The sequence below is a fragment of the Dama dama genome, chromosome 19, assembly GCF_033118175.1.
Source record: "Dama dama isolate Ldn47 chromosome 19, ASM3311817v1, whole genome shotgun sequence".
NCBI lineage: Eukaryota > Metazoa > Chordata > Mammalia > Artiodactyla > Cervidae > Dama > Dama dama.
The window spans coordinates 88,365,139-89,518,571 of NC_083699.1; the positions used below are offsets into that span (position 1 = coordinate 88,365,139).

At 43.2% G+C, this 1,153,433-nt stretch overlaps 2 protein-coding genes and 1 pseudogene across 2 annotated transcripts; all 3 read left to right on the forward strand.

Annotated features, from left to right (window-relative positions):
* The first annotated feature begins 98,464 nt into the window (after positions 1 to 98,464).
* Positions 98,465 to 98,598, forward strand: LOC133074336 (U2 spliceosomal RNA; annotated as a pseudogene).
* Positions 98,599 to 161,740: 63,142 nt separating this feature from the next.
* Positions 161,741 to 890,419, forward strand: CLSTN2 (calsyntenin 2). The gene is made up of 19 exons (XM_061168062.1): positions 161,741 to 161,896; positions 163,739 to 164,249; positions 164,284 to 164,559; positions 438,495 to 438,617; positions 714,346 to 714,541; positions 716,119 to 716,327; positions 723,038 to 723,187; positions 771,764 to 771,949; positions 784,635 to 784,883; positions 792,357 to 792,478; positions 847,464 to 847,626; positions 863,005 to 863,171; positions 871,961 to 872,109; positions 876,450 to 876,667; positions 884,453 to 884,623; positions 885,117 to 885,262; positions 885,391 to 885,514; positions 886,781 to 886,965; positions 889,235 to 890,419. The coding sequence occupies exons 1-19, from the start codon at positions 161,741 to 161,743 to the stop codon at positions 889,436 to 889,438; spliced, it is 3,705 nt and encodes a 1,234-aa protein (XP_061024045.1). The 3' UTR covers positions 889,439 to 890,419.
* A 101,476-nt stretch (positions 890,420 to 991,895) lies between these two features.
* Positions 991,896 to 1,018,013, forward strand: TRIM42 (tripartite motif containing 42). The gene is made up of 5 exons (XM_061168008.1): positions 991,896 to 992,236; positions 997,263 to 997,960; positions 1,003,410 to 1,004,233; positions 1,008,025 to 1,008,249; positions 1,017,927 to 1,018,013. The coding sequence occupies exons 1-5, from the start codon at positions 991,896 to 991,898 to the stop codon at positions 1,018,011 to 1,018,013; spliced, it is 2,175 nt and encodes a 724-aa protein (XP_061023991.1).
* The last annotated feature ends 135,420 nt before the right edge of the window (positions 1,018,014 to 1,153,433 follow it).

The window sequence follows — 1,153,433 nt, forward strand, 5'->3', positions numbered from 1 at the left end:
CCTAAGGGTATAGATTTGGGTGGGACACCTTGAGCTCCCTCCTGTCCTCCTACTTTGCCCCCGTACCCAGGGCTCCAAACTGGGCAAACTGGAAGTCAGAGAACTCTCCAAGAAGGGTTGCCTTGGTCTTAGTAAAAACCCAAACTGAGATTCAAACTGCCCAAGTAGAGGTCCAAACAACTCCTGTCTCAGTATGACCTCAGACTACTCTGGTTTCAATAGAAACTCAGACCATTGAAGTAAGAGATGAGATGGAGGACAGGAGACAAAGAGATAAAGTGAAGCAGGTTTCTCCAATCTATCCCTGGAATCATACACACAGAGCAGTCAGAGAGACTGGGGGACAGCCACACAAGCTGTTGCCTCTTCATGAAGCACCCACCAGGAGAAATAATCAGTCTATGAGAGTTAATAAGCCTTTTTCTTATCAAGAAATACAAAGAATCAAGGAGGATCTGGGAGACTATTTAGAGGACCCAGAAAAATATATTAGAGCTTTTAAAGGTGTTACTCTGCTTTATGACCTTATTTGGAAAGATGTTATGTTTATCTTGGGACAAACGCTGACTCCCGACTCAAAAAGTCGAGTTTTTGGAAAAGCGGTTGCTTATGGAGATGAATGTCTTGGTAATGAATCAGTATGGAAGAGGGAGGATAAGATAACCGCCCTCCCCACTGGGAATCGGGCAGTCCCAACTATAGAACCAGACTGGGACTACAACAGAGCTAAAGGAAGATGGGATCAGAGTCATTTTGTCAGATGTTTTCTTTTTTTTTTTTTTTCATTTATTTTTATTAGTTGGAGGTTAATTACTTTACAACATTGTAATGGTTTTTGTCATACATTGACATGAATCAGCCATGGATTTACAAGTATTCCCCATCCTGATCCCCCCTCCCACCTCCCTCTCCAGAAAGATAAAGACCAATACAGTATACTAACGCATATATATGGAATTTAGAAAGATGACAACGATAACCCTATATGCAAAACAGAAAAAGAGACACAGCTGTCAGATGTTTTCTTGAAGGACTCAGGCAGACACGGTGCTAAGCCTTTAAAGTATGGCAAACTGGCAGACAGAACAGGAGGAGAAGGAAGCTCCTGGTAAATTCCTAGATAGACTCAGAGAAGCCCTTCGCAGATTCACTGAGATTGATCCCAAAAGTGAAGAGGGAAAAGTGATCTTAAAAGATAGATTTCTCACTCACTTGGCTCCAGATATCCAACATAAGCTATTAAAATGGGTGTATGGACCAAATCAGTCTTTATATAATCTGTTACAACTGGCTCAGACAGTCTATTATGGTAGGGAATATGAGGAAAAGAAAGAAAGGCAGAAAAAGACAAAGGAACAGGCGGAAGCCCTCGCAATGGCTGTAAGAACCGTTCTTAAACAACCTGAGAAAAATGCCCAGAGGGACCCAGGTGAAAAGTGATGGGCTTGCTATTACTGTGGAAAGGAGGGGCACCTCAAGCGGGATTGCCCTCAGGCATCTAAGCCGCCCCCAGCTCCATGTCCGGTCTGCAAAGGACCACACCGGAAGAGAGACTGCCCCCAGAGGTGTAGGTTTCAGGGGTTGGACTCTTAAGACAATCAGGACTGTAGGTGCCCTGGGGTCCCCACACAAGCTCCCGCCCCAATTACACCTGAAGAACCCTGGGTATTAATAACTGTGGGGGACCAATCCGTCGATTTCCTTTTAGACACTGGGGCAACTTACTCCGTGCTTACTGAAACCCCTGGCCCACTTTCTTCCCGATCCACTTCCCTAATGCGACTGTCTGGATGAGCCAAAACGTATTATATCAGTTCTTCTGTAAGTTGTGACTTAACTCTGTGCTATTTTCACGTGAGTTTCTCATTGTGCCAGAGTCTCCCTCACCCCTTTTGGGGAGGGATATACTGAGCAATGCTGGGAGGGATTGGGGGCAGGAGGAGAAGGGGATGGCAGAGGATGAGATGGCTGGATGGCATCACCGACTCGATGGGCATGAGTTTGAGTAAACTCCGGGAGTTGGTGATGGACAGGGAGGCCTGGCGTGCTGCGATTAATGGGGTCGCAAAGAGTCGGACACGACTGAGCGACTGAACTGAACTGATACTGAGCAAGGTCCATGCCTCTGTTTTCATGAATATGGAGCCTTCCCTTTTCCCTTTAATTGAACAAAATGTCAATCTTAGAGTATGGGCTGATGGAAAATCTGTGGGTTGAGCACAAAATGCTATTCCTGTAGTTGTCAAGCTCAAAGACCCGCACTTACTTCCACATAAGAAGCAGTATCCACTGAAATCTGAGGTTAAGGAAGGGTTAAAACCCATCATCGAAAATTTAAAGGAGCAGGGACTATTAATTCCCTGTAACAGTCCATGCAATACTCCTATTTTGGGTATAAAGAAATCAAATGGTAAATGGAGACCATTTCAAGATTGACGAATAATAGATGAGGCTGTAGTTCCTTTACACCCCATGGTGCCTAATCCTTATACTCTATTGTCTGAAATTCCTGAAGGAGCCAAATATTTCTCAGTAATTGATTTAAAAGATGCCTTCTATTCAGTGCCTTTGGCGGAGGAAAGTCAATTTCTATTTGCCTTTGAGGACCCTACGCAGCCAGCTTCTCAGTTAACCTGGACAGTTTTGCCCCAGGGATTTCGTGACAGTCCTCACTTATTTGGACAAAGTTTGTCATGGGATCTACAAAACTTTAATAGCTCTGAAGCGGTGGTGTTACAATATGTAGATGATATTTTGTTTTCTGCTGAGACAGAGGAAGCTTGTTCACGAGCCTCAGAAGATTTTTTTAAATTTTCTGGCAGGCTGCAGTTACAAGGCATCAAGAGGAAAGATTCAGCTTTGTCAACAATCTGTTAGATATCTGGGCCTAATCATATCAGAAGGGACTAGGGCCATAGGCCCAGAGAATTAAACCTATACTAAATCATCCCCTACTTATGAGTTTAAGGCAGTTGAGAGGATTTTTGGGAATCACAGGCTACTGTCACATTTGGATTCCGGGTTATGGGGAACTTGCCTGGCCTTTATATAAACTTGTAGCTGAGACTCAGCAGGCCCAAACCGACAAATTGGTGTGGTCTCCAGATACTCAAAAGGCTTTTAAGGTTCTTCAGGCTGCTCTCCTGCAAGCTCCCGCTTTGAGTTTGCCCACAGGGTCAGAATTAAATTTGTTAGTCCCTGAAAGAAAGTGTATGGCCTTGGGAGTTTTGACACAACCCCGAGGGCCTCATCTGCAACCCATGGCTTATCTAAGCAGAGAATTAGACATAATTTCACACGGGTGGCCCCACTGTCTAAGAGTAATTGGGCAACAGCTTTATTAACACCTGAAGCTTTAAAAATAATTAATGGACAAAACCTTACTGTACTGACTTCTCATGATGTGAGTGGAATCTTAAATTCTAAGGTTAATATTTGGACGACAGACAGTAGGCTTCTTAAATATCAGTCATTGTTGTTAGAAGGACCAGTAACTAAGCTTAAAGTTTGTGGAAATTTAGATCCTGCCACTTTCCTTCCTGAGAAGGAAAATGAAACAGCTGATCACGATTGTTCCCAATTTCTAGCTTTAAACTATGCAGCTTGGGAAGATCTAATGGATACCCCATTAGACAATCCTGACATGGAAATATTTCAGATGGCAGTTCTTTTGTTCGGGATGGAAAGCGTAAAGCAGGTTATGCTGTGGTGATTGCTGAACAGGTTTTAGAAGCAAAATCTCTCCCCCAGGGAACCAGTGCCCAGTTAGCGGAGCTTGTGGCTCTGACCAGAGCTCTACAGTTAAGCAAAGGGCAGTGAGTAAATATCTACACTGATTCTAAGTATGCTTATTTGACTTTACATGCTCATGCTGCAATATGGAAAGAAAGTTTAAAACAGCAACAGGAGAACCTATTAAACATTTCAGAGAGATAGAGAGACTTTTAACTGCTATATATTGTCCTAAAGAAGTAGCTGTTATGCATTGCAAAGGACACAACAGGGATGGGAGTAAAGTAGTCAAAAGGTAATCAGCTGGCTGACTGTCAAGCCAGAAAAGCAGCACTTTATGAACCCCCTTCACTACAGACGCCTTTGATCTGGACAGGTCCTGTGGACAAGGAAAAACCACAATATACTGAGGAAGAATTAGAAAGATATGAGAAAAGAGGAGCAAAGATTACTGATAAAGGATGGTTACAGTCTGAGGATGGACGATTAATAATTCCTGAAAATGCTTAATGGAAAATTTTTAAGGGTTTACACCAGAGTTTTCATTTGGGTTCAGAGAGCACTTACCAGATGACTTCTCATTTGTTTGAAGGCAAAAATGTAATGAAAACTTTAAAGAATATTATCAAAAGGTGTGAGGTTTGTCAGAAAAATAACCCAAAGACTGGAAAGCTAGCAAAATCTGGATTATGATGAAGTGGAAAGTATCCTGGAGAGGACTGGGAAATTGATTTTACCCATATACCGAAAGCTAATGGGTATTCTTGCTTACAAGTTTGGGTGGATACTTTTACTGGATGGATTGAGGTTTTTCCCTGTCGTAGTGAACAGGCTAAGGAAGTTATAAAGATTTTATTTTATTTTTTTTATTTTAAATTAACTTTTATTGGAGTTTAGTTGATTTACAGTGTTGTGTTGGTTTCTGCTGTACAGCAAAGCAGGTCGGTTATACATGTATGTATATCCACTCTTGTTTATATTCTGTTCCTGCATAGGTCATTGCAGAGGACTGAGTAGGGATCCCCGTGTTATACAGTTCTTATTAGTTATCTATTTTATGTAGAGTAGTGTGTACATGTCAATCTGAATCTCCAGTTTATCCCCTTACTTCCCCCTTGGTAACCATAAGCTTGTTTTCTACAACTATGATTCTACTTCTGTTCATTTGTACCATTTTTGTTTTTTTGTTTTTTTAGATTTCACATATAAGTAATTTCATGTGACATTTGTCTTTCTCTGACTTACTTACTTCATTTAGTATGACAATCTCTAGATTCATCCGTGTTGCTGCAAATAGCATTATTTTGTTCTTTTTATGGCTGAGAAATATTCCATTAAACTGATGACATCTAACAACTTTAAGATGGACTGGTGCAACACTTTGTACTTTAACTATGGACATAACGTGACTTTTAATTTTGATTATACATTGTCTCAGTTTAATGACTATTTCGCTACACAAAAGGTAAATGGGTCTAGATCTAATGGTTTTTTACCTGACGTTTATCAAATATGGGATGGGGTTATACGGTTAACTCCTGAAAAAGGACATCTAACATCTACTGCCCCTATGTGCTGGGAACAAATAGAGCCATCCCCAAAAGTTAGTCAACAACTTAATTATAATGATTGGAAACACTAGGGAATTTTGCCTCAGGAAATATGCAAAGTAATCATTCCCGAGTTTTCCAACCCCAATTCAGGTCCTCCCTTTGCCTGGCCACGCAATGATTGGCACTGGATATCTCAGTCATACTGGCTTGCTCCAAACAGGGCCTATTGGATATGTGGCTCTTACCTATGGGCAAGGCTTCCCCCTGGTTGGATAGGGAGATGCACCCTAGGTCTAGCTTTTACTCATGGCTTTATATTTTCAGAGCTTCCAAAAAAAGCCTGCTAATTTACCACCTTAAAACTCGGTTGGCAAGGTCTGTATTTCACTGGTATGATTATTTGGCTGCAGTATTTGTTCCCTCTCTGGGAACTACAGATGTTACGCTATGAGTGGATGCTACGACATTTTACTCAACAGGCATTACAAGATTCTCAAAAAGTCTTAAAAGTCTTTCAGCTCTTAATGCCGAACAAGCACAGATTAGAAAGGTGGTCTTACAAAACAGATTGGCTTTAGATATTCTGACAGCTACACAAGGAGGAACTTGTGCCATTATTCATACCCAATGCTGTACATATATACCTGATAGGAGCACTAATGTTACTCATTTTACTAAACACATGAACAAGGTGATTGAGGCTATGGATGCTCCTGAAGCCTCAATTGCCTCACTTTGGGAGATGTTAACTAGTTCCCCATGGTGGAAGACTATCTTAATTACAATAATTCTGATTGTTCTGTTTTTGCTGTTTACTCCCTGCATCTGTAACTGTGTAATTGGATTTGTTTCTAGTTGCATGAAGGCTTTTAAGTTACAAATGGTTGTCCAAGCTCCTATGAGTGCCACAGCCTCCTCCAACTATTACTTGGGGCCCCTGGATCAGAGACCCTCAAGATGAGGGTTAGGAGAATATGTTGCCTCAACAGTTTAGGGACCATGCCCCTCAACAGCACGGAGTAGTTATGGAATGAAAAGGACGCCCCTTTCCCTTGGCAACATAATTCTCCTAAAAGAAAAGGGGGGAATGAGAGAGTCATTTCCTGGTTGATTAAGTCCAGGGGTCCCCAAGGAGAGAGGGGTCTGGAATTCTCAAAGAGGAAGAATGGACAAACTTTTTTTCCACTCTACATCCCTTAGGGTTATATAACAATAATGTATCCTGCTTGAGGACAGTCTCTGGAAAAAACCTTCTGGCTAATTCCTGTTATCTTAAAATGTAAATTATGGGAGTAAGTCTAGTGAGGTCTTTACAACCTCCAGACATTCTTTTGATTTATTGTAATAACTAATTGGAGAGTATATAACTCCATTGCTAACACTAGCAAGGGGGTACTCTTTCTGCCCCCTTCTGATGTTTATGTCAGAAGCTTTCTCTATCCCTTCTATACTTTAATAAAACTCTAGTGCACAAAAGCCCTAAGTGATCAAACCTCATCTCTGGCCCCGGATTGAATTCTTCTCCGGAGGCCAAGAATCCAGGCATCTTTTCGTGGTTCAGCAAGAACTTTTCTCTATCTTCTAGGACTGCTGAACTGGTAGGGTGAAAGTCTGGGGTTCTCAGGGTGCACTTCGTAGAGCATCTGAGTGAACAGCAGCTTGGAGGAAGGCTTTGCAGTGTGACAGAGAGCCTGGGGCCTGCCGGCCTGGGTTGAGCTCTGAGTCTGGGCGGGTCTGCAGGCAGATCTACCACTAGATTTTGCAGTTTTGTGAGCCCATGAAGTCCTTGTCATACTTCAGGCAATTTGAGTTGGGTTCCTGACATTTATATCCATTTGGGTGGTGACACATAGGGTAGCAAGCACACCAAAGGCCCACATCCAGCCTTCCCATGACTCCAAGTTCAGGGTTTATTTATAACAAGACACTGTTCATAAAGGCTTATCCAAAAGCTTTGATTCTGTGGGTCATGACCCCAGGAATCAGCCCGCACCCCTGGCAAGGGTCACCATGAGATAATTCTGGTGGCATATACTTAGCACGGCCACTGTGAGGTTTCTTTACTATTTATTAATGCATTTGTAGGGAACATCTACCCAGAGACACAGCAAGGAGCAGGTCTCATAAATCTTTTAAAATGACTTGAAAGTAAGGCTTTGATTTTTTCCAAATCCAGGGTAGAAAAGGTAGCTTCTCTGTTTCAAAAATATTTATCTTTTAAGCATCTTCAGGACCTTAGTTCATCAAGTGAATCTTCCTTTTAGTGAGCTGTTAAAAGCAGACAGAATGGAGATCTATTTCTCTTTCATTTTGCTACCCCACGGCTCCAGTTCCTTCAATGGGGTCCCTCTGTGGTGAGCCCAGACTGCTCTGGCCTGCACTCTGGGTTACACATACTCTTTGTCTGGTCCCGGAGCAGCTCACATCTAGTTGGAGAGACAAAGGGTAAGTGGGAAATTGAAACACAGGGGACTAAGTGTGTCATACAGGGGAGCATGGTGGCTGTGTGAGCACAGTGGTGGGGTGTCCAGTCCAACCTGAGGACCAAGAAAGACTTCCTGACACAGACAGAAAGGAAGAAATAACATGTGACACCCCTTATATGTGGAACCAAAAAGAAATGATACAAATGAACTCACAAAACAGGAACAGACTCACAGACTTAGAGAACAACTTATGTTTGCCAGAGGTGGGAGGTGGGGATGGACATGTACACACTGCTATATTTTAAATGGGTAACCAACAAGCGGCTGCTGTATAGTGCATGGGACTCTGCTCAGTGTTACATGGCAGCTTGTACGGGAGGAGAGTCTGGGGGAGCATGGATACATGTATATGTATGGCTGAGTCCCTTCACTGTTCATCTGAAACTGTCACAACATTTTTAATCGGCTATATTCCAATACAAAATGAAAGTTTAAAAAAAAAAAAAAGACTTCCTGGCACAGGTGATAATTTACTTGAGTCTTGGAGGATGATAGGGATTAGGCAGCTGAAAAAGAGGAGGAGACATTCCAGGCAAAATAAACAAATGGATGTCTGGTGGGGGAATGGGGAAGGAGAGCGTTGTTTATTCAGCCCCTTCCTGAATATTCCCCATGTCCAACAGGCTTTGGAGCCCAGTGATATTTGTATCTTTGAAACAGACTCAGGCAAGCAGGGGTTATAGCCTCAGGCCCTGGTCAGAAATAGTAGAGCACAGTCTTAAATCTGATGGAGTGGATGTACAGGCACAATGGACTTGTGACAGCTGGCGGTGCAGGCGAGTAGCAGGTGATTCATTTGTTGTGTTCACTGCCAGCCCACATTTGTCACTGTTTGCTCTGAGCCAGGCCCTAGCTGCACCCTGGGGACACAGACCCTGCCTTCGAGGAATTCACAGGCCAGATGGAACAGATGAAGCTGGTACCATGCGATCAGGACTCAGGAGATGCTGGCCCTGTGTGATGACATCTCTGACTCTGGTAGAGATAGCACAAGTGGTATGGGAACCCCAAAGGGAGCAGCTTCATCTGCCTGGAGAAACCCCAGAAGGCTTCCTGGAGGAGGTGGTATCTAAGTGGAGTTCTGAATGACAAAGAAATTAGTCAAAGAAGATGATACAGTGGGAGATTTATGGGGTAGAAGGGGTACAGAGGGTGAAATCCTGGAGGGGAGAGAAAAATCGTTCCTTTAGGAAATTGAAAATGGCTCACTGTAGCCAGAGGGCAAAGCTCTGGGGGAAGTTGGGGAAGGAGTGTGGCAAGATATGCCAGTCAGCAGTAGACTCAGATCATGAAGGATAGTGTGAGGCAGAGAGGGAGAGAAGGATGAGAAATGTTACATAGGTAGGATCAGCAGGACGAGGCATGGGGAAAGGGTGTGAAAGGGAGAGCGGTGTCTGAGTGCTATCAGGAGGGGGATGCAGGAAGAACAGTTCTTCATCCTGGATGGTGAGAGCTTCAGTGGAGAAAAACTTGGTGCCTGGGGTAGACTGAGTAGGCATCACTTCTTCTCTGGCCTTGAGAGGAGAAGCCACATCAGAGAAGCTACAGAAGCACTCTGAGTAGAGAATGACTGCAGGAGTGGATGCTGTCTGGAGGGCAGGCACACTGGTCTGTGCTGTTGGTACTGTTGGTGCCAGACCAGCTTGGCACTGAGGTGCTTTTTCTGGGATGTGAGCTATCATCTCCACAGCCTCCCTGGAGCCCACAGGGCAAGAGGCGACTCTGTTCAGCTGGAGGCTGAAATATTACCTGTCGAGTTCTCAGAGCACCTATTGACGGTCCTTCCATTCAGAGCTGTGGCTACAGCCAAGGTATTCTGGAGTTTTCTTGATCACTGGAGAAAATGCTTTTGCTCCACACCACAGAGGAGGGAGGAGATAGTTCAGAGCAACCTAGAGGAGGTGACACTGGCTCCTCTCTCCAACAACAGAGAGGCCACAAGACCTCACCCTGTCTCTCCCATCAGATATCCAGAAACACAGAAATGAGGCAAGTGTTTCCAGGCAGGCACACAGTCTAATTTTTGAAGTCAGCTTTTCTTCTCAATCTGGAGCCTCTCTGCTCAGAAGAAACCCTGACACTGTGTCTCATGTGCACCATCTCTGATTTCTCCTACAAGAAAGCATTTTGCTTTTTTTCAGGACAGGGATGGAGCAGGGACAGGGCTTCACTGGAAGGAGGTGAGTGTGGGCTCTGAACCCAGATCAGATGCCTCCCTCTTGCCTCTCCTAGCTGGCAGCTGTGCCTGGCAGGGTCTGGAGGATCAGCCACCCCTGGAATGCACACAGAGAGTCTGGGAGAATGGCTGTGGTCTCGTCAGCCCAGAAACTGACAGTTGTTATTTTCCTTTGGAAGTCTCAGTACTGGGAGACCCATATCACCTGCCTCCTGTCTCAGTGGGAGCTTGGGAATCACAGACTCAGTGGCAGCTGTGTTGCTATAGATGTGACTGTAAATATCCAGAGAATTATGTGGTTTCTGGTCCTCAGTTTAAGAAGTTGTTTGCTGGATGATGCTAACTAAGAACAGTCATTATACTTGAGAAAGCACCCTTATGCCTCTCATCTTAATTAGTAGGAGAAAGAAACAAAAACCTGGCTTTGGGAAGCCTCCAGGCTCCCAACGGAAATGCCCAAGAGGGAGGAGACTCAGACGTGATCTGGCTGCTCTTTCTCTTACACACGTGACTGAATGTGGGGAGTGAGTGTGTGTGTGTCTTGTCTTCAGAGACCTGAATCCTGTATTACCTCCCAGCTGGAATCCAAGGGCAGGGCAGGATGGGAATGGGGAGAGATAGAAGTCAGGAAAGACGTAACTGATAAGCACTGGATTATGTTCCCTCAAAACTCATGCTGAAGCCCTAACCTCAAGTGTCACTGTATTTGGAGATTTGATCTTTGAATAAGCAATTAAGGTTAAGTGAGTTCATAAAGGTGGGCCCTAGTCCCACAGCCCTGGTGTCTTAAGAAGAAGAGGAAAAGACACCGGGGTGTGTGCAGACAGATGAGAGATCCTGTGAAGACACAGGGAAGATGGTCAGCTACCAGTCAAAGAGACAGGCCACAGGAGAAATCCAAACTTCCAGCACCTTGGTCTTGGGCCCCCAGGCTCCAGAGCCGTGAGAACAGTAATTTCTGTTCTGGAAGCACCCAATACGTGGTGTTTTGTTATGGCAACTGGAGCTGACTGATATAGGGGGCGCCATCCCTTTAGATCACAGCAGGACACCGGCAAAACGGCACAGTCAGGAGGGTCAGACAGGCCCCAGAGGCCAAGGCTCCTGCGGCCCCCTCACTCTCTCGCTCCACCCAGAGGATGGTGGTAAGGACTTAGGTACCAGGGATGGAGCTTTGTGGTGGTGGACGCAGGTTTTTAGGCTCTGGTGTGCTTGAAACCTCTCTCGGGCCTTCTCTCAGCTGCCGTAAGTACTCTTGTGGAAACTACCTATGCTGGACGCTCTTCTTTGGTTTGGCTAATGGGGTCAGAGGAGCCCAGAGTCCCCTCTGCGTGGGAGTATGCACCTCTCTTTGCCTCCCTGTGAAAAGCCAGGCAGGAGCCACTCAGAGGTCACTCATGCAGGGGACTCTGTAGTACGTGGTTTAGGCCAGCAACTCTGGCTAGTGGGGGAGCAAGAAGACCCTGCAGGTCAGTACTGGGCCGTGGGCCTGGGGAATGGGGCTCTGAAGCTGCTGGGGCTGCTTGTGTCAGATCAGTTTAGACTGGTCTCTGCTGCTGCTCTTTAGTTCATTGGTTGTTTCCAACTCTTTGCGACCTTATGGACTCTAGCCCACCAGGCTCCTCTGTCCATGGGATTCTCTAGGCAAGAATACTGGAGTGGGTTGCCATGCCTCCTTCCAGGGGATCTTTCTGATCCAGGGATCGAACCTGGGTCTCCTGCATTACAGGCAGATTCTTTACCTCTGAACCACCAGGGAAGCCCTGACGAGCCTCTATCCTTGGCAAAAGGATTTGCCCTGCTCCACAAGGCTGCCTGTGCAGGGCTTGGGGCTGAACTAGAGGGATGGTGTCATTAGACTGGAGTAGCCCCTTGGCCTAGTCCTCAGTGATCTTGGAAAGTGGTGGGGAGCTGGGGGAGGACTCAAGCCGGGATTCTAGTCATGGCTATTTCTTTCTGATACAGAGCTGAACTCTGGCGGGGGTTTAGGGGTGACTCAAACACTGTCTGGAGCTTCCAAGAAGATTGTAATGGCTAGCGGTCTTTGCTCCAAGGCAGAAGCACTAGCCAAGAAGATGCTATCCACCCACCTCATCAGAAGGTTCCTGAAAAGCACCAGTCCCCCCAGCAGGAAGATATTTAGAGCCTGATGGTCTGACCTAGATCCCCCAAGACTCCTGGTTGTGATACTGACTAGGGACCTTGACCTTCCCCAATCAAGAGAAATTGTCTAGAAACCAGACAAGAAATTCAGACCAGGCTTTATTGGGTCCCCTACTCCTGTGGCCAGAAGGAGTGAAAACAAGTAGCATGTTCTCTTGCTCGCTCCCCCAAGGTGGGGGCAAGTTCCTTTCTTCTGTGACTTACTTTCTCTGTTTATTTTTTTTTTTTTCATTTATTTTTATTAGTTGGAGGCTAATTACTTTACAATATTGTAGTGGTTTTTGTCATACATTGACATGAATCAGCCATGGATTTACATGTATTCCCCATCCCGATCCCCCCTCCCACCTCCCTCTCTACCCGATCCCTCTGGGTCTTCCCAGTGCACCAGGCCCGAGCACTTGTCTCATGCACCCAACCTGGGCTGATGATCTGTTTCGCAAGTTCCTTTCTTATATGGGGTGAGGGTTGGGTTGTGTTCAGGGGTTGGACCAGCCGGGTGGCTTAGATAGTTTGCTCACCCTTTTGTGGTGTTAAGTGTAGGGGTCATGAACAGAACACTTCCTTTGCTCCAGACACCCTGTTTTTGCTCCCAGCTCTTCAGCAATGGCAGTTAGGGTTTTGTTTTGTTTTTTTATCTTTTTGTATCATCTGGTCCAAAATTTGCCCCAACTGCACATGCACACCGGAGAAGGCAATGGCACCCCACTCCAATACTATTGCCTGGAAAATCCCATGGATGGAGGAGCCTGGTAGGCTGTGGTCCATGGGGTCGCTAGGAGTCAGACACGACTGAGCGACTTCACTTTCACTTTTCACTTTCACTCATCAGAGAAGGAAATGGCAACCCACTCCAGTGTTCTTGCCTGGAGAATCCCAGGGAAGGGGGAGCCTGGTGGGCTGACATCTATGGGGTCGCACAGAGTCAGACACGACTGAAGTGACTTAGCAGCAGTAGCAGCACATGCACACAGTCATTTTTAGTCCCATGTAGTCTCTGTTATTTTGTGGCTCGAGGAGAGGCATGTCCAGGTGCAAGCTTTGCAGCACTGCAGCAAGGGCTCCTGGGTCCCAGGTCTGTCTCAAGTCCTCTGCTCCTCCTTTCCTGATCCCAGGTGTAGCCCCTACAGGCCTTCCTGAGACTGGCTGTCTGATCCCTGCCTACCTACATCCACGATGGGTCTCCAACTCTGCTGTGGGGCTCCAGGAGGAGCATGAGATGAAGCACCGCAGCCTGGCCCTGTGGTGGGGCATGGCCCAAACCCCAGGTCATCTGACATGTGAGCCAATACAAGCTGGTTTGAGAATAGCTCCTATCAGATGTCATCCTGACAAACACCGTGAATTTGAAAAATTTCTTAACTTTGTCTTGTCCTCGAGGACAATACAACCTCTCAGGAGATATATGGGAAAGGAAATGGCAACCCACTCCAGTATTCTTGCCTGGGAAATGTCATGGACAGAGAAGACTGGTGGGCTACAGCCAATGGGGTTGCAAAGAGATGGACACAACTTCGAGGCTAGACAACAAGGGCAATAGGAGACACAGCAGGATCAAGCAAACTGGAGTGTGGACAGTCTGGAGTCAGCCCCTGGGGCCTATCAAGTGCTCAAGGAGCGACGCCAGCATAATTATGAATGATGCAGAAGCATCCTCAGCATCCTGTGAATGTTTAGCCCTTCTCTTGGTTTTCTCATCTCTCTGGTCTTTGTCATCAGCCTCTGCATTGGTTCTCCCCTCCACTTACTGCACCCCTGTCCTCATGGCCTCACCTACACAGAGGAGACAGGCAGGTCGCTGGGAGTTTTGGCCACTGCCTTGTCTCCTGTTCCACTGCCCACGTCTCTCACCCTGTCCTCCCACTGCATCTCAGAGGGGCTGAGATGACTCCACCTGATGCCATCTCACAGTTTAAAGGCTTGATAATGTAGATACTTGAGTATGTTCTCTCTGCGGAGAATTGTGTAAAAAGATTAAATGTTCTGTTTCCAATTGCATTGTGTGGGAAGTTGTTAGGCAATAATCCATGCATCGAAGAACATCACGTACTGACATGAAGTCTTTATCAATGGGTTTCACATTCCTTAAAGAGAGGCTTTTGGTAACAAAAAATAAGCTTTTTAAAAAATTTTAAAAATAGATATGCATTTTTTGATGAATTGTCCTAATATCTGTGCCTTACTTTATTATTTAAAATTTATTTCTCTATCAGGTATATAGCATTAGTTTAATGTCTATACACTACAGTGTAATCACCACCACAAGTCTAGTTACTGTCCATCTCCAGTCAGTTGGCCCCTACTACACGTCTTGCCTACCTCCAACCCCCTTTCTGGTGACAACTGATCTGTTGGTTCTCTATCAGCTGGTTTTTTGTCTTTGTTTTATTTTGTTTTTTCTCCTCCCACTCCTTCTTCTTTCAGACCCACGTATGAGTGAAATCATATGGTACTTAATCTTTGTCTGATCTATTTCACTTAGCATAATACCCTCAAGGTCCATCCAAGTCATCACAAATGGCATAATTTCATTCTTTTTTTTTTTTTTGTTATATTCATTTGCTTTATTTTTAGATTTCACCTGTAAATGAAAACATACAGTATTTGTCTTCATCTGACTTACTCCACTAAGCATAATTTCCCCCAAGTCTATCCATGTTGCTACAAGAGGCTAAATTTCATTTGTTTCTGTGGCTGAGTAATATTTCATTGTGTGTGTGTGTATATATATATATTTAAAATCCATTCATCTGTTGATGGGCACTTAGGTTGCTTCCATGTCTTAGTGGTTGTAAATAGTGTTGCTGTGAACATTGGGGTGAATGTATCTTTTCAAATTAGTGTTTTTGTTTTCTTAGGATGTATATCCAGGAATGGATTCGCTGGATCATATGGTAGTTCTAGCTTTAATTTTTTCAGAAACTCCACACTGTTCTCCATAATGGCTGCACCAATTTACATCTCCACCAACAGTATACATGGGTTCCCTTTTCTCCTTATCGTTGCCAACATTTGTTGAGCGTTGTCCTTTTAACAATACCTGTTCTGACAGGTGTGAGGTGATATCTCATTGTAATTTTGATTCACGTTTCCCTGAAGATTAGTTATGTTGAGCATTTTTCATGTTCCTGTTGGCCATCTGTATGGCTTCTTGGGAGAAATGTCAATTCAGGTTTTCTGCTCATTTTTTTCTTTTAATTTATTTTTAATTGGAGGATAATTGCTTTACAATATTGTGTTGGTTTCTGCCATACATCAACATGAATCAGACAGAGGTATATGTATGTCCCTTCTCACTTGAACCTCCTTCCCACCTCCCACCCCAGCCCACCCCTCTAGTTTGCCTCAGAGCACAGGAATTGAACTCCTTGCATCATACAGAAAATCTCCACTGGCTATCTAATTTTACATATGGAAGTGTATATGTTTCAGTGCTACTCTCTCAATTCATCCCACCCTCTCCTTCCCCTGGTGTGTCCACAACTGTTCTCTAATTCTGAATTTTGCTCATTTTTAAGTTGGGTTTTTTAATATGAATTCTATGAACTGTTTGTATATTTTGGGTTAACCCATGATCAGATATATCATTTGCAAACATTTTTTCTCCCATTAAGTAGGTTGTATTTGCAATTTGTTGATGGTTTCCTATGCTGTGCCAAGGCTTTTAAGTATAATTATGTCTCTTTAGTTTATTTTTGCTTTTGTTTCCCTTGCCTGAAGAGAGATCAAAAAAAAAATATTGCTACAATTTATATCAAAGTGTTCTACTTATATTTTCTTCTAGTTTTATGATTTCTGGTCTTACATTTAGGTCTTTATAATCCATTTCAAGTTTATTTTTGCATACTGTATGAGAAAATGTTCTAATTTAATTCTTTTACATGTATCTGTCCAATTTTCTGAGCACCACACATTGAAGAGCCTATCTTTTCCCCATTGTTATTTTGTCCCTTTTGTCGTAGATTAACTGACCATAAGTATGTGGGTTTATTTCTGGGGTCTGTAGTTTTGCTCTATGTATCTATGTCTGTTTTGTGTTGGTACCACACTGTTCTGATTACTACAGATTTGTATTATCTTATGAAGTCAGGGAATGTTATAACTCCAGCTTTGTTCTGTTTTCTTCAGATTGATCTGGCTATTCATGGTCTTTCATGGTTCCATACAAAGTTTAGAATTACTTGTTCTAGTTCTGTGAACAATATCATGAGTATTTTGATAGGAATTGCATACAATCCATAGATTGCTTTGGATAGTACAGACATTTTGACAACATTAATTCTTCCAATCCATGAAAGGATATCTTTCTATTTCTTTGTAGTCTCTCTTATTTCCTCCATCAAAGTTTTATAGTTTTCAGAATATAGGTCTTTTAACTCCCTGGTTAATTCTTATTTTACTATTTTGATGTGATTATAAATAAGATTGTTTTCTTGTTTTTTCTTTCTGATAGTTCATTGTTAATGTATAGAAAAGCAACAGATTCCTACATAATAATTTTGTATCCTGCAACTTTACTGAATTAATTTATTACTAATAGTTTTTTTGCTTGAGTCTTTAGGGTTTTCTATATATCATACATGTCATCTGCAAATAGTGACTGTTTTACTTCTTCCCTTCCAATTTGGATGCTTTTATTTCTTTTGCTTGTCTATTTCTGTGGCTAGGACTTCCAGTACTGTGTTATAGAAATGCCAAGAGTGAGCATCATTGCTTTGTTCCTGACTTTAGAGAAAAGGTTTATTCATTATTGAATATGATGTTAGTTGTGTGTTTATCATAAAGGGCTTTATTATATTGAGATATGTTCCCTCTATATCAAGTTTGATGAGAATTTTTAAATCACGAATGTATGTTGAATTTTGTCAAATGCTTTTTCCTGCGTCTATTGAGATGATCATATGATTTTTATCCTTCCTTAGTTAATGTAGTATATCACATTGATTGATTTGTGAATATTGGCCATCTTTGCATCCCTGGACTAAATCTCACTTAATCATGGTGTGTTATCCTTTTTATATATTGTTGAATTTTGTTTGCTAATATTTCCTTGAGGATTCTTGCATCCATGTTCATCAGAGATGTTGGCTCCTAGTTTTCTTTCTTGTGTATGGTGTCCTTGTCTTGTTTAGGTATCAATGCTGGCTTTATAAAACATGCTTAGAAGGTTTCCCTTCTTTTTAATTTTTGAAAGAGTTTGAGAAGGACTGATATTAAAACTTTCTTGACTGTTTTGTGGAATTCACCAGCGAAACCATTTCGTCCTGGAGTTTTGTTAGTTGGGAGATTTTTTTTTTTTTTTTTTATAAGTACTCAGTAGCTGTGTTTATTTTATTTTTATTTTTTTTTTATTAGTTGGAGGCTAATTACTTCACAACATTTCAGTGGGTTTTGTCATACATTGATATGAATCAGCCATAGATTTACACGTATTCCCCATCCCGATCCCCCCTCCCACCTCCCTCTCCACCCGATTCCTCTGGGTCTTCCCAGTGCACCAGGCCCAAGCACTTGTCTCATGCATCCCACCTGGGCTGGTGATCTGTTTCACCATAGATAGTATACATGCTGTTCTTTTGAAATATCCCACCCTCACATTCTCCCACAGAGTTCAAAAGTCTGTTCTGTATTTCTGTGTCTCTTTTTCTGTTTTGCATATAGGGTTATCATTACCATCTTTCTAAATTCCATATATATGTGTTAGTATGCTGTAATGTTCTTTATCTTTCTGGCTTACTTCACTCTGTATAAGGGGCTCCAGTTTCATCCATCTCATTAGGACTGGTTCAAATGAATTCTTTTTAACGGCTGAGTAATATTCCATGGTGTATATGTACCACAGTTGGGAGATTTTTAAATTACTACTTCAATCTCCTTGTTAATATTTGGTCTATTCAGATTTTTTATGCCTTTATTCATTTTTGGAAGATTGCATATTTCTAAAATTTTAATCTATTTCTTCTAGGTTGTCCAACTTATTGACATGTTTGTAGTAGACTCTTATGATACTTTGTATTTCTATAGCATTAGTTGTAATTTCTCCTCTTTTATTAAAGATTTTATTTATTTGTCCCCTCTCTTTTTTTCTTGGTTACTCTACTGAGGGCTTGTCAATGTCATTTATTCTTTCAAGGAACCAAGTAATAGTTTCATTGATCTTTTTATTGCTTTAGTGTCTATTTCATTTGTTTCAGTTCTATTCTTTTTATCTCCTTCCCTTGGCTAATTTGGGGATTCATTTGCTCATTTATGTGTAAAGTTAGATTCTTTATTTGTAATTTTTCTTGTTTCTTGATGTAGGACTGTATTGGTATGAATTTCCCTCTCAGAAATGCTTTTGCTGCACCCAGTAGATTTTGGTATGTCATATTCTGTACTCATTTGTTTCTAGGTATTTTTTCATTTCATCATTGATTTCTTTGATTACTCATTGCTTTTTCAGTAACATGTTGTTTAATATCCATGTTTTTATGGTATTTCCCCCTTGGGATTGATTTCTTGTCTTATACCGTTGTGTTCAGAGAAGATGCTTAACATGATTTTAATCTTCTTGAATTTATTGAGATGTTCTTTGTGACCTAATATGTAATCTATCTAGGAGAATGTTCCATATGCACTTGAGAAGAATGTGTATTCTGCTGCTTTTTGAATGGAATCTCAAGTGAGTTTATTTGATGTAAGCAGTGTATTAAAGTCCACTAATATTATTGTATTGCTTTCTATTTTAAGTTCAATAATATTTACTTTATAAAACTTGGTGCTCTTTTGTTGGGTGCATATATGTTTATAACTGTTACATCTTCTTCCTGGATTGATCCCTTAATCAGGTACTGCCCTTCTTTGTCCTTTATTGCAGTCTTTGTTTTAAACTCTATTTTGTCTGATATGAGAATAGGCACTCCAGTTTTCTTTTCATTTTCATATTTATGGAATATCTTTTCCTATGCCTTAACTTTCAGTCTATTTGTGTTTTTACTTCTGAAGTGAGTCTCTTGTAGGCAGCATATAGTTAGGTCTTATTATTATTTGTTAAATCCATTCAGATACTCTGTGTCTTTCGATTAGTGAATTTAGCCCACTTACATTGAAAGTAGTTATTGATAGGTATATAATTATTGCCATTTTGTTGTTTTCTGACTCTTCTTTGTTCCTTTCTTTTTTCTCTTTTCTTTCATGTTTTGCTGGTTTTCTTTAGTGCTATGTTGGCTAAGTGGTGAAAGAATCTGCCTGCCAATGCAGGAACACAGGAGACACCCATTTGATCCCTGGGTCAGGAAGATCCACTGGAGAAGGGAATGGCAATTCAGTCCATTATTCTTGCCTGGAGAAACCCAAGGACAGAGGAGTCTTGCAGGCTCCTTGTGCAGGAGTCACAAAGAGTCACATGCCTGAATGACTGAGCACATGTTTAGATTTCCTTCTCATTTTCTTTGTGTACTTAGTCTAAGTATTTTTTCCTTGTGATTACCCTGAGGTTCACATCTAACATCCTATGTAAATAGCAGTCTGTTTTAAGTTGACAGCAACTTCAGTTTGAAGATGTTCCAAAACTTTATCTTTTTATTCCTCTCCACATTTTATTCTTTTTTCTTAATATGTACATTTTATTGAAGTATAGTTGACTTAACAGTATTTCAGGTACACAGCAAGGTGATTTAGATATACATATACACATGTATTATTTTTGAAATTATTTTCCATTATAGGTTATTAAAAGATATTGACTATAGTTCCCTGTGCTATACAGTAATCCTTTGTTGCATATCTATTTTTAAATTAGAAATCTAGCATTCTATTCATACTAAGTCAAATAAGTGGAATCCAGGTGTCATAAATATTTCAGTTAGGCAAAAATTCATAAGATTTCTAAAATATATAATTATACATATTTTTACATATATATGTATACAAAAGCTATTCTACTAACCTTGAGAAAGGTTACATCAAAATGGCTTGAGAAAGAACATCAAAAAAAATAAAAAGCAGAGATAGAGAAATTGGAAAACATAAACTAAATGAAATGGGAGCACTCAATATGAAATAGAAAAAGTGAAAGTAAAAGATCATGATATAGTCCAGTTGTTTTTAAACATGATTGCTCATTAGAAGAGCTTCCCAGGTGGCTCAGTGGTAAAGAACCTGCCTGCTAGTGCAGGAGATATAAGCGACACAGGTTCGATCCCTGAGTCAGGAAGATCGCCTGGAGGAGGGCATGGCAACCCACTCCAGTATTCTTGCCTGGAGAATCCCATGGACAGAGGACCCTGGGGGGCTACAGTCCATAGGGTTGCACAAAGTTGGACACGGCTGAAACAACTTAGCATGCATGCTTATTAAAAACATATCTGGAACTCTGGAGGAAAAAAAAAAAAGAAAGCAATACCAGGGCATTTGTATTTTTCAAAAAAATTCCAAGATAATTCTGATATGCACCTGTGTTTTTCTATTAAATTGTAGTTTTGGTGATACAGAGTTGTGTTATTTTCCTGTTGACCAGTCATGATACAATAGTATTAAGTGAGTAATAGTTACAGAATCACAATAGTAAAAGATATTTATCAGTTTTCCCAGTCAATAGCCAGTCAAAAAATAAAAGATAATCACAATTTCAAGCCATAATGGGAAATAGTTACATACAATCTAGCTGTCAAACAGAATGATGTGGTGAGTGGAAGTGTGTACATGCACATGGTTTCTTCCACCCGCCAGTCTATGTCTTTTGGTGGTGCATTTGACCATATTGCTATTTTCTTAATTGTTTGGGACTTATTTTCTGTAGATCTTTTCCTTCTCTTGTGTTTCCTGCCTAGAGAAGTTCCTTTAGCATTTGTTGTAAAGCTGGCTTAGTGGTGCTGAATTCTCTTAACTTTTGCTTTTCTGGAAAAGTTTGATTTCTCCATCAAATCTGAATGAGAGTTTTGTTGGGTAGAGTATTCTTGGTTTAGGTTCTTCTCTTTCATCACTTTAAAGATATTGTGCCATTCTCTTCTGGCTTGTAGAGCTTCTGTTGAGAAATTCGTTGATATTCTGATGGGAGTTCCCTTTTATGTTATTTGTTATTTTTCCCTTGTGGCTTTTAATAGTTTATCCTTGTCTTTAATTTTTGTCAGTTTGATTACTATGTGTCGCAACGTGTTCCTCTTTGGGTTTATCCTACCTAGGACTCTCTGTGCTTCCTGGACTTGGTTGACTATTTCCTTTCCCATGTGGTCGACTCTTTCCTTTCCCATGTTAGGGAAGTTTTCAGCTATTATCTCTTCAAATGTTTTCTCAGGTTCTTTTCCTCTCTCTTAGCCTCCTGGGACCCCTATAAGGTGAATTTTCATGCATTTAATGTTGTCCCAGAGGTCTCATAGGCTGTTTTAATTTCTTTTCATTCTTTTTTCTACATTCTGTTCTGCGGCAGTGATGTCCACCATTCTGTCCTCCAGGTCATTTATCCATTCTTCTGCCTCAGTTATTCTGCATTAATTCTTTCTAGTGTATTATTCATCTCTGTTTGTTTGGTCTTTAGTTCTTCTAGGTCTTGGGTAAACACTTCTTGCATCTTCTCCATTGTTTGCCCAAGACCCTGGATCATCTTCACTATCATTATTCTGAACTCTTTTTCTGGAAATTTGCCTGTGTCTACTTCATTTGGTTGTTTTTCTGGGGTTTTATTTTGTCACTTCCTCTGTGACATAATTTTCTGCTTTTTCATCTTGGGTAACTTTCTGTAATGTGGTTTTTGTTTTAGCCCTGAGAGACTGTGGTTCTTCTTGCTTCATCTGTCTGCCCTCTGATGGAGGAGGCTAAGAGGCCTGTGTAAGCTTCCTGCTGGGAGGGACTGGCAGTGGGAAAAACTGGGTCTTGCTCTGTTGGGTAGAGCCTTGCTCAGAAAAGCTTTAATCCAATTACCTGCTGATGGGTGAGATTGCACTCTCTGCCTGGTATTTGTTTGGCCTGAGGCAACCCAGTCCTGGGGTCTAAAGGCTCTACGGTAGGGTTAATGGTGATTTCCAAGAGAGTTTACTCCAAGGGGGAGCTTCCCAGACTGCTGCTGCCAGTGCCCCCATTTCTGCACCAATCCCCTGCTAACCCATGCCTCCAGAGGAGACCCTCCAATATTAGCAGGTAGTTTTGATTCAGTCTCCTGCGAGGTCACTGCCCTTTTCCTCTGGATCTTGAGGCTTCCCTGGTGGCTCAGAGGTTAAAGCGTCTGCCTGAAATGTGGGAGACCTGGGTTCGATCCCTGGGTTGGGAAGATCCCCTGGGGAAGGAAATGGCAACCCACTCCAGTATTCTTGCCTGGAGAATCCCATGGATGGAGGAGCCTGGTGGGCTACAGTCCACGGGGTCGCAAAGAGTAGGATACGACTGAGCGACTTCACTCACTTTCACTTTGGTGCATGCGCGATTTTGTTTGTGCCTTCCAAAGTCTCTGTTTCCTCCAGTCCTGTGAAAGTCCTATAATCAAATCCTGGTGGCTTTCAAGGTCAGACTCCCTGGGGTTCCCAGTCCCTCTGTTGGATCCCTAGGCTGGGAAGATTGGCATGGGGTTCAGAATGTTGACAATAATGGAAGAATTTCTTTGGTATCATTGTTCTCTAGTTTATGGATTGCCCACCCAGCAGGTATGGGATTTGATCTTATTGTGATTATGCCCCTCCCACCATCTTGCTGTAGCTTCTTTTTTGTCTTGGACATGGGGTATCTTTTTTTGGTGGGTTCCAGCCTCCTCTTGTCAATGGTTGTTCAACAGCTAGTTGCAATTTTGGTGCTCATGCTGGAGGAGATGAGTGCATGTCCTTCTACTCTGCCATCTTGAACTGGAAGTGATCTGCATTTCATTCTTTGATAACACATTTAATGTGTTAAGAGATACACATTTTATGTATTTATTTTATGTGTCTATTTTATGTATTTATTTTATGTATCTCTCAGCTAATTTATTCAGTTACTACTAATTTATTCAGTTTACTACTTTTGTTTTTTTTTAATCATGTTTGCTTAACAAGTGATAGATTCACTACTTTTATTATATATTTACCTTTTCCAGTGAGATTTTTACTTTTCTGTGTCTTATTATTATTAATTAGTGCCATTTCTTTTCAGCTGAAAATAGTTTCTTTGACATTTCTTATAAAGCCAATTTAGTGGTGGTAAATTCCTTTAGCTTTTGCTTATCTGAAGAAGTCTTAATCTCTTTTTTGTTAGTGATAACCTTGCTGGGTAGAGAATTTTTAGTTGTAAATTTTGTCCTTTCAGCACTTAGAATACATCATGCCACTTCTTTCTGGCTACTAAAGTTTCTGCCGAAAATTCTGCTAAGAGCATTATGTGGTTTCATTTGTACATAGCTGTTTTTCTCTTGCTGCTTTTAGGAGTTTGTTTTTATCCTTAACTTTGACCATTTTAATTTTAAAGTGTCTTGGTGTGTGTCTCTTTGAATTCATCTTATTTTAAATTATCTGGATTTCTGGACCTGGATGTCTTTTCCTTCCCAAGGTTAGAGAATTTTATAACCCTCATTTCTTCAAATAATTTTTCTGGCCCTTTATTTCCCTCTTCTCCTTCTGGGACTCCTATAATACAAAAGTTATTCTGCTTGATATTGTCCCAAAGGTCAATTAAGGTTTTTTCACTATTTATTTTTTTTTCAATTTGCTGCTCCATCTGGGTGAGTTCCATTGCTTTGTCTTCTAGCTTACTGGTTTGTTCTTCTACCTCATCCAATCTGCTGTTGAACCCTTTTACTGTGTTTTTCAGGTCCATTATAACTTCTGTTTGATATTTTCTTATATTTTTCACCACTTTGTTGAAATTCTCACTGTGTCCCAATTTCAGTGAGTATTTTTACAACCATTATTTTGAACTCTTTCTCAGGTAGATTGTTTATCTCTGTTTTGCTTGGGTCTTTTTCTGAGGTTTTTATCTTGTTCTTTTGATTGTAATATATTCCTCTGTCTCCTCATTTTGCCTAATTCTCTGTGCTTGTTTCTATGTATTAGTTAAGTTAGTTACCTCTCCTAGTCTTGAGGGAATGGCCTATGTAGATGTCTTGTGGGGCTTAGAAGCAGAATCCCACCAGGGCACCAGAGTCAGGCTTTCATGGGCTTCCCTTATTCAGGTTGCATGCAACGACTTGTTGTGGTGGGGGCCATGGCTGCCGCAGCAGTGTCCTGCAGGGGTATGCTGGTGGGCAGAGCTGCCCTCTGGAACAGCTGTTAGCTCAGTCATGGCTGCTGCCAGGTGCAGGTGGGCAATCCCAGGGAAGGCATAGGGGTGATTCAGGCTCTCAGCAGTGTTCCCATTGATGTTAACAGGTTAGAGGGAATTCCCAAATGGTACCCACTGGTGCTTGCATTAGCATGGTAGCCTGAGATTGCAAAGATGGTTCTCATCAGTGTCTCAGTATCTTAACTAGATGCAGAGTATCCTAACTGGTTCCTGCTACTCTGGCAGACATTTCAAGGTTAGAAAGTGGGCTCCTTTCTATAATCTATGAGCCTTCCAACCCAGAGTTTTTGTACTGTTTTTCTGATTGAGTGAGTCTGTACACAAGCCCTTTAAGAGTGGAGTTTTCATCCCCTGTAGTTCTATAATTTTTTTGGATGTATTCCCCACTGGTTTTCAAAGCCAGTTGTTTTGGGGCTTGTCTTCCCTGTGCTGAATGTAAGGGTTTGGATATCTGATACGGAGCTCAGGTCTCTCACTCCTCAGGGAAAAGGGCCACGCCTTTGTGTTCCTTCCTGATTGTGGATTACCATGACTGGGGTGTCTCAGAGGTTAAAGCGTCTGCCTGAAATGTGGGAGACCTGGGTTCGATCCCTGCCGGGAAGATCCCCTGGAGAAGGAAATGGCAACCCACTCCAGTATTCTTGCCTGGAGAATCCCATGGACGGAGGAGCCTGGTGGGCTACAGTCCATGGGGTCGCAAAGGGTCGGACACGACTGAGCGACTTCATTCACTCATTCATGACTGGGGTGTAGTTTTTCCCTTGATGAGTCTGTGTGTATGTTTCTTCCACCCATCTTAATGCTATCCTTTTACTCTTTGTTGTGGAAACTCTTTTCATGTAGCTTTTCAGGTCCTTTTCAAAAGGATTTATTCCATATGCAGCTGTGGGTTTGTTTTACCCATGGGAGGAGGAATTGAAGATCTTATGCCACCATCTCAAACCCTCACTCTTCACCTTATTTCAAACAGTTTGGTCAAACTATTAGAGAGGGAGAGTGGGTACATATGATACAATTATGTGGTAAAAATATAATTTGATTATAGGTTAAGGTTATATGGGTCTTCCTAATACAATTTGTTTTATTTTCTTTAAATGAATGTTTTCTAAGTAGAATGAAAAACAAAGAATGGTTAAAAGCCATCTGATGCTATACAAAGTAAAAATAGGTAATGCTAACTGTCAATAAACATCCTAAATCATATATACATATATTTTGAAACTGACACATTTTTTTATTAGGCACTTCAGGTATTTTTGTTGAGCCATCTGGCATCGAGTCACATTCTCAGCATTCATAGCTTTAGTTCTGAACAGTTTGCCCCAACCTATTTCTCATACCTGCTGTTTTCTGCCTCCTCATACTCTTGTCTGTGACCTGGAAGTTCATTCTCCTCTTTCTACCCTTTCCTTCCCTGGCTTTGAAGGTAGGTCCTTGGGAGAGCAGATCTAGCTCTTGGAGCTGACCATGTTGTCTCTGGTGGCCTTGGTAAACACCCTCCAATTTCCTTGGTGAAAGTTTTCCAGTTCCATGGAGGGTTCCTGATGCTCAGACAGACTTTGCATAAATGAAACAAAGTTTTCATGTGCTTATCTGTTATTTAAAACATAAAAGTGGTAGGTTTGATTTTTCACCAAACTTACAGTTCTAGGATGAACTGCCTTAAAATACAGATCATGTGGCCTCCATGAAAGCCTCGGGGGCCCTGGGGGGCACCTCAAGGGAGAATGCAGACTGCTCTACAACAGCTGGAAAAATGTACAAGGAGAGGCCCAGGGGCTGCCAGCTGGAGGACACATGGCCTGTCTAATAACACACTGTAGTCCCAGAAAGCAGACGTAAGTTCCCAACACACACTTTCAAATAAAAAATCCCCAGTGCAGGTCTTTCCAAGTATACACATTGATTTGTGACTAAGTTGCTTTCCACACAGGTAATGTCATGTAGCATGCTTCCGGGTCAGCAGCAGTAGAAATTTCATTGTTTAAAAACTGTGAACTGTCACAAGCAACTCAAGGCAGAAGCTAGTGAGAAACCAGATGATGAGCCCAGATATCTGACAGAACCTCCTCTCAAACAGTTCAGTTTTCATGTCCAACTGAGGTCCCCCTGTTCCCAGAAATCTATCCTGTCTTCTTTGATGACCAGAAGCCATTCTCAGGGCTTTTTGTCCCTCTTACGCCCTTTCGCCCTTCCCTATGTCATGTCTTGTCCAGAGTAACCATTCTGTGATTTTTCATCAGTTTAGTGATCTGCCCTGGCTGTCCAAAACAGGAACTTCACTTTGCACAACCTCAGGGAATTCCATTCACTCAGAATACAAAGTTGGGAGAAGAAAAGAGTGGCTAAAAGCCACAGACAGTATGGTAGCCCTGCCCCTTGAGGGGTAACATCTCACTTCCTGAATATTATGAACAATATTGAAGTCTTTTACCCCATCAGTGGAGATCTCTCATTTGTTGACTGAAATGTCTTCGTATCTATCCACAGCAAAGTCTAAACTAAATTAGACAAACACAATCTTCAAATGGATCCTAGGGCAAGGACAGCACCTGTTCAGAGGTCATGAAGTCTGGGCCTGCAGTTTTCTGTTCTTTTTTTTCCCGGCTGTGGCTGGCTGCAACCCTGCTGACAGGAGCCACTGCCCTCCTAGAGACAGGCAGTCTTGTGTGAGACTCATCTAGTGTCATGTTACATGACCGTGTATCCACACAGGTGGGTAGTCACTTTCTCCACCAGACGTTCTAAGATAAGAAAACTTACAGACTGGTGATTCTTTGGGGAGACAGTATAAATGGTGTCCAAGATTGAGATTGTTCTCTTAATAGCTCCATTTTGGAGAAAACCATGAGTCCCTGCTTAGAAAGCAAGGCCTAGGAGAGGATTCCTTCCCTCTAGAGTCTTTCATATTGAAGAAGATTAACCTGACCCACCAGGACAGGCCTTAAAACCTCCTACATCTGCCCTCAGGAGGGACCCTGGGTCCTTCCTCAGGGAAAGAGACTTGAGAAAGGACCCTGTCCCTCACTTGCCCCTAGAAAAGCCAACTGGGACATTTGATTTATTACATGTTCTGTTAATTTCCTGGGATGGCTGAAATAAACTACTACAAACCAGGTGGCTTACAGCTACAAAAATATATCTCCTTACAGTTCTGAAATCAAGCCCATGCTTCCTCTGAGGGCTCTAGGGAAGAATCCTTCCCTGCCCTCCTAACTTCTGGTGGCTCTAGATGTTCCTTGCCTTGTGCCACATCACTCCAATGTATGCCTCCATGGTCACATGGCCTCCTCCTGTGCATCTTTTCCTCTGTGTATCTCTCTTATAAGAATGCATATGATAGAAATTAAGGTCCACCTAGCTAATCCAGGAGTGCCCTTCTTGAGATCCTTAATTATTCACATATTTGCCATATAAGGTAATAGTAACAGGTTTCAGGGATCACAGCACATACGTGTCTTTCCGGGGGTCCACCATTCTGCCCACTACAGATGGTTAGCTACAGGAGGGATCAGCATCCTCTCCGACTCACCACGAGAGAGCACAGGTCAGGCAGAGGAGAGTGCTCATCTGATGCCTGCAGAAAGGATGGATGAAATGCATACACAGAATGACCATGAATCTTCAGAGGTGTCAGTGGCTGGAAGACTGTAAGTTCTGCTCCCGTCCCTGTGCTTGACAGAGCAGCCTTCATTCCTGGTCACAGGCTTTGCAAACAACATGGCTTGAATCTTTTGGAGCTCAAGCAGAGCAGCTGTATTACATTCCACAAGTCATTAATATTTGGGGAGCCATATCCCTTCCTAGGAGAAGGAGATGGCAACCCACTCCAGTATTCTTGCCCGGAGAATCCCAGGGACAGAGGAGTCTGGTGGGCTGCCGTCTATGGGGTCGCACAGACTTGGACACGACGGAGCGACTTAGCAGCGGCAGCATATCACTTCCTGCAGCAGCGGTGGTAAGCTGGCTGTGGTGGCCGCAGTGGCGAACCGCCTTGAGCATCCCGAGCCTGGGGCCAGTAGTGAGGCGGCTGCGTGTTACTACCTAGAGCTCCGCCCCCTCGCGCCCATTCCGCCAACATCGAGGCCAACGAGAGTGAGGTGGTCCTGCAGTTCCAGAGGCTCTCCGCGCAGCTAGCTGGAGATGGCGTGGAGGTCAGTGTCACAGAACTCATCAACCTTCTCAACAGAGTCATGATCCGACGTCCTGAAGCCCGATGGTTTGGGTATTGACCCATGTCCCACTAGGGTGCTTGCTTGGTTTTGATTCTGGCTCAATTGAAAGGACATGCATGTGTAGGAATGGGATGGTTTTTTTCTTCCCTGCAGGGTGATTGCTATAGGAGCCAACCACCTGAGGTGAATTAAAGACTCCCCAGGAGGTGAGGCTGTATCTCAGGCCAGGGGGCTCCTGGGATGGTGACAGAGGGGAGCCAATCTGAGCTATGGGTCCTCTGGCTCCTGCCAGCAGTGGCTGTCTGGGAGGACATCCCCAGGATGAGGTAGATATAACCAGTAAAGTTAGGGGGGTAATAGATGTCCGTTTGGTATTCTGGGAGAAGCTTAAGCCTGAGGAGAAGTGAGTAGAACCACAGGGAAGATGGCATGGCTTGAGAACCAAGGTTAGCTGGGAGAAGTTGACAGGCAATGAGCAACTCCTGAATGGCCCAGAAAATAAAGGCTGACTCCCTCCGTTGCAATGCTGGGTCTCTTCTCTGCATACAGTCCCTGAGCAGGGTTGGGAATGCTAATTCAGGCTCCCTTTGTGTGGTCATTCTGAGCTGCTACTAGGACTCTATCATGGGCTTCCCAGATTTGCTGTGGGGCCTCCTGAGACCTGAACAGGGAGCAGGACAAAGGCCCCTCTACCTTAGTTTTCCCTTACTTACGTATAGTCCTCCCCCACCTGGAGGGGAATTTCAGAACAAGCCACTCACATCTCCTTCTGCTTGTTTCACTTTCCTTTTCTTTTATTCACTAAGGGTGGGATTTCTGCTTCCAGTTCTTATTATTTTTTATTCCATTTATTTTTATTAGTTGGAGGCTAATTACTTTACAATATTGTAGTGGTTTTTGCCTTACATTGGCATGAATCAGCCATGGATTTACATGTGTTCCCCATCCCGATCCCCCCCTCCTGCCTCCCTCTCCATCCCATCCCTCTGGGTCTTCCCAGTGCACCAGCCCTGAGCACTTGTCTCATGCATCCAACCTGGGCTGGTGATCTGTTTCACACTTGATAGTATACTTGTTTCAGTGCTGGTCTCTCTGAACATCCCACCCTCGCCTTCTCCCACAGAGTCTAAAAGTCTGTTCTGTACATCTGTGTCTCTTTTCCTGTTTTGCATATAGGGTTATCGTTACCATCTTTTTAAAATTCCATATATATGTGTTAGTATACTGTATTGGTCTTTATCTTTCTGGCTTACTTCACTCTGTATAATAGGCTCCAGTTTCATCCATCTCATTAGAACTGATTCAAATGAATTCTTTTTAGTGGCTGAGTAATAGTCCATAGTTTATATGTACCACAGCTTCCTTATCCATTCGTCTGCTGATGGGCATCTAGGTTGCTTCCATGTCCTGGCTACAGTTCCTATTTTAAAGGGAATTTTCTGAGATAATAGCATTGAAACAAGTATACTATCAAGGATGAAACAGATCATCAGCCCAGGTTGGATGCATGAGACAAGTGCTCAGGGCTGGTGCACTGGGAAGACCCAGAGGAATGGGATGGAGAGGGAGGCGGGAGGGGGGATTGGGATGGGGAACACATGTAAATCCATGGCTGATTCATGCCAATGTATGGCAAAAACCACTACAATATTGTAAAGTAATTAGCCTCCAACTAATAAAAATAAATGAAAAAAAAAAGGGAATTTCCCCTATGCCATATTCTGTTCCCTCTCTTTCTTCCACACCAGTGGCTGACTGGAGGCTGAGAAACATGGTTTATGAAAGAAAGGGTGAGAAGTACATTAGCTTAATGTTTTCTGAATTCTATCTTTGGCTATTTAAAATATTTATTTATTTATTTTTGGCTTCTCTGGGTCTTAGTTGCTGTGTGGACTTTCTCTAGTTGCAGTAATCAAGGGCTACTCTCTAGTTTCGGGGCACAGACTTGTCATTATGGTGGCTTCTCTTGTAGAGCAGGGGCCCTAGGGTGTGAGGGTTCAGTTGTGTGGTGCATGGATATCCCGGCATGTGGGATATTCCTGGACCAAGGATCAAACCTGTCCTTCATATTGGCAGGTAGATTCTTAACTACTGGACTGCCAGGGAAGTCCTTGAATTCTTATTTTGTCTATGAATGTGTGTGATTACACAGCATGCACAGAATTGTGTCAACAATGTTTTCTTTCTTTGAGGAGCTCACCATTAACAAAAGAAGAAATGATCTAAATATTTTTTTTAAAAATCACCAAAGGGAAACCAACAGCCAAATCTAGTCATTCTAATCAAGCAGGAGAGCAAAGTTCTGGAGGACCTGTCTCACTTCTTTGGAGCATGGAATCTCCAGAATGGAATGGAGCTTGGAGATGAAGACTCAAAAATGAACAATTGCTTCAGTGTCCTGGCTAAAGACCATTGAAGAACGTATAATAAGCAAAACTGTTTATTGGGGTTTCCTTGGTATCCCCTTGTCAAGGGGAATCATTTGCCTCTCTTGTATTAGAATCATTATTACTACTGTTCACTGTATATTGTATAATGTATACTGTCTTGCCTTTCCTAGCAAAGATTCTGGTTCTGCCTGTGTTTTCCCATGGCTCAAAATTTGAAGTCTCACTTAAGCTAAAAAATATCTGACTTTTCCAAGGGAAATATAAACAAAACTCTGACTACCAGCTATTGTAATCATTTCTGCTGAGGACATGCATTGACTCATCCTCCCAACCTTGAACTCTTAGATCCTTATGGTGCACCAGATTAGCTGGTTTGCAGTTAGGTCAGCCAGTTATGTATTCTTCACAGGCAAGGGTTTAGCTTTTAATCTGATGCCAGATCCATCTCATGAAGTTTTAAGATGGTCCAGTGATTTCACTACCTTAAAGCTTGCACATAATTTGATAACCCAGAGCTCAAATGTTGTCAATAGGAAAAAAAAAAGTCATTTGACAAATCAATTTCACCACTTGTTCAACTTTCTTATCATGAGTTCTCAATTTAACCACTGGAACTGAATCATTAAAAAAAAATCTATTCTTAGATCATAATATCTGAGAGACTTAGCATACTCCTTCAAAATAAGTGTTGAATAGTCTTTTAATGTTTCTGATTATTTGCATTTATTTTAATATATTTTTGTGATCAAGAGCGATGCATGCACATTGTGGATGAAATGTAACTATGAAAGAGCACAAACAATAAAAAAATCCGTTTGAAAGCACCAAAAAGAGACCCACAATGAGCATTTTGGTGAATATCCATCAGATTTTTTTCTTTTCCCTATTAGGTTGAACTGTGTGAAACTGTCGATAGTTAATCATTTTTGGTTTACAAAATGGCAGTTTCAATGGTTCCACCTCATAGAGACTTATGCATAAAAGCCTCTGTACTTATTTCAAAACTTGATTATATTTGCCTAATATCTCTGGAATAAATATCCATGTTTAAATATATCCTTAATAAAAGTATTGCATAGATTTTATTAAATGAGTCCCAACATTTATGTAGTTTTTTATTTGATATTTGTGTTATTTCCTCTCCTCACTTTTAAAATTTGCTATTGTAAACAAGACTGCAATAAACATTCTTATTCTTATCTGACTGTTTTCTAAGAACAGCTTTTTTAGAAGTAGATTTTCTGGGGTAAAAGAATCCAATGTTTGAAATAATATCGATTGTTGTTCAGTTGCTAAATTGTTTCCGACTTTTTGCAACCCCATGGACTGCAACACGCCAGGCTTCCCTGCCCTTCACGATCTCCCAGAGTTTGCTCAAATGCATGTCCATTGAGTTGGTGATGCTATCCAACCATCTCATCCTCTGTCATCCCCTTCTCCTCCTATCTTCAATCTTCCCTAGCCTCACGGTCTTTTCTAATGAGTCAGCTCTTTGTATCAGGTAGCCAGAGTATTGGCGCTTCAGCTTCAGCATCAGTCCTTCCAATGAATATTCAGGGTTGATTTCCTTTAGGATTGACTGATTTGATCTCCTTGCTGTCCAAGGGACTCTCAAGAGTCTACTCCAGCACCACAGTTCAAAAACATCAATTCTTCAGTGCTTAGCTTTCCTTATGGGCCAACTCTCACATCCATTTGTGACTACTGGAAAAACCATGTGTGTTGTGTGTGTTAGTCACTCAGTTGTGCCCGACTTTTTGTGACCTCATGGACTGTAGCCCACCAGGCTCCTCTGTCCATGAGATTTTCCAGGCAAGGATACTGGAGTGGGTTGCCATTTCCTTCTCCAGGGGATCTTCCCAACCCAGAGATCGAACCCGGGTCTCCTGCATTACAGGCAGATTCTTTACCAACTGAGCTACAAGGGAAGCTTTGATTATGGGTCTTTGTTGGCCAAGGGATATCTCTGCTTTTTAATATGCTGTCTGGGTTTGTCATAGCTTTTCTTCCAAGGAGCAAGCGTCTTTTAATTTCATGGCTGCAGTCCAAATATTGATGGTGGAGACCAAAAAAGGGAGGGGTAGGTCTTGGAAAGTGCATTAGACAGGGCTTTCCACAGGCCTCAGTTTGAAACCGCACTCATCCAATAGCCTAATCTGATTTTCTTCTTTGGTGAATTGTGTTATATTGACCTTAAAAGGTTGATATAAAGATTAAATAAGATATATTATACAAAGTGCTGCCTTCTTGGCCTCTGAAAGCTCAGAGGACATTAGGTCCATTCATACCAAGGCTACTTAATGTAGACCACGATGATGTTTTGTCCAGAGTAACATAAACTTTAATGATGGCATGTCAGGCTTCCTGGAGACCCATAAGGAGCCTAATACCTTCTCTTCTTCTTACTTATTTTCAGCTTCTTTTGTCCTAAATCCCAAATCCCAGGGACCAAAGAATCTTTCTCTCTCTCTCTGCACTCTTTAGAAGATAAACTTTTTCCTAAATTCTCCACCTCTAACATGAGAAGAAAGAGCCAGGAAGTAGTTAAATGTAGGATTCATAGCAAGGTTGCCTGGGACCAAGTCCCAACTTGTCCATTCTGATGCCTTATGATCTCAGGCAGGTTAATTGACCATTCTCTGTTCAGTTTCCTTCTTTGTTAGCAGGACTAACAATAACAGTCCCTAGATCAACAGGAGGAATTAACACAGGTAAAATACTTAGAACAGTGCCTGGCACATAGTTTACATCCAATAAATATCAGTTATTACCAGAGAGCAAGCTCTGGAAGTGCAGAGATTTTGACTACATTGTTCACCGCCAATCCTCCAGTATCTGCAACAGTGCCTGGTATGCAGGAGGCCCTCTTTCACTTGTTGAACAAATGAACGGTTCTCTGAACCCCTTCATTGACAAAATATGACTGTGGATATCGTTCATACCACTTTTGTTGTCGTTTAGGATACAGCCATTCTAGAGTTTGCTCCTGACTTCTTTCTCCGTGGGAGAAAATGCAAGTTTCTCAGGCATAAATATTTCATGTGACTTTAGCTGCAGAAGCACATTCCTTTAGTGCATACAGAGTCCCTCTAAGTCTGCAAGATCAGGCAGGCACATGCTCTATGCCACAAGTATTTATGGATCTGAATCACATAACACAATGGCCAGGTGTTTTGCTGTGGAGCATCACATGGGAGAGGGATCTCCAGCCATCAGAAACCTGGCTCTGAGTAGAGCAAACACACCACACACACACACCCCAGGTTTCCTGCCCTCAGCTGGGCTCCAGTCTAGTGAGAAGCATTTGTCACCATGAACCATGAATGATGATGAGAGAGGAAGAGAGTGGCAGAGAGAAATTATGGGAGAATGATGATGCTGAGTGACATCTCAGATCATTCAATTCAACAGACTCTTTGCCAAGCATGTGCCATACACCAGGCAGGAACTGGTATCAGGAAAAAGCTTTGAACAAGACACAGGGAAAATGAGAAGACCATAAGCCACTCAAGGGCAGGGTTCCTCTTTCTTGTTAATCTCTGTATCCCAGGGTTGTCACAGGGTCCAACTCAAAGAACTCACTAAATGTTGGGTAAAGGTACCAATGGAAAATGAGTGCTCAGTTGTTGATGGATTGCATGAGCCCTTCAAGCTGCATGAGTAGAAGGAACAGCTGTCTCTAAGGGGTTAGCGCTTGAGCATACCCATGAGATGCCTGAAAAGCAGGGCTCTAGAAGAAAAGTGACCTTGAATTACAATAAGTAATTTTTCTGCCCCAAAATAATTGGGATGAATATCTTTTGAGAATAGAAGAATTTGAACTGGGGCTGTATGGCCGTCAGAAGAACAGCTGATGCAGTCATGTAATGCCTGGAACCTGGAAGTATTTTAGTTAGTATCTGCAAAGGGATTTTTCAGATGTGATTAACTTAAAGATCTTGATATAAGGAGATTCAGTTCAGTTTAGTTCGGTTGCTCAGTTCAGTTCAGTCATGTCTGACTCTTTGCAACCCCATGGACTGCAGCACGCCAGGCCTCCCTGTCCATCTAACTCCCAGAGTTTGCTCAAATTCATGTCCACTGATTCAGTGATGCCATCCAACCATTTCACCCCCTGTCTTCCCCTTCTCCTCCTTCCTTCAATCTTTCTCAGCATCAGGGTCTTTCCCAATGAGTCAGTTCTTTGCATCAGGTGGCCAAAGTATTGGAGCTTCAGCATCAGTCCTTGCAATGAGTATTCAGGGTTGATTTCTTTTAGGATTGATTTGTTTGATCTCCTTGCTATCCAAGAGACTCTCAAGAGCCTTCTACAGAACCACAAATCAAAAGTATCAGTTCTTCAGTGCTCAGCTTTCTTTCTGGTCCAACTCTCACATCTGTATATGACTACCAGAAAAACCATAGCTTTGACTATATGCACCTTTGTTGGCAAAGTGATGTCTCCACTTTTTAATACACTGTTAGGTTTGTCATAGCTTTCCTCCCAAGGAGCAAGCATCTTGGTGGTAATTTGTTACAAAAGTAATAGACAAAAGTAGAACATGGAAAAACATAGGCTCTGATGCTCGAGGAAGGAAGGAGATTTGAGATACAGGTTTGAGGCTTATCCAGGGATTGGGCAGAGGTAAGTGTTAAGGGGTGATTAGAAATGGGTAACAGGAGATGTGGGTGAAGCAATCAGTCCGGCCAGATTATAGTGAATCTATCCTCATGATCAAGAATTTGGGCTTCAATCCTAAACCATTAGAGGGTTAGAAACAACACTTCTCTGCATGCTGGGGAAGGGGTGCGGTGTGAGAGCAATGGACAAGGTCAGCAAGGATGCTACTGTGGAGACCCAAGTCATGGGGGTGCAGAGATGAAGCCATTGGGAGGAGCAAACAGAAGTGATTTACTTTCAGATCCATCCTCCAGATGTATGGACACCAACTTTGAACAACCTCCCTGTGAGCATTATGATTAACAAGTCTTCTTAACTGATGCTGTGTAAGCTGCCTCCACCAGCCAAGGAAGAGTCTGATAGCACCCAAGGTCTGCTGGGGCTCCAGGACCCAAAGAGCAGCCCACATTGGGCTCTGCTGTTTCTGGATGCCTGTGTGGGACACTTGGGCTCCATACCTGATGATGGGCTCTGTCCTGCATCTGGCCATCTCCTCATCTGCATCTTTAAGCCACAGAGCCAGAAGAGGGTGAGCTAAGGGTCATTTCAGAGTCAAGCAGAGGGGTGGAGTGTTTCTGTAAAAATGTCTTCCCACACTGACCCATCCATGGATGGTAAAGAAAAGAGATGAAAGGGAGAGAGAAGGAAGAATTTAGCAAATGTCCTAGGAAAGGGCTGGACCACAGGTGTGGTCACAGGCTGTGCCAAGGAGGAGATTCTCATTGGGTCAAACAGAGTCTGAATGATGGTGATAAAATGCAATCCCTACAATGATAGAAGTAGAATTTTCCAAAAGCACCTCATTGCTGAAAAAGAAGAGAATCACTGATGGTAGGAGAAAGACTACAGGGCATGGATAACAAACTTTCATTCCACTCCTGGGTCCTTTATTAATCTGACCTCCTCCACTCATTCATTCATATAAGTAAATGAATGACCCATGGCATGTTGAAAAATGAAGGTAAATAAAGGCAAGGTCTAGATACTGCTCTGAAGCATCCAAAGTCTGGTGGGGAAGAAAAAGAGAAAACTGCATTTTGGCAGGTGTGCTCCAAGGGCAAGTGAGGATGCCTACTCAATAAAGGACAGCCAGGAATAGCTGGAGCTCATGGTTGACCAGTGTCTCGAAGGATGCATAAGAATCAGGCAGGCAGAGAAGAGGAGAAAGGATATACTAGATATCTCTGGTTATGCAACATATTACCCCACAACTTAGTTGAGTGAAACAACAGTGAACATTTGTGATCTTATACAATTTCTGTGCGTCAGGAATTTAAGAGCAGCTTAGCTGGATTGTTCTGGCTTGTGGATTCTCACGAGGTTGCAGTCTTCAGAAAGGCTTTGTCTGAGGCTGGAGGATCTGCTTCCAAGATGGGTCCTTCACATGGCTGTTGGCAGGAGGTTTCTGTGGCTTGAGAGTCCTCATAATGTGGCTTCACTGAGCATGAATGAGTCAGAATCTGCAATGTCTCTTATGACCTAGCTTCAAAATCTCCCTACTGGCATTTTTGTTATATCCTGTTGGTTATACAATCAGCATTGTTCAATATGGGAGGAATTACATGAGGGCGTAATTGTCAGGGAGTGGGACTCTTTGGGATAGGCTGCCATGACGGACATTTCAGGTTAGAGGGCTAGCATGAGGAAAGCCATGGAGCTGAGATCAGCATGGAGTAGGTGAGGAACTAGAAGCTGTTTGCTTTAGGGACAAAAGGTATAACTCACATTGGTGGAGAAGCACAGGCCAGACCAAGGGGGATATTGACTGCATAGCCAGTGAGAGTTTGGACTGTATTCTGTAGCTGGTAGGGCTGGTCAGCAGGAGTTCATGTGGGAATTGGGAAGGTCATTCTAGTGGTCATGTAGAGAGAACAAGTTCAGAGACAGGGAGAAGAGCCAGAAAGCAACTGTGTTAGAGCTGAAGGGACTCTCCCTGGGGACTATGGGTGGACATGTGTGTCATATCTAAAACATGGCAAGATTTGGGGACTAGCTGAACGTATAATGGGAAAGATGGGTGAAGTCAAGATTTTTTCCCCCTCTGTCTGGTTGTCTAGGTAGATGGAAGTGCCATTAACTGAGACTGGGGTCCCAGGGTGGGGTAGCAGAAGGGTCTGCTTTGAGGATATGGATTTTAAGAGGCTTCTGGGGGTATTCAATGGTTTTTCCTAGAAGATATTTTGAGGCCAAAGAAAGCTTTCTGCGTTGAATATATAAAAACTGTCAAACCCTGGCCTTAGAATGTAGAACTTCTAATTGAAACTTAATTAAAGTGGCTCTGGTTATTAATGGTTTGGACTTTGCTTGCTCAGGGTCTACACCCTATTCTAGTATTCACTGGAAAGCAGGGAGGGATATACAGAGAGAAATAGAGAAGAAACCGCCTTTGTTGTGCACCTACAATGTATTCAGCACTGTCCTGAGCTCTTTCATGTGTATCATCTAATTTAAAATCCTTGCAGGAGTACTGAGAGCTTATGCTTGGTCAGACACTCTCTGAAGAATTTTATGTGTATTAGAACATTGAATTCTCAGAGTGAAACTGTAAAGGAGGTACTATTATATATAAGGGAACTGAGGTACAGAGAGGTTGAACAAATTGTCCTAGGTTTTTGTTAGGCAATTTTTACAAATAATGAACTAGAGTCTGAGAGTTTCAGTATTGTGGCCCAGGTCACACTGTGATAAATAATGGAGCTAGGATGTGAGTGAGTGAATCCATGGTTTTAAATCTGCTCAACAAAAAACTGAGGTATGAGGCAACGACTTTCTGGGTTTTGCCCATGGCATCAAGGGAAAAAGAAAAGAGGAGTGAAGAAAGACCATGTACACATACACACACACACAGCCAAACAAACAAACAGAAAAACCTATTAGAACTAATAACGGGATTTGGTAAAGTAGTAGGATAAAAAATCAATACACAGAAACCGGTTGTGTTTCCTTCCATACACTAATAATGAACTAATGGAAAGAGAAAATAAAAAAGTAAAGCCATTTACAATTGCATTAAACACAATAAAATATCTAGGAATAAACTTAACTAAGGAGGCAAAAACTTATACACTAAAAACTATAAGATACTCATGAAAGAAATGAAGAAGTCACAAAAAAAACTGAATAATATTGTCAAAATGACCACACACCTCAAAGCAGTCTACAGCTTCAATGCAATCTCAATCTAAATACCAATGGCATTTTTCACAGAAATAGAAAAAAAACCCTAAAATTTGTACAGAACTGTAAAAGACCCCCAAATAGCCAAAGCAATCTTGAGAAAAAAGAACAAAGCTTGACACATTAAGCTCTTTGATTTCAAATGATATTATGAAGATAAAGTAATTAAAACAGTATTAAAACATAACCCTATATGCAAAACAGAAAAAGAGACACAGAAATACAGAACAGACTTTTGAACTCTGTGGGAGAATGTAAGGGTGGGATATTTCAAAAGAACAGCATGTATATTATCTATGGTGAAACAGATCACCAGCCCAGGTGGGATGCATGAGACAAGTGCTCGGGCCTGGTGCACTGGGAAGACCCAGAGGAATCGGGTGGAGAGGGAGGTGGGAGGGGGGATCGGGATGGGGAATACGTGTAAATCTATGGCTGATTCATATCAATGTATGACAAAACCCACTGAAATGTTGTGAAGTAATTAGCCTCCAACTAATAAAAAAAAATAAATTAAAAAACAACAACAACAACAACAACAACAAAAAAAACAGTATGGATTGGCATAAAAACAGACATATAGATCCATGGAATAGAACAGAGCCCAGAAATAAACCCACATGTGTAAGGTCAATTAATTTATGACAAAGGAATCAAATATATATACTAGGGGAGGAACAATTAATTGCTCTGGGAAAACTGAACAGCTACATGCAAAAGAATGACCAGCATCCTATACCTTATGACTTTCCTGGTGGCTCAGCTGGCAAAGCGTCTGCCTGCAGTGCAGGACACTCGGGTTTGATCCCTGGGTCGGGAAGATCCCCTGGAGAAGGAAATGGCAACGCATTCCAGTACTCTTGCCTGGAAAACCCCATGGATGGAGGAGCCTGGTAGGCAAAGAGTTGGACACAACTGAGCAACTTTACTTTCACTTGCACTTTCTTCTATACCATACACAAAAATTAATTAGAAATATTTAAGATTAAAGACTTGACTATAAGACCTGAAAGCATAAAACTCCTAGAAGAAAACATAGGCAGTAAAGCTCTTCAACATCAGTCTTAGTGATGATTTTTTGGATTTGAATACCAAAAGCAAAAACAACAAAGGCAAAAATAAGCAAGTGGTACTACAACAAAACCAAAAGCTCCTGCATAGCAAAGGAAACCATCAGCAAAATGAAAAGGCAACCTGCGGAACTGGAGAAAATATTTGCAAACCATATACCTGATAAGGGGTTACTATCCAAAATATGTAAAGAACTTACGCAACTCAATAGTTTAAAAAGAAAAAGAAGCAATCTGATTTAAAAATGGGCAGAGGACCTGAATTGACACTTTTCTGAAGATGACACACAGATGGCAACAAGTACATAGATAGATGCTGAGCATCACTAATCACCAGGGAGGTGTAAATCAAACCCATAGCAAGACACCACCTCACATTTAATTACTATCAAAAAGAAAAAATTATAAGCATTGGAGTGGACGTGGGGAAAAGGAACCCTTGTGCACTCTTAGCAGAATGTAAAGTGACAAAGTCACTATGGAAAATAGTGTAGAGCTTCCTCAAAAAATTGAGTAGAACTACCACATGATCCAACAATTCCACTTCTAGGTATTTATATGAAGAAAATAAAATCACTAACTGGGAAAGATATGTGCATCTACATATTCATCACAGCTTCATTTGTAATAGCCAAGCTACAGAAAAAAATTAGGTGTCCATCAATGGAAGAATGGATAAAGAAGTTGCAATATAGACACATTGTTCTTCAGCCATAGAAAAGAATGAAATTTTGTCATTTTTGACAACACGGATGGACCTCCAAGGCATCATGCTAAGTGAAATGTCAGTCAGAGAACAATAAATAACTTACAACCTCACTTATATGTGGTCTCTAAAAACAAAACAATAAAAACAAAAACAAAAGGTAAAATAAACAAACAACTTCCCCCATCATAGATGCAGAGAACAGGTTGGTGTTTGCCAGAGTTGGGGTGTGGAAGGGGGTGAAATGGCTGAAGGGGATTAAAAGGTACAAATATCCAGTTAGAAGATAAGTCCTGGAGATGCAATGTACATCACAGTGACTATAGTTAATACTACTGTATTGCATATTTGAAATACATGCTATATATATATATATATATATATATATATATATACACACACACATATATATGTAAGTAAAAAATATATATATTTGCTGAAAACACATAAAATACCTTTCAATTTAAAAAATAATTTGTATACAGTAAAACATTGTTTGTGTCTATCAACATTTAGCTCACAGTTAAAATTTCATGATATAGATATAAGACATAAGAATATAGAAGAGCTACAAGAAAAACCCATGAATCCAAAAACAATGAATGAGGCACGGTGAAGAGGGTAGGAAGCTCAGACTTACCTGGGGAGGGTAGGTAGTATAGGTCCAGTGGGCTATGCCATGTGGGAACATGGTCTTGGTGTTGCTGGATCTTTCAGATTTTCATCTAAAAGTCTAGGTAGGTATTAAAGTGAAAAACAAATTAGTTGCTAACACTGCAGGCAGGAAAATTATGTTTGTGATTTCACTGGATCCTCAGACCACCAGTATGCCATCTCCACAAAGACCTCTTGGGCCACGTTATGTGACAAACCACTGGATGACTCCTATAAAATTAGATTTTCCCTCAAACCAGCTCCACACTCTCTGGGGAGTTTTGGGGTGGTCCTTGCTTCAGTGCTTGGAGCCCGAGTGGGTTCTTCTGCTGGCTGCCTCTGACCTCGGAGATCATATTTGGTTTTATTCATTCAACCAGTATTTATAGAGCTGAGGTCAGCACAGAAGACACAATGGGAAATAGGACAGACACGCTGTATGGTTTTAGGAGCTTGGAGTGTACTGGGAGGTGTGCACAACAGACAGCTAATTACATTAATAAATGCAAGATAACTCATGATAAAGGCCAAGAATGAAAGGCAGAGGCAGGAGAGAGGAGTGTGATGGGGGTTTGATTCAGACTGAGGAGAGTGGTCAGAGAAGGTCTGGGGAGACCCACGTGCTGCAGAGGGAGAGCCTTCCGGGCAGAGGAGCTTGTGTAGGACCACACAAGGCCGAGGAACCTGATGATGGAGCAAAGGGCTGCACAGCAGGAGCCTGAGGAGAGAGCAGGAGAGACAACGACTGACCCGGGGGCAGGGGCCTGGTACCCCGCCCTTGGAGGGCAAGGCGGGATTTCAGCAGGAGATACCTGATCTGATGAATGTGTCTCAAGGACACCCCTGATGCTGACTGTGGAGCAAACAAGTGAATGAAGAGGACATGGTGACCATGGCACAGATAAGATACGATAGAGGAAGGACATGGGTGGGGCAGTGGAGAAGGATAAAAGTAGTATGAGATATATTTGGAGGTAGAGCCAACTGGGCACAATGATTACAATATGTTTCAATTACATATTGCTGCCTGAGATAAGCCAAGTCCCTGGTAGAGAGTGACACTTGCTCTTCCTTTCTTAAACGTTCTGGATCACTCCCCTTTCCAGAGAGAAGCCCTTTGACCCTGCTGCACCCACAAACCTCATCAAATGAGGGCTCAGTGTCTGCAGACTAACATTTGCCTTCTGGATTTGGCCTTAAGCAACCAAGTGGTTTCCAAATACTTAACCGTCTCCCCTTTAGGCTGAGTTCTGGCTGTGGGGAACATCCCAGAGTTTTCCACTCAGGAGATTTGCCTCCAAGGAGAGTAGTGATAGTAGTTAGGTCACTAAGTGTCTGGCACTATTCTGTTTTGCATGTGGTTGATCAATGGAATCAGGTTCATTGTCATCCCTATTTTGCAAATGAGAAGACAAACCCCCAGAGAGGTAAAGTAATTTGCTCAAGGATGCAGCTGAACCCAGAAGGTCCATTGCAAAGTCTATGCATTTAAGCCCTACTCTGCAAGTGTAAGCAAGCACAGATGTCTTCAGAGGTCTGTCATGTGTAGCTTCATTCTGTGTTGCTGTGAAAGACTCCTGAAGTGGTTCTGCCTGCACCTCCCCCATTGGTGCGGCCGGCAATGCTGTCAGAGGGGATTTGTCCTGGACATGCCCATCATGGCATCTGTGTGGCCAGAGTCCTTCTCCAGCCAGTGGGGCTCTGCCCTACCTCCGATGGAAGAAGCAATGCTGTGTTGCACCTCCTGCAGAGGGAGGGGAGGGGTGTGCTGTTAACTAGACTGGCTTTCAGCTCTTGATCCAGGAGAAATCTGTTTATAAAGTGCCAAGAGCCCAGAGGTGATCAGAAATGAAGGGCTGGCCTAGCAATGGGGTTGGTTGTGAGCTGAGCCCATCAGCAGCTTTGCCTGGAGCTTTGCCTGGAGGATACAAATGCATTTGGCCCATAAGTGACAAGAGGCCACAGGGGAATGTGCAGAGCACAGTGGAGAAGATGGACAAGATAGCAGGAATGATGGCAGAGACACCACAACCACGCTTCTACACCTGAGTTTTCCTTCCCAAACATCCTCTCTGAACAGCAATGCATTTTTCTGATAAGGAGGTTTCTTAGAAGGCTTAAATGCCTTCAGAAGTATTTTCCTGATAAGGAGACTGTAGGGAACTGGGTTGTCCAGCTGTTGATGGAGACTTGCCAGCTGCGCTCAATTTGCATTTCCAGGGAAGCTAGTGCAGATGAAACCCCAGATTTGTAAGCAGAAGAAACCCAGCTCCCTGGTTACGGGCTCCTGTGACAGTGATCTTTGTTTCCTCATTCCAATAAAGGGGGGATGGTTGGCACGCTTGGCCCATCTCTTCAAGCTCCCCAAATGCCATCTCTCCTGGGGAAAGCATACTTCATTTCCTCTTTCAGATTATTAAATTTTTGAGATACAAGCCAGTCTAGGACAGTGTTTTCTGAAGTGTGTTCCAGAGAACCCTGGTCGTCTGAGGTTCTCCCTCTTCTTTCTCAACCTCCTCCTCCCCACCCCCCACCCTCGACTCGGTGTCCCAAGTTTAAACAAATTTGGGAGTCTTTGATGTTGGTTTATCCTCAGAAATTCACAGGGCACATAAGCATGTCATATGGTTCTCAGAATTCCGTAACAAGGAAACTTCTTTAATGTTGCCTTTTCTCGAACTTAAGTGACCACAGAAATCTTTTTGCATATCATAGCTAGTGATAACCCCTGGAACCACGATTCTGGGGAATAGGCTTTGGATATTTTTAAACTAGGAGATCTCAGGCATGTTCATTCAGCGTTCAACAGACTGCTTGCATCTGAATTCCATCTCAGGCTTTGTGCCAAACCCTGGAGCCACAAAAATGTCAGGCTCAGATCCTGTTCTTAGGGAGCTTGGTTGGGTGAAGGAGACAAGGGGGACACAGAGAGCGGCCCCAGGCCACCTTGAGGCAGTGAAGGCTCCCTGGAGGAGGAGGTGATACCTGAGACGAGTCTCTAAGAACAAGGAGTATTCCACCAGACAAAGACCCAAGGCCAGTAGGAGCTGTGTTTGGCACAGAGAGGGCGATTAATACAAGCCACTCCAGTGTTCTAGCCTGAAGAATTCCATGGACTGTAGAGTCCATGGGGTCGCAAAGAGTCGGACAACGACTGAGCGACTTTCACTTGCACTTTCTTTCACTTTCAATCCAGAATGAACTAATACTCCGTGTAGTTCAGTGTAGTACAACACTCAGTGTAGTAAATGCTTAATCATGACTTTCTAGTTAAGGGAAGAAAACTATGGATTTTGGTTTCACAGCTAAAGCACCTTTAATGATTAAGCTATAGACATTTTTCAGGCTCATTTCCTTTGTAATTGAGAAACTGGTGATTTGGAAGAGCCATCTTGGACACCTATGCAAAACTTACTGACCTGTTTCTGACTTCACTGGAGCATGTGGGGTTGCTGGTGCCAAGGGTCAGTTTAGATAAGACGGGGCTGAGAACCTGGCACAAACCTGTCTGCCTGCCTTTGCAGAAAGTCAGCAGATGGAAGGAGATGCTTATACTTTCTGAATGGTCATTAATAAGCCACTTAGAAACCATATCAATCTACTCTGCAGAGAAACAATGCCTTCCAAGTGTGGAGGATATAATGTAATACTTCTGGTGCCTACTATGCACCTAGCCCTGTCCTGGATGATTTCACACCCGTTTTCTCATTTCATCCTCCTAATGATCTTGAAGGAAGGGAGATACTATGTTCATTTTACTTAAGGAAAAAAACAAAACAAAACAAAACTGTGGTTGGGGAATTAAAGTGGCCAGCCAAGGGTATAGCCATTGAGGAATGTTGGAGGTCAGATCTAGGGGTCCATCACACTGTTTCATAGTTTCTCCTTCTTACACAGTGGGGGTAAACTTTCGCCTTGACCTATGGGGTGATTTCCTTTGCAGAACTGCCCCTTTACTAGCAAAACTCCAGTATCTCTAAATGTGGTTTATTGGCTGCTTTATTAGCATTTAGTAGAGAAGACAGAAAATATTAGAGTCCTTCGGCTCTCTTTTCATTTGTCATGTCCTGGAGGTGAGTGGTGTACCTTTATATTTAGCATGTTATTAAGGCTAATTATACCTCTGAATCAAAGGAGATTGTTCAAATTAGATGGGAAATGATTAAGTGTGGCAGAGTCTGATTTTCTAGTAAGATGGGGACCCAAAGAAGCCTAGATGTAGAATTCGGATTTTCATCAACTGGAAAGATGTAGGCACAGCTTTCACATGGGTGGGGGCATGAAGTTGGAGTCTCTTGCTGAGTCTCCCCTTGAAGAACAGGCCAGAGTTGAAACATTCTGACACTCTCCTTGGTACTGAAACTGTTTTTCTCTCCAAAGTGGTGAGGAAGGACTCAGAAAATCATATCATGGCTTAGCACCTTGGATAAGTTGGGCCCTTGTTTCTCTTCTAAAGTCACAGGCACCCTCTGGAAAAAAATTAAATCAATCCCTCCTGACCTCACCACATCATTCCCGCACACATCAGCATGGCTGAAAGGCAGAAACAAGACCCTGGTTGAGTCTGGGGCTCCCAGGACCCTCTCCCCATCCTATACTGCCTCCATACCTCCAATATGAACCCACAAGCTCATGAAGCTTGCTTCAAGTTGGAAGGCACAGACTCTGAGATATGGTTTACTGGTTTAATGTTTTTGCTTTTAGATGCAGAATATTTAGTTGGAAATCTTAAGTTAGTTCCCAGAATATAAAATAGATTCAAATCCCCTGCTGTTGTTGGAGTGGAGGAAGTGTCTGAAACTCTAGCCATATGCTCCTATCCCAGTGAAGTCCCTCTTTTACATTAGATCACTTTGGATTAGAATGAAAAAGCAGGACCCTTGAGGCAAGGAGTTTGTTCACTGCTGTATCCTCAGTACATGGAAGAATGTTTGGTATATCTTAGGTGCTCAAAGAATATTTGTTCATAATTGAAACATGTAAGACTAGTGATGGCATTCCCTGGACCTGGACACAGTGAAGATGACACCAGAATCCATGTCAGAAGAATTAACTGATTATCACTTGAGAGTCCTCATGCTTCAATATACATACAATGTAAGATCCCCACTCATCCCCTGCTCAACTCTGCAGGTAGGGAGATGACTGGACAGGGCTAGTTTATTTCCAGAAATGGTACTTAGTAACAGGAAAATCAAAAGGAGCCTTATGATAGGAAGTAAAGAATGGAAATATTGATAAAAAATACCAGTGATTTTCATATCTGTTGGGGTCTTCTTAGGTGCTTAGGTCTCCATATGCATTTTCTCAGTTGAATCCTCAAAGTATCCCTACTATTTTAGAAGGACAGCATAATTCACAAACCTATCCCCATCAGTAGCATAGATCCCCTTGAGGCCTGCCAAGCTGTGAGTTTCTTGAGGGCAGGACTTAACTCTGACCTTGGTTGAGTTACTGCTGTGTCTATGCACAAAATTGAACTTAAGGAAGATCCACTTGCCTGAGATGAAAGAGATGGGTGAGAACAAGGGCAACTAGAGGCAGGGAGCCCAGGGGAGAAGCTGCTCTTATTCCCAACATTGAGGATGCTATGGTAACATGGCAGCATGAGAAGAAAAAGAATGTGTATATGTGAACATATATATGTACATATACATGTATGTATACAAATGCATACATATATATTAATAATAAATACAAGTGTGTTTTTTAAAGCTAGTTTTAAATAAATTGAAATTAGTGCTTTGAAAGTTAGGATTTTCTTTTTTTAAGTCAGTATATTCCAGGTATAATTTAATACAGTGAAATCCACCCATTTTAAGTGTATACCTCAATTTTGACAAATGTATACAGTCATAGCCACACTACAACCAATATATTGAGTAACCCCATGACCCCAAAAGGTTCTGTGTGCCTCTTTGCATCCATCTTCTCCTCCAACCTCCAGCCTCTGGAAACCACAGATCTTCTACCTCTCCCTATAATTTTGTCTTTTTCAGAATGTTGAATAAATTAGATCATACACTATGAAGCCTTTTGTGCCTGGCTTTTAAACTCACCATAATGCTTTTCAGATGCATCCATGTTGTTACATGTGTCAGTAGTTTGTTCCTTTTTATTGCTGAAATTTCTATTTTCTTTAAGAATTTGTGTAATTGGTATTATTTCTTCCTAAATCCTTTGGTAGAGTTTTCCAGCGAAACCACCTAGGCCAGAACAGTATATTTTGAGAACAGGAGCTCACTGGATATTTTGGATACCTTGGCTTTGGTGCATGTTCACTTTGCCCGTTCTTCCCTCACCTAGGAGGGACTGGGTTGTCCACATGTTCCCAGGAGACCGCCACCCCAGCCCACTCCACCTCCGCCCGCTAACTCCTGCTGTCTGGGTTGTAGATCGGAGTGTACAGGTGGGGCAGGAGGAGAGGGAAAGAGGAAGATTCGTCAGTGACTCAGGGAAGAAACAGGTGGGAGGAGTGAAATGTCAGGGAAACAGCATCCAGGGTTTCCAGAACAGAGATCAGAAAACAGGGAAACAACGTGCCAACCTCCTTCCAGCCTGGTTACTGGGGAGAAAATCACTTCATCAAGGTCACATTGCTGTTTGTTTATGATATTCATCTTCCCTAGAAAGAAAAAAAGCAAACTTTAGAAAGAGACTGCTTCTCCAGGAGATTTCCAACCTTGTGTCCAGACCAAAGTGGTTTGGACAAGCTTTAGAGAAATATCTGATTAGTTTTAAGGGTCTGGTAGGCAAAACTTCCAGCTGCTTTGAAGTGTTCCTTGTGCTACGTGAAACTTCTCTGTATTTAACCCCCCAGGCTCTTCCCAATGGAAACAGTGTGGATTTCATCAACCCTGGTCTCATGTCCTGAGGACAATTCTCTGTAACTTCTTCCTGGAAAGTTTGCTGAGATTCAGTCCCGTATAGAACCTTTCTCCAGCTAATGCTTGAGAGGATACAGATCGAAAAAGGGACATATTCACAACAATACATAAACAACTTCCCAGATGGCTCAGATGGTAAAGAATCTGCCTACCAATGCAGGACATGCGGGTTCAGTCTCTGGGTTGGGAAGATCCCCTGGAGGAAGAAATAACAATCCACTCAAATATTCTTGCATGAAAAATTTCATGGACAGAGGAGCCTGGTGGTCTCTAGTCCATGGGGTTTCAGAGGGTTGGACAAGACTGAGCAACTGAACACATACACAACACGTAGGGCTGGTGTAAAGAATGGCTGTTACTGATGTTCTGATTATAATGTACTACTCTAGAAGACAGGGGCTTGAAAATACCAAAAGGAGGGTGCTAGACATAGATAAAGGCACACCACTGGGGCAAGCATTTCAGACAGTGCCTGGACTAGATGTCCTTAGAAAGTTTTCTGAAGAGCTTGGCCTCACCACCCCCCAATTCTTACCCTCATCCCTCACTTTGGTGCCCACATTATACCTTCTGCCTACCACCCATTCTACTTTTCCCAGCCCTGCAGTAGAGTATCCTGGGGTTTTTTCTGTTGGGGATTCATTCAAGTAAGCTGCTTATCCACTCACTCTTTTAACAATTGTTTATTGAGCAGCTCCAGTTTGTTTGATCCATGCTCAGTTAGATGTCCTAGCTTTGTGCACCCATAGCACCATCAACTGATATCTAAGGTATGACATCGCCTAGGTGCGTGTGTCTGGCCGATGGGTGGGCTACTAATGATGAAAAAGAAGCTCACAGTTTGTACTCATTAGGATGGCTATTATAAAACAAACAAAGCAAAACAAAATACATGTTATCAAGGATGTGGAGAAGCTGGAATACTTGTGCACTGCTGGTGGGAATGTAGAATGGTGAGCTACTGTGGAGCATATTACATCAGTTCCCCCCAAAATTTGATGTAGAATTACTATATGGCCCAGCATATCCACTTCTGGATATATACACAAGGGACTTGAAAACAGGGACTTAAACTGATATTTGTACATCCATGTTCATAGCAGCATTTTCACAATAACTAAAAGGTGGAAACAATTGTCTTTCAACAAATGCACAGATAAACAGTGAAATGTTAAAAGTGAAAATATTAGTTGCTCAGTCATACACAACTGTTTGCGATCCCGTAAACTGTAACCTGCCAGTCCCCTCTGTCCGTGGAATTCTCCCGGCAAGAATACTGGAGTGGGTAGCCATTTCCTTATCCAGGGGATCTTTCTGACCCAGGGACTGAACCTGGATCTCCTGCATTGCAGACAGATTCTCTACCATGCAAGCCACCGGGGAAGCCCAATGGAATGTTAGGCATTCTTTAAAAGGAAGGAAATTCTGACATGTGATGCAGTATAGATGACCATTGAAGACATAATGTTGAGTGGACATAGTCAGTCACAAAAGGACATATATTGTATGATTCCAGTTATATCCAGTCCTTAGAGGAGTCAAATTCATAGAGATAGAAAGTAGAGCAATAGTCACCAGGGGCTGAGGGGAGAGGCAAATGGGGAGTTTTAGTTTAATGAGTACAGTTTCAGTTGGGAAAGGTGAAAGAGTTCTGGGGATATTTGGCAGTGATGGTTGTGCAACAATGTAAATGTACTCAGTGCCACTTCAAAATGGTACATTTAATGTTATGCACATTTCACCACAATAATAAAAAAACCCAATCAACTCAATCATCTTTCCTCCTGAACACAAGACAGAGTAAAGGCAAAGTTGCCAAGCTGCTTCTACACGCTTGTTGGGAGGACATGAGATAAGAGCTGCAAGAGTTCTTCAACTTTAGGTGCCATCCAGATGTAAGGAAATAATAAAATTTCCTTAGGGACAGTGCTCTTTGGGCATTGCAATTAATGAGAAAGCCGACATAAACTGGATCATTAAAAAAAAAGGATTTCCTGGGTCATATAAGTAAAAATATCCACTGGCAGGAGAAGCTCATCGGGGCTCTGACTCAGTGTTTCTGTGGGATTGTCTTCTGCTCTCATTCATTGTCGGCTTCTCCAACTTCAAGGTCACCCTCCTGTAGCTAAATGACAGTTTTCTGAGAAACGTCCCCTGTGAGCTGAGAGAAGCAGAGAAGACAGATGCAGAAACACTGCTCTTGGACTCCTGCTAGTTTTCCATTTCTGGTTATAGACTTTTCTGGTTTCCAGTTGCTTCTGACCCTTGACTGTTGAGAGCTGACCCATGCCTTTCAGACAAATTCTCATTTTCTGTTTAATCCAGCCTCAGTGAGTTTCTGTTACTTACAACCAAAGAATCCTAATGAACACGGCATTTGTTGTTGTTTAGTCACTAAGTCGTGTCTGACTCTTTGTGACCCCATGAACTGTAGTTCACCAGGCTTCTCTGTCCATGGGATTTGCCAGACAAGAATACTGGAGTGGGTTGCCTTGCCCTCCTCCAGGGGATCTTCCTGACCCAGGGATAGAACCCACATCTTCTGTGTTGGCAGGCAGATTCTTTACCACTGAGCCACCAGTGAAGCCTGAACATGGTATTACTCCTTTAATTTATACCTTGTCTTTTTTCATCCCTCTCCTCCCAGGCTTTCAAATGAGTTATCTCTATGACAGGAACCACACTCAGGAGTCAGGCTATACTAAGAATCCCTCACTAACTCTACCCCAGTGCCAAAGCACCTCATTATCCGCGGGCAAACTTGGGTGCTTTGCCACAGTTACTAGGAGCTTTCAGGTCCCTCCTGAGCACAGCCCAACTGCCCTCCTGACTACTTTAAAGGAAGTAGATTTGGAGATCAAGATGTGACCCTTACTAACTGTGTCTCCCCAAACTTACGGTAAATCCAGAGAGTACAAGAGCTGGGTCAGTCACTTCGCGCCTGCTCCCAGGGCCCAGCAGGCAGTTGAGCTCACACTTAAATTTCAAGGTGGATTGATTAAGTGATGGTGAAGAGATGGCCTTACATTTCTGATTTTTCACTAGCAACTGTCCTCCATTACAAAATAGACCCCTTGATATGATAAGAATTTACATTAGTTTAGAGTAATTGCTTACACTGTTCAATTTGCTCTGCTTAATTGCATCTAAAAGGGAACAGAACTCAAGAAGGGACAAGTCATAACAGTTGAGTCTGTTCTCCAACTGGATCCTCTTATAAACAGACATGAGTGACTTCTAGTTTATAAGAAGCTGAATGACATAGAGCCACACTTATTTTCCATTTGGCCCCAAGGGTATGGAAAAAAGGAGATACCTGTTCTGAACAGAAGATAAACTTCTGGTTGCTGGCTGTGCTGTGCTTAGTCACTTAGTCATGTCCAGCTCTTTGTGACCCCATGGACTGTAGCTTTCCAGGCTCCTCTGTTCATGGGGATTCTCCAGGCAAGACTACTGGATTGGGTTGCCATGCTCTCTTCTAGAGGATCTTCCCAACCCAGGGACTGAACCCAGGTCTCCCGCATTGTAGGCAGATTCTTTACCATCTGAGCCATCAGGGAAGCCCTTTGGTTGCTTAGCCTCTTATTATTAAACCAAATTGTAGAACATGTTGGGGAACTTCTTCCCTCAGAAGACAAAACAAAATAAATTCAAAACAAACAAACAAAAAATAACAGACTCACCCTGCTGTTGTTCTGTTGATTTTTTATATTTTCTGAAAGAAATTCTCCAAGGAAAGTGATCCTCAGAAACACACACACTCTCTCTTTCTCTCTCTCTCATCAATCATCTATCTTTTTAATGTTTAATCAATTGGAGTGAATTAAGTTCTTCCACTGAGCAGATTAGGCATGGAGTTCTCTAGAAGGGGATAAGCATATGTATTAGGAAAAGAGTATGATGAATTTTGCATGTTGAGTCCAAGAACTCTTGATCTCAAGATGTGATAAAGAGAAGAGATGTGTCTAGGAGCACAGGGGAAAATTATAAGTGCCTTCCTTGAATTGGAAGAAGAGAGCTGAGGCAGAGAGAAGATCTCCCAGAAGTCAGCCGCCATGGGCTTTCAATGTTGTTATCTTGGGAAGATAATTAAAATAATAGGTGTGGTGATGGCAGGGGGTGGGGTGAGATGGGAAGGGGAGTGATAGGGAAAATGGTGTTTTTTAGAAGCATTAGGACAAGAAGAGCAATTTACAGTTTTTTTTGTGTGTGTGTGCAGTCTGAATAACACCTCCTATTTTCTCTGCAAAAATGATAAAAGACAAGATTCAGGAAGTAAAAGGCCCAACCAGCCTAACCTTCCGCAAAGGTTCAGAGCTGTTGATAAAAGATTCCACAGTTGGAAACGGCTGAGGTGTCAGCATGAGTCCTCTCCCTCAAAGCCACCACACAGACGTTTGTTAGAAGGGGACAGATGACCATCTGCTTGTCATGGCCATGCTTTCCTATGCAGAGAGGAAATAGATGAAAATATCACTGGCCAGAGTTAGTGCCCACTTCAGCTGATGAAGTAGTCAGACGGTGTCTGCAGTCCCACCCAGAGGCTCCAGGGGGCCTGCAATTTAGGACGAGGGCTTGGAAGGAGGCACGTGCCACCACAGAGCCTCCTGAAACATGAAAGACAGTGTTAGGAGCTACAGGCATTTGTAGGTTGACTCAGATCTCTACTCTTTCAGAATTAGCTAGCCATTCACAGGTAAGTATTTCCTGAGGAAGAAAAGACTTCAATTTTGAATATAGGTCTGTTTGTATAATCTGTAATACCAGGGTAAAAAGGAGCCTATCTCATAGGGTTGATGTGAGGAATGAATAAAACAATCTCAAGTTGGAATTAATGTTAGTGTAAGTATCTAATATTTTCTCCAAGACAGGAGAAACAGAAATCACTTGGAATCTTATCGAGCACAGTAATTTAACACAGGGAATTGGCCATGCAAATAATAGAAGAGCTGAGGAGCCAAACAATGGGACAGTGAGGAATCCCAGGGTTTAGCAACACCAGGACACGGCTGTCAGTGAGGTCTTGTACAGTGAGAAATGAGACAATAAAGGAAGAGTCCATGTCTCTGGAGCTGGGATAATAGGGAAAAACTGTCAAGGTTGCTAACCCTTGCTGAGATGCCACCAGAGGTGAGGTAAGACATTCTTGCCACCCACCAGTCTTCCGCTCATGCCTCCCATTATCTGAACCTACCTGGGAAGAGGCTGGCAGGAGGGCCTGGGAAAAGTAATCCTGGATGTGCCAAGCAGAGAAGGCAAAGCAACGGGAATGGATATGAGGGCAAACAAGCCAATGACCACTATTCTTCATGACGGCTGAAGAGTTGACTTGCTGTAGTCCTTGGAAGGTGGTCAAGACAGTCTTTAGTCGTTGAAGATTTCTTTGCCCCTGGGTTTGTCCTTTGCTGGCTATTTCATGCTTGTCTTTCTCATTTAAGCCTACTACATGAGCATTCTTTTTCTCTAGATGTCTATGATTGCCAATAGTTTCTTTAAACTGCCTCTCAGGGAATCTACACTGTAACACAGACCAAGACCATGAAATAAAGGAAGATACTCTAATGGCGGCCTTTCAGGCTTCAGATGAATGAAGCATTTTTATTTTCGTTTGATTTTGTTTGGTCCCAGGGCCTTCATTTCTAGAATCCTGAGAATTACAACACAGAAGCTCTGTTTATGTACACACATTGTTTCATTTGTCATCACAATCCTGTGATGTGGGTGGATAGGGATTGACTTCTCCACTTTTCTCAAAGAAAGCTCAGAGAGTTGAAGAAACATGTTGAGTGTGATACAGCTTTAACTGGTAGAGCAAGGATTCAAATCCAGGTATCTGATTCCCAAGCTAGGAGCCTCCCCACTCTGCACAATGTCTTTCTCAAGGGAAAAAATGGACTCAAGGACGATGTCATTCACTGGAGTATTTCATTCTTTCTCCTAGTGAAATGACTACTTTATCACATGGTAAATTCTCATACACATGGGATGTGTTTCTGGGATTTTTTTCCCTCCCCAATACAAACTACATATCTAACCCTGCATGAATATCATGCTGCTTTAATTACTTTAGCTTTAGAGGCTATTATAATATATGATGAAGAATTTCCCCTCTCCCTTTTTTTCTTCTTCCTCTCTCTTTTTCTTAACCTTTTTTTGTGGGGAGGTGGGAAGCAGTTCTTGCATATTTTCTTCTCTAGGGTAAACTTGAAATCTACTCATCAAATTCCAAAAAGAAATCTATTGCATTTTTGATCGGACTACATTGAATAGCGAATTAATTTGAGAAGAATTTTCATCATTGCAGTAGCAAACTTTTCTATGTAACAACTTGGGATATCTCTCCATTTACTCAATTCTTTTTCATGTCTTTTGATAAAGTTTTATGACTTTCTTCAAGCAAGTCTTGCACATTTCCTATTAGATTTATTCCTGGATGTATTACAGTTTTGGTTGTGGATGTAAATGAGGTATTTCCTTCCATGACATTTGGTAATTGGCTATTACTAGTGTCGAGAAAGCTTCTGGCTATTGTATGGTCTTGTATCCAATCACCTTCCTACACTCACTTGGTTTTTATGGCTCTTCAGTGCAATAACCAAGTTTTCTAAGTAAAGAATCAGATTGTCTTCCCTACTATATTTAAGCTGTTCTTCTTTTTATGCCTAATAACCCCACCAAACACTCTGTAGTTTATCTCATTGCCTTTATATCCTATCTTGAATTATTGTAATGTCTATGTATTTTATTGCCTTTAGTAGATTGTCTAAGAATAAAGATTGTCTTATTTATCTTTATGCTATTTCTCCCCATTCCCTCAAGACCTTAGCATATTACTTGGCATAAACTATATAGTATATGCTCAATAAATGTTTCTGTAATAATTAGTCATGCCTTGTAATGTAGAGTTATTTGTATTAACTTCATATTGGATCATGTGTTAAAATAACTTTTTGTTTCAACTAACTTCGTCTAACATGACTTCCTTATATCTTGAGGTTTTCTCCCTAATTCAGGAAATCAAGCTGGTATCTCATTGCTCTGGGGAAGGGGGACCTCAAAGAACAACGGAATAGAGGTGTCAAATTCTCAGCCCTGGAATTGAAAATACACCATGGAATATTACTCAGCCATTAAAAAGAATTCATTTGAACCAGTTCTAATGAGATGGATGAAACTGGAGCCCATTATACAGAGTGAAGTAAGCCAGAAAGGTAAAGAACATTATAGCATACTAACACATATATATGGAATTTAGAAAGATGGTAACGACAACCCTTTATGCAAAACAGAAAAAGAGACACAGAAGTACAGAAAAGACTTTTGAACTCTGTGGGAGAAGGTGAGGGTGGGATGTTGCGAAAGAACAGCATGTATATTATCTATGGTGAAACAGATCACCAGCCCAGGTGGGATGCATGAGACAAGTGCTCGGGCCTGGTGCACTGGGAAGACCCAGAGGAATCGGGTGGAGAGAGAGGTGGGAGGGGGGATCGGGATGGGGAATACGTGTAAATCTATGGCTGATTCATATCAATGTATGACAAAACCCACTGAAAAAATAAATAAATAAATAAAAAGAAAATTCAGGCTCCCACAAAAAAGCAAGCTTTGTGGTTCTGTGAAGTTTCATTCCCCTTCCTACTCAATCCAACACACACACACACACACATAAACACTCACAGACCCTAAAAGTAGACAAAGGCTCTGAAGGGCAGATTCTGTGAAGTTGCCCCCAAGCCAACCAGAAGAACCCTGAACCTGATCTGAGCAGGGCCATCAGTGAACCCAGGGAAGCTGTGAGGCCTTTTCTGAATGAACAGAGGGTGCTGCCCCAGCCGAGGACCGTGCTGGTTATCCTCTCGGATGTGGCCAGAGACATCGCCCTTCAGTGTCAGTCAGCAGGTCACTGTTGGCGCACTAGCAGGAGTGATGCTGTCCCCGGCCCCAAGGCTTTGCTAAGTCCCCATGCTACCCACCTGAAGTCAGCACTCTGCTTCCCACCGGCCAGAGAGGAGAGAGGAGCTGGACACCTAGAGGGCTGACTGTGACCCAGAAAGAAAAGCCGTCTTCCTCTCCACCTAGCCAGCCCTTGCCAAGTGCCCTGAAGAGGGAAACAACTGTGTTAAAATTTACCTCTTGAGGCCAGACACTGGCTGAGTCCATGAAGGATGTTTTGAAAGATGGAAGCCAGGAGAAGAAGGGGATGACAGAGGATGAGATGGTTGGATGGCTGATGCCAACTTGATGGACATGAGTTTGAGCAAGCTCTGGGAGTTGCTGAAGGACAGGAAGCCTGGCGTGTTGCAGTCCATGGGGTCGCAAAGAGCAAAGACATGGCTGAGCGACTGAACAAAAACAAATTAAGGATATGCATATGCTGGGTGAAGGTGTAGAGCAGAGCCTGCCCTGGAGATGACAGTGGAGTGATGGCTTAGAGCCACAGGACCAGAAGAAGCCCCTTCCTCCCCTCCTCCTCAGACTGGCCACTTGTCCCACCTTTCCTTCCTATGAGGTACCAGTTGGGGAATGGGGCTCTCAGCTGTCCTGCAAGTGCATCCATGGGAGCCTAATGCACTAGTGGTTCTAGAACCTCAGTCTAACTAGCTCTTCATCTGGTGGAGGAATTAGTCACAGGGATCTGGACTTGGGTTTCGATGATCTTGGGAACCCCTTCTGTGTACGGTCACATGGAAATTCAGAAGCGGGGCTGGGATGCATACCTGTGTAGTCTGGGGAGATGAGATGAGCACCATTAGGGTGTTTCAAGCTGGACTACAGCCCTGACTACGGTAACTTTAGAAAATCAGAGAATGTTTAAACTGGGAGGGCAATAGAGATGCTAAATCCAGCTTGATTTTTGTACTGCTGGGGCTCCAAGAGAAGTAGTGGCAGGCCAGTGGTCCCAGAGATGATCAATGTCACCTTACAAGCCACCCCTCCCCACCCAGCCACTATGTCTTCCCACTCCTCTAGTCCACACCTCTAGGAAGCAGTTTAGGGAAGGGCAGGGCATTTCTGGGGAACATTGAGGGCAGGCATGGGGATTTTGGGGGACAGGAAAGCTGCAGGCATGGAAAAGAAGAGCCCAGAATCAGGAAACTGGGAGCGGGAAGAGCAAGTGTCACCAACTTGATGGTGGCAACAATGGCAGCATAAGCCAGGGGGTCAGAAACCAGGAGGGTGAGAGCAGGCTGGAGGTGGGGGAGAGGTGGGGGGGCAGTCAAGAGGAGAGAATTAACCCTGCGGCACTAGTGAGACAAGTGTGTTTTTAGGGGTGACACTGGCAGATTACACGGTGCAGGCAGGCTGCCTCGGTGTCCCATTCAGGGCAGCCTCATCCCCTGTAAACCATGGCCTTGCCCCAAAAGATGATCTGATTAACAGAGGAGCACCAAGGCGGCCACACCTGAAACCAGCTCGCAGGGGACCCTTCTTGCCGCCTTCCATATATCCCGAGGGATTTAAAAATGGTTAGCTGGAGGATGAAATTCCCACTCTGGTGTATCAGGTGTCAGCCAGGAGTGAGAAAGTATTATCTCCTACACACGCAGCCTCTACACACCCCTTACATCACACCAGGGGAGCTGCCAGCCTCCCACTCCACTTGTGAGTAGGATTTGCCCATCTCCATCCATCAGAATCTCCTAATCCTCAGAACATCTCATTTCCCAGACATGTTTTCTATATCAGAGGGTCGTGTAGACACTATGTTTAAATGTAAACATTTAAAATTTGTTATTTATCCTATACCTATTCCCAATAGGGATCTGAACAGCTTACCCATGCTTTAGGGCAGTTAAGACAAAGATTTTATAAAGAGCTTGCTGCAAATACATCAAAGAAGGAAAGGAGAAACTTGCATCAGGAAATTAAAATAAGAGATAGGATTCTCTAAATTTAGCTCAAACTCATGGCATCCCTAGGCAAAAGGGGAGCAATATTGTTTACTTAATTCTATGTACCTGAGAAAAGCAAGCCCCCTGGAAGTAAACATCTCCTGAAGTGGGGTGATGTGCCATATGAGAGGGGACAGAAGTGTCTCAGAGACAAACAAAGGCCTCAGATCCAGGTGTGACACTGGGCAAGGTCTTAACTTCTTTGAGTCTGAGGTTTCTTCTCTGGAAAATGAAGGCAATTATTGTAAACAGGGTGCCTGGTTGGCACACTCGCCTTTCCAGGCTCATAATCCTGGGAGGAAATGTGCCGGGGAGCGGGGGGCGGGGGGGGGGACCTTATATTATATAAGAACCAGCTGGTGGCAGAAGAGACAGTGCCATCTGGGCAACTCCGCCTCCTCTCTGGCCTCATGGCCCAACCATCTCTTGGAAGAACATTCCTCCCAAAGGAAAGAAAAACATCCTCCTGAGCCCTGGACGTGGGAACAGAAGAGAGCTCTCTGCCTAGGACTGCCGTTTCAGACCCCTGGTGCTGCTGAAGTGGGGTGATTCTGTCTGCCTCTGCAGCTTGTCTGGGAGCAAAAAGCTGGCAGCACTAGAACTGTTGAAGGTGCCTCTGCTGCTTCAAAAGCCCAGACAAGACTGCACACCTCTGCGTCTGGCCACACTTTTCTGTCTGGACCATCCCACCACTTCCATGGGCTCCTGCTCCCTCTGGTGCCTCTGCTGTGTCCTCGTGGGATCCGCTCTCTCATTCCCCTTTTCATACCAGGCCTCCTGGGGCACAAACCAAGATGGTGAGATGATTGCTGCCTGCTCACCTCTCCTGAAAACTGTCTCCCTCCCACCCTGGCAAGACTTCACTCTCTGCTAGAGACACTGAGAAAAAGAACAGAAAAACAGATTCTCAGTAATGTAACACCAGTATTCATAGTAATGGCAGGGGCCAACATTTGCTGAATGCTCAGGTATTCTAAGCATTATATAGGGATTGTCTCATTTTATCCTTGAGGCAACTCAAATCTGCCTTCATTTTGCATAAAGAAAAAATTGAGGCTCAGAGAACTTCAGCAACTTGCCCAGGGTCACACAGCTGATGCAAGATAGGAAAGGAAGTCAATTTATGAACCTAAAGTATTAACCACTTCTCTTATCAATATAGTGGTTACTCTAGGCTTTTTTCTTTTGAGAACATTGCAAAAGAGCTCTCCTCTTTGTTCTGAAAAGGAATATACTAATCGTAAAAGTGGCCACTAGTGGAAGAGGTATTTTGTGTTGAGTAACTTCCTAGGGCCCTTGGATGACTTTGTGGATATTTAGCCTCTCTGTACTTCAGTTTCCTCATCTATAAAATGGGTATGGTAATGCATACATACCTCAGGGGTTGTTATGAGGTTTAAATTAGTTGCTGTGTGTAAAATGCTTAGAACAGTGCCTGGGACAGGGTAGGTGTGACGTGAATATGAATGTTACCCCAGTCATTATTGTCTGGGTGGTGGTGTCCATCTCCAGCCATGTTTGGAGGAGCAAGTCTTAGAGGGGAAGCAGATGGGCTCTCAAGAGGAGAGCAGCAGGTGTCATAGGCATTCCGCTGTTCTGATTCCTCTGGGAAACCAGACCTTGGCTGCCACAGAGAGGAGCAGCCAGGGAGCCCTGGCCAAACATGGGTGAGATGACTCCTCCCTGCCGGGCTACTTCTGGTGTTTTCCAGCGTCTTGGGATACAGATGTCTTGTGGTTCTGATGTTGGGCCAGGCTGGATGCTATTTTCAGTAGCAAGAGAAGAGAAGGATTCTCTGGCATTCTTTGTGTCTGAAGGAGAAGGACTGAATGGTTTACAGAACTGTCTGTTAGGTGTCACCTCTTATGTCCCCATGTTCTGTCTTGTCACAACCTTGGGTTCTAAGTTGGATGATCTGGGGCCCTGTGGACAAGGCATGTGATAAGGAAACATGGGGAAAGGAGAACCACCATTGATGTAGTACCGTGAACACCCATCTTCACTGATTAGGTCCCTACTGCCCTTAGTTGGGCTCCCACACAGGTCTGGTTCTTCTTGGACATTTTTTCAGTGGTAGGTATATTTTCATACATCTACAACCCAATTGGCAGCTTCTGGGGTTAGTCATTGGACCTCTGACCCCCACTGTGCACATGGCCTTGGGCATCATAGGGCACTGAGGACCCTCAGGAGGTTGAGGCTTCTGTGGCCATTGGCATCCCTGCTCCTGGGGAGTCTGGGCCCTTCTCACAGATTTGTAATACCTCAGGACACTAAGAAAATGCAGATTGATTCGGTAGATATGGATTCAAGCCCATCAAAGTTTCCCGATACTCCTAATTAACCTAATTGTTGCTGTTCAGCGGTGTCCCACTCTTTGCGTCCCCATGGACTGAGGCACGCCAGTCTTTTCTGTCCATCACTGTCTCCCTGAGTTTGCTCAAAGTCATGTCCATTGAGCCAGTGATGCCATCCAACCTTCTCATCCTCTGCCACCCCCTTCTCCTCCTAGTTAACCTAATTAGTGAGATCAGTTTGAGTTCAGCTACCATCGTGCCAGCTCTTTACCTATATTATTATTTAATTCAGGAAATGCTTTCTGCACATCTACTATGTGCCAAGTACTGGTAGGGCTTAGCCCATGGAGGAGAATCAAAGAGACACAGATCCTGTCTCCTGGGAGCTGAGACCCGGAGGAGTGGGAGCCAGTGGGGAGACACCCTGTCACTAGGTAAAGACAGAGACATGAAGGGAGGGAAGGATAGCACCATGTGTAAGGCACAGCACAGTGACTATGCTGACAGTCACTGCTACTACGGTTATTATTATTTTTATTGTTACTGAAGTTGCTCAGATTAAGGAGTGACTAATTCTGTTGGCAGGAGGTCGGGAAAGAGGCTCAGTGTGGGGTGGTCAGAGAGTCAGGCAGCCCCATGCTAGCCTGAGCAGCTGCTCTCTGGACATCTCAGTCCTTCCTCTCCTCAGGTTTGTGGGTGGGAAAATGGAAAGAGCTTCCTGCCTGCTTCCCTAGGAGATACTGACATCCAGCCAGTCCTATGGGGGCTCTGGCACAGGTGAGCTGATGGTCCCTATGCTGGGACCTTTCTGTTCCATGGTTCTGGCCAGCCAAGCCTGCAGCCAGCACTCAGCTGGCCTGGGGAGAGCTAATTGGCAGATGAGGCATTGCAGGAGGCCAGGTATCCTCGCCCCTGGCTGTCTCCGACGCGGCGGCAGATGGCCTGCCTTCTCCAGCCCTTCAGAGACACCCCCTCGCAATTACCACTCCACAGCTGCCATGCGCGAGGGTTAGTTTGCTGCTTCAAATGAGTGCCTGGAAGATTATGTAACCTGCTGGCAGGAGAAAGCCGCCACACTTGGAGAGTTTAGCAAGATTAAATGTGTCAACAGTCGGCTTTGAATATGAAATAATGCAAATGTCTCCTTAGTCTCATTTGACTTAAAAAAAAGTCAAGATTGGTTCATGTTCTGTCTAAAATCCTATAGATTGAGAGCACATTTAACTCATCCAGTCATTCCACATATGTAGACTGAGGGCTTACAATGTTCTAGACAAATGTGACACATGGAGAATCAAGTATCACAAAAGATTCCTGCCCTCAAGGAATTTACATTCTAGCAGGTGAGACAGACAATAAACACAATAATTATATACATAGCCTAGTATGACAGAAGCTGGAAAATGCTGTGGAATAAATTTTAAAATGAAAGCAGGGGAAAGGAGCTCAAGAGTTGGGGATTGGGAGTGGTGCTGCACAACAGTAAGACAGTCAAGCAAGTTTTCCCTGGGAAAGTGAACTTGACATGTATTGTGTTTAGGTGACTTTTCACTCTCCTGGTTGCCAGGCATAGTAGGTCTGAGGGAAGTGGCTAAAATTGCCCCAGGATGTCTTGAGACCTCTATCCCAGTCTTCCTGGGGAACTCATCTCAATGAGATGCACATGATCCCCACATAAGCTGACCAAATGTCCCAGGTTATCTGGGATGGAGGGATTCCCAGGGCATGGGAAATTCAGAGCTAAAACCTAGAGAAATGGGGATAAAGGGTGTCTCTAGGCCATGCCAGTGCTTCAGTTGAATCTTACTTGTAATTTGGCCCCAGTGAGCCCTCAACCAGTCACAGAGTGGACTGGCTGTCCAGGGCTCCGGCTTTGTCTTGGTGGTGGTGTTTTAGTCGATTCAGTCATGTCTGACTTTTGAAACCCCATGGACTGTGGCCCTCCAGGTTCTTCTGTCCATGGAATTTCCCAGGCAAGGATACTGGAGAGGGTTGTCACTCCCTTCTACAGGGGATCTTTCCAACACAGGGATTGAGCCCTGGTTTCCTGCGTTGCGGTGATTCTTTACCACTGAGCCACCAGGGAAGCTTTTTAAATCACCCTGTGCCTACTTAAAAATGTTTGAAGTCCAATCATTTTGTTTGATAGATAAACTAGAACTCAGAGAGGCTGGGGATTTAATCAAGACCAAATGGCAGAAGAGCATTCTCCTTCCCTCCCATAATTTCTAACCCAACATGGGTGGGGCCCAGAGGAAGGAAAATGAGCACTCATTTCCAATGTGCTTTTGAGTGTCTCTAGGATAGTTTTGCTTGCAGACATTGTAGAACAGAAAACATTTGCCTCAAGTGAAGTTTGAATATTCCCCAAGGATTTCCATTGTTGAGTCTCCTCGGGGTGGACTGAATTCAGAGCTCCTCCAAGACAGGTGTTGCCATGCGCTCCTGGCACAGAGCAGATGGCCTGGCCTCTGGTTAGGATGTCAGCTCACACCATATTGGTGTTAACATCATTTCCATCACCCGGGCACTTCAAACTCAGCTTGAGCAGAACCGAACTCAGCAATCCCCATCTCCCTCACCTCCTAAACATGACCCTTCTCACAAGCTCCCATTTCAGTGAAAGGTCTCAGCATCCTCTAATCACCCAAATTGGAAGCCTGGCTGACTCTTCCTTCTCTCTTATGCCCACAGTCCATGAATCACTCAGTCCTACCCCTCCCACACCAGCCCCTGGTCCTCCTCCCCATGGCCACTGCTCTAATCCACCATCATCTGGCACTTGGCAAAGCCTTCCCGTTGGTCTCCTATTTAGGGTTTCCCTGGTGGCTCAGATGGTAAAGAATTCCCCTGCAATGTGGGAGACATGGGTTCTATCCCTAGATTGGGAAGATCCCCTGGAGAAGGAAATGGCAACCCATTCTAGTATTCTAGTCTGGAGAATTACATGGACACAGGAGCCTAGCAGGCTACTGTCCATGGGGTCACAAAGAGTTGGACATGATTTAGTGACTAACACACACACTTTATTTAATTGGACTCATTAACTTAACATTCCTTAGGAGACTCTGCCATTTTGTTTTTACTCACATCACTCCCTCTGGTGGACCCACCTTTTCATATTTCAAGGCTTAGTTGATGTCACCCTGCAAGAGACTTTTCTTGACCCTTCTAGTGAGAGCTAGTGTGCTGTGCTACCAAATGTCAACTGATGCTCAACACCTCCCCTGGCTTTCAAAGCTTGTCCTTCTATCATAGAGGCTAGAAGCCTGGAAACTACATTATCCAGGTTCCTTTGCCAGCAGAGTTCTACTTTAAATTCTTCAAATAAAAGGCTGGTGCATGGGATTTGGAAGTTAAAAGAAGAGGACAAGTCATTATTTACTTCCAGGAATGGCAGACCTATGCATGAGCAGATGGTGGCTTTGGGCCATTCTTTCTCTTCCTCGCTTTCTGAAAGCCAGCATCAATTTTCCATTATCATTACTTCTCTAGATCTCCCATCAATTTTATAAATATTGAATCTCTTAGAGCAATAAATCTCTCCCTCTTGAAATATGGAGAGTTATTTCTAATTCCCTAATGGACATGTATGGCTCAGGTGGTAAAGAATCTGCCTGCCAATGCAGGAGATGCAGTTTCAATCTAAGGGTTGGGAAGATTACCCTGGAGAAGGAAATGGCAACCCCCTCCAGTATTCTTGCTTGGGCAATCCCATGAACAGAAGAGCCTGGGGGGCTATAGTCTATGGGGTCGCAAAGAGTTGGACAAGAGTTAACGACTAAACAGCAGCATGGATATGTATGTTCCTTACTTTCTTAGGTGCAGTTAATCTTTACATATCCAGCACTTGGTCCAGGATCTAGCAGTTAAGATTCTGGAAATATGGAGTTTTGAGAAATAGAAGATTATTTATTTATTAGGTCACACCACAAGGTTTGTGGGATCTTAGTTGCCTGATCAGGTATTGATCCTGAGCCCTCAGCAGTGAGAGCAGGGAGTCCTAACCAGGAATGCCAAGGAATTCCAAGAAATAGATGATTTATATCTGTAAATAGATAAAGAGAATTAAGGATTCAAAGTGTGACATAGGAGCCTGGTTGGCTACTGTCCATGGGGTTGCACAGAGTCAGACATGACTTAGTGACTAACACACATGTAAACTTCTGATATATATTGTCTGAGTCGATCCTCACATAGTCCCTGAATTGTAGGTATAAAGATTGTAGAAGCATAAGGATTCAGATATACAAGGATTCAGATGGTCCTCTCCAGATGACGTTTCATTTTTTTTGGACTGAGATGCCAACAAACTAAATGGAATTATTACAAACCTCATGCCAAAGAAAGGAATTGGAAGCTTTAGCTAGAAAGAATTTGTTCTAAAAGCAGTTGGGGAATTCCTGCCTGAAGACCAGAATGGATTAAAGAAAGCTTGCATAGATTTGAGAAGAAAGATGAGAATGACCCCAGAAGAATGATTCCAGCTTGTTAAGGCAAATTTCAAGATGAGATACCTTTCACAAGAAAGTGGGCCTGGCACAGGTTTTTGAAGAAGTGGGTCAGATAGCGTGTGGAGTTATGGTTGGAAGGGAAGCCGAGTGTAGGAGACTCACGGCTGAATGAGGTCCACATTAGATATTGGACTGGTGTCCTGAGTAAGAGCCTTGGTAAGGCCCGCTCACCACCATGTCCTAGCACCCAGGGTGGTTCCTGGCACACAGTAGGTCCTCTGTGGATATTTGTTGGATGAGTGACTGTTGAGAAGTTGCATCCTGGTGGACTTGAACTTTCCAGAGAGGAAGTGACAAAGATAGGCAGGATATGTTTGGGTAAGGGGTACTTTTGCCTCTGACTCTGACTTTCCCCTGCTCTGTGGGGCCATTCATGACAACTCAGGAGAAGGCCATGACCACAAACATCTGGCCCTGAAAACAAAGAAATAGGGAAATAAAGCAAAGCGCCAGGACCCAGAAGCCACGTTAATCCTACCCATGGTAGAGAAGGAAAAGGGTAAACTGAGGCAGGGTATACATTGTAAAACTCAGCCTGAAAAGAGTCAGGGAAGTCCAGAAGGAGATGAGATTCCACAGGGCTATCCCACAGCAGGAAAGGAGACAGTGGGAAGAAAACCTCAGAAAATGAGGAGAGGCAAAGATTTGGAGAGGAAACTAGCAGGAAGAGATGGTCTTCTCCAGGTGTCCTAACAGCAGCTTCAGTTCTTGGCATTTCTACAGCTGAGTTAGAAACTAGGGAGAAGGAAAAGGCCGCAATAGACAGGCCTTACAAGGTCTGCGAGGGGGCAGAAGCAGCAGGGAATACAGGGAAGGACAGGAAACACTCGGGTACAGGTGACAGTCCCGTAGAGGAGTGGGGGTGTCAGGAAAGCAGAGCTACACACACCTGGCTTCAGCAAGTTCCTGCTCACAAGAAGGAAGGGGCAGGCAGGACTGATCGCCTGTAGCAGCCCCAGGGCTGCCGGGAACAGAAGGCTCAAAGGGCCAACAGGACTTTGTGTGTGCATGCTCAGTTACTTCAGCTGTGTCCAACTATTTGTGACTGCATGGTCGGTAGCCTGCCAGGCTCCTCTGTCATATGGAATTCTCCAGGTAATACAGGAGTTGCTTTTGGAGGTTTTGTAAATATGGGCTAGATGCGGAGGTGATGGCACCTCAAAGAAGACCTGGAGGCAGGGGGATTGCACATGCCAGTCTTCCTGGCAATTCTAATGAGTCTGAGAGGCAGAATGTATTCTTTTCTTTCTATGTCTCCATTTGTTTGCTCTAACTTCTTTCCCCCAGATGTCTGGCCTGCAGCAGAAACATGGGTTCTGAGAACATCACATGGCTTGGCTAAATTTGGTGGGTGTATGGCTGGGGCTGGTTTATTCTTGTGTGCCCTATTGATTTTCAAACTCTTTGAAAAGTGGGACACATGAGTAATTTGGGGATTGGATAAATCCCATCTCCTTGTTGTGGGGTGGGAGGACACACCCATTCTGGATACACTAGGCCAAGAGCAGCTGCTCTGGGGGAGGGGGCGAGACACTCAGACTCCAGCTGGGGGAGTTCCACTGACCAAGACTCCAGGAATTCAAATCTGGGAGGAAAGGTGTTGATTTACTGGGATTTTAATTTGCAAAAGGACAAGAACTACAATTTTGAACTCCAGTTTCTCCGCTAGAATTTAATAAAGAAGAGGGCTCCACAGAGCTCGGGTTCAGGGTATTTTTAAATTGCTCCTTGGGGTATTTTTATGCTATCATGTGGTGTTTGTGGTTGAGCTTCCTCGACTGAGCTATATCTGACAGCATGGCTTGAAATTTGAGATGGGAAATATAACTGGGGTGAATTTTTGGCCTTGTCTGCAGTGGGGCCTCGGAGTGATTTTATTTAATACCCTGTTCTGACCATTTTGGACGCTTCTGGGGGTAACAGCTGACTGCCCATTCCGTAGCCCTTGGTGAGTGATGCATGGCGTGTCCGGAAGTTGTGAAGGTCCTGCGCTTCTGCTGGCCTCCCTCCCTGCAAGGACAGGTGTCTCTGGGCTGACTGTAGACTTGACTGTTTAGCCTATTCAGATAATGGGCAAACTCAGGGTGGAGTTAGGGCAAAACCCTGATCCCGCCTGCCTCCTGTTTCCACAAAGAAGAGGCTTCCTTCTGCCATCTGCTAACTCTGTCGCATCAAGGACAGTGGAGCTGCTAACATTCAGAAGGACATGCGTTGACCAGGAAGCAAAGTGGGAGTGTTCAGAGACTGCAGACTAATGCTTACAGAAAGAGACTAGCTCAAAGTGCCTCTGTGTGAATTTGAAAATGATGCCCCATCTGGGCAGGCAGGGACCAACAGGAACAGAGGCTGATGAATAGATAACAGGTCGCAAAGACAAACAACAAACATGCCCTTTCCACTTCCATAGGATGCTGAGTGAGCAGGACTGGGCTTAGACTTCAGTTTCCACCTGCCCTGGCAGGGAGCACTTTTGTGCAGTGCACAACCTGCACAACCACACACAGCTGCCCTGCATACCCTTTCTTGTTCTTGCGCTGCCCAACCTCCAGGCACTAGGGCACTTGCATTTGAAAGTCTCTACTTGGGAAGGAGTCCCTAGCTGAGGTCTGTCCCTGGCTTACACTGCTCTCTCTGTTCAATTTCTTGGGGCTTGTGCTCTTCAAATCACAGAAGGGCAGTGAAGAAAGCAGCCTCTCCAACCCAGTCTGTTCAGGGGTGCTCTTGCGCTTTTGGGGTGAGTGGGCTCCTCTCTGACCCAATAGTATAACCTCAGCAAGTCCCTTCCTAGCTAGCATTTCTTGTGAAGGTCTGTCTTCCAGAAAGGGCAGGAGGTGTGAGGGGAATAATGTATCAAACTTCACTCTAATATCTAATGATAATGCTACTGCTATTGCTAAGTCACTTCAGTCATGTCCAACTCTGTGCGATCCCATCCCTGGGATTCTCCAGGCAAGAACACTGGAGTGGGTTTCCATTTCCTTCTCCAATGCATGAAAGTGAAAAGTGAAAGTGAAGTCGCTCAGTCATGTGCGACTCTTCACGGCCCCATGGACTACAGCCTACCAGGCTCCTCCGTCCATGGGATTTTCCAGGCAAGAGTACTGGAGTGGGGTGCCATTGCCTTCTCTGAATGATAATGCTAGCTAATAATAATTGTCCCTTATATAATGCTTCCCAGGTGACTCAGTGGTTAAGAATCCACCTGTCAATGCAGGAGATACGGTTTCGATCCCTGGGTCTGAAGATCCCCTGGATAAGGAAACAGCAACCAACTCCAGTATTCTTGCCTGGGAAATCCTATGGACAGAGAAGCCTGGTGGGCTACAGTCCATGGGGTTGCAAAGAGTCAGACATGACTTAGCGACTAAACAGCAGCAGTCCTTTATATAATACCAGCATAGAGTCTCATGGTGTTCAAAGCCTTTTTTAAAGATAATTTTATATCATGGCCTCTGTCAGGAATGAACGATGTGTAAACCCTCACTTGGATCCATGAGAGAAATTACTCTGGTCTCTGCCTGAACCCTATCACTGTCTGGGCTGTGAAATCCTATTTGCATAACAGGGACAGTTCCATAAGGGTGATGCAGAGGTGGGGACAGACCAGGGAAGATTAAAGCAGAATTTGAACCAGAATGTTATTCCAATGGTCAGATCAAGCCTGCTCACATGTGACATGATCTCAGAAAGGTTTTTTAATTAAGGGCTTTGTGAGATGGACAGAAAAGTGTATTGAACATGATGGAACATGGCCCACACACAGAGGGGAGAAAGAAGTACTCTTGTCATATACATAAGCTATGAGAGATACGTGGTGATCTTTGATCACCATTTCTAAGCCTTGAAAGGAATTTTTGGAGAACCCATGGTCCAGCCTGGACTGGTCCTTCTCCAGAGGTCCTACTGATAACTATGTGTCCCTGGGCTCCAGAGCCACCCGCACTTTTTCCCTCCAGACATTCAGTGCCAAGCTGTTGGATTTTCTTTCAGCCAGCCTTCTGCATCCATCATGAGCACAGCCTCTAAAGAGGAGGGAGCTTGAGCTTTGAGCTTGAGCTTTGCATGATTCGTCTTGGGTTTCATTTGGGAATCACTGCTAAGGCTGTGGCTTTTGCTTCTCTCTATGCATGGTGCCCTGCTGCCAGGGCTTGCCAGGGACTGAGAGGTTTCCTGGGACCAGGACATTCGGTGCTAGAACGGGGACAGATCTGAGCAATCGGAGGCCTGTTGGTCACTCCACCTAAGACCATGACTCTCCCTTCATTTCAGCGTCTGTGTTCTTTGCTCCCTGATGAGAGTTCTTTGCTCACTCTAATGCCATCTTTTTACTTTCTAGCCCCCCCACCCCCACCAGCCAGAAGCTAAGACCTGAGTGGGCTGTGTTACAGTGCTTGCCTGGGGATATTGAATGTAAGTTACCATAGATCATGAAACTGAACTTTTCCCTTTCCATGTGTCCAGAGTCTATGGGGACACAGCCTTGCAGACTAAGGTTCTCCCTAGGGTTTGCAGAGTGCTGCCTGAAAGACTGGTTCAGGTGTGCTCTAGTTGTCACTTCAGCATCCAGCCTCATCATGCTTACAAGTTGCATTCTATTTCTCTGGGTTAAAATCACATCTCTGCTGCTTCCACGCAAGACTGGCCTTTCTCTCTGTTTCACATTTATTCCAAGTCAAACATAGTGAGGTCAGCCTAAGAGTTGTGTCACTTTCCCTCATTTCCATGGTGCTCACGTGGCCAACTCCTAAACCTCTAGGATGTTTTGGTTATTTTTTAATACAAGTGAGATGAGAAAAGTCTGATCTGTTGCTGTGGCACCTACAGCCATACAGAACCATCCAGCTGTCAGCATGTCACTTGACAAGGTGACTAAAATGCAATTTATAGGATCTGCCAGGAATCAAGTGGCAAATCCATGTGTATGGGTTTGGCTGGGGGCTGGTGGGGAGGAATGTATGTATACCATCAACTCCAGGGAAAAGGTAATCTGTTTGCAATTCCAAGTCTCATTATTTCTTTATTTGCATTCAGTATCACAAAGTCATTCATGAGAAACACATTTTTAAAGCATCATTACTATAAAATTTGTTAAACTGACTGCAAACATTTTATCAGCAATATGTCCTAGAGGGTTTTTATTTTTTTCCTTTCTTTCTTTCTTTCTTCTTTTTTGTTTTCTAACTGAAAGATTTCACAGCTGCCTGGGTCCTAGGCTGGGTCATGAGTTAATAATGTCTCTACCTTGAAATGAACTTGGGCTGTTGCTGCCTGTCTTGTGAATGAGGCAGCAGTGAGCTTTTCCTTCCTTATGGTTGCGACAGGAAGCAGTGCATCATCATTATGAAGCTTTCTTTTTTACTTTATCTTGTGCCATCAAGTGTAATCAGAGGACCAGGGGTGCCTGAGCTCCTTGGAAGGAGATTTGGGACACATAAACATTTGGTTTACTGGTCTTGGGGGAGCCCTGGTACTCCTTACACGAGGGAGTCATCCAGGCAGCAGAGATGCTCTTGGAAAGAGAGACTTAAAAGGGAGAGAAACAGATTCCTGTTTAGCAGACAGTGTCCTGGAGTTAAAATAGCTTTGACCCTTGACCTATTCTGATAATACCACTGCTTTTAGTTTAGGTTTATAAGCGTAGAATTCAAAATCGTGTTTGCCCCTTCCCAGGCACGTGATTTGCAAGCAGAGTCCAGAGCACCCCAGAGGACCAGGGGTGACTTGCGCCCAGAACAGTTGCTTCCACATCAGAGAAAAGAATCCTCCGTTCAGTGCATCTGTCAGATTCATGAGTTTGAATCCTAGCTACATGCCACTGTGTGATCTTAGACAACTTACTGAGCCTCTCAGCTCCATTTTCCTTACCTCCAAAATGGAGATAATAAGTCTCAATCTGGAGGCTCATTGTGAAGATGAAAAGCTAAGCTGTATAAAATTTGAGTAGTGGTTATTTACCGGCATTATTAGTTTCAGCTGTTTTTAAAGCTGCCACCTGAGAAGATACTCACGCTGTTAGGGATGAATGTATTGGGGCTTTAAGAGCTAGGGCCACCATTTCCCTGGTGGCCCAGAGGTTAAGACCCCCTTCCAGCGCAGGGGGGGTGCAGGTTCAATTCCTGGTCTGGGAGCTAAGATCCTACAAGCTGCAGGGCCACAAAACTAAAACACAAAACAGAATTAACATTGTAACAAATTCAATAAAGGCTTTAAAAATAGTCCACATTCAAAAAAAAAAAAGTTGGGGCTTGAAGAGCATCTTAGATTTGCTTGCTATTGATGGGAACAGCCTCATCTATTCTGGTCTACGTAACAATCACAGAAGAGTATTAGCTGCTCCTTATGTTTGTATAATCACTCCAAATAAACTTTTCTAAACACACATTTCTTACTCCAGTTTGTGGGTAGGACAAAACTGATTAGGCACTTAGGTTTTAAGAGAAAAGATCACTTTGGGGAAGAACATAGACGTTTATAGGCCATTTGGAAAGCAGTCACAGCCGGAGAACAGCTAGCTTTACTCTTTGCCTGCAGTTTGAAGACAGGCCCTTGGGGATTGTGTTCCTTACACTCACGACCTTCATGGGGTTTGGAAATGGAACATTGGCATTTAGCTGTCCTTGGGTTGGCATGAAGGGGTGTGGGGCCCCAGAGGCTCTGGGCTTGGTTGTAATTATCAGCTCTCCATGGAGGCTGATCTCACCCCAGGGACCCTTGTGGGTGGAGGCAAACAGCTACAGTCTCAAGGTCATTACTTGGGTCCTAGGTGGGCTCATTGGTGGGCTGAATCTTTTTTTAAAATATGCTGAATCTTTGTTCTCAGGACTCTGGTGCAATGCCATCTCCCAGGACAAGTGCTATCCTATAATACGTGAGCTGTTGTGCAAACTCTCAGAGGCCACGGTTCCTGCCATCAAAGAATTTTATGGGGGAGATGTATATGTAGATATTTAATTACTTTTTAGCATCATAAATGCTCTGAAAAAGGACATGTTATGTTAGAAGTGAGGGTTAAAGTGGTCCTGAGGACTCAGAGAGAGCCTCTTGGAAGACAAGGTTTTTGAAAGGTGGGTAGAATTTGCTAAGTGAAGGGAAAGAAAACATGTCACAAAAAAGAAACAGAATATGCACTTTTCAGGAGGTGGAGAAAGCACAGTGCATTTGATGACTGAAATTAACTTATTGTAGTTGAAGGACAAGTGTTTGCTGGGGTTTGGGATGTTGAAGAAGCAAGATGCATACTAGAGAGTATAGACTTAAAAAATATTCACAACCCAAAAGTTGACAGGCATGCTTTATTCTGTGGAAATTTTTAGGACTTAAGCCCAGGAGGCAGCATCTCAAGTAGCCCCAAGAAATCCTCTTTAAGGAGGTGAGGGGTTGAGCTAGGTTATATAGAGGTTTTGCAACGAATGGCAGGTAGTCTTAATGTCAAAATATTATTGTTAATTAAAGAAAACCAGATCTCCCAAGTTAAAGAATTTAGTGCTTTTCTACATATGGGAAGATGCAAGAGTCTGGACTCACTGATATCATTCCTTTGATATATACCTCACCCATCTGGGGCCAGTGTTTTCACATCCTGAGCGTCCTTGAGGCTCACCGTAGGGAGTGGATGCAGTCTGACGGCTGCAAGATGGCAGGTATTCTTTTCCTTCCTTGGCTCCCTTAGGGCTCATTGGCTTACATTGGAGGGCAGTGATTGCTGATGACGGTGGCATCCTTGTTTACCGATAGGGCAGAAAATATTCCATTTCTCAAGAGGAAAGCCAGAGCCAAGTAGCCCACAAGAAAGGGATTGGAGCTTATTCTGAAGAGCAGAGCCACCAAATGAGTTTATGAAGAAGAATGATCAGATTTACAGTAGAGAAAGCTCATTCTGTGGAATGGAGTGCGGATGTAGGTGAGACCCGAGGTTGCCCTTAATTAGGGAAGTTGACATTAGCAATGGATAGTGAAGCAGAAGTGTACTCATAGGCTGGAGAAGGTGAAGGAATAAAAAACAAGACCTGAGTTTCTAGGCTAAACAATAGCTTACAGAGGTTGATGACCTGGGATTCCTATTTGATTTTTTGTTTTTAACTGCAATTCTCTGGTAAAATGGTCTATAAATTTTTTACATTCTTGAACATGATATAGTTATTTTAAAGCACATACCTGATGACTTCAATATCCAGAGCACCTGTGGGGCTATTGATATGAACTATTTTTCTCTTGGATTTCACTGATTTGATCTTGTTTCCTAGCATAATTGGTAATTTTCCTTATCTAATTCTGGACATTGTGTTTAAAAAGTTTTAGAAACTTGAGATGATGTTTTCTGCCTCCAAAGAAGAATATGTTGTTGTCATCATCACCATCTTCTTCTTCCTTTTTTTTGGAAACTTTAATGAGAATGGGTATATATGTATACATACGTATACGTATACATGTATGTATACATACATATACATATGTATACACACACACACACACACATATATATGTATGTATATATATATCCTTACTGAGCTCAAGAAAATGTTGTTTGAGGTTTTATGGGGCCAAGGGTTGGGGTGTACATGATATAACCAGAAAACACGATACATATAAACAAAGATACATATGGTCATAGAACAAAAGTTTTGTCCCCGGTATAGTTGAATCTCAGTCTCCTCATCACTCAGCAAGCATGCTGGGAATCCCACTGCTGATGGGGAAGAGATGTCCAGGCTCTGGACGTGGCAGAGTTCCCTAGAACATACTTGTAGTTTGTAGTGTATCTTCCTCTGAAATTTCTCATCATACTCACACTGCAGATTGGCTCTCTGGGCACCTCGACCAGATGCAGCGTATCAGCTACCTCCAGAGGGGCTGCCCACTCTGCCTTGGGTATCAAATGTGCCATAAAGCCAGGGTTAAACTCCTCAGGGTTGGTGTGGACCTTGGTGGACTGGAGGTAGCAGGAGAAGCCATGGGGCCCCACCCTCCCACATGTGAGCTCAGCAGGTTGTGGGGGAGCAGCTCCATGTGACTCCAACCTGCTCTCGCCAGATTGGAAATAGAAAGAGAATAAATCTTCCTGCAAATAGATAGGATATGGTAAGATCACTTTGATTCAATGCAGGATTTTCTGCTTCTGTTTGTCCTTAATTGTGAGACAGCTTTTCTGGGGTCTCAACTGAAGTCCTGAGTGTTTACTAGGGCCTCATTTATTATAGGCCCCAAACCTCAATTTTTGTCTTGCAAGCACCATGAGGCTCCAACACTCCATGTTTAGATTTTTACTGTCTTGGCAACTTCTTTCCACTTGGTTTCTCTGTGTCTTATCCAACATATAGCTTGGCAGTTATAAAATGACTCAAGGAGAAATTCAGATTTAATGTCAGCTTTATCTCTTTGTGGTTCTTTTTCTCCAGGATCTTAGGTTGCAAGTCCTGGATTTTTTGTGGTTTCTTTGTGGCAAATTCAACTCCAGTTTGTATCCATCCAGCCCAGTGAAGCTACTGGATGCTTTAGATCCCTGATTTTTTCCTGACTCTATAGTCCCAGCTAGGAATTGATAAATGACTTGAGGAGAAAAAACTGTTGAATGTAGGACTCACCACAAAGCATTTCCCTCAAGTACTGGGTACTTTATTTATTCTCTGATGCCATCAAACAGCTATTTTTGGATTTTTATCTTCCTCTTACTTTTTTTTTTTTAGCCAGAGAATTAGTCTGATACAATCTGTCTCAACTAGAAGTGTGAGTCTGGACTTAAATTTAATATATTTCTTATATGTGTATCAATATAAAGCTAGAGTCCAATTCTTATAGTAATAGGCCAGACAAACAAAAATCAAAACCAGTTAAGAAATTTAAACCTACTTAAAACTTGGCTAACAAATTTAACCAGTTTTAAAAAGTGATTGCAAACAAAACTAGAAACATTAATTAGTTAAGTTATTATTATGAGTTATTATTAATATTATGAGTGAGTGGATTAAGGTATATGATTACCTCTGAATGTCAGATTTTAATTGTGCTGTGGGATGATTCAATTCTCCTCTTTTCTCTGTTCTAGCAACTAAATAACTTAAACTCAAATTTATACCATGAGCTGTGCTATTACTTGGCCTTCACTTTGCATAAACATTATATTTATGCATAGACTCAAATATGTTCTTTTCTTTTGGGCTCTGAGCAGTTAGAATAGTGTTCTTTGGCACTAACACAATGATAGAAATGAACACAAACGTAGGCATTGAAATGGCAGCCCTGGCATCTGGGTGGTCATCTTGATATTTCAGGATGTATTTATGCTAATTGCCTAGATGATCATTCAAATGAAAATAGAAATTTGAAAAATCATCCTTGTTCAGGATTTGAAAACTCTGTGAAAGTGGCCATGGATTCCAGCTCTTGAAAATGCTAAACCATGGGTCCCAATTCTCCTATCCTGTTTTTTTTTTTTCCATTCTTTTCACACTCACAAGTCAGAAATGCACATGTCCCAAGAGTCCCTCCCTGAAATCTCCAGCATCCTTTGCAAGTACTCTGCACTCATGGAAACCTTTCCCACCACTAACCCTTGGCCAGCACCCATTACTCCTCCTTCCTAGTAATAAGGAGACAGTAACTAAGGCAATGTTTTCTCTTCCTGAGAAAACTTGGGACTCAGGAATCTCCAGTGAGACAGGTCCAGCCTCAGTCTCAAGTATTAACAGGTATGTGTTTGTGTATGCATCTGAAAGAGAGTGTGTGTGTAATGAGTTGTTGTTTGTGCTTTAAAATTCTTCTGTTGAAGTCCTAACTCCCAGCACCCCAGAATATGACTATATTAAGAGATAAGGTCTTTAAAAGAAGCGAGTAGATTAAATGAGGTCACTGAGATGGATCTTACCCATTGTGTCTGGTTAATGATCTTTCTTTACGTAGATAGATAGATACAGATATAGATATATAGATATAGATATTTGGCTGTGCCAGGTCTTAGTTGCAAAATGCAGGCTCTTCGATCTTCGTTGTAGCACGAAGGTTCTTAGTAGCAGCATGTGAGATCTAGTTCTCTGACCAGGGATCAAACCTGGGCCCCCTGCCTTGGGAGCATGGGGTCTTAGTCGCTGGACCACCAGGGAAGTTTCTGGTTTAATGATCTTATAAGAAGAGATTAGGAGAGACACATGGAGTGTCACAAGAATCACAAGTGTCTACAAGCCAAGGAGTGAAGCCTCAGAAGAAACAACTCCACTTGACCTTGATCTTGGACTTTCAGCCCCTGGAATTGTGGGAAAAAAAAAATTAATTCCCATTGTTTAAGCCAATTAGTCCATGGCACTTTGTTATGGCAGCCCTAGAAGCTACTAGAAAGGATGGAGAGGGAAGAAGGGAGAGAAACAAAAGAGGAGACAAGCTCCAGGTCTGGCCAACATGTGGACATGACCTAGCAGCTGACAGGTACATCCCAGGCTGGCCGCTGTCCACTCAGCAAGGGTCTGTGCTTTCAAGCAAGACACTGTCTGGGGATTCGGGCTTCACCATGGCAGCAAGAGGCAGCAATCACTGTACTTTCCCTTAGCTCGCGGTCTGATTTCTGAGCTAGCTGACCATGGAGACTGAATAGACAGAAATGCAAAGCCACAGACCCATAAACAAGAGCAGGAAGGAGAACAGGAGGCCAGAAAAACCAGAGCTGACTGAGATCTAGGTGCATTTTAAAAACCTTAACACACACACACACACTCACACACACACACCTACTGAAGCAAATTTTCCACAGCTGGCAATCAGTGTGGGGTCGTGGAAAAGATGGACTCATCATCTTAGAGTCAAAGAGACTTGAATTTAAATTCCAGTTCAGCCACCGACTTGTGGGTAACCTTGGACTAGACACAAACTCTCTGAATCTGTGCTTTTGAATTTGTAGAATGGAGACACTGACACCTCTTTTGTGACATTATTCAAGAATTAAATGAGAAAAATATGTAGTCAGAGGCTTAGCCTAGTGTCTGGCACATAATAGGAGCTCATCTGCTATAGAAATAAAGCCTTTCTTCTCACAATCCTTAATGCAGTGGCCTCATTGTTTAACAGCCAGTGTAAAGTGTAAATAAAAGACACCAGAGGAAGGTGTGGAGTGCTGGGACGTGATACCATCTGCTGCGGAGAGCAGAAGCAGGGGCCAGCATGCGGGAAGCAGACGGGGCTAAGGATGCAGGGACACTTCTTCCTCAGAGCTGGTCCCAAAGGACTCTGCAGCCCAGAGACTGAGACAAAGCCAAGCAGACCCTTCCTGCCCTTGCAGAAATGCCTCAGGGTAGGATGTTACTGGGAGGAGAGGGGAGGCCACGGGCGGGCACCTGGGAAGCTGAAGGAGAAAGGTGGGGAGGCACTAAGGTGGGCTCAAAGGGCAAGGGGTCCCCTAGGGGAGGGGGTATGATGTGGAGCCCCAGGCGGTGTTCTTTGTCTGGTTTTGAAGACCTGGCCACCAAGGGAAATGGAACAACCACAGCAGACAGAAGCAGAGACTAGGCAAAGTTTTGCTGTCTCAGTTACTGTTTCTCATCAGGAAAGAGCACACACAAAAATTTGCTCCAGGGAAAAACGCATGTGGGCAAAAGCATCCGAGGTTGACTCCCACTGCAGTGCTTTCAGTGAGAGGAAAAGCAAGTGGTGTCTCGGGTGTGATGGGTCCTTACATGTATTTATTCTTTTTTTTTTTTTCCATTTATTTTTATTAGTTGGAGGCTAATTACTTTACGATATTGTAGTTTTATTTATTGTATTTATTGTAGTAAATACGTATGTAATTACATACGATATTGTATGGTTTTTGCCATACATTGACATGAATCAGCCATGGATTTACATGTGTTCCACATCCCTATCCCCCCTCCCGCCTCCCTCCCCACCCCATCCCTCTGGGTCTTCCCAGTGCACCAGCCCCGAGCACTTGTCTCATGCATCCAACCTGGGCTGGTGATCTGTTTCACCCTTGATAGTATACTTGTTTCAATGCTATTCTCTCAGATCATCCCGCCCTCGCCTTCTCCCACAGAGTCCAAAAGTCTGTTCTGTACATCTGTATCTCTTTTTCTGTTTTGCATATAGGGTTATCTTTACCATCTTTCTAAATTCCATATATATGTGTTAGTATACCGTATTGGTCTTTATCTTTCCGGCTTACTTCTCTCTGGATAATGGGCTCCAGTTTCATCCATCTCATTAGAACTGATTCAAATGAATTCTTTTTAATGGCTGAGTAATATTCCGTGGTGTATATGTACCACAGCTTCCTTATCCATTCCTCTGCTGATGGGCATCTAGGTTGCTTCCATGTCCTGGCTATTATAAACAGTGTTGCGATGAACATTGATGTGCACATGTCTCTTTCAGATCTGGTTTCCTCGGTCTGTGTGCCCAGAAGTGGGATTGCTGGGTCATATGGCAGTTCTATTTCCAGTTTTTTAAGGAATCTCCACACTGTTTTCCATAGCGGCTGTACTAGTTTGCATTCCCACCAACAGTGTAAGAGGGTTCCCTTTTCTCCACACCCTCTCCAGCATTTATTGCTTGTAGACTTTTGGATAGCAGCCATCCTGACTGGCGTGTAATGGTACCTCATGGAGGTTTTGATTTGCATTTCTCTGATAATGAGTGGTGTTGAGCATGTTTTCATGTGTTTGGTAGCCATCTGTATTTCTTCTTTGGAGAAATGTCTGTTTAGTTCTTTGGCCCATTTTTTGATTGGGTCATTTATTTTTCTGGAATTGAGCTGCAGGAGTTGCTTGTATATTTTTGAGATTAATCGTTTGTTGTCTGTTGCTTCGTTTGCTATTATTTTCTCCCTTCTGAAGGCTATCTTTTCACCTTGCTTATAGTTTCCTTTGTTGTGCAAAAGCTTTTAAGTTTCATTAGGTCCCATTTGTTTATTTTTGCTTTTATTTCCAATATTCTGGGAGGTGGGTCATAGAGGATCCTGCTGTGATTTATGTCAGAGAGTGTTTTGCCTATGTTCTCCTCTAAGAGTTTTATAGTTTCTGGTCTTACATTTAGATCTTTAATCCATTAAATGCCTGTTTGACATGAGAGAGACTGGAAGAGTCAAGTTATCTCAACAAGCTCACAGGTCGCTGACTCTGAAGTGGAAAAAGCTCCAACTTATGAATGGGAATCCTGATACAGAACACATATGTTGTTTATCAGAAATTCATATTTTGGTGTACTGTAGTTTTATTTGCTAAATCTGGCCACCATACTAATGTGACATGGTCAGTAAGAGGCAGAGCAAGGAAGAATACACAACTTTTACTGCACTATGAATTATCAATGCGCCAAGCATTTCTCTCTCTCTCTCTTTTTTTTTTTTTTTTGTAAGGTACAGGAAATATTCTGTGTCTGCTTTTGTTTTTATTGAGTTAACATCGGGTATATAACCTTACATAAGATTTATGTGTTCAACATTATAGTTCTACTTCTGTATATAAGCATTTTTTACAGACATATCTTTGGCAACCTAACTTTTTCTGGACTGTTTAGGATTTCTACTTTTTGAGTCAGTTTTGGTAACTTATATTTTCTTAGGAAATCATCCACCTTTGGCTTGGTTAAGTAACTACAGTGCATTGACTTAAAATTCTTAAGCCTTCTTATTGTTTGCAGTTTTATCTTTTTTGGTCATTTCTGGTGGATCTACTGCCTTTTTTCTTGCCAAAGGCATAACCTCTCGATTGGCTGAAACTTTTTCCTAAGAACAAATTTTTATCTTACTATTTTTGACCATAGGGTTTTCTTTTTTCTTTCTATTTTGATAATTACTTTTTAAATTGTATTATTTCCTTCTATCTTATTTGGTTTTATTCTGAATTTGTTTTATTTTCTTGAATTAGGTTTTAGTTTATTATTTAAGCATATCCTTCTTTCTTAACATAACAGTAGGGTTACACATTTTCTACTAAATATCACTATTTGGCTTATTCCCACAAGGTTTTAGCATGTAATTTTCTCACTTATTTCTAAATAAAATCCAAGTTTCTATTTCTTCTTTAATTCAAGATGATTTAGAAAAGAAACTTCAAAATTTCCAAGTGGATTTTTGTTTGTTTACATTTTATGGGCTAAGTTTTTCTTGACATTTGCTAGTTTTATTTTATGATTTCTATTTATTTTGTAAACAATTGATGTTTACCTTGGGTGTTAATATACAAAGTTCTAAGGTATTTGAAAAGAATCTACATTTTCTATTTGTTGAGGGTTAAGCTCCATGTCTGTGTGTATTAAGTCATGTGTTAATTGTTATTCAAGTCCTCTATAGATTTATTTCATATTTATCTACTAGATTTTATAACTTCTGAGATAAGTATATTAAGATTTGTTCAGTTCAGTTCAGTCACTCAGTCATGTCCGACTCTTTGCAACACCATGGACTGCAGCACACCAGGTTTCCCTGTCCATTACCAACTCCTGGAGCTTGCTCAAACTCATGTCCATCAAGTCGGTGATGCCATCCAACCGTTTCATCTTCTGTCATCCCCTTCTCCTACATTCAGTCTTCCCCAGCATCAGGGTCTTTTCCAATGAGTCAGCCCTTTGAATCAGGTGGCCAAAGTATTGGAGTTTCAGCTTCAGCATCGGTCTTCTAATGAACATTCAAGACTGATTTCCTTTAGGATGGACTGGTTGGATCTCCTTGCAGTCCAAGGGACTCTCAAGAGTCTTCTTCAACACCACAGTTCAAAAGCATTAATTCTTCAGAGCTCACCTTTCTTTATGGTTCAACTCTCACGTCCATACATGACTACTATGGAAAACCATAGATTTGACTAGATGGACCTTTGTTGGCAAAGTAATGTCTCTTCCTTTAAGTATGCTGTCTAGATTAGTCATAGTTTTCCTCCAAGGAGCAATCATCTTTTAATTTCATGGTTGCAGTCACCATCTGCAGTGATTTTGGAGCCCAAGAAAATAAAGTCTGTCACTGTTTCCATTTCCCCCCATCTGTTTGCCGTGAAGTGATGGGACCGGATGCCATGATCTTAGTTTTCTGAATGTTGAGCTTTAAGCCAGCTTTTTCACTCTCCTCTTTCACTTTCATCAAGAGGATCGTTAGTTCCTCTTCACTTTCTGCCATAAGGGTGGTGTTATCTGCATATCTGAGGTTATTGATATTTTACCCGGCAATCTTGATTCCAGCTTGTGCTTCATCCAGCCTGGCATTTCTCATAATGTACTCTGAATATAAGTTAAATAAGCTGGGTGACAATATACAACCTTGATGTACTCCTCCCAATTGGGAACCAGTCTGTTGTTCCAAGTCTGCTTGTAACTGTTACTTCTTGACCTGCATACAGGTTTCTCAGAAGACAGGTTAAGGTGGTCTGGTATTCCCAGCTCTTTAAGAATTTTCCACAGTTTGTTGTGATCCACACCCAGGGGCTTCCCTGACAGCTCAGTTGGTAAAGAATCTGCCTGCAGTGCGGGAGACCTGGGTTCGATCTGTGGGTTGGAAAGATCCCCTAGAGAAGGGAAAGGCTACCCACTCCAGTATTCTGGCCTGGAGAATTCCATGGAGTCAAAAAGAGTTGGACACGACTGAGCAACTTTCACTTCACTCACACACAGCCAAAAGCTTTAGCAGTCAGTGAAGCAGAAGTAGATGTTTTTCTGGAATTCTCTTGCTTTTTCTATGATCCAACAGATGTTGGCAATTTGATTTCTGGTTCCCCTGCCTTTTCTAAATCCAGCTTGAATATCTGGAAGTTCTCAGTTCACTACTATTGAAGCCTAGCTTGGCACTCATCTCACACTCTAGTAAAGTAATGCTCAAAATTCTCCAAGCCAGGCTTCAGCAATACGTGAACCATGAACTTCCAGATGTTCAAGCTGGTTTTAGAAAAGGCAGAGGAACAAGAAATCAAATTGCCAACATCTGCTGGATCATCAAAAAAAAAACAAGAGAGTTCCAGAAAAGCATCTATTTCTGCTTTATTGACTATGCCAAAGCCTTTGACTATGTGGATCACAATAAACTGGAAAATTCTGAAAGAGATGGGAATACCAGACCACCTGACCTGCCTCTTGAGAAATCTGTATGCAGGTCAGAAATCAACAGTTAGAACTGGACATGGAACAACAAACTGGTTCCAAATAGGGAAAGGAGTACGTCAAGGCTGTGTATGTCCCCCTGCTTATTTAACTTATATGCAGAATACTTCATGAGAAATGCTGGGCTGGAGGAAGCACAAGCTGGAGAAATATCAATAACCTCAGATATGCAGATAACACCACCCTTATGGCAGAAAGTGAAGAAGAACTAAAGAGCCGCTTGATGAAAGTGAAAGAGGAGAGTGAAAAAAGTAGGCTTAAAGCTCAACATTCAGAAAACTAAGATCATGGCAGTTGGTCCCATTACTTCATGGCAAATAGATGGGGAAACAGTGGAAACAGTGGCTGACCTTATTTTTCTGGGCTCCAAAATCACTGTGAATTGTGACTGAAGCCATGAAATTAAAAGACACTTACTCCTTGGAAAGAAAGTTATGACCAACCTAGGCAGCATATTAAAAAGCAGAGACATTACTTTGCCAACAAAGGTCCATCTAATCAAGGCTATGGTTTTCCCAGTAGTCATGTATGAATGTGAGAGTTGGACTGTGAAGAAAGCTGAGCACCAAAGAATTGATGCTTTTGAACTGTGGTGTTGGAGGAGACTCTCGAGAGTCCCTTGGACTGCAAGGAGATCCAACCAGTCCATCCTAAAGGAGATCAGTCTTGGGTGTTCATTGGAAGGACTGATGTTGAAGCTGAAACTCCAATACTTTGGCCACCTGATGCGAAGAGCTGCCTCATTGGAAAAGACGCTGATGCTGGAAAAGATTGAGGGCAGGAGGAGAAGGGGATGACAGAGGATGAGATGGTTGGATGGCATCACCAGCTCAAGGGACATGGGTTTGGGTGGACTCTGGGAGTTGGTGATGGACAGGGAGGCTTGGCGTGCTGCAGTTCATGAGGTTGCAAAGAGTCGGACATGACCGAGTGACTGAAATGAACTGAACTGAACTGAAGTTTCTTAATATGATTGAAGATTTGCCTATCTGTTGTATCTCCAGGAGTTAGTACACATATATATGTATATACTTTATATACATATATGTAATATGTATATATATACATATATATTAATATTTATATTTGGCTGTGCCAGCTCTTATTTGCAACACACATGTGATCTTCATTGCAGCATGCAAACTCTTAGTTGTCGCATGTGGGATCTAGTTCCCTGACCAGAGATCGAACCTGGGCCCCCTACATTGGGAGTGTGGAGTCTTAGCCACTGCATCACCAGAGAAGACCCAGTGCTTTGCATATTTTAAAATTATGTTTTTGGTGCATGAAAGCTTTCTGTGTCTGTAGAATATTTTGTGGATATTACCTTTTATCATTAAAATATACTTATATTGTTTTACAGTAACTTTGACCTTAAAATCCACTTTGTGTGATGTAAATATTGCCATGCTTCCTTTCTATTTGTTTGCACTCACCACTCCTCTTTTCAGCATTTCTCTCTCTTTTTTAGGTATATGCATAAAACATAAAATTAGAATTTTATTTTTCATTCGGTCTTAGAGTCTTCATTGTTTCTTTCAAAAAACAGCTTTATTGAAGTATAATTGATATATAATAGACTATACATATTTAAAGTGCACAGTATACATCCATGAAATAATCACCAAAATGATTGTTGTAAATGACTGCCTAATGATGTTTTAATAGGGACATTAAATACAGTGTCCATAATTGGAAAAAGACATGTTTGGCCTTATTTTATCTTATTGTGTGCTTTTTGGGCTACTATATATTATTTGTTCTGTTGTTCCCTAACCAATTTTTAATTCATTGAGAAAGTTTTTATTTTTATTTATTATTTTGATTTCTGGTGATTTGGATGCCTTTCTACATGTGTCTCTCTTTTAATGGGTATATGTGTATATATATATGTGTGTGTGTGTGTGTGTTAGTTCTTCAGTTGTGTCCGATTCTTTGCAACCCCATGGACTGTAGCCTGCCAGGCTCTTCTGTTCATGGAATTCTCCAGGCAAGAATACTGGAGCAGGTTGTCGTTCCTTTCTCCAGAGAATCTTCCTGACCCAGAGATCAAACCCAGGTCTCTTGCATTGAAGGCAGATTCTTTACCATCTAAGCCACCAGGGAAGCCCACATGTATATGTACATATATACATAAGGTGTATATTCAAATCTGTACTTCTCTATCAATATGCTAATTGTCCCCATTTTTTAAGAGAAGACTTTTTAGTATAGGTTCATTCAACTCAATCCCAGCCACATATTCCACATCAAAATGAAGCTGTTAGTATGTGTTTACTTCACCATTGTCTCTCTTCCTCCCCCACCAAGTGGGTTTTGTTGGAATCGTTTGGAATTTTGATTCCCAGCTTTTAGTTTTTATTTTGATAGAATATCCTGTATCTTTCAATCACTTACATTCTTCTATTCTGACTTAGTCATCACTATCACTTATTCAATCCTCCTGGCTGTTGCCCTTGCCCCTTGTCTATCACTTGCTCATTGATGCTTCTGGTCCCTGGCTCACTGATCTCCCTTCTCCACTCTCATCATCGTTCTGAGGGCTTCATCATCTGCACTGGTGACCCAGACTACATTCTCAGGGCCTCACACCCTCCTCTCCTCCAATGGAGTATTCTCAGATGTCATCACTGTCACCCTCTCAAGTGCCCATTCTCCAGACTGTCATAATCAGTAAGTGAACTCCGTCTGCCATGGTGATGTCAACCCTCCTTTCACCCCACCTCATCTTCCTTGTCTGGTTCTTCTGTTTAACCACTCCCCTTTCTGATCTCAGCAGTCTCTATTCTCCATGACCATCTCCTATCCTTCTTTCCCTCCCCATCCAGCTTGGATTCCATGATTCAGTTCTATAGCCCCCTTGCACATCCTTTTAACCAGTTTGCCTCTCACTCCTGGTAGTGAGTTGAATAATGGCCCTCTCAAAGGCACACCTACTTAGAATCTTCAAATGTGACCTTGTTTGGGAAAAAAGGAATCCTGACTGATGTAATTGAAGATCCTGGATTAGGGCAGATTCTAAATCCAATGACAAACACTATTTATAAGAGGAAAGGAACCACACAGAGTTAGAAGAGGGAGGCAGAAATCAGAGAGAGTGCTCTGTCTACAAACCAAAGAAAACCAAGAATTGCCAAGGATTTCTGGCAGCCACCAGAAACTAGGAGAGAGGCATAGAATGAATTCTCCTTCAGAGCCTCCAGAAGCGTGCAACCTTGCCAACCCCTTGATTTGAGATCTCTACCCTATGGAACTGAGAGAAAGTAAATTTCTAGTGCTTTAAGCCACCATATTATTATGGCAGCCCTAGGAAACTCATGCATTCTGCTTAAGTAGTTGACTGGAAAAATCCTAAATTGCTTAAAACTGACTACAGCAAGTCCCCTACACAGTGAACGAGTTTCATTCTGACAGCACATTCATAAGTCCAAATTGTTTGTAAGTCCAACAAAGTTAGCCTAGGTACCCAACTAACACAATTGGCTATATAGTACGGTACTCTAAGAGGCTTATAATACTTTTCACACAAATGATACATAAAGAACAGACAAAAATAAAGAAAACATTTTAAAGCTTACAGTACCTTGAAAAGTACGGTACAACAGCTGGCACACAGGAACTGGCACTGAGTGAGCAGGCAAGAAGTTACTGACCGGAGGAAGGAGAGGAGGTGGGAGATGGTATAGACAAAGGATCATCAGCAATAGGAGATGCAGGGCAAGCTTCAATTTCATTCATGCCTGATGTGATTAGATATAAGAACACACATTCACATCTGAAAATCACAACCTGAAGTTTCATATGTATGGGACTTACTGTGTGTGCTTAATCCTCACTTACATCAGGGCAGTCGGGCAGTGCTGGGAAAACCTCATCAAGTTCCTGGGAATCCACACTTCATAGGTTCTCCTCCTACCCTCTTGGCACACCTCAGTCCCCATTGCTGGCTCCTCCTAGCCAACAAAACCCGAAATGCCAGACTCATTTCTACCAACACTCTCCACTAAGAGGTCCCAGTCACAGGCGTCAGACACTAAGGGTTCCCAATTACTGTGTGAGATGCCAGATACATATATCTAAAAATCTCCTTTGGATATCTAGTAGACATCTCAGATTTAACAGAAACAAACAGAAATCTGAATTTTCCATTCCTCAAATTTGCTTTTGACTGTAACTCTTCTCATCTAAGTAAAATACTTCAGACTCAAGAATCATCCTCTATTCCTCTCACATATCCTGCATTCAAAATATCAACTTTACCTCCAAAATTTCTCCTAATTGAATCACATTATGGCCTCTAAATTTCTAAATCTCTGCTCCAACACGTAGCAATCTCTCTCCAAGACCATGGCAATGGTCTCTTGATTGATCCCTGGCCTTAGAACTTATAAGTTTGATCATGATACTTCCTTCCCCCTCCCATTCCCATGATATTTCAGGCCTTTCTGATTATATTTGGTGAGAAAATTCAGCTCTGGACTATGATCCCATAAGATCCTGCCTGCCTGTGGTGGTCAGAGTGTGCTAACTGCTGAAACAGATTTACCCCAGTTGTCATCAATGGCTCAAACTGAAACAAGGATCCTATGGTCCTTGTCCCACACATCCTCTGCTTGTTTTTTGTCTGCGGAAAAACTTTACCCAAAGAATAAGTTTAATGAAAGAAGTGAAAAACGTGCAGAAACAAAACAGTCAAAGGAGACCAAATAGCAGTTAAACATAGTCAAGGACCTTTTAGTTCCTTCTCAAGAGCTATAGGCAATATTCTGAGCTATGGGTAGTATCCTGTGAGCTCTATCATAGATACTGAAAACTCTACCAGGTTTAAGAAGTTAATCACATAATGATCAGACTGTAGCCATGACATAAGCTGCTACAATTCCAAGAATTGACCTCAAGGAAATGGTAACAAACTGACCCTGGAACTGAAGACTAACTGTACTTATAACAATCATGATGACACTGGTCAGGAGCTTCCCTGGTAGTCTAGTGGATAAGGACCCACCTTCCAAGGCAGGGGACATGGGTTCTATCCCTAGTCTGGTAAGATTCCACATGTCTCAGAGAAACTAAGCCCATGTGCTACAACTACTGAAGCCCAAGCACCTAGAGCCTGTTCTCTGCAATAAGAGAAGCCACCGAAGTGAGAACCCCCTGTACCACAACTAGAGAGCAGTCCCCAGCTCACTGCAACTAGAGAACGCCAATGTTCAGCAATGAAAACACAGTGCCGCCAAAAAAAAAAAAAATGATGACACTGGTCACACCACCAATGACCAGTTTCAAGATGTCTTGGTACTGTTTCTGCTTATAACCCCCTTTCTCAGCCTGTAAAAGCTCTTGCCCATTGATTGTCAGTGGGAGGTGTCAGCCTTTGAACAGGCGTCTGCCCTCCCCACTGGTTGCCAGCATTCAAAATAAAGCAAACTTTCCTTTCCACCAGCCTTACCTTTTTATTGGCTTTTGAGTGGCGAGCAGCCAGACCCCACTTTCGGTTACAAAACAGTGGAGATGTTTGTTTCTTGCTCCTATACCAGCACTGATTGGTAAACTTCAGAGATACAGACCGCCGTCATCTTCAACTTGTATGTCTCTTTGAAAGTCAGCCTGGGGGTCATTTTCATTCTAACTAGCTGGAAGAGGGGAAAAAGCAGGGAGGAGTGCATATGGGTGGCATTTATGGGGCAGAATTGAGTGTCACTTCTGTTCACATTGCACTTGCTGGAACTCTCATTATCACACACACTTTCCCAGGAGGCTGGAGGACTGATCTAATGTGTCCTGGAATAAGAACAAACTAGATTTCAGTGAGTTGGTGATGGTCTCTGCTCCACTGTCTCCCTGACTTTCTCTTCCTCTGTTCCTGCCCATGTTCCCCATGCCCAGTCACCCATTCTGTCTGAATGAGCAGAACATACCATGATTATTTTCATCACAAAGACTGTTTTGTTTTTTTTTTTTCTGCTCAGAATGTTCTTCTGCTATAAGTATGCAAGGTTGTCTCCTCCCTAGAAGGGGTTTCCCTGGTAGCTCAGCTGATAAAGGATCCGCCTGCCATGCAGGATTCTATTCCTGGGTCGGGAAGATCCACTGGAGAAGGGATAGGCTACCCACTCCAATATTCCTGGGCTTCCCTGGTGGCTCAGCTGGTAAAGAATCTGTTTGCAATGTGGGAGACCTGGGTTCAGTTAACCCAAATGCCATCCCCAATTCTGCCAAAGCAGTGCTGGCATACCAGTTCCTTCTCCCCCAGACAACCCCCTTCAAATCTTCACAACACTGAGCATCTGATTAGCAGCTTCTGGAGGACAGGGCCCTGTCTTGCTTGCCACTTTATGCTGGAACAAAATGAAGGCTTAACTTTTTTTTTTTACTAACTCCTACTCTGAATACTTCATTCTGAGAGGTTTTTGTTCTAATTAAAAAAAAATTAGAACACTCCCTCAAGTAATTTACTTAGAAATATACTTGGATGGCATCCATTATGAGTCTTCTTAAGCTGAAAAAATTCTTTCTCTTCCCACATGAATGTATCTGTGCTCAGTCGCTCAGTCATGTCTGACTCTTTGCACCCCAGTGTGCTGTAGCCTTCCAGGTTCCTCTGTCCATGGGATTCTCTAGGCAAGACTACTGGAGTGGGTAGCCATACCTTTCTCCAGAGGATCTTCCCGACCCAGGGATCAAACCCAGGTCTTCCATGTTGCAGGTGGATTCCTTACCATCTGAGCCACTAGAGGATACTTTATTGAACAGTGTGAGATTCTTGAATCACAATGCTTTCCTTGAAAAACTAAACAAACATTTTAGCATTGTCTTCTAGTGTCTAAAGTTGCAGATGAGAAATCTGTTGTGCTCTGATTCTCTTGCCTTTGAAATGAAACTTCTTGCCATGTTTGGAAGCCTGTAAGCCAATCTCTTTATTTTCAAAGTTTGGAAATTTTTTCAAGTGTATCTTTAAAAATTTGTATCGTTTTCAACTCGGAGTTTTTCCTTTTTTTAACCTTTTTTCTTCTCTTAGGTCTGCTCATTTATCTCTTTCTGAAACTATGCATTTTGCATCTTGAGTTTCCTGGATCTATTCTTCACATCTCTTATTCTTTTCACTCTTTTTTCCTTTGTATTTTCTGCTTTTGTGTAGTGAGATCATTCTTCTACTTGATGTTTTGGATTACTAATTTAGTTTTCAGTTGAATCAGTTCTACTTTTTAGTTCTTTTTTAAAATTTGATACCTTTACTATAAATATATAGAAATACAACACAAAAATTAAAATGTTGCTGGCATCATATGACTGTGACCTTGTGAGTTCTCTTAATTTTCCTTCAGCTTATTTTTTTAGAATTTTCTACACTTTATAAAATTGATTTTTATTGGCATATACTTGTTTACAATATTTTTTAGTTCTGCAACTGTACTTTTCAATTCAGATGTTTTAAAAAACATACCCAAATTCCTTTTTGGTTTTCTGATTGTATAGCTTTCTGCAGTTTCTATGAACTTCTCTTTAATTTTTCTTGTTTCTTTTACTAAAGCCCATCCTTGGGAAGAAGTCTGGCTCTTTGCTTGGCCCCTCTTCTTGCTTTTCACTTGGACTCATTCATTCCGTATCCTTGTCTGTGGGCGTGGCTCCCTTCAGGACAGGAGCAGGTCAGGCTGATAGTCTTGCATCAGTGGAGGATGGAAGAGCAAGGCAGAGAACATGAAGGATTGGTTTTCTCTCAGTGCTGAAGGCAGTGGCCTTTCTCTCTGTGCCTTTGGTGGCTCACGGTTGGTGTCTTGGGCTAGCGCATCCTGCTGGGTGGTCAGATGTCTTCACCCAGATTTGGCCAGAAAGGGCTCCACTTCCCTTGTCACTGGATCCTACCTCTTCCAGGTGATTGAAGCAGGTCCCACAGAGCAGAAGTTGACCACCATCCAGTCCCTGGGAACCTGAAAACTTAGACATGTGTTGGCTCCTCTTTAGGAGTTGGCATCCAGACCACTCCCACCTATGTGTCATTTTTGCTTCCTTGTTGAGTTCCTGCAGGGAATGTGGTGAGAGAGGACATCAAAAATCAGGACTCAAGCTGCCATTCCTCACATCTCCTCCGTCACCCTGCTTTATGTGTAACTGTGATCACCCTCCCTCTGTTGGCCTCATCCCTGCCCCCAGCTTCATTCCTGGGGCCGATGAGCTCAGGTCTGAGCAAAACCCAATGAGAACAAGGGCCCTCAGGGACCATCACCTTCTCACATGGGAAGTGGGATGGGATAAAGGGATTAGGGCAAGAAATGAAAGGGAGGAAAGATGGACACCATGCATTATCTACCTCTTAGGAGCACTGCAGTCTGACAAGTCTAAAAATGCCTCCTGCTCAGTGGACAGTGTCCAAACAGGAACTGGTGGGAATTAGGTTAGGACTAGGACACTTGGTTGGGCTTCTGCAGAGACCTCAAACCAGAGAGGAAGGAGGGATCCCACATGATTCTCACTCTTTAGCCTACTCCCCAGGCAGAAAAGTAGATGGGGAGCAGCATTTTTCAGAAGCAAACTTTCCTGGAGTGATCATTCTGCTATTCTGCATGGAGACCTATCACGTACCGTGTGGGTAGAAGATTGGCCAGGGACTCGGGATGTGAATCTCAGCCATCTCTCTTTTCAAGGAATGTAACGAACACAGCTTTCTGGTTGCTGGGTAGGAAAAGTAATATATTTGGAAAACAGGTTAGAGTTCATCTGGGAAGAATAAATTGATTCTTCTTTAGTGTTTATACGTCTTTAAGGCTTAGACATTCTTTAAAGTTTATCAAAGAACAGGGTCTTTGCTTCCTTTCAAACCACACTGATAAAAATCGAAAGTCAAGGAACCACATTTGTAATGCAAGCTGAAACAAACAGATGGTCTCCAGGACCTATCAGCTTAGGCCTTGCTGGTATTACTGCTCTAAGCTAAATTAGCTGTTTAGCTGTTTGTCTTCTATGTGCCTGGATCTACATTGTGTACTGAGAATACAGAGATGTTTAAGAGATGAATTCCTTTTCTCCAGAGTCTGTCATATTGGAAAAGGGATGTGAATTGGGGAAAGGCAAGAAAATAAAAAGAAAAGCAAGTAAATGAAATGATAAAGGGAAACATGAGATCTTTGAGGAGAAAAGGGTACCCTAAACCAGCCTGGGGTGGGGGTCAGGAGTGTTTCCACGGAGATGCTCTGAGCCACTTGTGTAAACTTAGCTGAAGGAACCTGTGATACTATCTGCAGGTCAGAGGACAATCCAGCCAAAGAGAATCTGAAAAACCTCCCAATATTTCTGCCCTTGACCCCTCCACAGAGGCACCAGATGTGTCTGGCCAGTGTTTGAATTTTGTATAACCACAACTAGGGCCAAGGATCTGTATGGGCAACTAGGATGAGTGTGCCAGAGGACAGAGGATAGAGTAGAGATGAAAAGCCAAGTGCTTAGAAGGCAGGAGCAGGTCAAGAATGGCAGGCAGAGACAAGATCTCGGGGTTAGGAACTTGAAGGGATCAGGCTGGAGTAGGAGCAGGTGTGTCTGCAATGCCAACCACCAGGAAGCTGAGACCCCACACTTTCTATACAAGTAGCAAGGTGACTAGGAAACTGACTGGAACCTGGAAAAAATGGAGGGGGGGCCTTGAATGATAGTTCCACCAAAAACTCCAAAACCTGGGATAACAGCTTCCCAGTATAAAAAAACACCTTTAAGCATTAAGTTTCAAAAATTCTTTAAACTTGTAAAGACCCTGAAAGACCTTATGTGATCTTGAGTTTCCAGTACAAATTTCCAAATTTGAAAGATATTCCCATATTTTGGAACTTTTGCTAGTGTCTTGGGGGAACCAGTCAACAGCTAAGAATCACAGAACTCAGGGCTCCTTCTCCTTTTCCCTTCTCTTAATGGCTTTATGGAGATGTAGATTGAGATGTAGTTGATGTACAATAGTCTGCATATGTCTAAAGTGTAAACTTTGGTAAGCCTTGCTATATGTACACACTCAAGAAAGCATCACCACAATAAACCACAAAAGCTTCATTCTTCATCCCCCTGCCCGCCAGCTCCAGGCAACCACTAGTCTACATTCTGTTATTACATGTTCATTTACTAGAATTTTATATAAATAGAGTCATACAATACATACTCTTTTTATCTGCGTGGCTTCTTTCGCTGAGCAAAACTATTCTGAGAGTCTTCCACATTGTATGTATCAAAAGTTCATTCTGTTTTATTACTAAGTAGGATTCCACTGTATGGATATACCACAGTTTGTTATCTGTTCACCTGATAACAGGAGCATCTGTTAAAGGGCATTTAGGTCACTTCCACTTTGAGACTACTACAAATCAAGTTACTATGAAGCACATAGTAGGTTTACTTGTAAAGCTAGGAGCACATGTAAGAGCACATACTTTCTTCTCTTTTGGATAAATCCTTAAGAGTCCAATGACTGGATTACATGGTAAATTAAGTTTTACTTCTTGCCAAAGTGTCTTCCAAAATGATTCTTCTATTAACATTCCCATCAGCAGTGTATGAAACTTCTAGTTCCTTACCAATGCTTGCCATAGTGTATATATTTCATTTTAGTCATTTTAACAGCACTGTGGTAGTATTTGTGTGTTTGATATGCATTTCCTCACTGACAAATGCTGTTGAGTTCCTTTTCATGTGCTTCTTAGTCATCCATATATCTTTTATGGTGAAGTGCCTGTTAAAACTTTTGTCCCTTTAAAACATTGTATTGTTTATTTTCTTATTTTATATATTGTAGATACATGTCCTTTATCAGACATATGATTTGCATCTTTTCATTTTGTTAACAAAGTCTTTGACTGTCTGGATCACAATAAACTGTGGAAAATTCTGAAAGAGATGGGAATACCAGACCACCTGACCTGCCTCTTGAGAAATCTGTATGCAGGTCAAGAAGCAACAGTTAGAACTGGACATGGAACAACAAACTGGTTCCAATAGGAAAAGGAGTACATCAAGGCTGTATATTGTCACTCTACTTATTTAACTTTTATGCAGAGTACATCATGAGAAACGCTGGGCTGGAGGAAGCACAAGCTGGAATCAAGATTGCTGGATGAAATATCAATAACCTTAGACATGCAGATGACACCACGCTTATGGCAGAAAGTGATGAAAAACTAAAGAGCCTCTTGATGAAAGTGAAAGAGGAGAGAGAAAAAGTTGGCTTAAAGCTCAACATTCAGAAAACTAAGATCATGGCATCTGGTCCCATCACTTCATGGCAAATAGATGGGGAAACAGTGGCTGACTTTATTTTTCTGGGCTCCAAAATCACTGTGGATAATGATTGCAGCCATGAAATTAAAAGACACTTACTCCTTGGAAGGAAAGTTATGATCAACCTAGACAGCATATTAAAAAGTAGAGACATTACTTTGCCAACAAAGGTCCATCTAGTCAAGGCTGTGGTTTTTCCAGTGGTCATGTATGGATGTGAGAGTTGGACTGTGAAGAAAGCTGAGTGCAGAAGAATTGATGCTTTTGAACTGTGGTGTTGGAGGAGACTCTTGAGAGTCCCTTGGACTGCAAGGAGATCCAACCAGTCCATCCTAAAGGAGATCAGTCCTGGGTGTTCATTGGAAGGACTGATGCTGAAGCTGAAACTCCAATACTCTGGCCACCTGATGCGAAGAGCTGCCTCATTGGAAAAGACCCTGATGCTGGGAAAGATTGAGGGCAGGAGGAGAAGGGGACGACAGAGGATGAGATGGTTGGATGGCATCACCAGCTCAATGGACATGGGTTTGGGTGGACTCCAGGAGTTGATGATGGACAGGGAGGCCTGGCATGCTGTGTGTTCATGGGGTCACAAAGAGTCAGACACGACTGAGTGACTGAACTGAACTGAACTGAACTGAACAATGTCAGCAGAAGTTTTTATCTTGATGAAGTTCAATTTATTAATTTTTTCTCTTATAGACAGTGCTTTTGGTATCATATATAAGAAATATTTGTCTCACCCAAGGCATAAGTCTTATTTTAATAAGGTTATGGTGTTCAAGCCTGCTCAAAATTGAAGCTCAGATGCATTATTCAGGGAAAATCCCAAGTCTCTGATTTACTCCTATTTTCTTTGAAACAAAGCATCCTCTGGAGACTTGTTTCATAGTCTGTATCAGCCTATGGAGTTGTCACCCAGAATTATTACCTCCCAGAGGCTCTATTCTATTCCAGATTATCAAGGGAAAGTGTTCTCTCTTGAGAACTAGAATGGGGGCCTTTATGGGTCTTGCCTTCCTATGCTACAGAGGCCAAAAACTCAGCCTCTGTGCACCACTGCTGAATAAAATCTGAGAGAGAGAGTTTTGGGTGAAGTAGAAAAGAAGAGCTTTATTGCTTTAACAGGCAAAAGGGGAACACAGAGGACTCCGGCCTCAAATACTGTGTGTCCCAACCTGGAAAGATTTGGTGAGGAGTTTTATAGAAATGGTTCAAGGGTGGGATTGCTGATAAGATTAATATATGCGCAGGGCCTGAATGCCTTTGATGTCTTTCTAGTTTTGGGGTAGTCTCTTGATGAGTTTCTCTGGTTTCCTTAATCTGGTCTCAGATGGTCTTCTCTGGAAGGAAAAATGCAAACATCTTCCATTTGTTTGGGGATTTTAATTCTATAAAGAGCTTAAAGATATTGTGTGTATCCCTTTAGGTGAACCATGACCCTACCTCAAGGCTGCACTACTTTTTCTTGGCTGCTCCTCCAACTGTCTCTTTATCCTCTCTCTTCCCTGATTGGCAGCTGTTCCAAGCATCTGCCCTTTGGAACTCAGGAAGGGTCATGGGGGCTGAAACGTTTTTCCTACTAACAAGAAATGGGAGACATATTTCGATGCTGTTCTCTCAGATCACCCCACCCTCGCCTTCTCCCATAGAGTCCAAAAGTCTGTTCTGTTCATCTGTGACTCTTTTTCTGTCTTGGGTTATCATCACCATCTTTCTATATTCCATATATATGCGTTAGTATACTGTATTGGTGTTTATCTTTCTGGCTTACTTCACTCTGTATAATGGGCTCCACAGTGCTCGGGGCTGGTGCACTGGGATGACCCAGAGGGATGGGATGGGGAGGGAGGTGGGGCGGGGTTCAGGATGGGGAACACATGTAAATCCATGGCTGATTCATGTCAGTGTATGGCAAAAACCACTACAATACTGTAAAGTAATTAGCCTCCAACTAATAAAAATAAATGGGGAAAAAAAAAAGAAAAAGAAATGGGAGACATAGAGAGGCTCCCATGCCTACAGGATCCTGCTTTGTTTCACTGCCCCCTCCTACCCATCTCATGTTCTTGATCAGTAAGGAAATGTATCTCATAGCAGGAAGTGTGTTATAGTCTACTGTACTGTGCCTTAGATTTTCCTAGTATGCGTTTTTTTTTTCCTCCAGATTCTAGACATAGGAGGAGAAGAAGCATGCTCCCAGCAATACTCAGGCCACTATGTGAAACTGACTATGTCCATAGAAAGGGAAGGGTGAACCATTATGATAGTATTGTTTTGTGAGTCTGCTTACAGAATCCTTCTTATGACCTATGAAGATAAGTGTTACTGTCCCCACTTTATAACCTAGGGCATAGAGTCACAGATGTAACATAATCTAAGTTACCCTAAAAGTAAGTGGCAGAGTTGGGACTGGAACTTGTGTTGAAACAGAAGGGAAGGGAGCAGAGTACAACATTTAAAAGAATGACATAGCCCTAGGACATGACATAAACTGATTAGAACCAAATAGATCCAAGATGAACTTCCAGTAGACCTTGAGCCTCAGTAAAAGTGTTAGTGAAAGTGTTAGTTGCTCAGTCATGTCTGACTCTTAGCAGCACTATGAACTATAGCCTGCCAAGCTAGCTCCTCTGTCCATGGAATTCTCCAGGCAAGAATACTGGAGTAGATTGCCATTCCCTTCTCCAGGGGATCTTCCCAACCCAGGGATCTAACCCAGGGCTCCTGCATTGCTCAGTGCAGCACATCAGCAAGCTAAATGATACACCCACAGATGCCATGACAGTTCCAAGTCCATAAAGGTAAAAAGTGGGCAGTGGCCCAATTCCTGGAAATCTCCACCCCTCTCCCCAAAACCCTTTTTGGATCATCAAAAAAGCAAAAGAGTTCCAGAAAAACATCTACTTCTGCTTTATGGACTGTGCCAAAGCCTTTAACTATGTGGATCACAACAAACTGTGGAAAATTCTTAAAGAGATGGGAATACCAAACCACCTTACCTGCCTCCTGAGAAATCTGTATGCAGGTCAAGAAGCAACAGTTAGAACCAGACATGGAACAACAGACTGGTTCAAATCAGGAAAGGAGTACGTCAAAGGCTGTATATTGTCACCCTGCTTCTTTAAATTATATGCAGAGTAGATCATGGGACATGCCGGACTGGATGAAGCACAAGCTGGAATCAAGATTCCTGGGTGAAATATCAATACCCTCAGATATACAGATGACACCACACTTAGGGCAGAAAGTGAAGAACTAAAGAGCCTCTTGATGAAAGTGAAAGAGGAGACAGAAAAAGTTGGCTTAAAACTCAACATTCAGAAAACTAAGATCATGGCATCTGGTCCTATCACTTCATGGCCAATAGATGGGGAAACAGTGGAAACAGTGACAGACTTTATTTTCTTGGACTCCAAAATCACTGCAGATGTCAACTACAGCCATGAAATTAAAAGACGCTTGCTCCTTGGGAGAAAAGCTATGGCCAACTTAGACAGCATATTAAAAAAAAGAGACATTACTTTGCCAACAAAGGTCCATCTAGTCAAGGCTGTGGTTTTTCCAGTGGTCATGTGTGGATGTGAGAGTTGGACTATAAAGAAAACTAAGCGCTGAAGAATTGATTCTTTTGAACTGTGGTGTTGGAGAAGACTCTTGAGAGTCCCTTGGACTGCAAGGAGATTCAACTAGTCAATTCTAAAGGAGATCAGTCCTGAATATCATTGGAAGGGCTGACGCTGAAGCTGAAGCTCCAATACTTTGGCCATCTGATGTGAAGGACTGACTCACTGGAAAAGACCCTGATGCTGGGAAAGATTGAAGGCAGGAGGAGAGGGGGACAACAGAGGATGAGATGGTTGGATGGCATCACCAACTCAATGGACATGAATTTGAGCAAGCTCTGGGAGTTGGTGATGGACAAGGAAACCTGGACTGCTGCAGTCCATGGGGTTGCAAAGAGTCGGGCATGACTGAGTGACTGAACTGAATTTCCCCAAGTGGCTGGAATACTCCTCCCACTCATTAGCATATGAAATTACCCACCCCTATAAAACCTGGCAACCCCATATCCTGGGACCGCCCTCTCCTACTGAGATGGTCCACACTCTGTGGAGTGTGTTTCTAAGTAAATTCACTTTTTACCTATCACTTTATCTCTCACTGAATTGTTTCTATGATGAGACATTCAGAATCGGAGCTTCATTAAGTCCTGAAATGAGGTGTGTGATCTCAGTTGAAAGACCATGGGTTCAACTCTCAATTTGAGTTTCAGTTTCACAGTCATTCACCCACTCACTCTAGTCTCCTTCTGGGCATGGTTTACCTGCTCAAGGAAGGGAACCAATTTGCAGGCAATTCATTCAAAGGAAGGAATATTTATGTGAAACAGCTTCAGGGGCAGGCCTCTGTTCCCTCAGTCCATGAGTGTTTCTCCAATTGGGACCCTCGGGGCTGTGTGAAGATGACTTGCTGCCACCTGCCTTCAGAGTCAACAAAGCATACTGGGCTTTGGAGTCAGAGAACTAGGCTTAAATCCCAGTATCATAATTTCTTAGCTGAGTTAGCTTCACAATGTCTCTGATTGTTCACAGATAACAAATATTGTGAGGATATCTCTGAGCCTGGGTTTTCTAGTCATTTAGAAAGAAATTTGATATATAAAGTCCTGCTGCTTGGAGTAATGACTGATGAAAAGCTGTCTTGTGCTGCCAATGAGGCCCAGGGATGAAGGCCCAGGTTGGTCCCGGCCATGCTGACATTTGCTGCCTGACTGGAAATATCCAAAATATCACTACTGGAGAGGGACTGTGAACAATTATTATGAGTTTTGAGTTCAGAGATGGAGGTTGAGAAAATAAACCTCCTCACTCAAGGTGAGATTGTAAATGAAAATTCCTAAACCTAAGAGAAAATAAGAGAAAGGTGGACAATTGTGAGCTGAATTTACTCCAGGTGAAATAAATTTGACCATGGGAAAATTAATTTTAAAAAGGCATATTTAGGATCCTCAAAGAGATAAAGAAATGACCTGCATGAATTAAAAGATATTTGTGGAATTAAATAGGCAAAATGAAACAGGACCAGTGGATATGGAAAAAAAAAAAACCCTATTGAAACCCTGGAAAGATAAACAAATGGAATATTAAAATATTGATGGACTCAACTTTAGATTGGAAAAAATTAGAAGAGAGTAGACAAATTAATTTAGAATATGGCATAAGAAGATTAAAATAAAAAATCAGTTAGGAGACATGGAGAAACTGTAAAGTGAGTTAAATTTTCAGAAAAAAGAATAAAGGAATTGGTGGCATAATGAAGTATGCATCTTAAAAATTAAAAGAGTAAAACGTAGATGTAAATCTTTATGACCTTGGATTAGGAAATATTTATGATAATCGCTTCTCGGCCTTTTGGCTAAGATCAAGTGTAGTATCTTTTATGACACCAAAAGCTTAAGCAACAAAACTAAAACATTGATAAACTAGAAATCAATAAACTTAAAATTCTTTGTTCTGCAAAGGACACTATTAAGAGAATGAAAAGATGATATTTTTTACAATTATGTATCTGATAAGGGACTTGTATCTTGAGTTTATAAAGAACTCCTACAACTCAATGATATAAGGACAAATTGTTGTCATTGTTGTGCAATTGTGTTCAACTCTTTTGTGACCCCGTGGAGTGTAGTCCACCAGGCGCCTCGACCTACAGGATTTCCCCGGCAAGAATACTGGAGGAGTTGCCATTTCCTTCTCCAGGGTATCTTCCTTTAACCCCTGACCTTAATGCAGGGATTAAACCCACATCTCCTGCATTTCCAGGATTCTTTACACTGAGCCACCAGGGAAACCCCATAAGGACAAATAACCCAGTTTAAAATGGGCAAAGGATCTAAACAGACATTTGTCCAAAGAAGATATATAAATGAGCAAAAGCACTTAAAAAGATGCTTGCCATCCTTAGCCATTAGGGAAATGGAACTCAAAACCACAACAAGATACCACTTCACATCCACGAGCATGGCTAGGATTAAAAAATCAGACAACAAATACTGTGAGAATGTGAAGAAATTGGAGCCCTCATACACTGCTAGTGGGAATGCAAAATACCACTTTGGGAAATAGTCCAAAGTTCCTCAACAGTGTAAATATAGAATTACCACATGATCTAGAAATTCTTCTCCTAGAAATACCCCAGTAATAAAAGCATTTGTCCATCCAATAACTTGTACCTGTTTATAGTAGCATTACTCATAATGATGCCAAAATGGAAACAACTCAAAAGTACATCATTGATCAAATAATAAATAAAATGTGGCATGTATATACAATGAAATATTACCTGGCACTAAAAAGAGATGAAGTGTTAACATGCTATAGCATCAATGAACTATGAAAACATTACACTAAGTAAAAGAAGCCAGTCACAAAAGACCACATATTGTATGATTCCATTTATAAGAAATGTCCAGGACAGGCAAATCCATAGAGACAGAAAATAGATTGGGGTGGCTTGGGGCTGGGAGGGAGGGTTCTGGGGAAAATGGAGAGTGGCTTCTAATGGGTACGAGGTTTCTTTGTAGGGTGATGAAATATTCTAAAGCATATTGAGATATTAAGGTGATGGTTGGACAACTCCATGGATACTTTATAAACCATTGAATTGTACATTTTGAATGGGTGAATTAGATATGAATTGTATCTCAATAATTTTTTATTAAAAATTAAAAGTAAAAACAAATAGAATTTTAAGTCTATAGTATGTAAACCAGTTAAGAGGAGAAAGGAAAAAATAAAGAAAAATGTATTAATTTAATAGATAGCAAGAAAGTGAAGAAAGGAAAATTACCTGGCAATAACTAAATCTAAATAAATTAGATCCATTCATTCTAAATCTCATAATTCATAAGTTTTGCCTATCAAAAGAGAAAACAATGGATTGATTACAAATAATAATAATCAAACCATTTGTTTTTCATTAAAGCATCCCAAATATAAAATCACAGTGAATATCTACAAATAAAAAAGGCAAGCTATACCTAAAAATGCAAATAGAAAGAAAGCAAGCTATTTGGTACTTCCAATATAAGAGAAAATCTAATTTAATGGAAATAGTGTTACTAGAAATAAAAAGAAAACCCCCATATAGGTCAAATATTCTAGCAAGAAAGTATAACAATCATGAACACGTATGCCATGGAATAGTCATACAATGCAATATATCACAGAAATGAAAATGAATGAGCTAGATCTTAAATGTATCAACATTAATTAATTTAAAAATGCATTGAGTGAAAAAGCAAGGTATATCTCAAAACATGGAGAATGACACTTTTATGTAAGTTCTAGAACATAAAACAATATAATATTGCAGATGAATAAATACACGGCCTATGATTTCATAAGTTAATGACCTATTTGAATGAATGCTTCAATTCAACCACTGCTGCTTTAATACAGGAATTGCAGGGGTCGAAGGAAGTGGTCCCCACCCCCATAGAATCTGAATTTGTACAACATTTACTAATAACTTAATCAAACTGACAATCGGATTCAAATTTCAAAAGACGCACAGGATGCCTCCAACATGCTGGGCTGCTGCTCTGTGCTGGGAGTAGAAAGATGAATGAGCCCTAGCTCTTGTCATGAGGGACCTCTCAGCTCTCAGGGCTGAAGGAAATGATGGAACGGATAGAAGGTTGGAAAACTGAGAAAGCACACTGATTCCTCTCTGTGAGCTCAGGGAAGACTCTCTGGAGAAAATGCCTTCCGCACAGTCTTAAAGGATGAGTGTAGCTGTTTAGGTGAAGGTGGTGGGTGATACTGACAGGAACAAAAACATGCAACCAGAGCAGCAGGGGGTACAATGAACCCTCCACCAAGCATGCCATACCAAAGTTTGGTATTTCTGGTTTGGGCAGGAAGTACAAGGTGTAGATAGCAACGGAGGAGGGGGCATCTGTTCAGAGGAATGGATAGAGCAGATCACCAAGCATCATATGCACATGCCAAAGAACTAGAACCTCAACCTAGAAGGCAAAGTGACTACTGCAGGTTTTTCCAGCAAGGTGTGGTTAGATTTGCCTTTTGGGATACCTCACTCAGGCAGCCAGATGGGGGCTCAGACTGGGACACAGGAGGTGACTTCAGAAGATGGGGGAAATCTGAGGGAGAACCTGGTATTGGAGAAGTATACATAAACTTTTTAGGATTTGGTGAGATTGGCATGAGGCAAAGAAGAATCTGGAAAAATGGCCACTTGGGTGAGAGCTAGAGGGTCATTAACAGCATCAAGGGATGGGTGACAGGACGAAGACCATCACAAGTTCATTCTGTGATGTTTCACAGTCTCAAAGGCCATGAGGAGATCCATCAACTCCTCTCATTCTCCTGACTACTAACTGCAATTTATGGAGGTCAGTGACAAGAAGCAGGGGTGTGTGGGTGTGTGTGTTGGCGGGGGGTGGGGTGGAAGAAGTGATTTGTTAATGATTTCAGCTTGTGGCTTTTTGATATTTCCTTGTAGTAATTATCCTGATTTCACATAATCTATGACAAGAAACACTGACACAAGAATTGCAGTGGGAAGTTAGGCGTCACTGAATTGTGTTGAAATAAGAGAATTGCTAACATGTAGCCCTGACATTTTAGCAGTATCAAATCTGATTTTGTCACATTTACAAGGCACCGTGAGCTGGGATCCAGAGGCAGTGTGTTATCATCGCCTCACATAGTGTTCCTTAATTATCAGCACTCTCACACTTCCCGCACAGCAGATTGGAATCGCTAGAAATAGCACAAACTTGAAAATTAGCGTTTTTCTCTTAAATAATCAGGATGCTATATTTATAATTTTCATGGGATTGGAGTCTTAACAAAGGTAAACTAATTTCACACTCTAAGGTGAGATAGTGTTGTTGTTGTTGTTGTTTTCCCTCTCTCTCTTCTTATTGTGTGATTTCCCCCACCCCTTTCCAGGGTCTATTTTTTCAGTTTTTCAAAATTTCCATAGCAAGAATAATCCTATCCATTTCCCCCTCCCCCAAAAGGTGTTTCTGCACTTAGCTTGCCTTTGTGATAATTCACTGTGATGGCAAGGAACCCACAATGGAATGGAAGATTTGGCTTTTCTTTATAGTTACTCACCAGCCTGTGACATTAGCAACCAGTGATCACAGGGACTGCATAATTTTTAAACATCAACAAAAGTCAAAATGCTCTGTCTAGATCGCTGAGCTCTAAATCACATATAAACTACTGCCCACCAACTGGCAATTGAGTGGGAAAAGAACAGAAAGGAGGAAGAAAATTAAACAAGGGATAATAGATGGATGGGATTCTGAGTGGTCCTTGGCACAGAAGTGAAGTATATAGAATCAACACTTGGAGGTTCCCTCCTTCTATGGGTCCTCTTTCTTCCTCTGTACCTACCTTATCCTGCATCACAGGCACACGATACCTTTGGGCAGCCCCATGCAAGCCCACCTCCCCAGAATGTATCCTTGCTCCAGAATCCTTCCCCCACCACATTAAAACTGCCATCTTTATTTAAAGTGATGCTTTCTGTCTAAATCTACGGCTGATTCATGTCAATGTATGGCAAAAACCACTAAAAAAAAAAAAAGAAAAAACAATGTCCTACATCTACACAAGAAAACATTCAACAATGAATAAAGCAAAATCTTAACATGTTATAACACACACACACAAAAAAAAAAAAGAAAGAAAGAAAGAAAAAGAAAAAAAGTGATACTTTGTGTCTTAAGAAGCAACCTACCTTTTGGAATGAATTTGTCTTTCATTACAAATGCCTGGTGTCCAGCATCCTAGTTATTCTTGAGTTACTGGCATTTTTCAAAAGTGTAAAGAAATAAAGTGTGTTATTTCAAGTCCTGGGAAGATGAAGGTATCCTGGAGCTTAGATGCCTTCTTGTAGTTACGGAAGGTTTCTGGTAATCTGTCTGTGTGCAAGGCCAGCTTTGGAAGAATGCAAAGATTGCCCTGTCAGCATCCTTCATGTCACACTTACATGTTATACTTTTGGGTTAAGCTTCACCACAAAGGACAGATTCTCTCTGGCAAAGACATTGTAAACTTGAGGCAAAGGATTGTAACTAACACATCTTTGTTTTTACACCATTGTTGCTGTGCATACTGCCTGACTGTTGTGAGTGTTCAATAAATAGACATTGATAATGAAAGAGAGAGAGTGAAAAAGAGAGCAGCAGAGAATGCCAGACAAAAGCCAGAGTTTTTAGGATGGGAGATACGGGATGTTTAAACAGAACATTGTTGAAAAGAAGGCACAAGAAGCTAAGAGGAAATTTGAGAAAAAATACAATGTAAAGCAAAAGAGGAATTTAGAACTGTAGGTTCTTAGGTTTAGGGCAGGAGGATATCTTAGAGGGCACTGAAATCTGCTCACATTCTAAACCAGAATGCTGTGCCTGAACTGTGGAAGGCTCTGTCTATATTGGGGGCTTTCCTGCTGGCTCAGATGGTAAAGAATCTGCCTGCAATGCAGGTGATTGGGGATTGATCCCTGGGTTGGGAAGATCCCATGGAGAAGGGAATGGCTACCCACTTCAGTATTCTTGCCTAGAGAATTCCATGGACAGAGGAGCCTAGCACGCTTACAGTCCATGGGGTTGCAAAGTTGGACATGACTGAATGACTAACACACACACACACACACACACACACACATCTGAATGTCTGGATCATTTAGAACTCAGCAAGGTGAATGGTCTAGGAGGGTCTCTATGAGGCTGGTAGACATTGTAGGTGTTGGTCCTTGGCCTATGATGTAAGAGCTTCACCCTGGGGAATCACAACTCTGAAGAGAGCCTATAGGAAAAATTACCCCAACTCACTTCTGGATGATCTATCTTTTCCACTCTCACGCTAGGTGCTGTGGGAATTCATTCCCTCCCAGATTCTGGGAGTGAGTGGGGTGCTCAAGTGTGACCAATCACAGCACTACATTTCCCTGGCCATTGTGAGTGGTCCAGGGATGGGTGCAGGGCCCAATCCCAGTTCCAGAAAATAGAACACGGCCTTGGCACTTTCTGGGGCTGTTGAGGAAGGAACCCAACTCCAAATCATGATCTACATAACAAGGGTTGCCTAGCAACTTTCAGCATAGAGTGAAAAGATTGGTGAATCCTCTCAAAACACAACTAAAATATGTGGCCCAAATGATCATTTGAGACTTATTAAAATTGACCAGAGATAAAGAGCATAATGAGAAGTGTTTATTCATGCAAAACCAACTGACCTTCAGGTATGAAGGCATCTTGTCTGGGACTGTTCTTATTCCTCATTATTTCCTTCTGTCTTAATTTGGTTACCTAGGTGGTTCTACCAGGATGAGATGGGGTGCCAACACCAACAGCTTAATCACAGCTGGGAGAAATATTTGTAAATCATATATATGTAAATAATTTATGTTAAAATATATAAAGAAGTCTTATAACTCAATAATGAGAAGATAAGCAAGCCAACTTAGAAACAGGTAAAAAGGTTTTAAGAATACATTTTACCCAAAGAAATATACAAATGGCTAATGAGCACAGGAAAATGTACTCAACATCATTAATCATTACTGAAGCAGAACTTAAAATCACAGTGGGACCTGATTAAACTTAAAAGCTTTTGCACGGCAAAGGAAACTATAAGCAAGGTGAAAAGACAACTCTCAGAATAGGAGAAAATAATAGCAAACAACCGACAAAGGATTAATTTCCAGGGTACACAAGCAGCTCATACAACTCAATGCCAGAAAAACAAACAGCCCAATCAAAAAGTGGGAAAAAGACCTAAACAGACATTTCTCCGAAGAAGACATACAGATAGCTAACAAACACATGAAAAGATGCTCAACATTGCTCATTATTAGAGAAATGCAAATCAAAACTACAATGAGATATCACCTCACACTAGTCTGAAAGGCCATCATCAAAAAGTCTACAAACAATAAATGCTGGAGAGGGTGTGGAGAAAAGGGAATGCTCTTGCACTGTTGGTGGGAATGTAAATTGATGGAGCCACTATGAAAGATGGTATGGAGATACCTCAAAAAATTAGGAATAAAACCACCATAAGACCCAGCAATCCCACTCCTAGGCATATACCTGGAGGAAACCAAAATTGAAAAAGACACGTGCATCCTATTGCTCACTTCAGGACTATTTACAATAGCTAGAACATGGAAGCAACTTAGATGTCCATCAACAGATGAATGGATAAAGAAGCTATGGTACGTACACACAATGGAATGTTACTCAGCCATAAAAAGGAACACATTTGAGTCAGTTCTGATGAGGTGGATGAACCTAGAATCTATTGTACAGGGTGAAGTAAGTCAGAAAGAGAAAGAAATATTGTATTCTAATGCATATATATGGAATCTAGAAAAATGGTACTGAGGAATTTATTTACAAGGGCAGCAATGGAGAAACAGACATACAGAATAGACTTATGGACATGGGGAGAGGAGAGAGGGTGAGATGTATGGAAAGAGTAACATGGAAACTTACATTACTATACGTAAAATAGATAGCCAATGGGAATTTGCTGTATGGCTCAAGAGACTCAAACAGGGGCTCTGTATCAACCTAGAGGCGTGGGATGGGGAGGGAGATGGGAGGGAGGTTCAAAAGGGAGGGGATATATGTGTACCTATGGAGGATTCATGTTGATGTTTGACAGAAGAAAACAAAATTCTGTAAAGCTATTATCCTCCAATTTAAAAAAATGGGAAAAAACACCCCATAATGGGATATTATTGCCTATCCACCAGAATATCTCTAATCAAAAGTTGTGGAGAGAAAGAGCCTCATACATCTCTGGAGGAAGAATGGATGTGTATAGCCATTTTTGGAAAAGTTTGGCACTTTTTAAAAAGTTAAACATAAATTTATCATATCTGCAGTTCCACTCAGATATCTGACCAAGAGAAACACAAATGTATATCCACACAAAGACTTGTACCCAGGGTTTCATACCAGCATTATTTACAACGGGGCTTTCCCAGGAGGTTCAGTGGTAAAGAATCTGCCTGCCAATGCAGGAGCTGCAGGAAACTCAGGTTCAGTGCCTGGGTTGGGAAGGTCCCCTGGAGGAGGAAATGGCAAACCACTCCAGTATTCTTGCCAGGATAATTCCATGGACAGAGGAGCCTGGTGGGCTATAGTCCATAGGGTCGCAAAGGGTCTGACATAACAGAGCCACTGAACATGTCCATTGGTTGCACAACTCTACAAATTTACTAAAAATCATTCAATTGTACAATTGTAATAGGTGAATCTTATGGCATGCTATCTGAAAGTGAAAGTCACTCAGTTGCATCCGACTCTTTGTGACAGTCCATGGCATTCTCCAGGCCAGAATACTGGAGTGGGTAGCCTTTTCCTTCTCCCAGGGATCTTCCCAATCCAGGGATCGAACCCAGCATTGCAGCTGGATTCTTTACCAGCTGAACCACCAGGGAAGCCCAAGAATACTGGAGTGGGTAGCCTATCCCTTTTCCAGTGGATCTTCCTGACCCAGGAATCAAATGGAGGGATCTCCTGCATTGCAGGCAGATTCTTTACCAACTGAACTACCAGGGAAGCCTGATATGTTATCCACACCTTAATAAATCTGTTTAAAAAAAAGAAAAAAGAAAAATGCCTAGCTTCAAGAGGGTTCAGGGACATGCAAATTAAGGGACCTAACAAATAACCTTTGTGATCTATCATATGGCAAAATACTGAAGAGTTAGATAACATACCCCTGGTAAAGACTTAAGAAGAAAGTTGGAATCATTATTTTAACTTTTTTATAAAGAAATGTGAAAAACTATTATAATTAAAATGATCTATAGTTTCTGGCTCTGTAATTCCACACCTAAAAAGATATCCCATAGGAATAAAGATACAGCATTCAAGTATATATTTTAAAGGATTTTGTTACAGTTTTATATTTAGTAGCAAATTCTTTTTATAAAAAACCTGGAAACAAAATGATTAATTATCAATGTAGAATGAATAAGTTGTGATGCATCCGTACTGTGTCTGTAGAGTTCAATTACAGCTAATTTGAAGATAAAGTGGGCTGATGTGGGGGATGAGGTAGGCACACAATGTTTGGGAGCCTGGGGGAGTGGGTCTACCCTGAGTTTTCAGGGACGACTCGCAGGACACCAACGGAGAGCTGACTCACCAAGGTTGCTGCTCTCTTTGTCACATCAGACAGTGACAGTGACTGACTGTATTATTCTCCATTATTTGCTCCCCTTCCTACTAAGAGCATTACATAGCTCCACCCTATTAACATAAAGCTTGGTCACATGACTTGCTTTAACCAATGAAATGTCAGTTGGAGTGATGCATGTTGGTTCTTTACTCAAAAACTAGCCCTTTAAAAGGGAAGAAGAGGAAACTGTTATGAATTAAAAGTGACTTGAGAGAAATATCAGTGAAATGTAATTCAAGGACCTTCTTTAGAACCTGATTAAACAAACAAAGTATAAAAAATCCTTTTTTAAAAATCAAAAAGGAAAATCTGAATACAAATTGGATGATATTCAACAAATGTTTATTTTGTAAGATGAATTAAGTATTATGATTATTTTTTAAAATCCTCATCTGCTAAAAATATATGGTAAAGTATTTGTAGGCAAAATGTGATGATATTTGGAATTTACTAAAAAGAAAAAATATTGCAGCCCTCACTAAAAAGAAAGGAAGAATGGAAGGAAAGAGGGAAGGAGGGAGAGAGGAAGGAGGTAGAGGTGTATCAGGTTTTTGTTGTTGCCATACAAATTAACACAAAGTCTTTACTGAATTTGTTACAATATTGCTTGTTTTATGTTTTGGTTTTTTTGGCCTGAGGCATAAGATCCCCAAGGGATCTTGTCTCCCCAACCAGGGATCAAACCCACTCTCCCTGCACTGGAAGGGGAATTCTTAACCATTGGACTACCAGTGAATCCCTCTGCCTCTATATTAAAGCCAGCAAAGTTGCGTTTCTCTGGTCATTCTTTCCTAGTTACATCTCTTTTTAACTTCAGTCAAGTAAGCTTCTCTGATTTTAAGGATTCACATGATTAGGTTTGGCACATCTATATTATTCAGGAAAATCTCCTCATTTCAGTGTACTTAACTTAGTCACACCCTCAAAATCCCTTTTGCCTTGGAAGGTAACATAGTCCTAGAGGATAGAATGTGAACATCTTTGGGGGCATCTTTCTACCTACAGCAGAAAGGATTAATGAGAGAAGATTGGTGAAATGTAAATATTGATAATTGTTGAAGCTGGGTGATGGAAATATGAGAGTTCATTATATTTTTCTCACTTCTTTTGTGTATGTATGAAAATTTCCATAATAAAAGCCTACAAAGAATGAGTTAAGTCTATTGGGGCTGACTGCAGAGGATTTACATGATGAATTATAAGGTGGGAGAAGCAAACTTCAGAGAAGTGTAAGTAATATAACCCTAGTTTTGTAAAACACACAGTGACTAAAATTTTATGTATTTGTCTGCTTGCCCATCTTCTCTTTCTCCCTCTCTTCTTCCCTCCCTCCCTTTCTTCCCTTCATCTTATTAATCTCTAATTAAATGAACCTGGAAAAAGCTCAGATAGGATATTTAGGTAAGCTGTTAATATATTGGTTATTTAAGTTGCATGTATTAGGTTAAGAGAGAGGCAAGCAAAACTCAAAGAATTCAATCAAACTAGTCATTTGATTTTAAATGTGAATATATAAATCCATTTATGAAAATGTTATATATGAAAATGTGCATATGTATATAAAGATATATGAGTGGTTGGTTATCAAAATCTAGTCATTACATGGTAGAGGGATTTTGGGTAACTTTTATTTTGCCCTTATACTTTTCTGTACAGTTTTGAAAATATTACACAATAAACATATATTCTAAAAAATCAAAAGATACAGCAATTTTAATTGTGTTAAATAAAGAAATGTGAATGAGCATTATTAATATTCCTAGTGTAAGGGGCTTACCCTCTACCTCCTACCTGTTCTTCTCTCCTACCTTCTCAACAGAGGTAGAGCTGAAATTCTAAACAGCATCACCAATGAAGATGATTTCACATGGTTTAGAGGAAGGAGTAGGGTATAATATCCCCAAACTTTAGACTGTGTTGTTGGTGTTGGTGGTTTAGTCACTAAGTCATGTCCAACACCTGCGATCCCAAGGACTGTAGCCTGCCAGCCTCCTCAGTCCATGGGATTCTCCAGGCAAAAATACTGGAGTGGGTTGCCATTTCCTTCTGCAGGGGATCTTCCTGACCCAGGATCAAACCCAGGTCTCCTGTACTGCAGGCAGATTCTTTACCAACTGAATTACGAGGGAAGCCCTTAGACAGTGTTAGAAAAATATAAAATTCAGGTCAGTTCAGTTGCTCAATCGTGTCTGACTCTTTGTGACCCCATGAACCACAGCACACCAGGCCTCCCTGTCCATCACCAACTTCCGGAGTCCACTCAAACCCATGTCCATTGAGTTGGTGATGCCATCCAACCATCTCATCCTCTGTCGTCCCCTTCTCCTCCTGCCCTCAATCTTTCCCAGCCTCAGGGTCTTTTCAAATGAGTCGGCTCTTCGCATGAGGTGACCAAAGTATTGGAGTTTCAGCTTCAACATCAGTCTTTCCAATGAACACCCAGGACTGATCTCCTTTAGGATGGACTGGTTGGATTAAAGATCCATATTAAATTTTTTGAGCAACCGTTAAAATAATAAAAACATATATTGTAACCATTAAGGGATAAAAGGGGGGATTAAGAGAAGTAAAACATAATCAAATCAATGGGAAAAGAGAAGTTTGGAAAGAGAAAAAATTGACCAAAAAACCATGGAAAACAATTAAAAAATTAGAAATCCAGATATAAACTTATTCAGCTAACCTATTAAAATGCAAGGACTATCTACTATCATGTTGACTAAAAATCAAAGCCATGTTTTAAAATCCATTTATCTGCTGCTTCTAAGAGTCATAAATAAAATGAATATAGAAAGTTTAAAAATAAAGGATGGAAATAGCACATCATGCAAATGCTAGCGCCAAAAAAAGATGTTCTATCAGACAAAATAGATTTTAAGGTGAAAGCATTAAGATGCTGCATGACAAATGGTGTAATTCATCAAGATATAATAATTATGACCTCATGCTTCTAATAACAAGGCCTAAAAATAGGCAGGATTACAAGGAGAAATGGATGGTCCCAAGTCCTAGTGGGAAGTATTAATACAGAGCTGTCACAGACTGATGGATCAAGAAAACAAAACTTAGAGGCTTTAGGGCCCTTGTATCCCATGCACAGAGGTGCAATGCTTTAGACTAAATGTTTGTGTCCCTCCAAATTTGTATACTGAAACCTAATTCCCAATATAATCATATACAGATGTGGGGTTTTTGGGAGGTGATTAAGTCATGAGGAGAGAGCCTTCATGAAAGTAATTAATGCCCTTATAATGTAGACCCAGAGATTCCTCTCTCCTTCCTTGCCTTGATCTTAGATATTGGACTTTGGGCTTTCCAGCCTGGAGAACAAATGAGAAATAAATCTGCATTTATTTCTATGGTTTGTGTCTATGGTATTTTCCTAATAGTAGATCAATGGATTAAATCACATAGAAATAGAAGGGGAGGGAGGAAAGAGGTCCTGTCACCTTCAGGGACATCTCAGTGATGATTATTTAAGCCTTAAATTTGATCTTTGCTCTCAGCTCATCCTAGTTGTGTTTCTGAAAAAATCTGTTACTCCACTGTCTTGGAAGGTCAGCCAAGTCTTTAAGGCCAAATCAAAGCCAATACAGACATTGGAATACAAACTGGGAAACATTATTTGCTAACCAGGTACATTTTCTCCAATATCTATAAGCTTTGGATCTGGGACAGATGAAAGAAATGTTTCATCTGAAAATGAAGGATTGAAAAAAACAACATTAACATGAATAATGTTTACAATGTGCTGTTAACATTCCTTGTGAGTGAATCTCAAATGCTAGAGTGATTATTCACTCTACAAACAGCTTGCTTGCTTTGCAAATGGTTTGCCACCAGGCATATTTGAGTAATGAGCTCCTCAGTGCATTCTGCACAGGGCTATTGTTCCCAGGAGTACTCAGTGGCAACTCTGGGGCTTGAAAGGCACTCCATACCTGGGGTACTCTGCTTCCTGCAGAAAGGAGCAGGCTAGTTTCCTGCAGCTGGGAATGGAACCATAGCCTGGGGTGAGCCTTGCCACCAGGCTGCCCACTCCACGTGGTGCTTGGGAGCCAGGAGCCACTGGCCTTGCAGTTTCTTCTCCTGAATTAGATGGTTTTTATTGTTTAGTTGCTAAGTTGTGCCTGACTCTTTGTGACCCCATAGAATGTAGCCCACCAGGCTCCTCTGTCCATGGGCTTTCCCAGCCAGGAATAGTGGAGCAGGTTACCATTTCCTTTTCCAAGGGATCTTCCTGACCCACGGATTGAACCCAAGTCTCCTGCATTGACAGGTAGGATTCTTTACCACTGAGCTACCTGTGAAGCCCTAATTAGACAGTTACAGGGCTATAAACCCACTGCAGTAAAGAAACTGGAGAGGATTATAGTTATGATGCCAGCCTTGATGAGCAGGGCCAGGTCAAGGGGACAGGGGAATTTGGAGTCTACTTTGGGCAAAACTCCCCTGAAAAAGTTGCAAGCTAGAGAGATTTTCAATAAAATGGACAACCCTACACATTTTGTTACTGATTCAAGCTCACTCTGCTAGTCACATGACAGGTCAATTAACTGAGAGGCAAGATTTTGAGGCAAGGAATATGACTTTACATAAAGCCCACTGATGAAGAAGATGGCAGACTAATGTCTCAAAATAACCATCTTACTGGGGTCTGGATAGCAGGTTCCTTCATAGAACAGAGAGGAAGAGCTGTGAGGAGGTAAAGTACAAAGGCCATTAATCTTACAAATATCTCCTGGAATAGCAAGCCTTGGGGAGGGGATGTGTTAATTTCTTCCTTTCTGTAGTCATCCACAGGCAGACAGGGTCCTGAACAAAGGCATTTTGGTTTACCATGCAGGCAGAGGGATGGGGGTTTCCTGAGGCAGGCCATTATGTATGGACAGTATGCTTTTAGAGGACAAAAGCAATGGGAAGCAAAAGTTAAAGTAAAATAAACAGACCCAGCATGGAGTCAGTTCTTCCCTGTAACAATTTTAAAGATTTAAATTAAATGCCTAATACAGGCCTACTGTGGAAAAATGAGATAACACAGACAAGCAAAAAGAAATAAAATATCTTATAATTCTCTACCCAGAGATAGATATATGCAATAAATGTTTTGGATTCAAGCAAAAAGAAATAAAATATCTTATAATTCTCTACCCAGAGATAGATATATGCAATAAATGTTTTGGATTCTTTAAACATTTTTTTCAATGACTATATATCTACATATGTGTGTGGTTTCTTAACAAAAGTAGGAGCAGTCAACATTTGATACTTATCCTATATAATGCCATATATAATATATGATACTTCATTTCATGTAAGTACTATATTTCATTCATCTCCTAATGTTAGACATTTAATTTGTCCCAATTCTTACCTATTGTACTAAATGCACTTGTACACCCATCTTGGTACATTTCTCTGTTTGCTTAGAATAAACCCTGAGAAGTGTTGTGTCTATATCAAAGGGATAAGTCACCATAGAGGAGATTTACCAACTGATTCTTTCTCTACTAAGAATGGGACGATTCAGTTCCATTTCACTAATCCTGTGCCTCAACATTTTTTCATCTTTCCAGTTTGATAAGTGCAAAAGGTACCTTGTCTTTGTTTAAGTTTACATTTATTCAATAGCTAGTAAGATTGTATCATTTCTGAGCCAAGGCTTCAGGAGACCTTGAATGTTTAGCATGCTCTCTTGTACCTCTGTCATCAACAGAAGGCTATATCCAGGCATATGAGAGACACATGGAACAGAGTCAAATCACTCCAATTGCCCTGGAATAGCAAACAGCTAGGTTGTCCCCAGAAGTGTGAGCAAGCCCATGCAAGATAAAATTACAGTTATTGCAGACATATGAGCAATGGATGCTTATTTCTGTGAACACTAGGTTTGTGATTATTTGTTATGCAGCATTATTACAGCAAACAATAACAGATACAACTGGTGATGGTTGCCGCAAGAAAATTGAGATGGGTATATGAGATGGGTGCAGCTATGAAAAGAAGGATGGCTGAAGGATGCAGCAGAAGCAACACATGCACATTACACTGAAACATTAAGTACTTGTCTCTCTCATTTTCGGTTGTTTAGATTTTAGATGCAGAACCTGAAGGGGGCAATGCTTCATTCAAAAGGAATGAATCCATAGGATGGCATTTCAAGTGATGGTGGAGGGAGACTAGTCTGGTCTTCTTTGGCAGACCAGATGGATTTTGTAGCCAGACTAGAGTTCTTCCAGGGCTCCTAAGAACATCATTGTGTGTGGGTAAAAATGAATAGTGAATGTGCTTTTAGCAGAAAGTCAATGAATTGTTTGAAAAGAGTTTTCTCTCCTCCCACTAAGGAATCTCTCCTCTTAATGGTTCTATCAATAGTGTCCCTTAAGAAAGACACACACTAAGTGACATCTTTATGGAAGCTGATTGCCAGGCTCAGTCCCAAGAGCTAGGTTCTGAGAGCTAGCTGGGATTAATAAGAGACATAATTACAATCCAGGGGAAAAATCTCTTCTTTGATTGTATAAATGATGTTAGATTTCCATAGCAATTTACCTCTTTATTTATTTCTCAATTACACAATACATTTCTTGAAAGAAATGGGATTAAATTGTAGCAAGAGACATTAATACCTGTAACATGGCCAGATTTCTTATTGTGATGGTCTTAATGTGAAAGGAATTTTGTATGGCACTGATGAAGTCTTTCTCCCTTGAGGTTCATAGTTCAGGCATTAGATCAAGTTCAGGCATTGATCTAAGGCTGGGGGAACTGATTGGTCAGTTTGGTTTTCAGTTTTTTTTTTGGAAACAAAGATCAGAGAGGCTAAAATCCTAAAATCTAAATGCCTGCTGGTTCTTCCTCCTATGTGCACTTTGTTCAGCCACATCAGGTGCTGGGTTTTCCTCTCTCTGACCCACACACCTGCCACCTAGACCTTTGTTGTTGTCCCTATTTTTACCGTACTCCCTTCCCCAAGCCCTGTTTGGGAGCTGTGAGTGGTACAGTGGAAAGAACATGGGTCTAGGCTCAGACATCTAAACATCCATCCACACACACTGGATCTGGGTTTTCCTTGGGCCAGGGATTGTACAAACCACATGATTCAGAGCAGTATTTTGCCCTCATCCTAATGTGGGAGATAAATACAAACCAACCAACAAAAATATAGATAATATGCTGTCAGGTAGGGATAAATGGTAGAAACAAAGCAGAGTAAGGCATTAAAAATGAAGAATAGAAGATGGTACATGACTGATAAGGTAGTCGGAGAAGGTCTTTCTTACCAGGTAATATTTGAGCAGAGACCAGAGTGAAGGGATTGATAATATGATGTGAGATTGAAGGAAAAGATTAGGCTAGTGCCAAGTCTGGAGGTTGGACTGTCCTGGGAGTGTTTAAAAAAACAGCAAGAAGGTCAATGTGATAGCTGAAAGAGTCAGATGGAGAGTGATCAGAGATGAGCCTGGAAAGCTAGACAGGGGCCAGGCCATCCAGAGCCTTGTAGGACACAGGCATTTCAGATGTCATTCTGAATGATGTGGGACTGGGACAGCCTGGCAGCATTCTGAGCTGGGAAGTTTACATGATCTGACTTACATTTGCAGGGATTTACAATAATGCTCCAGCTGCTGTGTTGAGTAGAACATAGGGCATGGGTGGGAGCAGGGAGAATGGTGAGGAGGCTAGGGCAGCAGTCCTGGTGAGCAACCATGTTGGCTTGGTCAAGGCAGTAACAGTCAAGTGATGACTTATTTTGATATTGAATCTGAAATCAGACACAGCTTCTTACAAGTTATTTAACTTCCTTGAACTTCAATTCTTTCTTCTAAAAAAAATTGAAGATGAAAACACTTCCTTTGTAATCATTTGGTTCTTGGTGAGCTCTTGGTAATCTGTTGACTCTATAGCCCTCACTCTCCCTTCCAGATAATTGTCCTTTCCCCAAGAAGGAATTCTTACAGCTAGCTTTAAGTTGTAGGTGTAGAGGTTTGAGTTAGTCTTCTTTATCTGTGAGTCAAAATCAACATGGTCCTTACAAGGTCTCTGTTGTTTCATTTTCTTCTTTATTCTCCATTCTTCTTTCCTTTCAACCAATCATTTATTCTAAATTGTTTAATGCAAAGTGAAAGTGAAAGTCGCTCAGTTGTGTCCGACTCTTTGCGACCCCATGGACTCTTGAGTCCATGGAATTCTCCAGGCCAGAATACTGGAGTGGGTAGCCTTTCCCTTCTCCAGGGGATCTTCCCAACCTAGGGACTGAACCTAGGCCTCCCACATTGCAGGCGGGTTCTTTACCAGTTGAGCCACAAGGGAAGCCCATTTAATGCAATATCTTTTGCAAATGGCATATTATCATTTTGTGCGCCTGTATTTTAAATTTACCTAAATGATAGTGTTTCATATATTTCAATTCTCCTTATTTTACTGAGTTCTGTGTTTTCCAGATCCATCCTTGTTGCCATGTACACATTTGATCCATTGCTACTAACAGCTGACTGGTACATATGTCAGGATGTGCATTCACTATGATATACCTAACCACTCTTCCAACCCCTTGGCAACAACTCAGCATCCTCATACTTGTGCATCTTGGATTGTGTGAAAATTTCTTGAGATACATACTGAAGAAACAGGGTAGCTGGGTCATAGGTATCTCAATATCTAATTTAAATTAATATTACTAGACTTTTCCAGAATGGCTGCACCCCTCCCACCAGCAGTACACAGAAATTTCCATGGCCAGTCCCTTCCAGTACTTAGCATTATCCAGTTTTTCAATTTTACCAGTCACTAAGTATAAAGAGATAGTTCTTTGTTAATCAGTATTTCCCTAATAAATAATGAGTTTGAGCATTTTGAGTGTTCTTTCCTATAAATTGCTAAACTATATCTTTGAACATTTTTAATATGGGATTGCTATCTACATTCCTTTTGATTTATAGGAGCTTCTTGTGTACTATAACTAATTAATTCCTTTTTGATATTAAATGCCACAAATATGTACTTTCATTCTGTCATCTAATAACTTTCCAAAATGTCTTTCACTGAATTGAAAAATACGTGATATTGACATGATCAAATCCAGCTAATTTTGCTGTATGGTTTGTATTTTTGAAGCGTTATTTAGGAATTGCTATCCTACTTCTATGTCATAACAATGTTCTAGATGCTTAGATCTTTTATCTATGTGAAATAAAGTGACATTTAAACAGGAATCCAGCTTTAATTTTCTTATATTTCATTTTTTAACACTTATTAAACCAATATTTGCTTTCATTTATAGTGTTATTTTGTTATGCAAAAGGTTAGATAGTGGTCTATCTTGGCTCTTTATTCTGTTCTATTGATCCATAATCTATTTGTAGAACAATGCCAGGCTGTTTTTATTACTGTGTTTTTATAGTATATTTTATTTTCTGATAAAGCACATTTTTCCTTGTTATACTTCTTTATTAAGATTATCCTATTTAACTATAGGTTTTTGTTCTTCCATAAGATTTATTGAGCTGTAACTAATATACATCAATATTTACATATAGCTTTCAAAATTTAACATTTAACTGAATACTTGGGATCTTTCTATGTAGCATTATATCTCAATAATTTATATGGAAGAATAAAATTCCAGAATTAGTTAAGACAACTTTAATATGTAGAGTATTTTTTAGTGCCCCAGAAAATTTCCCTGAGCTCTTCTGTTAATTCCACCCCAACCATGATTGTTTTCTGTTTTGTACTATTACCATCAGTTTTATGTGATTTAGAACTTTGCATTCTTTAGTCTGCATTCTTTTATAGCTAGTGTTTTTTACTCATTGATGTAAATGTTAGCATTTCATTCCTTTTTGCTGAGTTGATTTGTCTTTCATTTGTCTCTTGATAAACATTTGGATTGTCTCTATTTTTATATATTATGTAAAAGTTTTTATAAACATTAATGTTGAAGTCTTTTTGTAGACATAGGTTTTCATTTCTTTTTGATAGATACCTAGGAGAAGAATAGCTGGGTCTTAGCATAGGCTTATGTCTAACTTTACAAGACATTGCCAAACTATCCTTTAAAATTAAGGTAGCATTTTACATTCCACCAATAATGTCTGAGAGTTCCAGTTGCTCCACACCCTCACTGATATTTGTTTTTATCAGTTTTAGACAGCAGCTATACTAGTGGATACAAAATGGGTCTCGATGTGATTTTTAATTTGCATTTCCTTGGTGACTAATGATGCTGAGCACCCTTGCATGTGCTTATTGCCTAATTTTTCGTGAAGTGACTTCCTATCCTTTGCCCACCTTTCTTCTTGAATTATCTTTTCATTGTTGACTTGTAGAAATTCTCAGCACATCTTCCTCACTTCAATCTGTTGGATTTGAGCCTTTTGTCACATAAATATATTATGAATATTTTTCCCAGTTTGTATCCTGCCTTTTCATTTCCTTAATGGTTACTTTTAATGAGCCAAAAAAAAAAAACAAAGCAATATTAATTTTGTGGAAGCCTGATTTATCTTTTTTCCTTTTATGGTTGGTTCCTTTTGAGTTTCAATTTTAAAATCTTTACTTCTCATGGTCACAAAGATATTACTGTATGTTTTATCTTATTCAAGAAAATTTATGTTTCTAGCTTTTACATGTAGGTCTAAATTCTCTTGAGTTATTTTTTGTGTATAAGGATTTGCAGTAAAAAGTTGTACAAAATTAGTGAGCGGGAAAATCTTTGAAATATTCCCAATCTTCAGAAATGCATTCAATGTTTCACCATCAAAAGTAATTATTAACTGTATGTTTTTTTCACAGATGCCTTATATTTTTTAAAAATCACATTTGCTAATTGGTTATCACTGTTATAAAGAAACATGTAAAGAAATGATACTGACTTTTAGGGTTTAATTACTGGATTGCCTTTAATCCAGCATTTTGCCAAGTTTCCCTATACTGTTCGATCCTGTTAGTGTTTCTAGGTAGATGTTTATTTCTGAATAGTGATCATTTTATCTTTTTTTCAAAGTCTTTTGTCCTCTTTTGCTTTTCCATTGCCCAGGACCTTTGTGCTCTGTTCATCAGTAGCACACAGTCATTTTATATTACCTGACACTTCCTTGCCCCAGCTTCAAGCTTTCCTGTCCATGGATAGATTGAACAAGAAATTAACACTTGAGCCAAGCTGGGCCAATCAGATCCTATTTCCCAGGAATTTGGAATTGGAATTCAGAGTTGGTGGTCAGTCTCAGTTAGGGCAGGCAAATCAGAAAATGGTATAAACATTGTATGGAGGCAGAGACCAAAGTCACCTTCACACAGATCAGAGAGAGAAGGGAAAAGATATGTCAAAGGAAGCAGTTTAAGAGACAGTACTGCTGGAGAGACAGACCAGCAGAGACAGACAGGACAGGAACAGAAGCACACAAATACTCTTGAACAGATGAAGAAAGGAGAGAACTAATCCTGGAGACCAAAGACCCAAGGAGAAGCCCACACCCACTCCCACAGACTCCCATAGACACACATTCAGAGGGACAGACATACAGAGGCAAATGGGGATGTGGAGAAAAACGCAGAGACACACACAGCAGACATCGAGAAAGAGGGACATAAAGACAGACCGGAGAGCCAGGCTTAGCGAGTCCATAGGCATTCATCAAGTCCCAGAGGCAGAGACACCGCAGGTTCCTGGCCTCTGTCCTCAGGGTCTGCTGGCTGCAGCTCCCTGGGAGGCCTGTCTGCAATCTGTGCCCTCAGGTTTGTTGAGAGTCCTCTGAATCCTCTTAACAAAGCCACTTTATGGAAGCTCACTTTAGAGGCTTCTCCCTGCAATGAAATGTACAATTCAGCCCAGAGGTCTCCTTGGCACTCCAGCTTTGCACAAACCTGATTGTACCTAGAAAGTTCAAGGACATGACAAACTTAACCCTTCCAAATTGGAACTCTTAATTATTCCCTCCAGAACACAGTGCCTTCCTGCCTTCCCAGAAACCTAGGAGCCCCTCAGCCTCTACAGCCGACCAGCACACAGCACTATCTTGTCATCTGTATATCTAATCTGTCCACATTTCTTCATCTCCACAGTCCTCCTGATCTAGCACCATTTCTCTCACCTAGAGACACCATGGAAGCCTCCTAATTGATCTTCCTGCATTCACTCTGCTCTCTCTCTCATCCATTCTTCACACAGCTGCTGGAAGTTTCTTCTTAATATTTAAATTGTCTGGTAACATATATCTGCTTAAAACCCTTAAAAAGCTTCCCATTTCATGTTGCACAAAATTCAGCACCTACCATGGTTTCAGGCCTCCATGACCTGTGCCTGTCCATTTCTGTTCTCATCTCACATGACCCTCGCTCAGTCACTGGACTTCTACTTCAACCCACCAATCTCACATTGACCTCAGGGCCTTTGCACATGCCAAGTGTTGCCTGAAATGACACTTACCAGGGCCAGCTTCTTATCATTTAGGTCTTAAGTGTCCTCGCCTTAGAGAGATTGGCGAGATGATTTTCCATCTATGCAAGATCATCTAAATTAGCCCCTAGCCCCTTTCTTCTACAGCTTGATATTTTCCTTCATGAGACTTATCTTTACCTGTGCTGGGCTGTGTTTAGTTGCTCAGTCATGTCTGACTCTTTGTGACACCATGGACTGTAACCCCCCAGCCTCCTCTGTCCATGGGGATTCTCCAAGCAAGAATACTGGAGTGGATTGCCATGCCCTCCTCCAGGGGATCTTCCCAACCCAGGGATCAAACCCAGGTCTCCCGCATTGCCGGCAGATTCTTTACCATCTGAGCCACCAGGGAAGCATCTTTACTTTTACTGGTCTGTTTATTCTGTGTGTGTGTGTGTTTCTTTCTGCTCTCATCATCTAAGAAGTCCATGAGGAGAGGGACTGCCTATCTCAATCATATGGTCCTTACACAGTGCCTGACACATACAAGTATTTGATGGATGAATAAGTGAAGGAGGGGAGAAAAAAAAGTAATGAAGGAAGAAGCCCTAAGATGGAAAGTGTGACAGTGAATGAGGATTGAGTGATTGTTGAAGTTAGTCCTGGCCAACGCCAAGTACCTGTGACACCACAGAAGGTCAGCTCCAGCAAGGCTGAGTCGTGGAGGCAGTGAGCACAGCGGAAGCAGCACTCCATGAGGAGTCTGGAAGACCCCCCTCTAGGTCCAGCTAGTTCCTGTGTTTGCACTGGACAATGTCTGTGGTCACTGCTAGGTCCCAGCCCTGAACACCTGCCATGGTGCCTTCAGGTCTGAAAGAACATGTTGTATCTTTTAGAATTACACACTGTGGAGATGGTGCTTGACACTCAGCTTCCTCGTCTCTGTGCTGGGACCACCCCTGGGCAGAGCACAGTCTGCCAGTGCCAACCCTCCCATCCCACAAAGGCCTTGGAGCCCCAGCTGCCCCTGTGGCGCCCTCTCTGCTGCCAGTTCGGGTGCCTGCATGGTCATCTCTGAGGATCCCACCATGGCTGGTCATCTTGTGCCACAAAGTCTCCCAGACTGACTCTCTCCTTGAGACATTTATCCTTCCTCCTGGGCAAAGATGCAAAGAGGCTAGTGTTGAGACTGTCAATGATGAAGTCGTTTTCTGTTTTCCACCTCTTTTAATTTGACTCTATTTGCAGACTTCATGTGAACAGAACAATATTCAGTCCTTCATGAAGCGATAAAGCTGCACCAATTGGATGTGGTGTGAGCTCCCTCCTCCCAAGTCTATCTTGCCAATGGACTCTTCCCCTCCTTCAGGTCCTTGATCCATGAGGACAGGAAGGTTCCAAGCACTGCTCAGCTGGGAGTGATTTATCCTCCTCTGAACCTCAGACGACTTGCCTTCTGAAGTCCTGAGATCACATTGGCAAGGATGGTGTGTTAGGGGGTGTCTGTCTACCCCACAATGGCCTCCTGTTTGGACAGAGTGCCACCCACTGCCACAGGGGAGGAGTCATGGTTACACCACGTGACCCGTCTCCATGCCACAGCTGATTGGACCAGGCTGGACAGCTGACCCAAATCAGGCCAACTGGGTTCTGTGTCCTGGAAATCCTACCTTGGGTCCAAAAGGCATTGATTTCAAGTGTTTTGAGGAGTGACTGGATACCAGTAATGTGGGGCAGCCATCTGCACTGCAATGTGGTGGCCACAGGTGAAGAATGAGGGGGCGGTGGGGCAGGGTGAGCTGCCCCTAGTCTCTCCTGTCGGCCCTCGGGGAGGCTCAGCTGCTCTGCCCTTTCCTGGGTCCTTGAATCACCTCTGTATCTTTATCAAGAACACTTCCACAGCTTACGTCTGTTACCAGTTGTAGCTGGCTTGGGTAGGTTTCTGCTACTTTTGATCACACAGATATCTGTGTTACTATAGTCGCGTCATCTTTCCTCTGAGTGTTAAGCTTCCGGAGGGCAAGAATCTGCTTCTACACATCTTTGCACCCTCATGGTGCCTGCTTCAGTGTGATGTGTGCAGTACGGATTCAATTACAAATCTGTCAAATAAATGACCTTGTGTGTACTACCTATGAAAGAGGACCACATGCCTCAATTTCAAGAAATAGTGACTATTCCTAAAAGAAAGTTATCCTTTTAATGCAAATTTGGGCAATCTTGTCTTGTAAGTAACAGCTTTTGTCAGAAACCTCTGCTTCAGAGGGCTTTCCTGGTGGCTCAGATGGTAAAGAATCTGCCTGCAATGCAGGAGAACAGCGTTCGATCCATAGGTCAGGAAGAGGCCCTGTAGAAGGGAATGTCAACCCACTCCAGTATTTTTGCCTGGATAATCCCATGGACAGAGGGAGGAGCCTGGTGGGCTACAGTCGTTGGGGTTGCAAAGAGTCAGATACAACTGAATGACTAATACTTTCACTTTTTCCCCTTCAGAACCTTCCTCGGCTCTCATTGCCCACTAAGTTATATTCAGTCCTGGAGCTGCACTCCAGACCCCTCAGAACATGGTCCTGGTTCACCTACACACTCTGTCCTGCCTCGCGCTGCAGTCACATCAGAGCTCTCCCGAGTCCTTCTGCTCTCCACTGTGCTCAGGCCTCTTACTACTTACAATGTTCTTCCCTCGACTTTATTCTAAAAACTCTTAACTTTTTATTGGAGACCAGTCTAGAACCTTAGTACCTCTTTATAAGGCCTTTTCTGATTGATATTAATTCAACCTGCTCTGTCTCCCTCCAGAGCTGCTCAAAGCAGCAGACAAAAGACCACAGCAGGGAGGGAAATATAAGCGTTGGGATATGGATTCAAAGAATTGAAGGACAAGAGGTGATTCAGGCCACAAACAAAACATTCCATCAATTACATAATTTCAACAAACTCTTCCTGAGAACTTGGAATATGCAGGCATGTGCCAGTTAGAGGTTTTTCTTAATTTTCCAGCGGCCCCTCCCCCCACAATTGTTGACATGGACAATTGGTCTTTCCTCAGTCTTCTGTAAAAGAATAGGGAACTACAGCTCCAAGTGGCCTTTGCTCACCAGATTGAAGCACATTCATCCATTTTTGTAAAGACATTCTGGAACTTTCAATAAATAAGAGCTTTGAGAGTTTAAGCAGGGGACCATGGGGACACAGAGCTGACCTCCTAAGCCTATCAGGGAGGACTTCCTGGAGGAGATAAACTGAGTTAACTTTGAAAATTCTGGTCGAGTTGGTTTCCTGAAAACCTACAAGTTGCCTTTGTAGTCTTCTGATTTCACCTTTCCTCTCCCCTCCCCCGCCCCCCCCCCCCCCCAGGCCTAGAGAAGTGACTGAAGTTTGGATGGTTGTCCTGCAGACCCTTTAGAGACCAAAAATACCATGGTGACTCTGATGTGAATTACTAACTCTTCTGTACTTTATTTGCTAAAGAGTAGCATCGTCTCCTCATTTATTCCTGGTGCTAATTCAGACTTTCAGCAATTGAAGTTGTTGAAGGTGAGGGGTCACTGGACCCAGGGTGACAGTTGGCCAGGATGAGCATTTGCTGTTTTCTCTATTCAGCACCTGAATGCAGCTGGCAAAAATCCATGCCACATGGCTTATGCCTGCTCCACAAGTCTCTCTGGGTCATAGAAAGCTCTATAATATTCACTGTTTAGAAACCAAAGGTTTCTTTTCAGGTAACGCATCAAGATTTGCAGTACTGTGGACAAAATTAGGCATCTGATTAGGAATTCAATGCATGACAATCTATCTTCCTCCCAGAGAGATGTTGTTGCACAAATCAGAAAATTATAGCCAGGCTGTATAATCAGCAACATTCCATTCTAGAAAGCATATTCTAGCTGGAGTGATAAGGTCTACTGAAGCTATGGATGGCATTTCCCAAGGTTTCCAAACAGCTACACTTTCTGGGAACCCTGGTGACTTTTCCAAACATATCTGAAAATTTTCTAATCAGCTCTGTTCCTCACTATGGAGCTGATACAGCCAAGGTCATGGGTTCATTTCAACTTGGGACAGTTTTCTTCATTTTTTACAGCTATATTTTCCATCTCTAAACATGCTTCAGTGAATAGATTCACTGAATCTATTCCATGTTAAAGAAACAAAGAAAAATTTATGAAACATACATTCTGGCTCCAATCTTATTTCTCAGATCCTTTATAGCCAAACAGCAGCAATAAGTTCTTACAATGTTTACCATAATTACTGTTTATTGCACACCTACTCTTTGTCCTGTTTACCATAACTACTAATTATTCCATATTTGCTCTTTGCCAAACACACTTTTACCTGATTTTACTTAATCACAAGCCCATGTGATTAGGATCAGTGCCCCTACTTCTAGGTTAAAAAATGAAGGTTCAGAAGTCAAGAAGATTTTTAAAGGTGCTGCTGCAAGGGGTGGGGGTGGGGTGGGGAATCTCCAGCCCAGGGTGTTCCTTTATGGAGCCACTGCAATGGTTCTCTCCAAGGGCACCAGTGACTGTAGCTAAAGGCAATGGAAAGTTTTCCTTCCTTACCTCAGCTGACCTCTCTGCAGCATCTCCAACAGGCGACATTTCCGTGGCCCCATAGCTTTTGAGTTTTCCTCCATCTCCTCTGTATGCCCCTCCTGTCTCCTGAGTGACATTCCCAGTCTCTTCCACCTCTTAATGTTGGTGTTCCCAGGAACTTTGGGCTGGGTCCTTTTCTCTTCTCACAGCGTCCACACCTGGGGATGATCTGACACATTTCTGTGGCTTCAGCAGTCACCTGCCAGCTGCCCACTCTTCAGAAATACTCCATCTCTAGCTTGGTGCCCTCTTTTCTGTCTCAGACCTGCAGCTGCCACCACCCACTGGACATCAGTGTGTCCTGGATGCCCTGCAGGCACCTCAAATTGAGTACACCCCAAAGAGGACTTGTGACACAGCAATCCAAAAGGACAATCAGGATTAATCTCATCACTGTGGACCCCAGGCACTGGGTCTCTTTCCTCATCCACACAGCTCTGGGTGGCCCAATCCCTACTGGCTAACCCCCTCTACCTATGCCTTGAGCTGCCTGCAAAGACCTTGTCTCTGAATGGCCCCTTCACCTCCTTCCTTGTGCCAATAGCTGACTTTCCCCCAAGGACCTGGCTTCCTCAGAAGCCTTCTCAAGTTGAGGCTATCTTTTCGCTGTCAGAGCCTAAATTTGACTTAGATGTCCTCCTCGCTCCTGATTCAGGTATCCTAATGATCCTTTCTTCCTTCTTCCGGTTTGCTTTGCCTATCATCTGATTCATTGCAATTATATACTGTCCTTTTACTCTTCTTGAGATATGAGTCATCCATCTGGCTCACAATATTTATCTTCTGCACTTGCCATCATTTTTGGTGACTTTGACTTTTGTGCAATGAGACATCCAATTTTGTGAACTCTCAATTGCTTACCTGCCTCATCTCCACTGAGACTGTCCTCCACTCCACCTCATCATCCACTCCCATGTACACACTGAAGACCTTCTTGTGAGTAGTGACCGTAACCTCAAAGTCTTAGCCTAAAGCTTAGCAAACTCTGACCCCTGCCAATTTTCCCATCCGTTTCCTTTTCTGACTTCACTCCAGCAATTCCTTGACTCCCTGGGATCCTAACATGGAGCCCAGACACATTTTCACTATCCGTCACCCCTGTTTCCCTTATTTTCAAATTTAAATTTCATCAGTATTTATTCTTGAATACACCCTTGCTTCTCATTCGTCATTGCACTTCCCTGAAAAGAATCTGATTCCTGTTGGTTAAAGCCAACTTTCTACTCACTCTACAGTTGCATCTTAGAAGCTAAACACAGCTGGAGAAAAACATCAGGTCTCATTTTGAATTCGTCATCGCAGATCTCAAGTAGGTCCCCAGATGCAGACAATGTTTCATACCTTTCCTCTGTTCTCAAACTTCTGGCATCTCCTTACTTTCAGTCTGTAATTTTGCTTCTTCTTTCACTGATATAACAGAAAAAATGAGAAGACAGCTCCAAATTTCCATCAGAACATCCACCAACCTTTGCCTCTAAAGACTCAGCCATTCCACTTAGGACAATGGAAGCATCCCTTATGCTCCTGTCTGAAGCTAACCATTCCACTTGAATCTGAGTTTTTCTCCTAGACTTTTCCAGTCTTTCTCTCTTAAAATATGAAAGTTCCCTTCCCTATTGGCTCATTCTTAATAACATGCAAGCATGTGCCGTTTTAACAACAAAACCTCCTCTCTTCTGCCCAGTTGACCCCTTTAGTAGCTAAGCTCTTTGAAAAACTGTATAGTTACTATCTCCGTGACCCTACCTCCCATTTTTATTTTTGAGCCCACTTCAAAGAGCTTTTGTCTTCACCACTTTTCATAATTCCACTCTTGCTGAGATCCATGACATCCATGTTCCCAAATCTAAGATCCAGCCTCTATCTTGGCATTCATCTCTTAATAGCATTTGCTCTGCCAATCACTCCCTCTTTCTTGATGCCCTTTCTCCTCTTGACATCCAGGATACTGGGATGGACTTCTCTCCTTAAATCTGGGCTCTGGCTATCTATCTGATAGCTCCATTTGTATGTCTAATTAGCATTCAAAACTGAACAGGATTGTTGATTTTCACCCAATCCTATGTCTGAATCTTGGCTTAGTCACTTAGGAGTTGTGAGATATTGGAAAAAAACATTCAGTATCTCTGTGCCACTGTATCTTATTTGTAAATTAGGCAGAAAATATCACCCACTTGATAATATTTGCAGTAATGGCTCAGATGGTATAGAATCTACCTGCAGTGTAGGAGACCTGAGTTCAATCCTTGGGTCGGGAAGATCCCCTTGAGAAAGGAATGGCTACCCACTCCAGTATCCTTGCCTGAAGAATTCCATGGACAGAGGAGCCTGGCAGGCTATAGTCCATAGGGTCACAAAGAGTTGGACACAACTGAGTGACCAACACTTTCACTACTTTTCAAGGATTACATTAGGTAATAACATGAAAAGCATTGATCTTAATCCAGGCATAGAGTAAGTGCTCAATAAATGATAGTTCTTAAGTCCTGATCCCATCCTGGTGTCTCTTGGGTGCTCTTCATTCACAGAATTGACATCAACCAGTCACTCAACTCAGAACATGATATCACCCTTGATTCCTTCCTACTCCTAACCTCTCACATCAATTAATAACCCAGAACTCTCAAGTCTGCTTTTTAAATGTTTCTCAGTGCACCCTTTCCTCCATTCCTGCTGCTCCTTCTCAGCTCCTATTTTGTCTGGCTATGGCTTCCTATTGGTTCTCAAGTCCTTTCTCCCCCTGCAGCCAGACGGAAGTGATTTAAAATGCTTCTCTGCTCATATTACTTCTCTTCAATTTCTCCCCACTGACTTTAGAAAAAAGGTCTGAATTGCTCAGTGTCACTATGCTTTACCAATATAATACAAGTCACTTCAATTTGGCCTAGGCTCCCTTTTCAAGCTTCCTGGCTCATCCCTCCTTACCTAATCTCTGAATCCAAGGTTCAATTTTTCTGAACCATTTGTTATCTTCAAAACTTGCCATGGTTTCTTATCTCAAGGCTTTTGTAATATATGCAGTACCTTTTTTTCTAGGACACCGTGCAGCCCACTCACCCTACCTCTTTACCTGGCTACACATACATGAGGGTTCAGTTCAGATATTTCCAACTGTAAGAGGCTAGATGATTTTCCTGTTCTGAGTTGACTACCCGCTCTTGCTAGTGCTTACACTATTTCCTGTACTTTGCTTATGATTTCCTGTTTCAATTATCTGTTTCCTCACCAGACTTTGAGCTCCTGGAGGGAGGGACTTCACACTCAAAACCCTTAAAGGAATACATCTTTAATCCTTTGACCTTGAAATACTGTCAAGTTTCTTGATATTTTAGGTGTGCTCTTAATTGGATGGAGTGTGCTCAGTTGTGTCTGACTCTTTGCAACCTCGTAGACTGCAGCCCTCCAGCCTCCTCTGTCCATGGGGTTTCACAGGCAAGAATACTGGAGTGGGTTGCCATTTCCTATTCTAATCAGATGGAGTACACATGTACTTTAAAGTGTGCCTGAGCATTAGTTCTTTTGATATTTGTAATGAGACTATAGGATTCTGTGGTCTCGAAGATTCTTTAGTAATTCTAAAAGGCCAGGAAGGACTCCCTGGAGTATTGGGCTGTGTGGGGCCAGGGTGTCACCCACCAGAATGAAAAGGCTGAAGATGCTGGGTGATTCTGAGACCACACACACTCAGTCTAAGATAGGAGCAAGGGACTTTCTTTCCAGTTTTCCATCTACTTTAGAAACCATGCAGACACTGTCTAAATGGAAAGTTATGAATGTATTTTCTTTGGAGAGTGTCTAATATTCATTTTCCACCCCAGTTTCTGAGAACAATGGAGAAGACAAGATAAAACAGTTAAATGGTGCCATTCCCAAAAGGCTACTTGCTCTACTTCATAATCCTGTTTCTGCCACCCTTTAGCAAATAGTACTTCCTACAGCAACGCCCCCCTTGGTGTGTTAACAAGGCCTCATGCTCAGCAATGGATGCTGCTGCCGGCCTTGCTGACTGTTACAACTGTTGAGCAGTTGTCTGGCATTTAGATGAAACTCATGCCAGGGAAACACACTCAGTCATGAGTTTTTAGAGAAATTAGTTTATCTAATCTGGATGCCTCTGTGGACAAAAACTGCAGCGTGCTGTATCAGTAAACAAAGGTTGTTGTACCATCAAGCTAGCAGTCACTGCAGACACGACCTGTGCCTACTGAGGGGATTCAGGATGCACAAAAACAGGATGCGAAGGTGCCTATCAAAAGAATGATTTCATTGAGCCTAGACTCTGGCATTTTCCCATGCTGAGAAAAGCACTTAATTCGTTAACTTGGGGTGTCTGGTTTCTTTAATTAACGATAATCTTTGATGTTGCAACTACGTGGTTTTTGTGCAAAACTCTTGTGTATCCTGGCTCCTCACTTTCCTCTTGGAAGCAGTCACTCAGAGTTATTTGAGAGGCTGCCTCCTGGGCTTGAGTGCTCAAAAAGTCCACCAAACAAAATAAAATACAATTCTCAACTTTAGATGGTGCATTTATTTTAACTACTACGCCTTACTGGGTCAACACTACTCCATGCTGGGTCTCTGTGCTAAGCAGTAGTGACACAAAGAGGAACAGGATGCAGCCTCTGGCCTTTAGGAACTCACCATCTAGAGGAGGAGACAACAAGGACAACAGTGTGGAATGTGATGTGGTGGAGGGAAGGAAGCCCAGGTGTAGTAGTAGAGAAGCAAGATACCTAATTGACCTGAAGCGTCAGAGATTTCTGGAAGAATCTGAAGGAGGTGAATTTCAAGATGTCTTAAATAGTCTGGCAAAAAAAAAAAAAAAAAGTGGGAGGGGAGTTGATGAAAAGAGCATTAGGGTTAGGGAAAAAAAAGTAAAGGCATATGTGGATATCTGATATGAGAAGGGATGGCATCAGAGATGTACAGCTCCTCCGCATTTTCCTGGGGTGTGACAGTGGGTGTGAAGAGGGAGAAAGGGAGAAAGAGTGGTGGCAGGGGCCACAACATGAAGATCTTGCATGAGGCAGGGAGTCCTCTGGCATCTAAGAGCCTTCCCTTTACTGAAATTCTAGAACACACAGGTGCCTGGCAATACTGGGGGTTGGAATATTGCTCAATGTGATAAAGGGGCTGAAGATACTAAAGGATTCTGAAACCATCTCTACCTGTTCTAAAGTATCCAGGTAGCTGATTACACTTGTTCCTTTTTCTGCTGAGTTGTTTGAAAACCATGTAGACACTATTTGAACAAAAAGGTATGGAATCTCCATTCTGTAGAGATTTGCTTGAATTGTAAAGGCACTGGGGAGCCATTGAAGATGATTAAGCAAGGAAGTAAACTCTAGTTTATGTGGTCTCGTAAACAGGTCAGTCTGCAGGGGTAGAGAGGATGTATTTGAGGGCAGGGGCAGGAGGCAAGAGGACTGGTGTCTTCATGGACCATCTGCAAGTAATGGAAAAGTCATGATGCCTTCACATTTCTTCAGCAGGCATGTGCAGGATGCCCAGCAGCCACATCCAGCATCACAGCTGGAGCCAGTACTGGATGGCAGAGGGTGAGTGATGCCTTCAGAGTTCCAACAGAAGCAGACTGCAGCCCTTCCTGCTTGGGCACTCTGTCTGCCCAGTCACCCACTTCAGCCCCCATCATCATAGTCACCTTGCCCTGCATCCTGACTGCCCCACCTCTGGCCCAATCCAACTTGCTCCAGACCCAAGCTCCTTACCCTCCTGTGCTTCTCTTGCTTGCTCTGTTTCTGACACTGGCACCACCCTCCACTCATCTTCCCACACTAGAAGCCTGGTCTGGATTTTTCTCTCCATGGTCTACATCCCACCAACCTTGGAGTTCTGCCAATTTTACTTCTTAAATATTTCTGGACTCCATTGCCCTCAGTCCCACCATTTGTTTCCCATGGACTGAGTTACCGCCAGAGAGTCCTAGTTATTCAGCCTCTATAGGCTCTTGTCTGTTGGGAGATTTTCAATAATGCCTTTCTGAGGTGCCCTTCTGATTCCTCTTATTTCTCTACGCCAAATGAGTTCTATTACCCTTTTAAGGCAAACTAGGAACTGAACCCTCCAAGAAACCTGACTGGGCCAGGGGACTTTAAGGTTCCAACAGCCTCCTGGCTTCCTTTCTTATAGCACTCTACAATGGCAGTGTAATTGGCTTCACTCTTCTCTTCATACATTCCCACAGGACAGGATTCTGTTGCATTTGTTTCTGTGCAGTCCAAAGAACGTGGAGCCTGAGACCAGTCAGGCTTGACTGGTGTCAAGCACTTACATATTTGCTGAAGAAATAAATGAAACAGTAGGCAACATTACTGAATCCTAGTGCCTGGTCCTGTGCTTACTTGACTTAGATGGTCTTTTGGGGCTTCATATTATCCCTATCAGGGAGGTGTTATTACTCGTGTCCTTCTTTATAGGTAGAAAAATAGAGGTTTACAAGTGTCAGAGCCAGGATTTAATCCCAAGAAGACTTACCCTGGAGCTTGATTTCTTTATCATAATTGAAATCATCCAATACCACACTGAAGAGAGCTGAGATCCCTAGGGCCATTATCACTGAGGAGCAATTACCCTCTGGAAATGAAATTTGGGGGATCCAATGGATTCAGGGGATTTTCCTGTTTGGCCTTCAACAGCTGGGGAACTGAGTGAATTTTTAATCCACTCTCTGCCTTACTCCTGGGCTACAAGTCTGACTGCTCTTCAGACTATAGCCAGCCATGTCTCACCTTCTCCTCTTCCCTCTGTCTCTGGTCTGGGGATGGGAGTGTTGAATTACGTTTTCCTTCCAAGCTGCCTCAGATGTAACTTGCTGGGGACTCAGGGTGAATAGTGTGGAAACAAACCCTAAAATCTGACACGTCCCAAAGCCTGACCTTGCTGAGGTCAAGGAGCTTCTCCCCACAGCCTGTCTCACCCTGCTCTCCAGCTTGAGCCATCAATCCACCCTACCCCAAGGCGAGGGAGGTGGAAGTACCTCTCTGTCTTTCATCCTGCTCATTGCTTAGCTCAGGCCTGGGACACAGCAAGGAGCTCGATAAATACTTGCTGAATTCAATTGAAAACCATCCTGCAAGCAGAGACCAGTGATTTACTGTCTAGCCTGCTGGGGGATGTTCCAGCCATTCCCAAAAGGGAGGTTTTGTGGGAGATGTCCACTGCCTCTGCCTCCTAGAGTCCAGGGAGGGTAAACTCCCCATGAGACCCAGAAGATTAATACAAGAAAAAAGTCATCATAATACCTTTATTGTTCCCATTGAAGCCATTTTCACACATGGCAGTCTGTTAAGAAGCAGGATTGACTCATGTTTATTTCCACATCAGAGAATCAAATCTGTTTTTGTAAAGATTTGGGCATCCTGAAAAAATATTGTGTGTGTGTGTGTGTGAGTGTGTGTGCATGTTGAGTATTTCAGGGATAAAGGGATTAACTTCTCTGGGAGCACACAATTCTTAGGGGGGTTTTGTGGATATAAGTTTAAGATTGTAATATCTGAAATATGATTCTCTGTTCAAGATCTAATTGATCGTCATCTTACAGACACTTGTAATTCAGTCCCTTTAATTGTAATTTTTTAAAAAAGCAATAAGAAGAATAATTTCCAAGAAGAGGAAATATTCCCAATATATGTCCTCTTTAGCTTCCTCTGGAGTGAACGGCATTAGCCATGACCTTGTCTGCAGGTAGAGGTAGAGGCCAGCTGCTCACACTGCAGATTGTGGACTTCCATTTATTACCAAGCTGCCAAGTGGCTTGGGTAGAGCACTGGACTCAAAGGGAGGCAGGACTTTACAGCTGGGAGGGCAGAGAGCCTAGAGCTTGGCAAAGAGTACTCTACTGGATCAGGCCAGGAAGCACTTGGCAAATGAAAGGATCTGATGGCCGGCAAAGCACATCATGGTCTGAGGACAGAGGCACAGTGTGGATTCCAAACTGCTTACAACCAAGGACTTGGGTGGAAATGGCCAAATCAGACACTTGTCAAGCACGACCAGCATGTAAGCAATTTAATTTGGAGACCTCTGTCCAGGCGATAGGAGCACAGCTTGCCCAGAATTCCCATCTCTCTCTCTCTCTCTCTTTTTCTTTTGAGTTATCAGTTTTTATAGGATATGTGCCCCAGTCTATGAAACCCAGAGGACTATGTTTCATTGCTCAGAACCACAAATGTATCTCTTTTAGAAGTCCATTTTAATTTCCCTCAACACCGTATCCAATTTTATTTTTACTAAAAGTAAAAATTCTGTGCCTCTCTCCAGTGCCTTTGCCATCTATGGAAGCATATTTTTCTCCTTAGCCTTTGGACAGGTGCAAGATTTAGAGTTTCTCACCAGCTGGGGCCATCTCTACTCCACAGGAGTGGAGGTCATCTGGAGGGAAAGGTCTTGGTATGAATTAAGTCAAGTTGCCTCGTGGATTTTCTCAGCACCCACTCCATTCTATTCTTCTCTCATCTCAACAGTGCCTGGAGAGGCTTCCACCTACTCCCCACCAATCTCATCCTGTGCAAAAATCCCAGGTGGAAATAAACTAAGAGTTTCAGCAGAACTGCAATGATATGATTCAAAATAATGTGATGCTTTGGCTATTTTCAGGTTTACAAGACCATTTGTTTTCCTAAGACCCCACTTTGTAACTGGATGAGATGTATTTGAAGAGGCAGCACTTGCAGGGATAATCCAGAACTGGAATCTCAATGTCTCTCAATCCTTTCTTGGATTGAAAACCCAACTGGCAGGAGGAAACCTTGGATCTGTAGATGGGAGCTACATGTGAGATGCCTTTGTTGCTCCTGTGGCCAGAGTAGCAATACACCCCCAAATGGTATGTGGCTGCTCTCCTTGGTATTTCATTTTTTGTTGTTGTTGTTGTTTTTACATTCATTTAATTTTTTTCCCTTTATTTATTTATTTATTTTTTCAGTGGGTTTTGTCATACATTGATATGAATCAGCCATAGATTTACACGTATTCCCCATCCCGATCCCCCCTCCCACCTCCCTCTCCACCCGATTCCTCTGGGTCTTCCCAGTGCACCAGGCCCAAGCACTTGTCTCATGCATCCCACCTGGGCTGGTGATCTGTTTCACCATAGATAATATACATGCTGTTCTTTCAAAACATCCCACCCTCACCTTCTCCCACAGAGTTCAAAAGTCTGTTCTGTACTTCTGTGTCTCTTTTTCTGTTTTGCATATAGGGTTGTCATTACCATCTTTCTAAATTCCATATATATGTGTTAGTATACTGTATTGGTCTTTATCTTTCTGGCTTACTTCACTCTGTATAATGGGCTCCAGTTTCATCCATCTCTTTAGAACTGGTTCAAATGAATTCTTTTTAATGGCTGAGTAATATTCCATGGTGTATATGTACCATAGCTTTCTTATCCATTCATCTGCTGATGGGCATCTAGGTTGCTTCCATGTCCTGGCTATTATAAACAGTGCTGCGATGAACATTGGGATGCACGTGTCTCTTTCAGATCTAGTTTCCTCAGTGTGTATGCTCAGAAGTGGGATTGCTGGGTCATATGGCAGTTCTATTTCCAGTTTTTTAAGGAATCTCCACACTGTTTTCCATAGCGGCTGTACTAGTTTGCATTCCCACCAACAGTGTAAGAGGGTTCCCTTTTCTCCACACCCTCTCCAGCATTTATTGCTTGTAGACTTTTGGATAGCAGCCATCCTGACTGGCGTGTAATGGTACCTCATTGTGGTTTTGATTTGCATTTCTCTAATAATGAGTGATGTTGAGCATCTCTTCATGTGTTTGTTAGCCATCTGTATGTCTTCTTTGGAGAAATGTCTGTTTAGTTCTTTGGCCCATTTTTTGATTGGGTCATTTATTTTTCTGGAATTGAGCTTCAAGAGTTGCTTGTATACTTTTGAGATTAATCCTTTGTCTGTTTCTTCATTTGCTATTATTTTCTCCCAATCTGAGGGCTGTCTTTTCACCTTACTTATAGTTTCCTTTGTTGTGCAAAAGCTTTTAAGTTTAATTAGGTCCCATTTGTTTATTTTTGCTTTTATTTCCAATATTCTGGGAGGTGGGTCATAGAGGATCCTGCTGTGATTTATGTCGGAGAGTGTTTTGCCTATGTTCTCCTCTAGGAGTTTTATAGTTTCTGGTCTTACATTTAGATCTTTAATCCATTTTGAGTTTATTTTTGTGTATGGTGTTAGAAAGTGTTCTAGTTTCATTCTTTTACAAGTGGTTGACCAGTTTTCCCAGCACCACTTGTTAAAGAGGTTGTCTTTTTTCCATTGTATATCCTTGCCTCCTTTGTCAAAGATAAGGTGTCCATAAGTTCGTGGATTTATCTCTGGGCTTTCTATTCTGTTCCATTGATCTATATTTCTGTCTTTGTGCCAGTACCATACTATCTTGATGACTGTGGCTTTGTAGTAGAGTCTGAAGTCAGGCAGGTTGATTCCTCCAGTTCCATTCTTCTTTCTCAAGATTACTTTGGCTATTCGAGGTTTTTTGTATTTCCATACAAATTGTGAAATTATTTGTTCTAGTTCTGTGAAAAATACCTTTGGTAGCTTGATAGGGATTGCACTGAATCTATAGATTGCTTTGGGTAGAATAGCCATTTTGACAATATTGATTCTTCCAATCCATGAGCACGGTATGTTTCTCCATCTGTTTGTGTCCTCTTTGATTTCTTTCATCAGTGTTTTATAGTTTTCTATGTATAGGTCTTTTGTTTCTTTAGGTAGGTATACTCCTAAGTATTTTATTCTTTTTGTTGCAATGGTGAATGGTATGCAGAGGAAGGTAAACTTCCAAACTCATTCTATGAGGCCACCATCACCCTAATTCTAAAACCAGACAAAGATGCCACAAAAAAAGAAAACTACAGGCCAATATCACTGATGAACATAGATGCAAAAATCCTTAACAAAATTCTAGCAAACAGAATCCAACAACATATTAAAAAAATCATACACCACGACCAAGTGGGTTGTATCCCAGGAATGCAAGGATTCTTTATTTCTTCTTTCCATCTCTTTGTCAATGAAGATGCTGAGCCCTAACCACTGGGAAGCCAGGGAATTCCCTCCATCTATTTTTGTTCAGCTTTCCAGGAGATTCTCTTAACTATCTTTAACTCTTCTTTTGATTTATTTTTAATTTTGGCAATCATACTTTTTATTTTTAGGTGCTAGTTTTCTTTTTGTCCATTTTCCAAAGAATTCTCTTTCTGGCTTTATAAGAGAAGGGAAATTAAATAAAGCAGATATCATGCAAGGATTCTTTAATATCCACAAATCAATCAATGTAATACACCACATTAACAAATTGAAAGATAAAAACCATATGATTATCTCAATAGATGCAGAGAAAGCCTTTGACAAAATTCAACACTCATTTATGATTAAAACTCTCCAGAAAGCAGGAATAGAAGGAACATACCTCAACATAATAAAAGCTATATATGACAAACCCACAGCAAGTATCACCCTCAATGGTGAAAAATTGAAAGCATTTCCCCTGAAATCAGGAACAAGACAAGGGTGCCCACTCTCACCACTACTATTCAACGTAGTGTTGGAAGTTTTGGCCACAGCAATCAGAGCAGAAAAAGAAGTAAAAGGAATCCAGATAGGAAAAGAAGACGTGAAACTCTCGCTGTTTGCAGATGACATGATCCTCTACATAGAAAACCCTAAAGACTCTTCCAGAAAATTACTAGAGCTAATCAATGAATATAGTAAAGTTGCAGGATATAAAATTAACACACAAAAATCCCTTGCATTCCTATATACTAACAATGAAAAAACAGAAAGAGAAATTAAGGAAACAATACCATTCTCCTTGGTATTTTAAGAAACTGTCTGTCATGGGCTCTAGTTAATCATCATTTTCCCCACAATTTAGTGAAAACTGGCAGGCAAAGATGGTTTCCTTTTTCATAGCCTTGATTACATGTTGATCCTGATTCCAGGACATTAGGCCCTGAGATCTGGGATCATGGATTCTGGAAGGGAATTCTCTTCTGAGTCAGCCTCGGTTGCAAATGGGTCCTGCCCCTTCTTTCCTACCTGAGTTGTTTGTTTTTGCCTCTAAAACCTCATCCAGGACTCAGCTTGCTCTCAGCTCAACCAGGAGTCATGTCTATGCTGGAAGTCTCTCTTCCGTGAACTGGTGACAGTAACAGAGCCCACAGCTGTGAAAACACAACGGTGGGGGGTGCGGTGTGGAGATCTGCTGGACTTGGGAAATTTCTCCCTCGGAAAGTGACAAAACAGAGACCAAATCAAGAACATGCCCATACTTGTCCCTGACCTGAGTGTGACAAATTAGACCTCAGAGAGCAGTGAGCTTTTTAGATAGCACTCCACACCCGTGTCCTGGGGAGCCACCAACAGTTGTCTCAAATACCCTTTGAGATATATTTGGAAGGCAGATTTTTGCAAGTCCCATGTGTCCTGCTCTGTGATCACCCACTGTGCCACTTACTCCAACGTCCTCCTGCTTCCTGGGGAAATGGAGACTGCTGGTGAGAAACAGAGAGTCCCTCTGCCACCCTGCACTGGCCCAAAGCCAGCTGCCCTGACAAAGCAAAACCTGCTGACTCCCCTCATAAAACTAACTGGGGGAGGGGGGAGTATCTGTCACGTGGGCATAGCTGAGGAGGGAAGGCAGGGTTTGGCAGCCTTGATCCCTGTCTTCCGATGCTCAGCTTCTCCCTGGGCACTTCTGGCAAGTCACTGCTGCCATCAGCGCGGTGGTCTCAGGTGGTGCCACTCCCTGTCTAAATTTTAATGACTTGCAGCTTTTCACTTATTTCCCTGTGGGCAGTGCCTGGTAACAGGCAGGAATATTTAACCCAGACTCCTCTACAAGCTCCTGAATAAGACTGAATAAGCACGCAGTAACTGGCAGTGCAGTCCCACGAGATGCCTCCTGAACAACCTTCCACAGCCAGAGGCCATCTCCACCTCCCACCCGGGTCAGCACACCCAAATCCCTCCTCTTCAGGCTCTTCTATGGACTGCCCCTCTTCAGTCCCCGGTTCTTCTTCCAAGATATAGTATCTTGTCAGAAGAGCATCTGTTTCCAAGGGGAACGCCCTTCACTCTCCTCAGGTTTCCTGGTCCCTGACCCTCATTATCAAAATCCAACACACATTCCCAGCCTCTCCTGCAAACACCCAGCAGTGGGGTGGGGCGGGGGAGGTGGAGGTAAGAGGTAGGTGAAATCAACACATGTCATGCCCTCCTTCAAGTGGTCTGGCCAAATAGAAGTATTGGTCTAGCCAAAAAGTCCGTTTGTGTTTATAGAAAACTGATATGGAAAAACCCAAACTTTTTTTTTTTTTTGGCCAATCCAGTGGTAAGCAGCAAGTAGTGTGGTAAACAGCGGTGCTAAGATCTGGATAAAGGATGGAAGGCTCCTGGTGAAAGCCAAACATTCTCACACGGGATGTGTCATGTATGTATTTAATCATTAGCAATGCTTTTATGTCTTACACTCTTTTGTGATGACGTGAGAGCCTTGTGGGGAAGAGGCATGAGTCATTTAAATTTTATTTTTAATTTTTGGGGGACAGAGGAGCCTGGCATGCTGCAGTCCATGGGGTCTCAAAGAGTTAGACACAACTTAGTGACTGAAAAGCAACAAATTGAAAGAGCTCTTGACAAACACTGCCAAGGGAGCCAAGACCAGCAGGGATAGTTCTGTGATGTCCTGTCTGGGACCTGTGGCCTGGAAAGAAGACAAGTTTAGACCACAAAGATGTTTAACAATTACACTTTAATAATTCAAATTGTAGATACCACCCACAGTATGTAATGAAAAGAACAATGTCTTGAGTGCCACCTGTGTGTCTGGCCTGTGTTAGATGCTGGGGATAAAGATGAAACGACTTGGCTCCTGGCTTCAGGGGGCTTCTAGCTCCAAAGGAAAACAAATCCTGGTTTTTATCACAATCACTTCTGTGCTTTGCATTGTAGTTTTGTCATATATGAATCCATTCCTAAGACATATAATTTTCCTTTTTGCCTAGGTTTGAAGTTTTATATGAACTGAATAATGCCGCATATAGTCAGTCCTGTGTGTCTGACTTTTCTTGCTTGGCATGATGTTTTGGGGATTTATCCATGTTTTTCAAAAGTATAGCAGTGGTTTGTTCATTTTCATTGTCTTACTATATTCCACTTAATGAAGATGTCACAATGTATTTATCCTTTCTACTGTGGATTGATGTTTGGACTATTTCCAGTTTGGAACTATCACAGAGTGATAATAAACACACTCTTGGGTTCTATGTGTACAAGAGTTTGTCTAGGCTAAATGTCTGAGAGTGGTTCTCCTAGGTCACGGGATATATATCTTAAATTTTATACCTAATGCTTTGTCAAAGAATTGTGACACTTTCTACCTCCACCAATAGGATAAGATAGTTCCCATTGCTCCACATTGTCATCAATGTTAGGTACTGCTGCTGCTGCTGCTGCTGCTAAGTCGTTTCAGTCGTGTCTGACTCTGTTCGACCCCAGAGACGGCAGCCCACCGGACTTCGCCATCCCTGGGATTCTCCAGGCAAGAACACTGGAGTGGGATGCCATTTCCTTCTCCAGTGCATGAAAATGAAAAGTGAAAGTGAAGTCGCTCAGTTGTGTCCAACTCTTAGCGACTCCATGGACTGTAGCCTACCAGGCTCCTCCATCCATGGAATTTTCCAGGCAAGAGTATTAGAGTGGGGTGCCATTGCCTTCTCCAATGTTAGGTACTATCAGGCTTTTAATCTTGACAATCTGCATTTGTAATTTTCATAATAAATAAAGATCTACATATATTTGGGATTTTAGACCTTAGTCACTAAGAAATACCACAAATATCTTCTTACAGCTAAGGCTCCTATTTTCACTCTCTTTATGGTACTAGATGAATACATGCTTTTGATTTAATATAATCACACTTATTAATCATTTCCTTTGTGGTTAGTGCTTCCTATGTATTGTTTAAAAAAAAAAAAACCTCCTGTAACTCAAGGTCATGAAGCTAGTCTCCCATATTATCTTTTAAATATAATTTTGCCTTTCATGTAGTTTTTTGTTTTTATGTACTTGGAGATGGTGTGTCCCATTACAGTTTATGGAAAGTCATTATGTCCTCATTGGTATCCAATATTGTTTTACCCATATTTACATGGGTGTGTTCGTGCATGCTAGCTAAGTCACGTCAGTCCTGTCCAACTCTTTGTGACCCTTTGGACTGTAGCCCACTAGGCTCCACTGTCCATGGGATTCTCCAGGAAGAAAACTGGAGTAGGTTGTCATGCCCTCCTCCAAGTAGTCTTCCTGAGCCAGGGATCAAACCCACATCTCTTTTGTCTCTCTAGGCAGGTTCTTTATCACTAGCACCACCTGGGAAGCCCATTTGCATGGGTATGTTTCTTTATACGCAATTCTACTCCGCTAGACTGTCTCTCAGAGAAGGCAATGGCACCCCACTCTAGTACTCTTGCCTGGAAAATCCCATGGACGGAGGACCCTGGTAGGCTGCAGTCCATGGGGTCGCGAAGAGTCGGACACGACTGAGCGACTTCACTTTCACTTTTTACTTTCATGCATTGGAGAAGGAAATGGCAACCCACTCCAGTGTTCTTGCCTGGAGAATCCCAGGGACGGTGGAGTCTGGTGGGCTGCCGTCTCTGGGGTCGGACACGGCTGAAGTGACTTAGCAGTAGCAGCAGCAGCAGACTGTCTCTATCTTAATTACTATGGTTTTGCAATACATTCTGATACAAGATAAGGCAAGATCTATCAACAAGTTATGGATTTGTCTTGGTCTTTTTTGGCCATTCTTAGGAATATATTTTAGATTAGCTTGTAAAGCTCCATAAAATCAAGAGATAAGTAATTCTTTTTGGATTTTTAAACTTAGATATAATTGACATGTAGCACTGTGGAAGTTTAAGGTGTACAACATGTTGCCTTGATACATTTATATATTGTAATCTGATTACCATAATAATGCTAGCTAATACCTCTCTGGCATCACATACATATCATTTCTTTCTTGTATTGAGAACAATTAAAATCTAGTCTTTTAGCAACTTTGAAGTTTATATCACAGTATTGTCAACTCTAATTGGTACACTGTACATTAGATTACAGAACTTATTCATCTACTAGTTGCAAGTCTGTAGCCTTAAACCACACCTTCCCAGTATCCCCACTTCCTTGTCCCTGGCAATCACCATTCCACTTTGTCTTTATGAGCCTGGCTTTTTTTTCAACCCCACATATAAATTATATCATATGACATTGTCTTTCTCTGTCTGACTTAACTCACTTACATAATGCCCTTATGGTTCATGTTGTTGCTAATGTCAGGATTTCCTTTTTTGTCAAAGCTGAGTAATATTTCTTTGTATATAGTACATACCATATCTTTAAAAAATTGAAACTTGAATCACCATATAATCTAGGAATTCCATTCCTCGGTACATATTGAAGTACTTGAAAGCAATATTTTGAAAAGATATTTAAACCCCCACATTTATTGTAGCAGGGCTTAGCAGGTGGCCCAGTGGTAAAGAATCTTCCTGCCAATGGAGGAGACACAGGAGACAAGGGTTCAATCCCTGGGTTGGGAAGATCCCCTGGAATAGGAAATGGCAATCTGCTCTAGTATTCTTGATTGGAAAATTCCATGGACAGGGAAGTCTCGCAGGCTACAGTTTATGAAGTCACAGAGTCAGATACAACTGAGCACACACACGTGCACGTTCACTGTAGCATTATTTGAAAAAATGTAAGAGTTCATCAATGGATAAATGGATAAAGAAAATGTGAGATATATATATTATATATTGATATATTATCAGCATTTCTGAGTTCTTATGGGAATTACATTGAATTGGTATGTTCTTTTGGAGAGAAACATCTTTAAAATTTAAAAAAAAAAATACTTTGATCTCATAACTTGCTATCTCCAGACATTTATTTAGGTCTGTTTAATGTTTCTTGATAATGTTTTATCATATTACCTGTAGAGGTCTTTTACTGTAATTATTTTTGGGTTTTTTTGATATTTCTATTTTAAAATGATTATTTGTGGCTGCTATATAGCAAAGCAAATGATTTGTGCATACTATTTTTATATCCCATAACCTTGCTAGAGGCTCTTAATGATCCTAATGATTTTTCTATAGAGTCTTTGACTTTCCGCATTCACAGTCTTATAATCTGCAAATAGTAAGAGTTTGTTTCTTTTTACCCTCAATCTTTTTACCTTCTTTTTCTTCTTTCTTTTTAAATCATGCTCACTAAATCCTCCAATGCAAAACTGGACAAAAGAGATAAGAGTAGCATCCTTGCCTCATTCCCAGTCACAGAAGAAAAAGCTTTCAAAGTTTAACAATTAAATACGACTTTTAACATGACTAATATATATATTACAACATATAGATTTATATATAATACACATATAGGGATATTTACACAGATATATATATATATACATTCATATTAAAAGATGAGGAAGTTTCCATCTATTCATAGTTTTCTGAGACTTTTTTAAAATCATGAATATATATTGAATCTTAAAAACACCTTTCTGCATCTTTTAAATTCAGTTCAGTTCAGTTCAGTTCACTCGCTCAGTCATGTCCAACTCTTTGCGACCCCATGAATCACAGCACACCAGGCCTCCCTCTCCATCACCAACTCCCGGAGTTTACTCAAACTCATGTCCATGGACTTGGTGATGCCATCCAGCCATCTCATCCTCTGTTGTCCCCCTCTCCCCCTGCCCCCAATCCCACCCAGAATCAGGGTCTTTTCCAATGAGTCAACTCTTTGCATGAGTTGGCCAAAGTATTGGAGTTTCAGCTTCAGCATCAATCCTTCCAATGAACATCCTTTAGGATGGACTGGTTGGTTCTCCTTGCAGTCCAAGGGACTCTCAAGAAAGAGTCTTCTCCAACACCACAGTTCAAAAGCATCAATTTTTCGGCACTCAGCTTTCTTCACAGTCCAACTCTCACATCTATATATGACCACTGGAAAAATCATAGCCTTGACTAGACGGACCTTTGTTGGCAAAGTAATGTCTCTGCTTTTTAATATGCTATCTAGGTTAGCATCCATTTATTTCTTTAAATATGTTAATGTGTGAATTACATTACTCTATTTTCTAAAATTAAATGAACCTTGTGTTTCTGAAATAAGTCCCAATTTTTAACACTCTGTTAGGTCAGCTTGATAATTCTCTTTTCTGGGGAAGGAAACTATTTGCGTCTATGTTCATGAAGGGGTTTATCTTATAATTTTCTTTTCTTCTGTACTGTCAGCTTTCGTTATCAAGATAATGTAAACTCACAAAGAAACCTGGAGCCATTCTTGCCTTTTGTAAAATTAGGAAATTTTATTTAAGATAAGAATTATGGGTTTCTTAAATGTTTATAAAAATGTTAGCCTAGTGTTTTTATGAGAGATTTAAATTACTGGATCACTTCCTATATTGTTTGAGTCAATATTCTTGTGTTTTTATTGTATTGATAAAGTAGATAATATTTATATTGTTAATGTGTATTTAAATTATTATGAAGCCTTTCAAACTTTTGAAAGAGTCTACAATACCTCAATGAGAATTCATATATTAATATTTCACCTAGATTCACTGTTAACATTTTGACTTATTTGTGCTTTCCTGCTTCCGTTTTCTGTCTCACTGTCTCCATCTCTCCTTCACACATAGATACATAATGCTATATACATACATAATCATATATTTTTCTGTGCCACTTAAGATTAGTTGTATTATAACTATATTTCACTCTTAAGTATTTCACCGAGTAGTGTTTTCTTATTACCATTCTTAGGTAATTTGCAATTGATATTACTCTCTTAACTGACATGCAATCTATATTCATATTTCCCCTAAAGTTCCAATTGTGTCATTTGTAGACGTAAAAAAAGATGTTTATTGACCTATATTACAAGAAAATATCACGTTACACTTTTCATTTCTCCTTCATTTCTTTTAGTCACCTATACACAAGAATAATTCCCAAACCTGTTAAAAAATATATCTATCATAACATTGACATTTTGAAGACAACTCTCAATTTTTTAAGAATATATTTATTCACCAAAGTTTCAAAATGTATCAGCATCAGTTTTGTTCAGTTCAGTTTGATTGCTCAGTCATGTTCAACTCTTTGTGACCCCATGGACTGCAGCACACAAGGCCTCTCTGTCTATCACCAACTCCCGGAGTTTACTCAAACTCATGTCCATTGAGTTCGAGATGCCATCCAACCATCTCGTCCTCTGTCATCCCCTTCTCTTCCCAACTTCAATCTTTCCCAGCATCAGGGTATTTTCAAATGAGTCAATTCTTCACATATGGTGGCCAAAGTACTGGAGTTTCAGCTTCAACATCAGTCCTTCCAGTGAATATTCAGGACTGATTTCCTTTAGGATGGACTGGTTGGATCTCCTTGCAGTCCAAGGGACTCTCAAGAGTCTTCTCCAACACCACAGTTCAAAAGCATCAATTCATCAGTGCTCAGCTTGCTTTATAGTCCGACTCTCATATCCATACATGACCACTGGAAAAAACATAGTTTTGACTAGATGGACCTTTGTTGGCAAAGCAATGTCCCTGCTTTTTAATATGCCATTAGGTTGGTCATAACTTTTCTTCCAAGGAGTAAGCATCTTTTAATTTCATGGCTGCAGTCACCATCTGCAGTGATTTTGGAGCCCAAGAAAATAAAGTCAGCCACTCTCCCCATCTACTGGTGGGAGTAGTGGTCCCAGTGGTCCCAGTGGTCCCAGTGATGGGACCAGATGCCATGATCTTAGTTTTCTGAATGTTGAGCTTTAAGCCAACGTTTTCACTCTCCTTTTTCACTTTTATCAAGAGGCTCTTTAGTTCCTCTTCACTTTCTGCCATAAGGGTGGTGTCATCTGCATATCTGAGGTTATTGATATTTCTCCCAGTGATCTTGATTCCAGCTTGTGCTGCATCCAGCCCAGCGTTTCTCATGATGTACTCTGCATGTAAGTTAAATAAGCATGGTGACAATATACAGCCTTGACGTACCTCTTTTCCTACTTGGGACCAGTCTGTTGTTCCATGTCCAGTTCTAACTGTTGCTTCCTGACCTGCATACAGATTTCTCAAGAGGCCAGTCAGGTGGTCTGGTATCCCCATGTCTTTCAGAATTTTCCACTGTTTATTGTGATCCACACAGTCAAAGGCTTTGGCATAGTCAATAAAGCAGAAATAGATGTTTTTCTGGAACTCTCTTGCCTTTTCGATGATCCAGTGGATGGTGGCAATTTGATATCTGGTTCCTCTGCATTCTCTAAATCCAGCTTGAACATCTGGAATTTCATGGTTTGTGTATTGCTGAAGCCTGGCTTGGGGTATTTTGAGCATTACTTTGCTAGCGTGTGAGATGAGTGCAATTGTGCAGTAGTTTGAGCATTCTTTGGCATTGCCTTTCCTTGGGATTGAAATGAAAACTGACCTTTTCCAGTCCTGTGGCCACTGCTGAGTTTTCCAAATTCCCAGCATATTGAGTGCAGCACTTTCACAGCATCATCTTTCAGGATATGAAATAGCTCAACTGGAATTCCATCACCTCCACTAGCTTTGTTTGTAGTGATGCTTCTTAAGGCCCACTTGACTTCTCATTCCAGGATGTCTGGCTGTAGGTGAGTGAGCACAGCATCATTTTCTGGTTCATGAAGATCTTTTTGTACAGGTCTTCTCTGTATTCTTGCCACCTCTTCTTCATATCTTCTGCTTCTGTTAGGTTCATACCATTTCTGTCCTTTATTGTGCCCATTTTGCATGTCTTAGAGACTGAGACAGAACTGTGTTTGAGTGTCTCCTGTGGAGGTATGGGTTAGCAGTGGACTGCTGCAGAGGCAGAGGCTCTTGGGTATAGCTAGGTACAGTAGACCTGGGTATGGCATAAGCCATCTTGGAGGAGGTCACCATTAACCCCACCATAGAGCTGCCAGAACTTACACAGAACTGGGGAAATAGACTCTTGGAGGGCACGAACAGAACCTTGTGCACACCAGGACCCAGGAGAAAGGAGCAGTGATCCCACAAGAGACTGACCCAGACTTGCCCATGAGTGTCCAGGAGTCTCTGGCAGAGGCGTGGGTCAGCGGTGGTCTGCTGCAGGGTTGGGGGCACTGATTGTAGCAGTGGGTGCATGGGACTTTTGAAGGAGGTCCCCATTATCTTTATTATCTCTGCCATAGTTTGGCCCCAGGTAAATAGCAGGGAGGGAACACAGCTCCACCCATCAACAGAAAATTAGATTAAAGATTTACTGAGCATGGCCCCACCCATCAGAACAAGACCCAGTTTCCCCTTCAGTCAGACTTCCCTGATGGCTCAGATGGTAAAGCATCTGTCTACAATGCGGGAGACCCAGGTTCGATCCCTGGGTGGGGAGGATCTCCTGGAGAAGCAAATGGCAACCCACTCCAGTATTCTTGCCTGGAAAATCCCATGGATGGAGGAGTCCAATAGGCCACAGTCCATGGGGTCGCAAAGAGTTGGACACGACTGAGCGACTTCACTTACTTGCTTCACTCACTTCCCCCTCAGTCAGTCTCTCCCATCGAGAAGCTTCCATAAACCTCTTATTACTCTCCATCAGAGGGCAGATAGAATGAAAATCACAATCACAGAAAACTAACCAATCTGATCACATGGACCACAGCCTTGTCTAACCCAATAAAACTATGTATCAGCATAAATAACTCATAATACCATCTTATTGTCTTTTTTAATGTCTATAGCACATGTGGTTTTGCCCTCATTTTCATTTTAAATATTGTTCATGTGTATTTTTCTTTCTTTGTTTCCTGGTTAATCAGGGCAGAGTTTTTCCTATTTCAATAATTTTTAATTTTCTTTTTGAAAATTGAAATATAGTTAAATACGTTAGTCAGGTATATTTCATAGTGATTTGGTATCTGCATACAATAAGTCTAGTACCTGTCCACATAGTTAAATATTATTGACAATACCATTTATTGCATCCCTGTCTTATCTATTGTATAAGTTTGTAACTCTTAATCCCCTTTAACTGTTTCACCCACTACCTTTACCCCCTTCCCTTCTGTGAACCACACATTTGTTCTCTGTGTGTTTGTTTTCTAGATTCCACATATACGTGAGATCATATGGTATTTGTCTTTCTCTGTATGACTTATTTCATTGAGCTTGGCATCCTCTAGATCCATCCTTATTGTCACAAATGGCAAGGTTCCATATATATATATATATATAGAGAGAGAGTCTGATCTAACCTGTTATTCTGGGCCAGTGTTTCCTTATTAATACTCTGTTTGGTTGATCTGTCCATTGCTGTATGCTGCTGTGCTGTGCCCTGTTATGTCTGACTCTTTGAGACCCCGTGGACTGTAGCCCACCTCTGTCCATGGGATTTTTCAGGCAAGAAAACTGGGGTGGCTTGCCATGTCCTACTCCAGAGGAATCTTTCTGCCCCAGGGAGCAAAACCAAGTCTTCTGGGTCTCCTGCATTGGCAGATGGATTCTTTATCACGGAGTCATCTGAGAAGGCCCTCCATTCATGTATATGAGGTGTTAAAAATGCCTACTGATATTATGTTACTGTCAATTTCTCCCTTTATCTTTGTTAACATGTGCTTTATGTATTTAGGTGCTCCTAAATGGGTCCAAATATGTTTAAAATTGTTAACTCTTGTTGTATTGTTCTCCTTATCACTATGCAATGTCCTTCTTTGTCCAGTCTTTGTTTTAAAGTCTACTTTGGGTAATTCCGTGGCGGTATAGGACTTGGTACTTTCCCTTGCTGTGGAACTAAAATTCCACAAGCCACACAGCATGGCCAAAAGCTTTAAAAAAATAAAAAGATAAAAACAAATAAGAGACAAATATTATATGATGTCATTTAGACATGAAATCTTAAAAAAGAGAGATATAAAAATTAAAAAAAAAACTAAAGTCTATTTTATCTTATATAAGTATTGCTACCCCTGCTTTCTTTTTGTTTCCATTTGCATGGAATGTTTATTTTGTTTCACTTTAATCTATCCTTCACTTTCAACTTGTGAAGGTTTATAGGTCTGAAATGATTCTACTGTAGGCAACATATATATGGGCTTATTTTCTTCTATTCAGCCACCCTGTCTTTTGATTGGAACATTTAGTTTTTTAATATTTAAAACAATTATTGATAAGTATGAACTTACTGTCATTTTGTTCACTGTTCATTGGTTATATTTTTAGATTTTTGCTCCTATCTTCTTTTCCTCTCTTTCCTTGAGATTTGAGGATTATCTTTAGTGTTATGTTTGATTCCTTTCTTGACTTTTTGTACGTATATCTATTACAGCTTTTTGGGTTTTGGTTATCATGAGGTTCATCTTTAACAACATCTATGTCTCTATGTGTATGATTATTTTAAGTTGATGCTCTCTTAAGTTCTTAATGAGAAAAGGAAAGATATACCCATTTAAATGCAGAGTTCCAAAGACTAGCAAGGAGAGATAAGAAAACCTTCCTCAGTGATCAGTGCAAAGAAATAAGAGGAAAATAATAGAATGGGAAACACTAGAGATCTCATCAAGAAAATCAGAGATACCAAGGGAATGTTTCATGCAAAGATGGGTTCAGTAAAGGACAGAAATGGTATGGACCTAACAGAAGCAAAAGATATGAAGAAGAGGTGGCAAGAATACAGAGAAGACCTGTACAAAAGATCTTCATGAACCAGAAAATGATGCTGTGCTCACTCACCTACAGCCCTACATCCTGGAATGAGAAGTCAAGTGGGCCTTAAGAAGCATCACTACAAACAAAGCTAGTGGAGGTGATGGAATTCCAGTTGAGCTATTTCATATCCTGAAAGATGATGCTGTGAAAGTGCTGCACTCAATATGCTGGGAATTTGGAAAACTCAGCAGTGGCCACAGGACTGGAAAAGGTCAGTTTTCATTTCAATCCCAAGGAAAGGCAATGCCAAAGAATGCTCAAACTACTGCACAATTGCACTCATCTCACACGCTAGCAAAGTAATGCTCAAAATACCCCAAGCCAGGCTTCAGCAATACACAAACCATGAAATTCCAGATGTTCAAGCTGGATTTAGAGAATGCAGAGGAACCAGATATCAAATTGCCACCATCCACTGGATCATCGAAAAAGCAAGAGAGTTCCAGAAAAACATCTATTTCTGCTTTATTGACTATGCCAAAGCCTTTGACTGTGTGGATCACAATAAACAGTGGAAAATTCTGAAAGACATGGGGATACCAGACCACCTGACTGGCCTCTTGAGAAATCTGTATGCAGGTCAGGAAGCAACAGTTAGAACTGGACATGGAACAACAGACTGGTCCCAAGTAGGAAAAGAGGTACGTCAAGGCTGTATATTGTCACCATGCTTATTTAACTTACATGCAGAGTACATCATGAGAAACGCTGGGCTGGATGCAGCACAAGCTGGAATCAAGATCACTGGGAGAAATATCAATAACCTCAGATATGCAGATGACACCACCCTTATGGCAGAAAGTGAAGAGGAACTAAAGAGCCTCTTGAAAGTGAAAGAGGAGAATGAAAACGTTGGCTTAAAGCTCAACATTCAGAAAACTAAGATCATGGCATCTGGTCCCATCACTGGGACCACTGGGACCACTGGGACCACTACTCCCACCAGTAGATGGGGAGAGTGGCTGACTTTATTTTCTTGGGCTCCAGAATCACTGCAGATGGTGACTGCAGCCATGAAATTAAAAGATGCTTACTCCTTGGAAGAAAAGTTATGACCAACCTAATGGCATATTAAAAAGCAGGGACATTGCTTTGCCAACAAAGGTCCGTCTAGTCAAAACTATGTTTTTTCCAGTGGTCATGTATGGATATGAGAGTCGGACTATAAAGCAAGCTGAGCACTGACGAATTGATGCTTTTGAACTGTGGTGTTAGAGAAGACTCTTGAGAGTCCCTTGGACTGCAAGGAGATCCAACCAGTCCATCCTAAAGGATATCAGTCCTGGATGTTCATTGGAAGGTCTGATGTTAAAGCTGAAACTCCAGTACTTTGGCGACCATATGTGAAGAATTGACTCATTTGAAAAAACCCTGATGCTGGGAAAGACTGAGGGCAGGAGGAGAAGGGGATGGCAGAGGATGAAATTGTTGGATGGCATCACCAACTCTGTGGACATGAGTTTGGGTAAGCTCTGGGAGTTGGTGATGGACAGGGAGGCCTGGTGTGCTGCAGTCCATGGGGTTGCAAAGGGTCGGACATGACTGAGGAAGTGAACTGAAATAACAACTTACGGACAAAAGATTCATCACTTTTGTCTCTTAACCGTACTCCTAGCTTTATAATTGATTGATCAACTACCTTTACTACGTGTTTGACTTAATAATTGAGATTTTTTGGGGGGGTAATTTTTATATTTTTACTTTGGTTTTCTCTTTTTTGCTTAGAGAAGACCCTTTAACATTTCTTGTAAAGTTGATTTAGTGGTGCTTAACCGTTAACTTTCTCTTGTGTATAAAATTGCAATCTCTCCTTCAAATCTGAATGATAGCCTTACTGGGTAGTGTATCCTCAATTGTAAGTTTTTGTTTCTCATCACTTTGACTATATTGTATCACTCCTTCTGGTCTGAGAAGTGTCTGCTGAAAAGTCAGCTGATAGCCTTATGGGAGTTCTCTTTTATGAAAATAATTGCTTTTCCCTTGCTTTCAAGATTCTTTCTTTAATTTTTGCCTTTATTTATTGTGTGTCTTCTTGTGTATCTCTTTTGGAGTCATCCTGTTTGGAATTTTCTGCATTTCCTGGACCTGGATGTCTCTTTCTTTCCCCAAGTTAGGTTTTTTTTTTTTTTTTTTTAAGCTATTATTTCTCAAATAAGTTTTCTCTGCCCCCACTCCTCTCCTTCTAGGATACCCTATAATATGAATGTTAGTATACTTGATGCTGTGTCAGGGGTCTCTTAAATTGTCCTTCTTTTTTATTTTTTCTGATCAGTTTGGGTGATCTCCGCTACTTTGTCTTCCAGCTCACTGCTCTGTTCCTCTGGTTCATTTATTCTATCATTGATTCCTTCTAGTGTAGTTTTTATTTCAGTTATTTTATTATTCAACATTGTTTGGGTCTTCTTTATATTTTCTTGGAGGAGGAAATGGCAGCCCACTCCAGTATTCTTGCCTGGAGAATTCCACGCATAGAGGAGCCTGGCAGGCTATTCTCACTGTGTTCATCTGTTCTTTTTCTGAGTTCACTGAACATTTTTTGATCATTACCTTGAGCTCTTTATTGGGTAAACTGCTTAATTCCACTTCATTTACTTCTTTTTCTGAGGTTTTGCCTTCTTCTGTTATTCGAAACATATTCCTCTGCCAGCAGCTTCCTCTTGCACCTCACAAATTCTGAGGCTTGATGTTTACCTGATTGTGGCCTCTGCTGTCACCCCGGAGGATGGATCCTTGTATGTCCCACCAGTGCTGCACAGACTTCTCTGTTGCCCAGTGAGCCAAGTTTTGCTCTTCCCAGTGATGTTTGGATCTCAGTCCAGGGGAAGATATAGGTGACATTTCTTTGGATACTTTAACTTACCCAAGGGATAGAGGTTATTTCCTGTATATGCAATTCTTATATTCTTTGTAGTTCCCTTTCATGTTCATTAGCCAATTCCATATTACTCTAGTTCCCTGTTAATAATTCCTTTTATTAAATTTTCTGCATTCAAATCACTGAGAGGATTCTATCTCCTAATGGGATCCTGAGCAATACATAAGCTATTATTGTCCAGTATTTTAGTCCTATCGTGTTTCCTTCAAATTTAGCATTGCCCTTGTTACTGTACCATGTGAATTTTGGTTTATATTTAAACTAGTATTTATCAATACCTTTCTTCCCCCCTTGTCTTAGTTTCCTGTTGCTGATGTAACAAACTCCACAAACTTAGTGGCTTAGAACAAGACAAATTCATTATGTTACAGATCGGTAGTTCAGAACTACAAAATGGGTCTCAACTGGACCCACATCAAGATTTTGGCAGACCTGCATTCCCATCTAGAAGCTCTAGGGAGAATCCCATTTTCTAGTCTTTCCCGGCTTCTAAAAGGTGCCCACATTCCTTGACTGGTGGCTCTCTTCCTTTACTCTCAATGTTAGTATGTTAGGCCAAGTCTTTACCAGGCTCTCATTTCTCTGATCTCCTCTTCTGTCTTCCTCTTCCACATTTAAGGATGATTGTGATTACAGTGGGCCCCCTCAGATAATCCAGGGTAATCTCCCTATTTTAAGATCAGCTGATTGGCAACCTTAATTCCATCTATTACCTTAATTCTCCTTTGCCATGTAAGGTAATATATTTACAGATTCCAAGGATTAGGATGTGGTCATCCTTGGGGGCATTATTCTGCCTACCACACCATTTCTTCTTATAACTCAGAGTTTTAATTTTGGATTATTTCCCTGTTCCTTTGCAACTTTATGTTCATGAGAATAATTTGGGGGATAAATTAATTTTTGCCTAAAAAAGGCATTGTTTTATTTTCATTTTTGAATAACAATTTTGACAGTACTCTTCTTTCAACATTGTGTGTCCTGGCTCCCACTATTGCTACAGAAAGGTCAGTATCAAATTGCTGTTTATTTGCAGATAATCTCTCTTTGTGTATAGTGTTCTCAGGTTTCACTTTGATGTATTTTGGTATAGATTTTTTTTTAAAGTACTTATCCTTTTTAAAATTTATTAGAATTTCTGAACTAAAGACTTGACGACTCCCAACAATTCTGGAATGTTTTCAGAAACTATTTATTTTTATATTGTCTCTTCCTTTTTTCTCTCTTGGCTTCTTCTGGAACTTTGCATCAATCTCTCATGCCTTTTCACCTTTCTTTTTTGTTTTTTGCTCATGATCTCTCTGGCCTGAATTTTGAATAATTATTTGCATCTATTTTGAAGTTCCAAATTTCTCTCTTCAGATACATATAATTTGTTGTTTAATTTGTTCATTTTGTTTTATATCTCAATAATCACATATTTTTATTTCTAAAGGTGTACTTTGTTCTTTCTAAAAGAAAGATTATTCATTAATGTTTTCCTCTCTGTTCTTCTCAAGCTTTTAAGAACAGTTCTTTAGGTATAATAAATGTATTTAGATTTTTATGTCTCTAAATTTCAGTATTTGATTTCTGTGTATTTGCTTTTCCTACCTATGTGCTGGTTTGTAATCACCTATGTATACATAGTTTTTATCCTGTGCTGTTTATTTTATTCCAGACTTTACCTGTGGTAATTTTTTGAGGGCTACACAAAATTTTATTCTTCAGTATATTTTTTCTATCAGTTATAGGTGATACTGGGGCTTCCCTGCTGGCTCAGAGGTAAAAAATCTGTGATGCAGCAGACTGCCTGCAATGCAAGAGATGAGGTTTAATTCCTGGGTCAAGAAGATTCCCTGGAGAAAGAAATGGCAACCCACTCCAGTATTCTTATCTAGGAAATCCCATGGACAGAGGAGTTTTGAAAACAAGTCAAACATTAAACAGAAAACCTTTTTTAAGAACACAAATACATGAGTTATATCTATGGATGCTCAGGAGAGATTTTTTTCACTTACCCTGGGCTAAAGTTTAGTCAGACAGGTGTCCTTGCTGTCCCTTTCTGTGAGGTTTATTCCTCAGCCTCATAGTAAAGATGTAGCCTCTTAAAGTGGAATATGGACTTTAGGTTCTGAACATCACAGGACATGCAGACATTAAAGGTCTACAAGGCTGGCAAAATCACCAGGGCAGAGCCAGATTTGCGACTCACATACTTCCCAGGGTTTCACGTTTCACTGAATTTTTTATTTTGCAAAATCCTTATTTTTGTGTCAGCTCTCAGTAGTGTATTTAAAACTTTTCTGATTTGCCTATTTTTTTTTTTATCTATCATATTGTTGAAAATGGAAACTTAACAATTTGTATTTTATTCTTGCCATGATATATTTGGTTTTCCCATTTGTTATTTCTACTTAATATAATTTAACTGCTAATTAATATTCTATTGAATGAATATATCATAATTGAACACATTTCCTGCTGAAGGATATTTCTAGTTTTCTGTTTTCATAATCTTGAAAAATACTACAATGAATATACATATACATGTTTTCACATGCATGTGTGTATTTTTAAAATATATAACTAATATATTATATGTGTATATATATATATATATATATATATAAATAAAACAGTGATGGCTAGATGTTATGGGTAGAATTGTATTCCCCCCCAAAAAAGTCTCTCTTGCTCTCAGTACCCAGAATCTGAAGTTATTTGGAACTAGTGTCCTTGCAGACACAATTCGTTCAGTTAGGATGAAGTCATGCTGCAGTAGGGTAGGCTCCTAATCCACTATGACTGGTGTCCTTGTAAGTAAAGAGCCACATGAAGACACAGAGACACAGGAAGCCCACGTGACGACAGAGGCAAAGATTACAGTGATGCTACCACAGTCAAGGAACAGGGTTATCAGAAACTGAAAGAGGCAAGTGGAGGACCTTCCCCCAAAGGCATTAGAGAGAACATAACTGACACTTTGATTTCAGATTCTAGCCTTCAGAAGAGTGATGGAATAAATCTGTTTAAGGCAGCCAGCTTGTGGTACTTTGCTACAGTAGCCCTCTGAAACTAACCTGGATCCGAGTATGTTTGAGGATTTAGTTTTAGTAGGTTCTGCCCACTGCTCTCTAATGTTCAATTACACTCCCACTATCAGTGTGTAAATATTGCCAGTGCTCTTCAATCTCACCACTGTATGGTTTTATTGGACTTTAACAACTTTTCCAAGTTGGTAAGTGTGAAATAGTATCTGTTTTCATCTGCTCAGGCTGCTATAACAAAACACCACATCTGGATAGTGTGTAAACAACAGAAATTTATTTCTCCCAGTTCTGGAAGCCAGAAGTCCAAGATCAGGGTGCCGGCATGGTTGGGTGAGGGCCTTCTGCTGTGGTGCCATCTTCTCTCTGTATCCTCAATGGCCCAAAGAGCCAGGGGTGTCTGTGGGATCTCTTTTCTAAGGGCATCAGTTGCACTTATGAGGGTGGAGTCTAATCACCTAATAATAACCTAACCACCTCCCAAAGACCCCAAATCCTAAAATCATCATCTTTGAGGTTAGGTTTCAATACTAATTTGGGGGGGGAGGAAAACATTCAGATCACAGCAGTATCTTTTTATCATTTTTAATTTCTGTTTCCCTGATGACCTGTGGTATTGAGCATCTTTAGTGTGTTAATTTGCCTTTCAGATTTATTTTTCTATAAATTGCCAGTTTATAAATTCCCCCTCATTTCTTAATTGCTTAGTTTATTCTTATTGATTTGTAGAAATCCTTCACATATTCTGATACCAATCTTTTGTTAGTAATAAGGATTGCAAATATCAATTTTCACCTCATGGTTTCACATTTCATTTTACTTAGGGTGTCTTTTAATGAACAAAGGTTCCTAATTTCAAAGTACTGAATACATCAATACCTTTCTTCATGATTTGCGCTTTTTGTTTTGTGCTTAGGAAATTCTTGCCTACTTTTAAGCTATAAAAATACTCTCCTAAACTCTTTTAAAATTTATAATTTTGCATTTTTCAGATGAAGCCTTTGTTCCATCTGAAGATCGTTCATTGCTGCTGATTGACTCATCATCTCTCCTTTCCCCCACTGACTTCAAAGAATATGTTGCTTTTTACACATGTGTTGATCTTTTTTTTCTAAGGTTTTTTTTTTTTTTTTTTTTGATGTGGACCATTTTCAAAGTCTTCACTGAATTTGTTCCAATACAGCTTCTGCTCTATGTTTTGGTTTTTGGTTTTTCGCTGCAAGGCATGTGGGATTCCATCCCCCACTCCACCCCATGACCAGGGATCAAACCTGAACTCCACCCTCCACACTGGCAAGTGAAGTTCCAACCACTGGAAAAGGAGTATGTCAAGGCTGTATATTGTCATCCTGCTTTTTTAACTTGTATGCAGAGTACATCATGAGCAATACTGGGCTGGAAGAAGCACAAGCTAGAATCAAGATTGCCGGGAGAAATATAAATAACCACAGATATGCAGATGACACCACCCTTATGGCAGAAAGTAAACAAGAACTAAACAGCCTCTTGATGCAAGTGAGAGAGGAGAGTGAAAAAGTTGGCTTAAAGCTCAACATTCAGAAAACTAAGATCATGGCATCTGGTCCCATCACTTCATGCCAGATACATGGGGAAACAGTGGAAACAGTGGCTGACTTTATTTTTTGGGGCTCCAAAATCACTGCAGATGGTGATTGCAGCCATGAAATTAAAAGACGCTTACTTCTTGGAAGGAAAATTGGGACCAACCTAGACAGCATATTAAAAAGCAGAGATATTACTTTGCCAACAAAGGTCCGTTTAGTCAAGGCTATGGTTTTTCCAGTGGTCATGTATGGATGTGAGAGTTGGACTGTAAAGAAAACTGAGCACCGAAGAATTGATTCTTTTGAACTGTGGTGTTGGAGAAGACTCTTGAGAGTCCCTTGGACTGCAAGGAGATATAACCAGTCCGTCCTAAAGGAGATCAGTCCTGGGTGTTCATTGGAAGGACTGATGTTGAAGCTGAAACTCCAGTACTTTGGCCACCTGATTCGAAGAGCTGACTCACTGGAAAAGACCCTGATGCTGGGAAAGATTGAGGTCAGGAGGAGAAGGGGATGACAGAGGATGAGATGGTTGGATGGCATCACTGACTCAATGGACATGGGTTTGGGTGGTCTCTGGGAGTTGATGATGGACAGGGAGGCCTGGCATGCTGCAGTCCGTGGGGTCGCAAAGAGTCACATACAACTGAGCGACTGAACTGAACTGATCTGCATATCTGAGGCTGTTGATAATCTTGATTCCAGTTTGTGATTCAACCAGCCGACATTGAATGATGTACTCTGCATATAAGTTAAATAAGCAGGGTGATAATATACAGTCTAGACATGCTCCTTTTGTCTGTTGCTCCATGTCCAGTTCTAACTATTGCTTCTTGACCTGCATACAGGTTTCTCAGGAGACAGGTATGATGGTCTGATATTCCCACCTCTTTAAGGATTTAACAAGCATACTTGTGAGAAAAAACATTTTAATTCTGAACTTTCTATTCTGGTTTGCATGTTATTTTTGCCTAGTATTTTGCTGCTATTTTGTTTTTAGATCACGCAAATTACTCATTATTTTAACTTTTTTTGTTTCATCGCTTAGATCTTATTTAGATATATCCACATTTTTTTTATTGTACACTCATCCTTCTTCTGTCTTAGAGTTTCCTTCTGTGAGAGGCAGCTGATGACCTAGCATTGGGTGCCTGAAAGCATCTTTGTTTCATATTTATTCTTCGACAACAGCTCAGCTATTTAAAGAATTTATTAATTACAGGCATGTTTTAAGCACTTTGAAGATACAGGCATCTGATCAGTTTCTATAAAGAGTTTAAAGGAAGCCCTAATCTCTGTTTGTAAAGTACAATTTCATATTCGTGTATATGAATCATGTTACATAAATCTTCAAAATCCTTAATCATTGTTTGCACATTTGCTCTTTGTAAAGCTCTTTCTCGTTTTCCTGCCCTCTCTTCCTCCCTCTCTCCCTCCCCTGCTCTAGGTAGCTGCAGTATTAAATCAACCTTTAGACCAATTTTAGCAAAATGAATTTACTTTGGATTTTAGTAGTCTGATTTAAGAGTATTCATCTCCAAACTCTAAATCCCATAAACAGCTTGATATTTTTTACAATAAAGTCAGCTTCCAACATTCAGTTGCTCATGGATGAAAGCAAGAAGGGAACCACGCTTTGCCATTTAGGAAAAGCATCGGGTTTTTAATGTCCTTCAATTCCTCTGCTGGCAAATATATACCATTTATCATGTGCCACCACATGACACTGCTTTTTGACATTCCCAGATGCTGTAGAGCATCATGTGAAGGTGCTATAATATATCCTGTCCCCTTTGGACACATGATTCACTACACATTACCATGCCAACCTGGAAAAGAATTTCTTAAATATTGAGAAATATGAAAGACATAAAACTTTAAAATTACTTGGGTGAAATGATTTCCTTGGAGCAGTCTAGCAAGCTTGGATGGCTGTGAATGAGAAAGAGCAGGCATGGGTAGCCTCTTTCTCTGAACCAGGAAAATAAAGAAGTGCTTACCCTTTCACTTCTCTCTTACTAGGACCTCTCCACTGGGCTGTTGGTATGGAAGGCACTTCCTGGCTCCTGGTCTGGTTGGCTCCAGGCATTTTAAGCACTGATGTTTGTATACTTATTAACTCCCATGTAACTGGACATGGTCTAGATGAAGCTCTGGATCAGGAATCAAGAAAACTAGAATCTACCCCAGGCTGTATGACTTTAAGCCAACAGCATAACCTCTCTGGGCTTCCATTACCTTCTGTATAAAATGAAAACAATACTTTCACCACACACTCATCAGCATACTCTCTTACTCTTTACCAACATCCCCACCAGTAAGAATGTTTTGAGTTTTCTAGCATGAGGCTGACAGAGCAGGTAGATTTAGATATAGCACACCTGAACTGGTCTGGCAGGGCATGTGAACTGGTGCTTCCTGTGACAGTGGGTCTGGTGGGTCTGGCACTGATGTTCATGGGCATTCACATATGTTCACATTTTTCTTGCATAGATAACACCAAATACTGAAGCATCAGAAAAAAGCCCACCAAAAGCAGAAGTGGTTCTGGGTGAGTACCCACTCTCACTAGGGATGGTTTCATTTACTGCATCTCTGCCATTTGGCAGGGAAAGGATTCACCTCTTTACAATTCATTTAACCCTAAAAATAGTCTTGTTACATTAAGTTACATATTGCACCTCCATCTGTAGATGAGGAAACTAGGCTCAAACAGAATAAGCAGTTCTCTTGAGTCATATTTAGGTAGATAATAGTAGAACTGGGTTTGGAATCCAGGCTTGTGCAATTGTAGAAATCATTCTTTTTCCATTAAGCCCCATTGTTTCCTTTTCTTGGCCCCTACAAATCTCAACATTTGAGCTACAGAATAGGACTAATTACACACCACTCACAGGACTTACCTCACCACATTTTCCTTTTCCCAGTCTTTGTTGTAGGGACCAAGTTAGAATACGTATGTTTTAGTTACTCTTGATGCATTACAAACCACCCCAAAACTTAGTGGCATAAACTGTTACCAAGCAAAGATGCACTGCCTGATAGGCATAGAATATGGCATCAGTTTTTTAGAAAAGAACTTTTATTGAGAGATCAACCAGCAAGGAGACAGAAGACAAGGCTCTCATATCTGTCCTGATGTGGGGTTCAAGGGTGAAATTTAAGGAGTTAGGGGAATTTCAAACTTGGATGCTGTTTGGCTCATCTTGAATTAGTTCCTACAAGCTACTTGCTGGTTGGTACCTGGATTTTCCTTATTGAAGGACTGCCTGCTTCATAAAGAGCTTTGGTGGCAACATTTCTATTCTTTGAGTCCTGCAGACTGAAGATTCTTGGTTCTGGACTCATCCTGGAGACAGGGGTTTCTGTCTTGCACCTTCACAGTTCTGTCTCTATAAAATAATTCAAGATTTGATTAATCAGCAGCCTATTTAAGGAGGCAAAACCAGTATAATCTGGGTAATGTTTTACATGCTGTTTCACAACAATTTTGTTCCATACACTGTTGGTTTCTGTGAGTCAAGAATACAGACAGGGTATAGTGGGAATGACTTGACTCTGTTTCATGATGCCCCAGGCTTCAGGTGGAAAGACACAAACAGCTGAAGGTGACTCAGCACCTAGGAAGTGGAATTACCTGGAGGTTCTGGGATGATGCAAATGTTGGACTCAGCTGGAGCTGTCAGTGCACTTACACGTGGCCTCCTCACGTGGCCTGGTACCTTCACAACATGGCTGGCAGCCTCAGGTCATTGGATTTTGCCGATGGAGACACTAGGGTCCAAAAGTGAGCATCCCAGTGAACAAGGCAGAAGCTTCACTGCCCTTATGATCTAGTCTGGGAAGTCACAGAGCATCACTTCTGCCAAATTCTATCTGAGGAAGCAGTTGCAAGCCTGTTCAGGTTCAAGGAGAGAAAAGATAGATCCATCTGTCAATGGGAGAAATCACTGAATTTTCTGGCTTTTTTTTAACACCGCAGGATATAAAGGTCCAAGGAAAGTATAAGAGAGTGTGCTGGAACAATTCCTTGGTATATCAATGACATCTTTGTTTTCAGTCAGGCACTCTGCCTCGCCAAGCATAGAACATTCATGTCTAAACAATGTCGAACATGAACTGGATTTGGTTGTGAACAAGCTTGTCTCGCTTTCTCTTGAAGATAAATGCGTAAACTTTAAAAAGCTCCTTTGGCAGAGGCAGCGTCTGCAGGAGCACTAAAGCATCTGAGAGATGTTGAAAATTCGGTAACCTGTCCAGTTGCTTGTGGGTCATGAAGACTCAGCCTTGCCTGCCAAGATGGGGGAGGGGAGCAATAAATGACTCCAGTTCTTTAAGAATCAGGTTTCTGACCTTTCGTTTAAAGTTAAGTATTTTTAGTTAAATTCAATTTAGGTCATGTAGAAAGCCGCAGTTTAATTTTCTTTTTAAAAATAAGTTTCCATAAGCTGGTATAATTTATTTTCCTCAATCATCCAGTTTAAATTATTCAGGGGCTGTGTTTTGGTACTTAATTGGGCAAAGCATTAATGACCCCGGTGAAAATGAGAGGGAATGGCTGTGTTTATGTCAGGCCTGTTCCTGTTAGATTCTATTTTCTGAAACAGCAGAGTTATTTATTTATTAAAAACTATTGACCCAAATAAATTGACTGAGATTCATTACTGCTTTGCCAGGTGGGGCCCTGGGCTTGGAGCTTCAAGTGACCAAAGCCTTACATCATCTGCTCACCATTTTTGAGCAAGATCTGTAAAAGAACACACCGCAATAGCTAGTCAAGAGTAAAGGGGGCAGCCTCAACAAATTCAGAGATTTGTATCACTACTTTGGTTTCAATTGGTTATTTAAATAATTATTTAATATTCAGAAATGATGGTGGATAAACAGCTTTTTAAAAGCTGAATTCCCGAAGCTACCTCTTCTGATTTGAAACTACTTTTAAAAGAAAATTTATTTTATTGATGTATAGTTGATTTACAATGTGTTAATTTCTGCTATACAGCAAAGTGATTCAGATATATATATATTTCTTCATATATGGTTTATCATAATCTTTTCCATTATGGTTTATCACAGGATATTGAATATAGTTCTCTGTGCTATAGAGTAGGACCTTGTTGTTTATCCATTCTACATATAATATTTTGCATTTACTAACCCTAAACTCCCAAGTCTTCCCTCCCCCTTGGGAACACAAGTCTGTTCTCTATGTTTGTGAGTCTGTGAAATTACTTTTTGTTGCTTACTTATCCTACATGCTTCTCTCAAAACCATAATGTGTGAGAGAAAGAATTTCTATTAGGCAGACATTAATTCATATCCTGCACAATTAAGTTAATGTAGATAAGTTACTCAAACTTTCTGAGACAGTAACCTGGTCAGAACAAAGTAGGAAAATAACACCTGTTGGTGAAAGGATTAAATTAAGAATGGGATGCAAAACCCCCATTGCAAAGCCTGGCACGGAGTGAACCGGAACATATTAACTGTTGGTTATATTACCTACTTTTTGTATCTGCAATGGCCCAGCACAGGCAGAGGACATAGCGGTGCTCCATACAGATGATGTGGGCTCAAGGCTCTTGTGGCCTGAGAATTGCCAAGGTTGAACTTACTCACCTTCATCCCCTCCATGCCAGGTTGTTAGTGCCTTTCTTGCAAAAGATATAACTCAGGTTTATGACTGGCATTTCAGAGACTTGGGAAGTAAGGATGAAATGGAGACATTTTTACAATTATTGAACATTGACTATGTGCCAACACATAAGAGTTGTACATATATTTTCTCATTTACTTCTTGTAATGACCTACTTATGAAGTAGGTGTGAAAGTGAAAGTGAAAGTCATTTAGTTGTGTCCTACTCTTTGTGACCCACGGACTATACAGTCCATGGAATTCTCCAGGCCAGAAAACTGGAGTGGGTAGCCTTTCCTTTCTCCAAGGGATCTTCCCAACCCAGGGATTGAATCCAGGTCTCCCACATTGCAGGTAGATTCTTTACCAGCTGAGCCACAAGGGAGATGCTCCTTAATCAACCACCCCAAAATGTAGTGGCTGAATGTAACCATTGATTACTTTTCATAAGTCAGTGGGGCAGCTCTGATGTGGGTCAGGATTGGCTGGTCTTGGCTGGACTTGCTCATGTGTCTGCGTTCAGCTTGTGGGTCAGTTGCTGACTAGTCTAGGATGACCTTGGCTGGATGGATAGCTCAGCTCCACTCTGCGTGGTCTCTCAGCCTCCAGCAGGTCACCTCTTGGTTGACCTGGAAGAGGAAAAGAAAACATGCATGGTGGCTGTCCTACTGGCCAAAGCTAATCATGTGGAGAATATATCCAAAGGGAATGAATTCAGGGGGGTATAAACAAACAGGGGCCATTAGTGCACTTGAATTTTTACAACAGGCATAAGTCATCACCCCTAATCATAGAGGAGGAAATAGAGGTTACCAATGTTATTAGCAACTGGCCTGCCTCATGGTGTCTTTCTCTGCTGTCTTCTTTCTGGTGATCTGCTGCATGGGGCTGCGGATGCTTCCCCATCAGCTGTATGTTCCCTTCTTTCTCATTATTTGGTATGATTTGAAAGTCCATGTAAAATTTTGGGAACTAGCCAACTGGTCTTAAAAAACTCAATAGAAGGACATCAAAAGACAGAGCAGGTAAGTCAGTAAAGTAGGTTTATTTATTAGAAAATGAAGGGGAGGCAGATATGTAATTGGATGGAGCATGGAGTTGTTGTTTAGTTGCTAAGTTGTGTCCAACTCTTTTGTAACCCCATGGACTGTAGCCCGCCAGGATCCTCTGAACATGAGATTTCCCAGGCAAGAATACTGAAGTCATTTGCCATTCCCTTCTCCAGGAGAATTTTCTCCACCCAGGGATAGAACTGGCGTCTCCTGCACTGGCAGGCGGATTCTTTACCACTGAGCCAACCTGGGTAGCCCTGGGTGTAGCATAAATGGAAGAAAATGAGACACATCTATATTCTTCCTCTATTTGCTGGCGTCCCTGATTTTGCCTGGGTCAACATTTCCTTCTCCACACCATCCTTTCTGGATCCAGACACCAAGTCTGAAAAGCGCAAGGGCCTGGTGTGGGCCTCAGGCCTTTTTTAGCCCTTTGACCTTGAACAAGGAAGTTTGCTCCATTTACTCCCGTGTGAAAGGACAGTAACAGCACAGACGCGGGTTGTGCAGGTTAAAGGAGACGGGCAGGTGAAGCGCCCCTCCTGGGCTGAGGCTTCCTGCAGCCGATGTTATTCATGGCTGTACACCAAGCACCTCTCAGTGCCTGGAAATGCAGAAGAGTCCACCTGCACAATGGCAGTAGCTCTGGGTAAGCTGCCAAGCCGGGCGCAGAGTGACTGAGCAGCTCGAGGGCTGTTAATGGATTTTATGGCTTTGTTGAGTACCCCAAACTACAGTTATTAATTATAGGATGCTGTTTAGACACCGTTGCGGCATATACATTTTGTTAATTGATTTGTATAGGCTCATATCTAGCAACATAAAGAATGTGCCTAACACAATGCATTGTAATTGCCTTTTACAGCCTTCTTTGGCTTCTCACACAGGAACAAAGACCTTAAAGAGAGGATGGACAACTCTGCTGGGTCTTTGGATGGTCTAATGTCTAATTTAGTGTCCAGTGGCAGGGTGACATTACCTGTCTAGGTGCTCAGTAAAAGGGATGAATCAATGAATAAATAACTTTTGGTTCTCTCTGGATTTCCCTGCGTCCTTATTTGAACCCTGACCTGTGTGTGATATTGGCACTGCATACATGTATGTGAATACGGTCAAGGATTTATTGTGAGCCATTAATTAGTGTTTATGGAGTACCTCTTTGAAACCTCTGTGGCTTGGGGGTGGGGAGGATCGTCAGGAGTGCATGGCCCTTGCACTCTGGGAACTGACAATTACTCACGAGGTGTTACAAGGCATGACGTCAGGTGGCCTGGTCTTAAGATACGTGGAGTGAAACAGAAAGGTGGTAACTTCTTGCCTGGGCACCATACTGCAGCGAAGTTTCTGTCCCACTGTAGCCTCGGCAGGCCCAGCGCCCCAAGTCTGCCTTCTGTGATCTGGTCCATCAGCCTCCGGGAGCCTTGGCTGTCCCTGCCTCTCCAAGATGGTGCGGACTCCGGCCACTGCCCTTCCGGTCCGCGGTGATGCACACGGCTCGGCAACTCCGACCAGCGCTCGCAGCACGCGCGCTCTCCAACTCTAGCGTGGGCCGGGCGCCCTCCCCAGACCAGGCGGCATAGAACGTCCAGAGCCCGGGCCAAGGGCAGGACTCGCAGCAACGCCCCCGCGTGTCTCGGCGCGGATGTCAGCTCCAAGGGCGTGGCGGGACCCGGCGCCCTGAGGCCCAGCGGGAGACGCTCAGGCTCCCGGGGACCACTTCTGAGGAAGCCAGTCATCCCTCGAGGCAGTTATTTGCAAGCCGGAGCGAGAAGGGTGCGGGGCCAGAGGGCTCCCCGCAGCCGCCCACCCGGCCCTCTGGGAGCCGAGTCCTGCCTGGAGCAGGAAAACTGGAGCAGGAGCGCCCCGAGAGCTCGAGGACGGCGGGGAAAGTTAGGGGCCGGGGGCGCCGAGCCGCCAGCTCACGGCCGCCGCCGGTGTCCGCGCCTCATGAATATGCAGGAGCCGCCTCCCCCCGTCCGTGACGTCACGGGCCGTCCCGGGGTGAGCGACGGAGCCGCTCAGGGTCCGTGCCAGTGAGCGCGGCTGCTGCCGGCGAGCGAGCGAGCGAGCGAGCGGCGCGGCGACGGACACCGGAGACCGAGCGCGGCGGCTCCCGAAGCGCACCCAGCGGCAGGGCGAGGCGGCCCGCGGCCCGGCGCGCACCGGAAGGGGAGAGCCCGTGCGGGCAATAGGCGGCGGCGGCGGCAGCGCAGACGCGGCGGCGGCGAGGATGCTGACCGGGAGGCTGTGGGTGCCGCTCCTGCTGGCGCTGGGCGTGGGGAGCGGCAGCGGCGGCGGGGACAGCGGGCGGCGCCGCCTCCTCGCGGCTAAAGGTGGGTGCTGGGGAACTTTCTTCGTCTTCGAGGAGGAAAGCAGGGCGGGCTTGAGAGGGTAAGCAGCGGGGACCCGAGCTCACGCCGGATTTGCACACCCTTCCTTGCCGCAGCTTCCCGGCGTTCGTGCGCCCAGGTTGCCCGAAGTGAGCGCCCTGAGCCGTGGACTAGACAGATTTCACCTACGGACGCCGACCCAGCCCCTGGGCGGGGCCTAGGGACCCTGGGGAAGGCGAGGTCTGGGGAGTCGGGATAAGTTTGGGGGCTGTCTGCCCCGGGGTCGGGGCGTAGTGGCTGAGTCGCGGGCTCCGGCCGGGGGACGGCTCGAGCAGGGCGCTGTTGAGGCGCGGAGAGGCAGTTGTCTGCTCCAGCCCAGAGGGAGGAACCAGCGGCGGCGCCTCTAAGGAGAGCAGGGCTCGTCTCCCAGCTCGGGGATGGGGTGGAAACTTGTGGGCTCCAGAGAAGGCTCCCCCTGGCTGGCCTCAGGTTCCCCCAGGGTGGCTCTGGCTCCCCTGGGAACGCGCGCCCTCGGGGCGGGCCGCCGAGTCCAGGAGAAGTGCGGGATGTGATGTTTCCCACAGCCTCTGCGACTGTGCTTCGGCACCGGAGCGCAGAACCTGGTGACCTCCCTCCCCGCTACTCTGGTTCGCTTGGAGTTTTGACCTCTAGGCTCCTCGCGCCTCGGAGGAAGCAAGATCCGGGCGAACGCCTGGCGCGGTCGAGAGGCTGTAGGCTGGCGAACCGCGGAATTTGCTGCCTTGGTGTGCGTGGAGCAGCGCTGGGGTGGGGGCGACCCGAGGGTGAACTGCAAACGGAAGGTCACGTGCTTGCTGGACGGTGGTGGGAGAGGCAAGGGAGGAGCAGAGCGAGGGGTGGGTGGCGGTGGGCGCCGGAGAGGCAATTCTGGGCTGGGGCGCCCAGCTTTGTGCTAACTTGTTGATTCTCTGCGCTTTACCTAGGAGGGCGTGCGCTTGGTTTAATCGTAGTGGTCAAATTTGCCCGTTAACCAGCTCGGGGAGGACCGTGGCCATTGACCGTCGTCAGAGGAAGGAGGAGTTTGCTCCAGTAGATAGAGACGCCCTATTAGAGGCAATCTGATTTGCAAGCTGGCTTTGCACTGTAGCTTCCACTTGGCTCAAGAGGGAATGTTTTCTGTTTTAATTACCCTTGGAGGGTGGGGAGAGTGCGAGGCAGACAGTTCGCCTCCTGAGAACCTCGGAAATGCCTCTCCCGCAACTTGCGAGTGATACTGTTGAGAAGGATAGTAGAGTTTCTGTTAGTTTTGTGGTGACATGGTTTTTGGTGACATGATTTTATAAGCAGGCATCCTATTTCTTTTCATCCCATCCCCCCACCGCCATCTTTGAGAAGTAGTTTCTTTTGGCGGAAAACAGCTGAAAACTGATGATGAAAATGTCTCAAACATGTGGCAAAGGTAAAGGAATGCGTGAAGAAGTCGCTTATCACCGGAGAGACTGTTGTTTTTGTGAAAACGGAATTAATGAAGTTCCAAAACTTTTGCTCTCCTTCCCCAATATAAAAACGTTGTTAAACAGGCCGGTGATATCTATTTAATTTTTTTCGTCACTTTGTAGCAGAGCAAATGGTGTATGTATGAGCAGATGTCTGCAAACAGGAGGGCTCACAGCAAGTGAAGAAAGAAGGGAAAACTTGTTTGAGAAGAAGACCTGGTATGCTAATGCATCGCAGGGTTCCCAGGTTAGAATGGAAAACGGTACAGATAAAAGAGAAAGATTGAAAAGAAAAAAAAATCCAGGCTCTCAATGATTCACGCTCATATGAATAATTATGTGCATTTTAACCAACACTGTTCATCTTCCCCACACAGAACATACTCATTTCGTGCTGACAACAAGCCATTTGTCTTTCTGGAGTAAAAAGTTGATTGGTCTGCTGAGTTGCTCTCTGAATCACCCGTCTTCCTTCTTTTTCCTACCACTGGGGGGCTGCAAAGGGCGTTGTTAGCTGCATTTTTTTTTTTTTTTAAAGACAAATGTGTAATACTTGATCAAAACAGAGACATTTACTATGACACTTCGGCTGGGAAATACAGGACTGACTTTCCTTCTCACAATGCACATGCATTTTACGTTTCCAAATTTCAAATCATCTCTGAAGAATGTTTGAGACACTGAAGGTTATGCTTTGTATATGATGCATCCTGCCACTGACTTTGCAATTTCTAACATTCATGTTGTTGTTATTCCCATATTACTAAAGAAGAGAAAAGGCAGGAAGGCATGCAAAGAAGACTGAATGAAAAATACCCTTCTTTTCCCGTACAGTTCTGAATTCATGTGTAGAGGAAGATTGGGAGTGGGGTGTCAGGCTTCCTGGCAGACTTGAATACACCCTCTGGACAACTGTCTGGAAGCACATCTTGCTGGCTTGGGCTCCTGTATGATGATGTGTTTGAGGCGCACAGCTGGTTCTGCCTTTGTGTTTCTTGCTTCTTGCCTGTAGGAAATCAAGCAGCTAAGCCCTGAGAACCGTTTTTGCAGGATCTCTGCAATTTCAGTGCAAACATATTCCCGACTTCAGAAATAATACAGTGTCCAGGGAGCTATTATAACCCCTTCCTTTTACTCTTCTGTATCTTAGCTATTCAAAATAGGCAAACACTTCCCGGACGCCTTGGAAGAACCAGATCCTATGCAAAGCTGAGAGGGTATTGTGGCCCTAGGAGCCTCTGGGGCAGAGAAAGGCATGTCTTATCCAGGGAAAAAAGACAATACAATAAACATCTTAAGATTTGTGTCAAATTTGGTGATATATCAGTGGTCTCAGGTCTCATGGACCTGGTACACAAACCCTTTTCAGTTCTCAACATCCAGGCATTGGTTGTTCAGAACAATACTTTGAGTATGTGCTTTGCATAGTTGCTCAGCTGTGTCTGACTCTTTGCGACCCCGTGGACTGCAGCCCACCAGGCTCCTCTGTCCATGGGGATTCTCAAAAAAATAGAAGGCTATTTTTCATTCTCCAAGAATACTGGAGTGTGTTGCCATGCCCTCCTCCAGGGGATCTTCCTAACCCAGGGGTCTCCTGCATTTCAGGTGGATTTTTTACCATCTGAGCCACCAGGGAAGCCCAAGAATTCTGGAGAGGGTAGCCTATCCCTTGTCCAGGTGATCTTCCCAAGTCAGGAATTGAACCAGGGTCTCCTGCATTACAGGCCAATTCTTTACAAGCTGAGCTTCGAGGGAAACCCATACTTGAGTATAAACCATCAGGAATAACTGATGTTGTGTCAGTCTACGTTTCCAGAGCCTGGTTCAGTGCTTTGGAGGGTTCTTAGAAAATATAAGAAGACCACCCCCATTCCCATCTCATGACTGCCTTGCTTTGAGAGCTTCGATCTGGTTGAAGAGACAAGATTTTTATGTGAAAACCTTAAGAGAATGACACAGCAGGCTGAGTTTGTACCAAGTGCAGTACCGTACGATGGGGACGTAGACAAGGGAGATGGGGGTAGGAAGGGGTTTGCAAGTCCAGCATTTGATAATAAGGAGGGGAGAGGACAGAGCAAAATTGTAGCAGGAGTGGTATAATTGCAGTAATTGCAGTTTGTGGAACCTCTCCTTAGTGTAACAGGCACTCTGCTAATCTCTTTACCTGGACTGTCTTTCATATTTACAAGTCATGCAGGGCTGATGTTGGTAGCCCACTTTCCAGAGAAGAAACTAAGTCTGAAAGAGTGCAAATGACTTGCCAGGGCCACCAGTGAAGGTTGTGACACTGGGGTGAGAATGAGAAGGCTCGCCATGCCCAGTGCCCCCTGACCGTTCATCACTTGTTCTCCCCGTTGGGTTTAAAGGCAGATCTAGCAGCCATGGAGAAGCTGACTATATCTCTGAGATCCCCAGGAGCCCTGTGGTCCTGCCTATAGAAGGAGAGTCCAGGGCTGTTGTCTCAAGGGGCCTGTCAAGAGGTGAAGGAAGTGGGCCTTGTTCTTATCCCTGGAAACCTGCTTCGAGCAGCAGCCTCATCGTCCCTCTCACAGATTCAGAAACCATCCCTGTCTACTCCAAAGTGCAAATGCAGGACCTCCTACGGGGGGGGAAGTGGTATGAGATTTTTATGGTGAATTGTCCTATATCATCTCTGGGAAAGTAGCATGTGACTTCTAGCGATGTGACAGTAGTTTCCCCAACAACTGAAGCACAGTGACAAAACGTCCCCAGCAGTGCATCCGAGGGCACATGCTGACCTGCACTCATCCCAGAGTACCTGTGGTTTTTGGGCCAGGATGTGCTCATTCCTGCCCTGGACCCTTTGGGCTATGTCTTTGGCCTGTAAGGTCACCTTCCTCATCCTGATTCCTTCTGTGACTCAAGACATGGCCAGGGCTGGACATGGTCTCCCCTGGGAGCCTCCCCTGACTGGTCCCCCAATCTCGTCCCCCAGGCTGCGGCTCTCCCTCTGGAGTATCTGTGCTCCTTGTCTGGCCCATCACCACCCTGTAAGCCCTGTGAGCTGGAATCTCATCCTGATTCTTCCTGCATCTCCAAGATTATCCTTCTGCCTGGCCTCTGGAATATCAGCTGAACAATCAGCTGCTGCTGCTGCTAACTTGCTTCAGTCATGTCCGGCTCTGTGCGACCCCAGAGACGGCAGCCCACCAGGCTCCCCCATCCCTGGGATTCTCTAGGCAAGAACACTGGAGTGGGTTGCCATTTCCTTCTCCAGTGCATGAGAGTGAAAAGTGAAAGTGAAGTCGCTCAGTTGTGTCTGACTCTTCGCGACCCCATGGACAGCATGGACGGCTCCTCCGTCCATGGGATTTTCCAGGGAAGAGTACTGGAGTGGGGTGCCATTGCCTTCTCCAGAGCAATCAGCAGTGATTGGCTTAGTCAATCCACCTGTTTGGGGTTGCAGTGGTATTGTTTCACAGACATTTTGGATATTTTCATTTTTCTCCTGTCCTGTAGGAAGGAAAATTTGGGCTTAGTAACCAGAGAAACCTGGGTTCTAATCCTGGCCCTACCCCTTCCCAGTTAGATAATCTTGGGCAAATCAGTTAATCCCTTGAACCTCAGTTTCTTTATAAAATGGGGATACAAAGATCTGCCTTGCCAGGTAGTTGGCAGGATAGTGTTTAGAAATCACTTAGTGCAGTTCATGACATGTAAACAGCATTAAATATATGGTGACTATAATTTCTGATCATTTAAACACTGGGTTTTAACATCTGAGATTCTCCATTTCTGACTGACCTCTTGGCAGTTCAGTAGTTTTGTTCATACCTTCTCTCCATTCAAACTCTGTTCTCTCTGTATATGTGGACATAGTGATATATAAATACACATACACAGCGACATTTGACTTGTGAAAATACTACTCTATGAATGCCTTTGAGGCTGGGACCCATATCTCATCTCATTAATCTCTAAAGCCCTGGCACTTAATGCAGGGTGAGCTCTGAGGAAGGACTCAGCAATGTATGTTATCTAAATAAACAAACGTTTCTCAGTGCTGGTGCTGAAGGTATGGGATTCTGGTCTCTGGTGTGGTTTGGGTTGTTAAGAGAAGTCCCCTGACCAGTGAATATTTTCTGCCTAGCCTTGCTGTCCCAGGAAACAGAAGCATCCTGTTTTGTTTGTTTAAGATATTGACCATTTCTGTGATGGTGCATGTTTATGTGGAAAGGGGTAACTGAAGCTGTGATAACCAAATGGCAGTTTGAGACAGATTATCATTTTATAATTTATTATTTAGCCCACCACTAATTGGAACCTGTGGAAATTGGAATGGTGGGTTTGTGGATGGATCATGAGAAGACTGAGCTGGGGGAAGCATGCTGGACTGAAGACATAGGGACTGAACAGGACAGAAGTTTGCTATCTTAGTCAGCTGGAGCTCCTGTAAAAAAAAATGCGATTGATTGGGTGGCTTATAAACAACAGAAATTGATTTCTATGGTTCTGAAGGAAGTAAGTCCAAGTTCAGTCTACTGGCATGATTGGGTTCTGGTGAGAGTTCTCTTCTGGGTTGCGAACTGCCAACTTCTCATTGTGTCTGATGTGTGGAATGCAGAGAGAGGAAGCAGGTTTTCTCATGACTCTTATAAGGGCACTAATCCCATTCATGAGGGCTCCACCCTCAAGACCTCTTTTAATCCTAGTATGCTAGGATTTGGGTTTTAAGGAGAGGGTCTCCCAAAGACCCTCTCTTCTAATACCATCGCATTGAGGGGTAGGATTTCAACAGGTGAATTTTGGGAGAACACCGACATTCATCCATACCATTCTGTCAAGAAGCAATAGGCAGAAGGCAAAAGAGGGCAGTGATCAGAGGAGAATGCCTGGGAGAGTGGGGCCAACCCAAATATGCATTGGGCCCCATTTTTAGCCATATCAGCCAATAGCTAGCTATTTCTTAGTCTCCTGTTATTCTGTGAGGGGAACAGAAAGATAAAGCAAGTTTCAGATGTCAGAGAACTCACACCCTGTCTAGGGCAAACATCACATATGACACAAACTATTGAAGAACTCTATAGCTTCTGGGGAGAGGTCAGACTGCATATGAAAGACCTTGAAAAAGTCTTTCAGGAAAGACAGAAATTGGCAAGGATAGGAGAAACTAGGAAAGATTTATGGAGTACATGAAAGAAGTCTTAATGGGTGAGTAGGCATTTAGTAAGAAGATGGGATTGGGGGGTAGGACATGTAGCTACAAAGTAAGAATGCTCATGTTGGTATACAGGCAGGAGTGAAGAGGGAACCCAGCCATGGAAAAATATATTTCTGTACAGAGATTACAGAGCTAATAAAGGAATGAGTGTTTATTGAATGCATACCCTGTGCCAGGCACTATTTTAAGCACTTTGCATGTGACAGTTGGTTTGATCTTAACCCCAATTGGATTGATCTACCAATGATGTAGTTCGAATTACTATCCTGTATTTACAGAGGAGAAAACTGAGACTCAGAGAAGGGAAGTAGCTTGCCCAAGGTCCCACAACTTAGTGGTCATGGGACTGAGATGTGAACCCAGAACAGTGTGGCAGGTGTGGACTTCCCATGTCACATGAGCGTACCTAGCAGCGTGGTGTGTCTTCAGTCTGAGGAAAGCTCTGAGTGGAGCCAGAGAGGCTCTGCTGCTCTGGAAGGCATCTCCTCACAGTCGGAGAGCATTTGGGTTTCACTACAAAATTGCTGAAAGAATTGGTTTTTCTGGAAGTCTTACTCTCCGATTGACTTCCCCATCAAGAGTGAGCATAGCCTGTCTCTTCTCACCCGGGCAGCTGGAGGCGTTCCTCCATCTTCCCCACCACCCCCATCACACTTGGCCTCAAGCAGAGAAGGCAGCTGTCTGCATTGCGTGGTCCATTGGCCGGGTCTCTTGGGCCAGGAAGGCCTCCCAGCAGTCGTTCATTTCAGTTAATCATGGCCCTCCGCTGACTCCTTTGTTTATTTATTTTTTAAACAGCCAGGGTCAAAGAAAGCTACCACAGACATTTTCAAGTATATTAGATATACTTGAAGCCTGGACTCGGGAGAATGAGGAGGTGAGTGTGGCGAGGGTGGGAGAGATGGTGAAGATGGAGTAGCAGGTATCCTGACTGCTCCTAAAGCCACCCTGCCTTCTGCTGTCATGGCTGGATTTTACACACATCAGTTGTCTTTTTCACAAGTACCCATTTTACACATTGGTAAATGAACATCATAAAATATGTTCATCCCAGCCCTCTAGGTCATCATAGAGCACTGAGCTGAGCTCCCTGTACTATATAGAGAGTGGCTTCCCACTAGCTGTTTTACACATGGTATTGAAAACACTCTGTTCTACAGATGAATCAGGAGACCTCTAACCACACCACGATGTTTGAGGGAATCAGGTGTGGCAGATGCTATTGGAATTCTCACTGAGAAAGCCTGTGAATGCTACTCTCATTGCTTCTAAAAATGCTTAATTGGCTGAGATTTAACTTAAGTTTTGCTGTTAAAAAAAAAAAGGCCCACAACACATCGTTTTTGGTGACTTCTGCCCCTTTGCATTTCCATGCTGTCTGTTGTATTATAGAGTTAAACAAATCTGCAGTCTTCCAAGTAAGTGTGACAAGGAAATCGTTGTGGAGAAGGTAGGAAAGGCATTTTCTCCCAGTCTCCTGACTTGGATTCACTGATCAGTGTGAGGCTCAGGACACATCACTCAGCCCTCTGATATCTGTTTCTTTCTGTGCCAAAAGGACACGATGGCATCTCCTTCCTCTACTCAAGAAAGTTCTGAGTATCCACTTGCTAAGGGCTCTGAATGCCCTTTGGAAGGATAAAGGGTCTAAGCAAATAAAGTGATCAGATTTAAGAAACTGTCTGAGAGACTTCAGGGCTCAAACTCCCCTCAAACAAAGCCCTACATGTTTCTGCCTTTATACTGTCTTATCAATTCAATTAATGATATTTTCAGAAATCTGAATTTAGCATTAAGGCTCTTCCTTGTTTTTTCATGTTTAGTCTGCATATGGTGCACAGCGGGTGGTCACTGTGGTTATGCAGCAGTTGCAGGCCCATAAATTTTCAGGGTAGAACCAGTCAAAACTGTTAATATGATGTCAGGTTGATGTGTCGTTTTCCCATTTGCATGGATAACTGCATTGCAGCAAATTAATTAAAACAGATAAATGTTAATCTAATGCATGTCTCCTTGTAATTAATGAAATATAACCATTACGGGGTATATGATTTATTATTTTAATTTATAAAATGCTGAATTCTCCTGTAAAGTTAGATACAGTAAGAGAAGAAGCTGACCCATATAGAGCATTAGGAAAAATAATCACATTTCTATAAATTAATCACTCTCTAAAAGGATATAGTTCATTAACACCATGAACTGAAAGTGTTAGATGTAAATTAGATTAACCTTTTTAGTGACACTTCCATTTATATTGCATATTCTCTTCAAACCCTGAGCACTTTACATATATTAATTCAATTAACCCTCCCCAGACCCTTGTTAAGTAAGTATGTATATCAAAGTTGGAAAGGAGAAATGAAACCCTTCAAAAATATTGAAGTTCTGGCCGTAAAGTGCATTATTGGCGATTTCCCCTGCATCAGTAGAGTTTGCACTAGACTTCTGTAGCTTGCGAACACGGCTAGGTATTTAGGCTCTCTCGGGCTGTCAGGAAACACTTAACATGTCAGTCCACACCTGAAGCCAGAGATGCTTCTGCCTGATGCTCAGGCTAGATGCTCTGAGGAAGCTTCTGCCTGTTTCACAGAAGGCACCCCAGCACCCCTGGCTTTGGGTATGGACAGGGCAGCCTCAAGTGGGTGTGGGTAATGCGAAGTTAGTGCCCCATTGGGGCATCGAGGGTCATCTTGCCCTGGGCCCCTGTAGCTCCTCCTTTTCATTCTGTCTTTGATCGTCTGATTGCTGAGGACAGGCTGGTGAATAAAACCTTGGGAGGCTATCAGGAGAAGAAAGAAGGAGGGTCAGGTGGATGGGAATGGACCCAGACTCTTTCATCTGGGATCTCTACTCAGACCTGTCAGGTTGGGGGCCAAGATCGCTGTCCTTTTACCTGCTGGGGTGGAGAGTGAGAGTGTGAGAGAAGAGGAGTCCCTACCATCCAATTAAAAGCCTGCTTTTCAAGGAAGGTTTGCTGAGTGAGGACCGGGGTCTCTGTAGCAGCTTGTCACCTGCTCTGTCCCTCTCTCATGGGACCATGGAGATTGCACAAAGGGGAGAGGGAGCAGGGCTTGTAGCATAAACACTTATGAAGAATCAGGGGAGGGACTTCCCTGGTGGTCTAGTGGTGAAGACTTCACCTTCCAATGCAGGGGTTCAGTTTGATCCCTGGCTGGGGAGCTAAGATCCTACATGCCTTGCAGCCAAAAAAATGGAAACATGAAACAGAAGCAATTGTAACAAATTCAATAAAGACTTTAAAAATGGTCCATGTCAAAAAAAGAAGAAGAAAAGGAACCGGGAAGGAGACCCTGTATGCATTTCCTTAACTTGATTGACTGTGTGTTTGGATGTGTTTGGTGGTTTGTGGTTCTGAATGTTTGTTTTTCCAACTCTTTCTGCTTCTGAGTTCTCCAACCCGCAAGTGCTCTCCTAGGGACAGATTTTCACTCTGTTCCACAACCCTTTGAAAGGCAGTGTGTTTCAGATAACAACAGCCTGACCTGGAGCTAGTGGTTCCAGACCTACCAAGGATAATGTTAATCCCAAGGAATGTATCACTAATGGTTAGACGTCACATAGAATGTGGGAGAACAGTGTTGGAGTGTGCGACTGTTTCTCCCTATTTCTGGAGTTCACATACTCTGGTCCTCATGCAAGGACAGCACCCACCCAGTCCTAGAATCTCAGTTCATAGTGCTCTGCCAGCACTTCTTGGCACACTTATCTGCTGCAAAATGCTCAAAATTCTCTCCTCCATACCCTGTATGGAGGGATTAACAATCAGGACTCTCAGCCAAGAGCTAAAAGACAAGCCATCACTCAGGAAACTCACAGAAATGCTAGGCAGTGAGAGAAGATACTGAGTTTGCATTTTATTGTATTAAGTTTCCTTCTTTCATTCCTTCCTACTTTCCTTTCTTCCTTCCGTCATCTTCATTTCTTCCTTTCTTGTGTATTTTTGTTTGTTTGTGGGAGCGTGTGTTGTCACTTGGAACAGGGAAGGAGGCTAATCAGAGATTTATAGAGCTAGAAAGAATTTTACATTCAAGACCTAGATTTCACTTTCTTTTTATTGGCTATTTTTTTTTTCCCCAAAAGCAAACCAATGATTTTGGCTTTACTGCACCATCATCAGAATTATCAAGATGGTTGTTTCTTGTGTATTAATTTTTAAATGATATTTAAGTCTTTTTAGTGGCTTATTCCTCTTTTGACTAGAGATCATGAATAAAATATTTTCTTCTTGAAGAGCCCCCTGCCTCCTCTCTACCCATCTGCCAGTACTTAAATTCCAGCCCTGTTTTGTGGAGGAACTCAAGTCAGACATTAGTTAAGAATCTTTGCTTGAAGATGTTTTCCTGGAGTTTTGCTTTCAGATGCATCCCACCTCTTGTCTCAGAGCCCATGAGGGAGAAGGGGAGGGCTGATGAAATTGTTGGGTCACCTTCAGCACTCTTCTCATCCACCATTTTCCATCCTGAGCTATCTCTTCCTGCTCCCCGGTTTCCACTGGGATCTCTGTCTTCAAAACCTTGGAGGACCAAGGGACTGCTTTTGGAGGTAAGGTTTGGCTGCTCCCTGGAAGCCACTCCTTAAAATAGCACCAATATTAAATGAGAATCATCTTCCTCCTAATCTTACAATCTGTTTTCTCAGTCCAATGGGAAATGTTAATAGAAGTATCTTTAGAAGACTTGGCTACTTCTGTGGATCAGAACCATCTAATCTTACTAAAGACAGAGGGTTCACTATGCAGTCACAGCTTCAAACAAGTCACCTGTTCATACTCCCAACCAAATGGACCCTGATAGGGGAATTTGGAGCTGCCATTGCCCATGTCTCAAGTATCCTAGACCTGACGCCTTAATGCTCTACTTACATCATCTTATTGGAGAGGAAACACTCTGACTTTCCTGTAAGCTAAGGTAATGGGACATGATGCATGATCTCGCTTGGTGAGGTGTGCATTTAGAAAGAGGAAACACAGCTCCACCCCTAGGGTTAAGCCTTTGCACACTGGTGGCATTTGGGGTAGCATGACAGGCTGTCTGGAGGCTGTGGGGGACGTGTGAGACAGATGGGTCTCTGTCATGGCGCTCAAACAGTATTAGAGTGATTTAGCTCCTGTGCTCAAATTGTGGAAACCCTCCAGGAGTGAGTCTATTTGACCCACCTTACCAGTCCATCCTAAAGGAGATCAGTCCTGGGTGCTCATTGGAAGGACTGATGCTGAAGCTGAAATCCAATACTTTGGCCACCTCATGCGAAGAGTTGACTCATTGGAAAAAACCCTGATGCTGGGAGGGATTGGGGCAGGAGGAGAAAGGGACAACAGAGGTTGAGATGGCTGGATGGCATCACTGACTCGATGGACATGAGTTTGAGTAAACTCCGGGAGCTGGTGATGGGCAGGGAGGCCTGGTGTGCTGTGGTTCATGGGGTCACAAAGAGTCGGACACGACTGAGTGACTGAACTGAACTGAACTGATGTCATCCAAAAGCTGGCAGTGGCGGCTATGTATCCTTAAAAAGCTGGGCTCCTGCCCATACTGACTGCCAGCTCTACTGGGTCTTGATGGCTTTTCACTCTTAGGTCCTGGCATGGAGACACCATGGTGCTTAGTGTGTGTGGTTTCCATGGCTGTGGGTGAAGACGTGCACTTGAACATCCTTTCTTCCTAGAGCTAAGGCAACCTTGATTTCTGGGAAACTCAAGCCCTGCCAATCCCCAGCCAACCACCTGAATACTTAAGTAGGTACCCCAAGAGGCAAGGGAGGGAGTCAATGTCCATTGAAATGCAAGAGCCTCAGGTGTGCAGATAGGGGTGCTCAGATTCAACCACAGAAGCACCGCCTGAATATGGCCATCCAGCCCAGTGTCTCCTCTGCATTAGCCGCAAGGACTCAACCTAGTTCTCTGGCTTGATTGCATCTGCTTAAAGGCAGGACAGGGTATCTCCTGAGCAGCAGCCAGCATGCCTGACTCAGCAGTCTGTAGCACCCTGCTCCTTCTGTCTGTTGTTCTCCGTGTGTTCTTCAGTGTCCTGGACTGTTTTTTCCTCTGGTCCTTGCTTCTTGTGACAGGCACCATCTGTACCCCGACTCTTTCTACTACAGCCATCTCAGGATGGAGGGCGAGCCTGGGGCGTGGTGGGGAGGCAGAGTGTCACAGCTCAGAGAGCACTTGGTAATTTGGATTCTCCTGGCCTGACTGTACTTCTCTATCCCTCCAGCTTGTGGACTGATTCCTCTTTAATCCAATTCAGCCCTTGTCACACCCAGTCCATCACCCCCAGTCAGCATTCCTCTGTGTCACTTCATCACTTTCAGGATAATGTCTACTCCTTGTGTGCACTCAGATGTTCAGTCATATCTGACTCTGTGTGACCCCATGGACTGTAGCCCGCCAGGCTCCTCCAGGCAAGAATGCTGGAGCGGGTAGCCATTTTTTCCTTCAGGGGATCTTGCCTACCCAGGGACTGAGTTTGTATCTCTTGTGTCTCCTGCATTGGCAGACAGATTCTTTACCACTAGTGCCACCTGGGAAGCCCTACTTTCCTTGGCTTATCGCAGAAGGCCTTTCTTTAGTGGGTGCCCACCTGTTCCTGGGCTAGAAGGTGTGCTTATGTGCACAGGGCCCAGCTCCTGGCACAGTGCCTAAGTGAGCAGATGAGTGAATCTTCTCTCACATTTTCTCCTCATGCTTCAGCCTGACCCGAGGAAGGAACTCAGTTCCCTGCCTCCTGGGCCATCTTGTGCTTCTGTGCCAGTGCACACACCCTGCTCTATCTGCTTCTGCCTTGCCTGGCAGCCTGGTGCCTCCTCTAGGATGCATCCCTGGGCTCTCCCGGAGGGTATTCTTACCACTCCCCACCCCTACCTGCATTGCATAACTCCCATATGTACTTTCATTGTGTTACTTAGCAGCTTGCCCACCTGCTTACTCCTAAACTGTCTGATCCTTGAAGTCAGGGTCTGTGGCATCCTCATCCTGTGTCCGCAGAGGTTTAGGGTCTAGCACAGGTAGGTGGGTGGGTGATGGCTGGAGTTCCCTAGAACCCAGCTTGTTGCTTTGTGGGGATAGGGCTGGGGTGGAGTTTCCCTTGACTCATCTTTCTTCTTCATCCCTGGGCCCCCAGTGCCCATCTTCCTAGTGCAAGCCTACCTGAGTAGGGCTGATGGAGTATAAGGATTTGGTTAGGAAGTCAGCACAGTCTAGGTACTGCTATCATTGGCGTGAACTGGTGCATTCAGGAATGGGGACCTGGAGCCAGGCTGGGGCAGATGACATTTTGGGGATGAGACAGGTTTGGGATTGGGAAGCTAGATGGCTCAGGGCCTTGAACCTCTGAGGCTGATGATTCTGGGGGGCCATTTCCAGAGTATATATCCTTATGGGATAATTAAATTAACTTTCCCGTCAATGAAAAGGCTTAGTTATGAGACTCACTCTTTAATCTGTAGCACTAAATACAACCTATCTGGGAGAACATCATCTGTCCTTGCATTACTGAGAATTAAGTTGTAACCATCAACTGTGTGTATGCATGCTAAGTTACTTCAGTTGTGTTCTGACTCTTTGGGACCCTATGGATGGCAGCCCGCCGGGCTCCTCTGTCCATGGCATTCTCCAGGCAAGAATACTGGAGTGGGATGCCATACCCTCCTCCAGGGGATCTTCTCCACCCAGGGATCAAACCCGAGTCTCCTGACAGATTCTTATCACTGAGCCACTGGGGATGCCCAACCATCAGCTACTGCTTGTCTGATGCTCTGCCCAGTACACTCTTGTGTGTCTCTCAGTGGATCCTCCTTACTCCTGTCAGTATTCTCTTAAGCCCTAGATTGTAGAAGGCATGTATAAAGCATGCCTCCTTTTCCAAAACAGATCATTGAAAGTGATTTACAGTTGATATCAGATGCATATGTATTGAGAGGCAAGGATGAGTTTTTAGTTGGAAAAGCTTTGTCATCAATGAGAGTGAGATAGCTCCATGTGAAAAGGCCCATGGAGTTCTGCCCCGAACAGGGAAGTGGGTGAGCAGGAGAGATGCTGACTTCTGGCTGGGCTGAGATTCCCGGGCTGTGCACATAGTTCACCAAAAATGAGCAAGTGGGCATCTGTCAGAGTCAAAACATTTACTTCTGGATCTAAGGATATGCTCATTCAGCTCTGAGTGTTAAGGCTTTGATACTCTGCACAGGGAAACACCCAAATTCAGTGCTTCTGAGGCTGGTGTTGGGAGGGGAAGCTCCTGAGGTGCTCTCTGATGATGTGGACTGTGCTGGGGGTGGGGGGGGGGGCAGGAGGCTAATAACCCTGCCTCTGACCCTGAAACCCCCTTTCTCGTCGTGTGCTCTCTCAGTCAGGTCTGACTCTGCGACCCCCACTTCCCCGCCCCTACCCATGGACTGTAGCCTGCTAGGCTCCTTTGACTGTAAGATTCCCTAGGCAAGAATACTGGAGTATGTTGCCATTTCCTTCTCTAGGGGTCTTCCTGACCCAAGAATCCAAACTGTGTCTCCTGCATTGGCAGGAGGATTCCTTACCAACTGTTCCACTTGGCAAGCCCCAAGTTTTTTTTTGTCAATTATGCTGCTGGGGCAGGGACCTGGACAGGCCAGAGCTGCCCCCTTCCCATGACTCTGGCTCAAGGGAAAACAACATTACCCTTCAGCTGGTAAGACTGGAGCTTGGACCCAGTTGAGTTTGACTAAAGGGTCAGGGTGCGTAACAAGGAAATAAGCAGAAAGGAACATGAATCTAGACCACTGGTTTGCATTGCTTCAGAACCAATGGCTCCTTTTTACAACACATATTTTGTAGTTCTCCCATTATTATCCTGAAATGAAATCTGTCGATATCATTGCTTGCTTGTATACTTAATTTAACAAATCAGTGTAATGCCTTAACTGAAATATAAAGAAACCAAAAGGAAAATAATGTATTATAAAATAACATATGATGCTTGCACCCAGCTTATACTAGAAGAGATAGTGAATTAGATGCTTGCTGTGAATTCCACAGCTACAAATGCAGATGGATCCAGGTGTGTTGTATCAGCAAGTCATGATATCTGTATCAGCACAGACACCATGATCAGTGTTGGGGGAATGCACTGTTAAGAAATGGTGGTATTCTTCTGGTGAAGTTCTGAACAAGACAGTATACTCTGGTCTTAATTCATTGGATGGTTATATTCCTGAGAAACTTAGAGTTTATTAAAGCTACACAAAGAATATTTAGCTGACTCATTCTTGTGCCATTAGTATAAAGAAGAGAACAGTGGGGCTCTAGATGGCATGCTGGGGGATGTTCAGGCCAAGAGGTGCCTGGAAGATACACCCCACCCCACCCCCCAACACACACACACACACACACACACACACACACACACACACACACACACACACAGACTTGTAAGTTTCTACTTCTAAGTTGGATTCCATATATGCCTGCAGGTGAAATTACCTTCAAGCATAGACAACTTCTGGAACTGTAGTCTTTCGGGGACCTTTTGGGACATAGGGGAAAATGTCACCAACTGATGGACAACTGAAAGAGGTTGTCCCATTTCACAGGAAGACTTTCTGAAGCGTAAGGTCTTTCCAGGGGGCATGTTGGAAGACTGCATCAACTGTGTGCTGGAGCATCATTTAAGGGGATGGACCAGTGGAAGAGAGGACTGCTACTTTGCCTAAGACAGAGATAGGCCGGGAGCAGGTAACATGTTGGGGGTGACACAGGTTGCATATGAGATGGTTCAGGGCCTTGGACCTCTGAGGCTGATGATTCTGGGGGCCGTTTCCAGAATGTACATCTTTCTGGGATAATTAATGTAAATTAACTTTCCATCAGTGAGAAAGCTTAGTCATGGGCTCCCTCTTGCATCCATAGCACTGAATACCAGCTATTTGGGAGAACATATTTTGCTTTCAGTATGGAGACATGTCTTCTTTTTCTTCTCCTGCTTCTCTTTCTCACAAGCAGAAGAGTAGGGAAGAAGAGGAGGACAGGGGAGCAGACCACACTGGGCCCCTTCTTCAGGAGACTGAAATGCCTTGCCTTTTCAGGGGGAGCAGAAGGTCTGTGGATCAGATAGGAGATTGGAGTTTCAAAATGCATTGGATTAAGTCTTATTAATTGAATGAAAAGCTATAGAACTGGCCTGGAGTGTCTTTAAAGCATTTGCTATCCAGTGGGAGGGAGGCGCTTGACAGTACTGTTGGGGGCAAAAATAACAGCGTTTCATGTTCATGTCCAGATGGATTAAATGCTAACAAACTACCTAGAGTATTTATTATGGTCAGTGCTGATATTTCAGAGATAAAATGCTGTCCTCTTGGGTGGAAAATTCTTCCTTAGTGTTCTCATTGATAATTTAGAGGGAAGAGGGTTTTTATTTTGTTTTTAATCCCAAGTTGTCTGTTTATTTTTTCTGCCTTCCTTCACATAAGCTTGAAGGTGCTCCTGAGAGAGAAGCTGAATTGCCAGAGAGTTTCAGTAACTTTGAGATGAAAGTGCATTTTAATATTTTGATTTAATGGGAAATGGTATATCCCCATAATAAGTAGTTCAGTGACATTTGGTAGTTCTATAATATTTGACTTGGAGTTGAGTTTATAAAAATTTCAGCCCAATGGTAACTTCAGGGCACTAAGGGCTGTATATCTTTCTGAAATGAGAAGACCTGGTTGACATTCTGATTCTAAAATCAACATCATCTCTTATGCGTCACCATATTTTCAATTATAATGGACTATGGGCCTTGCATGTAAAAGCCTTTTCCCTTCAAGCTCCCCGCACTGACTTAGCTGGGAAGGGAGAGTTCTCACTCTCACTCTTCCAACTTAACTTACTAAAATGGTTCCTTCTCCAAGGCTCTTTGGTTTTTTTCTCTCCACAATGGCTCCTTGGAGTTTCTTTTAAGTGGAGTCTTTTTTAACTTCGTGGAGAATTTACATCCCAAGTCACCTGAAATGGTTGAACTTGGAAAAAGTAAAATGGTAGGAAGAGCCTGAGGTTGTATGAAATTGCTCTGACAACCAGACAAAAGTATTTCTAACAAAATTTGGGGAGTAAAAGACATGCCTAGGGCATGGTGTTCTGGTATCTCTTGGGCATTTCGGGATAATTCAGACCTTCTCTCCATTTGTTTCTCATTTCAGCATTAGCTCACTCTTGAAGGAAAGCAATGCTCTAAATGGATTATATCAAGAATCTGATATATCACTTGTAGGCAGCAATTCAGGTCAAGGGTTGCACTCAGGTAGTTCTAGGATGCAATGGTTTTGTGCAGTATTGTGGGGTTTTGCTTTTAAGTTTTTAAATTTTTAAAAAATAAATTTATTTTTGTAATTTTGTTGTTGTTTAGTTGCTAAGTTATGTCTGACTCTTTGTGACCCCATAGACTATAGCCTGCCAGGCTCCTCTGTCCATGGAATTTTCCGGGCAAGAATACTGGAGTGGGTTGCATTTTCTTCTCCAGGGGACCTTCCCCACCCAAGGATCAAACCCATATTTCTTACATTGGCAAGCAAAAGCAGACTGGTTCTTTACCATTAAGACATCAGGGGAGAACCCCCCTCCCCACTTTGTTTTCTTTTTTAGTGAAGGCAAATTTTATATATCACATAAATCACCTATTTTGAGTGTATATTTCAATGATTGCTTAAATAAATTAAATGAATTGGCCAAGTGGTGCAGCAGTCGTCATCAATCAGTTTTGAAACATTCCTGTGACCCCAGTAAGATCCCTCATGCCTGTCTACTCTGTGTTGTTTTTATTGTTGTTTCTTTGTTTTGCCAGGAGGCTCAGGAGCAGACTTCCTTCTATCAGAGGGTGGTCATAAAACCAGGTCCGTGATGGCCCTGTATTCTCCCCATAGTCAGCCCAGGATGGGGAAAGGCTGGCTCTTTCACCCTGCCCCACCACCCAGCTGGGCTAGAGGAATAGAATAGCTGTCAGGTTCAGTGGGGCCTGCTACCAGTGACTTAGAATTAGGGACCTCCTGCCCAGAGGGGATGTGAACTCCAGGCTAGACCACACAGCAGATCTCAACCCTGCCCGCTTCCAGTGTACACTGGCAACAGACTCAATAACATGCAGGTGGGGTAGAGACTAGTCAGTAGCCACAAGGTATGTGTGGCCACTGAGGATGCCCTGCCCACATTCCCTCTGCTCCCCACTTTCATGGATTCAGGCCCAACTTTCAGCACTAATGGCCCTATGCCTGTGTGCTCTCACTGGCCAGAAGACCCTCCTCTGCCCTTGTGTGGACCAGGTCAGAAGACTCAAGGAATTAACACCCCCAGGAATGGTCCTCCGCCAGTGACTTACAGGAGGTAGTAGATCAATAACCCCACTCCCTAGTCCCTCAGATGGGAGAACATCACAGCCTCTCACATGGTCTCTCAGGGGTCCCTGTGAGATCTGGGTTCCACTCGTCCAGCTTCCACTCTTTCTTCCACTCTTTTCTCCTCTCCTCCACTGGTCTTTTTGAGATCATTTCCGGATAAACTGTGTGTGCCTGCTCAGTCGCTTCAGTCCAGTCCCACTCTTTGTGACCCCATGGACTGTAGCCCACCAAGCTCATCTGTCCATGAGATTCTCCAGTCAGGAATACTGGAGGGGATTGCCATGCCCTCCTCCAGGGGATCTCCCCAACCCAGGAATTGAACCCAAGTTTCTTATGTCTCCTGAATTGGCAGGTGGGTTCTTTACCACTAGCACCACCTGAGAAGTCTCCAGATAAACCACCTGCACTCAAATCCTTGTCTCAGGAGGGGTCTGCTCCTGAGGGAACCCAAACAGATAGAAGGAGCGAACAAGAGAAGGCATTTTATAGGGAGCACTTGTGTGCTCTCTGTGGACTTCCCTGCTGTTCTCTATAATAAATCTGACAGGATCTGAATGCTGGGATTCCTTTGCACATTTAGTCAGACTCGCTTGGTAGCTGTGAGGTCTCCTGGGGCCTTTGGAGGCCTGTTTCATCCCTGACTGGTGTTTCTCCTCACTGAACTTGGGGCATTTCCATGCTGCACTTCACCTGGTCTTCGATCCAACCCGGGGTGAGGAGGTTTCCCTGCAGTGAGGCTGTGTGCTGGGCTCTGCAGCCCAGCAGCCCTGGACCTGGTTGGGGGGGGGCGGCTCTTTCTTGGGGAGCAGAGGCCCGGGACTCTGAAGGTCCCTTGAGGGCAAGGTTGCCCCAGCTCCTTAAGATCTGGACTAAGGTAGATTCCCGCTGCCCCCATCCTGGGGGGAATGGGTTAAATTAGGCTGATGCCCACAGCACACATCATCCCCGCGTCTGGGGCAACATCTGGTGCCTCTGATAGCAGCCAGATTTCTCAAGAGTCTATTTTCAGCATTCTCCCAGAGCACCTGTGAGTGAATTTGCAAAGCGGTTACCACTGTCTGCAGAGTTACCTCTGCTTCCTTCACTGATGTGGAGCAGCCGGCAGAGCTGAAAATCTCTCTTCTCCACCCACCCTGGCTTGCCTGTGTGTCTGGATGACTATGGTCATTCTGTCATTTCAGGAAGGCAGAGAAAAATCCGGTGGATACAAATTCTGCCCTTTCTCCGAGAGACTTAGTGCAGTGAGCCACTGTCGGCTGAGCGGGTTGACAGGAGTTGGTCCATCCGCTTAGCTTCAGTTACATGGCTCGGCTCAAAGGTATGCAATTTGGTGTTTTATTTTTTTGACAGCCAAATGACTTTATTTCAGGGTGAGTGTTCTCAGCATATAAATTTATGTAAATAGGCCATTTCAGGTACTGAAGACAATACCTGATTTATTTTAAAAGTTGTCTTAATTCTGGGTGATTGGCTGATTCATGGCGTGTGAATGGTGTGTAAATCTTGATTTGGTGTATTGGTCCTGATTATGTTACTTAGAAACAATGGGATCTTGGAAACTTCTCTGAGGGTCAGATTTCTCATCTTTACGATGTCTATATTAAATCCTACCTTGAGACACCGTTGGAAAAATAATGTAAGCCAAGAACATAAAAACTTGGCGTAGAAGAGGCTGGTGTTCTGATTATCTATTGTTACCTAGCGAACTGTGTGCTGTGCTTAATCGCTCAGTTGTGTCCAACTCTTTGCAACCCCGTGGACTGTAGCACGCCAGGCTCCTCTGTCCATGGGGATTCTCCAGGCAAGAATACTAGAGTGGGTTGCCTCACCCTCCTCCAGGGTCTCTTTCCAACCCAGGGATTGAACCCAAGTCTCCCGCATTGCAGGCGGATTCTTTACCATCTGAGCCACCAGGAAAGTCCACCTAGCAAACTACTCCTAACTAATCCATGTAAAGCAGAAACCACTTTAAAAAAAAATTGTTTTGGGAGTATAGTTGACTTACAATGCTGTGTTAGTTTCAGGTATAGAGCAAAGTGAATGTTATACATATATCCGTCTCTTTCAGATTCATTTCCCATATAGGTTGTTAAGAATAAGAATATTGGATATCGTTCCTTGTGCTATACAGTAGGTCCTTGTTAGTTATCTGTTTTATATATAGTAGTGTATATATGTGAGTTCCAATTTATTCTCATAGAGCCTGTGGCTTAGGAATTTACATGTGGGGGTGGGGGTGGGGGGTTAACGTGTAAATGCTGTGTGATGCCGGTGACTTTGAATGACCAGGTCTTGGTTGGGATCACCTGGAGCTTTCTCCACTCCCGAGCCTGGTGCCTAGGCTGGGATGACTCTGGACTGGATCTTGCTGGACCTACTGACCAGAGGCTGCACGTGGTTCAGCATGCTCCCTGCAGGAAGGATAGGCACACTTCTTACCGGTACACAGAATGGGAGCTGCACGGCCTCCTGTGGACCAGCTGCATCCCCTTCCTAGGTCATCTGGAAATAGGCCCTGCTCACCTCAGGGGTTCTCTCACTAGATGATGACTTGCACTTCCACCTTCGCTCTGTGTCCTTGACCCTGGCTTTAGCTGGAGTCGTCTCTACTCTCTCATGCCTGGAAAGAGAGGATGGAGGACACTCATTTCCCAGGCCTCGGGTCCTGAGCCCACACACTGTAAGACGGACAGCATGCACAGTGGGATCTCTGGAGGAAAGGTGGGGCCCCAAAAAAGATGCTACCCAAAGGCTAGAGGGAAGGGGGTGATGGGGTAGCCAGACCTAGAACATAGTTACACCCATCAACTCGGGTCAGCTCTTCCTCCAGGGACTCTGTGAGGTAGATCTGATAACTCCCCCACTTTACAGTTGAAGAAGCAGAGTTTCTGAAAACTCTCAATAAGTCCCTAAACTATGGTGTTCAGGACTTAAGCTGGATCTGTGACTTCTGCGTCTAGGCTCTTAGTATCACTCAGGTGGCAGCCTCCCACTTGATGACATTCTCCATGTTTTGTTCTCTGTTTATTGTGCATTCATCCTTTTCCCTGACTCCATTCTCTACTCACTGAGGACAAAAGCATGTCTTCTCCTCTTACATCCCCCTCCTGTGCACTTGGAATCCCCCAGAAAATTGCACCAGGGCCAGGCAGAGAGGCAGCCATGACTTCCAGGAGCCCCCCTGGTGATCCTCTGTCTTATGAGCCCCACCAGCTGGGCACCGGTGGACTGAGCACAGCAAAGGCATTGTTGTTCATGGTCTAGCCTTCAAAGGAAATTTTCTTCTCATTTATTGTTGAAGTATTGATTTTGAAATTGAAACACAGAAGGTCTACTAAAGGGATGTCCCATTTGGAATGCACTATCTTTTCCCCCCCCCTGTTTTCAGGTTAAAAGCAATAACCAGGAAGCAAATAGAAAGGAAACCTTCCAAAGAATTCATGAATGGCTCTGACAGGTTAAAGCTGCTGGATAAATGTGGAATTTACATGACAAAAACCTGAGCACAATGCTGATTGTCAATCACCAGTAATAAGATTCCCTGAAAAGCTCAAGATCTTAATTAAAAAAAAAAATCAATTTATTTTTGCTGGTAAGTGTCCTTTTGCCTTAGGAACTTCTCGGACTGGAATAGTACTCTTTATAAACTTCACTTCACCAAGGCTGGGTCAATTTCAGCCCTGACCCTGAAACATCAGCTCTTCTTCCTGGTTGAGCAGGCTGTTTGGAGTATAGAAGTCTTGGGTGAGGGACTTCCCTTTATGGTCTAGTGTCTAGGACTCCACGCTCCCAATGCAGGGGGCCCAGGTTTGATCCCTGGTCAGGGAACTAGATCCCACATACTGCAGCTGAAAGCTCCCTTGTGCCACAACGAAGACCTGGTGCAGGCAAATAAATAAATATTAAAAAAAAAAAAAGTCTTGGGTGAATATTGTTGATTGGAGAGACATAAGAAGATCTAAGTTTTGATTGGGGAAACCAACAAGCTGAGAGATTAAAATAGTCAGTGATGATTCTGGGGAGAACGGCAACACAGACATTGAAATAGACTGGAGAGTCAGGCTGGTGGAGGTGATGGGGGGAGGTGATGAGTGCAGTGCTCTGAGCAGGAAGCCTTCTCTGCCTTGGGGCTGCCCAGCTCTCCACCCTCATCTCTGGCCAGGGCCTGGTACTTTGTCAGGGATGGAACCAGGTGTTTGCCCCTCCAGACAACGCTCCTTCCTCCCCTGAAGGGCATAGGATGCTCTCACCTCCTCATGCACAGCCTCCATCCCAGACTTTCACAGAGGAGAGAGATCAAGTCTCTTCACTGGGGACTTTTCTGTAACACTTTGCCTTTCTCCCACAGTCATGTCCTGGTTCTAGGAATGAGAAGTGTTAGTGGCTCAGTCTTGTCTGGCTCTTTGCGAGCTGATGGACTGTAGCCCCCAGGCTCCTCTGTCCATGGATTTCTCCAGGCAAGAATACTGGAGTGGATAGCCATTCCCTTTTCCAGGGGATCTTCCCCATCCAAGGATCGAACCCAGATTTCCTGCATTGCAGGCAGATTCTTTACCATCTGAGCAGGGAAGCCCATCCTGACTCGAATCTGTACTCAAATAGAAACTTGCTGTTTGTTTGTTTTGTTTTTTAATTTGAAAGTCTGGATTTGCCTACCAGACAGTGAGGCCTATAAAGGAGCACTGCTCAACTCTTAATATATCCCTGTTCCCCAGTACCTGGTAACCGACAAACTGTTGACTGGGTGGGTGAATGGACAAAGGAATGAGTGACTTGTTGATTCAATGAGATGCTTTGGTGTGGGGGCCTCTGAGAGTTCTGGAGGGGGCAAACGATGTCAAGGAGAGACCCAAAGTCAGCAGACCGTGTGTGCTGTGTCAGACACAAGCTGAGACCAGGCTCTCTGCCATGGCTGCTGTCTGAAGGTCTGGAGAGTACAGGGACCCCCTTTCTAACGGCGAGCCTCACTGCCCTGGGCTGGAGGGACTAGGCTAGCACAGGAAACATCCTCAGGCACTCAGGGTCTCAGGAACCCCGTGGGAGCCCATGTGTCAGATTCTTCAGAGTTACGGACTTTCCTTGTTTTTCTGATTATTTTCTCCTGCTGAGTCACTGCCTGGGAGGGAGCTGCTGTCCACCTGCCAATGGGGAACCCCTTGATTGATATTGATCTGCACTACAGATGCAGCCAGGCCCATATGGAAATAGGGCTTAGCCAGAGTGCCCAGGCTGCTTGCCCTCCTTCACAGGGAGCATCTGGGGCCAAGTGTCACTCAGAAGGCTGGTCAGAGCAAATACCTGATCCTGTCTGCTTTGGAGTCTGGATGCAGCTTTGCCTCTGGACAGGGTCGTAGCCTCTGGAACCCTTGCTGCATAGTGATGTCTCCTGGGAGGCTGTGGGATGGGGACTGTCAGTGAGGACTGAGAATGTTGCTGGTCCCCTCTTGGGAGGGCTTATTGGCCATGTGGGGTATGTGCCCCTACTCTAGCACTTGTCTAGAAGGTGTGGAAGCAGTGATGTGTGCTCACACTGTCCTAGCTTTCTCTTTCTGCTGTCCCTGTTGTCTCTCCTTCTGGCTCAGTCCTTACTTTTCTTCTTTGGCACAGTATGCATTTCTGTACAAAAGACTGAAATCCACTGTAGAACGAGGTGGGACAATCACCCCACCTCGTTAAAATAAACACCCCACCTAGATAAAATAATACACATGAATTCTGCCCAAGTGGTCATGATGAACTTGAAGACATGACATATAATATATATATATATAAAATAAATGTATACATGTTTATGTATACATCAATATAGGAAAATATATAATAAAAATATATAAATTATACACACACACTTAGGTCATAATTTACTTGGTGGGCTGGGGAAATGAGCATTAGGAAAGGGAGATCCACTAAGAACCTGCAGAGATGCACACTTGGCAACTCTGTTCTCCTCCTAAGGGATCAATATGTGTCCCTGTAGAGTCAGGATTAGGCAATAATGTCACACAAACCCAACACATCTAGGAAAATAGATACTCCATGGAGCATTGTGACCTCATGCCGTGTCTCCACAGGTATACCATGTCTCATCAATTCCAAGCTGATGGTTGTTCTTTCCAATATTAACATCTCTGAAATCAAGATGGGTCTTCTGGTGGATGATGTTGTAGATATGATGGAATGTAGTAAGTGACTGTAACATTCCTTTGCCTGTTTGCTGTCAGATCTGTCCTTACCTTCTTGTTGCTGGGCTCTGTAGGGAGGGCACCATGATCCCCAGTGGCCTTGCCAATTGCTTCTGCCTCAGGACAACCCATGGGAGACCTTAGTGGGAGACTGGAGAATGTGGAGAAGGGAGAAGCCAGAGAGTTCCTCCCTCATCTTATTGTCCTGGGCAGTCTCCCTGCTGCCACATGGCTCCTGTCCCTGCCAATGGCCCCACCAAGATTCCGGGTTCTGTCATATGGGTCCAGACCCTGGGCTCTGGTGACCTGGTGCCATCTCTGTTTGCCCCTTCCACACCTGGGTGGTAGTGTCTTCCTGTCTTGCCAGTTGTTATTTAGGTTCTTTGTTCTCTCTCACTTGGGTAACTGATTCTCTGCATTAAATTTCCTCTTTTTGAAGTATCAGTCATTGTTTTCCTGGTTAGACCCTGACTGACACAAAGACGCAACATCACATGATTAAACATTGAGGAGCCATGATTACTCTTCCCCAGATCCCCACATTCTCCTGAATCTGGTCAAGTTCAGGTCACCAGTGGCCGCTCTGATGCCAATCTCAGAAGATACTTTGAGATCTAACAGTATCTGGCAGCATAGCATCCCCCTTTATTGAATCTCCCCTTTTCCCATGACTTAGGACGTCCACTCCTCCTTCTCTTTGCCTTGTGAATTTCCTCAGTCTCCTTTGCCCAGTCATCTCTTTTGCAAGTCCTTTATTGTCAGGTTCTGCAAAGTCCAGGGTCATCCCTCTGCCCTTTACCTGCCCACACCTGTGGATTAAGATACACTTTCTCCACAGCATGGAACTGTTTTCCAAACTACAGACACAGAATTCCACTCTTCTTTCAGCCACATGCTTTGGGTTGTCTTCACATCCTTCAAAATTGAAGTGTTCTTGGCTGCACCCATCTTCTTCACCCTTGACCCCATGCCTGCTCATCTTCCTTGTGTTCACTATCTCAAGGGATATAGCCTCATTCATCCTGAGATCTGTACTGGAATCATCAGGGGGTCATTGTGGACCCTTCTCTTCACTTTACCTCCTCAGTTCAGCTGGTTTCCAAACTCTGTATCTGGTGGTGTGTATAATTGTTTAACTAGCAATCTTGGATGCGGGTAGGTAACTTCTCTGATTTGTAGCATTTGCTGATATTCCCATCGTGGCTGTAATTGTAGGCTACCACTGTGACATCACTAAATGTGGACTTGGGAAGAGATGTGCACAGTCAGTTTTTGTGAGCTATTCTGAGCCAGCTCTGCACTTACCCTCTTATCCCCATCTTCTCTGTCAGCCTCGTCAAGCCCCGGTTGATGTGTCTTCCCCCTTGAAGGCATCCTTCACCAGATTGGAGTGTATCAACCCCCAACTAAAAAGCTTTGAGAGTTTCCCATGGCTTAGAAAAACATCAGAGGCAGAGTCTGCTTGGCCTTGATTCTGGAGGACATGGCAATCTCTCCACCCTTAGGTCTCCTCCCAGCCTTAACATTGACCTTGAGCCCCCAAGGAGCCAGGATACACCTGCTGACTCTCTTGACATTTTGCCTTCCTTTTCCTTACCATCCATTGTTTTACCTGTTTTGGGTGTTCAGTTATTCTAGAATACTTGCTTGGGCTGTACGTGACAGTGACCATGGAAGAAGCCAGCTTTGTGTCTGGGGCTCTCAGGTCTGTTTAAGGGGCAGCTCTCAGTGTGTCAATCATTCTAGGCACCTGCAAAGATGCTTATGAAGTAAGTGACAGTTTAGAGGGTCGCATCTTTGGGAAATTACTAAAGAAGTCTTAAAAACCTGAAGATTCTTTTGGATGTATTGGGTTGGCCAACCCACTATATTACATTAGAGTAAACAGGTTCAAATACACAGCTATCCCTTTGCCCAGTGGCTAACCCTTTCTTCTAGAAATAACACGAATTTGCTGAATATCTCTCTGGGCTGGACAGTGGCAATACAGGGGAGAGCAGGACCTGGTTGACCCTCACAGACTCATGAGTGACCGTGGAGTCCCAGTCTTCTGTCTACTGTCCATTTAGAGGTGTCAGGGAAAGGCTTCCGGAATTGGTCTCAGCCAAGGGTAGTTAGTGCTCAGGTCTCATCTTTCTCTTTAAAAATGGAACCCAGATCCCCCCAACCTTACCACCCACCTCTTGTTTTTGTTGTTGCTCAGTTGTGTCCGACTCTTTGCAATGCCATGGGGCTCTTCTTTTGTTGGTGATTTGATTAAATTAGATGACTCTGAAAAGCTGACTGCATAAGAACATGATATGACCTTATTATTCATGTATGTCATCATGGGGTGTGTGTGTGTGTGTGTGTGTACGTCCCTGCTCTCTCCCTCATTCTTGGATGTTATGGTCCAGTGGGTTGGAGAGACGGGGAGGTATAAACAAAGAGAAAGATCCCACCTTTGCCTTCACATGGCTTACACTCAAAATGTGGATAGAAGTGGAGTGCTAACAAAATAGAAAATGCAAGTAGGTGACAACATATGGTGTTCTTCGGTTGGTTCTCTAGGTTTCCTAAAAGGAAGGAACATGGATTCAAGTTACAGAATGGCAATTTGCCTTAAAGACACATCTACATTTTCACAGATGGGAAGATTAGAGAAATGCAATCTGGTTCTTATGCTTATAGCAGGACTTGCTTTTTCAAGGAATAGGAGAGACTAGATGTTTCCTTGAATGTGATTTTCTTTTATAATTAAAAAATACATTCTTCTAAAGCATAAAAAATAGTAACAACATTTACAATTTTACATTGAAAGTTTAAAAATTACCATATCTCCCGTCACTCAGAGATAATCCTCAAGGTATTTTTGAGATTTTTCTGTGCATATTTTTGCATAGTTTAATTCATATCGTATATACCATTTATATCTTACATTTTTAACTTAATATTATCACATAAGTATTTTTCCAGGTTATTAAAAATGCCTCATAAACATTGCCTTTAATGGCTACATAGTGTTTCAATATGTGAGTATACCATAATTTATTTGAGCAGTCATTTTGTCAGATATATTAGTGGTTTCTATTTTTTTTTTCATTTAAAATAATTCTCTGGTGAAAATTTTGTATCTCTTTTTGTGTCCTTAAGGTACAATTCTAGAAGAGGTACCCAAGGATAAGGACATATCAAGGTCCCTGATACATTTAGTCAAACTGCTTTCCAAGAGGGGCTCATGGTTTATCTTCCTATTTATATCACTTTATTTCCCTATCTTCTATTATCATTTTCTTAACAGGTATAAAACTGCACATACTTCAAGTGTACAGTTTGATCAGTTTTGACATACGTAGGCACCCGTGAAACCATCCCCACAACCAAGACAATGAACAGATCTATCGCTTTCAAAATTTTTTGCCCCTGCAAAATTCTCCTCTGCCCTTCCTCACCTTGCTCCCACCCCATGTGTGTGCATGCATGCTAAGTCGCTTCAGTCATGTCTGACTCTGCAATGCTATGGACTGTAGCTCGCCAGGCTCCTATGTCCATGGAATTCTCCAGGCAAGAATACTGGAGTGGGTAGCCATGCCCTCCTTCAGGGATCTTCCCAATCCAGGGATCGAACCCATATCTTTTAATGTCTCCTGAATTGGCAGGCAGGTCTTTACCACTAGCACCACCTGGGAAGCCCTCCCGCCCCACAGACAACCACTATTCTGCTTCCTATCATTCTAGGTTAGTTAGCATTTTTTATTTTATATAAATGGAATTATGCAAAATCTACTCTTCTTTTTGTCTGGCTGTTTTTACTTGGCATAATAATTTTGAGATTCTTCTATTGTAGAATGTATTAATAGTTTGTTACTTTTTATTGCTGAATAGCATTCCATTGCATGGATAGACCAACATTAGTTTATCCATTCAACTGATGGACATCTGGGTTGTTTCCAAATAAAGCTGCTGTGAACATTCATATATCAGCTGTTAGTGAACATATGTTTTTCTTTCTGTTGGGCAAATACCTGGAAATGGAATAGATGAGTTGTATGGCAGTTATATGTTTAACTAATTGGTGTCTTTCATTAGTAGTAATTATCTCTTAGGGCAAAATGTTGGTGCATTATAATAATGATAATGATAATACTTATGATTATAATTATTATTTGTTGTTGTCCAGTCACTAAGTCATGTCCAACTCTTTGTGACTCCATGGACTGTAGCCCCCAGGATACCCTGTCCTTTACCACTTCCTGGGAGTTTGCTCAAACTCATGTCCTTTGAGTAGTGATGCCTTCCAATCATCTCATCCTTTGTTGTCGCCTTCTCCTCCTGCCTTTAGTCTTTCCCAGCATCAGGATCTTTACCAGTGAGTTGGCTCTTTGCTTCCGGTGGCCAAAGTATTGGAGCTTCAGCTTCAGCATTAGCCCTTCCAATGAATATTTAGGATTCATTTCCTTTAGAATTGACTGGTTTGATCTCCTTGCTGTCCAAGGGGCTCTCAAGAGTCTTCTCCAGTATCACAATTTGAAAACATCAATTTCTTGGCACTCAGCCTTCTTTATGGTCCAACTGTCACATCCATACATGACTACTGGAAGAAACATAGTTTTGATTAGATGGATCTTTGTCAGCAAAGTGATGTCTCTACTTTTTAATATGGCATCTAGGTTTGTCATAGCTTTTCTTCCAAGGAGCAAGCATCTTTTACTATCATGGCTGCAATCACTGTCTGTAGTGATCTTGGAGCCCAAGAAAATAAAAATCTGTGACTGTTTTAACTGTCTCATTGAACACTGTGCTTGATCAGAGTTGAGGTTGAGGAGGAATGGAAATGAGGAGGGAGACAGAGACCTCCTTCTTGTCACTCTTTCAGGTGTTCAGCAGAGAGTGAGCAAGGGGGATCCTCTGTGCACAAAGTGGTTTCTAAACCCCTGCTTCTCACACTGGGTCTGTAGCCCTGTCTCTGCTCATTATACCCCAGCCCCCTTCCCTTTTCCTCAGAAGAGTAGACTCGCATCCTTCCTGCCTTTGATTGGCATGTTCTGCTTAGATTCAACTTTTTTCTCTCTTTACAATACTTTCTGCGGAAATGACATAGTCCTCTTCCAATCACATCACTTCCTTTCCCTTTTCTGCACTCACTGCCCATCCTAGTACTAAGGGGAGAGTAGAAGTGGTAGGTGAGGGACTGTGGGAGAAACCGTGCTGCAGGAGTGACTGGGAATTCCATGGAGCCGGTCTGGTCTTTCCTGCTTGCTGTTCTTGGCTGGGAGAGACAAGACAGTCAATAAAGAATTGTTGAACAAATGAATACATGAATTTACATAAGGGGAATACTAAGTGTCATCAGTGATCAGAGGACAGAATGATCAAGTCTACTTATTTGGGGCAATCAGAGAAGGTTTCTGGAAGCATATGGTACACAGAATGCAATACAAGATAAAATATGAAATATTAGATTGTGTGCTTCAGAAAGCATTAGAAGAGGTGGGGAATTGCATACGCCATGACATTGAAAGCTTATACAAACATATGGGCTAGAATTATATCCATTTTTCTGGTGAGCCACTAAGACTTGGAGATTAGGGGAAACCTGCCCAAGGTCTCAGCTAATGTAAGTGAGTTGACAGTGCACACAGCCTTGAGGGGCTGGAATGGGCCTTGAAACAGCAAGAGAAAGGATGAGATTATTTTTGTCCTTTAAGTGGTATGAGACACTTGCCGTTTGTCCACTGGTCCTGCAGATGTGAACCCCTGTTCTCTGCTGGCTGTGGCCAGAAGGGCCTGAAGTCCTCTTATGCCCTTCCTCCCAGGAGCACAGTATGTAGTGAGGTGTGGCCTGAGACTGTCCCCTTTGCCCATTGTGGCAGCCAACTCTCCCATGGCCTGTCTTGGGGCCCTGCACCCCAGCGTCTCTGGGTTTACTTATGAGCCAGGAAGATGGACAGAGATTGTCTCCTTGCTCGTCTGTCCTCATCTTTCTCTGAGCCACTCACCATGTTGATCCTGGAGAGAGAAGATCCTAGAGAGAAGTTCTGATGCATCTGATAAGGACTCCTGTTGAGTTCCATCTACTGTTGTTTTAGGGTTTGTTTCTTTGGGAACTACAGTCAGATCCAGAAGACCTTTGCTTTCTGCTTTGCATTCTGGCCTGTGGGAAGGACACTGTCTGTGGTGCATGAGTCTCTTGGCATAGCTTGTCAGGGAGCTCTTCCTGGACAGTGTCTTGGGCTGGGAACTGGAGCAGACTCACCCTTAAGAAGCCCGTCCCAGGCTGAACACAATATTTGGCACATGGGAGCAGCTCAGTGGCTATGGGAGTGAATAGTCTCGTATGTAGGCTTGGATGACATCACCGGGCAGAGGTTCCCGAACTTTCTCAGCTCACGTCTTTTTTCCCGCAGCACCCCCTGCCCAAAAAAAACACCAACCAGTTCTGCTTAATAAATTGATTTGTCCCCCAAATTTAATAACAATTTAGTGCCTGCAAGGTGCCACACGATGTCTCAGGCCATAGAATCACACTGGACACTGCCATTCTCATGTCTTATTCCACACTGATTTTTACACGGTTTCTGCCTTTTATCACAATAATCCTGAAATTCATAGTTCACAAAGATGGCATCATGAAAGGAAGGCAGCCATCTAACATTGAAACTGAAATGCCTCCAGCTGGTTGTTTGCGTGCACCTGGCAGATGTCACATGTCTAGAAAAATCTAAAACATCCAGGGGCATCTCTAGGAGGTTGTGGTGGCTCCCCAGGGTGTCTTGGCACATGGTTTGGGAACCATAGCCACAGCATCACTGTTCTCCCCCAGCTCACCCTGGTGCCAGGTGGATGCTAACAGTGTCCTTTGTCTCAGGCCTGGAGCCCTGCAGGAAGTGCTCTCAAGTGCCTCCTGGTCTAAGGGGAGAAAGATCCTCATAGAATCTAATCTGGACCAGGTCGGGGGTCAGGGCAGTTGTTCTCCATGGCAGAGGAAGAGCCCATTTCATCTAAGAAAGTGCATGATTACAGAACGAGAAAGGGTGGTGTGGGCCGTGGTGTGAGCTCATGTTCTAACCAACCCATAGAGCCAGAGGACGCTTGGGCAGAGGTGATATCTGAGCTTGGGCTCAAAGCAAGAGTTGGAGGAGGCATTCCAGGAGAAGGGGCTACTGCCTTGAAGCAGACTCGAGGGCAGAACCACCCAGAAGGGGCTCCAGGGGGATAGTGGGGTGTGGAGGGGTGGTCTGCACTTCCTGGCCAGGATGCCGTCTGAGGGGGAGTGAGACAGAGGCTCAGGCCTTGAAGGGCAGACTCCTGTGTCCTCTCCCCTGTCCTGCGGGCTATGTGGCCCCAAACCTTTCCTGGGATGCTTTGTCTTCTCTCTTTTTTCCTTTTCTTTAAACAAATGAGAAGGGCATTTTAACAAATGTTAGAAACTGCTGTTTCCAGGAGGGTTGCCTCCACCTCACAGCCACGTCTCAGGCCCGTGGCAGCCACCTCCCTTCTCTTCTCTCGGGAACGACCTGCTCTCCTTCAGAGCCACCAGTGGACAAATGCCATCTGATGCTTCTCCTGGGCACCTCCATTCATCTTGATGGCAGGCTTCAGACGACACCGCCATGGTAGGTATTTTTTACTTTGAGACTTTCTTCAGTGATTTTATTTTGTGTGCTTCTGCTTTTACTGCCACCTTCTCTAGGTCTCTGGCAAGTTTACACGGTATCATTTAGTAAAGAAAATATTCTTCTGCAATTTGGTTCAATAGCTGTTTAAAAGAATGAATGACATGAATGAATGAAACGCGGTATCATTTGCTCAAGTTTGGTTCTGCAGGTGAGCAATGATTGAGCCTCTGACAATGGCACTGTCTGAACCCACCTCTCTGCCTTTGTATCTGGGGCAGTGCCTCTCTCAAACTTGTCTGTGACTTGGAAAGGAGGGGCTTCTGGACTTGTGAGCAAGCTGTGGGTCCTTTGCAGCTCTGAGCAGAAGCTAGGCTCATCTGCTTCTCCTTTCATAGTGGTGGGAGCAGCTCCCATCATACCTGGGGCTGGGGCTTCTGCTCATGGTCTTGGGGCCTCTGCTTTGCTGAGCGCCGAGGAGGGAGGTGGGTGGGTATAGGGCAGTGCTTCATCCAGATTGAAGGCAGGGTGGCCTGTTCTGGTTTATGGTATCAAGACAGGGAAGGCAAATACATGCCTTTCTCAGGGCTGGCCCAGCCCTCTTGAGAACTAGGTAAGGCACCAGATTCCAGCTTTCTTCCATCCAGGGACCTGCCTGCCCTCTGACAGGGAGGGTAGAGTCCTCCCATAGTCTCCTGCTCTTTTCACATGCCGACCCCACGCCCCCTCACCCCCATGTCCCACTGAAGTCCCAGGATGCTCCTACAGTATTCTGCAATGTGCCCCTCTCTTGCTGCCTCTGTAAATCCCGTGTCCAGCTCTCGCTGCTGTTCTCTTTCATAATCAGCTTACCCTGACAATCTGTTGGACAGTGGTATGATGGCTGACCCACTGAGCTGGCGTTCTGTTTATTTCCTCTGGAACGTGCTGGCACTTTATCTGCACTGGCTCCTGGAGGACAGAAGGTGCTGGGGGAGCTCAGACCAGGAGCATGGACCAGGTAGTGGAAGGGGTGCCCTGGGCTCTGACTTCCTGTGACCAAAGAGGGAGGGAGACATGGGCTCTGGGGGGCCAGCGTTGCCATCCGAGTCGGTCTTGGCTCTAGGTAGGGATGATATCAAATTCCAGTCTTAGCCCTGCTGTGCCTGGGGGGACTGTGGCAGCCTCCTACTCAGGCCATAGCACTGTTACGCCCTCACAGTCTCTAACCCCCTTCACCTTCTCTGCAGTGGTAAACTTTGTCCTCAAACCCAGATTTCAGTGTGCTGTTCTTTATTTGCATCCCTTCAGCTGCTCTAATCATATTGAGGGTGGAGTCAAAGCTCCTTAACTGCATCTCTGGTCCTTTATTAAGTAGCCCCAACCCAACACTCGACCCAGTGAGTGTCATTCCCACACATACACCATGACTGCTATTACCTCCTGCTCTGCTGATGCTGTTTCCTCTGTCTGGGATGGCCATTTGTCCCCTCCCCACTCACATAGCCTGCTAATTCCTATTCATCTATTCAGATTTACCAGGCGAGGCCTCACTCCTTCTGGTAAGAACCTCCGAGGGTGCTGCAGCTTGCGGTGGGGCCTTCTCTCTGAGCTGGCACAGAACCCTACAGTTCCTTGGAGCATGGACCACACTGCACTGTCATAGTTTATTAATTAATTTGTCTAGATCTTACTAGAGCACGGGATCCTTGAATCAGTGACTACAATCCTCAAAAGTATATGTGTGTTTGTTGTTGGACTGATTGAGTGAAGGGAAGATGCCCAGAGTCAGGCATGTGGTTTGATTTTTGGGTGCCTATTTGTGCTTGGGGCCTGCCAGAAGCAAAGGACTGAGAGAGGTTACTCGTTATAGTGAGATAGGGAGTCTGCCCCCAAGTCAGGTTCCCAAACTGTCCGCACTGGGAATCCAGAATATAAATCGGGAGAGGAGAATGTGAAGGGGCATAGATGTGTTGTAAGTACATTGAGGGTGGAGGAAGCCTGCAGCTCTTTAAGCTTCAGCCTGATAATTGCCACTGTCTCTGGTAATGGCCTTAGCAGGGCTTGTTTCAGGCCACTGCTCCTGAACACTTGCCCCTGATCATGCTGGGAGTCAGGGACTGGCTGGGTTACCCAGGGATGTTGGATGAAGGGGAGAGATGTCTGGAATAGAAGAACAAGAACTACTTTTGAGGGATCTTGTGAGTGGGAAGCCTCCTGCCATTCATCTCCCTTCTTCTGTGACTGGTCCAACAGCAACCTGCAAGACGGCCTTGTCTTTTGAAGCTATGAAATCACACCCATTAGGATATGGATAATTTTTCAGCTGGTTATGCCTCTGCCTGAGCTCTTAGGTATTGAAGTCAGATCAGCTGTCAGCAGTGGCCCCTGTCCTCTTCCATCTGCATCACAACACCTAGGCGTCGAAGGAAGGACCGCCAGAGAATGGTCATGGCTGTCACCCACATGTGTCCTTCAGGAACAAGCCAAGGGAATTTGGTCTGAGACTCAAGGTGGCTTCAGGACAAAACCTCATATATTCTCTGGGAGCCTAATTGTATTTCCTTTGTATAATTTTGTCCCCAAAACTGTGGATGCCTTTCCCTCTTCCCTCCTGATTTAGGAAAAGCTGTTTTGTTATTAAAAGTGGCTGCCAGTTTATTCTTTGCCTAAAAATGAGAACTCCCAGTTTGCCAGGAATATTATACTCCAATTGTGTTTTGGATATTTTGACGTTGTAGCAAAGAGCTGTTTAAAGATGATTAAATCACTCCATGTTTTTACACATCGGACTAATTATTAACACGTGAGAACACGCATGCAGTCACTACCAATTTGTCAGACGGTCCGTTTGTCAAGTGGGCCTGCTGGTTCTGTGAAAGTGAAGAGAATCACATGAAATGATTCACATCTCTTAGGGCCCAGGGTCTCACATTCCAGTTCTCTAGAAATGGGGGCATGAACAAAGGGTGTTGGGTGTGCTGAAATGTTTTGTAACATAAAAGCCATACTGTGTTACCCTAGGCAAGTTGTATAATCTCTTCTTCTGTAAAGTGGGCGACAATAAGCCTAGTTTGTTGTGAAAATAAAATAATGATGTCTATATCTATATAGGTATCACATATATATACATATATCTGTGTATATAAGTATATACATAAAGATATATACACACACATATATCTGTATAGCAGCAAATGTTATTAAATATTTGGTATAATCAAAGTACTTAATGATTGGTTATTTGGTTTAAAATAGGTTGAGAAACCTAAATGGGTCTCTCCACTCGGGTGGCATTGTATGCCTTCTTGAACATATGAAGTCTTCGAATAATTTAGCACTCACGTTGGAGGCCTTGGGGACCAAAGAATTAACTGGAGGCCACAGAGTAACTAGAAATCCACATTTGTAAGAACTGGGTTCCTTGGGACTATGAAATATTAGTTAGTGAAATTCTGGGGATAATAGAGGGTTAATCTTCAACTTGTTCTCTTCTGCAGTCCCTTTAGGATGTTACCAAAGTTTCAAGAAAAATAATCCATTGAGGACCCTTGGCATAAACACGATCCTCATGACCACAGTCTTCTGAGAGCTCCGTTAACTTATTTCTTTTCTCTTCTGAAATGGAAGACAGAAAGTAACTTTTTTATGACTTTGTGTTCTGGTTAGTTTGGACCTTGGAGTCGTCCAGAAACTCAATATGTGGAATATATGGCTGTATAAAGTCAGGGAAAAGTATAAAAAGAAATTAAATATATTTTAAGAAACTCCAATGAAAAATTATTGACATTTTAATTCAAATTCATGTTGGTAAGTCTGTTCTCTAGCAGCAGCAAAAGACATAAACTCTTTTTATTTGTTCATAACTTTGAGCTATAAAAAAGATCATTATTAACATTTTTTTCTCATATGGTAGCATAGCCTTTAAGTTTAAGAGCTTGGAAAAGTAAGAACATGCAGAGTATTAAAGTCATCATGAAATTGTATAGAGCTTTGTATATAATGCTCTTTTTACTCCTTCGAACACGTTCTTATGTATTTTCTTATGTGATACTCTCACAACCTGCCTGTGAGATCGGCAGGGAGAGTTTGTATATTCCCATTCATCAGAGCTGGATACCAAGCCGTGAGAGTTAAATGACTTGCCCAAAGTCACCTAACTAGTAAATGTCAGTTTTTGGTTTAGTTGCTCAGTCGTGTCCGACTCTTTTCGACCCCATGGACTGTAGCCTACCAGGCTCCTCTGTCCATGGGATTTTCCAGGCAAGAGTACTGGAGTGGGTTGCCATTTCCTTCTCCAGAGGATCTTCCCAACCCAGGGATCGAACCTGGGTCTCCACATTGTAGGCAGACGCTTTATAGTCTGAGCCACCAGGGAAGTAAATGTCAGGACCACTACCAAATACAAGGCCTCCCGAGTTGTCAGTCACTGCCAAGTCCTGTCTATGCTGCCATCAGATAGCTCTTACTCCTTCTAGTCTCACTGTCCTAGCCTGGCTCAGTTAATAATTCTTGGGACAGCTGCATCTTCCTCCTAGTTGAACTACATCCCAACCCACCCAATCTCTTGGTCATTTTCTTATTCTATGGTAGACCTTGAGGGCCTCCCCTGTGCTACAGCCAGATGTCTTTTGCAAGAGTATCTTCATCACCACTGGAGAATCTTCAGGGGCTTCCTGTTGCCAACGATATAATCATATCCTCCTGCCCCCACCTGTCTTTCTGCCCTGCCTCTGCCTTCTCTCTGTCAGGCCTCTCAGCTCCAGCCTGCCTGAGCCATTGTCCTAACTTGGGTCCTGCCTGCTTTGCTCTCCTGTGTCGTATGTGAGTCCACTCTATGGATCTGTGCCTCTGGGCATAGAGGCAAACAAGACTTTCCCAAACAAACTATCATCTACTTGCCCCAGATTCAAGGATCTCTCCTCCCTTGATCTCTTTGTACCCACATTGTAGAATTGATTGACCCTCTCCTGCAACACTGTAGACTGGCGTTGTTCCCCTTATAGAGCAACTTGAAGGCAAGAATCTTGGTATAGATTACCTAAAGCATGGGATGCCAGCCTTTGAGTCAGAGCAAGTCACTCGGTCCCTCTACAGCCATGGGAATTTCAGGCAGTCATTAGGTCTTTACTGGAGTCACCTGCAGGGCTTCCATATAAAGAGGTGTACATCCCACTCTGAGATTGTCCTGTAGGTTGGGCTGGAGTGTGGCCAGGGCATCAGGATCCTAAAAGGCCCTCAGACAATTCTGATGAGCAGCACAGGTTGAGAGCCACTGATTAACTCTGCCTGAGCAGATAAACTGGGGCTTCCCTGGTGGATCAGATGGTAAAGAATCTGCGTACTACACAGGAGACCAGGGTTCAACCCCTGGGTTGGGAAAATCCCCTGGAAAAGGATTCTTGCCTAGAGTATTCTTGCCTAGAGAATTCCATGGACGGAGGAGCCTGGTGGGCTACAGTCTGTGAGATCACAAAGAGTCAGACATGACTGAGTGACTAACACATACATACATACAGACACACACACACACATAGACAGACAGACAGACACACACACAAGCAGATAGGTTAGAATTTCCTCTGGGATAAAACGCCTCTTGCCCAGAGTTCCTGGCATCGCAGGCAACCGCATGTGTAAAGCATCTGGTGTGAGGTGCTCTTTTTATGCTGCCGGTACATGGAGGTCATAAGAACAATGATTCAATGTTGTAGCCTCCACAGCACCTCACACCCTGGCCTGAACAAGGCGGGTGCTCAAAGCCCGGTTCTAAAGTATGAAATGTGAGAACAGGGTGCTTTGTGACAGCAGCGTGATGTGTCAGTAACCTCTGGTGACCATTTTGGTGACAGCGCTTGTCGCAAGTGGCCTGTGAACTGCCTAGTGAGGCTCCTCCTGAACACAGCTACACTTGGCCCCTGTTGGCGGCACCTGCAGATTTGCACGCAGTCCCCTCCCCCGACCCCAGAGCTGCAGTCTTTCAGCAAGAGCTGAAATCTTGCAATCCTACAGGGCAGGCAGGAGTTTGCAGGTGCTGATGCTGTGGTTTCTGAGGGGAATTGCGGCCTCTCTCTTTACCAAGTCGTGATGGGCCAATGGCTGAGAGAGGATGCTCATTTTAGAAATAGTTCTTAAACATAATGATGGGAAAAAGCTTTCCGGAAAAGCTAAAAGAACAATGACAAGATCCACTGAAGCCCTGCCCCTTGCCCTGTGTCAGATGCATCGCATAACATTATGGAGGGCCAGTGGTCTCTGTAAAAACCTTGGGCAGTCAATGCTGCCTTTAATGGTAAATTTTTGCCTTGAGGACATCAATCAAGGGGAAGATTATGGTTTAGAATGATCAGGCTTTCTTCCTGGCATGCATATGCTCTTCTCAGGGCTGAATAGCTATTAGTAGTCCTTCCTGAAGCCAGAGAAAAGGAATGACCGCTGAAGATTTGGGCTGTCATTAAATGAAATGCTTATAGAATAAATACACCCCTGATTAGGAGGGGTGCTGAGGAGCCTCAGTACTCTGCAGGGCTGGAGAGGAATGAGATGAGAGGCCTCGTAAAAGAGCAGTCAATTATTTTAAAGATGAGTTGGCATCTTTTAATTCCTCACCAGATAATGAAATATCTATTTGAGCCTGAGGCCATTGTATCATTTCTGGTGTGTTCAACAAAATTTATTCAACAGTCATTTATCGAGTGCTCCTCTGTGCCAGGCCCTGGGCTGGGGCCTGGAGACACTCAGAGGAATGAGCTACAGTTGCTGGCTGTGGAGAGATGACTGTTTCCTGGGGATGAAGAGCAGCACGGGCTGCCTGGAGGAGGTGTGGCCTCAGCCAGGCTTGAAGGAAGGGGAGGGGTTATACCCAGTGAAGGAGTAAGAGGTCTTTGTCCTGGTGAGCTGGGCTCACCCAAGGACACAGCCGTGCCTTCACAGGCGGGCAGGTGCTCTGGGTTCTGAGCCTACCCGTGGCTGCAGAGTGCAGACCTGGCCCACTGTTAGCAGAATGGACAGAACTGAGCCTCCTCCATCACTAGGCAGTGGATCAGGAGAACAGGAGACACACATCCCAGCCCCAGCTCTGCTTCATGCCTGCGTATGACCTCAGCCAATGAGGCTCTAGTGTTACCATCAGCATCTGCGCAGCCTCTGACTGCCTCCTAATCTCTGACCTTGGGGGCTGAAGAGGGTCGGAGACCTTCTGCATCTGCAGAGGCTTTCTGGAGGAAAGGGCCTGATGTGCCCTGAGGGATGCAAGTGGCGGGTTGGAAGGTCTTCATTTATTTGGAGTCACGTGATTATGAGCATCTTTCTGAGGATTTGAGTTTCCCCATAAGTTCTAAGTCTAGTAAGAGGAAAGAGTGCAACCATGGATCCCAACAGGGGGCTGCATGGCCAGCTCTGTCAGTTGCTGACAGTGCCACCCAGCTCCTTCTCAGAGCCCAGCTTTCTCCTCAGGAAAACGAGGTCAATCCCAGTTACTCCAGGGTTTATGAAGATTTCGTAAGACTATCAATGCAAGCCCTTAACAGAATGTGCCCCCCACCCCACCTTGCCATCTCTCAGTAAATTGTGGTTAGTAGTATTCATTATTCTGTGACAAATTCCATGGTGCAGGGGGTGTCTGATGGGGAACTTGGAGGTGATGCTGGAGGTGCCCCCAACTGCCTCCATCAGGGACAGTGTGAGGATCATAGAACCACTGCTTTCTCCTGCGTCAGCCCTCAGTTAGCTCCCAGCAGTGGTTATTAAATGAATGACTGGATAAATGAATGAATAAATAAAAATCCAGAACTGCCCAGCTGGTATTTTTTGCTAGGAAACATTCCTAGCACATCTGTCTTTATTGTTAGAAATCAACAGTTCCTTTCTTCTACCTTGAAGAAGGAAAAGGATTCCTGCAGAGTTTTGTCTATGAGTGAGATGTTAGATAGTTGGGTTCTTGATCAGATTGGTGGGAAAGGAAACCTACGCTTATTCGGTGCTTGCTGTGAGCTGGGCATTGGAGACTTTCCTGATGGACGCCAGGGGCAGGGCCTTGAAGGCAGGGTCCCTTGATTCTGAGGCTGCAACGCTGAGTTGGGTGCTCTGGTGGGGCGTGGTCTGCCTGGAGCCATGCCCACACTTCTGCCAGGTGTCCACTTCAGACTCCTAGGACTGGTGGCCTCCTCTTAGGCGATGATTTCAGGAGGGGACATCTGTCCTACCTAAAGACATGGTGTTGGGGGCAACGAGGTGAAGGACTTGTCCTCAGGAGCAAAGGGTTATCAGATAGCCCGTGACACCTGAAATTGAGCTGTGGGCAGGGGGAGACCAGGAACTTGGAGTTGCCAAACCTGCTTGGCTGGGAAAGTTACATTTCCAGGAAGCTGATATTACTCACTGGCAGGTTTCTGGGAAAGGATGGAGCCTGTGGTTATGTTGGGAGGAAGAGCTCAGCTTGGAATATGTGTGATCAGGTGCTGGGACTGGGCAGAAAGTGGCTGGATTGTCCAAGACTAAGTTTTTGTTGCTCCTGTCATAAGTGGCTGGTTTTGTGGTTCTACCCAAACCAAGGTGCTTGTTTTGTTGTTGTTCAGTTGCTCAGTCTCTCTCAGTGTCCGACTCTTTGCGACCCTATGGGCTATAGTATACCAAGCTTCCCCTTGTCCTTCACTATCTCTTGGAGTTTGCTCAAACTCATGTCCGTTGAGTTGGTGATGCCATCCAACCATCTCATCCTCTATCACTCCCTTCTCCTCCTACCCTCAATCTTTACCAGCGTCAGGGTCTTTTTCAATGAGTAGGCTCTTTGCATCAGGTGGACAAAGTATTGGAGCTTCAGCATCAGTCCTTCCAATGAATATTCAGGGTTGATTTCCTTTAGGATTGACTGGTTTGATCTTCTTGCAGTCCAAGGGACTTTCAGGAGTCTTCTCCAACACCACAGTTTGAAAGCATCAATTCTTCGGCAGTCAGCCTTCTTTATGGTCCAACTCTCACATCCACACATGACTACTAGAAATACCCGAGAGAAAGCAATTTGATACAAACATTTTCAGGAAGCTTTGCAAAGCTGCATGAAGCTACAGGTTTGGGGCCTGAAGATGATGCTGTCCATCCTATGAGAACTGGTTTGGGAAGGGGAGTCACAGGTCAAGGACTCAAATTTCTGGTCCTCTGGATGAAACCTAGATACTTTCAGCCACAGGACTCTCCCTCTGCCCTCCTGCCCCCACTGGACAAGGTCCCAGAGACATTGTCAGCTGTCCTGCTCGGGGTGGGGAGAGGTGACACACCCTGGCTGTTTCCTGCTTCCCCGGAGGTCACTGGGTGATCTCCACAGAGCCCCCCGAGGTAGAGAGGAGGTTAATGGGGGAAGAACAGCAGCATCCTGCAGTGACAGCATTTATGCTCTTGCTAAATGTTTTACAGCATGTGTTGTACTGAATAAATTGAAATTGGGCAGAAAGGCTTTTAGCCAATTTATCAGTCCAAGTGAACCCCTTTTAAGAGGTAGAAATGAGCTCTTATGGGGATAATAGTCATAAGAAAACAAAGTACAACAATATTCTTCTCTTTCCAAATGATATATAAAATCAGTTGCTCATGAGGCCAACTTCTCCTGCTATAATTTATTCTGGGAGACCAGGCCTGGCGGGGGAGGGAGGGGCAGGTTGCATGCTGGCTGCCCTGGTAGAGACTCCAGATATTTATCTTAGAGAGGCGAACTGAGGAGGAGGGCTTAGAGGGTGAGCTGGGCACAGGGGTTCAGTAGGCCCAAGAGTGCAGGGCTCTGAGGAGAAGGTGGGGTTTTGCCTCCTCTGAGCAGGGCCCACTTCATGCTGTGTCTCATTTAATCCCCAGGCTCCTGAGTCTTCAGAGGAGGAAGCTGAGACTCTAGGTGAGCAAGTGTCTCCTGAAAAGTCTCTCAGCTGCCTAGAAACAGGCTGGAAGTGATCACTTGGCCTCTGGGCCTTGAACTAGAGCTTTTAGGAGCCTTAATGAGGGTGGGGGACAGACAGAGCCTCCAGTGTAGGAAGTGCAGGAGTTGGGGGTGGGGCTGAGGAAGGCTGCACTTGGCAACAGGGAGCGGGTGGAGAGAGAGACTCAGAGGGAGCCATGCACTGGGCTGGGGAGAGGGGAAGGCTGTGCTTGACTGTGAACTCCGTCAGGGCAGAAACCACAGCTGTGGTGGGCCCCCTGGCCCTGGAGAGCACAGAGTGGGTGCTCGTTAAGTGTTCATGAGCCAAAGAGTGATGCTATTATTCTCAGTATTAATTACAAATATGAAATGGCACCCTGAGTAGAGGTCATTCAGCTGAATCAGAACTAAGTGACTGATGGAGACTTTCCAAAGTAACACTCAGGAGATCTTGATTCTAAGAAAGGACCTGTGACATCTGACCCTTAGGTGCAGTGATAGGAGTGAAAAGCTTCAGACTTCTCAAAATGCAAGGTCATGTAGACCAGGTACTGGGTGTTGGTCATCCGTGGGTTCCAGCATCCAGGCCAGGCACAGAGCATGGGGCTCCGTGAGTGCTCGTCCAGTGAGTGGATGGATGAATGGACCATTCCCCCATCACTCTTCCATGGTGAGTGCATCCTCAGTGAGTCAGAAGGCCTTGTATCACATGTGTGGACCCTCCTCCCTGGTCCCTGGGAAGCCAGCTGAATCGTTGCTACAGTCTTTGCAACAGGTACAGCCAGCAGTCTTCATCAAGCTCTCATAGGGTGTCAGGCACTTGCTGAGGGCTTTGGACATCCGGCACCATGTAATCCTCATGACTCAGTTAGGAGGTGGCGGTTAGGATGCAGAGACTGAGACTTGGGGTAGCGTTAAACTGACTTTTCCATGGAGCCATGGAATGAGTTCACATCAAAAGGCTGAGGAATACATGACAATATATGGAATAAATGACCATGACCGCTCCGTGTACATTATGGATGTTTTATAACTTTCCCCATACTGTCGTCAAATATTTCTGCAGAGCAGACAGAGCTGACAGCCCCTCTGGAAACTGCAGTGAGAGTGTGTTCTGCTCCTCTTCAGTCAAGAGCCTTTCCACTGACAGTGCCCTTAACTGCCTCCCTCTCTGGAACCACCCAGAGATGAAGGCTCAGCCAGGACGGACCACACCATCTAAATTTGCCACAAATCTGAATATTAAGGTGAGAGTTACTAATAGCTACCACTTAAAGGAACAGGTGCTGTGCTTGGGGCGCTGGGCCAGGTGCACAAACGTGGAATCCCGCAGAATCCTTGAAACAATGCCGGGAGGAGATAAACAATGCACTGAGGAGGTCCTCAGTGTATGGAGGCTTGGGGAGCGCAAACAACTTGTCCAAGGCCACTCAGCCAGTGGTGACAAGGCCAGGATTCCAGTGGAGTCTGTCTGAGCCTAACGTCCCTGCCTTTTCCACCTACCCCATCCCAGTGTGCCCACCAGCAGGCCTGTGATGGATTCACCCAGCAAGCAAATGGCTGGGCCGGGAGAAAGAGACATACGGTCTCAGGTCCTGTCCAGCATGCAGCCTGCTGTGAACAGGTAACCTCACCTTGCCAGGCCTCTTTTTCCACATCTGTAGTATGGGTACATGCAGGCATGCTAAATCGTGTCTGACTCTCTATAACCCCATGGACTATAGCCTGCCAGGCTCCTCTGTACATGGGACTTTTCAGGCAAGAATACTGCAGCGGGTTGCCATTTCCTTCTCCAGGGCATCTTCCTGACCGGGGGATTGAACCTGCATCTCTTGTATTTTCAGATGAGTTTTTTACCACGCGCCACCTGGGAAACCCCTATTTGTAGTATAAAGGGACCTAAATATGCTTTGGGTTGATGACTCTGGGGGTGCGCGTCTGTAGCTATATGTCTGTTGAAGTGCCTGCATATGCCTTGGCAGTTAGAGGCTTAAAACCCTCCCCAGCAGACATACTTCCTAGAATGCAAATATGCAGTCTGCTTCTTTGGAGACCTCCAGTAATGAAGTGCCCGCCCCTTCCATCTGCCTCTTCTTCCTGCTCCAGCCTCTTGTCTCCTGGGCCTGGGGCCTAGAAAGGACCAGCAGGGTCTTGCAAATAGGAATCAGTGGGAGAGAAAGGACAAATCCTTCCACCCTCCAGGGCCTGACTGGCCGCACTAACACTGTGATCTGTAGGTGAGAATGGGAGTTGGTGTGTTTCATGCTGTTTTCTCCCTTCTTCCTGCATCCTTACCTGATCTCTTATTCACACCACAATTCCTAAAAACAAGGGGCTGGGCAGTGCTTCAGGGCCCCGTGGGCAAGCCCACAGGAGATTTGGACGGGGATGGGACAGGGCCCGAAAAAAGCAGGGACCAATGAGGAAACCAGCTCCCAGTGGGCAGAACCCCATTGCTGACAATACTGGTGCCCCAACCACCACAAGACCTGAGACTCACCATCTGCCCTCTGTTCTCTCGTTCCTTTCAGAATCCCACAGTGTTCTTGAGCAAAATGATGGTGTTAGTCATAAGCAATGTCAACTGGTGTGGATTTTTATACCTATGCCTTTTCCCCTCACCTGTGACTCTCCAAGGCACCTGCTAGATTAATGTTCCGGTATCAGGATTACCAAACTCTAAGGGCATCCTTCTAATTCATAGGCTCTATAGTCTTTTGGGGACCATCCTTCCCTTGTGTTGACTTTTTACCAGGTCTGTTTGGCCTGAAGACTGGGAGCCATGCACCTGACCAGGCAGCCTGGGCACTGCAGGAAAGCCACCACCCAGAAGAGAACAGACCTTTAATTGCTTCCGTGTACTGGCCAGGGAAGGGATCAATCACATTATTTTTGATTCTTCACCTGCTGAGAAAAATAAAGCTTTGGATTGGAGGTTATATTCTCATGCTGTTTGCTCAGCGTGTCCCCACTGTTTCCCTGGTTGACCTGTTTCCATGACATGTGGTGACCCAAGGAGTGGGGGCACTGATAGTTCTTTTGACAGTGGGAGGGGCTGGTTCTGAGGAAGACCCCCAGACATAGCATCAGCTCTGTGTTGAGTTCAAACACCAAAGGAAGGGCTGGTGCCAAGTTGAAGGGGTACTGAAAGAGACCCTTTTCTCAACAGAGCAGGAAAGCAGAAAAAGCACGGGACCCTCTGAGCTCATCTATTCAGTTGTTCTGAAAACTTGAGTCCAGTGAAATGCAATACCTACTGTTGCCAGGTACTCAGCCGGGTCTTTGCCACACGACTGGGGAAAGCTGTTTCTCAGGAGCTACTTATGAATTTGTTTTTGAAATGTTGCTCTGGGGCCACTGTCTCCTTTCTTACTGTGTGCAGGAGCCACAGAGAGTCAGAGAGAGAGTGAACTTATGAACTTGAAGATTACAGGTTTAGATTCTGCTTAATAACTTACTGAAAGTGGGTAGAAAACAAGAAAGGCAGAAATCAAGATAGTTAATATGTTTGGAAAATACAAAATGTTGTACAGAAAAAGAAAAGCGAGGCATCTGTATGATTTAGCTGGGAATGACATTTGCACAATCGTGATCATGTAAACACTGAATAGAGGGCAGCAGAGGATGAGATGGTTGGATGGCATCACCGACTTAATGGACCTGAGTTTGAGCAAGCTCTGGGAGATGGTGAAGGACAGGGAAACCTGGTGTGCTGCAGTCCATGGGGTTGCAGAGTCAGACATGACTTGGTGACTGAACAAAAACAACTTTGGGCTAAACAGAGTGTAACATAGCCAGCTCTGTTGGGAAGATTGGGGATGTTTATGTGTGTATATGTGTGTGTGCACATGTATGTATGTGTTGTGTTTATGCATGTGTGTGTGTGTGTGTGTGTGTGTGTGTCCATATTTAGGTGTATGGTGTAGAGAGAGAACAAGAGCTAAATTCTCTTTTTCCAAGGTGGAAAGATGTTGCCTAGAGGTGAAAAATGAGGTAGCAACCTAAACACGTTTGTTTGGAGGTATGGAGGTAAATAATGAAAGAAGCAGTTGCTTCTGGGAAGTGGGCAGTGGGGCTGAGGAAAGATTAGGGGTGACTTCTGTTTTGTAAAAGCCTTGTAGGACAATTTGATTCTTAACTCCGTGTATTTTGGACTTTGATAAAAGGTAATCACACATTTTAAAAAAGAAAATATTTAAAAATGGATACACACCTAGTGGATCCCACCTGTTCATGCCCCAGGATGTGAACACCCACTTAGGAGGTAGCAAGCTTTGCAGCTTGGTCCCCTGACTTCTGAAGCCTGTTTAGCAGTGGCCTCTGATCCATGATATAAATGACCAGGGCTCCAGACCAGGCCGTGGTGCCTGCCGGGTCTCCCTGGCTCCTCTGTGAGGGCCTTGTTAGCAATAACCACTGCCCACTGCCCAGCCCAGCAGAGCCCTGAAGATTTGTCACTTGTTCTCTGAGGGTGTGCAGGGCAAATATGGGCAGTGCTATTGTCGTCTGTCATTTACGTTTCCTTGTTCATGGAACTCAAGATAACTGGTTCAGTCCTTTTTCATCGAGCAAGTAGCTGAAGACCAGCTTCCTAAAGAGAGCTCCATGTGGGTTTCTTGCTCAATTCTGTGAGCACTAATTTTTAACTTTGGAGAACTGAGATGAACTCTTCATTTTAATACTATATCACCATCATTGTCATTGTCATCATCAAGTCATCAAATGGCATTTCCATTTACCCACTTGTCCAAGCCATCCTTTAGTCATATTCTTTGACTCTTGTCTGTTCCTCTCACTCCACATTCCATCCATCAGGAAATTCTGTGAGTTCTGCTTTGAAAATGCACCCATGACCCATCCAGTTCTCTACCCCACCAGTCACCCCTTGGTCCAGGCCATCATCATCCTTTTCCTGGATTACTGTAGTAGTCTCCTGACATTTCCCTGCTCCCACCTGGGACCTACAGTCTGCAAAAGGAAATCTTAAAACTCAGATGCCTTCTAGGGGTGCCTAGAGCAGAACCTAAAGTCCTCACAATGATTAGCAAGGTTCTGTGTGACCTGCCCACCTGTCTGGCTTCATTGCCTGTCATTCTGTTCCTAGCTCACTGTGCTTCAACCACCCTGCCCTTCTTAAGGCTCCTGACCACTTTAAGCTTGCTCCTGCCTCAGGCCCTTTGCACTTGCAGTTCTCTGCTAGAATCATCCCTTAGATAATCATGTGCTTTTTTTCAAATAGATCTCAGCTTCCGTGGAAGTTCATCGGACAGCCTTTCCATGACTATCATGTATAAAATGACAATGCTTCTCCCTCACATCATGGTCTCTCCCCTTCTGCTTTATATTTTTGAGAATGGTTTCCATTTCTACACTATATTACAAATATATTTATCTTCCTCTTTGATAATAATCTCCATGAGAGCATTTGTCATCTCAATCCCCTGATACAGCCACAGTGCCAACACACACTAGGCACTTGGTAGGTATTTGTTGACTATCCCAGTGAGTGAATTGTGCACCCATTGTGGGAAGAGCACTTCCAGGGACTATAGGATATAAAGGCATTGGACTTGTGCCATGCAAATGATTCATTAACACCCAGTGACCATGGGCAGTGACCCTTGCTAACTTCCAGCAGCAGCTATGGATGTAGAGTAGCCTTCTTAATTTCCTTGTGTAACTCTCACCTGGATTTCTGGAATGAACAGTATGTGGTATTATGGAGGGTGGGGCAGAAAATAAAAGCCAAGAATATCCTGCCATTGAGAAACCTTTATGTGTCTATTTGAATGGGCAGATCAAAGTGATCTCTGTCTATGGGTCACCTGCACATATTGGAGTCTTACTGTTGTTTCTCTGTGGCATCATCTCTTTTCTTTCAAGCTTTTTGGAAAATGTCATATTCTCAACTGACTTTCTGAGACAATTTGGCTGTGTGCATGGGTGATACAGCCCCCCCTCCCAGATTGATCTCTTTGTGAAAATGTAGTGATATTTAATGAATATTTTTGAGCATCTGATGTATTCATAGTTCTGTTCCAGGAAATAGAGGTGTGGATGGAATTAGCCTCTTTATAGGGGCTAAAATGACCCACGGAAAAGGGCATACATCTATGTGGGTTTAATGCCCTTTTAAAGTATAGTCCTCCCCCATAACTTTTATCATTGCCTATGCTTCAGGGTGGGTATGTTAAGTTCCCATTAATTGGAGTTTCTTCTTCAACGAATGGAATACTAGACATTAATTAATGGTCACTGACTATTCCTCAGCTCAATTTTCTGGCTACATATAATTAGAAATAAATGGTGAGAGAGATTAGGCAGACTAAATTAAAAGAACAAAAGAGTCTGGGCTTCCAAATTGCGTCCCTGCATTTGCTAAATCAACTTCAGTTTGTCGCACGGAGATGTTTGGCTGCTTTGTGAAGGAAGATGGTTGCCTTTTCAGAGAGAATCTTTGCTCTTCCCAGTCGTCCATGTTGACTTTGGACATTTTCATGGCCTTGGAGAGCCCATGTCTTGCCTGGGCTCATGCTGCAAGGTAAGCAGATGAGAAAGTAAGTTTCTAGGGAGGGGCTTCCCTGGTGGCTCAGACGGTAAAGAATCTGCCTGCAATACAGGAAACCTGGGTTGGAAAGATCCTCTGGAGAAAGAAATGGCAACCTACTCCAGTATTCTTGCCTGGAGAATTCCATGGACAGAGGAGCCTGGTGGGCTACAGTCCATGGGATCACAAAGAGTCGGACATGACTGAGCGACTTAACACTTACTTAGGCTGGGGCTCACAGGTGGAGACGGCAATTCTGTCTCCAAGGCTGCCACACCCTGGCCTCTCCCTCTCTTGCTGGTCAATATCTGTCTTCAGTATTCAAACATGGCCTGTAGGAGACTTGCCATGATTTGTGTATTCCTTTCCTGCTATTGGTAGAACAAACAAGAACAGGCCCTGAGTGATGAGGAACTTGCTAATTTAGCCAATAATAACTTGTTTTCTATTTAGGAGAAGTTGAGTATACTGTGGGCAGCTTTTCCTAACCAAATTTTAAGTGTTCATCAGCAAATTAAAATATATGGCTAATTTCTTGTCTCTTTGTGTGTTTCTGGTTGAGTTCTTTTTTTTGGGGGGAGGGGGTATTATTGTTTTAACTTTTATTTATTTATTTTAATTTTTGTTGAAATATCCTTGATTTGTAGTGTTGTGGTACTTTTAGGTGTACAGTAAAGTGATTCAGTTATATATATAACAGGGAGTTTTTTCAACCCAGGGATTGAGCCCAGGTCTCCTATATACATTGCAGACAGAGTTCTTTTAACATCTGCACCACCAGGGAAGCCCATATATATATACATATATATATATATGCATATATATACACACACGTATATACGTGCATATTCTATTTTTACATTCTCTTCCATTATAGGTCAGTACACGATGTTGAGTATAGTTTGCTATGCTATGCTGTAGGCCCTTGCTATTGAATTTATACATAGTAGTGTATATCTGTTCATCCCAAACTCCTAACTTATCCCTCTCCCCTTCCCCTTTGGCAACCCTGCATTTGTTTTTGTGTCTGTGTGTCTATTTCTGTTCTGTAAATAAGTTCATTTGTATCCTTTTTCTAGATTCCACATCTAAGCGATGTCATATGGTATCTGTCTTTCTGTCTTACTACACTCAGTATGATAATCTCAAGGTCCATCCATGTTGCTGCAAGTGGCATTATTTCATTCTTTTTTTTATGAATGAGTAAGTAGTTCATTGTGTGTATTCACCACATCTTCTTCATTCATCTGTCAGTGGACACTTAGGTTCTTTCCATGTCTTGCCTATTGTAAATAGTGCTGCTGTTATTAATATTGAAGTGCATGTATCTTTTTGAATTATGGTTTTCTCAGTATGTATGCCCAGGAATTGGATTGTAGGATCATATGGTAGTTCTATTTTACAAACAGAAGTCCAGGACCAGATGGCTTCACAGCTGAATTCTGTCAAACATTCAGATAAGAGTTAACACCTATCTTTCCAAAACTATTCAAAAAAATTGCAGAAGAAGGAACACTTCCAAACTCATTCTATGAGATCACTATCACCCTGATACCATAAGCAGACAAAGATACCACACAAAAAAGAAAATTACAGGCCAATATTTCTGATGAACATTGACACGGAAATCTTCAGCAGAATACTAGCAAACTGAATCCAACAATACATTGAAAGGATCATACACCATGATCAAGTGGGGTTTATCCCTGGGATGCAAGGATTTTTCAATATCTTCAAATCAATCAGTGTGATATACCACTTTAACAGAAGAATAAAAGCCATATAATCATCTCAATAATGCAGAAAAAGCTTTTGATAAAATGCAACATCCATTTATGATAAAAAACTCTCCAGAAAGTGAGCATAAAGAGAACATACCTCAAAATATTTGTTGTTATTATTGCCATATATGACAAAACTCCAGCCAACATTATACTCAACAGTGAAAAGCTGAAAGCACTCCTTCTAAGATCAGGAACAAGGCAAGAATGTCCACTCTTGCCACTTCTATTCAGCATAGTTTTGGAAGTCCTAGCCACATCAATTAGAGAAGAAAAAAAAAAAGGAATCCACACTGGAAAAGAAGAAGTACAACTGTCACTATTTATAGATGACATGATGCTATACATAGTAAATCCTAAAGATGCCAGCAGAAAACTACTAACACTGATCAATGAATTTGATAAAAGTTGCAGGATACAAAATTAATACACAGAAATCTGTTGTGTTTCTACCCTAACAATTAAAGATCATAAAGGGAAATTAAGGAAATAATCCCATGTACCATTGCACCAAAAAGAATTAAATAACTAGAACTAAACCTATCTAAGGAGGCAAAAGACCTACTACAAAAACTCTGATTATTTTATTTTTAGATTATGAGTGGCCTAATGAACTTATCATATTCTCCAGTTACACTTCAGAGAAGTCTTTTGGTCTTGGTTTTTAATATGTTTATACTTGTGAATGACAGTGTATCATAGTAATATTAAAACATTTTAATTTTTTGTTTTAAATTTAAAAGCTTTCATAGGTTCCTAAGTACTTCCCTGGTGGCACAGATGGTACAGCGTCTGCCTGTAATGCGGGAGACCTGGGTTTGATCTCTGGGTTGGGAAGATCCCCTGGAGAAGGAAATGGCAACCCGCTCCAGTATCATTGCCTGGAAAATCCCATGGATGGAGGAGCCTGGTAGGCTATAGTCCATGGGGTCACAAAGAGTCAGACATGACTGAGCGACTTCACTTCACTCACTAAATGAATGTTCTATCCTTGGTATTTAAATACTTATGTGGGGTCTTATTTCTGCTGAAAGAATATTGTTGAGAGTTAGAAATGCCAGGAGATCTTTTAATAATGCTTGGAAGGACTTCTTTACTTGATGTCTGCAACATAACAAGCTTTCATAGATCTGAGAAATAGCTGTGCACCAGAGCAAAGACTGCCAACCCTGCCCCACCATTGAGTGATGGGATCTTAAATGTAACCTGTTTGTGAGTAGTCATCCATCTATAATTCACTGTGTTGCTACTAAAGTTCTCCTGTGACTTTAGTAGCAATGTAATGCAATTGAATCGTTGCATTTAATGTATTGTAATGTAATTACATCACGGCTAAAGATTAAAAGTAGATTTTGCTGCATCCTATGAAGAAGAGATGTGCCTACAACAAAGGCACAGGAGAAAAAAATCATTAAGGACTCGATAAAAATTAATAGGAACTAGACATAACCAGATACTACTGAGATAAGTTGATTAATGTTATTAGGCAGATACCAGATTTTGGTTAAAGAAAAATATGTACTTCGCTGGTTCCCCAGTAAACAATACGCTAGAGCATCATGCAAACTTAAGAAACAAAAGCAGCCAATAAAAACCTCAGAGGTGAGCTCTTTCTAATGTAAAGTCTGCCTCTCATCTCCTGTTTTTCCCTCTGATGTTACTGAAAGGACTTGGGGTGGGTTAGGGCGTGATCTGTTTTGATCAGTGAAATTTGATTATGTGTGTGTTACTCACCTTTCATAAGCAGCCACTCATGTGGAAATCTGTTTACAAAAAGAGCAGTCTGAAAAAAAAAAAAAAGATGGGAAGGGAGGTTTTCATCTGATTTAATATAATCTAACCACATTAAAATCTTAATTAGGAAAGAAGTTTTAAGCTGTGGGTCTCATCTGGAGAAATATGCCTTAAAGCACTCCTAAGAGAGAAATGAGCTTTTCCCTTAATTCAGTATCATAACTTGGTTGGTTCACATATTCATTCCAAGGCCTTGAAATAATCCCCTGTTTTAACCCTACAGCCACAAAAATCCACATGTGATTATATTATGAACTTGAGGGACAGGAGAAATTATTGCATATTACTAAGACTATTTTCCTTTGGATTTCTAAAAATACAGAATTTTACATGTAGAGTTCATTTTTGCTAAATCGTCAAATGCCTGTGTGACTTAAATTTTTTGCAGAGTCAAAATGCCACTTTTCTTCTGCTGCATTATAGTATTAAATGGTAATGATTTAGTATATAATTTTTAATGTATTTTACAGTCAACTCCCAGATTACTTAGAAGATACTGTGTATAGTGTTTGTTTCATGTAAGGTGCTCCACGTTTTAAATGGGAGCTTACCCAATCAATAGCATGTTATTAACTTTGCATATTTGTAATAATGTGAAATTCAGATCCAGCAGTCTAGTGCTTCTGAAAATGAATATATAAAGCACTATTATTTCTTAATCATTTGTAATTTGATTCAGCCTTCCCAAATGGGCTCCCTTCATTACATTTCTTTTTTTCCTCTCTGGGTTCTCTCTCAGAGCCAAAAGTAAAACTCAATGGAGTCACTCCATAAATGAATCCATCTCTTTAATGAGCCAAGTGATGGTTATTGATGACAATGGCGTGGTCAGAAATCCTCGTCATGGGGTTGAGCAGAGAGCAGGAGGGACCTGGTGGGGAAATGTGTTTGAGGCAGTACTAGGGACAAAGGTTGGCAGGTGTCCAGTGCGTGGCAACCGAGGAGACTAATGCCCTGTGATCTTACCCAATAGCACAGATTCTTACCCTGGGACTATTCTCCAGGACAGTCTGTGGTTATGGAGGCTACGGATGGTCAGAGTCTCTCACAAATGAGGAGTAGCATCAAAGATGCTGTTCCAAGACAGTAGAGTGTCGTCTACCAAAAGAGACACAGAGAGATGTGTCTGGTCACTCTGCTCACATTTCCCCTTCAGCCATTCCAATTTCAGTTCTGCAGTCATGTACCATCGATGCTGGGCTTCCCCGGTGGCTCAGAGGTAAAGAATCAGTCTGTAATGCAGGAGTTGCAGGAGATGCACTTTTGATCCCTGGGTCAGGAAGATTCCCTGGAGAAGGACATGGCAACCCACTCCAGTATTTTTGCTTAGAGAATCCCATGGAAAAAGGAGCGTGTCAAACCACAGTCCATAGGGTCACAGAGAGTCAAATGTGACTGAAGTGACTGAGCATGCATCTACCACCAGCTCACCCCAGTGGGCCCTGTTCCTTTCTTGTATTGCTGGACCTCACAGCAGTGTTTAAATATAGGTGACCACCTCTTCCTCCCTGAAATGCTGCCTACTGGGGCCCCAGACTTTGCATTCCTCTTTCCTCCCACACTCCTCCATGCAGTAAACTTTCCCCTTTCCAACTCCTCTGACCATTTCACATGGCATTTCCTTAGGTTCTCTCCATGGTGCTCTTCTCAGCCCTCCCTGTACCACCTCATCCCATCCATTCCTGTGATAATACATCAATATACATTACATGAAAGTTTCCAAAAGCTGCACTTCTAACTCCAGCCTTCTATCTCTAATTCTCTGCTTGATATTTCCACCTGGGTCCCAGTTGAATATCTCAAAGGTGAACATGTTCACCTATTTTCCGTCCTCAGCCTCAAGCATTTTCCTTTTCATATTTGCACCATATTCTTGCTCCAGTCAAAAAACATTCCAAACCAGCCAACAATGCCATCAGCTTTGCCTCTAAAATGTGTTCCAGGTGTGCCCACTTCTCATCACCTCCACTGCCACAACCAAGTGCAAATCACTGTATTCTGCCACTTTCACCTGCATCACCTGTTATCTGGTCTCCTGCTTCTGATTTCCACACCCCCTCAACAGTTCGTTGTTGTTCAGTCACTACATCATGTCTGACTCTTTGCAATCCCATGGACTGTAGCCTGCCAGGCTCCTCTGTCTATAGGATTTCCCAGGCAAGAATACTGGGTTGGGTTGCTATTTCCTTCTCCCCAGGGTCTTCCAAGGTGAGGGATTGAACTGTGTCTCCTGCATTGACAGGTGGATTCTTTACCAATGAGCCACCAGAGAAACTCCCGACAACAATTATCCATAGGTAATTGTCCACTCAACAGGTTTTTTTTTTTTTTGGCTGTGCTCAGTGGCATGTGGGATCTTAGTTCCCTGACCAGGGATCGCACTCCCCCGTGCCTCCTGAAGTGGAAGTGTGGAATCTTAATCACTGGACCGCCAGAGTAGTCCCACTATAGAAACCCAGGCAAATCACAAAAATGTGAGTGTGTTTCCTCAATAATACCAGAGAGGGACACATGTCTGATCTACCTCCCAGGATGAGGATGACATGAGAGGAGAGATGTTGAGGGGTTGGAAGGGCTGAAGGGCTACATGACACCCAGATGATCTGCTTATCTCCTACTACACTTGGACGACCAGGCTTGAGGTTGCACTGTCCAGTGTGCTAGCCACTGGTCATGTGTGGGTATCTTAAATTTTTTTAAAGAAGAATGAGATCATCTCACATTACTGCTTAATACTCTCCAGTGGCTGCCTACTGTACTGTGCCTAAAGTCCAAACTCAGCTGAGATAAATGAGGCTCACAAGGGCAGAGTGGAGAAGACTGAGCTTAGCATGAGGAACTGCCCATTTCTGTCTAAATAAGGACAAAGGAAGGAACATCCCAAATAAAGTGGTATGGAACAGAAATAGAGCTTTTTGAGCTTTATTTCTTGTAAAAACCTTCCCAGATGGTAAAGAATCTGTCTGCAATGGAGAATACCCGGCTTTGATTCCTGGATTAGGAAGATCCCCCGGAGAAGAGAATGGCTGCCCATTCCAGTATTCTTGCCTAGAGAATTCCATGGACAGAAGAGCCTACTGGGCTACAGTCCATGGGGTGGCAAAGAGTCAGATAAGACTGAGTGACTAACACTTTCTTAGGTATTCCTCCCAGCCTTACATCAGTCAATCGTTAGATAAACAGGCCTTCTGTGTTGTTCTGTAGATTGAGGTTTCTAATCAGGAGTCCATGGGTGTGTACCTCCTGAAACTCTTGACATTGTTTGCAAAATTGTGTGTGTGCTTATGTGATTGTGTTTGTGTTCTCCTGTGCATTTTTTTCTTCCTGGAGGGAGAATCCACTGCTTTCATCAGCTTCTAGAAGAGGTCTATAGCTGTCACTAAAAGTAGCTTATTTAAATATAGTGACTTAGGGGTATTGTTGTTGTTGTTTAGTTGCTAAGTTGTGTCCAGCTCTTTGCGACCCCATGGACTGCAGGCAGTCAGGCTCCTCTGTCCATAGAATTCTCCAGGCAAGAATACTGGAGTGGGTTGCTGTTTCCTTCTCCAGGGGATCTTCCTGACCCAGGGATCAAACCCACGTCTCCTGCATTGGTAGGTGGACTCTTTACCACCAGGGAAGCCAACTTAGGGAACTTAAGGATAAAGTTAAGGAAAAAAGGTAGTAGAATCTTGGTTGCCCTGAGGTTCATTTAGATGTCTGTGTTTGGGGCCTAATTGCCCTGAGGTCAAGCTTGTGTCATCCAGTAGGACTTCCTGTGATGAAGTAAATGTTATACATCTGCATCACTTAGTATGACAGCTCCTAGTAACATGTTCCCTTGAAATGTGACTAGTGCATCTGAGGAACTGAACTTTTATATTTATCTAATTTTAATTAATTTAAATTAAGAGAGCCGCATATGGCTAGTGGCTAGCACATGGACAGTGCCACCTCAAGCCTGATTGTCCAAGTGTAGTAGACATGAATGAATCACCCAGGTGTCATGTAGCACTTCAGCCCTTCCAACTCCTCAACATCTCTCTCTCTCTTTTCATGTCATCCTCACCCTGGGAGGTAGATGTATTCCTCTCTGGTATTATTGAGGAAACACACTGACATTTGCATGCTTTGCCTGGGTTTCTAGGAGATGACTGAATTTTTATAGAGTAAATTCCAGAACGTATTGAAAAATTTACAGTAAGTTATTACATGTGCATAAAGGTTTCTGTTATGAATCATTACTATAATTATTAAAAATAACAACTACCCTTTATTACATGTCTTAATTAGATAGTTATATGTTCCTGGGCATTATGTTGTGCTAATTAGTTTTCAACCACCTCTTTGAGCCCAGAGAGGTTCAGATCTTGCCCATTGTAAGTGGCAGAGCTGGGCATCTAAACTTGGGTTGTCACACTCCTGCAGACAACCTCAGGCCCCCTGCTCCCCTTCACTTGACCCTGGGTCTCACAGACTATGGGGATGTTCTGTTCACCCTGCTGCCCTGTTGGTGGAGCACATGGTGCTTTCTGTCAAGTCTAGTATTGGAGCCTGTTTTCCCTACCCTTTAGCCCAGACTATTTAGAGCCTAACAAACTTGCTTTGTTGCTCTGGGCAGGACTCCCTCTCGCTGTGTTTCTTTATGAAGTTGTGCATTTCTGTGCTGCTTGATTGTGCTCAGCTCTGCCCTTAGCAGCAGGTCAGTGTCGAGGCATTCTTGTCTGGGTGTAAGGAGTGATAATTCTCTTGTGCTTAACACAACTCTGGCATCAGAACATGGAGCACCAGAGAGCTGGGTTTGTCAGCAGCATCTGTTGCACACTCAGGGACTGGCTATGGGCTGGTGTTACTGGACCATATTTGAAAGGTGGCAGAGATGCCAGAGAAACAGAGTTGCTTTGAGAGATGGGTATCTGCCCCAAAAAAGAGATATCCTCAGTGACTGTACTTATGTACCCTCCTTGACTTAAGGATAGATCATACATGCCTATTATCTAGCTTGAAGTTGTTGAAAAGAGCCCCCTTGGCATAGCAGTCCTAAGAAGAGAAGTCACCTTTAGTGATGTCAGTTCCTCTATCTTTTGGGGAGTCAAGTATTTTTTAATAGTCCAGCAACCTGAAAGTATAGCTGCCTTTTCTTTTATAACATTTGCAAAGACCTTAAGCAATTGCTGTGCCTTGTGCCCGGCCCTTACAAACTGCTGCTGGCAGGTGTTTTAGCAATATGGATTAACTGGTTCTTAAAATGTTGCTACCCCTCACTCAGTAATGAAGCCATAGAAATTTACCCTAAGGAATGAATATGAGACATGGGCTAAACTTATGTTTAAAATGTTAATTATGGCATTATCTAGTAACAGCAAACAGTGGATGATAAGGACAGTGAAACCACTAAAAGCAGTCAATGAAATTCATTATTCCCATATTTTAGCTCAGCTCCTGTGTACTTCCACCTTTCTCACCATCCAGGGTCTCTACAAGGGCTGTGTGTTATTTTGTCATTGGATTGGAACTTATATTTTATAGATAGCTAAGACAGAAAAGGAAAAGCACTTCTTTAATACAATTTTTCTGCAAACCAGCAAATAAGATGGAGATGTTGCTGCTGGTGGTGGAATTTATCCACCTCGAGTGGTAGAAGGTTAGCAGGTATCCTGCCTCCAGCACCCTTGATCCTCCTGGTGAGGCTTGTTGAGGTGCCAGGCACATACAAAAAAACAAATTGCACACTTTGAGGGCAGCAGGAAAATCACCAATCCCCTCTGAGTTCAGCGTTTGAGCTGCAGAAACTGGAATTAATTAAGGATTTTGATTTTGTCCTTGGAAACCTGTTCTACCTGTGTGGCAGCTGCAATTTTTCCTGGACTTGTACTGCCCTAGTAATCTTTAATATACTCTAGTTTTTACCTGAATCAGTTCAGTCCAGTCACTCAGTCATGTCCAACTGTTTGCAACCCCATGGACTGCAGCAGGCCAGGCTTCCCAGTCCATCACCAACTACCAGAGCTTGCTCAAATTCATGTACATTCAGTTGGTGATTCCATCCAACCTTCTCATCCTCTGTCATCCCCTTCTCCTTTTGCCTTCAGTCTTTCCCAGCATCAGGGTCTTTCCCAATGAGTCAGTTCTTCGCATCAGGTGGCCAAAGTATTGAAGTTTCAGCTTCAGCACCAGTCCTTCCAATGAATATTCAGGACTGATTTCCTTTAGGATGGACTGGTTGGATCTCCTTGCAGTCCAAGGGACTCTCAAGAGTCTTCTCCAACACCACAGCTCAAAAGCATCAATTCTTCAGCACTCAGCTTTCTTTATAGTCCAACTCTTACATCCATACATCACTACTGGAAAAACAGTAGCTTTGACTAGATGGACCTTTGATAGAAAAATAATGTCTCTGCTTTTTAATATGCTGTCGAGGTTGGTCATAGCTTTTCTTCCAAGGAGCAGGCATCTTTTAATTTCATGGCTGCAGTCACCATTTGCAGTGATTTTGGAGCCCCCAAAAATAAAGTCTCACTGTTTCCATTGTTTCCCCATCAATTTGCCATGAAGTGATGAGACCAGATGCCATGATCTTAGTTTTCTGAATGCTGAGTTTTTAGCCAACGTTTTCACTCTCATCTTTCACTTTCGTCAAGAGGCTCTTTAGTAGTTCTTCACTTTCTGCCATAAGGGTGGGGTCTTGAGTCCCTTTTCTCTAGGTTGGGTTAGATTTCATCTTAGCACTGGGAGGGTGATGCTAGCCAGCTCCCAGCTTTTCTAGCTGTATTAACATTGTAGAACTGGCAGTTTTCTAAAGACATCTGAATAGGAATGCTGTTTGGAGGCCTAGGGACGTTTGCTGAGGAGGATGGAACTGCTGTAGCTCCTGTCCTTGCCACCCTGCTCTGTTTTCCTCTCAAGGATGCACTGACTTAGAGCTACCAGCTGGTGTGAGGAGCATTCCCTTCATCTTATTTGTCCCAATTAGATTCTGCCTTTTGTTAAAAATGGGCTTCCCTGGTGGCTCAGCTGGTAAAGAATCCGCCTGTAGTGCGGGAGACCTGGTTTGATCCCTGGGTTGGGAAAATCACCTGGAGAAGGGAATGGCTACCCACACCAGTATTCTGGCCTGGAGAATTCCATGGACTGTATAGTCCATGGAGTTGCAAAGAGTTGGACTTGACTGAGCGACTTTCACTTTCATTAAAAACAAGTAACAACACCATGACCAAGTAGGCTTTATCCCAGGAATGCAAGGATTCTTTAATATCCGCAAATCAATCAATGTAATACACCACATTAACAAATTGAAAGATAAAAACCATATGATTATCTCAATAGATGCAGAGAAAGCCTTTGACAAAATTCAACACTCATTTATGATTAAAACTCTCCAAAAGCAGGAATAGAAGGAACATACCTCAACATAATAAAAGCTATATATGACAAACCCACAGCAAGCATCACCCTCAATGGTGAAAAATTGAAAGCATTTCCCCTGAAATCAGGAACAAGACAAGGGTGCCCACTCTCACCACTACTATTCAACATAGTGTTGGAAGTTTTGGCCACAGCAATCAGAGCAGAAAAAGAAGTAAAAGGAATCCAGATAGGAAAAGAAGAAGTGAAACTCTCACTGTTTGCAGGTGACATGATCCTCTACATAGAAAACCCTAAAGACTCTTCCAGAAAATTACTAGAGCTAATCAATGAATATAGTAAAGTTGCAGGATATAAAATTAACACACAAAAATCCCTTGCATTCCTATATACTAACAATGAAAAAACAGAAAGAGAAATTAAGGAAACAATACCATTCACCATTGCAATAAAAAGAATAAAATACTTAGGAGTATATCTACCTAAAGAAACAAAAGACCTATACATAGAAAACTATAAAACACTGATGAAAGAAATCAAAGAGGACACAAACAGATGGAGAAACATACCGTGTTCATGGATTGGAAGAATCAGTATTGTCAAAATGGCTATTGTACCCAAAGCAATCTATAGATTCAATGCAATCCCTATCAAGCTACCAACGGTATTTTTCACAGAACTAGACCAAAGAATTTCACAATTTGTATGGAAATACAAAAAACCTCGAATAGCCAAAGTAATCTTGAGAAAGAAGAATGGAACTGGAGGAATCAACCTGCCTGACTTCAGACTCTACTACAAAGCCACAGTCATCAAGACAGTATGGTACTGGCAGAAAGACAGAAATATAGATCAATGGAACAGAATAGAAAGCCCAGAGATAAATCCATGAACCTATGGACACCTTATCTTTGACAAAGGAGGCAAGGATATACAATGGAAAAAAGACAACCTCTTTAACAAGTGGTGTTGGGAAAACTGGTCAACCACTTGTAAAAGAATGAAACTAGAACACTTTCTAACACCATACACAAAAATAAACTCAAAATGGATTAAAGATTTAAATGTAAGACCAGAAACTATAAAACTCCTAGAGCACAACATAGGCAAAACACTCTCCGACATAAATCACAGCAGGATCCTCTATGACCCACCTCCCAGAATATTAGAAATAAAAGCAAAAATAAACAAATGGCACCTAATGAAACTTAAAAGCTTTTGCACAACAAAGGAAACTATGAGCAAGGTGAAAAGATAGCCTTCAGAATTGGAGAAAATAATAGCAAACGAAGCAACAGACAAAGGATTAATCTCAAAAATATACAAGCAACTCCTGTAGCTCAATTCCGGAAAAATAAATGACCCAATCAAAAAATGGGCCAAAGAACTAAACAGACATTTCTCCAAAGAAGACATACAGATGGCTAACAAACACATGAAAAGATGCTCAACATCACTCATTATTAGAGAAATGCAAATCAAAACCACAATGAGGTACCATTGCACGCCAGTCAGGATGGCTGCTATCCAAAAGTCTACAAGCAATAAATGCTGGAGAGGGTGTGGAGAAAAGGGAACCCTCTTACACTGTTGGTGGGAATGCAAACTAGTACAGCCACTATGGAGAACAGTGTGGAGATTCCTTAAAAAACTGGAAATAGAACTGCCATATGACCCAGCAATCCCACTTCTGGGCATATACACTGAGGAAACCAGATCTGAAAGAGACACGTGCACCCCAATGTTCATCGCAGCACTGTTTATAATAGCCAGGACATGGAAGCAACCTAGATGCCCATCAGCAGATGAATGGATAAGGAAGCTGTGGTACATATACACAATGGAATATTACTCAGCCATTAAAAAGAATTCATTTGAACCAGTCCTAATGAGATGGATGAAGCTGGAGCCCCTTATACAGAGTGAAGTAAGCCAGAAAGATAAAGAACATTACAGCATACTAACACATATATATGGAATTTAGAAAGATGGTCACGATAACCCTATATGCAAAACAGAAAAAGAGACACAGAAATACAGTACAGACTTTTGAACTCTGTGGGAGAATGTGAGGGTGGGATATTTCAAAAGAATAGCATGTATACTATCTATGGTGAAACAGATCACCAGCCCAGGTGGGATGCATGAGACAAGTGCTCAGGCCTGGTGCACTGGGAAGACCCAGAGGAATCGGGTGGAGAGGGAGGTGGGAGGGGGGATCGGGATGGGAATACGTGTAAATCTATGGCTGATTCATATCAATGTATGACAAAACCCACTGAAATGTTGTGAAGTAATTAGCCTCCAACTAATAAAAAAAATAAAATAAAAAATAAAAATAAAATAAAATAAAACAAACAAAAAAAAAAGAAAAAACAAGTAACAAAGAAACAAGAGGGGAAAAAAAGAAAAACAAATCATGCTAATCTTCAAAAAGATGGGCAGTCTTCAGCTGGGTGGAATTTTAAAGTATATTACAGTATTGAGAGCAAAGTCCCAACATAATGAAAGGAACCTCCAAATGTTGTGAGTCCACCCAAAGTCCATTTGTGGGGCTTCAGTACAAGGTCAGTTTTGACTTCTCAAATGTTTATTAAGCAAAGATACACACTACTGTATGTAAGGTAATGGAACCTCTGTATAGCACAGAGAACTATATTTAATATCTTATAATAACCAGTAATGTGAAGAATCTGAAATTCAGTTTTATATATATATATAAACTGATATATATATATATATATATAAAACTGAATCATATTGCTCTACACCTGAAATATTGTAAATCAACTATACTTCAATAAGAAAGAAAATATTAAAAAATAAAGATAAATAAAACAAAACTTTCAAGGAGAACATAGGCAAAGCACTCTCCGACATAGACCACGGCAAGGTCCTCTATGACCCACCTCCCAGAATGTTGGAAATAAGAGCAAAGCTGAACAAATGGGACCTAATGAAACTTAAAAGCTTTTGCACTACAGGGGAAACTGTAAGTGGGGTGAGAGGACAGCCCTCAGATTGGGAGAAAATAATAGCAAATGAAGCAACAGACAAAGGATTAATCTCAAAAATATACAAGCAACTCCTGCAGCTCAATTCCAGAAAAATAAATGACCCAATCAAAAAATGGGCCAAAGAACTAAACAGACATTTCTCCAAAGAAGACATACAGATGGCTAACAAACACATGAAAAGATGCTCAACATCACTCATTATTAGAGAAATGCAAATCAAAACCACAATGAGGTACCATTGCACGCCAGTCAGGATGGCTGCTATCCAAAAGTCTACAAGCAATAAATGCTGGAGAGGGTGTGGAGAAAAGGGAACCCTCTTACACTGTTGGTGGGAATGCAAACTAGTACAGCCGCTATGGAAAACAGTGTGGAGATTTCTTAAAAAACTGGAAATAGAACTGCCATATGACCCAGCAATCCCACTTCTGGGCATACACACTGAGGAAACCAGATCTGAAAGAGACACGTGCACCCCAATGTTCATCGCAGCACTGTTTATAATAGCCAGGACATGGAAGCAACCTAGATGCCCATCAGCAGATGAATGGATAAGGAAGCTGTGGTATATATACACCATGGAATATTACTCAGCCATTAAAAAGAATTAATTTGAACCAGTCCTAATGAGATGGATGAAGCTGGAGCCCATTATACAGAGTGAAGTAAGCCAGAAAGATAAAGAACATTACAACATACTATCACATATATATGGAATTTAGAAAGGTGATAACGATAACCCTATATGCAAAACAGAAAAAGAGACACAGAAATACAGTACAGACTTTTGAACTTTGTGGGAGAATGTGAGGGTGGGATATTTCAAAAGAACAGCATGTATACTATCTATGGTGAAACAGATCACCAGCCCAGGTGGGATGCATGCGACAAGTGCTCAGGCCTGGTGCACTGGGAAGACCCAGAGGAATCGGGTGGAGAGGGAGGTGGGAGGGGGGATCGGGATTGGGAATACATGTAAATCCATGGCTGATTCATATCAATGTATGACAAAACCCACTGGGAAAAAAAAAAAAAAAACTTTCCTCCCAAAAGTTTATTAAGCATCTACTATATGTTGATTGCTCTGCTAGGTCATGAGATACAAGGATGAATAAGATGTAGTCCTTTACACAAGGATTTCATAGTTCCACCAAACTGTGGAAGCATGGGGGAGGAGCAGCTAACCTGGCCTGTTTGTGGGATTTGGCAGGTTTCCTAGAGAGGCAAGGTGATCCTGTAATAGGGGCCAGGGCATGGAAAGGATGCCCAAACATAGAAAGTTTCAAGTGTCATCAGAGAGCATGGTGGGGCTTGAATCCTGGATACTAAATATTATGCCTGTGCAAATGGAAGTCTGCTGCTGTTTGGTGGGAACTTGCCTGGATTTGGAGATTTTCATATGAATAAAGGTCATGCATAAACATCTACTTCTGCTTTATTGACTATGCCAAAGCCTTTGACTGTGTGGATCACAACAAACTGTGGAAAATTCTTAAAGATACGGGAATACCAGACCACGTTACCTGCCTCCTGAGAAATCTGTATGAAGGTGAAGAAGCAACAGTTAGAACCAGACATGGAATGATGGACTTGTTCAAAATTGGGAAAGGAGTACGTCAAGGCTGTATATTGTCAGCCTGATTTTCTAACTTATATGCAGAGTACATCATGAGAAATGCCAGGCTAAATGAAGCCCAAGCTGGAATCAAGATTGCTGGGAGAAATATCAATAATCTCAGATATGCGGATGACACCACCATTATGGCAGAGAGCAAAGAGGAACTGAAGAGCCTCTTGATGAAAGTGAAAGAGGAGAGGGAAAAAGCTGGCTTAAAACTCAGCATTCAGAAAACTAAGATCATGGCACCGGTCTTATCACTTCATGGCAAATAGATGGGGAAACAATGGAAACAGTGATAGACTTTATTTTCTTGGACTCCAAAATCACTGCAGATGTCAACTACAGCCATGAAATTAAAAGACATTTGCTTCTTGGAAGAAAAGCTATGACCAACCTAGACAGCATATTAAAAAGCAGGGACATTACTTTGCCAACAAAGGTCCACGTAGTCAAAGCTATGGTTTTTCCAGTAGTCCTGTATAGGTGTGAGTTGGACTGTAAAGAAGGCTGAGTGCCAAAGAATTGATGCTTTTGAACTGTGGTGTTGGAGAAGACTCTTGATAGTCCCTTGGACTGCAAGGAGATCCAACCAGTCCATCCTAAAGGAAATCAGTCCTGAATATTCATTGGAAGGGCTGATGCTGAAGCTGAAATTCCAATGCTTTGGCCACCTGATGCGAAGAACTGACTCATTGGGAAAGACCCTGATGCTGGGAAAGATTGGAGGCAGGAGGAGAAGGGGATGACAGAGGATGAGAAGGTTGGATGGAATCACCGACTGAATGTACATGAATTTGAGCAAGCTCTGGTAGTTGGTGATGGACTGGGATGCCTGGCGTGCTGCAGTCCATGGGGTCATAAAGAGTTGGACACAACTGAGCAACTGAACTGAACTGAATGGTTGCGATGCTGCTTTTCCATGTTGCATCACAGACCCATGCTTCCTCTTCTGCTCAGTTTTCTCCCATGCTCTGGGGCTGTGGTTTTCCTCTCCTCTTGCCTTTTTGGGGGTTTTCGCTCCTGTGTGGCTTTCTGCTCCCCACTTGCAGAATGCCTCTGCCCAGTCCTTGTGCTCCTTCCCTCCACATGGCCTGTTACTGAGCTCTCTCACCCTCCATGCTCTGAATCTCCCTCTGTTTCTCCTGCGTGAAGTTAAGGCTGCTTTCCCCAGGAACCAGAGTTCTTAGGACCTATGCAGGTGAGCACATCCCTAAACCTCCTGAGCCTTCTGCTTTCTTAGCTCTAAAAGGGGGACGTGAGAATTAGTTGGGATCATGTATTCACCAGTTCTGCATGGAGCCTTACTACATATGAGGGGCCAGCAAGTGACAGTTTCTTTCTCTCTCTCCTTCCCCCCACCCCCCTGTTTTTAAGAGAAGAAAGTCAGACCTTTAATAATTAAAAAATAATTTTAAAAAGCTTACAAATGGCAATACCCCATTTCCTCCCCACTTCATAGTGATGGGATAATAGCTGGTAGAGGATGCAATGACTCAGAATCAAAAATGAAAACTAAAACCAAGTCAACTCCTGAAATAACGCACACTGCCAGTGACTTTCCATATGGAATTCAAACAAGTAGTCAAATGTCAACCACTTGTGGAGGATACTGTGGAGTTCCTTGGGTTTTCATAGTGGTTTTCTTTTGAAGGTAAAATAAAATAGGGCACAGATAAAGTTGTACTGGACCAACTTTTCACTGCAGAGTACCACCACAAAGCTTTTCCCACCCACCCTGCAGTCCATGGGTTTTCCCATTTTTCTCCTTTCTGAAAGGTTCCTGCCAGTGTAATCCATGTGCAGGGCAATGAGGAGATATAATGAAAGAGATATAAAGATATATAAAGCAGATATAAAGAATGAGTTTTAAAAGTGTCACTTTATGTACACATTTGGAAATCCTTTTGTCTTTCTGTATTTTTTTCCTTACAAATTGTGTGATTTCCAAGCCAGATGGCTGAACTATAAACTGCGTTCACCCTTAAACCAGTAAGCAGAAATGTCCACATCCTGGGGATCCTTTTGTTGGTTGCAGGCTGCAAGGCATTTTCGGTAACCCTTGTGCTGTTACTTTAACATTCACTGTTATTATCACTGGAATCCTTTTTTAAAATACCCTGTGGGAGTATAAATGTCACTGATGTGTTCATTAAGAAGCATTGTTTGTCCTGAAAGTTGCATTTAAATATCAATAGGTTTGGGCCTGATAAAACACCAGGGGAAGGCCAGGCTACTGCCATAATATGTTGCATGGTAACAGAAGGGTGACCACTCCACGGAATATTATAACCATGCTGAGAAAATAAAAAGCTGCTTCAAAATAAAATATGCAAGAGTGTTTGCAGATTTATGTGCTTCTAGGATTCATCCCCCTTACTTTGTATTTATCCGTAGGTCTGGAAATGTGCCTGATTTAAATTGCCTGACCCCTTCAGAACTATACCCTTTGCAATTGTCCTGCTAAATCAAAGAAGTTACCCACCATGTAAAAGATGAGCCTAACCTTTTACTGTCAAGTTCCTGGTCCTATCAATAAATAATGAAATGCTTCATAGAGAAGAAGGCTCACTACCGGGGGGCCCAAGCTGAAGGCCCTGCCTGGATGAGTTAGAGGCAAACAGGTAGCTGCTGCGTGAAACAGGTGAGCTGAGGAAGGTGCCAGACAGAATTCCCTTGGAGTTCTCACTGGAATGGTTTAACTCACATTTCCCCCAAACATGCCATGATGACCATTGTTGGCATACAGAACAGCTTTAAATGAATGTAGCGATAAACTGGTTTTATGTTAATAGCTGTGTCTTTATTTTAATATTGTCTTAAAGCATAGCTAGCATATCAAACTCATGATATAAACTTCCCTTTTAAAATAAAATTATTTAAATGAACAATGTGGCTCTATTTAAAGAAATATTTTAAGTAAATGCTACTACAGGTGGCACATGGCTATAGTAGAAATCATGAGAGTGTTATGAAAATGATGGTATTCTGTAAAATGTTGGTTTTAGCTTGTTTAGGTAAATATGGGTGTCATGTTGATGGAAATCCTGGCAAGCACATATTGTTCTTTTGGGGCAATATATTGCATAATTGGATGTACTGCTATTTTATATGCAACTAATTTCAGAAGCTAAAACAACCATATCTATTAAATGCTATTTTATTTGATTAATAAAAATGCTAGATTGTTTTAGGATTGAATAAATATAAAATGCTAATTGGATATAAAATGCTTATTTATGTGATCATAGGCATTGCCATAAAATTATAAGACAGTTATTACTGTTTAATATTGCCTTAATTAGAAGTGCTCTTCCAAAAGTTAGAAGACAATAAGCTTCTCCCCATAGCAGTTCCTGAGGAATCAAGGATGTTGCAATGAGATTAGAAATCAAAATAAAACGGCGAATTTCTTTTTCCCAAGAGGGCATCAGTTCAGTTCAGTCGCTCAGTCATGTCTGACTCTTTGTGACCCCATGAATCGCAGCACGCCAGGCCTCCCTGTCCATCACCAACTCCCGGAGTTTCCTCAATCTTATGTCCATCGAGTAGGTGATGCCATCCAGCCATCTCATCCTCCGTCGTCCCCTTCTCCTCCTGCCCCCAATCCCTCCTAGCATCAGGGTCTTTTCCAATGAGTCAACTCTTCGCATGAGGCGGCCAAAGTATTGGAGTTTCAGCTTCAGCATCAGACTTTTCAAGGAACACCCAGGACTGATCTCCTTTAGGATGGACTGGTTGGATCTCCTTGCAGTCCAAGGGACTATCGAGAGTCTTCTCTGACACCACAGTTCAAAAGCATCAATTCTTCGGCGCTCAGCTTTCTTCACAGTCCAACTCTCACATTCATACATGACCACTGGAAAAACCATAGCTTTGACTAGATGGACCTTTGTTGGCAAAGTAATGTCTCTGCTTTTTAATATGCTATCTAGGTTGGTCATAACTTTCCTTCCATGGAGTAAGCAAGAGGGCATAGGAAGATGTTAAGCTGTACTTTTGGAGGCCAGTGTTTAAATAGACTGCCACAGAGTTGTTAGATTTAATTTATAGAATGTCCGTTATGTGCCATGCTGTTAGGTCTCTGGGGAAGTGATGATGTTAATATGAGGCAGAATTGTTTCAGGAGCAAATAATGAAAAAAAAAAACAAACAAAACTAACTCAAACTGGCTCAAACAAACAGACAAAAGATTTGTAATTTCCCACAATGAAAAGCCTAAGGGTAGACGTCAGGCATGGCAGTATCCAGGTGCTCAGGAAATGTTATTGGGACATGGCTTCCTCCATCTCTCTTCTCTACTTTTTTCTTAACTCCTCAAGATTCTGTCCACTGTGGTGGCCCCTAACAATATGAGCTCCACCTGAGAGGAGAATCTCAGCACACACTAGTATCTATCAGGGCTCCAGTCCACATGTAGTGCAGAAGAGTCATTGTTTCTCCTCTCCCACTTCTATTGTTGCTTGTTGCTCTACATGAGCTCAGTGTGCTCATGTACCCTTTAAGGTCTCTGCTCTTGCATCTTCTCTTCTTACAGTATCGCTTCTCTTCCCAGGCCCATCTTCAAGTCCTCTGTCAGGGAGGAAGGCTGATGGGCTGTGCCTGAGATCTTAATTGGGGAACAGTTCCTGATGTTTGTGTGGTTGGGCATGGTTTGGCAGTAAAACTGGTGGAAGGCTGTGGTGCAGGCCTTCTTTCTATCTTTTTCTCCCATAGAGAGATCTAGTCTAGTCTCTCCTTCTTTTCCAAGAATACCTCATGGATAATTTAATTCAAATCCTTCTTCTGGGCCTGGGGGTCTCCCTTCCTCTTTTTGTTTCTACCTGCAGAGGTTCTGGAATATACTCGTTCCAAGATTCTGATCCAAGTGACTCTAGAGCCATGTGGCCTCTGCCTTACAGCCCAGCTCAGTCTGTAGCACACACCTCTGCACTGGGGGACCCTGTGCTTCCCATTAGTGCTGCTTCCTCTCCTGACCTGAAAAGAATAAAGAGGGGTAAGTGATGCTAGTACCCAGCTAATCCTGAGTCTGTGGATAATGAGCAGTTGGGCACCAAAACCTCACTTTAACCCCCAACATGCCCTCTACTGAAGGGCCTTTTGACCAAATATGTCCCCACCTCTCCCACCCCACCAAAAATAAAGAAACTCATTTACTGTGCCTGTACCTTCCTGAGTGTTAATTTATTCACACTGATTGATTTATTAACACAAATTCCCTAAACAGTGGACACAATTGTGGTCTTTATGGACAAGCGTATATTGGTTTAAATCCTGACTTTGCAACAAACCAATCATGTGGTTTTGGACCAGTTTGTATCTTAGTTTCCTCATCTGTTAAATGAGGCTAAAAATACTGGCCTGGTGGAGTTGGGAGAAATTGACAAAAGTGTGTGACAAGTGAATGGTAAATGCAGGCTGCTGCAGAAAGAGACTTGTGGCTGGTGCTGGGAATCTGTAGAAGGAGGACTTGTCCCCATAGGCTGCTTGCTGGGGCTTCCTGGGCAACCGAGGGCATCTGTGGTGAGATCTTCCCTGGGATTTCAGGAAGGTCTCCCAGTGGAATGCCAGCTTAGCCTGGCTTATTCCCCAGGGATGCTGGCCCATCTGACTTTTGTACCTGCCAGGGTCCAGATGAAGAGCAAAACTCACTCACAGGTGTTTGGGCAGACTCAGAACTTTTGTGCTATTCCTGAAACCATCCAAATCTTGGGATTGGACTCTATGTCTTCCTGTAAAGAAGTTTATTTGCCTCCCAGAAGTTTCGGCTTCTTTTTACCCAGTCGCACGTAAAGGGCTTCCGTGGTGGCTCCGATGGTAAAGAATCCACCTGCAATGCAGGAGATCTGGGTTTGTTCCCTGGATCAGGAAGATACCCTGGAAAGGAAGGCAACCCACTCTAGTATTCTTGCCTGGAGAATCCCATGCACAGAGGAGCCTGGCAGGCTATATATAGTACACCGGGTCGCAAAGAGTCAGACATGACTGAGCAACTAAACACTTTCACTTTCTTTTTCATCTTTGATTTGGCTTAGAAACTGCCAGTAACCTCTCCTTGTGTTTCTGTAATGTTCCATACTTTTCATCATACTTTCACATCTGCATTACCTGATCCTTACACCACCTTGGTAGATACTATACCATTTGACAGCTGAGGAAATTGAAATATGATGTCTTACTTTAGATCTCTTAATTTCTCATCTCATGTTTACTATATTACTCTGAGCCACACATCTGGTATTCTGTCTTTATTATTCCTACACGGAGACGATGTTTTATGAAGTCTTAACACTTTTATTATTCTGCCCTAGTTGAGATCCTGGACTGTAAGCAAACCTTCCAGAATGTGCAGTGCTCTTGAGAGGACTGATTCTCCTTGTCTGCCCCTTGCTAACCACCCTTCCCCCAGCCTCTGCTTCTATTAAGCCAATGCTTAATTATGATATTGACACCAGGTGCATCTTTTCTGCATATTTTTTATTGCCTACTTGAGACTTTGGGATTAGAGAAGTTGATTAGGCAGTCAACAGCATTTAGTGAGAATATACTCTGTCCCATACTCTACTAGTAAGTGAAGGTGTTATAAGAGTTATGAGATGTTTTCTTTGCCACTGGGGAGTTTACAAGAGAGAGATAGATGGTCCCTTCCATATGATTTCTTCCTCTTCTTTCCTTCTTTAGGATCCTGATATCCTTCCTAAATGACTGTGGTCTCAGGCTCAAGACTTTGGCTTGGAACCAAAAGAACACCATTCATTACTGGTGTCCTGACCTTTGTCTCTCTGACATTTGTGGGGCGGCTGTTCTTAGCTGTGCCTCTGACTTTGAGGAGATTTTGGGGGGCATTTGGAGACTTGAAGGCTGATGCTCCATCTATCCAGGCCGAGGTCCTGCTTGCAGTGAGCATTCAGGGATGGGCTAGAGGGATTACATTTCTCTCCATAATTTCTGCTTCTTCTCCTGACCTACAAGGAAGAAGAAGGGTAAGTGATGCTAGTACCCAGTTAATCCTGAGTTTATGGATAATGAGCAAATGGGCATCAAAACCTCTGGGACCCCAAATTACCCAGTCACCCATGAACAGAGATATTTCTTTGGGAAATTGGTTGTCATTTCCAGCCTCCACACCTCACAGAATAGCATATTTCCCACGTGTCAAGTTAAATATGCTGTTGTTTATTCTGATTTTCCCTTTCTCTTGGGAACCAAGCAGGGAGGGGCTTGTGCCCAGGGCTTTGTCAACCAGGGAGCCACATGGCAGTTTTATGGAATTTGCATCTTGCTACATCAGCTGACTTTTCTCTCTTGCATGTGATCCCTTGAATTTTTCTTCTCTGAATTGTCTGTGGTTCTGACATCCTGAGTGGGCTTCTTTATATAGAACTTGGCCACTTTTCCACATGCTTCATCCCAGGTGACTATGGGAAGAGCTGTGTGAAGAAGGAGCTTGAAGTCTTAGCAGATCATTGATGTCTGTCATGGGTATAACAAGGAAAAGTAGCCATGCGTGCTATCTGTGTTAAGGTATAAAGGGGGATGGAAAATCTCTGCCTACAGTTTTCTAATCTGCAGCAGTGTGGGTGGTAGATTGGCACTTTTTATAGATGGCAGTGTCTGGCAGTCATCAATATTCCACTGCACCTGTAACCCAGATTTTTACAACTGGACCTTAGATATACAGAACTGGATTAATTGTAGTTCTTTTCATGACACACTGTTATCAGTCACCCTCTTTTATTTATTAAAAATATAATAAACACTCTGAACTCACAACTCTAACCAAGAATTGTATATTACCAATAACTTACACCTGCCCACGTGCTCCTCCCCTACCTCAGCTCTATGCCTCCATTACCCTGGAGAGGTGACCATGATTCTGAAGATTGAGTTTATTACTTCCCTGTTTATTTTTTTTAAGTTTTTAAAATCACACATGATGCATAAACTCCAAACTGTTTGGTTTTACTTGTATTGAACTTTATAAAAAGCATCTTACTGGATATTGTCTTCTGGGACTTTTTTTTGTGGCCATTTTAGATGTTACTGTGTGTATCTATATTTCAGTGTGACATATGCATACTTTATTTATCCTTTTTGCTGTTGATGGCCTTTGGGTGGGTGACTATCCAAATTTACAAGATTATTCCAGATTGCTTTTCAAAATACTTGTATCATTTTATAACCCAACTGACAGTGTGTAAAATAGCCACATTACACTGCATTTTCTTGAACACTGAATATTGACTACTTTCTTATTTTTCCATTGAACAAATGTAAAATGAAATCTCGTGACCTTGATTTCCAATTTCTTGATTGCTGCTAAGCCCTAGCATTTCTTCATATGTTATTAGCTGTAAGTGTTTTTGCTTCTGTGAAAATGCCTAGTAATGTTTGTTGCTCATTCTCCTATTGGGTTGTTTGTATTTTTTAAATTTTTTGTAGATCCTTTTTATAATGACACTAGCCCTTTGTTGGTTGTCTATTCCACTGATACCTTCTCTGGGTCGTAATTTGTCCTTTTTGTTTCTTTGAGTTGTCTTTTGATGAACAAAAGTTTTTCATTTTGATGAAGTCATATGTATCAATTTTTCTTTCATTGCTAGAACTTTCTTAATCTTGTTTAAGAAATCATTTCTGTTCCCCAGACAGAAAGATGGATAGCTAAACACACACACACAGTGTTCATCTTGTGAATGATGAGTTAGAGATCCAGTTTTAATTTTTACAAATAGAGAACTACATTTTCCGACTCTGTTGACTGAATTGTACCCTCCTTTCCCCTGTATGTTCATGCTGTCTCTTTTATACATTAAAGTATTAAAATTCCACGTATGTGAAGATCTCTTCCTGGGCCCTCTGTTCTGGTTTATTGGTCATTTTTCTAGTCCTTTATTAATGCCCTTCTGTTTTAGTGATCACACCTTTATATTTAATCTCTGTAGTCTTTGTATGTGGTACCTTCCTTCACTGTATCCTTTGGCAAGTGTGGTGGGGGCTGTGCCTTGTCTATTTCTCCTTAATATACATTTAGAGTCAAATACCTTAAAAAAGGTTGCTGTTGTTTTTGAATGGAGTTGCATCAAATTTATAGGCCATTTTGGAGAATACTGACATCTCCCTAATGATGAAAACGTCCTTTCCATGAATGTGGTATTTATCTCAAAGAAGGAGAAGCCTGGAGATAATAGTTTTCTCAGGATCCTGGAAGTACAGGGCACACGTGTAGACCACAGTGATCCCTTCTTTCTTCTTGCCAGTTAGAGGTTTTTATGGTCTTATATTGAAAAAAAACATTTATGGTCATCTGGTTTAAAGTTTTCTCTCCTCTTCCCAGGGAGATAGATTGTGAAAAATTAAGATGAGACAATGTCTGTAGAGTGCCTGGTGCATTGTCTGGCCCAGGGCAATATCTCAGTAATGGGAAGAGTATGCTGCCAGGAAATGAGGCTCCCTGAGCTTAGGAATCATGTGGACCTGGCTTTGCATCTTTGCACCTACCAGCTAAAAGACCTGGGTCAGGGACCTCATGTCTCCTAGCATCAATTTCCTTTATGGAAACTGGGGTAGTAGAGTTCATGACACAGGGCTCTGGGAAAGTTCTGTTAGGTGTGCAGTTCAGTGTTTGGCACTTGGCAAAGATGGGAGATCAATAAAGAGTGCTTCCCTCCCCTGAATTATGGTCAGACTAATGGCTCAAATGGTAAAGAATCTGCCTGCAATTCAGGAGACCTGGATTTGACCCCTGGGTTGGGAAGATCCCCTAGAGAAGGGAACGGCTACCCAATCCAGTATTCTTGCCTGGAGAATTCCATGGACAGAGGAGCCTGGCGGGCTGCAGTCCATGGGGTTGCAAGAGTCAGACAAGACTGAGCGACTAACACTTTCACTTTCAGGACATTGACCTTCCTCCTTCAGCTTTGGGAACTGCAGGGGCCCTTCCCAATAGGGTCCTGCTATCTGCTCTGTCCTGGCCCAGAGGGGTCTCAGAAGCTGGAAGCCCTCTTTCCTCAACTGATGTTCTGATTTATATTCTAGTCACATACAGAGGCGAAACCAGATCTAAATAGGTTTCTGGAAACCTTGAGGCTAAGTTTCAAATGAAATTGCCTCTGATGGGAAGGGCAGGAGCTTCAGATTCAGCTTTCCTCTTACCCCTGGACCTTGTGGTTTTTGTGTTCTGAAGCCTCCAGTGGCCCCATTACATTTGCCTGTCCCCATGGCCTGCCCTGCCTGGGGCAGACATGCCTCTGTGCCTGCCCTTTGGAGAGGCGCTGTCTCCAGGCATCAGCCACCTGGGGCAGTCTCCATGGTGATGGCCTGAGGAGCCCTGATGTTTTCTGATCCTGACTCCTGGGGAACCTGGGCATGGGGAATAGATCTGCACCATGTACCGGCCCACCTCAGGCCCCAAGGCTGTTCCCCGAACTGTGCCACTCTATAAGGAGGAAGCTGAGTCTTGACTGGGGCCTCTGTGGTTATTAGCTTGCTCAGAGAAAAGCAGCTGTTCTGGGCATCTGAAATGGTCCTCAGATGTGCCAGCCAGGATGGGATGAGCTAAGATAGCGTGTCTGATACATCCTGGTGAGCTCTGATGCTCTCGCTGCCAACCCTTAACCAAATCAGAGACAGACACGTTTGTTATTTATTTCACTTTCATTAAATAGAGGAAAAAGTGCAACCAGAAAAGTAGATGTTTGCAACTTTCATTTTCAAGTTACCATGAGAATTCTATGGATGGAACTTTAAAAATTCCAGATCTCCCCTTTTCTCTGAGCTCTCTGTTGTCACACAAATGAAAGGTAACAGACAGCACATCTAATGAGAGTTGACAATGTGTTGATCACTGTGATGGGCACTTTATGTAATCATCTCCTTAAAGCTTCCCTGCAGAGCTGCAGGGGCAGCGATGGTTAACAACAGAACTGCATTGCAGGTAAGGGGCTGAGCCCCAGATGTTGCTGTTTGGATTCAATCAGCCTAAGTAGAGAAAGTTGCTAATATACAGTGGCACTCATCAGATAGTACCCATCCCTTGGGTAGTATTGAAGTTTTGACACCTCATTAGCTTGGGTGACCTTGAGGAAGCGATTTAGTGATTACTTACCTTAGAAGGGGCTTCCCTGGTGCCTCAGTTGGTAAAGAATCTGCAATGCAGAAGACCCAGGTTTGATCCCTGGGTCAGGAAGATCCCCAGGAGAAGGAAATGGCAACCCACTCTAGTATTCTTGCCTGGGAAATCTCGTGGACAGAGGAGCCTGATGGACTATGGTCCGTGGGGTCTCAAAAGAGTCGAACATGACTGAGTGACTAAACCACCACAGGTGAGATCATATGGTATGCCTTAGAAGGCTGTTGTGATGAATAAATATAATGAATTAATGAAATTAGTAAACATATGAAATGTTAAGACAGTGCCTGGCACATAGTATACATTCATTTAATGCTAGCTATAAATTAAATAATATGTAGTAAGTCATAATCATCAGTAATTAATACAATTGTGAATAATGTTACCAGCTATTGGAATTGTTGTCTCATTTTATCTGTGTCTCAAATCGTAAAACAGGGGTTGACCAAATAGAGAGGATCAGATAAGAGACTTAACAGAACGTCAGGGTCCAGATGAGTTTTTTTCCTTCTGGAGTCTATAGATGGTCCTGTTTCAGCTGTCGTCACTTGATAATGGCAGTGCAAAGCATCTCTGAGAGCTGAGCTGTTTTCGTGTGATCTCTGGGTCCTAGGAAGGGATGACACTTGCTCTGGTGGAGCAGCCTGGGCTTCCCATCTTGCTCTTCCCTGATCAACATGATCTCTTCTTTCTCCACTTTCCCATCCTGTGCTCTCTCATCATGCCTGGGAGATAGGAAAAACCACTTCATGAGTCCTCATCCCTCTCTTTCCATCTTCCATGCTGATCGAGGTCTTGTGAGCCTAAGAGTTCAGTATTAGGACCTTTATACCAGGCTTCTGCAGCTGTTGGCATGTTTCTTGATTCTAGGGCAGAGATGGCTGGGAGAAGCACACAGATGAATACTTCAAACTATCCTCCTGACTCACTTAAAAAAGTGTACAGGGATTTCGCAGGCATTCAGGTGGTTGAGATTTTGCCTTCCAATGCAGGAGGCATGGGTTTGATCCCTGATTGGGGAACGAAGATCCCACATGTCTTGTGGCCAAAAATCAAAATACAAAACAGAAGCATTATTGTAACAAGTTCAGTGAAGACTTTAAAAATGATCCACATCAAAAAGAAATCTTAAAAAGCATAAAGTGTTGGCTTATTAGTTCCTGTTTTGCACACACACAAACTGAAGCTCAAAGGCTTTAAGTCACTTACTAAGCATACCATTCACTCATCTAGTAAGTGACCCAGTAAGTAACCTCAGAGGAAGGTGAGGTTCAACCCAGTTCTCTTGAAGGTCAAAGCATAGTTCAACTTTAATTACGTGTGTGCTAGACCTGTTTGATGTTTCCCACATATTTTTCCTGTGATTATTTTTTCTCCCTGCCCTTTAGTGTGACTGCCTACTCATCTTGTCTTCTGCTGTGTCCAGTTTGCTGTTAAATACACCTGATGAATTCTTGATACATCACATATTTCGGTTCTACAATACCTTTAACTTTTTTTATTACACATTCTAATTTTGGTTGCAATTCTTCATTTTTTCATTCATTTTGTTCATATTTTCTTCTATTTTCAACATGTTAATCACGATTATTTTTAAAGTCCTTATCTGCTAACTCATTTTTGGGATAGTACATGGGTCTATTTCTGTAAACTTTCTTCCCTTGATTGTCAATTTTTTTTGCCTCTTCATATGTCTTGTAATTTTTTATTGTATGCTGGTCATTGAATGTAGAAAACTGTAGAAGCTCTAAAATTATTTTCTACCAGAGAGGACTTCCCTTTCTTTGTTAGGTAGATAAGGTGAGAAAATGATGACTTCAATCTAATAAAACATATACATTCATATATAATGCATCAGTCAGTGCTCAGTGCCTCTTTGATGTTTCCACAGTCAGGCAGTTTCCCTCATGGTAAAGATTAAGCTACAGTTTCTCTTACGCCAAATAATTAAACAAGTACCTTCATTAATATGCAGTCTTTTTGTTTATTCACATAATTAAAGACAAAGAAAGAGATAGTCAATCAGTTGGAAGGTGGCTTTCTTAATGTAAGCAGATGACTGATCTGACCTTGATTTCCATTTATGATGAGTGCCATCTGGAGAGCCCTCCAGGGGAGGGCAGACCCTGATGGGGTGGGATGTGGGAGAAGTCAGTAGAAATTCACCTCTGGCCATCTGGATCCCAACAGGGGAACCCCATCTAGCGATCAGTGTTAAGAGCCACTCATAGAGGCAGCAGGAAGGGTGAACCTTTAGAATTATTTGGGAGGTCTTTCTCTGGAGACTTTCTCTAAGGTTGGGGCCCTCTCAGGGACCAAGTTTCTTGCCTTTGTGCCCTTCCGGTAATTCACTAGCATGATGAAGCTCTTCATCTGGGAATGAGCACTTCAGGAAGATGTCCAAACTGAAAAAAAAAAGAAATTTTTTAGGCAGGAAGAACTGGTTTGTAGCCTCTCCAGCTAATACAAGTAAAACACAATGTGATGGGCTTCTTGTAATAATTTGGTTATGAAGTGAAAAGAAGTGAAAGTGTTAGTCATTCAGTCATGTCTGACTCTTTGCAACCCCATGAACTGTAGCCTGCCAGACTCTTCTGTCTATGGAATTCTCCAGGCAAGAATACTGAAGTGGGTAGCTCTTCCGTTTGCCAGGGGATCTTCCCAACCCAGGAATTGAACCCGGGTTTCTTGCATTGAAGGCAGATTCTTTACTGTCTGGGCCACCAGGAAGCTGACCTTTGGTCAATTCATGAAAGACCCATTTGATTTATTTGTGGGGACTCCATAGTTTCTTTTTGGGTGCTGAACAAAGTATCAAAATCCAAAACTCTTCTCCATCCTGGAGCAGGCAGTGTTTTTCAGTCTCCACAGCATGGCCATCTAACATGCCCCTTCCGTTGGTGAACTGGAACCAAAGTTTGTGATTCATAAATGAGTATCATTACATCGGGTAGCCCCCACCTCCTAACGGCCTTGGAGAAGGCTGTGGAAGAGAATGGTAACCAGTAGCCAGCCCTGGGTGTTACCACAACCCGGAAAGGTGGCCCCAAGAACCCAAGAGGAGAGGAGCTAAACCCTGTGGACATTGGCCTGGGGATGGTGGTAGCTCTGGGTAGAATCATCCCGAGGAGGACAGTGCCCCATTATTCCATGGTTATCACTGTGACCACCGATACCCTCATGTCAGGCGGGTTCTTGGTCTTAAACTACATGCATGGGCTGGTTTTTGTCCCCCTCCTCACTCCAGATCATCTCAGCGTGTGTTGTGATTATTGGTTCCCCTGGTCACAGTGTTTCCTATCTGTTCTGTAGCTTCTCTCCCTGTCTTTTGTGTTAGTCCAGCCTCTGGCTACATATTCTCTGGGTCCCCACATAGTTCTGCCAGGCTCCTGACCTCCTTTCACCCTTTGCCCAACAGGATTCATGCACGGAGCCCCCCCATCTGCCCTTTTTTGTGTCTCCTTCTCACCCCAGTAAACCTTTGAACTGACAGCCTAATATATGCTTATCCCACACTGTGTGCTGTGGAAGCAAAACAAGATGCTGAAATTCTAAAATTCAAAATGCTGCTGTACCTAAGGAGACACAAGTTTCTTAGTTCTTAAAAAGATGGGGCTTTATTTACTTATTTATTATTTGTATAGATTTTTAAAAAATGTTATTATTGGAGTATAAGTGCTTTACAATGTTGTGTTAGTCTCTAATGCACAGCACCATGTATCGGATATATGTACACATGTATCCCCTCCCTCTGATTCTCTCTCCCGACCCACCCCCATCCCACCCCTCTATGTCATCAGGAAGCACTGAACTGAGCTCCCCGTGCTATGCAGCAGCTTTCCACCAGCTATCCCTTTTACACAGGGTCGTGTATATGGGGGTTTCTTAGTGGCTCAGTAGCAAGGAATCTGCCTGCCAATGCAAGAATTGTGGGTTCTATCCCCGAGTTGGGAAGATCCCCTGGAGGAGCTTGGTCTTTTTTATGGCTGAGTAATATTACATTGTATGTAAGTACTATATCTTCTTTATTCATTCAGCTGTTCTTGGACATTTAGGTTGCTTCCATGTCCTAGCTATTGTAAATAGTGCTACAGTGAACACTGGGGTTGTTGTTTAGTCTCTAAGTCATGTCCAACTCTCTTGCGACTCTATGAACTGTAGCTTGCCAGGCTCTTCTGTCCATGGGATTTCCCAGGCAAGAATACTGAAATGGGTTGCCATTTCCTTCTCCAGGGGATCTTCCTGATCCAGGAATTGAAACCGTGTCTTCTGTTTGGCAGGTGGATTCTTAACCACTGAGCAACCAGGGAAGTGAACATTGGGGTACATGTGTCTTTTTGAATTATGGTTTTCTCAGGGTGTATGGGGCTATATTTAATTATGTTCTAAATGGTGTGGTGCTAATATGTGCTGGAGAAAATCTGAGGAGGGAAAATTGAATATAGTTTGAAATGGGAGAAGCAGTAGATCTTGGTCTGGCAGGTGTGTCTTCCCTGAATGTTGGACTTTGACCAATGTCATCACCAACTGGCAAGGTGGCTGGCGAACAGCTATAGTAAAAGAAACGACATGATAAACAGAGTTGGAGGTGTGCCAACTGACACATACCAAAATAGTGATCACTCACAGCCTCTGTTGTTGACAGCTTCGTTGGAGCAATATTGTATATTTGATTTAGCCTGGAGTTAACACTATCTAAGTTCATTCAAGCTACTGCTACTAACATTAGCAAAATGATGGTTCAGGAGCCAGAGTTGATATATTGATATTCAATATAACAGACACATTCTCGGAAAAGTGGCTCCCAGTGCAATCCCTGTGGAGCTTTCACGGTTTCTCAGTGGGGTTTCCATGGATCCCTGGGTCTTAATGAGAATGTGGTATTTGTGAGCAGATAAAGAAGGCTGACTGATGGCTTTAAATCAAATCAGACATTTTTCTTGTGAGATATTTTGTTTTCTTCTTTCTGAAAAATTTAAATTGCAAGAAAAAGACTCTTGGCCCCAGATTTTATAATAATCTTTGTCCCACAAATCTAAAATAATCTTATGAAAAATTCAAAGCCTGGTTTCTTAAAAACCTACCAGGCTTTCTTCAGTATGTGGATCAGCTGGGAAGACTTTCCTTAATTCCTATGCAAATGTGCATGGAAGAAGTTGTTCTCCAAGTCTCTGGAGCCTTAGCAGACATCATGCTGCTGCTGCTTAGTCGCTAAGTTGGGTCTGATTCTTTGCAACCCCATGGACTGTAGCCTGCCAGGTTCCTCTGTCTGTGGGATTTCCCAGGCAAGAATCTAGAGTGGGTTGCCATTTCCCTCTCCAGGGGATCTTCCTGACCTAGAGATCTAACCCATATCTCCTGCTTGGCTGGCAAATTCTTTACCACTGAGCCATCTGGGAAGCCTGCTGGCACCATGGGATCCATTTAAATCTCTCTGGCTGGCTGTAGTACACCTCACCATGTTTGCTGCATGCTATTTCTCCTCTGAATAAGATACACAGTAGGCTGATGTTTTCTAATCAAGCATGGGCCCCTCGATTGCCTCTTGAATTTATATCTTCACTACCTCTTCCCAGGTGTGTGACACTTACTGTTCTGTGAACATCTTGTACCTCAGTTTTCCCACTTGTCACGCGGGAGTGATAGAAGTATTGTGAGGATGATAAACACTGGTAGGAGTATTGTGAGGCTTGTGTTTAATTTTTAAGCACAGTGTCTGGTGAGGAATGATAATAAATAGTAGCCATATCATAAGGACTAGGGTGAGATGAATAAAGGACCCATCTGAGGGGTAAAACGTATGGACACACACACACACTAAACCTTGTAAATAAAGCTTACTACTATTTCAGTGCTACATTTTAGAAAATCAAAATTAATGCTAAAATCCAGGATTTAAAATGTCAAATGTTTAAATAGGTATAAGACTGATATTACTGATTTTTTCTTTTGACTCCAGTACAGCTGGGCATGGCACTGGTATGTAATTATATATCTATATATCTATGCCTGTTCCTGCCCTTTTTTTTCCTATTTGGCCCACCATGAAGCCTCTCTTCCTCCATCATCCACTAAGGAATCTGAAAGTGAAATAGAATAGGGTGGAGGGATTGTTCATCTTGCAGGATGGTTCCCCCAAGCCATTGGGCTTGCTGAAGAAATAGCATTCAGAAAAGCATAGATGTGTCCAGGAGGATGCAGGCCTGAGCTGGGACTGAATAGTTCAAAGTGTAAGCCCTGGCCAGGGGGTGGGGTGGAAACTAGACACAAGATAGTAGGAGAGGTAGGTGTTCTGGCAGCTGGTGTTGTTAGCACAGCATGAGTGGTACCCAGAGGGCCGCTGGCCCTCTCAGGGAGTAGCCTTTTCCCTCTCCCATCCAATCCCATCCCATCCCATCCCATCCGATCCCATCCCTTCCCATCCCATCCCATCCCATCCCATCTTCTTTTTGAGTTTATGGTAATCCAAGTAGAGAAGTATGGAGTCCCATCATATATGAATTTAATTCCTTCATTTATTCATGTTTCCAGCAATTTTGAAAAAGCAGAGAAAGAGATCAGTTGAGTTAGTGCTGGGGATTCCACCATTAGCAGGTGGGCTACAGAGTGAGCAGATCTAGGGGCAGCAGGAGGCTCAGCCTAGCCTAGGTTCCCAAGTACCCCCCGTGGTGTGAGAACCTTGCAGAGCCAAATGTGTCCTTGTGTTTGTACCTGTGTATGCGTATGGGAGGCTGTAGACTGTGGTAACTCTCAGTGAACCGGTAGCTACTTTTGGCTTCAACACAAGAACCAGTGACCTTGCCCAGTAGTGGAGGAAAGATGCTGGCTGGTTCTGTATGCCGTCTGGACAGATTAAGGAATTTCCTGTTAATCCAGCTTCTGGTTCATTTCCTCATGCTTCCCTAAATTATCCTGCCAATCTCCTAGATATTCTTTTACCCTCTGCACACGAGGAATCACACACAGAACCTTACCTGCCTGACCATCCATGAGTTTCATAGCATATGCTGTGTGCTTAGAACCTAGCACTGGGGGAGATGCAAGCTTTGTCTGTCGTAAGCATTCATCTATTCATTTACCTGCTGGTAGTTACTGAGTGAAGACTCTTGGTCAGAGACTCTGTCAGCCTCATGGATGCCAAGCCTCGTAGGACACTATCTGATCTTTAGGAGCTCATGTTTCAGTTGGGAATGACCACATGTAAATAGCTGCTTCTGGCACAGGGCAGGTAGTATGGGAGGCATGATTCTGTAGGGTGATGGCCCTTCTTCTTTCCCAGGTCCTTGTGTTTGCCCCATGAGTGTCCCATGCTTCTTTAAGGGAGCAGTTATGAGCCATCCAGCTGTCCCAAGAGCTACAACCTTGTCTCGGCAGTGGCTGATTTACCATGCCCCTGGCATCCTTTTCCCTTCAGCTGGTGTTCCAAGGCTCAGCTCACTTCCCACTCCTGCAGTGTGCATCTCATGACATTTTCAGCCTCCTGTGAGCTCCTTCCATGCTTTTTCTGAGTGAGGAGGTGCAGCCTGGTGGGTGAGGCACCCCAAGAAGTTTGTGGGACCTGAAAGGCCATGTAATATACAGATAGCTGTTCTTATAACTTATAGGGGCCCCCAGGGCTCAGGGGCTTCCCTGATGGCTCAGACAGTAAAGAATCCACCTGCAATGCAGGAGACCTGGGTTTGATCCCTGGGTTGGGAAGATCCCCTGGAGAAGGGCACAGCTACCCACTCCAGTATTCTTGCCTGTAGAATCCCCATGGACAGAGGAGCCAGGTGGGCTGCAGTCCACGAGGTCACAAAGAGTCAAATATGACTGAGCGACTAAGCATAGCACAGAGTTCTGGGCCGAATTTGGCAGGCTATCCATAGTGCTTGCTGTCGGCTTTATTCAAATCTGCCAGCATCAGAGCCAGTGCTTTGCCTCCATCAGGACCCCCAGAGTTTCAAAGTTAACAGAATTTTCCCAATGATATGAACAAGCAGTGGATTACAGTTTGGCTGCAAAAGAATCAGAGTGGATAGGGTTAATTGCCTAGCTATGCTATTAGTGATGGTGACAGTGTAGCTAGCTGGCTGTGATTCTGCCCAGCCACTGGCTTGGTTGTCTAAGGCCATATTCTGTGTTCTGCTGAAACATCTGGGAGAAACATGGATGATGCAATCAGTCACCCCAGAAATTGATTCAGATGACATTTGTTTGCAGATTTGCCCAAATATTTAATTGTTTGGCATACATAAACTTTTTTTTTAATGACTTTGTTGGCATTGTACAAATACAAGCCTGTTGGCTTCATTTTTGCATCAATGTAAATATTTTCCTTTACCAATATTTAACTAATGTGCTGTGTTACAGATAGCTGAACAAATATGAAATATGTCATCAACTTCTGCTAAACAAATTCTAGCTGTGACACTGAAGAAAGGTTCATTTCTCTCCAATGTTTAGAGGAGGAATATGTTCTTATCTATTATGCTTATCCAGCCACACTATTTTCTGTTCTGTCTTAAGGTTCTGTTTCCTAATTATCCGTCTCGATCTTAAAACTGACCTTGTTGAGTCATTGCTTGCTTTGGAAATATTTCTTTTCATTCCTTTTTATAGTGTAGGTAATTCATGTGCACGGTACAAAAAAAGTTAGATAGTTCAGATAAACAGATCTAAAAAACAATTTAAAATCATCAATAATCCCATCACCCAGAAATAATGCCTGCAAACATCTTGTTTGGTGTTTATCTGTTCAGAGGTATTTATTTGCCATTCGCTCAGTAAATGTTTATTGAATTCCTATTTTGTACTCAATACACATGAAATCATCCTCTATATATTTTTTGAGGCCCACTTATTTCTCCTAAGCATGTACATCTTCTCAAGTCAATAAATGTGTGTTTACATCATCTTTTAAAATATTTTTCAAGTCTATGTGCATATCAATATATTCTGTTATTTTAAAATTTCAGTATTGTAAGTTTCTATCATTGTAAACATTGCTGCCACAAAGATTCATGTCAGTACTTCTTGGCATGCTTATCTGATTACTTTGGAAAGATTTTCATATTTGTATTTACATCCAATTATAAAAGAAGGTGTAGAATCTGCCCTGCTCCCCCCACCTCCCCACACACAAATGGGCCAATATGCTTGAGTCCCTGGTAGTGAAGTTGCTATCTCAGGAATGCAGTCTCACTTGTGCTGTTGTACCTGCCCAGACTCAGCTTCCTGAGGTTTGCATTTGATCATCCTTCAGTTTCAATTTAAATGTGACATTCTCAGAAAATCTTTGCTGACTCCCCATTAGGTTAGTTCTGTGTTATTATTGCAACCACCCCCAGCCCTTCCAGAGTGTCTGTACTTCTCCTGTCTTATTAAGATCCCTGAAGACAGGGATCCTGTTGTCAGGCTGTCTTTCTAACCAATTAGTATGGCTCTTGGTTGGATTCAAGTATTTGTTGGATGAGTGAAAGTACTTGTCTGTGTTTGCCTTATGTTTTTCTTTGATTTTCACTTCTGTCTTTTGGGAGATTTCTGTGCCCTGCCCCCAGTTAGGAGGGCTTGCTCTTCTTCTTTGTGTTGGTGTAGAGACTTTTTCTAAGATAAGAAGATATTGGTTCACATGCATGAAAATTCTAGCGGTGGGATGGGCTTCAAATATGGCTGGATTTGGGGCTCCATGATGGTTCCCAGATACTCATCTTCCCATTTCCAGGCCTGTAACCTGGCCTCATTCTCTGGCAGGTGTTCTGGGGAGTGCGTGACTCTCAGTTGCTTTTTTGCTCTTTCCTGAGAAGTCCATCAAACATGGGTGGAGGATTCTGAGTGGCCTGACTAGGGTCCCAAGCCCTTCCCTGAACTGTCTGTTGGGCCCAAGGAGGTAAGATCCTGTGAGGTTGGGGTCCCACTGGGAAATGAAGGGAAAGTCAGGGTGATAAAGTTGCCCATTATCTCTGTCCACTCCACTGCACTTTTAAGATGTCATGTGGTCTTCAGCATGTCCGACTTCTCGGGACCTTGCTTTGTGGCTATTGTTGACACTATTCATGCAGAACATTAGAAAAATAGTGCTGGTTTGATTGTTGTGAAGACCTGATGAAATAGTGGATGTGAAAGCACTTCAGTGTTTATAAAACAATTTGAAAAAGGAAGGGGCTCTAAAAACATTGTAGATATGGACATCTCTTTGGCTTTGCCCCAGAGGTGCAGCTGGGTGCCCTGTGTGTCCCAGAGGTATCCCCTGGAGGAGGGGTCTGCGCTCAGAGAACCCAGTCCCTTCCCCGTCTCCCCACAGTTAGAGCCTGAGCTCTAGCCCAGGCCTTCTCAGACCCTCTTGGACAGAGTCAGGGACCCTCTCTGGGCTGGAGCCCCGGCACTGGAGCCCCGGCAGCAGGTTAGAGTGCAACATTTCCAGGGATCAGTTGTCCCCTGATTGGTGGGATGGTTGTATTAGAGTTAGGTCTGTTACAGCTACTCTGCTGGCATTTTAGTGGGTGTCTGGTGTTAGAAAGAGAGTCCCAGCAGAGCTGAGGAACTGGTGATAGAGCACAAGGAGAGGGCCATCCTCCACTCCCAGATGTGCCTATCTGCAGCGTTGACCTGCAGACCACCTGTTCCTCCAAATCCATTTCACTTTTCCTCAGACAATGGACCTGCCCATTACTTGCTATGTGACTTCAGACCCACTGCTGAATCTCTCTGAACCTTGGAATCCATCCTCTGTAAAGCCATCCCAGTGGTGCACTTTAAAATGAGATAAAATGTGGATGCCACCTGGCTCCAGGCTTAGCATAGACTGTATGTTTGCCTATCGCTCATGAGCTCCTTGGCTTGGTCCTTCTGATGACTCTCACAGGACTATCTGGCTGCAGATGGTGTGCCAGAATGTAACCCTGGTCCTTCCTAGACCCCTGAACCCCTGGGGCCCCTTTCTCTGGCCACCGCCACCCTCACACCAGGGTTTCACAGAGCCCCACCAGGAGGGGTGAGTGTCTGGGGAAGTGGGATCTAAGGGCTCAGGTGACCAGGGCAGTGGGGGTGGCCTGAGAGAGGACTAAGAGGGAAAGGACCCCAGATCTGGGACGTTGAACCATCCTGGTCAAGAGAGTGAGGCCAGAAACGCCTCTGGGGGAGCTGAGGGGCATTGCTGTCCATCAGCGGAGGAAACCTGAGATGCTACTTTGGCTGGGGGTGTGCAGGAAGCTGTTGAACAAGGCAAATGGAACCACAATGGGAGATGTGACGACGCTCAGCCCAGCAGAAGATGTGCTAGGGCACCTAGCCCATCACATTGCCTCTGTGTAACGTCTGCACTAAGGATGCCACAGCCTCCTGCGTTCTCATAGTACAGAGCCTCTCCAGAGTGGGTGCTCAGAGAGCAAGTGCTTACAGAAACAATGATGAGAGATAGGAGGGAGGAAGAGAGAGAAACAAGGGAGCGAATAACTGAATGAGAAGGTCTGCTGAGGGCAAGAGGGTGGAGTTGGCGGGAGAAGCGGTAAGAACAAACTAAATGCATCAAGAAAACCATAAAGAAGGCTGAGCTCCAAAGAGTTGATGCTTTTGCACTGTGGTATTGGAGAAGATTCTTGAGAGTCCCTCCCTTGGACAGCATGGAGATCAAACCAGTCTATCCTAAAGGAAGTCAGTCCTGAATATTCATTGGAAGGACTGATGCTGAAGCTCCAATACTTTGGCCACCTGATGCAAAGAGTTGACTCATTAGAAAAGACTCTGATGCTGGGAAAGATTGAACGCAGGAGGAGAAGGGGACAACAGAGGACGAGATGGTTGAATAGCATAACTGACTCGATGGACATGAGTTTGAGCAAGCTCCGGGAGATGGTGATGGACAGAGAAGCCTGGTGTGCTGCAGTCCATGGGGTCACAAAGAGTTGGACACAACTGAGCAACTGAACAACAAAAGGATGCATCATAAAACACACTGCACACCTCTTTTTCTCTTTCAGGACAAGCTATCTGAGGTAGGCTGTCCAGAGCTTGAGGGACCACTCAGCCATGCCACTGAAGCCCCTGGTGTTCTCTTTCTCCCTTCAACTGTTGATCGTGTACTTGCTGTCCCTGGGGCCTCAAGGCCGCCGCCTCAGCTCCAGATACTCATCAGGGTTGGGGGGACATAGAGGGAAGGGCAAGCTGAAAGGGGGAACTTTGGTCCATATTTTCAGGAAAGTAAAAACTTTTTTGGACACCCAAGCAGACATCTAACTCATTGGTTGGAACTGTGTCTCCTGACAATCTCCAGCTGCAAGAAAGGCAAGTCACTAGCTTTTGCTGCCTCTGTGATGAGACAGTTGAGTCAGAAGGGTTGGAAAAAATGTGGGGTGAGCAATAGCCAGTGCCCTTGATCCCACATGCTTACCCCAGATGACTGAGTGGCTGCAGGCTGAATTAATCCAATGAAGGAGGTTAGGAGGCAAGAGGCACTTTAGACGGAAACTGATGAGCCTGAAATTCCAAAGTGCGTCTCTACAGAAGCAAAGCTGGCCCTGGAAATGCAGCCTGGAGGTGGGGCTGGGCATAGAGTCTTGGAGGTGGCCGTCATAATTGCACAACCATTGGTGAACACAAGAAAGATTGCTGTCCTGATCCAGGTGGCAGGAGGGCGACAAGCCGGGGTTATCAGGAGTTAGCAGGAGTCAAGTGGATGGATGGTTCAGGCATGGCTATGGGAGGGGAGCCGTGTCAGGAGAGCATCACTGGGGAGTGTGGTGGGTGCTGAGTCAGGAGGCAAGCCATGTCACTTCAGGCAGCCTCCTTGGAGTTGATGAATCTAATTCTGGGTGAGGGAAAACAGTTGAAGAGGCTCTGGGCCTTGGGACTGAGGCTAGAGTCTGCAGGCTGTGCTGTCCATGGACCCAGCCCATGGGAGGTGCTGAGATTGTGGGAAAAGGCAGCCGAGCCCTGATGGCTTTGAATGAGAGACCTAGATGTTTCACTTAGCTCTGTGTTTGGGCTCACAAGGATCTGGAGGGTGTCACTGAGTGTGGGAATAGAAAGAAGTGCATGGAAATGGATGGGTGATGTGGAAATGAAGGCTTTGGGTGCCAACTATTGAAATGTCTTCTTTTCCTGAGGCTTTTGCAACCCAAATATATATAAACTGCCTATGTGAACACACCGTGGCACATGACAGACAATCTGATGCTTGGGTCTAAAGTTTTAATTTAAGAAAATTTAATTGCAAAACACTAAAAATAATCAGAAACATAAATAGCAGAACAGGCCTGTCATCATCACCAAACTCAAAATCATAAACTGGAAAAGAGTATGAGATGCTGTAGAAAACGGACCAGTTGGAAAAATAAGCTGAGTCTCCCAGACGTCCCTAACCTGTGCTGGGGGTCAGGGGGTCGGGGCAGGGTCCATGTGTGCCTGAATCACTACAGCCTCCTTCCAGATGCCCGGCCAGAGCGCAGCCCAGGGCCTCATCTCCCTCCTCAAGTATTCCCTGATGCTCCTGTGATGAAGATGTTTATACCAGCCAGTGCCCGTCACCCCTTGCTCCCTCCACCAGCGTCCAGGACCAGCCAGTGCTCTGCCATCTTGCTGAGTGGGGAGCTGCTTCCTTCTCTCTGCTGTTATGTCCCTGGTGGCCTTTCCCTCCCCCACAGCGGAGAGAACCTTGGGTGCCCTCCTGAATCATCCAGATGTTATCAGGATGGGGCTGTGACCAGGGCAGTGTTGCGGGGGGTGGGGGCAGGGGTGGCGGTGAGACTTGTAAATTGACCCAAGAAGGGGAGGGACCTATGCAGGTGGGATGTGGCTGGTCCACTGGGGATCCAGGGCTTAGAGAGGTAGTCCTGGAGGTCTGCGATGGCAGGGAGGATGTGGTTTTAAATAGGGGTTCAGGATGGTCTCAGTGAGAAGTTGACATTGAGCAAAGACATGAAGCAGGTGAGGGAGGGAGGGAGCTACGTGGGTGTGGGAGAAGAGCATCGGGCTGTATAAAGGCCACAGTAGGGCATGTGCCTGGTGTGTGTCTGAGGGACAGTGAGGAGGCTACTGGGACTAGAGGAGAGTGAAGGATGGAGGAAGAGAGGAAGTGAAGTCAGAGGTCTGATGGGGATGGAGGGTGGGCTTCTGCAGGGCTGTTCAGTCATTGTGTAGGGACTTTGCATTTCCCTCTGAGTGAGATGAAAGTCATTGCAGGAGTTTGAGGAGAGGAATGACATGACCTGACTTAGATAACAGATGAGCACTTGGGCGGCTGTGTGTCAAAAATCATGAAGGGTCCACTTCCAAGCTAACAGATTGACCTGCCACAGTCTCATAGACGTTGGCAGACACAAGCCTCCCGATCAGAGATAAAGGGTTTTATTACTCACAGGATAGCAAGCAGCATTGCTCCTGCATCTTGTTCACACCCGCTTCCCTGAGTTATACCGGGGCCGTTCGGTGGATGCCGTGCACACAGTAGGTCTGCGTCACAGCTGAGGAATCCCACGTTTAGGAACCCGTAGTCTTATGAGGGGTTATTGGGCAAAGCGGCCCCAAGTTTGTCCTGAGTGAGACAGCATCTTTATTATCTTGTTAAGAAGACAATCTGCCCTCTGTCTAGGGAGGAGGTACTGTCTCTCTCCTCTGAAGTCTATTTCTATAACCATTCTTGAAAAGATAGTCCAGTACAAACAGTGTCACAAAACACATGGAATTAGCATGAAGAATTACCACCTTCCCCCGCTGTCTGGTGACAGTAAACTAAGGTGGGAAAGCCAGAGGATCCAGCAAGAGGATGTTGCTTGGAAAAAGATGATGGTGTTTGGTCAGGATCATAGCAGTGCAGGTTGTGAGAAATAAAAGCCAGATTCTGGGTATACAGTGCAGGTAAAGTCACAGGATTTCTTGACAGGTCTGATGAGGTCTGTGAGAGAAGGAAGAGATGAGGAGGACTCCAAGGTTTGGGGGTGGAGCAGTGGAAGGATGACATTTCTATCAACCCAGCAGGGAACATGGTGGGAGGAATCTGTGTGGTTGAAAAGGTGAGACGTTCTGGTCACCATGTGTGTGATTTGCCTGTTAGTAAATGGCTCCGGGAGCAAGGCTGGAAGCTAAGCCCAGAGACCTCTGAGCTGACCTGCCTGCCTCGCTGTTCTGATCAGGAGGGAGGACTCCAGGCAGAAGATGCTCTCAGTGGCTGTTTCAACCTTCTGGTCACCTATCCTCCTGAGCCTGGGAGTAGACTTCCCCTTTCAGTTCACTGACCCCTGCCAGGAGGTGCAGAGCAGGGTACCAACCACATCAGTCTAGGAGAAAGGGTGTCTGGGAAGGTATGCTGAGGCTGTGTGGGGTCTGGGGGATGTGGGCTGTTTTCCAGGGGCAGCAGTGGGGAGGGCTCCCTGGACACGGAGTGACATGGACAGAGGCTTGGAGGGGAATGAGAGCTTGAGTCTTCCAACGGCTTCAGGATCCAGAGACATCCCCCAGCTCTCACACACACAGGGAGGGCTGTGGACACACCAGAAGCCCATAGAGACTCAAGGCATAGGGTCAGGAGTGGGGAGTGGAGTCCCATCAGCCCCTGGAGTTAAATGTCAACTGATGCCTTCCCAGGAAGGAAGAGGATGACAGTGTTCCAGAGGCAACCAAGTGTGGAGGACACCTGGAATGTGATGTTCTTCATTGCTAGCGCCAGTCGCACAAGCAAGGCTGGCCACAGGACTGAGTTGGGCCTTTCCTTCGACTTGCAAATGATGCGGACAGGTGTCCCTCCAAGGGAGCCTGTTCCAGGGCCTGGGAGTACTTTAATTGTCTCATCCTATTTATAAACATGAGACCCATTCCAGAGATTGCTTTTCTCAAGTGAGCCCAACTGTGGGGGGAGAGGCTTATCTTGGTGCCTTTGCAGACCAACCAGTATATGTATATTTGCTTCCCAGATGGCTCAAGCAGTAAAGAATCTGCCTGCAATGCAGGAGACTCAGGCAACGCAGGTTCAATGCCTGCATCAAAAGAGCCCCTGGAGGAGGAAATGGTAACCCAATCCAGTATTCTTGCCTGGAGAATCCTATGAACAGAGAACCTTGGCAGTCTATAGTCCATGGGGTTGTAAAGAGTCAGACACGACTGAGCAAAAAACTTAGTGTATATATGTAAAATATATGGTGACTCAGTGGTAAAGAATTTGCCTGCCAATGCAAGAGATGTGACTTTGATCCCTGGGAAGATACGCTGGAGAAGGAAGTGACAACTCACTCCAGTATTCTTGCCTGGGAAATCCCATGGACAGAGGAGCCTGGTGGGCTGTAGTCCAAGGGGTCACAAAGAGTTAGATACGGCTAAGCAACTGAGCACACACATAATATACATATCACACACACACACACACACACACACACACACAGTGTATATAATGTGTATATATATTATATACACAGTGTTTATATTTGTTTTTGTGTTTGTTTTCTTCCCTAAGAAAGGAAGAAATAGAGTTGTTTGTCCTTTCAGGTTGATCTATGGTTATAAATTACAATCTCAGGATACTCCTTTCCCCACATTTTTAAAGAAAAAAATTTCCTGATATTCCATTGTAGCTGCCGAACAATCAGCTGTGGTCACATCAGATGTGTGTTTGGAAGATGCTCTAATCTGGTGTGATGCATCCATTCATAGGTGTCTAATCTCCAGATGAAAACCCACTTGCAGCTGTGACATGATACTTCCCTCCCCGAGCCCTCAGTCTGAGGGGGTGCGTTTTGCAGTAATTGTGGGAACGGTGGTATTTATAGCAGACTTTGCTGAAGAAGGTACCTCTCCTGGGAGGGGTTGACTGTAATAAGAAACTTATAGGAAGCTGGGAGGCATTTGACTGGAGTCAGTTAAAGGAGTGCCTTTTTCTAGGGCTGCAGCCTGCTCTGTGGGCAGAGTGAAGGATGCCTTGGGGAGCTGTGGGTCCCTAAGAATCAGTATGCTCTGGTGGCTTTCTGGGCAAGAATGTGGAGGGGAACAGGAAGAAGAAAGAGCAGAGTCTGAGGTCAGCTAAGGGTCAAGGCTGAGCTCCTCACTTCCCACCTGCGTGGCTTTAAGTGGCTATTTCCATCTGTGCCTGGAGTTCTTCCCCAGTTTGTGTGTCAGCAGTGACCCTTCCAAGTTGGGAAGGTGCCACGGAGGCGCATTCTTGTCTTAACATTCTTTGGTCAGCTGTCCATCACTCCGGGTAAGGAGACACCTGAATAGAAAGTGTGTGTGGGTGATGGAGACACAGCGTTAGGGCAGGTTCTGCTGCCTGTACCGCCCCCTTCCCACTGGATGGCTGCCCTGAGCCCTGCCTTAAGGGAAGCCTCACCCCCACTGTGCACACACTCTGCCACACGTACCACACGCAGCCTGGCACTTGGTAGGTAATGCTCAGAGATGAGCGCTCAGTGATAAGTACCACACCACGTGGGGCCCTCAGCTTTCAGGTTATTTTCTGTGATGCATGATTTAGGTGCTTATTGCACTGATGTACAGGGTGCCACAGCTTCCCAGTTAATGAATTGTTGCATGTCTGTGAAACCTGGAGCCTCTCTGGCTCCTCTCTTCCTATTGCTTCATGAGGGGTCCAATCTGATGATCCTGGGGGGGGTCTCTCCATCTTTGACAGTTTGGTTTCCTCTGTGGAGAGCCATTCAGAGGACTCTGCCCTGGTCATGCAGGAGAAAGGTCAGTCGTGCTTGCTTCTTGAGCCTCAACCCATCGATATAGAAGAGAGACTATGTGACAGTTAATCTTATACTTCAACTTGGTAGAGCCACAATGCCCAGATTTTAGATCCAGCATTAATCTGGATGTTTCTCTAAGGGTGTTTTTCAATGATATTAACATATAAGTTGGTGGACTTTGCGTAAAGTAGATTGCTCTCCTTAGTGTGCTGGGCCTCATCCAATCAGTTGAAGGCCTACCTAGAACAAAAGACCAACCTCCCCTGAGCAAGAAGGAATTCTGCACAAACGGCCTTCAAACCTGAACTGGCTCTTCCCTGGGACTTCAGCCTGCTATCTCACCCCCAGATTTTGGACTTGTCAGTCTTCATAATCCCGTGAACCAATTCTGTGTCTATCTATATCTATCTGTGTGTGTGTGTTAGTTGCTCAGTTGTGTCTGACTCTTTGTGACCCCATAGACTGTAGCCTGCCAGGCTTGTCTGTCCATGGGATTCTCCAAGCAGGAATACTGGAGTGGAGAGCCATTCCCTTTTCCAGGGGATCTTCCCAACCTAGGAATCAAGCCCAGGTCTCTTACATTGCAGGCAGATTCTTTACCGTCTGAGCCATGAGGGAAGTCCCTATCTGTGTACACACACACACACACCTTGTTTATTCTGGAGAAATCTGACTAATATAGATGGCTTGGCTGGGTCTTTGAAAAAAATAAGACATTTCTTAAATACGTATTCCCAGGCAAAGCAGTTTGAGCTTCATCTTGTTTTTCCTGCAAGTCACTAAAGAGTTTAAAACAAAAGAAGATCATGACTGGGTTTATATATTAGAAGGATGCTCAGCAGGTTAGGGTTAGGGTGGGGGGACTAGGGGCTGGGGAACCAGTGTGTTTATCCAGGTAGGAAATGACGAATTTGGTAGCAGATGTGGGGATGGAGAGGGGGTCTGGAGTGGGGAGATAGTTATCCAGAGGAACCAATAGGGATTAGTTCATCCCCTTATTGCACGGGCAGTGAAGAGAAAGTCAGGGTGGATCTGGTTCCTGGGTATCTTGGGGATGCCACTGCCTGATGGTACAGAAGAAGGAGGATTGGGCTGGGGTAGTAGGTGGAGGAAGGTGATGGGTTTTCTGAGGGGCATGTCAAATTGTGCTCGTTTATCCTGAGGGACATGCCCAGGGAGCATGGGTTTGGGAGATGTCACAGCTTGGGGGTGCTGAAACCCTGCAGAGGATGTAGAGCTTATCTATGTTGCTCCCAGAGCATCATTTGCATGGGACACCTGTCTGAGTGCCGTGCCCGCCTCACTCAGTCTAGTTCTCCCAAGGGCCAAACACAAAGAGCTAGTTAATGCTGAGGGGGAAATTCAATACCTGTCGCCAGAACTCAGCAAAGGCATTAAACACCATCGGATGCCAGCCAAGTAAAACAAATGGAAAAAGACTCTGAGACAACCCCACCCTGGAGGGAGGCAGTGTCTTGCTTGTGCTGGAAGGAGTAGGGAAAGGGTTTTCCGTGGGTGCACACATGTGTACTCAGGTAGACCCCTCATTCGTGTACACACATGCATTTATGAATACCTGAGTCTCTGTAAACCAGCCATCAGGAACTCATTTTAGCTTCACAGACCCCCTCTCTCTGCCCGCTTGGACAGCTGCTTTGTCCCACTGACGCATGAGGAGAGTGAGGGCCCTGTGCCTGTAGACGGGCTCTGAGCGCTGTGATGGGAGTTGGGAGGCAGCAGGTCTGGCCCGAGTCTTCCCCCTTGGTTGGCCTGTGGGCTGCGTCCTCCCAGATGTCAGGTCAAGGCCAGCAGGCTTTCTGCTGTGACGGGGAGCCGCGTTCCTCCTCCCTCGGGCTGGCCGGCCTCTGAGGCAGGACTCTGACACCGGGGTTATAAATGTTTCTGTCTGGGTGCATTATCTAAATTGTTATGTATCACCCTGGGTAACGGCAAAAGTAAAAACCGCTGTTAGCTCAGTGAATAAATCCTCGATGTTGATCAATCATCGCGTGGCGTTGACTCTTTTAATAGGCACAATTTACACGGAGACTTGGCAGCCTGCTCCGTCTTCTAATTGCAGATGGAAAACGGATGCCGATCTCTGCTGTGCCATAAAAATGTAAACTATAAATGACTTAAACGCTTGCGTGCTCCCTTCTCCACCCAGCACTCATTTCCACCTCGTATTTAGATACAAATCGGAGGAAAAAACTACTCTCCTGTGAGATAATAACTTTTATGACGTGGGGCTCCCAGCTTCTCCCATCTGATGCCCTCACTCCTTCTTGGAGCCATGGTTTCACTGGGTCTCTCTCTACAGGGAAAGCATCCTTTTGTAGCTACACAGACAGTCCCCTGCCTCTTAAGTACTTTGATGTTGTTGCATACTGTTAAGTACTCTTGAGTTACTGCCCCTGTGCTCATTAATGTTCATAGGGGCTAAAGGGACTGAAATTTTCCAGAAGAACTGAGCTCCAGCACAGAGCCCCGAGAAGTGGATTCTGATGGTGGCTGCGGTGATGATGGGCTGAAAGCGAGTCAGGAGAGCCAGGTCCACACAGGTGACTCAGTGATGCAGTGTACCTGCAGCCTTGCCAGGAGCCAGGCTTCTTTCTTTCTACACTTAGCTCTGGGACACCGGCAAGCCCTATTCTGTTAGAAAATTCCCCATCAGAAGTATATACCCGATGTTTTATTAGAGGCTGTGTGGGCTGTGTGTACACGAGTGTGTCTCTGTTTTGGGGCTAGTTTCTGTATGCCAGGAGCACTAAGGGCATCCCTGGGAATTTTCTGAGATGATTTGAGGGAGCCCCATGAAGTCCCCTCTCCTCATGGGTCCAAATACTTTCTCTCACCCACATACCACTGTACCTGCTATTCTACCCATAAGGGGTCCATTTCTTAGGGATTTAAGGCAAGAAGGCCCCCTTTCACGTCCAGAATGGAGTTCTCCCTTGTTAATACATTCAAGTTAAGGGACTTCCCTGGTGGCCCAGTGGTTAGGAATCCACCTGCCAATGCAGGGGACACAGGTTCAATCCCTGGTTAGGGGATGATCCCTCATGCCTCAGAGTAGTAAAGCCCGTGCACCACAATTACTGAAGCCCAGGCGCCTAGGGCCTGTGCTGTGCAATGAGAGAAGCCACTGCAATGAGAAGTCTACGAACTGCAACGAACAGTAGGCCCTGCTTGCTGCAACTAGAGAAAGCCTGTGCACAGCTACAAAGACCTAGTGCAGCCAAAAGTAATAAATAAAACTTTAAACAAAAATAGATTAGTTCAGATTACAGTGTGGAGCCATTGATCGTTAAAACCATTTTTAAAGGGCCATCCAACACACTTCTGGGCAGAAGCACAAAACCAGAGCCAGAGTGCAGTGTACCCAGTCAGGCCGTGGGCGGAGCTGGGACCCAGGCACTGAGCTTCTGAAGAGGTAGCCTGACGAGATGCTAAGGGAACGTGGTGCATGATCGTCTGTAATGATGGGTGAGGATCCAGAGCATGGCTCAACAGGGATCACACCCCCGACCTGAGAACTGGGCTGCCTCTGGTCTTTCCTTCTTGGCTTGGGACTGGTTCTGTTCCTGAAATGCAACTGCGTTGAAGATCAGATGGAAATCTCTCCAACACAGGAAACTTGGTGTTGTTTTCTTGAGTCTGAAAGAAAAATTGCTGTTTGGCCCTGGACCAGCCCTTGCTTTCTCTGAGCCTGTGTCGCCTTTTGTAATATGGAGAGTAAACTGGATGGTCCTCTGAGGGTGGAGCTGCTTTGGGTCCCTGATACTCTGGAGCATTGGCCTCTCCATTCACCTCAAGCCCTCAACAGGTCCCGGGCCCACGTGCGACTTTGTGGGGGGCACTGCCCTGGCTTCACGGGGCAAAGGAGCCTGCTGGTACAGCTTTCAGTGGCTTGAACTGCATCTGCTGCCCCGGGAGGTGCTCAAGCTGGGCACCAGGGCACGCTCCTGGGGGCAGGGGTCCCAGGGAAGCGCTGACTCCTTGTTTACCAGGTGGCTCTCCAGGGACGCTGTGTGTCTCACCCTGCCCTGCTCCTCTTAGGCACTGCTGCTGCTTGGCAGGAGTCTGGTCCCAAGTGAAGAGAGCTCAGACTGGAATTGCTGAGCCTGGGTGTGGCCTCCACCTGGCCCCAGACCTAGGGTTCTGGGCCCTGCTCGGGGCTTTGGTGCTACCCTCCTCCCTGACTCACAGTGACAGGGAGGGTCCTCTGGGTGTTGATGGGGGTTGGAGGCCATCAGCAGAGGTTAAGCACTCAGCCTCTGAAGCCAAACTACCTGGGTTCAAACCCTGGCTCCATTCATTGTAGACTACAGCCAGTCTGGGACTCAGTTTCCTCATCTGCAAAATGGGGATAAGTAAGGATACCTACTATGATGAAGATGATTCAGTGAGGGAGTCCATGCAAAGCTCTCAGCACACATCCTGATACAGCATTAGTGTTCATTAAACTCCAGCTACTTTCTGGCTATTTACTAATCAGATGTGTAAAGGCTGAGCCTGGAGATGGCATCCATGCTGTTTCACATGTGAGCGTCCCACAGCACTAGGGGCCTCCTGCCCAGGGGCCCACCCTTTGTCCTCCCGTGTCAGTCCCTCACACGTGTGGGCAGCCTGGGAGTCTGCCCCGGGAGATGTGGACAGAGCTGCAAGCCGGGCCCACCTCAGCCATGTGTCCTTTTCCCCATGCAACAAGGTTTTCTTTTTCTGGAGATCACCAATGGGTTGAACAACTTTTCTGCAGCTGTCTGGCATCTTCAGCCTGGCTCCAGTGGAGGGCTGGTCATTAGCAGATGCTCTGTGGTATAGAGAGTAGGCTGGGCTAGAGGGTACCCACACCTCACATAGCTGGGTCTGTGTGATGGCTTCTTGTCACTACAGGGCTGTTCATTATAAGTCTCACAGTGGTGCTGTGAGTGAAGGAGACACAAACATTGTGTGTAGAGATGCACAGATCCAAATCTCAGCTCTGTGGCCTCAAACCAGTTACTTGGGCTTTCTGGGACTCAGTTTTGTCATCTATAAAATGGGTATGATAACCCTTATCTTGCAGGATTTTTTTCTGTCTCAAGATGCTACATGTAAAGCATCTGACCCATATTTGCTGCTCAATAAATAATGGTTGCTATTTCTGTTAAATGAATATACCCGAGGCTAGGGATTTGGCCCTTTAGAATATACTCTGGTGATCACTTACAAAATTATTTGAATTAGGCTAATAATTTTAATGCTGGAAGAAACCTACTCAACTGCTTGCGTTTGGCAGATGAGAAATTAAGGACCTAGGATCTATCCAGTCAGGAACCTTGCTGTTTCTCGAATTCTTCCCCTTTAGCTGCGAATTATTTGTTAGTAAACAGGAACTTTGAAACTGACCACAGTATTGTTCCTCAAGTCATTTAGTTTTGTTTCCATTTACTATGTGGGGTACATAAGAATTTTGAACAGCAAAATTTTATTCATGGGGATGCTGACCCAAACTAAAGCTGTGTCCCTCCAGTATGAGGTCTTAAAGTACACCCAGAAAAATGGGGGGTGTGTGTGCAGAGAGAGGATTCACTTTTTTCCAAGTGTTTACTTTGTAAGGCGGAGGTCGGGGTTTGGCTCCTCCTCTTCACCCTCTCCAGCCATGTGACTGCGGCAAGGTGCTCATTCCATCTGAGCCTCAGCCTCCCCATTGGAGATGAAAACAAACAAATAGCACATCTGTGCAGGGTTTTGTTATCCTTGATGTTACAGATGGTTATTTCTGACCTCCCACTGCCTCCCAATGGATGTCGGTGGGTGATGACGGGGAGAGGGGTTAAATCATTCTTCATGAGCACAGCAAGAGGAGGAGGAGAGGGTGACGAGAGCTGTGTGAGGAAGATGTAAAAGATGTGTTCAGTGTGACGTGTGATGCAGGCCTGTCTGAGATCTTCAGTAGTGTCTGTCTTGCTGGGTGTCCTTCCTGAGGATGGGTTTGCTTAAAGATGGAGTTGATTGTGGGATGATCATGCAAGAGGGAAAGGATGTATGGCTCAGAGCTGGCTGCTCATGGGAACAGAGATGGTACCTCTGGGGAGTTTCTGGGATCTCGGACAGTGGTCGTGGTTGTTGTTGATAATAGTGAAGGGCGGCCTTCCCTGGTGGTACAGTGGATATCAGTGCAGGGGACATGGGTTCAGTCCCTGGTTCAGGAAGAACTGAGCTCCTCAGTCACAACTGTCGAAACCCACGCGCCCTAGAGTCCACAAGCCACAGCTCCTGAGCCCGTGTGCCGTAGAGCCTGTGCTCCACAATAAGAGAAGTCATCAAAATGAGAAGCCTGCACACCACAGTTAGAGTAGCCCCTTCTCTCTGTAACTAGAGAAAGACCTTATGCAGCAACAAAGACCCAGTGCACCCTAAATAAATATTTTTTAAAAATAGTGAAGGGCATCCCTCTCCCTCCCTCCTCCAGGCAGCCCATCTGCTTCCTAGGCGGGAGTGATGGGCAGTGTCTGTGGACCTCCTCCTCTCCAGCATCTCCCCTCACCCCCGCATCTCCCTGGTGAGGGGCGGGATGAGATTGAGTCCCTCACCCCACTGGCAGGGTGTTGATGAGCCCTCTTGGATGAATTCAAGCCTCGGCATTTCAGTATTCTTGACATGAGGATATATCGCTATGGAAAATATTGGAGTTGGAAACTATTAAAGTGTTTTCCGAAGTCAGGCTGTGGACCACAGATTTATAGGGAAGGGTTTTGTTAGGGGGGAAAGTGCCGAGAGCATAAAAGCCAACCATACCCAATGTCTTTCCCAGACAGAAATGATATTTCAGTAGGTAAAATAAATAGTATATGGAAGTGCTTGCAAATACATCACCGTGCCCTTTATGTCCTGTGTGGGGTGTGTATGTGCAAAATGTGTCCCAAGGCTCAGAAAGCAGAAAAAGAACTAAACAGACAAAAAATTTGCCTTCCCATAAAGGGCCATCTTTCCTCTGCTTCGTCTCCGTGTCACAGAGCGTTACCAGCTTTGAGGAATGGAACTGCCACTTGCTTCTTGTTGGATTGGTCACTGAGACAGGAGGAGGGTGGCTGGAATTGAAGCTCCCGCCCCCTAGGGCCCTGAGCCAGCGCCCCACTGCAAGGTGACACTCGGAGGTTGAGTGGTACCTCTGTCCCTATGGTTCCCCTTCCTTCACTCGCTCACTGTTCCCTCCAGGAGTGTCTGAGATCCAGAGCTGGCTCATTATTTTACAGATGGGTACCAGGGACCCACAGAGAGGTGGGGAGGCCCCCATCTCGTTCCCTACTCCACACCGCCCTGCTTGGGGCACCTCCCTGCCTCCTGGCCGAGAGCCCAGATTACTGAGTCAGACCTATGACAGTGACCTTGGGAGCCCCAGCTCACAAGCACCCACAGGGATAACCTCCCCCTGCTGGATGGAGGCCCAGGCATCACAGGTTAGATTCGGAACCATGATGAGGCTTCCTATTCAGTTGCATGTTTCAGGAGAACTTGGAAAAACAAATGTGAGTCCTTCTCCTGCAGCTTTCAGCCTAGGGGCTTCATCAGAGCCCACCTGAGCCTGCAGGCCTAGTGGAGGAGCCCGAGACACAGCTTTGCCTTAGATGTAGCAGTGGGTTGCCTAACGTTCACCCAGAACCCCAGAAAAGAAAGTGAAAGTGTAGTTGCTCAGTCATGTTTGATTCTTTGTGACCCCATGGACCATAGCCCGCCAGGCTCCCCTGTCCATGGGATTCTCCAGGCAAGACTACTGGAGTGGGTTGCCATTCTCTTCTCCAGGGGATCTTCCTGACCCAGGGATCGAACCCAGGTCTCCTGCATTGTAGGTGGATTCTTTACTGTCTGAGCCACCAGGGAAGTCCCCCTAAATGGCTTTAATTGGAAATGGGATCTTTGCAGGTATAACTCATTAAGGTGAGGTTCTGCTGTGTTACATTGGGGCCTAAATCCACCCACTGGCATCTTAGGAGAGGATGTAGAGATGCAGGGCAGGCACCCCAAGCTGAGGAAATGGGGAGCCCCCAGAAGCTGGAAGAGGCAAGGAGAGGCCCTTCCCTAGGGTCTTCTGCCTTCAGAAGTCCCAGCCAACACCTTGATCTGGGGCCTCTAGCCTTAAAACTGTGAGAGAATGAGTTTCTAACCCACCCAGTGTCTGGCAGTTTGTTCCGCAACCCTAGAATCTCCACAGGTAGAGAGGGGCTGCTCCTGGATCTGCCTCTTTGCAGAAAGCAGATGGGATGTGCGGGTTTAGCTGAGGGGTAGAGTTTAAGGAAATGAGAATGTTTCAAACTGGGTTTTCTATCTCAGATGCTGTGTTAGTCAGGGTTCTCCAAAGAAACAGAACTGATAGGATGTGTTTACACACACACCCCACACATGAAAAGATTTGTTTTGAGGAATTGGCTCATGCAAAAATGGAGACTGAAAAGTCCCGCAGTCTACACTGTTTGCATGCAGAGGACTCAGGAAAGCCGGGGGGTATAGTTGAGTCTGAATCTGAAGCCTGAGAACCAGGAGCTCAGATTGCAAAAGTTCCATGTCCCAGCTCTAGCAACCAGGTGGGAGGGGACACCTCCCTCCTTCCTCTGCTTTTTTTTTTTTTTTTTAAATAAAGTCTATATTTTTTTCTTTCTTTTTTTCCTATGTTGTTCTATCCAGGCCCTCAGTGGAGTGATTCATGCCCATTTGTGTGTGTGCTAAGTCGGTTGAGTTGTGTCTGACTCTTTGCCATCCTATGGACTGTATAACCCACCAGGCTCTTCTGTCCATGGGATTCTCCAGGCAAGAATACTGGAGTGGGTTGCCATTCCATTGTCCAACAAATCTCCCCAAGGAGGATGAAACCCAGTCTCTTAGGTCTGCCTGTACTTGGTAGGTGGGTTCTTGAACACTAGTGCCACGTGGGAAGCCCACTTGCGCTGATGGGCAAATGACTTCTCAGTGCACTGATTTAATGCTAATTTCATCTGAAAACACCCTCCCAGACACACTCAGAAATAATGTTTGAAGGCTTTCTGGGCACCCTGAAGTCCAGTAAAGCTGACACACAGAATTAGCCATTTTAGAAGCTGCGGCTAAGTTGAGCATGGGCCCTGCGGAGTGAGTGGCGGGGCGCCCATGTTACATTTTAAAAAGCCCCACTAGCAGTTATGGGGCAGCAGACTATTCAGGACACCAGGCTGAGGTCTTCCTTCTGAAACTGTGCAATGAGTTCAGTGGATCACTTCCATATTCATGCTGTTTCATCTTAAAATTGTTTCCATCTCCTCTTTTCTCTGCCTCCTCCCCAAACTTCCAGGATCTGGAACATTATCATTCTGAGACTCCAGTACATTCTCTCAGGCTTTTCTAGAGGTTTCTCTCCATCTGTCTGGAGTGAGAATGGAGGTGGTCTGTAGTAAATATAGAAAGGAAATGTTAATTTTTGAAGATAAATGAATTCTCTCCTTTGTTGTTTTTCCCCTGCATTTTTACATTTTAAGTATGGCAGAAATAATGAGTTTTGTGATTCAAAGTCTGGTGTCCATATGGTATGTAAGTGTTCTTAACATTCGCAGTTGAATGTAGGTCTGTAAAGGATGCCGGGGGAAAAGAGAACACCCAGGAGGATATCAGGCCCACACATGCAAGGTCTGTGCCCCACATGTTGACTTTTAATTTTATTGTTTGAAATTTGAAGTCATCCTCATAAAAGCATAATCAGGCCTTTAGAATAGTCTTCCCCAAACTATCTGACTCAATGAGTTAAGAACTTGGTAGGGAATTTAGGCTTGGATACTACCTGTATGTAAGAAATTCACAGATACAGATGAGACGTGCTATATGCTGCTGTCTAAATATTGTAAATTTTGAAATTAAATTTCCCCCAGAGCTATGGTGTTTGTGTTATTCTTGTCTCTTCTGTTGGGATCATTACCATTTGGTTCTTCAAGGATTCCCCCTTATTTCTGCTCCCTATCTGCTGCTCCCTCTGTATCACCTGGTTAGTCTAATACTGAGTTCTCCAAAGACTCAGGTTGGAGACCTCAATGAATTTCAAAGTTGCCACAATGCAGCAGATAGTGTTCCTGAAGGCCGAGTTCAGAGAAGCCAAAGCTATTTCCGAGAGGTCACAGCCTCAACTGTTTCTCTTAGCACTTCACCTTGGCCCTGCATTTTCTGTTTTTTGTTCAGTGATAAGACACACTGTCCATCACTGCGTCTGGCACTACTAAGAATTGTCAGGAGCTGTGTGCGGGCCAAAACAGCAGAGTGGGGTGCAGCGACAGAGCTGGGCTGAAGTCACCCTTTCCTGTCTGGAGGGCTGGCTGAGCACCAGGCACATACTGGCTGCATGCCATAGCCCACGTCACCTCATCCACTTGGGAGGCAGATAATAGTACAGAGATGGGACTGGAGGGTTAGGTCACTTCCCCAATGCTAGGCCTCTGGTTAGAGGTACCGTATATGCCCCACAATGACTGCTCACAGAGTCCCCGTGCTTCTTTTTCCCTCATACTCTCTCTCTTTTAAAATTTTTTAAATTAACTTTTTATTGGAGTAGACTTAATTTAGAACGTTGTGTTCCTTTCTGTTATATAGCGAAGTGAATCACCCATATGTATGTAAATATCCACTCTCTTCTAGACTGCATTCCCATATAAATCATTACGGAGCACAGAACAGTGTTCGGTATGCTATACAGTAGGTCCTTATTAGTTATCTATTAGTTTATATATAGTGTGTATATGTCAATCTAAGTCTCCCAATTTATCCCTCCCCCCTTTACCATAAGTTTTTTCTATATCTGTGACTCAATATCTGTTTTGGTTCATTCGTACCAATTTTTTAGATTTCACATATAGATGATATAGCATAATATTTGTCTTTCTCTGTCTGACTTCCTTCACTCAGTATGACAATCTTTAGATCCATCCATGTTACTGCAAGTGGCATTAATTCATTCTTTTTTAAGGCTGAGTAATATTCCATGGTGTGTCTATTCTTTATTCATTCCTCTGTTGATGGATATTTAGGTTGCTTCTATGTCCTGGCTATTTTTTTTTTTCCTGGCTATTTTAAATAGTATCTTTTTGATTTATGGTTTTCTCCAGATATATGCCTAGGAGTGAGATTGCTGGTATGGTAACTCTATTTTTAGTTTTTTAAGGACCATCCATACTGATTTCCATAGTGACATACCCGTTTGCATTACCAGCAACATTATCGGCGGAGTTGCCTTTTCTCCATACCCTCTCCAGCACTTATTGTTTATAGATTTTTAGGTAATGGCCATTCTAACTGGTGTGAGGTGATAATCTCACTGTAGTTTTGATTTGCATTTCTCACCAATACTGACTCTTAAAAGCTGGGTGTATGCTGAGCTGCGTCATTGGGGAACTAAGAAGTGGACAGAAGTGGGAAATGGGGGCCACACTTGCAGCCTCTGTTTTCCCTGTCTTCCAATGGATCCAGGAGATCTCCTCTCAGCAGGCAGGTGGAAGACTCATGAGGCAGGAGAACATGAGGCTGAAGGGGTGGTGGAGACTCACCCCCTACATTCTTCTGTTGAGGAAACAGCCCCAGGGTGGGAGGACACAGGGCTAGACGGGTGTCTGACACTCAGTGTTCCTTCCTACCCCTCTTCAGTCTTTTTATAAGAAAAATAGTCTTGTCCCCTCACTGGAGATGATGTAACTGAAATCTACACTCCTGAATGCACTTTTGGAATTGTTCATTAAAACTGCATGCCAACAACGTTTTCTCTAAGGACCCTGAATGGCAGATAAATGGCATCTTCCTCCTATGTCCCCTTGGTGGGACACGGGATTACAGTCAGAGAAACAGGGTTAAGGGCTCTGCAGCATAAATTAGGCTCAGGATGAGCAGCCCCGGACGAATGGTGGGAGCATTTCCTTCCATTTCCTTCCTTTTTCATGTCAGCCCTTCTGCTGTGGAGATGTCAGCTTGACACTGCCTCTTCTAGCTTTTATTCATCTTGGAACAACTTGACAGCCCCATGTCAAAAGGTTAGGACACCGTTCTGCCAAAGACCTCAACAGCTACGCCTGATGTTTTTTAAAGACCTCAAATAAATCCAGGTAAAAGACTGATATTCTTAGGAAACTGGTGCAGGGGTGGGGGTGGGGGGGGCGGGCGGGCAGGTCATGCCTTGCTTCAGTTTCATTTTGCTACAAATCAAACTGAATTTTATATGTGGTATCTGGAGGGAAGACAGTCTTGGACTAGGAAGATGGGCAGAACCTTGTTATGTCCCTTTTGGCTATTTGCTAATGAGCAACATACAGTTCTCAATGGATTGGGGTGGGGTATACCACCATTTCCCTGGGGCACTGGAGGTGTGGGCTATCCAAGTCCTGGCGGCCACCTGAAGGGTCCTGGGGAGGAGTCCCTACTACATCAACTCTTGCTGTCCTAAGTGAGGAGATGAATCGTTTGGATAAAAATTCTGAGTTAGGACAGATATCCTTTGCTATCCGATGTCTTGATAGTTTTCTGTCTAACTTTTAGGAACCAAATCAGTTCAGATAATTAAGTGTGCATCTATATTTGAGAGAAGCATCTAAGTAAATGGGAGAAATATCTAAGTGTGTGAGTTCGAAGATCAAGGGATATTTGTAGTTTCCTAATTCCAGGCAGCTCATGACAACAAGGATGGCATTCATAGGTTGGAACTTGGTGTAATGGAGAGGGCACAGGCTCAAGAAGCTATTTGTTAGAGCTGGGTCTTCACTGCAACTACAAAGTGGAGTGGTGTCATCCAAAGCTGACCTTGGGAAGAAATCAGGTGGCTGGCAGCTTGCATAATTTGAGATTGCCCTGGGGAAGATCCCCCTATGTCTTCGAGTAATTCTCTGCTCAGCCTGAATGATCTGTCTAAACTTAGTTAGAGAGGCAAAGCTGGCTTTCAACCCAGGCAGTCTGCTTTTACCCTCTGTGCCCGCTGCCACTGCACAGTTGACTGGGGACCTTGGATGAGTTCCTCCTCTTTCTGGGTCTCAAGAGCCCTCTGTAAAATGCAGAGGTTAGATTCCAGGAGCTGCAGACTGCTCGACTGTCCTGGCACTCTGTAGCTGAGGGGACAATGTGGCACGCTGCCCTGAGCCCAGAGCAAGCGCAAGTAGGTGGGAGGGATCCTTTGACCTCATTCTTCCCCACCCCAGACAAAAGGAGAGTGCTGCCCCTGGAAATACTGCGTGGGGCTTGTCCTGAAAATTATGTCTGTGCAAAATGAACAGGCTTGCTGGGGCGAATGGGCCCATAAATATACTCAGGGGAAAAATTAATTTGTGAAACATATATTTCCCGTGTAGCCTTTTTATGAGTCTGTGTCAGATTTATTCTTGTTCTCTTGCTCTGTCTTTGCTCCCACCAAGCTTAGGTTCCAGGGTCAGTAAGTACCATTTCTGGGTAGTTCACAGGGGGTGCAGGTGGCAGAAGTGTGGGCACACCTGTCTGCTTCCTGCCAGCTGGGCATCAGGTGTCATACAGGATCTGCAGTGGCCCAAGACCCAGGAGACCTGGCCTCCAGCCCCACATCTACGTATGTATGACGTTGGGCCAGTGGTTTGGTCTCCTTGCCCCTCATGTTCCCCATTTACCAAATCAAAGGTAATGAAATACTCCTCTGGGTTAGTTTTTGAGAATGAGTTGGTGTGTGTGTGAGCAAAGTGAAAAGTGCTGTTAAGATGGGAGAGACAGCCTGGCCCTTGGTCCAGTAGAATCTGGCTGCGACACTCACTAGCCAGTAAGCCAGCATGAGTCCCTTTACCTCCCTGAGCCTTGGTTTCTTTATTTGTACGACTGGAATCATAACCCCTACTCTAGAGAGCTATTTCAATATTAAAAAAGAAATAGGCCTGGCTCATGGCAGGTAGCATATAGAAATTATAATCTGCTCTGGAACACAGATGAAGCGAACACTGAGGCTGCACAGACCTCCTTTGTAGACCAAAGGGACCTAGCATGGTGGCGGGGTCAGCCTAACTGCATCGGGCACCAGGCAGCAGCCTCTAGCTGTGCTCTCCAAGCGGTGGCTCACAGTGGTAGCCAGAGCAGCTTTATTCAACACCCACCTTGGGCTTCAGAAAAGAGCCTTGCTTTTCTGCTGTAACTTTCCTGGGATGCCCGGCATGATATTCCCCACCCCCATCCCCCATTTCAGTGATGCATTTGTCTGTCTTCTCCAGAGGCTATGAGCATATTCTTATAGTGCATGCAAAACATCCGATAATTTAGTGTGAGAGCAGAAAATAAACACAAATACTGCTTATCATTCTGCACCCCTCCTTTGCTTGCTCCAATACCACTGATGAAACGGGCAGCCATCAGTTTAATAAACAGTTGAGTAGACTGAAAAAAAAAAAAAGAGAAAGAATATTCCTCAGGGCTCTTGGGATCTTAGATGAGCCAGGAAATGTCTGAAATTGTGTTTTATGTCTGCGCAAAATTCCCTTTTTGTGTGTGTGCATGTGTATACTGGGTGAAATGCTGAGTTTTACCAGGGAGAGGGTTCATAGCACTCTTCATATTCTTAAAGGGCTGAAGCTCAAAAGGTTGCAGCCTATTAATCTACTGAGTCACTATTTTTTTTAGACAGGAGGAGGTTGAAATAATTAGTTGTATCATAATAAACGGAAGAAAATGTCTCTCATTGCCCTTTAACAACTTGAAAGTGCAAACTTTCAAGACTTCAGTGAATGTATTCAATTAATGTTGAGTAAATTTGCATTTTGTAAATGTGATCAAATGTGTATTACTCTGTATTATAACATTTTGAGATGCTGACAGAAGGCACAAAGGCATAACATGGGGGTTAATGCTGACAATCTCAAGTCAACTCTCTATTTGTTTTGGAGATGGCTTTGCAGCACATATAAATTAATAAGTAATTTTTTTGGTGACAGCCTGAGGCAACTGACTGAATGCCTAAATCCAAGTCTCTGCTATTTGGAAAGGAGCAAATGATTTTTGTAGAGGTTGTCTCTAGCAGTCGGGGAGAGGGAGGTGCTATGGGGGAGCATCTAATGGAAATTCCCATATTTTAGTCATTAACCTAGAATTGGGATGTTACCATCCTGTCAGAGAAGGAGGAAGTAAAAATCTCAGAGACCACAGGAGTCTTAAATGCCAAATTGAGATCAAAGTTTGAAATAAGGCTGGTGCTCCCTACAGAGGTTCCCTGTGCTGTTTCCTTGGGAATGATCCGCGTCCTGCCATAAGGCATCCCATGTGGATAGTATGTCTGCAAATGCTGACTCCGGGGGCCTTTCAGGCTTAGGGAAGCCTGCCCTGCCTTCCTCTCCTTCATCAAAACATTTTATTCAGCTGCAGTTCTAGCCTCTGGAGGTCCAAGAGAGTGAGGAGTATGGAGGAATGGCCAGGGAATGTTTTTAGAGTTTGATATCCATTGATATTAATCAACCCCCCCCCCCGCCCCCTGCAATCTCTTCATTCAGTAATTCATTTATTCTAGGGGTAGAGACATACATGAAATTAAAGGATGCTTTCTCCTTGGAAGAAAATTTAGGACAAATCTAGGTAGTGTATTATAAAGCAGAGATGTCTCTTTGTCAACAAAAGTTCATATAGTCAAAGCTATGGTTTTTTCGGTAGTCATGTGCAGATATGAGAGTTAGACCATAAAGAAGCCTGAGCACTGAAGAACTTATGCTTTCAAACTGTGGTACTGAAGAAGACTCTTGAGAGTCCCTGGACAGTAAGGAGATCAAGTCAATCAGTCCTAAAGGAAATCAACCCTGAATATTCATTGGAAGAACTGATGCTGAAGCTGGAGCTCCAAAACTTTGGCCACCTGATGCGAGGAGCCTACTCATTGGAAAAGACTCTGATGCTGGGAAAGATTGAGGGCAGGAGAAGAAGGGGGCAACAGAGAGTGAGATGGTTGGATGGCATCACCAAGTCAATGGACATGAGTTTGAGCAAACTTTGGGAGACGGTGAAAGACAGGGAAGCCTGACATGTTGCAGACCATGGAGCTGGGCAGAGTCAGACATGACTTAGTGACTGAACAACAGTTCTTACCTGGTTTAGGGGTTACTGACACATGAAAGACATCATTTTCTGCCTAATCATACATGTTGAAATTTTTTTATGGAAAAAAAAAAAAAAAAGCAATTCCCTTGAGGAATTTTCAATTCTGGCCATCTTAGATGCTAGTCCTGTGGCCTATGTCAGCTAAGGAACTTTTACTGAATCTCTGCCTCCTTTGCAATTCTGATCTATCTCAAGACTAGAAGAGGAAAAAAAAACAAAGACAGGAAGAGGGCTTATAGATCCCAGTGGCACTTTGTCAAGGGAATCACTAAGTACGTAGGATGGCCCATTAGTTGGAATGTCTTTCTTCATGATGCCGTAAGCTTTTTGTGAAGTATATGGGTGAGAGCCTCCTAGAAGAACTTCCTTCCCCCTGCCCTCTGCCCCTGCCAGTCATTCCCAACACAGGAGCGCTGTGAACACAGAGGGGACAGACCATGGGCGAGAGGGCAGACTTTGGATTTGGGGTTTGAGTCCCAGCTCTGAATCTTACTAGCTGTGGGAAATTGCTCCATCTTGGATAATAATAGAACCTGCCTCCCAGGGCTGTTCTGGGGGTTAAGTGAGAGGATCCACCACCCTCTGCCTGCCTCCTCAACCTCCTCCTGAGCTCCCTGCCTGGGGTCCAGTCATATCTGTCTCGTCTTCATCCCTGGGAAGTACCACTTTAAGACAGCTCCTTTCTGCTTCGTACATCTTCTCCCCAACTCACCTCTCCAAGTATGTGGGTGCCACATGCTTTTACATCTTTCGCATCTCAGCTGGACGGCCCCTGCCCTGAGCCGCAGTGTTGGACCAGGCCCCCATCCTAGGCTCACAAAGTAGCTTGGTCTTTGGCTTGGTGCATTTATCACTACTTGTAATTATACCTTTGTGTTTTCTTTGATCAAAATCTCTCTCCCAGTCAACGGTGAGCTCCGCAAGGCTGGGGACAGCTTTGTTTGCCTGTTTTGCTTCCTAGGGCCTGGCCTGGGACTCAACACCAACTGTATGCTGGATAGTATCTACTGAATGAGTGGCTGAACATTTACCTTCTGAAGCCCTGGCAAGCATACATGTTTTGTTTCACTTTTCAGAATGGTTTCCATTCCATTACAGGCATAACTCTTTTTATTACATTTTGCTTTATTGCACTTTGCAGATAGATATTTCTTTTTTTCTCTCTCTCTTTTACAAATCGAAAGGTTTCTGGCAGTTCTTTGTTGAGCAAGTCTAAGGGTGCCATTTTTCCAACAGCATCTGCTCACATCATATCTCTGTGTTGCCTTTTGGTAATTCTCACAATATTTCAAACTTTTTCATTGTTATTATACTTGTATAGTGAACTGTGATCACTGATCTTGGATGTTGCTATTGTAACTTGCTGAATGCTCAGATGATGGGTAGAATTTTTTAGCAATAAAATATTTTTAATCAAGGTATATGGATTTTTTTAGATATACTTAATAGACTTCAGAATAGTGTAAATATAACTTTTATATGCACTGAGAAACCAAAATATTTGTATGATTCCCTTTATTGAGATATTTGCTTTATTGCAGTGGTCTGAAGCTGAACCTGCAGTATCTCTGAGGCATGCTTGTATCTAAAACCTTCCCAGTCCACCCACAAATCCATAGAGTGATTTACACTGCCTTTAATTAGAATCTACTCTGAGACAGCTTGGCTCAAGTCTAGAAGAATCCCATGGCTTTATCAAGTGTTTGCCCTGAAGTTTCAGATGGCATTATACATTGCTGCCTTTCCTTATTGATAAATCTGTTTGAAGTAAGTGGGAATTAATGATATCCTGGGATACATATAAAAAAATAGGTATGTAGGTAAAAATTCCTACCTACTGTGGAGCACAGGAAACTCTACTCAATACTGTGTAATGACCTATATGGGAAAATAATCTGAAAAAAAGTAGATATACGTATATGTATAACTGATCCACTTTGCTGTGCGGGAGAAACTAACACAACATCATAAGTCAACTATACTCCAGTAAAAATTAATCTTAAAAAAAGTCCAAATCTGGGCACAACTAAGACATTTGGAAATATTTGGATTTTTACTTTAAAATTCTACTTTCTTTTCCCTATTGTGCATGAAGTGGACATAGTATTAATGTCGAAATCGCAATATCACATCAAATGCTCTGTCCACCTCCATTATCCTTTTTCTTTTTTTTAAGATTTTATTGAATTTGCTACAATATTATTTCTATTTTATATTCTGGATCTTTGGCCACGAGGCATGTGTAATCCTAGCTCCCTGACCAGGGATTAAACCGGCACTTCTGCACTGGAAGGTGAAGTCTTAACCACTGCACCGCCAGGGAAGTCCCTCACCCCCGTTATTCTAATCATGTCAGCAAGGACACTAGATCCGTTTTTACAGGAGGTTGAGGATCAGATAAAATGTAAGACATTCTGTCACTCATCAGAATGTTTCCAGCATTTAGTATGTTGTCATTAATTTTGACCTACATTTTAGATCATATTTATTTATAAATGAGAGTATATTTAATCTAATTCCCAAACATCATGTACACTGTGAGAGGTAAAGAGAAATAATATTTTTGGATTAAAGTGTATATGATAACTATAAAGAAGTGCAAAATACAGAAATGTATAAAGAAAATAAAAGTCTTACATAATCCTTGCACCCTAAGATAATTACAGTTTGCATTTTGGAGTATATAATTTTAGCCTTTTCTCTTGTGTTATACATATATACGTATATACCAATTTGGAATTATACAGTACATACAATTTTGTAACATCTTTTTTCTGAAAATGAATATTTTAGGGACACATTTTTACCAATCTGAATTATTATTCACACTTTTAAAAAACTTTTTGAGGTTGGAAATCTTCAAACAGATACAACTAGAAACATACCACTGTTATTAACCTTCACCTACCTGTTTCTCAGGTTCAGCACTTTTGATTCATCTACCATGGAGGTATTTTTAAGGAGTTCTTAACCATCATACCCTTTCTTTCATCAAGATGTGAACCTGGATCTCTAAAAGATAAAGGCTTGTCTTATTAAATGCATACCCACACTGTCATTATCTCACTTAAAAATTAATAGTAATTCCTTATTACCATGAAACATTCATTTACTGTTCAGATTTCCCCAGTTGACTTATAAAAGATTTTTACAGTTCATTTTGTTTGAATAAGGTCCAAATAAAGTCCATACGTTGCATTTGGCTGATATGTCTCAAAAGTGTCTTTTAGTTTAAAAGTTCCCCTGCGTACACGTGTGCCCCCCACCCCCCGCTTTTTCCTTGCAGTTTATATGCTAATTTTTTTCTGTAGAGTTTCCCACAGTCTGGAATTATGTCCGTGTGGTGTCCTTATAACATGTTCCTTTCTCCTCTTTATTTCTTGTAAATTGCTAGTTAGCTCTAGAACTTTGCTAGGTTCTGGCTTGAAGTTTTGGCAAGATACCCTCGTGTGGCATAGCAAATATCCATCAGATGGTATGTAATGTCTGATTGTCCTTAATTTTGTGGTGTTGGTAGTCATTAATGATTATTGCCTAAGTAATTATTTCAGTGGGGCCTATGGCGCAGTGATATTCCAGTTTTATCATTCCTTCTGCACATATTAGCCAAAATACTTTTATTAAGATGTTTCCCTTTAGTAACTGTTTGGCAGGTTTAAAATAAGGAGCTGGTTCCTTAATCTTCCTTGCTTGAAGGTAGCTAATGTGTGTTTTATGTTCTATGAACACATGATTGAAGCACATTTGATGTGCTTTTCAGTAATAATTCAAATAATAATGTTTCAGTTAGCATTATTATTAATACTCAAATTGTCCAGTCTATGGTCAGTGCATCACCCTCCCTTCCCTCTCCTAGTCTCCCAGCTTCCCTGGAGACATTTCTAGAACAGGAACTGTTTTTCATCTGTAAGTTAAGCACCTTCCAACCCCTTACCTCTTATATCCATGATGTTCCAATTCCAGGCCTCCCTCCAGATTCACTTCCTCCTCCTCCCATGGCAACACAGAGATTTTAGGCAGCAGCAGAACAGCCAGAAAGATGAAATCCAGGTACATGTATTCTCTGCTGGGGAGAAAGTCTCACCATGACTGAGATAAGGAGCAAGATAGAGGCTCTGCCAGACAGAAAGTCGTATTAACTGAGAAAACCAAAAGCCACCTGCCTGGACTTGACCACATCAGGTGAGCAATTGCCTCCAGGTCACACCTTCAGTCAGACCCCGTTTCCTTAGGGAACAGATACTCCCCCAGGATTACTTTTCGTTTTGCAGAGAAGATACAGGCATCTGGATTTTCAGCATAGCACTTTGAGGTTGGCGCTGCATTCCCTGCCAAGAAGGTGTCTTCACAGCCAAAAGGCCTCTGCTTAATGTCCTTGCCCACCCGGCAAGCAGGAGCAAGGGTGGCTGAGGCAGTCTTCAGTGCCAGCTCCTATCAGAGGAGGCTCCATGAGCGGCAGTCTCAGCAAGTTGGCACCTGGGCTGGCTTTCAGCACTGGTTTGTCTCTCCCAGAGGAACTATGTAAATGAAAATCAGACCCACTGCCATTGAAAAGATAGCTTTAGGTTGGTGCCTGTGTTCCCTGAGACACAATTCCATAGATTTTGATGACATCCTTGCTTTTTTGTCCTGGCAATATACATAGGCTGCACGTGGCTCCTCTTGTTCATCTCCTGTCCCAGACCTAGAATTAGACATTTCTCTAAAGAGTCTTTATTGGAAAATGTTTTTTAGGTAGTAGGGATGCCATTGCTGCTGGGTTTTTCACTGTCTCTCATCTTTTCATTAGCTAGAGCTTGAGGAAATGTATTTAGTTAAGCTCTATGAGATTGTCATGTTATTGGTTAAAGTGATCCAATATTGGCAATTTCACGTGGCTTAACCTATTTTTAGAGGAAACACATTATAAGAGCAAACTGATCTGTTCCAGTGAATTTGTCTTTACTTAACTTCATTGATTTTGACAGTCTGAGCCACTTATCCCCAGATATCTGGTGAGGCCAGTTCCTACTAACTGCTCTTCTTCTCTTAAGGGTTTCTGGACTAGTGTTGATTTTGAACTTCCTTCCTCCCTCCCTCCCTTCCTTCCTCTTTCCTTCCATCCTTGTGTAATGGCTGCAAATCTGTCCCTTGCATCCACCATAATTTATTTGATCCATTTCCTCTTCCTGGATATTTTGGTTCCATTTTTTCTCTTTATAAATATGACTTGGTGAATATGTTTGAATATAAATCTTTCTTGTGCATTTCTTTCTTTTTTTAAAGAATAATTTGTTTATTTATGACTGTTGATTCTTGATCGCTTCTTATGGCCTTTCTCTAGTTGCAGAGAATAGGGGCTACTTTCTAGTTGTAGTACATGGGCTTCTCACTGTGGCGGCTTCTCTTGTTGTGGAGTATGGGCCCTAGGGTGTGATGGCTCAGTAGTTGTCGCACATGGGCTTAGTTGCTCTTTGGCATATGGAATCTTCCCAGACCGATATCGAATCCATGTCCCTTGCATTGGCAGGTGAATTCTTAATCACTGGACCACCAGGGAAGTACTCTTGTGTATTTCTGATTATGTCCTTAATATGAACTCTTTTTTCCATGGGATTATCCAGACAAGAATACTGGAGTGGGTTGCCATTTCCTTCTCCAGGGTACCTTCCCCTTCTCGGGGTCAAACCCACATCTCTTCTGTTCTGTCTCCTGCATTGGCAGGCAGGTTCTTTACCATTAGCCCTGGCATGGTACAGCCTGTGGGGTTGCAAAGAGTCAGACACGACTGAAGCGACTTAGCACACACACAAGATGAGCTCTTAGAATGTGGAATTTCTGGGTCAAGAGGTAGAGGCCTTTTAAGGCTCATGAGTACATTTTGCCAACTAACTTTCCTTTCCTGCTTCCACCACTGGAAGGTTTTAGTTCAGATCTTCATTCCTAGTAGCATGTATATTTCTAGTTTGTATGTCCATCTTTGCACATGAATACTTGTGTTATTTACTATTGTACTAACAATAGTAAAAAAAAAAAAAAAAAGCATGTGGCTCTATTTGTAAATAAATTAGTGTTTTAGTTTATAACCATGCATGGTATTCCTATAGCTAATTCAGTTTTAGGGCATATCTTAGAAATACTATTGATTTCTTTCTCCACAACATGCCCTATATCTCTCTCCTGCCACCAGGTAATTTGTGGGGTTGAAAACAACTTGAGAACTGGGATTCTAAGGCGGAGGAAAATTGTTTTATGTGTGTAGATATATATTACCTGTGTTTGGACATATATAGAAAGTAAATGCATATGTATGTTATAAAGTATTTAATTTATTAAATAAGTAGGAACAGATAAATAATACCAACTAGATTAAAAGATAACACTAAAAACTTCTAAATGTCAAAAATATCAAACTATGCCTAAATTATTTGGAGTTAGATAAATTAGAACTTTCCTTCTTTTAAGCTGTTTTAAGAAATCAAAGCTCCAGTATTCGATCAATATTCCTTTGTCCAATAAAATTCATTATCTGGCTCCTGTAAGCCAGGCATTGTGGGTGAGCCAGGCATTGTGGGTGAGCTCACACTTCATACCATTGCTTTCTGAGCTGCTGAAGCTGCCAGATCTTGCACTCGCCTGGTCGGTTTCTCCTGTGCCTTGCACATGAACTATTTTCCATAGCTGTGCCTTCCTCACTTCATTCCATTTGGTATCTTTCTTACGCTTTGCTCTCCTGAGCACAGCTGAGGCAGTCCTGGCCAGAGGCAGGCTGTAGTCCTCAATCTAACTTCTCCGTACCATTTGTCTTAGAAACACAATAGAAGTTGTAGTCTACATCCTTGGGCGCCAGTGTGCAAAGAAAAGAACAGCCTGAACCCTTTCAAGGTGCCAGACCATACACTGAATATGTTAAATAGAGCCAGCTCATCCATCAGAACTGTTGCAAGGTGCAGATTTCCACCCCTGGTGTTATTTTCATATGCTGTCTCTGTGCCTGCATGGTGGGAAGAGGAAGGCCAGTGACTAATGTACCCACGTTTGCCCATGTTAGTATTCCTGCCCAAGCAACCCAGTCTGACCTTATGTGAATGCTGCCAGGGCTCTGGATGTTTTATTCAGCACTGATGTCGTTTCCCATTCGCAGAAAGAAAGTTCAAGTGGCCAAGCAGTTTGAAGAGATTAAAGAAAACAAAATGGACCCCTTCTTTATAAACATGCTTTTACTTCTCATTTAGTTTGAACCTGGTGGTGAAAGGAAAAGAATCAAGTCTTACCTTGGAGGCTGTTGATACTGCAGTGCGGGTGACAGTCCCGATGAGGGAGAGAGAATATTTTTCACGATTACAAGGTGGAGCATGCAGGATCTGGCTGTTAGGCAGGCCTAGCCATGAATCAGTCATGTCTGGCATGATAGGGGGATGAGGGAAGAAAATGGGGCTTTATCATCCAACTCCTGTTGCCAACAGCAGTGATAAATGAAAGAACTGAGCACCCTCCAAGTCAGGCAGCCCGTGTGGAGAAGAGGCAATGTAATAAAGATTGGAGATACCTTCCTTTGTACTTCCATGAGCTCTCCATGTGATATATCAGCCCTGCCATTCATCACGTTACATCTGTAGAGCAGTGGGGTGACATAAGAGCTCATTTTTATCATCCTGAGATAGACAAGATGTGGTCGTGACTTTAATTAATGAACTCACAGCAAGTTTATTTAGAGTCTCTTCCCAAGGCTGTGTAAGTACTGTCTGTGAGGGTCACTAGGCCACATGGAGTTAGCTGTGGCTGAGAAGGCCATCTGCTTTGCATGAAGGACTGTCTGGTCCATATATGATATGCTGTCACTTCAGTCATGTCTGATTCATTGTGACCCTATACACAGTTACCCACCAGGGACCTTTGTCCATGGGATTCTCCAGGCAAGAACACTGGAGTGGGTTGCCATTTCCTTCTCCAGGGATCTTCCGGACTCAGGGATCGAATCTGCATCTCCTGTGTTCCCTGCATTGCAGGAGGATTCTTTACCCACTGAGAAACCTGGGAAATGAACTCTCTGGAAAATGAACTCTCTATATATGAGAATGAACTCATATATAGAGAGTTCATTTTATAGAAAAAAGAAGATTCCAGGAAGGTTCTGGTCTCTCCAGGAGGTCTGGAGCCTACAAGAACTCAGTTCCATTTTAGATAAGATCTTTGTAGAGGGCAGTCCCGGAGGAAATACAGCTTTCCTTTTATACTTTGTGGGGAAGGGAAAGGAAAGATGGGAAGCCAGGTCTTGCCTGAGGTTTCATCACGTGCGAGTACCCGGCTCTTCTGCCCCTGGCCTGTCTCTTTACAGCCAGCTCCTTTCAGTGCTTACATTTTGCCTAAAATCCTTGCAAAGCCTCAGTCTGTCTTGCTTCCACACTTTTGTACACATTGTTCCCTCTGCCTGAACAATGTTTCTTCCACCTTCTGGGTCTGACCATCTCCCACAAGGTTTTTAAAGCATCTCTGTGTCATTGTGGACCATCAATGCCAGTGCTTCTCTCTATTCACCAGGCAAGCACCAGCTCAGTGGCAGGGGTCCTGTCTGTCTGGGTATCTGTTGTGTCTTAGCATTCCCAGCCTAGATTATGCAGAGCCAGACAGAGAAACCTTTGCTAAAGAAGGGAGACAGACTGAACTGTTTGGTCATGATCCCTCCTGCTCCATCACACCCTAGTCCTGAGTCTTTGTTCTATTTTAACATAAAAGCCTTATTGAAATAGAATTCACAAGTCATAGAATTCACCCATTTAAAAAGTGCTATTAAGTGATTTTTATTATACTCACCGAGTTGTACAGTCATCACCACAATCAATTTTAGAACATTTTCATCAACAAAACCCCATGCATATTAGCAGTCAATACACAGTTAAGTTCATTTGCTTCATTATACATTTGAAACGAAAAAGAACCTCATACCCATTAGCAGCCCCCCTGCTACTTCCCCAGCCCCCACCTCCCCTGACCCCTGCAAACACTAACCCACTTTCTTTCTTTGTGGATTTGCCTATTTTGGCCATTTCATAAAGATTGAGTTATATCATCTATGGCCTTTTGTGTCTGTGTCTTTTATTTAGCACAACATCATTCAGGTTCATCTGTGTTGTGGGATGTCTCAGGACTTCGTTCCTTTTATTGCCAAGTAACGTTCCATTGTGTATATATATCACCTTTTATTTAACCGTTCACCAGTCCATGGGTCCCAGCTGCAATTCTTAATGATAGCTCTGCTGTCACCTCCTCCAGGAAGCCTTTCCTGGCTCATCTCTGACACAGTTCTGGGACAGTTTGCTTTCTGCATCTACCACTCGAGGAGGACACTGTAACAGCTAGGACTCATCTGTCATTTCTGCATACTTAGCAACCAGCCGCCCTTGGTGTTGCCCCCTCCAGCTGTCCCGCCTGAGTGTTTTTTTTCATATCTGCCTATCTTCTATGTTATTTATATTGAGAAATTTATAAAATAAAGGAAAAGGCAAGAATATTTGGTAAATGTCTGTGTTGCTTCCATCCAGATTGCTGCATCATCTCATATTTCCTTCAAGTCACTTTGTCTGTCCTGAATAAAAAAAAAAAAAGGATTTAAAACTTTGAGTTAATTTATATCCCCTTTGACCATCAGTCTTGGCCATACTCCTCCCTCTCTTTCCCTTTCCGTGGGAAACATCATCCTGTTAGTTTTGTGTGTCTATTCGGTTATATACATGTAGTCATAAAAAATATCAGTAGTCATCTTTAGGGTATATTTTAAGTTTTTTTAAAATGATGTCACAAAGTGTATATTGAGTCTATAACATTCTTTTCATTTTAGCCTAACTCTCTATGTTGATACATAGATTCATAGTTCCTTCTAACTGCCATATAGTATTCCACCTGTACTTTTCATTTACATAATATTTTCTGCTAACAAGTTCATTTCTTATAGAAATTAATTTAAGAAGGAAACTGTGTCACCTCTATAAATGGAAAATGATTAGTGCTTGCCTTAAACAAAGTTACAAGGAAATAAAGGAAAGCATGGCTATTAAAATTGAAGTATAAAGTATAAAAAATTGACCAGAAGAATATTGTTCCCATGGTGACTGCACAGGGGCAGGGAGGGAATAAAGCTAAGAATCATGATCTAAAAGGACATGCATTTGTCTGAAATATTAGCATTATTTATTTAAATGAAAGCTGATAGGGCTTGCCTTAAATATTGATATAAGGAAATTAAAAATATACATAGCCTTTAAAATTAAAATAACACTCTCCAGGGTAACCCCTGCTGTCAGCTTGTATGCCGTGGTTGTTCATGGAAATTGCTTTGGGAAATATGGCTTAGTTCAGAGTTAAATCATCAAATGAATGAATACATCCAAGAATGAGTGGTCTGCAGTGGAATTTCAGGCGTCATGCCCACAACCCAGAGGTGATCTGTGGTGAGCTTGAAGGCTTCCTCCAGCTCCACACAGAATGGCCCTGAGACTTGGCTAGTGTCCTGCTAACAGGAATGGCAACCAACCCGAAGTACCACTTAAACAGGAGAAAGCACTGTCGTATGTGCTTCTCATATATTAGCTTATTTCTCATGACAACCCTGATAGAGAGATGCTCTCATGATCCTCCTCATTGTACAAATAAGGAAAAAGACAGGGGTTAAATAGATTGCCTCGGGTCATACCGCTAGGGAGTAGGGGAGCTGGCTGTGGACTTGGGGAGGGGGACACTGGGCTCTGGATCCTTCGCTCTGCCCTTCTGGGCTCCTGTCCCGTTAGTGGAGCCATGTGAGCCCCTCCTCGGGGGGTGGTCCTGTGTTAAGGCCTCAGTGCAGGTTGGTGGGGGTGCCGGCAAACTTAGCGTCCACTCCTGGGACCAACGCCCTCCAGTGGCCTGGGGACAATGACCGGACTCAGCTCCCGCCCACCACTCCGGCTCTCCCAGATGCTCATCTCGTGGTCTCTGGCCCCACCTGATTCATGTCTCTGTTCCCTCCTAGTCTGACCAGCTGCACCTCTCTGGCCAGCACTGCTCCATCTCTTGGGGAAGCCCAGACAGGTGGTACTGGCTGGAACTCAAGTTTGAGCCAGAGAAACAATCAAAGGGACCTGGCAACATGGATAGCAGGGAGTTAATTCTGACCGAGGCACAGAAGGCATCTCTATGGAGGACACAGTGACCAGCAGGCCCTGCAGAGGGCCGGCTTTGAAGAGGAACAAATCACCTTCAACTCACCCCTCTCTGGGTGGCCTTTGACTGACTTCTTTGTCTTCCTGAAGGCCGTTGCCAAGGAAATCCTGAAGTTTCACAGTAAAACCAAGAAAACTATCTTTTAAGGAAAGTTTTCTAATCCCAGGTACATAAAATCAATGTGTGATAAACAGTTTTAGCCTTTCTTTTTAAACCATCAATTATAATCTCCAGAATACAGTGATTAATTCCAGAAGGAGAGACCAAAACCAGCCCTTTCTCAAATGCTCGTAGGTAAAACTACATGTTTTACCTTTGCTATCTTATTTCATTGTTTCAGTCTCTCTAAGTGGGGGGTGCCTTACCTCCCTGAGGGGGCGGATGCTGTGTGATGCTGTGTGTAGGGGGCCAGGTGAGGGGCCCAGGGCACAGAGCTAAGAGAACCCTGGGCTGTGGTCTCCATGACTCCAAAGCTTCCTGTCAATTACATCGGTTTGGGAGGAGCCCAGTGGGATCCCAAGGGCTAGATGTGAACTTGAAAGGGTCATGGGGGGACTTCCCTGGCAGTCCAGTGGTTTAGACTCCATGTTCCCAATGCAAGGGACATGGTTTCAATGCCTGAATGGGTAACAGAGATTCCACATGCTGCACAGCGAGGTTAAAAAAAAAAAGTCTTGGGAAGGCAGGTAGGCTGTGCCCCAGCTCAAAGTCTCAAGACAGTGGTGATAGTAGTGACCCTGGGATGGTGAGCAAAACCTGCTTGGCATTCTCCAGGTTCAGACACTCTCACCTGTGGGCCAATCACCTGCTAAAGCTGTATTACTGACTGAGTCTTGTATTAAATATGTCAGGGGCCTCTGATGGGAGAGAACAGGCAGAAAGAAGAGAGTGGAAGGTAGTGCAGTGCAAAGGAAGAACAGCAGGAGCAGCACAGGCTTGAAGGTTATAGCTGGGCTGTGATTAAGGGTCTGTGGTAAGGTGACCGCCCAGAGCTGGGCCCACAAGGTTTCTCCTTCCATCTGAACTCAAAGCACAGGCGCTTGTTAGCCCCTTCCTGTCCCTTCAGGCCCGTCTCCACTGTGTCCCATCCTGAGCCCTTGGGGGACGGACCTCTGGAGGTGGTTCCTCCAAATGCCCTTCCCTCTGGCTTCTGGCTGAGTTTGACCAGAAGTTACGCAGGCCTCCACGTCCCTATTGGTCAAAGGGGGAGGATACCAGTCTCTACCTCCACAGGGATCACCTGTGCGCACGGCTCGCGCTGTGACCCACCCACAGTAACGTCCCGACCATGTGGCTTTCTCAGCCTTACACGAGATGACCTGGGGCGACTCAGCAAAGGCCTTTGCGTCTCTGTTCTCAGCCTGTGCGTGGAGGCGATAGTATCTCCCAGACTTGCCATGTGGGTTGAGTAGGACACGGAGACCAACTTGAGGGATTAACTGAAAAGAGTTAAGGAAAAGACTTTCCTACATGAACCATATGGGATCGCCAGTGATTTGGCCATTGCTGACCTACGGACACAGCAGTTTCGTGTGGTTCCCAAGTGTGAGCAGTGTTAAAGGGCTGTCACTATTGAGGAAGGGTGAAGCACCCAGGCCTAGCAACATGGCAGCCATAGCGCCCCAGCTGCAGGGGTCGGGGGAGAGCGGTTAGCAGCAGCGGTTAGCGGTTAGCAGCCCTGCCCAGAGCTGTGACTGTTGAGACAGACCATCCCCCAGCAGCTGAGTCCCTCTGTAAAGGGGCAGGGACCACACTGGGACCAACAAAGGGACAGAGAAATGAACACCCCTGCCGCACACTCCTGCTGCTGTTTCTGAATTCTCCTGTCGCCTCCCTCTGGTTAAACCCAACCAGACAAAGGGCACCGGGGGCGTGGATGAATCAAACCATAGACGTCAGCCTCCCAGACACGAAGGAGAGGTAGAGAATGGGTCTGCGGGCAGGAGAGGGGAGTCACCAGCTCCTGTACTTCTGTTCAGATGAGAGCCCGGCAGTGGGTGGCTGCTTCCTTATCATCCTTATCCCTACTATTGTTGGGGGGATTGAAGATCAGTCACGGTGAACGGGGATGCAGAGGTTCAGTAACATCAAAGAAAGAAACAGCGCTGGACCAACCACAAGAAAAATCCACACAGAGAGGCCTTTGGGATTGTCTTGGATTTCACACAGGCTTTGGCACTCCCTGGCTAGGACCCAAGGCCAAGGGAAGCAGGAAACACAGCATCTAATCCTCATTCAAAGTCCAGGCCCAGCTGACGGTGTGAACAGTTTCAAGGTCCTTGGTAGAACTGGGCTTTAAATGGCAAATTGCTCCACAGAGAGGCTGTCAAGAAAACCCATCAATCTTAGGGCCTCTGCAGTTTGCACAAGTTTGCAGACCTTCAGGACTTTTTCTGATGAGTGGAAAACAATTGGACCTAGATAAAATATCACAGACTTTTATGTGCATGTGTGCTCAGTCACGTCAGACTCTTTGCAACCCCATGACCTGCAGCCAGTCAGGCTCCTCTGTCCATGGAATTTTCCAGGCAAGAGTACTGGAGTAGGTTGCCATTTCCTCCCCCAGGAGATATTCCTGACCCAGTGTTCAAATACGCGTCTCTTGTGTCTCCTGCATTGGCAGGTGGATTCTTTACCAATGTGCCACCTGGGAGGTCAACACTACAGGCTTTTATGAAGCCCCATTACAGTCAAAGTTGAAAACCCTTCCTGCCTTTGGTCAGTGCCTGATCCATCCTTGGCATGGCCTCTGGGACTCTTCCTAAAAGCGCTCTCATCATTCATCGGTACCCCACCTGCACAGTTGCTGGGCCCTGACCAACAGGCAGGGGAAGAGGGAGGAGCAATGAGCTGTTTGTGGGCTGCAGGGGCCATTGGAGGGCTTCGTTCACACTTGTATTTCTCCATCTGTACTCTTAGATGTGGCACCCGCTTCCTGCAAGGACCGTGTGATCATTGCTTCCTGCAAGGACCGTGTGATCATTTCCAGAGAACAGTATGCCTGGAATAACCTAAAAGCTTCAAGAGTATTGAGGCCCAGGTCTCACCTCGTTTACATCCGAGATGGTGATGCCGTTGGCTGGAGAGTGACTTGGGTTCTGGGGCTGTTGTAGACACTCTGCAGATGACTCAAGTGTGTACCCAGCATGAGGATCACGGTCTTCAAGCAGGGATACTCTTGAGCTGCATTAGAAACCCCTGCAGGGCTTGCAAACCTGGATTGTGGGGCCCCATACCCAGAGGTGCTGGTTCAGTAGATCTGAGGTGGAGACTGAGAATTTCTCTAAAGTTCCAGGCAAAGCTGATGCTGCTTGTCTGGGGACCACACGGTAGAACTACTACCTTAGTTGAAACTGAGGTTCTGAGAGTTTAAAGGATTTGCTTGAGGTCAAATGACGCTCGGTGGACAGAGAACTGAAGTCTGTCTATCCCTCTTCAGGCCTGGCTGGTTGAGCCTGTGCAGTGGGCCAATATTTTCTTCAAATATTTCTAGTGTCAGATTATCACAGGAGCCAAACCTGCTCCCCATCCCATTCTAGATTTAGTCTTTTAAGTCTGTGTTTACTAGACTTACCAGATCATAAGAATCCTGGTGTGAGGGAGAGTGGGAAGGGAAGCACTTGTTTAAAATATTTATTTCTAGCCAGTTGTGTCTCCTGCCACCATGAAGTGGACTTGGAAACATCCCCTAAGGGAAGCATTGGCCTTCCTGAACTCCTCTTTGAAAGTGTCGCCTTTCCCTTCTCCTGCTTGGAAGATCCTTGACATGGGCTTGGAGCCTAGCAAACCTGGGTTCCAAGCACAGCTTGTCAATTCATAGGCTGTGTGGTCCGAGACACGTTACCTAATCTCTGTGAGCTCACTTTCTTTTTCTGACAGCTCCACTTCTGCTGCAGGATATGGGGAAGATAAAATAGCATGCCCTGGGTGTGGGTACAGCACCTCATTTCTGTCCCCCATCCCAGGCTGTGTGGTAGGGACAGACATAGCTGCCATGAGGAAAGCATAGCCAACCATGGGCCTGCAAGAGTGAGCACTGACCCCTCCTATGGGTGGGGCTAGCAGGCAGTTCTCCCAGGACATCCACACAGGCTCCCTGCCACTCCTGGGTGCAGGGAAGATGGGCATTGAGCAAAGCAGACCCTGCCCCAGAGGCTGACCCTCCCAGTCAGCAGCCCCTCTGTGCCCTCCCTGTGCTGCTGTGATCCTCTGGGCCCTAGGTAGGAGAGAATTTCACGCCCCTGACTCTCTGCACCCTGGTGATGGATGTGTGTAAGTGACCTTGGCCCCTCAGCCACCGTTGGTGCACACGATGATGTAATTGAATTTGTATACACTGTAAATTTTATTAGAGAAAAGCAATCTAGTTCCAATTCTGATTCTCTAGAGTTACTGGATTGTATCGGGGATAAACCGGCTGGGCAGGGGCAGAGGTCGAGGCCGTGGTTACTCTCTCACTGGCTTTCCCTGGGTATGATACGCACAAGTGTGAGGCCAGTGCCAAGAACACTAGATGCCTCTAATGTGGCAGGGAGCCCAAAGGGAAGGGGCTGTTCATAACAGGCTGCTCATAACAGGGATCCCACAGGGAGGAGTTCTCCCTCCTGTCTGACCCTCTGTCTCCGTCTGTCCCATTCATCATGGCCTATCTCTCTTCCCCTTACTCCTTATGGTTCTGCCTCAATTCCTGTCCCTCAGAAGCCTCACAGCTTTGGGCAAACAACTAGCTCACCTGCATGAGCCTCAGTTTCTTCATCTGTGAAATGGATTCAATAATATTTGTCTCAGAGGGATGTGGTAGAATAGAGATGATTGCTTTCAAGTGCTTGGACATAGTCAGTTAATGAACGTGAGGAACTTCTCCATCATGGAAACCCTTCTTGGGTGATTGAATGCCTTCTTTGCAGACACAGGTGTTCTATCTGCTCAGAAGGAGGCTTGAGACTGATCGCAGTGGATGGCCACAGTTGGTTCTCTGGCTGGCTGGAAATTCCCAGAACACAGGGGAGGGTGGTGAGTGACCATAATGGGGCTGGTGGTAACCAACAGTACCGTAGTGCTCATGGGAGGGAGAGATCCTTGGGGGCCCATATAGCAGAGGTTTCAGCAAAGGTTTCCTTCACTGGGGCCTTTATGTATAAAATAAATTTATGGTTACCAGAGAGTAACGGGTGAGGAGGGATAAATTGGGATATTGGGATTGACATTTACACATTACTGTATGTAAAAGGTTAACTAATAAGGACCTACCTGCTCTATAGCACAGGGAATGCTAGTCTTACTCTGTAATGACCTATATAGGAAAAGAATCTGAAAGAGTGGATATCCCCAGGTGGCCCTAGTGGTAAAGAATCCGCCTGCCAATGCAGGGGATGAGGGAGATGCAAGACCTGAGTCGGGAAGATCCCCTGGAGTAGGAAATGGCAACCCACTCCAGCATTCTTGCCTGGAAAGTCCCATGGACAGAGAAGACTGGTGGTTATAGTCCATGGGGTTTCAAGTAGTTGGACATGACTTAGTGTGCACTCCGGCTTGGGTCTGTCTGTAGGAGACCCTGAACACTCTGTGTGTGTGTGTGTTTGTGTGTTTGTGTGCACACACATGTTCATCATGGACAAATTTATTGGCAGAGCTTGATTCACAGAATTCTTGAGTAGCAGGGACTAAGTTCACCCCAAATTTGATTTCCACTCAACTTCTCAGAAACCTGTCTATTTCTGGAACACACCTGGGAAATGCCTGTAGGTTTATGGACTGTTGTTTCTGAACTTGACAGAAAAATTGGCTTTGATTTTGTTGAAGGTTTTCTGTTTTATTAATGTTGGATTTTCCCTCTAGATAGGAAGGCAGTGCAGTGATGTGTAAACCTCCATTTTCATCTTTTTTTTTTCTCTCAGATTTCATTCTACTTCATCACCTGATGCCTGCTATCTCAGGCTTCACAGAGATGGATGGCAGTGTCCAGAAACCATTTTCTTATTCTTCTTATCTTGTTTGCTTAAACCCTGGCTCAAGGGGCCTTCCTGTCCCTTGAGGAGGCCCTGGATTTTCACCTGATTTTGAGACACCATAACACAGCAAACAAGTTCTATGTGTCTTTTCAGATTGCAGTATTTAAGCAGGCCTTTGGAAGTAGAAAAAGATATGTGTTCATGAGGAAAGGCTTGGTGGAGGAAGAGGAGGTTAGATATCAGAAACACAGAGCTGTGTTTAAATCTTGTATTGCTTCTTGTATTGCCCTAGTGAGACCCTGGGCAGGTTAACCTACCCTCTAAGCCTTGGTTTCTGTATTTGCAATGAGGAAATAAAAATGCTTGCCTGCAGGCTTATAAGGGGGAAGGTTAAAATGAATGATAAAACAAAAACATCCAGTATAGTACCTGACACATAGTAGATGCTCAGTAAATGACACCTTTATCCTTTTGATACCTTAGATAAGAAAACATAAATGGCAGACAGAAATGGCAACCCACTCCAGTATTTTTGCCTGGGAAATCCCATGGACAGAGGACCTTGGCGGGCTCCAGTGCATGGGGTTGCAGAAGACTTGAACATGACTTAGCAACTAAACAACAATGCCCCCTTTTCCTTTTTGTAACCATAAGTTTGTTTTCTATGTCTGTCATTCTGTCGTCTGTTTCGTAAATAAGTTCATTTGTGTCATATTTTAGATTCTACATACAAATGATATCACACGGTATTTATCTTTCTCTGGCTGACTTACTTCATGTAGTATGATGATTTCTCGGTCCATTCGTGTTGCTACAAATAGCATTATTCATTCTTTTTTATAGCTGAGTAATATTTTATTGTATATATATATATGTATATATATATGCCACATCTTTATCAGTTCATCTGTTGGGAGCTGACTGTGACTCAGATCATGAATTCCTTATTGCCAAATTCAGACTTAAGTTGAAGAAAGTACCGAAAACCACTAGACCATTCAGGTATGACCTGAATAAAATCCCTAATGATTATACAATGGGAGTGAGAAATAGATTTAAGGGACTAGATCTGATAGACAGAGTGCCTGATAAACTATGGATGGGGGTTCGTGACATTGTACAGGAGGCAGGGAGGAAGACGATCCCCAAGAAAAAGAAATGCCAAAAAGCAAAATGGCTGTCTGAGGAGGACATACAAATAGCTAGAAATGAAGCCCAAAAAAAGGACAAAAGGAAAGATACACTCATTTGAATGCAGAGTTCCAAAGAATAGCAAGGAGAGATAAGAAAGCCTTCCTCAATGATCAGTGCAGAGAAATAGAGGAAAACAATAGAATGGGAAAGACTAGAGATATCTTCAAGAAAATTAGAGATACCAAGGGAACATTTCATGCAAAGATGGGCTCAATAAAGTAAAGAAATGGTATGGACCTAACAGAAGCAGAAGATATTAAGAGAGGTGGCAAGAATACACAGAACTGTACAAAAAAGATCTTCATGACCCAGATAATCATAATGGTGTGATCATTCACCTAGAGCCAGACATCCTGGGATGTGAAGTCAAGTGGGCCTTAGGAAGCATCACTATGAACAAAGCTAGTGGAGGTGATGGAATTCCAGTTGAGCTATTTCAAATCCTGAAAGATAATGCTGTGAAAGTGCTGCACTCAATATGCCAGCAAATTTGGAAAACTCAGCAGTGGCCACAGGACTGGAGATGGTCAGTTTTCATCCCATTCCCAAAGAAAGGCAATGCCAAAGGATGTTCAAACTACTACACAATTGCACTCAACTCACACACTAGCAAAGTAATGCTCAAAATTCTCCAAGCCAAGCCTCAACAATATGTGAACTATGAACTTCCAGATGTTCAAGCTGGATTTAAACAAGGCAGAGGAACCAGAGATCAAATTGCCAACATCTGCTGGATCATTGAAAAAGCAAGAGAATTCTAAAAAAACATCTATTTCTGCTTTATGGACTATGCCAAAGCCTTTGACTGTGTAGATCACAATAAACTGGAAAATTCTAAAAGACATGGGGATACCAGACCACCTGACCTGCCTCTTGAGAAATCTGTATGTACGTCAGGAAGCAACAGTTAGAACTGGACATGGAATAATGGACTGATTCCAAGTAGGGATAGGAGTACATCAAGGCTGTATATTGTCACCCTGCTTATCTAACTTGTATGCAGAGTACATCACAAGAAACACTGGGCTGGAAGAAGCACAAGCTGGAATCAAGATTGCTGGGAAAAATACCAATAACCTCAGATATGCAGATGACACCACCCTTATGGCAGAAAGTGAAGAAGAACTAAAGAGCCCCTTGATGAAAGTAAAAGAGGAGAGTGAAAAAGTTGGCTTAAAGCTCAACATTCAGAAAACTAAGATCATGGTATCCGGTCCCATCACTTCATGGCAAATAGATGGGAAAACAGTGGAAACAATGGCTGACTTTATTTTTCTGGGCTCCAAAATCACAGCAGATGGTGACTGCAGCCATGAAATTAAAAGACGCTTACTCCTTGGAAGAAAAGTTATGACCAACCTAGACAGCATATTAAAAAGCAGAGACATTACTCTGCCACCAAAGATCCATCTAGTCAAGGCTATCGCTTTTCCAGTGGTCATGTATGGATGTGAGAGTTGGACTATAAAGAAAGCTGAGCACCTAAGAATTGTTGTTTTTGAACTGTGGTGTTGGAGAAGACTCTTGAGAGTCCCTTGGACTGCAAGGAGATCCAACCATTCCATCCTAAAGGAGATCAGTCCTGGGTGTTCATTGATAGGACTGATGTTGAAGCTGAAACTCCAATACTTTGGCCACGTGATGCGAAGAGCTGACTCATTGTAAAAGACCCTGATGCTGGGAAAGATTGAAGGCAGGAGGAGAAGGGGACAACAGAGGATGAGATGGTTGGATGGCATCACTGACTCAATGGACATGAGTTTGAGTAAACTCCAGGAGTTGGTGATGGATAGGGAGGCCAGGCTTGCTTCAGTCCATGGGGTTGCAATGAGTTGGATACAACTGAGCGACTGAACTGAACTCAACTGATGCCACATCTTTATCCATTCATCTGTTGATGGACATTTAGGCTGCTTACATGTCTTGGCTATTGTGAATAGTGCTGCAGTGAATGTAGGGTTGCACATATCTTTTCAAATTAGAGTTTTCTCTGGATGTACACCCAGCATTGTGCATTCTTGAGGTAGGGAGTGACATGGTAATGTTCAGCATTAGAGTTCTGGCATTGAGAAAAATGCTTTGTAGACAGTAGGCGCTCAATAATTAGTTGTAGTCTGCTGGGTGGATGCATATCCTTTTAGATGGCCAAGGCTCAGTTAGAGTATCACCTCCTCCAGGAAGCCTTTCCTAACCCTGCCAAGCCCCTCTCTGACTGTAGAACCCCTATGCATTCTCTTCTAGACCATACCCCATGGGGTTGACCTTGTCTGTCTCTGTCAGCCCCCACCCTCCTGCATTGCAGTCTTCCTGAGGGCAGCTGCACTCCATACAACCTGATTCATGGAACAAGTGGATCAAATCAGTGCCCACAGACATGGGTTGAAAAGATAGAATGCTGCTCCTAAATGGGGAAAGTTTGCAGAACTTGGAGGCCCTTCAGTTCAGTTCAGTCGCTCAGTCATGTCTGACTGTTTGTGACCCCGTGAACCATAGCACACCAGGCCTCCCTGTCTATCACCAACTCCCAGAGTCCACCCAAATCCCTGTCCATTGAGTCAGTGATGCCATCCAGCCATCTCATCCTTTGTTGTCCCCTCCTCCTCCTGCTCTCAATCTTTCCCAGCATCAGGGTCTTTTACAATGAGTCAGCTCTTCGCATCACGTGGCCAAAGTATTGGAGTTTCAGCTTCAACATCAGTCCTATCAATGAACACCCAGGACTGATCTCCTTTAGGATGGAATGGTTGGATCTCCTTGCAGTCCAAGGGACTCTCAAGAGTCTTCTCCAACACCACAGTTCAAAAACAACAATTCTTAGGTGCTCAGCTTTCTTTATAGTCCAACTCTCACATCCATACATGACCACTGGAAAAACCATAGCCTTGACTAGATGGACCTTTGGTGGCAGAGTAATGTCTCTGCTTTTTAATATGCTGTCTAGGTTGGTCATAACTTTTCTTCCAAGGAGTAAGCGTCTTTTAATTTCATGGCTGCAGTCACCATCTGCTGTGATTTTGGAGCCCAGAAAAATAAAGTCAGCCATTGTTTCCACTGTTTTCCCATCTATTTGCCATGAAGTGATGGGACCGGATACCATGATCTTAGTTTTCTGAATGTTGAGCTTTAAGCCAACTTTTTCACTCTCCTCTTTTACTTTCATCAAGAGGCTCTTTAGTTCTTCTTCACTTTCTGCCATAAGGGTGGTGTCATCTGCATATCTGAGGTTATTGGTATTTTTCCCAGCAATCTTGATTCCAGCTTGTGCTTCTTCCAGCACAGCGTTTCTCATGATGTACTCTGCATACAAGTTAGATAAGCAGGGTGACAATATACAGCCTTGATGTACTCCTTTTCCTACTTGGAATCAGTCCGTTGTTCCATGTCCAGCTCTAACTGTTGTTTCCTGACCTGCTTACAGGTTTCTCAAGAGGCAGGTCAGGTCTGGTATTCCCATCTCTTTCAGAATTTTCCACAGTTTATTGTGATCCACACAGTCAAAGGTTTTGGCATAATCCATAAAGCAGAAATAGATGTTTTTCTAGAACTCTCTTGCTTTTTCAATGATCCAGCAGATGTTGGCAATTTGATCTCTGATTCCTCTGCCTTGTCTGAAACCAGCTTGAACATTTGGAATTTCATGGTTCACGTATTGCTGAAGCCTGGCTTGGAGAATTTTAAGCATCACTTTAGTAGCATATGAGATGAGTGCAATTGTGTAGTAGTTTGAACATCCTTTGGCATTGCCTTTCTTTGGGAATGGGATGAAAACTGACCTTTTCCAGTCCTGTGGCCAGTGCTGAGTTTTCCAAATGGAGGCCCTTAAGAGCTACAAATAGGACTATTTAATTGCAGTGTAATTACAGGCAACTAAGCTGTGTGCCGAAACCCAGACATGTGGCGAATGGGTCATATTTGGAGAAATTCACGCTAGTTAGTAATGAACTACTTGTAAAAAAAAATGTGAACTATTCTGTAGCCTTGAACAGGGCTGGCTTCTTAGGACAGTGCCTTGGATATCACTTAGGGAAGTGCTGCTGCTTTATGGATGTTGAAAGCATGACATAAAAGCTCAGGATCACTTGGCTGGAACTGGAAACACAGGGTGAGGCTCAAGATCCTGACTCTTGAATCCTGCTCCCTAGAATCCACCCTCATGACAGAGCCTCTTTCTGGAACAAGGGGTTTTCATGCCCTGCCCCCCAACTCTGCAGTTTCAACAGCAATTTCTCTAGGACACACCAGCCTGCTCATCTCCATACCATGCACTTTATATGCATTGGCTCATGGAGCCTCATAGCTCATGAGACAGGTGTCTCCATTTCAGAGAGGAAGAAATTGAGGCCCACAGCCATGATATGGACCATCCAAGGTCACTTAACTGTAGCTGGTGGTGCTGAGATTTGAGCTAAGGGCTCCTGACTCCTGAATTAATGACGTTCTCGTGGTGCCATGTTGAAAAGAATTGCTGGAAGCAGCCCACATGTACGAGCCACATGGGAGCATTTGCAGTAGCATCTGTTCCATAGCTGAGCAGACCAAGTTAGAAAGAAATGGGCACTTTGCATGCCCTCCTCAGCCTTCCCTGACAGTAGCAATGCCTTTTCTTCCCAGATCCCTTTGGTCACTAATGCCATCAAACTGAATTTTTTAGCATAGAAATGTTACATCCCAGGAGTTGATACTCTTGCATAATATTTCTAGAAAAGTTAATTGTCTCATTAGTCATATTTGCATTCTGTTTTAATTGCATCTTGAGAGCAAATGTATTCATTTTTCCCCTATGTTATAGTTTTCTCTTTAACAGCCTTTTAACAAAGCAGAGATCAGAACGCACAAAGAATATTTTGCTTTCTTAAAACATTCCACCTTCTGAAAATGTAGGGCCCAATTTTCACTGCAGCTGTAAGCTAATTATCAGATACAAAATATGGATCATAACTAATTAATCAGGATCTGACCTTCTTTAGAAGCCATATATTCCTATAAACTAGGTTACCATTACTAGAGACATGGAGATTTAAATAGGAATTCAAGAACTGCAGTAACAAGTGGGTATGAAATGTTTATATTTCTAACAAATGGCAAAGGCAAGAGATCAATTTCCTAGGCTTATGTCTGGTGAAATTTTCCAGAAACCCACTGTCTGCAGAGCCTTATTAGTGGGACACAGATAATGAAACATCCATTTCATTAGCATTCTAGAATCTTCTATTTGAAAATAAGGATGGCTGCTTTCAGTTTTCAGTTTTTCAAAAAATGGACACTGTATACCTGCTGTTTACAAGAACTCTGTGCAGCATGAGGTGAAAGATTGTGAGGCAGCTAAGCCAGGCCCCTTGCCCTAGAAGGGTCCATTTAAGTAGGTGGAAATGAGGTGTGGTCCCACATTCCAGGCAGGGATCACTGAAATCCCATGAGAGCAGCTGGTGGTGAAAGCATCAAGGAAGCACACTAGCCTAGCCTGGTGACAATGGGGCTGGGTTTTGATGGGTCATGAGGATTTCATTAGGTGGAAGAGAGGTGGAGGAAGCATCTCAGGTGGGAGAAGACGTTGAGAGGGAGATGGAAAGACACACGTTTAAGGAATAGAGGAACAGTATTAAGATTCGAGTGTCTATCACCAAGGTCTTCATGGTGGCATTGTGACTGTGCAGAAGACAGGTGCAAATTTCAAGAAACATTCACACATGTTTATTCTCCTGGGGAAGAATGCTGTAACTTGTGGTTATCTTCACAAGAAGGCCAGTGATTCCCCTACAATTTAGGCTCTCTGGCCTGGAGGACAGATTTTGTGAACTGAGCATTTGGGGAGCAGGAAGAAAAATGCAGAAATGCATGTTAGGGACTTCCCTGGTGGTCCAGTGATTAAAACTTTGCCTTCCAATGCAGGGGGTGCAGATTAGATTTCTGGTGGGGGAGCTAAGATCACACATGCCTCAAGGCCAAAAAACCAAAACATAAAACAGAAGCAGTATTATAACAAATTCAATAGAGACTTTAAAAATGGCCCATATCAAAAAGAAAGAAAGAAAAAGAAGGAAGAAAAGAAAAAGAAATGCATGTTTCAGCAGACCTTGGTTGGCCTTGAGGCCATGGTTCCACACCTGGATTTTTTGGGACTCAGCTGGGGTAAGAGGCAGGATGGGGTAGAGGTGAGAGAAGCAGGAGCTAGGCAGAGGCTGGAAGAAGCAGAGAGGCCAGAGGGAGGTTGCTGTGCTGCTAGAAGGACAAACAAGGGCCTGGGTCAGGGAGAGCAGGCTACCAGAAAGTAGAGCTGGAGAAGATTGGACAAGCTGTGGAGGACAAGGTGAAAGGCTTTGGTGTCAGAGGAAAAGCAGGTAGACCTGCAGAAGCAAGGAGTGATGGTGGTGTGTGAGCTCTGGGGCCAGACTGCCAAGTTCCAACTAAGTTCTGCTGCTTTCCGCCCCTGCAACTTGGGGCAGCTTACCTAACGTTCCATACCTTGGTTCCCTTAGCTGTGATACTGGCTTCTCCCTCAGAGTCGTGCAGGCCAGCATCAAGTGGACAGAGAAGCACCAGGTACCTGGACCAGCCATGATGAGTGCCCAGGGAGCCTGGGCTCTCACCCTCTGGATGCCAGCAGCTCCGTGTGGGCAGGGCTTCAGTGTTCATGCACTGCTGTCTCCCTAGGGCCTGAAACCATGCCTGGGACACAGATGTGTGTCCAAAAAGTGTGTTCAGTGCTGAATAGATGACTCATGGTGATGTGCCAGGAGCTGGGACAAAGGCCTTCTCTCGCTGGAGGTAAGTGTGATTCTGAGCAGGGGGTAAGTGAAAGCCACACGAGAGGGTCCTGGAGGACCACCTGACCTCACCCCAGCCTCCTCCTCAGGACTGTGTGTCGAGCCCTTGCACACTTACCATTGTGTCCAGTCCTCCCGCTGGCCTCCTCTGAGCATGATGGGATGGAGAGGCTGAGGTCTGGGCAGTGAAGGAACTGGCTTGGAGGCAGCTGGGTGGGCTGCTCCTTAGCCCTGGGTCTTCCCATCCCATGCTGCTTTTTGGATCCTCAATCTGTGATTTCCCAAGTTGCAACAGAAGCATTTAGTTTACTAAAAAAACAAAATGTCTGAAGAGAGTACCAATAGTAAACAACAAAAATTAGGGACAGATAGTAATGCAGAAAGAGCTTATTCAGGATCTAAATGTTTCACAGAATGATGGGGTTAGGAATAACATTGTCACAGGCAGAACTCAAGAGGAGCTGGCATCGTGCCTCAGCAGCTCTGTGGCTTTTGACAAACTGCTTCATCTCTCTGAGCCTTGGTCTCCTCATCCATAAAATGAGGATAATGAGACTCCTTCACGGCTGTTAGGAGAACTAAATAACATGTTTATAAATAACTCAGCAAGGTTCTTTGCATATAGGAAGAGCTCAGTAAAGGGCTGTTATACTTCTTTCTTCTATTATTATGCCTTATTTGTGCAGATAGCCTGGCTTCGAGGGAGTAATATATGTGCTGTTGTGAAAGCTGAAAGGCTGGTCCTCCAGCTGTAGGAGAAGAAACATGGCAGTGAGGTCAGGTATGATGTTCCTGGGGAGGTGGGGTGTGAGGATGGAAGAACCTGGGTCAGGAGAGGAAGGCTCTTTAGGACTATAACCAGGGCTGCTCGGCTGCTTACCTGCTGAATTGTTGAGGACTTACCTTGATAAGATCCCCAAAGTCCTTTTAGCAGTGAACTCAGCAAGGGCAGCCTGGGCTTTCCCAGACATGGGGAAACCCTGGATCTCAGGGCTCCTGGCTCTGGCTGTTTAAGTGACTGAGGCTCGCAATGGCAGGGCCAGAAGAGATAGCTAATGTAATGGGCCTCAAGGATGCCTGGTCCAGAGGAAGTGCTCCCCATCTGGCTGATAGAGCAAGCCCTTTAGAGTCTGAGCCCACCACTAGTGGGCTGCCCTCTGTGGGTGATGAGATGTGTTGTTGCCCCAGGAAACTGTTAACCACAGTGGTGAGCAACACAGGGAAACATTTGGGTGTCACAGGCATACATGCTGAGTTCTGGGTCTGAATTTCATGGTGTGCCATTCCTGTCACTCATTCAACATGTTCTGAGCATCTTGGGGCCAAATCTGTGCCAAGGTAGCCTGGAAAAGATGAACCTTGATCCCTGCCTTCAGTGAATTTCCAGCCTGGAGGACAGAGGAGGAAACAGACCAGGACTGGACACTGACACTAGACTAGTGCTTTGGCAAAAGGAAGCTCTGAGCAGAGGGGAACAGGAGGAGACTCCCCCTTACTCTGCCTGGGGGCCAAGAAGCCTTCCCTGAGGGAATCGCAAGCTTTTCCCCAAGATTCCAGCCTTCTTAATTCCCATGAAAACAGTAAGGCTGATCATTTTCTCAAAGTGAGCATTTCTGGATGAAATTCTATTTTGTAAACAATACAACAGTTAAACCTTCAAAGGAGAAGAATTAAAAGGCAGGCAGATAAATGCATGTGAATGGACAGGTTCCTTCATCTGGAGCATCAGTCAGTTGCTGACACAGGTCCACAAATCCACTCAGCACCCGTGCTCTGTAACATGGAAATGAGAAACTCACTGCAGAGAATCAGTTTGCACACTCCCTTTTGGATGTTCATGAATTTACAAGTAGTGGATCTCTCCAGATCTCCCTGGGGGGCTCAGGAGGTGTGGGATTCCAAGGCTGTGGACAGTGCACAGGAACCTGGCTACCCTCACCCCAGCCCGGCTTCTCTCCAGATCTGGGGCGGGTGTTCTTCTAGAGCAGGAGGTGGGAAGTCCCCTGCACCACTCTTCTGGGCTGGAACCCCCTCCAAGAGTACTCTCACCACCCTTCCTCTAAGACCTGAATAAAGCCCGCCTTTCCAAGAAATCCCATCGAGACTGTTGTAGCCTACTGGGATTTGACATAGCTCTATTCTGCACCAGGCAGATGGGAAGTCGTGTCAAGGACTGAATGGACCATGCTGTGTTTTGCCCCATGGTTTTGCTTGTGCTGTTCTCTCTGCCTGAAACTCCGTTGGCACCCATGATGCTTCTTCAAGACTCACCAAAGTGCCCAGAAGCCTGTGCTCACTGGTCCCGACGTTGATTTATAATCACAGTATTTATCTATCACCCACGATATTGATTTATCACACAGTATTTATAAATGATTGTGTATGCAGCAGCTTCCCTTACAGACTGAGAGTTCTTGCCTATTAGCGATCTTCAAGCTGTAGGAGTTGCTACCCCATAATTATAACAAGTGGCAAAGAGCCCACCTGCAAATGCAGGAGATGTTAAGAGATGTGGTTTTGATCCCTGGGTCAGAAAGATCCCCTGGAGAAGGAAATAGTAACCCACTCCAGTATTTGCCTGGAGAATCCCATGGACAGAGGAGCCTGTCAGGCTACAGTCCATAGGGTCACACAGAGTTGGACACAACTGAAGCGACTTATCATGCATGCAGTTATAACAACAGCAGCAACAATAATCAAAGTTGTTATTATTATTAATAATGGTAGTGATGAAGTGTAGAGAAGGAATTCCAAGTGATGGCTCATCAAGAGATGAGTACGGCATTTGGGAAAAGTCATGAGAATGGTGGGTGTGTATCAGGAGTCCCAGGCACCCAGTTTGCAAATTGCTGGGTACAATGACCTAGTCCCCTCTAAACATGTGAACACTCTTCTTTGAGAAGCACCTTCTATCTGATTTTAAGTTACCAACCTCAGCAAGTCTCAGGTAGCCGGGAAAAGGAGCATTCTCCAAGCGGAAAACTTCCTGCTCTATAGACAAGCATGCCCCTCACCCCCTGCCAGGTGTTATACCGAGGGATTAAATTCTCTCCCTAAGCTGCTCAAATACAATTATAAAGAACACATGCACGTGATGTGGGTTTTAATTGCAAAGATATATCAAGCCCCACCATCTTCTCATGTGGCCACTGAAGGATCATTTAATCTATTGCTTGGTTCCATGTGAGCAGACATCAGGAAAACAAATAATAAATACTTGTAATTGCTGCTTTGAGGGCCTCCCTGGCTGAGCAGGTAGGACTGCAGACTGTGCAGTCTTCCCTCTTCCCTGCCCTGCCCTGGATCAGCCTCACTTTTCCTCCCATAGCTGTCACAAGTCGTCGTAGGACTAAGCTCTGTGCTTACCACCCTCGCCCCCAGGTTCCCCTCATTGTAAAGCCATCCTGTTCTAGTAGGATCGGAAGATGGTGTTTGGTCCCAACTCTGCCGTGACCTTGGGTGGATCACTTCTTCTCTCTGGGCCTGTTTCCTTGTCTGTAACCTCATCTATAAGGCTTTCTTTTTTATTTTTGAATTGAACTTTAGTTGATTTACAATATTGTGGTAGTTTCAGGTATGCAGCTGTAAATGGGAATCTCTCATTCTTTTTATGGCTGAGTAATATTCTATTGTATACGTACTATATCTTTATGCATTCATTTGTCAGTGGACCCTTAGGTTGCTTCCATGTCTTGACTATTGTGAATAATGCTGCTTTGAACATTGGGGTGCATGTGCCTTTTTGAATTAGAGTTTTCATCTTTTTGGGGAATATGCTCAGGAGTTGAATTTCTGGATCATATGGTAACTCTATTTTTAGTTTTTTAAGAACCTCCATACTGTTTTCCACAGTGGCTGCACCAACGTACATACCTGCTGCTGCTGCTAAGTCACTTCAGTCGTGTCTGACTGCGACCCCATAGACAGCAGCCCACCAGGCTCCTCTGTGCACAGGATTCTCTAAACAAGAATACTGGAGTGGGTTGTCATTTCTTCCTCCAAACTCACATGTCTACTAACAGTGTAGGGGGGTTCCCTTCCCTCCGCACCCTCTCCAGCATTTATTACTTGTAGACTTCTTGATCATGGCCATTCTGACCAGTGTGAGGTCATACCTCATTGTGTTTTTGATTTACATTTCTCTAATAATTATACCGCCAGAGTTTTTAAACATATTTTTGTATCCTAGACCTCTTGAGGAGTCTGGTGAAACATATAAACCCTTTCTCAGAGTCATGGTTTTTAATTAGCAAAGTAAAATATATTGGATTATAAAGGGAACTAATATTGAAATAGCTATCAAAGATTTATAAATTGTGATGGTGTAATATATATGCTTATTTATTAACACATTAAGTGACAAAATCTAGTTGTGAGTATACCTGTCCTAGTTCTCAAGTAGCAATGGATGTAAATGATATTCTGAGATGTCTGTGATAACTGTGATGGGACACACAAGCACCTGTGATTTCTATTAGTCACAAAGTCATTTCTATTAGTCCACAGCTAGGACTGCTGGGGTCTGCTGCCTACATGCACAATGAAGAAAATCCTGAACTTCTGTGAGATTAGTGAGGATAAAGATTTCCTATTCAGTAAGTAAATATTTCCTATTCAGATTTTAGGGACCCCCTGAATTGTACCCACAAATGCGAGTAGCAACCCCTGGACTTCATGGTTTCTCTGGGCTCTTCCAATCATAGCACTTTACTGGTGTTAGACTCTGCCAAAGGTAGGCCATGTCCTTCCAGCTTGAGCCCCAAGCTAGGGGAGAAAAGGATTGATGGAACCCTCCCAACCCCATGTTAACTGAGCACCTGCAACATACTGGGTGTCACCCTAAACCTATGGTTAGAGCTGGGTAAAGTCCTCCCTCGTCTTAGGAGAGGAGTGTTATAAATAAACCATATAAAAGATAAACACATAAACAGAGGTTCAAAACCCTGACTGAACTTCTACCAGAAGCCTGCTCTACAATAGGAATATCTCAGCCACCACCGTGTTCTCCTAACATGTCTGGTCACCCTTTGAAGAAGTGAGATCCTGCACCATTAACCCTGCCCTGGATATGTTCCCTCTGAACCTCGGTTTCTTTATCAGTGCAGGGGGCTGAGAACTACTCCATAGGATTGAATGGCAAATACAATTAGGCAGAAATACACCTGCAGTGATACGGGCACTGGCCCCGTGTGGACAAGTCTAGCCGTGGCCTCTGGGTGCTGGAAGTCTTGCGTCTGGAACATGTGTGTACTGAGACTCTCCAGGGCCTTTGCTACTGCTGCTCTGGATCTGATTTTGGGAATTATCTTTCTTATGCAAAACATTTTGGATATCATTTCTGATTTTATTATTTATTATCTCAGAAGTTTCAGGCTGGTTGCTTAACCTCACCATACTTTCGGTTATTCCTCTCTGAAAAGTGAAATAAAATGTCTTCCTTGCTGATGGAGCTGTAAATGGGAATCTCTCACTCTTTTTATGGCTGAGTAATATTTCGTTGTAAATGTACTATATCTTTGTGGTACCAAGATATGTTGTAAAAAATGTACTATGTTGCAGGATTAACCAGGAATATCAAAGCAAAATGAAACCTAACCACATGGAAAGAAAAAATACCCGAAACTTTCTTAAACAACTTTTGGGTAGAAATGAAAATCAAAATCACAATTACAAGCTATTAATAGAGCAACGCTGTATACCAAAACTTATGGAATGTGACCAAAGCTATCCTTCAAAGCAAATCTATAGCCTTAAATGCTTAATAATAAATGAGAAAGAATGAAAATAGATAAAGCATTCAGTACAAGTTAAAAAGGAGAAATCTCAGGAAATTAGGGAGCAATAAACCACAAATATAGTAGAAATTAATGTATTAGAAAAATTGAAAAACATTAGAATTTATAAGTGATTCTAAAAGCTGATTCTTTGAAGAAACCAATAATATAGACATGTTCTTCTTAGATATAATCAAGAAAATAAGAGAGAAAGCACAAATACAGAAGATTTAAGATGAGAAATGGAATATAACCATGATTATAGAATTGGGCCAGGGCTTCCCTGATAGCACAGTTTACCAACTGAAAATCCGCCTGCAATGCAGGAGACCCCAGTTCAATTCCTGGGCTGGGAAGATCTGCTGGAGAAGGGATAGGCTACCCACTCCAGTATTCTTGGGCTTCCCTTGTGGCTCAGCTGGTAAAGAATTCGCCTGCAATGCGGGAGACATGGGTTCAATCCCTGGGTTGGGAAGATCCCCTGGAGAAGGGAAAGGCTACCCACTCCAGTGTTCTGGCCTGGAGAATTCCATGGACTGTGTATGTAGTTCATGGGGTCACAAAGAGTTGGGCACAACTGAGCAACTTTCACTTAATGTATTAGAAACATTGGAAAACCTTAGACTTTATAGGTGAATCTAGAAGCTGATTCTTTGAAGAAACCAATAAAACAGACATGCTCTTCTTAGATATAATCAATAAAATAAGAGAGCAAGTGCAAATACAGAAGATTTAAGATGACAAATGGAATATAACCATGGTTATAGAATAGATTAAATTAGAAGGTCATAAAACTTGAAGCTCTAAGCTAAATTATTGGGAAGATTCTGAAATATTTGGCATTCTGAGAAAATGTATATGATCAGATTTGACTCAAAAAGTTAACTTGGCTAATAGCCATGGAAGCAATTTAAAATGATGTTTAATGAATTATCAAGATAAATACAGAAGTTTTCAGAGAAGGGTCAAAACAGACTGAGTCAGGGTTTTACTGGAGCAGGTGCATGGATGGGCAAGACAGGGAGCAGGACATGGTCAGGGGTACAGAGATCAGGATAAAGTCAGGTGGTCAAGGCCAAGGGCAGGTATGTGGGAGGTGAGGGCAGGTGAGTCAGGGTCTGGAATAGATTGGATCTAGATAGAGACCCATCCAAAGCGTGCTACTTTTGAAGCTCAGATCTGGCCACCTGGGTCCTACCCTTATCTTCATGGTCATAATGAGAGAGAGACCTCACCACCCCCTCACCCCTGAGTTTTGTGGCTGTTGATGGGAAAGGTTTTGCAAAGATTGAGTGCTTGTACTGATGCAGTTTTAACAGTAATTTGAGGGAAAGGCCTACTGTCATCACAGTCAAGAAACTGATTCCTAAAAAGCCATTGTGTTGATAACGTCAAGACTTTCAGGTGCTTCCCATGGACTTGAATATTTTATCCTGAGAGGCCATGCCAAGAGGGCCGGGGGCAGAGGGGGATGCTCCAGGAAGCAAATCTTTTTCTGAGTCACCATCTAAACTTAAGTGGCCTCCCAAACTCTCCTTATAGTCTGTCTGGAACCAGAAGGTCAGAAGAGTGGGGATTTTAAAGGTTCAGTTCCCAGAGATCATTAAATGCATCATCATGCTTTGCTTCATTCATATAAAGTGTGATGTTGGCAAATACAGCCTTGGGAGTGAGGGTCACCAGACCCATGAGTGACAAAATGCTGTGGGGGAATGTTAGATCTTAATTGACTGCTTTTACTGTCCCATGGAAGAATTAATCTTAAATGATCTGCCCAGCCATGGTGGAGAAAGAAAGTTAACCCTCCTAGGTTAACTTAATGTTTTTTAAGTTCCCATGATTTGCCACCCATGTTACAATCACTGTTCTACGTAACACTCGCCATCACCAACTGATATGCAAGTATTCTTATCCCCACTCAACAGAGTGGGTCAATGAAGGAATGAAATAAATTACCAGTACTCTTTGAGATAGAAGGTACCGAGGATGAGATTTACAGTTTGATTTTAATATCCTTGACTTTTCTTCTCCATCATCCAACGATTTTTCAGATAGGCACATGCCCAGAAAGAATCTTTTGTAAAATGTTCCATCCTGTTCTTCACAGCACCTGTCAGGAGTCCCAGAGCAGCCTGTTTGTCTGCATGAACAGATGGGAGCTGGAGAAGCAGTCTCCCACTTTCTGCTTCTGCAAGGAGGCTATACAGCCTCTGTCCTAATGTGTTTCCAGGGCTGTCTCTCTAATCTGTCTCTGATGCCTGAAGTATTGTTTGCAGGCACCAAACTTTTGTTCCATAATGAGAGAAAAGGCTAAGGGAAGATATGATCTTTTGAAAGAAGATGAGCAGATGTATATTAACATAGAAGTGTGGCTGATTTAGAAGATACTTTCTGGGGAGAAAGGCTAGACAGGAAAGTCAATAGGGCTGAACGCACCAAAACTTTTGTGCAGGAATGTTTCCATCAGAACGGAAGAAACAAAAACAGGAGAGGCTGAAGATTGTCAAGGTGGACTCTCCAGACTCTTGCCACCTGCGGGAAACAACCCTCTACTTAGGCTTCTGGTACATTAAACCAAAGCAGTAGGTTGTTGGTTTATGTTAATCTGTGACCACTATGACATCCATATCCTCTTCTGATGCATCAGTTCATCACATTCATTGTCCTTCACCCACAGGCACTCACAGATGGAGTCAGAAAAGGATGGCAAGGAGGTAGGCTGTGCATGGCTATTCTTTCTCTTTCTGTGACAACCACCCTGGACCAGTTGTTAGCAGCACTCCTATTACTCACATGTCCACATAAAGGAGTTTGGTAATTTATCCTCTGTTTATTTTAATCAGAGCAAGAGATGTCTGGAGGGGATTTCATCAGTCTTGAGGGAGGAGAGGTTTGACCCCTGACTCTCCCCGTACCCCAGCCTGTGTGACTCCATGAGGGGTTAAACAGGGTAGCGTAGGGTAATGGGCAGGTGTCTTACCAGCTCAGAGAAGGCGCAGTGATGCTCCACAAGCTTACTGGGTCTTGGCCTCCTCCTCTCTAAACTGGGGACTTAGTCGCCAGCTTGGAGGACGGTTCTGAAGATCATTGAGTAAAGCTCCCAGTGCAGGGCCATCGCATGGTTGGGGCTGAATGGCCATGGGTTCCTTATTTCTTTTGGTTTTTGCTTTTAGAAGTGACTGCTGTCATTCCCTGTAGCTATCCATTTTTTTTTCTAATTTATTTTTATTGAAGTAGTTTCAGGTGTATTGCAAAGTGATTCAGTTATATATGTGTATATTTTTTTCAGGTTCTTTTCTTATAGATTATTACAAAATATTGGGTATAGTCTCCTTTGCTATACAGTAGATCCTTATTGGTTATCTGTTTTTATATAGTAGTGTGTATATGTTAATCCCAAACTCCTAATCAAATTCTTGCTCAGTTATCCGGCTCTGTTGATGGAGTGCTGCTCAACCTTCATCTGCTTCCCATAATTTCAGGTAGATAATGTCCCTGGGGTCTCTGCAGTCCTGCATAGCTGATGCTGCTTCAGTCTGGAGGAAGAAATTGCCACATCAAGAACCTCTTTGTGACAAGCATGTTACATAAATGATTTTATTTGAATCTCCAGAAAGTCCAGGAAAGTAGGCATCACATTTATTTGAGAGAGGAAAAGATGGAGTCTCAGAAAGTTAAATGATATCCCAATGATCACAGAGAGCTACAAAGGATGGATGTAAATTTGAGTGTGCCTGACATTTAAATGCCCGGATCTCAGGTGCTGTCACCCCCCCGATCGCAAGGGCTCCCCTGTGGGTAGCCATTTGAGGAAGGACATTTCCCTGGGAGAAATGGGGCTGCTTCCATTGTTTTGATGTTGGTATCTTTGCCTCATTGGCTTCAGGAAATGGAATTCTTGAAATAATGAGTCTCTTCACCTCATCCCACCGCTGCACTAAAAAGGATGAAAATTAGTGATGTTTGTTATCTTCTCTCTGACCTGAATGCTCTGCCCTGTTGGCAGAGGCTGTGTCTGTGCAATATGGACACTATTTGTATGAAACTTTGGTTCTATTCCAGGCTCTGGGCACTGTGGACACAGCTCTATCTCTCTCAGACTCCCAAGCCCAGGGTGTGGCGGACGTGTACAACCAGATACTCCTTGGAAGATGATTTAAAGTGAGGCAGAGAGTCTGGTTCAGAGCAGGACCAGCCTTGTTTAGTTATGCAGGAGGCAGGGTTTGTCCTGGGCATATGCACTGTGTTTATGGGATCCATTTCAGCCAAGTGGACAGTGGTCCTGAAGTTTGGAAGAAAGTGCCTGGGGTTGCCTTTGTTTTTGGCTACCTCTTATAAGGGCTTCCTCTGTGGCTCAGCTGGTAAAGAATCCATCTGCAATTCAGGAGACCTAGGTTCGATCCCTGGTTTGGGAAGATCCCCGGAGAAGGGACCGGCTCCCCACTCCAGTATTCTGACCTGGAGAATTCCATGGACTGTATAGCCCATGGGGTCGCAAAGAGTCAGACACAACCAAGCAGCTTTCTCTTTCCACTATAAGTACCGGGAATCTGGACAATTCACTTAACCTCTCTGGGTCTTGGGATCTTCATCTAAAAATAGACTCAAGGAAGCCTTTCAGAGTTAAGCCCAGATAAACTGATACCAGGAGCTTCTTGGCACTGTGGCTGGTATGTGGTAGACTGCCCTCAGATTCCATATGGACTGTTCATGTCGAGTTTATGTCTCTGTTCTTCTTTGCATCCAGATGGACTCTCAGATTCCCTGAGTACTTGGATTTTAAATGCATTTGGGAGCAGTATGCTTCATTTCTCTTTCCACTGAGGAACAGTGCATATTTGTTTAATTGAATGCTACCTTGTGATACGTTGCTTTCTGGGCAGACTTTAGCTAGAACATGACCTTTTTAAGTTATCCTGATGGAATGACCGATTTCTGATGATGACCAGTTCTGATGGGATGTCTAATTCCTGATGGAGCTGTTAAGGAAATGTGAGGTATCTAGGAGAAAAACATGGTCTTATGAGGACAAAAGTGATGCTGCAAATAAACGAAAGGAAAAAAATGTTCTTTGATCATAAGAGTCAGCATTTAAAAATGTAAATTCTTCCACTGTTAATCATTAAATTCTAAGCAATCCCAGCCAATAGTCTAAAATTGTTTTGGTTGCTTAGGTGGGAAAACTTTCAACAATGATACAAGAGTTTATTTAGAACAGAGGATGGCAAACCAGGGCTCACTGAAATCCAGCCCATTGCTGTTTTTGTAAATAAGGTTTTATTGGAACACAGCTTCACTCAAAACTTGTTTCCTTATGACCTGTGACTGCTTTCCAGCTACAAAGGCAGATTTGAATAGTTACTATACAAAGACTGTACAGCTCACAAAATGCCTAAAATATTTACTGTCTGTCTAAGAAAAAGTTTGCAAACTTCTGATCCAGTAAATTAAACACATAAAAATATCCATTTAAACATGAGAAAAGATGTATATGAGCAGACCAGCCTTACCAGATTTCAGAGTGCTTGATAAATACACACTACTTAAATCAGTTTGGTATTGATATATAAGTAGAAAATTGTTCAATGTTATGAAAGAGTGCAGAAATAGGTCCAGATATTGGTAGAACTTACATCAAGTGTAAGATAAGATGACGTTTAAAATCATCAGGAAAAGATGAACTATTCAATAAACTATTTGATATCTAGAAAAAAGAAAAAAATCTCAATAATGTATGCCTTATATGAAAGAAATTGTAGATGAATGCAACATTTAATAATAATCAGTGGAATCATTTAAAGCTGAAAGGAAACAGCAGTACAAAAGAAAGTAAGTTGATATATTTTACTTAAAATTTTTTTTGAAGCCTTCCCTGTAAATTTACTAGGGCAAAGACAAAAAGCACTTGAAAAACAAGGCAAAATATCCTCACTATGACCAACAGAGGTTGTAAGCAAAGAGTGCCAAAAAATCAATGAGAAGATGATAAAACAATCTAATCAACAAAGAGCATCAACAGGCAGTTCCTACATAGACAATGAAGAAATGAAAATATTCAAATAAACAGATGGAAAAATGCTCATTGAAGATGTGTAAAGTACAACAACTCTGATATATCTTAATTTACCTGTCAGATTAGCAGCTTGGCAAAGATATAAAAAGTGTCAAGGGTGTCTGGAAACATATTTGCATACAGAGTTTGGAAAGAGCAATTGCAATCTCACTCTAGGGTAATTTGACTACTGTTATGAGCATTGTAAATTCATCTACACTTTGACCTGTGTTGCCACATTTATAAGTTTATACTACAGATATTGTCAAACACACAAAGCTACTTGGAAAAGGAGATTCATTGCACATTGTTTATATCAGAAAAAAACAAAACAAAACAAAACAGGAAACGACCTAAATATCCATCATTAAGGTTTCATTGTGTCAGTGTTTCTCAAACTGAGTAATGCATCCATTCTGTTTAAGGTAAAAATAAATCCTCAGAAACTTGTTCTATTGAATTTAATTAGTTTTATTATGTTGCTGTTCAGTCGCTAAGTCTTGTCCAACGCTTTGTGACCCCGTGGACTGTAACCTGCTGGGCTGCTTTGTCCTCCACTATCTCCTGGAGTTTGCTCAAATTCATGTCCATTGAGTGGGTGATGCCATCCAACCATCTCATCCTGTGCCATCCCTTCTCCTTTTGTTTTCAGTCTTTCCCAGCATCATGACATTTTCCAAGGAGTTGGCTCTTCCAATCAGGTGGCCAAAGTATTAGAGCTTCAGTTTCAGCAAGTCCTGATAAATAGTAAGGGTTGATCTTCCTTAGGATTGACTGGTTTGATTTTCTTGCAGACCAAGGGACTGTCAAGTCTTCAACACCACAATCTGACAACATCAATGCTTCGGCGGTGCTCAGCCTTCTTTATGGTCCAACTCTCACATCCATACATGACTACTGGAAAAACCATAGCTTTGAATATGCTGCTGCTGCTGCTTTAGTTGTTTCAGTCATGTCAGACTCTATGTGACTCAATGGATTGCTGCCTGCCAGGCTCCTCTGTCTATGGGATTCTCTATCAAGAGTACTAGCATGGTTGCCATGCCCTCCTCCAGGGTATCTTCTTGACCCAGTGATCAAACCTGAGTCTCCTGCATTGCAGGCAGATTCTTAACTGCTGAGCTACCAGGGAAGCCCCAACTTTGACTACACAGACCTTAATTATGACGTTTCTCTAAAATGTGGAACTATTGAACTAAGTATAAACCTCATACATTATAGTTCTTATTATCATATAAATTAAAAATGTTTATGAGTTTTATTAATTTTATAATTTGTCTGTATTCTCCTAAAACTGAATGTTGAGTGTATTAACAATGGGTTGTATACATACACATTCAGTTTTATATATAAAATCTATACTTTCAGTTCAATAATACTAATAAAAGGAAGGCCTGTTTACATGAATAAGCTTTTAAATTATATAAATACATTTTGGTTTTGCTTGTGAGTTCAAGCTATTTAGATCCATGATTAATCAAAACCTTCAAATGCCAGTTTTAATGAGCTGTCAGTGATACTCTTGTGAAGCTATCCAGTTTATTTGAAGATAAGGTTAGCATCCTGGCTTATTGAAATGTGTGTTAAATAGTAATAAATCTAATTATCACTGGAACTGAGACCATAAACATTCTTCCTGGGGTATTTACTGCCATGCTCACTGCTAATGAGTGGGAGGCAGGGCTGTGCACACTTGCATACACGCAGACTTCTGTGGCCCATGTGAATCGCGGTTTTGCGTGTTCTACATGCAAAAGGACTCAATTTCCCCACCAGTTTTCTCTTTTCGAGTTACTTTGACATCCTTGTTTCTACGAACTGCTATGGTGCCATTTGACCTTCATTTGCAATGACCCTGCAACTCAAAAAACAGGGCTGCATCTTTGGGCAGTTTTTGGTTAAAAGATGGCCATCCAGATGATCCCAAACATGGCTTTGACTCCTTGACTTCGGAGGTTCCATCATAATGAAAATGCATTATCGCCAAAGTCTGAGCTCCTACCCATCAGGCTCACTGTAAGATGGTGAAGTCTCAGAGTTACAGAGAAGTTGCTGGAGAAGGTGCTAAGAGGAGAAATAGTAGTCCCAGCTCCTAAGTCGTAGTCACGGTTACCATCTGGGATGTCTCTCCTGGGAGCCTGTGATGTGCATGTTGAAACTGTGCCTGAGCTTTGGAGCAGGGACAATACAGGCTTGGATCTGGGCTCAGTCGCTGACTCACCAGCCGACTGATTTGGGGCTTGCAGAATGATGAGTGCCAGAGCTGGCACTGGGGCACCTAGACTCACAGCTGAGGGCTACCCACTTCCTTCTGACAGTCCCTAATTGACCCATCCCCCTCACCCATGATGCTACCCAGCAGCCCACCAGTCAGAGTCCCTTGAGGCAGTGGTCAGGGCCATGGAGGGAGAGATATGCCAGGCTCACTTCAAAGATCTGGACCAGGCATCTCTGGATGGTCAAGTAGATGTTGGCAGAGAGCAGTTAAGCATTTAAAATCTTTACATCAGATGGTTTCATGCACTTCCCTGCTGAGAAGTGCAAGTGGTGCTTGGTTTAACTGTGGTTATTTACGGCCCGAAGCAAGTAGCTGGCTGTTCGCTAGAAGCCAAGGGTTTTATTTCTTACTCCTGTTTTCCATTTCTGGGATTTATGGTCCTTGGGTCTTGTAGAACTCGCCTGAAAAGCTGTGAGCTCAGTCCACCCCTGCCTGGCCCCACTCTCTGGAGGCTCTCTGAAGGTACAGGCACGAGGCCCCATTGCTGGTCATGCTTCTGGTGGTGACTGGTCAGGCAGGTTATCCTCCTCTATTTTTGCCACAGGAAAACACCAGCCCCAAAGTTCTTGGCATAAAAACTGAGGTCAAAGCTGCAACTTGCTGTTGTTGTTGTTGTTGTTTTTCTTTATTCATCTGCGCTATGACCTTTGATTTTCCTTAGGTAAAATGTGTAATTTCAAAGAATCGCCCACTTTTGCTCAGGGCTATTATCACCCATTTCTGTCTTGATTCTTTGGCCCTTTAGCATCTGAGAGAGATTTTGTCACCTGGCCTACCTACCCCCTCCTTATGAGGGTGTTGCACAGGAGGCCCAGTTGGGAGGGTGCCTCGGCCTGGGCGGTGATGAAATATGTTCTTCCCTTCTGGGAAGCTCCTGGACCACCTGGTGGAAATGGTAACTGTTACTGGCACATTAGAGGTGCTTCATAGGTAACTGCTCAGGGCATGGGGGGTAAGTGGTCCCTGGTTGTCTGGGTTTGTCCACAGAAATGCAGTTCTGCCTCCCTGCCCAAATTGGTACATTAAGCTCTGTTCATAGAGGTGTAAATACAGTAATAATAACCATGGTAATACTTAGTGAAACTGAGCATGTTCTTTGCACCAACTTCTAAGGCTCACAACAGCCTTGTAAGAGAGGTCCTCTTATTACTCCCATTTTACAGACGAAGAAATAGAGGCCCAGAGCGGTTAAGTGATTTGCACAAGGTCACAACTAGTTGCAGATGAAGATTCAGTTCCAGTTGACTCTCAAACCTGCACTCGTGGCCCATATGAGACGTAGTCTTATTGCAGGAAGTAGTAGGGATTCTGCTCTCACCCCTGTTGAAGTCCCTTCTCTGGCTTCCCAGTCAGAGGTTCTCTCTGCCCTGAACATCCTGCCTGGAGCCCTCACTTGCCCAAAATCTCATCCTGGTACATTTTCATGGAACATGTCTTATTTCTCCCCTGCACGGTCACCATCCTGAGGCAGAGGCCAACTCTGGGAGCAGCAGTCACACTCAGCAAAATGCCTTCACTAGTATCCTGATGCCGGTTATTTCCTCCTCCTCCTTATCAGCAACACCAGAAAGAAGTTGATCAATTTTATTCACCTTTTCTTGATCCTCTCTATGTTATGCTGATTATTTTATAAGCTGTGGCTTTCATCTTTTTTTTTTTCCTTCTACTTTCTTTGGGTTCAGTTTATTCCTCTTGTACCTGTTTTAAGAAGAAGGGTATTTTAGCATATTAATGTTTGTCCTTTCTTCACTTAGGGCTGTGTATTTTCATCTAAATATTCCTTCTGCTGAATGCTGCATGGGTTGATGTGTACTTTTTATGTCTTGAATTCGGAATATTTTCTCTTTGTATCATGTTTTCTTTTTTGACTCAGGTTATTTAGAAGTGTGTGTCTTAACTTCCAAATAAGTGGGTGATTTTTCCAGTTTATCTATTGATGATTGATTTCTGCTTAAAGGCTAATACTCTTGTATCCAAACAGAAACACCCTCCCATTTATCACTCCTGACCCTGGGGCAGGAGCTTACTCCTCCTCTCCGCTCCTACCCCCATTCTGCCCAGGGAGTGTCAGTGTCTCCATGTCACAGATGAAGACCACTTGATGTCACACAGTTATTATGTGTGAGGGCAGAGAGAGGAAGGCAGTCCACTGAAACCCAGTTCTTCCCGGTTCCGAAGTTTACTTCTGCCACCATCTCATCTCCAATTCCCAGTCACAGGGAATGTGAACAAATAAGGGCTTTGGCGTTGGTAGAGGGATTGGGGTCCATGTCATCATCCCTTGGGTGGGCACCAGCTTCTTCTACCCTGCACTTATTTTATGTCCTGCCTTACACTCATTGTCACTAATTAAAGTTCTCCCTTCAGGTGAAACAGATCACCAGCCCAGGTTGGATGCATGAGACAAGTGCTCGGGGCTGGTGCACTGGGAAGACCCAGAGGGATGGGGTGGGGAACACATGTAAATCCATGGCTGATTCATGTCAGTGTATGACAAAAACCACTACAATATTGTAAAGTAATTAGCCTCCAACTAATAAAAATAAATGGAAAAAAAAATAATAAAGTTCTCTCTTCAGATTGCCCGGGTGACTTTTGACAAACTCATGTTCTGGTCACCAGCTCTCCTTATTTCAGCCACCCAGTCAGGCTCCTACCATCAGAGTAGCAAAAAACGAGTTATAAAAATGCAAAACTAGCTTGGAGGGAAGGGCCTGCCTCAGGATGTGAGTGACATGTCATTTGAGCAGCCGATGGATGTCAGTGCCTGCCTCCCACACCCCACCTGATGAGCAGGCCAGCTGGCAAGCAGCTCCTTTATGATTCCATCATAACGCAAGTGCATCAGGGTGGTTCATCCTTAGTAAATATTAAGGAGAAAAAGGAGGACTCTGGTCATTATTTGGCACACAGGCTTTCATTGTATTGTCCCCTGGCCTGTTTTTTCTCTGCCCTCCTAGAGGTAATCTCTTTGCTGTCAAATTATCCAAGGCAGCTGGAGAGAGAATTTGCTTCTTTACATGTCCTTTCCAGAGATCATCAATAAATAATAAACAAACTCTGGAGTTTCTAGAGCTTTGTGTTCTATAATGAGGGCATTTGAGCTCAAAGTAGTAAGAGGGTAAGTTCTTTAAGGAGAAATGCAAAGAGGATCTGGTCCAGATATTCTGAGTGTTAGGGATCTAACCTGCCTGTTGTCAATTCTTTAAAAACTTGTAAATGATGGCGTTCAATGCTGTATTCACAAATTGGCCAGGAGCTGGGGCAGGCTTGGGGCAGTTGATCCCAGCCACAGGGCTGTCCCTGGGGAAGATGGCCCTGAATGCCATGGAATCTTCACTCACTTGACATGAGCTAGATGGCCAGTTTAGTTTGTGGTGAGTATGTGTGGGATGGGAAGGACTGTTCATTTTTTAGTAAAAATAACATATTTCCCTTATACAAAAAAAATGCATATTCACTCTGGATAACCCTGTTATAATCTCATCATTTACAATCACTAACTTTCTTGAGTATGTTTTTTCAAATATTTATCAAAGATAACCTTGTAAAAATAGATGTTTTAATCATAAATGGTGAGAGTGGGCACCCTTGTCTTGTTCCTGATTTTAGGGGAAATGCTTTCAATTTTTCACCATTGAGGGTAATGCTTGCTGTGGGTTTGTCATATAGCATTACCCTCAATGGTGACATACCTCAACATAATAAAAAATAAAAACAGATCTTACTGTATGCATTTTCTTTGAATCTTACATTTTCAAGTGAGTATATACGGGAGACATATTTCTGTGTCAGTGAGTATTCTGGTATAGTGATTAATGGTTGCATTGTATTTCATTGTCTGACGGTACCACAATTTGTTTAACCCATATTGTTGTTTGGGCTCCTTTTCTTTCTTTTCATTTTGCTGTATACAGTGCCGCAGTTAACAACCTCTGAGTTAATTTGATTTGCACACCTTTAATCTTTCTAACCCTGGGATAAATTCCGAGGACTGTTGGGCCCAATGCTAGGCCTTCCTTTCTAATGCTTTTGATCTGCGCTGCCTAAGAGCATTGCACTAGAACTGAACCTATTATGTTCTCACTCTCATAGTGGAGACAAATCCAGCCTCTTGTACCCCAACACCAAATTGAATCTTGGAGACAGAGTTTTGGGTGAAGTAGAAAAGATTAGCTTTATTGCTTTGCCAGGCAAAGGAGACCACAGCAGGCTAATGCCTTCAAAACTGTGTGTCCCAACCTGGAGGGTGTGGTAAAGATGTTCATAGTAATAGTTCAAACAGGGCATGATCAACTTGTGGACATTCTTCTGATTGATTGGTGGTGAGGTAAGTGGGAATCGGCATCATCAGCCTTCTGGTTTGAAGTGGTTCTGAGTGCTTGTGGGCAGCATACAGTTAACTTCTCCCACCTGGTGGGGGTTTTAGTATCTGGATGCATGCTAAGTTGCTTGTCTTGTTGGACTCTTTGAGACGCTATGGACTGTAGCCTATCAGGCTCCTCTGTCCTTGGGCTTTTCCAGGCAATAATACTGGAGTGGGTTGCCATGCCCTCCTCCAGGGGATCTTTCTGACCTGGGGATTGAACCCGTGTGTCTTACCTTGGCAGGAGGGCTCTTTACCACTAACGCCACCTGGGAAGCCCAACTTCTAAAAGATATTGTTGTGTATCCCTTGGGGTGGAGCCAGGACCTGCCCCAAGGCTTCACTATTGTTTCTTTTGACTGTTCCTCCCTTGTCTTCACATCCTGTCCTTTCCCTAATTAGCAACTGTTTCAGCCTGCCCATTGGAACTCAGGGAAGGTTGTCAAGGCTGAATGAGATCTTTTTCCTATAATCAAGAAATAGGGAGGGGTACAGAAAGGCTTTTGTGCCCAGGAACGCCACAGGGTTCCACTCGGTATCAATATTTTAAACATGAGGACTCTCTGTGTCTTTTATTCCCAATACAGGACAAGACAAACTAGGTGAATATTCCCAGGACTGGAGGCTGTGTGTCCTGAGCACAGCTTCATGATAGCACCTAACCCTCTAAATGAGAATCATTTGCTTACTCTTTTTGTCTCTTCCGCTGGACTAAAAGCACCTGGAGTGAAAGATTTGTATTAATTCTTACAACCCCAACCCCTAGTACCTAGTGGGAGCTCAGTAAATATTATTTCATTCATTCACTTAATAAATATTTATTGAGTACCAACTGTCTTCTGGGTGCTCTTCTAGGCCCTAGGGAAACCTCAGTGAGTGAAGCAGATTAACATCCCTGTTATTCTGGAGCGTAGACCTGAGCTGTGTGGTCCATGACTGCCTGCTCGCCACCCATGGTTTCTCTGCCTTTTCAGGCCCAACTTCTCTCTGAAGTCTTCCCTGACCCCACTGTGCTTCCTGTGAACTCCACAGCAGTGAATGCCTGCATGATTTATTTGACATTTTGTTTGTGCATTGTGAATTGTTTTCTGTATTTTTACAGCTCATAGCCTCCCTGGCCAAACTGAGGACACCTTGAAGGGTAAGGATGCAGTGAAAATGGAGGCCACAGTTTTTGCATCCATGGGTTCATGATGCCAAATGCTGCCTTGCCCAGGGCTGATTTACAGGCTGATGCTCTGCCCTCCCAGCCAGACACTGTGCTTTGAAGCTGCTGGTTACACCTCTTCTCTACTCTGGCTCCCCAGGACTGACACTTGAATTGCATTTCTCATCTCTGAACTTTAAGGACAACTAACTCAAAGATGACTAGGAAAGGGAAAATTCTCTCAATGAAATAGGGGACTCTACATTGTCAGCTCAAAGTTCTCTTAGACAGTCATGGCTAGAGCTAGATTCCTGGTCCTAGTTGTGTTCTGGGTCTGTTTTGTCCTAGTAGTTATCTGCTAACTGCTGACTCTTCCTTCATTCTTTGCCAAGATATCCTCTCCTCTGATCTGTTCCAGGCCATCCCAGGCTAGCTGACTGGTTTCCTCACAGAGAGCTCACATACATATCATCAAGTTCTCCATCTTTCTGTGAGCACCTGGTAAATGTTCCTTCCTTAAAGCGCCTAAGAGTTCTGCCAGTGTTTCTATGCACTAGTTGTTTCTATGTCTGTTGGTACTATGCAGAAGTTTTCAAATGTAAGAGATAGGGGAAGCTACCTCTTCTCAGTGGAAGCAGGCCCTGCTAATGCCCTGAGCAGAAGGCCTGCCCTCCACAGCTGGTGTAGCCTTCCTACAAACCCCATCAGGCCTGCAGTGGGAGGGGTTTTGTCAGCATCCCCTTCACTAGGAGGTGAGGAATAAACTGCTCAAACCCTAAGATTTGAAAATCCTCAACCCTAGAACCTCCTCTACCCACTGCCCAGGCAGCCCTTTCTTCCCATGCCCTTTCATCTAACATCAAATGTCCGCCTGCTGTCGCTGCCACTGTTTGGTATGGCTGAATCACTCCTCTGCTGGAATTTAACTCATTGACAATTTATGTGTGGCATCTCCTAGAATCCAGTCCAGATTGTGATATGAAAGCCTGTGGCTCCATCTCAGGGGAAGTCGTTGAAACTAGAGGGAAATGAATCAAATATGAGAAGTCACTGGCATTAGTAAAGAATTTCCCCTGCAAAAGGTCAATTGAGAAGCGTAACTGGGGGTAGCAAGGGAGGAGAGGAAGGACAGAAGACTAAAAAGGAACCCGTCTCCCCTCCACATGCCCCGTCCTCCTTCAGATAAATGTTAGGAAATGCTCAGAGCAGCTCTCCAATGATAGACTTTGCATCTGTGCTTGACGTATTTTCTTAATGAGGTGGTAAGTGCAGAGGCAGTAAACTAGCTTCTGCTGGTGGACTGCTTGTGATTACAGAATTGGCAATTTGAACCTGAAGCTGTCCAGTGCACAGCGTGTGTCACTAAGGCCTGGGGGAGATGGTTGAGGCAGAGCTGACCCATTTTTTGCCAATGTGGAGTCGAGTGTGATACAATATACTGCTAGTTGTATTAGAAAATTAAAAGTGACTTTTCAGTCCAGGATTGCAAGCCGACAGCAGCCGGGGGAGCTCCATGCAATGAGTATATTGTCTCGAACAGGGGGCTTTGATGACTGATAGGTGAAAAGCTGTGCCGCAGCCTAGAATTATTATGCTCAATCACAAAAGAGGGTGGGGGTGACAGCATAGTGATGGATTAGTGCTGTCTGTGAGGTTAATGGTGAGTTTTCCTCCTGCTAGTGGTCTGTAAAGAGAGCAAAGAAAAGGGAAATGGTGCAGTGGGGGAAATCAATAGTATTAGCAGGGTCATGATAATAAATGCAGTCGTTTATTTCTGGGGTGGTTTTTATTGAACTGGTTATGAACTTGATAGTTTTTCCTTTCAGTTTATAACTTGGTTGGAGAAAATGAGAACTGGGGGGAAAGAAATCCAACTTCCTGGTAGACATAGCAGCTATGTTGGGTTGAAAAAGTCTGCAGTTTTTGTAGTCTTTGAAAAGGAGAACTGAGGAATGAATGTTTGTGTGGGTGGAGGAGCTCTGGGGATGCTGGGGGGAAGAGAGTGATCTTTGACGTTAGACCTGTTTTGGCATCCTGGTTCTGCCTGTTATTAGCTGCATGACTATTGGCCAGTAACTTCATCTGTAAAAAGGGATAAGTATATCTCCCTAGCCAGGGTGGTTATGAAGCTCAAATAGCAAATCATGTGTATTTGTAAATGTGTCTCAGATCCTGGTAGGAAACAGCTACACTCAGTAAATAAACTGTGGCTCTGGTTTGCTAATGCCATCACCATCTTGGTATTCTTATTTTGTTATAGTCACACAGTTCAATGGTCTCAGTCACAGGCTAAGAAGGAAATGTGTGGCGTATTTGATTTTTTAGTCTCTTGATTAACAGTAATCATTTTAGTCTCAATTTGAAGGAGCAAGCTCGAGTCTCTAAAAGATATAGAAACCTCATCCACAAGATAATAATAAGCCTTGGAAATACACAGAAATGGAAGGCTCACACAGTCATCAAGACAGTATGGTACTGGCACAAAGACAGAAATATAGATCAATGGAACAAAATAAAAAGCCCAGAGATAAATCCATGTACCTACGGACACCTTATCTTCGACAAAGGAGGCAAGGATATACAATGGAAAAAAGAAAACCTCTTTAACAAGTGGTGCTGGGAAAACTGGTCAACTACTTGTAAAAGAATGAAACTAGAACACTTTCTAACATCATACACAAAAACAAACTCAAAATGGATTAAAGATGTAAATGTAAGACCAGAAACTATAAAACTCCTAGAGGAGAACATAGGCAAAACACTCTCCGACATAAATCACAGCAAGATCCTCTATGACCCACCTCCCAGAATGTTGGAAATAAAAGCAAAAATAAACAAATGAGACCTAATTAAACTTAAAAGGTTTTGCACAACAAAGGAAACTATAAGCAAGGTGAAAAGACAGCCCTCAGATTGGGAGAAAATAATAGCAAATGAAGAAACAGATAAAGGATTAATCTCAAAAATATATAAGCAACTCCTGCAGCTCAATTCCAGAAAAATAAATGACCCAATCAAAAAATGGGCCAAAGATCTAAACAGACATTTCTCCAAAGAAGACATACAGATGGCTAAAAAACACATGAAAAGATGCTCAACATCACTCATTATCAGAGAAATGCAAATCAAAACCTCAATGAGGTACCATTACACGCCAGTCAGGATGGCTGCTATCCAAAAGTCTACAAGCAATAAATGCTGGAGAGGGTGTGGAGAAGAGGGAACCCTCTTACACTGTTGGTGGGAATGCAAACTAGTACAGCCGCTATGGAGAACAGTGTGGAGATTCCTTAAAAAACTGGAAATAGAACTGCCATATGACCCAGCAATCCCACTCCTGGGCATACACACCGAGGAAACCAGATCTGAAAGAGACACGTGCATCCCAATGTTCATCGCAGCACTGTTTATAATAGCCAGGACATGGAAGCAACCTAGATGCCCATCAGCAGACGAATGGATAAGGAAGCTATGGTATATATACATAATGGAATATTACTCAGCCGTTAAAAAGAATTCATTTGAATCAGTTCTAATGAGATGGATGAAACTGGAGCTCATTATACAGAGTGAAGTAAGCCAGAAAGATAAAGACCAATACAGTATACTAGTGCATATATTTGGAATTTAAAAAGATGCTAATGATAACCCTATATGCAAAACAGAAAAAGAGACACAGATGCACAGAACAGACTTTTGGACTCTGTGGGAGAAGGCGAGGGTGGGATGTTCTGAGAGAATAGCACTGAAACAAGTATACTATCAAGGGTGAAACAGATCACCATCCCAGGTTGGATGCATGAGACAAGTTTTCAGGGCTGGTGCACTGGGAAGACCCAGAGGAATGGGATGGGGAGGGAGGCAGGAGGGGGGATCGGGATGTTGAACACATGTAAATCCATGGCTGATTCATGTCAATGTATGGCAAAAACCATTACAATATTGTAAAGTAATTAGCCTCCAACTAATTAAAATAAATGGAAAAAAAAAAAAAAGAAATGGAAGGCTCAGCTGTCATGGGCACTATAGGAAACATTACCTGGGTGGATGAAAAGGAGGAATGAGTCTATAAATAGATATTTTTTTTTCCAAAATGAAGTTCAAAAAGTTATTTTTAAAAAAGCTAGGAAAAAAATCTGAGGAAGAATATATTGGTTTTCATGTTTACCCTTTTGGACCAAGGCATATACACTTGATTATTCTTGATTATTTGGTAGGGAGGAGTTAATATATACCTACTTTGTGGCAGATGTATTCACATACATTATTATCACAATTCAGTGATAGGAGGTATTTCTCCACATCTTACAGATGAGGAAATTGAAAATAAAATATTTAACATAGACTCAAGTTGCATTGCTGGAGTGAGGCCAGGGTTCACACTCCACATGATCCTCTTGCTGCCTTATGGAAGGGGGACGATATTGGCACCAGGAAAATCTTATTGAAACTTCTTTCCCTCTCAGGCCCAGTGGGTGCCCTTCCTTATGATCTGACAGTAGTTGGGTCTCTGCCATCACCCTGCAAGGCACAGCTTTAAAAGAATGACAGCCATTGAGGATATTACATAAACTGGTTAAAACCACCTAAGTCCAAGATGGTGGGTGGTTGGCTTCCACTAGACCTTGAACCTCAGTATATGCTCACTGAAATACGTTAGCAAGCTAAATGACACACCCATAGGCACCATGACAATTCTGAGGCTGACCATAAAAGGCTAAAAAGTGAGCAGTGGCTCAATTACTAGAAATCCTCTCTCCTTCTTCAAAATAGTTGGGATAGTCCTCCCCCTCATTTGCCTTTGAAATTACCACCCCCATAAAAATAGGACAACCCTGTACCCTGATTCCTCTTGCCTCTGAGATGGCCCACAGTCTGTCTGTGTGTATCTCCCAGAATAAACCTTCTTTCACTTTACTGTGGCTCACTCTTGAATTCTTTCCTGCGTGAAGCCAAGAACTCACACTTGATGGCCATTCTGGGGGCTCGCCTGAGACCCGGGTGGTGACCATCGTCGCCTCTCACACCCTTCCTTTCTTTCCTGCAACAACCTCACTTAACTCACTGTACTGTGCTCATTTCTTCTCTAGACTTTATCTCTAGAGTGAATTTCAAAATTAAAGAAAACTGGGTACTCTTTACCTCTGAACCTCCAGGACCTTCCTGTGGGTGGCTGGCACATCATGGGTGCCTAAGAAACGTTTGAATGATATTAGAAGATAATCCCCACATGTCTGGGTCTCAGCCTTTTCCTTTGAGCTGCAGTGAGTCTCAGCCTCATCTGTTCAGGGTGCTGTTTGGGCTCACGCTTTTCCCAATTCCACCTTCTTTCCCTGGTCCATGGGTTTTTCTCATCAAGACTAAAGCTCTCCCAGACTGACTCCTGAGGTCTCCCAGGATCCTCCGCTTCTCTAAACCCAGATTTCCTCTGATTGTTTCCATCCACGGTGTTGCCCCCTTCATCGACTTTCAAACCCCACCTGCAGCTCGAACTCTTGGCTATGTTTGCTTATCCCTCACTGATGTCGGTACTGCCCCAGACACCTTCAAATCAGTGCTCTCCCAGGGGCTAGAGCTCTGTGAACCCACCTGGATGAGGCAACTCAAGGTTTGCCGTAAGAATGAGATGATTACACAGTGCGTAACAAGGATAAATGCAGTCGCTGTTGAACTTGAGATTTTGTGCCCCAATGCAGTCAAACCAAATAAGCAGAAACATCAAAGTTAGGAGCAGAGAATGGTTTATTGCAAGGAGTATGAGTGGCTCATGTGCAAAAGGTACAAACTCCTTGATGGTTTTCAGGGAAGAGTTTTTATAGGGAGAATTTAGGGGAGGAAGCAGGCTGCGAAGTGTGTGACTTTTCTGATTGGCAGAATTCAAAAATATATTGTTACATATATCCCTTGTGGAGGAATTAGGACTCTGCTTTATTGCTGCACTATTGTTTCCTGATTTCTTTTCCTTTGTTTCTGCATTCCCTCACCTCCCTAATGAGGAGCTGTTTGAATCTGTCCTTTGAAATTCCAGGAAGGGGTAGGAGTCTGAAACCTTTTTCCTACAAACAAGAAACAAGAGATAAGGAAAGACTTTTATACCTTGGAGGGCTCCACAAGATCCTGCTAGTAATGGGGGAAGTTTCAGTTTACTTCTGTCACTTATCAGCTATGGGACCCCTAATTCTCTTAGCCTCTTTCCCCTCATCTCTACAATAGGGCTAAAGATACATATTATGTAGTTAAGTTTACCAAAGCACAGGTTGGTTTCTGGCATTGTGAGGAGGCTGTGTGTGTAAGAGAGTTACTGAAGTGGAGATGGAGGCTGACTTACCTCCCCAGTCCTCAACTCCACAACATAAACAGCGATTCTAAAGATGCCTTAAACATGCTATTTCTTTGTGGAGTGTGGATCTCCAAGAGAAAAGAAGATGCTTCTGTTGATGACAGCCTAGGACAAGAGGTGAAGCTGTGTGAGAAAGGGATAGTTCTCTGTGAAAAAAGACACCAAGTGGGGGAGTTTTGTCCTATAGCAACATTTTCCAGTTCAGTTTGTTTCCTCTTCTTAGGGCAAATCCTTCACAGCTGTCAAGATATTGCTAAAAATGAAGGACAAAGAAAAGAGAATACCGAAGTATTGAAAACATGGGGCCATTTCATGTTTTTGTTTTGAAAGATTAATTTCTTGGCGCCGAGGTTGATGTTCCTCCGTCCTCAAGTTTGCTATTAGTATTCTGCATGAAAAGTTAAACCCTTGAAATGGATAAAGATTACCTGCCAATGCTTTCCCTGTGAATCAGATTGAAAATGCAAACTGTGACAGGAGGCAGAGACATTGATTTTATTTAGTAGGGAATGGGGAAAGGAAATTACTGGCTTTGGGGCTGCAGCCCCAGGCACTGGTAGGTTATCCAGACAAACTCCTTAGCTCCCTTCCTCTGACCCCACCCTGACCCCTGACTTCCCAGCCACTTCTTTCTTTCTCCTTCCCATTTCCAAGCTGCCCCAGCCACTTCTATCTCCTTTAGCAACACTTCTTCTTCTTCTTCTTTTTTTTAATTTTTAGTTGGAGGATAATTGCTTTACAATGTTGTGTTGGTTTCTGCTGTATAACACGAATCAGCATAGGTGTACATATATCCCCTCCTTCCTGAATCTCCCCGCCAGCCCTCCCACCCCTCCCACCCTGCTGCATCGAGGTCATCACCAAGCACGGAGCAGCACTTCTGAACACTTCAGAGATGAAGTCTTCAAGACTGTCCAGTGAGAGAGAACTTTGTTCATTTTCATCTACTAGGTTTAGCCTGTATTCTGCTCTAGAGATCAAAGCAACTTGGAGGTAAATTATCAAGCTCTGCAACTTAATAGCTGTTTGGCCTTCAGCAAGTTGCTAAACCCCTCTGGAGTTAGCTTGCTTGTTATTATTTTTATATAAAATGGAGATATAACTACCTATTGGCTGATTCATTTAGTTAAGTGTAAGCCCTTTTGTTGGATTTAGTGTCAGGCAGGATATTTCTTCCCAGGTGTTGGTGGATAACAAGCCTCTTAGGAGTGCTGCAATGACCAAACACCTTAGCTGGAGCAACTGGTGAGGGGCGAGTACAGTCCAGAACCCCCAGCAGGTGGGTGTCCAAGGAGAGGATTTGTGAGCATTATTCTGGGCCTAAGGCTTGGGGAGTAATACCGAAATGTTAATTCTTTCCTGTGATCTTTCTTCTGACTTTGAGGGCTCTAGGCTCCTCTCCTGTGGCTGTTTTTTTTTTTTTTTTTTTTCTTCCCCTCCTTTCCTCCTACACCTTGACTTCAGAGAGCTGTGTGCTCTGTCTGGAGGGCTGGAAAGGGAAATAATGGGAATGCACATTGCTTTTTGCACTGGGCTTTTTCTATTGAGAAGTTTCAGAGTGGACCATGCTTCCGGGCTTTGCTATGCAGGTGGCAAGCAGAGTCTGAGAAATGCATCCTTGAAATTTATGTCTCCATTCTGCCTCATTTTGGGGATCAGAGCGAGTTAGGTTCACGCTGGATTTTAAGATCCTCCAGAACTTGACTTCTGTTTACTTCTCCAAACCGCTCATTACGGTTCTAATGTTTCTACACAACCACTCCAAAGAAATAAGTGGCTTTCTGGTCCCTATCATACCCTGTGTGTGTGTGACTGCTTTCTAGTCTTGCTACATCCCCTTTCTGGGATGCTCTTGTTGCTTTTCTGTACTACTTCCAATTGTTTCAACTTATCCATGAACCTTCTCATGATCTACTGTAGTTTCCTACCATAAGTAATGAGTAAGTAAGTAATAGACTCATTCTGGGGCCTGACTCTTGCCAGAGGCTATGGTTAGGTGCTGGAGGTATATGGGGGAATTGAACATGGTTCCTGATTATGGTGAACTTATATCCAGGCTGTATCTTTTGTGCATCCCCCATGTTTGTCTCAGTAACAAGCACGGGGCTTTCCATCAGGGGATCATGCAGAAAATGTACAAACTTTATAGATCAATGTAGCCATGGACAGCATCTTTGTTTCCACCCTTTGCACATGCTATTTCTTCTTCCTTGGACTAATAAACTCCCTTACATTTCAGCTGAAATGTTATGTCCCATAGAATCCTTTTGATCACTGAATACTGTATCAGGGTCATTTTTATAAGCACTTGTGACTTCTTGAACTCTTCTGTCATAGTATTTATCATAGTTTTTACTGATCTGCTTGTGTGATGTTTTGACTATTTTATGTCTCCTTTTCAAGATGATAAGCTATGTGTTGAATGTGATCTATTTTGTTTACCACTCTCTGCCTAGGACCTGGCACAGTGATAAATCTACTATGTTGCTATTTGATTAATTTGTATCAAATAAATGACAGAAGAAATGGATAGAGGGATGGATGGATGGATGGATGAATGAATGGATGGTTGGTTGAATGAATGATTGAAAGAATAAAATTAATCCTTTCCAAACAGCAACCATGGTCATTCAGCGACATCTAGATATCTGCCTTTCTTTTCCCCTCCAACCAAGCCTTGTCCTCCAGTCTGTCATCACTTTTGGACTCTTTGGTCCTGAGCGTCTGTAATTCCAGGGACAGAAACCTGGTTCTTGTGTTGAGTGGTGTGTGATGAGTCTGTGCTTTCAGTGTAGCGTTTTGAGCACAGCTATCCTTAGGAGTGCTTGCTCAGTACAGAGATGCTACCCAATTCTAGTGGTAACACTGGCTAATCAGCCTGTGTGTGCAGGACGCAGCCATGGGTGATGAACAGGAGGAAGAATATCAGCATTCATGTGTCCTAAGCTCTGTGATCTTTGTTGAGGATTTCTTTCTTTCTCCCTTCCTCCCTTTCTCTTTCTTTCTGTCTTTCTTTCTTTCTCTTCCTTCCTTCCCTCCCTCCCTCACACTTCCTTCTTTCCCTTCTTTCTTTCTTCCTTTCTTACCTTGATCCTCTGCCTCCATTCAGTACTCATCCAAGGTGAACTTGATACTTACATTTTTGATGTGTCACATAAGCTAGAGGTCAATGGAAGTCATTCTTCATTACATTTAGAAAGTTCTTACCAAAGGGAAATAATAAGTTCTCTTGGTATGGAAGTGTAGATGTTTCCTGATGTTGTGTATGACCCCAGAGGAAAGGGAGGCCAAATCCCAATGAGTCAGCATTTCTGCTGTGCTCTCTGCTTTTCTTGTGGCAAACTGGGCACATGTACATCTCCCATCTGCCTTCCACGAGGCTCCTACACATGCTTGCAGCACCCCGGCCTTGTGTTGGTGACCAAAAGACAGAGAGGTATGTGTGTTAAGTAAATAAGCACGTCCTTCTTTCTTACCAGCCCAAGGAAGTAGCTGCAGTATTGGGCAGGGAATGGGAAGATAAGGTTCCTGCTCAGCAAAGCCCTTAACCAGCCTTGTGAACTCTGGCAAGTCCTTTAGTATCTGTGGGCTTTTGCTAAGGTAAGGAGCAGGGGTGCGTATTGGTGAATATACATTCATATGTATTCCAGCTGCCTGACAAAATCTTCTTTCCCACAGTAGCTGAGAGTCTGCCAACATCTGTCAGAAACTGAGCCTGCAGACAACTGTAACAGAATATGCTGCTGTTTTTAAGGCTATTTTACTCAATTCTCAGGTTCAAGGAGACCATATTTGAAGGTTCTCTGATGTACTACACAGTGCAGGGCACACTGATGTAGGATACAATCTGTTGCTCAATTTGAAGAAGTTCCAGAAACAGAGTTTTTAGGGGCTTGAGGGAAGCCTAAAGGCAGTCCTCTCATCAGACCTTTGAATCCCCCTCCAACATCTGCAATGTGTTTTCCAGCCTTGCCTACCACTTCCCAATGACAGGGAATGCAATGCCCTCCTAATGAAGCCCTGTTGCTGTTGGAATTATGTAGGACTCAATCAATGTGTATGTGTGAGTGAGTGTAAGTGTGTAGATGTGAGTGTAAGTGTGCCTATACACACTTTGTGTAATCCATGAGTTTGTTACCAGCGTGTATGGCTGAATCTCCCACCATTTACCTGCATGCCCCCCACCGTTTTCAAAGAGAAACAGAATCTTTCTAGGATTGTCAGATATTTTGGATTCTTATAGCCTCTCTCCACCAGTACGGTTAATTGAGGGCTGATTCTGTTGGCAAATGTTATGCATTCTTCATCCAGGGTCTCTGTGGACACCTCATTTCCTGCCTTATAGAAAAGAAATCAACAAACATATGGGTGTCATTGCTGTTACATTTTTTCACTGAAAGAAAAATGATGGATCAAAGCATTTTGTTCTACTCAGCACAAAAAGTCTTTTCCTGCCAGCAACTGGAAAGTATTTCTGTCTCCCAGGCACAGTCCTTCTGACCAGCATTCAATCCACTTACTTTCTTCCTTACATCAGTGCAGATAGGGCCGTGATATGAGCTGTACTCAACACTTGAGACATTGCTCACAGTGCTACCTACTGGGACCACCCTGGCCTGACATGGGGAGGAAGTCAGTGGGCTGTGGGCATCTTTTATGAGAGTCCAAATCCTCTGGGGTCAGCTACTCTCCCCAGAGAGTTGATATGATCAGTGGTCTGTGGCTGGGTGCTGGGGTCCATCTGATGAGAGACTCAGGTGTCACTGTGATATACCTGCCTCCCAGCATCTTGACTGCTTCCTTTTGTGCTTTCTCCCTTCTTTGCTGCACCCAGGATCTCATACAAGCTTGAGTGGCTATAGGCTTAATAGAAGTTGGTCTAGAGACTGAAAACTTGGCCCCTGCAGGTACCCTAGAATTTGTAGCCTTGGGGGAGATTTTTGGACTTTGATCTCCTTTGTAACTCAGTTGTGTATCTTCCAGATCCCGTGCTTGTACAAGTCCACGATCAATCATATTGGATAGAACCAGCTACAGTACAGGTCATTTGGAGTAACTCCTAGAGATCCCCTCAGATGAGCATTGAGCCCTCACTGAGATGTATTAAGTTTTCAAATATGTTCATGCAACTGCAAATCTAGTTTGGGGCTTCCCCCTCCCCACCTAATTCATAAAAATATTATAATAGACTTTGCTGATGACCCTGTCAACATTTGGACATGTTATGCCAATGGCAGGAATGGCAAAAGGATTTCCTCTGGTATGACCAGGCCCACAGGGTAGGCGTGGTTCCTCTGAAGTGCTGTCTGGTGAAGACTGTTGAGGCTGTATCTCTGTTCAGTGACAAGGAATGCTGGGATCGATTAGCCATGTCTGCTGTGGGTGTGTGGTAGCCGAGTAGTGATATGTGTGCCCATGCTCATGCCTGGTTGCTTCACTCTGTGCCATCCTATGGACTGTAGCCCACGAGGCTCCTCTGTTCATGGGATTCTCCAGGCAAGAATACTGGAGTGGGTTGCCACACCTTCCTCCAGGGGATCTTCCCGACCCTGGGATCAAACCCACGTCTTTTGTGTCTCTTGCATCTCCTGCACTGCAGGAGAATTCTTTACTGCTGAGCTATCCTAGAAGCCCAGCATGTGTGCTGAATTTAGTGTAATGCATGGTACATAGGCTCTGGAGCTACACTTCTTTCACTCACATCCTAGCTCGGATACTTCCTACAATTGTATGATCTTAAGCAAATCACTTAAACCTCTGTGCTTCAGTATCTTCATCTGTAAATTGAAGATACTGACAGTACCTACCTCATAGGGCTTTCCCATCGATTGAATAAAAAGGCGAGGGTGGGATGTTTCGAGAGAACAGCATCGAAACATGTATATTATCTATGGTGAAACAGATCACCAGCCCAGGTTGGATGCATGAGACAAGTGCTCAGGCCTGGTGCACTGGGAAGACCCAGAGGGATTGTGTAGAGAGGGAGGTGGGAGGGGGGATCGGGATGGGGAATACATGTAAATCCATGGCTGATTCATGTCAATGTATGACAAAAACCACTACAATATTGTAAAGTAATTAGCTTCCAATTAATAAAAATAAATGGAAAAAAAAATGTGTCAAATACTTAGAATGGTTCCTGGGCACAGAGTAAGTGCAAAATAAATATTTGCTATTATTGTAATTATTAATGCATATCCCTGACCATCCATCCAATAAAAAATTAAGGTTAGCCTGATGTATTTATCATCAAAAGTCCATGTGGGGTCCTTAGGATTTCTGTTTTGTGTTTTTCAGTGCTTATAAATCTCTATATTTTCTACAATCTTCTTGGACATTACTGTGTACCTCATGATGTATTTCTGGATTCATGCTTTCTCATTTCTTAAAAATAAGACTTTTGCCATTGCTTGATCTTTAGGCGTTGCTTTCATTCTGTTATTGCACAGCTGTCTTTGACAGATCCTGGTGACATATGCGGTGTCACTGTGCATCACAAACAATTTTAAGAGCTTCTCTTTTGTTGTCTCATTTACTCCTCACAACAGTCTTTTCAAGTTGACACTGTGATCATCTCCATTTTACAAATGAGAACACTTAAATGGCTTGGAGATTTTTAAATATATCTACAGCTTAGGGAACTTCAATGTCTTGCCTGAGATTGCTCAGCTGGCAAATGCCAAAACCTGAATTCAAACTCAGATCAGTGGCTCATGTGAAAGGTGAATTGAAGACCTTTTGTTTGGTAGAGATTTTTGAAGTGGAAGGAAGAGGATCCCAGCTGATATCTGAAACAGGATTTGGAAGCTGGGGGTGAAGTTCTGGATCAGGAGCCAGTGTCATTGAAGACCAACCAGGCAGGAGTTGTGGTATGCTCATTTTCCCTTTGTTGAGTTTAAGGGAAGAGGATAGAAAGAAGACCTTGATTTAGCTTAAGTTTCTTCAATAGGTCAAGGGACAGGTCATTGAGATTAAGACAGAGTCCAGGTAGATGGATGGTCAAGTTATCAAGCAAGCCAATTAGAGATTAAAAGTATGAATTGTGGCCTTGCTTTTAAATGAATTTATCTTTTTTATATCCTAGTTCAATTTATGGGCTTCCCTGGTAGCTCAGTGGTAAAGATTCCTCCTGCAATGCAGGAGACACAGGAGATGTGGGTTCAATCCCTGGGTCAGAATATCCCCTGGAGGAGGGCCTGGCAACCTACTCTAGTATTCTTGTGGGGAAAATCCCATGGACAGGAAAATTTATATTATCCCCTGCCTTTATAGCTGTCTCTTAGTGTCCTGCATCAGAAGGGTCCATTTCTCTACCTCCCAGAATCTGTCTCTCAGGATGAGTTCACCCTTCTACCCATCCAAGACTTCATCCATCCAGGCATCTCTGAGTTGGTAGTTGTGTTGTGGATAAAGAGGTGAAGAAGATAGACTTGCTGTTCGAAGAATGCATGTTCAAAGTTAAGAAAGAAAAGAAAATAGGTAAACATACCTGCACAGTAAGGTGAGGCTTATATGGAGACCACCATTAATTTATGTAAGTTTCCCAAGGAAACACCTAACCCAACCAGAAATGGGGGAAGAAAGTCACTGAAGGTATTCAGAAGAGGTGAGTTTGGAGTTAACCAGGTAAGATTAAGTTCTTTGTAGGTGGCAAGGCAGGGAGGTATGGTGATGTGTGAAATATTTGGAAACTTCAGAATGCTGGTGTGGTTAGAGTGTAAATTTCAAGAGTGGCAGGACCATGGGGCAAGACTCAGACCATACCCCTATAAGTCTCAGAGTCCAGGTTAAGGAGTCTAGATTTTAAGGAGTTTGGAGCTATTGATCTCCATGCGTTGGATGAAAGGCTGAAGGCAAGAGAGCTTGTTTTCTCATCAGCCCTTTGTTACGCTCTGACATCTCAGACACATTGGATTTTGGGGGCCCATTATTCTTTTTCTCCTAAGAAAAGCAGATGCAAATAGAATCTCTTGGTTAAAATAAGATTTAGAACACTTTTATCACAGAAGAGATGGTGCGACCATAAATGTCTTGGTCCCACAGGCAACATTTTCTATTAGCAGCAGAAGATTTAACAGATGTCCATTATCTGAGAATGGGATTTGTTCTGAAAATGGCCAGACAATGAGTTTAAGACACAGTTTATAATCTAGAGTCTCCTTTATTCTTGTATAAAGCACATAGATCAAGGTTCACTTTTATGTGATACCTGGACATGACATAACTTGTTGGTGGAGATACTTTTCTCAAAGTCTTATATTTTTTAATCTAGAACACAGCTGAGCCCACACCCCCATCCCATTTCCCATTTATGTCCACCAAGTCTACGTTGACATTCAAGGTAATTTGAACTGACCTTCCCAGAATTAAAACTGCAGAAAAACAAAAGAAGCCAGCTCTCCAGGGCAGCTGTCACTTGGCCCCTTCTTATCACTCTCCCAACACCAAATCTTTCACCCAGTGTCTCTGAGGTGCCGGGGAGAACTTCATTACCAGGGTGATGTGGTCTGCCACAATGGATGTGGTGATGTCATGCCTTATCCCTGGGGCTCCCCCTGGACTGCTGGAGAGGCCCTCACACCTTGCAATAGGTTATCTGATGCAAGACCCACAATCGGGAATTCATGGACGCTTGCCCACTCTCCTATTTTCTCAGCCTTTTTAGTCTGTGTCCAAGCTTCCTGAGGCCTGTCAGCTTAGAGGCTACTCATGTGCCACTCAGCCTGAGCTCAGTGGTCCCCTCTCACCCCCTTACTTTCTGTTCCACTTGCTCAGACTTCTTGGGAGTTTTACTTGGGGCTTGTTTTCCTACATGTGACCTTGTGCACTCTTCAGAAATAAAGCACAATCCTTCTGCTCATTTGGGGTTTACCTCTGGCTTCCCTTCTGGGCCACGGTTCAGATTTGACCTTGGACTACATGGTCCCAGGGCTTCCCTGATAGCTCAGTTGGTAAAGAATCCGCCTGCAATGCAGGAGACCTGGGTTTGATCCCTGGGTTGGGAAGATCCCCTGGAGAAGGGAATGGCTACCTACTCCAGTATTCTGGCCTGGAGAATTCCATGGACTGTATAGTCCATGGGGTCGCAAAGAGTTGGACATGACTGAGTGACTTTCACTTTATGTGGTCTCTGAGTGCCCTGATTAAACACTTAGGTGGTTCCCCTAAGTGCAGGCCTTTGAGTCTAGGCCCCAACCCTGGCATCTCCAAGAAGACTCTGTCCCAGGCCAGCCCTCTGCTGTGCCCAGTGGAGAATGGGACATATTCGTGAAGCAAGCTCAAAACACCTAAGACATTGAGAGAGCAGTGAAGAAGGTTACTCAGTTCTGGCAGTCTTCCTTTTCATCTTCTTTATATCAATCAACCTACTCCATCCAGGATAAATGAGAAAAGACAGAGATGTTATCAAAGAATGAGCAAATGCAGGTCATATGCTTCCTGGTGTCTAGTGTAGGGTCAGGAGATACGAGGGAAGGATGAGGTTAAGTCCTGATACCTTTGCTCTGGGAACTTGACCCCCATTGGAGACACAGCATAAACACACAGACCATAAGCAGGGCACAGTGAATTCTCTTGGGAGGAGAAGGCACGATCAGCAGAGAAGTCTTCTTAAAGGACCCCTGGATGAATATGACCCTTGAAGGGCAAGGCAAGGGGCAAATTAGCCTAGGGAGAGGAGAGAATTCTGAGGGGAGCAATTTGGGCTCTGTGGCAGGCTAGACATAATATGGGTAAGAAAGGCAGGAAAAGAGGTGGGCGAGCAGAGGTTCAGGGGGTGTGGAACTGAGCTTTGTAGTAGGAAGTTGGAGGCTCTCGTGTGCCAGGTTGGGACTGTGAACCAGTTGGGAGCACTGAAGGATGGAGGCTGAGCAAGCTGGTGGAGGAATCTCCACGATGCTGGACTCTTCCTGGTGGGTTGTAGTGGGTTTGTCATCAGCTCTGGTGCCTTGGGCAAGTTTTTCACTCAGAGCCAATCATTGTTTCTTGATTTTAAAGGTGGGCTGGTGACAGTGACCCATTGTGGCAATTGTGAGGATTGCTGTGGATGAACTTTAGGAATAGCCTGGTGCCCAGCAGATAGTTGTTGTTCATTCACTAAGTCGTGTCTTTGCAACCCTATGGACTGTAGCATGCCAGGCTTCCCTGTCCTTCACTCTTTCTCGGAGTTTGCTCAAACTCATGTCCATTGGGAGAAGGAAATGGCAACCCACTCCAGTACTCTTGCCTGGAAAATCCCATGGACGGAGGAGTCTGGTAGGCTTCAGTCCTTGGGGTCACTAAGAGTCGGACATGACTAAGTGACTTCACTTTCACTTTTCACTTTCATGCATTGGAGAAGGGAATGGCAACCCACTCCAGTATTCTTGCCTGGAGAATCCTGGGGATGGAGGAGCCTGGTGGGCTGCCATCTATGGGGTTGCATGGAGTCGGACATGACTGAAGTGACTTAGCAGCAGCAGCAGCATGTCCATTGAGTTGGTAATGTCATCCAACCATCTCATCCTCTGTTACCCCTTTTTCCTCTTGCCCTCAGTCTTTCCCAGCATCAGGGTCTTTTCCAATGAGTCAGCTCTTTGCATCTGGTGGCCAAGGTATTGGAGCTTCAGCTTCAGCATTATTCCTTCCAATGAATATTCAAAGTTGATATCCTTTAGGATTGACTGATTTGATCTTCTTGCTGTCCAAGAGACTCTCAAGAGTCTTCTCCAGCACCACAGTTTGAAAGCATCAATTCTTCAGCACTCAGCCTTCTCTATGGTCCAGCTCTCACATCTGTACATGACTAATGGAAAAACCATAGCTTTGACTAGACAGACCTTTGTTGGCAAAGTGATGTCTCTGCTTTTTAATATGCTGTCTAAGTTGTCATAGTTTATCTTCCGAGGAGCAAGTGCCTTTTAATTTCATGGCTGCAGTCACCATCCAGAGTGATTTTAGAGCCCAAGAAAATAAAATAAAATCTGCCACTGTTTCCATTTTTTCCCCATCTATTTGTCATGAAGTAATGGGACTGGATGCCATGATCTTCCTTTTTTGAGTATTGAGTTTTAAGCCAGCTTTTTCACTCTCCTCTTTCACCTTCATCAAGAGGCTCTTTAGGTCTTCTTCACTTTCTGCTATTAGGGTGGTATCATCTGCATATCTGAGGTTATTGTTTCCCCTGGCAATCTAGATTGCAGCTTGTGCTTCATCCAGCATGACATTTCACATGATGTACTCTGCATATAAGTTAAATAAGCAGAGTGACAATATACAGCCTTGACGTACTCCTTTCCCAATTTGGAACCAGTCTGTTGTTTCATGTCTGGTTCTAGGTGTTGCTTCTTGACCTGCATGCAGGTTTCTCAGGAGACAGGTAAGGTGGTCTGGTGTTGCCATCTCTTTAATAATGAACAGATAGTGCTCCATAAATACTGGGTGTTAAATAGACTGTGTACACAGTGGCTGGCAGGGACCAGACATACCCAGGGCACCACCAGGCTGGATTGATTGAAGAAGACACCTTCATGATGAGACTTCAACAGAAAGGCTTCAGTTTGAAAAAATGGTGTAGAATCTAGAGACAAAAGAAAATCTAAAAGATGTGGTATACTTATGCAATGGAATATTACTCAGTCATAAAAAGAATGTAATAATGTCATTTGCAGCAACATGGATGGACCTAGGGATTATTATACTATGTGAAGTAAGTCAGACAGACAAAGACAAATACCATCTGATATTGCTCATATGTGGAATCTGAAATATGACACAAATGGACTTATTTATAAACCGAAAAAGACTCACAGACGTAGAAAACAAGCTTACACTTATCGAAAGGGACAAGGGAATAGGGGAAGGACAAATCAGGAGTTTGGGATTAGAAGATACAAACTACTATGTATAAAATAAAGTCCTACTGTATAGCACAGAGGAGTATACTATATTCAATATCTTTTAATAAACATAATGGAAAAGAATATGAAAAAAGATATATGTGTATGTTGTGTTGTGCTGTGCGTAGTCGCTCAGTAGTGTCCGACTGTTTGTGACCCCACGGACTGCAGCCTGCCAGGCTCCTCTGTCTATGGGGATTCTCCAGGCAAGAATACTGTCACTTTGCTGTATATGGAAAACTGACACAATATTGTAAATAAACTATACTTCAAAAATAAAAATAAAAAAGGAAATCTCCCTGACTGTACTCTCAGGAGGCTGGCTTCCCAGGAGCTGGAGCAGTGAACAGGTTTTCCCCTGTTTCACCTGCTGTCTGTGTCAGTCCCCATCTGTCTTTGAGGGAAGGCATTCCTGGTAAACACCCTGGCCTGCTGGGGAAGTATGTGACAATCAGAGAAAAAAACAGAGCATTTCATTTCCAAAATCTGTTTACAGTTTGAAGACATTTTGAAACTGTTTCTGGTGACTTGCTGCACTTCCCTATGAAATTACTTTCCTAAATCACTCTGTGAATGGAAACATTTTCCTCACTTTTTATTGTTGAAATGTAACATACATGGTCCCTCCAGGACTCCAGGTATTCTGTGGTTCCTCTGAGCCAAGCACAAAGCCTCAGAAACAAACACAAAAAGAAAACTATCCCATGAGAGGTTCTGTTGATTATGTGCTTAAAAGTTTTGTTTCAAGAACACACATGGTCCATCATGACTCTGGGTCTTCTGTGGTCCCTCTGAGCCAAGCACAAAGCCTCGGAAACAAACACAAAAGGAAAAATATTCCATGAGAGATTCTGTTGATTATGTGCTTAAAAGTTCTGTTACACTTTCCAGTTCTGTTATGAGTGGGAACCAGAGCTGCTTGCCTTCCCTCTACGCCTCATCACACAGTCCTGTGATTTCCATTTGTTTTGTCTACTCCCAGTTCGCAGTCAGTGCCCAGCACATAGTAGGTGCTCAGTAAATGATGGGTAAATACATAGTGATGCAGTCGTTCCAGGCTGGCAGTGCCTCGCTTTCACCCATGGAACATTTAAAGACAGCATGCCCTGCGCTTCCTTCCTGACCCCTGATCACCCTGCGGGGGGAGTGATTCACATTCTGTCATGGGTGAGACTTTGAGGCTCCTGAGAACACAGTGTGCCTCTCAACCCTCCTGGCCCTATTTAGCAATGTTTAGAGCTGAGGTGTAGTTTTGCTGTCTGGTTCACTGAGGAATCTTCCCAGAACCCATCCCCCTGGGAACATACATTTAGACAAGCTGGGTAATCCCGCTGAGAAAAGCATGCACCTTGATGAGAGAATAAGGATGTCACTGATGCCCTGTGTTACTCAAGCCCAGGGCAGTAGTTCATGACAAGAAACTGGCGTTCACTTAGCATGTAATTGGTATTTACACACATTACTCCTTTCTTCCTGGCAGGAATCTTAACAGGAAGTGTCATTGTTTTTCTCATGGGGAATCATGACTTCAGGAGGCTGAGGATCTTACCTAAGATCTCAGAGCTGGAAGGCAGAGTGGGCTCCCCCTACAGCCACCCACCAGGTTGTCTCATCTGGGGCCAGTGCTTACAGGCACTGCAGTGCTCTAGGCTGGCCCGGCTGGGTGACAGAGGCAGAGATGAAGTCACTTTGCAGAGAGCAGTGGGCTGAGAGTCAGATGACCTATGTCTATTCCAGTCTTTATGACATCAAACAAATTAATTACTACACAAGGGGATTGTACCTACAGTGAAAGCTCTGCTCGCTGTGAGCTCACTGTGTGTTTCCTGTCCCTGGGGTACAGAGAGGGGACTGTGCACCAGAGAGATGATAATCCTGAAAGAGCCTCCACCAACCCCCTCGCCCCCATACAGCTCCACAGTGGGTCTCTGACCATCACCTGGGAAGGGTGAGTTGGGCACTGCCTGGTGGGTGGATGCTCCTTTCTGAGCAGGCTGGAGGGGGCCAAGGAACAGGAATGAGGGATGACTGGACACCACTCTGCCCTTCTGAAGGCCACCAGATCCATCTGTCCTCCCCATGGTGTGTCTATACCATCTGGACCACTGGGAGGATTTAACCCTTTGTTACCCAAGGTGTTCAGATGGGAGCTTCAGAACCAGAGAGAAAGAGACAGAGAGAGAGAGAAAGAGAGAGAGAGAGAGAGGGAGGGAGGGAGAATGGATACACATCACAGGCTATATGTCCATTCTGCCGCCTGACTCCCTCAACCACAGCCTAGCCAGGCCTCCTCAGTGAAGGGGTGCAGGGGCATTGCTCCCTTGTGGTTGCTCCCTGAGCCATTGTTTCACAGATACTATTATTACTTCAGTTCAGTCGCTGAGTCGTGTCCAACTCTTTGCAACCCCATGAACTGCAGCACGCCAGGCCTCCCTGTCCATCACCAACTCCCAGAGTTTACTCAAACTCATGTCCACTGAGTCAGTGATGCCATCCAACCCTCTCATCCTCTGTCGTCCCCTTCTCCTCCTGCCTTCAATCTTTCCCAACATCAGGATCTTTTCAAATGAGTCAGCTCTTTGCATCAGGTGGCCAAAATATTGGAGTTTCAGCTTCAACATGAGTCCTTTCAATGAACAGCCAGGACCGATTTCCTTTAGGATGGAATGGTTGGATCTTCTTGCAGTCCAAGGGACTCTCAAGAGTCTTCAACACCACAGTTCAAAAGTATTCTTTGTGCTCAGCTTTCTTTATAGTCCAACTCTCACATCCATCCATGACTACTGGAAAAACCATAGCCTTGAGTAGACGGACCTTTGTTGACAAAGTAATGTCTCTGCTTTTTAATATGCTGTCTAGGTTGGTCATAACTTTCCTTCCAAGGAGTAAGCGTCTTTTAATTTCATGGCTGCAATCACCATCTGCAGTGATTTAGGAGCCCCCAAAAATAAAGTCTGACACTTTTTCCACTGTTTCCCTATCCCACTTTCCCATGAAGTGATGGGACCTGATGCCATGATCTTAGTTTTCTGAATGCTGAGTTTAAAGCCAACTTTTTCACTCTCCTCTTTCACTTTCATCAAGAGGCTCTTTAGTTCTTCTTCACTTTCTGCCATAAGGGTGGTGTCATCTGCATATCTGAGGTTATTGATATTTCTCCCGGCAGTCTTGATTCCAGCTTGTGCTTCTTTCAGCCCAGTGTTTCTCATGATGTATTCTGTGTATAAGTTAAATAAGCAGGGTGACAATATACAGCCTTGATGTACTTTTCCTATTTGGAACCAGTCTGTTGTTCCAAGACAGACGGGTCATGGTGGAGAGGTCTGACAGAATGTGGTCCACTGGAGAAGGGAATGGCAAACCACTTCACTATTCTTGCCTTGAGAACCCCATGAACAGTATGAAAAGGCAAAAAGATAAGACACTGAACAGTGAACTCCCCAGGTCTGTAGGTGCCCAATATGCTACTGGAGATCAGTGGAGAAATAACTCCAGAAAGAATGAAGGGATGGAGCCAAAGCAAGAACAACACCCAGTTGTGGATGTGACTGGTGATAGAAGGAAGGTCCGATGCTGTAAAGAGTAATATTGCATAGGAACCTGGAATGTTAAGTCCCTGAATCAAGGCAAATTGGAAGTGGTCCAACAGGAGATGGCAAGAGTGAATGTCAACATTCTAGGAACCCACGAACTAAGATGGACTGGAATGGGTGAATTTAACTCAAATGACCATTATATTTACTACTGTGGGCAGGAATCCCTTAGAAGAAATGGAATAGCCATCATAGTCAACAAAAGAGTCCAAAATACAGTACTTGGATGCCATCTCAAAAACGACAGAATGTTCTCTGTTCATTTCCAAGGCAAACCATTCAATATCATGGTAATCCAAGTCTATGCCCTGACCATAGGCATAGGCATAGAAGAAGCTGAAGTTGAATAGTTCTATGAAGATCTACAAGACCTTTTAGAACTAACACCCAAAAAAGATGTCCTTTTCATTATCGGGGACTGGAATGCAAAAGTAGGAAATCAACAAATACCTGGAGTAACAGGCAAATTTGGCCTTGGAGAACAGAATGAAGCAGGGCAAAGGTTAATAGAGTTTTGCCAAGAGAACGCACTGGTCATAGCAAACACCCTCTTCCAACAACACAAGAGAAGACTCTACACATGGGCATCACCAGATGGTCAACACCCAAATCAGACTGATATATTATTACTTAAGTCTAGATAAAAGCCAGAGTGTACTTAAAGTCAAGTGAGTGACAGTAGAAGTAATAAGTAACAGTGCCAGGCCAGCCAGCCGGAGGACCCAGCTCCAGTCCACACCCTCTTTGGCCTGAAGGTGTCCTCTCTGCCTCCCTGCTTTCAGTCTCCTCTTTTAACCTCTCTGCCACTGACCCCCAGGCTCTCTTCCCACCTCCTTCCCTCTTATCCTCAAACAACAGAGTCCAGTGAAATCCCCACTGATTCTCTGGATTGTGCACATCGCAAATCCTTAGGTGTTGAGTCCCGTTGTCTCCCAAGGCCAATAACTGAGGGTCCAGGGTGCAGGGTGGGCTCTGACTCAGCATCCACAGAGGCCAGGGGAGGGGCACAGATCTTGTCATTTTAAGGGTGGGCTGGGAAGAAACCATGATAATCTGCCATTCTCACTCTCCCCTTGAGAAGAAGTATTTCCCAACAAGCAGTGTGCAAAAGGATTTGGAATAGTGCAGGCTAAATGTGGCTGATTTATAGTTCTGTGTTGATTTCATCGAATATTAAAATACATGAAATGAACATGTCAAGTCAATTATTTCTCAGATACAAGTAATAACATCTTAAGACAAGGATAACTCAGTAAAGTGAGTTGGTAAGTCAATAATAAGAACAAGGAGCAAATATAAGTACAGAGTGTCCAGATACAGCAAGAACCTGAGAAGGGAATCTGGGTGGAGCTTAAGTGTTGGGGACAGTGCCCAGGGGGACCCATTACAGAGTGTGTAGTTCATTCTGAAGCCAGCCCATCTGCTCCATAGGAGAAATTCAAATAATTACCTGAGCTTGCACTGCATTTTCCATTGCTAATATTATTATTCTTATAAGAGAGACACCAGCTCTCAACCCCCAACACCAGGACAGAGGAGAAGCAGAAGCATCTGCTGCATGAACTTGACAGTCACTCCTAAAACCTCTTCCCAATCCAGTGGGGTAGAAAATGGAGGACCTTGTCCAAGGTCACAGAATCAGGCCGACCCCGAGTCAAGCATCAAACCCGCATCTGTCTGACTTCAGAGTCCGTGGTCTTTCTCTTACTTTCCAAGAGGAGCTTCAGACTCTATGAAGTCTATGACTTGAATTAAGGGTATTTTAATTTCTCTCCATGCCCTTTGAAAAATAAAATTGACCTATTTTCCTGGGGCTGGCTGATTCCTTTAACTCTCCCAGACATTTTAATTAGCATCAATTCCATGTATTCAAGGAAATGAGTTTTTATTTCAAATGGTGCAGGAGCCTCTGCAGGGAAGAAGGGGAAAACACGTTAGCAAATGAACTGTTCGGCGCTCAAAACTCTAATTTAAAAAGGCAACATCTTAAGTGCTGAAATTAAGGGACTAGAGTGCTGTGCAGTATCAATACTATATCCTTCAGTCTGCAGCAGCAACGACAACAAACATTGGAAAAAGTCAGAAAAACCTCCCCACTATAAGGTCTGTGTCCCCAAGTTGTGATGTCCAGATGCTCCCTTTGAGTATGGAAATTGGCCATGTCCTGAGATCTTGTGAACACACTGTATTTTCCTTGTGGCAAGTTTCATGTGTAGCAAACTAACTTTGCATGAATGATGTTCTAATACATCAATGATTTGACTGCAGCCAGGACTTCAGAGTCATTGCCAGGACTGGTGTGATCTTCAGTGCCCTTTTGAGGTCTGGAAGTTCCTTCAGTTAAGACCAAGATGGATTCTCAAAACTAAAGCAGATTTTGTTGATGGCATGAGGTCACCACATTATGGGAGGCAGGTGGTGTCCTCAACCCTATAGGAGCCTTGCACAAAGATTTTGTGAGATTGTATGAGCTCAGTTTCTCTGTCCCTTCTCCCAACACCACATCAAAGCTGCTTGCATATTAAGAATATTTGGGATTTGGAGCAGTCATGGTAGAATTAATGGAATACATGGAATTTGCAACATTGCCTTTTGTTCTGAAGGTTCTCCATGAATGATCACCACCCAGGGAGGACGGTCTCTGAAATTGTCTTGTCATGTGGCCCCACTTCTTAATTTGGTGCTGCAGGGTGCTTGATTGTGCTCCCTGATGTCCTTAAGTCAAACATGAAACATTCTTTAGATCTCACAGTTGAGGGCAGGAGGAGACAGGATGAGATGGTTGGGTGGCATCTTTGACTCAGTGGGTGAGTTTGAGCAAACTCAAGGTGAAGGTCAGCAAGGCCTGGTGTGCTGCAGTCCATGGGGTCGCAAAGAATTGGACACAACTGAGTGACTAAGCAACAATAACAATCTCCTTCTAACAGGGACAGTGTGTGTAGATGGGGAAGCCCAGTGTCACTGGAGAATGGACAGAACTAGGGGGCTGTTAACAACTGTGCTACTCCTGAAAGTGTCAGCTGATGGAGAGCAGGTGACATGCATTTTCTGCCTTTTATGACCAACCTAGACAGCATATTAAAAAGCAGAGACATTACTTTGTCAACAAAGGTCCGTCTAGTCAAGGCTATGATTTTTCCAGTAGTCATGTATGGATGTGAGACTATAAAGATGTTGGACTATAAAGAAAGCTGAGCGCCGAAGAATTGATGCTTTTGAACTGTGGTGTTGGAGAAGACTCTTGAGAGTTCCTTGGACTGCAAGGAGATCCAACCAGTCCATTCTAAAGGAGATCAGTCCTGGGTGTTCATTGGAAGGACTGATGTTGAAGCTGAAACTCCAATACGTTGGCCACCTGATGCGAAGAGCTGACTCATTTGAAAAGACCCTGATGCTGGGAAAGATTGAAGGCAGGAGGAGAAGGGGAGGACAGAGGATGAGATGGTTGGATGGCATTACTGACTCAATGGACATGGGTTTGGGTGAACTCTGGGAGTTGGTGATGAACAGGGAGGCCTGGCGTGCTGCGATTCATGGGGTCACAAAGAGTCAGACACGACTGAGCAACTGAACTGAACTGAAAGTGTCAGCTGATGGAGAGCAAAGTGACATGCATTTTCTGCCTTACACAATAATTAACATCAAGCCTTAGCATGATTATTAATAGTTTTCCTCTTCAACTACAAACAACCCCCATTCTCAGAAAGAAGACAGAGATGTTGTCTGCTGTTGTGAGGTACTGGTCATGCTATCCTCAAATTTCTGCAGAAATAGGGGAGAAAGGGCAAGTGGAAAAGAACACCTGGTGGCTGGGACCATGTCAGTGTTTGGTAACGAATGTCTGTGTCTCTTTAGTGCTGTGTGTTTTGCGAGGGTAGCGACAGCCACTCGAAACCCTGTGAATTAGCTTTAGGACTTGGAAATAATTGAGCTATAAGCTGGCACCCACACTGTCAGTGAGTGGGCTGCTGCTGATTTGTCTGCGATGCCTCTTGTTTCTAACGCTTGTGCAGTTGTGTCAAGCTGCTCTCCTAGGAGGTAAAAGCACAATGGGTAGATGAGGAAATTTAAGGACGCTGGATGACAATTTAGTCAACTTCTTGAAGAAACAAAAGCGCCTTTCCCAGGGAATAGATTCCAAGAGAAAGCCATTTGATTTTACCAAATGACTCCAAAGTGTAGTTTCAGAGTTCTCAGAGCACATCATATTTCCTCCTGCATTCCTGCTTCTGAAATCTCATTTTCTCTCTGCTGTCCAGTGGTTTACTACCATCTCTGGCTCCCCAAATAGCTCAGGGCATAATTGATTCTGCTGCCCCTTCTGCCCCTTTAAAGCTGGTGCTATCTAATGAACATGCTGTTTTACTTAGAAGTTTCTCAGCCTTCTCAGTGGAAGGTTTCTGATATCCCAATTGACATTAATGGCTTACAGGACATTGTGTGTGCACACGTTCATACTCAGTTGCTTCAGTCATGTCTGACTCTTTGTGATGCTATGGACTGTAGCCTACCAGGCTCCTTTGTCCATGGGATTTTCCAGGCAAGAATACTGGAGTGGGTTGACATGCCCTCCTCCAGGGGATCTTTCTGACCCAGGGATCAGACCCACATCTCTTGCATTGCAAGCAGATTCTTCACCCACTGAGCCACCTGGGAAGCCCTACAGGACATTCAGTTCAGTTCAGTTCAGTCACTCAGTCGTGTCTGACTCTTTGCAACCCCATGAATCACAGCACGCCAGGCCTCCCTGTCCATCACCAACTCCCAGAGCTTACTCAAACTCATGTCCATTAAGTCGGTGATGCCATCCAGCCATCTCATCCTCTGTTGTCCCCTTCTCCTCCTGCCCCCCAATCCCTCCCAGCCTCAGGGTCTTTTCCAAAGAGTCAGCTCTTTGCATCATGTGGCCAAAGTATTGGAGTTTCAGCTTCAACATCAGTCCTTCCAATGAATACCCAGGACTGATCTCCTTCAGGATGGACTGGTTGGATCTCCTTGCAGTCCAAGGGACTCTCAAGAGTCTTCTCCAACACCACAGTTCAAAAGTATCAATTCTTCGGCGTTCAGCTTTTTTCACAGTCCAACTCTCACATCCTTACATGACTACTGGAAAAACCATAGCCTTGACTAGATGAACCTTTGTTAAAGTAATGTCTCTGCTTTTTAATATGCTATCTAGGTTGTTCATAACTTTCCTTCCAAGGAGTAAGCATCTTTTAATTTCATGGCTGCAGTCACCATCTGCAGTGATTTTGGAGCCCCCAAAAATAAAGTCCGACACTGTTTCCACTGTTTCCCCATCTTTTTCCCATGAAGTGATGGGACCAGATGCCATGATCTTAGTTTTCTGAATGTTGAGCTTTAAGCCAACTTTTTCACTCTCCTCTTTCACTTTCATCAAAAGACTTTTTAGTTCCTCTTCACTTTCTGTCATAAGGGCATATCTGCATATCTGAGGTTATTGATATTTCTCCTGGCAATATTGATTCCAGCTTGTGCTTCTTCCAGCCCAGCATTTCTCATGATGTACTCTGCATGTAAGTTGAATAAGCAGGGTGACATTATACAGCCTTGACGTAGTCCTTTTCCTATTTGGAACCAGTCTGTTGTTCCATGTCCAGTTCTAACTGTTTCTTCCTGACCTGCATACAGGTTTCTCAAGAGGCAGGTCAGGTGGTCTGGTAATCTCTTTCAGAATGTTCCACAGTTTATTGTGATCCACACAGTTGAAGACTTTGGCATAGTCAATAAGGCAGAAATAGATGTTTTACATCTCCTGAAAGCTTTTTGATGTGCAGGAGGATAAATGGCATAAGCAAAGGGATGAAGCTCTGCTGGTAGACTGTGACATTGGTGGTATGGTGCTGGGAGAGGGTCTTAGGCAGAAATACCTTCCTGGTATTCTGTTCTTCTGATGAATGGCTGGCTCCTATCCCATGGGTTCTTCTGGGGGTGATAGGTTGTGGGAAGTCTTCTAAGTCTTGACCCAGGACCATATCAGTTAGGACCACTAGCTGATGTGTGCCTCAGTGCTAATGGAGATCTATCAAAGCCTCCTTTGAAAATGCCCAGAGATAGATATGGCCCATGTTGGACACTGAGCAGAGGACTCAGGCCCTTGGCTCGGAGTCGGTCTTGTTTCATCTCACAAGAGATCTGTGGTCTCTTAGCCTGGAATGGTCTGCTGTGCTGTGGGGAAAAACAAAAGAAGGGACAGTTCTAATTCTCCTGGACTTGTTGGAAGAGGCATGAAGTGAGAAGGGTAATGGGCAGGGTAAACAGAGCCAGGGTGTGGGTGCAGGACACAGAGGTTCTAGCCCTTGCTCTGCCATTAACCCTGAGCAGTCCAGTTCCTGGTTAAACTGGGCAGTTCATCTTCTTTCTCTGAGCCATGCTTTCTTCATTTATTAGAGGGAAGTTTGGATCAGCTGAGGTCTCAGATTTGTTCCAGCCCCAATATTGGGTATATTATAATTTTATCATCTCAAATGAAGGGATATTTTTTGAGTATCTGTAATGTGCCAGGGACTGTATGTATATTTTTCTAATATAAATAACAACTATACTATTAAATAGAGTATGGCATATACATTATTACATATAATAACAACTTTATTATCAGCTTCCTTTTACACATAAAGATGACAAGTCTCAGAAGGTTTGGGTGGTTGCATTTACAGTGAATGAAAGTCACTCCAAACTTTGGGTTTAAATGACTTTTCTAAGATTTGAGTGACTTCTTGTTTCCAAACCCAGTAGTCCTTTTTTCTTTCTCCATCTTTAAACTGACAGATATACCCACTGTCTTATCTGAACTTTTGCTTTTCTGCTTAGGGGCTTCTTTGCCCAGCCTTACTTAGGGGACTGCCATTTCTCTTGGAATTACCAGTGTCATAATAATGATCATAGCAGCTAATATTCTTCAGCCTTTACTATGTGCTCTTGAGCAGCTTACAGTCAAATTGCGGAGATATGACATGCTAATGTGAAATATGTAGGGAAAACCACACAGATTATTCAAAATGATACATAGTTGCACATAGAGTTTCAAATTCTTGAAAAGAAGTAGATGGGGTGGGCCAGAGGGCCCACACAGACCCCCTAGTCCCATCTATCCTCAATTCCAGTGCAGTTACAGGGCTGGAAGGCACTGTGTTTAAATTCCACAGATGGGATTCACTAACTACTTTGTGTGGTTGTACATTTTCATTGTCACAGGTGTTGGAGGTTTTCAGGAAGTGATTTAAGATCAGGAAATAAAGAATGTAATTATGTCCCCCAAATGCAAATGGGCATCTTTGATTACATTGGATGGGAGTTCTAGTATTTTTATTCTTCATGTAAAATACAATGAAACTTTATTTCCTGATATTCCTCTTAGAGAAATGAATTTCCCAAATGCTTTGCACAATGCAATGATATAAGATATTGGGAGGACTATTTCTGAAAGCACCATTGGGAAGAGAATATAAACTGAATAAATTTGCCTATTCATCTTGAAGGCTAGTGATGGTGAAGAGCATAGGGAGAAGAAGTAGAGACCAGTGGGAGCTTGATTCTGTGCAGGAGAGAGCTGATAGGAAGCTTTAAGAACTCCGCAAAGCAAACCACAGTCGGGTTTACAGCTTGGTGGGCACAGACTTCTGCAAACCCCTGTTGTTTTTACAGCCACACTTGGCCTTCCATAATCCAAACTGGTATTTTCTACCAACTTCCGAAAATATGGTACAATCTGCAAAGTTAGAATAAGCCTTTTCTGCACCATTAAATTTTAACATTTCACATTTCCGAGTATTTGGCTACTAACACAGCATTACTTTTAATGAGAAATCTCAAAGCTGATTTCTCGCCAGCTGTCACTGTTGATTGCTTGATGTTAAATCCTTCAGCAGGACATAGGGAGAGAGAGAAAGAGCTATTATGTGACATTAATGATTTAATCAAAATATGTTTGTTTGGAAATGTATTGACACTGCATATTTACTATTTTGAGGGCAATAAATTTTTTTTCTCCTGGAGATTCTATTCATTCCTCTGGCTTTGGAGAAAATTACAAAATACTAAGAAACATATAATCCTCTTTGGATGTCATTCACTGTTTCATAGTAGACATGAAGTCCCTTGATTTTTTCCTATCTGGCTTCCAAAGAACTTATTCCATGGCCCTAAATTACTTAGCTATAAACTCTGTGCTCCTAAAAGTATTATGATTTATTATTATTTTTAATTTTATACAGAAGCTTTAGGAAAACCCACTCAGTAGCACAGGGAGAGATGAAATTCCCTGGACTGCCATGTCAAAAAGAAAAGAGCAAACACTTGCTGGGGCAGATCACAAACCTAGGATTAAACCAGATTCAAGTGATACTTAGAGGTGATATCGTATGTAGACACTTGAGGCAAGAAGAGTCCAATGTTAGGACAATTAGCTGAGTGAGAGGTGAACCAGATGCCAGAGCCCAGAGAAAGACACAAGAGCTGCTGGTCCATGCATGGCTCAGACAGTCTCATCCAATAGCGACTTTCTTCCCTCGGACAGATTTGAATGATCTGTGCTAGTTTTTAAGGAGCTCTCCTGCAAGTCCCAGGCTTGCCTGGTGGCTCAGTGGTAAATAATCCACCTGCCACTACAGGAGACACAGGTTCAATCCATGGGTCAGGAAAATCCCTTAGAGGACAAAATGACAACTCACTCCAGTATTCTTGCCTGGAAGATTCCATGGACAGAGGAGCCTGGTGGGCTACAGTCCATGGGGTTGCAAAGAAATGGACATGACTTAGCAACTGAACAACAGCAAAAACAACAACCTGCAAATCCCACTAAATTTGTTTTCCAGGACTGCAGTAACAAATTACCGTGAACTTGATGGCTTAAAACAACAGAGATTTCTTCTCTCATGCCCTGGAGGCTAGAAGTCTATAATCAAAGTATCTATAGATCTAGGGTCCTTCAAGGCTCTAGGGAACAATCCTTTCTTGCTTCTGGTCGCTCCAGGCAGTCCTTGGTTTGTGGCTGCATCACTCTCATCTCTGACTCCATCTCCACCTGGCCTTTTCTTCTCTGTATGCCTCTCCTCGGTGTGTCCTTAAGGACACTTGTCATTAGGTTTACGGTCAATTTGGATAATTCAGGATTGTCTTATGTCTAGATCCTTAACTCAATTACATGGCAAAGACCCCTTTTCCAAATAAGGTCACAGTCACAGGGTCCTGAAAGTGGGACAGTGTTAGTTGCTCAGTCGTGTCTGACTCTGTGACCACATGGACTGTAGCCCACCAGTCTCCTCTGTCCCTGGAATTCTCTCGATGAGAATACTGGAGTGGGTTGACATTCCCTTCTCCAAGGAATCTTCCTGACCCAAGGATTGAACTCAGGTTTCCTGCATTGCAGACAGATTCTTTTCCATCTGAGCCACCAGGGATTCCTCACAGGGTCCTGCTGCTGCTGCTAAGTCACTTCAGTCGTGTCTGACTCTGTGCGACCCCATAGACGGCAGCGCACCAGGCTCCCCCGTCCCTGGGATTCTCCAGGCAAGAACACAGGAGTGGGTTGCCATTTCCTCCTCCAATGCATGAAAGTGAAAATTGAAAGTGAAATCCCTCAGTCCTGTCCGACTCTTCGCGACCCCATGGACTGCAGCCCACCAGGCTCATCCATCCCTGGGATTCTACAGGCAAGAACACTGGAGTGGGTTGCCATTTCCTTCTCCAATGCATGAAAGTGAAAAGTGAAAGTGAAGTCCCTCAGTCCTGTCCGACTCTTCGCGACCCCATGGACTGCAGCCCACCAGGCTCATCCATCCATGGGATTTTCCAGGCAAGAGTACTGGAGTGGGGTGCCATTGCCTTCTCTGTCACAGGGTCCTAGACGTGGCCATATCTTTGAGGACGTATTCAATCCACTACACTCGCCAGATTGCTGCTTCCATTTCAATAGCAAGAACTGGGCCCATGGCCATCCCTGTCTGCAAGGGAGGGTGAGAGATGCACATTTTTAGCTGTCTAAAGCATTTCTGTCATGAATTCCTCACAGTGTGATGCTGCAGGTTCAATTAGAGCTGGCAGAGTAGATGAAATCTGTTTGCCAACCTTGGACTGTCTCAGGTTAAGGGGTGAGGTGAACACAGGAACTACAGGTAGAATGAGGAGACTGGGGAGTTCTGTTGGCAGGGCTCTGGGACACCCTGTGAGGAGATGTTCCTGAGACAGTAGCATGATGCTCTTTCTCCTAATTTCTTTGGCAATCAGATCTTGGCAGGGATCTGTCTAAAGGCTGAAAGTGTTGTACTTTTCCCCTCAGGTGTCCTTTCAGCCAACCCAAAGCTTCCATGGGCACTGTTCTTTTGTTGGTCATTTCAAGCCAGACCACACATGTTATGTAGAGGTCTCTGAGGTGACCAAGTAGCCTACTTCAGGACCTTGGAAAGTAGGGCAAGGTGCAGATTGAGAGACATATTGCAGAGAATCTTGCCTCTAATTCTAAGCAGAAACTTTAATAATCATACTGTGCATTGCCTAGTAAGATTTCCTGTAAGTGAGAGGTAATTTCCTCATAAAGACAACAAAATCTCCACTGGAAGCCAGTGTCTTCCCATGACCCAGATGGCTCCTTTGTGATTTCATGTTCTGAATGATACTGGTGTAAGAAGCTGGGAAATAGAAACCTCAGCTCCACCCAGCTGGAGGTGGAGAACTTGGAAAGAGAACTCTAAAGATAGGATTCAGAACTGAGGTACATGCAATAAACAAAGAATTAGTAGGTGTAATTGTTACAGAATGACCAGTCATTGAAAAGAGCAGTGGAGTCAAGTTGGAGTTCTGTATCTAAGGTCTGAAACATACTGTGTGATCAACAGTTTACTCAGTTCTTTTGACTCTCAGGTTCCTCACCTATCAGATAGGGATATTACTATCTTTGTTGTGAATATTTGAAATAAAGTATGAAAATCACGTAACTCATTGCCTGAAAGAGAATAGATGCTCCGTTAAAGGTGGCAGCTAACATTATGATTTCACAGTCCTTTGAAGGCAGACCTCTCCTGGACCTGACTGTGCTCACAGAGTCCAGACATCAGTCGTAGCTCAGTTTGGGGTCTGCACAGCTGGATGGAATGTCTGGAGAGCTCTCCTTTTGACAAGATGCTGGCTGTCCCTTTAGCCAAGCCAGGGGTTGCTAATTTCTGCATTGCCCTCACGCTGCCTTCGCCCACCTGCTGCAGAACTGAGTAAATGATGCACAGCTGGCTTACTGTGAGTAGAGGGGAGGCAGCGACATCCTCCACAGTGAGCTCTCAGGGGAAACAGGAAGTCTCTGTTCACAATTTTCCCTCAGCCTCCCCCTCCTGCTACAGTGCCTCTAGCTCCATCATCACAGGCTCTTTGTGGCATCATTTAGACATTATACATTTATCTGTCCATCAGCTGCATGGATAAGTGACTTATGTATTCACCTCCTTTTGAAGAAAGCATCTTAGCTGTGATCTCAGAATCTTAGTTACAAGACATCAAATGAAGTCTGAATCAGGAAGTATACTCAGCCATGTCTAGATTGTCAAAAATAAAATACAGTGTCATATTCTGGAAGGGGTGGGGGAGATGTTCTCTCCTCTTGTTTTCCATGGCTTTGCTGAAGTCTTTGAGAATCACAGTCAATGGGGCAGGCCGTTATAGAGCACCTACTGTGTACTCAGTCCCAGTTGGACTCTCAAAGAGTTTTTGAACTAGTTGGGGAGGGAAGATAAAGACAAGCAAAAAGACTGCACAATACCAAGACCTTGCAGCCATAGAGAAGAGAATACCTGCCAGTCCTTGAAAAACTGTGGTACAAACAGTATTCTGATCTCCAGGGAGCTGGAGCATGACGGATGGAGATGGTGGCTGGAAGCGTGGAAGCCGATTAGAACTTTATCTTCACCTTGTTCTTATCAGGGAACAAGGAGATACTTGTTCACAGTAAAGACTGGTCATTTTAGCCAGAATGGAAGGAAGTGTACGACTTTAATCAGGATATTGCCAACTTGTGCAATTCACTCTCGTGTGGTTGGTAAGGATATCTGTCACCCTGCTGACTCCAACTGAGATAAGGGTCGAATGGCCCCCTTCAAAGGATAACCTGGCTTCTTCCAGAGATAGTCCCTCCCTCCTACCCTTTTCTTTACAGAACCGCAAGCTAGGGGCATGGGAGAAAGAGAGAAACTCTCTGCAGTGTACCACCCACACTTGCAGGGTCATTGTTCTCCAATGGAGAGCTGCCAGCTATAGACATTTCTCTTCTGTTCCTAGCACAAATGTGAGAGAAGACCTAGGGTTCTTTCACTGTTGCCAACTAAGAGATGTCTGGCAGAGAGGAGCCCCCTGCTTTTCTTGCTTCCCATCCTAAGCCTGCTGGCTTCACAGTAGAGCAGGGTCCTTTGGGCTGATCTTACAGCCACATCAAGTACACAACATGTAATAATTCTGCTCATACCAGATACACATTGATTGATCCCCAAGAGAATTGTTCATAATTCAGGAAAAGCCCAAAGCCGGGACAAAAAAAAGAAGCTGTTGCTCAAACAGAAAACAAAAGGCAAAACCTGAATTTTTGTTGGTAACATGGAAGGAATCTTTCCAGGGCAAGGACTTGGGTGACTTAGAAAGAGTTGCTCTATCCAAGGCTCAAGATAGTTCCAGGTTTAAGTTAAGCAGTGCCTAAGAGCAGTTAAGAATTAGTGAGATAAGTAACGCTTTTATTCAGAGACTTATTTCTTTAAATTCATCCTCTTAAGATGCATCATCTTTAAATACTCTGATCTCTCTGACTTAGCTAGTTTTACTAAAGTTCTTGATGAAGTGCGTTCAGGCACCTGTTAATAACCATACTCATGACACACCCTGGTGGAAAGTCAGGTTTTTGTCAAAGTTCATGCCCCAAGTATGAAAAGAGTTCCTGGAATGAAGGCATTGTATCCTTAGTCAGCTGGAAACTGTCTCAACCCAAACATTTGAGGGTCCCACACATGACACACATTTTGGTACTTTTTGTAATAGGTGGTCATGGATGGTAACTGCCTTTCCTCCTCATCTAGGCCTGCAGTTCCCTAGTCCAGGAGAGAATGTGTTAATGTTTCTCCCAAGCCACTGCGATTCATGCTCTCCTGTCCTCAGAGCACAGTGAAAGGTTTGATCCCTGGCATCATCACCAGGCTGATTTCATAGAGTCTCTCATCAGACAGACATTTGCTGAACATCTATTCTGTGCCAGACTTCTTCCATGAAATGGGTGCCTTCCCCAGGAATGGTAGGCTGTGTTGATGCTGTTTGACCAGACCCCTGGTACCCTGGTTTCCTGCTAGCCTAAGACTGGAGGATGTAGCGGGCCTTGTATACTCTTGGCGTTGACCTCTGTGTCTGGGGACAAGACCTGCTTTCCCTCATTCTTTGACATTTGTACCACCCCTGAGAGAGGGCTGCTGTGGGTCCACTCATTGCCATGAAGCACTTAGGGTCCCCTTTGAACACAGATCCTGCTCTGTGATGTAAGAGATGGTGGATCCTGAGTCCCATCTCCTCCCAAGTAACCCCCAGCACCCCCCGCCCCACTCAGTCTGTGGGGGCCAAGGTGGCAGGCCTGGGGTCACCTCCAGAGCACCTGCAGAGCACGGTCACTTCCTTGGGGAGAACCAGCGGGGGTTCCTGCCTTTTCATGTGTATGGCAGGCATTTGAAGCTGCCTTCTCATGTCAGATTTGATCTCTAGAGCCTCCACCTATTCTTTCTCTTGACATGATCCAACCTTGAGCAACACACCTTGTAGATGGACAAGTTCTCTGAGTGATAGATGACCAGGCCCATTTCTGCTTGAGAGAGAGGTCCCCTCAGGGCCCATATCATCCCTGACATGCACTTCTTCCAGTGAGTCAATTCCAGGAAACCTCTTCAAAGCCTGCTGGAACTCCTGCAGGAAAGGGCAGATTTGATCCAAAAGAGCTTTCTTTCCATGGCAAAGAGAGTCCAGAATTGTGTCCTGTGCCCAGAACCAATGCCCTTAGCCATGAACCACAACACCTGGGATTCTACTTTTGGAATTCCACCTGTCCTCATCTTTTGTGTTCAAATCTGAGCTTTACCACTTCACAGCTGCCTGGCTTGAGTAAGTTACTGGACCCCTCTGAGGCACACTTTCCCCACCTTTAAAATGGGATCATGATATAATGATCCCCAGCTCATAGAGTTGTCCCCAGGATGAGAGGCATAAAGGGGTTTCATGTGACCTAGTCATGAGGCCATGCTTGGTTCTGACTTTGCAGTCAACACCCACAGGACCTAGGGAAGCCATGCTTTTCCCTGGGGCTCCTTTTCCTCTGTAATAACTGAAAGGAATTTGTTAAAGCTTTCCAGGTTTCCTCCCAGTTTGGCCATTTGATCACAATAATCTCTCTAACTCCTTTGTTTTGCTAACCCCAATCTGCTTCCCAGAACTGTGATTCTCAGACTTATGTATGCCAATTTTATGTCCAGGTTTTCTAAAATATTTCTTTATTGTAAGGGGCTGGAGATTTTAAGTCATGCTCACCACTCATCTTCAAATCTATAAATATCAAAATAATTCCACCTTAATAATGACTCTATTTTGGGGGGCTCCAAAATCACTGCAGATGGTGATTGCAGCCATGAAATTAAGATGCTTACTCCTTGGAATGAAAGTTGTAACCAACCTAGACAGCACATTAAAAAGCAGAGACATTACTTTGTCAACCAAGGTATGTCTAGTCAAGGCTATGGTTTTTCCAGTAGTCATGGATGGATGTGAGACTTGGACTATAAAGACAGCTCAGTGCCAAAGAATTGATGCTTTTGAACTGTGGTGTTGGAGAAGACTCTTGAGAGTCCCTTGGACTGCAAGGAGATCCAGTCAGTCCATCCTAAAGGAGATCAGTCCTGGGTGTTCATTGGAAGGACTGATGTTGAAGCTGAAACTCCAATATTTTGGCCACCTGATGCGAAGAGCTGACTCATTTGAAAAGACCCTGATGCTGGGAAAGACTGAAGGCAAGAGGAGAAGGGGATGACAGAGGATGAGATGGTTGGATGGCATCACCGACTCAATGGACGTGAGTTTGGATAAACCCTGGGAATTGGTGATGGACAGGGAGGCCTGGCGTGCTGCGGTTCATGGGGTCGCAAAGAGTTGAACACAACTGAGCAACTGAACTGAACTAATGTTTTTGAAAATGTTTTTTTCCACCTTAATATTCAGGTTTTACCTTGAATTTCTCAATTCTTTTATTTTGAAAAGCATGGTACTTAGATGAGTCTGTGCTTCCTTGGGCTTTTTAATCAGGATGAACTTCTTGAGTTCCAAATGGATGTTAGGATGATTAGCCTCCTCTAAAGAGTTGCCCACTTCTGACCACTCATACAGGAAGTGCAGAAGATCAGGGAATGGGCCATTTTGCAAGAGTAACCTCAGAACATATTTGCACAGTAATATCTTGGCAATAAGCAAAGAGGGAAATGTAAACATTAAACACAATGGGACACCATGTTACTGAATTAAGAACTTAATTTCTACAGTTCAGTAGAGAGAAGAGAACTTTAATTCTAAGGTCAGGACTTTTCATTTTGCTATTCCTCCAAATGCTTTTATTTGTTCTTATTAAAGAAAAATTAAAAAGCTAACTATGAATGTTCTAAAATTATTCCCTTGAAAGGTAAATGTATTGCTGCAACCACTGAGATGATGATAATATGATGATGATGGTTTCTATCATAAATATAGGAAAACCAGCATTCCTCAAGGTTCACTGATCTCAACCATGCAGGCAGGAAGGACTTGACTTACTCTCAGTCCTGAGTTCTCTCTGATGCCCCTCAGCCTCTGTTAACGATGGCTTCCCAGCCAGCCAGTGACCCTCTGGAAGGCTAGATGATGGCTTCTCACCTTGCTCCCCTGCTAACTCCTAGACCAGGATAGAATTACGGACTGTACTCTGAGAAAGTCCTGGGATCCTCAACCCCGTTCTCCTTGAGGGATTAAGTTGCATCTTCAAGGCTCAGCCTGTGACACTTCCCATCTCATGGGCTTCCTTTCTGAGCTCCATGGAGGGACAGTGATTCTGCTGGATAGTCTGAAGTAGTCTTGTGCCCAGAGATGACATCTCTCTTTTTATGCTTAATATTATCCCTGTTCCCACAGACACAGACCCTGTCCTGTCCCATGTGTCAGTTCTTCTTGCTCTGCCCTCCCCATTTGAGACTGTGTTTCATTGTTCATCTCCTCCTTACAGATCCCCCAGCCCACAGGGATGAGCTCATGGATGTGGGCTCAGAGTGGCTCCATCTTTGTTAGCGAAGTCAGAGAGATGATCTCTCCAGTGAGAACTTGGGTCACCAGGGACTTGGGGAGGTCCCTTAAGCAGAGGTTGCTTTGAGACAAGTCTGAAGCCATGTGGTGGAGGAAAGGAGTCCCTGTTTAGGTCTGAACCAGGATGTCTCAGCATGGAAAGCGCCACCACCTCTACAGGGAAGACACCCTCTTCCCTCCCAGAGGGCTTCCTTCTTACTTAGAGTCGGCTTTCTTTCTCTTTCCCCCACCTCCTGATTCAACAGCACGCCAGTCTGCAAGACTCATGTGTTCCTGGATCTATGAGATGAGAAAAATGGCCCACCCCTTCAAGTAGTCAAAATAAGGTTTAAAGACAAGGTACATGTATTGGAGCAGCTAGCCAGACGCAGCATCATAGTTTATGGAGTTCTCACTCTGTACCAGCAGCCACTGTACTAAGGGCTTTATATGCACTCTCTTATTTTCTTAATCCTTAGAACATCCCTTGAAGAAGGAAATGACAACCCACTCCAGTATTCTTGCCTAGAGAATCCTATGGGCAGAGGAGCCTGGTGGGCTGCTGTCCATAGGGTCACACAGAGTTGGACAAGACTGAAGCTACTTAGCATGCATGCATGCATTGGAGAAGAAAATGGCAACCCACTCCAGTATTCTTGCCTGGAGAATCCCAGGGACAGAGGAGTCTGGTGGGCTGCTGTCTATGGGGTCGCGTAGAGTGGGACATGACTGAAGCAACTTAGCATGCATGCATGCATAGAACATCTCTGGAATGTTCCCATACAGATGAGGAAACAAACTGAGGTTTAGAGAGTGCAAGTGAGTTATGCATGGCCATATAGCTCATGAGCTGCAAAATTTGGCTTCAAACCCAAAGTCTGACCCCCAGGCCTGTGCCTTTTTTTGTGTGTCTTTTTAAATTGAAATATAGTTGCTGTATTGGAGAAGGAAATGGCAACCCACTCCAGTATTCTTGCCTGGAGAATCCTGTGGACAGAGAAGCCTGGTGGGCTGCTGTCCATGGGGTTGCAGAGTTGGACACGACTGAAGTGACTTAGCAGCAGCAGCAGCAGCAGCATAGATGCTGTATAATATTATATAACTTACAGGTATAAAATAGTGATGCATAGTTTTTAGAGGTTGTACTCCATTTATAGTTATTATAGAATATTGGCTATATTCCCTGGATTGTACAAAAGTACTTACAGCTTATTTTATACCTACTAGTTTTTACTTCTAGCTCCCCTACCCATATGTTGCCCCGCCCTCCTCTGTCTTCTCACTGGTAACCACAAGTTTGTTCTCTATATCTGTTAGTTGGCTTCTTTTTTGTTATATTCACTAGTTTGCTGTACTTTTTAGATTCCACATATAAGTGATATCATGCAGTATTTGTCTTTCTTTGCCTGACTTATTTCACTTAGCATGGTGCCCTCCAAGTCATCTAATTTGCTGCAAATGAGAAGCTTTCATTCTTTCTTGTGGCTGAGTATGTATTCCATCATATGTATGTACCACATCTTCTTTATCCGTTCATCTGTCAATGGGTGGCAAGGTTGCGTCCATGTCTTGGCTATTGTAAATAGTGCAGCTATGTACATTGGGGTGCATGTAGCTTTTTGAATTAGTGTTTTTGTTTTTTTCAGATATATACCTAAGAGTGGTATTTCTGGGTCATATGGTAGTTCTACTTCTAGTGTTTTGAGGAACCTCAATAATGTTTAACCTCCACAGTGGCTTCGCCGATTTACATTCCTACCAGCAGCATACAGGGATTCCCTTTTCTCCACATCCTCTCTAAGGCCTGTGTGGGTTAACCTGTACTATACAAAAGTGTGTGCAAAACTAGGAATAAAGATGCCGAGCATCACTGGCCTGGATCAGCTTAAAACTCCAGTGAAAGAAATGGGAGGAATTCTTCATTTGTTGAATCCATTGTCTTTCTTGAAGACAGAATTTGCTTTCCTTTCCTGACTAAGAAGAAGATAAAGCACCATTTTGCTGGGATATTCACCACTGTTCTGAGAGGAGTGGCAGAGAAAAGAGAAAGTTTACTCTAATGGCTTATCTTCTAAGAGATTTCAGGAATACTTGTATTTTTGAAGCTTATTTTGCTTTTGAAATCGCCAATGAAGTGAAATAACAGGGAAGAGGAGCAAATATGAAAAGCATGTTTTTCACTATGCTCCAAATAATTGCTTTTCACCTGAATTTCTTGGTGTAATATATACATCTTTGAAACCTGCAATAATAAGGAGACTTATAAATCACAGGGACACATCTTCATGGAAAAATTTCAAGGAGAATGTGGTGGAGATGCAGACAGCCACATACTGTATACTATGTACAGTGCCATAACTTCCTTTGTGAGCTCAGTAATCGGGAAAGAGTCTTTCATCCCTCTGTTACATAGAGCTTCTCATGGATGCATATAGACCTGGGCAAGTGCTGGGTTCTAAGCAAAGGCAAGAGGAACTTGGGCTAAGATTGCATGTCTGACTGAGCAAGCAGAGAGAAAGGCAGCTGTTTGCTCTTTAGGGCTCTGGGCAGAACCTACTTATTGATGCTATGGTAAGATCATGGTAGAAAGTTTCTCTTTGCAAACATGCTTTTGGAGCCAGAACATGAGAAAAACAGACCATAAAAAAAAGTCCCTTTGAACCTACTCTATAGCCAAGGAACACTGCTCAGTGTTATGTGGCAGCCTGCATGGGAGGGGAGCCTGGGGGAGAATGGATTTTTTTTTTTCATTTATTTTTATTAATTGGAGGCTAATTAATTTACAATATTGTAGTGGTTTTTGCCATACATTGACATGAATCAGCCATGGATTTACATGTGTTCCCCATCCCGATCCCCTCTCCCACCTCCCTCCCCATCCCACCCCCCTGGAACTTCCCGGTGCACCAGCCCTGAGCACTTGTCTCATGCATCCAACCTGGGCTGGTGATCTGTTTCACCCTTGATTGTATACTTGTTTCAATGCTATTCTCTCAGAACATCCCACCCTCGACTTCTCCCACAGAGTCCAAAAGTCTGTTCTGTACATCTGTGTCTCTTTTTCTGTTTTGCATATAGGGTTACCGTTACCATCTTTCTAAATTCCATAATTATGCGTTAGTCTACTGTATTGGTGTTTATCTTTCTGGCTTACTTCAATCAGTATAATGGGCTCCAGTTTCATCCATCTCATTAGAACTGGTTCAAATGAATTCTTTTTACTATCTGAGTAATATTCCAATGTGTATATGTACCATAACGTCCTTATCCATTTGTCTGCTGATGGGCATCTAGGTTGCTTCCATGTCCTGGCTATTATAAACAGTGCTGCAATGAACATTGGGGTGCACGTGTCTCTTTCAGATCTGGTTTCCTCAGTGTGTATGCCCAGGAGTGGGATTGCTGGGTCATATGGCAGTTCTATTTCCAGTTTTTAAAGGAATCTCTACACTGTTCTCCATAGTGGCTGTACTAGTTTGCATTCCCACCAACAGTGTAAGAGGGTTCCCTTTTCTCCACACCCTCTCCAGCATTTATTGCTTGTAGACTTTTGGATAGCAGCCATCCTGGCTGGCATGTAATGGTACCTCATGTGGTTTTGATTTGCATTTCTCTGATAATGAGTGATGTTGAGCATCTTTTCATGTGTTTGTTAGCCATCTGTATTTCTTCTTTGGAGAAATGTCTGTTTAGATCTTTGGCCCATTTTTTGATTGGGTCATTTATTTTTCTGGAATTGAGCTGCAGGAGTTGCTTGTATATTTTTGAGATTAATCCTTTGTTTCTTCATTTGCTATTATTTTCTCCCAATCTGAGGGCTGTCTTTTCACCTTGCTTATAGTTTCCTTTGTAGTGCAAAAGCTTTTAAGTTTAATTAGGTCCCATTTGTTTATTTTTGTTTTTATTTCCAACATTCTGGGAGGTGGGTCATAGAGGATCTTGCTGTGATTTATGTCGGAGAGTGTTTTGCCTATGTTCTCCTCTAGGAGTTTTATAGTTTCTGGTCTTACATTTAGATCTTTAATCCATTTTGAGTTTATTTTCGTATATGATGTTAGAAAGTGTTCTAGTTTCATTCTTTTACAAGCGGTTGACCAGTTTTTCCAGCCCCATTTGTTAAAGAGGTTGTCTTTCCTCCATTGTATACCCTTGCCTCCTTTGTCGAAGATAAGGTGTCCTTGGTACATGGATATATCTTTGGGCTTGCTATTCTGTTCCATTGATCTATATTTCTGTCTTTGTGCCAGTACTATACTGTCTTGATGACTGTGGCTTTGTAGTAGAGCCTGAAGTCAGGCAGGTTGATTCCTCCAGTTCCATTCTTCTTTCTCAAGATAGCTTTGGCTATTCAAGGTTTTTTGTTTTTCCATACAAATTGTGAAATTATCTGTTCTAGTTCTGTGAAGAATACCATTGGTAGCTTGATAGGGATTGCATTGAATCTATAGATTGCTTTGGATAGTATACTCATTTTCACAATATTGATTCTTCCAATCCTTGAACACGGTATATTTCTCCATCTATTTGTGTCATCTTTGATTTCTTTCATCAGTGTTTTATACTTTTCTATATATAGGTCTTTTGTTTCTTTAGATAGATATACTCCTAAGTATTTTATTCTTTTTGTTGCAATGGTGAATGGTATTATTTCCTTAATTTCTCTTTCTGTTTTCTCATTGTTAGTGTATAGGAAAGAAGGGACTTCTGTGTGTTAATTTTATATCCTGAAACATTACTGTATTCATTGATTAGCTCTAATAATTTTCTGGTAGAGTCTTTAGGGTTTTCTATGTAGAGGATCATGTCATCTGCAAACAGTGAAAGTTTTGCTTCTTCTTTTCATATCTGGATTCCTTTTATTTCTTTTTCTGCTCTGATTGCTGTGGCCAACTCTTCCAAAACTATGTAGGCACCCTTGTCTTGTTCCTGACCTTAAGGGAAATGCTTTCAATTTTTCATCATTGAGGATAATGTTTGCTGTGGGTTTGTCGCATATACCTTTTATTATGTTGAGGTATGTTCCTTCTATGCCTGCTTTCTGGAGAGTTTTTATCATAAATGGATGTTGAATTTTGTCAAAGGCTTTTTCTGCATCTATTGAGATAATCATATGGTTTTTATCTTTCAATTTATTAATGTGGTGCATTACATTGATTGATTTGCTGATATTAAAGAATCCTTGCATTCCTGGGATAAAGCCCACTTGGTCATGATGTATGATGTTTTTAATATGTTGTTGGATTCTGTTTGCTAGAATTTTGTTAAGGATTTTTGTGTCTATGTTCATCAGTGATATTGGCCTGTAGTTTTCTTTTTCCTTTTTTTGGCATCCTTGTCTGGTTTTGGTATTAGGGTGATGGTGACCTCATAGAATGAGTTTGGAAGTTTACCTTCTGCAATTTTCTGGAAGAGTTTGAGTAAGATAGGTGTTAGCTCTTCTCTAAATTCTTGGTAGAATTCAGTTGTGAAGCCATCTGGTCCTGGGCTTTTGTGTGCTGGAAGATTTCTGATTACAGTTTCAGTTTCTGTGCTTGTGATGGGTCTGTTAAGATCTTCTATTTCTTCCTGGTTCAGTTTTGGAAAATTATACTTTTCTAAGAATTTGTCCATTTCTTCCAAGTTGTCCATTTTATTGGCATAGAGCTGCTGGTAGTAGTCTCTTATGATCCTTTGTATTTCATAGTTGTCTGTTGTGATCTCTCCATTTTCATTTCTAATTTTGTTGATTTGGTTCTTCTCCCTTTATTTCTTGATGAGTCTGGCTAACAGTTTGTCAATTTTATTTAGCTTTTCAAAGAAACCAGCTTTTAGCTTTGTTGATTTTTGCTATGGTCTCTTTTGTTTCTTTTGCATTTATTTCTGCCCTACGTTTTAAGATTTCTTTCCTTCTACTAACCCTGGGGTTCTTCATTTCTTCCTTCTCTAGTTGCTTTAGGCGCAGAGTTAGGTTATTTATTTGATTTTTTTTCTTGTTTCTTGTGTTAAGCCTGTATTGCTATGAACCTTCCCCTTAGCACTGCTTTTACAGTGTCCCATAGGTTTTGGTTGTTGTGTTTCCATTTTCATTCATTTCTATGCATATTTTGATTTCTTTTTTGATTTCTTCTATGATTTGTTGGTTATTCAGAAGCGTGTTATTTAGCCTCCATATATTGGAATTTTTAATAGTTTTTCTCCTGTAATTGAGATCTAATCTTACTGCACTGTGGTCAGAAAAGGTGACTGGAATGATTTCAATTTTTTTTGAATTTACCAAGGCTAGATTTATGGCCTAGGATGTGATCTATTCTGGAGAAGGTTCCATGTGCACTTGAGAAAAAGGTGAAATTGATTGTTTTGGGGTGAAATGTCCTATAGATATCAATTAGTTCTAGCTGGACCATTGTGTCATTTAAAGTTTGTGCTTCCTTGTTAATTTTCTGTTTAGTTAATCTATCCATAGGTGTGAGTGGGGTATTAAAGTCTCCCACTATTATTGTGTTATTGTTAATTTCCCACTTCATTCTTGTTAGCATTTGCCTTACATATTGCATTGCTCCTATGTTGGGTGCATATATATTTATAATTGTTATATCTTCTTCTTGGATTGATCCTTTGATCATTATGTAGTGTCCTTCTTTGTCTCTTTTCACAGTTTTTATTTTGAAGTCTATTTTATCTGATATAAGTATTGTGACTCCTGCTTTCTTTTGGTCTCCGTTTGCATGAAATATTTTTTTCCAGCACTTCACTTTCAGTCTGTATGTGTCCCTTGTTTTGAGGTGGGTCTCTTGTAGACAGCATATATTGGGGTCTTGCTTTTGTATCCATTCAGCCAGTCTTTGTCTTTTGGTTGGGGCGTTCAACCCATTTACATTTAAGGTAATTATTGATAAGAATGATCCCGTTGCCATTTGGTTTGTTTTTTTTTGGGGGGGGGGGTTCACGTTCATATAACCTTTCTGTGTTTCCTGTCTAGAGAAGATCCTTTAGCATTTGTTGAAGAGCTGGTTTGGTGGTACTGAATTCTCTCAGCTTTTGCTTGTCTGTGAAGCTTTTGAATTCTCCTTCATATCTGAATGAGATCCTTGCTGGGTATAGTAATGTACGTTGTAGGTTATTCTCTTTCATTACTTTAAGTATGTCCTGCCATTCCCTTCTGGCCTGAAGAGTTTCTATTGATAGATCAGCTGTTATCCTTATGGGAATCCCCTTGTGTGTTATTTGTTGTTTCTCCCTTACTGCTTTTAATATTTGTTCTTTGTGTTTGATCTTTGTTAATTTGACTAATATGTGTCTTGGGGTGTTTCACCTTGGTTTTATCCTGTTTGGGACTCTATGGGTTTCTTGGGCTTGTGTCACTATTTCTTTCCCCATTTTGGGGAAGTTTTCAGCTATTATCTCCTCAAGTATCTTCTCATGGCCTTTCTTTTTGTCTTCTTCTTCTGGGACTCCTATGAGTTGAATGTTGGGGCATTTCACATTGTCCCGGGGTCCCTGAAGTTGTCCTCATCTCTTTTGATTCTTTTTTCTTTTTTCCTCTGTGCTTCATTTACTTCCACCATTTTATCTTCTACCTCACTTATCCTATCTTCTGCCTCTGTTATTCTACTGTTGTTTCCCTCCAGAGTGTTTTTGATCTCATTTATTGCATTATTCACTTTTAATTGACTCTTTTTTATTTATTCTAGGTCCTTGTTAAACATTTCTTGTGTCTTCTCAATCCTTGTCTCCAGGTTATTTATCTGTAACTCTATTTTGTTTTCAAGATTTTGGATCATTTTTATTATCATTATTCTAAATTCTTTTTCAGGTACATTCTCTATCTCCTCCTCTTTTGTTTGGCTTGGTGGGCATTTTTCATGTTTCTTTACCTGCTGGGTATTTCTCTGCCTTTTCATCTTATTTAGATTGCTGTGTTTGGGATGGCCTTTCTGTATTCTGGTAGTCTGTGCTTCCTTTTTATTTCAGAGGTTTCTCCCAGTGGGTGGGGCTGGATGTTTGGCTTGTTGAGATTTGCTGGTTAGAGAAGCTTGTGTCAGTGTTCTGTCGGTGGAGCTGGATTTCTTCTCTCTGGAGTGCAATGGAGTGTCCAGTAGTGAGTTTTGAGATGGGTCTGTGGGTTTGGTGTGACTTTGGGCAGCCTCAGGGCTGTGTTTGACGCTCAGGGCTATGTTCCTGCGTTGCTGGAGAATTTGCATGGTATGTCTTGCTCTGGAGTTTATTGGCTCTTGGGTGATGGTTGGTTTCAGTGTAGGTATGGAGGCTTTTGGATGATCTCTTATTAATTAATGTTCCCTGTAGTCAGGAGTTCTCTGGTGTTCTCAGGTTTTGGGCTTAAGCCTCTTGTCTCTGGATTTCAGTCTTATTCTTCCAGTAGCCTCAAGACTTCTCCATCCATAAAGCACTGATAATAAAACTTCTAGGTTACTGGTGAAAGGATTCTCCACAGTGAAGGACACCCAGAGAGGTTCACAGAGTTACATGAAAAAGAGGAGAGGAAGGAAGGAGATAGAGGTGAGCAGGGGGAGAAAAGTGGGGATTCAAGAGAGGAGAGGCAGATCTAGGTTGTACTCTGTTCCCTAAGTGTTCTCCGCAGCCCAGAACACCCACAGCGATTCACAGAATTGGATTTAAAAGAGAGAGGGGAGGGAGGAAATAGAGGTGATCTGAGGGAGAAAAAGGAGAGTCAAAAGGGGGAGAGAGTGATCAAACCAGTAATCACACACCTGAGTAAAAATGGATACTGAAGGTTGGTTTCTTAAATGTACAAAATTGATATCAAATACTGAAAAATAAAGATTAAAAATCTAGAGTAAAGGTTAGACTCTTAAAAATACAGTATCAAAAAAAACACAAAAACAAAAAATTTAAGAAATATATATGAAGTTTGCTTTACAAATAGGATCCTTTTTTTTTTTTGCCAGGTTATAGTGGGTTGTAAAAATGAAAATTAATGGGTAATAGAGGAGTAATAGAGGACTTCAAAAAAGAAAAAGAAAGAAAAAAATTTAATTAAAAAAATAATAGTAAAAATATATCTAGGAATTTCTCTGGAGCTGTTGCGGGCAGTGTGGGTTCAGTTCAGTTTCAGATAGCTCCTTGTTCCCGCTTACACTTCTCGATATCTATAGGCCCCTTCTGGTGTAGTCGATATTAACTCCAGGGATTTTAATCTGTTGCACCGGTCCCTTCTGAAGCAGTTCCCTTTGTTTCTTTGGCTTCTGTTTGCAGGTCTCTTCAGTGTCTAATTTCTGCCCTGACACAAGTGGGCGGAAGTGGTCTCTTGTTTAGGTTCGCTCGTCCAGTCGTGCTGCGGGGAGGGCGGGGCGCTGCAGACAAATGTCACTGGCCCGTGTGGGGAGCACTCGCAGTGTTCCGGCCACACTGGGTTTGCCCCCGCTCGCGGCGTGTGTGCCTTCCCCGTCCACACTGCTCAGGCTCCAGGCTGCTCTACAGGGAGCGGGCCCTGAGTTGCGTGCACCTCCCAGGCCTAAGCCACTCAGATTTAGGTTTTTGGGTTCTCCACAAAAGCGCAGACTTGGTTGTGTCTGCGTTTGTGCCTTCCCCTGTCGGAGCAGCTCAGGCAGCCAGGAGCTCGGCAAGCGCGCTCTTCCTGGGTGCAGCGTGCCTTATCCCCTCCACAGTCCCAGCCTCAGTTTCCGCGCGCCGGTCGGGTGTGCCTTGTGTCTCTTCTGGGAAGCTGATTTCTGGCTGTGACCCTCCCGGTGGATGTCAACCATCCAGAATCTCAGGAAGTCTTTGGTTAGAAGCTGGAAGCGTGTTTGCAGTTTGGTAGGGGGTGCTGTCTCTGGGGCCAAGTTTGCCCCTTTCCCCTCCACCCTGCCTCCTGCCTCTGGCAGGGGATGGGCGGGTCCGCAGCCGGCTAGCTCTTCTCTGGTATTCGCTCAGTCCTTCGTTCTGGGAACGGGCGGGCAGTGCCTAAGTTTAGGGGTTTTCCCAGGTTAATTCTCTCTCTCTTGCTATCCCACAGTTTAAGTTGCTATCTCACGTTAGCTCCCTCCGATTGCCCTCCGGGCATTCAGGCCCGGTCCTTACCCTAAGCAATGCCACCTGCTTCTCTCCGTTTAGCCCCCACTTGCTGGTGGCAGATGCGAGCGTTGGGGTACTTTTATGCTGGGAGTTGTTTTTAGGCATGTGATCTGTGGGTTTTATTTATTTTCTCTCCCAGTTAGGTTGCCCTCTGAGATTCGAAAACTTCCCTCAGACCTGCCAGTGAGAGGGTTTCCTGGTGTTTGGAAATTTCCTCTATTAAGACTCCCTTCCCGGGATGGATCTCCATTCCTAACTCTATTGTCTCTCTTTTTATCTTTTATATTTTGTCCTACCTCCTTTCGAAGACAATGGGCTGCTTTTCTGGGTGTCTGATGTCCTCTGCTAGCGATCAGAAGTTGTTTTGTGAAGTTTGTTCAGCGTTCAAATGATCTTTCTATGAAATTGTGGGGGAGAAAGTGGTCTCCCCGTCCTATTCCTTCACCGTCTTAGTTCTCTCCCCGAGAATGGATTTTTGTATACGAATGGCTGAGTCACTTTGCTGTCCACCTGAAACTATCACAACATTGTTAATGGCTATACTCCAATATAAAATAAAAAGTTAAAAATATCCCTTTGAGGCTGATTTTCACTTAACCGAAGTGAAGTACAAATGCTTATCACAGAAAATGGCTCATAATCTGTTGGTGGTAATTTTCTGGAGAGGCCGTGAGATGCCAGCTCCATCCTTCTGATGTTTGCCTCAGAGTCCTGCTGGAGCTGGCTGTGCCAGTGTGCGGAATCCAGTTGTTAAGCAGTCTGAATTTAAACCACTGGTGGCTTGAAACTGGCCATGTTTGGGGTTTTTATACTGTGAAAATAGGTCAACACTACAGATGGGGAGTTTTGTTTTTGTTTTCTGGAGGGCTGTTTTCCTAGCACGCCTGTGTGCCAGCTGATATCAAATTCAGAACATTCAGCAGCACCCTGACTGTGCTCCTCAGAGGTCTGTGGAGACCATGTGAACCTGGGGGTCCAGCCACAGAGAGCCTGCAGGCTTGCTGCAGATCCTGACTGTCTCCCTCAGTGATACAGGCTGTGGGTCTTCACTCTAGCTGCTGGTGGGAGCTGCCCCCCAGTCAGCATGGCCAGTGGTGCTCCCACTGCATTCACCTGAGTTCCTGTCTCAGGGCCATGCCATTCTGGTGCCCTGATTCCAACCCACAGTGCTACACCATTCACACAGGTGGGAGTGGAACTGCAGGGATTAGAGTTTCAGTCATACACTTCCACTAACCAGGGGTCAAATTTGTCAAAGTTTCCTGGTGATGGTAGTTTAGTCGCTAAGTTGTGTCTGACTCTTGCGACCCCATACATTGTAGCCTGCCAGGCTCCTCTGTCCATGGGATTCTCCAGGCAAGAATACTGGAGTGGGTAGCCATTTCCTTTTCCAGGGGATCTTCCTGACCCAGGAATCAAACCCAGGTCTCCTGCATTGCAAGCAGATTCCTGAAAGTTTCCTGAAAAACATCTCATTTCCCTTTATAATAGCCCTCCAAGTTAAGTTGGGCATGACCGTGCCTCTCTTTCAGTTAAGAACAATAAGGCAAAGAGTGATTGGATGGAGAGATTGTGCAAAATCATGCTACTCATTGGTGGTATTGCAGGACTCAGATTGAGCCAAGAATTTAATTTTTAAAATAAAGTGAATGAAGAAATTGTGTGTTTATCATATATGAATCATGACATAAAATGTGGGAAGTTATTTACAACCCTGGGAAGGTACCAGCTGCATGGGATAGCTGTGGAAGGTCAGGCCAGTGAATGGGGGATGTTCTGGGGCCCTGCTCTTGGGCCCTGTGATGCCCTATAGTCACTTACAGCTGCCTCTGAGCAGATGTTGCTAGTTACAGTCCATCCAGTTCTCCTTGCTGGCCTTCAGGATAAAGCCCAGATCCCTTGCCCCTGCCCACGAGGCTCCACATATACCCTCTCTGGCAGATCTCATGTCAGTTTTCCTTGCCTTGGGAGTCCCTGTCTCAGTGGCTGTACTCGTCACTTCTCCTGCCCCGTCCCCAGCTCTACTGAACTGCTTTAGAACTTGGTATCCATTGGTTCTTTGGTAAAGAAACCCCCTCCTAGACTTCTCCTCACCTGTGTGCTGGCTTAGGTCTGCTCCGTGGTGCTCTGAGGTGGCTCAGTGGTAAAGTATCCGCCTGCCGATGCAGGAGATATGGCTTCGATCCCTGGGTCTGGAAGATCCCCTGGAGGAGGAAATGGCAACCTACTTTAGTGTTCTTGCTTGGGAAATCCCATGGACAGAGGAGCCTGGCAGGCTGCAGTCCATGGGATCACAGAGTCAGACATGACTAAGCATGAGCACTACTATGTTGTAAGGATGGTGCACTCTTAAAGGTCTAACTTACAGTGCTCCCACTGCCCGCTGAATCTGTCATGACCCTCATCACATAGCACCCTGCCTTCTCTCTCTTCTGTTTGTGTCCATCCTGTAAGCTCTGGGGAACAGGCTTGAATGAGGCTAGTCTCTAAAGCTGCATCCCCCAGCCCAAGCTACTCAGTACATGTTGTGTTGGGATAATAAAGAGATGGTCTTAGACAAAGGGGTAACAACTCTTACAATAAGATCCATCTGATTTCCATGACAGAGCTTCTGCAGTCAAGTGAATACATCCCTCCATAGGACTACCAGATTATAAGGATCTTGGAGGTAGGATATCATATGTCTATCATTTCTATTCCTGGTGCCTGACACACAGTAGGTGTACCATTCAACTATTTGTTCAATGAACCAAAAAAGTGAATGAATAACAAATGGGTTGCTGTTGTTCACCATCCTGGCAGCACAAAGACCATCACCCTCTGTCCACAGTTCCTCCATCTAATATTAACATGTTTAATTTTCCCCAATGCCAGATGCCTGCTTTTCCAGGAGCCATCCCTGGAACCTTCTCGGTGAAAACAGCCGCAGCTTTCTCTCACCTACCCTGATGGAACTTATACCTTGACTTTTCCAGACCCACCCCTTGGCCTGCATACTATTTGTTTTCCTTCTTTATAATAAGGAAAGTGTTAACTGGTTTGGCCAACACATCTTCATTTCCAGTAGGCCTTCTGAGGATGATATCAGTTGTTCCCAGAAGGGAGGAAGCACCAGCCCATTTTACAGTTGAGGCAACTGAGGCTCCTAGAGTTGCAAGGCTCATTTGAAATCACATACTGTGAGCAAGTGAAAGGTGGATCTGGGAACAGCACTCCATTCTTCAGCCCCTAAGCCTATTTCTTTTCTTTTTCTTTTTTTTAAAATTATTTTATATTGAAGTATATATTGAATGTTGTTTTAGTTTCAAGTGTACAGCAGAATGAATCAGTTATACATATAGCCACTCTTCTTAGATTCTTTTCTTATATAGGTTATTACAGAATATTGAGTAGTATTTCCTGTGCTATAGCGTAGATCCTTGTGCCTATTTATTTTCTTTCTGCAATTCTGTTTTTGTCTTCCCAGTTACTGGATTCTATAGTGGGGTGCAGGACATTTCCCTAAAACATGCATGACTTTTTTCTGTGTGTGTTTACAGTTTTCAAAGGTATAAAGTCATGACTGCTGTGCAGTTTCATCCCTTGCTTCTTTGGGGATATCACATATTTTCTGGACCCCCAGCCCTTCCTCTGCTCACCAGGCTAGAAAGAGAGCTAATTCTTCACTCCACTGGTGCAGAGATGGAGGAGGAAAGTATGAATAGAAGGTCATCCACAAAGAGCAAGCATAAAAAGTCCCTGCTTCTGATTAGATTTTGGTCCTCAAACCAGCTTGTCCCCTTCTGATCTCTGCACCTTGGTAGGACAACCTGGGACAAAAAATTTTTGTGTTTGGGATTCTTTTCAAGGGGAGACACTGGAGTCATACCCTCTTTGGTCCCCAGGCTGTCATTCCCCAAGAGATGGGTTGAAACAATAAAGACATCTTTACCAAGAAGTTGTTCCCATTGCATTGTTCTCAATGAACGGCCACTTGTCAGAGATGCTCACTCTTCAGGAAAGATAAACTAGCTTTGCAGATTTGATCAGAAATCTGCATGGAGGAACTTACTAAAGTGACTAAGACTGATCTTGTTGGTTACACTGACAAGGTCTAGAAGCAGCCAGCTTCCTGCATTGTTCTGTGGGCTATATAAACCCAGTGTCATCACTGGACCGGAAGCCTGCATTCCCCTGTCATGGGCAGTCATGCCTTTTAGTTCAGTGGACAGAGTGTCTGATGTGTGGGTGCCTAATGCCAGAGACGTGAGCTCTCCTTGCCCCTGGAAGATCAACCTGTTCCATTGGAAGAACAACTGAGTGGGAAATCCTGTTGTTTGCCAGCCTCAGCCCAAAAGTCCCCACCTCCTGAGACTTCTCATCTGTAGATCCACTGATCTACTATTAACTTAATACTGGCTTGACCAGAAACTTTGTTCAGGTTTTTCCATATCATTGTAAGAAAAACCTGAACAAAGTTTTTGGCCAACCCGCTATTTTTCTTCAGAGGCACTTACTTTTTTTTATTCAAATTTATTATTTTTTTTCCAAGCAAGGATACTGGAACTAATTGCCATTTCCCTCTCCAGGGGATCTTCCCAACCCAGGGATCGAACATGAGTCTCCTACATGTGTCTCCTGCATTGCAGGCAGATTGTTTACCACTGAGCCACCAGGGAAGCCTTTTTTTTATTCAAAGTTATTTTGAAAAGGAACTTTCTGTTTTGGCCATGAGTGGAAAATTAATACCACTTGCTATAAATCTGTGAAAGTAAATATGGTGAAATCAAAGCAATAGTATTAAATTCTAGCCAGACACTGCTGTGCAAGAGGTTGAAAGCATTAGGACTGCTCAAAGCCAAAGAGAGGGCAGACAGGTTTTCAGACATGTGGCCGTCAGACAGACTTGATTCTGAAGTGAAAAAAGACCAATTTTCTCCTTTCCAGCTGGGTCAAGCATAGGGTGAGATCAGTGCAGTTCCTGGGCACATAATTAAGGAGGCACTTGGTCCCAGGGATGGCCGTACACTTACACCAATGCAGGGAGGGAGCACCTCCTTAAATTTTGCCCCTTGGCTCCCTCACTTTGCCTTACTCTGGTCCCAGCCCTCTGTGAGTGGGCATCATTCATCATCTGGACCCCTTAACACTTAAATTTGTTCCTGGAGCACCAGCCACAGATATGGGAAACACTGACTCTTTCCAGCCCTCCTTCTGGGCTCTCAGAAGAGAGTTGGGGTGAGTGTGTTCGTGCTCAGGTAACTCTTAGCTGTGGTTAAACCCTTTGCTAAGACCTCACTCATGCCTGCCAGATGCACAGAGTGATTTCATCAGGTTTTCCAGCATCTATCATTTTGCCCCTTTTGGAACCTGGGTGCTGTTTGCTTTTGGCCCTTCTGGCATCACTCCTATGCCCCTGACTCCCCTCCCTTCCTCCCACTCTGGAGTCCCATGCAGGCAGGGGAATGGTGCTGCTAGGATGGTCCTCAGTATACATTATGCTGTTCCTGTGTCTGAAATGCCTTCCTCAGTCTGCTTCCTTCTCAGCCCTCAAAGCCCTACTCAGGGGTCCCTGCTCCCTGACCAGGTGCTCCTCTGCCATCACACGATGTAAGTGACCCTTGCTCAGTCCTCTTCTTTTCCTCTGTACTGGGTGTTACATCACAGGGGCCTTTGCAACCTGGGAGTCCTTGAATGTGGATATGTGTCTTACACGGTGCCAATAACCAGGGCTCAGTCCAGCACAGGAACTGGGGCATAGGCTCTAGAATCAGACAGTAGGGGTTCTGCATGCTCACCCCACCTACAGCCCCTGAAGCCTGATTTTCCCCTCCTGTAACACAGAGCTAGCAGTGCCTCTGCCAGGGAAGTAATGAAGATGTCATGAGGCAAAAGAGGCAGATCCCTTGACCCAGAGCCTGCCCATGATAGCACCCTTGACTGCTAGTTCCCCTGGAAAGGGGCTCATTGAAGAAGTGGGACTCTGGTTAGCATAGGGAGAGGCTGCAGAGACCCACATTCTGTAAACCACACTTATCACTGCCCCTTCTCCTTTTGATGGGAATCTTATTATCAACTCCATAGGTCCATGTTTCTAATTCCTCAAAGAACTTTCGTAGACGTAGATTCATAGGATGAGCAGAGCAGCTCTGGCACAGGAAAAGAAGGTGGGACATACCCCTGTTACAAAAGGAAAAATCAGGGAGGTGAGGCTACTTGCCCAAAATCACGAAGAGAGCTGGGGCAGAGTCAGGCCTGGGCCTTTGTTCTCCTAACTGGGTTCCATATTCCTTGCATTTGGTCCCTTTGCCTCTAGGAAACATTGTTGAGATGTTCTGCTGCTAATTGTCTCCTTCTTAGGCCATGTTATGGACTGAATTGGTGGTGGTTTAGTCTCTAAGTCGTGTCTGACTTTTTGTGACCCCATGGATTGTAGCCCACCAGGCTCCTCTGTCCATGGAATTCCCCAGGCAAGAATACTGGAGTGGGTTGCCGTTTCCTTCTCCGGGGATCTTCCTGACCCAGGGAATGAACCTGCTTCTCCTACGTTGCAGGCAGGTTCTTTACTGCTGAGCCACCAAGGAATCCCATGGGCTGAATTGTTTCCCCCAAAATTCATGTGTTGAAGTCCTGACCCCCAGTAGCACCAACTTTGCATGCTTTGACTGCATTAAGAGTTTGGGTCTTTAAATTGGTATAAAGGTAGACTGAGGTCATATGGGTGGGCTGTAATCCAGTGTTAATGGTGTTCTTCTAAAAAGAGGAGATTGGGATATAGACAGAGGGACAACCATGAGGGGATACAGCAAAAAGATGCCCATGTGTAAGCCAAAACTGCCAGCACCTTGATCTTAGGACTTCTAGCCTCCAGAACTGTGAGACTTCTATTGTTTAAGCCACCAAGTTTTGTTATGGCAGCCCAAGCTGACTAATACAGTCACATGTTGGAACTGAAAGACAATAAATAAATAAAAGAATGGGCCACCTGGGCAAGGGGCATGATGGAAAAACTTGGAAGAACTTCCCAATTCCAGAGAAGACCCTTGAGTCATCATTTGATCTCACCACTGCTGGGACCTTCTGATGTTGTTCCAAAACTAAATGCTCTGGAGCACCTGGCAATGCTGAGGCCTGGGGAGGACACTGTAGGTTTTCTCTCAGAGTCGACAAAGAGGCAAAATGGACATAATTCAGTGGAGTAATCTGGATCTTGTCTTGGAACTCAGGCCAGGTAAAAGGACTGAGGGGTGGTGGGCCTCAAAATGAGGTCTGTTGGGAAGTTTGCATGAGGATGCACATGGTTCAATTTCAGATACCCCCAGGCTAGAATTCAGACACTGGCAAGTTACTTAACCTCTTCAAGGCTCAGGTTCCTTATCTTTAGAAGATGGACAATATGTTCTCTCCTAAGACAGAAATGGGGATCGTATCTGGGGTAGAGAAGTGGCAGTGGTGCAGCTGTTATCAGCACTTCGTTTGCTGAGCTCCTCCGGTGTCCCCTTGCATTCCCGGGACACTGGGTACGAGTGCTGGGGCTGAAGGTAGACAACCAGACCCACCGCAGAGCCACAGGTGACCACAGCAGAGAAGATAGCAGGGAGCCAAAGAGGGCATAAGGAAGGGAGAGACAGGACCTAGCTTTCCACAGGTTGTGGGGCCAGAAGAAGTCAGATGTTGGCTCGGGAAGTGGGGTGGGGGTGTCACAGCTCAGAGTGTTCACAGCTCATGCTCACATTCCTTCCCTTCCCACTGCCTGTCTCTCTGTACTACTTCCTGCTGGATCAGGAGCAGAAAACTCGTGCTAGGATTCCCTGGCCCACACTCGGCAGAACCCCAGGATCGAGTCAACCTAGGTCATTTAGTCCTTAGTAATAAGCACCATTGTGTGTCTCAAGCTCTCTTTGTGATTTTGGGCAAGTCCTTTCACCTCCGTGATTTTCCCATTTGTAAAGTGGGTATGTCTCCACCTTCCTCTCCTGTCCCAGAGCTGCTCTGTTCATCCTGTAAATCCATGATTATCAAAACTCTTTGAGAAGCTAAAACCATTGGATATATGTGGTTGATAATAAATTTTTCACTAAAAGGAGAAGGGGTGATGATAACTGTAGTTTACAGAAAACTGGTCTCTGCTGCCTATCCCTACTCTAAGCAGATAGCCACCTCTTCAGTGAGCCCCTTTCCAGGGGAGCGAGCAGTGGTGGGAGCTTTCATGGGCAGCCTCAGGCTTGGTTTTGCTTCATGACATCTTTTTTTCTTTTTTGTAAATTGAGGTGTCTTTGCTTACAGGGTGTGTTTCTGCTGTACAGCAAAGTGAATCAGCTATACGTATACATCTATCTCCTCCTTTTTCAGACTTCCTTCCCATTTAGGTTATCAGAGTGCATTGAGTAGAGTTCCCTATGCTATGCAGTAGGTTTTCATTAGTTATCTGCTTTATACATAATAGTGTATATGTGTTGATCCCAATCTCCCACTTCATCCTACCTCCCCTTCCCCCCTGGTATCCATACGTTTGTTCTCTATGTCTGTGTCTGTCACACATGATGAAGTAAGTCAGGAAGGGAAAAGCAAATATCATATATTAGTGCATATATGTGGAACAGATGCACTTATTAGCAAAACTTCATGACATCGTCATCATTTCCCTGGCAGAGGCACTGCTAGCTCTGTGTTACAGGTGGGGATAAGAAGGCTTTGGGGGTGTGGTGTGGAGGTGGGCAGGGCATGTCTAGTTCTAGACATCGAGGAGTGGGAGGGGCAAGAAACCTGGGTCCCTCCTGTCACCCCAGAGAGATGGGTGAGGTGTCCAGACAGGACACAGTTCAGTGAAGCAGTGGGTGCAAACCAGACAGCACATAGTAAATGTTGGGTTTATATAAGCCACGTGAGTACAGTCAGTTGCTGGAATGCATAGGCAGCAGCCATCCTGCATCTCAGAGTGTTGCCTTTGGAGCTTTCAGACACCACGTGGTGCTGAGTGGAAGGGCGGTCCCATAGTCTCGATTTGCTGGTACATAGGATGCCTTCAGGGCTTCTTTTCTGCACTTCCACACATTCTCAGGGGAAGTACTCTTCCCCTTCAGGGTTGGAGAATTCCTTGGTAGGAGGACTGTCCCCAGCAGGGGAAGGCCCAGCCCTTCAAATCAGCCCTGGAAGAGTGAAACCTGGGCATTCAGGGCAGGGTCGATGCTGCCAGCCCAGGTGGGCCAGCACAGTAATCCTGTGGCTCATCTCGCCTGCCCTCCTGAGAAAACGAATTGGTGGGGAAATACTGCTGTTTGAAGTTAACACCGACTTTAGAGAGAGTAAGCACAGCTGTAATGACACGATAACACAACCATAAAGTAGTGGTTCAGTCACTAAGTTGTGTCTGACTCAGCGATCCCGTGGACTGCAGCACGTCAGACTCTACTGTCCTCCACCATCGCCCAGAGTTTGCTCAAGTTCGTGTCCATTGAGTCGGTGATGCTATCTAACTGAGAACACAACCATAATAGGGGGTTGTTAATTGTAGTTTTGATTCATTCAGAAGCAGTATTAAAGCCAAGCATGAGGCACCTCCCAGTGGCTCTCTCTCTTGCTGTCTTGCAGAGGACACTTCTTCACACCCCTCAAAATGCTTAGATGTGATTACCATGCCGATGTCCATGGGTGTGCACTCATCTTCAGCACAGATTTTGTGGCCAGAGAATGCCTCTACCCACTGCATCAGCTTGTCAATGCATCCTTAACAGTTTGAATCTATTAGCTGTGCAGAGCTGGCATTTATGAGGAGGCAAATCTGGACAGCTCTTCTTCACTTCAAAACCAGCAAAATGCACTGGATGAGTGTGAGGGGCAGAACTGTTGGGTCCATAACAGAAACTGGACTCCTGATTGGTTCATAACTATGATATTATATGATAAAGAATGCCTTTACTCCCAAGAAAGGGCTTCCATGGAAATTCCCATGAAGAGCCCTCTTGAGCACTCCACCCTGTACCACATTAGCTCCCCAATGGGCTGAAAACATGAATTAATGGTTCAAGGAGAGTGTGTATTACTTGGGGTCATTGGGAGGCAAGTGTCTGTCTTAAGTGTGTAAAGCCCTTGGCACAGCATGCTCTGCAGAGGGTCCCAGGGAGAAAGGCACGTACACCACTCATGTTTGGTCTCCTGGTACAGGGTCCACACACTTTTTCTGTAAAGAGCCAGATGTTTTAGGCTTTGTGACCCTTAGTTCTGTCACGTATTATTTTTAAATGATTACTGCAGTAAGTTTACTGAACATCCATTATTTTATATAGATACAAAATTTAAGAAATAGAAAAAAAAAATTCCTTGTGATAAGAACTCTTAGGACTTATTCTCTTAACAGCTTTCATATGCAACATACAACAGAGTTGATTATATTTATCATGTTGTACATCATGATACTTTTTTTTTAATATTGAAGTGATTTATTGCTCATAGTCCTTGATCATGATACTTATTTTTATCTTAAAGCAGAAAGTTTCTACTTTCTGGCTATCTTTATCCTATTCCATGTCCCCTCACCCCCTGGCTCTGGTAACCACAAATCTGATCTCTTTTTCTTATGAGTTTGTTTGTCTTTGAGGAATAATTGACCTCTGGCAGTATGTTAGTTCCTGTTACATAACATAGTAATTGGATATTTCTTGTGGTTGGTTGCTGTTGCTACTACTGCTGCTTTTTATTCTTCTATTTTACTTCATCATCCTCTTCCTCTTTCTCTTGTTCTTTTACAATTCATTGAAAATGCAGATACTATTCTTAGCTTATAGGCTTGAAAAACCAGGCGACAGACTGGGTATGACCACTGGGAGGTAGTTTGCCCATCCTTGTCATAGAGGTTGGTGAGCCAGTCAGTTCATGAGCCTCAGAGGTGGGGGACACAGCCCTGATGGAGCCTGTGTGGAAGTCACTCAGGCGGTGCATTGCTGAGCACCTTCTGCATGCCAGGCACTGTTGTAGGACGCATGGGATGTGCCAGTGGGCAAAGTAAACAAGGACCTCTGCCCTGTGAGGTCACATTATAGTGGGGAGAGAGAGACAATGAAAAAACATATGTAGGAGGGTGATAAGTGCTAAGAAGTAAATATAAATAGAAAAGTAGGAACTGCTAGAGGAAGGAGGTAGAGGAAGAGAGGGCTTGGGTCTCCCTTCTTTCAAAATCCTTCTTGACCAGTTCTTAGTTGTATGGTTTTGGGTGGTTTTGCTCACCTGAGTCTCAAATTGTCTTTTCTGTAAAATGAGGGTAACCATCAAGGGCACTTGTGGGGACTAGATGAACCTATGAAGCACAGGACCACAGCAGGAGACGTTCAATACAACGTTCCAGATACCATCATCATCCTCATGATATTATAAGTTGGGTTAGTAGTCATAGTGATGGTGGTATTAGTGATGCTAGAGCACTAGTTGGTAAGATCCCAGAACATCTGTCCATTATGTCAAGGCTGCCAAACCATCGTGGTTATGGTTGGAAGGCCAATGAAGTCATCAGGTCCAAAGTCCTCATTTTACTGATGAAGACCCTTCGAGAGAAAGGTCACCCAGTAGATCTTAGAACTCTTTCTACCTCTAGCCCAGGGCACATCAGACCACTTCACTGTTTTGCTAATAACGTCTCTTCAGAGTTATCCCCCACCAGGCAAGGTCTCTGGAAGTCATACACTCCAATGCCTTCACCTCGGTGGTAATCCTGACCATGACATGTGCCAGATATAAGACCTTGAGCAAGTAACTTAGTTTCTTTGTGCTTCATTTTCTTCATCTTAGAAGGGGGATAATAATATAACAAATAGCATGTGGTTGGTGGGAAGTTTAAATGTGTTGCTATTTGTAACACTCTTAAAGCAGTACCTAGAGCATGGTAAGTGCATTGTAAATGTTTGTTAAGTACTATATAGAAAATAAATAAGATGAATGACACCAAGGGTGAGTGGTCAGGGATGGCTTCTCTAAGGAGATGGCATTTGAGCTGAAATCTGAATCCTAAGATACTGACTATGAAAATATAGAGGGAATAGCATCCCAGGAAGAAGGTACAGCACATTAAAAAAGACCCTGGGTAAAAACTGTTCAGTGTATTGAAAAATAAGCCTACTCATATTTGGGGTTGGGTGGACAATGAGACAGGGGAAGCCAGGATCAAATCAGGGAGTGCCTCATAACAGCGGATCTTTAATGTTACTATATGAAGCTAGCAGGGTTCTAAGCAGACTACTACAGAGGTGTTGAAATGTAGTGTACAGTGATGAATGCAGGGAGATAAGATTCTCTCTACTGCAATAGCCCAGGCAAGGGGATTGTTGTTTAGTTGCTAAGTCATGTCTGACTCTTTGTGACCCCCTGAATTGTAGCTCACAAGGTTCCTCTGCTGTGGTGTTTCTGAGGCAAGAATGCTGGGGTGGATTGCCATTTCCTACTCCAGGGGATCTTCCTGACCTGGGGATTAAACCCGTGTCTCCTGCATTGCAGGCAGGTTCTTTACCACTGAGCCATCTGGGAAGCCCCATGCAAGTGACTTGCAGTACAGTAAAAGCAATAAGAGATGTTAAGAAATGGATGAATTTATGGAAATTTTTGAGGGTAGAGCCACAGGGCTTACTGATGAATGAGATATGCAGGAAGCCTGAAAAGAGAAGTAAAGTATGACTCCCCAGTGTTTCCTGCATCTCATGCACTGGGATCAGGAAGATGATCTGGAGGAGGAAATGGCAACCCACTCCCATATTTTCACCTGGGAAATCCCTTGGACAGAAGAACCTGGCAGACCATAGTCCATGGAGTCACAAAGAGTCAGATACGACCAAACAACTGAGCATGCATGCATGCACCCCAGTGGTATTTGGCCTGAACAACTGAGTGGATAGTGTTGCCAGTAGCTAGCATAGAGAAGACTGGGAAAGGAGCAGATTTGATAGAGGCCATCAAGCCATCATTCAGGCCATCTGATCCTGAGCATGTTGAGATGACATTGATACATCCAAGTGCAGCCGTTGGCAGAGTTGGGAGTTAAATACTCAAGTCTGAAGGTCAGGCCTGGGGATGAAATGTTAGCATCACCAACACAAAGGAGGTAAAGTTTCCTGCAGGGTGAGAGCATGCAGGAAGTGGGTGCATATAGGGAAGAGGGCCAAGGACAACACTGAATCCGGGAGAGGGGACTCACCCAAGGAGGAGGGAGCAGCAGGCATCAAGTAGGAGGAATCCCAAGAGCATGTGGTGACCTACAGGAGACCATAATTCCGTGTGATCTTTTCTGACGCTGAATAAGGTGAGGCTCAAGAACTATTCAGTTTAGCAGGACAGAGGCAACTCGTGACCATGGGGCAGTGGCCTCAGTAGAGCAGTGGAGACAGCCCAACTGGAGTGGGTTTGAGGTCAGATGAGGGGGAAGACGTGAGAAGCATGAGCATTGTCAACTTATTTGAGAAAGTTTTCATGAACAGACACATGGAAATGAGGCAGTGTCTGAAGTGGGGAGTGGAATTGTAGGGTGCGGCATGTTTCAGAGAATCACTGTCAAGGCATGGTGAGAACAAAGTTGGCTATTTGGGAGAAAGAGGACACTTGGAGGAGCAAAGACCTTGAGTGGACAAGAGGGATATGTCTAAGGTCTACAGAGAGAGCTTAATCTTAGGAACACGGAGGTTTCTACTGTGATAGGAAGGAAAACAGAGTATGTGAGAACAGATGCCAGGGAGCTACAGTTTAGGAGTGGGAATATGAGGTAGTTCCTTGATTTCATCTGTTTTCTTCATGAAATATGAGGCAGACTTAACAGCTGACAGTTAGGAGCAGGGAGAGTGTGTTGAAGTTTTTAAGTAGAGAGAGGAAGGTGTGAAATAATCAGAAGAGGAACTAGACAGTGAATTTACTGTGGAAAGGCTATAGTCCATGGTGCTAAATACCTACTAGAAATTTGGACTCGTAGTCTAAGCTAGAGCTGTTTACTTATTCTCTAAACACTTCTAAGTGGGTGCAGGATCTGAGAAGGGGATATTTGGGTTAAACTAGGATTGGCTTGAGAACCCCATGAACAGTATGAAAAGCAAAAAGATAGGACACTGAAAGATGAACTCCCCAGGTCGGTAGGTGCCCAATGTGCTACTGGAGATCAGTGGAGAAATAACTCCAGAAAGAATGAAGAGATGGAGCCAAAGCAAAAACAACACCCAGTTGTGGATGTGATTGGTGATGGAGGTGAAGTCTGATGCTGTAAAGAGCAATATTGCATATGAACCTGGAATGTTAGGTCCATGAATCAAGGCAAATTGGAAGTGGTCAAACAGGAGGTGGCAAGAGTGAACATCAACATTTTAGGAATCAGCTAACTAAGATGGACTGGAATGCATGAATTTAACTCAGATGACCATTATATCTACTACTGTGGGCAAGAATCCCATAGAAAAAACGGGGTAGCCATCATAGTCAAAAAAAAAAAAAGAGCCCGAAATGCAGTACTTGGATGCAATCTCAAAAACAACAGAATGATCTCTGTTCATTTCCAAGGCAAACCGTTCAATATCACAGTAATCCAAGCCTATGCCCCAACCACTAATACTGAGGAAGCTGAAGTTGAATGGTTTTATGAAGACCTATAAGACCTTCTAGAACTAACACCCAAAAAAGATGTCCTTTTCATTATAGGGGACTGGAATGCAAAAGTAGAAAGTCAAGAAATACCTGGAGTAACAGGCAAATTTGGCCTTGGAGTACAGAATGAAACAGGGCAAAGGCTAACAGAGTTTTGCCAAGAGAACACACTGTTCATAGCAAACACCCTCTTTCAGCAACACAAGAGAAGACTCTACACATGGACATCACCAGATGGTCAATACCAAAATCAGATTGATTTTATTCTTTGCAGCCAAAGATGGAGAAGCTCCATACAGTCAGCAAAAACAAGATCAGGATCTGACTGTGGCTCAGATCTTGAGCTCCTTATTGCCAAATTCAGACTTAAATTGAAAAAAGTAGGGAAAACCACTAGACCATTCAAGTATGACCTAAATCTAATCCCTTACAATTATACAGTGGAAGTGACAAATAGATTTAAGGGATCAGATCTGATCGGCAGAGTGCCTGAAGAACCATGGACAGAGGCTCATGATATTGTACAGGAGGCAGTAATCAAAACCATCTCCAAGAAAAAGGAATGCAAAAAGGCAAAATGATTATCTGAGGAGGCCTTACAAATAGATGTGAAAAGAAGAGAAATAAAAGGAAAAGGAGAAAAGGAAAGATATACTCATTTGAATGCAGACTTCCAAAGAATAACAAGGAAGATAAGAAAGCCTTCCTCAGTGATCAATGCAAAGAAATAGAGGAGAACAATAGAATGGGAAAGACTAGAGATCTCTTCAAGAAAATAAGTGATACCAAGGGAATATTTCATTGAAAAATGGGCACAATAAAGGACAGAAATGGTATGGACCTAACAGAAGCAGAAGATATTAAGAAGAGATGGCAAGAATACACAGAACTATACAAAAAAGATCTTAATGACACAGATAATCATGATGGTGTGATCACTCACCTATAGCCAGACATTCTGGAATGCAAAGTCAAGTGGGCCTTAGGAAGCATCACTATGAACAAAGCCAGTGGAGGTGATGGAATTCCAGTTGAGCTATTTCAGATCCTAAAAGATGATGCTGTTAAAGTGCTGCACTCAGCATGTCAGCAAATTTGTAAAACTCAGCAGTGGCCACAGGACTGGAAAAGGTCAGTTTTCATTCCTTTCTGAAAGAAAGGCAATGCCAAAGAGTGTTCAAAGTATCACACAATTCACTCATCTCACATGCTAGCAAAGTAATGCTGAAAATTCTCCAAGCAAGGCTTCAATAGTACATAAACTGTGAACTTCCAGATGTCCAAGCTGGATTTAGAAGAGGCAGAGGAACCAGAGGTCAAATTGCCAACATCCTTTGGATCATCAAAAAAGCTAGAGAGTTCCAGAGAAACATATACTTCTGCTTTATTGACTATGCCAAAGCCTTTGACTGTGTGGATCACAATAAACTGTGGAAAATTCTTCAAGAGATGAGACTACCAGACTACCTGACCTGTCTCCTGGGAAATCTGTGTGCAGGTCAAGAAGCAACAGTTAGACCTGGACATGGAACAACAGACTGGTTCCAAATCGGGAAAGGAGTACATCGAGGCTATATTTTGTCACCCGGCTTATTTAACTTATATGCAGAGTACATCATGAGAAATGCTGGACTGGATGAAGCACAAGCTGGAATCAAGATTGCCAGGAGAAGTATCAATAACCTCAGATATGCAGATGACACCACCCTTATGGCAGAAAGAGAAGAAGAACTAAAGAGCCTCTTGATGAAAGTGAAAGAGGAGAGTGAAAAAGTTGGCTTAAAACTCAGCATTCAGAAAACTAAGATCATGGAATCCAGTCCCATCACTTCATGGGAAATAGATCCAAAATCACTGCAGATGGTGATGGCAGCCATGAAATTAAAAGATGCTTGCTCCTTGGAAGAAAAGCTATGACCACCCTAGACAGCATATTAAAAAGCAGAGACATTGCTTTGCCAACAAAGGTCTGTCTAGTCAAAGCTATGGCTTTTCCAGTCATCATGTATGGATGTGAGAGTTGGACTATAAAGAAAGCTGAGCACCGAAGAATGGATGCTTTTGAACTGTGATGTTGGAGAAGACTCTTGAGAGTCCCTTGGACAGAAAGGAGATCCAACCAGTCCATCCTAAAGGAAATCAGTCCTGAATATTCATTGGAAGGACGATGCTGAAGCAGAAACTCCAATACTTTGGCCACCTGATACAAAGAACTGACTCATTAGAAAAGACCTTGATGCTGGGAAAGATTGAAGGCAGGAGGAGAAGGGGTCAACAGAGGATGAGATGGTTGGATGGCATCACTGACTCAGTGGACACGAGTTTGAGTAAACTCCGGGAGTTTGTGATGGACAGGGAATCCTGGCGCATTGTAGTCCATGGGTTCACAGAGTCGGACATGACTGAGCAACTGACTTGAACTGAGGATTGGAGTAGGGCAGGTAAGGAAGAAGGAAATAGAGCCAAGGCAGTTTGGCAGGTTTCTGAGGGAGGGATTATGGTGCTTTCCAGTGGGTCCTAAACAGAATAAAGATGGAAATGAGAATGTGGGCACGTGGTTGACAGGAACAAAGTGTCAGAGTCAGTGGGGTCAATGTAGGTCCCTGTGGGGCATCAAATAATTGTTAGTGCACTTATGCCAGAGTGACTGAGTAGGGGGGGTGGGAGGTGATGGTCGGAAAGGGATGATAAATAGAAATTTTGTAGTTAATTCAGTGATTGATGATGATGTATGACTTTAGTATTGGGTGCCCGAGGTGTGAGGAGGCAAAAGATTGAGTCAAGGAGGTCAAGGAACTCAGAGGCCATTGTCATGGACAGAGCATTCCCATGGATGTTCAGGTCTACCCACATAAAGACAGGGAAGCAGGTAGGAAGTCATTGGTGAGTGACAGGCGCGGGATGACTGGGGCCTTGACTGATGGCAGCAGTGTGATGATGTGCTTCAAAAGAGCTGGCGGTTTTGAATGAAGAAGTCTGTGACAGAGTTTGAAAGTGGAAATGAGGAACCAAAAAGCAGCTTCCGTCTTCCAGACTACGAGCTGTGAAAAATTAGCCTCTACCACTAGAAAGTCCTGTAGAAAGACCCTAAGGCCTTCTGGGTTTCCATTAGAATAAGAAGGTGAAGGAACTATCCAAAGCTATCCAAAACTATCAAAACTGAGGACTGAAGTAAGTTTGCTTTTGATATCATCTGAGTTCTACAGGGACTGGCCAATGTGTTTGAGGATCAGGAAGGGACTCTGGGTGGAATAAGGGAAGCAATGGGCTAGTGTGGTCTCTTCATCACTTACTTCTTCTAATCCTTTTGCAATTTTTTTTCTTATTACCTGACTTCTGAAAATTGAGGATCTGATTTTTAACTTCATTCATCCATTCATGCATCTTTGTTTTTGTTGTTCAGTGACTAAGTCGTGTCTGACTCTTTGCAACCCCATGGAATGCAGCCCACCAGACTCCTCAGTCCATGGGATTTTCCAGGCAAAATTACTGGAGTGGGTTGCCATGCCCTCTTCCAGGGGATCTTCCCAACCCAGGGATCAAATCCATGTCTCTTATGTCTCCTACATTGGCAAGCAGGTTCTTTACCACTAGCGCCACCTGGAAAGTCCTTCATGTATGCTTGCATGCATTCATTTTAATGAGAGCCTCAGCTGTGCTGGGGACACAGAAATGGTCATATCTGGATCCTGCCCAATATAGTGGACCCCTGACATTGTGTACAGATACACAAGTAGGCTGGCATTTGCCAGGCAGTGCAAGTGCTGTGTTCCTGGAAGTGGTTAAAATAGTACAATTAGCGAATTGTTGAATTTTTAAAAATTCAGAGCAGGTTCAGAGTTATGATAGTGTCATTCTTCTTCACTTGCATACCAGGATGCATTCTTGAGTGGGGGAAATCAGGGTGATGTTAGGGGCAGAGGGCTGGGATATATGGGAGTGCCCCACAGTATTATTTCAACCGTGGAAGGCAGTAATAATCTAAGGAAACCTACTAGGGTTCAGATCCCAGGTCCCGTAGTTACTAGTCATTTGACCTACTCCAGATTGCTTAACCTGTCTAAGCCTCTGCTTCCTCATCTGTAACATGGGAATAGTAATATTCCTAATGATAGACTTGTCATGAGGACTAACTAAGTTGTAATGTCTATAAAACTCTAAGGATAGGATTAGTCCTGTACAAAGGAAGGTCTCAAAACATGGTAGGTTGAATTATTATTAACATGCTGCAGTCTATATTCTGAGTCAGGTGCATGACTGTGGGAAAGATTTTGAAAACCACTGGTGTGACAGCAAGGGCAGTGCACAAACAGATGACTATAATGCAAATGACTGAACAAAATGTCAGAGGAATGAAGTAGGATGAACAGACTATCAGGAATCATGGCTCTCAGATCTCTCCTGAGTCTAATTCCCTAGTCAAGAGGGGATTTCCCTGACACTCATGAATGAAAAGAGCCAGGCTAATAATCAAGGGCTTGAGGAGACTAGGGAGAGATAAGAGTAGGAGACTGTTGGGTTATCCTGAGCATGAAATGAATTAATATTCGTAAAGCAGTTGGGAGAGTCCCTGGCACAGAGTAAGGGCTAAGTGTTCCTGTTGTTATTTTTCTTTTTGGTCATTTGTGAGTCTAGAAATTTTTTGTTTCATCTCAGATCCTGGGAATACAACACTGACTTGTAGATCCAAGCACCATTTCCATTTATAGTAATAGTAATAATAGTAAATAATCATCATAAAACATTTAAAACTGATTATGTCTTAGAATGAAGAAGCAAATACATTATAATAGAATCTTTGTTTAATAAATAATGGATCGATTGCAGGGGTTCTTAGTCTATGCTTTATGAACTGTCTGAAAATTTATGCAAACATTTGCAAAAACATGCATTTGTATGTTTTGCTAGGTTGAAGGTCTATAGCTTTCATCAGATATTTAAAAAAGATCCGTGTCCCCAAAATAGATTAGGAGGCATTGAGTTCTCCCAATTAAAATAGAATTTCATTTGCAAGGAAAAAAAAAAGAAAATCAATTTAAGTAGATTTGCCACAAGTCCAACTCTTAGGCAAGTGCTAGGAGATGTCCAGTCGGGCAATTCCCACCAACTGTGGGCCTGACTTCTCTGCGGTTGATAGTGTAGGTAATGAAACAATGCATTAAACATAGTTTCTGCCTTCAAAGATGACACCAGACAGCATCCTGACAGGAAACAGATGGCACATTCAAATTAGGTAATTCGAAGAAAGGCTAACAAAGGGATTATTTACAAGCGTGTGGGCAGGAGGGTGTGAACAAAAAGAGATAGTGTGGTACCCTGGTCTAGACATGGTGGGGTATGTGACCACCTTCACACTTGAAGGAGAGGGACTTACTGCTGACCTTGAAGATAAAGTTCGGCAGGGAGGATCTCCTAAAAGCTGTGACCTTCCTTTTAGTGGAGGGACTTGGCCACATTTCAGGGACCTGTGTAGTGATTGCTAGGACTGTAAATTTCCCAACCTCTTCCCTCCCTTCCTCTATCCCTGTAGCAACCCCTATGGTTGAACCCAACCACAAGGGGGCAGGTAGGGAAGCTCACTGATATGATCTATTTTTTTTTATTATTATTTGTATAAATTTATTCATTTTAATTGCAGGCTAGTTATTTTACAATATTATAGTGGTTTTGCCAAACATTAATATGAATCAGCCCCGGGTGTACATGTGTTCCCCATCCTGATATGATCTGTTGTCTCACAGAGCACAGAGCTGGGCAGAGAAAAAGGTTCATCTGGAGGGGAAGCTGAAGATGTCCACAGGGACCTTGTTGGGAAGACGGTACGGGCTGAGTGGATCATGTGAGATTACTGAATGGATCATGTGAGATTACTGAGTGGATCATGTGAGATTAACACATAAGATCATCAGAAATGCAGACATTGTGCATAATTAAATTCTCAGCAGCAAAAGTATTAATAGATAGTGTCTCCACAGTCAGAAGGTTTGAGAACATGAAGTCATCATATTTTATGGAGTGTGAATCTTATATCTAAATACTGTGATCCTAGAAACAGAGAAGCCATGTCATTTTTCCCTGATAGCAGCACAGAGCTGATCCAATTTGAGTGTTCAGTGTTTGTCGAATTGAATTGATTCCTATGACTTTAAAGGGCTTCCAAGGTGGCCTGGTGGTACAGAATCTGCCTGCCAATGCAGGAGATGCAGGTTCAGTCCCTGAGTTGGGAAGATCCCCTGAAGAAGGAAGGCAACCCATTCCAGTATTCTTGCCTGGGAAACCCCATGGACAGAGGAGCCTGGTGGGCCACAGTCCATGGGGTCACAAAGGAGTCAGACACGGGCTTCAGTAGTTGTGGCTACCTGGACTCTAGAGCACAGGATTAATAGTTGTGGTACATGGGCTTAGTTTCTCCCCAGCACGTGGGGTCTTCCTGGATCGGGGATCCAACCTGTGTCTCCTGCATTGGCATGCGGATTCTTTACCACTGAGTCACCAGGGAATCCTAGTTTTTCCACTTTTTAAGCAAGGATTATACCTACCTCAAAGGGAAGTGATGAAGATTCAAGGAGACAAAGCCCACACAGGATCTGGTAAACAAGAAATGCTCAATAACTGATGCTCTTGTTACTGGATGGTAGGGAAGGACCATACCTTCCTTCTCTATCTGCAGCATCTGGCCAACACTGGCTCAGACAAAGTGCTCAGTCAATTGTTGACAAGAGGAAGGGTATATGAATGACTGGGTCTTGAGCAGGTTGGTGTTCTGGAACCCCTAAACAGGTACCACATCAGCTGAGCCTGGTGTGTTGAAGCTCAGCACTGTTTGTCCATGAGCCCCATTCATCACTTTTGACTCGCGCACACTGGCACAGCAAGTGATGCATCACCCAGCCCCTTATCACGTCTGGGAAGCCCACTCTCATGTAAATGCAACATGGACCCCATTCATCAAGGGGATAGCGTGTTCTCCTGGTAAACTCGGCTGCCTAATGTGCAGTGAACACAAGTTCCGCAGCATACTGAGCAGCCTGAGCCAGGCGCCCTTTGGGATGGATACTGAGTGTGGCCTGCTGACATCCAGGAGATAAAAGCCCTGGTGTCGTAATGTGATCATCTCTCACACGGTTTTCCAGACGAGGACCAGGGCAAGAAAACAGAGGCAGAGCGAAGATTTCACAGCCAGAGAGATGCAGTCAGCTTTCATGCTCCCCTCACAATGTACACCTGGGAATGTATGAGGCTCAAAAAACCCTGGTGAGCCTCAGTTGCCATCTTTGCCTCCTGGGAGTGGCAATAACAGACTTGCTGTGTAAGGAATGCCCCGCCCCCTGCATTTTTTAGGGAGATGCTGAGGGAAATTCCGCTGATGTTCAGTGTATTAGATGCACATGCCATGAAACCCTCCCTGAAGCCCTGCCAGAAATCAAAGATTCCTTTACAGAAGGTTGCCTGGGGGTATAATAAAGGAACATCATGTTTTTCCTTATTCATTCCTTCAATAAGCATTTACAATTGCAATCTATATGCCACTTCGTGGGGCAGGGGTGGGAGACACAAATAAAATAGTGCCTGCTCATAGGGGCTCACTTTCTAATGATAAAGGGACAAACATGAAACACACATGGTGAGGAGGTGAGTGTTATGATGGAGGGAAGCAGGGGGACAGGGAGGAGGGGTCCTGATCCAGCCAGCAGGAAGCTGGAGGGGGAGATGCTTTTCTAGATGCTGATTTTCTATTTTGTATCTTTATTTTCAAGAAGTTTTGGCACTTGCAATTTTGTGGCCCAATTCAAAGCAATGTTTGAATCCTGTGATTAACTGTTTTCAGCATGGCCAGTCCTTTTATACCCTGTCTAGGCTCTTAATTTTAGTCCTGTTGATTTGATTGGACGAGTTCATTCCCATAGACATACTTTGATACTGCATCCCCCAGGAAATGCCCATCAGGGGCAGACTTTCTGAGCCTTTATGGACTAAAGCTGATCTCTCCACTTCCTTCTTCCAAGAAGGAAAGCATGGCTTCTGTTCCTCTGTTGGGTCACAACCACTTTGTCCCTCACAACTTGATAGATCTGGGACTGGAAGTTAGTGAACCAAAGCTGAGGTCTAAGGATGCCTGACTCTATTTCTTTGGCAGCATATCATAATTTTTTTGCTCAGGTACTTATTAGCCCATATTTTGTCCTTTCAAATCCAAATTTCGCAGGTTACTAAGACTGAGTTTATTCAAGGATTTTTTTTTTTTAATGCAATGATCCTCTTAGGTCATTTTTTTGGCTCAGCAAATGTTTTCTTTTTTTATATCTAGTTGTATCTATTTGTTGCTTCTATCCTGTGTACTGTACTGGTGTTTTCTTTTGGAATGCAAGTTACGTGTGTCTTTGATGATTGTAGTTGTCTATATTTATCATTTTCTCCATCTTGACTTTTATCTTTTTGTCTTTCCTTCCTGTATTCTAAGGGCACTTCTGAAGTTTATGGTTCACATCCAGAGTTGTCACAGCCTCTTAGAGGCAACAGGTTGTCTTGGCTCTTTTTGACAATTTTTAGCCTGATGTTAACTAGCCTCATGTTCCGGTGTTGTCTTTAATTCTGCTTCTGTCTGGAAATGGCAGAGGTATGAGATGACGGGGAGAGGTGTAGGTGATGGCTGGATGGTGAGAGGTCTTGTATCCTGTTGATGATGGGGAATCATGCAGGGGTTTTGTACAGGGCATGGCCCAGCGATTTTGCCTTCTAGTAAGCTCACTCTGACATTTGTGTAGAGGAAGATGGACTGGAAGGGAAAAGACAGAGGTAAGAACAAAGCACAAAGAAGGCCCTAAAATTGCTCTTCAGTGGACCAGTGTCTTCTGAACAGGCTGCAGATGGGGAATTAATGTAGACACAGGTAGTGATGTGTAAAACATTGAAGACTAATAGATCACTGAGGTTATACTTGTGTGTGATTTAAAAACAGGTGATACAACACCCCCAAAGTAATAAGCTTCTCTCAGAGATGAATTAAGATTCAGTCTGGCAATTACATTAAGTTTTCTGATAGATAGCTCACAGGGACAGCTGCAATTTTGATACATATTGCTATTCTGCATGGCAGGCTCCTATAACTTATCATGTTGGTTGAAGTTTAACAGGAGGAAAGAGTGTAAAAGACATTTCACTTTAAGGGGAAATGCCTTCCTTTGACTTCTATGATTTTTACTGGTAGCACTTAAAGAATTCTTTTTTCTTCTGTGTTTAAAGGTGCATAATAAATATATCCATATATCTCTTCCTTCTTAGTTTTTCAAGCTAATACAGGTAACCTCACTTAGAATGCACAAATCTACAGTGTGGAAATTCCTTAAAAAACTGGAAATAGAACTGTCATATAACGCAGCAATCCCCCACTTGGGCATACACACTGAGGAAACCAGATCTGAAAGAGACACGTGCACCCCAATGTTCATCGCAGCACTGTTTATAATAGCCAGGACATGGAAGCAACCTAGATGCCCATCAGCAGACGAATGGATAAGGAAGCTATGGTACATATACACAATGGAATATTACTCAGATATTAAAAAGAATTCATTTGAATCAGTTCTAATGAGATGGATGAAACTGGAGCCCATTATACAGAGTGAAGTAAGCCAGAAAGATAAACACCAATACAGTATACTAACGCATATATATGGAATTTTAAAAGATAGTAGTGATAACCCTATATGCAAAACAGAAAAAGAGACACAGATGTACAGAACAGACTTTTGGACTCTGTGGGAGAAGACGAGGGTGGGATGTTCTGAGAGAATAGCATTGAAACAAGTATACTATCAAGTGTGAAACAGATCACCAGCCAAGGTTGGATGCATGAGACAAGTGCTCAGGGCTGGTGCACTGGGAAGACCCAGAGGGATGGGATGGGGAGGGAGGCAGGGGGTGAGGGGGGCAGGGATCGGGATGGGGAACACATGTAAATCCATGGCTGATTCATGTCAATGTATGGCAAAAACCATTACAATATTGTAAAGTAATTAGCCTCCAACTAATAAAAATAAATGGGGGAAAAAAAAGAATGCACAAATCTAAAAGTACTTTTTAGGGACTTTGCTGGTGGTCCAGTGGTTAAGAATCCACCTTGCAATGCAAGGGAGGTGGTTTCAATCCTGGGAAACTAAAGTCACACATGCCATGGAGCAGCTAAGCCTGCTCACTGCAGCTACTGAACCCACATACTCTGGAGCCCATGTGCCATAACTAGAGAGCCTGAGGGTCACAATGAGTTTCTACATGCTGCAATGAAGATCGCATATACCACAGTTCAGACCTGAAACAGCCAAATAAATAAATACATAAAAGTACTGTGTAAACCAACTTCATATCCCTACACAGGAAAAGAAAAGAAAGTAATTCTCTCATGCTGTACAGAGGAGAGGAGGCATGGAAGGGAAAAATGCCTGGACCCTGGGCTTTGGTAGACCCAGCTTCTGGTCTTGGTTCTCTCTCTCTCTAGGTGTGGGAAGTTGTTTAGTGTGTCTGAAGTTCAGTTTCCTGGCTGGACATTGAGCACCTTAGGCTGCCTTGAGGATTGAAAGAGATGACATGTGAAAGTACAGCACAAAATAGGTGCTCCAGTGAAGTGAGCTCTTTTAAAACATTTTTGTATTTCTTCAAGTTGAAATACATGATTGATATCAATGGACATCTCAGGCAGTTCTTATAAGAGCAACTCAACTCAACAGCTAGAAAATGATTAGCTCCTTGTAATTGCATCTGTGTCCCTGTGGGGATAGTTACAGCCCCTAGTCCTTCCCAGGGAAGTTTCATTTTGAAGATACTGTAGTGAAAAGTATATTCAGTGTCTTTGGAAAATGATAGATTTTTGTCATCATTTTAAAGGATTTTAAAATGGAGATTTGGGGGTAACTTCTTAAAATGTTGGCTTAATAGAGCAAGTTGTTGACCTGGAGACCATGCAGAGGTCTTATTCTTCAGTGGAATCATAGACAAAGTCTTGGTCCATACCTCGTCTACTGTGTTTATAGCCAAGGTATTTCTAGAGAGACCCGGGGTCAGCTGACACTTGGCAAAGCAATAACTGGTTAGAAGCATGGCCAAGATTATGTTTGGAAAGACCCAGGTCACTCCCACATCTGAAGGTTGACTTCTGGAGAGGGGCAAAGGTGGGGTAACCAGGAGTTCATTGCCTGGTTCAAGAACATGCACAGATGCTACTAGGAGATCAGTCAGATTACACAGTACTGAAGAAAGCTTGGGAGACAATTTGGACCTCAGGTGGTCAGAGCTTTGATGGATTGTCCTCCTCCCCATGTCCCTTGGGTAACTGGTTGCAGTTAGAGTGGAAAGAGCAGCTGACTTGAGATTAAAGCTCTCACCTGGCCTGGAGCCCCATGTCCATCATATAGCTTCACTGCCTCTGAATCTCAGTTTCCTCAGTTAAGCATACAGTGGTGAGCACAGAAGACACCTTATTTTCCCCTCTTGCTTCACATACTCAGAAGGTGTTTTCCTTCTGGAAGTAGATGTCTTTCCCCTAGAGCCCCAGAGCTGTCACAGCCTGTCTGTCTCAGTCTCCTGTTTGAATGGATCTCTGCTCCCTGGCCAACATCAGACTGGATTGCTCTTCTCCAGTCAGGACAGTTCAGCTCCTACCCCAGGCAGCCGACTTCTTGGGAAAAGCAACCATGCACCAGTGAGGCTCACAAGACCCTCCAAAAGGTCTGGAAAGCTGACTCAAGACATACTCCTTAAAATAATATTTTCATAGAAACCTGGACTCTGCTAAAACTGAGAAAGCTTAGGTCTCTAATCAGACCTCTTGGGCAGCAGGAGTTATCACTTGGGCAATCAGCTTAGGAGAAGATAGTTTGACCCTTGTGAACTTCATCTTTATGGATTTCTCCTAATGTAGTGCAAAGGGCACCAGACAACACTCTGTGTGATGAGGTCATCAGTGCCCAGCTGGACTGGGGCCAAGATGGGAGGGCGGGGAGGAGCTATCAGTGCCCAAGATGCATGCACTGTCATTCCACTCATCCATCAGGAAACATACTTGTCAAAGCTCCAAAATACATAAATACCTGCAGCAAACCCTAGATAATGGCTTGTGAAGAGTTTCCCAAGCTAGGTTGCAAAAAAAGAAGGTTGGAAGGTACATTTAAGAACATTTTATGATGGAGAACATGTGGAATTTCTTGTGCCAGGTGTGATCCCTTTGCAAACAAGAATGGGTTCTAGAAAGGTTTAGACAGCATTTTCCTGAGGGTGTGAGAGTAGTCCTCATAACAACAACAGTCTAATGTGATGCTTTTAAAAAGATATAGCAGGGATATACTTCCTTGGAGTTATACAATGCCTATTTGCATATAAAAGACTGAGACCTGTAGTAAAGATACCTGTTTAATTTTGTTTCATTTGGAGTTTCCTGAACTGATTTATTCTGAAACCTTTCTGATGTCCTTAATCACACTCCTCCCCTCTTTGGGGTCACATAGTTGGGAAACCTGGAGAGTTTTCACAACAGTTTTCCTGTGTTGTCCTTGTGGCCATACTCAGAGGTGGGGTTTAGAGCTGAATGGAGAATGAGGTTGATATGATGTGTCCTTCTGGTGTGTTTCTAATCTCACATTCTCTAAACATAGGTGAAATTCATGAGCACCTAAAGAAAAGCATCTTGGAGGGGGGATGAAAATAGATATTACAGGATTGTATCGATAGCCCATTGCATTGTCTTACCCTACCCTGAGAGCGGAGCCATAGCAGAGTAACCAAGATCACACTTGGAACAGGAAGATTTAGCTTTTTGACAAATGGACTTGTTCATCCGGTGGTGTATGTGTCTCAATGTTTTTCTTCTTATTCCTTCCTTTCTTCTTCTTCTTTTTCTTTCTTTTTTTTTTTTTTTTTTTAGCTTAAGTCAGTTTATCAAAGAAATGACCTGTGTTGTATGAGCCTCTTTCTATCCAGAATCCCTCCATTTTAGGAACCTGGCTTAAATCCTAATCTCTAAAATCACATAACCACAAACCAAATTATATTTCTGCTCTTCACCTTGAGAGCACTGGTGAATGCAGGCATGCATGCAGGAGATTTATGTCTCTATCTTGGAGCGTTAATATGGGTAAGTCATTTATTTACCTTGAACTTAAGAAGATTCAAAGGTTTTAGATCCAGAGAGGCAGAGTGAGGGTCACTGTCATTCTTAATGGACAGTTCCTTCAAAGCTTATCAAATAGAGTGAGGCTGATTATGTCTATAAGCTCAGCTTCCCTGAAATGATTTTGATGGATAACAGTGCTTTAGGAATTAAAAATATATATCACTATTCGTCATCAAACCCCAATAGAATCTTGGACTCCTGTTGAAAATAGGCAAATCTCCCCCTCGAATCTTGCTGTGCTTGTAGTTGGCCCGAAAGTGATATTGTGGGAAGCAGACAGGCTTTGGAATTCCGCAGAATTAGTATCACGACTTAATAGTTGTACTTTAGAGAAAGTTACTTAGCCTTTCTGAATGTGAAGATCCACGTGTGTAACATGGGGACAGTGGTATTTATCTTGAGGGGATTGTATGGATTAAGTAAGATGACAGTTAGTACCTTGCTTTGTCGATGAGAGGTGTGAGATTCAAAATATACTAGTTATTTTTGTTGCTACTGTCATTATCATTATTTGGTCCCTTGGCCACACCTCCTAACTTTAGCCCAGGTGGAAACTTGACCATTGATGTGGCAAAAGACACAGGTTTTAGGGGTGAAAGCTGTGTGACTTTGGGAAAAATCACTTGGCCTCTCAGAGCTTTAGCTTGTCTGTCTAGAAGACACGGTGACTCTAAACCTCTCAACTGCCCTGCAAAGTTTTTGGAAGAATTGGATGGAAAAACTTAGGGAACCCCATGAGCATGGTCCTGGCTGACAAACGACTACTCTTCTTACTCTGCACTTGGAGAAGGGGGAGTTGTGGGTGGATAGAGCCAGGGTAGCTGGGTTTAATGTCAGATACAAACTGTGGAGATTGAATAGCAGAAAATATGACAGGTCACTGCAAAGATAGCTGAATTCAGTTTCTAAATGATATGGCTATGAAAATATAGAACTGTTTGATACTCTGTAGTTACTTTTCTTTTTATCATAACTATAGCCTGCTGCTTCTATCTTATATTGAAGGCTGAAGATGCAATTTATTCAATAAATACTTACTTAGAGCCAACAATGTGCCAGGATTTGGGCTAGGTACAGTGGGTGCATTGATTTATTCTGAAGAAATCATTGATGAGTTTGTTGTTGTTGTTTGGTCACTACGGTGTGTCTGATTCTTTCCAACCCCGTGAACTGCAGCACTCCACGCTTCCCTGTCCTTCACCTTCTTCCGGAATTTGCTCAAACTCATGTCCACTGAGTCTGTGATACCATTCAACCACCTCATCCTCTGTTGCCCCTTTCTCCTCCTGCCCTCAGTTTTTCCCAGTATCAGGATCTTTTCCAAAGAGTTGGCTGTTCACACCAGGTGGCCAAAGTATTGGAGCTTCAACTTTAGTATCAGTCCTTCCGATGAATATTCAGGGTTGATTTCCTTTAGGATTGACTGGCTTGATATCCTTGCTGTCCAAGGGACTCTCAAGAGTCTTCTCTAGCACCACAGTTTGAAAGCATCAATTCTTTGGTGCTCAGCTTTCTTTATGGTCCAACTCTAATTTCCGTACATGACTACTGGAAAAACAATAGCTTGACTATATGGACCTTTGTCGGCAAAGTGATATCTCTGCTTTTTAATACACTGTCTAGGTTTGCCATAGCTTTTCTTCCAAGGAGCAAACATCTTTGAATTTCATGGCTGTAGTCACAGTCTGCAGTGATTTTGGAGCCCAAGAAAATAAATGTCTGTCACTGTTATCACTTTTTCCCCATCTATTTGCCATGAAGTGATGGGACCAGGTGCCATGATCTTTGTTTTTTCAATGCTGAATTTTAAGCCAGCTTTTTCACTCTCCTCTTGCACCTTCATCAAGAGGCTCTTTAGTTCCTCTTTGCTTTCTGCCATAAGAGTGGTGTCATCTACATATCGGAGGATGAGAGCTAGCTGTCTTACCAGGGGCAAGAGGAAATTCATCTTCCTTCTGGCCTAGCCTCAACAGGGCTCATGAGCCTAGTGATATGAAATCACTTAGATGAGAACTGGGGTCCTTTGCAGATATCAAATTACTGTAGTATACTTGGTCTTTTTTCTATTTCATATAAGTGCTATCTGGTTGCCTGAAAAGTTCCCATCATCCTCAGCCTCCTAAGCTGTGTCACACTTATACATCCTCTTGGGTGAAACTCAAAGATCACCGCCTCCATGAAGCCTTCTTAGACCACAGTCTAGGGCAGGTATCCCTCTACCAGAACCTGAATTCCCTCCCTGTTCTCCCTTCTAACATTTCTAGTGCCCACTACTCTGTGTCATCTGGCCAGGGAACCTCTTTCTCCTAGACTATAAGCTCTTGATGGCAAAGACTGTCCCTAGCCCAGGAACTGTAGTGTGTTAGGGGCAGTACTGATGTGATCTGAATGTGTGTGGCATAATGTATCTGCAAATCACAAAGAGATATAATAATGGTAGCCGTTATTACAACTATGCCAATATTTACATAAAGCTTTGCAGTTTACAAAGCATTGCCTTGGTCTTTCTTCACTGAGTTCTCACCCAACACCACAAGGCAGACAACTTGAGTAGAACAGAATAATCTGCTTGTCTGCCCCCTGCCCTGCAGACAAACAGTTGAGGAAGGACTGATGAGGTGGGCTCGGGTGTGTCAGGGCTGGAATTCAAATTCAGTTCTGTATGGTTCCAAATCCTTTTGTCTCCTCTTGTTGTTCAGTTGCTCAGTTGCATCCGACACTTTGTGACCCTATGGACTGCAGCACTCCAGGCTTCCCTGTCCTTAACTATCTCCTATCTCCCTGAGTTTGCTCAAACTCATGTCCATTGAGTTGGTGATGCCATCCAACCATCTCATCCTCTGTTGCCCTCTTTTCCTCTTGCCCTCAATCTTTCCCAGCATCAGAATGTTGCATCAGGTCAGCTCTTTGCATCAGGTGGCCAAAGTATTGAAGCTTCACTGTTGCCATTTGTTTGTTAATTTTCTTGCTTAACAGAAGTCCTAAGGAAAGGACACACAGGACATATGCACTTGGAAACACAAATTCCAGTAGACGTGCAGCAAGTGCCGGACCCAGCAGTAAAGGGTCCACTAGCTGGCAGCTCTCCTTCCCTTAAATTACTTACCTTTGGCTAATTTCCTGAGACCTGGCATCTCTCCACTGGGACCAAAGTCTAACATAATATAATAGTGTTTAGCTTGTGAATATTGCAAATACCCAAAATGCAGAGAGCAGATTTCTCCTAAGACTCTGTGCTTAAAGGGAGGACAGAGTGCTATGTGACAGGGGACAGGACAGAAGAGGAAACCAGCTTTACTGCCTCCACAGTGCTGCTTCCCACGCATGGGCCCTTTGCTTGGTTAGACCACCTATCTGGTCCTTGTCCAGCAAATGGGGACTCCATGCAGCAACTGGGCCAGTGTACAGGGATGAGCATCCTTCCTGGGTCAGACTCACCTGACGTAGGTGCATTGTCCAGGTGCCCTGAGGCAGCGTGGCTGGCGAGTGCTGAGATCAAGGCTGAGTGAAGCCAGGTAAACTCAAGAACCTCAGTCTGAATTTCAACTCTGAATGACAAGTTCATTTTGGGAGGCCCTGGAAAATGTGTCAACACCCACTCCTGGAGCCTGGCAGCCCCTGGACACATATGGATGGCTTTCTCTTTGAACCCGTCAATCCCTGGTCCATCCTGTGCTCTCACCCTGGTCAGTATGGCCACATGAGGTCCTTTTCTGCTCCTGGTTCACCCAGGACTTGTAGAAATGGTAGAAGAATGTGCAAAATTAGAAAAATAGGTGGGCCTCTTTCTGGTTCTGAGTAACTTTTTTTGTGATGGCTCCAAATCAAAGTCCATTTTGAGAGGCTTTGTTGGAATTTTCTCAAGTCCTCTCACCCAGACACGGAAAGAGCACTAAGGACACAGAAGATCCAGGTCCAATCTCAGCTCCCTCTTTTACTGTCAGTATGAGATTGGGCAAGTTAATTGCTTTCTTCTGCACTTGGGTTTTCTCTTTATAGAATATGAATCACCATAGTTGTCTGGATTAGGGATGAGTCAAGTGCCTGCCACATGGTAGGTGCTCAGTATATGGCTGCTTTCTAGATGAAAGGAGGAAAGCATGTCAGGATAGAGCAGAGTCTGGGGATATAGAGAACCATGGCCAGGGGTCGAGTCTCAGCTCAGTTCTGACCCCCCCCCCACAACTCAGGCGAAGTACTGAACACATCTCAGAATCTCACAAGGGCAGTGTTGTTGTTGTTATTTTTATCCACAACATTGAAATAACACTTGCCCTTCCTTTCTCCAAATGTTTTTCTGAAGTCCAAATGACTTCTTCCAACTCATGAGCCAGCTTTCTGCCTCTACAGTGAGAATGGCTGAGTCTATGACCTAAGGGTAGGGACCGAGAGAATGGAGGGATGGGGAAGAAGACAAGGGGCTGGCCTCTGCTTCCTACCTGCCTTCAGCTTGCCTGCATTGCATACTGACCTATCAGTAGTTTGTAGCCCTGTACTGCACAATGCAGTCACCTTGGGAGCTTTAAAAACTACTCAGGCCTGGGTCTCACCTTCTCTCAGAGATGCTGATGTGAGTGGTCTGGGGTGTAGCCTGGGCATCCGGAGTTTTCAGAACTCCCCAGGTGATGCTAAGTTGTAGTGAGGGATGAAAGCCTTTGCTTTGAGGGGAAGCAGATCTAAAGAAACGTAAGTGGCAGCCCACATTTAACTGGCTCTAACTCTGTCCACGTGTATGGAATACTTGCTTTAAGGCGAGTTCGTCACTCTGTGTAATAGCAACCACTCAAAAATCTTGCTGGATTAGATTGAGTTGGATGTACTCTTGACTCAAGTTCAAGTCATTAGAACCAGACTCTCGTCCTGTACCCAATGACTTGTCCCAAATGATCACCATTATATCATGACTGGTCTGGCCATTGGCCACTTCCTTCCTTCAATTCTGTATCTGAAAGTCAGTACAGAAGGTCTGGCTGAGGACAAACAATTTTACTGAGAACCTACAAAAGTTATTAAACCTTCAGGTGTATTGAAATCACCCATAGGTCTTGTTAACAAATGCTAGGCATCATCTTAGAGTTTTTGATTCAGTGGATTTAAAGTAGAGTCAAGAATCTGCATTTCTAACAAGTTCCCAGGTGATGCTCCTGGTCTAGGGACCACACTCGGAAAACCCCTGGTTTAGGCAGGCTCGGTTCTTTTATTATTCATATCCAATCTCTCCAAACTCTGTTAATAGATAGGCACAACCACCTCCATTTCAGAAAGCTTAGAGAGCCAAGCAACTTGTTGAGAGGCACACCTTTCAAGTGGAAGGATCAGGCTTGACGCAGGGCTGCCTAACTCCTGAATCTGCCTCTCTCCACCTACCGCTGGGCCTCCTCCAGGCTGTCATTCACTTCCTGCAGTGATCTCAACATGTTCTAGGCAACATGGAAGTGACAAAGGACCCCTCCCTAACTAACTTCAAACCTTTCTTTAGTCTGCATCAAGAAAAGAAACTCAGAGAGCCACTCCAGGTATGCAGCAAAGCAATAACAATAGGAGACAACCAGGGACCCAGTGCCTCAAGGCTCCTTTCCGAAGAATAGCTCCAGGGTTGGGGAGGGCTGTGGGCTACAGGGGTCAGGAAGGGCTCTTGGAGGAGGAGGAAGGAAAGTGGATCCTAAAGGACATGAGGTTCTAGGTTCTGCACCTGCTTCACTGTGGCTTTCATCACAAGGTGACCCTGAGAGTACCTGGGGTCTCTGCTCCAGTTTAATACCTGGTCCCTAAACTGTGTCCCTGGTCCTGCCTCCTGCCTGCTGGGTGGAGTCCTGATGCTGGGGTCCCTCCAGGCCTGGTGCTCCATGCCTGTGTTTTGACCAGGTGGATTGTTTGCCATCAGAAGAACTGGACAGTGTCGGGGTCCATGCTGGAGCTCCCCTGGAGAAGTCACAGGAGGAGTGACAGGGACAAGGTCGTCACAGGGGCTGCTTTAGAGGAAGTGTGACTGATGCTGTGTCTTCCAGAAGTCACTATGGTTGAATTTCTGGGAAGTGGCTTGTCTTAGGAGAATATTGGCAGTGATAACATGTGGGAGAACCACTAGCCTGGCCAGTACAGGGAACAGCCACTAACAGAATTCCCCATGAGCCCGCAAAGGTGGTTGCTAGGCTAGGGTGCATGCACAGTCCCAGAAGTGGGGCTGGTCAGCTCCTAGCCACTTCTGCTGCCTGGAAACCCAGCGCTAACCCTGCTCACACTTGGCAGTGCCCCTCAGATAGCATATATTCTGTGCACAAGTAATGGGGCCTCACCCACATCCCCTGAGGATGAAGAGTGGTCTCTATACTCCATCCGGCTTCACTGACACAAAGGACCTTCTCTTGACTCGTTGATGTGAGTTCTGTTGCTCCAAGAGCCATGTTTCCTCCAAGAAGGTAGTTCTTGTCCTGAAGAGTTTCCAACCTTGTCTCCCTTAATGGAGAAACCAAAAGGCAGAAGAGTTGGTTCATGGAGGGCAGAACAAGACAGGGCTTGTGTTCTAAAGCCCACTTGATGGCCTTGAGGTTCTGGACACCTCACTTCCTTCTTCTCAGACTCGTTTGCCTCATTTGCCTGATGAATAGAATCATTTGTGACTTGTCTAAGGAGGTGGATAGGTTCAAGAGTCCACATCCTTCAGTAAATCTTGGCATCCAGGTGTGTAATTGCAAAATCCCAATTTGGCTCCTATTACTTCCTGTGTGAGAACAGAGTTCATGGTTTCGTTGATGATGTCATCAGGACAGTGGAAGTAGTTGTTGAGAACAAGGGACACCTAAGAGCATGAAGGCTGCTTGCATGAAGGACCCCCAGCCTAGGGTGAGGCACTTGAGGACCACACTACTATCCAGGCCGCCCAGTCTGGGGGCCCCCTCAGCCTGAAGTGTCTGCTCCAGGGGTTTGAGGGAGCTGGATGACCATGACAGAAGCCAAGGAGTTGTCCTGAGCATAGCCCCCAGCTAAACCCACACCAGATGCCAGAGACCCCTAGGTTCCATCTCCATGAATTACAGAAAGTGTTGAGAGTGACCAAGTGATACACTTGGATTTCTGTGATACTTTTTCTTCTTATTTTCAAACTCCTTTCATGTGCTAAGAATTGCCATCATCCTGTCTTTGTCTCCGGATATTCCTGCTCAAGTAATGACCACTCTAATGCTGTCAGGCCCTTGTGTGACCTGGAGAGAAGTCCTGAGAGGCAGGGAGTAGCATTCTGGTTTCGCCTGTTGTGATCTCAGGTAATAAGTACCTTACCTCTTTGGGCCTCAGTTTCCCCAACTGTAATATGGGAATAACACCTGCCCCACTCACTTCATGGGAAGTCAAAGGTGATGATGCCTTTGAAAGGGAACTGGAATCTTGCAGGCAACTTTAAACTCTACAAATGAAAGGAGCAGCCGATCAACCTGGACTTGAATGAACTTCCACTTTTTGCTAGTGTTAATCGCTCAGTCGTGTCCAATTATTTGCGACCCTATGGACTATAGCCCGCCAGGCTCCTCCTTCCATGGAATTCTCCAGGAAAGAATACTGGAGTGACTAGTCATTCTCTTCTCCAAGGCATCTTCCTGATCCCGGGTTCCTACCTGGGTCTTCTGCATTTCAGGCAGATTCTTTACCATCTGAGCCACCAGGGAAGCTCTCACTTTTTGCTAATATTATGACAAATGTGCACCCAGAGTCCCATTTTCTCATCAGTCTGATAAAGATAATAATTCCCTCATCACAACAGGACTGTTAGGCCACTATGGATTAAGATAATGTGTATAGGCTCTAACAAGTGCCTGGCATATAAGTTACAAACCCAAAACAGCAGCAGCTGTTATAATGATTGTCATCATTAGACTGATTATAATCTTTGTAGATAGGAATTCATATATTTTTGCCAGGTAGACCCAATTCTTTCATGGAATTCCCTCCCCTCCTCTTTCACTATAATGGTTCTTAGTTGTGGTTCTGGAGAAGACTCTTGAGAGTCCCTTGGGCAGCAAGGAGATCAAACCAGTCAATTTTAAAGGAAATCAATCCTGAATATTCACTGGAAGGACTGATGTTGAAGCTCCAGTTCTTTGGCCACTTGATGCTAAGCACCAACTCGTTGGAAAAGACCCTGATGCTGGGGAAGATTGAGGGTAGGAGGAGAAGTGGATGACAGAGGATGAGATGATTGGATGACATCATCTACCCAATGGACATGAGTTTGAACAAACTCTGGGAGACAATGAAGGACAGGGAAGCCTGGCATGCTGCAGTCCATGGGGTCACAAAGAGTCAGACACGACTGAGCAATAACAACAAAGTACATCTGTTTAAACCTAGAATCAGCCTTGTTAAACCTTCCTGAGCCCTGGATGAAGAGCATCTTCTAGAGGTCCATAGCTCACTCTCTCTGAATTTTACCCCATTCTGTTGCTTAGGGGAAGATGTTTCTATATGCTGGCTGAGCCCATCACCCCATGAGGCAGGACAGGCTCTGGTCAGAAAGCTTAATGATTTGTGTAGGAATTTAGGATGCTCTAATAGCAAACTTCCAATTGCTTCTTTACCTGAGATCTTTGAGGGAAATGAGCAGAAAGACTTGTTAGGATTCCAGCTCTCCTAACCCGTGAAGGCACGTGGAGAGCGCTGAGCTCATTAGCATGCCTGCTGTCTCCCTCCCAGAGTGCCTTTGTGCTGCCTGTCAGCTTCTGCTTGGTAGATACTAAACACTGTGAAGGCAAATGATATCATGACTGACAACTTAATAGATGTCTTTTTGAGCTGGACGTGCTCCCCAGTGCTCTAGCCAGATAAAATTAACAGAAGCCTTCAAGACCATTCTTTTGAGGCTGAGACTTGGGAGAGAGTCTTGCTAGCAAGAGCCTTCTCGTTCACGTGAAAGGCAAAGAACTCAATCTGATTGGAGATTAGGGGCTTGGATGCTTGTCAACAGGGCTGCTAGCTGAGTTGCAGGAGAATCGACATTTTCCCAGGTCTTTCTAACAACAGGTAAAAATTATGAGAGTTGGAGAGAAATATGACCCCTGTTAATGTGAGCAGGCCCCCCAAATGAAGGTTGATGTTAAAAGTCTTCCCCTTAGGAGATGGTTCACTTATTCTGATTACATTGAACGTACTTAAATGTCTTTTCTTTCTTTTTTTTTTTTTAAAGATTATTTTCAGAGTCCATAAAACCAAAAATCCCAAAGTAGTACAGTTCAGATTTACCAGATTAGCTCAGTGTTATTTGTTCTTGAAGATAGTGATGCTGGGCTCTTTCTTTCTTTTAACTTTATTGGAGCGTATCTTTTTTAAAGCTTTATTGGTTTGGAAATATGCACACATCCATGATACCAGCATCACAGCCAAGGTACTGAATATATCTATCATCTCCAAAAACTTCCTTATGTTCTTTTGTGGGTTTTTTTTTTTTTTTTAAAGAACATTTAAATCAATATCTATCATATAAGCATGTTTTAAAATGCACAATACTGTACTGTTAACTATTGGTACTATGTTGCACAGCCAAACTCTAGTTCTAGAGATTAGTCATCTCACATAGTAGAAACTTTCTACCCGTTGAAAAACAAATCCCCCTCCCTACTCCCTGCAGCCCCTGGCAACCACCATTCTATTTTCTCTTTCCATGTGTTTGACTAATCTAGACACTTCGTGTAAGTAATAATCATGCAGTATTTGTCCTTCTGTAACTGGCTTATTTCACTTAGCATAATGTCCTCTAGGTTCATTCATGGTGTCACAATTAGCAAGATTGCCTTCCTTTTAAAGGCTGCATCATAAGGGATAAAGAAGATGCACTAGGCTCCTCTTTTACATCCCCAGCTCCATGCTAGCTTGCATCATGCTAAACCATTTTTATTCACCCAATAGGCTGTACATTCACCTTCTCTGGGTCTTTACTTGTGACCTTTTTTTTTTGGCCTGAAATAGCTTTCCGTTCTGTGGGGACTTGATAACTCCTTGTCATCTTTGAAGAGTCATTTCAACTCATTTGTCCCATGAATAAGGTTCGCAACTCCAGTTTTCCCCCAAGAAAAATATTTTCTGCCCTTGTACCCTTGCTGCTCCATGTTTACTCCTTGGCAGCTTTGCCATCTCAGAAGAGTTGCATTATGGCATTGTTCCTCACACTGTGCTTTCTTTTAGATCAGAGAGCAGATCTTTACTAAACCTCTTAATCCAGTCTTCAGTGGAGCATCCGACACATGATGTCAGCTCAGTAAATGTTTATTCAAAACTCTAGACCTTTAGAAGCATGGGTAAGTTGGAAGAGTTTAGGCTCTGACATGAGACAGCCTTGATTTTGAAGCTGTACAACTCAGCTTGGGACCTTTAATCAACTATCTTCTAATTAAGATCACACACCTGGTCTCAGGACTTAATGAGACTCAGGTTTTTATGTCTTATGGCAGAAAGAACTCAGTGAGAAATGAATTAGTTAGAGAGATACACATTCCATAGACAGAATGTAGTCAGTTTCAAAGGTGAGAGTGGCCGTACGGTGTGAGGTCATCTCAGAGGGTGAAAGCAGCTCCGAGAGAAACACATCCATAGGCAGAGTGTGGGCCTTCTCAGAAGGTGAGAGGCTCCGAAATCTGGCATGGTTAGTTTTTGTGGGCTGGGTAATTCATAGGCTAATGAATGGGAAGAATATTCCAACTATTTCTGGGAAGGGGCGAAGATTTCCAGGAGTTGGGCCTCTGCTCACATTTGACTGTTTATGGTCAGCCTTGGGACTGTCATGGCACTGGTGGATGTGTCATTTAGCATATGCTAATGCATTACAATGAGCGCATAATGAGGCTCAAGGTCTAGTGGAACTTGAATCTTACGCCATCTTGGACCTAGTTGATTCTAACCAGCTTATGTCATATCCTCAAGGGCTATGTTATTCTTTTACAGCTTGTGCCCTGCCCTCTTCTCCCTTGTTTCAATTTCACCTTCCTTCCTGGCCCATAAGAGTGGGGCAGGGGGCACAGGGAAAGACAGCATTTCTGAGCCTAATACCCCTTGATCCATAGAAGGGAGAAAATGATTGCTAAAGGTGTGGGGTTTCTAGGAGAAATGAATGGCATGGGCCAGATGCTCTGCACAGCACATACAGGCTGTGTAAAACATTTGCGGGAAGGATCATAGCTTCTCAAGGCAGTTCTCAGAAAGAAGCTCTCCAAATGGTCCAGCAAGGCTGAATCTCTGGAATAAGTACATAGGCTCTCAAGGGACTACTTAGAAGAAATCTCTCTGAATGGTCTGAGCAGATGCTAGTGTGTGGTGGGAAATACAGCTTTCCTTTCCACTATCTGAGGCTTATGATCAAACAGCCTGCCCAGGGCTGCCCCAGCCCCCTATCCAAGAGCCCCAGTGGCAAATTCTAACACATTTCCAACTTCATCTGCATGCTCTGTTCAGTCTTCTGCAGTTAAACAAGTTCCAGGCAAGATTCCAGTGCCTCTTCCAAGCACAGGAGGGTTTCTTGGGTTCAAAGAATATCATTTCTGGAGCTGGCAGGATGATCTTTCTGACACATCTCGCCCATGTGGGACAGATGGCATTACAGAACATTTTATCTGATGAAAACCACTGCCCATGAGTGAGATGGTACAGCTTTCACAATGGCTTGCCATTTCAAAACACTTTCCCACAAGAAGCCTGCTTTGTTTCTGGGAACTGGTTAGAGGAACTTGGACGTATGGTGCCAAAATGCTTGGAGCCACAGGACAGACTCCGGGAAGTCCTTTCCCCAGGAACCCCCCGGAGCCCAAGTGTCACTCCCTGGTGAGGATAATTCCCTGTGGCCCCTGCTGGCTCAGAAAGCCTGTTGAAAAGTATAAAACTATATACCATGGGGCACAGACTCCATTACAGAAAAGAAAATAAACAAAACTGGAGATTTGTAAGTTATCAACTAAAGAAAGAAAGTGAAAGAAAGTGAAGATGCTCAGTCGTGTCCGACTCTTCACGACCCCATGGACTGTAGCCCACCAGGCTCCTCCATCCATGGAATTTTCCAGGCAAGAGTACTGGAGTGGGTTGCCATTTCCTTCTCCAGGGGATCTTCCCCACACATCTGAGTCCCTCTAATCAGTTCCCAGAAATAAAGCAGGCTTCTTGTGGGAAAGTGTTTTGAAATGGCAGGCCATCGTGTAGGGAAGATCCCCTGGAGAAGGAAATGGCAACCCACTCCAGTACTCTTGCCTGGAAAATTCCATGGAGGAGGAGCCTGGTGGGCTACAGTCCATGGGGTCGCAAAGAGTCGGACACGACTGAGCGACTTCAATTTCTTTCACTTTCTTTCTTTAGTTGATAACTTAAAATAACTGGGATGACCAAAAGTTGCTGAACACACAATAAGGGAAGAGGAATTTAACTGTGGTTAAATGCAGTGTGTGACGCAGGTTGGTTTTATTAGGAAAGGGGTATTATAGAAATATCAAAAACTCAGCAGAGCATTGTCAGGATGGTGCTGAAAAGCCGAAGGGTGAGATCACTCAGACAGAGAGAGTGAGTCGCAGCTCTGGGAAAGTGAAATGTAAGGGTTTTGCCAAGCAGGCAGTGCTGTGAAGACAAATGGGCCAGCATTTCTCCTCAAAAGCTCCTTGAGGTTTTGCTAAATAAAGCAGGTGGGTGATTCAGAGGAAGTTCAACTGGGGGAAATGAAAATTCAAAAGAAATTGTGTTGCACCTACAAAGTGGCAGCAGTAATCTGGTAAACATTTTACTGGCAACACACAGAAGAAAAGTTATTAATCCAAAAGAGTGATGGTGCTGAGAGTAAAAGAGTTTCTGTGTGCTGGGAAGAACAGCGAGAGAGACACTGCTGGTTAGCTGGGCTGTTTATGTCAGTCTTCAATCTGAGGCTTTAGCCACAGTGACATCCTTTTTGGCCATTTTCTCCATCCCTTCAGCAATAGGATCACCTGGGGATGCAGAACAAGTCCTCAGGCACCTGTGCATTTATTCATCAGCATTTCCCTTGAACCTACTATGTGCCAAACTCTGTTTCCAGTGCTGGAGGTGCAGAGACAAACACCTGGCACTGTGAAAGGAACTTGTTGATTGTCAATCTGCTGAGGGAATTAATGATTGAATGAGTGAATGGATGGAAGAGTGAGAGTGTCTGATACCCCCCCATCCTAGCAGAGGCCAGGGTCTAATAGACAGGAACAAGGAAGTTCAGCTAAACTGTTTCCAGGTAACTCAGGTAGGAGTCTGTGCGGGACCCAGTGAGTGCCCTGGGGTGGGGGCTGCTCACCTTGGGAAGTCAGCGAGTGTGTCCCTGAGAAGGATGGAAGGCATCCTGAGGTACCACCTTCCAAAACGACCCTCCTGTCCCCAGGCCCCCCTTCAGTGAGCGTCCAGGAATGGTTCAGCTTCTCCGCTGGACTGTTGGCCTGACTGCTTTCATGGTTTACCCCTTTCTCACTCATTCAGTCTATTTCTGGCCACTCCCGAGTAACTGACCCCTGGTGTCTGCCCATGGGGTTGACCCACACTTCCCATGAATGTGACAGAGTCCCCAGCAAGATGACAGGGGGTAATGTGCTCACTTTACAATCATCCTCTGTCTACTTCCCTGGTGGTCCAGTGACTAAGACTCTCCACTCCCAATGCACGGGACATAGATTCAGTCCCCGGTCAGGGAACTAGATCCCATGTGCCACAGCTATGAGTTTGAATGCTGCAATTAACAATCCTGTGTGCCACAACTAAGACCTGGTACAACCAAATAAATAAATAGATACAAGTAAATACTTTTTAAAAATCATCCTGTGTTCGGGGACAGTGAATGTATGTAGCTCATTCTAGAATCACCTAGAACTCACAAAGGGGATCACAGCAGAAACAAACATATGAGTGATAAAGGACAGGATTAAAGAACAGTGGAGGGTCCATCACGCTGCTTGTGTCCACTGCATGAGCAGTGGCTCCTTACCACCCACTTCGGTCCTCTGAGAATTGCCAGGCTGCCTGGAACACTGTGAAGACCACATAGGGTCTGCTCCTTCCAGCTGGAGGCTGAGTAGGAAGGTAAAGGCAGTGAGTATTGTCACAGGCCAGTGAGGAGCACTCAGAGAACTCTCACTTAGCTGGAGAGGTGGGGGTGGATGTCTCCTTTTGCCTAAAGCCTTTAATTGCTAACGACTTTGAATGGAATTTGTTAAAGTGATTCTTTGTGTTCAAGCCTCCTTTTGTTCAGTCATTACTCACTGTGGTTCCTCTGGATACTTGAGACAGCCCAGCCTGGCATATTCCTCACCATGGCACTTTATAAATGTTCATGCTGATTAGAACTTTTATTTTTCATAATGACCCTCTAATGTAATGATAACGCAAGTAATAGTCCATATCTAATGGCTTCCTGTCCAAGGGCTGAAGGAATTCATTTCATGTATTTAGTGCCAAAACTCCTAAAAGAAAACTGTTTAAGTTGTTGCTTTCACTTATGTGTTTTTATGAATCTGTGGATAAGAAAGGGAATGGCTTATCTGGAAAACTGGGAGAAAAAAAAAAGATGTTCAGGTCACTTCTGATGCCTTTTGGATGATCTACACACTGTTTACTTATCACAGAGTTGCTAAGAAATATTAGGATGTAGGCCAATGACTGGATGAGGAGACTCTGAGCGGAAAGTTGGGAGGTTTGCAATACTTGGGTCTATTTCAGACACAGTGGCACTCGGCCACTGGACCCTTGGTGGTCCATAAACCACAGCTGGTTGCTAGTGGGCAGGAGTTTATTGTGGGGGTGGGAATAGAGTCTTCTCCAAGTAGAGAGAGAAGAGCTCAGAAACACACTGAGCAATTCTAGAAGACCCCCCTTCTCAGGCAGTCTGACTGAGAAAAATGGAGGCTTCCCATTTCTCATCAGGCTGTCCCACACCCCAACAGCCTTTTTTTTCATCCTGAGCCCTTCACCCCTTAGGGGTGCATACTCCAGGTATTCCTCCTCCCCATCTGTATTTTCTGTGTGTAGTCCCCAAAATCTGCTCTTAGTAATATCTTGAGAGTGAATAAGTGTAGCTCAGGGGTCCTCTCTCCCAGGGTACATTCACTTTAAGTGTGCAATGAAACACTTTGGGTGCAGGAAAATGGATTGCAGACTGGGAGAGAGCTTGGTCTGAGGAAGCTTTCGTGTCACTGAAATTATCTTGCAGATAAGGAGGCATGCCTTCTACTTCACCCATGACAAAGCTTAACAGATACAATACTAGTCACCCAGCTAATTTAGTGTCAGATAAGCAACAGATGATTTTTTAGCAGAAGTGTGTCCCAAAGACTGCATGGCAAAATGATACTAAATTAATCATATGCTGTCTATTTGAAGTTCAAATTTAACTGGACATCCTGTATTTTTATTTAAGTTAGATAACCTCATCCATGAGTCCTAGGAGGTTCAATATCACAGTAATCTAAGTCTATGCCCCAACCACTTATGCCAGAGAAGCTAAAGTTGAACGGTTCTATGAAGACCTACTTGACCTTCTAGAACTAACACCAAAAACCAAGATATTCTTTTCATCGTAGGGGGTTGGAATGCAAAAGTAGGAAGTCAAGAGATACCTGGAGTAACAGGCGGGTTTAGCCTTGGAGTACAAAATGAAGTAGGGCAAAGGCTAACAGTTTTGCCAAGAGAATGCACTGGTCATAGAAAACACTGTCTTCCAAAAATACAAGAAATGGCTCTGCATATGGACATCACCAGATGGTCAATACCAAAATCAGATCAATTATATTCTTTGCAGCCAAAGGTAGAGAAGCTCTATACAATCCTCAAAAACAAGACCCGGAGCTGACTATGGCTCAGATCATGAACTCCTTATTGCAAAATTCAGACTTAAATTGAAGAAAAGTAGGGAAAACCACTAGGCCATTCAAGTATGACCTAAATCAAATCCCTTACAATTATACAGTGGAAGTGACAAATAGATTCAAGGGATTAGATCTGATAGAATGCCTGAAGAACTACGGATGAAAGTTTGTAACATTGTACAGGAGGCAGTGATCAAAACCATTCCCAAGAAAAAGAAATGCAAATAGGCAAAATGGTTGTCTGAGGAGGCCTTAAGAATAGCTGAGAAAAGAAGAGAAGTGAAAGGCAAAGGAGAAAAGGAAAGATATACTCGTCTGAATGCAGAGTTCCAAAGAATAGCAAGGAGAGATAAGAAAGCATTCCTAACTGATCAATGCAGAGAATTAGAGGAAAACAATAGAATGGGAAAGACTATAGAGCTCTTCAAGAAAATTAGAGATACTAAGGGAACATTTCATGCAAAGATGGGCTCAATAAAGGACAGAAACGGTATGGTCCTAACAGAAACAGAAGATATCAAGAAGAGGTGGCAAGAATACACAGAACTATACAAAAGATATCTTAATGACCCAGATAAAGAGAGTGCTGTGATCACTCACCAAGAACCAGACATCCTGGACTGTGAAGTCAAGTGGGCCTTAGAAAGCATCACTACAAACAAAGCTAGTGGAGGTGATGGAATTCCAGCTGAACTATTTCAAATCCTAAAAGATGATGCTGTGAAAGTGCTGCACTCAATATACCAGCAAACTTGTAAAACTCAGCAGTGGCCACAGGACTGGAAAAGGTCAGTTTTCATTCCAATCCCAAAGAAAGACAATGCCAAAAAAATCTTAAAACTACCACACAATTGCTTTCATTTCACACACTAGCAAAGTAATGCTGAAAATTCTCCAAGTGAGGCTTCAACAGTAGGTGAACTGAGAACTAGATGTTCAAGCTGGATTTAGAAAAGACAGAGGAACCAGAGATCAAGTTTCCAACATCTGTTGGATCATACAAAAAGCAAGAGAATTCCAGAAAAAAACATCTATTTCTGTTTCATTGAATATAAAGCCTTTGACTGTGTGGATTACAGCAAACTGTGGAAAATCCTTCAAAAGATGGGAATATAAGACCACCTTACCTGCCTCCTGTATTCAGGTCAAAAAGCAATAAAACCAGACATGGAACAATGGACTGCTTCCAAATTGGCAAAGGAGTACATCAAGGCTGTATATTGTCACCCTGCTTATTTAACTTATATGCAGAATACATCATGTGAAACACCAGACTGGATGAAGTACAAGCCAGAATCAAGATTGCAGGGAGAAATATCAATAACCTCAGATATGCAGATGACAGCACCCTTATGGCAGTAAGTGAAGAGGAATTAAAGAGCCTCTTGATGAAGGAGAAAGAGGAGTGAAAAAGCTGGCTTAAAACTCAGCATTCAAAAAATGAAGATCATGGCATCCGGTCCCATCACTTCATGGCAAATAGATGGGGAATTTTCTTGGACTCCAAAATCACTGCAAATGGTGACTGCAGCCATGAAATTAAAAGACTCTTGTTCCTTGGAAGAAAAGCTGTGACAAACCTAGACAGCGTATGAAAAAGCAGAGACATCCCTTTGCCAACAAAGGTCCGCATAGTCAAAGCTATGATTTTTCCAGTAGTCATGTACGGATATGAGAGTTGGACCATAAAGAAGGCTGAACATTGAAGAAGTGATGCCTTCAAACTTTGATGCTGAAGAAGACTCTTGAGAGTCCCTTGGACTATGAGGAAATCCAACCAGTCAATCCTAAAGGAAATCAGTCCTGAATATTCATTGGAAGGACTGATGCTGAAGCCGAAGTACCAATACTTTGGCCACCTGATGCGAAGAGTTGACTCATTAGAAAAGACCCTGATGCTGGGAAAGACTGAAGCAGGAGGAAAAGGGGACGATAGAGGATGAGATGGTTGGATGACATCACCGAGTCAATGCACATGTGTTTGAGCAAGCTCCAGGAGATGGCAAAGGACAGGGAAGCCTAGAGAGCTGCAGTCGATGGGGTCACAAAGAGTTGGACACAACTGAGTGACTGAACAGCAATGAGTCCTAGACTTGGTACCATCCCCTAGGGTCCTGACTGTGGCTTAGATGAGACCCCATCCTAGTAACAGGTACAGGTGAGTAGACACATCCAGCCCACTTGTGCTTGGGCTTATCTGAACATGCTGCTTCCACCTTCATCCACATGGTTATCTCAGTAAAGAGGAGGTCCTCCTGGTCTATTGTACCCCAGGCTCTGATTAGGGAGGGGCACTTGCTTGGTAGGAATGAAGACGGCAGTGAACAAGCATAAGCTGTAAAATCAGAACTGAGTTCAAATCCAACTGTAGAACTTTGGTCGTAGAATACTCTCTCCATGTCTCAATTTCTTGTCTGTAAAACGTAAATAATATCTACCGCTCAGGTTGTTGTCATGAGTTTCCAAAGTGAGATATGGAAAGCAGCTACGTAGTGACCCCCATGTTGTGTCACCCAGACTCCTCTTCAGTAAAGTACCAGTTGCCCCAACTGCTGGGAGAACTATTGACAGAAACAGCTTCCAGCTGTCAGCCCCTTCAGGCCCTGCCTTAGCTAAAGGAATCACGTTCCTTCCTGGGAATGGCCCCCATCCAGTGACTGATGGATGCAAGAGTGTGAAGTCCTATTTATTTCAGCTCAACCCAGGACAATGCAGAAGGGGCCATTAAAGCTCTACAGCATCACTGAAGGGGGTCACTGAGCCTGCATCACTTTCCCCTCTGCCCTTCCTACTTCTCTTCCTTCTCTTCCACATCTGTGACCCCAAGGCCACTGCTAACAAAATATGTTTCACAGTAAACTATGTCTTAGAGTCTACTTCCCAGGAAACCACTCCCACCAGAGCCTGGTACCATTCCTGGCATGTAGCCTAAGTGCTCAACTCGTGGAAACATAGATGACAACAGCCCAAGAATGGCAGCAGCAGAGTCAGACATACAACATGGATCTAGTTTTACATGGCAGCTCCTGCACCTTCTTAAAAAGGCTTCTTTGCTGGTGGTGATGTCATTTGACATTAGATTGTGATCAGTGCAAGGCCCGTGACTGCCTCCATGCCTTTCTTGGTGGCTGACATGGGCTTGGAAACACAGAGGTGCTCAATAAATGTTTAGACATTTAGCTGCTTGGCTTCAGAAGATTAGAAGGAATAGTGATCTTTTTTTGGGAAAGTCATTTACAGATATATATAGCTTTAGGAGAATGTGTGAAAGAGATACATGAGTAGGTGTAGTGTGGGAATGTGGGGTTTGAGGATACCTTTGGTCCACAAAACAAGGTCATGAGACAAGAGTGATGGATTCCCCAGAGACTCGAGAATTGATGGGAGAGAAGCTCTGGGCTATAGTCAGGGCTGGAGAGAGAGAAGAAGTCAGAGGCATATGGAGATTATAGAATGAGAAACCCTGGGCCAGGCTAAGGAGCATGATCTTTATTTACAGAGTGAGCTTCTAGAAGGAGGGGAGCAGGGGATGGCGTGGACCAACCTGCATTTTACAGGTCACTCTGCCCGCAGTAGGGAGAATGCTTAAGGGACCAGGGTTTGGCCTAGGTAGTGGGGGTGGAAAGCAGATGCACAGGAGTCACTTCTGTGCAGGACATTATGTATAATATGTACGGTAAAAGATGAATTAACAGATGAACGAGAAGGGAGCCATGGAGGTAGGCATGCAGGGTTTTGACCTTCCATCACCACTCTGCCTACTCAGCTCATCATACAAGACCCAACTGAGCTCCAGTCTCCATCTCCTGAAGGTCATTATTGAGCTTCCCTTCTGCTGAAGTTTCTACAAAATTACATCTGAGTCTCCCAATCACATAGTTAGTTCTGAATCCTATTCTCATTTTCTTATGTCATTGGGAACTTCTCCAAGAAGAAGCCTCCATTATCATCCTAAGCACACTTGATTGTTTCTTTGTAATTCTTTCTCACATTGACCAGCTGTGCTTCTCTCAGTTTTTCCCTGTGTGATTCTCTCTTCTTGGAATGTTCTGTCTCTCTTAAATGTCAGATCTCAGCTCACCTGTCTCTGTTGAATAGTGGTCCCTCCAACAGCTTAAAATAGGTCACTTCCCTTGACATGTATCCTCTTGGGATCCTGTATTTGTCCTTCTTGGCACTGATCCCAATTTAATTACCAGTGTACTTCCTTAGTTTTGTCCCTCCAATACCAAGCATCATTCCTCCCACATACAATAGTTACTCATTAAGTAGATATTTGTTGAGTGAAACTGTTACTTATTGCTTCCGCCATGTACATGGGCGATCAGTGTTCACATTCCATTAGTTCAGCCCCCATGTGTGGCTGGAAACCATTTTGAAAGTTATTTTCAGGGGGATGACTCGACTGTCTCTTTCATCCCCCAGGATGAAGCAGCCCCCATATCATAAAGCTATACTTTCATAGCTAGTTCTCTTTCCTTGTGCTATAGGAGATCCCATTTTCTCCCACTCCATGCTCAGTGGAGTTAGAGGCAATCTTCGTAGCCAGTGTAGATTCATAAATGCTTCATGAATCCAGCAGGTATTGAAAGAGAGCCTGGTAGGTACAACCCCAGGGGACAGTCCCTGGAGCCAAGGAGTGTCCCCATCGGCACTGACTTTAGCTCAGATTTTCCCAAAGGAATCTGGATCCTCCTGTGACTGGGGGAATGAAGGCTGTGGAGCTTGGGTGCCTGCTTGGTGTGTGTGGCATGTCCAAGAACTTGGTTTATGAGGATTTCAGAACTGCATGCCAGCGCATGGTATGGGGCTTGTTAAACTCCTGTAGAGGAAGAGACAAGGTCTCAGCCTCCGCTGCTGGGGAAGGGGGCAGGTCCATGGCCCCTCTCAGCTTTGTTTCTGGATCCTGTCCCTCAGCCTGTGTAGACAGAAGCTGCTTTATAAAGCTGTAGGGGTGGAGGAAGGTGTGCCCATTGGCACAGGGAAGACAAGGGGCTGCCAGGCCCTTATAAACATAAATTACACAAAAGCATGGGGATGCTCTGCCTTTGTCACTCTTCAGGCCTGGAGTCACCTCCCTGTGGAGGGAAAATGGCCAGAGCTCTGGCCTGGGGCTTCAGCAGTCTACTTAGCAGTCATACAGAGCAGGCCTGCCCCCTCCAGTGCTGGGGTGAGCCCTGTTTGCTGGCCTCTGCCAGCTCAGGCTGTGGGTGCTGTCAAAAGAGCTGTGAGGGCTGGGCATACCTGTGTGTGTTTGGGATTAGGGCTTAAAGAGGAAATCAAGTGTCTTCCTGGTGGTCCAGTGGTCCTCAGTTCCACTGCAGGGAGCACAGGTTTAATCCCTTGTCCAGGAACTAAAATCCTGCAAGCTGTGCAGCACAGCCAAATGAATAAATAAGTATAAATAAAAAAAAAAAAAAAACAAACAAAAAAAGAAGTCAAAGCACAGGTGAATCAGAGAAGTCATTCTCAAAATCATCACCTCGCCCCTGAATTCCTCCTCTGAGAGCCATATCCTCTGGAGGTTAAAAGGCCTTTGGAGTTCTCAGATTCTCTCTGGATGAAAATGAGAGCCTGAAGATGAAGAAAGTCTTAGCATCACCCACCAGTGGTGCCAGGTGATGGTGGGGGCAGGGCAGTGGGGAGGGCAGGCAGAGTGCTGGGATGTCAGCCAGGGAGGGGGAGAGAACACCAGTGGGGGGACAGGGCTTCTGGAGGGAGCTGAGCTGAGCCAGGAATGGGCTTGACAGGAGGGGCCTCGTGTCAGAAGCTTCCCTCACTGTGTCTACAAGTCTGTTCTCTACATCTGTGTCTCCATTCCTTCCCTGCAAACAGGTTCATTGGCGCCATTTCTCTAGATTCCATATTTCTGCATTAATAGAAGGAGAAGGTGGAACAAACTGAGAGAGTAGCATTGACATGTACATACTACCACGTGTAAAATAGATAACTAGTGGAAAACTATGCTGTGTAGCAGAGAGCTCACCCTGGTGCTCTGCGATGACTTAGAAGGGTGGGATGGGGGGAGGTGAGGGAGGCCTCAGGGAGGGTATGTATATAAATATATCATTACGACTATTGTACAGCAGAAACCCAGCATGGCGTTGTAGAGCTATTTTCCTCCAATTAAAAAATTAAAGAAGAAGGAGACTTCCTTGACGTCACTGACAGTCCTGATGGTTCCAGTTTATTCACTGACTGAGCATGTATTTATCAGAGCCTATCCTGGGCCAGACACTGTCTCAGCTCAGAAGAAACAGTGGAGGGCAAATGAGACAGGGCGCCCTTTCTGGAGAGGGCAGACAGTCACAGAGTCTTGCAGAAGGTGATGCCGATGTGGTTTCTGTGATGGAAAGACTAAAGGATGGGTTGTGGGGGCAGGGAGAGATAGTTGGGATGAAGTCATCAGGAAGGGGCTCTTTGAGGTGATGGGAAGGAACTAGTCATGCTGTTGGGGCAAGGTATTCCACACAGTGGGAAGATCAGTACCGCAGGTAGGACTCAGTTTGGTAAATTTAATTAATAAAAAGGAAACCACTGTGGGTGGGGCATCGAGGGGGAGAAAAGGTTATGGTAGATGAGTTAGGGCTGGCCCTAATAGATCATGGGAGAAAACTGGAACTTTATTCCAAGTGTGATGGTCTGCTTTGAGAGGATCTCAGCAGAAATAGCCATGGCCTGCTTTAGTGGAAAATGGTTTATAGGGGAGAAGAGTGAAAACACAAAGTTAAAGTTGAGAGTTCTTGCAGAGGCTCAGGCAAAGGATGGTATTGACTGGGGATAGGATCATGGCAGGTAGAAGGAAGAGAGGTTCCATCCACATTCTAATATGTTGATGTAGAAATGGCAGAACCTGCTGATGGATTCTATGTGTATATGAAAGGACTGTTGGTTAGGAAAAGACAGGAATACATGTAAATCCATGGCTGATTCATGTCAACGTATGGCAAAAACCACTACAGTATTGTAAAGTAATTAGCCTCCAACTAATAAATGGAAAAAAAAAGACAGGAATCAAGGCACCTCTTGGGGTTTTAGCTTGAGCATCTATAATGGTGCCGTTTTCTGAGATGGTGCTCTTTTGGTGAGGAGCATGTCTGGGGAAGAAATTAAAAGTTGTTTCCTGTTTTTAAGTGGCAGCCAGAAGGAAGGGCTTACTGGACATCTGAATGGGAATGGTAAATTATACCTGGTAAGGGGCTCATCTTTAAGACATGAGCAAGTAGCAGATTCAGAAGCTAAACATCCTTGCCCTTCCTTTCTCACAAAACCAGGGGCTAGGAATTGAATATCTGGCCATATCTTCCATCAGTTATTCCTATGGAGTGTGGGGAAACTGGGGGACACTAAGTATCCTGGGAGACATGCCCACTTTGGCTTGAGGAGGAAGCCCAAAGGCTTTGGCTTTGTATAGTCCCACATAGACTGCAGGAGAGTATGAGACACTTTTTGTTGTTGTTGTTGTTTTTGGTTTTTATTTTTTTTTCATTTATTTTTATTAGTTGGAGGCTAATTACTTTACAATATTGTAGTGGTTTTTGCTATACATTGACATGAATCAGCCACAGATTTACGTGTGTTCCCCTTCCTGATCCCCCCCTCCTGCCTCCCTCTCCATCCCATCCCTCTGGGTCCTCCCAGTGCACCAGTCCTGAGCACTTGTCTCATGCATCCAACCTGGGATGGTGATCTGTTTCACCCTTGATAGTATACTTGTTTTGATGCTATTCTCTCAGAACATCCCACCCTCGCCTTCTCCCACAGAGTCCAAAAGTCTGTTCTGTACATCTCTGTCTCTTTTTCTGTTTTGCATATAGGGTTACCGTTACTATCTTTTTAAATTCCATGATTATGCGTTAGTATACTGTATTGGTCTTTATCTTTCTGGCTTACTTCACTCTGTATAATGGGCTCCAGTTTCATCCATCTCCTTAGAACTGATTCAAATGAATTCTTTTTAAAGTCTGAGTAATATTCCATGGTGTATATATACCACAGCTTCCTTGTCTATTCATCTGCTGATGGGCATCTAGGTTGCTTCCATGTCCTGGCTATTATAAACAGTGCTGCGATGAACATTGGGGTGCACGTGTCTCTTTCAGATCTGGTTTCCTCGGTGTGTATGCCCAGGAGTGGGATTGCTGGGTCATATGGCAGTTCTATTTCCAGTTTTTTAAGGAATCTCCACACTGTTTTCCATAGTGGCTGTACTAGTTTGCATTCCCACCAACAGTGTAAGAGGGTTCCCTTTTCTCCACACCCTCTCCAGCATTTATTGCTTGTAGACTTTTGGATAGCAGTCATTCTGACTGGCGTGTAATGGTACCTCATTGTGGTGTTGATTTGCATTTCTGTGATAATGAGTGATGTTGAGCATCTTTTCATGTGTTTGTTAGCCATCTGTATGTCTTCTTTGGAGAAATGTCTGTTTAGATCTTTGGCCCATTTTTTGATTGGGTCATTTATTTTTCTGGAATTGAGCTGCAGGAGTTGCTTGTATATTTTTGAGATTAATCCTTTGTCTGTTGCTTCATTTGCTATTATTTTCTCCCATTCTGAAGGCTGTCTTTTCACCTTGCTTATAATTTCCTTTGTTGTGCAAAAGCTTTTAAGTTTCATTAGGTCCCATTTGTTTATTTTTGTTTTTATTTCCAATATTCTGGGAGGTGGATCATAGAGGATCCTGCTGTGATTTATGTCGGAGAGTGTTTTGCCTATGTTCTCCTCTAGGAGTTTTATAGTTTCTGGTCTTACATTTAGATCTCTAATCCATTTTGAGTTTATTTTTGTGTATGGTGTTAGAAGGTGTTCTAGTTTCTTCTTTTACAAGTGGTTGACCAGTTTTCCCAGCACCATTTGTTAAAGAGGTTTTTTTCCATTGTGTCTTCTTGCCTCCTTTGTCAAAGATAAGGTGTCCATAGGTACGTGGATTTATCTCTGGGCTTTCTATTCTGTTCCATTGATCTATATTTCTGTCTTTGTGCCAGTACCATACTGTCTTAATGTCTATGGCTTTGTAGTAGAGCCTGAAGTCAGGCAGGTTGATTCCTCCAGTTCCATTCTTCTTTCTCAAGATTGCTTTGGCTATTCAAGGTTTTTTGTATTTCCATACAAATTGTGAAATTATTTGTTCTAGTTCTGTGAAGAATACTGTTGGTAGCTTGATAGGAATTGCATTGAATCTATAGATTGCTTTGGGTAGTATACTCATTTTCACAATATTGATTCTTCCAATCCATGACAAAGATGCCACAAGAAAAGAAAACTACAGGCCAATAGCACTGATGAACATAGATGCAAAAATCCTTAACAAAATTCTAGCAAACAATCCAACAACATATTAAAAAGATCATACATCATGACCAAGTGGGCTTTATCCCACTTGGCTTTATCCCAGGAATGCAAGGATTCTTTAATATCCACAAATCAATCAATGTAATACACCACATTAACAAATTGAAAGATAAAAACCATATGATTATCTCAATAGATGCAGAAAAAGCCTTTAACAAAATTCAACATCCATTTATGATAAACTCTCCAGAAAGCTGGAATAGAAGGAACATACCTCAACATAATAAAAACTATATATGACAGACCCACAGCAAACATTATCCTCAATGGTGAAAAATTGAAGACATTTCCCCTAAAATCAGGAATAAGACAAGGGTGCCCACTCTCCCCACTACTATTCAACATCGTTTTGGAAGTTTTGGCCACAGCAATCAGAGCAGAAAAAGAAATAAAAGGAATCCAGATAGGAAAAGAAGAAGTGAAACTCTCACTGTTTGCAGATGACATGATCCTCTACATAGAAAACCCTAAAGACTCTACCAGAAAATTACTAGAGCTAATTAATGAATATAGTAAAGTTTCAGGATATAAAATTAACACACAGAAATCCCTTGCATTCCTATACACTAACAATGAGAAAACAGAAAGAGAAATTAAGGAAACAATACCATTTACCATAGCAACAAAAAGAATTAAATACTTAGAAGTATGAGACACTTTCATCCAACCTTTCCTTTCTCCTTCACTGGGAATACATTTGCACTAAGGTCAAATCTACATGTTCCCTTATAAAATTCTTTTCTTCTTCTTCTTTTTTTTATATTGTAGTCGTTTTTGCCATACATTGACTTACACACTGAGTCCCATCTTGGGTCTTGGTATCTGTGTCTTGGAGGACCTGAACCAGCACATCTTGCTGACTTCAGAAAAGACAAGGGTCATATGCCAACAGGGCAGCAGGGGAGGTCTTTCCCATGCCCTTTGTGAAGTAGATTGAGTTCTTGGAAATGTACAATGGGAGGAAACATCACTGTTGAGAAATTCAATCCTCATTTTTAAAAAAGGATATGATAAAATGATATTCGGAATTAATATGTAACTTTTAAAAATAAATCTCTCCATTTTCACTAATATGCAGCACTGCAAATAATACACTATCAATAGCATGATACCCATCTTAAATTCAGTATGATGAACTCTGCACAATTAATTCCATTTATCATTCTGTACTCATAAGAATCTTGTAGACTTTCCCAACCCTAAATCAGTTCATTGCTCATACATTTATGTGCTTTGTTACAGATAATATGTGTTTCTTGTTCCCCACCAAATGTTCTGTGACAATTAGATTTCATAAGTCAGAGATCCTCCTGGGACCTTCCTTTCTCAATTCCATTGAATTCTCTTTCCATACTGAACTGTTCTAGGCTGTTGTTTATCTTCTGCCAATTTCCTTTATCTACCTGTCCATCAATCTTCTTTGTTTTTATTTATTTCTTCCTTGTTTAGTTGTCCCTAGAAGTAATGTCAGTGTATGTGAAACCAACATTCTCTTGATCAACCAAAGTTACTCAGAAGTTGTTGTTCAGTTGCCAAGTCATGTTCAACTCTTTGTGACCCCATGGACTGCAGCACGCCAGGTCTCCCTATCCCTCACCATCTCCCAAAATTTGCCCAAGTTCATGTTCATTGCATCAGTGATGCCATCCAGCCATCTCATCCTCTGATACCCTCTTCTCCTTCTGCCCTCAGTATTTCCAAGCATCAGGGACTTTTCCAGGGAGTTAGCTGTTCACATCAGGTAATCAAAATACTAGAACTTCAGCTTTAGCATCAGTCTTTCCAATGTGTATTCAGAGTTTATGTCTTTTCAGATTGACTGGTTTGATCTCCTTGCTGTCCAGGGGACTCTCAGGAGTCTTCTGCAGCACCACAGTTTGAAGGCATCAATTCTTTGGTGCCCTGCCTTCTTTATGGTCCAGCTCTCATAACCATATATGACCATTGGGAAGATCATAGCCTTGACTATATAGACCTTTGTTGGCAGAATGATGTCTCTGTTTTTCAACACATTGTCTAGGTTTTTCATAGCTTTCCTGCCATGAATCAATCATCTTCTGATTTCATGGCTGCAGTCAATGTGTGCAGTGATTTTAGAGCCTAGGAAGAGGAAATCTGTCACTGCTCCCACCTTTGCCCCTTTTATTTGCCATGAAGTAATGGGGCTGGATGCCATGATCTTAGCTTTTTTAATAGTTTTAACCTGGCTTTTTCACTCTCCTTCTTCACCCTGTCATCAAGAAGTTCTTCTTCACTTTCTGCCATTAGGGTGGTATCATCTACATATCTGAAGTTGTTGATATTTCTCCCACCTACCTTGATCCATCTTGTAACAGACACAGCCCGGCATGTCTCATGATGTGTTCAGCATACAGGTTAAACAAACTAGGTGGCAGCAGACAGCCCTGTCATACTCCTTTCTCAATCCTAAACCAATCAGTTGTTCCATACAGGATTCTAACTGTTGCTTCTTGACCCACCTACAGGTGTCTCAGGAGACAAGTAAGATGGTCTGATATCCCTATCTCTTTAAGAGATTTCCAGAGTTTGTTACGATCCACACAGTCAAAGGCTTTAGCGTAGTCGATGAAACAGAGGTAGATGGTTTTCTGGAATTCTCTTGCTTCCTCTATGATTCAGCAAATGTTGGCAATTTGATTTCTGGTTCCTCTGCCTTTTCTAAACCCAGCTTGGACGTGTGGAAGTTCTTGGTTCAGGTAATACTGAAGCCTAGCATGCAAAAGTGTAAGCATGACCTTACTAGTATGAGAGAATAGTGCAATTGTTTTGAGTTTTGAATGTTTGGTTTGAACATTCTTCAGATGAGGATTGACCTTTGCCTATCCTGTGGTCACTGCTGGGTCTTCTAGATTTGCTGACATATTGAATGCAACACTTTAATAGCATCAGCTTTTAGAGTTTCAAATAGCCCTACTGGAATTCCATTGAATCCACTAGCTTTATTGACAGCAGTGTTTCTTAAGGCCCACTTGACTTCACACTCCAGAATGTCTGGCCCTGGGTAACTGACCACACCATCATGGTTATCTGCTTCATTAAGATCTTTTCTGTACAGTTCTTCTGTGTATTCTATCTCTTCTTGATCTTGTCTATATCTGCTAGGTTTCTACCATTTCTGTCCTTTATTGTGCCCATCTTTTGGTGAAATGTTCCCTTGATATTTCCAGTTTTCCTGAAGAGATCTCTAGTCTTTCCCCTTCTGTTGTTTTCCCCTATTTTTGTGCATTGTTCATCAAAGAAGTAAATTGTTCATATTCAGAAGTAAATATGTTCAAACTAGAAATCTTGGTTAAGAAAATTTATAATTATAAAGGAATAGTGATTCCATGTAGAGTGCTACCTGGGTCTTTGTGCAGATAATCGACACTAAGAGCGTACTCATTCATTGATCTTTTAATTACATTTGTTGGGTACCTGCCACATACCAGGTCCTCAGGGAACTTGGAAATCATCAGATCAGAAATCCCTTACATTTCTTTTGAGAAGGGTGCCTTAAACATTGACAGACTCTTCCAGTTGCCAAAGACCTGTTCTACTTACCTCCAGGAGAAATTGATACCTTAGTAGTGGAGTTACCCTGTAAAATTGCTGAGATCATGATTTCTCTATTGAGGTACAATGATTGCCTCTCCAACTCTCTGAAAATTCAGAGTCCAGATTTATTTCAGAAATTCATCATGATGTGTTTAACTTTTGATACCTTTTGTAGGAATGATTTATGAAGTTTGTTTCTTTTTATGGCAGTTTCTTCAACCATGTTGCAAGTGATGTAAGGATTGTAATTTCAGACAGTTATTCTCTTGACAGCATGTGTTCAAGTTCACACAGCAAGAGAGGATGCTCCTCTTTCTTTTTTCCAGAAAAATCAGAGGCTTTGTTACCTTCATTGCATTGCAACAATTGCTGTGCAAACTGCTGAGTCAAGCTGTTGCTTGTCTTTCAGAACCAGAGAAAAGATTGATCTTGTCACCATGTTAATGGACTTTCCCCCAGCTAAGTTGAATCTAAGAATTGATTATGTGAATCTGTCCTTGACAAGTTTAGGTATTCTTTCTTCCTTCCCTCAACTCTGTCTCTTTGTTCTCTCTCCCCTCAGTTCCTCTGCTCACACCTTTTATTCTTATGTGAGTAGTAGGTTCTATGTTTTAAGTCCACTGCCAGGTCTCACAGCCAACTCTTTGGTCTCAGAACACTGTGACATTATTTTTATTTATTTATTTATTTTTAAACTTAAGACTGCACTGAGTCTTGCCTGCAGCATATGGGCTTTCTCTAGTTGGGTGTGCTGATTTAGTTGCCCTGTGGCATGTGGGATCTTGGTTCCTCCACCAGGGATCAAACCAGTGTCCCCTGCATTGGAAAGCAAATTCTTAACCACTGGACCACCCAGGGAAGTCTCCACTGTAGCATTCTTAAATATCATTAACATCCCCTGAGCTTTCATTTTTGTGGATCACACCTATTACTATTTATTTCATTAGTAATTAGAGGTAATAAAATCTAACATATTATTGTTAACTTAGTTAAAATAATTAAAAAAACTATCACATATTGATGAAAATGGCATACTTTTTATTAAAAAAAGAATGACATTATCCAAAATTTTTAAATAATGAGGAGTGTACTATTGTTTTACATTTTTGCAAATGTCTGGCTTATTAGAAGACAGCTAAATTCTCATATCTGTTTCTGGATTTAATCTGTTATGGTACCTCTTATATAGCCTCTGGAAAACTGCAGAGAGAGTGAAAGAAAAGACAGCAAATAGTATCTTAGTACTGCATGAAAATAGGTTTGACCTTGTGAATCTCAAAAAGAGTCTCAGGGACCCCTCAGGGTTCCTGGGCTATACTTCAAGAACTGATGTACTAGGGTTAGAGATACAGGCATATTTCCACAAGTAGTGGAAAGACACAAAATGGTATTTACAACCTGGTCTAGTCATTGATGTGCTTGGGATAGGCAGGGGGCTATGGGAGGACAAGGAGAGAGCTAATTCAGTTTGGCAGTGTTTTTCAGGTTGGAGAGGAACAGGGAGTCAGAAAATGCTTTCCTGAGTCAGTGGTGCCTGAGCTGAGCATATAATTAAATTTGAATGCAAATAGACCACCTTCTCAGGTACCTTGATACTCAGGGCTGATCATGAGAGTGACTTAGGGCATTTGGCTTGCGGCTTTATGGTGACTGTGTGTTTGGTGGTGGTGGAAAGGAGGCTTTTCTTGCCTACCCTCTACTTCTGGTATTCCACAACTTCCTGAGAAGGAGCCAGAGCTGAAGAAATGCAGATAACCATCCACATAAATAAGAAGTGAAACTGACCTGCCAGTGCTTTCTTTCAGAAGCACTGAGAACCAGGTGAACATTTTGTAGTGAATATACTGTAAACCAGATAATTGCCATTCATTGTTCTGAACATCTTGGGATCAAAGGCATGAAATGGAATTTGCAATAAAAATGTACCGCACATTTGCTACCCTGTAGAACGAAGTTGATAGCAAAAGCCACAAAGGTTTTATTTATTAGTTTTCCAATAGAAAAACAAGAATTTGATGTTTCTATCTGAGGTTAAAAGGAATTTGCACTGCTGCATCCAGTCTACTCACTCATTTTGAATATAACATTTTAAAAGATCCTTCAGTGAGTATGATGGTTGTTTTATGTTTCCATTTGGCTGGGTGATAATACCTAGTTATTCAATGAAACACTCATCTAGGTGTTGATGTGAAGGCAGTTTGGAGATGTGGTTAATGTCTACAGGCAGTTGATTTTAAGTAGAGGAGATGATCCTCAATAATGTGGGTGGCCTCATCCAATCAGATGAAAGGCTTTAAGAGCATTCTGCCTCAAGTGTGTGTGTGTGTGTGTGTGTGTGTGTGTGTGTTAGTTGCTCAATCATGTCTGATTCTTTGGGACCCATGGACTGTAGCTCACCAGGCTCCTCTGTCCATGGAATTCTCCAGGCAAGAATACTAGAGTGGGTAGCTATTTCTTTCTCCAGAGGATCTTCCCAACCCAGGGATTGAACCCAGGTCTCCTACACTGCAGGCAGATTCTTTACCGTCTGAGCCACCAGGGAAGCCCAAGACTGCCTCAAGACTGCAGCATTAACTCCTGATTGAGCTTCCAGCCTGCAGGCCTACCTCATGGATTTCAGACTTTCCAGTTCCCACAATTTTGTGAGCCAATTCCTTTATATGTATATATATACATACATAGGCTTCCCTTGTGGCTCAGCTGGTAAAGAATCTGCCCACAATGCGGGAGACCTGGGTTCGATCTCTGGGTTGGAAAGATCCCCTGGAGAAGGGAAAGGCTACCCACTCCAGTATTCTGGCCTGGAGAATTCCATGAAGTGTATAATCCATTGGGTCACAAAGAGTCAGACATGACTGAGCAACTTTCACGTTCACTTCACTTTCATTTACATACATACATGCATATATATATATATATATATATATATATATATATATATATATATATATATATATATATATAGATGCACATGTGTATATATCTGTATATGTATGTGTATATCTCTACCTCTTTATCTGTCTCTAGATCTCTGTCTCCCACTGGTTCTATGTCTCTGGAGAACTCTAGCTGTTCTGGAGAACTCTGTGTCTACTCAGAGCACTTGATCCAAGACTCAACCCCCAGGGTTGGAATGGAAACAAATATGTGCTGCTGCATTGACCTCTGGTTGGAAGAGGAATGACCCAGGAAATGGGAATCTCAGTTCTTCTTAGAGACCATGACCTTGTATGATTTCCTGAAGCTTCCTGAGCCTCCATGACATCATCTATGAAATGGCGTCCTTGCAACCCTCACAGGGGCAGTTGGAAGGATTTAATGAGATCACAGCTATAAAGTCTGGCACATAGTAGGCCCTCCAGAATGGCCATTCCTGATTGGTTACATGGTGATTATGGTTGAACAACAGCAATTACAGAAAGAGGTGTAGACAGTTATATTTAGTAGCATCAATTCCAAAGTAAGTTACAGGCTAGTTTTAGGGGTTAGAGATGCTTAAAATGCAGTGAAGGATGAGATATTGAAGTAATAACAATCTTGGGGAATTATAGATATAACAATTTAGTGCACACTTCAGTCCAATAATGTTGTTCAGTAGGTAACACATTTTGTGTGGAAAAGCAAGTTGGCTCTAGCAATTGATGGAACATTAAACCTTCACAGTCTCTTCCCCTCATCTTCTTGATCTCGGGTGGCCTCAGCCTGCAGTGGCTTGAAGCAGGGTTTTGGTTCTCAGCTAGAGGCTGAGGTCAGGTTGGGGTGATGAGGGCACCAAATCTTAACCATTAGACCAGTGGTCAGTGAAAAGGCCTTGGCCCTTCAGTTTTGCAGAAAAGAATTCTCATGAAGATGGAAAGCAGGGAAACAAGCAAAGTGTTTATTTGGAGGGAAAAAGTGCATAGACACATGGTGGACTCAGAGTCTCACCCTTGTGGTAATTTAATTCACTTATATGCAGCATTTCTTCTGGGTTTTCTTGGACTAATCATTTTGATTTTCCTGGTTCTGAGTCCATATATGGTATATCTCAGGATCCTCTCATGTATACCAGAGCCCCTCAGCCAAGATGGATTCCACCAAAGAGGCCTATGGGTTGGTAGGCTTGGAATCATTCCCCTTTTTACCTCCAAGGAACTTTCTAGTTGGGAGGGTTTCCTTGACTTTGAGAATTAGAAATTTGTGGTCTCTTATCTCTTATCTGAGCAGGGTCCAGCCTTCTCCTTCAATTGTCCTGCTATTGACATTTTGGAGTTTCTGTCCATAGGGAATGAACTTACCCCACTTACCCCTGGGTTGGAGGGCATCTTCCTCCTGCCACATTCCTATTCTAAAAGATTTTTTTCTTGATTGGGCTCCCAATCTTCTTCTGAGACTTAATCTAATCTTCCAGCCCACCACTCGACTTACTGGGTGATTAGGACATTGCCTGTCTGGGGGCATGCTGGGTCCCATGTGGGTCTTGACAGGCTGTGGGTGTTGAGATTCAGAATCAAAAGGGCCTCTGCTGGGGACCTTTAAGATGCTCATCTCCACTGAGTCAGCTCTGATCTGGCACCTTGTTTTATCTTCCTCCTGTTAAGTGGAATATTGCCTGCCGTATCAGTAAACAAAGATGTCAGAGTCATCAGTGATGCAGCCCTCCAACTTGAGCCAGCAAGCCCTAAGGAAGCTCAGGAAGGAAAGAGCACCTGCCACTAGCAGCTATCAGACTGCACCCACCTCCCTAAGGTGCTCCCTGGGGAAACTCAGGAGGAGAAAGCACAGGACACTGGCCCCAGAGAGCTGAGGTGCATATCAAAGGAATGATGTCAGTGAGTCTAGACTCTTGCATTCTTCTATGCATAGAAGAGCGCTAAATTTCTTCACTTGAGATATGTGGTTTAATTAATCACCTTTAATTGAGAGTAATCTTCTGATGCTCTGACTACCTGCCCTTTGTTGCAAAACTCCTATGTTTCCTGGCTTTCCCCCTTGCCTCCTGAGAACAATTCTCTCAGGGTGACTTGACTGGATAGTATTTTTATTTTTTTTTTTTGACTACACCACATAGCATGTGAGAATCTTAGTTCCCCAACTAGGAGGTGAACCCTTATTCCTTATATTGGAAGTGCAGAGTCGTAACTACTGGACCACAAGGGTAGTCCCTTTCAGGGTTACTTGAGATGCTGCCTCCTGGGTTTGATGTCCTAAAAATTCCTACAGAATAAAACATAATTCTGAACTTTTAAGTTGTGAATAAGTTTTTAGTCAACATTCCCAATAACCCTGTGAGATTGGTATTACCTCCATTGTATAAAGGAGGGCAAGCAGAGGTCTAGGCAGATTGAAAGAATGGACTAAGATAACCTGTTAGTTACATAGTGTCAGGACCATGGCATTAAGCCCCGAACCCAATCTCAAGGTCTGTCTTAGGGCAACCTTTGGGTAATTGGCTTTATTTGGATGGCTTCTTTAGAGACAACTGAAAAATCTCACTTTTGGGAGATTCTACAATTCTCCTGTACACACACAGAGCTTGCTAGCCTTTCTCCTGATCCACATGCTGGTATGCACTGGAATAGTGGTATATGGGTCATCCTCAGGCTGGGGAAATTTAGTTCATGACTTTGAGATAACCCACACTCTAAACAATTGAGTATTTATGGATAGCAAATGACACATGGAAAGAAAGGAAAAATAGGAATGGTGGATACATGTATGGAAAGATGGACAGAAGGAAAGTGAAACCATGAGGTGGCATTTTCAGGGATAGGGGGACTATGAGGAGCTCCAGTCCTTTATGTCTCAGCACAGAAAGAGTTCAGTGAGAGGCAAGATGATGGATAAGAAGTGATTTATTAGAATAGGATGCTTGTGAGGCTTACAGGTAGGTGAGCGAGGGGGTGCCATGCCGAGAACTTAGTGGGCTACAGTTTTATGATCAAAGGAAGAGTAGGGAGAGGGAAGAAACCACCTTCTTCCTCATTCTTGAGTAGATGTCATGCTTCCACCATCAGCTCCTCTCCCAGGTTGGATAAAGGAGTTGTTTTGTTCCTGGTCCATGATCAAGCCAGGACTGTCATGGCACTGTGGAAAAATTATTTCAGGTCTCAGTACAATGAGGGTCTTTGACTTTTAAATGTCGCTTTTCCATAAATTATTGCTTTTTAATGTGTGCAGAGAGCATATCCTAGGGGTCATTAACTTAGCTTATTGGGCAGGATGTGGGTCTCATGCCACCATTGTTTTACTATTTGGGGCATGTCTCTTGCTTCTATTGCAGAGTTTTGTTGCTAAGCAAGCCTACTTGGTTTTGTGGTTAAGCAAACTTGCTTTCTTGAATAATCATTAACTCACAGGGGTTTCCCATACTTTTTTTTTTTCTCTACTTAGATCTTCTAATGAGATTAACTATTAAATGATCTGCTTTGTCCCTTTACTCTGTCCCTATTAAAAGGAGAGAGGAAGGGAAGGAAAGCACTGGTCCACTCTCACTGATTGCAGCCATCAAGTAGATAAGGATTAATGACTCAACCATCTCTTCCTCACTTTTTCAACCCAATTAAAACAGTGTAACTTAAGATTCATCTTTTGTGAACCTTTCTATGTGTGTCACACACATGGGATTTGCATTTAAAACTCTCTAATTCTCTAGCAAGAGATATATATTGCCACTAATTAAGTGATGGCAAATTCCACCCTGTTTTGAGAGACACACCCTCTTTCTATTTGGGTGATGTCAGAATACTTGCTCATTGGAACTAAAGTGCTGCTAATTGCTTTAGGCGTTGGAGGCGCCGGGAAAGCAAAGGAATGCTGACTTCATTTGTCAAGGTGCTGGGCATTGTGCCAGGACCTGTGGACATCATTGTGACTAGGATGCTCCCTCTCCATGAATTGGGGGAAGGAGAGGCAAGGAACCAGCTAATGGCAATGCAGCAATCCTGTAACCTGAGAGCAGGCAGTACAGGAGGATGAGGGGTTCAGAGGAGGACCACTGGAGGAGGTGGGGCTGGTGTTACATCTGGGAGGATGAACAGACAGAAGCCAGGAGAAAGGAGTGTGAGGAGAGGGGTAGTCAATACCATGAGGGCAACGCCATGGGTCATGGAGGGAGCCAGAGTCTTTGGGTGGCTTCCATGATCTTGTGGTTGGAGAGCAGGAGAACTGCTGATGGACCCGAGGCAGGGAAGCACAGGACCAGATTTGCCCTTAGGCGGCTTACTTCCACTGAGACAGAGATCCTATCCCACCCTCACTTCCAAGCAAGGAATAAAAATACTTTTTGAAATGCTATGACATTTATGGTAGTTAGGAAGCATTTTATTGTAAGAACAGACACCCACTCAAACTAGTACAAATTTTCAAAAATGATGGTTGGGGAAAGAATTACTGAAAGGCTTCACTTGTCAGCCTCAGACACCCTGCAGCAGGCTGGCAAGTTAGTGAAGGTGTGATGAGCAGGTCCTGGACAGGAGAACAGGAGTGGGGAGCAGCCTGTATATCCCCTGCAGCCTCTTAGGGTACTTCTCTTCTCTCTGTATGTTGGCTCCCAGATTCTCTGTCTCCTGGCTGATTAGCTTTCTTGGATTTTAATAGCTTTCCAGCTCCTTCTAAATGTTGGGTTGGGTGATCACTACATGAACACCAGCCCCAACTCCTTATGAACTTTCACCTTAAGTGCCCATTACCAAACACATTATAGTTTCTCAGCCTCTTAAATGAAAGTTTAAAGATCCAATTAATTGGCGCAGCCTACTCCACTCACAAATTCCCTGGTCTAGGCAGCTCTACCAGGGGATGAAGTCAGAGGGGAAATTGGACAGAAGAAGCAAAAGAACAATCTGTAATTAGAGTGACCTGTTTACTAGGATGTAGTTAACCTCACTGGAGCATTTTGCAAGCAGTATGGTGTGTTTTTACTCACAATTCACTTTTACCCAGGAGGAAGTATTGTAGTTCTGAGGTTCAAGGAGCCTAGCAATGGCTAGAGGGTCAACTGTAGGGTATAAGTAGGAAGATTCAAAGAATGAATCATCAACCACTTGGCACTGGAGCTTGGATTGAGTGTTAATGCAGTGTTTCAGAGGTGGAAGCAGAGAGACAAGAGCCAAGGAGTATTCTCAGGGTGCATCTGTGCTCTAGTTAAGGGTGCATGGTGGGGGGGGGGCGGGGTGCAAGACCTAATTTCTGTGTAAATGGAGCAGAAATATCACACTGGTGTTTCCCCTATATAGATGCAAAGATGCAGGCATTTTCCAGAGGCTGAAATGCTGTGGAAAGGACAGAGTTCAACCTTGAGAGGAGTTGTACAGCCAACAGGGACGTTGTCTTATGAAGAACTGATGAGAAGTCTGTTCTGAAATTACAACCAAATGGAGCAAAGCGTGTGCTGACTGGCCTCGGTCTATTGAAATACAAAGGCAAAACATTTGTCAGGGAAGGGAAGAGATTAAATAGGAAATTATGGCCAAGACACCAGTGTCAGTATCTATTACTCCTTTCTGGAGAAGAGATGGTTCTCCAGTGTAGCTTGAAGACAGAGTTTGGAGGCAGTTCCTGGATGATTGTGTGCAAGACAATAATCCCTAGTTGATGTAGATGATATCCATCAGTCCTGCCTCTTGGCTGGCCTTGCCCCTCAAACTGTAGCCTGCAACCAAATGTAACTAATCATATTCCTCCCTCCACCCACTCCCCATGGTGTAGCTTTACCATTGAGTCCTTGCCCATGCAATGTTCCTTTGCTTGAGACCCTCCATATCCTGTATCCCTGCTTAATTCCTCCTGCTTTTGACTTCGAATCTGCTTTCTCCAGGAGTTAATTCTGGATTACCATGGTTGGATGAGTGCTTCTCCTCTCTTTTTCCAAAGCACTCTTCTTTTCCTCTTCTTACTTATCTCTTACTATCCTGGTATCACGGATCCTCTTCTACTCTGAGTCCCTTGAGGATAAGGACTTTGTTGTTTTCCCATATTTATTGAAGTATAATTTACACACAATACACTTCACTCTTTTTAAATATGCATATTGGTAAGTTTCAACAAGGCACACAGAGGTGTAACCATCACCACAACTGAGATACAGAATAGTTCCGTCATCCCGGAAAGTTCCTTGTACTCCTTGGCAAGCGGACTCTAGCAATTACTGATCTGTTATTTGTCCCAATTGGCATCTTCTAGAATGTCATATGAATGGCATCACATAGCATGCAGTCTTTTGTGTCCGACTTCTTTCATTTCACCAGTGAAATACTTTGGAGATTCACCTATTTTGTCATCTGGATCAGTTGTTGATTTCTTTTCATTGCTGAGTAGGTGTCCATTATATGGATATATTGCAATTTGTTTATCCATTTGCTAGTTGATGGCCACTTTAGTTTCCACTTTGGCACTATTCTGAACAAAAAGTCTATGAACGTTTACCTGCAAGGGTTTTTATGTAATTTATGTTTTCATTTCTCTTGGGTAAATACTAGGAATGGAGCTGCTGAGCCATTTTATAAGGAATTGCTAAACTGTTTTCAAAGTGATTTTATTATTTTACATTCTTTACCAGCAACGGGTGAGATTCAATTGCTTTACATCTTCATCACAACTTGGTATTGTCAGTCTCATTTTAACCATTCTAGCAGTGACATGGTGATATCCCACAGTGGCTTTAGCTTACATATCTCAGATAGCTATTAATGCTGACTATCTCGTCTCATTCTTATTTGCTGTTTATGTATTTGCTCTGGTGATAAGTGTATTCACATTTTTGCCCTTTTGAAAACAGATTATTTGTCTTTGTTTTGTATGAGCTCTTTCTAAAATTTGGATACAAGCCCTTTATGAGATATGCTTATTTAATGTTTTCTCCTAGTTCTTTTATAAAGTTGAATGAATCAACTTTATCTTTTATAATTCATACTTGCTTTTGTCCCTTCTAATAAATCTTCACCTAACCTAAGGATACTCAGGATTTTTTCCTATACTTTTTTTTAGAGGTTTTGTAATTTTAGCTCCTACATTTAAGACTATGATCTCTCTCCACCCGATTCCTCTGGGTCTTCCCAGTGCACCAGGTGGGAGGGAGGATCAGGATGGGGAATACATGTAACTCCATGGCTGATTCATGTCAATGTATGACAGAACCCACTTCAATATTGTAAAGTAATTAGCCTCCAACTAGTAAAAATAAATGAAAAAAAAAAAAAAACTAAAAATAAAAGATTAGTCTACTACCAAAAAAAAAGGCTACTTCATGTTTCATTCTAGAATCAATTTTTCTATTAAAAATAAATTGCTCTTTAAGTAACCTGTGATATGTTCAGCTAGAGCTAGTGGCTAGATGAAACTTTTATGTCTGTAGTCCTGGTGATTTGGAAGGACTGTTGAACTACTCAGAACAGAATATAAATGTCTCTGATCTTCTGAAACTTGGTTTGCCCCACCTAACCTTAATCCTAGTGGAATTTCACTGCTGTTTGATGGGTCTTAGGCCCCTAGTGGTTGTTTTGTGCCCTGTGTTTTGTGATCATTAGGAAAATCCAGAGCTCTTCTTTTTATCTCCACTGACAGAGGTTCGCTGCCCTTTAGGAGTTAGAGTTCTGAGGGAGAGTCACAGAAACATGAAACAAGAGAACGATTCATGGGCAACGTGTAAGCAAGTCTGGGTGTACTACACAGAGTCCTTGAGGAGCTTAGAAGAATAAAAGAAACCTGGAAATTCTCTTAAAGAAGGCTAGCATGGAGCCAGAATTTGAAGGAGGTGATGGATTAGAAGAAAGAGGCTACTGGGACATTCAAAAGGTCAGGGGTAGCTGAACACAAGCCCAAAGGAGGAAATGACTAAGATGCTGCGGGGTCAAGAGACTCCAAGTCATTCTTCCTTTTGGAAAGCACTTTTCTCTGAGAAAGAACTAAATGGGATAATGAGAGTAGTCAGATTCAGAGAAGTTTGTTATTCAAAATAACAAAGAAACCTGTAACTGTGACCTTACTTTCTTGGAATTTATAAAAAAATCAAATAAATGTTTGGATTAGATTATTGGGTCTAAAAAAAAAGACTATGATCTATTTAGAGACAGTTTTTGTGTATGATGTGTAGTAAATAGGATTGAAGGGTTTTTTTTTTGTTTTTGTTTTTTTTTTTTTTTGCTTATGGATATCCAAAGCAGCATTTAATGAAAGGATTATCTTCTCCCCCATTGAATTATCTTGGAACCTTTGTCAGAAGTTAATTGACCCTATGTATGTATGTCTGTTTCTATACTCTTCAGTCTTTCTTTTGACCTATATGTCTTTTTTTTTTTTTTTTTCCATTTATTTTTATTAGTTGGAGGCTATTTACTTTACAGTACTGTAGTGGTTTTTGCCATACATTGACATGAATCAGCCATGGATTTACATGTGTTCCCCATCCCGATCCCCGCTCCCGCCTCCCTCCCCATCCCATCCCTTTGGGTCTTCCCAGTGCACCAGCCCTGAGCACTTGTCTCATGCATCCAACCTGGGCTGGTGATCTGTTTAACCCTTGATAGTATACTTGTTTCAATGCTATTCTTATCTTTATGTTAGTATCACACTGTCTTGATTAGAGTAGCTTTATAAGAAGTTTTAAAATCAAGTAGTTTAAGTCCTCTAACATTGCTCTTCTTTTCAAAATTGTTTTGACTATATTAGGTCTTTTTCATGAAAATTTTAGGATTAGCTGCTTATCCGTTTTAAAAATTCTACTATTATTTTGACTTGGGTTGCATTGACACTTACAGATCAAGTAGGACAAAGTTTACATCTTAACTATATCAAGTTTACTAAATTGTGAACATTGCCTATCTTACCACTAAGACCTCTCCAGGTCTTCATTAAATTCTCTTAACAATATCTTAGTGTTTTCAATATACAGATCTTGCATGTATTTTGTGAAAGTTATTTCTAAATGTTTGTGTTTTTTGATGCTATAATATTCATATTTTTAAATTTAAACTTCCAACTGTTTATTTCTAACACATAGAAATACAATTGATTTTTATAGATCAACTTTCTATCCTGTGACTTTCATAAACTCATATACTAGTTCTAGTGGCACATTTGTAGATTCCATAGAATTTGCTTCACTGATGAGCATGTTCTCTGAGAATAAAAACAATTTTACTTTTTCATTTCCAAATGAAATGTAAAAAAGACTTTTACCCAAAAGACTGAGTGGGTAAACATTCAGTCTTTAATCATTACAATGTTAGCTATAGGTTTTTATAAAAATTCTTTAGCTGAGTAAGTTTCTTTCTACTCCTTATTTGCCAGTGGCTTTAGTTATAAATGGATGTTGAATTTTGTCAAATACTTTTTTCAGTGACATTTTTTCCCCATTTTACTGCCACTGTTTAGACTCTTTTTGCACATTTTAAGTACTCCATAGATATTTGTTGAATGAATGAAGCTGAGCTAAATACCTTTGAAGTGTTAGGTACATCTCAACCACTCAGAGCATGAGATGAGCTAGGGGGACTTAAGAGTATTTAAATGCCTCGTTGTACCAGGGGTACTAGATTTGGCTAAATGATCGTGCAGTTTTTCACACTATTCCAATGAAGTAAGTGTCTCTATTTTACAAATGAGGGATAAATAATATATGGAAAGATTAAAATCTATAGTATTGTCAGGATGTGGGGAAGAATTCCTGTGTTTCATTACTTGACAAAAATAAAAAAAGAAAATCATTAAGTTCAGAACACCAAAAATATACAAAGGAGGCTGGTTCCAAATATGATGCGAGTTAAAATGGAGGACAACTCAGGCATTTGATGGAATAAATGAATCAAGAATCCAGCTGGTCTGGATACAAGGAATGATGTTCTTGAATTGACAGTTGGACCTCTAAGAAGGAAAAGTAATCCTTGCCCAATACTTGGATTAGCCATGAACTTTATCCTCATAATCAAAATAATGTCAAATTTATGTACTGATTTGCAACCCTGAGGATTTGATCTATACACAAAGCAAAGATTTCATTTGGGTTACTCATCAAGATGCAAATATTTATTGATGTTGACAAAACAAAAATTGAGATAGATCTGAAGAAAGTTAGAAAGTAGGAGAGGAATGAAGAAATTTTAGGACAATGAACCTTCTTATTTTCTAAAAATGGAAATTTAAGCCCCTCTGAGACTCTGTTGCTCACCTGTATGATGATATGAAGGGGTATCTAGAGGGGTTGTTGGGAAGACTGAAGAATGTATCTTAAATGCCTAATGTGTGGTAGGTACTCAACTAGTAGTAGTGATAAAGAGGAAAAGCCTAACTAATGAGGGAGAAGTGTCAACTTCTCAACATTAGGGTCTATAAAGCACCTTTCCTATAGACACTGTCACTGCACAAAGAGCAGGGTGAATCTGAGTGATGAAAAGTCAGGGGCTAAGTATCCAGCCCAGGACACCTGAGTGACATGACAACCCTATGGGTGGTGTCATCATCCCCATTTTACAACCGAAGGAGTTGAGATACTGAGTGGCCAATGGACTTGCTGGGGATCAGCCCTCAAGTGACTGAGCCAGGGCTGAAACCCAGCAACTATGACTTTAGATTCTGTTGCCTGCCACTGAGCCGAGTGGCACATGAATCTGAAGCTTTGGGTGAGCTCCTGGCATATCTTTTGTACACATTTCTAATGAATAGGCCCCTGGGTTTAATTAAAGGAAAAAAAGATTAATTATTTTTCCCAACAGTTGCAAATTATTTACATTTCATTTATGTTGATGGCTAATAAAAGAGCAGAGGAGCATGGAGACAGCCCAGAGTGGCTGTAATTCTTCCAGAGTCCATAATGAAGCACTGGTTTGAATGCCAACGTGTGAGCATGGATGAGCCCGCTGCCACATTAAGACCTGCTCTAGGCAGAGGGGCTTTGTTCCCTGGGTTTGATTCAATCTTCAGAAATAAGTTTCAGGGATTTATTGTCTCACAGTGCTAGGCCAAAAGTCTGAAATCAGATTGTCAGCAGGACCATGCTTGCTCTGAAAGTCTCCCTGGTAGCTTTCGGTAGTTCCTCAGGTGTGGAAGCACAGCTTCAGTCTTCATACGGTGATCTCCCTGTGTGTATGTCTGTCCCTCTCTGTGTGCAAATTTCCCCCTTTCATAAGGACACCAGTCATTTTGGATTAGGTCCCACCCTAATCACCTCATTTTACTTATATAAAGACTCTATCTTCAAATAAGGTCACATTCCAAGGTACTGGAGGTTAAGAATACAATGTTTTGGGAGGATATACCTCAACTACTAAACATATTTTAAATGTATTAATTGTATACTATATAGTGTATCACTCAGCTGGTCAAATTATTGAAGAACAACTTCAAATGCTAGGTGATTTAGACAATTTGGATAGTCTCACTCTTTCATTGATCAGAAAATATTTAAATACACGCTACATCTTCACACATATTTTGGTACTTATCCATATATATATATATAAAGTTCAGTATAATTCCTAATGACTGATCAGATGAGGTTGAGGTAAAAAATCCCAGTACGCAGTTGTAATCTGCTATTTTGTTGATTGATAACAATCTTTAACTCTGAAACATCTATGAATAGATAGTGGCATTTGAGATATAAAGCTTTGGATCAATTATTTAAAATATCTACACTAGGCATCTGCATGCTTCCCTGGTGACTCAGATGGTAAAGAATCTGCCTGCAATGCGGGAGATCCAGGTTCAATCCCTGGGTTGGGAAGATCCCCTGTGAAGAAAATGGTAACCCACTCCAGTATTCTTGCCTGGAGAACTCCATGGACAGAGGAGCCTGGCAGGCTATAGCCCATGGGTTGGATAGTCGCAAAGAGTTGAACATGACTGAATGACACACATAAACACACATGCTAGGCCTCTAGAAATAGAAATAATGGGATTTTACCAAATTCATAATATTATTATGGATTAGTTATTCAAATGATGATATTAAAAGTCAGTCTTTGTTTTATTGTTTCCACTGTTTTCCAGTGAACAAGCACAAGCCATGGATTGAGACTTCATATCACGGAGTCATAACAGAGAACAACGACACAGTCATTTTGGACCCACCATTGGTCGCCCTGGATAAAGATGCACCAGTTCCTTTTGCAGGTGAGATGATGGCTTAGCATGATCGGGCTCCACTCACTTGAGAGGTGTGTTGAGAAACCTCCACAAAGATTTTTTTGCTGTTGTCACCACCTGTGCCTTTCACAGATGAGTTTGTGCTTTCAAAACTGGGCATTTCTTCTGATTCCTGGTGTAAATTCTGTACCTCCTTCTGGTTTTTCTTCTTGGTGTTGCCTCCAATGAAGGACCCTTATATCTTCTTCTTCTGAGGGATGGTGTATGATATATTGCTGAAGTGGTCCCTGGAGTTGGAAAAGTTGGGCCAGCAAGGTCCATAGGGGAATTTTTCCTCTGGAAAGATGACTCATACACATGAGAAGATGTGCGACCCACTGTCCCCACTACTTACGATCATGGGCAGATGACTTGTAACTTGGTGGATTGACAAGAGAAAAAGGAAAGAAGAAAGTATCAGGAGTTATTTGTTAAGGATCATGTCCTTGAACTTCAAAATGGGTGTCCCATTTGGAGAAGGAATCTGGAGGCAGGGCCATTTTGTCCTTGCAGCTTGTAGCTAAAGAGCCTGGTCAGTGTCGTCAAGATGACCACTGCTTCCTCCTCTAACCTCCTGCAAGGGCCAAATCCCCAGAAGGGTGTGTAAAGAAGATGGCTATATCTCATGTTTCCATAGATTTTGGCAAAGAAAAGGGGGTGGGTGATGGCAAGGGGAGGTGGGGTTGGACAAAGAATTTCTGAAGATGCCTACATCATGAGTGATATTGTTAACATTTTATAACTGTCAGGAGGAAGACAGGAAATTTAATGAAGGTTTTCAAGATTTCTGGAAGATTGCTTTATGATAGATGGGTGCCAAGCTAAGGTTTTCACCATGATGAAGTCTATTTTTTCTGACAGTGTGTCTGTTACTTTATGAGCTACTTGGGCAGAAAAAAAATGGCTCTTTCACACTTCTAAGAGATAAGCTTTGTGAAGGCCTTTTTTTCCGTTACAGAACATTTTATAAAGTAAGGAATGAGGGGTGAATAAAATAGGGAAATTCAGCCTTATGTGAAGATAAACCCATAAGCATTCTTGCAGAGCATGGGGGAGACCCTCAGAAGAAGGCTTCATCTTTATTTTATGCAGAATGATAGCCACAATGAGTACCTAACTGTGACTTCCATGGTGTTTAGAGTTGGGACATTTCCATATATTTTCCAGCCATCTTCAGAGGTCCCAACTCAACCAAACGCCACTTGGCAGTGTAAATCCCATGCTGTCTTTTCCACAAAAAGATGAAATGTCTTCCCCAGACCTTCTTTGTCAGCCCCAGGAATATTCCAACTCATCCCCTTCTTGGACATAACTAAACTGTATTGGGGTTAATCAGCAATTCTCACCAACCCTCGAAACAAACACTAGCACAATTGTCTGCATTATGGGAATATTTGAACTGGCATGTGATGTGTGCTTTAAAAAATGAAATAGAGACAACATTTAGAAGTTGAGATATTTTGCATAAAACTGCAGGATTCTGGTTTATCTTGATGAGTCAGATGTGAAGTATCTGAAGTACTGCGTCATGGCTTCCCTGGTTAGACGGAGTATGTACAGGTCCTTTATTCATCTTTCCATTCAAGTGTGAACCCTGTTTAAGACATAAGAGAGAAAACTAATGACATATTAAATGAGAAGTTTATGGATGCTGTTAAGTCACTGTAGTGTAGTGAGGCTAACACTTAAAAAGATGAAGGATGTGTCTGAGTATTCATTGTGTCTGCATCAGTGCAACCCTGTTCTCATCCAGTAGTGAACTAGGAAACTGAGGTTGTTGATTAAGCTGTTCTACAGTAAAGTTATAGACTCTATAATGTAAAGACCAAAGTGGGAAGAAAATTTTTTAAGCAAATCTGGTATTGGGAAGTTTGGATTTATAATGACTTACCTTCCTTGGTTGTTGACCTGAAGGATAATTAATCATTTCACTTGAAGATTGACCAAAGGATTTTCTTCAATTCTAAATCCATCAAATACTCTAAACTTGGAGTTGAATTCTAACCATTAAATGTGACCACAGGTTTTCTGTCACTTCTTGAAAGTAAGATTAGCTTCTAAGTGAAGCCCCGAGTAGTCTCTCTGAAGACAATCTCTACACTCCTCTTGATATTTACAGCTGAATTTTTTAAAAATCTAGCTTAACGCATCAAAAATATAATCTTCCACGCTCTTAAGAGTAAAAAATAAAGGTGCTTTTTAGAATGGTCAAAGCTATTTTTCTCAGCATTATTTATGATCGGCTCTAAGACAGGACATAGACACTAACCATCCATCCACGTTGCAGGCGTTTATTTCAAAACATTTATCTTAAAAAGAAAATACTGAAGATTTATTTCAGATTCCTATCATTCTCATAAAATTGAAAAATTCATATCTAGCAGCTCCATCACTTCCCGAAGTCAACTGCAGCTTTTGGTGCCCCTTATCAACTGCTCTGGTATTGTGTGTCAGGTTTTCCACCCTCATCCCGGTGGTCTTTATTTCCACTTAGCCAGTTTGGTTCCAACCATGTCACTTTTGCTCGGTCTGGTTTCTCTTGAGATGTCCCCCCTTTTAAAAAGTTTTTTAATAAAAATTTCCTATGTAAGGTATCATTCATTTAAATAAAAATCATGATTGCATTTTGTGGGTAAACACAAAATCCAGGGATATAAAATAGCTTTTATTGTGTATCTCCTGATTATGACAATCATGTTTATTATAGAATATGTGAACATTTCTTACTCCCAGAGAAAGCCTCTGTAACATTATAGCATATTTCCTTCTAATCGTTGTTCTACTTTGTTTTAATCTAAAATTTTTGATCACACTTCATATTCAATATTTTAACTTATTTTTCCTGATAAACTAAGGAATATATGCCATTTTATTAAGTACTCTTCTGTAACTCATTAAATGGTTGCATGATTTCTGACTCAATGAATATTCTATAGTTTACTGTTATTTTATTTTTTCCAACTTTATTGAGATATAATTGACATATAACGTGTAAGTTTAAGGCATACGACATGTTGCCTTGACACAGTTACATGTTGCAAAATGATTACCCCCACCTAGTGTTAACTAACATCTCCATCACCTCACATAATTACCACTTATTTTTGTGGTGAGAATATTTAAGGTCTACTGTCTTAGCAATTTTCAATTATATAATACAGTATTGTTAACTTTAATCACCATGCTGTGATCCATTAGATCCCACAGGTTTATAACTGGAAGTTTGTACGCTTTGACTGACATCTCCCTATTTCCTCACTCCCAACCCCTTCTAACCACTATTCTGCTCAGTTTCTATGAGTTCAACTTTTTTATATTCCACATATAAGTGATATCTCAGAATTTGTCATTCTGTCTGACTTATTTCACTGACCGTTACTACCCTCAAGGTCCATCCATATTGTCACAAGTGGAAGGATTTCCTTCTTTCATTCATGGCTGAATAATGTCTGTATATATTTCTTTATTCATTCATCCATTGACTGACAGGTAGTTTTTATATCTTGACTATTGTGAATAATGCTGCAATGAACCTGGGAGTATAGATACCTCTTCAAGACTCTGATTTAATTTCCTTAGGATATATAACCATAAGTGAGATTGCTACATCATATGGTAGTTTGGGTTTTTACTTTTTTGAGGACCCTCCATACTGTTTTCTGTGATGGTTATACCAATTTACATTTACATCAACTGTACTTTAGGGTTTCTTTTTCTCCACATCCTCACCAACACTCATTGACTCTTATCTTCTTGATGATGGTCATTCTAACTGGTATGAGATGATGGACAATTTGTCTTTTTCTTGTCTTTCTTATTACAATGTGTGTCTAAATTTCTGATTCTATCATTTGGATGGATTTCAGGATTAGAATTAATTGGTCAAATATTTTAAAGTTCTGAAACACATTAGATGGCTTTCCAGAAAAGTTGAATGCACTTTCAGTCACATTCACACAAATCTGTCATTCCCTGACCCCATATGGCTCATTCTAATGGTGTGGAATCTTATTTCATGGCAATAAGATGCAATCACCAATTACATAGTCTCAGTCTTTTTTTTTTTTAATTGTTTATTTATTTGGCTGCTCCGGGCCTTAGTTGCAGCACATAGGATCTTTTGTTGTGGTATGTGTGATCTAGTTCCCTTACCAAGGTTCAAACTCAGGCCCCCTGCATTGGGAGCGTGAAGTCTTAGCAATGGGCCCCCAGGGCAGTCCCAGTAGTCTCACCCTTTTCATTCGTCGAAGAAATATATAAGCTTCCCAGGATTGTTGTATTGGTTAAATTTAAAGAATGTTGCAATGACTCAAGATATAGTAAAACTTTTGTTGATCTGAGTTTCCTTTTCACAGTGCTTCTCTTCCTTTCATAGAGGAGATCACTAACTCACAGGGAGCCCGAGAAAATTGCTCAGTGTCCTAGAGTAGGCCAGCCGTGGGGCTGGGAGTAGAATGCAAGGCTCTCATCCTTGCTGTGAGTTCCCTTTCCCTGTGATATTTCTGTTTGATCCCTGCCCCAGCTGATTAGCAGAGACACTCTCTCTCAGTCAATGAAAGCTCTCTCAGACCTCAGTCCAGTCCATTAGACCTGACTCAGTTCTCAACCTGATGTCTAAACTCAGCAGACACGATCTTAGAGAATCAGATACAGAAGAATCCTTGAGTCATAATGAAAATTCTGTCCACTGCATGGCAAAAAAAAATGATAATGAAAGCAAGCTGGGCGCACCGTGAACTTATTTAATTCTGCATGAGCCCCACTGAGGCCTATTAGGAAACTGTGGAGACTTTTAAATTTGAAGGGAATTAGATTGCCTTTCAGAGACAATAGAACTGTTCATTTGTCTACATTGGGCCAGTCTGGACTTGTCTTTTGTGGGGATAGGGCTGCAGAGAATGATCAGGCATAATTGGCTGGCTTCTCAGCCTGGGTGACTCTCTGAAGGCTGCCCAGAAAATTGCCTGGGATATGATTTGGCTTGGTTTGATTAGCTGGTTATAGCAGAAGGCACCTTTTCCTCCATGGTTATCTCTCTGGGTCCTCCTTGTTCTGCTCAGCATCTACCAATCTATCTCCCTCCTTGTCTTTGGACCCACCCAGGGCCCTTGTTCATGCTTTGGACACCACAGCTGCCTGATGGCAGAGACCCTCCTCAGGGGTCTGTACAGCAGTGGTATCTTATGATGATAAAAGAATCCTACTTGTGAACAATCCCAGGCTCTGATCAGACACATGGATTCACAGTTCGGCTCTGCCATTGACAAGATGTATGGTCTCAGATAAGAAACTGAACTCCTCTGAGGGGTAACTTATTTATATATAATAAAATAGGGGTAAACACAGCCCCTGGGGCCTCCCAGGTGGCTCAGTGGTAAAGAATCTGCCTGCCAACGCAGGAGATGCAGGTTCGATTGCTTGGTTGGGAAGATCCCCTGGAGAAGGAAATGGCAACCCCCTCCATTATTCTGGCCTGGGAAATCCCATGGACAGAGGAGCCTGGCGGGCTACAGCTCATTGGGTTACAAGAATTAGATATGACTTAGCGACTGAACGGCAATGAACATAATGCCTACTCCTGGGCTAATATGTGGATTAAATAAAATACTAATACCAAGTGCCAAGAGCACTAGCAGCCAGAGGATGCCCAGTGTGCCATGGTTCTGACAATCCCAGCAATGGTAGTAATGAGAGCAGTCAAGAGTAACAGTAATTCTCACAGTCATCAATAAGCTGTGGTTTATTCATTTTAGCTTGATTATAATGAAGTGATGTAATCTGTGGTGCTGATATTAAGGAAAGAAGAAAAGCAAGTTCAGGGATTTTTGGAAGGCTTGATGTAGTCACCCACTTTTACCATCAAGCTATGCTGCCTGGATTGTCTGCTTAAGTGGAAACCAGTTAACTAATGCTGCTGAAAATCATTTATGAATTGTGTGGAACTCTGGAAATTTTAGTTGAAAAGTAATGTCCTTATGTTCTACCTATCATTTATCCCTGTGGGATAACCTATTAGTTGCGAACTGTGTGCTCTTTCGTTATAAATGCATACATGCGTGCACACACACACACACACACACGTGTGTGTGCACAAGGTGCTCCATGCACAGAATTACATCTAAGCCTTTCACCAACCTTGTGGAACAAGTGGGTCAGCTATTATGATTTTGTTTTGCAAATAAGGACCTTGAGACTTGGAAAAATTAAGTAACTGTTCTAGGCTGCCAAGCTAAGCCCTGTCACTCAATTCCAGACTCCAAGTCCTGGCTCCTTTCCCCTCTGCCAGTTTTCCAGTGTGCAAGGCATATCTCACTAGCAGTACAAGATTCCCATGGTACCTGGACATACTGTTAAAGAAAGTTGAATTCCATGGTAAGTCATTCCCATTTAAGTTCTTTTTCAAATCTTTCTGAATCTATCAAGGAGAAAGGTGCAGTTTGGAGGATCAAAATGTCTTTAGCACTCTCAAATACTTGCAAATACTTGGACCTCACAGAGTTGGAATCTAGCATAAACAGGAAACAGAAAAATATGGACCAGCATCTATGCATTCAAGTACTGAACATCTTAGGCTTCCCTGGCAGCTCAGCTGGTAGAGAATCTGCCTGAAATGCAGGAGACCCTAGGTTGATTCCTGGGTTGGGAAGATCCGCTGGAGAAGGGATAGGCTACCCACTCCAGTATTCCTGGGCTTCCCTGGCAGCTCAGCTGGTAGAGAATCTGCCTGCAATGCAGGAGACCTGGGTTTGATCCCTGGGTTGGGAAGATCCGCTGGAGAAGGGAAAGGCTACCCACTCCAGTATTCCTGGGCTTCCCTGGTGGCTCAGCTGGTAAAGAATCTGCCTGCAATGCAGGAGACCTGGGTTTGATCCCTGGGTTGGGAAGATCCCCTGGAGAAGGAGATGGCATTGGGCTTCCCTGGTGACTCAGATGGTAAAGAATCTACCTGCGATGTGGGAGACCCAGTTTCAATCCCTGAGTTGGGAAGATCACCTAGAGAAGAGAATGGCTACCCACTCTAGAATTCTTGTCTGGAGAATCCCATGGACAGAGAATCCTGACAGGCTACGGGAATAACCTGAACAGACTTTTTGGCCAACCCAATACATGTGAATAGAATAAAAATAAAGAACAAAAGAAAAAGAATAAAAAATAATAAAACAATATACTCATACTTCTAAAACCCTGCCAGACTATCTTTATTCATGTCTAGATACATAGTTCTTATTCATCTGGAGTATGTATGGTTCAGTCTTTGTGTTTTTTTTCTTTTCACAGAACATTTTCCAAGCAGATTGAAACATATTCAAAAATACTAATGTGTAGGCATAATTATATATCATGTGACCATATCATGGTTTACTTCACCTTTCTACTATGTTTTGTATATTTGAGTTGTTTACATGATTTTTCCGTTAAAAAAATAACACTGCCATGGGCAAGTTTGTTTAAAGCACCTGTTTTATATAAACATAGGAGTCAGGATTTTATGTTTATGGTTTAGTTCATAAATAGAAAAAAACAGATGTGTTCTCTTTTCAGTGACAGATTTGAGCTTGTGTTGTCAAATGTTTTTGCTGATATTATCTGTGATTGCCCAATATCCAAGCAGATGGCCGGGTTCAGATTAGACGTAGACGGGGAAGTAAGGGCTAGACAGGAGTCCCATACCTCTCTGCAGCCTGTGGCAGAGTCCTTGGTCCCATCTCCATAGTCCTCAGGCCTTCATCCCTATGGTGAAGTCTCCCCCTCACTGTAGTGACTGTGATCTGGAAGTTTCCGGCTGTAGGTTAGCTGTGATTTGAGAGCAATACAGGAGTTCTTTGAAAGCCGAAAAAAAAGTGAGGGTGCAACAACCAGTCAATAAAACAGAAGATCTGGTCAAGTTGATGCTTGTGATCACGGGGGAGATGGCGTCAGGGGTGACTATGAAAAGGTTCATGTGTAGTCCCCAGAAGCAGAAAGGCTTATCAGACCGCATCTATGCTCCTGATTCTGCTGCTGCTGGAGGGGTTTGCCAGGCAGCTGGGCGAGAGAAAGACCTGATGCATCCATCACTCTGGAATTAAAGTGTTGTTTATCTCTGCTCCTTGGTTCTCTGTTCTACCCACTTGGTAGCTGCCAGCCTTGACAGTGATTGATGTGGAATTGGGGGCATAATGGGGGTCCTTTCTTCACAGGCACTGCATTCATTCCAGTTTTCTCCTCTCATGCATTTTCTTTCTCCCTTCTGTTGGCTGAGGGCTGAGCGCTTCAGGAGGCAGATCTTAGCTCCACAGGGGTGGACAGGGGCCATCATATCATCCTTCATGCCAGGAAACTGGGGCACGAAGCCCTCACCTCACTGAGCAGAGAACACAGCACGCCTACTGCCATACTTTGTAGGGTGAAGCCACTCTGCCCAAGGGACACTAAGGAGCTTCCCTGGATCTCTATTACCCATGACTTTGGGGTCTTTGCCCTGAATTGTTTCTCTCAGTTGTGACAAAGCCTTCCACTTTTTTCTTGTTAATTATACTCTTTCTTTGTCCACCCAAAACTGAAGCTGTCTGTGTGTCCCCTGCCATGTGGCCTTTTGTGGTTGTTGGTTTTAACTTCTTGCATGTTACAGGATATGGATCTGCTCAACCTTGGTAAGTTTCAGATGGCTCATCTCATCTTAAAGATTCTACTGATCAGTTCTCCTCTATCACACTCTATGCTTAATCCTGGTATCCCAGGCCTCTCTACAGGAGGCTGGTTGGACTAGGTTCTTGGGCAGCAGCTGGAGACCCTAGGGTGTGGTCACACAAGCTCTCCTGGTGTTGGAGGGTCAAGGATAGCTAGAGGAGGAACTCGAGCCAGAATACAGGGGAAGGAGCACAGGATCAAGGGGTGGTCAGTCAAGGAGGAAGAAGGGGTTGACAACAGGGACTGGACTTCATGGTCTGACTGGACGTAGGAAACAATCCACCAGTGACCCTGACCTTCTAGATGAGAAAACTGGCGAGGTCATGTTCCAGGTAAAACTAACACTTAAGGGGGAACCAGTGGATACTGTGGGGTGTTCTCCCTCAATAAGACTGAAGAGCAAGGGACATTCAGGGAGAAAAACGATGCTGGCTTGCCTGGGACTGCCAGTTTCCTAGACTGTGGGACTTTTGGTGCCAAAACTGAGAAGGTCGTGATAAACTGGAGTGAGTTAGTCACCCTGATAGGAGGGAGGTAGAGTCCCAGGTTGGAAAACTTGCATGCTGGCCCTAGGAGAGATCTTGAGAGAAGCCCTTGGATATGAGAATCTCAAGTCTCCTGGATTCTGAATGAATGATAATATACTAAAACAAGATGAAAAGTGAATAATGAAGTCAGTAATAATAGCAGAGCTGTTGCCAGCCATGTGGTAACTGTGCCACTTAGAAACAGGTGCCACTTCTTTCAGAGAGATACTGTCCCACACCAGAGCACATGACTTGACAAGTAGAGGAATAGGTGGATTTTAACCCTAAATTGTCCCCTTGATCACACATCCTCGTATAGGAAGCAGCTTGCACACAGCACTGAACATTAAGTAACATTTATTTATTTATTTTATGGGGAGGTTTTGGGTATTTTGAGTGGGTAGGGGACTGCATCGGGTCTTAGTTGCAGCATGAGGGATATTTCATTGCAGTGTGAAGACATCTCTAAAGTTGAAGCATGCAGCTCAGCAGCAGTGGCAGGTTGTGGGCTTAGTTGCCCTGTGGCATGTGGGACCTTAGTTCCCCAATCGGGTATCGAACCTATATCCCCTGCATCGGCAGGCAGATTCTTAACCACTGGACCACCAGAGAAGTCCCTTGACTAACACTTACTGAGCCCACACTACACATCAGGCACTGTAGTAGGTATTCTACACACACTGCATTATTTACTTTTTACAGCAATTTTCTGAAATAAGCATTCTCCTTATCCCTATTTTATAGAAGGAGAGACTGAAGTTAAATCAGATTATATTATTTGCTCAGACACAGTAATAAAGGTGAAGTTGTAATTCCAAATGGTGAAGTTGATGTATCATTTAAGTATTGCTGTCCAACAGCCACTACAAAATTTAGGAGCATCAAACAAGAGCCATTAACTCTTTCTCATGGGTCTACTTATTGATTGGGCAGCTCTGCTCATCTGAGTCAAACTCAGCTGATCCCAGCTGGGCTCACTCGGGTATCCATGGACAGCTGGTGGGTAGACTGTAGGCTGGCTGGGCTAGGATGGCCTTGGCTGGGATGACACCATTCTCTGCCATGTAATCTTCCAGCACACTGGCTTAGCATGTCAGCAGGCTGGCCAGAGCATATATATTCCTGTGCTGATTGCAGAAACTTTTGACAGTTTGTTACTGTCCCACTAGCTAAACAAGACACGTGGTTAAGCCCAGAGTAGGAGCAGACTACCGTAGGGCCTGGAGAGGTGACAACTTAGGGTCACCAGTGCAGTCATCCTCTCCCTACCCTTAGGCTACAATTATCCACATCCCTTCTTCATGCAAAATATGCTCACTGCATCCTGGAACTCCCAGAAGTGGAATCCAGTCAGGCATCTGGCTTGAAGCCCAAGATTTTGTGATCCTCATCGAGTCTCGATGTAGCTCTTCTTGATCCAGAGACTTGTGAACTAGAAAGATCTCTTCCCTCACAAAGCCTCCAGGGAAAGGCAAGCCTCAGTAAACTTCTCATCAAAAGGGGCAGAAATGGAGGCACACAGCCGTCACTTGCCTTACCTGTAGCAATCTTGATATTCCTGCCAGAGAAATAGTGTCAGGTTCCCCCATTCTGAGGGTGATTCTTTTCTTAGGAGGGCTCCTCAGTTCACTGTTCTCTACTGCTCCCTGCGAACCACTGTTCTCTTTCACTGTCATTTAGTTCTGCTCTATCCCATGACTAGTGGATTCAGTAGAAGTGGCCACAATGTCCCTGAGGTCAAGGTCCTGGCCTCAGTCCCTGGGGACACTCTTAGCTTCATTTATCTCCATGTAAGTGTCCCTGACTCTGTCTAGCTCAACCAAAGACAATGGGCCAAACCTAACTCCAAAGTTAGGGTCTCCTTATATAATAAATCAGGAGACACACAAAATAAGAACAAAGCCTTTTTTTTTCCTGCTGGAGAAATAATTCAGGAGACACAGGCATCCACCAAGCTTCAAGGCCAAAGACATCTGAGCATAATGGACTCCCAATCTATGGCCTTATTGACAAGCATGATATCACAAGTTTACAGTACTTTCACACTCACTGCCCCTGGTGGCTAGATTCCAGGCCACATGACCCAGCCCCCTTGCCTGACTGTGCCTGGACACGGGGTGGACACTTGACTGTAGTTGGCCAATGAATCAGCTAGTTCCATCCTGTGACCTGCTACCTGGGTAGAAAAGGCCACGTGGGCCAGTTGGCTTCTGTTTGCATGCTGAGGTGCCATGCTAGAGGGTGGGGGTTGCAGGTAAACCTTCTGTGACACATGCAAATCACAGTATAAGAGCTTGGTCAGCAGACTGAGAGGAGGCAGCTGTCCCAGAGAGACACAGATGTGACCAGAGGGAATGGAGTCTAAGTGGTCCCTGATGGGAACTGTGGCCTCAGTTCCCGAGTGGTCCTGGTGTCCTGGTGATTTTGCTGTACTTGTATTTCCACTCTCTGCCCTGATATAACTGAGTATGTCTCTGTCTTTGAAAACCAGCGGCCAAAGAAAAACCACCTGTCAATGTGGTTTTCTATGTTGAGGGCATGGGGCATTGTTTGAGCTACAGGAAAGAAAAGAGCCCAAGACAGATAAGGGAACAGCATAGAGAGGAATGAACTGGGGATTTGAAAACACTGAAGAAATCTTCTTTAAAAAGTTGTAACCAGTGATCATCACGGTGAAATCAATGATGATTGAAAACTAGCTCCAACTGTCTGTAATTGGGCCATATAATAGCCAAGCTTAGACAAGTTAATACTGTTTCTAATCCCTTCTCTAGAAGCTATTTCTGTAGCTTACGACAGTGGCTGTATTGAATAGGCCTGGAATTGAGCCCCATCACAATTATTAATTATGAACATGGATTTGTAAGGTCAGTGGTTTAACTTTAACAGGAATCAGGGGCCCATGAATGAAAATCCTAAATGTCTTAGCTTGTTTTGAGATTCCAAATCAAAGAACAGGAGCACAAGCAGGCATTTATAGTTCAGTTCTTTTGCGTTGGCACAGTGTCCAGCACAAGATCATGGAATACCTTGGCGTGAGTTCAGAGCTCGATTTTATGATCTTGTAGCTGCCTGTAATCACAGATGAGGCATCAAAGGCCAGCTGTCCTCCATGAACCTTGACAGTCTGTATAAACTAATTAGTTTTTTATGAGCCATCCTTTCAGAGGTTTGGAGAGAGGGCCTATTAAGTCAAGTTCAATATGATCTACAAACTTAAAAAATTATCATTATTTATCTAAGTTCCAGCTGAGCGCCATGGTAAATGACATCCCTGGCAATGGTCAGCTTGGGTGGCTGTTGACTTTATTAAAATACAAATACTGTGTTGTTTTTTTTTTTTTTTAATAAAAAGAAGAATCTCAGTGTGGCAGGGGTTCTTTTTGCTCATTAATGATACTAATAGGAAAATTTCAAGGTCAGGGAAGAGTTTTTAAAAAAAAACCCTATTTGAAGAGTGTGGGCATATTTGCAAAGCTGCCTCCTGGCTCATTTTGCTGAAGGTTGCCAGGGTAAAAACATGACCCTCTTTGGACCCAAGTTCAGTGTCCAGGAACACCCCTTGGCCCTTTCCCTTTTTTCGTGTCTCTCCTAGAGTCCTTAAGATGCCAAATGTAACAGTCACTGCTGCCTGCCCTTCTGCCATGTCTCTATCTGGGCCATCTTTGGGCCATCCTTCTTAGTGCTGTTCCCTATTCCTATGGTATCTGCCCTGGGCTGGTCATACCATTTTTGGTGTATTCTACCTTGACCTCTACCAGTGGGTGCTCGCTCCATCACCCCCTACCTATGGATGCCTGTTACTCTAGCACTGTCCTCAGGGGGTCCACTATATTGTTGATGGGCCCATGTAATAGGGCTTCATCACCTCACCTCATCACCTCTCTCTCAGCCCGGGAAGAAGTAGCATTTCTCCTCTTCTGGTCCATTTGTGCTCAGGGTTCCCACAGAAACATTGTTTGGACTCCTAGTGTTGACATCTCTTTCTGTTTTACTACAAAATCTTCCCTTCTCAGAGATGGAGGGTTCACGCGCAGGCCAGAGATGTGCTGTGGCACATAACCTTCCACTCTAGTCTGCCACTGATTCTGCCCTCTGCCTTCTGAGTTCTGTCTCATGTATAGTGATTTTTGCTTCTCTCACAAGCTCCGATATTCCTGCCTGCTGTCTGGTTTCCACTGGGTGTCTCCATTCACCCCCCTTCTCATGTCCACATCTAATCCATCAGACATGACTTTAAATGTCTAAACTTAATTTACAAAGAGGGTCCTGGGCCAAATGCAGCCCATTGTGTACAGGCAGAGAGCAGGGGAATGGCTAGAGGGGCCTAATAATTCTGAATGCCCATATCAGGATCACCCCTCTGCCAGGGCTCCTACATCATGAGAAATAGACTCTTGTCTTCTGAGTGGTATCTTCATGGTCCCAGGCTCATGTAGTTCTCTCCTCTGCCATGGTACATGCCACATTAGGCTGTGATTGTATTAATGAGCCTGCTTGGTCTTGAGCAGCTGTGTCTCAATCCATTCTGTGTCCTTAGCACCTGACACTGAGTAGTGTTCAGTGAAAGTCTGTGGAATGAATGAATGGCAGAGTCATATTACATCACATGCTTAAATTGATCTAACATCCTCTCTTATTGCTTTGGACACATTATCTCCTGGGTTCATCTTGGGCTCTGCTGTGCTTTCAGTGTAATCTTTTTCATTGACTGCTCCTTATACCAGAGCTTCTGTTAGGTCCATGCCATTTCTGTCCTTTATTGTGGACAGGAGCAGAAGATTTTAAGAAGAGGTGGCAAGAATACACAGAAGAACTATACAAAAAAGATCTTCATGACCCAGATAACCACAATGGTGTGATCACTCACCTAGAGCCAGACATCCTGGAATAAGTCAAGTGGGCCTTAGGAAGCATCACTATGGACAAAGCCAATGGAGGTGATGAAATTCCAGTTGAGCTATTTCAAATCCTAAAGGATGATGCTGTGAAAGTGCTGCACTCAATATGCCAGCAAATTTGGAAAACTCAGCACTGGCCACAGGACTGGAAAAAGTCAGTTTTCATTCCAGTCCCAAAGAAAGGCAATGCCAAAGAATGTTCAAACTGCCGCATAATTGCACTCATCTCACACACTAGTAAAGTAATGCTCAAAATTCTCCAAGCAAGGCTTCAACAGTACGTGAACCGTGAACTTCCGGATGTTCAAGCTGGGTTTAGAAAAGGCAGATGAACCAGAGATCAAATTGCCAACATGTGTAAGATCATAAAAAAAGCAAAAGAGCTCCAGAAAAACATCTACTTCTGCTTTATTGACTACACCAAAGCCTTTGACTGTGTGGATCACAGCAACTGTGGAAAATTCTTAAAGAGACGGGAATATCAGACCACTTCATCTGCCTCCTGAGAAATCTGTATGGAAGTCAAGAAGCAACAGTTCGAACTGAACATGGAACAACAGACTGGCTCCAAATCAGGAAAGGAGTATGTCAAGGCTGTATATTGTCACCCTGCTTATTTAACTTATATGCAGAGTACATCATGAGAAATGCTGGACTGGATGAAGCACAAGCTGGGGTGAAGATTGCTGGGAAAAATATCAACAACCTCAGATATGCAGATGACACCACCCTTATGGCAGAAAGGGAAGAAGAACTAAAGAGCCTCTAGATGAAAGTGAAAGACGAGAGTGAAAAAGCTGGCTTAAAACTCAACATTCAGAAAACTAAGATCATGGCATCTGGTCCCATCACTTCATGGCAAATAGTTGGGGAAACAGTGGAAACAGTGACAGACTTTATTCTGGGGGGCTCCAAAATCACAGCAGATGGTGACTGCAGCCATGAAATTAAAAGATGTTTGCTCCTTGGAAGAAAAGTTATGACCAACCTAGACAGAATATTAAAAAGCAGAGACATTACTTTGCTGACAAAGGTCCATCCAGTCAAAGCTATGATTTTTCCAGTCATCATGTATGGATGTGAGAGTTGGACTATAAAGAAAGCTGACTGCCGAAGAATTGATGCTTTTGAACTGTGGTGTTGGAGAAGACTCTTGAGAGTCCTTTGGACTGCAAGGAGATCCAACCTGTCAATCCTAAAGGAGACCAGTCCTGAATATTCATTGGAAGGACTGATGCTGAAGCTGAAACTCCAATACTTTGGCCACCTGATGTGAAGAACTGAATCATTTGAAAAGACCCTGATGCTTGGAGGGATTGGGGGCAGGAGGAGAAGGGGACAACAGAGGATGAGATGGTTGGATGGCATCACCGACTCAATGGACATGAATTTGAGTAGGTTCCAGGAGTTGGTGATGGACAGGGAAGCCTGGTGTACTGCAGTCCATGGGGTTGCAAAGAGTCAGACATGAATAACTACTTAACTATACCAGAGCAGGCTTGTTTATCCCTATGTTCTGGCACATAATCTAACTTAGAGGTTCTTGGGAAATTTTTGCTGATTTGAGTTGAAAGGACCGAGTGGCTTGCAACCTACTGCTAAGCAGCAAAGGAGTAGGGATATAGTATCATCATTTTGCCACTGAAGAGGCTAAAGCTGACTCCTGGTGGCCCTCTGGTTTACTTTGGAGAAAAGTCACCCCACCTTGTGTGTTGCCCAGATCGCTACACCCACACCCATGGAACCAGTGAAGGAAGAGCCCTGGCTCAGGTGAATCTGGACTAGAGGGAACTCTGGTGATCCAAAGATATCCTTTGTGTCAGTGGAGTGTTACCTTGCCTAAGGGAAGAGGTAGCTGCTACTAAGGCCTAGCTAATTTATTTTAAGTTTATTGTTTAAATTAAATGCTTTATTTTGAGGTAAAAGTAGTTTTACATGCAGTTGTAGGAAGTTGTACACAGGAAGACCCTGTGTACACCACCCAGTTTCCCACAGTGATAACGTCATGGAACGATAACACAATATCACAACCAAGGGATTGGCACTGGTAATCAAGATGCAAAACATTTTGTTCATCACAAGGATCTTTCATGTTGTCCACCTATAACCACACTGACTTTCCTCCACCCAGTCTCTCCTTAACTCCTGGTAACATGATTCTGTTCCCATTTCAATACTTTTGTTATTTTGAGTATATTGTATATATTGAATCACAGAGTAGGCAACCTTTTAGAGTTGATGCTTTTTTCACTCAACATTATTCTCTGGAAGTCCATCTAGGTTGTTGCCTGCATCAATAATCTATCCTTCTTTTTCATTACCAGGTGGAATTCAATGAGATAAATGTACCAGTTTGGGTCATACTCAGTGTTTGTTTAACTGTTCACCCACTGAAGGACATCTGGGTTGTTTCCAGTTTTGAACTATTATAAATATAAAGCTGCTATACACATTTGTATACAAATTTTTGTGTTAACACGAATCATCACTTCCCTGGGATAAATATCAGGGAGTGCAATTGCTAGTTGGTATGGTAGTCACATGTTTAGTTTCTTAAGAAACGGCCAAAGCATCTTCCAAAGTGGCTGGACTTTTTATTTTCCCACCAGCAATGTATGAGTGGTCCAGTTTCGCTGTATCTTCATTGACACTGGATATTATCAAATGTTATGTTATTATAGTTGTTCAGATAGACTATGCAGTCCATCCTAAAGGAGATCAGTCCTGAGTGTTCATTGGAAGGACTGATGCTGAAGCTGAAACTCCAATACTTTGGCCACCTCATGCGAAGAGTTGACTCATTAGAAAAGAGCCTGGTGCTGGGAGGGATTGAGGGCAGGAGGAGAAGGGGACAGAGGATGAGATGGCTGGATGGCATCACCGACTCGATGGGCATGAGTTTGAGTAAACTCTGGGAGTTGGTGATGGGCAGGGAGGCCTGGCGTGCTGCAATTCATGGAGTCGCAAGGAGTCGGACACGACTGAGCGACTGAACTGAAGTGAACTGACTGATTCGGTGTTACTTCATTGTGGTTTTAATTTGCATTTCTCTAATGGCTATTGATGTTAAACATCTTTTCACGTCCTTATTTGTGGTGTGTATGTGTGTATGTCCTCCATGAATTTTCTCTTCATATCTTTTGTCCATTTTCTAACTGGATTTTTTTGTTTTTACTATTGAGCTTTTTTTTTTTTTTAACATTGAACTTCGAAAATCCTTTACATATTCTAAAAACAAGTCTTTTGTCAGATATCTGGTTTGTAAATATTTTTTCTCATTATGTAGTTTGCCTTTTCATCTTCTTAGCAAGGTCTTTCTCTGAGCAAAAGCTTTAAATTTTCTTGAAGTCCAATTTTCATTCTAGGAATTGTGTTTTGGGTGTCCAGGTTAAGAACTATTTGCAGAGCTCTAGATTCCAAAGATATTCTCCGATGTGTTTTCCTAAAAGTTTTATAACTTTACATTTTATATTTAAGTGCATAATCCATTATGAGTTAATTTTTGTATAAAATGAAACAGTTAGGTTGAGATTCCTGCCACCACCCCCCACACCTGGCACAGATGTACAATTGTTTCTACATCATTTGTTGGAAAGTTTTTTTTCCTCCATTGAATTCTTCTTGCACATTTGTCAAAAATCAGGTGGGCATAGTTGTGTGTATCTGTTTCTGGGTTTTCTCTTCTATTTCATTAATTTGTATGTTGTTCCATAACAATTGTGCAGTCTTGAGTATTGTAAATATATAGTAAGTCTTAAAATTGGGTAGATTCCCTGTTTATTTTTATTAATTTCAGTTCCTTTAGCTTTCCATGTAAACTTTATTTTTTAATCAGAGGAAAATTGTTTTACAGTGTTGTGTTGGTTTCTGTTGCACAACAATGTGAATCAGTCATAATTATATATTGCTGACATAAAAAATATATATATTTATGAATGATTTGCATTTTGTGTATATATCAGTTCAGTTCAGTCACTCAGTCATGTCCAACTTTTTGAGACTCCATGGACTGCAGCACACCAGGCCTCCCTGTCCATCATCAACTCCTGGAGCTTACTCAGACTCATGTCCATTGAGTCGGTGATGCCATCCAACCATCTCATTCTCTGTCATCCCCTTCTCCTCCCACCTCCAACCTTTCCCAGCATCAGGGTCTTTTCCAATGAGTCACTTCTTTGCATCAGGTGGCCAATCCAAAGTATTGGAGTGTGTGTGTGTGTGTGTATCCCCTCCATTTTGAGCCTCCTTCACTGTCCATGTAAACGTTAGAATAATTTTGTTTGCATCTACAAAAAATTCTGCTGATACTTGACAGGAATTGAGTTAAACCTGCATATCAATTTGGGGAAAATTGATACCTTTACTAAGTTGAGTCTTCCAATCCATGAATTTGGTATACATCTCCATTTGTTTAACTTTTCTTTGATTTCCTTCAGCAGTGTTGTATAGTCTTTAGCATACAAATCCTATACATGTTTGTTTAGATTTATATCCAAATGTTTCATTTTTACAGTGGCTGTAAATGGTATTGTTTTTCATTTTGTTGTTTATGTATTCATTGCTATTGTATAGAAATGCAGTTGCTTTCGTGTTTGTTTTTCTGCTTTGTGTCCCACAACCTTGATGAACTCCTACCTAGACAAACGTGTAATCTGTAATTAAGCACAGGCCTGTTTCCTTTCATTGCCTTACTGCACTGACTAGAGATGAGAGATTTTCTTGCCTTGTTCCAGATCTTAGGGGAAAGCATTCACTCTTTGACCAATAAGTATAATATAACATATAGGGTTTTTGTGGATTCTCCTTATCAAGTTGAGGCAGATTTTTATTCCAAGGTTTCTGAGAGGTTTTTTTTTTTTTTAATCATAAATGGGTTTTGATTTTTGTCAATTTTTTTTCTAATATGGATTGTTATGAATGTGTGCTTTTTCTTCTTCAGTTTGTTAATATGGTGATGATGTTGATTGATTTTCATATATGAATCTACTTTGCATCTGTAAAGTAAACCCAGTTTACTTATAGTGTATAATTCTACTTATGTGCTGCTGTATTGTACTTGCTAATATTTTATTAAGGATTTTTCATTCATATTCATGAGGGATATAAGTCTGTCATCTTCTTTATTTGTATTGCCGTTATCTGGTTTTATATCAGGGTAATGTTAGTTTCATAAAATGAATTGGGAAATATTTTCTCGCTTCTGTTTTCTGGAGGAGATTGTGTAGCATTGGTGTTATTTCTTTTGTAAATATTTGGTAGAGTTCTCCAGTGAAAATGCTTTTTAGAGAGTTTTACAATTATAAATTGTTTTCTAAATAGTTGTAAGGCTATTCAGATAATCTGTTTTATATTCTGTGACTAGTTATACATGATGTTTTTCAAGGAATTGGTTTATTTTATGTAAGTTGGCAGATGTATGTGTGTGGCATATTGTTTTTAGTATCCTGTTATCTAATTCATACTCATATTTGTCTTCAAACTGAATCTTTTGCCTTTTCTTATCTATTAATATGTATGTGACACTGTAATTATACATACTAATTCATTCTTGGTATTGAAAATTTATGTCTTCACTCTTTATTTCTTTTTCAGACTTCCTAGAAGTTTATTGTTCTTGATCCTTTTGAAGAACCAACTCCTTATTTCACTGATTTTTCTCTATAGTTTTTCTATTTTTATTTCACTGACTTTGTTCCTGTCTTAATATTTCCTTCATCTGCTTGTTTGGGTTTATTTTTCTATTCTTTATCTAGTTTTTGAGGTGAGAGTGTTCTTTACTGATTTTAGATTGTTTCTGTTATCTAACGTACGCATTATCTGTTTTCCTCCCAGCACTGCTTTACCTGTGCCTTGCAAGTTTTGATGTATTTTTATTTAGTTTGATGTATTAGTTTTATTTACATTGAGACCTCCTCTTTGAGCCATAAGTTATTTAGAAGTGTGTTGCTAAGTTTCCAAATGTTTGGAGATTTTTCTGTTATCTTTTTGTTGTTGATTTCCTCTTTGGTTCTTTTTTGATCAGAGAGCATACTTTTTATGATTTTAATTTAAAAAAACTTAAGGCTAGTTTTATGGCTCAGGATATATCTCTGTATGTGTTCTCTGGGCAATTGAAAAGAACATATATTTTGCTCTTGTTGGGTGAAGTGTTCTAAAAATGTCAGTTGGATCCTATTGGTTGATAGTGTTGCTCATTTTTTTCTATATCCTAACTGATTTTCTGTCCAGTTCTATCAGCTGTTGAGATAGGACTGTAGAGAGCTTCAGCTTCTCTATTTTTCCTTTCAGTTTTATCACTTTTTGTTTGATACATTTTGCATCTCTGTGTCTATTGCATACATGTTTTGAATTGCTATGTCTTCATGCTGGGTTGTCCCTTTAATCATTATATAGTGTTACTCTCTGCCTCTAGCATTTCTTTCCCTCTTAAGTTTACTCTATCTGATATTAATATTGCCACTCTGCTTTGCTTTGATGAATGTTTGCATGCTACATCTTTTTTTACTGTTTTACTTTCAATCTGCCTCTTTCATTATATTTAAAGTAAATTTCTCATAGACAAGAGAAATTTGGGCATTTATTGGTCTAATCTATTTAATTTACTCTCCCAATCTCTTTTAATTGATGTATTCACACCATTTACATTTAGTGTAATTATTGATATTTTAGGTTTTGAGTCTGCCATTTTATTTGCTGTTTCCTGTGTGTTCTTTTTGTATTTCTGTTTGCTTTGTCTCCTTCCAGTTACTTACTTGTATATGTTTCAAATTTCATTTTGATGTATTTCTAGTATTTTGAGTGTATCTTTTGGTATAGTTTTTTGTTGTTGTTGTTGTCAGTTGCTCTGGCTAATATAGATATACATAATTTATCATAAGTCTATTGGTGTCGTTATTTTATCGGTTCAAATGGCATACAGAAACCTTATCTCCACTTATGTCTCTTTACTCTCCCATGTTTATAATTGTCTTAAATATATTACATGCATTTAGAATCATATCAGATAATGTTATGATTTTTGCTTAACTCTTCAATATAATTTAGAAAATTCAGGAAAGTCTATTATATTTACCTGGATTTTTGTTTATCACATTCTTTTTTCTTTCTTTCTTTCTTTCTTTTTTTCAAAAACTTAGCCAGTTTTCCAGAATAGGTGTTCTGATGACCAATTCTCTTAGTTTTCTTTCTCTTAGAGTATCTTTATTTTCCCTGCATTCCTGAAACGTGTTTTCATTGACTGTCAAATTCCAGGTTGACAATTACTTTCTTTCAGCACTTGAATAACATTGTGCTTCTTCCTTCTGACTTGTTTGGTTTCTGGTTAGAACTCCTCAATCATTCTAACTTCTTTTCCCTTATAGGTAAAGTGTTGTGCTGGCTGCTTTCCATATTTTTTCTGTCTTATATTTTCAGATATTTTTTTTCTCTCTCGTATAAAATATAACATATTTTAGTTATATCACCTTGGATTGGACTTCTTTGACTTTATCTTGTTTGACATTCACTGAACTTCTTGAATCTGCAGTGGAAGCATGGAGTCTTAACCACTGGAGTGCCAGGGAAATTCCAAGCCATTATTTTTTTGAATGTTTTTAACCATTGCTCTGTTTTTCCAGAACTCCAGAGACATGAATGTTAGATCTTCCATTGTAGGGCCCCACAGGCCCCTGAAGCTCTTTCTCTCAATCTTTTAAGTGCGTTTTCCCTATGTTGCTCAGGTTAGGCATTTCTGTTTTTCTCTCTTCCAGCGCATTGATTTCTTCCTCCATTCTTCTGATAGGCCCATCCAGTGAACTTTGTAATTCACTGGGTTTTTCTATTCTAAAATTTCCATTTGGTCCTTCTTTATATCTACTTTGTTTTTTTTACTGAGGTTTTCTAGTTCCTTGCTTAGGCTTTCTACTTTGTTTTGATTCATTCATGTCTATAATTGACCTTTCAAGCATTTCCATCATGCCTGCTCTGAAACCTTTGTCAGATAAATCTCATAGGTCTTTTTTCTCAGCAGTACTATCTACTGATGTTCTGTTTTTCCTTCAGTTTGTGATTTTCTTAGTTTTTTCCTATTGAAACCTTAAACATTTTAAATTGTTCTCTGAGACTCTAGATATTATATATACCACTTGTTTTCATTGGCTTTTCTGATAGATATCCTTGGTGCCACCTGGAGGTAAGAGTCTAGAGAGTCTTGGCTTTCACCGATACCTGAGGGGGCTGTCTCATTACTGCCAAGTTGGGGTGGGAATTCCAGCTTCCCACATCATCTCCAGTGATACTGCAATGGAGATGGCCTCATTACAGTGGGGCAATGATGAAAGACCTCACTTTTTCCTAAGTTTATTCTGATAGTGGGGAGCTGGGAGGGCTTCTCATTACTGCCAGGTGAGGGTAGATACCCAGGCTCCCCACATGGTCTTCACTGACACTATAGGAAAGTCCTCATTACTGGCTGTTGAAGATGGAAGTCCCAGCTCCCTACTTGATCTTCTCTGACAGTGTTTCAGCCAGGATGTTGAGTACCTCAGTATAGCCTCATGAGAGTGGAGGTCTAAGATCCCTACTGAGCCTTGTTTGGCATAGGTAGAGGTGAGGTCACAGTTTCTTATGTAGCATTTATCTGAGTAGAGTGGTAATTGTTCAAAGGCAATCTACTTTGCTAGGCAGCTCTTTTTTCTGGTCCTTTGGCTAGAGAAAGTAAACTTTCGTTCAGAGTTTTTTTTTTTTTCCCCTGTGTCTGTTGGCATTTCTGAATTGCAGCCTTCTTCAGTTCCAGTTTTGGGATATATGAGGTGAAATGAAAACCTAGGGAACTCATTATCATGCTGTTTCTCTGCTTCTGAGCTCCCTAACTGACTGGTTTGTCTTCTTCTCTCCAACTTTCAGAATCTTCCTATGTTTTATATATATACACATATATGTATACATGTATATATGTATATATACTTATATATATATTCTAGGATCTTTATGCTTAGTGGGAAAAACAGGAAAAAGTCTAATATTTTTCATCTACAAATGTAACCTCAAGTCTACCAGGTCTTGTCATTTTCCAAAAGAAGCCAGAAATACAGAATTTTGTGTGAAATTTCCAAAACGTTTTTTAAAAAGTAAATAATTCAGTTTTGTCTATAGAGCACTGTGTGGACATACAATCTACAGATGAAACATCACTGCTAGCTAAATTTTTTCCCAAGACCACCAGCTTGTGACCTCTAGTTTTAGGCTACCCAGGCAATGAGGGATGACGGCCTGTGAGTTTGGTATACTTGGAGGCCTGTGCACTGCCAAAAAGGGATGTTTGCCCTATTCCACATTTGTTCCTTGATTCATTCATGAGAAAATTTTGAGTGTCTATTGAACGTGAATTACAGTGGTGAATGAGCCAGTCAAGGGCTTCTCACCATGGAGCTTACATGAGCAAACAAAACACCCCCTCCTATAGTGGACATCATGATGGAGAAAAGATTTTCATAAAGAGATGTGACTCTGTGGGCAGCCTCTTAGGCGAACCATCTTTCTAATAGTTAATCCTAGTGAATTTCCTCAGGAATCCAAAGTCATCTTTCTTGTTGTTTAAGAGAAATACTTGGGGGCAGCCCCACTGGCTCCAGTGACAGTGAAAAGAGAGGGAACAAGTGTCTCCTAGCTATCAGGGTGCCCTGACCTGGAAACTGGCCATAGTCAGAGATAGCAGAGCTTTCCCAAACTTCATGGTGGTTTGGGAAAAAATATCCAAAGTCACACTAATGAAAGTCAAGGAAACAGGAGGGCTGACATCTGGATGTAGGGCATGAGTTACCACTTCATGGATAGGGAGGGGCTAGAGGTGGAAGTGAAAATTAAGAACAGCTATCTCAGCATGCACTTGTCTGGTCAAACCAGGGGCTGGAATGGAGTGAATACCACTTGCCATTTCCAGGGTAGAAAGGAGAGAGGGCTGAATCCAAGAAGGCACCATTACAAACTCTTTTGGCCTTTTTTGGTCATTAGGGTGGATGCAAGATTAGTCTTGCCTCTTAAGATGCTTATGTGTCTTCAAGTCCCCTGAAATCCCAAACAGCATAAACACCCATGGTGGGGTGGAAACCGAGAGGCAGCCTGAATAGCACAAGCTGTCCCACTCACATGTATTGTACAGTATTATATTTCTGCACATACAGATTTTGTGGTGAAGCCGAAGTTTAAAAACCTCAGCGTTGAACTTTCTGTTTACATTCATGTCTGAACATTATCTGTGATCCCAATGACAGCGTGGTTATTTTCTTATAAAAAAATTACTCCTCTCCTCTTACACTTGGGCCTTTCCATCTCAAAACCTTGAAATCTTCAGAGCTCTTTGGCAATTCCACATTTTTTATGAGTTTCAGCCATAAAAGAAGTTGACTTACTCGGCTAGGAAAAGGATGATAAATACTAATTGAATTTTATTTTGCAGAATCCTGCAGCTGGAGATAAGGAAGCTTAAAGACATGATGAAAACAAACAAAGAGCACATAGTTTGTCTTCCTGCACAGCAAAATACAACCCCACCTGACTCGCAAGCACTCTCCCTTTCTCCAAATGTGAAGAGTCCCCAGCCTCAGCTCACTGCTGCCAAGGCAGCTGTCTCCACCAGGGAATGATTGTTCATTGGTATTTATAGCAAACTGCAGAGAGGAGAAAGCTTGCTGGAAATAGACTGGTGTCATACAGTCAGGTCTCATAAAAATCATAGCAATTGCCTGCCTACTATGTGCTTGGCACTTTACTGACAAACATAATTTCATTTACATTTTCCAGTCATGTGAACTTGTAAATCTGGCACTTTTTACTTTAAAGATAAGGAAACTTAGTCCAAGAAAGATTATGTGACTTGTTGAGATCACACAGCCAGGTACATCTTAGAGCCAGAATTCACATAAGCTGGATCATTTGTTCAGGTCATTGGTTCTGAACTGGGGCAATTTTTGCCCCCCAGCAGACACTCAGCAACATTTAGAGACATTTTTTGGTTTTCTTAATGGGATGGAGGGTTGCTATGGCATCTAGTGGAGAGACCAAGGATGCTGCTAAACATCCTATGGTAAACATGAAAGCGCCCCACACCAAAGAATCATCTGACCCAAAGCATGAGGTCATAGTGTTGAGATCGAGAAATTCTGGTCTGGAAGGCAGGAAGCTTCAGTGTTAGTTTCTATTCTGCATCTAGCTCAGAATTTAACTTTGGAAAAGTTACTTCCTCTCTTTGAGCCTCAGTTTTCTTGTGTGTAAATCAAAGGAATAGATTGTTAGACCGAATTACCTCTAAGATATTTCCAGCTTTCACACACTACAGATCCTGAAAAACTTTAGAATTTTATTTGTGGTTCTTGAAGTCATCTTAAAAATGCCTGTCAAATGGACTGAGGCTTTAAGCAAAAGTAAGGAGAGTTTTTGATGGCCTCAATACATTATATAGTGTGGACACTTTATGCATTCTGCAGTAGAAAAAACTGTCTTCACCTCATTGTATCTGGGTCTTCGTTGATGATCCTGTTAAATTTTGACTTCTTAGCATAATTAAGTTGCCCATTCTATGCCAACCAGTGATTGTGTGACCATGGCTGGCCCAGCTTCGTGTTTCGTGGTATGTTGGTGCCTTTGGGGAAGACAAAGCAGCTAACAGTGGAACTAATGTATTCATGCTACCAACAACTGTCTGTATTCTGGACACACACACACTGTGGAAACCACAAGAATGGCTGAGCCCTTAACATGAATGGACCGCATGAACCCTACCATGGTTCTGATCTCCTGGACTGGCCCAGCTGGCCAGTGGAGGTCAGAGGAAAAAATTACTCCAAGGCCAAAAAAGTACTGCTTTGCCACCATGCTATACACATATACACCTACATATGCACAGATTAACCCATACATTTGGCAAAGGATTAAACCTTTCAACCACTTGACTTGTATTTATTTTATGAGGATTTAACTTCAGTGTTTTATAATTGTGGAGAGCAAACCTCCAGTGTTTTAAAGATTCATTGCTAATGCTTTTGTGAAGGTCAGTGAAAGAAAGACAGGTAGGGATTTGTTTAAATTTTAGAGAAGAGGGTATTTGAGAATTGGTAAATTAAATTCTAAACTCTCTCTGAGTCATAGGTTAGGATGGAGGTGTGGGCATGACTCTGTTACTGCCTTCAAGGACCTGGTCATGTCTTGGTAGGGAGGCATGTTAGAGCTGGTTGGAGGTAAGTGACACTGCTGTAGCCATCGAGGCTGTGGGGTTGGGCCAGAGTCATGAGACTGGGTGAGTTTTTTGCAGGCTGAATTACTTCTGCGTCATCATGGGTGAGTGGAGTGACAGGCATCTAGAGACTTCAGTGAACATTGCTGAACATGATAATAGACCCAGCACCGTTCTCGCTCCTGATCCATGTATGTTGCTTTACCACACCTTGCTCTACCTGAACTAGCAACTCCTTGAGGGAAAATCCTTGGCTAGCTTGTGTCAGTATCCTCTGCACCTGGCCCAGGGAATGCCTGAGGAATGGATGAAGTCATGCACATCTGAATGGCATGCCCAAGAGCCTGTAGACCGAGGGTGGCAGACTACCTGAGGGCGAGGGATAGTCAAGTGTGGCTCCACAGGTGGCAGGGAACCTGAAAGATAAGGCAGAGAAAAGTAGGTGGGAGACTTCTAGAGAGTGAGGGGGAAGTCAGAGTGCCTTTATCTGGTGAGAAAAGCCAGAGTTTTGGTGTCTAGAAGCTTATAGGAGTTTTCACCTGCTACTTAACAAAGAATGACAAATGAGTGCCTTAAAACAATGTCTACTTATAATCTCAGTTTCCTAGAGTCAGGACTCTGGACATGGTATGGCTGGCTACTCTGATCAGGGTCTCACCCAGCAGAGGCCAAGGTGTTGGTTTGACTGTATTCTCACCCAGAGCTAGGGTCTTCCTCCAGGCTCCCTGGTTGTTGGCAGAATTCAGCTTCTTGTGGCTGTAGGACTGATGTCCCTACTTTCTTGCTGGCTGCCAGCCAGGAGATGTTCTCAGCTCCTAAAAGTTCTTGTAAGTAATGTAATATATGCCAGGCCTTTCACATTGATTATTTCATTTAACCCTCTAAACCAGAGATCAGCAAACTTTCTTACAGAGCCCAGTAGTAAATATTTTAGGCATTGCAGATCAACAAGCAACATCAAACCTATTAGTGAAGTACTTAGTATAACCATTTAAAGTGTAACTATTTAAAGATCTAAGAGCCATTCTTAGCCTGCAGGCTATAGAAAGCAAGCTGGCTTAATTTACTAGGGTGCCTGTTCCTTGTTCTTAATAATCTCATTAGGCTGAAGTTAATACTCATCCCCCAGATGAGTAAATGGAGACACAGGGGCTTTAGATTATTGTCTGACTGTCAGCTTCCAGGTAGGTCTGGTTCTGGTTCCCAGACCTAATCAATCCGTCTGGGTCTCCAAGGGCTAATCAAAAGCCGCGTGCAATGATTTATCTTCTGCTCATCTTTCATCTGGATGCTAACTCCCTCCCTTTCTCTCAATCCCCACAAGGCGAACAAGGCCAGAGGTGGAGAATCCATCTACCACATAAAAGTCGTGTGGTCTTTGTGGCTGGCCAGGCTTAGTTCATCAGAGTAACTCTTCATCTAATCATCCATTCCCTTACTGGAACATCAGAATCAACTACAGATATAAAACTCATATTTCAAGGGTTTCATCCCTAAGGAATTCAACTCAGTTGACCTGAAGTGGTCCTGAGGATCAGAATTGTCTTGAGACCTTCCAGGAAACTTGATGCAGAGTCAGATTTAAAAACCACCAAATAGATCAGTGCTTCTGATCACCTGCGTGCTTTTCAAACTTGAAGCCACTCATGCCCCAGGTGGTTATTGTCACCAGGGATAATGGGGACACACTGACATCTTTTCTCCCAATCTCCTTCCATCCCAGAGTCCCCACACTTGCCTGAAGCTGGCCTTCCCAGAGATGTGGTCAGTGGGCCTGGGTGAGCTCTGGACAGAAAGATGGCTGACAAGCACTGCAGGTGAATCTGATGGTCTCCAAAGTTGTTCTCCAGAGACCTGCTGGGATGAATGAACTAAACACATGTACCTGGCCACTAGGTGGATGCAGCAGAGTTCACCTTCAGCAATCACTTGTATAGACTTAAAAGACATTTCATCCAGCTCAGACAATGAGTGTTAGAAATTGCAAAGGTCTTTTAAATTTAGTGGCACTGACCCCAAACAGGGTGCACAAATAGAGTTCAAATTCTGGCTGAAGGGCATTATGCATGTTAGGATTGGAGCAGTGAGTGGTTCACTCTGGGTACTTCCTAGGAGACCTGTAGTGTAGGCACAAAGGCAGTTCAGCTCCGAGGAGTCTATATTCTACATGTAGCCTAGTGCTTCTTCACCTGGAGCTTCATTCTAGGTATGAGCTGTACAAACCAGTCCCGGGTTTGTCCTTGGGCAAGGTCATCATGAAAGCCAAGATGTCCATGTTCTTTCTAAATAGAACTTGGTTGTAGTGTGGTGCAGAAGTCTGTACATATTTTAAAATCACAGTCCCTGTGAAATCTAATGAATGATAGAGAATTTAGTACCCTGAAAAATGCTGAGAGAATTTCACATAAGTTTTCAGGGACTCATGAAACCCCTAAACCACTCCATCCTTAGACTCCAGATAATAATCCCCAAACATAGCAGAGAGTCTTAGGAGGGGAAGAGAGTGGACCCTTATTTAGAGCAATTAGAGCTCGTCAATGTTAGCATGCCATACATTTCCAAGTTTATTTCTAAATCTGTGAAATGGGAGTGTTCTTAATATCTACAAATAATAGTGAAAAATAGAAACCAAAATGTATCGTGGATGTGAAAGCATCCGGAAGCATTAAAGAGGCTATTTTGAAATGCAAGATCCTGTTATTTGCTTTTAAGAAAAGTGTGTCTGGTTTTAAGTCATCTGAGTTATTCTTCAATCTCATTAAGGCATTGTATGAATATGTTCAAACATTTGAAAATGCATCAAAGACAGAGCATTTTTCAAAGATTGAATTGAATTGAACAAATACTAGTATTATTTTAAATATTTTTATTTATGTATTTATTTGGCTGCACTGGGTCTTAGTTGTAGTGTGTAAGATCTTTTAGTTGTGGCACGTGGGATCTAGATCCTTGATTGAGAATTGTACCTGGGTCCCCTGCATTGGGAGCGTGGAGTCTGAGCCATTGGACCAAGAAGGAAATTCCGAACAAATATTATTGAGTCCCTCTCTGGTCTCTAGTCTAGAATGCCCACTCCTCTACCATCTGGCTCTTCTTTTCAGCACCTATACTATCTTCAGGCCATAACTGAGGCATCATCTCCTCTGCTAAGCCCTCCCAGCCCCTCCCCCACCTTCCCATTGCTCCATCACCTGATACTTCCCTCTATAGGACCTTGGCAATATGACCTTGGAACTGCTTATTCATCCAGCTTTCTCCTCTCCCAACAGGGACCATCCTGAAGTTGGGGAGGGTGACCTGCTCGCCTCTAGATCCCCCATACCGGCACAGAGCAAAAATGTTTGTTAAATCAAAGGGAAATAAATGAGTTTAAAGTCCTGTCCTTGTTCCTTGAGGTGAGCATAACAAAAGCCCTTCCTTCTAAACATCTACTCAGAGAGAAAGCTGACATGAGAGATGCCCTCAACTCCACTGTGGCCTTTAAAGAGTGATATGGCCTCAGTTCAGCTTCATCATGGAAGGTAATTCTTGAAATGGCCATTGAAAGACAACTGAGTCTCAGAGGCTCATTCAAAAGGAGACTGGAAGCCAGGAGCAGAGACACAGGGGGAGAAAGATGTGGTCTTTATCTTTGCCTGGCTCACAGGCTTTGCATACAGTGGAAGTGGGAGCCACAGCCAAGAAAGAACAACAGAACAAAGATGTGGAGCACATTCACCACCAGCCAGAAAGTTTGTACTCAGTGGGGAGCCAGGAAGGTTTTTGATTGACAGGACTGGAATAGAGGCATGGGAAGTCAAAATCTTAGCCACTGCAAGAGTGACTGTGAATACTCTATACATTTTGTTGTTGCAAAAGTAATTGTTTATGCAAAAAACTGTTCGTTGAGCACCTACTATGTGATCGGCTCTGTTCTAGAAACTTAAGATTCATATTAATGAACCACAAAGAGTCCTGTACCCCTGTAAAGCTCACATTGTAGCAGAGGTGAGAAAAAGACAACAAATATGTAAATTATATAGTGTTGTTGTTTAGTCGCTAAGTCAAGTCTGACTCTTTTACCACCCTGTGGACTGAAGCCCGCCAAGCTCCTCTGTCCACGGGATTTCCCAGGCAAGAATACTGGGATGGATGGACATCCCCTTTTCCAGGGGATCTTCCCAACCCAGGGATAGAACTCACATCTCCTGTATTGCAAGCAGATTCTTTACTGTCTGAGCCACCAGGGAAGCCCAAATTATACAGTAGGTTGGATAGAAAAATGAAAAGGGAAAGAATCCCGAGAAAGCAGAGCAGGGAGATGGAGATTGGACTGTCAGGTGGCCTCACTGTGAGAGTGATATTGAAGGAAGGAGGGGATATGCCCTGTGTCATGGAGTGGCATGTTTTTCAGGCAGAGGGAATTGTTAGCGCAGAGCCCTGGAGATGGGAGCCTGCCTGACTATTTAAGGAAAGGCTGGAGGTCAGAAAGATGATGAGGGTGAGGAAGATCAAGCATGGCTTGTAGACCATGGTGAGAACTCTGACTTTTTTTCTTTTTTGAGTGAAGTGGGAGCCATTTCAGGCTTTGGAGCAGAGGAGTAGAATGAACTGATATACCTTCTGGTAAGGTTTCTTTGGCTGCTGCATTAAGAACAGGTTGTAGGAGGACATGGGTAGTGTCTGGAAGGCCAGGCAGGAGGCCACTGCAATAATCCAGCTGGGAATGCTGGTGGCTTCTAACAGGAGGTAAGAAATAGTGGGATTTATTTTTGTGGGGTGGGTATGCTTTGAACGTAGAGCTAGCAGGATTTCCTGATGTGTTGTATGACAAGTGAAAGAAATAAAGGAATCTAAGATGGCACCAAGTTTTCAGGTCCAAACTGGAAGGATAGAGGTGCCATTGCCTGAGCTGGGAAAGACTGTGGGTAGAGTGGATTCGGGAAGCAATACTGGGCATTTGCTTTAGAATATTCCATTGCTATGTCTTCTAGCCACTAAGTGGCGATGTGAAGTAAGCAATTGGATACCCAAATTTGGGGTTTGGGAGAAAGGTCTGACTGGGGAAATAAGAATTGTTGGTATACAACTAGTCTTTTAAGCCATGGGCTATTAAGATGTGCAAGAGAAGAAATGGAATAAGCACAGGAGACTGAGAAGAAATGGCCAGTGCATTAGGAAAAAACCAAGAAAATAAAGTATCTGGAGATAAAGTGAAGAAAGTGTGGAGGAGCATGGATGAGATGGGGGAGCTGCTCCCAAACCAGCTCCTTTTGTTTCTGGGCATAGCATTGGATTATATTTCCCAGACTCCCCTGAAATTAGATGCATCCACGTGACTGAGTTCTGGATAGTGAAATGTGGCTGAAAGTGATGTGTGCTACTTCCAGGCCTGGCCACTAACGTCTTCTGCTCCCTTAGAGCAGCAGAGGACCATGGCCTCAGGGGAGAGCAGAGACTGTGGACGGGAGGATCTAGGCCCCTAATGACTGTGGAACAGCACCCCCAGCCCTGTGCACATATGAGCCACACCCTTTGGGTTGTATCACTGGTGAGAAATGACCCTTTATGATTTTTAGCCACGGAGATTTAGGAACTGGTTTTTACAGCATTCAGTATCTCTGACAAAGTAGAGACTGATCACATGGTCAAGGAAGATGAGTGAGGACTGAGAAATGGTCCTCTCATGAAGCAACGTGGAGGTCTTTGATGACCTTGAGAAAGGTAGTCTCAGGGGAGAGTGAAGGACAGTCTGATTGGAGTTGGTCCAATAGAAAAGAAAAGGAAAGAAATTGATGACCGTGAGTCCAGACCTGCTCTCTGCTGGAGAGAGAGGGGTCGGGAAAAGGACTGTTTTAATATGGGAGAAATCAGCACACCGTGTGCCGTTTGTTGGTGGGAATGTCAGCTCTTTGCCGAGACGGTGGTGCAGTTTGGCCCATGGCCCGTGCCTCTGCCGCTCACCTGGGAGAGTTATTTGTTTCCGCCTGAATAGCAAATGATATCATTTTGAAAGGCCTCGTGGTGCCTGATTGATTTGTTAGGGAACTTGACAGCCTTAATGGACTTTTCTGACAAGACAATGGCTTCTCCTGGCAGTGCTTATCTTGGAGAGGTTCCAGGGATGGTAATGAGCAGCATTATGCTCAAAGACAGAGGAGGGGGGGGGGGGGTGGGTAGGGAGGGGAAGGGAGAAGGAGGAAGAGGAGGAGGAAGAGGGAAACACTAAAAAGATTTTACTTAACATGGAGCCTAAACTTAACGTGGGAAGGAAATAAGCTCCCAGGTTTGGCCTAACTGGTAGAAGCTGGTGGAGGGAAAGAAGTCATGAGAGAAGGGTCTTGGTTTGTAGGAGGCAGCCAGGACCACCCTATGAGAATAGAGGATACTTCCTTTTGTGATTAATCTCCATGGATCTCCCCTTGCTCTTCATTTCCCCAAAGAAAGTGTCCTTCGGGATGCAGTGTGGCATGTTAGAAAGGCTTGACTTTAAATTCCCGCTTCATCACTTTCTGCCTGTCTGATCTTGAGTAAGTCACTTAACTTTTCAAATCTTCAATTTCCCCTTCTGAAGTATGGAGACTGTAATATCTGAAATAACTTCTGGCAAGAGGCAGGAATCTAGAAGTAGGGCATCTACGTGATGGTCCAGAGAAGATGAACTACTGGGTTATCATCCTGTTCTTTCTCTCCAGCCTTGCCCAGGCTACTGAGCCTCTCTGAGCCTTCCTCTCCTAATCCATATGTGAAGGTCATCACAATACCTATGCCCCAGATTGGAGGGGTTTATTAGTGAGTGAATACATAGAAAAGAGTGTCTGGTGCATCATAACTTCTTAATTAATTAGTTCGTAGAATTATTTGCACATACCTGTGGTTTTGTGTTAACTTGGAAAAAGACACATTCCTTTCTGGTCGGTTGTGCTTAACATGGCACCTGGGCAGAACCTGGGAATGTGGCAAAGGATCTGAAACTTGCAGATCTGTTACTTCTGAATAACAGTGCCTGTCACTTGAGGTATGTCCAAATGTCCTTTCCTGGGGGAAACTAGACATGCTGATGGGTCTCCCCCTCATCTGAGGGGCCACATGAGCCACCATGAGGTTATTGCAGCACCTGGGGTATTATTACCCTGGTCACTGCCCCACAGATAGCCACGCTGTAGTAGTGCTCCTGACGGGTCAGTCCTGCTTGTCCCCAGTTCTGGCTCTATGAGGCATTGGAAGGGACTGATAATACCTAATGACAGTGCCTTGATCAAGATAGTATTGACCTGCTAATGATTCTCGGGGGCTCAAAATATGGTGGGGGTGGGGGAGTCAGGAGGCGTGTGAGAAAAGGGCAGAGATTTTTCTATGACATGTGACTTCTGTCCTGCCTATGACACATATCATGTGCATCTTAAAAGCTGAGAAAAGTGGGAACTTTCCTGGTGGTCTAGTGGTAAAGAATCCACCTTCCAATGCAGGGGACATGGGTTTGATCCATGTCAAGGAACTAAGATCCTGCATGCCACACAGCAACTTAGCCTTCATGCCACAGCTACTGAACCCATGCACTGCAACGAAAAGCTCACATGATGCAACTAAGACCTGGCACAGCCAAATAAATAAATAAAATAAATTTGGGCTCTTAAAAGAAAGGTTAAGAAAAGTGAAAGTCAGAGAGACTGTAAAGTGCCCAAGATCACATATCTAAAGGTATGTGCTGGGCTCTGAACTCAAGTCCCGCTGACACCCAAATATTATGTTTTTTAAATTTCTTTTTCATTATTCCTATGTGTGGTTAAACTCAGTTCAAATGCTTATGGAGCTCACATTGAGTCCTTGATGCTGGAAGGCAGAACATATGTGAATGCAGAAGACATCATGCCCACCGTGAGGCGTGCTGAGTGTAGGCCGAGAAGGCAAGTTGTACTCAGGGAGCCCCTGAGCACACGCTGAATGGTCAGGTGAGCCAAGCCGTAAAGCAGTGTCTGCTTGTGTGCCTTTGTGCTTGCGCTTAGTCACTCAGTCATCTCTGACTATCTTTGACCCTATGGACTGTAGTCCCCCAGGATCCTTTGTCCATGAGAATTTTCGAGGCAAGAATACTAGAATGGGTTGCCACGCCTTCCTCCAGGGGATCTTCCCAACCCAGGGATCAAACCCAGGTCTCCTGCATCACAGACGGATTCTATATTGTCTGAGGCACTAGGGAAGCTGAAAAGCAGAGATTCAGAGAAAGATGATTGCAGAAACCTCCTGGGTCACAACGGTGAGGGTAATCAGAGCCATATTAAACCGAGGTTGGAAAGCAGATAAGGTGAGGAAGTCCACAGAAGTGGGGGGGGAGGGCGGAGGGAGGCTGAAGATTGGGTGTCCTTGCTATTCAGACTTGACTGCACAAAGCTGTGTTCTATGCATGCTCAGACACAGGGCTTGGTCAGTACAGGAGCTCATCAGTCAAAGCACTGCCTTCTGCCACTCCATGACAACTAAGCACCCACTGCAGGCAGGCACCGTGTCTGGGGCTGGAGCACAAAGGACTTTGAGGCAAGGTCCCTGCCCTAAGGAGCTCTTACTCCCCGATCAATGCAAACAGCCAGGCCTCACAAAGCTCCAGACCAGCAGTGCTTACTGGTCAGCCCAAGGGGGTGGAGGGAGTGTGTGCTGTGCCCCTGGGGGCTGGGAGCTGCATCTTCTGTCCTAGAGAAAATTGCACCAGAATGCACAGGAGTAAGAGATTTTATAATCGATACAACTTTGAATCTGCTCCTACTTAAAGAAAACTAGAAAGAAAATCATTTGCAAACTAAGAACATTTGCTTTTATTAGTAACAAATCACTGTCTGGAAATACTGCTGCTGGGATTCACAGCTGTAAACAACTCCAAATTAGTCTGTTCACAGAGGTAGGAAGGATGCGGGCAGGGTGGATTATCCATAGTGGAGTCGGGGAGTTGAGGAAAGCAGGGAGGGAACCCACAGGACACCTCCAGGTGGAAACCTGGGCTCAGCAGGAGTGGATGTCTGGAGGGAAGGGCATGTTCTGGTGGATGGGGCCACCCTTCCCCAGCTTGGGAGCAGAGGCTAAGGGGCAGGCTAAGGCTGAGTGGCAGGGCAGGGATTTCAACAAAGTATCCCTAAAGGAACTGCTGGAGGAATTGCGGCCCCAGTCATCAGGAAATGAGCTTGAAGCACTCCAGGCAGGATCTGGCTTCGTTAATACCCATCTGCTCTTATCAAAGAGGAGGACACCTGACAGTAAAAGCCAAACCTGACTCATCTTCCAGACCCAAATTAGCTCCCCAAACCAATTCTTCAGGGCTTTTTCTTTTAAATAATGAAGGATCCCATAAATGTACTACCGAGTGGATTCCGAGCAGCCCAGGAGAAAGGCTGAGATCAGATTTAAAATCTCCCAGGGAACCTCCCCACAGACTTGCCAGGGAGACATCCCTACTTGCTCTGTTAGCATCTCCGGTTAGGGAGGATCTGATGGGTTTTTCTCTTTGGAATGCTGGTGGGGTGCTGTCCAGGGTCCTTCCAGGCAAATCTCAGGGCTCAGCAGGCACTGGTTGGCCTGAAATGGCAGATATGGGTCCACAACACAGCTGCCTGAACCAGGAATTCCTAGTTCTGGGAGGTGTCAGAGCCTGCCCTGGCCTGAGCCATGCCATGAGCAGCTGAGATTGGTTCTCTCTTTCTTCTGTTCCTCCTTCTTTATCCATCCCCAGGATCACTGAGTGACCAGAGCCCTCCTGGGTGGAGATGGAAGGTTGGGAGATTCCCAGACCTTTTCTCAGACCTTCCTTAACCTCCTTTTTCTCCATGTCCTATTTCCAACTTCTCAGATGTCTGTGTTTTAACTAATAATCTAGCAAACAGTAAAGAAAAGGGTTTGAGAGCAGGTCCTCCTCTCCTGGAATGTTTGTGTTTTCCAAAGAGTTAGTGTTCCAGAATCACCATGTGAACCTCAGTAAGAATATTCCCCTCTCTAAATGCCAGTTGTTAATTTGTAAGAGAAAGGATTAGGTCTAGGTCCCCATGCTTCCCATTCTGTCATTATATTTTCATGTCTTGGTGGCATGATTTCAGTCAGCAGAGAAAACTTTCTGTGACCTTGAATTCAGACTACATTGAGCTTTCCTTTTTGTCCTCAAGTGGGGATAATGATAATGCCTTCCTCGGTGAGTTGTTTCAAAAATTAAAGAAGATGACATTGGGAACATGATCCATAAATTCAGAAGGTCAAAACACCTGTGAGGACTGAGGTTGATGGTAGTTTTAAAAATAATCTAGAATAGAGTAGATCAAGCATCCTGGGATTGAAAAAATCCTCCTGGATACCCCTTAATGCACTTGCTTTTTTGTTTAAATATTTATTTGTTTGGTTGTGCCGGGTCTTAGTTTTGGCACTCAGGATCTTTGATCTTCATTGTGGTATGTGGGATCTTTAGCTGCAGCATGCGAACTCTTAGGGATCTAGTTCCTTGATCAGGAGTCAAACCCAGGCCTCCTGCATTGGGAGCGTGGAATCTTAGCCATTGGGCCACCAGGGAAGTCCTGATGCACTTGGTTTTGTTTAAATATTTATTTATTTGGTTGCACTGGGTCTAAGTTGTGGCACTCAGGACCTTCGATCTTAGTTGTGGCATGAGGGATCTTTAGTTGCAGCGTGTGAATTCTTAGTTGCAGCACGTGGGCTCTAGTTCCCTGACCAAGGATCAAACCCAGGCCCCCTGCTTTGGGACCTCAGAGTCTTGGCCACTGGACCATCAGGGAAGTCCTGATGCACTTGTTTTATTGGTGCATGGGATACATTTCTAGGAGTTGAATTTGTGGGTCAAATGTGTACACTGTTCGTTTTCTTGGTACCCAGTGCAGAACTGGCTTCCAGAAAGGAACTGGCTTATCAACAGTTAAGAAACAAACTACTCTCTCTTCTGTTTTGCCCCTTTAATAAGCAAAACTGCAGTTTTGTTTTGCATTTTGTTGATTACTGAGGAATTTGAACATTTACAAAATGTTTATGGGTATATATTTTTTTTGTCTTATAAGTTTTATATTCATATATATTTGTAAATGAAGTGATTATTGCTTCCCTATTAAAATGCAAAATATCTAGCTTTAATTTCCTCTTTTTAACCATAATCCACTGCTATATTTTTTGTAAGAAATATTACTCTTTTGTGCTTTTAAATCTTGATTAGTTTGTTTTGGATATACATTTTAAACTGTGTTAGTCAAATCCATTGATGTTTGCTTTTGTGATTTTTTTTTTCTCATTACTTTTTGCTCTAAGCAAAAAGAAAAAAAAAAAGGTTCTTCATCCAAATATCCAAACGACACTAATACATTTTCCCCCCAAGGTTATACATGGCTCATTTTTAAATTAACTCTTTAAACTACAGGTTTCCCCCACTATCCAAAGGTAGAGCATTTCTTTGAAGCCTTTCATAAACCAAAATGGCATAATGCAAAGAGCAATTCTTAGGACATATCTTGCTAATAGATGTGCAAAATAAATCAAGATAAATCACAGATGCTCACTGACATAGCTCAAAGTTATAGTGCCTTGATGTTGAGGCACCAAGTCTAGTTTCCTGGGAAAGAGCTTGGTGGTGTCATTCTGGTCCAGGCGCATAAAGGCTCCCTGCAAAACAAACCCTAGATACTATTTTCACTTTTCACTCTTTTTTGTTATTGTTGTTGCAAAAGTGAAAACCCTCTTTGGATTTCTTTCATTTAGCAAATCAGGTACTAATGTAGGTCTTTTAAAAAGCAAAGTGGCATAAAGTATACTTTTGAAAAGCAGAGATACCTGTATTTGAAATTTGTTTTGATGTAGAATTGATGATGGAGAAGACAATGGCACCCCACTCCAGTACTCTTGCCTGGAAAATCCCAGGGATGGGAGAGCCCGGTGGGCTGCCATCTATGGGGTCGCACAGAGTCGGACACCACTGAAGCGACTCAGCAGCAGGATTGATGAGGTTCTAACTTAATTCTTTATGAAATGGGGACTTTCCTGGTGGTCCAGTGGTTAAGAATCCGCCTTATAATGCAGGGGATGTGGGTCCCATCACTGGTCAGGGAACTAAGATCCCACATGCTGCAAGGCAGCTAAGCCCATGTGCCACAACAACTGAATCTGCACACAGAAACTAGAGAGAAGCCCATGCTTTACAAGATCCCCATGTCACAAATAAGACCCAATACAGCCAAATAAATATATAATATTTTTAAAAATTTCTTACGGGTAGAAGTATTTTACTAATTGTCTAAAAAATAATTTTATTAATTATTTATTAATAATGATTTTATTAATCCCCAATTTAGTAAATTTAGCTGGCTGTATACAGAAAAAGTTTCTTTTTACTGATTATGGAATACAATAAGATCTTTTAACCTTACAACTATAATGAATCTTTTTTTTGTTTGTTTCAGCTTTTTTTTTTCATCTTAGCCAGGAAGAATTTACAATATGTTTGTTTACTGATTCTGTTTCTCCCAAATACAGGTAATGCTTCAGACCTCTGCCCTCTGCATGTTATGTGTTCTGATATTGTCGTATGTTGCTTTGGCATTTACCTGCCTTCTTAGACATCTTCCTGTTTTATTTATTTTTTTCATCACTGACAGTTTTCCAGTGTTCATTTTGCTTTTCTGTGCTATGAATACAAATTTTCATTGTGATCCTGCATTTTGGGGTTCTGTTGCAATTCTTTTATATTTTACTCATCTTGTTTTAATGAACTCTGCTGGGTTTTCACCTTATTTGTTATTTTTTAACCCAGTTCTGCAACTAAAGACCTTATGACTTCAAGTGAGCTGTGTAACTTCTCTGCTTCTCAGCAGGTGATTAGGAGAATAAAATGAATCAATACTCATAAAGAGGTTGTAACCATGCCTGGCATACAGAAAGGGTTCAATTAATCTTACCTATTATTACCAATACCCACCACCACTTTCTGGTTATTTTAACTCTGAAAGGATGCAATGGATAGAAAATGACAATTCCCAGTGTGAACTGCTCCCAAGTTTCTTCATATCTTTGTGACCATCACAGCACCTTCCTAGGAGAACTATTTATTTAGAAAAATGTAACACTGAGATTTCATCTACACACACCCGTTTCTTGCTCTCAGATTTTTAAAACTCTGGGACTTCAACTATCTATTGATTAAAAACCATGATGTGTGTCTCTTGGTGGCTGTCAGCAAGAGTGGGGATGGAGAGTTGAGGGTGTTGCTTGGAGGAGAACATTCTGCTTATCAAACCAAGAACTATTTAGTAAAACAAAGATGGCTCAGTCTTTGGGTAGGGACTGATTTTGCATTTCTGGATGGGAATTACATGGGGGGCTGAGTGGACTCTTGGGTCAGCAGGTCGCTTCCTTTCATCCACAATGCTTTGGTGGCCATTAATGGGTCTTTTTTCATGTTCATTTTATTGGTGAGCAAGAGGACTTTCCTCTCAACTCTGGCAGGAAGTTAACTGCCAGGGCCAGATTTGGGTGCTTTTATGAGGAGTGATCCTTGCTGTGTCCTCATACATACCTCCATTGGGGTACCGAGGGAGACTGTACCAGCTGCTGCCAATCAGGGACCCTTCCAGAAGGTAGTTTCCTGAAGTACAGCAACATCTGTGTTGCTATCTGAACCTGAAGCTCCCCAGGCTGAACTAGCAGAGCACCCTGGTATTCAGTGGCTGAGAAGGTGACAGGCCCCACACACCACTGTCCCCTGGGGGCCAGAAGCTGAAAAGGAGCAGTGGCAGAAAGAGGCCAGCAGGATGAGGGGCAGTGGACTCTTAGTTCAAGTGGTAGAGGAAGAGGACTTTTCAGTGGTTAAACTTTGAAGTGGTTCTAACTTTGTAAGTGTAAGTTGGAGCCTTAATGAATGGAGTTCTCACATAGATTTCAAGGGTTTTCTAAGTACCTGCTGCTGCTGCTGCCGCTAAGTCGCTTCAGTCATGTCCGACTCTGTGCAACCACATAGACGGCAGCCCACCAGGTTCCCCCATCCCTGGGATTCTCCAGGCGAGAACACTGGAGTGGGTTGCCATTTCCTTCTCCAATGCGTGAAAGTGAAGTCACTCAGTCGTGTCCGACTCTTAGCGACCCCATGGACTGCAGCCTACCAGGCTCCTCTGACCATGGGATTCTAGATACCTACAAGGTTGCAAATCAGAGGCCATTCAGGTACTCATTCATTTCCTCCCTTTTTCATATTTATTAAGCTTTTGCCATGGGCTAAGTGCTGGGGATACAGTGGTGAACAAGGCAGAACCTTCTGTGTCTCCTGTGAGAAAATCCATCCTTCATTGCATACCTACCATGTCACCCTCTCTTCCTAATATTTATTTTGGCTGTGCTGGGTCTTTATTACAGCACATGAACTTTTCTTCTCTAGTTGTGGCACTTGGGCTTAGTTGTCCCACAGCATGTGAGATCTTAGTTCCCTGACCAGGGATCGAACCTGCATCTCCTGTATTGCAAGGTGGAATCTTAACCACTGGACTGCCAGGGAAGTCCCTCATCCTCTTTTATTAGGAGCCTTACATGTATCACCACTGCATCTTTGTAATGACTCTGGGAGGTTGCTACCGTGTCTCTGTTTCACAAAAGAAGACCTGGGACAAAGGAACTTGCTGGTGTGTCAGTGGAGAAACAGGATTTGACCTTCTATTTGTCTGACTCTAAAGCCCTTACCTCATGCTCCCTAAATCCTGTGTATGATGGGAACGTTTGTGAGGATGTGACTTGAAAGAGAGCCATGATGTTCACATTGATGGAAGCAGCAGTAGCTGGAGGATGCTGGCAGCTGGATGCCAAGAAACATCTGGAAATATTACTCACCCTCAGGCAGCTGTTTGGCATCAAGGAGCCAGTCAGCTGGCATGACACATGCCCAGCAGGAAAGAGGCCTTCTCGCCTGGAGGATAGACTCCTGAAGTCTGAGAGAAATGTTCAGTTTTGAGGACCTTGTAATCCTCAGGGAAATTGTGCAGTAGCCTGAGTTGAGGTCGAAGAGGATCAAGAAGACATCAAGCTGCTTCTCCTCTGGATAATTCGTCGCAGTGAAGCGATCCGTGTCCTGACCTGTCTTTGCCACATTCCTCAGGGAAAGCATCACTTTCCCGGATGTTTCTTCTTGAGTAAATCTTGGTATGGGCCCTGTCTATGCAGTTGGCTCAATGGAGACAGGTGTTTATAGAAATCTTCAGAATAAACCTATTTATTGACATAACAATTGGGGGTGAAAATGGTGGAAAAGGGAGGGTTTCATGAGAAAAAAAATTACTTAAGATATCTATGAAGCTAAGAATACCACAGTTTCCTAGGAAGCTTCAAGTCTCCAAATTCATAATGCCCGCCCCCTCCCCCACTCCCAAGGTCTTCATCAACAGTAACCAGAGCCTCTGCTGTCTATGTCAATATGAGCATAACTTGTAAGAAGAGTTGAAAGAGGTTGCCTCATTCCCTGATCAGACAGAGCCAGGCTCCTGTACAGGCTCTGCCTGGTGGAACCAGAATCTGACTGTCAGCAAGTCCGGGCCTCATCTCAGGCCTGTCACTCACCAGCAGTGTGGCGCTGGTACATCAGTCCTCTCCCTGGCCTCAGTTTCCTCCTCTATAAATTCACCAATTCAGCTTAGATTATTTTAAAGAAACTTCCAGCTCTTTTATTTAAGGTCCATTCTAGAGTGATTGTTTTGCAGGGATGAGCGATCTGTTCTCAATTATCTATGACCAGTAGAGAAAAGGAGAGGTCCCAAACCACATAAGATATGCTAGGTAATTCATATATATCCATTTAATCCTCACAACAAAAAGCTTTTGTTGTAATACCTACAGTGGTACAGTGGAGCTGAGTCATCACACACATTTAATTTACTTGAATGAAAGCAGACGTGAATTGTGAGACAGAACCAGCCTTTATCTCACCTCTACATCCCCTGCCCCTCGCCCCGTTCACCAGCTCTCCCCCTCAGCCTTTCAAACTGGATCTTCACCTCCAGTAATCAGGAAAATATGGGAAAAGAAAAAGAAAAAATATGGGATCTTTTAGGTTTCCAAGTGCCTGATGTTCATAATTCAAAGAGGATGTAAGGTTTTGTTGTTTTATTTTTCAAGTAATTTTGAATGTGCTTAATTTTCAGTTCTCAGCATGCCTGTTGACTTTTGACATAGTCTAAAGTATAAATTTGCATAGATTTCCCCTGTATCACCCTTATTAGCTATCAGATGAAAAGACTGATGCCCAGGGGTTAAGGACCTAGTGAGCAGCCAGGACTCAAGCGCAGTGACACCAATGATGAAACCCCTTCCCTGTCCCCAGCTTTCTGCATGGCTGAGCAGAATCAACCATGGACATTGGACTCCTCAGGAACGTGATGGGTGTGTGCTGTGGGCATTCCTCTGAATAATCAGTCAGTTATGCTTAGCTTTCTTATGCATTATTTTAATCATTTTCAGCAGATATTCTCTTTCTGCATATGGTTTAGCTCCATCCAGCATTAAAATGAGTTTGCAGGCCTAGGGGAATTGGTGACTAATGACAGAAAAGCAGCCATCGGTGTCCTGTGCGAGAATGGAACATGAGTTACAGGTTAACATTTTTCACTTGCCACGGGTAATCTACAAAGCAATTAATCTGCATACAGATAATTACAGGTTGATTTGGTTGTACCTCTTTGAAATCCAGACTGTGATGTATATAAGTAGGAAGCCTATGTGTTGTGTTCTGAGGACCAGCCAGCCCAGAAACCGCCTTTAACTAGCTGGAAGTTCCACCTCTTATCTGCTTATAATTCTTCAATGAATCCCTGCTGACTTCTGCTGAAGTCTAAACTCTTTAACATGACCCATAAGTCCTCTAGTATCTGCATTCTCTGTATCTTTAGCTTCATCTCCCTCTGTTCCCCTTACCTCCCAGCAGCCTAACAAACTGCCCTTCTGTTCACTCCAGACCTTGCCACATAATATTGCTTACGCCAAGGATCCTCATCCACCACTCTCTGATTCCCCCTCCCCACACCTCAGCTCTCAGTCTTTGGGAAGCTAGTTCTGATGCCTTCTGCCTGGGCTTCATGCTCTCCACACTCTCTCTTGCAGTCTCTGGTTCCTCTCCTATAAGCTCCTTGAGGGTAGAACCCCGGCTGTCTTTCCACCATGCTCTGTCTCCCCACACTGCCAGTGCGCAGGGGTACTCAATGGCTACTGATGAATGAATGAACCACCCAGTCAACCAACCAACGTCAACCAAGGCTAAACTTCAAATTCCCTAACTGGAAGAAATAGTTTCGTAGTCATTGGCATGAAAAAACTTTTCCTTTCATTTTTATAACCTCATAGCCATCAGCAATTTTCCTTTCATTTTTAATACCAGAAATAGTGCATTAATATATTCTCCTTTTTAAAAAAATGAAGAAAGAAGAGAAACATTGTAAATGAGGCTAAACTCCTCTTACATACCATTTCCAGTCCCAGCCTCCTCAACTATTTTTCGTATTTTTTTTTCCTGACCTGTGTATGTGTGTTTGCAGGTTTGTATTCATACACCCACATACCCTCCAAAATGTACAGTATTAAATGGAAACATCTCTTTGCAGCTTGCTTTTGGAGATGTATAGTATGTTATAAATTTGGCTTTAGCACCCTTAGTTCTGATTCATTCATTTTAGAGGCTATCAGGATATCCCAACATGGATAGAAAAGTTTATTTAGTTATTCCCCTGTTGTCCATCAACATCTAAGTATGGTGTAATCCTGGGATCTTTAAGAGAGAGGGACATCAGGGATCATATGATCAGATCTTCTCTAGAACCTGGAGTCCCTCCAGTAGCATCACTGGTCAGACATCTCCTGCTGTTGCTCAGATACTGTAAGAAACAGAATGCTCGGTACTAGAGAAGGCAACCCTAACTAGAACATTTGTTCTGCAGTAAACAAAGATCTTCCCCTTGTAATTCCCACCCTTCTTTCTCAGTTCTGTCCTCTGGAACCTCAACCACTAAGTGTACCTCCTCTCCATCGCCATACTTACCCTCTGAATGTGTGATGGGAACTGGTGTGTCTCCCACTAACAATTCTTCCTATACTTTTGCCAAATCCTCTGCCCGTTGATTTCTAGACTCTGCAAACATCAGGCAGCCTCCTGAATGCAGACAGTTTGGAAAATCCTCTCTCAAAGTGTCACTCTTAGGAGGGAATGCAGCATGCTAGATAAAGCCAAACCAGCTCTAGGCTCTTTGGGATTATCCTCTCCCCTCATCTCACCTCTAGATTTGTGTTATGTCACCTGGTAGCTGCATAGCTTCAGGCCCCAAAGAATGAGGCAGGATGAGCAGATTGGTCTTGGGAATGGGTACCTGATGACCTTGGGTGAGACCTGTTCCCCTGGAATGCAGGCCTGGGGGGGTGGGGGGGACAAGAGGATGCTGATTGCCCTTAGAAAATGCCAATGAGCAAAGGGGACAGAAAGCATAATCTCTCCCACAGATCATTTTACTTGGCATGAGCCATGGAGGGAGTCAGTTCCAAGGCAGTAGTGATGCCTGTTGATTCTTATCAGAGTAAAATGAGGAGCACCTGCCCCCTGCTGCCCAGAGATGCCCAGAATACCAGGCAGGAGCACTGTCCTGGGTAGTAACTGTTGGTGCCCAGTGTCATCTCCTCTCTGTTTGGTCCAGGAGAACATCTAGTCTACCCTCATTCACCCAGTCTAAGGTCTGACCTTGTGATGTGAAAGCAGAGCTCCTGGTGGAAGTAGCAGGAGGAGGAGTCTCATTTCTTTTGCAGAGAGTTAGTATTGGCTTCATGAAGATCAGATCTCAAATCCAGCTCTGCTCTCCATCACCCAGATCACTTTGGTTGCAAGCAACAGAAACAGACTCTGCTGGCTGAAGCAGAAGGGGATTTACTGGAATAATATGAGAGCAGAAGGAACTCATACACCCTCCGTAAGTTCTCAGAGAGAAGGTTGAGGGTCCAAATTTAATTCCCATCCTTGAGACAATCTATTCAAGATTTGGTGATCCAGAAAGTTCAGTTGACCTGGCAGTTTGGTTTATAGTTCCAATCTAAAATAAAGAACAGTGACTACAAGACATCCCAAGATAGCCTTTCTAAGCCTATCTTAGATAATGTTATCCAAGCCCCAGCTTTCTTATCTATTATTTATTTTTTAAAAAAGAGAGAGATGAACATGCCCACCTATCTATTATTTATTTTTTAAAAAAGAGAGAGATGAACATGCCCACCAAAAGGCTTTCAAAGTGCCCAGCACAGAGTAGGTGGTCAACATTCTTTAACTTCAAGATATCCCAGGGCTAGAGTCAGAGCTTGCATCTTTTCAAAATAGCCTGGGCACAACACTTACCAGCTTGTCTGACCTCTTTCTGACACATCCTCACTGCCTGCAGGTCTTCAGTAAAGAATTCCCCAATTATTTAAATGTTATTTTCAAGGATCCCATCCAGAGATCAAGGGAAAATTCCCACCCCAAGTTATTGCTCATGTGGCAGACAGCTTTGAGACCAGCCAGAGTATAGCATAGGAGAGAAATTCAATAACTGCATAATTTAATGAAAGCAATCTTTCTTTGACTGTCTGAAGCCTTATCTGTTTTCTTACACTTTGGAAAATCACAGACACCATATATTTTGGAAGTCTTTATACAGCATAATAAAATTAGACTATTTATTTTATATGCATTAATCCAAATATATCAAATTTTTATCAAGCAACCAAAATAACGGACGCTTATGGATTGTGCATTATGATGTAAATCTAGGGCAGAGGGATGAATATTTTAGTAAGTGCACTTAGTCTTTGCAATGACAGGGACCTGGATCCCCTGGTAGAAATAAGAGGGATTCTTAGGTAGGAAGATTCTCTTTCCACCCTCGCTCTTCTGTGCCACTGTTAGCTTTGGTGATCAGAAAGGCTGCCCCTCACTTTGCCTTCCTTCTCCCTCCCTCTTCCTCCTCTGACCTCATCCTTTTCCTTTACTGTTTCCTTCACTCCTCTTACACCATTCACCTCCCATTCTCTTCATTCCCTTTCTCTTTCCCTGTTTCCCACGACTATGCCAATCACAAACTCTCCCTGGCCCTCAAGTCCCACCGCTACAGGCTTGTTCTTTGGGATAAAACAGTTTCCTCTGTAAAATACAAGGAGCACACAGAACAGGAGGAGGACAACTAGTTCTTAGCCAGACCACCCTTTAACCACAACAGTTTGACTGTCTTTATCTCCATGATAGGCTTCCCAGCTGGTGCTAGTGGTAAAGAGTCTGCTTACCAGTGCAGGAGATGAAAGAGGCTTGGGTTTGATCCCTGGGTCGGGAAGATCCCTGGAGAAGGAAATGATTACCCACTCTGGTATGCTTGCCTGGAAAATTCCATGGACAGAGGATCCTGGCAGGCTGTAGGACATGGGGCTGCAGAGTAGGACATGACTGAGCACGCACACACACACATCCCCAGAAAGGTTGTCTCTATGCAAGAGGTATCAGAGGTTTGAAAGAAAGAAACCCTGGGTGTAGATTTGGGGAGGGATGGGGATCCTTACTTGGCTCTTACCTCAGGAAACCTGAGACTCATTGTTCATGTTGGCATTTAGCACAATGCCAGGCATAGAACAAGCATGCCATCAATTAAGAGAGTCAGGAGAATCTAGTGATAATCATGCACAAGTAACATAACCTCTCTGTGCCCCACTTTTTAAATTTGAAATATCAAGATAACAGTGCTGCTTTTCAAACTGCATTATTGGTAGATTTAATAAGTACTTTGTACGAAAAGCTTAAAACAGTCCTTGATATATAACAATGTGTATCATCCAATATAAAGTAGGTGTATCAGTCTGGGTTTCGTCGGGAAAATGGCAAATACTTCTAGTGTTTCCAACAGGAAGGGATTGCATAGCAGGGATTAGAAGATATAAGGTCTTTAGAGGAGCTGTGGGGTGAAAGAAAGGGAAAGCCACCACTAGCATTTTGGAACTCAGGGATTGCAACACCAGCAGAGGTGATTTGCAGGAGGATGCCCAATGCTCCTGGCGTCAGTCCCTCCATCTCTGCTGGAAAGCCCATATGTCTGCCAACCCCCCATGGCATAAGGTTCTGCTCTTCCTCTACCTTCAAATTCTCCAACTTATGCCTCTCAGCTTTCACAAAGACAGAAATCTGTTACCTGCTGGTTAAGATTCAAGGAAATCTACTTCTCAGAACTCTAGGCCTGTGATGCAGGACAAAACTCAGACGAGAGAAAGTGATGTTAAGTTGTTCATAACACTCAGGCAGAGTGGGGATGATACTTAGGGTTGATTTAAGGAACACATGAGGTTTAGAGTGTAAGAGCATTTTGTCAACTTCAAACTTGCATGCAGGTATTAGATTTTGACGGTATTGGGAGTGCAGTGGGAGGAATATGCCCTGGCAGTGAATCCAAGACCAGATAAGAAAACCTGGGAAACCATCTGACAGTGGAGTGTAAGTATGTCCACAGATAATTTGACACATTCAAGACTTTACCATGTGCCAGGCTCTAGTATAGAGGCTTTACAGGCACTAATTTACTTAATCCTTCAAAAGCCCATATGGGAGGTACTACTATTACATTTTACAGATGAGGAACTATGGTCCAGAGAAGTAACTTGCAAGCAAGTAACTTTCCCAATGTTATATTGCTAGTAAATAGGATTTGAATCCCAACTGGGACGATCTCCTGGTGAAGGAAATGGCAACCCACTCCAGTATTCTTGCCTGGGAAATCTCATGGACAGGGGAGCCTGGAGGACTACAGTTCATTGCAAAGAGTCAGACACGACTTAGCAACTAAACAACAATGTGACTCCAGGGGTCAGTTTCTTGACTGCCAGGTAACAGAGAAAGGAGAGGATGTCAAGTTGGAGTTGGCTGACTTCATAATTATCCAGGATCTGGCTCTGGTTGGAGCTGAGGATCTGTTATGCACCAGTTTGGTTTCTATATCCTTAGAGAAAAGGTTATTTTTAAAAGCACAGGTTGTTATTTTGCTCTTCTAAAAGCAATTTGGGACCAAGGTTGGGGATGTTTTCTCTGATCAAAAATACTTTGACAAGCCAAACTAAGCCACTTTGTCCCAGGACAGTTGTCCATGGAGCAGAGTTATAATTTGCCCGGAGAATTGACTTTTCCTATTAGAACTCATTCCCATTCAGCCCACAGTGTCACCTCCCCTATGGTTTGCTGAGATCTAGGAAAAACTGAGCATCATTAGTCACCATTAAAATACAGTTTTGTTAATTACTTTGTGCCTGACAAAAATTAAAAAATAGTAAAATGCAAAAAGCAAAATAAATCTTGCTCTACAATATTTTCTGTACCTTTTCAAGATTTGAAAGGAATAGAAATGGATGCCATCTTGAGAGACGGTTTTGGTCCTAGGACTTAAATGTAGCACATTTCTTCTAATCACCTCCCCTCACCTTTGGTTTTCTCCCAGCCAGATGCTTCTAAAGCAAATGGAAAAAAAAAAAATTCCATATTTGCCTTAGAAAGCAAGAATGCTCTTGTTGGGCTAGAAAATGAAACTTATTTAAGAAATGTCAAGTACAGAGGAAGATTGGAAATTATGTTTTAAATTTTAAATGTCTCTAAAGCAGAAAGGAAGGAAGAAACCAAATCATGTTTTGCTTTAGCTCCAAAGCGTATTAGCAACTCACGTGGCCCTGGAATGAACCAGACCCTTCTCGAAGTCTTAATTAATGACTCAGCATAGAAGAATTGATCCATTTTCTGTCTGCCCCAAGCAGAGAAATGACCATTTATAGGACCTGTGGTCATTTTTCAAGAGCTCATCAAGAAACTGGAACTCAGGAAATGAAAACAAAACTAAGTAAATGTTGATAAGAAACGTATCAGTTATTATTTTGTAAAAATGGAATGTCTGCATAACTAAGCTCTCATCAGCAGAAATTTCCAGATCTTGTCAGAAAAATGACCACCACTGTTAGCTGAGGGAGGGCAGTACCATCTGAGCCGCCAGGGCTCCCCAGGCTCAGGTGGTAAAGGATCCATCTGCAATGCAGGGGACCCAGGTTCAACCCCTGGGTCTGGAAGAGCTCCTGCAGAAGGGAGTGGTTACCCACTCCAGTATTCTTGCCTGAGAATTCCATGGACAGAGGAGCCTGGTGGGCTACAGTCAATTGGGTCACAAAGAGTCAAATGGGACTGAGTGACTAACACTCGCCAGTATTTGGGAACAAAACTCTTCGGAGTCATTAAATTTGCTAATGCTCTGCCTGCATTCATCCATGCTGTGTAAACAAAGATGCAACCTCACACATCCCCTAAGTTGCAAAGCTGTTAGGGATCTGGGGGTGGTGCTCTCGATGCCATCCAGGCATTCATAAACATTTGTTCACTTATTTATGGTTTTAACTTTTTAAAAATACTTATTTACTTACTTGGCTGCTTTGGGTCTTAGTTGTAGCACACAGGATTTTCACTGTGCCATGCGGAATCTTTCGTTGAAGCCCAAAGACTCTCTAGTTGAGGCACTCAGGTTTAGTTGCTCCATAGCATATGAAATCTCATTTCCCTAGACAGTGATCGAACCACATACCCTACATTGATAGGCGTATTCTTAATCACTGGACCACCAGGGAAGTCCATTTGCTCATTAGTTAGTCCTTACTTCTGGGGTTGGAAAGACCTATCCCAGGACCAAATAGGATGTGAATTCAAGTGAGGCAGCAATGTATAAGACAGAGGGGCCCTGCGATCGTGGTGAGCTGAAGACAGTCTGCTCTCAGGGAAAGTGGACCCAACATTTGTTGCCTTGTTGGCCCAGATTGCTAGCTCTCCTGATTTTTGAGAGGAATCTGAGTTAATACATATAAACTTCCTGTATTTTATATATCAGCAAGTAGTTCACATTTTTTGAAATACCAAGCAGGTCAAGCAAGCATGTCTTCAGGCCAAATTTAGCCCACAGGAGTTTTCTCCCCAGAAATCTTTCAAGGTGTGTGGCAGTTTTACCAAATAGCCCAAGCCCCATGACACCTGGAACAAAGACAGTATTTGGGGTGAATCTGTTGCGGGAAATGATGACTTGCATTTGCTCCTAAAAACAGAGCGTGTGGAGTCCCTTGGGGGATGAGGATGTAGTAACAGGCTGCACCAACATGGTCATATGCAGCAGGATTAAATGTTGCAATCATCTGAACCATCTCTGTGAACAACAGGAGCAGCGATGGCAGAGTGGTGACAGATGGGGACCAACCTGGGTGATGCAGGAAACCCCAGTTGGCAGCATTTGGTTCACACACAAGATTTTCGTAGATGGTGCCTGAACCTATTTTTTATTTTATTTTAATAATTGAGAGTTTAAAAAAATACCACCAATGCATCAACTCCAGCCACACTGTGGTCCATTTGGGTAGCACCGCAGCAACCATCATACACAAGTTGCAGGAATGATGGACACTTGGATGGCTGGGTGCATTCACCCCTGAAGAGTGGAGAGTACAGCCTTTCCTAAAGAGTGCAAATGGGAACAGGGGCACACAGGTCTCACATGCGTGCCAGGGACTCGGGAGTTTCTCATCTCATGAAAGCCCTTATCTGGCCTGCCTTCCAGAAGAGCGCTCAGGGGACCTCTGGGCTCACACATGAGTTGCGCATGAGTGAGCTTTAATTAAAGCTCAGGGCTTTAAAAGCTCCAGGTTTCCCGAAGGTAACCTTTCAAACCACAGTTTCTTCATTCTGAGAATTCTGAGCTCCTGAAGAAAACAGGGTGGCTTTTTATCTAGGAACAATCTTGTTTCTAGAGTTCTTTTTCTTGGTGCATTTTATTTAATGTTTTATGGATGCTGCTCACTTTTCACTCAGAGCAAGTCTTCTCATGGTGTCCTGGCTGCTGGTAAATACAGTGAGAAGGAGTCCACGGTGCCTTGATGGAGAGGCAGTGTCCCGTCCTTCCAGACTGGCCAGTGGATACAGCTCTGGCATCAGGGCAGCTGGGATCCTGCACATCTGCTTGGTAAAATGACTCATCAAGAAAGTACCTGCTTGACTGTCAGTGGGAATGCAAATTGATAACAGCTACTATGGAGAGCAGTATGGAGATTCCTTAAAAAACCTGGGAATAAAACTACCATATGACCCAGTAATCCCACTACTGGGCATATACCCTGAGGAAACCATAATTGAAAAAAACACATGTACCCCAATATTCACTGCAGCACTATTTTCAACAGCTAGGACATGAAAGCAACCTGGATGTCCGTTGACAGATGAATGGATAAAGTAGTTGTGGTACATATACACAGTGGAATATTACTCAGCTTTAAAAAGGAATGCATTTGAATTGGTTCTAATGAGGTGGATGAACTTAGAACCTATTATACAATGTGAAGTGTAGGTCAGAAGGAAAAAGACAAATGTTGTATATTAATGCATATGTATGGAATTGAGAAAGATGGTACTGATGAACCTATCTACAGCAATGGAGATGCAGACATAGAGAACAGACTTTTGGACACAGTTGGGGAGAAAGAAGGTGGGATGATTTGTGCGAGCAACATTGAAACATACATATTACCATATGGAAAGAAGATAGCCTGTGGGAATTTTCTGTATGACGCAGGGGGCCCAAAGCCAGTGCCCTGTGACCACCTAGAGGGTGGGGTGGGGAGGGAGGTAGGAGGCAGGCTCAGGAAGGGGGAACATATGTATACCTATGGCTGATTCATGTTGATATATAGCAGAAAACATCACAGTATTGTAATTATCCTCCAGTTAAAAATTAAAAAAAAAAGAAAATACCTGGAAACCTGGCTTTGTAAAAGCTTCCTGGTGGACCTTGGCACCTTCCTGGGAATGTTCTATGTCAGATAGGCAGGAGTGTCTCTGAAACATGGCATTGGCACTATCACTTCTGCCAACCTGTGGCATTGTTTTGTTTTTCATTCCTAGAAAGTTTATTTGTATTTATTTTTTAATTTAAACTTTTACTTTATATTGGAGTACAGTTGATTTACAATGTTGTGTTAGTTTCAAGTATACAGCAAAGTGATTCAGCTATTCACATACATATATCCATTCTTTTTCACAAGATTATTACAGGATATTAATGGAGTCCCTGTGCTATACAGTAGGTCCTTGTTGCTTATCTATCTTATAATATTGTGTGTATGTTCATCCCAAGCTCCTGATTTATCCCTCTCTACTTGCCCCCCTGTCAAATGCCAAAAGCATTTTCCTTTTGGTAATTGTAAGTTTGTTTTCTACGTCTGTGAATCTGTTTCTGTTTTGTAAATAAGTTTATTTGTATCATATTTTTAGATTCACATATAAGTGTAATCATGTGGTATTTGTCTTTCTGTCTGACTTACTTCACTTTTTGATAATCTCTAGGTCCATGCATATTGCTGCAAAAGGCTTTATTTCATTCTCTTTTCTGGCTGCATACTATTCTATTGTGTATATATACGCATCTTCTTTATCCATTTACCTGTTGATAGACCTAGATAGGTTGCTTCCATGTCCTAGCTATTGTAAACAGTGCTGCGGTGAATGCTGGGGGGCATGTATCTTTTTGAATTATGGTTTTCTCTGGATATATGTCCAAGAGTGGGATTGTGAGATCATTTGGTAGCTCTATTTTTAGTGTTTAAGGAACCTCCATACTGTTCTCCATAGTGGCTGTACCAATTTACATTCCCACCAACAGTGTAGGAGGGTTCCCTTTTGTCCATATCCTCTCCAGCATTTCTCATTTGTAGACATTTTTGATGATGGCCATTCTGATTGGTGTGAGATGACACCTTGTTGTAGTTTTAATTTGCATTTCTCTAATAATTAGTGATACTGAGCATTGTCTCATGTGCTTTTGGCCATGTATATGTCTCCTTGAGAGAAATGTCTATTTTAATCTTCTGTACATTTATTGAGTTGCAGGTTTTGTGCTCCATGCTGTTCTGAGAGCTTTGGCCATATTTCCTCATTCCGCATCACTGCAACCTCGGGCAGTGGGCACTTTTATTGATCTTATTTTATAGGTTTGGGGATGGAAGACATGAGGACTCAGGTATGTTGTTAACTTCTAATCTGTAAGTGTCAGAGTCAGGTAGTTTGGCTCCAGATGCTATGCTATCCTGCCTCTCATGGTTTCCCTGCTATCAAGAAGGTAACATCCAGATGAAAGCAATCAAATGCATCCGTTCAGCTTTAAGCATCTGAAGGGGCACAGACTGCTGTGTCACCTGTCGCAGGAGTCCTCAGAGACCCACAGGCTAGTCTGCCCACAGTGCCCTCTGGTGGAGCTGGCTCACCTTCCAAGTGTCATCTTCTATGCTCATCATGCTGTATGTGTCGCCAGTCTGTCATACTGGAGGGAGCAGAGAGTACAGGTTCCCCGGGAGAATAGAATTGTGAACATTAGCAGGACCACATGTAGAATTTGACCTCTTCTTACTTGAGCCCCATGGTTAGTCAACAGACAGCTTCCAATTTTAGCCTTAAATTGGTCTAGATGTCTTTAGCTTTAGAACCAAGCATCCTTGCCTGGATGGCATAGCAAGTGCCCCTCCCCGCTGTGTCTATGACTATTAACTCCATCACTCACGAAGAAGATTCTGGGTGCATTCAGAGACAAACTTGCCAAGAGTCATTTCCATTCAATTCAGTAGAAATGTCTTCAACAGAAATACATCACAGAGATACATGAGCAGAATTGGTGTCTGCTTCCGTAATGATTTCCATCTAATTGAAAATCCAAAAGCAAAAGCCAACGCATGAACTCATAGGAGAGAAAGAACAGAGCAAGACCAATATCATTTTGTGGGATCTGTAATAGAGACAAGGCAATTTCCATCCAGGGAAAGATAGGAGGATGATATTTACAGATTCCTCTGTGTGCCCAGGACTGCCTGCCCAGCACATTCACCTACATGGTGTCCTTGGATTCGCACAATCTGCATTAATAGATTTGACCTCTGGGGCCAGGAAGGGCAGAAAGTAAACTGAGGTGCTGACTCTGTGGGACTATGGGTTTGGGAAACCAGATTGAGAGCAGGTGGAGCATAGGGGACAGGTAAGGAGCTAGCCAGGCTCTGGACACACATGAACCCAGTCCCATACTGGGTCTGACTTTAAATGTACTACCAATCAAAGCAGACATCAAGAGTCAGACCTATTCTTTGTATCTCAACAATGTTAGGCCTTTACCAGTTGCTGAGAAAATGTTTTATATTATTGAAACAATGACTTAAAAATATTTGAGTGCTCTTCTGTCTTAAAACATGAAGGATACTCAGAAGGATAACAAATTTAAACTCCTGATTGCTGTCCTCAAGTCTTTGCCTATGACTTTAACTCTCAATTATTACTCTAGACACTCCTCAGATTATGCCTGCAGCTAAGAACTAAACATCTCATCAGAATGTGGGGCAAATGCTTGAGACCTGAAATGTTGGGAGGCAGGAGGACAGGCTAGATTTGTAGCCCCTGAGGGTCTCATTCTGATGCCAGCAAACATTGGGAACTCTTCGCAGGTGGCGCTAGTGGTAAAGAATCTGCCTGCAAATGCAGGAGACATAAGAGACCCAGGTTCAATCCCTGGCTCGGGAAAATTACCTGGAGGAGGTCTGGCAACCCACTCCAGTATTCTTGCCTGGGAAATCTCATGGACAGAGGAGCCTCGTGGGCTGCAGTCTATGGGGTCGTAGAGTCGGACACAACTGAAGTGGCTTAGCATGCACTACATCCTTTGGGGGTTGATGAGGAACTGTGCTGAAGGTTGGCTGGCACCTGTGTTGAGACGCAGGATCCAGGGTCCACAAGACTCACAAGGCAGCCGGAACTGGAACCCTAGCACTGCAGCTCCCCAAACCAGGATTTATCAGTGCTCTGGAGCTGATCCAGCACCAAGAAACTGCCTCTCCACCCTAAACATATCAAGGCTGATGTGAAAACCAGAGGGCCAGTAAGACTTAGAGTTATGCAGAAGATGAGCCTCCACATGTAAATATCTTGCATCTCTTGTATCTTTTAATCCTTGCCATAATCATAAGAGATGCTGTCATTTTTATCCCAGTGATATAGATTGGAGCACTAAGGCCCAGAGAAATAAAAATAACTTGCTCAAAGCAGACCCACTTAGAAAGTGGAAGGGTTAAGAATCAAGCCCAGGCAATCTGGCTTGAAAATCTATCTTCTTAACCACTGTCCTCTGCTGAGTTGCAGTCATGTTGACCAAGAAATGTCCTATTCACTCTGGGTCAGAGGTGACTTCTATGTGGATCTGATACTAGATGCATGGAGAAATCATCAATAGGAAGAAGCAAAGGTGAGCTCCCAGCACCAGAGCTGGCCTCTGGAGTCTTTTGCTAGTCTTTGGACAAAACTCAAGAGACCCTTGAGTGTTGGGGCACTAACTCATCACTTTCTGAGAAATTTCCTCTTTCCAAAGAGGGGTCCTCAGAAGGTCTCTCTGCACTGGGCATTTTACCTTATTGACATCCCCTTTCCTGGGCAGGTGTGTTATTTCCTGTCTACCACAGTGCAGGTAGAATCATCATGTAGACCCACTGGGAACATTGAGAGGTTGAGATGCCCTCTCTCCTGGACCTCCTTCTACTGTGCTAAAATAAATGCTCCTAATTCCTGAGAGGCTTCCCTCATAGCTCAGTTGGTAAAGAGTCTGCCTGCAATGCAGGAGACCTGGGTTTGATTCCTGGGTCGGGAAGATCGCATGGAGAAGGAAATGGCAACCCACTCTAGTACTCTTGCCTGGAGCCTGCCAGGCTACAGTCCATGGGGTCTCAAGAGTCGGACACAGCTTAGCAACTAAACCACCACCAATTCCTGATTGGAAGCCTTAGTGATTGCTTCCAAGGCTTTCATTCCCCCCGCTATACCCCCACCTTGTCACACCTGTTGCTATGGCTGGTTTATTCCAAATGCCACCATGTTCGGTGTGGACTCTTTGAAAGAGACCCACCAGCCTCTGCGGCCAGGAAGGTTCTGGAAATGTATGTTATCCCTGAGCATTCTGCAAGGTCATGTCCAAGGATCCATTAGCTTGGAGGAGTGGGGTGATTAGGTGGGGCCCCTTGGGCTGGTTCCCTTACTGTGAGTGATCCCTACATGGGCTCTGGGTTCATTTATCTACGTATCTGTTCCTTCCTAGAAGAAGCATAGAGAACCAGTTACCAGGATGGGCTTGAAAAATTATATAATCTGAATTCAAGCATCAACCTGTCCCTTCCTATCTGGGTGAATTTGGGAAAATTATTGAACCATGGTAACTCTCAGTGTTCTCATCTATGGAAGGAAGTAACGATGAGGCCTAGGTCTCTGTATTGTTTTGAGGGTTAAATGAGATAATACCTAAAAATATTCACCATTCCTAGACCTCAAGCAATAATAGTTACTATTTTTAGTCATTCAACCCTCATTCGGTGAGCACTTACTATGTAGGGCATGGAGATACATCAGGGAACACAATGGGAAGCCCCCAGGCAGGAATCAAGGAAGGCAACTTTCCTCAGATTGGGAGTCAGAGTGCTTTTGTCTGGGTAAAGCTTCACAAGAAAATGAGGTCTCCTGGTCTGATAGGCAAAAAAAATCCTGATTATCGTGGTATAATCAGTCATTGTAACTGTATAACCTTAAAATAATCTGTAGATCTCCCATGCACAGCCTCTTATCAAAGGATCTGAGTGGTCCTGTGATAAAGATGCCTGCTTAACTTTGATTAAACCAGTATTCCCCAAACTCACATGACCACAAAACCTTTGTTTGCTAATTCCTATTAGACTGACTGCCTGTGTTCTATGTTCTGAGAAAGACAAAAAGGAAAATACTGGCTAGAGATGACTGAAAAAGCAACTCTAACATATAATGAGAAATAATAGAGTTTGTTCTTCCACCAAGAAGCCCAAGCAAGGGGCTACTTACAAAGAAGGATACCTCTCCTTGTGGCCTCACCATATATCCTTCCCTGACAGAGTCAGTCCTGTGGAGATGTATAAGGCAAGACTTGAGCTCTAAATGCTAAACTACCCTCCTCTTGTAGAGGAGTCTATAAATCTTTGACTGGTGTTTGCCCTCTTTGGAATAAATTCCTAATTGATTTCTAAAGATTGCTGTTTGCAAATTAAATTACACTTCCCTTATACATTATATAAAGTAGCATAAACCAGTCACCTCTCCTGGGCATGCACCCCCCTCCTTGAGTTCCTAGGGTGTGATGACATTACTTCAATTGCACTGCTTCTGTTCAACTGAAGCTACATGAATTGTTTCTCTGCTTGTTTAATTGTCCATGTCTTATTACAGAGAGAATTTATTGTTTTAGTGCAGCATAAAGTTCAAATATTTTATGCAAGATGAATATGGCCACTGACATTTTTATTCCCTTTTCAAGTTCACACACACAGAAATCATATTGGAAACTTTTCAAAACATTTGTGACCAATACCACAAAGTGTCAAAACCTCCAGAAGGTGTTTGAAAAAAGGAAAGACTCTAGAGCATATGTTTCCTTCCTTAACATCACAAGGGATTCCACTAACTGACATTGACACAAGCTCATTTCCCCTAGGTATGAAAAAGCATTTGAAAGCACATTGGGATTGAACTGTTGATATTTACCTGAGTCTCCAGAGCATGATGCTAAGTGAAAAAGCCAATCCCAAGAGGCTACACTGCATGATTCCATTTTGTAACATTTTTGTTGAATATTTATTTATTTTGGCTGTGATGGGTCTTAGTTGAAGCATGCATGATCTTTAGTTGTGGCATGTGAATTCTTAGTTGTGACATGTGGGATCTAGTTCCCTGACCAGGAATCAAACCTGGGCCCCTACAATGGGAGCTCAGAGTCTTAACCAGTGGACCCCCAGGGAAGTCCTATTTTATATTTTTGAGTTGCAAAATTATTGAAATGGAAAAGAGTTTAGTGGTTGGCAAGATTAAGAAGGGAGTGGAAAAGGAGGATAGTAGTTTGCTTCCACCTCTTAGCCATTGTGAATAGTGAGGCAGTGAACGTAAGAGTGCAAATATCTCTTGGAGATCCTGATTTCAATTCTTTGAATAAATATCCAGAAGTGGAATGGCTAAATCATATAGTAGTTCTATTTTAAATGTTTTGAGGAGCCTCCACACTGTTTTCCATAACAGCTGAACCATTTTACGTTCTCAACAAGAGTGCACAAGTGTTGCCATTTCTCTACATCCTTGCTGACACTTAATATTTTGTTTGTTTATTGTTTGTCTGTTTGTTTTGGTTTTTCTGATAGTGGCTATCCTAACAGGTGTAAAATGATAATTGTCATGATTTTGATTTGCATTTCCCTTATGATTAATGATGTTGAGCATCTTTTCATATACTTATTGGCAATTTGTCTTCTTTGCAGAAATATCCTTTGCCTATTTCTTAACAGGTTATTTTAATTTTTGCTGTTAAGTTGTCAGAGCTCCTTATATTTTTTGGATATTAACCCCTTAGCAGATATTATAATATATAGTATATTATTTGCAGATACTTTCTCCCATCCCATAGGTTACCTTTTACCTCTGCCAATTGTCTCCTTTTCTATACATGTTTTTAGTTTGAGGTAATCTCACTTGTCTGATTTTTCTTTTGTTGCCTATGCTTTTGGTGTTGTATCTGAGAAATCACTGTGAAGACCAATCTTGTAAAGCTATTGCCTTACATTTTTTTCTAGGAATTTTTAAAGTTTCAGATCTTATGCTTAAGTCCAATCCATTTTGAGTTGATTCTTATTTATAGTGTAAGATAAAGGTTTAATTTTATTTTTGTGCATGTAGATATTCAGTTTTCCCAGCACCATTTGCTCAAGAGACTATTCTTTCCCTATTGTGTAGTCTTGGCACCCTTGTCAAAGATTTTTTTATTGTATGTGCATAGATTAGTTCTGGGCTATTTTGTTTTCCTGCTATGTGTGTATGTAAATATATATACATATATATACTCTATATACATATATATTTATGTATATATATGTCAGTACAATTCTATTTTGATTGCTGTAGCTTTATAATGTTTTGAAGTCAGAAAATTTGAAGCCTCTAGCTTTTTTCTTCTTTCTCAAGATTATTTTGGCTATTTGGGGTATTTTTGTGGTTCCATATAAATTTTTGGATTTTTTTTCTACTTCTGCAAAAAGTAACTTTGAAATTTTAATAGAGATTACATTGAGTCTATAGATTGCTTTGGATAATTAGGACATTTTAATATTAAGTCTTCCAATTCATGAACATAGGACATCTCCTCATTCATTTGTATCTTCTTTAATTTCTCTCATCAATGTTTACAGTTTTTCATGTACTAGTCTTTCACCTCCTCAGTTAATTCCTAAGCATTTTATTATTTTGGTGCTATTGTAAATGGGATTGTTTTTCTAATTTCCTTTACAGGTAGTTTGTTGTTAGTGTATGGAAACATGTATGATTTTTATATGTTGGTTCTGTAATCTGCAACTTTACTAAATTTGTTTATTCTAACAATTTTTTCATGGAATAATTAGGCTTTTCTACATATAAGACCATGTTGTCTGCAAATTGGGACAGTTTTATTTCTTTTTATATGATTTATATCCATCTATTTGTTTTTCTTGCCTATTTGCCCTGGGTAGAACTTCTAAGACTGTTGAATAGAAATGATGAGAGTGGACATCGTTTTCTTGTTCCTGATCTTAGAGAGGAAGCTTTCAGATTGCTTTTTTTTTTTTTTTGCCTTTGATTATGATGTCAGTTGTGGTCTTTTCCTATTTCTTTATTATGTTGAGGCAATTTCCTTCTATTCCTAGTTTGTTCTGTGTTTTATCATGAAGAAGTGTTGAATTTAAAAAAAAAAAATTTCTACATCTATCGAGATGATCATGTGATATTTTATTCTTCATTCTGTTTAAGTGGTATATCACATCAATTGATTTTTTCATATATTGAAGTATCCCTGCATCCCAGGGTTAAATCCCTCTTGGTCTTGGTGTGTGATCCTTTTAATATATTATTGAACTCAATCTGCTAGTATATTGTTGATGATTTTTGCATCTGTATTCATCAGAGATACCAGCCTGTAGTTTTCTTTTCTTGTAGTGTCTCTTTCTGGCTTCAGTTGCAAGATAATGGTGGCCTAAAAATATTAGTGTCCCTTCTTTATCAATTTTTTGGAAAAATTTGAGAACAACTGGTGTAAATTTGGGAGAATTCTCGAGGGAAGCCATCCTGGGCTTTTCTTTGTTGCAGGATTTTGATTACTGGCTCAGTCTCCTTACTACTCATAGGTATGTTCATATTTTCTAGTTCTTCATAATGTAGTCTGAGTTAATTGTATGTTTCTATGAATCTGTCCATTTTTAATAGGCTATCCATTTTTTTGTTGTTGTATAATTACTCATAGCAGTCGTTTGTAACTCTCTTTTATTTCTGTGGCATCAGTTGGAATGTCTCCTCTTTCCAATTTTATTTATTTGAGTCTTTTCTTCTTAGTCTAGCTAAAGATTTGTCAATTTCATTGATATTTTAAAAAATCCAACTCTCAGTTTTGTTGATTTTTTCCTATTGCCTTTCTATTTTCTATTTTATTTATTTATATACTAATCTCTATCATTTCTTTCTTTCTCCTAACTTTGGACTTATTCTCCTCTTTACAACTTCTTGAAGTGTAAATTTATGTTGTTTAGTTGAGATTTTCTTCTTTTTTAACATAGGTGTTTATCACTAACCTTCTCTATTAATACTGCTTCTGCTGCATCCCCTTAGTTTTCATATGTTGCATTTTTATTTTCATTTGTCTCAGGATATTTTCTAATTTCCCTTTTGATTTTTTTCTGACCCATTGGTTGTTCAAGTATGTGTTGTTTAATTTCCACATATTTGTGATTTTTTTAATCTTCTGCCTTTGGTTTATAGTTTTATTTCATTGTGGTCAGAAAATATTTCAATCTTATTAAATTTATTAAGACTTTTTTTGTGATCTAAAGCAATGATATACCCTGGAAAATGTCCTATGTGCACTTGAGAAGAATATGTATTCTGCTTCTGTTGGGAAGAATATTCTTTATGTGTCTGTTAAGTCTACTTGGCCTGTTGTTCAAGTCTTCTGTTTTTTTATTGATCTTCTGTCTGGATGTTCCATCTGTTATCAAAAGTGGGGTGTTGAAGTCTCCTACTATTATTGATTACTATCTACTTCTTCCTTCAATTCTGTCATGGTTTATTTCATATACTTGGGTGCTCTGATGTTGGGTTCATATATATTTATAATTGTTATATCTTCTTGATGAATTGTCCTTTTATCATTATATAGTGTCCTTCTCTATCTCTTGTGACAGTTTTGACTTAAAGTCTGTTTTGTCTGATGTAAGTATGGCCATCCCTGCTCTCTTTTGTTTGACATTTGTGTCAAATGTCTTTTACCTCCTTTTATTTTCATTATGAAAAGTGAAAGTATTAGTCACTCAGTCGTGTCTGACTCTTTGTGACCCCATGAATTGTAGCCTGCCAGGCTCCTCTGTTCATGGAATTCTCCAGGCAAGAATATTGGAGTGGGTAGCCATTCCCTTTTCCATGGCATCTTCCCAATCCAGGGATTGAACCTGGGCCTCTCACATTGCAGGTAGATTCTGAGCCACCAGGGAAGCCCTCATTTTCATTATGTGGGTCCTTAATCCTACAGTAAATCTCTTGTAGACGGCATATAGTTGGATCTTGTTTTGTTTAATCCATTCAGTCAGTCTATGTCTTTTGATCAGAAGTTTAAACTATGTTTGAAGTAATTACTGATAGGGAAGTACTTACTTTGACATTTTGTTCATTGTTTTCTGTCTGTCTTATAGCAATTTTGCCCCCTCATTCCTTTCTTGCTATCTTCCACTGTATTCTGTTGACTTTTTGTGCAGACATGCTTTGATTCCTTTCTCATTTTCTTTTGTTTGTCATCTATAGGTATTATTCTTTGTGGTTACCATGGGTCATGCATAAAACATTTTATAGTCATAACAGATGGTTTTGCACTCACTTGGGATGCTGTATCCTTTTAACTGATTTCTGGTTTTCTCACAAAGGGGATTCATTCATGTATTGTTGCTGGGTCAGTGTCTCCATGGGAGAAGGAGGCTCTGAGGGTTCTCATGCCACAGCCTTTTTCCCTAGCATCCTAAGTTGTTTTCCTTTGACAAAACAAAAAACATACTGATGCTATTTATGTGGTTGTTCAGGAGAACTAAAAATCGTCCAGGTGTTTAAGGAAGTAAGTAAACAAGGAAGTGAAGGAGGAAGTGGGGAAACAGCCATGCTCACTCTGAAAACCTTAAAATACTATACCTACTTTTGCCTTCTCCAGAAATTCTTCCAGGGCTCCTCTAGACCCAGCTTTCCAGCTTACTGTTTATCAATATCTTCTCTTACAAAAGCAAACTAAGATCTTGCTCTTCTGTAAGAGGTAAAGCTCTAACAAGGAAGAGTTTCTTTTTGCATTATGTGTACATAGACAGAAACTTCTGCTGATGAGTTCTGTCACACTTGTTCCCTCTCCCATGATTGTCACTCTGAATAGGATGTGAGGTGGGAGCTCAACCTATTTTTTTGTTTTTGATGTTGTTTTTGTTCAGTTGCTCAGTTGTACCCAACTCTTTGCAACCCCATGGATTACACCATGCCAGGCTTCCCTTCACCATCTCTTAGAGCCTTCCCAAACTCGTTTTCACTGAGTTGGTGATGCCATCCAACTATCTTGTTCTCTGTTGTCCCTTTCTCCTCCTGCCTTCAATCTTTCCAAGCATCAGGGTCTTTTCTAATGAGTTGGTTCTTCACATCAGGTGACCAAAGTATTGGAGCTTCAGCAGCAGTCCTTCCAATGAATATTCAGGACTGATTTCCTTTAGGATAGACTGGTTGGATCCCCTTGCAGTCCAAGGGACTCTCAAGGGTCTTCTCCAATACCACAGTTCAAAAGCATCAATTCTTCGGTGCTCAGCTTTCTTTATAGTCCAACTCTCACATCCATACATGACTACTGGAAAAACCATAGCTTTGACTAGATGGACCTTTGTTGGCAAAGTAATATCACTGCTTTTTAATATGCTTCCTAGTATTGTTTTTGATTCACAGCTATTATAGAATCTATTGCACTGGATTGAAATTATTGCTTTTCTGTCTTCTCCAATAGTCTCTGAGCAGCTTGGAGGATGTGTCTGATTCATCTCCTTGCCCCCATAGTAAAGCTCAATAAATTAAATGCTCATCCAGTGTTTCCTGGAGCAATGAGATGGATGGATAGACGGATGGGGCACTGATGAAATATCAGGCCTCAGTGAGCAGGGGCAGGGGTAGTTTTGACATTGATTTCTGATGTATGGAACAATACTTCCTGGCAGCACTGATATGAGGCAAATGTATTGGCTGAGAAAGTTGCACACAGTAATATTGTGTGGTCCGATATATAGCAAGCCTAAGTGCAAAGAAAGAGATCAAACCTATGGGTACTTTAGACTTACCTGTAATACCCTGAATAAATAGTTAGTTCAGTCCTTCAGGTATATCTCAAGTAGTAAATACAGCTATTTCAGAAACCACCTTTGGCCATTTGTGGAGGGAACTCCTCCCAAACCACACTTAGGATATTGTGGTCTCCCTAGGGTCTCTCCTATTTATATGAGAACATAGGGCCTTATGGGTTCTCAAGAGACTTCATTACCAGGACAGCCTGGCAGCTCCTAAAGGCAAAGACATAGCTGAAACTTGGCTTTTACTAGAGGAATCATTTTCTAATTTTTTATAAGTCAAATACTCTTTCTCTACATTGAAATATATATTGTAGATCCTTCCTAATTCAAACCTTTGTCATCTCCATAACAGTGGAATCCCATGGTGAGCATTGGGGAAAAGAACTATTATCCAGAGATAGAGGAGACCATTATTAACAAGAAACAAGGATCTTAACTTCTTTTGGGGGAGGCCCTCACTGTCCCTGGTGATATCACCTAAGAGTCCTTCCCGCCTGAAGTAGACACTCTTCCTCTTCCTGGCTCCAGAGTTGTTAATATCCTCCCAATCCCCTTCACCCCTGGATGGGCTCCATGATTCCATAAAGCCCATCTTTCTAAATTCTAAACATCTACATCTACTCCCATCAGAAAAAGGATATTTAAAAAAGCTTTATGACTTTCTAAAAAGTGTAGATTGTCTCATGAACAGTGAATTAACTATCACAAACCATCACATCAACTGGAAAACACAAGGAGAGAAAAATTCAGGTCAAGGCAAGTCTGAAATATCCTTAAGTGATGGTGCTCTTAAACTAGTTTACCCAGTATAGCTCCTCTCAAGTCTAGAAAAGTACTGCACACTGAGGTATTCAATAAAAGCCTGTGTTTCTCTCAACAGTCCCGAGTTCCAGTTTTGTCCACTTTCTGTCATTCAACTCTATTGTCTCTTCATTGTTTATCTTCTCTAAATATGATTGAGAATCAATTCTAGGAGATACTGGATTGTAAGATCTATGTAAGCAGGAATTTTAACATTTTAGCACATTTTTGAATTGCTAATTTGGACATGATGCCTCAAATGTAATTGTCACTCCATTGTGTTTAGTCACTCAATCGTGTCTGACTCTTTGCAACCCCTTGGACTGTAGCCCACCAGGCTCCTCTGTCCATGGGGATTCTCTAGGCAAGAATACTGGAATGGGTTGCCATGCTCTCTTCCAGGGGATCTTCCCAACCCAGGGATCAAACCCAGGTCTCCCACATTGCAAACAGATTCTTTATGATCTAAGCCACCCCATTAGCTTTTGCTGAATGAAAGGTTTTGGATTAATTCAAGTTCTATCATGTAGTGGTTAGGTACTAGATTTGAAAATCAGACTTCCTATGTTCAAATCCAAGATCTGCCTTTTTTTAGCTGTGTGGTCTTAAACAAACTTGTGCCAGGGTTTTCTCATTTGAAAAATAAGGAAATTATGATACTGGATTATTATGGTACTGGATTATTATGATACTGTGTATCATTGGATTACTGTGAGAGTTGAATGAGTGAATTTATCGTTAAGTGTTTATAACAGTGTCTAGAGCCAAGTACATATTTACAAACAAATAACATTCATTTTATTATTGAAAGCTGTGGTGTAGCTTGTGGGACAGAAATACATAGACTGTTTCAATCCCACCTCCAAACCTTACTGGCACTACAAACCTAGTCAAGTTACTTTCCCTCTTTGATTCCCAGTTCTCATATCTGTAAAATAAGAATAATCAGGTCTAGCCATAAAGCTGTTGGAAATATTACAGAAGACAATCCAAGTGCCATTCTTGACAGTTATTTTATGCTAGTCTCTCTTGGTCCTCCTTCCCTCATCATGGGTGCCCTTTCCTTCTCCCTCATGGTCTCCCTACTCTGACCATCTCTCCCCTTAGTCTTCCTAAGCCCTCTATGCTCACTGTATGCACTCCCTGTGTGTGGTCTCCTCTCTGCCATCCCTTTGATCACATTTCCTACAGGATGATGTTCCAAATTCTTACCTTCTGCCCAGATCTCTCCATAACTTCCAGTCCCATATACCTACTTACTAAACATCTTCACAGACACTCAGAGTCTAACCTCGCTTTGCCTCCACTAAACCCGAATGTTTCTATAAATGACACAAACACTCACCCTGTTACTCAGCTGGAAACTTGAATGTCTCTACTGTCTCCCACGACTCTCATTTCAGCATCCCCCAAGCTCCATCAGCTCTCCTTCTATAATTCTTCCTTCTAGCACTACCTCCTCTCGCTGACCACTGTCACTGCCAGAGCTTCCTGATTGACCTCTCCTTTGTATTGCACCCCACTTTCCGCATCTCCAGTCTATCCATTTTCCTTAGTGAAACCTTAGTAAAATTTCTTTAGATTCTTAAAAATCCATGCATCATTTCTTTCTGATTTAAAGGGCTTCAGTGAAACCCATTGCCCTAAGAATTGAGCCCACTTCCCTCAGAGGTTGCAAAGGTCTTTGATAATCTGGCTCCCGATTCTCCCTCACCCATTACCCACCATTTGCTTTTCAGACAAATTCTTTGATTTGGCAATCAGATTGCTTTAGCCTCCTGCCTCTAACCTTTGAACATTGTTCACTTTGCCCCTCTTCCTTCACTTTGTTGATTCTACATTATCTAAGACTTCAAGTATCAGTAGAGGCTTATCTTCTTCCAGAAAGTTGCTCTGACCCCCTTCTCCTGGTGTGTGTAAGGTGCCCTCCTCCAAGCTCACACCATGCCCCATGGTATCTCTGTGCTAGCATGCATATAGGTAGGCTGCCTGTTTACATCTTCCTACCCACTGGATTATGAGCTCTCTGAGAACAGGAATGCTGCATAATTTATCCTGTGTTTATTTATATTGCTGCTGCTGCTTAGTCACTTCACTAATGTCTGACTCTGTGCAACCCTATGGACTGAAGCCTGCCAGCCTCATCTGTCTATGGAAATCTCCAGGCAAGAGTACTGGAGTGGATTGCCCTGCCCTCCTCCAGGGAATCTCCCCAACTCAGGGATCGAACCCAGGTCTCCTGCATTGCAGGCAGATTCTTTACTACTGAGTCACCAGGGAAGTCCATGTGTATTTATACTAGATGGTATACAGTAGTCATTCGGTAAAGATAAATGAATAAAAAGAACTGACAGATGTTAGTTAATATTTCCCTCTATAGAGCTCATCTAACAAAGAGTTGGATATGAAGGGGCAAAAAGTCTCCCACCATAAATAGCCTGAAACTCTTCTTTACCCTTTTAGTAACTGTGATATTCATCCCAGACACCCAGAATCCAAAGATTTTTTGTCCATCATCGAAATGTTCTGCATCCAGGTGGCTAGTAGAAAGTCCATTAGCTTGAAGCATCCATTCTTACCTTCCCCTCCCTTCCACATTCCCTCTTTCAGAGGGTAATATTTGGTGCTCTAGAATAGGAAGGACAAGCTGTAGCCTGAGGGCCAAATCCAGCTCACCACCTGTTTTTATAAATAAAGTTTTATTGCAACTCAGCCACCTTTGTTCATTCATGTGCTGTTTATGACTGCTTTAATGCCATTGTGGCAGAGTTGAGTACAGAGACCATATGGCCTGCAAAGTTTAGAACATTTACTCCCTGGACCTTTACAAAAAAAAAAAAAAAAAAAAAAAAAGGTTTGCTTTAGAGTTTTGCACGAGAGCATCTGGGCCCATTTAGCTCTGTGCTGAGATTCAAATATGCAGGGCATAACCCAAGAAAGGGTCATGGTCTTAAATCAAATTTCCATGACTGAGAGGCATTCCTAATACTTTTCCTGTGATAAAGCTTTTTGTTTGTCTAAGTACTTTCATATTCATTAAGGAAAAGATCTCCAAATCGAAGTATCACTGCTCCCAGCTGAGGCCCCTGTCCCTGCTCTGTGGCCCACACTTTGAGTTGTGAGGAGGTGGCGCATAGTCTCTGCCTGTGCCTACAGTTGGCTCACTATTCAATTGTGTAAACTGAAGCAAATAAGGTACTTAACCCCCTGGCCCTTGTATTTCTTCTCTGTGAAATGTGTTTAATGAAAGTAACATCAATTGCCAAGGTTACAGTGAAGAGTAGATGGGACATGGGAAACTGTTAGAGGAGTGTTTTTTTGGTTTAAAATGCTTAATAAATGTCAACTGTCATGATTTTCTTCAGTTGTGTTCTAGGACTGTAGCAAAAAATTCCAAGATCTCCTGAATATTGGACTTCCCTCCTCAAAAGAAATAGCTTAGCTCTCTAGGAACAGCCAGATTTCCTAAAGCTTTCTTGTTTGCATGAAATTGACTATATATCTCAGTGCTCATGTGAGAAGATCAAAACTGGCCCATCCATCTGTTATCCATTCTGATGTCATTCAGCCTCTGTCCCCAGCAGTGGGCCTTTTCCCTGCCCTGATCCTTCTTGCTCTTTTGCTTTATCATACTGTTCCCCTCAGTTCACATTCTCTCATCCCACCTCTCAGCCTGCTTCTTTCTCAAAGACCAGCTGCCATGCCGCTTCCTACAGGAAGCCATCCAGGACTGTGGTCCCCATCCAGAGTGTTGTTCTCTTTCTCAGAGCTCATACAGCCCCAGGACAAACAATTGCTCTGTCTGTGAGAATTGTCTCCTCAGCCTTTATTTAGCTGTATGACTCATTTAACATCCCTGAGGCTCAATTTTATCAACTATGAAATAGGAAGAATATTTATCTTTTAAGATTGTTGTTAGGATTAACTATAATTTATGTTTCTTGTACATGGTATGCTTTTAGCACATGACTCTTTGCACACAGCTGGGCACATGGACTGTATGAATTGCCCCAGATAGCAGTGCTGCTCCCAGTGAATGGCCTCAGGGGGCTAGGTGGGGGTCCTGACAGTCCCCCATCTGTTCTTTCCACGCTTTCCTTTCACTAAAGACTTTCTGGGTTAGCATGTAACCCCACCCTCACCCTCAAGAAGAAGGGTGGTGGTAAAGGAGAGTCTCAGTGCTTCTGGGAGCAGAAATGGATCATCCTGTTTGGAGAGACATTTAAATGCATGCTCAGCGAACACAGTAGAAACAATAAATCAGGACCTGGGATGTGTCCAGTGCCATGCAGGTCTATGGACCCACCTGTTGGTTTGTGTGGCTTTAGTTAATCTTCTGATCTGCTGTGACTGGCAGAGGGCTAGTCTTACCTTTCCGCTGCACTCTGGTGAGGAGTCTTTGCTGCCTACCTGGTCTGTGCCAGCAGGTTCCAGAGGTGGGAGAGGTAGAGGCCCCAAGGGGAAGATTCAGACCATCCTTGGGGTTCCTAAGCCTCCTCCTAAGTGTGTAGACTATTGCATTCCCCATCTATGAGTGAATGGGAGGTTTGTCTTCATCTAAGGTTTAAACCTTGCTTGGAGCTAGGTGATTAAAGAAGGTGAAGACACTTTACTTGCTGGAAGGAAGGGAATGGAGGAGAATAAAATACTTGGGAAAATTCTGAGAAAAGGAGTTTTTAGAGGAAAGTCACAGATATGAAGAGGAGATAGCAGTGAAGAGTAATATCTATCTATCTACTTACCTATCTATCTACCATCTACCTAATTTTCCATCTCTTTTCTTATCTGCCCATGCTTTCTTTTCTTTACTTGTTAAACATCTGAAATATATTTATAATATTTGTTTTAATGTTCTTGACTATTAATTTTCTGTTTCTATTAGTAATATGTTTCTGTCAACAGATTATTCTCCATATATATTTTTCTGCTTCTTTGCATGCCTGGTAAATTTTTATTGGATACTGGACATGGTGAATTTTATGGTGTTGAGCTATGGCATGCTTTTGATACCTTTAAATATATTCAGACTTCATTCTGGAATGCAGTTAAGTTTCTTGGAATCACTTTTAGTTTTTCAAGCCTAGCTTTTCAGCCTCATTAGATGGGACCAGATCAGCTGTTCGTCTAGGGATAATTTGTTCTCATTACCGAGGCATTACTCCATGCCTCTTGCGTTACAAGGTTTTCCCTCACTGGGTGGTGGGAACACAAGCTATTCCTAGCGCTGAGCTCCAGGGATTATTGTCTGCTTTTTTTTATAGTAGTTCCCCACCCCCCAGCCTTGGTAGTTTTCTCATGCTTCTCTTCCCTCAGAAGTCACTATGCAGTGTTGTCTGTTGTACAATATCTGAAAACCACTGCGTTTTATATCTTTTCCCAGTGTTCTAATTTTTTAAGGCTGTAGGTTCTTATTATTCCATCATGGTGGGAAGTGGAATTTCTATTAGATACTATTTTTATCCTTGTTTTATGGATGGTGAATCTGAGGCACGAAGAGTCTGAGTAATTTGCCCAAGCTTGCATGGTTAACAACTGGAGTAGACAGAGATTTGAAGTCATGTTCTTAAATCTGAAGCACTCCTGTCTCAAAAGTATTTCTGTAAATCAAGTCAAAATTCTTACCAATTATAATTTGTATTTCCCTATTACAGAAGAAGGCAATAAACATGTGTTTTCACATAAATCATCCACTATTCAAAGAAACCGGCCTATTCTTTTCATCCATGTGCTCAGAGCTACTAAGCATGGTGCTTCTTCAGGCATCAACCCCAATGCTGTATTTGCATCCTGTTTCAGTTCTGTGGACAGAAGACATTTCTCTTGACCCTTTGGGGCCACAGGATAGATTGCCAGAGCCTCCATTTGTGACAGATTCTTGTATTGAAGAGAAATATAATCTGACTTTTCACTGCTATCTGGAAAATTCCTGTTTTCAGAGCACAAACCATTTAACCAAACAGTAAAGAGATTATGGTTCACTCTCTATGCTGAATAATGCATGGTTTTCAGCTAGGTAAAGTTCTCTGTGTTCTATTTTCAGAATATTTTCTGCAGAGTAGAAAAAAAATCTATACTGTCCAGAAGCAACTATTTTTGATGTATTGTACTTCTACTAGGGAAAAGAAATAATAAGTCTGAACTCCATCCATTTTTCTTGCATCGTGTTTTGTAATTGGTAATAAGAGATTTCTCTTCATTTTAGAAGTGGAACTTTCCCTTCATGTTCCAAGACATTAAAAGGAAAAAAAATAGAAGCAAATTTGGCCCAAGTTTTAAAACATCTATTGCAGCGTACTCATTATGACATTTTTTAGAATCAGGCTGACTAATCTTGCTTAATACATGAGAAGTGTTTGCTGTTAAGCACTGTGCCTTCTCAGAACACCATGTCAAAACCATTTTAATTTGAGTTAGGGGTGATTAAAAAATGTCAGTTTTAAAAGGACTATTTCAAGAATGCCTCAGAGCCTTGGATTCAGCTACAAAGAAATTTGTGATGCATTGAAATAATAGAATGACTAAGGCAAGGACCTAAATTCCAGAGTTTTAATTCAGCATTCATGGTGTAAAGTACAATGGATGTGAATCTAAAAGGGAAATAAGATTCCCCAGCTGAACTGAAGACATTCATTTGGAGGAGGGGGGGTAAAATCAAAGTGGGGAAAAAAAGCTGTGCATATCTCAAAAGTACTCCACCTCTCATCATTGATCCCAGCAATCTTTGTCACATTTAGATTGCAGGAATGCCTTAATAATTGTAGTTTTTGCTGCCAGTCTCTTCAAATACTGACTGTAAGGATAGGGTAGGGTGGTTGGTGGCGTGAAAAGGAAAATGAGATAACTTCACAGTTTTGATTTAGCCCAAACCCGCTTACTCAGTTTTTCTACAGTGGTTTTCAGATATTGTAAAAAGTTGGAAAATAGACACACCCACATATGAATACACACATAATATATATGTTAGCTCTATTTATCAATGTTAAGGTGCCATTAGATATGAGATGCACCATTATTTGTACTACTAAGAAAGGAAAAACACTGCTAGCTAAACTATGGCATATTTTCCTAATGATTAGAAAAAATTTTATTTCATACTTATTGAAAGACTTATTAAAACAAAAAGTATATGCAAAACATAAAAAGAGACACAGAAATACAGAACAGACTTTTGAACTCTGTGGGAGAAGGTGAGGGTGGGATGTTTCAAAAGAACAGCATGTATACTATCTATGTTGAAACAGATCGCCAGCCCAGGTGGGATGCATGAGACAAGTGCTCGGGCCTGGTGCACTGGGAAGACCCAGAGGAATCGGGTGGAGAGGGAGGTGGGACGGGGGATCGGGATGGGGAATACGTGTAAATCTATGGCTGATTCATATCAATGTATGACAAAACCCACTGAAATGTTGTGAAGTAATTAGCCTCCAACTAATAAAAAAAATTAAAAAAAAAAAAAAAACAGTAGACTGTTATCCCTCCTATGCATACTTCAGAATGATAATATAGGTAAAATTAAATGATTGAGGAGCCTTCAAATCATCTTCATATGTAGAGGCTGAGTTTTCTAATGACGTGTCATTTAGAGTTGTCCAGTCCAGTTTTTCCATACAGTATTATCCCTCGTGCCATTAGAGCATTGCTCATTCAGCATTTCAGTAAGTGCCTCATTATTATATCCAGCACTTTCTCCAAGTGCTACAAGCCATTTTGCAAATTTTGATATGTATATGCTGGCAATGGAAACTACAACTTGACTACAGCCTGGCCAGAAATTATGAGATGCCATTGATTCACCTATTTTAAAATTCATCGAGATTTCAATGATGATAAAATATAAAAACTATGCATCCTAGAAAACATGAAATGCTATATATGTTCATATATATTTCTGTATATACATATATACATATGTATGTATATATAATACACACAGATATTTCTATCTGTGTATTATTTCTATATGTGTGTATTTCTATACACACATTTCTAAAAGAAACAAAAGATTTCCTATTTTCTAGGATCTCACACCAGAGAATGGGTCACCTTTATTTCTTTTCTGGGCAGAACATTCCATCTGTGCACTTACCTCTGGCCTTGGCATTTCTCCAAGCCCTGGCCCCAGATTCAGGCATAGTTCTATCTTAATTACATCTGGATACCTTGCTGTTTTTATGGTAGTACTTACAGAGAAAGTTATCATAAACAGAGAAAATAAACATAAGTGGATACTTGACATTTTGGGGAAATAATGAAGTTTAGAAACAAAAAGACAAGATTTAAGCCCCAATGAGCTATACTGTTTACCAGCTGAGACCTTAACTAAGTTACATATCCTCCTTGAACCTCATTTCCTCATCTGCAAATAATGGTGCTATCATTACCAACTTGACAGGTTTGATGAGAATGCAGATAAGATAACATTAATAGAAATGTAAAATGATACGCACATGAATCTCACTTATACATGTCCTGTAGACCAAGAGGAGAAGAATGCTGATGGTAGATAATCCTTAACTTCACTTCTAGAAAAGCAACAGAATAGAGAGCTAGAGAGCCAGCTTCAAGAAATTGAAGCAATAGGACTGAACAGGGCATAAGGGCTGTTTTGAAGCTGGAATAGACAAGGAGGGCAAAGTTCTTTTGTAGCACTAAGGTTCCCTTACTCTATACTCACCCTCTCCAACAGAGAACCCTCCTCCTGATAGATGACATACTGACCATCATCTCAGAGCCTCAGAGTAGAGGAAGTGGTATGTGTCCCCAGTCATCAGGTGTAATGTACCAATATTCCAGAAGATGGGGAGTTGTAACTGTTGACAATGTGACAAAACAAGAAAAATGATAATGCATGAAATCAGGTGTAGAAATTATGATTTGTAAGTTATTATTCTTGTGTTCTATTTCTCAATAGTTTTAACAAGGTAGTTTTAAAAAAGCAATGTTAAGAGTGCCATCTCATGATTGTAATTTATATCCATTTTGTCTAGTTCCTGCCTGTTCCTGTCACCTATACTCAGGATAGTAAGTAGGTTTTATGTTTACTGTCATCTGCAAGCAATTGGCAGTGACTTCTAGGAGTACTCTGTTGTAAAATATTCTCAGGCCATGTCCATATTCAGCAAGTAAGTGTTCTGTAAGGACTTAAATTTTCGTATTTGTCATAGATGAGGAAGAGGAGAATGGAGTCAGTGTTCCATGAATCCGCTGACCCTGGCCTGTGCTCCAGGTCACTTGTTCAAATCTGTAGGTTGGAATAAACATTTAAGAGTCAACTGAGGGGGGTGGGCCTAAGATGGCAGAGGAATAGGATGGGGAGACCACTTTCTCCCCCACAGATTCATTGAAAGAACATTTGAATGCTGAAAAAATTCCACTAAACCACTTCTGAATGCTGGCAGAGGACATCAGGCACCCAGAAAGGCAGCCCATTGTCTTCGAAAGGAGGTAGGACAAAATATAAAAGATAAAAAGAGAGACAAGAGGTAGGGACAGAGATCTGTCCCGGGAAGGGAGTCTTTAAAAAAAGAGAAGTTTCCAAACACCAGGAAACAATCTCACTGGTGGGTCTGTGGCAAGTCTTGGAATCTCAGAGGGCAACATAACCAGGAGGGAAAATAAGTAAATAATTAATTAAAACCCACAGATTATATGCCTAACAGCAACTCCCAGCCCAGACACTGGCATCCGCCACTAGCAAGTGGGGGCTGGACAGGGAGGTGAGGGCTGCATTGCTTAGGGTAATTCAGACCAGGTCTGAATGCCCCAGGGGCAATCTGAGGGAACTAACCTAAGATAGCAACCCAGACTGTGAGATAGCCAGAGAGAGAGAAAAAAGAAAAGAGAGAGAGAGAGAGAGAGAACTATCCCATGAAAAGCCCTAACCTAAGACACTGCCAGGCCCACTCCCAGAACAAAGGACTGAGGAGAGCTAGCCAGCTGTGGACCGGCCTATACCCTGCCAGAGACAGGCGGGGACAGCCAGAGCTGGAAGGGGGCAATCATGGCCCCAGAGAGGCATCGTCTACCAAACCGCAAGTAGGCTTCATTGCTAACCAAGGCTTCTTGGGATTCTGGACGGTTGACATCTGCTGGGAGGGTCGCAGCCAGAGGTCAGCTCCCCAGGAGAGACACACGGCACACCTGAGAAGGCGCGCCGATTGTACAACCAGAAAACCGAGCGGCTGGGATGCGGGAGACGATAAGACATACCCCACACCTGGGGATGACTGTGCCGACCAAGCACCTGGTCACCTGAGCAGCTCGGACCTGGGAAGGGCACAAAACGCAGGCCCAATCAAGTCTGCACCTTTGTGGAGTACCGCAGAACCTGAAGTGCATGCAACCCAGGGCCCGCCTCAGACAGTTCCCAGCAGAGCAACCTAGAGCCTGAGCAGTGTAGACTAGGAAAGCACACACGCCGTGAGCGGGGGCAAACCCAGTGTGGCTGAGACACTGTGAGCACTCCCCACACACGCCAGTGATATTTGTTTGCCGTGTTCCTCCCTCCCCACAGCACAGCTGAACAAGGGAGCCTAAATAAGTGACCACCTTCACCCCCTTGTGTCAGGGTGGAAATTAGGCACTGAAAAGACCAGCAAACAGAAGAAGCTAAAATAAACAGAGGGAACCGCTTTGGAAGTGACAGATGCAACAGATTAACACCCTGTAGTTAGCACCCACTACATAGGAAGGGGCCTATAGATCTTAAGAAGTATAAGCTGGATCAAGGAACTATCTGAAAATGAACTGACCTCACACTGTCCGCAACAACTCCAGACAAATTCCTAGATTTATTTCTACTATTATCATTTTTTTAAATTAAAAAACAAATTTTAATTTGAAGTCCTTTATTATTACTTTAATTTTCATTTTTATAACCTACTATTACCTTGCAATAAAAAAGACCCTATTTTTAAGACAAACTTCATATATACATTTTATAATTTTTAAGACTTTGTTTTTTTAATATTGTATTTTTGAGAATCTAACCTCTACTACTCTAGATTTTTAATCTTTGCTTTTTGGCATTTGTTATCAATTTTGTACCTTTAAGAACCCAATTTTCAGTACCCATTTTTACTTTGGAGTGAGATTACTGGCTTGATTGCTCTCTCCCTCTTTTGACTCTCCTTTTTCTCTACCAGGTCACCTCTATCTCCTCCCTTCCCCCTTCTTTTCTCTACCCAACTCTGTGAATCTCTTTGTGTGTTCCAGGCTGTGTTCCAGGAGAACACTTAGGGAACTGATTACTGGCTGGATCTGTCTCTCTCCTTTTGATTCCCCCTTTGCTCCTCCTGGCCATCTCTGTCTCCTTCCTCCCTCTTCTCTTCTCTGTGTAACTCTGTGAACATCTCTGAGGGATCCAGACTGTGGAGAGCACATAGGGAAGTGATTACTGGCTAGCTTGCTCTCTCCCCTTTTGATTCCTGCTCTTCTCTTCCTGGTCACCTGTATCTCCCTTCTCCTTCTTCTCTTCTCCATTTAATTCTGTGAACCTCTCCAAGTGTCCATCATTGTGGAGAAACTTTTCATCATTAACATAGATGTTTTCTCATTGGTGCTGTATAGATGAAGAAGCCTTGAGGCTACTGTAAGAATAAGACTGAAAACCAGAGGCAGGAGGCTTAAGTCCAAAGCCTGAGAAAAACAGAGAACTCCTGACTCCAGGGAACATTAATCGATAAGAGCTCATCAAAGGCCTCCATGAGTGAGTGAAGTCACTCAGTCGTGTCTGACTCTTTGCAACCCCATGGACTGTAGCCTACCAGGCTTCTCCGTCCATGGGGTTTTCCAGGCACGAGTACTGGAGTGGGTTGCCATTTCCTTCTCCAGGAGATCTTCCCAACCCAGGGATTGAACCTGGGTCTCCCGATTTGTAGGCAGGCGCTTTACCATCTGAGCCTCCAGGGAAGTCCAACCTACACAGAAACCAAGCACCACCCAAGAACCAACAAGTTCCAGAGCAAGACATACCACACAAATTCTCCAGTAACACAGGAACATAGCCCTGAGCTTCACTATACAGGCTGCCCAAAGTCACACCAAACCCATTGACATCTCAAAACTCAGTACTGGACACTTCATTGCACTCCAGAGAGAAGAAAGCCAGCTCTACCCACCAGAACACTGACACAAGCTTCCCTAACCAGAAACCCCAGGAACCCTTGACAAGGCACCCATCCAACTCCACCGACAGTGAGGAAGCTTCACAATAAAGAGGAACCACAAACTGCCAGAATACAAAAAGGCCACCCCAAACATAGCAATATAAACAAGATGAAAAGGCAGAGAAATACTCAGCAGGTAAAGGAACAGGATAAATGCCCACCAAACCAAACAAGAGAGGAAGAGATAGGGAATCTACCTGATAAAGAATTCCGATTAATGATAGTGAAAATGATCCAAAATCTTGAAAACAAAATTACAGATAAATAGCCTGGAGACAAGGATCAAGAAAATGCAAGAAAGGTTAAACAAAGACCTAAAAGAAATAAAAAAGAGTCAATATATAATGAATCATGCAATAAATGAGATCAAAAATACTCTGGAGGGAACCAATCATAGAATAAGAGAGGCAGAAGATAGGATAAGTGAGGTAGAAGATAGAATGGTAGAAATAAATGAACAGAGAGGAAAAAAGAAAAAAGAATTAAAAGAAATGAGGACAACCTCAGAGACCTCTGGGACAATGTTAAACACCCCAACATTTGAATCATAGGAATCCCAGAAGAAGAAGACAAAAAGAAAGACCATGAGAAAATATGTAAGGAGATAATTGTTGAAAACTTCCCTAAAATGGGGAAGGAAATAGCCATCCAAGTCCAAGAAACCCAGAGAGTCCCAGACAGGATAAACCCAAGGCAAAACACCCCAAGACACATATTAATCAAATTAACAAAGATCAAACACAAAGAACAAATATTAAAAGCAGCAAGGGAAAAAAAACAAATAACACACAAGGGGATTTCCATAAGGATAACAGCTGATCTTTCAATAGAAACTCTTCAGGCCAAAAGGGAATGGCAGGACATACTTAAAGTAATGAAAGAGAAGAACCTACAGCCCAGATTACAGTACCCAGCAAGGATCTCATTCAGATATGAAGGAGAAATCAAAAGCTTTACAGACAAGCAAAAGCTCAGAGAATTCAGCACCACCAAACCAGCTCTCCAACTAAAGAATCTTCTCTAGACAGGAAACACAGAAAGGGTGTATAAACTCAAACCCAAAACAACAAAGTGAATGGCAATGGGATCATACTTAGCAGTAATTACCTTAAGTGTAAATCGGTTAAATGCCCCAACCAAAAGACAAAGACTGGCTGAATGGATACAAAAACAAGTCCCCTATATATGTTGTTTACAAGAGACCCACCTCAAAGCAAGGGACACATACAGACTGAAAGTGAAGGGCTGGAAAAAAATATTCCACGCAAATAGAGACCAAAAGAAAGCAGGAGTAACAATACTCATATCAGATAAAATAGACTGTGAAATAAAAGCAATGAAAAGAGACAAAGAAGGACACTACATAATGATCAAAGGATCAATCCAAGAAGATATAACAATTATAAATACATATGCACCCAACATAGGAGCACCGCAATATGTAAGGCAAATGCTAACAAGTATGAAAGGGGAAATTAACAATAATGCAATAATAGTGGGAGACTTTAACACCCCATTCACACCTATGGATAGATCAACTAAACAGAAAATTAACAAGGAAACATAAGCTTTAAATGATACAATAGACCAGTTAGACCTAATTGATATCTATAGGGCATTTCACCCCAAAACAATGAATTTCACCTTTTTCTCAAGTGCACATGGAACCTTCACCAGAACAGATCACATCCTGGGCCATAAATCTAGCCTTGGTAAATTCAAAAAAATTGAAATAATTCCAGATATCTTTTCTGATCACAATGCAGTAAGATTAAATCAATTACAGGAGAAAAACTATTAAAAATTCCAACATATGGAGGCTGAACAACACACTGCTGAATAACCAGCAAATCACAAAAGAAATCAAAAAATAAATCAAAATATGCATAGAAATGAATGAAAATGAAAACACAACAACCCAAAACCTATGGGACACTATAAAAGCAGTGCTAAGGGGAAGGTTCATAACAGTACAGTCTTACCTTAAGAAACAAGAAAAAAGTCAAATAAATAACCTAATTCTACATCCAAAGCAACTAAAAAAGGAAGAAATGAAGAACCCCAGGTTTAGTAGAAGGAAAGAAATCTTAAAACTTAGGACAGAAATAAATGCAAAAGAAACAAAAGAGACCATAGCAAAAATCAGCAAAGCTAAAAGCTGGTTTAAAAGCTGTTTGAGAAGATAAATAAAATTCACAAGTTATTAGCCAGACTCATCAAGAAACAAAGGGAGAAAAATCAAATCAACAAAATTAGAAATGAAAATGGAGAAATCACAACAGACAACACAGAAATACAAAGAATCATAGGAGACTACTATCAGCAACTATATGCCAATAAAATGGACAACTTAGAAGTAATGGACAAATTCTTAGAAAAGTATAACTTTCCAAAACTGAACCAGGAAGAAATAGAAAATCTTAACAGACCCATCACAGGCACAGAAATCAAAACTGTAATCAGAAATCTTCCAACAAACAAAAGCCCAGGAACAGACGGCTTCACAGCTGAATTCTACTGAAAATTTAGAGAAGCGCTAACACCTATCCTACTCAAACTCTTCCAGAAAATGGCAGGGGAAGGTAAACTTCCAAACTCATTCTATGAGGCCACCAACACCCTAATAACAAAACCAAAGATGCCACAAAAAAAGGAAACTACAAGCCAATATCACTGATGAACATAGATGCAAATATCCTTAACAAAATTCTAGCAAACAGAATCCAACAACATATTAAAAAGGTCGTACACCATGACCAAGTGGGCTTTATTCCAGGGATGCAAGGATTCTTCAATATCCACAAATCAATCAACATAATACACCACATTAACAAATTGAAAGATAAAAACCACATGATTATCTCAATAGATGCAGAGAAAGCCTTTGACAAAATTCAACATCCATTTATGATAAAACCCTTCAGAAAGCAGGAATAGAAGGAACATACTTCAACATAATAAAAGCTATATATGACAAACCCACAGCAAACATTATCCTCAATGGTGAAAAATTGAAAGCATTTCCCCTGAAGTCAGGAACAAGACAAGGGTGCCCACTCTCACCACTACTATTCAGCATAGTTTTGGAAGTGTTGACCACAGCAATCAGAGCAGAAAAAGAAATAAAAGGAATCCAGATTGGAAAAGAAGTAAAACCCTTACTGTTTGCAGATGACATGATCCTCTACATAGAGAAGCCTGAAGACTCCACCAGAAAATTACTAGAGCTAATCAATGAATATAGTAAAGTTTCAGGATATAAAATTAACACAGAGAAATCCCTTGCATTCCTATTCACTAACAATGAGAAAACAGAGAAGTTAAGTAAACAATTTCATTCACCATTGCAACAAAAAAATTAAATACATAAGAATATATCTACCTAATGAAACAAAAGACCTATATATAGAAACTATAAAACACTGATGAAAGAAATTAAAGAGGACACAGATAGAAATTAAAGAGAAATTAAGGAAACAATTTCATTCACCATTGCAATGAAAAAATTAAATACAGAGGAATATATCTACCTAAGAAACAAAAGACATATATATAGAAAACTATAAAACTCTGATGAAAGAAATTAAAGAGGACACAAATAGGAGAAATATACCATGTTCATGTATTGGAAGAATCAATGTAGTGAAAATGAATATACTACCCAAAGCAATCTCCAGATTCAATGCAATCCCTATCAAGCTACCAATGGTATTTTTCACAGAGCTAGAACAAATAATTTCACAATTTGCATAGAAATACAAAACACCTCGAATAGCCAATGCAATCTTGAGAAAGAAGAATGGAACTGGAGGAATCAATCTGCCTGACTTCAGGCTCTACTACAAAATCACAGTCATCAAGACAGTATGCTACTGGCATAAAGACAGAAATATAGATCAATGGAACAAAATAGAAAGCCCAGAGATAAATCCATGCACCTATGGACACCTTATGTTCGACAAAGAAGGCAAGAATATACAATGGAGAAAAGACAATCTCTTTAACAAGTGGTGCTGGGAAAACTGGTCAACCACTTGTAAAAGAATGAAACTAGAACACTTTCTAACACCATACACAAACATAAACTCAAAATGGATTAAAGATCTAAATGTAAGACCAGAAACTATAAAACTCCTAGAGGAGAACATAGGCAAAACACTCTCCGACATAAACCACAACAGGATCCTCTATGAGCCACCTCCCAGAGTATTGCAATAAAAGCAAAAATAAACAAATGGGGCCTAATTAAACTTAAAAGCTTTTGCACAACAAAGGAAACTATAAGCAAGGTGAAAAGACAGCCCTCAGAATGGGAGAAAAAAATAGCAAATGAAGCAACTGACAAAGAATTAGTCTCCAAAATATACAAGCAGCACCTGCAGCTCAATTCCAGAAAAAGACCCAATCAAAAAAATGGACCAAAGAACTAAACAGACATTTCTCCAAAGAAAACATACAGATGGCTAAAAAACACATAAAAAATGCTCAACATCACTCATTATCAGAAAAAAAAAAAAAAAAGAAATGCAAATCAAAACCACAGTGAGGTACCATTTCATGCCAGTCAGAATGGCTGCTATCCAAAAGTCTACAAGCAATAAATGCTGGAGAGGGTGTGGAGAAAGCAAACTGTCTTACACTGTTGGTGGGGATGTAAACTAGCACAGCCACTATGGAGAACAGTGTGGAGATTCCTTAAAAAACTGGAAATAGAACTGACATATGACCCAGCAACCCCACTGCTGGGCATACACACTGAGGAAACCAGAATTGAAAGAGACATGTGTACCCCAATGTTCATCGCAGCACTGTTTATAATAGCCAGGACATGGAAGCAACCTAGATGTCCATCAGCAGATGAATGGATAAGAAAACTGTGGTACATATACACAATGGAATATCAGTCAGCCATTAAAAAGAATGCATTTGAATCAGTTCTAATGAGTTGGATGAAACTGGAGCCTGTTATACAGAGTGAAGTAAGCCAGAAAGAAAAACCAATACAGTATACTAATGCATATATATGGAATTTAGAAAGATGGTAATGATAACCCTATATGCGAGACAGCAGAAGAGACACAGATGTATAGAACAGACTTTTGGACTCTGTGGGAGAGGGCGAGGGTGGGATGATCTGGGAGAATGGCACTGAAACATGTATATTATCATATGTGAAATGGATCGTCAGTCCAGGTTCGATGCATGAGACAGGGTGCTCGGGGCTGGTGCACTGGGATGACCCAGAGGGATGGGATGGGGAGGCAGGTGGGAGGGGGGTTCAGGATGGGGAACACATGTACACCCGTGGTGGTTTCATGTCAATGTATGGCAAAACCAATACCATATTTTAAATTAGCCACCAATTAAAATAAATATATTAAAAAATAATAATCAATAAAATGGTAGACGTGACAGGGGACACAGGAGGCTGAATTCATTGTAGCACAACAGATACTTTCTGCTTGCCAAGACACTAAATAAAAGTGATGTGGCTCTGAGGAACAGGGCTCTTGATCCAAGAGATCTTGAATCCCCCAGTCCCATCTTTTTTTTTTTTTTTTTTTACAAAAAAGAGAGTCAACTGAGGAAGATGTTAATCCTGTACTTAATTCTCATCCTGCTATTAATGTCCTGTAACTGTTCCTAGGCATCTTGCCCTGATTTTCTGGCACAAGTGATTAGACTATGTCTTCATTCATCCATTTAACAAATTTTGTTTGGGTGCTTATTGTGATCAGATCCTACTGTGCTAGGATCTGGGGATAGATTAGTGAATAAGACAGATGGAATCCTGTTGTAAGTAAGAAGGCATTCAACAAGCACACATGCTATTTAATACTGCTCCCTTGGGAATTCCCTGACAGTCTAGTGGTTACTACTCTGGGCTTCCACTTCAGGGGGCATGGGTTTGATCCCTGGTCAGGGAACTAAGATTCCACATGCCATGCTTAGCCCCACCCCCAAGATACTGCTCTCTTCCATGATACAGAGGAGGATACTTGTACAGTATATTATGAATACATAAAAATAGAGGAACCTGACCTATTCCTGGAGTCAGTGAAAGTTTCCTTGAAAAAAATGTTGTCATTTTTAAATGCATCTTTAATATTTTCAAAACCTGTCTATGAGACATATGAGCAGAAATAATAAGAACGTTTGAAATACAGTATTGGTAAAGGTGGCCATGGGGCTATCATGGGCCAACTTCTGAGAGTATGTTTTATTCAAGTTGACTTTACATTTTGGGCCTGGTGTGCCTTATTCCAAATGTCCATTCTCTGTGCTCTGACCTCCAGGAGACCAAAGAAGTTAACTGTTCCCTACATGATGTAGGAACACAACCCCAACCACAGTGTCTTCCCACTTGGCTGGACACTAAGGGTTTTTATGGACCTTGAGGGATTTTGACACTCAGCCATCACCTTCCCACAGGGAAACTTACAAGCAGTGCATGCTCACGGGACCCTGAGCTTTATGAGAGGACATGACTCTCATTCCCCAGGCTGCCATGTCTGGCATTCACAGGGGCAATGGGGCCTGTCGGAGTCCTTACTACCCAACAGCCTGTGGAGAAAAAACACTCCTTTCCCAAACGATTCTCTCCCAGAGGACCACTGTAGTGCTACCACGTTCATCCCAGATGAAAGACCTGGGCTAACCCAGGTAACCCTCTTTCTGGACTCACATTTGGAAACACACAATCACTGCCAGGGTTATCTGTACTTTTTATGTGCTTGATTTTATCAACACCCACTTCTTTCTTTTCTCCCTGACTCATTGTTAAGCTCTGATTCTGCTAGAACCCTTGCCAAGCCAGTGCAGCCCACTGCACTTTTTCGTTCCTTGGTCTTCAAAAGCACATGTTTGCTTATTGCATAAATTCTGTTTTCCAAAATACTCCCTCGGGGCAGAGATCTTCTTGATTCCCGTTGTTCCCCATCACACTATAGTGTAGCACAGAGCCAGCAACACATGAGGTCTATGTGACAAAGCCCACTGGGAATAGATAGAAACAGTGTGCTTTAGCCTTTGCTTCCCCAGGGGGGGATTACTCACTACCAGAGGCACAATATTTTGACCCAGACTTTAGGAGGAAAGCCCTTGATGTGTAAATGATTAGCTAGTGCTGTGCTTCCCACTAGTGGGTCATGAATGGTGTCAGTGTCCCAAGGCATCCTGGGTTATGATGTCCTCATGTGTCTGTGATTAAAGAGTGGAGAAAGGTTTTGGTGAACATGGGGTGGAGAAGAGAGAAGACCTGTGGCACATGTACATACATGTGAATGATTGAAAATAAGTGCATGCTCTATGGATACCTACTTGTTTCCCATGTCAGTCCAGAGTGAAAGTGCCCCATATGGGTTGTGTGTGGCTGAGACACACAGGTAATCTCTATTGTGTACATGCAGAGCCCCCACAGATTCCATGGTCTGGAGTCTCCACCTTTACAGGGAGTGCTGAGAAACTGCACTGTAGACTTTGGGAGAGGGAAGGGGGTTTTCTTTTTTTTTAATTTGTGTTTATGTTTCATTAGTCTTACAGTTCTAGTTTGATGTAAGTTGTAATTGGTTCTCTGTAACACTTGCTCCTGTAGAATGTTCATTTTATTTTGCATATAAGGACACAGATGTACAGAACAGACTTTGGGACTCTGTGGGAGAAGGCGAGGGTGGGATGTTTCGAGAGAACAGCATCGAAACATGTATATTATCAAGGGTGAAACAGATCACCAGCCCAGGTTGGATGCATGAGACAAGTGCTCAGGGCTGGTGCACTGGGAAGACCCAGAGGGATGGGATGGAGAGGGAGGCGGGAGGGGGGATCAGGATGGGGAACACATGTAAATCCATGGCTGATTCATGTCAATGTATGGCAAAAACCACTACAATATTGTAAAGTAATTAGCCTCCAACTAATAAAAATGAATGGAAAAAAAATTTAAAAAAAAAGAATGTTCATTTTATATTATATTTTTAAAAGTTCTGTAGCCCAATCAATTCTGAAGCATCAGGTTCAAAAACATGATGGTGTGTCATGCCGCAGGATTGCTGAGCTGTGCTCCCAGGAAGCAGGGGTGGGAGCGTCTCCACACTGACCTCACCATGGACCATCTTCCTCACAGTGCCTTGGGTTCTTGAAACCTACTTTGGGAAGCACTGATCTATTTGGCCTACTATGCATGTCATTTGTCTCCTAACTTGACAAGCACACATTACAGGAGTGGCAAAGTGTTGTGTACTTGGCTTTTAGTCCTCAAGACAGAGGGCACAGGAGGTATTTAGGGATTGTTGGTCTTTCTTTTCTTTTTTTTAAATTTTTTATCAGAGTATAGTTGCTTAACAATGTTGTGTTATTTTCTGCTGTACAGTAAAGTGAATCAGCTATACATATACATATGTCCCCTCTTTTGAATTTCCTTCCCATTTAGGTAACCACAGAGCACTGAGTAGAGTTCCCTGTGTTCCCATTAGTTATCTATTTTATATGCGTATCAATAGTGTATATATGTCAATCCCAATCTCCCAATTCATCCCATTTCTCCCTTTCTCCCATGGTATCCATATGTTTGTTCTATATGTCTGTCTCTATTTCTGCTTTATAAATAAGCTTGTTTATACCAATTTAGGGAGTGTCTATTGAATGAATAAGTAACTTGATAAAAATATGCCTTTGAGAAAGTCAAATAGATGTAAATTCCAGGGTAAAACATATTCCATCAACGTGGGTCTAATCCAATGCAGTGCGCATGTGAAGGTCACTGCTTCTGTGCCAGGCACTGTGCTAGGCATGGTGAATATAAACATGAAGGAAACTCAGCCATGTCCCTGAGAAGTGCAAAGCCTTGAAGGAGAGACAGCCATTTAAATAAAGAAATCACCCAACTGTGGATAAATGGGACAGATGATGGATGTATGAGGCTTGGAGATTGCAAAGGAAAAGGAATATTTAACCCTTTACCTTCATGATGACTAAAGTGGGTTTTGGAAGGCCAACAGTGATATTACCAGGTTGACAAGAAGAGGGGTGGGTGATGCAGGGAGGGGGTCCATGCTGGTCCAGGGCTTCCAAAAAGGAAAATCTAATGATTGACAGGTACTGGAGTTGAGATCATCCTCAGTCACAGTGTATACGTCCTTGCTTCTCTAGAGGCAGTGCAGCTCTGCAGGGACAGGGTTTCACCCTGATTCTGGAAGGTACTACACTCCCTGACTGCAGGGATCCGTGGTGGCTTTGAACAGTGGCCTCACCATTTGAACTCCCGCTCAATTGCTGTCCTTCTGGGACTGAGGGTGACTGCTATAGAGTGTGGGCCCTGCTCTAGTGCGTGGCTGATGGTGTCTAACTGAGGGATGTATATCCACGACATACTTATTTACTTAAAATCTTCTTATTATGCAGTACAGATATGTGTATCTTTTTTTTTTTTCAGCTTACAATCAATAAGCTGTGAATCTGTGACTGTAAATAAGACAACTTGTAAAAATGCATTTACGTTGATACTTCCAACTTAAAATTTATTTTGCTTTTACTTTATTTATGAGCCAGGAACAACACTGATGGAGAATCTGTTTCCACACTAATAACACTAAAATAGATTTAGATGCCTATCAGATGGAAGTTGAGTATCATTTTTAATTATGATTAAGGTGATGTTCTATTATTTTCCCCAGGAGAGTCATGAATTTTGACTTTGCATGAAATGTTAATTGAATTCACCTCCTGCCCCTTCAATCAGAGGATATCCCTGCTAAATAATTGTGGTTCTGAGTGGCCAGTTGCTAATGGGGGAACTTTCACTGCCATGAGTTCAAAGCATCATTCCAGATGCCTTTCCCCAACACAGCCTTTCTGAGCCAGAAGGAAGAATCAGAACTGTGTGGTTTTGATTAGGTAGCTGTGCACATCTTGATGATTTACTTCATCTTTCTAAGCCTGGGTCTCCTCAAATCAACACTGGCCATGATACCCATGTCCCCATAATAAGGATTTCATGAAACATGTTGTAAAATGCATTGCAAAATGCCTGGCACATAGTAAATGCACTTAACACTGGTGTTGGTGGTATTCTTATGATAATGATGATATTATTATTATTATGGTACCCACATCTCCTGCATTGGCAGGTGGATTCTTTACCACTAGCACCACCTGGGAAACCCTATATTATAGTATAGTAAAGAATACACCTGCAATGCAGGAGACCTGGGTTTGATCCCTGAGACAGGAAGATCCTTTGGAGAAGGGAATGGCTACTCACTCCAGTATTCTTGCCTGGAGAGTTCCATGGACAGAGGAGCCTGGTGGTCTATAGTCCATGGGGTCACAAGTCAGACATGACTGAGCTTTCACACTTTCACTTTTTTCCCCATAGATATTATATTGTATTATACATATTATTGAGCATCCCAGGTGGTGCTAGTGGTAAAGAACCCACCTGCCAATGCAGGAGACATAAGAGATGCGGGTTCAGGCCCTGGGTCAGGAAGATCCCCTGAAGGAGGGCATGGAAACCCACTCCTGCCAGGAGAATCCCATGGACAGAGGAGACTGGTGGGCTACAGTCCATGGGGCAGAGAGTGACAGGGGCATCTCTGGGCAGAGAGGATGGTGAATTTAGGGAATTCCAGGAGGGGGTTTTGGGCTCCTTAGCAGTCATCTAGGAGGATTGCTTATGTCCTGGGGGACACTCACTTGTTTCTGAGAGGCAGTAAACGTAGTAAGCAGGGCATAGGCTGTGAATTCAGATAGACTTGGGATCCAATCCTAGGGTTATTATTAAAATGGGAATAATGGTGCCATTTCCAGTTACTGAGGGACTGTGAATAATGAATGAAAGCATTATGAACATTTTTGGCACCTGAGAGTTCTCTAGTGGTGGTTAGGATTCAGTGCTTTCACTGCCAGGGCTTGAGTTCAATCCCTGGTCAGGGAATTAAGATCCTGCAAGCTGTCTGACACTGGGGAAAAAAAAAATTCTTGGTGCCAAATACCTTGGAACTGTACTTATAAAATGATACCAGAAAATATAGAGTGTGGAACTCATCCACCGTGACAGGTTTTTGAAGATTCTCCTTCTAACCAGGAATGAACGCCCTTGAGATTTTTGGTTGGTTTTCAGAAAAGTGAGTTGATGATCATGAAAGGCCCTTGACTGACCTTGGGTCGTGACTTGACTGTCAGTAATATCTGCTCTGTGCATGCTCAGTCACTTTAGCAATATCCGACTCTTTGTGACTCCATGGAGTGTAGCCTACCAGGCTCCTTTGTCTATGAAATTCTCCAGACAAGAATACTGGAGTGGGTTGCTGTGCCTTTCTGCAAGGGATCTTCCTAACCCAGGGGTTGAGCCCACATCTCTCTTATGTCTCCTGCACTGCAGGTGATTTTTTACCCACTAAACCACCTGGGAGGCTTGATATCTGCCCCATAGGGGCCTATTTTTAACCACATGTCTCCTTTGTGGCAATGTTGAGAACCCAGCCTCTCAGCAGTTAGGACTTCACTCTTAATAAGGTGACCAACTTAACTGATTTTCTTCAGACTTTTCCAGTTTCTCCTTACTTAGTTCTAAGTAAGTTTACTTACTTACTTACTTACTTGAAAGTAAGTTTCCTGCTTACTCCTTGGGAGAAAATTTATGACCAACCTAGACAGCATATTAAAAAGCAGAGACATTACTTTGCCAACAAAGGTCCATCTAGTCAAAGCTGTGGTTTTTCCAGTAGTCATGTATGGATGTGAGAGTTGGACTATAAAGAAAACTGAGTGCCGAAGAATTGATACTTTTGAACTGTGGTGCTAGAGAAGACTCTGTAGAGTCCTTTGGACTACAAGGAGATCCACAGTCCATCCTAAAGGAAATCAGTCCTGAATATTCATCGGAAGGACTGATGCTGAAGCTGAAACTCCAATACTTTGGCCACCTGATGCAAAGAACTGACTCATTGGAAAAGACTCTGATGCTGGGAAAGATTGAAGGCCAGAGGAGAAGGGGACACCAGAGGATGAGATGGTTGGATGGCATCACTGACTCAATGGACATGAGTTTGAGTAAGCTCCAGGAGCTGGTCATGGACAGGGAGGCCTGGTGTGCTGTGGTCCATGGGGTCAGAAAGAGTCAGACACGACTGTGCGACTGAACTGAACTTCCCAGTTTTAGAACAAAAAGTCCTGTGTACTGGGAAATTATTTAGTTCCAGGCAAACTAGAAGGCTCATGCCCCTACTTGTCACTCTACAGATAAGAGGTGACCTTTGGAAAGCCCTGGTATCCTTGTAGTGCTCAAAACTACACTTGTGTTATGCTACCTTTCTCCTAAAGCTAAAAACTCAGTGTCAAACACATATATTAGACAGATCTTTTTCATTTGAAAAACAAGCACGAGAGCACAAAACACCTGGGTCTCAGGAGTAAAACAAAATGATATGATTTATGTCCTTTGCTGCTGTTCTTCCCTCTTAATGGTTTCTGGCATGCTTGCTGTTTTTTTTTTGTTTGTTTGTTTTTGAATGGGTATCATTTAAGTGGAAGATGCAGGCATTTGAGTGTGTGGAGGGCCATGGGGCACATGGGCAGTGAGCCATGTGGTATAGTCCCACACCCGGGCCCAGCTAGGCCTCGCAGGACTCACCGTCCCTGCATTCAGAGCTTGGCAAACACACTGACTCCTAGGCCACACCCACAGAGACTCTTTTAATTAAGCCCAGTTTGGGCCAGGCCTCAGGATTCCTTCGAAGTCCCCTGAGGTGATTCTAACATGTTGCCAGTACTGCCGGGACACGTTTCTAATCAAACAAGATGTACAAGCAGTAGGGGTTCCGGACATCAGCACGTTTCAGACCCTCTACTTTCCAGGCATCTAAGGCACAAATTGATGATCATGTGAGAGACGAACCTCAGAGACCTGTCTGTGGGTGTCTGAGATGAAATGAGAAGCAGTAATGTCCATTCCCTGGGCAGACTGAAGCATCTGATTTGATATACACAGAAAACTTGGGTATAACCAAAGGGACCATTTTGAAGTGAAGACACAAGTGGGGACTTCCTTCATGGTCTAGTGGTTAAGAATCTGCCTTGCAGTGTAGGGGATGCGGGTTTGATTCCTGGTCAGGGAACTAAGATCCCACATGCCTCAGGGCAACCAAGTCCAAGCATCTCAACTACTGAGACGGTGTGCTCCAGAGCCCAGGCACTACAACTAGAGAGTCCCTGCACTGCCATGAAAGATCCCACATGCTGCAACTAAGACCCCACACAACTAAATAAAAATTTTTTTTTAATAGACACAAACTGTACTGCCTGGGGGCTCTGTGGGGGAGTGCCACCAGTCAAGAACAAGGCACCTTGTCCTGATTCCTGCAGGCAGCAATGGCTGGGTCTGCAGAGCAGCAGTGGACCCAAGCCCAGAGGAGGAGGAGACGGTGGCAAGTTTGGGCAGAGATGGAGGAGACTTAGAATCTTCCTGAAATGTTGCATTAAGTGGCCTTGCTCTCCAGCGCATGTTAGGCTCACTCTGAGAACTTCCAGCAATAGTACCTGGGAAGACCTCCATCAGCAGTCCGAAGAGGGACAGCTGAAATGCCGGGATGGAAAGGAAGGGCTGAGGCACCTGGGACACACGGGTATCAGTGCAGCTCCCATCTGGTAACAGCAATTCCACCTGGGCACACTACTGCAGGATCTGCACATGAATAAAAGAAGTCCATAGAAAACCTCTTCAACTGAGGGCTTCCATAATGCATTTGAAGATTAATTTATGATCATTGTCTACACACAGGAGAGAGAGGAGCTACACTGCACAGATTTGGAGGGCAAGTTTCAACTTCAGTTTCCCACTCCCACCAAGTAACTGTATGACCCTGGACAGGTCACTTTCCCTTCCTGGGCCTCTATTGAGCCAGTTTTGAAATGAGAGATGTGGATCAGATGATTTCTAGGAGACAGCTTAGTACTGATTCTTTAGGTATTCATGCTTTTTTTTTTAGTTCAATGTCTATTCATCAGGGTTGTCCAGAGAAACAGAACCTGTGTGTGTGTGTGTGTGTGTGTGTGTGTGTGTGTATGCATTGATTCATGCAGTCATGGAGGCTGAGAAGTCTTATGATCTGCTGTCTTCAAGCTGAAGACTCAGAAAGGCTGGAGGGTTAATTCAGTTCAAGTCTGAAGGCCTGAGAACCAGAGGAGCTGGTGGTATAAACCCCAGTCCAAGAGTTGAAGAGGATGAGAAGAAATGTCCCAGCTTAATCAGCAATGCAGGAAAAAAGGGATGAATTCATCCTTCCTCTGCCTTTCAGCCTAAACACATCTCCTAAAGTGTAGCTTGAGACCCACCCAGCTTGGGGAAGGCAATCTACTCTCCTGAGTCCTCCACCAATTCAAATAACCATCTCCTCTGGAAACATGCTCACAGAAACACCCAGAAATAATTAATCTGGGTACCCCATAGCCTATCAAGACGACACATGAAATTAACTACCACGGGGAATTCCCTGGTAATCCAGTAGTTAAGGGAAATGGGTGAAACTAAGATCCCACTAACCACAGGGCAATATGGCCAAAAAAGAGAAATTAACCATGGACCACACAGTAATTATGGAAAGAAAGAGAGGTCCTGAGGATTTACTCCTGAAGTCTTTGATTCCTCATTCCCAGCCACAGTCGCCCTCCTCTGCTCTCCTAAGCATGTCCCTACAACTCGGGGATCCACAGAGGGGCTGAGATACCAGCCAGCTTGTGCAAGTCCAGCCCTCCTTCTGTTAAGATGTCACTTCCATGGACAGAACCTCAAGAGAGAGAGACTATCCTGCCTCCTAAGTTATTTCTTTGTTCAGACAAGTCCAGCTGAAAATCTGAGCTCCAGTGAAGATAAACTGACATAGACAAATGTTCCAACCAGAGCAATTGCCCTGTAGCTCACATAAGAAAGTTTAGTTGACATGCCCAGCCTTTAGTCTGAGAAGTCTGACAAGGCCGAGGGTTGAGCAGAGGACTTATTGGGCACCGTATTGCTTTGGGGACTGGGATTCTCAGGAGGGAATGGTCAAGGGAGTCAAGGGCTGTGTGTTCTCGTCTAACTAGCTGACATGACCTGGGTGGGAGATAATAGCACATGACTTCCATATTGGGTACCTATAGTATCCCAGGTACAGTACTGGTACTTTGCAGATTTTTTCCAGTGTCTTCCAAACCTTAGGACATTATTATCTCCATTTTACAGATGAGAAAATTAAGGTTTGGTGGTTTAGTTGCTAAGCCCTGACTGACTCTTACAACCCCATGGACTGTAGCCTACTAGGCTTCTCTGTCCATGGGATCCTCCAGGCACGAATACTGGAGTGGGTTTCCATGTGTTTCTAAAGGGAGAGTTACTTTGTGCCCCAAGTGGTCTGGCATGAAAAGCAATTTCCTTTCCTCTCTTACATGCTAAATGCTAGGTATGCTTATCACTCACCATTCTTGGAAACTACTGTAACTCATGAGTCCCAGCTAAGATAACTTGGGAGTACAGGAGGTTAGAGGTGTCAGGGAGGAGCCTGAAAAGGCCTAAGTTTAGGACAGTCACCAGAGAGCCTCGCTCAGCAGGGCAACAGGCTGGCAGCAGCATCAGTACCAACCCAGCCACGCCTCCTGGCTTATGGCCTGTGGCTGGCAGGGAAAGCCCAGAACAATAGCAGTGTGACCTCAGATGCTAGCTGAAAATCAGGTCAACTTAAGAAATAGCAAGAGCTCCTTTCAAAAGGTGCCTGCTTATTTAAAAAAAAAAAAACTTTTATTTGCTTTTATTTTATGCTGAATTTATTCCTGAGCCATAAGTCTTTCTTTCTGCACATTCTTTTGGGGTTGTTGTTGTTGTTTATTTGCTAAGTTGTGTCTGACTCTTTTGTGACCCCATGGACTTTAGCTGGACAGGCTCTTCTGTCCGTGGGATTTTCCAGGCAAGAATACTAGAGTGGGTTTCCATTTCCTTCTACAGGGGATCTTCCCAACCCAGGGATTGAACTCTCATCTTCTGCATTGGCAGGTGAATTCTTTACCACTGAACCATGAGGGAAGCCCTCTTTTGGGGTGTCTTTTTCCTATTACTTTTTTTTTTTTTTTGGCTTTGTCACATTGCATGTGGAATCTTAGTTCCCCAACCAGAGACAGAGCCTGCACTTCCTGCATTGGAAGCTGAGTCTTAACCACTGGACTGCTAGGAAAGTCCCAAGGCATTTTTTCTTCCATGCAGCCTCCTCTTGAGGTTTAGGGACAATCTTCTTCTTTAATAAAGAACATCTCAATGTGGTGGCAGAGCTCATGTAGGGCTAATGGGTTTTATAGATAACGGTAGCTTCAGTCACCTGAATGTTCTTAATGACCAGAGAATCTACCTCCAAACCCTTAAGTTTATCATCACTGTTTGTACTTTTAAGCTTGTGCAGCAAGCAGCACTCTTTTGGGGCCACTGACCCTGTGTCTGACCCCACTGTTTCACCTGGACACATCTGCCAGATCCATCATTGTAAAGATAGAATAGCATCCATTGCTCCTGTAAAGTGACATCTTATAGATACTTGGTGGCCTATTGGATATGCAAACCTGATGGCCTGGGCAGTCATATGGGTGTTCATAAAGTGGACATAAAAATTTCAATCCCTTGATTGACATGATTTTGTAAGATGTTCTGGATTAAGCGAACACTAATCCAGTTTCAGAGATCAACTCAGTTGGTTTACACAAAGAGCCTGCTTCATTTTTTATTGGAAACTTGGAACTAATCTGTGCTATTGTGGGATATATTAAAATAAGACTGACAACATACTGGGAAGACAGACATTACTCAAGAAGCAAACACTCAGGGCCGGCAGCAAGTCTGTCTGTGCTGTGTGCTTAGTCTCTCAGTCATGTCCAACTCTTTGTGACCCCCTGGACTGTAGCCCACCAGGCTCCTCCGTCCATGGGGATTCTCCAGGCAAGAATACTGGAGGGGGTTACCATGCCCTCTTCCAGGGGATCTTCTCAACCCAGGTATCGAACCAGGTCTCCCGCATTGCAGGCAGATCCTTTACTCTCTGAACCACCAGGGAAGCCTGTGTGACCATCCCGTATTCTCTCAGCACAGTTCACTGGTGCCTGCGCTATACCAGGATCTTGGAACACTGAGAGAGCTGGATCTGCTTCATCTTTCCAGGAGCCCACACTCCTCCAGGGCCCTCCAAAGAATATGGCAAACTGACAGTGGAAGGGGAGTCCCTCATTGGAGAGTATACTAGAGATTTCCACGTCAGAAGGTTTCAACTCAGAGTCACAATTACTTGGCTGTGCCTTTCTGGGCAGCTGGGACTTGGGCTCCATGAACTTTTCATAGAGAGAAAAAATGAGAAAAATCTATTTTAATTACATTTTAGAAGTCAAATTTACATAATCATTTGATGTAATATCATTTGTTTCAGGCTTCCCTGGAGTGGCATGGGAGCCGCTGTCCCTGTAAGGGACTCAGCCCCTGGGATTGTGGCCAGACTTTTCTCTGCACTGGGGAGGGGTGGGTAGAGCCAGACTGCGCTCAGCTGCAATGGGATGAGCCCCCGGCCAGGGATAATTAGGCCAAATGGTTGTGAAAACCCACCCAGGGGGAGAAAAGAAAGGAAAGCTGTCTCTTTAATTAATCACTCTTTTCCCCAAACTTGTGAGTAAAACACTAAAATTAAAATCCATTTTCATAATATAGTCTTCATTAATGTGAAATGTGGTTTTAGGCAGACCTTAATTCAAAGCCTGATTTTTCAGTGGAAAAGAATATTGCTTTTTGGTGACCTTTAATAAATCCAGAGCTGACGATATGGAATTATACAAGATTTCTTAAGAATTCTGAGAAGAGCCTTTTCTCCCACGTGCTTGGGTCTTCGTGTGGCAGGTGTGTTCACGCTGTGACATTGTGCCAAGCATATGTTGACTATGACTCTTGCGGGCTGCACACGTGTGGGGATGCCTGGGTGCTCGGTCCACCCTATGAGTGCCACTACCGTATCCTTCCTGGCTGGCTTTCTCTGAGTCCTGCCTGCTGGGCATTTAGGCACTGTCTGTGGAAGGAAGGAAGGAAAGATAGAAGGAAGGAAGGGAAGGGAAGGTGGGAGGGAAAGAAGGTAGGCAGGAAGGGAGGGAAGGGAAAGAAGGAAGGAAAGAGTGACATTACCAAAAGGTAACTTCATTGTTCTCAGTACTAAAATTTGGCCTCTCCTTTGGGCAAGGCCATTGAGTTTGACATTTATAAAATTTTTTGAGCAAGAATCATCATAGGTACCTTCTTCTATTAAAATTTGCTCTGGCCTATGTTATTTATTCAGCATCTGTTTCTATACATTTTTAGTTTGCTGAGTTATTAAATGAATCTTTTGTGACTATGAGTCTGAAGAGCTAATTTGCTTTCTTCAAAATGTTGTCAGGTAAAGCTAAAACTGTTTCATGAAATTTGGAGACATCTTTATACTAGCTTGGTGCTGGACACCTAGTTCCTTGACTAGGGTGGCAAGAGGAGAGGAAGGTCACCAAGAGCAGCTGCTGACTCCCTCCCCATCTCCCGCCCCCTCCCCCTTTCCCTCCCTCCTTTCTTCTCTCCCCCTCTATCCCTCCTCCCTTCCCCTCTATCCCTCTCCTTCCTCCCTCCTCGATTCCTCCCTCAAGAGTTACTGAGCACCTTCCCTGAGCCAAGCCCCTGATCTGTGCTGTCAACAGTACACTGTATACACAATGAAGAGCTTCCAGCTCCCACCTTCACAAAGCTTTGTCAAATGAGGAAAACAAAGAAGTAAACCAATAGCACAAAGGCATGAGCATAGTACCGGAGGCAGTGGCATCTATACCGTGCCTGGGAGAAGGAGTGAGAGTTGCCCAGGTGGAGAAGGGGGAGTTGGGAAGGAGGTGGTTTCAGTGCAGGGTACCACACTCAAAGCCTAGAGGCAGACAGCCATAACACACCTGGGACTGCACTGTGCTTGCTTTGGCATCTGCTCAAGATATGAAGACAGCAGTGGGAAGACAGGGCTAGGTTCCAACTAGTCACAGATGCCACATGAAGCAATTCACACCTAAGCACTGTGGAGAGGCACTGAAGAATGTTGAGCAAGGGAGTGACACAATGAGACATGGGTTTTCTTCATAGAGAAGACCTTGGAAACAGAACTGAGAGGAGCAGGGACAGCTGAGGGTCGAGCAGAGATGAGATTAAGAGTCAGGTTCAGTGGACAGTGAGGAGAAAAGAAGGAGCAGATTCTAGATAAAAGCCCAAGGTTTGAAACCCAATCCTGTGTACAGGTGTGAGCTCACATGTCTACGCTTGTCAGAGGTCCTATGGTAGCACTCAGGGACCCTCACTGCTTGAAGCATGGTCTACAGACCACCAGCACAGGCCTCCAATGTGGGACCTCAGTCCCCACCAATTCTGCATTTGAACAAGCTCTCTGGGTCATCAGGATCATGTGAAAGCTGGAGATTCATGTCTGCAAAGGATTGTGGGAAGGAGGAGCACAACTCTGTAAGGCGCAGGCATTTAGGAAAGTGTGGTGTATAGATGCACCCTGTAGAGCTGATTATGTTGTTCAGGGAAGTAGCAGCTTAGGCTCAGAGACTTGAAGAGATACGTGGGCAGTTGAGGGAGGGTCAGGCTCGATCTAGGCCATTTTATGAAAGCCACTGATGGCTGGATCTGCCGACCTGTGTGTCTCAAGAGGGCCAGGGAGATCCAGCCGGCATGCTAACATTGATCCCTGTATCTCTCCTACCCCCGAACTAAACTCTCTTCTTGTTGTTGTTCAGTCACTCAGTCGTGTCCAACTCTTTCTGACCCAGTGCCCTGCAGCATGCCAGGCTTCCCTGTCTTTCACTATTTCCCAGAGTTTGCTCAAACTCATGTCCATTGAATTGGTGATGCCATCCAACCGTCTCATCCTCTGTCATCTCCTTCTCTTCCTGCCTTCAACCTTTTCCAGCATCAGGGTCTTTCTCCAGTGATTTGGTTCTTTGCCTTAGGTAGCCAAAGTATTGGAACTTCAGCTTCAGCAACAGTCCTTCCAATGAATATTCAGGGTTGATTTCCTTTAGGATTGACTGGTTTGATCTCCTTGCAGTCCAAGGGAGTCTCAAGAGTCTTCTCCAACACCACAGTTCAAAATCATCGATTCTTCAGCACTCAGACTTCTTTATGGTCCAACTCTCACATCCATACGTGACTACTGGAAAAACCATAGCCTTGACTAGACGGACCTTTGTTGGCAAAGTGATGTCTCTGCTGAACTACCTCATTGTCCACCAAATATGTGTTCCCGCCTAAGACTGTTTTCATGTGTATGAGTCTGATCACCAGGATCCTCCTGACTCCTGGTGTAGTCCAGGTACATCAGGCAAGAGACAGGGGAAACCCTGCCCTAGGTCAAGGCAGAGGGGTGGATGGAGAGCAAAAGGCCGTTTCAAGATCACAGAGTTACAGTTGCAAAGACAGAATCAGCGACTCTTGGGCATGGGCAAGATGTAAGCGTTAAGAAGGGGGCTAGTCAAAGTTAGCACTAGAGCACTGCCAAGGTCATTGCCAGGCCCTTCACTGGCTGGGAGCGTGCCACATGGGAGTTACCTCCATGGGGACTTGCTGGAGCTGTCTCCATACCCAGGAAAGCTATCTTCATCTGCTCTGAGCTCGAGGGCACCATGCACGTGGTACCCAAGGAGTTGATGCCTTTAATTAATGGCAGTGATTGGCATCACTAATTTGTTTATGACATTACATAATCAAATTTATGTAATTGCTCTTCTATAACTCACTTAAAAATTTCAAAATAGCACAGTGCAGGGAGGGAGAGGATGAGCAGGGGTGTCTGACACGTTGGCATTCCTGCCTTTCCTCCCAGGGCAAGGTGGGTGCTCTGAGAGAGAGCACAGGAGGAATAGGAAGCAAAAGGGCTGTTTCCAGATCTGCCAGAATCAGGGATGGCTCCCTTCTCAGGGACAGACCTTAGTTGAATTCTTTTCATTGCAAGGAGATAGGACGTTCAGGATCCCAGGAGACAGGGTCCCACCAAGAGTTTCAGTCTTTGCTTTTTTTCTCGCATCCTCCAGACATGACCATTGCCATCACCGCCTGACAGATGTGGGAGTCTTTGATTGAATGACTCCTGGAATTGGAATCCCCATGATTGATCACAGGAGGCAGGGGCTATCAGTTCTCCTCAGAGCTACGAGCAGGCCTTTGTTGGAGGCAGTTGGGTAACTCTTCACTGCTGTCAGGGAGTCGCATTCTGCCCCCTTTGGAACTATCCTTGGGGCAGAAATTGTGGGTCCTTTACTTCATTTGGGCACATCTCTCCCCAGGCTTCTCTAAAAATCATAAAATAGATAAGGAAGGGTTGTTTACAAGATATTTGCAGACTTCCTATGTTCTCACACTCATTGCAAATTCGTGACAGATCTAAGAAGAGATGCAGATTTTTGCAAACCTTATGCAAGAGATGGAAATAATCTTCTTGACTTCCTGAAAGAAGGAAAAATTATTGCATATAAGGGTGAGGAGGTCTTGGGCCCCATGGGGAGGAATTTTATGAGTTTCCCATAACTAATTTATAAGAGAGTTTCTCAATCTAGGACTCACTGTGGCTTCAGGAATTCCATTCTGAAAATTATTCTGAAATAATTGTGGGTACAATTTTTGTATGTGTGCATTTGTATATTTTTATGAGAATCAGATCAGGTAATTCATAAAATTGTAAAAGATTTAAAGTAGCTTAAGAACCTAGAGTTTTTTTGGGGTTTTTTTTTTTTTTTTTTGAGTTTAAGAAAATCCTTCAGATATGGCCCATGTGGTCCTCATGTCATCCTTGTGAATGAAGCAGAGCGGAGACCATTATCTTCAGCTTATCACGAGGAAACTGAGGCATAGAGATGTTCAATGCTCACTGGCCACATGCCTCTTGGTTTTTGGAAACTGTACACATAACCAAAGTTCTGACTCCTGTTTCCTCAACTCCAGCACAAACTTCAAGAACAGAAATTATCAACTCCAAATAACTCAGGACACTTGGACATTTGGAAATTTAAGATTGTTAAAGTCTGAAAAACTGAGTGTTCAAGTCAGATCTCTGCCAACCCAAATATTCCCTTTGCCCACATTTTGCTGACATGAGGTTATATGCAATGATAAAGCTTTTTCTAGGTCAAAGTTAACCATGGGTATAACAGCTAAAGATAAGAGAGACCTTTCCGCCAAAATGTCCACAAAAGCCTCCTTGCCACAGTCCTCTGCTAGGTGTTGGGACTCTTATCTCAAAATGTATGCTTACCTCTCTTTTGATGCAGGCAAACATTAAGGTTTATTTTGAGCCACACTTCTCCAAAAAGCAACCTTAAGAATACTTTGTTTTTGGATATAGAGAACAGACTAGTGGCTGCTAAGAGGGAGGGAGTTAGGGGAGAGATGGAGTGGGAGCTTGGGGTCAGCAGATGTAAGCTTTTATATACAGAATGGATAAACAACGAGGTCCTACTGTATGGCACAGGGAACTATATTCAATATCCTGTGGTAAACCTGAATATGAAAAATATAATTATCTATGTGTAACTAAATCACTTTTCTGTACAGCAGTAATTAACACAACATTGTAAATCAACTGGACCTCAATTAAAAAAAAAAAAGAATGCTATATTTTAAAATCATGAGCAAACTAATTCCTAGAGGAAAATGTGCATTTGAATGGTTGCAACCTGTTGCAATATGTAAAAGGAAATCTGATACTGCACCTTTCCAAGCTCTACGGGATAAATATCATCACATCAGTCTCACTGGGTTATTTGTACAGACTGAGTGACATGAAATGAGAGTGTGCCATCATTCTGAGTAGTGGTCATTTGCACTGGCATTCTTCAGAATAAGTTTCAGGTTGGTAATTCCATTCTCTGTCTTCCCTGCTTGACATCCTAGAAGAGCATGTGCTGGACCTGACATCCTAGGAAAGGCATGTTTCTCCGGGTTCTGCAGTACTTATCTTTTCAACTTGGTTGTCCTCAGGTTAAATTTTTCTTTTTTCTTTTTGTATTTATAAGTAGATTTTTTTTCTGAATGTTAGAAAGTAGCCAATATAACAATAATTACATTTTCTTCTTCTTTCAAATTGTAATTTTTCCAACTTAATTAAAATGGCAACTTTATCAACTAGTCAGTTTCCAAATTAAAATGGAATTTTTTTTCTTGAGACTATATCAATATTCACTTTGATGAGATATTTTCCAGTAATGACTTTTAAGAATGTTTTAGTATATTGTTTTTTTTCCATATCACCTCTCATGTTTTTCCACCCAATAAAAGTTCTTATTTCTCTTTGAATAAATTCCTTTTCTTGTGGACTGAGAATCAAAATCTCTACTTCCCCCAAATTATACTATTGTTCTAACTTTATTACACTTAATCACTTCCTCTGGATGGAAATGAACTCATTAAAATGTTTTAATCATTAATAAAAATGATATTTCTCTATTTAATTGGAATTTTATTTCCTCTCAATGCTTTAGAGTTTTTTTTCCTCTATTGCATTTGTTTTAGAAGTCATTGACTTGTCATTATTTTCATTATTACTTTTTCTACTCGTTTGGAACTTCCATTTGTTTCAGTTCAACAGAAAACCAAAGAAATATCAATAACTAAAATATCATCAGCGCTATTTCCATGACATTTGTAATGCGCTGCTTGTTTGTTTTTAATTTGCATTCTGATGTGAGAAGTGGGTGTCTTTCCAAGCAAGGCCACACCAGATTTGTAACTCCATGCTACATACTGGAAGTTGGACATCACACTCCCAGGTGTGGCTGGGGTGACAAGCTTGAAGCACAGGGGGCTTTTGAGAGCAATATATGTAATGTAGAAAGGCATATAGTGGATGCTTAAAAAGTGAATGTATTCATGAAACTGAATTCTGTGTTCACTGGAACTGTTGAAGAAGCATGTGGAGGATCAGTTTCAAACTTTGAAAGCAAACATTCATCAGACTAAGGAAAGGCCCCATAAGAACTGAGTGTGTGCTCCATAAATAGCCCTCCATGCACAGTTGCAAGTGGGAAAGTCTCTGGGGATCACTTAAGAGATTAAAATAATTTAATAAGGCAAAGTGTTAAGTGATAAGTAGAAAACCATGATCTGGTGGTCAAGACGTAATCAACAGTAACACAGTCTGCCTGTGTAATGAGGAAGGTCTTGTTTACTTGGAGAAAAGATGAGAAGGATATATGGTAGACCATAAGTGTCATGATAGTAACTTCTTGTATTTTAACTTTGTTATTACTCACTTGTTTATAAAGAATAAAATTAAAATAGCTGGTAGTCCCATTGGCAAGGGACAGCAAGCATTGTTGGTATTCTAGCCTTTTTCAGTGCTCTGTGTATAGCAGTGCATATGTGTGTGTTTGTTATAAGATCGCATTCTATGTACAATTATCTTTCTGTATATTAAATATTCCCATGGCATTAAAAATGTTTTGAAAATGTTTTTTTAAGTGGCTGCAAACTGTTCTGACATATAGATGTGTCACAATTTAATTAACAGTTCTCCTGCTCCTGCCCATGTAGGTTGTTCCCAAACCTTTGCAGATAGAAACATAAATATTTTTAAAAGTATTGCAGTTATCACTCTCGTGCCAAAATATCACTCTCTATTTCAGATTCTTTCCTTAAGATGAAGTCCCCATAGACACATGGCTAGGTCAAAGGTTATAAACATTTCCAAGACTCTCCACATCTATTCTTTTCAGGTTGTCATTTTATTTTTCCACTAACAGTATCCAGGTGTTCTCCCTTTCATAGATTCTGCCAGCACTAACTATTATTATATATATTTTTCCTATGTTGGTCACAAAATGATCTCATCTTTAATTTGTTTTTCTTTCATTGTTGATTGAGCATTTTCCCCAATGCTTAATCACATTTTTAATTTCCTTTTTAAACACATGCTCTGTTTGTAACTTTTCATTGTGTTATGCCTTTGTGTTAGGCTGGCTTTGGTAAAGTTATTTAAACAAACCTTGAGATTAGGAAAAGAAAGCCCAGTATGGAGACCTTTATCTATCCACTTGCTAATTTCACCTGGTAGTGACTTCCTCACTGATGTTTGTAGCTGAAATTATTATTTCAGTGCTTTGTGCTTAGGTCAAGTATTTATACATAAGGTTTTTATTTGACAGCTAATCCATGGCTCAGCTTTGGGAAAGCATGATTTCTTCCATGTGGCCATAGATAATATTAATAGATGAGGTCATTTCCAATTCATTTGTCTTTTCCTTTTTTCTTCTTCTGACTCTCTTTAGTCAAATCCTTGGAAAAGCTGTAAATGCACACAGTGAGAATGAAAAGTCATGTTTCTGATGGGAAGTTTGTCATTTCCCATTTGCTGCTGAGATATGTATTCTTTTCAAACCTGAAGTGAGAATGAATTTTTCTACTTACTAATTCCATTACTTCCTCCCTATTCACCTTTTTTTTTTCTTCCTTTAATGTCTTTTGTGGAAACTTCCATCTTAATATCTTTGAGCTTTGAGTTTTCTACGGGGTGCAAGACCTCTTTGGGTTTTAACAAAATATTGGAAATTTCCATTCTTCTGACATTTGCCATGTGATTACCAGAAGCTGTCTGATGACAAAGAGCGCTTAAGAAGGGTCTTCTGTTGCTTAACCATCCAATATATCATAGTTTACATAAGGCCCTACTGTATAGCACAGGGAACTATATTCAATATCCTGTGATAGGCCATAATGGAAAAGAATATTTTAAGAAGAATGTCTATACGTGCATAACTGAGTCACTTTGCTGCACAGCAGAGATTGACACAACATTGTAAATCAACTATATTTCAATTAAAATATAGATACAATTTTTAAAAACTAACGAAAAAGAAGGGTGTTCTGTATAACTATCTTTCTTTTCAAAAGAAAGAAAGAAAGTGAAGTTGCTCAGTTGTGTCCAACTCTTTGCGACCTCATGGACTGTAGCCTACCAGACTTCTCTGTCCATGGGACTTTCCAGGCAAGGGTACTGGAGTGGTCCACAATATCAGCTTTCTCACTGATGAAAATCATGATATGTATATAATGTCATGACTGTCTGTGTAGGGAGATGTAAGCCGCCGTGGACATGTCTTTGGCAGTAAATGGATAATCTCACACATGTGATGTCTATATCACACTATTGACACACGTTTGGGTCAGTCCCTTTGGTAATTGTGTAATGGCTCCATGTATCTTTATAGCTTACCTTAGCCAATGGAATGTCTTCAGAGCTTGCTCTGCTAGTTATCACTGGTATTGGAAGTTATCTCAAGATCAACCATATACCCAAGCTAATTAGGATAATGCTATAAAAATTATAGATTTTAGAGTTGCTCTGTTCTGCCTGATAAGCTGTGTGACCTCGGTAAGTGTCTTAACCTCTCTGAGGCATGGTTTTGAAATGAGAGATTAGAGTAAAATCTTTGCAGGATAATTGTGTTTATATATACTGTGTTTCTGTGCATGTTTATTTGCAGATGAAAATGATCCAGCAAAGTATGAAAAATGTGTTTGTATGTGTATGTATTTGGAAATGATGTCGCAGACTATGAAAAATGTAGTGTGGCATTAAGAGGGGCTGATGGCTGGGATGGAGGCAAATGGTGATCAGATTCAGCCTGTGAGTGTTGAGGCTAGTCTTTGAGAGGAAGAAAGACACATCTTTCCATCCCTCATTCGGACAATGAGACATTTAGATTAACTATTCATTGATGTTTCCAAGAAGGAGAAATTTACCTGAAGGAAAGTTTAAAGCTGAACTTGATAGTCTGAGAACATTCAAAGCTACAGTTTATAGGCATTCATTACAAATGCCACACTGAGTATTTTCCTTCCATATTTCATGCTCATATATACTCCGTATTCATCTTTCATGGATTCCATATTTGCAAGTTCACTTACTTGCTAAAAATTATTTGTAATCCCAACAAGCAATAGTCACAATGCCTTTAAAGTCATTTGTGTGTATGTGCAAAGTGGCAAAAACTTGAGCTGCCCAGTGCACCAGTTTCCAACTGAGGAGGAACAGCATGACACTTTGCCTTTGTGTTTCAGCTCATCTTGTTAACAAATGTCCTTTCCATGGTCAATTTAGTGCTGAGTGTTATTACATTTTTTGTGCTTTTTTCTTGGTAATTTTGCTATTTAAAATGGCCTCTGGGACTTCCCTGGTAGTCCAGTGGTTAAGATTCTGTGCTTCTACTGCAGGGGGCATGGGTTCAGTCCCTGGTGGGGGAACCAAGATCCCACATGTGGTGCAGCATGGTCAAAAAAAATAAATAACTAAAATGGCCTCTTCCGTGGTGTTGAAATGCATTCTAGTGTCCCTGAGCGCGAAGTGTCTGTGATGTGCTTTATGGAGAAAACACTTGGGTTAGATGAGCTTCGTTCAGGCCTGAGTTCTAGGGCTGCTGGTCATGAGTTCAATGTTAATGAATCAATGATGTATATTAAATACGGTGTCTTTAAACAGAAACAGGTCTAAAATAAGTTTACATGTTTATCAGTTGAAAATGTTATGATCAGAGGATCTCAGGAACCTAATCCTGTATTTCTCCCCTAGGGCAATGATTCAGTATTCACTGCTTCAGCATTTTTGGTGGCTTCATGGGCTATAACTATACGGAAGATGACAAGAATCAACTATGGTTGGTGATGATTCCCCTTGAGGGTGATCCCCTTGCACTGCCTTCCCCTGACCTGCCAGCAAGAGATCTATCATCTCTAGCCTGTGAGGGAAGTGCCCCAGGAGCCTCGGACAGAGGGAGAAGAAAGTGAGACCTGCTCAGGGATTTCTAGGCCCCTAAGAAACTGGCAGTTCTCCTTGAACAATGGCTATTAACTGGGAACTAAGCCAGCAGGGGAGAGCCAAGTGATCGGGCCAGCTTCCACATGCATTTGTGGCAAGCCCTCTCTGTGTCAGACTCGATGCTGAGATGACAGAGGTGACTTAGAGCCCTGCTCCTGAGGCGCTGACTATCTTTGGTCCCTACTTCTCCATCCCAACACTGATCAAAGAACTGGGGTGTGTGCTGACCTGCCATGTAATCCATCACCCTTGTAGTCCATTCAGTCTTCTTCTCCACCATAACTGTATGAGGAGATACTATTATTTAACACTGCTGTCACTTTTTAGAGTGGGTACCTGAGGTCAGATAACTTGCCTACGTGTTTTTTAATTAATTTTATTGGATTACAGATAGTAAAGAAACCGCGTACAATGTAGGAGACCTGGATTTGATCCCTGGGTCAGAAAGATCCCCTGGAGAAAGGAATTACAACCCACTCCAGTATTCTTGCCTGGGAAATCTCATAGACAGAGGAACCTGGCGGGCCACAGTCCAGGGGGTCACAAAGAGTCAGACACAATTAAGTGACTTTTCACTTTTCATAGTTGCTTTATAATGTCGTGTGGTTTCTGTTGTACAGCAAAGTGAATCAGCTATATGTATACATATATGCTTTTTTTTTTTTTTCTGAATTTCCTTCCCATCCGGGTCACCACCGAGCATTGAGTAGAGTTTCCTACGCTATACAGTAGCTTCTCATTAGTTATCTATTTTATATATAGTATCAATTGTGTTTATATGTCTATCCCAATCTCCCAATTCATCCTGTTCCCCTCTTCTCCCTTGATATCCATCTTGTTCTTTATGTCTCTGTCTCTATTTCTGCTTTGCAAATAAGATCATCTATACCATCTTTCTAGATTCCACATGTATACATTAATATACAATATTTGTTTTTCTGTTTCTGACTTACTACACTCTGTATGAAAGTCTCTAGTATGGAGCTTCCTTAAAAAACTAAAGATAGAGCTAGCATATGACCCAGAAATCCCACTGCTGGGCATATATCCAGAGAAAAGCATAATTCAAAAAGACACATGTACCCCATTGTTCATTGCAGCAATAGGTACAATCGCCAGGATGTGGAAACAACCTGAATGTCCATCAGCAGAGGAATGAATAAAGAGGATGTGGTGGAAACATACAGTGTAACACTGTTGCTGTTTGCTGTCTAGTCACTAAGTCACGTCTGGCTCTTTGCAACCTCCTGGCCTGTAGCCCACCAGGCTCCTCTGTCCATAGAGTTGTCCAGGCAAGAATACTAGAGTGGATTGCCTTCTCCAAGGGATCGTTCTAACCCAGGGATCGAACTTACATCCCCGGCATTGGCAGGAGGATTATTTACCACTGAGCCACCAGGGGAAGCCCAATTTAATACTACTCAGCCATAAAAAGGAATTCAGTTGGGTCATTTGTAGAGAATGGATGGAACTTGCCTGAATTTGCACAGTACACGACAGCGTCAGGAATTGGGTCCAAACAGTGGGGCTGCAGACACCAGGCCTTCAAATGCTTGTCCGCACTACCCTTCCTGGTTAGGGGATGGATGTGGAAACAAAGACAGTTCCAGGCAACGGTGCTGCCTACCGGGGGGTGCTCCCAGGGGCTGAGGGAACCCTCGGCCACTGTTACCTCCAGAGTCTCAGATAGTAGTAAGAGAAAGTGTGAACTCACAGCTTCTCAACAGAGCGGGGAGGGCTCAGAGACAGTGCCACTGCACAGCCTCCATGAGGTCAAACTAAGCTATGCTGTCGGAGGCGCCTTGAGGCCAGCCTGCAAGAAAACAAGCTTTCATCAAAAAAAGGCAATCTGGCTAACCCGTCTCCACTGAGTGTGATTAAGTGCCGTTTGAATGCACTTTCCATCTACATTGACTTTTAAGAGTGATTCTCCCACTGCAGATAGGAAATGAAAGCTGGTTTTATCTGGAAGAAAAAGAAAGCCATCAATGCTTTGCCTTTTCTTCGGTAAGGGCTAGTTCCCACTCCCACGCAGAGCTCCTGAAGAGGGAAGTAAGTCAGCAAGATTGTTACACATCAAAGAGATCATCAGGGCTAGAGGCCCAGGAAAATTAGGCAGATAGAGGCATCTGTGCGGGTCTGTTTTCCCTCCTGTGAGCCTCAGCGGTAAATTCAGAAAGCTCTCCTGCATCAGGAAAGCTAGGCTCTAGGGATCTCCTAGATCCTAGGATCTCCTGGCTAGGTGGGCATAGCTGGTGCAGATACCAATACTGCAGTTGCCTCTGCTCAGCCATCTACAACAGATCCCCTTGACTCATGGGTGTTCCTAACAAATCTTCCAGTACTGCACCTGACACCCTTCAATAGCCTAAAACAGGGGCACTGGACTTCTGAGGGTGACTTAATCCATCACCCAACTGTCTGGGCCCTCTCTCTGCACTCAGTGTTGGCTTGCTGACTCCACAAACCCTTTGTCCTTTCATTTTCCCAGTTTCCAGAGGGAACACAGAGACGATATGGTTCCCTGAGTAGATGCTCCTCAACTTTTAATCTTGTAAGTGAATGGAACCGATAAGACATGTGAAGGAAAAGCACTAGAAATCACACCCCGACAGTAAGATCCAAAATAACCACAGAAAACTTGAGAAAGTATTAGGTGCATTTGTATAAAGTAGTTTTGATGTTCTTATAAAACAAAGAGAGTATCTTTCAACTTTCTTCCACTTAAAGTGTAAGAAATGATTGCCTTCGCCCACACATGCATGCCTAAAGAACAATTCCTATTCACAGCTCCTAGAGGACAATTTGAAGATATATCAATTGATATCCTGTTTACACGCTGCTGCTGCTGTGAAGTCACTTCAGTCGTGTCCGACTCTGTGTGACCCCATTGACGGCAGCCCACCAGGCTCCTCTGTCCCTGGGATTCTCCAGGCAAGAGTACTGGATTAGGTTGCCATTTCCTTCTCCAATGCATGCACGCATGCTAAGTTGCTTGAGTCGTGTCCGACTCTGTGTGACCCCATGGACAGCAGCCCACCAGGCTCCTCTGTCCACAGGATCCTCTAGGCAAGAATACTGGAGTGGGTTGCCATTTCCTTCTCCCTCCTGTTTACTTACTGGTTGCTTAAACCCATCATTTGATTTAAGTAGAGGCTTTGAGTAGAGGCTGAATAAATGAAAATATGTCTGAATTTCCATTGCTCAGTTTTTGTTTCATTATCTTGTTTGTGCTGGCACTGAAGATCTGACAGTTTTTTGTGGGGCTGATGGTCACCATATAGGATGTTGATTAGTCTGACAAGTGAACATCCTTCATAGTAAGTTTAAATAGACCCATTTCCCAGGTCCACTGGTTGTCCGTCTGACTGTGGATGCTATGGCCGATTCATGTTGATGTATAGCAAAAACCATCACAATATTGTAAAGTAATTATACTCCAATTAAAATTAATTAATTAGAAAAACAATGATTTGTCTTTAGCTCTATGGAGAGCAAGAAGAGAACTGTGGCTTTTTATGTGCCATCTCTGATTATTAGTTATTGTCTGGATCATTGTGCTGGAAAGAATTCCAAGTCTGAAACTGGCTCAGTAGGGAACAGTATCATGATCAATTAGTGATGTTTACCATGAGTGCATGTAGAGAGAACTGGGACAACAGACACCCATGTTTTGCATCCCTGGATTAGAGCTGCAACATTTGAAACCAACCATAATGGGAAATCCTAGGAGGATGGAAAATTGACCAGTTACCTCTCAGGGCATCAAGTTGAGTAGGGAGGAGATTGTGTATCTTTTTGTCTGTTACAACACTGGGATCCCCCTTTCAAGATTCCAAGGCTCTTCTGAGCATCTGTCAGTCTCCAGAAGTCTCTGATCCTTTGTTAGCAAGGAGGATGAGAATACAGCCTAAGGAGCAAATACAGATAAATGAGACTTGGAGCACACCCAGCTCCACGTTGCTCCTCTGTGTAAGTATTTTCTGATGTTATAGAATGCCTCTGACCTGGCCTAAGCATCTCCGTCCATAGGTTGCAATCTCTAGGTCTGTTGCACATGTCTGTGTTTCAGAACAAGATGAAAGCCTATGGGTATTGAGGAAGCACTGTAGGTCAGGGAGAAAAGGTGATGCTGGCTGAAGCAGAAAGAGTCAAGCAATGATAATCACCTAAAGAAGCTGAGAGTGTGTGGATGCATCCTTTGATCTATAGGAACGTACCTGCATTCTCCAGGTTCAAGCTGCTTAAAATCACTGTGCTGCCTCCTTCTGATAGAAGTCTAGGTGGTCTGCCACACCCCAGGCTAGCAGACACATAAGCCTGTGAAAGTACAAGGGAAAGCTTCAATGATTGCTAGCTTGCTTGGTCTGAGGGAAGTTGTTGCCATCTTTTTGATACCTCAGCTTCACACTGCACTGAGCTTTGGAGACATGGGAATTCTGGTTTGGCTCAGAAGCCCCAGCATAGGAACAGTATGGTGTGGATAAAGGCTTTGGAAAACAGCACAGAAGACGGGATTCCTGGAAGGTGTAGTTTTTCTTGGACTCTGATTGATTCTGTGAAGTGAAATTATACCAAACTGACATCCATTAGCTCCTTCACATACGCATATCATTTGTCCTTGAGAAACATACAACATAAAAACAGGGAATGAATTGGAGGCAGAGGGAAGGAGAGGGAAGTGATATGTGATGTCAAGCTTTGAACTTGGTGGTGTAAAGGTTCACTGGCATGCCCTGTGGATGCCTTCCAGGGAAGCCCTCTAAAGTAGCTTACTGTCTGATAAGAGCACAATGACCTGAGACCCAAGTGGGAGAGACCGAGGTCTCTGGGTCTTCAGAGAAGGGGGTCTCGCCCAGCAGAGGGCTGGGCCAAGAATGTACAGTGAAATGGGCACTGGTTATGCTTTTATGCATTTATTCCTCAGCCCTTTAACCAACCTTTCATCCATGGGGTTTAGAAAACCCATGGGCATTGGGGTCACAGAGATGAACAGAGGTCAGTTCTCCCTATTTGGGAGTTCAGGGAGCACATGTAGTCAGGCACATGTTAGCGTTATGGGTGCTAGGATGGATCTGATGGGCCAGAAGGTGAACAGGCTGGACTGGCTGCTCCATGAGGCACTTCAGGGCACATTGGAGAATGGCACCTCTTCTGGACAGACACCACCCACAGGCATGTGGCTTGACAAGCAGAAGCTTCATTGTGAAAATTAGGAAGAGCCCCAGGCTTCTGACTGAATCTGTACCCAGCCATAGTGTTGACTTAGCCTGTGAACCATGGGAGCACTCAGGTACTCTTTGCACAGTATGCAACCTGTGCAACTGTACATAGTGTCCCGGCGGCAGTGGGCTAGAAGCACACTGCCTATGTCTTGACTTGATGTTGTGTAACTCCAAGCAGCACACTTGAGCTCTCAAAGTCTCATTGTCTGTGAGCACAGAATGGAAACCGTAATATGCACCTACCTTGATTACTGTGTGTATATTAGTGTATATGCTGGTGCTCTGGGCCCTGGAAGGCTCTACACAGATGTTAAATATTATTAATCAGTTGATATCTGCATATTGATTAATGGGCCAGGGGAATCTTTACTAAATCTGCTGGTGGATAAACCTTACATTCACTACCTCTTCTTGTTTCTCTCCTCTCTCTTTCCCTACCCCTATCTCTCTCTCCCTCTCACTCACACCTACCTCCCACCATCAGTTCTGCAAATTCACAGGCTTACTGTCTGCTTGCTGAGAGACCCATATCTTTGTTTTCAGAGTTTCAGTCAAGAGGCAGGTTTTCTATGGAGTCGTAGAGCTGCATACAACTTAACAATGTCCTTCAGTCCCTAGCTTCCTTAGATTTTACAGAAAGGATTTTTTTAAGAGGACGTAGAAAATAAACAGTCAGGAAGGCTTGGTTTCCAATAGCGAGATTGGAAAGCATTATTGGGACAAATGAACCAAGCTGTGCATTTGCATTAATTAAATTGACCATAAACCCAGCTTAATGTTTTATTTCACCTTTCTCCTGGCATGATGGTGCCAGAGTGTTTTGGAACTCAGATACATACCCGCTGGCAGGGATGCTGAAAGATCAGCAATAATCAATGTTTGTAATCAAAGAAGATTAAACTCTGTACTAATTAACGGGAATCTAACGATGGACACTCTTGTGGGGCAGAGTGGCCCAGGCCTGCAGTGTGTTCACAGACATGGAGGTAATTAAACAGTGGACCCTTCTGGAAGGAAAAGCTTTCATTATTATTGAGTTTAACACTGCACATAGCACAGTTTTCTTACTGATAGGGAATCACACCAGGTGTTGTAGGAAATTGAGACCTGCTGACAAGCAGTTCCTGACCTGCATCACCAGGGTGCTTCTGGCCCCATAGGAACTTGGGGTAGTGTTAAGAGAGGCACTTACTCCTGAGTTCAAATCCCAGCTATGTGATCCCAGGAAAATTATTTATCCTCTCTGTTTCCTCATTTGTAAAATGGTAATAGTAATGATAATAGTAATTATACATGTGTCAGACAGGTTTTGTGAGGATTTGATGAGTTCAAAGTGGTGAAGATGGAAAGATGGAACACAAAGGGGAGGACGTGCTGAATGGTTTCTTGAGCAAGTGCTCATTACTGGACCCTGATCTTTACAGACAGGGGCACATTTAAACTCAAAGCCAATATATAAGGTGTGTGTTATTAAGCCCGTCTTCACTGATGAACATGCCAAGGAAACTGGAAAACAGTGAATACCAGAACTGCTTGCATGCCCTAGAGAGTAAGGATTTCTTGCTCGCACTTACTGAGAGGACTAACCACATGTTCTCGACAAGGCACTGTTCATTCATTGCCTGGATCCTTTACTTATAGTACTTGGGACCTTCTGACACAGGTAAGATGGAGACTCAGGAAGGTCAGGTAAGAGTTTGTGCCAGAGCTGGACTCACTCCCAAAGGTACCCGGCTCCCCTCTGCCAGGGGGTGTCCACAGAAGGGAGGAGGCTGAAGGGAAGATGACTGGCAGCCACTTTCTGTGTCAGCTGCCCTTGTGACAAAATGAGACAGGATCCTTGCTTGGGATGTGTCCATGGTCTGGTTGTGAGGATGGAATTCAAAACCAGAGAACGGAAGAGCGTGTATGACCCACTGTCAGTTTCATGTCAACCCCTGTGGCCCCCACCCGAGCAATGCACACTCTGGAATATAAAGAACAGGATCCTCTGCTGTGAGGCCAAGCTGTGTGGGTGCAGAAGGGGCCGAGGTACTGGGGTGCAGGAGTCCACCTGGTCCACCTTTAGTGTCTGTGGATCTGTGATTGGAAATCCTGCTCCAGAAGGTGGCAAGTGCTACAGGGACCCAGCATCTCCAGATGATTCTATTATAGCCTACACAATGGTGGGATCTTCATTTTACTTGAAAAGCACATTCATGTGGTCCAGTGGATAAGATTCCACACTCCCAATGTAAGGGGTCCAGGTTCTATTCCTGGTCAGGAAACTAAATCCCACATGCTGCAACTAAAAAGAAAAAAAAAAAAAAAAAAAAACCCAAGTGCTGCAACCTAGAGCAGCTAAATAAATGAATATTTTTTTTAAAAAAATGGAAAGAAAAGCACATTCATTACCTGGCTGCTGCTAGCAGAATTCTAGAACCTGCAGGTCAGAGTGGTCCCAAGGGAGGGTTTACAGCTTCTTCCCCAACATTACTCATCTCCAACAGACCCAGTAAGACATCTGCCTTTAACCTCTCATCCTAGCACAGAGAAAATTTAGCACCCTTGCAACAAAGTCATAATTTAAGAGAAATTACTCCCTGATGTCCTCATGCCAGATAATTCTTTCCCAGCATCTCTGGGTGATTTTCTTCCCAGGGAGCAGCATAATCACTTTGTCCTGGCTCACCAAACAGCCGATGGCTCGGTGCATCATTGCCACCAATCGTATGGATTTAGAGCGCCTTTGCATTCTGTAATCATTTACCCCCGAATCTCTTGGAGGTCACCTCCGCTCATCAGGGCCCTGACACCCAAAAAAGCACAAGCCCCAATGCCAGCTAAGTCCAAGCAGGGAAGGGCAAGTGGCAGGATGGTTGGGGTGCTTCAGTCTGCTCACCTCCCTTCCAGACAGCCCACTGATTTCATCAAAGGAGCTGCCAGTTTTATAGTGTGTGAGCTGCCAGTTTTATAGTGTGTGAAGTGTGTGAAGGTCTGACTCGTCTCAAAAGAAAATCTCATGACATTGGAACTAAATGTGCTGATGTAATACAGACTCACAAATGTGTGTGGGTTCCCAGCTGAGGCAAGACATGTTTACTCAAAGCAGTGAACCCTAAGCTTCTAGAATCAAAGTTCGCACAGAAACCAACTCTGCATTCTGCGATCTCCTTTCCTGTTCATCATGATAATAGCACGGTGTTTAATGCAGCTCCCTGCTTTGGTTTTGCTTACACCTCGATCCATAAAAGCCTGTGGAGTGATGTAGGATAGTAACACTTAAGAGGTTTTTGAACAAGTTAAACCCAGAGCCACAAGCCAGCTCCTCCAAGTCTAGTTGAGAGATCTCGGGAAAGTTATTTCATGTTGCTGGCTTCAGTTTCTTCCCCTCCCTTATGAGAGAGTGATGATTTAATCAATATTCGTAGGACATGTAAAAGGTCAGCAATTAAGACCTCACAGGATGTGTGAAAAGAAATAAGATCCTGAAAGGATGTGCACTGTGTCCAGAACACGAGAGCCATTCAATACGATTAGTGTAATTGGCATGACTATTTAAAATGTAATATTCTGTATTTTGCATTTCATTGTATTGATCGCCAGAAGGGAAAATCATAGGATGTTTAAGGACGGTTGTGATTGGCAATGTTCCTTTCTGTCTTGGTTCATTTGAAAACCTTCAGGGAAAAGCTCTTACACACATGGACCCAGTTATTTTGGGGTTCAGACCCCTATCCCATGTCCCCCTTACCTCTCTCTCTCTCCCCTGTCTTGATTGGCATATTCAGGTAAAGATAGAAAGCACTCGAGATGAAGGAATGAGCTCACATTTTGAGGGCAAACTTCCTGTAAAATGACTACACCACTGAAATCAGACTTCTGATCTTTGAATTCCTTCTGGTTGGAGAGTATACTCATTTCTCTCTCTTTCTTAAAAATCTTGATCATCCATGGTGCCGCAACTTATGTTCCTTCATGTAACCTTCACAACAATGTTATAGCTAAGGCAGCTGAAGACTCACAGGTGTAGGTAGCCTCAGGATGAATCCTAAATTCATATTTTTCCTCTGCTAAGTCGCTTCAGTCATGTCTGACTCTTTGCAGACCTATAGACTATAGTCCGCCAGGCTCCTCTGTCCATGGGATTCTCTAGGCAAGAATACTGGAGTGAGTCACCATTTTCTTCTCCAGGGCATCTTCCCGACCCAGGAATCAAACCCTCGTCTCTTATGTCTCCTGCATTGGCACTCTAGTTCTTTACCGCTAGCACCACCTGGGAAGTCCATATTTCCCATATCACATAGAAAAAGGATAATATTTTTATAAATTTATAAAAATTGTAGGGCTAACAATATCAAGGTGCAGAGGAAAAATCTGTGCAGGCTGTCGGGAGAATGTAACACAGCTGCCATTTCAGAGCCCCGGGCCCGGTATAAAGTCAGTTCCTAACAGATGCTCACTCTTGGTTTCCCATACCGCCAGGCTGGGCCCTCCTCACTAAACCCCAGAAGCAATCCCTCTGGATAACTCACCTGCTCTACTGACTCCTGGTGGTGGAGTCAGAGCACTGGCTCAGAACAAATGTTGAAATACTAATAATTTAGTTGTAGGAAGGTGTTTTACTTTTTAATTTATTTTATTAAAGTATAGCTGATTTACAGTGTTATGTTAATTTCTACTGTGCAGCAGTGATTCAGTTATGCATATATGCATTCTTTTTGTATCCTTTTCCATTAGGAAGACGTTTTGTAGATATGTAGTCACCTCACTCTCTCCTTGCAACATCTGTGACTTGGATGGGGGGTAGGGGTGGGTCTGGGTTAATTCCAAAAGGGAGGCAGAGCTGGAGCAGCTCACGAAGACTCAAAGGATGTCTGACAGTTGAACTCACAATGCCATGGCCATGCGGCATGCTCAGGGGACAAGTGTTAAGCAAAGGTTACAGTGCACCCCGCCCACTTCTGGGGCCTAGCCAGCGGAAGTCTGCACTCTTCCCCTCAGAGACTTCTATCCTGTTGGCACTTGCTCGTTGACACTGAGCTGAATACACGGGCTTGGAGGCCTTTGGGCCCCTCCCACAGGGGAACGAACCACGCATGCACCAAGGAGAGGCCATGCAGGTTAAAATGGGCTCTCTTCCTAGATAAGGAATGTCATGGAATAGGGGGCCTTGGTCCTGCTTCTCCTAAGCAATGAAAACTCTGACCGAGGGCAACTTAGACTTAGAACCTGCAGCTCATCAGAGAGGCTGAGACAATCTCCCAAGGTCTGCCTGATGCTACCCCAGCTCTGTCCATTCAGGCAATTTCAATAGTAACCATTCATGTAAATTTGCCTTATTAGGACTTATTCTGTAAAATTACCAAGCATGGGCCACATCTTCATACAGTAATAGGAGAGAAAGGCAGACGATTGTGTTCACAGGCTCTGAATCCTGGATGGCCAGGATGTTGGGAGAGTTGAGACAGGGCAGGTCTGTCAGGCATGTCTGACCCAGGTCCTGGGATGGGATGCAGTGTGGATGGTTCCCAGGGCTACTGGAAGTAACTTATTCAGAGGGTGAGTGTGGCCCTCTTTAAGGAGGCAAGTCAGAGATTTGGGCCTGTGAGATAGTGGTCTCATCAGATCTGGGGAGCGAGGCAAAGTTGTTGGGGATCAGGGGGCAAAGGACAGGTGTGGATAGCAAAACAGAGCGTTAAGATGAGCTAGGGGAGGTGAGTCAGAATTTAGGCTGGAAACTGGGAAAGTTTCAGATACTTGCCTTTGTGAGGCAGCGACTTTTGTAGAGCTGGAGGTTGGTGTGCCCAGGTAGCCAGAGCAGGCAGCAGGTACCTTCCTTGGCTTTGTCTCTCAGTGGCCTGCAGCTGAGTCTCTTCTTGGGTTGACTGCCTTTGGGCTCCTGCAAGTGCTTTACCTGTTGATAGAGACGGAGGTGCCTGGAAATCTGTGCATCTCCCCCTAGGGCACCCTGTACCCTGACTGTCTAGAGAAGTATGAAAGTCCAGCCCCTTGCCTCAGGTCAGGACAATTCTGAGCCGTGTCATATACTCCAGAGACCCCTGCTGGATCCGAGTGAAGTCACCCTCCGTGGGACTCTGCCTGAAATCACATCCTCACCTGATTTCCTCCTTTCCCTGCCAGCCAGCCCACTTCCTTGTAGGTCTCCCTTGGGAGGATTTCTTAATGAACCACTTACACAAGAACAAGGGGGTTCTTCTCAGGAGCCCCCTTAGGCAGTATCTGACTCGTGTCCGTGATGGCACATCACTTCCCAGCAGATTCTGGGCTCGCCCTGTGTGTCCTGTACAGTTCACGCCTCTGGGCTCAGATTCTATCCCCTTGGCACTCACTTCCAGCAGGGGGCGCAGCGGAGTAGCCCACAAGACTCTGAGTACCCAAGTGGTACAGGTTTGTAGGAAGACAATGGTCAAGGTGGATTGTGATCATTTGAGGGGAACTTCCTGGATGATATGGGCTGACACTTAGTCTCGAAGGGTAGGGGTTAGAGAGGCCATGGCAGGATGTGAGCAGGGGGACTCATGAGCAAAGAAGCTGAGGCGGCTGCCAGCACTGGGGGGTGTAGAGGCTGAAGAGAAAAGCAGCTCAGCTGTCTAGGCTCTCATGTGGGTTGGGTAGAGAACCTGGATACAATCCAGAGACCTGCCTTTCTTATTCCACCTGGAAAGCAAAGAATGCACCTTTCTCTTCCTCACCCAGGTAGCCCCCATCATGGGTGCGGGAATAGTGGAGAAGGTCCAAGCTGGTCCTAGTGTCTGGAGGACGAGCCAGCTGGCAGCACCTTAACCACTCACAGGTCCCTGAGGATGCGGTGTGTTGTGAGTCCTCTCAGCCTGCCCGATGCGAAGGCTCTGGGACTCCCCTTGACTTCTAGTAGGCAGCCTTCCCTTCATGGTCCTGCTCACCTCACCAGCCCACACTCAGCCTAGGTCTGAGCAGGGTCTGCAGTGGAGCAAAGACTAGGAGTGGGTGTTATAGCCACGCTTTCCGGGAAACAAACTCACTCAGAAGGACAATGCAGATAGTGGAGTGCAGTTTATTACACCGGCAGGCCCAGGGCAGAGTCTCCTCTTAGCCAAGGACCCCGACCAGCATTTGTGAAAATCTTTTATACCCCATGTATATGATGTGTACGTGTCTAAACCCACTACCCCAATTCCCTTGAGACTTACATAAACAAAGGAAGGGTAAATACAACTACAATAACCCCATCATTCACGTGTTATGTGTTCAAACAGTCAATAATCAATAAGCCCACAGTTACATTCCAGATAGTTAATAACCGATAAGCCTGTGCTTACATTCTGATAGATAGTGTCCGGAGGCAGGGGTGATTAGTGTCTGTTTTCTCTTAGGTGATGAGTAACCTGGATATGATCTTCAAGGTTCCCCTGTCCGGAGGGGGTCTTATCCTTCCATTGTTCTTCCCACAGGCACTAAGCAGAGAGTTCAGAGTCCACTGGAGAGGCGGCCGAGCACGATCAGCACAGACAGGCCTGAGATGGAGTCCAGGCCCTATGGATTCCTTCTTCATGGGAAGAGATCCACCTCATTGCTGAGTGCTACCTCAGTCTGGGCTTCCCCTGAGACAAGGATGGAGGTGGTTTATTGGGGGGGAGGTGACCCCAGGAATCTCAAGTACAGGAGTGGGGGACCTAGGACAGAGGGAAGAAAGTCAGTGAATGGAGCATAGCACACAGGTTCCTGTGGCAGGTTCTAACCCCCCCGGCGACCCTCATAGATATTGATTTGGCCAAAAAATTTATTCAGGTTTTCCCATAACGTCTCTGAACAAACTTTTTGGCCAACCCAATATAGTGAGAATGACCAACCACCCAAGTCTGCCAGACTGACCCAGTGTTAGCACTGAAAGTCTCACATCCCGAGAATCTCCTCAGCTCCTTGCAGACCAGGGTGGCCACTGATATCATGGGAATATGCACTGAAGAATGCAGAGATAGAAGCATTTATTGACACAGGTCCCTCACTGGTTGAGCATTGCCTTTGAGGATCGGCACTTCTGGGCTGCCCCATATAAGCAATTGAGCAAGCTATCAATATTGTGACACTGGCGAAATCCCTCAGGCAGAGAAGCTGGGAGATGCTGGCTGTTGAGGTAAGAAGCCATCTGCGTATGCTGAACAGTCCATGAGGCTACAGGTGAATTCAGATGTGGGCCAGGAGGATGTGAGTGGAAGCATCAGTAAAGTCAGTTACCAGTACCTGTGATCTTAGGTGTGGAACTCTGTAAGGTAGGAGCAATGAGGTAACTTGCAGGTCTGAGGTGTTAAGTTGCTTCCCCTGAGGTCACTGGCTTTGTCCCGGTGGCAAGAGGTGTCCAACCTCAGAGCCTACTCACCTTGCCTTTCACCTGTGGTTTCCAGTCATCTAGTTATCCTCCAGCCATCTCCAGCTGCATCTAGCCTGAGATACATCCCTTCTAAATAGCTCTGCAGGCAGCTGCTACAAAGAGAGGCTACTGAATGCCATACTAGAATTGAGTTAGTAATAACTCACCTTGAAAAATAACAAGGTTAAGGCTGAAGAATGTTCTATTTAATTCTGTTGTAATTAAGAGAACTTTTCTGCATTGCCTGCTGCATAATTGAATTATGCCACCAATTAATTTTTTTAAATAATTATTTGTAGATTTGTTTCCCTTACCAGCACACTTTTTTTTTTTTTAACTAATATACTTTGCCACTTAATAAAGCAGATAGATGCTGTGGGAGAGATGGTAGAGGAGATATTGTTTGTGTTCAGTGGTTCCATCATTACTATTGATTGCCCAGCCTTATTATTCACCTCAAAGACATGGCAATTAATAAAAATGGAAATGAAGGAATATCCGTGTTCCATGAGGCTTTATTGAAAGAGGAAATAAACAATACATGTAGACAAGGAATAATTCTTTGCTGGCCGTGACAACGATGCTTGTAAAGGAAGAATGAATCCTGCATCTTAAGCAGCTGAGCCTTTCTCTGCAGGTGCTGGTAAAATATCAGGTCTGAGGCCTGCCCTGCTGGAAACCCAGCCCCCTGACCAGTCTGCGGCCTCCTGAAATAAGGCAGAGGCTGAAATAAGGCAGAGGGTGTGATCTGGGTGATCTGAGATGGCCCTTCCCCAAGCTCCTGCATCTACTTGGTATTCAAGATGGGTGGCTCTAAATTGGATTATAATAACTCATCCTTGAGATCCCTGGAGGGTCTTAGCCTGAATAATGAGGTGAGATGAGTGGGAGCTGCCCCAGGTACTCATAGATGTTACCCTGAGTCCCTAACCTCTTTGCCGTCATGCAAATACCACTGCTCCCAGTGGCTTCTCTCAGCCGCTTCTCATCCAGGAAGCCTGCCTCCACTGCATCCAGACCTGTGGCTGCTCACCCTCCAGGCCTGGCCTGCAGCTGTCTCCTCTCTGCGTGGCCCATGGCTGTCTCCCAGTCGATCCGTGAACTGTGTGAGCATCAGCCCTAGGCCTCTTCCTGCCATATTGGAACCCAGTGCAGTGCCAGGAGCAGCCTGCTGGCTCCAGGGAGCTTATCTGTGCATGTTTACAATGACCTCTTTGCCTATGCCTCCAAAGGTGTTTTTTGTTTTTTGTTTTTTTTTCCCTAATGGAGGTATAATTTACATAAAGTTCACTAATCTTGCAGGTACAGAAGGATTATGTTTTCCATGTCTATGCCAGCATGTAGCCACTGTACAGATAAAGGTATGGAACCCTTCCAGCACCCCAAAAAGCCCCCTCTTGCCTCCCACCCCCAGGGTAACCATGCTTGTGATTTTATCACCACTGATCAGCTTTGCCTGTTGCAGCCTTTATAGAAGCAGAATCACACAGCAGGGACTCGTGTCTGGCTTCTTTCCCTCCGTATGTCTTTGAGGCTCATCTTGATGGCACTTAGTGTGCCCTGAGCTCATCCCCTGCAGGGCTCCCCTGTTTGATCCTGCTGGGAGACCCCCGATTGTGGAAGACAGGGACAAGCCCAGGGCTGCAGACAGAGCTCCCACCAGCTGCTGCAAGCACAGCACTGGAGCTCAGGGTATGGGGACAGTGGCCAGGTCACTGCTGGGTGACCAGCCTGTGGGCTGAAGCTGCCACAGGCCCTTCTTTGAGAAGAGTCTGTTCAGTGTATCCTCCCAGGAGCTGGGCAAGGAGATAAACAGGAGGATGGAACGATCATGATGAATATGGGCAGATGGCTGTGGCCTCAGGAAACCTCTGATTTGCTCTGCCAATCAGATCACTGCCTCTGAAGGAACCCTCCTTCCTGTTCACTGTAGCAAAGCAACGATGTCTTCACTCAGGTCCAGCTGGGTGAATTTGGGAAAGCAGGTGACCATCTGCTTATTTTAAGTGGACATGAGCCTCTCATAGCCAGAAGACTGCCTTATTTGTCCCTGTGTCCCCAGCGCCTGGCAGATGCCTGGTAGACGGCATGTGCTCAGTTAATGTTGGTGCCAAATGACCGAAGGAGGGGGGAAATAGACAGACCATCCCACTTTGTGATGATCAGTCCTCCTTCCTCACACTGCCCTGGGGGATCCACACCCATCAAGCTTTCTTGTGCTGTTCCAGAGGTGAGCAGGCCTTTCTAGAGCAATGAAGGCCATGACCTGACAGTGAACCCAGCACCAGTCTTACTCCACATTCGTGTCAGCCCCCATGCAGTCTGTTTGCTCCCAGAGCCACGGTCCTGCTCTATTCATCTCTGTGCCTGCAGCCCCAGTACAGGGTCAGGCCAGAGAAGGGAGCTCAGGAAATTGTGTGGGCCTCAAACTAAAATATTCATGTCTTCTCTTAAATAAAGGGAAGTTTTAGCAAGGAAGAAGGTATGTCCAAAGTAGGTGACATTCTGAGATTCCTGAATCTTACATAATCATATATGTGCAAAAAGAAATAAATATTATCATTTCATCAGGTCCTGGGCTTTTTATGTACAGAATCACAATAATAGGTAAGCAGGAAAATTGAGGGACTGGATTTATTTGCAAAGACATAGGCATAAAATGACTGGTGGAATGAACAGGAGATACCCGGAAATTATAAGAAAAGGGGACAGCCAGAGATAGGCAACCAAGAGGAGAACTGGGGAGTTAGGAGGGTGAAGAAAGTAACTAGGAAGTGCCTGCTGTGTCTGTGAGGAGCCGAGATGGAGAATGTTCAGAATGTGTTGCTGTGTGTTATGGAGAAACTCTCCTTGGATGACTTGTGATACAGCTCAGAAGAGACTTGCTTTTCTGTTCAGTTGTTCTGGGTATAGAACTAGGGCATCTTCCAGTGCGCCATGAGGCGATGTGCGCTGGTGGGGGGTGGACGGGGGGAGAAGGTGGCTTTATGTAGATATGACATACCTGGAGATCATAGCTGAGGTGCCCCAGGAGCCAGGAGAGCCTGGGTTACATCGAGGGACTTTGAGAATGGTTGCTAGTGACTGAGCATGTCCAAGGTTGGACCCGGTCTTCATAAAAATGAGGCTTTGGTACATTGAACTTGATTTGTGATGGCAAATAACTTTTATGCATTCAAAAGTCAGTTAAGCTTAATTGGTGGAGTCACTCTGGGGAATGTATGGAGAAGGATTTTGAGGCGGAATCTGAGCTCAGTAAGAAAGAATGTCATGATTGACATAATTGACTCGGCAGCATCTGTCCTGGGTGCCGTGGAGAGCACAGTGGTCCGGGTTTAGAGTTTCCCTAAGGCTCAAGGTCAAATTGTGAATGTAAGTTCATGTACAGTGGATATAGCCTCACAAGGGCTGGGGCAGCATCATGAAATATTAAAAATCTCTTTCAAAGAATATGTTGTATAGAGTAGGAATTCTGTAAATGTTTTTCAGTAAATTCTTAAATGCATGTGGGTGCCTGTTGTTACTGTTTAGTTGCTAAGTTGTTCTGATTCTTTGCGACCCCATGGACTGTCAGGCTCCACTGTCCATAGGATTTTCCAGGCAAGAATGCTGGAGTGTGTTACCATTTCCTTCTCCAGGGGATCTTCCCAACCCAAGGATTGAGCCCACTTCTCCTGCATTGGTAGGCAACTTCTTTACCACTGAGCCACCTGGGCACCCTGGGTGCCTCCAATACTAGAACATACTGGGAATAAATTCTTTTCATTTTAGCAAATATTGATTTGGTGCCGATTAAGTGTCAGGTACAGTGAAAGACAGCAGAAAGGAGAGTGTTCCCACCCTCAGCAAGCTCTTGGACTTTGACGACCTTTCAGAAATGAAAAAATAAAACAAACATGAAGCTCACCTTGATCACATCAGCCTCAGGGCAACTGGTGCTGAGAAAATGTATCTTGGTAGCTGCTCACTGCAGGTAGAGCACGTTTGGGGTTCTGTGATCACCACTCTTTTCTGTCCATATTTCTAATTCCAGAAACATGTGGAGATACTTCCTGTTACCTGCTTAGTTTGCTCTGAGAAATACTCCCATTCACAGTTCACTCACTGAGCTTTTATGGAAAAAAGATCTTTGATTTTAAAATCTTAACAGTCTGATTCCTCAACCCACAACTGATTAGAAGCACAAGTTTTGAGGTTGGGAGTAAGGAGTGGAGAATTTTAGAGGGAGCCCTCTGATCAAGGTTAGAAAAGAAACTCAAAAGAGACAGCCAGAGACAAGCCTGGGCAGCACAAGCAGAAAAGAGAACATAAAACTGAATGAAAGCCCAACCTTAGGGGAACCGCCCACCCCTGTCAACCACCAGCCCCCCAGGCACACACTGCTGTATCAGATTGGCTACCTGGTCCAAGGAGGACATGGGCGTGAGGACAGGGATGCTTCTTACAGGAGGCGAGCAACTGGCCATGTCAATCTCAGAGAAATAAAGCTCAACAGTGGCATTATTTAGGCAGTAAGCACACCAGCCAGAAACTATATCCTAGTTGACAAGGAATGATGGAGATGCAATGCTAAGTTAGATCCCTCATTCATATTCCCCCAAGCATCATGGAGAGGGCCTCACCCCTGAGTGGGCAAGTAAAGACAGGTGGCACAATGGCTGCAGTGGGCCCACAGGGTCTAGGTGGGCCAGAGAGCATGTGGTACCCACAGGACTGCAGACTTCTGTGTGATGAGGAGGAGGGCTAGGTGACGAAGAACTTCTGATTCTCCAAGAAGCTAGACATCAGGGCTTCTTGGGAAATCTCCCAAGTTTAAAATATTAGCCACTAATTCAGTTTTTTAAAAGCACTCTATGGACCAATGATGGAGAAGGGAATGGCTACCCACTCCAGTATTCTTGTGAGCCTGGGAAATACCATGGACATAGGAGCCTGGTAGGCTATAGTCCATGGGGTCACAAAGTTAGACGTGACTTAGCAACTAAACAACAGCAAGAACATGGACCAAAGAACCTTGCCTGTGACCTTTTGTTTTCTTTTTTTCCAAATTCCTTCTCACCCATTTCCTTCCCCATGTGTGATCTCCATATGCTTGGAGGGGTATTATTCTGTGTATACCAAGGAAAGCAACTTATAGAGTGGTGGGATGATTTGCTGAAGTTCCCAGAACTGGTGTGAGGAGGAACTGAAAATTGCAACTAGGTCGTGTTAAAAGGGGTTTACTTTATTTTCTTGGGCCCCAAAATCACTGCAGATGATGACTGCAATCATGAAATTAAAAGACGCTTGCTCCTTGAAAGAAAAGCTGTGACAAACCTAGATAACATATTAAAAAGCAGAGACATTACTTTACCGACAAAGGTCTGTATAGTCAAAGCTATGGTTTTTCCAGTAGTCGTGTATAGATATGAGAATTGAACCATAAAGAAAGCTGAATGCCAAAGAATTGATGCTTTTGAACTGTGGTGTTGGAGAAGACTCTTGAGACTCCCTTGTATAGCAAGGAGATCAAGCCAGTCCATCCTAAAGGAGATCAGTCCTGGGTGTTCACTGGTAGGACTGATACTGAAACTGAAGGTCCAGTACTTTGGCCACCTGATGCAAAGAACTGACTTGTTGGAAAATACCCTTATGCTGGGAAAAATTGAGGGTGGGAGGAGAAGGGGATGACAGGATGAGATGGTTGGATGGCATCACCGACTCAATGGACATGAGTTTGAGCAAGCTCCAGGAGTTGGTGATGAACAGGGAAGCCTGGCATGTTGCAGTCCATAGTGTTGCAAAGAGTCGGATATGACTGAGCGCTTGAACTGAGTGACACTTCTTTCATTGTGCTGTTTGTACAGTGTGTACATTGCTTTAAAGTGTCAGGCATCTTGTCTTTTATCATTTGCAGCCCATCCTCACCAAGCCGAGGATGGGTTCCATTGCAAGTCTCTGAGCTGCTGGTTCCAGAGGGGAAGTGATGATCACTCCTCAAAATGGCTTCCCCCCCAAAACCGAGCTGGCGTCTCCCAGAGAAATGACGTAAAGAGACTCTCAGCTGCGGGTGAGGTATAGTCCCGAAGTAATGGTGTCAGACCTCTGACATTCCTATTAAGTGGGTACTTATCCCTTTGTTCTTTAGATAGATGATAGATGATAAAAAGATGGATGAGGGAATAGATATGGATACAGAGTAGAAAGATAGATTTAGATAGATAGATTTCAAAATACAGAAGGTTCTAAAGACTAACACAGCTAAGCTCCATTTTCCTACTAACCGGCTTAAGAAATAAAACATCACCAATTCAGGTGAAACCCTACGTGCCTCTCTCTGACCAAATCTTTCAGATTTAGTCAGCAGAAAGTTGGTGTTTATCATTTCCGTGCATCCTCCTCTTTCCGAGAGCCAAGGTCTATGTACATTTTTAGGTTACACACATGTTTATGCAGATACTGGTACACATGTACACTCACACATGTATGCCATATATACACACATGTGTGCATGCACCCACACCCACATATAGAGTCCACTTTTCCTTACAGGAGATTCATCATGCTTCACTTTCTGCCTCAGATCTTGTCTGGTCTCCTCAGTGAGCCTGTGGGGTTAGTGGGCAGATTGCATTACCCTCACTTTTTGGAGAAGAAATAGGGACTTCAAGAGGGGGTAGGAGATGGGCAGGAGCTCACAGATGGCAGAACCAGACTTGTACCTGGGCTTCCTCTGCCTAGCTCTAGGGCACCCCCCCAACTCTAGCAAACTCTAGAAAAGTCATTTCTCCACCGAGTGAAAATAGCAAGCCTCAGTTGAAATTTGTCTTTCCAATTTATGTAGTACATTCTTTTTCCCTTTTAACTTCTCTCATTAATTGATAATGTTCCCTGCCCAATCAGTTTCTTTGATTACTCCCTTTTTTAAACCTTAGAGCTGGGAGCTGGATGGGTTGCATTAAGTTATGACTTATTTAGGAAATTGATATTGGCATTTTCTGCATGACTTGCCTTTCTTCAGTGAGTTACTTTGCTCTAATTCTCTGTGAGAAGCTCCAACTGAAAAGGAGATACAGGCTAATTAAAAATTGGAAGCTGGTAAATTTCACCTTGGGCATCTCGTATGTGCTTTTGGCAGGAGTTGATGCAATTATTGATCAAATAAAATTGTCATCCAAAAGAACATATCTTTTTGCTTTAAAAGAGAAAGCCGTGAGATATTTATTATTGAAATCAAGGTTTTACCAAAGATGCAGTAATGACAGATGAAAACCGGGTAGACTTTTGTCAAAATGAGTTACATGTATTTTAAAATTTAAATGCTATTAGATTTTTTTAAGTGAAAGAATAGATTGGGCTTTTAATTTATTGTTGGGCTAAAAAGCACCATACTGGGCCCACCATAATTATTCAGTAAATGCTTGTCAAGTTGAACTGAATTGAAAAGATCTCAAGACACAATTACCCTTAGCCAGTCTTTTAAGATAACAGAAATTGTAGGCCTATTCCTCCTATATAATATTAATGGAGTCCTAAAGAAAATATGAGTGATTTTTTTTTTTCCTAGGAAAATCACATTATTTATACACTGCAGGGGACTGGGGGGATCAAGTTATCAAATCAGGGGTATGTGTTACCAACTGTGGATTTCATACCTCAGGAGTCACTTTGCCTTGACTGCACCTACCTCAGGTGTCCACTTTCTGTGCAAAGACAGGCTCCAGGAGCACAAGTTCTCTCAAAGCCAGTGCAAACCTCTTCCTGAAACAGTTCATGCCGGAGGCTTTGTTCTCCAGTAAGCTTCAGGTCACATTTCTCAGTGTAGAGACAGACACCTCTGTCAAAAGTCTGTGTTTGCTAGGCTGGTGGCAGAACCTGTCCAAGCTCAGCTGCCTCAGCCTGACATCCAGGACAGAGGGATGGACAGAACTTGGGACTAGCAGAGGGTGGAAGGCAGAACGAGCTTTGTCCTCGAAGCTGCCAATCCTGACCGGTCACCCCCACCTCCCTCTTTTCCTGGAAAAAGCCGAGTGAGACAAAGGTTTGCTGATTCCAGGTGACAAGATGGGGGCTGAGTGGAGTGCAAGAGGGAAGGAAAGAAAAGTCCATACGAAGGAACACCCTCCAGATGGTCACCACTGTGTGCAAACTGGGGCCTAGGGATAATTCCTGTGATATTGAGTATGTTCTCATATTGTCCAGTATTGCATCCACTAGCCACATGTGACTGGTGAGCACCTGAAATATGGCCCATGAGACTGATAAACTGATTTTTTACATTTATTTCTTTTTATTTAATTTTTATTATTGATTACGTGTTGGCTCAGTGGTGAAGAATCTGCCTGCCAACACGGGAAATGAAAATTTGATCCCTGGGTCGGGAAGATCCCCTGGAGAAGGAAATGACAACGCACTCCAGTATTCTCACCTGGGAAATCCCATGGACAGAGGATCCTGGTTGGGCTATAGTCCATGGGGTCACAAAGAGTCGGACACAAGTCAGCGACTAAACAACAACAATGTGTGCTTTCAAGTTGCCAGCCCAGAGGATGGGAGAGGGTGTCATTTCCTCAGTGGCTCTGGCTCCTGTCACCTCAGCGGGATTACATCCCAGAGGGTCCGTCAGTCTGCATGGGTGCAGGAGGTTCCTAAAGGAGCCCCCACTGCCCCCCGCCCAGCACTACTGCTCCATCAGAGGAGCTAGAGGTACAAAGGAGGGGCTCTGGCTGGTATGGCTGAGGCAGGAGCTGCTTAAGGCTATTTACAACAGACCCATGGACTGTAGACTGCCAGGCTCCTCTGTCCGTGGAAATCTCCAGGCAAGAACACTGAAATGGGTTGCCATTCCCTTCTCCAGGGGATCTTCTGACCCAGGGATCAAACTTGGGTCTCCTGCATTGTAGGCAGATTCTTTACCATCTGAGCCACAAAGGAAACCCCGTGCCTACAGCAGTAGTTTTCAAATCAGCACAGCACCAGAAGCTCCAGGAAGGCTTGTTAAAACAGATTGCTGGTGGCCAGCCTGGGGGCTTCTGATACCCGGCTGCTGGCCAGGTGACCGCATTACCAGATCCCTGGGCTCAAGTCAAAGGTGAACCAGAGTTGGAACTGAGGTGACCAGCCACCCAGTTTGCCTGGCACCATGAACATGAGACTTTTAGTGTTCAAATCAGAACAGTCCTAGAGAAGCCGGACAGGGTGATCACCCTCATTGGAGGCGTCTTGGCACTTGGCCACCTGTTCCTCAGTGACTTTGCCAAGTGGGAAGTTTAAACCCAGTCCTGCTTGCCTCTCAGGGCGGCTCTGGTGTGTGATGCCTGGGAAATTGTAGCATTGGGCTTTAAGATATGCTGCTTTTCCAATGGCAGAGGGTTCGGGGATCCTCTAGAACAAGAGACTTGATCTGATCCCCAGCCTTTGAGCAGCATCCAGAAGTGTAGCCCTGACAAAGAAATGAGCCCCACTGTCTAGGTCCTGATCCTCCTGGGTAAGGCTGGGATCCTGTGGGATGAACCAGAGTGGGGAGCTCTGCACAGAGCCTTTGATTCCCACCTGGTGGCAGGTTTATTTCCTTCTTAGGTGTGATGTTTTTGAGGAGAGACTCTCTGGACCATTTCTCCTTCCAAATTAATTAAATATTAACTGTCATCTCTGTTCAATCCTGTCTAGATGTTTGATTGGAAGGGGTGAAGAGGATCAGCAAAGCTTGCTCCCTGCTCTCGAATGTCCCTGACCAATTGGCAAGGAAAGAATGGTATGAAGACACCCATTCCCAGTTCCCAATCACAGACAGACAGATGTATTCACAGCCTCTCCCTCTTATTCTATATTCTGTCTACCCTTGGGCTTGATGGAGTGTTTGTCTGCCTCCCTGCCCAGCCGTAGGCTGTGAACACCATGAGGGCAGGGACCATCTTACCTCTCCCCCAGATTCCCAGACTCAGCTCAGAGCCTGAAAGGGAGCTGCCAATTGGAGGCTGTTTTCTGGAAGAAAGAGAAGCCTGCTCCTCTGTACATGTTCAGCCAGAAGAGGGACTGAGTGGTGGCCAGGGAAGCAGCAGGGGCCAGGAGGAGATGAGGCAGACCCTGGAGCATCGGGAAAGGTAGGCTTTTTAGAGGCAAGTGGGTAAGAGGCTGCCCTTGGCTGTGAAACAGTATCATCAGGGCACAGACACTGCAGAGACCCTCGAAAGTATGGGTGACAGGGAGGGGCCCAGCCTGGCTGGAGTGGGGGATCAGACTGGTCAGCAGAGGGGAAAGAGATTGGCCCAATCCAGGGAGCAGATAATGAAGGGCCTTAATAGCCCAGCTGAGAAGTGGGCTGTTAACATCATGTATTCAACTGGAATATAATAGTAAGCAGTTTTCTGAGAATGAAGGACAATTAAGATCTTTCTGACTTCCTGATTTTTCCAGGATGTTGTGTGATTTGTTAAGGCGGTCTTAGTAGCTAAATAGTACAGTTAATGAAACATTACTCAGCAGTACAAAGCAGTGAATTAATTTTTAATATTTATTGATTTATTTGGCCGTGTCAGGTCTCAGTTGTAGCACTTGGAATCTTCGCTGTGTCATGCAGGATCTTTCACTGTGGCACATGGGCTTTCTAGTTCTATCTCAGGCTCAGCAGTTGTAGTGTGTGGGTTCCAGAGCACTTGGGCTCAGTAGTGGCAGCCTGTGAGCTTAGTTGCTTCCCAGAATGTGGGATCTTAGTTCCCCAACCAGGGATTGAACCTGCATCCTTTGCATGCAAGGAGGATTCTTAACCACTGGACCACATGGAAGTCTCCAAAGCAGTGAGTCATTCATAGACCCAACAACATGAATGGATCTCAAAATCATTGAGATACTGAGTCAAAGAAGCTAGGCCGTAAAAAAAGAGGAAGGCATCCTGTAAGATCCCATTTATATCATTTACACAAAATTCTAGAAAATGAAAACTAATCTCTGAGGACAGGAAGCAGATCGGATGGGAGCAGAGGGCTGGGTTAATTACAAAGGGACTTGAAGAAATGTGGAGAGCTGAATGTGGATATGCTTCTTATCTTGATTGCAATGATGGTTTCACAGTGTATACACATACACTTTAAATGTGTGCAGTTTCTTGCACTTCAATTATGTTTCACTGAGTTTTTTTTAAAAAAGAGGTCATCCACCACAACAGTGTAAGTGGAGAAAACATAGTATATTTTCTTAAGTAAAATGGAATACTTTATATATGTCAATTCTTGCAATTCTCTCAAGCAACCCAGGGATGTAGGTATTAAATTCTCATTTCACAAATTCTGAACTGAGGCTCAGAGATGTTCAGTGACTTACTGAGGGTCACACAGCTTGTGAGTAATGGGCGGAGCCAGGATTCCAACACAGATCTATCTGATCTCCAGATCACTATGCCATGTACTGTATCTGTGCCTCTCAAACTAGATTCTCCATCTGAAAGCTTCCCCAATGCTCAGGAGGAAAGGGATGAACTGATGAATCAAATAGCACTTCCAAAACCTCTGAGGACACTGCATCTCATCTTTCAGAATGGGTTTGGTTTGGGGGTGGGGGAATCTTACATAATAATTATCACAGTGATTTTAGCTCAAACTTTTAACCCAACCACTGATTGCTAATCATTTCCTCTTCTAAAGAGACAAGGCATAGCCTTCATGTGAAAAGCAATCAGCATAACAGAAACAAAGAGAGTCAGAGATGGGTGTGGGCCACTTACGTTTCAGATATAACCCCACTGTAATCTTTGAATGATTAATCATGAACATGTATCATATAAAAATAGAAGTGAAGTGTTGAGGAAAGTGAGAAAGGGGAGTAGAAAGAAATGCAGAAGGAAGAAGGAAGGAGGGAGAGAGAAGAGGAGTGAGAGATGGAGGAAAATTTATCTACTTGGGGACGTACATCTAGATCAGTGCATAGTCAACTCATTCTCCTGGCCCTTCTGCTCTTACCCAAGATGCTTGGCACTAAGAAGTGATCATCACACCAACTCCCTGGGATCCTCAGAGACCCAGCTCTTTGGAGAAAAATTCTGTTGCAATCACTGAACACCATTTCCTGGATGCTTAGGGAAGAGTCTTCAGTGGTGCCTGAGAAAAAAAATGCAGCTGATTGGAACCCTTTGATTCCCTGAGTTTTTTTCCTCGCATTCAGCCTCCTCAGTCCAGGACATAATTCCTGAGGTTTGTGTATTGGATTGAGGAAATGCTGATCAATTGTTTCGATTTTCTTTCTCACTGTACTCCAGTTAGCAGCCCATGTTTATACCAACACCACTGACTAATTAGTGCTCACAATGCCATCATTGATGCCGTGGAAGGTCCCATTAGCACCTTCTGAGGGATTTACATGAAAATGACTGTGAACCATACTTGGACACTAATGAATTAATCTGTTAGTGAGGAAACCCCAATCTCTTCTGTGCAGGTAGAAGCGTTCTCCACAGCCCCCTGAATGAGCTGGATTCTTTTCATCCATCCTTCATATCCACCTCCCCCAACCCTGACAGCCTCCCCAGACACTTCTCCCCGACTCTGTTCTTTCTCACTTGGGTCAATGCTGCTGCTACTGCGTTACTACCCTGAGCACACTGTGCTGAAGTCCTCTGGAATCTCCACTGGTTGCTCCTTGAGAAAGACCATAGTTACTTCCTTTGTTTCCACAGGACCCAAGAAAAAGTAGCCCCAAGATAGTCAGGTCAGTATAAGTGTTTACCGTGGGCCAGGTAGGTCCCAAGGACTTGACCTGTATCCAGTCCTCTAATCTTCAGAATTCTATGAGATGAGTTGTAGTATTATTACTTTATATATAGTAATGTATATATGGGGCTTCCCAGGTGGCTCAGTGGTAAAGAATCCTTCTGCCAAGCAGGAGACACGGATTCAATCCCTGGGTCAGGAATATCCCCTGAAGAAGCAAATGGCAACCCACTCCAGTATTCTTGCTGGAGAATTCCCATGGACAGAGGAGCCTGGTGGGCTACAGTCCATGGGGTTGCAAAGAGTTGGACATGACTGAGCGACTAAACAGCAGCACAGATATATTGACAGGTGAACTGAGGCACAGAACAATTCAGTTACTTGTCGAGGGTCATACAGCTAGGAAACAGAGGTGCTGGGGTTCAAACCCAGAGAGTCTGCTATAGAATCCAATTTCAAAAAGTTTGTTGGCATATCTTGACTTGTACTTTTAGAAACTGAGATCTTTTTTCAGGTACCTATTAATAGTTAATATCTGGACCAAAAACTTAAGCTGAAGGAATGGCACCTATGGGGGCCATAATCTAATTCTACAGCTCAGTCCCAGCTGTGACCAACCAGGCCTCTGTCCTATTTCAGACCCTTTCCTCATGGTCTTCAGAGTCAAGGTCAAACACTTGAGTAAACCTTTACCCTGTCTTCAATGACTGGCACATCATAAGTAACTTAATTGACATTTGTTGAATGAATGAATGAAGAAATGAGCACATGCATGCACCAAAACATATACCCGTATAAGGACAGAATTTAGCAATTGTTGCCTTTCTAAAATCACAGCCCTGCCAACTTGCTCTTGAACTGAAAATATAACCCTGTCAATACTCTCAATATATGTATCAGACAAGATTTAAGGACCTAAAACATAGGATTTTATCAGGATCTCATATATGCTAAATGATGACAAATTTTCATATTGAGTCAGGCAAAATTGTGTTTTCAGGTTGAAACAGGGCTTGAGAGGCATGTAAAATAGTCTCTGAAGCCTCTTTGACCAGACTACTAGATGCTGAACAGACATTTTTAAGGCTTTTAAAACCAGACTTTATGTAAAAGGTGGAGAAATAAAGATCAAAAGTCCCTTTAGTGCTCTAATTTTGCTAATAGGCATCAGAAAAGACTTTCATTATCTTTTTGCATGTTTAAGATAATGAGGGATTCTGGAATTGGCTACAAATTCCCATTTTTTGAATTTTTTTGAGCCTGGTTTGGAGTAGGGTTGAGTTTATCTTACAGTCATTTACAGAGCCATTCCCATGAGTCAGGCACTGCAGTCAGTTCTGGGTGGGAGTTGGGGTGGGGGGAGCTGGTCATAGAGTGAGCTTTAGAGGCGGCTAAGAGAACAGAGTCCTTCCCTCAGGGAGCTTCCTGTCACTGGGAGGGAGCATTAATATAGCAGGAGGAGCCTGCAAAGTGTCTCTCCGGAGAGTGTTCTTTGGTGTAGACCCAGAAGACCCAGTTCAGTCCTCTCATAAGGGTGGTCTTCCAGGTGAGGTTGAGGGACAGGTGGAGAGATTGTTGCAAATGAAGAGAAAGAGAAGGGAAGAAAGGGGCATCTCCATGTCTTTTGAGAAGTTCGTGGTCCATTGGGGAAAACAGACCCTAATGCAACCAACCAGGGTGCAATGGACAGATAACACAGGGAAAGTTCTTCCCTGATTGAGATCCTGGCAGGGTCCTGGCTTCCTGGCACCCCTTCCACTTGAGAGCGTGGTATGAATAATGCAATGTGTAGTCATAAGGAGTCTGATTCACGCTTCCTCCTCTGTCATCAAACCACCATTAACCTCTACTCCTCTAGCTGATGACCCCCACTCCATACCTTATTGTGAAATAGAAGCCATTGGAAGACAACTTCCACATTTTCCTACCCTTCAATGGAGGCAAGTCCTTCCTCCTCTTGGGGTCAATCCATCACCTGACCTGCAATGATACCCTTTTTCATACCCCTCAGTAGGGTACCACTCCCATCAGCATACAAACAGGCTCAAGAATCTGCTATTAAAGGAAAAAATTAAATCACTCTTTTTTATTCACCTTCAGCTGCATCCAAAGATCTCTGCTACCCTCCCCAGGAAAGCACTGCTCATTTCTCTGCACCCCAGTTTCCTCATCTGTGAAAAGAGGCTATCATAATCATCCCATAGGGTCACTAAAACATTAAATCAGCAAATCCATATGAAGTATATAGAAAGGGCCCAGCCTGGGATGAGCTTTCACTGTTAACAGTTACTAATCTCCAACAAGTTGCCTGTACTAATTTCTTGACCTCTTCATTTTATTAGTCTTCACTCCCCTCTGATCTGTCCTCCCCTCCTAATGTGCAGCTGAAGTTGCTTTTGTCAAGGTCACCAGTAGATGAGATGAAGTTCAATTAGGTGACCACTCCCCTGTCTGCTCCCTATTGGACCCCACATCATTCCACAATGCCTACTGCCCTCTCCTGTTGGAAATACTCCTCCCTTGGACTTTGGGACTCCATGGTTTTGCTATAAGCTCCTGCTCCATTGCTTTGCTGCCTTCTTCCACTAGGTAGACAAATATTTGAGCCTTTGACATACTGTTTTGACCTGTCCACCCTCTCCATGTCAGACTTCTCATGAACTCTAGGCCCACATACTCCCCTGCTCACTGGTCTCTGCTCCTCTGTGTCCCAGTCACCTTGAATCCCCTGTCAAAAGCAGAGCTGTGCGGGCCCCCCACCTCAGATGGTCATCCCTCCATCCTCTCCATCTTAAACACAAGCTCCAACCACTCAGACTCACAGCCATGGCTGAGTCCTCCATGCCCATCCACATACATGGCTACGTCGACTCCACCAGGAGACCCCATGAACCACCCCCCCCCGACTGGTCTCTCTGCTCCAGCGCTTGCCCCCCTCAGTACATTCTTCTTTCAAAGCTGGGGGGTCTTCTTAAAGCAAATTCCAGATCATGTTTCTCTCTTGTTTAGTTCAACTCAAAGACTTCCCAGTACCCTGAAGATAAAAACCATCCCTTCTCCCATGACCTGCAAAACCCCCAGGGACTGCCAGAGTCCTGCCCCCTGTGCTCTCCTCCTGCTGATTTTGCCCTTACCCAGGACACTCAGGCCCTGTGGCCTCCCTCTGTTCCTCCAACAGTGGGGTCTTTGCCCTTGCTGCTCCCTCCCTGGGATGCTGTTGCTCTGTCCATCAACTCTCAGCTGCTTCCTTACTGTTATGTGCATCTTAGCCCAACTATCTCTTCCTCAGTTAAGGCTTCTAGGTGACATACCTAGTTAGCCATGCCATTGATGTTCACCCACTCCAGTGTTTTGCCTGGAGAATCCCAGGGACGGGGGACCCTGGTGGGCTGCTGGGGTCACACAGAGTCAGACACGACTGAAGCGACTTAGCAGCAGCAGCAGCATTGATCATTTCTTTTCTATCTGCCCTACTAAAATAGAGCCCCACACACTACATGAAGAACATTATCTGCCTTGAACACAACTCTGTCCCGAGCATCTTACATCACGCTGGCTATGCACTAACTCCTTCACATGTCTTTGTTGAAGAATGAACTGATTAACAATCCTGCCCACCTGCTACAGCATCTGTCTCAACTTACCCCAGCATTCCCGAGTGCCTATTAGAACAAGTGCTACACAGAAAAGAGAATCATACAGGAGGCAGAGTCCAAAGACTTGGGTGTACAGTGTAAATTCATTTCCCAACCTTTATTAGTCGAGTGACATTAAGCAAGTTACTTAACCTTGCTCAGGTTCAATTTCATCAGCTGCCAAATGAAGGTGAGGATAACGATATATCACTCACGGCGTTGCTGACAGAACTGCACACGGTAAGGTGTGTGTATGCTTTATAAAATTATAGACTACTTTCAGTACTGTGTATTTCAACTAGTAACAGAACTTGCAGGTAGCTATTGTCATTTTCATTTTTAGCTGATAAGGAAGGAGGGACATGAGTCTAGGGACCAATTTTCATCCCCACCCATGATGTGTGAGTGTATCAAACCCTATCATCAATGAGCTTTCATTTTCTCTCTTCTTCCCTCATTTCTCTCTGAAACTTTATATCAATACATGGCTTTATATGTATGATTTTGCCAGTTTTCTAAGAAAAAAATATACCTTGTTTATTTTGTCATAAGCAAAGGTGTACATGTGTTTATTGACTGTTTATAGTTCTACTCTAAATTGCCTATTTGTTTTCTTTGTCCATTTAAGGAGAAGGATATTGAACTTTTCTTTATGAATTTGGAATCAGTTTGTATATTAGGGATTTTAGTGTTTTATCAATCACATATGTTTAAATATTTCCCCTAGCTTTTAAATTTATCTTTTAACTTTGTTTAACATAGTTGTTCCTTTACAGAAAGACTTATAAAAAATTATAAAAGGATTTGCCCTCGTTTTTGTCCAATATTTAGGTACTTGTGTTATTTCCATATAAACCTTTGATCTATCTGAAATTTATTTTGGTTTGAAAAGTGATATAAAGATCTGACTCTTTTTGGCCACATTATGCAATATCTGTGGCATTTTATTTTTTTTTTATACCGCTAACACACTCATTTATTTTTTAAAAAGAAACATGGGAAAGGTAAACTAGCAACTAATGAAAATAATTACCTAAAGGAGTTGGTTAGGAATGGAGTGGAAGCATAGGCATGAAAACTAGGCTAATCAGAGTATATTTTTTATATAGTTTTGGACTCTAGCCCACCAGGCTCCTCTGTCCATGGAATTCTCCAGGCAAGAATACTGGAGGGGGTAGCCATTCCCTTCTCCAGGGAATCTTCCTGACCCAGGAATCAAACCTGGGTCTCCAGCATGTCAGGCAGATTCTTTGCCATCTGAGCCATCAATTCAGTTCAGTTCAGTCACTCAGTCATGTCTGACTCTTTGTGACCCCATGGACTGTAGCACACAAGGCCTCCCTGTCCATCACCAACTCCTGGAGCTTGCTCAAACTCCTGTCCATTGAGTTGGTGATGCCATCCAACTATCTCATCCTCTGTCGTCCCCCTTCTCCCAACTTCAATATTTCCCAGCATCAGGGTCTTTCCCAATGAGTCAGTTCTTTGTACTAGGTGGCCAAAGTATTGGAGTTTCAGCTTCAGCATCAGTCCTTCCAATGAACACCCAGGACTGATCTCCTTTAGGATGGACTGGTTGGACCTCCCTGCAGTCCAAGGGACTCTCAAGAGTCTTCTCCAACATCACAGTTCAAAAGCATCAATTCTTCAGCACTCAGCTTTCTTTATGGTCCAACTCTCACATCCATACATGACTACTGGAAAAACCATAGCTTTGACTAGATGAACCCGTGTCAGCAAAGTAATGTCTCTGCTTTTTAATAAGCTGCCTAGGTTGGTCATAGATTTTCTTCCAAGGAGCAAGCATCTTTTAATTTCATGGCTGCAGTCACTATCTGCAGTGATTTTGGAGCCCAGGAAAATAAAGTCTCTCACTGTTTCCATTGTTTCCCCCATCTATTTGCCGTGAAGTGATGGGACGGGATGCCGTGATCTTAGTTTTTTGAATGTTGAGCTTTAAGCCAGCTTTTTCGCTCTTCTCTTTCACTTTCATCAAGAGGCTCTTTTGTTCTTCTCTTTCTGCCATAAGGGTGGTGTCATCTGTATATGAGGTTATTGATATTTCTCCTAGCAATCATGATTCCACCTTGTGCTTCATCCAGCCCAACATTTCACATGATGTACTCTGCATATAAGTTAAATAAACAAGATGACAATATATAGCCTTGACATCCTGCTTCCCCAATTTGGAACCAGTCCTTTGTTCCATGTCCAGTTCCAACTGTTGCTTCTTGATCTGCATACAAATTTTTCAGGAGGCAGTTAAGGTGGTCTGGTAGTCCCATCTCTTGAAGAATTTTCCACAGTTTGTTGTGATCCACACAGTCAATGACTTTGGCATAGTCAGTAAAGCAGAAGTAGATGTTTTTCTGGAACTCTCTTGCTTTTTCGATGATCCAACAGATGCTGACAATTTGATCTCTGGCTCCTCTGCCTTTTCTAAATCTGGCTTGAACATCTGGAAGTTCTCGGTTCACGTACTGGTGAAGGCAGTGCTGAGGGGGATCCTTGGACAGGATCCCTCATGCTGTTTGTTCTCTGGACCTCTTTACATTCTTTAAAAATTATTGAGGATCATGAAGCACTTATTTATGTAGGTTCTATCTATTAGCACTTACATTATTAGAATGAAAATTGACCTATTTTAGTTATACTTATTTATTCATTCCCAGTGGCTCAATGATATCTGCCTACAATGCAGGAGACGCAGGAGACATGGGTTCGATCTCTGGCTCAATAAGATCCCTTGAAGGAGGAATTGGCAGCCCACCCCAATATCCTTGCCTGGAGAATCCCACGGACAGAGGAGCCCTTGGGGTCCCAAAGAGTTGGACATGACTGGGCAACTGAGCACACTTATTCATTCATCGATAATCAACCCATTATATGTGAACATAAATAACATCTTTTCTGAAAACTGACTATATGATCCCAAACAAAGTGAATCCAGTGAGAAGAGTGGCATTGATTTTGATTTACCTGATGGTGAATCTTTTTAGGATCTAGCTTAGTAGAAGACAGCAGAATTCTCATTGCTGCTTTTCCATTTGATCTGTTGTAATATTATATCTTGTGTAGCTTTTGTAAAACTTCACTATATATTCATGAGTTATGAAGTAAAAAAGACAAAAACATCTTCATGAAATTATTAAAACAGTTTTGAATTAACAGGTTCTTCCTCCAAGGGGCCACAGGCAAACCCAGGGGCCCTGGATTGCACTTGGAGAATTTCTCTTTTGGAGACAAGAAAGTCAAGAATGCAGGACTGGCTAACTTGCTAGGTGTTGGACTTCTGTTCTGCAAGCAGGGGACCTACTCCTTTTCCTGGAGGATATCCCCTACCCTCTGCCCAACAGGACAAATGGGGAATGTATAGACACAGTCCCAACACAGAGGTGCAATTTCCTCCAACTCTTGCAGTGGTTGTTTTGGCATAGAGCCTTTGCTATCAGTGTACTCAGATTCCTGCAAAAGAGGCCTGTTTTAAAAGCAAATACATTTTTAAGAAGGAATATGTGAAAATACACCATGCATGGACTGGCCTTTGTTTTCCATCAGCAACAGAGTTTCTATGCTATTATAGAGAACAGCATTAGCATTTATTTGATTAAAAAGCCAGTAGGCCCACATCTTAATATTTGGAACATTGTGATCATTTAAGGCTTGGTTGGTTTTTGCTAGCTTTTGTAGTTTTTTTTCCTCTCTGAAAGCAAAAAGAGAAAAAGACTCTCATACTTACGGCCATGACTCTGTTATTGCAAGGCTGGGTGAGCTGTCAGAAGGCCCCTGACATTGGAGACCACTTGTTAGTTGTGTTGACATACGGGGGCCATATTTATAAGCTACATAATTGAGTAAAGATGGGTTTAGAGATGGAAAAAAGAATGCCAATGAAAATGGTGAATAACTGTATTCATTTGGCTCCCTTGGGATTGGGCTTGTTTTCTGCTTCCTTGCTATTAATGAAAAGAAATCCAATTTGTTCTACATGGTGAGGTTTGTAATTTAGATGCTTATTAATTCTGGCTTCGCATAGGAGCTCTTTGAAAAATATGGTCTTCAAAGCATTTACCCTCAAAGGCCAACAAACTTTCACTGAAAACAAGCCAAACACGTGTGGCTAAAATATTTTCTGTGTTTAACACAAACTTCTGGAGTACCTGCCATGTGAAAAACCCTGATCTAGGTGTTGGGGTGGTTGTAGATCTAGGTGTTGAGGTGATCATAGATATAGAAAGAGTGCCCCACAGTCCAGATGGGGGGTGAGGCAGCTGTACACAGCAGACAAGGGAGGGTTCCTCTCTGGGAGGCTGGGTGGTGGGGTGGAGTGGGAATGGTGGTTTAAGGGAGGATGGTTTGGGCCCAGTGTGGAACCAGGAGGGCTAAAATGCCAAATGAGGATGCCAGCATTCTGGCATGGGCCAAGGGTATGCCTGCCTTAATGAAGCTGTCAGTCTCAGAAGTGATGTAGGATTGTGATTCCTTGGCCACTGCTGAGTCCCCACGCTTTCTCCAGGCCTGTGATGCACACAGCAGGGGAGGCTGAAGCAAGAGGAAAGTCTCTATCGTCAAACGGTATGTGATCTTGTTGAGGATACTGATGAACACAGGAAAGCCTGGGACGTTCTTGGATGAATTCAGGCCTCAGGTAGGCAGTTTATGCTCTAAGTGTTCATAATAGGAAGCAAGAGTGTGATCATGTATAGGACTTCCCTGGTGGTCCAGTGGCTAAGACTCTGTGCTCCCAGTGCAGAGGTCCTGATTCAATCCCTGGTCAGGGAATTAGATCCCACACACCGCAGCTAGGTCCAGGTACAGACAAATAAATAAATAAAAATAAATAAATATTAAAAAAAAAAAGTGAGCTTGTATGAGTTCAGCCATTCATATGGTAGTATTTCTTGGGTGCATGTGTGTGGCATGCTAAGTCGCTTCAGTTGTATTCAACTCTCTGCGACCCAACGGACTGTAGCCTACCGGGCTCTTCTGTCCATGGCATTCTCCAGGCAAGAGTACTGGAATTGGTTGCCATGCCCTCCTCCAGGGGATCTTCCCAACCCAGGGATTGAACCCTCGTCTCTTACATCTCCTGCATTCACATCTCCTGCATTACCACTAGCTCTTGAGTGCATATTTGGTGCCCAGCCTACCACTAGGCTTGGGGAACCAGAAGAGATTACCTGTGCTCCCCCTCCTTCAGGGACGGACATCTTCTTCTCCTATGTGCCTAGGAGGTTGCTGGGTACACAGTAGGTGCTCAATTAGTATTTCACTGACCTGAATCCAAAAGAAAGGTCAGGCTGTGGTCTAAGCTATCCCGTTGCCCAACCTCGCCATCTTTGACAAGTCATTTAGCTCCTTTGGACAATTTTCCATTTATAAAAGAGGGATAATCTCTATAAATGATCCTTCCAGGATTTTTCCTATGTGTAAGTATAATAACATCCTCCAAGCATAGAACTTCCTGCAGTTTACAAAACACGCTTCCTTCCAACTGTTTTTTATAATGGCGTAAATTTGTGGGTTTAAAAGAATTTTTTTTCTAAGAATAAGAACGCACTTATTTATTTTGGTTGTGCCACACAGCTTGCAGGATCCTAGTTCCCCAGCTAGGAATAGAACCTGGGCCCCTGCAATGGAAGCACAGAATCCTAACCACTGGACTGCCAAATTTTAAAGTGAATCCAGTTGAATGCCAATTGGTGCAGATGAGGTAGGTGTCTAGGGATCTCTGCAAAAGCCATCAGGGCAAACTTGAGCTTGAAGGGACCATTCAGTGTCCTAGCCTCGCCCTGGGTCATCGTAACCTGTAACTATCTTACAATGGTCCTGGGCCATATTTAGAACATATCTTAGATGTTCTAAAGGAGGGAACACTGACTTGCGTGCTAGGAAGTGTCAGCCCTCTCTGGCTGGATGTGCGAGGAGACCAGCCACCATCAAGACCCCCAGTCTGACCTTACATTAGGTCACTGTCACAGGGCAGGGCCTGTGGCCCTGGCACTGAGAATCCACAATCTCGGGGAAAATAAAGTCCACAGCAGTGCATGCTACTCTTTCTCTTTGATTTTAAATGAGTTACTTCTTTCTCTGAGTTTCCTTTTATCTTTGAAATGATCAGAAACACTCCTCATTAGGGGAATTGTGTGGATTAAATGGCCAATATATGTAAAATTCAGAAAAGGATATATGCAAGCTAGGTGGTTACCTTGGAAATTGACAGTGAGAAGATTAAATGTCTCCCGACTGTAACTACATAAAACTTCATTTTTTTTTAAATTTTCTGATAACTGTGGCCAACCTCAAAGCCCTTCATGCTTCTTTCTTTATCCCTAATAATCTTCCAAAATGCTGAGTTCAGTTCCAAATGGAGTCCTTTGCTGACAGTGGAGCTCTGACTTGAGCTGCAGTTGAAAGTCTGGCTGCTACCACTGGCTCTATGTGGCCATGGTGATGGAGACAGAGGATGCCTCTAATCTCCTTGAGCCAGCGCAGGGGTAGGGGGTGGTGTGGGAAGAAAGCCAACTTTGCATCCAGGCAGACCCAAATCCTCATCCCAACCCCACCACTTGGTAGGTATGTCCTCTATGTATGTGGGCAAGAGGCTAACCTCCCTGTTTCCTCAGGTAAGAAGAGCTGGCAGTGTTCTTTTCATGCCTATTGTTATAAATCCAAGGAAAAATTATCTCTATCAAGTGCCTGGTGCCCCACATGTCTGTAAGTAGTAAGTGATGCATGATAGTCTGCTTCTCCCTGCAAGGTAAATTCAGATGAGCTCACACACACACACACACACACAGAGTATGCAATGCTCCCTCCCTCCCCATTTCCGGTACTGATCAAGGGGCAGCCTCTGCTCTGTGCTGAGGACCCTATAGACAGATCCAAGCTGTCACCACAAAAACCAGGGTCAGAAGGGGCTTCATTTGTATAGTAATAGCTTGTTACTCTCGTTTCCGACAGGAGTTGAATTAGAAATCACATCTCATTACTTCCAGAAACCTGAAACAGGTTCATTTTTTAAACTTTTTATTTTATATTGGAGTGTAGTCAATTAACAATATTGTGATAGTTTCAGGTGGACAGCCAAGTGAGCCAGCCATACATACACAAGTATCCATTCTCCCCCAAACTCCCTCCCATCCTCGCTGCCACATAACTGTGAGCAGAGTTCCCTGTGCTGTACAGTAAGTCCTTGTTGGTTATCCATTGTAAATACAGCAGTGTGTGTGAACATGTATGTCCATCCCAGACTCCCCTTCTCCCCGTCCTTCCCTGCCGGCAACGCTAGGTTCGTTCTCTAAGTCTGTGTCTGTTTTGGACACAGGTTTCTTTAAACTGTGTTGTCTCTAGAAAATATACAACTAAAACCAACACAACATGGTAAATCAACTATGCTCCAATCAAAATTTTTTTAATATCAAAAAAATTAAAATAAAATCCTTTAGTAGCTGTGTTTGCAAGTATGGTGGGGTGAAGGCATTTTGGGACCCTTGCTTCCAAAGAGGAAGTAGACTGTTCCTCTTATTTCCGATACATCAGCAGTCCCCAACCTTTTTGGCACCAGTGACAGGTTTCATGAGAGAAAATTTTTCCATGGACCAGGGTGTAGAGGGTGGGCTTCCGCATAATTCAGGTGTTATTACATTTACTGTGCCCTTTATTTCTATTACCTTTACATCAGCACCACCTCAGATAACTGGACATTAGATTCCAGAGGTTGGGGACCCCTGCTTTACGTCACCCCAAGCTTGACCAGATGCCGTGGGAGGGGAGGGGGAGGGGAGCACAGTACCATCAGGGCACGGGAAGAGATGAATGGGCCCTCAAGCAGTGCCCAGAGGAGGCCAAGAAGGCCTTGGTGAACCAGCCTCACCATTCCAGAAAGCCACATGTGTATTAGCCAGTGCAGGGCGACACGATCTCAGGGCCAAAGAAGAACTCGGCAGGCCTTCAGCCAAGCCTGTGCAGCCATGGCTGCCAGATTCTTGAAAAATACTTTAACAGAATGAAATGCTTCCAATATTTTGATAAGTTAAAAAAAAAAAAGCAAGCCAGGGAAATGTCTGTATAGTCTGATCATGGATTAGTTTTTTCTTTTGTTTTTTTTTTTTAATGCACAGAACAAAGCCTGCCAGGATAGACACCATAGACTGATGGATGACTTTTTAGTTATTCCTTTATACTTTTCTGTCTTTCCAAGGATGTTTGCAGTGAGCATATGTTACTTTTACAATCAGGAAGGGAATGGTGCTTTGAAGCATCCATCTCTCAGCTTTGACTAGAGCGGGTGGTGTAGACAGTAGTCATCCCTGCCCCCACCAGTGGCTCATGCTGTGCCCCTCCCCACCACAGAAAGTTCTCCTTTCTACGCAAATCCAGAGCCTATTCATCTTTCACCCAGTCTCTGCCAGACTGCCCTTGCCAAATAGACTCACAGCACGCTATCTGTGCACCGGCTTGATTTCACAGGCATCCCAGCATGTTCGGGATCCACGCAAAGTGCCCAGGACAGTTCTGTGCACCCAGCCGGTGCTCATCAATTCTCTGAATCAATGACCCACCTGCCATGGAGAATCTCTCCTATTCTAATTGTTTCCCTTTGTTACAAACACCCACCATGACCTCTCCAATTAGAAGATATATTCTTCCCCACAGCATCATCCCTCTAAGAGGATGGCAGCATGTTCATGCTTTAGTACTGTGGACTCGTGGCTACACTGAATGCTCATCCTGGCTCCACTTCTTTGTGGTCTTGGGCAAATTGCTGAAACTCCTGAGTCTCTGTTCCCACCTCTGTCAAGTAGAAGCAAAATGCAGTCTGATTTGCAGGACTTGAGAATGAGAGAAAAATGAATGTTATGAGAGCAACGCCTGCCCCACACATTTTTGTCTCCCACCCCCGTGCGCTTTACCTAGATTGATGGGTTACCCCTGGTTTCTTCACCCACTCCAGACCCACAGCCCTTTTGCCGCTTGGCCTCTGGTCTCAGCACCCACAGAAAGTGGCTTTTCCAGCAAATTGATGTCTCTGTTGCAGAAGTGGTTTTCTGCCTATTCAAGGCAGTTTCGTCCCCACCCACCAGATTTCTGGTGCTTTGGGATCCATTTTTGTTTTTCTTTTTTTAAGAATTTATTTTCTCATTGGTGGTGTTTCTACATGAGCAACACTGAGCACTCAGAGGCCCTCGCCTGTGGGACATCTCCCCAGTCCTCTCCAACGAGCCAGTGTGAACCTCCGCACAGGATCCATTACATCTTCCCTCTCGCCCTCGTTGCTCTTCTTTCTGGGGACTTCTGGCTCCTGTGTTTCCCTGATCCCTTCAGCAGGGCATATAGACTGTGCCTCTGACGACCCCATATCCGTGCCTCACTTCTCCATGCTGTGCAGGGTGAGGCTGATCATCTCTAAACAGTCCCCTCAGGACTGGGCATAGAAATGTGAGGTTATACAGTAAGTGCTCACCTCTGCTTAGTCATGTCCATGGAACCAAGCCTGAATCAGGGCAAAGCAGAGTGAGTGCCCATTAAATGTTTGTTGACTGAATTTTTTTTTAATCAGTTCATTGTATCTTGCTCCTTCATCGTTCCCAGTATTCCCTGTCTTATTGAAACCTACTTCTCTAAATGGCCAGACCCTAGTTTGGGAATGTTATGCTTTCCTCCATCACTCATGGGAGCAAAGGTGTCTCAGCCATTTCTACTTTGCGAACGTTCTGATATATTGAAAAATAGAGCAGTGACAAACCCGTTAGAAACACCAGGATACAGTGCTGTCTGGCACAGTGCTATGTGCTAAGTCATCAGTTGTGTCTGACTCTTTGCAACCCCGTGGACTGTAATCCACCAGTCTCCTCTGTCTATCAAATATTCCAGGCAAAAAAACTGGAGTGGGTTGCCATTTCCTTCTCCAGGGGATTTTCCCAACCCAGGGCTTGAACCCTCATCTCTTAAGTCTCCTGCATTGGAGGCGGGTTCTTTACCACTAGTGCCACCTGGGAAGCCCACTGTCAAAGATTACACTGAACAATCAGAGTTATGTAGTGACTGCTTCCTATGAAGTCTCTTGAGGTGTCCCTTTAACATTGTCCACAGGTATAACCATGCAGACCAGACATCAAGTCTCTTTATGAGGCTCTTCTTGAAGGTGAGGAGTGGACCAAAGGACCCCCCCACCACAGCCCATAATAAACCTCCCCTCCCACACTTAGCTAAACTTTTAGCCTGCCAACTTGAGCCTCCTGGCATCACTGGAAGGCTACAGAACCCTCAGTTCTGGAACACTGATGGTACCAATACCAACCCAGGAACCAACAAGATAGAACTGGTGGATGAGCACAGGCTTCAGGGCCAGAGGGCCTCAGGTGCCCAGGCCTGCTCTGCTCGGGTAGGTGTCAGGACCCAGGCAAGTCACTCACTACAGCAAAGGTGTAAGAATTGCCCACACAGAGACAGCTGGTCAACATGGGTGAGGACACACCGGGCTGGCTCATAGGAGGCTCGTCATATATGACCCTATGGTTATCAATCCTTTGCAGGCCCTCCTGGAATGCACGCTGCATCCTGACAGATGAATGTGGTCCTGATGGAGGAGCCTGCATCTCCTCTGGGAGAGCCTACCTAGTTAATTTTGGCAAGCACACTTTTGCAGTGAATGAACGCAATCCAAATCATTATGCGAGGTGCTAAAATCAGATTAGTCGGCCTTTCCCAAGGGAACTGGTGAATTTTTCAAAACCACCCTGCTCATTTCTCAGCCAGCCAGAGTGCCACGTGTTCCGTGTTGACAGAAACCTCTCATTGTATGACGCCAAATTATTAAACAATGTTTAACATTTCAGAAGCATAACCCTCACTCCAGTTTTGTGCTAAGCCATCCAGGATTCTCAGAAAATCAATATGCATGTCATATCCCTTCTTTCCCTCCTCCATCTCTCTGCTTCCCTAAGCACCACCCTAACATAGATGTAAAAGCGAATTCTCTGCTAAAAATTAGTTCTTAACTGAATTGGCCTGAAGCCTATGCAGAATAGGCGATTTGCATCCTGATTTAACTTTCACTAGCTCTGTGATCTTTGAGCCATGGTTGCATTTGGTATTCATTCATGTATATTCAGTAAATATTAATTGAGCACATGCTATGTATTTGGCTCTATTTCGAGTACTCTGGATAGAGTGGTGGATAGATCAGCCTGGCCCCTGCCCTCACAGAACTTAGAGTCAGACTAGAGAGTCAGACTAAATACATGATTAAGGAACTGGTTATTTGAGTTGTCATCTTGACAAGCAAGGCAAAGCAGAAGTAGAGGGTATGGGGGGTGCCTAAGTGGGGCTCCAAGGGAAGGCTTATCTGAGGGCGGCCTGCTTAGGCCCAAACTGAAGGTTGAATAGGAGGTGGGGGCAAGGTAGCCATGAACATACCTGTGAAGGGTCAGAGGCAATGAGATCCTTAGGACACAGGGGTACTGGGAAGATGTCTGGGCCACCTGCTGCTCCCATGGGCAGTGATGTCAGGTGAGGCTAGTGAGAAGCTACCTCAGGTTACTCAGGCCTGGCAGGCCCTGAGCAGGACTGTGGTGTGCACTGGTGGATTACCTCTGGTACTGAGACAGGAGAAGGTGGGAAAGACCCTGGGCACTGGATGTCTAAGGAGGGTGAGGAGGCAAGTGGCCCAAATGGCTCAGGGATGGAGTAGGATGAGGGGGAGCTCTGGGTACTGGTCTTACCATAGATGTCACAACACTCTGGAGGGCTGCTCTTCTGAGCAGGACATAGCCAGTGTTAAGGTAGACAGGCCAGAGGATGCAGGACCTGGACATGCCAACAGACCTGTTGGGCATGGTAGGATCCCTCTGTGATCAGGGCATTGAGTCAAGGATTTCAAATCACAGCTATAAGAGCTGGCAGCCACAAGAACCTCCCCACAGGCCCAGCCAGAAATTATCCCCTGGGGACTAAGTCTTTCCTCAGCCCCTCCGCTTCTTCCCTGTCCCTTGAATGTCCACACCATGCCCTGGCACTTGGCCCTGTCCTCCCACTTCTTTAGGCCTGGGTTCTGCCCCCCTTGCCCCTCCCACCATGAACATGCAAATACACATGCCCAGTTCTCCCAGGACACAAGCCTGGTTGTTGGAGTAGGACTGATGCCTCTGAATGTTGCTCTTTGTGGCATGGTATTTTGCTGGGTCTCAGCCCTGACTTGCCATTATCTCCTCCAGGGAATGTCTAGCCTTGGGGCTCTAAACCTCCATGCTCTCTCTCCCTCCTCCTCCTGCTCCACCTTCATCTCCTTCCAACTTGGCCTTCCTCCCCTTACTGCTACAGTTGCAGAAGCTCAGGTCTGAACATCTGTCCCCTGAGCTACTAAAGAGGTCTCCCCACTCTTCACCTCTCCCCTGCCTGGTCCCATCCCATCTAAATTCAGTCCTGCAGCCAGAGATGTGTTTATGTTTGGTTGTTGACTCTTAAAGACTTCTGTGAATGCTCAGGTTGGCCTGGAGGCCTGGGTAAATCTGACTGGCCCCCAACTCCCTAGCCCCTTTCCACTCCTCCCTCGAACTAACACTGCCTTGTTTCACACACTGGTTAGTTTCCCAGGCTCTGGTGAGCCTTCATGCTACTGTGGCTGCTGTTCTTCTTTCTGGAAAGACCCCACCTACTTCCTGTAGAAGCAAGCTCCCCTACTTGTCCTTTAGCACTCTTTTCGGGATTTGGTCCCCTCTGTGAGATCATCCTCAGTGTCTGCAGACACAATTGAGGGGTCATTTCTGGGCTGCTGCCATGCTTTCTGCCCTGCCTAACTGTGGGGTGAACTCACTGATTCCAGTGGCCTTTTTCCAGCTCAGTTCAGTTCAGTCACTCAGTCGTGTCCGACTCTTTGTGACCCCATGAACTGCCAGGCATCCCTGTCCATCACCAGCTCCCGGAGTTCACCCAAACCCATGTCCATTGAGTCGGTGAATGCCATCCGAACATCTCGTCCTCTGTCATCCCCTTCTCTTCCTGCTCTCAATCTTTCCCAGCATCAGGGTCTTTTCAAATGAGTCAGCTCTTTGCATCAAGTGGCCAAAGTATTGGTGTTTCAGCTTCAACATCAGTCCTTCCAATGAGCACCCAGGACTGATCTCCTTTAGGATGGACTGGTTGGATCTCCTTGCAGTCCAAGGGACTCTCAAGCGTCTTCTCCAACACCAAAGTTCAAAAGCATCAATTCTTTGGTGCTCAGCTTTCTTTAGAATCCAACTCTCACATCCATACATGACCACTGGAAAAACCATAGCCTTGACTAGATGGACCTTTGTTGACAAAGTTCCTTCCCTTATTGGCTTAGGCTGGGATCTCCTCTCCTACTCAGTGCTAGTTCCTTCCCTTATTGGCTTAGGCTGGGATCTCCTCTCCTACTCAGTGCTATTCCAGTACTTTATTCTCCAACTATTTGATTACCTGCTATTCAAGCTGCATTGGGTATGAGATTATATAAGAAAAGCATTTAGAACATTGTCTTTCACAGAGCAAGCACTAAATAATTGTGAGCTAGTACTATCATGTCTTAGCACTGTCTTATGTGTTGTTTTTTAGTCTTTAATTCATTTATCCATTAGTTCAATGACTGTTAATTGAGCCCCTGGTACAAACCAGCCTCTATGTTAGTTGCTATGGATTCAGGAAGAAACAAAAACAGATAGAGACTCTGCCTTCCTGAAGCATCCCAGGCTGAGGGAAGAGTCTGAGTAATGGCTCTTGGGAGCAGGGAGCAGGGCTGATCAGAGCTTGGAGGGAGGCCAGTCCTGCCAGAGCACAGACAGGAAGGAACAGGTGAGCAAGATGTGGTCGCAGGTCAATAGAGTCTTCATTTTAAAAATAGAGTTACCATATGACCCAGCAATCCCACTCCTGGGCACATATCTGGAAAAGATGAAAACTCTAATTCGAAAAGATGCCTGCGCCCCAATGTTCATAGCAGTACTATTCAGAATAGCCAAGACATGGAAGTGTCCTAAGTATCTATCAACAGATGAATGGATAAAGAAGATGCATATATATTCAGCCATAGAAAAGAATGAAATAAGTCAAAGACAAAAATCAAATGATATCACATATATGGAATCTAAAAAAAAATACAAATGAACTTATTTACAAAACAGAAGCAGATTCACAGACATAGAAGACAAACAGCTGTGCTGTGCTTAGTCGCTCAGTTGTGTCCAACTCTTATCCCCATGGACTGTAGCCTGGCAGGCTCCTCTGTCCATGGGGATTCTCCAGACAAGCATACTGGAGTGCATTGCCATGTTCCCCTTCAGGGGATCTTCCCAACCCAGGGATAGAACCCAGGTCTCCCGCATTGCAGGTGGATTCTTTACCATTTGAGCTACCAGGGAAGCCCAAACTTACAGTTATCAAAGGGGAAAGGTGAGGCAGAGGGATAAATTAGGAGTTTGGGATTAACATATACACACTACTATATATAAAATAGATAACAAGAACCTACTGCATAGCACAGAGAACTATATTCAATATCTTATGATAACATATAATGAAAAAGAATCCAAAAATGTACATATGAATATAAACATGTATATTCATATATTTGTGTAGAATTACTGTACATCTGAAACTAACACAATGTTGTAAATCCACTATAGGTAGAAAGGTGCTCCATAGCCAGCCAGCCAGTATGTGCTCAGTTGTGTCTGACTCTTTGTGACCCCATGGACTGTAACCTCCACCAGGCTCCTCTGTCCATGGAATTTTCCAGGCAAGAATACTGGAGTATTGCCATTCCCTACTCCAGGGAATCTTCCCCACCCAGGGATCAAACCCACATCTCTTGCATCTCCTGCACTGGCAGGCAGATTCTTTACCAATTGCTCCACTTGTGAAATCCACTATACTTCAATTTAAAAAAAAAAAAAAAGATTAGTGGGAAGCTGTTGAATTAGGGTTGGTGTGACCAGACTTGCTTATCCCAGAACTAGGGACCTTGAAAACACCTAACAAAATTGTTTGAGTAAATAGATGACAGCATCTAAAGTGCATGAATACATACTACGTTCTAGATACTATCCTAAGGGCTTTAAATGTAATAACATATATAATCCCCACTCGAGCCCTATAAAGAAGTGCTATTTGAATCATTTGTGTTCAGCGGATAAGGAGAGAGAGAGAGACAGAGTTCGGTGACTTGCCCAAGTCCCACAGCTAGTGAGAGTGGGCCAGGATTTCTACCCAGGCACAGGACCCAGACCCTGGGCTCTGTGGACAAGAAGATGGAGGAGCAAGCTTGTACTAACAAACCATCCAGGAGTGAAAAGCCTTATCTAAAGTTGCATCTCTAATACTGAAGATTATTCCAGTTATTTTTCTACACGCACATCCAATGTTCTCCGTTCTCATTAGCGGCACCTAATTAGCAGTAATCCAATTAAGCCTGGTTCTGCTTTCTGTGGTTTATCTGGACCCACAGGGCTTTCCTTTCTCCCCTGCAGTCTGTGCCTGTCGTCTCCAAATGCTGAGAGGCAAGGTAGACATTTATTTTTAATGAGAGGGCCAAGAGTTTCATTAGGACATGAATCTGAGCTCTCCTCCTGGTCGCTGTTTGCTCTGTGCTAGTTTTGCTAACAAGTAATTGGTTTCAGATCGCTAGGTGGGCATTACTTCACAAATTGGGATCCCAGTTACCCAGAAATAAAGGATTTCCTGCTTCCATTGGGGCCACGTGTTCTGTATATGGTGACCTTCCTCCAACAGGCTGCCTGAGGAGCCCTCACTCAGCGATTCACCCCAGCACTGGGCCCCTGACCTGCTCTTTCATGGTCGCATGTGAGGAGTTTGACTTTCCTTCTCTTTATGTGTCTTTAAAGTCTTTCTCCCTGGGGGAAATAGACACACTGTTTTGACAGCCATGTTATCCCCTTCAGTCTTCAGTGCTTTCTGGGTTTGAACTGTGAGCTGATTTGAGGCTATCACTTTGCCTTGGTGCAAGACAACCCTAAGCCCTCTTTTAAAATAACAAGGTATATGGAAACTGACCACCTTTGGGTCCCACCTCCTCTCTGATGGGCCTTGTCAAGAGTCAGGACAAACCAGCAAGTTGCAGTCAGCAGTGAAGTCACCTCTAAAACCGCAATGAAATTGTAATTGATTGAGGTCAAGGGGAAAACGGATGGGGGAGGGGGGCGTTGTTTCAGAGGAACACTGTTTGGTTTGCCTTGGTTTTAGAGCCTGACAAGTAGGTGAGAGAAATAGAGCTGGGAATTTGCATTTGTTTTTAAAATTGATAGCAAAACCTCTTAAAGGGTGACATTTTCAGCAATTGGATTCTTTGTTAGCTTGTCTCCAAAGGTCTCCACCCTAATCCTGGGCAATTTCTATTTGGTGTTATTGGTTTATGTGTTAATTTTTTTAACATAAACATTGGAAAGAAGTAATGCAAGGCCTCTGGTGGGAGTAGGGGTGGAGGGAGGGGGAAGTTCAGGCAATTACATTGAATGAATGAAACAATGTACCAAGTGTGGTGAGAGGTGCTGGGGTTATAAAGATGGATGAATCAGATACCATCACCATCTGGGAACTGGTTCTTTAGCAGAAGAGACGGAAAAACAAATGTAACATGTCATTTTACGGCTCTTCATTGAATCCCTTTATGTGTCGGATGCTGTGTGTTGTGCATGTCTCATTGCTTGATCTTCATAATCACCCTGAAAATGAAGGACTGCTAGTTCTTTTTACAACTAAGTAGACTAGGACAGGGAGGCCTGGCATGCTGCGATTCATGGGGTCGCAAAGAGTCGGACACGCCTGAGCGACTGAAATGAACTGAACTGAGACTAGGGCTCAGAGAGGTCAGCCAGGGTTACTGAATGCAGAGCTTTCTAACTCTAAGGTCCATTGTGCTTTCCTCATTCCAGTGTAGACTCCATACCCTAAGGGGAGGATACATATTCTCTGTCAGGGGAGTGTCCTCCTGAAAACTCCATAGAAGAGATGGCAGTTCAGTGGAGCAGAGTGTCATTTTGAATTATATGACAAATTACTGCTGAGAGAGGCTGAGAGCAGAGACGAGTGGAGAATGCCTGGAGGAGGCAGCAGCTGTGGTCAGCGCTTTAGAAGAAGCACAGATGGGTTATAAAATCGTAGCAAAGGGGCATAATGATTCCAGGAGTGGGACAACTCAGAGATTGACAGGGTAACTTTCACAATTTTCAGGTGCATCAGTACCAGCTACTCAGGGGCTCTCTCTATACTCACAGTGTGAAGTGTGTCATTGGTAAAGAGTCTAGACCTCATAATGGCTTTGTGATACAAAGCATGATGTCCCCATCTCCAGGTCCCAGCAAATACACCAGCAGCTTCCTCAGTAAGGTCCTCAGCCCTTTGGGAAGTTACCTCTGCCAGTTTGGGAATGTCAAGGGCAGCTCAAAGTGGGAATAGAAACAGGCCCTGCCTTCTGAGGTTGCCTCTTTTGATCTACCTTCATCCCAGTCCTTGGGTGACCACAGGACCAAGGAACTAGAGTATGCAGTACAGACAACCTGGTTCAAGGGAAGGGAATATTTTGGGCCACACCATGACCTGTAGGGCACACATTACATCTGCAAGTGACAGGCTCTGGACATTTCCTGAGTATGGTCTCATGGGATCCCTACAACCACATCATGAAGTGAGATTTTCTTTTTCCTTGCTTCCATCTTCCCTTTAAATTAGATGGCTATCCTCAAGGCCAAGCTTTTAGGAGGAATTTGGGTAAGAAGGAAATCTTATGATGTTAATTCAAAGCCCCTAAATTATTCATGATACATGAAAAACCCTAGACTTCCTGACATGGAGGTTCCCTTAGCTGCTGCCCTGGCATTCCTCATGGGATGGCTGTTCACCTGCAAGACTCCAGGGATGGGGAAGAGGTCAGGTTATCCCTTGGAACCTTGACTTTGCACATATTCTTTCTTGTGCCTCCTACCTGTCCTTACCTCCTTAATTTGGATGAGAATTGTCTGTTGTTAAGCCTAACCCATGTGGCTGTTCCCCTGGATATCACAGAGGACTATCCATGTTTCTGTGTTCCTGTGTTGTTGCTTTTTTTAATAAGCCAATTTAGGAAAACTAAATGAGCAACAACAAAATTGGGGCTTTTTCTTTAAAAGTCTGGATTTCTAACTTTTGGGTAAACCTAGAACTTCTAGGAACTGGGGCATGGATCCCTGACAGGAAACCATCATGGTGAGTTAGTAATGGTAACATCCTTAGGAAGGAGCTTACAGTCTCCAATTTAGTGCCACCTCTCCCTGTTTTGCTTTTTCTTTATTTCTTTTTTTTTTTTTAACTTTTATTTATTTAAATTAATTTTTATCAGAGTATAGTTGATTTACAATGCTGTGTTAGTTTCTGCTGTGCAGCAAAGGGAATCAGTTATACACATATCCACTCTTCTTATATTCTTTTCTATAAAGGTCTAGAGTTCCCTAAGCTATATAGTAGGTTTTTGTTTTTTTTTTTTCATTTATTTTTATTAGTTGGAGGCTAATTACTTTACAATATTGTAGTGGTTTTTGCCATACATTGACATGAATCAGCCATGGATTTACACGTTTTCCCCATCCTGATGCCGCCTCCCACCTCCCTTCCCATCCCTCTGGGCCATCCAGTGTACCAGGTGTGAGCACTTGTCTCATGCATCCAACCTGGGTTGGTGATCTGTTTCACCCTTGATAATATACATGTTTCAATGCTGTTCTCTCAAAACATCCCACCCTCGCCTTCTCCCACAGAGTCCAAAAGTCTGTTCTGTACATCTGTGTCTCTTTTTCTGTTTTGCATATAGGGTTATCATTACCAAATTTCTAAATTCCATAGATATGCGTTAGTATACTGTATTGGTATTTATCTTTCTGGCTTACTTCAATCAGTATAATGGGCTCCAGTTTCATCCATCTCATTAGAACTGATTCAAATGTATTTTTAATGGCTGAGTAATATTCCATTGTGTATATGTACCATAGCTTCCTTATACATTTGTCTGCTGATGGGCATCTAGGTTGCTTCCATGTCCTGGATATTATACACAGTGCTGCAATGAACATTGGGGTGCACGTGTGTCTTTCCTATCTGGTTTCCTCAGTGTGTAAGCCGAGAAGTGGGATTGCTGGGTCATATGGCAGTTCTATTTCCAGTTTTTTAAGAAATCTCCACACTGTTCTCCATAGTGGCTGTACTAGTTTGCATTCCCACCAACAGTGTAAGAGGGTTCCCTTTACTCCACACCCTCTCCAGCATTTATTGCTTGTAGACTTTTGGAGAGCAGCCATCCTGACTGGTGTGTAATGGTACCTCATTGTGGTTTTGATTTGCATTTCTCTGATAATGAGTGATGTTGAGCATCTTTTCATGTGTTTGTTAGCCATCTGTATGTCTTCTTTGGAGAAATGTCTGTTTAGATCTTTGGCCCGTTTTTTGATTAGGTTATTTATTTTTCTGGAATTGAGCTGCAGGAGTCGCTTGTATGTTTTTGAGATTAATCCTTTGTCTGTTTCTTCATTTGCTATTATTTTCTCGCATTCTGAAGGCCGTCTTTTCACCTTGCTTATAGTTTCCTTTGTTGTGCAAAAGCTTTTAAGTTTCATTAGGTCCCATTGTTTATTTTTGCTTTTATTTCCAATATTCTGGGAGATGGGTCATAGAGGATCGTGCTGTGGTTTATGTTGGAGAGTGTTTTGCCTATGTTCTCCTCTAGGAGTTTTATAGTTTCTGGTCTTACATTTAGATCTTTAATCCATTTTGAGTTTATTTTTGTGTATGGTGTTAGAAAGTGTTCTAGTTTCATTCTTTTACAAGTGGTTGACCAGTTTTCCCAGCACCACTTGTTAAAGACGTTGTCTTTTTTCCATTGTGTATCCTTGCCTCCTTTGTTGAAGATAAGGTGTCCATAGGTACGTAAATTTATCTCTGGGCTTTCTATTCTGTTCCATTGATCTATATTTCTGTCTTTGTGCCAGTACCATACTGTCTTGATGACTGTGGCTTTGTAGTAGAGTCTGAAGTCAGGCAGGTTGATTCCTCCAGTTCCATTCTTCTTTCTCAAGATTGCTTTGACTATTTGAGGTTTTTTGTAGTTCCATACAAATTGTGAAATTCTTTGTTCTAGTTCTGTGAAGAATACCGTTGGTAGCTTCATAGGGATTGCATTGAATCTATAGATTGCTTTGGGTAGTATAGTCATTTTCACAATATTTATTCTTCCAATCCATGAACACAGTATATATCTCCACTGTTTGTGTCCTCTTTCATTTCTTTCATCAGTGTTTTATAGTTTTCTATGTGTAGGTCTTTTGTTTCTTTAGGTAGATATACTCCTAAGTATTTTATTCTTTTTGTTGCAATGGTGAATGGTATTCTTTCCTTAATTTCTCTTTCTATTTTCTCATTGTTAGTGTATAGGAATGCAAGGGATTTCTGTGTGTTAATTTTATATCCTGAAACTTTACTATATTCTTTGATTAGCTCTAGTAATTTTCTGGTAGAGTCTTCAGACTTCTCTATGTAGAGGATCATGTCATCTGCAAACAGTGAGAGTTTTACTTCTTCTTTTCCTATCTGGATTCCTTTTATTTCTTCTTCTGCTCTGATTGCTGTGGCCAAAACTTCCGAAGCTATGTTGAATAGTAGTGGTGAGAGTGGGCACCCTTGTCTTGTTCCTGACTTCAGGGGAAATGCTTTCAATTTTTCACCATTGAGGATAATGTTTGCTGTGGGTTTGTCACATATGGCTTTTATTATGTTGAGGTATGTTCCTTCTATTCCTGCTTTCTGGAGAGTTTTAATCATAAACGGATGTTGAATTATGTCAAAGGCTTTTTCTGCATCTATTGAGATAATCATATGGTTTTTATCTTTCAATTTGTTAATGTGGTGTATTACATTGATTGATTTGCAGATATTAAAGAATCCTTGCATTCCTGGGATAAAGCCCACTTGGTCATGATGTATGATCTTTTTAATATGTTGTTGGATTCTGTTTGCTAGAATTTTGTTAAGGATTTTTGTGTCTGTGTTCATCAGTGATATTGGCCTGTAGTTTTCTTTTTTCTTTTTTTGGCATCCTTGTCTGGTTTTGGTATTAGGGTGATGGTGACCTCATAGAATGAGTTTGGAAGTTTACCTTCTTTTGCAATTTTCTGGAAGAGTTTGAGTAAGATAGGTGTTAGTTCTTCTCTAAATTTTTGGTAGAATTCAGTTGTGAAGCCATCTGGTCCTGGGCCTTTGTGTGCTGGAAGATTTCTGATTACAGTTTCGATTTCTGTGCTTGTGATGGCTCTGTTAAGATCTTCTATTTCTTCCTGGTTCAGTTTTGGAAAGTTATACTTTTCTAAGAATTTGTCCATTTCTTCCAAGTTGTCCATTTTATTGGCATAGAGCTGCTGGTAGTAGTCTCTCATGATCCTTTGTATTTCAGAGTTGTCTGTTGTGATCTCTCCATTTTCATTTCTAATTTTGTTGATTTTGTTCTTCTCCCTTTATTTCTTGATGAGTCTGGCTAACAGTTTGTTAATTTTATTTACCTTTTCAAAAAAACCAGCTTTTAGCTTTGTTGATTTTTGCTATGGTCTCTTTTGTTTCTTTTACATTTATTTCTGCCCTAAGTTTTAAGATTTCTTTCCTTCTACTAACCCTGGGGTTCTTCATTTATTCCTTCTCTAGTTGCTTTAGCTGTAGAGTTAGGTTATTTATTTGACTTTTTTCTTGTTTCTTGAGGTAGGCCTCTATTGCTATGAACCTTCCCCTTAGCACTGCTTTTACAGTGTCCCATAGGTTTGGGGTTGTTGTGTTTTCATTTTCATTCGTTTCTATGCATACTTTTATTTCTTTTTTGATTTCTTCTATGATTTGTTGGTTATTCAGAAGCGTGTTATTTAGCCTCCATATGTTGGAATTTTTAATAGTTTTTTTTTCCTCTAGTTGAGATCTAATCTTACTGCATTGTGGTCAGAAAAGATGACTGGAATGATTTCAATTTTTTTGCATCTACCAAGGCTAGATTTATGGCCCAGGATGTGATCTATTCTGGAGAAGGTTCCGTGTGCACTTGAGAAAAAGGTGAAATTGATTGTTTTGGGGGTGAAATGTCCTATAGATATCAATTAGGTCTAACTGGTCCATTGTGTCATTTAAAGTTTGTGTTTCCTTGTTAATTTTCTGTTTAGTCGATCTATCCATAGGTGTGAGTGGGGTATTAAAGTCTCCCACTATTATTGTGTTATTGTTAATTTCCCCTTTCATACTCGTTAGCGTTTGCCTTACATATTGTGGTGCTCCTATGTTGGGTGCATATATATTTATAATTGTTATATCTTCTTGGATTGATCCTTTGATCATTATATAGTGTCCTTCTTTGTCTCTTTTCACAGCCTTTATTTTAAAGTCTATTTTATCTGATATGAGTATTGTGACACCTGCTTTCTTTTGGTCTCCGTTTGCGTGAAATATTTTTTTCCAGCCCTTCACTTTCAGTCTGTATGTGTCCCTTGTTTTGAGGTGAGTCTCTTGTAGACAGCATATATAGGGGTCTTGCTTTTGTATCCATTCAGCCAGTCTTTGTCTTTTGGTTGGGGCATTCAAGCCATTTACATTTAAGGTAATTATTGATAAGTATGGTCCCATTGCCATTTGCTTTGTTGTTTTGGGTTCGCATTCACACCACCTTTCTGTGTTTCCTGTCTAGAGAAGATCCTTTAGCATTTGTTGAAGATCTAGTTTGATGGTGCTGAATTCTCTCAGCTTTTGCTTGTCTGTAAAGCTTTTGAATTCTTCTTCATATCTGAATGAGATCCTTGCTCGGTACAGTAATCTGGGCGTAGGATACTCCACAAAGGTGCAGACTTGGTTGGGCCTGCGTTTTGTGCCTTCCCACGTCAGAGCAGCTCAGGGAACCAGGAGCTTGACTAGTGCACTCTCTTCAGGTGCAGCGCAACTTCTCCCCTCCCTGTCCCAGCCTCAGTTTCTGCGAGCGCCGGTCCAGTGCGCCTTGTGTCTCTTCTGGGGAGCTGATCTCTGGCTGCGACCCTCCCGGCAGATGTCAACCATCCAGAATCTCAGGAAATCTTTGGTTAGAAACTGGAAGCCTGTTTGCAGTTTGGTAGGGGATGCCCTCTCTGTGGCCGAGTTTGCACCTTTCCGGCCTGGTGCCTGCCTCCCCCACACCTCCTGCCCTGGCAGGGGATGGGCCGGCCCGCAACCGGCCAGCTCTTCTCTGTCCTTTGTTCTGCTAACCGGCTGGCTGTGCCTTAGGTTAGAGCTTTTCTCAGGTTAATTTTCTCTCTCTCTTGCTATCCCACAGTTTAAGTTGCTGTCTCACGTTAGTTCCCTCAGATTGCCCTCAGGGCATTCAGGTCGGTTCTTACCCTAAGCAATGCTGCCCGCTCCTCTCTGTTCAGCCCCCACTTGCTGGTGGAGGATGTGGGTGTCTGGGGTACTTTTCTGCTGGGAGTTGCTTTTAGGTTTGTAATCTGTGGGCTTTATTTATTTTTCCTCCCAGTTAGGCTGCCCTCCGAGATTCGAAAACTTCCCCCAGACCCACCGGTGAGAGGGTTTCCTGGTGTTTGGAAACTTCCTCTATTAAGACTCCCTTCCCGGGACGGATCTCCATCCCTAAATCTTTTGTCTCTCTTTTTATCTTTTCTATTTTGTCCTACCTCCTTTCGAAGACAATGGGCTGCTTTTCTGGGTGCCTGATGTCCTCTGCTAGTGATCAGAAGTTGTTTTGTGGAGTTTGCTCAGCGTTCAAATGTTCTTTTGATGAATTTGTGGGGGAGAAAGTGGTCTCCCCGTCCTATTCCTCCACCATCTTAGCTCCTCCCTCCCTGTTTTTCTTACGTGAGGCCCACTTTCTGGTTTTGTGCCAGGCCTGGCCCCTGGGGGCATTGGAATAACTATTAATATCTCTGTAAAATGTCTGTCTTCCCAAAGGAAATACATATGTGTTCCTTAGGGCAAGCCCTCTGCTCACTCATGGACACTCTCTAACACAAAGCCAGCACCAAGAAATATCCTTCAGGGAAACTGAGCTTGAACCAAGCTTCTCTATCTCAGTCAGATGAGAGTATTCCATTACTTTCTAGCCTCAGCCAAGGAACTACTAGTACAGTGACCCAGAATTTATGGATGCTTCCTGGTGAGGGCAGGATGTGGAGAGCAGAGAGCACTGCTGATAAGGGAAGGGATGAAGACCCAGGGGACCAGCCTTTACTCACACACCTGATCCTTGAACCCCAGGAACCACCAGATACACCAACCAAGTTCAGAAACATGGAAAGCCTTTCCTGAATGAAGCAAATGAAAGCCTTGAAATAGGCCCCTGCCAGAGTCCAGTTCTGAATTACACCTGTATTTCTCAGCTGATCATGAACCCCATTATTGGGAAAGGTGTATGCCAACAGGGTTTTCTTGGAAGAAATCACGTCAGACCTAATTAATGACTCCAGAGTCATCAACCAGGCTCCTCTAATTTAAAGCCCCATAGACCAATCTACGTTAATTGGATTTGATTGTATTTGCTATTTTAATTAGTAAGCAAGTTATGAAAATGTTTATTTGTTCATGTAGATGCTGTTATCCCTCACTACTGGGGCATTTTTGCCTTCCCCATGTGCCAAGTGTGAGACCGTCCATTGTTCCTTTGCTCAAGTCCTTTAGTTATTAAACTGGTTTTCAATTAATAAAGGGAAATTAAAAGGCTCCGGAGTCCTGGGGGGTACTCTAGGGAGTGGTTATTTCCTGAAAATGAAGCATCCTCCTTGCAACTTGGCTTCTGAGGGACCCAGGGACCACATCTGTCTGAGCAAAAGTCTCAAGTCAGAGCTGATGTCTTTCATCAAGGTCACAGCCCAAGTCAGTTTCCCAAGTCTGTGCAATGGGCTCAGCATGGAACAGAGTCTGGGGTAGAAGGCAGAGAGGATAAAAAGTGGAGAATGTTTGGTCACTACCTCCATGATGACTTCTGTCTCAGTGAGGTGTAGGAGGGAAGCTCGGCAGAGGGAGAAAGAGGTAGGATGGGCTTGCAAAGGAGCGTGCAACTACTCCAGCCCTGGAGGAATTTTTTGCTCACTTACTCATTTCATGGGCATTTGCTGTGTTCCAGCTATGTGTCAGGCTCTGTTGAGTTGTCACCAGTGTGATAGTATTAATAAATGAAACCCAGCTATGAGCTTCACAGCCTGGTCTGGGGGCAGACAAATTAACATATGATTACAATTCCGTGTGAGCAGTAGTGTCAAGGAGAGAAGCCCTCTCTAGGACAGCACAGGGAATGGTATCTCACCTGGCCGGACTCATGACCCCAGATCTTAGATCTTAAAGGAGAACCACAGCCCTGCCAGTTGCAACGATGATAGCTGTTTGAGCTTGAATGAGCTTCAGACTCATAGAATTGTGATCAAGTCTGAATTCAGCAGCATATGTCAGATGCCAAGCATGGTGTTGGTGCAAGTAGCATTTGTCAAATTGTTCCTGTACTTTTACAATTTTTTTTTAATGTCTTTTCTGTGGATCTAGTTCTTCAACCCACACTGTCTTCTCTTCTCAACATCTCCTGGTGTCTGTGTCACCCATTTTGCCTCTCAATCACATGCCATTTTAATCATTGGTTAGTTCCACTGGTATGTCAGCTCCATGATGCCATGGACTATATCTCAGGTCTCCCAGAGCTGTGTGGGATAAAAGCAGGCATTCCCTGAATGCCAGCTGGGGAGTGATTGACAGGGGCTCACACATTTCCCTGGGGTGGTGGTGACATGTGATCAGAAGCCATAGTTGCCTTGGAGGCAAATGATATTCTAATCTGTCACTGTGTTTGTGAAGTTAATATTTCATTTCACATAGTTAGTGGAGGCATCATGAAATTGTTATACCACTCAACTTTTAAAGAGACACCTCATATTAATCTCATCAAACTACTCCAAGTTTTAAACTCACTGTGAATGCAAATAAAGACTTCCATGGAAAAATGCAGAGTAGGCTGTCAGCATGATGATGGGAAAATTGTCTCACTTTAGGGATAACTTGAGGAAATCAAGAAAATAAGTTCTTAATGCTAGTCAGAGTCACAATAAAGTTAATTATTAGAGGCATTTCCATTTGAGAGTTTCAATGATTTCCCCGATTAGTGGATCCTCTGGGAAGAATGCATCTTTGTAATGAAGCTGAGCCTTTAAAAAATAAACAAACAAAGAAAGAAAACAATCTCCATGAATTATATCCAAGAAGTGGTGAGTGGACCAGATGGCTCATTTACCAACAGGATTGTTGCTTTTTACATCATCCTTGAAAAGTGTAGGTGGTAAATCTTCTAGGAGGGCACATCTAATAAGCCATTTCAGTGTTTGGAAGCAGCAGTTTTATGGCTTTCTGATGCAACTGGGCTTCCCAGGTGGTTTGGTGGTAAAGAATCCACCTGCCAGTGCAGGAGACACAGGTTTGATCATTGGGTCAGGAAGATCCCCTGGAGGAGAAAATGGCAATACACTCCAGTATTCTTGCCCGGGAAATCCCATTGACAGAGGACCCTGGTGGGCTACCATCTATGGAGTCTCAAGAGAGTTAGATACGACTGAGCAACTAAACAACAATGATGAAACCAAAACTAAGAGGTGAAGCATCAGAGGCCAGAGACCTCTGCTGGCACATTCGCATCCAGGCCTGCCCTGCAGCCCAGTGGCCTCAGGCCCCCAATTCAAGTATCAGACTTACAAGTGCCTCCCTGTGTCAGGAGTCACCACGTCTTTAGAGATTTTCTTTTCCTCACATCAAAATATGGAAACTCTCTGCTTTGATTTTCTTTCAAGGACACAAGGAGGTTCGCCTTAGACAGTTGCAGGTGACACCTTGGGAACTAACTAAGTCTCTCAATAGTCAAAAGGCTTGTTAAGAAAGAACTTATTTACAAAACAGAAACAGACTTGCAGACATAGAAAACAAACTCATGATTACCAAAGAGGAAAGGGAGTGAGGGTGGAATAAATTAGGAGTTTGGGATTAGCAGATACAAACTACTATATATAAAAGAGGTAAACAACATGGTCCTACTATGTAGCTCAGAGAAATGGTCAATGTCATATCATAAACCACAGTGGAAAGGAATATGAAAAAGAATACATGTATTCTTCCATTAGTTCAGTTGCTCAGTCGTGTCTGACTGTGACCCCATGAACCGCAGCACACCAGGCCTCCCTGTCCATCATCAACTCCTAGAATTTACCCAAACTCATGCCCGTTGAGTCTGTGATGCCATCCAAACATCTCACCCTCTGTCGTCCCCTTCTCCTCCTGCCCTCAATCTTTCCCAGTGTCAAGGTGTTTTCAAATGAGTTAGCACTTTGCATCAGGTGGCCAAAGTATTGGAGTTTCAGCTTCAACATCAGTCCTTCCAATGAACACCCAGGGCTGATCTCCTTTAGGATGGGCTGGTTTGATCTCCTTGCAGTCCAAGGGACTCTCAAGAGTCTCCTCCAACACCACAGTTCAAAAGCATCAATTCTGTGCTCAGCTTTCTTTATAGTCCAACTCTCACATCTATACATGACTACTGGAAAAACCATAGCCTTGACTAGTTGGACCTTTGTTGACAAAGTAATGTCTCTGCTTTTTAATATGCTATCTAAGTTGGCCACAACTTTCCTTCCAAGGAGTAAGCATCTTTTAATTTCTTGGCTGCAATCACCATCTGCAGTGATCTTGTAGCCCAGAAAAATAAAATCAGCCATTGTTTCCACTGTTTCTCCATCTATTTGCCATGAAGTGACAGAACCAGATGCCATGATCTTAGTTTTCTGAATGTTGAGCTTTAAGCCACTGTTTTCACTCTCCTCTTTCACTTTCATCAAGAGGCTTTTTAGTTCCTCTTCACTTTCTGCCATAAGGGTGGTGTCATTTGCATATCTGAGGTTATTGATATTTCTCCTGGCAATCTTGATTCCAGCTTGTGCTTCCTCCAGCCCAGCATTTCTCATGATGTACTCTGCATATAAGTTAAATAAGCAGGGTGACAATATACAGCCTTGAAATACTCCTTTTCCTATTTGGAACCAGTCTGTTGTTCCATGTCCAGTTCTAACTGTTGCTTCCTGACCTGCATGTAGGTTTCTCAAGAGGCAGGTCAGGTGGTCTGGTATTCCCAGTTCTTTCAGAATTGTCCACAGTTTATTGTGATCCACACAGTCAAAAGCTTTGGCGTGGTCAGTAAAGCAGGAATAGATGGTTTTCTGGAACTGTCTTGCTTTTTTGATGATCCAGTGGATGTTGGCAATTTGATCTCTGGATCCTCTGCCTTTTCTTTTTTTTTTCTGTTATTGATTTATTTTTCTTAAATTTTTTTCCTTTTTATTTTATTTGGAGGCTAATTACTTTACATTATTGTGGTGGTTTTGTGATTCATTCACATGAATCAGCCATGGGTGTACATGTGTTCCCCATGCTGACCCTCCCTCCCACCTCCCTCCCTATTTCATATCTCAGGGTCATTCCAGTGCACCAACCCTGAGCACCCTGCCTCATATATTGAACTTAGCCTGGTGATATATTTCACATATGTTAATATACATGTTTCAATGCTTTTCTTTCAAATCATCCCACCCTCGCCTTCTCCCACAGAGTCCAACAGTCTGTTCTTTACATCTGTATCTCTTTTGCTGTCTCACATATAGGGTCATTGTTACCATCTTTCTAAATTCCATATATATGCGTTAATATACTGTATTGGTGTCTTTCTTTCTGACTTACTTCACTCTGTATAATAGGCTCCAGTTTCATCCACCTCATTAGAACTGACTCAACTGTGTTCTTTTTAATAACTGAGTAATATTCCATTGTATATGTACTACAGCTTTCTTATCCATTCGTCTGCTGATGAACATCTAGGTTGCTTCCATGTCCTGGCTACTGTAAATGAGAACAACCTCAGAGACCTCTGGGACAATATAAAACACCCCAACATTCGAATCATAGGAGTCCCAGAAGAAGAAGACAAATAGAAAGGCCATGAGAAAGTACTTGAGATAATAGTTGAAAACATCCCTAAAATGGGGAAGGAAATAGCCATCCAAGTCCAAGAAACCCAGAGAGTCCCAAACAGGATAAACCCAAGGCTAAACACCCCAACACATATTAATCAAATTAACAAAGATCAAACACAAAGAACAAATATTAAAAGCAGCAAGGAAAAAACAACAATTAACCCACAAGGGGATCGCCATAAGGATAAAAGCTGATCTTTCAATAGAAACTCTTCAAGCCAGAAGGGAATGGCAGGACGTTCTTAAAGTGATGAAAGAGAAAAACCTACAGCCCAGATTACTGTACCCAGCAAGGATCTCATTCAAATATGAAGGAGAAATCAAAAGCTTTACAGACAAGCAAAAGCTCAGAGAATTCAGCACCACCATACCAGCTCTCCAACAAATGCTAAAGGATCTTCTCTAGACAGGAAACACAGAAAAGGTTTATAAATTTGAACCCAAAACAACAAAGTAAATGGCAATGGGATAATACTTATCAATAATTACCTTAAATGTAAATGGGTTGAATGCCCCAACCAAAAGACAAAGACTAGCTGAATGGATACAAAAACAAGATCCCTATATATGTTGTCTATAAGAGACCCACCTCAAATCTAGGGACACATACAGACTGAAAGTGAAGGGCTGGAAAAAGATATTTCATGCAAATAGAGACCAAAAGAAAGCAGGAGTAGCAATACTAATATCAGATAAAATAAACTTTGAAATAAAAGCTGTGAAAAGAGACAAAGAAGGATACTACATATCAAAGAATATTCCAAGAAGAAGATATAACAATTATAAATATATATGCACCCAACATAGGAGCACCGCAATATGTAAGGCAAATGCTAACAAATATGAAAGGGGAAATTAACAGTGACACAGTAACATTGGGAGACTTTAATACCCCACTCACACCTAAGGATAGATCAACTAAACAGAAAATTAGCAAGGAAACACAAATTTTAAATGATACATTGGACCAGTTAGGCCTCTGCCTTTTCTAAAACCACCTTGAACATCTGGAAGTTCATGGTTCATGTATTGCTGAAGCCTGGCTTGGAGAATTTTGAGCATTACTTTACTAGCGTGTGAGATGAGTGCAATTGTGCAGTAGTTTGAGCATTCTTTAGCATTGCCTTTCTTTGGGATTGGAGTGAAAACTGACCTTTTCCAGTCCTGTGGCCACTGCTGAGTTTTCCAAATTTGCTGACGTATTGAGTGCAGCACTTTCACAGAATCATCTTTTAGGATTTGAAATAGCTCAACTGGAATTCCTTCACTTCCACTAGCTTTGTTCATAGTGATGCTTCCTGAGGCCCACTTGACTTCACATTCCAGGATGTCTGGGTCTAGGTGAGTGATCACACCATCATGGTTATCTGGGTCATGAAGATCTTTTTTTGTATAGTTCTTCTGTGTGTTCTTGCCATTTCTTCTTAATATCTTCTGCTTCTGTTAGGTCCCTACCATTTCTGTCCTTTATTAAGCCCATCTTTGCATGAAATGTTCCCTTGGTATCTCTAATTTACTTGAAGAGATCTCTAGTCTTTCCCATTCTATTGTTTTCCTCTATTTCTTTGCATTGATTGCTGAGGAAGCCTTTCTTATCTCTCCTTGCTAGTCTTTGGAACTCTGCATTCAAATGGGTATATCTTTCCTTTTCTCCTTTGCTTTTTGCTTCTCTTCTTTTCACAGCTACTTGTAAGGCCTCCTCAGTCATTTTGCTTTTTTGCATTTCTTTTTCTTGAGGATGGTCTTGATCCCTGTCTCCTGTACAATGTCGTGAACCTCCGTCCATAGTTCATCAGGCACTCTGTCTATCAGATCTAGTCGCTTAAATCTATTTCTCACTTCCTCTGTGTATCCTTATATATACATTTATATGCACACACATATAGCTGTATCACCTTGCTATATACCTGAAACTAACACATATTATGAATCAACTACACTTCTATTGAATGAATAAATAAGAACTTGTTAAGGTTACCTGACTCAATGTCCAGTTGTTAGAGAAGTGAGAAATACCAAAATTCATATTAAAGTTGCAGCTAGATCCTCCCTCACATTTTATGGCAGACTTGTTAGTTTCCTAGGAAGCCTCACAGTATTGTACTTCTTGTTATCAAGGCTCCTAGAAACTACAACCACCCCCCCCCCACCCCAGCTATAGTAATATCCATGCCAAACATAGTAGTGAGGGAGTCTAACCCACTTGGTCCCCTTCTGTAAGGACATAATAGCTAGGGGCCAACTGGGATGGCATAGATGGCTGGGAGGATCCCAGGGAATTTAGTCAGTAAAAGTAATAATAATAACAATAATAATACCTAACATGAAATATGGATTCATTGCTTGCTACATGCAATTCAGGGCCACCTTCATGTGCAGACTGAGCACACACCCTCCAGGGTTGTGTAGCTCATTCCTCTGTGACTGTGGGGCAATGGATATGAGCAACATGGGGCAAGGACTGGTGCAGCTCCTATGTGAGATGAGGAAAATGAAGTGATCTCTTCAGAGTCACTCACCGTGTGAGTGATGGAGCTTTGTGCACTGGCTGTGGAGGCCATGCTCTTCGCACCTATGCTATGTCATCACTCAGGAAATCTCACAGGATTAGTGCTATCCTGGCAAATCTCAGGTGCCTTGGGCAGAGACAGACATTTGGTCCAATGACCAGCCAATGCCATTTGACAGAAAAACGGGGTAAGGAGGGTGCTTGGGAAGCTAAGTGGTGAGATGAACCCCAAGGGTGACAGAGCAGAGGGCAGGGTCAGGTTTGGCAAAGACAAAGCAGGTGCCTCAGGAATCCCGTTTCCCAACAAAGGATGGGGTCAGAATGCTAGGTTCCTGCAGAAGGGCAGAGCAGTTACTGAAGAGCCCCTCTGGGATGCTCCTTCCTAGGGGATTAACCATGGCCCCTCAGGTCTCAGGCTGTGACCTGAAAGTGATTAATTGTAAAAACTTTGCTACTGCTGAAAGCTGATTATTTTCTTCATGCTGGCATGACTGTCTTCACGTCCTGGAGTTCCAGAGAATTATTGTGAGGCAAAAAAGAGTCCAAGGACCTGAGGCCACTCCTCAGAGCCACTGTTACCTGCTCAGAGAGCTGAGTCATGTCATTTAATAAAAGCAGATTGAGTGTCTACTCTGCACCTAGCTGAAGAGGAAATGAAAGAAAAAATAAAGTGGAAGATTTGAACCTGTCCCTCTGCTCTGCTGTCCTTAGCATGGATACTAGGCTAAGGGCAGTTTGCTGAGATCCCAAGGGGGCCCCTGGTGGCACCTGGGTCTGTGTACTACTCTCTCCTCATGCCGGGGGAGAGTGAGAGAGAGCATCAGGTCCCCAACCATGCCACAAGTGTCTTTATCCTTAGGGCCATGATCTTGAGTCCCCTCTTACTCGAGCTAAAATGGCCAGAGAAATGCCGTGCTCTGATTTATTTAAGTCACTAGGCTGCCTCTGTGGGGCTGGGGCTGGGCTGGCTGTACATCAGATCGTGATCTAATTAGGAAGTGGGGTGGGGACATGGATACTGGGAAGGCAGCCAACAGCAGTGTCCAGCACAAGTACTGTGACCGAGGTTTGTCACAAAGAATAAAGGGATGACACGTGAAAAGTTCTGAGCTTGCACCTTAGTGTGATTGTAGATCACTTTAATAATAAGCACAGGCGCAAACCCTTCTAGGAATTTCTGTCTCCTCTTCAAGTAATAATCGCTTTGCTCTTTTGAAACACGCCCCAGGCACAGCACTGTGCTGATGCTTTGGAGAAGTGGCATCTGAGCCACTTCCCCTCAGAGAAAAGGCCGTTTTCACTGCAAACACTTAGTGGCTGCTTTATGGCTTTTATACTTTATTGCAAGTGCATTCCCAACAGTCTCTGAATGCTGTGTTCTAGTGTCCTAAACAGGCGTCCTTGTCCTGCTGTGAGATGCCTTCTCACGTGAAGTGTCATCTCAGGGTGTGATGTACATCTAGGGTCTGACGACAGGCAACCATGCGTTGCATCTTCCCTCAGCCCAGCTGCTCTGACAGCCCCTGTCATTGGGTTCCCTGCAGGAGCTCTGCATAGTGCAAGCCAGCCAGGAGATCCTGAGGACAGGTGGAGGAATAGGTTTACCAGGACAACCTCTCACTGGGAGTGCATCACAGATTGGGGGACCTTGCCAGAACTCACTCCCATTTATAGTTTCCAGGTAGGGCGTAGGGAAACCAGATAAGAGGAAACACAAAACAGGGAGTCCCAGCCATGGGTTCAAAACTGAAAGTGACAGCCCTGTTGCCTTCTTTCAAAGGAAAGAGGGTGTGATAAGGTTGCTGGAAAATGATGGAGTGATAAATGACATGGTCTTAATTGGATGATTTTAGATGCAGGCATCACAGTACACTGTTGACAGTGAGTAGACACCTCAGGCCTAACCATGTAAAGTCAGGCTGGCAGTGGTCCTAAGAGAGCTGGGTGCCCACCAGACCCTACTTCCACATAAGTAATACCCATACTTCATTTTTATTTGAGAGGACTCACTATATGTATCTTCTAGATTATACCAGATTCAGGAGCATCTCATTATTAGCTGGAGCTCTGAACCAGGTCAACTAGGAAAAGGCCATTTGGGGGGGATGCAATTGTAGCCTTAAGTCACTCCAGAAATGCAAGAATAGATGCCAGATATGTGAGAAGGCAGAAACAGAAGGCAAATGCAGTCACTAAGAAACTGAGTTGCTTACATTTGCTTTTTTGTTTGATGGGAGGTTAGCAGGAGAAATGGAGAAATCATATCTACGGAATGCCAAGAGCAAGGCTTCACCAAATAGCCCCATTCAAAGGATGCTGGGAAATTGCAGGTTGTCTCCTTATCTTCTAGGGGCTGTGAAGCTGAAATCAATGGGCTTGGTTACAACAGGTAAAGGGCAAGGGTGTCTAGATGACTGATGGTGAGTGATTGTGGTGAGTGTTTATGGGAAAGGCTGGCTTCCCTGACTGTATGGTATACCTTGGGCAGGGCACAGCTTATTCCTGGAATGGGAGCCTTGGGGTCTTCAAGATGAGTCTAGAAAGGACATATCCTGGGACCCTCCATAGCCTTGGACCCCAGGTCAGCCCAGACTCATGCTCAAGCATCCACATCCTGCCTCCTCTCTGCCAATACCTTTGACACATTTTACCCAGTGAGGTCAACCTCCTACATAATTACCTGAGAAGCCGGGTGGAGGGGTCTGGCCCAGCCAGTTGGTGAGCATGTTCGCCTCAGCCCCAGACTAGCCTCCCCTTCCTTCTCTCTGGACCCAGGCAGCTCCCATCAGTGACCTGTGCCATCCAGCCTGTGCCACCTCCTCTGTGCTGGCTTCCTACACCCTCAGGTGTGGACTCCACTCAGGACCTCTGGGGACCATAGAAGCTAATAACTTAGCATCCCTTCAAACCAACAGTCCTTAAAATGCTGCCCTTTTAATAAAGAGTGAGGCTGTGGGAGTGGGGGCACATCCCCCTGAGAAATCGAGGCCTCGGATAACCAGAGCCTTCAGATAATGAGAGCCTTCAGATAATCAGCACTTCCTACCAAGAAGGTGGTTTGGAGATACTGGTGCTCCCTCAGCCCCATACCATCCCTAGAGGTAATCAGGTTCTTCTCCCTGGAGAGAGTTCTGGGAAATACGTATTTTTCCCACTCTGCTACTTCAGTATCCAATTCAAACTGGCTTTCATAGGGCCATTACTGCTCCCAGCTTCTGAGGGAATCTAGGGACTATGCAGGGGCTGCAGGCTTTTCCAGCACAAGACCAGCACCTGGAGCAGATGGGCTCAACGAGCATCTAACTCTAGAGCAGACCTGAGGGCCCTGGCAGCACCTTCCATCACCTTCTGTGCATCTCTCTCTCCAGGCTGCAGCACCCAGGAGAAAGGAAGCACTAGGACAGGAATAATTCACAGGATAGTGTCTTAGTCATAAATAAGTTCCCAGAACAGGGACTTTGTTATTGAAGAGAAAGAGACAAAATGCTGGGTAGAGGTGGGACTTCCTTTGGTCTAGTTTCCATCAGGTAGAAATAGGCTATCTACAAATTCTCAGCCGAATACTGAGATGTGAACACACACTAAGTCGTGTTCTGTGTACCACTTAGGAATGATGAAATGAAGAACATGCTGAGCACTTATCCTTATGGCAAGCTCCATGCTAAGGGTTGGCAATACAGATACAAGCATAATATGGTTTCTGATTAAAGAACTTGAGTCTAGTGGAGGACATGAACAAGAAAACAATCAGTAAGATGCAGAGTGATAAATGCCAATATCATCTCCAGGGATTGTAGAAATGTAGAGGAGAAGCCCCAAGCCAGCCTAAGGGTGGAGGGAGTCAGGGGAATTTTCTAGAGCAGGTGGCAGTAAACCAAGTCTTGTCTTTTAAAGGGAACCCTTTTGTTATTTCTCGTTGAACCTTAAAAAAATTTTTATTAAAAGTAAGTCAACAAAAGGATTTGTCCAGATGCCGATTTTGAAAGACTCAGAATGAGTGAGAGAGAAGGTGAGGTGTGTCTCATACTCACATACCCACCAGGATGCTATCATCACTCTTGGAATCTCTAAGAACCAGGTGGAAAACCGCTAAAGGATATCTGGGTTACAAAGTTCCAATGGAATCAGTGAATCAAAACTAAATCCCTTATTTGCAACCTAGTATCCCTGTCATGCAAAGTCCTGTTACCCAGAGCAAAAGTTTCTCACTCTCAGAAAACCATGTACATTATGTGAAATAAAATCGAAGCAGCCCTCAAAACCCCTCTTAATTCTACATCTTACTCCCACTGTCACCCCTCTCAATGTCATAATAGCTATAACTCAAAGGGTAGACTATCAAGGTTCTTTTTTGTCTTGTTTTTTAATTCCTCACACCCAGTTAATATCTCTTGCTTTCTTTGGTCAGGATTGAAGGGGTCAAGTTCTTAATCACTGCACAACCACCTACTTACCCCTACCCTTTTCTTTTTCCTGTCACTGAAGCTTCCTAGTGCATTAGTTGGGAGAGGGGCGGGGAAACATAACCGCTGCTTCCATTTAATCAGGTGTGTTTGTCCAATAGGCATAGCTCTCTGGACAGAGAGCCCAGTCATTGTGAAGAGATGGGGAGGGACCTTTTCTGAGTGGTTACTGAGTGGGGGACAGGGGTGCTGGATTCTGTGGTTAGGTTAGGATTTCCCTTCTTGGTGGGAAGTTCTATTACTTACAAGGTTGTAACCAACTTTCTATCAAAAGTGAGAATTAGGGGGGAAGGAAGGGTGGGAAGTCAGGTAGGAAAACGCCCTAGATCTGGTGTGGTGCTTCCCTTGCCTGGGGCTCAACACCCTGACAGGCTCCGCATAAATGGATGGATAGCCCTACCTTAAAAGAAAAAGTTCTCATTGTGTGGTCCTCCATTTATAACACAAAACAGAGTAGTATTTTTCTATTTAAATGTAAAAACAAAAAAATTATATATATGGGTGTGCAGATAAATGTGTGTTTTCTCTTTAGGGAAAAAAAGCCATTCTGGTTACGGGGAACCCAAATTTGAGACAAGTAGTCTGGTTAGAAATAAGGATCTCCTTTTGAGTGGGCATGGGGATGGGGGAGGCTATGCTGGAAAAGTTGGCTGTTTGGGGCTGTTATTCCCTCTCTGCCACCTCAGGGCTTCTCTCTGCCCTGCTCGCACTTCTGGAGAGGCTGATGTTGGTTGGCTAACAGGTGGAAGCCCATGATAGCAGTAGCCATCACCTGAGCCCCAGGTTTAAAAGACACACATGTACTTGTACACACAGGGGTTTGGAAATACGAGTTGGCTGGTCAACTTGAGCATGTTACTGACAAGGGGGTATTGGGGTTATTTTCCAGTGGGGCTAGCATGTCACTAAAGCAGGCCTTTTGATAATATTAAAAAAAAGAAAAAGTTTTTTTTTTTTTAAAGCAAAACAGAATTTTAGATTTTAATCATATTTGTAGGGTTTCTAAGTCTTTGTTTTACAGAACTGCTTGTTTGTTTCAGCTGTCTCCTCCCCATCTCTGCTCTGGAGGAGATGGGACAAGTCTGGAGTCCAAACAGTTGTAATTTTGTATCTTGGTGTCTGTTCTCTGAGTGTGAAATTATTCCCTTCCTTTGTTAAGATTCCTGAGGAGTTACTATTTTTCTTTTCTTTTATAATAAAAACAACCCCCCTCAAAAAAAAATCGAAGGGAGAAATCAAAAGCACACTTCATGCTGGGTTGATTTTCTCTAATAATCTGATCCCTGCCCCTTTTGGGGTGGGAAGTTATTGCAGCCATAAATATTTGTAATTCTTTATCTGATGTATTATATTTGTTAACATTGCCACAGGGTAGATGCTGTGCTTGAAAAAATAAGAATATTGAATGGTGGGACTAAAGAGAGAAAACCAGGAAGGAGGATGGGAATCTTCTCTTGCGCAGACTTCCCCAGCAGTGGGCTCTAGTGGATGAAAGTCTGGACCACTGGTCAGGGAAGTTAGTTTCCAGTTCTGATGCCAGTTAGCACTGTGCTTGGGGATAGGAGCACTTAAACCTCTATAGTCGACCTGTCTCCTCTTCCACAAGATGTTTGGGGGAGACTATAATAGACTGCTGCTGCTGCTGCTGCTAAGTCGCTTCAGTCGTGTCCGACTCTGTGCGACCCCATAGACGTCAACCGACCAGGCTCTCCCGTCCCTGGGATTCTCCAGACAAGAACACTGGAGTGGGTTGCCATTTCCTTCTCCAATGCATGAAAGTGAAAAGTGAAAGGGAAGTCGCTCAGTCATGTCCGACTCTTAGCGACCCCATGGACTGCAGGCTACCAGGCTCCTCTGTCCATGGGATTTTCCAGGCAAGAGTACTGGAGTGGGGTGCCATTGCCTTCTCTGATAATAGACTAGTAGATGTCAAAAGACTTCCGAAAGCAGTGAGTTTCACACATGCACATTTCAACAAAGGGCACAGATGCTAAGAAAGCTGTCTGCTTCCTCTCCACCTTCGTGAACAATATTCTTGACGCTGTTCTCTCTCTGATCTCCCCATCAGCAAGGCCCCAACAAATATGCATTCAAATCCCAGATCCTTGATTTGGGGCAAGTTGCTTGGCTTCTCTTATAATCAGTCCCTTTATCTGTTCAATGAAGAGAATCACTGTCCAATTTAAGATAGTCTGTAGAATGAAACCAGAAGTGGAGAGTACAAAGTGGCAGTTATGCGCTCAAAGGTAGACCGCTAAAGACTCATACCTAAGGAAGAAGCCCAAAAGATGAGAAAGAGGAAGGACAAGGAATAAGGAGTGACTCTTTCTCAGGCACAGCAGGAGTCACGTCCAGCACATGTTGATGTGCACAGTGAACAGACCGAAGTGTTAGTCTGAGTACCCTGTGCTGCATTCATTCAATATTTGTTCCAGAAGATACATACAAGAATGTTCTTCATGGAACCTAAAATAAGAACCTGGAGAATAAATGAATTCCTTTTGTATAAAAACACGTGAATGCAGTAAAACCCACTCAAGGGTCCAGCAATGCAGGGTGATCGTGGTTGCTGAATGATGATCTTCTGACAACAAAGATTGACTGGTAGAAACAAAGTTAGCAGGAAGCTTTTTTCCAAAGCTTAAACTCTTCATGGATGTGATTATATTTGGTAAGAATAGCTTTTTAGGACTTCTCTGGTGGTCCAATGACTGAGACTCCGTTCTCCCAATGCAGGTGGCCCAGGTTCAATCCCTGGTTGGGGAACTAGATCCCACATGCTGCAAATCAAAGTTTGCATGCTGCAACTAAGACCTGGTACAGACAAATAAATGAATAAATAAAAATAAATATTTTTTTCAAAAGAATAACTTTAAAACTACATCATACATTTTAAAGACAGAAAAGATAAAGTCTGTAAAATAGGTTTATAAATGGTAGTCATTATTATGACATGTGGATTTTACTCTATTAGGATACTTTCAGCAAATAATAAACAGACCCAACTCAACTGGAAAAAAAACTAGAAGGAGAAAAATGTATTTCTCATGTAATAAGAAGTCTGGGGTCAGGACATAACGAGGATGAATTGAGTATCATCTCAGTGACATCACCAAATATCCAAATTCCAGTGTTGGCTTCCTAAGGCTGGTCCCTTGCTTTTCTTCAAAGATGCCTGCAACAGTTTCCAGAATCGCATGCCCACTCAACAGTGTTCACAGGCCATACCCAGAAGTGGATGTCCTCCTGATATCAATAGACTAAGAAATCTACCAATAAGGAAAACAGGTGGATCTCTAAGGAACAGCCAGATAAGACCCTGTGCCCTCAGGCTCAAGGCTCAAGACATGATCTCATAGACTTCAAATCTCTCTCGTACTACTTAGAAAAGGACTGTGCACACATTAGGCCTTTGCTAAAGTGTTTCTTCTAATTAAAAACAATTAAGGAAACATTCCATTATTTAAAAACTATCATGCTTACAGTAGTTATCTTTATGTAGAAAGCTGTCAACTATGGTATAATTTCTAAAAGCAAGAAAGAAAAGGAAACAAGTTAATTGTTTAACATTAGAGGAATGGTTTGATAATCAATAATGCACCCCTCTAATTCTTAAGTATTAAAAATGATTTTAGATAGCATATAAAAATTTTCTGTAATGTATAAAAGAGAAAGTGAAGTCGCTCAGTCGTGTCCAACTCTTTGCGACCCCATGGACTGTAGCCTACCACACTCCTCTGTCCATGTGATTGTCCAGGCAAGATTACTAGAGTGGGTTGCCATTTCCTTCTCTAGAGGATCTTCCCGACCCAGGGACTGAACCCAGGTATCCCACATTGTAGGCAGACACTTTACCGTCTGAGCCACCAGGGAAGCCCCTATAATGTATAGTGAGTAAATAAAAATGCATAAAACACAACATTGTTTCCACTAAGGAAACAAACATAGTTGTAAAATAAAAGTATGTATAGAAAAAAAAAAAAACTAACTCCACTAGAAGAAATCAGACCAAAATATTGGCAGTGATTTTTATAGCATATGGGAGCCTGATGGACTGGTTTTCTTTTTTCCCTACAATGTTCAAAATTTCTATAATTCATGTCTTTCCTCTTTTAACAGGGAGAAAAATAATTTTAAAAAATAATGGTGCTTAGCCTGACCACAGAGAATGCCTTCTTAACATGGATCTGCATATATATTTACATCTCTCTATTCTGTCAAAATCAGTGTGAAAAGGCAACTCAGACTATGTGGGAAAGTCTCTGCATCTCATGCATTTTTAACAGATTATTGAAACAAGTGAGAGATGAGGGAGAGGACCTCTTTGCCCTGAGAACAGGTTATATAAACTAGAAGTGATATTGTGGTGACAGTGACCAGAGAAATGCAGGTTAGAAGACCCTTCTGAGACTTCAAACATGTCATGAAAATGCTGAAAAGTTGGGAAACCATAGTTATTATCTGTGACAAATTAAAGAGGATTGACATGCATCTTTATTAAGACATTTATTTCGATTACAAAGAGGTTAAAGAACTGAGGCTGCCTCCAAGACAAGAAGTTTGATAAGATGGATCAGAAAGCATGAGATGAGGTTTCCGGAGAACCAGTTTGATGTCTAAATGGACAGTGCAGTTCACTTCACAATGGATGAGTTGCTCATGAAAGACCCCCTCCCTTCAAATACCTCATCTATAACTTATTACTGAATCAGTTTTTAAGAAGCCAAAGGTGTACTTTTACTCCTTACAGTCCTACCCCACAATGAAATGTTAGCCACATAAAGAAGTACCCTTTTAATACCTTGTAACAAACTCTGTGTGTGTCAGAATTTCACCCTGCACGTTTCATATCCAAACTCTCCCCTGCTGCTTGGCATCATACCTGAATTGCCACCATTATCGCTTTACTCTTGACCCTTGAATAATCACTCATTTCTTAATATTCCTCAAACAATGCTCTCCTTCTGGGATGTAAAGCTTTATGTGACTATCAGAGCAGCTCATAGATTAGGAGCTGACCATCAGTAACAACAATAATCAGTAAGGAAATCATCTAGGTATGAAGTTGGAGAGGCAAAACAAGAGGAGGACATAGGCCCCAAAAGGCAAGGTCATCACACAAAATTGCATGTCTTGTGCCGACGTATCCAAATATTGTGTTCTCATTGATTGTTGCTGTGAATTACCTAAATCTTCCATGAAACTGAGGAACAGCGAACTTTGTATGTTGAGCATTTCCCATATATCATTGCATCATCCCAGCTTTTCTTCATCTTCAGAATAAAATAAGCTCTAATTAGTTAAGGAACTTAGAAGTTTTCATGTTAATACATAGCAGATTTTGGCAAGAACTCGAGAACCTGGGAGACAGAATTCTCCAAAAGCTACCACTGGACTCTGACCAGTTGCCAGTTTTATCCAGACAAGTCTTGCCATGGTGCTGGCCGTGGGACTGGATGCTGTGACTTTACACCAGTTGTGAGGCACCAAAGGAACCAAAGCTTTGGTCCTCCTTAGAAAGACCGTAGCTTTCTTTTTGCCTCTGCACCTTCAGACAAAACTCTCTCTTTGACCTGTGCAATTTGTTGTGACATTTTCCTGAAGTGCTCTCCACAACCACATTTGCTTTAGACATCAATTTAAAGAGGGAAAGGTCGACTTTTTGGATGTGAAATATTTTATATGTGACCTTTTATCTGTCATTGCTATTAATACAGAGTGTTTGCCCTGAAGAATAACTAAAAATACAGTCAAATAAGATTATCTATTGCATAGGAAAAATAACACCTCATTAAAGAGACAGTGTATATAGCTCTTGGCAAACAAGTCAGTATCATTAAAGCAATGCCAGAGAGCACACAGTAAAGAGGATGAGTTTATCTTGTCTCATTCCTGAATGAGCCAGGACTCATTCTTATGGGAAAAACTGAGAATCGTTAGAACTGAAGTCAGGCTTACTGGTATTCAATCAAAAGCTGATGCTCTATCGTTCACTGTGGTAACAAAGGCTCTTTTTGCTGTTCTCAACATAGCCATCATTCTGCCCTCCAGAGGGACAATAACAGGCATGGTAACCTCAGACATTCACAACCTGCCCCTGTAGCTGGGGCAACAGGTGCAACTTATGAAATGCCTTCATGCAGAAGAACTGAAAGCCTCTTTCAACTCATGTAGGATCCATGCATTGCTGGTCTCAAATTTGGGGTGTAGGTCTTCTGTAGCCAAACCTCCCTCATACTTCTCCCCAGTTTTAGAATATGGAATCTGTGAAAACTCTGTACACTATGCTTGGTGTACTCAAGAGAATATGGGTTTCCAAGTCTAGCTGATTTCTGTTCGTGTACTGGCTCCACGGACAAACAGCTGTGCCATCTTTGGCAAGTCACCCTACCTTCATTCACTTCAGATTTCTAATATATAAAGTGGATATAACTGTAAATCCTACCCTCTAGTGTTTCTGTGGGGCTTAATAGAAATTAGTACCATGCATGCAATAAATGATGGTTTACTTGCCAATCCGCAGAATACAATGGGATCTGAGAATTCAGTGTAGCATGTTAACTTCTTGCTATAGTTTTCAGACATATTTAGTCACAGGCCCATTTGTTTAGTGAAACTGTGAGGGTGGGAGACCTGGAGTTCTTGAACCTCAGGCCAATTATACTTCAGTCTCAGTACTCTGAGATGATCCCACAAGTCCACGGGAATCACGGGTTTCTGAAGGATGGTTTATCAATTGTTCTGGGTACTCATTGTGCCTTCTTTCCACCTACACTGGCCTTGTGACTGGTTTAGATTCTTCAGAAAGAAACTAGGCATCTTCTATAGTTTTTAGCCCTAAACTAGAAAGTTCCAGGAGGTGGACCCTATTTCCAACCAAATGAGTACAGACAGACTTTTCCTAGCATCCTGGAAAGTAAATAAATGACATCTGTATTTTGATCTTCTGTACAGTTCCCAGGGTGGGACTGCACATCCCATATTCAGGGCATGGGCCATACCTTTAAACCAAATCCTGTTCATTCTTCAAAACCCAGGGCAGATTGACCCTCCAAAGAGAAGTTTCACTGAGCTTCCCAGTCCACACAGGCTCTTCTTTCAGTGAGTTTCTCACTGGGTTGTAAAACATCTGGGATTTGGGGGACATCATATCTTTGGCTGTTTCTCCACAGTTCTCAACTCCTCTATTTTTCATTTTGCCTACACTAGAAGAAAGACCTAGGGAGCTCAGTATATACACGATGGACAGAAGAGAGCTAAGACATTTCCTCACAGTACTGTTCATTATATTGTTTGTATTTGGGAAGACTCCCCTGAAACATGGGATGCTAGGAATTCTGTTTAGAAAATAGAACAGTGGATCGGCTAAAACAGTGGAGTTGAATTCTCTAGGTTCAGCCTCTGGCTCTGTCACTAGGTGGCTTGGCACAAGTTATCTAACATCTCCCTGCCTCAGTTTTCTCATGTGTAAAATTGAAATAATAGTATCAATAGTTCTTTCCTTACAGGGTCATTATGAGCATTCAATAAATTAGTATATGTAAAGATCTCAGAACAGTGCCTTGCTTGCATTGTGTTCCATAAACTTCTTACTGACATTTTGCACAGTGTTTTATAATGAAATGAGTTAGTATGGGATTATCAAATGAACACTGGACTGAGAGTCAGGAGCTATGTTCTAGTCTTATGTCTCCCATCCATTTGATGTGTGATTTTAGTCAAGTTACCATTGCTTTTTGGGCCTTTCTCACAATTATATTGTCAGTGGGTTGAAGATCATCTATAAGGCCTCCTGTCATCTATATCTTTTATTTATTTATGTTTTTGTTAAAGTAAAATTGATTTATAATATTATATCAGCTTCAGGAATACAACATAGTGATTGAATGTTTTTGTAGATTGTACCCCACTTAAAATTATTATAAAATATTGGCTCTGTGCTGTATAATAAATCCTTATATTCTATTTATTTTATACATAGTAGTAATTGGTACTTCTTAATCCTGTATCCCTGTCTTTCCTTTTCCCCCCACTCCCTCCCCACTTGTAACCACTAGTTTGTTCCCTATATCTATGAGTCTGTATCTGTTTTGTTATATTTATTCATTTGTTTTGTTTTTTAGATTTCACCTATAAGTGATGTTATACAGCACTTGTCTTCTCTGTCTGATGTCTATATATACCATAACCTTGGGATCCATTCATCTATTTATGAACACTTAGCTTGCTTCCACATTTTAGCTTTATTTAAATAAGCTAGATAAGCTATGAGCATTGGGGTTCATATATCTTTATGAGTCACTGTTTTTGTTTTCATCAGATACATGTCCAGGAATAGAATTGCCAGATCGTGTTGTTGTTGTTCAGTTGCAGAGTCATGTCCAACTCTTTGCAACCCCATGGACCACAGCACGCAAGGCTTCCCTGTCCTTCACCATCTCCCAGAGCTTGATCAAACTCATGTCCACTGAGTCAGTGATGCCATCCAACCATCTCACCCTCTTTCATCCCCTTCTCCTCCTGCCTTCATTCTTTCCCAGCATCAGGGTCTTTTCTAATGAGTCAGCTCTTTGTATCTGGTGGCTAAAGTATTGGAGCTTCAGCTTCAGCATCAGTCCTTCTAATGAATATTCAGGATTGATTTCCATTAGGATTGACTGATTTTACCTCAAGAGTCTTCTCCAACACCATGGCTCAAAAGCATCAATTCTTCGGTGTTCAGCCTTCTTTATGATCCAACTTTCACATCCATACATGACTATTGGAAAAAGCACAGCTTTGACTATACGGACTTTTGTCAGCAAAGTAATAGTCCTATTTTTGCTTTTAGAGGGAACTTGATATCATTTTCCATAATGCTGCACCAGTTTATATTCTCACTAATAGTGTACTAGTATTCCATTTCTCTGTATCCTTGCGAACATTTGTTATTTGTGGTCTTTTTGAGAATAGCCATTCTGACAGGTGTGAGATGATATCTCATAATGTTTTTAATTTTAATTCCTCTGGTTATTAGTAATGTTGAGCATCTTTTCATGTGCCTATTAACAATCTATGTCTTATTTGGAAAAATATCTATTCAGGTATTCTGCTTATTTTTCAATTGAGTTATTTGGGTTTCTTTTTATATTTATTTGTATGAGCTGTTTACATATTTTGGATTCACAGGACATATCATTTGCAAATATTTTCTCCTATGCTTTAGGCTGTATTTTCATTTTATCAATGGTTTTCTTTACTGTGCAAAAGCTTTTAGGTTCAGTTAGGTCCCATTTGTTTATTTTTGCTTTTGTTTCCTTTGTCTGAAGAGACTGACCTAAAAAAATATTGCTACAACTTATGTGAAAGAGTGTTCTGCCTGTATTTCCTTCTACAAGTTTATAATTTCCAGTCTTACATTTAGGCCTTAAATCCAGTTTTTGGCTTATTTTTGTATATGGTGTGAGAAAATATTCTAATTTAATTCTTTTACATGTAATTGCCCAGTTTTCCCAGCACCACTTATTGAAGAGACTATCTATTCTCCATTGTATATACTTGCCTCTTTTGTCATACTTTATTTGACCATGTGTATGTGGGTTTATTTCTGGGTTCTCTATTCTGTTCTATTGATCTATGTGCCTGTTTTTGTTTCAGCGCCATACTAGTTTGATGACTATAGCTTTGTAGTGTAGTCTGAAGTCAGGGAGCATGGTAACTCCAGCTTTGTTCTTTTTTTTCAAGACTGCTATTCAGATCTCTTGTGTTTTCATACAAATTTTAGGACTATATGTCATGAGTATTTTGATAGAGATTGCATTAAATATATAGATTGCTTTGAGTAGCATGGACATTTTAACAATATTAACTCTTCCAATCTATGAACATGGGATACCTTGAAAGATCTTAGTTTTATTGAACTTTTCTACTATTTTGTGATCTATTATTTACTTCCTCTCTGATATTTATTACTTCCTTTTGCTCATGATTTGGGGCTTTATTTGTTCTTCTTTTTCTAAATCCTTTAGATGGTAGGTAAGGTTGTTATTTGAGATTTTCTTATCTCAAATAAGAAAAGGTAGACTTGTATCACTATAAACTTTGCTCTTAAAACTGCTTTTACTGTGTCCCATAGACCTTGGAAAGTTGTGTTTTTTGATTCCCCCTGTTTCAATATATTTTTTGATTCCCCCTTAATTTATTCACTAGCCTTTTTTTAGTAGCATGCTGTGTAGTCTTCAGTGTTTTTCCAATTTTTCTTCCTGTAATTTATTTCTAGTTTCATAATGTTGAAGTCAGAAAAAAAAAAATGGTTAACGTGATTTTTGTCCTTCTAAATATGTTGAGACTTACTTTGTGGCCTAGCATCTGATCTATCCTGGAGAACATTCCATGTACACTTGAAAAGAATGTGTGTTCTTCTTTTCTGGGATGGAATGTCCTATAGATATCTAAGGATATCTATAAGTCCACCTGGTCTAAAATGTCATTTAAGGCCACTGTTTCCTTAATTTCTGTAAGGATCATTTGTCCATTGATGTAAGTGTTAAAAGTTCCCTACTGTTATTGTGTTATGTTCAATTTCTCCATTTATGTCTATGAATATTTGCTTTATATATTTAGGTGCTCCTATATTGGGTGCATATATTTTAATGAGTGTTACATCCTCTTCTTGTGTTGATCCCTTTATCATTATATAATACCCTTCTTTGTATTTCAGTATAGACAGTTTTAAAGTCTACTTTATCTGATATGAGTATTGCTACATCAGTTTTCTTTTCATTTCTGTTTGCATGAAATATTTTTTTCTGTCCTTTTATTTTCAGCTTGTGTGCCTTTTTAGATATAAACTGAGTCTGTTGTAGGCAGCATATACATTGGTCTTGATTTTTTAATTCAATCCGCCACCCTATGTTTTAGTCCATTGACATTTAAAGTGATTATTGATAGGTATGTAGTTATTGCTTTTGTTGCTTATTTTTTGGGTGTTTTTCTAGTTCTTCTCTGTTCTTTTCTTCTTTAAAGGTTTTGTGATTTGATGATTTTCTTTAATGATATGCTTTTGTTTGTTTCTCTTTGGCTTGTGTTTATGTTGTGTGTTTATGATTTGTGGCTACTATGGGGGAGGGGGCAGTTCATATGTGGGCTTCCCTGGTGGCTCAGACAGGAAAGAATTTACCTGCAATGCGGGAGACCTGGGTTCACTCCCTGGGTTGGGAAGATACCCTGGAGATGGAAATGGCAACCCACTCCAGTATTCTTGCCTGGAGAAATCCATGGGCCTAAAAGTTGAGCTATAACTGTATCTACTTGTTTTAAACCAATAGTCATTTAAGTTCAAACACATTCTAGAAGATATACATAAGATACACATTTTTTATTCCTCTTGTCCAACTTTTATGTTTTTGATGTCATGTTTTACATCTTATCTGTCCCTTAACTGTTTGTTGTAGTCTATAATTCATTTTATATTTTTTGTTTTTAATCTTTATACTTGCCTATTTAAGTGGTTAATGCATAGCCTTTCCTATATATTTGACTTTACTAGTGGCAAATTTGTATAGATTTTTACTTCTTCTTGTAGCTTTTTTTTTCCACTTAGAGAAGACCCTTTAACACTTTTTTAAAGGTTAGTTAATATTGAAATACACTTTCAGTTTTTCCTTATCTGAGAAGTTCTTTTTGTCTCCTTCAATTTTGAATGCTAACCTTGCTGTACAGAGTGTTCTAAGTTGTAGCTTTTCCCCTTCAGCACTTTAAATATATATTCCACTCCCTTCTGGTGGGCAGTTTCTCCAGAAGAATCAGTTGATAGCCTTAAGGGGGTCCTTTGTGTATGACTCTGTTTTTCTCTTGCTACTTTACAATTCTCTCTTCTTCTTTAAATTTGCCATTTTATTTATGATATGTCTTGGTGTGAGTTTCTTGGATTGAAGTTGTTTGAGAATTTCTGTGTTCTGAATGTGGAAGTCTGTTTTTTCTTCAGGTTCAGGAATTTTCCAGCCATAATTTCATCAAATACATTTTCTACTCCTTTTTCTCTGTTCTCTCTCCAGGAACCCTACAATGAAAATAGTATGCTTGTTATCCCAGAGGTTCCTTAAATTGTTCTTTCTTTTATAATTTGTTTTTCTTTTTGCTGTTCTGAGTGGGTGATTTCCATTATTCTATCTTGCATACCTCTTATGCATTCTATTTTATCAATCACTCTGCTGATGATTCCTTGTAGTATATTTTCATTTCAGTTATTGTATTCTTCATTTCTGACTGATTCTTTTTATATTTTCTAGTTCCTTGTTAAAATTTTTGCTGTGTTCATTTATTCTTTTCCCAAATTCAGTTAGCATTCTTATTACTAATGTTTGAATTCTTTACCTGTTAAATTATTTATCTCTGTTTCATTTGTTGTTTTTTCTTCTTCTTTCATTTGAAACAAACTCTTCTCATTTTGTTTGACTTTCTCTGTCTTTATGAATTTAGGTGAAACAGTTACTTATCTTGGTCTTGAAGGTGTATCCTTATGTGGGATTATCAATATGCAGTATATATGTGCCCAGTGCCTTTGCTGGGAGAGCTTGTTCTGAAGTGAGCATGTGTCACATCTTCCCTCTGAGTGTGCTGGCAGCTACCACCTAGGTAGGAAGTGGGGCTGGAGATGGAAGGGCTAGAGCCAGTACGAGGTGTGAGCCAAGGCTTCTATGCTCAGTGACTGTCACTACTCTACTGGGGACAGGGGCAGCATCCAAAGTGCTGGAGCAGAAGCCCTGAGGGTCAGATCCAAGGTGGTTCCATTCCCTCTAACTGTACTCTCCCACCACTGCCAGCAATGGCACCTCCACTCTAGTGGAGATCAGTGCCAGAGCAAGAGGAGCTGGAGTGGGCACCTAGTGCATGCTGAAGTGTTGGCTGGCATGGTCCTAGCAAGCCAACCAGGGCCCCAGGCTATTCCCAGTTTTCTGTGTACTTGCCAGAAACAGCTGCCCTCACCCCATTCAGATGCAGGGCCAGGTCCAAGCCAGCTCTGACCCCCCGAGTGCATACTCTGCTTGGCAGTAGCAGTCTTCTCCATTAGTGTGGCACTGAACCAAAGCAATAGGGGCTGGAGCAGGAATTTAGTGCTGTCTGGGGTGCATGCTGCTGACGTTTCAGACTGACCAGAACCCCAAGCCACTTTTAATCTACTTCCTCTACCTTACTTCCGGGAATAAGCTAGTGTGTATGCATATTCTTCATAAGCAGAGTCTTGGCTTCTTACAGCTGTCCAGTAAGACCCACTGGTTTTCAAACCAGCAAAAGGGATGTATCTTCCCAGTGTCAGACCCAGAGCCTGGGTGCCAAATATATGGTTTGAACTCACTCTCCAAGGAGGATCTCCAAGTCTGTGATATCCTCCTTCCCCTCTGTGTCCCCTGCTAGGAGCCCCGGGTCCTGACCTGATCACTTCTCCCTTAATACCCAGCTCCTTATAGATCTTTCTCTAAAATCTTAGTTGTAGAGGAGACTTTGTGACAGTCTCAAGTTTGTTTTCCACAAGAATTGCTCCACTTGTATATGTATTTTAGATGTATTCATACAGGGAGGTGAGCTCTGCCTCCATCCCCCTTCTTGGTTGTGTTGACCTCCCTGCCTATATCTATCTTCTTAAAAATTTTAACTATGGTCAAACATATGTAACATAATATTTACCATCTTAACCATTTTAAGTGCACAGCACAAGTGGCATTAACATTCTCATTGTTTACAGCCATCACACCATCCATCTCCAAAACTCTAAATCTTGAAAAATTGAAACTCTGTTGCCATTAATCAATTACTCCTCATACTTCTACCAGGCCTGAGTAACCACCATTCTACTTTCTTGAATCTAGGATTTTAAATACTCTAGATACCACATGTAAGTGTAATAATACAATATTTGTTCTTTTCTGACTAGCTTATTTTACTTAATGTTCCTAAGGTTAGTCCACATTGTATCACATGTCAAAATTTTCTTCTCACTTAAGGCTGCATAATATTCCACTGTGTGTGTACACCACATTTGGTTTATCCATTCATCCACTGGTAAACATTTGGGTTACTTTCATCTTTTGGCTACCTATGAATAATGCTACAGTGGATATTAATGCATAATTATCTCTTTGATTTCCAACTTTCAGTAGTTTTTGGCATATACCCAAAAATAATTGCTGGATCATATGGTAATTCTATTTTTAGTTTTTTTGAGGACCCACAATATTGTTTCCACTAGCAACTGTACCATTTTATATTACCACAAAACAGTACTTGAGCGTTCCAATTTCTTCACCTCCTCAAAGCATTTGTTATTTTCTGGGTTAAGTTTTTTTTTTTTTTTTTAAGTGGCTACCCTAAGGAGTGTTAGGTGTCTTCTATATCTTCTGACTTTGTGACTTTCTGCTTAATATGGCAGAAATGGACTGGTTGCAGGTTCTGCTGCCCAGCACATTACTTGGATTCTTCTTCCCATGTCAGTTTCCTATGCTAGGTACTCTGCATTCACAGAACAATCTACCAATCTTCCCTGAAAGGATTGTGATTGGGGCTTATAAATATATGTGACACACCTTGAATTAAAAAAAGAAATTGAGCCCAACCTCATAAAAAATCAGCCTCTTCCTTTGATTTCATAGGCATAAGCACTCCGGGTCATATTTATGGGGTTAAAATCCAAGCTCTGATCGATGGTTTCTCATCTGCTTCCTGTATTCATGGCATGGTCCCAGAAAAGCCGGCATGGGGAAATCTATGGCTGGATGCCACTAAAATATAAATGTTCCTTCATTTCTAATGGATGCTGAAGAATGAAGTTTATATCATTACACCTACCATAAAATATTAAATGTAAGTAATTCAATGTTACCCAAAAGCCAGAGCCAAGCTGGAGCATTTTCCTTCCCCTGTTCAGGCAGGAATGGCCCTGAGTACCCTGCCTGGCTCCCAAATACTGGTGAGTTCCTACACCTTTATTGTTCACAGCTAGAAGCTGCCTTTCTTAGGGTCCCATGATGCTTTGTGCTGCAGGGAATGACTGATAAAGAGCCAGGTCTGCACCCAACATTTTTGGCTTCTGGGAGAAAGAGCCAAAGGGGCTGCTCCTCTTCCTGACCTCTTCAACTAAAAAGAAGATTCCCAGTGTCTGATGAGACCTAAGGATAGGCTGTGTCATATGCTCTTTGTACCCCCAAATCCTGCCCCCTCAACCCACCTGGTCTCATTGCAACCACAATGGACAGGTTAGTGCACACTGTCAGAATCCCTACATCCACTGGAGCACCCACCTCATGCTCAGACACAGCCCAGAAATGTGGGAAAGGTCCTGTTCCCAGTAACAACTCTCCACTAATGGAGCAGAGAGTGGGATGGTTGATTAACATCTCAGCTGCTCCTCCTTTAGAGGGACAATCTCTATGTGCATTCTACATGATTCTCAAAGGGTCCCCAAAGGATTGAGCCTCATTTTGCCACAGCAGTAACTTGTCCAGTTCTGACCCTTCCCAAGATTTCTTGTCTTGTTTTCCTTGCCCCATCACTCCAACTTCCTGGGACACCTCCCAACTAAATTACCTGGGCCAAGTCCTTGTCTCAGATTCTGCTTTCTGGGGACCCATTCAGGACACAATATGAGGAGGATTTATGGAAAAAGTGAACTTTGAGGCTTAGGAGTGGACAAAAAACAAACAAACAAACAAACACAAATATCTCTAAAAGTCAGAGTCTATGAAAATAACTGGGCTTCAGTTGTGCATCTTGTTCTCTATACACCTTCCCCAGACTGTCAAGGTCAGGCCACAATTGTGCAGGTTGGGTACTGCACAAGAGCACTTAACACAGGAGTTTGCTGATGAACATAGATGCAAGAATCCTTAACAGAATTTTAGCAAACAGAATCCAACAACATATTAAAAAAAATCATACATCATGACCAAGTGGGCTTTATCCCAGGAATGCAAGGATTCTTTAATATCCACAAATCAATCAATGTAATACACCACATTAACAAATTGAAAGATAAAAACCATATGATTATCTCAATAGATGCAGAGAAAGCCTTTGACAAAATTCAACATCCACTTATGATTAAAACTCTCCAGAAAGCAGGCATAGAAGGAACATACCTCAACATAATAAAAGCTATATATGACAAACCCACAGCAAGCATTACCCTCAATGGTGAAAAATTGAAAGCATTTCCCCTAAAATCAGGAACAAGACAAGGGTGCCCACTCTCACCACTACTATTCAACATAGTTTTGGAAGTTTTGGCCACAGCAATCAGAGCAGAAAAAGAAGTAAAAGGAATCCAGATAGGAAAAGAAGAAGTAAAACTCTCGCTGTTTGCAGATGACATGATCCTCTACATAGAAAACCCTAAAGACTCTACCAGAAAATTACTAGAGCTAATCAATGAATATAGTAAAGTTGCAGGATATAAAATTAACACAGAGAAATCCCTTGCATTCCTATACACTAACAATGAGAAAACAGAAAGAGGAATTAAGGAAACAATACCATTCACCATTGCAACAACAAAAAGAATAAAATACTTAGGAGTATATCTACCTAAAGAAACAAAAGACCTACACATAGAAAACTATAAAACACTGATGAAAGAAATCAAAGAGGACACAAACAGATGGAGAAACATACCGTGTTCATGGATTGGAAGAATCAATATTGTCAAAATGACTGTGCTACCCAAAGCAGTCTATAGATTCAATGCAATCCCTATCAAGCTACCAACGGTATTCTTCACAGAACTAGAACAAATAATTTCACAATTTGTATGGAACTACAAAAAACCTCAAATAGCCAAAGCAATCTTGAGAAAGAAGAATGGAACTGGAGGAATCAACCTGCCTGACTTCAGGATCTACTACAAAGCCACAGTCAACAAGACAGTATGGTACTGGCACAAAGACAGAAATATAGATCAATGGAACAAAATAGAAAGCCCAGAGATAAATTCACATACCTATGGACACCTTATCTTTGACAAAGGAGGCAAGGATACACAATGGAAAAAAGACAACCTCTTTAACAAATAGTGCTGGGAAAACTGGTCAACCACTTGTAAAAGAATGAAACTAGAACACTTCCTAACACCATACACAAAAATAAACTCATAATGGATTAAAGATCTAAATGTAAGACCAGAAACTATAAAACTCCTAGAGGAGAACATAGGCAAAACACCATCCGACATAAACCACAGCACGATCCTCTATGACCCATCTCCCAGAATATTGGAAATAAAAGCAAAAATAAACAAATGGGTCCTAATTAAACTTAAAAGCTTTTGCACAGCACAGGAAACTATAAGCAAGGTTAAAAGATAGCCTTCAGAATGCGAGAAAATAATAGCAAATGAAGCAACAGACAAAGGATGAATCTCAAAAACATACAAGCAACTCCTGCAGCTCAATTCCAGAAAAATAAATGACCCAATCAAAAAATGGACCAAAGAACTAAAGAGACATTTCTCCAAAGAAGACATACAGATGGCTAACAAACACATGAAAAGATGCTCAACATCACTCATTATCAGAGAAATGCAAATCAAAACCACAATGAGGTACCATTACACACCAGTCAGGATGGCTGCTCACCAAAAGTCTACAAGCAATAAATGCTGGAGAGGGTGTGGAGAAAAGGGAACCCTCTTACACTGTTGGTGGGAATGCAAACTAGTACAGCCACTATGGAGAACAGTGTGGAGATTCCTTAAAAAACTGGAAATAGAACTGCCATATGACCCAGCAATCTCACTGCTGGGCATACACACCAAGGAAACCAGATCTGAAAGAGACACGTGCACCCCAATGTTCATTGCAGCACTGTGTATAATATCCAGGACATGGAAGCAACCTAGATGCCCATCAGCAGACGAATACATAAGAAAGCTGTGGTACATATACACAATGGAGTATTACTCAGCCATTAAAAAGAATTCATCAAAAAATGGGCCAAAGAACTAAACAGACATTTGAATCAGTTCTAATGAGATGGATGAAACTGGAGCCCATTATACAGAGTGAAGTAAGCCAGAAAGATAAAGACCAATACAGTGTACTAATGCATATATATGGAATTTAGAAAGATGGTAACGATAACCCTATATGCAAAACAGAAAAAGAGACACAGATGTACAGAACAGACTTTTGGACTCTGTGGGAGAAGGCAAGGGTGGGATGTTTTGACAGAACAGCGTCAAAACATGTATATTATCAAGGGTGAAACAGATCACCAGCCCAGGTTGGATGCATGAGACAAGTGCTCAGGGCTGGTGCACTAGGAAGACCCAGAGGGATGGGGTGAGGAGGGAGGCGGGAGGGGTGATCGGGATGGGGAATACATGTAAATCCATGGCTGATTCATGTCAATGTATGGCAAAATCCACTACAATATTGTAAAGTAATTAGCCTCCAACTAATAAAAATAAATTGAAAAAAATTTTAAAAACCACAGGAGTTTGGAAGTTGGCACTTGTTCTGCTCTGCCCTAGACTGGGAAAGGGACCCTTGTGCTCACAGAGTCCTTGTTCTGTGAGCGTCAACCATCCCTCCTTCTGCTCACAGAGCCCCGTGAGTACTTTTTCTGCTCACCAGGCCACACCCTCAAGTTCTGGGCTGCATCCAGCAGAATAAAAGTTTCCTGTTTCTTAACAGGATACTGATCACTCTTTCTCTAGATCTTGTGGCTTCAGGTTGTCATCTATACCAAGAAGATACCTTTTTCCATTTCACACAAGATTCTGCCCTGTGTCTGACTACTTTCATCCACATACCTAACACTGTAACCAAGGCAGTCTTTCTCCCATGTTCCATATGACATTTTATTTCTGCATCTACCCTTGGCTAATACTGACTTTCTCCCTCACTCTTCTCCCAAAAGGTACTCCCATGTTCTGCAGTGTTTGTCTTCAAGTCTCCAGTTGTTCTATAAGCTTCCAGGCTGACTTGGGTCACTACAGTGCTTATTAGGATTCACCCATTTATTCATATGTTTCTTCTTCAAAAATGTATTCAGTGTTTTTTAATAAATACTTGACTCTGGGTCTGCAGACATGAAGCAATCTAACCCCTGTTCTGGGGAAAGACAGACAGACAGACAGACAGAAACAGAACAGTTGACAGTGCAGTGACAAATGCACAGGGGCTCTGTGACCATGAGGGTCCCTTTCCTAGTCTGGGGCAGAGCAGTGACAGATAGCTGTCCTCACATGAGGCAGAGGTGGAGGGTGGGAGATGTGGAGAACATTCCAAGAGAGAATAGCAAGTTCAAGGACAAGGAGAAAAGAAAAGTCCACAAGGGCCTTTGTTGGAGTATAAACTGGAGATAGAGAAAACAGAGATGAGGCTGGACTGGGGTGGGGGTGGTGGTGGGTGCAGGTGATAAGCAAGGATAAACCCAGTAAGGTGCTCACAGTAATCAACCCTGCACAGTATAGGGAGACACCCCCGGTGCTCAGCAAGGGCTTCACACTTGCTTCTATTTTACAAATAGTAAAACTTCAATTGATTTTTTTTCCCCCAAATCTACCTGTGTTCCTATATGGTAAGCATGTAGAGTTGGAGTTCATTGGACTGGGATGAACACTTGACCATAATGAGTGGATGAGAAATGTCGTGGATGTGGACTTAGTCTTCTCAACTTGGAAGATGCTGAGTCATGAGGATCGGAGGCTGTGATTATCACTGTTGATCCCTGTCCCTTTCACACAGTGGATTTTCTGGTCTACACTCCTCCTAGGTGAATTCCATTGTCTTTTCTACTGTGAGAGTCTATAGGAAGAGACTTCTTTCCCTCCTGGACACAGGCATGACACAGAGCAAGAAGAGAGGCAGGCAGAGGGTTAGCAGTGGGCTGGGAGGAGGGGGACCTATTCCTATTTGTTTGCTCAAGATCTTAACATGACCTTGTAAAATGTAGGGAGGCTCATATGAGCAGAAAAAAACATGAGGTCATTGTGTCTCACTGACCTTTATTCAAAGCCAGATTCAAGCTCAGGCAAGTCATTAGTCTTCTCTGAACCTTAGGTTTCCTTCTCAAGGGAGTACATGGCCCTTGCCTTCTTGGGCTGTTTGGACAATGAGAGGGACAAAACAGAGTGCCTGGCCCAGAGCCTGGTTCTGACGGTGACCCGTGTTGAAGTTTATTAGATGTTTGCTCCTCCCTCTCCACCCACCCCTCCTTTAGGGATCTCTTTCCTCTTCTCTCAGCCTCCTTTTCTTTTTTCATTTTATTTATTTTTTGAACTTACCAAGCGGCATGCAGATTCTTAGTTCCCCAACAAAGGATTGAACCCATGCCCCCTTTAGTGGAAGTGCAGAGTCTTAACCACTGGACAACCAGGGAAGGCCCTCACCCTCCCTTTGTAAATATACAAGCTCTCTGCCAAGATATGTCAGCATCATCCTACTCATTCATCTCTCTACAGGTTAATCTACTGTGTCACCACCAGTGAGGATATCCTGAATCAGCACTCCGATTGTGCATTATTTTTGCTAGTAATTTGCCATGTGACTGTTGGCAAGTCACATTTCTTTCCTGGGCCTCAGCATGTCCATCTGTAGAATGGATGAGTGGATCAGATAGTTTCTGAGAGTCCTCCCAGCTCCAACATTATATGACATTATGATTCCATGGCTATACACTGTCCTGAAACTAGAGCTCAAATGTTTTATTTAGCATAGCATGTGAGCTTTCACCAGGATGCTTGCCCCATGGTTTGACTACAGTCTTACTCATATCATCCCTGATTTTCTCTTTTCCACTATCCAATCCCTTGCTTTCTCAACCCAGTAGAATTCTCTGCTCCCACTTAGGATCCCATCACACTAGGTATTTCCTCCTCACTCATTCTGTTTCATTGAAGCAATTAACAGTATTGAGTAGAAAGGAGACATGCCATATTTTTTTTTCTGTTGTGTTAATTTGGAATTTCATTCTGAATATTACTGCAGGGAAGACAAAGAAAGCCTGAGTTTATAATCAAAGATATGGTTGCTGAGTTCACTACACAGTTGTTAGGGCAGAAACACTGGCCCCAGAAGTACCTACAGCTCCACATTCAACCTGTTGTTGAGACTGTTTTGAGCAGATGACATGAAAATCACACATGAATTCTAGGTCTGGATATGTCACTTTGATCAAGGATGGGCAGACTGGAGTTGTGGACAGTGTAACAGAAGAAGGCAGAGGTAGAGGCCTCATTTCAACTTTATCTTAAGTCACCATATGCCCTTGAGTCCACTGCTTAACTTCTTGGATCTCAGTTTGCTCATCTGCAAAGTGAAGGTGCACTTATCTCTGGAGGGTGCCCTGATTGAGACATTGCACACAGAGGTTCCTTGGGAAAAACAGCCAAGTGCTACCCCCAAAGAGGAACAAACAGTATCTGAAGTCATTGCTTATCCCCCATTACAGAAAGACTTTGTATAGTGAGCAAAACCCATCATCCACCCTAGCCACTGAGAAATGACTCATTCTCATGGATATCCTGAATCAATGGGAGAAGTATAGCAGCTCTATAATGTTAAAATGCAGAAACAGGCTGGTGGCCTCATTTGTCACTGCCCACCTGCAAGTTTCTGCTCTGTGTTACTCATGCATTTTACTACCCTATGTTCATTCACTGAGTGCATCCCAACATGTGCCGAAGCCCTGCTCCGTGCCAGGCCCTGGACTAGGCAGTCTAGGCATGAATGGAAGGCCAAGGCCTACCTTAGACCACCTCCCAGTCATGTGGGGAGACCCACTCAAAGCATGTGCAATATGTTCTGATCAGTGACAGAATGAAGGGCAGGGAAACCAAGAGAAGGATCACTAAATCATCCAGAGGAATCCAGAGAGGTTCACAGAGGAGACAGAAGTTAAGAGGAGTCTTACAGGATGGGTGAGGCACTTGCAGAAGGGGACGGGGAGCTGGCAGGTGGCAAGGGAGATGAGCCTTGAGTTTGGGCTGAATGTCAACAATAGGCAGAAGGTGTAGGGAAAGTGTAGGGATGGACCAGCATGCAAGTGTAAAGCCAAGCCAGCAGTCTGCCAGTTGACGCTGGAAGTCAACCTTTCCTTTACCCCAGAGCTCCAGGGATGTGCCATCATTGTCACTACTTGGTGCTACCTTGTGGGCAGGTGGGCACAGGGCCTGGGTGTCCAGGGGAGTTGCTTATGTCCAGTAGGAAATTAAAGGCTAGTAGAGGAGTGGCTGCAGGAGCTTCTTTTTCATTCATTTGTTTATTTATTCTGGCTGTGCTGGGTCTTCATTGCTGTACACAGCCTTTCTCTAGTTGTGGTGTGTGAACGTCTCACTGTGACTTCTCTTGTTGCAGGGCATGGGTTCTAGGGTGTGTGGGCTCAGTAGCTGTGGCACACAGGTTTAGTTGCCCAGAGGCTAGTGGAATCTTCCCAGACCTTCTGTATGGAACTATTGTTGAGAGCCTTGCCCTGTGGGTGGTAACTTGCATCCTAGTTTTGATTAAAACCCAAGTGTGGGGTAGGCAGCCTGCCTCTGGCCACCTAGAACCTTTGGCCCTGGTGACCCATTTGGTGGCTGTGACTGGAGATGGAGCGAGGCACATGGCAGACTCATCTGTGAAAGACCGGTGACTCTGAGGTTGGTGGTAGTGGAAGATGGAATAAACTTCACAACCTTCCAGTTCTTAGAAAGGATCAATTACCACAGGTAGCAGGTGGGGAGAAGTCATCCAGGGAACTCAGAGCAGTGTGTCCTTGCTCAGAAGATGAGGAAGGCAAAGAAAGACCCATTGAGATTTGAAGTGGCTTTTTCTTCTGACATAAATCAAAGGACTCCATGCACTCTCCTGTTCTGAAGCCCTCTCTCCTTCTGCAGGCCTGGGTCCACTGTGCTCGAACACAGAAGCCTGGGGACTGCCCTGGTGGTCCAGTGCAAAGGACATGGGTTTGATCGCTGGTCAGGGATATAAGATCCCACATGCCATGTGGCATGGCCAAATAATAATAATAATAATAATTTTAAAAGCTTCCTTTAAAAAAAAAAAGAAACTCTGTCTGGTTACCCTGATTGAGACAGCCAGAGTCTCAAAGAGAGTTAAAGACAGGATAAATCAGATCAGAAATCTTTGAGACTGCATTTCTGATGGATTATCATTATGTGTAATAAAGACAGAAGGGAGAATACTATTATGTCAAAAGTTCTTTTCAAATGACTGTTGATTCCCACCATGCTGACATTAATTCAATCAGACACCTATAACTGGGGGGCCATGAGCTTCTGGAAGTCAGTTCTTCCAGGAAGAGGGAGAAAATGAACTTGCAATAGACTTGACTATGATTCTGTGTGTGATTTGTGTCTGTGTGTGATTTGTATGTGTGTCTGTATGTGTGTGTGTGTGTGTGTCTGTATGTGTGATGTGTGTGTGCCTGTGTGTCTGTGTGTGTGATTTGTATGTGTATTTGTGTATATATGATGTATATGTGTGTCTCTGTGTGTGTGTCTCTATGTGTGTCTCTGCATATCTGTGTATGTATTTGTGTATGTGTGTCTGTGTATATGTGAAGAGCAAGGAGCGGGAGGCTCAGAATGGCCTCCTCTTCTCTGACCTTAACATTGCTCAGAACTGAGGCTCCAGGCCACACCAGAGTCTAAGTTAAAGTAGACACTAGTTAGCAAAAAACTGCTCTTTCATCCTTTCCAGAGTCATGGTTGGGCCTTTGGAAGCAATAGGGGAGTAAGATTCAATGAGTCAATGACTGCGATTTTGATTCTGATGATTCTGTTGTCAATCAGCGGAGTTATCTGTAGGTTAAATACTGTTGAATTAACCAATGCAAGAGTTACTGATGACAAATAATAGCTTCTCCCATGTGCTAACTGTGCATTGGGAATCATGAAGGCCCTTTGAACATTTTACCTCATATAGTCCTTATAAATAACTAAGAAGAATAGACATTTGCTTCCCCATTTTACAGAGATAGAAATTGAGGCTCAGTTTCTATCTTTGTAAGCTTGCAAAGCAGATATGTGGTGGAGATTGGATTTGAATTCAAGAATAATCCCTTGCTCAGTTTTTCTGGAGCCTGGTGTATGAGAGGAGGAAGTAGATGGAGGGTAGCCTGCAGCTGGAAATGAGTCATGAAGGGTTATTCTAGAGGGATCATTCTAGGGGGCTTGGCCTCCCTTCTTCCTAGTTTCCAGGCTCTGCCTGTGGACTTGCCCCTCCTGGGCATCCCCTGAAGTGTGGACAAGTCCATGGAATGGCAGAGCTCTCCCACTGCTCAAGACTCATAGGCACAGAGTCCCCACCTAACAAGGTAGGGCTAGGAACTGACCCTCTGCCAATTGCACAGTCCCCCCAGCTTTCATCGGCCTGTCAGAGCCAGTGTAGGCATGCCAAGATTTCGCTGAAAACCACCTGCTCTCAATGTATTAAAAGCTGAAGTACTGAGGAGGGGGACGTCTTTTGTGTTTTCTTTATGGAGCCATTTGCTGCTGTTTTTTGTGAATTGTCCTGCAGAAAATCAGCCGCCAGAGGCTTTGATTGGCAGCTTTCACTGAATGATGGGCTGATGGGGCTTCTGTTATTGTTCAGTCACTAAGTCATGTCTGACTCATTGCGACCCCATGAACTGCAGCACTCCAGGCTTCTCTGTTCTTCACTATCTCCCTGAGTTTACTCAAATTCATGTCCATTGAGTCAGTGATGCCTTCCAAGCATCTCATCCTCTGTCGTCCCCTTCTCCTCTTGCCCTCAATCTTCCATGTTTTCCAATGAGTCAACTCTTCCCATCAGGTGGACAAAGTATTGGAGCTTCAGCTTTAGCATCAGTTCTTCCAATGAATATCTAGGATTAATTTCCTTCAGGATTGACTTGTTTGATCTCTGTGCTGTCCAAGGGACTCTCAAGAGTCTTCTCCAGCACCACAATTTGAAAGCATCAGTTCTTTGGTGCTCAGCCTTCTTTATGGTCCAACTCTCACATCCATACATGACTACTGGAAAAACCATAGCTTTGAATATACAGACCTTTGTTAGCAAAGTGATATCTCTGCTTTTTAATACATGGTCTAGGTTTGCGATAGCTATTCTTCCAAGGAGCAAGCTTCTTTTAATTTAATGGCTGCAGTCACTGTCTGCATTGATTTTGGGGCACATGAGTACACCCCATTATCATGAACCAGATTGCACAGCTTCACAAGCAAGGAAGGGGCTGGTGGTCCTGGCAATATCACCCTCCTCCACCCCCTGGATGAACAGTTGCGGAAAGTATGGAGCAGCTGCCTTTTTCCAATCAGCAGCCATGTTACAGTCTCCAAAGTGCTGCTGCCCACTGGGGCTCAGCTGGCCAGATCCTTGGTCCAAATTTAGGAATATAGGGCTTCCTTCTGGAGAGCTGCCATTCATCTCTGTCTACTCCAGGGCCCAGTTACTGCCCTTTCTGTACTGACAGATGTATTAATGTCCAAGGGCTACAGTAACAAACACAAACCAAATGGCATAAACGACAGAAATTTATTGTCTCCCAGTTCTAGAAACTGGAAGCCTGATATCAAGGGGTTGTTGGTTCCTCCTGAGAGCTGTGTGGGAAGATCTAAGTCTTCTCCATGGTTTTTGGTGGTTTCTTTGGATTATAGATGATGTTCTCCCTGGGTCTTCACATTATCTTCCCTCTGTACATGTCTCATCTGTGTCCAAATTTCCTGTTTTATTAAGGATGTTGTCATGTTGGATTGGGCTTCAGAGGTGGCTCTAGTGTTAAAGAACCTGCCTGCCAGTGTGGAAAATATTAGAGACATGGGTTTGATCCCGGGGTTGGGAAAATCCCTTGAATGAAGGCATGGGCAACTACTCCAGTATTCTTGCCTGAAGAATTCCATGAACAGAGGAGCCTGGTGGGCTATGATCCATAGGGTCACAAAGTCAGATACAACTGAAGCAACTTAGCATGCAAACATGTTGGATTAGGGCCCACCTTAATGCTGTCATTTTAGTTTGATCATCTACAAAATAAAGTCACATTCACAGGTGCCAGAGGTTAGGACTTCAACATCTTTGAGGGGGACACAATCAACCCATTAACAGCCAAGATGCTGCCTTTGTGTCTGAATCTGCACGGGAGCTATGGATGCATAGGCTGCCAAGGTGATGGAGAGACAGTCAGGGTGTGGGACAGCCTCATCTGAGATACAGAATATAATCCTCTTCACTCTGAGATCTTGAGCTCTGAACTAGCCCATGAAGAAAGCATCTGTGCTTAGAGGGAATGGAGCCTGAGCCTCCACCAGCTGACATTATATCTGCATTTTTCTTTTCAGAGGTAGCTGGACACTAATTGAGCTCTTACTCTTGGCCTAGAACTGGTTCAAGGGATTTATATATGTTAACTGATTTAACACTTATCACTTTCTTAGGAAGTGGATACTAGCATGAGGCCTGTTTTACAGACAGCAAGTGACTTTCCTGGCTCACTAATGTGACAGCATTGGGATGAAAACGCAGGCACTCTGACTGCAGGATCTTCAGGATCCAGACTTTTAATCCTGAATTCTTGATAATGCAGACTTTAACAACCTCCCTCCCCCCTACACTACCCCCTGACCCAGAGATTCTGATTTAGCAAATATGAGATGGAGCTCAGGAATCTGAATTTTAAGAGTACCTGTAGTGATCCTGCTACAGAGTCTACAGTTTATACGTGGATTAACAGTGTCCTCCTGTTTCCATGGAAATGACTTTATTAGAAAAGGTCTTTCATCTACAGACCTTGGAGTAGCAAGGGTAACACCCATCGTTTTCCTCCCTCTTCTCTGACTGCTGTCTCTCTCCTCTCAGGCACATGGTAATGGGCCTCTATACACCACCACTCCACCCTTCTCCACACAGCAGTCCAAGGAATCTATTTGCAAGGCAAACCTGAAGCCACAGATCTGTCTGTGACCCTGTAGCTCCTAGAATAAAACCTGCACCCACAACACTGCCACAGGCCCTCCGGGAGCCATTCCTGCTTGTGCTTGGGTTTAAGTTCCAGCTCTTCCAATGGAGCAAGTATTTTAAGCCCTCTATATCTCATTTATAAAGCAGAAATATGTAATAACATCACTTCACAAGGGTGGCAGCCAGAATGGAACATGGCCATGCACGGAACAGGTCCAGTTCCACTCCTAGCCTCTAGGTGGCAAGCAGTCAGAGGCAGCTTTCTGGGTAAGAGCACCCTTGGAATGTGCAGCACTGTCTGACTCTGAACTCAAGAGTTCTTAACTTTTGGGGCTCTAGAAGGATGTGCAATAATTGTGCAAATACTAGTGTTCTTTACTGCACAGACCTGACACTAACTCCAGAGGGGCTTTTGATATCCGAGACTCGGGAGGACACACACCTAGTAGAACAGATGGGGGAAGGGTGGGCCATCCTTCCTCCAGGCCTAAAGGTTCTTAGTGCACAGATGCCTCTTCCTCCCCATCTTCAACCTGGTCAGCTGCTCTGTTAATCTGATGTGCACGGTGCTTTTCTGCTTTTCCCAAACAGATAGTGGGGCATATGGGCTCTTAGCTAACGAGGTGGGGGCAGAGATGAGGGTTCTGGCCTCCTGACACAGACCCGCATGCTCTGCTCTGTTAGGAGGGAATGGGGATATGTCACACTATGCAGTGGCTTCTCTTGGCAAGCTTCCCTGTGTCAGTTGCCATGACTAGCAGCACCGTGCCATCTGCTTCCCAGACAGTGGCTTGTGGGTTTGAGGAGGACAGTCCACGTTTGAATGTGGCCCTCAGAACATTAGTGCCTTGTCTGTACCATTAGGAGCTAGATTGAAGCATCTCAAGATTTTTTATTTTTGAAATCTGAGGAAGAGCCTTGGCCCTAGTATCAATGTTCTGTGCTGGTCAACTATGCTTCTGTCTCTCACTTTTTCCTTCTCTCTCTCTCCGAACCCCCTGCCACCTCATTATTCAGGGAAAATGTATTAAGAAGACCAGAAGAGACCCTTTGGAATTACAGTGAGGTCTGTAAAGAGTAATTACAGGCATTTAGTTTGCTAGTTAATAGCTTTTAGAATCTTAAAGCTAGAAGGGACCATCTAGCTCAATGGTTTCCAAAGTTCGCTGTGCATGAGCATCACCTGGGGAACTTTAAAAAGATGCCAGTTCCCAGGTCACAAACTAGACCTACCAAATGAGATCCCTGGGACTGGAGCCTGCAAATCTTTGCACTCAGCCTGGCATCGTGCTTCCACAGAGCCTTGGGGGCCTTGAAATGTGGCTGAGAAGTTTTCAGCATCAGCTGAACTGCAAATGTCCTTACATAGAATAGAAGCCCTAGACCACTCAGATATTCAAATTATGCAAGACAAGTACTTGGGGCATATGTTACTTAACAAATGTTATTCTAGCAGCTGCACTGAGGTTGATTATACACCTATATGGCCGTGGTTTCCTCCCCTCTGGACATTAGCCCTGGTCTAAGCAACAGTACTGCATTATGCAGGAGAAAGAATCGAAGTTTTGGAGGTTGGGCTTGGTTCAGACACTGGCTCCATCACTTACTAATTGTCTGGGGAAGGTACATATGTCCCCCAGTTTCCTTTCCTGAAAATAAGGATAAACAGGCCCAACCTTGAAGGATTTCTGTAATATTAAAAGAGATGGTAGTTATGAAGTGTTGCTGTTGTTGTTCAGTTGCCAAGTCGTGTCCGATTTTTGTCGTGACCCCGTGGACTGCAGCATGCCAGGCCTCCCTGTCCCTTACCATCTCTTGGAGTTTGCCCAAGTTTATGTCCATCGAATCAGTGATACCATCCAACCATCTCATCCTCCGTCACCCCCTTCTCCTGCTGCCCAATCTTTCCCAGCATCAGGGTCTTTTCCAGTGAGTCAGTTCTTCACATCAGGTGGCCAAAGTATTGGAGTTTCAGCTTCAGCATCTGTCCTTCCAGTGAATATTCAGAATTGATTTCCTTTAGGATTGACTGGTTTGATCTCCTTGCTGTCCAAGGAACTCTTCCAGTGCTACGGTTAGAAAGCATCAATTCTTCAATGTTCTGCCTTCTTTGTGGTCCAACTCTCACATACATATATGACTACTGGAAAGACCGTAGCTTTGACTATATGGACCTTTGTCCATAAAGTGATGTCTTTGCTTTTTAATACACTATCTAGGTTTGTCATAGCTGTTATGAAGTGAGTAGTGTGTAAAACAGCATCAGGATTCAAGTCTCACTCCCCTGGTTATGGCTCGAACGTGTCCCTTTAAGATCTTGTTGAAACTAGTACTTGCCTAGCAGATGTCTTCCTAAAGCATGCTTTTCATCGTAGTCCAGACTACCTTGTAAAGTACACCTGACTTTCAGGAGCTCTTATTTACTTCTGCATAATACACACATTTCACCTTCCCCTGTATGTGAAACATTGTAATAATCTATGCTGAATAGATTTGGAAATGAGTGAATTAAAACAGTTAAAAACTTATAGAATATTCCTAATTTTTATTTTAAAAAATGTAAAAAGAAAATAATAAAAGTAGGTACACAAATAGAATGATTGTATATGCAAAGAGAAGGTTGTACAGCATGGTATTCACAGTAGCCTGGTGGGTGCAATTGTAGAGGATTCTCATTTCCTTTTTGCTTTTTAATAAACTTAATTTTTTAGAGTAGTTTTAGATTTACAGAAAATTTTTACATGATAGTACAGAGAATTCCCATAAACCCCACTCTCAGTTTGCCTCATTGTCAACATCTCACATTAAGATGGTACATTTGTTACAATTAATGAACCAGTTTTGATACATTCTTATTAACCAAAGTCCATACTTTATTCCGATTTTCTTACTTTTTTACTGAATGTTCTTTTTTGCTCCAGGATCGCATCCAGCACATCACATTACATTCAATCATCCTGTCTCCTCGGGCTCCTCTTGGCTGAGACAGTGTCTCAGACTGTCCTTGTTTTTGGTGACCTTGACAGTTTCGAGGTAGACTGATCAGATATATTGAAGAATGCCCCTTGATGGGTCTTTGTATCACATTTTTCTCATGATTAGACTGAGGCTATGGGTTTTGTGGAGGAAGATCTCAGTGGTCCAGAGCCATTTTCATCACACTGTATCATGGGCACATTGTCAACCTGACTCACCACTGTTGATGTTGACCTTGATCACCCAACTGAGGTTGTGTTTGTCAGGTTTCTCCACCATAAATGCAGTTGTACCCCTACTTTCTATACTATACTCTTTTGTTTACTGTTCCATATACTCTGAAGTTTTTTCTTTCAATGAATATATCAGTAATTACTTTGATAATCAGGGAGAAAAAATATATTTTTGTTTAGAAAAAAAATGACGTCTCATCAAACTTTCATCCTTTCTCTATATATTGTTATGGCTTAATTTTCACACTATTGCTCATGGCTCCTCCAGAAGACCCTGCAGGGAGTGGTCTGGTCACAGTCCCGGTTCCTCCTGAGTATGACCCTGACCTTGACCCTGGCTGGTCACCTCATGGAAAGTGTATCCTGCAATGTAACTTCTGATGATGCCATGTGAGCAGCCCCATAAATCAACCAGGAACCTTGCCCTTACTGTAAATTAAAGGGGCCTTTCAGCTGTGCTTTCTCATTGCTGCCCAAGGTAAACAGGGCGTAAATCTTGCTGAAGGAGAAGTTCTTATCCAGCCACCTGAAAACATCCCCGCAGCTTGGAAGACAACCTGCTTCTCAACTCTGTCCTTTCAGAACACACATTCCCTGCTCCAGGCCAGGCAAATTGTGTTCAATTTTCAGTGGGATAAATGAGTAAACTGTAGCAGTTTCCTCCCTCCTCTCATCCCTGGCTTTTTGTCAAAGAAGCAAACGAGAGTGATGCATGAAAATGAGACAGCTTTGCCTATGGTACCAGTTTCCTGGCCACCTGCAGCAGCCATGCTGTCCTGAAATTTACTATTCTTGTTTTTCGTTTGTTTGTTTTGTGAAGGAAACAGTTCTCCAGAGTGAGTCTGAGAGCAGGTGGCTAATTTCTCTGCTTTAAAAGGAGCCTGATACAGAAGGCAAGGTTTAGAAAGAACACTGTTGGGTCTGGGTTCCCCGGAATGGATGGCTGACCAGTGGACTGAGCTTTGTTTATTTAACACCTAAAAGAGAAGAAAAGAGTCTTCAGTCATACCCTGTCCTGGCTTGTATTCCTGGACCAGGTAGCGTTTCTTTAGGAATATGGAAAATTCTCAGCAAATTTCACAGCTCTGGGTGGCTGCTGTCTTCTCACATAGAGGTTCTCAACGGCACTGCTGACACTGTGGACAGAATAATTCTTCGTGGTAGAGGACTGTCCTGTGCATTTAGGATGTAGCAGCATCCTTGGTTGCTACCCACAAGAGGACAGTAGCACCATTCTCCCAAGTCGTGGCAAACAAAACTGTCTTCAGACATGGCCAAGTGTCCCCTAAGGAGAACTCTCCCTCACTAAGAACCACTATTGTAAAGGGCTGGGTATCTGTCTAGGTCCTGTACAGTGGAATGCATTTACACCTCTTGGTTATGCATGTGTTTCTGCTTGAGGACTAGGAGATGCAGGTACTTCCTGCCTGTATAGGGCAAATGACTTGCTAACCATTAATTGCAGAAAGTACAAGGGTTTGAAACCAGGAAGGTAGTCCCCATCATGGTTCCTGGTCCAGTTATCTACTGCCGTGTAACAAAGCACCCTAACCTTAGTGCAATAAAACAGTAACCATTTCTGGATGCTGTGGTCTTTAGGAGGGGACTTTTTGTCCCTGCTCTTGATGTCTGGGTCCCTCAGCAGGAAGATTTGAAGGCTATGAGGGGCTTGACACCTGGGACCTAGAATCATCCAAGGCTGTCTTCACTCACATGACTTTTAGTTGATGCTGGCTGTCATCTGGAACTAAGCTGGGACTGTAGCCAGTATATGTACTTGTGACCTCTCCATGTGATCTGGGTTTCCTTACAACATGGCGGCCTCAGAGCACTCAGATGCTTATATGGTGTCTTGGGGTTCCAAAAGTGACTATCGAAAGAGGAGCAGGGAAACTGTCTTGTCTTTTATGACCAGGCTTTGGAACTCACATGCTGCAGCTTCCACTGTGATCAGAAGCACTCCCAGATGGCAGGTGTGTCAAAGTCACATTGTATGAAGAGCATATGGGCAGGGTATATTATTATAGCTATCTACCCAAGATTCCTCCCTGACTTTATCTTCCTAAAAGAGGGTATTTCCCTCACCCCATCCCATGGGCCCTGACTCTCTTCTCTCAGGCTTTCTCCTCTCTTTTATGTCATCATAGAGGCTCCCCCATAACCAAAGAGATTGAGTTGAAATTACCCCCAGATCAGCTAGAAAGGATAATACTGGGGTTTTGTTTGGTTTATTCCCTTTCAATATCTCCAGTGTTTCTGAGAACCTTTTGATTCTCAATTCTAGAGGTCCTAAAAATAGCTAACTCCATTTTACCTTGATAAAGCTCATTTTAAAGCAAAAGCCAGAGCATTGGTTACTTGATATCGAGGTTAGCTCAATAAAGAATTATGAGACTGGTGTACTTGAAATAAGATTTCACACAAATCTTTGCATTTAGGAGACTGTTCTAAAGAGTGAACTTGTGTCTTCCAGAGTCCACCAATGCGCAGTGCACACACTGGGTTCTTAGTGTTTACTGAATAACTGTTTCTGACCTTGGTGACCAGGCATTTTATTATATTTAGTACTGTCTATATCAGAGGCTTGTGATATTTTCCTTAAGCCTGGAAGATCTAGACAAAAGAGAAACAGAATATAAAGTTTTACTTTCATTTAATCCTCATGCAAATCCTAGTTGCACTGAGTAATACACATAATTATTCCGAAATAATATAACTTGAAAGAGTTTCTAATCTGTACTGTGCTTAGCCACTTAGTCATGTTCGACCCTTTGAGACCCATGGACTGTAGCTCACCAGGCTCCTCTGCCCATGGGATTCTCCAGGCCAGAAAACTGGAGTGGGTAGCCATTCCCTTCTCCAGGGTATCTACATGACCCAGGAATTGAACCCAGGTCTCCTGCATTGCAGGTGGATTCTTTACCATCTGAATTCCCAGGTGGCCATAGCTAAATTTTTGCCTATGGTAGTTTTGAGCTGATGCTACAAGTAGTCTGGCATTGCTGATGTACATGCAACTCATTGTTTGTTCCTGGCTGAGGGCTCCCTGGTTTGATCATTCAACTGTCCTTTACTGACAGCTGTTGTGCTTAGACTCATTCTAAGTGGCAGACATAGGTGGCTATCCAAAAGAAGGCAAACATCAAGTCTTAGGGCCCTTTTAGCTTTGTTTATCTGCTACATTTATTTATAGTTGGTTATGATTAGCCTATTCTTCCCTCTCCAGCCTCCTCTATTCCCATTCTTTGCCTTTCCTGGTTTATCAGTCTGCTATATTTTTAGTAATCCTGCATAACGAGCCACCTCACTTCTTGTTGGCATACAAAAGTAAGCATTTACCATTATCTGGAGTTTGACTGATTTAAGCTGAGTTCAGTTAAGATTGGGTTCAAGTTTGCTTTACACATATTTCATGGCTGGACCAGCATATAGCAGAGACTCAGAAGTTGGCTGGACCTGAAGCTACATACTTTCTCATGACAAAGGCAAGAGCACAGAAAGCAAATCTCACTCTGCAAGTGTATTTTACACCTCTGCTCATATCATGTCTACTAACTTGTGCGTATGTGCGTTAAGTCGCCTCACTCGTGTCCAACTCTGTGACCCTGTAGACAGTAGCCTACCAGGGTCCTCTGTCCACGGAATTATCTAGGCAAGAATACTGGAGTGAATTGCCATGCCCTCCTCCGGGGGATCTTCCTGACCCAGGGATTGAATCTTTATGTCTCCTATACTGGCAGGCGGGTTCTTTACCACTAGTGCCACCTGGGAAGCCTGTCTACTAACTTGCCAGTGACCAAAACAAGTCATATTCTCAGTCAAAAGTCAAGTTGCATATCAGTAGACTCCCCCCAGGAGGTAGGGGGAAAGTGCTTGAATATTTATTAAGCAGTAATCTAATCTAGCACACCCAGTACTTCTTCTATAAAAGCCATGCTGTTTCTGGCCTCTGGACCTTAGTATGCCATCCCCTGGACCTGAATACTCTTCCACTGGGGGTCAAAATATCCGATTCCCTGACTCATCTTTTGAGATTACAGGCCAGAGCCGCCTCCTCTAGGACACCTTCCCTGATAACACACTTGGGTTCCTGGACTCTTCTCCGGGTTCCCATAATATTCTGTACGTCCTGAACCAAGTGGATGTATCTATTGGTCTGTATCACCCCCACCATCCCATTCATGTGTGTTAAACCACATCTGAGTCACCATTCTTTCCCCAGCATATAGCAGAGACTCAGAAGTTGGTCCTAATTTTTGTTTGTTCTTAAATTTTATTTATTTATTTATTTGTATTTATTTATTTATTTTTGACTGTGTTGGGTCTTCACTGATGCAAGGGCTTTTCTTCTAGTTGTAGAGAGTCAGGGCTACTTTTCATTGTGGTACTCAGGCTTCTCATTGCAGTGGCTTCTCTTGTTGAGGAGCATGGACTCTAGGGCACACGGGCTTCAGTAGTTGTGGCACATGGGCTCAGTAGTTGCAGCTCCTGGGCTCTAGAGCACAGGCTCAAGAGTTGTGGACATGGGCTTCGTTGCTCCATGGCATGTGGGATCTTCCGGGACCAGGGATTGAACCCGTGTCTTCTGCATTGGCAGACTGATCCTTTACCACTGAGGCACCAGGGAAGCCGAGGCTCAAAGGACTTAAAAAGCAAAGGCACACTGTGTCTGTGGCATTGGGTGAAGGGTTGAGATCTTTCTACACTGTCAGCTCTCGGGAAGAAGCACAGATAGAACTGGGGTTTCAACATTTCCAAGGGGGAGGGCCATTTGGAGTGAACTATCCGAGCTGTCTGGGCACATCTAACTGTGTCCAACAAATGCCATCTGCTTTGGAGGCATGTGGAGACTGGGAAATCAATGTAGATTGTGTGGCTTAGGTTCTGTTCTGGAGGGCATCAGATCCTCACTTGCCCATTTTGAATTGTGTTCCTCCTATCCTGATTTAGATGGGGAGTGGGTCTGATTAACTGCTTGTTTGCTCCCCAAGGAGTAGGCTTGGAGAATTTGAGGCCAAGAGGCATTGGATAGATACAGGCTGTTTTATGCAGGATCTGTCATCGATTTGCCATTGATTTTCCTGTGTTGATTTTTTTTTTTTGTTGGTAAAGGTTGTGGGGCTGGGAATGTGGAGCAGAAGGCTGTGCATGTGGTTAAAGGCAGTAACATATGTGGCCACCACTCATCTCTGTTTGGAATTTTCCAGAGGCAGTAAGGAGGGTGAAGGGGACAGACTTACAGGCTTTCAACCCTCTTCAACTTCTTCAGAATGAGGTTGGAAATAGGAATTTCTATGTTTCCCAGGTGGTGCTTTAAAGTCACAGCTGTTCTTCATTTAAAGAACTCCAAAGTCTTTCACTGTGAATGATCAATTTGAAGGTAACTCAATTATCTGCATTTGCCGGTTCAATATGGTGCTCTTAGATGTAATAACCCATCATCTCAGCTTTCTGAAACAATGCATGGCTTCCCAGGCTGGGTCTTCATCCAAAGAAGTGAGTGGAGACATTCAAAAGCCTCTCCAAATCAATACACAGAATATGAGCGATCAGAAGGAATGGCAGAGCTCCAAACCCTGCTACCTCTTCTTATGTCATTTTTCACCCCGCTAGGCATGCAAATGTTCAGATGAGTCTCATCATCTCAAAGATGTTTTTCTCCATGCCAGTTGAATTGCCATGAAATTCATCAGACAGATATTGCATTGTTTATTTAAGTTTATAATTTCTTGTAGCCAAGTCCATGCAGCTACCCTGCATATAATGGCCCAAACAAGTTCTTTTGGGTATTCTTATTTAGGAACGGGCCTCAGGGAGCTATTCTAAGAACATGGGGGATAGAGGTACAGGGCCTGTCTGGCACCTTCATCTCATTTTCAGTGACCCACTCTGCTCATTGCTCCCATCCGACTCAGTCTGTATCCACAGCCCTGGGCTGTGCTTTACCTGCCCACCTTCCCAGTTCTGCCCATTCAGATCTTCTGGGCAGCATCCCCTGCTAGTCCAAGGGCATTGTACAGAGAAGTTATTCAAAAAACGTGTCGGATTGAAATATGAGAATTAAGTACATTTAGGAACAAAAGTCCAATATGCAGAAACTCTGAACTGAGCCATTTTCAATTCCTATTTATCTAAAATTTGGGTTAAAAACTCTTTGAATATGTTTGTATAGTCAGCCTTTCACTTTCTGTAATGACTCTTAGCCACTGACTTTATCCTATAGCATCTTACAGTACTCACCAGCAAAAAGTGAGATAATGACAACCTTCATTGTGGCTGTGAGGATTATGGGTAATGGATAGAGAACAAAATGCATGCAACCCTCATTATATGATCTGGAATCTGAAATAATGGTTAAAATTATCTATCTACCAAGCTATCTCTATCTACCAATACACTTAACCTGCCTCAGCTAATATCAGACTTCCCTGTACTAGTCCCTAGGTTATCATATTTTTGTTTTCTTCTAATACATAAACAGTAAACACTGAAAGGATATCTTTTCTAACATTTTTTTTTATAACTTTTCTCTCCTGAGAGAGATTTCACAGCTTTACCAAAGTTTTGCTTTATTTTCTTTCAAGGGGCCCTGATTCTGTTTTCTTCTGAGAATGATACACACATTTTGAGCAGAGTCAATTTCTTGATGCTTTTCTCACAAAGTACCATTGAGTAAAATGTGTTATTTGAAGTCTCCTAATAGACCCAAAGGAAAAAAAAAAAACCTGAAATAAACACACAAAAATATTTTGCTATTGAACTTTTCCCTGTTGAACAGGAGAGATTGAATCATTCCAATGATGTGAAATCTGAGTGAGATGGAGATCCCAGGCAGGTTTTGCTTAATCTTGAGTCCACTGTGACTTTGTTCAATAGATATTTACAGGATGGTACTACAGAGTCTACCATATTGGTGAGCTGTCATTTTCCTGCCATCCTAAATCAGAGAGTTAACAAAGGTGAGTCACTCGTGATGGACTTACTACCTCATCATGGTTCCTCTGTTGTTTGGTGAAGCAAACATCTGATTAATCACTGAAACACAGACTACAGCACTTCTTTATTGCTGTTCTGTGTAGATAAGATCTCCATGAATCATTTCTTCTCTCAAAGCAAGAGAGAGTTAGCAGTCATAGCAGATATACTTTTATGATCTCCAGGTAATGCTTCCTTCAGTCTGCCTCTCAGCAATCGTTATTAAAGGGGTCAATAGTGTGTGCTTGTTTTCATATGAATTTTTATCAAATGCTCATAGACCTACTGCATATCTACTAAGGTGCTCTCTCCTGAATTGCTTCTTCAGGGAAAAATAGCATAGAGATGGAACCTTTGGAGAATTTATATGTAGAATCTCTTCATTGCACTTGATGGAGAAAAAAAAATATTAGATTTTGACCCTAGAGCCAAGTCCCATCAACTAATTCTGGCAGCATAAAGAGGTGGGTTGAGAAGACTCGGACGCTTAATATTGACTCAGTACAGAGGATACTGTGATGAACTGGGATTGACTGTCACTTGGGTGAAAATTTTCACTTATAAGGAAAATTTGCACCTACTACAGTTCTCACTTCATACTGTTTCACTGTTTTAAATGTTAAACACAAATAAAAAATTGTTCAACAAGTTGTCTCATGGAAGATAGAATTGAAGTAGTTAAAATTCTCCTTCTTCATCTTTACAATCACTGGGTTAGTTGTTGCTTTTTTTTTTTTTAATCTTTCACATACATGTAGGACTCTAGAGTATGTTTAGACTTGAGGGGCACTCACTGCTTTAACCAAGTTTGGACTGCTCTGTACCACTTAGAGGGCTTCCCAGGTGTCTCAGTGGTAAGGAACCTACCTGCCAATGCAGGAGACAGGTTCGATCCCTGAGCCGGGAAGATCCCCTGGAGAAGGAAATAATAATCCACTCTAGTATTCTTGCTTGGGAAATCCTATGGACAGAGAAGCCTGTGGGCTACAGTCCATGGGGTTACAAAGATTTGGCCATGACTGACCAACTGAGCACACATGTCATTGGGTAGAAAGAGAGAGTCATGGCACAGGTATTGGGTATTGGATCTTAGGCTTGCAAACCTAACCAGTTGTAGTCAAGTTCTCAAGCTTTGACCCCTGGAAAAGTTTCTCTTAAAATTGTTGTAACCAAGATGAGATGTGGCTGTAATTCTTTGGCTTCAAACTCTCAGATAGAAACTAATTCATTCAGTCTTATCCCACAGGCCTAGACAGGCTGAACTTCTGAATGAAATGAACCCTGATGCCCCAAACCAAGTTTTTTGTTTTTTTTGTTTTTTTTATTTTAAAATTAAATTTAAATCCATTTCAAGTTATAAGGGCATTTTCTTTCTCTGACCACCTTTATATCCATGCCCCCACTTAGGGTCAATTAGTGAAGACTGTCTTACTTGCCTTGCATTCTCACTTTTCTGTGTCTGAGTCCCTGTCAGCCAGGGTACTTTTCCTGCCAGCCAGGCTTCGGCACCAGTCTGCTCTCAAGAAAGGATGTGCTGTTAGTTATTTACATCTCAGCTTGAGTTTCACTGTTTTTCTTTCTCTTGGAAAATAAAATTTGAAATTTCTATATGGAATGAAAGACCCTTATTACAGGAAGGGCACCCATGAACTCTTGCTAGCTTTCCTTCCATGGCTGTGTTTCTCTCTCTAACAAGACTCTGAAGATACAGAGGTTCAGGGGGAATGAGCAGCCACACATATCCCCATCTATCACTCTGCACTGCTGGCTGGCTTGCAAACAGAGGACAAGCATTCTGCCTCCCAGTATCTCTCTCCAAAGCTTCTCTGACTCTCCCCACCTCTAGCTTCCCTGACATCTCTTATAAAACTGAGGGGTTCATTTTGATGACAGTTTTTGAAACTTTGCCAGAAGTATAAGAAGGAGAGCCAAGAGTCAGGCAGTGGCTGAGGGCTAATGAACCTCTCTCTGCACACAGGCACCCTGCCATCCCCAGGGGAAATGAGCTGGCTGCAACGGCAGGTGAGGTCCTCCCTCTTGACTTGGCGGCAGCTTAAGGAAAAAGATAATAACTTTGGAAAGCTGAAAGAAGCACATCCAAGAAAAGCAAATCTTTCTTAAATGATGCCAAGAACACTCACATTAATCTCAGAGAGTAATAACAGCTAGAGAAGTGTCACTCATGTAAAACGAATTTGCAGAAACTTCCCTGGCCATTCAGTGGTTAAGACATCACACTTCCACTGTAGGGGGTGTTGATCCTTGGTTGGGGAACTAAGATCCTGCATAGCTAGCTACAGATTTCCACCTTCAACACAAAGCTTTGGGTTTCTGAAAGTCCAGTGGTGAGGGACCAGATCTCATGCAGAAAATAGGATACAGGGTAGGGATGGAATAACTTGTGAGAGCCCCTCTTGTGTTATAAGTTTCCAAAAGTAAAACACTGAAGGACACATTAAGTAATGAGTATATAAGTGACATAGTGCCATCTCAAAGTCCTGACAGTGGGTGCTCTGTGTGATTCTGTCTCGTTTACTCATTTACTGCTTGCTTGCTAGCAACTTCTTGGGTTCTCTCGTCCCAGATGTTTTCACAAGATGCTTTTAAGTTCATGGTAGCCTTCTGCAAGTAGTATACACAGAATAAGGCACTTATTTTGGTTTCTTCCTTCATCTAAGTAATCCATGACTTTCTGCCTTAGACTCCAGGTTATTGAAGCCTGGGGCTCTCGGTAGTTCTAAAGAGTGAGTGATTAGCTTTTCAAGATGAAGAAAATCATTGAGTAAAGTTATCATAAGGCTGATTAGGTGTTTGACAAACCCTGAACCCTTAAACTAATCCCCACCCGCCTTCTCCTGCCAACACCTGAGCAGTTTATTTTCTCAGATCCCACAGAAAGATTAGTCTTTATTGACCCAGCATCCCTTGTTTTACCCCTAACCTAAGAGAATTAGTGCTGGTGGAAGAATTAGTGGCAGGATGCTCCAGGGGCAGAGAGAGGGGCCAGTAACCAGGATAAGGGAAAACTACCCAGAGAGCAGAGCAACATAGATAAGTATGGAAGTAAGATTAGAAGAGGCTAGAGAAGCTTGTCAAAAAACATTTCTCAATATGAGGGGTGGAAAGAGAGCGAGAATGTATCAGAGTTTTAACTTTTCAATGAGGGAACCGGCAAGATGAGAAAATCAGTACAAAAGAAAAATGAAAACTGGGATTTTATATAACTTGTGACATAAAAAGGAATGGTGAAAAGAGATAGATAAATTAGATGCAAAGCCAGGTAATTCCTGCAGGGCAGTGAAACTATAACATAATTTTTCAGTTTCTTTTCTACCAGAATCTCTTCCTTATCAGAAAACAAATGTTTTCTATATGTTAACCTTTATCCTTTGTAGAATACAAAATACTCTGTCCAAATCAATAGTAAGCAGTAAGAAAAACACAGCCAAGTCCTCCTAGAGCAAAGGTTAGCAAACTATATTTATAAAGGCCCAGAGAGTAAATATTCTAGACTTGGTAACTATTGTTAACTACTCAGTTCTGCTCTCACAGCACAATAGTTAAATAAATAGTTTAACTAGACAGTAGTTAAATAAATGGGCATGGATGGGTTTCAATAAAATTTTGTTTGTAAAACCAAGTAGCTATCTAGATCTGGCCCACAAGCCACGGAATCTGATCCATGATGACCTGAAAAGATCGCATAATCATCAGTGAACTTACTTTCAATCAGAAAACTGATGTTTTTGGTGTTTTTTTCCTTAACAGGTTTCAAGTAAAAGAAATAACAAATGCAAAGGCATGGGGCATGAGCTCACACATTGTATTGGGAACTATGACCAAGTTAAAATTCCTGGAGCATTGATAGGGTGTATTAGGGACTGTTGTTGTTTTAGTTGCTAAGTCATATCCAACTCTTTGCGACCCCATGGACTGTAGACCAGCAGGCTCATCTGTCCAGGGGATTTCCCAGGCAAGAATACTGGAGTGGGTTACGATTTCCTTCTCCAGGGCATCTTCCCAACTCAGGGATCAAACCCCAGTCTTCTGCATTGGCAGGCAGATTCTTTATCTCTGAGCAACCAGGGAAGCCCATATTAAAAATAAAGCTGAAATTATTTAGGGAAAAAAATCAGCCATCATTTTACCTGTAGTTATAAGTGTACCTGAGTAATACACCTGGGCAAGGAAGAGAGCCAGACCTGGTTCTAATCCCACTGAGTGACCTGTGAAGTTTGAGTGAATCTTACTAAATCTCAGTTTTCCTGCTTCAAAAATAAGGATAATATTGGGCCCACCAGAGGTTGCTGTGACAGTTAAAAGAAACAATCCATGTCCTAATACTCAACAAATGATAGGTTTTAATTATAAAATCATCATTGATATTCTTTATTAATCAAGGCCAAAGGGATGTCCTAGGGCTACAGTTGAATCACTTGTTGGAAAGGATAGGTGCTGGGCTCCTGAAGGAGGAGTGGAAAATCCTATTGCTCCCTACCATGCCCTTTAAGGTCTTTGGTATTTTGAGGCTTTGTCCTAAAACCAACTCTATCTCTCCCTTCAATACCCCTTTCCTGGAATTCCTATAAAAAATCTTCTTACACCCCCTCCCCACCCTTCTTAGCAATTCATAAGCAACAGCGCTCTGGGGACAATAACTTTATAAACAAGCACAGTGAGTGTACTTTGAGCAACACTGCTGGGTTAGCAGCCGCATTTGCATTCAGACAATGGATGTGCTAATTAAGAATGATTCCAACCCATTTGTTAAAGCCCTAAGAGATTCTCTAAGAAAGATAGCAGCCCTTTTTGCTCCTGGCCCTGTCAACAGTGTCCTGCACTTACTCAAAGCCACTCTTTAAAACTACCTATTATTAGTTTTTTTGTTTGTTTGTTTGTTTGCTAATTGGGACCAGTTATCTCCTTCAAAGCAGAAGAGTTCAGGTCTCCCCACCCAACATCCTGGCAACCTCACCCCCCTCGGTCTCATTGAGGTTGCTAGTAATATCTGCCCTCTGTTTGCAGCTCTAATGCTTACTCAGATGCCTGCAATGAAATATTAACAAATAATGATGATAAAGTATTTGCTCCAGACCAATTATGTATTTCTTTGAAATGTCTAAATAGTAATGTGCACGTGGGTGTGCTAAATCATGTCAGACTCTGCGACTTTTAGCTGCCAGGCTCCTCTGTCCATGGGATTCTCCAGGCAAGAATATTGGAGTGCGTTACCATGCCCTCCTCCAGGGGATTTTCCTGACCCAGGGATTGAACAGTCATCTCCTGTGTCTCCTGCATTGGCAGGTGGTTTCCTTACAACTAGTGCTACCTGGGAAGCCTCCACTGTTAGACTAATGATACAAATGCCACACAGTGCTGTCCATCTTTTCCTGGGTTCAAGCCAACAGGCTGCCTAGTGATCCAGGGCAGAGGAACAGCTCCAGTGCTGATCCACATCAGACTGCAGACTCTGAACCTCAAGAGTGGACCTAAGGCAGTTCTGAAGGATGAGCCCACTGGAAAATGGTCAGCCTGGGCCACCAGCCTCCTATTCATCCATCACACTTGACCACTCAGGAGTGTGCTGGCTTGTTTTGAAATGGCTCCTTGTATTTGAAGAGTAGCTGGGCACATAGCCTTACTATCTAGGAGAGAGGGGAGGTGGAGAGGGTGAGGCCGAAAACAGTTAGGAAAAACCATCCTGAAAATGGCAATGGATTTACATATGTTCCCCATCCTGTAAATCCATGGCTGATTCATGTCAATGTATGGCAAAAACTGCTACAATATTGTAAAGTAATTAGCCTCCAACTAATAAAAATAAATGAAAAAAAAAATTTTTTTTAAATGGCAATGGATGCTCATACCTGACTGCATCCAGTCTCCAGACCATGATGTCACCCTGGTTCCATGGATCAGGGCAGAACTTTGAGCCACAGGTGGATGCTGGATTTCCATCCGGGAGTGTTTGTGTACCTAGCATTGTAAGATTACTTATCATGTGTGATTAAAGATACTTTATGCCCTTTAATTGTACAGAAACTTTACAGCCTTTGTAGTCAATGGTACCCACCACAATGTCATCTTTGTGACAACATGTAAACTTCATCTTCACATCATTCTGTGTGTGATTGCCCCACATCAGCCCACCCCGCCCAGTGTTCCAGCACTTTGGATGGCGCTGTTGGGGAAAGAGGATTTCTGCCTGCTTTGCATCCTCCCTGACTCCCCCACTGTGCCCCACCCCCTTGGGCATCTCCTGAGATTCTGTGAGGGTCCACTTTCAAAGCAAGCAGTTCCAGCCTGCGTTGTAGCTCCAAGTGTGTTGTGTTTTAACATGGACAGGGTGAATCTGGAGTGGCCCGTGGTTGGTAGGAATCAAGTACATAAAGTTACCCCTTTTAACTTTCTTCTGCAAGAGAGTCTTGAAGAGAGACTTTGCTTTCTCACCCACTTCCCCTTGCATGTCTTCCTGGCCATCTTCACATTTACCTTTGCTAGGCTGCACCTCAGGTTGGGGGCTGCCCATTGCACAGGTGTACTGCTCACGGGTAGATGCTCTTCAGTGTGGGCATTTCTTCAAACCCTGTCACATGCTCAAGCCTGTGCCCCACTCTGAGGTGTCTGAGGTTGTATACACCTGCTCCCTACCAATCCTGGTGAGGTCCAGAGTGAGTTAGTGAGGAGAGGCTGCACACCTCTCACTGTGTTATCAGAAGAACACCTAAGCTAACATGTAGGTCTGAGGTGTTTTACAGAAAGAAGGGGCTTTGCTAGCCAATTGTGTGTGGACATAAGAATTACCCATCTTAGAATGGCATTTTTTATTTCAAAATGGCACCTCTTATTTTCTTTCTCTAGACTTAAATATGAACCTTCACTCTCCTGAATAAGTAGTTTGACTCAAGGAATTCATCTCTTTCCACATGCTTGTTTTGATTCTTTAGGCCTCTCTTTGTTGATCTGTAAAATGGGCATATTAACATCAGTCACAGAGGATTGTTGTGAAGCTAAAATGAGAAAATACCCCTCCCAACCCCCACCTCAAATGGTAAAGAATCTGCCTGCAGTGTAGGAGACCAGGGTTCTATCCCTGGGTCAGGAAGATCCCCTGGAGAAGGAAATGGCAAGCCACTCCAGTATTCTTGCCTGGGGAATCCCAGGAACAGGGGAGCCTAGTGGGCTACAGTCCATGGGATCGCAAAGAGTTGGACACAACTGATCGACTTTCACTTTGACACATCCCCACCAGTGGTCATGGAGCACCAGTTGTGTGTTCCTCCTGCTGCTTGGACACCTCCTCCAGAAAGCCTTCCAGGCCTCGGGCTGGGCTGGGAGCCTTGAGTATGTGGCCCTGTAGCACAGAGATTTTTATTAGTGTTGTTAATTAGCATTAGCCTAGTTCTCCCAGGATGTTCCCTTCATGTGAGGGAGGCAGGCGCAGACAGAGAGCCTGGGCAGAGACGAGGCAGGGGGAGTGCTGCTTACAGGGGTCAGAGCTCACCTAAGGCTCGATGTTCCACCTCATCCTGTCCTTTCTTCACGTGCCTTTAGAATGAGATTCTGGGAAGGGGATATTTGGGACTCAGACTGTCTTATTCAGGGCACAGAGGACTGTGGTTCAGGGACATCTAGGTGCCATCATTTCCAGCCCAGCTAAGAATCACCAGGGTGCTCCAGGGGCTCAGATTCTCCATCTGAGCCATTAAATCCAGTGCTGAGCAAACTAGTCTTGTCAACTTAGTACCGAGGAAAGTATGATATGTTTCTGGATTGCATGGCAGAAATGCAGGCTTTCTTATGGATTCTGACAGTCCATTAGCCAATAGCAAGGGGTGAAGTACGAAGTGCCCTCGAATGAATGTCTCTTCCTGTTACAGCATGAGCCAGGCTGATGCTGAGGGAGCCTGCTCTTACCACACCCACATGGCGCTAAGATGTCTTTGATCCTCCAGCAGACCAAGGGCAGGCTAGGGCTCCCCATGCTGTGTGTCAGGAGGCGGCCCATCAGTGGGTCTCCTCTGCTGAGGATTCTGTGAAGCCTGGGTCCTTGGTCTCTTACAGTGTCAAGGAGACATGGCCAGCCCCATACCACCTCCCCTTGGAAAAACTTCCCAGAAGTTTCCTGGCTTTAGGGAGCAGTGAGAGCTCCTGGAAGGGGCTCTGGGCTGAAAGTCCACAGCCTGGCTGGACTCTGGTCCCAGTTTGTGGCTGAATAGTTGGTGACCTTGAGAGAGACTCTCGACTGTCCTTTTGAGGAAGATTTTTCATCTATTAAAAATTGTCACCTATAAAATGGTGAAAATAGCCTATCTTGCTGTAATATTAGTATTTAAAGATCATTCCCTTAATGAATATGAAAGCACTTAGAAAAGCATAAGCCAATATCAAAAGTAAGACATTAAGAATGCCTTTTGGCCATGGAAATGATTCGAGACTGTGACCCTTTCTTGGATCATGTCTTGCATAGTTGAACCTCTGCACAGAGCTGGAAGGGACACAGAAGATTATTTTAGATTAATATTATTCTAGTTCTCAACCCTAGCAGCTCTTGGGAGCTTTTTCAAAAGAACCATTCCTCTACCACCACCTCCTATCCCATCACTCCAACCCTCCAACTCTCACATTTTGATCCTATTAGTCTGGAGGTGGGATAACAACACGAGTGGTTTTTAAATGCCACAGATGTTGTGCACCTGGGGAGGGAAAGACTGGCTTGGTTCAGCCCCTGGTTTTTGAGGTACTGATGCAGCGAATTTGGGAGCAGTGGGACCCCTCCACAGGTATACAGGAGGCAGTCACCAGGAGGCCAAAAAAAAACGAAAATATAAGCCCTGCCAGGCAGGCCAGAAACCAAACCCTCTGACATCCAGGCATCTACACCTAGCAGCAGAAATCCTGTCAATCAAATGTATCATCTTCAAGTCTGCAATCACCCTACCACCACCCACCTCAAAAACATCTGCCACGAATATTGCTCTGGGAATTAGTGCCAAAGCAGGAGATGGTGGTTTATTTGCTGGTGTTTGTGGGTAAAACAGCCTGTTGTCCTGTTCTCCCTCTGGACTCAGCTCTTCAGGGCAGGGGCTGAATGTCCTCATCTCTGCATCCCCCAGCAGAGGAAATCAAACCAGAAAAAACATTTGGTGGGTGAGTGAGTGAGAGATTAAGTGGATGAACAAAAGCATCTGAAGTGCTCAAACACGAGGTTTAAATTTAAACCTTGAACATCATGTAATGAAATCATTTCCACACTCAACTAGCTCTTCTGTCCTAAATTTTAATTAAGTAAGCATAAAAATCATTTTGATAGTTAGCCAGGGATGCACTGATGCTAAACATTATGTGTACTCACATTAAGGACGGCAAAGGAAAAAGAAATGGGGTTTTTGATTCTCTGCCTAACTCGCAATAAACCATTTATGGTGTTAATTGTTTATAATAATTTAATGGCATAATTACTCCCATGTAGATTGCCAGGAATAATGAAAACACAAAAAGATCACAAATCTTCTGAATCAGGTTTAAAAAGAAGGCTAGCTTCACCTTTTATCAGTTGGGTGAGATTGGTCATCTTGCTTATTAACCTCTGACCCTCAGCAGCCTCATCTCTAAATATCTATCTTGCTGAATTAGGACAGTCAAGACATAATAGGCTTACTTCCGGTTAAATTCTACCAGTCACTTGGCCCCAGCCTAATGGCAAGGGAGGCTTAGATATGTGCAGTAAATGTCTACTACCACCCTTGGGCAGTAAAGCTCCATGTATATTAGTTTTCACTCATTGTGCTCCTGGGAACACATTTATAATTTAGAAAGGAGTAACAGAGGGTGGGAAAACCACTGATCTGGAAATTAAGGCCTCACTCCTCTTATACCCCTCCTTTCTTTTTTCCTCCATTCCCTCATTCTTCAGAAAATATTTGTCTGGCTCCTCAAGGTGCCAGGCAGCAATAGATAGAGTTGAAGGCAGCCTCTGCCTTCATGGCACTAATATTCTGGCAGAGAGGCTTAAGGGAGGCATGGAGCAAGAAACACACAAACAAGTGAAAAACTAGAATAGATACATGTATATGTATGGCTGAGTCCCTTTACTGTCTACCTGAAACTGTCACAACATTGTTAGTAGGCTATTGTTGTTGTTCAGTTGCTAAGTTGGGTCCGAGTCTTTTGCGACCCCATGGAGTACAGCACAATGGGCTTCCCTGTCCTCCACTATCTCCTGGAGCTTGCTCAAACTCACATCCATTTAGTCAGTGATGCCATCCAACCATCTCATCCTCTGTTGTCCCCTTTTCTTCTTGATCTCAATCTTTCCCAGCATCAGTCTTTTCCAATGAGTTGGCTCTTCGCATCAGGTGGCCAAATGATTGGAGCTTCAGCTTCAGCACCAGTCCTTCCCATGAATATTCAAAGTTAATAGGCTATACTCCAATATAAAATAAAAAGTTTAAACAAAATAAGTGAAAAACTGACTGACTAAATTGAGTAAATTCCACTAGCGATCAGTGCTATGATACATTACAACTGACTGATGTGATCATAACTACTTGGACAGAAGAGAAGTGAGGAGGCTTTTGATAGGAGATTGACCAAGAAATGCCTCTCAGAGGAGTTGTCATTTGAATAGAAACCCAAACGTCTGACTAGTCATCCACACTAAGTCCTTCACTGAGAAATGAGGATACAGTATCAGAGCCAGAAAAGGAGGGTGTGACTTCTGGAATGGTGGAGTGAGGACCTTGGCAAATACTCTCACTCTCCTCAAAATGGAGTATAACAAAAAATAATAATAAAACGTTTTAATTTAAAAAGTAAAACTGATAATAAAAAATTTTTAAGACAATAAAACTAAAAAAATTATAAATAACAACCATTTCTGGACTCTAGAAATTGACCAAAGGCAAACAAAAGGCTGGGGAACTATCATGAACAAGCTTATGTCAATAAGTTAGATAACTGCAGTGATGGAAAAATCTCTAAAAAGACACAAATAATTAAAACGGACTCAAAAAGAAATATAAGATATTAATAAACCTCTAGCAAGCAAATATTGAGTTAGTAATGAAATAACTTCCCACAAAGAAAGCCCAGGTCAAGTTGATTTCACTGGTGAATCCCATGACATATTTAAAGAAGATAACACCTGACCTTCACAAATGCTTCAGGAACTAAAGGAGGAGGAAGCACTTCTCACCTTATTTTATGGGGCCAAAGTCAGACAAAGGCGTAAGAAAACCACACACCAATATCTCTCATGAACATAAGTAAGTGTTAGTCACTCAGTCCTGTCTGATTCTTTGCAACCCCATGGACTATAGCCCACCAGGCTCCTCTGTCCATGAAATTCTCCAGGCAAGAATGCTGGAATGGTTCCTGAAACATAGATGCAAACACTCTCAAAATATAACAAATCAAATCCAGCAACACATAAAAAAGATTATGCATCATGACTAAGTGGAATTTATCCTGGGAATCAAAGGCTGAGTTAGTGTCCAAAAACCAATCCAATTAATATACTACACCATCTTACTAGAACAGGAGAAAATGGCAAGGACAAAGGCCACATGATCATCTCAACAGATACAAAAAAAAGCATGTGAAAAAAATTCAACATCCACTCAAACTAAAAATAGAGAAACTTCTCTAACTTAATAAAGAGAATTTACAAAACATTACAACTATTATTATATTTTATGATGAAAGACTGAAAGCTTTTCCCACAAAATGTAAACAAGGTAAGAATGTCTACTCTCAACACCTCTATTAATATTCAGCATTGAACTGATGCTTCTAAGTCAATGATATAAGACAACAAAAATATAAAAGATATTAAAGACATTCAGATTGGAAAGGAAGAAGTAAAAATTGTCCCTATTCACAAACAGCATGAACCTGGATATAGAAAATCCTACAAAATCAATAAAATTCTACTAGAACTAATGAATGAGTTTAGCAAGTCACAGATACAATATCAATATTAAAAATCAATTGTATTTTTATATACCAATGATGAACACTACAAAAGTGAAAATAAGAAAATGATTCCATTCAAAATAGCATCAAAATTGATAAAATATCTAGGAGCAAATTTAACAAAAGAAGTGTAAGACTTGCACACTGAAAATTATTTTTAAAATTGATGAGAAAAAAATAAATATCAAAATAAAGGGAGAGATATTCCAAGTTGATGAACTGGGAGATTAACTATTATTACATGGTGTGTGTGTGTGTGTGTGTGTGTGTGTGCTAAGTCGCTTCAGTCATGTCTGACTCTGTAATACTATGGACTGCAGCCCAACAGGCTGCTCTATCCATGGGATTCTCCAGACAATACTGGAGTTTCCACGCCTTCCTCCTGGGGATCTTCTCAACCCAGGGGTCAAACCCACATCTCTTACATCTCCTCCATTAGTAGGCGTGTTCTTTACCACTAGCACCACCTGGGAAGCCCTACTACAGTGGCAGTTCTCCACAAATGAATCTGTATATTCAATGCAATCCCTATCAAAATCTCAGCAGGCTTATTTTTGCAGAAACTGACAAGCTGATCAAAGGACTCAGAATAGCCAAAACAACTTTGAAAAGGACAAAGTTGGGAGAGTAAGACGTTATGACTTCAAAACTTACTATAAATTTCATGATCTTAAATTAGACAAGGAATTCCAAGATATGACACCAAAGGTATGAACCATAAAAATATCTATAAATTGGACTTTATCAAAATTTTAAAAGTTTTGTGCTTCATGAGACACTACAAGGAATAAGAAAAGATAAGCCATAGACTTGGGGGAAAATTGCAAATCATATATGTAATAAAGGATTGGAATGCAGAATATATAAAATTTGATTTATGAGTTGGCATAGTAAGAGATTAACAACAATAACTAATAATAAAATAGAGCAATTAGGGCAGACAGAATGAAAACCACAATCACAGAAAACTAACCAAACTGATCACATGGACCACAGCCTTGTATAACTCAATGAAACTGTGAGCCATGCTGTGTAGGGCCACCCAAGTTGGATGGGACATGGTGGAGAGTTCTGACAAAATGTGGCCCACTGGAGAAGAGAATGGGAAACCACTTCAGTATTCTTGCCTTAAGAACCCCATGAACAGCATGAAAAGGCAAAAAGATAGGACACTGAAAGATGAACTACCCCATATTGGGTAGGTGCCCAATATGCTACTGGAGATAAGTGGAGAAATAATTCCAGAAAGAATGAAGAGATGGAGCCAAAGCAAAAACAACACCAACTTGTGGATGTGACTGGTGATGGAAGTTAAGTCCAATGCTGTAAAGAGCAATATTGCATAGGAACCTGGAATGTTGGGTCCATGAATCAAGGCAAATTGGAAATGGTTGAACAGGAGATGGCAAGAGTGAACATTGACATTTTAGGAATCAACGAACTAAAATGGACTGGAATGGGTTAATTTAACTCAGATGACCATCATATCTACTACTGTGGGCAAGATTGCCTTAGAAGAAATGGAGTAGCCATCATGGTCAACAAAAGAGTCTAAAATGCAGTATTTGGATGCAATCTCAAAATCGACAGAATGACCTCTGTTCATTTCCAAGGCAAACCATTCAATATCACAGTAATCCAAGTCTATGACCCGACTAGTAATGCTGAAGAAGCTGAAGTTGAACAGTTCTATGAAGACCTATAAGACCTTCTGGAACTAACACCCAAAAAAGATGTACTTTTCATTATAGAGGGCTGGAATGCAAAAGTAGGAAGTCAAGATGTACCTGGAGTAACAGGCAAATTTGGTCTTGGAGTACAAAACAAAGCAGGTCAAAGGCTAACAGAGTTTTGCTAAGAAAAAGCACTGGTTAGAGCCAACACTCTCTTCCAACAACATAAGAGAAGACTGTACACATGGACATCACCAGATAGTCAATACCAAAATCAGATTGATTATATTCTTTGCAGCCAAAGATGGAGAAACTCTATACAGTCAGCAAAAACAAGACCAGGAGCTGACTGTGGCTCAGATCATTCAGACTTAAATTGAAGAAAGTAGGGGAAACCACTAGACCATTCAGGTATGACCTAAATCTAATCCCTTATGATGATACAGTGGAAGTGGCAAATAGATTCAAGGGATTAGATCTGATAGGCAGAGTGCCTGAAGAACTATAGATAGAGGTTCATAACATTGTACAGTGTGGTGATCAAAACCATCCCCAAGAAAAAGAAATGCAAAAAAGCAAAATGGTTGTCTGAGGAGGCCTTACAAATAGCTGAGGATAGAAGAGAAGCTAAAGGCAAAGGAGAAAAGGAAAGATATATCCATTTGAATGCAGAGTTCCAAAGAATAGCAAGGAGAGATAAGACAGCCTTCCTCAATGATCAAAGAAAAGAAATTGAGGAAAATAACAGAATGGGAAAGACTAGAGATCTCTTCAAGTAAATTAGAGATACCAAGGGAACATTTCATGCAAAGATGGGCACAATTAAGGACAGAAACAGTACGGAACTAACAGAAGGAGAAGATATTAAGAAGAGGTGACAAGAATCCACAGAAGAACTATACAAAAAAGATCTTCATGACCCAGATAACCGCGATGGTGTGATCACTAACCTAGAGCCAGACATCCTGGAATTCAAAGTCAAGTGGGCCTTAGGAAGCATCACAATGAATAAATCTGGTGGAGGTGATGAAATTCCAGTTGAGCTATTTCAAATCCTAAAAGATGATGCTGTTAAAGTGCTGCACTCAATATGCTAGCAAATTTGGAAAACTCAGCAGTGGCCACAGGACTGGAAAAGGTCAGTTTTCATTCCAATCCCAAAGAAAGGCAATGCAAAAGAATGTCCAAACTACTGCACAATTACACTCATCTCACACACTAGCAAGATAATGCTCAAAATTCTCCAATCCAGGCTTCAACAGGATGTGAACCGTGAACTTCCAGATGTTCAAGCTGGATTTAGAAAAGGCAGAGGAACCAAAGATCAAATTGCCAACATCCATTGAATCATCGAAAAAGCAAGAGAATTCCAGAGAAACATCTACTTCTACTTTATTGGCTACACCAAAGCCTTTGACTATGTGGATCACAACAAACTATGTAAAATTCTTCAAGAGATGGGAATACCAGACCACCTCACCTGCCTCCTGAGAAATCTGTTTGCAGGTCAAGAAGCAACAGTTAGAACTGGACATGGAACAACAGACTAGTTCCAAATTGGGAAAGGAGTACATCCAGGCTGTATATTGTCACCCTGCTTATTTAACTTATATGCAGAGTACATCATGCGAAATGCCAGGCTGAATGAAGCACTAGCTGGAATCAAGAGTTCTGGGAAAAGTATCAATAACCTCAGATATGCAGATGACACCACCCTTATGGCAGAAAGCGAAGAAGAACTAAAGAGCCTCTTGAAGAAAGTGAAAGAGGAGAGTGAAAATGTTGGCTTAAAGCTCAACATTCAGAAAACTAAGATGATGACATCCAGTCCCATCACTTCATGGCAAATAGATAGGGAATCAATGGAAACAGTGAGAGACGTTATTTCCTTGGGCTCCAAAATCACTGTAGATGATGACCACAGCCATGAAATTAAAAGATGCTTGCTCCTTGGGAGAAAAGGTATGACAAACCTAGAAAGCATATCAAAAAGCATATACATTACTTTGCCAACAAAGGTCCATCTAGTCAAAGCTATGGTTTTTCCAGTAGTCACGTATGGATGTGAGAGTTGGACTATAAAGAAAGCTGAGTGCTGAGGAATAGATGCTTTTGAACTGTGGTGTTAGAGAAGACTCTCGAGAGTCCCTTGGACTGCAAGGAGGTCCAGTCAGCCAATCCTAAAGGAAATAAGCCCTGAATAATCATTGGAAGGAGTGATGCTGAAGCTGAAACTCCAATACTCTTGCTGCTGCCGCTGCTAAGTCGCTTCAGTCGTGTCTGACTCTGTGCAACCCCACAGACGGCAGCCCACCAGGCTCCCCCATCCCTGGGATTCTCCAGGCAAGAACACTGGAGTGGCTTGCCATTTCCTTCTCCCCAATACTCTTGCTACCTGATGCCAAAAACTAACTCATTGGGAAAGACCCTGATGCTGTGAAAGATTAAAGGTGGAAGGAGTAAGGGATGACAGAGGATGAGATGGTTAGATGGCATCACTGTCTCAATGGACATGAGTTTGAGTAAGCTCCATGAGTTGGTGATGGACCAAGAAGCCTGGTGTGCTGCAGTCCATTGGGTCACAAAGCGTCAGCCACAACTGAGCAACTGAACTGAACTAAACTGATTCTAATAAAAGCTATATACGTGGTCCCTCTAAAAATATCTTCTTCTTTGGGGGAGCCACCCCACACAGTTTGTAGGATTCCAGTTCTTAGACTAGGATTCGAACCCACATCCTAAACAGTGAAAGTAGGGTTCCTAACCGCTGGACTGCCAGGGAATCTCCTCAAAATATCTTACTGTAGTGTATTCTCCCTCTTCTTGTGATAATGTGATATGATAAAATGCCCACATGATGAGAGGAAGAGAGGTGAATGATGTAGGCGCCGTGATGGTGTGTTAGGCTGCTATTGACCTTCTGATGTTACATAGAAAGAGGGTTATCTGCTTAGGGTGATCCTGAATAATCGAGTCATGATGATGTCCAAGGTTAGGTGTCGGGAACAGAGAATGTCGATGGAGATCCCAGACAGAGTGGGATGGATGAGATATTATCATGCTACTCAAAATGGTGCACAGTTTTAAACGTTTCAATTGTTCATTTCTGGATTTTTTTCCATCTAGCATTTTCAAGCCATGGTTGAGAGCAGGTAACTGAAACCATGGATATGTGAGGACTACTGTATTTGAGTTTTTCCCTTCCAGCCTCTGGGACCAGCTGGCACCTGGGAACGGTGGAAGATGCCATGTCCTGATTGCTAGGAATGACCCCAGTGCTCACACTGACCAACCCAGAGCAGAGGCAGTACTGGGTTGGGGCTGGACAGCATGTGCAGGAGGGCAAGGAGAGCCAAACTCACATGACTGGTATGACCACATGCAGCCAGAAAGAAATATTCTAGGTCACTCTACCCTCAAAAGAGTGCTTACCAGGATGGCCTGGCAGTGGGCCTGGTGTGTAAGAACTTGTATGCTGAGCCCACCACCCAGATTCCGGCCCTCTCATTCGGGGCCAGGAGGGATACCAAGGGGTGTTTCAGGTACCAGCAAAAGAGGGGAACACACAAAAGGGAGAGCAGTCCAACTCTAGAGATGTGTATCCAGAACTGTAGAATTCTAAAACTCCATCATCTACATTGGTTTTGTGTCAATGTTTCATTTATATTTTGAATTGGGAAGATTGTGGCTGCAGAGCATTTTTAATGCACGAAGCTCCAAAAGTGCTCACCCCAGTCCTGGCTCTACCACTTAGTAAATGTGTAGCACTGGGTATGGTGGGGAACCACTGCTTCATTTGTCAAACTGGAATGGTATCACTACCTCCTATGATGTTTGATGAATTTGGTAAGCCTGTAAGTTCTGAGGACGGGAACTGGAGAAAACCAGTGCTCCAAACTATCATTACTCCTGTCTGGGCTCAGGAGGCAGTTGTCATGGTTACTTGTGGCATCACTAGGGTGAAGGAGGCAATTAAGTAAGTTCTAAGACTCTCCAGAATCTGAAAATCTCCAGAACCTGAAATCTAAACCATGGAGGGCTTTGGACACCTATTTGACATGGAAAATTGTAAATATGTGAAGCTCATTACCCAAGTTAGAGGTGAGAAGGGCCACCAGTGGAATGTAAATACTTAGATTCATTCACGTGCTCAGTGTGGCTTCTCTGAGCCCCCAAGCTAAGCCAGTCATGGAGCCTTGAGAGCACAGAGGAGGGACCCCTGAGTTAGCTGAGGATGGAGGATGGGGTGATTAAGAGGGCCTCCTAGGCCAGGTTGCCTGGAAGGTGTAATGGATGACTGGAGGCCTAGGTACAGGGGCTCTTGCTCTCCAGAGTCCTCGTCTCCTGCCTTGCTCTGTGCTGTGCCCTCTGGTTTCCAGCTGGTTCAGTCACTGGGGCCATGCAGGAGCTCAGGGGAAAAAAAAGAGATACCAGGTTATTCATTGCCCAGGCACCCTCCCTGCTTGGCCACTGCTGGCAGATGTGTGCTTGATCAAGGACCAGAGGTCCTGTCAGGTGGCCTGATCATCACAGCCTCTGGTTTCAGACCTCTGAGACCACTTCCTCACCCTGACCAAGGCCCCGGCATTGTCTGTGTCCCTGGCTTCTGCTCCAGTCGCTGTGGTTTCTCTCCATCTGAACGTCATCTCCCTGGGCAATAGTCCCTTTGCCCACTTTTCTTCTTTCCTCCTGGGACTGTGGCTATTAGGTAGAGATGAGATGAAGAGGGAGGTAAAGAGAAACCTACCCCATGTGAAAAGACAAAAGCTGGCCTTGGGCCCTGCAAAGCCCTCTGCATGGGAGGCTGGTGGGTGGTTATACTGGAGAAGAAAGCAGGTGCCCCATACAGAGAAGCTAACTGTATAAAGAAAAGTTCATACAGTTATGAAATTTTGAGGTGCTAAAGCTAAGGAAGTTGGAGTATATTTGAAGATAATGCTAACCGCTAAAGGATTTTCAACACTGGGGTAGCATGATCAGCTTAGCTTTATAGAAAGAAATTTCTGGTGACCTTATAAAGGTTGGACTGGAGCGGGGACAGTTAGGAGGCTATTGCAGTAGTCCAGGTAAACTATAAGATGAGACAAAGGCACTTTGATGAGATAAGAAGGAGGTGGGAGTACAGGGATTAATTACATGTAAAGTGTAAGGGATACATGGAAGGGGAAAATCTAGGAAACTTTCTGAATTTCTGGATCAAAACACTTGGTAGATGGTAACTCCATTTATCAGGATATTAAAAATAAAAGAAGTTTTTTTAATTTATTTATTTTTGGCTCTGCTGAGTCTTTATTGCTGCACACAGATTTTCTCTAGTTGTGGCAAGCAGGGGCTATTCCTCACTGCAGTGGCTTCTCTTCTTGCAGACTATAGGCTAGAGGGTGTGACAGCTCAGTAGTTGTGGAACATGGGCTTAGCTGCCCCACGACACATGGACTCTTCCTGATGTGTGTCTGCACTCAGTTGCTCCAGTCGTGTCCAACTCTTGGCAACCCTATGGACTGAAGCCCGCCAGTGTCCTCTGTCCATGGAATTCTTCAGGCAGGAATACTGGAGTAGGTATCCATGCCTTCCTCCCTTCTCCAGAGGATCCTCCCAACCCAGGAATCGAACCAACAGCTCTTGCATCTTTTGCATTGCATGTGGGTTCTTTTTTTTTAATTAATTAATTTATTTTAATTGGAGGCTAATTAATTTACAACATTGTAGTGGTTTTTGCCGTACGCTGAGATGAATCAGCTATGGGTGTACATGTGTCCCCCATCCTGAACCCCGCTCTTACCTCCCTTCCCATCCCATCCCTCTGGGCTGTTCCAGTGCACCGGCTTTTCGTGCCCTGTTTCATGCATCGAACTTGGACTGGTGATCTATTTCACATATGGTAATATACATCTTTCAATGCTATTCTCTCAAATCATCCCACCCTCGCCTTCTCCCACAGAGTCCAAAAGTCTGTTCTTTATATCTGTGTCCCTTTTGCTGTCTCACATGTAGAGTCATCATTATCATCTTTCTAAATTCCATATATATGTGTTAATATACTGTATTGGTGTTTCTCTTTCTGACTTACTTCACTCTGTATATAATAGGCTCCAGTTTCATCCACCACATTAGAACTGATTCAAATGCATTCTTTTTCATAGCTGAGTAATATTCCATTGTGTTTATGTACCACAAGTTCCTTATCCATTTGTCTGCCAATGGACATCTAGGCTGCTTCCATGTCCTAGGTATTGTAAACAGTGCTGCAATAAGCATTGGGGTGCACGTATCTCTTTCAATTCTGGTTTCCTCAGTGTATGTGCCCAGCAGTGGGATTTCAGGGTCATATGGCAGTTCTATTTCCAGTTTTTTAACGAATCTCCACACTGTTCTCTATAGTGGCTGTACTAGTTTGCATTCCCACCAACAGTTTAAGAGGGTTCCCTTTTCTCAGCACCCTCTCCAGCATTTATTGTTTGTAGACTTTTTGATAGCAGCAATTCTGACTGGCATGAGACGGTACCTCATAGTGGTTTAGATTTGTATTTCTCTAATAATGAGTGATGTTGAGTACATTTTCATGTGTTTGTTAGCCATCTATATGTCTTCTTTGGAGAAATGTCTGTTTAGTTCTTTGGCCCACTTTTTGATTGGGTCATTTGTTTTACTGGTATTGAGCTGTGTGAGCTGCTTATATATTTTTGATACTAATTCTTTATTGGTTGCTTCATTTGCTATTATTTTCTCCCATTCTGAAGGCTGTCTTTCCACTTTGCTTATAGTTTCCTTCGTTGTGCAAAAGCTTTTAAATTTAATTAGGCCCCATTTGTTTTTGCTTTTATTTCCATTACTCTGGGTCATAGAGAATCCTGCAGGTGGATTCTTTACCACTGAGTCACTGGGGAAGCTGAAATCTTCCTGGATCAGGGATCAAACGAGCGTCCCTTGCTTTAGCAGGCAGACTCTTAACCACTGGACCACCAGGGAAGTCCCAAAGAAGTTTTAAATGAAAGAGAACACCTTAAAAATTCTTTTTTTTTTTTTTTTTGACATGTAAGAAGTGGATTTATTTATTTATTTATTTATTTTTATTATTTTTTTTTTCCCGGTGGGTTTTGTCATACATTGATATGAATCAGCCATGGATTTACATGTATTCCCAATCCCGATCCCCCCTCCCACCTCCCTCTCCACCCGATTCCTCTGGGTCTTCCCAGTGCACCAGGCCCGAGCACTTGTCTCATGCATCCCACCTGGGCTGGTGATCTGTTTCACCATAGATAGTATACATGCTGTTCTTTTGAAATATCCCACCCTCACATTCTCCCACAAAGTTCAAAAGTCTGTTCTGTATTTCTGTGTCTCTTTTTCTGTTTTGCATATAGGGTTATCGTTATCACCTTTCTAAATTCCATATATATGTGTTAGTATGCTGTAATGTTCTTTATCTTTCTGGCTTACTTCACTCTGTATAATGGGCTCCAGCTTCATCCATCTCATTAGGACTGGTTCAAATGAATTCTTTTTAATGGCTGAGTAATATTCCATGGTGTATATGTACCACAGCTTCCTTATCCATTCATCTGCTGATGGGCATCTAGGTTGCTTCCATGTCCTGGATATTATACACAGTGCTGCGATGAATATTGGGGTGCACGTGTCTCTTTCAGATCTGGTTTCCTCAGTGTGTATGCCCAGAAGTGGGATTGCTGGGTCATATGGCAGTTCTATTTCCAGTTTTTAAAGAAATCTCCACACTGTTCTCCATAGTGGCTGTACTAGTTTGCATTCCCACCAACAGTGTAAGAGGGTTCCCTTTTCTCCACACCCTCTCCAGCATTTATTGCTTGTAGACTTTTGGATAGCAGCCATCCTGACTGGCATGTAATGGTACCTCATTGTGGTTTTGATTTGCATTTCTCTAATAATGAGTGATGTTGAGCATCTTTTCATGTGTTTGTTAGCCATCTGTATGTCTTCTTTGGAGAAATGTCTGTTTAGTTCTTTGGCCCATTTTTTGATTGGGTCATTTATTTTTCTGGAATTGAGCTGCAGGAGTTGCTTGTATATTTTTGAGATTAATCCTTTGTCTGTTTCTTCATTTGCTATTATTTTCTCCCAATCTGAGGGCTGTCTTTTCACCTTACTTATAGTTTCCTTTGTAGTGCAAAAGCTTTTAAGTTTCATTAGGTCCCATTTGTTTAGTTTTGCTTTTATTTCCAATATTCTGGGAGGTGGGTCATAGAGGATCTTGCTTTGATTTATGTCGGAGAGTGTTTTGCCTATGTTCTCCTCTAGGAGTTTTATAGTTTCTGGTCTTACATTTAGATCTTTAATCCATTTTGAGTTTATTTTTGTGTATGGTGTTAGAAAGTGTTCTAGTTTCATTCTTTTACAAGTGGTTGACCAGTTTTCCCAGCACCACTTGTTAAAGAGGTTGTCTTTTTTCCATTGTATATCCTTGCCTCCTTTGTTGAAGATAAGGTGTCCATAGGTTCATGGATTTATCTCTGGGCTTTCTATTCTGTTCCATTGATCTATATTTCTGTCTTTGTGCCAGTACCATACTGTCTTGATGACTGTGGCTTTGTAGTAGAGTCTGAAGTCAGGCAGGTTGATTCCTCCAGTTCCATTCTTCTTTCTCAAGATTACTTTGGCTATTCGAGGTTTTTTGTATTTCCATACAAATTGTGAAATTATTTGGTCTAGTTCTGTGAAAAATACCGTTGGTAGCTTCATAGGGATTGCATTGAATCTATAGATTGCTTTGGGTAGAATAGCCATTTTGACAATATTAATTCTTCCAATCCATGAACACGGTATGTTTCTCCATCTGTTTGTGTCCTCTTTGATTTCTTTCATCAGTGTTTTATAGTTTTCTATGTATAGGTCTCTTGTTTCTTTAGGTAGATATACTCCTAAGTATTTTATTCTTTTTGTTGCAATGGTGAATGGTATTGTTTCCTTAATTTCTCTTTCTGTTTTTTCATTGTTAGTATATAGGAATGCAAGGGATTTCTGTGTGTTAATTTTATATCCTGCAACTTTACTATATTCATTGATTAGCTCTAGTAATTTTCTGGTAGAGTCTTTAGGGTTTTCTATGTAGAGGATCATGTCATCTGCAAACAGTGAGAGTTTTACTTCTTCTTTTCCTATCTGGATTCCTTTTACTTCTTTTTCTGCTCTGATTGCTGTGGCCAGAACTTCCAACACTATGTTGAATAGTAGTGGTGAGAGTGGGCACCCTTGTCTTGTTCCTGATTTCAGGGGAAATGCCTTCAATTTTTCACCATTGAGGGTGATGCTTGCTGTGGGTTTGTCATATATAGCTTTTATTATGTTGAGGTATGTTCCTTCTATTCCTGCTTTTTGGAGAGTTTTAGTCATAAATGAGTGTTGAATTTTGTCAAAGGCTTTCTCTGCATCTATTGAGATAATCATATGGTTTTTATCTTTCAATTTGTTAATGTGGTGTATTACATTGATTGATTTGCGGATATTGAAGAATCCTTGCATTCCTGGGACACTGTGAAACGCCCCAACATTCGAATCATAGGAGTTCCAGAAGAAGAAGACAAAAAGAAAGGCCATGAGAAAATACTCGAGGAGATAATAGCTGAAAACTTCCCTAAAATGGGGAAGGAAATAGCCACCCAAATCCAAGAAACCCAGAGAGTCCCAAACAGGATAAACCCAAGGCGAAACACCCCAAGACACATATTAATCAAATTAACAAAGATCAAACACAAAGAACAAATATTAAAAGCAGCAAGGGAAAAACAACAAATAACACACAAAGGGATTCCCATAAGGATAACAGCTGATCTATCAATAGAAACCCTCCAGGCCAGAAGGGAATGGCAGGACGTACTGAAAGTAATGAAAGAGAATAACCTACAACCTAGATTACTGTATCCAGCAAGGATCTCATTCAGATATGAAGGAGAATTCAAAAGCTTTACAGATAAGCAAAAGCTGAGAGAATTCAGCACCACCAAACCAGCTCTTCAACAAATGCTAAAGGATCTTCTCTAGACAGGAAATGCAGAAAGGTTGTATAAACGTGAACCCAAAACAACAAAGTAAATGGCAACAGGACCACACCTATCAATAATTACCCTAAATGTAAATGGGTTGAATGCCCCAACCAAAAGACAAAGATTGGCTGAATGGATACAAAAACAAGACCCCTATATATGCTGTCTACAAGAGACCCACCTCAAAACAAGAGACACACCTCAAAACAAGAGACACATACAGACTAAAAGTGAAGGGCTGGAAAAAAATATTTCATGCAAACGGAGACCAAAAGAAAGCAGGAGTCGCAATACTCATATCAGATAAAATAGACTTTCAAATAAAGGAAGTGAAAAGAGACAAAGAAGGACACTACATAATGATCAAAGGATCAATCAAAAAAGAAGATATAACAATTATAAATATATATGCACCCAACATAGGAGCACCGCAATATGTACGGCAAACGCTAACGAGTATGAAAGAGGAAATTAATAGTAACACAATAATAGTGGGAGACTTTAATACCCCACTCACCACTATGGATAGATCAACTAAACAGAAAATTAACAAGGAAACACAAACCTTAAATGACACAATGGACCAGCTAGACCTAATTGATATCTATAGGACATTTCACCCCAAAACAATCAATTTCACCTTTTTCTCAAGTGCACACGGAACATTCTCCAGAATAGATCACATCCTGGGCCATAAATCTGGTCTTGGAAAATTTAAAAAAATTGAAATCATTCCAGTCATCTTTTCTGATCACAGTGCAGTAAGATTAGATCTCAATTACAGGGAAAAAGTTGTTAAAACTTCAAACATATGGAGGCTAAATAACACGCTTCTGAATAACCAACAAATCATAGAAGAAATCAAAAAAGAAATCAAAATATGTATAGAAATGAATGAAAATGAAAACACAACAACCCAAAACCTATGGGACACTGTAAAAGCAGTGCTAAGGGGAAGGTTCATAGTATTACAGGCTTACATCAAGAAACAAGAAAAAAACCAATTAAATAACCTAACTCTACACCTAAAGCAATTAGAGAAGGAAGAAATGAAGAACCCCAGAGTTAGCAGAAGGAAAGAAATCTTTAAAATCAGGGCAGAAATAAATGCAAAAGAAACTAAAGAGACCATAGCAAAAATCAACAAAGCTAAAAGCTGGTTTTTTGAAAAAATAAACAAAATTGACAAACCATTAGCAAGACTCATTAAGAAACAAAGAGAGAAAAACCAAATTAACAAAATTAGAAATGAAAATGGAGAGATCACAACAGACAATACTGAAATACAAAGGATCATAAGAGACTACTACCAGCAGCTCTATGCCAATAAAATGGACAACTTGGATGAAATGGACAAATTCTTAGAAAAGTATAACTTTCCAAAACTGAACCAGGAAGAAATAGAAGATCTTAACAGACCCATCACAAGCAAGGAAATCGAAACTGTCATCAAAAATCTTCCAGCAAACAAAAGCCCAGGACCAGATGGCTTCACAGCTGAATTCTACCAAAAATTTAGAGAAGAGCTAACACCTATCTTACTCAAACTCTTCCAGAAAATTGCAGAAGAAGGTAAGCTTCCAAACTCATTCTATGAGGCCACCATCACCCTAATTCCAAAACCAGACAAAGATGCCACAATAAAAGAAAACTACAGGCCAATATCACTGATGAACATAGATGCAAAAATCCTTAACAAAATTCTAGCAAAAATTCTTTAAAAAATAATTGAGATTTTTTTTTTTGTACATGGTATAGTTGTTCCTGAAGGAAAGGCTGAAACAAGTACCATATAGAAAATGAGTGACTTCTCTCCTAAAAGGGAAAAAAGTATGAGGTCAAACTCCATACATAACACTTAGCACCTGGGTGGCCCCATCCCTTGTGGTGAACTTCTCTGACCCTCCATGTTCTCCTCTGTGAACCTTCTGTGCTGGCTGGTGGTGAGAGTGAGTTCAGTTCAGCCGCTCAGCTGTGTCTGACTCTTTGTGACCCCATGAACCACAGCACGCCAGGCCTCCCTGTCCATCACCAACTCCCATAGTTTACTCACTCATGTCCATTGAGTCAGTGATGCCATCCAACCATCTCATCCTCTGCCGTCTACTTCTCCTCCTGCCTTCAATATTTTCTGGCATCAGGGTCTTTTCAAATGAGTCAGTTCTTCACAGCAGGCGGCCAAAGCAGGTGAGCGTGAAAGAGGCTAATTTATAGATAAAGTACCTTCGATGTGGTAGACACTCGGTAAATACACGTGTACAGGAGCTTCCACCAGGGAACTGAAGTAGACAGGAAGGGCTCCTGAAGGAGAAGGCTCTGTGGGACTAAAACTGGCCTTGGAGGTAGATGACTTTGGGGGATGTGCAGAGAAAGAGGCAGGGCCCCTGTGGTTCCATGAGGAGAGGCTCAAATGTAGGAATAACCCAGTAGAAGGACACAAGCCAGCCTGGCTGGAGGAGACAGTGTCACCAGAAGGAAGGATGGGGCCTGGAGCTCTCCAGACCCTATTGGGAGATCCAATTTTTGGCCTGAATCAAGCCCCATCCCTCAATGGGTCAGAGCCAGGATCTCATCTTTGCTGCTGGTTCCAAGTGGCCTTTAATTCTCAACTTGTGCTTTTCTCTACCTATGCTTGAAGGCCCTCAAGATGACCCATGTTAGTTGTAAAAACACTGTTTCAGCACCCAGCATGGACTCACGTCACTAAATTTCACCTCCACCCTACTTCTGCCTCTGTCTCACCTACAATCAGAGAGCAGAGGAATTGCCATCTTTCTCCACAGTGCCCACAACCTGCTATTCATTCACTGGGAAAATTTAAGATGTGGTATATATATATAATGGAATATTACTCAGCATGAAAAGGAATGATATTGGGTCATTTGTAGAGATGTGAGTGGACCTAGAGACTCTTGCAGAGTGATGTAAGTCAGAAAGAGAAAATCAAATACTGTATATTATGGCATATATGTGAAATTCAGAAAAATGGTACAGCTGCAGGGCAGGAATAGAGTCACAGACATAGAGAATGGACGTGTGGACAGGGAGAGGGGAATGGGGGTTGGGGTGAATGGGGAGAATGGAATTGATCTATATACACTACTATATGTAAAGTGGATAGCTAATGGGAACCTACTATACAGAACAGGAAACTCAGCTCCGTGCTCTGTGATGACCTAGAGGGCTAGGAGGGAGGTTCAGGAGGAAGGGGATATATGTATACAAATAGCTGATTCACTTTGTTGTACTAACACATTGTTGGAAAGCAACTATACCCCAATTTTAAAAAAGAATTATTTTTTATAGCTTTAGCATTCATTGATTATCTTACAGTGTTCTATGGAAGCATTAAGTGAAAAGAACAATCTGGAAAGCAGAAAGAAAGGTGGGTGACTCCTTTTTTTTTAATGAAGTACAACATGACCTTTATTAAACACTTGGATACTCTTAAATACATTTAAGATATTTAAAAGATTAAATTTTCCATGCTTATTACAGTTCCTTAAAAAAACAAACGAAGATTCATATATTCTTTGGAACTGAGGTGTTGCAGATTTCTCCCATCAGATCTGGTTTTGTCCATTAAATCTCTATGGCATGGAGGATCAATCTAGAAAATCCAACATTTACTTCCAGTGATTCCTTAAAAAACTGGGAATAGAACTGCCATATGACCCAGTAATCTCACTGCTGAGAATACACCCTGAGGAAGCCAGAATCAAAAGAGACACATGTATCCCAATGTTCATTGCAGCACTATTTACAATAGCTAGGACATGGAAGCAAACTAGATGTCTATAGGCAGATGAATGGATAAGGTAGTTGTGGTACATATACACAGTAGAATATTACTCAGCTATCAAAAGGAATGTGTTTGAGTCAGTTCTAATGAGGTGGATGAACCTGGAGCCTGTTATATGGAGTGAAGTAAGTGAGAAAGACAAATACCACGTATTAACACATATATATGGAATTTAGAAAGACAGTACTGACTATCCTACGTGCAGGGCAGCAGAGGAGACACAGACATAAAGAACAACTTTTGGACTCAGTAGAGAAGGCAAGAGTGGGATGATTTGAGAGAATAGCATTGAAACATGTATGTTACTATTTGTAAAACAGATAACCAATATGAGTTCAATGAATGAAGCAGGGCACCCAAAGCCGGTACCCTGGGACAACCCAGAGGGATAGGGTGGAGAGGGAGCTAGGAGTGGGGTTCAGAATGGGAGGTGGGCACATGTACACCTGTGGCCGATTCGTGTTGATAGCAAAAACTATCACAATATTGTAAAGCAATTATCCTCCAATTAAAATAAATTAATTTAAAAAAAGAAATGTTAGCCACATACTCAACCTCTTGATCCATAAAAGAATGTAGTTTATTGTATAGATTTCCAGAGTTAGCCTGCCCCTCTCACAGCACGATTGAGGCATTTTGATTGACAGTTGTCTCTTCTCCTCTAGGAGAGTGTTGACCTTGCCATCCCGTCTGAGTCATAGTACCCCCTACCTGCCCCCCACCTTAAGCAGAGGTTCAGTAGTAGTTTTTCAGTAAACAAATGAATTTCTGGCTAGATTGTGGTTCCAGTGCTACCCAGCAACACTTAAGACCCATCACTGAGATGAGAAACAGTAATTAGCAAATTCATCAATTGGATTCTAGGCACTTCCATTGTTACAGCTTCCTATTTAACTGTCTTGTGTAAAATTCATCAGTAACCATTGTAAGTCAATACCGAGTCAGTGAGAGAGATTTTCACGTCATGGATCTTTATGAACTTCATACTTGCATTTCGCATCAGGCAGCAGAGGAATGCCAGCTACAGGGCTATCCTGCCTCTAACATCAAGTAATTAACCCTAGGATCCAGCAGAAGTCAGCAGCAATGATCCATCACGGAAGATCTGTACATAGTTAGAGTCCTGCCTGGCCAGTGTACTTCCCATCCTTTTGATACAGAACTTGAATCAGATCAGTTGACATGTCTGACTTGCATTGCTCAGTGTGTGTTTCGCTTGTTTGTTTTAAAAAACCAATTAATTAATTAATTTTGGCTGCACTGGGTCTTCGCTGCTGCATGAAGACTTCTCATTACGGTGGCTTCTCTTGTCACAGAGCACAGGCTCTATGGCACAGGCTTGGTTGTTATGGCGCATGGGCTTAGTTGCTCTGAGGCATGTTGGATCCTCTCAGACCAAGGGTCGAACCCACATCTCCAATGTTGGCAGATGGATTCTTAACCACCTGACCACCAAGGAAGCCCCTGCTTGTTTGTTTTTAATTTTTTTTTTTTAAATGATTGGCTTTTAATATTGGAAAATCAGGAGATGTTTTATAAAAATCTGCAAAGCAACTGTACATCTACAGTTGACATCTCAGTTTTTGCTTGACCAGAACCAATGGGAGCTAAATACAGTCCAACCACTTTGGACCTGGCATCAGCATTCCTATGGCCAACCTCCCACTTATCATCCTTAACTCAGCCTGCCCCACTCACTTCTGTTACCTAGCCTTGTAGTACTACCACCAGGAACTGAAATTCCTAATTGCAGATGGTTGAGGATCAAGGCTGGAGATGGACACACAGGCCTCACCTTGGGAAGCACCACATGGAGCTGCAAGGAGGGCCCCATGTAAGTTATTTCTTGGGATCACCTTTTGTTACAGACATATACGTTATGTTAAAAGCTGAAACTACATATTTATCCTGGGAGTGAATAAGGACTACTGCCATAGGATTGTGAGAACATGTCTTCAGTCTGAGAGTTCCCTACTCCAGGGAGGGTTGATTTCCATGTCTTGTCTAGAAACACCCCATCAATCATGAGAACTAACCAGGGGGGTGACTGAACTAACAGGGGACAAGACATGTGTTTGGATTGTCTAAAGAAGCCCTGGGGTGGTCCAGGGCAGGCTTCTCCACCCTGGCTCTGTATTAGAATGCCCAGTCAGACTCAGCTGCTCTCAGGGGAGGCCTGGGACCTACATATGTATTGATAAAAAGTCTCCTGATGATTCTTACGGGCAATCATGGTACAGAATCACTGATCCCAAGGAAGTCTGTTTCCTTAAGGTCAGTAAGCATGGGACTGAAACACAGTCCTGGGTTGAAAGCTTGGGGGTTTTGTCTGCCCCACCACACCAAAGACCCAAGATGGCTTGGTGTTATAGACTTCTCCTAGCACAGTGCCTGGCATATGGTAGATACTCAATTTATACTTATGGAAGGAAGAAAGAAAGGGAGGGAAATAAGGCATTATCATGGAAAGCTTATGATCCAGCTTGGCTCTGATTTTGTGGTTCTAGAATATGGTTGTCATATCAGGTTTGAGGAGGAAGGAGGAGACCCCGATATGACTACACTAGCTTGAGAGAACTGTGTTTACTCAGCATGTTCTCGCCCTGGGCAGTCTGGAGTCAAGCTTACATGGGAAGGACATGTAGTTGAAAAAAGAGAATCCTTCAAATTTACAGAAGAATAAATACATGTTTTAGAGATAAGCTGACTTCTGATACCCAGCTCCACAGGGACCATGCTGGACCCATGAGCATACTATGTTTTTTCCATGAGAAGAAATATCCTAGTACCACCCCTCCCCAAGCAAACACACACCCCACACCACCTCCAGTGACTTGGCTGGGAAACCATGGTGACTCTAGATACCAAACACCCATCTGAAAGTCTGCAATTTCCACAAGTTTGTGTGTCTCATAAAAATTTAAACACCTGGTAAGTGAAAACAACACCTTTTGCAGGAATTTTCTCACTTCTCAGAAGTGACATGTTTCACACAGCAATTCCCCTGGCACCGAGGCTGCTAAAAGACAAAGGGGGCCAAGTATGACGTGCCCTCTACAAGTCCTGGCAGGGACCTCTGGAGCCAGGGGTCTGCCAGGGCTTTGGGAAGCAGAGAGCTTCAGCCATAGGAAGCATGTAGGTTGATCTTTGAAGTCAGGAGTGGCTGGGCCTGGAAGACATGGCCCTGGAAAATGGTGGCAAAAAAACAAAATTGACAAGAGGATTAAGGAGAGAATATGCTGGAATATAGGAAGTTAGGGGGTGGCTGACAAGGAGCTGTCATAGACTAAGGACCAGATACAGGCTAGACATTCTCTGCACAAGCTAGTTTCACAGACTGCGCCAATCTTTGGTGCCAGTGGAGCCTCCATACCAGTAACAAATAACATACTGTCAATATACCATCTGATGTGAAGAGCCAACTCATTGGAAAAGACCCTGATGCTGGGAAACATTGAGGGTAGGAGGAGAAGGTGGCAAGAGGATGAGATGGTTGGATGGCATCACCGATTTGATGGGCATAAGTTTGAGCAACACAACTTTTAGGCTGTTCAAGACACTGGCACGATGCAGGCTTCAGACCATGCGAAGTCCCGCAGTTTCCAGGTCTCATGTGAACTTCCTGGGTCATCCCACATTCCTCCCTGATGTAGGTTGAATTGTGTCCCTTCAAAATTCTTTCACTGAAGTTCTATGCCCCAGTACCTCAGACTGTGACCTTATGTGGGAGGAGGATATTTGCCAATATGATTAGGTACGATGAGGTCATCCTGGGGTAGGTAGGCCCCTAGTCCAATGTGACTGCTGTCCTGATAAAAAAGGGCAATTTGGACATGGACACACAGAAGTGAAAGTGGAGATTGGGGTGAAGCCAGCATTCACAGAAAGCTGAGAGAGAAGTGTGGATAGATTCTCCCTCACAGCCCTCAGAAAAAAACAACTCTGCCAACACCTTACTCTCAGACTTCCAGCTTCCAGATCTGTGAGGCAATGAATTTTTGTTGTTGAAGCCACCCAGTTTGTGGAGCAACTTGGCCCAATGAATATACTCTTCAACCCTTGCTTTCATCGGGGACAACACGTGGTCACCCTGGAACCTTCCTGTAAATCATCCTGATGCCTGCCCTCCATGCCACCTATGTCCAGGTATATTGAGTCCAGTTTCAGTTTGGACTAGAGCCTAAATGCCCATCATCCAATATAATCCATCCTAAAGGATGTCAATGTATGGCAAAAACCACTACAATATTAAATAAATAAATAGATAAAAAGAAAGCCTGAGAAAGAACTTGTATCTTTACTTTCAGCTGAGTAACTGCACATCAGCTGAGTAATGGGACCATAATGAAGGTTGAGCACCAAAGAACTGATGTTTTTGAACTGTGGTGTTGGAGAAGACTCTTGACAGTTGCTTGGACATCAAGGAGATCAAACCAGTTATTCCTAAAGGAAAGCAACCCTCAATATTCATTGGAAGGACTGATGCTGAAGGTGATGCTCCAATACTTTGACCATCTGATGTGATGAGCCAGCTCATTGGAAAAGACACTGATGCTGGGCAAGATTGAAGGCAAAAGAAGAAGGGGGTGGCAGAGGATGAGATGGTTGGATGGCATCACTGACTCAATGGACATGAATTTGAGCAAGCTCTGAGAGATAGTGAAGGACAGGGGAGCCTGGCGTGCTGCAGTTCCTGGAGTCGCAAAGAGTCAGACTAAACTTAGCAACTGAACAACTAACAACTTCATCTCAGGAAAAGTATAGGACTCAGGTAGGACCACACATTTTCATCAATTTCAGGATTTCTGCATCAAACCAGTTAGGGTACAATGGCTGAGTAGCATATGCTCAGCAAATCTGTGGTCAAGGAGCTTCACATTAAACAGTAGTGCTGCCACGAAGCGGGCAGGCTGTCCTCATCAACCCTTACCCCAGAGGGACACCCACGATGTCCACCTCACCCTTCCTGGAGCGCTTGTAATACATTGATGCTTCACAATGGGCCTTGGGTGGAGGCCAGAGAGACCAAGCCAGTAACAGCTGCGTGGCAAGGGGGTCTGTAACTGGGGGATCTGGATGGAGCAAGGGCAGAGGATAAATCTGGAGAAAGGTGTGCAGCAGATGGAGGTATACCCAGCCTGGGAAATCCAGCTTGGGGAGGGAGGAATAGGAGCTCAGTTTACTGCTGTTGCTCCTGGAAGCCCACACTTAAACACGCATGCCTGTGTCCCTGGCCATAATACTTTCATAGTTTCCAGGATGAAATCTAATCTTCCCTAAAGATACCCTGTGAAGTGCTAGCTGCAGGAGATGCTCTACAAAAAGATATTCATAGTTCCAAGGATGCATAGTCTTAGAAACACCATTTCTCTTGGAAATTCCCAGTACAAATTAGCATATTAAAGTCTGAGAAACCTTGGAGTGAAGAACCTGTTTTAAGCCAACAATTTCCAAACATAGCTCATAGCATAAAGAAAACTATAAGTGTGTGTAATATCCATTTAAAAATGGCAGACTATATTCTAGCAAACATGATCATAAGACTACTTTAATATTGATAATAAGAGAGAGAATTTCACTGAAACATTGAGGACTGTTTGTTTTTTATTCTTGAGAGAAGCTCAGCTCAGTCAGAGGGAAATATGACCTCTTCCCCCGCCACTGCTCTGTGAGTGCCCACCGGCATTAAAACATGCCCAATGTGAGTAGCTACACTTCCAAATGGAAAGCAATCAGCTTTCTTCTTCACTGCGCTCCCACATAAGGTCCGTTCTGCACCCTTATGTGCTATTGAGAGGAGACTCAGAGACCAACAGCTCAGAGGGAGTCTCTCCAGCTTTTTCTCTTTTGAGCGTGGGGCTGTGCATCCAGGGTGTGCAACCATCTTTAGTGGGAAGAGCTCTCTGAATGTGTGGAGTGCTGGCAGTCAGGACTGCTGGCTCAGGAAGGCGCCAACTGTTGCCTATTTAGGGCAATAGGAGCAGTTGTTCTGACCCACACACACTGTCATGAGCAGGCTCTGATGGTGGGAAAGGTAGGGGTGTGATCACGCCTTTGAAGAGTGAAGTGGAGCCTCACTCCCCAGTCTGCCCAAGGGAAAGGGGTCAAAACGAAGAGGCTGAGGCTCCTGTCAGCATTGCGGTGCTAAATGGGCCACTGTCTGGAGCCCTCCCTCTGGACTGGACATCTCACGTGGCCCCAGCTATTTTCCTTCTCAATTGCTCAGGCTCTAGACCCTTCTCTCCATCTTCTCTGCAGGCTTCCTGCAGCTGGACCCCCATCCCTGAGCCCTGGGCCTTCAGTGCCACTGGCGGCCTCCCTGTCCAGCTGCTTGCCCCTCTGCTCCTCTGCAGAGAGGTCCTTCAGGGCAGCATCCTCCATCCATCAGACTCCTTCAAGGCCCACTAACTGTAGGGTGTGCCACAGCCCCTGCCCACTGGCTCTCACATAGCAGCCCTTTGTGACCTGGCCTTTATTTGCTGTGTAATTCTGTGCCTTAAATCCTAGCAGAGGAACCAGATCAGTCAACTTGTCTGTTCTATGCCTTCCCCTGCTCCCCCTCCTCCTCTTCCTCTTCATCCTCCCCCACCCCTCCTCTTCCTCCTCCTCTCAGACTGTGCACATTCTATCCTTTTCCACAGCCCTCCTGATGTTCCACAGCCTGCCTGGTGTGTCTTTAGAGTGAACTCTGATAGGACCCATTACCAAACACTCATATAGCATTCACCTTCCTCTCCGTGTTGTTAACTGTGTTTTATAGATCCTCCCCCACCCCTGCTGCCAAATAAGCCTCTCTATTGTAAGCTTCTTTGCTGTTTCCTTGGTTTCTATTCTTTGGATTTGCTGGTTCTTTGAAAACACTGATTAAATGGATAAACCTCTGCTAATGATGAACAGGTTAAAAAGAAGCCATAACCTATAGCAAGAAGAAAAGAGGAGACAGCCCAACCTAAGTACATGATAATCCAATGTATTAAAAATGACTATGACAATAAATTTGAAAATATAACCAACATAAACAAATTTCTAATATGGCTTTTCAAATTGATAAAAAATAAATGGAAAACAATCATATAACTCTTAAATAAATGGAGCAAATAATTTTCATAGTCAGATGCCTGTTTCCTACCAGCTTTGCTGTCAGCTCCCTGGTAACTTCTTGATTGCGTCAGAATGTATATTGGTATCACCTGACTGAGGTTGGCCGTCCTATCCTTCCCAGTACTCTGGAGAGAGTTGGGAGAAGGCCAGCTGCTCCCAGACAACTCTGTTGCTCTGATGGTTTCCTCTGGCCACCCCAGCCCAACCTAAAGTTTCTGTGTCTTTCACAGAATTTCAGATAAGGCCTTTAGCCTTCCAGTTCCCTTTGCCCATCTGATAGGAGCAGGATGACCATTCTGAATCTTTTTTTTTTTTAATTGAAGTATAATTGACCGACACCACTATGTTAGTTCCAGGTGCACAACATAATGATTCAATATTTCTATATATCACAAAATGATCTATCCCCACAATAAGTTTGATTACCATCTGTTATCCCCACACTGTATTCCCCACACTGCACATTTCTCTGTGACTCATTTATTTTGTGACTGTAAATGTGTATCTTTTAATCTCCCTCACTTTTTTCACTCATCTTCCTGCCTCCTTCCCTTCTGGCAACCTCCTGTTTATTTCCTTGTCTATGAGTCTGTTTCTGCTTTGTTATGTTTGTTCATTTGTTTTGTTTCTTAGATTCCACATACAAGTGACCTCATATGGTACTTGTCATTCTTTGACTTATTTCTCCTTCCAGGTTCATCCATGTTGTCACAAATGGCAATATTTCATTCTTTTTTGTGGCTGAGTAGTATTCCATTATATATTCATTACAATGAATTTATAATAATTATATATCCATTATATATTTCAGTATATATTCCACACCCACACACGCATGTGCCTTCATCCATTCATCTATTGATGGACACTTAGGTTGCTTCCATATCTTGCATATTGCAAATAATATTGCAAAGAATACAGTGTTTCTGTTTTTCAACAGAAAACAGAAATGAGTGTTTCTGTTTTCAAATGAGGGTTTTTGTTTTCTTCAGAAAAATAGAAGTGAAGTTGCTAGTTCATATGGAATTTCTATTTTAAGTTTTTCGTAAATTGCCATATTGTTTTCCACAGCGGCTACACCAGTTGACGTGACCACCAACAGTTCCCTTTCCCCTATCTCTGGCAGTTCTGAATCTTGACATCTGGACTATCTAGTGAACTGAATGAATGAGCTCTAGTCCTTGCTGCTCACAATGCAGTTGAGGGACCAATGGAGAGCAGCTGCCCTGGTGCAGGTTTCAGTTCAATTCAGTTCAGTCGCTCAGTTGTGTCTGACTCTTTGCGACCCCGTGGACTGCAGCACACCAGGCCTCTCTGTCCATCACCAACTCCTGGAGTCCACCCAAACCCATGTCCATTGAGTCGGTGATGCCATCCAACCATCTCATCCTCTGTCCTCCCCTTCTCCTCCTGCCTTCAATCTTTCCCAGCATCAGGGTCTTTTCAAATGAGTCAGCTCTCCACATCAGGTGGCCAAAGTATTGGAGTTTCAGCTTCAACATCAGTCCCTCCAATGAACACCCAGGACTGATCTCCTTTAGGATGGACTGGCAGGTTTCACTGTGGTGCCTTAAAGAGGCCAGCCTGGGGAGGAGGCATAAATTGAGGGAGAGAGGAAAGAAAGGGAAAGGGGGAAGACAGACGCCTGCTGTCTGATCTTGGGACGCTCTAGTCAGAGAAATTTGCTTGGGAGCTGGTTGCCATGGGGGAACAGTCTTGGGAACCTGTGGCCCAGCAGTGACTAATGTGGCTGGAGAGGCCCTGATGGTCTTTGTTCTTAGAGACTCAAGACTTTGGCATATGCACTGGAGACAGATGAGCTCTATCTTCTCATCCATTTTGTTTTATTGCCTGATTATCCTAGTTTTATAGTTTGTAGATTATATTCTTCTTCTTCACTTTGCTCTTCAGTTTCTTATATTTTAATTGTTCTCAGCTGATGTAGGATTTAATGACTTTCTTTTATCTTGCTTATACTTTTATCCCTGGCTTATATTTTATCTACCAGTTCTCTCATCATATTCAACTTTTATTTTGAGCTTTATGTTGTTCGTTTTTATTTTAGCCTTGTTATTTGCCTTTCATGCTGTTTTAAAATGGCTTTTGCCTTGATTCATCTCTTTTGTTGATAGCCCACTGTTACTTTATGTCTTGTATGCTCTTTAATTACCAAATGCTAAGTTTGAGAAAAGTCTTGGAAGAAGCAGATGTGAGGGTTCATCTGGTGTCTCAGAAAGGACACCTTGAGTGGTCAGAAACAGAAAGCCACTCATGCTGTCTCCAGTACAAAGAAGGCTTATTGAAAGGATACAGGCTCATACCAAAGAAACAAACTGCAGTAAGGATATTCAAGCCTTATTAGAAATGGAAAATTATCATCAACACTGTCTTCTCTGCCTGTCTCTCATTCTGGGGTCCCTTGTTCCTCCCTCTCTGCTCCTCTCTTTCATGTGTCCTCTTCAAACAGTTCAGATCTGCTTTCCCAAAGGCCCAACCCCAGCCCCCAGCTCAAGTCTGCTTGACTCATAGTCCAGAACCTACTACCGTAGAACTGACTCAGTCACTGTCAATCAAGTCCAAACACCAGGAAGAGACACTCTGATTGGGCAGTTCAGCTTGGCTAAGTTTTCAACTTCCGTCTCTCGCCCCACCCCCACATGCATGAGCCCACAGGATGGTGGCAAGTAATACTCAAGACTGCACTTTCTAGGCTGTAGCAGGCAGGTTCCCTGCCCAAAGGCCATGATGGACAAGGAAGGGAGAGAGCCTGGATGCTTTTTTTCCTTATAAATGATTCCACAGAGGGACTTTCTTGGTTGTCCAGTGGCTAAGACTTTGCCTTCCAATGCAGGGGGTAAGGGTTCCATCCTTGGTTGGGGACCTAAGATCCCACTTTCCTCGCAGCCAAAACATAAAACAGAAGCAGTACTGTAACAAATTCGGTAAAGACTTTAAAAATGGTCCACATCAAAAAAAAAAAAAATCTTTAAAAATAAATAAGTAAATGATTCCACTGAAACATCACAACCTCACCCCAAAAGTGCCCCCCACCCCCATTCTGCATCATCCCTCTATCTCTTCTTGTCTAGCCAGCTGTAAACCAGAATGCCTATCAAACTGACCACCTTGAGAGGCAGCACGTAGCAACGAAGTAATAATGGTTTTATGTATAGTCCTTTTATGGACGTTCTTGACAATTTATTTTTTTTTAAGTCAGCAGTTCCTCCAAATTTTGGAAACACGGACAAGGATTATTTTCATTTCCTCTTGAAAGAAATCTAGTCAGAGGCACAATACCTAGTTAAGCACCTTCAACCGACTCTGGAGGGCTTTTTATGGTGACCCTAGCCTCCTGCCCAGCCCCCTCAAGACACCCCCTGGTTAACTTACTCTGACCACACTGTGTGCTGGATTCCCATCTGCTCACATGGGGCTTGTGATACTGAACACAATACATACATGATAGTCATGGCTGGACTGCATGTCCTTCAAGGACGTTCTCTCCCTCTGCCTCCCCAGGGCCCCCACACAGGACCAGCTGGACCTGAAGGGCAGCCAAGCAAAAGTGTGTTTGTGGGCTTTGCAGCTCAGAAAGCAGAGAGTGTCAGCCTCCTGGTTTGATTTTTGTATCAGTTTCCAAGGACTGCTATAGCAAAATACCATGAGCTGGGTAGCTTAATCCAAGAGAATTTTATATATATATATATATATACACACACACATATGTATGTATATATATGTGTGTGTGTGTGTGTGTGTATATATATATACATATAAAAGTCTAACACCAAGGTCATTGCAAGGTCTAAATGAAATTCTGTGTGTAAAGCACACAGCATGATGCTTGGCTCATCCAAGGTGGGACTTCTCATTGTTATCAAGTTACACTTATTGACTACACAGTTCCTCCACTCAGAGCTGACACCGTAGTTTTGATTCCACAATGTGGAGAGTCTGAGAGTGACAGGCCATCAGGAGCCTCCCAGATTGTCTGGCTAGGTGTCCCCAGCAAGAGCACAGTGCCAACCCAAGGCTGGTCATGTATCAGAGTTTGTTGAATTGAACAACTGGACCTTGCCATTTTAAAACAACATCACTGAGGCCACCTTTGCCACAAGGCCTACTGAATAACAGAAAACAAGAGGCCTTTAAATAAATTTGGGGTCCGACCAGAAAGCCTTGAATTAGAAAACATGTCTATACTTACCTCTCTGACTCTTCTTGTGCTACTGATCACATCCTCACTGTATTCAGACTCCCTTTCTCTTCCTTAACAAGAGGCTAGCACACTCCTCAGTACTCTTGCCTGGAAAATCCTATGGATGAAGGAGCCTGGTAGGCTGCAGTCCATGGGGTCGCTAGGAGTCGGACACGACTGAGTGACTTCACTTTCACTTTTCCCTTTCATGCATTGGAGAAGGAAATGGCAGCCCACTCCAGTGTTCTTGCCTGGAGAATCCCAGCGACGGCGGAGCCTGGTGGGCTGCTGTCTATGGGGTCACACAAAGTGGGACATGACTGAAGTGACTTAGCAGCAGCAGCAGCACACTCCTACCTCAGGGCCTTTGCACTGCTATTTCTTCTACCCCAAGTGCCCTATACATCTACCCTCCACCCTTCTTCCCTGTCTCCCAGTACAAATGATAAATTTCTCATTTTTCACTCACCTAGCATCCTCCCTACATGCAGTTATTTTCTTGTTCGTTCCCATCCTAGCGTTAAACCCAATGTGACCACATCATCAGTCTTGTACTCATTTGATGCCTGTCTTTTCCATTGTTTTCCATTGTTCCAAGTTCATATGCCTGACACACAGTAAGACCAAACAAACCAAAGGAGAAAGAAGTTTGCTGAATGAGAAGGCACCAGCTGAGAGGATAGGGAACCTCAGTTTGTCTCAGGTCCATCTTACTGGCTGGCTGGGGTGTGAGTTTTTTAAAAACAAAAGGAAGAAAATGGCTGTGTGATTAGCTGGTGCCCAGCTCTCTGATTCATGCATGGTGAGGTAACCAGGTGTTATTTTGGGAGTCAACATCATCAACCTTCTGGTTCTAACTGGTCTGGGGTCTACGTGCTTGTGGTCAGCAGTTTCCATCTGGTGGGAGTCTGACTTCTGTAAAAAAGCAACTCAGGAATGCATATCAGAGACTGTTATCTATGTCCATCAAGGAGGAAGTAAAGATTCTGTGAGCCTGCAGTATGGCTGATCTGAGGTTTAAATTGTTGCCCATTCTTCTGGCCCAACTGCTATTCTTTGTTACTGCATGTTCACATGCTTACAATGACTAACTCTTAAAAAAAAAATTAGAGTATAGCTGCTTTACAATGCTGTGTTGGTTTCTGCTGTACAACAGAATGATATATACGTCCCTCTTAGACCTCCCTGCCACCCTGCCCCAATTCCACCCTTCTAGGTCACCACAGAGCACAAAGCTGAGCTCCCTGAGCTATGAGCAGGTTCCCACTAGCCATCTATTTTATACTTGGTAGTGTATACAGGTCAATTCCAATCTTCTAGTTCATTCCACCCCCATTCCCCTGTCTCATGTCCATACATCCATTCTCAACATCTGCATCTCTATTACTACCCTGCAAATAGGTTCATCTGTAGCATTTTTCTGGATTCCATATATATGCATTAATGTATGGTATTTGTTTTTTCTTTCTGACTTCACTCTGTATGACAGGCTCTAGGTTCATCCACATCACTATAACCAACTCAAATCCATCCCTTTTTATGGCTGAGTAATATTCCATTAGATGTATGTACCATATCTTCTTTATCCATTCATCTGTCAATGGATATCTAGGTTGCTTCCATGTCCTAGCTATTGTAAATAGTGCTGCTATGAAACTTGGGGTACATGTGTCTTTTTGAATTATAGTTTTCTCAGGGTATATGTCCTGTAGTGGGATTTCTGGGTCACATGGTAGTTCTATTTTTAGTTTTTTAAGGGGCCTCCATACTGTTATTCATAGCCTTTAGCCAGTCTTTTGAGACTCAGGAGAGGCCTGGAAAACTAAAGTTTTCCAACAAGCAAGAGGTGGGGGGGCACGGTGGTGGGGGTGATTGGAGATCTGGCCCTGGGAAGCCTCCAGAGGGTCCTGCTAGGTTTCAGTCACCCCTTTTCTTTGATACTCTTCATTTCTGGGGGAAACAGGTTGGGGACAAGGAGAGAGGGAATAACATTTTAGATAGAGGTTAATCATAAATTTGGCAGAGGAACTTGGTTTCAAGGAGACTTAGTTTTACCATTAGACCAGATTCGAGACTACAAGGTCCTGCCCAGTTTATTATCCATGGGTTACTGCCACCTAACTCAGGCTGTGCTCATAGTGGGTGCTGGGGACTGTTTTGTGGGTCTCTAACAGATGGAAACAGTATTTCCTCTAGATAACATGTGGCCCCATAAGGCCAAGGGATGCTGATCATCCAGGGAAAATTAGTAACTCACAGTCTCTACTTTCAACTGAGTGATCCAATCAATGTGATTGGCCAAGGAAGTCCGCTTGTTTTCGTGGACGTTAACAAGCACCCCTAAAACCAGCACCATCTTCATCAATATCTATGGACTATGCTCTACTTCATTCCCTTTGGGGCCCAATTTACTGGGATAACCCTGCTAAAAACCTCCTGCTACAGAAAAGTAATATCAAAAACAGGAAGCAGCAGAGGCTGTTATTCTTTGCATAAACTTCAAGCATGCTTCACATAGGCTCTGTGAGAAATGAGATGATTCTATGCCCTCAGAAGGAGAAATGGAGGGGCTCCAACTAAAAGGCTCTGGGGTTTTCCCCTGTATGACAATCAGACAACCAGGAAATGGATTCTTCAGCTCCAGGAGGGAGGTCACCACAACCAAGTCTCCAGGCATCATTACACTTCATGCACTTTGAAAACTGGGATGTTTGTGGCAAGCTAGAGAGACTGAGGTTCTGATCCTAACAGAGGATCAGAACCTGGGGAAAGTGGGAATAGCCTATAATGTGGTCTTTAAATCATAACAATCAAAACACATGAGAGATGCTGAGTGTGAAAGCAGACATTTTTGAGTTGTTTCACAAAAAAAATGATCAGATCATGTCACAGTAACTGCTTAAGCAGTTTGAAAGGTGCTGGTGCAAATCAATTTTGATGTCCATGATGGATGGTCAGTAATTTATTTCTCTGCATTATTCCAGAAAGGATGACAGATAAATTAACACCAAGACATCTTGGCTGGTGCCAGAGACACAAGGAAAACCTCAAGGGAATATGGGAGTTTTTCTTGTCTTCCTGATGAACTCCTAATCATACTTCTAGCCCACCTCAGATGTCCCCTTCTCCAGGAAGCCTTCCCCATCCTTACTCTTGACTAGCTTGTCTCTGTTGTACTTCTCAGATGCTATACTAAATGGGTGGGCATGTGTCTGTTTACTCACTATGCAGTAACACTGTCAAACTGGAAATCATAACTAAACAGCACCTTGTTTTTGTGAATTATTGTGTTGCTTATCAAACTGTAGTAATAGTTAAAAATACTCTTTATAAATAAGTTGAGTCACTAGGTCATGTCCAATTCTTTGCAACCCTGTGGACTATATAGCCTACCAGGCTCCTCTGTCCATGGAATTTTCCAGGCAAGCATACTGGAGTGGGTTGCCATTTTCTTTTCCAGGAGATCCTCCCAACCCAGGGATTGAACCCTCATCTCCCTCCTTGGCAGGCAGATTTGTTTTTCGCTGAGCCACCAGTGTGTTCTCCTTATAAATAAATTTAAGTAAAAATGAGCAAATCTTACTGAAATTATGAAGTAAAAATGTTAAAAAAAAAAAAAAAAAGTCTTTGTGGATTATAGACAAAATCACAACGGTGATCCTTCAAAAACTGAGGATGAGAAACATTACAAGAAAAGCCTGAATCTTTCTTTGGTCTAAAACTTCACACTGCTATGTGCATACAGCTCCTCTTCCTAAGAAGATGTCAGCTGGTATTCTATTTCTTTTGCCTCTTCCGCAGTGTCTGGAATGTAACAGGTGCTTGTTAATTATTCCTAATATCCCATGCATGAGTGTGATTGGCTAGGAGAGTAACAAGTGACAAAAGATGTAAGTAGTTGTACCCTAAGCTTATCCCGGAGTTTCTAAGCCAAATGCCATTCACCAAGCAGGAGGAGGATGAAAAACTAGGGCTGATAATTTTGTGCAGAAATGTGCAATGCAGACTTCCTAATCAATAAAAACAAAGGTAATTCTGAGTAGCTGCAGAAATGACTCCTTCTGTCAATTTTATTTTACTTGGGTGTGCAGAATTTTGGATCTTATTGGAGATAGTATAATTATGTGACCTTTGCTGCTGGCAGCAAGGGAATTAAATTCTCCTGGGTCTTCTATAAATAACTCCTACCTAGAGAAGGAGGAATTCCATTTCTCTTTCCATTTCTCTGTAGCTTAAAAAAGTGAACTACATCCACATATGTTTTGCATGGAAAGTATGAAGAAGCAAAGGGGTATTTACGGTACAATGAGATGGGTCATGAAGCTGCAATTTATCTTGCATTGGCCCATGGGAGAAGTGAAGCGTCCTATTAGCACTGCTGGTCTGTGTGAATCACAATCGGCAAATTAGAGGCAGAGCAAAGCACTGATAATACAAATATCTGTGTGAGGCAAAGGAAAATGTCAAAGCAGAGTTTGGCTCTGCTGGAAATGGGTTACATTTAGAATGCATTAGCTCCTGACACCCAGGGCCTGGGCAATCTACAACTCTCTCAAGTTATTTACTGTAAACTTGGAAGCAGCCAACCTTTCACATTTGCATTGGCTTTCTGTTGCCAGGAAAAAGAAGAAAAAAACAGTACATGAAAAGAAAATGAGAGAGATGTTTTGAGTCAGTTCGCTGAAAGGCTGGTTTACTGGAGTGCACGTCCTGTCCGTGAACTTGGAATGCCTTGGCTATGGTGGCTGCCAGCCTGCAGAGCATGCTCAGACCTTCCATTGCATCCCTACTCCCTCTGATTCCTTGGGGGGTGATGGTTTTATTTTGTCCTAGAATTATAAAATGAAGCAGCTGAAGCTGGGAGTTACAAGCCTTAATTATCTTCCCTGGCCTTTTCTTCAGGAACCTCAAATTGATTTTCAAATTTCTCTTCTGAGTTTGATTTAACATTTTAATCTGCCTGCCTTCTGGGGGGGCTTTGCCAGCACTATTGATGACAAGGAAATGAAGAATTAGCCAACCACATCGGAGGCGCTTGTTATCAGCCAGGCAGCCCTGGTCTTGATGAGCAGTGTCCAGGGGGTCATCAGGTCTTTGTGTAAGAAGGTCCTTCATCTCCCAGCCACCTTGATAAGAATGAAAGCTGGAGTCATGCCTGACAGGCAGCAGCCTCTGAACTTTGGTTTTAAACTGTGAAGCTGTCCCCCGGGAGGCTGACTTATTAGCTCCCAGAATTGATAGAACAGTAAAAAGAGTCCATATACTTCTGTAATATTGATTGGGCTGCCATTTCTCTTTCTTCTGCAGCTGGAAATATGGATTTTTCTGACACTTGCCTTAACTTGAATTAAACATTTAAAATATGCCTATGCCCCTTTGGGGTTCCCCACCTGAACACTTGGGAACTTCAGTACCAGATATGGATTATGAGCAGAACTTGTCAAGAAGTGAAAATGTGAGGTCTTGTACACCTGCAGTAGTTTGTCAGTTTCAGAGGCGAGGCCTTGCTGTACAAGGAAGAAGCTTGATGTGGAGACTGAGTACCAGAGCGAGGAAACGCATGGGACCAGATCCCACAGTGACTTGAGCAGGTCATCCAGTTGCTCTGTGCCTCAGTTGACTCATCCATCAAGTGGGGTGGATACCTACTGACAGTGGGGTTGCTGGTAAGGTGATAGTTCTACTGGTAGTGTGCCCATTGACTAGAACTTAATTTGGGAAGAATGCAACTGTGTATCCAGCTCAGAAGAAGCAAGCCATGGCTAAGATTATTGATAGCATCAGGCGTTAGAGGAGCCCTGGCACCTGGAATGACAGCCCACCAGAGATGTCTTACAGGACAGAGCCCCAGACACAAACTGGGATCTGAGGTAGGAGCTAAGCAGACTTTGAAATGACCAGGTAAAAGAGAAAGGGGCAAAGAGAAACCTGGAGGCAGGGTCCTAGTGATAACCTTGCTGGGATCTTTCTGACACCAGATGGTGACTTCTGAGGCTCTTTCTCTCCTAGGAGGACAAAATCCAAAGAAAATTATTTTCCCAGCTTTAGTACAAAGGTGCCACCACTGATGTGAGCAATTGCCAACACCTACTGTATACTTTTTCCATGCTAGCATCCTGTAAAGTGCTTCCTGCACTTTGCTTTGTTGATTTATAGTTTACAAAGCCCAATATAGTAGGTCCTGTTATTATTCCCATTGTATGGATGAGAAGACTGATGTTTAGAAAAGTCCATGCATTTTGGCCATGTTCACAGGGTAGGAATGTTGGAGCTGGTACTTGAAGCCAAGTCATCCTGATTCCAAATGATTCTTAACCGTCATCCCATTTTTCCTATGAGTTGATCAAGACTTTGATATCCAATAGGTATTCCCTGAATACCTATGTTAAGCCAGGTCTTAAGCTAGGCAGTAAAATCAGAAAGATAAGTATAGATTCTTACTTCCGGAAGTTCCAAAGGGGAAAAAAATGTTTGGAAGCAATTCATAATGCAGAATGTGCAGGGAGCCTGGGAAGCATGGGGCATGGAGTAGGGGCACCAAGGAGGTGATGCCCATCTCAGTTTGAGAAGTCAAAGCAGGCTCCTCAAAGGAGATAACTGGGTTTTGAAGCTTGTGTAGGAGTTCTCCCAGGAGATACTTATAAGGGAGAGTTCTCTGTTAGTTGACCAAGAGCAACTTGGATGGCCCTTTTTCTTAGGAATAAAGGCTGCTGATGGTAATATCAGCTGCTTACTAACCTCTCAAATGGGCAGCTTGCAAGCCTTTCTGTTTCCACAGGTTTCTATTTGCAGATAGTCTGCAGAAGCCTGCTTGTTGGGGTATTTTAGCTCCTTGACTTCCAGATTAAAAAGCTTATGCATTAGTTGCCATTTGGCTTTCTGATATTCTAACCTTCAACCAGCAATTTTCAAACAGAGCTTCTCTCTACTTGAAGTGGCCCTTGCCAAGCAAGTCTGGAGTTGCCAGATAAGCATGACACGTTTTCTCAGAATGTTAATTCTACTCAAAGAGGCGAGGATAAACAACATTAATTTCATAGTCAAAGGTATTTATTTATTTAGTATTTGACTGTGCCAGGTCTTAGTTGTGGCATAGAAGATCTTTGTTGTGCATGCAGAATCTGTTTAGTTGCATCATGCATGCCGTAACAAAGATCTTGATTGAGTACCACAATTAAGGTCTGGTTCAGGGAAATAATCAATCAATAAAGAAATATCTTTGACTAAAAATAAATATCTTTGACTGTGTGGCATCTTGAGTTTGTGCCATGCGGGATCTAGTTCCCTGACCAGGGATCAAACCCAGGCCCCCTGCATTGGGAGCATGGAGTCTTAACCACTTGACCACCAGAGAAGTCTTAAAGATATTAGATATTTTACAGAGTGAATTGCAAAATTAGCATGACTCTTAAGAAATAATACATTAGCTTTGTTAGAAACATCACAGTTAACACAGCCCACTTTTTGGCATAGCAATTCCTATTCCATCATTAGGTGATAGTGAAATGGCTGGATGGGATTAGGATTAAGTTTGTCAGTTTCTGGCCAGTATAATCTTGCAGTCAATCCTTTACTAGCCCCAAAGCCTCTCTTCTCCTTGTAGAAAGGATGAAGTGTCCATTCCCTACTGTAAAACCCAGTAGGGCCTACTCTTTCATTAAGATGAGCACCATGGTTGTTCCTCATGCTTCACCAGCCATGGCTGAATTCTTACAGCAGTTTAATGTCTTGCTAGAAATTAAAATAATGGGAGACAAAACCATAAGAAACCCACATCGGCTGTGTCAAGTCATAAACCTGTAATGCTGCGAACGCACAGCAGCAAGAAATCACTGGTGATGTGAAGGAAGCAAAATAAATATCAGCTGAGTTTTTAATTAACTACCTCTAAATAATGAAAATGAGCAAATTAGACTCACTTTGAATAGCAAAATACCACTGTAATGTGAATATTGCTTTGACGGAGAGCATGGCGTCTTTGATGGAGAGGTGTAAATCAGGCAACAGCCCTCACTAGCATCTCCTAAGAAACATGTACCTTTCAGCCTGTGTCAGCTTTGTCCCCGGTGGACAAGTGTCAGCAGTCGTTTCTGCCTCTGGGCCTGCTGGGGGGAGGGGAAGCGAAAGGAGCCAGATACAGAGCCTTTTCCCCACCTCTAGGTTCTATAGTAATAATTATTACTATACTATTGAGAGGACAGTGGGATCAGAGGTGAACTCTGAAGTCTCTGAATGTAAATGTTGGCTTATGATTGCTCTGTGATGTTGGGGAAGTTTCTTAACCTCTCTGTGCGCCAGTCTTCTCATTTCTGCTGGCACAAAGAGTGGCTCTAAAGTCACTGGCACTGTACCCGGCACAAAATAATCACCCAAGAACAGCTGAGTAGCAGAAGTAGACCTCCCACCTTGTTCCTGATTTCAGGAAGAAAGGATTTGTTATTTCACCATTAGCATGATTTATCATAGATGCCCATTATCAGTTTGAAAAAGTTTCTTCTATTTCTAATTTACTGGGAGACTGTATTTCCCGTGGGTGCTGAATTTTGGCAAATTGTTTTGTCTATCGAAAAATGACCATATGGTTTTTCGCTTTTATCCTGTTACTAAGTTTGGGTGAATCACATTGACTGAGTCTTGCATTTCTAGGAGAAGTTCTACTTAGTCATAATCCTTTTTTAGAATTGGATGAAATTTGCTAGGATATTGTTAAGGATTTTTGTGTCTGTGTTCATGACAGAGGTCTGTCATCTCCCTTACTTATAATGTCTGTTAATGTCTGTCTGTTTCAGGTTTTGGTATTGGAATAGCATCAATCTCTTAAAAAGAGACAGTGTTCCCTCCTCCTTTATTTTCTAAAAACGAGCCGTGTATAATTGGTGTTATTTCTTCTTTGGATATATGATAGAACTTATTAATGAAACAATTCAGGCCTGGAGTTTTCTTTGTGGGAAGACATTTTTATAAAAGTTACAAATTACTTAACATTTGGTTAAATGTGGTAATAATAGGGTTTTTAAAATACACTTACTGTGGATTACCTTACTCTTCTTTTCCTGGCTTCTTGATATCAGATCTTTTTCTTTTATTATATATACACTTGAAGCCATATTTCTGTATGAGAACAGATTTATCTGCATACCCACACATTCTGATATATTGTTTTTATATTATCTTCAGTTTAAATTATTTACTAATATCCCTTTCAATTTCTTCTTTGATTCATGTCCTGCTTAATTGTGTATTGTTTGATTTCCACATATGTGGAGTTTCTCTAGATCTCTTACTGTTAAATGTTAGTGGTTTCCAATTTAGTGCCATTGTGATCAGAGAACAGAGTCTAGGATTTCAACCTTTTTGTTTGATTGGGTCATTTTATGGCCCAGAGTATGCTCTTTGTCTGCATAACTTGTGAGGTTGAACTGAATATGTATTCCACAGTTGGGTACAGTTCTGTAAACATCAGCTGGGACAAAGCGGTTGGTAGTGTTATTTAGATTACCTATGACTTTATTCATCATATTTGTTTTGTTGTTCTGTCAATTACTAAAACTCTCCTACATTGCTCTGAAATTGTCTCTTTCTCCCTTTAATTCTGTCCATTTCTGCTTCATGTGTTTTGAGGATGATAATTTGGTGCCTATGTTTTATTATCATTGTCTCTTCCCTTTACAATTACAAAGTGTCCTTCTTTAGCACTAATCTCTGTTTGCCATCAGTTTCATCTGCTATTTATTTAGCTGCTCCAGCCTTCCTATACTTGCTATTTATGTTGGATTCTTTCTCATTCATCTCTTTTGACCTATATATGTTTTTATATTTGGAGCGCATCTCTTATAGATAGCATGCCTATTGTTGGGTCTTGCATTCTTATCCATTCCGATAACCTCTTTTTACTGGAATAGTTAACATAATTATTGATACAATTAGAGTCAAGTATACCATTTTATTACTTTTCTTCTGTTTAGCCTCTAATGTTTGTTTCTCTGTTGCTCCTTTCCTGTCTTCTTTGGGATTATTTTAATATTCTTATAATTTCATTTATCTATTGACTTTTCTGCAATGTCTTTTTTCTTTCTTTTAGTGACTACTTTCTCTTTATATATATCTCTGTAAATTTTCACAGTCTTCCTACAACTATATTTTCTAACTTTGTGCAAATTGCAGAAAGCCTGCAACCAACTGGTTCATTCACAAGGCCTTTCCTGCCATCCTTATAAACCCTAGAAATGATGTTATAATTTTACTTTAAACAATAGTTTAAAATACATACTTTAAGCTAATTCATCAGTATGTGAACAGTGAACTTCCAGATGTTCAAGCTGGATTTAGAAAAGGCAGAGAAACCAGAGATCAAATTGCCAACATCCCCTGGATCATCGAAAAAGCAAGAGAGTTCCAGAAAAACATCTACTTCTCCTTTATTGACTATGGCAAAGCCTTTGACTGTGTGGATCACAACAAACTGTGGAAAATTCTTAAAGAGATGGGAGCACCAGACCACCTTACCTGCCTCCTGAGAAATCTGTTTGCAGGTCAAGAAGCAACAGTTAGAACTGGACATGGAACAACAGACTGGTTCCAAGTCAGCAAAGGAGTACGTCAAGGCTGTATATTGTCACCCTGCTTATTTAATTTATATGCAGAGTACATCATGAGAAATGCTGGGCTGGATGAAGCACAAGCTGGAATCAAGATTGCTGGGAGAAGTATCAATAACCTCAGATATGCAGATGACATCATACTTATGGCCGAAAGTGAAGAAGAACTAAAAAGCCACTTGATGAAAGTGAAAGAGGAGAGTGAAAAAGTTGACTTAAAACTCAACATTCAGAAAACTAAGATCACGGCATCTGCTCTCATCACTTTATGGCAAATAGATGGGAAAACAATGGAAACAATGAGAGACTTTATATTCTTGGGCTCCAAAATCACTGCAGATGGTGACTGCAGCCATGAAATTAAAAAGTGCTTGCTCCTTGGATGAAAAGTTATGACCAACCTAGACAGCATATTAAAAAGCAGATGCATTACTTTGCCAACAAAGGTCCATCTAGTCAAATCTATGATTTTTCCAGTAGTCATGTATGGATGTGAGAGTTGAACTATAAAGAAAGCTGACTGCCAAAGAATTGATGTTTTTGAACTGTGATGTTGGAGAAGACTCTTGAGAGTCCCATGGACTGCAAGGAGATCCAACCAGTCCATCTTGAAGGAAATCATTCCTGAATATTCATTGGAAGGACTGATGCTGAAGCTGAAACTCCAATACTTTGGCCACCTGATGTGAAGAACTGACTCTTGAAAAGACCCTGATGCTGGGAAAGATTGAAGGCAGGAGGAGAAGGGGATGACAGAGGATGAGATGGTTGGATGGCATCACCAACTCAATGGATATGAGTTTGAGTAAACTCCAGTAGTTGGTGATGGACAGGGAGGCCTGGCGTGCTGCAGTCCATAGGGTCGCAAAGAGTCGGACATGGCTGAGTGGCTGAACTGAACTGAAGCTAATTAAGAAGAAAGAATTGTCTTTTAGATACTTAAAATTCCTATTGATCATCGTTTATCCCTTTAGACCCGTGTTTCCCTAGTATCATTTCTCTTTTGCTGGAAAATAATTCCTTCAATATTTCTAGTAGGTCCAGTCTAGTGGAGAATAATTAACATGTTTTTATTTCACCTTCTTTCTTGAAGGGTATTTTTGTTTGCTATAAAATTAGAGACTGATAGATCCTTTTTCTCTAGTTTTTTAAAGATGGTGTTCTTCCGTCTTCTAGTTTCCATGGTTTATGATCAGCCCACAAACATTCTAATTATTGTTTCCTTGTATATAATGTCATTAATCTGTGGCTGTTTTCCCTTTATCTTTGGCTTTGATGTGCACAGGTGTCATTTCACTTATATTTAGTCCTCTTGGGATTTATTGGCCTCTTTAACATGTAAATATATACCATTCAACAAATGTGAAAAGTTTTTCAGCCATTATTTTTTGAGTATTATTTTTGCCTCATTCTCCCTCTCGTCTCTTTCCTGAGACCCCAATTACCTGTTATGTTAGTCTTTTTTGTATCAATCCGTACATTCCTGAGGTTGTATTATTCTCCAATATTTTTTTCTTTTTCTACTTCAGATTTCCCACAGGTCACCAAAGCACCATTCCTTTCCTTCCAAGCTTTGTTCTCTCTTTCCTTCAGATTGGCTACTTTTCTATTGATCTGTCATGTACTCACTGACCTGTCCTTCTATCATCTGCATTCTGCCATGAAATCCATCCAATGAATATTTTATTTCAAATATTACCTCTTCTAGTTATAGAATTTGTTTTTTTATTTTTTTCTATATTTGTCTTTTCATTCATTACAAGCATGTTTTCTTTTATAGCTTTACACATCTTATAAGAACTTAATGTACTTGTTTGAAAATACAAATATCTGAGTCATCTAGAGGTTGGCCCCTGTTTCTGAGAAAGGATCACACCTTCCTGTCTGTTCATGTGTCAAGTAATTTTGGATTGCATCCTAGACATTTTGAATGTTATTTCAAGAAGAATCTAGATTGTGATATCCCTTCAAAAAAATGATGATATTTTGTTTAATAGACAATTTACTTAGGTCCACCCAAACTGTGAACTCTCTTTTGCCTGCTGTGGGCAGCAGTTCAGATCTCATTGCAGATGGCTTTCAGTCTGTCCCCACCATACATCATTCTGGGGTCAACTGGTAGAGTTTAAGCATAGAATTTGGGCTTCCCCTTCCCTGGCTTGCTCCTCTCTAGGATTCTCCCTCCTGCTCCAGCAGGTCTGTGTACTTGACCAGACTTTCTATTAGCGTCTCAGCCCCTCCCTGCTCCACCAGAGCCACAGTTGCTCTCAAGTTGCAGGATCAAAACAGAAAACTCATGAATGCACTTAGTAATGCAGAAATACACACTGAAAAGTGGTTAAGATTAGATTTTAGGTTATATGCATTTTACACCGATTTTTAAAAAATTATTTTAAAACAGAAAAAAAAAATTCACACAGTGTGTGTAGCTTCCTCTAATTTCTACTCCCCTCCAGTATCTACCTGTTTTGAATCGCTCTCCAGACTGGTAGGTTTTTTGGGGGGTTGGGGAGGAGGGGTAGTATTTTCCAAGGATTATGGATGTTCCTGTGAGAGAGTCTGTGTTCGGAGTCTTCTCATCTCGCTTTGGGTCCCTTTGACAATCTCAAGTGTCCTATCCTTTCCCTCACAGGTAAAGGAGCACAGTGCATTGAATTTGTGTGAATCTGAATGATTCTAACTAGGAAAAGTACAATAACAATATTGACATAGTATGACTTTTGCAATATATATTTATTATTTTATAAAAGTATTATTTAGTATTAATATGACTAGTGTAATATTAAATTTGTTTTATAAAAATAAAATTTTCTTTATAAAGAGCTATACATTTTGAATTCTAGAGAGTAAATGAATTGTAAACTAGAACTTTATTGTCAAAAGACTTCTACCGTAGCTGGTAATTAGTATTAAAACCATTTATCAATACATACATGTGAATTTATAAAAGTGACCACTGTGCTATTATTTAAATTTTTACTGACATTAAAATTTCAAATATTTTTTGTCCTATAACAATGCCATCCAAGCAATCATTAAGATGCGATGTTAATTCAAAGCCTGACAATGAACACTTTGGGAACTTGAGGTAAATTTGAATTTATTATCTGAAGAAGGCCAAATGGGCTGTTTTTTAAGAGGGAGCATTCTCCTAAATGTTAGGAATCATGCTAAGAAATAAAAATCAGTGTTAAAGCAGAACAGTTCTATAGTTCTACAGAGTGAATCTCTCTATTTTCATTTATTTTCATGGGAAAATTAGCCTTTAATGATGTATATTATTAATAATGTAGAGCAGCATTGTCTAACAGAGGAATAATTCAAACAGATACATGATTTATGTTTTTTAGTAGCCTCACTAAAGCAGTAAAAAGAAACGGGTGAAATTGGTTTTACTAATATATGTTATGTAACCCAAACTATCTAATATAATCATTTTGATATGTTAGCAAATAGAACATTATTGAGAAATTTTACATTCTATTTTTCATTAAAAAGGTCTTTTTCCACAGTGAAAAGTATAAAGTAAGAAGTCATTCTTTGAAGAGAAACTTTCATCCTGTGTCTATCCAAGTTCCAAAAAACACTGCAGATGAAAAAAACTCAGAATAAAGGAGGCAGGGAAAATAAAAACTGAGCTTGAACCTCTGACGGGTTCAATCTTGAGGCCATGTCTGAGCCCTCTGTCTAGACACTGAGGAAAAGGGGGACAGAAAGATTCCAAAGATTTTAGCTGTCAGCATGATTCTACCAATTCTATTTGAATATTAGGTCTTCCTCTGATTAATTGAAGAGGCTGCAATATTTAGCCCTTATATCTTGAGAACTCATTAGCACTTATTAGCCTCAAACATCTTTAATTATTTGATCTAATATACAGCTTCTATTTCTAAAACTCGGTTGTGAGCCCCAGGAAAGTAAGGACAGAGTCTTGGAGTTCTGGAGACCTCGACACCTAGTAAGATTCACTTCTGACAGCAAGTAGGTGCTTACAAAAATTTTGTTGATGGAGATAATTGGACAGTAGTGAAAAGCCATTATATTTGTATGTGACTTATTCACTTTCTGGGGTGCTTCAACATCCATTTTATTTTCTCTAAGGGAAAAGTAGTCATCCATACATGAATACTGGAAAAATCATAGCTTTGACTAGATGGACCTTTGTCAGCAAAGTAATGTCTCAGTTTTGCAATATGCTGTCTAGGTTTGTCATAACTCTTCTTCCAAAAAGCGAGAGTCTTTATTTCATGGCTGCAGTCACCATCTGGAGTGATTTTGGAGCCCAAGAATATAAAGTCTCTCACTGTTTCCGTTGTTTCCCCACCTATTTGCCATAAAGTGATGGGACTGGATGCCATGATCTTAGTTTTTAGAATGTTGAGTTTTAAGCCAACTTTTTCACTCTCCTCTTTCACTTTCATCAAGAGATTCCTTAGTTACCCTTCGCTTTCTGCCATAAGGGTGGTGTCATCCGCATACCTGAGTTTATTGATATATATCCCAGCAATCTTGATTCCAACTTGTGCTTCATCCTGTCAGCATTTTGCATGATGTACTCTGCATAGAAGTTAATAAGCAAGGTAACAATATACAGACTTGATGTACTCTTTTCCCAATTTGGAACCAGTCTGTTATTCCACGTCTGGTTGTAACTGTTGCTTCTTGACCTGCATACAGATTTCTCAGGAGGCAGGTCAGGTGGTCTGCTATTCCCATCTCTTGAAGAATTTTTCACAGTTTGTTGCGAATCACACAGTCAAAGGCTTTGGCATAGTCAATAAAGGAGAAGTAGATTTTTTTTTCTGGAATTCTCTTGCTTTTTCTATGATCCAGCGATGTTGACAATTTGATCTCTCGTTCCTCTGCCTTTTCTAAATCTAGATCTAGAAGTTCTTGGTTCATGTACTGTTGAAGCCTACCTTGGAGAATTTTGAGCATTACTTTGCTAGTATGCTAGATGAGAGAAATTTGTGTGGTAGTTTGAACATTCTTTGGCATTGCCTTTCTTTGGGATTGGAATGAAAATGGACCTTTTCCAGTCCTGTGGCCACGGCTGAGTTTTCCAAATATGCTAGCATATTGAGTGCAGCACTTTAACAGCATCATCTTTTAGGATTTGAAATAGCTCAACTGGAATTCCATCACCTCCACTGGCTTTGTTCGTAGTGATGCTTCCTAAGGCCCACTTGACTCCACATTCCAGGATGTCTGGCTCTAGATGAGTGATCACACCATCATAGTTGTCTGGGTCGTGAAAATCTTTTTTGTATAGTTATGTGGATTCTTGTCAGCTTTCCTTAGCATCTTCTGCTTCTGTTGGATCCATACCATTTCTGTCCTTTATTAAGCCCATCTTTGCATGAAATGTTCCCTTGGTATCTCTATTTTCTTGAAGAGATCTCTAGTCTTTCCCATTCTATTGTTTTCCTCTATTTCCTTGCACTGATCACTGAGGAAGGCTCTCTTATCTCTCCTTGCTATTCTTTGGAAGTCTGCATTCAGATGGATATATCTTTCCTTTTCTCCTTTGCCTTCAACTTCTCTGCTTTTCTCAGCTATTTGTAAGGCCTCCTCACACAACCATTTTGCCTTTTTTGCATTTCTTTTGGGGATGGTTTTGATCACCACTTCCTGTAAAATGTTACAGACTTCCGTCCATAGTTCTTCAGGCCCTCTGTCTTTCAGATCTAATCCCTTGAATCTATTTGTCACTTCCACTCTATAATCATAAGGGATTTGATTTAGGTCATACCTGAATGGTCTAGTGGTTTCCCCTACTTTGTTCAATTTAAGTCTGAATTTTGCAATAAGGAGTTCATGATCTGAGCCACAGTCAGCTCCTGGTCTTGTTTTTGCTGACTGTATAGAGCGTCTCCATATTCGATTGCAAAGAATAAATCAATCTGATTTCAGTATTGACCATCTGATGATGTCTATGTGTAGCATCATCTCTTGTGCTGTTGGAAGTGGGTATTTGCTATGACCAGTGCATTCTCTTGGAAAAACTCTGTTAGCCTTTGTCCTGCTTCATTTTGTACTCCAAGGCCAAATTTGCCTGTTACTCTAGGTATCTCTTGAATTCCTTCTTTTGTGTTCCAGTCCCCTATAATGAAAAGGACATCTTTTTTTGGTGTTAGTTCTAGAAGGTTTTGTAGGTCTTCATCTGTATCCAAAAGCTATGTGCAAACAAGATTCTTCATTTTTAAATAAGTTTCTCTACCCTTATTTTACAGTCCTTACTCCCACTGGCAGTGGGAAAGGTACTTATCCCCATCCTGTAATTGTATCTAGGCCAGTAATTTTTGATACACTCAAAAATTAAACACTCTCTTGTCAAATATTAAAAATCCAGCCACTATAAACAGTCACTGTCCTGGTCAATGAGGTTTTCTTGCTCATTCCCTCCTCCTGCCATCTGTCCACACCTGATCTGAATTGTAGACACCTCAGGATCAGCCAGTGAGGTCAGCAGAAGGACTGGGCATTACTAACATTGGTAAGATCACACAGTAGAACTAGGAAAGAGACCATCTGATATGGCCTGCCATTGCTTTCTGTTGCCTCCCTCATTCAGCTGTGATGAGAATCCATTCTATAGCTTTTCACAAATCACTTAACCCAGTTGATGCCATCATAAATTCTCAGCTTCAGAAAGAAAAAAGTACTATTCTGATTATAATATGGTGGCCATTGGAGGGAGATTGCTGTATTCCCATTTCACAAATGGAGAGATGGAGGTATAGGAAAGATTAACTTTTTATAAATTTTAGAGAAGACAAGTGAAGAGTCAGGGTTTGAATCTAGGTTTACCTTTTCTTAGACACTGATCCTTCTGTTGTGAAAAGCAGCACCAAAACCTTTGCAAAGAGAAAGACTTGGCTGTGTCCACAGAACAGGGTCTTGTCTCAACAGAGGCTGAAAGGTTTTCCTTCTTGCAGTTATGGTGGTGGCCACATGACAACCACGACTAATTCTGGAAGTATTTAGGAGAGAGATTGACTGATCCATCATCCTTTATGTCCTAACACCAGAGCAGACACCTACTGTAGCCTCAACGGCTACTGTCACACTCATCTCTTTGTATGCCTGCCTCCTTCTCCTGTTCTCAAAGACAGAGCTGATCTCTGGTTCATCTAAACCTCCCATCCGTGGCCAGGCTGGTCAGCACTGAGAGAAGCGGGCTACTTGTTTTCAAGTGAAGTAAAAGTCGCTCAGTTGTGTCCGACTCTTTACGACCCCATGGACTATACAGTGCATGGAATTCTCCAGGCCAGAATACTGGAGTGGGTAGCCTTTCCCTTCTCCAGGGGATCTGCCCAACCCAGGTCTCCCTCATTGCAAGCAGATTCATTACCAGCTGAGCCACCAGGGAAGCCCAAGGATACTGGAGTGGGTAGCCTATCCTTTCTCCAGCAGATCTTCCTGACCCAGGAATCGAACCAGGGTCTCCTGAATTGCAGGTGGATTCTTTACCAACTGGGCAACTAGGGAAGGTGTAGCCCTAAATTAATGTCTGGCTCACTATAAATACCCAATAAATGTAAGCTAGAGTAAATTTTATAAATTATTATTATTCATTTTCTTCTTACTTTATTTTTTTATACCTGGGGAAGATTTGATGAGTGAATGATAACTACAGCATGCTTTTGTACTTGGGAGTCCTTCACCTCCAGACCATGGGCTCCAACCAGACAAATGGTTGCCTGACATCTCTCCAAGCTCTTTGTGACCCAGTTGTGACTCATTGAACCCTGGAGATGACTCCAAATCTCACCATATACATTGGTTGCTACACCATTTATTCTTTCAACAATGTTGTTGAAGAAGGAAAAAATGCATTAACTTCATTGCTGTTTCAGCAACAACATAACCGCTGTGTTAATCTTCCAAAAGGAGGGGGATTTTGACTTAGCACAAAGCTTTAGGAAAATGAAAATGACTTTTGAAATAAGAGAGTATATTTTACTTTTGCTCAATACTGAGTAGATAACTGTAAATGGTGACATTCCCCCACCGCCACCTTTGGTTTCTAATAGAAACAAAGTAAGTTGCCAATATGCTTGTAGCTGCTGCAGGTCTTCAGGCAGGATTTATTATAACTGTAATAATAAAAAGTAGATAGAGTTTTATGCCTTCCAAAGTTCTTTCACATTTAGGGTGTCAGTGCAGCCTCACTGAACGTTCAGGATTAGGCATGGCTATATCCTCAGTTGTGAAGAGGAACTTGGGGTACACTCAAGGTCATAAAGCTAAGAAGAGCAGAGCTGGGGCTCAGAGCAAGGCCTGTGTAGGTTGATCTGAGATCTTCCTGCCACCTAGATACATGAGGGGGCAGCCAAGTTCAAGGACACTCCTTTGAACCTTTCCCTTCAACTTTTCACTTTTGGAAATTTCAAGTTTTTGTTTGAAGTGGGAGGGCTTATAATCAACCGTTTTTTTTTTTAAGTGTAAGTTCAGCCTTAATTTGATGTTCTGCGCGTGATTACCGCTTGGGGTGATTAGCGTTTGTCCTGTCCTTTTTATTACACCTTTAGTGACTACAGGTGGCTCCTCATAGAGGTGTGGAGTACACTTTAAGAAATGCTTCTGCCCAGCCCTCAGGCCATGTGGTCAGTATTCCCTGCCTGCCGAGCGTGTGTTCTGGGAGAACAGAGCATGCAGCTCAGAGCAGATGGTGCCATCCTCCAACGGCCGGGACCTCACCAATCTGAAGCAGAAGCCTTGGCAAGATCTCTCATTTTCCTCAAACCTGGGATCACGGACCTGGCCTGATGTTTGTTCCAACAATTCTATCTGCTTGGGGTGCAGTGTTTCTCAAGGAGATGCTATGGCCATTCCGGGTGAGACTGTTCTCAGTGCTATAAGACTGGCCCGCTCAGGACAGGCCGTTTAGCACCTTTACATGCGTACATGCTCAGTCGCTCGGTCATGTCCGACTCTTTGGGACCCCATGTACTGTAGCCTGCGAGGCTCCACCATTCATGAGATTTCCCAGGCAAGAATACTAGAGCTAGTTGCCATTTCCTTCTGCAGGAGATCTTCCCAATCCAGGGATCAAACTTGTGTCTCTTGTGTCTCCTGCACCGGCAGGCAGGTTCTTTACCAAACGAACCACCAGGAAAGCCCTTAGCACCCTTGACTCCTGCCTGGTAAAGGCCATTAGCAACCTCCTGTCACTGTGATGAGCAAAATCAGACAGACACACAAAGCCACCCCCACAGAATCTCTCCCCATGAGGCAGGACTGGCCCTGGACAAGATTTTGCAGATTCACAGGATGCAATCATTGGCCAACAATATCCAGGAAAGTTGTTAAGCTGTGACTGATAAGTGTAAAGTACTTTAAGGAGCTGCCAGACTGTTTGCTTGTTAGGCAAATGCTCTTTTTTTTTTAACTTTTATTTGCTTTTGGCTGTGCTGGGTCTTCATTACTGCACATGGGGCTTTCTCTAATTACAGCAAGCAGAGGCTGCTCTCCAGTTGTGGTGTGCAGGCTTCTCATCGTGGTGGCTTCTCTTGTTGTGGAGCACAGACACTGGTGCATTCGGGCTCCAGTAGTTGTAGCCCATAGGCTTAGTTGCTCCATGGCACATGGCATATTCCCGGACCAAGGATCAAACCCGTGTCCCCTGCATTGGCAGGTGGATTCTTAACCCCTAGACCATGAGAGAAGCCCCCAGACTGTTTTTAATGACACATGTGACACTCATTGAAAATATTTCTGATGGTGAAATGAACTCCACATTTGGCCTCTCCCATTCTGAAACATGAGCAGGGAGTTTGCCAGAAGTGTGTGGCTTTTCTTCAATATAATAACACTGGTAAGCACTAACATATACATATAGTACTTACTTCATGGCAAGCACTGTTAAGTGTTTTGCATGTATTAGCTCATTTAATCCTTCCAACAACCAACAATGCTATGAATAACTGTTACTAATATCATGCCAGTTCATAGATGAGAAAGCAGTCACAGAGAGATAAGTGACTTGCCCAAGGTCACACATGTAGATAATGGAGGATTCGAGTCCAGCCTGTCTGGCTCCGGAGCCAGATGTTAACCATCCATGCTTCAGTGAAGATGTAGAAATGAAGCCCCACCCCCAGCACCTTGTTGATATCAAGCTCTGCCTGGTTCTTCTTATTACAAATGCCCCAGCTGTGCAATGCAAAGAAAACTGAGTTGCTCTGAGATCAGGAGTTTTCTGACAGGTGGTGGATCATGTTGCAAATACCAGGAATAGAATATGGAATCATGATCTGGCTGGTCACTATGGTTGGTAAATGATAAACTTTTTGGTTTCATGACCACATTATACTCTTAAACATTGCTAATGACACTTTGGGTTATATCTACTGATATTTACTGTATTCAAAACAAAAATTGAGAAGCTTCCAAATGCTAATTTATTAACTTATTTTTTAAAAAATCACAATAATAAACTCATTACAGGTTAACATATATAACTGATTTGACCCAAAAAATAAATTTTCCAAAACAAAATTAGTGTGAAGAGTGGTACCGTGCACATTTTTGCAGTCTCTTCAATGTCTGCTTCAATAGAGGACAGCTCGATCCTCATAACCTTTCTCCCTTCAATCTGTTGTGATACGCCGTGTAGGTTAAAGTATGTGGAGAAAAAAATAGGGCCTCACTCAGGTATATAGTTGGAAAAGGGAGGAGTATTTTAATCTTTTCAGATAATTGTAGCTGTTCTTCTCCGATACTGCCCCAGAACGCTGTAAGTAATAGCTTCTTTTTTAAATTATTTATTTGTTTTGGCTCTGCTGGGTCTTCATTACTGTAAGTAGGCTTTCTCTAGTTGCGGTGTGTGAGCTTCTCATTGTGGTGTCTTCTCCTGTTGTGGCCCGAAGTCTCTAGAGTGTGGGCGCAGTAGTTGTGGTACATGGGCTTAGTTGCTCTGAGGCGTGTGAGATCGCCCCAGACCAGGGATCGAACCCATACCCCCTTACATTGACAGGCAGACTCAACCACTGGACCACCAGGTAAGTCCCAGTAATAGTTTCTTAAAGTTTAGCTACCATCAAGAATCTGAAATCACATCGATGAACTTATTATATACTGCTGTATTAAAATCTGTTGGTCCATTTCACACTTTGAATGAATCTTTTACTCATACATTCTGCATAACAATATGCATTGGTCATTTAGGAGATATTGATTTCAGGTTAAGTAGATCTTTCAAAAGCTGACATATTTCATTATACCCTATCAACATTTACATTCCTTAATACCACTACTCATTTCATCAGAAAAGTATTAAAGCATTGGTAAATTGTCACACGGTCTGTGGCAGACACAGATTTTCCAAAATTGAAGTCTCAAATTTATCATTGGTTAACCACTATGATGAGTTCTTTTCCTTGAAGTGACAGACTTAGCTTAAAAGAAAGTCTGCCACACACTCATTTGAATAAACATAGTTTGTCTGTCAGTCATTCTTTCAAGTAAAAGTAGCATCTCCTATGAAAACATCCTAGTTTAACTCCCACTCAACTTTAATCACAGGAATGCTTTTCCTACCATACTTTGCTCTACAAAGATGCTTTATGACTACTTTCCATTTTGTTATGCAGAATATTAAAATATATGTACTCAAGGATTGAGATTTATGAAAATTGGTAATATTTGCTGCATCATTAAAGACATTCTTAAGTGAAATTGGACTTCTTCCTTTATTTTTACACTTGACTACCTGTCACATAGAATGCAGTCAGGCGCTACTAAGGCATCAGTACTTTTATTCACCATTGCTTTTATACCATCAGTGCAAATATCACCAGGGAAAAAGTCACATAACATCTTAGAGTTAATATCATGATGGTTTTGACTTTGAGGACCTTGCAGAAAGGTCCTTAGGGACCCAGCTAAGCTAAGTCACTTCAGTCGTGTCCGACTCTGTGCAACCCCATAGACGTCAGCCCACCAGGCACCCCCGTCCCTGGGATTCTCCAGGCAAGAACAGTGGAGTGGGTTGCCATTTCCTTCTCCAATGTATGAAAGAGAAAAGTGAAAGTGGAGTTGCTCAGGCGTGTCCGACTCTTAGCAACCCCATGGACCGCAGTCTACCAGGTTTCTCCATCCATGGGATTTTCCAGGCAAGAGTACTGGAGTGGGGTGCCATTGCCTTTTCCACTAGGGACCCAAGGGGTGTACAAATCACACTTTGAAAACCCCTCTCTTAGAACATCATACCCACCGAGTGGTAAGCAACATGAAAGGACAGAGGGCACAGGCTTTACATTCAAAGGGTTTAGATCTCAGTTCTTGATCCACTCCTTACTATCAAAGAGACCTTGGGTCAACCACTTAATCTCTCTGAGGCTCAGTCTTCGCACCTGAAAAAGAAAATCAACCCAATCTGTTGGTCAAGGGTATTCAAGGGTATGAAGAAAATATATTCTAAAAATCAGTTTCATTAATTCATTCATTCATCAATTTCATCTATTTCTTCATTCATCCATTTTCCCCAGAATCTTATAGGAGGAATTAAGAGAGAGTTTTTTTTCAAGAGAAAACTACCCTAGTTTCTGCTGATGTGTCATATGGTGTGCTGGTGCAGAGGAAAAGGTATTTGTGAGAAAGAGGCAGGTGATGAGGGGCTGGAGCCACATGACAACCCCCCTTGCTCAGACATTGCAGGGGGTCCTCTACTGGTCTGGCCCCTCCAGGGACTCTCGGTGAAGCAGAGTTCAACCACCTTGGGCCACTGCTAATGCCCCATGCTGCTGGCCTCATTTCACCACAGAGTCCATTGCTGATCCCAAGTGCTTGTGCATCTGTGCATTGAATTCCCACACACAGGCCACACACCAACTGTCCCACCCAGGAAAGCAGATTGGAAAGCAAGATTTTAAAAGTGATATTTTTTATATGGAAGCCATTAGGTCTGATCTTTTAAGTATATCACCCTCCTACTACTGTGCTTTATTAGTGATAACAAATTCTGGTGACAGGCCTCACAAAAGATCAGGACAGCCCAATGTGTCACTCACAGATATTGGGAACTGCAATTTTAAATATCCTTCTTCCTCAGGACCCTGTCCCAGCACATTCCTGTCTTTCAGTGTCTCTTTCAACTTGCTGTGTTTTTAATTTGCTATTTTATGTGATTCTAAGTAAAGAAAAATTTAAAATTTCATTTATTAGCGTAATTTCTACCATTTATCTTTATACTATCTATGCAATGGCAGTTTCAAATGCAAATAGAAGAGCAGTTAACTGCTATGCAGCATCTCTGAAAATTACAGAATTTGCATGTCCTAGCTCAGGTATGCATACATATTTTATTCTTCACCAGAGCAGTATAAATGCTACATAAGCAATACTCAACTGTTTTCATTTCACTTCTTCGTATGCATATATTCTACCAACGTTCTGTACCTTTGGCTTGCTGGTAGTAAGGATGGTGTAAAAAGAAAAGGAATGATGGATGATTTTATTTTTACCTCTCTGTCATCCTTTTCAGCCTAAGTGATTAGCTACTACAGGGAAGAACATAGTAAGAGAGGATATTACAAGGTTCTTTGGTCACTTGCCTTTGTTCTGTGTTTAACTTTGGTTTAAATAGAAAGGGTAGCCTCATGGGGTTATCAGCTCCCTGCCTAGTGGATTAGTCAGTTGTAGATGTCACATGCTCACCTTGCTGTCACTGAGGTTCCTGAATCTCCTTCTCCACATCATGGGTCCACTAGAATGCTCTGCTCGTGGCATATCCTGACCACTAGATACGAAGGGGGAGCAATGAATAGGGAGCACCTCCATTGCTCAAGAAAGACTCCATTGTCCCACCAGATTTAATTTACAAAACCCAAGTTCAAAGATAGCATTATTAAGAATTTCAGTGTGGCAACAGTGGAGATTTCAACCATGCTCAGGGCCCTCTTGAGCACACGGCCCCTGAGTGCCTCTCTGGTTGCAAATTCATGAAGCTGGCCCTGCCCCATTGCCTCTGCTCCTGCCACACAGGTCTCTGCAGCCCCTTGTCCCTTCCTGCTGAAGGGCACTCCCATGTGTTACCCCCCGCTTGAAACTCAGTTCATTCTCCTGTGGCCTGGGTGTCTCCCTTTTTCTCTTCCTGTGATTTCAGCTCATCCATCACATCTCGCTCAGACCTCCCTGCCCAGTCTGCCCAGGTCAGGACTCTTAGCACCTCCTTCAATACACATATCACCATCACCATCCTTCCTGACAGCAGGTGATTATCCAATTCCTTAACTTCCTCCTGTGCTGGACTGTTATCAGCTTATAGGTCAGGCCTGGGTGGAGTTTGATCATCACTATTTCATCAGTGCTGGGAGCATCAGTTCAGTTCAGTTCAGTCACTCAATCATGTCCGACTCTTTGCGACCCCATGAATCGCAGCACGCCAGGCCTCCCTGTCCATCACAAACTCCCGGAGTTTATTCATACTCATGCCCATCGAGTCGGTGATGCCATCCAACCATCTCATCCTCTGTCGTTCCCTTCTCCTCCTGCCCCCAATCCCTCCCAGCATCAGGGTCTTTTCCAACGAGTCAACTCTTCGCATGAGGTGGCCAAAGTATTGGAGTTTCAGCTTCAGCATCAGTCCTTCCAATGAACGCCCAGGACTGATCTCCTTCAGGATGGACTGGTCGGACCTCCTTGCAGTCCAAGGGACTCTCAAGAGTCTTCTCCAACACCACAGTTCAAAAGCATCAATTTTTCGGTGCTCAGCTTTCTTCACAGTCCAACTCTCACATCCATACATGACTACTGGAAAAACCATAGCCTTGACCAGACGGACCTTTGTTAGCAAAGTAATGTCTCTGCTTTGTAATATGCTATCTAGGTTGGTCAGAACTTTCCTTCCAAGGAGTAAGTGTCTTTTAATTTCATGGCTGCAATCACCATCTGCGGTGATTTTGGAGCCCCCCAAAATAGTCTGACACTGTTTCCACTGTCTTCCCATCTATTTCCCATGAAGTGATGGGACCAGATGCCATGATCTTAGTTTTCTGAATGTTAAGCTTTAAGCCAACTTTTTCACTCCCCTCTTTCACTTTCATCAAGAGGCTTTTTAGTTCCTCTTCACTTTCTGCCATAAGGTGGTGTCATCTGCATATCTGAGGCTATTGATATTTCTCCCGGCAATCTTGATTCCAGCTTGTGCTTCTTCCAGCCCAGCGTTTCTCATGATGTACTCTGCATATAAGTTAAATAAGCAGGGTGACAATATACAGCCTTGACGTACTCCTTTTCCTATTTGGAACCAGTCTGTTGTTCCATGTCCAGTTCTAACTATTGCTTCCTGACCTGCATACAGGTTTCTCAAGAGGCAGGTCAGGTGGTCTGGTATTCCCATCTCCTTCAGAATTTTCCACAGTTTGTTGTGATCCACACAGTCGAAGGCTTTGGCATAGTCAATAAAGCAGGGAGCATACTTCCTAATAAATATTTATGAAATGGATGAATGGATGAATAAATGAATGAACATTTTTGCAGCCAGAACACAAAAGTCAGATGAAGAGGTGGGATCAACGAGGGTGATGTATTTCACTAGGGTGAATTCTAATTTTTGTTCAAAGGAGGCTAAGTCCCATCTCAGTCTGAGCTGGTGCAGACTAAGTGAGCATGGCATAGCCCTTGTGAACTTCACTGTCTCTTTTAGGAGGTAATGAGGACTTGAGCATTGGGTAACTTTATGCCTTAAGGGAGGGATCCCCACCCTCTGGGCCACAGACCAGTGCCTCTTGTCAGATCAGTGGTGACATTGGATTAGAAATGGGGTGCACGATAAATGCAATGACTTGAATCATCCTGAAACCATCCCCCCACATCCCCAATCTGTGGAAAAATCATCTTCCATGAAATCAATTCCTGGTACCAAAGGCCCTGGGGATCACTGCCTTAAGGTATCCAAGCTGTTTTCTTTGTGTCTCCAGGTCCAGCACAGTGCCTTGCACTTACTGTGTTCTCAAAAATTACTGGTTCTATTGAGTTGAATTGAACTGCATTTAGTTCCGTGATAACATGTGGCCCTGAGGTTTACTTTTCTCAGCTTCCCCTTGTGTCTGCATCTCCCCCTCCTCCTTTGCCTTTTCCTCCTTCCTCTCCTTTCTTCTGGTTCAGGATTTCTGAGCCTTGAGGACTACTCTAGATGAGATCAAGTGTCTCCAACAGAGAATTGCCCTCATTTACGTTCAGTTTAATTGGACTCTTCAAAGAAAAAGGATCCAATGAGTCTTAGAATTGTGGCAGTAGTTGGGAACTTCAGAGAATACCCTAGAACTAATCTGGGCACATTTACTGCTAGTATTCCTGTAACTGGCATTGATCTTGAGATAGACTCTCAAGGCAGGCATGTCAGAAGTCCATCTCTTCAAGCCCAGCCAGTTCAGAGCAGAAATGAAACTTGAGGATGGGATGAAACCCCTTCTCTCACCTTCAAGGCTGTAGACCTAGTCTTGTCCAAGAGGCAGTGCAGTGACAGAATGGGAAGCAGCCTTCTTGTTAGAGCCTGGCCCACAAGCTGTCTGTCTTGTTCATTATTCCATGACTACATTTGAGAAATGGCCAGGAGGGAATGTAGTGAAAATGGAGTGTTCATAATGAAATTGAGGATCGATGAAATAATAAAAAACAAAAGCCTAAAGGTAAAATTGGTATTGATTGACCATCTCAGAAAACATTGTTAGTAAGAGATCAGGGCATGCTTCCTCTATGTAAAATGGGGGCTTTCTCTCCTGAGTGAGGCTTGAACAGGATTTTAGAATGTTACCGGAAGCAATTCCTGCAGTGGTCCTCTGAGAAGGCTGCTTGGAGACAGTGCAGTGCAGCAGAAAGGGTGTGGAGTTAGGATTCAGCCATACCTGGGGTTTATACCAATTTTCACTTTGTGACATTGTGCAAACAATAACTTCTCTGATCCTTTTTGTTGTTAATTTGTACAAATTGGTATAAAATGTCTGCCTTGCAGGTTTGCTGGGATGATTAAACCAGATCACCTGGGTGGAGGTACAAAGCTGGATGCCTGGGCAGAGCAGACTTGCAGTCATGTTATCCTTTCTTCTCGTGGTATCTGTTCTTTGGAGCAGCTGGGCAGGTGCCTGGTCACTCTGAATGTGAGGACCCCATTAAAGTATATACAGGAGGCACCTCACCCCGGTCCCAGCAGTGCAGCTGGGACAATGTCAGACCAGGGTTGGGGCATGCCAGTTAGATGCTCTCCCTGCGACATCATCTCCTGGGTGCTTTTACTGATGACACAGTTTAAACCCAGCGAGTCAACATAATTTGACTAAATCAGCTAGTAAGTAGCAAACCTGCAACATGACTCAGGCCCTTGGGCTCAAGCCTATATTTTATTCACCAGAAGCCTGGACCCCTTGATGTCCATGTCACATGATGCTCACCCAGCTCTTTACACTATGAATGGTCCTTCTGGACATCTACACATTGTCTCCCCAACAAGTCTGTAAGCTCCCTCAACCCTGGGAGAGAATGTGTCTCAAACCTTTAATACTTTCCAGAACACTTACTACAGGGCTCACAGTCAGGGTTCAAGAAATCAATATTCACCAATTGAGGTAAAGAAGATATTTTCATTGCTTTATCATTTTAATGCAGAGAAAAAGGTATAATACACATGAACCCAGCTGGGGGAGAGAAATGCATTCATTTTACAACATGGTCGGTTCTTTAAGAAGGTGGTTTCTCAGGCTCCACGGGGATTCTGAAACTCACATAGACTCAGCTCCACTGTTTGGAGAGAATATGGCAAACTCGGAGTGGTGTCTGTCCCAGTCCCCACAGAGAAGTAGTGGGTGAGAGACAGGAAGGGGGCTGCAGCATCGTGGGGTGCTTAAACCAGGAGTGAAGGACAGAGCAGAGCAGTGCTGCTCACATTTACTGAGCAAACAGGTCACCTGGGGACCCTAATTAAGTTAGCAGATGCAAACTATTGTTTATAGGATAGATAAAAAACAAGGTCCTACTGTAGCACAGGGAACTATATTCAATATCCTGTGATAAACTGTAACGCAAAAGAACATAAAAAAGAATGTATATACATATATACATATGTATAACTAAGTCACTTGGCTGTACAGCAGAAATTAACACAATATTATAAATCAACTATACTTCAAAAAAAAAAGATATAATGGACATACTAAAAAAAATTAAAAAGATACAGTTCCTGACTCAGGAGGTCCAGGGTCCAGGTCCTAGGAGTCTGTAATCCTAACAAGCTCCCCAGGGATGCCCAGGTCACTGCTTCACGGAGCACACTTTCAAGAATCAAGGATATTGTCACAGAACAAAAGACAGTGAAAGCTTTGGCCTTTTTCTCCTTTCCTCTGCAGTCATTTGTCTTTTGACTGTGGTCAAATTCCTTAATCTCATACTGGGCAGAGGGCAGGCAAGAAACCTGCCAGGAAAACTGGCAAGCTGGGATGAGCAGCCAGCTCCCCTGCGTGATGACCACCCTCCCCACCCCCATGCTTTTTCTGCCAGCTACACTGGATAGGGGATATTCGGTTGTTACCATCCCAGAAAGGAACAAGTTCAGCTGGCTCCCTAAAGGCTGCTTCCGGCTTGACAATTATCTGTGTGGAGGGAAATGGCCTAGGGCTTTAGGGTGTGTAAGTCTGGTCCAGTCGAAGTTCTGTGTGCAATCTGGCCGTTCTTAAGATGCTTGCTCTCTCCTTCTGTCTTCCTGCAGGAGAAATCTGTGCATTCAAGATACATGGCCAGGAGTTGCCCTTTGAGGCCGTGGTGCTCAACAAGACATCTGGAGAAGGCCGGCTCCGTGCCAAAAGCCCCATCGACTGTGAGCTGCAGAAGGAGTACACGTTCATCATCCAGGCCTATGACTGTGGCACAGGGCCCCGGGAGACAGCCTGGAAGAAGTCTCACAAGTGAGAGACCTGATGGAGCTCCCTGCCTCGCTCTCCTGCCTGCCTGTCTGTTTCGATACGCATGCGCGTCACTCCTTGAAGCTCCAGTCTGTCAGACCGCTGGCTAGGTCCACAGACCCCTGCAGGCATCAGCATGGGTCACTTTCTACCCCTGGAATACTCTATCCCTCTGCTTCACATGCAGACACTCCGATTTTACTATCAAAACTGAAATTAGTTGTCGCTTCCTCTAGGAAGCTTTCCATGATCCAACCTATCCCTGCAGAACTGGCTGGGACTTTTCCCTGGATTTCTGCCGGGCCATATGCTTCTGTCTGTCACAACACCTTTCATTTTGGGGTTATAGAGTGTGAAAGTGGTAGTCGCTCAGTTGTGTCCAACTCTGCAACCCCATGGACAACTGAACTGAAATTCTCCAGGCAAGAATACTGGAGTGGGTTGCTATTTCATTCTCCAGGATATCTTCCTGACCCAGGAATCGAACCCTGGCCTCTTGCATTGCAGGCAGATTCTTTACCATCTGAGCCACCAAGGAAGCCTCATTTGGGGTTATAACTCTCTCAAATTGGATTCCCTGGTGGCTCAGAGATTAAAACATCTGCCCGCAATGCGGGAGACCCAGGTTGGATCCCTGGGTTGGGAAGATCCCCTGGAGAAGGAAATGCCAACCCACTCCAGTACTCTTGCTTAGAAAATTCCATGGATGGAGGAGCCTGGTGGGCTATTGTCCATGGTGTCACAAAGAGTTGGGCACTACTGAGCAACTTCACTTTTTCACAAGAGTGGCTCAGTACTTTGGCCACCAGATGTGAAGAACTGACTCATTGGAAAAGACCCTGATGCTGGGAAAGAGTGAAGGCAGGAGGAGAAGGGGACAATAGGGGATGAGGTGGCTGGATAGCATCACCGACTTGATGGCCATGAATTTGAGCAAGGTACAGAAGTTGGTGATGGACAGGGAAGCCAGGTGTGCTACAGTCCATGGGGTCACAAAGAGTCGGACACGACTGAGGGACTGACTGAACTGAACTGAGCTAAAGAGTGGCTCAATTCTTGCTGAGTGGAGTGTGAATGGACAAATGAGTTAGAGAGATGCAGGGATTCCTAACCTCCAGGATCTAATGCCTGGTGATCTGAGGTGGAGCTAACAGAATAATAATAGAAATAAAGTGCACAATAAATGTAATGTGATTGAATCATCCTGAAACCATCCCTTCCCCACCCGCGGTCCATGGAAAAACTATCTTCCACGAAATTGGTCCTTGGTGCCAAAAAGCTTGGAGACCACTGAATTCTAGAGGAAATGTGTTGCCTAAAGCTGGGTGACAAGGAAGGTCAAAGAAGCTGGGTGGGGGCTATCTCTCTGGGGTGAATTCATCTCAAAGGATTGGGGCAGGACAGGCAAAGGCATCTCAGTGGAGGAGGGAACAGAGCCCTCAGACAACAGCCACCCCAATTGTCATATGATTTCTCCACTCTCTTGGCCCTGGGACCTGAATCAGTGCCCATGGGAAGTGCAAGAGTCTGGTACAATTCTTTCATTACTGGCATCTCTTCCTTCCTGTGTGTTGTCCTAGGGCTGTGGTCCATATCCAGGTGAAGGACGTCAATGAGTTTGCTCCCACCTTCAAAGAGCCGGCCTACAAGGCTATTGTGACGGAGGGCAAGATCTATGACAGCATCCTGCAAGTGGAGGCCATCGATGAAGACTGCTCCCCCCAGTATAGCCAGATTTGCAACTATGAAATTGTCACGACTGATGTGCCTTTTGCCATCGACAGGAATGGTGAGTGTCCTTAGAGGACCCCAGTGGATGGGAGCAGGGAACAGCTCCACCCCCCACCCCTCTGAAGGCCAAGTTTAGGCTCTGAATGTACTTGGCCAGGTGATGCCTCCCTGCCACCCCTGATCTAGGCTCTGTACCCAGAACTTGGGTACACTCCCTGCGCTAGAAGGGATGACTTCACATAATTAGCAGCCCAGCCAGCTCTAAAGCTCAGTTGTGGTCGACTCTTTACGACCCAGTGGACTGTATTCTACCAGGCTCCTCTATCCATGGAATTCTCCAGGCAAGAATACTGGAGTGGGTTCCCATTCCCTTCTCCAAAACACCCCAAGACACTTTGTAAATCTCTTTAGTGAATAGTCTATAGAACTTACGATGCCGTATATCTGGATGCTGAAGACGGGTTGGTTTTCTGGTAGAATTTTCCTGTTGTCATTCAAGTGTGAGCCATACCATCAATGCAGGCACATCTTAGTTTCCTAGATAACAAGCTATAACATCACTTCTGCACCAAAACAGTCTGCTGCCAAAGAGACACTAAAAGAACAGGTGGAGATTTTGGAAACACCTTCTAAGCTGCAGATTTTCTGATCTATAGCAATCTTTGAAGCTATTGCCATTTTTTTTGGGGGGGGGTTTGTTTTGTTTTTTAATTTTTATTATAGTTGCTTTACGATGTGTTTGTTTCTGCTGTACAGCAAAGTGAATCCCCTGCACATGTATATATATCCCTTCTTTTTTGGATTTCCTTCCCGTTTAGGTCAGAGCATTGAGTAGAGTTCCCTGTGCTATACAGTAGGCTCTCATTAGTTATCTGTTTTATACATAGTAGTGTATCTATGTCAATCCCAATCTCCCAGTTCATCCCACCCTCCCTTCCCCTCTTGGTATCCATACATTTGTTCTCTGCATTTGTGCCTCTATTTCTGCTTTGCAAACAGTTCATCTGTGCCATTTTTCTAGGTTCCACATATATGAATTAATATGCAGTATTTGTTTTTCTCTTTCTGACTTCACTTCACTCTGTATCAGTCTCTAGGTCCCTCCATGTCTCTGCAAACAGCACCGTTCCACCACTTTTGTGGTTGAGTAATATTCCATCGTATATGTGTGCCACATCATCTTTATCCATTCTTGCCAATGTTTTTTTAGAATTTCCACCCTAGTGGGAACGAGGAGTGAAAGACCCCTCCCACTACACCCCAATCTCAAACTAAACTTAGAAAGCCATTTGGATATTTCCCCACCAGCATTATTTTAAAAACTCATTCCAGGATAAACGCCATAGGCAGAGGCCCAGGCAGCCTGGCCCACTTCAACTCTCAATAACTCGATATTAATCAAATAATAATTATTTGCCAAGTACATTGTTTCCTTATTAGCATGAGTGTGTGGTTATATGTATATTATCCTCATTTTATTTCAAACAGGATTTAACTGCTCAAAGATGTAAACTTTGTATAACCTAAGGTTCATCCACTCTGTCAATGTTTATTAAGTGCCAGGCACAGTCTGGAAACTGGGAGTAGAGAGAGAGGGGAAGTCAAAGCAAGTGGACCTGCCCACATGGAGCTTACCATCTAGCAAAATTAAAAAAAAAAAAAAAAAACAACTAGAAAGGCAGCATCAGGGATGAGGGTGGTGCACAAAGCGTGCCCTGAACCAGACCCAGGGGTAGGCAGTGACTTAGCCCTGAGCCTCCTGGTAGCCACTGCCTAGAGGGAAACAGCATCAGTCACCTGCTTGCAAACCTTCGGTGCTTCCCAGGGTTCCTGATGTTGAGACCAGGGAGAAACATACCCTGTAACAGAGTGCTCTGCATCCTGGGAACTGTTACAGATCCCTTCATCCTTGGCCTCCAGGAGTTTATCATCTGTCTCAAAAGATGAAACCAATATTCATAAAACAGATAACGTGATAGAAGAGATGTTTCCTTATAAGATGCTGAAACACATGGCCAGTGTCAGTCAAACACCTGGGCATCACTCACTAGAGGTTAATTCTGTGGGACACAAAATCAGTGCATGAGAAAGTAAAGGAGAAAATATTGTACTGTGATTAAAGTTTGGCTCAGGATTAAGAAGCAGGTGATTTCATTTGTAGAGCCTGCCAGAACTGCTCTGGATAGCTTTTCCTACAAGGCCCTGTGACATGGCTGACTTGTTCCCACCACACACACACAGGCACGCACACCCCACTGTATAAATATGGAATAACGCTTTGTATTTTTCTGGTCTCCTATGATCAGCTGTGCAGTCTATGACTCTGAGAGCTCTGGAGCTGGGGGAGTGACAAGTCCTTGCCGTAGAGCTGGACTGGATGAGGGGAGGGCATCCAGAACGAGTGGTCAAGCTGCCCTTGGCCTCCTGCCTTAGTTCTGGAGAGTCACAGCCCCGGGAGAGAGGAGATGCTAATTCCTTTATCAGAGGGTAAACTGCCCCAGCCATGAAGATAATTACTCACCTTGATGAGCCATTTCACTAACATATGCCAGTTTATTTCCCTGACTGTCTCATTAAAAGTGAGTAATGGTCCTTCGCCAGGCCTCTGCCTCCAACGTCGGTTTACAACCTGAGATGTAGAGGAGAGCGGGCACTCCCAGGGATTGTGGGCCCTTGATGGCAAGGTTTACAAAAGCAGTTCTCCAGTAATGAAGGCAGGACCTCAGGGCAGACACAGAAGCAGCTCCCATTCTAATGAGCTTTCCTGTTGGGCCTTATCCATCACTTCTCCCAGCAACCTTCCCAGCTCCTTGAAGAAGTTCCTCGCATGCACATTAGAAAAAGTACTGCTGAGTTGGGGTCTACTCATTCTGGCCCCAGGACTTTAGGGAGATGGCTCCTAGGTCCTCCCACCTGCCAGACTCTCTGCTTGTGGGGGAAAGAGGGGAGCAGGGCATCAGGGAGGATAGATGACATTACGTGCAAGTGGTTTGACCTGTCTGAATGCAAGAATCAAACCCTTCCAACCAGGGGTCCTCGGCCTCCCTTCCCTTGAATTCCTCCCCTAAAATGTCATGGCAGTAGCAGTGAGGCCTCGAGGAGAGGCAGTGCCCGTGGATGATGTTAACAGTGTACCTGGCATAGAGAGTGTTCCATTCACGACACCGTGATTATCAGACACCTGCCTGGGTGACTAGGACATGAAGGTTACTCACTCCCCGTGGATTTTCAAGCTGAAATAATGAGTAGGTAACTAATTCGGTGGCATTGCCAACTCTTGGGATATTTTGGATCCATTTCAGATGGCTTCCGGCCCCCCTATACTTCTAGCACTTGACTAGTCTCTCTCAGATTGGTAGGTCCTAGATCCTCACTTCCTTTGAACTGATGGAGAAACTTATTCCTAAAGAGTAAAGAGCTGGCAGAGTTGGGGACTGGAGCCAGGTCCCCTGAGTGTTGATCCCAAAGGTTTTTCACCAGTGATATTATCACTGTCCTCAGTGATATTTGACAGGAATGTATGACAATGGTATTTAAGTTCAAAAATACAAAGTTTCATCTTAATCCTCTGCCCACCACTGTGTGAGAGGGAGGGGAAGAAGTAGATCCTTGATAAATTACTTAAACTTGATGTCAGATCCTCATTGTAAAATGGGAATTAAATACTGTGCCCGAGGGACTTCCCTGGTGGTCTAGTTATTAAGAATCAGCCTTCTAGTGCCGGAGACATGGGTTCAATCCCTGGTCAGGGAACTAAGATCCCACATATTGTGGGACAGCTAATCCTGCACAGCACAACTAGAGAAACCCACATCAGCCACAAGTAGAGAAAGCCCGAGCACCACAGTGAAGACCCAGCGCAGCCGAAGTAAGCAAATAAATGCATACTGTGCCTGTGTTAAAGGGCGGATCTCACAAGGCATTCCTCAGACTGTCAGCACAGAGCAAGCACTCAGCCAGGGGTGGGGATGACCTCACAGGGAGCTGCAGGGCTCACAGGACACCCGCCTCCATTTAGCAGGCTTCCATACCTTCCAAGCGGTGGTTGGTTGCACACAGCGTCCGCTGAGCCCTCTGCAGGCTGCCCTGGAGAGTCAGGGCCCTTGGCCACCTAAGAGTGAGGTGTGAACCCGAGTCTGCTTATCTCCAAGTATGTGAACATACTTCTCTTCCACCTGAATAGAAGAGGATCTGCACTCCCCTGGTGGGAAACTGGGCAGCATAGAAAAGTATGAAGAAGTCACTTTTGTAATCCCAACAAAGAGAACTACTACTGACATTTTGCCAGCACTTTTTCCATGAAGTTTTGAAACAAAAGTAAGGCCACACTTTCCCTTTTTCACTTTTCATTCAATTGTATGGATTTTTTCCATCCATAAAACAGTTCATAATTAATACTTTACTGTGAACAGCAGTCCATCTAAGCAGAGATTCAGGCTTAGCTTGTCTCCTGACCATTGGGCATCCAGTTTCTTTACTCTTTTTCAATGTTTTAATAATAAATAATGCTTAGATGAACATGTTTGTTGGTTTGCAATTTGTATCATTTTCCTGGAGTCAGTTTTTAGATGTGGAATTGCTTGGCCAAAAGGTATGAGTAGTTGCAAAGTGACCAACCTGTGTAGCTTTCTAAAATGGCTGCTCCAATTTAAATTCCAGCAGAAGGAGAGTGTAGGTCAGTGCACTTGTCTCATTGCATCCGCCGCCCCAGCTGAGTTTTTAAAAAATACTTTCACTATGACACATGGTACATACTGATAGTTCTTTGAGAGTTAGCCTCCCAGGTTCATTTGGAACAGAGAAATACGCACAGAGATCACTACTCACCTGGGGTAACTGTGGACTCAGGTCTCCTGAGAAGATACCACTAGGAGAAATCATTAACAAGTTGGGAGAATAATAATTGTCACAAAAGCAAAAGAATGGTTTTTTGTGATCTTTCAAAAAATTTTTTTTAAGTCTGACTTAGCCAGATACAACCCTTCCCCCACAACCATCGGCAACAATATTATACTCTCATTTTACCTAATGCTTCAAATCCTATCCTCTGAAACCCATTCTCCCTTGTGTGAAGCCGGTGGTGGTAGAGAAAGCAAATCAGTTTCTCAGACAGTTTCATTAAGACTTCTTACTCAAGTGGAGCTGTGGTAAATTGAGCCAAAGATTGCAGGCTCATGTGTTTATTTTTCTCCCACAATCAATAGTGTTGGTCTGCTGAATGTCACACGGCCTGTAAACCCTGAGCCTTCCTCTTCTACCAGGTGTATCTTTTGAGAGCCATTTAACTTTAAAGAAAGAGAAAGCTAAAACTTTTTGTTCAAAATTCAATTTGATGTTACTGAAGCATATTCTCGTGGTCCTATTACAGTGCCTCCACCTGGCAGAAGTACTCCCTTGTGATGGCTATAACCATGAACTAGTTTGTTAACAGAAGCCAAAGAGAACATTACTAAACCCACACTGAGCCCTTTCACACATGCGCGGGGCCCCAAGCTGAGACTGAAACAAATTTATACCTGAGTCACACAGTCATAGAGAACAGACTAGTAGTTGCCGAGGGAAAGCGGTGTGGGAGAGGGAAGGACTGGGAGTTTGGGATGAGCAGATGCAAACTAGTACATATAGGATGGATAAACAACGTGGTCCTAATGTATAGCACTGGGAACTATATTCAATATCCTATGATAAACCATAATGGAAGAGAACCTGGAAAAGAATATGTATGGATAACTGAGTCACTTTGCTGTACAGCAGAAATTAACACAACATTGCAAATCAACTATACTTTCATATTTTTTTCAAAAAATTCAACAAACGTGCACAGAAATTGTATACCTGAGTCAGTGATTCCATGTTTGTGTATTTGTTTGTTGATTTGTTTTTTAATTTCCATCTTTGCTTCTAGCAAAGGATGATGATATCATTTGAGTTCTAATTTGCTGTCAGCTCTAATTTTCATTGGAAAAGAAAAGCCAGAATGAAATTATTCTTCTCAAAGGAAGACTTTAATCTCTGGGAATCAAAAAGTTAAAAGAATTAAATGCACATCAGGCCTTGATTCATTTTTGAAACCAAAATTGTATTTCAGCAAAAATAGTCAAATAAAAGTTTGCTCATTAATTTTCAAATATTTCTGAACCATTGTATCAAACCCACAGGAACAAAAACACACAAATGGCTCAGAAACAATATCTGATCTCTCTTGGAGAAGAAAAATGTCTTTGCCACCAGGGCAAGGAATCTATTATTCTGTGTAGCTTTCAGAAGAGAGGTCACACATTTTCTCTTATTGATTTTACTTCCTCTTTGGTAGCAAAATAATGTGAGAAGAGGCAGCGCATGTTCCTGGCGAAGAGCCCAGATGTTAAAAAAAAATACATGTTGAGAAGTTTCTGAATTCCATCTTTTCCCCAGAGATTTCATGTAACGTGAGCACACGACACCCTATATCAGGGACGTAGTCACAGTTTAGGGTGGTATTCTGACAACCCCATACTTAATACAACCAGTTGGACTCCAGATGCACAGAATTCCCTGCCAGTTCTGTCCCACAGCTGGAGTGGCTCCAGCCAGCAATTCCTAGGACTCTGCCACTAAGGCTCAAGCAGGCCACGTGTGGAAGCCACGCTCCCTACATGCCCTAGCTTTTATAAAGAGAGAGGAAATGGGGACATTTTATTCTGGTGAAGGCTGGAGGAGGGCAGAAGGGATTTTAAAGAACTGCAACTTGGTTCACTCGATCTGAAATTATTGTCCCTGTGTCCTCAGGCAACGTCAGAAACACGGAGAAGCTGAGCTATGACAAGCAGCACCAGTATGAGATCCTAGTAACCGCCTACGACTGTGGACAGAAGCCCGCCGTGCAGGACACCCTGGTGCAGGTGGACGTGAAGCCAGTTTGCAAGCCTGGCTGGCAAGGTGGGCCTGCTCTTGTCAGTCTTGTCGGCTGAAGGCAGCTTGGCCGTGCATCTCAGAGGGGCTGCACCTGCCTTCTGATCACCGCAGTGTATCATAGAGGAGTTTGTAAAGCACAGGCACTCTGCTATGAGAAATGGAGTAGCCTATTTGTTCTCACAACTCCTGGGTGATATATTACCCCCATTGTACAGCTCAGAACGTCCAAGGCAACTCATCTAACTCATGTGCCCAGTTTGTCCAGGGTGCCCTTTCTCAAGTCTTATGACATCTTCCAATCAATAGTAATTATCCCACAGTGCTCAGGAGAAAGTGCCGGAAAGCCTACACGCTGCTAGTGCGTTTCAACTTTTGATCATCACTCAGCAGCCGGGGAAGGTTGCGTGTTCCTTGGGCTTGCATGGAGGGCATACAGGCAGAGGTTGGAGACCCAGAATACAGCCTCTGCATTAGCAGCTTTCTAAACTATTGGCTCTGGCAATGGAGACACAATGGCCTTAGATGGATGTGCATTTTTGTTTAGCTCTTTTAGGATGCAAAGATAGAAGGTTCAGCTTACTCTTAGGTGATGGAGATATAGCAATGAACTAAGGAGAAATAAGGATGGGAAGGCCAGTGCAGAGAAGGAGCTCAAAGAGGACTGAAGAGTTTATGGAGTAACAAGAGTTCTAGTGGTAACGTCAGTAGTCCTGCTGGCTGGGCAGGGATGCTGGAGTCATCTCTGTGCTGCCATTTGGTTGCAGCTGCTGCTGCAGCTTCTGCTTACTGATAACTCATGGTATTCCATGGACTTCTCTGCCTCATGGCCTTTGTCTGTTACCTTCCCTTCATGTGTCTTTAAAGCCCCTGTTACATTCTACCTCCTTCTCTATCTGTGTCTCTCTGTATCTTTCATTGTTCAGCTTCCTGGTCCCATTAGTTAGTCAGTTCAGTTGCTGAATCGTGTCTGACTCTTTGCAACCCCATGGACTGCAGCATGCCAGGCTTCCCAGTCTATCACCATCTCCCAGAGCTTGCTCAGACTCATGTCCATTGAGTCGGTGATGCCATCCAACCATCTCATCCTCTGTCAGCCCCTTCTCCTCCCACCTTCAATCTTTCTCAGCCCTAGGGTCTTTTCCAATGGGTCAGTTCTTCGCATCAGGTGGCCAGAGTATTGGAGTTTCAGCTTCAGCATCAGTCGTTCCAATGAATATTTAGTACTGATCTCCTTTAGGATGGACTGGTTGGATCTCCTTGCAGTCCAAGGAACTCTCAAGAGTCCTCTCCAACACCACAGTTCAAAAGCATCAATTCTTCTGTGCCCAGCTTTCTTCATAGTCCAACTCTCACATCCATACATGACTACTGGAAAAACCACAGCTTTGACTACACAGCCTTTTGTCAGTAAAGTAATAGCTCTGCATTTTAACATGCTATCTAGGTTGGTCATAGCTTTTCTTCCAAGGAGCAAGCGTCTTTTAATTTCATGGCAGCAATCACCATCTGCAGTGATTTTGGAGCCCAAGAATATAAAGTATCTCACTGTTTCCATTATTTCCCCTTCTACTTGCCATGAAGTGATGGGACCACATGCCATGATCTTAGTTTTCTGAATGTTGAGTTTTAAGCCAACTTTTTCACTCTCCTCTTACACTTTCATCAAGAGGATCTTTAGAAGGGGGGGAAAAAAAGAGGCTCTTTAGTTCTTTGCTTTCTGCCATATGGGTGAGGTCACGTGCATATCTAAAGTTATTGATATTTCTCCCAGCAATCTTGACTCCAGCTTGTGCTTCATCCAGCCTGGCATTTCACGTGATATACTCTGCATATAAGTTAAATAAGCAGGGTGACATTATACAGCCTTGACATACTCCTTTCCCAATTTGGAACCAGTCTGTTTTTCCATGTCCAGTTCTAACTGTTGCTTCTTGACCTGCATACAGATTTCTCAGGAGGCAGGTGAGGTGGTCTTCCCATCTCTTTCAGAATTTTCCATAGTTTGTTGTGATGCACACAGTCAAAGTCTTCGGCATAATCAATAAAGTAGAAGTAGATGTTTTGCAGGTCTCTTGCTTTTTTGATATTCCAGTGGATGTTGGCAATTTGATTTCTGGTTCCTCTGCCTTTTTGAAATCCAGCTTGAACATCAAGAAGTTCACAGTTCACATACTATGGAAACCTGGCTTGGAGAATTTTGAGCATTACTTTGCTAGTGTGTGAGATGAGTGCAATTGTGCAGTAGTTTGTACATTCTTTGGCATTGCCTTTCTTTGGGATCAGAATGAATGACCTTTTCCAGTCCTGTGGCCACGGCTGAGTTTTCCATATTTGCTGGCATATTGAGTGCAGCACTTTAACAGCATCATCTTTTAGGATTTGAAATAGCTCAACTGGAATTCCATCACCTCCACTAGTTTTGTTCATAGTGATGCTTCCTAAGGTCCACTTGACTTCACATTCCAATATGTCTGGCTCCAGGTGAATGATCACACCATTGTGGTTACCTGGGTCATGAAGATCTTTTTTGTATAGTTCTGTGTATTCTTGCCTCCCTTCCTAATATTTTCTGCTTCTGTTAGATCTGTACCATTTCTGTCCTTTATTGTGCCCATCTTTGCATGAAACGTTCCCTTGGTATCTCTGATTTTCTTGAAGAGATCTCTAGTCTTTCCCATTCTATTATTTTCCTCTATTTCTTTGCACTGATCACTGAGGAAAGCTTTCTTATCTCTCCTTGCTATTCTTTGGAACTCTGCATTCAAATAGATATATCTTTCCTTTCCTCCTTTGCATTTAGCTTCTCTTCTTTCTCAGCTATTTGTAAGGCCTCCTCACACAACCATTTTGCCTTTTCGCATTTCTTTTTCTTGGGAATGGTCTTGATCACTGCCTCCTGTACAATGTCACGAACTTCCATCCATAGTTCTTTAGGCACACAGTCTATCAGATCTAATCCCTTGAATCTGTTTGTCACGTCCACTCTATAATCGTAAGGGATTTGATTTAGGTCATACCTGAATGGTCTAGTTATTTTCCCTACTTTGTTCAATTTAGTCTGAATTTTGCAATAAGGAGTTCATGATCTGAGCCACAGTCACTATTCTATCCACAAAAGATAGGATACTGAAAGATGAACTCCCCAGGTTGGTAGGTGCCCAATATGCTATGTGAGATCAGTGGAGAAATAGCTCCAGAAAGAATAAAGACAGAGCCAAAGCAAAAACAACACCCAGTTGTGGATGTGACTGGTGATGGAAGTAATGTCCAATGCTGTAAAGAGCAGTACTGCATAGGAACCTGGAGTGTTAGGTCCATGAATTGGAAGTGGTCAACAAGAGATGGAGAATGAACATCAACATTTTAGGAATCAGTGAACTAAAATGGACTGGAATGGGTGAATTTAACTAGATGACCATTTTATCTACTACTATGGGCAAGAATCCCTTAGAAGAAATGGAGTAGCCTTCATAGTGAACAAAAGAGTCCAAAGTGCAGTACTTGGATGCAATCTCAAAAATGACAGAATGATCTCTGTTCATTTCAAGGCAAACCATTCAATATCACAGTAATCCAAGTCTATGCCCCAACCAGTAATACTGAAGAAGCTGAAGTTGAATGGTTCTATGAAGACCTATAAGACTTTCTGGAACTAACACCCAAAAAAAGATGTCCTTTTCATTATAGAGGACTGGAATGCAAAAGTAGGAAGTCAAGAGATAACCTGGAGTAACAGACAAACTTGGCCTTGGAGTATAAAACAAAGCAGGTCAAAGATTAACAGAGTTTTGCCAAGAGAATTCACTAGTCCCATCACTTCATGGCAAATAGATGGGGAAAAATGGAAACAGTGGCAGATTTTATTTTCTTGGGCTACAAAATCACTAAGGATGGTGCCTGCAGCCATGAAATTAAAAGATGCTTGCTTCTTAGTAGAAAAGCTATGACAAACTTAGACAACACATTATAAAGCAGTGACATCAGTTTGCCAACAAAGATTTGTATAATCAAAGCTATGGTTTTTCCAGTAATCATGTATGGATGTGAGAGCTGGACCATAAAGAAGGCAGAGTGCTGAAGAATTTATGCTTTTGAACTGTGGTACTAGAGAAGACTCTTGAAAGTCCCTTGGACTTCAAGCAGATCAAACCAGTCAATCCTAAAGGAAAGCAACCATGAATATTTGTTGGAAAGACTGATGCTGAAACTGAAGCTCCAATACTTTGGCCACCTGATACAAACAGCTGACTCGCTGGAAAAGACCCTGATGCTGGGAAAGATTGAGGGCAAGAGGAGAAGGGGATGACAGAGGATGAGATGGATGGATGGTATCACTGACTCAATAGACATGAGTTTGAACAAGCTCTGGGAAATGGTAAAGGACAGGGAAGTCTGGTGTGCTGCAGTCCATGGGGTCGCAAAGAGTCGGACATGACTTGGTGACTGAACAACACAGAAAGGGTGTGATTAGCTGTGTTTTTCATTCATGTCCCTATCAGACAGGCTGATGCCAGACCACTGGTCAGATTTTGAATGGCTGCCTTTTAGTCAGGCATTCAGTCCTAATCCAGTTCAGCAGGCCAGACTGGCAGGACCTCACAGTTCAAAGCAAGAACACCTGAGGACCACCTGAATCTCTGCCCTCAGATTGTCCCCTGCACAACTTTATCTCCCTTAATCTTGAAGCTAGAAAGATGGGAGGGGTAATTAAATCCACCCTTGGAGAGAGCCAGAATCATTAGCTCTTGAACAAAGTTTGTTGTTTTTTAGTCACTCAGTTGTGTCCGACTCTTGTGTGACCCCATAGACTGTAGTCCACCAGGCTCTTCTGTTTGTAGGGTTTCCCAGGCAAGAATACTGGATTCGGTTGCCATTTCCTTCTCCAGGGGGTCTTCCTGACCTAGAGATCAAACCTCCACATCTCCTGCATTGGCAGGCAGATTCTTTGCCGCTGAACCACAAGGGTGGCCCCTTTGAACAAAGTAAAAAAGATGAAATGCTGAGTAAGAGGAGACACAGGTGAGATACATGAGATGTAAAGAGCATGGTAGGTCATCTCGGTGTCCATCTATTTAGGATCAAGCCAGAGGCAGAGAAAAGAGTACAAACCAGAATGGGAAACTGTGTGTTCACAACCTCAGGAGGCCTGAGCTCTGGTTGAGTGTAATTCACTAGTCCCTTAGGATCCTGAGGACAGGATTCTGTCTCTCCTGTTCACAGTAGAATTTCTCAGGTTTAACACATGTCTGGCCCCAATGGTAAGTGCTCAGGAAATAGGCCTTGAATGAATGAATGAGTGAATGGAAAGCTATTTGAGTAAGAACTTGCCTTGTTTTATTTTGACATGTAACAACTGGCCCCAGTGAAAGTCTTGGTTTTGAAAAGAAAGCCTAGAGAGAAGATAAAAGCTTTCTAAGTCTGGACCACGTTCCCAATGGGATTTTAAGCAAAACCCAAAGCCATGTCTAGAGAATGATCCCAATCCGTTTTGTCTTTGATAAATGAGATACCTACAGATTTGGAATCACATTTTTGTACTTAAATTTAAATGTAATTTCCAAACAGAGTTTGTACTTATTTCAGTGTTCAATGTATGCAAAGTAAAACATGTTGACAGTGTTTTGTTCTGTATATGAAAAATGCGTGGGGCCCTACCTTGGGGCACAAGGCTATTTTCCGCTCTTGACAACGAGGCCAAGGAGGCAAGGAAGCCGTCCATTTGTTGGCATGTCTGCAGCGCCCAGCACAGGGCCAGGCACAAGGCAGGTGATTGGCAAGTGTTGAGTGGATGAATGAATGATGGAACATGTAACTTTGTGTGGAACAGAAATAAGAAGGAAGCAGCACCTCCCTGTATCAGTTCACCATGCCAGGCAAAGTGGTGTAAATAGGTGTTACATTAGGACCAACGACCTGATGATGACTCCCTGCCTGAGTCTGCCAGCTTTGGGTGGCTGATGCTGATTCTGCGTCACTCCCCTCTTCCCTCAAGCTTACTCGCTGTAGACAGCATTAGGTCTCTCTCCCCAGCCATCACCCCAGCAGGCTAACAGATCACAGACAGATGCTCCTGTGTCTCTGATATGTGTGGCAGCGGTCAAAATCAAAATACTTTGCTGGAATTCCTATCCCAGCTCCCAGACTGAGAGCAGAATCTTCCCTCCTTCCACCATACCGGCCCACTTTACTCCTCCACGGGGGCAAACTCTGCCCCCCACTTGGGGCCAGTTCTCTCTTCTACTGGCTAGGGCTGCCAGGGAACTTGAAGTGCTCCTTTCTCCAGGGAAGAGCATCGCCAGTAGTCCCAGATATATGCCTCCTGTCCAGCCCCTTCTCCCAGCTTTGTAGAGCAAACTGGAGTGAGCCATGTTTTACTGGGTTGGTTTTGTTTTGTTTTACTGATCGCAGATAAAGCAGGCTGTCCCTCACTGGGGGAGGCCTTCGGTTCCTAGGGGAAAGGGTTGGCTCTTCCTGAAGCAGGTGTAGGGCTGAAGGCTACACTGTAGGAGGCTATTCAGGGCACAGTGAGCAGTATCAGGAAGCCAGTCTGGTTTGTGGAGTGGGTAGGGACTAGGGAGAAGTGGGGAGTCAGTTTGGAGAGGTCAGGGGGAGGGGAGGGTTGACAGTCAAGATTTTGGATGCAGGGTGAGGAGCTGCGATGATCCCCAAGCCCCTGGGACCCAGTTCTGAGTGAGGGATCTGCAGATATGTGCCAGGCGTAACTGCCCAGAAGAACAGGCTCCTCCCTGGGCTGGCTTCTGGCAAGCAGCAAGAGCCAGCATGCAAACACAGTTTGGCAGTTCAAATTCTTGTACCTGTTCTAAGTCATTTCCCTCCAGGCAGGAGGGGACTACAGCATAGTGAAAGCAATCCATCATGCTCAGAACCCTCTGTCTCCCCCGGACCACTCTCTCCCAATCAGCCCTTGAAGCCATGCTGTACATAGCTTCTCCCCAGGAGCTGTCCTGGGGAAGCCAGGGACCTGCTCACAGTTAGAGCCCTCCCTTCCTCCCAGACCCCGGTGATGCCCTAGGGCATTGGACCATTTATCCGTCACCATAACCCCTCCTGGGAAAGTAGGGCTGCAGCTTTCCTAAGGTGATGCTGGCCTTACCCAGCTATATATGAGGACCTCCCACCCCCTGGCTTTGCTGCCACCTACCTTTTAGACTTTGGCTGAGGCATCATCTGCTTGGACTCCAGTATTCCATTCTCTGACTTTCTTCTGTGGGTGAATCTTGTCTTCCCAGAAATGATATGGATTCTGTCGGTGGGACGTCCCACAGACACTCACTGAATTTTCCAGCCATCACCTAAACGTAAACTTGCTTACCACCATCACTCACCAGTGGCAGAGCAAGACTTATCAGAGGCTCAGCTGACAGCAAGGGAGGAAGGCTTGGCATCCAGAAATGACCCCAGGATACTAGGGGCATGTGTCTTGCTCTTATACGTTTTGTCTTCTGTGCTGTATTCTGAGATTGTAATTCTGAAAAGGTGTTAGGGGTCAGCTTGCTCTGCAGGGATAGGTGGAGATTTGCCTGAGCTTGCATTACTCCCATTTCTCAGCTACCCAGGGAAGAAGAGGTTCATCAAAGCATCACTTAAACTAGTGCGAGTGGAAGGGAAAACTAAATCTCTGTGCTTTGTCCTGAGCTCAGAGAACTCATAGGGGCCTGATAGCAGCTCTTATTCATGGAGATGAAAATGAACGATTCTAATAGGAACCAGGAAAACGGTGTGCCTGCCGCACATGCACTGAATACGAGCTTGTGCCTTTCATGCCAGGCTTCTGGACTTGCAGTCTTCTTAGGGTCTCTTTCCCTTCTGCCAAGCAGTTGTGCATGCCCACACCTGAGGACTTCAGGAAGAATCTGCATCTTTCCATGGGTTAGAGCACCACAGAGGATAAGGTGCCCTCAGAGGCTCTCAGGGTGATGGGGGCAGTAACAGCAACGGACATTGAGAAGGTGCTGCTGACCTCCTCTTATAGGAGCCACAGACTGTGTCCTGGAGGAGCATTTGCAGTTCAGTTGCTGGTTGAGGGTTTTGTTTGTTTAACTTTTATATTATGTGATGGACTATCATCTCTTCCTTTTTATTGTTAAAGATTTATTTATTTCTGCTCATGCTGGGTCTTCGTTGCTGTGCAGAGGTTTTCTCTAGTTGCGGAGAGTGGGGGGCTACTGTTCATTGCAATGCTTGGACTTCTCATTGCGGTGGCTTCTCTTATTGCGGAGCACAGACTCTAGGGAGGTAGACTTCAGTTGTTGCGGCTTTCAGCCTCAGTTGCTCCACCGCATGTGGGATCTTCCTGGACCGGGGATCAAACCCATGTCCCCTAGACTGGCAGGCGGATTCTTAACCACTAGACCACCAGTGAAACCCCACATCCCTTCTCTATCCCTCCCTTTATTGTTCTTTATAATCCCTTGACCATGTCTCTCTACATTTCAAGCTGAACGTATCGTCCACACAGCACTTACTTAGGACATTTTCCTTTTTATTGTTGCAAGTCAGATTTTGTATTTATTACTTGCTCCTGCCAGCTGAGACCCAAAGATCAGTCTGTTACTGTCCCCTTTATGCAAAATGGTGGCTTTCCTGATGGCTCAGACAGTAAAGAATCTATCTGCCTGCCATGCAGGAGACTCAAGTTTGATCCCTGGGTTGGAAAGATCCCCTGGAGAAGGGAATGGCAACCCACTCCAGTATTCTTCCCTGGAGAATCCCATGGACAGAGGAGCCTGGCGGGTTACAGTCCATGGGGTCGCGAAGAGTCAGACACAAATAAATGAATTAACATTTTCACTTTTTCACTTTATGCAAAACAGCTCCCCTCTGAAGAGAACCGCTGTATGCTTCCCTTCTAGGCCTTCACCGTTTCTTCCCAGGCATGTTGCTAACCAGACATCCAGCCATTCTGTGTCTGAAGTTCCCACATCAAATCAGCTTTCTGACTCCAGCCCCTGCAGAATTTGCCTGCTTCATCCCTGAGCACCATCCCATGGCAGCCAATTACACCTCGCCCAGTATCAGTTCGCCTAGCGCTGGCGGTTCCTAGAGCTTCTCCCTCGGGCCCAGTTCCAGCTCCTTTTACCTTCACAGTAAGGTGTCCTATCTAATACAGAAAGAAAAGGAGATGCAACCACGTAATGGCCATCTCTTCTCTGTTCTTTTGGGATTAACTAATTCTCCAGGTGCGTCAAACTGTCAAGGTGTTTCTACCATTCCACAAATCAGGCCTTCATTAGGAAGGAGATGGATGTCTTTTAGAGAAGTGCTTCTCACGTCTGAGTGTGCACATGAGCACCTGGGGGGCGGGCACAATCCAGATTCTGACTCAGTAAGTCTGGGGTAGACCTGGATGTTCCTGGTCCATGGCTTTTGCTTGGAGTCAGGTGGTCAGGCAGAAAATATTACTAAACACCTAGAGGGTGTCTAAGATTTTTATGTTGAAAAGACAGCAGCCTGAAAGCTGCTGGATAAGATTCATTTTCCCTTAGTTATTTGCATTGTGAGACAACTGAAATTGACACACACATGACACAGTAGGAGATATTCTGGAAAGAGTTCAGTCCCCCTTTATTGAAGGCCCATGGTGTGCTGAAGGCTGGGGATATAGAGGAAAGAGACCTATTAGGATTCATAGTATAGAAGGCAATAAGAGGGACACAAGTTCTGCTGGAGGGAGCATTGGGGACATGAAGGAGAGACACTTTACTTTGCAGAGGCCATGGAGGAGATGTACCTGGGGTAGATCTTGAAGGATAATAGTTTTAGCACAGAGAAGAAGAGTGTCCTAGACTAGGGATCTAGTGACAGGAAGGTGGGGGAGAGCATGATATGGCCTGGGCATGGGGGAGAAGACTGGACAGGCCAATGGGGACCAGATCCAGAGGGGGACCTCCTGTGTTACCCCAAGGGCAATGGGAAGCCTAGAGGCTCCACCAGACATGATGAAGGGGGTACTGAAGCAGAAGCACTGCTTGGCTGACCACATAGATGGTGGCTGGGATGCAGAAACTGGGGCAGGGAGACCACCTAAAAAGACGATTATTCCAGAGCATACTAAGTGGAACACTTCTAGAAAAATATCTAAAGTCCTATATTTATTCCAAAACCAATTCAAAGTACTGAGCAGCAAAGGAGGTTTGATTTTCAGGCAAATCCCATGAGACTCCGTAGGCAAGGGGACAAGGCTGGCAGTCAGGCATGTCTAGAGTAGAAAAGATGCCTGCTAAGCCTTGTCAAGTATATAATCTGTTCCCTCTGCAGCTGTCCACTTCCCTGCCACCCTGTCATGTAGAAAAATACCCAGGTCCCAGGGGTCAGCTGGCTTCACCCTCTGCCTTGCAAAAGTCAGATCAGTTATTGATCAAGTATAGCAAAGAGCTGACTTAGATTTTACTGGTTGAGAGACATTGATTTTGAATCATAAAGTGATAAGCTCACAAAGGCACCCAGATTTGCTTAGACAAACAGAAACAGATGGGGTTCAGAAGTTGGAGATGTGTCCACTGGATGATTTTTGGTGATGTCAGCCTTGTTGCAGGCTGATATACAAGAGGGCATTTCCAGAAAGACAGAGGAAAGGACAGCTCCTTGACCTCTGTTCCCCCCTTCATTGTCCTGCCAGGCGGTCCAACATTCCACTACGGGGTACCAACTTTTTGTTCTAAAAGATTGTCAAAAAACAAAACTCAGTGTAGTAAATATGAAGGTCTAGTTGTTTTATTCAAAAATTGATGAGTCAGGCAGGTATCCCAACTACTGTTCTCAGAGGTTGTACAAAATGGAGAATTTTTATAGAAGGAGGGAGGTGCAAGGAAGTTATGAGCACATGAAAAGAAAGAACTGTTCCAGGTCAGATCACCTTCTTTGGGGGGAAAGGCAAGGGTCTATTATTCAGATTATCTCTTCTTCCTTTGGGGGATGAAAAGGGTCCCTTTGGCAAATCACTGGTGCTGATCAGAAAATTCCAGGTTGGCCAATAAAATTATATCCCTGTATATATGTTGTACACCTGAAACTAATATAATATTGTAAATCAACTATACTTCAGAAGAAAGAAAGAAAGAGGGAGGGAGAGAAGGAGGGAGGAAGAAAGGAAAGAAGGAATGAAGAAAAAGGGAGAAAGAGAGAAAGAAAGGATTACATGCCTGGAGAAGGTCAAAACCTCGATCAGGTCAGGTATTAAATCTAGGTTTGGTATCAGGGCTTTAGCACAAGCAATGCCCTTTTGAGCCTGTGATTTTCCCTTGAATATTTCCCCCTTTTTGGTCAAATGCTCAGTCTGAGCGATCAAAAGTTCAGGCATAAACACCACTCTTACCTATTGCTCTGCAGTTCTCACAGCCTTGTTGACCCTGGGTGTGGTATCCATAGCTTATGATGTCTTTGCTTAATCCCTGTGACATTCACAGGCCGTGGTTCTGGGTTCATAATCCTTAAATTGATCAGTCTTCTCATTTTCTTTTTTCTGATGTTCTAGTCTTATGGAGATCATTTGCTTGGTGGTTAGCAACTGCAAACACGCATTTAAGACTTTCAGGAAAATAAAGCACACTCGGGTATTACTGTGATTATAATAAGCAAGACAATCCACAATGCTTGGAGTGCACTTTAGAGCCATGGTCCCCAAGACCCAAACCAATCAAAGAAAGACTCCACCGAAGCAGTCACCCTTTCAAGCCAAGTGGTTTGTTCAGTAATTTTATGTAACTGAGTTTCAACTTCCCTAAAGTGTCAATCCAGGTATAGCGCAGACAACTTGCTCAGCTATTTGAATAAAATAGGATAAAAGCCTATTCTATTATCAAGAACAATCTTGACCAGAGAGTCTAAGGATCTTTGCTGGGCAGCTAGTGCTTTTACAACAGAATCTGCAATGTCTCCAAGAGTTAAGGAGAAATTTATTTTATATCTCATTTGTATTTACCCCTAACCAGGAGATGGATTCATTCTCTGCCTTTATCTGCTCAGTCCAGGGGTCAGTGAGGTTTTTTAGTACATGTGGAAAGAGAATATCCTTTGTCATTTTAGCAGATGAAAGAAAACCAAGTTTTAGTTTTAAGTATATTTTAAAATCCATATAATATCAATTCAATTTTAGCCAGCTTGATTGATTATAAAAGGTAAAATTCCTGCTTTTTCTCTTTCTTTTCAACTTTTTTAGTTTGTCTTTCATAACCAGAAGTTCTAGTTTAGGCAAAATTACTTTCACTTCCCTTAACAGGTATGCATTTCCACACCTCATATCTTTTCTTAACCAAGAAACACATCCTACTTTCCTTGCATACAAAATTGTGTCCCTTATTATTACAATAACTTTACATATATTGATTAGAATTCTTAACCCTTAGAAACTTTAATTTTTAGTGAAAACTAAAGACGTAAGTAGTTGTAAACCACATGTCAGATAAGCATTTTATTTTAGATTGGCAAATTTATAAATATATTTCATAATTTCTAGAAACATGTCTTTCTTCACAGTACAGTCTTTCAGTGTGATACAGAACATGTTTACTAATAGAACCAAATTTATCTTGAGTTTCTCTGCAATCGGAAGCCAAAAGTAGATAAACATTTCAGTAATTAATATTTCATGACTGTCTTATTTTAAATGACCTAGATATTTTACAAATTTCTATCATTTAACTTAAGAAAATTCAAAAGTTTCAAGTTACCAAAATGACTTTGGAGGCTATTCTTAAGTACATATACAATAAGATATAACTGTTGCTAAAAAATTGAATTATAAATTCTTATCCTATTTACACCTATATAACTTATTTGCTGGGCTTCCCTGCTGGCTCAGCTGGTAAAGAATTTGCCTGCAATGCAGAAGACCTGGGTTTAATACCTGGATCAGGAAGTTCCCTGGAGAAGGGAAACGGGATTCTCCAGTATTCTGGTCTGGAGAATTCCATGGACTATATAGTCTATGGTGTTGCAAAGAATCAGACAGGACTAAGCGACTTTCACTTTTACTTCAATTCATTTGCTGCCATCAATTATGTCTAAATCACCCACCAAAAACTTCATGACAAAATCAGCCACTGTCCTGAGTTATTTTAATTTTCGCTGACAAATTTTGTGGCCAAGAAACATGAATTTGACTAGTAAACCTGGGTAGAATAAGTTATCTGTGTTATATTCACTGTTGATAACTTTAAAGACAGATCTGTTTAAATTAAAACAACCAACTTAAAATAGCTTTTATTTGCTGAAGATTATCCCAAATCATGTGAACTTGAAAAATGTTTGAGTTTCTGTTATATTTCTGAGAACTTCAGAATGACCAATTCATACAAGCACTTGCCCTCAAATCAACTAAATGGAGCTCTTTTACAGATTAATTTTGGTGATACCCCCCCAAAGGTGGGGAAACTGTTAGAAAAAACGCCGCGGGAAGAAAGAAGCCGCCTCTAAGGACCGGTGGTAAAGGCCTTTATTAAGCGTCGCTCTCGGGCAGAACTCCCGGGGGCGGATGAGTGAGGAGACGAAGGGAGTCTGCGAGGTATGAGGGGTGGGGAGGGGTTTTATAGTCAGGGCCCGGCGTCCAAGCCAGGTCTTCCCATATAAGGAAGAAAGCGCGGGCTACAGAGGCCGTTGGTGTCCAAGGGCTCCGTGTCGGCACCCGATTGGACCAGGCTGCAGGGGGCCGGCCCCTGGAAGTTTAGCCAGCCTCCGGAACTTGCCTGTGGCACTTTTCCGGGGCATGCCTCAACATGCCCGACCTTTCATCCCGGCCTTTTTGTTATAGGACAAGGGGCGCCGGTTCTCTCCGGCTACTTCCTGCTGAACGGGGGCGGCGAGGGGTAGGGTGTGGCCGGGATGACAGGGAGCGTCTGCCATTAATTTTTGTCACAGAGTGTTTGTTGGAAGCCCTTGGTACTGCTGTTGCAACACCATCAGCTGGACCATGTTGAGCCGCTGTTTGACAAAGGCCAAGAGCTTATTTAAGAGACAGGGCCCGAAAGTATGGCCAGAGCTGTGATTGTCAGCAGCCACAGTGGGTGATGCCAGGTCAGCATCGGATATCAGGATGTGGTCCCTCAATTATTTTGGGATCGACGACAGAGGGGTTTGGGTGATGGTCAGTTTGGTCGGCCCCATGAGGGTGGAGCGGTAGGAGTAATTGGGAGGAAGGGCCTAGGCCGGGGCCACCCCTGTCTCTGGGAGACCCAGGGGAGCTCGTTTGAGCCGGGTCAGGTGATACCAGGGCTCGTGTCCCAGAAGTTTGGCTGCCGTGGGAGTGGTGAGGATTACAGTATGGGGCCCCGTCCAGCGAGGTTGTAGCGGGCGGGGACTCAAGGTTTTTAGCAGTACCTGATCTCCCGGGGCCAGAGGCTGAGTTGGCCCCTCATCGTCTGTCGGTTGTGGCAGGACCCGGTTTGCGTGTTCTCTCAGCAAGGATCGTAGGAGGGAGAAGAGGGGGAGGTACCCCGCGAGTGGGGGAGCCTCTCCCTCTGGGAGGTGAGTCAGGAGATAGGGCCTGCCGTAGAGCAGTTCAAAAGGGGTCAGACCTGTTTTGGAATGAGGTGTGGTGTGAATGCGAGTGAGCGCCAGAGGAAGGAGGTCGACCCAAGACAGCCGCAGTTCTGAGGCAAGCTTGGTCAGGTGCGTCTTGATGATGCCGTTCACCCGTTCTACTTTGCTTGACGATTGGGGCCGATAGGGGATGTGGAGATGCCAGTCGATGCCCAGAGCCATAGCCACCTGCTGGGAGATCTGTGAGATAAATGCAGGCCCATTGTCAGACTGGAGAGAGTTTGGCAACCCAAATCTGGGAATGAGATGGGTCGTCAAGACCTCTGCCACCGCCGCTGCCATCTCTCGGGCGGTGGGGAAGGCCTCGACCCATCCTGAAAAGGTATCCACCAAGACCAGCAGATAGCGGTAGGTTCGATGTCTGGGCATGTGGGTGAAGTCTATCTGCCAATCTTGTCCGGGCATATGTCCCCTTAGTTGGTGAGTCTCCTGTGGGGGTCGGAGTCCTCCTTGAGGAGAGGTGGAAGCACATGTTAGACAGGAGCGGTGGACCGCATATATGGTCTGTCTGAGATGTCAGGGAGAAAAGACAGGGCTGAGAAAGGAAAAGAGAGCCCTTGGCCCGATGTGGAGGGTATTGTGGATTTGGGATATTATGGCCTTAGCCTGTCGCTCAGGAAGCACTGGTTTATTATGGAGTAGTATCCATCCTGACGGGTGCCTCTGAGCCCCTTCCTGTGCCAGCAAGGCTCTGGCTTCCTCGCTGGAATAGTCTGGGTTGAGGGTGGATCTCAAAGTCAGCAAGGGCTCGGTGGCTTGTTGTAAGGTGATTTGTCGAGCCACTTGATCTGCCATATTATTACCCAAAGCGACAGTGTCATGAGTATTTTGGTGTCTCTTGCAGTGTATGATAGCGACCTCTTTGGGCAGAGATAAGGCATCTAACAGTCGAATGATGTGGGGGGCATTACAGATGGGGGATCCTTTAGTGGTCAGGAAGCCCCGCTCTCTCCAGATTGCCGCGTGAGAATGGGAAATCAAGAAGGCATATTTGGAGTCTGTGTAAATATTGGCCCTTTTTCCTTTTGCTAGGTGTAAGGCTCTAGTTAGGGCTGTTAGTTCAGCCTTTTTAGAGGTCGTCCCGGGTGGCAAGGGCTGAGCCTCCAGGACTTCTCGGGTGGTTACCACAGCATAAGCCGCCCTTCGGTTCCCATCGGGATCTCGCTTTGAGCTCCCATCGACGAACAAAGTTAGCTCTGGATCTGGTAAAGGTTCGGAAAACAGGTTATGAGGTGGTTGCATAAGGGACTCAAGGACCTCTGAGCATAAGTGGGCTGGGGGTTCTGAGGAGAGAGGGAGGGAGGGCAACGAAGAAAGCGGGTTTAATTGTGGAGAGCGACTCACGGAAACTTGCGGATTGTCCAAAAATACCAGGTGAAACTGCTGGAGCCTGGATTCGCTGAGGTCAGAGAGAAATCTAGAGGCTAAAAGATCGCCAAGGTGATGAGGTGAGAAGATGGTCAGGGGCTGACCATGAATCAGCTTTTTAGCATCAGCGTACAATGTTGCCGCTGCCGCTAGTGCCCGCAGGCAGGGGAACCATCCCCTAGCTGTGGGGTCAAGTTGTTTGGATATGTAAGCAATAGGCAGCAGTTCGGGGCCAATCGGTTGAACCAAGGCTCCAAAGGCTATCCCTCCCTTTTCATCAGTGTATAGATTGTGTGGATAGTTGGGATTTGGGAGAAAGAGAGGGGGTGCAGCCAATAGGGTTGAGCGTAAAGCGTGGAAGGCCTTAGTCACTTCGGTGGGGGAAGACAGCAGTCCTGTGGGAGTCTCTTTAGCAGCAGCATATAGGGGTTTGGCCAGGGTGGCGTAATTTGGGACCCAGTGTCAGAAGAACCCCATCAGTCCTAGGAAGGACAAGATCTGGTCTCCTTTGGCTGGAGGACAGATGGACCTGAGGAGGCTACACTGATCTGCTGTCAGGGCCCTAGTGGTAGGGGTGATTTGGAAGCCGAGATAGACAACAGAAGTCTGAGTCAGTTGGGCCTTGGATTGTGAGGCTCTGTAACCCTGGGAGCCGAGGAAATTAAGAAGAGTTGCAGAATGTTGTCGGGAGGTTTCTTCTGAGGGGCTACAAAGGAGCAGGTCATCTACATATTGGAGGAGGGTGCTAGGGCGGAGCGAGCATCTGGCCAGGTCTTGGGACAGAGCCTGTCCGATGTAATGGGGACTGTCTCTGAACCCCTGAGGGAGTACAGTCCATGTGAGTTGGGTGGTCAGCTGAGTGTCGGGGTCAGTCCAGGTAAAAGCAAAGAGGAATTGGCAGTCGGGGTGGAGTGGGATGGTAAAAAAAGGCATCCTTGAGGTCAATAACAGTGAAATGAGAGGTTTTGGGAGGTATGGAAGAAAGGAGGGTGTAGGGGTTAGGGACAAGTGGATGGGCAGGGACCACCGCCACGTTGATCAGGCGGAGATCCTGCACTAGCCGGTAGTCTCCTGAAGCCTTTCGAACAGGAAGAATGGGTGTGTTACAGGGGGAAGTTGTGGGGATCAAAAGACCCTGTCCTCTGAGACAGTCGATGATGGGCTTTAGTCCCCTGAGGTTATGAGTAGACAAAGGAAACTGGGGCCTGGCTGGGAAGCAGGTGGGGTCTCTTAGCCGGATGAGGACTGGAGGGTGGTGCCGAGCCACCACCGGGACTCGGGTGTCCCAGACCTCAGGATTAACAGAAGAGGTTGGAGGGTTAACAAGTAACATTAGGAAGGCCCCTGATGTGGGAGCCGATCCTGGAGTCAGGTGAAGAGTGGCCTTTAGCTTAGCGAGTATATCTCTTCCCAAGAGAGGAGTGGGGCAGGAGGGGATGACCAAAAAGGAGAGGGTAAATAGGCAGGAATCTAATTGGCAGGACAGTGGTTGGGTTTGGAGCGGACACGACGGTTGGCCGTCAATGCCCATAACCGAAACCTGGGAAGGACGTAAAGTGCCCCCGAAAGAGGGAAGGACCAAATAGGTAGCCCCCGTATCAACTAGAAAGTTGATAGACTTACCCGCTACCTGGAGCGTTACCCTGGGCTCGGCTTGGGTTATCGGGGTTCCCGAGTCTGGGCGGCGTCAGTCATCATTGGAGCTCAGCAGCTTGAAGGCCGGAGGAGGGCAGGAGGTCTCCCTGGGGCGCTCTGGTCCCCGGCCCCTAGAGGTTGGGACCCGAGAGGCCTGGGGACAGTCACTAGCCCAGTGTCCTCGCTGTTTGCACAACGGGCACGGCTTGGAAGGAGGCCGCGGATTGGGGCACATCTTGGCCCAGTGTCCTTCTTGGCCGCACTTGAAGCGGGCCCCCGGAGGGGGGTTTTGGGACCCCGAGCCCGCCGCCAGCCGCAGGGCCGCTACTAAGGCCTGGGTTTGTTGGTTTAGGAGGCTTGCCTGAAATTCGGCCTCTTGCTTGAGCCTTGCCTTTCGGCTGGCCTCTGCAGTTTCTTCACGGGCGTTATAAACTTTAAAGGCCATTTTTACCAGGTCTCGAATAGGGGTCTGAGGGCCATCCTCGGCCTTGGCCAGTTTTCCTCGGATGTCAGGTGCGGATTGGGAGATAAAACTATTGGCCAAGGTAGCTGCCCCAATGGGGGACTCAGGGGACAGTCTGGTGTATTGAACAAGGGCCTCAGTCAGCCGATTAAGAAACATGGCTGGGTTTTCATTGGGCCCCTGAGTCACTTCGTCTAGTTTGAGGAGGTTTACAATCTTATGAGAGGACGTTTCCATCCCATCGAGGAGACACTCTATCATATAGCGTACCCGCAGCTGGCCGCCACCCCCTTCCTGGTAGTTCCAATCAGGGTCGGTGTCAGGAACTGCCTGAGCTCCCGGGGGGCGCTCGGGGGAGGGGTTGGCACAGTGCCACTGGTCGGCCTGAGCCTTGGCTGCCGTCCAAATGGCCTGCCTCTCTTTGGGGGTGGTGGTAGATCCCAGGATGACATATATGTCCTGCCATGTTAAGGCGTAGGCGCGGGTCAGACCAGTAAACTGCTTAATGTACTGAGTGGGGTTGGAGGAAAAGGATCCCAGCTTGGCCTCAATCTGTGCTAAGTCCTGGAGAGAGAAGGGGACGTGGACCTGGGCCAGGCCGTCGGCTCCGGCTACTTGTCGCAGAGGGAGTAGCGGGGCTGGGGGAGGGGGCGGGGAGGCCCCTGGAGGGTTGCTGTGGGAGCGAGTGTGGGAGCTAACCGGAGACGAGAAGGGAGTGACGGGGGGAAGGGGAGGATACAAGATAGGGATAAGGGCCGGAGGATCCGGGGCCGGCGGTGGAGTCTTGGGGGCGGGAGCAGGAGCAAAAGAGGCCAAGAGGCCGGAGTAGGGTTAGAGGGGGAGGGGTTAGGAGGGGCCGGAGAGGAGGGAGTAGGAACTGGAGAGGAAGGGGAGGGGGCCGTGGGAGAGGCATAGGCAGGGGGGCCACCAGATCTTCCGGGGGAACAGAGAAAGCAGAGGACTCAGAGACGGGAGGAGTTGGCTCGGTCCGGGAGGGTGGAGTCGGGGGGGCCATGGTGAGTAGGATCTGGCTAGGAGCACACGTAGTGCACAGGGTGGGGCGAGAGCGCAACGCCCAAAAGGCCTGAACATAAGGGGCCTCAGACCATTTTCCCGTTCTCCGGCAGTAATTATCCAAATCACGGAGGATGTCAAAGTCTAGTGTCCCTGTGGCTGGCCATTGTGAGCCATTATCTAGGGAATACTGAGGCCAGGCCTGTGAGCACAGAAAAGTGAGCCGCTTGGGGCGGATATATCCCTTTAGTCTTAGAGTCCGCAGGTTAGCCAGCAGGCACTCTAAGGGTGTGGAGTATTGGGGATCGGGTTTGGAGGCTGTCGATTCCGTGGCGACCACGGGGCGTGGAGGCAACCCCCGCTGTCCGAACGTCTTCGGACGAGTTAAGGGGAGCCGGAGGTCCGTGTAGTTGCGGGGAACGTCTTCCTCACGACCGCAGGGACCCGGAAAGGCCAAAGCCGGAGGGCTACTCAGCCGCTTGGGACGTCTCCCTCACGAGCTGGTGACCGGAAAAGGCCGAAGCCCGAGGCCGAAGCTGGAGGTCTACTCAGCTGCTGGGGACGTCTCTCCACCAGCTGGTGACCGGGAGGGCCCAGTAAGTGCGCACCCATTACTGGGCCCTAGGAGGTGGTCGCCAGGGAGGGCAGGCTCCAAAGCCGAAGGGACTTACCCCGTATCCTGCTGTCCGGGGGGTTGGTCAGCCGCCTGGGTCCGGGGCTACCACGGCGGTGGAGCTCGAGAGGGCCTCAACGGCGAGTGCCGGGGGCCCTCACCTCGGGCCCCACGTTGGGGCGCCAGATGTTAGAAAAAACGCCACGGGAGGAAAAAAGCCGCCTCTAAGGACCGGTGGTAAAGGCGTTTATTAAGCGTCGCTCTCGGGCAGAACTCCCAGGGGCGGGTGAGTGAGGAGATGAAGGGAGTCTGCGAGGTATGAGGGGGTGGGGAGGGGTTTTATAGTCAGGGCCCGGCGTCCAAGCCAGGTCTTCCCATATAAGGAAGAAAGCGCGGGCTACAGCGGCAGTTGGTGTCCAAGGGCTCCGTGTCGGCACCCGATTGGACCAGGCTGCAGGGGGCCGGCCCCTGGAAGTTTAGCCAGCCTCCGGAACTTGCCTGTGGCACTTTTCCGGGGCATGCCTCAACATGCCCGACCTTTCAGAAACATAATCTACAACATGCATATAATATAGACACACAAATATATAGGTGCAGAGAGCTTATAGCCAGTTTCCAAATATGTGTTCTGTTTCTGTCTCTCTCCCTTTTTGTCTCTTCTATTTCTTCTGGTGAGAAACTCTCTATTAAGTTTGCATTTCAAAGAATGACTCTTTGGTCCTAAGGAAGACAGGGGTAGGAAATTTACATCACAAAGGCATAGATTAAGTGCAGGACAATTCTGTGTCCGATGTCCTAACTTTTTGAAGCATTTTGAGAGGAATAGGTGAGGGTTGGGGGTTGACCAGACAAAAAAAAAAAAAAAAAAAGGGTCCTGCAGTGATTTGTAACATATAGACAGTTGTTTCCAATTCCTTGAAGAATTGGGATGTAGCTTTTGTTTTAGGTACCATTTATGTCTTTAATTTTTTTCACATGTTTTGCAATAAGTCTTTCAATGAAGCTATTTTGGAATTTCAAAAAATTTTGAAGACTTCTGCATACCTATCAAAATAGATATCCCATTCTATTTGTATGATTTGGGAGCCCTAGCTTTTATGTAGGGTTTTTAAATGATCTATCTATCCCTCATAATGGCCATTGTAACTCCTCTGAGAGTTGACAGCAATCTGGTAGATCCCTGGCTACAAATGGAGTTTAGCCCACATTTCTATCCAGCTATCTCTAGTTACAAATGGAGCATAACCCACATTTCTGTTTGGTCATATTTTGGAACCCCCAACCGGATGGCTACTGAGCCCAGCTCTCAGGACACAAAACAAGCTTAGCAAGATTTTGCCATTTTTGAAAATGTCTACAGCTTCTGGAATCACAGTTCTCAGATATAAAATAAGAAGTTATGCCAGAGGGTGACACACTCAAGTTTTGGATATAAAGGATCTCATTAGCAATTAGCCTTTATCTACACAATCAATACAAGACAAGACAAACATGTTCATACTAACATATAGGCAGTAACCAAGAGATGATTCTGCATCCTGGCTACAAGAAGGCCCTGTATGCAACATCAGCAATTCACCTGGAGGCTTGGGGAAAGGATTGAACCAGCAGACCCCAAGGACTGAGGCACTGAGGACTGATTCCAAACAAAATGGATAACTGCAACTGACACCAACAGTTCTCAACATGGAATTTGGAGAAGAATTCCAAGCAAATGTGGAATTGCACACTAAACCTTCATCAGTTCCCAATGTGGAATCTGGGAACAGAATCAAGGGCTGGGGTTTTCCACTCAAAAATCTGAAAATTGCAGTCTGAAAGGCCAAGGGCTTGGCTCCAGGCAGAATCATCTGCCAGCTCTATTGGCTCCAGGCAGAATCATTTACCAGCTCAAGCTGACTATACTGGGAGTTTGAGAGCAAAGTGAATGGAGCTCAATCTGAGAGGAACCAGTGGCGCTCTGAAACGGTGAGAAAGACCGTGAACTTAAAAGTGTTCACGGGACACCACGCCTGTGTTTCCTGCTGTCCCCAGATGACATTGAAAGTTTGCTTCAGTCCTGCTACTGCCATCAAATCTGTTAAAAAACAGAATGCCACCAAGTAAATGTGAAAATCTAATCGGCTGTATTCAATAATTCATGAAACAAACAGCATCTCATCTAGTACCTAGACAGATGCTCCAAGAAGTTGTACAAAATGGAAGGTTTTTGATAGAAGGAGGGTAGAGCAAGAAGGCTATTAGCAGGGAAAAAAAAAAAAAAAAAGAAAGAGAGTATAGTTCCAGACCAGCCCACTTTCTTGGGGGGAAGGGGCAAGAGTCTACCATGAAGGTTGCTTCTTCCTTTGGGGGATGGAGAGATCTCACATGACAGAGTACCCTATTAGTGCTGAGAATAAAATTCCAGACTGCCCTATTAAGATTGCATTTCTTGACAAGTTTGGAACTGCAGTTAGGTCAAGTATTAAATCTAGGTTTGATATCATGGGGCCTTAGCCTAGTGATGCCATTTAGACCCTGTGGTTTTCTTCCTTAACAGGATAATCCCCACTTAAATTGCAAATGCCAAATGTCACTATTAAGCCAGGATTCACCAAATCTAGTCGACCTGATTTTGTGAAACGGTGAGCTACAAAATGTTAGCACATCTTAAATGGTTGAAAAAAATCAAAAGGTGAATAATATTTTGTGGCACATGAAAATTCCATGAAATTCAAATTTTGTTGCCCATAAATAAAGTTTTTGGCATACAGTACACTCATTCATTTATGTATTATCTCAAGGCAGCTTTTGCACTACAACAGCAGAGCTGAGGAGTTTCATGGGGACCAGATGACCCTCAAAGCCGAAATATTATCTGGCCCTTTCCATAAAATGTTTGCTGACACTTGCATGAAGCTATGATTGTCCGTTGATACCTTAGTGAGTAGTAGTTTATCAGAGTATCTAGGGAAGCCTAGAAAAAATAGAGCAACAAATGAACACATTTAGACAGAGGCAAAGAAGTATTGATACAAAAGTCCAAAGCAAGGTTCACCACACAGAAGACAGAGAAGCAATTCTAGCCGATTTTACAGATGAGGAAAACTTGGGGCAAGAGAGATTGAGTGACTTTCCCAGAACTTCACAGCTGATAGATCTGATAGATCACAGAGATGGAATTCACATTCATGTCAGTCTATCCCAGAGGGACTAAGGTGTCAGGAGCAAGGAGGAGAATAGAACAAGGAGATTGGGAATTTACAACGGGGCAGCTCTATACAAAGGGCATCTGAGAAAGCTGTTCAAGAGATACATATGTCCTTCGGGAATATATGTAATCTCTTTATCACCTTATCTACAAAATGGTGATGAGACTTACCTTGAAGGAGCAGCTAGAATTCAATGAAGTAATATATAGGTTGCATCTAAATGGTGCCCAGTATTCTTTTCCTCCCTTCTCCATGCCTGACCCTTTTCACATTTCCTTAATTGAGCCTCATCCAATGCCCTGTTCCCTTGAGATTGCAGTTCATTTGAGAATAAGCCCACAAATAGATACCATTTGTCTGAGCCTCAGGTTGCCTCTGGTGATCTCATGGGCCAGAGAAACCCAATGTGAGCCTAAGACCTGGGTGTTAAGCTTCAAACCAAAAGATGCTGGCCCCAAGCTCAGCTTCTCACACCAGAGTAGGATGACACCTTCTCCTGTCAGAGACGTAAGCCTGAAGATTATCCACCACCTACCCTTCCGCTCAACAGGACAAAACTTGGCTTTATTTGAGGTTCATCCCAGGGGCTCAGCTCCTTCATCCCCTGTGCCCTCCCTTCATTGTCCTCCTGTCCTCCAGACTCTCCTCTTTATCAGGATTCTCTACCACTTCCCACCCCATATCCCCGCAGAGGGGAAGGTGATGGGGGCACAGGGATGCAGAAGTCAGGTACAAAAACAGTGCAGACAGTTAGATGGGGGTGGAAAGGATTTCCTCAATACTTAGCTCCATCATGATCTGCAGGATTTGCTGAAGCCCCTTCCCTGGCTAGCTTGGGTTTCCTCAACTATAAATTTAAGAAATCATGACCCTTGGCTCAAGGGCTCTTCTGTATGATTTAGGAAGACCACAAGAGGCTCTATGTGTGGAAGTGTTTTGCAAAATTTAAATCATCAGGCAAATAATGTTGTGACCAAAATTGATAAAATAGATACTATCATACAAATGGGTACAGACACATACACACACTGAAATCCATAGAGTTGGGTAAGGCTGTGTGGCTTAAGCACCATGTCCTTGATTTTGGAGGCTAAGACTGGGACCAATGGGAGACAGTGAGGTGGGGTGGGAAGAGCACAGTCTAGGGGGCCGAGAAACCAGGTCTCAGTCCCAGTTCAGCTCCAACCCAGTCTTCAACCTTGAGAAAGTTACTCCTGCCTGACTGGGCTTCCCCCAAGTGTAAAGGGCACAACAATGCCTTCCTGTAAGGATAAGATGAAAGGTTATGGGCCCCGTACCATGCTCAGAACCACACGTGACAGGGCTTAATGAACAACAGCTCTTTTTAGTTCCCTTTATTTCAATTCTTAAGATCACAATGGAACATTTTGCCCCCAACCCCAGTAATTAGAATTCCACTAATTCCAGTGGGTGTAACCCCAGGACTGTGGCTGTTGAGTCAGCTCAGATCTGCCAAGTGCACCTCTGTGCCCCCAGAGAGGCTTCCTGGGGCTCTCCTGCTCTGTGAATAGTGACCTGTTGGGACACCACTGACACAGTCGTTCCTTAAGGTGCAACAGATGGCTCCGAACAGGATGCTGATTTACCTACTCAGTGACTTCTTTATTTGGCCACGCTGTGAAGCCTGCATGTGGCACCGGGATTGAACGCTAGCCCACTGCAGAGGAAGTGCAGAGTCTTAACCACTAGACCACCAGGGAAGTCCCTCCATGACTTTTCAATTCACTTAAAGACCTGCTGGATAAATGTGCTCACCCAAAAACCCAGCTCCCCGGGCTCCATGTGAGCCTGGGGGGAAATGAGCCCCAGGGTTTCTGGGTCCATAATCTCAATCCTCAGGGGGAGGGGTGAGTGGACTGCACTCACCGCAAGCAGCGCTCAGCCACAATAATAGTCACCGCTGACCGAGCACTTCTTGTGTGCCATGCCCTGTGCGTGGCTGAGGCAGGTACTCATGTACCCACTCACTCTGCATCACATCCTGAAAGCTGTGTTTTTCCCATTTTGCAGATGAGGACTTGGAGGTTGAGACTCTTGCCAGCCAGCTGGTAATACCCAGGATCAGCCTGCAAACCCAGTCCTGTCTGCCTGCAGACACAGGACCCCTGCTCATTCAGCTGCAGTGTCTCAAAGCAAAGGAGGACACTGGCCTCCTTGGGAGACCATTGGAGGAAAGCTATCTTGGGGACAGTCCCATAGTTAGAAGCCTTTCCTCATGTTATAAGAAAGCATGTTGTTGGACAGTAGGGAACCATGAGAGAGGACAGTGGCTTGCCAGGTAATGGTGGGGAGGGTGCCAATCCTGCCACACAAGCCTACAGTTGATGCCTGCCTTTGCTCAGGAGAGCAGGGCATCTCTAGGCCTTCTTGGATGACCCCTTGGACCCTGAGAAGGGGAGACTTGCCCAAGGACATCCAGATGCTGAGAGGTGGAATCAGGGCTGGTATAGGTCTCCAGACTCAGTGCCCCAGCCCACCACCCCATCTCTCCATGGACCTGGGTCTGCCCCAAAGCCACATGTAGTCAGCCAACTCCTTCTTCCATGGATAGTTCTTTTAAATATTTGCAGGCAACTTGAATTTCACCCTGAAGGGAGTCAACAGAGGATGGGGCTTGGGAGGGCTGCTCCAAAGCCAGAAAGATCTGGGTTCAAATCCGGGTTCCATCACATCTTGGCTCAGAGACATTGGGCAGGTCACTTACCTCTTTGAGTCCTCGGATATGGTGTCTGCAAGAGACTAAGAACAGCACTTGTCTGAGAGGGTGGTCCCAAGGCAGAACTATGCCCAGCTTGCAGGAGCATCTCCATGTGAACCACGAAGGGGATGAAGAAACAGAGGCCTCTAAAGTGGGCTTAGGAGTCAGGCCAGCTAGTTGGTGCCATTTGCTGGGATGTGCTCTCAGGCAGGTCATTTCACATCTCAGCCTCAGTTATACCATCGGTGAAATGGCCCTCCTCCTCTTGGAGGGCCTGCTCCCTTTCTCAGTCGATGCCAGGCAGACTGATAGTACATATAAAAGGCCCAGTCAAGAGTTTACTAAGTGGTGATTTCCTTCTTGCTCTGCATTACTGGAAAGCATCATCAGCCTAGACACTGATATTTGTCATCTGAACATCAACCAGACACTTGGTTCTCATGATGAATGTGACCACAGTCAGCCACTCACCTCTCCTTGCCACTCTCATCCTCATCTCTAATGGGGGCAGAATAATGCCAGCAACCCCTCTCTGCAACTTCATCATGTGGCTCTTGGTGGACTGAGCAACAGACTGGAAAGCTAGGAGTCTACCCTGGACTCACAGAGTGAAGTGTGTAATGACCCTGGAGATGCCAGGACAGTGGCCTAGAGCGCTAACTCTGTTCTAACCACGCAGAGGGGTGGTTGAGGTCCCAGCACAAAAGAGATGCTTTCAATGCTTCCATTCAAGGCTTCCCTAGTAGCTCAATGCTTCCCATTCAACACAGGGAACTTCCCCCAGGGCCCACCCTGAGCCAGGTGGGCAGGGCACCCTGGGGCTGGGAGCTGGAAGAGGGATGAGAGCAAGCAGGTGACCAGATCCTGAATATATGATTCCAATCCAGGGAAGTCAGAGCGGGGACTGGGGCCCCCCCCCCACTGATATTTGTCATCTGAACATCAACCAGACACTTGGTTCTCATGATGAATGTGACCACAGCCAGCCACTCACCTCTCCTTGCCACTCTCATCCTCATCTCTAATGGGGGCAGAATAATGCCAGGGAAGTCAGAGCAGGGGTGCCTAAGCCTTTGGAAAGGGATGAAATGGCACTGAAGCTGTATTGAGAGGCCAGTCCAATTTGCCAGGTGCCCCGAGGGGGTAGGGATGGACTCTGTGATGGGAAGAGGCAAGGAGGAGTGCTCCCGCAGACTCTGGTCCTTCAGTACTGCACCTGCCAGCCATGGGTTCTTGTCTGTGTCCAACTCAACATTTCTTGCTCTGTGAATGAGCGGAGACAAGAGTTTCAGTTGCAGATAAGAGTGCTGAGAAAACTCGGCACATGTGGATGAACCACTGGGTATTTTCCTGTTTGTTTTCATGACAGATGAGGTTAGATTTCCAAAGTGCACAGTGAATGAAGTAGACAGAACTTTCCAGGGAGATTCTGTTGGGCTGTAGGTGTACCAACCAGACTTCACTGGACCCCAAAGGAGCATGGTGGGCCTCAGTAGGTGGGAGGAGTTTTCCTTCCCCCTCCCTTCCCATGGAACTGAGTCAGCTGCCGAGGTCTAGGGGCCTTCAGAGCATCCACAGTTGGGGTCCTCAGTCAGGAGGCTGGTCGCCCTGGTCGGGAGGGCAGGGCAAGGCATGGGCACATGGGCCCAGAGCAATGTGGAAGCTCAAGGGGTCTGGGGGTCTTGGAGCTCCCCTCTCAGATTGTGGGCCAATGTGGGGTATCTGTCTGGGGCTGTAGAAACTAGTACACTCTGAGGATGATGAATTTCTGATAACTTGGTTGATGGAAATTAGTATCTAGACTGCAATGTGACCTCATTTTCAGCCTGTCTAAGACACATGGGTTGTTCAGCCTTGTTTCAGTGATGAGTCATTTGTGGGACGCCAGAAGCCCCTCTCTCTCTCCCAGTGCTGGGTCTGTCTCTGACCCAAGACTCTGCATGCCTGGGTGACAGCAGCCAGTGGCACTTGGCAACACCCGTTGGCAAGGAGCACAACAGAGCTCATCTACCCACTGAGGTCTGGCGAATGGCAGCCACATGTGGACCGACTCGCCCACCTTCTTCCAGGCTCCAGGCCCAGAAGCAAAGAGTGACGGCATGTCACTCCCTGCCAACCTCCAAGGCTTTTGCTCTTCAGGCTCTCAGCGCCCCCATGAATTTGTAACACCCTTCATGACTGAATGCAAGACAAAACACCCCATGCCTAGTGTGTGGGCAGCACTCAGACCTGCCAACAGGAGCTCGGTGGCAAAGGGAAATGGCAGGTTGTCTGTCTGCCCAAGTGGCCAAAGGGAGGGATGGTTTTCAAGCAGCATTTAAAAGTTCTGTATGATAAGTAGCAATTGGATCACTGCAACTTTTTGATATAAATATATTTTAAATTATAAAGTGTTTCCTGCTCATTTGAAAAGAAATTTTTTAATATATATATTTATATTTTATTTATTTATTTATGGCTGTGCTGAGTCTTGTTTGCTGAGCGGGCTTTTTTTCTAGTTGCTGTGAGTGGAGGCTCCTTTTTGTCGCAGTGTACAGTCTTCTCTTTATGGTGGCTTCATTTGTGGAGTGCAGGCTCTAGGGTGTGCCAGCTTCAGTAGTTGCAGCTCACGGCCTCTAGAGCTGTGGCACATGGGCTTAATTGCTCCATGGCATGTGGGATCTTCCTGGACCAGGGAATGGACTTGGTTCTCTTACATTGGCAGGCAGATTCCTTACCATTAACACCACCTGGGAAGCCCTTGAAAAGAAATTTTTAAAGATAATAATTACAATAAAAGTTTCCCATGATCTAATGAATGCAGTATTGTCAATATTACAGTATTCATTTCTCCCTTCATACATAGTCATTTGAACTTTGTGTGTTTCCTACTTAACTTAGTGCCATATGTATTATCCCACTTCATGAAACCATACCACCCTCTCATCAGCTGCATAACATTCTTTCAAAGAAGGTCAAGTGTGCCTGATGGGGTTCTTGCAGTCAAATGGGGCAACGTGATTGTCCAGCCTTAGCTCAGTTCTGCTTTTCTGTGTATCAGTGAATATCTATGCAAAAATCTTTGTCTCCATTTTGGATTACTTTCTCGGGAGTATTATCACCTGGGCCAAAGCATATGGTCATTTTCAGGCTCAAGATATGTTTTTCCAAGCATCAGTCTAATCATCTGTGATGACTCCCACTGCCCATCCACGTGAGGGACACCTCTCCCCACTCCTAGGCACTTGGACTCTGGTTCCAGTGTATTTGATGGACTCTGCAGCTTTGTGCCATATTTTCCAAAGAGATGATAATTTGGTTCCAGTTTTAGAAAGTCACTCAGTGAAATGAAAAACACTGCAGTCCTCTAATATCACCTGGAGTTGTGGTCCTTTTGTTTAAAAAAATAAATTCTGCAACCATGTGCCACTGATCTATCGATTAAAGAGATTTAAGTGACCGGAGTCTGAAAAGTTTACATAAGCCATCTTTACAAAAAGACTGAAAGTGTGTGCTTGAAAAACCATATGCTTGCATTGTAAATGCTTTTCAAGGCTATAAAAGTAAAGATTCTAGAAGAATAGCTACTCCATCTTGTACCAATAATGCATTCATCCCAAGATAAGAAAATTGCTTGGAAAATGCTCATGTTTATCGGACATAAGAGAGAAGAGTTTCTATAAATCCTAGAGAAAGTGCCCTGGTTGGTTGAGTTAATTATTGTCCCCTTGGGAGACTTGTCTTCCAGAATGGCTGCTCTTAAATTGCCTGGTTTCTGTACCTTTCCAGCATCAATTCTACTGGACATGTTTCTGCATGTAAGCTGAGAATCTCTAGGAATGAAAAGGGTGGGGAGTAAGGGTAGCCAAATTTGGTGTGGGGCCCTGGTTTTTGAAAACCACACGATTCACTTCGATGACAGCACTGACAATCCCAGAGAGTGTGGAGTCAAGGTGAAAGGGGGAAGACCCAAGCTTTAAAGAAGTGGTGCTCACATCAGCAAGCTCAGAGGCTTGTTGGAAAACTAAGGTGCTCCCAAGGGCATCAGAGAACCAGTGAATGGATTCCCTTCTAGCATACAAAGAGCCAGGGGCTGACCAGATTGGGGTGCAGTGCCAAGGGGGCCTGTGTCAGGCATGGAAGCAGAACATACCTTGCCCGAGGGCTGTGGGCAGATCTGTAGAAGCAGCGCACAGAGTGAACCCTAAACCCAGTCCAGCAGAACAGCAGCAACATCCTCAATTCAGAGAGGCTGGAGGGAGCAGGAGAGTCCAAAAATAAAGACAGCAAGAAGAAAGTCTGACCAGAGTGAAGGGCCTGGAGAATTCCCAGAACCCAGAACGTGAGCAGATACCTTCCACGAAGCAGCCATATCATTCATTCCCCAGATTTTTTTTTTTTCAAGTTTTTTTTTTTTTTAAATTATTATTATTTTTTTTTCCAGTGGGTTTTGTCATACATTGATATGAATCAGCCATGGATTTACATGTATTCCCAATCCCGATCCCCCCTCCCACCTCCCTCTCCACCCGATTCCTCTGGGTCTTCCCAGTGCACCAGGCCCGAGCACTTGTCTCATGCATCCCACCTGGGCTGGTGATCTGTTTCACCATAGATAGTATACATGCTGTTCTTTTGAAATATCCCACCCTCACATTCTCCCACAAAGTTCAAAAGTCTGTTCTGTATTTCTGTGTCTCTTTTTCTGTTTTGCATATAGGGTTATCGTTATCACCTTTCTAAATTCCATATATATGTGTTAGTATGCTGTAATGTTCTTTATCTTTCTGGCTTACTTCACTCTGTATAAAAGGGGCTCCAGTTTCATCCATCTCATTAGAACTGATACAAATGAATTCTTTTTAATGGCTGAGTAATATTCCATGGTGTATATGTACCACAGCTTCCTTATCCATTCATCTGCTGATGGGCATCTAGGTTGCTTCCATGTCCTGGCTATTATAAACAGTGCTGCGATGAACATTGGGGTGCACGTGTCTCTTTCAGATCTGGTTTCCTCTGTGTGTATGCCCAGAAGTGGGATTGCTGGGTCATATGGCAGTTCTATTTCCAGTTTTTTAAGAAATCTCCACACTGTTTTCCATAGTGGCTGTACTAGTTTGCATTCCCACCAACAGTGTAAGAGGGTTCCCTTTTCTCCACACCCTCTCCAGCATTTATTGCTTGTAGACTTTTGGATAGCAGCCATCCTGACTGGCGTGTAATGGTACCTCATTGTGGTTTTGATTTGCATTTCTCTAATAATGAGTGATGTTGAGCATCTTTTCATGTGTTTGTTAGCCATCTGTATGTCTTCTTTGGAGAAATGTCTGTTTAGTTCTTTGGCCCATTTTTTGATTGGGTCATTTATTTTTCTGGAATTGAGCTGCAAGGATATACAATGGAAAAAAGACAACCTCTTTAACAAGTGGTGCTGGGAAAACTGGTCAACCACTTGTAAAAGAATGAAACTAGAACACTTTCTAACACCATACACAAAAATAAACTCAAAATGGATTAAAGATCTAAATGTAAGACCAGAAACTATAAAACTCCTAGAGGAGAACATAGGCAAAACACTCTCCGACGTAAATCACAGCAAGATCCTCTATGACCCACCTCCCAGAATATTGGAAATAAAAGCAAAACTAAACAAATGGGACCTAATGAAACTTAAAAGCTTTTGCACTACAAAGGAAACTATAAGTAAGGTGAAAAGACAGCCGTCAGATTGGGAGAAAATAATAGCAAATGAAGAAACAGACAAAGGATTAATCTCATTCCCCAGATATTTAGTGAGAACCAGCCGTGTTCCAGGAACTGCACCAACCACTGGAGATTTCAAATCTAAGCAAAAGAGACAGACCCACTTTTATGGAACTCATGATTGGTAGATGGAGATGGAGGTGAGGGGTGAGAGTTTCAGGTGGAAAACAATCACAGAAGTAAATAAACAGCTTAGTCTACTGTTCACAACCAGTCACATGGCCAACCCCAAAATCACCAGGGAGGGTGTTAATGAAAATAGTCAATAAACAATCAATAATAAGAATAGAAAAGAGTTTTATTTGAATCAAACTGAAGTCTAAACCAGAAGCCAGCTTCCTGGATTACTCTGAGAAACTGCTCCAGAGAAGCAGAGTTTTGTATCTTGTCAAAACAAAGAATATTAAACAAGTCATGGTTATATTTCTTTAAGGTTTCAAAAAAAAAAAAAAAAAATCAGACCAGCACATACACAGCGAGTCAGTATGGCTTTGGCACCTGGGAAGGAAGTCTTATCATCAAAAGAGTACCAGCATTGGTGTACCAGGTAGAGGGGCACTTAATCCTTATTTTTAACATGGACATTGTCTGCTTCTGGCCAGTGTGCCCTTTTCTTTCATAATTAGAGCAGATGTATATGTGTGTTTGATAGGCCACAAACAGGCTATTTTAGTTAGCATAAACTTCAAGTTACCTCACGTGTAAACCAAAGTGACTTCCCTATATCTCAATATATGAAAAAGTGTTTTATCAATCACATGGCCTCACAACTGGAAGTGGCTCTCTCTCCACTGAGAGCCCTGATCTTGCATCTGCAGTTCTTCTGGAATCAGAACCCACACAATGTGAAGAAAGAAAAGAATTCTTGTTCTAAGCTCATTTGGTATGAAGTCCTACTCTGCTGGGTCAGCTTTCAGGCAGCAAACAGATCTCCCTGTGGGCATCCTGCATAGGGATCAGAAATGCCTTCTCAGGCCCCTCCCCGACTACTGGCAGTCATGAATGTGTGAGAGATGGAGTGGGAGTTTAACGCCCAATGTTGTTTTGGCTGAAGCTCTAATACTTTGGCCACCTGATGCGAAGAGCTGACTCAGTGGAAAAGACCCTGATGCTGGGAAAGATTGAAGGCAGGAGGAGAAGGGAACATCAGAGGATGAGGTGGTTGGATGGCATCACTGACTCAGTGGACATGAGTGTGAGCAAGGCCTTCACTGGAAGATGGTGATGGACAGGGAAGCCTGATGTGCTGCAGTCCATGGGGTTGCAAAGAGTTGGACACAACTTAGCAACTAAACAGCAAATTGTTTGGGCTGGTCATTTCCAAGTCTATCTCTGCATCCAGATCACTTTGGGGAGGGGGGTTGGTTAAAATGACAGATTCCAGGGCTTCCTCCTCAAAACCTTCTACTGGGATCTCCCAAGGTGAGACCCAAAAGGGTGTCTTGAGAACTTTTACAGGTGATTCTCCTGAAGCCAACCCTGACCCTGAATCTGTGTATAGACAAGAATTTGGGGAGCACAGTGTGAGCTCCATGTAGATGAAGTAAATTGCAAGGCATGTGAATTGGGGAGGAGAGAGCACAGTCTAGGTTGGAGCAATCACGGAAGATTTCCTGGAAGAATAATTGGATATATTGTGGTTAGGCAATGTTAACCATTGTAGGTTAGAAGGCCAAAAAGAGAGGTAAAGTAGGAAGTTGTTGCAGTAATTGGTCCAGGTGAGAAGCAATGATGGCTATAAAGCTGGAGTGGACTAGGACATGGAAGCAACCTAGATGTCCATCGGCAGATGAATGGATAAGAAAGTTGTGGTACATGTACATAATGGAATATTACTCAGCTATTAAAAAGAACACATTTGAGTCCATTCTAATGAGGTGGATGAAACTGGAGCCTATTATACAGAGTGAAGTAAGTCAGAAAGAAAAACATCAATACAGTATATTAATGCATATATATGGAGTTTAGAAAGATGGTAATGATGACCCTATATGCAAGACAGCAAAAGAGACACAGATGTAAAGAACAGACTTCTGGACTCTGTGGGAGAAAGTGAGGGTGGGATGATTTGAGAGAATAGCACTGAAACATCTATATTACCATTTGTGAAATAGATGACCAGTCTAAGTTTGATGGGTGAAACAGAGCACTCAAAGCCAGTGCACTGGGACAACCCAGAGAGATGGGATGGGGAGGGGAATGGGTGGGGGGTTCAGGATGGAGGGCACGTGTATACCCTTGGCTGGTTCACATCAATGAATGGCAAAAATCACACAATATTGTAAAATAATTAGCCTCCAATTAAGATATATAAATTAATTTTTAAAAAAGAATTCAAAAAAAAAACCTGGAGTGGAAACAGTTTGATCTCAGGAGTCATCTAAAATTCAGAAGCAGAAGGGCATTAGTAGCCCTGTAGAGGTATAGAGTAAAATGTTACAGTCCTCTGAAGTATTGCCTTCTAGATTTGAAGTCTTTGGATGTAAGTTTTAGAAAATAGATAGGATATTATCTAGAGTAATGCTTCTGGATTGAATCTAAGCTCATGCTGCTTACTACCCGACAGGTCAATAAATCAAGGGACAAGTTGCTGGGGCAAGGAATAGCGACTTTATCAGAAAGTCAGCAGACCAAGAAGACGGTCGACTGGTGTCCCAAACAACTATTTTATCAGAGTTAGAATTCAGACTGCTGTTATACTAAAAGGAGAGGGGGATGTGGTTGGTTGTTGCAAACATCTTGTGTTGGAATCCTTTGTTCTTCCAAGTATCCATGTAGGCTTGGGATTACCAAATGGGGCAGTGGTAAAGAATCTGCCTGGCAAAGCAGGAGACCCTAGAGATGTGGGTTTGATTCCTGGGTCAGGAAGATCCCCTGGAGTAGGAAATGGCAACCCACTCCAGTATTCTTTCCTGAGAAATCCCTTGGACAGGGGAGCCTGGTGGGCTACAGTCCATGGGATTGCAAAGAGTTGGACACAAATGAGCATGCACATGCAACATGCAAATCTTTTCAATTTAATCTGATCATAAGCCATCTTTACATGATCCTTACTTAACTCATGATATGTTCTCCTGGTTGACAATAACAGGTCAGGGAAAAGGGTATGATAGAAGCCCCAGACTTTGTCAAAAAGCCATTGGGCAGGAAACTATCTGCAGTTGCTCAGATGCTTCCAGAATAAGACCTGAAAGTGTCCACCCACATGCCTGACTTTGAAATTGCCCATGTGACGATGTGAGGGTTTTCTCAGACTGTGAAGTTGGTAATCAAGGTGGTGATTTGGGGTGAAATTAAACCCCTTCTGTTATCAGGAAATTAAAGAGAACTTCACAGGCAGGACAAAATTTGAGGACAAATTGCTGGTTGTCTCATTTGACATTTATTGAGACATCTTGGGGGACCAAAAAGATTTCAAATACATGAGAGTTTCCAAAATTGGAGTCGCATGTAAGTGCAGTTTCATCATCATACACACCCATCCACAGACACTCAGGCTGAAGTGTATGTATGTGTGTACACACAAACACATGCACACATGCACACGCATGCACACACACACAGCAGCTACATCTAGGACCCTTCCCATTTTAATGTCTGGCAGTCTAGCTTCCCTGCATTAGGCAGCCAAATTAGAATGTATGTGTGTGTGAGCGTGTGTGTCACTGTGTGTGTTTTGATTTTCATATGTCTAATCATTCACTCATTTGTTAGATATTTATTGAGCACCAGTTATGTGCCAAGCCCTGCAGAGTGATGTACAGGTTATGCTCCAGTACATGAATAGATGATACATGAGTCAATAATTCTCAGTTGGGAAGACCAGGCAGGAGTTGGGTGGAGGTAGGGGTCATCACCAAGATGAGACCCAGACAACCTCCTTTACCAAGTCACATGTGATTTGGGACCTGGAGAAAGAGAAGGACCAGCCCCAGAGGTGGGAGGGACTGAGCACCAGGCAAAGGGCCGCTCTGAGTTGTACCCCCTGATCTATATTATTTTATTTTATTTAGCATTTTTTTTATTAGTTGGAGGCTAATTATTTCACAACATTTCAGTGGGTTTTGTCATACATTGACGTGAATCAGCCATGGAGTTACATGTATTCCCCATCCTCATCCCCCCGCCCACCTCCCTCTCCACCCGACTCCTCTGGGTCTTCCCAGTGCACCAGGCCCGAGCACTTGTCTCATGCATCCCACCTGGGCTGGTGATCTGTTTCACCATAGATAGTATACATGCTGTTCTTTCGAAACATCCCACCCTCACCTTCTCCCACAGAGTTGAAAAGTCTGTTCTGTACTTCTGTGTCTCTTTTTCTGTTTTGCATATAGGGTTATCATTACCATCTTTCTAAATTCCATATATATGTGTTAGTATGCTGTAATGTTCTTTATCTTTCTGGCTTACTTCACTCTGTATAATGGGCTCCAGTTTCATCCATCTTATTAGAACTGGTTCAAATGAATTCTTTTTAATGGCTGAGTAATATTCCATGGTGTATATGTACCACAGCTTCCTTATCCATTCATCTGCTGATGGGCATCTAGGTTGCTTCCATGTCCTGGCTATTATAAACAGTGCTGCGATGAACATTGGGGTGCACGTGTCTCTTTCAGATCTGGTTTCCTCAGTGTGTATGCCCAGAAGTGGGATTCCTGGGTCATATGGCAGTTTTTTTTTTTTTTTTTAATTTTTATTTTTAATTTTTTTATTAGTTGGAGGCTAATTACTTCACAACATTTCAGTGGGTTTTGTCATACATTGATATGAATCAGCCATGGATTTACACGTCTTCCCCATCCCAATCCCCGCTCCCACCTCCCTCTCCACCCAATTCCTCTCGAAACATCCCACCCTCGCCTTCTTCCACAGAGTTCAAAAGTCTGTTCTGTATTTCTGTGTCTCTTTTTCTGTTTTGCATATAGGGTTATCGTTACCATCTTTCTAAATTCCATATATATGTGTTAGTATGCTGTAATGTTCTTTGTCTTTCTGGCTTACTTCACTCTGTATAAGGGGCTCCAGCTTCATCCATCTCATTAGGACTGGTTCAAATGAATTCTTTTTAATGGCTGAGTAATATTCCATGGTGTATATGTACCACAGCTTCCTTATCCATTCATCTGCTGATGGGCATCTAGGTTGCTTCCATGTCCTGGCTATTATGAACAATGCTGCAATGAACATTGGGGTGCACGTGTCTCTTTCAGATCTGGTTTCCTCAGTGTGTATGCCCAGAAGTGGGATTGCTGGGTCATATGGCAGTTCTATTTCCAGTTTTTTAAGAAATCTCCACACTCTTCTCCATAGCGGCTGTACTAGTTTGCATTCCCACCAACAGTGTAAGAGGGTTCCCTTTTCTCCACACCCTCTCCAGCATTTATTGCTTGTAGACTTTTGGATAGCAGCCATCCTGACTGGCGTGTAATGGTACCTCATTGTGGTTTTGATTTGCATTTCTCTGATAATGAGTGATGTTGAGCATCTTTTCATGTGTTTGTTAGCCATCTGTATGTCTTCTTTGGAGAAATGTCTGTTTAGTTCTTTGGCCCATTTTTTGATTGGGTCATTTATTTTTCTGGAATTGAGCTTCAAGAGTTGCTTGTATATTTTTAAGATTAATCCTTTCTCTGTTTGTTCATTTGCTATTATTTTCTCCCAATCTGAGGGCTGTCTTTTCACCTTACTTATAGTTTCCTTTGTTGTGCAAAAGCTTTTAAGTTTCATTAGGTCCCATTTGTTTATTTTTGCTTTTATTTCCAATATTCTGGGAGGTGGGTCATAGAGGATCCTGCTGTGATTTATGTCGGAGAGTGTTTTGCCTATGTTCTCATCTAGGAGTTTTATAGTTTTTGGTCTTACATTTAGATCTTTAATCCATTTTGAGTTTATTTTTCTGTATGGTGTTAGAAAGTGTTCTAGTTTCATTCTTTTACAAGTGGTTGACCAGTTTTCCCAGCACCACTTGTTAAAGAGGTTGTCTTTTTTCCATTGTATATCCTTGCCTCCTTTGTCAAAGATAAGGTGTCCATAGGTTCGTGGATTTATCTCTGGGCTTTCTATTCTGTTCCATTGATCTATATTTCTGTCTTTGTGCCAGTACCATACTGTCTTGATGACTGTGGCTTTGTAGTAGAGTCTGAAGTCAGGCAGGTTGATTCCTCCAGTTCCATCCTTCTTTCTCAAGATTACTTTGGCTATTCGAGGTTTTTTGTATTTCCATACAAATTGTGAAATTATTTGTTCTAGTTCTGTGAAGAATACCGTTGGTAGCTTGATAGGGATTGCATTGAATCTATAGATTGCTTTGGGTAGAATAGCCATTTTGACAATATTGATTCTTCCAATCCATGAACACAGTATGTTTCTCCATCTGTTTGTGTCCTCTTTGATTTCTTTCATCAGTGTTTTATAGTTTTCTATGTGTAGGTCTTTTGTTTCTTTAGGTAGATATACTCCTAAGTATTTTATTCTTTTTGTTGCAATGGTGAATGGTATTGTTTCCTTAATTTCTCTTTCTGTTTTTTCATTGTTAGTGTATAGGAATGCAAGGGATTTCTGTGTGTTAATTTTATATCCTGCAACTTTACTATATTCATTGATTAGCTCTAGTAATTTTCTGGAAGAGTCTTTAGGGTTTTCTATGTAGAGGATCATGTCATCTGCAAACAGCGAGAGTTTCACTTCTTCTTTTCCTATCTGGATTCCTTTTACTTCTTTTTCTGCTCTGACTGCTGTGGCCAAAACTTCCAAAACTATGTTGAATAGTAGTGGTGAGAGTGGCCACCCTTGTCTTGTTCCTGATTTCAGGGGGAATGCTTTCAATTTTTCACCATTGAAGGTGATGCTTGCTGTGGGTTTGTCATATATAGCTTTTATTATGTTGAGGTATGTTCCTTCTATGCCTGCTTTCTGAAGAGTTTTAATCATAAGTGGATGTTGAATTTTGTCAAAGGCTTTCTCTGCATCTATTGAGATAATCATATGGTTTTTATCTTTCAATTTGTTAATGTGGTGTATTACATTGATTGATTTGTAGATATTAAAGAATCCTTGCATTCCTGGGATAAAGCCCACTTAGTCATGGTGTATGATTTTTTTAATATGTTGTTGGATTCTGTTTGCTAGAATTTTGTTAAGGATTTTTGCATCTATGTTCATCAGTGATAGTGGCCTGTAGTTTTCTTTTTTTTTGTTGCATCTTTGTCTGGTTTTGGAATTAGGGTGATGGTGGCCTCATAGAATGAGTTTGGAAGTTTCCCTTCTTCTGCAATTTTCTGGAAGAGTTTGAGTAAGATAGGTGTTAGCTCTTCTCTAAATTTTTGGTAGAATTCAGCTGTGAAGCCATCTGGTCCTGGGCTTTTGTTTGCTGGAAGATTTCTGATTACAGTTTCAATTTCCTTGCTTGTGATGTGTACCCCCTGATCTAAACCGTGGGTTTCTTTTTCTCTCCATCCTTCTTTTTTGTAGTTAATTAAGATCTCTCTTTTTAGTAAGAATTAAAAGGTAATAAAATGCTCTTGTGAAGATAAGTATAGTAAATGGAAAGGGGTCAGTAATGAAGGAAGGGAGAGGATTCCTTATATTTGTAATTGCGTTCAGAGAGTTTGTGTTTTCTTTCTTTTGAAAGTGTGCCTGCGTGTAATTGTTTTTAATTGGGGAAGGGAAAATCACATAATTTAATGCTTAAAAAGAGATGTATGTCTTATGTATTGGGCCCAAGCTAAGTAGTTTGCATTTATCATCTGATATAAACCCTTTCAACAGCTCTGAAATAGGTGATAATATCACCAGTGTTTGCATGAGTAAACTTAGGTGAGAAAGGAACTGACTAGCCCCCCCAGTACATGGTACCAATAGGTAGACCTAGGACTTACACCTGAGTCTGACCCCAAAGCCTGGGCTCCTCTCTTTGGGATAGTTAATTAATATTCCCGTTCTACAGATGAAGAAACTGAGGCTCAGAAACACTATGGTTATTCAGCTAGAAAGGCAGCTATTGGGGTCAAAATGATTTTCAAGACAGTGACAGCAGAGCATTACACCAAGCATGGGGCCTTTCTGTACAGGAAGCTGGCCTTGGAGCCAGGACTGGATGCCCAGCCTCTGACTCCTTCCAGCTAAGTGTCCGATCCCGTGCTTATGGACCCACAACAGCAGTAGAGAAAATGTTAAAAGAAAATGAACTCAGAAAAGCCAGGAATCCTTTTGGAGGTTGAGTTTTGGAGTCCTGTAGGCCTGGCACAAGTCCCGGCTTTACCACATGTATGATCTAGCCTAATCTCCACACCAGTTCCATGAGGTATAGTTGTAAATTCTCCCCATTTTACAGACAAAGGGTGTCTTACACAAGGTGCAGTAGCTGGCAGGCAGAGGAGGCAGACATCTGACTCCTCCTCTCTCATGTCTATACTCGGTTGTCTAAGCATCACCATGGCTCTAACCAAAGTCAGGCTGGGATTCTGAGGACCTCACTCCAGGAGCCCGGTGGGGAGAGGAGACATGAGGAGAGTCTCAGAAGCTGACTCTTGTCACTCTTTTACCAAAAAGCTCGCTTCCTGGCCCAACACTCGAGTCCCTTGTAATCTGGCCCCACAGTTGCTTTCTGGCCTATCTCACACCCGGCCTCCTAGATGCCCACTCCTCGCCTTACACTTGTCTACACTTGCTGAGTCCTGCCGGGCGGCTGAGTGGGGCGCACCTTTCAGACCATTTTCCGTCTAAGTAGACTGCTTGTTGTGCAGCCCCAAGGCCGCGGTGGTGACACCCTTGAATTCTCTCTGCCCACTGTGTGCCCCGTATCCTGCAGTGCTGGGTTAACCATGCCTTCTACTGCCTGCATCCTGATGCTTTGACAACTGGGGCCTGGCTGAGCCTGGAGGGACTGCCCCCTCAATCAGCTCATTCCTAGAGAGAACGAACAACTTACCCTTTTGCTTTTCAGGCACTGACCAACCAACCCAGAACCTACATCCCACCCACCTCTTTTATCAGGGTCTCACACTCCAGCCAACATTTACCTGCACTAATCACCCCAGGGCCAGATACCAGGCAGCTAGGGACAGCTCCATGCCCCAGAGGCCACTGAAATTATACAAACTAGGTGATTCTAAGGCTGCTTACCTTGCCTGACCTCTTCCTTCCATGCAAACCATAACACAGGCTCTTGCCCATGGTTTTCTCCTCTCCCTCTATCTCCTAACTATCGGTGATTCTCCATGCATCCCCAGTGGTGGGGGAACCCCCTCTATTTAGGACTTGTGAGTATAACAAACTCTCTTTTCAATGGCAATTATATCCTGATCTGTTGGCCTTATCACACTTAAGCAATAATACAACCTATGCTAAAACAAAGTCCAGGTCACTTCTTGCAGGAAGCCTCCTTTGTTCACGCTAGTCAGTAAAACTTACCTCTTCTTGATCTCTGGGGTCCGCTTTTTGTCCCTCTGTCTGCCTTAAAGCTAGCTGTGTGTCTGTCACTGCCCTTACCTGATGTCAGTACCTGCAAGTTAGGGCTCATGAGTTACACTTTTCTGTCTCTCATGCCTGGGGCTCTGCCTGGCCCATAGTAGGTGCTCAGTCAATGCATAGCATCAGAATAATGATAAGAATGATCAAGACTGATGATAGGAGTAGTAGCAGTAGCTATCTGTTCCTGGTGCTTTGCATTTGTTGTTATTGTTGTTTTGTTGCTAAGTCGTCAGACTCTGCAACTCCATGGACTGCAGCCTGCCAGGCTCCTCTGTCCATGGGATTTCCCAGGCAAGAATACTGGAGTGGGTTGCCATGCCTCCTCCAGGTGATCTTCCTGACCCAGGGATAGAATCTGCATCTCCTGCTGGGCTAGCAAATTCTTTACCCCTGAGCCACCAGGGAAGCCCTGTGCTTTGCATACCTTTTCTCCAATTCCCAAATCAACTCTTCAAGGTAGATTTATGTAATCACCATTCTTCAGATGTGAAAATGAAGCTCAGAGAGGTTCAGTGATTTACCCAGGGCCACACAGCCAAGTGTGGCAGAGTCATGATTCAGACCTGAGTCTGTCCAACTGCAGAATTAACACTCTTGAATTTGGCTGAATTGAACTGAAGTTAATTTCCCTATTGTGTGACCCTGTCAGCGGTGACCCTCTGTGTGGGTTGATCTTGAGGTGACAGTCAGAGATATTTTAGTGTTCTGAACACCAGACCTAATCTAGCTGCTAAGTGACATTTCCAAAGCACAGTCTGGATTCTTCATACCCTCACTAAACACCCATTTATAGCTCTTCACTGGTCCTAAGATGAAACCCAAACTGCTTAGCCAGCATTTATCATCTGACCTCCACTTACCTCTCCAGCCTATCCCTACCTCTTCAGTCACCCCCAGCTCAGGTGCACCGGATGCCAGTGAAGATAAAGATGTTAAGCATGTTACTGTTAAGCATGTATACCTCCTGAGCTTCTCCCAGTAGGAAAGGAAGTCCCTGGGTGTCAAATCAAAGTCACCCATTCCTGGAAGAAAGACTTGAAAGATGCCAGGTGGTTGACACCCACAGAGACTGGCTAGAATATCAGCTGCCTGAACAGTCCCTGATCAGGACAACCCCTTCACTATCTCTCCCCTTCCCCAGCATCCCCACATCCAGCCATTTATTTTGTATGAATGGAGCAATTTCCTAGACAACCTGATGCTTCTTCCTCTGCTGGGAGCTGAGACCAGGAAGAGCTGGAGGCCCTTGAACATGCACAGTTAAGGAAAAAGAAGCATCAGACAAACCTGTGTCTTTCCCTTCCATCCTTCTGTGTCACTTCTGAGTGTAGAGTTGGAACGATGGACTGAATGTCTTGAATTATAAGAGCCCATAAAGCCTGTGCTTTCCAGAAGTCTCAGCTTAGCTTTTTTTCACCTCCAGGCATCTAATAAGAGAGTTCTAAGTAGTTAATCTTTTCCTAATGAGAAAATATATGTTCCCCAAATTCAGCAGGAGTTATAATACATCCATCGCATTTCTAAATCTTTAGTCCCCTGAGAGGGAATTTAATTCCTGAAGGCATTCCAGGGTAACCTTTCCAGGAATGCTTATGATGTCATTGAGCCTGAGCATTAAAACAATAGGTGGTCCACTTCTCTTTATTTAAGAAAAATAATGAACAACAGTTCATTAACTAGTCTCTAGATCTTTCATGAACCATTTCATGATTTTCTTTCCGAAAAGATTTAGTTTCCAAGTGGGATAATTCAGAGAAGTTTAGGAAGCTTGTGAACCAAAGTGGGATGTTTCTATCATGAGGTGTCAGAGGGAAGGTCACTCTGTTGGGCCCTTAGCATTCAATGCATACATCAAGCCCATGAGGAGGTATAAGTATCTCAGATCTACAGGTGAGGCCACAGAGGCCCAAAGATAACTGCTTTGCAAAGGTCACATCACCCGAATTTGGGTGAGATGAGATTCAAGCCCAGATTTCTTCAAGTCTTCAGTATCAAAGCAGTCCCTCCACCCCTACAACTGCCCCCAAGGTTAAGCATTGATGAAACTGACAATATTCCTTGATCCTTTACCATCATCATAAATTATCATTTAAAAAAAAATTATCAGTGTAAATTGAATATTCAAATCTAAATCCATAAAAATTGCCATTATCAGTCCCAGCAAAACCTCAGAATCATAGAGGAGTTATTGTAAAAGAACTATATAGCTTTGAGCAAGTCACACCAACTCTCAGCCACAGTTTTGCCATATGCACTATTAAGATAGTAACACCTACTCACTGGGTCGCTAGGAGGATTAAATGAAAGAACAGATGTCAAAGCACTTATCATCTTGTAGATGCTAATAATTGCATGTCCTCTTATTTCCTGCAGTAAATGTTATGGAATACATGATCAATTAACAGCATTAATACTATATCTGATGAATGTGTCCATTGTGTTTGAGGCTGAAATGATTCAGCATTTAATCTCCCCAGATCCTGGGTGGTAGATGCTACTTTTATTCAGGCTCAAGGTGGGTAAGTTTACTTGCCGACTTGAGTCCACTGTGGTTTACTCAGAGTCCACACAGGAAGTGAGAAGGCTGGAATCTGAATCCAGACACCCTGAATTTAGAGGTCATACTTTTAGTCATCTTGCCATCTACCCTCCAGAAAATGAAAATGAATAGATATTTCATGTGGCAAACACTGAGTTTGATGACTTGCCTTTTGCTCTCTTAAACCCCCACCCTTTCTTGGAAAATGAAAGATGTTTGTGTGAGCTTCCCACTATCTCAAGGATGCTACACTCAGAAAGCTTCATTGATTTCTTTTATGATATGGTTACGGTTTGCCTGCTCTCCATAAACCCTCAAAAACAAGCCTCATGAGATCACAAAAGCTACTGGCAGGTGTGATGTTCTTCAAGTTCTTTTCTGCCTGATTTCTCCTTGGAGAGGGCCTTGCCCCCTTAAGCAGAAAAAGGACTGAAAACTTTGGTAGGACTCTGTCTCCGCTGTTCAGTTCAGTTCAGTCACTCAGTTGTGTCCAACTTTTTGTGACCCCATGGACTGCAGCACGCCAGGCTTCCCTTCACCAACTCCCAAAGCTTGTTCAAACTCCTGTCCATCGAGTCAGTGATGCCACCCAAACATCTCATCCTCTGTCACCCCCTTCTCCTCCTGCCTTCAGTCTTTCTCAGCATCAGGGTCTTTTTCAATGAGTCAGTTCTTTGCATCAGGTGGCCAAAGTACTGGAGTTTCAGCTTCAGCATCAGTCCTTCCAATGAATATTTAGGACTGATTTCCTTTAAGATTGACTGATTTGATCTCCTTACTGTCCAAGGGATTCTCAAGAGTTTTCTCCAACACCATAGTTCAAAAGCATCAATTCTTCGGCACTCAGCTTTCTTTATGGTCCAACTCTCACATCCACACATGACTACTGTAAAAACCATAGCTTTGACTAGATGGACCTTTGTTGGCAAAGTAATGTCTCTGCTTTTTAATATGCTGTCTAGGTTTGTCATACATTTTCTTCCAAGGAGCAAGCATCTTTTAATTTCATGGCTGCAGTCATCAACTGCAATGATTTTGGCGCCCAAGAAAATAAAGTCTGTCACTATTTCCATGGTTTCCCCATCTATTTGCCATGAAGTAATGGGACCGGATGCCATGATCTTAGTTTTCTGAATGTTGAGCTTTAAGCCAACTTTTTCACTCTACTCTTTCACTTTCATCAAGAGACTCTTTAGTTCTTCTTTGCTTTCTGCCATAAGGGTGGTGTCATCTGCATATCTGAGGTTATTGATATTTCTCCCAGCAATCTTGATTCCAATTTGTGCTTCATCCAGCCTGGCATTTCATCTGATGTACTCTGCATATAAGTTAAATAAGCAGGGTGACAATATAAAGCCTTGTTATTTATTTGGTCCGGTACTTACACGCCTTCTAAAATGACTTGAGCTGAAATTTCTCATCAGAGATAACCACTAACATATCTGGATGAGAAAGAAATGCCCACAGCTCCCACAGAACACCAATACCAGGGATGTCTTGGGCTTCTCTAACAGAAGAGGCTTCCAGAAGCAGATGTTGTGAGGAATCTCTCACCCACTAGCAGGAGAGACTCAAGAATTGGTGATGTCAGGCCATACCACGGGCATCCTGCACAGAACCATGTCTCTGATCTTTTTAAATTGCATCTCTAAAGAGAAGGATGATGCAGAGAGACAGGAGTGAGGAAGGGAAGGAGAGCAGCCTCCTCCTTGATACTATGTCTTTTTACTGTGAAGAGATTCTTCCATTATCATTTCTGGACCAATTGCCTTACTGAGAACAAAGAGAAGCAAACATGTGATGGCTTCTGTTGGAGTGGTTGTTTCTGTACGATGAGAATAGGGGCAGACAGGAGAAGTACGAGAGAAGTTACAAATAGGCTCTGGGTTCTGTCTGTGGCTCAAGAAAGGCTGCCAAGTCTGAAGTCAAGGTTGGGTCTCTGGGGCTCCCCAGATCCACCTGGAAAATATTTCCTGGGCTCGGAGCTTGGTGTGGAGGGATCAAAAACTCACAATTCCTCCTTTGAAGAGTCCCTGGTTACAAGAAGGGGAAGGCACACAAATGGATCAGCCCAGTGATATCCTACACGCTTCCTACCACTGTCTAGTGAGTATCTGCCCTGTGCTGGGCATTGTGCAGCATGATGGGGATTCAGACTTACCATCAGCTTGGACTCTATTGTTGAGAATTCTGTGAGGGCACAGAGGAGGGTTTCTATCCAGACTGGAGATATCTTGAAAGTTATGTGGTAGAGGTAACAGACAGAAAGGAATAGGAAGGGAGCTCCATGCAGAAGAAATTGCATGATTGAATGCACAATGGTATGCAAAATTTTGAACCTAGGTTAAGACGAGCCTGGTCATGTGTGGACTGCTGCTTACAGCACTGTGATTTTCAGATATATCAGACAAAAAGCCCTCCTGTCTGCCAGTGATTTGTCCTTTAGATTGACCTGGGGCCACATGGGCTGTAGCAACTCCATAGTCTTATCCTCCAGGAGGTGATGGGCCATTCCAGACACAGCTCCTTGGGGCTCTGAAGAAAGACATATAATTGGGTATATTCTCTTTTACCTATAGTCATTGTCATCTAAACATCCTTTCAATGGGAAAGAAATCCAAGAGGGAGTGAATATATGTATATGTATGGCTGATTCACTTTGCTGTACAGTGGAAGCATTGTAAAGCAAGTATACTCCAATAAAGTTTCATTTAAAAACAAACAAACAAAACTCATCCCATAGCAAGTTTCCTGGTGATAAACCCCACAATGTGGTATTAAATCTTTGTTCATGACCCCAAAACATACATTAAAGGGTGGTTGGTTAACTTGGGGGTTCAGAGCTAAACCCAGATTGCTGGGTTATGTGGAATGTGCAGGGGGCATGAGCATCTCCTTTCCTCTCCGGGGAAGCAATAGCAAGGATTGGAGCCCTACTGCATGCCAGGCCCACGTGGTTGCACCTAGTCCTCACCCCCACACTATGGTTCCCACTTCACTGATAAGATGCCTGAGGCTTGGAGACCTTCACTAGCCTGCCCAAGAACTTCCTGACCTGATGGAGTCAAGCCAAGATCGTTGCTGCCTCTACTTCAAATAAGCTTCTCTGAGGCTCCCCATGGGCTTTCATCCTTGACATTCAGGCGTCAGCTCAGACAGGAGCTCTCTCCAGCTAAAGAAGTTCCTCTCTGTCACCACTTTTCCTTTCATAGCACTTACCCTCCACAATAGGACAGCATGGCGCGTATTCATTGCTTGCCTCTCTCTCAGCTCCACAAGGCAGGAACCCTTTCTGACTCCTTCACTGCTGTATCTGTGTTGCTCCAAGCAGAGCTGAATACATAAGAAGCTCAAACACATACTTGCTCACTGAACAAAGCCATCTGTCCCTAAGCCCAGCCCTTTCATTCTGCTGGTTTCCTCAAGATGGCAGCCAGTGGCCAGTGGGTGTTATCAGGGAACCCCTTGGTGGCTGATGAATGATCCTAAATGCAAGACTTTCTGAGTTTCCCAAGGGTGAGGCAGGCAGTCCATAGATTTTCATTTTTACCTTGGCATAAGGACACCATCCAGGGACTCCCTGGTTGTTCAGTGGTTAAGACTTTGCCTTCCAATGCATGGGGTACAGGTTCAATCCCTGATCCAGGAGCTAAAATCCCACATGCCTCCAGACAAAAAACCAAAACATAAAATAGAAGCAATATTGTAACAAATTCAACAAAGACCTTTAAAAAACAGTTCACATAAAAAACTTTAAAAAAAGAGATACCATCTAGCAATGTGACAAACCTTTGAGAGTCATATATAATGGTATCAAAAACTCATGTTCCTTGATGATTTGACTTCTACCCACAAGTCTGGCTCAGGCCTACATAGACTTCTCAGGCAGGCATCATTGTCAGCAAGTGCTGTTGCCAGTCACCATGAGCATGGCCTTGCCTAGGCTCTGATTCTCCACTATTGTTGTTTCAATCAGTTCTTGTGTATACTCACTCTCAGTGTTTATTTTTGTTGATTGCTCTTTTTTGTGTGGTGTCATTTTGGTTGTGATTTTGTTCCTCTCCAACACTTTGATGTCTTCAAGTTATTTTTCCACTAAAATGCATGGATAAGACCATCAGCCCTACTTAAGTCAACAGTCCTGAAAGGGAATGAATTATTGTGCCTAACCCCAGGCCCTCATGGAATCCTGAATTACCTTGTCTCTTATTTTGTTTGTTTGCTTGTGGCAAGGTGTATGCATTACTGAAAATCACCTTGCTGGGAAAAATGGGACGAGGGACTCAATAGTCAAACACATCATCAGTGATGCATGCAAAGAGACAAAGGGGCTTCCCTGGTGGTCCAGTGGTTGAGAGCTCACCTGCCAAGGCAGGGGCACAGGTTTGATCCCTGGTCCTAGAAGATCCCACATGCCCCCACGGCAATAAGCCAGCACCGCAACCACTGAGCCAGAGTTCTAGAGCCTGTGCTCTGCAACAAGAGAAGCCACTGCGGTGAGATGCCTGCATATAGCAACTAAAGGGTAGACACCACCCCTTCACCACAACTAGAGAAAGCCCATGCACAGGAACAAAGGCCCAGCATAGTAAAAAATAATAATAAAATAAATTAAAAGCCAACCTTATTTGAAGAAAAGAGACAGAAAACAAACAAACAAACACCAGCACACTCTTACACAGGTTAAATGGTTAAGAAATATATAAGGACTACAGTAAATGCGGTACCTTACCTTGAAGAGACCTGAGGTTTGCTCGTGGTGGTGGATACAGGAAGGGTTGAAGCCGATACACTATTGTGAAGAGGGTTTTCCGAATGACACAGAAAGCTATAACTGCATTGTAGGCAGATGTGGCTCAGCACACATGGCGAGTGGAGTAGCTGGTAGATGTTTTGAGGTCTGTACATGGGCCTGTTTTATGCCTTCCTACGTGGCTTAGCTCAGCTAGGCATGGATTTCTGAATTCATCTAGTATTTCTTGGGGACAAAATCTTGTATAAACAAATGTGAAATCCCTGTTATCCTTGAATCATTTCCTAATGTATCAATTGTGGTGGTGGTTTAGTCACTAAGTTGTATCCAACTCTTGCGAACCCAAGGACTGAAGCCTGCTAGGCCTATCCTTTGTCCATGGGATTCTCCAGGCAAGAAGACTGAGGTGGGTTGCCATTTCCTTCTGCAAAGGTATCAATTGTGTTGGAACAAATGCACATTTTCAAAGCACATGTTACAGCAGAACTGTCTGCACCTGACTGACGGCCACTCTTTCCTTGTTTACTCAGACTGGACCAAGAGGATTGAGTACCAGCCTGGTTCAGGGAGCGTGCCCTTGTTCCCCAACATCCACCTGGAGACGTGCGACGGGGCCGTGTCCTCCATCCAGATCACCACAGAGCTGCAGACCAACTACATTGGGAAGGGCTGTGACCGGGAGACCTACTCTGAGAAGTCCCTTCAGAAATTATGTGGTAGGCTTCCCTGTTCGGGTTATTTTTTAATTCATTGTTTTAAACAATATATACAAAGTGTATCTTACTATATTATGAAGGAATCAGCCCCTCCCCACTGCACTGGTACATGTAACCCCTGGATGAATATTAAGTTTACTTATTATGGTTAAATCAGCAATGCCCAACCTTTTGGCACCAGGGACCAGTTTCATGGAAGGCAGTTTTTTTTTTAAGTTTTTTATTTTGTATTGCTGCTGCTAAGTCGCTTCAGTCGTGTCTGACTCTATGCAACCCCATAGACAGCAGCCCACCAGGCTCCCCCGTTCCTGGGATTCTCCAGGCAAGAACACTGGAGTGGGTTGCCATTTCCTTCTTCAAAGCAGGAAAGTGAAAAGTGAGAGTGAAGTCGCTCAGTCATGTCTTAGCGACCCCATGGACTGCAGTGACCCCATGGACTCTTAGCAACCCCATGGACTGCAGCCTACCAGGCTCCCTCCATCCATGGGATTTTTCCAGGCAAGAGTACTGGAGTGGATTGCCATTGCCTTTTCCAATTTTGTATTGGGGTATAGCCAATTAACAGGCTTCCCAGGTGGTGTTAGTGGTAAAGAACCCAGCTGCCAATGCAGGATACCTAAGAGATGGGGGTTTGGTCCTTGGGTCAGAAAGATCCCCTGGAGGAGGGCATGGCAAGTCACTCCAGTATTCTTGCCTGGAGAATCCCATGGACGGAAGCCTGGGGGCTATGGTCCACAGGGTTGCAAAGACTCGGACACAACTGAAGCAACGGAGTACGCAGGCACACACGCACAGCTGGTTAACAAACAATGTAGTGATAGTTTCTGCCGGACGGCAAAGGGACTCAGCCATACACATACACGTGTCCCTTCTCCTCCAATCTCCCCTCCCATCCTGGCTGCCGCGTAACACTGAGCAGAGTTCCCTGTGCTATACAGTGGGTCCTTGTTGGTGATCCATTTTAAATATAGCAGTGTGTACATATCCATCCCAAACTCTCTAACTATCCCTTTTCCCCTTCCTTTCCCCCCAGCAACCATAAGTCTGTTCTCTAAGACTGTGAACCTCTTTCTGTTTTGTTAGTAACTTCATGAGTATCATGCCTTTTTAGATTCGTGGAAGACAATTTTTGCACAGACTGGAGGTGGGGGGTGGTTTCGGGATGATTCAAGCGTGTTACATTTACTGTGTACTTTATTTCTGTTATTATTACATCAGCTCCACCCCAGATCATCAGGCATTAGATCCCAAAGGTTGGAGACCCCTGGGTTAAAGGGTTGGAAGGCATAGCTTTCAGCACCAACCATACCTGGTCAGACCCCACCATGTACCGACTCTAAGTCTGTGGGCAAGTGCTGAGACAAAGCCTCTACTCTTCATCAGTAACATAGGGATGTTATGGTCCTGTGTACACACACAGGCACACACATGTAGACACAAGCCCCAGGTGTGGAAGAGCACCTAGCATGGGACCTGAAGGAACACGGCTCCCCTATACTGTGTTGATTTCAGAGAGGTGCCTTCCCAGGGGCCAAGGTGAAGGGTGGTGCCTACCTCTTAGGGAGAGGTGAGTCTCCTCCTCCAGGACCAGCTATGGAACACAAGGGCTTACTGCAAATGAAAGTGCTGGATCTTTGTTCCAAAATTACAAAGAATTTTAAGGCAGAGACAGCAAAGCATGAAACCAAGCCGGGGGCCCCGTGTGACTGTTCAGGTCACATGCTGGTGAAGCCGGGCCTGGGTGCCTGTGTTGGAGAAGAGCTGGGCTGGGAGGAGAGATGGGGAACATGAAGGATCCAAGTGTGGGGGACAGAGGGCTGGCTGTCAGTGGGCTGAGAGATGGTGCCCCAAGAAAGAAGCAGGCTGGAACTGGGAGCCAGGCTGATGCAGGTTCTACCCGATGAACCTTAGCTTTATTGAGCACCTGCTGTGTGCATCTCACATGTGTGTGTGTTAGTTGTTCAGTCGTGTCCGACTCTTTGCGACCCTATGGACTATAGCCCACCAGGCTCCTCTGTCCACGGGATTCTCCAGGTAAGAAATCTGGAGTGGGTTGCCATTCCCTTCTCCAGTGAGCTTCACATGCCCTACCCTAATTCACACTGAGGAGGGTCTTATTCATCCAGTTTTAAACATGGACAATTAGAAGCCCAGAGAGGAGAAATTATTTTTAAGGTCACACAGGGAGTGACAGAGCCAGACTTTGAAAGTAGGTCTATGGGAGGGAGGGGCTCTTTGGCTCTTGATCTGTGATGTTGGGCCAGACCTCTAGAGCTGGAATGTAAATCTCTCAAGTCAACTGCATAATAAGACACAGTGTGGTGGAAGTGGTCTCACCTGCTTGGTAAACCAGATCATGGATGTGTTGATGGGCCTCTTTCCTCCCCACCATGTATATTTCATTTCTTTCTTGTTCTCTCCAAGACTATTCAGGCCCTCACACAGCCTCTCCAGCCGGACTGTGGGCAGCTCCAGAAAGAGCTTAGTCTTAAGACGGGGCCTGTACTTGGGGGTAACTCCATCTCCCAAGGAAGATGTGGCTTCCTGAACACAGCCTGTAGCCCCTCCTGGGGACCCCTCCACTACTGTCTTTGGAGCAGTTTTTCTCCCTCACCACTGACACACAGACACATGCACACACACTTCTGTGCACACACACACAAGGTGCAAATACACATGTATGCATATACAGGCACACACATTCATGCACAGGTGCACACAGGTACACACAGGCACACAAAGTGCACACATGCACACAAGTACACACACATTCACACACAGATGCACACAGGCACACAAAGTAGGCACAGGCACACACACATGCACACTTAGGTGGGCAATGCACACAAGCACACACATGCACACACAGAGGTGCACACATGCACAACAAGCAGGCGCACACATGCACTCACAGGTACACACATGCACACAGTGAACACACAGGTACACACACAGGCACACACTCACACCTTCATGCATGTAGCTCTTGCCCAAGGACCAAGTGACAATTTGAGAACTGGATGTGCAGTATGCCCTGCTTGGGTAGCACAGTGCCCCATTTATCATGTTGCCAGGCTGGAAGGAGGGCCCATGGGAAGGCAGGTTTTTCTAGAATGATGCAGGAGATTGGGGAAAACAGCACAACCTAAGTATTCCAAACAGCTCTTGTAAAAATGCCCATCAGCAGCCTGCAGCACTGAGAAAGCTGCCTCCAGTGCTCTTTACTCCACGCACAGAGAAGCCGTCTCCGCCAACACCTCATTTTGAATGAATATCCCATCCTGCTCCCTGTGCACCTGAATTATAAGTCAGCTCAACCCTATGCCACCGCAGGTTACAGTCATTTCCTCAACTCCTCCAGGTTAGGCGATGATGGAGTCAACTTGTTAAAGATCAGATGAGCCCAAGGGCACGCACGGGTGATTTGATTCTGAATGTTGCTGGGGGGATAACAGGAGATGGAGAGAAGGAGAGGATTTTTCAAGGGAAGAAACTTTAGAGCAAAATTGCATCTGGTTGTTAGTATAGCTCACTCCTCTGGGCTGCCAGCCTCGCCTGGCAGGAAGGCAGGTTAATTCAGTCAGGAAAGCACTTTACCCTGAGATGCAAGCTTATCTGGTACTGAGAGCAACCCTTTGTCAAGCTCAGCTGGCAAAGAATCGCCTGCCATGTGGGAGACCTGGGTTTGATCCCTGGGTTGGGAAGATCCCCTGGAGAAGGGAAAGACTACCCGCTCCAGTATTCTGGCCTGGAGAATTCCGTGGACTGTATAGTCCTCACTTTCACTTCCCGGTGCACACTTCTGGGAACCCCGAGTGAGCCTGACGGGGCGGGCCTATTCCTGCCTCCAGATCAGGAGTCTGCCTCTTGAATCTACAGAGGAGGAAAGGCAGAAGCAAATGAGTGAGACACATGCCCATCTGTGTTAAGTCTGCTTCCTCGGGCCCCAAGCTCTCTCCAGACCGTGAGGGAAAGGCAGACCAGATCTCTTCTAAAGCAGAACCTGGGCTGTGATTCCTGACTCATGCGGGGCTCCTTAGGTTCTGAAGACAAGCTTCTCTGTGTTTTCCCTAGCTCATCGACAAGCTGCTGGCAGGGTTTCCCAGCCAGAGGGCCACCACGACACTTTAAGCCCCAGTGTTCATGCATTTTTCATTCTACATATCTTCATTGACTTTGGATGGTAACAGGGAGACCAATTAGGATGTTATGGCCATAGTCTAAGCAAGAGATAATGAGTTCTGAACTGGGGGAGTGGCGGTAGGGATGAACCTAAGACAGATTTAGGAGGCAAAATCAGTAAGAGTCAACCATGATTAGCTGTCAAGCAGTGAAAAACAGGGAATCTTAGAAGATTCTAATGTGAGCATCTAGCTGGATGAGAGTGCCACCAACCAGAACTAGAAATTCCAGGCAAGGGTGGATTTAGGGGACAGTGATGACAAATACCTGTGGAACAGCCAGGTATGGGTGCCCGGCTCTAGAATGACTCCCCACCCTCCCGAGCTCCCGAGGACCTGCCACCATCACACTGGTCCATCATTAGAGCCCATTTCTTCCCAGTGTGTGGCCTCTTCTGGGCCACAGTACCCCATTTTTCCCCATCCCCAGCTCATTCCCATCCCTATGCCTTTGCTCACTTTTTTCTTGCTAGAACTTCTCTCTCCTTTACCATTCCAAACCCTTTGCTTAAGTCAATATTTGCCTGTCATCTCTGCTACCAGAAGCAGTGCAGGAGGGCTCCTGGGTGCTTTTGAATTCTGGCATTGCTTCTATGACACTGTCCTTGTGCAGTAGCCCAGGCAAGGCTGCCTTCCCCTCTGAGAGAGGTCGGATCAGTGCCCACCTGCTTCCTCTTCCTGCAGTGTCGTTCACAAGGAGCAGTGATGGCATCCCTGAATAAGGAGCCATCAAACAACAGCCGGACAGAGCCACTGTCAGGAAGTACCTGACAGGTGCAATAGCACCAGAAAAAAGCCTCTTTGTTTCCAAGGGAGCACCAGACATCAGCCATATTGCTGCCTGAGGTTTGCGCGCTGAGACTTTGGAAAAACTGATGCAAGGTCCTGCACCTGTGTCCCTTTCCACTTGCAGGAACAAATTTAGCCTAACACGGTCCCCCACTGACCTTCCCGTATGTGAAGCCAGGCCTCATGGGGAAGTTGGACAAGCCGCTAATCACTTCCTCTGGATTCAGAAATTCAAGATGAAGGACTCTGCCATCTCAGTCCCAGGTCTTCCCAAGATGAAGTGCCACAAAACTGCCTTGAAAATGAAATGTACGATGAGGCCCCAGTGAGGCTTCCTGACCAAATTCAATTTGACATGAACCCAAGCCTAAGAAAAGGCCTGCTTCCATGCCCCTGAGTCACCGCATATTATAGTAAGCAGCAAAGCAGTTTGTGACACACATGTCTCTCGGAGCCCTGAGGCCAGGACTGCTCCTTCCTGAAACCACAGGCTCCTGGCATCTGTCCAGCACCACCCGTATGACACCCGGGGTCAGCTGCTCTGTGTGTGGAGTCAAGAGCTCCAAGGACAGGTCCTGTTGAAGGAGAGGCTGCAGTGTGAGAGCCTGCTGTTAAATCAAGAAATGGATCCATCAGACCAGCTCAGATCATCAGGCATGAGCTGTTCTCAGAGTTTATACACTTGTGAGCACAGGAGATTTTCAAAGAGAATCTGTTCATTCATTCATTCATTTTTTTTTTTAACTCAGGTTCAGCTTTCTTGCTTATTTAATTTATTTACTTATGTTGACTGCACTGTATCTTTTTTGCTGCATAGGCTTTCTATAGTTGTGACAAGTGGGGGCTACTGTTTAGTTGCAGTTCATGGGCTTCTCATTTATGGTGGCTTCTCTTGTTGCAGAGCACAGGCTCTAGAGTATGCGGGCTTCAGTGGTTGTAGCACATGGGCTTAGCTTACTCTCAGCAGTGTGATCTTCCCAGACCTGGGATCAAACCCATGTTCCCTACATTGGCAGGCAGATTCTTAACTACTGGACCACCAGGGAAGTCCTCATTTGCTTATTTTTAATTCAGCAAATATTTGTTCAGTGTCCAAATGCTTTCATTCATGAGGTTATCTCGAAGTTAATAAGACCACTTAACAGTTTAAGGCGAAGACAGTCATGTAAAAAATTTAGTCCATAGCTTTCTACTACACTAGGCAGCTTAACAGAGCTTGTCCTCATTAAGAATCACAATTCAAGGTTTTATACCCTCAGGATAGCTCAACTATGAGAAACCATTGTCAGTTTCTCCAAGATTCTTCTAAAGAGCCAGAGCTTCCAAGGAGGACAGCACCAGTTCCCCAATCATAACCAGTTTTTCCATTCTCAGAGCTGAATTGGGCCTTTTATTATAAGGAAAATTGATGCACACATGTTGGGAATCCAACTAAATCACTATTCATACACATAGCAAGGGTTGCACACACTGAGCAATGGGTAATGACAGTAAGCAATGGGCTTCTCTTTGGTTATGATTTCTTTAAAGTCAATGAAGTAGCTACCATATAGCATGCCCTTCTATTCTGGGGAGAAGGTTTTTGCCTGCAGCAGCCTTGCCCAGGCTGATCAGCCACTGGCGATCCATGGCCCTGCCCCAATAGTCTGGCTGACAATCTTCATCCAAAGCTCAGCTTGCTTCACCGGGAGATTCCAGGGCCTTTGAAGAAGCCCTGTTGTCTAGGACTCCAGAGATGGAAGGATAGTCTGATGGTAGGATCAACAGGCTGTGAGCTTTGGAAAGGACATTAAGAAGTCCTCCACCTCCATCCTGAAGGCATGCAGATAGAAAAGTGGTTATGGTAGCCACTCATGTCAGTCACTTATGCATTATCAGTCAGGACAGGGCAAGTTAGGCTGCAGTAACAAATGATTCCAAAGTCTATCGGCTTAAAATAACAAAAGTTAATTTCCATTCCTACCACATGTCCTTCTTGGATTGACTGTGGCTCTGTTCCATGTCGGTTTCCCACCAGGATCCAGGCTAACTGAATAGTCTCTATCTAGAATATTGTTGATATCATGGCAGACGGAAAAAATACATGTGGTGAAGCTTGGACTGGCTCATAAAGCTTCTGCCCTAAAGTGACACACATTGTTTGCATTCACATTTTCTTGGTCAGAGCAAGTCACACAGCCAACTGTGATCAGTGGGTCACTGAAGCATGTTAAGAACAGAAGAATTCTTTCTACCATCATGCAGTTCATGTAGTTCAAGTAGGACCTTTGTCAAGACTCTCTACCAATGAACTATTCCACCCACCAAAACTAAAAGACTTTCCATTGGGTCTCTAGAGGTAGGGCCCATTGCTGCATGGTTCACTGCTGTATTCCTACCACAGTGCCTGGCATAACTAAGACATTATATAAGCATGTAATGAAATAATATGGAGTTGATATTGCTAATCTTGGAAGATGCTACAAAATGAGGCCTGTGTCCTTGATTACAATGGTTCCTCTCCGCTGAGATCCTCCCCTTCTCCCTATCCCTTTCTGCATCCCACTGTGGACCATAAAGAGGCATGACTGAGGCTCCATGTCTCTCACCATGGCCACAGGCCCACAGTGAAATGCTGAGGGCACTCTGCCTTCACCAAGGCCATCCAGAACAGCACACAAACCCTACAGTTAAGAGGTCCAGGGACTTCCCTGGTGGTCCAGTGGCTAAGACGCCCTGCTCCCAATGCAGGGGTCTGGCTTCGATTCCTGGTCAGGGAACTAGATCCCACATGCCACAACTAAAGACCCCATGTGCCACAACTAAGACCCAGTGCAGCCAAATAAATAAGTAAACATTAAAAAAGAAAAGACCAGATGGTGACCCCTGCCCCCAGGCTCCACGTGGGCTCTCACTCCACTGTGTGTCCTAAAATCTGCCTAACTCACCCCTGTCTTTATCTGCTTGCTGGCTCAGCAAGGCTTCTCCACCTTGATAGGGCTCAGAGACCTCAAAGCAGACTTCATTTCTGGTTGAAAGCCCCTTACACTCAGGCCACAGTTTCTGTGCACCAGACCAGTATGAGCTCTCAGCAGCCCAGTGGGTCCCAGGGACATTTGCATCTTAAATACACCCTGACATGCAGACAATACCGCACTATCTTTGCACTATCTTATGCATCCTGTTTACCCACTGCTTTCCATGGGATACCTTGGGGAGAGGAGAGAGAACTTTAGGAAAAAGGAAATCTCTCTCTCATTTTATTTAAGTGCACCAGAAAATGAAATTGTTGCTCAGTCACTAAGTCATGTCTGACTCTGCAATCCCATGGACTATAGCCCACTAGACTCTGTCCGTGGAGTCTCCAGGCAAGGATACTGGAATGGGTTACCATATCCTCCTCCAGGGGATCTTCCTGACCCAGGGATCGAACCCGAGCCTCTTGCATTGGCAGGTGGATTCCTTACCACTGAGCCATCTGGGAAGCCCCTAGAAAATGAAATACAATCAGTTAAGTCTGTGGAAGTCTGTACCATCTAGTGAAACACAGTGTCATGCTTTCCTGGAGGCAACATCTGTGGGCTGGGCAGAGTGACATGCTATTTCCCTCATCAAGGAAGACATCAATGGCCTTTCCAGGGCGCATGCCTCTCTGTGGACAGCAACCTGGTCCTGGGCTCTGGGCTGAGCTTGGCAGGACACTGCGCTATATGGTAGAAAGAATATCACCAGGTGTCCGACAGCTGGGCCTGCCTCTAACTAGCTCTGTGGCTGTGTGATCCTGGTCAAGTCATTTCCCCTTTCTGGGCCTCGGTTTCCATGTTTGTAAATGTACAGGAGGTTGGGAGCAGATAATTGGAGAAAATGGAATTAACAGATGTACACTACCATATATAAAATAGATAACAGCAGTGTTTTACAGTATAGCAAAGGGAGCTATATTCACTATCTTGTAATAAACTAAAATGGAGAAGAATCAAAAAAAGTGTATAGATACATACATATATATGTGTAACCAAATCACTTTGCTATACACCTGAAACTAACACAATATTATAAATCACTATTCTTCCATTTTTTTTTAATGTGCAGGAGATGATAAGATCTTCCTCCAGGTTGATCAAGGTGGTGCAGTGGGGACTGTGGGCTTTGGGGCTTGCAAGTTCTGATGATGGGTCCACTTACTCGCTGGCTGTGATCCTGGGCTTGCTGAGCCTTGGATTTCTTACTGTAAACTGGAATCATAATAATATCCACCACTTAGATGAATAACTAAGGAAAAGCATTGACGTACTTAAGTCTGGACCCACTCAGTGTCTAATAAAATGTTTCAAGGAAAATAAGAATAAATATCTATTGAGAGTATAATTCAAAAGATACATGCACCCCATATTCATAGAAGCATGATAACCATTTGCAGGAACATGGATGGACCTAAAGATTGTCACACTAAGTAAAGTAAGTCAGACAGAGAAGGACAAATACCATATGATATCACTTATATGTGGAATCTAACACAAAGAAACTTATCTACAAAACAGGAACAGACTCACAGACAGAGAAAACAGACTTGCACTTGCCAAGGAGTAGAGGGTGTGGAGAGGGATAGAGTGGGAGTTTGGGTTTAGCAGAAAAACTATTACATATAGGATGGATAAGCAAGATCCTACTGTGTAGCACAGGAAACTATTCAATATCTTGTGATAAACCATAATAGAAAAGAATATAAAAAATAATGTATACATATGGATAACTGAATCATTTTGCTGCACAGCAGAAACTAACATAGCATTGTAAATCAATGTCAAAAAATAATAAAGGTCTGTAACTATGAAAAATAAAGTTCCCTAAATACACATACATGAAATGATATGTAACCAGTTGTTCCTCCTAACCTTCTCTTTCTGTTTTCTCTCCATCACCCTCCACCTCATCCTTGCTCTGTACCTCCCTCCGTCTATCCAAACTTGCTTTTGGGGAAAATTAGCAATCAACTCCTTCACTAGCCTAAATGACTAGTGAATTCTGCAGGAACACTGGCTCCTTAACAACAGCAAGGTCTTCAGTCAAAAAGGAAGCTCAAGAGGTGGAGTTTTGAGCCATGTCAATGTCATCCTGGTTCCCTGGTATGCAAGTCTCTGGCTCTGTGTGGTGGTGAAGCTGACCTTGATAACGGCCAAACACACATTCCTGTACCAGGCCCTGCCAGATTGCGTTGAGGGCACTGGCTTGAGCTAGAAGTCAGGAGCCTTGCATGGTCAGCCTGCATCTCCCTGGCCACCTGAAGTTTCAGGAACGACATACATTCTGTGTGAGCTCTAGTCACCAGTTGTTATCCTGGACAAATCCTGGTGTCTGAACCAACTCATTTATGGGACAGAGAAGCTGTTGCCAGGTTGCATTATTCTGGGAGATTCTAGGAAAATGAACTTATTCCAAAGACCATGTATGTCCCACTCCCCAACCCCCAAATCTTTACCTACCACTACCTTGGTAGGTTTCCTTCTTTCAAATACCTAGGGAGATTCATAGCCCTACAGGCTTTGCTAGTCATTAAAATGTTAGTGTGAACTAGCTTATCAGATAAAATGGATATCAAGTAAGGCTCTAGGAGTATGGATGAGAACAAGTAAAATTTATTTTTTAATATTTATTTACTTGGCTGTGCCAGGTCTTAGTTGTATCATGCAAGTTTAGTTGTGGCATGTGGGATCTAGTCCCCTGACCAGGGACTGAACCCTGGTCCCCTTACATTGTGATCACCGAGTCTTAGCCTCTGGACCACCAGGGAAATCCCAAGTACGTATTGATGAGAGATGCAGGGTATGGACTAAAGGCCAGGAGAATAAGCTCAGTAGGAATTGGGTAGGGGCCAGAAGCATCTCACAGAGGTACTCTGCAGAAGGAAAGGCAGTTATAAACATTAATGGAGCACCTACTATGTGTCAGGCATGCTACCAGGCAAAAGCCCTAAGAAACATGCTTGTTAATAACATAGTCAACGCTGCCCACAATTTCCCTTGATAAGCTAGCTGCAGGGTGATTGTGAATTAAGAGACTGGAATCGCCACCCTCTACATCTCAGACACTGTAGTTCCCCCAGAGGCCTTTCCCAAGGTGAGCTTCTCACCAGCTAAGCAGAGCAGCTGGCTCTCAGGATACAAATGTTTCATGCAGCCAGCCTTCAATTGCAAACCAATAGATTCCAAGGCTAGAGGGAAAACTGGCTGGGTGAAACATTTTCAAAGTACATTGGTTTCTAATATATAATATAGCACCTTTCTGAGGAATTTTCAAGGGTCATTTCAATTCTAGGGGGTGTTTGTGGTGGCCGAGGCTGGAACGCAGCCCCCAGGTGAGATAAGTCTCTGATATACAGAATTCAGAAGTCCAGCGATCCCTGACAAATGGCAGGTTATATACACATAACCGCTGTCCATTAAATCCATTTATGACCGCCTGGTCGGTACTGTGCCGAGGGAGCCCCACACACCTGGTCCCCTGCACCAGGCATACCTTGGACTCCCTGGTTCTTGTTCCCTGGTATTAGGAAGACCTCAACCTTCCGCATCCCCTGAGTAGCTGAGCTCTGCTCCTCTCTAGAGCATAAGGATGCCAAGAACATTGCTGGCAGCACCTGAGCTTCAATGAAAAGGCCACGGCAGCCCAGTTACCCTCCTGGCTGTGCCATCCTGCCTTCTGGGCCAGCTCCTCTGGCTCACTCAGCCCCACCCTCCACAAAGCTGTTGGTGTAATTCTTCCAAAACACAAATCCGCCTATGGCACTCCCACTGCCTCAGGTTATCCTTAGCCTGGAATTGTAGTGGTAGCAGAAATCACAGTAACTCTAATAAAAATTATGGAGTTATAGCTAACTAGAGTGAGCTCCATTCGTGGTGTGCCAAGCACACCGTCCAAGCCAGGATGCCGTCTCTCATCCAGTCCCCACAGCACCTGGAAGGGCAGGTGGCAGAGAAGGGGGTGGAGGGTCCAAAAGGTGACGTCTCTGCTCACAGTCACGAGGCTCAAAAGTCAGGCCACCACCAGGCGTCAGATTTAAGTTCTGCCAACTTCGGAACCCATGTTCTCAACCACTATACCATTTGGCCTAAACAAATGATTGGAGAAAAGTGTGATGAGTGCAGAGTGATTCACACTTCTCTTGGAATCAGACTGTGTCCTCTATCACAACCCTGGTCTCCCTGCATCCCAGGTGTCCATCAATTTGTGGGGACCGAGCTCCTCCAGGTCAGGGACTGCGCTGATTCACTTTTACTTTGCCAGCACCCGGGAGGGGTCTTGGCACCTGGTCAGTGCTCAATAAATGGCTGACAGGTTAATGAATGGATAAGTGTGTGAATGAATCAATTGATTGGAATCAAGCCCTGGCCTTCTCCAAGAACCTTGCCTGCTTATCAAAGCCCCCAGGGTAATCTCATTTCTCTAAATTCCTTCAGCACTTTTTTCCTTGTATAATGGTTAATTGCACTCTGTTTTCCCACATGCAATATTTTTGTCTGTAAGTTACTGATGCCTCCCCAAGCCACCATAGGCAACTTGGGCAAGGATGGCATTTAACCCTTCTTTTCCCAAGTCACCCAGCTCAGGGCGGAGCTCTTAGTTCTGGGTGAGTACACACATTAGTTCATTGTGACCCTGAGAGCAGAAAACAGAACATGAGAACACCTGGCCTGGGAGGCATGACCCTTTGTTCTCTCTGTCCCCACCCCCTGTAGGAGCCTCCTCTGGCATCATTGACCTCTTGCCATCCCCCAGTGCTGCCACCAACTGGACCACAGGACTGCTGGTGGACAGCAGTGAAATGATCTTCAAGTTCGATGGCAGGCAGGGTGCCAAGATCCCTGATGGAGTTGTGCCCAAGAACCTGACCGACCAGTTCACCATCACCATGTGGATGAAGCACGGCCCCAGCCCTGGTGTGAGAGCCGAGAAGGAAACCATCCTCTGCAACTCAGATAAAACTGGTGAGCCTTGCATCCAGCTTTCCTAGCAGCTGCCCGTTATGTCCCAGCTGGTCAGGCACGGCCACGGCCACCAAGAGTGTGGGAGAAAAACAGGAGCATGAGAGGAGACCTGGGAAAACAATCTGGTCTCTGGTTTTCTGCCTGCTGACTTCCCAGGCTTGGGGTAGGGCAAGACCACAAATGGGAGGTAGGGTACAGACACCAAAGAATTGAAAAGTTGGCATTGGTGGTTTTCAGACTGGGTTCTTCAGAACCTCAGCCTCCCCAGATGTAACTTAGGGCTACTGTACCAGGGATTGGGGCTGAGGGAGGAGATTTCATCTTTACTTCAAGCAAAGCAGCTCCACCTTCACTGTATTATATATAGGCATATTTCCATTAAGATAATTTTCAATGAAAGGGTCCTGCTAACTTACAACAGTAGTTGAAAATCACTGCTATGCATAATAATGATAGCTAAGTCTTCTTAGCTATTTTTCAGTATGCTAAGTGTGTGTAAGGAGATTCACAGCTTGGTGGTCAAAAATGCTCCACCACTTATTGGCTGTGTAATCTTAAGCAAGTTGTTTAACCTCTCTGGGCCTCAATTTCCCAGTCTATAAAACATGCATTTTATTAATAGTATTATCTACCTCATAAGGTTTTTTATCAGAATTAAGTGACTTGATGTATGTATAGAGCTTTAGAACAGTACCTGGTACACAGGAAGTGCAATCTGTGTTAGCTCTTCCTGTTCCAAACAGTGTCTCACATCTCTACAATTGATTTTATAAAAGCAATATTGTGTTTTCTGTTTTAAGGATAAGGAAACATCCCTGAGAGGTTAAGTAGTTTATCCCAAATTATACAGCCGGTAGGTATCAGAACTGGAAGGTAAGCTTAGCTCCGGCTAACTCCAACCCCATGTTCTGCTCATCACACCCCACATGTAAAGACAAACACACACAAATACTCTGATATCTCATGAAAATTTGATGCCCACAGTTTTCCATTTCAAATGCTACTCTTGTTAAAATACCTCAAATAAATAACAGCAGCCCATGGTGCAGTGAGAAGACAGGAGAGAAGGAAGTCTGCATGCTCAGCTCTGCCGCTGGACAGCCACAGTTCACATGGAAGCTTTCCCACTATTTAACACATGACCTTTGAGGGCTTGCTACTCAGCTTCAGTTCAGTTTCCCCATATGTAACATGGGGGAGATAAACATGAGATAATGTATGAAATCACTTAGCAGATCCAGACATAAAATCAGTGCCAATTTACTCAGTGTGGTTGTCATTGTCACTACTATTTCTGGTTTTATTCCACATTCTATTATTATCAGAACCCCACATTTCCTATTTCACCTAATCTTTTCAAATGTTAAAGTGTTTTTTGGATGTAGAAACTGAGACAAAGGAAGTTGCCCATTTTTCTAGGCATATGGTGTCAGAGCCAGGGCCAAGGATTGGTTTTCCTAGGATCTTTCTCTAGGAAGGGCCCCACAGACCTGCTTAAGGTGCCACTGGGGATTGGGACTGGGTTCAGAGCTCAGCCCAGGACCCTAGGAACCACCCTGTGGCCCCATCTTTGCAGTGCCTGGCAGGGTGCTTCCATCATGAACCCAGGAGCCCAAATGCAAAGCATCCCCAGCTGAGGTTAGTGGCCACACACATGGAGTCATTTCTAAAATGTATCAAATGCCTTTGGGAGGCAGGTCAGGCAGATAGAGACCTTCAGGCTTCCAGAGAAGGAAATTGGAATGTGAAAGGTTGAGCAACTAACCTAAGATAACACAATTGATTGCCAAAGAAACAGGCTTGGCCCTAGTTCCTCTGGCTCAGGTTTCGGCTCAGTTCAGTCCCTCAGTCATGTCCAGCTCTTTGCAACCCTATGGACTGCAGCACGCCAGGCCTCCCTGTCCATCACCAACTCCCAGAGTTTACTCAAACTCACGTCCAATGAGTCGGTGATGCCATCCAACCATCTCATCCTCTGTTGTCCCCTTCTCCTCCTGCCTTCAATCTTTCCCAGCATCAGGGTCTTTTCCAATGAGTCAGTTCTTCACATCAGGTGGCCAAAGTATTGGAGTTTCAGCTTCAGCATCAGTCCTTCCAATGACTATTCAGGAATGATTTCACATTTCAGGACCATGCTATTGGAACAGTGGCTCTCAACCCTACTATGCACTGGAATAACCTGGTGACCCTGTAAAAATACCTAATGCCAGGGCCCTGCCCCAGCTCAGTGAGTCAGCGTCTGGGGGGTTCTTTCGTGCAGCCATGGCTGAAAACTTTGCATTAGATGATGATGCCTCACCTTCATCAGAGTAGCACCCCCAATAGGCATTTCAGCCCCCTCAACCAGCAAGTTATGGCGCTGCTCAGCTTTGGCCTCAGCATAAAATAACACTGGGCCAATCAGCTCAACACTGACACAAAAAAAAGTGGGGAAGATTTTCTCATTTCTCTGACTTGAAAATAAACCTATATATATCTCCTGCCCTAAATTAAAACATTTGTCAGGATCAACTAAAGCTTGATTAGGGCTTTTATGTATCAGGAAAAGAATTGTCAAGTTATAAAAGCAACACATTGTTTATAGCAGGTAACCTAAAAATCACAGAAAAGTAGAAAAAATATATGTCACCTAAAATTCTAATAATTGGAGGTATTTTCTGACAACAGTTGGCATATTTCACGAAATCTTATTTTTATTTCTATGTATATATAGAGTATTCTTACATTTTTCAATCTATTTTTATAATACCTGTGATACTATTATGTTTCTCTTAAATAGCATTACATGTATCCAGGTCATTTCTCTATGTGATAAAATATTCTTTACAAATATGAATTACATGACAGTCCTGAGGCTTTATTATACTTCATTTAACTGGCTCCCTTTTGTTAGACATTTAGATTGTATCCTTTTAAATGCAACTGAAATAATGTTGTAATAGTCATTATTGCAATATATAATAAGCATTCTTGTATATACCTGTATGGATAGTTCTGATTATTTCCTGACCAGAAGCTGAATTATTGAGTTAAAGAATATATTGTGTTGGCCAAAAAGTTCATTTGGATTTTCCCATAAGATGTTATGGAAAAAAACCAAACAAACTTTTTGGTCAACCCAATAAATATTAGAAAGGCTGTTGATATAAATTACAAAATTGCCCTTCATGAAAATTGCACTAGTTTCTGTCTTACCCACTAAGTAAAACTCACCAGTGCTAGCCTATGATGAAGTAGTTTATTAATAGTTGGATAACAGAACTGATTAGTCATCAAGGGTTAATTGCAGTTTTATAAAAGAAAGAAAACCACTCTCAGCACAACCACCAAGAAGCCTCACGGTGACTAACACCTTTCATTAGTTTTCCCTCCTGTCACTGTCCAGCAGCCCGAGATGGAGCTGCGGGGTGAGGCTCAGCTTTGCCCAGACATTCGGGGACTCGAGATCCTTCCATCATTTGTCACTGCCATTTTCAACCATGGAACAGAAAGTTGGACTAGAGGGTTGAACACAGAAGGGTTTTATTAGCTAGACCAGCAAGCCACATATTCACAGTTTTCTGGTGAGAATTTGATCTCAGTGTTCCATCTGACCATGAGAGAAGCAGCGATATGACTTAAGCTATGTCTCTAAGAGCAAGGATACAAGGTTAGGTGAACACATAGCAAAGGCTCTACCACATGGTATTGTGAGGGTCACTTGTGCTCCCTCCAACCCCACCTTTCTTGACCCTATCTCTCCATTCCTGGTGTGAGCAATGTCCTTTCCTGGCCTCTCTTAGAAACTCCTCTCCCCCTACACACCCGCTCCTCCTGTGAGACCCTTTCTTCCTGGCATCAGCCCTCTCACTGCCTCTGAGTTTCATTTGAATATGATGTGCCACTTGCAGTGCCAGCTACTTTCATACAGGGCTTTCCAATACAGAGGGGCCAACCAGTCCAGAAATCGCCAAGTGATGGGGGCAGAGGTACTAGCCTAGTAGAGAGTCCTAGGATGGTCCCTCAGCCTGCTGGACAAGAAAGGGATGCTCACATGTCCAGAGATGCCCAGAAAACCTCTCAGAGGGACCAAGGTTGTCTAAAGTAGAGAGGAGGTGGGAATCCCATTCCCACCTGCCTGTTGGCTAAGCTACAAACACTCTTACATCTGTTCCAGCCTGCTGTTGGAGCAGAGCCCAGGGGAGCTCTGGGCAAGTGTGACTCGTGTCCTAGGAGTTTAGGGTACAGGAAAGGTGTACCTGGCTCTGACTTTTGCCCAGATGATCTGAAGGCAAGAGGCTAATGGGGGCTGCCTCTGAGTGGGGAGCAGTGAGGAGAGACGAGCATCAGGGGGAAGGGCTGCCCTACTACAATTTAGCAGAACATCAGTGTTTTTATTCTTATTCTTGGGAACCAAACGGACATCCAGAAATGGTTGAGACTGGAGCCAAGTGGGCTGAGTGCCAGGAAGAGGGACTCCAGTAGGAGAAGCAGATTGGCAAGGGGCAGGGATAAGTAACCAAGGGCAGGTGCCAAGATCAGGAAAGGTGTCATGAAAATCATGAAAGGAATCATGAAAAGCATGGCTTAGAGAAGTAATGGAGAGATGGTGGTGGTGGTGGTTTTGTTGCTAAGTCGCGTCTGATTCTTGTGACCACATGGACTGTAGCCTGCCAGGCTCCTCTGTCCATGAGATTATCTAGGCAAGAATACTGGAGTGAGTTGCCATTTTCTTCTCCAAATGGAGAGGTAAGAGCCAACAAAGTTGGCTGGAAGTGGTGTGAATGTCCCTGCTGTCCAGGTTGGGACTGTGTCATGTATCAGATCAACTTCTGTGTAAAGATCGTAACAGGCCCTTTCTTACTGAGGGCATGGAGATTGAAGGGACAGTGGGGGGAGAAGGGCTGAAAACATTTTTTAACCAGGGCCCATACCCAGTTTCATGGCTACAGGTGGTCCCTGCAAAGCCTCTCCAAAAACTAGCCAATGCACCCATGAAGGAACCCATATGTAGACCCACATGACAGAGGACACTGGACATCCCTGGGAAAATGACAAAGTCCACTGCCTCTTTAAAGAGACTCCACTTCTCTCCTTCTTATCTGCCTTCCCTGCCCCTGACCAACACTGGAGCTGGGAGGAGTTTGGGGGAGGAGGCAGTGGGACAAGAAAAGTCCTTTCCCCACTGGTGGCCAACGAGCCACAGACAAGGCTGAGTGGGGAAGATCTTTTAATGAATGACACTCTGGTATTTGATTTGGACAGAACCTTTCTGGACTATTTTAATATCTGACAGTGGCCAGAAGACTTTAAGATATGCCAGACATGTGGGCAAGGAAAAGGAGGGGGGCTGCCAGGGAGAGCACTGAAGGACAGCAAAAGAGGAGCTGAATTCTGAGTGTATCATGTCACTGATGTTCCTCATGTCATTGAGGAACCAGCTATCCCTGATGGGGGTGGTGACTCCAGGGATCCAGCTAACAGAGAGCGGGGGAGGGAGGCCAAGAGATGCTGTAAACCTCCCATGAGGTCTGGCCTTTCATTCTTCTTTTACCTCTTCACCACAACCTCTCCTGATACCAAATGAAGCTAAAGGGGAGAAATCTTTCTGTATCTTCCTGACAGTTATCTATAGAAACTATAGGAAATCAGTTAGGCAATAGTATGGGAGACAAGAACTGGTTAGTAAAATTCCTATAAGCAGGCCTTGGGTATTTCATCAATGTAAAGACCAAGCAGTCACCTGAATTTTGGCCTTGACCAATACTGCCACACTTGGCAACTGACCATTCTCCTTCTGTCCATCTTTTGGTTGCATCTTGAAGAACGGTAATGCTTTCGTGAAAACAGTATCTGACACTACTCTGTTATGTTGTCATGGTCATGAGGCAGTGTAGTAGTCCTTATAATAACCAACAGCCATTGAACATCTGTTCTGGGCAGATGGTTTATACACATTTCCTCATTGTATCAATTAAGATGCTTTCAGTTACAAGGAATGGGAAATACAGAGCAAACTGATATTGAATGGTTAAAAATCAAAATTATAAAGGGAATGTGGGGTTCTTGTAACTAAAAGTGGCTAAAGCTAAGACAGACAGCTTTTGATAAAGTGTGATCAAGGTCCCGGCTTCTTTTCTCTACAATTTTTCAGATCTGCCACCTTATATGTATCAATTTCATCTTAGCAAACATGGCTGCAGCAGCTCCAAGCCTCCCATTATATACTGCAACTTCTTGAAAGAGATGGGAGTCTCTTCTTGCTAGCTGCTAAAAGAGGGAGACAGTTCTTTCCTAGACTACTTATAACAGCTCCAGAATCACTGGCCTGACTCAAGTCACTTTCCTGACAGAAGCCCCATGGCCAGGAGAATGGTCTGCAATACTGGACGTGGACCTGGGTTCTGAACCAAACACTGTGGCGGGGGGTGTTTCATGAACCCCTTTGGCTTAAACCAACTCAGAGCCCATGCCTTGAAGTGGGATTTGGTGTTGATTCCTCCCACTTATACCTCCATAAGCAAGGTGTGTACGGGATGTGCAAAAATCAATCCTAACCCAGCACCCCTGTCATGATACAGCTAAGGAAATCAAGCCTTTAAGAGGTTAAATTACTTTTCCAGCATCATCCAGAGGTATGGCTTCACTCCAAGTCTATCTGAATCCAGGGCCCATGCCCTTCTTGCTGTATCTGCTCATTTGCCCAATACTTACAGAACATGTGCATCATACTTGACTTCTGTGATTCTTTGTAGTACAGTGTGAGTTCTCTGGGTATTGGTCAAAGAACAGCTCTTCCCCTCCCAATGGTTGTTATATTGTGATTAGAGGATATCATGGCTGGGGCCCAGTTGATTTTTTTTTTTTTAAGCAGAAAAGGAAGTTTTAGTAGGGAAGAGAAAGTCCCATCTGTTGTCTGTGTATGGGGAAAAGGTATTTATTCATTGCTTTGGAAATTCAGGGAACTGTGTCTAGAGCTGGAAAATCGACCTGCCCCCTCCTCTCAGCAGCCAGAGGAGAGGCAGCTCTCCTTAACTGCACACAGAAATGAAGGTGGGCGCTGTGGTTACTGCTGTCAAGCCTGATGAAATAAAATAAGAGCCCAGAACTCTGGGAGGATCCAGCTGTGTTAAAGGCACGTAGAGTGGCCGATGTGATTGTCAGAGAGAGTCCTTGGCACTCCCAGAAGTCTATGTACAAAAAAGAGAGAGCTTGTGAACATATGTAATTTTATCCAGGCGCTAATGCAGTAAATGTGGGTATTTAAGGCCCAGATGGCTTCTCGGCAGAAGTTTCTTGTGGGCTTTCTGGAATCTACCTCTTCCATTTCAGAGAGCTCCACACGTGTGTTCTAGATCAGCTGGAAAAGAAAAGGCTAGAACGCCCATTTCTTTGTTTTCTGGGATTGTGCGAAGTGATGAACCGGGAAGACGCCTCCAGGGCTGATGGGCTTGGGGATTCCGGCGCCGCTCACACCCTCCTTCTGCTTTTCAGAGATGAACCGGCATCACTACGCGCTGTACGTGCACAACTGCCGCCTCGTCTTTCTCTTGCGCAAGGACTTTGACCAGGCAGACACCTTCCGCCCCGCGGAGTTCCACTGGAAGCTGGACCAGGTATGGGGCTCCCCTCGCGCCTGCCCCCCCCCCACCCCCACCCCTCTGCCGGGATGGTTGATGTGGTCCAGGGATGATGGCAATGGGTAGGTATCTCACGGTTCTGGTCACTTGCTGATTTGGAGGAAAATCAACTCTGGGAGCGGAGAAGGCGAAGGCACCCCACTCCAGTCCTCTTGCCTGGAAAATCCCATGGACGGAGGAGCCTGGTGGGCTGCAGTCCATGGGGTCGCTAGGAGTTGGACACGACTGAGTGACCTCACTTTCACTTTTCACTTTCATGCATTGGAGAAGGAAATGGCAACCCACTCCAGTGTTCTTGCCTGAAGAATCCCAGGGACGGGGGAGCCTGGTGGGCTGCCGTCTGTGGGGTCGCACAGAGTCGGACACGACTGAAGCGACTTAGCAGCAGCAGCAGCAGCAACTCTGGGAGACACACAACATCTTGAAGTCAGGATGGAAACCGCCGCCTTAAAGACCAGTAGGAAGTGGGGAGGACCACCCTTCCCGGCTGGGACCTTCAACCATCAGTGGACTTGCCAGTGTGCATCTTGTCGGCTTGCTCCCTGTGGAGCTCCTGGAAGCTGATCCTCTTGATCTCCAGGCCCGGTTTCTGATCTTTGTTAGCACATCTTTTTGTCATAAATGCTCTGTGTCTCCTCTTTGATGCTCTCCTTTGGGTGATGGTGCAGCCTTGCCTTTAGTGACACAGGTTGAGAGCAGGGACCTGAGGACTTTGAAGTCATCAGTGACACAGTGCTCTGTGAGCAGTGCATGTTCTCTTCTGAAGCAGGAAAATCTCTGACTCCTGACTTGTGATCACAAGGGCCGCTGTGTCGTACTTGTCAATGACAAATCAAGTGTCTGGTTGGAATGAGATGCTTTGAAGTGTCTGTTTCTGAGGGCTGTGCAGTGATGAGATTGTGGAGGTGGCATTTCTCTGGGTGGCCGTGTTGCTGAAGAAGTATCAGTGCAGCAAACCTAGAGTTGCCCTCTGCTTAGATTGGGCGGGGGAGGGGGGGGTTGTAAATTTTTGTTCAGTGGTTTTATATTGTCAAGAGGGAGCGTGGTGGTCAGCAGAGAAGAGGGTCATAGCATGGGTGCTGCTTAATGAAGCAGATGAAATGATGCTCATTCTACTACATCTCTTGTTTGCTTTCTTTCTGCCCAACCCATATTCTGAGAGCTTCTGGGGCCCTCAACCTTCTTTTCTCCCTCCAGGTGGATGCCACCTGCCTCAGCGTGCTTGGAACAGAATGTTTCATAATCCTTTCCCTTCTCTTTCCTTATTACCTGTGTCTACCACTCCCCACTCCCTTTACTGCTGAAGCCCCAGGCACCCAGTGGGGCTGATCTCAAGAGTGTGTCACTGGAAAGCATGCCAGAAGGAACTCATTTCCACCGAGATGAGAATGATTGCTACCACTCTTCCTCTATATGCACTGACATATGCTCTTTAGGAGAGAGATTCATTAATCTCAGGGAATGTCTCAATGGTGGGACATCAGGCAGTGTGACAAGGTCAAGGATGCCAGGCTGATGGGAAAGATGTTTGAGGGAGCCCTGGGGCAACTGCCTAATCCATTCTCAATAAATCCCATCCTGCTGGACCCTGGGGTTTTGGAAATATGGCATCTGGATTAATATATGTTCTTCTGAATGAGGAATTCTGGGTCTTACAGAAATTACACTATCTTAACATTGCTTATCTGATTTCCCAGCAACCTCTTGGCTACCTTCTAAAATGCCATATGATTTTTATGGGATGTTTTTATAAATACATAATATGAATTGAGGTGTATTAGAATAAATTCCGTATTGTGAGGGGTTTTAATAAAAACATTTCTAACTGGCTGAGATCATTATAGATGCCCTTCAGTATTTCCTAAGATGGGATTGAAAAGCACTGTTATAGGCAAATGAAAGTCATAGGCTTTGGAATTTAAACTAGGTGCGGAAGGAATTCTGGCGAGAATACTGGAGCGAGTAGTCCCTTCTCCAGGGGATCTTCCCGACTCAGGGATCAGACCCAGGTCTCCTGCATTGCAGGTGGATTCCTTATCATCTGAGCCAAGGGGAGCCCTAAAGTGAATCTAGGAATTCTGAAATCTGTTCCCAAACTGATGACTTTAAGGAGGAGCTGAGAGCCACTGAATATCTTCCAAACTTCTCTGGTCTCATTTACTACCATTCATGTGTGCCTGCTCTGTGCCAGGTACTCTGTGTGCATAGCTCATTCTCTTCTCTCCCCAAGTCCTGCTGGGTGGATAATATGGGGCAGGAGACCATGATCCAGCAACTTGGCCAAGGTCACACAATAAACATGGCTAGGACCTGCTTTTTCCGTATGCTCTAGTGCTCTTTGGTGAGCATGCTCATTAAAATGCAAAATGTTTACATTTTTAAATTTCAAATAATTTTTATCTGGAGATTGGAATTATGCAAAATGTTTATCCTGATGAAACCCTATGAAACTGTCAAATCTTCACTTTGCTCAAGCTCTGTCTTCCTTGTCTTAGTCAGCTTGGGTTTCCATAACCAAATACCATAGCCTGGCTGGCCTGAACAACAGAGATTTATTTCTCAACAGTTCTTGAGGCTGGAAAGTCCAAGATCAAGGTGCTAGCCAGTTCCGTTCCCCCATGAGGACCCTCTTCCTAGCTGCAGACAGCAGCCTTCTCACTGTGTTCTCACATGGTAGAGAGAGCTTGGGTACCTTTCCTTCTCCTTATCAGGCAGGAACCCTATTGGACTAGAGTCCTACCCTTATGACCTCATTTAACCTTCATTACTCCGAATGAAAGTTAGACCCTTTCTCCCAATACAGCCATGTTTGGGGTTAGAGCTTCAACATATGAATTTGCAGGGACGCAGTTCAGCTTATGGAGCTTCCATGGTGGCTCAGTGGTAAAGAATCCACCTGCCAATGCAGGAAACGTGATTTCAATCCCTGGGTTGGGAATATCCTCTGCAGAAGGAAATGGCAACCTATTCCAGTATACTTGCTTGGAGAATCCAATGGACAGAGGAGCCTGGTGGGCTCCAGTCCATGGGGTTGCAAAAGAGTCAGACACAACTTAGTGACTAAACAAAAACAACAAACAACAATTTAGCTATAGCATTCTTCTACTAAAGAAATTAACATAAAAAAATGTAAAGCCTGCCTGTTGATTATCAGAAGCCCCAGCTTACTTGAACAGTTGCCCACACCCTGAGAGGAGCTATGGTAGGTGGGAATAGGGAACCTCCACCATACTCATACTAGCAATCCAGTGGTATATACAGACCAGCCCAGATTCCTCTGTCCACTATTTAGCTCTCTAGCTTCTTTCTGTAGACAGAAACATATCCAAAGTTTCTTGGATATAAATCATTTGATGCCAAACTGTGTATATCTGATAAAGTACCTCCCTCAGGGAGCCATTCTGGGTCACCTCTTGTATAGCTTGCCTCTTCCCAGTGCTCTCCAGACTCCATGCAGAATCCATCCCAATACTTACTCTATCTTAGTTACCCATTTATTTGTCCTGCCTTTTTTCCCACTTTGTGCTGAGATCCTGGAGGGCAGGTCTGTGTCCTACTCTCTCCAAATTCTCAGTACAGATTGTAGCCCTGAGCACACAGTTGGTGTCCAGTAAATGTTTGCATAAAAATGAATGGATGTTGAGATCAAAAGAAAGGAGAGACAAAATGAGAGAGGAAGAGAGGGAAGTAGAGAAGAAAAATCAAGATCTTTTAAAACCTCCTGGTGATTAATTGATCTTTTGATCCATTTTTATGGAACATTTTAAAATTCTAAAATTTTGCCCTTTTTTACTCTCTGGATCTCAAAGGTTCAGCTTTGATCTTGATAAATTTACTATTTCAAAGATCTCACTGATTTTACCCCCAGTGGTTCTGTAACTGTTATAAAACTTTCTGGCCTTGAGTGGAAAAGGCTCAAGCCAGTCTAATGTGCTGTGTATATTCAAATTGCTGGCCCACCTTAGGGGTTCTAAAAGCATAACAAATGTCCTACTGCCTGATGAGACCTCATTTATTCTGAGCATAAACTTTGTGCCAAACTCTTTGTTAGGTACCAGAGATCAGCTGAAATAAAGCCTCTACTCTCTGGAAGTATCCATGACAATGGGGCAGACAAACACATAAACAGACAGTGTACAATCCTATGTGATATGTGAAGAAGGCAGAGAACCAGGTAGGGGGAGTCTGTGGAGACAAGTCTGAAGGATCCTGACATGTCCCTGGGTATAAGGGCCTGGGAAAGCTTCTGGGAGGGATGGAAGGGTTCAGAGGAGGTAGAGCCAGGTAGCCAAGCCAGGAGGGAATGAGAAGGAGGGTTATCTTCAGGGGACTGTAAGCTTTCTGTGTGTCAGGGCACAAGGACACGGTGGAAGGGGAAGACGTTGACAGTGTTATTGAACCTGGACTTGGGTCCATTCGTCCAACTGACACAGGTTATGGTGAAAGAAAGTACAGCATTTATTCTAAGGCTCCAAGCAACAAGAATGGGCAGCTCATGCTCAAAAAACTGTGAACTCCCCATGGCTTTCAGGGAAGAGTATTTTAAAGGTGGTGTGAGGGAGCGGGCCTCAGAGTACATGATCAGCTCATGCATAGTTCTAATTGATTGGCATCAAGGTGAAGTTTTAAGCATTACCAATCTGGTTTCAACCTGTCTGGAGTCTCTCTGCTTTTAGTCAGCAACTTTCATCTGATGAGCGTCTGTAACCTGTAAAACAACTTAGGAATGTGTGTCAGACCTTTATCTGTATTTTTCAGGGACCGGGGAGTTTGGTGACACTGCTTTGTGGATGCCTTATTGTCTAAATTGTTACCAGTTTGTTAGTTCAACAACTAGTCTTTGTTTCACAATTCCTAATCATTAACCCTTCAAAGCCACTCTAATGTATTGTGTGGACTTCCCTGGTGGCTCAGTAGTAAAGAATTCACCTGCCAATGCAGGAGATGGGTTCAGTCCCTGGGTCAGGAAGATCCCCTGGAGAATACTCCAGTATTCTTGCCTGGCAAATCTCATGAACAGAGGAGCCTGGTGGGTTACAGTCCATGGGGTTGCAAAAGAGCTGGACAGGACTTAGCAACTAAACAACGATAGCCATGTATTATGTGCATTCAAATTTCTGGCCCATCTTAGGGATTCTTTTAAGACTGAGAGGTGACCTGGGAGACTAAAATAAAATAGTTTTACTTCCAAAGACATGGACATAGGGATTTGAGTACGGTTTCAACAGGTGTTAGGACCCAGTTTGGAGGAGCAGGTGAGAATTAAGCATCAAGAAGCTTTTTATAGCATGATATTGAGTAATTTATCCCCAAAGAATGGGCCACAATCAAAGCATTTTGTTATTCAAAAGAATAACATAATTTGGGGGATACAACTGCAAGGAATGCTAGTATGACATTCATAAAATATCACATTCAAGCAAATGTAACTCAGGCCAGGTCATTCACTTCCTTTCTCTGCAGCCAGGAGACTAAGCATGTGACAGATGCTGCTTGTGGGCATGGAAACAAGGGCATGATAGGTGGGCTGGCTTCTACATAGCTCTTCAAGTGTGTGCCCAGGGAGTGTGGTAGTTGTCACAGAGGAGCTACATGCTTCCAAAAAGCCCATCCCTTCCCCCTGCACCTCAGAAGGCCTTTGCCAGGGTATATAGGCTGCCAGGTAAATCCATTACCAGGCAACCCCAAGAAGTGCCCCAACTATCCAGTGTACTTCTTGAAAATGAATCCACGAAGAGGAGACTGTCATTTTAATGGGATTTTTACTTATGATCTGCTAATGCAAATCCCTCAAGCCTGCACTTAGTCATGTGCAAACCCAGACAAGAGCAGAGGAGAAGGCCAGTTGCCAGGTCACATGGGAAAGGTTTATTAATTTACAGCCCTCCCAGTTTTCGTGTTATTTGGATATGGTTGACTCAGCATCACAAATTCTAATGATCTTCCCTTTGGACTTACTGGTGCTTGGAGGGAGACAGCACATTCACTTATTGGAAGACACAGCTTGAGTGGCAGCCTTAATGGACCAATAAGAGGATAGGTACCCCAGGCTCAGACAAGGGAAAAAAAATGCATCTCTGAAAAATCGCAAGGAAGTGAAATCCATTCTGTTTGACCTCACCTTCTCTGTGCCAGAAATTGCAACAAGCACTGGGGGAGAGAAGAAAGACACAAAGGATCCTGCCTTAGGAGCCCACAGCCCTGCCTAGATTATGCTCAGTTTTAGAGACCTGAGGATTATTCTCCTGCAAGAGTCCCAAACTCTAATAGTCATGGAGAGAAGAAGAAGTCGAAGTGAGTGCAGATGCCTGGCTGGGTGACTGTGGGTCCTCATTCAGACTCAGCTACCACATAGATCCAGGCCACACAAGAATCCAAGCCTGATGCTGCACTTCCAGTCATTCACAAATGGGGAGTCAGATTGCCATAGCAAACCTTCCAAATTGAGTATTTTCTCATTTAAAAATGTATCATCAAACCAGATGTTCCCATGGTATACTTTATAATCTGGTCACTGATAAAAACAAACAAAAGATCAGTCACCAAAAAACCCACTGTCATTTGGACACAGGAAAAACCACACCATGACTGTTGGAGAAGTTTGATCTTCGTCAATAAGGCCCATTTGTCCTTTCTGAGCACCTTCTGTCCTAGTCCCATGCCCCACCCTCCATGAAGAATGCTGGATTCCCAGTGTCAAGTCGGGGGGGGGGGGGAGCATGTTGTGTCCCCAGTGGCCCCCTCACCACACCCAGGAAGAAGGAGCAGATGTGAGTGGGGCAGAGTCCCTTAGATCCAGGTAGTCTTCTTTCCTCTCACATAAAGGAAAGAATAAGTTACAGGCCCAAGTTCCTCTGGAAAAAAATGACAGAGCCAGGATTTGAGTCAAATACTCACATTTGTCAGACCATCGTCTTTGTCCATTAAGTCCATTCTACTTGCTTAGAAATCCAAAGCTCCTGGGAGAGGAGAAATCTTTAATTCTTGGTGAGGAAAGTGTGTTTGAATGATGTAGAATGAGTTTACTCGCATCTGCTCTTTCAGCCACACTGGAAGTCAAATGAGTTAGTTCAATCATTATTATAGCCAAGTGCCAAGGAGTTAATTGGAAAATGGTCAATCCAGTCCAGACCAGTTGTCTTAATGAGCAAAATAATTGGGCATTGTCAGTGCTCTAAATTCCACAATTAAAGACTGATTCTTGGGTGCATTGGCCATGCTTCCTCTGATGCAGTGACATACCCCACTCAACAACCCCCCCCGCCTCCGCCAGCACACTGGCCTTTGGTGAGACCTGCTTCCCTTTAGGAACATGTGTCCTAATCAGATGGAGAGGAAGAATGTCCAGAACCTCTTTTGTCTCTCCTTTAGGCAGAATCCCAATTGACTTCCCTTAAGATGCCAACTTGCAGGGTTGTTCAGAATGGATAAGGAGATGGGGAGAGTCACAAACACAGTGATTCTTATTTCTTTATTTTTCTGTAATACATAAGTTCCCTTTATAAGTCCTTACTTTTTTTCAATGTCCCTCTTCCTGCCTCTTCTCATCTCTAAGAACTTCTAGAGACATTTGGGGAGGGGGGCATCTGTGATTTTTTGGTGTTGGCAGAGAACGGTCCTCAGACGCCCTCGGTCCTCTTGGGTCAGGACTGTGCAGTGACCGCATCTCCTGCTCTCTGGAAAGTGACTGCCGACATGGTTATCCCAATCGTTCTGTTTTCTTTAGAGATGGTACCAACATCCTGGAAATCCATCCTTTCAACCCATTTCCTGAGCCATGTTCTCTCCCCCTCGAAGCTCCTTTCCTGGCAGCCTTTCATCCTGCCCATCTCTGCTGCACTGGTTACCTCCATCACACAACACCTCACCCGGGCTCCTCAGGGCCCCCAGTGAGCCACCTATGGTGCATGTTTTGTCCCCATTGGCCCCCTCACCACACCCAGGAAGAAGGGGCAGCTGTGAGTGGGGCAGGGTCTCTTAGACTCAAGTGGCCTTCTTTCCTCCCACATAAAGGAGAGAACACATCACAGGCCCAAGTTCCTCTGGAAAAAAATGACAGAGCCAGGATTTGAGTCAAATACTCACATTTGTCAGACCAACACCTTTGCCCATTAAGTCCATTCTACTTGCTTAGAAATCCAAAGCTCCTAGGAAAGGAGAAATCTTTTATTCTTGGTGAAGTAAGTGTGCCTACCTGTGGTAGACAAAATAATGGCTCCAAAGGTGTCCACCTCCTAATCCCTGAAATCTGAATATTTTACCTTTCATGGCTAAAGGTCTTTATAGACATAATTAAAGATCCTGAGCTAGGGAGATTATCTTGGGTTAGTCAAGTGGATCCAATGTAACCACAAGGATTCTTACAGGAGGGAGGCAGAAGGGTTAGAGAGGATGTGACAGGAAGAAGAGGTCAGAGTGACGTGAGCCAAGGAATGCACCCACTTCTATAAGCTGGTGGTTAAAAAAACAAAAACAAAAACAAAAACAGATTGTCTCTTATAGTCTCCAGAAGGCACCTTGATTGAAGTGCAGACAGACTCACTTCAGATTTTTTTTTTTACCTCCAAAGCTGTAATATAATAAATCTGTGTTGTTTTAACAGAAAAGCTGAGGTTATTTTTTTATAGCAGCAATGGGAAACACATACATTGTTCATGGGCCTTTGGGAGATCACCTCCCATCTTCCCACACTTTACTGAGGTGACCCTGGGCCCAGCTTTCCAGGCAGGTTCAGAGACTCTTCTGTACCCCAGTGTGGGGCCTCTGTCCAGGGTCTCTATAGAACCCCTCCCCTTGGAGGCATGGACCTAGGAGGGAGGGATAAAGAGCCACTGCCTTTAACATCCCCCATTCACTGCCTGCTGTTCACCAAGCCTGCTTCCTCACAAGCCTCTGAATTAGGATCCCCAAGGGACAGATTGGGCCTTTCCTTCTGCCCTAAGCCATATTTTTCCTCTAGCCTAAGGTGCCGGTCACCTCACCAGCCATGATCAGTGGGAAAGGTACCTCTCTGCCTTTAAGGAAGAAGCATGAGTCCTTTATGCTTGGTTCTGAAAAATGCTAACACAAACTTAGAAAATCCTCCTTTTCTTGACAGAGCCTCACTTGGAACCTTAAGAATGACAGAGTTGATACATGAATGAGATCCTCTAGATAATACCTGTCATTCCCCTGAAGAACAGAAACCTCCTCCACTGGAAGGTCTCTACTGGAGTTCACACCTCACCCCGCTGTGCTCTCAGCTTGGTGCCACAGGGCTTGCTTCCAGGGGAGAGAAGCCTGCTGGCTCCAAGGGACCACAGCCCAGAAGCAGCAGTCATACTGCCCTGGGAGCACCCCTACTGCCCTGGGAGCACCCCTCACTCAGAGGGCGTGGGAGCAGCCAGGCGTGAAGATGGGGAGCATTTCTTAGTGGCCTCTTTCACTCTTCTCAGGAGTCCCAGTGATAGCCAACCCTCTACCCCACCAGCCACAGCCATGACCTTGTCCGTGCCCCCTGTCTTATTCTCTGTAAACTTCTTCTTTCTTCCTCCCTGGAATCAGCTCCCAAATGAACTCTCTGCTCTGATTTGGCCAGCTAGCATGCACAGGTAGAGTTTTGATCTACAGTGGGCCGTTAGCAAACAGCCACTGCTATTATTATTGGAAAGAAAGGGACTTCTGCAGAGTTTCAGAGGCAGAACCATGACTAAAAGGGGAAAATTACCAAGAGACCAAAATGAAGTGAGCCAAAGGAAGGAAAGGAAGGTTAGCAAGGTGGAGATGAAGGCTGTCAGGACTGTGAGTGGAAATGATCACAAGCCTAACCTGCAGTATGATCTGATGATGAATAGGTAATTCCATCCGTTGTACTGGGGACATAGTCTCCACAAACCTGCTGAGGGTCCCCTTAGCCTTGCTCATCAGTACATCCTGAGTCATGGCTTAAAGAGGGGGTTTTGCAAGGCTTTCTTGGTTTTCCATTATTGCTCAAAGGATTTTCTTTAATTTTCTTCTGAAGAGCCTGTGCTAAAGGAGAATCCAGACTCTTGGTGAATTAAGAGCTTCAGGAATGTAATTCTGTTACCAAACCAAACTTGGGTCCATTTGTCTGCATGCAGTGAAGCCAATTTACTGACACTGGGTTGTGGTGAAAGAAAGTGCAGCATTCACTGCAGGGTGCCAAGCAAGGAGTCCAGGCAGCTTGTGCCTAAGAGACCTGGATTCCCCGATGGCTTTCAAAGAAACGTTTTCAAAGCCAAGGTGATGGAAAGGGGTTATGAGGTGCTTGATCAGCTTTTGGACATTTTCTGATTAGTTGGTGGTGAGGTAATTGGGAGTCAATATCACTGGGCTCCTAGTGTCAACTTGTCTGGGGTCCATGTGCTTATGGGCAGCATACAGTTAACTTCTTCCTCCTAGTGGAGGTTTCACTACCTGAAAACATCTCAAGGGATATTTCTCACAATATTATCTATGGCTCTTGAGGAGGGTCTAAAGGTCCTTGACTTTGTTTAATGGCTAAACTATTATTTTGTCTTGCTTGACTGTTTTCCTTCCTTTCTTCATTTTCTCATGTCTCTGATTAATTTTATTCTTTGGAACTCAGGGAACGCCTAAGAGGCAAAAGTTTTTCTTCAGATAAGAGGCAAACAAATTACTTGAGGGAGGTGGGGAGGGGGAAGTTTGTTCCAGAAAGGTCTCATAGGGTCCTGCTCAGTTATAATTCTCTTCTCTGCTGTGATCTCACCTGGCTTCTCCCACTCTTTTATTCCATCCTGAAGTAGAAGGCTATACCACTGGTAAATTTAAACAAATCAAAGATGCTAATTATCCTATACCTTCTCCCTCTGCTGGCAGACGTGTCTCCTCTCTGGCCTCTTTTCCCCAGATGAGCATCTGCTCAGTAATTCCTTTCGCTCCTGTGAAATCATTATTTGTGTCTTAGCCTGTACCTCTGGGGGCAACAAATACATTTTCTGTTCAGTAGACATCCTGTAATACATATTTAAAATCAGTCTCATTTTACTGTTAAAAAGACAAAAACAATGTCAACATAATTACAAATGCTTAGTAAATCAAATTACCATTTCAGTAATAAGATGCTCAGGCCTTGGGGTGGTCCCAGTGGAAGCAGCTTTGACTCAGTCACCACACTGACTGTGACTTGCTCCTATCTTTCTAGACTGCTTTGGGGATTAGGTACCAGGGGGAGGGCAGGGAGACTCCTCCTTGCCATCAAACCCAAGCATCTCTCTGTGTCACGTCCACAGTATAGGAAACAAGAAATTGGCATAATTGAAACCTAATATAAAATGGCACATTCTAATGCTAACACCCTCATTTAGGAGACACAAGGCAGAGAGAGGCACTGATGACCACGAAATTGCTGTATAGTTAGAAAGAGAATTGGATTGAACATTATTTCTATTCTTACTTTGCTTCAGACACTTTCTTTTTTTATTCTAACAAAACTCTTGCAATTTAGGCAAAACACCCAGGTTAAGGATGAAGAATAGGAGACATAATAGGGTGCTTTCCACATCTCTTATCTAATAAATGTGCTCAGCCACTTCAGTCATGTCCAGCTCTTTGCAATCCCATGGGCTGCAGCCCACCAGGCTCCTCTGTCCATGGAGTTCTCCAGGCAACAATACTGTAGTGGATTGCCATTCCCTCCTCTAATAAATGGAAGAACCTTGAATATGACCTTAACACACATGTGCCAAGAGGGTAAAATGCACTGTTATTGACTTGGGGGGATTTACAACCTGCTGAATACACAGCATGAGAAGAATGAATCAATATCTTGCTGATACCTAAGTGTTTAGAACAGGGCATGGATGTCCAGCAAGAAACAGATTCCAAGATCAGCTTATCAAGAATCATGTTTTAGCATCTTTTGCAGTAAAGATCAGCTTTCTCCTGAGGTACAGGGGTAAGAGGGCTGTTCATCCAATAAAACAAGAAAAGCCAGTGAAGCTGACTTCTCAGGGAAGATCACTCCTCCAGGGACGTCCTGCAATGCAATAACCCTGGAGGTCCTAGGCAGTGAGATTAATTTCCCCTACCTTCCCTGCTTCCTCCCATTCTCCTATGAGTCATCTGTTTCCATCCTTAATGTCTAAACATGCAAATATTGCTGCACTTTCTGCTCATTAGTTTAGCTAAAGGAAGTGCCCTTTAATTATGCTTTTAAATAATGAACCTCCTCCATCACCTTGACAATTAGTGCATATTTAGAAGGAAGCAAGGCCTCATTATGAAACAGCTATTGCACCCCTTGGTTACTAGGAAGAAGGTACTGTTCTTGAGACAACAGAAATAGGAATCAAAAGACAAATAAGCCTTGTGATTGCATTAACTTCTTGTAACCCTTATGTGCAAGAATGGCAAACAGCCAATGTGTGAGGGAAAGAAGGAAAACTGGCGTTTTTTGAGAAGCTGTTATGTGCCAATCCCTAAATACATTGATTTGCATACATTAAGGCTAATCTGCTCAGTTACTTTTGAAGCTATTTCTTAATTCAGTTTTTCAGATGCTGAAAATGAGGCTCTGAAAGATTAAGCAATTTGCCTAAGGTATTGGACCAAGTCTACTATTCTACAAAAGAACATGGGTTATTTTCCATTATGTGTTTATCCTGTTGAGAACTATTTATATAGTTTGGTATAATGGAGTATCTGCCAAGTTTTCACCATATTTCTCCATCCATTGATCTCAGCAGACACTCACAGGAATAATTTGTTTCCATAAAATTCCAAGGTAAAGACAGTTTGGACAATACTATGTTTACACCTATCTGCATAGCTTTTAAAAATAAAACAGAATTTGTCGTGGCAAAGCAAGTTATTTCCACTATCTTACTGACCAATTACTTGTTCATCTTTTAAGACCGTCTTTCAAGACTCAAGGATCACATCCTTTATAAGACTTTTCTGTAATTCTCTTCCCATAAAGAATTAGCCTTAACTCTATGAGGGCTCCAGAATTTTATCACACCATTTTTCACACTTCATTACATGTCTTTGTTTGTTGGTTCATTTCTCCCACTGTGCTGGGATATCATGTCTTATTCACCTTTTTAACCTTTAACACAGCATCTAACACAAATATGTGTCCAAAATATGCTTCTTAAATTTAAAAAGATGAGTCCTTATCTGAATGTCATAATTTGATTTTCTACACCATGATTCCCAAACACTGGTCCATAGACTTACAAGTACCAGTTGGGCTATATAAGTATTATCTGAGGAACATTGAAAAAAAGCTTCCAAAAGCAAAACAAAACAAAACCAAGATGTCCTTTAACAGGTGAATGAATAAATAGCCTATTGTATATCCATACATGGAATGCTTTTCAGCAATAAAAAGGAACAACATATTGACTTACACAGCATAGATTAATTTCAAAAACATTTTGCTAAGTGATAAAAACTAGACAACAAAGACTAGATAGTCCATGAATTCATTTACATGAAATGTCCACAAAACACAGTTTTAAGATGGAAAATGTTATAGCTCAATGGTTGCTTGGGACTCAAAGTCAGAGGAGGAGTAAACTACAAATGAGCACAGTCATTTTTAGGTGACAGAAATGTTCTAAAACTAGATTGTGATGGTTGTTGCACAACTTTATAAATTTATTTAAAATTATTGAATTGCACAATTACAATGAGTGAATTGAATGATGTATAAGATAGCTTTTATCTATGAAGCTATTTAATAAAATTATTAAAAGTAAGAATTTTAAAAAGTGAAGAAGAATGAAAAGAAGGAAGGAAGGAACTAAGAAAGCAAAACCACAGTTCCTTGAGCTTGAGGTGTCATATGATGAAGTTCATCAATTCAAGAATTCCTGGAAATTTAGGGAGTTAACACCAGAAAGGCTTTGGTGACTCAAATGGTAAGAATCCACCTGCTGTGCAGGAGACTCAGGTTCAATCCCTGGGTCTGGAAGATTCCCTGGAAAAGAGTATGGCTACCCACTCCAGTATTCTTGCTTGGAGAATCCCAACAGAGGAGCCTGGGGGGTTCCAGTCCATAGAGTCACAAAGAGTCAGACATAACAGAGTGACTAAGCATACATACAGCATACATAACACCAGAAAGGAGGAATATATAGGAAGAGATCTCAAACTCTGAAGGCAAACTTACTTCAGATCCTTGACTTACCCCTGGACTGTGGACACATAGAGGAGATTTTGGAAACCCAGTGAAAAGAGATAGCACAAAAGATGAAAATACTGATCAGAGATTTTAGTTACTGTCTATTTCAAATGAGACAAATTTTAGAATTCCTCCGAGTTATAAGGGCTAAATAAACACTTAGAGTTTTCCAATAAAAATGACAGAATAAACATATATTAGAAGTGAAGTTCACATGTCAGGATTATGGGACTTGTTCAAGATTAAGCGTAAACCTAAACACTAATACCCTTATATAGTATAAAATCAAAGTCTACAGGTGCAAAGTGATCTTTAAATAATTTAATAAAAATCAACAGTCTCAGAGAAAGATAACAAGAATCCAGAGTTTCTACTATGTAAAATTCACAGTCCCAAGTATGAGATACAAATTATTAGACATGTGAGGAAACAGGAAAAAATGTGACCTAAGGTTCAGAGTTGAAAAAGACCCTGATGCTGGGAAAGATTGAAAAAGACCCTGATGCTGGGAAAGTGGAAGAAGAAGGGGACAGAGGATGAGATGGTTGGATGGCATCACTGACTCAATGGACATGAGTCTGAGCAGGCTCTGGGAGTGGTGATGGACAGGGAAGCCTGGCGTGCCCCACTCCATGAGGTCGCAAAGAGTCAGACATGACTGGGTGACTGAACTGACTGAAGGTTCAGAGTAAAATCATTCAGAAGAAACAGTTCCTGAGATGACACAGATATTGGAATTTTCAGAAAGCAAGTTTAAAGCAGCTATTTTAAATTGTTTTAAAGTAAGTATTGTCACAATGAATGGATAGGGAATATCAGCAGGGAAATGGGAACTATGCATACATGTAAAATCTAAAGTGGAAAATACGATATCTAAAATGAAAGGAAGGATTTAGTGGCAGATTGGAGATAGAAGAGTCAGTAAACTGGAAGAGAGATCAAAAGCAGTGGTACAATATGAAGAGAGAAGGAGAGAGGAGATAGATTTTTTAAAAATCTAGAGTCAGTGAGGGGTAAGGGCGAGAGAAGAAAAAAGGAATAAAGAACAGAGAAAAGTCTCAAAAGGACCAAAGGACAAAAATAAGTGAATGGAGCATAAAAGAATTAACTGAAAACATAATGGTTGAAAAGTTTTCCAAACTTGGTACAAAACATCATTTTTAAATTTAAATAAGATAAGCATGCTCCAAACTGAATAAATACAAAGAAGACCACACCTAAACACATTCTCCTAAACAAGTTGAAAACCCAAAATAAAGAGAAAATTTTGAAAGCATTGAGAAAGAGAAAAAAAAAAAAAATTGTTTTTTCATGTGGGAGAACAATAATATGAATTACAGCTGACATTTCACTAGAAATGATGGAAACCAGAAGACGATGGGATGACAAAGTCTTCAAGATAGAAAGGCAGCGGTATCAGATGGAAAAACAAATCTATAGGAAGGAAGGAAGAGAACTGGAAATGGTAATATGTGAGTGAACCTAAAAGACTATCTTTACTTCTCTCCTAACTTCTTTAAATAATGACTTTTACTGCAACAGTTACAAGTGTGCTCTGGGCATAAAATGTACATAGATTTAAAATACATAAATGCAGTAGACCAAATGATGAGTGTGGGAAATGGAGTTATACTGTTGCACGCTTCTTACATTTTATGTAAAGTACTTTAATGTTAGCTCTAAGTATACTATGATAAGCTAACGATGCATGTGAAAGAAGGCCTACTTTAGAGACCATGAAATTAAAGGGATGCTCAGGAAAAAAAAAAAAAACAAGCTCAGGATGTTGTAGATTTCTTGAAACAGACAAAATTGGGTGATGGTGGTGACAATGGGAAAGAACAATTGATGTGCATGGGTCACAAAAGGAGTGAAAAAATTGAGCCTGGGATTTTTAAATAATGCTTAAAAAGAGTGCTCACAGATTGGTATGAATGATGAAGGAGGGCCTGATTTTTACCTCCCAATCTTTAATTGGAATTGGGCACAATATTTAAGAATGTATGGTTGTCTGTTTGCCATGAAACAGAGTTGTCATGTTTTAGAGGGCCTAGCGAGAAAATTCTGAGGTTTGGGTTTCAGAAAGTAAGCAAGAGAAGCAACAGGTGTAAGTTTAAGGGATTTAGAAAATGACCTGGAAGTGTAGGAATAGAAAGAAAGGTGGAATTTGCTGCTCTTTTGGCTGCAAGCAGTTGTGTCAACCTTATCCCTTTCATGTATCAGTCATGGGGTTTTTTCCCCTATATTTTGATGCATTGACATTTGGGGGCTTTGTGAACCCATGAAGGAAATGTCCCTCTCAGAGCTAGTTTATTTCTGGAGATAGTAAATGACTTGTATGCCAGCACTTCTCTGTTATGAAAGGTGTGCCGAGTTCCTACCCCACCTGCCTCCTTTGATTGGACTTCTGCAGACCAGGACACTATACACCTGCCCTAAAGCATTCCAGAACCAAGTACTGGACAACTGGGGACCACACTTATAGCCTAGAGCCCATTGGAATTATTCAGCTTATTTCTCCTCTCACCCCCTCTGCCTCCTGAGCAACTCTAGCGCTTCCCTGTGTAGCCCTTCATGGTGTGCCACGTCTCCTGTTTCTAGGGATCTATGAGTATAAGAACTTCTCTAATAGGTGTATCTTACCATACCTGATTAAAACGAACCTTAGGTTCCGTTTACACCCATGGCTGATTCATGTCAATGTATGGCAAAAACTACCACAGTATTATAAAGTAATTAGCCTCCAGTTAAAATAAATAAATTAATTAAAAGTTCTATTTCCAGTTTTTTAAGAAATCTCCACACTGTTCTCCATAGCGGCTGTACTAGTTTGCATTCCCACCAACAGTGTAAGAGGGTTCCCTTTTCTCCACACCCTCTCCAGCATTTATTGCTTGTAGACTTTTGGATAGCAGCCATCCTCACTGGCCTGTAATGGTACCTCGTTGTGGTTTTGACTTGCATTTCTCTGATAATGAGTGATGTTGAGCATCTTTTCATGTGTTTGTTAGCCATCTGTATGTCTTCTTTGGAGAAATGTCTATTTAGTTCTTTGACCCATTTTTTGATTGGGTCATTTATTTTTCTGGAATTGAAGTAAAACAAAAACTGTGTACCATAGAGGCCTTGAGGACTGTGTGTGTCATCTGATAATCAGCATACCTGAGATGGAGTAAGTATCCTTCTTTCCCTTTTAAAACGTAGGTATCACTCTGTGTTTAAATAAAGAATAAGTGAAGAGGGCTACAAGAGTAATGATTTTAGCCATAAATTAGAGGTTAAAGGGGGAAATTATAAACAGTATTTATGAATTAAGGTATTCACAAAGGTCTCAGAAATAATCCCTCGTTTACATCAGGAGTCTCCCATATTTACTTGGCATTTCCTTAAATCCTCATCTCTCACCTCCAGACCTTGTGGCCATTTTGTCTTCAAAAGCCAAAATAGCCTCTATGAACAGTTCCATGGAGGCTCTGCAGTCAATTTCCTTATAATCTTCTAGGCTAAATAAAGGTACAAACATGTTATGACCCTCCCTCATCTTTATCAGAAGGGATAAATTATTCTTCCTAAAAACACTGTCCTGATTTCATTGTCCAAGACGAAAACAGGACAGTGCTGGAGCCGCCCCGGTGCTTGACCCTATGGATTCATTGTCTTCTTCTCTTTAGTGTGTAGGTGGCAACTTCCCATGTGCTCATGGGGAAGAGAACTCTTTCCTATCCCAATACGAAATCTGCCTTTGTGACATTACATGAAATGTTAGACACCAAGTACCCCTTATCATTCTATTTAGGTTTCCCAGGAAACAGCTTTGTATCAGCTTTGTAATGTGGTCTGCTTCTAGTAAAAGGGTCACATACCCTTCCATCAAACAACCTTCTCAAAAGGTTTCATTACCATCACAAATATAAGGGGACAATGAGTCTTTGGCTATGTGGGCACAAAGCAAAGAGAAACTCTTATAACTATTATTTGAACTCAAGTAAAAAGTGAGCCCATAATTGGTGTGTACATGAGAATTGAGATATGAATGACTTAAAGATATTATTCACTTATTTTTGTATCTGCAAACATATGAATAAAATGAGCCTCACAAGCCAAGAGTGAAAAATATACCTTCAGGTTTATTCCAGAATACTAAAAATATCCCTCTGCCATACCCAGCCAAAATATGTCACATTGGAAACTAAAAATAAAATAAGGAAGGAAAGATTCTTTCATGGGCTGAGTGCAAAGCTTGACTGTCTATACTTGGCCCAATGAAGTTAGGATTATTCAATCACTCATTTATAACAAATTTCAATTGAGATTAAATTTCCAAATGAACATACAAAATATTTCAGGGATAAATGCTCATGAAGGAGCAGTGGAAAGCAGGCAGGCTTTGGAGTCTGTCAGACTTGAGTTTGTGGTTGGGCTCTGCTCTTATTAGCTGTGTGATCTGGATGAGGCACTTCGCCACTCTGAGCCTTGGTTTCCTCATCTGTGAAATGAGGTTAGTTGTAAACACCTCAAGGTTGTTTGTGAAGATTAAATGATATAATGACTATAAAGGAAGGTCAATGAAGGAGTGGCAGCAGATTATTCAGATCCATGTAAGTGCGGTATAGGGCCATCACTGCCATAATATATATATACACATGGATAAATAATTAGGTAGATAGATGCAAGTATCTTAAGCTGTGTCTGATTCTTTTTCGACCCCATGGACTGTAGCCCACCAGGCTCCTCTGTCCATAGGATTTCCCAGGCAAGAATACTGGAGTGGGTTGCATTTCCTTCTCTGGAAGGTCTTCCCAATCCAGGGATCAAACCCACATCTTCTGCACAGGCAGGCAGGTCTTTTACCATTGAGTAACCTGGGAAGAGAGGGAGATAGATAGATAGATAGGTAGGTAGATAGATAAATAGATAGATATAGATAGATAGATAGATAGATAAATGGATGATAAATGATGATGATGTAGAATAAGCACTCTCCTACTTCTAAATAGACAAGCATTTAACACATGCTATTTTAGCAGCTTCTCCATGCCAGGCACTGATCTGGTGAAAACAACTTTGATAGGCCTCTGCTCTCCTTATTCAGATTATGGTTTTAGCATATCATTTGTGTCGAAAGAAACTAGCTTTTCTTGAAGAAATAGCTAATTCCAGGCTTGGGGCAGAAAATGAACAATACAAATCTGGATCCGGTTCCCTATTCCAGTAGGGACAGAGCTGAATTTGAGTATGCAGTTAATGAAATCAAGACTGGGAAACTCAACAGGTCAATGTCCTGTGTTCTTTTGTTTTTTGGGGAGGGTGACTTTTTTAAAATTTTATTTATTTATTTTAATTGGGGGCTCCTTACTTTACAATATTGTGGTGGGTTTTGCCATACATCAGCATAAATCAGCCATGGGTGAATGTGTCCCCCAATCCTGAACCCCCCACCCTCCTCCCTCCCCACCCCATCCCTCTGGGTTGTCCCAGAGCACCAGCTTTGAGTGCCCTGCTTCATGCGTTGAACTTGCACTGGTCTTCTATTTTACATATGGTAATATACATGTTTCAATGCTATTCTCTCAGGTTGTCCCACCCTCGCCTTCTCCCACATAGTCCAAAAGTCTGTTCTTTACACCTGTGTCTCTTTTGCTCTCTTGCATATAGGGTCATTGTTACTGTCTTTCTAAATTCCATATATATGCATTAATATACTGTATTGGTGTTTCTCTTTCTGACTTACTTCACTCTAATAGGCTCCAGTTTCATCCATTTCATTGGAACTGACTCAAATGCATTCTTTTTTATAGCTGAGTAATACTCCATTGTGTATATGTACCACAACTTCCTTACCCATTCGTCTGCTGATGGCCACCTAGGCTGCTTCCACATCCTAGCTATTGTAAACAGTGCTGCAGTGAATATGAGGTACATGTGTCTGTTTCAGTCCTGATTTCCTTGGTGTGTATGCCCAGCATACATTGCTGGGTCATATGGCAGTTTTATTCAAGTTTTTAAAGGAATCTACACAGTGTTCTCCACAGTGGCTGTACTAGTTTGCACTCCCACTAGCAGTGTAAGAGGGTTCCCTTTTCTCCACACTCTCTCCAGCATTTATTGTTTGTAGAATTTGTGATGGTAGCCATTCTGACCAGCGTGAGGTAGTGGTTTTGATTTGCATTTCTCTGATAATGAATGATGTTGAGTATCTTCTCGTGTGTTTGTTAGCCATCTGTATGTCTTCTTTGGAGAAATGTCTGTTTAGTTCTTTGGCCCACTTTTTGATTGGGTCATTTATTTTTCTGGTATTGAGCTGCATGAGCTGCTTGTGTATTTTGGAGATTAATCCTTTGTCAGTTGTTTCATTTGCTATTATTTTCTTCCATACTGAAGGCTGCCTTTTCACCTTGCATATAGTTTCCTTCATTGTGCAAAGGCTTTTAAGTTTAATTAGGTCCCATTTGTTTATTTTTATTTTTATTTCCATTACTCTAAGAGGTGGGTCATAGAGGATCTTGCTGTGATTTATGTCAGAGAGTGTTTTGCCTATGTTTTCCTCTAAGAGTTTTATAGTTTCTTGTCTTACATTTAGATCTTTAATCCATTTTGAGTTTATTTTTGTGTATGGTGTTAGAAAGTGTTATAGTTTTATTCTTTTACAGGTGATTGATCAGTTTTCCCAGCACCACTTGTTTAAGAGATTGTCTTTTCCCCATTGTATATTTTTGCCTCCTTTGTCAAATGTCCTATGTTCTTCAGTAGATAAATTCTGAGGAAAAAAGCAATGGAGAAGGAATCTTTAGATTAAAAAAAAACTTAAAAGCATAACAAATTAGTTTTTTAATAGGAAAAACTAAACCATAGTATCTAGGGATACAAATTTGAATGACAATGCGTGTGTCACCATGCATGCTAATTTGCTCAGTTGTGTCCAACTCTTTGCAATCCTCTAAACTGTAGCCCACCAGGCTTTTCTGTTCATGGAATTCTCCAGACAAGAATACTAGAGTGGGTTGCTATGCCCTGCTCCAAGGGATCTCCCCAATCCAGGGATCCAACCCGAGTTTCTTAGGTCTCTTGCATTGGCAGGCAGGTTCTTTACCACTAGCACCATCTAGGAAGCCCCACCTGAATGATGATACTGTGTGAGTAAAGACTTTAAAAGTCAGGACACCATACTGTTGGGAGGAGGAAGGGGTTTCTGATAGGTGAGATCCACCTGTCAGAAGGGATCACCAGAAGGGTGAGCTTCTGGGAGATTGTAACAGATAAAGTTCTTTCTCAGCCTAAACAGTGGCTGGAAGGATGTTTGCTCAGTAATATAGTTCAGTAGGTTCTACACTTGATCTATGTGGCTCTTGGCATCTTATTTCAAGTTATAGTAAAATGTACTTAGGGGCTTCCCTAGTGGTCCAGTGGTTAAGACTCGGCACTTTCAATGCAGGGGGTACAGATTCGATCCTGCTTGGGAAACTAAGATCTCACATGCTACACAGCTAGGCCCCCAAACTTTTTTAAAAAATTTAAAGGTAAATTAGGATACAGCAAGTGTTGGGGTAGGGCTGCTGTGCACTGGAGACTCTGCCATGTGCTCTGGCAATGAGGGAAGCTCTAGCCTGGCCCTGAAGGAGGTTAGAGCTGAGTGGGAGAGAAGGTAGTTGGATTACCACAATCAGAGCTAGGAGAGAGAGAGAGGTGGACAGGAGGGGGCATCTAGCCAGCTCTGAGGGGCAGCTGAGGCTTGTGAACAGCAAGGACAGGACCTAACAACTGTGAATACCACCCACACACTGGTCCATTGTGAGCACACGGGGTGATAGTGACTCTGTCTTGGCTCTAAAGGAACTTAACTATGGTCTCACTATGGTGAGATGGGCAGATGATCTGCTCATAGACAGGGACCCTGCCCTGAACTTCACACCACTTCTCCTCTGTCTCATTAATTCCTGCCAGACATTATTGCACCATTACTCAGATGGGAGGTAACTGAGGCTTAGACAAGATATAGAACAATTTGCCCTCGATCAACTGGTCAGTGACTAGAAGGGCTGAGAGTTGAACCCAAACCTACACTTTTGAACCAATGACATTCCCAGGGAAGGCTGAGACAGATTCCTTGACAGGTCCAGCTGGTGTGTCTGTGGGAGTGGGCTGACCAAGACTTGAAGGGATTGGCAATAGAAAAGCACAAACGATAAAAGTGAAAAAGTCATTGTTACCAAGTAAAACAACAAAATAACACAGCTTTTTGTTTTAATGGGAGTACCAAGCACAATTAGGGTACATTACATGTGTGCCGACAGGGCATCTATGAATCCGTGCAAGCTTCCCAGGGTTATCCTGGGGCCTCAGCCGCCTTCCCAGGTGACAGATGACACTTTACCATTCAAACACCCATGACAGAAGAAGGACAGATGTGTGTACACTAGACTTGGAGAAAATATACAGCCTCATGAAGGCAGAAGAAATTATATAGGAGTGAGAGTGTAATTTTTGAACAGGAAATCTCAAGTTCACATCGTACCATGGCCACCCTCTAGCAGTGGGAAGTTAGGAATGTTACTTAATCCCTCCAAGTCCCCATGTCCTCATCTTAACCATGGGTTAATGAGCATTATCTGTGTGCATATAAAGCACCTGATTCATGCTGGATGATAATAAATTATATTGTTTTATCTTTGTCCTTGTTTTTGCTTGGTCTTGTTCATCCTAGAGATCAAAGTCTTGGCTTAGCCAGTTTGAATCTATTATGGAGAATTCTAGAATTCTGGGCTTAATAGAAACAAGAAGTCTTGCCCTCTGGGGTACCTGGCAGTGGATGGTAGCCTGGTTTAGTGGTGAAGTGCATAGATTTCTGAACCTGATTTTCTGGGCTGGAATCTGTGCTCTGCCATATGTAAACTTGAGAAAGTAAGTTCACTGTATCGCCGTTTCCCAGCTTCTAAAAATGGGGATAAAATAACACCCCATAGGACTGGGAGGATTAAACCTGGTAATACAGTGCATTGTACCCTCTGTAGCTTTCTGACTGCAGGCTTTCTGCATCCCTATCAATCTGACTGGCACCTTCCCTGGGCATCACTGGCTCCTCTGGGGCTTCTCAACTCCTGTTTCCATAGCAGAGGTTCTGACTTTGCTAAGCAGTGACTCCGTGAAGGCTAAAGACATGAAAGACTTGAGTCTTTGCTTCCTTCTATTGCTCAGCCCATTGGACAAGCATGGCAGCCTAGGTCCCTGCTCTGTGGATCCTTTGGGCTCCACACCAATCACTTCTTCTCTGTGCATGTTTACACCCCCATTGAGGTGGGAAAGGGAAGGGAATGGCAACCCACTCCAGTATTCTTGCCTGGAGAATTTCATGGACAGAGGAGCCTGACCTGCTATAGTCCATGGGGTCACAATGGGTCGGACGCTACTGAGCGACTAACATCAACTAACTAACATGAGGGAAGGATACCTTCCTACTGGAACCAGGGCTCTTCCTACTGGAACACCCCTTGGGGCCTGTGTGTTAGACACCCATTCCCAGAAAAAACAGTTAATGGGCAACACTGAAGAATCATTTGCCCCCAGAGTAGGGGCTCCACTGACTTTCATTCCAGAACCCTATGCCTGAGCTACAGAGAAGGCTTTTATCCAGTCTGCCTGAACTGCCCTGGACCACTTCAAAATGTGGCCCACCCCCTGGGAGTATGTTCTGAACAGACAGGATTCTGTGGCTCACCACCTTTCAGCTATGGGCAGTCTGCTCGCTTGGCAGTGTCGTAGGCTGAACACTGACCCCATCATCGGCTCAGTCACCATGTGCAGACCCCACACCTTGCAGAGGTCCCACAGACCAGCCTTCCTGGCTGTGATGTCAGGGCAGGTTCACATGCAGTCAATTAAAGAAGCCTAGGAGGCTTCCTCATTACACTTTATTACTGGAGAGTGTTCAATTTCTGCATTTCATCTAACAGCCGCTTTTCTAGGGAGAGAGAGGCTGAACATTTAAAGGCTGTTCATTTAATAAGATTTTAGCACAGTCTCAATCCCCTGTAAGTCATTTGTCTCTAATAGATTTCAGGCTTTCTATCCTGGGAGGAAAGCACGATTGGTCACTTAAAATCTTGGAAAACATATTTTACATCACAAGCTTAGTCATGTTAATTTGCCTTCCCATGTCTTCACGTGGCTCACCCATCTGCCTGCCCTCCCTCACCCCTCTGCCCCCAGCCTTTTGTCCACTTGGCTACCTCGCTTTGGCAGTTTTTCTAAAGATGTTGCAGGGGCTGCAGCACCACTGTCTGACCTATACATGTTTCCTGAGCCCACTTCACCCTTGCCCTGAATGCTGGTGTGGTTCCCATACCACTGGTATACAGGGAAGCTGGGCTTCCCTGGGGGCTTAGATGGCTAAGAATCTGCCTGCAATGCAGGAGACCTGGGTTCAATCCCTGGGTCAGGCTGATCCCCTGGAGAAGGAAATGGCAACCCACTCCTGTATTCTTGCCTGGAGAATTTCACGGACAGAGGATCCTGGTGGGCTAAAGTCCATGGGGTTGCAAAGAGTCAGACATGACTGAGCAACTAATGCAAACAGGAAAGCTAGTCATACCCAACCCATAAGAGCACTTAAATGTTCATGGGGATCAAATCATTTAGTTTGGGTGATATTAGTCTATCACCAGTTGCAGTAAGGGAGAGAAATTAGAAATACATGAGTGGATTTTAAAAAAATTGTTGCCCATTTATTTTAATGTGTAAGAGGAAAAGTGTAACTTTTATATTACAGCCATGATTTCAGAGCTGTGAAATTATATTAAATTACTTTTTAAGTCAGTTAGTTAAGTAAGAGTAAGTTGACTTAAGGGGCTTCCCTCATAGGTCAGTTGGTAAAGAATCTGCCTGCAATGCAGGAGAGCCAGGTTCAATCCCTGGGTCGGGAAGATTCCCCTAGAGAAGGAAATGGCAAGCCACTCCAGTATTCTTGCCTGGAGAATCCCAAAGACAGAGGAGCCTGGCAGGCTACAGTCCATGGGGTCATAAGAGTCGCACATGACTTAGCGACTAAACCACCACCACCACCACCACCACAAGTTGACTTAAAGAAAAAATATTAGGAAAATGATGGTAGAAAAGGTATGTGAATTTGCAGGTTTACTTAACAACGAGCACCTAGAATGTGGCACGAGTTGCTCTGGTCCCTGAGAATGCACAGTGAGCCAAGCAGACAGAAATCCTGGGGCTTCAAAACACCCAAGCAAGCACTGCACTAAGGTTATCTGAATGGCCAGTACATGCTTAAAAGGGGGCTTAACTTTATTAGACATCAGGGAAATGCAAACTAAGTCCACAATGAGGTGCTCTAAACAGCCACCAGAATGGTTAAGAAAAAGAGGAGAGAAAAGAACCAAAGACAATACTAAGACTTGGCAGGAGTGCAGAACACCTGGAACTCTTGTGTATTGCTTATGGGAATGTAAATTGGTACAACCACTTTGGAAAACTGCTTGGCAGGATCTCCTAGTAATTCTCCTAGTAGTCCCAGAAGTTTCACTCCTAGTAGTCTACCCAGCAAAAGCACATACCTTTGTTCACTGAACAACATGTACAATATTTGGGAAATGAATGGGTCTCAGGGAATGCTGGTAGAATTAAAACCTAGCTGCACTGCTTTGTGCAGAGGCAGGTAAGACAGTATCCTGGTCCTTAAGTCGCCCCAGAGTAGATTCTCATTACTAAACACTTCTCCTGAGTGTGTACTGTCCCAGGTCTCATGCTAGGCACTAGTAATGCAGAGCTAAATCAAAGATGGGCTGTACTGTCTTGGGAAAACACAGTCACTTTCTCAATAAACAGGAGATCTTGGCCTTTTGCATTTAGCTCAAGGAAATTTGGTTGCATGAATGTCAGTATGGACAATCCTGGTTTGTATTCTGTAACTGCTTGTGCAGTTATGTTGTCTCTCTCCATGAGAGCAGGAACCCCAACAGTCTTTTTTCCTGTTGTGTCCCCCTGGACTTTAGCAGTGCCTGGCTCACAGCAGGGACTCATGAGGTACATGCTAGAGGCAGCATGGATGCGTGGATAGGTGGATAGATGGATGGATGGATGAGTGGGTAGATGGGTAGGGAGGTGGATGGATGGAAGTGAGTGGGTGAAAATAATGATAAATGGGAAGAGGTTAGTAGTCTGTAGATTAATTCTGCTCCCACTGGAGGTAGAAATCTCTAACCATGTGAGGAATATTCCCCAAAGAGTTTGATAAACTCACTCATCTCTACAAAGAACACTCATCAGTGGTTTGAATTGTTACAATCAACCATGGGCTTTTTTTTTTTTTTTACTTATAACATAGATTAATATTTTAGGAGAACACTGTTCTAATTTACAGTAAAGAACTTTGGTTTAATCAGCAAAAGAAAAAAAAGTCTGTGAAGATCATTGGCCCACTTATGTTTTCCCATTGCACTCCTAGCTGGGTTTACCTCTTTGGCCTTTAATTATTTTATTCTCTTGCATGACTTTATGTCTGACACTTCGGGATGAAAATGTGATTTGCCATTCAGAGGTTTCAGCAAAAATCACACTCTAGTCAGCAAATTGAGAGGCTGATAAAGGGACAGAGGGATGGACTGAGGCTTTGAAAGAATGTCTTTAAAGTTTTTTTAATTAAATCTGTGTTATTATTTAGGATGGTGGAAAATCATTTACATGCATTACAGGGTTTGTTTAGAATCTCAGTCATGCTGTTCTTATAACTGTAGCATTAGTCATGGAACCTAAGGGCAATATGACAAGTTTGCTTCTTCAGTCAAATATGTTGTGAGCAGCACCTACTGTGCATGCCTGCTGTATACTAGTCATTAAGCTAGGTTCTGAGGGGGGTCACAGAGAAATTCTTGGCAAAACTGCTGCCTATCATACCAGGAGCTGGTGACATCACCAGCTATAATTCAGCAGAAGGGAGGAGGATGAAGGGCTGAACACTACTGAGATTTCCCATACTGTAATCTGCTGTAGGCAGTTTGCCTGCATTCTTTATTTTAGTCATCACATCAGTCTGCTCAGGAGAACCATTTCTCCCATTTCACAGACAGGAGACTTGAGGCTCAGAGCATTGAAGTGGCTGGTCCTAAGCCACACAACTCTGTAGTTGAGCTGTCTGAAAACCTGTGTTCTTTCAGCATACTGCCTCCTAGAGAGTCTGAGGGGCCACTGTTCGTGAAGGCTGCCCTTTTCCACATTTGTGAATCACTTTGCTCATCATGCTAGTCTGAGGAGGGAGGCCCTAGGCTTTTCCAGCAAACCTTCTCCAATCCCTAGACTACAGGGCTCTTTCTTCAAAGCATTTGTCACGATTTAAAATATATTTTTGTTTGTGTGATTATTTGAAAAAATATGGGAGCTACAACACAAAATACTCTACACTTAGTCCTTGAATTAAGACAGACTATCTGAGAACCACATTGTTCTTAGATTTCGTCCCAGGGCCCCTCTCAGGACAGATTTATCAATAGCGATTTCTCCTGAATACTCACTGTGTGCTGAGTGTCATACTGAAAACATTTTGTGTATTATCTTATTTGTCCTTTCCACAACCTGTCTTACAGATGAAGAATACTGAGACTTAGAGGATTTAATTTGCCCAAAGTCACAGAGGCGGTCAGGAACTGGAAATCACACTAAGCTACTTCAAAGCCCTATTCTTAATCTTATACTACACTATCTTTTCAGTTATGTATTCTTAATGGAGTATACCTTGATGTTAAACTTTCAGACTACAGTGAAGTGTGTTATAAGAACCAGTCCCCAAAACTCATTATCAAATTTGTAAAGGGTGATGTTGAATATAGTGTTATCTACATCACACAGTGTCTTCTTTTGAGAACCACAAGAGAGATCTCTGTCTGGACTCAGTACAAGGAAGAGCTCTGCTTCTCTTTGACAAAAGCTGCCTCTTCATTGCATGGGTGTGGTACAGTAACAGGACTCAGCAGGTTTCCTCTGTGCATTGGTTTCTTTAGCTTGTAGAACAAACTGGTGGCCCCTTTGTTAAGAATGTAGACCCTTTCAGCACACATTTAGGGGCAAACTACACATACTCCCTCCAAAGCTTCATCTTAACTTTCTATTTTCACCCAAGTCACTGGAAAGCAAAGCCCAAAGTGAAAATGTATGAGTTTTTCCTTTATAATAAAGAGGATAAGCTCAGGGAGATGAGAGTGAGGGGGAAAGGAGTGAGGCACAAATAAAGAAGATAAATAAAGAGGGTGTGTTCTAGTCTATACATGGAAACAACCTGAATATCTTATCGACAGATGAATGGATAAAGAAGATGTGGTACATATATACAGTGAAATACTACTCAGCCATAAAAAGAACAAAATAATGCTATTTGCAACAACATGGATGCAACTACAGATTATTGTACTAACTTAAGTAAGACAGAAAAAGAAAGACAAATACCATATGATATCACTTATATGTGGAATATAAAATATGACACAAATGAATCTATCAATGAAACAGAAACAGACTCACAGAAAACAGACTAGTGATTGCCACGGGGGAGAGGGTTGTGGAAGGTGTTGTCTGAGAGGTCAGGGTTAGCAGATATAAGCTTTTATATATGGCTTCCCTGGTGGCTCAGATGGTAAAGAATCTGCTTGCAATGCAAGAAGCCTGGGTCACCTACATTTATATATAACTTTTATATATCTATATGTAAAAATCCAGCTTTTATATATAGGATGGATAAAAACAAGGTCCTTGTATATAGCATGGGCTTCCCAGGTGGCGCTAGTTGTAAAGAACCTGCTTGCCAATGCAGAAAGCATAAGAGACATGGGTTTGATTCCTAGGTTGGGAGGATCTCCTGGAGGAGGGTATGGAAACCCACTCCAGTATTCTTGCCTGGAGAATCCATGGGCAGAGGGGCCTGGTGGGCTACAGTCCATGGGGTCACAAAGAGTCAGACATGACTGAGGCAACTTAGCATGCATACACATACTATATAGCACAGAGAACTATATTCAATATCCTGTGATAAACCATAATGGAAAAGAGTATTAAAAAGAATGTATATGTATACACTGGATCACTTTGCTGTACAGCAGAAATTAACACAACATTATAAACCAACTATACTTCAATTAAAAAATATTAAAACAATGAAGAAGAGAGTATGTTACAGGCTTGGACACTTGAACTTGCTTACTATCAAGTTCAGGTGATGGCTCTTCCAAAGCAGTTAACTTTGAATAACAAGCTACAGTGTCTTAGGTGAGGAGAGAAAGGAAGAATTCGTCCACAGGCACCTTCCTCCTGTGTGCCCCAGGAGCGTTCACCCCTCTGTATTTCTGGGTGGCATGAGTCCTGCTGTGTCTTATGGCTCAGAGATGCCTGGGGAGCGCATAGCAGGGGCAGGGCTGTGGGTTGTGTCCTTGGGAAGCTCACCACTGGTCAGCAGCTGGGCAGACCATGCAGAGATAGTTGCCACATAGCTGGAGCCAATGTGTGGCCATGCCCCTCCCCACCACCCACAGAGAGGTGGTACCAAGACCCAAGGTGGATCTGACAAACTGTTCTTCCCACATCTTCCCTTTCATTGCTTCTTCCTATTTTCTGACCTGCTTTCTTAACCTGTATTGATTTTATCCTCATAAGCCACATGAAATCTGCTTTTGGATGGGCTGAGGTATAAATAAATCTCAAAATCTTTGCTGTGTTAATCCCGGCTCTCCAGTGAGAGTCATGTCCTCAAAACAGCCCTTCTCGTTCATCCTTGAAGGTGGTTAAAGTGGGTGCTTGAGGCTAAATTGGTTCAACCACTAGCCATTGTCATCACCTCTCTACACAACTTGGTAGCCTTGAACTCTCATGCCAAGTGTAAGGCTTGGTTTCCTGAAGTGTTTCCTCTAAACCTTGGTTATATCTGCTATTGAAAACCCCAAGAACCTGCAAGAACAATAGTCCTTGGAGTCCCCAACACTGAGCACTTAATGAATGTTTTTGTACTAACTCAAATAAGTAACAATAATTATGTACTAATAAGAACCATTTATTGATCATTTACTATATGCCCAACCCTGCCCTGGAACAAGTTTATGTCATTGAATTTCACAGAACTCAGCTCCTACCATCTGTGGCTCAGCCATACAATCTGATGGCAAAACCAGATTTCTATGATGATGGATTTTGCTAGAAAAAAATTTATATACTAACTCCCTGAAAATGTCAACGCAATATTGAGTCCTTGGAGAGTTTACCATCTCAGGTGCTTCTCTTTCTCTGGTTGCCTTGGTCTCCGGGTTTCCTTTTCACTGTGTGACTCGCCACCCCACCTAGCGCCTGCACTAAAAACCATCTACCTTCCAGAACTCAGCAGTGAGGCAGTGTCCTTTAATTTAATTACCTAACGTCTTCAGTGTCCCAAAAGTGTAATTAGTTTGACTGGCCCTTGTAACTAAATGGTCAGAGAAACACGTGGGAGGACACCCTTCACTTGGGATTCTTTTCTGTCTTCTTCTGGGCTGAGGCCCTGAGAACTGCAGCCCCACAAACAAAGACCTAGCCTGGTGCCAAGCTGCCCTAAGGCCTGGATGCGAGGGTAGCATTTGGAGATGGAGGGACTGGTCTTTGTGCCAGGCAGCTGGGTTACTGGCAGAAATGCCCTGGGTGGAGTGGGTGGTACAATTCCTCTGTCTCTGAATATTTCTTGTGGATTGCCTCTCACTGGCCTGCCTGGGTGTCTGAGGTTCACCCCTTGCCTTGCATGGGGTACAGATATTTAAGACCCCCATGGGGAAAAAAAAAAGACACATGCTCTTACCGAAGGGAGGGCAGGGTGTGGATATCAAGGCATTTCATAGGGAGCTAGGAAGGTCCAGGCTGTGCAGTGTGCTGACTCTTTGTGACCCTATGGACTGTAGCCTGCCAGGCTCCTCTGTCCACAGGATTCTCCAGGCAAGAATACTCCAAAATATACAAGCAGTTCATGTAGCTCAATACCAGAAAAATAAATGACACTATCAAAAAGTGTGCCAAAGAGCTAAACAGACATTTCTCCAAAGAAGACATACAGATGGCTAACAAACACGTGAAAAGATGCTCAACATTACTCATTGTTAGAGAAATGCAAATCAAAACCACAATGAGGTACCATCTCACGCCAGTCAGAAGGGCTGCCATTACAAAGTCTACAAACAATAAATGCTGGAGAGAGTGTGGAGAGAAGGGAACCCTCATACACTGTGGGTGGGACTGCAAACTAGTACAGCCATTATAGATAACAGTGTGGAGATTCCTTAAAAAACTGGAAATAGAACTGCCATATGACCCAGCAATCCCACTGCTGGGCATACACACTGAGGAAACCAGCATTGAAAGAGAAACATGTACCCCAATGTTTATTGCAGCACTGTTTACAATAGCCAGGACATGGAAGCAACCTAGATGCCCATTGGCAGACAAATGGATAAGGAACTTCTGGTACATAAATGCAGTGGAATATTACTCAGCCATGAAAAAGAATGCATTTAAGTCAGTTCCAATGAGATGGATGAAACTGGAGCCTATTATACAGAGTGAACTAAGTCAGAAAGAGAAACATCAATAGAGTGTATTAATGCATATATATGGAATTTAGAAACACAGTAACAACAACCCTATATGCAAGACAGCAAAAGAGACACAGGTGTAAAGAATAGACTTTTGGACTCTGTGGGAGAAGGCAAGGGTGTGATGATTTGAGAGAATAACACTGAAACATATTTATCACCATATGTAAAATAGATGACCAGTGCAAGTTGATGCATGAAGCAGGGCACTCCAAGCCAGTGCTCTGGGACAACCCAGAGGAAGGGGGGTCAGGATGGGGGACACATGTGCACCCGTGGCTGATTCATGATGATGTATGGCAGAAACCACCACAATATTGTAAAGAAATTAGCCTCCATTTAAAATAAATTAATTAATTGAAAAAGAATATACTAGAGTGGGTTGGCATGCCCTCCTCCAGGGGATCTTCCCAACCCAGGGATCAAACCCATTTCTGTTTGGCCTCCTGCACTGGCAGGCAGGTTCTTTACCACTAGTGCCACCTGGGAAGCCCTAGGTCCAGGTTAGAGGTCCCCAAGTTGGGGCTCAGGAATTCAGAGTCAGCTTATGACCCTTGAGGATTCTGAACGTAAATATCTCCTCCTTCATCCACTTAGCATAAGAGGAAGGCATTTCTCATTATATATCAGAGGCTGGTCCCCAAACCAGTCTTGCTGATCAATGTTTAAGGAGACAGAAAACATCTGGGAAATGAGCAGACCAAGCAGCACATACACATATATGGAAGACCACAGAGGAAAAGCATATTTGATGATACAAGTGGGCTTATTTATGAAACAGAAATAGACTCACAGACATAGAAAACAAACTTATGGTTAGCAAAGGAGAAAGCAAGGGAGGGATAAATTAGTTGGGATTAACATATACATACTACTATATATAAAATAGATAACCAACAAGATTCTACTGTATAGCATTCAGTTCAGTTCAGTTCAGCCACTCAGTCATGTGCAACTCTTTGCGACCCCATGAACCACAGCACACCAGGCCTCCCTGTCCATCACCAACTCCTGGAGTTTACCCAAACTCATATCCATTGAGTTAGTGATGCCATCCAACCATCTCATCCTCTGTCGTCCCCTTCTGCTCCTGACCTCAATCTTTCCCAGCATCAGGGTCTTTTCAAATGAGTCAGCTCTTCACATCAGCGGGCTGAAGTATTGGAGTTTCAGCTTCAGCATCAGTGCTTCCAATGAACACCCAGGACTGATCTCCTTTAGGGACTGGTTGGATCTCCTTGCAGTCCAAGGGACTCTCAAGAGTCCTCTCCAACACCACAGTTCAAAAGCATCAATTCTTTGGCACTCAGGTTTCTTTATAGTCCAACTCTCACATCCATACATAACCACTGGAAAAACCATAGCCTTGACTAGATGGACCTTTGTTGACAAAGAAACATCTGCTTTTTAATATGCTGTCTAGGTTGGTCATAACTTTCCTTCCAAGGAGTAAGAGTCTTTTAATTTCATGGCTGCAATCACCATCTGCAGTGATTTTGGAGCCCAGAGAAATACAGTCAGTCATTGTTTCCACTGTTTACCCATCTATTTGCCATGAAGTGATGGGACCAGATGCCATGATCTTAGTTTTCTGAATGTTAAGCTTTAAGCCAACTTTTTCACTCTCCTCTTTCACTTTCATCAATAGGCTCTTTAGTTCTTCTTTACATTCTGCCATAAGGGTGGTGTCATCTGCATATCTGAGGTTATTGATATTTCTCCCAGAAATCTTGATTCCACCTTGTGCTTCCTCCAGCCCAGCGTTTCTCATAATGTACTCTGCATATAAGTTAAATAAACAGGGTGACAATATACAGCCTTGATGTACTCCTTTTCCTATTTGGAACCAGTCTGTTGGTCCATGTCCAGTTCTAACTGTTGCTTCCTGACCTGCATACAGGTTTCTCAAGAGGCAGGTCAGGTAGTCTGGTATTCCCATCTCTTTCAGAATTGTCCACAGTTTATTGTGATCCACACAGTCAAAGGCTTTGGCATAGTCAATAAAGCAGAAATAGATGTTTTTTCTGGAACTCTCTTGCTTTTTCGATGATCCAGCAGATGTTGGCAATTTGATCTCTGGTTCCTCTGCCTTTTCTAAAACCAGCTTGAACATCTGGAAGTTCACGGTTCACATATTGCTAAAGCCTGGCTTGGAGAATTTTAAGCATTGCTTTACTAGCGTGTGAGATGAGTGCAATTGTGTGGTACTTTGAGCATTTTTTTGGCATTGCCTTTCTTAGGGATTGGAGTGAAAACTGACCTTTCCCAGTCCTGTGGACGCTGCTGAGTTTTCCAAATTTGCTGGCATATTGAGTGCAGCACTTTCACAGCATCATCTTTCAGGGTTTGAAATAGCTCAACTGGAATACCATCACCTCCACTGGCTTTGTTTGTAGTGATGCTTCCTAAGGCCCACTTGACTTCACATTCCAGGATGTCTGGCTCTGGGTGAGTGATCACACCATCATGATTATCTGGGTCATGAAGATCTTTTTTGTACAGTTCTTCTGTGTATTCTTGCCACCTCATCCTAATATCTTCTGCTTCTGTTAGGTCCCTACCATTTCTGTCCTTTATTGAGCCCATCTTTGCATGAAATGTTCCCTTGAAATTTTCTTGAAGACATCTCTGGTCTTTCCCATTCTCTTGTTCTCTATTTCTTTGCATTGATCTCTGAGGAAGGCTTTCTTATCTCTCTTTGCTATTCTTTGGAACTCTGCATTCAAATGGGTATATCTTTCCTTTTCTCCTTTGCTTTTCACTTCCCTTCTTTTCACAGCTATTTGTAAGGCCTCCTCAAACAGCCATTTTGCTTTTTTGCATTTCTTTTCCAGGGGGATGGTCTTGATCCCTGTCTCCTGTACACTGTCACGTACCTCCGTCCATAGTTCATCAGGCACTCTGTCTATCAGATCTAGTCCCCTAAATCTATTTCTCACTTCCACTGTATAGTCATAAGGGATTTGGTTTAGGTCATACCTGAATGACCTAGCGGTTTTCTCCACTTTCTTCAATTTCAGTCTGAATTTGGCAATAAGGAGTTCATGATCCAAGCCACAGTCTGCTCCCGGTTTTGTTTTTGCTGACTGTATAGAGCTTCTCCACCTTTGGCTGCAAAGAATATAGTCAATCTGATTTTGGTGTCGACCATCTGGTGATGTCCATGTGTAGAGTGTTCTTCTCTTGTGTTGCTGGAAGAGGGTGTTTGCTATGACCAGTGCATTCTCTTGGCAGAACTCTGTTAGCCTCTGCCCTGCTTCATTCTGTTCTACAAGGCCAAATTTGCCTTTTACTCCAGGTGTTTCTTGACTTCCTACTTTTGCATTCCAGTCCCCTATAATGAAAAGGACATCTTTTTTGGGTGTTAGTTCTCGAAGGTCTTGTAGGTCTTCACAGAACTGTTCAACCCAGCTTCTTCAGTTTTACTGGTCAGGGCATAGACTTGGATTACTGTGATACTGAATGGTTTGCCTTGGAAATGAACAGAGAGCATTCTGTCATTTTTGAGATTGCATCCAAGTACTGCATTTCGGACTCTTTTTGTTGACTATGATGGCTACTCCATTTCTTCTAAGGGCTTCCTGCCCACAGTAGTAGATATAGCATAGGGAACTATATTCAGTATTTTGTTGTTGTTGTTCAGTCACTAAGTTGTGTCCAACTCTTTGGGACCCCATGAACTGCAGCATGCCAGGCTTCCCTGTCCTTCACTATCTCCTGGAGTTTGTTCAAACTCATGTCCATTGAGTCAGTGATGCCATCCAACTGTGTCATCCTCTGTCCCCCCCTTCTCCTCCTGCCCTCAATCTTTACCAGCATCAGAGTCTTTTCCAATGAATAAAAGCCCCTCAGTATCTTGTAATAAGCTATAATGGAAAAGAATCTGAAAAAGAATATATATGTAAAAATACATGTGAATCACTTTGTTGCACACCTGAAACTAACACAATATTGTAAACGATACTTGAATTTAAAATAGAGAAATGTATTTGAAAATTAGAAATACACCCCTATCTGTGAGGGAGAGAAGCTTTCTAATAGATGTGGGCAATCCCACAGTGGAACCAAAGCAAAGCGTTCAAGCAGGAGCCTGCAGTCATGAATCAAAAACATGGTGTGTGCTCAGAGGATGGGGAACTGGGAAAAGTGTTCCTGAATCAGGGTGGGGCAGTCTGCTCTCTTTTTGCCTGCATTGCGCTAGTGTTGTATTGTTACTGCTGGGTCAGTTTTCATGTGTTTACTGGGTTGAAGGAAATACCAAGGAAGCAGTGTCATCTGGAATCAGGAGCCCCCCAGCTCCTTAAGCTGCCTCTGATGGAATCATGGCACTTCTGCAGGCATGTATGGTTCTCATTTGTAGAACACATAGAACACTCACCCATTCTTCCTCCCTGGGACTCAGGAGAATGTTGGATAACATGAGGGGCACTTTGAAAATAATAAGGTGAAAACAAAAAGAAAAGAAAATAATAAGGTGTTAGTTCATTAATGGAAAATGATGAGTGCTGTTGCCATTAATGGTGGTTATTAAGTATCCATTATAAATACAAATTAATCCTAAATCTGATGAGGAATGAGGTGGGTATAAATAAGTAAAAGAGATCTAAGTGAATGGATTTAAAAGGCAGTAATGATAGCAATTGAGAACCAGCCTGGCTCCTCTAATCTCTAGGTGAGTATTGTGGGGAGGGGAGACCTCCCTGACCCGCTTAATGGAACAAGTCTGTTGAGAGAGCCGGCCCTGTACTCAACACTGCTGGCGAATGAGGCATCTTCTTTCCAAAGCGATCCATCCCCTGCCCTGACCTACTCCTATTCTTGCTCTCCTTACTAGCTAGCTTGCCTGAATTTCTGCCCCTTTTTCCTTAGGCTAAGGGACTGAAGGTGCAGTCTGGACAGGGGTGTTTTCAAGGGCACTCACCATCACTCTGACATTCTAACACCCTTTGCAGGTCATCTACCTGCAGCCACCCCACAAGGGCCAACACCCGGTATGGTGTCAGTCCTCCATCAGTCCTCAGCCCTGCAGGAGCGGCCTCCCCTGCCCGGCCTGAGGGATGCCCGCCTCTCAGTGCTTAGGGATGAAATGGAATGCTTTGGGAAGCCTCACCTCCTCTCCCAAGCCCTCCAGCCTCCAACAGTGCCTATGTCCACTTGATTTGCAAGGACCCCTGACAGACACCCTCTTCAACTTCTCATCCAACAATGAGTTGATATTTTGAGTGAGACCACCACATCTTGGTGTAGAGCAGAGCTTCTCGATTCTCATGTGTACTCCCATCACCTAGAGATTTTGTTAGCATGTCGATTCTGATTCAGTGTTGGGGCAGGATCTGAGATTCTCATTTCTGACCAGCTCCCAAGGGACACCTTTGCTACTAGCAAGTACTGTTGCTGATGGATGACTCATGTTTTGCTCAGCAAGGTTTCCCAGCCAGGTTCTGGACACAAACTCACTGTGAAACCTCGGGCCAGTTATTTAACCTCTCTGAGCCTCCCTGGATCTGTAAAGTGGCAAAAATAATATATTGCCTCCAAGAATTGTTGGAAGAATTGAGTAAGGCAATGCCTGCAGAATTCTTGGCCCTGGGAGTAGCACAAAGCAGATGAGAGAGGGTGGCACTTGCGGTACCAACACTGAGTGAGGTCACAGGATGATGGGCGGGAACCCTTCTCCTAAGGGTGCCTTCCCTGGGAAGATGTTTCAGAGATTTTGAAGAGCACATCATTCAGGTTCAGTACTGCTGGAGCCAAGGACAACCATTTCCACCTCTCTGAATGTAAAAACTATTACCATTTCAGGAAAATGAGCCCCTACTAAAAGCATTTAATTCATGGGGAAACTGGTTTTGGGGAGATTCAATAGGTCCCCACTTGTGTGGTGTGTGGCCAGCCCATTTAAATGTCTTTAGATACATGAATTCTTGCTTGTTTGTTTGTTTAAAGTGACCAGAGATGACATGTAATGAGAAACACTCTTTAAAATACTGAGGGCCATCAGGGATCAGAGTAATGACTGTGCCCGGTATCAGTGAAGGGTTTGGAGCTGGGGTGGTGAGTTAGAGAGCTGTTTGGGTGTGTAGGTGGGAACTGGTCTGGGTGAGCCAACCAGGGTGAGAGAAGTAAAAGGAGGGCTGACCGATGGAAGTGAGATGCAAAAATGGAGATGACCGCCAGAAGAGGACAGTGAGAAAATGGGTGTGTTTGGAGAAGCAGGGGTTATGGGTTTAGTGAGACGGGTGTGTTGGTTTCCTATTGTTACTATACAGGTTGCCACCTACTTGTAGCTTCAAACAACACAAATTTATAATCTTGGAGTTTGGAGGTCAGATGTCTGAAATCAGAGCTATTGAGTTGACCAAAAAGTTTTTTTGATTCTTCCATAAGATGTTACAGAAAAACCTGAAGGGACTTTTTGACCAACCCAATAAAATCAAGGTGTTGGAAGAGTGGTGTGCATTCTGAAAGCCCTGGGGTGAATGGGACTTCCTTCCCTTTCTGGCTTCTGGAGGCTTCCCCCACATTCCTCAGCTTGTGGCACTTCCTATATCTTCCAGGTTAGCAGTCACATGGGCCTCTGCTTCATCACATAACCTCTGACCCTCCTGCCTCCCTTTCACTTACAAGGACCCTTGAGGTTGCCAGGATAATCAGGCTAATTTCTCATCTCAAAATCTTTCACTTAATCAGTTCTGAAAAGTCCCTTTGCCAAGTAAGAGAACGTAGTCACAGATTTTAGGGTTAGAGTATAGACATCTCTGGGGCCATTATTCTGCCTACAAGTTCAGTTCAGCTTAGTCACTCAGTCATGTCCGACTCTTTGCCATCCCATGGACTGCAGCACGCCAGGCTTTTCTGTCCATCACCGACTCCCGGAGCCTGCTCAAACTTATGTCCATTGAGTCGGTGATGCCATCCAACCATCTCATCCTCTGTCGTCCCCTTCTCCTCCCACCTTCTATCTTTCCCAGCATCAGGGTCTTTTCCAATGAGTCAGTTCTTCACATCAGGTGGCCAAAGTATTGGAGTTTCAGCCTCAGCATCAGTCCTTCCAATGAATATTCAGGACTGATTTCCTTTAGGATGGACTGGTTGGATCTCCTTGCAGTCCAAGGGACTCTCAAGAGTCTTCTCCAACACCACAGTTCAAAAGCGTCAATTCTTCAGCGCTCAGCTTTGTTTATAGTCCAACTCTCACATCCAAGCCTCCAAGTTGGGGGTGACTTTAATGTGTCTGTCTTCCAGGATTTTGTTAGAAATGTAACTTATTAAAGAAGTTCCTAAAAAAAAGAAAGAAAAGAAAAGTTTTATCCAAGAGTTTGGGACAGAGGGAAAATTTTTTTCATGACCCAACTATATTAATATATTAGCAGATTTGTAAGGAGAACTTCCCCTTGACACAAACACTGAGGACCAAGGTCGTACAGGGCATCCTGGTAGAGTTGCCTTCATCTGGGATCTCCAAGAAAGAGCCACAGCATGGGAAAGGCAGCCTGCAGGCCATGAGGACCTGGGAGAGTCCTTGTCTTGGTCTTCCCTCCCTCTTCTCAGCACTACCCTCCCCTTACCTGATAAATTCAACGCCTCCCCCTAGAATTTCAGTGTATTAAGAAAAACTCACCTGTGTACTTTTCCTTTACTCTCATACTATGCCACACTCATAACTCTTCTGATATTAGATGTGGTTTTTTTTTTTTTCCATACAAAGCAATTCTCCCCAGTATCAGCTGGATGTCCTACCATTCGATTCAGTTTCTGTCACTAACTGGAATTAGCAGAGATTACGGGCTCAGTCACATGAAACACACCCACTTCAGATGCCAATCACAAGTAGTAAGTCCCCAGGTTACCCACCACTTCTGTCCAGCTAGGCTACAAGTCGGAGGTCCCCATGACCCCTTCCTTGGATTTGATCATTTGCTAGAACAGCTCACAGAATTCAGGGGAACATTTACCTGTGTTGATCAGTTTTATGTAATAAAATAAATAGATAAAGGATACAGATGAGCAGTAAGATGAAGAGACACATAGGGTGAGGTCTGGAAGGGTCCCAAACTCAGGAGCTTCTGTTCCTGTGATATTGGGGTCTGTTAGGCTTCCCTGGTGGCTCAGAGGTTAAAGTGTCTGCCTGCAGTGCGGGAGACCTGGGTTTGATCCCTGGGTCGGGAAGATCCCCTGGAGAAGGAAATGGCAACCCACTCCAGTATTCTTGCCTGGAGAATCCCATGGGTGGAGGAGCCTGGCAGGCTACAGTCCACGGGGTCGCAGAGAGTCGGACATGACTGAGTGACTTCAGTTTCACTTTCACCCTTCTAGTACATAGGTGTATTCGCCAACCTGGAAGTTCCCTGAACCCCATACTATTGGGATTTTTATGGAGGCTTTATCATGTAGGCATGACACACGAGTAACTCTTTCTGCAACCCCTTTCCTCTCTCACCTCTCCCTAGAATAGTGGGTAGGACTAAAAGTTCCAAGCTTCCAATCATGGTTTCGCCTTTCTAGTGACTGACTCTCATCCACCAAGAGTAGCCTTGTTAGAACAAATGGCATTTCTACCACACAGGAAGTCCCAAGAGAGTGAGGTGCTTGGTCTCAGATGCTTTTATCATTAAGGAAATCACAAAGGTCTTAGCTCTGTGTCAGGAACTGGGATCAAAGACTAAATTTTAGGAGAAAAGATTCTCCTAGCACTGCTATTTACAACGATTTTTAGGTCAGGAGCCATAGGCAGAGGCCAGTATTTTACACACACACACACACACACACATATATATATATATATATATATATATATATATATAAATGTATATATATATATATAGAGAGAGAGAGAGTATTATCTTGCTCATATTCATGCATAATAATAAACGCTTGATGAAGTGGTCTTAAGTCTGAGCATCTCCCCCACTTCTGCCAGATCACCAGAGAGAACCTCAGAGGCCTGGCTTGGCAGAGCCAAGGCTCCAGGCTCCCCAAGCAGGAACTGAGCCTCTTCCACATGAGGCAGGATGCCTAGCACATGGCAGGCTGCATGCATATTTGTTGGATGAATGAATGAATATAGTGTACAGACTTTTCAATGGGATTCAATTATTTAATTATTGACTCTTTTATGTACATTTCCAGAACACCTATAACATGTCCCAGTTTACCATTATTACATAGGATTCAAATAGCCTTTTCTCATCCCCAGAACAATGTGGCCTATGTGGCCACTTTACTCTTTCTATCAGGTACATGGTAGGATAGAATATTGGGCACAGCCTTGGAGAACTTTCTATTAATAAGTCCCAGCCCTGCACTTTGGGAACATGGCCAGAATAAGGCTGTTACGGGTTGAACTGGATTCCTCCAAAACAGCTGTTAAAGTCCTAACCTCTAATACCCCAGAATGTGACTTTATTTGCAAAAGTTGTTACAAATGGAATTAGGAAAATGAAGTCATACTGGAGTAGGGCGGACCTGCAACCCCCTAACCCAATGTGACTGGTGTCTTAGAAGATGACCATGTGAAGATGGAGGATTGGTAGACTGCATCTGTGAGCCAAGGAGAGGCCTGTGGCTACTGACCCTAAGCATGGAGCAGACCTTCCCTCAGAACCCTCCAAAGGACCAACCCTGCTAACATCTTGATCTCAGACTTCTAGCCTGCAGGACTGTAAGACCAATAGTTCTTGGTCTTAGGAGACTAGTGGGTGGTTCTTTGGTTCTTTGGTGGTTCTTTCCTTGTTGTTGTTTAGTTGCTAAGTCATGTCCTACTCTTTTGTGACCCCATGGATTGTGGCCCACCAGGATTCTCTGTCCATGGAATTTCCCAGGCAAGAATACTGGAGTGGGTTGCCATTTCTTCCTTCAGGGGATCTTCCCAAGCCTGCAATCAAACCTGTGTCTCTTGCATTGCAGGTGGATTCTTTACCACTGTACTAACTTAGGGTTCCTAGCAGCCCTCACAAACTAATACAAAGGCTAACACAAAATTGTGCACTTAGACCTCCCCAGTCTTGTTTGAAGGCTATACAACCTGGTCCCCACACAGTGTAGCTTGGATAGAGGTGAACCACACATATCTCTCTTAATGAAGTGGCCCATTTGTATTTCCTGACATCTATAATCAGACCCAAGGTTAAAACTAGCAGGTGCTTTGCCCCTGATCAGTGCTTCATTGGTGCCCCAAAGTCCATGCTGAGTGACTAGTCTGGGCATGGAGCTGGTCAGAGCATACCACCTTGTCTCCAAAACAAGAGAAGGTTGGTGCTGGCAGGTTCCTGGGTTTCTTTGGGTGTTCCAGTGGAGAAGGAAGAGGAAGTGGGGAGGGAGAAGAGATATTGCTGGATCTTAAAAACTGTTCCCAAAGCTTTGTGTGAGACTAAAACCCAAGAGTGAAAATTCCAAGTGGTGAATCTCCCTAACAGACCAGTCTTAAGATCTTGGATGTACTGATGCATTTAAAACTGCGGCTGTTCCCTAAAGATTTCTACACAGTCTCCCAAACTTAATGGGCTGACTTGTAGTTCAGACAGGGCACCCAATTTCTTTGCTGTGGAATTCCTAGCAGAGGCAACCTGTTCACAGGCCTTCCCTGGGGGCCCCTGTAAAATGCAGATCGGCCCCTCCCTCTCCAGAAATCACTCTGCGGGTGGGGGTGGGGGGAGGAGCAGGTGATCCACATGTGGCCAGGATGCATCTTTTCTGGAGCAGCCATGTGAAGTTTATAGCCAAGGTGCACTGACAGTCTGTAATTATAATCAGGTACTCCAGAGGCCACCAGGGCAAAATCAAAGTGGGAAGCCCATGTGGTAGAGTCTCTGTGCTAGAAGTTCAGCCGCTCTGTTTGGAAGGCACCCTTGTCTCAGCCACTCTACCCTCAGAGTGGGTAGAGTCTCAGCTACTCTCCACTCAGCTCAGGAGAGCTGACAGATACATACCAGGTGGGCATGTGACCAAAGGTGAGAGAGGTTAGCCACGTGGCACCTGGTTTGCAGAGCCAATACCTAAGGAGATCCCAGTGAGATTTGAGAAACAGGAGGCACTGGCTGACTTGGCATGTGCTATGTCTTTGGAGATGGAAACACTTAAACAATTCCATTCAAGATCAGCTCAATTTTCCAAGGGGGCAGAATTTATTATTTGAATTATTCAGGGGAGTTTTATTCATCTACACCAAGATATTAACTAAATTATAATTATGTTTCCCTAAAGATATCTGCTGAGATGCCTCCTCTTTTTTTAACTTGCAAAGAGGAGTCAAACTGTGTGTTTATGGACAGCCAGTCTTAATATTCTGAATGGCAGGATGAAAAATTAATTTTCTTCAAATGCATACATTACTGAATAGTTAGCTGCATCTGAGCAGCCTGGGGTCCCCTTCAAAGAGCCTATGATTCATTTTTATCTTTGCCAAAGGATAACATTCAAAGGCACCTGAGGACAGGAAGCAGGAGTTCTGGGCTCCAGCCCTTCCACCTACCAAGTTCCTTCACCTTGACCCAGTCCCTGATATTCTCTGACCCAAAGACTGGTCAGAGGCTCCAGGGGACCCTCCCACCTACTCTTCTGCAGCTCCCTCTCTTGCTGAAGGCAGGAGGCTGAGGGCTCCCGAGGATGGGGTCTATCCTCCTTGACACAACATAAATCTTCACCACCCCCTCTCCTTCTTTGCGCATCCCTCCTTATGGTGCTCACCCGGTCTCCAGGTCCTTTAAGTTCGCCCCTCATTTTCTTTTTGGAAAGGTCATTGGGCACTTGTTACCCAGGACTTGGTCCCCATCGTAGCTGAAAGGCTGTGTGCCCAGTAACAGAGGAAGAGGCCTCAGGGAAGAGCAGATGGGGCTTTGCAGAATATGGCACCTATTCATCCTTCCATCCATGCTTTCACTCATGCGATCTGCAGTTACCAAGAACCTACCACATACCTGGAGACAGACATGGTTCTTGACCTCATGGATCTTGGAGTCAAGGACTGTCTTCACCAATAGGACAGCCACCAGCCACGTGTGACTGTTGAGTCCTTGAAATGCAGCTAGTCTGAACTGAGATGTGCTGTTAATGTGACAGACACAAAGACTTCATAAGAAAAACATAATGGAAAATGTCTTACTAAGTTTTACTATTTATTATATGTTGAAATGATAAATGGATATATCAGATTAAATAGAGCATAGTATTAACGTTGACTCACTTTTTTTTCTTTTTAGATTTTTAACGGAGCTACTAGAAAATGTGGGATTACATATGTGCTTTAAGTTTTGAGAGGGACTTGAGAGGGTGGAGGTGGGCAGGGATGGTGTGGGCTGATACAGAGTAGCCTGGGTGGCCTGAGGGGGTGAAAAGCTGGGCATGTCCTGGACCACCTGCAGGGAGGGCAGAGGAAGTAGTTGAAGGTAATGAGGACCAAGCAAGCACCAAGAATAGCCCCCTCTTTTTTAAGCACTCACTATGTCAGATCATTTAATTTCATGGCTGCAGTGATTTTGGAGCACAAAAATATAAAGTCTGTCAACTGTTTCCATTGTTTCCCCATCTATTTGCCATGAAGTGATAGGACCAAATGCCATGATCTCAGTTTTCTGAATGCTGAGTTTAAAACATGCTGCTCCTTGGAAGAAAAGTTATGACCAACCTAGACAGCATATTAAAAAGCAGAGACATTACTTTGCCAACAAATGTCCATCTAGTCAAAGCTACGGTTTTTCCAATAGTCATGTATGGATGTGAGAGTTGGACTATAAAGAAAGCTGAGCACTGAAGAATTGATGCTTTTGAACTGTGGTGTTGGAAACGACTCTTAAGAGTCCCTTGAGCTGCAAAGAGATCTAACCAGTCCATCCTAAAGGAAATAAGTCCTGAATATTCATTGGAAGGACTGATGCTGAAGCTGAAACTCTAATACTTTGGCCACCTGATGCAAAGAACTGACTCATTTGAAAAGACTCTGATGCTGGGAAAGATTAAAGGTGGGAGGAGAGGGGGACGACAGAGGATGAGATGGTTGGATGGCATCACTGACTCAATGGATATGAGTTTGAGCAAGCTCCAGGAGTTGGTGATGGACAGGGAAGCCTGGCATGCATGGGGTCGCAAAGAGTTGGACACGACTGAGCAACTGAACTGAACTGAACTGATGTCAAGTCATATATATGAGGTACTCATGAGGTGGTTGCTAATGTTATTACTTCCATTTTATAGATGAAGAAACTGAGGCAGAAAGAAGGAATGTGACTTGCCTGTCACCTGTCACATTGTGCCATGACAGCCAGGAAGTAGTCAAATCAGGATTTGAGTGTGGAGGCCAGACTTCAGAGCCTCAGTGTTGAACTTGCTTCAGCCCCTCTCTAGGGTTGGGCTGAGGAGTGAGCCCCTGGTGGGGAATGGGTGCCCCCATAGGTTTGGAGCAGCAAAGGGCCCGGTCTGAGGAGACAGGAAGGCTAATCGGGGGGCAGGGAGCTTGGAGGACACCCCAGTATATGCTGGCAGCAGTGCAGCTGGGAGAAGGGCTGAGCCTCGTGCTTCCATGGCACCTGCTCTGCCAGGTTCTCTGCCCACCCTGTTACAAGCTGGCCCTCATCCTTGTGTTCTAGCCACAGGGCCACCACCTGCGCTGTTCCTCTGCCTCCGGCTTTCTTACTGACCCCCTCACCTGCCTCCTTCCTTTCACCATCACTTCCAGCCTCCATAACTGGATAAATCTCCCAATTATGGACTCATTTTGCACCTGGTACATCCCCTTCATGGGCTTTGCAGGTGGCGCTAGTGGTAAAGAACCTGCCTGCCAATGTAGGAGACATAAGAGATGCGGGTTTGATCCCTGGATTGGGCAGATCCCCTGGAGGAGGGCATGGCAACCCAATCCAGTATTCTTGCCTGGAGAATCCCCCATAGACAGAGGAGCCTGGTGGGCTATGGTCCATAGGGTCGCAAAGAGTCGGACATGACTTAAAGGATTTAGCACACACGCATGCACATCCCCTTCTAGTATTTCTTTCAGATATAAAGTTATATTTATTTATGTGAACATTTCATTTTCTGTCTATTCCTTCAGGGAAGGAACTGTGTCTATTTTTGCTCACTTTATATATGCAACACCTAGAATAATTCCTGACCCATTACTGCTATCAGTAAATACCCACTGGATACATAATCAGATCTTCCTGCAACATGGATGTTCTATCCACTGTACAGATGAAGAAACTGGCACTTAAAGAAACTTGCCCCAGGTTCCAGATCAGAAAGGCAATTTCCCCCGCTAAAAGCCATTGCCGGTCAGTGAGACCGCAAGGAGGCAACCATGCCTGGGTGTAGGATTGGGGGGTGGGTGGGAGGCTGATAAGACAGTCCTGGGTCCTTTCCAGGCCAGGGTCTTACTGTTACTAGGACTCACTCATATCTGACAACTTTCACCCTGCTTCCTTTACACCATGAGGCTCCCACCTTCCAGAACTCTCCATGTCTGCTGAACTTTTGCAACCCTTCCTCTTGGGCTGCCAGCCTAGTGAGGTCACCAGGATTCCAAGTGTTTGACACAGATATGGCCTTATCCTCATGATCAGGATCATGCTCCAGCTTCCTAATCTGGACTCTCATCACCTTTTTCTAGAGAAACCAATTCCACTGTTGCTGGCTTATACTGTAATCATTCATTCATTCATTAATTGAAAGTGGCCATTGTTTCCCTTAGACTGTACCTTGAGAAACTCATAGTCTTTTATGGGAGGGAGTCTTACTCATGTGGTGGAACTCTAACTGCCTCAACCCCATCCTAAAGTGATGGGGTTCACTCACTTTCAAGACAGTTCCTTTCTGGAACCAAGCAATCTTTTCTTTGTGCAGTCAATTGTGATCAGGGAAAGTACCCTAGAGGAGGAATAGTCTCTTTCCTAATTGTCAAATTGAAGACATATGCTTCCTGGCCTGTTAAAATATTAAACTTGCTCTGTACACAGTCGCTTACAACCTGCAACAGGCAGACCATGCCTTCAAGGCTCCGATCTGAGCCCCAGGGCCCTGACAGATGTCAGCTGTTCGGGAAATTCAGGAGGAGAATACCTGCAGATGAATTCCATGGCATGTCCTGGAAACAAAAACCAGGGAGGAAGGGGAAAAGCTGGGCTTGAGAGGCTTTTTGTTTGCGGGGCGGGGGGTGGGGTGGGGGGGTGGCGGTGTGAGGGAGTGCTCAAATGTGTGATCAGAAGCAGGAAAGCTTCCAGGTGGGGCAGGAGGGATGGCGGGAGGGGAGGGTGTGCAGAGAAAGGAGCATCTATCTGGTGGATAGCGGGAAGTCACTGGCGGAAATCTTCCTGTTTTGTTTGTTGTCACATTCCCAATTCCAGGGAAGAGACTGGGACATAGTAGGCACTTGATCAGTCTGTGTTGAATGAATTGAATGAATCTCACAGGATGTGTCTTCTGAGAGTTTTTTTCCAGGCAATATTCATAGGTGCCCCAAGGGCTTCCCAGGTGGCACAGTGGTAAAGAACCCACCTGCCGATGCCATAGATACAAAAGTTGTGGATCAGGAAGTCCTGGATCAGGAAGATCCCCTGGAGTAGGAAATGGCAACCCACTCCAGTATTCTTGCCTGGGAAATCCCATGGACAGAGGAGCCTGGGGGGCTATTGTCCATGGGGTTGCAAAGAGTTGGACACAACTGAGCACACACACACACACACACGGGAAAATAAAATAAAGGGCTTCAGAAAATTTGGCAAACTGACTATTCTATTCCCCACAGTAGCACAGTAAGTGCTCTGCAGCAGTGGGTCTCAAACTTAGCCTCTCTGAACCACCTGGAGGGCCTGTTAAAACACAGACTGCCAGGCGCACTCCTCCTCAGTGGTCTAGGGTGGGGCTTGAGAATTTGCATGTGTAGAGCTTCAAGTTCCTAAATGTCTCAGCTCAGGCTGCTATAACAAAATACCACAGATTGCCAGTTTAGACAACAGATGTTTGTTATTGTTGTTCAGTCACTAAGTCGTGTCTGCCTCTTTGCAACCCCATGGACAGCAGCATGCCAGGCTTCCCTGTCCTTCACCATCTCCTGGAGTTTGCTCAAACTCATGTCTATTGAGTCGGTGATGCCATCCAACCATCTCATCCTCTGTTGTCCCCTTCTCCTTCTGCCTTCAATCTTCCTAGCATCAGGGACTTTTCCAATGAGTTGTCTCTTCACATTAGGTGGCCAAAGTATTGGAGCTGCAGCTTCAGCATCAGTCCTTCTGATGAATATTCAGGGTTGATGTACTCTCACTTTACTGAGAGTGAGATTTCTGCCCTAACCTCTGACTCTCACATCAACTCAGCCAACCCTACCTCTGTGGGGCTTTGCAGAATTTGCCAGTCAGCCCCAGGCTGGGCAAGAGAACCTTTATCCTGTTTGAGGGACTAATTGAAGTGCACCTTTTCATTGCATGGAAATGAGGCCCATCAGTAAGACCTGGAAGTTAAAGGATCGCCCCAGGGTGTCATGCTGGGGTGATACCAGCTGATCCAGTAAGCTGATCACACAGGCAAAAATCATATCATGGGGCCAGGGCACCAGTCTTATCATTGCTGCATAATAAAGGTGTTCCTCTCTCCCCATGGATAAATTTAAATCCTGGGTGCTAGCAATTCTTGATTTACACTCTCTGAGCACAAATTACGAGGACAACCTTTCGGGATGGTTTTGAGGATTTGCTCAAATGTTCCTCAACCAAATTGCAAATGGGAGTAGTCTCTTTGACACTGGCCACCTTTTATGTTTCCTGCTGCCCTGGGCTCCACTGCCCTGAGTCAGCAATTGCTTTTTGACAGAAGACCCAGCAGGTGCTTTCTGAGCTGTCATAAACACCTGCTGCTGAAAAACCACTGAACTTTTCCCTGCCAATTCACAAGTGCAGGCGAACTCCTGGGGAGATCTTAAATCGATTTGCAAATAAGAGTGGCATCTTTGCCTTGGTGTGAGGTTGATCTTAGCACTAACCAAAACCTCATCTTTCTAATGTTCCAAAACAGTGGCCTGGGGCCAGGTGGCCTTGCAAGTCCTCGGTGAGAATGCAGTTGGTTTCAATCCTCCTGGTTCATTAGCGTTCCATTTCAGCAACCAAAGTTCAATTTTGACCTACCCTTCAAATATGTCCTGTGGGGCAGGAGCTTATGAAGCTTATGTATTCACTCTCATCTGAATCTAACACATAAGAAGGCTGCTGCAGTAAAGAGTGGCTTTCTAGAACACAAGGCACTTACTTAAATAAAGTAACACACTCCTTAGCGTGGTGTACAAGCTTCTCAGGATCCCAGCCCCACTGCTTTCCACCAGCCTCACCTCCAGCCACACATATCTGACACAACACTGGTTGGTTGGAAAGTATCTTTCTATCATGCACAGAATCATCTCTCTTGATTGCTTTATCAAATGTTTCATTTTGCTGTAATCTTATCTTTCTTCCAATTCACTAACTCTGTTGTGGCTTTCTTGATTTATTTCAACAACTATGTCTTTTATTTCTGAAATTTCTCTCTGGTTCTTTTTCAAACCTGCCTTCTCCTACCTCCTTTCCAATTGCTCCATTTTCTCTGGTTCCTGGAATGTGTTTGATCATCTGTTTTGTCTGCTTTTTCTCATGCATGCAAAGAATTGTTCCCTCTATGTTTTTTCAGTTTTTACTCTCAGTTCATCTCCAGCAGGAATTGTCCTGCTCATGCCCTGGATTGGGAGCACATGTCTGTCCAGAGGTTTTGAGTATGTCTTTGCTAAAGGCCTAAAGACTTCAAAGATGCATTTTTAAAGTAGAGTCTAAGGTCTGGATTTCCATGTCAAGTGGGTTGTTTACACTTGAAGCTAACATGTATGCTCAGGAATGGTTTGGAGGGGTAACATCTCAGAAGATATGCTTACCAGAGTGATTGGCTGGCTTCCCCCCACATCCCTGGGTGGATATTGGCAGTTGTCCCAAGACCCAGACTTCAGACAGTCCCAGACTTTATGCAGACATGCCAACTCGAGTTTTCTTTGCACAGAAGACCTGAGTCATTCCTGATTCCTGTGGGCTTTGAAACCACAGCTGATAGGCCCTGCCTTTCTCTCTTATTCTTGTTTTATATTGTTGCTATTGTTGTTATAGTTTATGCAGCATCTCCATGTGTTTGGAAAAGGGAAGGAGTTTCCATATCTGTTCAGGTTGAAAATATGCTCTAAGTATTTTGAGTGCTTTGTTTTAGCTCAATTCACACAACCACCCCATGATGTACATACTATTATTATCCTTACTCTACAGGTGAAGGAATTAAGGATCAGGAAGCTTGAAGTACGTTCCTCAAGTCCAGAATATGGTTCCCCAGAAATTCCTAAAGACAGTGTGATACCCAACCTGTGACCCCTAGGCTCACCCTACAAGGACTCCCCACCCCCTCCTTGGTTGCCCCGCCCACTGCACTCTGTGGCTGCCTTCAACCCCAGGGCAGCCCCTCACTCTGTCCTACCCACTTCTCACGCTTCTCCTACTACATTTGGTCCTCTCCCCCCATTGAAATGCTTTCCATCTTACTGTAATGTCAAACACACTTCTCAACCTTTCCCCTCTCTAGTACATACTGTAAATTCTAAGGAGAAGCGAGGATGGAGTGGTGAGAGCAAATGAGAGGAGCATCTTCGGAATTTGGCAGTAACTTGGCTGGAGGGAGGGGCAGAGGGAGGAAGTCAAAAGCAGTGCCCAGTGTACTGGCTTGGATGACAGACTGGATGAGGGAGCATTCGTTGAGGCGGGGCACACGGGACAAGGAGCAGGCGAGGCTGGGGCACGGGGCTATAGGGCTCAGTCTGGGACACGGTGAGTCTGAAGTGCCTGTAGGACAACCGAGCGGACCACTCGGGCAATCTGACATGTGAGTCCATCACTCAAGAGATAAGCGTCTGGGACTTCCCTGGTGGTCCAGAGGTTGAGAATCCACCTGCAAAGGCAGGGCACATAGCTTCGACCCCTGGTCTGGGAGTATCCCACATGCCAGGGGGCAGTTAGGCCCGGGCACCACAACTGCTGAGTCTGCACGCGCTAGGGCCTGTGCTTCACAACAAGAGAAGCCTGCATACCGCAGCTAAAGAGCGGCCTCCTCTCGCTGCAGCTAGAGAAAGCCCACATGCAGCAATGAAAATACAAGGCAACCAAAAAAAAAAATTAAAAGTAAAAAACTAAGTATTTTAAAAAGAATAAGAGTTAAGTATCTGCTCAAGACCATGATTTGGCAGTGAGCATGCCGAAGATGCAGGTTTGATCTTTGGGTTGAGAAGATCTCCTGGAGAAGGAAATGGCATTTCACTCCAATATTCTTGCCTGGGAAATCGCCTGATAGGCTATAGTCCATGGGGTCACAAAGAGTCGGGCAGGACTTAGCAACTAAACAACAACAACAAGGGAGGATTAAGTGGTACAAGGAAGAGGAAAAGCTGCTTTGACATTGAGAAGCATGTCCCAAGATTGATTGTTGCTATGACTACCATCTTCCTCCAGCCCTCAAAGACTGGTACCTCGTACTGCCTGTAGGAAAAATAAAAAAGCTGTCCAAGTCCTAGGACCTCAGTTCCAAGCTATCCTTGTAGCTTCGTCTCATACTCCTCACCTTTCCCAAACCAATGGGACTGCGTCTGTGCTCCTTCCCTCCTCACAGGGCAATCAGACCCTCACTCCCCTCCACCATGTCATCCCAGTGCCTCACACAAATCTGTGGGCAGGAGTCACAATTGTTGCAAGCCTTTTTGTCAATTCTGTGTCTGAACTGGAAGCTCCATGAGGACAGGTGCTTTCCTTCCTTCACAAAGCAGGATATGCGTTTAGTAAATGTCCACAGGACTGAATGAATGAGTGAATCTCCATTCGTCCCAAACCCAGTATCTTTTTTTGGCAGTAGGACTGATGAATGAAGGATTAAAAGATTGCTGCTGCATTTGCCTGGAATGTTTTCTTACCGTCTATTCCTAATGGAGGCTTAGCAGTTCTAGTGACCCTATGTGCCCGCTTCTCCCAGCCAGAAGTCTGGATCTCACAGTGCGTTATGTCTTGTGTGTAAGACTAATCTCAATTCCCATTTCATTCGAGTCTCTTGTGTATTTGATACCTAACCACCACTATCACGACCACCACCCCTGCCCCAAATTGAAAATCTGAAGGCAAAGCACATACCTGATAAGTTCTGCATTCCACACAGCCTCTAGTACACTCCCTCACACATTGGTTTGTAGGTAAATGCATCATATATTGAATAACTATGTTCAAAAATACCTGATTTCAAAGACAAAGACCAATACAGCATACTAACGCATATCTATGGACTTTAGAAAGATGGTAACGATAACCCTATATGCAAAACAGAAAAAGAGACACAGATGTACAGAACAGACTTTTGGACTCTGTGGGAGAAGGCGAGGGTGGGATGTTTTGAGAGAACAGCATCAAAACATGTATATTATAAAGGGTGAAACAGATTACCAGCCCAGGTTGCATGCATGAGACAAGTGCTTGGGGCTGGTGCACTGGGAAGACCCAGAGGGATGGGGTGGGGAAGGAGGTGGGAGGGGGGATCGGGATGGGGAATACATGTAAATCCATGGCTGATTCATGTCAATGTATGGCAAAAACCACTACAATAAAAAAAAAACAATAAAACAAAACCAGATTAACCAAGCTAAAAAAAAAAAAAAAATACCTGATTTCCTGAGGAAACAAACTCAGAACTTTCCATGTGGCCCTTTCTAGGCCATTTAGACCAACTCCTGGCAGCCTAACTTCCTCCCCTCTCGTGAGAGGCTTCTCCAGTCCCCAGCTCACCCTGGAGTACCACCCTGCTCCTAGCCCAGACCTCCTTGGCGTTGTTCCTGCTACCCACCCTGTAAGTGATGTGAAAGAAAGCAAGCCAGAGGACCCAGCCCCCACCCAGCCCCGGCAGACATGCAGCACTGCAGAGTCAACCGGCACGTGGATTCTATGTGGCCATCAGGACCGAGAGCACGGCTGCTGGAAGTGGGGTGCAGGCAACCGGGGCAAGGGAGTCCCCTTGTGCTGCCCAACTGACTTTTGTGCTTTGTCTACATTTCAAAGGGGATGAGATGCGGAGAGGGTTATTGCACTTCCACCTGCTCCCTTCCCACCCTGGACTGGTCAGAGCTTTCCTGATGCCTCAGAGAATATCCTGGGGGCAGGGGTATTCTGACTAGCCATCCTTGACTTGCATCCTGGACTGCAAGTCCAGGGCACGTTGGGCCTCCTTGGGTTGGAAGCTTCCTCACTCGGAACTCTCCTTAGTTCCTCAGTCTCCTGTTGCCCCCTGGTCTTCCTTTGTGCCATACGTATACCCCTAGGTCAGCCTCATCTGGGTCCCAGACCCACCCCCAGACTCGTGTACCCAGTCCAGTGTCTGATCACAGGCATCAAGCAGGAGGGGAGTATAAACTGGGTTAGGACCTCTAGTTGGATATATGCAGTGCTGAACTGTATACTCAGTAAAGTATAACAGGATTTTGGAAATGTCTGCCTGGACCCCTCCTGCTTACCTTCCGAGGGTCCCTAAAATATTCATCAGGCTTTATCAGGTTAATGGACTTCAAAAGGAGTAATTTTCTGAGACATGAGACAAGACAGTATAAAAAAGAACATTAAGGGGAAAAAATCTTACTCTAAAATGAAAGGGAAAAGATCATTTAGCATCCCTGTTGGTGTTATCTATTCATGAGAAACAGCACATTTAATCCAGAGTAGGGTGTAGGGAGGACTTTGATGCCTTCACTTGGGGTCACCTTCCTGCAGAACTCATCTGTCTCCGCTGCCACAGATGACAGGGGCGATGAAGACAAGAGGATGCAGAAGGATCTGAGGGCGAGGGAGCGGGGAAGAGATGGAGTCTAATGTGACTTCTAGGGCACTTGCTTGGATTGGAGGGAGGGGGTGCCATTCCCCAGCCTTGCCACCTTTTGTTCTTCCTAGCTCGTTTTCCAAGACATGCCATGTTGGTTTCTAATTTGGATCACACTGCAAAGACATCAAACCAGTCCATCCTAAAGGAAATCAACCCTGAATATTCACTGGAAAGACTGCTGCTAAAACTGAAGCTCCAATACTTTGGTCACCTGATGCAAAGAGCTGACTCATTGGAAAAGTCCCTGATGCTGGGAAAGATTGAGGGCAGAATGATAAAGGGGCAACAGAGGATGAGATGGTTAGATAGCATCACCGACTCAATGGACATGAATTTGAGCAAACTCCAGGAGATAGTGAAAGACAGAGGAGTCTGCCATGCAGTCGCAGAGTCAGACATGACTTAGTGACTGAACAACAAGTGGGATTTGAGTACCTTGAGGTCAGAAATAGTGACTTTATCCTGGCTCCAAATGTCTCTACCCACCCATTAAGGTTAGGTTTTGGTTCCCAGGTCTAAGACCATAAGTCTTAGGTACTAAAATTATGAGGGGACATGAATGTGAGTGTGCTCTGTACCAAGTTCAGCCAGGAGGACTCATCTCTCATCCTTCTTTGGCTTCCCAGGGGCTCTAAGGAAGGATGAAACTGAATCTTCTTGAGAAGACTATCTGTCTCAGAATTTATTTTGCTTCAGTTGAAAGGAGCATGAGACTACAACAGTTCCTTGGGCAAGCATTAATATAGAGACAAAGGAATTGAAGGTTTTCTGTTCTTATGAAAAATCCTTCTTTCTTTGTCCGTTGCCTTGTCCTTGCTCATAACTCCTAATTTCTTCCTCTTCTGTTTTGTTCTTTCTCTTTCCCTTCCTCTGCCCCTTCTCTATCTTCATCTTCATTTCTACTTCCAGCCTAGCATCTTTCTTTTTATAGCTCCATCCATCCCCAAGCTTTGAAAAACAGTTTTAACTTTTTCTCTATTGAGGAACTAAGAAAAAATTTCATACAGAGAGAATTTAAGTTGACACCCCCACCTGTCCACCAAGAACTTGCCAACCTAGACAGTTGGTAATTATGTAACCAAGATAATCTGTCCATAGTCAGTTATTTACCCAATGATTAGTTTCCCAGGTGTTCCTCTACCCCATAGTTTGCTCCATCATGTTTGATGTGCATTTCTATAACCTCAGTGCCTATCAGCCATTATGTTCACTGAGTCCTTTGCAATAAACATTGTTAACCTAAAGGTCTCTTCTCCCTCTTTCATAATTAGAATAAAAGTCTGTTGGATGTTTCATTGCGTATTCAATTTTAAGTGTTGCTTCTCTTTCTTTTCACTAGATTTGTGACAAAGAATGGCATTACTATGTCATCAATGTGGAGTTTCCTGTGGTCACCTTATACATGGATGGAGCAACGTATGAACCATACCTGGTGACTAACGATTGGCCCATTCATCCATCTCACATTGCCATGCAACTGACAGTCGGCGCTTGTTGGCAAGGTAACCCTTAAGTCCAGCCCTTCTCCCTGGCCCATCTGTGTACAGTCCACCAAATGTAAAGGCAAAGAAAAGGGCATAGCAAGTGGTATGAGCTTCAGCCAGGAAAATTTACTGTCCCCTACTAATAAAACAGGACTTAAAAAGATAAGAATGAATCCAAGCACTAAGCTTGTGTAATAATAAAGCACTTGGCTTGAGACCAGATTTTGACTTTAGATCAACATGAGCAATTTCAGGATTGCCTCTGAGTTGCTAATGCATTTTATTATTCTGGAACCTTATCTGGTTTCAAACTGGGGCTGTGTAGAGAAAAGCCTGCAAGTGGAATCTGGTATAAAAAATTGCCAGTTGGCTCTGTTGCTCTCTACACTGGTCAGGAGCCAAGGATCTCTGTTTATCCCCACTTGAATTGTCTAAGACCCCGATCCTCTGTTCTGGGAACTCTCTTCCTCTGCTGCTGCCTCTCCTCCAGTCCTCAAACCCAGACTCATCACCTCTTTGGAAGTAGGAGAGCCAGCTCTCTCAGCATGCATCTAGCCTTTCTGTTCCCCACTCAGATCTGTTGACATCTTTGTCTTTGCTCCCTTAACAGCTGGGCTTCTTTGAAGTATCAGTGAGAGACCAGAGGGGAAGTAAAACGCTCCTCAAATAAGCAGATCAGTACTTTGAGATGACTCCTCAAACTCCTGTTGATGCCTTCTTTGCGGGTTACTAAGATTTGAGACCTTAACCATTTGCTGTGCAGGCGGAGGGAAAAGGTGGGTTGTGGTACAAGATTATGACTTCAGAGGACTGGCTCCCTCTAGGGGAGACATAAGCCCGTCTGGGTTGGGACAAAGAGTAAGTTCTGGGCAGCTCCATGCAAGAGAAGATGCAAGAGGGCACGAGGTGCAGCCCTGGGAGCACTAGGGGTGCAGAACCTGGGAAGGAGACAAAGCAGGAATGAGGCAGCGGGAGATAGTGTGTTTTTTTAAATTGAAGGATAGTTGATTGACATTGTTGTATTAGTTTCAGGTATACAGCAAAGTGACTCAGTTATATATGTTCTTTTTCAAACTCTTTTCCCTTACAGGTTATTGCAAAATCTTGAGTAGCGTCACCTGTGCTAAATAGTAGGTCCTTGATTATCTATTGTGTTTATAGTAGTGTGTATATGTTAATCCAAATTCCTAATTTATCCATTCCCCCCTTTCCTTTTTTGGTAACCATGGTTGTTTTCTGTCTGTAAGTCTATATCTGGGTTTCTTTTTTCCAGTTTCTAAATATATTTGTTATTTAATGAAAAGAATTTATTTAGCATTAACTTTTTAAATTTTTCATTGGAGGATAACTGCTTTGCAGTGTTGCATTGGTTTCCGCAGTGCAACAATAGGAATGAGCTCTATGTGTATGTGTATGTGTATCCCCTCCCTCTTGAGCCGCCCTCCCACCCACCCTCATCCCAGCCCTCTAAGTCATCACGGAGCATCGGGCTGGGCCCCTGTGTTACGCAGCAGCTTCCCACTAGTTATCTGTTTTACACATGGTAGTATATATATGTCAATGCTACTTTCTCATGTTTTTGTTTTGTATATAAGTTCATTTGTATCTCTTTTTTTTTTAGATTCCACATATAGGCATTATCAATGTTTGTCTGGCTTACTTCACCTTGTATGATAATGTCTAGGTCCATCCATGTTGCTACATATGGCATTATTTCATTCTTTTCTTATGAGTAAGAGTGTATTTTTGAGTAGAAGTCACCTACTTGAAGTCTGATGTACATCACATGACAGTAAAAATCTTCTCAAACATTTCATAGAACGTGGTAAGAGCTCCCTCAGTATTGCAGAATTCCCCAGGATATCAAGAGAGGAAGACTGTGTCATCTGGCGCAAACCCATGAAACTAGTTAGTATAGCAAGGCACTAATTCAGAGGTTGCCTCTGAATCGTTAGTCACTGAACACGGTGTTAGAACAACAGCCCTCTCATGTGGCTCATGCCCCAGCTAGATGCCACAGCCAGTCCGTAGATATTTTGGAACATAGATTGGATGCTTCCCATAAGAAAGAGTGCTAAGAATGCATTTGAGTCAATTCCAATGAGGTGGATGAAACTGGAGCCTATTATACAGAGTGAAGTAAGTCAGAAAGAGAAACCTCAATACAACATTTTAATGCATATATGTGGAATTTAGAAAGATAGTAACAATGGTCCTATATGCAAGACAGCAAAAGAGACACAGATATAAAGAACAGACTTTTGGATTATGTGGGAGAAGGCGAGGGTGGGATGACATGAGAGAATAGCGTTGTAACATGTATATTACCATATGTAAAATAGATGACCAGTACAAGTTTGATGCATGAGGCAGGGCACTCAAAGCTGGTGCTCTGGGACAACCCAGAGGGATGGGGTGGGGAGGGAGGTGGGAGTGGGGTTCAGGTTGGGGGGACACATGTGCACCCATGACTGATTCCTGTCGATGTATGGCAGAAACCACCACAATATTGTGAGGAAATTATTCCCCAATTAAAATAAATTAATTAATTTAAAAAAGAAAGAAAGGCCCTAATCATGTCGTCACCAGGAACCTTACCATGACTTCCCTAGAGGCCCTCAGGGACCACATCTGATCCCCATCATCCTAGCCTGCAATGGAAACCTGCAGAATCTCTAACTTCCTTGAGCTCCTATTAATACTTTCTCACCTATTTCCTTATCTAGAGTAATACCTGTATTGCAAGGTTATTATAAGGACTTGGTGGCAGGCACTTGGAGTGTGCTTGGCATGTTTCAGTTGAATGAATGTGTAAATTTGAAAACATCTGCTGGTTGCCTCCTCTACCTCCTTCTCTGCTCCTTGTACCTAAACCCTATATGGCAGATTTTCCACAAGACCTTGGTACATTCTGGCCTCTGTGGTTCCAGCTTCCCCACGGCTCCCTGAACGTACTGACCTTCTCCCCTTCCCCAGGACTAACCCTCACAGACAGGCCCTGGCCGACCAGGTCCATCTCTAGGTCAGAAAGAAGGTCACTGAGCCTGGGAAAGAGTCAGTCAGAAGACAAGCATTGGAAGATGGGGCTGATGTTGTAGGAGAGAACACATCATCCAGGCTTCTGAGCGCGGAGACGATTTGGGTATCTTTTCTGAAAGGAAAAGATAATCTCTGGTGAATTTTCAGCATGGGAGAAAAATCCCTTAAAGTATTTAAAATTGAGCTTTATGGGAGGAGTATGAATTCACTAGGATGATAAAGGTAGCTACAGCATATGGCACGGCAGAGCAGCTTAACGTCAGCATGCCCAGGGTGCCCTATCACTGGAATGTGCATGGATTGGAATGAGTGGAGAGGAGGATGAGATAGAGTTGAGACCAGACCATAGGGTGCATCTTGCCTTGTTAGGAGCTTGGATTCTCATGAATATGTACATGCTCCCTGGAGCCATGTTTTTGTCTTGGGTGGTGGTTTAGTTGCTAAGTAATGTCCGACTCTTGCGACCCCATGGACTGTAGCCTGCCAGGCTCCTCTGTCCATAGGATTCTCCAGGCAAGAATACTGGAGTGGGTTGCCATTTCCTTCTCCAAGGGATCTTCCCGACTCAGGAATCGAACCTGGGTCTCTGGCATTGCAGGCAGATTCTTTACCGTCTGAGCTACAAAGGAAGTCCCCTTTGTCTTGGGAGGAGACATCAAAAGGTCTTTCAATAGCGCAGTGTGCCGTGAAATTGGTGGCCTGTGATACAGCCCTTGTCTCGGCATGTTTCTAAGCCTTCCGAAGTCCGCTTATATACACATTATAAGCCCGCTGTGTGAACAGGGCCCTTTGGGCCTGTAATTGTGGGGAGTTTTTCAGGTACTTTTGAGGTTGGCAAGGGAACCAGTTCCCATTTGTGAAATTCCCATTCAGGGTGTTAACAATGGGGATAGAAAATAATGTGCTAGCAGCTGCTTGCTGGGTGCTCCCGGGAACTCACAGCTGGAACTGAGAGGCTCCAGCTCAGAGGCTGGGCAGGACTCTGCCGCCCCACTTAGCCTACTGTGTCCTGTGATTGAATCGGAAAGCCAGAGTAATCAGTGGAACTTCATTTTCATTGGTATTTTTCCAGTAATAAAAAAAAAAAATGAGATTTCATTTACACTTAAGAAATATTGCCAGGATGGCCTTAAGCAGGCGGCATATCTTAATTCTAGAGAAGGGCTTTTGAAGTCAGGATGGACCTTGCATCTCAAGAGAGTCCTTCTGTCTCTGTGTGGCCACTGTGTGCCACCTAGCCATCACCTCTGCGCTCTGTCAGGGTTTCCAGGATGGAGTCAGACCCTCCTGGCCAAAATCAGTCAGTGCTGACTGAGAAACTGCTGTCTTTAAACAAATACCAGGTCCCTTGTCTCTCTCTGGGTCATGCCATGCGGGAAGATTGTTTAAAAGACTAATTAATTTGTCCTTTTCCTTAGAGTCCCTATTCATCCATTTCTAACAACAAAAATTCAAGTTCTACTCATATATGATAAAAATTATATAATCTTCTTTGTGCCTGGACCTCTACCCCAGGTCCAACCACCCAGCACCTATAACTCAGTTGTCATGGGAGTGAGTTAGGAAGGCTACTGATGCGCCAGCCACAGAGATGCCCCAGCAGGTGATACTCCAGAGCACCTCTCCCCCAACACGACAACCAGAGAAGCTCTGACTTACTTATTTTATATGATATCAGAGCTAGAGTAGTTTTAATGAAATGGCTAAACGTGTTTGAAGAAGCATAGCTGTAAACACACACTTAAGAAGCTACCACCCTGCCCCCTGCCTGAGCCTTATCTGTTCTTGGCAGAGCTCATCACTGTCTTCCCTGTTTGTGGCTCTGTCCCCAGTGACCACCTCATCTCTGCCTCTGCTGGGGACTCTCCTCCAGTGCTCTGGACCTTGGCCTTCCTAGAGTGTCCAGCTTCGCCTCTTCCTAATGATGGCACCCCCTGATCTTGGATGGGGAGGGCTTTCTACCCTAGCTCCTAGTCTGGCTGAGTCCTGCCTGCTACTTAACAAACAAAGCAGCAGGAGATAGAGAAGAGGATGTTTATAAAAATTAGACTCTGTTAAGAAACAGAAACAGAACCCCCACTTCCTTGTGGCTTTTGGGAGGAGCTGAGTTAAAGAATACAAATGGCCAAAAGAAGGAATAAAAAGGCAGAAATGATGCTGAAAGTTGCAGTAATCAATAGCATCTGTTCCTCAGACAGAGGGGAATTGGAGCCACATGTGGTCCTGAGATCTGGTGTACATTTTCAGGTCATTATTTTTGCCAGACACTAAAATTAGTGCAGACTTGGAGTGCATGTCATCACTTAATAAACTTGGTCTAATTTAATACAAATTCTCTTAATAAAGTCTGTGTTGAAATTATTTTGCATCCCTGGAGGTCTCTGCTGCTGGGAGAGAGGCACGTGCTAGCATAGTCTGCTTTACATTCAAGTGGCATTTCCCAAGGGTTTCATGAAGCTTGGTTCCCCCAGGTTCCACAAGAAGGCCAAGGTCAAGTTTGGGAAACCATATAAGCCATCCCCACAGCCCCACACTGAAGAGTCACAATGCACCTTTGTTTATTCAAAGCTCTCAGAAGCCCACCAAGGAACCAATCAGTTTGACATTACCTAACCTATGTTTCTCAGTCTTATTTCACTATGGAACTCACTCTTCGTAGATTAGTGTTCCTGGAGCACTGTTTGGGAACCATCTCATTGGAGTTATTAATCGAGGTCTCTATCCCCCACTAAGGCATGGATTTGCAGAAGGCAAGGACTATCTGCTCTCAAAGACTCCCCTTCCCTCCCATTTCCTCCTATTTCATGTCCTGGAGAAGGTCAATAATTATTGGTTATTGCATTATATCCCAGTTTTGAGTTTGTTTTGACAACGGTGTATGGCTCATGTATTACACACAGGGATGACTAACACGGTGTCTCTTAGCATTGTCTGTATTTTAAAAATCAAATAAAGATGATTCTAGGCCCTAGACTTCATTTGACATAAGGGTATATTGGTCTAAAGACAACACAGATGAAATCAGCTTTAAAATTCGGTGATTTATGTGTGGAAACACAGGATAACTGAGTTACAATTTTAACTTTGAATCTCATTCTGAAAGTTACATTAATTAGAAAATTTTAGCAAGGGTCTTAGAGCAAAAAGACCATTTTAACTCTAAGTATCATTTTAACTTCTCTGAGAGACACACTTGGGCAAGGAGAAAGAAAAGAGAAAGAGGCCCCTGAAGAAAGAGAAGATTCCCATGACAACATCTTATCTCAAAGTTCCCTTGGTTCTTGCTGGCAGCAAAACTGACTGCTAGTTTTGAGTTCCTGCACTGTGCTCAGCTCTGGTTTGTCTTCGCTTTAACAACCCTATGTTGTGGATGTAATTATCATCTCCATTTTGCTCATGAGGAAACTGAGACTCAGAGAACATAAGAACTTGGGAAGGGTTACCTAGAGCCTGGATTTGCACTGAGAACTGTGTTACCCACAGCCTTAACTATACTGCTACACCCACCTCTGCTTCTAGAAACATGTAGAATCAGATGATGTTTAATAGCCAAGCAAGGAAGGCCAGAAGATTCTGGAATCTGCAGTCAAACCATTTGCCTAGACTCCCCGGGCATTCTTCCCCAGATCAGACAAAGTCAAGCTGAGGCCAAAGATAATGACTGGCCCATTGGGCATCTTGGTTTAATGGGAGAGCTGAATCTGGAGTCAGAAAAGAATTCCAGACCCTCACTGCTGCTGCTTACCTTCTCTGGGTCTTTTAAGACTGTGTCTTGCCTCTGTGCTCCTGGAGAATGGTGGGCCATTCTGGTTGATATATGAGGGCCCTTCCAACTTTGTGAATCTTGGTGCCTAACCCCCAAGTACTGACTTTTGGGGTCATCCCATAAGTCATATGTTTCTTATGAACTTAGAACCCACCATGCAAATGTTCACTGAAAATGCTGGAAGGATGGAGACATAACCACCAAAGGATCAATAAAGCCTGCTGAGACTGTGTCATTGCCAGTCCTGTGGGCAGAGCATCCCTGACCACCAGTCCTTACAATTACAGTTCTAAACCCTGGGGTTGTGTGCAGGTTTTAAAGCCAGAGTTTATGGGAGTCTATTACACACTTCACTTAGCCTTTGCATTCAGTGGGTATCTCCATCGCTGAAATGAGAGAAAGCAAGATTTCCAATGGTCTCACCATTTGCATTGCTCAAAATTGATAGCCAACCCTCCGTGAAATTGTGTTCATTGAGGGGCATCCCCATCAACAAGCCGTGCGCAGAGCCGCATCCAACTCAAGCAGCGGGGAACATGGCCCCACTCCTTTCTATGTGCTTCTCAGACTAAATAGCTGTGGGAAAGACAGCAGGAAAAAAAAAGACCAGCGACATCCCACACATACTCTGCAAAGGGAAGCTACTTTGTCCATTCACACAACACAGGTCTTTCACTCAGAGGAAAGTGAATAATACTGATTCTAAAGCTATGTGTATAGTTGGTGGGCCCACCTCTCAGTGGAAAGAAAGCTGAATGAAAACTCTGGCTCAGAATAACACAAGCTATGTTAAATCACTTTTTCTAAATACTATTATTTTTCATGAGAACTATATTTCCCAGTAAGCTTGACACAAATCATTGGGAGTTGCTGCTGAAATCATTCAGTGTCTACAGAACTCCGTGTAATTGGACATTCTCCCTCAGCCTTGTATCAATCCCAACCTGTCCTCATCTTTCTGAAGCAGCCCAATTATGGGATCGTCCAAGAAATTCTGCTTGAACCCTCCCAGACATATGTATTGTATGGCACTCAGGTCAAAAGCTTGAGAGCAAGAAAAACCTGAGTCTGAATCAGAGTTTCACTAACTTCTGCCTGTAGGGCCTTAGGCAAGTTACCTAGCTGTGAAAACATCATCTGTAAAAGGAGTTGTAGTTTAGCAGGTAAGAATCTGAATTCACAAAGAAAAAAGTCATTTTTCCACATCCATCTTAGTGTCACTTCCAGTCCCTCTTCTATCTGAGTCGGGGAGATTCAACCTTGGTAAATTTGGAATTCTCCCATTTCTTTAGTCAGTTGTGTCCGACTCTTGCAACCCCGTGGACTGCAGATTGCCAGGCTCCTCTGTCTGTGGGATTCTCCAGGCAAGATTAGTTGAGTGGGTTGCCATTTAGGGTGCCAGCTGATTTCAGGGGGATGTATAAGGTGCTTGGGTGTGAGGGGCCTCCAGTCACCTTTCCACACAGGTGTCTACTGAAACAGTGTCCATCTCTTTAATCCTCAGTCATTAATGGTCCTTCGGGGTCATCAGTGCTCTGTGTAATTCCTTGTCTTACTTAGGGACACAGAAATACCTCTTCTGCTTCTCATACCTTGTAAAGCCATTCTTAGTCCTTCTCTCCATCTATCCAGATGTGCCAGGTTAGCTTTCCCTCCCAGCATCACACACTGTTTCCAGGGTGTTCGCCCTCACTCTGCATCTCTGTCATCCTATCCATCTACACCTCCCCTGCCATCCCCTAGCCTGGGGTATCATCTCCTAGACTGGGGAAAGGCAGCTTTTTTCCCCCTCTATTGTCCACGGATGTTGAAGATACATCTTCCCCACCCTTCTAAATTTAGGACTTGAAATGAAATTGAGGAAGAGACTCAGCTCCAAGCCCCATCTTCTCTCCCTCCTGTCACAACCGTTCTTGCAGCAGTGAGCACAAGGAAGAGAGATGTTTAAACTGAGGGTAAGATGGAAGAAATCAGAAGAGACAGACTATGATCTCAAAAGTACAATCCTGCCACTTAAGCATTATTAAATAAAATACCCTGGGGAAAAAAAATCGTTATGTTTTAAGGACCTAATGTGTATGTGCTAAGTTGCTTCAGCCATGCCCAACTCTTTGCAACCCTATGGACCGTATCCTGCCAGGTTCTTCTGTCCATGGTATTCTCCAGGCAGGAATACTGGAGTGTGTTTCCATTTCCTTCTCCAGGGGATCTTCCCAACCCAGGGATCGAACTGCACCTCTTGAGTCTCCTGCATTGGCAGGCGGATTCTTTACCACTAGCACCACCTGTGTGTTAGTAGCTCAGTCGTATTCAATCTCTGACCCCATGGACTTAGCCCACCAGGCTCCTCTGTCCATGGAATTCTCCCAGCAAGAATACTGAAGGGGTAGCCACTCCCTTCTCCAAGGGATCTTCTGGACCCAGGGATCAAACTCAGGTCTCCTGCATTGCAGGCAGATTCTTTACCATCTGAGCCACCAGGGAAGCCCTGGGGACTTAAGAAATCCCTTAATAGCATCACCTGGGGACTTAATAAATCATGGCTATTATTTTTCTCCTCTGATCTGTTGGATGTATTTTCTATATCATGTGTTTGGAAATTAATCATGCACTGCCTTAGGAAATCAACTGAACTGGCAATTTACTCTTATATTTTTATTTTACTTTTCCAGTGTCTATACTTTATTCTCCCAACTGAATGTGAGCTCCTGGAAAACACAGTCCTATCTTATCATCAGCTGAATCAAACAGAATGCTAGGCAAACAGCAAACACTTTAAAAATGTGTGCAGATCTAGCCTCAGGAATCTGTGTTTGCAAATATTTGGAGAAGGTTCTTTGTGTTGGAAATCAGGTTATTTTCTTTTCTTAAAATAATTCATGAGCATGTGTATATCTAAATGTTAGCAGAGAAGCCATGTGGTGTGTGCAGACACCCTAGATATTAAATAGAAAGATTTTTCAGTATATGTATCCATTATTTTTTTTAATCCTGCATCACAACCACCTCTGAGTGCAAATATATTTCTAGTTTTTGCTAGCCTCCTATTGCACAATGCTAATTGAATTGCTTTCCTGGAGTCGTGTCATTAATAAATAGAGTGTATCATAGGTCTAGGATTCTTAACTCAAAAAGGGAACATGGATGTTTTGCTGAGTGAAAATAGTGTGTAGGAAGATGTTCTGGCATCCAGGAGAGTGTAAAGGATGGTGAGTGGTGAGTGAGCAGTTGAGGCGCTCTGGGTGGGAAACCGCAGGGGCTCTCTCCCAGCCACACTCTATTTTTTCTGATTTAATTTTAATTGGAGGATAACTGATTTAAAATATTGTATTGGTTTCTGCCATACATCAACATGAATCAGCCATAAGTACACTTATGTGACCTCCATCTTGAACCTCCCTTCTACCCACCACCCCGTCCCACCTCTCTGTGTCATCACAACGCACCAGGTTGAGCTCCTTGTGTTTTATAAAGCAACTTTCCAATAGCTTTCTATTTCACACATGGTAATGTATGTGTTTCAATGCTACTCAATTTGTCCCACCTTCTTCTTCCCCCACTGTGTCTACAAGTCTGTTCTCTATGTCTGTGTCTCTATTCTTGCCCTGCAAATAGGTTCATCAATACCATTTTTCTAGATTCCACATATATGCCTTACTATATGGTATTTGTCTTTCTCTTTCTGACTTACTCTGTATAACAGGCTCTGGGTTCCTTGCTACACTGACTACATCAGTGTAGTCTACACCCACCTCACTACAACTGACTCAAATGTGTTCCTTTTTATGGCTGAGTAGTATTCCATTGTGTATATGTACCACAACTTCTTTATCTGTTCATCTGTGGATGGACAGTCAGGTTGCTTCCACATCCTAGCCATTGTAAACGGAGCTGCGGTGAACATTGGAGTACATGTCTTTTTTTTCAATTATGGTTTCCTCAGGGTATATGCCCAGTAGTGGGATTGCTGGGTCATATGGTAGTTTTATTCCTAGTTTGTTTGTTTTTTTAAGGAATCCCCATGCTCTTCTCCATAGTACCAGCCACACTCTAGACTAGGCTGCCCAGTACCACCAGGATGACCAGCTGGTCCTGAGCATGGATGGATGCACTCACTCTCTAGAAGCCCACATTTCACCAACTACTCCTCAGGGGACATTTGCCACTTTCTTCTCTCTAAACCTGAGTTTATTCCTCTTTAACTGTAGAGGAAATGCCTACCTCTCAAGAGTTCTATGAAGGTTCAATAAGATGATGTATGTTGAGGACTTCACAGAGCATTGGGCACAGAGTTCATGCCTAGTCACTGAGACTTGTTGTGGGATCTGCTGCTCTAAGTGGGAGACAAGGCAGGGAAGAGATAACCACCTGGCTGCCCTGGAGTGTGGCAGTCTACCAGTCAGATCCAGGCTCACACCCTTCTTCCTGCAGGGTAACCGAAGTGTTCTTTCAGTAAGGCAGGAGCATACTAATGGCTGTGAGGAGCACCTTAACCATGATGGCTTCAGGGGCCTAAACCCAAAGACCCCCAGATTGGCTCCCCCATACCCAAAGCCATGGCCTGAGAGATCACCTCAGGTCACCTCTCAAAGTCAAACCTGTGGACAGAGCACTTTGATAGAGCCTTGTCCATTCATTTCCAATGTGAAGATGTTCTGGGTGGCCTGAGTCAAAACAGCTTAAACCCGTAAAGATGGATGCTTGGCTCCCACAGCTGAAAATATCCCACAGTAAAGCAGTGAGGAGGTCTACTCAAGATTCGCTCAGCCTGCTGTACCCTCCTGGTTCTGCCCCTGCTCCAGGCATTGCCTTAGTTGTCCCTGGTCTGCTTGCAGGATGGCTGCAGCCACTCTCAGCCTTCTATCTTCACAGAATGATCCCCAGGGAAAGAGAGCAAGAGTAGGTTCCAGAAGCCTTCTAGAGAGAAGACGGAAGCTCTTGTCCCAGAGGCTGCCAGCCAGTTTCTCTGCCATCTCATTGACTTAAACTTGATCTCCTGGTTATCCCTAGACCAGCCCCTGTGGCTTTTTGGATGCCAGGTGCTGACTGGCTTCACCTGGTGTGACCAGTCCCAAGTCTATGCCTGACTCAGTCACTGGAGCAATGGAGACAAAACAGCCTGATTGAAAGTGAAAGTCGCCCAGTCATGACCAACTCTTTGCAACCCCATGGACTATACAGTCCATGGAATTCTCTAGGCCAGAATACTGGAGTGGGTAGCCTTTCCCTTTTCCAGGGGATCTTACCAACCCAGTGATCGAATCCAGGTCTCCTGCATTGCAGGCAGATTCTTTACCAGCTGAGCTACCAGGGAAACCCAGCTTTGATTAAATAGAGGATCTTCCTGACTCAGAGCTCTAACCTGTGTCTCTTGTGCCTCCTGCATTGGCAGGTGAATTCAAAGTTATATATATATATATATATATATATATATATATATATATATATATAGCATTAGCTTTGAATAAATAGAATCCATCCCTGGAACTCGAGTCCACCCCCCAAACCTCAGTGCTGCCAGTGCAAGAGGGCAGGAGTGAGGTGGATGCTGGAGAGATGCCACAGGTCGGCTACTCTGCTGGAGCATCTCCTTCAATCCAGCCAACAATTAGGAAGTGTCCACCGTGTGCCAGACAGCATGCCCAATGACACCGGGACAGGGGCTCATGTTGTTGAGAGGGATAAATGAACAACATGTGCAAAGTGCCTGGGACAGTCCTCAGTGCCCCTGCTACCTGCCCAGTATTGTCTTCATTACAATGAATCATGCATGACTGCTCCCTTCCAACCAGGAGACAGACTTAAATAAATTCTAGCAATGTGTGAGGATGGGCAAGAGTAAGCCACCAGGTGGCATAAAGGAGAGAGATCACTTAGGAGTAAGCAGAAGCCCAGCCTCAAGAAGCTGATAGCCCAGTGGTTCTGAACCTTGACCTATATATATATGACTTTGAATCCACCTGCCAATGCAGAAGACACAAGAGACACAGGTTAGATCCCTAAGTCAGGAAGATCCCCTGCCTGCTGTAGTATTCTTGCCATGGAAAATTCCCTAGACAGAGAAGCCTGGTGGGCTACAGTCATGAGGTCACAAAGAGTTGAATATGACTGAAGAACTGAACACACACACACACACATAATGGAATATTACTCAGCCATAAAAAGAATGAAATAATGCCACTTTGCAGCAACATGGATGGACTTAGAGATATCATACTAAGTGAAGGAAGTCAGAGAAAGACAAATATAATATGGTTTATATGTGCACCCTAAGAAAAGATACAAATAAGCTTATTTACAAAAGAGAAAGAGACTCATAAACATAGAAAACAAACATGGTTACCAAAGGGGAAAGAGAGGTGCGGGGGAGGGATAATTTAGGAAGTTGGGATTAACATATACCTACAACTATATATAAAATGAACAACAAGGACCTACTGTATTGCAAAGGGAACTATATTCAATATCTTACAATAACCTATAAGGGAAAAGAACTTGAAAAGGAACATATATATATATATATATATATGAGTCACTGTGCTGTACGCTTGAAACTAACGTGACATTGTAAATCAACTATACGTCTATAAAAAAAAAAGGTCATAACCTCTGTGGGTGGGATACAGTACCAGAATCAGTTTATTCTTTTAAAGATTCCCCAGATGATTAAAATGTGCAGCCAAAACTGACAACCACCCCTTATAGGTTCTTGAAGACATGAAACACACGTGCATTAACTAACAATGCTGAGTTCTTAGAGGTACACTGAAATGAATTCTCTGTGTGCCAAGGCTCAGGGCAGAGAGAAGGCAAGGTGAGCTGGGAGCTTGAGGGGTCTTGGAGAACCTGTGGGATCTTCCTGACCTGAGCACTTTGGAGGTGGTATCTCAGGATGGGGAAGAATGGGTGAGAGCAAAAGTATGTGTGCAAACATAGAGGGTGTGTCAGTCTGGACCCAATCAGAAGAGAGAAACCACACAGTAATTTCAACAAGAAAATATAAAAACTCACTGACTGTAACAGACCACTAGAATAATGAAGGATTAGCTGCTAAGAGAGAACTCTGAAGACTATGGGAATGCAGGTATCAGGATGCCCACTCCTGTAAGACTGACACAGGGCCCTCAGGGGAGGATCCTCTGCCACCCAGGCTGATGTTCAGACTTTGCTGACACAGCATGGCTCACTCATGGGCAAAGAAGTCACCGTGGTGTTACTCTGGCAGAACCTTCCAGAAACCTGCCCTCCAGGTGCTAGAGAAACTGATGAGGGGGCCACTGAGGCAGCACAGGAGAACCAGGAGGCAAAACCCAGCAGTGTCCCCTACAAGTGAGTGGAGGCTCAGAAAGGCTACAGAACCTCCCACGGGGAATCAGCAAAGCTGGAGTTCTGCCCAGATCCATCTTTCCTGCACGTTTGGCTACCTCTCTGAATGAACTGAAGTACAAGATCAAAGCTCAGGTTCTTGACATAGGCTACCCCCAAATGGAACAGTGTTTGTGCTCAGTGAAGTCAGTGGGAAGGGGCTCCTGGAGGAGGTGAGGCTTCCACTGGACCTAAAGGGGCATCAATGTTAAGGAACTTTGGGAAATGAGGGAGAGAATGGGAGGAGGCAGCTTCCGGGCTGCCCTTGCAATACAAGCCACATTGAACAATTGCCCCAGCTGAAGAGCTGACCCGGGCACAGACAGCAGAAGGACGTAGGTGAGGGGAAGGAGAGAGGTAGAACAGAATCAAGCAAGCCCCTGCATGACAAAGAACCTGGATTTGAGCAGATATGAAATCAGCTCTCTGCGAGTTGGAGCCCAGGGACTCGGGGCCCTAGGACCCGTCAATCGCATGCCAGCCTCTCAGTGAAATGAACACTGGGTAGCAGATGCCAGCTCTGCAGTCACACAGACCAGAACCAGAGTACCAGCTCCAGCGTTTAGCTGTATGTCCTGAGGCAAGTCCTTCCACCTTTCTGAGTCCCAGGGCTCCTTATCTGTCATTTGGAAACAATGATTCCTCTTTGCAGGCTGACCCCGATGAAGTCCCCAGCAGACAGCCTGGCACACAGCACATCTTTCATCACTGGTAGATTCCCTCTCCCCTGCTTTTACTCTGTAGGCACTTTCTGTCTTGTAAAACAGGGGTCCCCAGCCTCCAAGGATCTAATGGCTGCTGATCCAAGGTGGAGTTGATGCAATAACAATAAAGGGCACAATAAATGAAATGTGCTTGAATCATCCTGAAACCATCCCCCTCTTCCCTTCCATGGAAAAATTGTCTTCCACAAAACTGGTTCCTGGTGCCAGAATGCTTGGGGACCGCTGTTTTAAAACATTCTGTGCCTCTGAAAGTAAATGTTTTAAATTCAAGAATTCCAGAATCCTAAATAGGTGCATCTGGGGAGTGCCAAGGTCTTGACAGCCAATAACATCCTCTTGACATTCTGTGTTCACGACTCTGCACTCTCCACTTGGAAGGAAAAACTCGGGTTTAAGGGACACAACCACTGGATCCTTGGCTCCGTGGCCGGATGGCACCATGAAGCAATGTTGCCTGCCCAATCTCCACAGGGCAGATAATGGTGCTTCTTTATCTCTTAGGAGGAGAAGTCACCAAGCCACGCTTTGCTCAATTCTTCCATGGCAGCCTGGCCAGTCTCACCATCCGCCCTGGCAAAATGGACAGTCAGAAGGTGATTTCCTGCCTGCAGGCCTGCAAGGAGGGGCTGGATATTAATTCCCTGGAAAGCCTGGGCCAAGGAATAAAGGTAAGAAAGGAGCCAGTCTCGCCCCCAGCCAGATGGTGCTTTGTGAGGGGGAGGCACCCAGCACCAGTGCACTCCTGGAAGCCGAGTTGCTCCTTGCCATGTGACACAGAGACGGTGCCACGGTGATGGTGTGGCCACAGCGGGGAGAATCGTGACCATGACTACACAACAGACTTTGTGCCATCTCCTGAAATTCCCTGATGAAGCCTGAGGGTAATCAGTTTGATGCACAAAAGCAGGCACATGTTCAATGTCTACCTGAAGGGAATTGTTATATTTCATTGTTTTCCTTGGTGGTGGGCTGCTTTGTTGTTTATTTGCCCAAAGGAACTGAGGGATCATGCAAGCATACCTTTCAGAAATACAAAAAAAAAAAAAAAAATAGAATTAAAAGTTTGCACCATGGAAAATATGAATTAGCACAGAGGGTCATCCTGGTGTGGGGTGGGAGTAGAAAGCAGATGCTGAGGTCATTGGGTCCTCCATTATTAAGTTGAGGCCCAGACTGGGCTCCAGGCAATGTCTCCCATCAGAGAGAATACTAGCAGATTTACAATTTTTGTCATCCATGCACGCTATAACTAAAGTGATCCCAGGGAATCCCAGCTACATTTTGAGAAAAGGGGGCAGGATATGAGTGGCTGTCCTCATCAAGCCTCTCAGCCCCGATGGGCAGAAAAGCTCTGGCCTCACCTGGATCAGGAAGCGCATGCCAGCCTCAGGCCTCAGAGTCCTGAGCAAAGGGGGGGAGGGGGGGGCGAAAATCATCACGGCCTGTGCTCCATCATAGCGGATCCCAGTGGGAGCACGCAGTCCCTTGGCCTCCTCTCTGAGAGTCAGGGTGGCCCTCCCTCTGCCTCTGGGAACACAGGAGAGCCCTGAGAAGTTTTCTGAAGGAGGCGGTGACCAGGGCAGAGGTTTCCCACTGCTTCCCATCTGTCCCCACTCAGCACTGTCCATGGAGCTGCCCTGCCTTCCTGTCCCCAGCCAGAACCCAAGGAGTCACCCCTCCAACAGAGGAGCCTCTTGTTTACTTTCTTAGTGGCCAACAGCTTGTGGGGCTGTGATTCATGCTGGCCTTGAAGGAACCAGTGGTCTGGGTACATCATGCTTCTCTTTCTGTAGCAGTTGCTTCAGCAAACATTCCACAGACAACCACAGAATGCAGTTCTGGGCAGAGGAGAGGGACAGAGAAGTGAATGGTCCAAGTATACTGTCTTTGGGAAACTCAGTGGTCCAAGTAGATACCTGTAATTTATAAGCACCAACATTTACTGAGGGTCTCTCAGGTGCCAGGCACTGTTCTAAAAGCTCCCTTAAGCCCTGAATTTACCTCCCTTGATTTAACTCCCTTAAGCCCCAGGTAACCCCTATGATAAAAAGAATTATACCATGAATATTCCCATTTTACACATGAGGAATGGAGGCCTGGAAGAGAAAGTTTCCAAGGATCTCAGAGTGAGTAAAGAGCAGAGCCAAAATGTGAACCCAGACAGCTCTGCTCCAGAGCTTCAGAACCTGGGGCACGGGCAGTGAGGGAAGGCTCCTTGGAAGAATTCGACTTCTCAGGCAAATTCGGTCTGAGCACATTGTTAAGGATGAGTAAGAACTAACCAGGAAAAAGGCAGGGGGTGGTGGGGCCGAGGGCAGGGAGGTCACTCTAGGTGGAAGGTCAGTGTTACAAGTACCAAGATTGCTGGAGGAAAGCTAGAAAGAGACCTGAGAGGTAGGCAGAGGCCACATCATGGGGCCTTGCTAATGTCTGATATTTCTTTTTTTTTTTTTTTTGGCAACAAGCAGTCATTGAAGGGCTCTATCCATGCAAGGGAACATGATCTGGACAGATGTAGGGTTCAGAATGCTCACCCTGGAACCTGGGTCAGCGGGAGATGATGGGAGGAGTACATGGACAATGTAAAGAATGGCTTTCCAGAACACTGTTTAACATGCATGAAAACACACACTCAGGTGCTCTGGATACACAGCTAATCACTGGCCATCAAAGGAAACTCAGAAGACCACATGTATACAAAGGCCAGCTTTCCACTGGTCAATTTCACGGCAGCTGGCCCAGGCAAGGCCCTCACGCACATTTCACACAGGTGTTCTCACGGGCAGAGCTGGGGTTTGATCCCTGATCTCCTGTGTGCGTTGTTCTCTCAGTGTTTTTCAAGCCAGTGATGCAGAAATCTGTCCTCTAGTAGATCCTGAATCTGTCCCCTCTCTGACTCTGGATTCGCTCCCTGCCTCTGGGTGGATCTTTTCTGCTCTGGACCATCCCCTGGGGCCACAGTGTCAGGACTCCAAGCACTCCAGACAAATCAACAAAAGGTGCTGACTTAAAAACCACACATTCGCAGAATATAAATTAAGAACCGTGGCAGTTCCTACCTAGTGAAAGAGGAAGTGCTTAATTCAGGGGCACCCATAGCGGTGGGGTGTAGAGGAGGCTAATCCGGCATTTTTTAGTATACCACCTGCTCGGAACCAGCCGCTGCAAATGATCCTGTTCCATCCTTGGGACTCAGCAGGCAAGAACTAGATTGCATATGAAAAGTTAACGGTAACACACATGACTTACGGTGCACCCACTGGGGGCTATTTTAGGTTCATTATCCCTACTTCTCACAACAAATTAAATATTATGACCCCATTTCAGATATAAGGAGATTGGGGCTCAGGGACTTGTCCAAAATAAGTCTAGGCTCTTTCCTCCACACAGCTCAGATTAGAAGACATTCTTGAAAATGATTAAAATTGCTTCCTACCTGTATTCCCTATTATCCCTCATTTTGTTTTTGAATAATGACTAGTGTTTTCTCTAGGCTTCCCTGGTGGCTCAGGGATAAAGAATCTGCCTGCAATGCAGGAGACAGCAGGAGACTCAGGTTCAATCCCTGGGTTGGGAAGATCCCCTGGAGAAGGGCATGACAACCCACTCCAGTATTCTTGCCTTGAGAATCCCATGGACACAGGAGCCTGGCAGGCTATGGTCCATGGGATCGCAAAGAGTTTCAGACGTGACTGAAGCAACTGAGCACGCATGCAGTGTTTTCCCTGCTGGCTCCCAGACTCCTCCTTCCTTTCTGGCTAGTCCAAAGAAGCCAGAGCCTCCCACGAACTAAGGAAATATCTTGATTGCTCACATGGACCCAGGCGGGTTCCTCTTCTCACTTGTTTTCCTCTGGAAAATGTGCATTTCTGGATATTTCACCAGCTTGTCTGGAGTGAGTAAATGGCCAAGGTGGTTGCTGTTATGTACTCATAAAACACAGTGGAATCGCCACATTCCTGAGGAAAATCTGCTTCTGATTTTCATAGCCTCATCCCTGCCAATTTGTCGTCTCTGGTGTGGAAGTGTGGGAAAGAACTTTGGGACAAAACACTTCTAGATTCAAAGCACAGTATGGATATTTCTGAGCAGGGTGACCTTGGGCAAGGTACTTTAATCCTTTAAACCCCAATTCCCTCATGTGTAAAATGGACTTAATATCATTGTGCAGCAATGTAAGAATTGAATAATACATATATTTTATATATTCGTACATATATTTATATATCAGATATAGCAAAGATATCCATATAGATGAGGTATAGATACAAATCTCCCCTAGAAAACCTGTTAAATAGGCTCTGAACAAATCAGTTCCCTTCTCCTGATGGGTTGACCTTGCAGTGGGCATTGCTGCTGCCCCAGCTTCTTTTGAAAAGTCAGTCTGGGTGATATTTGCAACAGAATAGCCTCTATTGTGGTGAATCTTCCTCTGGCCCAGCACAGAAAAGCTGGCAGGTGCCCAAGGGAAGGGTAACATGCCCAGAGTGCCATGGCCAGTCTGTTCCCCAAGAACAGGCCAGGGCTTTGGGCAGGGACTTCACTGATGTCCCAGCCTGACCCTCCAGGACAGCTGACCGTTCTGCAAAGGCCATCTGTCTAATCACTCCTTGATTCAAAAAAAGGAACCACTGGCTACAGACCAGCTTTCCAGGCTGAGTGAGCGCTGATTCCCAAAAGCCATCGCCTGCCCCTGTGGTAATGCCAATACCATTCTGTGTCCTGTAGTACCAGAGCTGGACCTTTAGTCATGCCACAAAAGACAACACAAGCACACAAACAAAACCTACTCTAGTGGAGGATTTTATTGATCTTGTAAGAAAATGTGTTGATGGCTAGGCCAGAGCCCACCTTATGTCCTGTGGCAGTCTTTGGGACGCTCTGGAAGCCAGAATTGTGTATTCATTAGAACTGTGTATTCATCAGAGATCCGACACATTCCCTAACCCATCCTCTCTCAAGGAGCCTGCAGTGGGAATGCCTTCTGCTGATGCTGATGCCACGGGTTGCTGCCAGTCCATTCCTCTGGAAGCACTGCTTGATTTTCCTATGCTGGCCTCATGCAAGGCTCAGAAATCAGCCTTTTCTGCAGGGGACATCATCTTGTCTCATGCTTATTGTGTACTGGACCTGTGGTGATGCTGACAAAGTCAGCCGATCCTGCCCTGGAGGTGCTTGCAATCTGCTGGGGGAGGAGATAGACAGCAAAAGCACCAGAAGACTTCCATAGCAGGGATGGTAGAGATGAGGGCAGGGGAAAACATAGAAACTTAAGTGGTATGTTTAGAAGAATGACTTTGAATCTGCTCAGATCAGAAGTGGATGATTTGTAAAACACTGCGAACTACTGATGATTCACCAGTGTGTGGCATCTCCGCAGCTGAGCACTCTAAGCTAGTGAGTCAGCCCCAGCAAGAGAGAAGCCAGCTGGGGGCCCACTGTAGCATCACCCAAAGGCTGTGCATATGCCCGTAGGCTCCCAAATCCAACACAGGGAACAGTGCTTGGGACCACATGTCACAGCTCAGAGAGACTCTGCTCAGGGCTTTGAGGATGGGAGAAAACTGGATCACAGGGAACGATGAACAGTGAAGGCAATGGTACCAGCATAGGCAAAGCCTCAGTGCAGAAATATTTACAGTATTAAGAATTATAATAAAAACTATTATAGAATGAGTACCTTTTTTTAAGTGCTAGATACTTTATATACATTATCTTACTTAAGCTCCAGACAGGTAGATATTAATATCCCCATTATTTTCAATGAAGAAATGAAGTCCAGAAAGGGGAAATGAACAGTCCCAAGCTGTATTCTGTAGCTCGTTCTGGACCTGGGGTACAAAGTCTACACAGCCCATGACCTTTCAAAAGTACCACATAGCCTTGGGGGACATGACTCTTGCCTGGGAAGGAAGGGCTGAATTCTTCTAACGGATCAAACAATTGCAATGGCAAATGACTTGAAAACTCTATCACTTAGTGCTTAAAAGTTTATTTTTCTCCCACCCTAAGTCAGGGAAATGAGGTAGGCTTTCTACCTAGAACACCAGAGTTGATAAAGAAAACAGCTGGGGCATCCAGCAGGGCTCTCCACTACCTCAGCCCAGAGTGGCTGCATCACTTCCTCTCGCATGCCATTGGGCAGACAGCCACACGGCCCACCTGCAGGTGGGAAGCCCGGGAAGGAAAGCAGAACACGGTTTGGGAAGCACTGATGATGATTTGCTCCAAGGCTTGACTGAAAAGACAAGTGACGAAAAAAAGTCCTTTTGGGGAGTAATAAGAAAAATACTGAGTAAAATATGGGTTGGAAGACCATTCACTCATTCATCTAACAGGGGCTTCTGGGCACTCAGGATGAGGTTCTGAGATTCAGGGATAAGAGTCACAGCTCCCGTCCTCAGTGCATGGTCACTGCACTATAATTATACTATCATCATGTGAGCTTCCCAAGTAGCTCAGTAGTAAAGAATCCTCCTGACAATGAAGAAGTCGCAGGTTGAATCCTTGGGTCAGGAAGCTCCCCCTGAGAAGGAAATGGCAATGCACTCCAGTATTCTTGCCTGGGAAATCCCATGGACAGAGGAGCCTGCTGGGCTACAGTCCATGGGGTCCCAAAAGAGTCAGACATGACTTAGTGACTAAACAACAACAAACCATTTCATAGGCACTATAGGAACCCAGTGGGGACATAAGTGAGGGAAGCCAGGGAGGCTTTAAGGAGAACATAACAATGAAACACTAGCATGATACTTGAAAGAGACAGAGATTAAGCATCTGTTGGCTGGGGGCCACCATGTGTGTTGTGTGTGCTCAGTCGTGTCCAACTTTGCAACCCCATGGTCTATAGCCCACCAGGCTCCGCTGACCAAGGCATTTTCCAGGCAAGAACACTGGAGTGGGTTGCCATGTGCAATGGCTCCACAGTGCTCATGAGACTCTACATCCTAGTGGGGTCCAGACACAGAATGAGAAACTCTTGTGAAGACATCCAGGTCATATCAGGGAAAAGCTAAAATAGATGTTTCCCTTAAATCCTTCAGAATATACTGAGTCTACTTCCTGGAAAGAGCACTGCAAAATAAAACTACACAAGATAGTATTTATCACCTGTCAGATTGGCAAAAATCCTAAAGTTTGACAGCATGCTCTTCTGTTGAGGTTTTGAGAAAAGAGCATTCTCATACACCATGAGAGGGAGGGTATAGTGATATAATCCCTAGCAAAGAGAGATTTGGCAACATTGTTAAAATTTAAACTGCATATACCCTTTGACCTAGCAATTTCACTCACAGGAATTTATTCTACAGATATATTTACACACTTTAAAATTGTTATATATAAAAGATTATTCACTGTGGCATTATTAGTAGAAGATTGGAAACAACCCAAATGTTCATATTAGAAGACTGGTTAGATTATTTAATGTTAAATAATATTATACAACTTTAAAAAAAGAAAAGAAAAGACCTCTAAGACACAAGCTAAGTGAAAAAGCAAAGTACAGTATAGCATGTAACCAGCTATCTTTGGTGGAAGAAAGAAGAAAAATGGGAATCTATATTCATTGATTACACATTCATTAAATCCTTAAATATAACTGTCAGGATAGGCTATGTTATGCTGCAGTAACAAATGACTTTAAAATTTCAATGGAATATATAGAATTTTTTTTTTATTGTGCACACTTCATGTCTGCTAAAGATTAGCTGCAACTCTTATCCATACCCACCTCACTGTGAGACCCAGGCTGTTAGACCATTGGGGAACTTTGCAAGTTTCATGGCAGAGGGAAAGGGACATGGCACCATGAATTAACTGGCTGTTAAATCTTCCACCCAAGTTGTGAACCAAATAACACACTGGCCCACTTTTTGATAGCCAAGCAAGTCACATGATCACTATTGAGTGCAACAGGACAAAAATGTATATCCTGTAGAAGGGTACCATAAGTTACATGATCAAACCTATTGACAGGCTTGTATAAGCCTTTCCCTAGGAGGAGAAATAACTAATTATGAATAATAATGCAATTTGTCACTAAGAAATTAATGGAACAGCAATCACCTGTGGGATGGGGTTGGGGAAATTAGTTTCACAGGAGATAAAAATAAGATGGACAGTTTCACTTAGCATACAAACACGTGCGCGTGCACATGCACGCGTGCGCGCACACACACACACACACACACACACACACACACCGTTGTTGTTGTCTAGTCGTTCAGTCATGTCTGACTCTTTGCGATCCCATGGACTGTAGTCTTCCAAGCTTCTCTGTCCATGGGATTTTCCAGGAAGAATACTGGAGTGGGTTGCCATTTCCTTCTCCACGGGATCTTCCTACCCCGGGATCAAATCCATGTCTCCTGCATTGACAGGCAAGTTCTTTATCACTGAACCACCAGGGAAGCCCCACATATATACACGCATATATCCATATATATATTTGAACCATGTGGATATGTTATCTATTCAAAAATATAAATAATTGTTGGCAAGTAGCTACATTAAAATATATCCACGTCTCTCTTTCCTATGACACGAGTACTGGATAAAAAATCTGAGTCCACAGATAAGTCCCTGACATATTATAGATAGTAGTTCCTAATAGTTATTACTCAGAAGTGTGTCAAGGGTCAGTAACTCAGATTAGTACAAAGGCGGTTCTCCATGCTTCATTCAAAAATAAAGTAACTGCTGGAGGATGGAATAATACCATGGAAGAGATAGAAGTTTGGATTGAGTTTATCTGGTTAGAGAACCCAAGTGACTCAGTGGGGAGCATCAGAGCCCCCTGACCTTCACTGAATGTGTGATACCAGGGACCCCAAATGGGACAGATAGGCAGCTGACAGGTGTGTAAATATCAAGTGATTAGAAGTCCTGGGAAGCCAAAGTTTAGCACCAAGAAGGCAAGATCAAGAATCAGATCTAAGAGAGAGAGAAGGCCATTAACTTAAAAATGAACTTTACAACTGGAAGCTGAAACGATGGGACATGGGGTGAGGAAGTGGAGTGCAGGGTGAATGGAGGAGCAGTTCAAGGTCAAAGTCAAGACAGCAAAAGGAGCTGAAGCCCCTGGTTTCCAGGCTGTCAGCTGAAGCGGTGGGCAGTCCAGGAGCTGAAAGTTTCTGAGAAGGACCTCATAGTAGCCTTGAGCATGAGCCCGCCAAAGGCTGGACCACAGGAGCATGATGACTAAAAAGGATTGATCCTGTGGCTCCGGGTGGTATTACCAGTTTATAATCCCAGGGTATCTTACAGTGGAGAGTTCCAAAGTCCACCAGCGGAGAGTCGAGATTGTTTGAGGGATTAAAACAGCCACTGTGCACACAGCTGCCACACTTCCACAAGCTCTGGAGATGCCTCAGTGGCCTTTGTATGGAGATGGAGGGTCTCTGTGGAACTGTGAACATGACTGACCATTCTCTCCTGTGATACCCCTGTCTTCCAGTATCATTTCAACCCCTCGCAGTCTGTCCTGGTGATGGAAGGTGATGACATCGGAAATATCAACCGTGCCCTCCAGAAGGTCTCCTACATCAACTCCAGGCAGTTCCCAACTGCGGGTGTGCGGCGCCTGAAAGTCTCTTCCAAAGTCCAGTGAGTGGACACTGGGCAGCCTGGGGCCCAGCCAAGGCATCAGGGATAGTCCCTGGGGAATATTCTCTTGCAAACTAGGGTTCACCTCTCTTTAGCTGCTGGCAGCTTCTCTACTGTCCCTTTGAGGCCACCCCAATGGATTTGTGTTCTCCTTTTGTTTGGTTTTGTTTTTAAGTGAAATATAATTGATATAAAATACTATGTTAGTTTTAGGTGTACTGCATAGTGATCTGACATTTGCATACATTATGAAATGATAACCATGATAAATCTGGTAATCATATGTCACTATACAAAGTTATTACAATGCTGTTGAGCATATTCCTTATGCTGTATGTCACATCCCTGTGGATCTTTTATTTTATAACTGGAGGTGCGTACCTCTTAACCTCCTTCACATATTTCACCCCAACGCCAACCCCCACCCTCCTGGCCACCATCTGTTTGTTCTCTGTATCTATGAATCTGGTTTTGTTTGTTTTTTTAGATTCCACATATAAGTGAAATCCTACAGTCTTTCTCTGTCTGACTTATGTCACTTAACATAACATCCTCTATTCATATTGTTGCAAACTGTAAGATTTTATTCTTTCTATGACTTAGTAATATTCCATTGTATATATATTATATATATATAATTTATTATTGCTATAGCATTAATATATATATTAGATATATACTATATAAATATACTATATAAATTATGTCTGTATAATTATATTTTAAATATATATACTATATAGATATACACACAAATATGTATTTACCATAAATATACAAATCCACATCTTCTTTATCTATCTATCCTTGGACAGTTAGACTGCTTCCATATCATAGTTAATGAATGTAAATAATGCTGCAGTGAACATTAGTGTGCATATATCTTATCAAATTAGCACTGTTCAGGAAAATACTCAGAAATGAAATTGCTGGATTATATAGCAATTCTATGTTTAGTTTTTATGAGGACCCTCCATACTGTTTACCACAGTGGCAGCACCAATTTGCATTCCCACCAGTAGTGCATAGAGGCTTCCTTTACTCTACCTCCTCACCAACACTTATTATTTATTTTTGCTATTAGCCATTATGATAGGGGTGAGGTGATACCTAGTGGTTTTGATTCACATTTCCCTGATGATTAGTGATATTGAACATCTTTTCATGTGTCTGTCAGCCATCTGTAAATCTTTGAAAAAATATCTATTCATGTCCTCTGCCCATCTTTCAGTTGGGTTCTCTGTTTTTTGCTGTAGAGTTGTATGAGTCCTTTGCATATTTTGGATGTTAACCCCTTACTGTATAGTGTGTGTGCTCAGTTGTGTCTGACTCTTTGTGACACCATGGTCTACAACCCACCAGGCTCCTGTGTGCATGGAATTTTCCAGACAAGAATACTGAAGTGGGTTGCCATTTCCTTCCCCAGGGGATCTTCCCAACCCAGGGATCAAACCCACATCTCCTGCGTCTCCTGCGTCTCCTGCATTGGGAGGCGGATTCTTTACCACCGTACCACCTGGGAAGTCCCCTTTACTGTATACGTCATTTGCAAATATCTTCTCCCATTCATTAGGCTGCCTTTTTATATTGTTGAGAGTTTCCTTCACTGTGCAAAAGTTTTTTAGTTGGATATTGTCTCATGTGTTTATTTTTGCTTTTGTTTCCGTTGCCTGAGGAGACAGATCCAAAATAATATTGCTGAGACCGAAGTCAAAGAAACATACTTCCTGTGTTTCTTCTAGGAGTTTTATGGTTTTGGGTCTTACTCATTCTGAGTTTATTTTTGTGTATGATGTGAGAAAGTAGTCCAGTTTGTTTCTTTTGCATGTACCTGTCCAGTTTTTCCAACATCATTTATTGAAGAAGCTGTCTTTTCCTCATTTTATATTTTTGCCTCCTCTGTCATTTATTAATTGACCATCTCTGCATGAGCTCAGTTCTGAGCTCTCTATTCCATTGCATTGATCTACATGTCTTTCTTTGTGCCAGTACCTTACCTGTTCGGATCACTCTAGATTGGCAGCAGAGTCTGAAGTCAGGGAATGACTTCAGTGACTTCAGCTTTGTTCCTCTTTGTCAAGATTGTTTTGGCTTTTTGAGATCTTTTAAGGTTTTATACAAATTTTAGAATTTTTTGTTCCAGTTTAGTTAAAAAAAAAAAATACCCTTGGCATTGTGATAGAGATTGCATTGAATCTGTAGATTGCTTTGGATGGTCACTTTAATAATATTAATTCTTCCAATCCATGAACATGCCATACATAACTTTCCATTTGTTTGCAACATCTTTAATTTCTTTCATCAGTGTTTTGCAGTTTCTGAGTACAGATATTCTACCTTCTTAATTAGATTTATCCCTAGGTATTTTATTCTTTCTGATGCAATTGTAAATGGTTTACTTTTTCTTTTTCTGATTGTTGTTAGTGTATAGAAATGCAACAGATTTCTGCATATTAATTTTGTATCCTGCAATTTACTGAATTCACTTATTAGTTCTCATAGATTTTGGTAGCATCTTTAAGATTTTTCTATATATAGTATCATGCTTCACAAATGTTTATTAATTGAATTAAATTAACCAACCTAGCCTTGATAGAGTTCCTAAATACCATAAGTATGTGAGAGAAACAGAAGGCATAGTTCTTGTCCCCAGGGATCAGAGTTAAATTAAGGAGATGAGGTTATCACTGTGACATTTAGATAACACCTTTTCTGGTCTATCAAAATGTTTCTCAGCCAAACATCTGTGTGGGAGGGCAGCTAGGAAAGGGATCCCAGAAAAACTCCTGAGAAGCACAAAGGGAATCACCTGGCACCTGGAGCCATTAGGAGGACCCAGAAAGACAGCAAGAAGGGTGGGAAAGATGGGTCTGCTGCCTACCAGGTTGCTGGGGCCTGGGACAGATGCCAAAACAGAGCTCACAGATGGCAAATACATCCAACAGTTCTAGTGATGGAGAAAGTGCTCCACCTCCACACTAAAGGCCATCCCTGGAGGCTACAACAGGGAGGAGGTAGCTGACCTCCAGGTCAGGCCTACACTGTAGTGAAGAAGAGAGACCAGACTGCTGGTCTCTAGCTCTAGGACCAGGCTTCCATAAACTGGCAAGGAGAGGGGCTGCTGGTGCCACAAAGGCCAAAAAACAAGTGGGAGCAAGAGCCCACCACCACGCCCACACCTAGCCCACCCTGGAGAAGAAGATGGAGTGGCTCAGCCTATCCTGCCCCCAGGAACCTTGCCAAAGGATGTAAGTTGATGACTGCCACCAGCTGGAATCCACTATCACTCCCAGAGCATACATCTAGACCCTAGGGTTCCCCATGTAGCCTGGGTCTTGGTCGCAAGGAGCAGCAGAGTATGCCAGTGACACGCATGCCTGATGAGGTCTGAAAAGAGTGTTAGTCTGTCAGCATTTACTGAGCTCCAACCACGATGCAGGCTCTTGGGTGGCTTCCTATCTACACGGCACCTGCACTCAAGCCTTACTACTATAAGATAATTATTGTCCCATTGTATAGATAAAGAGATGGAGGTTCGCAGCAGTCGTGCTCCCTGCCCAGATTCTCCGAGCCCAGGAGTGGCAGAGTCGGATGTGGACCCTTGCCTGTCTCACTTCCCAAGCTTTGCTCTTGTCACACCACCCTGGCTCCCAGACATTTTTGTGGCAGTATATCAGGACTAAGGAGTGTGGTTATAATAGCAGTCTGCTGGTACATCTGGAACAGGCATGCATGTGTGTGATATCCTCATAAAGAACATATACACTGCTCCAGCAGACAGGGGAGACTAGCCCTGGGGTCTCACCTAGTAAGATGGCTGTAACTAACCAGCGAGACGACAACTTGTTTACTAAATCCTTATGCACAGAGCAAGCAGTTGTTGTCTAATTAATGTTGCTGTTGATTACTCTGTTAAAGGATAATTAAAGGTTTAATGGTTACTTGTTGCTGGGTATAGAAAATTCCCATTTCTCCCAGGTTGCTAGTAGTTTTGACTATGTGTTCATGCTCAGTCATGTCTGACTCTTTGTGACCCTGTGCACTGTAGTCCACCAGACTCCACTAAACATGTTATTTCCCAGGTGAGAATACTGGAGTGGGTTGCCATTTCCTCCTCCAGGAGATCTTTCTGACCCAGGGATCGAACACTGTCTCTTATGTCTCTTGCACTGCAGGGGGATTCTTTAGCACTTGAGTCAATAATGTAACTTTAAATTTGAATGTCTGCTGACGTCGTCAGAGGCTCTCAAGCAGTCAGGATGTCTCATTGAAGGCCAGAGGTGGTTGCAGGTATACTTGTCCATATTGGATAATTTCAGCAATGATTGCTGTTTCCCCAGGTGCTTTGGAGAAGATGTGTGTATCAGCATCCCTGACATGGATGCCTACGTGATGGTGCTGCAGGCAGTCGAGCCCCAGATTACCCTCCACGGCACAGACCGCTTCTGGAGACCCGCTGCCCAGTTTCAAAGTACCAGAGGGGTGATCCTCTTCCCTGACATCAAGATTGTGAGCACCTTTGCCAAAGCTGAGGCTCCCAGTGACTTGAAGACCACAGGTACAGGTGCATACACTGAGTCAAGGGGTGGTAGACCTTAAATTCTCACATAAAGTATGTTTCTTATCAAATCACACTTCAGGACAACAGTATTGTTCACCATAGTGGGGTAATTTATAACAGAACAAAAAATCCTGGAGATAATGCAGATAAATAACAGGGGGAGTGAATGCCTTAGCAAATTGTGGTACCCTCACATAAGAGGTGATGCCATGGCATCACTGGGTCAATGGACACGAGTTTGAGCAAACTCAGGGAGATGGTTGAAAGACAAACACGAATTGGTATGCTGCAGTCCATGGGGTCACAAAGAGTAAACACACCATAGTGACTGAACTACAACAACACATAAGAGGTATGATGCTGGAGGGGAGGCACTTATGCCAAACTGTAAGTTTAAAAAAAAAAAAAGCAAGAAGTGAATTACAGAGTATCTACACACATACTGATAACAACTATGTCAAGAAAAAAAAAAAAAATACATAGAAAAATGCCCAGAAGGAAACACACCTAGGGATAACAGTGATATTCTCTGAGAAGCAGGAGAGCACATTTGTTTCTACTGTTCACTTTTCTACAGCTGCAAAATGGTCTATAGTAGGCATGTATCATTCTGGTGATCAGAAGAAAAGCTAAAGAATCATGAAGAAACATGCTTCAGTAATATCACTCTCAACTCTCAGGGAACTTTGCAATTGTTCTTTCCAGTGGTTTCATTGTTGGGAGGGCCATTCAGTAAAAGTAATTTGAATTACCTGCTAGGAAGAAACACTGCATTGATCTGAAATCTATAGTGTATTCAGCTGGTAGGGGAAGAAGGATGGAAAGATAAAGAAAGAAGGCAGGAAACCTCTGGGGCCAGAGCTACGGGGAGAATATGTTTGAGAACCATCTTTGCCTCCTCTTCCAATATTTTCAACTCTCCATCTCTGCCTCCAAAAGCAGCTGCTAATGATGTGCTAGTGCCAGTGGGCCTGAGTCCCTAAAGGGCTGCTCCTATAATAATCCTAATTACCCACTGCCTTAATCCATGCTGGTCCCTAGGAATGGGATGCCTGGCAAGGCTGTCCTTCTAAGCTCACAAAAATAGATGGTGTTGGGCCAACTGGCTGGGCAGAACCATTTTCCAGTTACATTCCAAGGTGCATTAGGTCATGTGATCTTCCCTCTGGTCCTCATCAGACAGAAAAAGAAGAGACTCTGATTGCAGGGGCTGTAGGCCATAGCTAAGAGTATCTGAATTCTCGAGGCCTGACATCAGCATACGGTAATCTAGAGACAAGCAATTATATGGGTCCATGTGTCACCCTCTATTTATGAGAAGTGCGTGCAAAACATGTAGTCAAGTGCCTGAGAGCTATTATCAGTACTTTTAAAATTTTACTCTCATGGTTGTAAGAATAGTCATTATTGTGGGTGCCGTAAACAAGCAGGCTAGTGGCACTTCCACCAGTGACCCTCTCCACCATCCTTCTTCTACCCCCATGGATTCACTTACTGCGCTGTTTCAGTGCCAGCGACACACACACCCCTCTCTCCCCCAACACCTCTGTGTTAGTTTACACATCTGCTCATGGTCTGTCCTTGGCCTGGAAGGTCCTTCTCTGTCCTATTCCCTATTATTACTGAAAAAAAACAGTCTACTTTCAATGTCTCCTCCAGAGGGCAGCCCCCAACCACTGGGTCAGCCCCCAGCCTGACCCCAGACTATACACCTCTAACCACTCTGTATACCCCCCAACCACTAAGGCTCCCTCTCACACACATTGGCAAGCTCATGGTTGGTGATTATCTATTTACTAACAACCAGACAAGGAGCTCCTCCAGGACTAACCACGGCTGATTTTCCAGTAAGTTCCTCAGCCCAGAACAGTCCCCTTAGGGCAGTGGGAATCAGGGAAACTGCCAATGGAATATTTAGCCCATTATGCAAGCATGAGAGAACAAGAGAAGATAGTGGCGTCAACACACCTCTGCCTAGGGGGAGCAATCAGTCACTCACGTGGGGTCCTAGAAGCAAGGATGACCCAACCTGACTCAGAAGGATATAGCTCCAGAGAAACCCCAGAAACCATATGCCATTTGAAAGAGAGATATATGTGCACCATTATTAATAATAGACCTTGTTAAGTATTTATTAATGTGCTTTTATATTTTGCCAACAATACATAAAGCCATTGACACTGGCAAGCATTTTAAAATTAAGCATATGGAATTATTTATTAACAACATATATCCAGTGAGAATAAAAAATATGTTGGGTATTCCTTAAAAGTTAAACAAAATAAAATAATTATTTCAAAATAGCTCTCATCTTTTGTGAATCCTTTTAAAATTTCTGTTTTCATAAATGTTTTATCATGCACAAAATACAACAGTCTGCTTAATGAATAAATATACTTATTTACATGATCTCAGTTCACAAATTTTTTTAATAAATGCCTGCAACATCAAAAACATTTGAAGAGCAATGGCCCAGAGGCTGAGACTGTCACAAAGTGTGAAATCAGAAAGTCATGGCTGGGGACTTCCCTGGTGGTCCAGTGGGGCTTCCCAAGATGGTAAAGAACTAGCCAATGCAGGAGACATGAAAGATGTGGGTTCCCTGGGGTCAGGAAGATCCCCTGGAGGAGGGCATGGTAACCCACTCCAGTATTTTTGCCTGGAGAATCCCATGGATGGAGGAGCCTGGAGGACTATGGTCCATAGGGTCACAAATCAGAAATGACTGAAGCAACTTAGCACACACGAACTGGTGGTCCAGTGATTAAGACTTTGCCTTCCTAATTCCAACACATGAAGGCTAACTAACACACTTCGGAATAACCAACAAATCATAGAAGAAATCAAAAAAGAAATCAAAATATGCACAGAAATGAATGAAAATGAAAACTCAACAACCCCAAACCTGTGGGACACTGTAAAAGCAGTGCTAAGGGGAAGGTTCATAGCAATACAGGCTTACCTCAAGAAACAAGAAAAAAGTCAAATAAATAACCTAACTCTGCACCTAAAGCAACTAGAAAAGGAAGAAATGAAGAACCCCAGGGTTAGTAGAAGAAAAGAAATCTTAAAAATTAGGGCAGAAATAAATGCAAAAGAAACAAAAGACACCGTAGCAAAAATCAACAAAGCTAAAAGCTGGTTTTTTGAAAAGATAAATAAAATTAACAAACCGTTAGCCAGACTCATTAAGAAACAAAGGGAGAAGAACCAAATCAACAAAATTAGAAATGAAAATGGAGAGATCACAACAGACAACTCTGAAATACAAAGATCATAGGAGACTACTACCAGCAGCTATATGCCAATAAAATGGACGACTTAGAAGAAATGGACAAATTCTTAGAAAAGTATAACTTTCCAAAACTGAACCAGGAAGAAATAGAAGATCTTAACAGACCCATCACAAGCAAGGAAATCGAAACTGTAATCAGAAATCTTCCAGCAAACAAAACCCCAGGACCAGATGGCTTCACAGATGAATTCTACCAAAAATTTAGAGAAGAGCTAACACTTATCTTACTCAAACTCTTCCAGAAAATTGCAGAAGAAGGCAAACTTCCAAACTTATTCTATGAGGCCCATCACCCTAATACCAAAAACCAGACAAAGATGCCACAAAAAAAGAAAAGTACAGGCCAATATCACTGATAAACATAGATGCAAAAATCCTTAACAGAATTCTAGCAAACAGAATCCAACAACATATTAAAAAGATCATACATCATGACCAAGTGGGCTTTATCCCAGGAATGCAAGGATTCTTTAATATCCGCAAATCGATCAATGTAATGCACCACATTAACAAATTGAAAGATAAAAAACCATATGATTATCTCAACAGATGCAGAAAAAGCCTTTGACAAAATTCAACATCCATTTATGATTAAAACTCTCCAGAAAGCAGGAATAGAAGGAACATACCTCAACATAATAAAAGCTATATATGACAAACCCACAGCAAACATTATCCTCAATGGTGAAAAATTGAAAGCATTTCCCTTAAAGTCAGGAACAAGACAAGGGTGCCTACTCTCACCACAACTATTCAACATAGTTTTGGAAGTGTTGGCCACAGCAATCAGAGCAGAAAAAGAAATAAAAGGAATCCAGATAGGAAAGAAGTAAAACTCTAACTGTTTGCAGACGACATGATCCTCTACATAGAAAAGCCTAAAGTTCTACCAGAAAATTACTAGAGCTAATCAATGAATACAGTAATGTTGCAGGATATAAAATTAACACACAGAAATCCCTTGCATTCCTATATGCTAACAATGAGAAAACAGAAAGAGAAATTAAGGAAACAATACCATTCACCATTGCAACAAAAAGAATAAAATACTTAGGAGTATATCTACCTAAAGAAACAGAAGACCTATATATAGAAAATTATAAAACACTGATGAAAGAAATCAAAGAGGACAAAAATAGATGGAGAAATATACCATGTTCATGGATTGGAAGAATCAATATTGTCAAAATGGCTACACTACCCCAAACAATCTACAGATTCAATGCAATCCCTATCAAGCTACCCTCAGTAAACTAGAACAAATAATTTCACTATTTGTATGGAAATACGAAAAACCTTGAATAGCCAAAGCAATCTTGAGAAAGAACAATGGAACTGGAGGAATCAACCTGCCTGACTTCAGGCTCTACTACAAAGCCACCGTCAACAAGACAGTATGGTACTGGCACAAAGACAGAAATATAGATCAATGGAACAGAATAGAAAGCCCAGAGATAAATCCACATACCTACGGACACCTTATTTTCGACAAAGGAGGCAAGGATATACAATGGAAAAAAGACAACCTCTTTAACAAGTGGTGCTGGGAAAACTGGTCAACCACTTGTAAAAGAATGAAACTAGAACTTTCTAACACCATACACAAAAATAAATACAAAATGTATTAAAGATCTAAATGTAAGACCAGAAACTATAAAACTCCTAGAGGAGAACACAGGCAAAACACTTTCTGACATAAATCACAGCAAGATCCTCTATGACCCACCTCCCAGAATATTGGAAATAAAAGCAAAAATAAACAAATGGGACCTAATTAAACTTAAAAGCTTTTGCACAACAAAGAAACTATAAGCAAGGTGAAAAGACAGCCCTCAGAATGGGAGAAAATAATAGCAAACGAAGCAACAGACAAAGGATTAATCTCAAAAATATACAAGCAACTCTTGAAGCTCAATTCCAGAAAAATAAATGACCCAATCAAAAAATGGGCCAAAGAACTAAACAGACATTTCTCCAAAGAAGAAATACAGATGGCTAACAAACACATGAAAAGATGCTCAACATCACTCATTATCAGAGAAATGCAAATCAAAACCACAATGAGGTACCATTACACGCCAGTCAGGATGGCTGCTATCCAAAAGTCTACAAGCAATAAATGCTGGAGGGGGTGTGGAGAAAAGGGAACCCTCTTACACTGTTGGTGGGAATGCAAACTAGTACAGCCACTATATGAAAACAGTGTGGAGATTCCTTAAAAAAACTGGAAATAGAACTGCCATATGACCCAGTAATCCCACTCCTGGGCATACACACTGAGGAAACCAGATCGGAAAGAGACATGTGCACCCCAATGTTCATCACAGCACTGTTTATAATTGCCAGGACATGGAAGCAACCTAGATGCCCATCAGCAGACGAATGGATAAGGAAGCTGTGGTACATATACACCATGGAATATTACTCCGCCATTAAAAAGAAATCATTTGAATCAGTTCTAATGAGATGGATGAAACTGGAGCCCATTATACAGAGTGAAGTAAGCCTGAAAGATAAAGACCAATACAGTATACTAACGCATATATATGAAATTTAAAAAGATGGTAATGATAACCCTATATGCAAAACAGAAAAAGAGACACAGATGTACAGAACAGACTTTTGGACTCTGTGGGAAAAGGCGAGGGTGGGAGGTTCTGAGAGAATAGCACTGAAACAAGTATACTATCAAGGGTGAAACCAGCCCAGGTTGGATGCACGAGACAAGTGCTCAGGGCTGGTGCACTGGGAAGACCCAGAGGGATGGGGTGGGGAGAGAGGTGGGAGGGGGGATCAGGATGGGGAACACATGTAAATCCATGGCTGATTCATGTCAATGTATGGCAAAAACCACTACAATATTGTTAAGTAATTAGCCTCCAACTAATAAAAATAATGAAAAAAAAAAAAAGACTTTGCCTTCCAATGCAGGGGGTGCAGGTTTGTTCTCTGGTCAGGGAGCTAAAAGCTCGCATGCCTCTTAGCCAGAAAAAAACCAAAAAACAAACAACAACAACAAGGAAAAAACCCACATAAAACAGAGGCAATATTATAACAACTTCAATAAAGACTTTAAAAATGGTCCACATCAAAAAAATCTTTAAAAAATAAGAAGGTCATGGTTGCCATCCAGCTCCTCCCCAGCTGTCTGTGTAACCCCAGGCAATCTAGCCCAGTTCATGGATGTTCCATTCCCCACTCAGGGAAATGGAGATAATAATAGTACCTCCTCTAGTGTCTATCAGGATTTCCTTTGCACTGTGCCTAGCATAAAGCAAAGACTCCACAAACACAAATCACTTTTATTTTAAAGTAGGAGTTTAATTTAGGACTACCAACCTGTTCAGCATTCTAGTACTCAGACATCCTCTGGGAAATTTGGGTGTCATAATATCAGTCAAGGACAGCTAGGCTGACCAATAGCTTGCCAACTAGACTAAACAATTTACTTATTTAATTATATAAACAGTGTACACTTGAGCAATGTGTCATAATACAGGTGTCTACCAGCCTCTGGGTCAGATACTGAGGAATCAGTCATGCAAAGTGCTTCAGAGACGCTCAGAGTCTACTGGAAACAACAGAGACATACACCATAACCACGTGGGGAAAGCTATGACAGCCTCATGGAGGGGAACTCACCTCTGGTCCCAAAGGAGACCAGTTCTTCTTGAGCATCTATTCTGTGCCAGACACCATTTGGTTTTTTTTTTCTTTCTTTCTTTTTTCTTTTTCAAATTATAAAAGCATGATAATACATTTACAGGAGACTTGGAAAATACAGAACAAAGTTATATATAGTTCCATTGTTTGTTGTTCATTCACTCAGTTGTATCCAACTCTTTGTGACCCCATGGACTGCAGCTCCCTATATATTACAATTACTTTTTAGGTAGATAAATTAAGATTTTTAGTTGGAGTTTCAATATCAAACTATCAAAACTTAATAGAATGAATAGAAAAGTAGAGGTGATATAGTAGACCTGAAAAGCACTATGAACCAACTCAACAAATTAAGATTTATACAACTTTCACACAATGGTGGGATACAAATTCTATTCAAGTTCCCATAGACTATAAAGCCAGAGACATAGAACATATTAAACAAGGTGCAAAATTCCATAGTTTAAAGGTACTGAAATCATATAGAGGCCAGACACTGTTTTCCATCCTCTCAATGCTCTCGCCCTCTTTGTGGATGAGGAAATCAATGGGTAAACTAGATAGGTTCTCAGGAGCAGTGCTAGTACTCAGATTCACATCTTCTGACTGCAGTATTCACGCTCTTCACACAAATTCATGCTGCCCTACCTCAGGGGCTGCCTGGACATCCATCTGAGCAGAGATGGTGACCTGGGGGGACTTATAGCCTCTCCTCCTGACCCAGCCTGAACCTGGGGTACAGACACGGAAGAGGACGGGGTGTGTGGGCGCCAATATCTGCGCTGTCCTCATGCCTGTATTTTTCATTGTCTCTCTTCCCACAGCCCCCAAATCAGCAGTTTTAGAAGAAATGCTTCACAACTTAGATTTCTGTGACATTTTAGTGCTGGGAGGGGACTTGGACCCCAGAGAGGAGTGCTTGGAGCTCAACCACAATGAGCTCCACCAGCGACACCTGGACGCCACCAACTCCACAGCAGGTTACTCCATCTACGGTAAGGCGGTGCTCAATCCTGGACCCAGTGGTCCCCTCTCACATCCAGGGAGTCGTGAGTGCAATGGGAGCTCCATCACCCATGGAGGGGGGTCAGCAGGGGACACTTGAGCTCAAAGCATGGACTTCTAGCCCTTCTTTGGACAAGATGCTCCAGCCTCCTCTGGTCCTGGCTTCCATTCCATTCCTGGGGAAGTCTTCCGTAGAAACCAGGCGGAAGCCTGCTCTTATCATATTTGATCTCAGCAAGTATTACAGCAGCATTTGGCAGATTGAGGTCAAACATTCCAGTGAGAGCCAGTCTACATGGAAAATCTGTGCTTCAGCTTAATTGGTTCCTTGGAACCTCTGCTTTCCCACATTGTCTGCCCCTAAACACGCCAAGCACTTACCCTGGCCGAATTCAGGGAGACCCTCGCTCCCCATAGGCACAGTCTGTCTCCACAGCATCTCCTCTTCTGCCTTCTTATGACAGGTGTGGTCTCTTGGCACAGGTGTGGGCTCCATGAGTCGCTACGAGCAGGTGCTGCGTCACATCCGTTACCGCAACTGGCGTCCAGCTGCCCTGGAGTCCCGGCGCTTCAGGATCAAGTGCTCAGAACTCAACGGGCGCTACACTAGCAATGAGTTCAACCTGGAGGTGAGTGAGACCTGCGGTGATGAGGGAAGCCCCAGCTCACCCATTTACTCCCTCATTTATTCAGGAAACTGCACCACTGGTCCACCGGCCACTCCCGGTCAGCGGCACCTTCTCCCTGCTCTTCCCAGGTCAGTGTCCTCCATGAGGTCAGAGTCTCGGACACTGAGCACGTCAACCACCTTATCGCACAGCCACCCTTCCTCCAGTCCATCCACCACCCGGAGTCCCAGACTAGCATCCAGCACAGTTCAGGTAGGTGACCTGGGGGGAGGGACCTCAGGATACCAGGTGGTCATTGTGACTCAACAGTTAGGGTGCAGCAGCCAGAACTGAAGGAGGCACCCGGCTATGGAGAAGCTATGAGCCTTGGTCTGAGGTGCTCACAGCCTTGGGAGGGAGCTGGTCAAGTACACAAGAAGTTACAGGCAGTGGATGATAAAACATGTTCGTACACAGGGCTGGAGTATAGTTTAGCATCTTTTTAAGACTAATTCAAAGCTATGCGCTGCATGGCACTTTCCCTGAACAACTCACATATGCTCACACACACATGTGAACATATTGAAAAGGCTCCTACCCTTCCTTCTGTTCCAGCACTTAGCATATCGTCTTCCTGTCTGGTGGGCACTTCTCTCTGTCCTGACTTAACTCCACAGTTCCTGGCTCTCAGGGCAGCTGCCCTACACTTTGATGGAAAAAGCAAGAGATAAAAGAGAGTGTGCATTTATTAAGCACCTACTGTGTGCCTCTGTGAAAATTCACATGGATGATTTCATTTACTTCTCACAACTACCCATGGGGTAGGAATGATTAAGTCTATATATATATATATATATATATATATATATATATATATAGGATTATAGTTGCTTTACAATATTGTGTTAGTTTCTACTCTACAGAAAAGTGAATCACCTATACGTAGATAGATATCCCCTTTTTCTGGATTTCCTTCCCATTTAGATCACCACAGAGCATTGAGCAGTTCCCTGTGCTACAGAGTTGGTTCTCATTAGTCATCTACTTTATACATAGTATCAAATCACAGCATTGTTTACAATAATCAGGACATGAAACAACCTAACTGTCCGTCAACAGAGGAATGTGGCAAACATATATGCAATGGAGTATTGCATAAAGAGGAGCAAAATCGGGTCATTTGTAGAGATGTGGATGGACCTAGAGATGTCATCCAGAATGAAGTAAGTCAGAAAGAGAAAAACAAATATGGTATATTAAAGCATATATGTGGAATCTGAAAAAAATTGGTATAGATCTTATTTACAAAGCAGAAATAGAGACACAGATGCAGACAATAAACATAAGATTAAGTCTACTATATTATCGATAGATGACAAAAGTGAAGCCCAGAGAGACTAAGGTGCTGACCCAGAGTTCTCTAGCTGAGGTAGGTGTAGGCAGATTTTAAGCTACACGTGAATGTTTCGATCATGTTCCATACCAAGAGTAAGCTAGTCCTTTGCTCACTGTGTCATGCGAATTCCTTCCTTGTTCCAGTGGTCCCAAGCATTGCCACAGTGGTCATCATCATCTCCGTGTGCATGCTAGTGTTTGTCGTGGCCATGGGCGTGTACCGGGTCCGGATCGCTCACCAGCACTTCATCCAGGAGACTGAGGCTGCCAAGGAAGCAGAGATGGACTGGGATGATTCTGCGCTCACTATCACAGTCAACCCCATGGAGGTGATCCTCAGGCAGGGACTGGGAGCTTGAAATGGGATGTCTCTCCTCCACTGGGTTCCATCCATTCTGTGCTGGAAGCCCTGCCCAGCTAGCCTAATCCCACTCATCCTTCCCTTCTCTGGGCTCCTCCAGCCCTCTCAACTTGAACGGTCCACACTTTCCTACCCACTGCATGCACTGCTCAAAAACCTGTGAACTGCTCTCAGTCAACAAACAGAACCAGACATCTCTTTAGCCAGGCAACAAAGTGGTGTCTGTCCTTGGCCTCCCCCATAGTCTTTAACTCAGAGCTGACTCATACTCAGGGACTCAGGATTGAATTTTTGATTAGCTACCAGTATAAATTAGGTGGCTATGCTCATCTGCCTGCAAAGCTCACTTAGAGGCTCAGAGTAGGTAAATACAAAAGCACAATGCTAACACCTGCCATTTATTGAGCCCCCATCATGCCAGAACTGCACTGGGTCCTCAGTACACATCACCTCATTTAATCTTCCCAGCAACCTGCGACATAGGAGTTCCCATCCTCATTTACCAATGTGGGACCAACTCAGGGAGGCAAAGTAAAGTGTTCAGACTCCCATAACTGGTAATGTCAGCACCAGTATTCAAACTCACCACTGCCTGATTCTAAAGTTCTTATTGTCCCAATTGGCCATCAGCTCCCCAAATCCACCCATGAGTGTCCAGTGCTCCTGATCTGGGCACATGAATACCAACAAAAGCCACTTCCATTGTGCCCTTTGGTCTGCCCATGGGTGCTGGGTGGAGGGAAAGGCTGGAGCAGGAAAGCAAGGCAGCCACTGGCCATCAAGGCGCCACTGAAGAATGAAGTGTCCTAGCCTGTCCCCAGTTTCCCCCTCACCTGGCTTCATGCTTCAGTTTCAGAGCCAACACACTGATGCAGCTTCCATCATGTGCTGAGGTGTAGTACTAAGTGCATCACTGTGGAACCCCATAATTTTCACCCTCAAAGAACTGAGCTTTGGGTGTGGGATGCAAGATCATTATGCCTGAAGCAGTCTGATTACCTGACCAGAGTGTGCTTGCCAAGGGCTAACCTGGCAGTCAGTGAAGCAAGAGTAGGGCAAGCCTTTGGGGCTGGAGTGTCCAGGGAATACTCCTTGGAACCTAAGAGAGACCTTGAAGAATGGGTAGGATTTAGCGGGAGGTAAAGGTAGAAGAGAAAACACTACAGAGAAGGGATAAAGACAGGCATGGGTGCATGTTTTTTATGGCTAGTCATCAACTCAAAGCATAAATCCAGATATCAGATTTTACTGGAATCACCAAAAAGCTCGGGGGAGGGGATAAGACTGGAAAAGAGTAGGGTGGAGTTTAGGACACAAGTCGGGTGATGAAGGGCAGGCAGGGAAAATGAGGACCATGAACTTTGTCCTTCTGGAAGGAGTATTTTTGAGGGGCAGCTCACCTGAGTCTTGGCTTAGAAGACCACCTACTCCCAGAGCCATTATTTTCCTACCTGGAAAGGGGGTACAAACTTAAATGTCATTCTCTCATTGAGAAGCAAGTCACTAAAGACTTGGAAAGTTCCATGTAGATAGGTTCCAGAAATGCCAGAAAACAAACCTTAACCCAGGACTTCCCTGGTGGTCCAGTGGTTAAGACTCCACCTTCCAAGCAGGGGGTGCAGGTTTGATCCCTGGTCAAGGAACCAAGGCCCCACATGCTGTGGGGTGCTGCCAAAAATGTAAGTGTGTTAGTGTTCATCACTCAGTTGTGTCGGACTCTTTGTGACCCCACGGACTGTAGCCTACCAGGCTCCTCTGTCCGTGGAATTCTCCAGATAAGAATACCAGAGTGGGTTCCCTTCTCCAGGGGATCTTCCTGACCCAGGGATCAAACCCAGGTCTCTCACATTGTAGGCAGATTCTTTACCATCTGAGCCACCAGGGAAGTCTCACCAAAAATTTAAAACAAAACAAAACAACAACAACAAAACCTTAACCCAAAAGGTTCACTGGATGATGGATGGGATCAACTTAAATGTGCAGTACCTAAAACAACAATTTATCTTGAGTTTGGGTCTTGGAATTCGCCATTTCTTGTCTTTTCCTTAGTCCTCCAACTGGTCTTTCTCCAGAGGACTTCCCTTCCAAAGTCCATCGCCTGGCCCAAGGGTTTAGCATTAAGCAAAGGAGTTCCAAGGGGCCCTAATTATCTCCTTAATGGAGAGAGAGACATAAGCGCCAACATGGCTTCTGTCTGATCCATGATGAGCGTTTCCCTTCTCTCTCCTGACATCCAGAAACATGGAGCCCCAGGGCGTGGGGAAGAGGAGACCGAGGAAGAGGAGGAGGAGGAAGAAGCGGAGGAAGACCTTAGCTCCAGCAGCAGCGAGTCGGCGGGCAGTGACGAGGAGGAGGAGGAAGGGTCGGGTAGGGGCAGACACGGTCAGAGTGGAGCCAAGAAAGCCCAGCTGGAGTGGGACGACTCCACCCTCCCCTACTAGTGCCCGGGGCCACGCCCACCCGCCTGTCCGTTTTGTAAGCCCCGCCCCGATGTACGCCGCAGCCTATCACATGTCACCTCTGATTTCCATGATGGTCCGCGCAGGCCTTCCCCAGCATTCTGGAACCCACGTTTTACGCCCTGGGCTCAGCTCGTGTCCCAGTCCTGGGGCAGTTTCCAGAAGCCCAGCGTCATCCTCAGTGGGAACTTCAGGGTGAACGTTTTCCTGTGACACCCACTTCTCTGGCCCAGGGCTCACCCAGCATTCTGTTAACCAGATCTGTGGGTTCTCTCTGTTTGGTCTTCCCAGTAGGGGAGAAGATCAGCCTTTATGTTGCTCCCCAACTTGGGGGCTCTGCGTCCCCAGGGCTCTTAAGTTCCAACCCACTGTGTGAGCGCGGACTCCATGTTCTCTCCAAACAGTCTGGCAGATTCTCCTCACCTGACTCTCTAGGCCGCTTCCTACAGGCAGGGTAGTCAGACTCCACACCCCGGAGGTCTAAGTCCTCTGCACGTCAAAGGAACATCCTTACCCAGGTGGAATTAAGTTTGCAGGACAGGTTTGCTTGGGCTCCCCTCACCCCACACACACATCCGCTCTCTCATTTTGGAGAGCCTTTTCCTTTGTTCTTCTTGAGGCCATAGAAGCTTATATGAAAAGTCCAAAACCAAGAATAGGTCCTTGGCCACAGCAGGGTCTGGTTCCTGCCAAAGTGCTCTGAAAATCTGCCTTGCTGGCGGCCACTGAGACCCGCAGGGCTGCCCTGCTGGCAGCTCGCACCACAGGACACCATGGAGACCAGAAAGCATTCCACACAGCTACTGCCCCCGGCAGCAACTGAGACAGACCTACAACTGGGGAGCAGAAGGAAGGGCTGAGGAGAAGTACGGCTGGGCTGCATGGTGGACACAGCTGCGTGATGAGGGTGGCTGGGCCCTCCCAGGCCAGAAGGTGGCCCCAAAGTGGACAAGGCTCTCACCATCTAGTCTTAGGGTCCCTCATCCCCTAGTTCACAGTTCTGCCTCTTGAGAAGATACATTCCTCTTGAATGTATTGGAACAAGCATGGACAGCGTCGAATCTAAAATAAGAGTTTGGAGATTAAACTGCTAGGAATTAGAAGCATGTTTGCCATAATAACAGCTTCTTTTTTCTTCTCAGAAAAGGAGCAACGCCTTAGGTGGACGGCAGATATATCCAAAAACCTAGTTTCATTCTTTCTTCTTTTTTTAAATAAGAAAATCTTTTCCATCTCCGTCTTAACGTGGACACTTTTGGAGGAGAGTTGTTGCTATAGTAACTGGTCTGTGATCTTTTGTGGCCAAGAAGATAGCAGGCAAGAACTAGAGCTGTTATAGGACTTCCACGAGGCTCTGCGAATGTCTTTGTTTCAAATGTCTTGGGCTTTTTTGTCCTTAGTATGTATGGTCTGTCCGCGAACTCTCCCCACACCCATTCCCCAACCATCTCATATTGGTTTGGCACAGCAATGAGCTGGTCCATAGGCACAGGGCATTCAGGTTCGAAAGAAAGGTCAGAATCTATTCACTCTACTTGCTGTGTTACCAACTCAGAACTTATGAAGGGGGACCACCGTCAGTGTCCTTTAGTCTGACCTCCACCCAGTGAGGATCCATGACAGGTCTTTCTGATTCAAGGAAACCTTCTGATTTGAGGAAACCACCTTAGGCAGTTTTTTCCATCGCCTAGAGTGTTTTTTGCATCTATTCTCTCCTTCAAGCCTCCAATAATCCTATGAGGTAGTGGGGACATCTATTATTAGACCCATTTTCATGTTGAGTAAACTGAGCTTCAGAGATTCAGCATCTTGCTCAGAGTTTTTCTGATGCATCAACTAGATGGGACTCCCCACCATCCACTCCTTGCCTAGGGCCTGCCACTCTGATTCTACTTATTTGTGTTCATGAACCAAGAGGCATTGCTAGGAATCTGCTGTGTGCTAAGCACTCTACCAGCAGCTGTGGGAAAGGAAGAAAGCAGACAATAAACTCTTCCAACCTTTAAAGGACTTGATAGCTGCAGAGGAGAAATAGGCATAGAAATCATGTAAGAGACAAATGCAGAGGGAGAGGGACAAGTTGCAGGAAGAAGAGGGACTCATTCACAAACTCAACCCATGCTCTCATTTTTCCCTTCTTAGAAGAAGCACTAGCAGAACTTTGTGGTTTTTCTATTCATTGAGTGGAAATAAGCGCCTCTGTGAATTTCCCCAATAGCCCTTTTCTGTCAGGCTGGGTCTATGCATCTACTAGAAGAAAATCTCGGGATTTTACTCCTTACAGTCCCCTTAGTTAAACAGAGATCCTTTAGTTGGGCCTTCAGGAGCTAACAGAATTCTTGCAAAATTATAACAGTAAAATGAATACTGTATGGATATGTTTAAAGCCAATTCTTGTGGAATTGGATTTTTGTTTAAAATATTTAAGTCTGGTGTTCAGGAGAGTGCTTTCTTCTGCTAGGTCTTTCGGTTTGGTTGGGGTGGGGAAGGTGGTCCCCATGCCTTCTGCTGCCTCCAATGGCTACATCACTTATTTACGGCTGAGTGAGCTGTTTGGGGCACAAAAAACCATTATACGTTTGGGGACTTTTGGAGGGAAGGGAGCAGGTGAAAGTAGCACTTGGCCAGGGCAGCGCAGTCGATTCACTTGTGACAGGACTCATATGCAGAGAAACAGTGGGGTCAGGTCAGAGCCCTTTCTGTCTGCTCCCACTGTGGGAGATCAGCCTGTATTGCCAGCCCTGAGGATGAGGCACCTGAGATACTGCTGGGTCTGTGGGTGTTTATGGTGTTCCCAGCACCGAACTCAGCCCCACAGGTGAGAACAAGAAGGGGCAACTATATAAAAGTAGCAGAAGCTCCAGGGAGTGTCCAGGAAGTGGTGAGTAACATAAATTGCCATCTCTCAAGGATTCTAACCACAGGTGAAAAATGCCATTCAGCAGTCCAGCGTTTTCCAGTCTCCATCTGTTGGCATGTAGGAACCCAAACTCCCAGATGGCCGGATACCCTGCGGCCTCTCACCCAGACAGCAGCAGCAGCAGATGTCCATCTGGACAGGAAGGAACAGCTGACCAGTTTGTCCATAGGACAGACCATTGCTTGTCTTGCCAAGCAGATGCCCAGATCCTGCTCTCTGGAGGTTGGAAACGCATAGGCTGAAACCTCAGGTGACAAGGAAGAAGAGAAGGAGGAGGTTGATGGGAAAGGCTAGTACAGAATGAGTTGCCCTAGTGGAATAAAGCAATCAACTAGTTGGCCACCTGCATTAAATAATACTAAGTACACTCTAGTAGGTTTAATCAAGTGCTATAAATCTGACCGAGGCCTCAGTTCATCTAGTTCCCGAAAGTGTGATTTCTGCCAAAAGTGGGTTCTGCTTTCACCACCTCTGTCTTAAATATATACAGTCATTCTATCAAGCAGGGCTTAGCCCACACAGCTCTGCTTGTAGTAAGGGCTGTGACCTGGCAGATCTGGACCCTGCAGGGAGATGGACTCCTGGAAGGGAAGTAATGTACCCTGTTCTTATACATATGGCAGGATTGGCAGACTTCACCTGGAAGGAGCAAGTTGGTGATATCTTGGATTTTTCAGGCCATAAGGTCTCTGTCGCAAGTATTCTACCCTGCCATGGTAGCATGAACCAGCTACAGACAATACACTTAAATGGATGAATATGGCTATATTAAAAAAAAAAACAACACTTTATTTATGAACACTAAAAAATCAGGCAATTTGAATTCATATTATTGTCAGATGTCACAAAAATTTATTACTTGTTTGACTTTTATTTTGCAGTATTTAAAAACAGAAATAACTGAGTCCATGGACCTTACAGAAACTAGCAGCTGGGCAGATTCAGCCCTGGGGCCACAATTTGCACACCTCAACCGTGTGTGTGTGGAAAGCAGCCTTCCAGCCTTTCATTTGCCAAGAGAAAGCAGGTATCTTAGGCCCTCCCATTAACTACTCAGGGGTCATTGCCTCCAAAATGAACAGCAAATAATGCATAGTCCTTAACTAAACTGTTTTTAAAATCCATGTCCCAGAGAGAAAACAAAAACCAAAACCAAAAAATAACTTGTTACTAGTTGAATTGACTTAAGCTCAGGCAAGCATTCGTCAAGAGCCAAAAGCCTGGGATCCAGGAACCCGCTGACCGCTGAGCATGAAGCCCACTGAGCTAAGTGCTGGCTCCCAGGTGCAGGGCCTTCCCCCAACAACTCAGCCCGTAATGATTTCTAAGCAGGAATGTTCATTATCTCAGACTGATTTCCATTCAGCCCTGCTCATGCCATTGCTATAAAAATGATCTAAAAAACTTGTGACTGTTTAAATCAATACAGCATAATCAGTTGAAAGCCCAGCCGGGCACACTTCAAAATTAGCAGTCTTCTTGGCTGTATGAGTCAACATTAGCCAAAGGAAGAAAAGGAAAACAGGAGAACTTTCTTCTTAACCATCCCCTTATTTGAATTAACCAGATCAGTTTTACTTAAAAAAAAAAAAAAGAGAGAGAGAGAGAGAGAGCTGGTCTAATCCTTTGAAAAAAAATGTACCAGTGCAATGTAGATGCTTTTCAGGGAAGACCATCCTGAGGTCTTTGGGGGACCCCCTAAGCCTCCTGTGATGCACCCTGGCAGGCTCAAGATGCTACAGCATTCTCCATTGGCATCAGACATTTATCGAGGCTGACAAGCCAAAGCCCTGGGCACAATTTAATTTTCATGTAACCACTTTCTGTTGTCCAGCTGTGGGCAAAGGCAATGAGTAATGAAAGTTTTGAAATCTACTCCAGCACCTTCATTTCCCTGCCCTTATTTGCTTTACTTTATAAATTCATTCTGTACCTGCTTTATAGATCTTGTTCTGGTTTTCCTTGGGGCACCAAACAGAAAGAAGAGTTGGCTTGGTAACAAGTGGGTTAGAAGCCAAACTTGACTCTTCCAGGGAGACGAAAAGAGATAGAAGATGTTACCTTCATGAGCACCCCAGAAAGCAATCAGACACCCCCTGTATGCCATGAGCGAACAGATGGGATTCTGTGTTTGCCGCTCTGGTCAATGTAATTCAGAAAAGCCTTGCTCAGCCCCTGTGGCGTGCCAGGCCCTGTGCCAGGAATGGGGAAGGGAGGATGGATGAGTGGTGGTTTTACCTGTGAGGATCTTCCAAGCTGCTGGGATGTTTCCTCTGCCCTGTTGGAGGCTGTCCACAAGCAGTCCGGATGGTGGGGACAGAAGTTGGGATTGGGAGAGGGGGATAGCTTGCTTTGGCAGTTCTCCAACTGTGTCAGGAGGTAGGTGGGAACCCTGCCACACGTTGCTGAGGCCAAGTGGAGAACTTTCTAGGGATGTAGGCAGTTTCTTTTTTTTTTTTTTTCATTTATTTATATTAGTTAGAGGCTAATTACTTTACAATATTGTAGTGGTTTTTCTTAATTCCATTCCAGGCTGATTCAGCTCATCTGTAGATGGAAGCCAGTCACCCTGCCTACAAGGCAGAAATAGCATGGCCAAGGGCTGAGATTCAGTGAAACCAGCCAAAGGAAGTTCATATGTAGAAACAGCAGGCAGCCAGACATTGGAAGTTAGGAAGGGCAACCCAGGTCCAGGAGCCAGCATGAGCCTAGATCTACAGCCTAGATGGAACAGCCTGGGGTTCGGAGGTCCCAGGTTAGAGCTGAAGAAGGAAAAATGGCTGAGTTGTGAGGACCTACTGCAGGTTCACACCCCATGCTATGGAATCCAGGCTCTCAAGGTGTCCTTAGGCCAAGGCAGTAGCATCACCTGGGATCAAATGAGAAATACAAATTCCTGGGCCCCACCCAAGACCCGCTGAACCAGAAACTGGGGTGGTGTCTGACACCTGTGTGTTAAGGAGCTCTCTGATTCTGATGCATGCTAAGGTTTCAGGACCACTGATCCAGAGGATGAGAAGAAAGATTAAAGCTGCCATTGGGAGCTGATGACTATTAACAAGATTTTTTTAAAAATTGTGTACTCATGAGAATGCTGAAGCAGACTGCCCCATCTCTCTCCTGGGCCCTCCAGGCTCTAATCCACTCTCTCTGAGTCAGTGGTTTCCGGGAACCCTGGTCCTAGTCCCAATTCCGCTCCTTCCCTAGGGCATGAACCACTCCCTGCTGGTCTGGCCCCACTCACCCTGGAGAAAGACAGCCCAGGAGAAGCTACAGCGAGGCCACCCAGCCATAGGGAGGCCAACTTCCAGGGTCCTATAAGCTGAGTGGCCTCCTCCACGTCTGTATTTTAAGGGGAAACAATTAAACTGCAGTACACTGGTGGAGTGGCCCAGGGCCTGGCAGGAGAGGAGCCAGGTCAGTTAAGGACACAGCCAGGTGATTGTAGCATGGCTCCATTTGTAATGAGACAGGGCCATGCGGTGTCACATGCAGCCACTACATCGGATGAGGAATGAATGGCTTTTCTTGGAAGGGCAGTAACTCACTCTGGATGCTACTGAAAGTAGAAAACAAAACCCCAAAACAAATGTACAGCCTTCCCTACAAATAATGTCTTGGCCCTCAAGTTTCTAAGACCTACAAAGGTGCCAGGCTCCACCAATGCCCTTTTCCCCCATCAACTGGATCCCTGAGGTCCACCTTTTATTGATTTAGTTTCTAGATTAGGTTTAAACTGTGAAGGTCCACAAACCTTTGGAAGGAACTAGTTGGCGCCCTATTAGTCATTTACACCTAGCTCTGGGGTACTGAATCTGTCTTCATGTGTGGATTTTTGGGAATCAGAGAATGGGGTGCTGGGCCTTGGGGTGGAAGTACAGAGAGAAATGGGCTGGGAAGGAGCCCAGATACATGACCTCAGAGATCCAGCATCTACTGTTTAACTCCTACGAACCCCCATCCCCTCCTGATCAGACTCATTCCTGGTCCTCTCAGCCATCTCCTTGCTGATACCTCCCAAATGCCACCCCCTCTCCCCAGGACACCTCTGTTTCTCCAATCCAGCTTGGAAAAGATCTTCTAATTAAATGTCCAGTGTCCTAAAACCACAAAGATCCTATCGGGATTAACTCATCTCTCATAGATTAGAATATACTGACAAGGGCAAATGGGGCTGGCCAGTTGTGTGCTGGGGGAAGAGAGAGGGGAGAATCAGCCAGACCCAAGAGGGGAAGGTAAAGCATTCCTTCATGTCACTTAGATCCAGGAGAGCCTCTGTTCACAAGCTGGCCTCTTTGTGAGTTCTCTCATGAAACATTTCTCGCCCATGACCTTAAGGCAACGTTATATGTTTCCCTGAGGTTAGTCACTTATTACAAAGGCTCCCGTGGGACAAAAGCTCCCATGTGGGTGGCAGAAAGAGGATGGAGAGGCCTTCAGTAGTTCCAGGAGCAGGTGGGTTTTGTTCTTATTGGCAGGCAGGACAGGGACACACCGTGAACTGAGGGTGAGGACACAGATCCAGCCATGACATCAGGTAGAGTGAGTGAATAAGGGGGAGTGTTCATTGAAGTCCTAGATACAGGTGGGACACACGCAGTGTGGCACTGGGCAGGACATAACAGCCATTTACATTAGCCAGAAACACCAGAGAAAATCATGTCCCAATACCAGCAGTTCCTCCCATCTTGAGGAGCAGCAGGGAGCTGGTACCTCTGGACGCTGAGGTGCCACATGTCCAGAATCAGGGCCCACTCCATGAAAACTTTCCGTTGAGTGAAAAGGAACCACCGCCCTCATTTTCCAGGCACCAGATGGGGTGACTAGAATACTAGAAAATGTGCTTGTGTAAGGCTAGTATGGCTCCCTGGCTGTGGCCTCCTCGGCTGCCCCAGGCCCCTCCTCAAAGCGAGAAGAGAAACGTATCTATCGCAACACCCTGGGTGTCTAGCAAGGCACCTCGGCCGCAGCGTGTGCTCTATACATGCTGAAGTAAATGGAATGGCAGAGATCACTTAACCTCCATGAATTCATGGGGTTTGAAAAATTAAGATGCTACAATGAGGGAGGATGGCTCCATCTTTTCTCTCCATATACAAGTCCAGGTCCTTTATAAATTCAGGTGGAGGAGGACAGAAGTGCAGTAGAGAAAGGGGAGCACTCCTGCTGCCCCAATGGAGAAAGAAGAGAGTGGGGTTTTTTGGAGAGGGACTCTCTCCCAGCTATAACCAGTAACAGGAGCCCCTAGGCAAGGAGCCGGGGTAGGTGGGCCTTGATGAGCTGACTGGCTTTGCCCCAAAGGTCATGGGCAGCATCCTGACGGAGGAGAGAAAGTCATACTCTGTTAATGCCTGTGCTGCTCTTCAGGCCCTTTTATCAGATTCACTGCAGAGGAGATTCATCAGATGAAGCTCAGTTCCCAACAGACTAATGAAAAGAGGGCAACAGACATGAGAAGAGCTGAAAGGCAGACGATGTGTATTAATCACAGGCAAGAGAAACATGTCAGCTCTAATGTCTGTTTGCTTTTATCTTGAAACAAAAATGCATCTTGGCTGCCAAGACCTTTTTTCCTGAGCATTTCAGAACAGAAATGGGACGCACACATGCATGCATATGCACACACACACAAATTGGAGGGTTCTTTTTCCCCAATGGGAAGAACTCTCAGAGAAATGAGCCCACAGGTTGTGTGTATTTGCAGAAGCAGAGAACCAACCATGAGTCTCAGCTACAGGCTCCAGCCCCTCTTACAGAAAAGGGAATGAAAAGGAGGAGACATCAACCCTGGGAAAGGGTTAATAGCTCTCTGATGCGGGGCTCCGCCTGTGCTTGAGGGAGGGGGCAGGGTCACAGATGTGAATGTAATGGTGAATGTCCACCTCTGAGACAAAGTACATCCATCCTGGTGGGTCTGGAACGCAAGGATCAGGAGCCCCACCCCCAACCACAACTCCCTTACATGGCTGCAGAGGAGGCTCTGACATGTGAGATTCGGGAGAGGTCATGCCCATTTTCACTAATTTCAAATGCTGGAAATAAAGCAGAAGCATTTAGGAGATCAGGAAACCAGACTTGCTACCCAGGACTGACTACTCAAAAGACAAGAGAAGAGATTGAGGGGAAAGGTGACTCAGAGTTGGGAGAGGGAACAGGTGAGGATGAGGAAGAGTGACAGCAAGAGGGACATGGCTCCTTGGGGAAGCCAGAGGATTGCTCTAGATTGACAGCTGTAGAATCCAAGGTTCAGCCAAGTATGGGTGAGTCTGGTCATGTGACTGCTGAGGCAAGCAAATCAATCGCTTCCAAACTCTGAGTCGTTTGAAGCTGATTTCAGTTCTGGATGAACTAGTTATTATGGATCAATCCACTTGACTGCTTCCAGCCTGGCTTCAGTGGCTTCCAAAAGGGGTTGTTGGTAGTCTCTACTGGACAGACTTGATAGGAGATGGAAGAAAAACAGTTGATGAGTTTAGAAAAGAAACTGCATGCAGAAATCAGTTGTTTTCAAAGACATCTGTAGGTAGTAGAGTGGATATGTTATATTGGTATGGACGTTATAATGTCAGTAAGGTAAGAGTCAGAATGATTTGGGACATATGTTTGGAAAATTAATATATTAAATATAAATTTTCAGACAAGTAGCTAAGGACAGCTAAATATGTGTCATATATATATATACACACACACATATATAAAATGAAGAAATAAGTGAGGTGTAGAATGAAGATGTCAATGGTTCACATTTTAAATTCCTTAGAAGCCCTGGTTTGGATGTTATGCTTTTTCTTACTGTTATTCTTGCTCTCAAAACACTGGCACATAGTAAGAGTTTGGTAAACGCTTAGAAATTGAAGGTCCAGCTTGTTACCACTTAGTAGACAGTAGTATCACCCTGCTGCTGCTATTTAGTCAGTAAGTCATGTCTGAGTCTTTGCGACCCCATGGACTGTAGCCTGCTGGGCTCTTCTGCATGGGGTTTCCCAGACAGGAACACTAGAGTGAGTTGCCATTTCCTTCTCCAGGGGATCTTCCCAACCTAGGGATGGAACCTGCATCTCCTGCTTGGCAGGCAGATTCTTTACCAATCAGTCACCTGAGAAGCCCTAGAATCAACACACCCCAAGTTAAATGAGTTGCAGAGAAGCAGGTCAGCCACATCCCCCTTGTAGATCATCACAGCTGGATGAGAAGCTTTTGTGGATTCACAGATGCGGCATCCTGTCGGCCAGCTGCAGGTCTTGGGTCAGGCTCTCTGGTAGTGATCACTGACAGAATGTTACAGTAAGTGAGTCAGTACCACTAAAGCCACATCTGCATAACTCCCAGCAAGATATTTCTACAAGGAACAGGGCTAGGGGCTCTCTTCCTGTGGTCTCTGCCATTTCCTAGATACTCAATGAAATGCTGTTGAATTTTGCAACTTCAGTTCTGGAGCTAAATGAAAAGATTTTGGGCTCAGCTGATCTGAAAGGTCTAGAGATTTCTTCTCCCTTATCCAGAGCTACCACTGGCATTTAGAAGCCTTGGATGACTGTTTATTCCAATCTGCCTGACCACAGTGGGTGGGGGAAAGGTCCTGTGAGCTTTCTCTCCTCAGAACCTCTGTGGTGTTGACACTATAGACAGAGGAAGGGCCAGCAGCATCATTCTATAGGATCACCTTTGATCACCATCACTGTCTAGACAGTTTCTGCCAGTGAGGCCAGAGTGCCTCTCGCCATGGCCATCTGCAGCTCCATGGCTGGGCCAGTGTGTACCTGACACATGTCAGACTTCTGAGATCTTCCAGCTGTCTCAGAGTGAATTCCTTCAATTTAGAAAATGGGTTTATTTACTAAATATACTACTGTGTGTGTATGAGTGTGATAAAAGGCAAACTCTGGACTATCTCATTAGAAGGATGCATTTATACTGAATCTAATTTCAGGAGATCATGCTGTCATCTTGCTCATTGAGCAAGATTGCCCAGTCACAGAGGAAAATGCCCTTTTGCCTCCCCCCACCCTCTCTTAGCTCCCCTCCCATGCCTAATTGAGTTGTCGGACCCACTCCAGGCTGACACGCAGTGAGGTGCACCGAGAAGCTGTATGTATATAAAGATATAAGAAGAAATAAGAACCATCATAGGAATCTGTTGGGCTCCTTCCCATGACTGTGATCTTACCCGTGTGTGAATCACAAACTTTGAATTTCTAACAATTCAGATTCTTGCTGTTTCCAAGTAATTTGTTAAATGCCTATTCAACACAGATATTTATTTTCAGCCTTGGCTTGTAAATGCCTACAAACTGATTCATGTTGGTGGTCATTATGACACTTTCTGTGAATTGGTGAATAAATATGATTTTCAAATTTCACAGTAAAGGTGACCTCGGAGAGCTTTTGTTCTCGAGACTATCTGATGAGGTGAGATGCTAAGAACAGCTTTGATTGGGTCAGTAGTCTCTGGGGCTCTGTCCTAAATCCATGCCTGGGGGAGAGAGGGATGTGGGACGACTTGAGGGATGATGACATGGCAAACTGGCCCCTCTCTGGGCTCCGTCAGGGCACCCTGTTACCCACAGAGCGGAATTGGGCTGCACTGTTACTGGAGACCAATCCAAAGGCGGTGCTAAGGTATTTACTGAGCACCTACAACGCTGGAGCTCTATGTGTGTGATCTTAATTAAGATGAAGATGAGACCCAAGAGAGCTGGGGGCATTGAAGAGGGCAGGTGGGGCTGAGCCCAGCACGCTCCCCCTCTCTCTCTCCCCAGCCTATTGCTTCCTGCTCTTCCATTCCCGCTGACCTTCCCTTACACCCAGGTGCCAGTCAGGTCCACCTTGTTCTTGAAACCTGAAGATGGGCTGTCTTCCCATCCAAACCCAGTGGACATCCAGAGGACTTTTATGTGAGTCGCGGATACAGCTGCCTCTCCCTCCTAATTTATATTGGGCCCACCCAGGGGTTAAGTCTTACCTTTTGCTTCCAGAGAGAAGGAAGGAAAAGTCAGTTTTCTTGGAAGTTTTGAGGTCATGGAGGGGATTCACATTGCATGCAACACAGCAAACATCACCAATAGACCCTTTTTTTTAAAGCACCTCGGGCTACCCTCCTCCAGCCATATGCTATCTACCTACCCTTGCCATCCTTTCCTTTCCTACCCCTGCTTACATCTCCCCATCTATGACAATCCCCCAAATACAGGCTGTTCACACCCTAAGAGGAGCTCTTCTGTTCTATGTGAAGACAGCACGTTTATCACAATGAACTATATTTTTTGTATTATGTCTCAGAGAGTCAGCAAGAAGCCTGAGAAGATTTTGTCTGTTTGGGGTTCCTTCCATCTTCACCTGGATAACACACACACAAATACACTTATACACAAGCGCGCACACACACACACACACACACACACACACACCCCTATCCTTGGGCATCTCTGGAGCCCTATATAGAGAGGGCCCTTGACAGTTCTCATCATTCCTTTGTTCTTGAAACAACTGGGCCCGTGGTCTTGCTGTCTGATAAACGGGCCCTTCATTATCTTTCCTGCCTATTCCCTCTCATCTCTTCCAAAAGCATCCCCTCACCCCTCAGCCTCCACAACGGCCTGCTCCTGGCCTCCCTCTCTGACTGTGTCCACGTGAGAGTGAAGCTCTGCTGGGCGGTGCCCTCCCAGGCAGACAGGCTACAGAGACTTCTAGGAACTTACCCTTCATAGAGAAATCCCCTGGAACTCCAGGGCTTTCCTTGTCCCTCAGGTCAAACAAGATAGATTTTTTTTAAACTGAACTTTTTCTGGTTTATCAGGTTTGAATAAAGGGCTTTACGTTAGGTAAACCTGATGAGGGTCCATGGCAAACACACACACCAACAAAAACCAACTTATAAATGACTACACTATGGATAAAAGTCCTGGACAGAGGTTTTCATCTCAATCAGACCTGTGTTCATGCTCTAGTGGAGAACCTGGGCTAGAAAGGGCTCAGAGAGCATGTATGAAGCTAAACTGAATTAAACCTCCAATCCAAGGGGCTCTGTGACCTGGCCCAGTCTACGCTTTCACCCTTATATTACCCAATTGCCTAGCAGGAATCCTAGGTCTCGGAATTCCCAAAGCACACGTGAACATTCCTATCTCCATGCTTTTGCTCCTGCTGGTCCTACTACCTGTAATGCCATCCAACCTCCCATACCCAAAATCATGGAAGTCTGATCTCTGATAGAAAGTTCCCCCCTGAGCTTCAGGGCTATAGATCAGTAATGCCACTTTGATTTCCCCAGTGGAAGATGATCCTACCCACCTCTGCACCCTGGAGCATGGCCTTCCTTACTGTAAAGCACCTCAAGCCAACTGTGGGAGGAACAGAGCGTGGGACTGACTTTTTGTTAAAAGCCAAACTCACGTGTCTGCAGAGGTAAAGGTAGCCAAAGGGAGCACAGTTACCTGGATGGGGCCTTCAGTGTAAAGACAAACATGTGCAAGTCCACGGGGGTGACTGACTCTCAGCCCCAGCCCCTGTCTCAGTGCAAGGGTATTGCTCATGATTGCCAGAGCTTCTGATTTTCTCTTTCGAGACAGTCAGAAGCCTGGGTTTTCATGTGGAATAGACCAGATTTTAAGTCTTGGCCACTAATTCCTGGGTTTTAACAAATGCTGTATGGACTTCCCCACCCCCACCCCCTGCCAAAATGGATTAGCAGGCTGACTTCAGGACTCAGTTGACCATTCTGTGACCTCTATTCTAGACCATATTAGTGTGGATCAGATGAGTACAATTCATCAGAAACAAAGAATCATCACACCACCCTTGTTTCCTATTATTTGGTCCTATGGGTCATGGTCAGCTATGTGGGTACTCAAAGACATGACCAAGGCGAGCAGGTCTCTGGGCCATGGTGTACTGGAGGATGTCTATCAAGCAGTTCTGGGGAAAAGAGTTCAAATTTGTAGCATTTGCTGACTCCCATGACATAACTACTCCGTCTTTGGCTGATCTGAAGCCACCAACGTGATATCACTAAAGTCAGGGTTAGAAAGAGATCCTAATGGTGAGCTTTTTCAAGGCCGCTTTCACACACCACTATTTACAGTTCAGGTACCAAGAGGACTCCCGGAGCACCTGTACCCATGACCTAAGGCCAGAAATTTTCAGAACATGCATTCGGAATCTGGAAGAAAATGTAGGAAAGAGAGTATCTCAAACTGATTGGACTGTGGAATGCTTGCCCTCCTAAAGATCCTTCTGACCAGCATTCACTTTGGGAAATTTTGCCTTTAGCCTGAGATAAGGACCTGGAGCCCAGACCCATAGTTCTTCCCTTTGTTAGTGCCTCATCTGAGGGAATCATCCAGAACCAAGCAGTTAATTTCATGCCAAGCATGACACCTCTGAGTCCCAGCTCCACTTCCCTCAATACCTATCTGCTCCAACAGCCCACTCAGTATCACACCTTAATTTCCAGTGTGAATCCTCTTTTTTGGTCATTGTTTTTTCTTTTCTTGGTCATGTGGTGTGTGGGATCTTCGTTCCCTGATTGAGGGTCAAATTCATACCCACTGCATTGGAGACGCAGAGTCTTAAGGGACCACCAGGGAAGTCCCTTCAGTTTCCATGCTCTTGATCTTGCACGTGAAGGCAATATCTCAGGTTCAATCGGCCAAGAAAAGTTGTGGAACCCAAGCATGTACAGATTGCTGCTGATGGCGCCAGCGTGGGGGTGTGATGTCAGCAGTGCTGCCTGGCAAGCAGAAGGGTGACACGTACAGGCTGGAGCTGGCTGGTGTCCTGCACACTGGGATGCTGGGCCGCCAAAGGGAAGTGGAGAAGATAAAGGGTTCACTGAGCTTCAAGACTGGGTACCACGGGTGGCCACAGCACCTGCAGGGACTCTCTTCCTTGTCACTGGTTGGTCACCATGATAACACCCAGCTTGAAACTCTGGGTCAGTCCCACCCAACTGAGACCAGAGCATGTTAGCAAAGCAAACCAAGGGACAGACCTCCAAAGAGCCTCTCTGTGTTTTTGTAATGATCTTCTTTAAAAAAAATATTTATTTCCTTGACTGTGTCAGTTCTTAGTCGTGGAGCACGGGCTCTGTTGCCCCACAGCATGTGGGACCCTGGTTCCCTGACCAGGGATTGAACCCATGTTCCTGCATTGCAAGGCAGATTCTTAACCACTAGACCACCAGCGAAGCCCCTGTAATGATCTTAAAATAAAACCGAATGGACTATGGCTAGAAGTGCTTTCCATTCTAACAAATGTTGTCATGGGAATCATTATTAATATATGTATTTTATTAAGCACTAACTAGGTACTTGGAACTGTGCTGTGCTTTATATGCATTATTTTATTTTAACCTCACAAAAATTTTATTAGATTTATATCTCCATTTACAAAGTACAGAGAGGCCAAGTGCATAATCTGAGGCTACATGATGATAAAGCTCAGGGTCACTCAGGCTCAAACTGGTGTTTTTAACTCTCCCAGGTGGCTCATTGGTAAAGAGTCTGCCTGCCAATGCAGGAGACCCAGGTTCAATCCCTGGTTCAGGAAGATCCCCTGGAGAAGGAAGTGGGAACCCACTCCAGTATCCTTACCTGGAAAATCCCATGGGCAGATGAGTCTGGTGGGGTCGTAAAAGAGCTGGACACAACTTAGTGACTAAACAGAAATAACAAATCAGTCCAAAAGCAGATGCCTATAGTCTATGAGCTCCATATTTATGGAGCTACTCAAAAACCTTTAAAAGGAAAAGATCTGAGTGCTCGTATACACTGGTCATATTGAAGAGACCTCCTCATGTGCCCATGAATCTCACCAGGACCCTCGCTGGACACAAGCCCCCCAGCCATGGCTCCTGGAATCCTCAGGCACACCTCTCTGACCTTGCTCAGGACCTTCAGTCCAGTTTTCTCTTCCCTAAAATATAGGAAGGCAGCCCCGGAAGTCCTCCATGAATTGACCTTGAGTTCCCTTCCTCAAGGCCACATTGTCAAAACCATTATTCCTGTTCTACCCTTCCCTTCATCTGCCTTGTCCCTTCTAATTACCACCAACATTTATAGTCATCTAATCATTGCACAGGCATGTAATCAGGGCCTACCGTTTTCTTGGGATGAAGTTAAACACCATAGGCACATATATATACCTGCAAATACCCCTATGCACACATGTATATATCTAGGGCCTTCCATTTTCATGATTCCTTAATAAAACCACTTACTAGTCATGGTACCACTCTTATGTGACCTTCTCCATGAGCTTTCATTTCCTCATTTACAAAATGGTGATAATGATACCTTTCTTAAAAGATTCTTGTGATAATTAAATGAGGTAATTTCCATTAAGAATCTGCCAAACAAAAAGACACATGCACCCCAATGTCACTGGAGCACTATTTACAATAGCCAGGACATGGAAGCAACCTAGATGTCCATCTACAGATGAATGGATAAAGAAGATGACATATACACAATATAATATTACTCAGCCATAAAAGGAGTGAAAGTGGGTCATTTGTAGAGATAAGGATGGACGTAGAGTCTATTAAACAGAATGAAGTAAGTCAGAAAGAGAAAATATCACATATTAATGCACATATGTGGAATCTAGAAGGATAATACAGATGAACCTGTTTTCAGACGTAGAGAATAGACCTGGGGACACAGGGTGTGGGGAAAGAGGGTTGGATGAATTGGAAGATTGGAACTGACATAGATACACTATCATGTGTGTAAAATAAATAGTGAGTGGAACTTTCTGTAAGTCACAGGGAGCTCAGCTCAGTGCTCTGTGATGACCTAGATGGGTGGTATTAGGGGGGTAGAAGGTAGGTCCAAAAAGGGGATATATGCATACATATGATTGACTCACTTCATTGTACAGCAGAAACTTGTACAACATTAAAAAGCAATTATACTCCAATAAAAAACAAGTCTCCCACGATGTCCAGCTCTATGGGCATTCACTGAGTATTTACATCATGGTTCTGATCTCCAGTCTCCCTTAGTCAGAGATAGTGTGGGTCACACCCTCACTCATTCAGTCCGTCCTTTGTCTATTCTCTCATCTATTCATTCAGTGGTCCTGGGGTCTGCCCTGAACAACACTCTCAATAGGTATCTCCACTTTATCTCCTTGATGTGGAGGTTTTCGGAAAGAGAAGGTATTGCTGTGGATCAGGCACTTCATTGGTATTTTCTAACTGAATCCTTCCAACAGCCCCATGTGGAAAGAACCTTCACCCTCATCCTGTACATGAAGGAACTAGGAGAGGAGGTCTCCTGTTAAGGTTACACAGCTGGTGAATGGCAGAATCCAGATTCCCACACAGATGTGGTTTTCAGAATGTGTTTGGGCTACTGAACCAAGTGTCTGCCCATGCAGCTAAGAGGTAACCAGCCTTGAAGAGTAAAAAACCAGCCTTGAAGAGTAAAATATTGCCTTTGAGAAAGCCAATGGCAGGTGCCAGAGCCCAGAGAAGAATGCTCTTTTCCTTTTTAGTGCCTTGGGCTACCACCATTCCCAAAGTACACAGCAGATAGGAACTGAAAAGCCCTGATTAGCCAACTAGAGTTCCAAAAATAATAGAAATGCTAAAAGTATGTAAACCAGAGGAAGTCTAAAAACCAGCAGGAAAGCAAACTTTATGAAAATACATACTCAGTAACAAGGGCAAATGGGTCTCCTTTCCCAGAGCAGTAATGCCAGCTAAGTGTCCTCAAAGTCTCTGTTGACCTCTGAATCCTGGAATCTATGACAATGCTGAGAACAACTTGGAGTCTTCATTCATTCATTTGTCTGTTAGTTGCCCAAAGCTGTTCCATGATCCTAACAATTACTCTTGTGAACCATCCACCATGCTAGGTACCAGGATACCAGCAACACCAGCTTCCCACCTTCACTGGATGACCAGCCAAGTGGAGGAGAGAAGCAATTATTAAATAACTCATAAGTAGAGTATAATCGTACTTATGAACACTGCAAAGGAGGCACCTCTGAAGCTACAGGCATCTATGCCAGGGTAGATTACCTTCATCAGAAAGCCAAAGTTCCCAGGATTAAGTTGAGAAGAGGGAGAAAAGAGAAGTGAATTGGTCAAGGTTTCTATTTGCAAACGAGAAAGGCACCATCAGCTAGTGGAAGCCAGCAGATATTCCTGAACAGAATGATTGGGATGGCAAGAGAAACTGAGCTTCCAGAAACACCATCCAGCAGTGCCTTCTCCAGCATGAATGAACCAAGGCCGGAGTTCAGATATGGGCTGCAGATCTGGAAGGAATTCCATCTCACTTTCCTCTCTCCATTCTTCCCCTAAGACTTTCACTCCAAACTTCCTGTGACTCTACCTCCTGAAATGCCGTGTCTCAGCCTGGATGAGCCCACTGGTAGAGAGTCAGTGAGTATGTAGACTAAGCTTGGGGCTACTCTAATCCAAATGGACTCAGATTTTGTCAATTTGTCAATTATGCTACTTCCTTGCTCAAAATCCACCAAGAGACCCCCATAACTGCAAGATAAAGGGAGACCCACTGCAAGGCTTATAATATGGTTAATAATCTGGCCACCACCTACTTGTAACAGACACACATCCTCCACTCCTTCTTGGGGGGAATCCTGCAGTCCAGAGCTCATGTGTGTGCCCATCAGACTTAACTAATATGGGGTAAGGTGAGGGGTGGCGGGGAGCCTGAAGTGATCTCAAGAAAGAGGCTACTTTCTGGGAAATGTAGCTGTTTACCTGTAATGCAGATGATGGGCAGCCATGAGCCTTCTCAGACATGACATGTTTAAAAAATTTAAAAACTACATTGTGCATTTTCCTCCTGCTAATGAATGATAAGAGGGGTAACTTTTCACTTGACAAAAATATGTCCACTCTGTCACTTGGCGGGAGCACACTTTGATTTAAAAAAACCCTTTGGTGCACACTTTCTGCTTCTCAACAGCAGCCAAAAGTTAGCATGAGAGACTGGTGCTAGCAGATTTTGATCCAAACACAACTAGAAGCATGCTTCTTTCACTAGAAGGTACCTCTGGCTAAGTTTGACAGCGGGACAGTGGGGCAGACTGCTCACTACCAGAAGGCTCTGGTGAGCGCTTTCTGAGATGGGCAACCTGGGTGCATGTCCACCATCCCTGCCAGTTGTGCTGCCAGACTTTCCAAATTCCTTCATCCAAGAGGAAATATGGTATCTAGACTCAAGGATACAGGTGGTATCAATGAGGTAAATAGAAGCCACTTCCAGCTCGGAAATGAGTTTAAGATACCAGTTTCAGACCTGTGCACTAGGGACCCCCTGGAGGTCCGGTGGTTAAGACACTGTGCTTTCACCGCATGGGTTCAATTCCTGGTCAGGGAACTAAGATCCCACATGCCGTGCGACTTGGCCCAAAAATAGGGGGGAAAAGAATTTTTAAAATATTGTGCTCTAGCTGGAATAGTTACTCTGAATTTTCCTGGGTGTGGGAGGACACAGTCTGCACTGTCAGCCCATCTTAAAGACAACCCAGGCTTCTGCAGGAAAGACTGCAGGAGGATTTGGTCTGTATTCAGTGAAAATTTTAACCCAAAGCAGATGGGTGTGAATAGATTCATCCCCCCGACATAAACTTCCCCTGGGGAAAGCTGAGGCAGACCACCCTGAGGGTGTTTCTCCCCAGTGTGGGCGGTGAGCTATGAAAGTGAAGTGAAAGAGTTAGTCGCTCAGTCGTGTCCTGTCCAACTGTTTGCAACCCCATGGACTGTAGCTCACCAGGATCCTCTGTCCATGGGATTCTCCAGGCAAGAATACTGGGGTGGGTTGCCATTCAAGCTATGAAAGGAGAGTCTGAAGGTTCATACCTGTTTGGGATCGTGGCCCAGCTTGTGCGCACATCACATGTCTGGAAAGGCTTTACATTTTCTGGGATGAAAAACATTTCCCTCAGCTATAGGATATTCTGTTTTAGATAAAATAATGTACCTTAAAAACATTCCCAAAATGATAGATTTCAGGGATTCCAAGGCCTTATTTTGACCAATATACCAGAAAGAGACAGAAAAGAGGAGAGCAGGGGAGACTGCAAGAGAGATAGAAGAAAAACCAGTCTTTCTACCTCCTTCAGCTCCTTTATAGATTCAGTTGAAGATAAGTTGAGAAGTTCTAACCCCTAAATGTTGAAAATATTATAAGTTTTGTAGATTTAGATGTAAAAGGATTAATAACAGGCACAGAGAAAACAGTGAGAGTTAAACACACACACATACACTGTCAGCCACTCCAAAGAAATCCTCAGCTAAAATTAACTAGACAATTGTTATATAATCAAAGTGAGAATTTCTTCAAAAATACTTCATCATAAATAGCATTGTGTGTGAGAGAGAGAGAAAGAGAGAGAGAGAAAATGGTTAGTTAATATTGAAATATTCTGAACAGGAATCCACACTCCAGGGAGGGTTGCTTAAATTCTTTAGATATCATTATTAAAATCTCTACAGGAGGTTTGTTTACCAGCTAAAGAGAGATCAGAAATATTTTTAGAACCCAAGAGAAAATGGACAAAGAATGTGAACAGACAATTCAAAAAGGAGGAAACTCAGGGGGCTAAAAGGTGTATAACAATATTCTCAAACCCATTAAAAATGATAGAAATGCAAATTTAAACCAAATTCAAACATCACAGACCCATCAGAATGGCAAAAATTAGAGAGTTATATAACTTCAAGTTGATGAAGCCCAAATACCCTTGTGTACCACGGGTGGGAATATAGGCACCCAACACTATCAAACTCCATTTGACAATCCCCAGGGAAACATCTTGGATCCACCTGATAAGTAGAGATGTTTGTTGTAACATCATTTCTGGTACCAGGGAGTCCAGGCCATCTGAAGCCATGCAAGTAAACATGGTGGGCTATGAAGCATGGCTTAGAAAGAACAACCTGGATTTAGCGTGTAGCATGGCAGTTAGTAGAGTGTGTTCTGCGCCCTCTGTCAGAACAGAAGCATTCAGAACTGAACAGTTCCTCCAGGCCCAGGAACTGTTGGCCACTGATACTCTTACCCACAGTCCTCTCTGACAACTGCCATCAACCCCTCTCCCAGTCACGCTACCAGGGCAGCCCAGGTCCAATAACTGGTTGATGCCTTGAGGATGGACCCATCGCCTTAAGTCAGGGCAACTCTGCTGGAATGTCCCAGCTCCAGAGCTCCCTATGAGGTCCCCATCATCTGGGTCACAGGTCAGGCCCTCCCCCTGCCCAGTCCTGCTTCTCTTCCCTCCTCCCTCCTCCCCACTGTCCCAGGGCTTGACCCTGAAGCACAGAACATTCCAAGTAAACTTCTTTCAGGCTAATCTCTATCTCATAGTCTGTTTCCTGGGAAATCCAACCCAACATGCATAGCAACATGTAAGAACATATCATGTAAGAACAGTGATAAGGGCAGAAAAAAAAAATGATAGTAGAATGAGGTCTCTAACCCAATACAGTAAATATAAAATTTTTAAAAAGGCATACAAAACTACACATGCTTTCAAGAGCACATACAGATAAAAGAGCATTACATGGATTACCTATGCAACGGAGAAGAGAACAGGAGAGGAATGGGACTTTGAACAGAGAACAATAATGACAGCACGACAGGAGCTGAAGGGTGCACTGGGTCAGCCCTTTTGCACCTGAGGTCCAAATTAGTATTACTGCTACTATTACTCATAACAATAAAGGAACTTGAATAGATGAAATGAGGGTTGGTTCTGGATATATGGCTGCCTACAGAGAGAGTTTGGATCTCCATGGCCCTTGTACTAAAATCAGTAAGAGGACTTCCCTGGTTGTCCAGTGGTTAAGAATCCACCTGCCAATGCAGGGGACATGGGTTTCATCCCTGGTCCAGAAAGATTCCACATGATGCAAGGCAGCTAAGCTCATGCACCACAACTAGTGAAGCCTGCATGTCTAAAGCCCATGCTCCAAAACAAGAGAAACCATCGCAATGAGGAGTAGCCCCCACTCACCTCAACTAGAGAAAACCCGAGCACAGCAAAAAAGACCCAGCACAACCAAAAACATAAATAAATAATTAAATAAAATTATTAAAAAAAAAAAAAAACAGTAAGAAAGCAAGCATGGCAGCCCGCTTCCTTCAGACCAGCACTAAGGTCTAGAGTTCCCTGGTCCTGGGAGCACCCACTTTACAGAGCACTTCATCCAGCCCCCCAGCTTAATGGCTGGCTGCTCCTGCCATCAGAATATTTTAAATATTTGAGGGTCTGCCCAGGAGTGAACCTTTCACTCAAAGTATTCATAGCAGTTATTAAAGATAGAGAATGAGGACTTCCTTTTTTACAAGCAGAGATCATGTGACTGTTTTGTGACTTCTTGTACACTGATCAGAATTGAGTTTAAAACATGTTTCTGTGGTTCTTCCACAGCAAAACTGTGGAGGAGAGAAATATAGCCCCACCAACCTTGCCAGACTCAACCAGTGTTTGCCAAAAGGTAATTGTTGACCAGGCAAATCAGTTATGTGAAAGAGCCCAGCTGTCTTTCTGAACCCCTTTGCTCTTCTTCCTGGCAAACAGTTCACAATGCCCCATCCTTGCGACAGGGCTCTTAATGGGTCCCAAGATGAAGTTCTAACCAGTGGCATGTGCATGGACAGGAAGCCAGCCACTGTTAGAAACTGGCTATGAACAGTCAGTTCTGCAGGTTCTTTCCCTTCTACCAGCAGATGCAGATTGACATGCATCCTTGGAAGGAATGGTTGACAATGGTAGAAACAGGAGATGGACCACTTGAGGCAGAGCTGACCACTGATGAGGAACTCTTGCTTTGGACTTGACATGAGCAAGTTCAAAAGAAATTAAAACATATTATTGAACAAAGCTGGGAAATACAACATTTCAGACTCTGGTAATCATTTGATACACTTGGATCTGTGTTAAAACTTCTATTATTGTTGTTTGGTCACTTAAGTCATGTCTGACTCTTTTGCAAACCCATAAACTGTAGCCCGCCAGGCTCCTCTGTCCATGGGACCTTTCAGGCAAGAATACTGGAGTGGGTTGCCATTTCCTCCTCCAGGAGATCTTCCTGACCCAGGGATGGAACCCACAGCTCCTGCATCTCCTTTGTTGGCAGGAAGATTTTTTGGCACATTACCACTGAGCCACCTGGGAAGCCCCATTAAGGTTTCTAGCATCTCCTTATTTAGATCTGTTTATATCTGCCTGGTTATCTCATAGGTTAACCGAAAGTGTCCTCCTCACTCGATTTTAAAAATAACCAAAGATCATTTTATTTAAAAGGAGGTAAATACCCAGATGTCAGATATAGAAAGATATAAGACTGGAGTTGAGAAATGCTCCAAGATGGCTCTCTACAGGAAGGCCAATTATAAATAACACTGTATGTTACCCACTGGTCAAATAAATATGTACTTCTTAATTTTTTAGTTACATAAGTAGCTTTATTTTAACTCAGGTAAGTTCAGCAAATGTTACTAATTGCCTATATGGTTAATACTCTCACTTCCCTACTTGTGAACAGAACAGTTAAAATTATACAACCATCCTGTACCCCTGCAGCTAAGCATGGTCACATCACTCTGTTTGGGCAATTAGATATAGCTGGAAGACCCTGAGGAAGATGTTCTTGCCTGAATTAAAAGGCAAGGCTGAGGTAGCCTTCAACTTCACCTTTCTATATTCCTCCTGCCTGGAACAGAGATGAGAGAACTGGAAGGGGCAGCAGGCAAGAATACCAAAGCAGGTTGCCATTTCCTCCTCCAGGGTATCTTCTGGACTGAGATTAAATCTCCATCTCTTGTGTCTCCTACCTTGGCATGTAGATTCTTTACCACTAAGTACTTGGAATGCCCTTTGATAAGTAAAGGTATCTCTTAAATATCCAATATAAAAACAGCAATTGAATGTCTAAAATCCATTTGTAAAACTGTTTTTTAAAAACTTCTTTCAAAACAGCATTCTTGAGAAATAAATATGTTTTGACCAGGGGAAAAATGGCCTATATGCAAGTACTTTTAAAGAACTGCAAATCACAGCTTTCAGAAATTTCAAGATGAATTCAAAATAAAAAAATAAGATGCTATTGTAATTAAGCTCATTTTAATTACTAATTTTAAAGTATGTCATTGTTATTCAGTCACTAAGTTGTGTCCGACTCTATGATCCCATGGACTGCAGCATGCCAGGCTCGCCTGTCCTCTACTGTCTCACGGAGTTTGCTCAAACTCATATCCATTGAGTCAATGATGCCATCCAACCATCTCATCCTCTGTCATCCACTTCTCCTCCTGCTCTCCATCTTTCCCAGCATCAGGGTAATTTTCTAGTGAGTCGGCTCCTCGCATCAGGTGGTGAAAGTATTGGAGCTTCAGCTATAGCATCAGTCCTTCCAATGAATATTTAGGGCTGATTTCCTTCTGACTGTGTGGATCACAATAAACTGTGGAAAAGGTCTGTCTACTCAAGGCTATGGTTTTTCCAGTGGTCATGAATGGATGTGAGAGTTGGACTATAAAGAAACCTGAGAGCCAAAGAATTGATGCTTTTAAACTCTGATGTTGGAGAAGACTCTTGAGAGTCCCTTGGACTGCAAGGGGATCCAACCAGTCCATCCTAAAGGAGATCAGTCCTGGGTGTTCATTGGTAGGACTGATGTTGAAGCTGAAACTCCAATACTTTGGCCACCTGATGTGAAGAGCTGACTCATTTGAAAAGACCCTGATGCTGGGAAAGATTGAGGGCAGGAGAAGGAGATGACAGAGGATGAGATGGTTGGATGGCATCACCAACTCAATGGACATGGGTTTGGGTAGACTTTGGGAGTTGTTGATGGACAGGGAGCCTGGCGTGCTGTGGTTCATGGGGTCACAAAGAGTCAGACACAACTGAGTGACTAAACTGTACTGAACTATCCTTTAGGATGGACTGGTTTGATCTCCTTGCAGTCCAAGAGTTTCTCAAGAGTCTTCTCTGGCACCACAATTCAAAAGCATGCCACAAAAAAAGAAAACTACAGGCCAATATCACTGATGAACATAGATGCAAAAATCCTTATCAAAATTCTAGCAAACAGAATCCAACAGAATATTAAAAAAATCATACACCATGACCAAGTGGGCTTTATCCCAGGAATGCAAGGATTCTTTAATATCCACAAATCAATCAATGTAATACACCACATTAACAAATTGAAAGATAAAAACCATATGATTATCTCAATAGATGCAGAGAAAGCCTTTGACAAAATTCAACACTCATTTATGATTAAAACTCTCCAGAAAGCAGGAATAGAAGGAACATACCTCAACATAATTAAAGCTATATATGACAAACCCACAGCAAGCATTACCCTCAATGGTGAAAAATTGAAAGCATTTCCCCTGAAATCAGGAACAAGACAAGGGTGCCCACTCTCACCACTACTATTCAACATAGTGTTGGAAGTTCTGGCCACAGCAATCAGAGCAGAAAAAGAAGTAAAAGGAATCCAGATAGGAAAAGAAGAAGTGAAACTCTCGCTGTTTGCAGATGACACGATCCTCTACATAGAAAACGCTAAAGACTCTACCAGAAAATTATTAGAGCTAATCAATGAATATAGTAAAGTTGCAGGATATAAAATTAACACACAGAAATCCCTTGCATTCCTATATACTAACAATGAAAAAACAGAAAGAGAAATTAAGGAAACAATACCATTCACCATTGCAACAAAAAGAATAAAATACTTAGGAGTACATCTACCTAAAGAAACAAAAGACCTATACATAGAAAACTATAAAACACTGATGAAAGAAGTCAAAGAGGACACAAACAGATGGAGAAACATACCGTGTTCATGGATTGGAAGAATCAATATTGTCAAAATGGCTATTCTACTCCAAAGCAATCTATAGATTCAATGCAATCCCTATCAAGCTACCAACGGTATCTTTCACAGAACTAGACCAAAGAATTTCACAATTTGCATGGAAATACAAAAAACCTCGAATAGCCAAAGTAATCTTGAGAAAGAAGAATGGAACTGGAGGAATCAACCTGCCTGACTTCAGACTCTACTACAAAGCCAGTCATCAAGACAGTATAGTACTGGCACAAAGACAGAAATATAGATCAATGGAACAGAATAGAAAGCCCAGAGATAAATCCATGAACCTATAGACAACTTATCTTTGACAAAGGAGGCAAGGATATACAATGGAAAAAAGACAACCTCTTTAACAAGTGGTGCTGGGAAAACTGGTCAACCACTTGTAAAAGAATGAAACTAGAACACTTTCTAACACCATACACAAAAATAAACTCAAAATGGATTAAAGATCTAAATGTAAGACTAGAAACTATAAAACTCCTAGAGGAGAACATAGGCAAAACATTCTCCGATATGAATCACAGCAGGATCCTCTATGACCCACCTCCCAGAATATTGGAAATAAAAGCAAAAATAAGCAATGGGACCTAATGAAACTTAAAAGCTTTTGCACAACAAAAGAAACTATAAGTAAGGTGAAAAGACAGCCCTCAGATTGGGAGAAAATAATAGCAAAGGAAGCAACAGACAAAGGATTAATCTCAAAAATATACAAGCAACTCCTGAAGCTCAATTCCATAAAAATAAATGACCCAATCAAAAATTGGGCCAAAGAACTAAACAGACTTTTCTCCAAAGAAGACATACAGATGGCTAACAAACACATGAAAAGATGCTCAACATCACTCATTATCAGAGAAATGCAAATCAAAACCACAATGAGGTACCATTACACTCCAGTCAAGATGGCTGCTATCCAAAAGTCTACAAGCAATAAATGCTGGAGAGGGTGTGGAGAAAAGGGAACCCTCTTACACTGTTGGTGGGAATGCAAACTAGTACAGCCACTATGGAAAACAGTGTGGAGATTTCTTTAAAAACTGGAAATAGAACTGCCATATGACCCAGCAATCCCACTCCTGGGCATACACACTGAAGAAACCAGATCTGAAAGAGACATGTGCACCCCAGTGTTCATCGCAGCACTGTTTATAATAGCCAGGACATGGAAGCAACCTAGATGCCCATCAGCAGATGAATGGATAAGGAAGCTATGGTACATATACACAATGGAATATTACTCAGCTGTTGAAAAGAATTCATTTGAATCAGTTCTAATGAGATGGATGAAACTGGACCCCATTATACAGAGTGAAGTAAGCCAGAAAGATAAAGAACATTACAGCATACTAACACATATATACGGCATTTAGAAAGATGGTAATGATAACCCTATATGCAAAACAGAAAAAGTGACACAGAAGTACAGAACAGACTTTTGAACTCTGTGGGAGAACGTGAGGGTGGGATGTTTTGAAAGAACAGCATGTATATTATCTATAGTGAAACAGATCACCAGCCCAGGTGGGATGCATGCAACAAGTGCTCGGGCCTGGTGCACTGGGAAGACCCAGAGGAATCGGGTGGAGAGGGAGGTGGGAAGGGGGATCGGGATGGGGAATACATGTAACTCCATGGCTGATTCACGTCAATGTATGACAAAACCCACTGCAATGTTGTTAAGTAATTAGCCTCCAACTAATAAAAATAAATGAAAACAAAAAAAGCATCAATTCTTCAGTGCTCAGCCTTCTTTATGGTACAACTCTCATATCTGTACATGACTACTGAAAAAAACCATAGCTTTGGTTATATGACCTTTGTCAACAAGGTGATGTCTCTGCTTTTTGATATGCTGTCTAGGTTTGTCATAGCTTTCCTTTCAAGGAGCAAACATCTTTTAATTTCATGGCTGCAGTCACCATCTGCAGTGATTTGGGAACCCAAGAAAATAAAATCTGTCACTGCTTCCACTTTTTCCCCATCTATTTGCCATGAAGTGATGGGACTGGATGCCATGATCTTAGCTTTTTGAATGTTGAGTTTTAAGCCAGATTTTTCACTCTCCTCTTTCACCCTCATCAAGAAGCTCTTTAGTTCTCCTTGCTTTCTGCCATTAAGTAGTATCATCTACATATCTGAGGTTGCTGATATTTCCTGTAGCAATCTTGATTCCAGCTGTGGACCTTCCAGTCTGGCATTTTACATGATGTACCCTGCATAAAAGTTAAATAAGCTGGGTGCCAATATACAGCCTTGACATACTCCTTTCCCAATTTGCAATCAGTCCATTGTGCCATGTCCAGTTCTAACTGTTGCTTCTTGACATGCACACAGGTTCCTCAGGAGGCAGGTAAGGTGGTCTGGTATTCCTATCTCTTGAAGAATTTTCCACAGTTTGTTGTCATCCACACAGTCAAAGGGTTTAGCACAGTCAATGAAGCAGAAATAGATGTTTTTCTGGAATTCCCTTGTTTCCTCCTTTCAATAAGAAATAAGCATAGGAGGAGCCAAGATGGCAGAGGAGTAGGACAGGCAGACCACTTTCTCTCCTACAAATTCATCAAAAGAATAACTGAACGCAGAGCAAACTTCGCAAAACAACTTCTGATCGCTAGCTGAGGTCATCAGGCACCCAGAAAAGCAGCCCATTGTCTTCAGAAGGAGGTAGGACAAAATATAAAAGATTAAAAGTGAGACAAAAGAGCTAAGGACAGAGATCCGTCCCGGGAAGGGAATCTTAGGCGGCATTGCTTGGAGTAGGGTCCGGGCCTGAGTGCCCTGAGGACAATCGGAGGGAGCTTCTAGGAGTTGCCAACTTGAACTGTGGGAGACCAAAGGAGAGAGAGTAAATTAACCGGCCCGAACACACTGCCGGCCGTTCGCAGAACAAAGAGACCGAGAAAATCCAGAGAAGAGCTCGCAGGCTGCGGACCGGCCCCGCCCCGCCGGAGGCAGGAGGCAGGGGGGAGGGGAAGGTCGCGGCGAGACACAGGGCGCAGGCACCCGACCGGCGCGGGCGGGGACTGGGGCTGGGGACGCAGAGGGCAGAAGGCGCGCGCACCCGACTGGCGCCAGCGGAAACTGAGACTGGGTCCGCGGAAGGGAGGGGGCGCGCCACACCCGGGGAGAGTGCGCCCACCAAGCCCCTGGCCGCCTGGACCGCTCTGACGGGCAAGGCACAGAGAGCAGGCGCAGCTTTTCCTTCCGCGCTTTTGTGGAACACCGGAGGGCTGGAACCTCGCGCAGCGCGGGGCGCGCTCCATATAGAACAGCCGGGAGCCTGAGCAGCGCAGACGGAGAAAGCAGTGTCAGCCCCGCCTGACAGCGCAAGCCCCTCCCTGCAGTGCCAGCCCCGCCCCGCAGTGCCAGCCCCTCCCTGCCCCGCAGAGCGACGGAACTAGCTACCTGAATAAGAGTCCACCTCTGCCCGCCTGTGTCAGGGCAGAAATGAGGCTCTGAAGAGACCGGCAAACAGAAGCCAAATAAACAAAGGGAACCGCCTCAGAAGGGACTGGTGCAACAGATTAAAATCCCTCTAGAAAACACTGACTACACCAGAAGGGGCCTGTAGATATCGAGAAGTGTAAGCTGGAACGAGGAGCTATCTGAAACTGAGCCGAACCCACACTGACCACAACAGCTCCAGAGAAACTCCTAGATATAATTTTACTTTTTTCTCTCTTTTTTTTTTTTTCCTTTTTTTTATTTTTTATTTTTTCTTTTTTCTCTTTTATTTTCCTTTAAAATCCCCTATTACTCCCCCATTACTCCTTAACTTTCATTTCCATAGATTTTTACGATTTTTTTAATTAGGGGGAAAAAAAATTTTTTTTTCTCTTTCTTTTTTTTTTTTTCTTTTCTTTTTCTTTTTTTTTTCTTTTTTTTTCTTTTTTTTCTCTTTTTTTCCTTTCCTTTTTCTCTTCTATTTTCTATTTTTCTTTTTCTCTTATTTCTTTTAAAGTCCTCTAGTACTCCTCTACTACTCCTTAATTTTCATTTTCAATACACTATAACCTTACAAAAAAAAAAAAAAAAGAAGAGAAGCCCTATTTTTAAACCGAAGATTATACTCGCCCAATCTTGACTCTCTGTTTTCTACCTCAGAACACCTCTATTTCCTCCTTTCCCCTTATCTTCCCAATCCAATTCTGTGAATCTTTGTAGGTGACTGGGCTATGGAGAACACTCCGGGAACAGACAGCTGCGTAGATCTGTCTCTCTCCTCTTGAGTCCCCCCTTTTCTCCTCCTGCTCATCTCTATCTCCCTCCTCCCTCTCCTCTTCCTCATGTAACTCTGTGAACCTCTCTGGGTGTCCCTAACGGGGGAGAATCTTTTCGCCATTAACCTAGAAGCTTTCTTATCAGTGCTGTATAGTTGCAGAAGTCCTGAGACTACAGGAAGAATAAAACTGAAATCCAGAGGCTTAAGCCCAAAACATGAGAACACCAGAAAACTCCTGACTACATGGAACTTTAAGTAATAAGTGACCGTCCAAAAGCCTCCATACCTACACTGAAACCAACCACCACCCAAGAGCCAATAAGTTTTAGAGCAAGACATACCACGCAAATTCTCCAGCAACGCAGGAACATAGCCCTGAACGTCAACATACAGCCTGCCCAAGGACACACGTAAAACATAGACCCATCTCAAAACTCATTACTGGGCACTCCATTGCTCTCCAAAGAGAAGAAATCAAGTTCCACGCACCAGAACACTGACGCAAGCTTCCCTAACCAGGAAACCTTGACAAGCCAATTGTCTAACCCCACCCATGGGGTAAATCCTCCACAATAAAAAGGAACCACAGACCTCCAGAATACAGAAAGCCCACTCCAGACACAGCAATCTAAACAAGATGAAGAGGCAAAGAAATACCCAACAGGTAAAGGAACATGAAAAATGCCCACCGAGTCAAACAAAAGAGGAGGAGATAGGGAATCTACCTGAAAAAGAATTTAGAATAATGATAATAAAAATGATCCAAAATCTTGAAAACAAAATGGAGTTACAGATAAATAGCCTGGAGACAAAGATCGAAAAGATACAAGAAATGTTTAATAAAGACTTGGAAGAAATAAAAAAGAGTCAATTAAAAATGAATAATGCAATGAATGAGATCAAAAACACTTTGGAGGGAACCAAGAGTAGACTAACGGAAGCAGAAGATAGGATAAGTGAGATAGAAGATAAAATGGTGGAAATAAATGAAGCAGAGAGGAAAAAAGAAAAAAGGATCAAAAGAAATGAGGACAACCTCAGGGACCTCTGGGACAATGTGAAACGCCCCAACATTCGAATCGTAGGAATTCCAGAAGAAGAAGACAAAAAGAAAGGCCATGAGAAAATACTCGAGGAGATAATAGCTGAAAACTTCCCTAAAATGGGGAAGGAAATAGCCACCCAAGTCCAAGAAGCCCAGAGAGTCCCAAACAGGATAAACCCAAGGCGAAACACCCCAAGACACATATTAATCAAATTAACAAAGATCAAACACAAAGAACAAATATTAAAAGCAACAAGGGAGAAACAACAAATAACACACAAAGGGATCCCCATAAGGATAACAGCTGATCTATCAATAGAAACCCTCCAGGCCAGAAGGGAATGGCAGGACATACTTAAGGTAATGAAAGAGAATAACCTACAACCTAGATTACTGTATCCAGCAAGGATCTCATTCAGATATGAAGGAGAATTTAAAAGCTTTACAGATAAGCAAAAGCTGAGAGAATTCAGCACCACCAAACTAGCTCTTCAACAAATGCTAAAGGATCTTCTCTAGACAGGAAATGCAGAAAGGTTGTATAAACGTGAACCCAAAACAACAAAGTAAATGGCAACAGGACCATACCTATCAATAATTACCCTAAATGTAAATGGGTTGAATGCCCCAACCAAAAGACAAAGATTGGCTGAATGGATACAAAAACAAGACCCCTATATATGCTGTCTACAAGAGACCCACATCAAAGCAAGAGACACATACAGACTGAAAGTGAAGGGCTGGAAAAAAAATATTTCACGCAAACGGAGAACAAAAGAAAGCAGGAGTCGCAATACTCATATCAGATAAAATAGACTTTCAAATAAAGGATGTGAAAAGAGACAAAGAAGGACACTACATAATGATCAAAGGATCAATCCAAGAAGAAGATATAACAATTATAAATATATATGCACCCAACATAGGAGCACCGCAATATGTACGGCAAACACTAACGAGTATGAAAGAGGAAATTAATAGTAACACAATAATAGTGGGAGACTTTAATACCCCACTCACAACTATGGATAGATCAACTAAACAGAAAATTAACAAGGAAACACAAACCTTAAATGACACAATGGACCAGCTAGACCTAATTGATATCTATAGGACATTTCACCCCAAAACAATCAACTTCACCTTTTTCTCAAGTGCACACGGAACCTTCTCCAGAATAGATCACATCCTGGGCCATAAATCTGGTCTTGGAAAATTCAAAAACATTGAAATCATTCCAGTCATCTTTTCTGACCACAGTGCAGTAAGATTAGATCTCAATTACAGGAAAAAAAAATTGTTAAAACTTCAAACATATGGAGGCTAAATAACACGCTTCTGAATAACCAACAAATCATAGAAGAAATCAAAAAAGAAATCAAAATATGTATAGAAATGAATGAAAATGAAAACACAACAACCCAAAACCTATGGGACACTGTAAAAGCAGTGCTAAGGGGAAGGTTCATAGGATTACAGGCTTACATCAAGAAACAAGAAAAAAACCAAATAAATAACCTAACTCTACACCTAAAGCAACTAGAGAAGGAAGAAATGAAGAACCCCAGGGTTAGCAGAAGGAAAGAAATCTTAAAAATCAGGGCAGAAATAAATGCAAAAGAAACTAAAGAGACCATAGCAAAAATCAGCAAAGCTAAAAGCTGGTTTTTTGAAAAAATAAACAAAATTGACAAACCATTAGCAAGACTCATTAAGAAACAAAGGGAGAAGAACCAAATTAACAAAATTAGAAATGAAAATGCAGAGATCACAACAGACAACACTGAAATACAAAGGATCATAAGAGACTACTACCAGCAGCTCTATGCCAATAAAATGGACAACTTGGATGAAATGGACAAATTCTTAGAAAAGTATAACTTTCCAAAACTGAACCAGGAAGAAATAGAAGATCTTAACAGACCCATCACAAGCAAGGAAATCGAAACTGTAATCAAAAATCTTCCAGCAAACAAAAGCCCAGGACCAGATGGCTTCACAGCTGAATTCTACCAAAAATTTAGAGAAGAGCTAACACCTTTCTTACTCAAACTCTTCCAGAAAATTGCAGAGGAAGGTAAGCTTCCAAACTCATTCTATGAGGCCACCATCACCCTAATTCCAAAACCAGACAAAGATGTCACAAAAAAAAGAAAACTACAGGCCAATATCACTGAGGAACATAGATGCAAAAATCCTTAACAAAATTCTAGCAAACAGAATCCAACAGAATATTAAAAAAATCATACACCATGACCAAGTGGGCTTTATCCCAGGAATGCAAGGATTCTTTAATATCTGCAAATCAATCAATGTAATACACCACATTAACAAATTGAAAGATAAAAACCATATGATTATCTCAATAGATGCAGAGAAAGCCTTTGACAAAATTCAACACTCATTTATGATTAAAACTCTCCAAAAAGCAGGAATAGAAGGAACATACCTCAACATAATTAAAGCTATATATGACAAACCCACAGCAAGCATCACCCTCAATGGTGAAAAATTGAAGGCATTTCCCCTGAAATCAGGAACAAGACAAGGGTGCCCACTCTCACCATTACTATTCAACATAGTGTTGGAAGTTCTGGCCACAGCAATCAGAGCAGAAAAAGAAGTAAAAGGAATCCAGATAGGAAAAGAAGAAGTGAAACTCTCGCTGTTTGCAGATGACACGATCCTCTACATAGAAAACGCTAAAGACTCTACCAGAAAATTATTAGAGCTAATCAATGAATATAGTAAAGTTGCAGGATATAAAATTAACACACAGAAATCCCTTGCATTCCTATATACTAACAATGAAAAAACAGAAAGAGAAATTAAGGAAACAATACCATTCACCATTGCAACAAAAAGAATAAAATACTTAGGAGTATATCTACCTAAAGAAACAAAAGACCTATACATAGAAAACTATAAAACACTGATGAAAGAAACCAAAGAGGACACACACAGATGGAGAAACATACCGTGTTCATGGATTGGAAGAATCAATATTGTCAAAATGGCTATTCTACCCAAAGCAATCTATAGATTCAACACAATCCCTATCAAGCTACCAACGGTATTTTTCACAGAACTAGACCAAAGAATTTCACAATTTGCATGGAAATACAAAAAACCTCGAATAGCCAAAGTAATCTTGAGAAAGAAGAATGGAACTGGAGGAATCAACCTGCCTGACTTCAGACTCTACTACAAAGCCACAGTCATCAAGACAGTATGGTACTGGCACAAAGACAGAAATATAGATCAATGGAACAGAATAGAAAGCCCAGAGATAAATCCACGGACCTATGGACACCTTATCTTTGACAAAGGAGGCAAGGATATACAATGGAAAAAAGACAACCTCTTTAACAAGTGGTGCTGGGATAACTGGTCAACCACTTGTAAAAGAATGAAACTAGAACACTTTCTAACACCATACACAAAAATAAACTCAAAATGGATTAAAGATCTAAATGTAAGACCAGAAACTATAAAACTCCTAGAGGAGAACATAGGCAAAACACTCTCCGACATAAATCACAGCAAGATCCTCTATGACCCACCTCCCAGAATACTGGAAATAAAAGCAAAACTAAACAAATGGGACCTAATGAAACTTAAAAGCTTTTGCACTACAAAGGAAACTATAAGTAAGGTGAAAAGACAGCCCTCAGATTGGGAGAAAATAATAGCAAAGGAAGAAACAAAGGATTAATCTCAAAAATATACAAGCAACTCCTGAAGCTCAATTCCATAAAAATAAATGACCCAATCAAAAATTGGGCCAAAGAACTTAGCAGACATTTCTCCAAAGAAGACATACAGATGGCTAACAAACACATGAAAAGATGCTCAACATCACTCATTATTAGAGAAATGCAAATCAAAACCACAATGAGGTGCCATTACACGCCAGTCAGGATGGCTGCTATCCAAAAGTCTACAAGCAATAAATGCTGGAGAGGGTGTGGAGAAAAGGGAACCCTCTTACACTGTTGGTGGGAATGCAAACTAGTACAGCCACTATGGAAAACAGTGTGGAGATTTCTTTAAAAACTGGAAATAGAACTGCCATATGACCCAGCAATCCCACTTCTGGGCATACACACTGAGGAAACCAGATCTGAAAGAGACACGTGCACCCCAATGTTCATCGCAGCACTGTTTATAATAGCCAGGACATGGAAGCAACCTAGATGCCCATCAGCAGATGAATGGATAAGGAAGCTGTGGTACATATACACCATGGAATATTACTCAGCCATTAAAAAGAATTCATTTGAACCAGTCCTAATGAGATGGATGAAACTGGAGCCCATTATACAGAGTGAAGTAAGCCAGAAAGATAAAGAACATTACAGCATACTAACACATATATATGGAATTTAGAAAGATGGTAACGATAACCCTATATGCAAAACAGAAAAAGTGACACAGAAGTACAGAACAGACTTTTGAACTCTGTGGGAGAATGTGAGGGTGGGATATTTCAAAAGAACAGCATGTATACTATCTATGGTGAAACAGATCACCAGCCCAGGTGGGATGCATGCAACAAGTGCTCGGACCTGGTGCACTGGGAAGACCCAGAGGAATCGGGTGGAGAGGGAGGTGGGAGGGGGGATCGGGATGGGGAATACGTGTAAATCTATGGCTGATTCATATCAATGTATGACAAAAAATAATAATAATAATAATAAAAATAAAAATAAAAAAAAGAAATAAGCATAATAATAAGCAATAATTCCCTTGCTTTCTCCTTTCCATATGCTATAGAAACTGGTAACATTCCAAAACTATTCTGTGCCATAGTAATATGAGCTTTAGATAAATATAAAATAGCATGAAAATTTCCTCAAGGTATGAAATAGTAGAAAATACATATATTAGTCCTTGCCCCTGGTTCCTAAACAGGGCTTTTAAAATACTTGGTATTCCCTGGGTGATAGAAGTGTCTGCTGTTCTAATGAGGTGACTCTTCGTGTGCTGCTGGATGAAGGCCAGTCATCAGAAAGAACAAATTGTGATTAGAAGCTTGGAAAATATATAAATGTAATGACAATGTGGTAGTGTTACAGATAACATGTCAGCATCTAAATAACTAGGGTTTTAAAGAAGTAATTGCTTCTAATGAAACCAGACATAGATGCACTTCCATTTATGTTTGTTTAGATTTTCAATAAAAGCATTTTACTAATACTTGCTAATATTAATTGTAAGGTATTTTATTATTGGTTTTTGTATATATTTTATGATGTAAATTGGCTTTGGGGACTTTGGATTTTTATAATATGGAGCATGGCAGAGATATGTACTGGTCACCATATACTCCTCCACATTTCCCAGCTCCATGCAGTTATATGGGCAGTTACATGGCCAGAGGACTATGACTTAAAGTGTTTCATACCCCTTCTGGGACAAAGCAAATTAGAGCCAGGACATGACAAAGCCAGGACTTCTTTTCTTCCCTAGTAAGGCGACTACAGAAGTCAAATGTTTCAAATGGTGTAGCTTCAAGATGGTAGACTTTCTGCCAGCCTGGATCCTGAGTAACCATGTGGGGCTGAGAACACTGACCATGGTAGATATGAACTATGCGTGGGAAATAAACCTTCATTGTTTTAAGCTATATAGCATTATTCTGGCTAATTTAAGTAGAAGAATGGATAACTGTATTCACCTAAATAGCATGCAATATAAAACTATAATTATCTTGTATGTGTTTATGTTCTCTATTGATTGCATGGATGTCTACCTGATATTGAGAGTCCTCTTGTTTTGTATTTTCTTGAGTCCCCCTGAAGAAAAACACAAATAAAATAGAAATTGTTTTCTCTTTTAAATTAGTGGCACAATAAACCAGATGATGCCAACATGGAAAATTAACCTGGAATTCTAAAATGGAAATCATGCTTGCCATTTGGGGGACTTCCCCAACCATCAGCGGGATTCCCTGGTAGCTAAGACGGTTAAAGAATCTGCCTTCCAATGCCTGAGACCTGGGTTCTATCCCTGGGTTGGGAAGATCTGGAAAAGGGCATGCAAACCCACTCCAGTATTCTTGCCTGGAAAATCCCCATGGACAGAGGAGCCTGGCAGGCTACAGTCCATGGGATCATGAAAGAGTCAGACACAACTGAGCAACTAACACTTCCCAACCATCACTGGTTCCTTGGAAGATCTGTCTGATTCTAACCTGTCCTAGGATCACAACCAAATCCAAGAAAACTTCCCTGGAGACCGATCTTCCTCCTACATTTTGACCATTTCTTCACAATCTCCAATGCATATCCCTCCACTTCTTTGCCTTCACTGTTACTGTTTCAGGGTTTGGTGCTATGTCCTCAACTCTTACCATGCCACAGACTTTCCTTGGAAGAGTTCATGCATGCTTGTAGCTTCACTAACTTCTAGGAGTCACTGCAAGTGCCTCCCCAGCACTGCAGATGCAACTGGTTCATCTTCACAGAGATGCCCTGTAAGAATATCAAGCGGCTCATCCAGCCTCCCCAACAAAGCTACTGTCTTCCTCTGCCCACTCTCAACATCACATCAATTTACACACTTAGATCACTATCCTTCGAAATCCTGACACATACAAAGTCTTTTTTCTCATTTTTTTCTTATTTTTTCCCCTAACATTTGGACCTTTTCTTCCCACACAAAGCTACTCTTATCCATACTACTGCACCGGCCCTGGTTTTAATTACCCCACTTCTATGCAATTCAACATTGCTCTAAGTGAGCTTTCTAAATGCAAATCCCATCCACCTTTTTCAAAATATCCCCCCATGACCCAGGTAGAATCCCCTGAGCATGGTCTTCCAAGCCCTTTGTGACTTCACTCCTGCTTTTTTATTGAGCTTCTTTTCTGTCCCCTTCTCTCTTGACACTCTGAGTTACAGCACAAGCTATTTGTGCATCCCTGGACTCTGTGGACATCCATACCTCTGGACCCTTGCTCATGCTGTGCCCTCCAGCTGAAACATCTCTCTCAACTGGTTTGTCTAGCTAAGTGCTGGCCATCATTCAGGTTCCAGCTTGGACACTCTTTCCCCAAGAATACTTTCCCTGTCATCCACACTGACTTAGGTCCCCTCCTCTCTGATTCCCCACTGCCGTGTGCTTTCCCTGGACACAGAAGGATCAGATTATCCTGCCATGTCTGTCTACTAGCCTCTCTCTCTTCCTCCTTCCCTCTCTATGGATGGACAGAGGTGGATTCTCCATGAAGCTGAGGATGCTCTAGCCTCAGGTCTCCTCACTTGCCCAGTGTTCCTTCCCAAGGCTCTGGTATCCTCATGGTCATGCTATTTGTCAAAAATAAGATATTTTTGACATCAGATAAGTAAGATACAGTGGGTTCATACTGCCATCTCTCTCCATCTGACTTCCCCGTGTCACTTCCTTTCATGCAGGTGGCACTGAAGCGGCTGTGGATAGATTCAGTTTGGATTGAGTGGGACATTTTACAAAAGTGCTGCAGTTTCTTCTATGGGATATGCTTTCACCTATGTGTGCCAACTCCTCCAGAGTCAGGGACAAAGTTCCAGAGATGGGGTGACAGTATAAACATGTTCCACTGCATCTGCAGGTGAACCACAACAAAAAAAATTAAAATACATGGAGCCAGGGACTTCCCTGGTTGTCTAGTGGTTAAGAATGTCCCTTCTAATGGCACAGGATATGGACTCGATCCCTGGTTGGGGAACTAAGATCTCACATGCCACGGGGCAGCTAAGCTCCCAGGCTGGAACTAGAGAAGCCCCCACACACTGCGATAAAGACCCAGCACAGCCAAAAAAAAAAAGAATGCATGGAGCCAGAGCCAAATATGTAATACTCTTATCATCATAGGAAGAAACAGTTGTAAGCAAAGGCTTTGGAGCTCATCCACACCCAGATAAAAATGTCCCTCTTCTCAGGGTTATAATTAATAATGTTGTATATACAATTATAAACTTGGCACACATTTTAAAATTCCTTTTTATGGAATGTAACAGTAAATTTTATCTTGATTCTTGTGTTATAGGGCACAAACCTGTAGCAATAATGCAAACAGAGAACATGTCTATGTGGGAAATACTGTGTCTTAAACGTCCCCATACATCAGGTACAGCTTAGTATAGCTGAAGTCATTTGTCCTCCAAAAAGTCTGGAAGCTACAGATAAAACTGCATACAAAATTAGCATTGACACAAAAAAACAACCTGAAGAAACTTGTCCGGCCAAACTCCTACATAGTCAGTGTACGGAGTATAAAAGTAAGTTTATTTCAAAATTATGCAGTTAAACACAAAGTACTGCCATTCAAACTACTGTACAACTGCACTCATTTCACATGCTAGGAAGGTAATGCTCAAAATCCTTCAAACTAGGCTTCAACAGTATGTGAACCAAGAACTTCCAGATGTACAAGCTGGATATAGGAAAGGCAGAGGAACCAGAGATCAAATTGCCAACATCTGCAGGATCATGGAAAAAGCAAGGGAATTCCAGAAAAACATCTACTTCTGCTTTATTGACTATGCTAAAGCCTTTGACTGTATTGATCACAACAAACTGGAAAATTCTTAAAGAGATGAGAATACCAGACTACCTCATGTGTCTGCTGAGAAACCTGTATGCAATTCAAAAAGTAACAGTTGGAACTGGACATGGAAAAGTAGACTGGTTCAAAACTGGAGAAGGACCATGTCCAGGCTGTATATTGTCACCCTGTTTATTTAACTTAGATGCAGAGTACATCATGTGAAATGCCAGACTGGATGAATCACAAGTTAGAACCAAGATTGCTGGAAGAAGTATCAATAGCCTCAGATAGGCAGATGATACCACCCTAATGGCAAAAGAAGAGGAACTTTAGAGCCTCTTGATGAGGGTGAAAGAGAAGAGTGAAAAAGCTGCCTTAAAACTCAACATTCAGAAAACTAAGATCGTGGCATCTGGTCTCATCACGTCATGGCAAATATGTGGGGAAAAAAACAGACACATTGACAGATTTTATTTTCTTGAGTTTTGAAATCACTGCTGACAGTGACTGGAGTCATGAAATTAAGAGAACCTTGATCCTTGGAAGGAAATCTATGGCAAACCTAGACAACATATTAAAAAGCAGAGACATTACTTTGCTGACAAAGGTCAGTATAATCAAAGCTATGATTTTTCCAGTAGTCATGTACAGATGGGAGAGTTGGATGATACACTGAAGAACTGATGCGTTTGAACTGTGTTGTTGGAGAAGACTCTCGAGAGTCCCTTGGACTGCAAGGAGATCAAACCAGTCCATCCTAAAGGAGATCATTGTTGAATATTTATTGGAGTGACTGATGCTAAAGCTGAAGCTCCAATATTTTGGCCATGTGATATGAACAGCCAACTCATTGGAAAAGACCTTGACCCTGGGAAAGATTGAAGACAGAAGGAGAAGCGGGTGGCAGAGGATAAGATGGTTAAATGGCATCACTGATTCAATGGACATGAATTTGAACAAACTCCAGGAGATAGCGGAGGACAGGGGAGTCTGGTGCGCTGCAGCCCATGGGGTCACAAAGAGTCAGGCAGGACTGAGGGCCTGAACAACAGTAACTGGAGTCACAGAAGTGGATATCAATGTCCTTTGTGTAATTCTTAATTACAGATCAATTTTATATAATTTTCAAAATTAATGATCACTCTAAAACAAAAATATGACAGAAGGAAACTGTCCTAGGGGAAGTCAAAAATATCAACTGAAAGACAGGCTTCAAAATATCAAAACCTCTTATAGCACTCTAGGCTAAAACACTGATGGTCCAGAGGAAGATAAGGAAGGAGTTATGATATTTAAAATGTATAGATTAAAAAACAGCAGAAGAGATAAAAGAGATGACGAGAATCAGAACATTACTGAACAAGAAAAAAAACAGCAAGAGAAATAGAATATATAATCCTTACACTGGAGATAGTTTTCTCTTAATTTACAATCCTCCCATTTACATGCCATTACTGTGATGATACATGAGGATGAAAGAAACTTTCCTCAACTACCAATAATATAAAGCAATTTTTGACAAACTAGGCAAAAGGAATGACTGAATCATCTCTTTCTTCCTTAGAAAATAACATTATAAAATTGTTCTCACATGAAGAGATGATCAAAGTATATACTATCAAAATATGTTTGTGAAAAGCATCATAGAACTGTGTCTGATTGTTGATTTAAGCTCAATGCTATTTTTCTGATTTTGTCAGCTTTTAAATATATGAAATTTGATGTAATGTCTGTCTTATTCTAAATAAATATCCATTTTTATCTAATTTTGTAGTCATAATCAGTGAAAACCAAGCAAATGCTGGATCCACTCCCTGATGGGAGAACTTGCTGTTTCCAAGTTTCTATGTTACTGACATGGGTCCTTGGACTCTTTAATCAATAGAAATTGATAAGAGGCCAGATGAGGAATTCAGGTTAAGTCTTTACTGGGACTCATGCTGCAGCATACATAAAGTTATTTGTAGTTCTTTGTAGTTTCTTTGTGTTCTGTTGCTCCAAGAGATATTTGTCCAGGTATAAGCACTGCAGTAAAGGGTCTTAGGTCCCAGGTCCCAGTCGGTCTCATTTGCACTGTCTCAGCTTCTGTGGACACCTCAGCACTTGCTCACTGAAGGAAAAAGGAGCAAGCTTGGGAGCCAACTAGATTCTTATTGCCCTGTCCCTGTGACTCCTTAAGTCACCTCACAGTTTATTCCTCTGCAAACACAGAGTCCTTTCTTGTCCCAAAGGCTACATTACCTGGAGCTGGGGGATCTGCCTCAGCTCCTGCCAGGTCATCAACCTGCAGATGCCTCCTGCCTTCCACAGATGGGCAAATGTCCTGGGAATGCTTGTCTGCATGTACACAGTCCAGCAAAGAGCCCTACCTCTGTGTTGGCTAAGCCAACATCATGGAAATGAATAATCCCCTGAAATAGACTCCCCTGGTGCATGTGGGAGTAAAGATACAGGTTCATGAGCTTGCTCATGAAACTAAGAGCATTCTTGCTGACCAAATAAAACAGTGAGCAGTCTCCTCCTCTCCTAATGCTGGCTCTTTGGAAAGGGTGGCTCTGTGAAGTTGCTCAGGCTCCCATATTGCCAGGTCTTCACAGTCTGTTTTCCTGTTGGCTGCCTGAGTCCCAGACTACAGCTGTTATGAATGCTCCTGCTTCAGGGCTTTAACAGATTTTTAAAGGCGTTCTCTCCCGGGCATGTTTAAATGGCCCTGGGGCATGGTTGCAATGACTTACCTCAAACAGTACTTTCCAAAGGGAGACTGCAAACTTGTTTCTTTGAAGTTTTGCTTTCTGTTGCTTTCTCCCCTCTCCCCAAGTGCTGAGCAGAAGCTTTGCTTGAAGCCAGGCCTCCACCATGGAGACCAATTCCATGGCCCAGGGCAGAAAGGGACATTCACACTGAGCATGCAACTGTCAGAAAACTCTACTGGCTACTCGCTGAAGGCTCTTCAGTCTTTTCTGCTCCGATGGAAATAACTATATGGCACTTCCAGTAAAAATAACCACTAGAGGGCACAAGCCCAATCTAAGTGCATATATTTATAGTTAATCGTCTCAACAATCTATGAAGTTGTATTCTTATTAGCCCCATTTTGCAGATGTGGAAATTGAGGCCCAAATGGACTAAGTGATTTGCCCAAGGGCAAGCAGCTGGAAATATTATAAAGGAAAATTAGACCCAGTGTTTAACACTGTTTTCTTAATTGCAGAGTTAGATTGTTGATAGCAACCATACAATCGCACATCTACTTAGGATTCTGTGCTAAGACAGTGGAGAGTTCATGATGAGAAGGACCATTTTCTTCTCCCACTGCCTTTAAGGAGTTCATAGGGTGGGTGTGGGGACGGGGACAGGGACAGACCTTCGAGTAGGGGATTTACAATAGTGGAAATACAAACACAGCATGTGTTAATGGCAGGAAGCCTGGTCTAGTAAGGAAATGTTTGGTAATGCACAACTGAAAAGGAGCTCTTTTGCTTCTTGCAATCATTTTCTACAGAAATCCTTCCATATGACATTTTAAGTGGTGATAGTTTTAAAGAAGGATGAGAAAACAGAGATACAGAACCAGCATCAAATGTTCATTTCTGTCTTTCCTTGTTATTCTTCACAGAAATTCCCATTATATCATACTATATTATCCCTATTTCTCAGGTTTAAAAAAAAAAAACTAAGGTTCAGAGATGTTAAGAGAACAGGGCAAGTTGACACAGCATAATCCAAATCTAAATGCAAGTAAATTCATCAAGTCCACTTGTTGCCCAGCACCCAACACTGCCTTTTCTGGAATGCAGCCACTACCTGATACAGGGACCATGAGTAGGACCTGGGACCTGAGAAAGCCCAAGGCTGGTGGAAGGTTTGAGCCCTGCTTCTCCCCTGCTCAGCTGCCTCATCTCACCAGGCCCAAGATTCATCACTGCCACCATCAAGGCCTGAGCTCAGCTCTCTGGGGACCATGTCTGAGGTGCTCGGTGACTCAGGGCCTCCTCTGTAAATTCATATTAAGCACTCTAGATGTAATAGCTGCTATTAATACAAATTATGCTTCATTAAGCGTGAAGCTGGGAGAACTCGGCTCAGAGGCTCCAGTTCAATACAGAGCTGAAGGACAAACAGAACGGCTATTTTTAATCCTGGCAATGTCAGCAGGGAGCCAGCAGCCTGACACCGCATGTGCCTGTCTCTTCTGCTGCATATGGAGTTTTTCACATTTCAAAGAAATATCTTTTGTTTTCAGCTCAAGGTGTATGAGGGAGGAAAATGTTTCCAATCTTTGAGAGATGGTAACATCCAGAACATTTTTCCCTTTAGAAAAACTTCTCTAGAATGCCTGAAAAGAAGCAGGGAAGGAGAAGCTCTCAACAGGTCCTAGCAGACTCCTGTTTCCACAGCTCCGAGGAGGCTCTGGTTCTCTGAGATTGCGGGATTAGCAAGGCTCACCCTGCTGCCTTCCAGGTCACTTTGCAGTTTATGGTGTATCCAGAGGCAGCTTAAGAATAGACAAAAATCAGACCTGGATTATTTTACATCAGGGGTCAGCAAATGCTTCCTGTAAAGGGCCAAAGAGTACCTATTTCAGATTCTGTGAGCCCTGTGGCTCTGTTGCAAACATTCAGCTGTGCCCTGGTAGCACCAAAGCAGCCATAACACCACACATAAAGGGATGTGCATGACAGTGTTTCAATAAAGCTTTATTTACAAAACACAAGATGGGCAAGATTTAGTCCCCAAGTCTGTAGAGTTTCTCACCTCTAATTCAAATTTTCTGCTTCATCTTAGATGTTTTTTGAATGGGTGTAACCTTAGTCTTTTATGAGCATGCTTACATTGGCTCTATTTACCTACAAAGTTGTGACAAGGGAAATTCTTTAAAAAAAAAAACAACAACAAATATCTGTACCTGATACCAGTGTAGGATTATGGCACTGCAACATTTGAATTGGTTAAATTTACTTATTATCTGCAACTGGCTCTGCCTTGTATCACAGTCTGTGATATACATTCATAGGGGTGCAATTTGTAATCAGCGCTTTTGCTGAGAAGTCATTTTGCATGCTTCTATATTTTATATAATACATGATCATTTTTATTTGCCCTAGGAATCTGACTGAGTGCACTGCAGTGAGACCTGCTGATGAAATGCCCCAGTTGATCCACTCTGGCTGATGTATGAGTCAGAGTTCTCCAGAGAAACAGAACTAATGGAAGAGCTATAGAAATACAGAGAGAAAGACACAATACAGGTATAGATATAAATGCTGGGATAGATAGATAGATGATATTGGCTCATAGGATACTGGAGGCTGAGAAGTCCCACAGTCTGCCATCAGCAAGCTGGAGAAGCCGGGAAGACCAGTGGTATAGTTCAAAGGCCCATGAGCATGAGAGCCAATGGCGTAGATTGCAGTTGAGTCTGAGAACCAGGAGTGCTGAGGGCAGAGATTGCTGTCAAGTTCCACAGTCAGGCAGAGGATATTCTTCCTTGTCTGCCTTTTTGTTCCATTCAGACCCTCAGTAGATTGCATAGTGTTTACCCACATCGGGGAGGGACATCTACTTTACTCAAGCCTCCAACTCAATTGCTAATCTCATCCAAAAACACCTTCAGGGGACACATCCAGAAATACTGTTTAACCAGCTATCTGAGCACCCCAAGGCCTAATTAAGTTGACACCTGAAACTAACCATGACAATTGGTTAGATACTTATTGAGCTACTATTCATTCCCACTTCCTTTGCCCTAGCAATTGAGGAGATTTTCTTTGGCCAATGGGATGTGAGAGTCCATTAAGGAAGGAGGGGCTTGAAATTACAAGCTGGGGCATAACTTTCTTCATAACTACATGCCAGTAAAATGGTACAGCTGCTTCCAAGAATATGTGGGAGCAGGGTTTGTATTGTTCTCAGCAAAAGGCTTTCTAAAAAAGAGCGCTCAAATGAAATTGCTGGGGGAAAAGGGGGGTGGAAATTAAAAGACAATTGCTGTGCCAGATATAAAACTAGTTACTGTCTTACAGAGCAATTGAATCACAATTTGAAGGGAGGCAGTGTGCAGCAGTGATTATCAAACAGAATTATAAGTCAACATGTAATTTCACAATGTCTCAACTCTAATAAATAACAAATAGCAAAGCCAAATACAGGAACATTCTCATAAATAATTAAGTACTCTTTGGTTGAGCCTGTTAGCCATTGAAAGGACATCTTACATCTTTGCCTTATTTTTAAGCTTCAAGTAAATTTTCTTTACTGTTGTTTGAGGAATACACCACAGTCATGGAGAATAATCTTGGGTTGTAAAGATAAAACCATGTCCTGAATCTGAGTACTTGAGAATTTCTCAGGTGCAGCACATCTGGTGATGCTCCTGCAGGTACAGTCAATCAATATAAATAAACCACATGTTTTGTGCACCGTGTGGCCTCAGCTGTTCTACCCAGGGCCAGGGATGAATGGGCAGAAACCCAACAAGGAAGGCATCACTTACTCTCCCAGTGTGGTTGTTTTGTGGATTGTCCCGGGCTGTGGCAGCCCACAACTCTGCTGTGCTCCTTGACCTTGGGGCCAAGGGGGTTTGAACTCCCACCAATGGGTCGGGATGGGTGGTCAAAGAGTTTATGGCCTCATTATGTCTCATGAGGTGTCACCAAGCAAATAACACCCTGAAACCTTCACAAAGATGCAAATAATCATAACGTTTTTTGTTTCTAATATTATTACAATATCATCTTTGGTTCTGTCCTTTCCTGTGAGCATAGCATCCCTTGGAGGGGAACAGTGGGCACAAGCCAACTAGGAGCCTCCTTCAGGCTGTCATGTGCAGGCAAAGTCACATGCACTTAGGCTTACTTTAGTAAATGGCTAAGCATCACTCGTATCTCACACACCCAGAACAGATACTTTAAAGGATGCTGAACAGCCATCAGGAAGCCTTCCTGAATCTCTCCGGGCCTTGCTGGAAGCCTCAAGTTTCCTCTCCTCAACAGACTGAAGACCAGGGATTGGCACACTTTTGATGGAAAGATCAGATAGTAAATACTTTGGAATCTGTGTGTCATGCGATCTCTGTTACAACTCCCTGACTTTGACATGAAAGTAGCGACAGAATATGTAAACAAACACCTGTGGCTGTCGTCCAGTCAGGTACAAGAAGTGGTGGCAAGTTGAATTGGGTCTGTGATCTATATTTCCTCAACCTTTGCTCTAGATCATAGCAGGGTTCCTGTTATGAAAAAACCCTCCCATGTTTGCATGGGCCCTGACAGGCCACTTCCTATGCACTGTACCTACAACCTCAAAGCAAAGTAAACTGTTGATTTGCTTTTCCCAACACCTGAGTGAGGGTCATCATTTACACGCTACGAACACAACCATTCCTCCCGCAGGCAGCAGCTAGGGTGCTGCACACAAAAATAGCTCCTTAAAAGTGGGGGAAGGGAATGTGAAGGCTGGGAGACAGTGTGTAGCTGCAGGAGATAGAGCCTTAGGGCTTCTAGTTATAGGTCAGCTCATCAGAAAGCATCAGATACCCAATTTGTGGTGATTGTTGTTCAGTCACTCAGTGGTATCCAACTTTTTGTGACCCCCTGGACTGCAGCACACCAGGCTTCCCTTCACTAACTCCTGGAGTTTGCTCAAACTCAAGTCCATTGAGTTGATGATGCCATCCAACCATCTCATCCTCTCCCCTTCTCCTCCTGTCTTCAATCTTTCCCAGCATCAGGGTCTTTTCCAATGAGTTGGCTGTTCACATCAGGTGGCCAAAATATTGGAGCTTCAGCTTCAGCCATCAGTCCTTCTAATGAATATTCAGGGTTGATTTCCTTTAGGATTGACTGGTTTGATCTCCTTGCAGTTCAAGGGACTCTCAAGAGTCTTCTCCAACCCCACAGTTCAAAAGCATCAATTCTTCAATGCTTAGCCTTTATGATCCAACTCTCCCATCTGTACATGACTATTGGAAAAATCATAGCTTTGAATACACAGACCTTTGTTGGCAAAGTGATGTCTCTGCTTTTTAATACACCATCTAGGTTTTCATGGCTTTCCTTCCAAGGAGCAGGTGTCTTTTAATTTAATGGCTGCCATCACCATCTGCAGTGATTTGGGAGCCCAAGAAAATAAAATTTATCCCTGCTTCTGCTTTTTCCCCTTCTATTTGTCATGAAGTGATAGGACTAGATGCCATTATCTTAGTTTTTTGAATTTTAAGTTTTTTGAGTTTTAAGCCAGCTTTTTCACTCTCCTCTTTTACCCAAATCAAGAGGCTCTTCACTTTCGGTCATTAGAGTGGTATCATCTACATATCTGAGGCTGTTGATAGTTCTCTTGGTAATCTTGATTCCAGCTTGTGCTTCATCCAGCCCAGCATTTCACATGATGTACTCTGCATAGAAGTTAAATAAGCAGAGTAACAATATGCAGCCTTGATGTACCCCTTTCCCAGTTTTGAACCAGTTTTTTGTTCCATGTCCATTTCTAACTGTGGCTTATTTACTTGCATATAGGTTTCTCAGGAGACAGGTAAGGTGGTCTGGTATTCCCATCTCTTGAAGAATTTTCCTCAGTTTGTTGTGATCCACACAAAGGCTTTAGTGTAGTCAATGAAGCAGAAGTAGATGTTTTTCTGGAATTCCCTTGCTTTTTCCATGATCCAGCAGATGTTGGCAATTTGATCTCTGGTTCCTCTGCCTTTTCTAAATCCACCTTGTACATCTGGAAGTCTCAGTTCATGGGCTGTTGAAGCTTAGCTCGAAAGATTTTGAGCATTACCTTCCTAGCATGTGAAACGAGTGCAATTGTGCAGTAGTTTGAACACTCTTTGGCATTGCCCTTCTTTGTGATTAGAATGAAAACTGACCTTTTCCAATCCTATGGCCACTGCTGAGTTTTCTAAATTTGCTGGCATATTGAGTGCAGCACTTTAACAGCATAATCTTTTAGAATTTGAAATAGCCCAATTGGAATTCTATCACCTCCACTAGCTTTGTTTGTAGTAACACTTCCTAAGGCCCAGTTGATTTCACACTCCAGGATGTTTGGCTGTAGGTGAATGACCACACCATTGTGGTTAGCCAGATCATTAAGACCTTTTCTATATAGTTCTTCTGTGTATTCTTGTCACCTTTTCTTAATCTCCTCTGCTTTTGTTACACCCTTACCATTTCTGTCTTTTATCGTGCCCATCTTTGCATAAAATGTTCCCTTGGTATCTCTAATTTTCTTGAAGAGATTGTTAGTCTTTCCCATTCTATTGTTTTCCTTTATTTCTTTGCATTGTTCACTTGAGAAGGCTTTCTTATCTCTCCTTGCTATTCTCTGGAACTCTACATTCAGATGGGTATATCTTTCTATTTCTCCTTTGCCTTTCACTTCTCCCACAGAGATGACTTCAAAGATGCAGTCTCAGCTGATGAAATGAGAAGCTGGGGCATGGATGCTGCAGGCTGTAGAGCTCATGAAGGGGCTGTGGGGTTGAGGTAGTCCTTGGCCAATCCCAAACCAGGCTAGAGGCCAGGATGGACGTGAACATGAAGGTAGGTGTTGTCAGAGGCTGAGTTGGGGCCTGGGTAGCAGCCAGAAGCTGAGCAGCTGTAAAACTAGACACCAGACTCTGAGGAGGAGTAATAAGATGGTAGCTACAGCGCCCCACCCCAAAGTCACAGGCTGAAGCCCCTTTCTGCTTGAACCCAGCAGACTAGGAATTGGGGGAAATTTGACAGTGAATACTTCTGGCAACCCTGAAAGAACCAGCCCACAAATCCCTATAGAAGAACTTCTTTTGTAAACTGTATAGATCTAACTTTTATCTCTAAGGGAAAAAAACTGGAAAGAAAAAAAGTCCTGAAAACAAAGCCTTTGAAATGCCGAACTTCAATTCCCTTGGAAAAGCTGCTGGTAAATAAACTATACCGAGCTACCATTTTTCCCCCCTTTGAGAGTAAGAGGAGAAAATGAGTTCTGAAAACAAAGCTTTGAAAGAAAGTCTTTGAAATAACCCCACCTCTGCTCCAAAACTGGTCCAGCCAGTCTAGAAAAGCCAGTTATAAACAAATAGGTGCACAGGAAACTAAAAGTGTTATTTGCTTGCTGTCTTATAACTTAATCTGCAAAAGATGTCCTCTGGTGATGGGGGTGGAGGGGAGGTATGAATTGGGAGTTTGGGATTAACAGATGCAAACTAGTATATGTAGAGTGGATAGGGAATTCCCTGGCAGTCCAGGGATTAGGACTCTGTGCTACCCTTGCAGGAGGCACAGGTTCAAATCACTGGTGGGGAAACTAAGATATTTCATGCTACGTGGCACAGACAAAAATAAAACAAAGAAGGGATAAACAACAAAGTCCTGCTATATAGCACAGGGAACTATATTCAATATCCTGTAATAAACCATTATGGCATAGGATATGAAAAATAATGTATATATGCATAACTGAATCACTTTGCTGTGCACCAGAAGTGAACACAAAACTGTAAGTCAACTGCACGTCAATAAAATTAATTTTTTAAAAGTGTTGTCCCACAGGAAATTTACAGAAAAAGCCTTCCAATACCCCTCACCTAAAAACCCCATCCCCATCCCAGGCCTTGTGGAGTAGACATAAACAACTACTGGGCAGGGAAAAAAAGAATTTATGGGTCAAAAGGTTGACATCCTACCCCTTGTTGCTGTTCAGTCACTCAGTGATGTCTGACTCTTTGCAATCCCATGGACTGCAGCATGCCAGGCTTCCCTGTCCTTCACTACCTCTTAGAGTTTGCCCAAATTCTTGCCATTTGAGTCATTGATGCCATCCAACTATTTTATCCTCTGTCGATCCCTTCTCCTCCTGCCTTCAATCTCTCCCAGCATTAGGGTCTTTTCTAATGAATTGACTCTTCACATCAGGTGGCCAAAATATCAGGGCATCAGCTTCAGCATCAGTCCTTCCAGTAAATATTCAGGGTTGATTTCCTTTAGGATTGACTGGTTTGATCTCCTTGCTGTCCAAGGTATTCTCAAGAGTCATTTCCAAATAGTAAGTCACATTCCAGGTAATTAAAGTAAAAATTAAATAATGTGAAATATTGATAGTCTCCACAACCACCATAGCATAACTAATTCAGGGTTTCAGTAACAAAACTTCTGGCTTTGACAGTTGACTCTGGAGCTCAGGTTCACATGGAAAGTATATCTGGGCTTAAACTCTGCCCTTAAGAGTCAGTAAGCTGAATTAACAGGTGTGTCCTTTCCAGGCAGGATGTGTCTTGTGCGGGGTGTTTGTCTTGTTCTGAGCTTCACTGTGCCTCACACATGCACAAGGGTTGCACAAGCTGGTCCTCTCCCTACCATTCCCCTCTAGTCCACATCCTTCAAGCCAAGTAAACTTTATTTCCATTAGTTGTGTGAGTTTGATCATTGACCCACCATGTGTTCACATCCCGTAATTTAAAACAGAAAGGAGAGTGGGAGTTGGGTCAATGTAGCATTGTAAGTACATAATTTGAAGCCCTCTTTCTTTCCTCCGATCTGAGCACAGAATAACAGGTGAGATATAAAAGAAAACTGCTAAAATCATTGTTGTTTAGTCGCTAACTCGTGTCCTGCTCTTTTGCGATCCCATAGACTAGCCCACCAGGCTCCTCTGTCCATGGAATTTCCCAAGCCAGAATACTAGAGTGGGTTGCCATTTCCTACTCCAGGGGATCTTCTTGACCTATGGGGATCTTCTTGACCCTATGAGTTCTATGGGGATAGAACTCATGTCTCTCGTGTCTCCTGCATTGGCAGGTGGATTCTTTACCACAAGCGCCACCTCACCCAGTAAGCCCAATATAGTCTGTGCGACTCCTTTAAAGCATTTTTAAATTCTCATTATTTTTTTCTCTTTTGCCTAGTGTTAAGCATTTCAAGGATGCTTTAGTCCAGGAGTCCCCAACCTCCGAGATCTAATGCCTGATGATCTGAGGTGGAGTTGATGTAATAATAAAAGAAATAAAGTGCACAATAAACATAATAAGCTTGAATCATTGTGAAACCATCATCCCGCCCCGGTCCATGGAAAAACTAACTTCCGTGAAACTGGCCCCTGGTGCCAGAAAGGTTGGAGACCACTGCTTTACTCAATTCCTCTAAGGGCGTATCAATTTGATTTGTTAAGCAATAGTCTGTAAGCAATATTACAAAATTGTTAACATGTAAAAAGACCATCAAAGAGTGTACAGCCAAAAATGTACCAACACAAGCTCAGGAAATGCTCTTATTTAGGAGATGAGGATGCCAAGGGTGAGAGTGGTTGCTTCATGTTCTCCACCCACACGCTCTTGGGAGTGGATCTGTTTCTTAACTGACCAGAGCTGGGAGCTGGACCTCCAGCCCTGAGCACAGGCCCTTGCCCCAACCTTGCCGAGCACGGTGTGTACACTGTACGTGGGGACACGGCTCATACTCTGACCACTAGTGGTTGGGTCCAATTTGGCTCTTCCACTCCGCCTTTTCAGGCAGCTGGTTTTTCCATTTGAAGCCTAAATTAACAAATAAATGATTCTTTCGCTTATAAGATATATGCAAACCAAGGTATTCTGTCCATTGGCCAAGTATGATCAACAGACCTGCAGGCAGGTAAAATCTTCACTCACTGACTCACAAGTGCTAGACTTCAATCTCCAACCTCCTGGCTTTTGGCCCTGAGGTCTGTACTGATTAACAAAGTTGTTCCAAGCAGCAACAAACTTCTGACTTCAGCCTTTTCCTTGAAAGTTATTGTATTAAGGCTGCCAAGTCTGGGTAACAGGCTGCTGTCCCCATTTTCTAGTGTCCTAGATGTGTTTCTGGTTACATTCTAGAGACAGCTGGTATGGAACACAGTCCCAAATGTAAGACTGCTGATCACAGCCCAGATCAATCCCTGCTCCGGGTCTTCAAGAAAGCCCAGCCCTACCTGTCAAAACTGCCCCTCCATTATGCATATTACCAACAGGGATGGTTAATTTTATGTGTCAACTTGGCAGGGCCACAGCATCCAGATATTTGGCCAAACATTATTCTGGATATTTCTGTAAGGGTTTCTTTCTTTCTTTTTTGGATGAGATTAACACTTAAATCAGTAAACCTAGAGTGAAGCACAATGTCCTCCATAGAGTGGTGGGTCTCATATGATCAGTTGAAGGCCTAAATGGAACAAAAGACTGATCTCCCCTGAACAAGAAGGAATTTGGCAGCAGGAATTCTGCAGGAATTTGTCAGACTTGAACTGCAACTTTGGCTCTTCCCTGGGTCTTCATAATCACATGAACTAATTCCTTAAAATAAATATATATCTCTCATATATGTTGGTTCTGTTTCTCTGGAAAATTCTGACTAATGCAACTGCCAAGATGGTTTAAAGTAGCATGTCATCCAAAAATTCAATATACTCTTCCAGATTTTTGAATATAGCATATGGCAAAAAAATTCCTTTTTTTGGTTCTTAATCTTAGATTAAAAGAAGATTATATTGGACAGATCTTGCGAAATTTGGGTCCTAATCTAAGCCACAATGTGTGTAGCTAGGTCCACACAAAATTGTTCTTAATTTTCAAGCTATAAATTAGAACTCGGGTTCTTTCACTTTAAAGATTACTTTTAAATTCAGATTTGTGCTTCTCCTGGAAAACAAGAGCTGGCCACATGGATCTGGCACCCCTGCTTGGCAGAACTTGGCTGGAGCTGACAAGATGCTGGCTCTTAAAGATGGGGCATGTTCCTCACAACTCCACCCTTTAAGCAGTCTGACACCCAGGCCTCCCCCTCTTCTACATGACCTACCTACCTGTCTCCTAAAGGCATTTGGGTTTGCTGTTCTTGATAACAATAACAAAGCCAGGATAAGACTAAAAGAAAAAAAGAGAGGGTGTCCTGCTTTCCTAACCATCCTTCGCTCCAGTTAGAGCTCACTGTCCAGGTGACTTGATGGGTCTATAACTATCAGGAGCTTCATTTATTTCCCGAGAAAAATGAGGCTAACGGTACAGATCCCACATGATGTATACAAGGATTAAATTATATAATATTTGCACAGCATGCATGTGTGTTAAATCACTTCAGTCGTGTCCAACTTTTCGTGACCCTGTGGACCATAGCCCACCAGGCTCCTTTGTCCATGGGATTCTCCAGGCAAGAATATTGGAGTGGGTTGCCATTTCCCACTCCAGGGAATCTTCCTGACCCAAGGATCGAACCTCTGTCTTTTGTGTCTACTGCATTGGCATGTGGTTTTTTTTACCACTAGCACCACCTGGGAGGCCTGATAGTTATTACTATGATTAGTTTATTCAGACAGAAGCCACACTGCATTTGGTAATGATGGGCCTGATGTCAGAGGCTTCCCCAAAGCTGTGGACACCTTCCTAGCCCAAACTGCTTCCCTTTCTTCAAAATACTCCCCCTATACCCTATCCCAAACCCTCCAGCATTCTGATGCTGGATCCATCGTCCAACAATATGGAACACTACAGCACAGCAAACACTACAACAGTTTGGAAAATCAGATTTATTAAAGTCTAACTTTGATCATGTCACCTGCTTTAAGTGCACGGTGTAAGAAGTTTCGACAGAAGTATACTATCTTGTAACAACCACCACAGTCAAGATATAAAACATTTTCATCATCCCCAAAAGTTCCCTGTGGCACCCCCCAAAGTTCCTGGCTTCAGGCTACCACAATCTGCATCCTATCACTAACGTTTAGCCCTTTCTAAAATGTCATAAAATGGAAGAATAGGGTCTATATTCTTTGAAGTCTTCTTTCATTTAACACAATGCTTTTAAGATTCAGGGCCTTCCCTGGTGGTCCAGTGACTAAGACTCCACATTCCTAATGCAGGGGGCCCAGATTTGATCAGGGAACTAGATCCCACATGCTGCAGCTAAGAGTTCACGTGCCACAACTAAGGATTCTGCCTGCCACAACAAAGTTGGAAGATCCCACATGTTGCAACTAAGATCTGACACTGTCAAATAAATAAAATATTGATAAATAAATATTTAAAAAGACTCAACTATGTTGTTGCATCTATCATCAGACTGTTTCTATTTATTACTGAGTAGAATTCCATTGCATGCACATATCATCATTTATCCATTCACCTGTTGAGGGACATTTACATTGTTCTTGGTTTTTGTCAATTTTGAATAAAGTTGCTATGAACTTTATGTACAAATATTTATGTGGAATGTATTTTAATTCCTCTAGGATAAAAATCTAGAATTGGAATCACTGAGTCTATGGTACACATATATTTAACTTTGTACAAAAGTGCCGAACTATTTTCCATAGTGGCTATGCCATTTTCCTCTCCCATAATTTCTGTGTTCCAGTTCTACATCCTCTCTAATAGTTGGTATTATTAATATCAGTTTTTCAATCCAGCTATGCTAAATTGTGTGTAGTGATATTTTGTTGAGATTTTAATTTGAATTTATTTTCTGACAAATGATATTAAGTACCTTTTTATATGCTTATTTGCCATTTCTTTATCTTCTTTGGTAAAGGGTCATCAAATTTTTGTTCATTTTTTTAAAAATTGGGTTCTTTGAACTCTCAAAACTAAGTTTTAAGAGTTCTTTATATATTCTGGATGCAAGTCCTTTACCCAATACATGGCTGACAAAGTTTTTCTCCCAGCCTGAGACTTGAACTTTTTTTTTTTCTTAACAGGGCTGCCAAAGGGCAAATCCTTAATTTTCATGAAGTCCAACTGATCAAATTTTTTCTTTCATAGTTCCTGTTTTTTGTGTTTTATCTAGGAAATCTTTATCTCAGCCATGGTCATAAACATTTTCCCCTATATCTACTTCTGGAAAAGGTATGGTTTTAGCTTTTAGATTATAATATGTTCTGTTAGAGTTTAATTTTTACAGATAGTATGAAAGTAGGATCAAGGTTCATTTGTTTCTCCATATGACAACCTAATTGGTTCCACTCCATTTGTTGAAAACACTAGCTTTCCTTCATTGAATTATCATCACACCTTTGTTGAAAATCAATTGACCATATACACATTGGTCCATTTCTGGACTTTTCATGCTATTTCATTGAGTTACATGTCTATCCTTGTGCCAAATCCAAGCTACGCTGATTATTGTAGCTTTATGTAATAAGTCTGGAAAGTAAGTACTGTGTGTCCTTCCTTGTTATTCTACTCTATAAAAGTGGCTTTGGTTATTCTAAGTTCCTTGCGTTTCTGTAAAAATCGTAGAATCTGCTTCTTAAAGAAAAGCTATAAAGAACCTTCTAGGATTTCAGTTGGAATTGCTTTGAATCTATAGATCAATTTCTGGAGAACTGACCTCTTAATATCGAGTCTTCAAATTGATATGGTATATTATTCCATTTCTTATGTCTTTTTAAAGTATACATAAGCATATATATACAAATAAGTTAATATATACATAAGCAAATACATATGCATATATACACACATAATCAAATACATTGTGGGTGTTATTTCGAATATAACTGTCATATATTCAATCAATTAAGAATAAGAAAAACTTAAGTTTTTATTTCATCTTCATGTATTTCTTCTTCAGTGTGCTTCCTTACTTTATGTAGACCCAAGTTACTGACTTTTGTTGTTCCTTTTCTCCAAAGAACTTCTTGCAAATAAGACTACTACTGGCTACAATTTCTCTTAATTTTTATTTGTCTGAGAAATGAATTTTTGTTTCTCTTAATTTCTCCTTCATTTGTGAAGGTTAATTCCACAGAGTATAAAATTCTAGTTTGATGGGTTTTTCTTCCAGTACTTTAAATGTTTCTCTCCACTCTTATTTTTTCCATTGTTTCTGAGAAGTTGGATGTAATTTCTTGTCTTTGTTCCTCTATAGATAACATTTCCCCCCCACCCCCAGCTTCTTTCAGGATTTTATTTATTCTCTCTTACTTTTCTGTAGTTTGAAAATGATATGCCTATGTATAATTTTGTTCTCTGAGCTTCCTGGATCTGATTTTGGTGTCTGACATTAATTTGGGGCAAGTCTAGTCATTATCATTTCAGATATCTCTTTGGTTCCCTCCTTTTTTCTCCTTCATGTATTCCCATTTCATAGATGCTCATCCTTCTGTAATTGTCCCACAGTCCTTGGATATTCTGTTCTGTTTTTTTCTAGTCTTTATTCTCTTTGCCTTTCAGTTCTCAAAGCTTCTATTGTTACATCCTCTAGCTCAAAGATTCTTCCCTCAATCATGTCCAGTCTACTAATAAGCCCATCAAAGTCATTCTTCATTTCTGTTACAGGGGGTTTTATCTCTAGCATTTATTTTTGGTTCTAACTTACGATTTCCATCTCTCTGAACTTCCCTGGTGGTCCAGTGGTGAAGATTCTGCACTCCCAGTGAATACAGGAGCATGGGTTCAATCCCTGGTCAGGGAAGATCTCGCTTGCCACGTGGCCAAAAGAAAAAGATTTCCATTTCTCTGCATACATTGCCCATTGTTCTTTAATTCTGTCTACTTTATCCATAGGACCCTTACATTATTGATCATATTTGTTTTAAATTCTTGGTCTGATAATTCCAACATCCCTACCATGCCTGGTTCTGCTGCTTGCTCTGTCTCTTCAAATTGTGTTTTTTGCCAAAAAGGCAAAGGCATGCAAAAAGTATGCTTTGTGATTTTTTTTCCCTGACAGCTACACATGATTTACAGGATAAGCCCTTAGAGATGTAGTGGGAACATGTTGGGGAGGGGAAGTGTTCAACTGTACAATGTTCCTGGTCTGTGGACTTCATAAGAGTTTCTCCATTTTTTTTCTCCTCCATTAGGTGGGACAGGATAGGCTAGAGCTAGCCTGATTTGTTTATTTTTCTTTCCCTAAGTCAGTTGGGCTCTGAAAACACCCCAGCAGGTTAAGCTCTTATTAACTAGTTGCCCATGAATGCAAGCTTTGTTAGGAAGAATAAAGTGATCTACAGATTTCAAAATGACTCCTTTCCCCTGCTTCTCTGGGAACCACAAGGGAATTTTCTCTACTTACTGTGGGAAGCTGGTCAAGCTCCTGGAGGTAAATCTCACATTACCCTATGACTGTGTTCTTTTAGAGATTTTAACTTTCAGATTTGTCCACAGGAAGCCTCTGGCAATTAAACAATTACAGTTCAGGTTTTCCTACTCCCAAGCACTGGTTCCCTTGGCAATTTCCATTAGTGAGTCTCTGCGGCAGTGAGCCATGACCCTCTGCATTCCTGTGTCTCTTCAGTCTTGGGGGCAGCAGTTTCCCTTGTCTCCTCTCTTCTCTCACAGATTCAAGAAGAGTTGATTTTTCAGCCTGGTCAGTTTTTTACCTGTTGTTAAGACAGAGTGATGACTTATTTTTATAATTTTATTTATTTATTTCATTTTTGGCTGTGCTAGGCCTTCATTGCTTCAAGGGCTTTTATCTAGTTGCAGTGAGCAGGGGCTACTCTGTAGTTGCGGTGTGTAGGCTTCTCATTGCAGTGGCTTCTCTTGTGGAGCATAGGGCACGCGGGCTTCAGTAGCTGTGACACACGCGCTCATTAGTTGCAGCTCCTGGGCTCTAGAGCACAGGCTCAGCAGTTGGGGTGCATGGGCTTATTTGCCCTGTGGCAAATAAGAGTTTCATAAGAATTTCATCTTCTCAGACCAGGGATGGAACTCATGTCTTCTGAATTGGCAGATGGAGTCTTTAATACTGAGTCACCAGGGAAACCCTGGAACTATTATGTCTAAGCTCCTTACATGCAGAACCAGGAACTAGAAGTCTTGGAAGTCTTCTAAATTTTTTCCCCAGCAATAATTTTCCAGTATACTAAATATATGTTCAGTATATACAGATTTTGTGTGTATTTTAAAATTCTCCCCCAGTGTTCCATATTTTCCCTAAATAATTTTGTGTTTTCAATACTATCTTAAATAATATTTTTAAGTTTAATTCTGATGTGTTCGTTGCTAGTATAAGTGTTAGTTTCTTAGTCATGTCTGACTCTTTGTGACCTATGGACTATTGCCTACCAGGCTCCTCTGTCTATGGAATTCTTCCAGGCAAGAATGCTGGAGTGGGTTTGCCATTCCCTTCTCCAGGGGATCTTCCCAACCCAGGGATCAAACCCAGGTCTCTTGCATTGCAGGTAGATTCTTTACTGTCTGAGCCACTAGGAAAGCTAGTATGTAGAAATACAATTTATTTTTGTGCATTGACATTCTGTCCTGCAAGCCTATAAATTTTTTTAGTTTAATAGCTTTTTAATAGTTTTATTAATATTTTCTATGGAGACTATAATGTTATCCTTGAATAAAAACAATTTTACTTCTTTCCCAATTTACATGCTTCTTATTTCTCTTTCCTGCCTTATTGCACTGGCCATGACTTCCAGTACAATGTTAAAGAGATGTGGTGAGAGGGGTCATGGTTCCCTTGCTTCCCAAAATTAGGGTAAATCATTCAATCTTTCACCACTAAGTATGATGTTAACTGTAGGTTTTTTGTAAGTGCTCTATCAGGTTTAGGAAATTCCATTTATTCCTAATTTTCTTTTTTCCTTGTATTTTGGTTGTGCTGGCTCTTTTTTGTAGCATGTGGGCTTTCTTTAGTTGCAGTGTGCTGGCTGAGCTGCCCTGTGGCATGTGGGATCTTAGTTCCCCAACAAGGGATCAAACCTACATACCCTGCGTTGGAAGGCAGATTCTTAACCACTGGAACACCAGGGAAGTCCCTTATTCCTAATTTTCTGAGTGTTTTCATCATGTGTTGCAATTTTGTCAAATATTTTTTCTGTGTCTATTAAGAGAAATATTTTTTTTTCTGTGCTAGTCTGTTACTAATATGCGAATTACGCTCAAAATTTTTAAATAAACCAACTTGCTGCTGTATCCCAAGCTGGAAATGACCACATGTCAATAGGATAATGGTTAAACACACAGTAGTTTGCACATACCCTTCTACCTTATTTTCGCTACCATGTCAGTGATAAAAAGGTAAGAAACCTAAGAAAAATATAGACAAATGATGTAGGAAAACCACAAGAAGGGAGCCACAAATTGCTGATGAGTATATGAAGAAATTCTCAATCTCACTGGTAATCAGAGAATTGCACATTAAAATAAGAAAACATTAGACTGCTCTGGTGGCCCAGTGGTTAAACACTGGATTTTCCTGGTGATCCACTTTACAATGCAGGCACGCAGGTTCAATCTCTGGTCAAGGAACTAAGATCCCACAAGCCACAGGGCAACTAAGCTCACCCACTGCAACTAGAGAATCTCACCTACCACAACTACTGAGCTTGCACACACGTTCTAGAGCCCATGCTCCATACCTAGAAAAGCCCACTCACCAAGACAAGAGAAGCCCATGCATGCTGCAATGAAATACCCTCTCAGCCAAATGAAAAAATAAAGAAAGAAAAGAAAAAGAAAGAAAGCACCATGTTTTATCCAATGAGCTCAATAGCCCCAAGTTTCTGGTTGCTTCCCTCTCAGTGGGACACAAGAGTTCTTGCTGTGATAAAACATCCAATTATTGACATAAATTAAACCACTACTACCTAGTGCCTGGCTGGGAAGAGTAACTGGTGTTGTCATGTTTGAGGACAATCTTGAAGGTCTGAATGACAAGAAGTACCCCATATCTTGATGCTTATCTGGGAGAAACTCACATAAATCCAAGTATAAGAAGAAACATACAAAAATCTTTATCACTATATTGTTTATGATAACAAAGAGGAGAAAGCAACCCAGTTGTCCCTCTGGATAAATAATTGTGGAATTTGCCTATGATAGAATGCTCTAAAGGAGGAGAAAATAGATTTGATTTTAACATAGCAACATGGATAAGTCTAAACAATCTATTGAGTGGAAAAAGTAAGCAACAAAAGGAGATCTACAGCGTAGAACCAATCACATAAATAAAAAGAAACTGCATTATAGATCTTTAAGAACAGACTTATCTGAATAAACACATGGAAGGTGGATTGAATGGATGGACATAAAATATTCTAGAATGGGCTCCTACAGAATAAGGGAAATGAAGTGGGCTTGTGGGATAAAAGGGGAAAATGGAGATAAAATAAATGAAAGAGAGTTTGCACCAAACAGGGGATGATAATGTGCCTTGAGCTAAAGGGTATAATCAACAAAGTCTGAGTACATGGGTCTCAAGGACAAAAAAAAGTTATTTTAAATGAAATTTCAGCTCCTGTGACAGACTAGTAGGGGACAGATTTGGGATCTCAGGTGCTCTATGGAGCTCTTCCACGATGAGAAAGAAAAAAGCCATGTCCTTGACAAGACCTAAAGCTACAAACTGTCAAACTCTGTAATCTAGGTGATTTGTTGCACTGTTCTGTCCCTAGCACACAGCTCAGTCCTGTCTCTTCAGAGGTGTTATTTTGCTGATGTTGATGATTATATCCCAACATTATGGAACAGCACATTCCAAAAGAGCTTAAAAATCCAACACCATCACAAACTCCTCTCATTTTGGTTTCCCTGAACACGTAAAGGAAGCCTCTCCACACCTACAACAGGAAAGACCCATCTGAAGACCCTGAAGAAGTGAGGGACCTGTGGGTCTTCTGTTGCACCTGCTGGGCCTATTGCAATGACTTCCCCTACCTGTATCAAATCACCTTAAAGACAGAGAGAGCAAGGAAAACATATGTACGTGCATGCTAAGTCACTTCAGTTGTGTTCAACTCTTTTTGACCCCATGGAATATAGCCCACCAGGCTCCTCTGTCCATGGGATTCTCTAGGCAAGAATACTGGAGTGGGTTGCCATGCCCTCCTCCAGTATATCTTCCCGACCTAGGATTGAACCTGCATCTCTTTTGTCTCCTGAATTGGCACATGGGTTCTTTACCACTAGCACCACCTGGGAAGCCCAAGGGAAACATGAAATGAAGTGAAGTGAAAGTCACTCAGTTGTGTCTGACTCTTTGTAACTCCATGGACTGCATATTCCGTGGAATTCTCCAGGCCAGAATACTGGAGTGGGTAAGGTTTCCCTTCTCCAGCAGATCTTCCCAACCCAGGAATCAAACCAGGGTCTCCTGCATCGCAGGCGGATTCTTTACCAACTAAGCTATGAGGGAAGCTCCAAGGAAAACTTACTAGTGTTCAAATTAATTTTACATAGAGAGATGCTGTGCTCTAGCTTGAGTGGGTGAACAGCCATCATCAACTTTTCTGTGTCTCATCAGAAGGGAAGCAACCAGAAGCCTATGTCTGTCAGGATCTTTAGGAAAAACATGGTAAAAGGAGATAATTCACCTTATCCATCAATTTATCTATCTCTGTAACAAGGGTATGGGAGTGTCATAGAGCAGATAATTCTGTATCATTGCTTTTGCTGCAAATGGTATATTTTTGTGGGAAAAAAAGAAAATATTATTTATTTAGACACTTCATTTTCATAGTAAATTTTTGTTACTCACTTTAAGTGACTTGGCAATGACTTGGCAAATACCATTATATACTCAAGTAATAACTTACGTTATTACAAACAGCTCATCTGTAAATGGCACATCTAGACCAACTATTTAATATGAATTCTGCTGTCTCAGATGGTAAAGAATCTGCCTGCAATGCAGGAGACCTGGATCCAATCCTTGGGTCAGAAAGATCCCCTGGAGAACAGAATGGCTACCCACTCCAGTATTCTTGTCTGGAGAATTCCAGGGACAGAGGAGCCTGGCAGGCTGCAGTCTATGGGGCTGCAAAGAGCTGGACATGACTGAGGGACTAACACTTTTACTTTCACTATGTTTATAAGGCAATTCATTAATTTCATTAATTTCAAAAAAGAATGATGGCATTGTGAACTGTATGGCATTTCCACTGCAACGCATACCCATTCCACCTGTGGCCCTGGATCTATATTGGTATAAACATGGGGTATTTTTTTTAATCTCTTCCACACATTCACCACAGAATGGATATATTTGTCCTCTGCCCTAATGAGAAAGTGACCAGCCTTGCAGAGGACATTGTTAGTTGCCCCCTCCATCCACAATATCTATTGCTCACCATCCCATTGTATTAGTAGGCATAGGGTCTGACTAAGGTTGACCTACCACTCTTATTCCTGGTGTGTGTGTATGTGTGTGCACTAAGTCACATCAGTCGTGTCCAACTCTTTGCAACCCAGTAGACCAAAGTCTGTCAGGCTCCTCTCTCCATGGGATTCTTCAGGCAAGAATATTGGAGTGGGTTGCTGTGCCCTCCAGGGGATCTTCCCAACCCAGGGATCCAACCTGGGTCTGTTATATCTCCTGCATTAGCAGGCCACCTAGAGTCACCTGGGAAGACCTTCATTCCTGATATCGGCCCCAGATGTCCTAAATCTATCAGAATAACTCCCTCCTTTTCACCATGGTAACTGATCCAATTAAGATACAACTCAGGACTTTGGATGGTTTGGAAAAGAACAGGTCTTTTGCTCTGGATGGAGTAGTGTATGGATATGAAGCTTACAACTGTTGCAGCCAGCCTGAACTCAAGCAAGCCAGTCTGGGAATGCAGTTGACTCAAAGCAGAGCAGAAGAAATGCTGGAGAAATAGAGCCAGCACCCTGGTCAGACTGAGCCTGAAAATGGAATTTTCTACCTTGAGACATCTCAGTCATTCAAGTCACTATTTGTTAAAGCCAGTCTTTTTTTTTCCGCATTACTTTGAAACCAAATGCATCTTTGCCACACTAGTCCCAAAGTGCTAAAAATAAGTAGGAATTGGGGTGGAGGCAGTTTATGTCTTGGAAGCCATCTTCCCCATTTGTTTATCCAGAATGCCACCCTACCTCCAGGAGCTGTCTTTGCACATTTGCAGTAGACTAGCTAATAAAGAACCATTTTTTTTCTTTCTAAACCCTTTCTTCTATTTCCAAGATCTCTTCCACACTTAAGATTTGACTAAATCTAGCCATAACTTGACTGTGGGGACTCTGGAACATTCACCAAGAGCCCTGGGACTCTCAGCTTCCTCTGACAGTGCTGATGGCAGGCTGGGAGCTGCACCTCCTCAGGCATGGGCCCACAGGTCCCCAAGGAAGCAGAAAGAGTCAACAGCACAGTCTTCTCTGAGGCAATAATGGAAATGGAGCCCCATGGATAGGCTTCTTGTCTGTAAAGGCATCCACCACACTGTCCCTGACATTCTGTTACCATCACATCCCCCATCTGTTCAAAGCTCCCAGACTATCCATCTGCTTCCTAAAGACAGAGTCCCATCCTGGTCGCCTTTTCTCCACCATGTCTTTTCATTTCCACTGCTCCATGGGCCTCCGGTCCCAGCATCGACATCCTCCTCAATCAGCCTTCCACCTTTCACTCTTAGTACACCCAGGGCCTTCTCATCCTTCTGCCTGTTCTTACTCCTCTGCCTTCTGCTGGATCTTCTTTCCCTATCCCTCTGCTTTTCTAAATTCTGCCTGTACTTCAAGGCCTTATTCCTGAGTAGCAAAGGGAAAGGACATGAGTTTGACATCAGACTGACTTGGGTTTAAATTCAATTTAGGGTAATTATGAATGATAGAAAGAGGCTGAATGTGTCTGAATGAGAGTACAAAATATTCAGGATCCATTTCTGCATATTCATCTGTCTCAGTTTCCCCTCCTTCCTACATATATCCCTGGGGTCATATTTCCAGGACCGACCTCCTACAGAGACACATTATGCGTAATCACGAGACTATGGCCCCAAATTCCACTCAGTAAACTAGGCTGAACCATGCAGAGGACTTCTGTTACCTGAGAAAGACGCAGCTGTAATTAAAACCATATGAGATGCTTCCTTTTAGGGTCTTACATCTCTCCAAAGGGGAGGAAAGGTATTCTCAAAAGAAGCCACCCCAAAAATAGCTGGAAAGAAATTTCTAACATGGAGAGTAGAACTGCCCTTCTCAGGTCATCACCCAGGCCTTTTCTAGGTGAGGCCCTTTCCAGGCAGAAGGTGCCCTGACCTTTATATGTAGGGACATGAGAGAAGTGGGAAAGGAGAGATAAAACTTGACTAGTTCTTTAGGACTTATACCTCTAGATCAGATAAGGCCACTAGCATCTTCTGCTTTAATTTTTTCCTTGGCCACCTAAGTCCCTAAACTTGTCTTCTAAAAGAAGACCTCAGGAACATAGGAATGCCCTTTGGCCTTTTGACATAAAACCTTTCCAAAAAGTAATACATCATGTTAATTTAACATGATAAACAAAAACCACCCAGCCCAGTGTTTTTGCCACCCAAGGCCCCAAGAGATAAGTCCCTTCAAAGTTTATGGGCCTATGATTCTCTAGGAACTACCCAGGTTTTGTCTTTAATGAATTTGCCCAAACACTTCCCCTTGGCAGCAGGGAGACCCTTCCTCTAGTGGAATGGAAGTTTCTCAGGGAGACTCCTGAATTAAATGGCTTCCACTCACCTGTATCCATTCCTCTGCTACCCCACTTTCTGGTCTCTGCAGGCTGGTTCTCTGTACCCAACACCATCAGATCACTATGGAACAAATTCACTGTTCTGTGTTCACTATAAAATATGTGCCATGATTAATAATTTTGCTTGCCTTCTTAGAAATCTGATGAGCTTTGGAGGAAATCACTTGGTTGGCTTAAGTTTATTCATAAAAGATGTTCCCCCAACCCAAAATTTGTGCTGAGATCTCTTTTTCACACTGTAATGTTCTGTTCTGCAAGCAGAGACACTCCAATGTCTTTGAACCATGAGTGCTTCCCTTAGAATTATAATGATGAAGGTGGCATCTCTCCCTTTGAAACTATTGGTAAAGGGCTTATTCAGCATTCCATGCCTTTCTTCTCTCCTCTTTCCTTCCTCAGGTCACCTGCTCAGATTCAGATGGAATGAAAGCTAATGGGAAACAATAACATCTTTTCCAAAGGTTTCTCTACCTTTCTCTGGCTGACTTCACATTTTGTTGGCAGCCTTCAGGGCACTTCACACTGCTCTGGAAAACACTGAGAGCAATTTATAAGCTCTCAGCCCATATAATAAATAGGTTTTCAAAACAATCTCTCTTAAAATTTCCAACATTATCTAGACTGGGTGAGATTCAGGTTTTCCTCTGTTGGTTTCCCCTGGGAGATATTACCAAATAATTATAAAGACCATAGGGACTGAGGGAACAGTTCAGTGACCATAAATCACTGATACTCGGTGACAGGCTTGTCACTGAACGAAAAATATGTTCCAGAAATGACAATTCACTGGCATCATATTACTTCTCTCAATCTGGTTTTAAGTCTGGAAGTTCAAAATTCTTAGTCAGTTCAGGTGTGGTAAATATCCGTACTTTTGCTCCTTACCATCTATCTGCGATGGTACTGGTAACCCCACCCCATCCCTGTATTTCTCTGGGGATCCACCCCCTCCCACACTCGGTCCATGTGCTCTTGTAGGTTCAACCCATGCCCAGCTTCAGGAGTGAATGTGTAAGTTGGGAGTTGGGTCTGAGTCTGTCAGCACAGTGCATTCCTCTGGCCACAGCAGTTGGCTTAGGAATGGTCACATGACCCAACCCGAGCCAATAAGATGCTGCTAGGGCTTGCCAGGTGTCGCTAGGGGTAAAGAACCTGCCTGCCAATGAAGGAGACATAAGAGAAGCAGGTTTGGTCCCTGAGTTGGGAAGATCCCCTGGAAGAGGGTATGGCACCCACTCCAGTATTCTTGCCTCGAGAATTGCCCATGGACAGAGGAACCTCGTATGGCTGATTCATATCAATGTATGACAAAACCCACTGAAATGTTGTGAAGTAATTAGCCTCCAACTAATAAAAAATTTAAAAAAATAAAAATTAAAAAAAAAATAAAAGCCAAAAAAAAAAAAAAAAAAAGACAGAGGAACCCGGTGGGATGGGGTTGCAAAGAGTCAGACACGACTGAAACGACTTAGCATACACAAGCACGCAGGTCTTCTAGGAGAGAGACGAGTGTCTTCATTTCTGGATTTAAACTGTAAGGAGGAAAGAGTTTGCGACTTGTTGCCACCATCATGTTACCATATGGAACCTGAGACTCTCTGCCAAGTCAGAGCTGAAACACAGAGCTGAGATGTGGAGAGAAACTGAGTCTGATATAACACTGTTTGAATCTTTAAATCCATCTACAACTCTGAAATAAATCCATCTATAGATGTCTGAAACCATCTGGGTGGTTCAGTTAAATGAGTCAAAATTTCCTTTTTTTTTTTTTTTTTTTTTTGTTTAAGCAGGTTTTGACTGGGTATTATTTTACTTCAAACCAAACAAAAAATCCTGAGTGCCCCACCATGTTCACTGATTTTAAGTTTGAAAAATATATTCAGTGATGGTAAAAGTGTAAACTGAGTAACAAAAGGTTTGCATTTCTGTATTTCCTATGCTCTCACTGGCCAGACTCACTGGCCAAAGAGAGAAGAGCAAAACCTAAGGGAAGTCTTCCCTCTCAAGACAGGCTGGGGCCTGGGACTCTGTTGCAGTGCTTGCACCTGGACAAATATCTCCTTGGGCAACAAAATACAAAGAAACTACAAGGGACTAAAAAGAACTGCATACATGTGCAGTTGGAGTGAATTCTGGACAAGATACAAAAATCCCCCCCCGCCCCCCACAACCCAACTACTGTTTATGAAGAGCCAGGAGCAAAAATAGGGTACTGCGCATGTCCCCTGCACTCAACACCACCAAAGGGTGGGCAGACCACCTAAGCCACCCTCCAACCTGACCCCCTGCACACACCCCTACCCTAACCCTACGTAAGGAACCAACTAACACCCTACTCAGGGAGCAAGCAAAGGAATCTGTTGTTTGTTCTCACTCCTTCCTGCTGCAGGAGTCCCAATAAAGCCCTGCCTGAATGTCTTGCCTGGCATCTTACCAATTTCTGATGACTGGGGAGGACCAAGAGTCCTGATACGTATCACTTGCACTTCCCCATTGCAGATGGGCCTCTGGAGCAGGGAGCAATCAGATTCAGGACCTTAGAGTGCCTCCCACCTCAAAGGGATGTGGAAACGCAGGGTGAAAGAGGCAGCATGAATTTGTGGAAGAAACTCATTCAGAGCCAGAGGTCCATGGCAGGAAGAAGCTGGCTTCCTCCTGACACAGGTCAGGTAAGTATTCCTGGCAATTCAAAACATCTTGCAGAGCTGGAAGGCCCTGGACTCCAAGAGCAGGGAGTCTTCACAAGACCTATAATTGAGGAAGAACCTGTACATAAGCAGGAACAGCTTTAGAAAACTGTAAACTGAGCAAAGTTTGGCTCTCACTCACTGAAACCTGTGTCCCCCTCTCAGCACCTTCCTCCCAGAGGTCCAGGGTTCCAGTGTGGATTCAGTCACAAGAGATGGGTTAGGACTCCTTGGCACAAAGGAGCTAGGGATTTATGTGCACAAAGGAACAACAGAAATAGAAAAACCAAAGAAACACAGAGATGATGAAAGGGAGGCCAGCCTTCAGTTCAGCTCCAGAGGTGAAACTTCTCAAGCACTGAAAGACTCCCATCTCTAAAAAAGGAACAGAATTCCACCACTAGAGTTGCATTCTTTTAGCCTCTGATTTTAATATCATTAAAATCCAGATCTCCTTGGAGAGAAAATAACTCAGACTTTAAACTGTTGTCAATCATTTGCTCTTCTTTGTGAAAGCTTTGTTACTAGAGAAGAAAGTGTGGTAACTAGAAACATAAATACATGAAGAGGATAAGGAAATGGAACATTGTTGAGGGGAAAATGGCATTTGGGCAAGTGGCACAATAAAGTGGGCAGAGCATAGACTTACAAGTCAGAAAGACCTGGATTCAAATCTTGATTCTATCACTTACTAGCTGTGATTACCTTGGGCTAATTATTTCATTCCTTTGAAATTCAACTACCTTCTTTGTGACACAGTATATGAATACCTATCTCCTTGCCTTTGATCATTATACCCTCTCTGTCTTGAATGTCCACGTATTCCTTGCCCTTTGCCTGACTATCTTCTATGTAGGCTGTATGTCACCTGTGTCACCTCCTCAGGAAGACTGGATTGGGGAGGCGCCCTGCGTCCTACAGCACCCACCCACACAGAACAGAGGCTGCATCAGAGGTAACTCTTGCTATTCTCTAGTGTGACTTCCGGAGAAGGCAATGGCTTCACTCCAGGACCCCACTCCAGGACCCTTGCCTGGAAAATCCCATGGATAGAGGAGCCTGATAGGCTGCAGTCCATGGAGTCGTTGAGAGTCAGACGACTGAGCGACTTCCCTTTCATGTTTTCTTTCATGCATTGGAGAAGGAAATGGCAACCCACTCCAGTGTTCTTGCCTGGAGAATCCCAGGGATGGGGGAGCCTGGTGGGCTTCCGTCTATGGGGTCGCACAGAGTCAGACACGACTGAAGCGACTTAGCAGCAGCAGCAGCAGCAGCAGCAGCAGTGTGACTTCTCCCTCTGAATGTCTCCCAGGGTCTGTGTCTTATTCACCAGTGAATACCCAGTGCATGGTAAACTTGCGAAGATCAGGGAAGGGAACCTGAAGAGCCCTCACCTAGGAGAGATGGGGACATTGGGGTTTAATGGGCCAGGGGAAAAGCAGGGCCCTCTGAGGGATGTTGTCCTTCCACCACACAGAGAAGCAATGTAGGCAGGGCAGAGGGAGACAGGTGGGCAGCCACACCACTTCTGTTCCCAAACCAGCTTCCTAACCTGGAGCAAGAGCCTAAATGGACTCAAGGCATGAGCTGTGACTCTGCTGTTAGATAAAGTTGAATTCAAGGTCAAAAGCATTGTGTGAGGGCAGAAGCAGTCACTTCATAATGATGATGGCTGCAATCCATAGTATGGATAATACTGTCATGAACAATTGGAAATCAAATAACAAAGCATCAACATTTGTAAAATAAAACTACAGGAAATACAAACAGAAACTGACAAAAATATAAAACTAATAGATTTTTATATACCTCTTTAGATCTGTGATAGATCAAGTAGATGCAAATGAGGATATAAACTATATAAACTATATGATTAAATTTATGTTTTTTTCAGGAAGCTATGGTACATTTATAAAAATTACCATCTTTTAGACATAAATTCCAAGAAGTTGTTATAATGCAAACTACATTCTAAGAATGTAATACAATAAAACAATAATAAGTAGCAAACAGAAACAAAGAAATGCCAAAAAGTTGAAAATTAAGGGGGAAACATCTATCTTAACCACTGGGTCAAAGATAATAGATAAATTACAATTGTCAAATATCTTAAAAATAAAATAATAGCATCGCAAATTAGAACTGGGAGACTTTCAAACTATACCAACAAGGAAATTCATAACTTTAAACACATATTATGACAATAAACAAGAATGAATATAAATTAAATTAGCATGAAACATAAAAAGTTTAAAAAGAAAGAAAAAAGAAGTTCAAAGAAAAACAATTAATTTATGATCAACAAATAATAGAATTAAAGATTTTTTAAGATCAGGTCCTTTAGAGAAAAAAGATCAGCACAATTGCGGCTACCCACTCCAGTACTCTTACCTGGAGAATTCCATGGACAGAGGAGCTTGGCAGGCTATGGTCCATGGGGTCACAAAGAGTCAGACACAGCTGAGAGGATTTCACTTTCACAACACATTATTGCATAGCCTAATCAGGAAAGAAAGAAAGTGCAAAAACATAAAAATTAGAAATGAATAAAGAAGAAAACACAAATGTGGAGAAAAATTCAAAGGTATATTTTGCCCAAAACTGAATTAGTAACTTTGAAAATATGAATGGAAAATATGATTTTTTTAAGAAGATATAAACTACCAAAACTTCCAAATTAAGGAGAAAATCATGGTGGAAACTAAGAAATACGTCAAAGGGTTACCCTGTCAAGATCTCACGTCTGCCCAGAATACTATAGCCAGGTGATTTTACTAATGAATTCTAGCAAATATTTGAGGGGTAGATAATTCTTTTTTTTTTTTTTTCAAAATTGTTCTAAAGTAGGTCCAAAGTAAGGGAACAAATTCTCTACCACTAGGTAACAGAAGTCACAGGTTCACATTTTAAGAAGAGCATATAAGATGAGAGATATTCTCCTGTCCATAACCGGTAAATATGTCTCACTTTCTTTTTTTTTTTTTTTTTTTTTATTAGTTGGAGGCTAATCACTTCACATCATTTCAGTGGGTTTTGTCATACATTGACATGAATCAGCCATGGATCTACACGTATTCCCCATCCCAATCCCCGCTCCCACCTCCCTCTCCACCCGATTCCTCTGGGTCCTCCCAGTGCACCAGGCCGAGGCACTTGGCTCATACATCCCACCTGGGCTGGCGATCTGTTTCACCATAGATAGTATACATGCTGTTCTTTTGAAATATCCCACCCTCACATTCTCCCACAGAGTTCAAAAGTCTGTTCTGTATTTCTGTGTCTCTTTCTCTGTTTTGCATATAGGGTTATCGTTACCATCTTTCTAAATTCCATATATATGTGTTAGTATGCTGTAATGTTCTTTGTCTTTCTGGCTTACTTCACTCTGTATAAGGGGCTCCAGCTTCATCCATCTCATTAGGACTGGTTCAAATGAATTCTTTTTAATGGCTGAGTAATATTCCATGGTGTATATGTACCACAGCTTCCTTATCCATTCATCTGCTGATGGGCATCTAGGTTGCTTCCATGTCCTGGCTATTATAAACAGTGCTGCGATGAACATTGGGGTGCACGTGTCTCTTTCAGATCTGGTTTCCTCAGTGTGTATGCCCAGAAGTGGGATTGCTGGGTCATATGGCAGTTCTATTTCCAGTTTTTTAAGAAATCTCCACACTGTTCTCCATAGTGGCTGTACTAGTTTGCATTCCCACCAACAGTGTAAGAGGGTTCCCTTTTCTCCACACCCTCTCCAGCATTTATTGCTTGTAGACTTTTGGATAGCAGCCATCCTGACTGGCGTGTAATGGTACCTCATTGTGGTTTTGATTTGCATTTCTCTGATAATGAGTAATGTTGAGCATCTTTTCATGTGTTTGTTAGCCATCTGTATGTCTTCTTTGGAGAAATGTCTGTTTAGTTCTTTGGCCCATTTTTTGATTGGGTCATTTATTTTTCTGGAATTGAGCTTCAGGAGTTGCTTGTATATTTTTGAGATTAATCCTTTGTCTGTTGCTTCATTTGCTATTATTTTCTCCCAATCTGAGGGCTGTCTTTTCACCTTACTTATAGTTTCCTTTGTAGTGCAAAAGCTTTTAAGTTTCATTAGGTCCCATTTGTTTAGTTTTGCTTTTATTTCCAATATTCTGGGAGGTGGGTCATAGAGGATCTTGCTGTGATTTGTCGGAGAGTGTTTTGCCTATGTTCTCCTCTAGGAGTTTTATAGTTTCTGGTCTTACATTTAGATCTTTAATCCATTTTGAGTTTATTTTTGTGTATGGTGTTAGAAAGTGTTCTAGTTTCATTCTCTTACAAGTGGTTGACGAGTTTTCCCAGCACCACTTGTTAAAGAGGTTGTCTTTTTTCCATTGTATATCCTTGCCTCCTTTGTCAAAGATAAGGTGTCCATAGGTCCGTGGATTTATCTCTGGGCTTTCTATTCTGTTCCATTGATCTATATTTCTGTCTTTGTGCCAGTACCATACTGTCTTGATGACTGTGGCTTTGTAGTAGAGTCTGAAGTCAGGCAGGTTGATTCCTCCAGTTCCATTCTTATTTCTCAAGATTACTTTGGCTATTCGAGGTTTTTTGTATTTCCATACAAATTGTGAAATTCTTTGGTCTAGTTCTGTGAAAAATACCGTTGGTAGCTTCATAGGGATTGCATTGAATCTATAGATTGCTTTGGGTAGAATAGCCATTTTGACAATATTGATTCTTCCAATCCATGAACACGGTATGTTTCTCCATCTGTGTGTGTCCTCTTTGGTTTCTTTCATCAGTGTTTTATAGTTTTCTATGTATAGGTCTTTTGTTTCTTTAGGTAGATATACTCCTAAGTATTTTATTCTTTTTGTTGCAATGGTGAATGGTATTGTTTCCTTAATTTCTCTTTCTGTTTTTTCATTGTTAGTGTATAGGAATGCAAGGGATTTCTGTGTGTTAATTTTATATCCTGCAACTTTACTATATTCATTGATTAGCTCTAGTAATTTTCTGGTAGAGTCTTTAGGGTTTTCTATGTAGAGGATCATGTCATCTGCAAAGAGCGAGAGTTTCACTTCTTCTTTTCCTATCTGGATTCCTTTTACTTCTTTTTCTGCTCTGATTGCTGTGGCCAGAACTTCCAACACTATGTTGAATAGTAGTGGTGAGAGTGGGCACTCTTGTCTTGTTCCTGATTTCAGGGGAAATGCTTTCAATTTTTCACCATTGAGGGTGATGCTTGCTGTGGGTTTGTCATATATAGCTTTTATTATGTTGAGGTATGTTCCTTCTATTCCTGCTTTCTGGAGAGTTTTAATCATAAATGAGTGTTGAATTTTGTCAAAGGCTTTCTCTGCATCTATTGAGATAATCATATGGTTTTTATCTTTCAATTTGTTAATGTGGTGTATTACATTGATTGATTTGTGGATATTAAAGAATCCTTGCATTCCTGGGATAAAGCCCACTTCGTCATGGTGTATGATTTTTTTAATATTCTGTTGGATTCTGTTTGCTAGAATTTTGTTAAGGATTTTTGCATCTATGTTCATCAGTGATATTGGCCTGTAGTTTTCTTTTTTTGTGGCATCTTTGTCTGGTTTTGGAATTAGGGTGATGGTGGCCTCATAGAATGAGTTTGGAAGCTTACCTTCCTCTGCAATTTTCTGGAAGAGTTTGAGTAAGATAGGTGTTAGCTCTTCTCTAAATTTTTGGTAGAGTTCAGCTGTGAAGCCATCTGGTCCTGGGCTTTTGTTTGCTGGAAGATTTTTGATTACAGTTTCAATTTCCTTGCTTGTGATGGGTCTGTTAAGATCTTCTATTTCTTCCTGGTTCAGTTTTGGAAATTTATACTTTTCTGAGAATTTGTCCATTTCATCCAAGTTGTCCATTTTATTGGCATAGAGCTGCTGGTAGTAGTCTCTTATGATCCTTTGTATTTCAGTGTTGTCTGTTGTGATCTCTCCATTTTCATTTCTAATTTTGTTAATTTGGTTCTTCTCCCTTTGTTTCTTAATGAGTCTTGCTAATGGTTTGTCAATTTTGTTTATTTTTTCAAAAAACCAGCTTTTAGCTTTGTTGATTTTTGCTATGGTCTCTTTAGTTTCTTTTGCATTTATTTCTGCCCTGATTTTTAAGATTTCTTTCCTTCTACTAACCCTGGGGTTCTTCATTTCTTCCTTCTCTAATTGCTTTAGGTGTAGAGTTAGGTTATTTATTTGGTTTTTTTCTTGTTTCTTGATGTAAGCCTGTAATGTTATGAACCTTCCCCTTAGCACTGCTTTTACAGTGTCCCATAGGTTATGGGTTGTTGTGTTTTCATTTTCATTCATTTCTATACATATTTTGATTTCTTTTTTGATTTCTTCTATGATTTGTTGGTTATTCAGAAGCGTGTTATTTAGCCTCCATATGGTTGAAGTTTTAATTTTTTTCCTGTAATTGAGATCTAATCTTACTGCACTGTGGTCAGAAAAGATGACTGGAATGATTTCAATTTTTTTGAATTTTCCAAGACCAGATTTATGGCCCAGGATGTGATCTATTCTGGAGAAGGTTCCGTGTGCACTTGAGAAAAAGGTGAAGTTGATTGTTTTGGGGTGAAATGTCCTATAGATATCAATTAGGTCTAGCTGGTCCATTGTGTCATTTAAGGTTTGTGTTTCCTTGTTAATTTTCTGTTTAGTTGATCTATCCATAGTTGTGAGTGGGGTATTAAAGTCTCCCACTATTATTGTGTTACTATTAATTTCCTCTTTCATACTCGTTAGTGTTTGCCACACATATTGCGGTGCTCCTATGTTGGGTGCATATATATTTATAATTGTTATATCTTCTTCTTGGATTGATCCTTTGATCATTATGTAGTGTCCTTCTTTGTCTCTTTTTACATCCTTTATTTGAAAGTCTATTTTATCTGATATGAGTATTGCGACTCCTGCTTTCTTTTGGTCTCCGTTTGCATGAAATATTTTTTTCCAGCCCTTCACTTTTAGTCTGTATGTGTCTCTTGTTTTGAGGTGGGTCTCTTGTAGACAGCATATATAGGGGTCTTGTTTTTGTATCCATTCAGCCAGTCTTTGTCTTTTGGTTGGGGCATTCAACCCATTTACATTTAGGGTAATTATTGATAGGTGTGGTCCTGTTGCCATTTACTTTGTTGTTTTGGGTTCACGTTTATACAACCTTTCTGCATTTCCTGTCTAGAGAAGATCCTTTAGCATTTGTTGAAGAGCTGGTTTGGTGGTGCTGAATTCTCTCAGCTTTTGCTTATCTGTAAAGCTTTTAAATTCTCCTTCATATCTGAATGAGATCCTTGCTGGATACAGTAATCTAGGTTGTAGGTTATTCTCTTTCATTACCTTAAGTATGTCCTGCCATTCCCTTCTGGCCTGGAGGGTTTCTATTGATAGATCAGCTGTTATCCTTATGGGAATCCCTTTGTGTGTTATTTGTTGTTTCTCCCTTGTTGCTTTTAATATTTGTTCTTTGTGTTTGATCTTTGTTAATTTGATTAATATGTGTCTTGGGGTGTTTCGCCTTGGGTTTATCCTGTTTGGGACTCTCTGGGCTTCTTGGACTTGGGTGGCTATTTCCTTCCCCATTTTAGGGAAGTTTTCAGCTATTATCTCCTCGAGTATTTTCTCATGGCCTTTCTTTTTGTCTTCTTCTTCTGGAACTCCTATGATTCGAATGTTGGGGCGTTTCACAGTGTCCCAGAGGTCCCTGAGGTTGTCCTCATTTCTTTTGATCCTTTTTTCTTTTTTCCTCTCTGCTTCATTTATTTCCACCATTTTATCTTCTACCTCACTTATCCTATCTTCTGCCTCCATTATTCTACTCTTGGTTCCCTCCAAAGTGTTTTTGATCTCATTCATTGCATTATTCATTTTTAATTGACTCTTTTTTATTTCTTCTAGGTCTTTATTAAACATTTCTTGTATCTTTTCAATCTTTGTTTCCAGGCTATTTATCTGTAACTTCATTTTGTTTTCAAGATTTTGGATCATTTTTATTATCATTATTCTAAATTCTTTTTCAGGTAGATTCCCTATCTCCTCCTCTTTTGTTTGACTTGGTGGGCATTTTTCATGTTCCTTTACCTGTTGGGTATTTCTTTGCCTTTTCATCTTGTTTAGATTGCTGTATCTGGAGTGGGCTTTCTGTATTCTGGAGGTCTGTGGTTCCTTTTTATTGTGGAGGATTAACCCAGTGGGTGGGGTTAGACGATTGGCTTGTCAAGGTTTCCTGGTTAGGGAAGCTTGCGTCAGTGTTCTGGTGCGTGGAACTTGATTTCTTCTCTTTGGAGAGCAATGGAGTGCCCAGTAATGAGTTTTGAGATGGGTCTATGTGTTAGGTGTGACCTTGGGCAGCCTGTATGTTGATGTTCAGGGCTATGTTCCTGCGTTGCTGGAGAATTTGCGTGGTATGTCTTGCTCTAAAACTTATTGGCTCTTGGGTGGTGGTTGGTTTCAGTGTAGGTATGAAGGCTTTGGACAGTCACTTATTACTTAAAGTTCCATGTAGTCAGGAGTTTTCTGGTGTTCTCAGGTTTTGGGCTTAAGTCTCCTGCCTCTGGATTTCAGTTTTATTCTTCCTGTAGTCTCAGGACTTCTCCAACTATACAGCCCTCCTTTCGAAGACAATGGGCTGCTTTTCTGGGCGCCTGATGACCTCAGCTAGCGATCAGAAGTTGTTTTGCGAAGTTTGCTCTGCGTTCAGTTATTCTTTTGATGTATTTGTAGGAGAGAACGTGGTCTCCCCGTCCTACTCCTCCGCCATCTTGGCTCCTCCCTCTATGTCTCACTTTCATACCACAGTTCTGATCTCCTTTGCAGTACCTGAGCTGTCCTTCAAAGCTCTAAAAAAATAGACTTTTGACTAGTGTGAGAACACCATGAACAAAAGCAAACCTGATGCTCTCCTGCTGTATTTACTGTCTTACATTCTTCTCGTCGAGGACTCTCCAGGTAGCTCAGTGGTAAGGAATCCATCTGTGAATGCAGGAGACGCAAGTTCAATTCCTGAGTTGGGAAGACCCTTTGGAGAAGGGAATGGCTACACGCTCCAGGATTCTTGCCTGGAGAATTCCATGGGCAGAGGAGCCCAGAGGGCTACAGTCCATGGAGTCGCAAAGAGTCAGACACGACTGAGCAACTAAGCAACAACAGTCCTTCTAGCTGAAGCTAAAGCCAGCTGTACCTGTTGAAATCAAGTGAGTACAAATGTCAGTTTGAGCCTAAGACCACAAAGAAAGGCTTTGTCCTTCACAAGTGTCTTTAAGTTCTTGTTTTACTCTTGAAGAAATCCAAATTGGAAGCTGTAGACATACATACTCAAAAAAGAAACATACTTGAAGAAAATGCCATGGCTTCACTGAAAAACTTGGTGAATTTGTGTGCAAGTATATAGTTTATAGTAAAATTTAAATTTAAAGTTTAAGATGCTGGAATTTTGCTTCTGTAATAAAAGTAGCTACTATCAGACAAACTCTCTCACAAATATCAATTATAAACTCTGGACAAACTTGAGGAAAATCTAATCTACCTGAAAGCATTAAAAAGTGATCAAAACAGGCAGATACTGGAGGAGTTTGTTACAAGAGGACAGCACTGGTTAACGGCTTGTGCGTATTTTCACCTTCAGGCTTTCCCCAGTCCATACAAAGTGGGGCTGGAAATCCAGCAAACATCAACAGCCCTGTGGCCTTACTGACTCAGAGGATGGAGTTCACGGCTGCCAGGGTGCCTGGAAAGGTAAGAAGGCAACAAAGATTAAAGCCTACAATCCACATGTAAAGCCTACTCAAATCCACAGTTGACCCATGAATTACGCACACGTTGGAGAAAATACCTGGAGGTCTGGCAGGGCTTCCCTTGTGGCTCAGCTGGTAAAGAATCTGCCTGCAATTCAGGAAACCTGGGTTTAATCCCTGGGTTGGAAAGATTCCCTGGAGAAGGGAAAGGCTACCACTCCAGTACTCTGGCCTGGAGATTTCCATGGACGATATAGGCCATGGGGTTGCAAAGAGTTGGACATGACTGAGCAAATTTTACTTCACTTAACAGTCAAAAGGCAGAAAGAACTGAATGCATATTTCAGTCATTGCCAATCATAGAAGAGACAGACTTTGGAATTTGAGTTCAAATAAGAAAACTGCTTCCTAAAATTAAAACCACCAATCTTTGGAGGAAAACAAGAAAATCTACAGTTTCAATCATGTCTCATCCTAATGTTCAGAATACAATCTTTTTAAATATTTATTTATTTATTTAAATGTATCATTGTGGTACATGGACTTAGTAGTGCTGCAAAATGTGGGATTTTAGTTCCCCAACCAGGGATTGAATCCACATTCCCTGCATTGGAAGGTGGATTCCTAACCTCTAGACCACCAGGGAAGTTCCTACAATTATATCTTACTAGCAGACAATATGAGGAAACAGGAAAATGTGAGCCATGACTAAGAAAAAAATATCAATTGATATCAACTGACTCTGAGATGATATTGGAATTACCAGGTAAGGATTTTAAAGTTGCTATTATGTTTTCAAACTCTTAAAGGTAAATATAAAAATAGATGGTCCGAACAGGCTCCTCTGCAGAGAAATGGAAACTATGTAAAAGAACAAAATAAAAAATTAAAAACTAAAAAAGTATAATCTCTGACATAAAAGTTTTCTGGATAGGCTTAACAGAAAATTGAGAATAGCAAAGAAAGAATCTTTGAACTTGAAAGAGATCAGTATCAGTTTTCCAAAGTGAAGAGCAGAGAGAAGAAAGAATTTTTTTCTTTTTAATGAAACGGTTACAGTGTCCTCTTCGTATGAGACAATAACAAGCAACTGCAGTCCTAGAAGGAGAAGAGATGGACAACACGGAAAGAAAGGAACATCTGAAAATATAATGGCTGAAATTTTTTCAAATTTTGTTAACATCAACTTGTAGATTCATGAGGCCTTCCCAGGTGGCACTAGTGGTAAAGAACCCACCTGCCAGTGCAGGAGACATAAGAGACAAGTGTTCGGGGAATCGGGTGGAGAGGGAGGTGGGAGGGGGGATCGGGATGGGGAATACGTGTAAATCCATGGCTGATTCATATCAATGTATGACAAAACCCACTGAAATGTGAAGTGATTGGCCTCAAACTAATAAAAAAAAAAAAAAAGATTTAAAAAAAAAAAAGAGACAAGTGTTCGATCTCTGGGTTGGGAAAATCCCCTGGAGAAGGGCATGGCAACCCACTCCAGTATTCTTGCCTGGAGAATCCCATGGACAGAGGAGCCTGACGGGCTACAGTCCGTGGGGTTGCACAGTCAGACACAACTGAAGTGACTTAGCATGCATAGATTTATGAAGCTCAGAGAAACCAAAACAAAGAAAATATTAAGAAAAGCAGAGCTAGGCATGCCATGGTCAAACTGCTTAATCCAAAGATAAGTGAAAATTCTCAAAAGCAGCCACAGAAAATAGCACACTAGATAAAGGGAAAAAATATATGAATAATGGCCAGTTCTCTTTAAAAACAGCCAAGATCAAAGTAGTAAGAAGTGACATCTGTAGAGTGCTGAAAGAAAAAATTCATAGTTCTATATCCTGTGGAAAATATTCCTCAAAAAATAAAAATAAATAAAGACTTTTTTAGATAACCTAAGATTGAGAACATTTGTTGTCAAGAGAATAATACTTCAAGAAATGCTAAATGAAGTGCTTCAGATGAAAAGGAACTGATATCAGATAGAAATTCAAATCCACACAAAAATACTGAAGAGAACTGAAGTAAAGATGTGTGTAAATACAAGATATTATACAAATCTTAATTCCTCTAAAAGACATATGACTATTTAAAACAAAAATTATAACACTGCTTTGCAGGCTTTTAACATATGTAAATACAATATGTGTTAAAAGAATAGCACAAAGGACTTTGGTGAAAAAGCACCAAACTGTTATAAGAATCTTACTAAGGAACTTAAGTATAATACTAAAAAATATTTGATCAACCCAAAAAAGACAAGAAAGAGAGAAAGAAAAACAATAGCTGAGACAAATAAAAACAATAAGATAGTATAGTTAAATCCAACATCAATAACTGCATTAAATATAAATATAATGTTTATATTTAATAAAAAATTAAATAGAAATGGACTAGTAAAATAAGAAAAGATGCATTAAAGAGCAGAGACATCACTTTGCTGACAAATGTCTGTATAGTTAAAGCTGTGGTTTTTCCAGTAGTAACGTACAGACATGAAAGTTGGACCGTAAAGAAGGCTGAGTGTGAAAAATTGATGCCTTCGAATTATAGTGCTGGAGGAGACTCTTGAGAGTCCCTTGGACTACAAGGAGATCAAACCAGTCAATCCTAAAGGAAATCAGTCCTGAATATTTATTGGGAGAACTGATGCTGAGGCTGAAGTTCCAAAACTTTGGCCACCTGATGTGAAGAGCCAACTCATTGGAAAAGACCCTGATGCTGGGAAAGATTGAAAGGCAAAAGGAGAAGAGGGTGACAGAGGACGAGATGATTAGATAGCATCACTGACTCAATGGTCCTGAATTTGAGCAAATTCTGGGAGATAGTGGAGGACAGAGGAGTCTGGCAAGCTGCAGTCAGTGGGGCTGCAAAGAGTCAGACGTGACCTAGTGACTGAACAACAACAACAACAAAATAAAATACAACAAACAACACAGGGAAGATAGTATAGTTAATCCAACATCAATAACTGCATTAAATATAAATATAATGTTTATATTTAATAAAAAGTTAAATAGAAATCTGCTCAATATTACATAACAGTCTAAATGGGAAAAGAAGTTGAAAAAGAAAAGATACATGTACATGAAAACTGAATTACTTTGCTGTCTACCTGAAGCTATTAAAACATTGTTAATCAACTATCAGTTCAATTCAGTCTCTCAGTCATGTCCGACTCTTTGCGACCCCATGAATCGCAGCATGCCAGGCCTCCCTGTCCATCACCAACTCCCAGAGTTTACTTAAACTCATGTCCATCGAGTTGGTGATGCTATCCAGCCATCTTATCCTCTGTCGTCCCCTTCTCCTCCTGCCCCCAATCCTTCCCAGAATCAGGGTCTTTTCCAATGAGTCAACTCTTTGCATCAGGTGGCCAAAGTATTGGAGCTCCAGTTTCAGCATCAGTCCTTCCAATGAACACCCAGGATGGGTCTCCTTTAGGATGGACTGGTTGGATCTCCTTGCAGTCCAAGGGACTCTCAAGAGTCTTCTCCAACACCACACTTCAAAAGCATCAATTTTTCGGCGCTCAGCTTTCTTCACAGTCCAACTCTCACATCCATACATGACCACTGGAAAAACCATAGCATTGTCTAGATGGACCTTTATTGACAAAGTAATGTCTCTGCTTTTTAATATGCTATCTAGTTTGGTCATAACTTTCCTTCCAAGGAGTAAGCATCTTTTAATTTCCTGGCTGCAATCACCATCTGCAGTGATTTTTTTATGTACACTATATCAATACATTCAAGTTAGAAAATATAGATTAGTTTCTTTATAACCACAACCTACAAAAACTGACAAAATTTAATATATAATATGAATAGCCCTATAACTATTAGAGACATTGAATTTATAGTAAAAACAAAAACAGTTCCTGTAGTGAAGGACAGATTGTCTCATTAGTGAATTTAAAACATTTTTAATACCATTTATTGTCTCAATAAAAGCAGAAAATTATTTGATAAAATAACATTCATTAACAACTTTAAAACTTGGAATAGAAGAAACTTATAAAAGTAATATAATTTTAAAACTACAGTCAATGTCAACAAAACTACAGTGAGCATCACTCTCAAGCCATTTCCTTCTCCAGGAGATCTTCCTGACCCAGGGATCGAACCCAGGTCTCCCACATTGCAGGCAGACACTTTAACCTCTGAGCCACCAGGGAAGCCCAAAAGATAGAATATTTTCTCCCTAAGATTGGGAACAAGGGAAGCATGTCCACTATTACCACCTCTGTTCAGCATAGTACTGGAAGTTCCAGTCAGTGCAATAAGAAGGAAAAAAATGAGATGGAAAAAGTAAAATATTTATGTACAGATGACATGATAGCATAAAAAATCTTAAGAAATCTACAATGAAATTTATTAGGGTTAATAAGTGAGTTTAGTGAATTCATAGGAAACAAATTCAACATACTAAAATCAGGCTCAGCAGAAAACAACTGGAAAATGAAATTAAAATTTTCTATTACAATGCAGTCAACAAACTTATTCCTTTAAGACTATATTTAATGTAAAATGTGGAATATCACTGCCATTTTAATGATTCCATTATTTTAATGGAAATAATGGTATCTGGAAGAGGTAGAGAGGCCAGGTGGTAGAAATTAATCACCAGAAACAAAGTTGATATAATCACTATGAGGGGAAACAGAGATAAAGGGACTACCAGTGTTTTGACTCCATGGGACTTTTGACAGTGGGTAACTGATCACAGCATTCCTTGGAATGAAAGAGTTTGACAACCTACTGAGGAATTAATGTTATCTACATAGCTGTAAATACTCTAGTTCAAGCAAAAACAAGCCTGATGAATCAATCCCATTACAGAAAGTTAGAGCCTACATTGATTCAGAAGCAGTGGCTATAAGTCTGGCTATAAGGTCAGTGTTGGGAAAGAAAAGAATTGGTGACCAGGAGGTCTGCAGGGAAAGTATATGGATGGCCCTCTCAAAATGGGTATAAAATCTGGATATTTCTGTCCTATGTGATTGCTCATTCAAAGGCGGTTGTTATAATCAAGTGGACAAAATATTGAGTTGGCCAAAATACTCATTCAGGCTTTTCAGGAAGATGTTACAGAAAGCTCTACATGAATTTTTAGCCAACCCAACAGAATCTGTTGATTGTCAACCTCTTTCCCCAGCCACTTCAGTGCTTGCTCAATGGGCTCCTGAATATAGTGACAAGGAGGGAGGCTATATGGAAGCTCCAAATGGACCTTCCCTACCAATCCTAACCCACCTGAACTACTGCTGAGAGTGACCTGCCAACAGCAGAGATCAGTGCTGAAACCCCAACATGGCACTGTTCCCTGCAGAGGCATCCAGTCACCCGGTGGTGCAGGGATTGCCATGCTGCCCTTCCATCCTAGAGGGCCAACAATGTGACCTCACTGAAACAGGCCCTTCTACTGAATCCAGATCAGCCCTACTGAGCACACAGCCGTCTGTGAACTTAATGCTCATTCACTATCTCATTAGTCATCACCACATTGTTTCTGACCAACTCATTTTCATGGCCAAAGAAGTACAACAGTTGGCTCATGCTCACAGAATTCCAACACATCCTAGCATCTACCCCATCACCTAAAAGCAACTGGACTCATAGAATCATGGAACAGCTTGCTGTAGACTCACCACAGAGCCAGGTGGGAAAGAATGCCTTACAAGATTGGGGTACCTTCCTAAAGGATGTTTTAGGAGGGTAAACATCCAGTAGATGGTAGTTTTCCCCCATAGGTAGTATACCATCTGAGAATCACAAGGTGAAATAGGAGTGGTCCTTCTCATTAGTATACCTGATAATCCACTTAGAGAACTTTTACTTGCTTTCCTTACACCTTTGGGTTCTACTAGCTTAAATAGTCTTAGATTCAAGAGGGAAATCTTGCTGCTAGATGACACAACACTTCCTTTGACTTAGAAGTCAAGATGGAGATCTGGTTGGGTTGGACTCTGCATGCCAGTGATCCAACAGGCAAAGAAGTGGATCACAATTCTGTCTGGAATGATTAATCCTATCTATTGAGGAGAAATTTGGTTGCCACAAGGAGTGTCAATGCCTGGAACCCAAGTACTAAACCTTTTCTACCCAGTAAAGACAGGATTTGCAGTACTGGCGAGGATTCAGATTGTTCCAGTAAATGACATTGACCAGTTACTGTTAAGCTAACTCAGGGCTGTCATGAAGTGAGGGCTCTGGATAATAAGGCGAATGTTCCCTTTCTTATAATTAACACAAGAGAAATTTGAGGTTTTAAGAGTAGCTTGGAGCTAATATAAAGTTAATAGTTTGTTTACTTAATTCAATCAAGAAAGTACTTATTTTCCCATGGAATTCAAAACCTTTCCTTGCAAATTAAACATATGAATATGTCATAAAAAATGTGGCTCACCTTTTGAGAGTACAAATGTCCCCCCAAATTGGTTAATGAATAAAAATTACACTAGAATGATTTCATAAGAAGGAAACATCACATTGGAAGACCTGGTCCCCAACCCTGAGACATAGTTCCTGTCTTAGTCCATTCACACTTCTATAACCAAAAATACCATAGACGGAGTGGCTTAAATAAAAACATTTATCTCCCACAGTTCTGGAGGCTGGGAAGTCCAAGATCAAGGCACAGATGCGGGATCTGGTGAGGACCCATTCCTGCCATGTTGAGGACAGCAGTCTTTGCTGTGTCCTCAACATGGCAGGAGGAGCAAGGAGTTGTTTGTCCTCTTTTTAAGGGCACTAATCCCACTTGTGAACTCTCCACTCTCATGACCTAATCACCTCCCAAGACCCTATCTCCAAATACCATCCCACAGGAGTTTAGGTTTTAATGTGTGAATTCTGGTGGGAACACAGTCAGTCTACAGCAGTTCCAAACTGACTCCATGTTTCTTTGAGCCTTACCACATCATAACTTACTACATCTTAACTGGGAAAAATTGAAGGCAGGAGGAGAAGGGGATGATAGAGGATGAGATGGTTGGATGGCATCACTGACTTGATGGACATGAGTTTGAGCAAGCTCTGGGAGTTGGTGATGGACAGAAAAGCCTGGCATGCTGCAGTCCATGGGGTTGCAAAGAATTGAACATGACTGAGCAACTGAACTGAACTGAACTGAACATCTTAACTTAAAAGAGCTTCCCACCCAGAGACCTCACCAATTGAACAAAAATGGACTTTTTTTTGGCAGAAGGAAGAAGCTCCCCAACACCAGAGGAGTATAAGGAGAAACTGAGGGTTCATGAGTTGGGGAGGCTGGGGGAGTGTTCCCGTATCAACAGGGCCTGGAGCAGATGACCATTGAGATCTATTCCAGTTCTGCTGGTACAAGCCTCTTATTATAAGCTTGAGCCAACTGCCAGCCCTCTCCCCAACTTACCTCCTCTCCAATTGCCCCAGAAGTGCACTAATCACTATTAAGACTTAGTGCTAACACAAATGTGGTAGGTTGTGGTTTGGAAACCAAAGATCCATCTAATACTTTGATTTGAAACAGGAACATAGAAATAGTTTTCCTTTTCCCAAACTGTCACATTAGTTTTATTTACCACAGGCTTACTGCTTCTGGACGTCAGGCTCTAGAAAATTCTAATAGTGATTCCTCAAATGCCAGCCAGGGTGAGAGACTCTGCAACATCTCATTAGTATGTAAAAATGACCCACAAAATAGGTACTCCTATGGTCATCCTTCCCATTTCATAGGTAAACAAACATTAACTTTAAGAAAGTGATTTCACCCAAAGCTACATAGCTAATTACTAACCACTCTGAAGCTTGAATCCAACCAGACTGATGCCAAAGCCCCCAAATTGGAACTGCTGGTCCAGGGGCTACACTTGGCCTGTAAGTCACATCTCTATTCTGCCTCCCGACAGAGCGGTTCACTATTTATCACCTACCATACCCAGCCATGGCTTTCCTTGTGGCTCAGTCAGTAAAGAATGTGTCTGCAATGTAGGAGACTGCCTGCAACGAAGTAGACTTGGATTCGATCCCTGGGTTGAGAAGATCCCCTGCAGAAGAGAATGGCAACCCACTCCAGTATTCTTGCCTGGGAAATCCCATGGACAGAGGAGCATAGTGGGCTACAGTCCATGGGATTGCAAAAGTCAGACACAGCTTAGCAACTGAACCACCGCTATAGCCAGCCATGGCATAAGATGCCCTACAGCCTTCGTTCCCTTCATCCCCACAACCATCCTACGAGGCAGATATTATAATTCCCATTTTACCAAAGAGAAAATTAAGGCATCCAGAACTAAAGCACTTACCCCAAGTAAGAGAGATGTAAGAGGCAAAGGTAGAACCCACAGCCACATCTGGCCAACCCCCAAATTGTCTTCTTTACCCTTCACCAGGTTGCTCTGATTCACGTGTCCCCATGGGAGCTGGCAGGTTTATTTACAGTGCAGTCGTTCGTGGAGTAAGAAATGAAATATTCCCCCAAGAAAATTAGGAGGCCACAGCCAATAATGACTCCAAAAGAAATATGACTACAAATGGTGGTATAATCCTGTGCTTTTGATAATTCTCTCAAGGGAAGATGCATTATGCTAGTTTATCACTTTAAATAAATTCTCAACAACCTATTTACCTGCCAGTTTGTATCTGTGGAGACTGTTTTTGCAACATCAGATAAATGAGCAATTAGAGACTTTAAAAGGCTCTTAAATGTGGTGGAGCTTATAAACCTGAACTCCCAGGGATGGTAAATGTCACATCAAATGTCTTCAGTATTCATTTCATGTCTACCCTTTGTTTTAACAGCTGTGATATGGCACTCCTTATACTAATCTGAGGACACCTGCCTTCCAGCAGGATATAATGAGAAAATTGGGGACCTAGGACATAGGTTGCTTGGATTCTAGACCCAGTCATCCTTAGATGAACTTGACCAAGTCAACATTTCTCTCAGTTATTTGTTAATAAAATGAAAGGGTTGAAGTTAGAGTATTGTTAAGAGCTCTCCAAGCTCTAACATAATGGCTTCACAAATCTATGCTTTGGCTATGAATAGCTTCGTTCTTTATAATTCCTTGGCAGGATCCTAAACAAGGGCAAGTTTAGCCCTAAATTAATATTAGTTATCATTGTCATCATCATCATTATTGTGTGAAGTCAGAAAAAAATCTGTTTGCCGCAAAACAAGTAGAACCGTGATCTAAAATTCTACCATTAGAGATTAATTTCTTTTGAATTAGAGGGTTTTAAAATAGCTCAGACAAAAGAAATGCTCTGAGGCAATGGGTTACTTTTAAGAAGCAGAAATCTTCTTGCTTTTAAATGAAATTATTGAATGTGCCCCTCAATACAAACCATGGGGCTTCCTTGGTGGATGTAAAGAATATGGCTGCAATGCATGAGACCCAGTTTCGATCCCTGGGTCAGGAAGATACCCTGGAGAAAAGGATGACTACCCATTCCAGTATTTTTGCCTGGAGAATTTCATGGACAGAGGAGCCTGGCAAGCTAGAGTCCATGGGGTCGCAAAGAATTGGATACAACTGAGCAACTAACACTTTCATAGAAACCATAGATATTGGATTTTCTGGATAAAGTGAGAGATGGAGTGGGCACAGGAATGGGCAGGAATCCCTGGGAGCTCCTCCATTTAGGATTCTTGAACCCTCACATGGCCCCAGGTACTGCTCGAAAACCTAGGATTCATTGAGCAACCATTCAAAACATTTCTATAAGCCACTACCAGCTCACATCATTTAAGGATTAAAGAATTAGTAGAGAGCAAGTTGAGTGATGGGAATGGAGAATGATGGGTGGATGCTCAGGAGACCAGATTCTGGGATGGAAGGGAGAGGAAAGAAAAACTAACCTGTACTGAGAATCTTCTGTCCACCACATACTTTGCTAGATTCTTTAAATATGCAATAAGGGGAAAGTATTTAAATATATTCACCTAGGCCCAGTATCCATGCCTATCCTTCTACTTCTGCAGTGGACCGATTCCCCTTCTCTACTCAGGAGGTTGCTCCAGCAATTCTCCACTCTCTCCTAATTCAGTCATTTCCCACATGGATCACAGACATGGCTTCCTAACTGCTTCCCCACCCATCGATTGTGTCTATCAACATAGCCACTCTGCCCAGAACCACCGATCATTATGCTCCAAGTAAAAGCCAAAGTCCTTCATGTGTGTCCAAGGGCCACATGCTTAGGGCCTGATCCCATCTGACTTCTCCTGGTTCACTCCTTCTCTGCTGCAGCCACAGTGCCTTCCTGCTGCTCCTAGAAAATCTCAAGCACATGCCTGCCAAAGTGTCTTTGCAGTGGTTGTCCTCTCTACCTGGGATAGTCTTCAGTTCCCCAGATAGCCACATGGCCCACTCCCTACCTTCTTCAAACCTTCTCTCCAATGTCCCCTTCTCACCAAGTTTCCCAATTTATTACTGCAGACTGCCACTATCATGGGCATGTCCACATCCCTTCCTGTTCTGTAAATTCATTTGCTGAAGTCTCAACCCCCAATAACTCCAAACGGGACCTTATATGGAAATAAGGTCACTGTCAATGTAATTAGTTAAGATGAGGTCACACTGCAGTAGAGTGGCCCCTAATCTGACTGATGTCCTTAGAAAAAGATAAAATTTGGACACTGAGACACACATGCATAGAGGAAGAATGCCAGGTGAGGATTGCAGTTAAGCTGCCACAAGCCAGGGAACTACCAGAAGCTAGGAGAATTCCCTGGAATAGATCCTTCTCTAGATTCGGCAGAGGAAGCATGATCTTGATCCCAGACCTCCAGGCTCCGGACCAGTGAGACAACACATTTCTGTTGTTTATGTCACCTGGTCTGTGACACTTTGTTACAGCGGCCTTAGCTAACTAATACACTTCCTCTGCTCTGCTTTTCCTCTTTCCCATGAAACTTTAATGAATCATCAGATTTACTCATTTATTCCTTTTAATGTCTAGTGTCTGTCTCCCCTTTTTGGACTGTCACTTCTGAAGGGGCACAGGTCTTCATCTACTTTGTTCACTTGCGTATAAAGTATTAATATAAAGAATTAGTGAATGGGCCTCCCTGGTGGCTCAGATGGTAAACAATCTGCCTGCAGTGCAGGAGACCTGGGTTCAATCCCTGGGTCGGGAAAATCCCCTGGAGAAGCGAATGGCAACCCATTCCAGTATTCTTGCCTGGAGAACCCAATGAACGGAGGAGCCTGGCGAGCTACAGTCCACAGGGTCACAAAGAGTTGGACACGACTGAGCGACTACCACACACACATTCGGTTATTGAGTGTTAGTCCCTTAGTCGTGTCTGACTACTTGCGACCCATGGATTATAGCCCACCAGGCTCTCTGTCCATGGGATTCTCCAGGCAAGAATACTGGAGTGGGTTGCCATTTCCTTCTCCAGGGGATCTTCCCAGCCCAAGGATCGAACCTGGATCTCTCATATTGCAGGCAGACTCTTTACCATCTGCACCACTGGGGAAGCCCACACACACAGATTAAGTGAATGCTTTCAAATGAAGGATAAATGCACACATTTGCCTCCTTTCTCCTATGTTCTCAAGAAACCATCATACAATTCTACCTCACTCTTCTGTCTTAGCTCTCAGACTGACTCCCTGACCAATACCCTCCCTCACCTTCTGGGCTCTGAGGGTCCATCTCTCTGCCCCTGGGGACAATACCAGCAATGATGGCCTTACCAGCAACTGCCAGGGCCTTACAATGAGAAGATTGTGGCCCAAGACAGTGCAATTAGATTCATGTTGCACATATTTAAGCCTCAAAATTGCCCTATGAAGCATATGTCATAATCCCATTTCACAAATAAGAAAACTAAGGTTCATGAAAGTTAAGCAATATGCCCACAGCACTCTGCAATTTTCAACCTTCCCTCCTCAACATGGCAGCTTCCCAGAGATAGGAACAACATTTTATCTTTCTTTTCCGGCTAAGTTGGATCTTCATGGAGGCATGCAGGCTTGGTTATTTTCAACATGGGCTTAGTTGCTACAAGGCATGTTGGATCTTAGTTCCCTGACCAGGGTTGGAATCTGCGTCCCCTACATTGGATGGTGGATTCTTTTTTTTTTTTTTTTTTCATTTATTTTTATTAGTTGAAGGCTAATTACTTTACAATATTGTAGTGGCTTTTGCCACACATTGAAATGAATCAGGCATGGATTTGCATGTGTTCCCCATCCTGAACCCCCCTCCCACCTTCCTCCCCTGGATGGTGGATTCTTAACCACTAGACCTCCAGGGAAGTCACAGGAATAGCATCTATATTGCTGTATCATCAGCTGCTAGGCCAGCCGGGCATACAGGAAGTGCCCCATGAACACTGCTGAACTCTCCGTAGTGACACCACTGGTGACAAAGTTAGACCAGAACACAGTCTGACCCCACAACCGGGGCTCATACTTTCTCACTCCCCAACCCCAAGGAAACCATGATAATACCCCTCTGGACACCCTCTAATATACACTACACATAGTAGACAAATAGGCACATGTCTTTTTTTTCTTTCAAAAAATGAGATCTTATATACTCCTGTGTGCATCTTGCTTTTCTCATTCAACATTATTCCCCCAAACTCCTCGAGGTGAACTGAATTGGCTCTAAATTATTCTTTTTAATGACAGTGCACTATCACAATTAATTCAACCATATGTCATTGTTGGATATTCATTTTATTTCCAGGGTTTCTTTTCTTTTTGTTAGTGTTGCTACATTAATAATCCTTAGACCTGTGGAAGATTTCCAAGAGTGAGATGATTATATTAAAAAGTAAATGTGTAAATGCTTCTACTTGTTATAATTAAAATTTTCAAACATGTAAAAGTCATGGAAATAGTATAAAGCACCCCCATAAAACTAATGATAAGCTTCAGCAGTTATCAGGTCATGGCCAGTCTGTAATCTCCCACCCACTTTTATCTCTTTCATGTAATCTCTTACCCACTTCACTACAGTCTAGATTATTTGGGGGAAGGGGAACAGATATTTTATCAGTTAATCTATAAATGTATCTGTCTTTACCTGTAAAAGTTAAGGACTCTCCTAAATAACATAACCACAATACCATTATCAAATCTGAAAATGTAATAATCATTTTTTCCTATCATCCAATCTTCCAGCAGTAGTCAAATCCCTCATTTGAATCATGAATAATGAATAGTTTTACAACTTGTTCAAATCAGGATCTTAGACTCAAGAATTACAATTGGTTTATATGTCTCTTGTGTCTTAGGTCGCTTTTAAATCAGAAATTTTCGCCTTTATATCTGTGTATGTGTGTGTCTCCCTTGCAAAGTCTCTGTTGAAACAACTAGGTCATTGTGTTTTCCACAATCTGCATTTTGCGACCCCATGGACTGTAGCGTACCAGGAACCTCAGTCCACAGGATTTTCCAGGCAAGAATACTGGAGTGAGTTGCCATTTCCTTCTCCAGGGGATCTTCCTGACCAAGGGATCGAACCCTGGTCTCCCGCATTGTCGGCACACGTTTTACCGTCTAAGCTACCAGGGAAGTTGGTCAAATTAAATACTTTTTGCAATACTTTATAGGTAGTGCTGTGTATTTCCATTAGGGGGCACACAATGTCTGATGGTCTTTGGCACTATTAGCTATCCCTGGTGATACTGTCTAGACCAGTAGTCCCCAAATTTTTTGACACCAGGGACCGGTTTCATGGAAGACAATTTTTCCATAGACTAGGAGAATGGGGAATGGTTTGGGGATGATTCAAGGGCATTACGTTTATTGTGCACTTTATCTCTGCTATCATTACATCAGCTCTACCTCTGATCATCAGGTGTTAGATCATAGAAGTTGGGGACCCCTGTCTAGATTCACCTTTTCAGTAGGAGTTGCAATAGATGATAACACAATTCAATCCCTCTTCAATCCGCACAGAAGCCAGGATACCTCTGTGAAGAGAAAATTCCCCTTATACAGTTCATATAACAAAATCTAGATAAATTATTCTTTTCCTTTATTTACCAGGTCTCAAAATAGGTTAGTTTCCGAGTATCATCCAAGTGAGGGTTGTTGGGGTTTTTTCTCTTGTTTCAGTTATCTTTGTGATTATCTTTAAATGTGAATGGTTAACAAACTCACTCTCTTTCTCTCTAGAAAAATGACCTTGAGTTAACTTCCTAGCTCTGTTCCCCTGGAAACATAATAAAGGTGGAAGTCGTCTATGTTACCAGGCAACACTGCTTATAAAATGACTTCTAATTAGTAAACTACACCTGGCCTTGGAGGATACTTATAAAATGACTTCTAATTAGTAAACTACACCTGGCCTGGGAGCAGTGTGAATTAACTATAAATATCTAAACGGGATTCATAGTTTGAGCTTCTCTGAATGCAGTGCATTCTTGTAACTGCATGTCTCTTGCTAGGACCCCTGGAAACTAATCCCCCGGGAGGAAGTAAAACATATTGTTTCATAAGGGAAATGGCACCCATAAGCCGGAATGGCTTCCATATCCATCAGCTGGGCTGGGTTCCCCAAGAAACAGACTATGAGATGGAAATTTATGCACTAGAGGTGTACTGGAGAGGGCTCCTGGGGAGTGAGGGGAACAGGATTGTACAGCGGGACATGTTAAACTGTAACATAGTTGAAACTGGAAACCTCAGCCAATCCAATTGGACTTCCTCAGTAGCTGGTTAGTGAAAGTCACTCAGTCATGTCCAACTCTTTGTGACCCCATGGACTATATAGTCCATGGAATTCTCCAGGCCAGCATACTGGAGTGGTAGCCTTTCCCTTCTCCAGGGGACCTTCCCAACCCAGGGATCGAACCCAGGTATCCCACATTGCAGGTGAATTCTTTACCAGCTGAGCCACAAGGGAAGCCCGAGAATGCTGGAGTGGGTAGCCTAACCCTTCTCCAGCAGATCTTCCTGACCCAGGAATCAAACTGGGGTCTCCTGCACTGCAGGCTGATTCTTTACCAACTGAGCTATCAGGGAAGCCTCAGTAACTGGGGTGGCGCCAATTTAGGCAGGACTGCTCCCTGAATTGGAGCTTAATCTTGGGCAAGGCAGCTCTCCTCCACTGAAAGCAATTCCCAGAGAAAGATTCAGGCGTGGACTGCAAGCAGCCAACAAGAGGAGTGAGTATCTCAGTCTTAACAAAGATACCTGGATAGTGCATTGCAGCATCATTGTACCCACTCATTTGGCCTCATTCCTTTGTACGTGAGCTGTCATACCTGCTCCTGCCCCTGGCATGCTATTCTTCTTGCCCTGTATCCTCTAGCAAGGCTAAATGAGCTAGTGCCAAAAGGGGACTTGTTGACTTTTGTAAAATGTATATCCAAATCCACATTTGTTTTATGCATTTCCTGCCCTAGGCCTGGGACCATCATTTGTCCAAAACGCCCTGGTTCATTTTGCTGAAATTCAGAGATCATAATCTAGGAGACAAGAGGGTTCATTAACCTGGAAGTTAGGTACATGAATCAAGGTAAATTGGAAGTGGTCAAACAAGAGATGGCAAGAGTGAACGTCTACATTTTAGCAATCAGTGAACTGAAATGGACAGGAATGGGTGGATTTAACTCAGATGACCATTATACCTACTACTGTGGGCAGGAATCCCTTAGAAGAAATGGAGTAGCTCTCATAGTCAACAAAAGAGTCCGAAATGCAGTACTTGGATGCAGTCTCAAAAACAACAGAATGATCTCTGTTCATTTCCAAGGCAAACCATTCAATATCACAGTAATTCAAGTCTATGCCCCAACCAGTAATGCTGAAGAAGCTGAAGTTGAACAGTTCTATGAAGACCTACAAGACCGCCTAGAACTAACACCCAAAAAAGATGTCCTTTTCATTATAGGGGGCTGGAATACAAAAGTAGGAATTCAAGAGATACCTGGAGTAACAGGCACATTTGGCCTTGGAATACGGAATGAAGCAGGGCAAAGGCTATAGAGTTTTGCCAAGAGAATGCACTTGTCATAGCAAACACCCTCTTCCAACAACACAAGGAAAGACTCTACACATGAACATCACCAGATTGATTCTATTCTTTGCAGTCAAAGATGGAGAAGCTCTATAGAGTCAGCAAAAACAAGACAGGGAGCTGACTGTGGCTCAGACCATGAACTCCTTATTGCCAAACTCAGACTTAAATTGAAGAAAGCAGAGAAAACCACTAGACCATTCAGTTATGACCTAAATACAGTGGAAGTGACAAACAAATTCAAGGGATTAGATCTGACAGAGTACCTGAAGAACTATGGATGGAGGTTCATGACATTGTACAGGAGGCAATCATCAAGACCATTTCCAAGAAAAAGAAATGCAAAAAGGCAAAATGGTTGTCTGAGGAGGCCTTACAAATAGCTGAGAAAAGAAGAGATGCTAAAGGTAAAGGAGAAAAGGAAAGATATACCCATTTGAATGCAGAGTTCCAAAGAACAGCAAGGAGAGACAATAAAGCCTTCCTCAGTGATCAATGCAAAGAAATAGAGGAAAACAATAGAATTGAAAAGACTAGAAATCTCAAGAAAATTAGAGCTACCAAGGGAACATTTCATGCAAACATGGGCACAATAAAAAACAGAAATGGTATGGACCTAACAGAAGCAGAAGATATTAAGAAGAGGTGGCAAGAATACATAGAAGAACTATACAAAAAATATCTTCATGACCCAGATAACCACGATGGTGTGATCACTCACCTAGAACCAGACATCCTTGAATGTAAAGTCAGGTGGACCTTAGAAAGCATCACTACGAACAAAGCTAGTGGAGGTGATGGAATTCCAGTTGAGCTATTTCAAATCCTAAAAGATGATGCTGTTAAAGTGCTGCATTCAATATGCCAGCAAACTTGGAAAACTCAGCAGTGGCCACAGGACTGGAAAAGGTCAGTTTTGATTCCAATCCCAAAGAAAGGCAATGTCAAAGAATGTTCAAATACCACACAATTGGACTCAACTCACACGCTAGTAAAGTAATGTTCAAAATTCTCCAACCTAGGCTTCAACAGTACATGAACAGAGAACTTCCAGATGTTCAAGCTAGAAAAGGCAGAGAAACCAGAGATCAAATTGCTAACATCCATTGAATCATAGAAAAAGGAAGAGAATTTCAGGAAAACATCTATTTTCTTCATTGACTACACCAAAGCCTTTGACTGCATGGATCACAACAAACTACGGAAAATTCTTCAAGAGGTGGGAACACCTTACCTGCTTCCTGAGAAATCTGTATGCAGGTAAAACAACATCAGTTAGAACTGGACATGGAACAACAGACTGGTTCCAAATTTGGAAAAGAGTACGTCAAACTGTATACTGTGACCCTGTTTATTTAATTTATATGCAGAGTATGTCATGTGAAATGCCAGGCTGGATGAAGCGCAAGCTGGAATCAAGATTGCCAGGAGAAATATCAATACCCTCAGATATGCAGATGACATCACCCTAATGGCAGAAAGCGAAAAACTAAAAAACTAAAATAACAAAGAGCCTCTTGATGAAAGTAAGAGGGGAGAGTGAAAATGTTGACTTAAAACTCAACATTCAGAAAACTAAGATCATGACATCTGGTCCCATCACTTCATGGGAAATAGATGGAGAAACAATGGAAGCAGTGAGAGACTTTATTTTCTTGGGCTCCAAAATCACTGCCGATGGTGATTGCAGCCATGAAATTAAAAGATGCTTGCTCCTTTGAAGAAAAGCTATGACCAACCTAGACAGCATATTAAAAAGCAGAGAGATTACTTTACCAATAAATGTCCATCAAGTCAAAGCTATGGTTTTTCCAGTAGTAGTGTATGGATGTGAGAGGTAGACTATAAAAAAAGCTGAGCACCAAAGAATTGATGCTTTTGAAGTGTGGTGTTGGAGAAGACTCTTGAGGGCCCCTTGGACAGCAAGGAAATATAACCAGTCAGCCCTAAAGGAGATCAGTCCTGAATAGTCATTGGAGGGACTGATGCTGAAGCTGAAACTCCAATACTTTGGCCACCTGATGCAAAGAACTGACTCATTAGAGAAGACCCTGATGCTGGGAAAGACTGAAGGTGGGGGAGAAGGGGCCGACAGAGGATGAGATGGTTGGATGGCATCACTGACTCGATGGACATGAGTTTGAGTAAGCTCTGGGAGTTGGTGATGGACGGGGGAAGCCTGGCATGCTGCAGTCCATGGAGTCTCAAAGAGTCAGACACAACCAAGTGACTGAATTGACTGAACTGAGTCATGGTTTCAAGGCCTTTTCAGAAGCCAGAATTAAGAAATTTTCTTCAGGTAAAATACATCATGAGTTGATATTGATGTTTTTAATTCATATCAGGACTACCCAATGTTCTTAACTTCAGCAGTCATCTCTCTGTATATTCTTTCTCCCATGCCTTAGATTGTGATACTCATTGACATCAACAAAATTCCTCATTTATTGAAAAATACACACACAACCCTTTCAGATGAACAATACTAACACTAGCATTAACAGCACGATTAGTGAAAGAACATAAGCTTTCTCCTTGCCTGTACTTAGGGATCAATCCCACTAGGTAAAATCAAATTACTGTGTTTTAAACTAACTGAAAATAATTCCTCTTGGTATGATTGTACCACCAACTCAAGTCACAGGCTCATTTTTTTTTTTTTCATTTTGCTTTAAGTTTTAGGATTGCTCTTTTAGCTTAATTTTGCATTATAATTATACAAAATATTTAAGTGGTTTCTAAAGATATATTCCCCCTCCACCTTACTCTTCCACTCCCTTATAAATCTAAATTTTTGCTTTATCTTTCTATCTCATGTGTCAAGTTAAACCAACAACTTAAGACCTTTTCTGAGATGAATGGCCACACATTATATACACATTGCCTCACCTTTTTACACTCAGTAACATATTTTAGAATCATTTTAAAACAGTCACCGGAGGTCTTTCTCATTCTTTTATGTAACAGCATTAAGCACCATTGTGTGTTTTAGCTTATTTTATCAGTTCTCTGATGATGGACATATGAATTGTTCTCAGTTTTGTGCTATTACAAATAGTGCTGTAATAAATAACACCATGAATAAATCTTGTTTGTAATTTTGTCAGTGTATCCTTGGGAGAAATTCTTAGAACTGAAATAGCTGAGTCAACAGGTAGATGAGATTTTGAGAGTTATGTCAAACTCTCCTCCCTGGTGTAACATTCCCATATACTTGAGAACTTTTGCTCATCTAGAGCTTTGCCAAGAGAATATGTTCTCAATTTTCTTTTCTTTTTTTTTTTTTTTCAAATTTTGGTAATCTAATGGGTAGAAAATGTTGATTTTTCAGTGTTGATTTATTTTGCATTTCACTTATGATAAGCAAAGGTAAGAAACTTTATTTATCATTAAAGGCTAGTAAGGGCTTCTCTGGGCTTCCCTGATAGCTCAGTTGGTAAAGAATCTGCCTGCAATGCAGGAGACCCCAGTTCGATTCCTGGGTCGGGAAGATCCGCTGGAGAAGGGATAGGCTACCCACTCTAGTATTCTTGGGCTTTGCTTGTGACTCAGCTGGCTACCTACTCCAATATTCTGGCCTGGAGAATTCTATGAACTACAGTCCATGGGGTCACAAAGAGTTAGACACGACTGAGCAACTTTCACTTTCACTTTCACTTTCAAGGGTTTCTCTGGTGGTTCAGTCAGTGAAGAATCTGTCTGGAATGCAGGAGACTTGGGTTCAGTCCCTCTAGAGGAAGATCCTCTAGAGAAGGGCATGGCAACCCACTCTAGTATTCTTGCCTGGAGAATACTATGGCTAGAGGAACCTGGTGGCTACAGTTCATAGGTTCACAAAGACTGGATGTGACTGAAGCGACTGAGCGCCAGCATGCCAAGACTAATAACATTTTTCCTATCAACTTTATATTTTTAGCTCATTTTTCTGAAGGAAACTTGATCTTTTTCATATAAAATTTTTAGAAGCTCCTTAGATGTTAAAGATATCAAATCTTTGCCCATAGGCTACACATCGTTTTCAATTTCTCATCATCTTTCTACTTTGTTGATGTGAGTGGGTTTGGTAGTTTTGTGTGTGGGGGGGGGGGGTTGCTTCACTTTTTTGTTTATGTTTTGTTTCAATCCTTTAAAATATTTTTATTTATGTAATCAAATTTATCAATCTTTTTTCTTTATTGTGTTTGCATTTTTGTCATAATTAGGAAGGTTTATCCCACTCCCAAGTTATAAAGCAATTAGTCCATGTTTCCTTTTTTTTTGCATAATTTCATTTTTTACCACATGTAAACTTTTGATCCATCCAGCATTTATCTTGGTGTAAAGAATGGATTCAATTTTATTTTTTTACAGAAGACTATCCAGTCGTCCTAACCATATACTTGAAATACTTAATCTTTTCCTCCATTGACCTTAGATGATACCTTTATATACATATTAAATTTCCATATCCAATTTTGTCTATTAGGATTTTTCTATTTCTCTTTCAGGGTCAGTCTATTTCTTCACCAACACCAGTACTGTTTAATTATAGAGGCATAAAAATTTTTAAATATTTAGTACAAGTGAAAAGTGAAAGTGTTAGTTGTCCAGTTGTGTCTGACTGTTTACAACCCCAGTGACTGTAGCCCACCAGGCTCATCTGCCCATGGGATTCTCTCGGCAAGTATACTGCTGTGGGTTGCTGGACCCTTCCCCAGGGGATCCCAGGGATCAAACCCAGGTCTCCTGCATTGCAGGCAGATTCTTTACCGTCTGAGCCACTAAGGAAGCACAAGTACACCCCTTTCTTTCTATTCTCCATCAGAGTTTTCCTGGCTATTCTTGCTTATTTGTTCTTTAAGTAAACATTATAAGCAACATCTCTAGCTTCAGAAAAAAATTCTGTTCTTATTAGAATTACATTGGATGTGTTAATTTAGGGAGCAACATCTTTAGGATGTTGAGTTTTGCTATCCATAAATATGGTACATATTTCCATTCATTCAGGCCCATATTTAAGTCTTTCAAGGGTCTTTTAGAACTTACCCAATATAGATTTTTAACTTTCTGGTCAAGTTTATACCTATTTACTTCTTTGTTTTTTGCTTTTGTTCTGTTGTGAATGTAAATGTCCTCTTATGTCTTCTGGTTTCTGTTTGTATATATGAAGGTCATTGATTTTTGCATGTTAATTTTGTTTCTCCCCTTGCTTTATTGAGGAACAATTGGGTGGCAAAATTGTATATACATAAAGGATACAACATGATGACTTGATACAGATATAAGCTATAAAATGATTTCTACAATCGCATTAATCAATATATCCATAGTCTTTAGTGTGATAAGAATACTTAAGATCTACTGTCTTAGCATATTTCAAGTACATAATATTAACTATAGTCACCATGCTGTACATTAGATCTTCAGAACTTATACATCTTATAAATGGAGGTTGTACTCCCTAACCCACATCTGCCCGTGTCCCTACCCCCAACTCCTGGAAACCATCATTCCACTCTCTGTTTCTCTGAGTCTTACTTTTTTTTCCCAGATCATACGATAGCTGTCTTTCTCCATCTGACTTATTTCACGCAGCAGAACATCCTGCAGGCTCATCCATGTTGTCACACAAATGCAGGATTTCCTTTTTTATGACTGAATATTCCAGTGTGAGTATGTATGCATGTGTATCCCATTTTCTCTCTCCATTCATTTACTGATGGACACTTAATCTGTTTCTATATGCTGACTATTGTAAATAATGCTGCAATGAATACAGGAGTACAGACATCTCTTCAAGATACTGACTTCTTTTCCTTCAGTTATCCCAACCAGAAGTGGGATTTCTGGGATTTCTTACTTTAGTTCTATTTTTAACTTTTCAAGAAACCTCCATACTGCTTCTATAGTAGTTATATCATTTTACATCCCCACCAGCAGAGTACTAGGGTTCCCTTTTCTCCATATCCTCAACAACACTTGTTATTTCTTGTCTTTTCAGCAACAGCCACCCTAACTGATGTGAGGTGATATCTCACTGTGAATTTAACTTGCATTTTCCTAATGATTAGTGATGTTGAGCATTTTTTATGTACTTGTTGACCATTTGCATATCTTCTTCGGAAAAAAAAATATTTATTCAAGTCTTCTGCTCATTTTTAGTTGGATTACCTGGGATTTCTTTCTTTCTTTTTTTTTTTTTTTTTTTTTTTTTGCTCTTGAGTTGTATGAGTCCTTCATTTATTTTAGAAATTTACCCCTTATCAAATACATGGTTTAAAAATACTTTCTCCCTTTTCTTTTTTTTTTCACTTTCTCGCATCATTTCATTGATTGTTTCTTCACTCTACTGATTGTTTCCTTTGCTGCGCAGAGCCTTTTTAGTTTGACATAGTCCCACATGTTGATTTTTGCTTTTGTTGCCTATCCTTCTTTTGTCATACCCAAAAAAAAAAATCATGTAAAAGTATATCTATTCACAGATGACATGAAATTTAAAAAACTTTTTTAATTAAAAAATATTAGAGCTAATAATGAATTCATCAAAGTTGCAGGACACAGGACCAGTATACAAAGATCTGCTACATTTCTATACCCTAACAATGAACAATTCAAAAGTAAAATTAAGAAAAAATTTTATTTACAGTAGTATCCAAAAAATATGCTTAGGAATAAACTTAACCATATAAGTGTCAAATTTGTACACTGAAAACCAGAAAACATTGTTAACAGAAATCTTTGAAGACCTAAATAAATGGAAAAGTATCTTGTGTTCATGGATTGGAAATTTTAATTTTAATATGAAAATACTTCTGCAAATGATTTACAGATTAAATGCAATCCCTATCAAGATTCTAGTAGCCTTTTGCAAAAAAAATAAGAAAGCTGATCTTAAAATTTATATTGAAATATACCAGGCTTAGAATACCCTAAATAAGTTCTACAAGGAAAAAAAATATGGAGAGCTCACATTTCCCCATTTTAAAACTTTCTACAAAGCTGCCATGTCAAAACAGTGTGGTTGATATAAAGATAGACACATAGAACAAAGGAACAGAATAGAGTCCAGTAGTAAACCATCTATGGTTAATTGATTTTCTCAAATCAAATTTAAAAATTAATTCAAAATGAATCAAAGACCTAAGTGTGGTAGTTCAAACTATAAAGTATTAGGAGAAAATGTAGGTGTAAGTCTTAGGCAAAAGTTTCTTAAATGACACAAAAAAGGGCAAGCAATAATAACAAAAATATAAATAAATTAGACTTCATCAAAATTAAAACTTTTGTGCTTCAAAGGAAACCGTGAAAAAAAATTTTTTTAAACCTAAAAACAGAATGGAAAAAATATTTACAAATCTTGTATGTGGTAATTGTGTAGTCTCTGTATTATTCACAGAACTCCTATAACTCAACAATAAAAAAGACAAATAGCTCAATTTTTAATCGGGCAAAGGATTTAAATAGACATTTCTCCAAAGTGTTGTGTTAGCTGCTCAGTCCTGTCTTATTCTTTGCAACACCAGAGTGTAGCCTGCCAGGTTCCTCTGTCCATGGAATTCTCCAGGCAAGAATACTGGAGTGGGTTGCCATTTCCTTGTCCAGAGGATCTTCCCAACCCTGGGATTGAACCCGGGTCTCCAGCACTGCAAGCAGATTCTTTACCATCTGAGCCACCAGGGAAGCCCAAAGAAGATGTACAAATCAATATCATTAGTCATAAGGAAACTTCAAGTCTAACCACAACAAAAGCCCACTTCTTAACCCACCATGATGGCTATAATAATAATTTTTGAAAAAAAAAAATAACATGCTTTGATAAGGATGTAGAGGATCCAAAATTTTCATCTGTAGGAATCTAAAATCAAAGTGTGGATGGAACAGCTAGCAGTCAGTGAATGTTCTTTCTTATTATAAAGGTGATAATCATAGGGAGAGATAATATATTATGCAATAAATTCCTGCAGCCAAATTGGCTCTCGCTTCTGTTTCTTTTTGGACAAAAAATAAGACAGTGTTCATACCATATATATGGTATGATCATGAAATTTCTGCTCTTTTAATCTTTGCAAGCTGCATAAAGTGGAAAGCAAAATTCTCCCCTAAAATAGAAGGTCATTTCTAGAGATACTGAGCATATATTAATGATAAAAGCAGAGATAAAGAGTCTTGTGTAGAATTCCCAGCCTCCTGATAAAAGGGATGCAGCAGGATGGGACTGGGGAGAAGGGCAGGGGCATAGGAAACAGAGCCTGAGTCTCAGCCAAACTCCATGAGCCTGCAAAAAAAAATGCCAAGAAATATTCAGAATGACTTATGCCTGAAGCCTCATGAAAATCAGCAGTGACTATGCACTGACTAACAAACTCAGTGACTACAGAAAGAAGTGCCTTAAAGAACCTATATCTTTTTTTTTTTTCCTTTAATTCTTTCTACAAATGGTAATTCCCTTTATATATGGCACTATTATTTGTAAGCACTGCACTTTGTTCATCAAATAAAGAGTTCCAGCAATGCAAAAACAGTCCAAGGAGAGGAATATCATGTCTACTTTTCCAGTGCACCATACCCAGGCCTTTCGGCCCATGAAGACATACCCCTGCCTCAACTTGCCCAAGTTCCAAGGAAAGAGAAATAGCTTCTGAAATCCAACTCATAACCCCAAAGGTGCCAAACCTCCAGGATGCTCTCTGCATTGACACTCTTCTGGAGCTGGTCCTCTGGAAGCAGAGAGTGTCCATCAGCCTACCTGCCACTCCCCGCCCCCCGCGGATCCCACCCTCCCTCCTACCCTTTATGGTGAGACATGGTGGGGAGACAGGGATTATGACATAAGCAAATGGCCTGGGGCTGACCTCTGTAAATGTCAGCCCGTGGGCTTCCTAGCAGGTACGCCACCTGTGAAGGCCTCCTAACAGCCAACCTCTTGCCACCGCCGAGCAGACGGGCCTCATCAGGCGGAGGAGTGGCCCCCTCCGAGGGAGAACCGGCAGCGGGATCCCGGCAGAAGGGGCCTTAACGCGCGCGAGGAGCGGGCGCCCACCATGTAGGCGCCATGGATACCGCCATGTGCGTCTGCTCTCCATGTTGTACATGGCAGAGGTGCTGCCCGCGGCTGTGTTCCTGCCTGTGCTGCAAGTTCCTGTTCACCTCGGAGCGCAACTGCACCTGCCTGCCCTGCCCGTACCAAGACGAGCGCGACTGCCAGTGCTGCCACTGCACCTGCTCCGAGAGCCCCAACTGCCACTGGTGCTGCTGCTCCTGGGCCAACGACCCCAACTGCAAGTGCTGCTGCACGGCCAGCAGCAACCTCGAGTGCTACTACTACGAGAGCCGCTGCTGCCGCAATGCCGCCGTCACCTTCCGCAAGGGCCGCCTCCGCAGCATCCGCACCTCGTGAGTGCCGCGCCGCGCGCGCGCGCGGGAGCCGGGGGCGCCCCGCGACCGTGGGGGCGGGGCAGGCCGGCGCTCCGCCCCGAGTCCGCCTCCTTATCCGGAAAGGAGAGCCCAAGAACTCGCTAGCAATTAATTCTAGTTACATTTTTTTTTTTTTTTTCTTTAGCTGCTCGGTCATGTCCGACTCTTTGAAACCCCATGGACGGTCGTCCCGGGCTCCTCTTGTCCATGGGATTTTCCCAGTCAAGAAAACTGGAGTGGGTTGCCATTTCTAGGGGATCTTCTCCACCTAGGGATCCAACCCATGTCTCTGCATTGGCAGCTGGATTCTTTACCATCTAGCCACCAGGGAAATCCCTAGTTACACTTCGTCATGGGACAAATATATCACCTGGTCTTTGTATGGTGACAGATGGTAGCTAGACATCGGTGGTGATCATTTGGAAATGTACAGAAATATCAAGTCACTATGTTGTGTAACAGGATCTAACATAGTGCTGTGGGTCAGTTACACTTCAAAAAGAAACAAATACAGGAAAAGAGGAGATGTGTGGTTATCAGAGGCAGAAGGTGGGCATGTGGCATTGGATGTGAAGGTCAAAAGATACAAACTTTCAGTTATAAGATAGACAGGTACCATATGTAAAATAGATCACCAGTGGGAGTTTGGCGTATAATGCGTGGAACCCAAAGCCAGTGCTCTGTGACAACCCGGAGGGATGGGGTGGGAAGAGAAGTGGAAGGGGGGTTCAGGAGGGAGGGGACACGTCTATGCCTAAGGCTGATTCATGTTGATGTATGGCAGAGGCCATCACAATACTGTAAAGTGATTATCCTCCAATTAAAATAAAATAAAAATTTAAAAAAGATAGGTACTAGGGGTATCATATACAAGAGGATAAACATAATTGATGCTTCTGTCAGTTACATATGAAAGTTGTTAGGAGAGTAACTCCTAAGAGTTCTTAGCACAAGAAAAATTTTTAAATTTTTTTCCATTTCTTTCATTTTTATCTGTCGGAGAAGGTGGATGGTCACTAAATTTACTGTGATAATCACTTCCTGATGTTTGTAAATCAAATTATTATGTTCTACACCTTAAACTTATACATTGTTAAATGTCAACTACATCTCAATAAAATAGGAAGGGAAAGAAGAGCTAAAAAATACTATAAATAATTTGTTTTGTACTTAATGTAACAATAAAAATATATATTGAATGATGTTATTATTTTAAATATTTTTGTTTGCATTTCAAAATGTAGCACTAAAAATTACTTCCACTTCAAAAAAAGAATTTTGTAACACTGAAGTGTAGGTGTCCTAAACAGCCACTAACCAGTATAGACCTGAGTTCCAAACCAAGCCCCATCCCGTATGAGTGCTGAGCTCTCCTAAACCCCACCTCGCTCACCTTTACAAAATAATAATAGCTGATGCTTAGTGCAAAAACAACTTGCCAGGACCCATGTGCGTGACCCCAGGTAATCCCTGTCCCATGGCCACCACACCTATGAGGAAACTGAGCATTTAAGAGGTTGAATGACCCAAGATCACACCACTAGTAAGATGTAGTCAGAATTTGAACCCAGAGTTTGTGTGCTTAAATTAAAATTAAATTGAAATGCTGTCTTTCAAAATGCAGAGTATGGTACCTGCAGCGATTCAGGGGGTATGAGGATTAGCATCGCTTTGAAATCTGTTATGTGATATAAAAATATAAATTGCTCTTCCTCTTCCTCCTCTGAACCCTTCATATCTGCAACGCTTCTTAGAAAAGCAACAGCTTCCACGGGCTGCTTTTGGCCCTGTGGCCTGAATAAATACCCCAGATGGCCATGAACTCCTGCCAGCCTTCTCTTTGTTCCTAGCCAGACGTCATTGCATTGAGAGTCTCAATTACTCACTTAGGCATTAACCCACTGTGTCAGGCACTGAACATCCTCTTCCTGCTCTGACCATCGCAGTCTGTGTCACTTTGTCTGAGGTGGCAGAGGCACACTTCTTACAGGGGAAAGACCAAAACTCAGCCCTCTAGGACGACAGCATTTGGAAAGGCAGAAAAATGGGGGCAGGCTGGAAACCTTTCAAGGCTAGAACAATCCTGTGAGCAAAGGTTCAGTGAATTCAGGGAAGGATATGCTCTCTCTCACAGGTCAGCACTTAGTAGATGCTTAGTAAAGGTTACTCTCAACTCATAGACCTCTTGCAATCTTTGCATGAATAGAGAACCCAGGGGTTCCCAATGCAAGTCCCGAAGGTCTAAGGAGCAGAAAGTAGCTTCCACACCCCTCTCTCCTCTCAACTGCCCCATTTCCTGCAAAACAGCAATGGAGCATCTTGGAGCCATTCCAACAAGAGGGGGATGACATTGGCTTTTTGGGGGATGCTTAGACCAGGAACTCCCAAACTTTGTTTTGTATGAGAGTCACCCGGGGATCTTTACAAACTACTGATACCTGGCCCCCACCCCCCAGACATTCTGATTTCATTGGCTTGGGGTAGGACCTGGACATCAGGATTTGAAAAGCCTCCCCCAACCCCAGGTGATGCTACAGTACAGAATGGCCTGGAGGGAACAAGAAAGGAAGCCAGGAGACTTGCAGGTGATATGATGGGAACCCAAGCACAAAAGGAACAGGCCTAAATCTGAGAGCAGGCAGTCATTGTACAGAGGAGCAGAGGCCATTATCTCAACAAGAAGACCAGGCTGCTTGGCTTGGCAACTGTTTTGGCCTGGAATGATGGTCCCTGAATGCCTGAGTCCAGGCCTGAGGCTTTCTGATAATGGTCAGAGATGCTACCACAAGTGTCAGGCGGCTTGTGCTAGGTACGTTGAGATATTCCTTCCATCTGGCCTCTCTTTTGGTGTCTGATCCCTGCCTCCCCTGTTCTTCATCACTGCTTCCTGCTCAGCATCTTCCTCATCCCACCTCACTCTGAGCTCATTCATCCCTCCTTGCCTTACTCATCTCCTTTTCCCACTTTCATTTTCACCTCCATGCCAGCTCCCTGGGCCATTAACACCTGTCTCCTCACTGCATTCTCTTTTCCTCTTCCCCCAACACCCTTGTCTCTCCCTCTCTCTTACTGAATTCTCTTGCTATCTCTCTTTATATCACACCCTGATTCTCAGAGTCCCACCTTATCAAACTGGAGTAATCTATCCAGCTGCCATATGTAAAACTAGCCTGCTTCTCCAGGTGACCCCTTCAGGACCTGGGCAGGAAAAATCAGAGGCTGGGAAAGCAGAGAAGGAATGAGACTGAAAACATTGAGGCTAGCAGGTTTGGATACCAGCGTCCAAATCTCCAAGAGAGAGCTTCCCAGGTGCCCAAGTCTCCATAGGGGCACTGTCACCAAAGGGCCACTCCATCCCAGCATGTTTGGGCACCTTATTTTGGGAAATCACACTTGATTGTCTGGGCTCTGAGGTCCCTGGCTAAGGGAATGGGGAAGAAGCCAGGGGCATATAGGGACTGCAAGAAGGAAAAAGTAAAAAAACAAAAAACAAAAAAACACAGGCACAATGTCAAACTCAACCCCCAGACATCACTAATACAGAGGATAAGAGAGATAAGAATAGTCACAAATTAAATATCTTAGCATACTTCCATCTAATTCACTTATTTTCACAAACTGCTTCTGCCCTGATTGTAGTTTCTTAGAATATGCACTTGAATTTTACAAGTATGCACTTACTTCATCCACGGTTCTTACAATATATGATATCAGTTTCAGATATTAGATAAATGTTCAACAGACACATACAGGAGAAGCATACTCTTCTCTAGCAGACTTGACCATTGTTTTTCTCTGCTGTGGACACGGGCTAGCTAGGAGCAGAATGAAGTCATTACAGAGCACATTTATTGAATGCTTACTATGTCCAGGCAGTTAAGCACTTGTCATGGATTATCCCATGGAGACTTAAAAATCCTCATGAAGGAAGTAGTATTGTGAGATTTGATTTATAAAGGAGGAAACTGAGGGTGAGAGAGGTGATGACACATCTCAATGGTGCAACTCTAAAGCAGGCATTCCATCATGTGCAACCTTAATGGGACTTCTACCCCCATAAGCCACAGTTGTGGTCTGATCATTAGAACACTCAGGTTCTGGGCTTGGCTGGGAGACTGACCTCTTGGTGTCCTGGGAAGAACACTTTGCCCACCCCTGTGTTCCCTCTCACACATACCAATAATAATGATGTCGGTGCCCTCTAGGTAAAACCCACGAAGAACACACCTATAGCTGGAGGACTTTGGATTTACTGTCCCACTGAAACAAGAGGGAAATACACCATGAGCAAGTGTGAGTTGTCTCAGTAAGAAGGCATCACTAAGTTATTACAGGATTTATGCTCATGGTAGGGGAGGACACAGGGGTAAATCTCCTATTGGGTATCTTAATAAATCTTGCATAGAAGAAGGAAATAACAGGGTTGAGCCTGCTATTGGTTAAGAAAAAAAGCCGCAGTCACTGCTTTTAATCAGGACAGGGGATGTTTGGTGATTTTTTGTGGTCTGGACAATGTTCTTGCTTCTGAGTTCAAACATGAGGAAGTGATTTGTTTCTGCTTTGCTTCACCACAGTCCCAGAATGGCCTTGTCTGCCGTGGGTGTTCTGTGATATTATCTATGGCCAACAGAATCCCAGTACCCAGCTGAAAGTGCCTGCCCCTCTAGGCTGTTTTTCTCTTGCTCAGAAATAACAACAAGCAGTTGCATATCAGGTACAGCGTTCCAAGGACTGCTCAAAGGCCATCGAGGCACTCAGTTCCATTTTCATTTTCTCAAGAAGCCCCATCAAGTGATTCTATAATGAGGAGACAGGCAGGCAGAGGTTAACTTAGATGCGTTGAGCCCACCTAAAGGATGGTGGAGGCGGGTTTAGAACCAGGTTTGTCGGACAACCCATGCTCCTCCCCATCACAGCGCGCTGCGACTCAGCGATGCACCAGTTCCTTCCGAGGGGGAGAAACGGAGGCCGCCTCCTGAGTCCGCACGTTTTCTTCTCCTTGCAGCTCCAAGATGGCGCTGCACATCGGGAGCAGCGACACGCAGCTAGAGGAGGCCAGGATGCCGACGGCCAACAGCAACCTGGTCAGTCACCTGTCGTGCCCCATCTGTGGCCGCATGCGCCTGCACTCCTTCATGCTGCCCTGCCACCACAGCCTGTGTGAGAAGTGCCTGCGGCGGCTGCAGAAGCACGCCGAGGTCACCGAGAACTTCTTCATCCTCATCTGCCCGGTGTGCAGCCGCTCGCACTGCATGCCCTACAGCCACAAGATGCAGCTGCCCGAGAACTACCTGCGCGGCCGCCTCACCAAGCGCTACATGCAGGAGCACGGCTACCTCAAGTGGCGCTTCGACCGCTCCAGCGGGCCCATCGTCTGCCAGGTCTGCCGCAGCCAGCGCATCGCCTACAAGCGTTGCCTCACCTGCCGCCTCAACCTCTGCAACGAGTGCCTCAAGACTTTCCACTCGGACGTGGCCATGCAGGACCACGTGTTCGTGGACACCAGCACGGAGGACCAGGACGAGAAGATCTGCATCCACCACCCGTCCAGCCGCATCATCGAGTACTGCCGCAACGACAACGAGCTGCTGTGCGGCTTCTGTAAGACCTCCCTCCACAACGGCCACGACACCATCAGCCTCATCGACGCCTGCTCGGAGAGGGCCGCCGCGCTGTTCAGCGCCATCGCCAAGTTCAAAGCAGGTCCTGATCCCTCGTTCTCCCTCCACTACTCCTAGTTCAGGAACTGATGGGGGAGGTGATTTGGGAGGATCTGTTTCAGAGAAGGCAATGGCACCCCACTCCAGTCCTCTTGCCTGGAAAATCCCATGGATGGAGGAGCCTGGCAGGCTGCAGTCCATGGGGTCGTGAAGAGTCGGACAGGACTGGGTGACTTCACTTTCACTTTTCACTTTCATGCATTGGAGAAGGAAATGGCAGCCCACTCCAGTGTTCTTGCCTGGAGAATCCCAGGGATGGGGGAGCCTGGTGGGCTGCCTTCTATGGGGTCGCACAGAGTCGGACACGACTGAAGCGACTTAGCAGCAGTAACAGCAGCAGTTTAACAGAGAGCCTTAGCTCCAATCCACCTGGTGAAGGGGTCCAAGCGCCGGGAGACACTGAGCCAGGCTGCAAGTCAGTGGCCTGGTAGTCACATCTGGCAACTACTGCCAGCCATTTAACTCCCTATGCCTTGGCTTTCTCAGCTGAAAAATGGGGGTAATAGTGTTACCCAATGCAAGTTCATGTGCCCAGCACACAGTGAGGCCAAACAAACCATTGAAATGTTGGAGTTTGAAACAGAGAAAGATTTATTGCAGGGTCAGGCAAGGAGACAGGCGGCTCCTGTCCCACCCAACTCCCGAATTCTCCAAAGGGTTTCAGCAAAGCACTTTTCTAAAGGCAGAGTAAGGGAGGGGCAAGGTTGGGTGCTGCAAACTTCTTGGTGTCTATATCCTTTGTTCTCGCAGCTGTCCACCTAGATCAGGTCACCATGTTCTTGCAAAGCTGCAACAAGACAAATGTCATTCTCTGTTCTGCAACTTTTAATCTCTATATGAATGGACTCTTGAAGATCAGAGTCTTGAGAATAGGCTAGCATGTATATGGCAGGCTACAGGCAATATTCTTTTACAAAATGTGCAGAGTCAGCAGGACTAAGCACAGGTTAACAAAACACAAAGGTTAAAACGAAAGGAACAGATATAATATGGAGTCAGATTTGTTCTTCCCTGTTACAACAGTAATAACTCCCTCATTAGATGCTTGTGAGGAATAAAGGAGTTACTCTATCTGAAACATATAAAAACAGATCTCACACATAGTTTGTGCATAAAGATTCTATAATCTTGGTTATAATTTTCGTGACCTTGGGCCTCATATTGCTCCTTGGAGAATGAAGGAGCTTGATCTGAAGTTCTGTGTGCCTGTCTAAGATGTTTTGTCCTTAAGGATGGATTTCCTGCAGTATTTTCCCAATTTGAAGGGGAAAAGAATTAACTGATGTTGAGAGTTACCTCGATTTTAAATTCCCCCCAAGGTTGCAAGCAGTAAAGTAAATGAACTGGTAGCAAATACCCAGAAATAGCTAATAATGTTCTAGTCCACAGCTTGCTATTCCTCTGCATACCTGCTCATGGTATATGTAAATACTACATATACCATAGTTGTAGTTTCTATAAGGGAAACTGACTCAAGTTCTCATGATGGAACCCAGTACAATGATATTTTACAGATATCAGCAAAGAGTCCAGTAATTTCTGTGTGTATATCCACCAGGGTAGACATGAGGATCTCATTGATTCTTTTAGGCTCTTTTATTAGTGGGAATATCTTCCTTGAACAGAGGCCTACTTTACCCAAGCCTTTCAGAATTGTCTAATCTTTTCAATAATCTTATAGTACAGCATTAAAATTCCCTCCATGGATAAGACAACTGGGATTCCAAGAAGTAATTGGCACAAGGCCCCTAGTAAATGGTGACCTAGTCTCTCTGAGTCCAAAACCTGTGTTAACTCCACAGCATTCATTTGACAACCTACTCTGCTAAACAGTGGTCAGAATCTAGAGACAGAGAGACTGACAAACAACAGCGACCACCACCACCACCTGCGGCCTGTCCCTCTAAGAGGTGGCCTAGAGTCAAGTGACCAGGATGCCCCAGATCAGCCCAGCTCCTCCCCTGTCAGATATTTCAGTGTCCACAGAAGCATTGTCTAAACAGACAAGGGGGCAGCTTTCCCCTGAACTGCACAGAAAGGTTCCATTGGACAGAGAGGTGGGTCAGAGACAGACCTTGCTAATTATGCCTCTCAGGACCTCTCACCATCTTATTTCAGGAACACCTTGATTTCTCAATTGCTCCATGCCTAGAAATATGGTTTGTCAGTGGGCATTTATTAAGTTTGGGAACAGCACCAGGGAAGCCCTTATATTATGCAGGAGCCATGTTGCCAGGCCAGTGGAAGCCCCTCTTGTTCCCACAGGGTTTTCTTAAGGTGGACCCATGGCCTGAGCTTGACTGGATTCTCCAGAGCTTGGTTTAGGGAGGGGGATATGCATATAGCCCGCTATGGGCCTCACACGATCATAGAAAGCCTGGGTCTTTAACAAAGTCATGCTGGGATCATCTTCTCAAAGTCCAGGACACCTGAAAAACAAGACAATGAAGGGACATCGCTACAAATTCCAATGAGCCCAGCCATTGGGAAAGGGCCACCTTTGTGGCATATCCATTCAGATATAGAGGAAGAATTGAGCCTGTTCATCTTTGTTTAAAAAAAAAAAAAATTTTTTTTAACCAGGGCTCAAACTTGTTCTTAAGGACTCAATTCATTTTCAGGGAGGTGCTATAAATCTGCATTGTTAACAGATCTCCACATAATTTAAAATCAGGTGATCTGAGAACACACTTTGAGAAGTTCTGGCTCTGAAGAGAAGGTTCGGTTTGGGTTGATGCTGTGCAGTGTCTGGCTGCTTACTGAGACCAGTGGGAAGCTTTACTAACAACTGATATATGTATCCTGTCCCCATAGAGGTATAGGCTAAGCAATGAGGATTTTTCAAAACTCTCACGTAATTCTAATGTCACACCAATGTTGAGAACCACTGGCTTAAAGGGAGCTCAGAAGTTTAGTGCCTTGCCACTCAAAGTGTGGTCCAAGTCCAGCAGCATGGGAATCACTTGGGATCCTGTTAGAAATGCAGAGCCTCAGGTCCCACTCCATCAGAATCTGCATTTTTAACAAGACCCACTGAAGGTTCCCTGGATTAGATTCTAAATCTAGCTGCAGACAGTCCCACCTGATTTCCCAAGCCTCAGCTCAGCCTGATTCACTGAGCAGGTAAAGTTAATAGGTTTCTTTCTTTTATTTTTAAGTTTCCCAGGTGATTCTAGTGCTCACAGAGGGCAGAGAAGGACAACTGGGGCAATTAAAAACATAAGGCTCTGGAGCTAGGCAAATAGAATTAGGGACAGGCCCTGGTTTCTACTTCCCTGGACAGTCATTTTACCTCTCTGAGCCTTGAAGTGAAGAAGTGAAGTCAGTCAGTCATGTCCAACTCTTTGCGACCCCATGGACTGTAGCCTACCAGGATCCTCAGTCCATGGAATTTTCCAGGCAAGAATACTGGAGTGGGTTGCCATTTCCTTCTCCAGGGGATCTTCCCAACCCAGGGATCGAACCCAGGTCTCCCACATTGTAGGCAGACGCTTTACCATCTGAGCTACCAGCCTTAGTGTCCTCTATAAATGGAAATGATGTCTTCCTCATAGGAAGTTATATACAGTATATAATAATATACGGGTATAATTCAAGGTATGACACACAATGATGTATGGATTGGATCTATAATAAATGATTAATAAATAGTAGCTAATTTTAAATACAGTGCCTGAAAGAAACCTGGCTCTGAATTTGTTCTAAGAAGAGCTCTTGCAAAGTTGCATTTGGTGGGGGTGAGGGGGGGAGTGTGGGTAGTACTTCTGGTCTCTCCTCTCTTTTCTCCTCTCCTGGGACCCTTCCTCCCCCCTCATCAAGACATTTTTATCTTGACTCTCTGTACTCTGCTCTACAGATACCTAACTAATCCCTAATAAAGCAAGGAATTTCCTATTCAAATATCTTTAACAGTGAGTAACTGCTGAAGAGTCAAAGGAATCAATGCATCATTAAGTGGAATTTCTGGGGCCCTAAGTCACAAGCAGGGCTTTCATGTGGGGAGGGCAGGGAGCATTTCTCAGCACCACTGCAATCATATCCTGATAGTCCCCTATCCAGCCCCCATCTGTATTGCTTCTCCATCCACCCTTCTGGGCCAGTGTGAGGAAGGAGGTGGGCAGAGGAAATGAGGGCTTCAGAAAGTAGACCAGAAAGCAACACTGCTGACATTCACCCTGAAGATGTTAGAGAACACGGCAGAATGGCTCACACTCAACAAACACCTTTCCAGCACCTCTACATATCCTAGTCACGGTGGTAACCAAGACAGTCATCGTCCTCTTTTCACAGTTTGCCAGAACACTAGGGTTTAATGCACATCATTGTCACAAAGGCCACCACCCACAGAGATCCAACTTACTGTGATCCAGGACCACATTACCAACCAAGATTTGGTCACCCCCATGGCTGAGTAAAATCTGGAAAGGATTATAGCCCATCAATTCACTGCAGAGTCAGCCTTTCCTGGAGAGGACCTTACCTCTAGAATAGGCCACAGAAGGTTGACCTGTATTCAATTTGCTGTCTAATGCCTAAAACCCTGTAAAACCAATGAAGTTGCCATTTCACAGACAGAGGTGGGCCATATGCTCACCCTGCCCTGGCATTCTCTGCACTGCAGTATCATTGGGTTTGTGCATTCCTGGAGCATCAGTGGCCTCTCATACTCATATCTGTATCCCTAGAGCTTAGAAAAGTAGATGATGTGGAACAAGTGTCCCATAAATGGTTGTTGAATGGTTGAGTAGACTTAAAACCCAAATGCCATGTCAAGGCTGCAGGATGAACTTGGTTTTCCTTGACTTGTAACAGCAGACCCTTTCTGGAAAGGAAGTGGGAGGTGGGATAGGTAAGACAGGGAGTCAAAGCCCCCAGCAGAGAAAAAGGACGTGTCAAAGAGAAGCCACAACGAAGAGGAACTTTGCTGATTTGCCACTATTGTCTAGGGCTGGGTTTTGGTGAATGAGGCAAAGCAATATTTAGAAGTAGTCATCAGAAATTTATTTCTTCTCCCACCCCTGCAAAAGCTTAGGCTTTCACATGGGGCAAATCCATCACTTTGTGACATCACCTCTTCTCAAGTCCAGCTTGCTGACAGGTGAAGATGAGTGAAAACTAACATCAAGGGTGGCCTTGAACTTTCACCTTTAGACCCAAGGCTGTAAGAATTATTAGACAGAAGTATGCCAGGGAAGGCTGGCTATCATACCCAAGGGAAATATTAGACAAGGAGGAAGAGAAGGGTGTTTGGAGAGAGGCCAGAGTCACTTTATAAACCTATGCTAGCATCTTTCAGCCCAGCAACAAGTGGTTTCCCTCCCTTTCCACCCACTTCTTTGGAGCCCAAGTTAGTACGCTCCAGTTTGCCACTGGCTTTGATATCTGGGGAAATGAAAAATTTAACTGAAGTAACTAATTTGGTTGTTTTGCAGTCCGCTATGAAATTGATAATGACCTCATGGAATTCAATATTTTAAAAAACAGCTTTAAAGCTGACAAGGAGATAAAGCGAAAAGAGATCAGAAATGGATTTCTCAAGCTGCGCAGCATTCTCCAGGAGAAAGAGAAAACCATCATGGAGCAGATAGAGAATCTGGAGGTGTCCAGGCAGAAGGAGATTGAAAAGTATGTGTATGTCACTACCATGAAGGTGAACGAAATGGATGGCCTGATTGCCTACTCCAAGGAGGCGCTGAAGGAGACAGGCCAAGTGGCATTCCTGCAGTCAGCCAAGATCCTGGTGGACCAGATAGAGGATGGCATCCAGAGCACTTATAGGCCCGACCCACAGCTCCGGCTACACTCCTTGAACTGCATGCCCTTGGACTTTGTTGAGCTCTCTAGTGCCATTCACGAGCTCTTCCCCACAGGACCCAAGAAGGTATGTTCCTCCGGGGACTCCCTGCCGTCCCCCTACCCTCTGCACTCAGAAATGATGATCGCCAGGAAGGTCACTTTCAGCACCCACAGCTTCGACAACCAGCAGATATACCAGCGAAGCTCCTCCTTACTGTCCTTCAATGCCCCTGCCTGTGAGAAGACCAAGATAGGTCTGGAGGCCTATGGGCGAGCCCAGTCAGCTGCACCTGCCAAGCCCACAGACGGCCTCTACACCTACTGGAGCGCAGGGGTAGAAAACCAGCCTGTGCAGAATACCAATAGCTTCCACAACTGGTATTCATTCAACGATAGCTCTGTGCAGACTCCAGGCCCAATTGTTATCTACCAGACTCTGGTGTATCCAAGAGCTGCCAAGGTAAGAAAGGCTCTGGGCCCTGTAGGAAAGATGGGAGGGTGTGAGCTATGGCATGGAGGTGGGTAGTCAGGAAAGTTTGCACTTAGCTCATTGATCACTAGGATCTGGTCACTCAGATCTGTTCCTCTGGACTCTGTGTGGTCAGTCCATTCAAAAGGGATAAGTTCCTGAAATCTTTAGAGCTTGAGATTGGCTTAAACCAAACAATATATTTAACTCATAGCCAGAAATGCATCTGAAAGCCCCAATTCCACTTCAAAGGCAGCTTCTCTATTGAAAAAGACTGCAATTTGGGAACCAAAGTAATTTGAAGAGACTGCTTGAAGAGGGTAATATTTCCCAAAGGAAAGCCTGTAACAGTAGAAAGAGAACAGAAATTGGAATTAGAAAAGTGGGCTCCATGATCTATCAGCTGTGATTCCTCTAAATTGCTACTTTTTCTAAAGAAAATATCTAGATTCTTCATGATTTGGAAAGATTAGAAGGATAATCCCCAATGGAATTCCAGTTCTTATCTCCTGAGATTCCGCTTTTAGTGAGGGGGGGTATGTATCTCTCACAGACCTCTACAACTGCCATCATTCAGCGTCAAGGGATGTGACTCTTCCTCGACCTTCTTGGCCTAACATGAACAAATAGCCCATCTTTTAACATTCCTTTCAAATCTAGCTGAATGAATCTAAATTGAATAGTTCATATAATGTTCTATTGGCATCCAGGGAGGAAAAAATGTATTCTATAAGAGCATATCTTGCCTCCTCTTGGGGTCACTAGAGGGACAATTCCTAAGTCAACCCATGGCCTGCTTCCATGTAGCAGAATCCAGCTTCTGTCCTCATGATCTGAGAACACTCACAAAGACACTTAACATCCTTGAAGCCTAAACTAGTGGTTCTCAAACATTAACGTGCACCTGGGAATCTTGTTATTTGCAGAGTCTGCTTCAGTGGGTCTCAGTGGGGCCTGAGATTCTGCACTTCTAACAGACTTCCAGATGTTGCCATTGCTGCCAATTAGCAGACCACACTTCAGTATCAAAGGATCTAGAAATAAGAAAATTAAAGGGAGAACTGACCAAGCCTTACTTTTTTGTTCTCCTGAAACATCATAATCTATGTTTTGGCATTTATAATTAACTCCAAGAATGACCTTAGAACATACAGAACATATCCTCCCATGGGCTGTCAGACACAAGCAAATGTATCTCTGCCCTTCACATAACAGGTTCCCACAACTAAGTAGCTGAACCTATACTTCCAAATGATACTAGATCAGCAAAACCTGCAATATATGTGACATTGTATCAGGGATTGCATTAGGTCTCATCTCCAGGCAACTCAGACCACTTGAGAGGTTGGCAAGATCTAGCTCTGGATGGGAATGACTGCTGATATCTGCTCTATACTTGGGCCTGGAGAACAGTCTCCCTATGCCACCTGTAAATGGTCCCTTGATGAATTCAAGAAAGGAATGTACATAGGAAAACTCAGTGAAGTCACTGACTCTCGAAATTGGACCTAAACCTACAGCCAGAGAGTGGTATTTGATATAAAAATATCATTTTTATACGTTGTCACCTGAATAGGTGAAATACACCTATTTCAGGATCATGGGATATAGTTCACACAGGAATCACAGTGCTCAGTGATACAGAAATTGAAATCGGTGTTGGCATCTCTCTCAAGTTGACTAACTGTTAGTCAACTGACTAACAGTTCTCTTTTGCTTGGGGATATTTGTTTTTGTTTTTTTGAATTTAATTGGAGTGTAGTTGATTTACAATGATTTTTTAGTTTCAGGTTACAGCAGAGTGATTCAGTTACAAATATACATATATTCATTCTCTGTCAGATTCTTTTTCATATAGGTCATTATAGAATATCGAATACAGTTCCTTGTGCTATATAGTAGGTCCTTGTTGGTTATCTATGTTATATACAGTAGTGTGTGTGTGTTAATCCCAAGCTCCTAATTTATACCTCCACCCCTACACATTTCTCCTTTGGTAACCTTAAATTTATTGTCTCCTTTTGGCACAGGAAGTACTCTTTAAGTTAGCCTTATGAGTTGTCACTATGTATCTTAAAAATCTTAGAGGGTTTTTTATAAAAACTCCATTTTATTTCTAGAAATCCCTCCTGAGGAAATGATTAAAAATGTGATGAAGATCCATGCCCCAAAGTGTTCAATGCATCATTATTAGAGTCTAAAATTAGAAACAACCTAAATGTTCAACTATAGAAGGACTAAATCATTTATGGGGCAATTATTAAAATGGTGCTTTACTGAATTTTTAATGATATAGGGACATATATAAAAAGTAATAAGTGAAAAAAGCAGGAATCAAAGCAATATAATCCAAATTATATAAACTTTTGTGTTTGTATTCTAAAATTGGAAAGAAATAATAATGAATTATTAACTGAACTGTGAGATTATAAGAGATGTTTATTTTCTTTCTTTCTTATACTTTTTATGTGTTTTCCAAGTTTGTATTTAAAATGAGTACATTTTGATAATCAAAAAATGTTCAAAAACTTTATACATTTATATGACTTATTAATAAGTCAAGCTTTTTACACTTCTAAAAGTGTAAATATATACAAAATAATTATAAATTAATCATACAAATTCATAGAAACTTTAAAATGTGTATACTTATAAGAGTAGTTATAAAGTTATTTTATACACAACAACATTTTTAAATTTTTAATTGGTGGATGTTTGCTTTACAATGTTGGTTGATTTCTGCCACATAGCAGCGTGAATCAGCCACAAGTATACATACATCTCCTCCCTCTTGTACCTACCTCCCACCCCACCCTCCATCCTACCCCTCTAGGTCACCACAGAGCAACTGGGCTGAGCTCCCTGTACAGTACAATAACACTTAATTTTATGAAAATGTAAATAAAATATGCAATGTTTATTTAAATATAGTTATTATAAAATATTTATATGTCAGGCACAATCTACTAATTAACATCTGTTAATATTTCTCTTCCCAAGAATTGACATGTTATGCTTTGAGTGTGAAAATACATTGTCCATTACATGAATGAGTCATTTCACCTCTTTGCGACTCTTTTGTGTATAAATGAAGGGTTGAAATATATACACTTTTCAACTTCTAGTTGAAATTGCTAAATGTAACCTTTCTGAGCCTCCACTGTAAAATGCCTGCATACATGCTCAGTCACTCAGTTATGTCCGACTCTGCAACCCCATGGGCTACAGCCCACCAGGCTCCTCTGTCCATGGAATTTTCCAGGCAAGAATACTGGAGTGGGTTGCCATTTCCTACTCTTGGGGTTCTTCCTGACCCAGGGATTGAACGCACATCTCTTGTGTCTCCAGCATTGGCAGGCAGGCTTTTTACCACGACACCACCTGGGAAGCCCCCACTAGAAAATGGGATAATAAAATCTCCCACCAAGGGAGTTGTGAGGACCACATGAGTCAGGCAATGTCTGACACAGAATCTGATGCATAACAGGTGTTCAGTGAATGGTAGACACTTTGGTTAGTGGTGTTCAGAGGGCAAGATCACCTGCACGTTGACTGATAGGAACTGAAGCCAAAGGAGCATCTGTCTGTTCTTAAAACACTTGGTAAGCATCACGTCAGGACTCATCACCCAGCCTTTCAAGACTGTTGCACAAGGTCTTCAGCAGCTAGAGGGGCTGAGTCATTTTAAACTTACCCCGTGGGGCCTACAACACAGATCTTCAAGGGAAAGAAAACTGCATGGTGTGTGCTAATACCCCACTAACACATCCATTTCTTCCTAGGTTTATTGGACATGCCCAACAGAAGACGTGGACTCTTTTGAGATGGAATTCTACGAACTCATTACTTCCCCTCCTAACAATGTGCGGACGGAGCTCTGTGGACAAATTCGGGACATAATGCAGCAGAATCTGGAGCTACACAACCTGACCCCCAACACCGAGTATCTGTTTAAAGTGCGAGCCATCAATGATAACGGTCCTGGGCAATGGAGTGACATTTGCAAGGTAGGTGTGCGCGTTATTTCTCAGACAGATGTTCTTGGTCCACTCTGGATGCAGCTGTCAGGATGATCGTGAGATCATGGAACTCACCCTGTGCACAGGCCCCTCTACTCCCAGAAAACTTGCTTCTCAAGGGCACAGAGAGTGCCCCTGGCCTCAACCCACTTTGCCAATGAGGCCTGAGAATCGTCACTTCAGCCTGATTCAGAAAACATTCATGCCAGGTATCAGGTTAGGATGTAGAGGTTCCGAGGAAAATAAGACATAATTCTTGCCTTCAAGGAGCTCAAGGTCTAGAAAACAAATAATCTTGGTGTAAGATAGACAAAAAAAAAAAGTGACTCATTAGCCCCAGTGGTGACTCAAGCAAAGATAGTGTATCAGATTTAACCAATATAAATACAGGACACATGCAATGAATAAATTTTTTAGTGTTAGTGTGTCCCATGCCATATTTAGGATATAATTATACTAAAAAATGTATTTGTTGTGTATCTGAAAGTCAAGTAGTTGCCAGTGAGCAAGCCGGGAAGGACTCCAAAAAAGGAAGGGATAAGATTATTCCTATCTTTTTTTGTGATGCAAGGCTGGTTCTTCCTTGTATCTCCAGGGGAAATACATTCATGGGCATAATTTTATTGATATTCAAAGGAGAAAGGGGAAAAAAATGCCAAGACTGCTTAGAACTATCTTACTGTACAACCATGATGGTGCTCTTAGGAATCAGAGTAAATTATATCTTAATCAGAGATCCTTTAGAAGAGAATAAATCCATTCCTTTTGACTTTTGAAAACAAATTTATAGTACAGAGAGAGAGGACTCTCGTGAGACCACTCGCAGGCGGGACACACACCTGATACACAAGAAAACTGGGAAGTCATCAGTTTTTCTCAGTCTCTCCATCAATATCTCTCATTCTACTCCCTCCCACCCACACCCTACTTCCGTCTCTGCTTCTGTCCAAATCTCCACCACTATTAGCTAGCCCATCATTTCTCCTCCCCTAAATTCAGCTTGCATATGGTTTTGGAGGTTTGTGGTGCAGTCTGTGTGTGACCAACACAGTCTGGCTAGCTCCATGCCCTTGGACTCTGGTTAAATGTTTGCAGAAGAGAATCTGACTGGTTGCTACCTCTAGTAATAAAGGGAAGTGGGAGGAAGGGTGGGGCAGGATTGAGCTGTTGCTCCTTACACTAGAAGCAAGTCTCCCGGGGAATCAGGGGCCCTCTACTCCACCCTGATGCGCTGTTTCTGGAGCACAGCACCCCTGTGCATGCCCTCCCCCTCCATGGAGGTCAGACACTCACAGGGGAAGGCAGAGTGAGTGATGAGAAATTCGCCTGGCCACTTCCCCGTTAGACCCCAGCCAGGTCCCCTGTTGCTCAATTGCCCCACAGCCCAATTCTTGCTGGTACCCTTCTCTCCAGAGCAAAGAACACCCACTGCTGCCGCCACATTTGACAGCATGTCCTTTTGACTATGGATTTTTCCTTCAATCTGATTCCATCTGCCTACTCATTTTTTAGAAATTCCTCTGAAATGTCTTGCCATGAAGGGCACTCAGTAATGTTACTCAATTTTTTTTTTTACATGTATCTTAAGTCATTTTTAGATGCAAGGGACAAAGATGTGGGTGGAGAGACCAAAGAGTGTCAGCCTTCCTTAGGTAGATATTTTGTCATCCCTCTTACACTCTGAACTGCTTGAAAACAAAAATCACCTTTAATTCATCTTTCTTTCTACACAATGCTTACCAAAGCACTGTGCATAGAGCAGATTCTTAATGGTTATTGAATGAATACATGGGTAAAAATGTGACCAAACAAATAAATATATGAAAAAATGTCTACATAAAAGAGGGAAGAAAGAAACTGATACATAAAATTAGTAATTGCAAAATACTGTAAGAGGCCTTAAAGTTGTTTTGTGCTATTTTACAATCAATCGAGAAGCAACAGCCCCCTGAAACTGTTTATGTCAAGCATTTGCACTCCCTTTAAGGAAAGAAAACGCATTCCAGTTTCTTTTCTTTTTAACACAATTTCTAAATAAGCAGAGCACTAATTAATAAGTTTTTCTGGAAGCTTCATTTTTATCTGACTCACAGAGCTGCAATATAGATTTTTCCTTCAGAAGTAATTCTTCCTCCTTTGTGATTATATTAGCATTCCAGGGGAAACTCAGCTTTCCTTAACATTTGTCATGATTTGCATAAGTAAAGGCTTCAATAGCAAATGAAAATAAGATGGTGTGTTTGAATGACATTTATAAAGCTTCATAAAAGTAATGACTTCAGCTCTTTCCTATAAAATCGAAATATTTTTTCCTTCAGCATCAGTGTTATGCAGGTATTCCTGAAAGGTTTCATTTAAAACGCCATAACGAGGCAGCAGAATCATTTCTTAACCAAAATACAATATTCTCATCCTTTTGTTAAGGAAGTGAAATAACATCTTTTATATTTGATTTTCATAGTCTGCGACTTGTTGATTTTATTTTTTAGGGATTTTATTTGCAGTCTAATATACGAAGCATGAAAATTAACTTTAACACTTTTTAAAGGTCTCATTCATTGCAGGCTGACTCTGTGTCCAACACTGTATATTCATTATCAGTGATCATCCCAACCACTCGAAGGCAGGGAGTTACTGCCTCCAGTTTACAGAAGAGGAAACTGAGGCTCAGAGAGGGAAATTAACTGGCCTTATGTAACCTGGAGTTGAGTGGGAACCTAGGTCTCATCCAAGGCAGGAAAGTTCTTTGTCCCATGTACCATAATCAGATAACAAGATGCAGTGAAGTCTGGGCAGGGTGGGCTCAGCCTCGAGGACCTGGCCTCACACTCTGGAAGGATTCTGTCCAATCAACAGCAGTGAGTGGAACTTTTTTTTATGAAGCAAAATCATACTTCATATTGAAAGGGTACTAGACTTGAGCAGTGAGGAGAGACATCATGCTGGCCTTGCTCACCCCTCTTGGCCCCTAGTGCACAGGTGAGAGTTTCTAACATCCAAGAGCTTCACTGATGTTTGAGAAGGAATGGAGACGTGGTTTTGGATCAATCATGTACTCTGTGGCCTCCGTCCTTCCTCCTGCTCTTCCTCTAGACCTCAGGGCACCTAACGACCACTGCCCCCGTTCTCACCCCATTGTCTCCCTCTGACTTCAAATCTCCAGGGAAGTCTTTCCATGACAAATCTAACTTTTCTCTGTGCCTTAGTTTCCTATTGCTGCTATAACAAATTGGTAGCTTAAACAATACAAATTTACCTATTAACTCACAATTCTGGGGATCATAGATCTAAGGTGTGAGCAGGGCTTTGTGATTTCTAGAGGCTCCAGGGGAAAATTCATTTCCTTGCGTTTTCAGACTTCAAGCAGCTGCCACATTCCTCGGCTCACGGCCTCTTCCTCTGTTTTCAACGCCAGCAACTTTAGGCTGAGTCCTCACATCATCATCTCTCTGGTTCCCTTCTGCCTCTCCCTCTTCAACTTTGAAGGACTCTTGTGGTCACATTGGATCCACTTGATGATTCAGTATAATCCCTCTATCTCTCTTTTTTTTTTAATATTTACTTATTTGCCTGCACTGGGTCTTTGTTGCAGTACACAGGATCTTTAGTTACAACATGTGGGATCTCGTTCCCTGACCAGGGATCAAACCCAGACCCCTGCGTGGAGTCTTAGCCACTGGACCACCAGGAAGCCCTTAATCTCCCTATCTTAAAACCAGCTGACTAAAACCTTAATCCCCCTTTGCCATGTAACAGGGCTTCCCTAGCGGCTCAAACAGTAAAGAATCGGCTTGGATTGTGGGAGACCTGGGTTAGATCCCTGGGTTGGGACTATCCCGTGGAGGAGGGCACGGCAACCCACTCCAGTGTTCTTGCCTGGAGAATCCCATGGAAAGAGGAGCCTGGCGGGCTATAGTCCGTGGGGTCACAAAGAGTCGGACATGACTGAGCGACTCAGCACACATAGCACACCCATGTAACATGACGTTCACAGGCTCCTGGAATTTGGACATGGGCACCTTGCGGGGGAATTTATTCTGCCTACCACATCTGACATAGACCAGATGTCCTAGATTACATCAGGTCTGGGGATAGATATTCAGGCCCCAGAATAATCACAAACTGGTACTGTTCTGTGTCATTCCCTACAGTTCTTAAGGAAATGCACCAATCCCTGTCCCCACCCATCCTCTCAAATTCCTTCTCAGTCTGTCCTGGCTCCCGCCCCTCAACTGTGCCTCACGTGTGCTCAGGAAGTGGTCCTGCCAGCTAGGCTGCGTATCCACAGGGCTGCTTCCTTCCTGCTCAGGCTGCACTTAGGCCGGAAGTCCAGCCGCAGAGCAGGGCTCCCTGGCCTTCTTGGACATGTTCAGTTTCACAAAAGCCTCCTTCTGGTTTTCCTTCTGTCCCTACTGCAGACACCCTGCCTTAAGGTGACACACACACCTTCAGGGGCTGGGGTTAGAGGATAATTTGAGTGACCAACACTAATACACATTCGAAATAACTACCCCTATGCTACCCGCTCACTCACCCACGTACTCACAGTGACTCCATGCCCTGAAATGAAGTTGAAGTGGTTTATATGCTCTGTCTCCTTAGAATTCATAATTTTCCAAAGGGCCCCTTGATGGTTCATGTAAATAGAACCCTATTGGTTCCCTTCCTATTTTCCCTACCAATATGTTAGAACCCTGGAATGAGTATAATTTAGGCTCAAACCTGATCTATCATTTTTTAACTTCACACATAGAAGGTGGAATTAGTCAGATACCTCAATCCATGGTCCATTACCAACATGGGTCTATGTAAGGCCCTTTTCTTTTTGTTTGTTTGATTTTTTTGTATGAGGGGGTGCTTTTGTTATTGAGAGCTATGTTTTATTGGGCAAAAAATCTTAGTACTTCAAGCCCTTTCTTATTTATGTATTTAATTCCTTTTGTGACTACTCTTCCCTAAATATCTATTCCAGTATGTTTTCTGTGCATCTTGTTGCTTTTATGTGTTGTTACATGGTGTGTATTGTTTTGAATGTGTTATTAATTTGCACAAACAGCGTGGTGTTACATAACTTACTGTGTCTTGCCATTTTACTCTGAACACTGTTTTTATGAACCACCCATGTTGTCGGGCACATTTATCCCCTAACTCTTAACACTGCCCCGTCCTTTACAATGAGCTGGTGTTCACCAGGTCTTACCTGTTTACTCAGCGGAATAGACACTCAGGTGACCTCCAGTAATGCTCAGTGAACAGCCTTATTCGTATTTCGTGGGTGGGATGGGGATGTGAGACTTTCTCTGGGACATATTATTAGTTTACTAAGGTTGTCACATAAAACGTTACTGACTAGTTGGCTTAAACAACAGAAATGTATTGTCTCACTGTTCTGGAAGCCAGGAGTCCAAGATCAAGGTATTGGAGGGTCTGGTTTCTTCTGAAATCCTTCCCCATGGTTTGCAGATATCTACTTTCTCCCCACCTTCTCCCTGTGAGAAAAGACTCACAGGGTCTGTTATCATTCAAGTGCACCTTGGGTGTGTCTGTGTGCCCAGACTTTCTCTTCTATAAAGATAATCACACTGGATTTGTTGTTGTTCAATCACCAAGCCAAGTCTGACTCTCTGTGACCCCAAGGACTGCGGCACACCAGGCTTCCTTGTCCTTCACTATCTCCTGGAATTTGCTCAAACTCATGTCCATTGAGTCAGTGATGCTATGTAACCATCTCATCCTCTGCCCTTCTCCTCTCCACCCCCTTCTCCTCCTGCCTTCAATATTTGCCAGCATCAGGGTCTTTTCCAGAGTCAGCTTTTCGCATCGGGTACCCAAAGTATTGGAGCTTCAGCTTCAGCATCAGTACTTCCAATGAGTATTCAGAGTTGATTTCCCTCAGGATTGACTGGTTTGATCTCCTTGCTGTCCAAGGAACTCTCGAGAGTCTTCTCCAGCACCACAATTCAAAAGCATCAATTATTTGGCACTCAGCCTTCTTTATGGCCCAGCTCTCACATCCGTACACGACTACTGGAAAAACAATAGCTTTGACTATATGGACCTTTGTCAGCAAAGTGATGTCTTTGCTTTTTAATACACTGTCTAGGTTTGTTAAGACCCTCCATAATGACCTCATTTTAACTTAATCAACTCTTTGAAAGTCCTATCTCTAAACACATCACATTCTGAAATACTGGGAATAGGACTTCAACATAAAAATTTTCGAAGGACACAACTCAGCCCTTATCAGACATATACCATGAGTGAAATTGCTGGGGATAGAGTGTGTGTGTACTTGATCTGACTGGATGCATGTACATTCCATAAGGAGTGAATGAGGGTCCCTATATCCTAGACCCCACCTAGCCCATTACCATTTTGCTAGCCCGATAGGTATAAAGTGAGTCTCCTTGTTATTTAAAATTTCATTTCATATGCTTGTTTTCAGGATTCCTTCTTCTGCAGATAGCCTGCTAAATATCATGTACTCATTCTTCCATTGCATTTTTCTTTTTCTAGATGATTTGTAGTATGACCTTATATATTCTAGATCATGATTTTAGATACTGCTAATATCTTCTCAGTTCTGACATTTGTCTACTAACTTTGTTCATTGAGTACTTCATGAAACAGCAGAAATCTTCCATTTTGATGTGATCAGTGTCACCAATTATTTTTTTCATGGTTTGACCTTTTGAAGTTTTGTTTAAAAAGTCCTTAAGAAGGCTTAGATCACAAAGGTAATCTTCCACATATTCTTTTATTAACTTTAGTTTCACCTTTCAAATTTAGGATTTGAATCCATCCAGAGTTCACCTTTGTGTGTAGTGCTAGGTATGTATGTTCTCCTTTTTTTGGACATTGAATGGGCCAGTTTTCCCAATATCATCTACCTAGCAATATCCTCTCCATTAGAATACAAAAAAGATGCCATATGATCTTGCATTAAATTGCCATATGTTTAGAGGCATTTCTCTGAGCTCTCTGCTGTATTCCATCGGTCTGTTTGCTCTTATGTCAGTACCACATTACTTTATTGTTGATTCCAGTTTTGTGCTCTGTCTTAATGACCTGCTAAGGTAAGTCTCCTTATTGTCCTTCTTTCTTTTTTAAGGTCTGTTTAGTTAATCATAGAAATGTGTTCCTTTACATGAACCATGAAAATTAATGCTTTTTAAAGGTCTCTTTTATTGAAGGCCAACTCCATTTTGGAGTAAGTAAATTGAATTCCTAAAGAAAGACAAGGAAAGATAAAACAAGTAGAATTCAATTGGGAGGCACTGAGTCTCTAACTTTGAAACAATTAATATTTTTGTAATATTTCTGATTTTTGTTCAAATCACCTCCTGTGTGTTTTATTAAGGTTTTAAAATTCTTCTTGTAGAGGTACTACATGTTTCTGGTTAAACTATATATTTTACAGACTTAGTGTATATTATTAATGTTATTTTTATTTAATTATATTTTACAATGTATTGCTGGCTTAGGAAAACAACTGCTGTGTTGATAGGTTAATCATGATTCCAGCAATCTCAATAATCTCTCTGAGATTATTCTGAGAGTCTATCTGTTGATTCTGCTTTTTTTCCCAAGCATAAGATCATACCAGCTGTAATGATAGTTTTATCTCTTTCCTTACAATTCTTGAACACTGGTTTCTTTTTCTTTCCTTGTACCTTTGGCCAGGGCGAGTGGTCCTGTAGAAGTAAGTGGCAGCTGTAAGGTTGATGTCCTTGTCTTATTCTTATTCTTATTTCTAATCTTAATGTTTTTGCATTGAACCCTGATGGTTTTTTATTTAGTCTTTGTGATGTATAATCTTTATTAAGTTAAGGAAAGTTCTTTCTACTTTTAAATTTTTGAGAGCTTATGCAACTTGATAATTTTTTATATCATTTAAGATAATCATGTGGTTTTTCTCTTCTAGGCATTAATGAAATAAATCACATTATTTTTTCTGATGTTAAACTCTAATTCATGGCATAAACCCCTCTATGATCATGATGCATTATTTTTATAATATACTTGGCTTTAGTTAGCTCATATTTTGCTTTGGAGTATTGCATCTATGATCATATATGAACCGGACCAATATTGTTTTGCTTACGTGGTTTTATCTGCTTCTGGAAACAATGTTTTACTAGCTTGATAAAATGAGCTAGGAAACTATTGCTCTTTTTCTATTTTCTAAAACTACTCTTTTTCAAAAGTTTGACAGAATTGATTTGGAAAGCCATCTGAGGTTTGGGGCTGGGGAAGGTCTATCAGCTATCATCTCAATGTCTTTAGTATCTCAAGTTCTCTTCTGTTTCTTCTGTCCTGTTTCATCTCATCCTCCTGTTCACAGATACACCTCAGTCCCCACTGCCCCATTCACATGTCATACTCAGTCTTTATCTCTGAAGATCCTGTCCTTTAAGACAGAATTTAAATCCTCTATTTTTATGAGTCAATTCCCAACCTGTCACAACACTGTTATTTCTTCCTCACTGCCCCCAATAGCTCTGTGTGTGTATGTTACACATTTATATAACCCTTATCAGGGTTATCTCCAAGTATTATTTCCATTTTTATCTAGGTATGGGTAATCTAACACCATACATATAATCTTTATCTTGCATGAAGCCCTGTTTTCTCTAAAACTAAAAATAAATTTTGCAAAACTGGAGAGCATAATGGTAATAGTGTCTATTTTTTGTCCTTTCCCTTTGAATACAAACATAAAAATCTTACATAGACAGACTTTGTGCTTTGTATAAACATTTCTCTTCACAATCCAAACTGCACCCCCACTCCCCCCACTCCACCTCCCCCATGAGTCCTGATCCATCGAGACTGAGCTCATTGATCCTGTGCGCTGTCTATCACACCCAGATTTTGACCTCACTCCCTAAATGCCTTGTCGGTAAATGTGTATTAGGAAGGAACAGAAATGCCACCAGAGCAAGATCTGGGTAAGTCCATCACCCTCAAGGTAAGGCATAGAGCTCCACATCTAAGCTGAGTCAGTGAGACTTCTAGGAAAGTCCTGCAACCCAATGCAAGCTGCCTTTTCTAGGGAGCACTGACTATGCACTGTGGTCAGGGATAGTATGAAACATAAAAGAGAAACAGTTGGCAGATGTACAAATTATAGTTCTATTCACCTTTCATTCAATTTTCTAAGACACTTCTCTGTACCATATCCAATGTTGGCAATACAGAGATGAAAGACCGTCATTGCCTCCACATCCCAATCAAGGTGCTCACACTCTGGTAAGAAAATGAAACACACTCACTGAAATGTACAAATGATGAGCTGTGACTGAAACAGTTTCTAGGGGTTGGGTGGGGAGCACCCTGGGGCTACTCTCTGGTGAAGCCCAACACAATAATCGGCACTCAGTCCCATGAGCTGCCTTAAAGAAGTGGGACCTTCTCTGTGAAATCCCAAACCCACCACATACTAGCTCTGAGACTTTAGGAAATCTACCTGGTTATTCTGAGCCTCAGTTTTTTATTTTTTTTTTGTCTTTGAAATGGGATCGATGGCACCTGCCCCATGTGACTGTCGACATGAGGAGCTAATCAGATAATGTGTGTGGTGTCTGGCCCGCTGCAGAGGCCAGGCTCTGGAAGCTGCTGTGTCCCTTGTGGTTGGTACCAGGGCTCTCTGCTTCTGATTGCAGGTGGCAACACCAGATGGACGTGGAAAGAACCGAGCTAAGTGGGGCCTGCTGAAGAATATCCAGACTGCCCTCCAGAAACGCTTCTGAGCACCCCTACAGAGCAGGCAGCAACCTCAGAGATGCAACACAAAGTAGACACATAGAGACACACACATATGTAAAAGTATTTTTCTCACCACATTCTTCAGTGAGGTTGTAGACGATATTTCCTGGACCTCTGAACCATTTCAGCAGGAGTCTACTAAAAGCTAATAAAAGGAAATGCCTGATGTCTTGGCTTGCTGTTTGCTCATTAAATTGAAACTAAGATACAAAACAGTCAGCAAGTCAGTATGTTTTATTATCTCTGGTCTAACCCTAGGCTCAGAATTCTATAGTGTTTTGTAAGAGGCAGCATTGGTTTAAAAAAAAAGGTCTGTTGGACTCTATGGGAGAAGGCGAGAGTGGGATGATCTGAGAGAACAGCATCGAAACATGTATATTATCAAGTGTGAAACAGATCGCCAGTCCAGGTTGGATGCATGAGACAAGTGCTCAGGGTTAGTGCACTGGGATGACCCAGAGGGATGGGATGGGGAGGGAGGTGGGAGGGGGGCTCAGGATGGGGAACACATGTAAATCCATGGCTGATTCATGTCAATGTATGGCAAAAACCACTACAATATTGTAAAGTAATTAGCCTCCAACTAATAAAAATAAATGAAAAAAAATAAAAAATAAAATGAGAAATGGAGACTAACATTTACATAAACCTTAAGGGAATATTTTCACACACACACAAAAAAGTCACTCTCATTGAAGTCAGGTCCCTGGGTGTGCATTCTGATCCTGGCCTAAGTAGTTCTAGTTACTAGAACTAATGTTCGGGCAAATCACTGATGGATGGGGAGGCAGAAGACGTAGGAGACACAGGTTGGATCTCTGGGTAGGGAAGATTCCCTGGAATAGGAAGTGGCAACCCACTCCAGTATTCTTGCCTGGAAAATTTCATGGACAGAGGAGCCTGGCAGGCTACAGTCTATGGGGTCACAAAGAGTCAGACATGACTAGGCACACGGCACATGTGAACATATGCCTATCACTCCCTTCCTATTCAGTCTGTTTCAATATGAAAAAGCCAATATTGTTAGAAGGCACTTCCTAATTATTGAGCCTGAACTTGCCTTCCCATAACTTTAACCCTGTGGTCTGAGGCATGCCTCAGAACCAAAAGAATGAGAGTGCTCCCTCTTCCCTTCACTCCTTCTGGTCCTCAGAGCAAAGGAGGAGCAGTAGAATGCATGGTAGGAGGCCTCCCTGCAGTTCTGTGAAGTAAGGCAGTAAAGAATGGCAGAGTTGTGTGTCAGCTCCAACCTCGCTGAACCTGGCCAGGCCCTTCAGACAACATGAAGCCTCCAGAGCTTCTTACCTGACAAGGATCCATGCCTGGATCGACCCTCTCCTGAACTCCACCCCATTGCTGGTTAGAAGACACCACCAGTCTTACAGGCCCCAGCTCAACCACTTCCTTCGGGAAGTCTTTGCTGATTCTCCAGGTGGTCTAATTTGGGATGATACCTCCTTTTTTTGCCTGGGTTCTCACTAAACACAGAGCACTTCTTCCCCACCCCATCCCCCACAGAGTCATCTATTCCAGTCCATGATGCTCAGAAGCACTCACTGGTCCCTAGTCTCTAGGGCAGGGACAGCATCTCATTTATTCTGTTCCATTGGCTGATTTAGTGAAGCTCACATTGCACGTTAGTACCAGGGACAGAGGGACTAGTGTTGGAAGACAGCAGCACAGAATGACCCTCCTGTGAACCCCACCCCCAACACGTCATGAGGGTCTAGACACAGAAGTGGGAGAGGGCATGGAAACGGACAGGTGGGCAGTGGTCTCCCCTTTCTCTAACCCCATCCTTTTCATGAGCTGTCCCATGGGCATATGTGGCCAGCCAACTTAGCTTCACCCATAGGACCATGACATTTGCAACCCCTAATTTTGCCCAGAGGCTCAGCATCAGAGCCAGAAAAGGGCCTTTCCCTGTGAGAAGTCCCTGGTGATGATCTAATAATGTGAGATGAAGCTCAGCTGATTCCTGCCCTGCCCCACAACAGTATTAGAAGGAGCGGTACTGCAGGGAGCTTCGTCATGATCCTATTACTATAAATGATGGCTTGAATCCACCATCAGATCTGGTATTACCATATAATCATTTCTGTAAAAGGCTTCAGAATCATCATTAGCACAGGGAGCAAATTAAATTACATGCCAGCAGGGATTTTACTACTGATAAACTAAAATGAAATTAGATGAAAAAAAAATAGAATGATACCAATTTTGCATTACAATGATCACACCTACTCAGAGCCGAGAAGAATGACCAGAATCAGATAAGCCTCAGCACCCCATCTTGCCTCTCTAGAGAACACGTAAACTTGCATTCAGCAACCAAGACTGTCAGTGGGATTCTCCGAGAAGCCCACTTCACTGGTAGCTGAACTATTCTCCCAAATGCAAGATGGAGTTCCTTAGTGGTGCAGAAATCCTTGCACGTCATTGGGGTCCCTGGGATATGGTTTACACAGAGTGCACCCTCTCAGGACTCTTCCTGTGGTATAAAAAGGGAGGCAAGGATCTGGTGTAAAACCAGCACTCCCCTAATCTGCCGTGTACCTTTGAGTGAGCTCCTCTCTCACCTTGCCTGAGTCCCTCTCATCTCATAAAGCAGGATGTCAGCTTTATTGTCTATATGATGATGTGGTTTGTTTAGATATTTTACAGCTAATCTTTTATAAAATAAGAATAATGCTCCTTTTCCCGCGTCTTAGGACTGTTTTCAAATGCAAATGAGTAATAAATATGAAAGCATGTAACAAAGTAGAAAATACTATTAAAAAGGAAGTTTTTGTTTGTTTCTTTTTAAAATTGGAGAATGATTGCTTTACAATGTTGTGTTGGTTTCTGCCTTACAACAACGTAAATCAACCATAAGTACACATATGTCCCTGACCTCTTGAACTTCCCTCCCACTCCCCCAAACCCAACCCACTCTTGTAGGTTACAGAGCACTGGGTTGAGCTCCCTGTGTTCTATAGCAACTTCCCACTAGCTATCTATTTCACATAGAGTAATGTATGTTTCAATGCTACTCTCTCAAGTCCCACCCTTTCCATCCCCCACTGTGTCTCCAAGTCTGTTCTAAAGAGGAAGTTTTTTTTTTTTAATTGAAGTATATTTGATGTACAGTATTTCATAAGTTACAGCCATAAAATACAGTGATTTAGAATTCTGCATGTGCATAGTAGTACATATATGTGTGTACTACTAACATAACCAAGAGATTCATAAATATACACCACTATGTAGAGCAACTGGAGAAGGAAATGGCAACCCACTCCAGTATTCTTGCCTGGAAAATCCCATGGACAGAGGATCCTGGTAGGCTATAGTCCATGGGGTCGCAAAGAGTCGGACATGACTGAGTGACTTCACTTCACATCACTTCAATGTTGAGCAATAATCTCACTGTATATCTGCATATTTCAACATCCCTGTCAGTCTTTCTTTAGAGAACAGTGTTTGAGTACAGGAACAGATAATTAGTGGCTATGTCTACTTGAAAAGACTTTGTAGTATATTGCTACAGTTGCTAGCTAAGAAAATGGTAGTTTTCTAGCACTTCTCCTCTTCTTACTTTTTTCTTTTTTTTTCTTTTCACTCTAAATTCATTCATTCATTTAACACATGTATAATGAGACCTGGGTACAAGGAGCACAGTGGGGAATTAAACAGGCATGGTCCTGCCACACATATTTTACAGTCTAATGAGGAAGACAAAGATATAAGTATGCTGATGACTAGAAATGATGAAAAGTGCTAGGGAGGAAAGGAGAATGGAGCTGGGAGGTATGAATTCAAAAGAGGGTGAAATGGCCTGAATGTTGCATTCTCCAAAATTCATCTATTTAAACCCTAATCCCAATGTGATGGTATTTGAAGGTGGAGCCTTGGGAGGTAATTAGGTCATGAGGGTGGGACCCTCAAGAATGGGATTAGTGCCTTTATAAGATGAAGCTAGAGAACTGACTCACTGTCTTGAGGACACAACAAGAAGGCAACCATCCACACCTACAGAAGAAGGGTCCTCACCAGAACCTGATTATACTGGTGCCCCAATCTTGGACTTCCAGCCTCTAGAACTGTGAGAAGTAAATCTCTGTTATTATAAGACACCCAGTCTATAATGCTTTGTTAGTAAAGGGCTCCCCAAGAAGTGAATTTAAAGCTATCTCCTTAAGAATGGGAAGAAACCAGCCATGTGACGAGCAGAAGAGAAAAACATCCCAGATAGAGTGGCAGCAGTGTTAAGGCCCTGAGGCAGGAAAAAAATGGGAACACAGCATTCCTAGAGGCTTGATTGCAAGAAATTAGGAGAAAAGAAGGGTGGTAAATGGCCTTGGCAGAACTTAAAGGCCATTACAGAGGGTATGCATGTAAAGAAGCTGTAACCCAGGCAATGTCACAACCCTATTTATATTTTAGTAGTGTTACTTCCGGTTCTGTGTGGGCAGTGAGTTGCAAGGAGCCAAGAGAAAAGGCAGGAGGACTGTTAGCACCAGCGTGGTTACCTGGGCTGAAGGGACAGACTCAAGGTGGAATCTAGAGAGTTTTCTGACCAGTGGTATATATGGGTGAGCGGGCGAAAGTAACCAAGGATTGTGTCAAAGATTCCAGATTAAGCATTGGGTGGATGACAGATTCAGAAAGGGAAGAGACAAGTTTCAGTTTCAGGGAAACATTAGAGTTCTGCCTTGGGTGAAAGAGGATGCTTGAAGGATTAGTGAGTGGAATCAGCGGCATCTGGGTGTTGTGTCAGTCTGATTCAGTCTGGAAAACAGAAACCACACCAGTCCTTTTAACAGAGTGAACTGAATACAGGAATTGGTCAACAGATGTTGGAAGACTGAGGACAGAAAAGAGGCACTGGGATAACACAGAGGTGGCAACTATCATCCCTAGGTGCCACTGTCATCCCATGGCCAGGGAAATGGAGGGAAGAAGGTGTGCTTACCAGAACCAGAGGCTGTGAGGAGGAGCCCGGCTGAGCTGGGACTCAGATCTCTGAGCAAGGGTCACCACCAGGCTGGTGCTGGTCTCTCTGGGGGAGTTCTGGGAGGCCAGTTCTCGGGTGTGCAGAGAAAAGCTGGAAACTGTCAGTGATGGCGGAACTACCACAGCCTGGGAAATGATGCTACCCAGAAGAGGGAGCAAGACAGGAAGAAACTTTTTCCTACACCCCCTCCCAGGAGCCCAGTCTTCCTCTGGTATCCTCTAGTAGCAGAGCATCATGGAGTAAGCTGGCAAAAAAAAAAAAAAAAAAAAAAATGCTATCTGCAGAGCCACAACCTCAGCATCAGAGACCAAGTCCAGAAAGGTGTGGTAGAGGCTGAGAGACATCAGCTTAATAATTGGCACAATTATGTGAGGCTAGGACCCAAATTATAGGCCTGGACTGGGGACACAAACTTGAGCCTTCGATGGATGTGATTCAGTGATTTGCTAGAATACTAATGGCATCAATTGTCTCCAACTCAAATAGGCTCTGCAGGAGAGACCAGAGAGACAAGAAGCTAGTTCCTGTCTTCAGGTTGCTTACTAACCGCCAGGCCACCTGGAAAGCACATGGGTGTTGAATCTGTTGTGTGGCCTCTGGAGCTATGGGGCCCCATCCCAAGTAAGCATTTGAATCACCTATGGAGCTTTTTAAAAATAAAGATGCCCAGGGTCCACCCCAGAGCCAGTGATCAGATTATAGGGCCCAGAGACCTTGGTTTTGGTGTTTTCTAAAAGCCTCTGAGTGATTGTGAGGAATGGCCCTTTCCCAGACCAGCAAGCATGTGGGACCCACTAGATCTGCTGAGTTGCTGGAAGATGGTTCCAGGCTGCAGGAGGACCAGAGTTAGCCTTCAAGGGATGGGCAGGAATGATAAGGCACAGGCCAGAGGTAAGGCCACCATGAAGATGGCTTGCAGAAGGGCATGGCAGCAGGAATGAATGGAATCTGGGCACAAAAAATCCTCAGAAACTGTTCATTGATTTGAGTTGCTAAAGTCTGAATTTACCCTTTTCTATTTATCTTTGTCTCTCATTTTGCTCTGAGAGATAATGAGAAACAGGGTATGTGGGGAAATGTTGATATCATTTCAACAGTTGCTTTGCTCCAAAATAAATAAAGGGGTATATGCAGGGGAAAAAAGAGATAATATGAACCAAAAATGGCAGGACCAATATTATATACAAGTGCCCCTATTTCTGCCCGCTGACAAGTCTTCCTGGTAAAAGCCATCAGCAGCACCCAGCCACACACACTCAGCTCTCTCTCTCTCTCTCTCTCTCACACACACACACACACGTATACATGTATATACACATACACTCATATGAATGAATATATGTGCACACAAATACACATATATGCACACATGCACTCCAGATTCACTGCCTTTGAACCATACCATCTCTCCCAAAAAACTTAAACCAATAGGAACTTGTCTTAGTCGCTCAGGTGGTAAAGAATACGCCTGCAATACAGGAGATCTGGGTTCAATCCCTGGGTAGGGAAAATGCTCTAGAGAAGGGAATGGCTACCCACTCCAGTATTCTTGCCTGGAGAATTCCATGGACAGAGGAACCTGGTAGGCTACAGTCCACGGGGTTGCAGAGTCAGACATGACTGAGCAACTACCACATTCACTTTTCACTTTCACTTAGATTTGAAGGATTAGAAGATCAAAGGGGCATGGTTCTTAAATGTCCATCAACAGATGAATGGATACAGAAAATGTGGTACACACATACAATGGAATGTGTGCCACAAAAAAAGCGAAACATTGCCATTTGCAGAAACATGGATAGACCTAGAGATTATTGTACTAAGTGAAGTAAAGTAGAAATAGACTTACAGACACAGAGAATAGACATGTGGTTGCCAAAGGAGAAGACAGGGGATAGTTAGGAGTTTGGGATTAATAGATACACACTATATAAAATAGATAAATAAGGATCCACTGTATGGCACAGGGAAGTATCTTCAGTATCTTGTAGTAACTTATAAGGAAAAGAATCTGAAAATGTATATATGACTGAATCACTGTGCTGTACAGCTGAAACTAACCCAGCATCATAAATCAGCTATTTGTTGTTGTTTAGTCGCTAAGTTGTATTCAACACTGTTGCGATCCCATGGATTGCAGCCTATCAGGCTGCTTTGCCCTGGGATCCTCCAGACAAGAATACAGGAGTGAGTTGCCATTTTCTTCTGCAGGGGATTGTCCTGACCTAGGGATTGAACCCTGGGTTCAGGGTTCAATCAATGCATCTTCTGCATTCGCAGGTAGATTCTTTACCACTGAGACACCAGAGAAGCCCAAATCAATTATACTCCAATGTAACTCCAAGTCTGCAATGGGAAGGGGACATGGAGGAAGGGAAAGTCTGACAAGATGGAAAGATGATGGGTGACCTTTCCCTGTCACCCTGTTTTCCAAAGGATTCACAAAGACATTTTGGCTTTAAATCAAATGATTTCTTTGCCAGAAAAACAACCAGAAGTCAGGTTGTGTAGAAGCTCTCAGAAAAGCCAATATGCTCCAAGGCAAATAATTGACTGAATCTAGGGGAAAAATGCAATTTAGGGAGAAGCCCAAGGGACACGGGTTACTGCAAAACTGAACTGGGCCCAGAAGCTTGAATTTTTTACAGCAAATTGTAGAAGTTAGCAAAATAGAGTCCTGAACAGAGTTCTTCAGCTGCTGTGAATCTATGCATGACTTCATTTTCATTCCTTTAATTCCACCAGGAGCTACAATTTCTAAATTTTCCTTCAGGAAAAAAAAAATCATTTAGCTCAGAAATAATGCTTTCTATATAAAACTGTAGATGTTTCATGGTTTATTTCTTTGATTTTTTTTTTTTTTTTTTTGCCTTCCAAGAAAATCAAGATAAAGGGAGTCTTTCATCTTAATAAAGCCAGCCATAGCAAGTTTTTTTCCAAGCCCCAAAGTAGACAACAAAGTCACTCCATAAAAACTGATCAAGGGCTTTCCTGGTGGTCAGTGGTTAAGAGTCTGCCTGCCAATGCAAGGGACATGGGTTTGATCCCTGCTCCAGGAGGATTCCACATGCTGCAGAGCAGCTAAACCTCTGCCCCACAACTACTGAGCAGGTGCTCTAGAGCCCGAGAGCCACAACTACTGAGCCTGCATGCTGCAACTACCAAAGCTTGAGTGCCTAGAGCCCATGTTCTGCAACAAGGGAAGTCATCACAATGAGAAGCCTGTGCACTGCAACTAGAGAGGAGACCCCACTCGTCACAACTAGAGAAAGCTCCTGCACAGCAACCAAGACCCAGAAGAGCCAAAAATGAAATCAAATAATTACTTAAAAAATTAAAACTGTACCCGCCAAATAGAGGAGCTGATAGAGGAAGCTCTACCCTCCATGGGTTTCCACACCGGAAGCAATAGGAGAAAGTCAAAGCCACCCACTTTGGGCTCTGTGTCCAGACCAGGTTTGGTTGAAGGCATGGAACATCCCCAGGGCCATGAAAGTTGAAGGAACTTAAAGGAGCAAAGAAACAAGCGGTAGGCAGAGCAGATAGGGGAACAGCACAGAGAAAGAGGTAGAAGTTAGATTAGCGTATCAAGTGCATGAGAGTAAAACAAAGAAATACATACATTGGTCTCTGCCCTCGTTTCCTGACACAGAGTGTCTAAAACTCTTGTAAATAGGAGTGCTGGGAGGATCTTTTATTCTGACATTTAACCTTTGACCCCAGTTTCTGATGCACAGCTCCTAAAATCCTCATAATTTCCTAAGTGATGAGAGCATCTTTTGTTCTATTGAGACAACTCTGGGTGGGCTCCTGGGTGGCTCCCAATAGGGGTTGATCACCAGAAAGACCAAACCATGTTTTTGAAGCTGGGAATTTTTCAGCCCGACCTCTCCCCAACAAGCAAACATACTTTCATGATGATGTCCCATAAAAATCCCAATAGTACATGTTCTAGGAGCTTCCAAGCTAGTGAATACATCATGTACTTGGAGGGTGATGCACCCCAGCTCCACAAGGACAGAAGCACCTGAACTCAGGATCCTCCCAGACCTCTCTACTGTATCTCAGTCTGGTTGTTCATCTGTATCCTTTATCATATCCTTTATCCTATACTAAACTAGTAAACATAGGGGATTGTTTCCCTGAGTTCTGTGAGCTGTTTTAGCAAATGATCAAGCCCAAGGAGGAGCTGTGGGAACCCTGATGGTTGGCCAGTGGCTCAAAAACGCAGGTGACCACCTGAGAACTGCAGAGGCAGTCTGGTGGGATTGAGCCCCTCGCTGCTGGGATCTGAAGGTGGACAGGGTCAGATCTGAAGTGAATAAATGGCAGCCCACTCCAGTGTTCCTGCCTGGAGAATCCCAGGGACGGTGGAGCCTGGTGGGCTTCCGTCTATGGGGTCACACAGAGTCGGACACGACTGAAGTGACTCAGCAGCAGCAGAGGACACCCAGCTGATGTCATAGAGAATTACTTGGTGTTGGGAAACCCTCACACAGAGGAAAAAATACACAGGAGTGTGTTTTTCCTCTCCAAGAAGGGATAAGCCTAGATGGGGCATTTGTGGCCAGATAAGAGAGGTCATGTGAAGAGTTGACTCATTGGAAAAGATCCTGATGCTGGGAGGGATTGGGGGCAGGAGGTGAAGGGGACGACAGAGGATGAGATGGCTGGATGTCATCACCGACTCGATGGATACAAGTTTGAGTAAACTCGGGGAGTTTGTGATGGACCGGGAGGCCTGGTGTGCTGCAATTCACGGCGTCTCAAAGAGTCGGACATGACTGAGTGACTGAACTGAACTGAACTGAACTGAAGAGAGGTCAGTGAAAAACAAATTTCAAGTTTATCTTATGGGTGATGAGGTTGTTAAGCTGGAAATAAATAATAGTAGTAATTATAACCAAAGAGTTGACACTTATGACTCTTTCCAGGCACCGTAGCAAGCATTTTACAGGTATGGGATCATTTAATTTTCACAAAATTCTATGAAGTAGGCCCTATTATTAATATTAGGGCTTTCCAGCTGGCACTAGTGGTAAAGAACCCACCTGCCAAATAGAGGAGACATAAGAGATGCAGGTTCAATCCCTGGGTCAGGAAGATGACCTGGAGAAGGAAATGGCAATCCACTCCAGTATTCTTTCCTGGGAAATCCCATGGACAGAGAAGCCTGGTGGACTACAATCCCTGGGGCTGCAAAGAGTTGGACACAACTTGTTATGCCCGTGTCGCCCGTTGTCCGAATCCCTGAGCGGGAAGAGAGAAGGCTTCCAAGACAATGTAACTCGCAAAAAAAGGGAAGTTTATTGCTGACTTGAGTCAGGGCTCCTGCCACGCATCTAACACAGTGGTACGGGGTCAGAGAGCGCTGAGCCCGAGCTGTTACCCAAATTTATAGGGTGTGCATAAGCAGTTGGTAGCTGGCTTAAGCGGATTGGTTACATGCTTGCAAAGTAATCTTATTGGCCCAAACCTTCGCGGGCTTTTTTTCAAACTTGGGCGTTCGCGGGCTTTTCAGCTTTCCCCTGATAGGTTCCCTTTTTCTTGCTAGGCGCATGTTGATTGGCTGGCTCCAGGTGGCCTGATAATCATGTTACCCTGGGAAACCAGGCCTACTCCTAATCTAGGCTGCCTGTCATGGTGCAGCCTCACAAACTGAAGTGACTTAGCACAGTGGGCACTATCATTATCTCCACTTCACTGGTGAGGAAATGATCCACAGAGAGGTTAAATAACTTGCCCAAGGTGACACAGCTTATAAGTGGCACAGAGAAGTTGAGACAGGATGCAGCCTGGCCCTGGAGACTATGATGGGTGAGGGGTCTGTCCTGCCTTCACCCTGTACCCTGTCTCATGCACAGCCATTCTGAAAACGAAGCTGAAAAGTGAGAGGTAGACGGGTGCCTGGGGATGCTTCTGGGTCTGATCAGGATCCACACTACCCTCTTAAATCCTCTGGTTGGAGTAGGGGTCCTGCCACTCACATAAACTTTCACTTCATTGTCTACTGTTTTCAGATTGGGGCTCTTCAGGTGCAAGCCTGGGCAGGTCATGATCTAAGCAGGTCCAAGATGCCCTGGGAGTAGGGAAAGATTCTCAGAGGAGGCAGGTGAGGAGGGTGAGTGGAGTCTGCCAGGTGACTCTGGGGGAACAGAGACATTGGGAGAGGGGCCCAGGTCCTGACCTGGACCCAGCGACACCCACTAAGATCTCGCGACCATGTTCAGATGGGCTCTTCCTCTTCATTCTCGTCTCATCTCAGCAGAGGCTTTGGGCATGGTCCCCCACAAGGGACACTGAAAGAAGGACCACCGAGGTCCATTGTTACACATTAGGGCCCCGAGCTCAAGTGTGTGTTTTCCGCTTTAAAAGCAACTGAGGTCTTATGTGGGCAAAATTGAAGGGCTAAGCTGTCGAGAAATGGTCTCTTGGGGCCAGTCCAGTGCTCTGTGGGTTTAAAGAGGTCCAACCTGCTGATTGGACCTTGCCTGTGATGTGTAGATTGTCTCAGGGGATTGATCCCAACTCCAAAAACATAATCTCCCTCCTAGCTCTCCAGGAAGAGCTGGGACAGGAAGGGGAGGTCCTTCACACATATGCAGGAGGACACCTCATCTGAACAATTGTCACCTTCCCTGGGTGATTCCCCAGAGAGGCACAGCCTAGGAGGCACCAGAGCTGGGCCCCTGTGCTGTCTCGGCCACTCTGTGTCTGCAGGACCCTGTCAGGGTGTTGGCATTCTCTGATCCTCAGGAGTTCTCCGTTAGAGGAGAGAGTAACACTGGAAAGGACTCTCATGAAGACCATGGGGTATAAGGAGAATACGTCCCCACAACCTCAAGTGAAGTGCTGACCTGTGACGGATGCCCAGTAACCGGGATGTGTTGCTACAATTGCGATAATAATCCACACAATTGCCATCATTCCATTCAGCCATGTCTGGACGAGAACTGCCTCTTTTAAGGCAGAGCAGTTCTGACTTTTTTCAAAATTCCTAGACTTAGACACAACTTAGCAACTGAGCAATAACAACAACTTTGAGAGTATGGAGAAATGACAGACCTTTGCATAAAGCACATACCCACACAATTTGGAACAGGATGTCAATACAGTCCAGAAGCCCATAATCCCACCTTTGTGCCCTGTGGGAGTCTGGGGGCTCCAAGTTCAAAGGCTCTGCATTCAGGAGAATTTGCCTATCTCTGAGCTCCTTCATTTTGCCCTGAGATGAGGATAAGGGCACCTCTTGGCACTTTTTTCCCAGGGCAGTTTTAGGAGGCCCATCACCATCGCTGCCAGGAAGTCCAATATTGGGCCACAGAGCAACCAAAGAGCCTTGGGAATCAGCATGCTCACCAAGCAGTGAGTGCAGCCTGAAAAAATAGCAGTGCCTATTCCACAGGCAAGCTTGCATTTTTCAAACTTGAAGCTGCTATAGCAATGAACAAATGCAAGATAAAAAGAGCTTCTGAAAGCACAAGCAACAGCCTGACGTTTGGGGAAAACCACAAACCTGACAGGGTCAGTGTTATGCCTGATGTCCAAATTCCCGAGGGGGAAGAGAGAAGGCTTCCAAGACAATGCAACTCTCAGGAAGGGAAGTTTATTACTGACTCGAGCCAGGACTCTCCGCCCACAACCAACTCAGCGGTGCGGGTCAGAGAGCCCCGAGCCCAAGCTGTTACACAAATTTATAGGGTGAGCAGCGGATTGGTTACACGTTTGCAAAGCAATTTCATTGGTCAATACTTTCGCGCATGCGGGACTTTCCTGGGGGTTTCTGCCCCGTTCCTAATTTCCTAATTGGCAAACATCGGTGAAAGCTAATTGGTCCTAATTGGCAAGCAGTGGTCATTGTTAAGCAAAAGCTACCTGATAGTAGGAAGGCCTACTCCTAATCTAAATTGCGTTACTTCTGCTTGCCTCACAGTCAGAAATCCCCGCTACAGTCCAGTTGCCCTTCCGCCGGCCCCCAGCCCAGCATCAGCATCCAGCATCCGTGACAGAGGGTTGCCTAGCAATGTCTGAGTATTGGGCCTCCTGTGGCCACTAACCTAATTAAAGTAGAAATCTTTTAGAGCACGGTTTAAATGGAAGAAAATCATGCCCCTTTATTTAGGCCCTGCAAATAAATCCCATTTCCAGGATCCCCTGGTCATGGATTCTCCTCATAGCCACTTAGCCAGTTCCCCATAACTAGACTGTCATACACAAAGAAGAAGGTTGTGGTTGGGCTGGTTTGTCTTTGTTTCTTTTTCTTTCATCTTGCTCTCTTAAAGTCACAGAAACTAAAGTTAGAATGATTAAATAGTTTTGCCTGATTTTCAAATGTGGAAAGCCTATGATTGAATTTTCCTCCAAAGAACTACTCAATCAAACCAGCAGGTTTATACTGTCTCCAACTTACTATACTGTAGCCAATGAAAATAGGGAGAACTTTAATAATAATAAAAAGCAAAGATGCCTTAGGGCAAGAGAGTTGAATAAATGAAGCTTTTTTCTAAAGCCCTCTCCATCACCTTTGTGTTCCTCCTCTGATTCCACACCTGTGCTTCTTCCAATCCCTCTCCCCAGCTCTTACTGAATCTTCCAAGCAAAGGTGAACAAAAAAGTCTTGGGGCAAAGGTGAACGAAACCTGGTCCACTGGACCTGACCTAAATCAAATCCCTTATGATTATACAGTGGAAGTGACAAATAGATTCAAGAGATTAAATCTGATAGACAGAGTCCCTGAAGAACTATGGATGGAGGTTCATGACATTATACAGGAGGCAATGATCCAGATCATCCCCCAAGAAGCAAAATGGTAGTCTGAGGAGGCCTTACAAATAGCTGAAAAAAGAAGAGAAGCTAAAGGCAAAGGAGAAAAGGAGAGATATACCTTTTGAATGCAGAGTTCCAAAGAACAGCAAGCAGAGATAAGAAAGCCTTCTTCAGCGATCAATGCAAAGAGATAGAGGAAAACAACAGACTGCGAAAGACTAGAGATCTCTTCAAGAAAATTAGAGATACCAAGGGAATATTTCATGCAAAGATGGGCACAATAGAAGACAAAAATGGTATGGACCTAACAGAAGCAGAAGATTTTAAGAAGTGACAAGAATACACAGAAGAACTGTACAAAAAAGATCTTCACGACCCAGATAACCACGATGGTGTAATCACTCACCTAGAGCCAGACATCCTAGAATGTGAAGTCAAGTGGGCCTTAGGAAGCATCACTAAGAACAAAGTTAGTAGGGCTGATAGAATTCCAGTTGAGCAATTTCAAATCCTAAAAGATGATGCTGTTAAAGTGCTACACTCCATATGCCAGCAAATTTGGAAAACTCATCAGTGGCCACAGGACTGGAAAAGGTCAGTTTTTATTCCAATCCCAAACAAAGGCAATGTCAAAGAATGTTCAAACTTATGCAAAGTTGCACTCATCTCACATGCTAGCAAAGTAATGCTCAAAATTCTCCAAGCCAGGCTTCAACAGTCCGTGAACTGAGAACTTTCAGATATACAAACTAAATTTAGAAAAGTCAGAGGAACCAGAGACCAAATTGCCGACATCCGTTGGATCATAAAAAAAAGAAAGAGCATTCCAGAAAAACACCTGCTTTATTGACTACATCGAAGCCTTTAACTGTGTTCAGTTCAGTTCAGTTCAGTTGCTCAGTTGTGTCCGACTCTTTGCGACCCCATGAATCGCAGCACGCCAGGCCTCCCTGTCTATCACCAACTCCCAGAGTTCAATCAAACTCATGTCCATCAAGTTGGTGATGCCATCCAGCCATCTCATCCTCTGACGTCCCCTTCTCCTCCTGCCCCCAATCCCTCCCAGCATCAGGGTCTTTTCCAATGAGTCAACTCTTCACATCAGGTGGCCAAAGTATTGGAGTTTCAGCTTCAACATCAGTCCTTCCAATGAACACCCAGGACTGATCTCCTTTAGGTTGGACTGGTTGGATCTCCTTGCAGTCCAAGGGACTCTCAAGAGTCTTCTCCAACACCACAGTTCAAAAGCATCAATTTTTCAGCACTCAGCTTTCTTCACAGTTCAACTCTCATACATGACCACTGGAAAAACCATAGCCTTGACTAGACGGACCTTTGTTGGCAAAGTAATGTCTCTGCTTTTTAATATGCTATCTTGGTTGACTGTGTAGATCACAACAAACTATGGAAAATTCTTAAAGAGATGGGAATACCAGACCACCTGACCTGCTTCCTGAGAAATCTGTATGCATGTCAAGAAGCAACAGTTAGAACTGGACACGAAACAACGGAATGGTTCCAAATAGGGAAAAGTGTACGTTAAGATTGTATATTGTCACCCTGCTTATTTAACTTATACACAGAGTATATCATGCAAAATGCCAGGCTGGATGAAGCACAAGCTGGAATCAGGATTGCCAGAAGAAATATCAATAACTTCAGATACACAGATGACACCACCCTTAAGGCAGAAAGTGAATAACTAAAGAGCCTCTTGATGAAAGTGAAAGAGGAGAGTGAAAAAGTTGGCTTAAAACTCAACATTCAGAAAACTAAGATCATGACATCCGGTCTCATCACTTCATGGCAAATAGATGGAGAAACAATGAAAACAGTGACAGATTTTATTTTTTTGGACTCTAAAATCACTGCAGATGGTGACTGCAGTCATGAAATTAAAAGACACTTGCTCCTTGGAAGAAAAGCTATGGCCAACCTAGACAGCATATCAAAAAGCAGAGACATTACTTTGCCAACAAATGTCTCTCTAGCCAAGACTATCGTTTTTCCAGGGGTCATGTATGGATGTGAGAGTTGGACTATAAAGGAAGCTGAGCACTGAAGAATTGATGCTTTTGCACTGTGGTGTTGGAGAAGACTCTTGAGAGTCCCTTGGACTGCAAGGAGATCAAACCAGTCCATCCTAAAGGAAATCAGTCCTGAATATTCATTGGAAGGAAGATGCTGAAGCTGAAACTCCAATACTTTGGCCACCTGATGCAAAGAACTGACTCATTGGAAAAGACCCTGATGCTGGGGAAGATTGAAGGCAGGAGGAGAAGGGGACAGCAGAGGATGAGATGGTTGGATGGCATCACCAAATCAATGGACATGAGTTTGAGCAAGCTTCGGGAGCTGGTGATGGACAGGGAAGCCTGGCGTGCTGCAGTCCATGGGGTTGCAAAGAGTCGGACATGACTGAGTGACTGAACTGAACTGAACTGAAAGGTGAGCAGAGATCTATTACTTCCTTTTCCTTTTTAACATTTACATTTAAAGTTGCTCAGTCATGTCCGACTCTCTACGACCCCATGGACTATACAGCCCATGGAATTCTCCAGGCCAGAATACTGGGGGTGGGTAGCCTTTCCCTTCTCCAGGGAATCTTCCCAATCAAGAGATCAAACCGAGGTCTACTGCATTGTGGGTGGATTCTTTACCAGCTGAGCCATAAGGGAAGTCCAAGAATACTGGGGTGGATAGCCTATCACTTCTCCAGGGGATCTTCCCAACCCAGAAATCAAACTGGGGTCTCCTGCATTGCAGGGGGATTCTTTACCAACTGAGCTATCAGGGAAGCCAAAAATCTGACACTTGTAGTTTGTTTCCTCCTGCCGCTTAAGAGAGAGAGAAAAAATGTCTGACATTTGCAGCCTATTTCCTCCATTTGGAGACCCCTAGCCTTCCTGCCTGTTACCCTCTCATTCTCCCTTTTTCTTTTAGGAGAATTATGTTGCCAAGGGAAAGGGGCACCATTTTCATTCCGGAACTGCTTCCTAGCTGATAAGCTTCTTCCCTTATTTATCTCTTAGTAAATGATTGGTCATCTGCATTACCTGCAATTCAGGAAGCTTCCACCAGAGGGTGATACCCCATTTTTGCAGACTCAACAATAATGTTAGTATAAATCAGGGCCAAGATACCAACATTTATTCTATAAACTTGTAAGTGGTGAGATTATGGGGGTAAATCTTTTCCTGCATCTTTATACATTTCTTCTACTTTCAAAAGAAAATATGTTTCTTTAATAACCAGAAAAGAAATAAATTGAAAATATTTTAAAGTTATTGCAATGTAATAATATTACTCAAAGAACAAACACAGAAGAATAGTTGCTGGGATATTACCTTTTATTACCATTCAATATTAGAGTTTATGTTCCATGGTGTACATGATGAATTCTTGGAATCTGGATGCAATCATGATATATAGCTTGCCTGTCCCATTAAGAGGCCATTTATTATTTGAACAGTCATGCTTGTCACTCCTGCATTCAGCATGTTAGTCTGGCTCAGAAGATGCCAAACGCTGCTGCTGCAAAGAATCGGGAGACCCTGAAGGAAACAGAAACTCCAATGTCTGGTCTCTCCTTTGATCGCAAGACATCTTTCAGTCTGGCACTATTGGTCAGCACATGTAGAACAAATTTAGAGAAAAGAAAAGGAGCAACTGAAGTGTTTTTCTTTCCTGTATCTTCTCAACTCTAAATCAGATTTCCCTTTGGGACTTTCTACTTTCACATCAGAATTAGCCAGTCTACCAAAATGTAAAAGAGTGATGCCTCTAGCAATAGTTGTTGTAAAGAAATGTTGTATGGAAATATTATGTTAGGCTTTAATTTCTCCATAAAAAAAAAAAAACAAAAAAAAATTGGAATTTATTGCAAACTCAGCAATCCCACCATTAGAAATATATTCTATGGAAACAAACAAGTGTATAAAGATGCATGTCAGGAATACATATTGCAAAGTGGTTCTAAATAACAAAACAATAAAGACAAGCTAAATGCCTACCATTTAAGAGCTTGAGTATTTAAATAATGACATCTCCATACTTTCAAATACTTTAAAATCGTTATAAGGAATGTTGGCACGGAAAGGTGTCCATTGACAGGTGTTAAGGGAGGTAGGGGGGAAACAGATAATCTGAGGGGAATTATAGCAAAATCATTTTGAAAGAGACTGGTTAACTGGACTTTTCTTCTGGTTGGCTGAAGCTCCAAAGCTGAGAACCAAAGATGATATGTATTCAGCCATTTTAAAGAGAATCTCTAGATACATTCATGTAGGTCTTGCTAAAAGACAAAGACACCCATTCAGTGACCACTACGCCATCCAAATTATAAATTAGAAGATGAGTTAATCAAAGAGAGCTCATTGAATGTAAAGTAGAATTAGAGAACTGGCCTCCTCCCTTCCTCTGCCCTAGAGTGGAATGTGTGTGCAGCCTCAGGGCAGGAGGAGGAGAACTTCCTGGAGAGACTGAAGGAGGGCTGGCAGTTTTCTCTCCAACTAGAAGCTGAGTTCCAGAAACAAAATCCTATCTTAGCGACTGTGGTAAACTAGATTTTTATTGAGCAAATATTCCCTCCAATCAGCCGTCCCCATGGGAGTGTTCTTTCCCACCGCATGGAGCTTAAACTTGGGCACGTGACTTGTTTTGACCCCCATAGTGAGCAGAGTATGCCTACCTCCTTATCTCTGGATTTTCACTCAGTCATGGGGCTTGTTCTGACCAATGAGATATTAGCAGACATCATATTTAGCAGATACATGAATGTGTAGGCATGATTTGATTTTTTCTCTTGTACTTCTGCCATTTCTTGGGCTTAACTTCCCAAGGAATCTGCTCCCCCTTTAGTTTTGGCCTTGAAGGAACACACATGAAACAAACCTGAGCCCAACCAACAGTAACGAGCCAAGACGACCTAGAACCATCACTTGAAGCTGAGCTGACAGACAAGCCAAACTTGGTTCAGTTCAGTTCAGTTCATTTCAGTCACTCAGTCGTGTCCGACTCTTTGCGACCCCATGAATCACAGCACGCCAGGCCTCCCTGTCCATCACCAACTCCCAGAGTTTACTCAAACTCATATCCATCAAGTCAGTGATGCCATCCAGTCATCTCATCCTCTGTCATCCCCTTCTCCTCCTGCCCCCAATCCCTCCCAGCATCAGGGTCTTTTCCAATGAATCAACACTTTGCATGAGGTGGCCAAAGTACTGGAGTTTCAGCTTCAGCATCAGTCCTTCTAATGAACACCCAGGACTGATTTCCTTTAGGATGGACTGGTTGGATCTCCTTGCAGTCCAAAGGACTCTCAAGAGTCTTCTCCAACACCACAGTTCAAAAGCATCAATTTTTCGGCGCTCGGTTTTCTTCACAGTCCAACTCTCACATCCATACATGACCACTGGAAAAACCATGGCCTTGAGCAGATGGACCTTTGCTGGCAAAGTAATGTCTCTGCTTTTTAATATGCTATCTAGTTTGGTCATAACTTTCCTTTCAAGGAGTAAGCACTTTTAATTTCATGGCTGCAGTCACCATCTGCAGTGATTTTGGAGCCCAAAAAATTAAAGTCTGACACTGTTTCCACTGTCTCCCCATCTATTTCCCATGAGGTGATGGGACCAGAGGCCATGATCTTAGTTTTCTAAATGTTAAGCTTTTTTTTTTTCCATTTATTTTTATTAGTTGGAGGCTAATTACTTTACAATATTGTAGTTGTTTTTGTCATACATTGACATGAATCAGCCATGGATTTACATGTATTCCCCATCCCGATGCCCCCTCCCACCTCCCTCTCCACCTGATCCCTCTGGGTCTTCCCAGTGCACCAGCCCCAAGAATGTTAAGCTTTAAGCCAACTTTTTCACTCTCTTCTTTCACTGTCTTCGAGAGGCTTTTTAGTTCCTCTTCACTTTCTGCCCTAAGGGTGGTGTCATCTGCATATCTGAGATTGTTGATATTTCTCCTGGCAATCTTGAGTCCAGCTTGTGCTTCTTCCAGCCCAGCGTTTCTCATGATGTACTCTGCATATAAGTTAAATAAACAGGGTGACAATATACAGCCTTGACATACTCCTTTTCCTATTTGGAACCAGGCTGTTGGTCCATGTCCAGTTCTAACTGTTGTATCCTGACCTGAATACAGGTTTCTCAAGAGGCAGGTCAGGTGGTCTGGCATTCCCATCTCTTTCAGAATTTTCCACAGTTTATTGTGATCCACACAGTCGAAGGCTTTGGCATAGTCAATAAAGCAGAAATAGATGTTTTTCTGGAACTCTCTTGCTTTTTCGATGATCCAGCAGATATTGGCAATTTGATCTATGGTTCCTCTGCCTTTTCTAAAACCAGCTTGAACATCTGGAAGTTCTTGGTTCACATATTGCTGAAGCCTGGCTTGGAGAATTTTAAGCATTACTTTACTAGCGTGTGAGATGAGTGCAATTGTGTGGTAGTCTGAGCATTCTTTCGGATTGCCTTTCTCAGGGATTGGAATGAAAACTGACCTTTTCCAGTCCTGTGGCCACTGCTGAGTTTTCCAAATTTGCTGGCATATTGAGTGCAGTACTTTCACAGCATCATCTTTCAGGATTTGAAATAGTTCAGCTGGAATTCCATCACCTCCACTAGCTTTGTTCGTAGTGATGCTTTCTAAGGCCCACTTGACTTCACATTCCAGGATGTCTGGCTCTAGGTGAGTGATCACACCATTGTGATTATCTGGGTCATGAAGATCTTTTTTGTATGGTTCTTCTGTGTATTCTTGCCACCTCTTCTTAATATCTTCTGCTTCTGTTAGGTCCATACCATTTCTGTCCTTTACTGAACCCATCTTTGCATGAAATGTTCCCTTGGTATCTCTAATTTTCTTGAAGAGATCTCTAGTCATTCCCATTCTGTTGTTTTCCTCTATTTCTTTGCATTGATTGCTGAGGAAGGCTTTCTTATCTCTCCTGGCTGTTCTTTGGAACTCTGCATTCAAATGAGAATATCTTTCCTTTTCTCCTTTGCTTTTTGCTTCTCTTCTTCTCACAGCTATTTGTAAGGCCTCCTCAGGCAACCATTTTGCCTTTTTGCATTTCTTTTCCATGGGGATGGTCTTGATCCCTGTCTCCTGTACAATGTCACAAACCTCCATCCATAGTTCATCAGGCTCTCTGTCTATCAGATCTAGTCCATTAAATCTATTTCTCACTTCCACTGTATAGTCATAAGGGATTTGATTTACCTCATACCTGAATAGTTGAACAGAAGTCCTGTGATTGTGAAAACAAATGCTTAATAAATGTAGTAATCTACATGTTGCTCAGTTTGGAGGTGAGTTGTTACACAGACTTATTGTACATCTAGCTGACTGACACGATGGTGAGTGTTCTTCAGACACCTTGATAATTTACTCTGTGGTTTGACACATGAGCCTAGAGATTCACGCCTGGAGAATTGTGAGGGTGGCCCCTGGCAAAAGCTGCCCATAATGCCAGGACAAGGAGAGACGGGACACAGCTGGCGGCGGCACTGCCACCATTTGTTGGGGCAAGGACCACTGAGATTCCCATGCATTCCCATACAACCCCAGTGGAAGCGAGTTAGAAGGCTTGAGGCAGCCTGATGGAATCTCATTCAAAAGCAGTGTCTGCCCGGTGAGTTAGAGGCTGTGGGTGTACCTTTGGAGGAAAAAGCAGTGGAAGCAGGAACCAGTGGCAAAGATATGAATGAACAGCAAGGAAATGTAACAAGGTCACCATGCCCTCCTTTCCCATTATAGAGCCCTCAGCTTGGCTCATTCTAACCTGGAAGGAGATGTGAAATTAGGGTCTTTATTTAGATTTGACTAGACCTTTAAACACCTGAAAACAGGGTTCTTAAAACCAAGAAGTGACTAGAAAGCTGTAAAATCTTCTAGAGGTAATGTTAGGGAGGGAGAAAGAGATGAGACAGAACAATTTGGAAGACAATGATGGGGCTTTAAACCATTTATAAACTATGTAATTTATGTTATAATATATAACTATTAAATAGCATCTATTAAGCATGTCACTTGAGATTTATATTTTTATTTCTATTTTGAGAAAACCAGCAGCCAGAGGTGGGTCTGGGCAGGGTGTCTGCGAGAGGGTCTCTGGCTGTGGGAACAGACTGCTGCCTTCTCTCCCTTAGCTCTAACAACATGGCTCACACTCAGCAGATTTCCCTTCAAATGTTCAGCCTGTGGCAATGAGATACTTTTATAGCTTTTTATTTAACATCCCCCTGAGAATGATCATTTGCTTTTACAGGGTATTACCAAGAAACAAAGGCAACAAAACACATTTTAATTGTTCAAGCAATTTGGCTCTTTTTCTTTCAGATAATAGAGAAATCAGAAGCCTGTAGGGCAGAGAACTGGACCTGGAGTTAAAAGATGGGGATTATTGTCTGTTCAGTGGCCCAGACTCCCCAGGTGACCTTGAGCTAGGCCCCCAGTCTCTCTGGGCTTCATTTTCTTCTTATGTAGATCCACTTGCAGTATATGCCACAAGCATCCTATGTGCCCCGATGTCTTTTGTTGTAGAAAAACCTCCGAGCAAGGCTGATAATCAGACGTGTGTTCAGCCCTTTTGGTGGCACCAAGGAGCACTGTGATCCTGAGCAAAAGAGTCAGTGTCATTGAGCATCAGTTTATTTATCTTTAAAATAATAAAATAAGTCATGCTTTAGCTACCTCCAGGTGTTACTGTTGTTTTCATGTGTAGTTATCTAGTATTACCTAACACTACCACGAGACACAGTGGCTAAAAACCATCTATTTTGCTCATGATTATATGGGTCATGGATCTGGGGAAAGACCCATCTGGATGGTTCACCTTAGCCCTATGTGGGATCAATCAGGGCCTCTGGGGCTGGAGAATCCAGTTCCATGATGCTTCTATCACTCACTTATCTGGTACAGTAATACTTCTTAGTCTCTCTCTCCACATGGTATCTCAGAACCTGAACACAGCAGGCCAAATGCAGTCAATTAAGAGTTACTTTCAGAACTGGCAAAGCACAAATTCCACTCGATTAATTCTCTTGGTTAGAGCACTCAAAGTCCAGCCTGGAATCAAGAACTGAGAAATCAACCGCATCTCTTGTTGGGGGAAGGGCAAGATCACATTGCAAAAGAGCAAATGGGATATTAGATACAGAAAAGTAGAATCTGTCTCATATAACTTTTGCCTGGAAAATTAAATTCCCATGTATCTACCAAGTTCCATTATGATCCTCAGTTCAATTTTCCATTTTTTAAAAAAAAATCATTTACTTGTTTATTTATTATTGGCTGTGCTAGGTCTTTCTTGCTGCTCAGGCCTTTCTTCACTTGTGGCGAGTGGGGCTACTCTCTAGTTGCAATGCTGGCCCTCTCGTCACAGCGGCTTCTCTTGTCGGAGCAAAGGCTCTAGGGCACTCAGGCTTCAGTAGTTGTGGCTCCCAGGCTTCAGAGCTGAGGCTCAACAGCTGTGGTGCACAGGCTTAGTTGCTCTGTGGCATGTGGGATCTTCCCAGACCAGGGATCAAACCTGTGTCTCCTGCATTTGCAGGCAGATTCTCCACCACTGAGCCACCAGGGAAGCCCCTCAATTTCCCATTTTTAATCTACTTTGGTTCGGGTGACTTTGAGGTAAGCAATGGGTCCATCCCAAATCCAACTACTTCAGTCTCTTAAGCATGACCTGTCTTCTTGATCAGGTTCAGTTAGAGACATAGGATAACTCCTTCATCAGGGAGACAGAGAGACTTGATGCATCAGTCATGACTAATCAGTCATGACATCGTGATCCTATAACAAGAATTCCAAAATCAACGGCCTAAGAAAAGTATAGCTATCTCTCACTGCATGTGTATCACAGATTGGCTGGGCTCTGCCATTGTGAGACCCAAGCTGACAGAATGCGCCATCTGCAGCCTGGCCAGCCCCAAGGCAAAGGGGTGGAGCACGGCTTCCATCCAGAAGTGAGACATGTCACCTCTGCTCACATTCCACCAGCCAACAAAAGCCCCATGGCCACACCTGACCTCAAAGGGGCAGGTATGTGCAACTTTGACTTTGTCATGCCCCAGATTGAAGAAAATCAGAGGACCACATTCCTAATGACCACACTGGGGTTGGCCTTTCCTAGAATTCAGCTCAAGGTGCTTTCAGAGCCCCTTCTCAATGCAGTGTACCTGTATGAACAGGCAGAGAGAAAATGCATTCTGTTATGCTACATTCTCCTGTTCTGATATGCTGCTTTTTTTTTTTTTTTTTGGCTAAGCTTTTCTTTGCTATTTCTTGTAAGATATTTCCCAGAGGAGTGACAGTAGTTGAAATCCTAGTCTTGCCTGGAGATTCACAGAGATCAAAATATTCCCTAGTGAGGGTGGGGGAAGGAGGAAGCTGGAAGCCAGCTCCATAGAGCACATAGAGATGCCACATGCCACCCATACAAGTAAGTCTCCACCCAGAGGGTCATGTCGTTGACCTAGGCTGTAGTGTGTTAACCAAAGTCAGCTTGCAGAGTGCACAGTTGGAATCACATTCAGTTCAGTCACTCAGTCGTGTCCGACTCTTTGCAACCCCATGAATCACAGCACGCCAGGTCCCCTGTTCATCACCAACTCCTGGAGTTCACCCAAACTCATGCCCATCGAGTCAGTAATGCCATCCAGCCATCTCATCCTCTGTCGTCCCCTTCTCCTCCTGCCCCCAATCCCTCCCAGCATCAGGGTCTTTTCCAATGAGTCAACTCTTAGCATCAGGTGGCCAAAGTATTGGAGTTTCAGCTTCAGCATCAGTCCTTCCAATGAACACCCAGGACCGATTTCCTTTAGGGTGGACTGGTTTGATCTCCTTGCAGTCCAAGGGACTCTCAAGAGTCTTCTCCAACACCACAGTTCAAAAGCATCAATTCTTCAGTGCTCAGCTTTCTTCACAGTCCAACTCTCACATCCATACATGACCACTGGAAAAACCATAGCCTTGACTAGACAGACCTTTGTTGGCAAAGTAATGTCTCTGCTTTTTAATATGCTGCCTAGGTTGGTCAGAACTTTCCTTCCAAGGAGTAAGCGTCTTTTAATTTCATGGCTGCAATCATCATCTGCAGTGATTTTGGAGCCCCCAAAAATAAAGTCAGCCACTGTTTCCACTGTCTCCCCATCTATTTCCCATGAAGTGATGGGACCAGATGCCATGATCTTAGTTTTCTGAATGTTGAGCTTTAAGCCAACTTTTTCACTCTCTTCTTTCACTTTCATTAAGAGGCTTTTTAGTTCCTCTTCACTTTCTGCACAAGCTGGAATCCAGATTGCTGGGAGAAATATCAATAACCTCAGATATGCTGATGACACCACCCTTATGGAATCACATTACCTTGATTCAAAACCATCACTTTTTAGCATGTGACTGTGAAAAAATTGACTCAACCTCAACCTATTTGAGGTGGTGCTAGTGGTAAAGAATCCGCCTGCCAATGCAAGAGGTGCAAGAGACACAGGTTCAATTCCTGGGTCATGATAATCCCCCAGAGAAGGAAATGGCAACCCACACCAGTATTCTTGCCTGAAAAATCCCATGGACAGAAGAGCCTGCTGGGCTACAGTCCAGGAAGTTGCAAAGAGTTGGACGCAACTGAGAACACAACCTCTTTGAGCCTATTTTCTCAGTTGCAAAATGACAATAGTACCAGTACTTCACCTTTTGGAACTATAGTGAGAAGCACATGAGATAATATGTGTAGAACACTTAGAAGAGAGAGCCTGGAACTTTTAAAATTGCTATCCTTGCTGTTGGTGGTGGTGTTTTCTGGCCCAGCTTTGCAAGCCTATAACTGGTGTTGAACTCTGTGCATTGATGACCACACTCATATAGCCAGTCCTTGGTGCTTGGTACAGTAAGAGCTATGAGGATGAAATGAAAACAAAATATATGAAAAGCAGTGGTCCCTAGCTTTTAATCATTATGAGATGTAGAGTTTTATGCCTGGGACAAGGACATAATTATCCTCCTCACCTCCAAAATATCCCCTCTATCAACCTGCTATGATGCCTGATATTCTATCATTAGAAATTCATTCCTTTGGCTTAATCATTGCCTTGTGTAAGTGCCTTACTCAAGCATGGATTGAGTAAATGAGGAACAGAGGGGAAGGGTTTAACGAGAGTAGCCAAGGAATTTCTAACATGTGTTTTGGTGAAATGGAAGCAGGAGAGAAAGACTGAGAGGGAGAGAGAAAGACCGTATTTTCATCCTTGAATCCAGTCAAACTTGGTATGATAAATTTAAAACATGTCTACAAATTATTTGGCACTCCTCCCTTCAACAGGTGGAGCTAAATCAGGGAATTGTGTGGTGGGCTGGATTTGATGAGTTGCTTCTAATATATAGAATGTGGTAGAAATTACAGGGTGAGACTTGAGAGTAGATGGCTTTTATCTTGCTTTCTTTTGGATCTCTTGCTCTGGGAGAAGTCAGCTACCCTGTCAGAGGACACTCAGGCAGCCCTAAAGGAAGATCCCCGTGGTGAGGAACCCAGGTCTCCTGCCAACAGCCAGAGAGGAAGTGACGGTCCTTGCCCAGAGCCATGTGAGTGGACATTTCAGCCCTAGTCGAGCCTTCATATGGCCCATCCAGTGTCTTATCTGCAAACTCATAAAAGACCTAAAACAAGAACCACCCACCTAAGCCACTATCAACACTTTGTAATGACCTATATGGGAAAAGAATCTAAAAAGGAGTGCGTATAGTACATATATAACTGATTCATTTTGCTGTAGAGCAGAAACTAACACAACATTTTAAATCAACTATGCTCCAATGAAAAATTTTTAAAAAGACAGATGAATGGATAAAGAAGTTGTGGTACATATACACAATGGAATATTACTCAGCTATAAAAAGAAATACAGTTGAGTCAGTTCTAACGAGGTGGACAAACCTAGAGCCTATTATACAAAGTGAAGTAAGTCAGAAAGAGAAAAACAAATATCGTATATTAACACATATATATGGAATCTAGAAAGATGGTACTGATAAACCTATTTCCAGGGCAGCAGTGGAGGTGTAGACATAGAGAACAGACTCATGGACACACAGCAGGAAGGAGAGCATAGGACAAATAGAGTAGCACGGAAACATATACACTACCATATGTAGAATAGATAGCCAGTGGGAATTTGATGTATGACTCGGGGAACTCTGTGACAACCTAGAGGGGGGAAGGTGGAAGGGGAGTTCAAGAAGGAAGGGACATATGTATACTTATGGCTAATTCATGTTGATGTATGACAGGAATTGACACAATATTGTAAAGCAATTATCCTCCAATTAAAAATATATTTTATAAAAAAGAAAAAATTAAAATAAAAAGAATGAATGAGTGAATAAACTATGGTTAGCACCACAGCAGGTTTTATAGGCATATAGGCAACACCCCAAAAGGCAATATGGTAGGAAAAAACAGTCTATTCACCTCAAGCAAGCATCTGTTTTATGCCTGCACCACAGAATGATCTTACGGAGTGGAGAAAAGATGGTGTGGCCCAAAGCTGACCACACTCTGCCCAGGGGCCACAGAGAGAGAGGAAGCCCACTGTCCATGGACACAGGACGCGATGGGAAAGCCTGCCTGCAGGCCGAAGGCATGGTGACCCCGCCCCTGTGGTGACCCCATCTGACCCAGAGGCTGTCATTACATTCACAGAGGAAATCAGTGCAGAGTGAGCAGCAGGTTTTAAATGTGCCAGCTCAGCTCCTCCCTAATAAACAAAAGCTGAGACACAAGGTGAGGGCCAGAACTTTCTCCAGTCCCTCTGCACGGAAGTGACAGCCAAACCGGGAAGTCCCACAGTGCTGTTCTCAAAGGCAGCCCTCCTCCTCAAACGGAGACCACGGGACGTGTGCCCAGCCAGCTGGTCGCCTGCAGGTGTGAAGCCATCAGCATCCTGAGCAGTGTCTCGCTCCCTGGGCTTGAATCCATGGCCCCGGTGCCCATGGGAAGGCCCCTCAGGGAAGGAAGGATGCTCATCCTCCCGTGGGCTTATTTACAATTCTGGTCCAAGGAATCACTCTGTTTTCCCCAAATTAGGGCACAGAATGCCCTTGCCCCTCGCCCTGGGATGGGATGGAGGGACCTGGGGAAGTAAAATCAGTTCTTCCCTCTGTCTTCCAAGAGTACAGACTACCTTCCTAACTATTGCTGCACATGGGCTCATACTATCTCTATTTCAGTGGCTCTAGTCCAATTTCGTTATCTGTTTGATAAGGGGTTAAGCTCAATAAAGCCTCCTTTCAAGTCTTAAATCCATGGTTTTTATGTCAGAGTGATAGAGTGAAGTGAAAATGGATTCACCCATAGAGAATTACCTATAATTTCTTCATTAGCATTATTCTCTGCTGCTTTCCATCCCAGGAGTCATTATGCTTTCACTGGTATTGTTTAAATCCCTGTTCTACCACTGCATCACCTTGGGCCAGTTACTTAAAGCTCTGAGGCTCTGTCTCCTCCTATGAAAATGGGGTTGACATTAGCCGGCTTGCAATGTCATCACAAAGATCAAATGAGATCATGTCTGCAAAGCATGAAGCTCAGAAAGTGCTCTGGAGATGCTCAGACAATGTTAATCCATTCCGGTTCAGCCAATACTCCCTGCTCGGAAAGAAATCCCCGCAGGAACATTCCTGACCTTACCAGCCACAGCTCCTTTGCTATGGGAGTAAGTGTTCTTCTGCTCCATCTATGTTCTTCCCGAGCAGATGGTGGTAGCCCCAGCTGGCTCATACCAGCTTGCAGGCCAATTCCTGCCGACCAGCATCATCTCCTCACAGCTCCACATTCGGGGACCTCATGCTGGCTGTCTGAAATCGGCCATGGTAGGACTGTTTACACTATAGCAATTGGTAATGCTCCACATCAAAGCTCCCATCCTGGGACCTGTTTATCTGCTTACCCTGCTGGCAGGCTACACTTCACCAAGCTGCTTACCCAGACCCCACCCAGAACCCACAGGCAGGTGGCTGGACATTGTGAGGAACTTTGGACCTAAGGCATAGCTTCTCTCCAAACTATACAGAGCTTTCCCAACAGCTCCCATGGGGCCATCACTGATTCTCCAATGACAGGAAAAACCAACACAAAAGAACACGTACCCAGAAGCCAGCCAACTTTTTCTCAGATCAGGTAAACCCAACTGGAAAGCAAATGCTGGGAATTCTCTAGCAGTCCGGTGCTTAGGACTCGGCACTTTCACTGCCACAGCCCAGGTTCAATCCCTGGTTGGGGAACTAAGATCCCACAAGCCTTGTGGTATGGCGAAAAAAAAAAAAAAAAAGGAGAAGAAGAAGAAAGGAAAAAGAGAAGCAAATGCCAAAAAAGTTTTGGCCAGGACTGGATGATAGGGACTGTTTCTGAAATAAAACCACTTTGTTGTTTAAATGTACAAAGCTGGCAGTTTCTTTTCTCTCCCTGAACAGAAAAGAAGATATTCTAAGGAAAATTTAAAAACAGGCAGCTCATCTGTAAAGAAAAAAAATTAAAGGCCACAGATTGTTCATCACAATATTAATACCTATACTTACATGGCCCTCACGGCTCACCAGGCCCTGTTTTAAACACTTTACAAATGTTCACTCATTAAATCCTCACAATACATCAGTATTGGTCTCGTTTTATAGATGAAGGGACTGTGGCAAAGAGAAAAACTCTGTGATGTCAGGATCTACAACCTTTGACAAGGTCCCTGACAGGCATTTGCTGAAGCAGGTGGAGGTGGGGTGAGAAGGGGTGTCTGGCGAGTTCACTCCTCCCCAATGTGTTCCTTTGCTCTGATCATCTTTGCCTGGACCACACACCCTTCTCTTCCATCACACAGTCCTGCTCCTTTTCACTTTAAATCCTCATCTGCTGTGGCAAGAAAAAATAGGTCTGCTTTCCTTTCTGGGCCTTCTTTTTTTCCAGCTACCCCCCTTCCTGGAGAAGACATTAATATCATGACAGCTGGGAAATGCTATTGCTCCTAGGAAAACAGTTGGACTCACTTGTCTTGTGGGGCTCCCTGGAAGAGTCTGGAAACTCTAAGTTCCCCACCTGGGTACACAAGACTACAAGTTCTCTGGCAGGACGTCCAGGAGGGTATGACCCTAAAGGAGACAGCAAAAAGAAAGGGAAGACTGAAGCTTCCCTGGTGGCCCAGTGGTTACGAATCTGCCTTGCAATGCAGGGGATACAGGTTCAATCCCTGGTTGGGGAACTCAGACCCTACATGCTGCAGGGCAACTAAGCCTGTGCACCACAGTGGCTGAGCAAAAGACCCCACAAGACCTAATGAAAACCCTGCATGCTGCAGCTCAGACCCAAGATAGTCAGATAATACATAAAACAGGAGACTAAGCCCAAGGAGCCCCTGAGCACCCACCATGACCCACCTGTGAGACCATCAGGCAACCTGTGAGAACAGTTTGCATCCAAGTCCCAAAATCTAAGTGCAGGCTTCATCAGCGAAGACTTGCAGACACCATGGCCTGCTGAAAGTGAAAGTGTTAACCGCTCAGTCGTGTTTGACTCTCTGTGATCCCATAGACTGTAGCCCACCAGTCTCCTCTGTCCACAGGATTTCCCAGGCAAAAATACTGGAATGGATTGCCATTCCCTTCTCCAGGGGATCTTCCCTACCCAGGGACTGAACTTGGATCTCCCACACTGCAGGCAGATTCTTTACCACTGAGACACCAGAAAACTCCATGGCCTACCTAAGAGATAACAAATTCAACCAACACAGTGAACTGCAAGGTGAAACACAAAACTCAAGAGTGTATTCATGTATGATTTATGTAAAAAGGAAAAAATTATGGAAGATCAAGGAATGAAAAAGAACGTAAAACTTTAATAAGTTACCCATTGCTTTTTATATGAATAGGGAAATTAATCTAGAAGTATAAGAAAATAGAAAAGTCAATATTCAGTGATTATGATGAAAAGCTATATTTTAAATACTGAATCGTAAGTCAAGAAAAACAGAAATGAACACTCATTTAGGCTTTTACTTGATGACTAGGCTATTTTCATTAAATTAGGAGTGTCAGTTAAGGGTCAAATTTTGGAACAACTATATACCAAAAATGTACTGGGACTATTCTATAAGGAAAATATATGTTACTCCTTTTCACCTTATTTTTACACTAACAAACACAATATCCCTTCATTTGAAAAAATTAAATCTCTCGTAAACTTGTTCCAGTTTCCGGCGAAATTAGTGATGACCTGGGCCAGTATTTTCATTTACACACAATTGGAAGCATACTGTACATACTATCCTGTGAATCAGTGTCTTAGAAAACTTCCCTGTCAATACACGCTGACTTTATTTGCCATTACATTGCATTCCATAACATCAGAGAATCATGGAATTCTCCAGATCAGAATACTGCAGTGGGTAGCCTTTCCCTTCTCCATGGGATCTTCCCAACCCAGGGATGGAATCCAGGTCTCCCACATTGCAGGCAGTTTTTTACCAGCTGAGCCACAAGGGAAGCCCAAGAATACTGGCATAGGTAGCCTATCCCTTCTCCAGCGGATCTTCCTGACCCAGGAATCGAACTGTGGTCTCCTGCATTGCAGGTGGATTCTTTACCAGCTGAGCTACTAGGGAAGCCCCATTGAAGAATGTTAGATGGTTTCCAATTTTCTACTAACACAAACTATTGCAATTAAACTTGGACGAGTTCATGCTTAAGTATGGCTAGAGGCTAGACTCCTAAAAAAGAAGCTATAACAAAGCTAGACAGCATCTTAAAAAGCAGAGACATTACTTTGCCAACAAATGTCCATCTAGTCAAAGCTATAGTTTATCCAGCAGCCATGTATGGATGTGAGAGTTGGACCATAGAGAAGGCCAAGCAACGAAGAATTGATGCTTTTGAGCTATGGTGTTGGAGAAGATTCTTGAGAGTCCTTTGGACTGCAAGGAGATTAAACCAGTCAATCCTAAAGAAGATCAGTCCTGAATATTCATTGGAAGGACTGATGCTGAAGCTGAAACTCCAGTACTTTGGCCACCTGATGCAAAGAACTGACTCCTTAGAAAAGATCCTGATGCTGGGAAAGATTGAAGGCAGGAGGAGAAGGGGAAGGCACAGGATGAGATGGTTAGATGTCATCACTAATTTGATAGACATGAGTTTGAGCAAGCTCCAGGAGTTGGTGAAGAACAAGGAAAATGGGAATGATGCAGTCCATGAGGTTGCAAAGAGTCAGACACAACTGAGCAACTGAACAGCAGCAAGACTCCTAAAAACAGAATTGTTGGATCAAAGGCACAATAGGGTAAATATGACACATTTGTTTCCAATCATGAAGTAGCAACAAGTCTCATACTAACAATGAACATGATTTATTGAGTCTATACAATAATTTGAGAAGAACAGCCATCTTTAAAATATCATCTCCTCCCATCTAGTAACATCTATTCTGTCTGTTTTCTCTAAACTTCTCTCATATAACTTCTTGTTTTCTAATCTAATCATCCAGACTTCTGAACCTGCTACTGGTCCTAATGGTTTCTCAATTGCTTTGACTGAATTTTACATGAAAATCACCATGTGATGTCACCTTTTCTTGTATGATTGTATCAACAATCTTTGTCTTTACATAGCCTTCATTAGGGCTTCCCTGGTGGCTCAGATCGCCTGACTCAGTCCCTAGGTCAAAAGGTCCCCTGGAGAAGGAAATGGCTACCCACTCCAGTATTCTTGCCTGGAGACTTCCATGGACAGAGGAGCCTGGTGGGCTACAGTCCATGGGGTTGCAAAGAGTTGGACATGACTGAGCAACTTTCACTTCACTTCACTCTAGCCTTCATTAATTCCTCATTCTGCTTCCCTCAAATGTAGACAACACTCACCACATGATCAGGAATTACCCTGTACCAGCATCTTCCCACTTGCAAGCAAGCTTCTTATCAGCACCATTGTGTAACGTGCCAGGGACTGAGCTAAGCAGTTTACCTTCATTGCATTATTTCATTTTGATATCCTACCTCTAAAGACATTATTATTATTTCCATCAGTGTGGAAACTGAGGCTCAGAAAAGTGGTGTGGGCTTCCTAAGTCCACAGCTAATGGTTAAGAAGCTGAGATTTTCACTCCCATCAACTGTCAGGAACCAGCACCACCCCCTTAGCTGTGGTACCTCCTTAAGGACAGAAACTCATGTTGTATTCATCTCCTCATCCTTTCTTCCAGCACAGGGCATGACGCATCCCAGATCCTTGCCCAATGTCATTCCCTTGCTATGTCAATTAGCACAGAAAGATTCTAAATAGTTTACTGAGCTTGCACAAAACCCATCACATCTATACTTGCAGACTCCAATATTTGGAAGATGCTTTTAAAAACAAGACAGAAGTGAGGTTTCAACACCAACACAAAAGTCCTTCTGGTAGGAGAAAGTGGTGCACACATCTTAAGCCCTGTCTCACATATCTTTTGCCTGCCTTTTCTACCCCCATTACTGCAGCCACCAGCTGTAAACACCTGCCTCCCCAGCTATGCAACTCCTTCTCCTGCCCCCAGATGCCCTGTCCCGGCCTGTGAACCTGCCTGTGGTCAAGCAGTCAGGCCCTTGGTAGCATGAACCAGGTGAGATGGGTGAAGGCTATTGACATTGTCACCAACGATCCTCTCTCCCACCCCCCACAGGGACCAGACCCAGGCACATCCACCCAGGGCCCCTTGAGGCCACTTCCCACAGTATTGACCAGCTCGATGACATACCCTTGGACTGGCTTTCCCACCTTCTCTGTTTCACTTCTCCGAGTTCCCCGCTCCTGCTCCCTGGAATCACCTGCCAAATCACAAGCCTTGCCTTGCTTTCTGAGGCTTCCAGTCCAAGCTAACAGAGGATGTGGTACTCACACCAGCTCACTCAGATGCAGCACACCCATTCTCACGTGGACCTCCCTTGGTCATGTGTGCACATGTACACTTCACACACTTTTAGATCCTTCAGGGATTTTTATATGCATAGAGGAACTCAACTGTAGTCAAGAAAAATGAAGCATTTGTCTTTCTCAGCCTCATCAGGGCCTGATTTTAAATGTCATTATTTCTTATGCTACAGTAGCTTACATCACTAAAAGTCCAAGTCCACTTCAATGTCAGCAGAGCCCATGCAATGTTTATTTAAGAACAACCCTTTTTTCCTTCTCAATCTGTGCCTGTGGAAGGGAGGAGACTAAAAGTCAAAGAATAGTGCTGGATTTGGTGACTGACAAGGTAGGTACCTTACTTACAGATCTTAGTATCACTTGACTGGTAGGGCTGGAGATACAGTCAGAAATTCCCCTGAGCCTGTTTCCCCATCTGTAAAATAATGGGTTTCTTTTTTTTTTTTTAACCGAAAGCCTAGAATTCAGATTTTTTTTGAGTAATTCACAATCACCTCCCCAGTTACTCAGAACATCAATACTTTGTGTGTCTGTGGGGAGAAGGATGAGGGATTTACAATAAACAGACCAGGCCCTGAGCTCACATGACTCCATCGCAGCCCTTAGTTCATTTCATGTTCACAGAGCCTGTACTGTTAGCTCCATTTTCTGCTGCCGGGTTTCAAGAGTTCACTTAACACTCTCAAAGTCGATCAGATGACAGATGGCAGCATCAGCCTTGAACTGGCATCTCTGAGCCTAAACTCTTTGCCCCTAAGCCTCAGCCCACTCCACTCCACTGCTAAGGGACGTGGGAAACAGTGTGGTGCACAGTTAGTATCCAAAGATCCTCGCAGGTTTCATCTCACCTCCTAAAATGGAAGCTCCTTAAGGGCCAGGACCCCAAGGATGAAATTCCCACCTCAGCCCATGTATTAGTTTCCTGTGACACTGTAACAAAATGCCACACACGTGGTGGTTTAAAGCCACATATATGTATTTGCTTATAGCTCTGGAGGTGAGAAATCCAAAACGATTCCACTAACCAAAATCCAGGTGTTGGCAGGGCCATGAGACTCTAGAGAGGATCTGGTCTTGTCTTTTCCAGCCTCTACCGCTGCATTCCTTGGCTCGTGGCCCCTCCTCCATCTTCAAAGCCAGTACCTTCCCTCTGACGCTCTGACCTGCTTCCCTCTGCTTCTGTCACATGGCCTTTTCCTCTTTGTCTATAGCCAAGCCTCCCCCTCCTTTTGCCTTCTAAGGAAACTTGTGATTACATATAGGGGCCATATGAATAATCCAGGATCATCTCCCCATCTTAAGATCCTAAACGGAATCATAACTGCAGAACCCTTTGCCATTTAAGGTGACATTCACAGATTTCAGGGATTAGGGTTGGATATCTTCTTTTTTAATTACTAATTTTTTGGCTGTGCAGCATGGCATGCAGGATTGTAGTCCCCTGACCAAGGATTGAACCCGTGTCCCCTGGAGTAAAAGCACAGAGTCTTAACCACCAGGGAAGTCCTCAGGGCTGGATCTCTTTGAGGACTTTCTGAAGTCAACAAAGCCAACCAAGTTTGGAGGCATGCTATAAAAGTAACTCAGAAAACTACTAAATAGTCAAGGCTACAGCCTCATCAGTCATATGCATACACTTTTGACCTATGTAAGGAGACCATGGGCTCCCCTGGTGACTCAGTAGTAAAGAATCTGCCTACCAATGTAGGAGATGCAGTTTCCATCCTTGGGTCAGGAAGATCCTTTGGAGAAGGAAACGGCAACCCACTCCAGTTTTCTTGCCTGGGAAATCCCATGGACAGAGGAGCCTGGCGGGCTACAATACAGGGGGTTGCAAAGAATCAGACACGACTGTCTGAGCACAAACACAAGGAGGCCAACCTACAGTGCACCATGAAACCAGCAAGTGCAAGGACATCTCTGATAACCTGCCTGCCTGGCCCCACCTGCCCGCTCTCCCCAGTTGCTCAGGTCTCTCCTCCATAACAATGGACTTGTAGGGAAAAGCAGTATCAGGAATTCACTCTGCAAGGGTATGCAGCCTGAGCTTAGCTTTTAATAGTAGGATAAAAGGCTTTATCCTCTGCAGAAGGAATTTCCAGAATCAGAAATCAACTGGGGGCTTCCTGATGTTCATGCAGCCAGCCAGTGAGACCCTTTTAGCTCTTTTTTTCCCCAACAAGGAAATACTCAGTTTTCAGCCAGAGACATCTTTCCCCTAGAAAATGCATTTCCATTGCAAGATCTTCAGCCAATTGAAGATTCTACTGAAGACCTGTCTTCCCTCCTCCAACTCGCATCACTAGCAGCACCTGCTCTGCCTGTTTCACAAACCACTGTGTCTGGAACTCCAGCTGCAAGAGTGGCAGCCTCAGGGGATCAGGGTGCCAAGAACAGGTGAAAAGTAAGGTCCTGAGAACTCTGGTCCAAATCCAAAGGCAGGATTCTCCCTGCCCTCCAGGGTCCCTTTCTGCCTCCTGTTGGCCTCATCCCTGGCCATGAAGCAGAAGGGAACTAAAGCTGCCCCCAGCCCCCTGCCTCTTCAAGGCACTCACCCTCCTCCCAAACGTCTCACAGCCATCCATTGCCAGGTGTGATAAATCATAGAGAATTAGTTTAATTAATTAATTATTTGGCTGCAATGGGTCTTAGTTATGGCATGTGGGATCTTAGTTCCCCAACCAGGGATTGAACCCACCTTCCTGCATTGAAGGTGGTTTCTTAACCACTGGACCACTAGGGAAGTCCTGTCACAGAAAGTGTTGACAGACTGCACAACATTTCAGACTCAAAGGAAATGAGAACTAATGGTGTTATGCGGCAGCATAACAGGCCAGAAAGGGAGATATCTGGGGACAGGGAAGTCCCCCTGGTGACTATAAAATCATACCAAATGGGCAATGATACACTTTCTTTGCACAAATTTTACTGGGCAAATACATTCTAGTCTGGGCTTTGTCTGGTTCTTACTGAAGGACAATTTGAGGGTTTCACTTCAATCAAGGTCCTCAAGATGCACCACTGTGGCCTCTACCAGGCCAGTCCTCCTACTGCAAAGCTCCCCATGCTCCAGGGGCCCTTCAAGAGTCAGGTCTGAAGAAGGATCATGCCCCAGCACATGAGTGAGTCCCTGTGAAAGTGACTTGAGTTATCCAGTCCCACATTCAACCCCAGAGAGCTTGGCCAGCACCAACTTAGAAACTTGAGCAGGTAATTTAATCTTCCTAAGCCTTACTTTTTCTCCTGCGGAAATTGGAAATAATGCCTCCTATATAGTTGGGGGAACTCAATGAAGTAGGTTTGTAAAAGGCATAGCACAGGGACCACTATATATCAGGAACTCAATAAATGCACCTGTTCTTAATGTTATTTATAACAATATTAATACAAAGTCATGCTGCTAGTTTATAGACTACGATCTAAAACCATAATCTATAGCTATCTGAGAATAAGAGTAATGACCCACAGAACTCTCCTTTTATGTTTCGCTATTGAACATCTCCCAGATCCTTGACTATGGAAGGAACGTCTTACTTCACTCTTCCACGTCCACAAATATCGACCCAGTGCTTGCTGTGTGCAGGAAACAACTTCCAACTGCAGGGGTGTGGTCTCAGGCGAATTACCAGCCCGATGCAGAGTCTAGAAACAAAAGGTACAGAATGGTGGGTCCCTGTCCTAGTTGTCAGCGGTCATCCAGTCAGAAGAGCTTCCAGAATTCAGAGAAAGTCTTAGTCCCTGCGGTAGGGGGTGCACAAGGAGCCTCCTTGGGAACTAGACCTTGAAGAAATGTGACGTGAAGAAGAGCAGAGGGGCGTCCGAAGCCAAGGGAAGGAGGGCTGGGAATTTAGGTAGGGGACCCTCCCTCCATTTGTCCCCTGCTGCCTGTGTGACACCCACCCAGACGGCGCACGGGGGCTGGAGGCAGCGAGCGCTGCGATTCCGGGAGGCTGCACCTGCGTGCACAGCCCAGCCTGCAAGCAGATTCGTGACTCCGCACAAACTGCTCCCACCTTCTCCTCCAGCTAAGGGAACGAAGCGTCTTGGAATTCACTCTCTGAAACAGATTTTCTCAGTTCAAATTAGCTACAGTGGTGTTGTTAATCCCCTTGTTATGGGATTAGACTATATCACTGCGTTGAGATTAGAGCCCGACAGGTTGGAGGAGTTTGGAGTCAACTCCAAATTCCAAGCCGTGTGGTCCTGCCCACAGGCTCTGCGGGCTTTGGCCGGAACAATGGCGCCACCTTGTGGAGACAAGGATCTCTATTGGGAAGCGTTTCCTCTGGGGCACGTGTTGCATGTGATGGGGGCAGAAACACGAATACTAAGGCAGGCTAACTCCTCCCTCAAGGCACTGGTGGGCCTCACTGGTCCATGGACTATGGTCCCTGGGGACAGCTTTGCCGAACCCCGGAGCCGACCTTGAAGCGGAGTGGGATTTCAGGACCCACCCAACTCCTTAGCACCTTAAATCCCTTTCACAGTTGACAAAACCCATTCCTGCACTTACGGTCATCAGCACGCTTTCACCATTTGCCTCTGCGAGCTGTGCTTAGGGCTGAGGCAGAGAAATATTTAAGAACCAGCCCCTAAACACCGTGCATGGCCAAAAGACAAAGACAAGTTTGTTGTCTTTGCTCCCTTGCACAGACTGTGGCGCCCCCTCCCTGGCAGGCCGAGCCCTTCATCAGCTTCCCTCATTGCTCCAACCTAAGGCTCCTTCTGCCCCTCTCCCCTGCTCCTGGCTCCCCAGGCTCCTCCTGCCACCGCATTCTTCCTTGGCTGCTCCAACTGCGGGAAAGGAATGCCTTCCCTCTCCCCTCAAGGATGGCTGTTTCTGGAGGCTCCAGGCAGGGACAGCTGAGCTAGTGCTGTGCTGTCGCAGGAAAATGACTTGAAACAGCAGAAACTTGTGGGAGTGGCTGCAAAAGGGTAGCCACAAGTCTAGGTGGACAGACAAGGCTGGACCTGGGAGAGCCGAGACAGCAGCCCCAGGGGCGGACAGGGGAGCGGGACTTTGTAAGAGAGAAGCCACAGTTCCACACAAGGACTATGAAAGGGGCAGAAAGTGCATCCATGAGCTGCTAGGCAAAATAAAATGGAGAACTACGTGGTTTTTGTCTGAAATTCAAGAGAAGGTAGGAAAGGGGAGGGGGAGGTCTGCAGATGGTGAGAGGCAAGGAGACTCTATGGGGTGAGGAGGGCATGGAAATATCCCTGGGTGTGTTCACCATACATATATGAGTGGGAGTGACTCAGACTATCTGAATGGCCAGCTGGAAACCATCTTCTACCCACCTCCCAGTGCTCAAGGAAAGATTACATTCCTACATTCACTTTGTGTGAATAGGTTTTACTTAGGCTCAGGGCATTATCTAAGAAAAGAAATGTGTTTCCAAGGCTGGTTCGAGGCTAGGTCACAAGGAGAAAGCACCCAAAGGCCCAAGAACCTGGGTGACGAGGGGACCTGGAAATTCACAACATCCAGGGGGAGGACCATGACTATCCACAAGGCATGGAATAGGTTATAAGCCCATCTGAGGTCCTAGTGGCCAGAAATCCTATCTGGTCCACACAAGCATTTCTGCATCCTGTCTCATTATGAGCCCACTTTCCTCTCCATCATTTTTGTTTTCTCCTTGCTAACAACCTGGTCTCCAGATATGATGCTGTATACAACATTGTGTGTGTTATGAAATAAAGGCTTTAACAAAATAGATAATTGGGCTTCCTTGTGGTCTAGTGGTTAAGAATCCACCTGCCAGTGCAGGGTACATGGGTTCAATCCCTGGTCCAGGAAGACCCCACATGCCACAGAACAACTAAGCCCAAGTGCCACAACTACTGAAGTCCCAGAGCCCTCGAGCCCGTGCTGGGCAGCAAGAGACGCCACCACGATGAAAAGCCTTCACACGGAAACAAAGAGTAGCCCCTGCTTGCCACAACTAGAGAAAGCCCACGCACAGCAATGAAGAGCTAGTACAGCCAAAAATAAAACACATAAATAAATCTTAAGTAAATAAAACAGATAATCAACAAGGACCTACTGTATAGCACAGGGAACTCAATATTTTGTTAATACTCAATAATGGAAAAGAATCTGAAAAAGAATATAAGGAACTGAATCACTTTGCTGGACACTTGAAACTAACACAACATTAGAAGTCAACTGTACGCCAATATAAAATAAAAATTAAATTAAAATGAAATAAAGGCAAAGAAATAAAGGCTTTAAAACCAGAAACATGTGAATGCTTGTCCCAGTCCCCCTTTGTCCTGTCTATGTGACCTTCACAAGTTCGCCAAGCTAGAGCCTCAGCTCTGCATCTGTAAGATGGGCTGCTGTCTGGCTGAGAGATCATGTGCAGAAGCAATGTTTCTGAGGGACAGCATCAGGTGGCCGGGAGCTCCTGGTTTGTTGTGGATATCACTTAAGGAGCAGCCACTCTGAGGAGGGAAAGGGAACCACGTGTGTGGGGAGGGTTGACCCCTCAAGACTACATCAGTGGCACAAGCTCTCAGAATGAGGTGGCAAATGTCAGGGACTTAGGGCTTCCCTGATAATTCAGTTGGAAAAGAATCTGCCTGCAATGCAGGAGATCCCAGTTTGATTCCTGGGTCGGGAAGATCCACTGGAGAAGGGATAGGCTACCCACTCCAGTACTCTTGGACTTCCTTTGTGGTTCATCTGGTAAAGAATCTGCCTGCAATGCAGGAGACCTGGGTTTGATCCCTGGGTTGGGAAGATCCCTTGGAGAAGGGAAAGGATACCCACTCCGGTATTCTGGCCTGGAAAATTCCCTGGACTGCATAGTCCCTGGGGTTGCAAAAAATCGAACACGACTGAGAGACTTTCACTTCACTTCACTTCACTAGGTCTAGTCACAGCTTCACATGGAAACACAACCCTTTCTTCATAAGCAGATATTTATGGGTTTCCCTGTCAGAACTTGAATCCTAACATGGCAGGAGTCCCTGAGCTTCTTATCCATTTGTGGGGTGACTCTAGGCTCTTGCTACCAACGTAACGGACACCCTTGGATTACCTTCTACTATGACTTATCTAGGAATTGACCCTTCCCCACTCCATCCAGGATGTTGTAGAAGAAGCTCTACATGATAACGCACCCCACCCTCTGCTTACCGTGGATGGTCCAGGGAGAGAGCACTGCATTGAGCACCGGCGGCTGGTGTGTAGTTCGCAAATTTGGGAGCTGGAAGTGGTGCCAGGCCCCACCATGAGAACTGGGGAACAGAGGAAGGCCGGGTGATAGCAAGACAGAAAGTCAAAGAGAAGAAACCGGAGATGGATGCAGAGTAGAGACTCCTGGGCTGGGACCACACTCAGACCAGCTCTGGTCCTGCTGCCCAGCTTTATCTCTGAAGCTGGACTCAGCAACACTCCCAAGATACTTCTAACCAAGTCCTTTTTCACTTGAAGTAGATGGAGTGGAGTTCCCAGAGCTGATGTCCAGACTAAGGTTTCATTTGTGGGAGAGGAAAGACATTGATGTTGAGTGCATGTCTCCCCAAGTGATGAACAAATTACCTCCAAGCTTGGCAATTTGGGCAAACCTCCTTCAAGATGGACCCCCAGGGGGACTAACACTTCCCACGGATGATCATTCCAGGCAGGTGAGACAGTTACATTTTACTACCTGATGGGCTGCTTGTAGAGTTTTACCTCCACAATGAGAACATTTCCTATTACAGGAGCAAAATGAAAAAGCAGTTATTCACTCCACATGTAAAATGGGCATGTTTAAAAAAAAAAAATGGAAACACTGTCAATCAGGCTGAATCACAAGCTGTGATTAAAGCCTCCAGATTTTTTCCCATTAGTATGACTACATTTGAATTTTAGCCCAACACCAAGCCTGTATCATAGAACGTCTGATGCAGTCTGCTTTGAACCTAATGCCAAACAGTTCTGAGAAGTAGCATACTTATCACCTAAATTCAAGCAAATTAGGGTCTTTTATTCAAAAAACAATTGTGGCGTCTCATTTACAACCTGAACTCAGAACTAGGTCTTCCTAATCAAGAAACAGAAGATAGAACTAGGGTCTGTTGTCCTTGTCCTGCTGGGTGTGAAAAGGAAATTGAATAGCGCTAGAAAAGGAAGCTGAAAATCTCCCCAGCCCACTGCTGCTGTGGCCAGTGGTGGCTGCATTGTCGGCTTCACTCCAAACAGGGACAAGGCCCCCCAGATGGGCGCTGGGAATAGAAAGGAGACACGGTCCCTGCCCTCGAGGAATTCTCCAGCTCAGGAAGGATGACCCTCAAGCAAAGAAACAGTTCACTTTAATGTAGAGGCTGTGGGCACTTAGACGGGAGGCCTGGGGTGGGAAGGGCTGGCAGAAAAAGCTTTGAGGATGAGCAGGATTAGAACCCAGAAGAGGGCTAAGGTCTTCCAGGTATGAACAGGTCCCAGGTGAGAGGCTGGCATGCCGGGATAAGACCGTGTCCTGTGGGAAGCACTCACCCAGCTCATCCCAAAGCTTGTGATCCCCTTTGCCCCACACCCAAGACACCCAGGAACTGAGGAGCCTTCCCACCCTAGAAGGCAGAGCTGTCCTGAATGGCAGGTGGGCCTGAAACGAAAGAAGTAGATAGTAGCCCCGAGTTTCCTTAGTGACCTGCAGAGGTGACCTTAGCAACCTGCTTCCAGAAGTGGCTGTTAGGGCAACTAGGAGGAGGTCAGAGGGCACTACCCCAGTGCTCAGGTGAGATGAAGGGACTGGCCAGGATGGCCTCTGCTCAAAACTTGCTGGCCTTGACCGCTCTGTGGTGGATGCCATCACTGACTCCAGTCAGGGCCTCTGCTGAACTCAGAGATGGCCAGATCACCACTTCCTAGAAAATCAGGTTTCTCTCTTGAATCTGTCTCTTCTTTTGTACCCCTTCCCCCAAATTCATCAGCAACAGCCCCACTGCCTCCAAAATACACCCCACCTACTGAGCCTGTCCCTCCTCGCTGCAACCACCTCAGTCCAGGCCACCCTCAGCTCTCACCTGGACAACAATGACAGAGGGATGTTGTGTTCCATTATGAATCCGATCACAGTATTCCCTACTCAAGACCCTCCAGAGAATGTTCTCACCACTTGGAGTAAGTCTAAGGTCTTTTCCATGGTCTATCTGTCCTACCTGTTGGCGGCCCAGCCCAGCCTTCGAGCCTCACCAAAGACCACCCTGTCATGCTCACCAGGCCCAGCCCCGTCACCCTCTTTCTGCACCCTCCTCCACCCTGGCTTGGCCCTCTGCTTGGAATGTGCTTCTTACCTAACGGTACTGCCTCAAGAAGCCAATATGATGCCTAACGGTCTTCACACAACATTACTGCTCTTCATTGCCTGCTCTCCCATCCCCGCTGTACCAAAGGCCCAGTAAGAGAGGAGACTTGTACATCTGCATTATTCATGAGTGTATTCTCATAATGAGGCCCATCCCATAAAGGATGCTTGACGTACATTTGCTAAATGAATGATCCTCTGCATCTGCTGATACCCCCTCAAAGCTTTGGACCCAATGGAAGCCATGGTCTTGGGAATTTGCAAGGGCAGGGCAGGCTGCCATTCTGGGGCCTGCCCTGGTGCTAGGGAGGGTTCATGTGCCACAAGGACTCCCCAACAGTGGGATCAAAGGCCCACTTTCCTGTCTTGGTAGAATCTTTGTGACGAAGCACTCAGACCTCCATCACCACGCTGATCACTCTACTTTATGACTGTGCTATATTAGGTTCACCAAAGAAGCAGAATCAACTCTGTGTGTGTGTGTGTGTGTGTGTGTGTGTGGCTGAGAGTGTGTGTGTGTGTGTGTGTATGTGCATGTGTGGCTGAGACCCAGGACAGCCAGTGGTGTAGCTCTGGTCTGAGTCTGAAAGGCTGAGAACCAGGTGAGCTAATGGGGAAGTTCCAGTCCAAAAGCCAAAAGCCATGAGGCTTTGGGACGGGGAGGGATAAATCAGGAACTTGGGACACACTGCTAAGTCACTTCAGTCGTGTCCGACTCTGTACGACCCCATCCCTGGGATTCTCCAGGCAAGAACACTGGAGTGGGTTGCCATTTCCTTCTCCAATGCATAAAAGTGAAAAGTGAAAGTGAAGTCGCTCAGTCATGTCCGACTCTTCACGACCCCATGGACTGCAGCCTATCAGGCTCCTCCGTCCATGGGATTTTCCAGGCAAGAGTACTGGAGTGGGGTGTCATTGCCTTCTCCTGGGACACACTACTGGATATAAAATAGATAACCAGCAAGGATCTACTATATAGCACAGGGAACTCTACTCAATATTCTGTGATAAACTATAAGGGAAAAGATTCTGAAAAAGAATTAATGTATGTATATGTATAACCGAATCACTATGCTATACACCGGAAACTATCACAACATTGTAGCTCAACAATATTCCAATAAAACTTTTTAAAATAGACTATTAATCCACCATCTTTTTTAAAAAGCCATCAGGCTCAATATCTAAAGAGTTGATGTTTCAGTTCAAGTCCAAAGGCAGGAAGAAAACAACTTCTCACTCAAAGTTAGCCAGGAAGAATTCTTCTTCCTCATCCTTTTTTCAGTTCAGACCTGCAACTGAGCGATCACAGATCTAGGACTTGGTCCCAGCTCTCCAAATTCCCCTCCTGTTGGCTTCTTTCCACCCGATCATTTTTCCTCTCTGGGGTTCTGAACTGGTGTCTATGGAATAGCTTGTCAGTGAGTCTTTAACAAGCACAGCTGAGTGCTGGCCTTGCCTTAGAGACCATCAAGGCTCAAAAGAAGCCTGTCCACTGAGCCTGAGGAATTCACACCCCAGGGAAGTCATGCTTGCTGCCCAACAGAGGAAAACGCTCTGACCATGCACCCTTGGCTGGAAACCTACCCCCATCTGGAGAGCCAGCACCGACAGCTTCAGAGGGGCTCCTGGGAGGTGGTCAGGTGGCCCTCCTCAGACCTCATAGTCATCAGGGCACATTGCATCAAGCCAGGCACAAAGCAATTGCAATTCCAAGTCAGCCCCATCTTCCCAAGGGCCCAAAAGCTGTTATGTCTGCTCCAAGAAGCCACAGATTCTGCCAAGTCAGGAAGACCACAGAATGCCATCTGCATCTAAGAAAACAAAAGTCACATAGTCACATCTGCTAACATATATAGAGCACTTAATACATGCGAGAACCAGCTCCTCTGGATTACATGTGTCCCAGGAGTAGCTGATGTTTCCTGGTTGATTAATTGCTCATACAGTTGGGTCATTTGGTTGTTTTGTTGCTGTTATTGTTGTTTTTATTGTGGGTTTTCTTTGCTTGCTGGCTGTTATCAAATGTGGCCATCCTATCTGAAGAAAATATTCAAGACCTTCCTAAAACTAAATAAATTCAAATCTTTGTGCATAAAGAAGTTGCTTGCACTGGAAAAGACAAGACTTTGTTTCTCTAGAAAATGTAAACTTTACCTCACTAATTCCTCTTGCGATCTGAAAAGTTCCCTCATTTGATCATCGGGTCTCACCATTGATCACAGCAGGAGGTTTTAGGGTTGGGGGAGCCCTCTGAATGTCAGCTGTGGTTGCCACCACTCTCAAGCAACTTCAAGGAAGATAATCAAATTCTTCCCATAGGGTTTGCCCCATCAAGCCCACCCGACTCCCATCATTCAGTTGCTCAGTCAATCACTCAAATATTTATTCAATGTGTATTTGAGTATCTATTATGTGCAAGACACTGTGGAAGGCAAAACAGACATGATCTCTGACCCCATACAGTCATAGTTTAGTGAGAATACTAACATTAAACAAATAAGTACATAAAAGTTTTCTTTGGAACTGTGGTGCCTGCTAGGGAGAGAGAAATACAGCATGTCTATTCATCCGACCACTAGATACTCACTGAGCACTGAAGCGGGCAAAACCCTGCCTTGTGCATGCATGCACAGTCGCTTCAGTTTGTCTGACTCTTTGCAACCCCATGGACTGTAGCCTGCCAGGCTTCTCTGTCCATTGGATTTTCCTGGCAAGAATACTGAAGTGAGATATGATGCCCTTCTCCAGGGGATCTTCCTGACCCAGGGATCAAACCTGCACCTCCCGCATTACAGGCAAATTTTTTTTACCACTGAGCCACCGGAGAAGCTCCTGCCTTAGGTACTCACCGAAATCTATACCGAGGCAAAAACTGGGAGAGAAGAGATGGTCTTCAAGGAAATGTTGCTCAAGCTGAGACCCGAAGGACAGGTAGAATTCACCAGGCAAGGAGAAGGCAAAAGGGCATGCCTATCAGAGGAACAGCATGCTGGGTCCTAGGGAAGGATGTGTCTCGATGAAGGGGCGGGGATTCCCCTCGGCCTGGAGCACAGGGGCTGGGCAGGTGAGGCTGGATCAAGGAGCAGCGCCAGGGCTCCAGTGAGGGCCGTTACTTGAGCCCACAGGCAGGGGGCAGCTTCTGAAAGATTTTAAGGTGAGAGGTCATGTCCTCTTCATTAACTCCATGCTGTAGTCTCCTTTTTATCGAGACTCAAGGACAGGTCAAATTTCAGCCTGTGTGAACCCCAGGAGGTAAATTCGTGTTTGAGATATGATGTACTCCTTACGGTGTGCCTTTCCATTTCTAAGATTTTTTAAAATTGAAGTATAGTTGATTTGCAAGGTTGTGTTCATTTCAGGTTTACACCGTAGTGCTTCAGGTGTGTGTGTGTGTGTGTGTATATATATAGATGTGTGTGTATATATTCTTTTTCAGATTCTTTTCCCTTATAGGTTATTACAAAATACTGAGTGTAGTTCCCTGCACTAAACAGTAGGTCCTTGTTGGTTATCTGTTTTACACACAGGACTGTGCATCTGTTAATCCCAACCTCCTAAATTGTGGTCCCTTTCCCCTTTGGTAACCATAGTTTTCTATGTCTGTGGGTCTATTTTTGTTTTGTAAATAAGTTCATTTGTATCTTCTTTTAGATTCCTCATATAAGCAGTATCATATGATATTTGTCCTTTTCTGTCTGCCTCCATACCTTTCAGCATGTTATTTCCTCTGTTCTGTTTTTGCTCATTTCTTTCTGGTAAACACCTTTGGATACCTCAGAATTCAGCCTGGCTATCGCCTCATCTGCAAGGCAGTCTGACCACCCCAGACCTTGGCCGCAACTTACACTCACCTCTCGGTAGCAATTGGCTCAGACAGTGTGCTGGCACCAGGGACCAAGCTGTCTGTTCCCGACCCACAGAGAGTGACATGAGAACAGAATATGAGAGTCAGTGTCGAGAGATTTTAAGAGCAATTTGATGACTACTGAATCGACAATAAAAGACTGGGGCTTGCATGTTGGATGCGTGAGACAGCTGCTCAGGGCTGGTGCACTGGGAAGACCCAGAGGGATGGGATGGAGAGGGAGGTGGGAGGGGGGATCGGATGGGGAACACATGTAAATCCATGGCTGGTTCATGTCAATGTATGGCAAAAACCACTACAATATTGTAAAGTGATTAGCCTCCAACAAATAAAAATAAATGGGAAAAAAATAAATTAAAATAATAATAATAATAATAAAATTTAAAAAAAAGACTGGGGCTTGGATTATGTATGTCTTTCATTTCATTTTTTCTAATGATTCATTTTTATTGTATTTTATAAAAGTATTGCTCCACAGTGGATTGAAATTTATTAAAAAGGAGAGGGGTGGTGATTCAGGTGGTAATGCCAGCAACGGGGAACAACCTAGGGGCTGGGGACTCCCTGGTCCAGAGTACCTGATGCCCAGAATGTTTCCCTGCTTCCTTCTTCCTCTTCCCCACTTAGCAGATCTCTGCCAACTCACTACTTCATTCACCCACCCAGCAACCTTACAGAAAAGCAATTCCTAGCCTGGCTTTTCTTCTCTGATTAGAAATGAGCTAACAGAAGCTAAGAGAGGGAAAGCAGGCTGGTATCAGTCTCCTATTGCTGCTGTAACAAAGTACCTCAAACAGTGGCTTAAAACGACACTCTGTATTGTCATATGGTTTGGAGGTCAGGCAATCTAAATGGGCTTCACTGAGCTAAAATCAAGGTGTCAGCACGGCCACATTCCCTCAGAGACTCTAGGGGTATTCTTTCCCTCGCTTTTTCCAGCTTCTAACTGCCACCTGCATTCCTTGGCTCATGGCCCCCTGTCCATCTTCAAAGCCAGCAGTATAACACCTTCTAATGTAGCTCTCTCTCTCTCTCTCTCTTTCTCTTTCTGTCCTGTCTCTCCCTCTCTCCTTCACCTCTCTCTCTCACCCTTCACTCCATCATCACATCTCTTCTGACTCTACGTCCCTCTTACACGGATGCCTATGGTGACACTGGGCCCACCTAGAGAATCCAAGATAATCTCCCCTTCTCAAGATTCTTGCCTTGATCCCATCTGCAAAGTGTCTTCTGCCAAGTGGGGTAACACATTCAAAGGTTCCAGGGATTAGGGCATGGATTCTTCAGAGGGCCATTCTTCTGTCTACCACAGTGGCTAAGACCCACACAGCTAGCAGGCCAAATAATTCCAGGATCCAAATTTTGATCTCAGCCTCAGAATCCATGTTTATCATTTTGCTTTGTTTTTCCCCACTATGCTCTACCTTCTAATATATGCACATATGCTGGTAGAACTACTTTGTCTGAAAGCTTTAGAAAATAGCGAGCCATGATGCTGTGGGTAGAAAGAAGACTCATACAATTGCATTGCCCTAAGCTATGGAGACCTCTGAGTCCCCTGCAGAGAGTCACTGCAAACATGCAGGGGCTGCCCCATTTACTCTCTAATCCAGACAGAACACCAGAAATGCACGCAGTCAGAGTCCAGGAAGACTCATGATAAGTCATCTGGATTGCACACACATACGTCTCAGGAAAGACAGGGTTTTCTCCAGCAAGGACAACTGTGGCAGTGTTGAATTGTTATTCCTGGGCAGATAGATAAATAGATATGATACTTATTAGCAAGAAAAATAACCTGCACAAAGTTTCTCCAGGAAGACATTAAGATAATCCAGCACCAGCCATCCGCTGCTAGCCCAAAGCAATCCTTCGTGGGAAAGTTTTATAAATCAAACACAGATAACTCCAGAATCCCTGAGGAGCTGGTTCCGTGAAGTGCTGGGGGATGTGGGTCTTGGCACAATCCACTCCAAAGGGTGTTCATTCACCCCATTGATTCCGGCTTGTCTCACCCAAAGCCCCAAGGGCATCGGTCCCTCCAGGAGGCTGTGATGGTCTCCTGGGACAGCGCCTGGAGAGCATTGAGTAACTACTGGCTTATGCTGCCCCACACAGGACAGATGGTGGAAGGGGTGGGGCAGGGGCGGGGTGGAGAGACTTTCGAGCCCGGGGTTCTCTCTGCAGAGGCAGCTTTCGACTTGAGGCCTGAGTGATGAGAAGAAGCCCTGAGTGCAGATACAGGAGGCAGGTAAAGAGGGACTGGGTTTGGGCACGTCGGGGAACAAGAGGCCAGCACAGCTAGAGGGCCATGAGGAAAGTGGAGGTAGGGTGGGGGAGAGCTCGAAAAGGTGGGCAAATAGCTACTCAGACATATTACTGATACTTCCACTAATGACTACCCTGTATTGAGTGTTTGTTGTGGGCCCTATGCTGTGTTAAATCCTTCACCTAACTTACCTTATCTAATTATCATAATGGTTCCCAAGATGGCATTTATGAATCCATTTACCAGATACTAACAAGAATGATGTGCTCAGTCACGTCTGACACTTTGCAACCCCATGGACTGTAGCCTACCAGGCTCCTCTGTCCAGAGAATCTTCCAGGCAAGAGTATTTTCAGGCAGGAGTGGGTTGCCATTTCCTATTCCAGGGGATCTTCCCAACTCAGGGATTGAACCCCCATCTCTTGTATCTCCTGCATTGGCAGGAGGGCTCTTAATCAACTGTGCCACCTGGGAAGCCCCACAAGAATGACATGTATTGTCTACTATGGGCCTTGCACCAGGCTGAATGCTTTATGTGCATCATCTCACTAATTCCTTACAACAGCCTTATTTCTCCCATTGTGCAGGTCAGAAAACTGAGACTTGGAGCATTTGAGTCACTTGTTCAAGGTCCCACCATCCCGTCAGTTCATGCTGACTGTAGGCATATGACTGTCTACACCACGTGGGTTCTCCACATACATGTCCCTGCCCGCCTGTCTGCTTGTACTTGACGGTGGACTTTGGGAAATGAAAGGAAGAGTCCCATCAGAGGAAAGCACTGGGAGTGTGCAGGGACTCATCCTTCCACCCAGGCTCTTTCTGGGGCCCCAAGAAACCCATGTTGTGAGAGGTGCAGTGTCTTCTTCATTCAGCAGTAGGTTCAGGCCTCCCCAGAAGTAGGCTCGACTCACACCCCATCCCCAGAGATTCTGGCCAATCTGCTACCACCTTTAAGACCTCTGCCACATTTGAGGAACTTTCTGCCTCCGAAGCAAAGCTCCAGAGCGGCTCCATTTTCATGCTTCTGAACTGTCACAGCCCAGACAAAACCCAATCGACTTTAAAGCAATTTGCCTCCCAGAACTTTCCCAGTCTCCCCCACAGTGTTCAGGCCCATAGATCATTCAAAGTGTTTTTATAACATAAAAATCCAATCCTTTATAGCAGGCAATCAGCAGTCTTAAAATAATTACCCATAACTAAAAAGAAACCAAAGTAAGATCAAATGAAATCTGATTAGTGGGTAGTAAAGACCAGCGTTCTTTAAATAATTCCTTAAAATAAATTTCAATGAAATAATCTCTCCATGAGGATATTTCTTTAGGGGCTTAAGATAAATAGACTTTTTTTTTTTTCCCAAAGCACCTCACGACCAAATTACATAGCATTTTGGGGAAGTTCTGGTTATTTTTCCTAAGTAGAAATTTTTCTCTGTGCTTCTATTTTTCCTCCAGGCCATCACAGAAAGAGAATAAAATTTTCCCCCTGCAATTATGTAGCTGTATTATTTTTGTAATAGGCTTATGAAGAATAAACTCCCTAAACACAATTCTCCAGCTGAAGTTCACAGGGTTGAAATTGAGAGATAAATCCTCTTTTCTTCTTACCAGGCTTCTTTTTTAAGGTCAATGTTGATGACAATTCAGAAAACTCAATCTCTCCTCAGATGTCTGTGTTTTCTAAGACATACTTGGTAGCAATGTGGGCAGGGCCAACCTGGTCCACGAGTGAAACAGGGGTCTGGGGTTCTTATCCAACCCTGGCCCCCATTGGCCTCAGGGCTTGAGCTCTGAAGTCCTGTAACACAGGGGTTATTGTTTTTCAGTCACTAAGTTTGAATCTTTGCAACCCCATGGACTATAGCACACCAGGCTCCCTGTCCTTCACCATCTCCTGGAGTTTGCTCAGACTCATATCCATTGAGTTGGTGATGCCATCCAACCACCTCATCTCTGTCATCCCCTTCTCCTTCTACCTTCAATCTTTCCCAGCATCAGGTTCTTTTCCAATGAGTTGGCTCTCCACATCAGGTGACTGAAGTATTGGAGCTTCAGCTTCAGCGTCAGTCCTTCCAATGCATATTCAGGGTTGATTTCCTTTAGGATGGACTGGCTGGATCTCCTTGCAGTCCAAGGGACTCTCAAGAGTCTTCTCCAACACTACAGTTCAAAAGCATCAACACAGGCATTGGGGACCTTAAAAATGGGGCAACTAGGAAGGGATCTTGTCCAGCTGAGAAGAGCAGGGGTCAAGGATGATCAAAGGACCCTTCCAAGATGAGAAAAATGTGATGGTCAGAATTTAAACAGAATGTGCAGAAGGAGGAAAAATTGGGACCCAACTGGAGCAAGTGGCCTTACACCAGAAAAGAGAGCTTTCTCCTGTGAGACCAGTAGGAAGAAGACAAAGTGAGTGGAGGTGTAAGGAGTTTTGGAGATAGAGCAAGTTTCGGAAGGATGCCCTTCTGAGCAACTATTTTCTCGGCTCAGTGAGAGATCAAGTCAACCCCCAAGGGTGAATGGAAAGGTATTGGCGTAGAGGATTTGATGAGAAAGGAGAAAGTATGAATGAGCTTCTGAGAGGAATAGAAGGGAGCACTGCCAGGGAAATATGATCTTTCCATGAAAAGCTGAGCACCTAACTCAGGTCATAAGTCATGAGTTTCTAGTGGCCCAACCAGCCAAATTGTGTAATTGTGCCCAGTCACACTTGGAGACAGTAGACAGTCAGAGTGAGCCATCTGATGTAGAGCATGTTCTCTTGCATGGATGGTAGTGAAGGAGAAGTATGAAAGGGAGGGAAGATCTTGACAAGAGAGAGATTGAGTGATAGACTTTAAGGTAGAATGGAAGTGACTACATAAAGGGTGAAAATAGAAAGAAGTTAGAATGATCAAGGGGGTGAAATCTCAATATGGAAAAAGAGCAGGTGTTGTGGGAGGAGCCTAGTGAGAGTGATAGAAAGATTGGGAGGGATGGTCAGAGTATAACCACAATTTGGGAAATCAAAATATAGGAGATCCATGTGATAGGAGGGTATGGACTGTGGGGTGGTCACTGGAATAGATGGCTGAAATGGAGAGGAGATGAAGGTCTCTTAAAGCCCAGAGAGCAAGACTTGAAAAAGCCAAGTATAGAATGGACTATCTCTGAGGGTCTCAGTGTTCCCAAGAATGACAGCAGGACTTCCCATTGATGTTAATTCCAAAATAGGCCTTAAATCCACCAGCCTCTCTTTCTCTGCTTGTCTCCTGGTCCCTATTACATGTTACCACAGTCCCCTGCTCTCCCAGAGGCCTCCCACTGATCCTCCTACTCCCAACACCCCCGCCCCCAAAATTCACCTCAGCCCTTCAGTTCACTTGATCTTAAAATGCAAATCTAGTCATCTCTTACCATGTTGGTGGTTCCCAAACAGCCCCACACCAGAGGCATCCTATGGAGAACTTACATACATTGTATATGAGGATGGAATTTCTTGGTTGAAAAGGAATGGGGACTTTAGAAATCTGTGCCCAGTTAGACTCCCCTGCACTTGGCCATCTGCATCCCCATGAACTTTTATGCTTATTTTTATATCCACTTATATAAAAATAAGAATCATGGCAAATACACGTGATACAAAATAATAGAGCAGGTGCATGCATAGTTCATGCTTAGTTGCTTCAGTTACGTCCAACTCTTTGTGACCCTGTGGACTGAAGTCTACTATGGGATTCTCCTCTGTCCATGGGATTCTCCAGGCAAGAATACTAGAGTGGATTTCCATGCCCTCCTCCAAATAGAGCAGGTACCATGCTATTAAGGGTATCATAAGGAATCCATCTGCCAAAGCAGGAGACACAGTTTCAATCCCTGGGTCAGGAAGATTCCCTGGAGAAGGAAATGGCATCCAGCTCCAGCATTCTTGCCTGGAAAATCCCATGGACAGAGGAGCCTGGAGGGCTACAGTATATGGGGTTGCAAAGAGTCGGACATGACTCAGCGACTAACACACACATCCTCGCCAGAGCTCTAGGGGGCTGGGAGACTTCTACCTGAACACCCACCAGCCAGTGGTTAATGGCTGACCCCAAGAGGATGTTAATTCAATGGCACTTCCAGCCCAGCAGTGCACAGAGACAAATAGGGTCCCAGTAGCCCAAGGGCAACCCCAACAAAGATGCAGGGGCTGACTCCTGGGTGTTGGACCGGGAAAGGTGGAAATGCTTAAAACATCTGAGAACATAGGAGCAGAGCACCCACTATAGCTGCACTCATTCAACTTTCATGGGCTCTCTCAATGGGATTACGATTCTGAAGCAATGGGCAGAAGGTGCAGGTGTTGTTCTTAACTCTCAGCCACCACCCTGCCCTTCCACTTCCCTGGAGACCCACATGGTTGAATTCAGTCAGTTCTCGCGTGAGCGTGCTCGCTCAGCCTCTGGAGGATGTACTGCTGAGAGCGCTCAGTGGGACATCAGCCTGGGTTCCCATCAGTACAGCTGAACTCTGCACAGCATTGCTACCCTGATGCTGTGCCTTGAGCGCTCACTGTCATGTTCTTCACAATGCCAGTTAGGGGAGATGGGGGAAAGGCTGAGCCAGGAAGCGAGAGGCAATCACATTCGTTGAGCACCTACTATATGCCAGTGCTGTTCTGAGTCTCTACACCTGATGGAATGCACAGCCAGCCCTGAAAGGAGCAGTAGGCAGCCCTGGGAGCCTGCTGACCTGAAGGGTGACAAGTGATTCATCTCCGTGCAGTTTTGACTTGCGTTTGCCTGCTTACAAATGAGTTTGACCAGCATTTCAAGTTTATGGTTCCCCATGCTTTTAGCGTGTACATCATCACCTTCTTCAGCATGCACATACCACTCCGCACCTGGTTATAACTTCACTCTCCTGGGAAAGCCAACTTCTGATCTGAGACACAGTTTTGAAGAGCCAGCTATGCTCCAAGTCTTTCATGCTCATGAAAGAACCAAATTCAAAGGGCAAAAAAGAGGGGTTGAGGCAGCAGTTTCTCCAGTGCCTTTGGGATGGACCCCCTGCCACCCCTGATTCTGACCTTGAAGAAGATGGAAGCCGGAAGCAGAGCTGGTTGGGCTTATTCTCCACTTGCAACCACCCTCCCTCCACTCCCCACCCTGCCCTATGCCCAGAGGCTGACCTTGAGGTGACTGCCCAGCTGTTCCTTTGTTCTCTGGCTTCCGGGCATGGGGGTGTCTGTCCAGTGCCAAGCACCGTCATGAGAGAAGGAGGCAGGAGAACAGAGCTATGGAATTTCTTCACCCATTCTGTGTTAGTTCCCTGGGTTGCCACAGCGAATTGCCAAAGACTTGGATGGCTTAAAACAACAAAATGGGGACTTCCCTGGTGGTCCAGTCATTAAGAATCCACCTGCAATGCAGGGGATGCAGGTTTGATCCCTGGTTGAGGAACTAAGATCCCACATGCTGCGGGGCTAAGCCGACACACTCTAGAGCCTGTGCTTCTCAACCAGAGAAGCTCGTGTACCACAGTAAAGACCAAGTGCAGTCAAGGAATAGATAAATAAATTTCAAATTTTTAAAAAATAAAAATTAAAGCTAATTTTAAAATTTTTAATATATCTGTCACAGTTATGGAGAAAGGATGTCTAAAATCAAGATGATGGTAGGAGGGGACTTCCTTGGTGGCACAGTGGATAGGAATCCGCCTGCTAATGCTGGGGACACAGGTTCATTCCTTGGTCTGGAAGGATCCTATGTGCTGCAAAACAACTAATCCCATGAGCCACAATTACTGAGCCCACACTCTAGAGTGCAGGAGCCGCCACTACCAGACCCGAGTGATGCAGCTGCTGAAGTGCACGTGCCCTAGGGATTGTGCTCTGCAGCAAGAGAAGCCCCTGCAATGAGAAGCACACACACCACAAGGAAGAGTGGCCCCGGTTCACCGCAATTAAAGAGAGCTGCACACAGCAGTAAAGACCCAGCACAGCCAAAGATTAATTAATTAATAAAAAAAAGAATGCAACCAGGCTTGTTGGTACTTTAAGTCGTTAAAAAAAAAAAAAAAACCAGATGCCAGCAGGGTTGGTTCTGCCTGGAGACTCAAGGGAGTTCAGTGCTCCTCCACTAGATTCTGATGGTTGTCAACAATCCTTGGTGCTCCTTGGCTTAAAGACACATCACTCCAATTTCTGCCTCCAACTTCACCTTCATTACCCTTTCTCAGTCTACATCTGTGTCTCTGTCTTCTCTTCTTATACAGATACCAGTCTTACTGGATTAGCACCCATCCTAGAGACCTCATCTTAACTTGATTACATCAGTAAAGACCCTGTTTCTAGTTAAGGTCACATTCAGAATACTGGGGATTAGTGCCTCAGCATATGTTTTTGAGAGGATGCAATTCAACCCATAACATATCACTACCTGGCTATGGATGGTTCCCCATAGCCACTGCATCAGTCCAGCAGCCTGTCTTTCACAAGTTCACCATTCCCTCCCCTACCCACTTCAGGGCACAATGCTGGTGTCTAGGAGTCTCACTTTATTTTGTTCTTACTCTGCCCCACCTCTATCCATAATCCCTCCTAGGTTGCTCTCTGAATGTCCACAGCCAAAGTGATGTCAACAAGATCCAAAAAGGGCATCATAAGAATTATTTGGGAAGTTGACTTTGTGCTGTCATTCTGTAACAGGTACAGAGACAGGTGTAACACCTTAGTCTAAACAAGTGTATGAGGGATTTGGCTTGAGGTGGCCCAGGAGTAAATGCCTTTGACCAACAGTGGGACAGAGATGTGTGCTGTGTCTTGCCCTCTAGATTTCATTATGGAAGCTGAGGTTCATATTGCAAAGACCAAGAAGCTTTCTATCCTAGGACAAAGCAGCCTCAGCCAGGTAGGAGCTTTCCTACCCCTTATCTTCCATCCAATTCAGGAGAAGCAAGGGGCAAGCTGGGAAAAAGGGTGGGAGGTGGCTAGAAGCACAATTCAAAGCAAAAGAGATGCTGACTGCACCCCCAGCCCACAATTCCCCACCAAGGTTCCCATCCAGAAGTGAGCTCAAAGCTGGAGAAGTTTAACCTGGAAAAAAGTTCTGAATTTTGGTTACTGCTCTGGAGTGAACATTGTAACTATTAAAATGAGACTTCTGGTGATGGAAAGTGAACAAAAAATGTTTTCCCCTAAGAGTGTCAAGTAAAGTTATTGAACTTCACAGGGATTTCATCCAAGGCACAAGGAAGTCCAAGACACAGAGCAGGTCTTATGGGAATGTGGTGGGGAAAAAAATACATATAAATACTTATCTCCTGCTAGCACCCTGTTGGGTTCTACTCATTATGTGTGCTTACCTAGAGCTGGAGATATGAATACAAATATGTTGTGATTGGTGGTTAGTTTCTAAGTCATGTCGAACTATTTTGCAACTCCACGGACTGTAGCCTGTCAGGTATACATTAAATAAAAATCTTTCAGAAAAGAAGTGCAAATAAAATAAAAAGATGATCAAGGGCACAGCGTACATAAATATAGGTTCACAGGGTCATACACTAGAACAGGAAAAATGGACTGCAAATAGGGCTCTGAGTTTCCTGGCAGCCAAAGCAAGACAATCAATTACAAAATTGAACCTGTCCATGAAAAATAAAGCATAGTAGTTCTCCAGATGAAACAATGCCTTTCTTGTGCTCAAGCTTTAAATTTTTCATATGGCTGTTCAAACAAGGTCCCCTGATTTAGTGGACAATATCCTCACCAACCAGCTACAATAAATACCATAGAGGGCTTTACCCATCTATGTTTCTTATATCATCCATCACAGGAAGTTAAGAGGAGAGCAGAAGAAAAGCATGTTAGTAGGAAGTTAACACAATTGGATACAAATAGGTAGCTCTCTGATAGGTTTTTACTGTTTTGGTTGGAGCAGCCATTAGAACAGTGCTCACTTGATGAATTTCACTAAGCGGGAGACGGGAGCAAGGGGGCGGATGGAAGGATCCCGTGCAGGCAGGCAGGTCGCCATTTTTCATCACCCACCTTTCTCTGTGCCCAGGAAGGACACATCCATCACTCGTAGCCAACACCGGCACAAATAGCCTAACCTGCTTGGATGATTGAAAACAATCTCAGGCTTTCCAGAGTACCCAGAAGGCACCATATATAAGAAGTCTTTTTCTTTTTGAGACAAAGTTTTACTTTTTTGTGGTTGTTGTTAGGCTTTAATTCTCAAAAAACAATTGGGATTTCCTTCATGTTCATTCTAGCTACAAGTGAACACTGAGGCTGAATGGTGTTAGCAAACGGAATGACATTCCACTGAGATTAAATACATGTGTCCTCAAAGACAATGTTTCAGAAGCATAGACTCATTCTAACAAGGAATTGATTTGGCTGTACAAGTATACTTTTATTCAAATAACTTTCAAACATAACAGAGCTTAAAGAAAAATGCCATTTTCTACCTCAGCAGAGCATGTAATGGTTTGCCACTTCACGTAAAAGTTTAATTTGTACAAAGGCTCAATGTCTCTTCATGCAGGCCTCCCTCTCTGAGACCCACACTGGGTTATCTGGACCTCCTTTCTCCTTTCTGTCTGCCATGAAGTTTTAGGAACAAATGACAGAATAGGAGACTGGAGGTCACCAACAGGGCTGCTTCCAACTCCACTTAAACTAAAAGAAAGGGACTTCCTTGGAGGTCCAGTGGTTAAGACTTCACCTTTCAATGCAGGGGGTGTGGGTTCAATGCTTGGTGGGGGAGTTAAGATCACACATGCACTTCAGTTCAGTTCAGTTCAGTTGCTCAGTTGTGTCCAACTCTTGGCAACCCCATGAATCACAGCACACCAGGCCTCCCTGTCCATCACCAACTCCCAGAGTTTACTCAAACTCATGTCCATCGAGTTGGTGATGCCATCCAGCCATCTCATCCTCTGTCGTCCCCTGCTCTTCCTGCCCTCAATCCCTCCCGGCATCAGGGTCTTTTCCAATGAGTCAACTCTTAGCATCAGGTGGCCAAAGTATTGGAGTTTCAGCTTCAGCATCAGTCCTTCCGATCAACACCCAGGACTGATCTCCTTCAGGATGGACTGGTTGGATCTCCTTGCAGTCCAAGGGACTCTCAAGAGTCTTCTCCAACACCACAGTTCAAAGGCATCAATTTTTCGGCACTCAGCTTTCTTCACAGTCCAACTCTCACATCCATACATGACCACTGGAAAAACCATAGCCTTGACTAGACTAAGCCTTTGTTGGCAAAGTAATGTCTCTGCCCCTTAATATGCTATCTAGGTTGGTCATCACTTTCCTTCCAAGGAGTAAGCGTCTTTTAATTTCATGGCTGCAGTCACCATCTGCAGTGATTTTGGAGCCCCCAAAAATAAAGTCAGCCACTATTTCCACTGTTTCCCCATCTATTTCCCATGAAGTGGTGGGACCAGATGCCATGATCTTAGTTTTCTGAATGTTGAGCTTTAAGCCAACTTTTTCACTCTCCTCTTTCACTTTCATCAAGAGGCTTTTTAGTTCCTCTTCACTTTCTGCCATAAGGGTGGCTCTAGCCAAAAGACTAAAACACAAAACAGAAGCAGTATTGTAACAAATCCAATAAAAACTTTAAAGAAAAATTAAAAGAAAGATTAAAGGTGGATCCTAGGGGCAAATTCCCAAACCCCACAGGAATTGCCACGGTTAGGAACTAAGTAAGAGTTTGCTAGGGGCTTCCTTGGTGGTTCAGTGGTAAAGAACCCACCTGTCAATGCAGGAGGTGCAGGTTCTATCCCTGGGTCAGGAAGATCCCCTGGAGCAGGAAATGGCAACCCACTCCAGCATATTCTTGCCTGGGAAATCCCATGCACAAGGAGCCTGGTGGGCTACAGTCCATGGGGTCGCAAAGAGTTGGACAGGACTCAGTGGCTGAGCACGCATGCACACAAGAGTTAGCCAGACAGAGGGAAGGGCAGTGGAAGGAGCATGTAATGGGCCCCCAGACTGAGAGCAGCATGTTGACAAGGCCGAGAAACTGCAGAGCACTGAGGCCAGGGGCTTCTCAGGGACTCTGAAAATCTCCATGTGAGTGGAAGGTCCCAGAACACCCAAGGGCCAGGAAATGGGGAGGGAGCGATGGGGAGCAGTCAGATTTCAGAGGGCCATCCTTAGGTGCCCTGCCAAGTTTAGGTTTTCTTTCCCTTGAAGGCAACGGGAGACAGACCAGTGAAGGGTTTTGAGCAGAGGAGGGACACTGACCATCAGAAAACCTGATGAGCACGTCCCCCACACCCCACACAGAAGAAGCTGATGTCTAGAGTACCAGCTGCATCTCTCACTTCAGCACAACACCGTGGTCCGTTTGTTCAGTTCATTGACATTTATCTCAGGGGTGTGAGTTCCATCCGAGGTACAGTGTCAGCTCCCAGGGGCAGGAGCCAGGTGTTCCTCTGAGTCCCCAGTGGTCCCGAACCTCACAGCTCACATTCCCTTTGTATGGAGATCTCCCATCTCCCTGCGCACATGGCCTTGGGTCACCCTCCAGCCTTGCTCCACCATTAGGGTGGTCTGTTCCCTTCCCTAGCTCCACCAATGAGCTGAACCTTTCTCAGGGAGTCAATGCCTTTGTTGTAATTATGAAAAAGTATCCCTCCATCCAAGGCATCTTGCCAGATACATGCAATCATGACTTTTGCTTGGGCAACAGGACCTGGACAGATGTTCTTGGACAGAGCACAACCTGCACAGCTATGTCCAGCAGCCCCGTTCTCCACATGTAGTCAGCTTTCCTTGTCTCCCTGCCCTCAGGGACTAGCCAGTCTCACCGCAACCCACAGCCATATGCAAGTATTTGGTGAAAGACTGTTCAAAGTCCTTCAAGCCAGTACACATGGGATAATCTTTAAAAAAAAAAAAAAAAAAAAACTTTGTGCTTTATTTGTGGTTCAGACGTCTGTTTATATATACATTTAAAAAGATCTGGGGGGCAATATAGGGCAAACTGTTATGAGAGGTTATCCTGAAAGTGAGTCTGGAGGGATGGGAGTTTTATTTTATTATGTGGTTGTTTTTTATAAGAGACATATATAACTTTTATAATGTAATTTTTTTAAGGAAAAAAAATCCTCTGAGGCACATATTAGGTCCCAACTCCCATGGGAAACCTCCCCAGACTCGCAGATCTATTGTCCCGGCCTATCTCTGAACATCCCTTGAGCATTGCAAAGACCTCTAGCCAAGTCCACTGTCTTGGGTGATTTGATGCTGCTCATTCATCTGTGCTTGAACAGAAAGATGAGTGAGATTTTCCTGCTTAGTTCAGAATCACAGTCCCATGGCTGTGTCTTTAGTGTTAAGTGCCCCTAATCATGGAGAAATTCCCGAGGTGCTTATTAAGAAACAAGCTAGAGGTCCTGTAGGACTGACCCCACCACTGCACCCTCTCATGTATGCATATATGCAGCCCAGAAGGTCAAAGAAGTTCACTGATGGGGCCCTTGGAGGAAATGGCCTTGAAGAGGGATGTGGGTATCCTGATCCAGCAGAGCCAGGTGAGGAGGGCTTTAGGGGCACTACTCGGAAGGGTGGAGGGTGCTGCCGAAAGGGAGCCTATCCACCCCTCCATAAAGCTGGACTCCAACCCTGAGGCTGCCCTAGTGCAGAATATGGGGAGACTGTTCTTGGGAGGCTTGGCCAAGCATTACCTGTACTTTAAGAGGGAGGGGCCACAGTCTCCTGAGTGTCACCTGGAGAATTCTGAAGGTGGGAAGCTGAGCAAAACAGCCCAGGACAGCCTCATGAGGTGAGAGAAGCACAGAGTTTGGAGGGACAAGGGTGCCCCTCCCACGGTCCTAGCCATTGCCATGGGAGGAAGTGGGGAGCACCAGCCCAGGGACAGGCTACCAGGGCACTGGGCTCCACCAGAAAGAGACTAGGAGGGTGGGCAAGAATGTCATGAGAGGTCAGGGACCTGGACAATGAGGAACCGCCTCCTGAGGGGCTTCAGGAAAGCCCACGCATTTACCTGCAAGACAGCCAGCATATCCCTGCCTGTCCCTGGAGACCATCCACACCCAGTCCTGGGAGCAGAAAGGGGACCACAGGGGCAGGCCCCAATAAGCACAAAGGTTTTGGCCCTTGTCTTAATTCCCCTTTGCCTGCCCACTCCAGAAAAGCTGCAGATGAAGATGAAGAGAGAATAAAAGAAGACCTGTCTCAGACCACACCTGAGCCTGGGGCAAGAGTGGCTTTGCATGGGAGGGAGGCTCAAGTGGGGATACGATCAGAGGACTTGCTGCTGCCTGAATGTGTCTCAATTGTCAGGGTAACCATTTCTACAGTTAAAGGGACCATTAAATCACAGGGTCTGTGGGAACTGTTGTCATAAAGTGGGGAAACAGAGCAGGTTTGAAGGCTGTGGTTAGAAAAAAATAAATTTTTGTTTTGTAGCCCTGAGATTTCGGCCGGGATTTCAGTTACAGGTAAGTATGTGTATCCCCAACAAGAAAAGATCTTAGTGGGAAAGGGTTACGGCCTGTGCCTCTGGCATCAGCTGGTCCAGCGTGGGGAGACCATGAAATGCCTGAGAAATCTGTGTTGATCAGGGGCTGGTGATTGGATTCTGTAAAAGTCACCACCCAGATAACCTCCCTCTGTTTGGATACCCTGACCTCAGTGAAAAAGTATTTAACATTTTTAACTAGAGGAGACTTTCCTATGGTGATGTGCATCTTAGGTCTCCTAGTGGGGAATGAAATATGTAACTTATTTAAACTTACCTACACACGAACTCTCCTTTTGTTAGAATCTTTAATAAGTTCTTATAAAGCAGCTGAGAAAATTTAGAAAATACTATTAATACCTTATGTATCATTGACCCAGCATCTGCTAGAAATGATAACTCACAGCCCCCAGACCCTAGATGTGGGACCCTCCTGTCTCCTATCATTCATTTACTGCAGAAACACTAGCATATGTAGTCTGTAGAAATGTACTAGGTGTTAGAGATACACCAGAGGACAAAGCAGACGCTACTATTTTTCTTCTGGAGCTTATGCTTTCATTCATGAGCCTGATCATGGCATGAATAATGGATGGGAATGGAGACAGTCGAGATGAGGAAGTGGAAGCTACAGAAGCCATTGACAGGATGATCTGATCCATTTGGGACTGTGGGAGAGGGCTCCCTGAAGAAAGGACATTCAAACTGAGAACTGAGAGGATGAATATAAGTGAAGAAAAGAGAGAGCTGGAGGGAATTTCAGGCTGGAGAAGCAGTATGCACAGAGACAAGAAAAAACTCAGCTTCTTTCTGAAAGTGAAAATGTTAGTTTCTCAGTTGTTTGTCTCTCTGCAATTTCATGGATAGCCCTCCAGGCTCCTCTGTCCATGGGATTCTCCAGGCAAGAATACTGGAGTGGGTTACCATTCCCTTCTCCAGGGGGTTGTCCTCACCCAGAGATCGAACCTGTTTCTCCTGCATTGCAGCCAGATTCGTTACCATCTGAGCCACCAGGGAAGCCCTGGCTTCTTTCTAAACCACCCCTAAACCCAGTGGAACCAGATACTCTGGAGGAAAAAATACAAAAAAGGAAAACTTTACTTTAGGGGTTTCTTAAAAGTTAAAATAAACATCAGAAATCTGTTTTGCAGGAGCCACTAAGATTTCCCCAAACTCCCCTTCCATGCAGAGTCTATCGACTTTACTTCCTAGCTGTCTTGGTGCCAGTCTGGGAATCTCATATCTCCTTGGGTGAGGAGGTCTGATGGATGTGCCATAGTTTTCCCTTGCAGTGTGGTTCAATCTATCATAATGAGTTTTATAAATTAGTATTCTTAAATTCCCATCATACATCTGTGTCTTTGATTTATATAATACAGATCTGATTTATGGATCATTGCAGTAATTTATAGCCCAGATAACTAATTTGTCGACCCAGCACCAAAATGTATAAGTCACCTAGCACTATTTTCTGTGACACAGATGGGTCCTAAATGATTCAGGTGATTTATATTAGCAAGGGATTAATTCAGAGCATGAAACCATGGAAAGCCCCACCTTTCGCTCACTCTGAGGAGCCCTCTTCTCCTCAAAGTACTCAAAAGAGGATGATCAAATGCCCTTGAACTCCCACACCCGACTCCTGGGAATTTACTCTATGAAAAATGAATAGCCTAGAAGAAAGAAATGGCTATGAGCATGCCATAGTGCATGTAGTGCAATTTAAAATGTAAAATGTTATAAATAATATAGATGTCCAGTAACAGGAAATAGTTTGGCAAAGTATGAGTCTTTAACTAAATGTATATAATGTTAGGAAGTGAATAAAAATGATTCACAGAAATCGGTGGTCCTCAACCAAGGATGATTTTACCTCTCAAGGAACTTTTGACAAAGTCAGGAAACATTTTTGATAGTCACAGCTAGGGGGTTGGAGACTACTGGAACCAAGTAATTAGAGGTTAGGGCTGCTGCTAAGCCACCTACAATTCACAGGAGAGCTCCCTACAAATAAGTCTGGTGCAAAACGTCAATAGTGTCAAGGTTGAGAAAACTTGCCATAATACATGCAACATAAACAGGGTGTTTTACTGATACAAGAGAAATACCAGAATGCAAAATTATATCCATGTTACAATTTCAGCTACAAAGTTGTTTATGAATATGCACCAGGATCACAAAGGAACAAAATTTTTAAAAGGCAGATGTATTGTTACAAAGGGGAAACTATGAGCAAATATTTAAATATTATTTCATTTTTGCTAATTAGTTTTTCAAGAAATAAAAATGAGAAAAGAACTTTATAACAAATTAATAATATTAGAGAGGAAGAAATGAGATGAGATGTGAGAGGAAGAGAAATAAAAATGCAGAATGCAAACAAAAACAGTTGATTTAGGCAACAATTTTGATTGAAATTTAGAATCCTTATTAGAGATGTTTAAACCAAAATCAGTCCCTCATTATGAAATGACCCACTTTATTTCTGGTAATCCTCCTTCTGGGGTAGAAATATAGCCACACCAGCTTTCTTGTGCTTAGTATTTACATGTCATATATTTTCTTTCCTTTCATTTTAACCTCCCTGTGTCTTTGTATTTCAAGTGTATAACTTTTAAACATCATAGACTCAGGTCTTGCTTTCTATTTGGTCTGAGAATCTTTGCCTTTTAAACAGCATGTTTAGTCCATTTACAGTTAATGTAATTCTCATTTTTTACTTATCTAGACTGTTTTTTCTTCTTCTTTTTCACCTTTCATTAGGGGTTATTCAAGCATTTTTCAGTTCTATATTCCATTGATTGGTTTTTAAATTATGACTGTTTATGTTTATGATTTCTCTCATAATTAAAACACATATCCTTATCACATTCTGTCTGGAATCAGTATTACATCACTCCTTTACAACAAAGAAACAAAGTGTATTTCTTTTTTACACCCCCTCCTGCCTTTGTACTCTTGTTGTTGTATATTTCACTCCTACATATATTTTAAATGCCACAATACACTTGTCACCATTTTTGCTTTAAACAGTCAGTTGCTTTTAAGGAACATAGAAAATAAAGGAAAAGCAGTATGTGCTACTTAGCATTTTCAGAGTTCTTCTTCCTTATAGATTCACATTTTCATCTGGTATCATTTCCCTCCCGCTTGAAATTTTCTCAGCATTTATTGTTGTGTAGGTGTATTGACAACAAATTTTCTTGGGTTTTACCTTTTTTGTTTCACCTTTTTAAAAAACAATTTTTCATTATAAAAGCTTTCAAATACACAAGAAAGTTGAAAAAATGCATACTATATATTCACTACTTAAATTCTACCACTCACATTTAATTATAATTGTTTTATTACAAATCTACCATCTATCATCTCTCTATCCATCATTTACCTTATTTTTTATGCAAATAAATTGCAGAAATCAGTAAACTTCACCCTAAATACTTTAGCATGTGAACTTTAATTAAATTAAAGTTAATATTAATTGACTTTTTTCTGTCTAGGTAAACCTATGTATAATGAAACTCACAAATCTTAAGTGTACCATTTGATGAATCTGACATGCATGTATACATTCAAACCAAATCTCTTTGAAGATAAGTAACATAAATATCACCCAAGAAAATCCCCTTATGCCCTTCTAGTTAAATCCCTGTCCCCTTCCCAATAAAGTAAGTTGCTGATTTTTTCCACCATAGACTCAATTTAGAACTTCAGTACTTCATATAAGTGGAATTTGATAGCTAGCTGGCTAGATGGATGGATAGATATAGATATAGAAAATAAATATTGACAGTATGCATTCTTTTTCATGCTTATTCTAGACAAATTTAGAGATCCATCCATACTGTTCCATGTATCAATGATTCATTTATTTTATTTTTGAGTAGTGATTACCAATATAAACATATATGGGGCTTCCCTGGTGGCTCATTTGGTAAAGAATTTTTCTGCAATGCAGGAGACCCAGGTTTGATCCCTGGGTGAGGAAGATCCCCTGGGAAAGGAAATGGCAACACACACCAGTATTCTTCCCTGGGAAAATCTCATAGAACAGAGGAGTCTGGTGAGCTACAGTCCATGGGGTCACAAGAGTTGGACATAACTTAGCAACTAAGCCATCAAGCATTTTTATGTGATTTGTTTGTGTTCTCTTGTTTTTGTTCCTTTTCTCCTCTTTTCCTGCTTTCTTTTGAAATAATTTAATAATTTTTTGAATTCTTCTTTGGCTTTTTTTTTTCTTCTTTGGCTTTTTAACTATGTCTCTTTCAATTATATTTTTAGTGGCTGTTGTAGGGATTATGATATACATCCTTAAATTTTTCAGTCTACTTAAAGTTAGAATTGTATGATTTTATTTAAAAATGTAGAAACCTTGCAATAATACAAGCCATGCCCTACCTCTCACTCCCCTTCCTATCTGAAAAAACCACTAATAGAGGAAAACCTCAATCAAATCTATCTACGGAACCCTGTGCTATCAAGACAGGGTTTTTCCGTCCAACTTGGAAATCGATGGAATTAATATGCTGTGGCTACTTTCTATTACTCTCAAGCAAAATTCATCAAAGATCTGTGTACTCATTCCCAGGAGACACAAGGCAAATGGAACATAGGGAAGGAGCACGTAATGTTAGTGAAGTTCATGCAAGCCCTCCTTGGTCTGGTGTCAAAGGACATGACCCAAAATTTCTGCACCAGGAAAGCAGGAAGGAGGGTGCCAACCCCACACAGCTTTGAAGAGGTTGCCCGGAAGTGGTGGCAGAGACTCGGGAGCAGAGAACAGGACCAGAGAGCAGCAGAGACTCCCTCTCCTGCCCTCCCTGAGGGCCAGTTACAATGACAGTAAATCCTTACACAGCCCTTACTGTGAGCCAGGCACTGTCATAAGTATTCAATACTTCAGCTCATTGATCCCATTAGCAACCGTATGAGGTTGGTATAAATGTAAGTATCTCTATTTTACACACCAAATAAATGGAGATACAGATTAAGTGACCTGCCTAATGCCACACACTAGGAAGTGTCTGAGCCAAGATTTAAGCCAAGAGTCTCTGTTCTAAGTCCTGGACCAATCAAGTAACTGACTACCTGGTAGCATGAATGAAAGCCAGTTATGACTTGACTCTGTTGTCAGTGTCTGTCCCTCTGCCTCCTAAATGGTCAGAAGGTATGATGTAGCCAGGAAAAGGGAGGTCTGAAGACCCCCACTGAGAAGTGCATGACTGGCAGACACCAGGGTAAAGCTTTTGCCTTTTAACTAGTGGGAACAGGGAGCTAAAGAGATGAAAGGAATAGAGGGATTCCAGCTATGATCCAGAAAAATCTGAAAACATTTGGTGTTGAGTGGGGAAGGGAAGAAAGGTTCTTATTAAGCCTACTGAAATCACCCCAGTGGGCAGGGTACAGCTGTGTTCACCATGACTGCCTTGCATGGATATATGTTCAATTTAACTGAATTCCACTATTTACATTTATGAGCATCCATTAGGTATTGGAAATTATATTATGTGTTATGAATAAGGCCCAGGACATAGTCCCCATGGAGTTCGGAATCCAGGGACGAGCAAACCTCTCAAACAGAAACACTTGCTTTTAGGAGCCAAATTGGAAATAAACTAAATGTCCATGAATGAAGATTAGTAAGTATGGTACATCCATGGAGTAAAATGCAGCTGTAGAAAAGAATAAGGATGCTTTCTATGCACTGGTATAGATAGGACTCCGTGAGATATTAAATTAAAAGAGCAAGGTATAAAATATAACATGTTCCCTTCCACATAAAAATGGAGGGAGGGCTTCCCTGGTGGCACAGTGGTTGAGAATCCATCTGCCAGTGCAGGTGACATGGGTTTGATCCCTGGTCCAGGAAGATTCCACATGCTGCGAGGCAATGAGGCCCATGAGCTACCAACTACTGAAGCCCAATCACCGTAGAGCCTGTGCTCTGCCACAAGAGAAGCCACTGCAATGAGAAGCCCATGCACCGCAACTAGAGAAAGCCTATGTACAGCAACAAAGATCCAGTGTAGCCAAAAATAAATAATTTTTTTTTTAAAATTAGAAATAAAAGTGGTGGGAAATTAGTATGTATATATATATATAAAAATATATAAATGTCTGCATATATAAGTACAAGGACACTCTGGAAGGTACCCAGAAATCTAATTAACAATGGCTCTTGTGGTTGGAGGATGGGGGACTGGGCAGGGGCTAAAAGTGGAAAAGGAAGTTTCACTTGTTTATATTTTATTTTACTTTATTTTTGACTTGAATGTCAGAACTACTGAAAAAATTAAATTAAAAATAGATGTCATGGGACTTCCCTGGTGGTACAGTGGGTGGGAATCTGCCTGTCAATGCAAGGGACACAGGTTTGATTCCTAGTCCAGGAAGATCCCACATGCCACAGAGCACCTAAGACTGTGCGCCACAACTGCTGAGCCCATACTCTAGGGCCCACAAGCCACAACTACTGAGCCTGAGTGCTACAACTACTGAAACCCATGACCTAGAGACTGTGTTCCACAAGAAAGAAGCCGCTGCAATGAGAAGTCGGCGTACCACAACTAGAGAGAAACTAGAGAGTAGCCCCCACTCTCTGCAGCTAGAGAAAGCCTACATAAAGCAACAAAGACCCATCACAACCAAAAATTAATTAATTAATTTTAAAAAATAGATGTCATTATAGCCCATGAAAACAGTCTTAGCACCGCCTCCCCATATGAAGAACACTGTTTGTTTCTTCTTTTTCCATCAGCTCCAGTGCGGGGTCCCTGGAAGATTAACAGTGGTGGGGAGACTCAGTAAATAACAGGGAGCCTGCTCTTCTTCTTGCAGGGAGGGGTCAGAGTCCCATCAATCTGACACCCCTAGTGACTGTCAGTTTGAAATGTCGCACCAGCTCTCTTCATTAACCTCCTGCCCCCGTCAACAGCTTAAGGGGATGATTTCAAAGCAAACCCTCAGAGCCTTCCTGAACTCTCAAAGGCAACAGAGGACTCCGAAGGCCATGCTCAGCTAAATGTTTTTGCTTCTTGCCTCTTTCCTCTTTAATTACAGCATAATTTGCATTTATATGATTTCATCCTGCCATTTTGTGGGCAGCGTTGATGATGATCGACACTCCATAACTTCCCATCATAGTTGGAGAGTCAGGAGGGCGGCTGCCATCTCCGGTAAAATCCTTTCCAATTAAACAGTTCATTGGACACGTCATGGTTTGGGGTTCTCACTATCCTCTGATGTGCACGTCTCATGGATATTTCTTTACATCATTGTAATAAGGTCTTCATTGCAGAAGATGCTTGGAAAATTATGTTCCCCCACTGAGTGACTGTAATGACATTGACTTGAAAATAGCCCTCCTTAGACTTGTACACAAAGCTGAGCTGTTTCATTAACTGGATCATTTTGGGCTTTACTTTCCCGGGTCTCATCTCCAAATGGTATCAGATGCTCCATAGGATGAAACACACCAGGGATATTGACAAAATGATGTCAGACCACTAACTAAGTGAAAGTCGCTCAGTCGTGTCTGACTCTTTGTGACCCCATGGACTATACAGTCCATGGAATTCTCCAGGCCAGAATACTGGAGCGGGTAGCCTTTTCCTTCTCCAGCGGATCTTCCTGACCCAGGAATTGAACCAGGGTCTCCTGCATTACAGGCAGATTCTTTAACAGCTGAGCTACCAGGGAAGTCCTAACAAGGTGCATCTACTGAGAGGCAATGTATCTGAAGATTTCTCCATTCAACAGTCCAGCTGGAGATCTGCTCTGGATGGTAGCTTACCTGGCTGATCTGGTTCATACCTACCCAGCATGGCTCACCTGGTCAGCTCACCTGGTTGAAAATATATGTTCAACAATTGTTCCTTTGCATCCAAAATACCAATGCCAGTTATCTCTGGGTGGCCTTATTCCTGTTTATTTTATTCTTAATTCTCTTTTGTGCTTTTGAAGTTGTTATGCTCTTTTTGAAACCATTCAGCACATTTTATTTTTATAAAATAATATGTTAAAGCAATACTTATAGCTATAAGTGGGGAAATGTACAAGTTGAAAATGTTGTTTATTTACAACAGATTCTATAGCCATAGGGCTTCCCCAGTGGCCCAGCAGTAAAAAATCTGCCTACAATGCAGGAGAGGCATGTTTGATCCCTGGATGTGGAAGATCCCCTGGAGGGGGGAATGATAACCCACTCCAGTATTCTTGCCTGGAGAATCCCATGGAAGAGGAGTCTGATGGGCTACAGTCCATGTGGTCACAAAGAGTCAAACACAACTGAAGCGACTGACACGCACCATAGCCACAACCATGACAAAAAGAGAGGGAAATAAACCCTGAGAGTCCACCTCAATATTGTCTGACTGGATCCTCTACCTTTAGGACCACCTAACAAGCCCATCTCCCCACTCCAGTACTCTTGCCTGGAAAATCCCATGGACGGAGGTGCCTGGTAGGCTGCAGTCCATGGGGTCGCGAAGAGTCGGACATGACTGAGCGACTTCACTTTCACTTTTCACTTTTATGCATTGGAGAAGGAAATGGCAACCCACTCCAGTGTTCTTGCCTGGAGAATCCCAGGGGTGGGGTCGCACAGAGTCAGACACGACTGAAGTGACTTAGCAGCAGCAGCAGCAACAAGCCTATCTACCCCAGTCCACAACTCTACTCCAACAAACAATGCTAAACTTCATCCACACCAGTGGCAGCCAACAACCACTTAGGACCACCTTACTTTGTTCCAGAAACACTTCCATTTCTTCCACCCCCAGCCTGATACTTCAATGTCCACTCAAGCCATCTTTTATAATCCTCCCCCTGTGCCATGGTCTTGGTGTTGATATTGGCTTTGACTCAAAACACTGGTCTTTGGTTCTTTCTACCCCAGACCACTATAAGAAGCCCCCTCCCAGTACTGTCCCTCTCGTTGGCACTCTGTCCTTTGTTTGGGGGCATGAGGTGGGGACATTTTAATCCAAAGGTAACCTTGTGCCAAATGACTTGAAGCATGCTGTCTGGGGACTCTGATTTAAGGGACTCGGTCGGAAAAAAGGCATAAAGGCAATTTTTCTTAACTTCCTCCTTCAAACACTTATTATGGTGCTTCTTTACACTTGAGCCCTCAGTTAGGATTACCATAAGAATGTTGCCTCAGGAGGGACCCTAGGGAAAGAAAGAAAAGTTTGGAAGGCTTAGACAGGTCAGTCAACCCTGGGGCGGTCCCTCTCCCTGGACTAAATGGTACTTCAATTGTTTTCAATTAGGATAAAATGCAAGTTTTCGAAGCTGTAGGTGACAGAGACTGGCCAAGGTCTCACATGCCTTTTAGATCTGTCAAACACAAAATCCAAGCAACACCTTGCTATAATCTGCATTCTACCCAACCATTTCCCTAGCTAGCAGAATGTCCCCTTATCTAAAGTCCTTGACCCTAGTTCTGACCTTTCTCCCTCACTGACCAAAGCCAGTGACAAAGAGGTTGCCTGAAACTTACATCTGAATCCCCACAGGCCCAAGTAAACTGTCTCAGAAAAAGGCAGACTTGAATGTTATGACCCTTTGTATTAATTTTGCTGGGCAAAAATTGTGAGTTCAAGGCAAACTCCAACTAAAATTTCCCTTTGCTTTACTTTTTTCTCCCAGAGAGCTGGTGTACCTACACACCATCCAGGCTCTTCTGTCCATGTAATTTTCCAGGCAAGAATACTGGAGTGGGTAGCCATTCCCCGGTGGCTTAGGTGTTAAAGAATCTGCCTACAACGCAGGAGACCCCAATTCAATCCCTGGGTCAGGAAGATCCTCTGGAGAAGGGAATGGCTACCCACTCCAGTATTCTGGTCTGGAGAATCTCGCGGACAGAGGAGCCTGGTGGTCTACAGTCCATGGGGTCACAAGGAGTCGGCCATGACTGAGAGACTAACACTTTGGTTTATTTAGGAGTCAAAGGATCACATTTCTCTTTAACATTTTTGTTTGCTTCATTGAGTGGTAAAAGCCAAATATAAATTCTTTTTTATTAAAAGTATACATATATAAAAAAATATAAAAATAAAAGTATACATATGTCAAAACATTAAATAAATAGGATTACTAAACAAAGGAGCTTTAAACAGGAGAATGAGAATAATATTCTCCCTCCCTAGTATGGATATGCAAGAAACTTTCTGAGCCGGGCTACAATGGTTTTGGCCTTCCTTACATAAGGACGAGAGTCTAAAATTATTATTACTGTTTGTTCTTTTAAGAAGAGAAGATTATATATCGCCACACTAGGAGTTTCAGGACCTACTTCAGTTCAGTTCAGTTCAGTCGCTCAGTCGTGTCCGACTATCTGCAAGCCCATGAATCGCAGCACGCCAGGCCTCCCTGTCCATCACCAACCCCCAGAGTTTACTCAAAGTCATGCCCATCGAGTCGGTGATACCATCCAGCCATCTCATCCTCTGTCATCCCCTTCTCCTCCTGCCCTCAATCCCTCCCAGCATCAGGGTCTTTTCCAATGAGTCAACTCTTCGCGTGAGGTGGCCAAAGTATTGGAGTTTCAGCTTCAGCATCAGTCCTTCCAATGAACACCCAGGACTTATCTCCTTCAAGATGGACTGGTTGGATCTCCTTGCAGTCCAAGGGACTCTCAAGAGTCTTCTCCAAAACCACAGTTCAAAAGCATCAATTTTTCGGCGCGTAGCTTTCTTCACAGTCCAATTCTCACATCCATACATGACCACTGGAAAAACCATAGCCTTGACTAGACAGGCCTTTGTTGGCAAAGTAATGTCTCTGCCCTTAATATGCTGTCTAGCTTGGTCAGAACTTTCCCTCCAAGGAGTAAGCATCTTTTAATTTCTTGGCTGCAGTCACCATCTGCAGTGATTTTGGAGCCCAAAAAATAAAGTCTGACACTGTTTCCACTGTCTCCCCATCTGTTTCCCATGAGGTGATGGGACCAGATGCCATGATCTTAGTTTTCTGAATGTTGAGTTTTAAGCCAACTTTTTCACTCTGCTCTTTCACTTTCATCAAGAGGCTTTTTAGTTCCTCTTCACTTTCTGCCATAAGGGTGGTGTCATCTGCATATCTGAGGTTATTGATATTTCTCCCAGCAATCTTAATTCCAGCTTGTGCTTCTTCCAGCCCAGCGTTTCTCATGATGTACTCTGCATATAAGTTAAATAAGCAGGGTGACCTACTTAGGGACTCTGTAATACTAATGACATCCTTTGCAGGCACCAACTGCCATTTGCACCTCAGCAGACATCATGATTTAAGCAAAAATCCCATATTTCCAAAGACTCTGGTAGCAAATGACATGCATAGCATGTTCAAAAAAAAAAAATCTGCTTACAAATGATCAAGGAGGTCACTTGTATAAAACTATCACTGTTAGCAGATGACATGATACTATACATGGAAAACCCTATAGCCTCCACTAAAAAACTGTCAGAACTAATAAGTGAAATCAGTAAAGTTGCAGGATACAAAAGTAATATACAGAAATCTGTAACATTTCTATACACTAATAATAATCCATCAGAATGAAAAATTAAGAAAGCAATCCCATTTACAATTTCATCAAAAAGAATAAAATAACTAGGAATAAATTTGATCAGGAGGTGAAAGACCTGTGCTGTGAAAACTGTAAGACAATGACAAAAGAAATTGAAAATAACGCAAATAAGTGAAAAGATACACCATGCTCTTGGGTTGGAAGAATTTATATTGGTAAAATATCCATGCTACACAAAGCAATTTACAGATTCAGTGCAACCCCTGTCAAAATACCAAAGGCATATTTCACAGAAGTAGCAAAAATAATCCTAAAATTTGTATGGAATCACAAAAGACCCTGAATAGCCAAAGCAACCTTGAGAAAGAAGAGAAAAGCTGGAAGTATCATACTCCCTGATTTTCAACTATGCCACAAAGCTTTAAAAAGAATATGGATATGTGAAATTTAAAAGTCACTGAATGAGCTCAAAAACTGATAGAGATGATGGAGAAAAGAGAAAGCAAAATTATATCATAGAAATTACCTGGTCTAAACAACAAAGAAAATAAAAGATTTGAAAAATGAATATAGCCTCAAGAATCTATGGGGAAAATATCAGAAGGTCTATCTTTTGTGACACTGGAGGGCCAGAATTAGAGCAGAAAGAATCTAGTACAGAAAAAAAAAATTTTTAAGTGACCACAAACTTACTAAATTTTGTGAAGGATATGGGAAATGAGTCTTTTTCTATGGATGGGCACAGGATGGAAAGGTATTTATGTTCTATGTGAATACTCACCAAAGACTATCTACCACAGAGGAGACTCTTCATAACATGGACAAGATGGAATGCTTTGTGGATGTTCGCCCTACAGATGATGTACGAAATGGGAAGTTAGCAGGAATGGCAGCTCTACACAAGTTCAACAACATGGACATCCCCTCACTAAGGCTGACTTAGTTACTGCTACTACCAAAGGTCTGACTTGCCAATGGTACAGCACAGCCCCAAGCCCCTAGTGTGGCACAATTCCCTGAGGGGACTAGCCAGTCACCCAGTTGCAAGTTGATTACGTTGCATCTCTTTCATCAAGGGGTGGGTGGCAACATGTTTCACTAGACTAGGTACCTATTTTGGATATGAAATTTGTCTTCTCTAACTGTAATGCTTCTGCCAGTTTAGCAGTTCTTCAAAAATGACTCTAGCTATACCAGAACTGGTCCCACACCGAAGCAAAGCGGATTCATTGCCTCCTGTGTCAGGCATTGACCTAAGGGGCAAGGGAAAGGGCATGCTGTTTTTCAGACAGAGTGGCTCACTTTGGCCAAGGGCAACACTTTAGAAAAACGGGACAGCTATGAGCTATTAGCAGCAAACACTCAGTAGCTAGGAGATGGTACCAATGTAAAAAAAGAGATTAAGGCTGGACACCAACAGCATTCACTACAGTGACCTTCGATGACCTCCCTAACAAACTGGTCTGTTTTCATCATGTCTGTGACGAAAACTATCAGATGAAGGACTTCTCTGGTGGTTCAGTGGTTAAGACTTGGCCTTCCAATGCAGGGGGTGCAGGTTCAATCCCTGGTCCAGGGCCACATGCCTTATGGCCAAAAGAACAAAACATAAACAGAAGCAACATTGTAACGAATTCAATAAAGACTGAAAGAAAAAAAAAAGACTATTAGATGATTCCAGCTGCACTGGACTGGGGTGGAGACACACAGCCCAAACTCTCCACAACCTAGTCCAAATCAAATTCCTCCCTAGTTCATTCTCTTCACTCTCTGTCTTTCCCCACTTTTCCCTTCCTCTCCCTCCCTATCTTCATCTCCCTCTCCTCCTCCTTCTCCTCACTCTTATCCACAGGTGAAGTGTATGTTGGCTAGCAGGTGAAGTTGGCTAGGAAGCTGAAGCAATCATCCAGGTAATTGCATTTCCTAATCCATTCATTTTACAGCAATGCCAACTGCCTGCATGGGTAGATCAAGCAAAGCTATGAATGAATGCCCTCCTCTGTCACTATGACTCTGAAGATGCTTCACTGATGACCAGTTTTCTTGCCTCCAGCCTCAAAGGGCTCAGAGAAGGTGGCCTGACACATGAACAGACAGTCTGCCAAGTGTGACATTCCGGCCCAATGCTCTCGATCCCACACATCTAATTGGGCTTCATTGTGATCACAGCCTTCTAGGAGGACATGAGCTGATGCAGTCTGATGGGAGTCAGAAGGTGCTGTCAGCTCCTGTCTCTGGGGCTTTGCGACCACATCAACATGTTGATCCCAGACCAAGGCCACAGCCTCACACAGAGACGCCAGGATGAAAGCAGGGACAGTGTCACCATTTAACAATACCTGTATCAACAAGGTGTAAAAAAGTGCTAGTGCTCTGCTTCACAGGGATGGACCTGTCCCCTGGGGGCTGGCAGAGCCAGCCACTCAGCCCAGCACCTCTGGGTCAGATGCCCACCCAGCAGGTACCCAAATTAACCATCTCAAGTAACCATCGCAGCTTCCCTCTGGAAAGTGTAGGTCGTGAAGCCTTCCCCCATACTGTACAGTCAGTACTGTCCTCCCCTTCCACAAGGCATGACCCTGAGGCTTGGAGAGATGTAGTCACCTGCCCAAGGCTACCTGCTACCCTCCTAGGACTTCAGACACATGTTCAAACCTATTTTCCTCTCTTAACCATTCTACTCCAGAGAAACAAAAACTTGAGGAGAGAAGAGAAAGTTTCAGATGGGAAACTGGGCTCACCTGCTTGCTCTTGGCCCAGGTAAGAAGGAGGTGTTGAGACAGAGTTTTCATGGCCCCCAGCATTGCCTTTTCTGTGCCATTCTTCATGAAGTGGGGGCAGAGATGGGGTCTCCTTGTATAACTCTGGGGTCCAGAGAAGAAAGCCTGGGAGGAGGCCTCCTACAGAAGAAAGCGAAGGCACAAAAGTGTGGGATGAGCTCTTCAGGGTCTTCACAGGGTGGAAGATGAGAGCTGAGTGGGCAGAAGGAGTGGGGGATGGGCAGCACCAGACAGGAAGGGACTCAAGGGATAAGCAGAGCCTTTGCTGGGATCCATCCGGCAGACGCTTCAGAAGTGGAGCTACGACCACTGCTCCTTCCCCAGCACTGAGCGCAGCACCAAGTACACTGAAGACTATAAATGAGTAAGTGATGGGCAAGTTCTGGGACACAGGTCAAAGTGTGACTGCTGAAAGCCATCCTGCTGAAAGCCAACCCCATTTATCACACCACTTACGGGAGAAGATTCTTCCCCAGACAAGGCAGAACTGGGGCCGTGGCTCCCCTAAACCAGCAGGGCTGCCACGCAAGCCAGGGCCCAGGCCAGCTGCCGGCTCAGGAGTCCTGGGGACTGCCTCCGCCACCCTTAATGAGATGTGATGGCTGAAGGGAAGCAGCTAATTGCATGATGTTTTATTAATCTTTTCTCCATGAAATATTAATTGGGACCTTTCACAAATACGAAGATCTGTCTGCTTTGTAATGGCTCAGGTTTTCAGTCTCTCCAGGTGAATGTGAGGGATGATGACAACAAGCATGAGGCCAGACCCTGTAGCAGGAGCAGAGCTGACAGCCTCAGACACCTGGGGCTGCCAAGCATGTCTTCACCGTAAAGCTGCTCTGCCCAGCAACCTGGGCTCTGTCCACAGGGACTAAGGGGAGCATTGCTACTCAATGCTATGCAATGGCATAGACTAAGAAGAGATTTATCGGGCTTCCCTGGTGGCCCAGTGGTAAAGAAACTGCCTGTCAATGCAGGAGAACCGGTTTGAACCTTGGGTCAGAAAGATCTCCTGGAGGAGGAAGTCGCAACCCACTTCAGTAGTCTTGCCTGGGAAATCCCATGGACAGAGGAGCCTGGCGGGCTACAGTCCATGGGGTCGCAAAGATCTGGACATGACTTAGCAACTGAACAACAACAACAAAGGAGAGATTTACATCCAGACATCCAGCCCACTGTGGACCAAAAAGAGATAGGACATTTGCAAGATGGAAGCCATCAGCACCAACATGGTGAAGATGTTTGAGACTCACCTCTGCCTTCCCGTCTTTTCCCTGAGATCGCTTCACCTGGGAGGAAAATCTTCCACAGAGAAGCACACATCTCAAGTCAGGTGTGTTGAATGAGTTCCTATGATGGTGGTTCCTGGAAGCAGGAGGGGAGGAACTGGCTTCTGGACATGCAGTGTGACGTGGAAAGAGTCTTATGAGGAGCCTTGGCCCACTTCCCACCGAAGCCTGGAAGCCTACTGTGGGCTGCTCAGTGGCCCAACACTGGTCCCAAGCATCGTATCCATAAGAGGGAGAACCCAGGATGGCCGCTCCCCTCGACTAGCCCCAGAGCCAGGACCCAGCACCAGACACAGAGGCTGACTCCACAGGAATAGTTGGTTCAAGGCCACATGAGAGGATGTCCAGCCTGACAAAAGGGTATACCTCCAGGAGCCAAAGGGAGGGGAGCCTGCCCCTTCGGTCTGTTCCCAAGAGATGGAGGAGCCATGGTGAGCACTGCCCCAAAACCCAACAGAGCCCCATCAGGAGAAGCCAGCAAAGGGCCCTGGTGATGGCTGGAGCTGCCTGAAGCAGAGTGGTATCTGCAACACTTCCCATGGCCGTCATGGAGGAGCCAAAAGAGAGAGACTTCCCCTCCCCATCTCTGCTCCCTGTCTGACTCCAAGACCCCTGATGAGATGCTGTTTCAGGGAGCAGGGGTAACTTCAGGACCAGACCTCACACCTCCTCCGAAATCTAAGAAGGTAGGACCATAATTCTAGCCTTCACTGAAGAAAGGAGAATTCGTCCCAAAAGTTTGAGGCTAATAAATTCTTGAAACCATTATTTTAATTTTTTTAAAATAAGGAACAGGATGAATAAGCTTTGACTTCCATAAAAAGTAGAACCTGCAACTGTTGCAAGGTGTTAAAATAGGACCAAGACTGTTTAGGGAAACACAAGGGGGCAAGGGACATTGCATAAAGTAGATTTTCCTGTTACTCCAGTGTGGCCCACAGACTGGCAGCATTGGCTTGTTAGAGAAGCAGAATTTCTGCCTTTAGCCTGAACCAGAATCTGCATTTAACATGATCCCCAGGTGATCAGTAAGCACATTAAACTTTGAGAATCACAGGTATAGGTGGATGAAATACAATATTTGATTTGACTCCAATGAATTGAGATTTCTCAATCAGTCGATTACATTAGACAAGATCTGTTTCTGTTGCTTGTGACCAAAACCTTAAATGAACAGGGAAATCCTCACTATGTACACAGGTTCTCCCAGGATCAAAGTGATAAGGGGGGAAAATTGGTCTTAGGGAATATTGAACTTGTCTTTGTGGCTTCCTGATGCCCAGTGCTTCCATCCAGTCTCTCCCTAGCACAGAGCCCATTCTGCACCACACCCACCCAGAGTCAGCATGTGGTCACAAGGACCGGTTCTTCACACTCTGGGTACCAAGGTCTAAATCAACATGGCAGCCCTGCTCTTCACCTTCTTGAGAGTCTGCTCTCCCTAACACTGACCTTTGTTTAAAAAAAAAAAGTAAAATTAGTATCAGAATTAGAGCACAGGTACTTCTCTGGTGGTCCACCGGCTAAGACTCTGAGTTCTCTATACAGGGGGCCTGGGTTCAATCCCTGGTCAGGGAACTAGATCCCACACGTCATAACTAAGAGTTAGCATGCTAAGGCTAAAGATCCTGATACAACTAAGACCTGGTACAGTCAAACAAATAAACTAATTAATTAATTTTTTAAAATATGGCAACTCAAATAAAGTTTTTAAAAATGAATTAGAGCACAAAAGTGGATTTCTCAGCTCAGATTTTTTTCCCCTCCAGAATTATACCACTCTATGGTACACTGCCAAGGGTGTCTCACATATGCTTGTGAACGGTCTCTTCCATTACTCTTTAGAGTCCACATGTTGCTCCTCTCTCCTCTGGGTCTCCGCCGAGCTCCCTACAGACTCAGGGCACGGCAGTACTGTATGCTCAGTGGAGCTGTACTGGAGGTTTTGACTGAAGGTACCTTCGCCCTGTAACCTGGGCACAAACCTGCATGGGAAGAGAATAGAGGACAATCCCAATTATAGATCCATAGGTTTTTCCGGTCACTCTCACTTGAAACTTCTCAAAAGATGTATTGTTTTCCATATGTGTGTGCGCGCGCGCACGTTCAGTTGTTTCTGACTCTGCGACCCCATGGACTGTAGCCCACCAGGTGCCTCTGTCCATGGGATTTTCCAGGCAAGAACACTGGAGTGGGTTGCCATTTCTACTTCAGTGGATGGTCCCGACCCAGGGGTCGAAACTACACCTCTGTGTCTCTTGCATTGGCAGGCAAATACCTGACAACTAGCACCACCTGATATATTATGTTCATCTTTCCACAGGATAGTAGTCTGTCTGTGAGTGATCTAGAAAAGACAGCAGCAGTGAGTGGTGGCTTCAAGTGAGATCTTAGCTTCATGCCCAGGAATTGAATCTGGGTAGCTTGGATGAAAACCAGGAATCCTAGCCATGAGACCAGCAAGGGCTAGAGGCTAGAAGAAAATTTTCCCTGGCTCTTGCCCCCACAGAAAAACGCATTTCTCAAGGAGGTAAAAACTGCAAATGTAGGTTAAAAAGTTTATTATTAGAGACACAGAACAATAAGTGGGAGAGAATACAGAGAAACTGTTTCATTAAAACGAAGGCAGAGATGCATACCGGGAGACAAAGGGTGTGGGTTCCTCCCTAACAAGGCAGAGCATGGTAAAGAGGCAGTTAAATCTTTCATATAGGGTAGTTCTTCTGGGTCTTTGCTTACCTTTGACCAATTGTCTGATTTCTTTACCACACCTAACCTGCCCTAGGACCCTCCACAACATGCGTGCATAACTTTTTCCAAGATGGATTCCAGCCCCGATGCCTATGGGGAAGGCTTGGAGTGGTGCCCCTTCTTTTTGACCCCCAAGCAGCCTTTCTGCACATGTGCCATGTCTCCCTTGCCCCAAGGATGGGAAATACATGACTTCTTGATCTTTTACTAAAGGAGGGTTTAGCCCCTCTCTGCTCCTGCCATGACTGTTATCTTGAAGAGCTGCCAGGAGACAAAGCTTGGCTATTGACCTTGTTTTTGTTGTTACTTCTATTTTGAAGTGCAAACCAGAGGCTAGTTGTAAATATCTAGACTGGAGCCCGTCTATCTCCTGCCTCAGGGGGAGATCTAGCTCTCCTTGGCCCACCATTTTTAGTCAGCACCAACCACATTGTAGGTGTTCAACCAGTGTTCCCTAAGTGAATAAATAAATACCTGAATTTGGCAAATAAGTAATAACTTCCCACTTTAGGAAAATCTCAACCACTCTGAGCCTCAGTATCTTTATCTGTATAATGGAGATTGGTTGTCAAGAAGTTAACCTCTGTCCTTGAAAAGTGCCTAGCATAGCACTTTGTACCAAGCAGACTTTCAAAAATATTTGTTTCCTTCATATGTAATGTGGGTAAAGTGGCATACAGGTCCATTAAATGCTGAATGAGACCTAAATAAGCACTTTTCTCTTAGTTGGTACAGCAAAATGGCTTCTCCTCTCTGATGCCTTCGCAGGCCATCACCCTATTCCCAGATAACTTTAGCTCTGGCTCTTCTGTGTTATCCTAGCACTTTATGTTACCTTGCCTCTGCTAGAATACTTACCATACTCACTATACTCAATTCTATATAACTGTGACCTTCTTGAGGGCAGGGCCTTGTTCCTCACACCTCTCCAGGCTCCACACTTCAGTAAATATTTGAATGAATGAATGGTCTCAGGCCTCTTCTCTGTTCTCCAGCTTTTTATGTTGAGAAATATGCTTATTCATTTTGAACATGGGTTTTGAAATCTGACAATCCAGAACTTGAACCCAGGGTCAACTAATTACTATTTAGGTGACTTTAGGCAATTCCTTATCTGCTCCACACCTTCACTCCCTTGTATGTAATGTGAGGTTAATAATATCTAACTTTCAGAGAGGTTTGTGAAATTCAGTTAGATAATGTATGGTAAGTGGTAAAAAAAAAAATTGGTCATTTATTAAATGCTTCATCAGTTGGAACTTACTTTTACTTGGCATACTAATGTATACTTAGCTGTGAATGGTAAATGAGTTCTCAATTTGCTCTCATTCCTAGGGTATCTATAAAGCTCACCTTGGGTCTCATAAATTAAGTACATTTGCCTTAGTCTTTACAAATAAATCAGGAATACTGAAATTGCAGGTACTTAGAGTATTTTGGAACTCAGTGACCTTGGAGAAACATCACCCATGAATGTCATCAACATTTCTTGAGGCTGCCAATAGCATTAATACACCCACCAACAACTATTTCCAGAGTCCCTACCACACCAATATAGGTGCAGCTGAGAGGAGGGGACAGATGGACACCAAGCTGAGGGCAGCATGATCTGCACCTTCAAGAAGGCTTAAAGGAAAATAAAAGACCAATGCAGATAGTCATTTCACGATTCAGAAATACTCTGCACTCCCTGCTCTGAGCTCCCATAGCACCAGGACATATATCAAATACAACGTAGCTTTTTGAATGATGTTCAGATTATATTCATCAACACTTATCTAGTACTTACCATGCATTAGTGCATGGTTCGGAGCACGTCACAAGTTTTAACCCTTTAATCTTCTCACCAACCCTCTGAGGTCGATTTTAGGATTAAATGTCATTGTACAGAGAGATCAAGTGGATCCCAAAGACCTCACAGCTAGTAGATGGCACAGCAGGGATGCCACGCCATCTTCACCCTGCCTCCGCCCAGCAACGGCCACTTGTGATCAACGCCAAAGCCGACGATGTTGATGACAAACTCTTCCTAGACAGATGAATCATAATGGAGACTTTGATATCCAAAGCATTGAAAAGATATCTATGCTTCCATTCCCAGATGTCATTAAAAATAAAAATTATAGGAACTTCCCTGGCACTCCAGTGGTTAAGACTCCATGTTTCCAATGCAGGGCATGTGGGTTTGATCCCTGATTGGGGAACTAAGATCCTACATGATGTGTAGTATAGCCAAAAAAAAAATATATATATATATATAGATAGATAGATAGATACACACACACACACACACACACACATAGTACTCTAAAAATAAGTCACAAATTTTCATATATATTGAAATTAAAATAGTTTTACTTTAGATATTATGGTCATAAAATTCTGGAGGAGTTATTCAAGCTGAACCTTTTGCAGTGTTTTTTCTGAGACCCTATTTGGCTGGTGACCTAAATACATGTTTGGTGCTCCCAGGCCAGAGCCCAGGGTCCAGGCCTGATGCTTCTACTTTAGTGTCCAGGAGAGGGCATGTTCCCTCTACACAAAGGTTTGCTGAATGAAAGCCTTAACTGTGTGTTTCCCAATCTCATTGGGTTGCTAGATAAAATGCAAGATGCCTAGTTAAACTTGAATTTCAGATAAACAATAACTTTTTAGTACAAGTATGTCCCATGTAATATTTAAATGACATCCTGTGTTTTTGTTAGCTAAATCTGGCAACTCTGCCCTATAGGTTAGGAATTCACGGAAAGGAAACTGACTGCAGCTTGGAGCCAAAGAAGGGACTAACCTGGAAGAGATAGAAGCTGAGCAGACTCAGGAGGGAAACATAAATATTAATGGAACCCCTGGAGTTCTACAACCCCCATGACCCTGAGAGATGGAGAGCATTCCCAGGTGGTGCTAGTGGTAAAGATTCCTCTTGCCAATGCAAGATTCACAAGAGACACAGGTTCGATCCCTGGGTTGGGAAGATCCCCTGGAAAAGGGAATGGGAACCCACTCCAGTATTCTTGCCTGGAAAAATCTCATGGACAGAGGCGCATGGTGGTTCACGGATTGCAAAGAGTCAGAGAAGACTGAGTGCAAGTAAATGCACACACAAACACACACACACACTTGTTGAGAATATAGCCCCACACTCCTGACATGATAGTGATGTTCAGTACTGTGTGGAGAATCCTTCAAAAACATTCACTGCAAGGGTTTCAGTTCAGTTGCTCAGTTGTGTCTGACTCTTTGCAACCCAATGGACTGCAGCATGCCAGGCCTCCCTGTCCATCACCAACTCCCAGGGTTTGTAAAACTCATGTCCATTGAGTCAGTGATGCCATTCAACCATCTCATCCTCTGTTGTCCCCTTCTCCTCCTCCCTTCAATCTTTCCCAGCATCAGGGTCTTTTCAAATGAGTCAGCTCTTCACATCATGTAGCCAAAGTATTGGAGTTTCAGCTTCAACATCAGTCCTTCCAATGAATATTCAGGACCGATTTCCTTTAGGATGGACTGGGTGAATTTCCTTACAGTCTAAGGGACGCTCAAGAGTCTTCTCCAACACCACAATTCAAAAGCATCAATTCTTCGGCGCTCAGCTTTCTTTACAGTCCAGCTCTCACATCCATACATGACTACTGGAAAAACCATAGCCTTGAATAGACGGACCTTTGTTGGCAAAGTAATGTCTCTGCTTTTTAATATGCTGTCTAGGTTGGTCATAACTTTTCTTCCAAGGAGCAAGCATCTTTTAACTTCATGGCTGCAGTCACCATCTGCAGTGATTTGGGAGCTCAAAAATAAAGTCTGTCACTGTTTCCATTGTTTCCCCATCTATTTGCCATGAAGTGATGGGACCAGAACCCTTGATCTTAGTTTTCTGAATGTTGAGTTTTAAGACAACTTTTTCACTCTCCTCTTTCACTTTCATCAAGAGGCTCTTTAGTTCTTCTTTGTTTTCTGCTATAAGGGTTGTGTCATCTGCATATCTGAGGTTATTGATATTTCTCCCAGCAATCTTGATTCCAGTTTGTGCTTCATCCAGCCCAACATTTCTCATGATGTACTCTGCATATAAGTTAAATAAGCAAGGTGACAGTATACAGACTTGACACTCTCCTTTCCCTATCCAGAACCAGTTTTTTATTCCTTGTCAAGTTCTGTTGTTTCTTGACCTGCATACAGATTTCTCAGGAGGCAGGTAAGGTGGTCTGGTATTCCCATCTCTTTCAGAATTTTCCACAGTTTGTTGTGATCCACACAGTCAAAGGCTTTGGCGTAGTCAGTAAAGCAGAAGTAGATGTTTTTCTGGAACTCTCTTGCTTTTTCTATGATCCAACAGATGTTGACAATTTGATCTCTGGTTCCTCTGCCTTTTCTAAAACCAGCTTGAACATCTGGAAGTTCATGGTTCACATATTGTTGAAGCCTGGCTTGGAGAATTTTGAGCATTACTTTGCTAGCATGTGAGATGAGTGCAATTGTGCAGTTGTTTGAACATTCTTTGTCATTGTCTTTCTTTGGGATTGGAATGAAAACAGTCCTGTGGCCACTGCTGAGTTTTCCAAATTTGCTGGCATATTGAGTGAAGCACTTTTACAGCACCTTTCAGGATTTGAAATACCTCAACTGGAATTCCATCACCTTCACTAACTTTGTCCATAGTGATGCTTCCAAAGGCCCACTTGACTTCACATTCCAGGATGTCTGGCTCTAGGTGAGTGATCACACCATTGTGGTTATCTGGGTCATAAAGATCTTTTTTGTATAGTTCTTCTGTGTATTCTTGCCACCTGTTCTTAATATCTTCTGCTTCTGTTAGGTTCATGCCATTTTTGTCCTTAATTGTGCCCATCTTTGCATGAAATGTTCCCTTGGTATCTTTAATTTTCTTGAAGAGATCTCTAGTCTTTCCCATTCTATTGTTTTCCTCTGTTTATTTGCACTGATCACTGAGGAAGGCTTTCTTATCTCTCCTTGCTATTCTTTGGAACCCTGCATTCAAATAGGTATATCTTTCCTTTTCTCCTTTGCCTTTTGTGTCTTTTCTTTTCTCAGCTAAGATCTGGTTTACCCAGTTAAACACTGTCCTGACCCAGTCTTCCTAGACCATTTTTTAATTCATGAGCACTTCCCTAAAAGGGACTCTTGCTGTTGCCCCCAGGAATGTCTTATGCTCTCCCACCCTCCTAGATAGGCACTTTCCCTTTTCCTCTTTCCTCACACCTCTGACATCTCATCCCCATCCTCATGCACAGGAGAGAAACCAACATCTCATTTCACCAAGAAAATAGAAGCCACAGAAGAGAACTCATATGCCACCCACCACAGACCCCCACCTTCTGCCCTCCTGTTACAGGAATGAGCTACTGCTGCTCCTTCTGACCTGGACACTGCATCCCACATCCTCTCACCTGCTGGACATTGCTCCAGAGGTTGTCACTGTCTCCTGAATCATCACTTTTCCTCTCTACTGGATCGTTCCTACAAACACAGTGCTTTTTTCCCACTAGGAAATACTTCTCTCTTGGCTCCACCTCCCCCACCAGGTACAGCCTCATTTCTCTGCCTCACTTTTGCAGCAGAATTCCAAGGAAGAGGTATTCTAGTACTGTATCCCCTTTATTCCTCTTTTGAGCCCACTCTTTCAGGCATTGGCCCCACCACTCCATCACACCTGCTCTGGTCCCCAGTGACCTCATCTCCATTGACCTCTCAGCAGTGTCAGACAGAGGTGGTCATTCCATCCTCTTTGAAACACCTTTTCTTTACTTGGCTTCTAGGGTAACACACACTCCTTGACTTTCCTATCTCATTGGCTGCTTCCTTTTCATCTCTTGTTAGACCTTTAAACTCCCCAACCCATAAACCATAAATAGAGCCCTCCACGCAAGGTTCAGCTCTCAGACCTCATTTCTTCTCTCTCTGGGCTCACCCACTTGATGATCTCAACCTCTCTTATGGCTTTAAATGACAACTTCCCAACTCTCCCTTGAACTTGTGGAATGACCTGCCTGTATAAGATCTCCACTAGGATGATTGCCAGGCATAACAAACTTAACATGTCTTTGCTCCCCCAAACCTGTTTTTCCCATGCTCTTTCCCATCTCAGTCAGTGGCAAATCCAGTCTGCCAAAATTCTTGGAGTCATCATTAAGCTGTTTCTTCTCTCATTCTGCCACCAAATCATCAGCAAACCTGTCCATTCTGCCTTTGAGGATCCAGCCACCTCTCCCTCTTCCACCCTGTAAGCTACCAGCATCTCCTGCCTGGATTTTTGCAATAAGTTCCTACTTGACCTTGTTTCCACTCTTATCCCTCTATTGTCAGATCTCTACACTATAGCCAAAGGGATCCTCTTAAATGTAAATCTTGCGTGGGATGAGACTCTATCAGGCCTGCAGGGACCTCTGCAACATCATTCATCTCTATGGTCTTCTCAGAGCTCTAGCCACCTGGCCTTTCTAAAGTTTCCTGAACACTCCTAGCACACATCCTCCAGGGAGCCTTTGTCCTGGTTGCTCCCTCTGCCTAGAATGCTGTCCCCTCCCCACCCCACACCCCACCACCCAGATAGTCATGTGACTCACTCCTTCAGTTCATCAGTTCTTGCTCAAATATCCCTTAACAGAGAAGCCCAGACCACCCTATTTAAAATAGTACATACTCACATACACACATGCAAGAACGTACATTCTCTCATCTTACTGTTTCATTTTTTCCCCCGTAACATCCAGAATATTACATATGTGTGCTTATTTATTCACTGTCTGCTCATCCTTACCAGAATGTAAGCTCTGTGAAATCAGGTGCTTTGCTTGTTTTGTTTACAGCTGTTTGGTTTACAGAGCCCAGGACACTGTTTAAATCACAAAACTGCTCAAGAAATATGTATTGATTGAATAATATGTGTTAATATGTGTTAATTTCCTGTGTGTAATGGTGGTGGCAGCCAAAGACAACCAAGAAGCTTAAGTGTCTAGCAGCACCCCAGATCAGACAGGGGTCCCCCTCAACAGCTTTAGGAAGAATTTAGAACATCTCCACTCACACTTTTAGTTCTCAATTTTATGCCATTTCTTTTCTGACACTCTCCTCCCCTTAATAAAATTAAGTCCTCTTGCTATCAGCTTCTCATTTCAAGGTATTTGTCACAATATATTGTAATTGCGTCTTACTTGTCTTCTGGTAAAGTTGTCTATTTTCTGAAAATGCTATGGAATCCTCAGTAAGCACTTGCTGAGTGAGTATATAAATAAAGTAGAATGAGCATTGTGTGACCATGACATTGTAGCTAAAAGAACTGAGCTGAGCATGAAGGAAGAGGAGGGATTAAAATGAGCAGGGACAGAATGATAAGCTTGAAATATTCACAATAAGAAAGGAGGATAGGGACTTTCCTGGTGGTCCAGTGGTTAAGACTTTGCCATCCAATACAGGGGATGCAGGTTCGATCCCTGGTTGGGGAATGAAGATCCCACATTCCTCGTGGCCAAAAAACCAAAGCATAAACAGAAGCAATATTGTATCAGACTCAATAAAGACTTTAAAAATGGTCCACATCAAAAAATATATATATATATTTTAAAAAGAAAAAAGAATGGAGGATAGGAAGGAGGAAGAGGAAAGGGCAGAAGGGAGGAAAGCTTATTTAATCTCCCTGCCAAACATCATCACACTAATTTGGGCCCCACCAGTGTCTACACACTTAACCTAGCTGGCATAATCTGATCAAATGATCTTCATGTAGCCTACCTGTCTATCTAGCTATAGTGCCTTCAGCTCTTCATCTGCTATTTTGCTAAGGTGTTCCCACAGCCATTTTCTTCCTCTAGGGTGCTCCAAAGAAGAATGGAAGTGACTTATATAACAGTAGGAACCTGGAAAGGCAAAGAGGTGCAGAGCAAGAGACACCAGCAAATTCTGTGGTTCTACTGGCCACCTGCAAGCCTCTTCCGTTACTCATCACTTCCAAATAACCTTCTCTCTTGCAATCTACACCCTCACACTGAGAAATACAGCCTGTCTCATCTCACGAAAGCCTTCCTGTGAACAAGACCCGGCACAGACCTACCTTCTCTAAGCACAGACCTTCACGACTAATCTAGTCAATCCATATTCCTCCTTTTTCTGTTCTTGTCAGCATTGATTTTGAAATATGTTCTATGAATCATTTCTTAGTATAGTCTATTGGTATGCACACTGTTGTTGCTTAGTCTCTCAGTCACGTCCAACTCTTTGCGATCCCATGGACTATAGCCCACCAGGATTCTCTGTCCATGGAATTCTCCTGGCAAAAATACTGAAGTGGGTTGCCATTTCATTCTCCAGGGGATCTTCTCCACCCAGGGATCGAACTCAGTCTCCTGCATTGCAGGCAGATTCTTTACCATCTGAGCCACCAGGGAAGCCCCACTATGCACATAGTAAGTGCTAAATCAATGATAGCAATTAGCATCAATATCACATAATCATAATTAAAATGGCTTTTCTCCCCAACTAAATGGTAGGCTCATTGAGAGTAGAGATTACTTTATATTTTTATTTTAAAACCCCAGAGAACATGCCCAAGGGCTGAACAAAACTAAGTACCCAGAAAATACTTCTTTAAATCTGTCTCCTTTAAAGTTATTGTAGAATAAAACCAAGGAGCCATAGAAATGCTTTCTGTGTTATAAAAGAAGGAAATGATCACAAAGATGTTTTTAAAATGCTGTCTGTTGCCCTGGCCCTATCTGAGGACTGCATGGTTCATTCCGGGAGAGATGCCGTAATGGATGGAAGGTACATTTCTGCTGAGTTAGGGGTTATCATGGTCCCCGCATCCAGGCACCAGATTGATGGGATATGCCTCTATGATTTATAATACACTAATCTCACTGGAGAGTGAAGCACAATTAATCTTAGAATCTCGCAGCTTGCACTTAACAACTTTAGAACCTTCCCTGTGCACTTGGCCTGCATAGCAAACATCTGCCCCTCCCCCAACTCTGGGACAACAGGGGGATGAGGACACAAAGACACTGTTCTCTGCAAGGCAATTTCCGTGATGTTTCCAAAGAAAAGAGACTATCGAGCTACAATATTCAATTACAATAATATCATGAAGCATATATAAAATCAAGACCACAGAATCATCCAGTGTGTCAGAAATGTAACTATTTACCTTCCTTTCCTTTCTGCTTTATGTCCCCGCCAAACATAACTTTGGTCCTAGCAGTGGCCACACATATAACCTACCTGGCATAATCTGGTCAAATGACCTTCTCCATGTAGCCTACATAGCCTACACAGCTGCAGGGCATTCTTCGCTTTCCTACCTGTCATTCTGATGAACTGTCAGCATGGGAATTCTCTTCTTCCAATGAGGAATGAGGCAGCTGAGATCCAAGAACAACAGATTTCCAAGCCAAAGATATAAAGCAAATATGACCAACTCTGTGCACTTTCTTCATGGGAGAGTCCCTCGTGTCATGCCCAACAGGTATTTACTTTTACCGTATATTAATACATAATTCCTACCTGGTGGCTCAGTGGTAATGAACCTGCCTCCCAATGCAGGAGACACAAGTTTGATCCCTGGGTAGAGAAGACCCCCTAGAGAAGGAAATGGGAACCCATTCCAGTATTCTTGCCTGGAAAATCCCAAGCACAGAGGAGCCTGGCAGGCTTAGTCCATGGGACACAAAGAGTTGGACACAACTTAGGGACTAAACAACAACAACAAAATTCCAGCAATCCTTGTTGTCTGAATGCTGAAAGTGAAAGTCTTAGTCACACAGTCGTGTCTGATTCTTTGCGACCCCAGTAGTCCACCAGACTCCTCTGTCCATGTAATTCTCCAGGCAAGAATACCAGAGTGGGTAGCCATTCCCTTCTCCAGGGTATCTTCCTGACCCAGAAATCAAACCTGAGTCTCCTGTGTTGCAGGTGAATTTTTTACCATCTGAGCCACCAGGAAGACCTGTCTGAATGCTGAGCCTTCATCAAATCCAAAGGAGAACAATGACAGGCAAACACAAAGCTATAAGAAAAGGCACGTATAGAATATCTGGTGCTGCTGCTGCTGCTAAGTCAGTCAGTCGTGTCCGACTCTGTGCAACCCCATAGACGGCAGCCCACCAGGCTCCTCTGTCCCTGGAATTCTCCAGGCAAGAGTACTGGAGTGGGTTGCTATTTCCTCCTCCAACTCATGAAAGTGAAAAGTGAAAGTGAAGTTGCTCAGTCGTGTCCAACTCTTAGTGACCCCATGGACTGTAGCCTACCAGGCTCCTCCGTCCATGAGATTTTCCAGACAAGAGTACTAGAGTGGGTTGCCATTTCCTTCTCCAATATCTACTCACCAGGAAATAGGGGGGAAACTATGTATGACAAAAGCTCCAAACATACATTTTGGAGCCTCTTCTTATATATGTCAATACCCTCCACTCCTTCAATGAAATAACTTTTTTAGTACAATATAGTCATAATAACCCCTAGTATACAATCATATTCATAGAGTAGGTTCTTCAAGCCCCAAGAAGGCAAAAAATATGTTAGTATTTGGAATGATTTCCTTCCAAAATGGCTCCAGTGGAAAATTTTAGAGCTTTAAGTTTTAACTCAGATTTAGCTAAAACACATATTCTTTAACTTTCTGGAGAGCCAGAGATATGAGGCTTTTTAAAAATCTGTAATCTCCTTTATTATTAAGTTGGGGCAGAGGCAGGGACTCTTTCAAGAACCCAAAGACCTTAGTGCTCCAGTGTTTCAAACAAGAAGAACCCATGATGGGAGAAAACCTTAAAGTCATTGTAAACAGTAAACAACAATGACCTACTGTATAGTACAAGAAAGTATACTCAATATTTCATAATAACCTATATGGTAGAGGAATCTGACAAAGAATATATGTGTGTGTAACTGAGTCACTTTGCCGTACACTTGAAACTAACACAACATTGTAAACTAACTATGCTGCTGCTGCTGCTCAGTCGTGTCCGACTCTCTGTGACTCTGTGGACTGTAGCCCTCCAGGCTTCTCTGTCCATAGGATTCTCCAGGCAAGAATACTGTAGTGGGTAGCCATGCCCTCCTCCAGGGGATCTTCCTGAACCAGGGATCGAACCCGAGTCTCCTGAATAACAGGCAGATTCTCTACCACTGAGCCACCAGAGAAGCCTGTAAATTAACTACACTTCAATTTTTAAAAATATGGCAGCACGTAGTAGTCTTTCAACAAATACTTAAAGGACAAATGAATAAAACAAAGAAAACTTAATTGGTCATAACATACATCATTCTCTTGGGCCACTAAAACTTTTGCTAAGGCAAATAGGAAAAGAAAGCAGTTGATCAGCTTCACGTGGTTGAAGCAGAGATCTATATACATTTTAAAGTCTAAACTTAGAGCAGAAAGGCTGAAACCTCTCTGCAGTTAGAAGATCAGCACCAGTACCAGAAACAATCAGAATATATATATATATATGTATACTATTGTTGTTCAGTCACTAAGTTATGTCCAACTCTTTGTGACCCCATGGACTGCAGCACACCAGGTTTCCCTGTTCTTCACCATCTCCCGGAGTTTCTTCAAACTCATGTCCATTGAGTCCGTGACGCCATCCAACCATCCCATCCTCTGTCGCTCTCTTCTCCTCCTTTCCCAGCATCAGGGTCTTTTGCAATGAGTTAGCTCTTTAAATCAGGTGGCCAAAGTATTGGAGCCTCAGCATCAGTCCTTCCAATGAATATTCAGGGTTGATTTCCTTTAAGATTGACTGATTTGATCTCCTTGCCATCCAAGGGACTCTCGAGAGTCTCCCCCAGCACCACAGTTGGAAAGCATCAATTGTTTGGTGTCACTGGAAAAACAGATTTGACTATACAGACCTTTGTCGGTGAAGTGATGTCTTCCGCCCCTCTCCCCACCCCCAGTCCCTGTGTTGTGAACAATGTGGAGGCACACCTCTTGTTACCTGATATCTGTTTGTCTGATTATAGCTTTGCCCAACTTGCTGGTTACCTGTACCCATCTTAAGCCTTGTGAGGCTGAATTTTTAGGATCATCTTAAGAATACTGGAATGAAATGGAAGGGAGAACAGGGATTCACTTCTCTTATCCTGGCAACTGATGACACAGTACCTAATGCACTGCTCAGGTGGGTTCTTTAAAAAAAAAAAAAAAAAAAAAAACTTTTATTTTGTATTGGGGTAAAGCCGATTAACAATGTGATAGTTTCAGCTGAACAACAAAGGGACTCATTCATACATATACACATATCCATTCTCCCTCAAACCCCCTTCCCATCCAGTCTGCCACACAAAGGTTGAGCAGAGTTCCATGTGCTATACAAAAGCAACATGCATGGACCTAGAGAGTGTCATATTGAGTGAAGTAAGTCAGACAGAGAAGGAGAAATACCATGAAACATCCACTATGTATAGAATCTAAAAAGAAATTATACAAATGAAGTTACTTACAAAACAGAAAGAGACTCACAGACTTAGAACTCAAACTTGTGGCTGCCAAGGGGAAGGGATAGCTAGGGAGATTGGGATGGTCATGTACACACTGCTATGTTTAAAATGGATAACCAACGATGCCTCTGCTTTTATACATAATTGAATCACTTTTCTGAACACCTGGAAATAACTCAACATTGTAAAATAACCCAACGCTGTAAATTAACTATACTTCAATTTTAAAGAATAAATAAAGTCATTGTAAGGGCCTCTGGTATGAACATGGTTGTCCATATCAGCTTGTTGTCCTCTTCTCTATTAAAATCATGTGAAAGGAACAGGAAAATTGAAACTAATGTATATCTACAAACTCCATTTTCAGTGAAACATGAAACCAAATATAATCTGCACACTCCAAAATATACTTAAAGTTTGACTAAAATCAGACAGAAATCACATGGAAAGAAAGGGGAAAAAAGGAAAATTGAGTTGCGAAAGAATATTGTGATGGCAGATCTTACAAGTGCCAGTAGAAATAAAATTCCTGAAGGCAAGCAACTCACTGTGAAGTGTGTAAGCTACCACCCTATTTGCAGCAAGTTGCAGGGACCAAGGGAAGCATAAAGCATAGGAAGAGTACCCCTGGGGTTCAAAGAAACAGAGGAAGTAAGACCACACAAAGAACTACACAGTAAAACCATATTTCCAGCAATCAATCCATTTTCGGAAAAGCAAAGAATGCTTTGATTTGTGCATACATCAAAAGCCGTATGCAAATAGCTGGAAATAAAACATTTAGCACATTTATTGATAAGTGTTTTTTAAACATAAACTAGCATTGCATCTATATAATGTTACTGTAAGGTAAAAACTTGAAAAATAGCAAAATTTACCAACAGATGAACAACATTCATCCCCAAAAAATCTTTCTATAAAGAAAAAAATCACATAAATATTTCACCATGATATTATAAAAATGAATAAAGCAACCATCCCTCTGAAAGAATACCACAAAATACAAACACCAGAATTCAGGGAAGTTGTAGCAAGAAACAAGAGGAGATGAACTGTGAGCTAGCAGAACTCTGTAATATGATTGACCAAAAGTTTAATAAGCCATCAGAAAAATTAAAACTAAATTGGAAAGTTTACAAGAAAGACTATAAGCTGTAGAAAAGACATGAAAGAATATAAAGGACAGATACAATAAATGCAATCAGGATTGAATGAAATAAAGATAGAATTTAAGGGGATTAGAAAGAAAAGGATAGCTACAGCAGCAAAGGAGATCCAACATGTACAAAATCAGAGTCCATAAAGAGGAAAACAGAAACGATGAAACTGAATACATAAAAGAAGACCTGAAATTACATATTAGAAGGGGATGGACTTCCATGGTGGTCCAGTGGCTAAAAACTCTATGCTCCCAATGCAGAAGGCCTGGGTTCAATCCTTGATCAGGGAACTGGATCCTACATGCCACAACTAAAGATCTCACACATTGTAATGAAGATGGAAGATCCTGCATGCCACATTTAAGATTTTGTCTAGCCAAATAAATAAATAAATATTTTTTTAAAAAGAAGAGTATACCATGGACCAGGGAAAATTAAAGGGGAGCTGTCAGCCATGAGACACACCCCACAGGGTCGGAGGGTGAAAGACAAAGAGGGAGAGAGAGAGACGGGAGGGCAGAAGGGAAAAGTGAGAGAGCAGGGGATAAAGGACAGGAAAAAAAGAAAGACTCTTCCAGGGGTTCAAGCAAAGAGACAAGTCCATTAAACCGGGGGAAATTCAGACATGTCTCAGATTTCTTCAACATTCAAAACAAGAAGATAATGTACTTAACATTTACTAGATTGTCAAAGAAAGAGACCTGTGTGCCAAGGATTTTATACCCAGCAAAGAATGTCCTTCCAAAGCCAAACAAAGCTAACAGCTTTGAAATCTTCAAATTTATGTAATATTGTCCCATTCACCTTTCTTCAGGAATGCACAAGAGATCAACATTCAGCCAACCAGCTGATTATTGAGGAAACAAACAATAACAAAAAGGCAAGTTAAGAGTACTATGTACTATGGACCATGACCACAAAATTAAGATTAAACATCAAATGCTAACTAGACTGAATGTGGTGATCATTTTGCAATATATACAAATAATGAGTCATTATGTGGTATACCTGAAACTAACATAATGCTATATATCAATTATAGCTTAATAACAATTAAAAATTAATTAATTATGACTTCCTTGGCAGTTCAGTGGTTAAGACTTTGCCTTCCAATGCAGGGGATGCAAGTTCAAACCCTGGTCATGGAGCTAAGATACGACATGCCTCATAGACAAAATACCAAAACATTAAAAAACAGAAACAATAGTGGACTTCGCTGGTGGTGCAGTGGATAAGAATCTGCCTGCCAATGCAGGGGACACAGGTTTGAACCCTGGTCCAGGAAGATTCCACATGCCGTGAAACAACTAAGGCCATGCACCACAACTACTGAGTCGGTGCTCAGGAGCCTTCAAGCCACAAGTGCAGAGCCTGTGTGCTGCAACTACTGAAGTCTGTGGGCCTAAAGCCCATGTTCCACAGCAAGAGACCTCTGCAAGGAGAAGCCCACACACCACAACAAAGACTAGACCCCACTCACGGTAACTAGAGAAAACCAGTACAAAGCAACAAAGACCTACCACAGCCATAAATAAATAAATTTTTTTAAATTAATTATTAAACAAAGGTGGAGGTGGATGTGACAGAGTTTAAATGTTATATACCTTTACAGTGTATAAATGACACAAGTAATAAAAAAAAAATGGAAAGCAGAAGGGGTAGAGAAAACGAGAAGCAGGGTAAGTTTGCAGCTTGTTACATTTGTAATAGGAGAACCAAAGAATATAGTTCAAAGCTGACAAACCAACTTAAGGCGTATGTGTAAACAACTTTATAAGACACAATGGTAAACACTAAGAGTGGGTGATGGAAGAGAGGATAAGGAATATGAAGCATATTAATATTATCATTATTCATACAAAAGAACTAAGCAATTCTGTCTAGAAAAAAAGAGCACTCACAATATTATCACTACAGTTCAGTAGCTCTGCTGCTGCCGCTGCTGTTCAGTAGCTCAGTCGGGGTCAACTCTTTGCGACCCCATGGACTGCAGCACATGAGGCCTCCCTGTCCATCTCCAACTCCTGGAGCCTACTCAAACTCATGCCCACTGAGTCAGTGATGGCATCGAACCATCTCATCCTCTGTCATCCCCTTCCCCTTCTGTCTTCAATCTTTCCCAGCATCAGGGTCTTTTCAAATGAGTCAGCTCCTCACACCATGTGGCCAAAGTATTGGAGTTTCAGCTTCAACATCAGTCCTTCCAGTGAATATTCAGGACTGATTTCCTTTAGGATGGAGTGGTTGGATCTCCTTGCAGTCCAAGGGACTCTTAAGAGTCTTCTCCAACACCACAATTCAAAAGCATCAATTCTTCAGCACTCAGCTTTCTTTATACTCCAACTCTCACACATATACATGACTACTGGAAAAACCATAGCCTTGACTAGATGGACTTTTGTCAGCAAAGTAATGTCTCTGTTTTTTAGCATGCTGTCTAGGTTGGTCATAATTTTCCTTCCAAGGAGTAAGCGTCTTTTTATTTCATGGCTGCAGTCACTATCTGCAGTGATTTTGGAGCCCCCAAAAATAAAGTCTGTCACTATTTCCACTGTTTCTCCACCCATTTGCCATAAAGTGATGGGATCGGATGCCATGATCTTTGTTTTCTGAATGTTGAGCTTAAAGCCAGCTTTTTCACTCTCCTCTTTCACTTTCATCAAGAGGCTCTTTAGTTCTTCACTTTCTGCCATAAGGGTGGTGTCATCTGCATATCTGAGGTTATTGGTATTTCTCCCAGCAATCTTGATTCCAGTTTGTGTTTCTTCCAGCCCAGCGTTGGTCATGATGTACTCTGCATATAAGTTAAATAAGCACGGTGACAATATACAGACTTGACATTCTCCTTTTGCTACTTGGAACCAGTCTGTTGTTTCATGTCCAGTTCTAACTGTTGCTTCCTGACCTGCATACAAATTTCTCAAGAGGAAGGTCAGGTGGTCTGGTATTCCCATCTCTTTCAGAATTTTCCACAGTTTATTGTGACTCACACAGTCAAAGGCTTTGGCATAAGTCAATAAAGCAGAAATACATATTTTTCTGAAACTCTCTTGCTTTTTGATGATCCAACAGATGTCTTATTTTTGCTGATTCCTCTGCCTTTTCTAAATCCAGCTTGAACATCTGGTAGTTCACAGTTCATGAATTGTTGAAGCCTGGCTTGGAGATTTTTGAGCATTACTTTACTAGTGTATGAGATGAGTGCACTTGTGCAGTAGTTTGAGCATTCTTTGGCATTGCCTTTCTTTGGGACTAGAATGAAAACTGACCTTTTCCAGTCCTGTGGCCACTGCTGAGTTTTTCAAATTTGCTAGCATACTGAGTGTAGCACTTTAACAGCATCATCTTTTAGTATTTGAAATAGCTCAACTGGAATTCCATCACCTCTACTAGCTTTTTTCATGTGATACTTCCTAAGGCCCACTTGACTTCACATTCCAGGATGTCTGGCTCTAGGTGAGTGATCACACCATCATGGTTATCTGGGTCGTGAAGATCTTTTTTGTACAGTTCTTCTGTGTATTCTTGCCACCTCTTCTTAATATTTTCTGCTTCTATTAGGTCCATACTATTTCTGTCCTTTATTGAACACATCTTTGCATGAAATGTTCCCTTGGTATCTCTAATTTTCTTGAAATATCTCTAGTCTTTCCCAGTCTATTGTTTTCCTCTATTTCTATACAACTGATCACTGAAGAAGGCTTTCTTATCTCTCCTTGCTATTCTTTGGAACTCTGCATTCAAATGGGTATATCTTTCCTTTTCTCCTTTGCTTTTGGCTTCTCTTCTTTTCATGGCTGTTTGTAATGCCTCCTAGGACAGTCATTTTGCTTTTTTGCATTTCTTTTTCTTGGGGATGGTCTTGCTCCCTGTCTCCTGTACAATGTCACGAACCTCCATCCATAGTTCTTCAGGCACTCTGTCTATCAGATCTAATGCCTTAAATCTATTTGTCACTTCCATTATATAATCGTAAGGGATTTGATTTAGATCCTACCTGAATGGTCTAGAGGTTTACCCTACTTTCTTCAATTTAAGTCTGAATTTGGCAATAAGAAGTTCATGGTCTGTGCCACAGTCAGGTCCCAGTCTTATTTTTGCTGACTGTATAGAACTTCTCCATCTTTGGCTGCAAACAATATAATCAATCTGATTTCGGTGTTGACCATCTGCTGATGTCCATGTGTATAGTCTTCTCTTGTGTTGTTGGAAGAGGGTGTTTACTATGACCAGTGCATTCTCTTGACAAAATTCTATTAGCATTTGCCCTGCTTCATTCTGTACTCCAAGGCCAAATTTGCCTGTTACTCCAGGTGTTTCTTGAGTCCCTACTTTTGCATTCCAGCCCCCTATAATGAAAAGGACATCTTTTGGGGGTTTTAACTCTAGAAGGTCTTGTAGGTCTTCATAGAACCGTTCAACTCAGCTTCTTCAGCATTACTGGTTGGGGCATAGACTTAGATTACCATGATATTGAATGGTTTGCCTTGGAAATGAACAGAGATCATTCTGTTGTTTTTGAGATTGCATCCAAGTACTGCATTTCAGACTCTTTTGTTGACCATGATGGCTAGTCCATTTCTTCTAAGGTATTCTTGCCCACAATAGTAGATATAATGGTCATCTGAGGTAAATTCACCCATTCCAGTCCATTTTAGTTTACAATATTATATAAAGTTACAATTATAAAGGTAAACTTCAGAACAAAAATACAAGTCCTGCTGAATGTCAGAATTGCAACTGTCCTTTTTTTACTTTATATTTAAATTTTTATTTATTTTAAAAAGTTTTATCAGCATATTATTAATTCACAACATTGCATTGGTTTCAGGTGTACAGCAAAGTGAATCAGTTATACACACACATGTGCTCAGTAGCTCAGTCACATCAAACTCTTTTTCAATCCCATGCATTGTAGCCTGCCAGGCTCCTCTGTCCATGGGATTTCCCAGGCAAGAATACTGGGGAGGGGGGATCGGGATGGGGAACACATGTAAATCCATGGCTGATTCATGTTGATGTATGGCAAAAACCACTACAATAAATAAATAAATAAAATTTAAAAAATAAAATAAAAGAATACTGGAGTGGGTTGCCATTTCTTCCAGGGGATCTTCCCAACCCAGGGATCAAACCCACATCTCCTGCATCTCATGCATAGAAGGCAGGTTCTTTACCACTGCGCTACCAGGGACACCCTAAGATGCCATAAGAAAAACAAATACTCGAGGGGACAAGCCAGGATGGCGGAGGAATAGGACGGGGAGACCACTTTCTCCCCTACAAATTCATTGAAAGAACAATTGAACGCAGAGCAAACTTCACAAAACAACTTCTGATCACTAGCCGAGGTCATCAGACACCCAGAGAAGCAGTCCATTGTCTTCGAAAGGAGGTAGGACAAAATATAAAAGATAAAAAGAGAGACAAAAGAGCTAAGGATGGAGATCCGTCCCGGGAAGGGAGTCTTAATAGAGAAAGTTTCCAAACACCAGGAAACCCTCGCACTGGCGGGTCTAGGGGAAATTTTTGAATCTCGGTGGCAACCTGACTGGGAGGGGAAGAATAAATAAAACCCACAGATTACGTGCCTAAAAGCAACTCCCAGCAGAAAAGTACCCCAGACGCCCACATCCGCCACCAGCAAGTGGGGGCGGAACGGAGAGGAGCAGGCGGCATTGCTTAGGGTAAGGACTGGGCCTGAATGCCCTGAGGACAATCGGAGGGAGCATTTTTTGAGTTACCAACTTAAACTGTGGGACAGCAAAAGAAAGAGAGATAATTAACTGGCCCGAACACACTGCTGGCCATTCGCAGAACAAAGGGACCAAGCAAGTCCAGAGAAGAGCTCGCAGGCTGCGGACCGGCCCAGCCCTGCCAGAGGCAGGAGGCAGAGGGGAGGGGAAAAGGGCAGGCTCGGCCCCAAGGACCGCATCCCCTACCACACTGCAAACAGGCCTCCAGTTTCTAACCAAAGACCTCCTGAGATTCTGGATGGTCGACATCCGCCAGGAGGGTCGCAGCGAGACACAGGGCACAGGCACCTGACTGGCGCGGGTGCAGGGAGAGTGCACTCGTCAAGCTCCTGGCTGCCTGAGCCGCTCGGACGGGGAAGGCACAAAAAGCAGGCGCAGCTTTGTGTTCCGCGCTTTTGTGGAACACCCGAGGGCTGGAACCGCGCGCAGCGTGGGGCACGCTCCATATAGAGCAGCCGGGAGCCTGAGCAGCGCAGACGGGGGAAAGCAGCACCAGTCCCACCCCGCAGCGCGACAGAACTAGCAGCCTAAATAAGAGGCCACCTCTGCCCGCCTGTGTCAGGGCAGAAACTAGGCACTGAAGAGACCAGCAAACAGAAGCCAAATAAACAAAGGGAACCGCTTCAGAAGGGACCGGTGCAACAGATTAAAATCCCTGTAGGTAACACCGACTACACCAGAAGGGGCCTGTAGATATCGAGAAGTGTAAGCTGGAACGAGGAGCTATCTGAAACTGAACCGAACCCACACTGACTGCAACAGCTCCAGAGAAATTCCTAGATATATTTTTACTTTTTTTTTTTTAAGTAAAAAAATTTTTTTTCTTCTTTTTCCTTTTTTATTATTTCTCTTTTATTTGCTTTTAAAATTCCCTATTACTCCCCCATTATGCCTTAACTTTCATTTTCATAGATTTTTATGATTTTTTTAATTAGGAAAAAAATTTTTTCTTGTTTTTTTTTTCCTTTTTCTCTTCTTTTTTCTATTTTTCTTTTTCTCTTATTTCCTTTTAAAGTCCTCTATTACTCCTCTACTACTCCTTAATTTTCATTTTCGTTACACTATAACCTTGCAAAAAAAAAAAAGAAGCCCTATTTTTAAACCAAACTTCATATATATTTCTAAAATTTTTTTGTGTTTTGGTTTTTGTTTTTAATATTGTATTTTTTAAGAGTCTAACCTCTACTCTAGATTTTTAATCTTTGTTTTTCAGTATATGATATAAATTGTGGACATTTAAGAATCCAATATTCAGTTCCCATTTTTATTCAGGAGTGTGTTGATTACTCTCTCCCAATCTTGACTCTCCGTTTTCGACCTCAGAACACCTCTATTTCCTCCTTTTCGCTTCTCTTCCTAATCCAATTCTGTGAACCTTTGTGAGTGTCTGGGCTACGGAGAACACTCTGGGAACAGACAACTGCGTAGATCTGTCTCTCTCCTATTGAGTCCCCCTTTTTCTCCTCCTGCTCATCTCTATCTCCCTCCTTCCTCTCCTCTTCTTCATGTAACTCTGTGAACCTCTCTGGGTGTCCCTCATGGGGGAGAATCTTTTCACCATTAACCTAGAAGTTTTATTATCAGTGCTGTATAGTTGGAGAAGTCTTAAGACTACTGGAAGAATAAAACTGAAATCCAGAGGCAGGAGACTTAAGCCCAAAACCTAAGAACACCAGAAAACTCCTGACTACATGGAACATTAAGTAATAAGAGACCATCCAAAAGCCTCCATACCTACAATGAAACCAACCACCACCCAAGAGCCAATAAGTTTTAGAGCAAAACATACCACAAAATTCTCCAGCAATGCAGGAACATAGCCCTGAGTGTCAGCATACAGGCTGCCCAAGGTCACACCTAACACATAGACCCATCTCAAAACTCATTACTGGGCACTCCATTGCACTCCAGAGAGAAGAAATCTAGTTCCATGCACCAGAACACCGACGCAAGCTTCCCTAACCAGGAAACCGTGACAAGCCAATCGTCCAAGCCCACCCACTGGGTAAAACATCCACAATAATAAGGAACCACAGACCTCCAGAATACAGAAAGCCCACTCCAGACACAGCAATCTAAACAAGATGAAAAGGCAGAGAAATACCCAACAGGTAAAAGAACATGAAAAATGCCCACCAAGTCAAACAAAAGAGGAGGAGATAGGGAATCTACCTGAAAAAGAATTTAGAATAATGATAATAAAAATTATCCAAAATCTTGAAAGCAAAATGGAGTTACAGATAAATAGCCTGGAAATAAAGATTGAAAAGATGCAAGAAATGTTTAATAAAGACCTAGAAGAAATAAAAAAGAGTCAATTAAAAATGAATAATGCAATGAATGAGATCAAAAACACTCTGGAGGGAACCAAGAGTAAAATAATGGAGACAGAAGATAGGATAAGTGAGGTAGAAGATAAAATGGTGGAAATAAATGAAGCAGAGAGGAGAAGAGAAAAAAGAATCAAAAGAAATGGGAACAACCTCAGGGACCTCTGGGACAACGTGAAACGCCCCAACATTTGAATCATAGGAGTCCCAGAAGAAGAAGACAAAAAGAAAGGTCATGAGAAAATACTCGAGGAGATAATAGCTGAAAACTTCCCTAAAATGGGGAAGGAAATAGCCAACCAAGTCTAAGAAACCCATAGAGTCCCAAACAGGATAAACCCAAGGCGAAACACCCCAAGACATATATTAATCAAATTAACAAAGATCAAACACAAAGAACAAATATTAAAAGCAGCAAGGGAGAAACAACAAATAACACAGAAAGGGATTCCCATAAGGATAACAGCTGATCTATCAATAGAAACCCTCCAGGCCAGAAGGGAATGGCAGGACATACTTAAGGTAATGAAAGAGAATAACCTACAACCTAGATTACTGTACCCAGCAAGGATCTCATTCAGATATGAAGAAGAATTCAAAAGCTTTACAGACAAGCAAAAGCTGAGAGAATTCAGCACCACCAAACCCGCTCTTCAACAAATGCTAAAGGATCTTCTCTAGAAAGGAAATGCAGAAAGGTTGTATAAACGTGAACCCAAAACAACAAAGTAAATGGCAACGGGACCACACCCATCAATAATTACCTTAAATGTAAATGGGTTGAATGCCCCAACCAAAAGACAAAGATTGGCTGAATGGATACAAAAACAAGACCCCTATATATGCTGTTTACAAGAGACCCATCTCAAAACAAGAGACACATACAGACTAAAAGTGAAGGGCTGGAAAAAATATTTCATGAAAACGGAGAACAAAAGAAAGCAGGAGTCGCAATACTCATATCAGATAAAATAGACTTTCAAATAAAGGATGTGAAAAGAGACAAAGAAGGACACTACATAATGATCAAAGGATCAATCCGAGAAGAAGATATAACAATTATAAATATATATGCACCCAACATAGGAGCACCACAATATGTACGGCAAACGCTAACGAGTATGAAAGAGGAAATTAATACTAACACAATAATAGTGGGAGACTTTAATACCCCACTCACGACTATGGATAGATCAACTAAACAGAAAATTAACAAGGAAACACAAATCTTAAATGACACAATGGACCAGCTAGACCTAATTGATATCTATAGGACATTTCACCCCAAAACAATCAACTTCACCTTTTTCTCAAGTGCACACGGAACCTTCTCCAGAATAGATCACATCCTGGGCCATAAATCTAGTCTTGGAAAATTCAAAAAAATTGAAATCATTCCAATCATCTTTTCTGACCACAGTGCAGTAAGATTAGATCTCAATTACAGGAAAAAAAAATTGTTAAAAATTCAAATATATGGAGGCTAAATAACACGCTTCTGAATAACCAACAAATCATAGAAGAAATGAAAAAAGAAATTAAAATATGCATAGAAATGAATGAAAATGAAAACACAACAACCCAAAACCTATGGGACACTGTAAAACCAGTGCTAAGGGGAAGGTTCATAGCATTACAGGCTTACATCAAGAAACAAGAAAAAAGTCAAATAAATAACCTAACTCTACACCTAAAGCAATTAGAGAAGGGAGAAATGAAGAACCCAGGGTTAGTAGAAGGAAAGAAATCTTAAAAATTAGGGCAGAAATAAATGCAAAAGAAACTAAAGAGACCATAGCAAAAATCAGCAAAGCTAAAAGCTGGTTTTTTGAAAAAATAAACAAAATTGACAAACCATTAGCAAAACTCATTAAGAAACAAAGAGAGAACAACCAACTTAACAAAATTAGAAATGAAAATGGAGAGATCACAACAGACAACACTGAAATACAAAGGATCATAAGAGACTACTACCAGCAGCTCTATGCCAATAAAATGGACAACTTGGATGAAATGGACAAATTCTTAGAAAAGTATAACTTTCCAAAACTGAACCAGGAAGAAATAGAAGATCTTAACAGACCCATCACAAGCAAGGAAATCAAATCCGTAATCAGAAATCTTTCAGCAAACAAAAGCCCAGGACCAGATGGCTTCACAGCTGAATTCTACCAGAAATTTAGAGAAGAGCTAACACCTATCTTACTCAAACTCTTCCAGAAAATTGCAGAAGAAGGTAAACTTCCAAACTCATTCTATGAGGCCACCATCACCCTAATTCCAAAACCAGACAAAGATGCCACAAAAAAAGAAAACTACAGGCCAATATCACTGATGAACATAGATGCAAAAATCCTTAACAAAATTCTAGCAAACAGAATCCAACAACATATTTAAAAAATCACACACCATGACCAAGTGGGCTTTACTTCAGGAATGCAAGGATTCTTTAATATCTGCAAATCAATCAATGTAATACACCACATTAACAAATTGAAAGATAAAAACCATATGATTATCTCAATAGATGCAGAGAAAGCCTTTGACAAAATTCAACATCCATTTATGATAAAAACTCTCCAGAAAGCAGGAATAGAAGGAACATACCTCAACATAATAAAAGCTATATATGACAAACCCACAGCAAGCATTACCCTCAATGGTGAAAAATTGAAAGCATTTTCCCTGAAATCAGGAACAAGACAAACGTGCCCAGTCTCACCACTACTATTCAACATAGTTTTGGAAGTTTTGGCCACAGCAATCAGAGCAGAAAAAGAAGTAAAAGGAATCCAGATAGGAAAAGAAGAAGTAAAACTCTCGCTGTTTGCAGATGACATGATCCTCTACATAGAAAACCCTAAAGACTCTACCAGAAAATTACTAGAGCTAATCAATGAATATAGTAAAGTTGCAGGATATAAAATTAACACACAGAAATCCCTTGCATTCCTATACACTAACAACGAGAAAACAGAAAGAGAAATTAAGGAAACAATACCATTCACCATTGCAACAAAAAGAATAAAATACTTAGGAGTATATCTACCTAAAGAAACAAAAGACCTATACATAGAAAACTATAAAACACTGATGAAAGAAATCAAAGAGGACACAAACAGATGGAGAAACATACTGTGTTCATGGATTGGAAGAATCAATATTGTCAAAATGGCTATACTACCCAAAGCAATCTATAGATTCAGTGCAATCCCTATCAAGCTACCAACGGTATTTTTCACAGAACTAGAACAAATAATTTCACAATTTGTATGGAAATACAAAAAACCTCGAATAGCCAAAGTAATCTTGAGAAAGAAGAATGGAACTGGAGGAATCAACCTGCCTGACTTCAGACTCTACTACAAAGCCAGTCATCAAGACAGTATGGTACTGGCACAAAGACAGAAATATAGATCAATGGAACAGAATAGAAAGCCCAGAGATAAATCCACGAACCTATGGACACCTTATCTTCAACAAAGGAGGCAAGGATATACAATGGAAAAAAGACAACCTCTTTAACAAGTGGTGCTGGGAAAACTGGTCAACCACTTGTAAAAGAATGAAACTAGAACTTTCTAACACCATACACAAAAATAAACTCAAAATGGATTAAAGATCTAAATGTAAGACCAGAAACTATAAAACTCCTAGAGGAGATCATAGGCAAAACACTCTCCGACATGAATCACAGCAGGATCCTCTATGACCCACCTCCCAGAATATTGGAAATAAAAGCAAAAATAAACAAATGGGACCTAATGAAACTTAAAAGCTTTTGCACAACAAAGGAAACTAGAAGCAAGGTGAAAAGACAGCCCTCAGATTGGGAGAAAATAATAGCAAATGAAGCAACAGACAAAGGATTAATCTCTAAAATATACAAGCAACTTCTGCAGCTCAATTCCAGAAAAATAAATGACCCAATCAAAAAATGGGCCAAAGAACTAAACAGACATTTCTCCAAAGAAGACATACAGATGGCTAACAAACACATGAAAAGATGCTCAACATCACTCATTATCAGAGAAATGCAAATCAAAACCACAATGAGGTACCATTACACTCCAGTCAAGACGGCTGCTGTCCAAAAGTCTACAAGCAATAAATGCTGGAGAGGGTGTGGAGAAAAGGGAACCCTCTTACACTGTTGGTGGGAATGCAAACTAGTACAGCCACTATGGAGAACAGTGTGGAGATTTCTTAAAAAACTGGAAATAGAACTGCCATATGACCCAGCAATCCCACTCCTGGGCATACACACTGAGGAAACCAGATCTGAAAGAGACACGTGCACCCCAATGTTCATTGCAGCACTGTTTATAATAGCCAGGACATGGAAGCAACCTAGATGCCCATCAGCAGATGAATGGATAAGGAAGCTGTGGTACATATACACCATGGAATATTACTCAGTTGTTAAAAAGAATTCATTTGAATCAGTTCTAATGAAATGAATGAAACTGGAGCCCATTATACAGAGTGAAGTAAGCCAGAAAGATAAAGAACATTACAGCATACTAACACATATATACGGAATTTAGAAAGATGGTAATGATAACCCTATATGCAAAACAGAAAAAGAGACACAGATGTACAGAACAGACTTTTGGATTCTGTGGGAGAAGGCGAGGGTGGGATGTTTCGAGAGAACAGCATGTATATTATCTATAGTGAAACAGATCACCAGCCCAGGTGGGATGCATGAGACAAGTGCTCGGGCCTGGTGCACTGGGAAGACCCAGAGGAATCGGGTGGAGAGGGAGGTGGGAGGGGGGATCGGGATGGGGAATACGTGTAACCCCATGGCTGACTCATGTCAATGTATGACAAAACCCACTGCAATGTTGTGAAGTAATTAGCCTCCAACTAATAAAAATAAATGGGGAAAAAAAAAAAAAAGAAAGCACAGAGTCCATTGCATGTACAAGAATAGCCAGGGGAAAGAGTCAAGTCTGATTTTATGAAACTTTTGTTTCAGATATATGTATGGATGTGTAATGTACTGTACAACATTGTAAAATAAATTTACAAATAGGGAAAAAAATACTCATTTTCTTTCATTCGAGCACAATGCCTTGAATAAAGCATCCAGTGGACTAGATATCATTGACAGGCATTTTAATGTTTTATGTTGACGTACTTCTTAAAAAATAGTGAGCATTTATTTAGTTTTTGTACTGGCAGGTGACTATGTTGAGTCCATTACATATCATTTGTATAATTCAATGTTCATGGGGCACAAACACATCACAGGATGTGTTCTGCAACATAAGACAAAAATACATCCACTCTTTTTTAGATTCTTTTCCCATATAGGTCATTACAGGATGTTGAGTAGAGTTCCCTGTGCTAAACAGTAGGTTCTTATTAGCTATCTATTTCATTATAGCATTGTGCTTATGTGAACCTCAATCTCCCAATTTATCCCTCCACCCCCAAAGTGTTCTTTGAAAACAAATAACATTCATTTTGTAACAACTTGTTGATAAACCATATAAAAGAAATGGAACATAAAATAATATGTCATACTAAGGTCAAATATTAATAATTTTCATTTAATAAATATAAACTGACATATCTGTTTTAAAATATATTTCAGATAAGATCACAAAGCAAAGCTAAGTTCTAAATTATATACAAGGGATATATAAAAGACAAAATGATTCAGAAAATTTGAAAAAAACAACAAAGCAGAGGGCGTAACCTAACTACCAGACAAGGTTAAGTTCAGTGCATGATACATTAAGCAATACCAAGACAGGCACAGTTTAGAAGGCTAAAAAGTGCAACTTACAGTGAATATATAGCTGTTATGAATATCAACGCAACAGACACATAGAAGCAGCAGTCAAAAAAAAAAAAAAAAAACAGTATTTATAGCACATGCAAGGAGAAATGGGCTTAAAAAAAGGCAGGGAAATTTTAGTTCCTCTGTCAATCTACAACAGATCAAGTATATTAAAATAGTAAATCAGTATATAGATGACCTAAATAACATAAATGTACCCTAGATCTGGTTGATATATATTGAGCACTATACCCATAATACCCTTGCAATTCACAAGAAATCCATTCACAATTTAAGTCACAAAATAGTACCCACAACAGATAGATCTCAATTAGATGTTCTTCTTCAGCTCACCTAACATCAGTCAGTCCTCCAGCATCAGGTCTGTCCAGTCAAGGCTTTCTTGATTTCATTGTCTCTCATCTGTATCTTGTCCACTGGAGAATGGTGGATGAGAAGCCACAGGACAATAGTACACAGGCATTGTGGTTGTGATGCCACACGGGGCTCTCCTGAAGCCTGTGTGTGTACCTGGTGCTGACCCTTACATCCCTCTATCTAGTTCCGCATTTCTCTTTGAACCTCAGTCTCTTCATGAGTAAAACAGTACTTGTGTTGCATGCATGCTAAGTCACTTCAGTCAAGTCTGACTCTTTGCAATCCTATGGACTGTAGCCTGCCAGGCTCCTCTGTCCATGGGAATTTCCAAGCAAGAATACTGGAGTGGGTTGCCATATCCTCCTCCAGGAAATCTTCCTCACCCAGGGATTGAACCCACATTTCTTATATCTTCTGCATTGGCAGGTGAGTTCTTTACCATTAGCACCACCTAGGAAGCCCATTTACACAGTTAGACAGTGTAAAAATGCAAACCAGCTCTGCCTATTGCAAGTATAACAGGAGATAATATGTTAAGTCATTAAGAGTTAGATTATAAGAAACTTCATATTCTAGACTTAGGCTGACAGTAGAAATACAATGCAAGTCACATGTCAATTTTAGATTTTTCTAATATTTCTATTAAAATTTTAAAGTAAAAATTATTAATTAGAATCATCCTTTAAATCTACATATCCAAATATTATAATTTCAACACGCAATTAATTAAAAACTTAATGAAGCATATCATAGTCTTATTTTTTTCTCCTGTACTAGGTCTTTGAAGTTCTGTGTATATTATACACGTCTCACGCCTCTCATTTCAGAGTGAACGCATTTCAGGTGTTCAGTAGTTACATGCGATACCACTGGACAGCCCAGCTCTAGACTAAAGTTGGACTTCATTCTATGGATGACAGACAGCCATGATCAATTCTCACCAGAAGAGCAATAAGCACAAACAAGCAGTTTAGGGAGCTTTAATCTGGCTTGGGCTAGGGGCAGAGCTGTTCTGCTTCAGTGATACAAGCAGTAGACCGAGAGACAGCAGCTCTATTTTCTGTCTCCCTGGCACCTACACAAGACCTGAGAAAGAGAGTCCTGAGTAATTGGTTGGATGCAGACATCAATCAGCAAGTCACCTGGACCAGTGGCTGCCTAGATCTGTAGAGCACGTTAGAGAAGGGTCAAGATGAGTCTGAAGGTCAGAGCCTGGGATCAGGGCAGAAGGATAGGGGCACTGCAAGAGAAAGAAACCAGATGAGGACCTGAGAAGGTGACAAAACGACCCTCCCCTCAGACCTGGTAGAAGCTGCTGAGACTGAATGACTGGTGAGAGAGGATGAGGAACTGGAGCTCAAAAGATGGAAGTCACTGGAGCAGCCATCTCCAGGGGGCTTATATGCATGTAGTAGTGACCAGGGAAAAAGTCAAGTTCATGTGGACATTCCAGTTCTCAGATGCTTGGAACAGCTAGGAGGGGTTGTCTGGAGACGGGAAAAATGGTTTGGAGAAATCTTGAGCAGCAGGTTTTAGGCAGCTGATGTTTGCTGAGGGAGGCAGCGCACCCTCCACCCCAGAGCCCTGGTCCATCCATTTGCATTTCATGATCCAGTCGTGTTCTCCAGGGACCTGGGGTGAGACAGCTCAGGCAAGCAGCTGTTTTCACTTTAAACAGTTTTAGACCAAAGCCTGCGGCCCATGAGCTATTTCTGTGACACAGGTAATGAGTCAAGGATGGAAAACGAGCTAACATACGTGGCCATTCCCCGACGGTGCATGCTCAGTGTGCTGCCTGTAATGGAGAGATACCAGCAAGACACCCCCACTCTCTGCCTCTTGTCTTCCCTTCGTTGGCTTTGTTCTCTTGGGCGCTCTGCTGCAGGAGCTCCAAGCAAACATCTTATAGCCTCACAGCTAGTGAGGAAAGAAAGTCTTTCTGCCAACTGCAGTTAGCAGAAGCTTGGAGAAGCACTCAGGCTGGCCAGGCTTGGGTCACATGCCCTTTCCTAGGCTGTAACTATGGCCATGTGATGGAGAGCCACTGCTGGTCCAGCAAGGTCAACATGCTGTATCCACTCTTGCCTGGGTGTGTTTCTATACAAAACAAGAGTTTCAGGTGCTAAGCAACCAAAACATCAGCCTCTCCAGTCACTGATAGGAAGGCTGCAACAAACAAGGAGTCCAACCACCTAGCTTGGATCTCATTCATTACTATTGATTCAATGAGTATGTATATTGCATTGGATACTAGGCAGTAACTAAAACAGACATGATCGCTGTGATCGTGGTCATACAACCTACTGAGAAAGGCAGACAATAAACAAGTTAAGCAGGCAAGTTGTTGCTAACTGTGACAAGTGCCTTGAAAGAAACCAACAGGGTGAAGTGAGGAAGAAAACTAGGCAGCTATTTGGGTAGAGGTTTTAGAGAGAACTCAGAGGAGAAGCCAGTAAGCTGTGATCAAGACTAAAAAGGAGCTGAAGGGAGAGTGAAGGGAAGATGGTTCCAGGCTTGGGGAGGAGCTCTGTGTTCAGAAGCCCTGAAACAGGAAAGATACTGCCCCACATGGAAGACTGAAAGAAGTCCAATGTGGCTGGAGTCCAGTGGAAAGGCAAGAGTGAGAAGATCTGCCTCTTGAAAGTAGGCAGAGTCCAAGCACACAGGGCCTTCTAGGCAGGAAAAGAGTTCTGGTACTGCAAGGCTAGAACCTTTAACCCTCAGAGTACTATGAAATGGTTTGTATTTTAAACGAGTGGAGGGACTCCCCTGGTGGTCCAGTAGTTAGGAATACACCTTCCAATGCAGGGGATGCAAGTTCAATCCCTGGTCAGGGAACTAAGATCCCACATGCCACGAGGCAGCTAAGCCTGAACGCCACAATGGGAGAGAAGCCTGCATGCCACAATGAAGATTCCATGTGCTGCAGCTAAGACCAGATGCAGCCAAATAAGTAAATATTAAAATAGTGGAAACAGATTAGGTAAGCAGCTGTGACTGCAGGAATTCAACAAAAGTTGGCATGGCTGAAACTACAATAATGGCAGTGGAAAAAAACAGAAAGATGAGAAATAAATTTGGGAAAAGGAAAGGAGGCAGGGCTTGCAGGGGTGGATGCATGGTTTGAGGGAGAGGGAAGAATTATAGGAGACTCCTTGGACTAAGCAGTTGGATGCATGATGGGATCATTTACTGAGAGGGGGCAAATTGGAGTCAAGTCATTTACATATGGTAGAGATGTAGAGCTCAGCTTTGGACAGCTAATTTTGAGATACCAAAATGTTAAAGAGACATTTGGATATTTAAGTCTGGGTTCATCAGAAATTTGGGCTAGTGATAGAAATCAAGTATATATCAAAACATACAAGATATTTAAAAGTGAGGGCATCAATGAGATTATTTAGGGCGTGACTATGGGAGTAAATGAGAAGAAGATCTAAGATGAACTCACAGGAAACTCAAAACCTAGAGATGGAAGAGGAGAGACAACAAAAGAGATGGAAGAAGATCAGTCAAATAGGAGGGAAACTAGGAGAGAATGATTCCATAGATGCCAAAGGAGAGCATGTTTCGAGGAAGAAGAAGCAGTGTATCAGTGCTGCTGAGAGGTCAAGTACAGGGTGAACAGAAGAGTGCCATTGAATCTGGCAAGATGGAGATGTTGGAGAGCTTTGCCAAAAGCAATTTTCAATTGAGGATAAGGGTGACATCTGGACAGAGGTGATTAAAAAGCCAGTAGGGATGTAGAGCATGGAGACAACGTGTGTATACACCCTTTCAAGTTTTGTGAGAGAAGTGGATTAGTGAAATGGCAGCTGGACAGAGATTCAAAAGCAAAGAACATCTTTAAGTAATTGGAGAGAGATACAAAGAAGTGCTTCCTTTATCTGTTTTATAAACTGTCTGCAGTAAGTTCTTATTTGAACACTGTGTTCTTAGAAGAATATTCCATGGGACTAGATATTCCCCAAGGTCCTTTCCATATCTGTCATTCTAAAGTTCTACAACTATTCCTGTTTCAAAGGTCAGAAAGAAAATATTCAAGACTGGTGTCAGTCTATTCAGGCTGCTATAACAAACTGCCATAGACTAAGTAGCTTAAACAATAAACATTTGTTTCTGACTGTTCTGGAGGCTGGTGTTCAAGACACCAGCAGATATATACCATCTGGTGAAAGCCCTCGTCCCGGTTCATAGACAGCTGTTTCTCATTGTGTCATTACATGATAGAAAGATGAGGAGAAATCTCTTCAGTCTCTTTTTGTTGTTGCTTAGTTGCTAAAGCTATGTCTGACTCTTTGCAACCCCATAGTTTTTCTAGGCAAGATTTTCTAGGCAAGAATACTGAAATGGGTTACCATTTCCTTCTCCAGGGGATATTCCTGACCCAGAGATCAAACCCATGTCTCCTTCATTGACAGGTAGATTCTTTACCACTGAGCCACCAGGAAAACTGGGTTCTCATTTATAAGGGCACTAATCCCATTCAAGAGGGCTCCATCCTCATGACCTAATCAGCTCCCAAAGACCCCCACCTCCTAAACCATCACATTGCGGATTAGGTTGCCACATATGAATTTGGAGGGGACACAAACATTCCCTCTATAGCAACTGGTATCTAAATAACAATTCCTCCTCTTCTCAATTCATTGGGTCCTTAATTTACCCATTCATTTCCCTACAAGGTGAGTCACAAGGGCAATGAATTTTGTTCTTTTTCACAGATAAGCACATAACAAGTGCTTAATAAATATTTGCTGAATGAATAAACAAATAGGTGGATGTTGTAAACCATCAGAATGCCTACACATGCAGAACTCATTCAACACTTACTCAATAAACATTAAGCATCTGACATGTGCCAGGCTCTATGCTAAGCACACCTCAGTCAGTTCCTTCTTAAAGTGGGAAAAAAAGACTAACTGCTTCACAAGACCATTGTGAGAATCAAATAAGAACTGTGGGCTTAAAAAAAAAAGAAAAGAAACCTTGGCAAATGCTGTAGTACTTTGGAAAGATAAAATGTTATTAAACATGACTCCTGCCCTCAAGCAGCTTGTGGTAAAATTAAAGAAATGAGAAACACAGGAAGTGGATGAATCACTGCTTCAGTTCAGTTCAGTCACTTCGTGTGCGACTCTTTGCAACGCAATGGACTACAAGCAGCATGCCAGGCCTCCCTTTCCATCCCCAACTCCCAGAGTTTACTCGAACTCATGTCTATTGAGTCGGTGATGCCATCCAACCATCTCATCCTCTGTCATCCACTTTTCCTCCTGCCCTCAATCTTTTCCAGCATCAAAGTGTTTTCTAATGAGTCAGTTATTCATATCAGGTGGCCAATGTATCGGAGTTTCAGCTTCATCATCAGTCCTTCCAATGAATATTCAGGACAGATCTCCTTTAGGATGGACTGGTTGGATATCCTTGCAATCCAAGGGACTCTCAAGAGTCTCCATCACCACAGTTCAAAAGCATCAATTCTTCCTCTCTCAGCTTTCTTTATAGTACAACTCTCATGACTACTGGAAAAACCATAACTTTGACTAGATGGACCTTTGTTAGCAAAGTAATGTCTCTGATTTTTAATTTTTTTTAATGTTTTTTAATATGCTGTCTAGGTTGGTCATTACTTTTCTTCCAAGGAGTAAGTGTCTTTTAATTTCATGGCTGTAGTCACCATCTGCAGTGACTTGGGAGCCCCCCAAAATAAAGTCAGCCACTGTTTCCACTGTTTCTCCATCTATTTGCCATGAAAGTATGGGACCAAATGCCATGATCTTAGTTTTCTGAATGTTGAGTTTTAACCCAACTTTTTCACTCTCCTCTTTCACTTTCATCAGGAGACTCTTTAGGTCCTCTTCGCTTTTTGCCATAAGGGTGATGTCATCTGCATATCTGAGGTAATTGATATTTCTCTGGGCAGTCTTGATTCCAGCTTGTGCTTCATACAGCCCGCAGTTTCTCATGATGTACTCTGCATATCAGTTAAATAAGCACGGTGACAATATACGGCCTTGACCCACTCCTTTCCCTGTTTGGAAACAGTCTGTTGTTCCATGTCCAGTTCTAACTGTTGCTTCCTGACCTGCATACAGATTTCTCAGGAGGCAGGTCAGATGGTCTAGTATTCCCAGCTCTTTAAGAATTTTCCAGAGTCTGTTGTGGTCTACACAGTCAAAGGATTTGGCATAGTCAATAAAGCAGAAATAGATATTTTTCTGAAACTCTCTTGCTTTTTTGATGATCCAACAGATGTTGGCAATTTGATCTCTGGTTCCTCTGCCTTTTCTAAAACTAGCTTAAACATCTGAAGTTCACGATTCACATACTGTGTGTTGAAGCCTGGCTTGGAGAATTTTGAGCATTTACTTTACTGGTGTGTGAGATGAGTGCAATTGTGCAGTAGTTTGAACATTCTTTGGCATTGTCTTTCTTTGGGATTGGAATGAAAACTGACCTTTTCCAGTCCTGTGGCCACTGCTGAGTTTTCCAAATTTACTGCCATATTGAGTGCTGCACTTTAACAGTGTCATCTTTTAGGATTTGAAATAGCTCAACTGGAATTCCATCACCTCCACTAGTTTTGTTCATAGTGATGCTTCCTAAGGCCCACTAGACTTCATATTCCAGGATGTCTGGCTCTAGGTGAGTGATCACACCATCATGGTTATCTGGGTCATGAAGATCTTTTTTGTACTGTTCTTCTGTATATTCTTGCCACCTCTTCTTAATATCTTCTGCTTCTGTTAGGTCCACTACTGCTTCTGTCCTTTATTGTTCCTATCTTTGCATGAAATGTTCCCTTGGTATCTCTAATTTTCTTGAAGAAATCTCTAGACTTTCCCATTCTATTGTTTTCCTCTGTTTCTTTGCACTAATTGCTGAGAAAGGCTTTCTTATCTCCCCTTGCTATTCTTTCGAACTCTGCATTCAAATGGGTATATCTTTCCTTTTCTCCTTTGCCTTTCACTTCTCTTCTATTCACAGCTATTTGTAAGGCCTCCTCAGACAATCATTTTGCCTTTTTGCATTTCTTTTTCTTGCAGATGGTCCCTACCTCCTGACAATGTCACAAACCTTTGTCCATAGTTCATCAGGCACTCTATTAGATCTAACCCCTTGAATCTACTTGTCACTTGACTGTATAGTCATAAGGGATTTGATTTAGATCCTACCTGAATGGTCTAGTGGTTTTCCCCACTTTCTTCAATTTCAGTCTGAATTTGGCAATAAGAAGTTCATGGTCTGTGCCACAGTCAGGTCCCAGTCTTGTTTTTGCTGACTGTATAGAACTTCTCCATCTTTGGCTGCAAACAATATAATCAATCTGATTTCGGTGTTGACAATCTGCTGATGTCCATGTGTAGAGTCATCTTTTGTATTGTTGGAAGAGGGTGTCGGCTATGACCAGTGCGTTCTCTTGGCTAAACTCTATTAGCATTTGCCCTGCTTCATTCTGTACTCCAAGGCCAAATTTGCCTGTTACTCCAGGTGTTTCTTGAGTCCCTACTTTTGCATTCCAGCCCCCTATAATGAAAAGGACATCTTTTGGGGGTTTTAACTCTAGAAGGTCTTGTAGGTCTTCATAGAACTGTTCAATTCAACTTCTTCAGCATTACTGGTTGGGGCATAGACTTGGATTACCATGATATTGAATGGTTTGCCTTGGAAATGAACAGAGATCATTCTGTTGTTTTTGAGATTGCATCCAAGTACTGCATTTCAGACTCTTTTGTTGACCATGATGGCTGCTCCATTTCTTCTAAGGTATTCTTGCCCACAGTAGTAGATATAATGGTCATCTGAGTTAAATTCACCCATTCCAGTCCATTTTAGTTGGTTGATTCCTAAAATGTCAATGTTTACTCTTGCCCTCTCCTGTTTGACCACTTCTAATTTGCCTTGATTCATGGACCTAACATTCCAGGCTCCTATGCAATATTGCTCTTTACAGCATCAAACTTTACTTTCATCACATCCACACTGGGTATTGCTTTTGCTTTGGCTCCATTTCATGATTCTTTCTGGAGTTATTTCTCTGCTCTTCTCCAGTAGCATATTGGGCACCTACAGAGCCAGGGAGTTCATATTTTAGTGTCATATCTTTTTGCCTTTTCATACTGTTCATGGGGTTCTCAACGCAAGAATGCTGAAGTGGTTTGCCATTCCCTTCTCCAGTGGGCCACGTCTTGTCAGAACTCTTCACCATGACCCATCTGCCTTGGGTGGCCCTACACAGCATGGCTCATAGTTTCATTGAGTTAGACAAGGCTGTGGTCCATGTGATCAGATTGGTTAGAATCACTGCTTAATGGGGACCAAAGTGTGTGCATCAGGCACTGGGTGTTTTATATGCCTTCTCTCACCTAACTGTTATACCCACACCCTGAAGTGAGCACTGTCACACCCATGGTGTAGATGCAGAGACTGATGTCTGAGAGGGTAAGTAAACTGCAGAAGCTACTCAGAAAGAGGTTAAAATGCGTGAACATCTAGGTCTATTTTCAAACCCTGTACCTTTTCAAGAAAACATTTTCTTTCACACAAAAGTAAATCTTAGGAAGCATTTAAAACTGTGTCCCAGGACTTCCCTGGTGGTCCAGTGGTTAAGAATCTGCCTGCCAAAAAAAAAAAAAGAATCTGCTTGCCAATGCAGGGGACACAGGTTCAATCTCTGGTCTGGGAAGATCCTTCATGCCATGGAGCAACTAAGCCTGTGGGCCACATCTATTGAGCCTGTGCTCTAAAGTCCAGGAACCACAACTATGGAGCCCACATTCCACAACTAATGAAGCCTGGTGCCCTAGAGCCCATGCTTCCCAACAAAAGAATGGGAGTGAGAAGCCCTCAAACCTTGATGAAAGAGCAGCCCTCATTGACTGCAACTGGAGAAAGCCTGCTCACAGAAGCAAAGACACAGTTCAGCCATACATGAACAAATAAATAAATAACTTTTTAAAAAGAAAATCTTATCCCTAGGTAACTAATACGGAGCCACTGTATAGTACAGGGAACTTCACTCAATACTCTCTAATAACTTATATAGGAAAAGGAATAAAAAAGAGGGAATATGTGTAAATGCATAACTGATTCACTTTGCTATACAGCAGAAACTAACACATATTGTAAATCAATTATGGTCCAACAAAAATTAATTTTAAAAAATCATATCTTTGAATATTGGGAATAGGATGAGTGAGGGAGGCAGCAACTATTGTTTACCCCATGTTTATTGAACACTAATCTCTGTGAATGTATTACATCATTTATTTCTTGTTTGTGGTATAGGGTCTGCCCGCATTTTGTATACTAACACAAAAGTCACCTGAAGTCTCTAATCCACTGGTATTTAACTAAAGTTAGCTCAAACAGTTCCCCTCATTCTGTGGAAAACCTAATGCCATTTCCAAGATTTTTAAACATTCCTAGTGTTCACATTCTTGAGTCAAATTCCAGTTCCAAACAAACTCACCTCACCACACCCACCATCTGCAACTTATCTCCTGCTCCTGCTAAGTACCACCCAGATGTAAGATACAGATTCTTTGTGTCAACAAACCACTCACACAAGGCATTAACAAGCACATGGCAGGCTTTGCAGTATGTTTGGGGAGACATTGTAGGTTTATAGCTCAGCAATGCAAATAGCTTCAGATTGACTATCAGGGGGATTAAGAGGTACAAACTACTATATATAAAGTAAATAAGCTACAAGGATATATTGTACAGCACAGAGAACATAGCCAATATTTTATAATAACTATAAATGGAATATAACCTTTACAAATTGTGAAGCACTAGGTTGTACAACTGAAATGTATATAATATTGTACATCAACTGTATCTCAATAATATGTGCATGTATCTAAATCAAATAAATAAGGCTGAGTGCCAAAGAATTGATGCTTTCGAATTGTGGTACTGGAGAAGACTCTTCAGAGTCACTAGGACAGCAAGGCGATCAAACCAGACAATCCTAAAGGAAATAAACCCTGAGTATTCATTGAAAGGACTTATGCTGAAGCTGAAGCTCCAATACTTTGACCACCTGATTCAAAGAGTCAACTCATTGGAAAAGATCCTGATGCTGGGAAAAAGTGAGGGCAAGAGGAGCAGGGGACGACAGAGGATAAGATGGTTGGATGGCAAAACTGACTCAACAGACACGAGTTCGAGCAAACTCTGGGAGACAGTAAAGGACAGGGAAGCCCGGAGTGCTGCAGTTCATGGGGTCACAGAGTCGGACACGACTTATCGATTGAATAACAACAATCTAAATTAATAAATCAAAGAATATAAAGTTTAAAAACGTAACTGCCAGACATCCCTGCTCATCTCATTGTATCGTTATTTCAGGAGCCTCTGGAGGAATCTCACTCTGCTATTTTCTCTAGAGGCTCCAAGCTTTATCTCAAAATACTCTTCATTTGTGAATCCCCCTAGTGGACACTTATGGAATTTCCTCCTAGCACCTCTTCATCTAAATCCCAGTCCCATATCCACCCACTGGGAGTACTGCTTAGCTCTCACCTGACCCCCAGTGATTGGTCAAGGTGTGACTGTCAAATCCATATTCAGCCGAAAAGACTGTTCCCTGGGACTTCTGGACTTGGACCAGAGAGGTGATCAGGTCAGCCTCCCATTAGTTATGGGGGCTGTAACATATAACTCTCTGGAGATGCTGGCTACAATACTCCAGGAGGTAAAGAAAGCCACTTTGCAGGAAGACAATGAAGCGTATTTACAAAAAGGAGTCAAGGAGAGAAACAATAAGAGATGGAGAAAGAAAGAGTCTTGACAACATCCAACATGGTGGTTTTGGATTTCCAGGAGCCCAGCCATTTTCCCGTGTGGCCCCATCCCAGACTCTTGCCTTCTAGTTGCAGGAACCATGGGAGACTTTGAAGCATTGGTCTTTCTCCTCTCTTCCTTCCACATTTGTATGTAAATGAGAGCAGTAGAGAGATGTATCCCCATCCATGGGAATTATGCCAGTTGAGTTAGAAGACAGCATCAGCGTGCTCTGATTAAAGAACTCAGCCAACTCAAGACCACTACTGAGTACTTCTGAGTAAAGCAAGGACACTTGAACACTTCTCACCAGGTGTCCCCACCCAGCTCCATTGAGAATCAAGTGTCAGGTTCTTACCACCACCCTGCTGGCTGCCCTCCTTACCTTGGCTGTCATCCTAGGGCAGACAAAAGGGAACAGAAGCTCAAGAATTTAAAGAACTTGCCAAAGTCACAGCTAGCAAGAAGCAGACACAGAATTTGGGGCTGTATCTGTGTATGTTTGGCTAACACCATGTTGGGACAGACATGCAGGCCCAGGGCTGGTTGTGTGGGAATGGGAGAAACTCACCCAGCCAGGGTCTCCCAGGTTCAACCTTTTCTATTATTGTTATTCCTTTTTCTCCTTCCGCCTTGTTTTGATCTCAGTGAGGCAGCTCTGAGCAGTGGCTTGAAGCAAGATCTTAATTCCTTGCCCAGGAATTGAACCTGGGTAGCCTGGATGAAACCCAGGAATCCTAGCCACCAGACCAGCAAGGGCTAGAGGCTAGAAGCTAGTTTTCCCTGGATTTTTGCCCCCAGTGAAAAATGCATTTCTTATGGAAGCAAAAACTGTAATGCAGCTACAAAGTTAATCAGTACAGATATAGCACAAGAAGTGGGATAGCACACAGAAACCATTTGTTTAATAAAGACAGAAGCAAGGCAGAGACGCACACTCAGAGAGAAAGGGTGTGGGCGTCCACCCTAATGAAGAGGAGCAGAGTAAAGAGGTGGTTAAGTCATTTATATAGAGCAGTTCTTTTAAGTCTTGGTTTACCTTTAGCCAAGTGTATGGTTTCTTTCTCCACTCCTGACCTGCCCTAGGACCCTTCCCAACATGCAAGCACAAATTTTTCCAAGGATGGAGTCTGACCCAAAGGCCTAGGGGACACCCTTAACATCACATATCACTGGGTGGTGCCCCCCTCCTTTTTGACCCCCAAGGAGCCTTTCTGCCCATGTAGAATGTCTCCTTTGTCCAAAGGATGGGAAATATATGACCTCCTGATCTTTTAACAGGGTTTAGTCCCACTCTGTCCCTACCATAAAAATGCCCCATGCCCAGTTATTTACCGTATTCCTGTTGCTGGTTTTTATATTGAGGTGTAGCTCTTGAAATACAGACAGGAGTCCAGTCATAAATATGTAGTCCTAGAGCCAGTTTATCTCTGGCTTCAGGAAATACAAACAGGGGCTGGTGATGAATGGCCAGCCTGGAGCTCATCTTCTCACCCAGGAGGTGTGAACAGGAGGCCAGTCGTAAATGCCTCACATGGAGTCCATCCATCTCCTGCCTCACTTTCTCCTCCAAGCCTTCTGGGGCCCTAGGACTCCAACTGGCAGGAAGGGACACAGGTGTCCCCTTCCCTCTGAGTCCTGTCAGGAAACTTTAACCACTGACTCATCCCTGAGAACAAGACGATCTTTGTGCCAAGGACCCTGAGCTGCCCTAAGGACAGGCCATTATAGAGAGAGTTCTGAGTGACAAACGAAGGAACGAGAGAGCAGCCCTTCCCACACGTGGTTCTTGAACGGCCTTCCCCGGCCTTCTCTGCATCCTCTCTCTTACTTTTTTTTGAAGAGAGAGAGCCAACAAGTTACACTACAGCCTACTGTCTGCTAAACAAAATAGTTGTTCATAGTCCTCACACCATAACCCCAGCATCCATCCTGGTCCACAATGGAGATCCATGCAGCCTTCGGAAAGTCACTAAAGAAAGCAACAAAAGTTAGAAAGTGTGAGTATGGATGTATGCTTGCACGGAAGAAAAGGACCAGGATGAAATGCATCAAAATGTTGGAGAGGGGAGTGTATTTCAAGTAATGTCTTCTTTACACTTTTCTATATATTTCATGCTTTGTACAATGAACCTGGATTACTTTCACAATTAGAAAATCCCTCACTGAGTATCTCTGCGCTTTAGTCTCCATGGGCATCAAGTGTGGGATCACACCTGCCTCACTTCTGTCATAGTCTTGCTTGGGGAATGATGTGATAATGCCTAAATCCACATGATCCACAGCACCAGCTAAGTTTACAAACATGAGTGTGTTCATTTTTCCAATTTCATCTTGCACTTAAGCAGCAGCAAGCCCTTGTTATTAAGCAATACAGTATCTGCCCTCTTGGGTCTCTCGCTAGTAACACTTAAATGTGAGTTCCACTGTAAACATCAGAAATCCAACTAACTATGGCAGACACAAACCAAGAGTATTTCCCTCCTATAAGAAATTTGGAGTTAGGCAGTCCAGAACTGGACCACTGTTCAAGGATCCAGGCTCCTGGCTCAGCATCTTTAGTTTATGACTCATTCCTGTGGTCACAGGAAAGCAGCTGTGCCTCTAGGAAGAGCAAAGGAGGAAGAGCTTTTATTCTTTTCACTTGAAATGTAAATTCTGCCTATATCCTATTGGTTAGAACTAGATCACATGACCACCCCAAGCTGCAAGGGAAGCTTGGAAGTTCACTTTTCACACTCTATTCAAGCTAAGGACTTTGGTTCTGCTTCTGAAGGCCAAGTGGAGGGAGAACTGTGAAGTCTGACCTCTCCCCAAGGAAGTTCAAGTTATTATCAGTCACTGAGTGTGTTTCTGCCTTGTTGTATTGCTGTTAACAATTGGTCCACCGCAGGGGTAAAGCTGTCGTCCCAGTTCACTGAACAGGCCATGGGGGTCTCATGCTTGGTTCTCATGTAGCAGTTATTCAGGTTACACTCACAAGCACAGTCAGTGAGTATGCCTCAATTATAAGTTTAGAGGACAGGAGGCTGGGTCCTCAAGGGCTTCTTGCCTCAGCTGCAACCTGTGTCAGATATGGCTCCTCTGTGATTCTTGAGACACCAGTTTTGAGTCCAGACTCCCAATAGGATGTTGTTTTCTTACTGGAAGACCTCAGACTAGATCACCCCGATCCATGTCTGATACAGCTGAACATTTCAATGGAGGCAATCAGAATCTCAATGCCTTCCCCACAGGAGACTCTTGACCCCTCTGCAAATCTATACTTTCTCTCCAAATCAGCTCTGAATACAAGAATCATAGGCAGGGTTAATCTCCCTTAGGCCACATCAGGCTTTCTTCTGTCCTTTTATCAAATCCAGAGGGACTTACACTTACATAATTAAAAGAGCCCACATCATGGGTTCTTCCTGAAAACAAATATTCCTTAAAGTGATTTGTCATGAACACCCAGGTAGAAAAACAGCTATACTAAAAGTATGTCATATTTCATTGGATACACCTGCTACATGCATGCAAAAGTGATTTAAGACAGAAGGGGACTTCTAGTGGTTAAGAGTCCACTTGCCAATGCAGGAGACAGGTTTGATTCCTGCTCTGGGAAGATTCCACATGCTGCGGGGCAACTAAGCTCATGTGCCACAATTACTGAGCCCATGTACCCCGGCTACTGGAGGCCTGTGCACCCAAGAGCCTATGCTCCACAACAAGACAAGCCACCACAATAAGCCCACTCACCAGAACTAGAGAGTAGCCCCTACTCACCACAACTAGCGAGTAGCCCCCACTCACTGCAACTAGAAAAGCCCATGCACAGCAACAAACACCCAGTGCAGCCAAAAATTAATTTTTAATAAATTTTTTAAAAAGAATGAAATCTAAAATTCATCAATCTGCAATATGATGGACTCTTCTGAGCCATCCTCAAACAAACAGCAGGGATTCTGGGAAACATAGCACAAATATTCTTTTACCTCCTCAGATGAACTCACAAATAAAGAAAGGGAAATCTCCCAGGCCCAGCAATACAAGGAACTCAAAACCAGAGAGGCAAATATGTTAACTACGTTATGGCTGCTCTGGGGGATCTTAGCTTCTGTTCCTTTTTTTATTGAGGTATAACCAGCATAGAGTAAAAATGTTCAATTCTGAAGTGTAGAGCTTAACGAATTTTTACATATATGTACCACCATGTACCTCTATCCAAATCAAGATCTAGGCTATTTCCCCTCAAGTGTAAACACTATCCTGACTCATCATCAAAGACTAGTTTTGCCTGTTTTAGAATTTTATAGGAATGCAATCATACACTGGCTATTCTTTTTTGGTCTAGTTTTCTTTCTTAATTCAGCAGTATGTCTGTTTCATTCCTCCATGTTATCACATATATCAGCAGTTTGCTCTTTTTCATTACTGCGCAGTATTTCATTGTAAAAAAATTCACTACTTATTTATCACTTCTACTACTGATGGGAATTTGGATTGTTTCCAGTTTGGAACTATGATGAATGAAGCTGCCATGAACACACTTCAGGTGGACATATGCAGGGCTTGGGTTTTAAAAGCTCATCTGGGGACACTGTGAGATGAGACCATCAGCCTAAGCAAAGTAAGGAAATGATGCATAGAAGCCCACATGAAGCCAGGACCATCAGCAGGGCTATGTTCTTGGTGATAGTGTAGACTAGGAAAAAAGTCTACACATAAGCACAGAGTAAATAGAAGGATATCAGTCTGCCTCTGTGTGAGATCTGGGTGGGGAAAAAATCCTCCCCTGGGAATTTAGGATCACAGCCCTGTACCTCACATAACTTTAAAATTAAAATTTACACTATCAGTATACCCTAAAAAACCTCAAGCTGATGAATTAGCACAGAAATCTGTTATAAGCTGGTAATATCCCTAGAGACTCGATAGAAGTGAATGAGAAATCATTGTAGAAGGACACAGTTTCATCCCACACTGTGCAGGATTCCAACAGATAAATGTCCACTGAACATAAGTCCAAAATTAAAAAAGCAAATGACTCTCACCTTGAGTGACAGTCAGCAAACATATATAATTTAAGTGGAAAAAAAGGTTGCTTATACTCATAAGAGCTTCAGATAACAGAACAGTATAATAGAGATCATAAATAAATGTGTTAAATAATAACCAAAAATGAATGATATATGATCATAAGAAATAAGACATTATATTTTTTAAAGTGGGAAAGTTTTTAAAATAAACATGGAATTCTTGGATGCTAAAAATTCAGCCATTTATACCAAAACCCACTGAATTATATACTTTAATTGGGTGAATTGTATGGTATGTGAATTACATCTCAAAGAAAATTTTTTTAACGTTCAACCACTGAAATAATGCTTAAAAACTTAAGACAGGTTCAGTGAAATAGTGTTAGACAGAGCTGTACGGAGAAGCGATGCACAGAAGGGGAACTTAAGGAAATTCCACAAAGCACAAATAGATAAAAAGATATAAAAATATGAAAGAGCATTTTAAAAAGCTGAGGATAGAGCAATAATGTTCACCTATATCTAATTTCCTGAAGAAGATAGGCTAAATGAGGGGGGTAATATTTGAAAAAATTGTAAGAAATAATGGGTGAGATTTCCAGAATTAATGAAGACACAGCTTCTCAGATATAAGAACCATGAGTATGAGGAAAATAAAGAAACTTGAACCTAGACACATACATCATAGTAAAAGTATAGAACAGATCCACGTCTGCACTCAAGGGTCATCCACCCTTTGCCCCTGGAGTCCTGGCACAGGTGGGAGAGCAGCGTCGGCCACCACGGCTCAGTGCTGTGTGCACCCGTCTCACGCGGCTGTGATGGCCACTTCTAGCAGTGACCTGGTTCCTGGAGGCCACAGACACACACCCCGCCCCTCACACCCCACCCCACCCCGGCTTCCAGGCCCAAGCCTTCCTCCCTGCTTGGTCGTGAAGACCCTGACACCCAGAGCAGGGCCTGCAGATACCTGGTCTCCCTCCCAGAAACATGGGACATATTTTTCTGATTAAAGAAAATAAAAAGGGCTGTGCCATTAAAAAAAAAAAAAAAAAAAACTATAGAACACCCAAGAAAATCTTACAAGCAGCTAGAGATAAACGGTAAACTTTCAATAAAATAATAATTAGACTGGTATAGACTGCACAGTAACAGATTTTCCTACAAAACAGTATTAATTAAACTAGTACAGCCTCAACGATAGCATCAACGAAGGGCAGAAGACTATATGAAAACATCTTTCAAATACTGAGAAAATACAGTCAACCATCTATAACAATAAGATCAGCTAGACTTGTATCCTAGTATCCTAGGATGACTAACTTCACCCTGTGTGTTACGCTTAGCCTCTCAGTCATGTCCAACTCTCTGTGGCCCCATGGACTAGCTCGCCAGGCTCCTCTGTCCATGGGAGTCTCCAGGCAAGAATACTGGAGTGGGCTGCCATTTACTCCTCCAGGGTATCTTCCCAGTCCAGGGATTGAACCCAGGCCTCCCACAATGCAGGTGGATTCTTTACCAGGAAAGCCCCAACTTCATCTTAGTGAAGTTATTTCAAACAAATCGGGACTGAATTTACCACTTCAGACCCAACTTGGAAAAAAAAATTGAGAAAACTACCAAAGATAAAGGAAATTAAACAAGTACAAAAGATGCAAAAAGCAATTGTGCTTATTATTTTTTCATATATTTGTAATGTGTCATATTGAAGATTAAATATATGTATGTGTGTATGTAGACAAAAAGAGAGCACAAGAATGCTCCATATGTGAAATATGTGATGATTATTAATATCGTCCATTTGGTGAGCTTGTCCCCTTCCAGGCCAGACACTGATAACTGACCATTTCATGGTAAAGAGGTGTGACTTCAGAGACAATAAGCAGACATGTGAGTGAAGCAGGGGCAACTCAAGATCAAGCCAAGTTATTTCAAGGTGCAGAGAAACAAAAGCAAGTAAGAATAGAGATGGAGCTAGGCATTGATAAGAAGGAGGTGGTAAGATGAGATCCTGGGTGGGGGGAGGGGTGGGGGTGGGGGAGGCAGGCTCCAGGCAACAGACTGGAGCATAATTCCTAATTCCCTGCCCTCTGGTAGAAAGAATATGGCAAAGAAGTCAGGTACTCCAAGGGATGCAGGCAGATAGGCATCTGAATATACTAGAGAGGACTGGGGACGCAGGAGGCACTGAAGCATTTGAGACTCCAGCCCTTAGTTGAAAAGCAGACAGAATCCTTGACTGCCTGATCTGATGTCCTCTCCCAGATTCCAGAAGAGAGTCAGGCCCCATGCTGGTTGTTGGGAGCTTCCTGGGATGAAACTAGGACAAGGCAAATCCAGTAAATGAGAACTTCTCTCTCACTCTAATTAGAAAATCAGATCTTATGAAAAGAAAGCAATGAAACCATTTCCTAGGACCCAGAAGTACTTTTAAAACTAAGATGCTGTCTATAATATGCTAAGAAACTGAATTTTCACAGTGTGAACTAAGCAAAGAGCTTCCAGTTAGTTGGTTGATTAACAGAGGCGAAGGTGCCAAGTAAGACAAAACACACCCACTTTTGCTCTGTTTTTAGGTGCCAGATTCTCTTTTTGTGTTATTTTCATGTTACAGAGCTAATCTTCACTCATTTAAATGATAGCCTGCTACCTGTAAGAGGTCTAGTCTCTAACTTGTTTAAGAACATTATGGAATGTCATAAATCAGTAAAAGTGGGAGACATTCAGTTCATTAATTATATTTATGACATCATACACTTGAGATGTAACTCAAAATGAACATTTAAAAATTCTTTTCCTCCCTCTTTGGGTTTTCCAAAACATAAAATCCCAGCAGTCTTCATTTTTGCAATGGGCAGTTTTAATTTGATTTTTCTTCTGAAAAACTTTATAGTACATTTAAACAAAGTTAAAAGTGCTTCCACTATTTTTCTACATCTAACACAATATAGAGCTTTTAAAAATATGTCCTTCTTGTCCCTATTATATCACGCAAATCAGGCTACATTTGGATTTTGCAATATGGCTCTACACCAAGCATCTTTAAGCACCAGATCCCCCTTCCTTTAAAGGTTATTTTACTTATTTATTTTGACTGTGCTGGGTCTTTGTTGCTGTGTGCAGGCTTTCTCTAGCTTCAGAGAACAAGGACTACTGTCTAGTTGCAATGCACAGGTTTCTCATTGCAGTGGCTACTCTTGTTGCAGAGCATAGGCTCTAGGACATGCAGACTCAGTAGCTGCTACTCAGAGATTCTGCAGTTTTGGCACATGGGCTTAGATGTCCCTGGGCATGTGGGATCTTCCCAGACCAGGGATAGAACCCATGTCCCTTGCATTGACAGGCGGATTCTTAACTGGACCACCAGGGAAGTCCACCAGATTCCCTTTTATATCCCTACTACATCTTGCGTTCTTGTGATTGGCCAAAGATCATACATAGAGGGCCTACTTTGTTTGCTGAAGAGATAAGTAGACAGGTTGAGGGGTAAGAAGCTTCTGAAGGCAACTGTCACGTCTCTCTATACTGCCTTTCTTCCATTGCTGATCAGTTTCCTCTATAGTAATAAATAAGTTTTTATCCTGCAGTTAGCGAAGGCAGTAATTTAAATCCACATGTTAAATTATTCATTGAGAGCAAATTGTGTTGGAGTTGCAGGAGGAAGAATTGAATTCTTAATTTGTACAGACTCCTAATAAGGCACATTACTACTGAATATTTGTCTCCTTCCAAAGTTCAAACATTACATTCTAACTCCCAACATTATGGTATTAGGAGGTAGGGCCCTTGGGAGGTGATTAGATCATGATAATGGAGCCCTCGTGAATGGGATTAGTGCTCTTAAAACAGACTCCCTCGAGTTTGGGGGAGAATGGATACATGTGTATGTATGGCTGAGTCCCTTTGCTATCTACCTGAAACTATCACAATATTGTCAATTGGCTATACGCCAATATAAAATAAAAAATCTCTTTTAAAAGAAAGAAGGGGGAGAAAAAGAGACCCCCCCTCACCCCTTCCACCATGTGATGACAGCAAGAAATGGTCATCTATGAACCAGTAAGAAAGCTTTCACCAAACACCTAATCTGCTATCACTTTGACCTCAGACTTCAAAACTCCAGAACCCTGAGAAATACATTTCTGTTGTTTATAAGCAACCCAGACTAAGGTATTCTGTTATAACAGCCTAACAGACTAAGACACACATGCAGTCTTTCTTCAGTCCCCACAAGCCTATGAGGTGGATGGGATTAATATTCCCATTTTACAGACGAGGACCCCAAAGCTTATAAATACTCAGCCACTCTCCCCAGGCCCACAGCTGGTAAAACAAGAGAAGAGATCTGAAGCCAGGCAGTGTGGATCAGGTTGTTGTGCTCTTAGCCACCATGCTGAGACCCTGAGAAATGGCATGAAGTGAAGAAAAGTCAAAGTCGTTCAGTCATGTCAAACTCTTTGTGACCCCATGGACTGGAGCCCCCCAGGCTCCTCTGTCCATGGAGTTTTCCAGGAAAGAATACTTTATGGGTTGCCTTTTCCTTCTCCAGGGGATCTTCCCACCCAGCGATCCAACCTGGGCCTCCTGCATTGTAGGCAGATTCTCTACCAAATGAGCCACCAAGGAAGCATAGGAAACAACAAATGCAAACTGATCCCATCCAGACTGGGTGTGAAGTGCAGTTCTGGAGCTCATCTGGAGGCCTTTCTCAATCCCCTGGACCCACATCTAGGTTTCAGAAATGCCTTCCATACATTTTTATTTGAAAGTCATTCGAATTTACAATTGTGGAGGTCAAGGGTTATTTGCCTTGCCTAAGTTTCCTGAGCAGCACCTCTTCCTCCCCCAGCCAGGTACACCAGAAGGCCTCCTCCTCCCTGCCCCACAAAACAGAAAATAAGAGGTACCCTGGGATTCTTCTTGGTATCACTGTTGAAGTCCAAAGCTGCAGGGAAAAGGTGATAAATGCCCCCACATTCTCAGTTCAGAAAGTCCCCAGCAGTGGAAGAAAAATGAATGAGAGGTGTGGAGTCCTCAGCCTTTGTGGAGACATAGAATGGCCACAGAGAGAGGCTATTCCTGCCCTAGTTTTTATCCCCTGTGAGACCAAGGAGGAGCTGCCATTAGGAGTGGAGATCCCAAGCTGGAGACCTGGACAGGAGGAGCTGTGAGGTGGGTGGTCCTGGCAGGGTTGGTGGGGGAAGACAGAGCCAGGTCTCCAATGTCAGAGAACTGTGCAGTGAGAAGGCCCACAAAGAACTCAGCAACACACCCCCAGGACAGGCTGTCTTTGGGCGTTCTCCACACAGAGGGCACTAAGAGCCAGATGTATTGACTGGAGTAGCAGCACTGACCACCAGAGACCACCAGTCTCCATGCCAGATGAGGAGACAGGTACCCTCTCATTTCCCCCACAGAGAAGCCAGAACACAGAACAGAACAGAAGAAAGGGGTGTGATGGCTGATGACATAGCCATCTCACACCCCCAAAATACCATTCAGAGACATAGTTCTGGGAGGAGAGAGTTTTGAATCAGACGTGAGGTTGTATTTTTGTCAGCAAATAGGATAGAGTCTTTAATACTAGAATGAGACATGTTTAACAACCAGAAGTAACTGAAAAGTTGTATACTCTTGTCTAGAGATTGATGAAGGGACAGCTACTGTCATCTGGAAAGAAGGGGAGATCAATATTGCATAGCTGGAGGGCAGGTACTAGAAAAAGTTATTCACCCTAATAGTTGAAATGCTGTGACATCTACTGCACTGAGATGATTAGAATCAAAAAATCAAGTCATAACAAGTATTGGCAAGGATTCAGAGAAATCATAACCTTCATTCATTGCTGGAGAGAATGTAAATGGTCGCACCATTTTGGAAAATAGCATGGCAGTTTGTCAGACAGAGTTATCATTTAGCCCAGAAATCCCACTTCTTGGTATATTATATCTAAGAGAATAAAAAACATGTCCACACAAAAACTCAAATGCAAATGTTCACAGCAGCTTTATTCATGAAAACAAAAGGTGGAAACAAAACCAAAATGATTTAACTGATATATGTAATATATCCATATAATGGATATATTATTCAGCCATAAAAAAGGAATGAAATACAGATGCTACAACATGGGTGAACCTCAAAAACTAAGCGAAAGAAGTCAGTCACAAAAGATCACATACAATTTCATTTACATGGAATGCCCAGAATAGGTGAATCCATAGGGATAGAAAGTAGAAAAGTGGTTCCATAGGTCTGAGAAGGTTGGAAGGTAACGGCTACAGGGTGTAGGGTTTCCTTTGGGGGTGATGAAAATGTTCTAAAATTAATGGTAATGATTGTTGCACAACTCTGAATATATTAAAAACCATTGATTTGTGAGGGCTGCCCTGGTGGCTCAGACAGTAAAGAATCTGCCTGCAATGCAGGAGACCCAGGTTGATGCTTTCAAACTGTGGTGCTGGAGAAGACTCTTCAGAGTCCCTTGAACTGCAAGATCAAACCAGTCAATCCTAGAGGAAACCAACACTGAATATTCACTGGAAGGACTGATGCTAAAGCTGAAGCTCCAATACTTTGACCATCTGATGCAAAGAACTGACTCATTGGAAAAGAGCCTGGTGCTGGGGAAGGAGGAGAAGGGAGCAACAGAGGATGAGATGGTTGGATGGCACCATGACTCAATGGACATGAATTTGAGCAAACTCTAGGAGATGATGAAGGATAGGGAAGCCTGGCATGCTGTAATTAATGGGGCTGCAAAGAGTTGGGCTGTGATTGTGGTTTTCATTTTGTCTGCCCTCTGATGAATAAGGATAAGAGGCTTGTGGAAGCTTCCTGATGGGAGGGACTGGCTGTGGGGGAATCTCAGTCTTGCTCTGATGAGTGGGGCCATGCTCAGTAAATCTTTAATTCAATTTTCTGTTAATGGGCAGGACTGTGTTCTCTCTCTGTAGTTTGGCCTTAGGCCAAACTATGGTAGGGGTAATGGTGATCTCCTTCAAAAGGACTTATGCCAGCAAGCGGCAGCTCCCAGGACTGTTGCATTCATTGCCCCTGACCTTGTGGCAGGCCACTGTTGACACACGCCTCCACCAAAGACCCCTGGACACTGACAGGCATGTCTGGCTTAGTCTCTTGTGGGGTCACTGGTCCTTTCTTCTGGGTCCTGGTGCACACGAGGTTTTGTTTGTGCCCTCCAAGAGTCTGTTTCCCCAGTCCTATGGAAGTTCTGTAATCAAATCCCACTGGCCTTCAAGGTCAAATTCCCTGGGGGTTCTCAGTCCCTTTAACAGGTTGTGAAATCTGTTGTGGGGCCTAGAACTTTTATAACAGTGCGAGAACTTTTTTGGTATAATTGTTCTCCAGTTTGTGAGTTGTCAGCTAAGTGGCTCTATGGTGGGGCTAAAGGCGACCTCCTCCCAGAGGACATATATCACACACCATGCCTGCCAGATCTGCTGCAGCCAGAGGCCCTATCCCAGTGGCCGGTCACTGCTGACCCATGTCTCTGCAGGAGACACTCAAGCACTCAAAGGCAGGTCTGACTCAGTCTCTGTGGGGTCTCTGGGTCCTGGTGTGCATAAGGATTTGTTTGAGCCCTCCAGCATCTCTGGCAGATATGGAGTTTGATTCTATATGTGATTTTGCCCTTTCTACCATCTTATTGGGGCTTCTCCTTTGCCCTTGGACATGGGGTATTGTTTTTTGGTGGAATCCAACATTATCCTGTCAATGGTTGTTTAGCAACGAGTTGCAATTTTGGAGTTCTTGCAGGAGAAGATGAGCGCATGTCCTTCTACTCCACCATCTTGAACAGATGAAGCTTCCAAAAGCCTCTTATCCTCATCCATCAGAGGGCAGACAGAATGAAAATCACAGAAAACCAACCAAATGGATCACATGGACCACAGCCTTGTCTAACTCAATAAAATTATGAGCCATGCCAGAGGGAGGCGGGAGGGGGGTTCGGGATGGGGGACACATGTAAATCCACGGCTGATTCATGTCAATGTATGGCAAAAACCACTACAATATTGTAAAGTAATTAGCCTCCAACTAATAAAAATAAATGGAAAAAAAATTATGAGCCATGCCTTGTAGGGCTGCCCAAGACTAATGGGTAATGGTGGAGAGTTCTGAAAAAATATGGTCCACTGGAGAAGGGAATGGCAAGCCACTTCAGTATTCTTCCCTTGACAACCCCATAAACAGTATGAAAAGACAAAAAGATATGACACTGAAAGATGAACTCCCTAGGTCAGTATGTGCCCGATATGCTACTGGAGAAGAATGGCGAAATAACTCCAGAAAGAATGAAGAGATGGAGCCAAAGCAAAAACATTGCCCAGTTGTGGCTGTGACAGGCAATGGAAGTAAAGTCTGATGCTGTAAAGAACAATATTGCATAGGAACCTGGAATGTTAGGTCCATGAATCAAGATAAATTGGAAGTGGTCAAACAGGAGAGGGCAAGAATGAACATCAATATTTTAGGAATCAGTAAACTAAAGTGGACTGGAATTGGGGAAATTTAATTCAGATGACCATTATATCTACTGCTGTGGGCAAGAATCCCTTAGAAGAAATGGAGTAACCCTCATAGTCAACAAAAGAGTCCAAAACACAGTACTTGGGTGAAATCTCAAAAACAACAGAATGATCTCTGTTCACTTCCAAGGCAAACCATTCAGTATCACAATAATCCAAGTCTATGCCCCAACCACTAATGCTGAAGGGGCTGAGGTTGAATGCTCTATGATGACCCACAAGACCTTCTAGAACTAACACCAAAAAAACATGTCCTTTTCATAATAGGGGACTGGAATGCAAAAGCAGGAAGTCAAGAGACACCTGGAATAACAGGCAAGTTTGGCCCTGGAGTTCAAAATGAAGCAGTGCAAAGGCTAACAGAGTTTTGCCAAGAGAATGCACTGGTCATAGCAAACACCCTCTTCCAACAACACAAAAGATGACTCTACACATGGACATCAGCAGATGGTCAATACTAAAATCAGATTGACTATATTCTTTGCAGGCATAGATGGAGAAGCTCTATATAGCCAGCAAAAACAAGACACGGAGCTGACTGTGACTCAGATCATGAACTCCTTATCATCAAATTCAGACTTAAATTGAAGAAAGGAGGGAAAACCACTAGACCATTCAGGTATGACCTAAGTCAAATCCCTTGGAGAAGGCAATGGCAACCCACTCTAGTACTCTTGCCTGGACAACCCCATGGAGGGAGGAGCCTGGTAGGCTGCAGTCCATGGGGTCACTAAGAGTCGGACATGACTGAAGCGACTTAGAAGCAGCAGCAGCAGCAGCAGAAATCAAATCCCCTTATGATTATATAGTGGAAATGACAAATAGATTCAAGGGATTAGATTTGATAGGCAGAGTGCCTGAAGAACTATGGACGGAGGTTTGTAACACTGTATAGAAGGCAGTGATCAAGACCATCCCCAAGAAAAAGAAATGCAAAAAGACAAAATGGTTGTCTGAGGAGGCCTTACAAATAAGAGAAAAGAAGAGATGCTAAAGGCAAAGGATAAAAGGAACAGTATATCCACCTGAGTGCAGAGTTCCAAAGAAAAGCAAGGAGAAATAAGAAGACCTTCCTAAGTGATCAATTCAGAGAAATAGAGGACAATCATAGAATAGAAACAACTAGAGATCTCTTCAAGAAAATTAGAAATACCAAGGGAACACTTCATGCAAAAATGGGCACTATAAAGGAGAGAAACAGTATGGACCTAACAGAAACAGAAGATATTAAGAAGAGGTGGCAAGAATACACAGAAGAACTATACAAAAAAAGATAACAATGAAGGTGTGATTACTCACTAAGAGCCATACATCCTGAAGTGCAAAATTAATGGGCTTTAGGAAGCATCACTATGAAAAAAGTTAGTGGAGGTGATGGAATTCCAGCTAAGCCATTTCAAATGCTAAAAGATGATGCTATTAAAGTGCTGCACTCAATATGTCAGCAAATTTGGAAAACTCAGCAGTGGCCACAGGACTGGAAAAGGTCAGTTTTTGTTTCAATCCCAAAGAAAGGCAGTGTCAAAGAATGTTCAAACTACTGCACAATTTCACTTATCTCACACACTAGCAAAGTATTGCTCAAAATTCTCCAACCTAGGCTTCAACAGTACATGAACAAAGAACTTCCAGATGTTCAAGCTGGATTTTAAAAAGGCAGAGGAACCAGAGATCAAATTGCCAACATCCAGTGGATAATAGAAAAAGCAAGAGAGTTCCAGAAAAACATCTATTTTCTTCACTGATTACACCAAAGACTTTGACTATGTGGATGACAAAAAACTGTGGGAAATTCTTCAAGAGATGGGAATACCAGACCACCTTACCTGCTTCCTGAGAAATCTGTATGTGGGTCAAGAGCAACAGTTAGAGCTGGACAGGGAACAACAGATAGGTTCCAAATTTGGAAAGGAGGACATCAAAGCTGCACATGGTCACCCTGCTTACTTAATTTATATGCAGAGTACATCATTAGAAATGCCAGAATGGATAAAGCAGTCTGGATAAAGCCAAGCTGGAATCAAGATTGCCAGGTGAAAATCAATAACCTCAGATATGCAGATGATACCACCTTTATGGCAAAAAGCAAAGAGGAAGTAAAGAACCTCTTGATGAAGGTGAAAGATGAGAGTGAAAAGGTGGCTTAAAATTCAACATTCAAAGAATGAAGATCATGGCATCTGGTCTCATAACTTTATGGCAAATAGATGGGGAAACAATGGAAAGAGTGACAGACTTTATTTTCTTGGGCTCCAAAATCACTGTAGATGGCGACTGCAGCCATGAAATTAAAAGCCATCTGCTTCTTGGAAGAAAACCTATGACAAACCTAAACAGCATATTAAAAAGCAGAGACATTGCTCTGCCAACAAGTGTCCTTATAGTCAAAGCTATGGTTTTTCCAGTAGTCATGTATGGATGTGAGAATTGGACCACAAAGAAAGCTGAGCGCCAAAGAATCAATGCTTTTGAACTGTGATGTTGGAAAAGACTCTTGAGAGTCCCTTGGCCTGCAAGATCAAACCAGTCAATTTTAGGAAATCAATCATGAATATTCTTTGTAAGGACTGACGCTGAAGCTGAAGCTCCAATACTTTGGCTACCTGATACAAAGAACTGACTCATTAGAAAAGACCCTTAATTTTTGAAAGATTGAAGGCAGGAGAAGAAGGGGATAATAGAAGATGAGATGGTTGGATAGCTTCACCGACTCAATGGAAATTAGTTTGAGCAAGCCCCGGGAATTGGTGATGGACAGGGAAGCCTGGCATGCTGTAGTCCATGGGGTTGCAAAGAGCCAGGCATGCCTGCGCAACTGAACAACAATTGATTTGTGGACTTCCCTGGTGGTCCAGTGGTTAAAAATCTGCCTGCCAATGCAGGGGACATGGATTCAATCCCTGGTCAGGAGGATTTCACATGCCACGGAGCAACTAAACCCATGTGTCAAAACTACTGAGCCCATATGATCTAGAGCCTGTACTCCACCACAAGAGAAGACCCCACAGTGACCAGCACTATCACTGCAACTAGAGAGTAGCCCCTGCTCTAGAGAAAGTAACTCCTGCAACTAGAGAAAGCCCAATGCAGCCAAAAATAAATAAAATAAAAAATTTTAAAAAATAAAAACCAATGACTTGTACTTTTTAATTAGGTAAATTATATGGTAGGAGAATTACAACTCAATAAAGCAGTTGCTGAAAACAAACAATATGCATGACATAATAGAAGACA

Excerpts from the sequence above, each read along its gene's own strand:
- TRIM42 (XM_061168008.1), top strand. The coding sequence starts at position 991,896 with ATGGATACCGCCATGTGCGTCTGCTCTCCATGTTGTACATGGCAGAGG. Across the intron at positions 992,237-997,262 it reads CTCCGCAGCATCCGCACCTC|CTCCAAGATGGCGCTGCACA; the intron begins GTGAGTGCCGCG and ends TTCTCCTTGCAG. Across the intron at positions 1,004,234-1,008,024 it reads TGTATCCAAGAGCTGCCAAG|GTTTATTGGACATGCCCAAC; the intron begins GTAAGAAAGGCT and ends ATTTCTTCCTAG.
- CLSTN2 (XM_061168062.1), top strand. The coding sequence starts at position 161,741 with ATGGATAGCTCAGCTCCACTCTGCGTGGTCTCTCAGCCTCCAGCAGGT. Across the intron at positions 164,250-164,283 it reads GAGCGACGGAGCCGCTCAGG|CGAGCGAGCGAGCGAGCGGC; the intron begins GTCCGTGCCAGT and ends GCTGCCGGCGAG. Across the intron at positions 771,950-784,634 it reads GTCCCTTCAGAAATTATGTG|GAGCCTCCTCTGGCATCATT; the intron begins GTAGGCTTCCCT and ends CACCCCCTGTAG.